At 39.8% G+C, this 1,053,043-nt stretch overlaps 3 protein-coding genes, 2 long non-coding RNA genes and 5 pseudogenes across 10 annotated transcripts; 5 read left to right on the plus strand and 5 right to left on the minus strand.

The window, feature by feature from the left end:
* Positions 1-163,692: 163,692 nt before the first annotated feature.
* On the plus strand, positions 163,693-840,833 carry FAT3 (FAT atypical cadherin 3). 6 transcript variants are annotated; one of them, XM_016921780.4, is made up of 30 exons: positions 163,693-164,205; positions 248,799-249,020; positions 295,350-298,658; positions 467,242-467,556; positions 640,179-640,240; positions 706,273-706,587; positions 709,282-709,492; positions 709,910-709,978; positions 718,452-718,591; positions 734,345-734,620; positions 737,170-737,380; positions 742,234-746,307; positions 749,537-749,733; positions 750,744-750,897; positions 754,255-754,488; positions 776,013-776,402; positions 779,261-779,475; positions 780,957-781,094; positions 782,054-782,197; positions 784,946-785,143; positions 788,316-789,114; positions 801,579-801,713; positions 803,532-803,689; positions 811,109-811,577; positions 825,091-825,244; positions 827,096-827,751; positions 831,353-831,466; positions 833,546-833,605; positions 834,211-834,246; positions 834,846-840,833. In XM_016921780.4, exons 3-30 carry the CDS (start codon positions 295,367-295,369, stop codon positions 835,466-835,468), a joined length of 13,839 nt encoding a protein of 4,612 aa, XP_016777269.4. In that variant the 5' UTR covers positions 163,693-164,205; positions 248,799-249,020; positions 295,350-295,366; the 3' UTR covers positions 835,469-840,833. The 6 variants fall into 6 exon arrangements, with proteins under 6 accessions (XP_016777269.4, XP_009422241.5, XP_054518577.2 ...); XM_009423966.5 differs by lacking the exon at positions 248,799-249,020; XM_054662602.2 differs by lacking the exons at positions 248,799-249,020; positions 833,546-833,605.
* LOC107967191 (uncharacterized) lies at positions 167,729-181,638 on the minus strand. Its single transcript, XR_008538115.1, has 4 exons — positions 181,481-181,638; positions 181,297-181,380; positions 170,418-170,530; positions 167,729-167,830 (listed from the first exon to the last, which is right to left on the minus strand). It is a non-coding gene; the product is annotated as an uncharacterized LOC107967191 (long non-coding RNA).
* Positions 279,150-279,795, minus strand: LOC107967190 (NADH dehydrogenase [ubiquinone] 1 beta subcomplex subunit 11, mitochondrial-like; annotated as a pseudogene).
* Positions 308,956-309,710, minus strand: LOC107967189 (phosphoglycerate mutase 1-like; annotated as a pseudogene).
* On the plus strand, positions 316,015-353,380 carry LOC107967192 (uncharacterized). Its single transcript, XR_001707490.3, has 2 exons — positions 316,015-322,771; positions 328,782-353,380. It is a non-coding gene; the product is annotated as an uncharacterized LOC107967192 (long non-coding RNA).
* LOC112204936 (small nucleolar RNA U13) lies at positions 673,651-673,736 on the minus strand (annotated as a pseudogene).
* A 16,759-nt stretch (positions 840,834-857,592) lies between the features above and the next one.
* On the minus strand, positions 857,593-861,120 carry LOC466746 (elongation factor 1-alpha, oocyte form-like; annotated as a pseudogene).
* Positions 859,921-862,094, plus strand: LOC100613764 (elongation factor 1-alpha 2-like; annotated as a pseudogene).
* A 21,554-nt stretch (positions 862,095-883,648) lies between these two features.
* LOC107967350 (small nuclear ribonucleoprotein G-like) lies at positions 883,649-883,876 on the plus strand. The gene has a single exon (XM_054661768.1). The coding sequence runs from the start codon at positions 883,649-883,651 to the stop codon at positions 883,874-883,876; it is 228 nt and encodes a 75-aa protein (XP_054517743.1).
* Positions 883,877-915,772: 31,896 nt separating this feature from the next.
* Positions 915,773-928,612, plus strand: MTNR1B (melatonin receptor 1B). The gene is made up of 2 exons (XM_016921786.3): positions 915,773-916,042; positions 927,232-928,612. The coding sequence occupies exons 1-2, from the start codon at positions 915,820-915,822 to the stop codon at positions 928,095-928,097; spliced, it is 1,089 nt and encodes a 362-aa protein (XP_016777275.1). The 5' UTR covers positions 915,773-915,819; the 3' UTR covers positions 928,098-928,612.
* Positions 928,613-1,053,043: the final 124,431 nt, after the last annotated feature.

A 1,053,043-nucleotide genomic window follows, 5' to 3' on the forward strand; every position in this document is an offset into this window, starting at 1 on the left:
GTAGCAGCTTCCATGTATGGAGCACCCACTAAGGAGGCAGAATTTCATGATAATTCGGAGTATGGGTTTTGAAGTCAGAACATTAATAAAATCTCACTCCATCACCTAGTATATGACTGTGGGCAATTCATTTTGTCTCCATTATCACAGGGAGCTAATGATAGTAACTACTCCACAATGTGAATTATTCTGAAGATTGAGATATTTATATAAGACAGCAGTTAGAGTAACATTTGGCTCATGATAAGTGCTCAATATTTGTTAATTTTTATTGTTATATACCTGATGTTATGAAGACATTATCTAATTTACTCATTTCAACTCAGTGCAGTTAAAGCCATTAAACTTCGGAGAAGTTAAAGAACTTTCCTGGCCCCCAAACTGTTTAATTTCTTTATTGAATGTGCCTTTCTCTGTAGGGTAATTTCTTCAAATTTGGCTAGAGCAGAGAGATCCCTACAGAGTGGAAAAAGCACTAGACTAGGAGCTATAAGAGAACGTTTAAGCAGTGGTTACTCCACTTATCTGCTGCATAAGCACCAATTCACTTCACCATTCTGCAAATGAGAAGGTCTGACAAGGTGTTTGCTAAGGTCACTCCTGGCTCTGACACACAGGTTCCATGTGACAGACTTGGAGACTAGAAGTGCGTGCATCTCAGGGGATCTTGGTGGGCCTAATTGATAGTGACGACATTACTGGAATCATCACACCACTTCCTTTGCTTTTCCATTCACAAAGATGGCCCTGTCATCCTTGTTCCCATAGGGAACTAAAAATGAGGTTCATTATATTTCAGCTTCCTCATCTGGTAAAGTATATTCCCAAACAACAATCCTGTTTTCATATGTAGCAAAAAAAAAAAAAAAAAAAAAAAAAAAACTATTCATGTCCTCTTTTTGCTTCCTTTGATTTGTCATCTTTAGTTTGGGTTGTCACAAGGTGGGCTTCCTTGGATATTTTCAGAGAATTTATACTAAAAGTGATCACAAGAGTCAGGGGACATAAATATTGAAATCCCAAATACTATTTTGAATTTTAATTCTAAAGGCAGACTTGGATTACACTGATTCTGTAGAAGGGTTCCCATTTTAATACTAAGATAACAATGTAAAAATAGTCTTAGACAAATTTTACTGAAGTTAAAATGCTGACCATCTCATCAGACTGAAATAAATATATTACTGCCTTGCAATATTTAACATTTATTGATCTCTTGCTACATGTCAGACACTGTTCTAAGAACTTTATAGGACAAATCTCATTTAATCCTTAGAGCACCCTGATGATATATGAAATACAATTAACTTTATTTTACATATGGGAAAACTGAGCCTTAGGACAGTTAAGAAAAAAATTCCAGAATCACACAGAGAAGTTTTTGGACCAAAATTTGAACTCAGGTCTGTCAGAGTCCAAAGGCCAAGGTGTAAAGCTAAGCTATTCTGCCTCCATTTGTAATCATTTTTATTTTTATATAGTTGCAACACTGTGGGAATCACTTTCTACTACTTTTGCTTAATACTGTCATAAACATTTTCTAGAATCATTTGAATCACTGTGTAAAAATAAACATAACAATCAACATCAACATTGCCCAGCCCTGTACTAAGTGATTTACCATAACTATTTTATTTAAGTTTCAAAACAACCCTATAAGGTAAGGAATTATGAATGTCTCTGTTTTACAGATAGCAAAACCAGTTCAGGTAAGGTTGTTCAAGTTGTTGTTATGGTCAGAGAGCTTAGAAGTGGCAGAGCCACAATTTAAACTTAGATCTGCCTGACTGAAGAGACCAGCTCTTACCTAATACAATATATTGAATAATATCTTGATAAAACTAAAATATTCCCAGTTTTCTAAATAGTACAGAGACAAAAAGAAGTATCAGAACTCCCTCTTAGAAATGATATGTCTTTCCATTTTCACCTGGTATTATTGAAGAACTCTGAGCTTTCAAAAAAGGCCCAGAACCTCTGCAAAACCACAGATAAAATTATAAGCAGCTTGGTTTGAAAGAGGCTTATAATAAGGCATGCATTTCTCCATCAATGATAATCCCACCCATAGTCATCCACATGGAAGCTCCATGAAAACCAAAAGAAGGCAGAAAAACGTGTGATTTCTTGAATTTGGATTTTTAATAACATCACCAATACTAGGTAAGCCAGCAGCTGTCCCCATGGACTCCATGTGGTCCTTCCATATACACCAATTGTCTTCATCAGCAGAAACGGCTTTCCAATAATTTTCTCCAGCAATTTAACAGAAGGAAAAAGTCAACAAATGCCCAATGGTGGAATCTTGAAAATGTTCATGGAAGAAATGATAAAAAAACTCATGAAGTTACATAGATGGATTTTAATCTCTGTTACATCACTTCTAGCCATGTCAAGTCACCCTTTGTATACCAGATTTCTCAACTATACAATAATGCCCCTCTGAAGACTTTTTAGAGATTAGTACAAGAAAGCTGGAACATTCATTGCCAATAATATACAAAGAACATAAATTCAGTGCACTATTTTATACCCACCCTTCCTCATGGACACGCATCCCTAAAATCAGAAGACAGCTTCGTCCAAAAGAGCAGAGGAGCCGATTCACAGCACTGAGAGCTGCTTAACCATACAGTGGTGCTGCACAGCAAATACAATTTTATGGCAGGAAGCATGGCCATATTCTTTGTAAAGTCATCAGCTTAGAGCCTCTTGTCCACCTCCTGTTAATTTTCTTGTGCAGACAGTAAAACTTAACCAAAGAGAGCTCAGTAGTGCCAAGGCTTCAGAGTTTGCCTCTCAGCTGAATTTACTTATACAGAGATTATGCTTAAACACTGGCCATTATGCAAGCCTAGATAAGATTTCCAGATGTGCACATTTGGGAGACAAATCCTGTGTGTTAGAAGGCTGAAGGGAATTTTGTTTTTACTGATGATGGATGATCTCTTCACCCATGGAATATCTCTCCAGGAAGATAGGGACAATCATGTCTGGTCACCACAGGGCTAATCCCCAGTTTTTAGGCACATGTGAGGCTCCTATCATGGCTAAGGTAAGATCTTCATCCATCATTGAAAGGAAATATATGCTCTCTAATACTTTAAGTTACTTATGAGACTTGGAATGCAGGCTGATAGGGTGGTTAGAATTCTGGACCAGAACCTAGTGCTCTCGCTTTTTGTGCAGACTCTGAGTCATTCAAGGAATAAAACACGACCTCTTTATCTCCCCCGCTCCTTTTTTCCCCACTAATAAAAATGGTGTTGTAATACTGATACCTGTGTCTAATTATAGCAAGGACAAGAGTTATATAGCACAGTTCAGCCAGGACGGTAAAAGCACTTTTCAAAATACAGTTCAGCCATCCTCTCAAGCTTCTTCCGCTCTCCTAGGCCAATTCCTGAATGCTAAAATTATTTTAATAATCACAGAGCATGGTGCATTAATAAATGATCAAAGAGTGTGCATTTTCTAATGTCCCTTTGGACTCGATAAAGAAACTGGCAAATATTCCATTAACCACAAGCCAAGAAGTCATTTTTTAAGCTTGAAATATATTTCCCCATCTCATGTTGGAGGTGGGTCACCAGGATTGCTTAGTTTATGCACTTAAAAACTGACTTCTTAAAGAAAAAGGTTGAGATGGATTATTTATGAACATGCATAAATTATGTAGTAATTTCATTGAGATTTCTCGGACTTCTATGAAGTAGAATATCCCCTGTGGTGGCCACATCTCATTTAATCCATTTGTTTCATCTTTTCCTCCACTTCAGAGGCTTCCCGTATTTTAAGGTTCACTTTGATACAATAGCTCACTTTGAAATGTAATTTTACGATATATTTATTATGTGTTCCTGTGTCTCACTAAACATTGCCTTACAAGAAAAGAAACCCATGTAACACACACAAACAAAAAGGAAATTATACCTAAGAGAGTCATCGTCATTTATGATAAGATGGATGAGTAGAAGAACTAATGCCAAACAAAATTACAATAAGGAAGAACAATGAGAAAAACTAGAAAATAATAATCTACACGTGATTTTACTTCTCTCGGTGCTTAGATATACTCTCCTGTCTTCACCATGGAGGATTGAGGCAGTATTATAAGCTCCATTTTACTGGCAAAGCATTGAAAAGCATAAAGTTACATGACTTACCAACCCCACATAAATGAATCACTTGCAAAATCACCACCAAAAATCTACAAATAAGTATTATTTTCATCTTAGCTACAGAACTGGAAGACATGAATCATTGTGGCCCTTTATTTGTCAGTGTTTTCAAGGGTTATATCCACAGAAACAAAATTCTAAAATGTAATTGCACACTTAAACCCTACACTAATATATGTAAATAAATACCCCATCACACAAACTACCTAAATAGATAATATAGCAAGAATATGTACATAACAATTTCATAATAATTTTTGGAAACTTCGATGATTAATAATAAAGGGTTATAGTCATACAATAAAACACCAAGCTGAAATTAAAAATAGCATTAGAGGGAAATCTTTATTTCCTGGAAAAATGATGTTCTTATATTGCTAAGAAAAAAAATGAAACAGACCTCAAAACAGCAAATTGTAGTATTGTTGTAAAGAAATATCATGGAAAATTCTGGCAGATCATGCACCAAATTTTAACAGTTGTTATCTTTGGTGGCAGAATTATGGCTGATTTTTGCTTTCTTTCTCTGTATATTTCCATGCTCTCTGATAGTACCCTATTGATTTCTACCACAGTTATAATTAGTGGAAAATTGTAATCTACTTTTTTTTAGTAAAAATAAAAATACTTTATGAAGAGGCTGCGCCTAGTAATACTGATTAAATGAACATATGGATTCTGGGGATTCTACTCTTGAATGTGTCAAGTTTTACATATGATTAAATATCTGCTTAAGACTTTGATACCTTGATCAGCAAGTTAAAAGTGGGAAGATGAGGATCTGAAATCTTCCTCCTTAATTTCCAAAATACAGCTGGAATCTAACATAAAGAAAATTTAATGGGGATTTATTTATAGAGTTGAGTTCTGAAACATATAAGGAGATAGAACATAAGGCTTTGAGGTTGTTATCATTCAGTGTCTAAGCTCGGCAACTGTTTAGCTTAATTTGACCAATTTTTATTAAACACATAATATATGCTGGGCACTCTGCTGGTTGAAAGAAAAATGAAGGTGAATAACAAATGTTTCTTGAAATTCACTGTCCATTGTGGTAAGCTTGTGTGATGCAGCAAAGCACTATGTTAAATTCAAGAATAGGCGTATAATCTTACCAAGAGTTGAAAGGCAAGAAAGATTCCCTAAAGGAGGTGATGATGAACTCAGTGTAGAAGAATGATTAGAAAATATAGCAGCTAGGGACTTCTGGTTCCAAAATGGCAGCATAGAAGCAAGCTTGCTTTACTCCCCTCCACAGAAAACCAAAAACAAATATGCAGCACCAAGATTATCACCAGCAATATCCCAAAACTCAAATAAGAAGGTGAAACACTTTTCAGGACCACAGAGAAGCAGAAAAGACTCCAAACAGACAGTAAGAGAAGCAGAGTTCCATAACTGCAGCGCCCCTCTTCACGACCTGCCCCACACCAAGCATGTGGAAAATTTTCCCAAGTAACTGAGACTACACCAGCATGCCATCATGTCTGGCTAATTAAAAAAAGTTTTAGCAATGGGGGTCTCACTATGTTGCCCAGGCAGGTCTCAAGCTTTTAGCCTCAAACCATCCTCCCACTTCAGCCTCCTGAGTAGCTGCAGGTACAAGTTTTGGGTTCTATTGGATATTTTTGCTTAGAAATTATTTTTAATTTAAGTATTTCTTTTTTTTCCCCCACTAGGTTGCTGCCTCCTTTTTGGCACTAGATGGTGGGGTAAGCCCATGTTTACCTTAGTTTTAGTAAACAATTTGGGATAGGGAAAATTCACACAGTTTCTACACTGAAAAAAAGTAGGACTGAGGTGGAAAGCCAGCTTCCCCACCTTGACTTTGCTGGCAGGAAACTCAAGTGAATTCCTTTGGGTTGTCCCTGTTTCAACCCATAGGAAGCATGAGAAGTGCCTGAAGGGAGAAATATCACTGAGCACAGCCAGATAAAAAGTGGGGAGGTGGAACTTCCATCCCCAGCCCTGGACTCTGCTCTGTAACTCAGCCAAAGGAGACACTAAATCAGAGTAGCTGTTCAATTTCACCATTCTATGGGAAGTTCATTGTACAAGACCACTAGGCATAAACCTGCAGCCACCTTTGCTCCACTACCTGGATATTCCCTTTGGAACCTTCCCCATTTGGGACAGGTGGCACTCCCTGTCCTAAATTGTTAACTAAAACTAAGGTAAACATGAGCTTACTACACCATATAGTGCCAAATAGGAGGCAGCAACCTAGCGGGGGGGGAAAAGAAAGAAACACTTACATTAAAAAGAATTTCTAAGCAAAAATATCCAATAGAAACCAAAACTTGTACCTGCAGCTACTCAGGAGGCTGAAGTAGGAGGGTTGTTTGAAGCTAAAAGCTTGAGACCTGCCTGGGCAACATAGTGAGACCCCCATTGCTAAAACTTTTTTTAATTAGCCAGACATGGTGGCATGCAGCTGTAGTCTCAGTCACTTGGGAGGCTGAGGCAAGGGGATCCCTGGAGCACAGGTGTTTGAGGCTTCAGTGAGCTATTATGATCATGCCACTACACACAGGCCTGGGTGATAGACTAAGACCCCATCTCTTACAAACAAACAAAAGCCCATACCAAAAAACAGTCCAGACATACATGACTAGAATAAATTAGTAATCCATCAATGCAAAGACACAGACATATATCTACAAGAAACAACAGCAAACAGGGAATCATGACCTCCTCAAATATACAAAGCAACAAACCTGTGACGGACTCTAATGAGACAGTGATATATGAATTCTCTGATAAAAAAATTCAAAATTGCAATTTTAAAGAAACTCAATGATTTTGAAGATAACAAAGAAAACCAATTCAGAAATTTATTAGATAAATTTAATGAGATTGGAATATTTTTTAAATGAACAGAAACCTTGGAACTGAGAACTATATTTGCTGAACTAAAAGATTAATTAGAGGTTCTCAACAGCAGAATGAATTAAGCAGAGGAAAGAAGCAGTGATCTTGAAAACAGGCTGTTTGAAAATATACAGTCAGAGGAGAAAAAAGAAACAAGAGTAAAAGGAATAGGATTGCCCACAAGATAAAGAAAATTATCTAAAAAGACTATATCTAAGACATGTTGGTATTCAAGAGGAAGTTGAGCAAAAGCAAGGGCTAGGAAGTTTATTCAAAGAGATAATAACAGAAAACTTTCCAAAATTTGAGGATATAAATATCCAGGTACAGAAAGGTTAGAGAACACCAAGGTGATTCAACCCAAATAAGACTACCCCAAGACATATAACAAACAAACTCTCAAAAGCCAAGAACAAAGAGAGGATCTTAAAGGCAGCAAAAGAAAAGAAGCAAATAGAATGTAAAAGTGTTCCAATTCATCTGGCAACAGACTTCTCAACAGAAACAATACAAGCTAGGAGATAATGGAATAATTCCAAAGTATTGAAAGAAAAAAATGCCATTCAAAAATAGCATATCCAACAAAGCCACACTTAAATTTAAATAAGAGATAAGCCTTTCTCAGACAAACAAATGCTGGGAGAATTCACTACTATCAACCTATCTGAAAAGAAATGCTGAAGGAAGTTGTTCAATCTGAGAGAGAGAAAAAAACATTAACATGAAAAAAGAAAACATTTAAAGCTATAAAACTGCGAGTAAAATTAAGTACACAGAAAAACCCAGAACACTCTAATACTGTAATTGTGATGTGCCATTCTCTAATAACACTAGTGTGAGGCTCAAAAGACAAATCTATCAAAGGCAATAATTGCTACAGCAACCTGATAAGAGATAGGCAATATAAGGTATATAAATTGAGTCAACAAAGTCAAAATGTGAAGATGAAGGAAAAAGTTAAAATGTGGAGCCTTTAAAAAGTTTTTTCTTTGCTTGTTTGTTTTCAATGTAAGATAAGTTGTCATCTATTTAAAATAACTTCTTATATCTGTAAGATAGTTTTTGTAAGCCTCATGGTAACCACAATGCAAAAACCTATAATAGATTCACCAAAAATAAAAATATATATATATCAAAACACACTACTATCTAGGAGGGGGTGGAGCCAAGATGGCCGAATAGGAACAGCCCCAGTCTACAGCTCCCAGTGTGAGCAACGCAGAAGACGGGTGATTTCTGCATTTCCAAATGAGGTACCGGGTTCATCTCACTGGGGAGTGCCAGACAGTGGGTGCAGGACAGTGGATGCAGTGCACCATGTGTGAGCCGAAGCAGGGTGAGGCATCGCCTCACCCGGGAAGCACAAGGGGTCAGGGAATTCCCTTTCCTAGTCAAAGAAAGGGGTGACAGACAGCACCTGGAAAATCAGGTCACTCCCACCCTAATACTGTGCTTTTCCAATGGGCTTATCAAAGGGCACACCAGGAGATTATATCCCACACCTGGCTCAGAGGGTCCTACACCCACAGAGCCTCGCTTATTGCTAGCAAAGCAGTCTGAGATCAAACTGCAAGGTGGCAGCAAGGCTGGGGGAGGGGTGCCCACCATTGCTCAGGCTTGAGTAGGTAAACAAAGCAGCCGGGAAGCTCGAACTGGGTGGAGTCCACCACAGCTCAAGGAGGCCTGTCTGCCTCTGTAGACTCCACCTCTGGGGGCAGGGCACAGACAAACAAAAGACAGCAGTAACCTCTGCAGACTTAAATGTCCCTGTCTGACAGCTTTGAAGAGATTAGTGGTTCTCCCAGCACACAGCTTGAGATCTGAGAACGGGCAGACTGCCTCCTCAAGTGAGTCCCTAACCCCTGAGTAGCCTAACTGGGAGGCACCCCCCAGTAGGGGCGGACTGACACCTCACATGGCCAGGTACTCCTCTGAGACAAAACTTCCAGACGAATGATCAGGCAGCAGCATTTGCGGTTCACCAACATCTGCTGTTCTGCAGCCACTGCTGCTGATACCCAGGCAAACAAGGTCTGGAGTGGACCTCCAGTAAACTCCAACAGACCAGCAGCTGAGGGTCCTGACTGTTAGAAGGAAAACCAACAAACAGAAAGGACATTCACACGAAAAACCCATCTGTACGTCACCAGCATCAAAGACCAAAGGTAGATAAAATCACAAAGATGGGGAAAAAACAGAGCAGAAAAACCAGAAACTCTAAAAATCAGAGCACCTCTCCTCCTCCAAAGGAACGCAGCTCCTCACCAGCAACGGAACAAAGCTGGACAGAGAATGACTTTGACGAGCTGGGAGAGGAAGGCTTCAGAAGATCAAACTACACCGAACTAAAGGAGGAAGTTCAAACCAATAGCAAAGAAGTTAAAAACTTTGAAAAAAAATTAGACAAATGGATAACTAGAATAACCAATGCAGAGAAGTCCTTAAAGCACCTGATGGAGCTGAAAACCATGGCATGAGAACTACAAGACGAATGCACAAGCCTCAGTAACCAATGCGATCAACTGGAAGAAAGGGTATCAGAGATGGAAGATGAAATGAATGAAATGAAGTATGAAGAGAAGTTTAGAGCAAAAAGAATAAAAAGAAATGAACAAAGCCTCTAAGAAATATGGGACTAAGTGAAAAGACCAAATCTACATCTGACTGGTGTACCTGAAAGTGACGGGGAGAATGGAACCAAGTTGGAAAACACTCTGCAGAATATTATCCAGGAGAACTTCCCCAATCTAGCAAGGCAGGCCAGCATTCAAATTCAGGAAATATAGAGAATGCCACAAAGATACTCCTCGAGAAGAGCAACTCCAAGACACATAATTGTCACATTCACCAAAGTTGAAATGAAGGAAAAAATGTTAAGGACAGCCAGAGAGAAAGGTGGGGTTACCCACAAACGGAAGCCCATCAGGCTAACAGCTGATCTCTTGGCAGAAACTCTACAAGACAGAAGAGAGTGTAGGCCCATATTCAACATTCTTAACGAGAAGAATTTTCAACCCAGAATTTCATATCCAGCCAAACTAAGCTTCATAAGTGAAGGAGAAATAAAATACTTTACAGACAAGCAAATACTGAGAGATTTTGTCACCACCAGGCCTGCCCTAAAAGAGCTCCTGAAGGAAGCACTAAACATAGAAAGGAAAAACTGGTACTAGCCACTGCAAAAACATGCCAAATTGTAAAGACCATCAAGGCTAGGTAGAAACTGCATCAACTAATGAGCAAAATAACCAGCTAACATCATAATGACAGGATCAAATTCATATATAACAATACTAACCTTAAATGTAAATGGGCTAAATGCTCCAATTAAAAGGCACAGACTGGCAAATTGGATAAAGAGTCAAGACCCATCAGTGCACTGTATTTAGGAAACCTATTTCATTTGCAGAGACACACATAGGCTCAAAATAAAGGGATGGAGGAAGATCTACCAAGCAAATGGAAAACAAAAAAAGGCAGGGGTTGCAATCTAGTCTCGTATAAAACAGACTTTAAACCAACAAAGATCAAAAGAGACAAAGAAGGCCATTACATAAAGGTAAAGGGATCAATTCAACAGGAAGAACTAACTATCCTAAATATATATGCACCCAATACAGGAGCACCAAGATTCATAAAGCAAGTCCTTAGTGACCTACAAAGTGACTTAGACTCCCACACAATAATGATGGGAGATTTTAACACCCCTCTGTCAACATTAGACGATCAACGAGACAGAAAGTTAACAAGGATATCCAGGAATTGAACTCAGCTCTGCACCAAGCAGACCTAATAGACATCTACAGAACTCTCCACCCCAAATCAACAGAATATACATTTTTTTCAGCACCACACCACACCTATTCCAAAATTGACCACATAGTTGGAAGTAAAGCACTCCTCAGCAAATGTAAAAGAACAGAAATTATAACAAACCGTCTCTCAGACCACAGTGCCATCAAACTAGAACTCAGGATTAAGAAACTCACTCAAAACTGCTCAACTACACGGAAACTGAACAACCTGCTCCTGAATGACTACTGGCTACAGAACGAAATGAAGGCAAAATAAAGATGTTCTTTGAAACCAACGAGAACAAAGACACAACATACCAGAATCTCTGGGACACATTCAAAGCAGTGTGTACAGGGAAATTTATAGCACTAAATGCCCACAAGAGAAACAGGAAAGATCTAAAATTGACACCCTAACATCACAATTAAAAGAACTAGAGAAGCAAGAGCAAACACATTCAAAAGCTAGCAGAAGGCAAGAAATAACTAAGATCAGAGCAGAACTGAAGGACATAGAGACATAAAAAACCCTACAAAAAATCAATGAATTCAGGAGCTGGTTTTTTGAAAAGATCAACAAAATCGATAGACCACTAGCAAGACTAATAAAGAAGAAAAGAGAGAAGAATCAAATAGACGCAATAAAAAATGACAAAGGGGATATTACCACTGATCCCACAGAAATACAAACTACCATCAGAGAATACTGTAAACATCTCTATGAAAATGAACTAGAAAATCTAGAAGAAATGGATAAATTCCTTGACACATACACCCTCCCAAGACTAAACCAGGAAGAAGTTGAATCTCTGAATAGACCAATAACAGGAGCTGAAATTGAGGCAATAATTAATAGCTTACCAACAAAAAAAGTCCAGGACCACATGGATTCACAGCTGAATTCTACCAGAGGTACAAGGAGAAGCTGGTACCATTCCTTCTGAAACTATTCCAATCAACAGAAAAAGAGGGAATCCTCCCTAACTCATTTTATGAGACCAGCACCATCCTGTTACCAAAGCCTGGCAGAGACACAACCAGAAAAAAAGAATTTTAGACCAATATCCTTGATGAACATTGATGTAAAAATCCTCAATAAAATACTGGCAAACCGAATCCAGCAGCACATCAAAAAGCTTATCCACCATGATCAAGTGGGCTTCATCCCCGGGATGAAAGGCTGGTCCAACTTATGAAAATCAATAAACGTAATCCAGCATATAAACAGAACCACACACAAAAACCACAAGATTATCTCAATAGATGCAGAAAAGGCCTTTGGCAAAATTCAACAATGCTTCATGCTAAAAACTCTCAATAAATTAGGTATTTATTGAGATGGGACATATCTCAAAATAATAAGAGCTATCTATGACAAACCCACAGCCAATATCATACTGAATGGGCAAAAACTGGAAGCATTCCCTTTGAAAACTGGCACAAGACAGGGATGCCCTCTCTCACCACTCCTATTCAACATAGTGTTGGAAGTGCTGACCAGGGCAATCAGGCAGGAGGAGGAAATAAAGGGCATTCAATTAGGAAAAGAGGAAATTGAATTGTCCCTGTTTGCAGATGACATGATTGTATATCTAGAAAACCCCATCATCTCAGCCCCAAATCTCCTTAAGCTGATAAGCAACTTCAGCAAAGTCTCAGGATACAAAACCAATGTGCAAAAATCACAAGCATTCTTATACACCAATAACAGACAAAGAGCCAAATCATGAATGAACTCCCATTCACAATTGCTTCAAAGAGAATAAAATACCTAGGAATCCAACTTACAAGGGATGTGAAGGACCTCTTCAAGGAGAATTACAAACCACTGCTCAATGAAATAAAAGAGGATACAAACAAATGGAAGAACATTCCATGCTCATGGGTAGGAAGAATCAATATCGTGAAAATGGCCACACTGCCCAAGGTAACTTATAGATTCATTGCCATCCCCATCAAGCTACCAATGACTTTCTTCACAGAATTGGAAAAAACTACTTTAAAGTTCATATGGAACCAAAAAAGAGCCCGCATCGCCAAGTCAATCCTAAGGCAAAAGAACAAAGCCAGAGGCATCACGCTACCTGACTTCAAACTTTACTACAAGGCTACAGTAACCAAAACAGCATGGTACTGGTACCAAAACAGAGATATAGATCAATGGAACAGAACAGAGCCCTCAGAAATAACGCTGCATATCCACAACGATCTGATCTTTGACAAACCTGACAAAAACAAGCAATGGGGAAAGGATTCTGTATTTAATAAATGGTGCTGGGAAAACTGGCTAGCCATATGTAGAAAGCTGAAACTGGATCCCTTGCTTACACCTTATACAAAAGTTAATTCAAGATGGATTAAAGACTTACATGATAGACCTAAAACCATAAAACCCCTAAAAGAAAACCTAGGCAATACCATTCAGGACATAGACATGGGCAAGGACTTCATGTCTAAAACACCAAAAGCAATGGCAACAAAAGCCAAAATTGACCAATGGGATCTAATTAAACTAAGGAGCTTCTGCACAGCAAAAGAAACCACCATCATAGTGAACAGGCAACCTACAGAATGGGAGAAAATTTTTGCAACCTACTCATCTGACAAAGGGCTAATATCCAGAATCTACAATGAACTCAAACAAATTCACAAGAAAAAAAACAAACAATCCCATCAAAAAGTGGGCAAAGGACATGAACAGACACTTCTCCAAAGAAGACATTTATGCAGCCAAAAAACACATGAAAAAATGCTCACCATCACTGGCCATCAGAGAAATGCAAATCAAAACCACAATGAGATACCATCTCACACCAGTTAGAATGGCAATCATTAAAAAGTCAGGAAAAAACAGGTGTTGGAGACGATGTGGAGAAATAGGAACACTTTTACACTGTAGGTGGGACTGTAAACTAGTTCAACCATTGTGGAAGTCAGTGTGGCAATTCCTCAGGGATCTAGAACTAGAAATACCATTTGACCCAGCCATCCCATTACTGGGTATATACCCAAAGGATTATAAATCATGCTGCTATAAAGACACATGCACGTATGTTTATTGTGGCACTATTCACAATAGCAAAGACTTGGAACCAACCCAAATGTCTAGCAATGATAGACTGGATTAAGAAAATGTGGCACATATACACCATGGAATACTATGCAGCCATAAAAAGGATGAGTTCATGTCCTTTGTAGGAATATGGATGAAGCTGGAAACCATCATTCTCAGCAAACTATCACAAGGACAGAAAACCAAACACCTCATGTTCTCACTTATAGGTGGGAATTGAACAATGAGAACACATGGACACAGGAGGGGGAACATCACACACTGGGGACTATTGTGAGGTGGGGGGAGGTGGGAGGGATATCATTAGGAGATATACCTAATGTTAATGACAAGTTAATGGGTGCAGCACACCAACATGGCACATATATACATATGTAACAAAGCCTGCACGTTGGGCACATGTACCCTAAAACTTAAAGTATAATAATAATAATAATAAAGAAGGTAATAAAAAATGTATTTAAACAAACGAACATGAAACTCAAACATACCAAAATCTATGAGGTATGACAAAAGGAATACTAAGAGGAAAGTTCATAGCAATAAATGCTTATATCAAAAAAAGAGAAAGATTTCAAACAAGCAACCTAAGGATGCACCTCAAGGAACTCCAAAAGCAACAATAAGCCAAACCCAAAATCAGCAGGAAAAAAAAAAAAGAAATAATAAAGGTCAGAGAAGAAATAACTTCAATCAAAACTTAAAAACAATGCACAAGATCAACAAAACAAAAAGTTATTTTTTGAAAAAATAAACAAAATAAAAACTTTTAGTTAGATTAAAAAAATAGAAGACCCAAATAAAATCAGAAATGAAAAAATTGAACAATTGAGACCACAGTAACACAAACAATCATCAGAGACTTTTATGAAAAGCTATATGCAAACAAATTTGAAAACCAAAAAAATGGAGAAATTTGTGAACATATATAACCAAACCAGAATGAACCATGAAGAAATAGAAAACTTCAACAAGCTTATAATGATCAATGAGATGAAAGCCATAAAAAAGTCTCTCATCAAAGAAAAGCCCAGGACCTGAAAGATTCACTGCTGAATTATACCAAACATTCAAAGAAGAATTAATACCAATTCTACAGAATTGGTATTCAAAAACATTGAAGGGGAGAAAATACTGCCAAACTTATTCTACAAGGCCAGCATTACCCTGATATCAAAACCAGACAAGGACACAACCCAAAAGGAAAACTACAATCCAGCATCTCTGATGAACATAGAAGCAAAAATCCTCAACAAAATACTAGCAAACCAAATTGAACAACACAATAAAAAGATCATTCACTAAGTTCCAGTGGGATTCATCCCGGGGATGCAAAAACAGTTTAACATACACAAATCAATAAATATGATACATCACAATAACAAAAAAAAAGCCATACAATCATTTCAATACATACTGAAAAAGTATTCAATTTAATTCAGCATCCCTTTAAGATAAAAATCCTTAACAAACTGGGAATGGAAGGAACATAGCTCAAAATAATAAAGACCATATATGACAAACCCACAGCTAACATGGTACTGAACAGTGAAAAATTGAAAGCCTTTCCTCTAGGATCTTGAATAAGACAATGATGCCCACTTTAACCACTTTTATTCAGCATGATACTAGAAGTACTGGCCAGAGCAATCAGGCAAGAGGAAGAACTAAGGGGCATTCAAATTTGGAAAGGAAGATGTCAAATTAGACTTGTTTGCATATGACATGATTTTATTCTTAGAAAAACATTAAAACACTACAAAAAAACTATTAAAACTAATAAATTCAGTAAAGTTGCAGGATACAAAGTCAGCATGCAAAAACCAGTGACATTTATATGTGACTTAGGAGAACAATCTGAAAGAGAAATCAAGAAAGCAATCCTATTTACAATAACTACAAAGAATATAAAAGCCCTGGAATCAATTTAAACAAAGAAGTAAAAGACGTATACAAGGAAAACTATAAAACACTGATGAAAGAAAATGAAAAGAACACAAAAAATGGAAAGATATTCCATGCTTATGAATTGGAAGAACTAATATTGTGAAAATGACAATACTATACAAAAAAATTTACAGATTCAATACAATTCCTGTCAAAATACTAGACGGTCTTCACATAAATAGAAAAAGCAATCCTAAAATGCATATGACCCACAAAAGACCTCAAGTAGCCAAAGCAATCCTGAGCAAAAAGAACAAGACTGGAGGCATCATACTGCTTGATTTCAAAATATACTACAGAACTATAGTAACCAAATCAGCACGGTACTGGCATAAAAACAGACAGAGATCAATGGAACAGAACAGAGAACCCAGATATAAATCTATGCATTTACAGCCAATTCATTTTTGACAAAGTTACCAAGAACATACAATGGAAAAAGACAGTGTTTTCAATGAATGATGCTAAGAAAAATGAATAACCATATGTAGAAAAATGAAACTAGACCCTAATTTTTCACCATACACAAAAACCAGATCAAAATGGATTAAAAATTTAAATTTAACTCCTGAAACAATAAAACTACTAAAGGAAAACATTAAGGAAATTCAACAGGACACTGATATGGTCAAAGCTTTTTTTTTTTTTTTTTTTGCAGGAGACCTCAGAAGCACAGGCAACTAAAGCAAAAATAGATAAATGGGATTACATCAAGTTATAAACTCCCTGTACCAAAAAGAAAATAATCAACAAAGTGAAGAGACAACCCCAAAAATGGGAGAAAATATTTGCAAACTATCCATCTGACAAGGGATTAATAACCAGAATATATAAGGAGCTCAAACAACTCAATAGCAAAATTAAATAAATTAATAATCTGTTTAATAAGTGGGCAAAATATCTGAATAGACATTTTTCCAAGGAAAATGAACATGGCCAACATGTATATGAAAAAACGCTCAACATCACTAATCATCAAAGAAATGCAAATTAAAATCACAATGAGACATTTCATCCCAGTTAAAATGACTTCTATCAAAAATATAGGGAGTAACAGATGCTGATAAGGACGAAAAGGAAGCAGAACCTTTGTACAATATTGGTGGGTGTGTAAATTAGTGGAGCCACTATGGAAAAACTGTATGAAAGTTCCTCAAAAAACTAAAAATAGAGGCCGAGGCAGGCAGATCACGAGGTCAGGAGATGAAGACCATCCTGGCTAACATGGTGAAACTCCATCTCTACTAAAAAGACAAAAAATTAGCCGGGCGTGGTGGCGGACGCCTGTAGTCCCAGCTACTCGGGAGGCCGAGGCAGGAGAATGGCGTGAACCCGGGAGGCGGAGCTTGCAGTGAGCGAATATCGAACCACTGCACTCCAGCCTGGGCGACAGAGCGAGACTCCGTCTCAAAAAAAAAAAAAAAAAACCTAAAAATAGAACTATCATATGATCCAGTAATTGCACCACTGTGTATTTATCCAAAGGATAGGCAATTACCATATCTAAGAGATGTCTGCACTCCCATGTTTATTGCAGCACTATTCACAATAGCCAAAATATGGAATCAACCTAAGTGCAAATCAACAGATGAACAGATAAAGAAAATGTGGTATATAAACACAATGGAATATTATTCAACTATAAAAAAGAATGAAATTCTGTCAGTTTCAGCAACACAGAAAGAAGAGGAGGTCATTAAGTGAAATGAGCCAAGCATAGAAAGACAAATATTGCATTTTTTCACTCATATGTGGGAGCTAAAAAGGTGGATCTCATGATGATAGAGAATTAGACTGGTGGTTACCATAGTCTGGGAAGGTAAGGGAGTGGGAAGGGAGGAATAAAGAGAAATTGGTTAATGGGCACAAATATACAGTTTAGTAGAAGAAATAAGACCTGGTTTTTGAAAGATCAGTAGCATGACTATAGTTTACAATAATCTATTGTATATTTCAAAATAACTAGAACAATTTGAATGTTTCTAGAATGAAGAAAAGACACATATTTAAGGTGATGATATCCTAATTACACAGATTTGATCTGTACAATTTATATGAATGCATTAAATTATCACATGTACCCCACATTTACCCCCAAAATATATACATCTATTATGTATCATTTTTTTAACAAAGAAAATTATGAGGGTGAACAGAGAAAAGCATAGCATTCCAGGCATAAGGGAGTGTACATAAACGAAAAGAAGAGAGGAGAACGACAACAAAAACATAAAAATACTCAAGTTGTGAGTCCTGCTAGAACAAAACTTGGATGCAGGTAGTGGTAGAAGTGAAGGCTTGATGTGAAAGCAAAGCCCAGATCTCATAGTTGTTTGGTCATTGGGGGGAGAAACAGGGGCTTGGAGATAATGAGATTTGTGATTATCTTGGATAGTCTGGCTTGTAGAAGTGATTCAGTGATATCACTGGCTGAGATAAGTATAACAACAGCAATAGTAGCAAAAATTTATTGAGATTTAAATATTTGCCAGACTCTGTGCTAAACTCTTTCATACATTGACTCATTTATCCCTCATAACCTTCCTATGAGGAGGAGGATGACATTGCAATGTTAAAAGATAATGAATTCAGGAAGGTGAACAGGCTGGAGTGGGAGGAGAAGATATTGAAATCAGTTTTAAACATGTTGAACTGGAGGTAAATATGGAACCTCCAGATGGAGAGTTCAGCAGCAGCAGGAAACTGGAGTCTGGAGTGGAGAGGAGAAGTTAGGGATAAAAAATGTAGAACAGGGAATAATTTGCACATAGAAATTTCTTAAAAACCATGCTCAAGAAATTACTAATTCAGGAAAAGCATGTAGAATATGAAAAAAGGCAGGTTACAAACAGAGTTTTTAGAGGATGGGGGCAACAACACAGAGGAAGGTAGAGAGTATTTTTGAAGGACATTGCCAAAAAAGTGTCTGACTTAGGCGAAAAAAGGCTACCCCACAAACACCAAGGCAAATAAGTCCTAAGAAGGTGATTACTACAAGGAACCAATGCTGGCAGGAAGTTAGTCACATGAGAAACAAAATGTGCCTATCTCATTTGGCAACATGAAGTCATTACTGACTGCATTGTCAGTTCTGACATGGATGGGAGCCACATTGTTGATGATTGAGGAGTGAAAGTTAAAAAAAAAAGAAGTGAAAACAACAAGTAGAGAAGACTCACACTGCTGAGATGCTTGCATAAGAAACGGGGGAGAGAGATAAGGCATTAGAGGTAGGATAGTAGCATCAGGGAATAAAGACGCAAAAGAGCAGGGTTTCACTTGTTTGTTTTAGGACTGGAAGAAAACCGAATAGATTCTAGATGAAGGGAAAGAACTAGTCCAGAGACATAGGGTGAAGTTGAAAAGAGGAAGTATTTTTTTAGATAGACTATTTTTCAGACTAGTTTTGAGTTAACAGCAATACTGAGCAGATGGTACTGCTATAGTTTGGATACTTGACCCTCCAAATATCATATTTAAATTTGGTCCCCAATGTTGGAAAGTAGGGCCTAGTGGAGGTATTTTGGTCACAGGGAGCAAATTCCTCATGAATGGCTTGGTGCTGTCCTTGCAGGAATGAGTGAGTTCTAATTCTGTTAGTTTCCATGAAGGCTGGAGGGCTGGTTGTTAGAAAGAGCCTGGCATCTCTCTCTCTCTCTCTCTCTCTCTCTCTCTCTCTCTCTCTCTCTCTCTATCTTCCTCTCAACGTGTGATATCTGCACATGCTGTCTCCGCCTCTCATTCCGCTAGGAATGGAAGCAGCCTGAAGTCCTCACCAGAAACAGATGTCAGCACCTTGCATCTTATACAGTTCTGCAGAACAGATAGCCAGACAAACCAATTTTTAAAAATAAATTACCCAGCCTCAAGTATTCCTTTATAGCAACACAAATGGATTAAGACATGTACATGGGTTTTTCTTAAACCCCCTGACCCTTACAAATGCATGGCCTCCCACACTATCAAAATCTGACATCAGAGTAGTACATTTGATACATTTGATGGATCTATATAGGCACATCATCACCACCCAAACTTCATAGTTTACATTAGGGTTTATTCTTGGTGTTGTCCAGTTTATGGGTTTTGACAAAATGCATGATGACACATATGCACCACTGTAGTATCATAAAGAATACTTTTACTTTTCCATAAATATCCTCTGTGCTCTGCCTATTCATCCCTTTCTCTTGTCTTGCCTAGTAGTTTGGCAGCCACTGATCATTTTATTGTCTCCATAGTTTTTCAGAATGTCATTTCGTTGACATCAGACAGTATATGGATTTTTGATATTAGTTCTTTCATTTAGTAATATACATAAGCTTCCTCCTTGTCTCTTCATGGCTTGATAGCTCATTTTGTTTTAGTATTGAATAATATTCCATTGTCCAGATATTCCACAGTTTGTTTATCCATTCACCTGCTGTGGGACATTTTGGTTGCATCTAAGTTTTGGCATATATGAACAAAGCAGCCATGAACATTCATTTGCTAGTTTTTGTGTGGACATAAGTTTTCGCCTCATTTGGGTAAATGCAAAAGAGCACAGTTAATGATGCATATGGTAGGAATATGTTTAGTTTTGTAAGAAACTGTCACACTGTCTGTCAAAGTAGCTGTACCATTTTGCATTCCCACCAGCAATGAATTAGAGTTCCTAGGAAATAATTGTTAGTATAGTTCAGTGGCGTTCATTACATCCACAAAGTTGTGCAACCATCCACTATTTCCAAAATGTTTTTCATCAACCCACACAAAACCTCTGTACCCATTAAGCAATAACTTCCCATTTCCCTTTCCCAACCTCTCATAACATCGAATCTACTTTTCATCTCTATGAATTTTCCTGTTCTAGATATTTCATACAAGTGGAATCATACAATATTTATCCTTCTGGGACACTTATTTCATTTAGCATAATGTTTTCAAGGTTCATCCATGTTTTAACATATATCAGAACTTTATTCATTTTTATGGCTGAATACAGTATTTAGATTGTCTGTTTATCTGTTGATGGATGGTTGGATTGTTTCCATTTTTTTTTTTTGGCTATTGTGAATAATGCTGCTATGAACATTCAAGTACAAATGTCTCTTTGGGCCCCTGTTTTCAATTTTCTTTGGTTATATGCCTAGGAGGGGGAGAGCACTGAATCCTAACCACTAGACCACCAGGGAAATGCCTAGAAGTGGAATTGCTGAATCATATGGTAATTCTGTGTTTAACTTTTCGAGGAACCATCAGAATATTTTCCATAGAAGCTGCACCTTTTTACATTCTCACAGGGGACCAAGTTTTGAAATGCACACAGGATTTATCTGGGTGAAGAATGAGTAGAAGCACCTTCCTTGTAACAAGTAGATTTTAATGTAATCCACAAAATGAAATAAAATATGAGAAATTCTTGGGGGAAAAATGGAGTTTAGTATAAATGGTGACTGCCAGTCATCAGTTGTGAAGTGGCTATAGAAAAATGCAAGAAGCATTCATGAATGGTGTTGTGTTCTTACTAATTGTTTAATTTTTTTCATCAAAGTAAAAAGATACTTTAAAGAATATGTGGTTTAGAAATATTATTTTGTGAACTTTATAAAATAGACTGAAAACACCTAGATGGTGGGCCAGTAGACCTTTTTGAATACCTAATTTAATAATCCAGAGTTGGTTGATGAGGCTTGACCTAGAGTGGAAATGAAAATGGAGAGTGATGGACTCATTGATGATATTGATGAATACTGCAGAATTAACAAAAGATGAGAGAGAGAGATGAAATGGCCAATACAGGTCCTGAATATATGACAGTTTCTTTCATTAAAGAGGGGAAACAGGCTAAAGAGAAGGGCTGAGGTGGAGTTGGATCAGGAATAAGTTATTCGTTCTTACACAAGGAGCTTGCATATCCATGAACCATCATGCAAGAGACTTCCAATGAGAGCTATGTAGGACTAGACTTCAGAAGAACAATATGGACTAAAGATACTGGGAGTCATCAGAGTAAAGTAAGAATCATTGCTTTAAATCTGCTACTAGGCTAGTAAGTGGCAGAACCAGAATTCAAAGACAGATGGATTTGACTTCAAGTGTTACATTCTGTCTTCCAAATGCTCTAGCTCTCAGTCATGTCATCATGACCAAGAGTAACTCTTGACTGGGTGAAATCAACCCAAGGAACAAATATAGAGGGAGAAAAAAGAAAAGAAGGCAGAAATTGAAATCCTGGGAAACACCAATATTTCAGGCTGTTTTGAGGAAAGAAGATCCAAGAAAAGAAAGAAAACCAGGAAGACGTGGTTCCACAGAAAGTAAGAGTTCAGTATTTCAACAGGGATTTGCCACAGAGAGCAGCAACATAAGGATTGATGACTGGCCACAGGATGGAGTAAAACGGATACGATTAATAAGGTGGGATAAGCTTTTTTTCATGGAGAGATGGCATAAAAGGCAGATTGCAGCAGGCTGAAAATAAATACGCAAGAAAGAAGATGGCTTAGAAGTGAAGGGAAAGAGAAAAAGCAAGGAATAGAGAGTTGGTGATGCAAGGTCAAAGGAGGATTTTTTTTTAATTATATTGTTTTATCCTCTTGGAGGGATGTTAGTATTTTTTTAGTCTGAGAGAAAGGAGTGGCAGAGGTTGAAGTAACAGGATAGAGGAATAACTGATTAAATGAGATATCTTAGAGAAAAGAGGTGCCAGAGCACAGATGGTGGGATTAGCCTCCCCCTCTCGATCCCCCTCTCGGTCCCACCCTCTTCTATTGAGATGAGAACAAGGTAAATAAAGAGGCGGAGATAGATAAAACTCTTCTCAATCACACAAATTAATTGCCTCTAAATGCTACATGTGTTAGGCTATACTCATCAGACCCTTTAGGCTTAAAGAGGACTTAAAAAAACAAACTAACTAAGAGACTTTCCAATTTAAGTGTTAATAGAGCCTAGAAGATATTTAAGCAAATTTGTTATTTCCCCACCCCAGCATATTATTCTAATTGCTAATAGTCCAAGGAAAGAATCAAGAAGTCAATGTATCAACTCTCTCATTAACTCTGCTGATCTTTAAAAAACAGTCATTTTCTGAGGCCAAAACAATAATTAAAATCATAAATATGTATTGGTACATCAAGTCAAACAATTGAAAAATGCAAACTCATTAAGAATATTTTAATCATCTCATTACTTCTGTGGCATGGTTGTGTATAAATAACTTTAATTGTCCTTAGTTTAAGTAAAACATTTGAAAAGACAAGTTGGTTTGTTTTTTATTTTTTGATTTTTCTCAAGGTAAAGCTGAACTTGACTGAAATGGGGGTACTTCCTATGGGATAAACCTTTCCACAAGGAAATAGGATATGAAAAAGCATATGGATGTAGTGACATTTTGGTTTAATTATTGAAACCACTGTACAAACAAGTTGTTTTAATAACAAAACAAGTCTAATTCCAGGTTGCTGTAGACAGAGAAATGAAAAATCTCATCCACAGATGATACCTCTAGGATCTGATGCTAAAAGTGGCCTTTTCAGATTTCATAATTAAATTGGTTAATGGAGATTAACTCATAGTAACCATCACCTTGGCTGATTTACAGGCCACCACAAAAGGGGTGGAAAATATTGCCCTTTATCCAAGTTGCATCAGCCATCAGGAAATGAATGGAAGCATACATACCAATATTACCCCCTCTCCATCTTTCCTCTCCCTCCTCACTCTGCCCACTCGAGGCTGGTCATCAGTCTTTCTTTCCAGCCTCAGCCTCAGGAAAACAGAGTAGCTTTCCAAAATGACAAATAAATATTCATGCTAGAGTTTCAGATTTTAGCTTTGCGATGTGCTGCATCATGTTGCACCATTGGCCTCGTCTGGTGCAGCAAGATGTATTTTCAGAGTTGGTGGGCAGCAGCAACGATGTGAACAAGGCTTCACAGTCACCAGAGAAACAAGTAAGACATCTCTCTTTGGCAAACCAAAAAGTGTCACTGCCACAAATCAGCAGAACATCCAGTCCATGCAGAGCAAGGAAAGTATTCATAGGAGATGAGTGGTTAATATTTCACTGTGCACATTGCAAGCCCAGATAAAGGTTGTTTGCATTCATTTATTTAAAAAAAAAATGCCAGTCATCTCAGCTGAAAGACTGTTTAACAAATATGCATATTTTAAATTTGACTTTTATAGGCTTAGAGAATACATTTTATGTATGTTAAAACAAATCTGTCCATCACTTCCCCCACCACCTCCCTCATCATGCCTTTTACTAAGAAGCTAAACAAGCACAGAGGCTAGCCAACTCCTAATCAGACCAGGGAAAGTTGCTTTGAATAGAAAAATAAGTTCAAGAATTAAAGACCACTGTGTCCTAGGGCAAAAAGCCAAAAGTCAGTGAAGAAGAATGTTAGCTTCAAACGGTGAGAGGAAAAAAAAATAGTGCATATGTCAACTGGAGAGCACAGAAACAGTATTTATTCTGTAGCTGATACCATCAGACACTTTATGGCAAAGATGGCAGCTACTCTAAGATGATTTCAGGTCCCATTTTAGCAGAAGGCTGGGCCCTACTGTCCGTCCTCTCCCAATTTTTTCTCACTCTCCCTCCTGTACTGAGAGGAATACTCACTGGTCAGCCTTAGAGACAGCCCACCCAGCAAGTGCTTATCACTCCTGAAACAGGTCAGAATCACCGTCAGTCCAGCATTTTTTAGAACACCTAAGAAAAGCCAGATAAAACTTGAGCAGTGCCTAGCATTTGTTCATTCAAGCAGTCAATTAGTCAGCAATCAGTCTGAAAACATTAACAGGGACCTATTGTATGCTTGGCGCTGTGCTGAGAAGTGAGGAAACAGTGGCGAGAAAAATTGACACAACTGCTGTCTCTGTAGGATTTCAGGTTTAGCGGGATCAACAGGTACTAATCTGAAACAGTAGTTCCAGGGCTTTGAGTGCTCAAAGCTGTGGGTTCTGTTCTAATCTTGCATGGAGTGGAAGTGGGGATGCTAGCTAAGTTAAATTTGAATGAAGAGCTCAACAACAAATAAGAATTAATTAGAATTGTGGCCCAAGCAGAGAAAAGAGAATATGGAAAAGCCTGGAGACAGGAGGGAGCATGGGACAGCAACGCACTGACCCCAGTAATCAAAGAGCAGAGAGGCAGAAAAGGATCCACACTAGACAGTAGATGTTCAGTAAATGTTACAAATGAAAACATAATGGATGATTGAACAATTGAAGGAACAGGTGTCTGATTACATAACCATCCAGCATTCCAGTCATTAATTCGCATATGGACCCGTGATAATATCCCACTTGTTCATTTCTTTTGCCCTCTCTCTGTTTACCATTGTAACATTCAAGTTTAATGAAAGTGGAAGCATAAGAGGGGAATAAAACAAAACAATCATGGCCACCCTCTGCAATATGTTCAAACTGAGATCCAGCCTTGCTGAATTGCCATACCCCACTGTGGGAGAAAAGTGAATGCAGAGCCGGGGCCAACAATTCACCCAAGGCTCAAAGAGTGGAGTTTGCTGGAGTTCAAGCAACATTCATCAAGAAAACATGTAAGTATATCTGTACAACTGCCCAGTGTTCATTTTCTTTGTTATTTCATTCAACAAACAATTTTCATGTACCTACTATGAGCTTGACACTTGTTAGATCCTCTGTGACAAAAATATAAAGACAAAATTTGCTTGTTTCTGCCTTAAAGCAACTCAGAGTCTAGTGAAGAGCACAAAACATAAGCAGATCCTATTTGCAAGACAATATGACCACAGCAATCACAGTAGCTTTCATATATATATATATATATATATATATATATATATATATATATATATTTTATCACACTTTAAGTTCTAGGGTACATGTGCACAACGTGCAGGTTTGTTACATATGTATACATGTGCCATGTTGGTTTGCTGCACCCATTAACTCGTCATTTACATTAGGTATATCTCCCAATGCTATCCCTCCCCCCTCCTCCCACCCCACAACAGGCCCCGGTGTGTGATGCTCCCCTTCCTGTGTCCATGTGTTCTTATTGTTCAATTCCCACCTATGAGTGAGAACATGTGATGTTTGGTTTTTTGTCCTTGTGATAGTTTGCTGAGAATGATGGTTTCCAGCTTCATCCATGTCCCTACAAAGGACATGAACTCATCCTTTTTTATGGCTGCATAGTATTCCATGGTGTATACGTGCCACATTTTCTTAATCCAGTCTATCATTGATGGACATTTGGGTTGGTTCCAAGTTTTTGCTATTGTGAATAGTGCCAAATCATGCTGCTATAAAGACACATGCACACGTATGTTTATTGCAGCACAGTAGCTTTCAGATGCAGATGACAATCGGCTTCATAAGGGCCAGGATTATGTTGGCTTTACTCACCATTGTTTACCAACATCTCACAGAATGCCTAGGACCTGGGAGGTACTCAATATATAATATTGAATAAAGAGTAAACAAGCTCTTACATGTGCCAGGCACTTTGTTAGGTGGTTCTACATGTATTATCTTATGTAATCATTACAGCAATCCTATAAACTAGCTATTACTATTCTCATTTTTGAAGATGAGGAACAGAAAGATTAAGTTACCTCCCAAGAGTCCTAAAACCTGACTTCCACAATGACAATGTATGGAGATACTTTTGGTTGTCACAACCGGGTTGGTATTACTGGCAACTAGTGGGTAATGGCCAGAGATGCTGTTAAACATCCACAATGCATGGAGCAACCACTCACAACAAACAATTATCAGGCCCAAAATATTTATAGTGCCAAAATTCACATACCCTGCTTTACACCATTCTGCCTTTAAAAAATTATTTCTTTGCATCTCTACTGAAGCACTTACTAGTGCCTATAGCGAATTGTAATAGCTACTTGTTTTATTTCAAATTTATTCTTATTTTTCCCAGTAACAAGCATAGTGCATGGCACACGGTAGATGCTCAGTTATTATATGTTCTTACTGCTACTGAAATTAGATAGTCCAAATGTGATAAATGGAAGCCGTAACTTCTCAGTGGAGGAAGAATACAAGAAATAGTATCAAGGCAGAGTACATGCAGGAGCCCAAGGACCTGTTTCACTCTTTCATCTAGGTCTTTTCTCTTTATAAACTGCCTGTAAGTGTTCATGAAGGGGACTTTGCCAAAAAAGAAGATATAGAGCCAGGATGGTAGGAAACTATACCCTTTAAAATCCTCAAAATATGGTACATTTTAAAAAATGCAGCTATAAAGACAACATGGTCTCCAGGGCCAAATAAACTTCCTTATCTCTGGAAATTAAAAAGATGTCATTTATCTCCCCACCTCCCCCACCCTTCAACTACTGGTAACCACCTTCTACTCTTTATTTCTATGAATTCAACTTTTTTAGATCCCACATATGAAGATCATGAAATATTTGTCTTTCTGTGCCTGGCTTATTTCACTTAACATATTTTCATCCAAGTTTACCCATGTTATTGCTGATGGCACAATTTCCTTCTTTTTTTAAGGCTCAGTAATATTCCATTATATATGTTTGCCACATTTTCTTTGGTCATTCATCCACTGATAGACACTTAGGTTATTTCCATATTGTCACTATTGTGAATAATGCTGCCATGAATGTAGGAGTGGAGACACCCATGTTGTATGCCTTAAATATATATAATTTTTGTTTGTCCATTATACCTTAATAAAGCTAGAGGGAAGACATTATTTACATAAAATGCTACAGCTATTTTGAAAAATAGTTTGTCATTTCCTTAAAAGCTTAAATATAGAGCTACCGTATGGCCTAGTAATATCACTCCTAGGTATATACCGAAGAGAATTAAAAACATCCACACAAAAACTTGTACATAAATGTTCATAGCAGCACTGTGAATAATAGCCAAAAAGTAGAAGAAAACCCAAATGTCTGTCAACTGATGAAGGGATAAGAAAAATGTGGCATATCCACACAATGGAATCTTATTCAGCCACAAAATGGGAAAAGATACCAAACATGCTACAACACGGATGAACCTTGAAAACACCACAATAATTGAAAGAAACCAGATGCAAAAGGCCACATATTGGATGATTTTATTTATATAACATTGCCAGGATAGGCAAATCCATGAAGACAGAAATAGAATCCTGGTTGCTGGGAATTGTGGGGAAGGGGAATGAGGAGTGACTACTAATGGGTGTATTGTTTCTTTGGAGGGTGATAAAAATGTTCTGAAATTATATAATTGTGTTTTTGCATAACTTTGAAAACACACCAAAACCACTGAATTGTATACTTTAAGCAGATAAATTTTATGGTATATCTGTTAAAAATTTTTTAATTCAGAGGCCATTAGGCTGGGAAGGCTGCAGTGCTTTCAATTTCTACACATGCGAACCAAAGACCTAAGAAAACAGTAAGAACAAACTAGAGACCTTACCAATCAGTAATTACCAAGCATCCTCTAACTAGGGTCTTTCCACTCAAACCAATTAAATGTTTTCTTTGTCTTAGTGAGCTCACTGCCCACACTCTTACAATGGAGCTCTCTGAACCTCCCTTCCAGTTTTGAGTGCTGCCTGACTCATGAATCATTCTCTATTCAAATGAACTCTGTTAAATTTAATTTGTTTAGAGTTTTTATTTTAATATATCTTAGTAAAGCTGTTCCTTTTTTAAAAAAAGATATTATTTATTTGACTTTCTTCAGTGATAGTATTCACTAATTTCATTATTCACATCATTGTTGGTACTGTATCTTAAAAGTATTATTGTTTATCTTTAAATGAGAAGCAGAGTTATTCCAAATTCACTTGGAGATTTCACCTCTAAAATACACTGTTTCTAAAGATGATTTGCCTGCTGCTTTTAGATTACAAGCCCTCAGAGACCTCTCCCACTGCTATTCACAGAATTGGCTTCCTCTGCTTGCCCTGGGAATCCACACCTTCAGTGATATTATCCATTATGAACTGACCTGGGGATGTCACAGGATCAGATCAGATGGAGCTGAAAACTAATAAGAAGTTTTGCTCCCACCTAAACTGAAAATATGTTATCTAACCAAAAGTCTTTAGTGTTTTGCTAGCAATTTTTTTTTTAATCCCATGAGTACAAGTCAGAGTACATGTTTCATTTTTTTGTCAATGCTCAAATCCTTTTAGGGTTACCAGGAAAATTGTATTTTGAAAAGGTCCATCTAGTCTCAATTTCAAACTACCTCTAACCTTTCAATGTTTCCATCCTGGTGTTCATTAATTACATCAATGAGAATAACTTTAAAGATTCCATTTTAAAACACATTAAGATCATCGCAACATTCACCCTTTCTCACCAACCACAGCCCTCTCTTCATCCTTAACATCACACCCTTTTCAGCCAAAATCTACCAGAGAGGAGAGAAAACAGGAATAGACTTTTTCTTTTTCCCAACATACTTTCCTGGGCTCAGAATCCTCAGTCATTTTACCCACGTAGCAGGAAAAAAATACTAATGTAGAGAAGATGAGTAGATTCTGAGATCTGAATTGACTTCTATCACCAAAATAATGACCACAGGTAAGCATCACAGGCAACGGGTTTTGAAGATGCTTGGGCAGCTTCATTATACCATCAGGAGTTCTGGAGTCTTTACCACACCAGTGGGCTCAGTGATAACTGGAGATGTAAAGACTTTTTTTTTTATGAAAATGCAAAATCTAGAAGAAATGGATAAATTCCTTGACACATACACCCTCCCAAGACTAAACCAGGAAGAAGTTGAATCTCTGAATAGACCAATAACAGGCTTTGAAATTGTGGCAATAATCAATAGCTTACCAACCAAAAAGAGTCCAGGACCAGATGGATTCACAGCCGAATTCTACCAGAGGTACAAGGAGGAGCTGGTACCATTCTTTCTGAAACTATTCCCATCAATAGTAAAGGAGGGAATCCTCCCTAACTCATTTTATGAGGCCAGCATCATCCTGATACCAAAGCCTGGCAGAGACACAACAAAAAAAAGAGAATTTTAGACCAACATCCTTGATGAAAATTGATGCAAAAATCTTCAATAAAATACTGGCAAACCGAATCCAGCAGCACATCAAAAAGCTTATCCACCATGATCAAGTGGGCTTCATCCCTAGGATGCAAGGCTGGTTCAATATATGCAAATCAATAAAAGTAATCCAGCATATAAATAGAACCACACACAAAATCCACAAGATTATCTCAATAGATGCAGAAAAGGCTTTTGACAAAATTCAACAACCCTTCATGCTAAAAACTCTCAATAAATTAGGTATTGATGGGACGTATCTCAAAATAATAAGAGCTATATATGACAAACCCACAGCCAATATCATACTGAATGGGCAAAAACTGGAAGCATTCCCTTTGAAAACTGGCACAAGACAGGGATGCCCTCTCTCAACGGTCCTATTCAACATAGTGTTGGAAGTGCTGACCAGGGCAATTAGGCAGGAGAAAGAAGTAAAGGACATTCAAATAGGAAAACAGGAAGTCAAATTGTCCCTGTTTGCAGATGACATGATTGTATATCTAGAAAACCCCATTGTCTCAGCCCCAAATCTCCTTAAGCTGATAAGCAACTTCAGCAAAGTCTTGGCATACAAAATCAATGTACAAAAATCACAAGCATTCTTATACACCAATAACAGACAAACAGAGAGCCAAATCATGAGTGAACTCCCATTCACAATTGCTTCAAAGACAATAAAATAACTAGGAATCCAACTTACAAGGGACATGAAGGACCTCTTCAAGGAGAACTACAAACCACTGCTCAAGGAAATAGAAGAGGATACAAACAAATGGAAGAACATTCCATGCTCATGGGTAGGAAGAATAAATATCGTGAAAATGGCCATACTGCCCAAGGTAATTTATAGATTCAGTGCCATCCCCATGAAGCTACCAATGATTTTCTTCCCAGAATTGGAAAAAACTACTTTAAAGTCCATATGGAACCAAAAAAGAGCCCGCATCGCCAAGTCAATCCTAAGCCAAAAGAACAAAGTTGGGGGCATCACGCTACCTGACTTCAAACTATACTACAAGACTACAGTAACCAAAACAGCATGGTACTGGTACCAAAACAGAGATATAGATCAATGTAACAGAACAGAGCCCTCAGAAATAATGCCGCATATCTACAACGATCTGATCTTTGACAAACCTGACAAAAACAAGCAATGGGGAAAGGATTCTGTATTTAATAAATGATTCTGGGAAAACTGGCTAGCCATATGTAGAAAGCTGAAACTGGATCCCTTCCTTACGCCTTATACAAAAATTAATTCAAGATGGATTAAAGACTTGAATGTTAGACCTAAAACCATAAAAACCCTAAAATAAAACCTAGGCATTACCATTCAGGACATAGGCATGGGCAAGGACTTCATGTCTAAAACACCAAAAGCAATGGCAACAAAAGCCAAAATTGACAAATGGGATCTAATTAAACTGAAGAGCTTCTGCACAGCAAAAGAAACTACCATCAGAGTGAATAGGCAACCTACAAAATTGGAGAAAATTTTCACAACCTACTCATCTGACAAAGGGCTAATATCCAGAATCTACAATGAACTCAAACAAATTTACAAGAAAAAAAAAACAATTCCATCAAAAAGTGGGCGAAGGACATGAACAGACACTTCTCAAAAGAAGGCATTTATGCAGCCAAAAACCACATGAAAAAATGCTCACCATCACTGGCTATCAGAGAAATGCAAATCAAAACCACAATGAGATACCATCTCACACCAGTTAGAATGGCAATCATTAAAAAGTCAGGAAACAACAGGTGCTGGAGAGGATGTGGAGAAATAGGAACACTTTTACACTGTTGGTGGGACTGTAAACTAGTTCAACCATTGTGGAAGTCAGTGTGGCAATTCCTCAGGGATCTAGAACTAGAAATACCATTTGACCCAGCCATCCCGTTACTGGGTATATACCCAAAGGATTATAAATCATGCTGCTATAAAGACACATGCACATGTATGTTTATTGTGGCACTATTCACAATAACAAAGACTTGGAACCAACCCAAATGTCCAACAATGATAGACTGGATTAAGAAAATGTGACATATATACACCATGGAATACTACGCAGCCATAAAAAATGATGAGTTCATGTCCTTTGTAGGGACATGGATGAGATTGGAAATCATCATTCTCAGTAAACTATTGCAAGGACAAAAAACCAAACACCATATGTTCTCACTCATAGGTGGGAATTGAACAATGAGAGCACATGGACACAGAAAGGGGAACATCACACTCTGGGGACTGTTGTGGGGTGGGGAGAGGGGGGAGGGATAGCATTAGGAGATATACCTAATGCTAAATGACAAGTTAATGGGTGCAGCACACCAGCATGGCACATGTATACATATGTAACTAACCTGCACATTGTGCACATGTACCCTAAAAGTTAAAGTATAATAATAATAAAATAAAAGAAAATAAAAAAGAAAATATAAAATCTCATAGTTGAGAAAAAAACAAACATGAAGTTTGATTCTCTCCTCCAAAAGTAATTATCTAGCCCTTATTTTCATACATCACTAATGGAAAGCTCACTATGTGGACAAAAGGTCTTCAACTTCATTCCTTGTTTCAAGATTAGTTCAATCAAAATGCAGAGCATGATTTGTTCTAGAATTCAATTGCATTTTTATCACTTACCAACTGTGTCATCAGTATTTCTATTGTTATTTTTCCCCACTTGCCCTTCCCATCATTATTCCCATCCTCCGGCTCATAGGCCTAAAGCTCCTAAAGCCTCATGGGCATCTCCATCTCAGAACTTGGACTTTTGCTGGGACTCTACCATAAGTTGCTCTGCTTGCAATGGACATAAAATGGGAGACCTTGAGGGAACCAGGGGTGGCTGATACAAGTTGGCCTGACTGGTCCTGCAGCACTGGAGAATGCTTCAGTACCTGAACAGATTTTGGGGGATAGACTCAATCCCTGGCTTCATTCAGTTCCACTTTCCAGGTTCAGTTTTTGCTTTTGTACCATGTCACCTCATGAGTAGAAAAGACAGAAATGCTATGTTAGAGTCTCTTCCGACTTCAAGTCCTGAATTGAGGTGCCCAAACAATAAAGCAACATGGCTGTTTAGCAAACACTAAAGAGCACTACACGTTCTTCAGAAAACCAAGCACGGAGCTTGCTCCCACCTAAAACTTATCCAAAAAAGAGAAGCTCCATGTGGTGATTGCATGGCTTCAGTGTCATATTCAGAAGTCCTAATGTGCTCCAATCATTGCCCTTTATAAGAAGGCTGTAAGTGGAAATATGAAAGAGCATGCGTGAGCATACAGAGGCAACACTGAGCGACAGCATCAATACATAGTACTGTTCTTCAAGATTTCATTTGGATTAGTGGGGGAAGGAAGGTTGTTTATATATTTATATTTTATATTAAATCATGCTAAACTGAATGAAAAATGGGAAAGGAAAAGGAATTAGTCTGATTTTTAATGAGAAACTACACTATGCCAGGCCCGGTGCCAGACACAAAACTATTGAGTCCTTACAAAGGTAGCAACTAACCTGGGAGGTGGAACAGAAGCCAGGGATTGAGCCTATCTCCAAAAAGAAGCTCAGATATGAAAACACTCCCCAGTGCTCATTGTTCAGGTACTGAAGCATTCCCCAGTGTTCATTGTCCCCGCAGGACCAGTCAGACCAACTGGTGTCAGCCACCCCTGTTTCCCTTGAGGTCTCTCATTTTAAGCCCATTGCAAGCAGAGCAACTTATGTAAGAGTCTCAACAAAAGTCCAAATTCTGAGATGGAGAAAACCAAGAGGAATTCCTTCTACATGCTTATAGCACCAAAATGAAGCACAGAACCTCCTAAAATTCTCAATGAGCCACTCCTTGAATCCAGCAAATACAGCACCACTGCAAAAGTCACTGTTCTGTCCCTGGAGCAGCCTATGTTCAATAAACCATTCAGTAAACATATGATTGGGTTCTACTATGGGTCAGGCACTGTGATACAAATGAGACATTTAATTATAAATAAAAATTATTGTCTTAAGGAATTCATATTCTTTTAAGCCAGGTAAGAACATGGAGCTAGCTCTGTGAGTTGAGGTGTTGTGGAGTGCTTTAAGAGTATGTAAACAGGGTGATAAGGCAACTTGAAGGACAGAGAGATTAATTCCTACTGCAGCAATCCAGAAAGATTTCCCAGAGCTTGCCCTTAAAAGAGGCCTAAGATTTCAAAGTATCGTAGAAGGACATTCCATGTAGAGAACATAGCATAAGAAATTAATAAAATAGTTTGGGAAATTATGTACATAACGATTATAAAGGGTATGCCTTTTCATTGAAGAAAAGGTGCTATTAGATTACACCAGATGATATTAGTAAATTTAGTTACTGCCACATTTTGATGAATTTTAAAAAGTCATACTAAAATACTTAGACTTGATTTATCAAGGAATGAGAAACCAACAGTGTTCTTGAGAATGTGTTAACATAATCAACACTATAGTCAAAGAGAGATAATGAGATGGGAGAGCTTAACAGAGGAGGTGACATTTCAGCTGGGTCATGGATACAATTTCAAAAACTAAGGACACTAATTCTAGGAAAGGCAAAGACTTTCTCTCAAAGATAAGTAAAGATACAAAGCCAACAGAACCCAGGGCACATTTTAACAGCACCCTGAAATCCAGTTTATCCAGAAATTAAATAGTACATTTGATAGGAGGGTTTGAAGCAGATCATGAAATGCTTTGAATACCAAAGAAACATTTAGATTTCTCAGAAGATGCTGAAAAAGCTACCAAAGCTTTCGCTGATTTTGTTGATAAAAGTTTTGCTTAATGAGGTTGAAACTGTTAGCCAAATATAGAAGAATTTAGAAGAATGGAAAACAGAAGATCAATGGAATATTGTAATAATAATAGCTAACTTTTACTAAGTACCTAATTACCTTTACATGTATTATTTCATGTTGACTAGCAGGTCAAAGCTTATTTTATCTGCATGGAGGAAACTGAGTGTTTGAGAGATTCAATTTTATTACAGCTCACAGTTAGAAAAATAGTAGAGCTGGCACACAATCCCATTCCATCTGAAATTGTTATCTCTAGCACTAAGATAGTTTCTGACATATGGTTAGTATTCAGTGAAAAATGGTTGAACTAATTTTATTAAACCATCTCAATTCCAAGGCCTAGATACACCATCTATTCAAAGAATGTTTTCATGATCTTTGCAAATCAAAACTGATATTTTTTCTGTATTCCAAGTTCTGTAGATTACATTCATTTGAGAGTATGTCTTGCTCCAAGTTTATGGGGGTGGCCAGGAAAGGCATCTGATTCATCTTTGTATTTATCATAGGACATCTAGCATATTGGCTACCACAGAAAAATGGTTTGGCAAATATGAGACGAATTAATGGATGGATGAATAAATGAATAACATTGGCTACGTGGTCTCTTCTCCACTTCAGCACAGGTGAATTTCAATGAGTTTTCATGAAATACCCAAGGCATATAATTGACTCAGTGTTCTCAATCAGATAATTCCTTCCATTTTCATTCTGATGAGAATTTTTATTGGCTGTGAATTAATTTAATCATTGCATTCATATTCTCTGTATAGAAGCCCAGGGGCTCTAAGGCGATGGGTTCTGTTAATTAAATTAAGTCAAATAATAATGATCTTTAATTTCCTAAAATCAGGATCATTGAACATATGAGAAGCATCACTTAATGCAATTTTTATGATGTTCTTATTTCTGTGTTAACAGAGACATTGGTAGACTGTGTCCTCACTATTGGGAGATTTGGTGGCCTTAAAACATCTCCTTACTTGAAAATAACTCTCACACCAGCCTGCCTCACTCTCTAAGATTCTACCATCAATATTTTATTTTGTTGGGTCAATAAGAGATCCCTTTTAAAATGCAAATAATATACGTCAGGGAAAGCAAAACCTTATGTGATTCATCACATCCCTTTTATCTTTTTTGTGAAGGCTAAAAAGCAAGCCAACATCTATTGAGGAACATCTACACACCAGGCATTGTACAAAGAATTTTACATATATTATCTCATTGAATATTCACAACTCTATGAAGTATTTCTTCATTTTCACATTAGAAACCCAAAACTCAAGGAAGTTCAAAGACAAACAGGAAACAGCAGAACTGAGATGCTGGATTTGGTTTTAGTAACATCATTTTCTACTTTATTGGGCTGCTTCCTCTCTAAGAGAATGGAATTATGAAAGAGATGCATAACGTGAGAATGTAGAAATACAGGGAAAACAGGTAAGGCTATATCAAGGGCTATAATGAAAGACTGTAAACTTCTATTGGACAATTGGGGGTACTGAAAGGATTCCAGGAGAAAAGGAGGTGGTTTCAGAACTCACTGTCCATAAAATATCTAGGCAAACTTACTCTATAGGATAGCTGATTGATAGTTAATTTGGAAGGAGGTGCTTGCTGACAAATGTCATTTCTTACATACATAATAAGTTAAAAATAGAAACTGGAAAAATATATACAGTAAGGTACTACTTTATTTGCATGTAACTTTTTATTTAAAAATCATATATTGAGAGATTTTTCAAAATTTTTCACGTTTGTACACCATTGATTATAAAGCATTTACAGGGAAAGACTACAGAGATCTATAGTACAGACTGTGAAGACAGAAATTACAACAGTCCAACCATATACCTTTTTCACCAGTCTTTGACCTGACTTGGAATCATATACCTTTTAACCTGTTTCAGAATATGTGACATTTAGTCTGAGTCTTACAGATGAAATGTGCCTCACCAAAAGACTGGCCTACGTAAAATACACATGATGTTATAGCTACCTGTTCAACTTTAGTGCCTTTGTAGAAATGAGTTAAATCAGTCTGCATTTTTGCCAATTGCAATTTCTTGGCAGCTTTTCACCTTCAATTTTAAGAAAAGTCACTTTGGGAAAAGCTGTGATTTTATATTTTTCAGTGTAAATTAATTCTTCACTCTTAATTTTTATACTCATTAATAATTATCATAGGATTGGGATGGCAGGGGGAGTGTCAAGAAACTAGTGAAATCAGCAAGTTTAAAGAGAAAGGGTAACCTAGATTTTAAAAGGCATGATTTCACCCTTGACTTACATTTTACATCTGAATGAAATGCCTCAGCCGAAGTCCTCCTACAACCTACCACTCTGAGTGGGAAATGGCTCCCTTGAAACATGTACATCTTTTTGTGGCAAATGCACTGTGAGTCGCTGCTTATAGAGACACCACAGGATCAATATTGCAGGGCACCCCAGTGTACTGTATTATTGTTAAGATCCTGCTGGCTAGAATTCAGATTTCCATTTAATTGTGTTCTTATTTAAAATGTCTGCTGCACCTGCAGCCAACTCGATCACTATTAGCTATTTGCCTGGTGTTATGTACATCTATGAACAATAAAAACTTTAGAAAAAAATGTCAGCAGAGATGCATAGATCATAAATCACAAGACGATAACATTTCACATGAAAAGAAAGTCTTCAAGAAAACAGTCCCAGTGATATAAATATTGAATTTACCACCAATGCCATATCCCTATGGAGGGTGGACAATAGGCCATTGCTTAAATGGCAAAAGGGATGAGCTTTCTTCTTTATCTGTATTCACTTTTCCTTTTATTTCATTCCTAGGAAAGAGAAATACCAGAGGAGAAGCTTAAAACAGATTAGCCTGTGAGCACTGTATATAGGCTATTACATCATAACTGTCTTTGAAAACTCTCAAACAGCTGACCTGTTTATATTACAAGACAGGGTCAATTTCCATTCTAGTGACTCTTTTGATGTTTGTGAATACTAATGCTCTCCCCAGAATGCTGGCTTTAGAATAACGGCAATTGAACCATTAAGCCTTCTCTGATGCAATCTTTCTGCAGCTAGATAGGATTCTATACATGGATTTCCTTGAGCCACACAGCTTGGCATGATCAAAAGCTTTGCTGGAGCCGTCAGTAAATAATGTTTCAAATAACAGAGTCACATTGATGCTTACATTTTCTACTCTAGTCACTGAGGATGTGTGTGTTCGTGTGTGTGGATGTATGTAGGTAACACAATGCCGCAGTTTTGCTTCTGTTGGAACTCTGATGATAAAACATCAAAATGATACAACAGGGTCATTTTTATGGCAAATGTCTGAGAAACACCAAAGGGTTCCACAGCTGCATAAAGTACCAAAGAAACTGTTGTGGCTGTGATGTGAGCAAGACACTGGTTTAACTTTCATTTCTGCATCTTGCCAACTGTGGAAACTCAAACAATTTACTTGACCTAGGCTTCTGATGCCCTATTTCTAAAATGGAGAGGACATCATCAACCTCAGAAGGTTATAAGGCAGAATAAATTTACATTTGATAATGACAACAAAAATAACAACAATCATAATGGTTAACATTTATCAGGAAATTAATAAATGTCAGGCATTCAACAATTTATGCACATTATCTCCAACTGATCTTCACAATAGCCTCATAAAGTAGGCACTATATTTATTCTATTCTACATATAAAGAATGTAAGACAGAAATAAGATATACAGCGATGAGTAAAAGGTTTTTCATGCATACCAATTGACTTAAGACAAACTGAATGAGCAAATCGTAATTTTCTGCCTATCAGACCTAAGCCAGTACATGTTTTTAATGGAAAGACAGTTCAAATCAACATATTATAGTTTAATATTAGCAATGGATGAGTCTTTAGGTTTTGTGACATCCAACACAACACATTCTAAAGTAGAAATTCAGACATCAGCATCTCATCATCCTGACCACCACCTTTCAGCACCAATGATCCCTAGCTCAAAAACAATTCTGATCCATGTTTAGACAGGGCTCCATGTTAGAAAGGATTTTAATCTGCTTCCCTTTATATTCCAACCATGGGCCCCCTCTGGAGATATATCCTCCCATTACTGACAAATAGTTTTCTTATTTCCCCTAAGCCTTCACTGGGCTAAGCATCCCTGGCTTCTCAACTATTTCTCTTACAACAGTGTCTTCACAATCCTAAGGTTTGCCCCTGGTTTGTCAATATCACACTGAAAATATAGCAACCAAATTCTAGTCTCACCATAAACCCTGCATCCTCTGTGCATTTTAGTTTTTAATTAAAGTAGTTTTTAAGAGTAGTTTGTAGATTTAGTTTTTGAAAAGATAACAACTTTTCTTGTCTGCCATAATCTACATAGAGAAGCAGATTCTGGGTATTCTTTCCCTCCAGAACGTGGTCTTCTGTTGAAGGCTTCACTGCTACCTCTTCCACTTGCACAAGTGCAGACTTGCTATGCAGAGGGAGGCACATTATAAATTATTTAAATTTTATTTAAATACCTTTCTAGAGTTTAATCTTCTTCAGCCAGCTGGGCACCAAGTGTTTGATAGTTTCAGTTTTGTACTGGCAGGTGAATCAGACACAGAGTCTTCCAATGGAAATACTGACTCTAAAAGCTTAATCACTGAAATTATAATTTGCTCCCTTTAGGGCAGGAAGGGGACCTGAATTAAAGACAATTTTTCTGCAAAGTAAGGGATTCTTTTTTATGGCAATGGTCCCAAGGTTCAAATTGATTAAACATGTATAGTATTTTTTATTCCACTTTGAGATAGTGGAAGAATGTTTCAATTCTATTATTATCTGGCCATATTACTTTGGGCACCTCTGTGTGTCAAATCCTCATCTGTGTAACGGGTATAACATTTATCTAACTAGATGTGTTCCAAAGATTAAACAAAATATCATATATGAAAGCACAAACGTTGTAATATAATTATCACTGAAAAGAAGGGGTCATGAAGTAGGAGAAAGAGGTTGCAAGAGGAAGAAGAAATTAATACTCAGGAAGAGGAAAACCAGTCTTTTAGGCAAGGTAGAGAACCACGAAGTTAATTTCTTAATTAGCAATGAATTCTATTTGTATAATTATTGTGCTTTCACCTACAGTTCCCTTTGAATCTCAAAGCTGTCCTGTAATGTACGTAGGGCAAGTGTCATTGTTACCATACTTTATACATGTGAAAGGAGAGGTTGGGGGAGATAAAGTACCAAATCTTCAGGATCATTCAGTTTTATTTTCTATAAAACTCTGATAATAATAATTACAAGTTTTTCAGCCAAGCTTCCTCAGAGAAACAAGAGAAAGAGAGATTTCAATAAATTGGCTCCTAGGATTATGGCTCACAAGTCTGAAATCCACAGGATAGGCCAACAGGCTAGAAACTCAGGCAGGATTTACATACTGCATTCTTGAGGCAGAATTTCCTTCCTCTCCAGGAAGCCTCAATTTGGCTCTTAAGGCATTCAACTGATTGGATGAGGTCCACTCACACTATCCAGGATAATCTCCTTCACTTAAAGCCGAATGACTGTAGATGTTAGCCACATCTACAAAATACCTTCACAGAGACATACATACTAGTATTGAACCAAACAACTGGGTACCAGACTCTAACCAAGTTGACACATAAAATTGACCATCACACTGCCTTACAGAGTGTTAGTAAGATGTAGAAGAAAACGGGTGTGCTGATTCAAAGTGGTGAGTGCTATAGATGAGCACAGGTGGAAATTGAGGAGTTGCTTAACATAGGCATGGGGTATCAGGGCAGAATTCCAGAAGGAAGCCATGCTTTAACAGACCTCTTCACCTCTCCCCATTGTCCACAGTCAGGAGTGACTCAAGGTGTGTGAAGTCTGAAGCTTCTACAACTTGGCAGTCCTTTTTAAATTAAAACCACTAAAAACTAGGCATGGATGTATATTTTTATTTACAATAATAAAAAATCATCATCGTTACAAATTTAAAGCAAGTGAGAAATTCCATACTTAACAATTTGGACAACATGAATGCGTATATTCTTCTGTCTTATATTTCCTTGTTAAAGAATAGAGAAAAATCAAATTAAAAGTTAATGAAATATGAAAGGAAAGTTAACAAGATAAGTACCGGAATCAATGAAATTATTTTGACATGGAAAGGAAAATTGTAAAAAATAATTTTTTCAGATCATACCCAAGACCGTAATTTATTAAGAGAAAGAGATGGATTTTGAATAGCAGTAACAAATAGACTTCTGGTTTATTTGATAATCCAATTAATGAAAAAAAGTGACTCATATGACCACACTGTCAAAAGATTTTAATTCCTGTTGATTTGATACTTAAATAATGAAAAGTCATGTTAATTTTCTGGATTTTGTAATGCTTGAGCTAGTCATCAGCTTTTAAAATTACATACAATGCCCCACTGAGAATCTTCCTGACAGGGGAGAACTTCTCTTTTGACCAGGTAGCAAAGATACAATTTTACATGTCTGATATTCAGAAGAATTTTCCATACACCAGCTTCTGGCTCCTACATAGCAAGGCCTGCCTCTCTTCCCCTACCCATGCACTTCCAGCAAGTGCTGGGCATATAGAGTGTTCTCTTATTATAAGACAACTTCTGGTGCTAAACTTTAGTTCATGACACCAGTTGAGTCAGCCCAGAGTGTAGCAGGAGTACTCTTGAAAACTTGGTACATCAGGATTACTAGCAGTGACTTAATTTTACAGGGAATTAACTGTGAGTCACATAAATGTGATCCTCTAAATTTAAACCAAAAATATCCTCAACTTAACCTCCTCAATGCCAATGGTTACTCCAAAACCACCCAACAGGAGTGGAAGAGGGATGGAGGGGAAGAGGGATGGAGGGCAAGCTAGAGTGGAAAGAGACATCAGTTGCAAATTTTAATTAAAATATCTTACTTTACAAATTATACTATATACATATAGTATATAAAAATATATAATTTGTATATATACACTATATATAAATATATATAATTTGTGTATATATACACTATATATACAAATAAATATAATTTATATATATACACTATATATACAAAATATATGATCTGTATATATAGACAATATATGTACAAAATAATTAGTATATATAAAATATATATATTTCTGTGTGTATATATATATATATAAAATATATTATTGCTACATCAGCACTGTGCTCACTCAGCTGGTATCACAAAATAAATTTAGGACCAGAAGTTGTCTTGAGATAAGACAATACCTCATATGCCTAGCACCTGCTGGAAGTACATGGGTAGTGGAAGAAAGGCATGGTTTGCTATGCAGAAGCCAGAAACTGGTCTATGGAAGATTCTTCTGAATATCAGATATGTAAAATCGTCTCTCTCTGCTATAATATTATATATATGTATATATAAAAGTTATTTTATATATACACATTATACTATAAAGTATATATAATTTGTGTATATATACGCTATATATAATTTGTAGTATAAACATCATATATATCAATATGTAGTATATCTCACTATACGTCTATATATTTTATATAGTATAATTTACAAAGTAAGATATTTTATTATACAGTATAAAAATATTATAGTATAAGATTAAGGATGCTTTATAGTATTTATATGTGTGTGTGTGCCTGTGTGCGTGTGCAATACCAGGTGATCACAGCCAGGGCATTGAAAAAGACTTATTTTATAAGTGAAGGACTCTGAAGCTTCATTAGTTTTCAGGTAAATCAGCCTCTACCTAGTGCAAAAATACTTCTGTTTTTCTCCAAAGGGAGAAGACGAAAAGCCTTTCAAAACTGTATGGCACCTCTGTGTCATGTGTTAACTTGCATCTTAGGCTCCATTTGTTCTTCGTATACATTTAGGGCGCACCTCCCAACTGAGCAGTGAAGTTTCATGAAGTCAGAGACTGCTATTTCTCACTTTGTATCCCTTGCAACTAGATCAGTTTGGGCAATGAGTAAGCACTTAATAAATATTTTACTTATTAGCAAAATGATTAGGATTTTATATTAAAATTTGATAGAATTGTAAAGAGCATTTTTGATCATAAAACTTTAAAAAGCACTTTTGATAGTAAAACCACTTATTAACAAGATGATTTTCAACAAAATGAAGGGAGAACACTTTTTAAACAATTATAGTGGCAGCCTTCTCATCAAAGCACCTGTGGCTGCACAGATGTTCACAGTTTTTATGGCTACAAACAACTTACCTCCAAAATTTATCAGCTGAAACCCACAATGATCGTTTATTTTTGCTCATGGTTTCTATGGGCTGAAAATTTGGTGCAGCACAACTGGGTGGCTCCGGCTTTAAGTCTCTTGAAACTGCAGTCAGATGGCGGCTGGGATGAGGTGATCTCAAAGGTCTCTTCTCTTCACTCAGCTGTCTGATCCCTGGGCTGGAATACTCCAACGGCTGGGGCTGAAACAACTGCAGCTCCTCAGGAATCTTTCTCTGTCTCTTTGTAGTCTCTCCACATAATCTCTTTAGCAGGCAGCTTCTGGGGAGCTGGACTTCTTATATGTTAGCACAGGCTCTCAAGGTGCATTTACTAAGACAGAGAGCTAGTAAGAAGCAATTTTGCCCGTCATGACACAATCTTGGAAAATATGTAGCCTCTCTTCTACTGCATGCATGCTATTGGTTGGGAACATCTAACTCACTTCCTATACAGTGTCAATGTCATATTGTAACATCATCTGGGACAAGATACGCCCTGGTGTGGCCATCTTGAGAAAATACAATCTGCACAATAGGGGACAGAGGTTTCTAAATTTATAAGCCTTTTTTTGAAATAATAAAAGTTTGTATACACTCTTGCTAATAATTACCGTTCTTTATGTATCTGATCTTCAGGTGGCCCTGCTTATGAAATAGCGTGCTGCACATGCACACTTGTGGTAGCCTTACATTCAAGGTGCACACTAGTGGATGAGGCTACTTTGAAAATATCTGATCCATTCAGTCTGTTGTGGTTTTAGAAGTGTCTTCTATTGTCTGGGCAGGAAGGTATAAAAAAGAATAAAAAAGAAATGTCTTCTAGAGTTCCTCTCTAACAAGCCCATCTCCTTGTTTCCACCACTATCCAATATGGTGGACAAAATTTAATAACTAATATTAGTACAGCCCTATATCTGATTGTACACTATGGGGACATAACAGGAACCTCTTTTGGCCCTATTCAAATTCCTAAGCCTCTGGCCACTTGGCCCTCACTTGGCCACTGCCATAGCACAGACGCACTGTGCAGAGCTGGGAAGTTCTGCCTCCTTGAGCTGAATAGCTTCATTCCTGTAGTATCCAACTCCTTTCACCACTCCTACTTCCAGATTTCAATGAACTGCCATGCAATAGGATATGGGATCTGACTTTCTGAGCAGCTGTCAAAGTAAATTTCCCTGTGGCACAAATTGTGATCAATTGCAGACAGGATACAGAAGGAAGCCAGCAGATAAGTGCCCTCTGCTTGCTCCCAATGACAGTTAGTCTGGAGGAAATGTGTTATTTGTCTGGAGACATCCTGCAAGACCAAGCTGGTATACCTACCAAGTGACCCACTATTTCTCTGTGTGCCTCAGCATGCCACAGTGGCCAGCATGGTACTACATCCCATTACATAATTTTTCTTTCTTACCTGTTACACTTCCTTTGTCACTTTTAATGCTGTGAGATGGCCACTCCCCAAAAAAGCACCAGCAATTAATTCTTTACTCAGACTCTCTGTTTTAGAGAACCTAGGTCAAGCCTGAAACTATTGATATTAGTATCATTGTCTTCATTTTAAACATGAGGAACCTAAGATTCAGGGAAGTTAAATGACTTCTACAAAGTCTCATAGCTGAATGAAAAAACACTGAATTTGAAATAAGATATTGTTTCAGCTACAAAGCCCACTCTGTTTTTCCTTCTATACCTTATTGCTTTCTCAAGGACTATAGGACCTAAGGAAGCTAGAAAACAGCGTTGTTGCCCTGAGGGCAATAGTGGATTAAATAAACACTGAGAGGTAAATGTAATATAACATAATATAATATAGTTATTAATTAAATTAAACAATAATAGTGTTTAATATTAAATAATAATACCTAACATTTGTTGAGCCCTTACTCTGCGCTAGGCTCCATTCACAGTAACATATATGAGTTAATTTAATTTATTTACAAATCTTTATAATTGAACTAGTTTATCATCATTACTTTTAGATAGGAAAACTGTTGCACAAAACGGTTTTTTGCACAGGTGCCAGGTGGTAAAGTCTTTGTATTTCTCAGTATCCTTTCCTTTGAAATGTAGACATACTTCTTCTCATGCCTATCTCACCACATTCTTGTAAAAATTAACATAAAAATGCTTAGAAAAAATGCAAATATAAAGCATCTTTAAATTAGATCTGTCATTTTGATAAACAGAGTGGGAGACAAATCAATGCACAGGCAGCAATCAGAAAGCAAATCCTAAAGCGTGAGCCTCAGCCAACAACAGGCTGTACCAGTTAGAGCTACATTCCCAAATAAGCATTGGCCAGGCATGCAGATTCACACTGTGGAAAAGTTCACTGCTCTCCCTCCTGCCTCCAGATCTCACCCACAAACATGAACAGAACTCATGAGCCTTTTGCTCCTCCTCTGAATTCAGCGTATGTATTTCCTGCCAATTTCTTCTTATTCAAAGATTACATTGTATCAATAAAATTCATTTAGAAGGAATCACAAGTCATCCTCAATCCTACAGCCTAGAAGATTGGCTAATTTCATGGGTCTGATTTCCCTTTCAGTCCCCATCATTATGTGTGAACATTTTTTACATGGCTGTAACTACAGTGTTGGGGTGGAGGGGAAATTCCATTTTATTTTACTTAATATTATAGGATAAATTTTTAACATATTTCTAAAGAATCACTGCTGTCCAGATTGAGCAGCTACCTAGAAGAAGATTTCATCATTAAATGTAGTTAATTTTCACTATAAACTTGATAACAGACAAGATCAAGGCAACGGGTAATCCTTCACTGCTACCCTTTCTAAATCCCTTAATCTGGCCCCACTATTATTGTATTTTCCCAGCCCGAGTTTATCACTGGCTAATCAACCTCACCCTAATTTCTATCAGGTCAGAGACATCTCTTTCTTATTCGACTCTGCTTCAATAAATCACCTACGAGTATTTGGCATGCAAAATATTCCTCCCCTGTGTCTCAGAAACCACACAAAATTCCCATTATACTACGTTTTACATGGAATTTCCCAATCAGCTTCATCTCCCAAGAGCACATAGAACAATGATCAATACAAATTAAAAATAAACAATGCAGGCTGATTATACTTGAAAAGATATTAACTTTAAAATTACTGTTAATTGTATCCCCAAACTCATGATCTGGCTTTGGTGAGAGTTGCTATAGTTAACTTCTAAAAATTGAAAAATGTAACATTCAAATAACATAAATTGTTAAGCTTTCTTAGGGCAGAGACTATTTCTTTGCTCTAAAGTCTACCTTAACTGAAGCTCCTATAACCACTGTGCTTTATTTTTAAGTAATGTTTCCATAGTATAATTATTTTTTCATTCTCTCACTTGAATAACTTATTTTATTGTATCTGAAGTAAGTTTATTGTAGATAGCATATGATTGGATCATGTTTCTAAATCCACTCTGGGTTTTAGGGGCTTTTTTCCAAGACAGTGGATTGGAGGTATTGTTAGCATGCATCTCCCACTTTGAAACACAAATACTGTGTAGATATTCACACTGTGAATTTTTTCCAAGAAGCAATGCACCAACTTAACAGGAAAACTTAAAGAAACTACAGACCCTTTGAAAGCAGCAGCGGGCTGCAGCCTGCATTATGAGCCAGGTAGAAAACTGTAAGACCCCAGAGTGTGAGAAACGGATAAACTGCCTCTGGGATATACACTCCCACTGGGGAACCTGGCAATCCAGGCCACAGGGGAAAGCATTAACCCTACCCAGCACTGGAGCTGATTTAGGCAGCAATGGGAAGTACATGAGAAGGAGTAGTATCGAAACATGCTTTGCCTAGGCTTCTAGTCTCCAGTGGGATGGAGGGAGCCATTCCTGATCCTACCTCACAGGGGACCCCCGGAAGTCAGTCTGCTAAGTCAGGTGGCCGTGGCAGTTGGTGAGAAGCTCCCAACTGAGACTTGCAATACAATCTCAAGTGGAGATGAAATCCCTTGGCCAGAAGCAAAGGGCAAGTGGAAAGTGTGCTGCAACCACGAGTGCAAGAACTGGTCGCCCCTACTGCGTAGGCAGACCAGGAAGGGTGTGGCCTGAAAGCTGAGGTTGCTGTCTACCCAAGGAATGCTCATGGCCTCGGGCAGTTTTGAGTTTTAAACCCAGATTGCCTGGAACTTAGCTAGCTGCTGCCAGTGGAACACTACGAGTGTGAGACCTGCCTTGCCAAGTGCATGGGAGCTGAGTGGGGCTTACTGTCACCTGCTACTCCATACTCCCCATGTAGACTCCTCTGTACAGCAGAGGCAGGTGCACTCCTCCCTGAAACGTTACCCCAGCAACCAGAGAACTGCCTTCCATTCTCCACTGGGACCATTTCTTGCTCTACACATGGAGAGCCAGAGCAAGGACTTGCCTGACCCAGACCTCACGTGGCTTTGCCCCTCCACCCACCCTAGCAGATTAACACAAAGGACAGAAACTTTTGGAAGCTTTATGTCCCAGCCCAATGCCTGAGACAACAGAATACCTCTCCAGGTAACATAAGGTAGGCACAGATTCCATCACCATCACCACAGCTGGTGATCTTTTCTAAGCACCACTGACATAGTCCATTACAGCTTTGTCAAAACACAGCATTCAGGAAGGAAAAATCTTGTGTGTGACCTCAACTGTCACCATTGCCTACATTACTCTGGCTAACCAGGAGGTCCTGAGTCTGTCCATGTGACCACATCATTACTACTATAACTGGCATTTTAGAAAGCCAAAATATTAAGGCTATTTATAAACAAGGAATCTCACAGAGTCTACATCACTCCCCTGCCACCCCATCAGAGCTGGTGCTGGTACCCGCTGCTGGGAGACCTGAGCACAGGTCACATCACTATCACTAGATCCTATGCAGACATTCCCCAGTACCAGCCTGGAGTATGGCAGCCGCATTGGGCAGCTAGACCCAGAGGAGCAGAAGTATTCTCAGTAGTCTTTCTCTCAGGGACTCCTACTCCTAGGGAAAGGGGAGTATACCACATCAATGAAGCACTCCATGGTACAAAAGAATCCAGAAGGCAGGTCTTGAGTCCCAGAACTTTGTGCTTGTGGGCATTTCTTTCAGCAGAGGCACAGGTGAAATGCTGGGCTCAACAGGGAATTTCTGTGTCTCTACCCTAATAATCAGGAAGTCTTGGTGCTTGTGAAGGGTCTTGGAGAGGTGACTTTTTTTTCCCTTCATCCACCACTGTAGACACAGCTGGAGCTTTGCTCATGGGAGCTCATGATGGGTGCACCTGTAATTAGCCTTTCTAGAGTACTTCAAGATGACTGTATCCCCACAAGAAGAGCAACCCCTAGGTTCAGGCTTGCATGAGGGGCAGAGTGACAATGCCTCTTTACATGGAACATCGGTATTCTTGCAGATAAAAGAGAGGCCTGTCTAATCTGAATAGATGGAATAATGGATCAAGAGTGTGACTGGAAGGTGGATCACCTTTCTGCTGGCCAGGCAGGGGAGCTGAGGTGGCTCCCTCCCTCCCCACTGAAAAGACCTCAGTGTGTTTCACTGAGAGATTCTCTAGCCATCTCTGTCAAGACTGGGATCTCTGCCCACCATTAGGGTTGTATTTACCCACCTGCTATAGCCACAACTAGTTTTTACCCATGGATACCTTCCCTATTGGCCTGAAGCCTGAATAGTTCAACCCAGTAAATAAACTACTCAAAAAATATAAATTTTTTGTAATGTACAACACTGGGGAACAAGACAAGCTTCAAGATACTTCTGCCATTCCAACCCCAGAGGAGACAGTGAACCTGCTCAAAAACCAAGCACATTGCTACTACAACCATCAGCTGAGAAAGCCATCATACGAAGAGTCTGTATAACCAGGGAACTCATATACAGCCTTCACCCTGAAAGCACCAAAAGCCAAATGAGGGTATAATAAATTATAAACACTGTATTAGTCTGTTTTCATGCTGATGATAAAGACATACCCGAGACTGGGCAATTTACAAAAGAAAGAAGTTTAATGGATTTACAGTTCCACGTGGCTTGAGAGGCCTCACAATCATGGCTGAAGGCAAGGAGGAGCGAATCATATCTTACTTGAACGGCAGGCAAAGAGAGAGCTTGAGCAGGGAAACTCCCATTTTTAAAACTATTAGATCTCTTGAGATTTATTCACTATCATGGGAACAGCATGGTAGAGACCCGTCCCCATGATTCATTTACCTCTACCAGGATCCTCCCTTAACATGTGGGAATTGTGGGAGTTATAATTCAAGATGAGATTTGGGTGGGGAAACAGCCAAACCACATCAAACACTAAAGTCACATCCTCAAGGAGGAAAAGCGTTTTTTTAAGTCAAATCGAAAATAAAGTCAAAAATAATTAGAATAAATAGTCTACCCAAATGAGAAGAAACCAGAAAAATAATTCTGACAATATGACAAAATGGGGTTCTATAACACCCCCAAAAGATCAAACTAGTTTTCCAGCAATGGATCCAAACAAAGATGAAATCTCTGAAATACCAGAGAAAGAATTCAAAAGGTTGATTATTAAGCTACTCAAGAAGACACAAAAGAATGGTGAAAAACAACATAAATTTTAAATGTAATTCAGGAATGAATGAAAAATTCTCTGAAGAATTAGGTATTTTAAAGAAAAACTAATCAGAACTCATGGAAATGAAAGACACATTTAGAGAATTACAAAATGGAGTGGAAAGTTTTAACAGTAGACTAGACCAAGTAGAAGAAATAATTTAAGAGCTCAAAGCCAAGGCTTTCAAACTGACCCAATTAGACAAAAATAAAGAAAAAATAATTGAAGAAATAAAGTCTCCAAAAAATAGCCCCGTAAATGGAATAACTGTCAGCCAATAATGTTATATCCAGCAAAAACAAGTTTCATAAATGAAGGGGAAATAAAATCTTTTTAAGACAAGCAAATGCTGAGGGAATTTGTCACTACCAGACCAACACTACAAGAAATGTTAAAAGAAGTCATAAATCTTGAAACCCCAGGTCAATATGCAACAGAATAAAGCCTCTTGAAAGCATAAAACCTATAAGGTTTATAAAACAATAACAATGAAGAAAACAATAACAATGAAGAAAACAAAGCATCTAGCTAGCAATCAACATGATGACTGGAACAGTACCTTTTACCTTACTGTTCATATTGCATGTAAATCGTCTAAATTCTCCACTTTAGATATGCAGATTGACAGAATGGATTTAAAAAATCACAATCCAAATATTGCTATCTTCAAGTGAGTCACCTAACATGTAAGGATTCTTATAGACTCAAGATAAAGGAGTAGAAAACGATATTCCATGCAAATGAAAACCAAAAGTGAGCAGGAGTATTTAAGATGAAACAAACTTTAAAGTAACAACAGTAAAAAAAAAAAAAAAAAAAGAAGAAGGTTATTATTCAATGATGAAAGGATCAATCCAACAAGGAGATATTAAAATCCTAAATATATATATACATAACTCTGGAGCTCCCAGATTAATAAAACAATTACTACTAGACCTTAGAAAAGAGATAGACAGCAACAGAACAACAGTGGGGGATTTTAATACTCCACTGACATCAATAGAAAGATCACTGGGGCAGAAAGTCAACAAAGAAACACCAGACCTAAACTACACTCTAAAAACAAATGGACCTAACAGATATTTACAGAATATTCTACCCAAGAAATTCAGAATATACATTCTCCTAATCAGCACATGGAACCCTCTTCAAGATAGTCCACACGACAGGCCATAAAACCAGTCTCAATAATTGTTTAAATATCAAAATTATATCAAGCATCTTCTCAGGCTACAGTGGATTAAAACTAGAAATCAATTCCAAAAGGAAACCTCAAAACTACACAAATATGGGGAAATTAAACAATCTGCTCCTGAATGATTTCTAGATTAACAATAAAATTAGGATGCAAATTTAATTTTTTTCAAAATGAATGATAATAGTGACACAAGTTATCAAAATATCTGGGATATAGTAAAAGAAGTACTAAGATGAACATTTATAGTGTTCAATGCCTACATCAAAAATTCTGAAAGATAAAAAATCGACAATCTAACATCACACATCAAGGAAATAAAGAAACAAGGACAAACCAAACACAAACCTGGCAGAAGAAAATAAATAACAAAGATCAGAGTGAGCTAAATGAAATTGAAACCAAAAAAACATTACAAAGATCAACAAAACAAAAAGTGGTTATTTGAAAAGATAAAGAAAATCAATAAAACATCAGCTAGATTAACCAAGAAGAGAGAAGATGCAAATAAGTTCAATTAAAAATAAAAGTGGAGACATTTCTACCACCACCACAGAAATACAAAAGGTCATTTGAGACAAATATGAACACCTCTCTGCACACAAACTAGAGAATCTAGAGAAAATGGATGAATTGCTGGAAAGATACAACCCTTCTGGATTGAATTTAAAAAAATAGAAATCTTGAACAGGCCAATAAAAAGCAGTGAAATTGAATCAATAATAAAAAATTAGCAACAACACCACCAACAACAAAAACAAAAACAGAAACAGAGGGAGTTACAGCCAAATTATACCAGAAATTCAAAGAATTCAAACCAATCCTACTGAAACTGTTCCAAAAGATGGAGAAACAAGGAATCCTCCCAAACTTGTTCTATGAAGCCAGTATCATCCTGATACCAAAACCAGGAAAGGGCATAACAAAACAAACTACAGACCAATATCCTTGATGAACATACTCAACAAAATACTAGTAAACCAAATCAAACAGCAAATCAAAAATATAATGCCCCATGATCAAGTGGTTTCATCCAGGGATGCAGGGATGCTTTAACATACACAAGTCAATGAATGTGATACATCCCATAAACAGAATTAAGAACTAAAACCATATCATCTCAATAGGTGCAGAAAAAAGCATTTGATAAAAATCCAGCATTGCTTTATGATTAAAAGCCCTCAACAAACTAGGCCTAGAGGGAACATACCTCAAAATAACAGAAGCTGTATATGACAAATCTACAGCCAACATTATACTGAATGAAGAAATGTTGAAAGCATCCCCCCTAAGAACTGGAACAAGACAAGGATGCCCACTTTTACCACTTCTATTCAGTATAATACTGGAAGTCCTAACTAGAGCAGTCAGGCAAGAGAAAGAAAGGGCACCCAAAATGGAAAACAGGAAGTCAAACTATCTCTGTTTGATGACAATCATATACCTAGAAAACTCTAAAGACGCCTCCAAAAGATTCCAAGATTTGATGAATAAATTCAGTAAAGACGCAGGTTACAAAATCAATGTACACAAATCAGTAACAATTCTAAACACCAACAGTGAACAGGATGAGAATCAAATCAATAACTCAGTCCCTTTTATGATAGCCTTAAAAATAAAATGTGTAGGATTATACTTAATCAAAGAGATAAAAGATCTCTACAATGAGAACTACAAAACACTGCTGAAGGAAATCATAGATGACACAAACAATCAGAAATACATCCATGCTTATGAATTGGAAGAATCAATATCATGAAAATGACCATATCACCCAAAGCAATCAAAAGATTCAATGTGATTTCTATCAAAATGCCAACATCATTTTTCACAGAATTAGAAAAAACAATCCTAAAATTCATATGGAACTAAAAAAGCCCAAATAGCCAAAGCAATCCTAAGGAAAAAAAAATCTGGAGGCATAACTACTGGAGTTCAAATTATACTACAAGGCCATAGTTACCAAAACAGCATGATGCTGGTATAAAAGGAGATACATAGGCCAATGTAACAGAATAGAGAACCCAGAAGTAATGCCAAATACATATAACAAACTGATCTTCAGCAAAGCACACAAAAACATAAATTGTGGAAAGGACATCCTATTTAATAAATGGTACTGGGAAAAATGGATGGCCACATGCAGAATAATGAAACTGGATCCTTATCTTTCACTGTATACAAAAATCAACTCAATATGGATCAAAGACATAAGTCTTAGACCTAAAGCCATAAAAATCCTAGAAGAAAATGTAGGAAAAACTTTTCTGGACATTGGCCTAAGCAAATAATTTATGACTAAGACTCCAGAAGCAAATGCAACAACACCATAAATAAATAAATTGGACTTCATTAAACTAAAAAGCTTCTGCACAGAAAGAAATAATCATCCAAGTAAACAGACAACCCACAGAATAAAAATAAATTTTTACAAACTATGCATCTGAAAAGATTAATATCCAGAATCTACAAGGAAATCAAACAAATTAGCAAGAACAAAACAAATAATCCCATCAAAAATAGGCAAAGGACATCAACAGACAAGTAGACGTTCCACAAAAGAAGAAATACAGGTGTTCAACAAACATGAAGAAATGCTCAACATCACTAATCATCAGGGAAAATGCAAATTAAAACCACAATGACATACCATCTTACCCCAGCCAGATGACCATTATTAAAAAGTCAGAAATCAATACATGTTGGTATAGATGTGATGAAAAGGGAACACTTACATATTGCTGGTGAGAATATTTTCCATACAAGTACAACTTGTATATATTGTATATATGCAGATTTCTTAAAGAACTGAAAGTAATCTACCATTCGATCTAGTAATCCCACTACTGAGTATCTTCTCAAAGGAAAAGAAGTCATTATATCAAAAAGACATGTACATATATATGTTTTTCGCAGTGCAATTCACAATTGCAAATATATGGAACCAACCTAAATGCCCATCAATCAATAAATGGATAAAGAAAACTATATATATGCACATATATATACACTATATATATACACATGTATATACACATACACACACACACACACACAGCATGGAATACTACTTAGCCATAAAAAAGAACAAAATAATGTATTTGCAGCAACTTGGATGGAGCTGGAGGCCATTATTCTAAATGAAGTAACTCAGGAATTGAAAACTAAATACCTTATGTTCTCACTTATACTCATAGCTGAACTATGGTTCTGCAAACTAATATAGTAGTATAACAGACTTTGGAGACTCAGAATGGGGAAGAGTGGGAGGGGGTTGAGGGATTAAAAAAATACAAATTGGGTACAATGTGCACTATTCAAGTTACTGTGCACTAAAATCTCAGACTTTACAACTATATAATTCTTCCATGTAACCAAAAACCACTTGTATCCTAAAAGCTATTGAAATAAATGAATAAATATTACACACACACACACACACACACACACACACTGCAATTTTTTTGTCTTCTAATTGGTGTGTTTAGACCACCTAGTGTCATTATTGATAATGGTAAGGTTTAAGTCAGCCATTGTATTATTTGTTTTCTTTGTTTCCTACGTTCCTCATTCCTCTGTTTTCCTTTTCTATGACTTATTTAGGATTTCCTATTTAGGAAACTTATTTAGGATTTCTTCATGATTTGTTTGTAGTATTTTTTAGTATTTCACTTTACAATGGTCTTGGTGTTTTTTCTAAATAAAACAATATGTGTATATAACTTAAGGTCTACTGGTAACTATATTTTATTCCTTCAAATGAAGTCTAGAAATTTATTTTCATATACATCTCTTTACCCTTCCTACTTTTTATGTATATATATTTTAAGTATTTCCTGTACATACATTGAGTACCATAACAGAGATGTTTATAATTTTCATTTCAATCACCAAATATTAAGAAATTCCCATGAGAGGTTGGATACTCTATTATATTTTTGCATATTTTTACCCATTCCACTGTCTTTCTTTTCTGAAGTTTCAAGTCCTCTTCTGCTTATTTCCTTTCTGTTTAAAGAACTTCCTTTAACCATACTTCAAAGAGATATTTTCCAGCAACAAATTCTTTTTGCTTTCCTTCATCTTAAAATATCTTTTTCTTTTCTCTCCATTCTTGAAAGATTTTTTTCACTGAATATAGAATTCATGCTTAATAGCTCTTTTCTTTCAGTGACTGAAAACTGTTGCACCACTTTCTTCTGACCTCCATGATTCCAGATGAAAAATCTGCTATCATTCTAATTGGTGTTCACCTATAAGTGATACATTGTTTCTCTCTGGCTGCTTTCAAGTTTTGTTTTCTCTTTAGTTTCAGAAGTTTAAATATGATGCCCTTTTGCATTGATTTTTTGGAGTGTATCTTATTTGGGATTTGCTCACCTTCTTGAATCTGTAGGTTTCTTCTTTTGCCAAGCTTGAAAAATGTTCAGCCTTTCCTACTTAAACACTTCTTTAGTACCACTCTTTCCTCTCCTTCTGTAAGTTCAATGATATAAACACTAGTGGTTTCATTAATGTCCCACAGAGGTCTCTGATCCTCTGTTCATTTTTTTTTCAGTCTATTTTTTCTCTTGTATCCAGGTAGGGTATATTCTATTAATCTGTCTTCAAGTTCACTGATTTCATTTTTTGTCATCTCCATTCTACATTTGAGCACATTTAGTATGGTTTTTTATTTCATTTATTATATTTTTCAGTTCTCTAATTTGCATTTGGTTGTCTTTTTAAAAGATTTACTTCTTTGCTGATACTTTCTGTCTTTTAATTTGTTTCAAAGTAATTATTGAAATAAATTTATGGTGACTGCTTTAAAATTCTTGTCAGATAATTCTGATTCATCTTGATGTCATTACCTGTGTATGGTCTTTTTTCATTCATATTGTGAGATTCCTGGTTATTACTACGACAAGTGATTTTCTATTGTTATATATTATATATATATATAACTATATATATATTATATATATATTATATTATGGTTATATATTATAGTATGGTTATATATTATATTATGAGGCTCTGAATCCTATTTACTCTTTTTATTTTTAGCAGTCACTCTCTGTTTAGGTGTAGCATGAGACCCAGCATCCTGCTGGGATGCCGAACACCAACACCCACTAGCACCTTCTGGCAAAAGGACACTAACTTACACTGCCTCATTACAAATGTATAGAGTTGAAGTTCAGCCCCCTCTTAACTCTGCTTACTTCTTCCCTTGAAAAATGGAGCACCAGCCATCATACTGTCTTACTGTCTTTAAGTGGGAGTAAAAAATGGCTCCCACTCTGTGCCCTACTGCCACCCAAGTGGAGTGTAAGCACAGGGCTGATTCACAAAACATTGCTGCTGTGGGGGTGGAGGCTCAGCCCCTCAATGGGTTCCACGAACATGGAGTTGGTAGGAATGACGTACTTACTTACCCTAACTTTCTCCATCTTGCTCAACCTCATTGATACCAGGTAGTGGTGGAGGCTCAGCTTCTCACTGGACCACAATGCCACTAAGTTGGTAAGAGAATCAGAGTACTGCCTAGTTCTTCTGGGTGGAGAATAGAAGATAGCTGCCCACTCAGCCTTACAAAACTATTGGTGGTAATTGGGATGCTGCCATCTGCTTCTTCTGGGCAAAGAATGGCAGAGTAGCTCCCTGCTTGGCCCAGCTGACATTTACCAATGGAGAAGTGGAGAATAATATTTGCTTCTACATGGCAAGGGGTTGGGAATTGGGATGAATGATTAAGTTTTCACTGGTGACCTGCAACTGTGAGGTAGGGGTGGTATGGTTTTATTTTTCTCATAGTGTTTGGCTTAAGTAGGGTGCATATTGTCAAAAAGTTTTCCTGTTATTAGGCCACTTTTCCCATTGTCCTTTTTCTAAGGGGCAAAGTCTCTTTTCTTAGAGATTTTTGTCTGTGCCTATGTCTGTTAGCAGTTCTGAGCTGGACGCTTCTGTAGCTTCCGTCAGAAGGCAATACACTTATCACCTCATGACCTAATATCCTTAAGCAGCTCATGTTCTTTCCATCTTTCAGAGTCTTCCTACTCTTGTTATGTTAGGCTTGTGGTGTTATGGCCAGGGTTTCTTGGTTGTAAGAGGGAGGACCCAAGACAGAACCCCAGAGACTTTTGTTTTGAAAGATTTTCCTGTATATTAGCAAGTGTCTACCAAATATTAGTAATTTTAATAAATATGTAACTTATAAATGAAGAAGTTACTAATGCAAAGATGAATATAATACAGCATCTCCCTGCAGTAGCTCAGATCTGGATTCTTTCAATCCTAAATTCACGTTCTGGATCTGCCACTTACCATCTTGGGCAAGGTCTTAAACTCTAATATTTATTATCCATAAAATTTATATTATAATCATTCCAGTTGGGAATAAGCAGTCTTCTATAATCTTGACATTTCTTTCCATGTCAAAGTGACTCCATTAACATGTCGATCCTGGCATCTCTCCCAGCTTCTTTCAGTCCACCTCAGGTGAGTAAGGTGACCTACCTGACTGGTGAGTTTGAAAGAAGCTGGGCAGGTATGCTGGACTTCTGAGTTGTTGCAATTTACCCACACTGGCACCAGCACACTGGATGGGAGCACATCTCTTCCCAAAGCACCAGATTCACACCCTAACCTGGAGGATCAGAGAAGAATGTATGTATTATCTAGACATCTCACATTCAAGAAGGAGAGAGGAAGAGGGTGGGCTCTGGATGCCCAGTCCCATTAAATTATGAACTTCTGCCTTTCTCCATTCACTGTTTGCTCCTTGCATCTAGGAAAGAAGCATTCAATAAATACCTCTTGAGCAATGACCAAAGGCCAGATGTTGCGTTATACAGAGAGGAATATGTTAAGGTGTCTCCCTCACACAGCACATTGTCTATTTGGAGAATCAGAAATATATATAGTAACAGGAAACTAGCCTCTTAAATGGTGTAACAGAATATGAAAAATATGGTGAATTGAAGCAAAAGTGTGGAGCATATGTAAACTTTCACATGCATTACCTAATTCAACCTAATACCCTCCCCCTAAAAGAGCTCTGGGAAGTTAATTATAATAATAATCACAATCATATAAACTAACATTTATTGGGTCCTTACTATGGTAAAGTGCTGAGGGCTTTACATGCATTATCTTCTTCATTATCACAGTAACCCTTTAAGTCAGGCACTTTCCTACCTTTAGTTCATGGCAGAGAAAGCCAAAGCATAAAGGAGTGAATTCGCTTTCCCAGGATCACACAGGAAGTTGATGATTCCACTTGCCTCAAAGTCTATTATCTCATTCATTAGGCTACACTGCCTCCTCTGCAAATGAAGAAACTGAGGCTTAGTTGTATTCATTTTTGCATGTCCAGAACTTTACAGTGTACATGGAAAACACTGAACATTTAGTAGCTACTAAGGGATAAAATAAAAGCTGGAGGAAAGAAAAGAAGGAGGGGAGCTCTTTGACTTAGAAAAAAAAATCAGCCAGGAAAGCAGAATAATACATTCATATAGTAAGTGGTAGTGGTAGGACTATCACCACCAGGAAGCAGTTGTTGAAGGGCACCATATTTGCAAATATTTAGAGTTCTGATTTATCTTGAAGAAGGCAGACTGTATACACAGCTGTATTCACACCTGGGTATTTGTTTGTTCTATAAATAATTGCAATGTGTTGTGTTGACAGTCCAGAGCTATGCAGAGAAACCACTCCTGGGTTACTTATCTCACCCCCAAATATCCCAGGATTCTGAGGCCAAGTCTTCATCACAAAGCAAGGGCTTTCTATTCTCTCGTCCTGGCCAGAGAGTCAGGGCAACACAGACACTTATTAGAGGAATGATCAAAGAGTTAGAAAATAGTAACAATGGTCAATTCTTGATTATCAATAAATAAAAAGTACATTAACTTCATAGATTCATAATTTATAATTATTTACAAACGTGATTTGAACTTTTATGTCTTTCAAAAATGTTATAATGCTTTGATATTTTTCATTGCCTTTTTTAAAAAAACATGCACTATTTAAGGTTATTCTGATATGTGTCTGTCTGATTCTGAATATACACACTTTATGAGCAAAGGCTACATCTTTGTGGCTTTTTAAAAATTTCTTTATCCGCAGTTCCTAGCATAAACATATAAAATGACACATAAAATTTCTCAGTAAATTACTGAGAAATTCATAATTAATCTGTAAATCTTCAGTTTCTCTGTATACCATCAAGAGATTGAGTGTTTTAGTCAGAAGAGAAAATAGGATTTCACCTGTTGTCAGCTTTCTCTGTCTTTTCCATTCCAGTTCATCCTATCTTCTACATCTACTTTCTGCTCATCCTTAAAAGCAGATTGGACTGCCTTTTTTTTTTTAAGCTGTGCTTTCCATTATGGTAGCCTCTAGTCACAAATTTCTATTTACATTTAAATTAGTTAACATTAAATTATGTTAAAATTTTGATACCTCATTCACACTTGCCACATTTCAAGTGCTCAATAGCCTCATGTGACTAGTGGCTACTGTACTGGATCCAAAGGTAAAAACCTTTCCCTCTTCTCACAAATTTTTCTTGGATAGTGCTGCTGAAACCACTTCCTTTTCTACAGCTTTTAATGGAAAGATTTTATCAGGAGTCTGACTCAAGCTTCTCTCACCACACATCTATGCTTTTAAATGCACAAACATGACTGCTACAATTTTTCAGAATAATCTGGAGGCAAGCACAGAGCTTGTAGGAAATGTCTGGGGGGCTATTGGTGAAGGAGTAGACTGATGAAAGTGTCTGAGCTATGACCGTGTTCCACATGTGAATCAGCTTTCTCTAGGACCTGTGTTATTTGAGCAATTACATGTCTAAGGCTAGATTGTTTGCCTTCTGATAAAGTCGAGGGGTCAGGTCAAAAAATACCATATTGCTCCATTCTTTTCCTAGGATGTGAGGGAGTGAGTGTGAATCATTTATGTATTTCCTATAAATATTCATGGAAGATTATATATATGTATAGACATATGTATATATTTACTCTGTGTATGGTTAAAATTCATCTACATTATATTTGAAAGATCTGATGTTTACCATGCTAGAACAACTGTTGTACAACTAGAAATCACTTTGAAGGAAGAACAGTAAGGAGGATGCCCTTGCTAAGGAGGAGCATCCTGGAGTGGGCAGCTTGTGAGCAATATGCCTTTTCCCCAGGGATATTGTTTTCATCCTAATACTGCTGGTATAGAGCCCATTGCTGTGACATTACGGGCCTGGCTGTTTACTCTATCAGACGGTCTCTCCCATTGTCAAGCTGCTCTCTCCTACCCATTCCCACTATGGGAATGAGCCAAACCACTTCTTTTTATCCACTCATTTAAACACAACTGCAATGAGAAATTTTTTTGTTAAAAATGGTTGGTTTTCAACAAGCCTTTAATCTATTAATTTATTGAATGCTTACTGTATGTTGGGCCCATTATGGCCATTAGTTTATTTGATCATTGGTAATACCCTGTGAGCGCAATACCAGTAACATACCCATTTGACAGATGAGGAAAGATATATTGAAGCTGAGGGAAGTTAAGCATCTTTCCCAAGGTCACATAGCAGATAAATTTAGAGACTCTGATTCAACATGAAACACATCATTTCAAACAGTTGGAAAAGTGGGTGAATTAGGATAAAAGGAAGAGGATTTCATGTTGTATATTCTAGTGATTTATGTTTGCAACAGAGCTGCCACTGTCTAGGGATCCTTCCCTAATGTGGAAAGGCCATTCCTGCCCCGGACTTGACACTTACACTACAGTGTGCATTCTTGCTATGTTATTTCCCCATGGACATGTTCATTTTCCAACTACAGTCTTCCTTCTCAGCCCTGAAACTGCACAGTTGCAGGCCAGCACACTAGGTTTTTAGATTGGTGAATTCCCTGTACACTTCCCTTAATTTCCTCAGCTTTCATTTTCACACCCGTAGAATGAGGCACTGACAGATACCTAGGCAGAGCAACCAAGCACAGGAGCAGCTCTTGTTTCAGATAAGATTATTCACAAAGACAAAAGCCCACAACATTTAACAAATGCAGGTACAAGCAGCCAGTTCAGCCTACCAGGGGCAAGGAAAATAGATTGCAGTGTCAACTTAATCAATGGTTCATCACTGTACTTTTTCAGTGCTTGAATCTTATTAGGATTGACGCTGCATTGCCCAGCTGAAAATCAATCTTGAATTTTTCAAATGGCTCCCAACTGCAGAAATACAATTGTAAATAATTTTACAACTTTTCCAAATGCCTTGGAAAAATCCATGCAGAGCTAAATGAGGCTGGTACATGAATGTGCCTCTGACTGAGGTTTGGGGGCAGGAAAAGAGGATGAAGAAATCAGCAGGGTGCATGGTGGAGTTCCAAATCCAAGGCAAATTGACTAAATCCAGTAACTGAGGTCAATTTGGAAGATGCAGTGACTCAACACAGCAGTATGATGGTTAGGATCTCTCAATACAGAAACTGACTGCAGGCTAAGATTGGAATAAAGATCCTATACTAGAATTATTGAGTTTTTCTTTGGAACCTGACTCAGCATGTAGAAATGGCTTCAGGAATAATATGAGTTACCAGGACAAAGGGAAAGATGCAAAGATACAGTGACACATTAGCTAACCTAAAGAGGTAAAGAGGGCATAAGATGGAATCTTAGAGAACCTAAACAGGTCTATATGTACAGCCTCAAGTTGAGGCTAAATATATGACAGATTAATGTTCAGTGCAGACATTAATAAGGAGTTTCTAAGTTATAGGACATAAAAAAATCCTAAAATAGCTAATAGGCTCATGAATGTTAAAAAATTAAAAAAGAGAGTGAGCAAGAGAGAAATGTTTGCATTGTGATTAAGAATGTGGACTTTCAAAATTAGTGAGATCTAAATGAAATTCTGGCTCCACCATTTAGAATATGACCTGGTGTAAGGTACTCAACCTCCTTGAGTCTCCACTGCACAGCTGTTAACAAGCCTAGCACTTCCCACCTCTCACGGCTTGTTGAGAAGATTAAATGAAATAATTGAATGCTGAGCACTGTGATTGGCACATAATGCATGATTCCAAATGGTATAAGTTGATACTATCATAGTTAAAAAGAGAAAAAATAGGATTTTGGTCTTGGCCATTCTTATAGATTAATTGTATGACCCCTCAAAATGTTTGCTGAATTCCTAACTCTTGATATCTGCAAATGTGACCTTATTTGGAAGCAGGGTCTTTGCAGCTGTAATCAAGTTAACATGAGGTCTTTAGCATGGTCCTTAATCCAATTTTCTTATATGATTTGCATCCTTATAAGACAAGAAGAAACACAGAGATAGACATGCCAGAATGAAAGATGATATGAAGACACACAGAAGATAGCCATGAATCCCGAGGCAGGGATTGGAGTTATACAGCCACAAGCCAAGGAGCACCTGGGGATACTAGAAGCTCTCTGGTGTATCCTCCAATAATGGCATTAATGGCATTGGACAAGGGTCTCACCTTCATGACCTCATCTGACAATTCTTACTTCCTAAAGGCCCATCTCCAAATACCATCAAGTTGTGGGTTGGGGTTTCAACATGTGAATTTGGGGGGGACACGAACATCCAGTCCATAACATATGTTTTAAACTAGTAAGGTATATATTATCATTTTCTCTCCCAAATATATCATGAGATATGGTTAAAGCAGTTCAAATGACATTTTGGGAGAAAGGGCAGAATATGCCCAGTGATGAGTAAGACTTAGTTTCTGCCCCCAAAGCATCTTACAGACTAATGGAAGAGACAGATTGGTAACAAGACATTCCAACACACTACGGTAAGTGCAGTGCTGGAGGTGAGCCTGATGGGTAGCTCTGGTTGAGAAAAACCTTCCTGCAGATGACCCCTAAGCTAAGGAAAAATCATGTGTCTCATTCTTTTTCATCCATAAGAGCACCTAGCATACTGCAACAGATATAGTTGGCACTTAATACATACTTCAATGAATGAATGAATTAATTAATCAATCATATTGCCACTAACCAGATCATCCAAAACCTTACCAAGTTCAAGGATGCTCTATGTTAGAATCTCATTATAATATTCTAAAATGTAAGTTGATATACTCTAGATAGTGCATAGGAAAGAAACACAGAATTTGGAATCTGAGGAATAATTTTTAGTCCTGACTTTGCCTTCACTTAGCCCTGGGACTTTGGATAAGAAAGAGATGGAGAAGGACACATCTAAGAGCAAAGGAAGTGGTTCAGCCTGTCAGCTCTAAAACTGTGATTCTGGGATTCCCTCTTTAGATCTCATCTATGGAGCATTATTTATAACATCCAGAGTGCTAAAAGGAGCTCATTGTTCTATATAAGGTAGTAATTCCTGAAAAGGGCCTAAAAATTCTAATAATAACCACAAAATAAATGTTTGTTGAATTGAAGGAGTAGTATAATGTAGAGGTTCCAATGAATTTTATTCATTCATTCAAAAGTATTATTTAACTACTACTAAGTGTCAGGCTAGGGGCCAGGTAATGATATATTGATATCTATATTCAAAGGAACGTATACATGTATATATTTAATTTTTTAAAAGTTTAAATATATTCCTCCTAAGAACTTTCTAAAAGGCTTTTTAAACTTTTCAACCTAAGTGCTCTGTTGCCACAGTCTCGTGTTAGCAATGTTCTATGGAAAGGAATTCCATCTAATGCTTTTAGTGCTAGGCTCTTATATCTGAACCATGTGGTTATTGTAGTTGACAAAACCCAAAAATAGCTTTATAAAATGCAGCCTCTTTATTCCCCTTAGAATTTGAAATGTTTTAATATAGTTTATACTTCACTTCCAGCTTTGGGGAATGTAAGTATATTTTACAATTCTCTCTGAATTCAAGCCCATCTCTGTATCAATCCAGGTTTCCTTCTTAGCCTTTTCTACAGCCTAAAAGATAATAGAGTTCAAATATATAAAAGAATGTCAGTCCAAATCTCTCCTCTCTGCCTTGGCCTTAGTTTCCGAAGAATCATAGAATATAAACAGTAAAATGATCACAGCAGTGATTTAATCCAACTCGTTTATTTTACACATAAAGAATAAGGCCTAGAGGCATGAAGTGATTACCCAATGTCACTAGCTAATTACTAGTGGGGTTGAGACCATAACCCCAAGTCTCCCTCTGTGCCAACTACTCACCTCTGCTGTGGTAGTGCAAAAGCAGCCATAGACAATATATAAAAAAAGAAATGTGCCTGTGTTTCAATAATACTTTGTTTACAAACACAGACAGTGGGTCAGATGTGGCCAGTGGGCCATAGTTTGCCAATTCCTGGTCTAGACTTGTATTTGCTATTCCTGATCCTAGAAACCCTCTTCCTCTGATTGTCAGGGTTGAGAATGAAAGCTACCATCCTTCTTCCCTTGTTGTAAGAACAACATCATGTGAAAGCTGTACATTCATTCCACAGATACCTACTAAACACCTACTTGATGGGAAAAAAAAAACAATGTAACAAAATTAGCTGAAATAATAGTAACAGTGTATTTTATCTGTTGAGTACTTACTATGTCCAAATTACCAGGAAAAGTGCTTTTGTGTATATGCCTCTCATTATTCTTATAAAACCCATGTTACTTCCAAGGAAAGCAAGGCCCAGTAGGGCTAGGAAACTCATGTAAGAGCACTCAGGCCGAAAGTCCTAGAGCTAGAGCTAGGATTTGAATCCAGATCTTCATGGCTCTTACCACTGGCATCTACTGACTTCCTGAGATTGGGGGTGTAGGAAGGAAAGTTATATCCCTGGGTTGCCTTCAGTTGGTACCAGGGATCCCTCTCTCTATTCCTGAACTTCTCTCTTGTTTGGCAGTAATTTGTGTACACATAGACAACCAAGAATGATGCGGGTTATTGAATCAAAGTAATTACAGAAAATCACAGTGGTATATTAGCCTAGCTTTCAAAAGAGGGTTGAGAGCCAAACTATAGACATGTTTAAAAATAAGATAGCAATCAATCTCTCAATATGTACGATTCATGCAGTCTGACCAGCACAGTGCCAGGTACCGCTGCTCACACAAGCAAGATTTTGGAGCCCTGAGATTGAGGGTTGACTCTTCAGCTACTTAGCTGAAAGAATTTAGACCACTACCTCAGACTTCAATGGTTACATACTCTTTTAATAAAATAAGAACATTTTATTAAACTCTCACCAAGGCCCCTTCTGGCTGCAGCAGTCTAGTTAGTGAGTCTACCAGAAAGGTGAAGTGCAACACAAGCAGCCCATCTGGGGTTGGAAAGGTCTTTAAAGAACTACCCCTGCTACATAAGGTTTTTGTGAAGGATCTTTCTAGGGAACAAAATTTAACAAGGAGCACCTGACTTTGATGCAAGGGTATGCAACTGCATTTGCATGAATACACATATGTGCATATTTGCCCAACACTATAATGTTGCTCCCTGAAAATGGAGGGTAAAAGTGGACTGAACAACAGGTCTTCTCCAGCTAAGACATAAGGAGGGAAAGAAATAGAGGTGAGTACATCAGGGGCACCATTGAATAATAAACTAAAACACCGCTGATTATGGGAGAAATGTCAGATTCATATACATTTTTAAAAGAAGATGAAATAGAATGGCTGTAAGCTCACTGTCCGTGGAAAGATTCAAATAGCAGCTGGACAATAACATTTTTGAAAATTATGTAAAGGAAATTCAGGTACCAGATAACAGTATAGCCAGATAATAACCAAGATTCCTTCTGCCTCTGAAATTGTGTGACCCTAGGAAGTATGAAGAGATTTGTTGGCTCATTCCCTGCACTGACAAATCAAGTGTAGAAGCATTCCAGTGATCATCTGGGTTTAGCTCCCTCTCCCATGGAGTATCATGAGCACTTAACACAGCCTTTCTACAGTCCCAAAGGACATTTTCTCCTGCCTTAGGGCTTAGGCAGCTCTACAATTATTTATTTGTTCAACATGTGTGCAGTGACCTTGAACTCATTGTGTTTTTTCACGTAAGATAGATAGTGCCTGAGAGCTACAAAGGTGGCTCCATGGAGTTCCCAGCCCAGTGCTCTCCAACTTCCTGTTCACAATCCACAAATCCTTTGATTGCCATTTGGAGTTTTCCTCTGAGTAACCAGAACCCTCAGTAAAATGACTTACCTCCCTTGTCACTGAAGTGTAAGAGGCGGATTAAATATTCTTTCACTCATTTAACAAATTGTATTGTACCTTTCATGTGACAGGCATGGTGCAAACCACTGGGAATACAGGAGCTACTTGCAATTAGCCTTACCTATCCTTGCTTCGCAACATTAGTGTTGTGATTGATAATGCCTTGCATCTGGATCTCTGTGTACACAATGCCAGGACTCAGACATCATTCCAATATTCAACAGAGAGAAGTATCACTGCAGGAGCCAAGTGTGATGAGATGAAATGGAATGCAGTGTCAGCAGTAAGAGTCTGATCACAGGAATGATTTAATCCAACTCCTCTATTTTACAGATAAAGAATAAGGCCTAGAGGAATGAAGTGATTACCCAATGTCACTAGCTAACTACTAGTGGGGTTGAGTGAGACTATAACCCCGTGGGGGTTACGCTCTCCTCCACCAGGTACATCTTTGTTTCTAACTCTTTTATTTAACTGCTTTCAGAGGATTAGCAATAAGTTGCCCAACTTTATCTGTGACTAAGCTCTCAGATGTCTTTATTAAAGTCCATTGTTTGGACTCTATTTTGGAGCTTGTCCATTTCTCCATGCAGATTATCCAACTGAGCATCCTACTCGAAACTTTCTAGAAAGGCCATGATGCCCACCTCCAGTTATCATATGCTCTGACTTCTCTCTCAGTAGATTTCCCTTTACACAATTCCTAAAAGAATAAAGCTGGGGTGAAAACCACAATAATAGTAACAATAACAACAGCGGCACATATTGTCCATTGATACTCAACACATCATACCTGTACTTCTAAGCTGTCAACTCTACTGCAAGGGCCGAAAACCCAGAACCTGTATTTTCCACATTTGCTTCCTCCAATATTTGTGTTTGATCAAGTGGGCACTTGCACAAGATTTATAAAACATAAAAGAAAAAGGAAACCATTATTTTCAGCTATGTGCAGGCAAGTGTGCATTAACAGGTAGAGTGTTTTTCCAGAAGATTTCTGACATATACTTGATAATCACTCACTTCCATGATCCTGGCAGTCAAGACCACAGGCAGAGGCTCCTCTGTGATCCCTGGACATCTGTATATTCTGAAATCCAACAGTGATCTTCCTAAGTATCCTGTCCCAGGCTGTTCCAAGTTGTGTAAGTCTCTCTCTGTGTTAAATCCCTTCCTTCCTGAATGTCCTAAGTGGCTTCAGTTTCCCTAACAGAACTGCATGGAAGATTATAACAACTAACTCACATAAGTAGATCATATTATTGAGTCATACTATTTGTCAGGCAGTCTTCTAAATGCTTTATGAGTATTTTCTTGCTTATTCTTCATGACTAATTATTAGCCTCATTTGTTGATGAAGAAATTGGGAACAGAGATGTGAAGCAACTTCCTCCACAAGGTCTCCCAGGAGCTGAATGGAAAAGCCGAGAGGAAGCAAAGGGTGTCTGAAATCTAGACAGAGCCAGATTAGTCACCTAGACTGTCTGGGATGAACCATCCCCTGGAGAAGGTGCCGGGAGAAAGTCTAGGCAGGCAGACAGGACATAGGATCCAGAAAAGTGTAGTCCAGGAAGAGGTACAAGGGTCAGTTTCAGAGGAGGTAAAATGGAAGATACAGATAGGCAAAGAGGCAGTTAGCATCAGTGAGGCCTGGCAACATGAAGCAAGACACCAATTGCTAAAATAGGACATAGGGCTGGGACTATAGATGCCCGCAGGGCTCATCTAAACTATCAAAAGTCTAAGTCTCAAGGAAACTTTGGCACCAGGCCAGCTAGCCAAGCAGGGACTCAATACGGGTAATAAGACTATAATTTGAAGTGGAACATAGGGTCAGAGCAGAACAATGCCTACTGGAAGATAGGAAGCCTTCAAAATATAAAATGTGATGTCATGCCTTAGCATGTTCTTAGCTAGCTCTCCTTAAACCATTCTGAAATTAAACCAAATTGTTATCAGTGTCAAGTAAGAAAACGGGCTTAGAGGTGAATGTCAAGAGGTCTCTATTTTGGAGTTTATAAAAATGAAAGGATAGGAATTAGAGAACTTATTCCTGTATCATGCTACCTTACTCTTTTCCCTTATCTTCCCTTACCTTTTAGCCATTCTCTTGTCGTAGAAAGAACCATGGCTACACAAGACCTAAGGAGTGGAAGCTACAACAGGGTGTATTATGTGGGGTTCCTGCATATTCATTCAACTGCTTTACTCAGGAGGTGTATGCAGGAGAAGGAAGTGAGTGAAGTGGGATAAAGCAATGAGGGGGAAGCCAAATGGTCTCAACTAGAGACTACCTTCATTTTGGTGTCACAGAGAAGCTCCGAAGAACAAATTATACCACAGACTTAGTCCCACCTTGAAGTGAGTGGGCTGGACCTCTTCATCACTATACCAGTGAGTCTTTAGCTGAATGTTGTCCCTAAAGGAGTGAGGAGGGATAGCTTACAAGGTGAGGTGGGTTTTTTTTAGTCTAATACAATTCTACAAAGAAAGAGACAGCTGTAAATTATTTTCAGCCAATGTTCCCAGCAGGTGGGTTATGGATACACTGGTTAATTTAAAACATCTGAGCAACCTCAAGGTTGTGGAGAAAAAAAATGCTTTTAAACTGTTGGTGGGAGTGTGAATTAGTTCAACTGTTGTGGAAGGTAGTGTGGTGATTCCTCAAAGATCTCCAGGCAGAAATACCATTTGACCCAGCAATCCTATTATTGGACATATACCCAAAGGAATACAAATCATTATACTATAAAGACACATGCATGCATATGTTCACTGCAGCATTATTCACAGTAGCAAAGACATGGAATCAACCTAAATGCCCATCAATGATAGGCTGGATAAAGAAAATGTGGTACATATATACCATGGAATACTGTGCAGCCATAAAAAGGAATGAGACCATGTCCTTTGCAGAGACATGGATGGAGTTGGCAGCCATTATCCTCAGCAAACTAATGCAGGAACAGAAACCAAACACTGCATGTTCTCACTTATAAGTGGGAGCTGAATGATGAGAACGCATGCACACATGGTGGAGAACAACACACACCGGGGCCTGTTCAGTGGTGGAGGGAGGGAGAGCATCAAAAGAATAGCTAATGCATGCTAGGTTTAAAACCTACGTGATGGGATGATCTTTGCAGCAAACCACCATGGTACATGTTTACCTATTTAACAAACCTGCACATCCTGCACATGTAGCCCTGAACTTAAAAGTTAAAGAGAAAAAAATCTGAGCAAGGCAAGAGACCACTACATGATTGCAGCCACTACAATCGACCCCTTGCACCACTTAGATCCATTTGTTTCTTCCATTAAATTCACTCTATTGAGGTATAGCTTCTCCAGAATTCTGATGATCCCAATTTCTTTGGGATCGTTTACAAGAGGATAGTCAACTGGGATAAACTACAGCCTTTGCTGCTGCTGTTAAAGCATAACTGATATTAATTACCCCTAACTTCTAAAAACATTTTAAATTTCCCTCCCCTTGGGCCAGCACCTCTACCAGTCTATGTGACTTGTCTGATGGGTTCCCCCAAATGTTTAGCCCTAGGGTGTCTGAAACCCTGGTTACTATGCTCTCATTAGGCCATGATTATTCTATTTTCCAATTTGCACTTACAAATAGTCATGAGAGTATCAAGAGATGCCCAAGTGAATTATCTCTATGCTAAATATATTTCTCCTTGACTTCATTATGTAGGAGCAACTCTACAACCTCATGATAATCAGGGTTAAATATCCCCACCACTACAGCAACTCTTTTCTTTGGTTGATAGTCAACAGGGTTGAGGGTAGCTAGCACAAGGTGGAAGCCATAGCTTTACATTAGGAATACATTTACTGTGTCCCCTGGTGGAAGCATCCCCCTCTTGGACCTAAGACCTCTAAACCCGCAGCACAAACATTTTCAAAAATTAGATGTAAAAACATCATAATTTTTAAAATATTGGGAGTGAATATTAATGGTGCCACTTCTACTCTCACCCCTTGTTTCTGAGACTGATATATTCTACTTATTGGTTATTATCATGCTTAATGGTTTAAAATGTACACCGACAGCTCCTTATCTTTTCATGGTATCTTCTCAAAGCTAGTGCTTCAGCTGTGGCAGCAACAGGTTATTTCATTGCTCTACAATGTCATCAATTTCAGGATTAAGATGTGAGCTAGGACCAATGGATGCCACAGCAATTTGCTCACAGCCACATCTCCTTTTCTGTAAAGTGGGCAATGTTATATGGGATTCCATGTTGTTAGATCAGTTATCCCATTTTTCCCACTTCATCGTTTGATTCACATGGCTCTTTCTCTGTACTTTTCGTCCCCAGGTGTCCAACCTTGCTCCTTCCAAAGTTTCAACTCTGACCAACTAACTAAGCCATTTACCATTGCCCATAAGTCTATGTAGATCCTTAGTCCAAACCACTTTTCTGTACACAGAAAGTGGAAAATCAGGTTCAATTACCTGAGCTCTTCCCATTGTCCCTATGGAATTGTGGCACTGTTGTTGCATGTATAGGCAACAGAAATCAATGGGAGGTTTGCCTGACTTTTTCAGTGGCATTTTAGGGCCTGCTTCTATTTTCTCTCTCTCTCTCTCTCTCTCTCTCTCACTGTGTGTGTGTGTGTGTGTTTGTGTGTGTGTGTGTGTGTGTCTCCGCCATTTTCCTTCTCCCGCTTTATCTACTTTCATTCAAATACAGTAAATGGAAAGGGTTTCCACTCCCCACTGTATTTTAAGGGCTCTCCTGATTGAGGCTGTCATGCAGCAACAGCTCATGTGTGGTTCATATCCACATACTATGCCAGCCCATCCATTAACCAAATTCGACTTTTTCCCCCTTCATCAGCTGGTCATGGGGAGCCCCCAGCATGAGGGCCTACATGTGAGCCAAGGAAACAGCAGCAGTACAAGATGTGACATTGGGGTCTGGGTCTCCTGTTGTGTAGTTTACTTGTGCCCTTTGGGCCTTCTCAAGCCTGATGCTAGAGGCACCACTTCCATTTAATGACGAAGTATATCTGGGCTTTCTCATCTCAGCATCTCACAAAGGACAGAACACATCTCTTGATCTATAGCTCTGGCCACACGATCCCTTGATAAATCATAGTCAGATAATCAATTTCAATCAGGTCCTAAAATCTTGTCAGGAGAAGTTTTAGAATGATATAGCTCTCTGCATATCTTTCTCAACTCTGCCCCCAACCAAAGCTAGAAATATAAGAGTATTTCCATGTTTGGAATATGCTACCTCCAAAATTCAAAGGGGACTCTGAAGTGCTCTGCTTCTTTCTTAGTGGAGAAGGAACAAGGTGAAATAATTTGTCCTTTACTTTCATAGAGATGTACTCGCATGCCTAGACCACTGGGTTCCTATAATCTTCTTCAATATGGCAGATCCTGAATCTTTGTAAGATTCAGCACCCATCTTCTTGGGTGCATGTTTCATTCCAAGGCATCCAAATTACTTGCCACTTACTGTTTATCAGGTCAAATTAACAAGGCATTATTAATTTTGTAGACTAATATGATGTTTTCAATTGTCCAGACAGTTCAGGCCACATTGGAATAAATTATGACAGAAAACATGAGAATTTAAAGCTCTGGAACTACATTGTAAATGTATATTTTTGTTTTTAATGATCGTTCTTGATTAGTATGGAAAAGAACACAACTGCCAGATCAATAGCTTCACACCATGCATCAAAGTCTGTGTTAATCTTCTCTAATAAATCTACCACATCAAATATAATGATTGCAATTGGGACTGCTTTTTGTTTACATAAAGATGGTTCACTGTTACCCATCATGATCTATTGGTTTTCATAGGGTCCAGGATGATGAAATAAAAAGGGATATGATGGGGACTGCCAATAAGGATGGCACTAAATGCTGTTATTCCAGGATGTGTTCCTATTTTTATTTACTTGAGGAGGCAGTTTTGGGACCTTCAACTTGACCTTTCTTTTAACAGTTCTTAGTTGTACAGAACACAGAACCAGTGTAGGGATTCTGTCAACTGCTAAATGCCTCTTCCAATTATATATTTGGGAAACAGTGACCTGATCAGGTGAGCCTGTGGATCTCAGTGAATCTATTTGTTTTCTAACATCCACCACATGCCCATTCTATCAGAGGGACCATGACAGCAAATATCAATGTCAACTCAGAGTCTCTATCCGAAAGCTCTTGAAAGATCTAAACATTCCCCTTGTTCCACTATATTGTGTATACTCAAGTGAATAGCCGAAGACCTGCAGGAGTTATTACTGTGTACACTTGCCATGATGTTTCAGATTCTTTATCATGGGGACCCACCTATTCATCAACTGATTGTCTTGGAGCATGAGAACTATCCCAGGTGTCAAAAAAGAGACTATGACTTCTGTTGTGGCAGCTGACGTCAATCTTTTGCTCACCAATTTATGATCTCTTAATTTTATCTATTAAGCAATATATGTATGGCTGACCTCCTTTCATACCTTTGAAAACACCATATTCTAGAACTCTCTCCACAGATACATTTGGGATAGGTCTCCTATCGGCTTGTCCAATCTTGTTCTCCATGACAGCAATTACACCTACCTTGCTTCTGATTGCAGATGCTGTCACCTGCCTGTTATACTATGATCCTATCATCTCTGTTGCTACCACAGAGCTCAAATATATAACAGGATCATCTACTGTTTGTTCCTGTCTGCATAGAGCAGCCACTAGGAGGCTATCAGGGACGCTGGTGCCTCCCTCACCAGCACATTCCCTATCACCTGGTAAACAGCGTCCTCTGGGCTTTCATGAAGAACATGGTCAGCTATTGTAGTCTCCTGTAGTGGTTCTATTTTAGCATACTCACTTAGCTGGACATTTTTATATTCCTGTTTCCACAGAGAGCAATAGCAGTTCTGGCATTCCTATTTTGTCTGACATGAACCACTGCTTACTTCCAAGGTTTTTTAGCCATCCCCACACTCAGGGTTATTGCCAAGGTACTAAATACTGTGTCACAGTAAAGTGCCACACACACCCCCTGTCCTAACAAACTTTATATTGTATGCCCTTGATCTAGCTTCTTTAGGACCCACTCACAGATATGGTCTTTGATTCCCAGCCTATATATATTAGCATAGTCTTAAAGCTATTTTGGCATATAGTCTCTCTCCTACCTTAGTAAGAGAGTTGGGTTATACTGTAACTTAACTTCAGTTATGCACATAGCGACCAGAGGAGGTAGGGCAGATCATGAGGCATCTTGAAACGCAGGCAGGGGGCCTCATTTATGGCATCTCACAGTATTTAAGTCAGGAGGCAGGGTAGCAGTACTCTATCGCCAACAAAGTGAAGAAAGCTATTTCTGCAGGGCCAGGGAGTTCAGGGGAATTGGGGGATTCAAAGTTCTCAAGGGCATCTACCAACTATCCCCATCCCAATTCTCAGAGTCCCACTCCTTCCCCATGAAGACGATTTTGGCATAGAAGACTTAGCTAGGCAGGGATTTCAGGCTTCTCTGAAGATCTGCTCTCTTCTAATTAAGTCCTGTTTTGACTCTCAGATGTACTTTCCCTCTGCAGGAGATGAGGGCTCTTTTTAAAAGCTTCCAAGGAAGTTTTCTGCCACTCACTTTGATTTAAATTGTTGTTATCTAGATCTGAAACTGTCATTATCTGTCTTACACGAATCAGTGTTTCTTAGGACAGCCACTTAATGCCATAGTCCTTAGAGTTGTTATTTACTGATACATCTCAAACACCCATCACGTTGCACTAGATAGCACATCCCTTCCACTTGGATCTATCCCACTTGACCTCAGGAGAACATCTTGGCAATTACACTGCTACTGCATGCCAGAGACTCTCAAGACTCCACTTAGCACAATGATGGGGTCCCCATTGCCATCCAGCCAGTGGGGGATCTAATTTCAGAATACCATCTCAGCATTGTTTGTGATACCAACTGTCCTATGTCCACAAGCAGAGCCTGAGAGGGGAAATGGAGTGCTCTCAAGAGAGGGAGAGCAAGGGAATCAGTGACAAGGACAGGACAAATGCTAAGCAAGTATCTGACTTTGGACACCACAGAATTAGTCCTTCCTTGAGGCAACTGGACTGGCCTTTTTTTGCCAGTCTGTCACCATCTGAAGTCTACAGTAGGTGAGGAGGGTAGCACATAGCAATTTCTGCTCTCATTTACCAATGTATAATTCCTTAGAGAGAGAACAGCTGTAAGTTGTAATCACCAGCACTCACAGTAACTTGGGAATGATGTGCAGCAGAGAAAGGGAATCTAGGCTGGGCATCAACAGTAACCACTATATAAGAAAGTAGGATTCTGTGCAACAAAATTTAAAAGCTTCTAATATAATTAATCAATTGGTTATTAATAAGTAATCATTAATGATTGATAAATAAAATAATAAATGTTTTAAAGTCAAATAAACAGTTGCTGGTATGGGATAAGTTCCTTGTCACTAGAAAAGTGCAATCAGCCCTGGCTGGTCATATGGAGCGGGAAAGAAGCAGGTTCAGTGGGCTTCAGGTCTCTTCCATGTCCAAGATGCTATTACTAAACTTCAGTTGCCAGGAAGAAAAATTAGAAAAATGAGTGAGGAAATATGAAAAATTGAGAAGGGAAAAAAAAACAAAATCAAAGCCCTAAAGAAGAGGGTATTTAGCTAAAGTCATTGGCCATGGTCTAGGTTGGGGGTGCTTATAAACCCCGGAGATGTTATGCTAAACTGTGTATAAAGGGAACATGGGCCAGGCACAGTGGCTCATGCCTGTAATCTCAGCAATTTGGGAAGCCAAAGTGGGTAGATCATTTGAGCTCAGGAGTTCCAGACCATCTTGGGCAACATAGCAAGACCTTGCCTCTAAAAAAATAAAAACAAAAAATTGGTAAGGTGGCATGCACCCATGTTCCCAGCTACTCAGAAGGCTGAGTTGGGAGGATCCCTTGAGCTCAGGATGTTAAGGCTACAGTGAGCTGTGATTGCACCACTGCACTCCAGCCTGGGCAACAAAGCAAGACCCCGTCTCAATAAAAGTGAGGGAGGGAGGAGTGTGCATTTTGGTAGAAAACCAACCCATAGTTTTCTTCATATCCACAGAAGTGCAATGTCTGTGCAATAATCAGACATTAAGGGCACAGTGAGAGAGGAGATCTCTCTTAGAGAAACAAAATTCTTCATTGGGAACTCCCCTCACTTTCCATACATCAGGGCTGGGCTTCCTTGCATTATTTGGAACATGTGTTGATTGAATTTCTATAAGAGAAGATTGAAATAAAAATGTCAGAGAATAAAGACTCCACCTGAAATTCTGCATATGGCTTACAAGTTTTAGACTGACATTTTGCAGGCCTAGTTTTCTAATGGAGAAAAGACCGAAGTGATTAAGGGCACTTCATTTGTCCTAAATCTGAAATGAAGCCATTCTTGGTGACTGCCCCCAACCCCTGCTATAACCCATTCCCTTGCCACATACGTTTTGACTCTTACTGGAGTGAGAGAAAGTTCAAATTTGGGAATAAAATTATAAGGAAGAATTGCCACAGAGAAGAGAAAATTTGTATTGTATAGATAACACATTTCTCTGGAATCCAATAAGCCCCAGCTCTGCGTCAACACCACACAGAAAGAGGAAAAGATACTCAGTCCTTGTTACTCACTGAGCAGCTCCACTTCATGATTCATTGGTGAGCATGGGCCTGACCTGCAGGACATGCCCTTCTGTGATTTTTATTAGGACAACATTGATTTGGTCTATTGGATAGACTCATGGAAGGGATTTTATGGTTAATCTAAATGACTTCCTCATTTTACCAATTAATAAGCTGAGACTCAGAGCAGAGAAGTGTCATGCTTGAAAATGGCAGAGGTGAACCTAGCCCTAGATACATTGTATGGAACTAAGAGCAAAGAGTCCGCAACCAGATTGCCTGGAGGCAAATACCAACTGCCGTTTATTGGCTGCATGACCAGCAACAAGCCGGTAACCTCACAGTTTACTCCCATGTACAATGGAGATAATGTTATTGTAGACACAACTGAGTGCTTGGAATGGCTTAGCACAGGTACGGTACATGGTGAGGGCTAAGTTAATGTTAGCTTTATTGTTGTTATTTGGATAAAGGTCACCAAGCTCCAGATTCAGTATTTTGTTCAATAAAGAACACTGGATTCAAAATTCTGGATATTTCACCTACTAGATGGGACACTTTGGACATCTGACAATCTATACGAGCTCATTTTCTTATCTGGAGGGTGGAGGTAATAGATCCTACTTCATGGAACTGTGTAAGTACAAAAATAATGAGTGTCAAGCACCTCATATTGAGAAACACAAAATACTGCTTGTCCTGCCCAGCTATCCGTGACTTCTTTCCTAAGGGCCTTTATTTAGAACTTCATATTCGGAGAGAAGAAGGTAAACAGTAGAGATCTTACAGAAAATTAATGACTATATCATTTTTATGCAGTCTATGCAATTTTACCTATGTAATCTTCATTATCCTCAATCCAAAACTGTGTCTACTATTAGCCCCATTTTACAGAGGGGGGAAGAGGATCAGGAACATTAAAGACCTTCCTCAAGCCTACAGTGTTAATAAGCGCTAGAGTAAGGATTCCAACGAAGGTGCCGGGAAGCACCGCTCTTGCCATTCTCCTCCTCCGCTCTTGCAGGGTGGGCAACTAACATCACAGTCTTAAGCCACTCCCGTATGTAACTTTCTGTTCTAGTCTCTAAGGTGAATATAGATGTAGGAAAAGGAAGAGAAGAGTCATTTATTGGGTGCTCCTATATCCAGGCTCTCTGCTATTGCCTTTACTGATATTACCACAATTTAGCAAGACACGACATCCCATAAGCCTGGAAACCAACTTTAAAAAGAGAGTGCAGTGTTTTGTCTTGTCTTTCACCACTATGTGATTTTTTATTTCAATACTAAGATAAGCAACATCGGTGAAGAGGCCTGTGAGTCTGTCCACACAGGTATTTACTCAGACACCTTTCTTCAAACAATTGCATTAAGTGAACTGCAAGTTGAGGAGCAGCCAAAATCAATTGCAGTAGCAGAGTCCATAGGGGTTGTTATCTGCACAAATATTAAAACGCCTTCCATGAATTTAGAATTACTTCTAATCCAATAAAGAGTGGTGTCTGGAATTCATCAGCTGCTGGTCCAGAAGCTATCACTGTGGAAGCACCAGCACTGACACAGACCTGGCTGTGGATAATTTGAGTTTAGGAAGTCAGCTTATCTGAGCTGCGGGATTGTTGCTGCCACTGTAGCCATTTCTTTCTTTCTTTTTTGTTTTTGTTTTTGTTTTTGTTTTTGTTTTTGAGACAGAGTTTTGCTCTTGTTGTCCAGGCTGGGTGCAGTGGCATGATCCCGGCTCACCGCAACCTCCGCTTCCAGGGTTCAAGCAATTCTCCTGCCTCAACCTCCCAGTAGCTGGGATTACAGGTGCCCGCCACCACACCTGGCTAATTTTTTTTTTGTATTTTTAGTGGAGAGGGGGGTTTCACCATGTTGGCCAGGCTTGGTCTTAAACTCCTGACCTCAGGTGATCCACCTGCCTCAGCCTCCCAAAGAAACCACAGTTGTTAACAACTGTGATGATTAGGCTGACACATTCCTAGGAGCTCCTTTCTTATCTTTATTTACATATTGCCAACTCAGCATTTTAAAAACTTAAAAAGCATTATAACCAGACCATTGATGATAATTTTAGCTATACACATGGACATAACTGACTTATTACTATATTACTAGTAATTAATATGGTATTAGTTTTTCCAAAGTGTATGTAAATATTTTCTTTTATGCTTACAAATCTGGGAAATGGGCTTGAATTATTATTATTGTTCCCAATTTACAGATGAGAAAATAAGAAAGCAGAGAAATTCAATGATTTTACCCAAGATTACACAGCTGAAAATTCAAGCATTCTTAGATAGTCCTGAGTGTTTTCACCTAAAAGATAGCTACTATCCCAAAAGGCCAGATGCTGAGGTTACATTAAATTAAGTCAAATCCTAGCTCTCCCATGTAAGAACTGTGAGCCTTTGAATAAAGTACTAAACATGTTTAATCATGTTAAGATTTTTAATCTGTAAACTAGATTTTTAATCTGTAAAACCTAAATAATATTACTTACATAATATTGTGAGAATTAAAAAAAATCATTCATGTAAATCCCTTAGAACAGTGCCAGGTATATTGCATGCATTTACTGAATTTTAAATGTCTTAACCTTTCATAGACAATAGACTAACAATATTTTAGCAATAGACTAAAATAACAATTTTGGAAATAGTGTTAAAAAGCACCAATATTCAAACCCTGACCTAACGCTTCCAACAGCATAAGTTTGCATAAGTGTCTAAATATAATACGTCATGTGGGACAAGGTTATTTTTGCCTTACCAACCCCACAGGATGCATGACAAAATATAAGTGGAAATACTTTGAAATTTGCAAAGTGCTTTCTAAATATCAGAAGTTGTTATGTTGGTATAATACAAACTCTTCAGGCAACAAATAATACTAATGAACATAATATTGACTCACTGCACATATCCCATACGCAGTGTGCCCCATGGGTTTTTTCCCAAATGTATTCATGTATAATTGACAAATAAAAAATGTATAAACATAAGGTATACAACATAATATTTTGATAGATGTAAACATTGTAAAATGATTACCACAATCAAGCTAATTAGCATCTTCATCATCTCACATGGTTACCTTCGGAGGAGGTGAGAACACTCTAGTTCATAGCAAATTAAAGCTACACAGCATAATATTATTAAATAGTCACCATTCGGTACATTAAATCCCCAGAATTTATTCATCCTGCAAAACTGAAACTTTGTACCGTTGGATCATCATCTCCCCATTTCCCTTACCCTCTACCACCTGGCAACCACCATTCTACTCTCTTTGAGAAAGTATCATTCTATTATCTACTCTGCTTTTATGAGTTCAACTTCTTTAGATTGTGCATGTAAGTGATCATGAAGTACTGGTCTTGTCAATTTTGTTTATGTTTTGGAAAATACCAGCTCTTTGTTTTGTTGTTCTTTTCTATTGTTTTTCTTGCCCATTTCTCCACCTATCTTTATCGTTTCCTCCTTCTGCTAGCTTTTGACTTAGTTTGTTCTTTTTTATTTTAGTTCCTTGAGGTGTAAAGTTAGATTGTTTATTTGAAATCACTGTTCTTTTGTAATATATACAGTTATTGCCATAAATTTCCCCCTCTTATGTGCTTTTGCTGCATCCCATGGGTTTTGATATGTTGTGTTTCCATTTTCTAAAGATTTTATTTTATTTCTCTTTGATTTCTTCTTCGACCCATTGGTTGTTTAGGAGTGTATTGCTTACTTTCCACATATATGTGAGTTTTCCTATTCTCCTTAACATTGATTTCTAGTTTTATATTATTGTGATTGGAAAATATACTTGATATGATGTCAATCCTTGTAAATTTGTTTAAAATTGTTTTGTGGCCTAACATATGATCTCTCCTGTAAAATGCATGAGTATGCTTGAGAATGTGTATTCTTCTGCTGTCAGAGTGAACGTTCTGTAAATGACTGTCAGGTCTATTTGGTCCACAGATGATTCTTGGCTTTACACTGATTCAGCTTACAACTTTTAAATTTTATAATGGATTTATGGTGAAATAACCCGATCATAAGTCAAAGACCATCCATATGGTGTTGTCTAGTGTATGCTTTCCTTGCTGATTTCCTATCTGGATGATGTATACATTGTTGAAGTGGGGTCCCCTACTGTTATTGTATTGCTGTCTATTTCTCTATTTGGTTCTGTTAATATTTGCTTTATGTATTTAGTTGCCCCATCCTTGAGTGTATATATATTTATAATTGGTATATCCTCTTGATGAATTGACCCCTTTATCATTATAACTGCCTTCTTTTTCTCCTGTGACAGTTTTTGACTTAAAGTCTATATTGTCTGATGTAAATATAGCCACACATGCTCTCTTTTGGTTACCATTTATACGAAATATCCTTTACCATGCCTTCACTTTCAGCCTATGCATAATTTTAAAGCTAAAGTGAGTATTTTTGGACACAGCGTATAGTTGGATCTTGTTTTTATGTTTTATCCATTTGGCCACTCTTTATCTTTTGATTGGAGAATGTAATTCATTTATATATAAAGTGGTTATTGATAGCTAAGTGCTTGCTATTGCCATTTTGTTAATTGTTTTCTATTTTGTAGATTTTTATTCCTTTCTTTCTGTCTTCCTTTGTGATTTGATGATTTTCCTAATAGTACACTTTGATACCTTTTTCTTTATCATTTGTGTATCTGCTAAAGGGATTTTTTTTTGTATTACCACAATGTTTACATAAAACATCTTACAACAGTTGATTTTAAGCTGATAATTTATTTTTGATTGCATATCCTCCCCACACTTTGTTATTGATGACACAATTTACATATTTTATATTGTGTAGTCATTAACACATTATTATAGGAGAGTATTTTAATACCTTTGTCTTAAATTTTATGCTAGTGTTAAAATTGATTTATATGTCACCATTACAGTATTAAAGTGTTCTGAATTTGACTATTTTTTTTACCAGTGAATTTTATATCTTCCCATGTTCTCATGTCCTGATTATTGTCCTTTCATTTGAACTTGAAGAACTCCCTTTAGAGTCTTGTAAGGCAGATCAGGAGATGAAGAACTTCCTCAGCTTTTGTGTGTCTGGGAAAGTCTTTATTTTGCCTTCATTTCTGAAAGACAGCTTTGCCAGGTTTAGTATTCTCGACTGGCAGGGTTTTTTCCTTCAGAACTTTGAATATATTATACTACTTTCCTGGCCTGCAAGGTCTCTGATAAGAAATCCATAGCTTTATGGAGGTTCCTTTATATGTCATGAGCAGGTTTTTTCTTGCCGTTTTGAAAATTCACTCTTTGCTTTTTACTTTTGATACTTTGATTATCATTTTTCTCAGGGTAATCTTTTTGGAGTTGATCCAGTTTAGGGACTTTTGAGATAAATGAAGCTGGATGGCTACATCTCTCCCAAGATGTAGGAGGCATTCAGCAATTGTTTATGTAGATAGCCTTTCTGCCCTTTACTCTCTTTTCTTTTTTTTAAATAATCATGTAATGCATACAGTGATTTTTTATGGTATTCTATAAGTCTTAGAGACTTTCTCTACTCTTTTTTATTCTTTTTCTTTATTCTCCTCTGATTGGATAATTTCAAATGACCTGCTTCTGAATTCTCAAATGTTTCCTTCTGCTTGATCAACTCTGCTATTGAAGTTCTCCACTGAAGTTTTCATTTCAAACAGCTCCAGAACTTTTTGGTTCCTTTTATGATTTTTATCTCTTTGTTCAACTTCCTGTTTTGCTCAGGTGTTGTTTTCCTGATTTCAATGAGCAGTCTGTGTTCTTTTATAACTCACCGAACTCCATTAAAATAATTATTTCAAATCGTCAGGCAGTTTATAGATCTCTAATTTTGGGGGTTAAGTTACTGAACAATTACTGTGTTCTTTCAGTCATTGATTTTTCATGCTCCTTGAAGTCTCCTGCTGCAGTATTCACAGCTGAGGAAGCAGTCACCTCTTCCAGTTTTTTGTTTGTTTGTTTTGGTTTTTTGTTTGACTGGCTTTGGGAGAAAAAGACTTTCATCAGTCAGACTGCCTGGGTATTCCTGTGGTCTTTCAGGATCTTTCTATGGATGTACCCTCTCCACTCCTTTTGTTACTTTTGGGAGGGGAAGTCTTAGGATTGTATGCTTTTTCTCAATTCCACAAAACTAGGCTGAGTGTGGAGAGTTTACCATTTCATTTCCCTAAGGTAGTATCTTGAAGTGGTCAAGGTTAAGCATCTTTTTTCAAGCCAGCATAGTTGGCGCTAGTTGTCTGTGTGTACACCTGCATGGTCTGCAGGGGCATACTCACAATAGCTATGGTAAAAGGGGAGGGCACACAGAGCAGTGGGGCATGCATGGGTGTGTTGGTGGGAAAGATGCAGATGATACATCCTACTAGATAAATGGGTAGGCCTCTTGGTGAAGTCATAAGGCAGTTAGTTGAAACCATGGCCCTTTGTTGTATTCCATGCCTGGTTGCTGTGAGGCCCCACCCCATTTCCCTGCTCCTACCTGCCCCCAGACTATTCAGCCATGCTGATCCCCTCAGTATTCTGAGTGCAGAGAGAAAGAAGTGGGCCTTTGGGCAGGAAGCTGCCTGGCTAGAGAAGCAGGCACTCAACTACTCTCTCACTTTCCCTCATGGATAAATTCATAAACTGAGGGGATCTGTATTGGCAATGAACTGTGCTACCTTGGGGAGGAGTGATGTGGGCAGGGTAAAACTGTTCTTATGCTCTTCAGTGTGCCTACTCACAGATTTGTTTCTTCCAATAGAGTGCCAGGACCTCTCTGCTTAACTCCTGGGCTTTCTCCACGGATGGTTGTCAAAATCAGTGTTTCTGTCAGGATACAAAGGTTGAAAATTCTGATTCTGCCATCTTTCTGACATCCTCAATGCCTTATATGCTGAATCATATGTCATTTTCACAAAGACCTTACGGGGCAAATATTAATATCCACGTCCTATGGATGAATATAGTGAGGCTGAAAGCAGTAAGTAATTTGACCAAAGTCACTCACCTAGTAAGTGATGGATGAGATTTGACCCAAAATAAAATATAGGGAAATATAGGTGTTGAGCTTAAGCTCTTAAACACTAGAGTATAAAGATGAGCTAGTAAGCTGTGTAATGGCAAAGTAAGAACCAACAATAAAAGAATTTTTTTTTTTTTTGAGACGGAGTCTTGCTCTGTCACCCAGGCTGGAATGCAGTGGCCCCATCCTGGCTCACTGCAAGCTCTGCCTCCCGAGTTCATGCCATTCTCCTGCCTCAGCCTCCCGAGTAGCTGTGACTACAGGCGCCTGACACCACGCCCGGCTAATTTTTTGTATTTTTAGTACAGACGAGGTTTCACCATGTTAGCCAGGACGGTCTCGATCTCCTGACCTCATGATCCACCCACCCAGGCCTCCTAAAGTGCCGGGATTACAGGTGTGAGCCACCGCGCCCGGCAAGAACATACTTTTATAAATGCAAATGCTTATGAGAAAATAATAAATTACCTCTAGCTTGTAGATTTTTCATCTTCATATATGGATACTGTCCATATATGAAGTATCCCAAGTGATGATGAATCCCAAGTGATCTCTAATCAAATATACTTAACTGTTTGTGACTGTTTCAGCTAGAATCCACCACTCAAAGAAAAAAAAAAAAAGAAAACCAGAAAGCATTTAAAGATAGTGACCCCCCACCCAAGGTATTCCAGGGAAGGAAATTGAAATGCCATTTCAATGGAAAAAAATTTGAATTTATAATCTTGAGTATTTCAATCTGTTATTTTGGAGCTTGGCTGTATTACAAATTTATTTGCATCTTTTTAAAGGAAAATACTGTCAGAAATTTGATTGCATTTATTTTTACCTACTAACCCTATTTAGAAGAGGCCAATGTTGAAGGATATTTCTTTTCTTTAACTTAAAAACAGATCGAAATAATTTTTCATTCTTTTTCCCAAAAACAAAAAAAGTTTTCAATGCATTTTAATAAGACTCAAACTGTCTCTCTCTGTGCTTTCCCTCAAGTTATCCATTTTTAATTGTCTTCAGATCTTGGCATTTTGATGCCATGGATAGGAATTGTGGCTCTTTCCAGTCTCCCCCACCCACTTCCTCGTATGTTCACTGAAATAGGCTTAGAAGCCATCTGCATCTCTGTGTGGAGGCATGCTAAATGTCAGTCCTCCCATTGGCTCCACACAGAAGAGGGCTCCAAAAGACCTGCTGGTCTCATGCCCAAACTGCTGTGACCCCTGCCTTGCTGGGTTTTTTTTTTTTTCTATTAATATTTTAACACGTGGGTTGCATGAGCTTGGGAAGCACTTTTGTCTCAGTAGGGAGTAGAAGACAAGCTCTAGTGCACAGATTTTTTTTTTTTCTCAGAGACAGACAGAGAACTGGTACTTAGGATCTGACTAAAGAGCAGTCTCCACTACCTCTCTTTTTTGTAGGTTAGAGGGAGTAAGTGTTAATGTTAAACTTTAAGAAAGGCAAGGGAGAAAGAAGAGAAAAGTATAGGTTAGTTCAATATTGGATAGAAGAGAAGAATAGAAAAGAGGAAAAGGAGATGGTAAAGAAAAAGGCTAAAATAGAGAAAGCTGAGAAGGAAGGAAACATTAAGAGGAATGAAGAAAGAAAAAAATGTAAGTCCTATGCTTAGCACTGAGGTTGCAATGATAGGTAAATCTACAGTAGGAAGAAACTATTAAGAAGAGAAGATATGGAGGGAGAAAGGGAGAAATGAAGACTTCTCTAATGTCTACTGTGTACCAGCCATGTGGTAAAACTTTGATATCCACTATCTCATTCAGTCTTTACCACATTTGTATAAAGTGCATATAAAGAAAGTTAAGCTCAGAGTAATTTTGAAAGTTACATAAATTTCAAAGCTAATCACAGAATCCAATCTTCACTGGTCTTTACATTATAGAGTAAACCCTTTTTGAGCATCTTCTGAACAGGTGTCATATGCTGTGTCCGTTTTCCAAATGAGTGGTACAGTCTCTGCTTTTCAGAACCTCACAATAAATAAGAACAGACTTTTTTGACAACAAATGGAAGTCTAACCACAGGTCGATATGGCAGGGCTAAGAATCTGGAGAAGTCTATACAATACAAACCCATCTCTGAGTTTTAAGATCCAAATTAGAAGCTCAAGTTTATTCTAGCTTGGCTGGAATGATCCTAAACACTTTAGACTATTGGTGGAAACTCCTTGGATACAGAATTCAGTTTTACGACAGTTGGAGGAGTTTGCCTGAGGCAAATGCTTCCCACCTATAGTAGGATCAGTCTTGAAAAGATCTCAGTCTAGAATATGGTATGTGGAAGAACTGCAAGCACTAGGCTTTAAGGATTGTCACGTGCCAGCAGAGAAACAAGTTCAGAATGACTGAATCTAAGGGAATAGGGAAGAATCAGAAGGTAAGCAAGGGTTATAAATTGGGCAAGGGTTTTAGATTTTATTTTCAGGGTGAAAAGAAGCCACAGAGGGTTTTAAGCAAAGGAATTAGTGTAATCTTATTATGTATTACAAGGATGATTTAGGGAGGGGATGAGAAGAGTAAGTGGACAACAAAGGAAGTGAGAGACCAGTTTGTAGATGAATTCAGTCATCTGGGTAATTAAAGATGATGACAAGAACTGGGTAGTAGCAGTGGAGATGAAGAGAAGAGAGTCAGATTCGAAATACATTGCAGCGACATGGTCGATGGGATTATCTGATCTATTCTATGTGGTAGGGAGGGCAGAATAGAGAAATGAGAAATGCCTCCTTTTTCCAGTTTGGGCAGCATATTGGAAAGTGATATATTTACGAAGACCTGGAAAACTGAGTAAAAAAAATTTTTCATTGTGTTTGTTAAGTGGTATTGCCATACAGAAACAGCAGTTCTCTCTTGGGCTTTTTCGTTTTAGACACATATTAAATACACAAGTGAAGCAGTCTGTAGATATACAGTCAAGTTTTAATGGAACAATCAGGGGAAGAGGCACAAATTGGGGAGTCTCCAGCATATCCAAGAAACACAGCATAGAAGGAGAAAGGAAGAGACCAAGATCTAAGCCATTATGTATTCCAACATCTAATAGGCCAACCAAGAAGGAACCAGCTCAAAGGTGAAGAAGGAATGACCAATGAGGTAACAAGAAAACTGTGGGAGGGTGGTATCAAGAAAGACAAGAAAAGAGAGCATTTCCCTAAGAAGGGGATGGTCAGATTATCTAGATACTGCTTAGAAGTCCTGTACAATGAGAACAAGAAGTAGCCATTGAATTCAGCCAGATAGAGGTCGCTGGTGATCTTGAGAAGAGGAGTTTCAGTCGAGTGTTTAGTGTGGAAAACTGTATTGAGTGGTTTGAGCAAGGAAGGAAAAAAGAATTAGATGCAGGAAGACTGCAAAACTGTTGTGAAAGGGCGCAGAAAAATGGGGCAGTTCTTTGAGATGAACCAGGAATCAAGAGAGAATGCTTTTAGGTTAGGGTTTTCTGAGATGAGAATAAATACGCAATGGAATTGGGGAACAGAATGGGACAAGAAGCAGCTCAGCAAAGGTGAGATCCCTGGCAAAATCCTGCTAAGAGTAGCTAGCTCCAGACTGAAGCCTTAAGGAAAGTTACTACCAGATTTCCCTTACCTTAAACAGTGAGATCTGGACTCTCACAATCCTGCCTCCTCCCCACTTAGGAAATAAATTCCAGGCACTTCTGGACTTCTGAGAGGACATGAGAAATGAAGTATAGTAAAAGGAAACATGGGGGATCTGAGTCAAACACCATCTAAGAGATTGACCTACTTTCCTGAAAGAGAAATTTTAGTAGAGACTTGACATATTTCTTTCGGGACACTTGTTTTTATTTTGCAGCACAGATTTTCCTTCAGAAGATCTTTACTGAGCACCTACTATGTGCTTGTACTGAATCTGTGCTGCTGTGTTATGTGGTTTGCAGCAAGGGATGGAATTTGGGCCTTTCTACACTAAGTTGTATGGTTCCTTTAATGGGTGTGAGTGTATATACAATCCAAAGATGAAAATGTGCAAATAATGAAGGTCTTTAATCATGCCTTCAATATCCATTTAACAATTACCTATTTCAAACTCAAAGCCTGAGTATTTACCTGAAGTGCAGTTTATAAAAACAAGTGGTTTTCATCCTGCCTCTGACCAGAAATAAAAATTTTGCAATTCAAATTCTGATGACAATTTAGTGTTAACATGAGTGAGATAACAGATTCCTCCTCTCCCACTGTTCTGTTAATGGAAGAAGAATGTAGCTAATACCCACAAGTTGCATGAAAAAGACAAGAGTGTCATGTAATCTGATTTCATATACCCCCTGGCTCTAAGTTTTGTGGGTGACAACAAAAAAAAGCTTCTTCAATCTCCAGTGTAGTTCATCCTGTTAGTGTTGAGACGACAGAAATAAGTCATAGAGACACATCACCTGCTTTTGTAAAGCTATGCAAAATCCAAAGATGATACAGAAGATGCATGTAGTCCTAGCAAACATCGACCTGAAATGATTTGAATTTATCCCCATTTCTCTTCTATCCTGAAGGAATTGCTCATTAAAAATTTACTCTGGGCCGGGCACGGTGGCTCATGCCTGTAATCCCAGCACTTTGGGAGGCCGAGGCAGGTGGATCACTTTGAGGTCAGGAGTTTGAGACCAGCCTGGCCAACATGATAAAACCCTGTGCCTACTAAAAATACGAAAATTAGCTGGGCGTGGTGGCGCAGGCCTGTAGTCCCAGCTATTCGCGAAGCTGAGGCAGGAGAATCGCTTGAACCCAGGAGGCAGAGGTGGTTGCAGTGAGCCAAGGTTGTGCTGCTGCACTCCAGCCTGGGCGACAGAGTGTGACCCTGTTTCAAAAAAAAAAAAGAAAGAAAGAAAAACAAATTTACTCTGAACAAGATTGTGACACAATTGCTTTCTTTTTTCTTTTCTTTTATTTCTTTTTTCTTTTCTTTCTTTCTTTCTCTCTCTCTTTCTTTCTTCTTTAGAGACAGGGTCTTGCCATGTTGCCTAGGCTGGTCTCAAACTCCTGAGTTCAAGTAATCCTACTTTCTCAGCCTCCTGAGTAGCTGGAGCTATAGGAACATGCCATTGCACCCGACTTAAAGATTTTTTATTCTTTATTTTTGGTACCTCCTTCCTTCTTCATAGCCAGGACTACTGATTTGTTCAAAATCTCATTTCCTTGAACAAGCTGTTCAATAGAACAGTGGTAGTAAGCCCCAAAACAGTCCTAGCCTGACTTGAAACCCTTCTCTATAAATATTCCTCTTTTCTAGGGCACTTCAGAGTAAGTATGTTTCCTGAGCATGTGCAGATCTTCTCCCTTGGTCAGTTTCTAAAGACAGGCTCAAGACAACCATATATGGCTGAGTGTTTCGTTGCAAGGAGGTGTGTGGACATCAGTAGGTGAAAGAATGTGTCAATTTCCTAGGTAGTAGAAAAATACGACCCGGCATTGGTCCAAGCTGGGACCTGAAGACTTTATCGCTCAAGCACCATGGAGCTCCCTTAATAACTACTGTGGTGTGCCACCAGATGGCCTCACTTCAGGACTGCAGCACCGATGGCAGGCTGCTCAATGTGTTGGCAACTGCATTAGTTTCCCAGGACTATCCTAACGAAATACCACATATTGAGTGACTTAAATAACAAAAATGTGTTGTCTCACAGCTCTGGAGGATAGAAGTTCAAAATCAGGGTGTCAGCAGGGTTGGCTCCTTCTGAGGGATGGGAGGGCCGAAAATCTGTCACATGCTTTTCTCCTTGTCTTGTAGGTGGCATTCTCCCTTGTCTTCACATCATCCTCCCTCTACAGATGTATGTCTCTGTGTCCATTCTCCCCTTTTTTGTTGGATTAGGGGACATCCTAATGACAACATCTTTATTTGATCACCTGCAAAAGCCTTATTTCCAAGTAAAGTCACATTCACAAGTTTCAGGGGTTAGGATTTCAATATCTTTTTAGGGAACACAATGTAGCCCATAATGGCAACTAAGAGCTCACAGATAAATCTCCTCCCAAGCTTGCCCTCAGCTGAAGAGAGCCACCTCTCCCAAGTCATTCCTTTTCCCTGTGTTAACCCGCATCCTAAAACTGGTCACTGAGTGTGATATCAAGGCCTGAACACTCTACCCTGGTTCGGGACAATTCTGCAGGGATATCCCAGCTCCAAAATTTCATATAAGCTGGTACAGACATCTGTCTGGTCCTTCTTCTTTCACCTTCCCCATAGACATTACTGGAAAACATACCCCAATAAAGTTTCTGCAGGCAACTATCCAAATCAGAATCTGCTTCCTGAGTCACACCACTTGTAGTAGCACTTCTCTGAGCTTGCTCTGTGCCAGATACTGAAGACCAAAAACAACAAGACATATCCTAACCTCTGAAGCCTTCCACAATATCAGAAGACATTATTAAGTACAGAAAGAAAGGTTTTTGTCACACATAATCTGCCTTTGAAACCTTTATTTCCTATTGTATGACTTGTTTATCTTACTCCCTTCCTCTCCCAAATCTTAATCAATAATCATATCCTCCATCTTCTTTTTGCAAAATCTGCTTCTTGAATGAAAAAATAAAGAGGACAAACTATTGTCAATTAAGCATAACTATGAGCTAGACATTTTGTATATGTGATCTCATTTAATTCTCTCAACAGCTCTATTGCCTTCACATTACAAATGGAGAAACGGAGATTCTAAGAGGATCAATAAGGACTCAGCTCATCTGGCTTATAACAGACCCAGCAAGGATGAAAACCCCAGGGCTTTTGATTCCAGAGCGTGGGCTCTTTCTATCACACCAGTGGTTCCCAGACACATATGCCACAGGCCAATCAATTAAAAGCAAACAAAAAATTGGCAAACAGAAGTAGAGCTAACAACTTTGGATTTTGCCAGGAATATAAAAAAGTAAAAGCTTCAGTCTTCTACCACCACCATTTCATAATAAAATGAACACTTCAACCCAGAAAACTTTGCAAATATCAAATCTCAAAACAGAAGATTAACACTTACAATTGAATTAATTCAGCTTCGTGAAAAATATACCACATTGCACTTCATTTTACTCATTTTGCAACAGACTTGTGAAATTTTTTTCAAGAACTGGTAGAGCTCTTGGAAAGGAAAAAAAAAAAATTTGGACATCCCTAAAAGGTCTGGGTTTTATTCACACTAAAGTGTAAATGACCTCTTCAGGTTAGTTAGCAAAATATGTTGAATATCTAAGAAGATGTATCTAAGTCAGTGTTGATATGATCCAACATAACTAAAGACTACATGGGAATGCTATTATACTTTTCAAGAAACAAAGCAAAAGTTAAAAAAAAAACGTATTTTTAACTTCGCTATTTTTTCCCCAGACTTCAGATCTCTCTTAGAAGTCAAAAGCTGGCAAGGGTCCAATTTCCAATGAGAAGGTTTTTCTTTGGCCATATCCATTCTCATTCAAATTCCCTATAAAAGTTACATTCAACAATTTTTATTTTACCATCAGTTACCTTTGGTAGGGAAATAGTTAGAATTCACATGCTAATAACTGAAACCTTGTAAAATGCCAGCTCTGTGTTTGAAATGTACACATTTTAAAATGCTTGCTGCACATACTGTCTAATTATTTGGGAGAGGTATAATGAGTTAATATATTCAGTAGTTGCAATGAATATGTGTTGAGCAGAAACCCTGACTTATATATTCAAGCATCCTTTATCCAGAAGGCTCCCAACGCACCGCATAGATGATCTAAAGATCAGCCACCCACCAGTGAAAGGCAGATGCCTTAGGTGAGGAAACGCTTGTGCCAGAGGTTTCAGTAGCACAGAGAGCATACTGCAGCATTACACAGGGTGAGGCCCTAATTCCCCAAGTATTACAGATTTAGAACTGATGTGAGGTATTTCGTTTGAAGAACAGAAGTATTTTAAGAAGGCTGAGTGCAATTTTGAAGTGGCAATCATTCCTAACAAGCAGCTTGTCACTGTCAAAAGAATGAAGCCTCGCGAGTTCATCAGAGCTAAGCTTGAACTCCAATTCCATTATTTATCCCACTTCCTCCTTGTAAATGTGGAGGTGATAACGGTACCTCCTACAAGCTTGCTAAAAAATTGAATACGAGATTGCACTCAAGAAATGATAGTTTTTGTTATTATTTTATCTCTAAAATGGTAATATCTATGGATCTCAAACTGCTGTGAGAGTAATTAAAAAAAAAACTATAAAGAACATTTAGTGAGGAATTACGATGTGCCAGGGAATGTGCCTAGTGCTTTACATGTATTACCTCATTATGTCCTCACAATAATCATATTATTTTACAGATGTAGAAACTGAGTCACTTGAAGAGACTGTAATTTGTCCAAGTTTGTCACACAGTTAACAAGTGGCAATATCCAAATTTGTAGTGTCTGAGTATATGGTTGGTACCAAACAAATGGTATTTAGTTGATCTCTTTAGAGAATGACCTGGAATGCCCAAGCCATTTCCCTACCTCCATTTATTTTTCTGAATGTACTCAAAGAAAAAGCTCACACTGTACCCCTTTAATCTACCTTCTCCCAGAAAACTCCTTCAATTCTATTCAATGCACAAAGCCATTAGGAAGCTCCTGAAGAAGGCAAAGACTCTTCTAGGTACTGCAAGCATACAAATGTTTTCAGGATGCAGGTCCAGTCCTGTCTTACAACAAGGCCACAATCACAACTAATTATCAAACAGATTAGTCTGTGATCAGCCTTATAAAAAAAGGATTAGCAAATTTTATGAACTCAAAGGAAAAAGTCATTAATTGCACTTGGGAGGAGAGAGCAATCTGCAAAGACGAAGGGCATCTGAGTGAGCCTCACAGTACTCTTTCTAGGCAATCTTTGATGGGGTGTCATTCCTTGGGTTAAGTAGCCCTCTTCTAAAATATAAACACTTCTTCCCAGAAGAGGAAGGCATTGCAGTTTTTACACAGTAATTTTTTAAGATCATTGTCAGCTGTGGCTGGCTGACCTTATAATGTCAGCATGCTGGGCCTTCAGAGAAAAGGAGCAGTAGGACAGGAAGGAAGCAGAAAGCAGTACACGGGTGAGATGCTCCGAGGACATGCTTCAGCTACCTCCCCAGTGTGCAGGACTGTTGACCAGCCGTGTCATTGGCAGGAGCACACTGCCCTTCCCGAAAGGGATGGGCAGAAATATCAGAGAGAGGATTATAGTTACACACATGACAGGACATTTCCACACAGCACGTAAATGAACAGTTCTAGAGTCAGTTTCCAGTACTTTGACAGAGCCAGAGGCTAGGACAACGGATAGCTTGGGGGCTTCTCAGCCCTCTTCATCTTATTCCATAAAGGTGGCTCTCTAAGAAATTCACTTTAATTCCAGAGGGTGATCAACATATCCAGAGGAAGGAAGATATCTTTTTATTTGAAAATCTATCTGAAGTTGTAATGATGTTGTAGAAAATATGAATTTGGAAACCAAACAGATCTGAGAGTCTCTTACCTACAGCAAGACTACAAATTTCTAGCTGTCTAACCTCAAGCAAGTTAACCTTCCAATTTAATAAGGTTGATGTAAAATAACATGCCACACTAGAATATACATTGCATAACAGCAGGGATACTCTTTAATTTTAGCTGCTATGTCCCCAGTGCCTAGAACATTGCTTAGCATTTATTGAATGAATTTGTGAATAAGTGAGTAAATAATAAATCAACAATTATTTTCATTCAAAGCCTACTATGTGCTAGGTATTGTTCTAATAACTAGATTTCTATGAATACTAAATGAGATGTTTGCTACACTAACTGCCTGACAGATTCTTCCTGCCCACTGCACATATAAAAATTAACTTACCAAGATCATGTCATTGCAATAAAGAAAGAGTTGAATTAGGCTGAGCCCTGTGGCTCACACCTGTAATCCTAGCACTTTGGGAGGCCGAGATGGGAGGATCACTTGAGGCCAGGAGTTTGAGACCAGCCTGGCCATCATGACAAATCCCTATCTCTACTAAAAATACAAAATGTAGCCATGCATGGTGTCACACACCTGTAATCCCAGCTACTCAAGAGGTTGAAGCATGACAACCACTTGAACCCAGGAGGCGGAGGTTGTAGTGAGCTGAGATCATGCCACTGCACTCCAGCCTGGGCAATCGAGCAAGACTCTGTCTCAGGAAAAAGAAAAAAAAAAGAGTAGAATTGACACAAGGCCATGCCATGGGAGACATAGAGTTATTACTCTAATCAATCTCCCCAAAGGCTCAGAGGTTAGCAGTTTTTCAAAAATAGTTTGGTAGTCAGGGGCTAGGGTAAGGGCCATGCTGATTGGCTGGGTCAAAGATGAAATCACAGAGAATCCAAACTGTCCTCTTGTGCTGAGTTGGTTCCTGGGTGCAGGCCACAGGAAAGGTTGGCAGGTCTGGGTGGGGCTGTACAGTTGTCAGAAATGCAAAAACCTGAAAAGACATCTCCAAAGGCCAATCTTCCATTCTACAGTAGTAATGTTATCTGCAGGAGTAATTGGGGAAGTTGCAAATTTTATGACTTCCGGAATAATGGCTGGTAATTACTTAGAATTCAAACCCCTTTCATCCTCCTAACTTGGTGGTGTTTCATTAGTTTTAAGTTCAGTGTGGAGGAAATGCTGTTATTATTTAAACTGTAAATTAAATTCTCCCAAAGTTAGCTTGGCCCACACCTAGGAAACAGCAAAGATAGCCAACATATGAGGCCATAAGCAAGGTAGAGTTAGCCATGTCAGATCTCTTACTGTCATAATTTTGCAAAGACAGTTTCAGTGCAATGCCAGTGCATAGTGTATGGGTAAATAAATATTGTTTCCTTTATGACATTTTAAACAAGAGCAGTGGACAACAGGGGAGAGAGTCAATCCAAGCATTACTAACCACTCATCAGTGGCCCTACACCCTCATACTGACATTCTGAGTTGATCTGAAGGAGCCTCTGTTACTCTGCTCCTTGCCATTAGTTTTTTCACCAGAAGCTGTGCTTTAACCACCAGCTTCAAATCCCCAGATCTTTCTAATTCAGAGACTATCAAGGTTGCAAATCAAAGTGAGCTTCACTTAAAGCAAATGCTAAATATCTAGTCCATAAAAGTCTTCCCCTAAAACAGCACTGGTTTTCTGCCAATGCATATTTTGAACACACATATATTTAAATCTCCTCAGGTATGTCTTTAAGTCTCCAGTGTCCATAAAGAATTTAGCAGTATTTTTCACACAATGGGTCCCCAGTGAGTAGAGTGTTTATTAGGTGAGAGAGAGAAGGCAGAGGAAGAAGAGCAAAATATGGAGAATGAAAGGAGGAGAAGAGGAAGGGAAGTAGAGAAAAGGGATCTTACCCTTGCTTTGTACCTGTCTGGTCCATTTAAGCATCCTTTAAGGTGGTGGGTTTTGAACACCAGTGCATAAAAGAATCATTAGGGGACTTGTTGAAAATGCAGATTCCTGCTCCCCACTCCAAAAGATTCTGACTTGCTCTCTCCTCCCACCACCCAAGATGCTGAAAGGAAAGAGGGGCAAGGGAAAGAAGGTGGCCTAGACCCTGCTGTTGTGAAGAAGCATGAGGCAAAGAAAGGGGTGAATCCCTGTTTGAGAAAAGGTGAAGAATTTTGGCATTGGACAAGACGTCCAGCACAAAAGGGGCCTCACCTGCTTTGTCAAATGGCCCCACTATATCACATTGCAGCTGGCAAAGAGCTAGCCTCTATAAGCAGCTGAAAGTGCCTCCTGCGATTAACCTGTTCACCCAGGCCCTGAACTGCCAAACAGCTACTGACTGCTTAAGCTGGCCCATGAGTACAGACCAGAGACAAAGTAAAAGAAACAGAGCCTGTTGGCCTGGACCGAGAAGAAAGCTGCCAGCGAAGGGGCTGTCCCCACTAAGAAACCACCTGTCCTTTGAGCAGGGGTTAAAACTGTCACCACCTTATTGGACAACAAGAAGTCTCAGCTGGTGGTGACTGCACATGAAGTGGATTCCATCAAGCTGATTGTCTTCCTGACTGTCCTGTGTTGTGAGATGAGGGTCCCTTACTGCATTACCAAGGGGAAGGCAAGAGTGGGATGTCTACTATCCCACAGGAAGACCTGCACCACTGTTGCCTTCGGAAGAAGACAAAGGAGCTTTGGCTACGCTGGTAGAAGCCATCAGGACCAATTACAATGACAGATATGTTAAGAACCATCCTCACTGGGGAGGCAATGTCCTGGGTCCCAAATCTGTGGCTAGCATTGCCAGGTTGAAAAAGGCAAAGGCTAAAGAACTTGCTACTAAACTGGGTTAAATATACACTGTTGAGTTTTCTGTACATAAAAATAACTAAAATTATACAATTTTTTTTCCAAAAAAAAGGTGGGGGGATTCTGATTCAGTAGGGCCCTGGGAAGGTACATGTTAGCAAGTGTCCCCAGTCACTTCTGATACATAGGTAGCCTCTGCAAGCCCTTTTGAGAAACATTGCCCTAGGGAAATAATGATGAAGACTACTGCAAGGAAGGTTAAGTAGTTCAGGAAAAGGCCACCTACACACCGAATTCAAAATACTTTGAAATAAAGGAGTGGCCATTTTCTCTGAACTCTTATCATTGTAGGGAACAGGGTTATAATGTCACTTTTACCATGTTACACTCTTGCTAAACATCCCAACTAGTTCTCACTGCCAGCAAGACAGAGTCACAATGTCAGCAAGGCCTTTCATAAATGAATTCCACTTATTGTTTCCAACTTGGTCTCTTTACTCATGCATATAGCCTTCATTCCAAGCAAAATAATTTATGCATTGTCCCCAAGCACGCTATAAACATCGTCTCTACATCTATGGTGGAGTTTCTAAAAATCACCTAATTTCCACAACTTTGAGTGATCTAAAGCTTAATATTTCTTCAAATCCCAGGACTGATAGCACCTCCATCTTCCAGATGGTTCCTGCAAACCTGCTTCCTAGGTCCTCCAAGTTTGTTGTCCCCAGGTCTCCAAGCAAGACTCTTAAGAATTCCTGGCCGTTCCTAAAAGTCTTTGAATAAATTATCTTTTTCTCAAGTTTTCAAGAGCATTTTTCTGTTGATTTGAGTTAAAGAATCCTAAGTCATACACAATTTTTTTTCTTTAACCTTTACTCTTTCTACCTTACATTGGGCACTTTACCTACATTGCCTTTTTTCATTTATTTTTCATGCATCTCTGTATTCTTTCCCCAACTAAACTGCAAGATCTTTTGAAGCATAGACTCTCTTATAAATTGTTTATGCATTTCTCCAAAGGCTTAGGAGAGTGTCTTAAACAAAACATAAGTGGGTAGGGGTGGGGGTGGGTAATTGACTGCCCTCAGAAGTTCAAAGTCGCCTTTCTGGCCTCAGCATAAAGTGTTGTTAAAATTCTGATATCAAACTAGTTATGGAATTTTCCAAATCATTACTATCTAAACTGTGATGGACAGGAAGCATTCTTGTCTGTAACATTTCCCTGGTGCTGTTGTTTAATAAAGATTGCAGCCCTGTGAACAACTGCTTAAAAACAAAAACAAAATTCCTCCAGGGTAGCTTGATTTCTGATCTTCATCAGGAAATGTCTGACACTCTAGCACTCATAAGAGCATTTGTAAATCCCACACTGTAATTACAGAATGCAAACCTACCTTTTTCCCTGTGTTTAGGAGGTAAAGGTTGGGCTTCAGAGTCACAAGCCCTCCCTGTAGCTCACCAGGCTCCACTGTCTTGCCTCTTTCTTTCTAATTATCCAAAGTATATACTCTTCTGCACGAAGGCTGCTTTTCATGAATGAAGGAACATTGCTCAATCAAGTGAATTTACTATGAATCTTGCCCTTTTAATTTCCACATGAAAAACACACAGAAAACATACTATGTAACTAAAATATTTTTAATTTGCTCATTGCAGTAATTTCGTATATACTTTAAAAGTACCTATTCCTCAAAATAAGTTGAAATTTTGAAAAAACATGGTAAAAAGATTTAAGCAAGAGCATTTTTTTTTTTTGGTATTCTGTTCATATAGCTAAAAGCTTAAGAAATTTCTTTGCAGAAACTAAGGGATATACCAAGTAGGCACATAGACATTATCAGTGTACTCAGTCTTGAAAAATACTGTTGACCATTTTTAGTATGTTTTCAGTATAAAAATAATCTCTTCTCCTACTTCTAATCAGGCCACCTTTTAGTTTCTGGGGACTTGAAAGAAAAGTGATATATATGCAAATAGTAATAACCTTCAAGATTGACAAGAAAAATTATGCTCAAGTCTGAAGCAATCTCAAGAATATTTTCTACTTTCAGGTAACATTTCTTCTATGATAATCTAAGAGAATTCAGCCTGGGGTTACATTAAGAATAAACAAATTATCTTCTAAAGATCTTAATGCTAAAGCTCAGACAGTGAGTGACACAATTTAGATTTCACATGAAATCTGTCTCCATCAAGAATTCCTTAGACAACCAAGTACCACATTTAGAGCTCTTATTCTCTCCAACACAATTGAAAGTGTCACATGCAAAAGAAAGCCAAAGTTTTTTCAATCATAAGAAAACAATGTGACAATGTCTTGCCTTAGACTTCAACTGAATTCCTCACTGCTTATTACTATGATTATTGATAATAGGCATTTCTGTGCCATTAAAATATTCACAGGACTCCTTACCATCACTGTATCTAAAAGCTGCTCCTCAACCCCTGCATGAGATGAATTAGTTATATTCTGACTTTTACTAAAAGTGAAACAAAGACCTCAAGTAAATAAGTAATCTGAGCCTTATAAAATGTTTTCACTTAACAGTAATCAGAATTCATAAGTTTTTATTACACATCAACATTCTAAAACACTATGAGATGAAAACACACACACAAAATCCACCAACTATGGAGAGAATCATTTAAACAAAAATAGCTCAAAGGGAGCTCCATGAGTCTACAACTTCATTTTCTTTGCAGTTTCATCCAAGAAAGCATATATTAACCTTGTACCCAGTCTTAACTAATTTTTCCGAGCAATTGCCAGAAGCTTTCTTAGACGTGCTAGTTCTTGTTCTAATAGTTATGATATCTAAGTTAGTTCATGTGTGACAGAAACCTTGTTTTACTAAGAACAAGAGAGCATTTTAGTCATGAAACCAACTTTCTTGCCAATAAACTACCACAATACAGTCACCATACAGTTGCTTCCCTGGCCAGTCAGTAATGCATGAGGTACAATTTCAAACTAGGATATTTATCAGTTGTTTATTCCTAATGAAGCCCACAGTGCTACAAGCAGAACTACTGGGTTATTTTTCCTCTTTATAAATGTCAGCTCGTATTTTCTTTAAGCACAGAACTTTGAAAGAAAGAGATAAGAAAATAAAGGAAGCAAGCTTTGTTTTGAATATCTCTTGCATAGCCAGTAATGACAAACACTTTACTCCAGCAAGAAGTAATGCATGGAAGCATTTAACACAGCGTATGCCTTACAGACAGTTCTTAGTAACTGATAATTAAAACTAAGATGAAAAACTCAATGAGCCCTTTCTCTGATTGGCATTTACCTGATGGGAGATAGGCATTTCTTCTTTCCCTAGGAGTGATTATTCCTAGAAGAATCACAGAAAGCTCAATGTACCAGATTGAGTTGTTAACAGACAATCTGTTGTCTCTAATTTATCAGAATGTTTCAAACAACGTAAGCAACACATCAAACATATTTCTTTTAAAAAGAGGAGTCTCATTATTTGGAGTTGTTAACAAAGAGGGGAGTTGCACCACCTCCATGGCCCCACAACCCTAGTCCTATTGCCAGCATTGAAAATCAGGGCTATCCCATGGCTACATTGTTCATGGCCCAACTCCTGGAACTCTCCAATGATCAGCAACGGGAGTGGCCCTGCCTGCAAGCTTGCCATATGGTAGCCCTGAAAGACTCTTCCTTAGGCATGTGGGCCCTCAGAATGAATATGGCTTAAAGCAGATGTAGATTTGATGACTCTTTCTGAACTGTGGTTCAGCTTTGGTGTTTGGCTTTTCCTGTCCTAGGTAGAATAGAGATGTAATGTTAGGTCTCAAGAGATCATTTTAGTGAATGTAGTGACAACTGCAGATAACAGTCCCAGGCTATGACAAGGGCTCAGACTTCATAAAGGGCTCAATCATCACCTCCTAGCTTAGCTGGTCCCTGTACCCCAAGGCCATTGCCTCAGACATGAGTGCTTTCCCTTGAAAGTTGTCTCCTTTGAAACCTGGGACAGAGGGTTAGGATCTTACTAGTATTGGCTCAACAGCTATTTCTTACTTAGCTAAAAAAATATAGTAAGCTAAGGCAGTCTTCTGACTGGGTCATGCTGATCAATATGAAAAAATCTCTTTCTTTTCTATTTATTTCAAGCCAAGACTCTAAATATGATAATTATGACTTGTGTTTTTCTTTGTTTCCAAGGAAGATCATAATAATAAATGTATAGGAAAATTTCCAATATACAGACTGATACCTACATTGTTTTTTCTCATCCTCCAAGTTTAAATACCTACAACAGAACCTTAAAAAAAATCTAAGAAAAATGTGTATATAACACTACATAAGAAACATTTATTCATTCAATACATAATAAACACTTTTGAAGTATCCCAGTGGTGCACAAGATAGAGACAGCCACTGCCCTCAAGAAACAAATAATCTGTCCCCAGGTTCTTAAAAGGACTAAAAGATTTTGCCAACACGAATGCCTTCTATAAGGAAAAAGCATCTCATCTAGTGTTATTCCCAAAGTAGGGGCTCAGCAGTGGTTAATTAATAATGATGAAGAACAATCAGTCCCTCATGAAACTGACTCAGTATTCCAGAAGTGTCACTATTTAAATGTAGCCTACATTTTCCCATCTTTTCTTATCAAAGTGACACTTTGTCTTAGCACGTTGGCTGCAATGTGCATACAGGTACCTTACTGAAACTGTAAAAACTCATCTCTCAGCATGCTAGGGATGTAGATGCTGACATTTATTTTGCCTGTACTTTCAGGGTGGCATTACAGTTCCATAGAGAAGGAGAAACAAAGAAGTTTGGGCTTACTCTAGATGAATATAAGCTTACAAGTCATGAGCAATCGATAACCTACCAGTACTTAAGTATATGACTGTACCTAAGTAAAAAGTGAGGAGGTCTCCACTGGGGTCTATGTGGGGCTTCAGCAGTCTCAGCTCCCAGATCCTTCACAGTCAGAAGTCTATTATAGCTTCATGTATTGCTCAATAAGTTATAACTTTATAAGTTGACATTTTCCCTAGACCTTCCAACAGGGCTGTAGGAGTTAAAATTCTTTGAGGCCCAACTGTTCAGTTGAAATTGCCAAGGAGAGGTCTATTGCTATGGTCAAATGCTCTATGCTCCTATAACACTTATCTTCTCAATACCCCATTCTCTCTTACACTTCAGGACTTTTAAACATGTTGGGTTCTACCAAACCCCATCCCCTCCCCACCACCATCGACACACACACACACACACACACACACACACAATTTCTTCACTGTGGAAAATTCTTAGTTATCCTTCAATTCTCAGACCAAAAATCCATTGTCCTATGTCAGTGTCATAGGGACAGGACTCCTGTAGGATGGTGTTCATAGTTCTGTTCTGAAATTTAACATAAATTGTAATACATCTATTTATATACAAGTTCCCAAGTTAATCGATGAAATCCTCAAGTATAGGGATTAAAACTTATTTACCTTTATCTTCACAGGATCCTTGGAACACATTAAGTACTTATTAAATAGTTAAATTTGATTAAGTGCTTATTAGATGAATAAATACATGGATGAATGAAACAAACCCAACCCATCCAAGATTATTTCATAACCCCACCACCAAAAAGGTCTTTTGTCAGGACAACCATTCTCAAGTAGATCCAGGTTTACTTTAGATCTCAAGTTAATCCTTAGCGAGACATTCTGAGAACTTCTGACCCTCAGTGAGATTTACGCATGTTAGCAGAAGCCATAAGTTTTTTTTTTTAATTACAGCTGAAAATATATATGAATATTAATAGTTATTACAAGAAGCTCTGGAGCTTTGGGGGAAAATATGTGGATTTCAAGGAAAAGAAATATTCTATCTCTGGCACAATTTCAAGTACCAAGAGCAGAGTCTTCTTAATGAAGTGTTAACGAAGTGTCAGCATAGACCAGAATGCTGCTGATTTGCATACTCCTTGGTTAATAATGTTAAAATAGGATTGTGTGGATGTTAAATCCTATTTATTTTATAGAGCTAAAACGCCTGTTAAGATTATTGATTCCTTGTGACAATTCTTAGTACAGAATAGTCTAGTAAATTAAAAGAGGATTCATTTGGTTACTCTGGAATGGTTATAATTCTAATTTTCAAGTAATGTATTTCTTTATTATATTCACAAAGTAAAAGATTGTATGCCCTTGAATTTCACAGACAAACTCGTGGTCCTGAAAATCTAAGATTTTGTGTACTAGAGAAAGAGTTAATGATCACTAGGCTCATAGTTACTAAACCCAACCATTCACTCTCCTCCACAGAAGTATTGGAGGTAAGGCATAAGTGTCAATGACAAGATTGTATCACTGATTTTTGGAATATAGAGCAATTACTTTCTGAAATATATACCATCAGCAAAGTAGCTTAAATATATACACACACAAAAAATATATATATATTTATAAATAAGTATATGTTAGTATATTTTAATGTCTATATATTTAATACATAATGTATGAAATATAAATTAGTTTATATAAGCATAAGCAAAATTTATAATGTATATGTATATAAAAATAAATGATAAATACATTAATTTTGATAGTTATAATGCTTAATAGATAAAATATATAATATAGAAATATATTTTATATTAATGTATATTTATGTATTAATTATATATTTATTATATATATAAAGTCATTTCAACTTGACCTTATAAATGTTTTCCAGAAAATATTTTGTTCTATTGCTAGTATGTTCCTGGTTTTAAATCCTTATTATTTGCCTTCTGGGCCACTCGTGCAACTCCTTAAATTCAGTATTTTCTCTCTTAAATTCATCCTTCTATCAGCCACCATCATGATTTATCTAAAATCTAAATGTTTCCTTGGTTTAAAGCCCTTTAATAACCCACATTACTTACACTACAGGCTTGAGCTCCTTAACAAAGTAATAAAGAAGTAACTCCTGCTTATCTTTTAATCTCATCTCCAATAACTTCATGCCTTGCTTTTTAAACTGCAAAATACCTAAGTATAATAGTTTCACTCCTTTACATAGAGCATGATGATGTTGTTTGCTTGCTTGGGGTTTTGGGGATTTTTAAAACCTCTATGGCTTATAATCAGAATTTTCTTCTCACCTTAGGCTTCAAGATTTCAAGACTAAGCTTGGGTGTCACCTTTTCCTTAAAGCTTTCTCTCATCCCCCAAGACGGTGGGAGTGCAGTAGTGCAATCATGACTCACTGCAGCTTTGAACTCCTGGGCTCAAAGGATCCTCCCACTTCAGCCTCCTGAGTAGCTGTGATTACAGGTGTGAGGTACTGCACTCAGCCCCATGCATTCTTTAATGCCTTCTACTTAGATCTAGTCTTATTCTGAATATTTTGTTATACATTTTTGTCTGTCCACTAGACAGTGCACTCCATGAAGGCATGAACTATGTTGTAGTTATCTGCCAATCTTAACACATTGCTTGGTGGATAGCTGTTGAATGGATGAAGGAATGGAGACATTCTGGATCACTTCTAACTGCTCTTAAGAAAAAAATTTGTTGGGGGGAGGAGCCAAGATGGCCGAATAGGAACAGCTCCCAGCATGAGTGATGCAGAAGACGGGTGATTTCTGCATTTCCATCTGAGGTACCGGGTTCATCTCACTAGGGAGTGCCAGACAGTGGGCGCAGGTCAGTGGCTGCAGCACACCGTGCGCGAGCCAAAGCAGGGCAAGGCATTGCCTCATTCGGGAAGTGCAAGGGGTCAGGGAGTTCCCTTTCCTAGTCAAAGAAAGGGGTGACAGACAGCACCTGGAAAATCGGGTCACTCCCATCCGAATACTGCGCTTTTCCGAACGGGCTTAAAAAACGGCACACCAGGAGATTATATCCCGCACATGGCTCAGAGAGTCCTACTCTCACGGAGTCTCGCTGATTGCTACCACAGCAGTCTGAGATCAAACTGCAAGGTGGCAGCCAGGCTGGGGAGGGGTGCCCACCATTGCCCAGGCTTGCTTAGGTAAACAAAGCAGCCAGAAAGCTCCAACTGGGTGGAGCCTACCACAGCTCATGGAGGCCTGCCTGCCTCTGTAGGCTCCACCTCTGGGGGCAGGGCACAGACAAACAAAAAGACAGCAGTAACCTCTGCAGACTTAAATGTCCCTGTCTGACAGCTTTGAAGAGAGCAGTGGTTCTCCCAGCATGCAGCTGGAGTTCTGAGAACACGGGCAGACTGCCTCCTCAAGTGGGTCCCTGACCCCTGACCCCTGAGCAGCCTAACTGGGAGGCACCCCCCAGTAGGGGCAGACTGATACCTCACACGGCCGGGTACTCCTCTGAGACAAAACTTCCAGAGGAAGGATCAGACAGCAGCATTCGTCACGAAAAACCACTGTTCTGCAGACACCGCTGCTGATACCCAGGCAAATAGAGTCTGGAGTGGACCTCTAGCAAACTCCAACAGATGAGCAGCTAAGGGTCCTGTCTGTTAGAAGGAAAACTAACAAACAGAAAGGACACCCACACCAAAAACCCATCTGTATATCACCATCATCAAAGACCAAAAGTAGATAAAACCACAAAGATGGGGAAAAAACAGAGCAGAAAAACTGGAAACTCTAAAAAGCAGAGCACCTCTCCTCCTCCAAAGGATCGCAGTTCCTCACCAGCAATGGAACAAAGCTGGACGGAGAATGACTTTGACAAGTTGAGAGAAGAAGGCTTCAGATGATCAAACTACGAGCTACAGGAGGAAATTCAAACCAAAGGCAAAGAAGTTAAAAACTTTAAAAAAAATTTAGACGAATGTATAACTAGAATAAACAATACAGAGAAGTGCTTAAAGGAGCTGATGGAGCTGAAAACCAAGGCACAAGAACTACATGAAGAATGCAGAAGCCTCAGGAGCCGATGCGATCAACTGGAAGAAAGGGTATCAGCGATGGAAGATGAAATGAATGAAATGAAGTGAGAAGGGAAGTTTACAGAAAAAAGAATAAAAAGAAACGAAAAAAACCTCCAAGAAATACGGGACTATGTGAAAAGACCAAATCTACATCTGATTGGTGTACCTGAAAGTGACGGGGAGAATGGAACAGAGGGAACATTGTGTTCCATCTGTTGGAAAACACTCTGCAGGATATTATCCAGGAGAACTTCCCCAATCTAGCAAGGCAGGCCAACATTCAGATTCAGGAAATATGGAGAACGCCACAAAGATACTCCTCGAGAAGAGCAACTCCAAGACACATAATTGTCAGATTCACCAAAGTTGAAATGAAGGAAAAATTGTTGAGGGCAGCCAGAGAGAAAGGTCGGGTTACCCATCAGACTAACAGCGGATCTCTCAGCAGAAACTCTACAAGCCAGAAGAGAGTGGGGGCCAATATTCAACATTCTTAAAGAAAAGAATTTTCAACCCAGAATTTCATATCCAGCCAAACTAAGCTTCATAAGTGAAGGAGAAATAAAATCCTTTACAGACAAGCAAAGGCTGAGAGATTTTGTCACCACCAGGCCTGCCCTAAAAGAGCTCCTGAAAGAAGCACTAAACATGGAAAGGAACAACCAGTACCAGCCGCTGCAAAATCATGCCAAAATGTAAAGACCATCGAGACTAGGAAGAAACTGCATCAACTAACGAGCAAAATAACCAGCTAAAATCATAATGACAGGTTCAAATTCACACATAACAATATAAAATTTAAATGTAAATGGACTAAATGCTCCAATTAAAAGACACACACTGGCAAATTGGATAAAGAGTCAAGACCCATCAGTGTGTTGTATTCAGGAAACCCATCTCACATGCAGAGACACACATAGGCTCAAAATAAAGGATGGAGGAAGAGCTACCAAGCAAATGGAAAACCAAAAAAGGCAGGAGTTGCAATCCTAGTCTCTGATAAAACAGACTTTAAACCAAAAAAGATCAAGAGAGACAAAGAAGGCCATTACATAATGGTAAAGGGATGAATTCAACAAGAAGAGCTAACTATCTTAAATATATATGCACCCAATACAGGAGCACCCACATTCATAAAGCAAGTCCTGAGTGACCTACAAAGAGACTTAGACTCCCACACATTAATAATGGGGGACTTTAACACCCCACTGTCAACATTAGACAGATCAATGAGACAGAATGTCAACAAGGATACCCAGGAATTGAACTCAGCTCTGCACCAAGCAGACCTAATAGACATCTACAGAACTCTCCACCCCAAATCGACAGAATATACATTTTTTTCAGCACCACACCACACCTATTCCAAAATTGACCACATAGTTGGAAGTAAAGCTCTCCTCAGCAAATGTAAAAGAACAGAAATTATAACAAACTCTCTCCCAGACCACAGTGAAATCAAACTAGAACTCAGGATGAAGAAACTCACTCAAAACCACTCAACTACATGGAAACTGAACAACCTGCTCCTGAATGACTACTGGGTACAGAACAAAATGAAGGCAGAAATAAAGATGTTCTTTGAAACCAACGAGAACAAAGACACAACATACCAGAATCTCTGGGACACATTCAAAGCAGTGTGTACAGGGAAATTTATAGCACCAAATGCCCACAAGAGAAAGCAGGAAAGATCCAAAATTGACACCCTAACATCACAATTAAAAGAACTAGAAAAGCAAGAGCAAACACATTCAAAAGCTAGCAGAAGGAAAGAAATAACTAAAATCAGAGCAGAACTGAAGGAAATAGAGACACAAAAAACCCTTCAAAAAATTAATGAATCCAGGAGCTGGTTTTTTGAAAGGATCAACAAAATTGATAGACCGCTAGCAAGACTAATAAAGAAAAAAAGAGAGAAGAACCAAATAGATGCAATAAAAAATGATAAAGGGGATATCACCACCGATCCCACAGAAATACAAACTACCATCAGAGAATACTACAAACACCTCTTCGCAAATAAACTAGAAAATCTAGAAGAAATGGATAAATTCCTCGACATATACACTCTCCCAAGACTAAACCAGGAAGAAGTTGAATCTCTGAATAGACCAATAACAGGAGCTGAAATTGTGGGAATAATCAATAGCTTACCAACCAAAAAGAGTCCAGGACCAGATGGATTCACAGCCGAATTCTACCAGAGGTACAAGGAGGAACTGGTACCATTCCTTCTGAAAATATTCCAATCAACAGAAAAAGAGGGAATCCTCCCTAAGTCATTTTATGAGGCCAGCATCATCTTGATACCAAAGCCGGGCAGAGAAACAACCAAAAAAGAGAATTTTAGACCAATATCCTTGATGAACATTGATGCAAAAATCCTCAATAAAATACTGGCAAAACGAATCCAGCAGCACATCAAAAAGCTTATCCACCATGATCAAGTGGGCTTCATCCCTGGGATGCAAGGCTGGTTCAATATATGCAAATCAATAAATGTAATCCAGCATATAAACAGAACCAAAAACAAAAACCACATGATTATCTCAATAGATGCAGAAAAGGCTTTTGACAAAATTCAACAACACTTCCTGCTAAAAACTCTCAATAAATTAGATATTGATGAGATGTGTCTCAAAATAATAAGAGCTATCTATGACAAACCCACAGCCAATATCATACTGAATGGGCAAAAACTGGAAGCATTCCCTTTGAAAACTGGCACAAGACAGGGATGCCCTCTCTCACCACTCCTATTCAACATAGTGTTGGAAGTTCTGGCCAGGGCAATTAGGCAGGAGAAGGAAATAAAGGGTATTCAATTAGGAAAAGAGGAAGTCAAATTGTCCCTGTTTGCAGACGACATGATTGTATATCTAGAAAACCCCATTGTCTGAGCCCAAAATCTCCTTAAGCTGATAAGCAAATTCAGCAAAGTCTCAGGATACAAAATCAATGTACAAAAATCACAAGCATTCTTATACACCAATAACAGACAAACAGAGAGCCAAATCATGAGTGAACTCCCATTCACAATTGCTTCAAAGACAATAAAATACCTAGGAATCCACCTTACAAGGGACGTGAAGGACCTCTTCAAGGAGAACTACAAACCACTGCTCAAGGAAATAAAAGAGGATACAAACAAATGGAAGAACATTCCATGCTCATGGGTAGGAAGAATCAATATCGTGAAAATGGCCATACTGCCCAAGGTAATTTATAGATTCAATGCCATCCCCATCAAGCTACCAATGACTTTCTTCACAGAATTGGAAAAAACTACTTTAAAGTTCATATGGAACCAAAACAGAGCCTGCATTGCCGAGTCAATCCTAAGGCAAAAGAACAAAGCCGGAAGCATCATGCTACCTGACTTCAAACTATACTACAAGGCTACAGTAACCAAAACAGCATGGTACTGGTACCAAAACAGAGATATAGATCAATGGAACAGAACAGAGCCCTCAGAAATAACGCTGCTTATCTACAACTATCTGATCTTTGACAAACCTGAGAAAAACAAGCAATGGGGAAAGGATTCCCTATTTAATAAATGGTGCTGGGAAAACTGGCTAGCCATATGTAGAAAGCTGAAACTGGATCCCTTCCTTACATCTTATACAAAAATCAATTCGAGATGGATTAAAGACTTAAACATTAGACCTAAAACCATAAAAACCCTGGAAGAAAACCTAGGCATTACCATTCAGGACATAGGCATGGGCAAGTACTTCATGTCTAAAACACCAAAAGCAATGGCAACAAAAGCCAAAATTGACAAATGGGATCTAATTAAACTCAAGAGCTTCTGCACAGCAAAAGAAACTACCATCAGAGTGAATAGGCAACCTAAAAAATGGGAGAAAATTTTTGCAACCTACTCATCTGACAAAGGGCTAATATCCAGAATCTACAATGAACTCAAACAAATTTACAAGAAAAAAACAAACAATCCCATCAAAAAGTGGGCGAAGGACATAAACAGACACTTCTCAAAAGAAGACATTTATGCAGCCAAAAAACACATGAAAAAATGCTCACCATCACTGGCCATCAGAGAAATGCAAATCAAAACCACAATGAGATATCATCTCACACCAATTAGAATGGCAATCATTAAAAGTCAGGAAACAACAGGTGCTGGAGAGGATGTGGAGAAATAGGAACACTTTTACACTGTTGGTGGGACTGTAAACTAGTTCAACCATTGTGGAAGTCAGTGTGGCGATTCCTCAGGGATCTAGAACTGGAAATACCATTTGACCCAGCCATCCCATTACTGGGTATATACCCAAAGGATTATAAATCATGCTGCTATAAAGACACATGCGCACGTATGTTTATTGTGGCACTATTCACAATAGCAAAGACTTGGAACCAACCCAATGTCCAACAATGATAGATTGGATTAAGAAAATGTGGCACATATACACCATGGAATGGTATGCAGCCATAAAAAAATGATGAGTTCATGTCCTTTATAGGGACATGGATGAAATTGGAAACCATCATTCTCAGTAAACTATCGCAAGAACAAAAAACCAAACACCACATATTCTCACTCATAGGTGGGAACTGAATAATGAGAACACATGGACACAGGAAGGGGAACATCACACTCTGGGGACTGTTGTGGGGTGGGGGGAGGGGGGAGGGATAGCATTGGGAGATATACCTAATGCTAGATGACGAGTTAGTGGGTGCAGCGCACCAGCATGTCACATGTATACATATGTAAATAACCTGCACATTGTGCACATGTACCCTAAAACTTAAAGTATAATAATAAAAAAAAGAAAAAAAGAAAAAAATTTGTTAAGTTCTTAGGCAAGAGTGAATGAGCTAAAGTCCTCTGACCTGCTCTTGCTTCATTCTTTTCTTCATTGTTCATTTACTTTACCAATTCCACTTTTCCCCTTTTTTAGAGTTTTTTAAACTAATTCTTCTTCAGAGGTTTTTTTTAGAGTTTTTAAAATTAATACCAGAAATTAATGATTTCAGGATGATCTTCATCACCTTTATTTCTATAGCTCCAAACATGCTTGTATTTTATTTTCTACTGGAAATGTCTGTGCAGTGCAAGAACATAAGGGTTTCCTCTCCAATATAAATATGGTGAAATTGTTTGCTTTAATTTTCTGTCTTACTGTTATAAAATGGAGAGGGATAATAAATGCATCTTGGATTCTTGATCTTTTGATATAATTTCTAACTTTAATATTACCTTAAAAAATCCTCCCCCACTGGACAGAAGAAATTACTTTGGCATTTCTTCTTGCATTACAATAATGCACAAGGAACTGAAATACAGTGAATAGGATCTAATCCTGCCCTCAAGAGGTTTATAGACTTGTAAAGAAATAAGACAAGAAACCAGTCAACTACAATTCAGTTGTGAAAAATGTTCTCTCACTAGAGAGTTACTTTTTGAGATCAGATCCCAAGCACACGGAGCTGGAGTGCAGGAGATCTCCTGAGAATTGGCATCCCCACCACTCTAATGCAGTGCCACAGCTCTGTCAATATGGGGAATGTCCATCAGTGTCCTGGCAGGGATCAGCAGATACATTTTAGCTCTTCAACCGCAAAGCAAAATAAGCAAAATGTCAGCACTGTCTTAACAAGATTGCCTGTTAAAAGGGTGTTTAATTCTTGGGATAGAATTTCAGTTGACTCAAATGGCAGGCACACCCTCAAGTTCCCAAATGTCCATGTCTAGAAGAGTATCAGAATTATCATGCCCTGGTTCAATTTGGCACATAGCTCGGACAATAGCTCTCACAACCCCACTTATGAGTCAAATATGGGAATGGGTGGCTGACTTTAAACTTTCAAAGCCCATTCTGTTCTCCAAATCTTGGAATTATGGTCTCTTTCAAGAAAGACCATAAAAAGGCATGGAAATATTTGTAAGAGCAACATAAATAATGTGAAATCGATTTTTTAAATCAGGTCCACTCTACATGCATGACCAGGCCAAAGTATTTAAAAACGTACATTGACATCATGGCAACTAGCTTAGTGTGAAAAATCTCATCTATGGAAACACACAGGTTTCTGTGACATGAAATGAGATTATTGACCATTTATGCTACAATGGATTGAACAAAAGGAATGGAAGAAATAATATGCTAAATTAGAATCATGATTAGCTTGTTTTACCAGCTTAGGCAACGCATACAACTGTAAACCACTCTGGTCCAGGAAATCAGATATAAGAGTTCTAGTGATGCCTGTCCTACTAACTGCTGCCTTAGGAAAGACCCTTCACCTCTCTAACATAAAGATGATACTTGTCCTTTATGCATTATAAGGCTCAGAACTTGAGGAGTGCAACCAAGGTTTTCTCACAAATGCTTGAGAAAAGTCAGAGCTCTTTTTTAAGGGAAATCACAACCCTAACCACGTATGTTCCTGTTCCCCAAGCCTCTACGGAAATGGCTTGGCCCTCCAACTTGGCAAGAATGTGAGTAAAGCTCTTAACATTCATAACATAATGATAACTCTACCTCCCTCATGTCTGGTGTCTAAAGCACATGGCTTTCACATTAGCTAACATAAAAGAATAGCTGTTCCATGGGTTGTAAGAGAGGCATGAATTGTCTGTGAGCCTGCACCTGACAAAGACTAGCTTGAGACATCTGATATTTGAAAAAGACAGTCTAATGGATATGCCGAATATCCTTCCTTCTAGGTTCTAACATCTTGAGTTAGATCATCAGGAAGCAACATACCTGGGTGAAATTATCTCAGTTCTCCATAGAAATGCCTTCACTGACTAGTGATAAAGGATTTTTTCCTGAGCCTTTACTGAGGGTCGATATGAAAACTGGCTTATCAGTATTTCTATTGTTTTTGGAAAGCTGTTGCCAGGCAGTGTCCACTATGCCTGCAAATAACCAGTTTTGAAAGGGAGCACAGAAATTCACATTTAACTTAATTTCAAGAAGAGGTTAGTTTCTGTCTGTGAGTGTGTATGCTTTCTTTGGTGTGCAGTGAATATCAAGTAACTAATGAGCTTCCCTTTTTGCACAGGTATGAGAAAACTCACAGCTAAATTCATACATACCTTAGAAATTCACGTACCTCAGGTTATGGCACTTTATTTTTCATGGTTTCTAAAAATAGTCTTTCTTCTATTTCAATTATCAAATACCCATTTTACATGTTTGACTTGGGAGCTACTTTCTATATTTTTCAGATTTCAGAGGTATATAGCTGAGGGTAAGCAGGAAAGGAAATAAAACTCAAGGAACATGACTCTGTTACAGGGAGTTTAAATACATAACCTTAGGTATTTATCAGCAACACCCTTTCCTAATTTAAAGATGAGGTTCAGATATATCAAATAACATAATCAACATTACAGAACTAGTAAGAGTCACAGCTGATATTTGAACCCAGTTTTTTCTGATTTAGTCCAAAGCCTGTCTTCCTATTTATGACCTACTACATATATATTAAACATTCATTATTCATTTTTATCATAAGCTAATTTGGGGCTTGGTTATTAAGTTGATTAACTAATTAAATACCCATTCCCTTTTGTTGTATTGTTGTGAGGATAAAATAATACTAAATACATGAAAGCACTCTGAAAGAATTTTATTTTATTTTATTTTAATTTATTTATTTTAGATGGAGTCTTACTCTGTTGCCCTGGCTGCAGTGCAGCGGCACGATCTTGGCCCACTGCAACCTCTGCCTCCCGCATTTAAGTGATTCTCATGTTGCAGCCTCCTGAGTAGCTGGAATTACTGGCACCCACCACATGCCCAGCTAATTTTTGTATTTTTAGTACAGACAGGGTTTCAACATGTTGGTCAGGCTAGTCTCGATCTCCTGACCTCAGGTCATCCACCTGCCTCGGCCTCCCAAAGTGTTGGGATTACAGGCGTGAGCCACCAAGCCTGGCTTTGAAAGAATTTTAAAATGGTATACAACTGTATTGTATTATCTATTACTCTCATATTGATAATTATAAGTCTTGAATTATTATATCAAAATTTAAGGACTGTACGTGAGTATGTAATTCTAAATCTTGAGGGCTTCCTTGCTTACTCTATTAGTACTCAAGAATGATTTTTAACCAAGTGGTGTGCCAAGAAGAGTTTTGGTAAAAGTCCCTAGGATGTAAAATTCTTTACAGAAGTTCACCAACAAATGACATTCTAAAGTAAACTTCAGCTCATAAAATTGCTATTCTAGTAAAGAAATTATTCTGACACAATTCCATCTTCCTGCAAGCCATCTGAAGCCATCCATTTGAAAATCCTACAGTGGTTCTCTGACCTGCAAACAGGTATTTTCTATTTGTGAGTATGTCAAATAAAGAAGGATAAACTGTTTTTTTTCCTACAGACTGAGAAACAGCCTCAGACTTTAATGAAATGATCAACTGTCTCTAAAAACAGACAAGAACAGTCTCTGCACTCTTCATCTTAGCCCAAATCCTCAGCCAATATTAAAGTGCAACCTCATCATACTTGATCCTATTTCATTAATAAGTTTCACTCTCTCTTCTCATTCCAGCTCTTTATCCTTCCAAAAAAAAAAAAAAAACACTTTTACTGCTTCAGCTTTTGAAACTAGTTATATTTTTCATTTTGTGTGTTAGTCCTATTTCCTTTAGCTTGTCAGTAAAATATATATATATATGAACAAAACATTCTACATTAGAAAGCACAAATATTCTTCTAAGCCCCAACAGCAAGTATCACACAATGAAAACATCACTGTAATGGAAAGATTTCAGTGCCGCTTCATTATTAAAAAGATAAACAACTCAGGAAGTAGACTGCAGAACTTGGTGCTATTTAAATAAAGCTTAATTCCTTCGGTGAACATTTAGCAAACTGCTGACAAAATATTTTCTCTATCTTATTTTTAAATTAATGAATTGCAATAATACCCTCATGTAACCCTTGTCTAGACATTATCATTGCTGGTGGTTGGGGTGCATTTGTTTTAAGAGCCCAGAAATAAGCCCCTACATCTATGATCAATTGATTTTCTTTTTTCTTTTTCTTTTTCTTTTTTTTTTTTTTGAGTTATGCTCTCACTGTGTTGCCCAGGTTAGAGTACAGTGGCATGACCATAACTCACTGCAGCCTCGACCTCCCAGGCATAGGACACTTGCTCACCTCTGCCTCCCAAAGTACTGGGATTACAGGCATGAGCCACCATGCCTGGCCGGGGTGCATGTTTTTTTCTTACTTTTATTTGAATTACCAAAGATCCTTGGACATTGACAAAAGCGTATAATGAGAAATGTCATCTAGGCTTCTGGTGCCCTATAAATGATAAAGACAGATGAGATAATAATAACATGTGACCCTTGGAACCAACATAACAAAGACTGTTCCAGGCAGTCACAGAAACACTATTAGAGAAGTAGCCAAAAGAAAAACTGGGGGTTGCAGAAATAAGAAGTGTCATCCCTTCCTGAGAAGAGTAGCTCTGACCCAAAAGATCAACTAGGGGGGAACTGCCCATGGAGCATCAGTACAGGAAGCTTCAGGGCTCCCTTAAAGCCAAGGCTAACACAGAAACAACAACAAAAAATCAGCATGTGAGTATTATTTCAGGTTTCCTGGAAGCAGAGCCTGGTAGAGATTAGGCAAGCAATCTGTAAAGGAGGGAAGGAAGCAGAATAGAGAGGAGAGAGAATGAAGCAAGGATATAGTCAGTGATATCTAGCCTTGGCCTGATGCTTTCAGATAGGTGAGGCTCTAGACCAAGATTGGGCAGGCTTTTCATGTAAACAGCAGGATAGTGTGTCTTGCACCTACTCAATTCTGCCATTGTAGCATACAACCAACCACAGATAATAAAATAAATGAATCCAGCCTTGTTCTAGTAAAATATTACTTACAAAAGCAGGCAGTGGGCTGGATTTGGCCAAGGGGCTGCAGTTTGTTGACTCTTTCTCTAGGGTATAAATCACACCGTGGAGCTGCGACCTTCCCCCTACCCCAGAGGAAGGGAATTTGGCCTTTTGTACCCTGTAACAGTCATCAGCTGTGGCGGTGGGGTGAGGGTGGTGTCTGAACTCTCAGAACCGGTTCCCACCAGCCAGGACAGTGTTTTTCAATCCTCACTGTGAATCAGTATCACATGGAGGGCTCATTAAAACACAGATTTCTGGGCCCAACCCTAGAGTGTGTGATTCAGTAGTTCTGGGATGGAGCCCAAGAATTTATATTTCTAGCAAGTTTCTAGATAATGTTAATGCTGCTTGTTTGGGAGCCACTCTTTGATACCACATAGCTCAGATGGTTCCCCGGAGGAAGGGACAGCTGTGAGCCCTTTGCAATCAACACTCACAACAACTAGAGGCAAGACCAGTAAAGAGTGTCTCAGCAGGGCATCCACAGCACCCAGTACAATGCTATGTCCAACTGGCAGGGTAGAAAGATACAGATTTTTAAAATATACCTCTGAATAAGAAAATATTTTTATTCATACTACACTCTGTTTTTGATGAGGCTGCTTATTCCTGAACTGTCCTTCTTGCCTAACCTACTCTGATCCAGCTACTTCTTAACACTCAGTTACAACCTTCTGAATATCTATATGTATTTATATGTGTTTTCTACTATGTGTTTATTAATGCATTCACTGGTGTTCATTGGCATACTAATCTTTGTTAGGTTCTAATCTCTTTGAAAGCACAGACCATGGTTTTTTTCCTAATTTTATAACTAACACTATCAAGGGAAGAGGATTCTATGCACGTCAAGCTGCTTTAAAACAATATTTCCCTAGGGAATATGAAACTAGTAGCATGTAGAAACTAAGAGTTCCTTCATTTAGTTCCTCTCATCACTCCTATCTTGTTCTTTGCCTGTATTTCTGACATCATAAAATATACTCCCAGCCAACTGACAATAAGGGCATAAATATTGAATCTTTCACTAAATTTGTCTTCATATGTATTACAGTCCCACCAATAATGCCTTTCCATGGGCACTCTAATCTTGGTTCATAGATTCATTTCTTTTTTTTTTTTTTTTAATTATACTTTAAGTTTTAGGGTACATGTGCACATTGTGCAGGTTAGTTACATATGTATACATGTGCCATGCTGGTGCGCTGCACCCACTAACTCGTCATCTAGCATTAGGTATATCTCCCAATGCTATCCCTCCCCCCTCCCCCCTCCCCACCACAGTCCCCAGAGTGTGATATTCCCCTTCCTGTGTCCATGTGATCTCATTGTTCAATTCCCACCTATGAGTGAGAATATGCGGTGTTTGGTTTTTTGTTCTTGCGATAGTTTACTGAGAATAATGGTTTCCAATTTCATCCATGTCCCTACAAAGGATATGAACTCATCATTTTTTATGGCTGCATAGTATTCCATGGTGTATATGTGCCACATTTTCTTAATCCAGTCTATCATTGTTGGACATTTGGGTTGGTTCCAAGTCTTTGCTATTGTGAATAATGCCGCAATAAACATACGTGTGCATGTGTCTTTATAGCAGCATGATTTATAATCCTTTGGGTATATACCCAGTAATGGGATGGCTGGGTCAAATGGTATTTCTAGTTCTAGATCCCTGAGGAATCGCCACACTGACTTCCACAATGGTTGAACTAGTTTACAGTCCCACCAACAGTGTAAAAGTGTTCCTATTTCTCCACATCCTCTCCAGCACCTGTTGTTTCCTGACTTTTTAATGATTGCCATTCTAATTAGTGTGAGATGATATCTCATAGTGGTTTCGATTTGCATTTCTCTGATGGCCAGTGATGATGAGCATTTTTTCATGTGTTTTTTGGCTGCATAAATGTCTTCTTTTGAGAAGTGTCTGTTCATGTCCTTCGCCCACTTTTTGATGGGGTTGTTTGTTTTTTTCTTGTAAATTTGTTTGAGTTCACTGTAGATTCTGGATATTAGCCCTTTGTCAGATAAGTAGGTTGCGAAAATTTTCTCCCATGTTGTAGGTTGCCTATTCACTCTGATGGTAGTTTCTTTTGCTGTGCAGAAGCTCTTGAGTTTAATTAGATCCCATTTGTCAATTTTGGCTTTTGTTGCCATTGCTTTTGGTGTTTTGGACATGAAGTCCTTGCCCACGCCTATGTCCTGAATGGTAATGCCTAGGTTTTCTTCTAGGGTTTTTATGGTTTTAGGTCTAACGTTTAAATCTTTAATCCATCTTGAATTGATTTTTGTATAAGGTGTAAGGAAGGGATCCAGTTTCAGCTTTCTACATATGGCTAGCCAGTTTTCCCAGCACCATTTATTAAATAGGGAATCCTTTCCCCATTGCTTGTTTTTCTCAGGTTTGTCAAAGATCAGATAGTTGTAGGTAAGCGGTGTTATTTCTGAGGGCTCTGTTCTGTTCCATTGATCTATATTTCTGTTTTGGTACCAGTAGCATGCTGTTTTGGTTACTGTAGCCTTGTAGTATAGTTTGAAGTCAGGTAGTGTGATACCTCCAGCTTTGTTCTTTTGGCTTAGGATTGACTTGGCGATGCGGGCTCTCTTTTGGTTCCATATGAACTTTAAAGTAGTTTTTTCCAATTCTGTGAAGAAAGTCATTGGTAGCTTGATGGGGATGGCATTGAATCTGTAAATTACCTTGGGCAGTATGGCCATTTTCACGATATTGATTCTTCCTACCCATGAGCATGGAATGTTCTTCCATTTGTTTGTATCCTCTTTTATTTCCTTGAGCAGTGGTTTGTAGTTCTCCTTGAAGAGGTGCTTCACATCCCTTGTAAGTTGGATTCCTAGGTATTTTATTGTCTTTGAAGCAATTGTGAATGGGAGTTCACTCATGATTTGGCTCTCTGTTTGTCTGTTGTTGGTGTATAGGAATGCTTGTGATTTTTGTACATTGATTTTGTATCCTGAGACTTTGCTGAATTTGCTTATCAGCTTAAGGAGATTTTGGGCTGAGACAATGGGGTTTTCTAGATAAACAATCATGTCGTCTGCAAACAGGGACAATTTGACTTCTTCTTTTCCTAATTGAACACCCTTTATTTCCTTCTCCTGCCTGATTGCCCTGGCCAGAACTTCCAACACTATGTTGAATAGGAGTGGTGAGAGAGGGCATCCCTGTCTTGTGCCAGTTTTCAAAGGGAATGCTTCCAGTTTTTGCCCATTCAGTATGATATTGGCTGTGGGTTTGTCATAGATAGCTCTTATTATTTTGAAATACATCCCATCAATACCTAATTTATTGAGAGTTTTTAGCATGAAGGGTTGTTGAATTTTGTCAAAGGCTTTTTCTGCATCTATTGAGATAATCATGTGGTTTTTGTCTTTGGCTCTGTTTATATGCTGGATTACATTTATTGATTTGCGTATATTGAACCAGCCTTGCATCCCAGGGATGAAGCCCACTTGATCATGGTGGATAAGCTTTTTGATGTGCTGCTGGATTCAGTTTGCCAGTATTTTATTGAGGATTTTTGCATCAATGTTCATCAAGGGTATTGGTCTAAAATTCTCTTTTTTGGTTGTGTCTCTGCCCGGCTTTGGTATCAGAATGATGCTGGCCTCATAAAATGAGTTAGGGAGGATTCCCTCTTTTTCTATTGATTGGAATAGTTTCAGAAGGAATGGTACCAGTTCCTCCTTGTACCTCTGGTAGAATTCGGCTGTGAATCCATCTGGTCCTGGACTCTTTTTGGTTGGTAAACTATTGATTATTGCCACAATTTCAGCTCCTGTTATTGGTCTATTCAGAGATTCAACTTCTTCCTGGTTTAGTCTTGGGAGAGTGTATGTGTCGAGGAATTTATCCATTTCTTCTAGATTTTCTAGTTTATTTGCGTAGAGGTGTTTGTAGTATTCTCTGATGGTAGTTTGTATTTCTGTGGGATCGGTGGTGATATCCCCTTTATCATTTTTTATTGCGTCTATTTGATTCTTCTCTCTTTTTTTCTTTATTAGTCTTGCTAGCGGTCTATCAATTTTGTTGATCCTTTCAAAAAACCAGCTCCTGGATTCATTGATTTTTTGAAGGGTTTTTTGTGTCTCTATTTCCTTCAGTTCTGCTCTGATTTTAGTTATTTCTTGCCTTCTGCTAGCTTTTGAATGTGTTTGCTCTTGCTTTTCTAGTTCTTTTAATTGTGATGTTAGGGTGTCAATTTTGGATCTTTCCTGCTTTCTCTTGTGGGCATTTAGTGCTATAAATTTCCCTCTACACACTGCTTTGAATGCGTCCCAGAGATTCTGGTATGTTGTGTCTTTGTTCTCGTTGGTTTCAAAGAACATCTTTATTTCTGCCTTCATTTCATTATGTACCCAGTAGTCATTCAGGAGCAGGTTGTTCAGTTTCCATGTAGTTGAGCGGCTTTGAGTGAGATTCTTAATCCTGAGTTCTAGTTTGATTGCACTGTGGTCTGAGAGATAGTTTGTTATAATTTCTGTTCTTTTACATTTGCTGAGGAGAGCTTTACTTCCAACTATGTGGTCAATTTTGGAATAGGTGTGGTGTGGTGCTGAAAAAAATGTATATTCTGTTGATTTGGGGTGGAGAGTTCTGTGGATGTCTATTAGGTCCGCTTGGTGCAGAGCTGAGTTCAATTCCTGGGTATCCTTGTTGACTTTCTGTCTCGTTGATCTGTCTAATGTTGACAGTGGGGTGTTAAAGTCTCCCATTATTAATGTGTGGGAGTCTAAGTCTCTTTGTAGGTCACTCAGGACTTGCTTTATGAATCTGGGTGCTCCTGTATTGGGTGCATAAATATTTAAGATAGTTAGCTCCTCTTGTTGAATTGATCCCTTTACCATTATGTAATGGCCTTCTTTGTCTCTTTTGATCTTTGTTGGTTTAAAGTCTGTTTTATCAGAGGCTAGGATTGCAACCCCTGCCTTTTTTTGTTTTCCATTTGCTTGGTAGATCTTCCTCCCTCCTTTTATTTTGAGCCTATGTGTGTCTCTGCACATGAGATGGGTTTCCTGAATACAGCACACTGATGGGTCTTGACTCTTTATCCAACTTGCCAGTCTGTGTCTTTTAATTGGAGAATTTAGTCCATTTACATTTAAAGTTAATATTGTTATGTGTGAATTTGATCCTGTCATTATGATGTTAGCTGGTGATTTTGTTCGTTAGTTGATGCAGTTTCTTCCTAGTCTTGATGGTCTTTACATTTTGGCATGATTTTGCAGCGGCTGGTACCGGTTGTTCCTTTCCATGTTTAGCGCTTCCTTCAGGAGCTCTTTTAGGGCAGGCCTGGTGGTGACAAAATCGGTCAGCATTTGCTTGTCTGTAAAGTATTTTATTTCTCCTTCACTTATGAAGCTTAGTTTGGCTGGATATGAAATTCTGGGTTGAAAATTCTTTTCTTTAAGAATGTTGAATATTGGCCCCCACTCTCTTCTGGCTTGTAGGGTTTCTGCCGAGAGATCCGCTGTTAGTCTGATGGGCTTCCCTTTGAGGGTAACCCGACCTTTCTGTCTGGCTGCCCTTAACATTTTTTCCTTCATTTCAACTTTGGTGAATCTGACAATTATGTGTCTTGGAGTTGCTCTTCTCGAGGAGTATCTTTGTGGCGTTCTCTGTATTTCCTGAATCTGAACGTTGGCCTGCCTTGCTAGATTGGGGAAGTTCTCCTGGATAATATCCTGCAGAGTGTTTTCCAACCTGGTTTCATTCTCCGCATCACTTTCAGGTACACCAATCAGACGTAGATTTGGTCTTTTCACATAGTCCCATATTTCTTGGAGGCTTTGCTCATTTCTTTTTATTCTTTTTTCTCTAGACTTCCGTTCTCACTTCATTTCATTCATTTCATCTTCCATTGCTGATACCCTTTCTTCCAGTTGATCGCATCGGCTCCTGAGGCTTCTGCATTCTTCACATAGTTCTCGAGCCTTGGTTTTCAGCTCCATCAGCTCCTTTAAGCACTTCTCTGTATTGGTTATTCTAGTTATACATTCTTCTAAATTTTTTTCAAAGTTTTCAACTTCTTTGCCTTTGGTTTGAATGTCCTCCCGTAGCTCAGAGTAATTTGATCGTCTGAAGCCTTCTTCTCTCAGCTCGTCAAAATCATTCTCCATCCAGCTTTGTTCCGTTGCTGGTGAGGAACTGCATTCCTTTGGAGGAGGAGAGGCGCTCTGCATTTTAGAGTTTCCAGTTTTTCTATTCTGTTTTTTCCCCATCTTTGTGGTTTTATCTACTTTTGGTCTTTGATGATGGTGATGTACAGATGGGTTTTCGGTGTGGATGTCCTTTCTGTTTGTTAGTTTTCCTTCTAACAGACGGGACCCTCAGCTGCAGGTCTGTTGGAATACCCTGCTGTGTGAGGTGTCAGTGTGCCCCTGCTGGGGGGTGCCTCCCAGTTAGGCTGCTCGGGGGTCAGGGGTCAGGGACCCACTTGAGGAGGCAGTCTGCCTGTTCTCAGATCTCCAGCTGCGTGCTGGGAGAACCACTGCTCTCTTCAAAGCTGTCAGACAGGGACATTTAAGTCTGCAGAAGTTACTGCTGTCTTTTTGTTTGTCTGTGCCCTGCCCCCAGAGGTGGAGCCTACAGAGGCAGGCAGGCCTCCTTGAGCTGTGGTGGGCTCCACCCAGTTCGAGCTTCCAGGCTGCTTTGTTTACCTAAGCAAGCCTGGGCAATGGCGGGCGCCCCTCCCCCAGCCTCGCTGCCGCCTTGCAGTTTGATCTCAGACTGCTGTGCTAGCAATCAGGGAGACTCCGTGGGCGTAGGACCCTCCGAGCCAGGTGTGGGATATAGTCTCGTGGTGCGCCGTTTTTTAAGCCGGTCTGAAAAGCGCAATATTCGGGTGGGAGTGACCCGATTTTCCAGGTGTGTCCGTCACCCCTTTCTTTGACTCGGAAAGGGAACTCCCTGACCCCTTGCGCTTCCCAGGTGAGGCAATGCCTCGCCCTGCTTCGGCTCGCACACGGTGCGCGCACCCACTGGCCTGCGCCCACTGTCTGGCACTCCCTAGTGAGATGAACCCGGTACCTCAGATGGAAATGCAGAAATCACCGTCTTCTGCGTCGCTCACGCTGGGAGCTGTAGACCGGAGCTGTTTCTATTCGGCCATTTTGGCTCCTCCCCCCAGATTCATTTCAAAGAGACCAAAGCGGGAAGAAAAATTTTAATTTGTGCTTTATGAAGTCAGCTGTCTAAGACTCCTATAGTTTGAAGGCAAAAAAAAAAAAAAAAAAAAAAAGAAGTAGATCACTTTTCCTGAACTGTGTATTTAAATCTTGACTTGATCTTTCTTCATACCCTTGAAAGCAAAAAAATGTGGGTTGTAGTTGTAACTAGTTAAATAATCAGGTCAATTTCTACAGTGAAATTAAATCTATCTAAAGAATAATGACTGGCCAGGCATGGTAGCTCATGCCTGTAATCCCAAAACTCAGTGGGGACCAACACAGGAGGATCTCTGGAGCCCAGGTGTCCAAGTCTGCAGTGAGTTTTGACTGTACTCCAATCTGAGTAACAGAGCAAGACTCTGTCTCAAACACACACACACACACACACACACACACGGTTGATGGAGTGACTTTGACTTCAAGTGTTCAGATACTAATACACACACAAATGCACACATATACATATACATATACATACACATACAGTAGGCCAAGGAAAAATACCTAGTCATTACACTGGCTCAATTGGCCCAAGCTTGAGATTGGAAACTGAGGGGATGAATAAAATGAGTGGAATTATATTCTATAGAGATCAAAGCAACACACACTCTAGTAGCAAGGCCAAGCCAATATAGTTTAGAAAGCACCGAGAGTCAAAAATCAGGCAAATAAAGTAATAACATAAAGACCGGAGTGCAAGAGCTAGATCATAAGCCACATATGAATCCACAATCCAAACAAAAATCCAGGAGCAGTTCGGACATAAGAGATCATAAAAAATGGAAGGATAAACAGGTGATAACCGAAAGGAAAGAGGATAAACATACTTGATATGTTTGCTTTTTCTTTATTGCTCAGAAGGTGTGGAGGCATACATGAAAATTGAAAGCAAAGGCATTATTTTGTAATGTTGAACAATAGCATATTTATAATCCAGCAATACCTCCTAGGTATGGAAGTTAGAGAAACTTACAAAGGCACACCAACAGCTATAAATAATAGTTCAAAGCAATGCTGTTCATAAAAATAAATAACCAGAAACTGCCCAAATGCCTATTTATAGGAAATAAATAAATTGTGGTATATACACATAATAGAATATCATATATTGGGGTAATAAATAATCTTCAGCTACATGCAACAACATGAATGAATCTTAAAAATACAATGCTGTATCAAGAAAGTAAGTCATACAAACCCTGCTTCCACTTGAACTATGGAAATCTAGAAGAGATTGTTGTTCCCATCCTAATAACAACAGCACATGTCAGATAATATATAAAATCAAAACTTTTATTGAACCTATCAGAGATCCGAGGTCATAAGGCAACCATAAGAAATGAATTCCAGGAACAGACAAGTCCCTCCAAGGAGAGACAAGATACAGGAATTGTTTACCCTTGTCAAGGCACAAAAGAAATAGGAAGGTCACGCTAGATGAAGGTAAGAAGAAATCAGCTAAAATTTTAATAAATTTGTAAAGGTCAAATATGGGCTAGCATATGCATTTAGGATAACTAGTCACCCAGATACAAGAGTAGTTCATACACACAAGCTCTTCTCCATGGGCCTCCAACAGGTGCTCGCTCTCAAGAAAAACTAGAGTTAGAACAGAAAACCAGAGAGATTGCCTTTTACTGGTGCAAGTATGCAAAAGGTGAACAGCTGCTTGGATTCAGGCCCCAAACACCACCCACTTCCCTGGACTCATCTCTCATAAAAAAAAGCAAAGCCTTAAGCCACTTGGGGAGGGACAGCAAATCCTCTTGCCCCCAAGGTCCCTGGAGAAGGAACAGAAGCAAAATGTATCAGCCTCTGGGGAAAGGGTATGGTACTCTCCTTCCTGCCATCAGAATCTTCTTGAAAGATAGAAACAAAGCTATTTTCTCCAAGGGGAGAAGAAAAAAAGTCTTTATGTCCCACCATTCTGCACCAATACAAAATGGAGGTCTGCTACCCTAGGGGAAGGTCAGAAAACCCTTCTACCCAAGACCTGCCACAGATACAGGGCGGTTTGGCTGCCGTAAGTGGAAATGGCAGGAACACCGAAAAAGCCCTCCTTCCAAGACCAAGGTGCATAGGTCCTGGCTAAGAAGAAGGCTGGCTCAGGAGAACCAAGTTATCCCTTGTTTCTGACAAGGAACCTAGCAGTAAGTAACGAGCAATAGCAATCTACCTCTGGGGAAGGGGCAATCATACGGAGAGAGAACCTTGTGACACAGGCATACAGGGACTTCTGAAAGCTCCGGGTAGGGCATAAGCACAGACAAAAACTTCAGTACTCTAGGCCCCAAAACTGTTCACGGCTGGAGCAACTTACAGCCTGTGATACACTGAGAGTAACTTTAGCAACAAGAAAATCAAAACCTAGTTGAACTACTGACTAGATGGACTCAACTTTACATGCTAGCAGACTGAAAAAAGAGGCATGCCCATTTCCAGGTATAAATGCTATTTACTTCAGTCTCTACTCTCCTTCTACAAATGATATCCCATACTCAATCAAAAATTGTGAGACTAGCAAAAAAGGCAAGAAAAAAAAGAACCATTGTCAGGAGATAAAGCAATAAACAGAATCAGACTCGGAGATAATTCAGGTTTTAGGAGTATCAGGTAGAGACTTTAGAATAATTATGATGAATATGTTAAAGATTTTAGGAAAAAAATTGATAACATGCATAAACAGATGAGACATTTCAGCAAAAACATTGAAACTATAAAAACAAAAAATAACAAAACTAAAAATAAAAACTGGATATCAGAGATAAATAATTGTTTCAACAACTTAACAGTAAACTGCACATAGATGAAGGAAGAATCAGTGAATTTGGGGATAGGACAGTAAAAATTAACCAATCTTAAAGACAAAAAGAAAAAGATTGAGCAATGTTGAGAGAGGAGAAAACAAAACCAATCAGAGAGTCCCAGACCTATGGCAACATCATCAAATCTTCGAAAATACATGCAATTGGAGCTCCAAAATGAGAAAGACAGACTTCTCAACAGAAATTTTGTGAGCTGAAAGACAATGGAGCTTCACTGTTAAAGTGCTGAAAGAAAAATTCCCAATCCAGAGTTCTATACTCAGCAAGATTATTCACCAAAAACAAAGTTACAATAAAGACCTTACCAGAGAATCAAAAGCTGAAACAATTTACAGCCAGCTGACCTGGACTGCAAGCAGAAAGAGGATAATATCAGATTAAAATTTAGATTGAATGGAGAAATGGAGAGCAATAGAGATGATAGAAATGAGAGTAAATATTTAAATGTTTTAGAATTTTAAATAAATGTAAAAGGAAATTAGATATCCAAAATGAGAGTAAATATTTAAATGTTTTAGTATTTTAAATAAACGTAAAAGGAAATTAGATATCTAAAGCAGGATTTATAACATACAAGAAAAATTTGTGTGACAACAATAGTACAAAAGGTGAGAGGGAGGAAATGGAAATATCCTATTATAACATTCTAACATTACATATGAAGTGGTATAATATGATATAAAGTTAGACTATGATGAGTTGAAGACACATATTATAAATCTTAGAGCAAGCACCTAAGAAATTAAAAAGATTTAACAAAAAAGGCAAGTGGGGGTAATAGAGAATCATAAAAAATGTTTAGTTAATCCAAAAGAAATGAGGAAAAGCAGAAAAAAAGGAAAAAAGAACAGATCATAGAAATAAAGGATAAGATGGTATGTTTCAATTCAACCATAACTAAAATACATTAAAGATAAATTGTCTGAACACCCTAATTTTTAAAATGATAATTCATGAAACTTAACTACAGTATAATAGCATCTTTATAAGCCTCAAAAATGAGCAAAACTGAACAATATCTTGCTTAAGGATGTGTGTGTATATAACTATTTGAAATCTGAACGATAAGATTCGCAGCCAAGATTACTTCTGCAAGGGAGATGAGAATGGAGGGTTTAAAAGGAGCACAGCAATTTTAGTGATTTATTGTAATTCTGGTTTTTGAGTTGGATGTTGGGTATATGTTGCATTACTATGCTTTAATACTCATATATATATTACATAGATATTTTCTCATAGATATTTAATACAATACTTCCAAAAACAAGATTGAATAAACAAGGACCTCACAATAAACTAGATTGATTTTCAAAAAGTAAAGGGAGAAATGGTTTCTAGAACTGCAAGATATTCCAAAAATTCTAGTTCAATAATAATTTATTGATTATATATGTTATGTATAAGATGCCAAGCTAAGCAGTGGATATAAAATTATGAAAAAGTCACCATTTCTAACTTTGAATAGCATGGCAGACAAGTTTAATGTCAAATCGCTGTCTGAAAATAATGTTGCTTGGATTTGCTTTAAAATTACATAGTGATGGAGGGCACAAAGAGGGAGTAGGTGGAGATACAGGTGAAATAAAAGGGGCCACGTGTTGATAATTTTTGAAGCTGTGTGGTTGGTACAAAGTGTTTATTATACTATTTTTCCACATTTGTATGTATTTTCAATTTTTCATAACAAGAAATGGATGTGTTTCTTTTGTATAAACTATCTGGTATACTTTTTTCCAATTTTCTTATTTTTAATTTTTGTGGGTACATAGTAGGTGCATATTGGTTCAGTACTTCTAAATGAAAAATAGGAGGAGGAAATTGATGAAATTTGACAAACAATTAAAAAGCTAAGTGACAGTTTCATGACCCAAAGTTTTTGACAAGCTAGAAAAATGGGCTAAATAAAAAAAAGAAAAATACAATAGAGATGCAAGAAAAAGAAATGATAGACATAGGCATACTAATTGAAAAAGGAAGACAAAAACTGACTCTATTTGTAAATGACATTATTGTCTATGTAGAAAATCTCAAAGAGTCTACCAAAAGGCTATTACAACTATGCATAAAATGCATAAAAGTTTAAGAATACAAGGTCACTATATAAAATTTAATCATATTTCTATATACTAGCAGTTAATCAGAAATTTAATTTTTTAGTATCATTTTTGATAGCACCAACAAATGAAGCATTTATGTAAAATCATATAAGCAGAAAATCTGTATACTAAAAACTGCAAAACCCTAATGAAAGAAAGAAAAGACAACATAAATAAATGGAAATGTATACCAGTTCATGGATTGGGAGATATGATATTGTTAAGATATCAATGTTCTCAAACTGAACTATGGATTCCCCATAACCCCAGTCAAAATCCCAGGAATTTTTTTTTTTTTTTTTTTTTTAGAAATTAAGAAACTAATTCTAGAAAGGCAAAGAAACTAAAATAGTGAAATCAGTTTTGAAGAAGGACAACAAAGTTGGAAGTTTTATATTACCTGATTTTCAAACTTACTATAAAGCTATAGAAGACAAAATAGCCTGGTGTTAGAAAAAGCACAGACATATAAATAAGTGAATAAGAATAGAGCGTCTAGAAATAGACTACACATATGCTGTTAATTAAACTCTTATGAAAGTGTAAATGGAGAAGGAAAGTCTTTTCAACAAATGGTTCTGGGACAATTGTATAACAGTGGAAAAAAAGTTAATAACCTTCAGTTCACCTCTCTTACTCTACACCAGTATTAATTCAGACTGGATCATTGACCTAAATGTAAAACCTGAAACTATAAAATTTCTAGAAGAAAATATAAGAGAAAAACCTTTGCGTTCTTGAGTTAAATATTATTTCTTAGATATGATGCCACAACTGCAATCCATTAAAATTTTTGATGAATTGGTCTTCATCAAAACTAAAAATATCTCCTCTTCAAAAGACAATGTTGGTAGAATGAAAAGACAAGCCACAGAAAAGGAGAAAATATTTGCAAATCATATAGCTAAAAAAGAAATTATATCCAGATTATATAAGGAGCTCTCAAATGCAATAATAAAATAAACCAATTAAAAATGAAGAAGATGTCACTCCTGTAATCCCAGCACTTTGGGAGGCCGAGGAGGGTGGATCACCTGAGGTCATGAGTTCAAGACCAGCCTGGCCAACATGGTGAAACTCCATCTCTACTAAAAATACAAAAATTAGCTGGGCATGGTGGCACCTGCCTGTAATCCCAGCTACTCGGGAGGCTGAGGCAGGAGAATCACTTGAACCCGGGAAGCAGAAGAGGTTACAGTGAGCCGAGATGGGGCCACTGCACTCCAGCCTGGGTAGCAGAGTAACACTCCGTCTCAAAATGAAGAAGATATTTGAACAGAAACTGTGTCAAAGAGATAGAAAGGCTAAGAATAAACACCTGAAAAGATGCTCAACATCAATAGTGACTACTGAAATGCAATTTAAAATTACAATAAGATATAACTGTATACTTATTACATGATAGAATAAATTTGTGAAAATTCATAGGAGTATACATTATAAAGAACACATTTTACTGTATGCAAAATTTACCTAGATTTTTTACGTGAAAAAAATCCTTCCCAAATCTAATAGAAAATTATATAATACTTTATTTGGTTCACAAACTACACACATAGTTTAGTATGCACACATGTAGAAAAAGTATGAGAAATAATTATGAATTAAATACAGATAAACACTTTGGCATAGTTGACCAAAAAGCCAATTCAATCTTAATATATATACATAGAATTCAAAATAAAGGAGGGAAGAGTACCCTATTCTTCTTCTTTTTTTTTTTTTTTTTTTTTTTTTTTTTTTAATGGAGATGGATTCTCGCTCGGTCACCCAGGCTGGAGCGCAGTAACACGATCTCGGCTCACTGCAACCTCTGCCCTCTGCCTCCAGGATTCAAGCCCCTATTATTCATTATTACTGGTACCATACATGAGGCAATAATTCATTTGGATCTGGGCCAGATACTAAGAAGGATATCAACCATGTACGACCCTCTGCAAATGGAGTAAGCTTTTTCCAGCCAGTATGAATTCACCATCACTGAAGGCACTGAAGCAAAGAATATCGAAGTTAATTCTGAAGTGACGTAATGAAGTCAGAGTGTTAGGAATTGTTTTCTTCATCCAAAACAATATTAATAAAATACCTACTCTGGGCCAAAGATTATATAGACATGGGGATATGACAATGGAAAAGGTAGATGTGTATACAGCCTGGCAAAAACTTGGTTAAAGTTATAAAACTAAACATTCTTTTCTCCAATCTGTAGAATCTATACTTAGAGAGATAGAAATGCAGAGAGCAAGATGTCCTGAGTTATTTTAATTATGCTCTGGAAACCCTCAGGTCACCATGATCATGAGTAATCAGTCCGATTCTAACTGACTGTTTCTACCTAGAATTCAGTTCTGTTCTGTTTTTGTATTTTGGATAATAAATCTGGACTTCCTCAGCCTGGTTGCTTGTTACCTTACCTTAAACCTCTCTCCAATTAGTATTTGAAATGATGCGAGTACAAAAACCAGAGACAAGCAGTTCATCATACACCTCTGCTTTTACTGAGCTTCCATATCTGCTAGATGGTTTATAGAACACAAAGCTAATAATGGCCTTGCACTATAGTTTGGTACTCTGGACAGGAGTGTTTTCCACCTATGACCCATTCATTATATTGTATATTAACATGTTTTATACATGTGGCTATGACTTTACCTTTGGAAATGTGCACACTCTCTTTAAGCAACTTCTTAATCACTTACAATTCATTCACTCATTTACACTGATTAGCTCACCTGCATTTTCCAAGTGCCTACTATGTACCACTTAACCTGCTGGGCATTAGAGGTAAAAAAATGATTTTTTATAATTATCTCACTATAGTTTAATTTCATTTGGCTTTTATAGCTATCTGTGAACAAAGGAAAATAGCTTTCAAGCTGATAGCTTGTATTAGTATAATTCACACATCTCACCCAGTAACACATGTACACGCAAGCACTTGCATACACATGACTAAAATGACTTGTTCTTCACATTGTCTTGTCAGAATCTGCTTTATTTTATAAATCACTTCATTCCTGAAGTTTTCTCTAACTCTCTTATTTCGCAATGATCTTTCCTTTTATATTTTATTAGTATATTTTACCTTTTCTCATTTCTTGGAATACTTTAAAATATCGTGTCTCTGACTATGTTTGTGTGTGTGTACCTTCCTTTTTTCCTTCCTTTCTTTTTTTTTTTTTTTTTTTTTTTTGGTCAAGGTGGAGTCTTGCTCTGTCGCCCAGGCCAGAATGCAGTGGTGTGATCTCAGCTCACTGCAACCTCCGCCTCCTGGGTTCAAGCAATTCCCCTGCCTCTGCCTCCCGAGTAGCTGGGACTACTCCACCACGCCCAGCTGATTTCTTTCATATTTTAGTAGGGATTGGGTTTTACTGTGTTGCCCAGGCTGGTCTCGAACTCCTGAACTCAGGCAATCCTCCAACCTCAGCCTCCCAAAGCGCTAGGATTACAGGCGTGAGCCACCGTGTGTACCTTTTTTATTAAGTACCAAGATAATGTAACCGCATCACATAAGCACATAATAATGATAAAACATGCAGAACAAAAGAAATCATCTTGCAGAACAATGACTCCCTATCTTGTCTTGCGAGGCACCCCACCAACACCAAGGGGGCCCAAACTGATTACTCTCTTTGTAATCATCAGTAGATGTTAGTATTTGTAAGTATTCGCTATTTTTGAGTTGTAAATTGGGGGTATTATATCTTAGTTGCTACTCTTAAAGAATAAATTTCGGCTTATTTACCCTGGTTTCCATATTGCTGGTCACTCCCTCCTCACTTTTAGATTTCTGTTCACCTTGTTTCATCATCTTGGGAATGGACGCTCTTCTTTGCCAGAGACAGTCATTTTAAAACAGCTCTGGCAGATTCTGTCTCTTGATTTGTCTACACCTGCTTCTCTGGCAACCCATCCTTTGCTCAGACAAACTTTCAGGGGTTCAGGCTTCCTTCACTGCCACCTCTCATCCCTCTGCAGTGAACATGACTAATCAGCCATAGTCCCCAAACCTAACCTTTGTAGGTTTGGCCGAGGCCTTCAGAACAGAGCTCAATCTTTCCCAATGGTTTCACTGAAGCTCCTCTCACTCAGCTTGGGAGGAATGTGGACAGAGTGGGTGGTGATATGAATGAAAATGCCTCAACACTTCAACAACTTTTTCCGTGTTAATTCTCTAATTGCCTCCTCTCAATTCTTTTATATGTGAATGTTGATTCAAGAGTATATTCAAGATTGATTGAAACTGGAGTTTGAAGCCTCTTTTGCAAATCCTGCCTAAGTGGCCTGGTACCTCACTGCATTGTACCAGAGCACTTGCACCTGCTGAGTTGGGGCCTCAGCCAAAACCAAGGCAGGAATAGTCTTTTGTAAAGATCCTGTAACCCTTAGTGATGACTCAATAAATGATAGTTCAGCAGCAGTTTTTGTGGGCAAAAGCTTTAATACCATATAAGATAAGCAGACACCATGGAATAAAGTGACAAAAAGATAAAAATCTAGTAAGATACAGGAAATAAGGATTTCAACAAGTCTCTATCAGGGAAGGCTTGAGATAAGCAACAGAATGTCAAAACTTACCTTAGTGAATAAAATATTAATAGTTACCAGCTATTAAGTGTTTATTCTATTGCAAAGACAGTGTGAAACATTTTGTAAACAGGATCTCTTAATCCTCAAGCAACTATATTATTTAAGTATTATTGTCCCTACAATTCACATAAGGAAACCAAGGCTACAAGAGGCTAAACATCTTTTCCAAGTTTATACTGTATGACATTATGTGTAGTTTGCTGAATACCTATATAGTTGAACAGAAGTATTGGACGTCCTCCTATGTCTCCTGTGGAGAACAATTTAAGATATTGTTAAAGAAAAGTATTTTAATTTGTAGGACCCAAATCGCAATCGTAACCAACGTTCTGGAGCCCACATTGCCCGGGTCAGGGACAAATCACCCGTAACCAGAGTAACTAAATCAGATCTCTTCATACGTGTGGTGTCACAGTACAGACGATTCGTTTTGTAGAAATGAAACTAAAAATACCTTTGTAACTTATTCAGAGACCTCATAACTCAGATCTTCTAAGATATAACTTCAATATAAGCTAATTCACTTACAAACAGATTTCTCCCCACATATGAAACTATTTAACCCCTAGCATCTTTTCTGGTTTAAGGAAAAGCCATTTTTAATAAGTAGGATGAAAATCACATACATGAAACTTACAAGCTTCCCATCTTTTTTTGCTAATAACTAGGTTGTCCTTACAGAATTTCATAATGTGGTATGTTTCCAATGACTCTTTGTGATTTGACAAAAACTCCTTTGATTTTCCTTCTCTCTTCCCTATAGTAGTTTCTAAGGTTCTTTTGTTTTTTGTATATCTTGTTGCCTATCATGTATTCTTTAATTTGCTCTCTGAGACTTTAAATTTAATTTTTATGTTAGCCATCAGAAAAGAAAATAAGTAGAGAGATAAACTTCATCTTACCATACTTTGAAGTACTAAATATGTTTAAATTAAAAAAAAAACAAAACGAAAAAAACCCTGAACCCTTGACATTCTATTGAGAAGCACCCACCAATCCTTGAAGCCTGTTCCTCCTCCACTTTCTTATTTGAGCAAGAAATGTCTCTATCCACCTACATGCTCAACCCCCTCCATCAAGTCAGCTCCACATCCTGTAAGTTCTAACATCAACAGATATCTCCAAAGGCTCCACTTACCAATTCCATCACAGAAACTGCCCTGGTACAAACCACTAGCTTCTTCTCAGCCTCAGAAGTGATCCCCCTACTCTTGATCTTGCTCCCACCCCAACCACCCCAAGTTAACAGTCACAGAGAGCTTTTAAAAACGCAAACTGCATTTAATTACCTCTCTATTAAAAACCTTCAAAGGCTTCCTATTACTCTTGGAATAAAATCTAATCTTAAAATGGCCTAAAAAATCCTTTATGATCTGCCTCTGCTAATTCCTCCAATCATATGGTGACCTTCCCCGCTGAAGCTTTTATCCCAATTTGTAAGTATTTGTGTGTTTGGTGTAATGTTTTTCTCCCTTATTGGACTGTGAGTTCCATGAAGTGGGGCCATGATAGTTTTATGCGTTGTTCACCAATTGCGTGTAGCAAAACACCTGGCATGTAGGTTCTCCATAAATTTTGTTAAATGAATAAATGAACTTGAGTAAAAATTACTATAATAAGTAGAAAGTATTTTATGTTATAAGCAGCCAGTAAAATGGAAATCACAAACATAATAGGAAAATGCTTATCATATATTATATGAGTGAAGCAAAATAGGAAATGTAAAATAGAATGTACATAACATTTACAATATGATTACCATAACATTTACAATACGTACATGTTATAGATATATATAACATATACAGTGTGATTGAGCCTATTATAAAATAGTGTAGACATATATTTTTAAGACGCGATTCTGGTTTTTTAGGAGAGATCTATTTTAAGTTATAAGCAGGGTCTGTCTTGTAAGGTGAAAAACAGGGTTTGTCTTAGGAAGACAATCCCTGTGTCTGGAAGGGATGTTTTGGTGGCTCTTTGGTTATACTAGGTGAAGCAAAAACCCTCTCCACAATGCAAAGATATGTGGCATTTAACTATTCTGAATAACAGTAAGTTTGTCTTTAATGTAGGTAGAGTTGCACCTCTGTAGATACTGTTTCCTTTTTGAAAAATAGCCTGTGCCTCTTCTCCCTTTCCCCACTGTGGGTAGCAGTAGTAGACCGGGACTTTCAAGAAGCTTGGACTTGAACTCTGTGCAGGAAAAGCAAGGGGCAGGAAGTCCCATGCTGCAGACAGCTCATGACAACTCTGAAGACACAATTGCTAAATTTTCAGAAATTCTGTTGGATGATTGTTAAAGGCAAACATTATTTGAAAGTAAAATATTTAATATATACTTAAATAAATTTTATTAAAAATAAAGGCAACAAGTATGCACGATACATCACTTACTAATTATTTTATTATATTTTGCTATCATCTATGTTATGTCTCTTAAATCTGTAGGGCGGAATTTTTTTTTTTTTTTTCTCAGACGGACTCTGGCTCTGTCACCAGGCTGGAGTGCAATGGCGTGATCTCAGCTCACTGCAACCTCTGCCTCCCGGATTCAAGTGATTCTCCTGTCTCAGCCTCCCAAGTAGCTGGGATTACAGGTGGCTGCCACCACACCCAGCTAATTTTTGTGTTTATAGTAGAGATGGGGTTTTGCCATGTTGGCCAGGCTGGTCTCGAATGCCTGACATCAAGTGATTTGCCCACCTCAGCCTCCCAAAGTGCTGGGATTACAGGCGTGAGCCACGACGCCTGGCCAGAAATATTGTATAAGAGTATGTTACTGCACAGCTCTTCCCAACTCCATGTTTGATGTCATGGTGATAGCTCGAAGTCAGCCATGGCAGTTGTATTTACATCACTGAAACCAGCAACTACTACCAAACAGGGCTCTATTTATTGTTTTGTTGATTTTCTAGATTTAAGAAAGTGATGCGGAATATGTTAATAATGCAGATTAAATCTTAAAATGTGTCATGTCTGTCTATTACATTATAAATAACGCAAAACAGGAATAAACTTCTAGTCTTCAAAAACGATTATTCGATTCAGTGAAAAGTTGCTCTTACTCTTGATGAATGAGTGAGGTTCTGACATATGGTTTCATTGTTTCACTTTTACTGTATTCTATAATGTAAACCAAATATCAAACAGCATTTTTGTCAGGACCATACTTGTTGTCAATTGCAACCATGTGTTGTCCATGAACACTAAGTTTGGCAAAAATCAATGAAAGCAGTCTGTGAGTCTGTGAAAATCAGTTGCTATATGGAATTTATAATGAAAATACTGTATATTTTATTATTATTGTAAATTCTGTGTTACACATATTTTATATCAGTAAAATTAATTATACACACACCTACTCTGATTCAAACTACACATTTCTTTCTAGAGAGCCAGCTATTGAATGAGCACATCCCTAAGTCTAGGCTACTTCTGTAGCAGAGTGAAATTTGTGAAACACTTAGCTTTCTTTGGGATACACAGAAACTCTTGGGAAGGAGGGCCTAATAACAGGCTGTCATTCCTGCAGCAGAGCAGGATGAGGACTTGAACTATTCCTATTATGGAACAGAAAGCGAGAGTAATCCTGAAGCCTGTGACTGTTGGGTGCATCTATATTACATACATGTGAAATATACATGCATGTAAACAAGGGCTAGGGAGTGATAAGCACCATGAAAAATAGTTACAGTGGTGTGCTTATGAGCAATTCTCTTTACCTTTATTTTCAATATTTTTTATTATTTTGAAAAAGTTAAAACCTAATAAATACATGGTTGTAAAGAGCAGCTCAGTTCAATAAATTAAGAACTACACAAATTCAGAAGATCTGCAGTCTAGCTCTCAATTTATAACTAAACCTGGTTCAATAGTTTGGCTTTATTGATTGTGTTTTTCATCTCCAAGGGGTAAAATAGCAACCTGGTGCACGAGGTAGCAATGAGGAATAAGTAATACAGTGGCTTGACAACATAGTTTCTTAAAAGAGTGATAGATGGGGCAAAGAACACTCTACATTATAGAAATGCTAGAGGTAAAGCTAAACTGTACTTAAATATATTGTTTCCTTGGTGGTCAGCTGACATCCTTTACCAAATCTGATATTATGAAATATCTATAATCTGTATCTGAACAATTCTTCATTAATTCTCCTAAGCAGCATCTCCACCATTAACTTGGAAAAATAAGAAATATATTCTAATGAGAGTGTTAATTGTAAAAAGTGTTTTATTTCCTATCTTGGCAATCTTATAAATCAAATGCTTTGCACTGTATAGCAACAGAGTTGCAAAGTTGTTCATTTTGCAAAGCCAAAAGTGACAAGCAACATTTTCAGAAACATCAGTAGATGATATGGGGTCCTAAGGCTGCCCCTGATAATCTGGAAAATCTCTTCTACTGTGATTTGATTTCTCACATAAAACTTTACATAAAATAAATCGATGATAATATTTAAAGATAATTGCTGTGCTAGATGAAGATAGGGTCAAATTGACATTCCTATAGGTAAAAAAGGATTGCAATTCACCAAGGAATATGTTATTTATTTTAATAGGTGGCCTTTTACCCCCTCATTATTTTTGTTACCTCTAATTGGTGTCAAAATGAGATCAATACCACATCCGCATCTCATAGGATTATTGTGAGGATTAAATGATATATAAAGTACTGGCAGGGTGCAGTGGCTCACGCCTGTAATCCCAGCACTTTGGGAGGCCAAGGCGGGCAGATCACGAGGTCAGGATATCGAGACCATCCTGGCTAACACGGTGAAACCCCGTCTCTACTAAAAATACAAAAAATTAGCCAGGCGAGGTGGCGGGTGCCTGTAGTCCCAGCTACTCGGGAGGCTGAGGCAGGAGAATGGCGTGAACCTGGGAGGCGGAGCTTGCAGTGAGCTGAGATGGCGCCACTGCACTCCAGCCTGGGCAACAGAGTGAGACTCCGTCTCAAAAAAATAAAATAAAATAAAATATATAAAGTACTTAGAATAGGCAAACAAGGCACACTATAGATATACTGGTATTATTATATTATATTGTTATGCATGTTGGCTATGAAAATTTGATTTCAACTCTGTGCTTGCCTGGTGTAGTCCTATGGTACATTTTTGCTGTCTGTCTCATAACTGACAGGGCATCTTCCTCAGTAATATTCACTTCTCTGATTTCTTTCTTGTAGTTTCATCCAGATTGCTCCAAGATTCTCTGGCCACCTCATAGAAATCAGAGACAGATAATTAATCTCACTAGAGGTGTAGAGGTAGCAGGTCTCCTAGGACTTTGTGTAGTTAGATTCTTATAAAGCCCAATAGATGGACTGTGATTGCTTCTTAGGCTCTTGTCTCATGGTCACCTAGAGAATGTTATTCCTGGTAGTTTGTTTCTTGTTTTTTTTTTTTTTATTCATTCTTCCCAATACTGAGTATATAATATTGTTTCTACATGGTATATTTTTAGAACATATGACTAATCTTTTACAATTATGGAATTAAAGAATGGGAAGATTCTTTAAGTAGATGCTCTCATTAAAAGTTGTATATAGCATTCCAAAACTTCCATCTTGAATCTCTCTCATCTCTCCACCATTGATATTTGTGTAATGGACACCTTTTGGTGTTGTTGATGTTTTTCTTCTGTCTGCCCTTCCCACCATAGATAAGAGTGGTCAAGTGACACAGGCTGGTCATACGCCCTTAATATAAAATGACTGAATTTTCTTCCAATCATTACTTCAAAAAAATAAAAATAAAAAACATCCTCCCATCTAAATATACACACACAATAATAACCCTGTTTCTCCTGTCTTTATTCCCCTATCTTCTCTTCATGACACGAATTCTTCTCGACATTGCCTTGTCTATAACTCTGCTTACTGGGCTTTCCTGCCTTCTGCAGAGCACTGCTAAGCACATCCTAGTGGCATAAACCAGGGGAGACCTTTGCCCTGTCCCGCTCTGCAGCCCCAGACAAGCCCTGACCTTGGAGCCGGCGTACAGCAAGCCAGCAGCTTACACCAGATTTTCGCTTCCAAAGAGAAGGATCATTCTGTTTCCCCTGCTCAGAAAGCTCCTTTGAAAAGACATTTTCCAAAGGAGATTCTCAGAGCTCTATCTTACCTCCTTCAATATTTCATCCCATTTCAACATGATCATAAATGTCATTTCCCGGCCTCTCATTTTCTTAATCTGCTACTTTATAGTATTGAGGCCTTTCTTCTGTTCCCATAAGAGATTCAGAGTAGACTATGCAAGCAAAATATGTCCTAGCTCTCAGGGCCATACACATTTGCCCAAGGGCACTCTGGACCAGTGCTCCCTGTGCTAATCTTTCCTAAAAATCTTTCCCACCTACTAAAAATCCTTCCCACCTACTAAACTATAATTGGGTACTTTCCAGAAGTCAACCACTGGCTAAGTAATTGTGCTAAGTATACCATCTTGGGAGACTGTCAAAGTGATCTGATCACAGTTTTGGAATTTGCAGTTGAGGAATTGATGATTATAAAGAGAAGCAACTTTGGCAAGGTGCAGTGGTTCATGCTGTAATTCCATCACTCTGGGAGGCCAGGGCAGGCTAATCACTTGAAGCCAGGAGTTTGAAACCAGCCTGGCCAACATGGTGAAATCCCATTTCTACTAAAAATACAAAAATTAGCTGGGCTTGGTGGCACACACCTGTAGTCTCAGCTACTCGGGAAGCTGAAGCACGAAAATTTCTTGAACCTGGGAGGTGGAGGCTGCAGTTGCTCCACTGCACTCCAGCCTAGCCGGCAGAGAAAGACTGTTTCTCAAGAAAAAAAAAAAAACAGAAAGAAAAGCAATTTAATCTAGGTCACAGAGCAAGTGACATTGTTTAGACTCAAATCTCAGACTGTCTGATTCCAAAGCCTGTGAGTTTTTTGTTTGTTTGTTTGTTTGTTTGTTTAAACTGTGCAGCTTACTGCTTTCCCAGGGAAAGACTAGAAATATGACATCAGAAGGCCTGAATTAACACCTCTGCTCAGCTGTTCATATGTGGACTTGGATGTCATTCACCTCCTCAATAACCACTCCCTCCTTCTGCAGGACCTGCAGGTCTCCAAGTCAGCCATGCCTTTGTTGACTTTGCTCCTTCTGTCTGGAATACCCCCACCTACACAGTGCTTGGCTAAGGACTACCTGCCCTTCAGCCCTCAGCTCCAATGTCCTTCCTGTAGGTGGTTTATCCTCCTCACAGATAAGCTCGCATATGGCCCTGTGGTCACCTCATCAGAATGCACTGTAAGCATCTGCTGTCTTGCACGGGCTCCATATTTATATGATACCAGCTTATCAGTGAACCATGCTTGGGTGTATGGAACCAATAAATGTATAGTTATTTATAGACATTTACAGTACTATATTTATGATATATGATGTATATTATAAATCATATAGAAAGATACAAAAATTTTAATATAATATGGTGTTTAAAAATGATACTCTTAATGTCTTGATAATTATAATGACTTGAGACTTTCATTACTGCTAATAGTGTAGAATACAATTTATACTTAGGGGAAAGCTTACTAAGAGGGTGGTGATAATCAATATTTCAAGTCGTCATCTTGATATATATTTTTATCTGACTTCTCTGCAGATCTGATTAGAATAACACTGTTTTTACCTCATAACGTGGCTGACAAAAATTGTCTACCATTCTATACCATTTGTTTGTGATTGTGTTACAAGCGTTACCTTCCATCCATTATTTCTTGGAAGGGAACTTTTTAAGCCATTTCTCCATGTTGTCAGAGCTAGTTATTTACAAATCCATTTAACAGAAACCCATAGGACACAGCAAACACAGCAAAGGGCAGGGAATGTGAAAAGAAGGAAATCTTCCTGCTCCCTTGTGGGTAGTAGAACTGCTACTCTCCTCAAATCATGCTTCACTCTCCCTAAGGGACAGAGAGCCCACAGACGCCCACACAGCAACTATTGTGATATCCTGATAATTTCCTTTATAAAGATAAAAAACAAAAATAAATGAGATTTCTCATCTTGATGATCTTGCTCAACCCGAGGGCACCTGCACCCAACTCTAGAGGACCACTGCTCTGGACAAGTTCATGGAGGGCAAGGATTATGTTTTCTTCATTTTCTCTGTTTAATTCAATCAGAAAGGCTCTTCCTTTTAATAATAGTAACAATGAATACCCAAATACTGCTTAAGCATTTTACCTTCATTACTTAATCTTCATATGACACTATGAGGTGGATATTGTTATTACCCACAATTTGTAGATGACTAGAGCATCTGAGCCCATGTTCTTCTCAGCGATTTTATTCTTCCTCATCTGAGGTGTGTATGTGTGTGTGTGTATGTGTGTGAGTGTTTGTGTGTATGTGTGTGTGTGGTGTATCAGTAGGTAAATCTAATCATGTATCCATTCATTTACTCAATAAATATTTATTCAGCACCAAGCAGGGACAAGACACTGCTCTAGGCACCAAAAATACAGCAATGAATAAAATAGACCAGTCTTTATGAGATGCACTGGGGAGAGACAGAAAAAAAATTTAATACATAAGTGTGTTAAATTTTGTAATACGTTAGAAGGTGGTAAATGCTACAGGGAGAAAAAACAGGGAATTGAGGGTTGAGAGTATTGTGGGGTATAACTTTAAAGACAGTGGTCAGAGAAGGCCTTGCTGAATGGGGAACGTTTGAGCAAAGACTCAAAGGATTTGAGGCAGGAGCATGTCCAGGATGCTGGAGGAACAGCCAGGAGGCAGCATCAGTACAGTGTGGTGCGTGTGATAGGGAGAGCAATGGCTCCCCAAAGATGTCTGCATCCTAATCCGATGAATTTGTAAATGTGTGACCTTACATGGCAGAAGGGACTTTGCAGATATGATTAAATTAAGCACCTTGAGATGGGAAGATTATCCTGGATTAGCTGGCGGACCAGATGTAATCAAAAGAGTCCTTATAAGGGAAAGGACCAAGATCGTGAAGACAAAAGCAGAGGTCAGAGCCTCTGCTGGAAGAACAACATGAGACAAGAACTGTAGGAAGCTCCTAGAAGCTGGAAAAGACAAAGAATGGTTTCTTCCCTAGAGAATTCAGTAGGAAGGCAGCCCCACCAACACATTGCATTTAGCCCAGTGAGACTTCCCTCCTCTAAAACTGTAAGATGATAAGCTTCCTATTGTTTAAACCACTAAATTTGTGGTAATTTGTTACAGCAGCAAGAGAAAACTAATACAGTGAGGAAGAAGAAGAGCAGTAGGAAACACGGCCAAGGAAACAACTGGAGTCAGATCATGCAGGACTGTTTGGGCCATCCTAAAAACTTTGCCTTTTACTTCAAGTGAGATGGTAACCATTGGAGAGCTTTAAGCACAAAAGGAAATTGATGCAAATTACATTATGTTTTTGTTTTTTAAGAGGCAAGGTCTCACTCTGTCACCCAGGCTGGAGCAGTGTAATCATAGCCCATTGCAGCCTGGACCTCCTGGGCTCGAGCAATCCTCCTGCCTCAGACTTCTCAGTACCTAAGACCACAGATGTGTACCACCACACCTGGTTAATTTTTAATTTTTAATTTTTTTATTTTTATTTTTTTTGTGTGTGGAGCAGGGTCTCACTATGTTGCCCAGGCTGGTCTCAAACTCCTGGCCTCAAGTGATCCTCCTGCCCCAGCCTCCCAAAGCATTGAGATTACAGATGTGAGCCACTACAGCCAGCTGAATTTTTAAAAGGATTCTTGTGCCTGATGTCTGGAGAAGGCCTGTGGCGTGGGATGGGGGATAGAGTTTGAGTGGCAGCATGTGAGAAGCAATGGCCATGTGGAAGCAGGAGGCCACTTAGGAGACAATTGAAATCATCTGCAGAAGAAACCATGGTGGCTTGGCCCAGGACTATGTCAGTGAAGAAGGTGAGAAATAATCAAGTGCTGGAAATATTTTCAAAATAGAGTCCACAGGATTTGCTGATGGATTTGACGTGGAATGTGAGATACACGCCATCAAAGATTTCAAGGTTTGGCCTGAGCAACTGGAAGGACAGAGTTGCCATAAGTAAACTAAGGAATACCTTAGATTTTGGGTAGGATTGGGGGGTGAAGATCAGGAATTCAGTTTTAGATGTGTTAAATTTCTCATTTGAGAAGGCACTTAGAAATGTATCCATTTATATTTGTCATGATTTCTGATATAATTGAATTTATTCCTACCATCTTCTAGTTTTTGTAATTTTCATTTGCCATATATTTTTGTTGTTGCTGTTGCCGTTGTTGTTTTCCTAGCCTGCCTTATGTATGAAGTAATATATTTTGCTATATCCCTTTTTAAAATTTCTCTGATGGCCTGGAAGTTGTAGGTTAGACTTTTGTTCTTTACTGCTTAAATTTTTAGCATATATTTATAAATACTTGAAAGAATGTCTTATTTAAGGCCAGGCGCGGTGGCTCACACCTGTAATCACAGCACTTTAGGAGGCCAAGGCTGGTGGATCACCTGAGGTCACGAGTTCAAACCAGCCTGGCCAACATGGTGAAACCCCGTCTCTACTAAAAATACAAAAATTAGCCAGGCATGGTGGCAGGCACCTGTAATCCCAGCTACTTCGGAGGTTGAGGCAGGAGAATTGTTTGAACACAGGAGACGGAGGTTGCAGTGAGCCGAGATAGCACCACTGCACTCCAGCCTGGGTGACAGAGCAAGATTCTGTCTCAGAAAAATAATAATAATAATTAAAAAATATAATAATAATAATGTCCTATTTAGTATTTCTATTTCATTCCCAAACAACTTGAGACTCTTAGAATGTTTAACCTTTTAACTACACATTGAAGGTCTTCTCTCAACTTGTCCCCACTCATCTTCCTTATTAGAGTTAACTGGAGTTTTCATTTTAGTCTAAAAAAAAAAAAAAACAAACAAAGTGAGTTTACCAAAAACTTAGCAAATTTCCCAACATTTTATCAGCTTCTGTGCCCACCAGGATTTCAGTCCTTCCCTCTTGTTTCACTGTTCTATTTTTTGGAATGTCTTATTGATGAGTCTGAGGGTGATAAACTCAGTCTTTTTATATCTGAATATCTCATTTCTTTGCTGTTATTCTTAAATGATTGTTTATTTGGGTGTATAAATCAGGCTAGAGAGTGATTTTCCTTCAGAACTTTAAGTTACTGTTCCATTAGACTTCTGGCAAATAAGTTAGCTGCTGAATAGTCCTATTTTGGTTTGGTTATTGTTCCTCATATGGAATCTTCTTTCACTGATAATTTCAAAGATACTCTCTTCATCCTTAGACTTGTGCCTACGTATGTATTTTTATTCATCCTTGTCATCGTTCAAACTATACTTCAAATCTGAGGGCCCCTATAATCTTTCTGTTATAGAAAATTTCTCGTCCTCTCCTCAAGTATTGGTTGTAAGGCATACATAGCTCAGGGCTTTCATTCCCCCTCTGGCTCCATTCACATTACACAATGTGAGTTCCAGAACACAGACTTATTTTTCTCCACTCTCTACTTCCTTTTTCTGAAATTTTTATGAAACATATTTTGGAGCCTCCCAGTCTGTCTTCTTTGTCCTCTATCTGCTTTCTTTTATTAATTTATTATTATAATATCATACATACAAAATAATTTTACCATTTATTAAGTATAATTACTGATACTCATATGTCAAATAATCTGCTCAAGAAATTACACGTAAACCTTTAAAACTTCTGCTATAGCTTTCCCCAGTTTTTGCCTACTTACCCATAAGAAATAACTAGTATTCTGAATTCTATGTATATAAGGGCCTTGTTTTTCATAACAGTTTTACTAAAGATTTATATATCCCTAAAATAGTTTGATTTTCTACGTTTTTAAATGTATGTAAATGGTATGCCGGTATACCCTATGTATTCTTCTGTATTTTGTTTTTTCACTTAACATTTGTGACAATTATCCACATCAGTGAGGGCATCATTAGTTCATTTATTGCTACTGCTGTACAATATTTCATTATTTAAATAAATCACAATTTGGGGCCAGGCCCAGTGACTCGCACTGTAATGCCAACACTTTAGGAGGCCAAGGCAGGAGGATCGCTTGAGCCCTGGAGTTCAAGACCAGCCAGGGCAACACAGTGAGACCTCGACACTACAAAAAATAAATAAAACAAAATTAGCCAGGTGTGGTGGTGCTCACCTGTAGTCCCAGCTACTCCAGAGACTGAGGTGGGAGGATCACCTGAGCACAGGACTTGGCGCCACTGCACTCCAGCCTGAGTGACAGAGTGAGATCCTATCTCAAAAAATAAAAAAAATTTAAAAATCACAATTTATCCATTTTCCCATTAACGTACATTTGGGTTAATAATCTACTGCAAACAATGAACAATGCTGCTATAAATATTGTAAAAGTATGCTGGTGGACATGTGAAAGAATTTTTCTAAGATAAATATGTATACACATAGATGTAGATATAGATTTAGATTTAGATGTCTTTGAATTGCAATAGTCATAGCACTAGTATGTAAGAATTCCAGTTATTGATATCCTCACCCATACTTGGTATTCTAAGAACATTTTTAAACTTTTGTTAATATGGTGGGTGTGAAATCATATATTTAGCATTTCTCTGATTACTGGTGAGGTTGACATCTTTTCATATGCATGTTCTTCACTGATTGATTCTTTTGCAAAATGCCTGTTCAATGACTTCTGCCCATCTTTCTATTGGAGATTTTTAATTGATTTATAAGAGCTTTTATTGATTTGTAAGAGTTTGTTTTAAAATATTCTCAATTTTAGACCTTCATGGGTTTATTGCAAATATATTCTCTCAATACATAGTTTGTCTTTTCACTTTTAAATGCTATATTTTGATTCAAAAGATAAGTTTTTAATTCTAATACTTTTTCTCCAAATCTTATTTTGGTGGCTGCAATCTTTAATATTATGTTGAAAAGAATTTATTATAGTGAAATATCTTTTGTATTCCATATTTTTTAAATGTCCTTAATATTTTACTGTGAAGTATGATATTTGCTATAAATATTTTTCATATCTACTTATTTTTGTTTTATTTCTACTTTGTTTTAAAAATATTTCCTGATCTTTCCTATTTAATGGAAGTATTTGTTTCTCTAAAAACAATAAACATACTTATTTTATACTCTTTACTCAAATTCTTCTATTTTATTTATTCTGTGGTACCTCATCCTCTGTTTATGGACTTTTTGGACTTCCTTATTATTTGTTCCTTTTAAGTGTACTTTGGATTTGGGGGTGCAGATTTACCTTGTTAGAAAGGTTTCTCTGTTTCTCTCTTTCTCTTTCTTATTTCCTTCTTCTGCTCCCTAGCTTTTTTCCTTTCCCTCCTCTTTTTCCGCCCCCTCCCCTTCAAACTTTTGAATTTGCTTTCACTCATCCTTTTGCAGAACTAGAAGCCAGTATGGTTCACTTCTCTGTCCTGAGGCTGGGACTATGCCCTCCAGCTTTCATAGCTCTATAGCTACATATCAACTCTAATCTAGAAGCCACTTGGCAATACCCTTTTTACACATCATTTCACCAGTGGGAATTGCAACCCTGGCACTAGTTTCAAGAAGTGAGCCTGGCTCAAGTCCACATCCCACTTGGGAAACACTTTCAGTCCAGTTATCTTGCATAAACTCAACTCCTGGCTGACTTTGACTATTTCTGAACAGGGACGGAGCCAGGAGACCAGCAGGACACCCTCTCAGGCTTGCTTTCTCTTTTGCATTTCTACTTCATCTGTGATCCAAGGAGATAATTGTCTTTTTTTGTCTGTTTGTTTTTTGAGTTGGAGTCTCACTCTGTCACCCAGGCTGGAGTGCAATGGCGTGATCTTGGCTCACTGCACACTCCACCTCCTGGGTTCAAGTGATTCTCTTGCCTCACCCTCCCTAGTAGCTGGGATTACAGCTGTGTGCCTCCACACCTGACTAATTTTTGTATTTTTAGTAGAGACGGGGTTTCACCATGTTGGCCAGGCTGGTCTTGAACTACTGACCTCAGGTGATCCACCCGCCTTGGCCTCCCAAATTGCTGGAATTACAGGCATGAGCCACCATGCCCAGCCAGTTTTCTTGTTTTAAGGCACAGAAATCTCTTTTAAAATTTATCATTATATGTTTTTTCCTCTGGTGTGATGGGGTAGTACTTAAGCTCACAATTTACAACATTGTCTTAACATAAGGTCTCTTATCTTTGTATCCAGTAATGAGCACAGGTTATCCACAAATGCTTGATAAGTCAATGCAGACATAGACAACTTCATGCACAGAAATAATAATGCCTATCTTACAAGACTGTCTTGAGGCTTTGTTAAATAAAATGTATGGGGAGCCACTGTTTTGAACTGAACTCCTGCACTAGAACCCAATAGACCAAACCCCTTGATAGGGTTTGGCTATGTCCCCACCCAAATCTCATCTTAAATTGTAGCTCCCATGTGTTGTGGGATGGACCCAGTGGGAGATAACTGAATCATGGGGGCAATTTCCACTGTACTGTTACTGTGGTAGTGAATAAGTCTCATGAGATCTGATGGTTTTATAAGGGGTTTCCCTTTTCACTTGCTTCTCATTCTCTCTTGTCTGCTGCCATGTAAGATGTGCCTTTTGCTTTCTGCCATGATTGTGAGGCCTCCCCAGCCACATGGAACTGTGAGTCCATTAAACCTCTTTTTCTTTATAAATTACACAGTCTCGGGTATGTCTTTATCAGCAGCATGAGAACGTACTAATACAACCTTCATACTAAGTACTACATAATAAAACTGAAACTACAAGGAAGAAGAAAAATCTTCCAACGGACCAGTTTTTCCTAAAAACAGGAGATTCAACGACACCCACTGGGAAAGATCCAGTCAACCTGAGCCAGCATGATGTGAAAGTCCTCTGTGCTTTAATCATTACAAGGAAAGTAAACCGATATTAACCAATCTCCTTTTTTTTGTTGTTTTATTCTGTTTTCTTGTTATTGCTCAAGCTATGTTATAACAAAAAACTCGTTCTGCCATGCCGAATGGAGCTCTCTGTAATTTTAGATGAGATGCTGCCTGATTCATGAATTACTAATAAAGCCCAATTCTATTTTTAAACTAAAGTTGTTGAGACTTTGTTAACAACTTTAAGTAGTCAGGTCTGACTGTTACTTTTTTTTTTTTTTTCCAGATAGTTTTGTACTATCTCAGTTAATACCTTGAGGATCTCTGATTGTTATACAGGAGTTTGTGGTGGAAAGAACATTGCATAAAACTTCCAAAATCTGAAAGCCTTTCGCCTGAGGGCAGATTTGGGGAGGGGAGTGAAATAACTTCATAATTGGAAGGAAGGCATGAATGCTGGACTTAGGAAGGAAGCCACTTGGCTCTGGATGGGAGAAGGTGATGTAAGGAGACTAAAGCCAGATCTCTGGACTAGGTTAAAATGAGTTGTGGGATTTCACAGTCAGGAGAGACTTACTTAACCTCTTTTTAATCTGTTCTCCTCACACACAAATCAGGGAAAAAAAAGTTCTGTGCTTTCCATAACCCACAGCATGTGTTAAAAGTTGGCTAAGAATGTTAGTGAAGCACTTTTAGCTTCCTGGAGGGGAAAAAGGGCAGCACTGTGTGTATTAATTTTTAAGTGTTTTTGTATTGATATTATTAGCAAAAGATTCAAAATATTCTTTTTATGAGCCCTTCTGATTTAGAGGTGTTTATTAGACATGCTGTACAATTCAGTTATTTATATGGCTTTTCCTTAACTTTATTTTTCTCATATGTAATTTAAACAATTTAATAGGAGAACTTGGTTAGGAAAGGCACTAAAACTCCCATTCTCTTTGTTACACACAGTAAAACTTAAATCTCCAAGGGGAAATACATTTTAAACATATTTGTATTCACCATAAGGCAAAAGCTCTATCTATTCCCTCTTTGAACCTGAGAAGAACCTCCATACAAGAACCCCCAACCTCCTTGGAGTTGGCCCTTTTGAATAAAGGTTGACCCAAGACTGTAAGAAGAGGCATGTCAAATACCTGGCGTACCTGCCAACCTATTACTGAATGTATATTTAGCTGCCAAAAAGTCTCTTCTAATAAATAAAAATAAACGTATACATGAAGGAACCAGATGCTATGGCAATAATTTTGCTCAGTTTGAAGATGGTTTTCATGAACTGCAATTTTCAGAAACAACAATTTGCCTCTGAACAGACTTTAATAATGGAAATTGAAGCAGTTTTAAAGACGAAAGGAAGGTTGGTGTGTTTGAATAACCACAGAATGATGTATTTCCTAATATGAGGTGACAGGTATGAAATGAGACCACGAAATTGTTGGCATTTATAAACACATTATTTATATTCTTTCTTGAATCCAGGTATCATACTTTGATTTTTTTTATCCAAAAGTTAAAAAGCTGTGAACCCAGATAAAATTTAACCAAGAGTTATTGTTCTTGTGTCATTACCAAAAAGGGACCTCTTTGATTGCTTGAGTGTAGAGTAAGTCCACTTTCATTTTAACCCTGGTGTCTGTAAGTTTTTCATCTGTAAAACTGTATAAAGGGTTGAAGTTGACATACATTCTTCAGAGTTGTAGGATTTGCATCAATATTTTCTCTCCTTTAATGACTTTCACATATTTTACTGTGATTACTACAGGAAAAACAAGTTTGATCTGAAGATCAGAATCCTTTAATCACTTGCCTGTGTTGCAAAAGAGAGAACATTCCCATTCTGGGCTGAATTATCAATTGATTAGACCTAAAGCAGGGAAGTTGACATTTCAGAACACATATTATGCACCAATCTTTTTCAGATAGTGTGTATTATCTGATCCTTGTAACAGCCTTATAAAGCAGAAAGCATCATTTCCATTTTTATAAATGAGGAAACAAAGTCTTAGAGAGGTAAAAGAACTTTCCAAAGGTCACACAGTAAGCAGGTGGAACAAGAGAAATTCCAACCTAAGTCTTCCTGGCTTCAAAGGCCCTGCTCATTTACATATTCCTCAAAAAGATCTTAACGCTCCAAAATGAGGGCTCTAAGTGGAGTGGTTGGAGGAGGCTTCCGGCTCTATTCATTCTTTTTCTTTAAGTTTATGAGCTTTCAAAGATGATAAGCAGATGTTAAGTATGTAGGCTCAAATCAGAAGTATCCTTATCTTGCATCTTTGCTGTGGAGAGAATTGGGTTCTCCCTTCAGAATGAGCTTAAGTAGCTATGCATACTCTCCTTTCAGCCCGCCTCTTCCATCACCATGGAATACCTTCTTCTTATAGACACCAATGCCCTCTTGCCAGCAACAAGCTGTCTTCTGTCTACATCTCAGGTCTTTATTTCCAAAGCAACACCTCATCCTTCAAACCTCTTTGGTCAGTCAGCAAGCATTTCTCAAGGGCCTATATCAGCCCAATAGTAGAAATAAAGGATGTAAGTAGAAATAAATAATACACAGTTCTTGCCCTCCAAGAGTTTATAGTCTTGCAGGGAAAAAAGGCATCCAAAAAGCTAATTGTAGTACAATGTGATAAATACTATATATAATACATGGGACAAATACTCAGGTTTATTTACTGAAGCACAGAGGGAAAACACAGAAGGAGAAATTAACCCTGCCTGTGATATTTGGATCAGGCATCTCAGAGGAGATAAGCTTTCTGTGGTGTTTTGGAGATTGAATAGGAAGTTACATAGCTAAAGAAAAAAATAAAAAATAATTCCAGAAAAGGCAGATTGTATGTATAAGGGCCTGTAGGATTAAGTAAATGGCCGTGGGAGAGGCTTGGTATGACTCAGATAATAAGAAGAATTGTGAAGTGTATTAGTTTCTTGTGTCTGCCATAATAAAGTACCAAAAACTGGGTGGCTTCAAACAACAGAAATTTATTTTTTCACAGTTCTGGAGGCTAGACATCCAAAATCAAGGTTGACAAGGTCATGCTCTTCCTGACAGCTCTAGGAAAGAATCCTTCCTTGCCTCTTTCTGGCTTCTAGTGGTTACCAGAAGCAACCTTAGCATTTTGTGGCTTGTAGGTGCAACACTACAGCCACATGGCCACCTTCTCCAGTGTCTTCACTTTGTCTTCCATATATGTACATATGTCTCTGTGTCCAAATTTCACCTCTTTATAAGGACACCAGTCCTGTTCGAGTCCACCCTGATGACTTCATTTTAATTTGATGATGTCTGTAAAGATCCTACTTCCAAATACGTTTATATTCTGAGGTTCCAAAGGATAGGGCTTCCACATATCTTTTTTGAAAGACACACAGTGCAACTCATAATAAGGAATTAAACCGGGAAAGGTAGCTTGGGAACAATTGTGAGGAAACATTTATTCAAATGAATATTATAAATAAATCACATATCACATGACAAATATTTTGCTACTAAAAAAAGTTTTATAACATAAATAAATGGAAATGAATTTAGGATATAGAAAGAGAAACACTATTGTATCAATGCAGAGAAAGAGCTCTGCAATTAATCGTTCTAAATTTAGTGGCTTGAAACAACCACTTGAAACAACCAATCATTATTCTGATTGTGTACCTATGGGTCAGCTGAAGGCCATCTGATCTAGTCTGCACTCGTCTGAGGAGGCTCAGCTTTAAGAATTGCTCATCCTCCTTGGATAACTGGGCCAGTTGGGGGCATGTTCTTATGACAGTGTCAAAAGGGCAGGAGAGTAAATGGAAGTAACTCAGGGCTATCACTTCAGCTCATATGTAATTAGTAAAAGCAAGACTTACGGCCGAGTTCAAAGTTTAGAGGGAGCAACTATAAAGTTACATGGCAAAGGGAACAAATACAGAGAGGAGTGATGAATTGGGAGCCATCTCCCTATGAACTTTGCAGTCAAACAGATCTAAGGTAATGTGAGATACAAAGATAGATATTTAAAATTATTTTGTTACCTATTACATAACCCCTTTACTCCCTTTATAGCAGGCAATAGCTTGTTCCTGTAGAGTATCTGTAAAATTCTCTCTTTTCTTTACTCATTATCTTTTAACCTTCTCTTATTTTATGGTTAAAGAAGGAAACAGTCGATATTCAAGACAAAATAAGGACTAATAATGGTAGAATATAATATCTTCCCAGGAACACACTGAGGGACTCTGCCAAACCTAGGTAGGTTTTGCTTACTCCATCACAATGAGGTAAAAGTGGTGGAATTTCAGTTATATTCTGAGGTTTGGCACAATCTTCCCACTGTCCTTAGGTGATTAGGGGCATCCACCTAATTCAGCCATATGTAAAGTAATTGTGGTGCTAAAGGATACCAGAAAAGCCTCTCTGCCTGTTTCTCCTTATCAATCATCACCAATTGACAGTGATGCCAAGGGCTGTCAGGATGCCTCCTAGAAATGTGGATTAAATCTTGACCCTGAGACCGTGTCCAACTCTGTGGTCTGACAACACCTTTATGCTGTCAGTACTCAGTCAGTGCTCTTCCCCTTCATCATTGTCGGTAATATCATCCTCCCACCAGTAAATGTGCACTCTGCCTCACAGCCATGGCAGCTCCCACAGACCTGAAGTGTGAACCCATCTCTGGGCTTCAGTTGGCAATTGAATTGCAGCAGAAACCATACCAACTCCTGATGTGTGAAAAAGACGAGGATCTGAACGGCACTGTGCTTTATCGGCCAGAAACACACAGTTTATGAAGAAAAAAACTTAAAGGAAGGAATAAATGACTCTTTAGGTTCACTACTAATGGCTATTCTTTTTCTCTCTAATTTTAAAAGTAGAACGTGGTCATAGACAATTGGGAAAATTACAGAAAGGCATAAAGAGAAATACAAAAACGACCCATAACAGCACCACGCAGAGATAACCACAGTTAACATCTTAGTGTTTCTCTTTCCTGTCACTCTTGCATACAGATAAATACATATTTTACATAAAAGTAGATCACAGAAAATAGATGACCCACTTTTTATTCATCTTTAATATTACGGGCACTAACCCAGATCATTTTCATTAAATATTATTCAGAAACATGATTTTTATACATTAGGGTAGTCCACTTTCACATTTCTCTCTGTCCTGTTTGGCATCCATGAGTCCAAAATAAGGACCTCATATTAAGGATAGTTGTTGCTAAGACGTTGACTTTCCATCCTCAATGTTTGTCATACACTGGATCCTCTAGAAAGTGTCTGTGAGAGAGGTTATGTGGGCTATTAACTGATTGGAAACACAGTTGAAGGAAGCAGTAGCAGAGGATGAGGGGAGAGAGGCTGGGAAGGATGGAGAGTCAATACAATAAAGCATTTTCCAGCAGGTTGCCACAGGACTGCCTGGGAAGCTCTATAATCAGAATTGAAAGATCATCCATAGGAAGACGGAAGGAGACTATCCACATGCAACCATCTGCTGCTGGACGAAGATTCACTCCACAGAGTGCCAGTGTTCTTGCATTTCTGGGTTGCACATGCACGAACACCAGGTGGAGTCTCTTGCCATGGGCCTGAGGCAAAGCCCTGTCAGGCTGGAGCTGTGTGGAGTCATGGGAGCTGGTGCACAGCAGCAGCTGGAAAAGAAACAGGCGGGTCTGATGTACTGCAAAAAAGGTGTCTGATTCAATGCCTTGTATACAACTTTATGGCTATTTTTAAAAAAAGAGACAAAAACCATAAATGTTTAAAAGAAATATTTCATTGTTATTTTGACAATGTTAGGCCACAAAGAGAGATAAGAGAGACTAAAACTGTAAAAGTTTTCTTTTACAGGAGAGCAGAGTTGGTGCATCTTATCCAAGTAGGACAGTCACAGGAACCTGCAATTCCTTTCCTTCAAAATCCTCCTAGTAACAACTGCTCTGGGATGTCTTTCTTTATTATTCCCCCTGAATGAGCATTGTCTAGTGCACCCATGGCATTTTTGTACTCTCTTCCCTCTGCAGTCACCATGACAGTATTGTAGGGTGGGTTCTCCACTTAACAGAGTAGAAATTGCTAAATACAACTGTTTAGCCTTTTGTATCTATGTATGTACTCAAAATTGTGAAGTAACTTCAGTCAGAATTTTAGAGGTAAGAACACTTTATTTAAACACATAAATAATATCAAATTCCCATTCTGTAAATAGCAATACTTTAGGCAAGTTCAGTGGACATGGAGATTAAATGAGGTATGTCAGTGAGGCTGCAGATAAGGTAGCACAAGTATACGAATGTCTTGTCCAACAAACACTGCTCAGTCACCCACTTATTCATGCCAAGCACAAATAAGAAGTAAAGAGGAATCAGATACAACCTTTTATTTATTTTACAGGTAAAAAAGGAGCACTTTATATTTGTTACAAGCTGAAAGTGCATTTTTGTGTATATTAACTAGTTAGATGTTTATTCTAACCCTGGGAAATGGAAGTTAAGGCCCCAGGCTCTGGATTAAGAGAGATGTCATTTCAAGTCTCACTTATGTATAAAACAAAAAGAATAATGATAATATGAACTTTACTGGGTTGCTGTGAAAATAAAATAAGATAATGCATGTAAAGCACTTAGTACATTGCCAAGCATAAAGTAACTTAATAAATATTAGCTGTTTGTTATATTGTTCCAATTTCGCAGTGAGTTTAAATGCATTGTTCAGGATCCCATGTCAGGGTGGAGCTAGAAGAACACTTGTTTTCTGTCTTCTAGGCTAGCAATATTTCTTTTGAGGTACAACACTGAGAAGCACAGTTGCTAGTTTCAGACCTCCACCCCTAACACTCAGAGCAACTTTCTGCACTAATGGACAGTCAATAAACACGGTTGAATAACTAAGAGGTGGAAGACTGTAAGTCAAATTATATAGTTGCTAATGTATAAATAAAACAAAATGTGTTTCAGTGCTTTGCTTGGCATTGCTGGGGAGAATATTAAAGATATCAAACATTATCGGTTCCTTTGGTCAACTGCCTGGTGAGAAAAGATTTAGGTGCTCAGATCAAGAACAAATCCTTCAGAGATAGGTTATGTTTTAGCAGAGTTGGCCTGAGCACTCAGCATCAAGATATTCAGGAGATAATTCAAGTTCTCATCATCTTGTCAGGTGAAAAGCAGGGCGTGGTGGTACTGACTGAGGAAAGGAAAGGCTTTTTGCTTCTCACACAGGAAAGACCGGGGGCAGAGACTTCCATGGCCCAGGCATCTCAGAAAGGAAAACAGTTCTGGATCACCAAAGTCTAACTCAGTGTGTTTACATCAAGAATGTTAAGTGCATGCAGGCGTTGAAATGTTCAAGTTATTGAAGCCCAAGCAAACTGGAACAAAAGGACAGCAGTTGCATTGAGAAAGAGCCAGTGGGATGGAATCCACATCCTGAAATGTAAACTTGTGCTTGTTCTCCGGAAACTAAAGGCTTTGGAAAAGAATATTGCAATTTTTCTATTTCATTACCTGACTATTACTACAGTAGACTTTCTAGTTACCATTTATTGAGCATCTACTATGTATCAGGAACATACATACATTAGCTCATTTAATTAGCTTCCAATTCTCCTATATCCATAAGGGATTGGAGCTCAGGGAAGGGGCTTTATTCATTTTGCTCACCTCCATATCCCCAGTGCCTAAAATAGTGCCTAGCAGAGTAGGTTCTCAGTAGAAGAGGATAAATATTATTATTATCCAAACCTGAAACTCAGAAGGATTATATGGCTTACCTAAGCTAAGAAATGGAGGGGCTGAGTCTGGAATCCAGATCCATCTAACCCCAAGTCCTGCCTTCATCCCCTGCATTAGTTTCTCTTACCAGTTGCCCCACCTCTAGGTTTCTCCCTTTTCAAAGATCATGTCACCACATTTAGTCCCCTAAAACACTGTCCTTATGTTTTTCAACTGAAAATCCTCGAGGTCTCTCAGCTGCCTTAAGATGACATTCAAACTCCCTGGCCTAGCATTCCAGGCCCTATGAAATATGGTCTTTACATCACTAGTTTGCACTGAAGCTTGAGTGCAATATTCTTGCTCTTGCTTGAGTAGGTCTTGTGCACTTCTGCCCTCTATCTCTCTCCCTTTACATATGTCATTTGAAATGACCGATTGATTCCATCTGAATCCCTCCTACTCTTTAGAATTCAGCCCACATTGCACTTCTTCAATGATGCTTTTCTATTCCAGCATGTAATAATTTCTCATTTCCCAGAAATTTCAAATCTCTTATTATGTGCCCCATTCTCTAGGTCATTAGATAATATTTCTCACAATAACTGGTCTTCGTTAGGAGTATAAAACTTGTCTCCACAACTAGAGTGTAAGCACATTGAAAGCAGTAATCATGGCCAGAACTAATTTGTAAAAGACAAACACTACATTTAGCATATAAAAATTATTGGTTGAATGATTAATGCAGTTAAGCATTTTGGGTTAGACTAGCTAGATGGCATATGTTAAATACGTGTGTGTGTGTGTGTATGTGTGTGCGTGCGTGCAAGCGTGTAATTATTGGTTTAGATACAAAAAAGTGCAAACACTAATATCTTGATACTGTAAGATGTCCCCTGCTTTTCCTCTTTCTTTGCTCTTTGGCCTTTGCTGTTGGCAGGATCCTTGTGTGTCTCTGTTACATGACAGAGACTGCCAATTCTGGGAGACATCCTGCTGAGAGATAAATCCAGAGTCACATCAGCCTGGCTGGGCTGGAGTTCAAAGATCCTGGCCAAGATTTCAAGCTGGCTCTATTCAAGAGCCACGAAGTTTTGAGTGGCAGATTTTGCTGCAAGATTACTGCAAGATTGCTGATGGGGATTCTCAGTGACTTCAACAGGGACATGATCAAGTTCTACCCAAAATGCCAAGTCAATTAGAGACTGGCACTGTGAAAAGCAAGAATTAGGAAAGATTATTATTTATTAACCCTTGTTAATGCAAAAAAAAAAAACCACAATGATACACTTCTTAGCTTGGGAGTATCATTCAGACTAAACACTACTGTTCCTTCCAAATCAATCAGTTTTAAGGGAAATGCTCATTTATCTGACAAAATGTTTGCCATGTTAGAGTGGAGGTAGGAGAGAAGCTGTCTCCTTCCTGCACTGGCACATACCACCACAATAAAGAAATACAAAGCTGCCTAAGTCCATTCTCAAAAGGGCAGTTTCTCATCCTTTTAGGGTAAGAGAATGAATTATACTGAGCAGTCTCCCATCAGTAGCTGTTCCTATTCTCAAAAGAATTCAGTTGTTCCCCCCCAAAAAAACCAACTACTATTTGGAACAATCCCCTGGGAACTATTGAGGAACCAGACTGGGGTCTCTACATCATGTGGAGCAAAGACTAAGATTTGAGCTCCTAGAAGCTGCTCTGGAAATATTATTCAAATAGTTGTTCACTTTAAAAAAAATTGTTTCCTTTTTTTAGAGGTATTCTGAAAAGGACAGCCACTCTGGAAAGGAAGCAAGTATATGTATTACACTAAATTACAATTACTATTGACTTGTCTTCCAGGGTACAATGGAGATAAGTAGAAGCAACTAGAGAAGACGGAAAGCTCCTTGAGGCAGGAGCTGTCATGTTGACCTCTAGGCTCTCTGCTTCTGGAACATAATAAACACTCAGGAGTGTTTATGTGATTTACTTATGCTTGCACAAGTAAATAAATGGGCTAGGAAATGAATAAAAGTAGTAGGTTTCTTTTCTATCTTGGCTCTTATTGAGTGGATTATTCCCAGGTTATTAGAATATTACCATTTTTAAAACTCCTCTGCCATAAGTAACACCTAAATTTGCAGTAATTAAAACCTAATGTTTCCTTAATTTTCTATAGCTTCCAAATATTTAAACCATAGTGGGCTAAAATATGCATATCCACTCAGAATGTTCCACTGGACACATGTCCCAGCTAAAAAACACTAAACATCAACTATGGTGTGATCTCTAAATGTCAGTATTGGGACTTGACCACCTTCCTTGACTCTGACCACTAATGAAAACACTCTGTGCTATGTTCCAGAGCTGCAGGATGCTTGACAGATTTGCTGGAAATTTTCACACTGCTCTGACCTCTCTACTAGCTTCCAGGAACACCGCTTCAATACCTTGTAATGCCATTACTGTCACTCCCAAACAGGCTCAGAAATATGTGCTGAGAAATGAAATTTTCTTCAGACATTTCTTCACCTAAACCTTCCAACTCTGAAAGAGAGAAGACTCTATCAAGTGAGTCAATTTTGTCTTAAAGGCAAACAAAAAGTTATTGGTACCAGGTTTCAAATATTTAATAGAAAGTATTCTTGAAGCATGGCTAAAAAAAAAGTTACTGCTTTTAGGCGCAACTTGAAGAAAATGAAAATACTTTCTATGTCACTAGCTCCTGAAGCATTCTTTTATTTTTCAAGATGTGTAATCCTTGTAAGTAATCTGATTATTTCTTAATACCAACAAGGATTGCTTGTAATTACTTGCCTCAAAATTCTCATCCCAGGGTTTCAGAAATAAAGTGTGTCCCTGTGACTATGATGGCAATAACATTCAAAAGGTGCACAAACTTCAATTTCAGTTCACATTCATGCAAAATGCCACTTAACAGGAAAATCAAAGCAGCTGAGACAATAGACAGCTGAACTTCCTCCAGTTACTTCCCTTCTTCTATTATGATTCCAACTATGGGGAGATGCTCCCCAAGTGTGCTTGACTATATGGGAAAGCACTTCCTTCTATGACTCACAGGCCAGACCTTAGTAGCATAAGATCAAAAGAACCAGGATGTAGAAGAAAGAAAACTGTTAACGTGGCCAAATAGGTGCAGATACTGGCTCTATTCTCTCGCCAAGTGGTTAATTCCCCCTCCTCAGCAGGTCTGTAGTTGGCGTCAACCTGAGGGGAAGAGGCTGGAACACCTTTAGGATACAGTGGATGCTATTACCTCCAGCTGTGCCTACCTAAGCGAAATAAATTGGCTAATTGAAGCAATTATTTGGGAATTCAATCCCAAACACCTCACCATCGGGGAGCAATGAGGATAATTTGGAGTTTTTGCCAAAGTAGGTTAACTAATGACTTTCTTTGCATAGATTTAAAAGTTGGGTTAAAGAAGTATGGTACTTCCATTTTTGAAGACATGGGATCAGGGTGCACCTGGGTTTACACTGAACTGTGAGCAGTGTGTGCATGTTAGGAGTGGGAAGATCTAGGTCAGTGGTTCTCAAATTTTAGCATGTATCAGAATCACCAGGAGAGCTTGTTGAAATGCAAATTGCTGGGCTGCACCCCCAGAATGTCTGCATCACTAAGTCTGGGGCCTGGGAATTTGCATTTCTAACAAGTTACAAATTGATGCAGATGTTGCTGGTCCAGGCACTACATTTTGAGAATCACTGATTTAGGCTTCACTCTTGAGAAATTTAAGACAGTGTAGATGTATGATAACCTCATTCTCTCTGATCTCTTGAAAATCCAAATATATAAGGTTGGCTAATATATTTATTCATTCAACAAAAAAATATTTTGTTGAGCACTCAACATGTGAAGCTCACCTTGGTAATACAGAGATAAAAGATCAGCCTTTATCCCAAAGAGGCTTCTAGTCACTGGAGACACAAAAACAGATAAAAGATGAGGATGAAGCTGTGTGAGAAGTGATATCACAGAGGTAAAGACCAATTGCCAGGGAGAACACAGAAACTAGACCCAGACTGGCAGTCACCAGAAAATTTCCTAGGCCTGCAGGGTAGCAAAGAACGGAAAATAAAGGTAGTATGGTTGAAGAGTTTATTGACATCCCTTAGAGCCAGTGTTCCTAAGCCCAAGTGCAGTGCTCCACTCGTGGGTAAGCTTCTTGATGTCAAGAACCATTTATACCACAAAGCTGCCCAACACTGGCCACTAGGCACATAGTGGGTTTCAGTGTATGAATGATGTCAGCACTCCATTAATACTAATGACTCCCCCAGTGGAAAATGTACTAAGATAAGTACGTTGTTTCAAACTGACTCCTAAAACAGTACCAGAGGAAAAGAGCTATTAATCACCAAAAATCTGATTCAAATTTGGAAGAGCAAATGTTGAAGGGGAAAAAACTGAATCCTATTATCAACTCCTTGAACCCACTACTTCCTCCTAATCAGTAGTTGTTTCACTTTACTGAAAGTCAACCATATTTGGTAACTAATTATTTACAGGTGAACAAAGTTACCAGATTTGAAAGAAGATGATGAGGGCCAGGTGCGGTGACTCAAGCCTGTAATCTCACACTTTGGGAGGCCAAGGTGGGCAGATCACCTGAGGTCAGAATTTCCAGACCAGCTTAGCCAACATGGCAAAACCCCATCTCTACTAAAAATACAAAAATGAGCCAGGCATGATGGCACATCCCGGCAATCCCCGCTACTCAGGAGGCTGAGGAAGGGGATTTGCTTGAACCTGAGAGGCGGAGTTTGCAGTGAGCTGTGATCGCACCACTGCACTCCAGCCTGGTGAACAGGGTGAGACTCTGTCAAAAAAAAAAAAAAAGAAGAAGAAGAAGAAAGAAAGAGAGAGAAAGAGAGAAAGAAAAAAAGAAAAAGAAAGAAAGAAAAGAAAGGAAAATAGATGATGTTTTTGCAGTTTCTTTTTGACAACACAACTGCAGGCAGCAAGGTACTTGTTCACAGTGATTTTTTGTTATGCAAACAGTTTGATACAATTCACTTTTGAAAAATTACATTAACATTCATGGCTAACATTTGCCCTGGTGAAATGAAATGGGTATTAATTCGTTTAGCCAAAGTATTCAAAAATAAGAGTAAATAGCCCTTTTCATGAATTCAAAATGAAAAGGATGTCGATGTTCCTTAATTTGAGGCAACATGCCAACATTTATTCTTAATAGTACTTCCCTACTTTAATTAAGATCAGATAAAAAACAAACTGCTATAATTTACTCACCAACATTTTGGTAAGGCTTTTTTCCTTCTCTTTGGTTTTGGGGCTCCTTAGTTTAGATGTATTTCTTTCTAATTTTTCTTTTCTCCTTTAGTCAACGAATAAGGAAGAAGATTGTGTATTTTTTCCTTTTAGCAAGTAGACAAAAGTCTTCATTCTACGCCTAGATTATTTTTGGAAGTGGACTAGAGAAGTAACTAGGGAAAAGAAATAGCAGCTATAATGTAGGCAAATCAAAAGGCAGTGAAATAGATAGATAAGCTTTATCTTCTTTTCTAACTCTAAAACTTCATGGTACCTATTGATACGGTTAGGTTTTGTGTCCCCACCCAAGTCTCATCTGATTTATAATCCCTATAATCCCCACATGTCAAAGGAGAGATGAGGTGGAGGTAATTGGATCATGGGGGCAGTTTCCCCCTGCTGTTCTCGTGATAGTGAGTTCTCACGAGATCTGAGTTTTTCAAGTGTTTGGCATTTCCTTCTGCATTCATTCTCCCTCCTGCTGCCTTATGAAGAACATGCCTTGCTTCCGCTTGCCTTCTGCCATGATTATAAGTTTCCTGAGGTCTTCCCAGCCTTGCAGAAATGTGAGTCAATTAAGCCTCTTCCCTTTATAAATTATCCAGTCTCAGTCAGTTCCCTATAGCAGTGTGAAAATGGACTAATACACCTATAATAAATTATCACCTCACTTTTAGATTACATTACAACTTCCCCTTTGATTGGTAAAGAAACATCTTCATTTGCAAACAAGTCATGTTTCAAAAGTCTGTAAGCCAGTTATTTTAAACATGGAAGGCTTTTGTTCCAGAAATATGTTATAAATGGCAAAGTACACTAGTTATCTCATAACTAGTGTACTCACAAATGGCAATCAAAGTACATAAGCATATCTCATTCATAATATAACTTATCTATTGTACTAAAATATAGGGACACCAATAAGAAATCATAAATTACATGTAAGATTAAAACAGAGGTTTTGAATGAAAAACTCTAATATTCCATCCTCTAGACACTTGAAGAAAAGCAGGTTTAATCAGAGGCCAAGAGGGTGGATGAAAATTTTGCTAAAGATGATGAAGTGGGATCCTGGTACTATTCATAACTTGGTACTTGATAACATTTGCCCTTATTTATAACATTATGTCAAAACATATAACAGGTGTAACACTAAATATCCTTTATGCTCATTAGTCATTGTTCGTGTTGAACTTTAGCTTGTAAATAAATTAGAGAGATGAATAAAAATTCCCCCTCATTGGAACGGCAGTGGTGCTAACTAAACCACTTGAATCATGCAGTTGTAGCCCTTCTCACTTTTGCTTTTCTTTGTTTGATCATTTGATTAATGACTTCTCCACTGGCCCAAAGATCTATGAGGGTAGATATCTCATCAGTTTTTACTAATCATTACATCCCCGACACTTAGCAGAGAGCCAAGTACACAGCTGCTCAAAAATAATTTTTGAACAGATGAATGGGTGAGTGAATGAACAAATGAGTAAGAAAGAGAAAAAGGAGTGGCCTAAAGAACATAGAATTATGGATGTGTTAAAAATGAGTCTCTGACATTACGTTTATTCTCTGTCTAGCCAAAGAGAAGAAAGCAGTAGCCAAAACAGGGGCATAGAAGGAGTTTCCCAAAGGATAAAGACAGTTAGTAGGACAATTTGCTTGCCGAAAATAGAGTACTTCAGTGTGTCCAAGTTTGGTTTGGTTGCTGTTCCAAAATAAGAGGGATTGAAATTGATCAGCCTTAGGATAGTTGAGTGGCAAAGAAGGCCACCTGCAAGTACAATTAGTGGTATACCAAGGGTGGGCCAGTAGGAGAGGTCTGCACAGCAAGCAGGCAAACGGGTGGGTGGGAGCACTATCTGTAGAGAATTTAAAAAGAAAATCAGTCTTTTTTTTAGTATTACTTTGTAGTTGCAATTCTAAAAAATGTCAGTGATAAAATATTCCTCTGTAACAAGATCATTTTGGTCTAAGTTCTAAAAAATTCCTGTAGTTACTGTTTTGAGTTTTAATTACATATATGTAAATTCAAAATTAGCATATTTTAATTACTTACTTTTTAATAAACCTTTCAGTCTAAGTTGAAATTGATTCAGAAAACTTCTAGTTGTACAACAGGTCCCCAACACAGGTGTCCTTGGGTACACGTTTGTTTAAAAGTAAAATCCTCATAGGGCAGTTTGAAAAATCATTTGGCCGTCGCTTGACGTAAGTATTTAGCATTAGTCGTAGGTGTTTTAGCCTGAGATTGCCAGAAAATAGAGCATGATACAAGGACTTGCTGAAAATATTTTATTTGGGAAGTGTGATCCCAGGAAGCATGTGAGGAACAGATGGGGAGAACCAGGGAAGGATGGAGCGCCAGTACAAGGTTGTGTTATCAAGCTGGCCATTGCTTCAGGAGAACGGCTGCTTTGTTTAGCAAAGACCACCAGAGAAGCTCCATGGAACACATTTCTGAATCCTTTCCTTGCAGATGGAAAGAGGAGTATTTTTCCATGGGCTCCCACCATAGGCTCTTTAATCTCTCATGCTTCTAGGTTTTGGTTCACATTGTAACTTCAACTAAAAAGCCCTGGGTGGGGATAAGATGCAAGGGGAGCCCAGAGCAAAGCACTTTCAAATTATACCTGTGTGAAGCTGGTTAGAGCCCACTTAGAACTGGCTGTTCCTGTGGTGGCTAAAAGCAACAGGTGAGGCCCAGATGATCTGAAGTGGTATATGGAGGCTGTGATAAATGGCAAGTAATATGATTTTATTATAGATCTGCAATTTTTTATAGGTTCCTTTCCTATGAGGACTTCAATGTCCTACATACAATAATCATTGGGTCTGATAGAAAATTCCCAAGTTTTCACCATTTGTTAATTATTTGAATATTTATTGAATATGTACTAATATTTATTGAGTGTGCCAGGCTTTATGCAGGGATAGAAATGTAAATATGACAGATTCTTGACTTTCATAAAGCTCACTGTTTTATCAACTCTGTGCCTTCCACTGTAGTGACACAGTGGCACCCCTCCCCCGAGCCACATCACCTTTTTTTAAAGAAAGAGTCTTAATCCATCAGCCAGGCTGGAGTGTAATGCGGCAATCATAGCTCACTGTAACCTGAAACTCCTGGGCTCAAGTGATTCTCCTGCTTCAGCCTCCCAAGTAGCTGAGTCTAAAGACATGAGACACTATATGTAGACACTACACTGGCCTAATTTTAATTTTTGAGGAGGTGGAGTCTTGATATGTTGCCTAGGCTGGTCTTGAACTCCTGACCCCAAGTGGTCATCCAGACTTGGCCTCCCAAAGTGCTAGGATTCCAGGCATGAGCCACTGTGTCTGGCTGGCACTTTAAAAAAAAAAATACAGTCTTCTTATACAATCAGAATTATTAGCACAATGAATAGTAAATGCTATGCAAATCTAAAATGACCAGAGGAGTGTCCCTTTAGATAAACCACTCTACTATTTTTGCAGGAAGTCTCTTACCCACAGGCTATAATAGCTTATGTCAGCCCTGGGAGTAGAGACTGTTTACTTTATTATGTATGTACTGCCTAGGGATGGGGAGGCTGAAATTTAGACAGATTTCTGTACTTATCTCTAAGGCACCTCTGAGGCATTAAAGAACATTTGGGGAAGCTGAAATCCAGGAGCTACACCAGCAGCAGAAGTGGCCACTCCTCCAATCACCTGGCAGTCTTCCCAGGCAGAAGGTAGAAGATGCCTGGCCTCCTTGCCAGCACTCCTTCCTTGAGCATCCCAGTGGCCAAACCACCACCAGCCGACTCTACCCAAAGTGCCTGGTTGCAGGAGCCAGCTCGTTTCAGCACATCCCTAGAAACACTCAGGTGGGAAATACCTTGATTGTTTAAAACCTTTGATGCAAAGTTAGCTGCATTCTGTCACAAGGAAAATGCCATGCCAGGGACATATTTATATGACAATAAACTTTTAGTGCCTTAGAAAGCTGCTGAATAAAACTAAAATCAGAATAAAATTAATCAGATGCTAACATTTTGGAGAGCAGGTAAGTTTTCCTAGCTCTGTTAGTGGTTTCCTTCACTCCAGACCTATCTTCTGGCCTTCCGTGACAATGAAGCCCTTGGTAACATCATGCTTATTACCCCCGAATTAGCTGATGTATGAGGAGCTGTCACCGTTCTTTAGTATTCACATTAAAATCTCAGGGCGGAATGACCAGAGCATGCCGGGTGCTTTATGTGGCAGTCAAGGCAGCGAGGCTGCTGGAGGCTTTCAAGGGGAACTTTCCACCCGTGGGGCGTGGCGAGGCCTTTGTGTAACTGTGAACAGGGCAGAGGTCCCAGGCTGGGAGCGCGAAGGCCAGAAAGGTAAACTCAATCGGCATTTTAAAGCGCTTGCTCTAGTGATTGAGCACATAGCTCTCTAGAAGCAGCCCTACTTCGCCCTCCAAAGAGAATTTTGTGTTTCAAAAAAAAGTAACGATTTCCTCTGGGGAAGAGATCTGCAGTCCTGGGGTCCCTTTCTCCTGGTGCCAATGGTAGAGTTGGGGAGAAAGTTCCCGATAGAGCGCATAGGAGGAAATGCGCCAGCTGTGCTTGCCTTAGAGACAGATGTGAGTTGAGCTCTCTCTCTCTCTCTCTCTGTGTGTGTGTGTGTGTGTGTGTGTGTGTGTGTGTGTGTGTGTAGGTGGCGAGTGGAGAGGGCTAAGGCTGCTTCTTTGCTGGGGGGAAAAGAAAGGCAAAAGTGTGAGGATACACAGAGCAGGGAACGAGTGGAGTCCCCTCTCCACCGGGGCAGTGTGGGAACGGAGGGCGTGCAGTCAGGGGGTCCTAGGATTTGGGTGGGTGCTGCAGAAGTGACCAGGAGGGCTGACAGGGTGGAGATGCAATCATCAAGCTCCAAATCAATCATCCACCCCTTCAGAGTCCCTGTCCTCCATTAAGACAAAAAACGTTTAAAACATATTGGGGGCAGAGGAAGAGTGAAGAGATTGGACCACGTTAGCTGCTTAGTCTAGTTCCCTCCTCCACAAGGCAATCGGATGACCCCAGGATCTCAATGTTTAGGAAAGTCGTAGGAGCCCTCACTGGGAGGCACATTTTTAGTCCAGAGGCAAGGCATTTGATGGTTTAATCTTCACACTACAAACTAGCCTTGGGACGTTATATAAACCATGTTAACCTCGATGTGCCTCAGTTTCCTCTTTGTCCCAGGAGAGTAACGCGTTCTCTGTCTTCACAGGGATGTGGTGGAGGTGAGACTCAATGCAGTGTGCGAAAGCTCTCCCAAGCCAGCAAGCACCACGCTCTCCCCGCGGCAGGAAAGTACGTTGGTGTTATCCTAGAGCCCCAGAGGGCTGAGGGAAGACTCGAGCTCTAAAATTAGCCGCTTCCAGGCCCGGCGCCGGGAATGCCCTCCAGTTCGCCGCGCCTCCTCCGCCGCCCCCTCCCGCGCGCCCCCTCTCCCCTGCGCCACGCTCCTAGATCGCTAGTCATCCCCGCCGCCGAGGCTCCTCTCCCCCTCGCCCTTTTCGCTCGCGGTTTGGGAGGAGGAGACTGCGAGAGAGAAGCGCGAGGGGGAGACGGGAGAGGGGCTTGGCCGTGCGTCGGCGTCGGCTGTGATGGGGAGCCCGGAGCAGCCAGGCGGCGAGCAGTAGCGGCGGCGGCTGCAGCTCGGAGCAGACAGGAGAGCCGGCGCTCCTCCCCGCAGGCTGCGCTGTGAACTGGCCTGCGGATTGGGATCTCGCGCCCCCCGTCCCTCTCCTCCCGCTGCTGTTCTCTTCCCCTCCGCTCCCCTCCTCCGCTTGCGAACCCCCGGCGGCGGCGGCGGCGGCGGCGTCCCGAGCGCAGAGCGCTTCTGCTCGCGGCCTCAGTCCCGGCTAGCGCGCGGTGGGCGCTGCGGCGGCAGCAGCCGGGGAAGCGGCTCGCCCGGAGCAAGAGCGCCGAGCACCGGGTGAAGAAGACCACGGGGGAAGCGCCTCGTAGAGCCGTGGATCGCCAGCGGAGGCAAGGGTGCGTGGGGATTTGTAGCGTGATGATTTGGCTGCCTGGTGCACCGGCTGGAGCGCGCCTGCCGGAGCACAGCCTCAGCTGCTGGGTGCAAATGGGCTGCGAGGTGGGCTTGGGAGGCGAGAGCCGACGAAGCGCGTGGGGGAAACTTTTCACCTTGTAAAGTTCCAACCTCCGCGCAGCCCCGAGCCGCCGTTGCTACCGCTGCAAACAGAAGAGGGTGGCTTGGCCCCGCGGCGGGAGCCGGGAGGTTTACACGGAGAGTTGGCCAAGTTTGGGGCTGAGGATCTGGGGAGGGGTTGCGAGGGGGGTTGCGGATCAGTGCACCCATCCCCGGCTCCCAGCCGCCCCTGCAGGTGGATGAGAAGGTTCAGGTGGCGAGGCTGCTTGGCAGCCGGTGCCTCTCGGGCGCAGTGGGGGATGTTCAGATGCCGATGGATGATGCACTTAGGGGACCCGGAGGTGCAAGTTGGGTCATCGCTGGGCGAGGCGCGGCGCAGAGAGGGAGCCCAGCCTCCACTTTCGCTAGGAAAGGGAAAGGGTTACCAGTCTGCGGGTCCGTTCCCCACGCCTGACTCGGGCTTGCGGGGCTTGTGGTCAGGGTGAGATGTAGTGAACGGCGGCGGCGGCTCTTCGACTGGGGACGACATCGTTTACGGAGTGGTTGGGGACAGAGACTGTCCCTGCTATCTTGACAAGGAGAGGGAACCGGAATGCTTTGCGAGAGTGCATGATTTTTGGCGGGCGTGTGGGAAGGCTGCTTGTCTTTGAAAAGAAAGCAGCGCGGGTCTGACCATCCCAGGAGTGCGGAGGAGCTGTCTCCGGATTGGGGGCGAGAACGCCAGGGGCACCAGCTCCGAGCTCAGGCCCCACTCCCGGGCGGTGCGGGGCGAATCCCCTCTACAGGCCAGTGTGTGTGCAGGGCAAGTGTAGGGGGCTGAGGGGCGCTGGCGGGGAGGCAGTAGAGGTGGCCTGGACCATCTTGGCGCGGCGCGCGGTGAGCGCGAGGATTCCGCCAGTGGGAGTCGCTGAGCTAAAGTGCATCTGGCCCCCCGGCTTGCATGATGGCGAGCCCGGATATTTTTAGCTGTGCTGTGATCTGAATTCCCTCCTCTCCTCTCTCGTTGACTTTTGTCACATGTGCTTTCCGAGATGGTTTAACATTGAACATGATTAGGCTTTGCGGAAAGCAACTTTTATTCACTTTCCACCGTTCTCCTCTTGTGGGCGGGGGGTGGCGGGGGCGTGCTTGGGGCAAGGATGCAGGGGTGGCCGGAGTTTGGCTGCGAGCTAAGAGAGCCATTTGGGTTGCTCGGGATGAGAGGTACAGGGGCGCTCCCGGGGTGTGGGTGTGCTGGCGGTGACATCCTGAGGCTGCAGCTCGCTGGAATAATGGGCTCAAACCAGGCGGTGGAGAGGGGTCCCCGGAATGGACGTCGGGGGCGGGGAGGCTGCAGAGACCCTGCGAGGTCTCCGTGAAGGACTAGGAGGGGCTCCCGGGAGGGAGTGGCGCCTGCGGCCCGGAGCGTGGGCGGCCGGTGGCTCTGGCACGCGGAATCTGGTGGACTCCTAGCGCCTCGGCCGGGAGCTCCAGCTCCATCCCGCCGCCGCCGCGCGCCCAATGGGACTCAGCTTCGGGTTTGGGCGAACCTGCAGCAGCCGCGGCGGGAGGGAGGGACGCTGGGACCGCGGTAATGATTGAAGTCTTTCCCCTCACTCTCCCCTCCTCCCGCTCCTCTCCGCCCCCAGACTCTGGCGCGTTTGTTTTCCAAGTTGGATCCCACTTCCATTTACAAGTGTCAGACAAACCCGCGAGAACCTCCCCCAACCCGCCCCGGCCCCAGCCAGACTAGGGAGGGCGCCCAGGGGGAGGGGGCGAGCTGTCTGGGCAGTGCCTGGGGAGGTGCGACGCGCCCACCCGGGGCTTGAGCTCCTGGGGTTCCTGTGCGTGGGTCCTTGATGTTTAAAAGATACACATGAACAGCAACAAAACCCAAACCACTCGTGGCCACTTGTTTTCTGCCGCTTTTCTCCCACTTGCCTCGGACATATTAATTTTCTGGCCCCGACGCTAGTCTTTTCAAAGGCGAGTCCGGGGTAGTGGGAGGAAGGGGCGGGGGAGCAGGCCGACCAGTTCATCACGGTGGATTTGTGCTCCTGGCTTTGTTGCTAGGATTAGATTCTCTGATTGTGCCCAGGCTAAGTTAAAATAAAAGCAGAGAGACAGAGAAGCGGCCAGAAAGACTGCAGACGACTTTGCCTGGATCCAGGCGGCAAACTCAGGTGGTGGAAAGGGGAAGCCCGCCATCTAGGAATTGAGGACCGAGGTGCCCACATCTCAGTATCGATCAAACAGAGCCCAGATTTCTTCTCCACCAGCAGACGCTGAACTTCTCTTCACATTTACTGAATGCTTGAATGATGTTCTGGTGTGACTTGGAGATTTGAATCTGAGAAGGAAAGGAAGGGAGGAGGGGATGGAGGAGAGAAGAGAGAAGAGATTTGAGAGACTGAGATTCTTCAGAATCCTAGAAATTGCACAAAACCAACTGCTTCTGCTTTTTTTCTTTCTTCTTCTTTTTTTTTTTCTTTATTCCTAAATTGGAGCAATTGAACAGTGAGAGAATAAGGAACAGCCAAGGAAACCAGGGCTCTAAGAGACAAAGACAAAAAAAAGCATAATAACTTTAGCACTTTGATGTGCTTCTTATTTAATAGGGTTGGAGTGGGGGAAGTTTTTTTTTTTTTTTTTTTTAACATTTTACAAGAAGAAAAGTTGTCTCTTAGAATTAAACCGAATGTTGATATTCAATCATGAATCTCAGTTGTTGCCTTTTTGGAACTTGAACAATGAGTGATACTGGGGCCAGTTTCTGTGCACAGTGCACTGGGATGAGAAAGTTCCCAGAACTGTCCAGTTATAATGTCTTCATATCATCTGAATCACACAGAGAACTCCACATGAAAGGCAGCTGGCTCAGAGATCAGAAATCAGTCAGCTGCTGGGCTGGCTCCATCTCTTGTGGCTGCAGGATTTTCACAGCCAGGGTTTGTTGACCAGCGACTGGCTCTCAAGCCTTTTAGAAATCTTTCTTTCAAATTTTATTTATTCTGGTCTCTGGCGGAGTCATTTTGGGGATTTTTTTAATAGGACCCAGTCTGTCTGTTAACTAGCAATTACAGTTGTGCTGAGCTACTCAAAAATGAAATGAGTAGCAATAAACAGTGGATACCCACTGACCTGTATGCTATACGGTTATTTTGCTAACCCACAGCTTTTGTAAAGCTATGGCTCTTCAGGCTGCTCATAGAAGAACATTTTGATGTGTCAGGTTATGTTATCATCCCTGCTTTCTTCTTCATACGATCCTGAATGACCTTAGCTAATCTGGCTGATGAATTATGTCAAATAGAAAGAAGTAGGCAATTACCAGGCAGGAGAGGGTATTTAGTCATTACCAGCAGGTCTGAGGAGTGCTCCTGGTGGCTGTTGCGTTGTTATGCTATATTAATAGCTCACAAAGCATAAAGGACCATTGTGGCTTTATTTTACCAGTTGTGGCATTGGGGTATGGCATTCCTTCATAGCCCACATCTGTCCAGTTGCCTGGTGGGTTGGCTTTTTCCTCTAGGGCAAGAAGGAGAAAGATAGTAATGAGGATATTTGATTTTTTTTTTCCATTGTGGGGTCATCCCCAGGTTTTTCTTTTTTTTCCTTCTGCAGGAGCCTTGAGTAGGGAATCATCTGATGGGAGCAGGTGGGCCTGTCCATTTGAATTGATTTCCTTTGATTGCTGAAGAAGGACTATTGATGAACCACTTCTTTGCTGATTGTGGCAAACATTAGAATTGGAATGGAAATTTAAAAGAAAGGGATCTGACAGACTTAGAGTGAAGGATTTGTGTTCTGCCCAATTCCTTCCTAGAGTTAGCAGAGCCTCTGATTTCTACAGATATGCATGGTCTTAAAAATATTAAAGGAAGCACAACTCTTGTGTATGCAGTTTTACTTATTGGTGAAATTTTCTGCAATGCTTTTTTGATCTCTAACTGTTGAATATGTCATTTTAATCATCTTTCTACCCAAATTGTGAGGAGTGGGTCTTTGTTTTTTAATATATCCTGACCTCTTGAGGATCACCACAGTGTGACAACTTTCTCTGGGAAGACTCAGAGAGTAAATATCTTTTCTGTGTTTTGGTCAATTTAATTCTACAGGCTTCTCAAACTTACTGAGTTTTCTGTCAATTGCAGGGTATCTACTCCTTTAATAAGCTTTATTCCTTTCCTTGTTTTCTTTTTTTGTTTTTTTGTTTTTTTGTTTTGTTTTGTTTTGTTTTACATTGCCTCCCTTTCTCCAAATTTCTAAGAATAATTTTCAGGAAAGGCTGCCTTTCCTTGAAAAAGAAATTCAGCTTAATGACACAGACTGCATTTATTGAGAACATATTTGACACTTGTCTAGTGGCTTCAAGCCAGTTTCTGGTCTACCAAAATAGGCTATCAGTTACATGTAATAGTGACAAATGACCCATTCTAGCAGTTCTGAATTGGAATGGCATTTTCAGGTTAGTCTTAATTTTAGCATATTCCAGGACTTAGATTTTCTTTTTTTTTTTTTTTTTTTTTTTTTTCTGCTAAGTGGAAGGGATGAAAATTTGAGAATGGATTAACTGGCATGATGATAGAAAATAGAAAACAGATTTCAGAACTTAATCAATTAAACTCTTCACATAAACAAAATATTACTTCCTTCACCAGATAGATATATATGAATGTGGAGAGCCTAGAGGAGGTGTGAGGAGGGCCACAGCATTGTCCTTCCTTGAACAATGCATTATTGAAGGTGTTGCCTACCCTGGGCGGAAAAGTCATACAGAGGACCCTGAGAGGAGTCCTTGAGCAGTTGTTAGTATTTCAACGTTCTGCTCTTCCAGGGTTCCAAAACTGTGAATTATAGACTCTTTAATAAAGGAAAGTTGTTTCTTTAACTTTTGCCTTTGTACATCTGAAATATATCCCTTTTTAAAATTCTGTAAAGTCACATGGAATTTAAAATAAGTTATTTTTTGTCTTTAAAAAATGTCTTGCTTTCTCCTCTATTTTCCCTATTTTATTTTTGTTATTTATTTATTTAGAAACAGAGTCTCGCTCCATTGCCCAGGCTGGAGTGCAGTGGCGTGTTCTTGGCTCACTGCAACCTCCGCCTCCTGGGTTCAAGTGATTCTCATGCCTCAGTCTCCCGAGTAACTGGGATTACAGGCGCACACCACCATGCCCTCTTAATTTTTATATTTTTAGTAGACAGGGTGTTTCACCATGTTGGCCAGGCTGGTCTCGAACTCCTGGCCTCAAGTGATCCACCCACCTCGGCCTCCCAAAGTGCTCGGATTAGAGGCATGAGCCACCGTCCTCAGCCCTGTTATTTATTTTTTTAAAAAATTATTTTAAAGTTCTTTTCAGCGATATTTACTGAATCTACCTCTTTCACAAGACAGTGGGCAAGATTCAAAGAATAGTAAAATATATCCATTGCTTCTGCTTCGTGCTGTTTATTGAGAAAATGAGAGATGCCTGTGTGTGTACACTAGAAGTCACATCTAAAAATGTTTATTAATTGACAAAAGAATGTCTATGAACAGGAGCCTCAAGGAGGAGGGAGAGATTAATGTGAGGTGGAGTAAACTTTTAAGAGGAGTGTAAGTTATTAAAGTGAATATAATTCCATTTAATAATTCTTACTACAGCCCTAATGTATGCAAGGCACTATGAAATAAATTAATTCCTTCATTTGTCAGGGGGCAGTGCAGAGCTCCTTTTTGGAAGAACGTATTCATGGGGCAGGCCAAATGGGCTGTCGGAATGTTAGTTAATATTTTGAGAAGACTTCAGAATTTATTCATGTCCTTTCTCCACTATCCCCTTGTGGTCTCCCACCCCCCAATTTCAAAGGTAACTTTTAGGATTTTTGAATGTGTCTGGGAGCCTGCATGCAGGTGCACATGGTGTATTCTTAGTCCTCTGTTTTCCTATGTTTGAGACTTAGTTATGAATCTCAAGGTTAACTTTGTCACAGAACACTCTGAGGTGTTCTGTCCTTTAGGTATTCATCATTTAGATCTGTTGCTTGGTTTTTTACCTTAAAAATTTTTTTTAAAAAATGGCTTACAAAGTAACATAGCTTCCAGAATGTGAGTGAAAAGGCAGACTTTTACCTTGGACGTTCTCTATGACTTGATCCTACTTGTACTTTTCAGAGCAGTTGCAAATAATATTTCAGTTAATTCTTTCTTTCTTTTCTTTTCTGAGATGTTGGAGATAAGCCCAGCTGTTGAATGAGGCACAGTTACGAAAGGTTAAGTGGAAGTTTAATTGTAACTTCAGGACTTCAACTAAATTAAATTCCAAACAATCTGATAAAAATTGTAGCCTTTTCAGTACCATGGAAGGTCAAAAAGTGAGCACTCTGGAGCAGCTATTGATGTTTTATATTTTGAGATAAACCCCAAATTATTAATGCTACTAAATATCACTGAACATTATTTGATAATTGTAAACATCTAAGAGTATGCCAGATGACACAGATTAAATTTAGTGACAAATGTGCTTAATGACAGTATAAATATCAGGGTTTTTTTTTTTTTTGTCAGATAAATTCTATGTAAGTCTGTGTGTGTTTTCTTTCAAAGCAAAATGAGGCTATATCTTGGTAGCAGGATCAGCTTGGTCTTTTTTGAAACCTAGAGCATTTATCACACATGACATTTTGTTGATTTTTTAAGTCTATGTGATCAATATTTTGGACCTCTGAAATCTATTTTTGATTGTGGTTTGAAATTCTCTGTTGGTTCTAAGTGGTGGCTTAATGATGGCAGTTGCTGTTGTGATTGGGTGAGCAGTGTGTTATGTGATTCATGTGGTACCGTCCCATGCTAGGGTGGATTTTGCAGCTAGGGTTTTATCAGATCGGCCTGGCTATGGAGAACTTCACTGCAAAGAAATGTACACATGAAAGTGGGCCAAATGCAGATGACTTTAACATTGCCCATGTTATGGATAGAATGGGGTGTGAATCTTTCCCACACTTTCCACTTAAAAAAAAAACTTTGCTAATAACAGTTTCAATCAAATGAATAAGAATTCAGAAGTGTGTGGTAATCTCTCTTGAGAATTTGGTACCTATCTGATAGGACTGTAAAGGCATTTCAGAATGTCAATTAAATGGAAAAATATGCCTGGAATTGAATATAATTAAGAAATGTTGAAGTCTGGTGTCTACATATTCAGACACTGTATAAGATGGTTTAATTAGTGAACAAGGATTTGGATTTATTGACAGAAGGTCTCTTTCTCATGGCATGTTTCACTCATTAAAAGCTCCTAATGTCTTGGATCTTTTTAGCTGTTGGAACTTGACCATTTGTCATTTTGTGCTTCTTGACTTCAGTGATGTCGTTTTTTTTTTTTTTTAACTGTGCAACTGATTAGGATGATGTTGCTTCTCTCATTGATGATTATTTCCATGGAGTGGGCGCATGGTGTCTTGTAAACATTATGAAGCATCACCAAAGCATTAGGCAAAACTCAGTACCTCTGAAAAACAACAATTGGGAGGTAGAATTATTATTGTGGAATTTTTGGCCTAGCAACTTAGAAGTAATTAGAGTAACTTCCTCTTTATAACTACTAGCTTTATATTATGTTTACCTGATGGCAGAATTTACATTTAAATTCACATTTCTCTACATCTCTTTCAGTTTTTCAGTTAATGGTTTATTAGTTTAAATCCTTTTTATTCCTGACTGTTGGGCTGAAACAGTTTCTAATCATACAGAAGACTGAAATTCTTTTTTAATATTCTTGTTGTTGGATATATTTCTTTTTGAACTGCATTTGATGATTATAAGTGCCTGAAAGAACTGCAGTTAGTAAAGAGAGAACTTGGGAATGTTGACAAGTGAGGTAGGGAGAAACATGGTTCAGTTAGTCCTTGAGGATTTTTCATTACCTGTTTATAACTTAGATTTTGGCTGTCTCCTATACTGGTACTAATGTGAACAGCTACTTTATATGATTTTTTAATTCCTCATCTTCATAGGTATGTTCTCTAAGTCAGAGCTATTTAAAGTAATCTAGCGTTCCATCTTTCCTGTAGACATAGCAGATCATTCACAGTCTGGTTGAACTAAGTACACATTACATTGTTGGTCGTTTTGGTCGCATGTGCTGGGTTCTTCAGGCCCGTGTCATTGTTGGCAAAGTGTACTAAGAGTGCTACTATTATCTTGGACTAATTTTTTCATGGAGCATATTAAATAAATGTGGTGTCTGACCCTTCAAAAGTTAGCTTCCTCACCTGAGTGATGTTCAGCTAAATAAGTATAAGTCGTAATGTATGTGTGATCCTAAGTCAGTAAGATGGTGAACTGAAGTGACATCATCTGCTTGGAAGTCCCTGGATTAACAATGGGACTTATATTTATATTCAGAAGACAACTACTACAATGAGGAAATTGGGCAATCTAGGCAATTGAACAATTGAATGGGAAATTTAAGACAAAACATATTATATTGCCAGATCAGTTCCCTAGATCTTGTTGAATTATACGATAATTAGATAATCTTCTTTTATTTGGAAGTGTACATTTTGTAAGTGTAATAACTTGCATTAATCACTTTCTTCCTAAGTTGTATTCAGCAGTGCACATGTTGTGTTCAGTTTACATTCTGCATATTTTTGTTAAATAGGTAGTATTAATAACATATTTTACCTCATATCCAAAGAGAAAGAGGGAGATGCAGGTATTTTGAGATTTATCACTTTCATACAGCTCATCAGTGGTTACTATAATAATTCAAGTGAATAAACCTAGATTGTTCTTTATACAATAGATATGTTTTTAAACATTGAGTGTAAATGACATTTTTCAAAACAAATCACATCTTAAATGCTTTCAACTAGGGAAAATACACTCTTTATTTAAACAGATGTGGCAAATTATTTTTATAAAGTAAAGAACAATTTGTCTCTCTTACATTTATCTGTTTTTTAAGTTTAGATTTTGTATATTAAATTTCTCAAAGAGATGCAAGAGTGTATACATATTGGAAATATGTTTTTGTTCAAATATATAATAAAGTGAAAGAGTTTGACCTTCTCCCTCAGTACTGCTTTGACGAGAAGTGGCATCAGAGGGGAAAGTAAAGGGAGAAGATGGAACTAGAATGAGAAAAAACAGAAATGTCCACCTAGTTTATGGAGATGTTGAGGAAATGTTAAAGTTTAAGAATTTCTGGGCCAGGAATGGTGGCTCACGCCTGTAATCCCAGCACTTTGGGAGGCTGAGGCAGGCAGATCACCTGAGGTCAGCAGTTCGAGACCTGCCTGGCCAACATATAGTGAAACTCCGTCTCTACTAAAAAATACAAAAATTGCCGGGCACGGTGGCTCATGCCTGTAATCCCAGCATTTTGGGAGGCCGAGACCAGTGGATCATGAGGTCAGGAGTTCAAGATCAGCCTGACCAACATGGTGAAACCGTATCTCTACTAAAAATATAAAAATTAGCCAGGTGTGGTGGTGGGTGCCTGTAATCCCAGCTACTCAGGAGACTGAGACAGGAGAATCTCTTGAACCCAGGAGACGGAGGTTGCAATGAGCCGAGATTGTGCCATTGAACTCCAGCCTGGGTGACAACAGTGAGACTCCGTCTCAAAAAAAAAAAAAAAAAAAAAAATTAGCTGGGTGTGGTGGCACATGCCTGTAGTCCCAGCTACTTGGGAAGCTGAGGCAGGAGAATCGCTTCAACCTAGGAGGCAGAGGTTGCAGTGAGCTAAGATTGCGCCACTGCACTCCAGCCTGGGTGGCAGAGCAAGACTCCATCTCTCAAAAAAAAAAAAAAAAAATTCTGGACAGAAGGGCCAGGCCAGTCCAACCCAGAATCATACCTCTGACAATGTCAGTACTTTTGCTGACACTCCCATTTCTAGCCTTTGGAGCATCCAGAGAAGTGCCCCTCATCTCTCAGGGCCTCTTGTCTTCTGCAGCCCCTCTGCCTTTTTCTCTCTTTGGTACTTCTTGGCCCCTTTATCTCTCCCAACCCTCTCTAGTTCCTGTAGTCACTGGTTGCAGCTCCATGCTGTCCTGAAGGTATTGCTTACACCTGACCTCTTATATTGTCTCTTCATATCTCTGCACTCAGGTCCCCCTACACTTTGTGGTATTATTGCAGCACTGTTCACATGCCTTGTAATGAAATTACCTGCACGGGTGTCTCTTTCTCCCATAGGCCATCATTCCCTGGGCTCAGTGGGATAACATATTAACCTTTGGTCTCCCACTCTTATTGTTAGATCTTGCTGGTATTTAATATTTAAAATTGAATGACTCTATTTGTTTATGTTCAACTTGGTTAGTGATTATGGACTTCCACAATTGACCATCTATGACCAAATATTGAAAAATATCCCTTTGAGCTGTTAAGACTGCGTTATGATTCTGGTACTGCAAAGATATATTACTTCTGAGGTCCACATTTCACAGTTGGAGGAAAGATCCTCTAGGCATAAATACGCATGCTCTTTATTGGCTGATCTGCTCAAGCTCTGGATCTTTCCTGTATGTTCTAAGCAAGTGTTGGGAACACATCAAGAGGGCATGTTGGATGCATCCAGGTGTCCAGCCACCTTTCAGTAGCATCACTTTGTCTTCAAGGAATGTATGATAAGGGTGTTATGTACCTAATAGTACATTCGCATGGCGTTTGATGTTCACAGTCGAAGGTAAAATAGACTGGGAGGTAGAAGCATATCTCAGTGCTGAGTTCTTTGTGTCTCAAGAAAGCATAGAACACATAAGTAAGAATGTTATTATTATAAGAATCCTTGGAGCCTTTCTCAATTCTATTTAAAAATTAAATTATTCATAAACACCTGTGCTGTAACTATTATTACACTAAGTTACAGTCAACACACCTCATAAGGGATTGAGTCTTTCCAGTATATTCTGAGGCCCAGATGCCCACTGGGGTATAGGTCACTCCATAGTGACCATTGTGGGCAAGAAGATCTTTCTTTAAAAGTTGGAGGTACAGTTTCTGGTACATAATAAAGCTTGTCTATGTAAAGCGAATGTATGAAGTAATGTGACAGTTCATAATGGAATAGACAAAAATGCAAGTCTTGTAAAATTTAAATCCCCCTCTCCTTTTTTTTTGTTCAATTGCACTGCACTATATGCATTATTTGAGGGGCAGGCTGGTGAAATCAACACGTGAGCAGGTGCGTGTCTTGGGAATGTCCTGCTACAAAAAATATTCAATGACTATTTCCTGAATGAATAGAAATTGGAAAAGGCTGTGTCTGTCTTTTAGACACTTTGTTATTCTGTGAGTTTAACAAACAAAATCTCATTAACACCAAATCCACAGGAGCATGAGAAATGTGTAATGCTCTTAATTTCTTATTAAGTGATCTGTGTTTATTAAAAATTGGCTCGGAGGTACACTGCACATAATTCATAATATTGGAGTCTATATCCCTGAATCTTTCTTGTACTTAAAATTTGCTCACAGTTCAGTGTTGGAATCTTGGGTAGGAAAAGGGATATCTTATTTCTGGCGAGATTTACTGAAATGGGAAGATGACGAGTTAGACTTTGGAGATCCTTTTTTCATGCTCCCATGCCTTTTAGTTTTGTGTGATTGTTTTAGGCCTTTATTTCTCCAGGCATACTTTGTACGTGTCTATAAGCTGATGAGAGGGAGCAAGGGCACATAGGGGCTGATAGAGGCAAATGTAAATCCCGTTTTTTCCCTATTAACTCATGAGGCCTGCTGGGTAGCAGCAGGCAATACCAGACATTTAATTGTGTGCAAGGTAAGGCTGGCACAATTCCAGCATCATGGTGGAGCAAGAATTATACTAATCAGCTGGGATATACTGCATATATTGATTAGAGTTGGATTTTGTTATGCAAAAGAAAAAATCCTTATAAATAGTGGGAAAGTAATTGAGAGTAATTAAAAAGGCAGAGAGTTAATTCACAGTTCTTTAGATGAAAGGGTATTTTGATCCTTTGCTTCCATGCAGATTTCCGGGCAGGCTGGAGCAGTCTGTGAGTGCTGAGTGTAAATGGTATGATCGATGTTACCATTCAACTGGATAGTAAACAGGCAAGCTGTGTAGATGATACACTGGTGACCAATTTCGAACAGTTTCTACTTGGTGACTCTCCTTTGTTTGGGACTAGGGACTTTTCCTTTATTTTTCTTGGACTTTTATATAACTTTTAATCATTATTAATATCCCTGATGAGAACTAAATGTGGACCCCAGTATCCTAGTGAACACTGGTGAGAATATTATACCACTCTGGAGTTACCTGGAATTCCAGCATGTTTTAATGTTGCTGCCCTCCTTCTTCCAAACGAGAAGGCTTTATAGCCTTTGGTGTCATAGAAGACCTGTCATCTGTGAATGGTGACCTGAAATAGTGTATTCACACACACTTTCTTGCCTCTTGAGCCCTTTCACTCATAGACAGTCCTTCCAAAAAATACTCAGTGAATACTGGTCCAATGAATGAATGAGATATTTTAGATTTTGGATGGTAGAAGAATTTAGCATCTTGAAGAGAAATTATAGGTGGTATTTGGTGGAGTTCTGAGTATTACTATCTGAGATCCTGAATAACATGTAGGAAAAGGGGAATGTGGTGTGGGGAAAGAAGAAAATAGCTATGATTTATTGAGTATCTACTTTATCATACTCTTTGCATACGCACTTTTGTTCTGGCATCACCCATGTCCTATGAAGTAGATATTAATATCATCATTTCACAGGTGACAAAGATACGGTTAGGAGCAGAAACAAGGTCATAGGCCTTAATTGGCAGGGTTGGGATTTGAATCTAAAGCTCTTGTTGATAATAACATCAAGAGTAGCAGCCCCCATACTGGGAAAGGAGGAGGGTTTCATATTCTCAGAATCTGGGTGTGGGCCCAAAGATAGAACATGAGTATCAGGTGGATTTCTTTGAGGGCTGAGTATTTTTCTTCAAAAATTATGCTAATTTTACAGTCTGTTCCATAATGTGTTTGTTTAAATGTGAAACATATTAACTTACTTAGTCATCAAAGCACTTAAATTTTCTCCCCTAAATCTTTAAGTAAAATTGACCACCCAAAAGTTGCTCCCAGTATATACTCAGAGACACCTCTGGAATGTCCACATAGGGAATCGGAGGGGGCAATCTGGTTGGAAGAGGAACTGAGGGTATCTTGAAATTTCGTTTGTATAGCAAGCAGGTTTTGTTTGTTTGTTTTGTTTTTTGTTTTTGCTTAGATTGCATGCTTACTTAGGGTGGCCTGGGGCTGTTACAGATGGGGAAAGGGCTCATGCTCCAGATTTCATCTTTGTTTACCTAGGAACTTTAGGAATCATTATTGTAACTGCTGTCAATCCAAGTTTGAGAAGCCTGCACAGAACTATACTGCCCTAAATTATTTGAATAATAATAGTAATGAGAACAAATACTATGCATGTGTTTAATTATGAAGGGCTGTTTCTGTTATCTTATTTTTACCATAGAGATGATAAAGTTTATGTGGGAAACTTGAGAAAAAAAGAATGTGGATAAAGAATCCTGAAAAAAACAGAGTACTTCTAAACTTCCTGCTGGTCAGTTGGTATTGAATTGATAGTAGACTAACAAAAAAGAGTTCTTGACAATGTTAATAACAGTAACGTGCATTCGTTTGTAACTTTGCCATTTGCAACTTTTCATTCATTTTTGCGTTTGTTAATAACAACTAACATTGCTGAGAGCTTTACATGTATTATCTCATTTATCCCCCAACAACTCTATGAGGCAAATACTATTATTATCTCTACCAAAAGAAATTGGTATTTCTCTACTAAAGAAATTGAGGCATAGAGCTGCTAAGTGACTTGCCCAAGGTAACATTGTTCAGGAGGTGTCAGAATAGGATCCTAACTCTACAACCTGTGCTCTTTACCCCTCTGCCTAAAAGAGCCCCGTGGGCCAACTGCTATTTATTTTCTTACTGGATTCTGGGTTTCTGGCCTGTCTTCAGCCTTACTCATAGTGATCCTATAGTGATCCTGGAGAATCATCCAGCTTCTCCAGGTTGTAGTACCCCTTCAAACATCTGCACGTGCATGGCAAATATGGTTTGAGTTTCTAAAACTTGAGTGTGCACCTAGGAAGCAAAAAGCAAATGGAGCATCTCCTGAGTCAACAGTGCAGATGCTCCCTCTTGAAAATGACTTTTCCTTTCCAGGCTCTCTGACTCCACAAAAGGAAGTGGAAAAGTTAACCAGTGCCCACTAAATGTGGGTTATTGCCCCCTGCCTGAGTAATTTATCACTTGCTGGAACTAACTTCAGAATTGCTTTGAGTCCATGTCATGTTACTCCTGGGAATGGGCTATTATAAGATTCTGAATGACTGTCATGCGGTTCCCTATGGCTGTGCTTGCACAGGAGAGGTTGAATTAGGAAGTTGGAAATCTACTGTTTTCTGATTTTGGCTTCTCAGCTGAATGTAAATAAAAAGATGGAAGATAAAATGTAGAAAACGGCATTAACTTGATTAGGGGTCTTATTTGCATAAAAGAGTCTTTGAATCACAATTACCCTCTGGCTTTGGACCCAGCTTTTCTTGCCTTTCCTATTATCTGGTCCAAGGTCATTACTAAAAGGCTTCCTGTTTCATGGAAGAGGACTTACTGAAATATTAATTTCATTGCCTGAAGTAGATTCATAATGTCTGGTGAATAACCTGAGGTTCTATCAAAATCACTAAGGTAAGAGTTATTTTTTATGCCTTTCGAAAGATGGTTCAGGAATTTGAGTAATAGGCAGCTAAAAGTTCAGTTTCATTTTGTCTGTCTTTATGACAGAAATGAGCAGATATCTTTATGTCCTTTGGTAATTACTGCAGTGAAACAACTAACTGGATAAGCTGCATGTTCAAGGAGGTTTTTTAGTTTTACATTTTTTTTCATTTAATTGTACTGTGACTGAGTTTGAATTTGATGTATAAGACTCTAGGAAAGAAGTGAACTTGTGACATTTAAAGCTTGGAAACATTTTCCTTTTCTTCTCCTTTTTTAAAAATACAGATAGAACTTGAATATTCAAGATTTTCTTGAATGTCTTTTCAGTTTGTAACTGCTTGTAACACAAAAGCTTGACTTACAATGCTGTTTTTTCTTGTTCTTTTGCAGCCATGGCTGTATGTGTAATTTAATCCAGTGTATTTAAAAGAAGTTGCATTCTTCCATGGTAGAGGTAAAAGCCCCCACTCTCCCTTAGTAGTAACTAATAGTAATACTTGCAAGCACAATTACTTGAAACAAAATGAAACCAAAAAAAAAAAAAAAAAACCCAAAAAACCAAATCCCAAACTGTAATTGAAGGTTTTTGCGTCAATGTAGACAACAGCCTATACAGCCTAAGGTTGTAACAGATACATTTTGAGTGAGTTTGGCTCATTTTATTGACATATTGTTTTGTCTGTTGTGAGTAGACATGCATTATTCTTGGCTCAAATAATACGTATCCATTGACAAAAGCCAGCAACTTACTTACCTGGTCTCATTTTTGGAAATGTCCTGGGAAGTTATTATTTTATTGTTCTTTTCAGCTGGTTTTGCTCAGTTACTCAGTAGCTTTTTGCAGAACTGTTTTCCAGTCTATTTTATAATCCACATCCTTGTAGAATCCCCGCCATGCCCCCCTTCCTGCCACATTGCTGGAATCATTTCTGTTTTTACTTTGTAAAGCAGTTTGCTTAATGTCACAACAAAATAAAGCATGGATTAGAAACAGCATTGCAGTTTCAGACTTAATGCCTTTGTGACATCTCATTGCTATGCAAATGAGATTCAAGGAGGTCATCCCTTTAGCAGTTGCTCTAGCCCTGGTATCTACTTTATATTCGTTGGCCAAACTTACTAAGCATTCATTACTGAGCTATCCTGGGTGTTTAACTCTTTGTTAGCTTTGGACTTTCTATCTGAGGCTGCTGAGCTTAACAGCTCCTTCTTGGGAGCTCCTCCTTATGAGTAAGGCTTTTCATTTCAGGATCTCCTTGCAACTCTCTTTTGCTTCTTAGCATTGCAGGCACCTCAGGAAATGCAGTACTCATATTTAAAAGATACACTTAATTATATGCCAAGACAGTATTGCAAAAGCTCATTTGTGATGTGTTTCTTTGCTGTTTCAAGTATTTTTATGATTGCAAAATACTCTGTTTTTAGATAGATATTTTATTTACCTGCATCTGTGATGAGTTCTTAAAGATATTTCACAGAAAATGGGTCTGTGCTGGTAAATGTTCATGTAATACTTATTTTAAAATTAAATTTTCTGTAATTCAAATTTGATTTCATCTGACTGAGCAGATGTATTAATAGTTACTGAAGGTGGAGGGGTCCAATTTTAATTCAGTAAGAATCAACTACCTTTAATGAATACAGAATGTTGCTGGTGTTTCATTTGCTTAGTTAAAGGGTATTATTTATTTATCAGTCATTAGTCTGATAGATGTTTTTATTTTAAAATATGCTTGTAAAAGTAAAATTTAAAAAAATCCCATTTGAATGAGCCTTTTGCAGTTTGAGAAACTTGCCATGTTTTAAATGGTTAACTAATTGAGTAATTATTCTCTTTATATTATTTTGGCACAATGGAGTTATTTTTACACACCTGTAGATACAAAGCTGTCAAGACACTGAGTCTGCACTAAGAGTTTGGCTAAAATCACTGCTAACTCAAGGAAAGCACACTTTACACTCTTACACTTGATATAAGAAAGCTTAGGAACCAGAAAGAAGGACATTCATCTTACACCGTGATCTCCTACACATTAAGAAATAGAATGATGACATTGATGGCAAAGGTGATTTGAGCAACTATTGTGTTTAACATTGAGAACTCTAGGATGAGGATTTGACTGTTTTCAAGGATTAAGAACACAACCCTGGATTAAGGTATCGAATCAAACACAAAATTCTTTAAAGATGCTACTTTAGACTTTTATAAAACAGAACTTTTCAAAGTGTCTTACCTGTCTACTGATGGTAAGGGACTCAGACATCTGATAAAGACAGGTTTTCTTGAATTCTGCTGAGAGGCATTAATCCTTCACAATCTTAATAAAGGACAACAGAAAACTACTAGTGGTTAAAATAGGGGAAGAACATTTGTATGGCAACTTAAGTGCAATTTTTAAAGTAAAAGCTTAGAACCACCTTTTTTTTGGTAGGATCTTTCATCTCCTATGCTGTTCTTCACTGACTCATAAATGTTCTCAGGAGCCTATTATACTGAGGCAGCTTGCTGGGTGCTAGGAGGTCAAGGAGATAAATAAATCACTGTTCTTGACCTCAAGGAGTTTAAGATCTGTGGATGAAATGAGACCTATAGGCAATTATCAAGAAAGAAAAATTGATAGTGCTGTAGTTCATGTGTTCTGCTTGTTCGTACATGAAAGTGTGTTTCTGAACTACCAGGGAATTGGTTTCATATCTGAATCTTATGGTCACCCCTGGAAATAGGACTTATATTCAGTGCTGGCACATCCTGATATAGGAGCTGGGCATGGATTGTTATTCAGTAACTACTACTTAAGGAGTCAGAGTTCTGAGCTTGATGCTCTTGATCTATCCTGGCAATTCGTATTTATCCAAGGAACAATTAGAAGGAAATGTTATTTTATTTAGTGGATGTGTTCCAGGGAAAAAAATGTGTACTTTTCGGAGGACTGTTTTTTTTTTAATTGTGGTAAAATCTTTCACTTAAACTTTGCAAGTTATTTTTTGTAAAGAAACAAGTATAATTTATGAGTTGTACATTTGGGATTATGAAACAATGCTAGAAATGTAAAATTGGGTAATAGTTGTATTGAATTTGTAGATTATCCTAGTGCCTGGCAGCTGCCTGTTTCCTATTGTCTTCCTTTTTCCACCTAAACAAGTGTTGAGTACAAGAGCTGTTGAATTGAAATCAACCAATATTGAATAAAATGAAAAGGGGAGACAAAGTTAAAGAGTATGTATTAGCTAAACTGAGATAAAGTCTGAATTTCATTTGTCTCTGCTGTCATTGTTTCCATTACCACAGATGATTCAATTGAATGTGTGCAGGCGTCGGTGAATTATAATAGCAGTTAAGTTTTCTTTTGGGGCTTTTGGGAAAAGTTTTAAAAATGAATTTCCTCAGAGTTAGATGGAAATGTTTTTTGTTGAAAGCCTTGATTTAAAAAAAAAAAAAGACTTGCTTTATGTTTTAGAAACTTGTCTTTTTTCTAAATAGAAAACTTTCAGAAAACTTTAAAAAAATTAATAGGTTAAATATTTTGCACCCTACCAAATTTATTGTTTTAGCAATCTGCTTTCTTGTTACAAAGCATACTGGTTAATAGAATGCTTCACACTGACTCTTGTCATCAGTGTTTGCAAATGTAATGTTAGAGTTCTCCCTGGATCCTTGTCCTGATAATAGGATAAAATGCTACCAGATGAGCCACAGTACTTTGGTTTGTGGTCTGGAATTTGAACCATAAGCCAAGGACTTTAGTTTTAGATCCAGATTCCAAACCATGAAATTTTGATTTGGGTATCATTTTTAAACAATGGAACCAATCTTTATTAAAATATTTTAAAATAGCTTCAACTATGTTATTACCTTTTGCATATAACAATTGATAAAGATCAAAATTTAAGGAAAAGAGCATCCAAATAAATTTAATATCTTTCTTATTATTCATTATGATTCATATTCTAGTCCATTTCTTATATGCACGCCTGATTAGAATGTTACTCTCTGCCTTACCACTCTTTCCTCAGCTCCAGAGTCAGAATCTCTTTTTTGTGTGGGTATTTAGAAGAGAACTTTGAAGTAGCTTAACTCACAAAGACCGTGCAGCTGTTAAATAGCATCAGAACAGGGAGGTAAATTTTTGAAAGGTGAGATTTTGAGATTATCATATTTTCTTTTACTGTGTTTATGTCATTGGTTCCCTGGCTGAACTTTGTGCTTCTTTTGGGAAGAAACCCTTTCAGTGCTCCTTTTATAACCCCTTTATGGGATTGCTAGATTGAGTACATAAAAATCCGGACTCCCAGTTAAATTTGAAAAACAACAACTAATTCTTTAGCACAAGTGTGTCCCAAATGTTGCATGAGACATATTTTATCTGGCAACTTGGCTCTTGCACAGATCACAGCTTACCCTATAAAAGGTATTGAGAAAGGTTTTGCTGAATGACTAAAAGAGCTTGCAGGTAGAAATATCTGGTAGTTGGAAATACTAATTTACAGCAAGCACAGTAGAGCTTTAATCAGGAGTCACCAGTGCAGGCATCGGTGGTACCTAAAGTCCTGGGGATTGTCCAGGGTGATTGTATAGACCAGTAATTCTCAAACTTTAATGAGCATCAGAATCACTTGAAGCATTTGTTAAAACATAGATTCCTATACCTAGTCTCATAATTTCTGATTTAGTAGGCTTACGGTGGGGCTTAAAAATTGTATATCACATTGTGGTTTTGATTTGCATTTCTCTAATGACCAGTGATGATGAGCATCATCTCACACCAGTTAGAATAGCGATCATTAAAAAGTCAGGAAACAACAGATGCTGGAGAGGATGTGGAGAAATAGGAACGCTTTTACACTCTTGGTAGGAGTGTAAATTAGTTCAACCATTGTGGAAGACAGTGTGGTGATTCCTCAAGGATCTAGAACTAGAAATACCATCTGACCCAGTAATCCCATTACTGGGTGTATACCCAAAGGATTATAAATCATTCTACTATAAAGATACATGCACACATGTGTTATTGCAGCACTATTCACAATAGCAAAGACCTGGAACCAACCCAAATGCCCATCAACGATAGACTGTATAAAGAAAATGTGGCACATATACACCATGGAATACTATGCAGCCATAAAAAAAGGATGAGTTCATGTCCTTTTCAGGGAAATGGATGATGCTGGAAACCAGCATTCTCAGCAAACTAACACAAAAATAGAAAACCAAACATCGCATGTTCTCACTCATAAGTGGGAGTTGAATAATGAGAACACATGGACACAGGGAGGGGAATATCACATACCGGGGCCTGTCGGGGGGTGGCAGGCTAGGGGAGGAACAGCATTAGGAGAAATACCTAATGTAGATGGCGGGTTGATGGGTGCAGCAAACCACCATGGCACAGGTATACCTATGTAACAAACCTGCACATTCTGCATATGTACCCCAGAACTTAAAGTATAATAAAAAAGAATGTATATCACACAAATTCCTAGATAATGTCAATGCTGCTGCTCTAGGACCACCCTTTGGGAGCCATTATGCAAGCTCTCTGGAGAGGGATTGTCCAACATTTTCTATAAAGGATCAGACAGTAAATATTTTAGCCTTTGTGGGCCACACTGTGTCTATTACAACTATTCAACTCTGCCTTTGTAGCTTGAAAGCAGCCATAAACAATATATGAATGAAGGGGCATGGTTATGTTTGAATAAAACTTTATTTGCAAAAACTGGCTACTGGCTGGATTTGGCCAGTGAGCTGTAGTTTGCAACCCCTGCTTTAGAGTAAGAAAAGATGATAGTTGAGGATAGAACTTCAACATTTAGGTTTAAGAAATGGGCAGAGGAAAATGAATCAGAGAAAGAACAATCTGTGCAATGGGGGAAGACCCAGGGGAGGGGAGTGTCATGGAAGCCAAAGAATCAGATTTTCAAGAATGAAAGCATGCGTCACTCTCATCTCCTGTCAGCAGGGTGATTAAGGATGAGGAAGTGGATGAACGCTGAAAGAGGCCATTGGACTTGGCAGTTAGGATGCCATGACTGACTGTCGACTGAGCAATTTCAATGGATGTAGGGAGGGACCTCTGCCAGATGGCAGTGGATGGAGTGAAGAGGGAGGTGGAGGCAGCAAGTACTGAATACTCTTTTAAGAAGTTTGGCAGTAAAGGAAAGGGGAGGTGGTTGAAGTTGAAGCTTAAGGAGAAAGTTGGGCCCAGGAAGGTTTTTAAGAGGCTACGAGGAAAACAAATATGCATGTAGGCAGAGAGGAGAGGGCTGGTAGAAACAGGAGCCTGAGCTTCAGATGCATTGTCTCCTGAGTGGTACCCCATGAGTTGTGCACCATGCACTGAAAAGGGAGCCCATGAAAATGTAGGAGAGGAGGGATAATTAAATGAGAAAAATTCTTCAAAGAAACAGGACAGGAAAAGGATTAAGACAGTGTGCAGCTGGTATACCTTGGACTGGAAAAGGGGAACTATTTGCTCTAAGACAAAGAGGGGATATGGATCATTTCAGCAGGAGGAGGAGGAGAAGAAGGAAGAAGGTGAGAGACTTTCCAACTGATTAAGTAGGCAGCTAGGCTAGACTGACATGATTGTGGAAAAGGTAGAGATTCTAAGGAAATTGATGAAGGTTTGGAGTAGACAATGTGGCAGCAAGTATGCCAAATATAAGTACAAGGCTTACCAGGCAGCACCAGGGGCTGTGTTGGGGTTAGAGCTCATATATTAGAACACATACATCACACTGTTATATGGAACTTCCTGTAGTCCACAGCAACCTGGGTGCTATAGAAAACAAAACATAGGCGTTACTGAGAGTTGCAGGTTGTCAAGAGATGTGAGTCAGAAGAACATGAAATGATGTAATTTAAGATGCTCATGAATAGGAATATTAAGGAAAACTAGGTGGAGAAAGAAATGAAACTAAGACTGATACATTTGTCACAGGTCAAAGGACTAGAACTCTTGGTGAAAGTGAACCAGTTTAGAGGGAGCTCTAAGGGAATTGGAGAGACAGAAGGATTGGAAATTACTAGAGAGGTTGGGATGTCTCAGTGATTCCAGAGATGTGGCAGTTCCAAGGAATGACAAGGGTCTGGGGTGTGGCTGTGGAATTAGGCTCCTAATGTGGAGCTGAATGAGTGTAGTCAGGAATATAGGTGAGTGTGTTGGGTAGGTTAGCAGGGTGGACCTTGAGCTCACACACAATGGCAAAATATAGAAGGCTCTTGCCTTACCTGAACCTGTATCTGCCTTAACTTTGGGTACATGGCTGAGCCTTGAAACCATGTCTTTTTTTTTTTTTTTTTTTTTTTTTACTTTTGTAGGGCTCCCAAATCCCTGCTCCTTTTTGTCCTCTTTTGCTCTTGCTTGGTGTGACATGCCTCTTCTGCAACTGCTGAAGTAATTCACTGCACGTTTTCACTCTTTCCTCATTTTTTCCACCTGGCAGAAGCGTGAAGAAAGATTACAGACACATGGGATACCTCTGTGTTGGTAACTTAAACTTCTGTGACTATCCCTTCCAAATCAGAAGGGAGTCATTTTTCAATTTCCTCTATAAAAGAGAGAGCAAGTCTGTCTTCCTACCAAGCATTACCAGTTGTTAGGCATTGACGAACATTTGCTGGCAAACTCAACTCTGTATTATGGCTGACTTCTTTGAGGAAGTCTGCCTATTGTAAGATGTTTAGGTTCACCTGTTTTTTTTTTTCTTTTTTATATTCAAGCTTCTGATTTCAAGTTTCAGATTACCTCCTAAAAATGAACTAGATCCCTTTCCATTAAAAAATGCAAGTTCTTAGGGCATTGTGGCATGAGCCTGTTGTTGCAGCTACTCAGTAGGCTGATGCTAGAGAATCCCTTGAGTCCAGGAGTTTGAGGCTGTAGTGTGCTGTGCTCCTACCTGTGAATGGCTACTGTACTCTAGCCTGGGTAACATAGCAAGACCCTGTCTCAAAAAAAGCAAGTTCATGTAGATAATAACTTTAAAATTAAATAAGAATAACATTTAAATGAACATTTAAGAAGTATTTAAAAGAAATGATTAAAATGGTTTCCCCATAGAGGATTCATCTTTCAGAAGGAGTTATCTTCCTATTGCCCTAATCTTTTTTTTTTCCCTCATTCTTACTATGCAAACATTTTCTTTCACCCACAGAAAGAATGTTTTAAATTCATCTTTGAAGACTATTTTTTGCAGGAATGGCTGCATTTATATCTCATACTCTCATGTATCAGTTGGAAAAATCAGATAAAATGAATTGGAAGAGTATATCATTTTTAGTATTTGAATCAACACATCTCACACTAGATTTCATGTCTCATACAGATGGCATTCCCCTCTGCATATTTTTCCTCCAGTTTGGAATTGCCAAAGGAAAGATGTAAATATGAAAGGTAATGGATGTTGGAGAAAGATTATTAGAATAGCTGTCAGGTGTTATAAATACCATATCTGTATTGCTAGAATGCATGAAAGTTTACGCTTTGACTAAATCTGTGCAGAAAAATTTACCCTGTACTTGCCACCCATCAGCACTTTGAGAATGCAAACATTAAGAAAACAATTTTAAATTTATTTTAAAGTTACCCCCAATTTTCTTTGTTTATATTGTCATTGTAGAAAATAGTAGATATTGGAAAAAGAGAAAGAAGCAATTGATGGGAACAGTACTTGGAGTTCAAACATAAGATTTCAAAACTTAATATATCAAAATGACACACTCACATGTATTTTAGTAAGGCATATAGTTTCTGTTAAAATTACCTGGCCCATACAGACAATTCCCAAGGGGCAGAATAAATTCCAAACACATAGCTACATTAATGATCCAAAAAAGATATAAGAATCATGGAACTTTAGGGCTGGAAGAAACTTTAGAATGAATCTGGTTTAATCTTTTCTTACAGATAGATTGAGGTTCGGAGAAAGTGAATGGATTACCTACAATCACATAACTAAGTAGGACTAGAATCCAATATTCTAACATCTGAATTCTGTGGTCCATCACAAATTGGCCATCTAAATTTCAGCATTTTAATATTTATAACATTTAAGGGTAAATTTTAAGGTTGGGGTGGCCATTTTAAAACACTTATTTGTTATTTAAAAGTAAGTTAAAGTACCTGCATTTTGTTCATGAAATATGGTAACATTTTGACAGCTGCATCACTCTGGAAACAGACGTCATTACCTCAGATGAACTTGCAGGGAGTAATTGAGATGGAAACGATGATCAGAAGGGGAATGGAAGATTGTGATAAGGCAGCCTGTGTTTGTGTATACAGACTCACCACCTGTGACTTAGGAGAAGGAAAACGCAGAGGCACGTGCAATCTGAAATGTGTCTCTCACTCATCAATCAGTGTTTATCAGAATTGGAGGTCTTAGCAAGTGAACTGAATGCTTTCAATCCATGCATGTCAGTGATTGCCATCGACCAAGCGTTCTGTCACACCTGCCTGCTTTTCTTTCTTTTTCTCTTTACTTCATTGCATATTGATTGACTTGGGTTTTACAAGTTCATAAATCACCCTCTTTTAAGAGGCTTCTTGGCTTTTGTGTGCGTAGACTTGAGAGTACTGGGAAAGACTGATACTCATATCACAGTAACAAAGAACTTCATATTCCCTCCTTCAGCTTCATATGCGAAAGTGAAGCATCAAAAGACAGTGTCATTATGAAGAAATAGATTTCAATACAGTGCAAACACCTTATAAAAACCTGAGATGCCAGCAGCAAACCCTCTTCCATCTGATGGAAGCTCTTGTGTTGCACCCATGAAGTCATTGGAGAGAGCTTGAGAGACTTTACAACCAAGAAGAGGATTTAATATTAACTACATAATGAGATGCCACTCTTGTAAATAATTGCAGGTATTATTACCTGATTGCAAATCTATAATTCTGGTGCAAGATAGAACACACTTTCATCTGTCATAAAGTGCTTCCCTGTGGTAGAAAAATAGATGAGGTGATACGTACGATTTCTTTCACTCTTAAAATTTTCTGGTTGTAATAATTTTATGAGTTGAAGTCTTATTGTTATTATTTTTATTTAAAAAGATTAATTGCTCTCTGCCCCGGACATTTTAAATTCTTTTATAGATGAATCCTAAACCATTTGTTTCTTATTGTTTACAGATACGAAGTGGTACATAAATTCTGCAAGGATATTTTTCTATTTTTAGCATCTAAGTTTTTAATTGTAATATAAACCAGTTATATGACATTTTAAATTCTTGTTTGATAGGTGGATCTTAAAACATTCATTTCTTGCTGTTTACAGACACAAACTGGTATATGAACACTGAAGGGAGAGTATTCTATTTTTAACATCTAAGCATTTTTATTATAATATAAACCAGTAATAGAGTTTCTATTTTTTATGGAAAGGCCTAAGCAGTTGTACAATATTAATGCCCAGCGTCCTCTTAAATAACAAGTCAGTCAACTTTGTAGGTTGGTAGTCCAGTATTAGCAACAAAAAATTATATTCCAAGCAGTGTTTAACAGCTGATTTAATTGGGAGGTATTTGGTTATTCCTTTCTGAATTAATTTCTGACAGCAAGTTTAATACATCAGAAGGGAAAAAGAAAGCAAAACTGCATTCAAGAATGTCTGTAATTAATAGAACTGACTTCTGAAGAGCTGCTAAATTCTTACATGTGAGAAGTGGCTTATTCTGGAGGGACAGTGCTTTGAAAGAGAAAAACAATTGAGGCTTGGGAAGGAGGTCTCTCAACCAATTTCCACTTCATTGCTTGAGAACCATTTTTTGTATTTTCTCTATAAGGGTAAGGCAGGAAGAGGACAAGAAATGTTCTGGGAATAGCTGTCGTTTCTTAGTGGAGTTTGCAAACAGAATTTGCAGGCATAAGTGTGTCTTTTGCACCAGTTTAGTAAAATGGCATCCGCTCTTACAATGTTGCTACAGAAAGTCAAATCAATGGAGTGATGTGATAAAGATAGTCATATTTACTGTGGATCAGTCAAATTCTATGGTACATGTGGTGTTTTCTTAGGATACTTTTAGTAAATATACAGATTCAGAAAAGTTCCCTTTAAGCCAGAATAAAAACATTCAAGTCCTCCAGCAATAATAAGCATTACTATTAATTAAAAACTGACTATTCACCAGACACTGTGCTAGGTACTGTCTAGATAGTCTGATCAGTTTCATTGCTTCCGAGGTAGGTTCTGTCATCCATCTTTACAGATGAAGCCCTTCAACCTAAGGGAGGTTACCTCACTTGTTGGTGGGCTCACACAAGTGATAGAACCTAAATGTGTTTTAGATCCTTGTCTTCCTTAAAAACTATAGTGTAAGTAATGTTATATATAGTGCATCCAATTATTTGTCTTAATTTCTTTAGGAATATTTAGAATGTGACAGGCAAAAAAAGCGGGTACTTAATTCTTAAAACACTTGAAAATAATTGATGAAGTTACTGAAATAAAATTCCCTCATGACGATCTGATTGTAGATTTTTCTACAACCAGTTATTTTTCCTATTCTAGTTTTCTTACCTTTCACTTCTCCAATAATATGCTTATAAACTTCAAATTTATTTTAGTATTAATTAAAGTAGAAATATAGTTTAAAAATCATCAATTTACTGGGAAAAGACCCATGAGTTATATTTTTTAATTATGAATGACTTTTGTATTGATTGAATAAATAAGAAATTTGAGTGCCTACTTCTAGCCAGGCTTTCTCAAGCCCCAGGGGTATATGATGAACAAGACAGATAAGGTCTCACCCTCATGAAGCTTATTGTTTTTTGAGGAAAGAGATAATAAATGAGTAAGCAAGATCTTATTTACTTTTATCCATTATTTTAAGTTACTGATGATCCAGAAAGGCTCTATCAGCAAGCTGAGTGTATGTTGAAAATGCTATTAGTATGCTTGGGAAACCATATCTTTTCTTCTATTTTGCTTTAACAGGCCTGAAAGTTCTACACAAGCCAACTTTTGGTTACTTTTAGAGATGTTTAGGTTATCTGGGCCTCTGTGTTACTCCATTTTCAACAGTTACCACATCATGACTTAGCAAGGCTTGGAATGCCTTGAGCTGTTAAGAAATGTGTGAGGAATGGAAGCTGCTTGGCATGATGGAGCTTCTGCAGAGGCCCTCTGGAGTCAAAACCCACACATCAGAGAAGAATGAAGTGTCAGAAGGGAAAATGCGGAAAACTAATTTAGCAACTTTGCCTAACACTAGCTTTTTGCACAACCCTTGGAATTGAGAGCTCTTTCTATTAAGTTGTGTGTCTGCATGAAGCAAGGTCAATGGAATGGAATGAAAAGTGAAATCCTTTGGGTTTAACTACTTTTGTTTGTGAGCATCTCAACCACACTAACAAACCATACTGGTTAGTGTGACCAATATGACATGGTTATACTGGCATGGTTAAACAGCTGTAGAGCTAGGACCATTATGACCATTTCATAGGAGTCCTATGCTTACGGTTCTTCTTTGAGATGACATCAAAGAGAGAACAGTCTTTCTCTAAATCATGTTAACAGAGAACCTCAAACAATTTACTTGGCTGCAAGCACTGTATTGGAACCATGTATCCTTTCCTTACATTTTCTTTTGTTTCATTTCCTTTTCTTTCTACTGTTGTGCCTTGGCCCTGTCCACAGTCACTTGCTGGTATGAAAGCTGTTTCCTAACACATAGTTCTCTATGCTGGCTGTGCATCAGAATCAGGGGAGCTCTAAAAGACAGATTCACAAATTCCACTGACTTAGGCCACTTACTTGGCAAAGAATAAGCAGGTAACTGCAGCTAAACCTTCCTCCAGTAGCAATATGACTAATTATTTCTCTATGAAGCCCCACTAGCAAAACTGCTGAAAAGACATCTCTTCATCAGGCCCCCATCCTCCCCTCCTGCCCTCTAGAACTTTGGGTAGGGAGGAATACATTGCAGATATTCCATTTTGCTTTTCCTAGGCAGCTTGACTATCACACTGAGACCACTAGTAAAGCTTGGGTACCTCCTGCTCCTGTTACAATTATTGCCACCCCTTCCTTTTACTGCTGCCTTTTGCTTGAATCAGGCACTGTTTTGCAGGCTCACTTGCCTCTCTCCCATTGCCCAGGGTGCCTTGCAGTATGCCTTTTCTTTCCTTTGGGCAGTGCTGGGAGGCCCTAGGCAGGACCCTCACAAGTCTGGCCAAGTTTCTTGCTGTAATGCTGAAGCTGGTTCTCCCTTTTCCCTGTTTCTGAGTGGAGCTAAGAAATGCGTCTACTCAGAGGGAGCAAAACAAGTTCATCACACCATGTACCCAACCTTCCACTCTTCCATCTCTGGGATGCCTTCTGCTCTCCTTGCTCTTACCAATGTACTTTAGATTTGAGCCCTCTTCTTTTTGGAGGTTCTCTTCAGTTGATCTATCGTCAACTTGGTATATTTAGTCATGTAAAACACTAACTTCCTAGTGATCGGCATTGCCCTTTGTTCTTAATATGATTTGCATATTTCCTGGGTTTCTGCTCTGAGCTGTTCCTCTGTGGAATGGGCCTTGGTGCTCTCACTTGCCAAGAACACCTAGGACATATTTATTGGCTCTTTGGAAAGGAAACCAACTGGAAAGCTTAAGTATGTGGGATTTATAGAGAGCATTTCTTCACAGTAACTCAGGTTTCTTTTAATATGAAGCAATACTATTTTTAGTCAAAATTGTGACTATGGTTTAGTCATATTTTTTCTCCCCAGTACTTTTTTAAGAGGTGAGTTTTAAGAAAGTCAGATTTTGTGAGGAATTTGTTTACTGCAGAAACATCCAAGGTAAATGGTCCGGGATAAAAGCAGATTCAGAGTTATAGAATCTTCAGTTGGAAAAGATCACATTGCAAATTCCTAGATCACTTGGAGATTTGATTCACTTGGATGTGGATACTTACTAATTCAAATCAGTTATCAGTAGTTTTCTAAACCTGTAAAGAAATGGCATCGTTTATTTGCATTGAAATCCTCCACAGAAGCTCCAAATTCAAAGCAGATAAAAGCAGAACTTCTCTGGTTGCAAGGGAAGGAAGCACCACACTCTGATGGGCTCTGGGTTAAGAGTTCTTGCATCATCCTCTTGTTCTTTCTCCCCAGTATACTGTGCTCCCTAGAAGACAGAGGCCACATAGAAGCCCAGCAACGCTGCCTTCTGTCATCTATTGAAATTGTACACCCTCTTTCACACCAGGGGCTGTGTTCTCCACACCCAAATATGGACAATGAGACAAGATTTAAGAAATGTTGATATCCTGAGAAATCTCACAGAAGGAGCCAAGATTCTGAATTAATCAGAGATAAGTTTTATTTTACTCACCAGACTGTTACAAAGATAAAAAAGCTGTATTAATGCATTTTAGAAAGATTTTAAGGGGCAATGTGCATAAAGAAGTTTCAAACAGTTTAAGATCCTGCTGGCTGGAAATATTAACCCTCTCCACTGAACATTTGAGAAAATTAGGACATTTTTATATATTAAAACTTTCAAATCATTAGGTAGTGGGGAGACTTGGATAAATTCCAAACTAATTTTTGATGTTAGGCTAGAAAGTAGAAAACTACTTATGGCATGTTACCCTATGGAAATTTTACTCCTAGGAGTCACACAGAGCCGTGGTGAGGTCAGGGGAGGGTTGGTAGCCATCTTTCATTGTTATTATTATTATTATTATTATTTGAGGTGGAGTTTCACTCTTGTCACCCAGGTTGGAGTGCAATGGCATGATCTCGGCTCACTGCAACCTCCCCCTCCCAGGTTGAAGAGTTTCTCCTGCCTCAGCCTCCCGAGTAGCTGGGGCTACAGGCACCTGCCACCATGCCCAGCTAATTTTTGTATTTTTAGTAGAGGTCGGTTTTCACCGTGTTAGCCAGGCTGATCTTGAACTCCTGATCTCAGGTAATCTGCCTTACTCGGCCTCCCAAAGTGCTGGGATTACAGGTGTGAGCCACCTCACCCAGCCACTCATTGTTATTTTTTAACATCAGCAATTGGATCAACATTTCTACTGAGCAGGAAACATATCCAAAATTTATAGCAGCAAATATAATAGCTACTTTGCCTTTGCGGAAGCTACAGCTAAAGTTAACTCTGACTAATGTCCCTATGAAGAGCATGAGAGATCTGTACCCTGACCCTTCAGACCCAAGTGGCTACCTGTGCTGTGTCCCCTCACAGGCCCCTCCCTGGGTTTGTAGCAGTGATCCTAACTTTATTTAATAATTATTTGCATACTTTTAACTTTAGTTTAAAAATGTTTTAATTAATTAGATAATTTTTTATTTTAGGGTATTTTTAAAAAAAAAAAAAAAAGGAAAAACTCTCAGTAGCTTACAAATACCTCGTGGGCAGATACATTTGTCTACCTCATTGGATACTCATTCCCTAGCACAGTCCTTGCCATAGAGTATGGACTCACTACATAAAAGCATATTAAATATATGAATGACTGATTGAATCACTGAGGAAACAAGCAGATTTCTACATTTTCACCAGTGGAGAGGAGCCATTATGGGCACTCTGAATATTAAGGAGGCATTCTAATAGAGTACTTAAGAACATATTGCTCTGAACTGGGTCCTCCTGTGCCAGTCTTCAGCTGCTGTGATGTTGGAATTTTCCTAACCTTTCTCTGCCTTGGTGTCCTCTGCAAAGAGGGGATAAGAGTAACACCTGCCCTATAGAATTTTATGGCAATGAAACAGAGTCTGGCGCAAGTGCTCAACATTTGAGGGAAAGGGTCTATATGAATGAACCTGCTCTAAAACTAAGTAAAGGAAAAATTCCGTGTCATTCATAATTCACACTGTTGCGAATAGGTAACAGGGCCTTTGTTATGACAAAGATATCAGGAGTGGCTGAAACCAGAAACAGCATTCATTGCCCAAAGAGTCGAAATGTGGAGGTGACATCTACCCCATGACACAGAAAATTAAGTAAAACTAGAGTGTTGCACTCTGCTGTAAGTATCCTTAGCTTTTTGTGAAAAACTGTCCTAAAAAGCACAAAAATCTATCATTCTTTTCAAGATATTGAAGTCTGATAATAGAGAAAACTTTGTTGCTGAGTCTAAATAACACTGAATATCTTTGGCTGTTTTTTTCAGCTCTCCTTTTATTGTTTCTCTTTGATTTAGGATCTATCTTTTGGCACAGTAAATAGGTCCTTTATGGAATAGGACGTGGAGTTCCAGGAGGCAAATGGGTGTCCAGAGAAGATCGCCGTTAAACGAGTATACACTATTTAATCTACACACATTATTAAATGCTCCTGATTTCCCTCAGCAACAGAGGGAATGCTTTAAATATTTGGAATTTAAAGTTTAGGAATTTCCAGTGATCACAATTGTTTATATATATATATATATATATATATATATATATATATATATATATATATGAAAAAATGTGACTCATTTATAGAGTTGATAAAACACTTGGGTCATAAGATAAAATTAGAGTTATTAATATTATGAACAAATAAGGAGATAAATAAAAGAGAGATAGGGAATTAGAAAACCAAAGTGTGAAACCAAAAGAAAATCCATGTATCATTTGGCATGTGTAAACCAAGCCCTTTCTAAATGCAAGGTGCTGAGATTCTTTGAAGCTTAATCATAATTTAAAGGTTTGTATCACATTAATATTTATTATGGATTTACTCTGGGCCGTAGGATGTTTTGTGAAAAGCATCATGCATATGTTATGTTAAGCTCATCACAATTCTATGAGGTAGGTATTGTTAGGTTCATTTTTAAATTGAGAAAATAAGTTTAGAGACCTGACTGAATTTGTCTGAGATTATATAGCGAATAAGTTGTGCAGCCAGGATATGAATCCAGATCTTCCCTAATCCCAGTGCTGTGTACTCTTGACCACAATTAGGCTGTAAATCATATAATCTCAGATGTTGGGAAGCTTGGATTCCTTGTAACAGTAGCAACATGTCCTATGTTGATGAACAAACTTTGCTCCTCTTCCTTACTGAATTTTTGAGGGTTTTAGAACTCTGTAACCTGCTCTTGACCTTTCTGGTGTCAGCTTAAAAAAAAAAATCCAAATAAACTCTTGTCGCTACCTCAGAGGTTGTCACTTCTTTTAAGAATGACAGGACCAAAAAATAAATTCCCATGTGCTAAGACTTGTGGGAGAACAGGTATGCTGAGGCTCATAAATGCATAAAAGTCTGATGTGATCTTTTCCATTTGTACCTAGGATTGTCTTGTCTCCTTGCAAAAAACAGAGATCCTGGTTTTAATGGCTGTTTGTAATTTCAGCTCAGGTCTTGTTATAAAGTTTACATTTAAAGCTTTGCAGTGGTACCAGGTTTAGGGTAAATTTGAAAGTAGCTGTGGGGGAGATGACTTTAACATTTCCCCAGGGAAGTAGACTGCAAAACTGCTGGAGAGTGAACTATAGGGAACAATCTTGAATTGGTCTCTTGGGTTGGACATAATTACCTAATGGATTTTCCATCTTTCAAAATTTTAGGCAGGAAAAAATTGCCTCAAAAAATATCGACAAAATGTGAAGCGTACAACCTGTTCCAGTTCTCTTCAAGACTGTAAACTCCTGGCCTTCTCTGGAGCCTTTGAAGAATGGCAGTGTAGTGGAGTAAAGACAGGCAAGGGGAAGACGTGGAAGAGAAGAAATCAGACTGATGCATGATTGAAAACTCAGAATTACATAACTCGATTTGTCCCTTTTAAGTCATTACTGACTGCTGATTCATCTCCATTCATGAATGTTTTGGGTGCAGTTAGAACTACATTTTAATGAACAATATAACCTAATTATGATTGAGCATTTTACTTTTCCATGGACTGTAAAGGTATTTGTTGAGTGGCTTAGAGGTTTGCATACCAGAGTTTCCTGGTCAAAAATGTGCATTATGCAATCAGTTTTTACCCCAAACATTCACATATGGATTCCCCTATCTTGCTTGGTTACTTTATTGGTACCAAGAATATGAAACCTCTTTCTTTCTTGCACCCCCAGGTATATCCCAATACATGTTCTGTTTTAATGTAATTTACTATTATTCACATTGCTTAAGGGATGACAAAGTATCTACTTGTTCTCAAGTTTTATTACTGGCTGATGTATGTCAGACTAGACTTGGCTCTGTATATAAATATACTCCAGTAGAGAGACCCAGCCTCTGTGATCCCAAATACATTCATTGGAACAATAAATGTGAGTGCTTGCTATGTGCCTAGCATGTTACAGCTGAGATGTACCCACAAGTGAAACAGACACTGCTGTGTTTCTTTCTTGAGTGGGAGAAGTAAGTCATGGACTGGAGAAACTAAAGCACTAGGTATACAAAGGCAAGAGCTCCAAGGGATCAAAGTGCTGTCATATTCAAACAAGGGGTCTGCCTTGAGGGATCGTGGGAGAGGGCATTTGCACTAGCTGCAGTCTTGATTGTGCCAAGAAGGAGATGTTCCAACTGGGTATAGGAGCATGAAAGAAGCCCACAGCTGGGGAACACAGAGATGCACTGGGAGGGAGCTGTGTATGGTTTCATTTGATTGGAGTTTTGGTTGTGTGGAGGATGGTAGTTGGAGATAAAATGGGGGCCAAATTTTCAAGATTCCTGGATGTTAGGAAGAGCGCTAGAACTTTGTTAGGCAGTTGTGCATCCCTAAAAAATGTGAGCATCTTAACATTATGATGAGAACCATGATTAGTGGAGAGTTACCTGGAGGCAGGCCGTGTACACAAGGAATTGGAGGCACATGGGGGTTAGAGAAAGAGATGCAGTAGAGGCTGGTGAGTTAGGAAGAGTGGTAATAAGGGATGGAGCAGGTGGAATGAAGACACAGAACTAGTGACCAAGGCCTTGTGGAAGAGCCAACACTTTAACCACTGATTCAGAGTGGGATGGAGAGGAAGATGAAGGATTAGGGGTTAGATGGCAAGGAGAAAGATGGTGGCATTAACAGAATTGGATAGGAAAGGAGGAATGTGGTTGGGCTGTGTGTGGGGGGCGGGGGTGGAAGTTGTTGGGCAGGAAAGAGCTATAGCCAAGCTAGTTTTCTTTCTAATCCTGATCTGACACTTCCTTAGCACTGCAATATTAAGTGGTTGTGCCCCTCTGAGCATGCTCCTGCATCTGTAAAATACACCTTTAATTCTTAGGATTCTTTATTTCAATTATTTAAGAGAATTAGAGAATGAAATGGTTCAAGCAGTTCTCAGAAAGTAAGAAAAGGAAAGAGCAGGAAATACAATATGGAAATATGAACTTTCTCCTGCTGCATAAGATTTAAACTCTTGACATTTAAAGCGGAAAAACACAATTTAAAGAATGACTGAAGGGTATGTTAATTATTTGTGAAGAGGCAGAAGATTCTTCTTTGACACTTAAGATGGCAATAATTTTGGGCAGCACATACATTGGCCATGTTTATAATTATGGCTAATTGTACAATGAGTAGTAAATAGGAAATGGATTGAAATTTCCAAAAAAAAGACATGAATGGATTTAAATGAATATTACAAGCTAACAAAAAATAAATAAATAAAAATAAAAATAAATTTAAAAAAAGGAGAGCTGTACAAAGCCACAAGAAGAGTTCCACCTTGGATTGGTGGTATGGATGTGTTTGTGCTCAGAACTTAGAACTTCAAAAGAACAGAAGTCCTGCTCTACATCTAACAACTTGTAAATAATTACATGGCTTCTAAGTTGCTTGAAATGTTATTGAATTGAAATAAATTGGAAGGAAACCAGACCTGCCATTGAAAACCAAAGGACCGAACTTTCCCCAGTGCTGGAGGGAACCTAAACAAAATCCCCAGCTTTTAAAGGAAGAGATTTTCAACCTGCTTTCATCTCCTCTTCCTTTTGGTGTTTTTCCTATATGGGATGGAGAGCAAAAGATGTGGCTGGGGTGTTTTTAAGATGGAACTGAGTTTGCCCTCAAGTCTTTCAAAGATAAGACAGTTTTACTTACCAGGGAGAGGATCTATTACACCCTGAACAGCTGCTATTTTTGAGGCAGGAAAGTGAAGCTGAAGAGCTTTGTACAGCTGTCATGTAGAATTCTAAGCACCCATTTGATAAAACCTGTCAGCGTGACCCGGTTTCTTGGGCAGATGCAGCCCTTGGCTGTAGCCCCTTTCCTCTCTACCCCTTTCTGTTCGTCAGTTTTGTTTTTGTTTCCTGTTAGAAATATTCCAGATTTAGCAGCTTAAAGTGGTGTGTGTGTGTGAGTGTACAAGCATGTGTGTGTTTTAAGAGCGGTCATTTGTATGATTGAACCCAAACTCCTGTTTCTCTTTCAGGAGTTATATTAAAAAATATTTGACCCAAGGCTCTAGAAATTTTGCCCTACGGGGAAAAGGAAGAGAAGAAATCTTTATCAGCTTTCTTACTTGGTTATAGAAGTGGTAAGGCATGAAATTGGAACAGATGGCTTAATAATAGCTGGACTTACATCCCTTAGTTGAATTTTGCTGACAATTTCTTTAAAATCTTTATAAACTCCACTTTCAATAGTTCTTTAAGGCCATTAAGGCTCTGTGAGTAAATGCACCAGTGTAACAAGGCTTCATCCAGGTATGTTACAGGAAATGGGCCATGAACTAATTCAGGACTCATGATGTAGACCAGGAAGCCTATTTTATGTATCTGTAACAAATAGATTGTAAAGTTAATATTATCACCTGGTCCCTTGTCTATCTTGAAGTTTACACAGTGTTGTTACCATCTTAGGTTGTACCTGAGGGGGTATGTGTAGTAGCCGGCCTCTCTTTAATAAGTCAAAGTGGACTTTAGAACATCCTTTAATACAAGAGTCGAGACAATTTTGAGAATTGCAAGCTGACTGAGTATGCCAACATGTAGGACATCAGACAGACAGTAAAAAAACTTAAGTGTGGGTATCCTGTTTGCTTTTTGTCCGCAGATGTTAAGCAGTTTCAATAGCTGGGGGAAAATTGTTGTATCATTATCTGTGGGTAGTGTGCTGATAGTTTATTATAGGGCAGAGTTATTGAAAGAGAAAGAATTGTATCATCATTCATATTTAAAAATGCTGTGACAATGTACTACTTCAGATGAGTGTTGTCCCCATAAGTCATCCTAGATCCCTGTGCTCAGGAAATCTGTGAGAAGATAGTATTTTCAGAGGCAAAATTATTTCAGTTTCTTCACGGGAGGAATTTTAGAACATAAGGAGGAATTCATCCAAACAGGAAAGCCATCTACTGAGCTTACATCATTAAATAGGAAAGGTAAGGAGGGCTACACCCAGTTTAAAGATATCTTTAAGCTATTGTCTCCAACCTGGGGCCTTAGACCTCTGAGTAATTAGAGTATGTGACTGACATGCATTGTTTGTAGACTGAATGAATTAAAACTGGATTCCTCACTATACTTTGGGTATTAAAAGGGCCTCTTATGCAAAAGGATTGGAAACTGTGCTGTAGGGTAAGATATTTTAGGAACAATGCTTTAGTTTTCTCTTGCTCTTTTTGTCTTTTAACTTGGCTATTTTCTTATATATAGAATTTCTGTCCAAAAATCTAACTGTGTGATTTTTTAGCTCAGCTCAGAGTAGCACAACAAAATTACAGCCACCAGTTGGACCCAGTTCGGTACAGCATTCAATCTAAGGGCCTTGTAGCTTCCAAACATTTGTATTATTCCGATCCCTGGGTGGCATTGTAACATATATTTATTCTTGATTGCTCCAGAGGTTTATTTTAAAAATTAGAATAATAACACAACTAGGTTAAGTGCAATGTACTTTGAAATTCCAAACCAGTAGTTCTTTAACCTATTCATGCTGGTTGGATGACAAGGCATTTTACCATTCTTTTTATTTAAAATTACCCATATTTGTGGCTTTTAATTAATTATCTAATTAAATGTATTTTATTTTCTTTTGCCTGCATTCCAGGTTTTCTTATTTCTATGTTGTTTCTCCTTTATACATATTTACTCTCTCTTTTTTTTTAAATTCTGAGGTCTCTCGAAAAATAAATGGACTCTAGCATTGTTCCCATGTGACCTAAAGAAACTACCATATTAGAAGAGGCTACCATATTAGATTAGCTTTCACTTAACACAGAGGGATCTGAAAAGATGGAATAGTGGTAAGAACCTCCTAAGAAGTGACATTTAATTGGAAATTGGAAATTCTATTGACTAAATCAGGAAATAGAAGGAGACCTCCTCAACTGCCCTTGATTGGTAATTACAGCTCATGGGTAGTTTTAATAGCCTTCAGAATTCCTCATCTTTCCTTCTCATATGTTTTCCTGTAAGTAGTGTCTTTTTCCAGAAGTTGCTTCAATGGTTCTTTTGAGGACTGGATAGAAAGACTTTACTGAGTTCAAAGGAGTTATTTGACATATCAAGCTTTCCCATTGGCTGAAGAAACCTTAGCTCAGAGTTGGTAGACCCAATCCCTGAGCCATTATGAGATACCAGTGATCCTTGGCCTGGTCCCTCAGGTCAGAACTCAGAAAAGAGCAGCAGATACATCCAGAGTCTCAGGGAATTAGGCAAGTTTCTTTCCCCATCCAGTGGAGTTTTTGCTAGACCTCTGTGAAACAGGATACAGCATGATATATTTTTAGTAATTTACAGAAAGAAAATGGAAACAAGCTTTATTTTGATAATTATTTGATATTTTAGTACATATCTCTTGAGAAAACTAGAACGTCCCACATGGGACTGTGATAAGACCAGAGTTAGGAAACATTCTCAGAATACGGGATGGGTTGACAATGCCCATGTGTCTGAATTTACAACACTTGTCCAAAATGCAAGTGGTTGCAAATGCCTCTGAAGGATGCTTGCCAGTGCTATCATATAACTAAAAGAATACAGAATCATAGAGGCCATTACTGTGGTCAAGGTGGCTACCGAAATGTAGGTATTTCTCTTTAGCCCCGGTTCCCTCATAATAATCTTTCAGTTTTCTCTCTTTTTTTTTTATTCCTCATTACTTTGTAGCTGGATGCTATACCACATTGTTGATTCTAATAAATGACATGTTGATCTCATCTACCTGGGAATCCTTGGTTTCCAGTTTTCACAGCTTTGTTTTCAGTATTCACAGCTCAGTGCTGGAGAGTTGACCATTTGTGTAGTTCAGCATTTCTCTGTGTTAATCCAGTGAGGGTTGAGTGTTGTCGACAATTCTAGGCATTCTGTCCATCATTTTTTTTTTCTCGATTCACTTATTCTGGTTTTCATCAGGGTTTTTATGTCATAGCAGAGTCTGGAATTTGGTCTGGAATATATATACACACACACACACCACACACACACATATTATATAATGTTTGCCCTTGTGTTACATTAGACAGTTGTATATAGAAAATTGATTTCTTGAAAAAGATTTCATATCATCAATGCTATGGGAGCAATATCTGTATCATTGCTTTATAAAGATTTTTAAGGATTTGTGAAAAACTTTTCTTCCTTCCTCTGAAATTTTCTTTCTGATGTGAAGATTACAGGAGATGTGAATATTGGATCTTCTGAGTAAAATTTCATTTATTCTAAAATGTTGAGTGATAAATGTGGTATTTGAATATAAGTGTGTTTGTGTGTGTATATATATATATATATATAGAGATGCATATATATTTGCATGCTTATAATTTTAACTTTAATTCAAAATGATTAAAAATGAACAAATTATGAAGCATTTGCCCATTGTATCGTGTCAGCATTGATCATGTCCTACTTTGTGTTGCTTTTAATTTTTTCCCTCCCTTTTTTCATCTTGATGTCTTTTGTTAGCCATATTTCTAGAAGCCCCAAGAGCAGGGATCTGCATTTGATATTAGCCGTTAGTGGAAAGAAAGCTGACATATACTGAACAACTACTGGGTTCCAGGCATTACGCTAGTGAGGCAGTGCTCTGAGAAGTGCTATAAAGTAGATAATCATTACCCTCATTTTACAGATTGAGAAATTAAGCTGCAGAGTAGTTAATTTACCTATAGACATGTAGTTATACTTGAGCTATTGACCAATCACTGCCAACCCCATCGTCTCACGTCGACTCTATCTGTGTGCCTCTTCTGCTTTGTGCATTCAAGGTCTCATTTTGTTGACTTTGGCTAATTTAATGATATAAATGATAAATAATAGAAATCAGAGTAATATAACATTTTCCTTGTCTCATGACAAACTAAGAGACATGAACACTGATACTAACAATTACTTCAGATGTGTATCTGGAATACTTTGAGACTCCAATTCTAAGGCTTGTTTTCTTGTTGTATATGTTTCAGGAGAGTAGGGGCTAACTGCATCAGTTTCCACATTTGAAGAAGAGATACAAAATAGTTATCTATAATGTAAGTGAAATGTGTATTGAAATGGTTAAATTGAAGAAACCAATCTTGGGTTGGTTTAAGGACACTAAGAGTCATCTCTACCCTTTGCCTTGTAGAGCAAACTGTGCATTTAGAGGGAGCTTAACTAGTAATTCAGAATAACCGCTATTGCATACCATGCATTTAAACTGTGGGGGAATCTAGGTTGCTATGACAATGGAAATATTTTCATTTTCTCCATTTTTAGAGTATAAACACATGAATCCTGAATATTGCTTTGGTTTGCACTTTATATTTATGTTTTCTGACTTCGTGAGAGAAGTGACAGAGACACCAGCCATGCTTCTTCCCAGTGATGCCATAGATTCTGTCTTTCACTCCAGGCTCCTTGTGGAGGTCCCAGAACTCCGCTTGGCCATACCTGGGCTTCACTGACATCTTTTCTTTAGGGCGGTCACAGTGAGAGATAAGACACCTTTCCTACTGTTAATCATTCAAAGAATAACATGTATTTATTTCACCTCGGATTTGAAATCCACATCTCCTTGGGTAAAGAGGATTCCAAGTCAGAGACACCCCATGCCCACCTTTAAGATCATAAGGACTGAATTCTGTGAATATTCTGTTGGGGGCTTTTTTAGCACTCAGTAAAGGAAAAAAAAGGTTGAAAAAAAAACCCAAAATAATTGCTAAGCCGAGTCTAGAAATCACCACAGGTTCCCTGGAGCTTTTTATATTAGAGTATCTTCTTCAGGACTCAGTATGTGAATTAAGAGGACCACTGAAGAGTCAGCTGTAGCCAGTTCACTTATTTTTTAGCGACCTGGGCCCTGAAACTCTGTATTTGCATGATAGAAAACACATTGCCTTCTGCTTGACTAGACTAGGAACAAAAATTGTTAAGGAAATTAAAAACAAATACTTTTATATATCCTCTCCTTCTACTATGCTGCCTTATGGTTTTTCTTCTCCCTCCCTTACCCTTCAGTATTGACTGCGTTCCAAGCATGGTGTTGGGAGCTGCAGATAAATTGGTGAATGGGGAAGACGTCTTTTTCTGTCTCACAGCATCCCAGTCTCTGGGGAAGGCAAATGAGTAAACAGGAAATTATACTATGGTACTAAGCCTTCTCTTAGAGGGCAAGGGGAACACTTCTGGTGTGGGGTTGGGGGAATCTGGGGGATTACTAAGGTTGGGTGTCTTAGATCATTTGGGCTGCTATAACCAAAATACCATAAACTAAGTAGGCTATAAATAACAGAAATGTATTTCTCACAGTCCTGGAGGCTGGTAAGTCCAAGGTCAAGGCACTGGCAGATTCGTTATCTAGTGAGAGTCCATTTCCTAGCTCATGGACAATGTCATCTCCTTGTGTTTCAATATGGTAGAAGGGGCAAGGCAGCTCTCTGGTGCCTCTTTTGTAAGGCACTAACCCCACTCATGAGACTCTACCCTCATGATTTAATCACCTCCTAAAGGTCCCACCTGTTAGTACCACCTTGGGGTTAGATTCAACACATACATCTTTAGGGAAGACAAGTATTCAGATCATAGCATTGGGGAAAGGGCAGGATGCTCCAGACCTCTTTTTCCCTTCCTTCCTTTCTACCTTGGCCTTTTCAAGTCCATCATTTCTTGCTGTTTTTTGAACTTAACTTTAACATTTGTCCCAGCTAAAATTATGGCTTCAATAATTACTTTTTATTATTGAACATAGGATACAATTTGTAATATTTTCCTCCAAGACTTTGACTTGCAAGGAGATTTATCTTAGGTTCTAAATGCCTCTTTTAAAGGAATACCGACTAGTGTTTCATTAAGGGAAAAAGACATTTCTCTTCGAAATTCATTGAAGTAGCTCTCTGAGCCATTCATATGGTTTATTTCATTCTCTAGTTTGAGAACCTGGCCTCACTATGAAAAAGTATGTCTAAATACCCTCGGCAATGTATTTTCTTTTTAGTATGGGCAGGAGCTGAGGAAGTGTCTTCAGGACCAAAATGCTATTTATTCCGTGTTTGACACGTACAAATCCTCTTTGATAAAATGTCATTAGGGAGGCATATTGAGCTGTGTGGCCTCAGTTGATAGGTACTTTTCAGCTTTTATCACTGTCTGTGTCAGAAAATTAAGTGTAATCTAGGGTGTTTTCATTCCTTTTATTAACTCTAGCGGGTATATTTTATATTAGGGAATTTAGTAGAACATTTTGCCTTTGAGAAATACGCATCCCTTTCCACTCTAACAGCCTCAACCTTCTCAGTCTGGAGTGTCTGTGGCTGAAAAAGCCTTTTTGCCCATCCTCGAGTAGCAAGCTCTCTGCTCAGGGATGGCAGAAATTGTTTGCAGAGACTAATTCCTTGTTCCATTTTGCAGAGAGAGTGTTTCTTCTGTTTGTTGGGATGGTGAATATTTGCCAGAAGTTTTATGGAAATGCCATTAGAAAATCTAGGCTTGGTTCTTGGGTGCCTTTTCCTGATTTCACCTGATGATCTTCATTCTCTGTGATTCATGCTCCATAATTCTCAGTTAACTCTGGCATATCACCCATGGAGTTACATTCTGTGAGCAAATGGCCCATTAGCATGTGTCTGTGTGCTGCTCTGGGCTGATATAAATCTTCTGAAAGAACTTTGGACTTTGCCACTGCTCCAGTCTGGTGTGGAAGGGCATTGAGAGGCTGCCTGCCTGACACTGCCTTGCCTGTCACTGCCTTGCCTGTCACGCGGGTGTAGCTTTCTCAATTCCCATCCTGCCGACTTTTGCACCAACTCGCTTATTGAAAATGCTTACTCAAAAAGAAGCCTATTTGGCATTCATGACTTTATCATGTTCTTTATTATTCAAGACAGAAAAAAATGGGGGCAAAGACAAGTTCTTATTTATTTGTATGTGCCTACATTTCTTAAAGATGGAAATGGTGTTGAGATTGCTAATTTTGGGCACATTCCTTCTTGTTCTTAAAGAATTTCTAAGTAAATGCTGAAACCTTTTCCCAGAAATCTAATTAGGTAATTAGTTCTGATTAGTTAACTTTAAGCATAAGAAGAGAATGATGGATACATATTGACTCCGGACATGGGGAAGGAGACCACAGAAGCTGGAGGTCTCCTTAGGAACCTGGAAAGAGCACAGAGTTTGGCGGAGGGTCCTTGGGCCAAGAGTGGCAGCTTGGCAACAGTAGCTTTTAGAAAGGAGCAGCTCCAGGGTTTGGAAGTATGGAAAAAAAAAAAAAAAAAGTGGTGGTGGGAAATGATCCCAAAGAAAACGATCTACCAGTTAGACTTCTCACCTCCTATCCATTTTTTATATCCTCTGATTTAAGTTGCTGAAACATAGTTTTACCTAGAAGAATATTAAAGGAAAATAAAAAGAAATCTTTAATTCTGTTCTCATCGGAAGTTATTGCTTATCATTATTTATTTGCTGATACTCTTTTCCTAAGCTAACACCTTAAAATTAAGTAATTCAAATCTGTGAAAATCCTTTGTGGAACTGCGTAAGGCTGTGTCCTTTGCAGGATGACATGTATTAACACTTATTTATTAGGCTCTGGGGAGTTGGTTTTCAGATTGAATGAAGTAGCGCTTTGTCTTGTAGGTGCACAAATTACTGAAAATTGAGGTTTTTCTTCCTTCAGTGTACATTACCAGCATTATAGGCTTTTAGAGTATTAAAGGAATTTAAGTTATCTGCCCTAAGTCCTTCAAAAAAAAAAAAAAAACCTAATCAGTTCAGAGAAGGAAAAGGAGAAAGAAAACAAACACTGGTCCCAACTCTGTGCTAATAGCTTTCAGTACCTTATCTCATTTAATCTTAGCCCTGACGGATAGCTATTATCCCCATTTCACATGTGGGGTAACTGATACTCAGAGAGGTTGAGGGCCTTGCCCAAGGAAACACAGCAAGAGGCAGAGATAGGTTTTGAATTTAAGCCTTTGTACTGCCAATGCCCATACCTTTTCCACTACCCCACATTAAAGCCACTCAGCTCCTTAGTGATGAAGAGAATGGACCTAGCTGCCTTAACTTCCCTAAACAGAGATCTTTTCCATAGATTATACGACGTACTTTGGAAAAATCTGAACATGTTTGACAATTGTAACAGAAATTGGTATAGATTTCCTTTTTTTTTTAATTTTTAAAAGATAAAAATAATTTTCCTTGAGTCTGTAATTTCAAAATTAACCCCCAACCTTCCCCATTCTTTGTAAAAGTTTGGTTCCTTGCATAGATAGAAGCTAATTGAGCTTTGAGACACATCACTAACTTAATTTTAATCTCTGGTTGCTCTTCTATATTTACTTCTTTTCCATTCAGATGATAATTATGCAACTGTGGTTACCCTGATTAATGTTTTACATATTTCCCCAGGCATTCATGGAGATTGACTAAAATATAAGTTACCATTGGCTTCAGAAAACTTCTGATTGGCATTTAGAAACATGTACAAAACATACCCCTTGGTAAGCAGTGTTCCAACTAACAATTTTCCTCCTTTTAAGGAAAGGGGAAGAAAAAAGAAACATTTTCAAGGGAGATTTTGGTTGCAGTAAAGGGAGACTATGGTTTGAAGCTATTATTTTTTCCATTTCAGCCTTTTACTTTGTATGGGAAAAAATTTAAAATGGATGTATTCAGGTGTTTTTAACATGATGAGCTGGAATGGAATGCAGAATCAGCTCTTTTTCCCTCTTCATCTCAAAGGAAAAATATCACATATCTCAAATTGCCTTGGGTCACAACACTATTTTTTGAATTATTCAATAGTTTGAACTGGTAGAATTAGAAGATTCATTAGACTGAAGGTCAAAAGTTAAGTTAAAAACATTTCCTCATAGTTATGATATGACTCGCAATGTTGACAGATTCCAGAAATGCCATAGAAGCTGAGAGATGTGTAGTCTTAATGAGCTAGAAACATCCTTTCGCCTGGCCATTTAGATCCCTGACCACTCAGAAGTGCCCTGACTTCAAATCATTTAGGTCTGTGTTCACACCAGCAAGCAAGTATGTAGTGGGTCAGGTAGACACTGGTTCCTTTCACAAAGTATTTAGATGAAAGTGAAAATTATCCTATTGATTTAGTTTTATTCTTCTAGTTTTATCTACATCTCATGAAAAAGTGAAGCTGGGACATATGCTTTGAACAAGCAGAACTTTTTTGCTTTTCAACTGATCTTTATGCTATCTGTTGGAAGAGCCTGTAGTTTGAAGTTATAATATGGAAACTGTATTAAGAGGATTTCTCATTAGAAGTGATGGCAAAAGAAAGGGTAATAATAAAACTGTGCATGTCTAGAGTGCCAACCTTTCCTGGGCAATACAATATTTACCTACCTTCTTTCTAATTTATTTTTATGTCATGAGTACTTAGTGTTGAGTATCACCATATTCAAAATGGGAGGAAATAATTTTCAGAATAAAGTCCCAAGAACTCCATTATCTTGTCAGCAATGTAGCCACTGTACCCCACTTCCCCTTCCCATTCAGCAGCCCATCTGGAAAGTTGAGCTTTGAGAAGTTTTCTATTCTACATCCTCTAGGGCCACCCCAAAATTCATTTTCTTGCTGTCTGTTGAAGCTCACTTCTTTTTAAATGCATTAAGTTATTAGTGTGGACACTTCAGAAATAATTGATGGTGAGGCATCTGAGGAATCAGATGTCTGCTTACTGTTTTGGCTGTGGTTCCTGTCCTCTCCATTAAGGCTCTCTTTCCAGGTGATTGATGACATCTTGTTGATCTGAACTTTAAGATGCTAAGCTGCCAGAGAGGGTGATGTCTCTCAGCAGCGTTTGGTACATATGACTACTTCCATCTTCTTAAAATACTTTATATTCTGGACTTCAATTATATTACCTTGCCCTGGTTTTCCTCCCACTTCACTGGCCTTTCTTTCTCAGTCTCCTTTATTGATCCTCCTACCACCCTCTAAATATTGAGAGTGTTTCAGAGCTTGAACTTGGGTCTCCTTCTCTTTTTGTCAACATTGTTCTCTCCCACTAGTGATATCATCTAGTCTACTGGTTTTAAATATCATCTACTGGGGCCAAGTGCAGTGGCTCACACCTGTAATCCCAGCATTTTGGGAGGCAGAGGCGGGTGTATCACCTGAGGTCAGGAGTTCAAGATCAGTCTGGCCAACATGGTGAAACCTCGTCTCTAATAAAAATACAAAAAGAAAATTGCTGGGCATGGTGGCACATGCCTGTAATCCCAGCTACTCAGGAGGCTGAGACAGGAGAATCACTTGAACCCAGGAGGCGGAGGTTGCAGTGAGCCGAGATCGTGCCATTGCTCTACAGCCTGGGGGACAAGAGCAAAACTCCACCTCAATAAATAAATAAATAAATAAATAAATAAATAAATAAATATTATATATTGGCTACTCTTAAATCTATATATCCAATTGGACTCCCACTTAGATATTTGAGAAATATCATATACATACATGTCTAAACAGAACTAATGTTATTCCACTATACCCCTAAACCCACTTTTACCCCAATCTTTCCAATCTCCATAAATGGCACCACCATCCATCCAATTTCTTAGGACCCAAAGTGAGGGGTCATCATCAATTCCTCTCTTTCTCTCATTTTTTACATCCAATCCATTAGCAAAGCCTGTCTCTTTGACTTCCAAAATATATCCCAAAGCAGGCCACTTCTCGTCATCTTTGTTATTATAACCCCTGTTGAAGCCATCAGGATCTCTCCCTTGTGTTCCTGCAGCAGCCTCCAAGCCCTGCCTCTAGACTCACACTCTACAGTCCATTCTGCATACTGAGCCAGAGTATTCATCAGGCTGCCTCACTTCCTTGTGCCATAACACCTTCCAGGGGCTTCCCATGAAGACCAGTGTGACATGTAGACTCCTTACTTTAGCCTCAAGATTCCATGCCTGCATCTCTGGTTTCATCTCTTTCCACTGAATCCCTAGTCTCTGGGCCACACTGGCCTTCCCTCTGGACCTTAACCCTCCCCAATGTCCCTATGTGCTTCCTTGTCCTTCATGTCTTCCCTCTGCTGCTTTCTGTCTTCATTTACTCACTCCCTTCCAAGCAGCCATTCCTGACCACCTTAGCTAATGCTGTCCTTCCTCTGCCACTCCCCCTTAGGATGATCATATCTCATTTATTTCATTTTCTTCACAGCATATTTTAGTACTTGAAATGGACTGTTTATATGTTGTATTCTGTGTCTTCTACTGCACAAGCTTAAGGTCCTTAAGGGTAGGAAATCTGTCTGTTTCACTGTTCTCCCTCCAGTGCCCAGAACAGTGCTTGCAACATAGTTGTTGCAATAAATACTGATTGACTGAGTGACATTTAATATTCTTCATTTGTCTCTTCCCTTCTGTAGCTATTTTGATTTATCTTTTAAAGAGAGAGGTAACAATTTCCTTTGATATGCTGGGCTTAGTAAATTGGGTTTGCCCCATTCATCTGAAGAAGCTATGCTGCCAGATCCCATCAATCTTTTAAATGTGACTTTTGTTTTTCTGCCTTCTTCTACGTGCTGGAAGTGGATTTATTTTATGTTGCAAAACTGTTGTCCCGTTTTTTAACCCGTATGTGACAACTCTTGGAATAAGTCTATACTGATTCCCTTCACTTCTTTCTTAGTTTGGGGGTAGTTTGTGTGAGACTGTACTCTTTTCATTATATGGCCCTATAAGAACTGAGACCAACTCTGTCAAGCAGTCATTGTCCTCCATCTCCCTTCTCTGGGATTGCAGAAGGAAAAATCCCTAGCTTATGCATCAAGAAACTCTCTATTATTGATGTTGTAAAGTTCTGCACACATCAGATGGAGAGGTGATGGAAGGAACAGCAAAGCTGCTGTAAAACCTTGAAGGGGAAATTGAGGAGGGGGTTACCAGTGTTCATTTTGCCCTGCTCCTTGGGAGTCACACCTGCATGGAAAGCTCCAAGCGGAGTAGAAATCAAGCACATAAGGCCGAGTGGGCTATGCCAATTTCTGGTTAAGGATTCTCTGTTCCAGCATAAACTTTGCATTCTCATGACAGAATTAAACTACTGTCTGAGTTCCTAGTAAATGCATGACATATTGTGAATTACTAAGTAGTGGTGTTGATAGGTTAGAGGACAGGATGGTCAGGGAGATAAATGAGACATGGGTTCTATTGCTCAAGGAGCTTCTAATGAATAATATAATATAACCCACATAAAAGGGAGAATATGAGTTAGGCCAGTAGAAAGAAAGAAGCAAAATGTGATGGATATTTAAAGGGGGGAAATCACAAGTAGGTTGAAGGGAGGATGGGAGAGAATGAAGAGGGAAAGCTGCATGGGAGAGGGGCCGTTTAAGGAGAACATGGGGTGTGGGGTGTGACAACCTGGGGAAAATGTGCCCCAAATGACTGAAATGTTACGGACAGGGATCCTCAGGCCATCCTTACTTCTGTTATGCAAGACTTTGAATAGGCCTGTTAAGGGAAGTATTGCCAAGGAAGCTTGCTAGACCTTTTGCAAAATTAAGAACTGTTGAGCAAAATAAAGTATTCGTCTGCAAACCTGCTGTCCAGCTGACAGATGGAGCTCTGGCCAGGAGCCTTGCCCGGTGTTGTGTCTGTCAACAGGGAAACTGGGAAAAGCTTACTCCAAGGGCCCTGGAGGACTATGTTTTTTCATAAACAGATTTTTCCTAATAGCACTTTCAACCAGGTTGGCCTTGCTGGGCATCCCCCATACCACTACTTACCTCACATTTTTCTATAAATCAATCCTCTATTTTACTTAAATGAATCTCGGCCTATTCTAACAATAGTATCTGTGAAATTACGAGTCTGATCCACCAGTTTTTATGTTTTCCCAAATTTTACACCTCCTGCCATTATCTCATGTATTTTATAAAAGTGATGCCAAATCTGTTTCTGGGGAACTTGTATCTCTGCCTTTAAAATAGCTTCAACTTTTGGGGAAAAGTAAAATTACTTCTTTAACATCCTTGTAGCAGTCCTATTAAGTCCTTCTCCCTCATCTCCCTCCTCCCTCCTATCCCTGCCCCTTTCTAGATTCTGTAACATTCTGAGCCTGCAGGGATTGTAGAGGACATAATAAAAAAGATCTTGGGTATTTTAGGATTTGAAGTGCAATGAAAGGAAATTACTGACACACTGAATTGCCATTTAATGGGAGATGGTGATATCGATCTGGTAATGTTTCCTGTGGTCCTAGTTGTAATAACTGTATAATATCATACACTTTATCAAAATAATTTAAAAGCTGGCAAATGAAGTTGTTACAGAGCCTCTGAGTAAAATGGAATGAAAGTCAGAGGGTCCAGAAGATGGTGAGGGAAGAAGAATGGAAAGGGCTACAGGACTAAATTAGAGGAAGACTATAAATCTCTGTGGTCAGAATAGATTTCTGAGGATTAAGTTAATGTCTGCATGGGGCTCTAAGTCTCTTGGACCCTGTTATTCTACGAAGATACAAAATGATGTCCTTATCTCCTCATTTGCTTTAACCATTCTTCTTCTGAGCTGATGTAAGTTAGCATGTACACTTGCTTGATTTGTAGAATATGATTACGTTTATTAGAATATTTCTGATAAACCAACTTTATGAGGGGTTTGTTTATCAGCAGGTTGCAAGTTTAGTGCGGGGCTTAACACATTGGTTTTCATAGCCCATAATGAAATGTCTGCTGTTACCAAAAATTTAATGAAAATTATGATAGTATTCCTCAGCTTCCTTATTAAAAAATTAGGTCCTAATATTTCTGAAACTTTCATTATTACTTTAATCAGTTTGTATCCTCAATATCCTTTTTGAGCACTAAGGTTCTTGAATTTTCAAATTTTCTTCTGTGTTCTTTCTTCACTGTTTTCTTCACATGCGTAATTTAGAACATGACAATAGAGAATTGGTTGAGCATAATTAAGGGAGATTTCTCTTTTTTTGAACAAATAAACCCCTACTTACTACTGAAATAATACATATTGTAAGCCTTCTTGATTTGGTCTTCATTTAAAAATTTCTAGTAACTTGGAGAGTCACTGATATTTGATTTTGTATGAATGACAAAAGGGTGTTTTCTAAGAAATTAAATAGTATAAATATGTTTTAAATGGTAGCTTTAAATTTAAAGACCCAGGTTTTTTAGCACTTCAGAAGTATTAATTTTCTTGACCATTTCAGGTTTCTTTTCAACTCTTGTCTTCTGTGAATACAATAGGTCAATTTTAAAGGATTTTCAAGTAATTAACCTATATGGGACCTCTTCTAGAGAACATCTTGGCCGAGAGTGTACAGATATTTTTAAACCTTTGAAAATATTTTACATTTAGTTAAAAGCTTTATATTTTTCTATTTCTATGTTTTCTTTACTAGTTTAGGGACAGAGCTATATTATATTTATCTTAAATATCATCTTAATAGTCTCATTTTACCTTTTTTAAAATGGAAAAGAAAATAGAACACTGAACTCTTGACCTTCTCTATGAGTCTGTGGGCACTTTTTCTTATATGTTTATTTTGCTGTGCTGTTTACTTCTACAGATGTTTACATAAAGAGCTTTTCACAGATTTTGGAAACTTTTAGGTTCCTATGAAAGCACGGCAACTTTGTAAATGGGGATGGTTAAGAGACAGTTCTAAAAGGTGGCCCTATTTGCACACATACACAGTAGTTACTTCGATATTTTAGCTATGTTTGTCAGGTATTTAGCGCAACATGCAAACCATAGCAGCAGTAACAGGGAACTTCTGTTGTAGTGTGTGCCATGAACGCCAAACCTTGATTCTCTAGTCTTCCCAGGTACCACACTGAAAGTAGGAGCCTCTCCATCCATCTCTTTGTCACGGGTGCCATAATCCTAGGCCAGACCCTCATCTTCTTGTCTCATGCTGGATTAGGGATGCAGCCCTCTCCAAGACGTTTATCTCTCTTTTCTTTCTCCCTAGCAATCCTTCCATGTTGCCAGAGTAATTTCCCACTTTTAGCCACTTACATTTAACACCCTTACCATATGAAATCCAAACTCCTGTGTCTGGATTTCTAATGCTGCAATAAATGGCTTCAACCTTATTCAACCTTATTTTTTTTTTCTAAATGCGAACAGGCCTCTTGGCTCATCTTTGGTTCTACTGATTGGCAAACATAAGAATAAGCATGCTTATTCTTATTTCCATGACTTGATTTATGACACCCCTCCCCCAGCTTTTCTGGAATCTGTTTCCTTACTTTCTTTCATTTTATCCAACACCTATCTGCCCTTCAAAGTCCACCTTGATTGTTAGGTTCATCATGTTCACCATCTCACTACTCCTCTTCACTTCAGAAGACCACACTTAAGTCTCTACCAGCAATGTAACATGTAGCTACCAATTGATTGGTTTACTTTTCAGAAGCACATGAGTTGTGTAAAATAAGAAATACCTCTAAATGTTCATTTGGATGATAATGATTCTTAAATGCAAGACTTATGTACATTTATGCTTGCTTATAACCTTTTATTTTTCATAATTCCAGTTTTCTAGCCACTCTCCTAGGTTAAGAAATGAAGAAGTTGGATTAGGTATCTCATCTTTAGAATGTTTTCACCATTAAGATTTGAATAAATTTTAAGAGTGCATAGTTGATCACGTTTATGATGTCATATGTGTGTGATACATATAAAGTAACAATATTTTTAAAAAAGAATCTCATATCTTATTAAATCAAGTACTGAATATGAAAAAGAGGCCACTTTGTTGACACATGACAGAATACTTTTTCTGCCAAATTGTAGTTCTTTGTGCTTGAATTTGCATGGGCAAATAGTCCCGAACCAAAATATTTTCTTTAGCACAAACTATTTTACAAAACAATGGCTAATACATTAACCCTTTTTTATTTGTATTAATATTGCCAATCAGCCTAGCAGTATAATACATTTTTATCAAATGAGTCACAAAATTGTAAAATCACAGAAGTTAGAGCCAAAAGTGACACTGAAAATTAGTTTTAAGCAGAATTTTACATATTTAGGACTGCAAGTAAGCATTTTATCTTGGTACATGAGGTGGAAAGTTGAAAATATTCACTTGCTTCCCCCATCTTCATGGGAGGAGTATATTTACTCACGCCAGGATCTTGACCTTGGCCTGTGACTTTCTTTGGCATCTAAGATGGTGGTGTCTACTACCTGTCCCTTGACTTCTGGTATGGCTGTGTGACTCCCTTTGGCCAATGGAATGTTAGCATTCATGACACTAGGTTTAAAAGGTGTGTTGTGCTTTGCTATTGCCAGGGGAAGAACTTCCCCAGGTAGTTGCTGCATCTTTGGCCTGGGTGCCTGAACGAGTATGTATAGAGTAGACATAGCACAATCTGTAGTGGGGAGTCAAGCTCAGTTAGACCTACTGTTTGAAGCAGAGCCACTGGCCTACTTAGATCACAGCTGAGTTGGGAATCCAGGAGCATGAGAATAGAATGCTTATTGGCGTATGCCGTTGAGTTTGGGGTAGTTTGTTATGTGGCATTACTGTGGCAATAGCTAACTGGTATAACCTCATAGGACAATCTTATTTTTAATAACATAATTTCCATTTCTAGTACTAACTTTCTTAACTAACCCATTTACGTTCCTTTCTGGCTCCAAGACACACTGTTCCCACTCTAAAACAATCTGACTGATGCCTGTGACTCACTGATTGCTTGCAGCTGTAGCTTATTTTTTAGTGGGCCCACATACTTTTGCACCTAGCAGTTGCTAGGTGTTTAGAAGAATCAATTTTTGTTGTTTTCAAACTTGCTGATACCAGTTGTACTTATATGTTTTAATTAAATATTATGTAAATTAATGAAATGTGCCTGTGTAAAGATAGTTGCTTCTGGGAAACCAAGCTAAATGCCAGGAAAAAACTAGTTTCCAGAAAGTTTCTGCCAAGATATAACATCTAGAAGGTTGTTTTTTAAGTATTCCTAAGTTATTGCTTTATTTTTAGAGAATGCCTAAATGGAAATCACAGACAATTAACTCTATCTGCTGTTTCATGCAAGACAGAGCAGATCATTACTGGGTATATACCCAAGGAAAAATAAACTTATCTATCAAAAAGAAACAAGCACTCAGATGTTTATTGCAGCACGATTCACAACAGCAAGACATGGAATCAACCTAGATGCACATCAGCGGTGGATTGAATAAAGGAAATGTGCGTACACACCTTGGAATACTACACAGTTATAAAAAAGAATGAAATCATGTCCTTTGCAGAAACATAGATGCAGCTGGAGGCCGTTGTCCTAAGTGAGATAACACAGGAGTAAAAAACCAAATACGGCATGTTCCCACTTGTAAGTGGTAGCATTGGGCATACATGGGCGTAAAGATGGCAACAATAGACACTGGGAATACTAGAGTGGAGAGAGAGAGAGGAGGGCAAGGGTTGAAAAGCTACCTGTTGCTTACTATGCATAGCACCTGAGTGACAGAGTCACTTGTACTCCAAACTCAGAATCATACAATATACATTTGTAACAAACCTGTACATGTAACCCCTGATTCTAAAAAGTCAATCTTTTTTTTTTTAAAAAAAGGTAAACTTGGGCAACATGGCAAAACCCCACCTTTACTAAAAACAACAAAAAAATTAGCTGGGCCTGGTGGCACAAGCCCATGGTCCCAGCTCCTCAGGAGGCTGACTGATAGGAGAATCAGCTGAGCCTGGGAAGTCAAGGTGAGTTGTGATTGCACCACTGCACTCCAGCCTGGCTTATAGAGTCAGACCCTGTGTCAAAAAATAGAACACTAAAATTCTAACCCACAGAAATTCCTGAGGGGAGGAGGAGTGGCTGGGTAAGAGGGCTTGACCTTTCTCAAACGATTAGTGAATGAGCTTATAGTTATGTATTTTATGTTAAAGTTACATGTTTAAGGTATGCATTAATCCTTTAATAAACTTTTATGAGTAATTAATCAACTATTAGGGAGTGGCTTTGTTAGGGATATCTCATTAGGGTTTGCTCCCTATAGAATGGTGTTGAGACAATCATAAAGAATCTTGACTTTGGTGCAAACATTTTCTCATTTTTGTGCTTTGCCATGGTAGTTATTTTTATAGGTAGGCCTGTGTTTGGATGTTCTATACCTTTGAGTTTTGCTGGGCCTTTTTGGGTTTCCTAAGTGCAATTTTTGGATTGTATTTTTTGGTGGTTAAATCTAGAAATCTCCCTATGTAATATATAGTGATGGAAGTTGCGTTGTGTAGACAACTATTTAAATATGTATTCTTTATGAAGTATATATTTTATGAAGTTTATATGTATACATATATATACACACACACGTAATTTTCCTATATAAGCAAATTATAAGAACCTGTCAAAATAAATAGAAGAATAAAAACAAGTTGTGAGTCAATTCTTTAGTTCTTTAGTTTTGAATCCTATTTGCACATAGTTAATTTGGAACATGCAGCAATTCATCTTAGGTTTCCTGTCATTAGTAGCGATTAGTAAAGGTATGGAGCTAGAGGGAGGGATATTTCTCTGGAGACCAGCCCATCTCAGGAGACAGTGTACCTGGAGTAGGATATGTTCCATGCCTGTTGATCAAGTGTGTGCTGTTCACTCTGAGTTTACAGCATGAGTGGCTTCTCCTCCTCTGGTGGTGGGTGCTGTTGGATTCTAAGGACAGGAATGCCAAGAGGAGATGAGGAAATGAAAACAGTAACTCTTAAATAGGAAATGGCCGTACCAAGTGGGTGAAATCCCAGCATGAGTAATGTAAATGTGGGTCCAAGGAAAAGAAATATTATTTAAAATTACATTACTAAACCTTTTATCTAAGACTTTATAAGCCCTGTGTGCTGTGCATACTATAATGACCTTAGGATATGCAGTTTTATTTAAATATCCATCAGGGCTCAGCTGCTTCTGTCCATGGAGTGATCAACCCCAGTGTGTGGCTCAGCCTCTCTCTTCACTGACTGCTGCTGCAGCTGTTATGCCACCCCTGCCTCTTATGTGGGAAGTTATAGGGGTTCTTTACTGTCTTTGGAATCAATCACCAAATCTTGTAGATTCAAGCAGCTTAATATCCTTTGTATGTATCCCTTTTCTGAATAATTATTATAATTATTTAATTTATTGAACACATGCTATGTATCATTCATTTACTTTTCTAAGTGCTTTACTTGTATTAACTCAATTATCTTCACACATGTGTGAGTGCATGTGCACACACATGTGTGAGTGCATGTGTACACACACACACCCACCAAAAAAAGAGGTACTTTGTTCATCGATACATAATATTTTACATATTTATGGGGGCATGGGATATTTTGTTGCATGCATACAATGTGTAGTGATCAAATCAGGGTATTTGGGACATTCATCACCTTGAGTCTTTATCATTTCTATGTGTTGAGAACATCTCAAGTCCTTTCTTCCGGGTACTTTGAAATATGCAATATGTTGCTGCTAACGAGTCACCCTACTCTACTACAGAACATTAGAACTTACACCTTCTGACTGTATATTTGTACCCATTGACCAACCTCACAAAAAGGAGGTACTTTTTAAAATCCCCACTAAAAGGATAAGATAACTGAGGTTCAGAATATTGCTCCAAGTCTCATGCTAGGTTAGTAGTGGAACAAGGATTTGAAGCCAGTCAGCCTTAAGCCATGATCTCAGTCACCTTGCTCTATTGAATCATTATTAATTGACTTAAGTTTCTCAAGCAAATGTGTTTTCTAGTAAAAATAAAGTTTTTCAACTAATCTTTTCCTACAAATCTAGTATAAAATCATAGGTATCCATAGATTACAACAACAACAAAAAAGACTATATTGTTGAACTAGTGCTAAAGTGTCCTTCCAAGGAAGAGGGAACATTAGTGACTTGCTCAAGAATGATCGAAGACATGAGCTGAGGTACTTTGACTCTCTGACTAGCTTTTCCATTTTATCATACAGATTTAATATGACAAAAGCCTGTTCTTATAGCAGCTATGAACATTGGGTATAGGAAAGAAAGTGATTTGAGAGGCCTGGATGTAGGGGTTTAGAAAAAGTTTTTAAAAAATGCTCAGAAGATTTTGGAATTAATTGAAAAGGTGTACTTTGAAACTGGAAATTGACATTTAAGAAATACAGCAGTAACTAATTAATGGGAATGCAAATGTTGAAAACACATATGTATTCCTTTTTGTGCATTACTGCTATCCTGCTTAAGGTAATTTTTACTTTGCTCCTGGATCATTGCAGTAGCCGTCAAAAATGTCTTTTCTGCCAGCTGCAGCTATCTGTCATTGCTGCAAGCATTACCTTTCTAAATCACAAACAGGATCATGAACCTCTTAAAATATTTCAGAGGTCCTCATAACTAACTCTGTGATCAGTTAGATCTCTATAACTCAGCTCCCAAGGCTGTTCATGCTTTATTGTCTGCCCATTTCTCCAGCTTCATCTTTATTAGGCCACTCCCTCACCCAGCACACATATACCATTTGATCTAGCCTTACCAAATGACTTGAATTTCCTGAAATTTATCATGCTGTTTCATGAGAGACCTTCGTACATACAATTTCTTGTGTCAACCCTGTTCTTCCGTTTCCTAGTATTTTATTTTTATTTGTTCTTCAAAACTCAAGCCAACTTCTTAAAATCTAGGTTCTCTTTGACTTAATAATTCCACCTCTAAGAATCTGTTTTAGTGAAATATATATTTATGTGCAAATATGTTTATTGCTACTACTTATAATAGCAAAAAATACTGTATTTGAAGCAATTAAATATGCAGTAAGGGATTGATTTAATAACTACTGTGCAATATTACATAGCTATTAGCTTTGTATTGTCAAAGATGTTTTGATAAGATAAAACCTATAATATTAAATGACAAGAGTATGAAACACAAACACATGTATATGTTTTCCCATTTGTACATTACTCTCTGTATGTTAAGTGGGGAGTGGAAGAGAGATTGCAAAAGCTCACTGGAAGGAAATATCTACAAATTAATAGAAGCTCTTTAGATGATAGGATTATAGGTGATTTTTATATCTTTATATTTATAATTTATTTTATTTTGCAAGTTTCTACAAGTATAGATGTATTTTGTAATCAAGAAAAGAACAATTTAATTAAACACATGTAAATGAGTTCAAGGATCTGGCTGCCTGGAAAGCCTTCCACAAACTCCCTTGCTGATCAGGATGCCTCTCTTCTGCATTTCTGCAGGGCCTGTGCTTAACTCCAGTTGTGCATCTGTGGCACTGAATGCCAATCACTGACTCATTCATCTCTCCCTGGTCCTAAACTATGATATTCTTAAGGGCAGGCATGAGTCTTAAGTGACTTTTCCTCAGAGCCTAGCATAGTAACTGCCAGATGGTGAGTGCTCAATCAAAGGTATTGAATCAATAAATGAGAAACAAAGGCTTCTCTGGATTTAGTCAGCCACCCTAATCGCTCACTGGTCCACTGCATGAGAACATTAGACCTGGATTTCAGTGGGACCTGGGAGAAATGATTGTATGTTTGGATTACTCCTTTTCCTAGTAGCTTAAACTAGAGTTCTCATATTCAAGGATCCTACTCTTCAAATCTCCATCCCCACCATCTGACTTGTGTAAACATTATCCCTTCTTTTTTTTTGAGACACAGTCTCTCTCTCCCGCCCAGACTAGAGTGCAGTGGTGTGATCTTTGCTAACTGCAGCCTCCACCTCCTGGGTTCCAGCGATTCTCCTGCCTCAGTCTCCTGGGGAGCTAGGATTATAGGCACACACCACCATGCCCGACTAATTTTTGTATGTTTAGTAGAGATGGGGTTTCACCATGTTTGCCAGGCTGGCCTTAAACTCCTGACTTCAGGTGATCTGCCCGCCTCAGCCTCCCAAAGACATTGTCCCTTCTTTAAGATCTGTTTCAAATGCCTGAAGCTCCTTGAGGACCTTCCTGATGTCCCTAGTCTGATCTGAAGATTTTAAATCACTTTATCAGGACTTATTGTCACCTGCCTTGTATTAGCCATTTTTTTCTGCATCTTATTCCCTTATGAGACTTTAAGGATTTAATAATTTCACAGTGTATTCATACATGAAAGCATGATGTTGGCCAGGCGCAGTGTCTCATGCCTATAATCTCAGCACTTTGGGAGGCCGAGGCGGATGGATCACCTGAGATCAGGCGTTCGAGACCAGCCTGGCCAACATGGTGAAAACTCATCTCTACTAAAAAGTAAAAAATCAGCTGGGTGTGGTGGAGCACGCCTGTAATCCCAGCTACTCGGGAGGCTGAGGCAGGAGAATCACTTGAACCTGGAGGCAGAAGTTGCAGTGAGCCAAGATCACACCATTGCATAAAGAGTGAAACTCTATCTCAAAAAAAAAAAAAAAAAGGATGTTGTAAATCACACATATATGTAATTTATGTCAATTAAAATTGTTTTTAAATACTTTAAGGATCCTAAGTGTACGAAACATCTTGTTTTGATTTTAGTACTTGACAATGCCTAATAGTATTTTTGTACATAGCTTATGCTCTGTAAATGATAGTTTACTTATATCACCAATTCTGATTTATGCATTTTTTTCACTTGGGCCTTCCCTGACCAGGCAATTGAAAATTGAAAATTTTCTTTGCCCTTGAACAAAGAAAATCTGTGATCCTGTTTTTATTTTATTTTGCTCTATAGTAATCATCACCAACAGATATACTAAATTGTTCACTTATTTACTTATCTATAACCTTAAACAGATAGTAGAGATGATTATCTCTTTTGCCTGTGGCTGTATCCCCAAAGCCTATGACTGTGTCCAGCACTTAGTAGGTGTTCTGCGCTCTGTCTACAGCCCAGCCCGATTGTCTTAATCCTTGGAAAAATCTTCCTCCATAATCCTGGTGTTATCCTTCCAGAAAAGGTCATACTACTAACCATTTTATTTCCACTAAAACAAAATAAAATCTGAGACTTATTAGTCAGTGACAAGTTTTGCCCATGACGTGTAGGTTGGAACATTATAAAGTTCATCAGTCAAAGTTTTTGACACCAAACCACCACTTAAGAATTAAGCTTTAAATCATTTTCCGACACATCCTGGGTGCTGTGACAGTTAGGTAATCCTGGTTCTATCGGTACACTGGCTCTGTAACACCTCCTAGATTCTCTGCTCATTAGTTTTCATGGTTTGGGTTTCAGAGACTTTTGAGCTAGCAGCTCAGTGAATGCCCAAAGAGTTGAATCCAGTTTCTTTGGCAGCTTTTACAGTTAATGATGACCTGTTCACTTGAATGGCTTCTAGTTTCACCTTCAATTCAGGAACAACTAAAAGCTAAGTGATGTACTTGTCTTACCCCTTCTCAGTGGGACTGGAATAGCATATCTTCATGTTTTCTGGAAGCATTTGTTAAAGTGGCCCGTGCATAAAGTGAGATCCACAGGGTGAATTTGATATGTCATTCATTCAAGCATGCATTGATTATTTTATTTTACAGTTTATTGTGTTAGTGCACCTTGAGATGCCTGCACCAGACATTGACCTGCCCTTCAAACACCTTAAATTTTAGAAGGGGTGATAAGTCCCTCTTCCTGACCCACCCAAGGAGGTGATATTGTATCTTTTGTGTCTCGGGACACAAAAGAATTCTGGGAACTTTATTAAATCTCTTATCTTTTTGTATTGCATTTCTATATTTATGTGTTTCTGCAAGTTTCCTGAGGGCTTGGAGCAAATTATATTCATTTATTTCTACATCCTCAGAACCAAGCACAGCATAGGATAAGCCTCAATAAATGTAGGGTGAATAGAAAAGAAAGCTAGGTGCAGAATAAAGTGCACCTTTATTCAGATGAAGGTGGTATAGGAGGAGACATTTGAGCTGACTTGATGGTTGGACACATAGAAAAGGGAGGGAAAACATTATGGCAATGGATGCAGCATGTCAAAGATAGGAAAGTGTAAAAGGGTAACGCCTCTGAGAACTACGGGGAGTGTTTCCATTTGGGTAGAGGGTGGGGTTCACAGTGGGAGAAAAGTAAATTATGTCAGTAAAAGGCTTGGGATCTGATATGAGTATTGCAAAGGAGGCAGTGAATACCTAATGCCATTACTACTCACTGGTTTTTGTTCCAACTCTTAGGACTCCATCTATTAGATTTTAAGGTTAAAGAAAAGATAAAGGGGTCAGAAGGAGAATATTATGTTATAAGAGTCCTGGAGCACAGGACTCAGCAGGATTAGGGTGGGAAGATAGTCAGGGCTCTAGAAATGGGCCCCTCCCACCCTCAGGTTCTTGCATGTTGAATTCATTTGTCAACCTTAGGGCACACTGCGTTTGAAAACCCTGTGTTGGATTTTTTAGATGAACTTTGCAGAGGTTGAGTACTAAGAAGACTGTCGCTCTTGACCCTAGCTGTTTGCACATGCTTCCAACAGAGTACCTCACATAGTGCCCGGGGAATGCTGGCAGGTCAGCTTCTCTACAGGATGGCCAGACTGTCGCATGCTTCTTTGTTTCCCAGAGCCAAGTACAGTGCTGGCATGTGGAAGATCCTCTATAAATATCTTCTGGGTGAAATTGCATTGCTGAAATATAGCCAAAGATACTATTACCTCAGGGACATCAGAAACAGGAGTTTTCGTCTAGATTGAAGTTAGATGCTCATAGCTCATGGGTGATAGAATTTTCTATTAGGAAAATGACATTATAGGTATTATTTTTCTGGTTCCTTCCCTCAATGGGAATGAGAGGTGAGTGGAAACACAGGAGGGCAGTGAATGTCATTAAATCAGTGAATATATCTAGAATATGAATTAGGGAGTGTTCAGAGAAGTTGAGGCTGCATGCTGAAGACAGAAGACTGATGTCTTCCATTTTTAATAGGGAGGAATGAGAGTGCAGAGTGTAAGAGAGCTCTGCAGACTCTGCTTATGTGTTGCATGTGCACAGCTAAGATTACAACTTCTAAAAACAGTTTATTTTTCTAGTTAGACATACAATTGCATGTACATCTGATTTTTGGTAAGGACAAGCTATTACCTATTGATGTATTATTATTAATATTGTTATTATTTTGCTAAATGGTTAGTCGTTCTATTGTGGAAAAAAGCGAATATGCTGTGCAAGCTTTTATGTGTAGGAATGGGAAAGAGGATACTGGGAGAAGTAATGCACGTTTCAGATGGTTAAGTGCTGAACATGTTCTATTGAGGGGAGTATCCCATTCTTACAACACTACTGTAGCTCATTTGAGGGGCAACACAAGTGGCTATTGATCATCTGTGTGATATTTTGGGACAGACACTTAGGTCTCTGTTTCTATGAAATAACCTTAACCAACTTCTAATGTATTCCCTTTATGCTTAGGAAAAAACAGTTATCTTGGCAGAAGAATCATCTATCTGGTTCCCTTGCGCATGTCCTGTTTTGTCTCATAAGAAGAGGCATTTGTATATTTTAAATTTGGTGCCAAAATTAAGAAGAAGTATCTGTAGTCCTTATGTATCTGTCTATATATGTTGAATTAAGGTAGCAGAGGGTAGAAATGGCAATGTGGCTTATTTGGAGGATTGTATATTTTGTTTTCTAGAATGTTCCACCTTGTTTCCTACTTCTCCTCCAGGACGTGGGGTGTGGCCAGAAGGATGGCAGGCAGTGGGCACACAGCTTGGCAACAATCTTGAGTGCCACTGCTTGTGCTTTTCCCCGAGATGAGAGTGTCGGTAAATACTGCTGCTTAAAACAGCGTGACTCCCTCTCTCTCCCTGGAGGCTGACTGCCTTCCCTTTTCTGTTGACCTGAAGCTTTAGATCAGAGACAGTTCCTAATGCGAAACTCTCCCCAGTTTTGGCAGTGGGGATACACATTGCCGCTGATGCTTTGTCATTCTGGCAGTTGATTTATTGCAGAGGTTCAGTATGCAGTGTCTGTGGATTGGAAAAATTCAAGGTTCAAGTCTTTTCTATCGACCTCTAGGCAATCACTGCCAGTGATGGGATCAGTCCAGGGTTTTTGATTATTCCAAATTTCATGTTGCAGAAGCCTGGATAATCAAGCAGTGAGTAATGGGATGTGAATGCCGAAGTCCTGGAAATAGCTTTGAGAACCTTCTTATATGCACGGAGGGAATGACTCCAACTTATCCCGTTTGTTCATTCAGTTCTCCATGTAATCTGCACGTGGTAACTGAGTGGACTGGATGGTGTTATTCAAATATAGTATGTGCTTTTGGTGTAGTTGTTTTCCTGAAGGACCATGCTTGAGTTAACAGTAGTCTCTGATAACTAGTTCACTTAGAAAAGCTTCACATTTCTCTTGTTTTAATAATACATAACACATTTAAGCCACAGTTAAGAGCATTTTACCATAGGATAGCATAGAAGAAAACTATAGCTGTTGCCAGCCATCTTTTGGTTATACACTAAGAGCTCATTTGCCTTTTGCTATTAACGCTTGTGGCATCTGTTAGAGAAAAGCGACTCCTGGTAGTTTAGACTGCATTAGGTGTGTAGCCTGAAGTATTCAATGCATCAAACTGACTTCAAGTTGACTCATTACTCCCTCTTGAACAAAAGACAGTATGTGTGGAATTCTGATTGCAGCTTAGATCTTCAGCTTTAAGAAGTTGCCCTTTGAGCTTGCTCTGTAAATAGTGATTAGGTGCAAACCTTGGATTTTGGTCCTTCACCACCCAGAATGGTGCCTGGGTACTGAAGAAAAGAGCTTTTCCCATTGCAGAAGCACTTTAAACAGTAGATTCTTTAGCAGGGAAACTAAAATAGGTTTCCTATTCTTCAAATGGGTATTTTAAGTGCTTTGCAGGTGTATCTTAGAGAACGGAGGTATTTATTTTTAATGAGAAGAACTGAAGAATAAAAACAATCACAGCCTTGGAGAATTGCAGATCAAAGCTTTTTTTTTTTTATAAAACAAATGAAGGCCTCCATCCTAGGAGCTAGTAAATTCATTAATTTTTAATAGAGGAATAGGCTATAAATGGTAATTTAATTCTTTTGGGAGAAGATCGTTTAAGTGGTGTTTAAAAATCTACATACTTAGGTGGTTTGGAGTGAAAACCTGCTGTGATATCTAAGGCAGTAAATGTGCAGTGCAGCTGAAAAACTTGTTCAGAAGCACTATGGGTCCTTTATAACTACTCTGTTTCTACCTAATGTACAGTATAATATTTTGTACTACAGCCATATTTAGTTACTTTAGAGCTGGGTTTCCCATCTTGCTGTTTGGGTCAGAAATGCTACTGTCAAGAAGGAGAGTTGTAGGCAGCAATAATAAGAAAATCCCAAGCCTTTCAAATCTTCTATTTCATGTTTCTCCTAATTGGTCAGGATCTCCCCTCACCATTCCAAATACTTGTGCTCCCCTCTTAAGTTATCCCTGTGGTTTCTTTCTTTTGCTCTTCAAATAGCAGCTGTAACATTTACCGAAGAAGCCAAGTTCAGCTCTCCAAATATGGCTAGTTCCATGAGAAAGCCAGTCTGCTTGGAAGTGCCAGAGGTTCCCAGGTAGCAGCTCTTCTAGAACTGTGCTGCTGTGAAATGATCACATTGGAATGGTCATAGAACTCAGGGAAGCCACATTTGTTAAAGTGGCCTAAGTTTGGAGCCGTTTTGCAGGCACAGAAAAACTGCAGAGCAAATGAGTTGTCTATGATATAGGTGTGTGTATGGAGGCACGTCTTTGTAAAATGGAAGTTGTTGCTTGGCTGAGAAGTACCTTTGGGAAATAAGATAAATTGTGCAGTTGAAAAAGGTTAAGGCATGTTCATCAATAAATGATTGGATTAAAAAACATGATATGTACATACAGTAGAATACTATTCAGCCTATAAAACAAAGGAGATTCTGCAATATATGACAACATGGATGAACCTGGAGGACATTATGCAAAGTAAAATAAGGAAGTCACAAAAAAACAAATCTAAAGTAGCCAAATTTATACAATCAGTGACATGATGGTTGGCAGGGTCTCAAGGGCAGGGAGAGTTTGAGAGTTACTAATCAAAGGACATAAAGTTTTAGTTGAGCAAGATAAGTAAAGATCTGCAGATTCTAAAGATCTGCTCTACAGCATTGCACCAGTAGTCAACCATAGCAGGTCATCTGGGTCTCTCCTCTGTTTTAGAGATGAGGAAACTGGCTCAAGGGATATCTCTTGAGCCTTAAACCAGTCAGTACCTGAGTCCCCTTGTTGCATCTCCTGTCGTTTAACTCTATATGCTGGCTTATTTATGCCTTTCCTCATCTTAAATCCTCTCCTGGAATACAGCAGTGTGTAAATAAATGGATGAATGTATGCCTTCTGCATTTTAACTGCTAATTCTTATCAATCTGTTTATCTGTATTATAAACTGACATGTGTTTGCCTATCTTGCTTGCCTTCCCTCCCCTACTCCTAAATTTAGAGTTGTATGAAGACAAGGATTTTGTTTAAACTAAAATAAACCTATGGTATCTAAAATTCTGTCATGTGTCAGTGAGTATTCAAAAAACATTGCTAAAAAGGAGTATCATAAATGAAACATTTGCATTTTTTAATCTTCTAGGCTGGCTGGACCACACTTGGTTGGTTCTTTGGTGATGGACAGTTAAACCTGATCTGGAAAAAAGAAAGGTTTCCCATTGCATTGCCTCCCCTTCTATTCCTTGTGAATGTGCTGACAACACCACCTCAGAACTGCTGGAGCCTAAACAATAATCTCCCCTGAGCTTCAGGCCCTGCTTGCGGGACTCACCATTGGCTTGGGGTCAGAGGACTAGGTTAGGCCTTAATGCACAGACTTGCAGGGCTGTGAAAAGAATCATAAATATCCCTTTTTTGGCTCATCTATGAGCAGGTGTTCTGTAAGTTATCTGTTTGGTGGTTTTAGTCACACATGTTGGCTGGCAGTTTAGAAATTTAGTTTTTGAAGGGTTAATCTCTTGGGTCGGATGATTCCAATTCATGTCCACATTAAGGTGAACAGTTTTCCTTCTCTCTAACCTATATTTTAGTACACTTATGCTCCAGAGCCTAATATATTCAGTGATTTTTCTCAGCATCCTGAATAGGATCTTTAAAGGGCATCTAAAACGTCACATGTCCAAGATGGATGTCCAGTTCTTTACCCCACACATTTGCTGCTTCTGCCATCTTACTTGTCTCATTTCAATAAATGGTAGCTCCAACCTCCCAGCTTGGAGTCTCCATGATAGATACACACACACACACACACACACACACACACACACACGTATGCACATTTTACATATATATGTGTAATCTTTCATTCAATTTGTCAGCAAATCCTGTTGGCCGTATCTTCAGAATATTTCCAGAATCTGACCACTTTTCATTGTTACTACCTTGGTCCAAGTCAAGAAGACAGGGTAAAAATGTTATAGATCACATCTTTAATGTTTGGGATGGTATCTAATCCATAACCCTCAGCTTTGGGGCCCATTATCTGTCTGTAGGATTATTGCAGTAGCCTCTTTACTGGTTTCTTTGCTTCTGCCCTTCTTTGCTGTCATCTGTTTGCAACACATCCGCTCAGTAATGTTGAATATTGGTCAGATCCTATCCCTTCTCTGCTCAAAACACTAAGGGTTTCCTGTCTAACTGAGAGTAAACTTTGCAAAGACTCTACAGAATCTGACCCTTTGTTTTTCTGACTTTATTTTTTACCATTCTCTACTCACTGAGTTTTGACACACTGTCCCCTCTTGTTCCTTGAGTATACAAGGCCTGCTCCCACCTGATGGCCTTTGCTTTGGCCGTATCTTCAGCCTGCTGTGCTCTTCCCCATCATCTGTATGGCTCACTCCCTTACCTTCTTGTCTTTATTCAAATGTCCCTTTCTCAATGGGGCCTTATCTGAATACCCTATTGCCTGCCTATCCCTCTTTCCTGCCTTCTTTCTCTCTATAGTCCTTTGCATCATTTGACTTTATATATTATGGTTATTTTCTTTCTTTTCAGTCTCCCTCCTCTAGAATATAGCCCCTTGGGGGCAAAGATTATTGTCAGCTTTTTGTCTGAGCCTGTATCACTAGCTCCTTAATGGTGCCTGTCCCATAATAAGCCATTGAATAAATGAATGAATGCTTTCCAGCACAATCTGCTTTTTCATGGCCAAAAGGTTCTGTTTTCTGTGGCATTAATATTTAATAAGAGAGGCCAGACGTAGTGGCTCATGCCTGTAATCCCAAAACTTTGGGAGGCTGAGGCAGGTGGATCACCAGCGGTTAGGAGATCGAGACCACCCTTTCCAACATGGCGAAACCCCATTTCCACACACACAAAAAAATACAAAAATTAGCCGGTCTTGGTGGTGGGCACCTATAATCTAAGCTACTCAGGAGATTGAGGCAGGAGAATCGCTTGAACCTGGGAGGCAGAGGTTTCAGTGAGCCGAGATCATGCCATTACACTCCAGCCTGGGCGACAGAGTGAGACTCCATCTCAAAAAAAAAATAATAAATAAATAAAAATATATTTTAAAAGAGGTATTCTGAGAACACTAGCAGAAGGAGTAGATTGAGTTTATGTGGCTTTCTTTAGCTGCACACCAGCCACTTGTAGCACCAAGTTACTTCTCCAACTAATTGGAGAATTTCCACATAATTAGACTGGTGATATTTTAAATACTAATTTGAAAGGCTTGAGTTTGCAAATACATATGAGAAGCTAGAAGCTCCTTAGCTGTCCTCTTAAGGTATCAACCATAGCAAAAATATCTAATACTAATTAAGCTCTTACTCTGCTAAATGCTTTTTATTCTACACACAAACACACACACACACACACGCGCGCGCATGCAGAAGTAGGTGGGTATTTTCTCCATTTTTCAATTGAGGACTCTGAGGTTGAAAGAGCTTATGTAACTTGTCCAGTACAAAGATGTGTAGGTGGCAGAGTCAAGGTGCTGACCTGAGGTATCTCAAGCACTCTATCCTGTTGGAGGGGTTGATGCTTTAAACATGTTAACGAAAGGGATCTTTCTCTCCTTCTTCCTTCGGTGGGAGCTTGACACTTGTACTCATGAAATCAAGCCCAGCAAGGAGTGTAGAGAGAAGACAGGGTAAGAATGTTATAGATCACATTTTTAATGTTTGGGATGGTATCTAATTCATAACCCTCAGCTTTAGAGCCCAGCTCTGTGCTTCAGGATGTAGAGGGGAGGAACACTAGCTAGTTAGAAACTCAGTTGGAAAGAGGAGCCCAGAGTCTCTGTCTTTGCCTTACAGATATATAGTGTGTGCCTCCTTCCTCTGGACGAAGAGAGTTGGTCTAAATACACATTGTATTCTGGTGGCCAAAAGTTATTTCTGCTTTCCTAGGCCTGAGCCACAGATAAAATTCCAATCTACTCGGATCACCAAAATCAGAAGATTTCAGAGCTAGACTGGATTTTGGAGATTTGCAAAACTTTTCTCACCATTGGTGCTCCAGCCATTCAGAAAAGCATGCAAATTCTCCAACACATGATTTTCTTTATTGCCCTGGATCTTTGTGTGTTCTGCTTCCTGTCCTGTTAAAACTTGCCTTCCATGTTCCTCTGGCCAACTCCTTGTACTTTGGGATTCAGCCTAGAAGAGAGAACACAGTTAAAAATATTCAATTATTTTTTTCAAGGAAAAAATATCACTTTTAGCAATATCATGTTTTTTTAGTGCTTGCAGTTTAGTTCCCCAAACAAAATATTTATGTAAGTAACAGTATATGTGGATGCTAGCATATGAAAGTTTGGCCTGTCCTTCAACCTCTTTTATCTAAAAAAATGGCAAAATTGAACCACGGATGTGAAATCCAAACAAGTGTATTTATTAATGGATATTGGTTGCCTGTAATCAAGGCACAGCATTTTGGTTAAACCTAGTCTTAGATTAATGATAAACAGAATAATAATTTTTAAAATATGCTAAGTGTATATCTTTAGCATAAGTATGTGACTACATTAAGTATGGGCTTATCATTATTAGCCTTAGTGAAAGAAGGCATTAAGTTATTTTTTAATGAATCCAGATGTCCAGAACTGTATTTTTCCTCAAATTTTAATGTACCTCCAGAGTACTTTCAAAGCTAGAGTTGTTGAACATGACCATGGGGATGGGAAGTGAGGTGAGACAGCTGCTTTTGTTTGTGAGGAAACTTAATTTGTGTGACACTTGCCTTCTGTCTTCCAGAAAATTAGCATGTGTAGTTTTAAAACACGGAATGAGGATGCTACAGTGTTTATTAAGCAAATCCGGTTTATGTCCCTGCATATTTTTGTGATAGTGTATAAAAATTTGAGGTTATACTGCATATAGCAAATTCTCCCCACCTGGAATGACACTTCTATTTAAAAGAGGCGTTTAGGTGTAAGGTTCAGTAGGCAGAGAGAGGATTGACATTTATTGAGAATCATCTGTGTGTCTGGCAGTGGGCTAGAAGCATGCATTGTGCAAATGCTGCATTTCCCACTGGACTCTGATATCACAGATATTTTAAGAAGGGTAGAGTGATGAGGATGGGACATCCCAAACACTTCTGAATAAAATAAGCTCTCAGTTGGATTTGCTGTTTCTCGCTTGTAGTCACTGCTATTCAGGAGGTCAAGTCAGAAGGATTGCTTGAGCCTAGGAGTTGGAGGGTGTAGTGGACAATGATTGCACTTGTGAATAGCCACAGCCTGGACAACATGGCGAGACTCTGCAAAGGAAGGAAGGAAGGAAGGAAGGAAGGAAAGGAAGGAAGGCAGGCTGGCTCTCAATGACCTGAAGTGATAGAGGACAACAACAATGTGGGAACCTTAGCATGTAACCTCCCTGAGCCTTTTTGGTTTCCTGTAAGAGGGTGGGAGCTAGAAGGCAGAAATGAAGGGGAGGCCATGGAGGAGGGATGAGCTTTCTTTTTACTCCAAGCGCTACTCTCTTACCTTCTGCTGGGGGTAGGGGCTTTCACTTGTGAGATTGCCAGGCAGATCATCAGTCTTTTCTTCTTTTTCAACAGTTAAATTTTTCTTTTCCTTAGTATAAAAGTAATTCAATTATTTGCTGAACATTTAGAGAGTGTATGTCAATATAAAGAAGAAAATTATAATCATACTCATGATCACATGACCCTGATATATAACCACTATTTTCAATTTGAAGCAGAACCTCAGATTATATATATATAAATAAAATATATTCCTTCCAATTTCAATATACAATGCATATTCTTTTATTTAATATATTAGTGATCAGTTTTCCTAATTGAGCAATTAGACAATGATGGTCACATGGGTAGAGATGGGTCTCAAGAAAAGGATCAGGAGGTCTTCTAGCCCTCATAGCTACAGGAGACCCATGTTGAGAGCACATAGAAAAGGACTGCAGGTATGTTGATAGTAATAGTACATCACAGCTTTGCTTTCATAAGGATCTTTTATTACTCAAAGGTACTCAGACCCTTCCTTACACTGCCACTAGGAGTAGAGAAAGGAAGTTTTATGTTACCCAGATTTGAGAAGAGGAAAGGCAGTATTGGGCTAAAGCCACTTGCGTGCAAGTACACAATTGGATAGAGATTCAGATTTCCAATGAGGCAGATTTTCCACATTATTAAATATGTCAGTTTCCTGCCATCTTAGTCATCTTGGGCTGCCATAACAAAATATCACAGACTGGGTGAATTAAACAATGGATATATTTTCTCACAGTTCTGGAGGCTGGGAAAATCCCAAATCAAGGCTTGGGCCTATTTGGTTTCTGATGAGGGCTCTCTTCCTGGCCTGTAGACAATTGCCTTCTTGCTTTGCCCTCAAATGGCTTTTCCTTGGTGCATGCATGCAGAAAGAAAGAAATAATTCTCTGGTGTGTTTCTTAAAAGGACACTAATCCTATCCAATCAAGGCCCCACCCTTATAACCCCATTTAACCTTAATTACTTCCATAAAGACCTCATCTCCAAATATAGCCACGCTGAGGATTAGAGCTTTGGCATATGAATTTGGGGGTGGAAGGGACACACACATTCAGTCCATACCACTTGTCCAACAAACACTGCTAGGTGCCGACTTTTGTTGTACTGCTAAGGAGCCTAAGCTACAGAGATGAGCCATTGCCAAGTCGTACTATAGTGGAGATAAGTGTGGACCTATGTAGGGCAAGCTAGAGAAGGTATCCATTGGGAAGTGATTTGTGAGCCTTGAGAGACAAGTATAGGTGTCATGCAGAAAAGAGGACAGCCATCAAGAGTTCATTCTATGTTGCTGTCTATTGCTAACACAAAGAAAAAGACAGAACCTGATTTTGCCTTTTTTTTTTCTTATTTTGTTCTATTGAATATCATCATGCTGGATTATATGAGCCTTTTGTAAACCATGGAGATCCTTCACTCCATCCCTCTTTTTCTTTGGAAAGGTGGAAAATGAACAAATAAAATGAAATGTAGAACCTGGAGTCAGGTATTTGTCAGAATGTTAATTCCAGGCATGCATTCCTCTCTGTTTCTCTTTCAAGTCTTGTGTTTTTAAAGACATAATTGAAAGATTTAGTAGTGCTTGTGTAATCTCTGTCAATCCCTACTGATGTATCCTAGTGCAGTTTGCTTACTTTATTCACTGGCCATTGGCATGGTTTTTCCTTTCAAGGTCTTTCTGATCACCCTATCATGAGCAAACCTGAAATCTTAATTTGACTGCTAAGAAAAGGACATGAGAAAGCTGGAGGTTTTCTGTAAAATGCATTTCTTCTGTCATCATCTCATTTACTCATTCAGCTCACATCTACTGAGCATTTACTACTTGCCATAAACTCTTCTAGGTGGAACTATTGGGTACAAGACAGAATAAGATAATTCTTTACCCTGGAATGCATGTAGGTTCATGCAGGGATGAAAAATATTGTTCAATTCAGCCATAGACTTGGTTCACAGAGGCTGCCAGAGCACTTATGGAAGAGGTTTCTAAGACTGCATTTAAAGTGACTTGGCCAGGAGGCCATGATGGATTATTGGGAGGCACCATGGACTTTGGACAGGGAATTGAGGAAAAGGAAGTAGTGACTTGCAAATTGCATATTTGCTATCCCGAGCTGTGCCGTGTCCGAATACAATTCTTTCACTGAATTATGGATGCAGGGTCAAAAATGCATTATCTTCAGTGGGATAAAAAAAATCAGCCTCCCACAATGATCAGTTATCTTGTATTTAAATTTTGTTAGAAATACATTTTAGTCTTCTAGAAATTTTTTTCTCCGTGGCTTTTCCTCTCTTTTCTCCCAAGATTTTAAGTTACAGTTGGGAAATTGTTCTCTTCTTAAGGGAATGATTCATCGTCGGCAGGCATTTATTAATGTTTTTCAGCAAAAGCCTGGGATGAAGCCAGCTGCTTTGCTGACTATGGAAAGAAGGGGCCTCAAACCCTTGACTTTTTCTTTTACACAACAATGTTCATTCTTGGATGCACAATAGAATCACCTTAGATGCTTTTTAAAAGCCCAGGACTCACCCTAAACTATAGAACTTCCAGGATGGGACCCAGACATCAGATTTCAATGTATAACCTTGGAGAACCAGTGTCTGACCAGGGCACATGCAGCCGCCACCAGGTTTTGGTCACTTGGATGGCTGGTCTGGCAGCTGTTCTGGTAATTGTGGAGATAGAAGCTAAGACTAGAGGGAGGAGGCCACCTTACAGGTTTCCCCTGGCTCAGTGGTGTTTACTCTGGGCAAACTCAAGGTATACAGTTATGGTTGAGATATTCTGGTCCAACTCTGGACCCACAATCTTTATGCTTCCCCCGGGGGTTAAAAATCTCAGAATTCCACTTCTAATTCCTACACGGTCTTTGGGAAGCGGTACACAGTTGTAGCTAAGAGTGTGTGGTTAAGACCATAGGCTTTGGAGTTGGAAAATACTGAAGTCAAATCCTGATCAAATGTGTGGCCTTAAGCAAGTAACATAACAGTATCATGACTCAGCTTCCATCTCTGGGAAGTGGTGGAATAATACATGCATTTAAGGATTGTTTAAGGGCTAAATGAGACAATGTACACAAAGAGGAAACACTTCATTATACTAGGTATAAAGGGAGGGCTCCAGAAACGTTGGCTGCCATGGTAGCTGCCAGTGTGAGAATCAACCATAGGTATTGGGCCACTGCTTGTCATCCATCTGCTGACCTAGGAGTAGGAAGCAAGTTCAGGAAGCTGCTGGTGGCCACGTGCATGTCAAGTTCAGCTTGTTATGGCCTGTCTGTTTCATGGGTTTTTGACAATCAGTGGAATAAATGGATGAAATATTTAATAGATGTCTCAAAGCACTGTGAAAAGGCTCAGCGCGAAATGGAGCTGATCTCAGTGGTTAGCCTGCCTTTTCTATCTCATCCATGACCTCCCTGTTTGCGGATGGTGCCTGAAGTGATAGCCATTGCGCATGCTGCCTTAAATCATGGCAGTCCCTTTGCTCTAGCATTCCCCAGGCTCAGAACCTAGACAAGAGTACTGACTTTCTTCCTGGACTTGAATGTACCTTCTGTGCCATTTAAACAACATAGTGATCCAGAACAGTGAGTATTAAGTGATCTCTAGATTTCATTTTATTAATTAAAGCCTCTGTATGCATCCAATTACCTTTCAAATAAGCAGCAAAATTAGAGCTTGACTTTTAGTTATCTTGCTTCTACCTTACACTCTAGTAACAAGCAAAGCAATATGTAAGAGAAGAAGAAGGAACAACCGAAGAATTAGATGGTTCACAGCCCTGGAATATTGTAGTTGACTGCCAGGTTTAGTTCATCATTGGTAGTCCTTCTCTTTCATGAAGCCCTCCTTAAATTCCTGTTCTCCTCCAGTCAGCTTCAAGATCTTGTTTCCTCTGAATTTTCATAGTGTTTCATTGACTTTTTGGTGCCAATTTTTCTTTTATTAAAATTGTTTATGCAAATATTTTACAAGCTCCTTATGGGGAAGGCCTTGTATTAGTTAGTTTTGTATCACCCCTAGTATCTAACACTGAGCCTTGTACCTAGTAAGTAAACATTTGTCAACTAAATGGTTACATACTTTGTAACAGTCACAAGAAAGAAATCCATACAATAAAGACTCATTATTATTCTGACCATCAAATGACAACTGTCATTTATTTTTCAGGTATTTATTGGTAACACGGATATTATGATCTTTCAGACTCCTTTTAAGAATATTTTGATGCCTTAATCCATTCTCCAGACAAAACTCATGACCAAGAGCAGTAAAGAGCTTCCACCATTAATTTTCCCCTCCAAATCTATGACAATTTTGTAAGCCTGCATTTGCAAACATATTGTTTCTGTGTTGCACGGTTTCCAAGTGAGCGTAGTTATCATTTAGAATTCTCCCACCTGCTTCCAGATGTCAAAGGAGTGGGGGATTGCTCCTGAGAGCTCATCAATTCTGCTTCAGTGGACTCTGTGAGGATGCAGAATGGATAAGTTTGCCTGTAAATTCTCTTTTGAAATCTTAAATTGTCCACAATCTGTGGCAACTCTTGTTTTATTTGAATATTTTGGGAAAGTGGGATGGCAGTAATTTGAAAGAGAAATTCTGTCCAGCATTAGCTGGACATAATAAACCAGCATTGGCCTGTCTGGTGGTAAGCTCTTTTTGGAAGAATAAGCTTGTTTCTGTGAGCACAACAAGGAAATGGGGGTGGTGAGGACATCCAGGATAAGACAAGTGGTGATTGACAGCCCAGCTGGTGGAGATGGGTAATTGGAAATTCATGGCACATAAATCTCCCAGTACTTATCTTGAAGCACAGGAAGACAGGAGATCTGAGCAGGGGAACATTTAGCTCTTTCAAAGGGATCTAATAAGGTAGCAAATCTTTAAGTTCTTCATTTTAACTTTAATTAAATTATGGTTTTCTGTCTTGGAGAGATAAATGCATGCTGCTTAAGGAATGACTCTGTGCGTAGAAAATGGAAATGTGCAGGACTGTTGGAGGAGTTCTTTGTTTACACAGAATATGCAATCCTTTCCCATGGGTCCCATTCCTTTGGAGAGCAATTGTTTCTTTCTCTTGATGGGTTTCTGGTTTCCCTATGTACAGTGACATCTCCTTTATGTGTCTTAGCTTTCTAGTTTCCAAACTAGTATTTAAAAAAAGAAGTGTTATTAGATCATTATGAAGTAACAAGAATAGCAGCATAAAGGAAGAGATGTTCTTCCTATTTGTTGAAGTCTCATGCTTTCTGTGCTGGTTTGGGTCTTTGGTTCAGCATCTCTGAGTGGAAAGTCACCTTTCATTGTCTTCTTCATGATAACCCATCATATTAGTAAAGATGGTCGTTAATCAACTTCCAATTTTTTTTCCTCCAGGCCAGGCAACCTGTTCAGCCTAAATAACTAAGAGTTTTCAATCTCAACAAAGTTGAGTATTTTGAACTTGTCAGCATATGAGTGAGATTAGGACTCTCACTAAACCTGACAGATGGAGCTCCCTGGCTCCTTTCTGTAAGTTGGATGGATCTCCTGAAGGAATGGTTCTTTTTTTTCAGCCCAGCTTCCACTGCCTCTGCCTCATTGCTGTTGAAGTTCAGAACACTTATCTAATCTTAGTGCCCTGTGTGTGTGCAAAGATCTTTTTTTCTGGTTGGCAAAACATTTCATCTGTTGCAATGCCAGAGTTCCTGCTGGTGAGTGGAGCTACACAGAAGAGGGGTAGCTTTCTGTGGCTTTGGAGCTTCCATAAGCATCATGCCTAACATCTGGCTGAGGTCTGGAAAGGAAGAAGAGATTGGAGGGGTACACCAAAGTCCAGAGACAGAAGGAAAAGTACTTATAATGGTGGGGTACAAGATGGATTAATCAAACTGAGCAAATGCATTGAGCTTTGGAAGTGCTGAGCACTTGTATTAGGCATCCTGGAAGTACCCAAGAAAGACAAGATTTGCTTCCTGATGACCTGGAGTCAGGAAATTCACATTATCATCTGAGCTCTTCCAAGAGCCAATCTAGTTACCTGGGTTGGACTAGATCTTAAAGGTAAGATGAAAGAGTTAGTCTAGATAATAGGTGCAGTAAAGACGAAGATGCCATAGACTTTCTTGCCCTTTCCAAAGGCCATTAAGGCTGCTTTATGCTTCTAATGTGTGCAGTATGTGTTTTCTCACTCCATGCTCCTTGCTGTGCACAGAGGAGGAAGACAATAAATACATATGAATTAACTGATCCGATGTCAAGCAAGGTAACAACAGAGGGGTGGGTCACAGAGAATGGGTGAAGACTTATATTTGACAATCACAGCAGGAAACCTTTAGTAGAAGTGATTATCAAGCTTTTACAACTATGTCTCATATCTTAAAAAGCACTGTAATTAATATGTGTGTCTTCAGTGAAGGAAACAAAAAGCCATATCTTCATTTAAACAACATCAGTAGCAGCTGTCAGTACTACCAATATAGGTTTTGCAAAAGAAGCTTCCGGGTTCACTAGTAGGTTAAGTTCACTTTTGTCATCCTGAAGATTTGTTATGAATTGTAAAGCCTTCCATGGCCCCCATAGCTCCAGAAAGAAATCTATCTCTTCAGCAGGGCACATTCTGACTTTCACAAACTGACATTAACCTTTCTTTTTCCTCCTCATCTCATACATTCAACAGACATTATTAACTAAATCTCTGTGCCAGGTATTGATGCTAGATGCTCACGATTCAAAATGAGTTAAGTCTCCTGTTTTCAAAGAGTGTGCATCCTAACAATTGGGGGAATCATGAAACAAATTAACACAATTAAGTGCATATGTGTTACAAGAGGAATTTCAACAGGGTACAAATGTAGGCCATAGACATGTCATGCACTTACATGTCATTATTCCTTGGCTCATTATATTTCCTGTGCTCAAGATTTTGTTTTTACCAGGTCTTACAGCAAAGTACAGCCCTTCAATCAAATTCATGCTCTGAGGTCACTTTCATGGGCTGTTTCCATTTATGTTCCTGTGAGAGTTTGGGTGTGCATTTATCATGTTGCTGTGTCTGTGTTTTCTGCTAGACCATGAGAACTTCAAAGGCTGGGGCTTTGTCTTACACACTTTTGTAACAAGTAGGTGCTCACTGAAACTTTACAGGAAGGCAGATAGGCTGTTATGTCAGACTGCAATTACTGTTTCCTCTGTCTGGAATACTTTTTCAGCAGATCTTTTAATTAATGACTTGCTTTCAGAGAGGCCTTCCTTAACAATCTTATCTAAAATAGACCCTTCTCTTTGTCTAAGTCTCTCTTGATCACTTTGTCAAGGTGTGCTGTCTTCATGGCATATGTCACTATGTGAAATTTCATATTTGTTTTTGTCTGTTGCCACTAAATGCAAGCCCCCTGAGTAGAGATATTGCCTGTCTCATTCACTGCTATATTAGCTGCAGCTAGAATAGCACATGGCTCATAGTAAAAAACCTTCAGTATATATTTGTCAAATACATGCATGACATTTAGTTTCTGGTATTTCCGGTCTAACACACCTTTATATTATTTTAAAAAATGAGCTCTTCACAGTTTTTCATAGTGTTTTCGTCTCTCTCTGGGATTGTTTCGTTGTTCTGGTACCTTGAAGATAATGGCAGCAGGGTGGCATTTAACTTCTTCCACATTTGGCTTGGTGCCACTGACCTTTCATGGAGTTTTTCTCAGCAGATGCTGCACAGAAAATGAGCTCTTTCTCAATTATGGGGGCCTGAGGCCTCTCCTCATGTGCTTTTGGTGACGGGCAGCATGGGGTCAGACTTTGGCTTCTGATCTCCTCTTTCTCAGCTGTTTGTCTTCATCTAGATAGTCAGCTGGGCTACACTCACATAGGGGTTACATTTGAAAGGGAAGAGAGCCCAGTTGGTTTTTCTCTTCTTCATGATTGCTGACATTTCCAAATGTAGTAAGGACATGCAGTTGAAGGAAGAGGATAGATAGGTGGCGAAAAAGAGAGGGCACTACAGTGGATAAGCTTGTGATTGGGAAGCCCTAGAGCTTCCACCACTTGAGTGCAGAGGGCCCTGCTCACTGGGATGGAGGTGGCTGGGGCAGCGTTTCTCTCCCTTCCTCTGTAGGATCTGCTGCCCCTTCCGTTAGGAGGGAGGGGGATGGAACAGAATGCCTTATTTCTGGGCCCATAGCTCTCTGTCAACAAGTCACCTTTACACTTTGATTATCCTTTTCTATGTTGTCTGGGGAATGGTAAATGGGGGCAGAGCCAGCTTTGCTAGATGACAAGTGCAGCACCACTCTTTATTGGGGACACTTATACCCATTAGTCTCAACTTTGGGGATCACAACAGCCAGTTACATTATTATTATTGTTCCTTTATTCCGAGTGAGCTAGTGAGCTTGCAATTTGTTTCACAGTTATTCCAGGGGAATAGAGGGTCTCAATTATTGAAGGATCAAATGTCCAAACTAGATCATCTCGTGTGCCTCATAGTGGGTCTAGAGTTTTGTTGCTGTTGTTTGTTGTTTGTTTAGGTGCAACTGTAAGCACAAGAATCCATACAATTCCTCACCTCTTTCCAAAGGGCTTTGAGGGGCCCTGAATCATTCGGTATACAACCTAACTCTTCAGAATGTCCCAGAATTCTACTGACATCATACTAATGAAAGGGCAAGGGGTTAACTGCTGAAACTCTGCTTCAGGGATGAAAATGTGTATGCATACATGCATGCAGATACACACACACACACTCACACACACATATACACTCACATGGTAAATATGTATATACATACTCATGGTTATGGTATATGACCTACTCCACCATAAGGAGCACATGGTTGCCTTGTTTTGATTGGAGATTATTAGTGTAGGTGCTAGAAATGGCCTAAGAAAAGATGTAAAGTATTTCTTTGTAATGTTTTAAAATACTGCTAGGTAATAATATTCAAACCTCCCAGTGGTTTTACATTACAGAAACCGAAGTTCTAAGGAAAAAATAGGCTTTTTTTTCCTGTAACATGGCTACATAATGAGCTAGACTAGCATTTAGTCAGCTGAAAAACTGGCAGTTTATTGTGTCGATATAAATTGTAATTATCTACCTTTCCTTTTTTTCTCATGTTAAGCTTGCTATTCAAAAGGTTGTTTTATTTCCTAATTTTTTTTTTCTTTCAGCCTTGGCACCATTTATTTGTATATTAAGTTTAATTTAGGGAAAAGAAGAAAAAATTGCTAAAACCCATTGGTAGAAATCACCCATTTGTGGAATATTATCTAACCTCTATAGTGGCATAGAAGGCGATGCATTTACAAACAGTCTCTGCATTTATAAACATTTTTTTTTCATACTGGCAGAAAAATCCAAACAGAACTCATAGTCCTACTTTGAATGAGAAGTACTCTCAATTTGGAATTATTATAATCACTGTTTTTATTAATCATTTAACAATTGTATGGTGTTGATTAATTTTCTGGTAGTGTTATGTTAATAAGATTTCAAGGAAGGGAAATAAGTCATTTCATGTATGTGGGTTTAGTTTAATTTTATTCACCAAAATGGTATTTACTTAATAACGACTGTGGAAATAAGCACAGATTCAGGCTTTGTCATCTTCTATTTTAGTGCATAGCTAATGAACAGAGCGGGTGCCTGTGGAAAAATAGGTTGGTAGCACTATTCAGGGTATGAGTCACAGGGGCCTGCTCCGACCTCATTAGAGTTTTTTGCGGTGTGAATCAAAGATGTTTAGCATCTACCGAAGTAGGCACTAAATAGTGATGTATCGATGGATGTTTGGTTGATACAATTAATGAGGAGGGTTGAAAGCCTCTGTACAGTTTTACAGTTTTAAATCTGTGCTCATTCATAAACTCAAGGAAAACTTTTAATTTTTCCAAAATTTCCTTGGGAAACCATTTTCCCAAAGAATTTATTTTTAAATTTGGAGGTAGCATTTAGGATCGCTTTATTGGCACTAGTTTTTAAATTTTGTTGCGTTGCTTCTCTTCCATTTCCCCTCTATTGCACATGATAAGCGTTATTTTCTCATTTGTCAGGAAGGAAATTCCCATCACACTATCTAGCAGCTCTTGAGGCTGTGAATGTCTTATAATTTTAGAAGGTTCAGATCAGAAAACATACAGTTTCTGACTCTTAAAAGTACAACCTAGATATGTAACACATTGAAAGACTGACTAATCCAGTCTTGATCACTTAAGGATTTGAGGAGTCGAGTCCTGCACTTTCAACCAAGTGGCAGGCATTGCTTCAGTATTTAGCTCTTCTTGAGTCTAGAAGGTCTTTGAGATTCTGGCCATAAAAATGAACTTAAGAGCAATAAATGTATTGTTGTAGCTTAGAGTTCCAGGAGCACAGCTTAGGTGCTGAACTATCTTTTAAATTTTTTCCTTTGTGAAATGTTTGTAGCTTGGGATGGCTAGTCAGAGGAACAATGGTGTTATAAAAGAGGTGGGTTAGATTCGCCTCACCACCTGATCATTTCATTTTGGATGAAAATTTAGCAGCTGACATTGCAAACCTTGAGAAAGTGTTGACTGCCTATTCAAATGTAGTTTAGAGGGTTTTAGATTCTGATAGTAATAAGTGCAGAACCTTGTTTTCACAATTGTGTGGTTACAAAAAGATTTCAGTTGATGGCCCATGAGATTTGACAACATATTCTGTTTGATATTTTAGTGGTTTGAAAAAGGATTTTTAGAATATGTATCTGGAAACTAAGGAAACTGTGTAATGCAGTTTTCAATCTACTGTGTAACCTTTCCATTACAAGACTTTTTCCCTCTTAATCCTGTCCAGTGGATTTCTGGTCCTCTGAGGAGTGTGCCTCAGTACACCTCTCCATGAGTGCTTAGGAAGGGCTTTAGGTGGCTCCTTTGTGGCCTCCAGCTTTCATTCTGCATAATGCATCAGAGTTCCTCCTGGGTCTGCATCTTACTTCCTGGAGTGGTTTCTCTGGGAAGTAATTGACTCAATGTATTGCTTCTTAGTCTTCCCCTTGCTCTTTATGGCAGGGTCTGATTGATACAGGTATAAACATCAGGGCTAGCAGCTGCTTTACAGTTTCAGGGAGGGATAACTGATGAAGACTTGTCCATTAGTTGGGAGTTGGGAAAGCCCCTGTTTTGGTAGCAGTGTGGTCATCTCCTCTGGAATGAATACTCATCCTTCCTCTCACAGAATCTCCTCTTGCTTGAGTTTATTTGCATTCATGTGATTTGCATGACAAATTTCGGTCTAATAGCTTATACTCAAACCACCTCTGCAGTTGTCTGTCGGTTGTTTGTAGATGTGAAGAGGCAAAAATGACTGGTCTCTGGGTCCTGTTCTAACTGGAAGGGCATTCTTTGATGTGTGAAACTTAAGAGGACAACTTACACCTGGAATTCACGAAACTAGATCCTGCATTGACCTGGAGGAGGTGAGGTGAGACAGGGCACAAATGAAGCACAGGCATGGGGTCCAAGAATAAATGGGGAGCTGGTGGTAAGCTGGTGTGAGGTCTGGATTGTGGACCATCCTATGGGTCCTTTTGGGAGGGACAGTTGCATCATGCTGGGTGGGGATGATCCTTTAAATGGGTCAGACCAACCCAGGCATGAAAACTAAATGCTAAATTCTTTCTGAATTCAATTCTGGACCAAAACAAGGACATAAATGAGACCTGCTGGATATGTCTCCTTAATAGACATTTGTAAGAAAAGTCACCCATTTGCTTCAAAGTTCTCTCATTATAAGCCATAGTTGCTGTTGGGAAGCTGATGCCATTTCTCAGTCCCTCTTTGCTTCTGCCCTTCCCTTTGTTGCAGTAGATCTGCTGAAGAATCTTGAAATGCCAGCAGAAGGTTCAAAGGGAAGACCTTGGAGTTTTCACATTCTCAAAAAATAGGTGGCACTGAGAGGTCTTATTTTATAGATAAACCAGCTATGTTGGTTTCAGAGTAATTCAATTTTCATAGTTGTTTTTCTTTTAAAAGTCACTATTCTAGAAGGTACACACCCTCCTTACCGTAGAATTCTAGTTAATAAATGTAGAAGAAAGGATGGGAAATGGAAAAGCACCATTTGGTAAACACCACGGCAATAATTGTTGCAAGCAAGAATCATCAATGGATGCTGAAAATAGTAGGTGAAAAGTATGATGAAACAGGATATTTACTTAGTCCCAAAGTATCTCCCCACAAGAAATTTATAAGCTAAAAGGAGAAAATAGTGGTTTTAAGGTGGAAAACCTAGCAAACACCAGCTTAAACAAGTGATCAAAGTTAGTATCATCAGCACTAATACATATCAATATTGTATACCTCTTGATATGATACAGGTGAAAGAACATCACTTCTATGGTATTCGTCCCAAAATGCACACCACAAACTGATAGTGAGGTGATATCAGATAAACCCAAATAGAAAGTCAGTCTGCAAAATTGCCAGCTAATACTCTTCAAATGTCAAGGTCACGAAAGACAAAGAAAGACTAAGGAAATGTCCCGGATTGTAGGGGACTTAGTAGAAATGGCATCTAAATTCAGTGTGAGTTCCTGAATTGAATTCTAGACCAGCAGAAGGACATAAATGGAACAATTGGTAAAATTGAGTAGTCTGTTAACTAGTTAAGATTATAGTATCAATGTTAATTTCCTATCATTGTTATGTAGTTACGTAAAATGTTAATATCTGGAAAAGCTGAGTAAAGGGTATGTGGAAACTCTTTGAACAAATTTTTCAACTTTCAGTTTTTTTTGTAAATTTGAAATTATTTTTAAAAAGCAAATGTCTTTTTAGGAGATATTATGCTTTATTGAATTAATGGATTCATTAACTCATTCATGCCCTGTCTATGTATAGCTAGTTACGCTCCTAAGAAAATGAAAGCCTGTGATAGATTTCCCTTTGCTGGTATCATTTTACTTCAATATTTAGACTAAATGTTTTTAGCTTCTCTAGGTGACTGTCTCCTCCCATTACTACCAATGAGAAAATATATTCACAAATCTACTGTGGAATACTGGGGGTGCTCTTAGTAGAGTCCATAGTGGTGCTCTTAGTAGAGTCCTAGTGAAAGTAGAGGCCTATTTACTGTAAAGTTTTTGTAGCTTCAGTTTTAGTACCCTTCCCCTTCATGAGCTTTTTCCAAGGCTCTCCACTTTATATATATATAAACTTATATATATATGTTATATATATTTATATTATAGATTATATATATTTATATTATGTATATTTATATTATATATAATATATATTATATTTATTATATATTATATTATATTTATATTATAAATATAAAATATATTTATATTATAAATATAAAATATATTTATATTATAAATATAAAATATATTTATATTATAAATATAAAATATATTTATATTATAAATATAAAATATATTTATATTATAAATATAAAATATATTTATATTATAAATATAAAATATATTTATATTATAAATATAAAATATATTTATATTATAAATATAAAATATATTTATATTATAAATATAATATATTATATATATCTAAAGTGGAGAGCCTTGGAAGAGCCTTGGAAGAGGCTCATAAATATGTATTTATATATAATATATATTATATTATATTATATATTATATAATATATGATATATATTATATTATATATCATATATTATATATATTATGTTATATATTATATATATTATATTATATATTATATAAAATTTATATAAATAATATATATATATAAATTTGAGATGAGTCTTGCTCTATTGCCCTTGTACTGCTGGAAGGCAGTGGTGTGGTCATAGCTCACTGCATCTTCAGATTCCTGGGCTTAAGTGATTCTGCCTCCTTAGCCTCCTGAGTAGCTGGGACTACAGACATGTGCCACCATGTCTGGCTATTTTTTTTAAAATTTTATTTGTAGTAGAGACAGTTTCTCTATGTTGCCCAGGCTGATCTCCAACTCTTGGGATCAAGTTATCCTCCAACCTCAGCCTCCCAAAGTGCTGAGATTACAGACATGAACCACTGTGCCTGGCTTTCCACTTAAGTATGAATTCATAATGTCATATACTTAAAGAGAGTCCTCCACATGGAATCAGCTTCAGGCCCCCGCCACTCCATACCTGGATCTGTTCCTGCTTAATGGGAATACTTTGCCTGAGGCAGTTCCATACAAGATAACACAGCCCGTTTACATCCTGGCTCATTTTCAAAACAGCACAGAAGAAAACAACATCATGTTGAAGCTGGAATAGAATATTTCAAAAGTTTTCCTTTGTTTAATTTGGCTCACTACCTGGCTAGGCAGACATGCAATCAAATGAAACAAAAGTAAATGCAAATGGAAAGCATTCTTGTATGCAGACTGAAATTGAGCACATTTAGTCAGAAGATCAGATTTGCCTCATCCACAAGATCACTGTCCAGAGGAATACCCTTTGGTTACTTGGAAGTGTCATTGCTTAGACTTTGCCTTGAAGCTGCAGCTGTAAACAGCATCTAATACTTGGAACCAGTGCTCCCAGCCCCTGCCACCAGTTCATCCCGCTTCATTGTATCTCTCAGATAAGCTCACAGCCCAAGGTTCTTCAACCTTGTACAAGACCTCACAAGAAGAGGCAAATTTTGCATATGTAGAAATCTGTGTTAAATAAAATACAGGATCAAGCCAAGGAGCATGAAATTTGGAGTTGGTGCTGACAGCCCCTCATTCCTGTCACTTATTAATTTTATTTCCCTCCTCAGCTTGTGTCATTGCCTAAAAATTATTTAAACACAGGTTTTCATATGCTGTGATTTAACTCTTTATAACCTTTAGTACCACATGGGAATTAGTAATCTCTTTCTTTATGAACATTTTTATTGAGCTTATTCTTATGGAAATTTGATCTTTAGTAATTTTATCAGAGGGATTTTTTTTTTTTTCTTTTAACCAGATATAAACCTAGCTCTAGTAGTCCTGAACTTAACAGCAACATTTTTTCCTGGTCACACAATTCTGAAATCAGAGGATTAGTAGTACAATATAAGAAACATGGCACTCACTTTGAAGTTGCCTTCCAGGTTTTCACAGGAGTGTGTGTGTATGTGAGTGTGTGTGCATTGCCATATGAATGCATGTGCTTTTTGGAAAGTTTTATTGCCATCTCTTTCACAGGTTGTTTGATTATCTGTGTTTTCAGAGTAAGCAGAGAACAGAATGTAGAAGTAGTTTGAAATTACAAATTAAACTAGTTGCACTAGGAATAAAATATTAGTGAATGAAGAGTTTGTTGGGAAAGCCTCACATGAGAATGGTTTCTTTTTTTAATTAATGAAATGCTGAAATATACCAATACTGCTTTGGATGTTGTTTTATCTCTGGGCTATGAAGAAAACCAGTTGTTTGATTGTGAAATGAAATCAAAACCGGAGAAAATAATACTATTTTTAAGGAAGACTTACTATGAAAGTTATTGTGCAAACTAAGTCCTGTTTACCACAGGTTAGCTAACATGTATATGAGTCAATCATTTGCCAAAACACTAGAATTGTGTTATGAAGAACCTAGCAATCATTAGAGCCCCTTGTGAGTTAAGCCCAGAAAACCTCATGTGTGGAACAGCTCTCTGGTCATCAAATACCTGAGGATACAGAAGAGATTATTTAATTGACTTCAAAACTTTATTAGACCTAATGTTCTTAAATATGTTCAGCCAAGTCATGCCCTCTGTATCCTTTCTTAATGTCTTAAATGTGTGTGGCTCCTCCGCCCCACCCTCCCAATTTGGCTGTCGGTCTACAAAGGAAATAAAAAAAAATAGCAGACCCAGTTTCCGGGCTGTTTTGTTTTATGGAGATGCTAAAAGGCAGCTTATTTCATATTGATCATACCAAGGAACTAGCCAAGTATGGTGTTAATTGGGTCCTCTGGAATTCTACGCCCCCGGGACCAAAAGCTTTCTAGTAAGGAGGGGAATAAACCCACAGGCTGCATAAAAATGAAATCCAGGAGCCCAACATGTCCCGATTGCTGATTACTGGTGATTTGGCCAGCTCGTTTTGTATCCAGTTGCTTATTTCAATTAGCTTGTTTTGTGTTATGTTTCCCCACACCCCCCTTTCCTGCAAAGCTGTGAAGCCTTGTTTTGAAAACTGCTGCCCCAGAGTGCACCGGCTTGGCGGTCCTGTCCTCATTGTTCTAATGCTCATTCCATATGTGGGTCACATCCTAGAGCTCTCCCCCCAGCCCTCCCCCTCACTTCTCCAGCCATCTCTCCTTCCCTTCCCTGTCCATACATTGGTGCTTGCACTCTCGCGCTCTTTCACACACACGCATGCACACACACACACACACACACTTTTCTCCTAAGAGGCAGAGGTAGGGCAGATTCTTCAGGAGCTTGCAAGTAGGATCATTCAAACTTAAAACGCTGGTTGCTGTGCATTTAGTTTATGGCAAACACTTCACCTTCGGGAAAGTAATTATTCTGCTCCTCTCCCTGTTTCTTTCCCACCCCTTGCCCTTTTCTCCTCTCTTCTTCAGGACAAAGGTTTTTAAGAAACTGAGATTGCCACTTCGTGAGGCCCTTCTTGTTACCCTGGTAGCTGGTATCTCAGACTGTGAATGAAGGATGGATCAGACAGGCTGGAGTTTTGATGCACAGTTCTTTGGGTACTGCAGGAGGAGCCCACTGAGAAATGTGCATGGCGGGCATGCCTGCTGAGTTTATTATGCTGGTTATCTGTCACTTACTCTGACTAAAAGGTAAGGGCTTCTGTAATTTGTTGCTGCAAAGAATTGGTACATTGTTCTCTTTCTAAGGCTTCCAACTAATTGGCTCTTGAGGGAAGATTGGAATGAGAGTTAGTGCTCGACTTCTGTAGCTTATCCTGTTAGATCTCTGTTTTTTTTTTTTTTTTTAAATATGTGAAGGAAAAATAACCTTGGCAATTTTTTGACTATTGGTGGAATGTCTATTCACTTGTTTTCAAAGAAAAACAACAAAAAACACCCTTTGATTCATGATGTTTATTTTAATTTAAAACTTTTCCTGGACCAGTAAAGAAATGTAGTGTATGTGTAGTCAACCTTTTCAATGATTTCTGTAAACTGTGGGAATAGGAGTTGTGATCTTATCCCAAGATAAGAATATTTTACTTTAACAGATTGCATTTTTACCGATTGAAAATTACAGTGCATTTTATTTAGTAATCAGAGTGAGGAAAGTTAGAGACTATTTAAATGAAGTACAATAGTAACATTTACATTAATTGGTCAGTTACTGTAGTGTGGGTATACACATGTTGATAAATATACATTACTAATTATGCTTCTTGTTTTCTGTATACTTAGAGGAAAGTTTTGTGTCTGTGCAGAATTGAAATATGTACTGAACCACAGGCAAAAGAATCTTAGTAATAAGAATTTTAGCAAAAGAATCTTAGTAGTAAGTACTTAGAAAACTATATAAATTTTTTATTTGTATAAATTTAAGAGATACAAGTGTAGTTTTGTTACATGGATATAATGTGTATTGGTGAACTGTCGGCTTTTAGTGTATTCATTACCTGAAAAGTATGTGTGTATATACGTGTGTGTGTATATATATATGTGTATGTTTGTATATGTATATACATGTATATACACATATAAATTTCTGTAGTTGACAGGTAACACATGACCTGAAAATAACCTTAAGTTTCCACGACAATATTTATTTCACATGCTAAGCATTTTTTTCTGTATCATGACAAGTAGTTTCATGGATAAATTTAGGTAATAGCTATTGGAAATCATCTGATGCCACCAAGCAACTGTCTTGCAAGACCAGAGATGTTTTGAGTGTAGGGTACAACCAGATTTTTTTCCATTCTTTTTACTTTAATTTTTTAATTTTTATTTAAAAAACTTTTTTTGAGATGGAATCTCACTCAGTCTTATATGTGTATGTATATATATACACGTATATGTGTGTGTATGTATATATACATACACACACATATACGTGTATATATATACACTATATATGTGTACACGTATATATGTGTACACATATACACATATGTGTACATATACACACATATATGTGTACATATACACACATATATGTATATATCTTAAGGTTATGCTTTTAATCTGTCCTACTTAAAGTAATTAAAACTAGACTATCAGTTGATTGTTATCTCTCGGAAAAATGTACCTTTGGTTAAGAATCATTTCAAAAACAGATTGCCCATCACTATGGAATTTATGCAGTTGGAAACCAACTGAGCTTTATTGAAAAAAATGATTACGTCTTATTTTCTTAAGCACTAGTGATTTACAAGGACCCTTTGGTAGTAGCATAGGATGTATTTTATTGGGGACGGAGATCCCTTTAATGATATTTTCTTTATGGCTGCTGTACAACACTTGTGATGTGTGTTACAGTCTATCTCTATTTATCACTCTGTCTCATGAGCCATAAATGAAGGAAAGGTATATGTTGGGATACCCAATTTAAGTCACCTTATTTTATTTATTACGTTATAGAATTTGCTCCAAAGAGCATGTGAGAAATGTTTTCTTCAAAAAGAAATATTGATGCATCCACTTAAACAACCTAGGGATATCAGCAAAACAAACTGGGTTTCTTTCATGTTAGACTTTGAGAAGAGACAAGAAGCAATCTGGGTGAAAGGAGGACACTATCAGTAAAAGAGAAGACTGTTATTTTCTTGACCTTGGCTCAAAGGTTTCTGTCAAGACTGCTGGAGGTTGAATAGGTAGAGTAGGGCCCAGATTTAAAGCTGGTGTCTCTCCCATACCTAACCCTCATCCCAGTCCCTCACTGTCCAGTGTCTTTGTCATTCAGTCTCCCCTGTTTTAATGTGTCAGCAGGAGGGCTTTATCTTCTTTTCAAAATCAAAAGGAGATGGCCCAGTGTGGCTCATACATACCCATGAAAACCTTAAACATTTCCCCTTCCACATTTTATCCCAATCATCTACATTGAGTAAAAATAAACAAGGAAAAAAAAAAAACAGATACTTCGCCTTCATAATCAATTTTTCTTCTCTTCCAACTTTTCAAACTTTGTTACCTAAAGTGTCAACTGTATATATCCCTTACATAAAGCATAACAGTCTTAGGATACCTTTTCAGGTACAAAATCAGTGACTCTCAACCTGGGCGTATTCAAAGGACTCCCTTGTGGAGTGTTTGAATAATGCAGGCTCCAGCTACTGCCTACAGGAATTCGTGATTCTGTAGTCTTCATTAGTGCTTGGTATATGGGAGTTGTTTAGTAATATTCACAGAATGTTACACAGTGAAAGGTTTTCGCAGTAGTCTGACAGGACAGTGGATAAGTGCATTGCAAAATCTTTTCTGCTTCCTCTTTAGTTGAATTTGGAGAAGGGAAATTCCCTCCCTCTATGCTTCCTACATGTATATTAAGGAAAATGGGGCTTCTTTTGCAGAGGTTTCCAAGCCTCTGAAAGTAGATGAATCACCCTTAAAAGGCTAATAGGGCCCGCTAATCATTTTGCACCACACAAAACAAATAGTGACTTCTGTATCAGTAATACTAGTAAACAGTTGTCCTAGAAATGACTGTGAACATTAGTCCTAGGGCTCTCACGAACCTCAAAGTGATATATGGAGAGAACCCAGCAAATTGAAAACATTCTCTTTTTGTGAGTATATTTTAGGTGTATCTTGTCACTTGAGCCAGTAGGAGTGTGCTTCTTGGATAATAATATGGGTTTCCCAAACAACTCTTGAAGCACCTAGATCCATACATGTCGGATGCAAAACCATATCCATGGACCTGGAACTGGGCTGTGACCTAAGTGCTTGTTTTTCCCATCAAAGCGTCTTTCCTTTGGTACCTTCGCTAGTTTAGGCTGGGTCTTGAAAATTTGTTAGTTTCCCTGAAGCTATAGGGGCAAATTCTGGGGAAAACAAAACAAAACAAAACTCAAACAACATGCTGATATCTTAATATTATCTGTAATATGAGGACTTGAATTATGATAGCTGTTCTTTAAGTACTTCCCAGCTTTCTAATCTCTAAATTTTAATCTTTATGACTATAATCAATTCTTAGTAAAGTCAGTTCTGCTATCACACTTGTTTTGAAAAGGCAAATTTGTTCCAAAGCAATTGATATATTCAAGACAAGCATAAAACTAATGCTGTATTTGCTTATGTGTGATTTCCTCCCAGAGAAACACTAGGTAAATGCAGAAACTGTAGCCAGCTGAATGCCACATAGGAAAACCAAAAATGCACCCATGTTTTAGGAGCCCCACCCATCCACATCTGGGACTACCAACTTTCTGTCTGATTTCAGAACACCCTTCTTCCACCACTTCACAATAACCCACAAGCCTCATTCTTTAACCACATTCACTTCCACAGCAAATCCCAGTTTTTTAATGTGATAATATGCCATGTTTATTGTTGTATTTGTATATTTCTCAACAATTTAATACATGTAAAACTGTGCTACCATTTTTATTATGTTTCTGCTTCTTTTTAACGTGTTACTGACAATGTTTTTGATTGTTGTACCTCAAACCCATTTTTTGTTTTGTTTTGTTTTGTTTTGAGACAGACTCTCACCCTGTCGCCCAGGCTAGAGTGCAGTGGTGCAATCTTGGCTCACTGCAACCTCCGCCTCCTGGGTTCAAGCAGTTCTCCTGCCTCAGCCTCCTGAGTAGCTTGGATTACAGGCATGCGCCAACATGCCTGGCTAATTTTTGTATTTTTAGTAGAGATGGGGTTTCACCATGTTGGTCAGGCCGGTCTTGAACTCCTGACCTGGTGATCTGCTGACCTCGGCCTCCCAAAGTGCTGGGATGACAGGCATGGGCCACCGCACCCGGCCTCAAACCTAATTTTTCCAGTAAGCCACTTGGTTTTTACTGTGCGATTTTGCAGAGCACAAAGAATTTCAGCAACACATACATTCTACTGGAGCAGAGCTGACTGTATGGATTTTGGTATGATAAAATTCTCAGAGGCTAAGTGCCAAGGATATTTTGCATGCTGTAGCATTGTTTGTTATGAATGTGGTCAACTTAGCCTATTTTCTCCTACTGTATATTTTTTCAATGACTCTATAGAACTGCCTCAGAAAAACCATTTATCAAACCTTCAAACTTCAGGGAAAGTTGTGTGACATTCTCAAAAGTGAAGACTACAAAAGATGATTAGATACTTGGTCCAATCCTAGGAATGAAGTTTTGTGGTTTTGGCTAATTAATAATTAAGGTCATTGGATCATTTGATTTTTAACAGATTCTAAGGTTCAGATGAGAACATGGAGATGTATTTCTTCAGGTATGCAACTTAAACAAATACAAATTTGATAATTTTTACATTTGTAAAAAAAACATATGAAGCCCCTCATTGCATGAAACAAGGAAAATGCTGGACTGGTTTGGTAGAAGGGAAAGAGAATTTTAATCTCCCGAAGCAGTAGAGGGGTAAGTATATACTGTAGGCTTTTTTGTTTGCTTTTAGTGTCTGCTTATTGTGGGTCTGGAAATTGGAGTTTGGGTTTTTGTTTCTGATTCTCCTCAGGGTTCTGACTTTTGGCCACAAGCAGTTACAGGCTGCCAGTACTCTGAGTATCCTCTTGCCACTTCCTGCTGGGCTAATGTTTATTTCACCACTGAACTTGCCTTCCAGAACTTTGCAGAAATTCTCCAGGGAACTGAATGTCCCAAGACCTGAGTTTGAAGCCAGAATTGGGACCCTGGAGTTGTCCTAAGGCTCGTTTTTAGCTGTGTTATCTTGCAAACTACAGGGCCAAGCTTTTTTACCCTCAGTTGCCAAGTGGAGCTCTCCTCCCACTCCTTCACTAGAACTTTTCCTTTTAAAGTAGAACCATTTGAAACCTTTCTGGGCACAGCAGTGATAGTGAGGGAAGGTCACATGATCATGCTTTGAACTTGGCTGCTTGGGTGTGTAGTATGGTGCCTTGGGTATGTGGCATGGTACCTGGGTATGTCAGCTCAAGCCTTTTTTACTCCTAAATATACATACAGCAGTTTAATTACAACCTTCATGGGCTTCTGGTTGAAGAGAGGAAACATAAGAAACATTGATACTGAAATACACAAACAAGTTGGCAAGGAGAATAAAAATGATAATCCTGTGAATAACCTTGAGATTTTCCTAAGCAGATCTTCAAGCTGACATGATCAGGGTCCTTCTATAGCACATCAGGTGTTAAAAATGTAAAAAACAGTGCCTACTAGATCCAATTTGGCTCTTTATTTACTGAGATTAAAAATTATTCATACTCACTCTATGGTTATTTGTTGAGAGACACTTGCAAATCAAAGCCTGAAACCATGAAAATTACAAAACAAAAGTTAAGTTTTTTGAGGACATGATGCAAACATTGCACTATAAGGTCACAAAGTTTACTGTTAACACAATATTGGTTAGTCAAACCTCAGTGTGTGTGTGTATATATATGTGTGTGTGTGTGTGTGTGTATATATATATATATATATATATATATATATATATATATATATATATATAGGGGGAGAGAGAGAGAGAGAGAGAGACTGTGTTGCCCAGGCTGGAGTGCAGTGGCACGATATCAGCTCATTGCAACCACTGCCTTTTAGGCTCAAGTGATCCTCCCGCCTCAGCCTCCTGAGTAGCTGAGACTACAGGCATGCATCACCACACCTGGATAATTTTTGTTTTTCATAGAGACAGGGTTTCTCCATGTTGCCCAGGCTGGTGTCAAACTTCCGGTCTCAAGTGATCCACCCACCTCGGCCTCCCAAAGTGCCAGGATTATAGACGTGAGCCACCATGCCTGATCCAATCATAATTTTTAAATAAAATAAATTTAAAGTAAATTGAACAGCATATATTACTTATTCAAAGGGGAAAGGTTGAAATTTGTCTTCATACATAATGAATATTATTAAAATTGTATTAAATGAACTTTCTGATAAAATCTTTAATAATGCATTGATCTCAAGTGAAATGCTTTATTTTAAATCTCTTATATACCATGCAAAAATGATGAAATCATTAAAAGATTTCCTAAGGGATTTCCAGTGATTATATGTTTTGGTGAAAAAAAGGATTCAAAAGTAAAAAATGAATAGAAAATACTAGGCTCAAATATCACCCAGGTCCTCTGTGGAGTCTACAGCTCTGACATGCCTTGAGCCAAGCAGAACTAGGGATAAAAAGAGAAATAGGGGGACCAGCTTACTTTGGAAGTGTAAAAAAGACACTCCACTTGAAGCGCAGTAAATACAGAAGGTTTCCTTTCACTGAAAAGGAGTGAGATTTCAGTACTCAGACGCAATCTGTGCCCTAAGATAACATGCTTGTTGGCAGGAGTATAACTGTTGGTTGTTGAAGAAATATATACAAAATGCATATTTAACAGTTGCTTTGATTAAAAAAAACTAATCTACGAGTCTGTTTTTGTATTGACAATGGTTCTCCTAATGGCATGCCAAAAATATACCCCCAGCTATCCATGCTTAACAAGTTGAATTGGAGATGGATTACCTCTTGAGTACTCTACAATTGACTGCTTCCGTTAGTCTTGGCAAATTATACAGCCAAATTGTCTATCTGTTTTCTAATATGTCAGCAAAATTAAGCTGAAAAATGCATACAAGAATAAATTGCTGCTGGAATTGCATGATGCCCACCTTTTCTTTGTGTTGAGGAAAAAAAATGATTAAATCACACTTTGGAATCATTCTATTTCAATCAACTCTATTTAGATCCTAGGTCTGGTTTAGGGAAGGTCTGTGAGACCTTTAGCTGCTGGGTATTGAGCTCAGTAAACTATTTAATAGCCACATTGTAGCTTTCAGTCAATGATTTTCCACATTCCAATCTTTCTCCACTTTGGAGCCAGCCTTTTTGGGAAAACGGAGACCCATGGTTTCATTTCAACAAAGAAGGAATAACCAATCATGGAACATATTGGCTGTGCCACCAAGGAGGTGGCAGATGAGGATTTGGGGACTTCAGGACTGATGATTCTGAATCTTGACATGTTATTAGACTCATTGCAATATGGCCAAAATTTTGAGTATCCTGGTTACTCAAGGCTACAGGCAAGAATTATTTTGAGTGTAGCCGTCAGAATTAAAAATAAAGGAAAGACTGAATGAATGAATGAATGAAGAAAACCAGGACATGGATGATTAAAATATTTCTCTTCTCTCCCTGCAAACATGTGGACAGGGAGATTCCATGTAAACTCTTTCTCTCTTTTAATCATATTCTTTTGTTCTAAGGAATATTTAGATTATTTTTTCTCCAGTGGAAGTTCTTTCAGTTTTACCTACTACAGCTCAGTGATTGCAGATTGCTAATTTTGCTTGAAAACCAAAGGATTTGGTTGTTTTCACTTCATTAGCATCAGAAAGGGGGATTGGCTAAAGTGCTGGCCACGGTAGCCTTGCAGAAGGAGGCAGGGTTGGTTTGGTAGGGAGAAAAGATTGTTCTTTGGAAATGTATAGAACTGGCTGTGCAAAAAATAAATAAAGCCATTCTCTAAGGTATTGCTGAATATCAAGTTCTCTTTGCTGGGTTGGAGTGAAGTCTATTGCAGGTATCTATGGCTTTTTCATGGTTGTCAGTAAGTGTATGCCGGAGACTAAATAGTGATGCCTGGTGCTTTTTTAGCACTCATAACTTTTACAAAGGTGTTTTCTACCTCCAAACTCCTAGAATTACATAATGTGTAGGAGACATAGGGGAAGGAAGAGTTCTGGCCAGGATCAAAGTGGGGGCACTGGTATAATCATTATTCTGAACCTGCTGGTCTTGAGCAGTTTTCCCCAAAGCGGCCTCAGCCCTATCAAGCTTTGAAACATAGTGCCTTGATTCTAATAGTCGTTATTTTTTTGTTTGCATTTATTCAGTACAAAAGTCTCCAGCTGTGATGGAACTTTGCCCACAGTGACAGGAGGGAGTTATTCTCAATCTTCTGCCACTTCTAGGTTGCTTTTTCTTTAGCAGAAATCATATGTCTTCACTCTGAAATTATATGTCTTTACTCTGAAAATATTTTGTAAAGTACTTCGTAAAGTATTTTGTAAAGTACTTTGCAGACTCCAACTCCATGGTGTAGAGGAGACACCATATCATAGTGTGGATTTCTAGAAAGAAGTAGACTGAGATATAGACAGGTGATGTAGCAGCCTTGATATCCTATCCCATAGAGACCTAGTGGTGAAGCAGGAAGCAATCAGCTTCACACTATTTGGAGAAGAGGAAAAGTTGTGATTTTCCTCTTCTGTGGGAAAAGACCCCCACAAAAGAAGATAGGACCATTTGTGCCTCCAATTTCTTTTTTCACATAGTCATTTCAAAGCATTCTCTCATTTTTGTAGCTCATACAGTTCTGGGGGTTAGCAATGGCAGTATGTTTTGAAAATAAATGATACTCAGAAGGGAGAGGTAATAGGGAGAGTTCTAATTCAGTGAGATTTGTACTGTAAAGTAGGTATGGTTCTAGCACCAGAATCCTCCTCCTTTTCAGATTATTTAGCCCTAATTACTTATTTCCCCTTTGCTTCCTAAACTCCTAGGAGATAAACTCCTTGAAGAAAAACTCCAGCTTATGGAAATAAATATTTTTGCTCAGAGAACACAGGAATCATAATTTTTTGGAATTGAAATACCCATAAGAGTAAAAGCATTGTTTTTCTTAAATATATTCAATACTACTGGCCAATCCAGAGGTCTTTCCTGAATTAACACAAACATTAAAAAGTTGAAGTTTAATGCTTGGGGAAGATACCAGGAGAACTGGTAGGCACAAATCTTGCTTTGAGACACTGGCCAAGGAGGGTGTTTTGGTAGATGGTACAGGCAGACCCTATGACACGAATGCTGGATTCTGTAACTGCATGTGCTGAGTGCAGCAAAGAGTCCATGTGCTGAATGTGGAATTCACTCATTCATTTGTTCTCAACTATTTATGGAGCATATTCTATGTGCAATAAACACAACAAACATCCTCCTCTCATGGAACCTTCTCGTGGGAGAGCTTTGATCAGTTGCTTATATGCATGCACTCATACACAATCTAAACAACAACAACAACAATAACAAAAAGCCCAGGTGATTATTGGACATCTCTATGAAAGGCACTGGGCAATAAAATGGCAAGCAAGAATCTTTTCCCCTAGAGTAATCAGCGTGTTTCACAATTAAGAGGTAAAATATCATAAAAGTCTTCCCCTACGTTTGTGTGTGGTTTTCTTTCGTTGTTCAAGTTGATTGGGATATAATTGGTTGATACTCTTGAATAAGTCAAGGTTGCAAGCAGTGGACAATATGTGTTCAACACTGAATGATGGGAAAAATACAAAGTGGTAGAATTCATATAACACTGAATGATAGGAAAAATACAAAGTGGTAGAATTCAAACATTTTTTGGTAGCCCAAGATTTAAGGCAACAATAAACCATTGTTTCTTCAACTCATGTTTTAAAAAGTCGTTATAAACTACTTTAATCTCTCTGTGTGTTCAGTAAGTATAATAGTGTGAATATTCCTTCCATCAGCTCCAACAACATTGATGCATCTTATGTCCTGTGCAAAGTGTTGCTGATAGAAAAATGGGTGAGACATAGTTCCTACCCTTAAGGAGAATATAATATTGAGGATTTGAAATATTATGGGAATCTGCTTCTAAAAGTAATTTTTTCTTATACAGTTTTGTAGATGCATGTTTAGGAGATAAGGAAAACTGAGCTATGAATATAAAGTACCCAGTATAAACACAAGCAATCCTCTTGCCATTTCTAATCAAGTATATATAAAAATGACATTCTGAGAATGCTTGTACTAGTGTTTTTCAAACTGTATTCAGTGAAAACGTGTTAATAGTTATGGGAGAGGAGTAGGGATGAGGAAGACAGAGGGAGTTTTTATGGTCAAATCAGTTTGTCAAACACGGGTAAAGGAAGTAAGCAAGTTTTTCTTATGCATGCTTCTCCCAAAACTTTAATTTGCTAGTGTGCATTGTGACACTCCAGGATGGGTTATTGCAGTAGTTCCCAAATTTAGCATCATAATCACAAAGTCCTGGGCTCCAGAGATTCACTGAATCAAAACTCTGGCAGGTGAGAACTGGGGATTTTCATTTATTAGGTTGGTGCAAAAGTAATTGCGATTTTTGCAATGAGTAATGGCAAAAGCTGCAGTTACTTTTGCATCAACCTAATAAAACACATTTGGGAGATTACTTTTAGGTAGTCTGAGTTACTTTTAGGCAGAGTCAGTTTATTTCAGCACTGGTCCCATGTACCATTGACATGCAGGAAGGAGCCCTCCCTGATTTGCATAACAGCAGAACATCATTTATCCAAGAAATGCATATTGACATTTATGGAACTAACAGTTTGGAAATGCTGGCCCATGCATTCTTTTACCAAAGGCCTAAAGAAAAAAAAATTATAGGTAACAAGTTCACTAGTTTGGGACTTAGAGTTAATGTATATTTTGTGTGTGGGGGTTAAGATAGCACTAAGGATCAAATTCATTTTTTTGAACCCACATTGATGGTAATTTATTATTTTTAAAGTGGTGCTTATGGCTGGGTGCAGTGGCTCATGCCTGTAATCCCAGCATTTTGGGAGGCCAAGGCGGGTAGGTCACCTGAGGTCAGGAGTTTGAGACCAGCCTGACCAACATGGTGAAACCCCATCTCTACTAAATACAAAAAAAAATTAGCTGGGCATGGTGGCACATACCTGCAATCCCAGGTACTTGAGAGGCTGAGGCAGGAGAATCACTTGAACCCAGGAGGCAGAGGTTGCAGTGAGCTGAGATTGCACCATTGCACTCCAACCTGGGCAATGGAGCGAAACTCCATCTCAAAAAAAAAAACGGGGGGGTACTTATTTATAATGTCCTTAGACCATTTTCCCCCTTTTTTCAGCTAATATTCTCACACAGTTTGAATTTAATTTATAGTAAACTTTGCTTTGTTCTGTCACTTTCCTAGAGAACAATGCTTAAAGTTGTTGGATATATAAAACTCAAATTCCTAGAGATAGGAAATTGTATAATTAGGGTAAATTTGATAAGGTGTTGGCATGAAATAAGATAACTCTTTAAAGAGAGAAGAGAGTGAAGGATCTTATTTATATAACTAATTCTTGGCCGGGCACGGTGGCTCACTCCTGTAATCCCAGCACTTTGGGAGGCCAAGGCAGGCGGATCATGAGGTTAGGAGATCGAGACCATCCTGGCTAACACGGTGAAACCCCGTCTCTACTAAAAATACAAAAAAAATAGCCAGGCGTGGTGGCGGGTGCCTGTAGTCCCAGCTCCTTGGGAGGCTGAGGCAGGAGAATGGCGTGAACCCAAGAGGCGGAGCTTGCAGTGAGCCGAGATCGCGCCACTGCACTCCAGCCTGGGCAACAGGGCGAGACTCCGTCTCAAAAAAAAAAAAAAATTGTTCGTTGTTTTTAGGTCTGTACTCTAGATTATTAATTTATTATTCTGAGAGGGGTTACAGTGGCATAATTAAGATGATCTAATTAGACAAAAAAATTTACTGGTCCTGAAAACAGATCACTTTCCTGAGAAAAAAAGAAAAAAAAATTGGAAAAACCTTCAAAGAGGTTTGCCTTTCTCTTCATAAACACTATTATGCAGCATTTCAGAGCAAGCTACGGAGCTGGGCTTGGGCAGTTAAATCCTGACTTTGTGGTTTTGTGTAGACTTGGGGGTGCAGCTGTATCTTGAGTGGAGATAATAACCACTAATGGCAACCCCAGACACAGCTATTAGTGTCAGATTAAATCTAAATGCAACCTTCTTTTCCTTTTGAATATTCTCTTTGGTAAACTGTTTTTCGTAAACTCCTGTTTGAGTCTCTGCTCACTTACTTTGTTTCAAGAGAGTATAAACCAGATCAGGGTGATTGTTCAAGTGAAAGTGACTGAGGCTCAATGCCATGAACATTGAGATTATAGGTGTATGAAAGGGCTTTGAAAATTTGTGTATAGTCATCATTGAAAACCTTGATTGCTGAAAATCAGACTCTGGTTAGATGTAGGCCTTGTCTTAAGGTCCAAGAAGAAAACATGAATGTAAGATAATGAAATACCACACCAATACAGCCCTACCTTGGAGATAGTGTGGGTTCAGGTCAAGACTACCACAATAAAGTGAAAATAGAAATAAAGCAAATCATGCAAAATTTTTGGTTTCCCAGTGCATATGAAAGTAAGGTTTACACTGTAACCTATTAAGAATACAATAACATTATGCCTTAAAAAATATACATACCTTAATTTAAAAATACTTTATTGCTAAAAAAAATGCTAAGGGTCATCTGAGCCTTCAGTGAGTCACAATGTTTTTGCTGGTGGAAGGTCTTGCCTCGATGTTGATGGCTGCTGCTGACTAATCAGAGTGATGTTTTCTGAAGTTTGTGGTGGCAGAGGCAGTTTCCTAAAATAGGACAACAATGAAATTGTCCTCATTGACTCTTCCTTTCACGAAAGATTCCTCTGTAGCATGCAATGCTGTTTGATAGCATTTAACCTACAGCAGAACTTTCAAAATTGGAGTCAGTCCTCTCAAACTCTGCTGCTGCTTTATTAACCAAGTTTATGGAATACTCCTAAGTCATTTGTTCTCATTTCAACAAAGTTCACAGCATCTTCACCAGGAATAGATTATATCGGAAGAAATCACTTTCTTTGGTCATACTTGAGAAATAACTTCTCATCTGTTAAAGTTTTATCATAGATTGCAGCAACTCAGTTACATCTTCAGGTTCCACTTGTGATTCTAGTTCTCTTGCTGTTCCCACCACATCTGCCGTGACTTCCTCCTCTGAAGTCTTGATCTCCTTAAAATCATCCATGAGGGTTACAATTAACTTTTTCCAAACTCCTGTTAATGTTGATATTTTGACCTCCCCCCAAGAATCACAAATCATCTTATTGACCTCTAGAATGATGATTTTTTTCTCCAAAATGTTTCAATTTACTTTACCAGATTCATCAGAGGAATCATTATATATGGCAACTATAGCCATTTGAAATGAATTTCTTAAATAGTAAGACTTGAAGTTGATCCATGGGCTGCATAGTGGATGTTGTGTTAGCAGGCATAAAAACAGCATTAATCTCCTTGTATATCTCCGTCAGAGCTCTTGAGTGACCAGGTACATTGTTAATGAGCAGTAATATATATATACATATACATACATATATATGTGTGTGTGTGTATGTGTGTGTATATATATATTTGAAACAGGGTCTTGCTCTGTCACCCCGTTTGGAGTGCAATGGCGTGATCATGGCTCACTGCAGCCTCCGCCTCCTAGGTTCAAGCAGTCCTCCCACCACAGACTCCCAAGTAACTGGGACAGAAGTGCATGTCACCATGCCTGGATAATTTTTTAATTTTTATTTTTGTAGAAACAGGATCTTTCTATGTTGCCCAGGCTGGTCTCAAACTCCTAAGTTCAAGTGATCCCCCCATGTTGACCTCCAAAAGTACTGGGATTATAGGCATAAGCCACTGCACCTGGCACAGTTAATACTTTTAAGGGAATCTTTTTTTTCTTTCTTTCTTTTTTTTTTTTTTGAGCAGTAGGTCTCAACAATGAGCTTAAAATATTCAGTAAACTATGCTATAAACAGATGTGCTGTCACCCAGCCTTTGTTCTATCGACAGTGAACAAGCAGAGTAGATTTAGCATAATTCTTAAGGGCCCTAGATTTTCAGAATGGTAAATGATCAGTGGCTTCAGCTTAAAGTCACCAGCTGCATCAGCCCCTAACAAGAGAGTTAGCTTGTCTTTTGAAGCTTTGAAGTCTGGCGTTGACTTTTTTCTAGCTATGAAAGCTTCTTCTTTCAATAGAAGGCTGTTTTGCCTACAGATGAAACTGATTTTCAAATCAGTTGCTTCAGCGCTTGCTGCCTCATCTTGCACTGTTATGTTATAGAGATGGCTTCTTTTCCTAAACCTCATGAATCAACTTCTGCTAGCTTCAGACTTTTCTTATGCAGCTTCCTCAACTCTGTCAGCCTTCATAGAATTGAAGAAATTTAGGGCCTTGCTCTGGATTAGACTTTGGCTTAAGGGAGCGTTGTGGCTGGTTTGGTCTGCTGTTCTGACCACTAAAACCTTTTCCATATCAGCAATAAGGCTGTTTTGCTTTCTTATCATTCTTGTGTTCACCAAAGTAGCACTCATAATTTCCTGCAAGAATTTTTTCTTTTCAGTCACAACTTGGCTAATTGATGCAAGAGGCCTAGCTTTCAGCACATCTTGGCTTTCAACATGCCTTCCTTACTAAGCTTAATCATTTCTAGCTTTTGATTTAAAATGAGAGATGTGTGACTCTTCCTTTCACTTGAACACTTAGAGGACATTGTAGGGTTATTAATTGGCTGAATTTCAATATTGCCATGTGTCAGGGAATAGGGAGGCCCGAGGAGAGGGAGAGAGATGGGGAATGGCTTATTGGTAGAGCAGTTAGACCACAGTATTTATCAATTAAGTTCACCTTCTTATATGGGTGTGGTTCGTGGGACCCCAAGACAATTACAATAGTAACATCAGAGATCACTGATCACAGACCACCCTAACAGATATAATATGAAAAAGTTTGAAATATCATATTCTGAAATGTGACATAGAGACATGATGTGAGAACATGCTGTTGGAAAAATGGCGCCGATAGACTTGCTCAAAGCAGGGTTGCTGCAGATCTTCAATTTATAAAAACATAATCTGCAGTGTGCAATACAGTGAAGTGCAATAATATGAGGTATGCCTGTCCATGAATAGTGGCATCTAATCTATTTCATGACTATTATCATTAATCTAAAGATACACTGATGAAAAGACTAATTACTGCTGACATTTCTGCAAGTTGGAACTCTGTATATTCACCAGAGGACTTAACTGAAGACTGACACCAGGAATTTGAGGATGGATTCTAGCAGAGATATTCTAGGAACCAGGACCTTTAATCTGATCACATTTAAAACCCGTTTCAAACATGCTAGTTAAATTATGTCAAGTCTCTGGGGAGATATCTCTGGAATCTGAACATTCTCTGGGGATTGTTGTTTGACATGTGGAGCAGGTGAGACTCATACAGCATGTGAAGTCATTAAGGTACAATTATGACAAGCTTGACTTGATCCTTTCTGATTTGCCTGCCAGCCTTGACAGCTCCAAACAGTTGGTGGGGACCTGAAGACACCACTTCTCTGGTTCCTTACAGCACAAACAGGGAATATATTCTGCTTCCTTTGGCTAGAGCTACATGAAAGAAATTTTTGCTGAGAAAGTGTAGAAAGCCCTTAGGTTGATGGTTAAGTTAGAAACTTTGGCCTTATTATCAGTGACTCCCTAGGTGTACACGATGAGTATAACAGTTTTTTGTTGTTGTTGTTTGTTTTTTGTTTTTACCTTAGTCTTCTTCCTCTTCATTTTTTTAACTCCTTTTTAAACCTGTGCTTTAATTGCAGGCAGACATTTTCTCATTCTGACAGGCAACTCCTTACTTTAGCCCTCATTTGACGTGTGGCTAAAATTGTGTCTGTGCTTTGGAATGCAGGACTTTGGCATGTCTGCAGTAGCTTGAGTGACATAGATTAAGGGACATTCTTCTTTTTTTGAGATGGAGTCTCGCTCTGTCGCCAGGCTGGAGTGCAGTGGTATGATCTTGGCTCATTTCAACCTTCACCTCCTGAGTTCAATTGATTCTCCTGCCTCAGTCTGCTGAGTAGCTGGGACTACAGGCATGCATCACCACGCCCAGCTAATTTTTGTATTTTTAGTAGATACCGGGTTTCACCGTGTTGGCGAGCATGGTCTCGATCTCTTGACCTCGTGATCTGCCCGCCTGGGCCTCCCAAAGTGCTGGGATTACAGGCATGAGCCACCACACCTGGCCGGGCCATTCTTTATTTGTGGGGATGTGTATATTTCTTTTATGCATTACTAAGCCCTTTCAGCTTATGGTCTAGCTCTCAAGCCATATCCATGTTGGTGAGAAAGTTTAAAACACACAGTAATTCTTGGGTAGGCAACATAATATTGCAGACAACCAGTACTGAACACCAGAGTCATGGAGGCTCCATCATATACTAGCTATGTGATTCTGAGCAAGTAGTTTTTCTTTGAAGCTTCAGTTTACCTATCTGCTGAAATGTGAAAAGTGGCTAATTAAACCTACCTCATAGAGTTGTCGTAAGTGAAATGACATGGGGTTGGACATATTTGCTTTCTAAAGAAACGTGATGTTATTTCAGCAATACCAGGGTAATGAATATTGTGTAGGCAAAAACAATCCGTAGAATATTGCAGACTTCAGCCTAGTTTTTGTGCAAGCTGCTTTCTGAATTAAAGGCATTAAAAACCAGGGAAACAGTTGATCCTAATCCTTCTAACCCCCTTCCATGTGAATTGAACACACTTAATGTCTGTATTACTTATTGGATGCGGTAGACAAAGAAGGAAACATTTCAACCAGCCATCTACCTGTCCGAAAGCCCAGCCTTTCCTTTAGGACAACATCTCTTCCTGTCATTGCCTCCATCAGGATGGTTGTAGTTGATGGTGGATATAATAGATGTGACCTTATTTGACCATGGCTGGCTCTCCACCAAAGGGCATCCAAATAAATAAGCATGAAGCCTGTTGCTCCTAACCCACTCTGCTGGGACCAGGCGCAGCCCGCTAGTGTATTTTCCTTGTACAGTCTGGAGGAACCCAGCCTCTATCCCTGCTTCATCAGAAACTGGAGTCTTATTTTCTATTGGCTATTTACTCTCAAGACTTAGAAATAGGGACCTATATTGACTCACTTCTTATTTAGATTACTGAGTAAAAGTATAATAATTCTTTAATAATTCTGGGAACTGAAGCTTTCTGGAGTCAGCATTCACTGGCCCAGTGCAAAGTAACTGCTTTTTTATCCTACTATTGCACTTGAGAGGCAACTTGAAGTTTCCTTTCCTTTACTCAGTCACTTTTCAAGGGGAAATAGGAATAATCAGAATTTTAAGATATTCTGTATGCAGTATAGGTGCATTTTAAATAATATTTATTAAAAGACATGGAGTTACTTTTGCTTATCATGCAACTTATTACTGAATTTTTCTTTTTTGTCTGTGTTGAAAAGAAAAAGGTGGAAGAAAAAGACTTATGTAGGCTTCCTATTAAAAGGCACCTAGACTGAATAGAAGATTCCCTTTTATTTTTTTTTCTACTTGCAAAGCCAAGAGTCAGAGCCATGGAATCAGAGAATTCAAGTTCTTTATAGTTCAAGCAGAATGAAGCAGGGAATGGACAGAAATAGGTCATATTGTGATTGCAAAACTAGGACAATGAGGAGTTTCTTGGAGGATTCAAGCTCTGATGGATTCTTACTTTGGGGCAGAGCATTTCAGAAAATTCAGAAGCCAAGAGATATAGTATATGGCAGCCTCTAAAATATTTTAAAAACGCTTACTAGTCTGCATATTCTTTTCTTGTAAAAAGAAGTTAAAAGATGCGTTTTCTTTAATCACTTGTCAAGACAGTGGCTTTCTCCAGGATTATAAGACAGTGGATTAAATGTATCTTTCCCATTGCTTGTAGCCCTTGAATGATTTTCAGACATCATTGACTCCACACATGTTTAAAACGGAGTCAGCAGCAGCAACCCTTTCAGTAGCTGAAAGCTCCGGGTCCCATCCACTGGGTCTGCAAATAAGTAGCCATTTGGCAGTGACTCTGAGGAAGTCACTTAACCCAAGAGAGTTCTCACCAATAAAATAAGGGGGATAGTTTGCCTTTTTAACTTCTAAAATGAGTATGGTATTCTCACTTTGGAGTGCAGTTTCAAGGTAATCTTGGAATTCTTGAACTGTTGCTCTTGATCTAAACAGTTACAAAAAGATGGAGAGAGAAGAGGCAGAAATTTCCATGAGTCCCTGTGTCTACCTTTCTTTTTCTCTTTCCAACAAGAGGATAGGGTGGTGCCCATGAAGGCTATGATTTTCAGCCTTGCAGACAGCTCTGGGAGTTGTTTGGGCCCCAGTTCCTGTCTTGTTCCTGCTGCTCATCCATTTAGGATTTGAGTGTCTCTCTCATTCCTTTTTCTTCTCAGTTCTGCCTGGACATTAAGTGCTTTTGACTCCCATACCTTACCCACTCTTGCCCTCCTGCTTCCAAATGCAACTCCCTACCTCCTGTCAACTCCTGCACTCTGAACACGAAATCATACTTAGCTAGTTGCCAGATTATTTGATTAAAGCAGTAGAAGCTAGGGTGACAAACGATGCTATACTTCAGGGATATTTGCATTTTTAACATCTGGTCCTCCTGAAAGGGATCTCCAGTTGGTGAAATATACACAGGAGATAAGAATAACTGAAATGCTTTTGTTCTATATAAAAGGCTTCATATTGATCATTGAGTTTTCTGTAATCATCGTACAAGGTAAATGAACTAAGTAGTGATATCCTCTGGGTATTTTATTTTATTTTACGGCTGAACCTCAGGGATTAATCAGAAATTGTTCAGGGTTATCTGCCTAGAAAGTAACAGAGAAAGAACTTGCACTCAAGTCTTCCCATCCAATGCTCTGGCTTCTCTGTAAGAGCCACTACTTCGCAAGTGCCACCTTACGAGGCACATGACAGCAGTGTGTATAGGGGACATAATGACTTTAGAAGTTGACCACTAAGTTAGATGTAATTCAAATCCATGTGCCCTCAGGTTTGCAGCCATAAAACATCGATTACCACCTTTTTGGCTTTCCACATATTTTAAAAAGTGGATTCATTGAAGACAGAGGTGATGAATTGTGTGGCATAGAGAAGTGGGGATATTTTTTAACTGTGACTTCAGCTGTTGTCCACCTGGGGAGGGAGGTGGGGTGATGTGACAGTGGGGTAAAGCACTAGGCCGCCATCGACTTTGAGGCTTTAAAAGACTGTTTAAATTACCAGATTATAAATAATTACTTAAAAACCTTCAAACAATAAAGAAGAATATGAAATAAAACATACTATCTTTCTCTTTCACTATTCTAATCCCTCTTCTTTTATTTTTGAGTGTGTAATCATCCATACTTTTTTTTTTCAATACCATACAAAAATTGGTGCTATAGTTTCAGCATGCCTCTTTTGCTAGGTATTACATGTGGGGGTGCTATGGTCCGCTCCAAACCTCATGTTGAAATTTGATCCTAATGTTGGAGGTGAGGCTTAATAGGAAACCTTTGGGTCATGGGGGTGGGTCCTTCTTGAAAAGATTAATGCCCTCCCTCCGAGATGAGTGAGTGAGTGCTCTGTTTGTTTCTAGGAGAGCTGGCTGTTAAAAAGAGCCTGGCATCTCCCCTTTTGCTCTCTTGCTTCCTCTCCTGCCACGTGATCTCTGCACATGCTGACTTCCCTTCCCCTTCCATAGTAAGTAGAAGCAGCCTGAGGCCCTCACCTGATACAGATGCCAACACCATGCTTCTTGTACAGCCTGCAGAACACTGAGCCAAATAAACTTCTTTCCTTTATAAATTACCCAGCCTCAGGTAGGCTGTTAATTAAGTTTATATTCTGCTAGTCACTGGAATATGTACATCTTTTTATAGAATTTTTTTTTTCTCTTTGTGAAGACACACTACTGTGAAGGTGTAGTTCCTATCCTTGTCCCAAATTTTTTAAAGCTATTTGTGTTCCACTTAGTTTTTATTTAATAAGAGCTCTTTATTTATTAGGGACTTTAGCTCTTTGTTATAGATGTTGAAAAGGCTTTTTCCTAGTTTGTCTTTTAATTTTGTTTGCAGTATGTTTTTCTGCTCAGAGCTTTTTATTTTATATGTAGTCAAATCTGTTAGTTTTTTTCTTTAGGGCTTCTATAAGGAAGACTTCTCCTCTGCCAGGATTATAGAAATATTATCAAATGTTTTTCTTTCAGAAAGGTTTTTTGCTTTTGTTTTAGTGTATTCTTGATTTTTGTATGACTCCAGGTAGACTTCTAATTTTGCTGTGAAGTTCCAATAGTTAACAATTAGTTTAGGAGAAAAATAAGATATAAAATTTAGTGGGAAAACCAAGTGAACTCCTAGTGATGTTTTTTCTGATCTGGAGACCCATTCAGGGAGGAATTGGTGACCCAAACTATCTATCTGGCACAGGCATCCCCTGCAGCAATTTTCCCAAGCTCTTAGAAGCTGTAAACTAGAGCATGCTCCTGTTTTAAATTCATCAAGGTGTGTTTCAGGCCCAGTTCACCAGAGTGTGATGGTTCATGAGAGAGTGAGTCAGTCATTTGAACTGGTTCCTCAGTAGATGGTGCAAGAGAACAACCCTGATGAACAAGAAGATCCTTACAAGGAGAAACATCCTGAGATGAAGAGGGTTTGTCAGAGTGCAGCAATGCCCCACATGCCGGCTGGATTTTGGAATTTATATTTAATTTAACTCACCAGTAAGCAGATTCACATGTTTCCAATGCAGAATGGGAAGCCAGCAGAGAGAATGGTAAATGTATTCAAATAATATGAGTGTCAAACTGACTTAGGGAACACACATACATACTCAGCTTGGAGGATTGCTTGTAGAAGCAATGAGGTCAGGAAAAGATGCATGTAGAAGAAATTCATCCTAAGAAAGTCTTTCTTAGAAAACAAACAGATCTTAGATTCTTAGGTTAGGAGGATGGTTGTCTGCAAGGCAGCTGAAAAGAATCACTTGTGATCTTTTTCATCTATTTTGAGATGGCTGAAAATAACTTTATATCCATGAAAGGGAACAGAAAAGGATATCAGGATATGAAGGATGTGGTCCTCCTGTGTCTGGAATTGGTGGGTTCTTGATCTCACTGACTTCAAGAATGAAACTGCGGACCCTCGCGGTGAGTGTTACAGTTCTTAAAGGCAGTGTGTCCGGAGTTCCTTCTGATGTTTGTATGTGTTCTGAGTTTCTTCCTTCTGGTGGGTTCGTGGTCTTGCTGGCTTCAGGAGTGAAGCTGCAGACCTTCGCAGTGAGTGTTAAGCTCTTAAGGCGGTGCGTCTGGAGTTGTTCCTTCCTCCTAGTGGGTTCGTGGTCTCGCTGGCCTCAGGAGAGAAGCTGCAGACCTTCGCAGTGAGTGTTACAGCTCATACAGGCAGTGTGGACCCGAAGAGTGTGCAGCAGCAAGATTTATTGCAAAGCGCGAAAGAACAAAGCTTCCACAGTATGGAACAGGACCTGAACTAGTTGCCACTGCTTGCTGGGTCAGCCTGCTTTTATTCCCTTATCTGGCCCCACCCACATCCTGCTGATTGGTCCATTTTACAGAGAGCTGATTGGTCTGTTTTACAGAGAGCTGATTGGTCCATTTTGATAGAGTGCTGATTGTGCATTTACAAACCTTGAGCTAGACACAGGGTGCTGATTGGTGCATTCACAAACCTTGAGCTAGACACAGAGTGCTGACTGGTGCATTTACAATCCCTGAGCTAGACATAAAAGTTCTCCAAGTCCCCACCAGATTAGCTGGACACAGAACACTGATTGGTGTGTTCGCAAACCTAGAGCTAGACACAAGAGTGCTGACTGGTAAAGGTTCTCCAAGTCCCCATTAGACTCAGGAGCCCAGCTGGCTTCACCTAGTGGATCCTATACTGGGGCCACATGCAGAGCTGCCCGCCAGTCCCATGCGGTGCGCCCACGCTCCTCAGCCCTTGGGCGGTGGATGGGACGGGCGCTGGGGAGCAGGGGGTTTGCCTCGTCTGGGAGGCTCCGGCTGCGCAGGAGCCCAGGGGGCGGAGGGGGCGGGGGGAGGAGGAGGGGGAGGCTCGGGCATGGCGGGCTGCAGGTCCCGAGCCCTGCCCCGCGGGGAGGCAGCTGAGGCCGGGCGAGAATTCCAGTGCAGCGCGGGCGGGCTGGCATTGCTGGGGGACCCGGCGCACCCTCCTCAGCTGCTGGCCCGGGTGCTAAGCCCCTCACTGCCCCGGGCCGGCTGTGCTGGCCAGCCGCTCCTAGTGCGGGGCCCGCGGAGCCCACACCCATCCGGAACTCCGGCTGGCCCGCGAGCACAGCGCGCAGACCCGGTTCCCGCTCGCGCCTCTCCCTCCACACCTCCCCGCAAGCAGAGGGAGCTGGCTCCGGGCCTCTGCCAGCCCAGAGAGGGGCCACCACAGCGCAGTGGCGGGCTGAAGGGCTCCTCCAGCATGGCCAGAGCAGACGCGGAGGTCGAGGCTGAGGAGGCACTGAGATCAAGCGAGGGCTGCAAGGGCTGCCAGCATGCTGTCACCTCTCACTCCCAAAGGTCAGAGGGGAGATTATTGAGGGAACCTTGGGCTTAGCCTATTCCCTGAGCCAGGCTAGGCCTCTGTCAGGGGGGAACAGCCACACATAAATGCCTGACATGTCACAAAGGGTGTTCAAAAATTTTCTCAAAAGAAATTTCCCAAGATTAAATTTTCACTAAACCAATTATAACTTAAAATCTACTGAAGAGGAACAAACCTCTTCAGTATTAATGCTTGCCTTCTCTGTCTTGAAGTATAGCTGAAGTAATTTTGTTTGGTGTCTATAGTAGTGCAGGCCACTGTGAACCAGAAACCTGTGCTGTGAGTCCTTGCTCTGGGACCATAAGAGCTGATTGATTTGCCCAAGTCTTAACCTCGTTGAGCTTCAGCTTCCCCATCTGTAAAAATGAGGAATAATGCCTACTTTAAGGAGTTGCAGTGAAGAAAAAGCTAGGTAGTACATTTTAAAATTACCTGAATAATTTGGAAAACCTTGTACAGATGGCAAAGATTTTAAAACATATTAGTGCTGTAAGTGATTGGGAACCTTTTTTTTTGGATTTCTTTCTGATATAGGTCAAGTTTTTCTGAGAGGAGTAAAATTTTTAACTTGACTCATTGTGCCCTGAAGCATCTGGCATTGTAAATACATTTTAAAGAAATATGACATTGGAAGAGAAATTTGAATTGCATTTTTCATATGGTAAAGGGTGGTGTGGTGAGTTAAGTTTTCTAAGGCAACCATCACATTGTCACTGTTTATCCCGTGTCCAGCTAACAAGGTGCTGTGCACAGAGAAAACACTAAGCAGAGACTTGCTGATCACAGAGAACTGAACTGTTCTCCAAATTTAACTGCAATACGTAGAGTTGGGGTATAAATGTCTCTGTTAGAATCTCATAGTGCTTCTGTGTTTCTTCGGCACCTGCTCAAATTAAAATACTGGAATTCCAGATTGGATATCAAAAAGTCTCCCCACTCCTCAATTTGGGTAGAGGAAGGGCAGGATAGAGACAGGCATTTGTGCTTTTAGACTTGTGCCTTAAGTCCACATTGTCACCTACCTGCCACAAAGGCCTGTGACTTCTGAATTTTTTCCAGAACTCACATTTCCAAAAGCTGAGCCTTGGAGAACTCAATGGTAAGGAGATCTCGGCAGGCAGTTCCTGAGGAGGCGCTAGTCGTTCTCCTTTCTGCATTCATACATCCATAAAAGTTGTTAAAACCTCAAGCCTGCTGAGTCCTGAGGGTTCAAGGAGTTGCTGAAAGAAAACTGCCCCTGTTAGCTAACTTGTTTTAACCTCAGCTTCTGAAAGTTGGGGGCCAACCTAAATTCTTCCTGCTACACTTCTGTTGCTGGGCGCCTATCTTTCTTTGTTTCTTGTCTGAGACAGTAAACAGAGGGTAATGGTTGCACAAGCACCAGCTCTTTTGTGATAGCCTGGGAGCTTCATGCAAGGAGTTCTGAACAGGTTGCAAAAGAGAAGCTGTTGCTGAATGCCAAAAAAACCCCCAAACCGAAAACAAACAAAAAAACCCTCTCTCCAGTTCTAGCTTGTTAGCTTTTTCCAAGCCTTTGGGAGCTTGCCTTACCAATCAATGAGTCAGAAACCTTGACAGTTGCTGCAGTAAGAAACTGTCGGGGAGGAATGAAGTTTGCACACTGGGTGATACCAGAGGAAGATTTGACCTGTACTTAGTACACTTCAGCTTTATTTGAATGTTTTTCACAGTCATTAGAAATCAGGCAAGTTTTTAAAGGCAAACATTGAAATGACTTTACATTTTTAAAGTGAAGGTTGCAACACTTAGCATGAGAAGAAAGCTAACAGACAAACCCAAAAACAGTTGAAATGTAGTGGAAAGAGAACTGAAGCAAAAACATTCTCTTCCTAGAGACTGTTTAGGACCTTCAGATGCACTAAACATTGAAAGATGATAACGTGCCCATCTATGTAAGTCAAAACAAAATGAGACCTTTTTGAAATATTACAAAACTCCATGTATGTTGAAACTAAAATAGTGTGTTTCTAGATTTTATGATTGCAGAATTTGGCATTAATCCATGGAAGCTGCCCTATCCCCCTCTCTGCTTTATTCATGTCCTAACAGTTTGCCTGCCTGTTGGAGAATCTAGCAGAGCTATCTGTTGCCCTCTGCCTTTTAACTCTGAGCAAGACATTTTCATTGTCTTGTCCTTGGCTTCCTCAGCGGTACAATGAAAGATAGTTTATACGTTAAATTTCAGGATGCTTTCAGGAACATGATTTTATAAATAGCTCTGTGAGGTTGGGGAGAAGGAGCAAAGTCAGAGAGTTTAAGTGTTTTGCCCAGGGTCCCAAGACAAACAGAAGTACAACTCAGGTCTTCATGTTCTGAGTGTAGTTCCTTCAGCTGTATTGCGTGGGTTTTGAGTTTTTAATAAACTCTAAGGGCATTGTGTTGGGTGATGGACAAAAATATGCAAATAAATGGAGTACTTTATTGCTTCATTATTATTTATTTGGGTAAATATTCATTTGAATGTTGCTATTATGCCTACAAAATGTGTAATTGTTTTATTTTTTAGAATATTAGCACTTTGGAAGGAAAGGCTTTAAATACCTGATAAACACAACAAATATTGAATAATGTGAAGTATTTTAATGAGTTCATATTGACTTTAGTTTGCAAGTTATGGTAATGGAGTAAAGGAAGGGATTTCTTGTTAGGGAAATTGACAGGAATAAAGGGGGTGTGTGTGTGTGTGAGAGAGAGAGAGAAACATTTACAGCTTTTCAGATGTTATTTAATGCTATACACAGTTGTTTAAATGTTAAGAAAATAAAACCTGTAATGAAATACTTTATCATGTCAGATAAAATATATAATTAGGATGGCTGTTTGAGATAAATTTCAGCCTATCTTTAAGATGTGGTAGATCAAGAGTAATTTAACATGATTTAGCGCTGCTATTGCACAGTTAAGTATTGTCTGTGGTTGAATAGATAATGAAATGCAGTGCATATAAGGTATGTTTTATTTCTTCTTTTTTTTTTTTCTAAATGAGAGTTTCATGAAAACCTCTCTGAGGTATTAAAAGTCCTTTTCTGATCTGAATAAATATTTTCTCTTCAGGCAGGTCATATATTATAGTTTGTTTAACAAAATAAAGGCTTGTGGCAGAAGCACATGAAATGCAGATAATGGTAAAATGACACTAAACATAGCCCCTCAGGGCAGGTGTGGAGTGTTATTTTAGCAGTAAACCCCTTCTTATTACAGTGTCTGTCATGGGTGTTTTGGAAGCAGCTGACCTTCTTTCTTACAAAGTGGCTATAAAACCACATCCTGACTTCTTTTCCTTTATCATGGACTTAGATACTCCAGAACTGAGGTACTAACCTTCTTGTCTTTGGCTTTGTGAATGTCCTAACACAATGTAATCTAAAGTAAATGAAAAACTGAATTGGAACTCAGATTTTCTTGTTTTTTAAATGGAATTTTCTGGCCTATGTTCTTGATACCCACTCATTTAGAAAATTTGTTGACTAAAAATAGTTTTGGCATATAATCATGGGGATTTGTAAGTGGAAAAATAATACATTAAACAATAATACATATATAAAGTACTAAAGCTGGGATAAATTAACTTGACTAAAGGGCCATGATATTTTCTTAAGATAGCCTTTTTCAGTTTAGGGTTCCTTATCAAATCCTTCTGCTTCTTATCTATCTACTCCCCTCAATTATATCTCACACATGTTAGCTACAAGAGCCATCATTTTCCTGAAGCAGCTCTTCCATCATGGTGCTAACCTGATCATTAAAGGAAAAAGCAGGTAGGGAGGGGGCTCCTGAAGTGCCCAAGTTTAAAGTTCATGGTCTTCATTTTGACATTTAGGGCTTGTGCTTTGTTCACCCTGTGTATGAGCTTCCTCCAGTTGAACTATACTGGGTCACTGATTCTTTCTCAGACAGTTCTTGCACTTTCCCACATCTGTGTTTTTACTTCCTCTGCTCCATCTGGATTTCGGGCCAAAAAGATTCCAGTTAATCATTAGAATTGTTTCTGTCTTCTGTGATCCACCTCAGATGAGAGCATAATAACATGGTGGGTAAGAGCCTAGGCATTGGAATTAAATACACTTAAGTTGGAATTATAGCTCTACCACATATGAATGAGAACATAAGCCAAATACCTTAATTAACCAAGCTTGTCTAACCTGCCTTATTTTGTTGTTGTTGTTCTGTTTTGTTTTGTTTTAGGCTTTTAGCAGCTTGAAGACATGGTTTTTGGGTTCTGTCTCTAGTGATAAGCGGAAGAGAGGGTTGAGGAAGGGGCTTTACTGGCCCAACCAGAAACAGAAACTGAAAACCCATGACTGTATTCTCTCCCTTGGGCACCCTTAAAACTCAGTTTTACCATCCATAAAATGGAGATAATGATACCCACCGAGTTTATTGTGAGAATAAAATAAAATAATGTATTTAAGGCATACATGATTACAATATCTGGCAATTGGTAGGCACTTAGTAAGATACTATTTATTGCCTTCTATTCCATAGAGTACCTCCATTTTCTTGCTCCTACACAGCAATTAGTCCCTGCTCTGTGTCCTCATAGCCCTTTGTTTCCTTGCTTTATAGTATTTGCTATGTTATGTTAGTATTTTCCCTCCCTTAAGTTCCTTGAAGTTGATCTCTGCTAGGTATTTCATAAATGTTGGCTGAATTAAATTGAGTTACAGAACCAGTGTACTTAACAACAGTGGGGTTTAAGTGATCTCAGCGTTAAAAAAGTAGAAATTTTAGATAATTGATGGCTCCAAGGTCATGCCAAGAACCCAAGCACCATATTTTTATGTATAAAAACTGGACAGCAAGCTGAAAATCAGCAGAATAGAAGGCCAGATACTTATAAGTCCTACCCAAATGACTGGGGAGGAATGAAGAGGTCAAATAGCTGTCTTAGGTCATTCAACTGCTTTGCAATTCCACATGTGGAATCATGTTAATGGTATTTGGGCTTCAGCACCATTGGTCTGATCCTTTGTAAAGTTACAAATATTTATTATAATAGTGATTCCTGTGTGTTTCAGATTCTCCTTAAGTCATATTAGTAATTTAATTCTCTGACTTACCCTGGAATCATTGAAATTCTAGTATAAGAGAGTCAAGGATTCAAGTAAAGCAGCAGCTGGCCCTGGGACCTGGGACCAAGAGGGAGGTTTAGTAAGTCATCAGTGTCTGTCCAGCTGTCTCTCTGCACCTTGCCTTCTTCTCTTCTCTATACAAGTGTGTTTTCTCTCAGAATCCCCTTATTTGGTGGAGAATTTGAAGCTGCAAGTCCTGTAACATAATCAGAATTCTCCAGATTCTAGCCTTGATCAAAAACTAGAAAAACCATGGAAGTTTTTTTATAAGCTCTAATTATGTTCAAATTACCATTCTCTCTACTTCTGCCTCATAAATATACATCTTACCTTAAAAGTATTTTTTTTTTCTCCATGAAAACAGTACCAAGGCATTTTTGAAGGAAGGGCGGGATGTTTGGTACTCTCCTCAGTTATATCTCATACACAGGAGCTACAAAGCATTTATACTCTTCCTAAAACATCTCTTTAATCAAGGCCCTTCTTTGATTCCCCCTCCCCATCAACAAAAGCTAAAAGGGAGAAAAACTTTTGCATTTTCTCCTCAGTTTAAATAGATTACAGTTAGTGAGAAAATTGAGGGTGAAAATTGAATTGGTAAGCAATGTAGTTGACCAGTATTCAAATATTTACATTTTGCCATGTCTTCTCATTTAAAGTGAGATCATGAAGAACGGAGACTAATGACTTAAAGGGGAAGGCTGGGTGTGGTGGCTCACCCTGTAATCCCAGCACTTTGAGAGGCCAAGGCAGGTGGATTGCTTGAGCCCAGGAGTTTGAGATCAGCCTGGGCAACATGGCAAAACCCTGTGTCTACTAAAAATACAAAAATTAGCCAGGTGTGGTGGCATGCACCTGTGGTCCCAGCTACTCAGGAGGTGGAGGTGGGAGGACCCCTTGAGCCTGGGAGTCAAGGCTGCAGCCATCCATGATTGCACCACTGCACTCCAGCCTGGGTGAAAGACTGAGACCCTGTTTCAATAAAAAGGGAGAATAACATCATTCCATTTGGTAGATCTTTAAAAGTAAGAGTAATGCATTTTTAATTTTAACAAAATTAAAATTTAATGAATTATGCCTTATGACTTGACAGGTTCCGCTTTTATCAGGATCCATTTTATACCTTCTACAAAAGAGACTGATCTATTGCCTAGGGTTTTTCTTTCTTTCTTTCTTTTTAATTTTAATCATCTATAGTGGGATTCCAGAAAATACTGTCAACAAAGAAGTGATTCTGCCCATGAGTTAGGAGGGCACACCCCACTTGCAAATAATGCCATTCATTCATGTCTAGCTTATCATTCTTTCCCTGGTAGAATGTGGAAACCCTACCTGGAGGAGAAAAGATAGCTGCCTCAATTATGGAAGATGCCAGTTGAAACAGCCCCAGGCCAGCATATGTGAAACCTGTTCAGAGTTTCTCTCTTCTATGGGTGAAGAGCTGACTCAGATAAGAATTGGCCACAATTAAATTAGGCTTACGTGAGGGAATGTCAGGCTGGAGGCACTGCCCTGCGTGTTCACCATTGATTATACCTGTGGAAATTCTTATCCAGAAGGGACTGGTGTCACCAGGATCTTGATGAGCTCTGCATATATTACAAAGGAGAAATGCTTACTACATTAAAAGTCTGATGATGTCGCCACAATGTTTGATGATGCCGCAGCAGGAACATTAGACATGAAACCATCTTTGTCCTCTGCTGACTTTGAGTATCTTTGGGAGTTACCTGTAGTCCATTTGTCCCCATCTTATGTGTTAGATCTATCTTCTGTTGGTCTACATGAGAAACCTAAACACTTGTTTTTGTTAAAAAAAAAAAAAAAAAAAAGGGAAAAATAATCCCCACCTATCTTTCCCTCCTGACTTAGACACCGAATGTATTCAAAGTTCCTAAATGATTTCAAATTGAAGGTTTCACTCTTTGACTTGTTATTTAGGTTAAGTGGCTTTCTTGACAGGCAAGAGTTTTGCAATCGATTAGATGATGGACAGAAGGTGATGTATTGTAATTATTGTGCATGTCCTTGGGTTTAAGTGAGGTAATTGTATGAAATTATGTAGTCAATAGCTACTCCCTCCCACTTTCATTCCAAAAATATTGTGGCTCTGCTGTAAAGCTCAGGTGTTCTGCACCTTACATAAAAAACCTTAAAAGTACCATCCCTAAAGAAGGCTTATTTAGAAACATATATATATTTTTTATTTTGAATTGTGTAAAAAAAGAAACATGTAAAATTGACCATCTTAGCCATTTTTAAGTGTACAGTTCAGTAATGTTAAGTATATGCACATTTTTTTTTGCAGTTGTAGGTTAGTGGTTTTGAGGTGGCCCTAGTCTAGGATCAAGGGGACACTGTGTGTCACATCAATTATGAACATGTTATAAAAGGAAATTGAAAATGAAATTAAAATGGAATCAGTGGAGAAGGAAGAAGGAGATATAGTAGGACAATTATTCCAAAATCAATCCCAAAATCAAACAGACACAACAAAGTCCAAAGTTTCAAAAACATCAGATTGGTATGCATTGACTCCTATGGATTTTTTTTTCAGACTTTCAGCCCCTTTAATTAGGTCAGAATGGCAGGCAAGGGTTGGGGAAGGTGGTGCTTCTTGAGCTCCACTCAGCAACTGGTCAGTTCTCATCCTCTGGCAACTGGATCGTGCTGGGGTCGAAGCAGTTGGATTCCATGATGGGAAGGTCTTTGGCCTCTCGGTATTTCACAAGCATCTCAGCTCTGCAGTGGGCCCACTCTCGCATCCTGTAATCAGGCAGATAGGCCACAAAGGTGCTGCCAAGGACCAGGACAATGGAGACGCCAAAGAAGAAGACAACTCACATGTTCCAGATGTCCAAAATGGGGTCCTTGTCATAGCAATGGGAGTCTGGGTTCTTCTCATAGAAGTTTTTGTCCTCAGGATCTGGGTCCTCCTGCCAATGTACGGTCAGTTCCGGGGGCTGTTTTCCCACCACAGCAGACAGGGCGACCACAGTCCTGGAGAAGCTGGATTCCCAGCAGACGTGGGTGGCCAAGAGCCTTTGCGTCGCCACTGCCGCCAAAAGACCGGGAGCGCTCAAACTTAACAGCCCAACTGCCATGACAGATAGTCCTACAGGGTCTCCAACTCCTATAGACTCTGTGGATTTTATAATACAGATGATAAAGATTTGATGCCTTTACATGAACTGTAAAGGACAAAATTATACAAATAATTAATTTATCTGCTTCATGTTTACTTAGTGGAGAGATCAATATTATGATGGCCTAGAACAGAACTGAATTTTTTGGCCATTTTTAATAAAACCAAATAACCAGAAGGTATTTGATTAACAAAATCAAATAATCTGAAACTATCAGATAATTTTTCTTGATGGTCTGGTAGTGAAATGTTGAATCCAAGTAAACTCGAGTAGGAGAAGTAGAGTCCTAGGCTATATGACTTTCATCTAAGATTCTGTGAGAGGATGGCAAATAAGCATGTTCTTTGGTCTTCCATTAAAACCCTTTTAAAATATAATAGTATTATAACCACTTACTTTTGGTCTGGGGCTTGGACCCTCATTTTATTGTTGCCATCCGCCAGCCTGTGTGACATATACTCAGCCCTCAGAAGCATTGTTTTACTTCCCTGGTGAGGCTGCTGCTGTAAACATCCACTGAAGTTCCTGCCTCTTAACATCCCTGACTCTAGAAACACAAACCTTTAAGTTAGCTTAGATAACATAGCAATGATGTGTAAGATCTTGCAACCTGGTAAGAACTTATTCTGTGTTAGCTATTTGCTACACTGTTTCCCAATTCAACAAATATTTCTTTAATGCCTGGTACTTGATCTTGCAGAAATATGTGTGAGGCAAAGGGTAGTTGATACCCAATTTCTGGTTCAGGACATTTAGTCTAAGTAATTTTTTGCCAATTTTATCATTTGTTCTTTCTCCCAAAAACATAAAAGTAATGGAAGGATGGTATTGTTAAGCCACATAAGGCTGGGAGCTAACATTTTTCTTTTTGATCTGGAAAACAGTTTTTTTTTTTTTTTTTTGAGATGGAGTTTCCCTCTCATTGCCCAGGCTGGAGTGCAATGGTGAGATCTCAGCTCACTGCAACCTCTGCCTCCTGGGTTCAAGCCATCCTCCTGCCTCAGCCTCCCAAGTAGCTGAGATTACAGCTGACTGCCACCACACCCGGCTAATTTTTGTATTTTTAGTAGAGACAGGGTTTCACCATGTTGGCCAGGCTGGTCTCGAACTCCTGACCTCAGGTGATCCATCTGCCTCGGCCTCCCAAAGTGCTGGATTACAGGCGTAAGCCACCGCACTTGACGGAAAGTAGTTCTTGAAAACAGTAGTATAGTCTATTGGATTATTCAAGTTCAAACCTCGAAGTACTTGTTGTACAAGCTTTTCTGTTGCTAAATTCCTTATTAATATCATTTACTCTTATAACATTTGTTGCCAAATCATGGGCATTGAAAAGCACGTTTCTGGGCTTACATTTGTAGTGGCTGAATGACATTTGTTCATAATGGTCAAATCACTAGAGCCTCTTCTTTAGATTTTTTTTTAAAAAACGAGGAAATAGGAAAGGCATGTTAAACACAACAATAGAAATCTATTCTAAAAGAAAATTCAGATCTGAACTCCTTGGGTGGAATAGTTTGGTAAAGGTTAAACAAACTTTCCCTGACTCTTGTGGGACATTAAAATAAATTTCATCTAAATTCTTGTCAGCTTCCCTGTACAGCTGCCCTAAACATCTGCTGTGGATGCTCAAAATTGCTGCTTTCCCCATTTCACAGTTTACATATGCTGTGTAAACTATTTATTTGTATTACATAATTAGTGGCAACATGTACACTTGGTTTTTAACAACATATACTCAGGGGTGGCCTAGAAGAAAACTATCTACTTACCTACATGGAATGAGGCTTCTTAGTTTAAGGCTTGTCAAAGCAATGATCCTATTTCCTTTGCAGAAGCTGTTGATATTAAGGAGAGGCATTTAAAATCTGTTTAGGTTATTGTAGCTTGGGGTAGAATTATGGGGATTGTGCTTGATTTCACAATGCAGGGCAGGATTTGACAGCCGCTGCCTCGTAAACCATGCTGCAGAGTAAAATGATTTCCTCAAAGCCATGGAAAAGTGAGGCCACTTGAAGGCCTGGGAGGCTGTGGTCTTGGTAGTCATGCAGAGAAAATTATGCGAGCCTCTGGAGAGGTGGCCCTGTGTTGACTTGAGAAGATTAGTCTTCTGGGGTCTTGATTTTGTTGGCAGAATAAATGCGTCTGTAAAGAGTGAGATACGAGTCAGGTTGGCCAAAAACTAGAGAACATTAGTCTTTGGGAACAAACGGGGATTCTAGCTGTCAAGGTTGACTGATGGCCTTGCTACATGCGAACAGTTCCTGGAGAAATCTTGGTTCTACCACCAAGAGGTGATGGATCATTAATTCTCTGTTGTGGGTGGGGACCTCAGAACCCAGTCAGGTTTACATTGTAGGGATGGAAGTCATCCCAGCTCCAGTGGAAGGGAACCCAGTTTCTAACCTCAGCCATGCAGAGCTGACCTTGCATGGAGCATGATCCCCAGAACCTCTCAATGGCAGCAGAAGAGCTCTATGCAGTGCCTCAGCTATGTAAAAATTCCTTTTGGGAATTGTTTTTTTCTATTAATATATCATTGGCTCTATCCTTCCCAATGTAGTTGAATTAGTTCCGCTAATCTAGGGTTTCTCAATTTCAACAATATTGACATATTAGGCATGTAAGTTCTGTGTTTTGGGGGCTGTCCTAGGTAGGACATTTAGTAGCATCTCTGGCCTATACCCACTAGATGCCAGCAACATCATTCTCATTGTGATAACAAAAAATGTCTATAGAGATTGCCAAATGTCCCATGGGGGTCAAAATTGCCCCTTACTCTATGGGAAAACACTGATCTAATCCTATGTTTTCTTGGAGTTTCATAAGACATTTGTAGTTCATTACACAACAAATATTTATTGAGCACCTACTATGTGCCCAGTAGTATGTACGTTTTGTGTGGGGTAACTGATGTCCAAAGAGAAAGTGCCTTTCTTCATTCGGTTTATAGTCAAGTTGGAGTAACAGATATTAGTCAAATAGTCTTACTAAAACATATTTAGAATAATAGTAAGTATTGCAAATGAAATGTTCTGTGTGCTCTGAGGACACATGACAGGGGCCAGACCTAATTGTGGAGATGACATAAATCTGTCCTGAGGAATATGGAAGCTGCAGTGACTCTGTGCATGTTTTTATGATGGGAAATCAGGGAAGGGGAAGCCAGCTGAACTTGGGAAATGTGCAGACTCCTGAGGTGGGACATGCTCTACTAGGATCAAAAAAAGGCCAGTGTCACTGGAAAGCAGAGAGTGGTTTGAGATAAGCCAAACAGGAAGCCAGGGGCCAGGCGCGGTGGCTCAAGCCTGTAATTCCAGCACTTTGGGAGGCCAAGACGGGTGATCACGAGGTCAGGAGATCGAGACCATCCTGGCTAACACAGTGAAACCCCGTCTCTACTAAAAATACAAAAAATTAGCCGGGCGTGGTGGCGGGCCCCTGTAGTCCCAGCTACTCGGGAGGCTGAGGCAGGAGAATGGCGTGAACCTGGGAGGCAGAGCTTGCAGTGAGTGGAGATGGTGCCACTGCACTCCAGCCTGGGCAACAGAGCAAGACTTCATCTCAAAAAAAAAAAAAAAAGCCAGGCTCAAATTTGGCAGAACCTTTTCAGCCACAGCCTTGTCAGTTTTGGTCTTTATTATCCTGAAAGCATGGGAAAGGCATTGAAGTGTTTCTGCAGGGCTAGGATTTGTGTAGGTTTCAGCTAAGTGGCTGGTTGGTTGTAGCAGGAGTGCTGTGGAGGGGATGAGAGTGGAGATGTCAGACTGTTAAGTGGCTTAAGGCTGTAGGGTTGCTGTCATCTTTTGCACAGTCAACTGATGCCTGGCCCCTTAATTGTTCTCTCATTCACCTCATTGGCTGTGAAGTGTAATCTGCTGTGTCTCCACGGCCTTAACTGTATTTGAACTCACTGAGTTCATATACATTCATGTTCTGTTTGAACCGTCTGCATTGGATTGCTTTCTGACTCTGGCTTTCAGTTTCAAAAATGATACCAGGATCCCAAAGAGGGGATTGGAGGAGCAAAACAAGCTGATTGTCCTTGGTAACTTCATTTCAAGGATACAACATGTCCTAGGAAGTCACTTCATTGGCCATACCTTACCCACCCTGAGTTCTAATTCTTCCAAAGATCCATGTTGACCTGTTGTTAGGAATATTCTGTGGGTAGTCCCATGTGGTGATTGAAGGGGTGACCTTGGTCTCATTAGCACTGAGTACTAACTAATCCAGGCAATGTGGGCTTATATGCACCAGTCAATAATAAATAACTTTAATGGGGACTATGGGAGAGCTGAAGGAGCCAGATTTGCATTTCGCCTTCTTAGCTAAGACGCAGTTGTCAAAATTTGGGATGTGCAGCAGGATTTGCGGAGATCCGGAAGACTAGTTTTCTCTTAGGATGAGCTCCATCAACTGGCTTTGTCTTAGTCTCTGTGGCAGCACCTCTAGGGGGCAGCATTCTACTCAGGCCAACTCTGAAGGGCTGGGCGATGTCACACCTGGTCTATTTGTGGTTGCCTTGGGATAGTAACCCTGTCCTGGACCTAGAATGTTAGGCTGAGGTTGCTTATGCTGAAATAACTAGCTGGAGGTTCTTGGACACTTTCTTTAAGGCGTGTCTACAAAAATGTCTACAGATGTCCTGTCCCTGTAAGAAAATATGTTTTCTTAAGTGAGCATATAAGAAGAGGACCCCACTGACTCAGGATTCTGCAGCCTCGGGCTCTTTAGTGGAGATGGAGGGTAGTTGAGAGGTGTCCATGTTGACCTGTTCTTAGGAAGAAAGACTCTGTGAGTAGTCCCCTGTGGTCATTGAAGGGGTGACCTTGGTCTCATTAGCACTGAGTACTAATCCAGGCAATGTGGGCTTATATGCACCAGTCAATAATAAATAACCTTAATGGGGAATACGGGAGAGCTGAAGGAACAAGATTTGCATTTTGCCTTGTTTGCTAAGACACAGTTTTCAGTGATGGTAATATCAGGAGACAAGACTGACAAGATTTCTGGATTGTCAGCAAACTTTTGGATTGTATTCCTTGACCCACATGCAAGCTCTTTTAAATCCTTGGAATTCTTATTGCTGCCTATTTCCAAATAAGCTTCTTTTTCTCATCCCATGTTATAATTTCTACCTCTCTGCAGTATGTTCATCCTTCTATTAATATATGTTAAGCTGTTTGGTTTCTTCTTTTCCTTTTTGAGTTCATTCAGATTGCTGCCTGAAATACTCTTTTAGAGTCTCAGCCATTTCGTGATATATTGTTTCTTTATTTCTTGCATAATTATTTTCTCCCTTCTCCTCTCCTGATACTCATCTGCTCATATCCCAACCTTCATGAAGGCAGATATAGCTAATGTTATCCCATTTTAGAGAGCTGAGTGTGTATCACTCTTCTCATTCAATTCATTTTAGCAAGTTTTCATTGTCTACCTACCATGGATGAACTCAGTGTTGCTGCCTTACATTCTTGGGAGACGTTTAGCCAAATAGACAAGCACTTACAAAACCACCTGCTTGAGCCTGTGTCTGCTCTGTCTAGGGCAAGAACTGGTCCCATGTGTAAACGTGGTAAGATTTGGAACTGAATTATTATTCTCTCATAAGTCCTCCACAAACTTCATGATGTCTTATCATTTATTACATCTTTTCTTGGAGTTTCCATTCTTTGGAAAATGGTCACGTGATGCCCCTTCACCTCAGTGATGTATGGCAGCTCTGCGTATGCCCAAGCCTCCCCTCCCCACCATGCACTGGCTTTCCCCTTGCCCTACGTTACCATCTCTTTCTCAACAGGAAAGGGGTGCAACAAGGGAAGGTCCTCTATCTTCTGCTTTCGTATCTTCCGATTTTACTTTGTAGATTCTCTTTTCCTTGAAAGAGACTCACTTTTAAAGAGGAATGGCAATTGGGATGGCTAAAAAGATGTTAACTTTTGGAAATATAACAGATGGCAGGAACTTGGCAGAGCAGTAAAAATCCATTGTGTCAGACTGTAGCAATCAGAGGCTCTCCAAGCACTTTTTTTTCTGAACTACATTTTGCCCCCTGACTATTGGAATTAACACTATTTATTTGTTCCATTTGAAATGATTTGGCCCCTTTTCTCTTCCAAGCTGTTTTTCCAGAGTAAGTGCTATTACTAGAAAAGGTTTTCTTTTTTTTCTTTCTTTTTTAAAAATTGTAAGCATGAGAGAATACTAATATATTTACCCTTTGGTTTCTGTCAGCGAGGCCTACAAGAGAAAAAATGAAATCATGCATTTTTCTGGCACATTTTTTCAGACAGCCAAGCATAGGAGCAAATTATATCCTCTCCTTACTTTTTTTTTTTCTCTTATACCATGATGAATTTCTTTCTCCAGAGAGAGAAGTGATTTTTAAAAGGCTTGAACAACATGCTAATCTTTCCTTCTGATAGCCCCTGGTTGAATTACTCCTGAATTTGAAGCATTTAGTGATGAAATGATACTTGACATTAACCAGTGTTGTATGGAAATATTTCTAGTACCTGGGGAGAAAATAAAGGAGGGTATTCATAACACTGCCGCTGTGTGGCTGAATCTTCCATTTTTCTCAGAATCAACTTGAATTACTCTTGCTGCATGCTGACTGACTTCTTTCCTAAGAGACCACTCTTAGACAGGAAGATTTGCACCACTGGAAAAAGTTAGAATTTACAGTATTATTATAATGAAAAAGGTTGGGTTTTGGTCGTAGTCTACTTGGCTATTTGGCAGAACCAGCTGAAGGCTTTGGTTTGGGATTTTTTTTCCCTTGTGCAGAATGACAAAGGTGATATCATATCCCTGTAAATAAAATACTCTTCTTGTTATAAAGCCATACTTAGACTTAGAGCTCAGGGTAGACAAGCAGAGTTTTCCACATAGAGGTGAAATATGACCTTGGCTTTTGGTTTTATATCTCAGGATATTTTTGACTTGGCCGACTACTTTTGGCCATTGACTAAGTAAAACTAGATAAGAAAAATTATGAAAATATATGGATGATTATTCAACCTTGAGAAGATTCTTCTCTTCGTGTTAGACCTTTTAGCTCACAGAACTGTGCAAATTCTCTAGTTGCTTTTTTTCTAGTGGGAAAAAAGTTTAGCACAGCAAATTATGGAGCAGTTGTCTCATTCTTCAGTCGAAATGTGGGGATGTGTTTATATGACAAGTATTGGAACAGTTTCTTCAGGGATAACACTCAGCTTAGTTAACATGAGAATTTGTACCCTATGATATGGTGTAGGAGGAAGGAGAATAATGAAAGAGTCTTCAGAATCTTGGGATTGATTATACCTCACTTCCAAAGCTTTCCAGGCAGCTAGAGCCACAGTGTCTAGCTTAGACTCAACGTTGACCCAATTCTATTTCACAAAACACTCTTTCTTTAAGACTTTGCAGTATAGGTGTGGGGTATAGGGGGAAAGAAAGGAATTCATGATCAAATAGATTTTTGAAATTGTACATATTATATCCCTTGGGATCCCAAATTACATAGCATGATTGTGCATGTAACAAGTATTTACTGAATTCTGACTATGCACCATGGAACTTTATTTCTAATAGTAAAAGTAGACAATAGGTGCTGTAGTCCTCACTTATCCATGGTTTCACTTCCCAATGTCTCACTTATCTACTGCCAACCACGGTCCCAACATATCAAATGGAAAATTACAAAAATAAACCATTCATAAGTTTTCAATTTCATGCCATTTTGAGTTACCTGATGAACTCTCAGTTCATCCCTCACTATTCCTCCAACGTCTTGCTGGGTTGAGAATCCTCCCTTTGTCCAGCGTGTCCATGCTGTGCATGTTTTCCGCCCCTTAGTCACTTAGTAGCCATTTTGTTATCAGATCACCAATCCTGGTATTGCAGTATTTGTGTTCAAGTCACCCTTACTGTACTTAATAATGGCCCCAAAGCTCAAGAGTAGTGATTCTGGCAATTTTAATATGCTGGAAAGAAACTGTATACTGCTTCCTTTAAGTGAAAAGGTGTAATTTCCTGACTTCATAAGAAAAGAAAAAAATGCTGAGATTGCTAAGACCTAGAGTAAGAGTGAATCTTCTATCCATGAAGTTGTGAAGAAGGAAGAAGAAATCTGTGCTGGTTTTGCTGTCACACCTGAAACTGCAAGAGTTACAGCCACAGTGTGTGATAAGTGCTTAGTTTAGATGGAAAAGGCATTAAGTTTGTGGGTGGAAAACATAAACGGTAACACAGCCCGATTGATGGCAATTGGGTTTGGTTTCAGGCATTCACTGGGTGTCTTGAAAGGTACCCCCCTCAGATAAGGCTGGGGGAGGGCACTATATCTACTGTGCTTTCATATGGAGATTAAAAAACAGAGTAAATTTTTAGAGATGACTCAGGCTGGGAGATGAGGGAGGTTTATTTTGGAGCATATTAAAGGCTCCAGGAAGTTCTACTTTAAGAAACCTCTTTATCTTTGTTCAACTAGTGTTTCCTAAAGAGTATTTTAGTTGCCTGCCTATACAGAATTAGTGTGTCATGGAACACAGTTTGGGAAATAGTGGGCTAGCTATTTCCACAGCGTCTCTGTGTTTTATGATTATAATTCCTATTTGGACTGATGTTCATTTCATCTTCTCCCTGGAGCCTGCTGTAGAGTTAATGGTGTATGCTGACTAGCCCAGTCTCCCTCACCAAAAATTGATTCAACTTTTACCATTTCAAGGCTGTTTGTTAGATACTGTAAGAAGAAATAAGGCCCATAACTTTTCTTCAAGGAGCTTATGGTCCAATGTATACTTTAAAGATACACATAAGTAACTAATCTAAGGAAGACAGTACTATCAGAAAGGTAGGTAGAAATAAAATACAGACAATATTTAGAGCAGTGGTTCTCAAAGTGGGGTCCCAGGACCAGAATCTCTTCAGAACTTGTTAGAATTTTAAATTCTCAGGCCCCACCCCAGATCAACAGAGTCAGAAACTCTGCAGTGGTACCCCCAAATCTGAAATTTAACAAGCCTTATTATGGTTCTGATGGTCTCTAGAGTTTAAGAGTCATAGCTTTAGAAGAAGTGGTGCTCACATTTGAATGGGGAAGCTCCAAAATAGCTTCGTAGAATTGGTGGGTGGCATTTTATCTAAACCTTCTGAGTAAAACTTGTAGGTGCAGATGGGTAGAGACCTGCATTCCTAAAGGAGGCAAGAGCTGTCAGAGTCAAATTCACAGCGGAGATCTCAGGTCTAGTTTTGGCTTTTTTATAGGCAAGCTGTGTGACCTTGTTCAAATCACATAACCTGTCTCAATCTGTTTCCTCAATGGTTAAACTAGGGTGTTGGGGTAGATAAGCTTATGATCCCTTTGGCTGTAAAACTCAGTGACTTTACATGGCTTTAGCTCAGTATTTCATTATATAATGTGAATAATGGCATAACCTAAATTATTGTGATTCAAATACTTAGTATATTATCTTATACATTCTCTAGCTACAGTGGTTTGTATTTTAAAGAAATAACTTGCATCAAACCCTTTTTCTTCTTTTCAGGCAGCCATTAGCACCAACCAGGGAGTAAAACTTTATTCCCAAGTATGTCATACGAGCAGTCTATAACTGATTTCAGGAGCAAGGACCCAGAACATAAAGTAGCGCCATGAGAATGGTAATTTGGGTGGTATCAGAATAGGCTGCTCTAGAAGATAGGGCTAAGCAGTATCTGGCTGTTCTGGGACTCATCATTGCAAGGAGAAATCTTGCTTGAACTCCCCAGGAATTAAATGCTAGGTCTAAGGAGTAGTTCCCTAATGCAGCTGTAGTTTTTGGAGTTTGAAAGTGCACACACGGGAATTGGAATCAATTACAGAGCTCTGGCAATAGCTTTTGGCTATGTCACCATGCACAGGACCTCTCTGTGGCATTGACTCTGACCCCTGGCACAAGTTTGTGATCTGTGAAAGGGTAGCTTTCATATTAGGTGTGGTCCCTCTCTGGACCCTTTATCCTTACCTCAGTTTTACTTGTTTTTTGTTTTGTATCCCTGCTTCTGAAAACCTTAATAATTATGTCAGTTAATATTCACGGAATATTTACTATGTGCCGGACACTATGTTAAGCCTTTTACCTGAGAGTGTGAACTCTTATACTCCCCATTTTAAAGATAGAGAAACTGAGATTTAATGAAGCTTTCAATATTAGCCCCAAAGTCACCCAGCAACTAGATGGCAAGTCCTGGATTCAACTCAGGTTTCTCTGACCTTTGAGGCTAACATAGTGTTCTTCCTTTGCTTTTAGTAAAGAAAGGACATTCTTTCCTTTACCTTTGATGTGTGTTTTTTTCTACTGGAAAATAAAACGTAGGGTAGGTTGTAAATTTTACTCCGTGTCTTGTGATTCCCAGATTTTGTCTTCTCTAAAATCTGGCTTTATTAATGATAATAGCTAACAATTATATACAATGTGCCATGAAGTGTTTTAAGTATTTTCCATTTATTAACTCAAATCCTATTCAGTAGGCATTATTGTTCTCATTTTATAGAAGAATAAACTGAGGTGCAGAGAGGTTCAATAGCTTGCCTGGGGATGTAAAGCTAGTAAATGGCATAGATAGGATTCAAATGCAGGCAGTCAAGTGCCAACGTGCATGTTCTGTAACCATTGCATGCTCTGCCTTTGTGTTGGCATTGGCTCTGGCACTGCATACACTGGAGCAGAGACTGATCTTCCATTTGCAGTTTGAACACGGGTCACCTTCCTCAAGGACTCCTGTCAAGGGGACTCTATATTGACTTTGTTCTTTGCTTTACAGCCTAACATAGCAAATTTCTTGAGTATCCTCCCGATTTGGCTAACAAAATCCCCTCAAAATAGAAAAGATAGGAAGAGAGGGAATGAAAATGAAACATATTTTTAAAATACCTTTGGTAGTGTTCAGAAGTCTCACCAATTTAAGCAGACCAGATTAATGTTGGCAGAAAACAGCTTTATCAGGTTACCAAAGCAAGCATAGGTACCCTACAGAGCCAAGGCTGTCCCAGAGAGGTAGTCTCTGTGATTGCTGTTCCCTGCCCCCAAGGTCTCTGGTATTTATTCATCCATGGAAAGAAAAATCTGCATGCCCTTCTGAGTCCCACAGTAAGATCCATCCTAACAGAGCAGAAGGGCAGGATGGGGAGGCACACCAGGAATGCCTCTGAAAAATAAATGTCTCAAAGATTGATGGCTTGATGATCTCTTTGGAGATTATATCAAAAATTATTGATTATGTTAGTAAGTCGTAGAAAATAGGCTCTGAGGTTGGGAACTAAATGCTTTCTTTAAAATAATCTAGAAGCAGTAGAATAAATCAATGTGCAGAGCATCTAAAATACTGTATCATATTGGCTTCACAAATAGCTTGGCTTCAATGTGGAAAAGGCAATATTATTTTTAAAAAAACTTTAACAGTTGTCTTGGCATGCTAAAAAGAAAAGAAGACAAAATTCAATTCTATTATTTGCTTTGCAAAATTTTACAACATTCCTAGCTTCTAGCATTCATTTATTTCCTAATCAGTGGGAAAACTGCAAGGCTTTTTAAAATAATTTGTGCCAGATAGGGCTTTTTTTTTTTTCCTTTGCCACAATAAAGATACAAAAGCCTTAAAAGATATTTTGTTTTCAACAACTGAATTTGACAAACTTAGTCCTGCTCAGTTTTTTGGTGGTAGGTCTAAATTTCAGTATGTGATAATACTACTCCATTTATGCTTGTTTTGAAATATTTTCTATTTGCATTTAAGACCACCGATTCCGGTTTATAAGAAAACAATTCCAGCAATGTATCTTGCTGAAAGAAAAACTCACTATGCAAAAGCACCAATTTTTGAATAGTTAAATTGAATGATACATTTTCATATTATGACAGCATTCTTTGCCTTGAAAGATTCACAGAAAGATGTGTAAAAAGTAACTATCCCCTTAGGGCACTTTAATGTTTATTTATAAACAGTTAACTACTTAGAGGAAGAAATAACACCAGGGAGAGTAATATGGTGTCAGAAAAGGAAGATGACTCCAAAATAATGATAAACCACAGCTCTAAAATTGTAATGTAACTCAATGAAAACTAATTCAATTGAAGCGTGTTTCAGTTTGGTATTAGCTCTGAACCTGGGAAACTTGAGTCCTGGCATTAGGGGAATCTCTTCATTTTATGGACCCCAGTTTCTTCATCTGTAAACTCAGGAGATTGGAACAGATGATCTTTAAGGCTCCTTTGAACCTGTATAATTTCTTGATTCAGTTTCCTGAAGTAAGATGTGCTTTTTGTTGGGGAATAGGAAACGGAGTATATTAAAGGCATCTGGGCCTCTGGTTACATTAGTACTTGGGGTTCTGTTCAACAAACCAGTGTTGTTTGCTTCCTGTGTGGTGGGTGCTGTACTGGATGCTGGGAATAGAGTGATGTACTTCCCATCAGGTTTCCTTAAGTAGAAGTTCAAAGTGTGAATGAGGGGGCAGACTCAGAAAAGTTCAGTTGAACTGAATTTTTCATGGGGAAAGTTTTCCTCTCTGATGACCATGGAGTCTAGACTCCTTGGGCTAAGGATCGGCAAAATTACTGTTACAAGAAGTCTTCTCAGCACAGAATAGTGAGTGGGAAATAAGGCAGAAACTTTATTTGTATTTCTCTGGAGCATTCTGGGAGTGATCCCAGTATTTCACCTTGAGAGAGTGTAACCTAACCTTCACATTCCCTTACGAGAGACTCGCTTACTTTACCGTGTTCACATGTCCACAGTGAGCCTAAAAATGTCTCCACTGCTTTGGAGCCTTTTGAGATGATGAAATAGAGACTCCTGAGGCATACAAAATACTATTAAAGCTTCTGCTAGTGTACTTCCGTGATCACTACAGAGAGGTTCTTTTGCTCCCATATTTCAGCTGACTGTGCTCCACAAAGTAGACACCCCAATCACACTGTGGGCTTTGCCACTCTGCTAGGTAGGACATTTGAACCTACTGCATCCAGAAAACCCCAAATGTATCATTTTCTTAATAAAGTTTCCTTTGAAATGACCAGCAGCCCAGTGATGTCTTTCTAGGAACTTACTGAGCAGGGTCACCAGCGGCCATCTGACTTGGTCCCTGCCCTAGTTACCAGAGCTGCTGTCCACAGGCTGCCTGTTCCACTTACTTAGCATATGCATGTCTCTAAAGAACTGCATGTGAAATTAACTTCCTTTATAGACGCTTACTCCCTTTTTCAGCTTTTCATTTTTGCTGTCTATTAATGCCTGTAAAGTCCCTAAATTAAACTTGACTTTTTCTATCTGTAACTCCATGTTTTCTACGGGATACTTCAGCAAATGATAGCAGCAAGATATCTTACATTCCCAGGCAGAACCAGCATTTGCATGCTCAGGGTTTCACTTCAGGAGATTCTCCTGTAAGGTGGAGCTGAAAAAAAAAAAAAAAAAGAAAAGCCTTGTGGGGTATGGAGAGAGCCTGAGCTCTAATCTAGAGTCTGCTAGACTCTATCAATGACTATTAAATTTAGACAGTTTCCACAGTTTCATGACTATGTGGGTTAAAAGGTAAAAACTTTTTCCTATTTTAGCCAGTAAAATTAATCAAGGAGAGGGGAGAAAGGAGGTATTCAAAAAGAAAAAGTTAAGTCTATTTAGACTTAACTAATAAAGTCGAGATAGGAAAATGAGGTTTTATATTCTCATTAACAAAAAGGTTATAATAATATGTGCCTTGCTAACCTTGGATATGAAAGGGTTTTTATAAACCATACAATTTGTAATATTTTAATATGTTAAACTCCTGTAGGGTTTTTTTTTTTCAGTTTGCAGCCAATAATTAGAACTACATTAAAACCAGAGAGGAGATAACCAAAAAGATATGCTGGGGGCAGGGATGGGTTGTGCTTTTTAAAATCAATGACATATGTTGACTATTTCATTAGAATTAAATTATGTCATATATGCTTCTAGGATCCTTAATTATTTCATTCTTGCTTGCAGGTAATTTTGAGAGAGTGATTGTGTGATGGGGAAAAGCATGGATTTTAGAGAAAGATTAAGGTCTGAGATCCTGCTTTGCTACTTGCCGGCTAGGGAACATTGCTTGGGCAAATGTCTCAACTAAATAGATTAACTTCTCTGACCCTCAGTTTTCTAATATGTCATTGGGTAAAATAGTACCTATTATTTAGGATTATCATGAAGATTAAATACAACAAAGTGGAAAAATGACTGACACAGTGCCTACATCATTGCATGCCTGCAAAGAAATTCATTTTCCATCTCCTCTCATCTTCACGTTCCCTGTAAAGGAAGAAAAGGAGAATGTCAAGGGCTTGCAGAGTATAAGACTGGATGGAAGAACTCATATTTGGGGGTTCTAAAAATCTGATCCTTTGGGTATGAATAGACTTAACTTTTTCTTGTTGAATACCTCCTTTCTCCCTTCTCCTTGATTGATTTTACTGGCTAAAATAGGAAAAAGTTTGTATCTTTTAACCCACATAGTCATGAAACTGTAGAAACTGTCCAAATTTAATAGTCATTGATGAAAGTAATTGGAAGTATCTCTTGTAATTTCTAAAGTTTTTCTTGCAAGTAATCACTCTTACCTCCCTTGTTCTGAATAGTTCTGTATATCACTCCAGTCATATAACTCCTTAGGGATTATTGTCTCTGCTTTGTAACTTGACACTTTGTTCATTCTCATGGCATTGCATTATGCATAAACCTTCATCAGTTTAAAAGTAAGCACAATAAAAGATGGTAATACCTTGAAGCATTTTTAAAAGATTATAATTATAAAAGTAATTATGTAACTATTGATGAACAATGTTCATTGAAGAAAAGTTAGAAAATGCAAATATGCCACCAAATCCCAAAACACAGTTAATCCTTTTTAAATATAAAAATTCAGTTGCACATATAGATGTTTATATAATAATAGAACTCATGCTATATATACTGTTTGATGACCTTTTTTCCTTAGCATTACATCTTACTGCATCTGAAAATGCACATCTTTTATGTCTCTATTTTTAATGACTGCATAATATTTTATTTTATGAATACACCATGAATTATTCAGTCCTCTATTGATAGGCATTTAGCATCTCTTCATGTTTTTTTTTACTTTAAACTGTGCTATAACAGATAATTGTCTAAATGTTTCTATAGGATAATTACTGCAAAGGCAGTTCTAAGTCAAAGGTAAATGCACTTAAGGCCTCCAATATATCTCTAAATTGACCTTCAGAATGTAAGAAATCTTGTACCAATGAACAACCCTGTCAGTAGTATAAAAGTGTTATTTAAAACAAAGTGTCACTTGAAAACAATTCTTACAAGATTGGGCTAAATTCTAGTAATCTTGAGTTCCTTATTACCTAGTAGTGGCAAGGTTTCTAATTTTTTCTTATATTGCTGTTTTAGTAAAAAGATTTTATGATAAAGTTTTAAAAAGCATGGCTTCCTAATAGTTATTTCCCACTCTCCCCCTTCTTCTAGGATGGTTAATTTATCTTTTCTCTCTCTCTTTCTTCCCTCCAGGATGGAAGTATGATGTGATGGATATAATTATGGGACACTGTGTGGGCACACGGCCTCCTCCTTGTTGCCTCATCCTCCTGCTTTTCAAGCTTTTGGCCACTGTCTCCCAGGGGCTGCCAGGGACTGGACCCCTGGGCTTCCACTTCACACATTCCATTTATAATGCTACCGTGTATGAGAACTCAGCAGCAAGGACCTACGTCAACAGCCAGAGTAGAATGGGCATCACCTTAATAGATCTATCCTGGGATATCAAATACAGAATAGTGTCCGGAGACGAGGAAGGCTTTTTCAAAGCAGAGGAAGTCATCATTGCAGATTTCTGTTTTCTCAGAATAAGAACTAAAGGTGGCAATTCTGCCATATTAAATAGGGAAATCCAGGATAATTATTTATTGATAGTAAAAGGTTCTGTCAGAGGAGAGGATTTGGAAGCATGGACCAAAGTGAATATACAGGTTTTAGATATGAATGATCTGAGACCTTTGTTTTCACCCACAACATACTCTGTTACCATAGCAGAAAGCACACCTCTAAGGACTAGTGTCGCCCAGGTGACTGCAACAGATGCAGATATTGGTTCCAATGGAGAATTCTACTACTACTTTAAAAATAAAGTTGATCTCTTTTCAGTTCACCCCACGAGTGGTGTCATCTCCTTAAGTGGTCGATTAAATTATGATGAAAAGAATAGGTATGATCTGGAAATTTTGGCTGTGGACCGGGGAATGAAACTGTATGGGAACAATGGAGTGAGCAGTACTGCAAAGCTTTATGTTCACATTGAGCGCATAAATGAACATGCCCCAACAATCCATGTAGTCACTCATGTTCCTTTCTCATTGGAAAAAGAGCCAACATATGCAGTGGTGACAGTTGATGACTTAGATGATGGAGCGAATGGAGAGATTGAATCTGTTTCCATTGTGGCTGGGGATCCTTTAGATCAGTTCTTCCTGGCTAAGGAAGGAAAGTGGTTGAATGAGTACAAGATTAAGGAGAGGAAGCAGATTGACTGGGAGAGCTTTCCCTATGGCTACAATCTCACTCTTCAAGCAAAAGACAAGGGATCTCCTCAAAAATTTTCAGCATTAAAGGCAGTCTACATTGGCAACCCCACAAGAGACACTGTCCCCATTAGATTTGAAAAAGAAGTGTACGATGTGAGCATAAGTGAATTTTCCCCTCCTGGTGTCGTGGTTGCTATAGTAAAATTAAGTCCTGAACCGATAGATGTGGAATACAAATTATCTCCTGGTGAGGATGCAGTGTACTTTAAAATTAATCCTCGGTCGGGTCTGATTGTTACAGCACGGCCACTGAATACTGTTAAGAAGGAGGTTTATAAACTGGAGGTGACAAACAAGGAAGGAGATTTAAAAGCACAAGTCACCATCAGCATAGAAGATGCGAATGACCACACCCCAGAATTTCAGCAACCACTGTATGATGCTTATGTGAATGAAAGTGTCCCAGTGGGAACCAGCGTTCTAACAGTTTCAGCTTCTGATAAAGATAAAGGAGAAAATGGGTACATCACCTATAGTATCGCTAGCCTGAATTTGTTACCATTTGTCATTAATCAGTTTACAGGTGTTATTAGCACAACTGAAGAACTGGATTTTGAATCCTCCCCAGAAATTTACAGGTTCATTGTTAGAGCCTCTGACTGGGGTTCACCATACCGCCATGAAAATGAGGTCAATGTGACTATTCGAATAGGAAATGTCAACGACAACAGCCCTCTCTTTGAAAAAGTGGCTTGCCAGGGAGTTATTTCATATGACTTTCCAGTTGGTGGTCACATCACAGCAGTCTCAGCGATCGATATCGATGAACTTGAACTTGTAAAGTACAAAATCATTTCTGGAAATGAACTTGGCTTCTTTTATTTAAACCCAGATTCTGGTGTTTTACAGCTTAAAAAATCACTGACAAATTCTGGCATTAAAAATGGCAATTTTGCCCTCAGAATTACAGCAACTGATGGAGAGAATCTTGCAGACCCCATGTCTATTAACATTTCAGTCCTACATGGGAAAGTGTCTTCAAAGAGCTTCAGTTGCAGAGAAACTCGTGTGGCTCAAAAGCTGGCAGAGAAACTACTCATTAAGGCAAAAGCAAATGGGAAACTGAATCTGGAAGATGGATTTCTTGACTTTTATTCAATTAATAGACAGGGACCATATTTTGACAAGTCTTTTCCTTCTGATGTGGCTGTAAAGGAGGATCTGCCAGTTGGTGCTAACATTCTGAAGATTAAAGCCTATGATGCCGACTCCGGCTTCAATGGAAAAGTGCTATTTACAATATCAGATGGAAATACGGATAGTTGCTTTAATATTGATATGGAGACTGGGCAGCTTAAAGTCCTTATGCCCATGGATCGAGAACACACAGACCTCTATCTCCTTAATATCACCATCTATGACTTAGGTAATCCACAGAAATCGTCATGGAGACTGCTGACCATCAATGTGGAGGATGCTAATGACAATAGCCCAGTTTTTATTCAAGACAGTTACTCAGTTAACATTCTTGAAAGTTCAGGCATTGGTACTGAAATCATTCAAGTGGAAGCCAGAGACAAAGACTTAGGTTCTAATGGTGAAGTGACTTACTCAGTCTTGACAGATACACAGCAGTTTGCCATCAATAGCTCAACTGGAATCGTTTATGTAGCCGACCAGTTGGACCGGGAATCCACAGCCAATTATTCTTTGAAAATAGAAGCCAGGGACAAGGCAGAGAGTGGTCAGCAGCTGTTTTCAGTTGTCACTCTTAAAGTTTTTTTAGATGATGTCAATGACTGCTCCCCAGCTTTCATTCCCAGTAGCTATAGTGTGAAGGTTCTTGAAGATCTCCCTGTTGGCACTGTCATTGCTTGGCTTGAGACCCATGATCCAGATCTTGGATTGGGGGGTCAAGTGCGCTATTCTTTGGTCAATGACTATAATGGGAGATTTGAAATAGATAAAGCAAGTGGTGCTATCCGCTTGAGCAAAGAGCTTGATTATGAGAAACAGCAGTTCTATAACCTTACTGTGCGGGCCAAAGACAAAGGGCGGCCTGTCTCTCTGTCATCTGTTTCCTTTGTTGAGGTGGAAGTGGTGGATGTCAATGAAAACCTCCACACTCCCTATTTCCCAGACTTTGCTGTTGTTGGATCTGTAAAAGAAAACTCACGCATTGGAACAAGCGTGCTGCAGGTGACTGCTCGAGATGAAGACTCCGGAAGGGATGGAGAGATCCAGTACTCCATCAGGGATGGCAGTGGTCTTGGAAGGTTCAGTATAGACGACGAGAGTGGTAAGTGTAATATTTTGTGCCAAGAGTGTTGTTTCACCTCTTTTAAATGGTCAACAATGGAAAAGTAAAGGGATGTTAGGACACTAAAATAGAATGACAAATGAGGTTGCATTTGGTGCAGAGACGACGCACATAGATGCTTTGTCTTAGGATGTTCTGGTTTGTTAGAAGATCTGTTTATAAACTAACAGCTGTGGTTTCCAGTGGGAGTCCTGGTTTGTTTTGTTTTGTTATTTTCTTGCTCAGCGCTATTGCTACCAGGTCATCTTTTGATAAGCCTAAGTAATTGTCACTTCTGTTGATTGTACTCCTGACCCTCTCTAAATGAAGGACTCTGATAAAGTAAATTACATTTGAATTGGCTTTAAGTTAGAAGTGTGAAATGGATTTTCAAATGGATCTTATATAGGAATCTTTCCCTTTACAGTAAGGCTTTGCAGAAGTGATATTGCATTAGTTGCTTGGTCTTTTATCTTTCATGGGTTCATCTGGTCCTTGAATGATGGGCATTTGCACTCTGTAGCTCCATTAATATAAGGAGGTTTGCTTCTACAAATGTTTTCTTAATGGAATAAATGAGTCTTGCTATGAATTTTATTTATAAAAATTGATATTAAGAATTTATTTGTAAGGAGATATTTACAAAACATTAAAAAATATGGGGCAACATTGTTCCAGTATTTTCATCGCTTCTGACTTACTTTTTAAATTATTCATTCATAGATAGAGATACAGGTTTTTTAAAATACTTGTTATTGTCTCTATTTGTCTTTAAAATGTTCATGTGCCTGGACACATGCATCTGTGTATGTGTGTGTTTCTGTTCCTTTGTTAGCACTGTGCATTTTTCTAGATTTTAGATTGTAGACATCTCAAGTGAGGGCCTGTGTCTTCCCTGTCTTGTTTAAATGGTAATATTAGCACCTTAACATTTTCAGAGCACATTTACATACATTAGATCCTTGTCCATAATATTCGTAGAGTGCTTTTTTCCCCTTAGTCAGCTCAAGCTGCTATAGCAAAATACCACAGACTAGGTAGTTTAAACAACAGACATTTATTTCTCATAGTTCGGGAGGCTGGAAGTCCAAGATCAGGGCACCAGCACAGTCAAAATGAAGGCCTTCTTCTGGGCTTGCCAACTACCAACTTCTTGCCATGTCACATGGCAAAGAGAGCAGGCTTTGGTGCTTTTCTTCCCGTAAGGGCACTAATGCCATCATTAAGGCAGTACCCTCATGACCTCATCAAAACCTAACTTCCTCCCAAAGACTCTATCTCTATATAGCATCACATAGGGGGTTAGGGCTTCAGAGTATGAATTTGTAGGGGACACGTACATTCAGTTCGTAACAGTCCCAGTGATGATGATGATGATTAGAACAGGTGGTAGGAAGGTATCACTATAGACATACTAACTGTATATCCACAATACCAGAAAAAATGATTTAAGAAACTATATTAAGTATTAGGTAGCAAGAAAGCTACATGTACCATCTCAAGTTTAAACTATAACTTTTGTATACATAGGCTCTAATTATGGCCAGTGTAAATTATAAAATTGGTCTCCGTGGCTATAGTAGATTAAAAAGTCAATATTAGGAAATTTCACCCCTGACTTTGCCACATACTGTATGTTATTATGTATTCCTTATAATTTAGTTGGAATATATTTCTGCCTTTTAAGCACAAAATGATAAAAGAGGGGAACTAGCCTTTACCGAGTGCCTACTCTGTACTAATACTTTACTACTAATAACAATGAGTTCATCGAGTACTTACAATGTGCCAGACACTGTACAGAGGGTTTTATAGACAGATCTTATTTAATTCTTCCAACAGCACCATGAGCTGGGGCTGATAATTACCAACTCATGAACTGAGGTTCAGAGAAGACATAGAATGTGGAGCCTACTTTCAAACTTAGCTTTGTGTAACTGCAGTATACCTTGCTCTCACTCATCTAAAGATAAGTTGGAATTTCCCTGCATGTACCCAACTACACTGAAATTTGGTGTTGAGCTAAAATCTGTAAGTCAATAAAGTATTAAACAGGTTTCAAAATCCTTGCAACCCTGGACTTATTGACTAATGGTGCTGGTCATTGATTAACCTTCCTGTTTTCTTTATAGCCCCATTTTTTGTATGGCTTTCCAGTGATGAACTTAGCTTTGAGACTCAGGTAAATGTGGGTAGGTAGGTCATAGGAAAAGTATGAGCTGAACTGAATCATTCACCACTGCTATACAGATGACTACATCAAGCCATACTGAGGTTTTTTTTTTTTCTTTTTTCTTTTTTAAATCAGGAAGTTGCATTTTGGTTTACCTGATACAGTGAAAAGTTGGAACAATTTGTTATTAGTGGCCTAGATTTTCCCACAGGTAACTTGCTATAATGTTTCTACCTTGGGTGTTATTTAGAAAAGATACGTATTTGCATTTGCTCCATTGTATTCTGAATTATATATATATTAAAAAAACTTTTATTGGCCAGTCATGGTAGCCTATGCCTATAATTCTAGCACTTTGGGAGGCCAAGGCAAGTGTATCTCTTGAGCTCAGGAGTCCCAGACTAGCTTGGTCATTATGGTGGAATTCCATCTCTACAAAAAAAAAATACAGAAAATTATCTGGGTGTGGTGGTGCATGCCCGTAGTCACAATGACTCAGGAAGCTGAGGCAGGAAGGAGGATCACTTGAACCCAGGAGGTCAAGTCTGCAGTGAGTGGTGACCGCACCACTGCACTCTAGCCTGGGTGACAGAGTGACACCCTGTCTTAAAAAAAAATAATTAAAAATAAAAATAAAAACTTTTGTCATCAATGATACTAATGCCACTTACATTTTGACATTGCTTTGTGACTTAAAAACCTCTTTCCTATAAACATTAAGTCCTTTGAGTTGAAGAGTAGCTAAGTGAGTTTATAAGGTCACATAGGCTTTAAAGGATATAAGCTGTATCTTGAAACCACATCTCCTCAATCCTAATCCATTGCCCTTTCCTTTCAATTCTTTCATGTTTCTGATGTTTTTTCATAGTTTTAAAATTATAGTAGCAATGTCTTTCCTCCTTTATTATTTCATTCTGTTCCCTTCTCTTAGAAAACACAACTGGGTTTTTTCTCTGTATTACAGGAAAGAAGGTTTGGGCTTGTTGAGATTTTTTTTAAGAAGACTACAGTGTCCATACAATCTTAACCATCTTTCTTTCTCTCCTCTCAGCACTTGTAGATTTTAGAATCTAAGTCCAAGGAGCTGATGAGGAGTGACCATCTGGATTTGTTTCCAGGTGGTGCTAACACTGAAGAGAAGTTTGGCAATTGTATGTCCAATAAGAGAAGGTGTCACCTTGGTGCCATTGAATTTTTACTACTGTTGAATGATCCATCAATTTTTTGCTTCCAAGTGCTAAAAAAAATATGGTTTGAGTTGCCAGCAGAATGAAAAGCTGTTTAGTCCTGTAGCCATTACTGAGTCTCAGGTATAGACTCTGTTGTCTTTATTTAACCTGTGGGCATAGAATGGCCTAGACTTGCTTGGATTTAAGTCTTTTAAAACCTTTAAGTTGGCCGACAAAGATTACCCAAGTGTTTGCATTGGTTAGCAGCTCTCAAACTTAGAGTACACATGAGTCATCTGCAGGGTTTGTTAACAAATGCAGATTACCAGGCCAAATTCCCAATTATCGTCATTCAGTAAGTCTGGAGTGGGAGCCCAGGAATCTTCATTTAAGCTTTTCAAGCATTTCCTCCTCATGTGGTTTGCAAACACTACCCTAAATTTACTTGAGCTCCTCAGACAGTGGCTACCAGATTATATATATCTTTTCTGTAAAATATTTTTTCTTAGTTTTTTAAAAGGCAGATACTTGAGCTCATGTCTTAGATAAATTTCTTTTCTAGTCAAATTTTACAATTCAAATAATCTTTTATTATTTATTAGTGGTGATATTTTTCTGAATGCCTTCCGAATGGATAAAAATCTATTTCTATGCTTCAGTAATTGTAGTGCTTAATGTTTTGTGGAAGTGTGTATGCTGGGATTAGTTGATACATTTAGTAGTTTTATGTTCTTGACTTTCTTAGAGCTCTGCGAATCAAACCATACCTTTGAAATTCTTTGCTATGCACAAGCATTTAATATATGTTTAATAATGTTCACAGTAAATGGATTAAATGGGGGCCTCCCCAACTATAGTGGATTTGATCACAATTTAAATCACTAGTCTGGAAGATGCAATTTAATCATTTTTTTCCTTCACAAAGAATGCATTCTTATTCTTTGACACAACAGGGATTCATACTTTTGACTACTCAGAGGTTTTACACCATTTTAGAAAGAGCATAGTATATATCTCAAAATGTAATTTTCTATAAATATTTTGGAAGGTACAAACTTGATCAATGGTTTCACCCTTTCTATTTATCTGGTTAATTAAAGAAATATTTAATTGAGATGAAAAATTTCCAATTGGCACTTTAATCATGGATAATTGGGAAGATATTTTGCCATCCTTTATTACTAATTGGATTATTTCTTCCAGTTATCAAGTACCTATTATGTGCCAGGCACTGTGCAAGGTACATTTTAGGTACTATTTCTAATTGTCACAGTAATGCAACAAGGTAGGGATCACTGAGGCTTGCCCAGACAGGGTCACACATCTGGTAGCTGTTCAGAGCTGAGATTTGAACTCTAGTGTTATGGACTCAAAATTTCATGTTATTGTCCTTCTTTTCCAGTCCAGCATGCCATCATAACCTTGTTACACATATGTATTTGTCAGATTTTTCTGGGTTATTGCTATATAACAAACAATTGTGAAACTTCACTGGCTTATGGAAATATTTTTTTCTTGCCCCAGACTCTGGGGGAACAGCTGAAACGGCATTGTGGCAGACTGGATTGACTTAGGATCTGATCCACATGTCTTTTCATTCCAGAACCCAGGCTGAAGGAGTACTCACTATCTGGGATATGATGTTCTCAAAGTGAGAGGCAGGAGCTCAAGAGGGCTGGTGCAAACTTGCAGTGCCTCTTAAAGTATCTATTCAAAACTGGCTCACTTTCCATTGGCCAAAGCAGGTCATGGGGCCAAACTCAGCACTGTGGGGCAGAAAAGAATATTCCTTGTTATGTCCTAAATGTTTGTGCACCCCTCCCCCACCCCTATAGCTCATGTTAGAACCTAATAACAAATGTATAGTCTTAAGACGTGGGGCTTTTGGGAAGGGATTGAATCACGAAGATTCCACCCTCGTGAATGGGATTAATGCCCTGATAAAACAGGCTCCAGCTAGCTCTCCTGCTCTTCTGCCATATGAGGACACCTAGCAGGCAGCATCTGTGAGGAGCAAGCCCTCTCCAAACACTGCTGGCACCTTGATATTGGACTTCCCAGTTTCTAGAACTGTAAGCAATATATTTCTGTTGCTTACAAATTACCCAGTGTAAGGTTGTAAGGTTTTTTTTTTTTAATAGCAACTTAAACTGACTATGACACTCCTCCAACAGGGGAAAGGGAGAGAGGAGTGAATAATTACTGAACAATAGAATAGCATGACATAGCACGTGACAGCTCTCACAATTGTCTTCATAAGCTTACATTAATCGAGCACTGCCTATGTGTAAGGCACTGCACCAGGCACTAGTGACACAAACAGGCAGAAGTGTAAGAAATGGGTATCTGACAGGTCAGAATGCAGATGCAAGAGATGATGCTGGTAACAGTGGCAGCAGTGGTTAACATCTACTGAGCACCATCTGTTTGTGTGCCAAGTTCTGTGCACACTGCTTTAAACAGATGATCTCATTCAGTCATCCCAGGAGGTATGGACAGTTATTTTCTTTTTTTTCTATATCTGGTGTTATGAGGAAAGACTCACAGGCCCCGTGCCTATGCATTTACATTTACCTTTCTTTGCACTGAGGCTCTTGAAACATTTCTCCAGCATATCTGAGCACAGAATGCTCTTTATTCCAAATGTTTTGATAGACCTAGCAGAGGCTTAGGAGACCTAATGTACACTTTGAATTCAGATAGACAAACCGAAAAGGTATTTGAGACACATTAATTACTGTCAAGCTAATTTCTATATATTGTGAACAGATTATTCCAATAATAAATAAGTATAACTTTATAATTGTGTTCAGAGTTGGGCTAACTCTCTCCCATTTGCCTCTCTGATCCATTCTCACTCTTCTTTCTGCTCTGTGCCCAGAGGCTTTTTGGCCAGTGGGCTCTTTTGCTGTCTGACATCTCTTGGTTCCACCAATGGGAACCTAAGAAAGAAGGAGAGCCAGGTCAGGATATTCATCCCTTTGACTCTTTCTACAGTGGTTACTGTGGGCTGGGTGCATCCCTCCACAGATGGGTGGAACAGTTCCTTGCTGTTACTAGCCCTAGATTACGACACTATTTTTGTTTTGTTTTGTTTTACTTCTTTAAACTCTGCCCACTCCTTTGTAAGTAGTCTATTTATTAAATGTTCCTCATTACCCAGTTTGAGTGTGCCATCTGTTTTCTGCCAGGACCTTGACTGATAAAATATTTTTCTTATTTAAATATTTCTAAAACAGATTTTAAGTTTTAAAATATTTTGAATACTGATATTTTCTAGCAATCTCTACTACAGTTTCTGTAATACTGCTTTGATGTGTTGGTACATTTCAGTACCAACAGTAGAGAGATAATAATTATCCAATGCTTTTTTTACAAGGTAAGAAAGTGAAACCAGAGGACCGTATCTTCCCATCTAACTTATGCTCTCCACATCTTTTCTACCATAAAAGAACAACTTTTGTTTTGCTAAAGAACCTGTGTCCTCAGACAGAAAAAAGAGGGGTTTGGCTGGATGGTAGGGTACCAGGATCTTTCAAGCTCTCAAACATTGTGATGCTGTACTTTGATCTTCTAGAGGGAGAAGGATTTATTTCAGCTGGTGGCCAAGGAAAGAATAAAGGCAAACAATTGAGTAGCTTTTATTTATTTAGTTCAATTGAAGAACTGTTCACTAGCTGCCAGTGCTGAGTCTAATATTCTTTGTCCAAAGCCTCTAATCATCATAGTCAAGAGTGGGTGAGTGAAAACCAAGAAATGGAAGAGCTGTATTGTTTGAAAAAATGAGGAGCTCTTTGTCATTGAAGAAACCATTAGCTTCAGCCCAGATATTTAAAAGGGTGATTAATTCCTATAGTAGCATATCTCTTGCATAATGTAATATAATATAAACTTCCTTTGTCTCATATTCAGAAGCACCAGAAATCATATTTTATCTTATAGCTGGTTGTTAATCTTTCCAACTTCTTTTTCCCAAACTTGCCTGGCAACTTCTCTTTGACATGTTGAGGAATAAGACAGATGCTATTTGGTGGCTTTGGTTTAATTCATGACAAATCCAGACTAAATGGCGTCCCTGTCCTTATTCTTTTTTTGAGATGATATTTTTACTCTCGCCCATCTAAATCAAAAGAGGCTTGTTGCATTTTGGCCCAGGCTTGCCCTTAAATTTTCCCCATGAGACCTGAGCAAGCAAGGGAGAGAAATGAAGTTATGATCAAGTGACAGCAGAAACTTTTCTTGGCTCTAGACTTTTTGACCATAATTATTTGAGAGAAAAAAAATAATGTTTCCCTGAGGAGTCCTGAACACTCCACAACATTCTGATGAACTTTGTAGTTGTCATGTAAGCCAGGTGGGAGAAAGGATTAGAAGCTTCTGGAAAATAATAAACAGCATGTTTTTATTACTCTTTTCAGCAGGTGTCTTCTTCTTGACCTTTTTTTAACTGTGGGCTGAGGGCAATTTAGGTTTTAATAGAGGACTGTTGGTTCAAATCTGTAATTATGTCTTCATTGTGTGTCAGGCTTGAGCTGCTATTGTCTCTGTATAACTAGTAAATGATAAAAATAATGACAGTCATAAAGAGGTAATCCAAATAGGTTGGCAAACCTACAACCTGGAAACTTGTGTGGTCTTTTCTCTGTATGCAATCTTCCTTTTATATTTAATAATAGACATTTTCAATGGCTTACCGGCCCATCAGGTCAGGGTCCTCATTTCTCCAGTGCCAAGTGATGCTGTGTTATTTTTATTTCTTCAATTATCAAACAGTGAAATTTCAGAAGCCTAGTAAGCATAGATTACCAAAACTACCAGATGATTGCTTCATATATTTGTGACTCTCCAGAAGGCAGTGGGATAAATTTATTGCCCTTCATGACTTCAGATAGCTTGCATCTCATTTCAGTCTTCTAAGAATGGTTTTCTGCTAGTGTTTTGTACGCGCATTGAAAGATACTTTTATTTATCATTACAGTTGGAAGAATTATAGAGTTTGATAAATATTTATGTGATGCCACTACATTCACAATGTTTCGTTGAAAAGAAAATGAAATGAAAATTAAAATGGGCTGTAGTCTGCATTTTTCACTTGCCAGTTTTTATGAAAGCATGTCTTATCGACAGACAGAATCTACAAAGAGTTGTGTGTAGGATTCAGTTCAATTTATATTAAATTGTGGGCATTGGTATACAAGTTATTGAATATAATAGGAGTCTCAAAATTTTCCCATTGGATGTTGTAGGACTTAGTGGCTCCTCTGGGCCACTCTTTGTGATTAAATTCACAGATTTTCATTTGCATAACATAGTTAATATTCTAGTTGGTTTTAAAAAGCAGTATACTGGTGAGAATAATACTGAGTAAGATAACAGATTGAATATGAAATGTCTTGAACTGAAAGTGAATAAAAGTTGAAAGAATTAAAATAAAAGACCAAGCACAGCAGCTCATGCCTATAATCCTAGCTCTTTGGGAGGCCAAGGCAGGAGGATCGCTTGAGTCCAGGAGTTCATGACTAGCCTGGGCAACAAAGTAAGATCCCATCTCTACCAACAAAATATAAAAATAAAAAATTTAGCTGGGCATGGTGGCATGCACCTGTGGTCCCAGCTACATGGGAGGCTGAGGTGGGAGGATCACTTGTGCCTAGGAGGTTGAGGGTGCAGTGAGCCATGTTTGCACGATTGCACTCCAGCTCGGGTGACAGAGTGAGACCCTGTATGAAAAACAAACAAATAAAAAATGAATTAAGATTAAAGTTTGAGGTACACACACATACCCTAAAAGATATGGCAAATGGTAAAGAAACAGACTTTGTAGTTACCTTCAAGATGTGTAAAACAGAGTTTAAATCATTTTTATGATTTTTTCTTCCACTTGCTTCCTTAAAAGCCTGCCTCTCTTCCTTTCCTCCTTCCTTTTTCCTTTTTCTTGACCTCTACTTCTTCCTTCTCTCATTTCCACATCTATCATGCACCTGTTCTCTGTTGTTATGGAGCTTTGCACTGAAGAGGATGTATAGATGATTTTTTAAATTGCATATCATTCCTTTATTATACTGATCTGGAAAAAGGATTTAGTACAGTTATGCTCAAATGAACACTGGGCCTATGTGGCAGGGCCAAGCAACTAGAATATGATTCAGAAGTCAGTCAGTGAAAGACACACTTGGACAGGACCAAGAGGCATTTCACTGCCTTGAAACAAGGTGGGGGAGAGATTCTAAAATACACAGCAGGAGGCACTCCTACCCCTCATAGGTCAAGGAGCTTATCCCATATTGGTGTGAAGAATGGCTTATTTTCTGATGACCACATGTGGGGCTATTTCAACTGCCATGAGAAACCCCAGAAAGGTTATTGTTTTGGATTATTTATATACACTATACTTCTATAAAAGTAAATGTAACACATACACTAAAGTCAGGATTGATCTCAACCTGCTAGAGCCAGCTCTCTGGGGTGAGGGAGGAAGGAGTTCTTTGTCACATCACCATGCAGGTTGCATTCATCTTCCACTGGAGTGACTAGAGCCCCCAGGCAATGGCCTGACTCTGAAAAGCACAGGACTGGCTCTAGGAGCAGATCGGCTCTCTTGCGTCTCCTTATTGGTCATGGCTTAGCGTGGTTCCTCCCCACAAGTCCTTAGTAAACAAAGCACTGGCAAAAACCCAAGTCACTACCTTTCGACTCTCTTGGACAAGGAGAGCTTTTTCTCAGCTTGGACTGAGAACCTGTGCCCTAGAAGCATTATTCTGACTAGGTTGTAAAGAGAGTGGCTACAGGAGACAAAATGGCTAAAATGAAAATGGGAGCCACTGATCCCCATCTGCAGTTACAACTTAAGATGCTTACAGATGTGGTCAGTGTGACATGTCCAGGAGGGAGGTGCACAGGGGGATGTGACAGACAGGGAGGGTGCTCCTGGGGACAGTAGCTTGCCCGCCAGCCCTCACTTCTTGGCCTTACCCTCGGCAGCCGCAGCTTCCATGGCTTTACCCATCATCCCCCAAGAACTGCATGCGCCTGATGGGCTTCAAGTCCTTGTCCAATTCATAGACAATGGGAATAACCAGTTGACAGGTTCAGCTCCATGATAGCCTCTTCAGAGACCTTCCACATGCTTGACAATGGTTGGAAGGCTATTTCCATGGGCTGCAATCAGTACTCATTTCCCCTCCTTGATCTGGGGAGCTATTTCTTCATTCCAAAAGAGTAGAGCTCTGGTGGTAGTGTCCTTCAGATGCTCACAGGAAGGTAGCTGATCTTCAGTGAGGTCTGCATACCTGCCATCCTTACTGATGTTGCTGTAGAAAGGATGGTTGGGCTTCATTAGAGGTGGTGGGACATCACAGGTGCACCTCCAGATCTTTACCTGGGCCTCGCCATGCTTTGCAGCAGTTTCTGCTTTATTGACTCTGGTCAGACACCCATAGTGCCCTTATTGAGGTGTCAAGTCCTCATTACTGGCAGCCACATCTGATCAATAACATCTAGCACTGTCCGGACGGTCCAGATCACTCTCTTCTGCACTGAGGTGAAGCAGGTGTCAAATTCAGAGCCAGTGTCTCCCAGTGCCTGCCTGTAGCACTTTGCCTCCTCGTGGCCTGCTGGGCTCAGGTTGGCATTGTACCACTCACTGAAGCAGTTCTCCAGGTTCCACATGCTCTCTCTGTGGTGGATCAGCACCAGCTTGTAGGCAGCCATGGTGGCTGTCTGGGCATGTGATGCCAACTGGTACAGATGATTAAATGAAGAACTGGTAGTAGAGGCTGGGCATGGTGGTGCACACCTGTAATCCCAGCACTTTGGGAGGCCAAAACAGGAAGACTGCTTGAGCCCAGGCATTCAAGATCAACCTGGGCAATATAGTGAGACCCTCTCTCTAAAAATAAATTAATTAATTAAAAAGTAAATAAAATAAATAAATAAGGTGGGCATGGTGGCACACTCACCTGCAGTCCCAGCTAGTGGGGCAAGGGAGGGCTAACATGGGAAGTTCACTTAAGCCTGGGAAATTGAGGCAGCAGTGAGCTATGATCATGCCACTACAATCCAGCTTGGATGACAGAGTGAGACCTTGCCTCCAAAAAAACAACAACAAAAAAAACTGATAGTAGAGACAGAAAAGCATGTAATCTAATTGTACACCATGTGGTACAACATAAATGAGTGTCTTCTACTGATCATTCATCATGTTCCCTGTGGCCTTAGGCCCATCCTTCGGCATTGTGGGATGAGTTTTACAAATTCCAATTGGAGACACAACAGTATGAAGGATAACTAGAGCACTGAGGTGAGTTGATAATGCTATCTAAGCAAGGGTTAATTGTCAAGGAATGCCTAATCCCAGAAATGAATCCCAGTTTTGTGGGGCTTGAAGTTCATACTATTGCGAATGCCTGCTTTGAGAAAAAGAATAAGTTATAAGAACAAAATTGTGTTTGTTTAGAACAAGGAAAACAATCACAGCAACTTAAAAGTTTGAAAGTCAACAAATATGACAGATACCACAAAACTCAGAAGAATAACATAGTATTTTTTAAATGTCTGACACACCTCTCTAATGTTTTTTTTCTTACATTTTTGGGTTGAAATTTTGCTTGATTGCCTTTCCCTAGGATAACAATTTTGTAATCATTGCCATAGAAAATAAGAAAGATTATTTAATTTTTCTCCAGTGTGGTTGACTGAAATTTGTGTTTTTTATTATTGAGAGTTTAGAACCATTTCTCCAAAGTCACAACTTGTTATTTTTAATGACATGCCAATTTTTAACATTGTGTAAAATTTGGAAAAACTTCTATCAAGTTTCTTTTTCATATAAACTTTTACAGATACTCTTGCTATTAATAATACTGCTGCAAGTCTGTGTTCCATAAAGAACAACAACAAAAAAACTAGTAATTTCTTTGTCTGTGAGTTTTGTCAACAAAAGAAAAAACTTACAGTGCATTTTTAACTTGTATGCTGCATCATCCAGGAGAGAACTTTCATTTTGTCTCTGTATGCAAGAACCACATCTTCTAGTGACAAGTTTACATGTCTAATCATTTGGTAGTTTTCCACAGAGTAGCTTCTGGCTCTGTTCATTTTAGCCTAATTTCTCCTCCAAAACTGCTGTAATTCTAGTGCCACCCACCTCAGGTTATATTCATATGGTGGTACCAGTTTTTGTCTTACTTCCATGCTAAAATGCTGGGTGTCTCAGTGCAATGGATAGTGGGAGTGGTTTTGGAAGCCATTTCTACACTGGAATGGCTAACAACAGTATGTTTGTGTGTATATATATATATACATACACATATATATACACACATATACACATATATATACACACACATGTATATATATACACACATATATATATACACATATATATATATATATACACACATATATATACTGTTGTTAGCCATTCCAGTATGTGTGTATGTGTATATATATGTATGGAATTGAAGATGAGTCATATAAATAATCCCACTAAATGAAAACTAAATGTATCCTCAACTTAATTCTCTTTTAGACAGATCTCTATACTGGCTGCAACCACTTCACCTAATGTGATGTAAAATGTAATCAAGGGGAAAGAGAATAGAAATTTTGAACTGATGCGGTTAAAATATATTTTGCAAAATTTATAAAAATGTAGGACAATGTGAATCATTGTTAGGATCCTCCCTGGGGCTCGGGAGTGTTGGCTTTAATAGCTTCGTGTTAAATCTGCATCTGCCCAGCATTACTGGTAAATGAACATTTTTCTGAAAGAAGTCTTTAATGTTATTGCAGGAAGTGTTTGAGCTGGGCCAGGCCACAAAGTCTAGTCCTGATTTTAAGGTTGATGCCAAAGAAACCTGGTTAGACCAGGTTTTAGGTTGTCACTTCTCTTGTATATTACTGAACCAACAGACAAATGTTGCAAAGGACATAGACCAAGTTTGTATGTGAGTGGATCTGGCTCTTTGGTGTCTCTGTATTGCTTGAGGAGGTGCCCTGGAAATTCTGTAGCCAAAGCAGCCTTTGAAGAATAAGAAATCTGCAAGGTCTTGGTAGGTCAAGGCGGGCAGATCATGAGGTCAAGGCGGGCAGATCATGAGGTCAAGAGATCGAGACCATCCTGGTCAACATGGTGAAACCCATCTGTACTAAAAATACAAAAATTAGCTAGGTATGGTAGCACACGCCTGTAGTCCCAGCTACTCGGGAGGCTGAGGCAGGAGAATCGCTTGAACCTGGGAGACAAAGGTTTCAGTGAGCCGAGATTGCGCCACTGCACTCCAGCCTGGTGACAGAGCAAAACTCTGTCTCAAAACAAAAAACAAACAAAAAAAACTGCAAGTTCAATAAGTGTGGAGCTTTGGTCTCACTGCTTTTTCGGAGCAGTTGGCTGTTGAAAGAATTGCATTTTTTCTTGGGCCTACTCCTTCTCATAAAATATCTTTGGGAAATCACGAGTAACAATATACCAGTATCCAGGAAGCACACTAAAAGGGCTTTTGAGAGCTGCGCTAATAACTGTCTCAGAGTTCTTTCACTCAGACTCATTCTCCATATTCTAAAAGTGTAACTTGAGGGATTTCCCTAAATTATAAGAAGTTTCAATTAATCATAATATGCACATTATTGTTGTAATTTACTATAAATAATCTAACATAATCTCTATATTAGTAGCGTATCTTAGAATCCATAATTTCCATCCCTGTGGGCCATTGGTTTGGTAGGATGTTTCTGATTTCATTGACTAAACCCTAGATAAAGCACCATGATTCTTAAAAAGAAACATTATTTTGAGGTTGGCTTTGAAAGGAAATTCTTTACTCGGTCTATCCAAGTATGAGATCTGAGGTTGTGAATGGGGCTGTGAAGATGGAAAGTAAGGTTAGTCTTCTTCATGCGTGTTGGTCCTCTGTCCTCATACGTATCACACATCTCTCCCTGATACTGGGTAGAGTTAGGTATTTCTTTCTTACACCTTGAGGATACTTCTAATAGAATATTTGGTTAATAAAGGAATAATGATTAAACTGAATTAGCCTTGAAATAAAAACAGTTATTAAATATTGGATAACCATTTTATACAATACTGCTTTAGATGCTAAAATATCACATGTACTCTTTCTTTCATCTGACTGCTAATTTATCCTACACTGATATTTATCCTAGAAGGTAAACCATCAGAAATGGAGTGAGTTTGAGTTTGGTTTATGGTCACTAAATTCTTGTGTTTCACAACTGAGATACTGTAGGTGCTCAAGGGTGATTATGCTAACTCAAAATTCTGTATTCTGTAGGAATACAGCATGACTCAAACATAGATAATGATACTTTAGCTCATTTAGAACTTCATAATTTGGTAAAATATGTTCAAGAACCAGGATGTAAGCAATAATGGCTATTGGGAGCTTTCTACAGAGTTTGCACTAATATACATTAACTCTGTGGTTTTCATTCAGTCCCTACTTACTTTCACTTTGCACACAATTCTAATAAGATGGATTTCCTGATATGTAATCCTATAGCATTTTAGAAATTGCGAAGTGGAGATATTGCAATAGATGGTCATACTTACAGCAGTGGGAAATAACCCCGTAAATCAGGCAGCAGGAGAAAGAGTTCACTAACTCTCATTGTGTGTTTTTCTGTGCCAGGTGTTAAATAAGTATTGACATATTTTCTTTTCATAAGGATTCTATGGGGTATGTACTCTGATTATCCACATATTATGGATGAGAAACAAAAACTTGATTTTAAATTTCTTGTCCAAGGTTTCACAGCTTGTGGTGGAGCTGAGATTTGAATGAGGTAGGTCAGAACTAGAATCTGAAGGCTTAATCTTGGGACTTCAGACATTTTCAGGATAAACAGCCCTAAGTACCTCCTTAGGGGCTGTAAGCCCAGGCCAGGTGCAGTGGCTTATGCCTGTAATCCCAGCACTTTGGGAAGCGAGGCGGGTGGATCACTTGAGTCCAGGAGTTTGAGACCAGCCTTGCCAACATGGTGAAACACCATCTCTACTAAAAAATACAAAAATTAGCCGAGTGTGGTGGCGCACACCTGTAATCCCAACTACTCAGGAGACTGAGGCAGGAAAATTGCTTGAACCCTGGAGGTGGAGGTTGCAGTAAGCAGAGATCGTGCCACTGTGCTCCAGCTTGGACAACAGAGCAGGACTCTGTACACCCCTCCCTGCCCCGCAAATGGAGGCTTTAAGCCCAAAGAGCTCTCATCACTTCATTCATTCCCATGCAGCATAATAGCTAGGTGATGATTGTAATGAAGTTGGGATCATTGTCAAGGCCCAGGTTCCCTAGAAAACAGAACCTAAAGGAAAAGTTACAGTACATGCTAATGTTTTACTAATCACAGGGGAGCAAGAGTGAGGAAGAAGAAGTCATATGGGATGAAATGGAGACCACATATAAATTCGTGTGTTTTTAAGTTGGTCACAGCTTCACAACAATACTCAGCCTGTTTTCAGTTGCTCTGCCTGTCTCCAGAGAGGGCACTGAGAACCACTCTATTTTGGACCATTTACCTGGAGTTGGAAGGAAGGGTAAGCCGTTTCTCTGCTGCCTCCTGCCCATTTCTGGCCTTTTATTGGTCAAATCTGCCACATAGGCCATTAAGTCACAAAACTTCTGGGAAGTACTAGTGGGAAGCTAGTACTTCTGTGGGTACCATCTGGTCAGTGTTCACATTACTATCTGTCTTTTATCAATGAGTACTGGATTGGGGGGCTTCCTTTTTCTGTGGTAGGAACAGAGAGTTCTTATCAGGGAGTAGGGTGAACAGTCGATGTTTAGGTGTCTGTGGTACAGGTTGGCCTGAGCAGATCTCGGTGGTGCACAAACTGGACCTGGAAAGAGAATTGTAATGCACTTTGGAAAGATTTTTTAAATCAAAAATAGAAAATTAAAAAAACAAAACAAAGCCCATAAAATTATGATGACCATCTGACAGGCTGCTCAACTACTTGGAAAACTGAAGTGTGCAAAATGACACATTTCCCAAGGGTTCTGGTTTATCAAGGTTTTGTGATCCCTCTGTCTCTGGAACCTGGACTGCTTAGAACTACAAAGAGGAAAAGTAGCAGCACTTTGCGTTCTTTGATTGACATGGGCAAACAATTTTTTTTTTTTTTCTGAGACGGAATCTCACTCTGTCACCCAGGCTGGAGTGCAGTGGCGCGATCTCGGCTCACTGCAAGCTCTGCCTCCCGGGTTCACGCCATTCTCCTGCCTCAGCCTCCCGAGAAGCTGGGACTACAGGCGCCTGCCACCACGCCCGGCTAATTTTTTGTATTTTTAGTAGAGATGGGATTTCACCGTGTTAGCCAGGATGGTCTGGATCTCCTGACCTTGTGATCCGCCTGCCTCAGCCTCCCGAAGTGCTGGGATTACAGGCATGAGCCACCGTGCCCGGCCAGCAAACGATTTTTTAAAAATTACCCATCCTTTCTTGCAAGTATCCGAAGTCAGAGCGCTATTTTATGGAATGTACGTGTATGAATTCATGAGCTGGAAATCGGGAGGGAAGTAGAGGGGCTGAAGTGAAGGAGTTTGGGAATTTAATCTGCTGGACTTATTTTTCCATCGTCCTTCCTAGTCACAATCATCTTTACTTCCTCTACCTTCTCCTCCTCCTTAGCACCATCACCACCATCGTCTAGTACTTACTGAGAGCTTGCTATCTGCTAGATACTCTGTAAGTTGTTTAATGTACTTGAGCTCATTCATGCCTCACATTAAACTTATGAGGTAGGTACTCTTACTGCTCCAGATTTGTGGGCATGGGAACTGAAATTTAGAGAAATGAAATAATTTGCCCAAGTCCACAGAACTACTAACAGAGCCAAGGCTATAACTCAGCCTCGTCAAAATCCATGGTTCTATCTCTTGTCCCGACCACATACTCCTCTTGGAGTAGGTATGTTTGGATCTTTTTGTGCACATTTTTGTGTCTATCTTGTGCATTCTGTTTTCTCATGTGCCTTTGTTGTTAGGAGCTTAAAGGGAATATCTGTAATATTCATGTATTCATTACAATATGTATTATATATTATGCAATATATAGTATATAATGTTATAATGAACGCGTGATGAACTCCTACAATATTCTAGGCACTGAGTTAAAAGAGTGATCCAAATAGGCAAAAATCTTTATCCTCGTAACATTCTGTATTAGGCAGGGTTTCCAGAGAGACAGAACCAGTGGAGATATGTATGCACACACACACACACACACACACACACACACACACACACACACACACACAGAGACATAGATAGATATGGATATAGATGTATGAGAGGGGATTAATTAGGGGGATTGGCTCATGTGATAATGGAGGCTAAGTTCTATGAGAGTCCATCTGTAAGCTGGAGAAGGAGGGATGCCGGTAGCATGGGTCAATTCAAGTTCAAAAGCCTCAAAACCAGAGGAGACTATGGTATAACTCTCAGTCTGTGGCCAGAGGACTCTCAGACAGAGAGAGGGAGAGAGAGAGAGAGAGAGAGAGAGAGAGAGAGAGAATTTGCTTTCCTTCTGCCTTTTTGTTCTATCTGGGTCCCTCTCTAGGTGTATGGTGCCCACCCACATTGGATGAAGATGAATCTTCCTTACTTAGCCCACTGACTCAAATGTCAGTCTCTTCCGAAACACCCTCACTAACATACCCAGAAATAATGCTTTTTCACCTATCTGGGTATCTCTTAATCCAGTCAAGTTAGCACCTAAAATTAAGCATTGTATATTCTAGTGGGGATGTTGCACTTAAAACGGTCTAACATATCACACATTATGCATGTTTTCCTTGATTATTATCAAGCGCTAAGCAGAAAAATAATGCAATTGAAGGATCAATAAATTGTACAGGTGGTGGTGGGTTCCAAGAAGGCCTCACTAGGGAGAGACAACCTCTGGATAAAGTCCTGAAGGAATTTTAGATTTGTTACCTGGTATTTTAACTTGCAGGAAGGCAAGAAAGATGGAGAAGAAGTTTGACTGATTGCCACAAACTCTGATAACTACTCTTTGTGATTTAAAAACCCACTATGAACTGTAGGAAGAATGTAATTTGAAATACACAATTATAAATGCAGATTTGTTAAGCATAGAAGTAGCCTGTTTAAAACTATTTAAGAGTGAATCAAAAGTCGTGATGTAAATGGACCCCATCTCAAACTTCCCTTCACTCCATCACGCCTGTACCATAAGAGGAAAAACACTACCTCCACCCTTTACTGTTGTTAATTGTATGCATATATCCCATCTTCCTTCTGAAATTCCATTTTTCTGAATACTGTCTTACAGCAGTTTTTTTTTATTGTACAATGTAACATCCTTAAACATGACTTAAAATTGAACTGAAGAGCTGCTGTGTCAGGCATGTTGTCTGAATTGCTGGACATGGAGCTATCTCCCTGGTTTAGAGGAATTCCATTCTAGTTGGGAGCATAAAACATTCACGCAGAGAAAGTGGTAGTATGCTGACCTGTTTAATAAAACATGCGCACACACACACACACCATACCTAAATTAGTAATTGTCAAATAATTAGAGTAATTTAATATATATCCTGTTAAACTTATTATATAATTGGATTTTTCTGAGACAGGGTCACCCTGTCTCTGTCTCCCAAGATGCAGGCTGGAGTGCAGTTGTGGGGTCATAGCTTACAGCAGCCTCCAACTCCTGGGCTCAAGTGATCCTCCCACCTCAGTCTCCCAACGAGCTGGGACTACAGATGCATGCCACCACCCTCAACTAATTTATTTTTATTTTTATCTTTGTAGAGATAGGGTCTTGCCATGTTTCCCAGGCTGGTCGTGAACTCCTAGGCTCAAGCTATCCTCCTGCCTTGGACTCCCAAGTAGCTGAGATTACAAGTGTCAGCCACCACACCCAGTCTAGAATTGGATTTTGTAAAAAATATTTAAGGATTCTTTGGAGGCTTGAGCTCATGCCCATGGTTGACATTTGAGGAAGATGAGACTTACGGAGATGAAGTTATTTTCCCTTAGCCCCAGGGATAGTCAGTGGCACAACTGACCCTTGAACCCAGGACTTGTAAACATGGGTACTATTTTGTTCAAGGCTGTCTTGATAATTTAGCAGGTGCATTTGAGGTCTTAGGTTTTCATTTTTAGCTGTATTTATTACTGAGACATGGAGTTACTGACATGGCTGTAAGTAAGCATCACCTTTTATTAGATGCCGATGCCAGAGTTGACTTTGTTTGCACTTTATACTTATATTGTGAGATGTTTGGTGACCATCCTTTATGGTATTTTACAACTTAGTAGTTCACATTTTGTTGTTTACTGACCTAAAAAAATCATAGCTAACATCTGAAGCAAAGATGAAAGCACATTTTCTTTTATCACACATCTCTGCTTTTACTCACAGAACTCTTTAAATTAAGTCATTAACATATGCAAACACTTCTTTTCCCAAAGTGTTTTTCTACTCTGCAATTATTATGTTGTTTTTGGTAAGATAAATAAGCCCTACATTAAAACGCCAGATATTAAAATGAGAAACAGTAGCACTTTATAAAATATTAGAAAGCTTTGAAAAACACAAATAAATAGAAAGCATCCCCTTGTGGCTTCAGGCAGTGCATGTTAAAGAGTTTGTCCCCCTGTACTCTGTCTTCCCGTGGGCTGAGTACTGGGATGTGGCAAAGTCTCCCCTGGAATTGACTGGCAGACCACTTTGCTGGGGGTGGATGGGGAAAGAGAGGCTTCTGCATTCTTTTGTCCTGATCAAACCAAAGCAGTTTCTCCAGCTGTGAGGTCAAGTTTCTAGCCTTTTAGTAAAATTAAATTGTTTGCTTTGTCTGATATCAGTTCGGGTTTCAGACAGAGGGAAATAACAGTGGGAAAGCAGCCTGTGTGGGGAACGCAAGCAAATGTGCTGTGGGCTCTCAGACGAATAGTGAATCATTCTGGGGATCTCAAATGCTCACTTAACATGCAGAGCTTGGTAACCAGCTTAAGATAGATGACCTGTCACTTTCAAGAACATGTCAACTGTTTGTTGCAGGGGAATATTTCCTAGTCGGTTCATGGGATTCTTAATAAAGATGTTGGAACCAGCAGTCCTGCTGTGTTTCGGCTTCTAACCAGAAGCTGAATAAAGGTCAGAAGGGTTACTGCCCCTCTCAAATGGATCCCAGAATCTCTCACTTTGGATAGTGGTTGTGGTTTTATCTGCTTTGGTGTTTGTTGTTATTATTTTCTGTCTTCTTAGTGCTTCTGAGTTGCTCAGATTTGGCAAATTTTGAATAGACATATGTATGAACCCCAAATAATTGTACTGAGAAATGCAGAAAATATTGAGCAAGACGCTGCTGAATTTCCATGAGTAAGCAAATATATTCTAAGAGCTCACAGGTGAAAATTTCTTTTTATTTAATATGTCATTTTTATTGGAAGGTAATGATTATGTCCAGGCCATAAATACAGTGTAAATTCTCTTCAATAGACATTAAAAAGATGACTTTCAATTGGAAGCAGCTTTTTAAAGGGCTTAAAGGATACTGAGGTATAAATTTTCAGACCTGTACAGTCTGTACGTGTAAGACTAGGAAGAAATGAGTGAAACCCAATACAGGCTCATGCATGGGAACACATGTTTATGACCATAAGCTGTAGTTTCACAAAACATGTTGAAGAAGGACATATAATGGACATATAATGGCTAAGAGTTTTAAATGTATTGTTGTGTGTGTTATTTTATAGTTATATAAAAATATCCAATGGGTTATCAGCCCTATCATCATTTTTCAAATGAGGATACTGAGGTGTGGGATAATTTCTTAAAAATAGAGCTGTGCTTCACAAATACCCAGGAAATAAACACTTGTTCAGTCACTAAGTTCTGACTCCGTGTTGTGTATTTTGTCTGTATTAAGATTCTGTTCAGCTGCCCAGATAAAAAGTGATAAAAGTTTTCTAGCTGATATTCCTACTATAAGATATCTTACTGTCTGTTTCCAACTAGCTCTGAAGGGTCAGCTAGTTTTATTAGAATCATTGAGCATGCCCAGGATGTGGTTGTATAGGCTCAGCTTAAATTTACATCAATTGGCAATACTTTCTCTTGGTTCAGGATCAGCTGTATATTCCTCTCATTCCTTATTTCTGCCTGATTGTAGGCTCCTTGAAGGCAGGATTTATTTCTGATGCACTATTGGGTCCTGTGTCTGGCTTAGTCAGAACCTGGCATATGATCACTGCTCAGTAGGTATTTTTGGAAGGAAAGGAAAAGAAAGAAGGGCTAGCTATGTAGATGCAACAGCAGCTCAGCGTCTATCTCTGATTCCTTTCCAAAGGTTAAATTAGATGAGGAAGACATGTTTTCTGGGCATCAGCTTTACCTCCGAGTACATGGGGGATCTGTTCCAGTATCTTTGTTCTTTTGTGGTTCAAAGCTTTGAATAATGTATGTTTTGATGAACAAAATGGACACTGTGGCTCTATGAAGAACTTAACTACAAACACTGCAGTTTGTGTCATTTTTTTCAGCCATTTAAGGTGGTGTCAAAAATTACAGTAGCTTACATTTTTAAAAATATTTGACTTTTAAATAATGTTCACTGTGTCATTGACCCTAGGAAAGATTTTAGCTTACATTTATGGCTTCTTACTGCTACTGCAATAGAGCCAACAACCACAGATCTGCCCATCACTTTCTTATAAATGTGGTTATTTCAGATTTCCAGTGTGTTCTGGTCACCTGGCTTGCTCTTCTCTTAAAATGTGTTTAATGCTCTCTTGGCCAGTGGTTAGGCTCATACTTCTTATATTTCTATTATCCAGGAGACTTTATCATCAAGATAGTTATAATCTTTCTTCTATTTTTCATTAAGATCTTATAAGCCTATTATTGGTGACTGAAGCTCACCAAGACCTCCATACCCTTGCCTCTCTTCAGCAGGTGCTATCTCTTATACCCCAGTTGGAAATGTAGGTTCATTTCAGACAGCAGTTTTCACATAAGGCATTACATACTATTTTAACTCTATCAAGGGCCTTGATTTTCACCATCCTCTTAAAGATTTTTAAAAATATCTTCATTCTGAAGTCTCCGAATTTTTATTTTATATGCATTGACTTCTTCTGTTATTTCCTTGCAAAAATACTTTGGTGTTTGTCTTAGTCCATTGGGATTGCTATAACAGAATACCATAAGCTGAGCAGCTTATAAATAACAGAAATGTATTTCTCACATTACTAGAGGCTTGGAAGTCTAAGTGCAAGGAGCCGACAGATTCAGTGCCTGGTGAGGACCTGCTTTCTCATTCATGGATGGTGCTTTCTGGTTATGTTTTTACATGGTGGAAGGGATGAAGCGTTTTTCTCAGGTTGCTTTTATAAGGGCACTAATCCCATTACTGAGGACTGCTGCCCTGTGATCTAATCACTTTCCAAAGGCCCTGCTTCCTAATATTATCACCTTGGGGGTTACGAATTCGACATAGGAAATTTGGGTGCACAAAACGTTCAGACAATAGCAATGTTTTTCCAATTTAGATCTTTGGCCTTGTCATCATACCCCCTGCCACTCCTCTCTCCATATGCTTTCTGTAAGAAACACTTTTCCAACCTCTTTAAAAATATTCTGTTTTCCTCCTTCAGCTTGGAAAACCAAGTTTTAAGCTTGTTCCACAAGTGATTTTGTGCTTTATAATAAGTGAGTTATTTTACATATAGCACAAAGCACATTGCCTAGATTCTTATATATTTATTTCACTTTTCTCGATCCAAAATACGTTCATAAATTTGAACCACAAAAGCATTAAAGTGTCAAACATTTCTGTATTTGCCAAGCCATAGCTTTGTTTCTCTTCTGGAAGGTAGCAGAAGTTACTTTTGATGGAGTTATCTTTTTTGACTGGACCAGGAAAAAGGTCCCCATGATGATGAGCAGGAAAACATCTTTTCTATCTATACCAGGCAGTTCTAAGGTAAGCCAGACCAAAGCCGATGATTCTGTCCCTGCCTCCACCAAAATCACTGTTGGATTGTAGATGAGAAAAAAAATGACTTAAACCTTGGACTGGGACAATTCATTTTCTGACAGCTGGAGGCTCTTATGAACAAGTGAGACCAATATTTGTGGGTTATCTTGGATTTGGCATACTCATCTCTTCACAGTCAGGAGCAGAGTCTTCAGAGATGTGATCAAAAACATCATTAAGTACTAGGGGGAAAAATCCATCTTTTTACATTTGGGTTTGAACTTTATGTTTGTCACTGTTTCAGAATTGCTGAAATTACTAGAACAGGGTCTTTGGAGTGGAAGAATTTTGGTTTCTTCATTCTATCCAAATAAGTACAAAAGAAGGTCAACAAGGAATCAGGCCATAGTCTGGAAGACTGATATCCCAGAGTGGCTGTGAGGTAGATAAGGTAAAAAATCAACCTAAAGGGACTGGTTAGGTTCTGAGCTGGAAGAATGTTTGGAGGAAGTAACCGTGAGAGACAAGATGGATAGTTCTCTTGCTTGATGATGTCGTTGAGTCAGAATGCCATCATGCAGACTGATTCGTGTGTGTGTGTGTGTGTGTGTGTTCAATGAAGGATAATTGATGTTACGTTTTATAACAGGGATTTTGTGTGAGGAAGGTTAAATTTGAAAACAAATGCGAATGTACTCACCACATGACCGAGTGTCTCCCACCTTCAAGATTCCCATTTGCAGTTGACCTTTGACATTCCTTGTGCCTCTTGCTAATGCTTGGAGTGAACACTTTGGACCTGGTATGTGAAATTCCACTTGCTCTGTGGTTCTCAGTGCTTTGTGGTCTTTAATCAGTTCTGTATGCCTGCCCTGTCTTCCTCTTCCAAGACAACAAGACTTGGCTGTCAGCTTGATCTGTCCATTGTAGTTTATACAGATGTTTCTTTTGTTTTTGTTTGAACGCCCTCAAAGAAACCATGTTGACTGTGCTCCATCACGTGAGGCGGTGCCCATGTGTCCTTCATAGTAACACTGTGAGGCATAATTATCCACACTTCAGAGATAATACACAGCCAACACAATTTAGCTTGCTTTATAGAGCTGAGGCAAATCATTTCCCCTCACCCTCAGGCCAGCTCTCTAGTGAGAGATTACCTCTTGGTGACACTTCAGTCTTTGGTTTAGCAGCTAGAATTCTTTTATAGTTTGGGAAGGATATGGGATCACATTTCTATGAGTGGGTGCTGGAATATAGACTCCCATTTTTCACCCTTATACCCTCAGTTAACTTCTCTGTGTGAGTGAGCTTCTGATGGGATAAAGTCTTTGGAGAAACCTTAGAATTCTGGTTTTGTTTTTGTTCTATTAAGGTCAAACTCACATAGTATAAAATTCCCCATTTTAAAGTGTACCTTTCAGTGGCATTTAGTACATTCACAGTGTTGTACAACTACTACCTCTATTTAGTTCCAAAACATTTTCATCACCCTACCATCACCCATACCCATTAAACTATCACTCCTCATTCTGCCTCCCCTCATTCCCTGGCAATGACCAGTCTGTTTCCTGTCTTTTGTTTTTGTTTTTATAAGAATAGATTATAGCCATATTAAGAATGAGATGCAACTTGACTCATTTATCCAATGACTCATTTATCCAAATGTTAAAAGAGAAAGTAAGAACTTAGGCACTGGAACTTCTTTTATATTCTTATATATCTAGGAGTTGGGCCAGGTGCAGTGGCTCACGCCTGTAATCCCAGCATTTAGGGAGGCCGAGGCAGGTGGATCACTTGAGGTCAGGAGTTTGAGTCTAGCCTAGCCAACATGGTGAAACCCTGTCTCTCCTAAAATACAAAAATTAGCTGGGTATGGTGGCATATGCCTGTACTCCTAGCTACTTGGGAGGCTGAGGCATGAGAATTGCTCGAACCTGGGAGGCGGAGGTTGCAATGAGCCAAGATCACGCCATTGCACTCTAGCCTGGGTGACAAGAGTGAAATCCTTTTTCACCACTTTTTTTTCACCACTCCTTCCATGTGGTGGGTGCATTCACATTTGTTTTCAAATTTAACCTGTTATAAAACGTAACATTAATTATCCTTCCTTCCAAAACACCTTTGATCTGACTTTTAAGAAATAAATAGATATATTTTTGTTTAAGCAGGTATATAGGTAGTTAAAATATAATTATTCAATTAACTTTTTCATTTTAAAATTTGGGTTTTTTTGGCGAATTATATTAACAGTCCAGGAAAAATGAAAAATTTATTAATTACTATCCTATTTTAAGTACTTCCTTTTTTTCTTAAAGGGAAATATTTTTGAAATATTGATTGAATATTTATGAGACGATGAGTGTACCAGGTGTTAAAAAGAAAATGAAGGAAATATGAGATGTCTTTTTCTCAAACATTGGTGGGTAGTTTTTGTCCTTTCAGCAGGATTTTTGCTTCAGGAGTTTTTGTTGGTTCTTCATTGCTGCATTAAAGTTACTTTCAGAGGGCTAAATCTCATAAAATGCCAGGATATCAAGGAGAAAATTGAACTCTGGCTCAAATCAATTGCATATTATGTTAGGAGAGAGAGACCTCATGAAAATGCTTCATGTTAAGGGGCAGGAGCTGGATTTTCCTTTGATTCCAGATTTTAATATCAACTGTCAGTATTTAATAGTAAAAAGACATGGCTTCACATGTATTTTTAATTTCCTCAAATTTGAAAGTTGCGTGAGTCTTAAACTGGCCCTTAGAAGTGGATTTCAGAATTGGTGTTTAAAATATAAAATTCACAGAAACTCCTAGTGGGGGGTCAGCTGGAGTGTCATTTTCAGGAATAAGCAATATTTATATTGTTCTTTGTTCAATATTTTGTACAGTTTTCATTTGGTAAATCTGGTTGTTATTAAAGTGACAAAGCTAATGGAATCACCTGCTGAGGCGCTGTCTCCCAGGAAGGCACCTCTAACAAAACCTTTCCTTTCCTGACGGGAGATCATTATGAGATCCTGCCTCGTAAGAGGGACCCCTAAAGGTAGATCTGGAACATTCCTCCATCCTACCTGAGTGTCACTTGGCTTTAATCCTTCTGCCACCATCTAGATACCCATCAGCCTCCAGCTTGGATTCCTTTCAAAAGATACTTAGAAAAAAAAGAAACAACTTTCAGGTTTTGCTAATCTTGAGTTATCTACAGTTCTATGACTTTTTCCATGTGTGTATAGAGAAGGATGTGATTGTGTTCCAGTTCAATCTATCTTAAAGAGTGGTCCGCATGGAGTCAGCAGGTATGGGTAGGCCAGGCTTCTGCCTTTTTAAAATTTTTTTTTCTTCAAATTTTATTTTAAGTTCAGGGGTACATGTGTGGGATGTGCAGGTTTGTTACATAGGTAAATGTGTGCCATGGTGGTTTGCTGCACAGATCATTCCATGATCTAAGTATTAAGCTCAGCATCCATTCGCTATTCTTCCCGATGCTCTCCCTACCCCCAGCCCCTGCCTACAAGCCTCAGTGTGTGTCGTTCCCCACCATGTGTCCATGTGTTCTCATTGTTCACCTCCTGCTTATAAGTGAGAATATGCAGTGTTTGGTTTTTTGTTCCTGCGTTAGTTTGCTAAGGATAATGGCTTCTAACTCCATTGATGTCCCTGCACAGGACATGATCTCGTTCCATTTTATGGCTGCATGGGATTCCATGGTATATATGTACCACATTTTCTTTATCCAGTCTGTCACTGATGGACATTTAGGTTGAATCTATGTCCTTGCTATTGTGAATACTGCTGCAATGAACATACATGTGTGTGTATCTTTATAATAGAATGAATTATACTCCTTTGGGTATATACCCAGTAATGGGACTGCTGGGTCAGGCACCAGCATTCCAGATGATTCTAATGTAGGTGATGTGCAGACCACAGTTTAAGAACCACTGTTCTAGCCCCTGAAATCATTTTGGGCCTGATTTTGTCCCCCAGTGTATTTGTTTTCCCTCCCAGTTTTGAAGCATGTGAACATTTGGCTAGAAGGCCATGACCTAATCCCAGCCATTAGGAAAAATGTTGACGGATACAAGAGTGAATCAGAGCCCTGAGGCAAGCCACTGGAGATTTCTCTCCAAGTTGACATTCTGCCTTATGAATACTGAAATTCAATCCGTTTTAAACCCCTTTCTTTGGCTTGTCATTTGGCCCACATTTTTCCTGTCTTATCCTCTAGGATCTCATGAGAGATTTTGTCAAATGCCTTGCTGACATCCAGATATGCCAGATTTGCAGAATTACCCTGATGTACCAGTTCAGCAAACACATTTCATTTTTTTTAAAGGAAAGAATTAAAAAGAGTGAGAGAGAGAGAAAGGAAAATAACATTTAAAAAGGAAAAGAAAAATGAGATTTAATTTGGTGTGATATTCCTTTTCTTGCTAATCCAAAGATATAAATTTGAACCCACAATTTTTTTTTGGTTATTTCATCTGGAATCCTGAGATTATAAGATATATTTCACAGTAGTCTCTAAAGCTCAGCAAAGAAATCCATGTGGATTTTCCAGGGAGGTTTCCCCTCCCCAAAGGAACATGTGCAGACTTAAGTGTGCTAAGTCATTAATACTAGCCTCCTTCTTTGTGTGATGGGAAGGGGGTGGTCATTCACCCTCAAGCAGTGATTTTTTTTGGGGAGCAGTGCAGAGAGGGGCATTTCCCTGTATAAATCTGAAGGCTTCAAAGTGGTCACTTCATACCATCTCATTTTGAGTCAGACCACCCTCATTACTGCTAAGAAGCCTTAATAAGTGTGTCTGTTCTTCTTGTGTATTGGAGAGGAAACAGGTAGAGAGTTGTTACCCTAAAGAGAAGGGAAAATTCTTTGAGCACATTTGAATGACAAAATTATATTTCTCATCGAGTTTCTTTTTAGAAAAAGAGAAGAAAATAGATGTGTCTTGGAATTCTGTCCATGAGACCACAGAAAAGAACTTTGACTCATAACTTCTTTAAGCAAATTCCTCCCCCAGCCCTTTGCCCCATGATGTGTTGATTCATTGTGAAAATCTAAAGCAAACCAAATTTCAGCACATACAGAAGCCAGAGTAGTCAGCATCAGGGAGATCATGCACTGCTATCATCCCTGGAAGACTGATGTTTCAAAGGCTCAGCTACTGTGCTTCCTGATGTATGGGTTTAAAAAGTGGGAGAAGCAAATTAATTACATTCAAAAGGAATTTAAAGGAGACTAATCAGTGCAGTGGAAGAGACCAGGAGCTGTTTACAGATGTGCCAAGATGTAGAGAAATCAGTATTGGCTTTGTCTGGAAGAAGGAGTGGGGCTCCTCTTCTCTAGCTAATTAAAGCAAGCTTTTCTGTAAATTTAGTTATTCATAAAGCTTGCTTCCACAGAGCTGCTGTTTTTCTAATAGGATGGGAAGGCTGGGTTTCTGTAAATGTGGGTCAGTCATGTGATTAAGTGACCCAGATTTCCGCAGACAACCAAAAGAAAGAGCAGAGAGAGGATGTGCCAGCTCCTGACTGCACAGCACAGCATGGGCACACCTAATGCCTCCTCCATATGCTAAAGGCAGAGATTCAATGTGAATGTTTTCACTTGAAAATTGCATCATAGTATTACTCCTATAAGAAAGCAGCACCAAGCATCAGCTCTTTCTATTTCTTTTCAATTACTTCTCTTTCTAAAGTCAGGAAGAGACCTTTTAAGCATTTAAATTACGGTACATCTTTAAATGCTGTAGCTATGTTTGAGTTATCTGGCATCCCAGGAAATGGGCTGGTGTTTCCAAGTGTCCGTAGGTAGAGAGTCTAGAAGTGGACTCATGCTGATTTTATTTCATTTTTGAGACAGAGTCTTATTTTATTTTATTTATTTTTGAGACAGAATCTTGCTCTGTTGCCCAGGCTGGGGTGCAGTGGCACAATCTTGGCTCACTGCAGTCTCTGCCTCCTGGGTTCTAGCGATTCTCGTGCCTCAGCCTCCCAAGTAGCTGGGATTACAGGCGTGTACCACCACACCCAGCTAATTTTTATATTTTCAGAAGAGATGGAGTTTTGCCATGTTTGCCAGGCTGGTCTTGAACTCCTGGCCTCAGGTGATCCACCTGCCTCGGCCTACCAAAGTGCTGGGATTATAGACATCAGCCACTGCACTTGGCTACCTCTTGCTGATTTTAGACACCTCATCTCATCAGCATTTTCTTATCTGTTTTTACATTTTCATTATAATGTAGCAACTATTTTCATTGCATGGTCAGCCAGTTTTTTACCTCTTATAAATTATATTCAAGATTACATGGTTTACTGGAGGAAAAGTAGAAAACATGAATATGCAAAACACAAAAGAAAATAAAATTGGTCAGGTGCAGTGGCTCACGGCTGTAATCCCAGCACTTTGAGAGGCCAAGGTGGGCGGATCACTTGAGTCCAGGAGTTCAAGACCAGCCTGGGCAATGCGGTGACACCCTTTCTCTACTAAAAATACAAAACCATTAGCTAGGCATGGTGGTATGTGCCTGTAGTTCCAGCTACTCAGGAAGCTGAGGTGGAAGGATCGCTTGAGCCTGGGAATTTGAGGCTGCAGTGAGTGCCACTGCACTCCAGCCTATGCTGGAAAGAAAGAAAGAAAAGAAAGAAGTTAAAAGTGAGAAAATAAACTCATCCTTTCTACCACCACTCAGAAATAACCATTCTTATTATTTTGGGTCAACAACCAAGAGGCAGTTTTGTTATCTAGCTTGAAATCACAGCTCTGTCACTGTTCACCTATGGGATTTGGGCAAATTACTTGATCTCTTTGTATTTCAGTTGCCTTGCTGATAAAATATGGACATCTACCTCAAGAAAATGCCTAGGAACATATACAAGACTTCAAACATAGTGAACATTCAATAAACGATTGTTGAAAAAGACATTGAATGAATGCATACATGAAACGTTTCCCATGTAGTATAAAGTTGTTCATGTATCTGGTCCCTAGTTCATTGCCTACTGCAATCATAAAAGCATAAAGGAACTTCACCCAGTGTGTGAGCAATAAGTACGTTATAAATGTTAGTTATTATTATTGCCTGACGCATCATTAATATTCATTAGATAGTTGTTGAATGAATGGATGTCAGTCACTGCCCTTGGGTAGTTTAAACTTGAGAGAAGACAAGAGAAGATTCATGAAACAATAAATAAGTGGTGAGCCATTTGGTACTCAGTTTGAGGGGAGAGCTCCCCAGGGGCTGTTATATTTGGGGATTTCCTTGGAATGTTCAGCTGATTAAACTGCTCCCATTACAGCTTGAGTGACACTGGGTAACAGATCTGGGACCGGATCCTACATCATCCCACCACGTAAGTGGACTATATCATGCCTTCATTCATTCATCTTTTCCCATTCCTTTTCAACAATGCTTACTGAGTGGCAGGAGCTGTGTGGGATTCTAGACAGCCAAAGACGTTTGCTGTCGCCACCGTCTTGTTAGGAGATCTGTGGCTCAGAGGGGATTCATAATGTACTGTGATAAATGCTATGAGCCAGCAATGCCCAAGGATTATGGGAGCTAGTGTGTGTGTGTGTGTGTGTGTGTGTAAGTGTAACAGAGGGAAGGAACGTCAGAGCGTCCTTTCCACAAGGAGGTCCAGTTGGAACCAGGTCCAAATAGAGAAATAGGTATTATTCTAAACCAGGAACACAAGAGTAGCATTTGCAAAGATTAGGCAGAATGAGAAAACTGGGAGGTGCATACAGCATGGCTAGAGCTCTGAGCTGCAGAGAGGCACGAAGGTTCTTTCTTTTAGTGGTGAGTGGGAGTGGTTACATTAAATGGTTTTAGAGCTGGGAGTGACAAGATCAAATCTGCATTTTGGAAAACTAGCCAAAATCTGTGTGTGTTGCAGGGTGAAGGAAAAGGTGGTGGGATAGACTGGGGCCAGGAACACTAGTTGTTGGAAACCAGAAAGAAGGGACTGAAGTAAGGGTAGGGGAGAAGGGATGAATTGAAGCACCCAACTCAAGATATTAGGGAGGGACAGTTCACAGAATTTGTTAACCAGTGATTGTGTCTGTGTCTGTGTGGCTGGATGTAGGGGTAAGTGACTAAGAAGGAATTAATGATGCTTCTTACGTTTCTGGCTTGTCGTGGTGTGCATGGAATGGTGAGACCTTTTATCTAGATTAAAAATATAGGAGACAGAGAAAGGTTAAGGCGAGAAGATCCTATAAGTGGATTTTGATGAGCCATTGACACATCAGGCAGAGCTTCTGAATGGGAGTGGTGCTGAGGAGGAACAGCAGTGGAGGAGAAGCTGGGAAGCATGGATTTCTTCATGCAGATCATCTCCTACTTGGGTCAATAGATAGCTCTTGATTTTAAGTAGCTTCAAGAGCTAAGTTCTATCTTCTTACAGTAATTGTCCTGTCAATACTGAACCATGGTATACTGTCCTTGTTCTAAATACAGTACAAAGATCTTTTCTGGCGCAGGGACTTAATCTGAGCCACTAATTTCCATTTTGGGGCTTTTGGCCAGGCTATTTGAGGCAGCATTTAGAAGCAGAGAAAAGTAGATTAGCACTGACTATCATTTTTTTATGTTTAGACTCCAAGCTGATAAAGCCATGACATTTTTATTATTTCAGCATGGTTTTGTGGATGTGTCACAATTATTTATATAGTTTTTTTTTTAGGTAAAGGAAATTAAATTATTTGAGGAACTGTGCCCTCACCTTGTGGCTGAATCTATCTGGTGCTGCTCTTCCTTCTCCTTTCCCTCACTCCCTTACATGGTCAGGTCATTTTAAATATGTCCAGTCTTCAGAGGAGATGCCTCCTGATCTCCCAACCATCACTGAGGGGTGGAAGGTAGTGCTTATTCCTCATTTGTTTGATAGTGCTCAACACCTTGTGTTAAGATCTTTCCTGGAAGAGAAATGGTAGGGAAGCAATATGCAAAAGATGAAGACATGGCTATAATTTAATTCTTAATTGTTCTAAAGTGACGTATTTCAGACATAGCAGGATAAAGACTTGGGTACATGTTTCAACAGAATTTATTTAGGATTTAATATTTTATACCAGATGTTAGGATTTCCTTGTGGAGGGATAAGGGATTGCATGTATATAAGCAACAGGGCCTGGTAGTTCTGACCTGAAGAAGCTTATTCATTTCCTGGGGAAGATGGATTTTCAAGGAAATATATGCAAATCAATGAGAAAAGTACTATAATAAAAGAATATCCAAAATAGTATGGAGATTCAGAGCATAACTGCCTGGAAAATGCTAAGAAATTCTTTACAGAAGAATGCTTCGTGGGAAGTCTATAGGCTTGTCTGTCTTGTTTGGACCAGATGGCAGACTTGTTGAAGGTCATGTCCCTTTCCCTGAACTGGACTTTCTTTCCATTTTATCTGTGCTGCTTCAAATGCATTTGTTGCTTGGCTTTCTATGGCAGTTTCTTAGGCATAAGTCTTTTTCCTATACTCTCCTGGAACATCTTCAGGGCAAGACCCCTGTTTGTTCAGCTCTCCATCCCCTGCCATACCCAGTAGGTGCCATAGCACACATGAAATCTTACATTTTATTCTCAGAACAGCACTGTAACATTGATGTTATTATTAGCACCATTTTTAAAGGTAAGAAAACTAACACACAGAGCATTGAAAACTTTTCTCAAGGTGTCTCAGTCAGTTTGGGCTGCTTTAACAAAATGCCATAGACTGGGTGGCTTAAACAACAGAAAATGGATTTCTCACAGTTCTGGAAACTAGGAAGTCTAAGACCAGCTCGTAGATGAGTTTCTTGGGAACCTGGCTTTTGCCCATAACGGACCTAACAATGGTGACTACTGTTTTCTGTCCTGATGTCAGGCTAAGTATTCATAAACACCTTGACTTGATGTTTACAACTTCATAAGGTAGATTATTTGTATTCTTGTTTAAAGGTAAGAAAATAAGTTGGCAAATTTACAAGTTTGGAGGAAAAGGCTTACATGCAAGGAAAGTTAAACAAAAATAGATTTAAATGGTAAAGACTAATGATATTAGAATATCTTAAGGCAGAACGGACCTAGTTGCCAGATGCCTGGTACTTAACAATAACTACCATTTATTGTGTTGTATGGATGTGGCTTATTTTTGGTGAAGCACTTTACAATAATCTTCACAGTAGCAGTTAGAAGTGAGGAAAATGGACTTTTCCTTTTACTGATAATAAAATAGAGGCACAGAGAAGGTAATTGCTGATGATCACATGAGCGTCAGGGTACGTGTCAGGTCTGTTTCCACTATTTATTCCCTTAAATACTATGGAATTAGAGCAACGTAACACACTGAGATGTTAAACCTGGAGTTTTTCTTTTTTACCCTGTCTTATGTATGGTCTCTGTCTAATCAACCAGTGTCTTCACATTACCTTGTGGAAAATCAGGGGCATTTTAGGCAGGAGCACAGTAGGTGGGAGGCACGTCTGTAGAAAAGCAGTGGAAGCAAAAGAAAAAAGCCTGTTTTTTTTTTTTTTAAACTTTCAAAATAGACTCTTGAAGTCCACATCAAAAATGACAGTTTTAAAAGCAAAGTTTTTGATCTTAAGAGCTAAGTTTTGTTGAGAGAAGAAAGGGCTCCTGAAATAAAAAATAAAGTTCTTGTAAAGTCAGGAATAGAGTTTATGCCATAATAGATTAGGAAAAAGACTAAAGGAAGATCTAAAAGCTTTCCTCCCTATATAATCCTCCCAAGACTAGGATCCTTAGGCTGGTAGACAAGGAGAGTTAGGTAGGACTTGAGTAGGGAGCAGTCTCTTGGGCTGCTGTGATGGGACTGGGCCTGGGCTAACCCACAGGGAGAGAAGCAAAGCAAGTATGGAGAGTTTGTCCAGCACTAGCCATGACCATCTCAGGGCACCCAGCCTAAACCTATTCTCCTTCACTTTTGAAATGAACATCTGAAGTCACTGGGGTCAAGGAGCCATAGTGGTTGCTCACCATCACTTACCATGCCTTCCGAGGATGGATGTCTGCCTGCTGCTAATGGATTGACCACTAGAATCCATAGTCCTCCCAGTGCCCCAAGATTGTGCTGAGCTTTGACGTGAACCACTAAGTTTGGGCATTCTCCTTTTTCTATAAGGAGAATGAGGAACAGGATTGCCCTGCAAAGAAAACCAGTTCTTGTCTGAGTGAGAATGACTATTCAAAAGGAGAAGTGAAGAATACTCTAATATGGCCTCCTGGAGCAGGAATGACCAAAACAGGACCTCCAGGAATGGGTAGAAGCTGGGAGGACTGAGGGTGAGAGGAGCCTGAGAGGTCTGGGAGCAGGGTGAGCAAAAATGTAGTCCTGGAGAAGCACAGTTAGAGTTGAACAAGTGCTTCTTCAATCTTGTGGTTCTGGATTGGGGCCACATTCTGGCAAAAGAGCCTTTGAATGGCAGATTAGGGTTTAGACATCAGCTTGTGGGCAGTGGGAAGCCATCAAAGCTGTCTTTTGTTTGCCTGTTGATTTGTATGACTTGATAAAATCCTCTACTGAGCATTTCTCATAGTACCCACTTAATTTTTAAAAACAACTCCAGAGAAGTTAACAACTCCAAGTAGCCTAAGGCTGTGTAACTGAGAAGAGGTAGAAGTCAGCAGATTTGATTTTATATCCAAGTGAGACAAAATTGTGTGCTTGTTCAAACCTTTCACTCTGTCTTCTGTTCCCTCCCCGATGTTTGATAATGCCAGAGCCCAGAGTGGACAGACTCTAAGTGGTATCTAGGGGACAGACCATCGAAGACCCAGATGTGTTCCTGCAACCTTGCCAATAAGTATAAGTCCCTGACAGCCCCACCTCCCCAAGTGTTTCTAGCTTGTTTATTCCCAGGTTAGGTGTCCCCTTGTTCTCCTAATTTCTACCTCTCTGGGAAGCAAAATGAGTGTCAATCACCCCTAAGCCTTGGCCCCAATGCTGCAGGCAAATAGTTCTTTATCTCAAACTCTTAGTTCCTAGGTCTGTACTTTACACAGGATCAGTGTGTGTAATCTTTTGTTCTTTTGTCTTCACAGTAACTTAATTCCTGTGGTAAGGGAGGATCATGTGTATTCTTAAGTGTGGGTCCTTATTATTTGTATGTAGTTTGCATCTGTATTCTGTCAGCTCATTAGTTTGTCCACTTTTCACTCAGTTAATGACAAATGTGGAGTATGCAAATGTTTGACATTCAAAACAGACAGCTCTGCAGTTCTGTGCTTTTAGATCATTTACTCATTTCTTCTTAGAGATTTATCTAAATTAGCATGACAGTGGCCATGTTTCCTCATAGTTGTACGTGTCCTTTATGGAGTTATATTTGGCACCCCAGAATTAGGAATGAGATCGTTAACATCAACAATTCATTGAGATAAACAGGACCAGTGTCCTTGTGCTCTTTTCATAGATGAGGAATCCACAATACCCAAGAGTTGCACTACTGTCTGGTGAGGTGGTGGTGGTGGCTCAGAATGCTCACTTGTGTTCATTCCTTTGGCATTCAGCTTTACACTCAGGGTAGAAGCAGCTATGATTTCTCCCATAAGAACAGCCAGGTCTGTGCTGGTTTATCACATGCAGTTCTGTGCTTTTAGGTCATTTACTCATTGGCCAGTTCATGTCTCTGGGGAGACATGCACGCACGCACACATGTTATATTCCAGCCAAATCGAACCATGCTTATTTTCCAGAATGTTCCATACATTTTCCTACCTCTAAGTATCTGCAGACATTGTTGTTCTTGTTAATAGTATTACAAAATAATAATAATGATAAAAATAGCTATCAATTATTGAGTGCTAATATCTTAACTCACATTTTCTTATTTAGTGTTACTATTTTCATGTTTAAGAGATGAAGAAATAAGGTTTGGGGCATTTGGTGAGCCAGGACGTATTTCTGTCTCACTCTAAAGCTGCTCCCGCTGCCTCAGCGCTGCTTTCTTCCTGGTCACCTGGCTGACCGCAATTTATCCTTGGGACTCAGGGTATCTGTCTCTTGCTCTCTACCCCTCCCCCCAAATCCCCAATCTATACTAAATGCTGCTCCCTTGAAGTGTCTACACCACCCTATACTGTAATGTAGCACATTGCACACTGCACTGCATTGGATAGCTTATCTGGCTAACTCCTTTACTACAGAAAGGGACCACCACATCTGTCTGGTTTCCTGTTGTATCTCCAGGCTGAGTAGTGCTAGACTGTCATTGCTCAATAAAGGTGAAATAAGTGGCTGAAAATGACTTGGCAATTGTGGAAGGAGAAAGCTCCCCAGAACCCTTCAGCTATATAGAGATTGTTGCTCTTGAAGCCCCTCCTCTCCTAGCCCATAGCAGGTGATCAGCAAATATTTGTTGATTGACCGAATGAATCTGATGAAGAGGAGTCTGAGCAATTAGTGACAGGGAGCTTTGGGAATCTGGCAGTGCCTCAGTTGCGGGTTGGAGGAGTAGGAGGAACTAGGGGCAGTGGGACGGTTATGGGTGTGAGTGTCTGATCCCATCTCTGAGTTGCTAACAGGCCATCTTTTATTTGGTTTTTGTGAGTTTCTGTTTTCTAAGTGGAACCTAAATGTCAGTTATGTAGGCAAAGAACAAAATAATTCTCTAGCTGCTATTTCTTTTCCAGCTGGCTTTATACCTACCATTAGAGACAGATGAAAGAGACCTATGGAAGGCAGACCTTACCTGGTTTTACATGCACATGTGTACCTGTGTGTGTGTGCCTGAGTGTGTGCACACACACTCATGTGTGTCTCTCTGGGGACTGGGGAGAGGTTCTGTTTTGCCACCAGCCTCTCTTTGAAAGGCATTGCTGTCATCACAGTGAAACATGTGGCATCAAAGCAGCAGCAGCAATTATGCCACCATTTGGATGTCTGTGCTATGGCAGCATCTGCTGATGCTTTGAGACTCTTCTGCCAGGATTTCGCCGCCAAACCATCTGAACCATATGTTCTCATCAGCAGGAATACCAGCATCCCAAGTCTTTCAGGGGTGAGGCATCATAGATCAATGACCGACATCTCGATCTGGATAAGCACAGCTTGTGTTTGGCTTAGATAGCGGAGGGGAGGGGATGGGATGTTTTGCAATTTTGATTTTTGAAACAAAGGTATTAAAAATAATGTGGAATTTACTTATGATCCACAATAATTGGCAGTGTAATTAATGGATTAATTAATTACGAGTGCAGTATTTTTCCAAGACCTAATCTACTGGCTCGTTAGTGAGAAGCATCATTAAGCAGAATAGCATGAAGGGCTTCACTCAGAAGCAGTTGTTTTTGTAAGTGGCACTAGAGTTTCTTTAACTTCTGGTCAGGGAGGGTCTCACTTTCTGTTGACACTAACATGGGGATTTTATATGCTACTGACTTGTTATGTTGTAATATCTCAAGAATTGCTCTTGATTGCTTTCTAATTGTTACAGATGTACGTGTTCTATTATCTATCCCTCTTTCTCCTAAAGAAGAGAGATGCTTGTCAAGGGTGGGGACTGCATCTGCTATTCCTTTCCACTCCTAGAAACCCACCACAGCACTGGACATGTAGGAGGTGCTCAGTAATTCACTCAAGGAAAGAATAACATTGGCAAGTAAGACTTATTTAGGAGGCACTATAGTGTGGTTAAGTCACTGATAGATTATAAAAATTAAAACTTTTTAGGCCTGGCACAGCGGCTCACACCTGTAATCTCAGTACTTTGGGAGGCCAATGCAGGCAGATCGCTTGAGCCCAGCAGTTAGAGACCAGCCTGGGCAACATGGAAAAACCCTGTCTCTACAAAAAGTACAAAAACAATTAGCTGAGGGTGGTGGCATGCACCTGTAGGTGGAAGGATTGCTCAAGCCTGGGAATTGGAGGCTGCAGAGAGCCGAGGTTGTGCCACTGTGCTCCAGCCTATGCTGGAAAGAAAGAAAGAAAAGAAAAAAATTAAAAGTGGGAAAAATTAAAACTGCTGGTTATTTCCACCACCAGTTAGAAATAACCATTCTTGTTATTTTGGGGCAACAAGCAAGAGGCAGTTTTGCTATCTAGCATGAAATCACAGCTCTGTCACTGCTCAGCTGTGGGATTTGGGCAAATTCCTTGATCTCTTGGTATCTCAGTTTCCTGAGATACAAAAAAAGAAAAAAATAAAACTCTATCAAAAAACTCTGTATCTTATTTATATATATAACAAAAATTTAAAGGAAAAAACTCTCATTTTAAAATTGAATCTACAGTCTTTCCATTTTCTTGGACAATTTAAAATTAATAGGAAAAAATTTCTTATTATAGATGCCATAGAATATTCGTACTTACCAGTTATACAGATGAAGGCTATTGGAGTCTTTAAAACTGGTAAAAGTTTCTAGTTCTTTTCCTACACTGCCTAACTTTTAAAATTAAAGCACATTAAATGTATCCTCAGAATTCAGTTCCCATTAAGGCAGGGATGTCTGTTTTGTTTTCTGCCACACCCATTGGCTAGGAGAGTAACTGGTATATAGTAGGTGTTGAATATTTGCTGAATGAATGAATGAATCCAAGGTCCTTTCCAGCCCATTTGAGAGTGAGTAGTATAAAATAACCATTTTCCTGCTTAATAACATTAGCTAAAATATTTTCAGGAGTACTAAAGACATTTTCCTACAATTTTTCCAGACATATTCTCTTTTGGTCCTTTACCAATTTCTCACTTTGTCTTCCTGTAATGCTGAACGACTTGAGTTTAAATAGGTACTTGAATTGATTGACAGTATTGACATTGTTCAGCACTTAAGAGTCTCACCTATCATATATAGTGGGTGCTCATTAAGTATTTGTAGGAACAGTGCAGCTTGTCTGATTACCTATCAGGTCTCCTCTGTACATGGCCACCTTTTTGCTCATTTGTATTTATAAGCCAAGGCTGTATGCAATTATGCCCAGGTCTTTCATACCAGCCTCATCTCTTACCATGCCTGTCGAGAGTTCAGCACTACAGCCTCATCACAGTTCTCTCTGTTCTACAAAGATGCCCTTTTTTGCATGCCTTCTTTTTCTTCCTTGCTTTGCATCCCTGTGACCCAGATTCAGTGTCACTTTTTTTTTTTTTGAGATGGAGTCTCGCTCTGTCACCCAGGCCAGAGTGCAGTGGCACAATCTCAGATCACTGCAATCTCCGCCTCCCAGTTTCAAGCTATTCTCCTGCTTCACCCTCCCGAGTAGCTGGGATTACAGGAGGCTGCCATCACACCTGACAAATTTTTGTATTTTTAATAGAGACAGGGTTTCACCATGTTGGCCAGGCTGGTCTCGAACTCCTGACCTCAGGTGATCCTCCCACCTTGGCCTCCCAAAGTGCTGGGATTACAGGCATCAGCCACCACGCCCGGCCCAGTGTCACCATTTTTGATGTCTTCCTTGGGCATCCTTGGCTCCTTTTTTCTCCTTCTATGTTAATATTTAGCCACTTGTACTGCAGTATAAATTCATTTGGGTGTCTTTCCCCTTAGGAGAAACTAGTGTTTTACCCTGTCTCCTCTCCCCTACAGCCATTCCACTCTAACACCCAGTCAGTCATGGGCACATCCAGACCCTGTCAATGTTTACAGAAGAAGATAATAGCTTCCTTCACCTACAAGCGTAGGAGTAAATAGGTGTTACATCTAATAAATCTGAAGGGAATGGTGCACTTTCATGAGCCAGGCATTTTACAACTTTAATGCTCAAAACTTTCTGAGATGAATATGATCATGAATCTACTTTGTTCTGAGGAAACAGACACTTGGAGCAGCTGAGTATGGCGTTAAAGTGTAACTAGTCCCAAACCAGGATTTGTTTACTTATCTAAACCTTGGTAGCTCTGCTTTCCTGGCTGCCTCGTTGTCTCATATACAGGTGTTTTATCTAAGCCAGAGGGGCAGAATTTACAAGTGCATACACTTACTCTCATACAGCCTGGCAATGGAAGATCCCGTCTACATGTATGGATAAAATCATGGGGTGGTTTATTGCCAGTAGGAATTGGGTATTGAGGTATGTGGTATGGATCAGTGGCCTCTCCTGGCCCATTGGTGGAGAACATCCAGGGACCCCGTGGAAGTGCAAGGCTGAGATGAGAAATCACAGCTCAGAAGTCAGCCATGGTGGGTCTCCCCATCTCATCATACTGTTCTTAGTAACAGAATAAGTCACTAAGTTGTGTTTTGTTGGCCCTTTGTTATTTATTTATTTTTTTTTTGAGATGGACTTTCATTCTTGTTGCTCAAGCTGGAGTGTGGTGGCGCAGTCTTAGCTCACTGCAACCTCCACCCTCTGGGTTGAAGCGATTCTCCTGCCTTAGCCTCCCAAGTAGCTGGGATTACAGGCACCCACCACCACACCCAGCTAATTTTTGTATTTCTAGTAGAGACAGGGTTTCACCATGTTGCCCAGGCTGGTCTTGAGCTCCTGACCTCTGGTAATCCGTCTGCATCGGCCTCCCAAAATGCTGGGACTGCAGGCATGAGCCACCACGCCTGGCCCTCTTTGTTACTTTCATGGGCCACACACCTTTATAAATAAATGAGATTTGGTGATAGTGCAGTTTTTATCAATTAATGATAGTACAATCCTATCTTACAGGAATTTCATGACACCTCACTTGTGCCACCAATGTGTGCTACACTGTAGTGGGGCTAAAACTGTTAACAAAATCCTTTTTGGTTTGGTCTTTATATATATAAAAAAAATTAACTGGGATTTTTGGGGGGAATTGGGCACTAAGCAGTACATTTGCCCAGATGTTAAAAGTTAATTTCTAAGGGATGGGGAGATTTTGTTTATGGTATGGGAAGGAAGCTTAAAGGGAATTAGTTTAATTGTGTCAGAATATTAAGCAATCTTCTGCCGTCTGCTGTCAAGCAGCGCATGGGTCCCCTAAGGTTCGCTTTTCCATTACTCTGACTTTCTCCCCATCTAGATGGAGTTCCCAATATCATTAACATGCCTCACATAGTTTCTTTTGAAGCTTTGGCTGGGTTAAATCGCTTTTACTTATGCAAAGTGGATTGACTAAAACCTTTTCCCCAAACACCTGCCAGCCCAGCTATTTTTGTTTCCCCTTGCAATGGACTCATAGCAAGTCTCACGCATGCATCACCAGATCACCAGCTACTCCGTTTAATTGTGCTGCTCTTTCCACTCATCCTCAGAGAGAAGCTCGCTTTTTCCAGAAACTGCCTTCCATCCCCCGCTTGCGAACACGCCACCTCTTCTCCTTCCCAGAATTTTTTTTTTTTTTTTTTGCCTGCCTTCTGTCTTAAGGGGATTGCCCAGATAGATATCAGTGACACTCTATTTGCCTGTGTTATGGAATACTGTTTTACAAACTTTTTTTGACTGTAATCTACAGTAGGAATTAGAGTTTACATTATGACCCATAATACACACAAATACACACATACACACATACTTATGTACACAAGGACCACCATACCAAAAACTGGGGGGCTTCAACAACAGAAATGTATTGTCTGACAGTTCTGGAGGTAAGAAGTCTAAAATCAAGGTGTTGAGAGGGCCACACCCTCTCCGACTGTTCTAAGGGAGAATCCTTCCTTGTCTCTTGCTAGCTTCTGGTGGTTGCCAGCACTCCTTGGCTTTCCTTGGCTTATGGATGCGTTACTTCAGTCACATGGCCATCTTCTCCCCCTGTCTTCACATTGTCTTCCCTCTGTGTGTGTCTGTCTCTGTCTAAATGTCACCTTTTCACACCTGTAATCCAAGCACTTTGGGAGGCTGAGGCAGATGGATCACCTGAGGTCAGGAGTTCAAGACCAGCCTGGCCAACATGGCATAACTCCGTCTCTACTAAAAGTACAAAAATTAGCCAGGCATGGTGGTGCATGCCTGTAATTCCAGCTACTTGGGAGGCTGAGGCAGGAGAATTGCTTGAACCTGGTAGGCGGAGGTTGCAGTGAGCTGGGATCATGCCATTGTACTCCAGCCTGGGCAAAAGAGTGTAACTCCATCTCAAAAAAAAAAAAAAAAAAAAGTCATCTTTTTATAAGGACACAAGTCATATTGAATTGGAGCCCACCCTATTAATTTTATTTTTAACTTGATTGCCTCTACTACAGACCCTATTTCCACATAAGGTCACATTCTGACATATACTTGGGTGGGGGATACCTACCCAGCTAGGGCTCCAACCTATTGTGTTTAGGGAGACACAATTCAACTTATAATAAATAACTCACCTTAAATAATGCCTTCATGTTCTGTTCTGTTCTAGTTTATTCTATTCCATTCCATTATTTTGTTTAGACATGTTTGTTGCTTTTCACTAACTTGATTTCACATTGATTTGAAAATACTGTTTGGGACAATGTTCTGAGTATGAATCCTGGCTTCTCTGATTTTCAGTTTCTTCACATAATAAACACAATCTTACTTCAGAGGATTGTAGTGAGAATGAAGGAGAAATAAGAGAAAGTACTTGGTAAGGTAAATACAGTAAGGACAAGTAAAAATGAGCAGGAAATCAGGAGCATTAATCTGTTCAATGAAACTACATAGAATCCTTTATATCTGATATGATCAGGACCTTGAGTTGTTTGTTAACCAAATAATTCAGTGAAAGTGTGGGATTATTAGCAATTACATACACATATATACACATATTAAGATATAAATAGTTCATGAGTTCTCCAGCCTTTTAATGTAAGACTAAGAGTTTTGTGGTTTTGTTAAGAGTCCTGTGATTGATATCAGACATCATGTTTCTTGCATAAAGCCCATATCATCTACTGACCATTTCCTTTGGAGTTTCTTTATAATGGAGTGAAAATTTCAAAACACAAAATAACCTGAGGATAGAATTCGGACTAGAGATTCCTTTACCAGTAGAGGAAATAGTTAATGATATTCCTGTAAAATTTTAAGATTCTTTTGTCCACATCTAATTTGATGGGTGATTTTTTAAAAATTGATTCTCATTTAATTTTCTTTCTGTGCACACTCATATGAAATATTTAATTAAATTATAAACTGTTGTTAACAAGTAAAACTGGCATACCTAGTTTGGGGAACAAACTTAGTTGATTCTTGACACGCCCACAACTTGGTTGGTGGGAGCAGAAGAGGAAATATCCTACAGAAATGCCTATTTTCCATGACCCTTTATTCCAGCTATGGGCATGGGTTCATATTTTACAGAGGAAATGGAGAGCAATGGTTGATTTGGTGAGCCCCTTAAGTGGCAGTGGATTAAGGGAGCTTTTACCTTTTAACAACCACTTACGCAAATCAGTTGTCAGCCACAGACAGCCTAGATGTTTTAGGAGACCCTTGTGTAAACCTTCTGTAGCACTAATATCTGTGTATTCACCAGGGATCCAGGGTATGTGACCAAAAGGCAGATCTGGCCAACAGGAGGTGCAATACAGACAGAGTTGAGTTGTTCACTAAGTGTTTTTCTTCCTGCCTGCTATACTTCAAGAGTCTGTTGGTGTGGGCTTGGGATGTATATATTCTTATTGAGGCACAGACTATTGGCTTTCCTTGGCTCTTGCCCAGCACCTCTGAGATTGTCAGGAAGGGAAAATACACTTCGCAGTGGAGTAGCTTTCTCTATTAATGTGGGTGACTTTTTGCCTGTGTTAGTATTTTTATCTAGCAAAATGAGTTGAAGCTGAACTTTTAAAAAGACATATGCATAATTTCATCAGGTATTTATTATTAAATGTCAAGTGATGATATATTAACTTAGTGATGTAATGCCAAAGAAATCCACAGAAGGCCTGAAGTCTGGCTGTAAACAGCTGAGAGCCATTTTCTTTGTAACTGTCTTAGGTTTGGATCACTTATCCACAAAATGTATAGGCTTTGCTTTGATTGTGTCCTTCTAAGTGTTTTCTCTGCAGATCACAGTCCTCAAAAAATAGACCTAATCTTCAGAAGATAAGGTTAATGAGAAATGGCGAGTATTGTAAATGGACCAAATTATGAAAGAAACCAAAATAAAGACAAAGATTTCTGAAGTTAAAAGTACTGTAGTTTGGCAATAAAAGGTCATATCATTGCATATTTGTGCATTACTTACTTCCTGTCAGATGCACATTTTCTTATAAACAGCGCTATGAAGGAGGTACTTTCTATAAAGTTTTTTCTCCAAAGAAACAGACACTTGGACATTTAAATACTAGATAAGTAACAACAGGGTAAGCCACCTAAATAGAAGGGAGATAAATATCAAAATTAAATATAATACATAATAAAGTTATGAAGTAAGTTGATATGAACAGCAAATGAGAGGAAGCACAGATCAATAATATTCAAAAGAGTATATAATTTCATAATTAAAAGATTTATATAAGTATGTACAGATACTCACTAAGAGAATACCATAAAAACAATCTGCTGGTAATTTACAAAACGTAAATGAAATGGAAAAATCCTGGAACAAATATAGATTATTAAACTTGACCTAAGAACAAATAGAAAATCTGAAAAGATTAAAACCATAAAGAAGGAGACACCTTGTTTCAACCGTGACATATATGGAGTTTAGAAGTCCTTATTGCCATTCTTACAACAAGAGAAAAATGAACTAACTGGAAATTTACTTTTCTTGAGATTTGGTTACCTGGAGCAGAAACCACCAGATGCCATAAGCTGGCGGGGATACTTTACTAGTTATTTTGATGAATTGCTGGAAACTGAGTGCAGGCTAGTGGGAGATTAATAAGCTCCTGGGAGTTGCTGTCTAAGGGGGTCTTCACACTTTCACAGGCTTTTCCCCCTGGAACTCTACCAGGTGCTCAGTAAGAGGACCCTCATGGCTCTGGGACAGGGGCTTGAAGGGGAGTAGCCTTCGTGAAACCCTTCCTGACTCTTCTCCCTAACAAAGACCTCATCTGTAGGAGGAAAGACTTCCCCACAGGGCAATTCTGAAAACTTATCCCAGCTGGGAGACGAGAATTTGGTCCAAAGAAATAAAAACCGTAGTCAACAGGGGAGCTTCAAGGTAATAACCAGGAAAGGGACTAGAGCTGAAGGTTGGGCAGAAATAAAGCTCTACCTGTGAAGAGGGACAGAAACACATCTGAAATTCACACCCTTGAAACACAGCCTCACTGAAAGACTGAGGCTTAATTAAGAAGACTTGCTGTCATAGATAGCTCTTATTATTTTGAAATATGTCCCATCAATACCTAATTTATTGAGAGTTTTTGTACCCTAAAACTTAAAGTATAATAAAAAAAAATAATAAAGTATAATATAGCACATAAAAAAAAAAAAAAAAAGAAGACTTGCAACACCATCCTCCCCTACACTCCACCACAATGACAAGGCTCCAGTAATAATAATAGGGGAGCCCAGCTGAAAAGCTGCAAGGAACAGACTCTCTGTGAGAATCAGTACAAAGGTAAGCCCCAAAGCTAGGAGGAGAGGAACAAAGAAGCCTGTTATAGGAATTTGAAGACTTTGGCACCAGTAGCTACAATAAACATTAAACACAGCTCATCTCAGATTAATAGAAATTCTCACACCAATGGCCTATTTACTTCAGTGCCTATTATCCTATAGAACATGTCTGGCTTTCAACAAAAATTTACAAGGCATGCCAAAAGGCAAAGAAACAAAAAACATCCAAAGACATAAAGCAAGCTTCAGAACCATACTCAGATATGACACAGATTTTGCAATTATCAAGTAATTTAAAATAATTATGTTTAATTTGTTAAAGGTTCTAATGGAAAAAGTATACAACATGCAAGCCTATATAGGTAATGTAAGCTGAGATATTAAAACTAAAAAAGAATAAAAGTAAATGAAATTAAAAATTAAAACCCACAATAATGGAAATAAAGAATGTTTTCAACAAGTTCATAGGTAGATAACACAACCACGGGAAAAAATATTGATGAACTTGAAAATAAGTTAATAAACCTTCCAAAACTGAAATGTAAACCAAGAAAGGATGGGGAAAAAAGAGACAGAAAATTCAAGAGCTGTGGGAAAGCATAAATGATGGATAATGTTTTCAGGGTGAGTCTTTGTTTATTTTCTGTCCTAGGGGAGAAAATAATTAGAGTAATATTACTCAAGAATTCTCGGTCTGGGTGCAGTGGCTCACACCTGTGATCCCAACACTTTGGGAGGCTGAGGCAGGCAGATCTTTTGATCTCAGGAGTTCCAGACCAGCCTAGGAAACATGGTGAAACCCTGTCTCCACAAAAAAATACAAAAAAATTAGCTGGACATGATGATGCGTGCCTGTAGTCCCAGCTACTTGGGAGGCTGAGGTGGGAGGATCACTTGACCTGGGAGGTTGAGATGGCAGATAGCTGAGATCACACCACAGCGCTCCAGCATAGGTGACAGAGTGAGACCCCATCTCAAAAAAAAAAAAAAAAAAACAGAAAGAAAGAAAAGAAAAAGAACTTTCCAACATTAATAATAGACACAAAACCATAAGTCCAAGAAGCTCAGGGAACACCAAGCAGAATAAGTATCAAAAACCAAAAAAAAAAAAAGGCCAGCACCAAAAACCCCATAGCTAAACATGTCATATTTAAAACTGCAGAAAACTAAAGGCAAAGAGAAAAAACCTTAAAGGAAGGTGGGGGCAAGGGACATAAAGAAGTGGAATTAGAAATCAAAACTTGTCCACTCTCCCTTTCCACCTCCACCCAACCATGCCTCCTTCACTAACAAGATACCAGGCCCATCAGTCTTACAGACAAGTTTAATTGCAAACTTGGTAGTACCATGGCCTCAGCTTACATACCCAGAGCTTGAGCTCCTCTCCACCATTCTGTCTCCAAAGAAAGAAAAATGAAGATGGATATGGGGGGACAAGTAGATGTAATGTCAACAAGAAGAAAAAGTCTGTGGTACCTGAGCAAGATGTCTCTTTACATTGATTTTGTATTTGAGGTTTTCTTTCTTCTTTTTACTTTACCCACTCTTCTAAGTTCCCACACTCAATGTCTTCTTAAATTGTTTAATTCAAGGATTTTTCACTTACTTGCTGTGTTTCCCTGAGCCAGTCTTATTTGCTTATTTTTCCCTATAAAGGAATGTTCTTTGTAACATTGAGAAGGCTCCCAGAAACAGTGAGTTAAATAAAATTCATTGCAGTATGTGATTAAGTGCCAGGTGGATATTGCAAAATGTAAATGTGATAGGAGTTTAGAGATGAGAGCTGGAGGTACAATATAGGAAGATATAAAAGAGTTAGATTTGAGCTAGGCCTTAAAATTTGTGGTTGCTATTTACAGAGGTGGAGCTTATTTCCAGGGGTGTTCTAGGCCAGGACAACTGCACTACTAAAGGCCCAGGGTGGGGGAATGTGTAGGACAATGCACTGGCTCATTTGCTCCATCAGCAGAGAAAAGTTTATATTATGGAGTGTTACAAAACAAGTATGGGGGCCGGGTGCAGTGGTTCACACCTGTAATCCCAACACTTTGGGAGGACAAGGTGGGAGGATCACGAGGTCAGGAGATGGAGACCATCCTGGCTAACATGGTGAAACCCCGTCTCTATGAAAAATACAAAATATTAGCTGGACATGGTGGTGGGTGCCTGTGGGCCCAGCTACTTGGGATGCTGAGGAAGGATAATTGCTTGAACCTGGGAGGCGGAGGTTGCATGAGCCAAGATTGTGCCACTGCACTCCAGCCTGGGCCACAGAAGAAGAGTCCGTCAAAAAAACAAAAAAAACAAAAAAAAACAAAAAAAGAGAGAGAGAAAGAGAAAGAAAGGAGGGAGGGAGGGAAAAGTTGTATATCCTACCCTGAAGAGAAAAACAACTAAAGGTTTTGGAACTTTCATCCATAAACTCATTCATTAGTTCCTCCATTCAACAAATATCAAGGATCTGTATATGTCAGTCCCTACACTACCACAGAGAGTACAAATATTAAAAAGACATTATTCCTGCTTCCAAGGAGCTTTACTTCTAGAAAGACAGATGTGTTGATGGCTAAAACACACTGTGACAAGTGCTGTACTAGTGGAATGTATGCTGGGTACGGGATAGCCAGAAGAAGGATTGATTAATTCTGTCAGGTAGGAAGAAGAAAATAAAAAGAACTGGGAGAATGGAATCCCAAGTAAACTACCCTGGATAACCTAGTAGCTAATCCACCTTTGTCAAATTCTCAACATTATTTCTCAGTGAGTGTTCATTTGACCTTTGAGGTCTTCTGCTTGTCTTTGGTCACAGCCTAACTCCATTGTTTGAAGACCATGTCACCATGGTACAATATGGCAGGTGGATGAAACTGACCTACTGGCAATTTCCCAAGGTACCTCTTACTTCCCATGATGGTTAATTTTATGTGTCCACTTGCTTGGGCCAAAGGATGCCCAGATAGCTGGTAAAACATTTCTACATTTGTTTGTGAGGATGCTTCTGAATAGCATTTGATTCAGTAGACTCAGTAAAGAATGCCCTCACCATTGTGGGTGAGTATCACTCAACCCAATCTATTGAGAGCTCATGTAGAACAAAAAGGCAGAGGAAGGGCCATTCACTCTCTTTGCCTGAGCTGGGACATCTATCTTCTCCTACCCTTAAACACAGATGCTCCCGGTTCTTGGGCCTTCAGACTCAGATGGTAACTTATACCATTGGCTTCCCTCGTTTGCAGACCTTTGGGTTTGGTATGGAATTATACCACCGACTTTCCTGGGCCTCCAGCTTGCAGACAGAACATCATGAGACTTCTCAGCCCCCATAATCATGCAAGCCAACTCCTCATAATAAATCTCTTTCTGTATGAACCCAGTTGGTTCATTTTTTTCTGAATAACACTGATTAATATACCACCCTATCCTGTGTTCTTCCTCATGACCATTTTCTCCCAAGCAGATCTCTCCTGTTTGACAGATGTTTCACTTTGGGGCATGGAGGTTGCTTCACTCTGATCATGGAGGATACTTTTCCAGTGCCTTCTCATGGTGCTCTAGAGGATCATAGGCATCATGGAGGGTGCACCTGGGAGCATCCTTACAACAGCATCTGCTGCAATATGAAATTCATTGTGGCACAACCTTTCTCAAGCCCTTCTCCAAAGAGGTTTATTATTCAGCAAGAACTTGCTGTAATATGATCTCATTTAATAATCTTTCCAGTGGCTTCTAAGGATGGCATTCAAATAAGGCTCCAGTTTATACATTAAGATTCATGCCTGTAATCCCAGCACTTGGGGAGGCCAAGGCGGTAGGATCACTTGAGCCCAAGAGTTTGAGACCAGCCTGGGCAACATAACAAGACCCCATCTCTACAAAATAAATTAGCTGGACATGACGGCATGTGCTTGTGGTCCCAGCTACTCAGGAGGCTGAAGTGGGAGGGTCACTTGGGACTAGGAGCTTGAAGCTGCAGTGAGCTGTGATTACACCACTGCACTCTAGCCTGGGTGACAGAAGCAAGACCCCGTCTCACAAGAACAACAACAATAAAAGATTCATTCAACATTTGGAGGACTTTTAGAAAAATATGTATTTGGAAAGGAGGCAATAAGAAGTTAGGGAATGAGAATGGCTAGAAATTTTGTGTCCTTAGGCAATTTGTAGAAATTTAAAATTTTCAGTGAGCAGTGAAATTCTGCTTTCTTTAGCAAAATTGTTTTGAGCTTTCCCCCAACTTCCTAGTTAAAACTGTGAACATTTTGAAACTGTGAATATTTCAAGACATATTCTTGAAATTTGAAATGTGTCTTGTTATTGTAAAAGCTGAGAAGAATCTTCATTCCTTGGTTCATAAGTATGTGTGCTTGATTGATACAGTGTTCCTTATATATCCTTCCTAGTTTCCACTATGAGTTCAGTTTTTGTTTTTTAATCTGGAAGCAGCAGAATTTTTAAAAAGAGACTCTTTTACCATTTGAGCCATACTTTCTATCACATTGTCTTAACATTCCTATGGAGATTGTCTTGCTCTCTGGGAAATAAGCTATTTTAGGAGTTATTAGAGAACTAGATATACTTTATTTCTGATTCCTTGTGTTACCCCAGGCTCTGATAAAACTGTATTTTAGTAGCAGTTTATACACTTCCTCTCTGATTGTATTTTTAGCACATAAAGAGTCCTTAAAAATTCCTTTATAAGTAAGTGTTCCTTTCTTAAATAAATGCCTTAGTGCCTCCTAAACTGGAGTAACCAAGGGAACCAAGGTGTTCTCCTCTCCCTGAACTAATCTGATATCTTTGCTTCGTGACCTGGATTAATTTGCTGCCACGAAAGCTGTGCAGATGGTGGTAGACTTCCAGAATTGCTTCAGAAGGATGAGGTGACTCAGATTCTTCCAGTGAGGTGCTCTGTGTGCACTTGGCCTGGAGGAACATTTAGATTTCAACTCCTTTCCAGGAACCAGTAACAGCAAATCATACTAGTTACCCAGTGTCCAGATTGCAGGTATCTCTGAAACCCAGGTGACTGAAATCTCCCAAGGTGGATCAGATAAAGGCATCCTAGCAGGCAAACACTAGACAGATCCAGGTTTCTACCCTCTTCCTGGCCAGATGAGGAATCCACTCTACAGAGCATGAAGGGTACTCTGTTTTTATCATGATACTGTCAAGTCAGTGCCTTTTAAGGTTTTCTTCTTAATATCTTAGAAGGGTTGACCCATAAAGACCACAACAGAAAGGGGCTGTGAGAGGCTAAACTTGTTTTAAGGTGAAACTCAATTGTTCTAGCTGCCAGATACCAACCTTGTGCTATCTCTGCTTAGGCTTAAAGCCAGGTGATTTTATTAGATAGGAAAATTCTTTAAGGAGGTACTACAAGAGGGTAGTGGGGGCAAACTATGTTAACAAGAGAAAGCCAGGGAGATGGAGATTGACTTTGAACAGTTACGGGATATTTTTGAGAGAATGGGTTTATTTTATTCCCCATTGTGATGGAGGCTCTGGTATGCTAAAGGCTGGAGCTGCAGTAGTGAGGGGGAAGGCAAGCACAGTTCTTGAAGAGATTCTTAGAATTATGCCTTTTCACTTCATACATCTCTTAAACACCGACAACACTGACTACAACATAGTAAGTGTTCTATAAATATTTGTTGAGGGGTAACATGAATAAATATTAAGAATGAATTTTCTAAGCTTTTCAGCACTTGTACCTTTGCTTCAGTTCATGCATTTACTGTAGTTTGCCTGTGTAACTTTGGTTTGATTTGAGAGGAAATGCCCTTGATTACATAAATGTAACTAGTCAAGACTGATCAGACTGAAATCTAATGTAGGCGCCTAATTTAATGAGGAGAGAAAAAATTACCCAAACAAGAGCATGTGTAATTATGCTAAATTTCATGACTTTGGGGTCATAAATGGATTTTTCTTGATGTTCATCTGACACGAATTAATTCCAGTTGTTGCTGACTATTAAGCAGCGGCTTGTAGGGTCCTTTATAATAAGAGGACATTAATTCCTGTTAAATTATGATGAGCCTCCTGCAGCATCATACATTTCATTCATATGGATGTCACTAATAAGGAGACAATAAAAGACGAGGAGGATCAAAAGGAAGCTTTTGCTGCAGAAATTGATGGGGAATGAACCTTCCCAGCCCGTGAGGCAAAGTGGTGGCAAAGAGCTTTAAAATGGATGTGTCAGTCAGCTGGGCTGCTGTAACAGAATACCACAGAATGTGTGGCTTAAACAACAAACCTTTATTTTCTCATCATTCTAGAGGCTGGAGAGTTCAAGATAAAGATTCCAGCAGTGTTCAGTTTCTGGTGAGGGCTCTCCTTCTGGCTGCTAGATGGCTGCTTTGTCCCCATGTGGCCTTTCCACTGATCACATGCGAAGACCAGCATGAGAGATCTGAGGTGTCTCTTTTCCTAAGGACACTAATCCTATCAGACCAAGACCCCACTCTTATGACCTCATGTAACCTTAACTACCTCCTCATAATTCCAAATGTAGCCACAAAGTGGGGTTAGGGCTTCAACATATGAGTTTGGCAGGGGTGTAGGGAGGGTATCATTTGGCCCATAGCAGGGGGATAGCTTCGTGTTTAAACTCCAGTTCTTTCTCCACTCAGCTTCTTGACTCTGGCCTGTTGCTTAGGCTCTCCGAGCCTTAGTTCCCCCACCTGAAGCGTGGGAGCAGTAATCACAGCCTGGGTTGGAAGATGACACTGAATTAAATAAGTGTATGAAACACCTCACTTAAGGCAGGGCACAGAGTGAACACTCACCAAATGCCAGCCCTCACTGGGATTTTGTCCTTCTTTGCCTGTTCAGGCTGGGTTCCAGGTTTGCAAGGACATTTCTGATGTTGGGACTCCTCTTAGTGATGAGTGGATCATATTCTGGGAGAGCAGAAAAATCTTCAGAAGCATGGATCAAATATGGAACATGTGCCTATGTGAATAAGTGGTGATGTTGAGAAAATGAGAGGATTAGAAAGCATATGAACTCCTATGGAAATTACGGCATAGCGATGCAAAGGAAGGCATTTTTAATGATTTGAGTAAATTAGAGAGTGACCTTGATTCTGTTCTTTCAAATTATAGGATTAGGTAAAGGGTTTGCTTTGATGAGAAAATAAGATGGAATAATTTTCGGCAAAAGTTCGTTTTAAAATTATGCCCATATTTAAATATTTTTCTTTAATAATCCTGTAAACTATTAATGAATTAAACATTACGTATAGAAGTGTTGTTTTTATTTCTTCTGCTGCAAATAAGTCTCATGAGGAAAGACTATACATCTTCTCTGGGCTTTCTTCTCGTGATATTTAAAATTAAGTTCCTCTAGCCAAGTGTTATATATAATTCTTATTCATGATTTTAGCACAGATGTTAATAAATGTCACCACAGTATATTTGCTTTCTTTGTTAACCTGAATCAGTGAAGCTTTCGTGTGTGTGTGTGTTGTGTGTGTGTGTGTGTATGTGTGTATATAAACACATGAGTAGAGCCTGAACAGCAACACTTTTAAAGCGATAAGCATATTTTTCTCCTTTTGTACTTGAGAAAAAAGATGTCATCCTGTGTCGTTCCAGCTGCATTTCAATACATTTGTAAATTTTCGTTAAATATGCTGCTTGTGCCCTGTGTATTAAGCCCTCTAATGAGCTAATATCAGCCCTCCACTACAGTTTATCTGTGGAATTTCCTCAGCTCAGCAAATGCATAATCTTTCATTCATTCATCCTGTAGAGCACTTGTCAGTTGGTGCTATTTAATGTGACAGGAGGAGGAAAAAAAGCTGTGTTTTAAAGTGCTGTCAAATTATTATCATTTTTTTGGTCCCAGTCCTTGTATTTGGCATTCAAAAGAAACCCTTTATTTTAGGGCATTGAGCACGAAATTAGATCAGTTCCATAAGATAATGACCATATTTCACAGTTAGAAGCCAGCATGATTGCAGGGTAGTGCTTACAGCTTAGAGTTGTTTCTTGTGGTTCCTAGAAGTGAACTTGTAGATTTATTTTTCTTTTGTGTTTTGCCAGCCTCAGACAGCATTCTATACCAGTGGTTGGGAAAACAGAACTTTAATTTTTCTGAATTCAGTGTAGTGGAGTGGACATAATCTTTTTGACTACTAAAGTGTCCTGATGTGTTGGGTTTTTTTTTTGACTCATTTGTAAGAAGAAGTAAATAAGAAGTATACATTGTTCAATCCTGGGAAAAGAAAAAAATGCATGAAATGAACAAGGGTCAAAAATGTCAGGAATTTTAAAAAGAGTTTACTTTTTACATTTCTTTTACCTGAGGGTGTTTTTAGGATTATGACTATACCTGCTATGTGTGTGGTGGTTGGTGATTTTTTTTTAAATCATCAGATGTGCTGCAGCTGTGGAATTCTACAACTCCAGAAATACTTTGTGCTATTTTCTGCCCTGCCTTTCTCACCTGCATGCTATGTAGCCACTTAAAAGTTCACTTGAATTTTTTTATAGGTGTGTGTGTGTATGTGTCTGTGTGTATGTGTGTGCACGCGAGTGAGAGAGACGGAGAGAGAGAGAGAGACCATAAAAATAAAATTCAAGTACAGTGGGGAGCGGGGAGAGAGAGTAATTACTCTGGGACCATTTTAGTTTGTGGAAGGGTGGAGCTTTAACCTTGCTTCTGAGACATCTGAGAGATTATGATGCGATGCCCTAGTGCTGGACATACAATCTGACAATGTCTTTGTTGAGTCAACTTGAAGCCCAAGAGACATTCCCCAGTTTTTCCATTAGGGGGTCCTTATTTTTGCTGCTGTACATTCTTGTGTCCTTTTTTTTTGCTTTTTGTTTTTAGCTAACAAGTAAGCTTAGTAGCTAATGAGAAGAGGGAGTGAGTTTACGGAATAATTTTCCAGATCAGTTTCTGGCCCAGACTTCAACTGCAACCAGCATGATTTCAGATATGCCAGGTCCTTATTTGCTCATTGACCTCCCTGGCCTCCCTGCCAGAACCAGGCAAAATAAACAATAAATAAAAAATATGGCTCCTTTCCTGCCATTTTCTTGGAATATAATCTTGGGGACATAAGCCAAAGCTCTAATAAGGAAAAATAAACCTTATGGGGTGGAAATTTTTATATATCATACTCAATTTTATTTTTATTTTGAACATTAGGTACTGTTGGTTTATGGGACAACTTCAAATGCATACATCAAAGGTCTTAAAGGTGTGGAGTCTCTTAGGCAAGGAAACAGGGTAAAATGTATATAACATATATATAAATATATAATATATATATAATATATATAAATATATGAGAACTATATAAATTATATATATTATATATAATATATATAATTTATATATATAATTTATATATAATATATATAAATTATATATATTATATATATTATATATATAATATCTATATAAATATATGAGAGATGATAAAATCAGTGAAGGCCTCTAGGCAAGTTAGACTGACCTTACTTTTCTAGGAAAAAAGTTAAAGGTAATGTTTTTTGAGCCCTGCCATGTTAGTGTCACCTGCTAGGCATTGTAGGAATTTCAAAGTCTCATCAGACCAAAATCTAGTAGGGAATTATATAAAATACTATGGTGTAAGAGCAGTGTCGAGTGCCCAGAGAAGTACAGATGCATTTTCATGAGAGGTAAGTGTAGGGAGAGATTGTGTCTAGTTCATTGCTTCTGAAAGTGTGTCTACATACCCACCACTTGTAAGAAATACAATTTCACAGGGCCCACCTGAACCTTTTCTCAGGGCAAGACCCAGGAATCTGTATTTTGACAAGCCTTCTGGTGACACTGAAAAACACTGGCTGTGTTTAGCATGGAAGGAGAGAATCCAGGGATTCTCAGAGGAGGTGGTGATTAAGTTGGGTGGGAGGGACCGACAGAATAGGAGTAGGCCCTGCAGGAAAGCAAAGTTCGCAAAGTCATTAAGTTGCCACCTATTTTAGTGCCTCCAACTCTTACAATGAAAGATTTATTTTTTCTGAATCTAAATTCATCGTGTCTTCTCATAAGCCTGTTTCCTCTGTTTGCATTCTCGGTGGAATTATGAATCATGGTGATCATATTTTGTATAATAGCCTTTGCCATATTTCAAGGAGGATATTAAGTTCCCCACAGTCTTTTCTTCCCCAGGCTAATTAATCCTCATTCATCAGCCTTTTCTCTTATATTCCAACCCTTTCATCATTTTCATTGCTCTTGTCTGGGCTTTCCCTAAATTTTTCAGATTTCTCCAAAGATATAAAGAACCAAACTAAACCTGGTGCTGTGTTGATATCTTTACCTCTGCAGGAGTAGATGGGCATCTTATTCCCCACATGTTATTATTATTATTATTATTATTTATTTATTTATTTATTTTTTGAGATGGAGTCTCGCTCTGTCGCCAGGCTGGAGCGTAGTGGTGTGATCTAGGCTCACTGCAATCTTTGCCTTCTGGGTTCAAGCAGTTCTCCTGCCTCATCCTCCTGAGTAGCTGGGATTACAGGTGCGTGCCACCACACCCAGCTAATTTTTGTATTTTTAGTAGAGACAGTGTTTCACCATGTTGGCCAGGATGGTCTCAATCTCCTGACCTCGTGACCCACCCGCCTCAGCCTCCCAAAATGCTGGGATTACAGGCATGAGCCACCAGACCCGGCCTATTTTTTTTTTTTTTTTTGAGAGTTTACCTAGTGAAGTAGCAGAATGTATGGTAGGATTTGTAACCTGTTACCCTTCAACTCATGGAAGATTGGAGATTGTTCACATTCACATGGGATTCTTAGATCTATATAGGTACCAACCATTGTCTGGAGACTCCATAACTATTATGATTCCCACATAGATACATTTTTTTCTAACATATTTAGCTGTAATAAGAATTAGCAAAATTCAAAATCTGTAATTTTATCTTCTTATGTTTTCTCAACAAAGAGTAAAAGTCCAACTATGATGGTGGTGATATATATATATATATATATACACACACATATATATACACATATATATATACACATATATATATATTTAATGTAAGACTTTATATTTTTAGAGAAGTTCTGTGCTCACAGCAAAACAGAGAGGTAAGCAGAGATTTCCCATATACCCCCCTACACACACATGCACAGCCTTCCTCATAGTCAATATCCCCACCACCAGAGTGGTATGGTTATTACAACTGACAAACCTACATTGACACATCATAGTCACCCAACTCCTATAGTTTCCATTAGGGCTCACCCTTGGTATTGGACATTCTGTGGGTTTGGACAAATGTATAGTGACATTTATCCACCATTATAGTATTCAGACTATTTTCACTGAGCTAAAAATCCTGTATTTGGCCTGTTCTTCCTTCTACACCCCAACCCCTGCTAATCACTGATCTTCTTACAGTTTCCATAATTTTGCCTTTTTCATATGTCATATGGATGAAATCATATTCTATACAATTTTTAATGTCAACAAAGGAATCCTTCTGTGTTTGAAAACATGTTTGTTGAAGCATTAGGCCAGACAAGTGGGGCCCATGATCATCTATAAAATAGGGAGAATAGCATTCCTCTTTCCTGAAATTTACTGTGCTGATAAGGTGTTATATATAAAAGAACGTAGTAGGTGTTTAGCAAATGGTGGTTATTATTTACATGTTGAGTATTCTGTCTCATATGTACCTTTTAATCATCATGATCATTTGTTCAAAGAGCCCTAGTTTATTTAGATAACACCTGTCAAATGGGGTCACATTTTTCTCCAACTACACCTCTGTGTTCTTATCATTTTCTTGTTTTTCTGTTTCTGTGGGAAGGGGATAAAGGAAAGGTTCAGTTTTGAGAGCTTCCTCTGTCTGAATTGGCTTTCCCTATGCTGGATCTTGCCATAAGAGGCCCCTTCATACTCAACTGAATGTCTAGAATTTCAGCTTTCCCTGCTTGAACGAAAAGCCATAAAAAAGGAAATAGTATCAGGATGGGTTTGCTGAACAGCACAAAGTTGAAAATTTAAGACACTTTTCTATATAATCATTTGAGCTTTCACCAAGAATATTATTTCCATATATGTTGACAGGCGGGAGAGGAAAGTTTCTTAGCAGAACTGAGATGAAGGCATGACTGGTCTCAGTGAGTCCTCTCATGAAACAGACACAGTTTTATTGGTCCAATTCTGCCCCTAATTCTGGGATCTGTGCATGCGTGTTGGTGATGCTGGCACAGGTTGTCCTTCCAGGAGTTGCTATAGAAACAGGTAACAGCCACACCCACTTTCTCTGTCTGTTTTGCATTTTGCATGTGGAGGTCTGGCGGTGCTGCCTTATGCGCCCTTCTTTGGTGGGTTGCTGCTTGGTTAATGATGCTCAGTCCTTAGGATTTTCTCTTGTTTGGCATACTGAGATATAATTTCCTATCCTTGTCACTTTTGGCTTCACTCCTTAGGCTTTGCTTTGAGTTATCTTGCTAACAAAATTCACATGTCTAAAAACAAGCTGAGAGAGATCACGGACACCTGCCCCTTATCCCCACCCAATTCATGATTGAGGAACTAGAACCTTTCATGAAACCACAACTGCTCCAGAAACTAGAGAACAATTAACGGTTTGGTGCTTAAAAAGAGAACTAGAAAAATACCCCACGGATTTGGTGATCTGGTCAATACAGAGTACTTTAAGTCAATTAGAAAGTTATACTTCCTAGGTCATTCTTCTTTTGCCAAACTCAGTCATTGGTGGCTTTCCATTGCAAAATAAAATGTAGTTACTTTTGTAAAATTTTAAATGTCGTCTGTCATTTCTTATTTTACTTTTTTAAAGCATTGCATTAGTTTTGTATTTCTCCACTACCTCTGCCTAGGAGAAATACAACACATGGGCTTGGATGATTTTCTTTCTTGGAAACATGCTTGACAAAGCTGTATACAATAAAAGGATAATTTTCTCAGCAGGAGAACAAAACACACTACCCTCTTGTCACTGGGCTTTTAAAAATCTGAAGAATAGGCCGGGCGCGGTGGCTCATGCCTGTAATCCCAGCACTTTGGGAGGCTGAGGCGGGCGGATCACGAGGTCGGGAGATCGGGATCATCCTGGCTAACACGCTGAAACCCTGTCTCTACTAAAAATACGAAAAGTTAGCCGGGCTTGGTGGCAGGCGCCTGTAGTCCCAGCTACTCCGGAGGCTGAGGCAGGAGAATGGCATGAACCCGGGAGGCGGAGCTTGCAGTGAGCTGAGATCCGCCACTGCACTCCAGGCTGGGCAAGAGTGCAAGATTTCGTCAAAAAAAAAAAAAAAAAAAATCTGAAGAATACACTTACTTAGATACATTTGGCTTGTATTTTAATATTTCTGCAGTGACATCGCTGCTTCAGGACCTTCTGAATTGAAAAATACCAAACTTTCTTGCCCTGATGTGCTGGGAAAAGAAAGATAGATTTTCCTGCCAATTTCAGTGTGGATAGCCATGGTGCTTGTTTAACTTGTTCTCTTTATAAGTTACAAACCTAGAATAATCCTGCCATTTCAGAAATTAAAATGTGTTCTCGTTTGATCTAGTTTATTCAGCAGTGAGTGCTGAGGACATTCCACAGATTGATCAGCCTCTTCATTTGTTATATGCCTTGGGTTTTACGTTCCTAGATGTTTGTGTGTTCTTGGCATGTCTGAATAAGGATGGGCATGGAGTCAGGATCCTTGGAGTGGGAACAGATGCTTCAGGCCATTAGCTAATCTGTCCTCCTGCATCACTGGAGCAGCAGGATTGCATTTGATTCACCTCATGTTGGCCATCGTTTCGGAAATGTGGGGCCTTATTAGACTGTACTCTACCTCTATGCTTCAGATGCCAGTGGCTGTGGTTTAAGAAGACACTAGATTGCTGTGGTTGGACAAATAACATTTGTAGTGTTGGAAAGGACAGTAGGCATAAATACATTTGCCAGCAGATGGTTCAAAGCATCTGACACCTAGGACGAATTTTGCAGGGTTTCCCTGTTACTAGCTTTGCAACGTGCAAATGGGGACCTGAAATGTACTTTATTATAGCTCCTACCACCCCGAAGTTGATAAATGTGTGAATAATTGTATTAGAAAAAGTACCAGTCTTTTAGCATAAGCATTTTTGCTTTTTTTTTTTTTTTTTAAGAGATTAGGTGTCTGTGTAGCCTAGGCTGACCTCAAACTTCTGGACTTAATGGATATTGACTTCCTCCTTAGCCTCCCAGGTAGCTGGACCTACAAGCAAGTGCCACCATGCCTGGCTATCTTTTGTTTTGTTTTAAACCCTGTTCCACGTGATTCAGAGCCAATCATCTCCACACAGGCAGTCTCCTGGAAGCCTAAAAAAAAAAAAAAAAAAAAAAAAAAAGTCAGGCATGGTGGCTGGTGCCTGTAATCCCAGCACTTTGGAAGGCTGAGGTGGGCAGATCATGAGGTCAGGAGTTCAAGACCAGCCTGGCCAACATGGTGAAACCCCATCTCTACTAAAGATACAAAAAAAAAAAAAAATAGCCAGGCGTGGTGGCATGCGCCTGTAACCCCAGCTACTTGGGAGGCTGAGGCAGGAGAATCACCTGAACCCAGGAAGCAGAGATTGCAGTGAGGCAAGATCGCTCCATTGCACTCCAGCCTGGGTGACAGGGTGAGACTCCATCTCATAAAAAAAAAAAAACCTTCCACGTTAACATCAATCAATGATAATTAATTTATATGGCACTCAAGTTAGTGTATTTTATACATTATTCTCTAATTGGGAAAATGGATAGTGTATTTTACACATTTTTCTCTAATTGGGAAAATGGATATGATGTTTTCTTAAGCGCATCTAAGAAACCACTTGAAGAGCCACTTGGTTCAGATTATTTCCAAACTTTGTCAGTGCTTTATCGACTAAACAGCTCTGACTTACTTGGGATGTGAAAACAGTTCAAATAGAAAGTCAGTCCTTGGAAAGCAGTTAACATCTAAGTAATGAGATTTTAGTGGGGCGTGAGGTCACCTGTGAGATGCCCTTGTGTAGCAGGCTCCAGTTAAGAGGGTGAACGCAGACAGAAATTGGTGAGACTCTCTGGATGGCTCCTCTAGCATCCTTTACAGATGCAGATCTGTCCACATCCTGCTGGGAAAGATTGATGCATTTGACCTTTGGTTGGAGCAGATGATGATGAGCACCAGGACAGATGTGGGAAGTTAGGCAGTATCCTAGGGCATTTCGCCAGGGTAGCTTGGATGTGTGCTTTGGAAAATACCAGTCAGACAGGACAAAATCAGGGCCAGAGTAGAAGAATAAAGGATAATGAAGGTATTGAGGCAACTGTTTGATTCTATAAGCTCTCCTTTTGGGTTTAGAGGTGAATTTCTACACATCACTATTTTTGCATAACCTGCTGTTTTGATAGTTCTTAAGAATCCATGGTGATTTTGTTGTGGTTCATTTCCTATTTTAAAAATGCTAACCTATTATGCAAGTTTTTTCTAAATCACAGCTGTGGGGAAGAGTTCACTGTCAGCTGGTAACAGGGTTGTGTTTCTCATTAGATAACTAAACTCATTACAGGGACTCTATTTTAAATTGTACACACTCTCAGATTCAATATAATATGTATTGGATGCCTCTTAGGTGCATTGCTGAGTTATGGGGATAACAAAATGAGAAGATATGGTCTCTGTCCTCTTGGAACATATTATATAGTCAGAAGGCAGGTGTATAAACCAATAAATACAAAGTAGTGTAATCAGTGATTGTAGCCACAGAAATATGCTTAAGGTAAATAATAAGCCTGGGAGAGGTCATTGTTTTCATTCCTAGAGAAGGAGTGTATGAATCAGGGAAATCTTCAGAGGGGAAGTGATATCTGAAGCCATTTGACAGGTGGATCAGAACTCAATAGAAAGGGAAAAAATACACAATGGAAAATATACTGGGCAGAGCCATAGCATGGGCAAAGTTTCATAGGTGGGAATTTTTTTAGTCTTAAACCACTCTTGATGAGAGAAAATTGACTAACCAAACATTTAAAAGTAAAACAAAACAACAAAACACATAAAGTAATAGACCCTGACTTTCCTGATTATTAACAGAACCATTGCAGCTCACTGTGGATCTCCAAGTGATGGTTGTCCTTAAGCTCAGGTGAGAACTATTCTCCTTAAACTTAGGAGAGGACAATAGCAGTAGATATAGAAGGTGCTTTACCCTTAAACCTGCAGGTGCTTAATGAATTCCTGTTGAGTCAATGGGGGTGGAGGGGTAGCAGGGATGATTTTCAGGTGGGAATTCTAGTGTCCTCCTCACTGATTGGGAATGTGACCTTAAGCAAGTCACTTGTTGAAGTCCCACTTGCCTCTTGATCAAAATGAGTTTTCGTATGTAGATTATCTAAATTCTCTTCCAACTCTATTCCATCAACAATCAAAATATCTTTTAATTGATTTCCGCAAATGAAGGAGAATAATTCATGTGTCTGGAAAATTTCCTTATACTGGATAACCGAGGTATTTCATGTCACTTAGCAAATCTCTTAGTAAATCCATCATTTAGTGAATGCATTTTAGGTAATGGTCCCCTTTGACCTTAAAGAAGCCAACTTTTGGTAGGCTAGAAAAAAATACTTTAAAAAATTATTACGTAGGAATAATTACAACAACAGCAACAAACTTCAGTGCAAAAGTTAAACACCCCCCCACCCCACACACACACAAAGAGAAAACAAAGATTTCATCATAACAATTTTTGGCATCAATTAGACTCTATGCCTTGCTGTTGTCCTGGTTGTTATCCTCCAAATGTGACCCTGCTGCATGCCAAGTCATCAGAAGGCTATGAGCACCTTTGGTAAGGATGCTACTTACAGTGAGTCTGCCTCACTGTACTTGCCTCCCCAGGACCCATCTGAACTGCATATTGGCCCTACCACTCTGGGGATGATGCCAAGAGGGTGCATACCTGTGCGTGCTCATTTCTGTCTGCAGTAGTGACAGATGCATAAAGTAGTTTGCTTAGGGAATTTGCTTGGATTCTTTTCTGAATCAAAGCTGTTTCCAAAAGTTGGTTTTTATGGGCATATCTTGCTGGGAATTGCCTTGGTGCTGTTGGTAAATAACAAAGAGAGAGCCCTGTCCTTACAATGCTTGCAGTCTTTCCAAAACAAAATTTTGCCTATGATGGCTTTTAGGAAATCACTGGGCCTGGAGAGAAAACATTTTTTAGTATCTGGACCTCCAAGCCAAACAACAATCTGTCTTTTAAATATTACAGATGAAGCAAAAGAGTTTTCAAAAGGAACTTCAGTGTTTCCCTAGCCCCCTCTCCACCAGACCCCTGACTTACATTCCCTGAGTGAAAGCTCTTGGGCACAGGCTCCTTGTTCTCCTACCCCCAATTCATACGCCATTCTCATTTATTAGTGCTCCTTTGGAAACCAGAGGTACTATGTGACCTCTGGATTTTATTTTCCTTATGTAAGTGATCAAATTATAAAACAGCTTTCTTAAAAGCTGAATGTTTGTGTTGCTATTAACTTTTAATGTTTCATGATGTGCTATGCTCCTATTTTCATCTTTGTGTAGCATTCTTAAATGTGGTTTAAAGGACTTCCACATTTCTAAATAGAAATGGCTTCTGGGGAACCTTGTAATAGATTGCAGGTGAGAGGGATCTAATTAACTTGCATAGATCCAGACTATTCATGGGGCTCCAGTTTTTGTTAATTCTGGTATAGGATGCCTAGAACAGAGAGTTAGGGGCTTGAAAAAACTGAAGATTCCCATGAAGACTAATTGGAGGATACAGAGAAGAGATAGCGAAGTATCTTTATATTTCTTTTATACCTCAGCTTTCTTTAATCCTTAGGTGTGTTGTAATAGCGCTTATCTTCATGATTGGATTGGTATTTTGAATGTCCACTTTCTGCTTTTCCCATACTTTATATTGCTTACTGGTGTTACTGATTTATATTTCTTAACCTCCAGCTGTGTACCTGTCACTAAAGCCAGGGACCCTGACTAGTCTTAAAGGAGATAAATGAGAATCAGGATCTAGTGAGTCGATTTCAGATGGACTCCTTTTATCTGCAAGACTTCCTGCCATTTCTCAGGCTAAATGACAAAATCATAGCCTGTTGGCTCATAGGATACTTGCCATCTTGAGAGGATAACCTTTTAACCTCTTAGTGTCTTCGGGAAGATAGGAAATTTGGTTTATATAAGAGATCATTTCCTTAAGGATAACCAAGACAGGAGGAACACAGAGAGTCCATTTAGATTTTATGCCCGTTCTTATTTCTGTAGGTGATTGTCAGGGCAAGGGTCAACAAAGTAAAGCCTGCCGGCTGGCTGCCTGATTTTGTAAATAAAGTTTTAACGGAACACAGGTTTTGTCATTCAAGGGCAGAGTCTAGTAGTTGGCACAGAGACCATCTGACACACAAAGCCCAAAATATTCACAATTTGACTCTTTACAGAAAAACTTTGCTGACTTCTGCCTTAGAATTTTACTGGTGTTTAATATATATTCGGACCACTTATGGATGATAATTATAAATCATAAATGGAAAAGGTCTTTTTGATAAGTCCATACATCATGGTTTCTGCTTTCCCAAAAGTGGCCACACTTTTATAGATTGCTCCATGAGGATGCAGTGGTAGAAAAGGCTGAACCAAGTTTGCATGTGGATAGCTATGCTCAGTCTTAGTTCAGGGGGACATCCTAAAATCCCTCTTCTTGTCTCCCACTCAACTTAGTATCGAGTGGGATTTCACATCAAAGTTCTTGTCCTGAAGGATTCAGCAGTTCCAGAAGACATGGCAAGAATCAGCTCTCAGTCAGCTTTTCAACTCCTTGATGGGGGGTTAAGAGTAGAGAGAACTATCCATCATAACTAAATCTTTACTAATAATTTAAATTCCACAGATTCCAGGACTATGGCATCTTGACTCAGTAAATCTTTCTTGCCTTTCCTTTTTTTAAAACAAGGGAAAAATATACAAACAGATTAAAGTGCACTTACAAACCCAGCTGGCTTGTTTTAAGCTCCCAAAGGAACACTTGATTCCCAATTACACTATTTTTCCTTTTTATCAAATTGCTAAGAAACAGTAACTCAATTGATTTAAATGATTTCTATCACACATAGCCTTTAAGACTAGTAATAGGTTTATTATGCTTAGTCATAATGATGATATTTTACTTCTATGAATGGTATTTTCAGCAGGGCTCATAAAATACCCAGTTTGATTTTGTTTATTAACTTTCTCATTTTCCATTAGCGGATGTTTTCCTGTCTCAGATAATTCTCCTGCCTGTTGATATTACACTATTCAATAGAAATGTGTGTTTCAAAAGAACAGACCATATACTCTTTCAGGTTTGGATTGGATGCTTTTATTTAAATACATCTCAAAGAATAATTCTTCAGTTTTTTGTCAAATACCACTTTTAATGTTGTAACTTGACTATCACTTGACTATCACTTTGAATTTAACTCTTAATGTTGGTGGCTTGCTATTTAGTAGTTTCATATTGCTGAGAGCCTAAACATTAATAAGTAATTTTTTTCTATTTTTTGACAAGAAAATATTCAGTTTCCATTTATTCAGTTTTTATTGTCTGCAAAATTAGAGAAGATGTCTGGTTCTGTATTAGGAGGTTTTAATTTGTTGTTTAAATATCTGTTGAGCCTCTTTCAGTCTGTTTCTGCAGTGATCTAAGCCTGCATAAGGCATCTGAATTATTTTTTCAGCTTCCCCCTGTTTTATTGGCAAGTGACCGTGTGTATGGTAATTGAGCAATTGTGTGCTTACATGGATTTATGAAATTTGCATGAGCAACTTTTAGAGATCTTACATTTTTGTCTCTAAGCAGACTTGAAGAGGAAGCTTTCTGAAATATTGTCTTTTGCTTAAAATTATATTTTTGCTTTTCATTGAGAGACAATCGACCTCAAAACATTGAAGATTTGTTTCCCTTTCCTCTTGGCTATATCTTCTGTTTTTGTTCTCTTGAGGACTGAGTCAACTCTCCGTCTCTAAGTGGGGTAGGTGAAATGCTAAGGCAAGGGATAGGTCATGGGCTGAGCCCCAGGTAGAGGACCAGGCAGCAGGCTGAGCCCTCATAGCTCCTCCTGATGCTCAGCTGCTATTTTTTCCTCCCTGTTTGACAAATGAAGACACTGACATTTAGACAGTGAGAGATCCTTTGTCTGAATCAGCCAACAAGTGTGATGGAACAAAGTTGTGAACGCAGGTCTGACTGGCATTACAGGCTGTGAGCTGTACCTGGTGCCCCTTTGTCTATAAATGAGCAAACCTTTAAGTAATGTATTACTGGGCTCTCTGGTCAACTTTTTTTGACTGTGCCATCAGGGAGACGCACATGTCTCAGGGAGTTTCCTTTGCCTATACTCCATAAGTCTTTGGAGTACATCTAGTTCTCCTTCCAATGACCAGTGAGAAAGACAAGTTTGCTTTCTTTATTTCACGACCTCTTTCCACAACAATTTTTCTCCTTGTTCAAGTTCCAACTCACTTATTCCTGAAATGGGCTCTACTAGCCCCTGGACGTTTTGCCTGCCACTTCAAATTCTATTTCTGCCCCTGTTTCTTGCTCATACTTCCCTGAGCCTCCTTCAGTTTTTCAGTGCCTGGAGCAACTTTTGATGGAAAAGTGCTTGTGTTGAACTTGGGCCCCTCTAGGTTGAGCCAAACTCCATCTTGAAGCTATAGTTCCTTTTCAGTAACTGACAGCACCTGTGAAGGCCCTATGAAGGGGATGGGGTTAAAGGGCCTTTGAAGAGGAGAACTGTGGCAGGGCACATAGGATGGAGGAGACAGGAGAGAGTTCTTTCAAAGGAGGTGAGTGCTTGACCAGAGGCTGAGGGCAGGAAGCAAGGGTGTATAAGTGTCTATAAATGTTGTGTTGGGTGTAGAAGGGGGTGTAGTAAGAGGAACAAAAGGCTGAAAAGAAGGCTGAAGGTGGGATGTAGAGCCTGGAATGTGAACATGGCTTTGGACTTTCTTCTTTTTTTCAGCAAAGAGCTGCTGGGACTTGGTGGCAGGGAAAACTTTGCCTTGTATTGTGGCTGGCACAGTCTATCAGTAGATATTCGTTGCATGGCTAGTGGTCAAATCAGTTGTCTTGCAAGGGACATTGACCAGACTAGAGGTAAATGACTGGAGGCAGCATCACTGAATAGGATATTAGTGTTATTCATTCTTCCCCCTTCTCTATGTCTGTCACTCAAAGGAAACTTGAGATTCACTAAAGGACAATGGCTCTGGAATCATATTTCTATTTGATGTGTTTACACTAAAAGCATTTCATTTATATTTAGGAGAAATAATAGCAAAGACTGTATGGAGTATAGGCAGAGGAAAATCTCTGAGACATGCGTATCTGTCTTCCTCTCTTCCTGTCTTTAGTGTGTCCTGAGACAATAATTAGCAAAATACACTGGACAGCCATGGATTCCTCCAAGTCAGTACTTTGCAAGCTGAGTTATGACCCTATACACGGATCATGCCATGAAGTTAGTCGGTTGCAAAGAGCATTGGAAATGACACATAATAAAATATAAAACAGCTCATTGCATTGCCATCATAAGGGTCAGTTTTGTGACATAAAATATATTTATTATTGTGAGTCATGAAGAAGTTTGAAAAACAAGGGTGAAAGGAAAAGGATCTCATTACTTTGGAATACCATAAATCTATCTTTAGCTCTGCATGTAAGGAGATCCTGTAATTTATCATCCAGGATGTGTTTCTGAGGGAAAGGGCTACCTCTTAATAATTATATCACAACAACTGGTGTAACCACACTGCCTCACGCTAATTAGGAAATATGGTCACTTTGCCTGTTTTAGTCAGGGTTCTCCAGAGAATATGAATATATTCTCAGCATCCGTGTCTACCTATATCTGAATCTATGTCTATAGAGAGAGGGTGGGGAGGGGGATTTAATTTAAAGAACTGGCTCACATGATTGTGGAGGTGGAGAAGCAGGCCAGCAGGCTGGCCAATCAGGTAAGAGCTTATGTTACAGTCTTGAGGATTCCTTCTTCTTTGGGAAACCTCAGTTGTTACTCTTAAGATCTTCAACTGATTAGATAAGGCCCACCTGCATTTTGAAAAACAATCTGCTTTACCCTTAGTCTACTGGTTGTAAATGTTAATCATGTCTAAAATATACCTTCACAGTAATATCTAGACTAGTGTTTGATCCAACAAGTGGGTCTCATGGCCTAGCCAAATTGTCATATAAAATTAACCATTAAACCATTTAAAGAGGACAAATGGAGGGTGGACACCTACAAAGGTTTTGTTTTGTTTTGTTTTTTGCTTTGTTTTGTTTTTTATTGTCCAAAGGCCTTTGCTGAAGCTGACCCATTCTTCCTGATTGCTTTGGCACTGTTTGCTTTCATTCATAGTAATAGCTATGAACTTGTTAAATATTGCTATCGTGACCTTGTGGTTTCTTAAAATAATAATTAACAAAAAGGGGTTGACGTCTCACTTTGCTAATTTTGATAGTTTTTGAATTAGATGGGAATTATACCTGCTTACTTTTATTCAAAGCTGTTTTAATATTTTACATAATGTTTTTATGAAATGACTGGAGGAGAATGCTTCAGAATAGCTTGTCTGCCAAGGCTACAGTGGTTCTCCTATGGACCTTGCCACAACAATAATTTTATAATTACTCAACAACTTGCTATTTCTCTTGCTCCAGAATAAACCATGAAGGGTTGGTAAAATGGCCAGAGAATTTGTGAATGTTTTGATTCTTGGGAAGCTGCAAGGACTGACCACTGATCACTATTGCAGTCTAGTAGTAGACTGCAATAGAGTAGCTGCTATATCCCAGCAGAAATTTAATTTTGGCCTTGTGAAGATATTTGAAGAAGGAGGAAGAACTCTGCAAATTTCCATGCTGAAAAATGTCAAAGTGAAACATTTATCACTTCTTTTCTATTGACCTGATATTCAACCTGATGCATACCTCCTTACGTTTTGAATTTTTTTCTAATTTTGGAAGGATTACTTGCTGATTATAGAAACTATAACTTGGAAAACACTGAAGACATATGAAGGAGAATAAATTGAAAATGATGACTATGATCAGATTGTAATGTGATTATTAACTTTTTAGCATTTCCTTCCCCTCTCCTTTCTGTGATTTTTTTAAGTAATGGAGATTGCATTGATTACATACTTTTATGTCTTGCATTTTTGTTAGATGACTTAACAACACTTTCCAATGACAATAATCACCCTTTATAAATGTTATGTTTATTGTCTGTACAATATTTCATCATATGGATGTGTCACATTTAACTTGTTTTGAGTTATTTCTTTTTGGAATCTTTGGGTTGTTTTCCATTTCTTTTCCATTGTAGTAAATAATGCTGTAGTGAACAGCTCTGTGAATGAAGCTTTTCTGTTTCTTCAGAGTGATTTTTTAAAAAGGTATTTTTCTGGTCGCTTTTGAATTCTAGAATTATAGCATTTTCACTGGGCCCTACATGCTTTGGGTCCTGAGATTGGTCAGAGAGGGCCCAAAGATCAGCAAACCCTGAAGATCTTCACGGAAGGCTGAGCTACTTGCAAAGTAGCAACAAAGAGCCACTTCCTTTTTCTTATTTTTTTTAATTTTTATACTTAAGTTCTGGGATACACGTACAGAACGTGCAGGTTTGTTACATAGGTATACATGTGCCATGGTGGTTTGCTGCACCCATCAACCCGTCATCTACATTAGGTATTTTTCCTAATGCTATCCCTCCCCTTGCCCCCACCCCCAACAGGCTCCAGTGTATGATATTCCCCTCTCTGTGCCTAGATGTTCTCATTGTTCAACTCCCACTTATTAGTGAGAACATGTGGTGTTTGGTTTTCTGTTCCTGTGTTAGTTTGCTGAGAATGGTGGTTTCCAACTTTATCTGTGTCCCTGCAAACGACATGAACTCAATTTTGTATGGCTGCATTGTATTCCATGGTGTATATGTGCTACATTTTCTTTATTTGGTCTATCACTGATGGGCATTTGGGTTGGTTCCAAGACTTTGCTATTGTGAACAGTGCTCCAGTAAACATATGTGTGCATGTGTCTTTATAATAGAATGATTTATAATCCTTTGAGTATATACCTAGCAATGGGATTGTTGTATCAAATGGCATTTCTAGTTCTAGATCCTTGAGGAATCACCACACTGTCTTCTACAATGGTTGAACTAATTTACACTCCCACCAACAATGTAAAAGCATTCCTATTTCTCCACATCCTCTCCAGCATCTGTTGTTTCCTAACTTTTTAATGATCGCCATTCTAACTAGCATGAGATGGAATCTCATTGTGGTTTTGATTTGGATTTCTCTAATGACCAGTGATGATGACCTTTTTTTCATATGTTTGTTGGCTGCATAAATGTTGTCTTTTGAGAAGTGTCTGTTAATATCCTTTGCCCACTTTTTGTTGTGGTTGTTTTTTTCTTGTAAATTTGTTTAAGTTCCTTGTAGATTCTGGATATTAGCCCTTTGTCAGATGGATAGATTGCAAAAATGTTCTCCAATTATGTAGGTTGCCTGTTCACTCTGATGATAGTTTCTTTTGCTGTGCAGAAGCTCTTTAATTAGACCCCATTTGTCAATTTTGGCATTTGTTGCAGTTGTTTTTGGTGTTTTAGTCATGAAGTCTTTGCCCATGCCTATGTCCTGAAAGGTATTGCCTGTATTTTCTTCTAGTGTTTTTATGGCTTTAGGTCTTACTTTTAAATCTTCAATCCATCTTGAGTTAATTTTTGTATAAGGTGTAAGGAAGGGGTCAAGTTTCAGTTTTCTACATATGGCTAGCCAGTTTTCCCAACACCATTTATTAATTAGGGAATCCCTTCCCCATTGCTTATTTTTGTCAGGTTTGTCAAAGATCAGATGGTTGTAGATATGTGGTGTTATTTCTGAGGCCTCTGTTCTGTTCCGTTGGTCTATATATCTGTTTTGGTACCAGTACCATGCTGTTTTGGTTACTGTAGCCTTGTACTATAGTTTGAAGTCAGGTAGCATGATGCCTCCAGCTTCGTTCTTTTCACTTAGGGTTGTCTTGGCTATACAGGCTCTTGTTTGGTTCCATATGAAATTTAAAGTAGTTTTGTCTAATTCTGTGAAGAAAGTAAATGGTAGCTTAGTGGGTATAGCATTGAACCTATAAATCACTTTGGGTAATATGGCCATTTTCACGCTATTGATTCTTCCTATCCATGAGCATGCAATGTTTTTCCATTTGTTTGTGTCCTCTCTTATTTTCTTGAGTGGTGGTTTGTCGTTCTCCTTGAAGAGATCCTTCTCATCCCTTGTAAGTTGTATTCCTAGGTATTTTATTCACTTTGTAGCAATTGTGAATGGGAGTTCACTCATGATTTGGCTCTCTGTCTATTATTAGCATATAGGAATGCTTGTGATTTTTACACATTGATTTTGTATCCTGAGACTTTGCTGAAGTTGCTTATCAGCTTAAGGAGTTTTTGGGCTAAGACGATGGAGTTTTCTAAATATACAATCCTGTCATCTGCAGAGACAATTTGACTTCCTCTCTTCCTATTTAAATACCCTTTATTTCTTTCCCTTGCCTGATTGCCCTGGCCAGAACTTCCAATACTATGTTGAATAGGAGTGGTGAGAGAGGGCATCCTTGTCTTGTGCCAGTTTTCAAAGGGAATGCTTCCAGCTTTTGCCCATTCAGTATGATATTGGCTGTGGGTTTGTTTTAAATAGCTCTTATTATTTTGAGATATGTTCTATCAATACCTAGTCTATTGAGAGTTTTTAGAATGAAGGGGTGTTGAATTTTATCAGAGGCCTTTGTTGCATCTATTGAGATAATCATGTGGTTTTTGTCTTTGGTTCTGTTTATGTGATAGCTTATGTTTATTGATTTGCATATACCGAACTAGCCTTGCATCCCAAGGATGAAGCAGACTTGATCATGGTGGATAAGCTTTTTAATGTACTCCTGGATTTGTTTTGCCAGTATTTTATTGAGGATTTTCGCACTGATGTTAATCAGGAATATTGGCATGAAATGTTCTTTTTTTGTTGTGTCTCTGTCAGGTTTTGGTATCAGGATGCTCTTGGCCTCATAAATGAGTTAGGGAGGAGTTCCTTCTTTTCTATTTCTTGGAATAGTTTTAGAAGGAATGGTATGAACTCCTCTTTGTACCTCTGGTAGAATTTGGCTGTGAATCCATCTGGTTGGTCCTGGTCTTTTTTTTGGTTGGTAGGCTATTAGGTACTGCTTCAATTTCAGAACTTGTTATTTGTTTATTCAGGGATTTGACTTCTTCCTGGTTTAGTCTTGGGAGGGTGTATGTGTCCAGGAATTTATACATTTCTTCTAGATTTTCTAGTTTATTTGCCTAGAAGTGTTTATAGTATTCTCGGATGGTAGTTTGTATTTCTGTGGGATCAGTGGTGATATCCCCTTTATCATTTTTATTGTGTCTATTTGATTCTTCTCTGTTTTCTTCTTTGTTAGTCTGGCTAGCAGTCTATCTATTTTGTTAATCTTTTAAAAAAAAAAAAAACAGCCCTTGGATTCATTGATTTTTTTTCCAAGGGTTCTTCATGCCTCTAACTCCTTCAGTTCTGCTCTGATATTGGTTATTTCTTTTCTTCTGCTAGCTTTTGTAGTTGTTTGCCTTGCTTCTCTAGTTCTTTCAATTTTGTGATGTTAGGATGTCAATCTTAGATCTTCTGCACTTTCTCCTGTGGGCATTTAGTGCTGTAAATTTCCCTCTAAACACTGCTTTAGCTGTGTCCCAGAGATTCTAGTAGGTTCTGTCTTTGTTCTCATTGGTTTCAAAGAGCTTATTTATTTCTGCCTCAATTTCATTATTTACCCAGTAGTCATTCAGCAGCAGATTGTTCAGTTTCCATATAGTTGGGCAGTTTTGAGTGAGTTTCTTAATCCTGAGTTCTAATTTGATTGCACCGTGGTCTGAGAGACTGTTTGTTATGATTTCTGTTCTTTTGCATTGCCGAGGAGTGTTGTACTTCCAATTATGTGGTCAATTTTAGAATAAAGTGCTATGTGGTGCTGAGATGAATGTATTTTCTGTTGATTCGGGGTGGAGAGTTCTGCAGATGTCTATTAGGTCCACTTGGTCGAGAGCTGAGTTCAAGTCCTGAATATCCTTGTTAATTTTCTGTCTCGTTGATCTGTCTAATAATGACAGTGGGGTGTTAAAGTCCCCACTGTTATTGTGTGGGAGTCTAAGTCTCTTTGTAGGTCTCTAAGAACTTGCTTTATGAATCTGGGTGCTCCTTTATTGGATGCATATATATTTAGGATAGTTAGCTCTTCTTGCTGCATTGATCCCTTTACCATTATGTAGTGCCCTTCTTTGTCCTTTTTTATCTTTGCTGGTTTAAGGTCTGTTTTATCAGGGACTAGGATTGCAACCCTTGCTTTTTTTTTTTGCTTTCCATTTGTTTGGTAAATCTTCATCCATCCCTTTATTTTGAGCTTATGTGTGTCTTTGCAAGTGAGATGGGTCTCCTGAATACAGCAAAGGGATGGGACTTGACTCTTTATACAATTTGCCAGTCTGTGTCTTTTAATTGAGGAATTTAGCCCATTTAAATTTGAGGTTAAGATTGTTATGTGTGAATTTGATCCTGTCATTGCATTGCTAGCTGATTATTTTGCCCATTAGTTGATGCAGTTTCTTCATAGTGTTGATGGTCTTTACATGTTGGTATGATTTTGCAGTTGCTGGTACTGGTTTTTCGTCTCCATATTTAATGCTGCCTTCAGGAACTCTTGTAAGACAGGCCTGGTGGTAACAAGATCCCTCAGCATTAGCTTGTCTGTAAAGGATTTTATTTCTCCTTTACGTGTGAAGCTTTGTTTGGCTGGATATGAAATTCTGGGCGGAAAATTCTTTTAAGAATGTTGAATATTGGCCCTCACTCTCTTCTGGCTTATAAGGTTTCTGCAGAGAGATCTGCTTTTAGTATGATGGGCTTCCCTTTGTGGTAACCCAACCTTTCTCTCCGGCTGCCCTTAACATTTTTTCCTTCATTTCAGTCTTGGTTAATCTGATGATTATGTGTTTTAGGGTTGCTCTTCTCAAGGAGTATCTTTGAGGTGTTCTCTCTATTTCCTGAATTTGAATGTTGGCCTGTCTTGCTAGGTTGGGGAAGTTCTCTGAGATAATATCCTGAAGTGTGTTTTCCAACTTGGTTCCATTCTCCCCATCACTTTCAGGTATACTAATCAAAGGTAGGTTTGGTCTTTTCACATAGTCCCATATTTCATGGAGGTTTTGTTCATTCCTTTTCATTCTTTATTCTCTAATCTTGTCTTCACACTTTATTTCATTAAGTTCATCTTCAATCTCTGATATTCTTTCTTCACTTGATCAATTCAGCTATTGATACTTGTGTGTGCTTCACAAAGTCCTCATGCTGTGTTTTGCAGCTCCCTCAGGTCATTTATGTTCTTCTCTAGACTGGTTATTCCAGTTAGCAGTTCTTGCAACCTCTTATCAACGTTCTTAGCTTCCTTGCATTGGGTTCTGAAGCCTACCTCTCTCAGTTCGTCAAACTCATTCTCCATCTAGTTTTGTTCCCTTGCTGGCGAGGAGTTGTGATCCTTTGGAGGAGAAGAGGCATTCTGGTTTTTGGAATTTTCCGCCTTTTTGCACTGTTTTTTCCTTATCTTCATGGATTTGTCTACCTTTGGTCTTTGATTTTGGTGACCTTCGGATGGGTTTTTTTTTTATATATACTTTAAGTTTTAGGGTACATGTGTACAACGTGCAGGTAAGTTACATATGTATACATGTGCCATGTTGGCGTGCTGCACCCATTAACTCGTCATTTAACATCAGGTATATCTCCTAATGCTATGCCTCCCTGCTCCCCCCACCCTACAACAGGCCCCGGTGTGTGATGTTCCCCTTCCTGTGTCCATGTGTTCTCATTGTTCAATTCCCACCTATGAGCGAGAACATGCGATGTTTGGTTTTCTGTCCTTGCGATAGTTTGCTGAGAATGATGGTTTCCAGCCTCATCCATGTCCCTACAAGGGACATGAACTCATCATTTTTTATGGCTGCATAGTATTCCATGGTGTATATGTGCCACATTTTCTTAATCCAGTCTATCATTGTTGGACATTTGGGTTGGTTCCAAGTCTTTGCTATTGTGAATAGTGCCGCAATAAACATACGTGTGCATGTGTCTTTATAGCAGCATGTTTTATAATCCTTTGGGTATATACCCAGTAATGGGATGGCTGGGTCAAATGGTATTTCTAGTTCTAGATCCCTGAGAAATCGCCACAGTGACTTCCACAATGGTTGAACTAGTTTACAGTCCCACCAACAGTGTAAAAGTGTTCCTATTTCTCCACATCCTCTCCAGCACCTGTTGTTTCCTGACTTTTTAGTGATCGTCATTCTAACTGGTGTGAGATGATATCTCATTGTGGTTTTGATTTGCATTTCTCTGATAGCCAGTGATGATGAGCATTTTTTCATGTGTCTTTTGGCTGCATAAATGTCTTCTTTTGAGAAGTGTCTGTTCATATCCTTCATCCACTTTTTGATGGGGTTGTTTGTTTTTTTCTTGTAAATTTGTTGGAGTTCATTGTAGATTCTGGATATTAGCCCTTTGTCAGATCAGTAGATTGCAAAAATTTTCTCCTATTCTGTAGGTTGCCTGTTCACTCTGATGGTAGTTTCTTTTGCTGTGCAGAAGCTCTTTAATTTAATTAGATCCCATTTGTCAATTTTGGCTTTTGTTGCCATTGCTTTTGGTGTTTTAGACATGAAGTCCTTGCCCATGCCTATGTCCTGAATGGTATTGCCTAGGTTTTCTTCTAGGGTTTTTGTGGTTTTAGGTCTAACATGTAAGTCTTTAATCCATCTTGAATTAATTTTTGTATAAGGTGTAAGGAAGGGATCCGGTTTCAGCTTTCTACATATGGCTAGCACCATTTATTAAATAGGGAATCCTTTCCCCATTGTTTGTTTTTGTCAGGTTTGTCAAAGATCAGATGGTTGTAGATATGCAGAATTATTTCTGAGGGCTCTGTTCTGTTCCATTGGTCTACATCTCTGTTTTGGTACCAGTACCATGCTGTTTTGGTTACTGTGGCCTTGTAGTATAGTTTGAAGTCAGGTAGCATAATGCCTCCAGCTTTGTTCTTTTGACTTAAGATTGACTTGGCAATGCGGGCTCTTTTTTGGTTCCATATGAACTTTAAAGTAGTTTTTTCCAATTCTGTGAAGAAAGTCATTGGTAGCTTGATGGGGATGGCATTGAATCTATAAATTACCTTGGGCAGTATGGCCATTTTCACGATATTGATTCTTCCTACCCATGAGCATGGAATGTTCTTCCATTTGTTTGTATCCTCTTTTATTTTGTTGAGCAGTGGTTTGTAGTTCTCTTTGAAGAGGTCCTTCACGTCCCTTGTAAGTTGGATTCCTAGGTATTTTATTCTCTTTGAAGCAATTGTGAATGGGAGTTCACTCATGATTTGGCTCTCTGTTTGTCTGTTATTGGTGTACAAGAATGCTTGTGATTTTTGCACATTGATTTTGTATCCTGAGACTGCTGAAGTTTCCTATCAGCTTAAGGAGATTTTGTGCTGAGACGATGGGGTTTTCTAGGTATACAATCATGTCATCAGATGGAGTTTTTGAGTGGTCCTCCTTTTCGTTGATGTTCATGCTATAGCTTTCTGTTTGTTAGTTTTTCTTCTAACAGTCAGGCCCCTCTTCTGCAGGTCTGCTGGAGTTTGCTGGAGGTGTACTCCAGACCCTGTTTGCCTGAGTGTCACCAGTGGAGGCTGCAGAACAGCAAAGAATGCTGCCTGCTCCTTCCTTTGGAAGATTTGTTCCAGAGGGTCACCTACCAGATGCCAGCCAGAGCTCTTCTGTATGAGGTGTCTCCCTGTCAGGAGGCATGGGGTCAGGGACCCACTTGAGGAGGCAGCCTGTCCCTTAGCTCGAGCACTGTGCTGGGAGATCTGCTGCTGTCTTCAGAGCCGGTAGGGAGGAACATTTAGGTCTGCTGAAGCTGTGCCCATAGCTGCCCCTTTCCCCAGGTGCTCTGTCCCAAGGAGATAGGAGTTTTATCTATAAGCCCCTAACTGGGGCTGCTGCCTTTCTTTCAGAGATGCCCTGCCCAGAGAGGAGGAATCTAGAGAGGCTGTCTGGCTACAGAGGCTTTGCAGCACTACGTTGGGCTCTGTCCAGTCTGAACTTCGCAGCAGCTTTATTTACACTGTGAAGGGAAAACCGCCTACTGAAGCCTCAGTAATGATGGATGCCCCTCCCCACATCAAGCTCAAGTGTCCCAGGTGGACTTCAAACTGCTGTGCTGACAGCGAGAATTTCAAGGCAGTGGATCTTAGCTTGTTGGGCCCCATGGGGGTAGGATCCACTGAACAAGACCACTTGGCTCCCTGGCTTCAGCTGCCTTTCCAGGGGAGTGAACGGTTCTGTCTCACTGGCATTCCAGGCACCACTGGGGTATGAAAAAATACTCCTGCTGCTAACTTGGTGTCTGCCCAAATGGCCGCCCAGCTTTGTCTTGAAACCCAGGGCCCTAATGGTGTAGGCACCCAAGGGAACCTCCTGGTCTGCAGGTTGCAAAGACAGTGGGCAAAGTGTAGTATCTAGGCTGGATAGCTCTGTGCCTCATGGCACAGTCCCTCACGGCTTTCCTTGGCTAGGGGAGGGAGTTCCCTGACCCCTTCTACTTCCTGGGTGAGGCGATGCCCCACCCTACTTTTGCTCACACTCCGTGGGCTGCACCCACTATGTAACCAGTCCCAATGAGATGAGCCAGGTACCTCAGTTGGAAATGCAGAAATCACCCGCCTTATGCATTGGTCTCACTGGGAGCTGCAGACCAGAGCTGTTCTTATTCGGCCATCTTGCCCAGGAATCGAAAAGCCACTTCTTAAAAAGAGCCATCACTGGCTGGGTGTGGTGGCTCACGCCTGTAATCCCAGCAGTTTGGGAGGCCGAGGCAGGTGGATCATGAGGTCAGGAGATTGAGACCATCCTGGTTAACATGGTGAAACCCCATCTCTGCTTAAAAAAAAAAATACAAAAAATTAGCTGGATGTGGTAGCGGGCACCTGTAGTCCCAGCTACTCAGGAGGCTGAGGCAGGATAATGGCGTGAACCCGGGAGATGGAGTTTGCAGTAAGCCGAGATTGCGCCACTGCACTCCTGCCTGGGCGACAGAGCGAGACTCAGTCTCAAAAAAAAAAAGAAAGAGCCATCACTGTGGGGTTAACATGGTGAAACCCCATCTCTGCTTAAGAAAAATATGAAAAATTAGCCGGATGTGGTAGCGGGCGCCTGTAGTCCCAGCTACTCAGGAGGCTGAGGCAGGATAATGGCGTGAACCCGGGAGGTGGAGTTTGCAGTAAGCCGAGATTGCGCCACTGCACTTCTACCTGGGCGACAGAGCGAGACTCAGTCTCAAAAAAAAAAAAAAAAAAAGAGCCATCACTGTGGGTTGAGAGGGTTGAACTTCAGAGGATGCTGATCAGAGGAGAAGAGTGTCTCATCTCATAATGGATTAACTATGGCTTAGTTAATCCACCATGAGGCTAGTGGATCTAGCACTCAAAGAACTCCTAGTCCGGGAAAGTAAGGTAGTAGTGAAATGGAAATTGCCTTGCTTGGGGTGTTCATGTTCCTCATTGGCAGTGACCCCTAGCAAGGAGGATGAAAGCAGACTGTTGCTATCTTAGAATCTCCCATGTACAGCTGTTAATACATCATTTCTACTCATAGCCAAAGTATAAAAAGGGTGCATGTCTTACATAGTTCTATTTACTCTTTAAAATAAATCAGTGGTAAATATGCTCTTCATCCATTAGTCTGAAGAATCCTCAGATCGCCATATTTCTGCATAAAATGTGGTGAGGCAAGCTTGTCCTCACCCCTGAGAGGTGTCATTACTCTAGAAACCTCTGATCAGGATGAAAGTGGGATTTAGGGGACTGAAATATCTCCTGCACCTGACATTTTCCAGTCTAGCAACTTTGGTGCTGGTTCACAGTGTTGGTTCTAGAGCAGGCAGATCTCAACTGAAAGTCATCTGCCACTACTGATTAGCTGTGAGGACAGCTGCTTGACCTCACTAGGCCCATTTCCTCCTCTGTGGCATGGATATCTAATGCCTGCTTCACAGAGTTGTTTGAGGATTGGATAAAGATAATGTACTTATAGTAGTTTGCACATTACTTGATATGTAGCAAGTTTCATTAAATGCAGGTGTTTATTTTTGTTAATGTATTGGGCCCATATGATCTGAAAATCAGTGTCCTCATATATGAAATTTCAGTGCAACATTGGGTGGCTCTGTCATGCTGAATGTGTATCAACTCCAATGGGAATGGAACCACGTTCAGCTGACTGAAGAAGAGACCTAAAGACATGGGATTTTATTAGGGGCTTGCATACAGCGGGAAGAGTTCCGTGGTGGCAAGCTGGGCAGAAAAACCACAACTGCTTGCAAACAGCATGGAGTTTATGTAGCATTTTCACCTATATCCTCCCCCTTAACGACCTCCACCTGGCAAGAGTGATTTAATTCAAAACTCAGGACCTCAAGCCCCTGTGCAACCTGTGTTCCATGGGACTGGACAGGGGCTCAGATGTTGCTCATAGACAAGGAATGGATCTCCTGATTGGTCACTCCCAGATTCCCTAGCTCAGAACTCACATTCAGGGATGTCAGCCAGACAGAGTCATTCTCAGGGTATGCTTAAGCTATTGCTATCAGGTGCATTTACCATACAGGCTTTTCCCTGATGTCTTTACTGTGACCACTACTAACTGGTGTTAGAATAACAAGACACAGCTAGAGGTGATATGATAATACAGCTCTTAAAGACTTTATTCGTTAGGACCCTCCCTCTCTTCTTATTTCTTCACATTTTCTTTTATTTATCCTTCCTTCCTTCCTTCCTTCCTTCCTTCCTTCCTTCCTTCCTTTCTCTTTCTTTCTTTCCCTTCCTTCCTTCCTTTCTTTATTCTTTCTTTCTCTTTTTTTTTTTTTTTGAAACAGTGTCTTCTTCTGTTGCCCAGGCTGGAGTACAGTGGTGCCATCTTAGCTCATTGTGACCTCTGCCCCTGGGTTCAAGCAATTCTCATGCCTCAGCCACTTGAGTAGCTGGAATTAAAGGTGTGTGCCACCACACCCAGCTCTAATTGTTGTATTTTTAGTAGAGAGGGTGTTTCACTGTGTTGGCCAGGCTGGTCTTGAACTCCCAACCTCAGGTGATCCACCTGCCTCGGCCTCCCAAAGTGCTGGGATTTCAGGTGTGAGCCACTGTGCTCAGCCTCTTCGCATTTTCATTACCTATTCTGTGTCTAGTACCCTGGTAAGTGCTGGAGATATTAAGTTAAACACCATTCGTAATGTGAAATCATCCATGTGGCCAATTAGTTGTCACGTTACTAACATATATACACATGAATTAAAGCACATGTGATGATGCTCTCTCATTCATCTGTGCACATCCTAACAATTCACAGGCCAGAAGGGCTCTTTATTCTCTCTTTAGGTTGTTTTTTATTTTCTTGCTTTTTTAGATTTTTCTTTTATTTTTTTGAAACAGAGTCTTGCTCTCTCACCCAGGCTGGAGCGTAGTGGCTCTGCTGGATCTGCTGGAGTGCAGATCACGGCTCACTGCAGCCTTGACCTCATGGGCTCAATCAGTACTCCCACGTCAGCCTCCCTATTAGATGGGACTACAGACATGTGCCACCATGCCTGGCTAATTTTTAAAATTTTTTTCTAGGGACAGGGTTTTGCCATGTTTCCCAAGCTGGTCTCCAGCTCTTGGACTCAAGCGATCCACCTGCCTCAGTCTTTCAAAATGCTGGGATTACAGGCATGAGCCACTGTGCTTGGCCTCTCCCTTTAGTTTGATACCCAAAGTCCTGTTTGCCTTGCTACAGATCCCTTTGTTAAGGGACAGGTTTCTACCCTGTAGACTTCAGACACTCAGCTCAGTATCATTCCAAGGACCTAGCTCTTCCACTGGTCCATAGCGCCAGTACCTAGCACTCTTTCTTCAGTGGTTTGGTTGGCATCAGGGACCACTCTTCTTATGTGCAAATATGAAAATCTCCATCTCAGATCCTAAAGCAAGGTCTCATCAAGACAAGCCTCTGGCTTGATGCCCTGTGCCAGCTTTGGGGTCCATCTGTTCCATTTTGAACTCTGAGTTTCCAATTTCTGACAGGCCCACTTTGATATTCTGGTTCCTGCTCTGTGTTGTTTTGCTTCCTGAGCACAAGCCAGGGTGGTGTGACGTGTTGCACAGCAGCCCCAGAAAGAAATATCAAGATAAGACCTACTGATTTATTTTACACTTGCCATGGAAGCCTCTAGAAATTTTAGTCTTCCATGAAAAAGTTTTATGACATTTTCCTAGTGCTGTCTCAAGCCCTGTCTTTGGATGTTTAGTTAATATTTATGCCGGCATTCTCATCAATTGATTGATCCCTGAGTAGTAATAGCAATGACATTTATTCAATGTGTTGTGATTTTTTATTTCTGTCTCCAGTGAGACAGAAATAGGATGAAATCTTGAAATGTTATTTACCTAAATAATGTTCTAAGTAGGCAGCAAATAAACTCTCATCCTTCTTTTGAAGGATGCAAGGGCCTTGAAAAGCAACATGTGAAATATTTAAGCTACTCTTAACATCTTGTGGAATATCAGAGTTGAGTATGTTTTGGTAGTAATTTAACCCACCTTCATTCATTTTAAACGTGAGAAAAGGCCAAGTTAGTTTTTGCCCAGTATTAATTACACAGTATTAATTGTCAGCAGAAGGACCGAATTCAAATCCATCTCTCCTTATTCACTGCATGACCTTGGGCAAGCTATTTAACTTCTCTAAGCTTATGTGTCCTCATCTGTATTAAAGGGGGAAATTATCTCAATCTAGTTTATAGAGCTATTTTAAGTAAACAAAATGAGGTTGCCAGTGATTAGTACACTTGAAATATACACTCAATAAACATTGTTATGATGGATTATGGAAAGGACATGGAGAAATCCACTCTGAGCTAGGTTTCAAAAAAGGAATCAATTTTCAACAGGTGTCAGTGATGGGTTAGGATATTCCAGTAAAGAAGACACAGAGGCAGAGAATTGAGGGTCTTAATGGGAACACTGGGGGTAATCCAGCTTGGCTTTTCCGTGTAATGCATGAATGGAAGTAGTAAGAGATGAGATCTCAAACAGCAGTTGAAATTTGATCATGGTCAGCCTTGAATGCCAGAACATGGAAACTGGATTTCAATCATTAGTCTGGGGATCAGCATGGGGGTCACTGATGGCTTTAATTGGTGGGAGGGAGAGAGACACAGTGACAGAGACAGAGACAGTTAGACCTGAGCTAAGGAAGGGTAATTGGATGATGGCATACAAGAGAGAGAGGCCCTTGTTTTTAAAAGTGGATGTATGGAAGGTATTCTCACAGTTGATGCTGAAAACTTGAAAATGTACCTGCCTCTGCTGTCCTGGCAATTGTGATTTTAGAAAACTTTGCAGATATAATGATTAAAAAACAAGAATAATGTAAATATCTAAAAAGGGGGACTTGGTTAAGTAAATAAACACATGTTAAATAAGAATTTAAAAATAAAATAAAGACATGTTAAATAATTTCATGTCATCTAGCCATTATGGATGATGTTATTTATCAACATAGATCCTTTGTGATCTATGATTTTAAGTCTAAAATATTATAATAGTGTGATCTTATTTAAAAAAATGTGTACTTGAGAGGAGTTATTTCTTCATTCAAAGAAGTCCACAAAGGGTATAAATCAAAATGTTAAACAATAGTTATCCTTGGGTGGTTATGTCACAGAGGATTCTTTTTATTGTAGTAAAATATACATAGCATTACATTTACTATTTTAACCATTTTTAAATGTGCAATTCTGTAGTATTACGTACACTCACATTATTGTGCGACTATCACCAGTTTCCATCTCTAGAATATAGTTCTTTTTAAATTCATTTTTGATGTATTATTTGAATTTTATAATCAAATAGATTTCATAATCGAAACAATTTTGGTTAAATAATACAAAGTAGAGATTTGAGACTAGGATATTACTGCTGTGATGTGGGAAATTACATGCTAACTCAAGGTCAGGACAGTTGCAATAGAAATGGAGTGTAAGAACAGAGAGAAGACCAAGTTGTCTAATGTTTCTATTTACAATATTTTATCCCCATGTAGTAGATGGTGCTTTTCCACAAGGTAAAGTGTGGACTCCAAGTTGAAAGTAACTGGATTTAAAAGTTATTGGGGACCTGTAGGCTTCTACTGTGCACCAGTAGATTGTAGTACCATGAAAGGTTTGGCTACACCACCAGATCCATGATCAGGTTTGGTGTTTACACAATCATTCCATCTCAGGCATCCAAGTGGCACAGATCTGGTTAAGGTTACATGTGTGAGGAAAACATATAGGCAGAAATTCTTGTGTTGGCAGATCACTGACTATGGGAGAGGCTTACTTTGTTTTTGCAAAAGCGTCAAGAATTTGAAGATCAATTTCATTCTGTGTATTATTGGATTCTCTGATGTCTAAATTCCTTCACTTACAGGAACTGTTGTTGCACAAATATTAACAGAAGGCCACAAAGTAATAAAAAAACCCACAATTTTTAATGCTCTTTTAAAAAAACAGGCCAGTGCCTCTGATCTAAAACAGAGAATTGAGAATATTTTAGCATTTTCCTCTCATATGCCATGTCTTATTAGGTACACTTACTTTCATATTCCACAATATGAAAGCCAGAACTCTCCCTATAAGATAAGAAGAAAAATTCCTAAGGAAGCATCCTTCAATAAGAAACATGTGGTTTTATTTAGGGCTGTTTTTGAAGTTTACCTTTTTTCAGCAGACATTTAATGAATGTCTACCACAGAGAAGCACGGTTGCTCTGGTGAATGCAAGAATGGATATGACAGGGTGTCTGCCTTTCAGGAGCTCACAGTTTAGTCCCTGGATTGCAGTGGAAGTAAATATATTAATACATGTCACTATCCTCCTACTAGACCTGCTAAAGGCCAGGCATGGTGGCTTACACCTGTGATCTCAGCACTTTGGGAGGTGGAGGCAGGAGGATCCATTGAGCCCAGGAGTTTGAGACCAACCTCGGCAATATAGGGAGACCCTGTCTCTACAAAAACTTTAAAAAAGAAAATTAGCCAGGCGTTTGTGCCTGTGGTTCTAGCTATTCAGGAGGCTGAGGCGGGAGGGTCACTTGAGCTCAGGATGTCGAGGCTGAGGATGAGCGTTGAACGCACCACTGCACTCCATCCTGGATGAGAGAGTGAGACCCTGTCTCAAAAAGAAAGAAAAAGAAAAGAAAGAAAGACAAAAAAAACCTGCTGAAGCTGGCAGGTATCAAAGTGAAGCCTGCTATTAAAGAGATACACAACATTCTCCCTGGGGATTGGCTAAGGGTTACTGGTGGAGGGAAGGTTAGTATTGAGCACTGCAGGATGGGTAGTTTTGAGGAGGTGGATCTGAGTGAGAGGTGTGTTCTAGATGGAAAGTACCGAAGAGTAGGAGTATTGGAGATGTACAGGATGGTGTTGGGTCTTACCTTGGGTTCTGCCAGATGCAGAGGCAAGGATTGGGTGCAATTAGTTTATTAGGGGATGGTCCTGGAAGCATTAGTAGGGGAGTAAAGGAGCAAGGCAGGGAAAGGAAAGGAGTCAGTAAATGGTTTGTTATTAAGCCAATGACCACTGTGGGCAAGTGGAGCCAGTGCTGCTGGGAGCTCTGTAAACAGTTTGTAACATCCTGCAGATTTATCCCAACCAAGGGGCAAGAAAGCCACAGCCTGTAACTCTCAGATCATCGTTGGGTTGAGAACTACCTCTAGGAGCGTTACTGTGGCCCTTCCAGAGTGCCCTGAATAGTCAGAGTGTGCTTCTGTGGCTAGAATTGCAAGCTCTCATATGTGGCGTACATAGTTAGAGCCTTCAGCCTATAGAGAAGAAAGGGAATAGAATGTTGAGGGCTGCTTCCATTCAATGCATGGTCAGTGGTGGAAGTGTCAATCAAAGAAACCAAGAAGGAAGAGGACAGAGATAAAGTAGAATGTCATGAAGTGTTTTGGGAGGCGGTGAAAGGGAGAGTTTCAATAAGGAGGGAAAATTGAAAGGAAGATAATATTTTACCAAAGGTTTAGTAATAATTGTGCTTTCCAACCCCAAACTTTTTAAACATGCATTAACCTGAGAAGTATAATGGAATAGGCTTGCCTTTGTAAGTTGGTTGTAGGGTCGTAGTTCTGGCTATGCTATTCACTAGCCATGTGCCCTCAGGTACATTCCTTAACCTGACTGGGTCTCAGCCTCCTGTGGCATAAAACAAAACCATTGTTTCCAATCTCTTGCAGCAGTAAGATGCAATTCCTGTGAGTTCAAAGATGTGACATGACTCCTGTCTCACTACTTGTCATTTATTAAGTTCATAAGTGTATTGCATGTTAAACAGAGAAGTAATCTAATTTCACAGTTAAATATAATGCTGATTTAAATTACTTTTGAAATTAAAATGTTAATGGAATAAATAGGCTGTCCTCCCGGCTTCCCCCACATTCTTTGAATTCTCTACATTGTATCATCTCTATCTGCTCCTGTTTCTCCACCTCATCTTGGACTCTAGAACTATTTTTATTTAGTGTTGGTTTACTTTTATCTGTGGCTGTTTTGGCAGCAGGAATTATGTCCATTTGCCTGACACAGAGTTTTACGTGGATCATGTGTTTGAAAGATTAATATAAGCAGTTGCTTCTGAAACAATTTAATCTTGCTTTCCATAGTAATGAAAAATGAATAATCAAAAGCAGTAAATTGTGTCTGGAAGATAATAAATACTTCTTATAGCATTTTAGCACCGACTGTGAATTATAGCCGACCCCCAAATCGGGAGGGGTGAGTATGACCAACTGGAACTCCACAGTGTGTGCTGACCTTTAATATCAGGCTTTAGCTGCTTGATTCATTTCATTGCTCTCTATCAATACCTGGAGAATCTGCTGTCTGTCCCACTGATTTAAAACTAAAAACAAAACAAAACAAAACAAAAAAAACTAAACAATTAGAGGAGTCTCTGTTTAAAACACCATAAAACAGGTTTTCTGTCTTTCTCTCAACCAACACACAAGCCTAAGTGGACCTAGGTAAGAATTTCAAACGTAAATAGTAACAACCTGAATTAATTCTAGATTCAGGCACTACAGGGAAGCTCCTAGGGATGGATCTTACTCAGAACCTCATCAACTTCTTGCAAATGGTTGCTGCTTGAGTGAAATCTGGAAGGATACCCCCAAGACTTAGTCTTACCTTCAAATACCCACTTTCAGCAGACACGTTCACGACTCAGGAGCTACTCAAGAAGGGACAGCTTTTAAAAATTAGTGCATTTCTCTAATGAGGTCTCCTATTGAAGCCCTAAAATAAATGACTTCCTTTTTAAGTGCAAAACTTAAGAAATATATATTTTATGTGTGTGTATATATATATATATGTATGTGTATATATATATACACATACATATATATGTATATATATACATACATATATATGTGTGTATATATATATACACATACATATATATATATATATATATATTTTTTTTTTTTTTGAGATGGAGTCTCTCTCTGTTGCCAGGGCTGGAGTGCAGTGGCTTGATCTTGGCTCACTACAAGCTCTGCCTTCTGGGTTCACACCATTCCCCTGCCTCAGCCTCCCTAGTAGTTGGGACTACAGGCACCCGCCACGACGCCCGGCTAATTTTTTTGTATTTTTAGTAGAGACGGGGTTTCACTGTGTTAGCCAGGATGGTCTCGATCTCCTGACCTTGTGATCTGCCTGCCTCGGCCTCCCAAAGTGCTGGGATTGCAGGCATGAGCCACCACGCCTGGCCAGGAAATATATTTGAGCATGGTATTCAGATTTCTAAATAGTAATAAAAATAATAAGTATATAAATAAATAAATAAACTAATAAATAAAATGCATCTATAGCCTCCCTGCTTTGATGAAACTTAAAAATTACTTTGCAAATGTAGACTTAATGTACTCTGTAAAGTAGCAATCAGGCACAGACACCAAGAGTTTCCCACAGAGCTGATGGCAAAGGGAATTCAGGTGTGACTTGTGCAGGTCCGGCTTCATCACTATGTTTATCTGCCTGAATTGAATGTGCTTTAATGTGTTTATATTTGCCTGCTAGTCTGGTATCCAAAGGACCATATCGTCACAACCCCCAAACAGGACATTGTCTACGTCTTGTGTACTAAAAGGAACCCCAAATGACAGGTTCATTTTTTTTTTATGCTACCTATTAGTTGAGATACATGAGCTAAGGTGCTTAACCTCACTGAGCCTCAGCATCCTCTAAAATGGTGATAAAGCTTCCCTTCTTTTCTATTTCTAAAATATGTTTTTAATAACAACTGAAACCGTGCATGATATATGTAAACCCCTTTAACAATTCGACACGATAAGCAAACACAAGGGGTGGTTAATCTACCTGACAAATGCTGATTTCTCTTATGTCTGTTTTGATTCTATTTTAATTATGAACATAACTATTTCAAATGTCTAGTCAAGAGATATTTTCATGTCTTATACTTTTGCATGAGTTTGTGTTTTCAAACTTAGAGGTGCAATTAGGAAATCTAAGTCAATGAGAGAAAAATCAAGTGAGAAAACCAGTCTTTTGAGGGAGGAGAGATTCTTCCTAGTTTATTGTTTCTAAAAATAAGCTTTCCTAATTTAGCACAGCTGTTCAGGAGCAGCAATGGGATGTCAGTAGCTGAAAGTCCCCAAGCGCACACTGTACTGTATTGTCAAATCTTTGCAGAACTACTGAGAACATTCCTGGCATATGGGTTTTGTTCTAACAACTTAACACAGCTCAATTTTTAAAATCTGCTTTTATAGAAATGTTCAGGTTCTCCTGGATTCTTTTGAACTCTTGCCAGTAAGTGATTTAAGCCCTTGACTTGGCCATGAGAACAGAAGTTAAAAACCAAGGATGAATAACCATGTGGTCTCTTACACATGAGAATTGTCCAGTTAATTTTTTAAGTCGCCAAGGCTAGTCTGGCAGGAAGTATGTATTTTATTTTTGTCCTTAAACATTACATTTTGAGATATCTCCTGAAGAGCTTTTGCAAGAAACTGATCTATTCTGTGTGGAAAGATGGCTATTTCTCAGCGAGTACCTCACTTCAAATCATTTGTTCTGAAGTGTCATGGTGTAATGAAAATAATAAGAAGCATGAGGAGATGGTTACGAAGGAGGAGGTAGGAGGAGGAGTGAGGAGGAGGAGAAGAAGATAAGAAGAGGAGGAGGAAGAGGAGATCATAATGATGCCTTATAAATTGTTTATTTTTCATCATTTACAAAATGGCTTTATGTTTTAGAATCTAATTTAAAACTTAAAACACCCCAGTGGGAGAATTGATATCACAAGCGAGGAAACTCAGTTTCTTGGACAGTATTTCCTATGCATCATATAGCTTAAAAGAGAGCTGGTATTTGAACTTCCAATTCAAAGTCTGACATTTTTTTCTACCAAAATTTGATTCCAAATCTTAATTCATATCTCTAAATGTATGAATAAAATATTGTGAACCATATAAATGAGAGTATCTTCTCTATAAACCTGGGGAGGGGTGGTGGTTGTGTTCCTTTCTCATCTGTTGTTTTCAAAGGCGAGTCATTTCCAGTTTTCCCTTCCAGAAGTGACATGCTCACTGGGGATTTACTCAATCCAGTTACCCAGTTAATCAAGAAGACTGAACCCCCAGAGGTTAAGTCACATCATTATGAAGAAGAAGATCTGAACCCCGGTCTCCTGTCCTTTCATTTGTACTATTATATTGTCATGTAATTCACCTTTTCTCAACAAATGTGCAAGTGCTAAACAGTGTGAGTTTACATTATGAGCCTATTGATAAAACGTCTTGGACCAGTGTCCTGCGCAGAGTGAGTGCTATATAGAAATTTGATAAATGAAATAAAAAATTGTGTTATGAGAAGAAAGAATGAAACATGGTAAGTTTATTTAGAGTCCATCTCAGACATAGGAGGACATATCCACCAAGTTCCCAAGAAGGAAAATACTTTAATGATATTAATGGATATTACTGGGGGAAAAAAAAACATACAGTTTATATTATTTTCTTAAAAGCACACTAATTTTTAGGACTAGATGGATCAGTTTTATAGTAGTCAGGACATCTGATTGTGGCAGCTGTCAATGCATATGACCTTCTCCTTCTTCAAGACACATCGACAGGAAGTTAGCAGAAACTACACATTTGAAATGTAATGACTACACCCTTTCAATGGCTTCCATCTTAGAAGAAAAAAGTTCTGTCATTTTGATGGCACACAATAAATTCCAAAGCCACAGTTTGTTAAAGTCCTAACCTCCAGTGCCTCCAAATGTGACTATATTTGGAGACAGGGTCTTTAAAGAGCAAATTAAATTAAAATGAGGCCATTAGGGGAAAATTTGTGCTCAGGCACAGGATATGAAGACATGGGGAGAAGACAGCCAAGAAGAGAAGCCACAGAAGAAACTAAATCTGCTGACCTGACACTGTGATCTTGGACTTTTAACCTCCTAAACTGTGAGAAAATAAAATACGTTATTTAAGAAACTCAGTCTATGGTACTTTGTTATGGCAGCCTAAGCAAACTAATACACTAATACACTGTTGTACGTCAGTAGCTCTCAAGCCCAGCTGTGTTTTAGAATCACTTTAGAATTTTTTTCAACAATGCTGATACAGCTCCATCCCAGAGCAGTGGAATCATGATCTCTGGGGATGGGGTTTGGGTGGCTGTGTTCTTCAAAGCTCCCCAGGAGATTCCGATACTGTTTGGGTTGAGAATCACTGGTTTTCATTGTTCTCCCAGAAGAGTTCCCAACTGGTTCCTTTCAAGGAGGGGGAAAAAAATCTTCCATCCACTGTCTGGCTTGTTGAAGCACATTACTCAGAGAACAGAGGGAGCCAACCCATATGGATCAATAATGGTCCACTGTGACTCACCCTTAGAATCATCTGAGTATCTATGTTTAAGACAACCTATGAGTGATTCTAATGGTAATTCAGGTTAAGAAAGGCCTAATATTTGTTTTGCATATATGAGTGTATATATGTGTGTATGCATTGTCTTCAACAATGAAAAATTACCTATAAGTCCATCAAGGAGCCTGTTCATTTTTGGGGGGGTGCAGGGGAGCAGGTGGTGGTCTGTGGTTGTTTCCTTGGGTCTTTTTTTCTTTATTATTCTCTTCAATGATGAGAGTGTTCAGGACACTGGGATTGATTTTAACAAGTAGGTGTGGAATTTCACAGTTTGGTGTTTTGTAGTTATGACCTCAGGTTAACCAGTATTTTCCCTTTCTAAAACCTGCTGTTAGAGCAAAAAGTCAGATGCTAACAAATTATGTTCACAATTGAAGTGAAAATTGGACTCTTAATTCATTTGCTAATCACTCCTATTTATGAATATATTAATCAGCCTCCTTGGGGAATTTATCTGTCATGTGCAGTCAAATATACATGCAATATTTCATTGACCTAAAGTCACTGATCCTCAGCCTAAACAAGTTAAGATCATGTTGGAAAAAAGAAACGCCTGTGGCATGTCAAACTAGATGTCAAGCTAATAACTACCACCTGTTGTGAATGATACTATGTGCTTACATGCACAATCACAAAATAGCCCTAGGTGGTACTATTCCCTAGTATACATGGGAATGTGTTACTATTCCCATTTTACAGGTGAGGAAATTATGATCAGGTGAGAGATGCTGGGCAACTCAGTGATCCTGGACTGGCATGAAGGAAGAAGCCCTTTGACTCCTCAGCTCAAGCTCGTAACAATTATTACTCTCTGCTGAGCTATGGCATATCCACCAACTCCTCAATGAGATGCTTCACAGATTGTTTTATTCTCTTTTGGTCCTAATAGCAAGTTTGGTTTTTGGATTTTCTAACCAATATCAAGTTAGAATAAGCTTCTCAATAAAAAAAAAATCAAAACCACAACTTATGAAATAAACATTTTTCAAGGTGATTGATTCCTTTACAAAATTTTCTTATTTTCACTTAAAAGAAGACATACTACCATTTTCTTGAATATAAGGAGATTCTGTAATACATGTTTCCACGCATTAAATTGTGAAGATATCTATATGCCTATAGGCTATATTCATAATCCCACCCTAATGGAAAAACAGGATCTTCTAGTTTTTGACCTGTTGGTGTCTTTGTATCATTGAAAGTGGAAATGAGTATTTTTAATATTAAGTTTTACACCAAGCAAAACTATTTTCTGTAGTTCCAGGTAGTTCTAGGTAGTCATCAGAGGAAATATCTGCAAATAGTCATTTGAGTTGATAGATTTGAACTTGCAGTTTTATATCTTTGTATTTCCAACACTGTCTACCTCTTAAAATTACCTGGATTATAAGCATTCTGAGGTTGATTACCCCATCAAAAATTTACCTCTAAATCTGCAGGAGTTCACATACTACAGAACAAATTAGCCAAAAAGTGTTGATTGAATGTAGCCTAATAATTGTTATTAAATATCCTCTAAGTAACTGAAAATGATACACGTGTGTGCCATATGTGTGTATGTATGTGTACATATATGTGTGTGTATATGTGTGTGTTCATATATATGTGTATGTGTATGTATATGTGTATGTGCGTGTGCATGTGTGTGTGTGTGTACAGTGGTTTCAAGCACATTTTTCAGAGTTAGGCTGACTTAGACCAAAATTCTTGCTCCAGTTTTCACTCCCTGAGTCACCTTGGGGAAGTTACTTAATCTGCTGGAGTCATACCTTTTTTTTTCCTGTAAGATGAGAACAGTAATGCCTACTTGGAGGTGGAGATTAATGACAGAATAAAGGTGGAGCACTTCAAGGTGTGCCATCCTGGCCCGCTGAAAGTGTAGTAAGAGCTAAACAATATTATAGTATTAAACAATTAAACACCATTCTAATGAATGTTTCATTTTCCCCAAACTGAACTACAGTAATTGTACAAAGTAAGGTAACACCTGTATATTTGAGGACAATGATGGTAACAGCACAAATGAAATTTCCCTGGTCTTACTTAGAAGCGCTTTTCTTTTGCTGAATCTTTGTGAGGTTCCCCTGTGTCCTGATGTGAGCAAGACCACCTACTGCTGTGCGCCAAGACCAGTAGTCAGGGATGTGGAAATGTTTTTGGAAGAAGAAGTGGAACGAGAAGAACCAGAATGGCTTCTTTTATCCAAGGCTAATCTTGTGAGCAGTAGGAGGGAAAGTCAGGCCTGTCCAAAGCAGCCTGAACCTTTCTTTGCAGAAGGGTAGATGCTGAATAAAAACTTGCAAACACAGTGACAAGAAGGCAGGATCCAGAATTAGGTTCAAATTGACCCTAAGTTTTTAAAGGTCATTCTCTAGCTTGGGAGAGAACCTGGGAAAGGTGGCAGAGTGAAGTCACTCTGGGACCACATGGCTGGGACATTGATGGCTCAGCCCCTTACTAGCTGTGTGGCCTCGGACAAGTCTTTATGCTTTTCTGTGGCCAGTTCCCTTAATGTAAACTGTGATTAAAATCACACTTACCTTTTAGAGTTGTTGTGAAGATTGAGTACATTAATTTATGAAAGTGCTTGGAACAACATAAGGCAAAAAATATAAGGATTCATTAACTGTTAGCTGTCATAATCTACATATCTCAAAGGCTGAATGGTCAGTTTTTCTCTCTCCAACATTTTTCTCCCTCTTTTTTTCATGATTGCATCTGAACTTATGTGCATTTCTATTTAAGAGGTGACACTTGCCAGTGTGTGGTTTTCTGGGTGCAGACAAATGTATGGCATTATGATTGATAGGTCCTAAGACTGTTCTGTCATTAAATTACGGTCATGGAAACAGTAACTTTTCATATTAAGACTGACTTATCATTCTTACTAATCTTTAAGATGCAAAATCTATATTATAATAAGCATGGGTTAGCACAGAACACATTTGCAGGCAGAGAACGAAAACATTTCTGAGGTTAGAGCATGAATTAGTTTTTAGAAAAGGTGTTTGCTCAGGATTCAAATCGCATTTCTTGTTCTCTGTGATAAACTTTTTGGAGTTTTTGATAGGTCTGGACTCCCCCCCAGCCTTCATTAATTTATCTTCCTTGTTGCCTGCTGAAAGTGTGCTGGGAAAACAGAACTGGTGCTTTCACGTTTCCTTTCTCCCTGCTCTTTTGCATTCAGAATCTTAGGGATTTAACTTGTCACTAAGCCCCATTTAGAGCCACTGATCTCTGAATTCTGCTGTTTGGTTTTTCATGCTGCTATTCTAGAATATGCTACAAGGCTCACAGATGTTGTTATCCAGAAAATTCCAAAGGGCAGCATGGGGCTGCTCAGGTGCCAACCTCTGTCTCCAGTTGAGATGTGTGTGGCTGGCTGACATTTTATGCCAAGGCCTCTTGGGTTGCCGATTCAGCCAACATTTAGTGAAATCTCACACTGGCCCGGGCTCAATGCTAAGAAGTTGCAGATGCCTTCTCATTTACTCCTCACAATATCCTCATCCCTATTTTGCAGACTGCTGAGGAGCCCGAGCAATGCCAATAAAAAAGCACCACTCCTCTCAGCCTGAGTACTGAACAATTTGAGAAATAAAGTGAAAGAATACAGGCCAAAGAATTGTATTTATCAATTAGAAATGCTAAGTTGGTTGATGCAGGTTAGTGTCATGGCCAAATGAGCATGCGAAGGCTGAATCTCAGAACTAGGCAGATGTACGCACCAGTCACACAGAAGTGGAAACTTCCTCACTTGGCCCCCTGACCCAAGCAGCATCTGACCTCTGGGAGGGGCAGTGGAATTGGGTTCCCTATGAGTAGCTTAATCCCAAGACAAAGAATTGTAGAGCTGAGTGCAGTATACCTGGTTATTCTTCCCAAATGCACTAACTCAATGAGTCACCCCTCTCCCTCCTTAGAAATGAATAGAATGGGTCAAGTGTTGGGGAGAGGCCAGGAGTGCATTTAGGGAAAATACATCCTCATGAAAATCAGTGTAGGGTGTTCAGATGAGGAAACTGAAGCATGGAGAAGTTCAGTAACTTGCAAAGGTTACACACATCCTTAGCAGTGGAGCTCAAAGTTTAATACAGTCTTTGTACTTATGTACCTTATGCTGAATTGGGGCTTTTCTCAGAATTGAAAAAATTGGAATTATGACATAGGAAAGAACTGTGGAAAGTCATTCAGCCTCCGGAATTCAAAACAATATTTTATATAAATTATCCAAGAACAATAGGTAGGTATTTTCTCCCTTAGATTGGCTTCATCTTTACTTTCACTCTTAACTTTCTGTTGAAAGTTCTGGCTGCTTCCCCTTCCACAACATGGGCCACTTCCTTTTCTTGAAGTTACCATGGCCAACCATTGAACTTGCTTTTTCTGAAAGTGACTCTGACCTGGTACACTGAAGCTCATGTCTCCTTTCCCCATGACTTGTCTTGTCTAACTCTAACTACCTCCTTAGCCAGAGGCCAATGCTGCCCCTGCACCAATCGGCTTTGACAACTGTGTATACGGCCCCTGCCTGACCTGCCTGTACTCAGCGTTGGCAGCCTCGTTGAGGTTCCATTCATTGCCTTCAGGCCCTGCTTCTAAAAATTTCTCCTTCTTTTAAATGTGGTTAACATGATGTTTAATATTTAAAATTAACAATTTTGCATTTTTAACCTTGACATTGGATGGCTGAACTGCATCCTCTTCAAGGACAGCTTGCATAGCCTTCTTGAAGGGTAGGGCCCTACTTCAAATTGTGTTCAAGGTCAGGTGTCTGCTTTCCTGTGGCTGTGGGGGGTGGGGTAGGGTAGGGATTTATGGGTATGATTCCCATTAGGAGGCTTCTTGGAAGATCTTTATGAATGAGCTAGAGAGAGGGATTGAAGGAGACATAATGTCACAGCCTCTGGTTCCTACAAGGCCTTGGTTCCAACACAAGACTGGAAACAATTAGCAGCAGCAAGAATTTGCTGTTTATGGAGGAGTGGGAGGAATGAAGTAAATCTTGTATTTGGAATTAAACATGGGAATTTGGACCTGTATCTCAATCAGGTGAATCAGAAGATATGCTCCAGAAGCCATGAAATCCCTAAGTCTGTTTACATCTTGGGTGATAATTTTGGAAGCCTAAAATAGCCTTTGCCTTTGTGGCTATGCTAAACTGATACTATGGAACAGTTATAGATTATGTTCTCTTGATATTATTAACTAGATGAATTTGCATTGTTTAGAAACTAGGCTTTCAGTATGGCCCCTTTTAATTGCAATATTGAAAATCCTGGTAAACTTGGACTTCCAAACTTAGGTTTCTCTAGAAATCAAGAAGTTTTAAAACAGAATCCTGATCTTTACTGGTCAGGCTTGAAATTTAGTTTCAAGATAGTTTTCCCAGAGACTATAGAACAGCTTTAGTTTAGAATTAGACAAGGTGATTCTTTTTTTTCCCCCTCTTTTCCTCTTTGCTGAACCTCCAATAGATGAGCAGAAAGGTTTAGGTGATTTTGCAAAGTGATTTTTCAAGCACTTGACTGAAAGCTGTAGCCTTGAGGGACCTTGGAAAGAGAATTGCCTTACTGCCTTCTTCTCCAAGAGTTACCCACTCGCCTTGTGTGGTGAAGAAGGGTTTCTGATTTATGGCCAGGTTCATTGGTGGGTCACTCTGGTGGAGCTTGTCCTAAGCATTTTAATTTGGGTGGTGGAGCTAGGGAAGCCTCAGCACAGCTCCGCGGATAAGGTTGTAACCAGCCTTCCATGACCTGTCTTGTCTCTGATTCCCTTGAGCAAGTGTTATTCTTTGGACTGTCAAATTGGCACCTTTGGATATTTCTCTGACCTTGAAAATTAGAATAATTAAGTTTCCTCTTGCACAGTGGGGTTTGATATGCGTAATTAACAGCAGCCAGCATTCCCCAGAGATCACATTTTGTAAAACATTAAGGGAGGAAAGACACAAACCTTCTTGAATGAAGGGATATGGACGTTAGTTACATATGACTGTGGCAGTATTTGGATGTTCCTTTTCATGTGACTTAGATATTTCCATGAAATTTAGTAATGCACATTCCCTTTATTTATTTTTGGTAGCTCCTATCATGTGAAACAGAGGGAAGTGAATAATTGGCAACTGGATAATGAGTGGGGACAAGATCTGAAAAAGTCCTTTATAGTGAAGAAGAAAGTTAATTGTAGGCTACATTAACTTTGTTGCAGTAAAACCAATTTTTAGATCATAATAATTGTGTTTGTGCATTTCTGCATGTTATGATCCCAAGCTATGATGGTGCCCCACATCAACTGGTCACATAGGAGTAGATGCCTAAACAAGTGCAATGCATGTTTTTGAGTCCTTGTCTTTTTAAAGACTTCTTCAAATAACTCTGATCCTTTATGGCACTATTTTCTCTGAAATTTTCTTTGGGCCTTTATACATAGATAGGCAGATAGACAGAGAGAAAGAACACAATCCATTAGGAAACACTTCTGTCTGTTCATTGCTCTTAGAAATTAACTGTTTGCTTTCAGCCAATGGGAGTTAGAAGAACTAACTGTGGGTATACTGTCAACCAGTGAGCATTAGTGTTCCATACTGTGACTGCTCCCTGCTGCTGAGCTCTCCTAATTAACTCTGGATTCTGGACTCTGATTCTGGCCTTTATTTCATGGTGTGGGAACTGATGTCAAAAAGTATGCAAGTGATAGTATCTGACTGTTTATAAAGATTAAGAAAGAGCATCATTCTTGTTGCAAAAACGTGGATTTTACAGTAATTTTAGATAACTTCAAGGAAATGATCTGGTAATCCAGCAGCAGAGACCAATAGGCAATTAGAAATTAGTGGAGGTCCTTCGAAATTATGAAGGACATCATAATGTCTTGCCACTGGGGAGGGGTTGAGCAATAACTTAAGGGTGGTAGTTGGTAGAGAATATGGTAGAGAAGAAATTTCTGAAGCGCATAGAAAGGTTGTTAAAGTACTATAATGGGACCACATACCCTATAGGGATGGTGCTATTGTGACCTTATATACCGTGATTCAGTTAATGATAAATGGAACAAATGAATACTCACTCTTCGATAGAAAAGACTAAAAGGTGAGTGGGAGAGTGATTAAGTGTATCATAAGTATCTGTGACAGTGATCCTAATTTGGTATCCCTATTTTATTTATTTATATTTTTTGAGACAGTGTCTTGCTCTGTCACCCAGGCTAGAGTGCAGTGGTGAGATCACAGCTCACTGAAGCCTTGACCTTCTCCCCACAACCTGGTCTCAAGCAACCCTCCCACCTCTGCCTCCTGAGTAGCTGGGACTATAGGTGTGTGCTGCCATACCCAGCTAATTTTTGTATTTTTTGTAGAGATGGGGTTTCACCATGTTGCCCAGGCTGATCTTGAACTCCTGGGCTCAAGCAACTGGCCCACTACAGCCTCCCAAAGTGTTGGGATTACAGGTGTGACCCTCTACACCTAGCCTGATATCCCTGTTTTAATTACTGATTTTCACCCAACACCATTCATATCTTTGCTGATTAGCTGCACTTCTCTCAAAAAATAAGTCCGTATTGAAAGGATTTGAATGTTAAGAAAGTCTCCAAAAGCTGTTATCAGGGTCTGGAGTCAGTGAATGAGTCATAGCAAGACAGATTATTACTCAGATGCTGCTTTGCTTCCTATTCACCAGTAAAACCAAATGAGATCAGTTAAATGTTCATCATGTGCTGATACTGAGCTCGCTGCACTTTAAGCCAAGCAAAATGGTTGATTCCCCTTTCTTTGAGTCTTTTCCTTGTTTTAGTCAGCTTTCCAAGTTCTTTGGCCCCAAATAGAAGATTTTTTTTTGTACCTATCCAGATTTCAAATTAAGACTAGAACCATTTTCCAATTTTTTTTTTTTTGTAAAAAAGAAAGAAAAGAATAAAAGTCACGTGGGATCAAATGAGTCTAAGAATCAATGACCACTTTATTTTTTCTTTGAGAATCAAATTACATATAAGCATAGTCTAGCTCTGAGAAGTCCTTCACTAAAGAAATGTACTTTATTTAAACTTAAGCTTTTACTAACTATATTCAACAAGATAAAATAACTTTTATTAAGACTCTATTGTTTTTGGCATTATTTTATTGCCTACCCATCGTTTTTTCCCCCAAGTAACAACTGTTAATTGTCTAGGTGAAATGCAAAACTATCAAATAAATGTTCATATAAGAAAAACGCAGTGTTGTACAACCATATGTGACTTGTAGACCTCATGATCTAAATCAGTGCTATCTAATAAATATATAATGCCAGCCACATATATAAGTTTTTTCAAGGAAATTCTTTTATTTTTTTTTTAACTGAAACATATTTAGATATACATATTTTCAGGTTACAGCCACATATGTAGTTTTATATTTTCCAGTAAAAAAGACAAAAAAGGTAAAAATAATTGTAATAAAATGTTCTATTTAACTCCCTATATCCAAATATTATTTCAACATGTAATGAAAATTAAAAGTTATTAGTAAGATTCTTTACATTATTTGCCTACTAAGTCATGAAAACCCAGTGCAAATTTACACTTAAAGCACACCTCAATTTAGACTAGTTCCATTTCAAGAACTTGGTAGCCACACATGACTAGTGGCTAACATTTGGGATGATGCAGGTCCAGAGTAAGCTGCAATGCAAAAAGTATGCAAGTGATAGTATCTGACTGTTCATGAAGATTAATAAAGAGTATCATTCTAGTTGCAAAAACATGGATTTTATAGTAATTCTTCTTCCCACGAGTATAGTGCAACCAGCCTGATCTGGTCCCAACAACATCATCTGGAATTAGGCCAGCCTCTGGAAATCATTTGGTAAAAGACATATAGGAACTCAACATTTATATTTCTTTGATTTTTCTGTTTCATCCCACTCCATTGTCAAGTGTGCCCCCATGAGAAGTGAACACGATTGGTAGAAACCTTGATTACTTAATGGAAGTCAGCAGGAAGGGATTCAAAACCTCACTTAACTTTATCAGGATATATTTTAATTTTACTTATGGTAGGCCTTTGAGTTGATCTTCTATGTTTTAGAACCCTGATAGGCATTTGGATGTGGCTGAAAAATATTGAGACTTATTAGATGGAACCACTGGATTGGACTTTGAAGGGCCAGTGAAATTTTAAATGCAGTATCATTAGAGTAGACGTGTGTGCATGTGTTTATTAGGTAATAGATAATAAAATTAATACTTAACATTTACTTTTTTTTTTCCACGTGCTAAGCCCTATTTAATAGGCATCATCTATTTTAATCCTTACAATTCCATGAATAGCCTCATTATACAGATAAAGAAAATAAGGCTTAGGCAGCTTAGGGAAATTTGACTGAGGTCCCACAGTTGTTGGCTATATTCAATGCCAGAGCCCATATGCTTATAGAACAGGGAGTTCCCATGTACTGTATTCCAATAATCTGCAACCTTTGAGGATCAACCGAGATTGAGAAATCAGGATAGTAAGGCTGTAGACCAACCACTTTGCAAGAATGTGTCCTCTGGGGGAATATCCCTGAATATTTTTGACACTAGAATGGTGTTTACATAACTTTCCTCAATTCTATGATTGTGAAGATCATATAATTTCTATTTTAAAGATTGCAATCTGTCCTGGAGAGTCAAGATTATTCTCTGGGTACAGCTTTAGTTTATCCATGCCTTGCAATTTTAACATGATGACTCTCTCTGTTCCCAGAAATTGTGGCTCTGACAAGCTCCTGCTGCAGTCACTTCATTAATCTTACTCTACCAGGGCACCTGTTCACTACTGTGCAGTGTCAGCTGATATCATACGGTAATTATGTTGTTAATTCATGGGCTGATGTTTTCCAGGCTGAAGCATGGCTTCTTACAGGTAGTGATCTGGGCAATCAAACTGAGCAGACAAGAAAAACCCTGACAATTGTCTGCTTCTACTAGCTTGGTTGTATGACATGACTCTGGGTGGAACAATGGCCATTTGTTGAATATGGTCTTTTTCATGGGGCTGCTACTCAGCAGAAAGTCCCTTAGTTAAGTGGTGATATAAAACACAAACTCTTGAGCAAGATTCAACTTGACCTGAATCCTAGCTCCACTCCTTACTTTTAGATCTTAAAGTTACTTAACCTCTCACTGTCCTTATTTACATGATGGGAATAATAAAAAAGCCAGTATCTGATGCAAACTATTAGCCCAATAAACACACAATAAATGTTCATTTCTATTATTGTTATTTGGCAAATATGTATTGATGCCTAACTTTTACTTAGCAACATGAAAAAGCTTCTTAGAGAAAATGGTACTCTAGTTCAGCTTTCCATAAATAAGACCAAATAAATAGGTTGAGATAAGATAGAAGGATGTTACAGATGGCAGCTTGTGTGGTCTGTTGTGGCTTGGGTTGTTGAACGCTGAGAATCTGCAATGAGATTTTTGCCTTTCAGTCTCATGTGATATAATTTCTGAAGGACTTAGACTAGAATTTTGGCTTTACTACTTCTTAGCAGGGTGACTTGGGCAAGTTACTTGACTACTTCGTTTCTTCCAAAAGTGCAGGTAATAATGGTACCTACTTCATAAGGTCTCTCCTAGGATTAAATAAGTAAAGCCTATCAAACACCTAAACCAGTGTCTGGTCCATGGTAAATGTTCAGGAGCAATTAGCTATTGTTTATAATATTATTACTTATGGAGGTTATAGTTTCACTGGGGAGGCAGACTTAGCACATGAAATAATAAGTGACCTATGATTCATTGTCACATGTATAACATGTAGTCAAAGACAGTAGTTTTTAACCATTTCACCAATAAGAACCTCCTTATCATTCCCTCTTCCAGTGACTCTGTTAAAAAAATCACGCAAAACAGCACCACAGAAACTTTTGTTTTCTTATTATAAAAGCAGTGAATGGACATTGTAGACAAATTATAAAATATAGATGAACAAGGTGAAGTGGTGAAACCAGAACTATAATCACATTTCTCAGAGATAACAATTGCTAACACCTTGATATGTTAGCTTTTCATATCTTTGTGTGCACATATATATATTTTTAAAAAATAGAATTATACTATTCATACTATTTTTGTACTTAGTAAATTATGAGTATTTGTATCTATTAATAAATATTTCTCAGCCATTTATTAATGATTAAATACTATTCCATTGATGAATGCACTGTCATTCTTTCAAGCAGTCTGTACCGTGGCATGTGTAGGGTCTTCCATTTTTGGGCATGTGTGCCATGGTGAACAGCGCTAGGATGAGACTGCCTTATGCCTACATGACCATGGATGCCTGGGTAAAGAGGATGATCATGGGTCTGTATCTTGGAGGTAAGGGCCTAGGCAGGCCTGTTGTCCACTTCTGGGGCAGGAGAGGACACAGGCAAGGCAGTCCCAAGCGGTAAATCCAAGACTGGAGGGGAGACAGAGTATAAAATGTGATTTATGAGAGCATAGCCAAGGTAAGCAAAGAAGGGCCTGTAGGTCCTGTGGATGAAGACCAGAAAGAGCCTCCAGTTAGCAGGAGAGGCCTTTTCTGGAACACCAGTCCCCTAAGCCTCTCTTTAATCGTTATTCTATGAATTTCTGCCCTACGAGGTCAGAGAAGGGCCAACAGCTCCATGAGATGGGGTAGTTAGAAAACCTCCCTGAAGCAGATGTTTTGGGTAATAAGTAAAAATGAATAGGCAGAGATACAATGGAAGCATGCTTCAGAAGGAAGAATTGCAGGTCTAGTGTGGTGTGGCTTGGAACCTGTGAGTTCTGAGAAGGTGGCAGTGCAGTTGCAGGCTTGTGTTCACACTGGGGAGCCTCTGGCAGCTGCCCATGAGTTTCTGTGCGAAGAGAGCCATGACTTATCTTTGTTGGCAGAAAAGTGGGGAAGAAAAACAAACCAATGAACATTAGTCGATATCCTGGCTTAAAAAAAATCTACTAAAAATCACCATATCCAAATTAGCTTAATCTCCCAAAAACTGTATTTAATGTAACCATACATGAAAGTAAATAAACTGAAATAGGCTGGGCGCTGTGGCTCACGCCTGTAATCCTAGCACTTTGGGAGGCCGAGGCGGGCGGATCGCCTGAGGTCAGGAGTTCCACACCAGCCTGACCAATATGGTGAAACCCCATCTCTACTCAAGAGTACAAAAATTAGCCCGGTACGGTGGCGTGCACCTGTAGTCCCAGCCACTCAGGAGGCTGAGGCAGGAGAATTGCTTGAACCCAGGAGGGGGAGGTTGCAGTGAGCCAAAATCATGCCACTGCACTCCAGCCTGGGCTACGGAGCGAGACTCCATCTCAAAAAACAAAATAAATAAATAAATAAAAGTAAACTGAAATATCTTGGACCACTGTGTCAGAATTATGCCAGCAGCTCTCCTGTCTCTTGCCTGGCTGGTAGCTGAGCAGAAAGCATCATCTTCCTCTTTAAAGCTTACTGCTTATGCCCAGAAGAAAACTTCTAGTTTTCCCTAACATATTGCCTATTGTTAGGTTGTTTCCTTTCTTTCATGTTATGGTAAACAGTGCTACGATGAGACTATGGTATTCCAGCTCAGTTATTTTAAATATTTTATCTAATGGAATTTTACTGTATTTTTGCCCTGGAGACTTGCAGCAGTGGGCAGAACCATGCAGGGCTAAATGATAAATAATAAATGTGATAATGCCCATTAATCTGTATTTGGAAGCAGTGTTTCCTCTGCTCTTTTCAGGTTTTGACATTTACTTGTACTGTTTGCCCTGTATGTGGAGGTTTATATAGTTACACTTTCCATGGAAACATTTTCTTTAAATTTCCAGAACCTGTAACATATATTTTTCTCTACTATTAACCCAGTAGGGAAGAATGTTCATATTAGAATGAGGTCAAGCTTGTTTTCTGTAATTTGCCATGAAACTCTGAGATACCCAGTGTTCTTATCTGTACCCCCTTATTTCTGCTGTTCCCCTTCCCAGCCACCAGCAGAGTGACCTTTCTTTATTTATATCTCTGTCCTGCTCAGTTTCCATGGTGGTGTGGAGCATTGTGACTGTTTTAGAGATAAATGGCTTTTCATTGGCTTTTCCAATGACATTTTTACATGGTGAGCTTTTATAGCTTGTAATATACTATAGAGAAAAATGACAAGAGGCAGCACAATTTTGCGTGATCTTGGCCCTGAGCAGGCTGTGAGGCAGGGATGGGACCAGTCCTACAAACACCAGAGTCCTTGCTCTCTGATTTTGTGTCAGGGTTTTAATCCATTAACTTTATTCAGCAGAATTCACTAACCAGCATTGTACATGCCTTCCAGGGACCATGCACAGGTACTTGATAGCTGTTTGGTAAATTTGAACTTAGGCAAAATTTGCAACTACTTATTATAATGTGTTAAGAAAATTGATTATATTTCTCCATATCAAAAAAGGCATTCACTGACAACTTTGAGATGCAGTTATGATCCTTTACCCCTACTGCATCATGGCCTGCTGGGGTGCAATCCTCATCCATCCTTTGGCAGTAGAAAGACCCTGTGAGTAACACAGTCCATGAAGGGTGGATGCCTGAATGGTGCAGCCCTGGGCACATGTGAGCACGGTAGGATGGCCACCCTTCAGTGTGCTGTGAGAGAGCATGCTGCCAGAGAGCCTTGGAATCCATTTCAGACATTTAGAGGGCTTGATGCATCCTCTTACCTGCGGGGAGTTCCAGTTGGCCATTGGAGCTGCTCCTGTAGTGCCCAGGAGGTGAGAGAGCACGGAGTGGTGGAAAGAGTGAAGGAGCAGCTTTCAGTGCCTCATTACACTCCTTGGCAGCTTTGTAGCTTGGGTAAATCTCAACATATCTCTGAGCCTAACAGTCCACTTCCATATTATTTTAACAGGCCTACTTGTGTACCTACCTTCCAGGTTATTGTCAGGTTCCATTAAATAAACTCCTCTGGTTCTTCACAACTCTCTCCAACTTCACTGCCTATGCCTGGAAGAAGAGGTGTTTGGAAGTATTTGATGATAGAATGAAAAGTATTGCACAGATAATTTTGGTCAAACCTTTTCAATTTTGGAGCAGATGGGGTCTCATTCACTTCCTGCTCATTGGAGGGTAGTGCAAATGCCTCAATTGCTTAATTGAGGGAACAGCCAACTGTGGTTTGATGTCATGATACATTCTATTTTGCCAGTCATCAAACCCACATTTCCTTGGGGCCCAAAATAGGAATCCGGTTGTTGTAGGACATGTATTTTTGCATTGTTTCAAATGCTAGTTGATCTTTAACTTTGCATGCCTTATATACATGCCTGGAGCTCTTTCAAAGTATAATATTAAGCAAGAGAAGCTATGGTTTGTGTACGGCACAAAAAAAAAAAGGAAAAAAGAAAATGTTTTCCTTTGTTTTGTCTTTGGCCCAGGGTTTATTGCTGCCAGGGACCTATTTATTAGCCAGCTTTAAAAAGCAGCTGTTCTCTGTCTTCTTTTTTCCTCCAATGATGCCTGCCTTGGATATTTGGGCATGGCTTAGTGTTAGGCGATGCTCTGTAAAGCGAGTTCTGGGAAATGGATTTCATATCTCTTTCAGAGGGTAGAGAAATTGAAGCATAAATATTGAATCCACGTATTAAAGAGAAGGTAGATAATTAAGCTCTTGTCTGGTCCCTGGCAGCTTGTTGATGTGTTTTTATTTTCTAGTGAATGAGTGATATTCTTCAAAGGGAGGTGCCATCTGGGAAATCAGGTCTCTGCTGAAGCATAGCCATGATCCCTGCATTGCCATGTTCTGCACAGGTCCAGCTCTAACCCACAGGCGAACGGCAGGGCTGGACTAATTACGCAGCTGTCAGAATCACACAAATGAATGGACTGGGAGTTCTGCTTCCTTGTCTGTGACAGTGTATATTGGTTTGGATTTCACTTTTCTAACAGTGGTATTTTAACAGGCAAGAGAGCATTTGTATGAAATTGAAAACTTTCTAAAAACAGTATTAAGAAGTGTATCTGTGCATGCTTGCAGCCCAGTGATACAGAGCTTGCTACCAGCACAAAGCCACCATTGCTTGTAAGACAAATAGATGAAATTTAGCATCCCACTGCAAGAGTGACTTTCATACCCTGCAGAAACATACTCACATGCACAACACATGCACCTAGTACCTCTACTCATTAGATATATACAATGTTATGGACATTGTATAGCTGAAGTATAATTATGTTGTAGATATGTAACAGGAAGCTTTTTGATATAGAATGTTTCTCCTTGAATAGGGGAGGCAACTCCCTCTCCTGAATGAACCATCACCACTGCACTACAGACATGTTGTGAAATCATCCAGAAACCAAATAGAAGATCCCCTTTTTTTCTGTTCTGAGCTATGTGAACCAGGAAAATGTGTGAAGGGCCATGCCATGCCTAGCCATATTGGAGTCCATGGCTAAAGGAAAAATCACTAATACTGACTTTGTCTTTATACAAAATTTTGATATTTGGTTTATCATGGGTTGCATTAATTTTGATTTTTAAAAAAGTTTGCATTAAGATATTACTTAATAGGTTTGAACTCTTTGGGCAACCACTTAAACTTTATATCCCTAGTCCCAGCCCTGTTGAGGGTCCCTTTGTATTTCTCTGTGGATGAGAGGAGAGAGATATGGGCCTCCCATGCTTTTTCTGCTGCCTGTCACACTCTCCCCTCCTCCCTAGCATATCTGGTTATGGGATAGCAACTGAATCAGGCATAGCCTTCATTCATGAAGTTAATGGTCTGGAAGTAATGATAGACAAAATCAGATTAAACACATTTATAAAAATCAGAGTAAATACATTTATAAAAATTAGAGTTAACACATTTATAAATACATTTTTTACAAATGGAGATGGAAAAGAATGAACATCATAATGTTGAAAACAAGGGTGGGTATGGTGATGAAGAATCTTACTTGAGCAGTTAGAACAGACACACAGATGAGCTGACATTTAAGTTCACACCTGATGAAAAGAAACCACAAGACAAGGTGTGGGGAGAGACCTCCAAGTAGAGGACACTGTGTAAAGACCTAAAGTTAAAAACAGATTGGCTGGTGTCAGCAAGTGAGTGTTAAGTAAGGCAGGAGGTGAGGCACAGGGAAGAGGGCCAGAGTCAGAGGCAGGGACCAGATGACATACAGTCCTTGAAGGTTAATGTTAGATGTTCAAATAGGGGAATGACGGTGTTTAGAAGACATCTCTGAGAAACTTCCTCTCACCCTCGCCTCGACTTGCTGTACCCACAGCAGCCTCTATCATGGTACTTATTGCAGTGTAGCAAATGCTTTGTTATATGTTTGAAGGTACTCCCACCCTTGATACTGCAGATAGCAGTCTGCTGAAAAAGAGCTTTGGAGATCAGGAAAGCTCTTCGCAGTATCCATTGGGAGTCTTAGGATCAGAATCTCATACTCTGAATGCATGAATATTTTTATGTGGTATACATTTTCTTCAGTTACTTCTCTATCTCCTTAAAGAAAATACTGCCTCATCTCAGCTTTAAGGAATTATTATTTTGCTTTTTGAGGTTGTTTTTATTTTTATTTTTTCTTTCTAATTTTTATTTTAGGTTCAGGGAGTACATGTGCAAGTTTGTCTTATGAATAAATTGCATGTCATGGGGGTTTGATGTACAGATTATTTCATCATCCAGGGAGTAAGCATAGTATCTGATAGGCAGTTTTTCCATCCTCACTCTCCTCCCACCCTCCACCCTTGAGTATATCCTGGTATCTATCGTTCCCTTCTCTGTGTCCATGTGTACTCGCTGTTTTGCTCCCACTTCTAACTGAGAACATGTGGTATTTGGTTTTCTGTTCCTGTGTTAATTTGCTTAGGATAATGGCCTCCAGCAAGCTTTAAAGAAATTTTATCTAAAGTTTTAAGGAGAATCCAGTATCCTGCTGTTTCAAGAATCACAAAGGAAGGTAAAACCAAAGTGAGCAAATAGTAAAGGAAAGAGTGGAAGACCACCTAGAGAACTTCTTCCAAAGCAGAGTCTCCTTTGTTTCTTATTATCTGCTAAAAAAACATAGGATGTTTTAGGCCTTGTTTTACCAAGATTTATTTCTTTGCTCATGCTGAAGAATTTCAATATCTAATTTATTAATTAGCTTTCCATTTCAACAACCTTGTTCAGTGACAGATTTTCCTTTGTTGATGTGTTTTAGGAATTGAAATTCCTACAGTATATAAGAAGTTAATAAAAAAGTGTTTGTCTTATTCCCTGGCCAATAGAACTTCCAGTACTTCTTGTTCTCATCTGTCTCAGAGAGAAATCTCACTTTCCTGCAGTCAACTCTGTTGCCCATTGGCATTTTTTAAGTCCTTTATCCTCTCCTTCTGCAAACACACATTAGTGTCTGCTGCATGTGACTTGGAAATTGTGCAAAGAAACAAGATGCACAGCCCCATGCTCAGCGTGGAGCAGCCTGCTTCTTGATGGTGTATGGGGTGACAGCATCATTTGATGTGCTTTGGAAGCATGATGGAGTGAGAAGTTTATTTTGCTTTGCTATTACCTTCACAGAGGAGCAAATATTTATAACCAGACTCAAAAGATGTCTAATAATGTGTGGTATTGACCAATTTATATACTGTTCCTTGACTATAATTGCTGGCATGCTCTCATTTTATATCAGTCTTGTCTGAACAAGTGAGAGGCAGATATTCTTTAGCAAATTATTGAATCGTTAGTGTGTTTCTTGGAGATAATGTAACATAGTGTTTAGAATTGCTGGTTCTGGAACAAGACTACCTGTCTACAAATTCCAGGTCTGCCAGCTGACAGCGTCTGTAACCTTGGGAAACATCCTGAAACCCTCCAAAGTTCATATTTGTTACCTGTAAAATGGGGTTGAATACTACTGGAATCTACCTCATACAGTTTCTGTGAAAATAAATGAAATAATCCTTGTAAAGCACTATTTAGCATAGTGACTAGCAACTAACAAACATCCAATCAATGGTACCTATTTTTATTGGCATCAGAATTGACTTGGGGAGTTTATTAAAAACACTGGCCCTTGGGTCCCACTGAGACTCACTGGATCAGCTGTTCAAGGTAATTTTTGGAATCTGTATTTCTAACAAGCACTCCAGGTTATTTACACTGGTAGTCTGGCACTCATATCTTACTGGGGCTTGTCAACTACAGAACTGCAAAGGGTAAATGCCTGGACATTAGTTAGAAAAGCCTGAGCTTGAATTGCAGTTCTCCGACCCCTTTCTGTCGGTGTGACATTGGATGTTTTACTTATTTTTACTGACCTTCTGTTTCCTAACTTCTAAAATAGGGGTGATGTTTTTCTAGGTTTGTGATGAAACCACGTGAATGTGGTAAAATAATGAATGTTGGATACTAAGCACCTAGCACATGGTTAAGGGCTTTATAAAGCATGGCTTCTGGTCTCACGAGTGTGTGCCAGCCATGGTGTCAGATTCTGGGGATCCAAAGACAATAGACACGTTGAGGTTTGCAGCCGGAAGTGTAAAGGATGAGTGTTTTAATCAAGAATAACACCCAATGGTTGGGAGGGTCCTAAAAATCACCTAGTCCAAACTGGTGGAGGATTGTCCTTTAACATTCCCCACAAGTGGTGATCTTCTAAATGGCACACAACTCTGTCACAAGTTAGAGCAAACCACAGTGTGCCTCCTTGTGTATTCTAATTGTTGGTCCTGGCATGTAGGTCCCTCTGGGGGCCCACAGAGTAAGTTTCATCCTTGGATGCAGTTACCGTCTTCAAATATCTGAAGGCAGATGTCATATTTCCCCTGCCTTTAATTTTTCAAATCACTATCTCCGCTTACTTAAGGTGTTTCTCATATAGGGTGATTTGGGGCTTCCCCAGACCCACATTCTGCTCCCATTAGCAGGGTTTTCTTCAGCCTGAGGGAAGCTCAGGGAACAACTGTCATGGCATGGATGCCTCAGCAGAAGGGCATATAGGGCCCCTTAAATGGTCTGCATGGGAACAGCATAGGAAATAATGCTGTTGCATGTGATAATCGTACATTAACTAGTTATGCCAAAGTGGGTGGATTTGATAACTGTGGAAGAACATTGGAAGGATAAGTCGGAAAAATAAGGGCTTCTTAGAATGTACCTAGAATATCCTGAGCTTTCATTTAAGCCCAGTTTCTGTTTAAAAGTTATTCTTTTGGAATGTTAAAGTATTTCTAGCACATTAAGCTTATCTGGCTTTGCTGTGCTTATAACAAATAAAAACGCTCTGGGACCTGTTTGAGAGGACCATGCCATTTAAACTCTGCAAGCTAATGAGAAGGCCAAAGCATACATTTGATAAGCTTTGTCATCTTTTTGTCTGCAGATCATAGACCTTGCATTTTAATTTACTATACATAATGCTTCCTTAATGAGTTCCAGTGGATGGCCATTGAAACATGCTGGAGCAGCTGCTGACGTGATTATGGGGGAGAAAAAGCATTTATTTGATTTACGTGATATGCAGTTAGGGTAACTAATATTTGCAGCCGGGGTACAATAATGGCAAGGAAAAAAATTTGCAGTATTACTGTGGACAGGAGAAAGGTGCTGAATCAATTTATTTTTCCCGTACGTGTGAAAACTACTAATTGAAAGCTAATGGAATTGCATTTTAAATGTTGAGTATCTTGCTAGACATTGGTTAGCATTGTGCCAGAAAGTTCATATTAAGCCAATGCAATTATCAGAATTATTTTTAAGTGAAAATTGAATTGAGTTTCCAGGGACTGATTTTGGCTATGTTATAAAACATTGCCCTTCACAATGGTTGAACTAGTTTACAGTCCCACCAACAGTGTAAAAGTGTTCCTGTTTCTCCACATCCTCTCCAGCACCTGTTGTTTCCTGACTTTTAATGATTGCCATTCTAACTGGTGTGAGATGGTATCTCATTGTGGTTTTGATTTGCATTTCTCTGATGGCCAGTGATGATGAGCATTTTTTCATGTGTGAAACCATCATTCTGAGCAAACTGCCACAAGGACAGAAAACCAAACACCGCATGTTCTCACTCATAGGTGGGAATTGAACAATGAGAACACTTGGACACAGGGTGGGGAACATCACACACCAGGGCCTGTCATGGGGTGGGGGGCAGGCAGAGGGATAGCATTCGGAGAAATACCTGATGTAAATGATGAGTTAATGGGTGCAGCACACCAACATGGCACATGTATACATATGTAACAAACCTGCACATTGTAAAACTTAAAGTATAATTTTAAAAAATGCCTTTAAAAGTAAATTGTGGATTGGTGAAACAGGGAAAAAAAAGATTGGAGATAATTCCTAAGAGTAAAACATCAACAAAGTCACAGATGTAATTACCATAGTCATAAATAGTAGCATTTAGTATTAATAAGTGTTGAAAAGCATTTTCATGTACATCACCTGATTTCATTATCTTAATTCTATACAGCAGGTACTATTGTCCTACCTTCCAGATGGGGAAATGGAGGCTTTAAAAGCTTAATTATGTATCCAAGGTAGGAATGATAGGAACAATGGTAGGAATGATCAAATATGATGTGAGCTCTGACTCTTAGACTCTAAATTTTATTTCTAGGGATAATATCTGTTCTAATACCTTCAAACATTTTTGTCTCCAAATATATATTATGAAAGTATTAGTTAAATTGTAAATTACTATCTGTATGGATGTATGGGATGATTATTACTATTAACAATCTCAAATAGTTAAACCAGGAAGTGGAAATGGAAAATGGAAAACAAGCAATCAAAGACCCAAAATTGAAGGGTGTACTTAAAAAGACAAAAATGGCTTTTAGATATTGAGTTATTAGAGTTTTATGTCTTGTTTTCGAAGCCATGCTTCAAATCTATCACTTATGCACTCAGCATCCCCATTGTCTCTGTCCACTCGCCTGGCCAGGTAGCCAAAACTTTGCCTCCGTTCCGCATATCTTTTTATTTTTTAATTTTTTAATTTTTTTATTTTATTATTATTATACTTTAAGTTTTAGGGTACATGTACACAATGTGCAGGTTAATTACATATGTATACATGTCCCATGCTGGTGTGCTGCACCCATTAACTCGTCATTTAGCATTAGGTGTATCTCCTAATGCTATCTCTCCCCCCTCCCCCCACCCCACAACAGTCCCCAGAGTGTAATGTTCCCCTTCCTGTGTCCATGTGTTCTCATTGTTCAATTCCCACCTATGAGTGAGAACATGCGGTGTTTGGTTTTTTGTCCTTGCGATAGTTTACTGAGAATGATGATTTCCAATTTCATCCATGTCCCTACAAAGGACATGAACTCATCATTTTTTATGGCTGCATAGTATTCCATGGTGTATATGTGCCACATTTTCTTAATCCAGTCTGTCATTGTTGGACATTTGCATTGGTTCCAAGTCTTTGCTATTGTGAATAGTGCCGCAATAAACACGTGTGCATGTGTCTTTATAGCAGCATGATTTATAGTCTTTTGGGTATATACCCAGTAATGGGATGGCTGGGTCAAATGGTATTTCTAGTTCTAGATCCCTGAGGAATCTCCACACTGACTTCCACAATGGTTGAACTAGTTTACAGTCCCACCAACAGTGTAAAAGTGTTCCTATTTCTCCACATCCTCTCCAGCACCTGTTGTTTCCTGACTTTTTAATGATCGCCATTCTAACTGGTGTGAGATGGTATCTCATTGTTGTTTTGATTTTCATTTCTCTGATGGAAAGTGATGGTGAGCATTTTTTCATGTGTTTTTTGGCTGCATAAATATCTTTTGACATATTTAGTAATTCTCCTCTTTTGTGAACACACAAACACACACTGGGGACTCTACTTATTATCTTGCTTTTTTTTGTTAGCCCTTCTTCAGTCCCTACTTTGTGTAAAGACAGAAACCCGTGATTAGCCCACTTGTCAGTACTCAAATGCCCTTATCCTTGGGCCTATACGTAATTTAAATAGTTTTATCATGTCTGCATATGTCTAGGGCTCATTACTCACAATTTTGTTTCTTGGTGTTGGTCTGTCATGCATCCCCAGTCCCTTAAAGCTGTGCCTGTGCCACCTGCTCTGTATAGCACCCAGAACAAACCACTTACTTGATGATGGGTGTTGCTGAGGTCTGAGCTTATGCCATGTTCTTCTAATATGGAGGCAATAGCATTTCTGTTTTTGAACATTTTTTCTGAAGTGCCATTGTTTCTCCAATCCTAGGACTGCAGCATTAATTTCCTTCTTCTATCCTGTAAGAAGAAAGTAAAATACAAATGTTAACACAGGTCCATAGCCCTATATCAAAACCATTGGGGTCAGATGTATTTTGGAATTCAGAATTTTAGAAAGGCAATTGGGAGTGAGCATATGACATAGGAGAAGTCACATGTATAACATATGCATGACATTCTCTGTAGAGCCTAGGGCAGTGCCTTGTAATCAAATACTTTAAGATGTCAGCAGCAAAACATGGAGAGTCACACCAGTGGGCTGAGTACAATAGCCTCACATTGGGCCAGGTCGGGTTTAATCATTACATGGTTTCTGATTAGATCAGGTTTTGCAGTTAAATGAGTTTTCAGAGTTTTTGAGATTTTAGAATTGTGGATAGGGCATGGATTGTAGCCCTGTAATAACAGAAAAATCACTTTATGAAGTAACTCCCCATGCCATGCATCTTGTTATAAGAATTTGAGATTCCATTCTCTTAGACAAAAGGACACATTTTCATATAATAAAATGCATCAAATTGGAATATGGTTGGCCTAACATAGTGCTTAATAAACTTGATGGAAGAAGCCTTTGAAAGCTCCCTTGTCGTATATAACCTTTTGTATAGCATCTTTAATGCACTGGCTTTTAGTATATTTTAAAGCCAGGTGTAGTGTAATTCTTCTTTTTTCTTCAGAGAAACTGTGGTAGGATCAGTGCAAAGCCAAGCAATGTTTGGAGGGTGTATTAGTCCATTCTTATGCTATTAATAAAGACATACCCAAGACTGGGTGATTTATAAAGGAGAGAGGTTTAACTGACTCACAGTTCAACATGGCTGGGGAGGCCTCAGGAAACTTACAGTCATGGTGGAAGAAGAAGCAAACATGTCCTTCTTCATCTGGCAGCAGCAAGGAGAAGTGCAGAGTGAAGGGGTGGGGAAACTCCCGTATATAACCATGAGATCTCTTGAGAACTCACTCACTATCATGAGAACACCATGGAGGTAAGCACCCCCATGATTCAATTACCTCCCACTCAGTCCCTCCCATGACACATTGGGATTATGGGAACTACAGTTGAAGATGAGATTTGGGTGTGGACACAGCCATAGCATATCAGAGGGTGTGGATAATTTTAGAAGCCCTGTGCCAATCTCTATAAATTATTATGATTTTTTGCTAATGATTTCTTTTTCTTGGATGTGAAGCCATAGCCAAACTTTCAAGGTGTCTTGTCATCTCAAAGTCATTTTCAAATGTATTCTGAATTTTGAGCCAAATCATAATTTCTCAGCATGGGTTCATTGTCTGTGAGGGTCATAACTTAACGAACCATAGGGCTGATCAAGGTCATTGTATATGTTACTGATGATTAAAAAAGAAAAGGCAGGCATGTGGGATCTTGATTGTTTCATTCAAAAACCCAAAATTGTTCAGGAACTCATAAATTAGCCCTGTTTAATGTTTATGAAGACAATTAGGGAAAGATTGCTTCAAAGTAATAACTGTTATAAAAATGAGACCTTTTAAAACCCTGATTTATAAAGCACTTATTTGCCTTCAAGAATTTTGGGGGCTGATTTATAAGCTGATTCACCATCTGTCTCTTCTTGGCAAAACAAAGGAGAAATGGTTGGATACTATTTTCACAGCTACATTAAAATATTAATTGTGTATTTTACATGAGAAAGAAATAGAGCTAGTATTGGCCTCATCCTTCTTTTAAAGCTTATTTTAAAATGTTCTAATTTGTGATTTTTTTTTTTTTTTGAGATGGAATCTCACCCTGTCACCCAGGCTGGAGTGCAATGGTGTGATCTCGGCTCACTGCAACCTCAGTCTCCTGGATTCAAATGATTCTCGTGCCTCAGCCTCCCGAGTAGCTGGGATTACAGGCACCTGCCACCATGCCTAGCTAATTTTTTTTTATTTTTAGTAGAGATGGGGTTTCATCATGTTGGTCAGGCTGGTCTCGAACTCCTGACCTCATGGTCTGCCCACCTCAGCCTCCCAAAGTGCTGGGATTACAGGCATGAGCCACTGCACCTGGCCTAATTTGTGATTATTAAAGATAAAAAATATACACTAAACAGAAAAAGTAAAGCTTGAAGCCAAATAAATTGTGTTCCTATTAGACTTTTAATCAAGACTTTAGAGTTTTGTTTCATTTACATGTTGTAACAGTTAAATATCTGGAACATATTATCCAATCATGCTCCAATTCCAAGTGCAGAAGGAACACTATATTCCCATGATTAATATTTTCATGTCACATATAGTATTTATTTTCATTATCTCTAATGGTCCAGTGGTCATGCCACACTGATACTGTGTTATTATCTCCATTCTCATGAGAAAGAATTTGAGCCCTAAGAGATTTATTGCCCGAGGCAGAACCCAGACCTATCTTACTCTGAAGGAAATTCTCTCTTCCATACTTGACCTTGATTCTTTCAAAATTTTGGATAATTATAAGCAAACGTTTCATAAACTAAAGACAATTATTCTAGTGGACTAGGCCATCAGACTTTGGGGTCAAGGTGTTTTTGAATCCGTTTTCTCATTCTGAGTTGGATGTCTTCCACCATCAGTTATATAATGTATACTTTTTATTTTGTAACTCTTACATCCAGTTTCAGCTATATTTTCTATTTAGATCTGGCTTAAATCTTCTTAAACCTGTCTTGAAATGTAAATATGAACATAGAAACCATATCCCCATTCCATGACTGGGGTACAAATTGCCTTTCCCATCTCTTGTCTGTTGATCTTAATTGTCTCATCTGTCTTACTTAGATTGTAAGTCCTTTGGGAAACACCAAGCCCTGCTGTACATGGAACTCACAGAACTTCTTGGGTTATTATTTTTCATTAGGTGAGACAGCAGTGATCCAAGGGTGATCATTTTCTGTGGGTTTGGCTGAAATGCCTGGCTTTGGAAACCCAAGTCCTGCACACATGTACACACTGGTCCTATTTGTAGCTTTCAGTGCTACTTGTAATCTGGTACTTTTCAAAATTCTGTCTCTTAGATGCATTTTATCCTGATAGTCCAATTCTTAAAGAGTCATCCCATTATTTTTATATGATGACTTTAAAAAAATTATTTCATATACTTCATAGAAATTTTAGAAAAAATAAGAATAAAAGGAAGGAAACATACTTGTAATCCCATAAACTAGCAATAGCTACATTTAGTATCATATTTTTCCTTGAGAATTTTTTGCAACCTGCTTTTTTCATTTGATATATTTTTAACATTCTTCTATAACATTAGTTTTAATGTCTGCGTAGCAGTCTATTTGATAGATATGTCCATCCCTTTGTGTTGGAGAATTTCATATATTTACTTTTTATGACTATTATTTAAGATCAGTGCTTATAATATTTTCCTATTATAAGCAATGCTTTGATAAGTATCCGAAGCCTAAATCTTTTAGCACACTTTTATTACTTCCTTAGTTTAAGTTAAATGAAGTGTAATTATTGGGGCAAAGGGTGAGAGCATCTTTAAGGGTCTTAATACATAGCACTAATTTGTTTCCTATAAAAACTCTTAACAAAATATTAGTGTTAACATATAAAAAAGAAATCCTACAATAAAGCAAATAGCTTAATAGAAAAATGGCAAATGTCTTAACTAAGCATTTTATGGAAGAGTAAACCAAAATGATCAGTAAACATGAAAAGATGCTCACCTTCATGTAATCAGGGAGACAAATTAAAATGACAAGAGCCATTTGATACCCTTCAGGTTGGCAAAAATTAAATTTGGCTATAAATAAATGGTTTTGAGGCTGTGAAGCAATAGAAACTCATACATAGATGGGGATGGTGTAAATTGTTTCAACAACTTTGGAGGACAACTTAGCAATATGCAAAGGACAGTTGAAAATGCATTTATGCTAATCAGTATCCAAGAAAACTCATCTACAAATGCAGGAAAGTTTATTCTAGCATTCCTTCTAATGGCAGGAAACTGGGAACAACTTAAAAGTCCATCTCTGAAAATATAGTGTGGTATATTCATGCAGTTGAATATTATACATCTGTGAAATGAATAAACCAGAGCTACATTTAGTAGCATAAATAAATCTCAAAAAACATATTATTGAAAGGTTAAAGTCTTCAAAAGACCCTACTTTTAATATGCTATATATATATATATATATATACTGTAAGTTACATACATAATTTATGTATGTAATTTATAGACTATTTTTAAAATGCAAAAGATTATTAGGTATTATTTTGGGAGTTCACATGGAATAAACATATCAAAAAGTGTGCATAACAGTGAGAAATATAGTGACACTGTGTGGAGGAGCTTTACAAGAGTTTCTGTTATATCTTAGTTTTAACTCTTAAGCTAAATGAGCAGTGTGTGGGTGTATATTTTTCCTCTACTCTTTTGAATGTTCTGAAATGCTATATTTAATAACAATCATATGAACAACTTTTACTTTTAGCAGTACTGTAAGTGGGTATCAGTTCCCCATACCCTGACCAACACTGACTGCCCCACTTCTGATGGCTCTTTGGTAACCTGGTTTCTGCAGCTTTATTTTGAATGTTTTTTTCTACCAGTCATCATAGGTTTGACCTGGTGGACTGATCAACACTCTCTAGTTTATTCTGTCTTGTGACAACCAGCAAGCATTTTGAGAATACAGACAAGAGATAAGGGTATATACTGAGGCATTGGGACGTAGTATTTGCAGTCAAAAAGAAAAATAAAACTGCCTAGCTCTGTGGACACCAAAGATGTTTCCAGCTAAGATAATAATTCAAGTCGACACATGTTTTTGACTGTCTTGTGTATATAGCATACAGTACCATGAGCTCTAAGTACAATGGAATATTCTACATAAAAACTGAACTACTAACACCCTCTCCATGTCTGAATTAACTTGTCAGTGTAAACACGACATAGCTGTCATGGCCTCCAGAGTGCCCACCACCCTGCTTTGCTTCCCCTTTATCCAGCTTATTAGTATCCTGCGATTAAACCCTTCTGGAGACAGTAGGCAATGTTCAGCTCTTAGCTTGGCAGAAGAGGCCTTTTATGATCTAAGCCCCCTCTGCTCCCTTGCCCAGGAACCACTCTTATAGGCCAATTTGTGGTTCTAAGAAGGCTGCTTGCTCTTCGTTTATCTGTGACTTCCAGTTTGTTCTTCCACATTTTTGGAATTTTCTGCCCTGTATCTGCTTTGCAAACCTGCTTATCCTTTAAGCTTTAGCTTAAATGTAAACTTCTGGGAAAAGTCTCCACTGAGCTGCAGCCTCCCGTATGCTCCTGTGCCTCTGTACATATCACTATCTGCACATGGCGGCCTTCACTTGTGACTCTGGGTTCACGTATCTATCTCTAATTAGGCTTATAAGCTTCTTAGAGTCAGAAACTATGTTCTTCATGTTTGTATACTTAATTGGCGCAGTACTTACCATAGAGCAGGCACTCAGTAAATGTTTGTTAATTTAATTGGAATTAGCAGTGTTCTCACTTGTGTGTGTGTGTTGGGTGGGGTTGTGCAGAGAGAGATGAAGGGATAGAGAGAGAGATCAAATCCATCAGCCACCATCTTATTATATTTTCACACCTTCTATCTGTCTTTAGCATTTCATCTTTTTTCTTTGAGACCCTTTTTTAGTTGATTACAATTATTTTGAAATTTTATCATCATTGAGAGTATTTGGAACATCACCTCATTTAACTTCACCTGCAAATGTAGTAAGTACACCCTTGATTATCTCATCTTAAGGCGTCAATACAGACTGAAATAGATTGGATTTTAGGACATATTCCTGTGAGAATGTTTGATAAATCTCTCCCAATGTTTGTGAGACATTTGCTTTCTCTGCTTTTGGACTTAAGTTAAATACCAACTCTTAAAGCCAGGGTCCCAATCACCATGTAAGGAAGAGGACTTTGGTCAGCAAACCCTCTCACAGAGAAAAAGACCTTGTGAACACAGGGACTAGCAAGAAACTCAGAATGCTTTTATTTTTCACATAGTTAAACAAAGATACTATTCCTACACTGCTAGCCCAGAATGATTTTGGCACTTCATGGGCCTTATGTGTGGAAAGATGACTAAAGTGACCTCCTCCGGCATTTCTAAGATCTGCTGTCACTCAAGGCTCTTTGTCAGGACTCGTCTGCTGCCAGCCTTCCTATGGAGCTGAGAATTACAAACACCACATAGATGCCTTGTCATTAGGTAATGTCAAATCCAACTGGAGAACGTAACTTTTGATTGTCAGAAGATAAAGGAGCAGCCTGATCTTCCTTTGAGAGGAAAGAGATTCCCTTGCACTGCTCCAACAGCTTCTTATAAACCCTGTGCTGAGGCTCACTCCTCTGGTGGTTCCCATTTCAGATGCAGTGCCATTTTGCTTAATGGCGGCTCCTAGACCAGCTAATAAGAAAGAGTAATCCATCTGCTAATGAAGAGTGGTTGTGCCAAGGACATATTTCTTCATGAGAAATTTATTACCAGGAGTATATACATTAGAGGTGATATACAAATATGCCTGGCCTGAAAAGAGTACATATGAAATAGAAAGGATAATGATGAACTCCTATAAAAAGCCTCAAGCCACTGCACCTAAAATAATTCTGGGCTTGGGAGTGGTAGGAAGGGCACAGACTCTACCTTAACTGGTTGTAATTCATGTATCAAATGTGTTCAGTGTGCTGGGCATACAGGAAGGGGAAGGGGATGGATGTCATTCCAGCCCTCAAGATGCTCAGGGTGCAGTGTAGGTGTCAAAAGGCCTTAGACAAGGGACCACAGGGAGATGAGGATCTCAATGAGAACAGGAGACTCCAGGAGCTCAGAGCCTGGGGTGACTACTGGAACCAGGGTCCTGGGAAAGCTCCCTGGAGATGGAAATCAGAAACTAGAAGGTGGAGTGGGAGTTACCAAGTAAAGAGGTGAAGGGAAGAGTGTTTCTTTGGATTTAGGTAATGCCAGGGGTACAGGCTGATGTCAGGTTACTCCCAGGCCGGTGATAAAAGAGAATTAAGAAGGTGGACAGTGGGGAAAATACTAGAGATGGCTAAAAATGTGCTTGGCTATCTTTCTAATCTCTTTTCCTTCCTGATTGTATTCATGGCTTGTTCTATTTAGAAAAATGCAAGCAATAATGGCTTTCTGATGATCTGCACCTGGCAGGCCTCATGGGCACATTGCCCTTCCCACATGCCCACTGGTTTTAAATATTTCTCCTTTCTTCGTACCCGCCTTGACACAATGGCGGTTTTGGTCTTATCATCCTGGGTCTTGATTAAAGGCTATTTTTGCATATGTGTGCCTCTTTTTCCGTCTTTTTCATGGGAAGGTCTTTGAGGGTGGGGATTGTGTCTCCTCTAGTTTCTGGGGTACCTGTCTTCTTTAGTTCTCTTGTCTGGGAAATTCTGGGATTCTCTGCATCTTTTTAAAAAATCCTTATGCTGTTTTTAATGATCTCTTCCAAGACATGTTTCTTATCTCCTGGCAGAGAACTTCATCCACATACCAGTAATGATCTGCTGACCATTTTGTTTGGGCTGTCTATTTTTTTGTCCTTGGGTCACTGATGAACAATAGATGTGGATATACTCTAGGATGCTACCCTGGCTTTTTTTCATTGTGGGATCCTAGGGTCAGAGGGAAGGTGAAACAGTTCAAAAGAACCTACATATGCTGTGAAAAGCTGGCTGTGGTTTCATGGCCCCCACAGAGACAAAGCCTTGAAACTCTCACAGTTATGTGTGGAAGGCTTCAGTTTCTAACATTAGAAACTACTGACATTCTTTGTTAGTTCTTCAGCAATTACTTATTTACCAGAGGAAGACTGGAAAAAAAAGAAATGGAAAATAACAAAAAGCAAAGAACCAAACAAAAAATTTCAGCTGATTGAGGAATATTTGAGAATATTCCAAATTTTTTAAAAGTTTTGATTATCATTGGTTCACATATTTATGAGTATGCATTTGGAGTGTGATATTTTAAATCTAAAGTTATAGACTAGAATCATAATCAAATATAAATTTAAATTTATTTGTAGGGAGTCACTTCCATACAAATCCTCATAAAAAGGCTTTATGGAGAGAGCAGGTCATAAAATCAAGTGAAAAGGAAGAAATTAAAGACCGAAGGTTAATGTGGAGCAAAGGAAGAAGGTTTAGTGATTTATGAGACAGCTCAAGTGAGAGATCACCTCCCTTTCAAGGTTCACATGTCTAATGGAGACACTGGGCTGGCCAGCAGTGAGTGTGTGAGTGTGTGTGTGTGTGCGTGTGTGTGTGTATACAAGTGTGTGCAGGGGAAGGGAGAGAGTGTCAGGGCTGGGTGGGTGGACAGTAAAGAGGTCTACCAAATACTGAGAAAATGACTTGGGTTACGCATATCAAGAAAGCATCCTTTAACTTATTTTGGATTTGGCTAGATCACCATCTTTTTGTTGAAGCCACCTGAAAGCAATTGACCAGATGGAAATGTCAGACTGACAATAATATCTATTATTTGTATAACCTAGTTTCAAAACCATTTATATAAGCCATCTAAGTACATTTGGGTTGTAAGGAAAATTACAGCAAGTCAGGTTTGCTTCTGCCCATCCTAGGTTACTATCTCTTATCTTGGAGGCAGAAAGAGAGTTTAGAATTTCCTTGGTCTTATCAGCAGAGCAGTACACACACCACCACCCTGTACACATACACATGCAGAAAGCACAAAATGAGGCAATAACATGAGATGCTGCAGAAAGCAGAGAGCAAATGAATACAGCCGTACTTGGGGGTGAATGGAAGACACATAAATGCATTGACTCTATCAAAACCTAATAAATGGGCTGTATGAAAGGTCCTGATCTCTGCAAGAACAAAAAGCTTTATAAACTAAGACACTCAGAGTGCTTGGGGAAATAAATCAACATGGAGAGAAAAGGGAGCCTCACATTTACTTAAATGCAGTGGGTACTATGAATACTCTGTATTAGAGGATCAAGTTGAAGACAGTGGTACTGAGGAACTAAAAATTAACCACATTTTTTCTGGAAAATTACAAGAAGTTGCCCATATCAGGTATATTTCCTGTGACTTTCTCCTCTACTTGCATATTTGTTCTTCCACCATGACCACCACGTGAAGCTTTGATTTGTGTAGACAGTTATTTAATTCCATCCAGACTGCCAGAAGCCAATGGTGGTAATGGAAAACATAAATAGTGTCTTTTAATTGTGTTGGAAATTTCTCCATATGCTACCTTTTAGCTTCTGAATACCTGATGGTAAGTTCGTTAATGAACTTTAGTAGTGAATCCAACGGGACCATAAATGGTCTTTCGTTTATTATTTTTAATTGAGACTGTCTGACAGCTTTATTTAAAATACTTTCCCACAGAAAAGAATGGAGATCTCTATGGTAATGTGAGACTGCTTGTTTTATAGAACAGATGACAATGTAGATTTCACTATTTTGGAGTTTCTGGTGTGAAGTGTATTTTTGTCCACGGCCTCCTGCTTTGTGTAGGTGGCAAACAGGGCATTTTAAAAATACAAACTGTCAGACTTCTAATTTAGGGAATCAAGTAATAGGTACAAAATGATATATGCAATCTAAACACAAAAATTGAAAATGTCTTTCCTTTCTTTTCTGGATAATTATTGTTTCTGTCCTTTTATAAGTACTTGTTCTTATAGGCATGTCTTTAAATGTTCTCCAGTGTTCTTTCTCTGACCTTATCTATTATCTCACTGGAATCAACTGCTCACTCACATTTTATGTCTACATCTATTCTAGCACCTAATGTTTGCTAGTGTACTTATTTATTTTACTGTCTGTGTTCTGGCTTGAGTGTGAGCTTCTCAAAGACAGAAAATGTGTTATTTCTTTTTATAGCTCTTATACTTAACAACAGCTGGTACCTGACCCTAGAGCAGGTGCCGAGTAAATATCTAAGGTTGAATGTATTCAAGGTTCACTGATTTTTTCTATGTCTGTATTAGAACACAAGACCAGTTAGACAGCTCAGGCTATGCAAGTCATAATCAGACTTGACCTTGCTTAACTTACACAAGAGTGTGCTGCAGGAGGTCTGTCAACATGGCAGCATGGCACGGGGCTAGGAAACTGTGTGCGTGTTAGAAGTCAGTAATACTGTCCCAGGTGATAGCCTTCAGTGTAGAAGCCAGAAGGCCTTGTATACCTGTGAGCAAGCTAGAGAGGCATATTACTTTCCTGACGTGTCCTTGGGGAAAAGATTCCAGCATAGAGAAGTTATTTAAGACATCTAGCTATAGGTTAAACACTGGCTATGTGAGGCCAGGCAAATATTTTCCAAATAAAATGTTTTCCTAGGCCTTGAAAACACAGTTTCAAAGATCAAGATATTTATTTCAAAGAAACTATCTTCAGCTGGTAACCGAATTCATCATCTTGCCCCTCTTGCAAGCCAGTTTTGCTCTTGAATTTAATCTTACTACGGATGACAACATCATTTTCCCAGTCACCCAGACTTAACATATTAGAGTCATTTTGTTCCCTTTTTGTAAAACCTCCTCCTGGACTTTGAAATTCTGTAGGTTTAACTTCAACATGAAGCTTGGTGTCCATCTCTTTCTTCCAGTTTTACCATCACTGCCCTTCAGCTCATTTGGCCTTGGCGACTACCAATTATTGCTTCCAACGAGTTCCTCACTTGGGAGATGATATAGGGTCTTCTAAGACTCTCAAAGGACTTGGGCATTGTCCTCATATATTAACAATTTTATTTCCCCAAACAACCTGACAACCTCCTGAGATAAACAGAAACGATGCACTTTCTATCTGATACATTTTTTTTTTTTTTCTGAGACAGAGTCTCGCTCTGTCCCCGAGGCTAGAGTGCAGTGGCGTGATCTATGCTCACTGCCACCTCTGCCTCCTGGGTTCAAGTGATTCTCCTGCCTCAGCCTCCTGAGTAGCTGGGATTATAGGTTCCCACCACCACACTCGGCTACTAAAAATTTTTTGTATTTTTAGTAGAGATGGGGTTTCACCATGTTGGCCAGGCTGGTCTTGAACTCAAGTGATCCACCCACCTTGGCCTCCCAAAGTGCAGGGACTACAGGCATGAGCTACTGCACCTGGCTGGCTGGCTTTCTTTCTTTCTTTCTTTCTTTCTTTGTTGTTGTTTTTTGTTTTTTTTTAGAGACAGGGTCTTGCACTGTTGCCCAGGCTGGAGTGCAGTGGGGTTATCTTGGTTCATTGCAACCTCTGCCTCCCAGGCTCAAACAATCCACCCATCTCAGCCTCTCTAGTAGCTGAGAACACAGGTGTGTATCACCACGGCCAGCTATTTTTTTTTTTTTTTTGTATTTTTTTGTAGCTACAGGATTTTTCCATGTTGTTCAGGCTGGTCTCGAACTCCTGGGCCCAAGCATCCTGCCCTCCTCAGCCTCCCAAAGTGCTGGGATTACAGGTATGAGCCACTGCACCCAGCCTTAAACATTTTTTAATTGACTGAAATACAACTAAAATGTTCAGTGACTTGCCTAAGGTCATGGGCCAAATACAGCGACTCCAAAGTTTTAAAATGCTTCCATTTTCACAACATTTATTCAATGACTCATTTAGCAAGTATTTGTAAATATTTACTATGTGCCTAGGATGTAGGAACTAAAATTAAGGCTCAATATTACGTGCTGCCTTAAAATCTGATAAAATCATGCAGGCCTTGAATGGCCTAAATACAAGCTGTCCTTCCCATTCTGCCTCTGTAGATAAGGCCCCTTGGTCAAATACTCTTCTTTATCAAAGGGACTAAGTAAAATTTCTGCTTATTCCTCATTAGTATGCTTCAGTTCCCTGCCCTCCTGCAAAATTATTCAAACAAGCCAATCACATTGTCTCATGAGAACCAGGGGACACTCTACCCTCTTGGAACTACAAAGCTGGCCTTTCATAGTAGTTATTTGCTTTACTCCCAAGTGTAACTCCTATATGGCCCTGTGTGGTATCCTTCTCCCCTGGACTTTGTGTATACATGACTAATAAACTGCTGTCCATCTCGTCTATCCAGTGTGGGTGTCATGTGGTCAGCCAACCCTACAGTGCCATGGTGGGAATCCCTCCCTCACCAACAGGGTGAATAAGAAGCAATTAAAACAGTGCCAAGGCTGGGCGCGGTTGCTCTCACCTGTAATCCCAGCACTTTGGGAGGCTGAGGCGGGCGGATCACAAGGTCAGAAGATCGAGACCATCCTGGCTAACACGGTGAAACCCCATCTCTACTAAAAATACAAAAAATTAGCCGGGCGTGGTGGCAGGCGCCTGTAGTCCCAGCTACTCGGGAGGCTGAGGCAGGAGAATGGCATGAACCCGAGAGGCAGAGCTTACCGCGAGCCGAGATGGCACCACTGCACTCCAGCCTGGGCGACAGAGTAAGACTCTGTCTCAAAAAACAAAACAAAACAAAACAGTGCCAAGCATGCAAACTTTAAATTGGAGTAAGTTCAAAGACAGTGTATTTCGGAGTCAAAGACAGTATATTTTGGAGTCGGCCACCTCTGTGTACCTCAAATTATGGAAGAAACATATACCAGAGCTTTTACCCATGAATTAAGGAAAGCATTGGCATCAAGGTTCTCCCAATACCACAACTGCATTGGTGAGTTTTTTTCTGGAATGCAACTCATAGGGTGAAAGGCAAGAGGAACAGCTGACTTTGTGTTCCACTACCCTAGTGAGCTTACATGAAACAAATCTTCTAGTTCTCTCTGACATTAGTAGCAAAATGTAATATGTCCATTCTCAGCAGCATTCTATGATGCATGTGGCTTTTCCTGGGAGATCAGAGAGGCTCCAGGGTTATGAAAGTGGAAGCAATGCTCTTTTTTTTTTTGTGACTGTAAGTGAACATCAATGCTTAGTTATAAGCACCTGGGGAGTTGTCCAGTTGCTGATTTTGGCTTTAGTGGAATACTTCCATTGGATGCTGCATGACCAGAAATGTCTAAATGAATCAATCTTATGGAGTGAAGTTATGATTTCATGAATGGGACAGTAAGAGAAGATACCTAAGGGGGTGCCCAGCAAACGTTTGTTGTGTGAGTGAAGCTTTAGCTGAGGAAAACTACTAATGTTATGTCCAGCCCCTTTTACTCATTCATATAAATGAAAAGGTATAGTTGCAAACTTAGAAGTTTCTGCCTCCAAAAAGATGATTAAGAGTGTACTTCATTTAAGAGAAACTGAACTGATGGTCAGGAAGGCAGAATTGAATTGTCAATATAATCATTGTGTTAATTCAGTATTTGTCCAATCTATGTCTCATATGTGAGTATGCATTGCAAGGAAAATGCTAAATCATTTCAATCAGTTAAAGGGAATTGTGCTGTTTCCACCTCTTGCCTATTCAAATAGAAATATCTGGGCAATGATGATATTTAAATTATATATAATTTGAAAAATATGTTTCTAAAGAATATCTACCTCTTTATATTATTTATTGGGATGCTAGTGATATTTCTAGCTTTGCATTATTCCCAAAATCAAATTCCAAAGCTTTTGGAAAAAAAAAACTATTCAGGATAAGCTATATGGTTATAGGAAACATAAATTCAAGAAAATAGAGTGTTACCTATATCAGTGAATATATGCATTAATCTAGTTTATTTTGTGTAGGAATTGTTTTGAAGAGGATTTCTAATTGAAGGTGGATTTGGATTTATTCTCTTGGTATTATTCAACAAAAACTAATATTGCATTGGTTCAGATAATTTCTCAGGATATTAAAAAGGAAACTAATGAAATAAATTGAGTCAACATCTAAAACATAAATGCTTTGTACTTGGTGTTCTAGTTCTCTTAATTACTGTACTTTATTTATTCTCTCCTTTGTGAGATTTCAGAGCAGTGAGGCTTTAAGTTGCTGTCTAGAAATTAGAAAAACACCAGATATTTGAGTTGTGTGGCCAGTGGGACACTGCAGCAAAAAGACTATTCGGGATAAGTTTATTTTTAAAAAGCACTGCTATCTTAAAATCTGCATATTTAAAATGGTAATAAAAATTATTGTTATAAAATGGATCGATTTTTGTGAAAGCACACATAAAGTATAATTTAGAAAATTTAAGTTTCCTTTAATTTTACTCCATAGAGATAATCATTTTAATTACTTAATATGTATATTTTTTAGATTTTTAAAAAATAACATTTAACTTGCTTACCTAGAGAAATTGGGTAAGACTATATATATGTTCTTAAACGTGGTCTTTTTTTTACTTAACCATACATTTAGACATCTTCAATGTCAGTACACATAGATTTCATTCATTTTAATATAGTAAGAATGCTCTATACCATAAACCCTGCTTTTGTTAGTGAACACTATCAGATTGTTTTCCATTTATCATCATTTCCAACATTATTACAATGAATAGTCTTTTTCACTTATGAGAACACTTCTGTGAATTAAAATTCTTGGCATGGATATTATAGATTTAATAGTAATAGCAGTAGCCATCGGTAACTCTTGGGTACTTATCACAGTGCCAGGTTTGCTGCTGAGCACATGGAGTGCTCAGCACTTTTTAATCCTTACAACAGTCCTGTTAGGAGGTGTATTTTTTATGTTTCTCCATTTTACCACTGAAGAAAATAAGGCTTAAAAAGATTAAATTGCTCCCCAAAGTCATCTAGCAGGTCAGAAACTAAATCCAGACTCCAACACAGGTCGTTCTGACTTTCCAGCCTATCACTGTCCTGGCCCCATCACATGCCAGCACCACAATTAGAATTGCTCCATCCACATGCTTTCTCTTTTCTCAGCTCCGCATTCCTCTCAGCTCTGCAGTTCTGGCAGCCCAATACAGTAACCTCTCAAAACCTCTTCCTTTGCCCTCATGCCTAGAGTCAGGCCTGAGCAGCCAGTCTCTCTCTCTCTCTTTTGTGCCGACGCCCTTCCTCAACTACATATTCGCCTCCGTTCCTGACACTGCATTCCTGGCAAACAGTGCAGCATCCCTAAGTCTGAGAAAGCGAGAGGGAAAGTTCCTTCAAGGTTTCTGGGATTTATAACACCTTTGCTGTCAGCCAGCAGATTCCAGCTGACCAGCAGTCTCAGAAGCAGTCACAAAGAGCAGTTATCATCGTAAATCAAGAAGGGAAAGGCAAGAAAAATTACTGCACGTACAATATGTAAAGAGTCATAGGTGCTCTTTGGTGTTTTCAATTACACTGGCACAGCTAGTTATTGGGAGCAGCTAAATAAATAAACTGAGAGATGTTGGCATTGTCATTTGGTAAAATGCATCACAGAAAACCACCATAGTGCTGATGCTTGGACAAGCTAAGTGAACTAGAGTGTACAGGTAACACAGTATTTGCACAGGCCCTGGGCAATCTGGAAGGAGTGCATTTGTCTGGAATTTTGCACATGTCCATCATACCCGGACTGCTTTCATAATCTTTCTGTACTTCACCTATCAAACACATCTTTTTTAATCTGTTATTTCTTTTTTTTTTTTTCTTTTCTTTTTCTTTTATTTTTTGAGGCAGAGTCTCGCTCTATCTCCCAGGCTGGAGTGCAATGGTGCGATCTCGTCTCACTGCAACCTCCGCCTCCTGGGTTCAAGTGATTCTACTGCCTCAGCCTCCTGAGTAGCTGGGATTACAGGTTTTTCTGTTATTTCTAAGCAAAGCTGTTTTCTAACATATTTTTGTATAGCTCTCTGTCTACTAGACTGTGAGATCTCTGTCGGTATGTATCCTATCTCATTTATCTTTTATCCTCACCTATATTTTCCTCTATCCTTTTTTCCATCCTTTCTTTTATCCCTGTTTATTAAGCACCTCTTCTATGCCAAGCACTGCCAAGCACATCATATCCCTGGAGGTACAATGATATGCGTGTAAGGTACAAACTCTCTCTCACTAGGTTTACAGTCTAATGAAAGTGTCAGATAACCTAGATCATTGCATAGTATCTGGCACAGAGAAGACACTCAGTTAATGCCCATTTATTGCATTTATGTATTAAATTCTTCAAAATAAGCAAACTGATTCTTAGGATTATTAACTGACTTGCTCAGTCACTGGTAGAACTCAAGTTGCAATTACCAGGACTGCCATAATGCCATTTCCCACTAGATTGCCCACTAGTTATTATGATTGTGGTACACTCACATGAGGGTGCTATGTCACATGTCACAATCAGTGTTAATGATGATAAGAATTAGCCTGTGACACAAGTAAGTGGTCAAGGGCTGCAGTCCCTTCAGTTTTCCAATGTGAGCATCTGCATGAATTTTCTAATCCATTATCTTTTGTCCAAAGGTATGTCTTCTTCTTGGCATAGGATCCGCAAATTGGCCTTCTGTCTATGCTATCTATGTAAATTATAAAAATAATTATTTCTATTTCACAAATTCCATGGTGCTGTTTTCCTCCTTAGCAGTTTTATGTTTTCTCTTATTTTATATTTTATTTACTTTCTTATGCTAGAATTGTTACCATAAAGTAAATTTTTCAGTTTAGGCACATTTAAATTATATTTAGACTATTTCCTAGTGTTTGACTATATTATAAGTAAAAGAAAAACCTCTGGGAGATACTGCTTAAAGAATGTCATTGATAAGAGTGCCCATTTGCACGAGGTGGATAAATGCAGGTACAGCGTGCAACTCAAAATCGTTCTGGGAGAGGGCGATGATGAAAAACTACTTCAGAACAATGGAATATAGCCTTCATTAGGCCTCCTCAGGGAAGGCAAAACAGAGCTTTAAAACATTGGATGATGGAAGATGATAATGACGATGCATCAGTTTTATCTTATGTAAATTACTGAAAAAAATAAAATCATTTAATCTTAAACCCACAGCTTATTGTTTGTAAGTTAGATGAGAAGGACTGAGTCACTCTTGCTTTCTCTCCACAGAGTAATAACTGTAAATCTCACTCTATATGTTCACTTCTACGCTGCATCTTCAGCTAATAACCACCATTAGTAATATTCTGCAATCAGGCTGCAGCGTTGTTAGACTGTTACTGTAGTGGGTCTGTAGGTGAACTGAATTTATTTTTTCATAAAGAAGTTAATTGGACAAGTAATTTTTGGGCGATGTCTTTGGAAATGTGTGCATTCTCAGAGTGTGTGAATGTATGTGGCACACATATGTATTTGTATAGCCTAGCAGTTTACTCAGTACACACTTTTTAGAAAACAAGATTTTTGGGTTAAAGAATATTGAGTTAAGCTTATGTGTGGGAACCTCTAAGGAAAAACAGGTCATTTTAAATATTTTGTTGACTTCAAATCAAACAGTTCTACAAATTAAAAAGAAGCCTGGCATGTGCCGTGGTAGACAATAATGTAATGAAAACAGGCCATTATTTAATTTAAACCCCTGGGAATTCTAGTATTGGTTTATATATGTGTCCAATACTTTCTCTCTGAAAATGGTGGCACAGCATAGGTGTTAAATAAATGCTGAAGATTAAAGACATCTGCATATGTGCCCTCCACCTCATTTGCTTATTGACAGATTTCATTTTAAAAGACCTTAGTGAGACTGAAGTGCCCCAAGCGCCCTGAACAAAGTCTGGAAGACAATTGTCTGCAAAGTCATGCTTCTCTAGAGACAGGAAAGGACCAGACTATAGCTGTATTTAGACTATTGGAATAATTGGACTGCATATTGATAGAATGGCTTATTTTAATCATCTTAATGAGGGTACCAAATCCAATAGATAACACAGAAATGAAAGGGCCTAAATACCAAGTTAGTGTCTGAACAGCTAATTCTATGGGGATGTATACATTATGTGAATGAAAATATTTGTCTGCATCTTTCTCATCACACACACAAACAAATACAGTTACAAATTCATATACATTAAATACCATAAGTCCCATGGGAATTATATCAGCTGCTAGAACAAACCAGAAAGGCATGGAAACAGTGCTCAATTGCAAAGAATGAAACACCAGCTTTTATGCAGCCTAAGAATTGTAGTATGTTAAAACAACCCCTAATGATTTGATGACAGGACTTCTGATTGGGCAACTGGGTAATTTGCAACCTTATCAAAACTCTGTGAATCTTTTTCTAGATTAATGCTGCTCATGATTAGATAATTCTGAGCATATTCTGCATGCCGGAAATAGAAAAGGGTAAAGCCATGAACCTAGATTTCATACAGAGAGCTATACATGAACAAAGGAATTTTTAGGTTGGCACTGTACACTATAGGTAGCAGATATGGGAAAGATATGAATAATTTCCATGAATTCCTCTAAGGACTCATATGTGAAATAGAGGGGAGGCTGCTGGGTTGTTTTTTTTGTTTGTTTTTTTTTTTTTGGTAGACTCATCTTTGTTTTGCTTTAATTTGCTCTCAGAATAAAACAGAGCAGAATTGTCCTTTAGGGGGCTTTTACTATGGATTGGTTAGTTACTTTATTGACTGTGTATTAACACTCTCTGAACTATGTGTTCTGCCTATTTTTTTACTAAATTATACTTTCCAATCTAGGCAGATGGTGGTGTCTGCTTTGGAGGCACATTTTGTTGTGCTTTTTTTTTTACACGTGTCTGCTATTTCCTGGGGTCATGTCCATCTCATATTTTAGTAGTCAATAATGAAAGATTAAATTACAAAGTACAGGAAAAAGAATGTAGGATTTCATTTCATTCATTCATTAATTCCTTAGTTAATTCTATAAAGCATTTATTTGTGTCAGATACTGTAATTAAGTGCAATTTTTAAAAATCCCAGATTTTTTATGCTCTCTCTTAGACCTGCCCAAATTATTCCATCCATATCTCCAGAATTAGTTACTGCAAGAAATTTTGTTTCCTCCAGACATTTCCTCATGTTTTTCTCTATTGTATCTTCCACTCTATTCTCTAAGTCTTTGTCTGGCTTTGCATGGCTAAAAGCCCATTCAAATGATTTTTCTGAACACAACAGCTTTCTTTTCACAGAGATGAACTCTGATCCTTACCTTTCTGGGCGCCAAGAATTAGAGGAGGGTTTGAAATTATTTTTCCCCTATATCCTGCCAAGATCTTGCTCAGTGTCCCACTCTCATCTGGTTCCTACTAGCAATCATTTCATTAAATGGAAAGCTTTTCTCAAATATTGGGGAGCCTAACCCTGATTGGATAAGGGAGAAAGAGGCATGAAAGAACAAGGGAGAGGAAAAGGCAGAGTTTAAAAGGGTCATTGTCTTTTTGCAGAAGAAACATCTTCTGCCCCTTATTCAGGACAGCTAAGAGCACTGGTTCCTACAGAATGGGGTCCCCACTTTGTAATCGTTTAGAAACAATCCTGAGGGTGTTGCTATAGCTTGGTTTAATCTGTTTCATATTATTTTTTTCAAAGTAGGCAGATATAGGAACTGGGTCTCTGGAGGGTAATCCATGCCTTCCAAGAGGGCCATGCAGGTGATGTTTTTCTATCAAACCAAGGAGGTTGGTAGCTGCTCACTTCTAGCAGCACAGGAAATAAAACATTTGCAGGCTGGATGTTGCTATTACTATTCTAGATATCAGAGAAAAAGTTATAATCTTCTGAAAAGCATAATTTTTTATCTATTGCATTTGAATTCTATAACTGAGTGCCTTACATATTGTCTGATCTAATCTCATTTTACGGAAAGAACTGAATCCCACAGATATTAGCAGTAGCCTATATTTATTGAGCACATCCTTAGCGTCAGACATACAGATATAATTTACTCTAGTGATCTTTTAACTCTCGCAACAACCCTAAACTCTAAAAAGTAGGTTCCTTGGGATTGCCATAATATATTAATAGATAAAGAGGCAAAAGCATAAGGTTAAGTAACTTGCACAAAGTCATACAATCTAGAAAATGGCAGAGACTTGAACCTAGATCTTAATGGCTCCAAAGCCCATGCTCTTAACCTCAATGTTAAACTGTATAATCTAATAGGGTTATTATAGCTCCCAGTTCTTATGACCCTACCTTCTAATTCTCTCTCAAATCCATAGTCTGAACTAGTGATTCTCAAACATGAGCATGCATCACAGTCATCTGGAAGACTTGCCAAACACAGGGTACTGGATCTGTGGTGGACAGACTCTAAGGTGGCCCCCACGATACCTGTCCCTTGGTGTGCACACCTTGGTATAATCCCCTTCTCTTGTGCAAGGGATCTGTGTCTTGTTTCTAAGCAATAGAAAATAGCAAAGGTGATGGGGTGTCACCCTTACGATTACAATAGCTTATATAAGACTCTGACTTGCTAGCAGATTTATTTCAGAGAGTCTTTGCTTGAAGGATGGAGTAAGTAGCCATGCTGAGCAAGCTCATGCAGCAAGGACCTGCAGGGCAGCCTCCAGATGACAGCCAGCAAGAAGCCAGGGATCACAGTCCTATAACCACAAGTGAATTAATTCTGCCGGCAGTCTGAATAAGCTTGTAAGTGATTCTTCCCATGTTGAACTTCCAGAAGAGAACACAGCCTGTCTGACACTTTGATTGCAGCCCTATAGAACCCTGAGGAGAGGACTTAGCTAAGTGGTACCCAGACTCCTGGCCCACGGGAACTATGAAATGATAAATATTTTCTGTTTTAAGCTGCTAATTTTGTAGCAATTTGTTACACAGAAATAGATAACTAGCACCGCCCCCGCACCCCCCAACCAGCCCTGAGTTTCTTACTCAGTAGACCTGGCACAAGAATTTGTACTTAAAAGAAGATTCCAGAGGTCAGTGATGCTACTGGTCCAGGGACCGCACTTTAAGAATCAGGTCCTAGATGTAGAGAATCCCATTATATCCTACTTGTCCTCCCTATACTCTCAAGTTTCCCTCCTCTGCCTAGAACCATCCCCCAGGCTCCTTTTGGATTAACTTCTGATCTCTCTTTAGATAAACTCATACTTACCTTTCAGTTTAAGTGTTATTTGCTCAGCAAAGCCTTCTCCCACCTCAGCCTGGATGAGGAGTCTTTGTTACACACTGACTAAAAGCATGGGCACTGAAATCCACCTGCCTGGGTTTGAATTTCAGCTCTGCCACTTACTAGCTGTAAAATCATGGGCAAATTTATTAACCTTTCTATGTCTCCATTTCCTCAACACTAAAGTGATAAGCACAGGTTACTTCATAAAACTAGGAAAGTTAATATCTTCCATATTAAAATTGGGCAATAGTAGTAGCTTACTCCATCCACCTAGGAGAGTCAAATAAGGTAAGTGCATATTACTATGCCTGGTGAGTAAGTTCTCAGTAAATGGTGTTGGTGGTGGTTGCATTTTGTGTTGATGTTACTCTTGTGATCTCTCATAGACCCATTTACTTCACTGCTTAGAATTCTGCATTTGTTAATGTGAATGCTTGTCTCACTTTCTAGATGATAAATTCCGTGAGAATGAGAACCATGCCCACTCTTGCTTCTCCTGTTAGCCCCAGCACTTAGGGCAGTACCTGGCAGAACAGGAATAGTAAAAAATTACAATATATATTTGATGAATGAATGAATACTCTCAGGGCTAGAGCCACACTCTGGAGGCCTATTCCCAGATCATTATGCATTTTTTCCATCTGGTTGGAATGCACTTTCCTCTGTATTTAGTCCCCGAATGTACTCATCCTTTCGCCCTGCTCTTCACTCAATTGTGGTGAGATCTTATGGAGAGTCTGTTAGGTTGGTCCTTGGTCTGGGATTGCAGCGGCCTCTATACTATAGTTTGTTTTTGCCATGGAACATACAGGAGAGTTGGTCTTGGATAATTGTACTTGGGTACAAATATTTTTAAAAGTACAAAAAAAAGCAAAACATCTTTGCTTTTTGAGATTTTCCTTCTTACTTTAATATCTTTCCAAATTTATAACAGCTACCAGATGCTAATAGGACATCATTGCTCCATATCAAACTATATTAGTTTCTCTCTGAGATGAAGAAGGGTGTATCCAGAACTCAGCTACTGTTTGTTGGGCTGGACGGAGTATGGGGAAATACATTATGACACAGCTCTCTGCAGAAGGCTGAAAAGTAGCTCAGTTCCATTCTTGATTCCAAAAAGTTAAATAAGTTTTCGTAGTTTTTTTCTTTTTCTTTTTTTTTTTAACTTTCTCCCATGAGCAGTGAAAGAGGCAGCTCAGAAAACTAGTCTGCAGGGTTCTCTGGAGATGTTTTCCCTCCCTACCCCATTGCATTAACCTTTCTTCTGAAACTACTTTTGAATGTCTGGGTTTAATTAAGAGATTCTGCATGCAGTACGGAAAGAGCCCATCTCTCCTTTTGGCTTATTCCTTCATCTGATTTGGGTTGAACATATACTTTTTTAAGAATTAGTTATAATTGCTTTTGACAAAAGAAGTAGCTCTTTTTTATGTCTGCAAATCCTTAATGCTGGCTTATGTGCAGCTAATGATGATAGCCATCGGCATAATCAGTTCTAATGGTCTCTACTGTCTTTCTAGCTTTGCATATAGGAATGTAATTCAAATTTCAGAAAGGCTGGGGCTGAATGGCTCTTTGTTCTGCATTTAAAATATTACTACAGTGTTCACTGGAAAGAGGTCTGTTATTACAAACTGGATTTGAGTCTCAACTTTACTTTGTAGCTCTGGGAACATGGGTAGATTCTTGAGTTCTCTTAGGCTGTCTCCTCTCCTTTCAGATAACTTCTTGAGAAGTGGAGACTATCAAAAGACATTGTGTATGAAAGGATTTTGTATGCTGTAAAGTGGTGGGGTTTTTGTTTGTTTGTTTTGTTTTGTTTGCTTGTTTTTTTGCTGTTGCTGTTGCTTTTACCTAGAAGTGATTATTATTTCTAATTCAAATCATCCTCCCAAAGATTTTTTTTGAATTTGTTTGGATGTTGCATTGAAGGAAAAAAGCTCAATTTTTATCCTGAGTTTTAAAAAATTAGACAGTAAAACCTTAAATTGGTTAGCACTTGCAGTTTATAAAGCATTCACAGAATTCATAAAACATTTTCTCACACATTAGCCTGTTCCCAGTCTTCTGGAGGAAAGGGGATGCTGATCTTGCTAGGCAGCTTGATGTATATATTTCATTTAATCCAGAAACCTTACAAGATAGCTAAAATTAGCTTCACTTTTTAGATAGGAAAACTTAGGATCCAGGTCCAAGGTCATAAGGTTTGAACTCCCATCTTTATAATTCATCATTTCCTTGACCTCGGTGGCATAATTCTCTTCTGTGAAGAGGATTGTAAATAAAACAGTTAGGGGCCTTGAGTTTGCCTAGAGGACCATTATTGAAATTCTTCTTTCAAATCTTGATGTTTCCCTATGTTAGCAGAGAAAAATGGGATTAGGAAGGACCTTTAATGATTGATTCCTCTACTTAGATGTCAAGAAAGGCCATTGTAACCACAGCAAAGATTTAGCACTCAAATACTATAGCTTAGTGACTCTCAGCTGGTGCCAATTCTCCATTCCTCCTGTCCCTAAGGGACATTGGCCTATATCTGGAGCCATTTATTTGCCACAACTGGCCAGGTACTATGGGTATCTAATGGATAGAGACCAGAGATGCTGCAAAACCTACTGCAATACACAGGAGAGCCCTACCTTTCACACAAAGAATTCTAAGTCCCAACATATTAATAGTGCTGAGCTGAGAAACCTTGTTGGAAGAATCAGGAAGGCTTCCTGGAGAATGGGGATACTACAACTGGAATTTTGAAGATAATTTAAAATTCTCCAAGCAGACAATGGAAGGAAAAGGCATTCCAGACAAAGCGTATGGCATTTGCAAAAGTATAGAGGCCTGAAATAGTGCTGTATATGTAGGAATTTCTGGGCTCTTTGGCATTGCTGTAGCATTTCTGGGAGGAGCAGTAGGGGGATGACATTAGAGCGATGTGTTGAGTTTCTTTTCTCCAACAGTAATTCACATTAAGAGTAGAATTGTAAATTCGTTTTGTTCCTGAGGATAATTCTTTCTGCTAGACAACCTGTGACCATTGTCACCAGTTCTTAAGAGAGTCATGCAGAGACTACTCTTGATCGATGATACAGGTGGGTAGCCTGGCCATGGCTCTTGACAGACCTGTGCTTATTTTCTTTCAGTGGGCACCTATAAGGATTGAACCACAGGAAGGTGATGTACCACCCTGAGCTGAATACTTCCTCACTAGCTTTTTTGTATCCACAGCCCCTGTATCCATCTGCGTGGTCTATATTCCAAAGTAGTTTGATGGGGCAGCATGCAGAAGTGTGTTCTTATGCAGTAATATAGTGGTGCTCAGTGTGTTCTTATGCAGTAATTGCTCTCCAGCCAAAGCAATTTGCTAGACCTAGGTGATTCTGAACTAATTTATAATTATATACGTACTCCTATTACAGAAGATTGCCCTCCTTTGTGTTTTAACACAGCTTCAATTTGGTTAAAATAATCCTATTTAATGAATGCTATTCATCAACTATATATATATTTCCATCCATCCATCCATCCATCCATTCATCCATCCATCCATCCATGCTCACTAACCTTGGTTTGAGTTTGAGTCCTGGCTTTGGCATTTGCTTGCTGTGTGACTACTGGCAAATGCTTTAACCTCTCTAAGATGCAATTTCCACATCTTTAAAATGGAGATCATAATAATTAGCAAGGTTGTATTCTGTACCAGAGATAATACGTGAATAATCTAAAACAGTGATGTATTAGTAGTAGTAGATTTGCTAAATAAATGGTAGCTTTATTATTATTGCTACTATGACAATGATGATGACAGTGTCCAGAGCACTTTAATCTATGGTTTGGAAGATAGGAAGGTTGATAAATCCCTTCCTATCTTTTGGAGTTCATACTGGGAGCTTCCCCTCTCCAGCCCACCATAATTGATATCACATGGTCCCAACATCTAAATCTGGTACCAACCCTGTGGCAGCAACAGAAAGCCTGAGCTTTGTGACCTTGGGTAGGTTATTTAACTTCTCTGAGCATCACTTGGTAATTTGCAAGAATTAAATGAAATAAAACATTTAAAATTCTTGGCACTCAGTAGATGCTGAACAAATGCTGGTTCCCTTCTCCCCGAGGCAGTCATCATCAAGATGTTCTGTGGGTTTCACTGCTGGCAAAAACAAATGAGGTTAAATAAAAGTCAGAGGTGAAAATAAGGGGAGTTAACAGAGTTTCTGTTTTGTTTTTTTCTTTACATTTTCTGCAATTTACAGAGATTCTTCTCTCCCTCAAACTTAAGTAGATTTCAAACGACTTGTCATTCTCAAGGTGAAATTTATTTTTATGCTTTCTTCTCTAAGTCTAGTCAAGACGTTTCTCATAGATGGGTTTGACCTTTGATGGAGATGTCTCAAACCTGCCTGCACCATTCTCCAGAAATGAATATTTTTTCCCCAATCCTAGCTTGAGTTCTCAGAATTTCTCCTCCAGATAAGTCACTTCTGCCCTGGCCTCTTGGTTTGTTTGCATTAGACCCTCAGATAATGGGCAGAAGTTTCCTCCCTATGCCCAGAGCTCTTGCCCTTTGGCTGTTGGCCTTACTCTGAGCTGCAGACACTGGCTCCTTACTGGCAGTGTTCCTGCCTTAAGTACTTAGAGTTCCCCTGGCGGGGACTGAACTCTGCCTAGAACTCAGATCTCTTAAATAAGCTTCCTCTCAATCTTTTGTTATTTTCACAGACACCTGCACGGCTTGCTGTGCTTTGAATACACTAACACTTCACTCATGCTGACTGGATGGGTCTTCCACACTCAAGGATGGGCTTGAATGTTCCTTCTAGGCCTCAACTGGGAGGACTCCGCTTCTTCCCATGTGTCACATAGCACTTGTAATACTTACAGTGTGTGTCCCCAGCAAGATTTTTGAGTTCCTAGGTGACAGGAGCTATGAAGAGTCAATCTGCTCTGAATCCTTTAGGATGTGGCCTAGTGCTTATAATTAAGGAGACAGAGAAGGAAGAAAAAGGGACTAACAGACGTGCTGAAGGCTAGTGGTAACAATGCAGCATGAGTTGATGGCTCAAACTTCATTCTATTAGTACCCCTGGGAATGAACCACATGGGAAGTGAAGACACCAGGAGATACAGGAGTTCCTGAGGCTGAACAGGAATCAGCAGTGGGCTGCAAGAATGACCTAGTGGAATGAGCAGAAGCTACACAGACCTGAGAGAAGTCTTAATTCTGTCATTTAACAGCTGTATGATCTCATGCAAATTGTGTAAGTTATCTGATTCTACTTTTTTTTTTTTGGTAAAAATGTGATGTATTGGTTTGTTTTCACACTGCTATAAAGAAATACCTGAGAATGGCAGGAGAGAGAGAGTGAGTGCAGGGGAAAACTTATATTTTAAACCATTAGATCTCATTGAGAACTCCCTCACTGTCACGAGAACAACATGGAGGAAACTGCCTCCATGATCCAACCACCTCACACCAGGGTCCCTCCCTCAACATGTGGGGATTATAATTCCAGATGAGATTTGGGTGGGGACACAGAGCCAAACCGTACCATGTGGCTACTATCATCTACTTAGGGATAATGCATTTGGCCCATAATAGTCACTCAATAAAATATCATTATTGTTAATTTTGGAATGGAGGATGTACATACCCAAATATATGAGTGAATTTCATGTTGTCTCCTGCATATAAGTATTACATTGTCTGAGTACACTGTAGCTTCTACTTTTATAACTGTGATCACCATGTATAAACTACATGTAACAAACATGTAGTGTGTCAATCACTGTGTGGGTACTTTCTATATATCTTCTTATTTAATTTTTAATAACTGTAGCATAAGAGTTTCCGTTATCATACATATTATAGAGATGAGGAAATTATTACAATATTTAGGTGACTTGCCCAATATTTCTCATAATTAATAATTGGGATTTATAGCCAAGCCATCCTATTTCAGAACCTGCCCTCCTTGCCAGTATCCTGAATGCTGCTTCCAGTGTTGTCAGGAAACACTTAACAGAACATGTGGAAAATGTGATTCCTACCTTATAAAATCTTATATTTCAAGGCTCCCAATATTGACCATCAGGAATGGTTCATAGGACCAGGTAATCCCAACACATTAATAACCCTAATACATGAATTATTTGTTTGAATAATGAGACCACGGAACATTATATAGGGACAGCATGAAAACTGATTTAGGAAATGAAGTTTTGATATTCTTCTTTAAAATGCTCAGGTTAGCAGATATACATACTGATTTGCAATAGAAAGAAAATCAACAACCATGTAGTGTGTTTTTTTTCTTTCCTGCTAGTCTATAACCTTCTCAAGCATATGCAGCATCTTCTGTTTAATAATAAATTATTGTATTTGCCTAGCAAATTATACATTTCAAAGAGGTTTTGTAAACTTGTCTTATTTGATCCACATAGCAAAGCAGCGAGGTAGACAGAGCAAGGGACAGTATTCTTTATGAGTAGATGAAATGGCTGAGGTTCTTAGCAAGGGTTAGTTATCCAAGGTCACACAGTTAATTAGTGACAGAGCTGGGGCTGGAATCCAGGTCTCTCTGCCCAGCGCGCATCTCCCAAATGCCTAGTTCAGTGGGATTGGACAGCTGCAACAATTTGTGTACAATGAAGTGTTCAACAAATGTTGACTGGCTTGTTTGTCTCAAAACAATTGAAGATACTTTTCACTATGATTTTCATTGTTTCTCTAAAGTAGCTTAGGAGCACATTATCTCTAGTTTGCTGGTGTGGAGGAGAGAAGCAGAAAGCAACCATTGATCAGCTTTGAAAGTTGTTTACTGAGACACCTAGAAAGTTTTCAAAGGAGAGAAGTTTGCTGTTTCAATCATTGTCACACAGACTATCCTGTCTTCAGTCATAGCTGGGTATAATCTCCCTGTACCTAGTAAAATGGAGTTCAGCTTTACATTGGAGAGAACACCCATCCAACTCCAGTGATTTCTGAGACATAACATCCAAAACAAGATCCTCAGAGAGTAATAACACTATGTACACAGTGTACTGTTTTTTCAGACCCTTGATAGAGTAATTTAACAGAGCTGTGTAGTATGAGCTACATGGGCTGGAGATGATTTTGATTCTTAATTCTCAGCTATTTGAACCCAAATCAGTTGGTTTAAATCAGAGTTGAAGAGACACTTCCAAGTGTTAGCTATTTATTTTGGTAATCTGCAAAATCTTTACTAGACCTGCATTTTCTGTAGTGTTGATCCATCCAAAAGATGAGCACAACCAATTTTCAGTGTGTAAATTTGGAGACTGTTGATTGATTAAATCTGTTGTGCGCATTTGGGTGAGGGCTTCAGTTAGGGTCACTTGGCCAGCACATAACCACCCTTTCAACCGTCTTACCTACCGAATGGACAATTAATACAAGCTGCTGGGTTTCGTAACATATGTAGCCTTTTGCTTAAAGAGTGTTCAGGCTAAATCGAGATTTTGCTCAATTCTACCCTCAGTTCCTGATGCATAAGAGTCAGTAAATATTTGTTGCATGAATACAATATAGTGTCATAAACCTTCTCCATCTGTGCCCCCTGCCTCTCCACCGCACCCTCTGCTCTTCCCCCTCCCTACTTCTAACCTGGGACCACACTTTTTATTGCTTCTTAGAAAATATCTTCTTCCATAGCCCCATCTCTTGCCTGGTGATCTTATTCATCCTGGGAACCCAGATTACATTTTCTTCCTTCGTGGGACATTCACACATGCCCAAATCAGAGTTCACAGTGACCCCCATGTGCCTCTTCTCCCCCTGCACTTATTGTCACCTATCTGGGATGGGGTTGCTCTATGTGCTGCTAGGTTGTAACCGTGACTGTGGTGAGCCTCTGTTTTATTCTCACTTGTAATTCTGTCTCTAGGGCAGTGGTGGGGACACTGTGGACACTTACTAATTCCTTGTTGGGTTGAAGGAAGGAAGGAATGATGCCTGCAGCCCCACGGTGTTAGATTTGCAAATCACTTTAGGAAAGGAGGAAAGGGGTTATGTTTTATAATATGAGAGTTGAGTTTTAAGAGACTCTCTGGTTTGGTTGGAGAGTGCCAGAAGAGGCACTGAAGGCAACACCCCAGACCTGGGAAAGGTTAAAGATTCTGGTTTTCATTCACTGCAATGATCCTAAACATGACTCCCGTGCTATTTCCACTTTACAAGCTTCACAGTGATGACTTTAACACTGAGTGCACCCCAGGCTGGCCCTTGTTTGGCCTCCTCACTTGGATCAAGTGTATTTCGAATGGAATCTGACTTAGGTCATGTGATTCAGTAGCATTTGCCTGGAGTTTGTCTGGAATTCTATAGCCTAGATTAGGTTTTTCTAGTACTAGTTTCCATAGACGCCTGGGCTTCCCCTTCCATACCTAATTTAGTGCCCAGCTAGTGTCACATTTCTCCCATCTTCTGTCCCCTTAGCCTTTCATGGCACCAGAAAAGGGACCACAAGCCCCTTTCTGCTGCCTGGCACTCACATTCTGAGCCCTTTTGTTAGATAATGAGTTTGTATCAAGAGGGTTACTTCTACAGAGAAGATACAAATTCAAGTTAATGTCTGTGCATTTTAAATGCCACCAACAGATGCGTAATGAAGAGCTCTTGGTTGGAAAAAATAATATTTTTTATGGAAAACTCTACACAAATAGAAGCTGAAGTTGATGCAGCTCCTGCACATACATTTCTCTTTTAATTTTCTTGACTCCCTTGTGAGGTGTCATTCTCATCTCCATCTTATAAGGAGGGAAACTGAGGCTGTGAGAAATGTAATAGTTGGCTGGAGGTCACACAGCTACTTAATGACAGAGTCACAACTTGACCCAAGCCTGTCTCCAGATTTATGATATGACATCAACTGATAATTATTGAGGTGACACAGTTTAAATTAGTCAGAAGCTATCTATCAATAGGACAAGGATACTATATGAAGGAATCCAGCTTGTGGTCAGTTTTGTAAGGTCTCACTTAAAAGCAAATTTGGAGGAGAGAGGGCTTTTCTAAGTCTCTTCTCTCTACAGCCCAGCAATTAGATGGAGCCTCGGATGAGGTGGTTTGTAATCTTTAATATCGGTAGCATACTTCTGGGGGAGACTTTTCTGCAAGCGAAACAGGCATAAACACAAGAGAATCTGGTTTTCAGATCCCTTTTATGTTGACTCAACAGATATTTATGATAGTCTTTGTTGTTCCAAATTCACATGCTGAGGCCTGGGGGTAGAGTGGTGTGGCAGGGACAGATGGACCTGCTCCTACTCTCAAAGAACTGACCATCTAACATTTTACTCACTGTTACTCTCTTGCTCTTATTTCTTTTCCCACAAATGGGACTTTTTATCTACCACTATTAAAAGTCTGAACTTTAAAAAGATTTTTGGGCTGGTGATCCATATCCATCAGCTTATTCAACTTAGCACCACTTTCATTCCCAGTAGCTTTTCCAGAACTTCTGCCCTCTCCATGAAGCTCCATGAGTTTTCCCAATTCAAACTTGGGCTTCTTCAGCATTTTCACTTTTCTAACAAAAACATCATGAAGAGGATAAATAGATCGGCAAGCCTTTTCTTTGTCTTTTCCAATGCTGTCTGGAATCTATTTATTGACCATTTCTTTCAAATTATTTGTCTGTACCTCTCAGGTCATGACTTCCTTCAAATTTGGTGGACTTGTTGGTGCTGAGTGTAAGAGGTCCTCTGTCTCTGGTATCTGACCATTGCATATTTTTAGTAAAACTGACACAGAACAGACAAAGCAAATAACCATCTATAGTTTTAACAGCAACATGAGCTTCAATAATGATCTGCCACTTTTTGACCATGAAACACATTTTGTCATGGGCAAGATTCATGTCATGGAAGTTTTCAGGCAGTTTTTGCCCTGAACATCTTTAGTAATTGGCTTGAATTTTCTGAATGCAATTTCATCATTCTGCACATCACCAAGACTCACCTCAATCAGTCCACCCTTGAAGCCATCAGATACAAAATCGGTTCCATGAGTCCCTATGACCAGTGCCTTTCCAATATTTCTTATACTGAACATAGCAGGTGCTTTTACATTATACCAATATATCTTAGAAAATGAAGCAACCACTTTCTTCTCAGTTCCCTTTTTGCCACCTTTTGTATGGCACTTGTTCTTGCTAACTGTCATGGTGCTGCTCAGAGAGCCAAAAGGCTATCTTTCTCTTAAAAGTAACTTTAACCTTCATGTGTTTATAGAGATGTAAACTGTGCTATTCCTTTTATTTTTTCAATTTTATATTTTGTTATGTGTTATTTTGGTATCATTCATTTAGCAAGCATTTATTGAAGACCTACTCTGCACCCTACCTTGTGCTGGGTGCTGTTGATACAGAGGCAGTTACTACACAACCTCTGACCTTGAGTAGGTATGTCAAAAGGGAAGAGAATGGTAAGTGCTTTATTAATCGTACACAAAATTTGTTTTGGAAATACAGTGGATGAAGTTACTAATTCTGCTAAGGAGAGACAGAAAAGGAATTGGCAAAGTCTCTATATGGTGTGGGCTGGCCCAATTGTCTAAGTTCATTTCCTGAGTGCTGGCTTGGAATCATGTATTTTATTATATAAAGTGCAACTGCCATTTACTATTTAAAGATTAATTAAAAGTGATTACCTAATGAAATCTTAATAAATAGTACCCAGTAGAGTATGTCTTTAGTATTCATTGATTTAATATCAACGGTTTTGATTATTCAAGAACTACTTTGTAGGTGTTTGACATAGGCAGTCCTGATTTTGCTGAGAATCTAATTTTTATCACCTGGTTTTGGGATGCTGATAGCAAAAAAATTTGCAGAGACCCTGACCCTAGCTGACTGCCCAGCATCCACATCTGAGCTTGGCTATGTTGTTCACAGTGTCATCTTGAGTCATCTATGTGAACAAAGTCTTGATTTTGTGTGTGTGTATGTGTGTGTGTGTGCGCGCGTGTGTGTGTGTGTGTGTGTGTGTGTGTGTGTGTGAAAAGTCACCATGATTAGAAAGAATAAACCCTCAAAAACTTACAAAGTCAGTTAGCTGGTGTTGGAAGTGGATACACAAGAAGTGTGACTTCCCTCAGGAAAGTGATAGAATAGAGCTAGAAGAGACTGTAACAGCATCAGAGCTTGGAGTATTAATTCTCAGGGTATCCATTCCCTTTACAAATGTCAGGGGTCTGATAGCTATAGAAATTTCTGATGTTCAGATTGGGACTGAAGTCTAAGCAATATGCTAGTGATAGTAAGGGTAAATAATGTAAAATTTAAAATGTTTTCATTCCTCCTTGAGGTTTTACATTCTCCACTGGATCTGTAGACTGAGAAAATGCCTGTCATGTAGGAGATGCTTAATGAATATTTGTTGACTAAAATTTAGAAGGCTAGGCTCATTGACATTAAAATGCTAAGACCTGTCACACATATCATATATTTATTTTTCCCTTTAAGGATGAATTCCAAAAGATTGTATTGGACCATACAGTATTAAATTAGACTATGTTATTATGTAATTTAATTTAATTTAATTTCAGATATGGTCATAGATAATCTATCAAGTACTTTTATGATCTATAAGGTATTTTTTTCTTCTAGGAATGGTTTTGTGTTGGAGATTAAAAATACCTGTATTTATCAGGACAAGATTGATGCCCTAAAATGCTGGCTAACATAATTAGGCTGATTGTAAAAGAAATTTGAAGGAGGAAAAATACGATGAAATGTTTCAAAATAGTGACATCTGTTACATCAGTGCCTAATGTGCATTTTTCCTTTATATATTTCTATCTCTCTCCCTGGAAACATCCTTCTTGGAAGTTTTCCCATTATCAGAACAAAGTGCTAAGAGGTAATTTTTTCAAGTCAGATGTGACAGAACACACATCAGCATTCAGGAATGAGGCTTTTGCAGTAGGTAATAGTGTAATCGGTTTTGCCAGCAGCAGAATGTACTATCCTATTAGAGTTGTGGAAAAGGGAAAGTATCACCTTAATTTACCTCCAGGCAATAGAGCAATAACTTGAGGTGCCTAGGGCTGCTGTGTAAAGATGCTTTAATCACATAGTAAAAACAGTTTTAGTCTACTGCCTACTTTAGATGAGGGAAGACTCTCCTAAGTTAATAAATGAATTTTATCCAGCATACAGTCTGGCAATCATGATATGCTATTTTTAATCTTTTTCAACATTAAATCTGTTAAAGAAATTTAGCAGGTTACAATGAGATCGATTTCCCCCTTACATTCCCTATGTTCATTGCAGAAAAATTGGATGACAGCTTTTGGATGAGACTGATAGTGCACAAGAAGGAATTGCTCCAAAATTAAGAGAAGTCAGAGTTTCATTCCACAAGCTTCAGATAGAAGCCGCTTTCTATTGTCTTGTACCTTTGGGACTGAACTCATTATAGTAACCATCAAACTAGAAAGTCTTCAGCTGGGGGTATTTCTCATGTTTGCTTTCTGGCTGTATGGGGAATGTGATCTTTAATTAGTTCAGGTTGTAAAATATTGCAGAGAATTTCCCAGGCACACTTTGCTTTGTGGTCTAGGTCAGCAAATGCAATTCTGTTTTAATTGTGGCTGAGCTATTGTCTTAGACTGGTATTCCTAGAGTGCCTTTTACCAATTAATGGTAATATACTACTGGGAAATCATGTTGCCTTGTGGAAGCCTGTAAATAGCAAAGCCCTAATAGGCTGTCTATTAATAGCAATACAGAGTCAGAGACCTAATGCCATTAAATGGCGGTATTCATGTGTGAAAGCCGTCTAGTAACTACTTTAAGGAATTTCAACAGTCATTTGTGTGTGTGGGAAGTGCGTGTGTGTGGGAAGTGTATGCATGTGCGCATGCCTGTTTTCCTCCTGTCTTTCTCTCTTTGTCTTTTTGTTGGGCTTTTTTCTAATATGAATTTCCATTTTCTGTCAACTCTTTATGATGGATTGGTTTCAGGGAAGCAACATGTGCCAGTCGTTGCCTTTGAACCTGTACTTCAGATATGTGGCATTTTATTTTCTCTCCTGCCTCTTGGCTTATCATCAATTCTAGCAGTGAATTTTGACATGTGCAAATTAATAATCATTCAGTCCAAATGAATACAGTGACCTCTGTGCCCACATGATGTACTAAAAGGAGAAGGATGCCGTGCTCATGAACTCGAGGAGTTCACAACTTAATGAGAGAAGCAAAAATGCACGCGCGCGCGTGTGTGTGTATTTCCACCTGTCTCTAATAGGCTGTCAAGTTACAATAGTTTAATGTAATCACATGCTTTTTACATTTGTACGTGATAGACTCCTGAGAATAATAGTTAATTTTGTGAAAGAATTAAAAATTGAAGTGACCTGTCTAGTTTGGAAAGCTGGGCCGGCAGCAAGGCAAGAAAAAATTACAGGGATAAACATAAATCTTTCACCGTAGAAATCAGTGTGGAGAGATGGTCTAAGAGTTCATTTAAAAAATGCCTTGATATTTTAGGTGACCATAACCTGGAGATGAAGCAGAGGATAGGGTAGTTTGTTCCTATGAAGTCTAATGCAGTCTCTGAGGACAGTGATAGACAAGTGTGGGTTTTAGATGAACCAGTTCTCAGGATCTAGTTCTTTGTTCTGAGCAGGCCAATGCATCAGGAGTATTGCATTAGAAGATATTTTCACTCTGAATAACATCTAGGAGAAGATGAACAGCAATGGGGAAGGCATGAGTAACAGGCATCTTATAAGAGTGATGTCCAAAGACAACTAGCAATATTGAATCCAGAGGAGGAAAAGCAGAGAGAAGATAGATTCACTTAGTGTTTTAAGACATGTGAAGCAGAAGAGGCTGAATCTCTATTCTGCGCTGTTTCAATGGGTGGAAAGTGTAGGCAGGCAAATATATGGACAGGATATGAAAAAATGTCTTCCTAACAATTGCAACTACTGCTGGAATGGCAAGGCTTGGGAAGTAGTGAGCTCAAGACTATTGGCCTTTCACCCAGACCAAAAGGATGCTAACCGTTGAGGCTTTCCATAGATGGACATTTGTATTTGATCATCATCATGTACTTACTGTGCTGAGGTTCTCAAGATGTGCCAAATGATCATGAATGCAAATCCTGCTTCTATCATTTACGTGATGTGACCTTGAAAAGGTTACTAAAACTTTAAAATCTGTTTCCTTATTTCTAAAATGGGTTTAATATAATGCCTGTACGTACAGTGAAGTAAACACTCAAAGGTAGCTTATTGCTCTAATCTTATTAGAGCACCTATTTGGCCTTGTTGGCTTTAGTCTGAGAAGTGAACTTAATTAAGACTAGCTGGTGAAGTCCTGATGTAAGGTTCAGTTCACAGTCCCTTGGTGTTGTTAGGGTTCCATTTTTCAGCTGAGTGTGAAGAGGCTGCTAGCAGTTTCAGAGTGTGGCAACAAGAAAATTTCCATCGACTTTGCTTACTTGTGTCCATAGATTTTGGAAAATAATGTTTGATTCTTGCATTTTAATAAAATACCTGATTATAATATGCATATTGCCTTACCAAAAAAAGTAGTAGTCATTTTAAAATAGTAATATTAGCAGCTATGATTAGTAATATTTAAAGAGTCCTTATTATGTGCCAGGCACTGTGCTAAGCAGTTTACATAGCAAATAGTGTTTACTATCATTATTATTATAACAGGTGGATTAAATGCATTATATTCTTTAAGTCTGAAGCAACTTTATGAGATAGTATTCCTATTTTATAGGTAAGGAAACAGGTACCTAGAAGAAGTTGTTACTTCCACAAGGGCATATCACTAATAAATGAAATAAATAAAATTAGGATCTTTCAGCTGAACTCTCATTGTGCCACCTGACTCTAGAATCAATCTCTCAACCTCTCTCTTTTGTTCTCACACAAACATAAGTTTTAAAAATTGCTATTTATTCTCATTACAGACAACACACTCTGATTTTTTTCATTTTACTAAAAAATACACGTCAGGTCTATTACATTGATTCCCTATCTTAAGTTGATCATTAGTAAATATAATTTAAAAAATAATGCACACTTGTTTCATTTTGTTCTTGTGGTAATACAAAGTTCTCTATACCTTAGATGGATTACAGTTCTCACATATGTAAAGGGATTTGCTTTGTGCTCTTTTGAGATGGTCCCGTGAAGCAGTGTCATTTTATAGTGGCAGAGGTTATGGTGAAGGAGAGGCACATTTTATGAATCACATTGTCCAAATAAATTACTGCTGTCATCTGAATTCAAAGAGATACATTGTTCCAAATCAGAGCCCTAAGTGACTTGAACATTTCCATCACAGATTGTGAATTATTATGTAATGGAAGCTAAATAGTTGTAGTTTTTCATTTCAGAGCAGCCATAACTGTCAGGTCCACATCATATGCCAAAAACAAGTTGTGCCATGGAAAACACAATGTGAGAGCCAGAAGACCACACAGATTCCATGAATGAGCCAGACTTCTTGGGAGGTCAGTACTCAGACCTGGGCATTAAAGGAGCAGCTCTAATTTGTTTTAGTAATTTTTCCACCCATCTTTTTTTCAATGGTTCCTAGCTACTACTATGCCTGTTTGTTTAAGTAGCATTTGAAACCTCTCTGGTCTCTGCTTAGCACTCAACTTTGATAGCAGAAACAGAAGGAAGGGTTTCCAAAAGACTGTTGGTCCTGAACAACTATTACTTAGGAGTTTAATATTGGTTCTCTGCAGGAAACATGCCAATGACTGATTACCCACTAAAAATAAAGCCTTTTATAGCTGATTTTAAAATCCTATGTTGCCTATGTCTTTGAAACACTCTTTAATTGCTTATGAATATATTATACTTTTGCCTCCTTTTCCTTGTTATAATTTCTCTTTCTACAAGAATAGCTATCTTGGTGGAATTTATTGATTTCCCCAACAAGATTTACCTGTTAGCATTTTCTCTGGCAGGACGTTCTTGTGACTGGCTGCAGTTCAGGAATGTTTCCCTTTCATTTGGTACACATTTGCCTAGTGATATGTGTATCAGGTACTGGGAGGACAGAAGATGAATAAGACATCGCTCTCCTATAAAACACTCATTCAATAGACATAGAAAACTGCAGAATTGTGTATTAAATGCCAAAATAAAGGTAGGTTATAAGTATGGTGGTGAAATAAGTGCATGTCTGTTTTGGAATTAATGACATGACTTCATAAAGAAGGAAGTGTTCAGTTTGTGTCTTAAAGTTTGTGTATTGAGGGGTGGGGAGGTAGGTGGTTATTTCAGGCAGAACAATGCAAAGCACTTTAGAAACATTCAGATGGTTCTGAGGTATCTGGAGTAGACAGGTGGATGGAGCAGTGAGTGGAGGGAGATGAGGTAGGACAGAAGAGAGGAAAGTTCCTGGAGGTGGTTGTGTGTGCCTGCTAGATACTGTCCAGGCCTGCCTGCTACCTCCGTTGAACCAATTCCTGATGCTGATGCAACCATCAGATCATGTATGGGCCAGCTTTTTCTGATTAAGGGCTCTTGAACTTCTGCTGGGGAGAATGGTTCTGACTGATGCTGCTTCCACAACTGTTGTTGGGCTTCTTTGAACTTTCCTGGACGACTAGATATTACACTTGATTCCTGGCTGTGGGTGTCTGTTTCCCTGGTCTGAGAGTCTGGCTGTGCAGCAGATGCATTTTGGAGGAGCTGAAGCTGAAAGTGCCAGTGTGGTGCTGGTGTGCATCACTGCCCTCTCTGGGATATCTCTGCAGCAGAGCAAGGTTACAGAGCTACATCTGCCACAGCTTTCTGTGAGTTGTGTAAAAAGACTGTGCCAACCAGTGGGGAGCTTACATTTTCTTATATGGGATTCCTACTATTTTAATTAAATATTGCTTTTAGCAGCTCTTCCTATTTCTACCCTCCTGGGACTAACTAGGTGTTTGTTTGTTTGTTTGTTTGTTTTGCCTTACAACTCATCACCACATATAGGGCATTGTTAATAGATGTGATAAATGATAATAATTCTCTGCTGGACTCTTCCTGCACAGTCAGGAGTCAAAGCCCCACTGGAAGAAGAAACATTATTCACTCATTCAACAAATATTTATTGTTTGTGTACTATGTGCAATAACTGTCAGGCACTCTGTAGGCGCTGGAGTCCATGTTGAGTAAGACAGGAAGGATCCTCTCTGCCCTGGGGGATATTACAGTCTGTCTAGTTGCGGGGGGCGGGGGGGGGATAACTATAAACACCATAATTAAGGTCACGTGCAATGACGTCTACTCCTCAGAAAGGCAGGACAGCATATCTGTGGCTACAGAGCATGCCTAAGATTTTGGGCAGGTAGCTGGTCAGAACTGACCTCAAAACCAAAAATTCCCCATACAACACACAGTCCAGAATGGTCTCCTTGAACTCTAGGGCTGTTCCTAATTTCTCTTTAAACAGCACATTTTGCATTTTTGCAAACCTTTCTGTTGCAACCTCACATAGGTAACTGAAATTTCACTTCTGTTGAACTCAAACTCTAGATATGTGAAGGGAAGAAAGGTGGTTGTAGAATGGCCCCAAGATCCTCCTTTCTGGACGCCTTTCCTCTTTTCTCTTTGCTGCTAGCTTTTCCTTATTGTCTGACCTAAATTGAGCCAAAAGCTACAAATATTGAGGAATACCTCCACAATACCATTCTCATGCATTTTTGCTTCAGTGAGCCAGCTTTCCTTTGGATATTGGATATGTTATCAGTAATGTACATACAATATAACTAGCATCAGAATCCTTCATTTGAGCCATTCACACAATTTTTAAATAGTATGTTAATATAAGGTCAGAATATTTTTCATATTATGTTGAATTTTCACAGTAGTCCAGATTTCACACTATTATTGCCTTTTTCCAAGTTCCTAAAATAGTTGTTTCTGATTATATGCATGTTACCTGCTTCACATTATGAGCAGTGCTTAAATAAATGTTCTTACAAAGGGGAAAAATTATCATGATTTTTCTTCCCCAGCTTGAAGAAACTGCATATCAATTTGTTTGCAAATCTCAATAATTTGTTCTAAAACTAACATTGACCTGTATTGGTATTTACACAGCTTACGATCACTAAGCACATTTAAATATAGAAATTTTTAAAGAACTATTCTATCTGCAACATAAAGGCAGCATGGTAACAACAGGCTAATATTAAAAACAGCCTTCTCTTTTCTCCTCTTCTTTTCCCTTCTCACTGTGAGTCAACATCCATGCATTTAACAGATATTCAAGCTGTGTGCATATGCACACTGAATTCTGTTTTAAGGAATATAGAGGAGAATTCTTTTGTTTTCTTGTCAAAGCTGGTCTAACACAGTGAGTTAGTATTTATCGACGTCTTGTCAGTGCCTCTGGTGCTGTCGACAGAGCAAGTGGGCACATTTCATCTCAATTACCAAAAGATGAATACAAGGCGGGATGTGTGTGTCAGAGGTTAGAGCCATTTAATGGGATGAAATGCGAATGAAAATTGGAGAACAATCCAAGAAATCTATAGAAGATGAGAACTGGAGAAACTCAATTAGAGAAAACCATACACTTCCCTCCTTCTGGACCCTGGTTTCTTTGTGCTATTGTAGTTGCTTCTTTGGTTATAATTAGGAAAGCAAAGAGTTTATTGTTTCCATTGTGAAGAAAAGGCAAGGTAGTTTTGAGGATTTCACTCATGTACTCTGATGCTTTTATATGTATATATATGTGTGGGGGTGTGTGTATATACACACATATATGTACACATATATATACACATGTATATATACACACATACATATATAGGGTGTATATATATACACACACATATCCTATATCTGTACACCCTATATAACATATATGTGTGTATATACGTATGGGAAAATTGGAGGAAATGTGGAATATATACATATATACACATATATGTACACATATGCACACATGTGTACATATACATGTATATATACAACATATACATGTATATGTACATATATAGGATACATACACACCCTATATATATGCACACATATACACACATCCTATATAACATATGTGTATATGTGTGCATGTGTATATGCCCCTTATAACACACACGCACACCCTGTGTGTGTTTGCATGTGCGTGTATACCCCCTATAACCGAATCAACCAAACCTAATTACTGTACCAAAGTATGACATTGGCTATGTGCTTGTGTCAACACTGGTCAAAGGAAAAGGCAGTTTGGTGAGAATTAACCTAAAAGGATGAAAGAAAATAGACATTCTGTAGGGCACTTTTCCCATCGTAGGCTTTTATAAACTTGTCATAATAAATGTAGTTATAAGTTTTTAAGTCACACAACATACATAGTTGAAGGAAGAAACAATAATACAAAACTAAGACCCCAATCTGTCTTCCTTTGCTTGTTTTGTGTTTCACTTCCATTACCTAGAATGTGTTTTCCAGGGGATTGAATTTTGCTATTTTGGTCAAAGTTGTCTCTGTATCATATGTGCAGTTATCTTTGCAACCCCAGTAAAAATGTTTTCTTGGTAAACATAAAATCACCTCTGAAAGAGTGCATTCATTCACTTGAGAAAAGAATAAGTGAGCTATATGCTTTCATTATTTTATTGAGAAATTACTGAAGGCTGTTACTTTATAAGGGTTAGCAAGTATGAGATTTGTATCAGGGTTGATGTAGCTTTACTTACGTTTTTCAGATTCTGATACAGAAAAAATGAAAAAACGTGTTCTTTTTGCCTTGGAGAAAAAGTTATCTGAAAAGGAAAATTTCCACAGAGTTTCAGCGTAAAAGGAGAGAAGTTCAAGTCAATTCATTACATTTTTAAGAGTATATTTTGTCCTGTCTGGCATATCTCACAGAGGAAATAGTTGGGCTTTTGAGAATATGTGGGTATGGGCATATGCACCAAGGATTTGCCCAAGTCATTTCACTTTAGGGAACCTTTTTTCCAAGTGTAACTTCGTGAAAGAGAAAAGGCTTTTCTAAGCAAAATTCAAATTCTCAGCCCAAATGCTTAGAGACTCCAGATACTCTTTGTGCTAAGTTAGAGAGTCGGTATTAAATAAGTCTAAAAATTGGATTAAAGTATGGCTAATATCTGACAGCACATCCACCTGAAAATGTTCTTGCTTGAAGAGCTGAAGGTTATGTTCTGACATTTTATTTAAAAATCCCACAACACTTTTCAAGGCTGAAGAATTCAAAGTTTTGTGGACAAATTTTAATTTAAATTATGCCTCATGCAAAATCTTCTCAGCAGAATTTTCAGCACTATCTTTCTATCAACATCAACATCAATGATGTTTTATCTTACTAAACATCATGGAATTTTGTCCTTGAGTAAAATTATCAAAATACAAAAAGGAGCAGTTTAAGGATGTTAATTTATGAAATCAGTTATTATCTCTCTACATGGTAAATGATAGTATTTTTAATTTTTGTGTTTTTTCCCAACAAATAATGCAAGTCTTATAACGATTTAATCAAAATGTGATCTGAAACTGCTGGTTAAAATATAATTGACACAATCTTTCTGGAAGACAATTTAGTCAAATGCATTTAAAAATATGTATCTCCTTTGACCTGTCAATTCTACTTTTGTGAATTTATCCTAAAGAGTAATTGAAAAAAGATAGGGATACAAGTTTATTCATCTAAACATGAGTTATAATAGTGAAAAATTTTAAAATGACCTAATAAGTGACCTAGCAAGAGTGGACTTCATTAAGTAAATGGTAAACATCACATGAATATTTCAGCCAATATTTATTGCGCACCTCATGTGTGTGTGCTAGACACTCTTCTAGGGTATATGGCAGTGATGGAGGAGAGAACATTCTTACACATAGTTTACATTTTAATGTGTTATTGGACTAGTGGGCAAGTGGACATCACTACAGTCATTAAAAATGAGTCATAGAACTAAAGTTATTAATGCGGAAAGATGTTCCATGTACAATGGTGAGAATATATTAAGGAATGGTAAAAACTGCAGTTACTTTTGCACCTAAATAAAATTACAGATAAATATACTGCTTTGGGGTGAAAATAATATAGAACAAAGGCAATGCAACAAAGACACCAACAGTTATTATCTCTGGATCATGACATAATCAGCACTTTAAAAACATATTTATATTTCATATTTTCTTCTACAGTGAAGTGTTGATTTTTTAAATGCAGAGATTTGCCTAGTAATTAGTTTGAATGCTCCAAAAGTTTCTGCTGTTCAAAAGATTCATCTATCATCTACCTATCTGCTTGTCTGTTTATCTATGTATCTATCTCTGAAGCAAGAATAGAAATAAACTTCAGCTTCCTTCAGATAGCTATTTCTGTGTTCACTGACCATTATCGTCAGAAAATATTTCTAGATATCTAACTGAAATCTGTTGTGCTGAAGTTTATGTCCATTTCTTCTTCTCAAGAAATAGAATCCAGTGACCACACTTCATTTTACAACCTCCACGTTTTCAGTCACTTCACACAAGCCATGTCTCGACTTCATTTCATATATTCTCTGAGGGTGTTTTTTCCATTGCTCTAGGTTTCAACCTTCCTTTCTTTCTGTGTATATGAATCTATACCATTGTGTTGTGTATGGTGGTTATGCAAATTAGCACCCACCAGAGAAAGGATTTGAGGCTGGGAATCATCTAAGTTATAGGAGAGAAAAACAGAGTGCAAACTGTACATGTCATTCCCAGCTTGGTACTCTTTTGGCTTCCTGTCTTCAAGCTGTTGGTGCCTGGTGCCAACTACACAGACAAGAGTTTTTATAGAGAGAACAGGTGTGCATTTGGAATCCTCTAAAAATGGGTCCTGAAAAGTTTATCTTGAAAACTTCAAGAAGCAAGTATGTGTTTTCTGAACCTACAGAACATCATGGCCAAGGAGGCTTTTGAGCATGCAGCTAAGTATTCCTGAGTCCCAAACAGACAAGGAGAGCTGTCCATTTTCATTAACTCCAAATAAAAGCTTGAATTCAGCCTGAAGCCCTTTGCCTTAATCTTCCTTGCAGCTCTCCAACTTACAGCCTTGAGAAGTAACAGGCACTGAAGGCGGCTTGCATTTCAGTGCATAATTGCTCTCAACAACTGTGTTGTGGGTTTTTCTTCTCCTTCTGCAAAGATGAAAGATGCCTAATCAATGGGCATCCTCATGAGGAGGAGAGAACAGAGTAGAACAAAAGTGTCCAGGGTGGATGCAAATCTGTGGATGAGAGCCCACCTAGAGCGCCTTGCTGGCACTTTATCTGGGGCCTGAAGGCACTGATTCTGGCAGCCTGCAGTGTGTACCTGTGGGCAGGGCACCATTTAAGTGCATGATAAAATCAGCTAATGCCTTCATCAAACTATGTCTTTGCTTCTAGGCTTGAGGATATTATCATGACTCCATTTGCGTTCTAGGTAGCAAAGGGAAAACCCAAAACTGGGCATCATTTTAAGAAAATTGTCTTATTAGGATAATTCACAGATGGAGAGTTGAAATTCAGAGCTTGAATTATCACTTCTTCATATGCGTTAAAGAAGTCTGAAATTGACTATAAGCTTATTCTATCCACATTTTATTTTGTCCGGTGATCACAGGATAACAAAATATCTGGTTGACTCTTCTTCTTTTTTTTTTTTTTTTTGTTTCCAAATGCTCTTATTCATAGGGAGAGCTTGTCTTTAAAGAACCAGACATTCCAACTTGGCTAAATTTACCAAATGTTATGATGTTATCCTTCATTTACTTATTCCACATTTTTATAGTGTTCCAAATTTCTAGCCACCATCATAGGATAGAGAAAAGCAAATCAAAATGTTTCTTACTAGTGGGGAGCTCACAGTAGGATGGTAGAGGGACAGAAATAAAGTGCTAAGATAAAAGGCAGGAGGGGTCAGCGCCCACCCTGGATGGCTGCCTGGGTGACAGTGCTCTTTGAATCCTCCTTGAGGGTTGAGGAGCAAAGGAGGCCATTTGGGGAGATGGATTGAAGGAGCAGCCTAAGCAGATGTGCACAAAAGCAAAGGAGTGATGGATATTAAAGGAAGAGTTGGCCCTCCAGTTTGCCTGGTTCCAGACCAATCCAACATCTGAAAATCTTCAGAGAACATATAATATTGAATTCAAAATAATACATTTCAGCAAATTTAGAAATTGAGGAAAGTAATAAAATCATTGAATTTCCTATTACCAAAGAGCTGATACTAACCCACTGTGAGGAGCACAAGAACTTGGAATTGCCTTCTTTTTCATGATAATGGACACACGTGGATAGATCAGCAGCATACCTCATGTAATGAAAAGAGTGTGTGACTTCTATTCAGTGTGCCACATTCCAGGCCTGACTTTGCCACTTGATTAGCTGGGCAATTCACTTAAAATCCCCAATTTAAAAAAAGTGCATTAAAGTATACATTTAAGTATGTTATATCTTAATATGTGACATATAAAGAATATAAAAATATATGCACATATAATATAGAGAGAGTTGCCAAAAGACAAAATCACAACAAATTTAAAGATCTTAACTGCCTTTTATTTGTGATTCTAGAATCAGGCACCACCTCATTCTCTAAAATAGAATGGGTGCTTTGATGAGCTGAGCAGAGGAGGGTGGCTTTATAGACAGAAAAGGGCTAAGGAGAACAGAACTGGAACAAAAAGCAGATTGATTGTTTCAAAATGACTTTCCTAGTAAAGGTTAAAGCAAAGGGGACTTTCTTATCATGCTAGCTAAAACTGTCCTGTTTGGGGACATATATATATATCTCAAAAATATATATATATATTAAAATATATATAAATTATATTTTAAATTTTTATATATTAAATATGTTTTAATGTATAATATTTAAAAATATATATATTTTAAAAATAGATATATATATCTCAATATATATATCTTGATTTCTTGGAAGGTCAGATAAACAACTTAGTGTTGGCTTGGTGGCATGGAACTTAACATGAGTGACTCCATTTTGGTTTGATCTTTTGGGCCTGGTCCAGGAACTCAGTCCAAACCAGTGACTTTCTGCAAATTGTATTTAACACACTAAAATGTATTTGAAGCATTATAAACATCTAAGTTAAGATTATCTCCACCCACAATTTCTCTACTAATCTCTGTTCATGCCATTTCAATTTGTTTCAGCTGTGTCCATATATTTCAGACTGACAGCAATTACAGATATGACTATAGGAGTGAGTGGAGTGACCCTGGTTGTGCCTATGAGGATAAAATGCCCATTCTTCCTTAACTGTTACCACACACTGTGCTGAACAATGATTTCTGTGAAGGCATTAAGAATCTTATACAGGTCCAAGGATGAATAGAACAAGAAAGAAAAATAGTATCTGTATGATCTTGCTAGAGGCAGGCATGGGTTGGCTAAAAGTGGTTATGGAGCCCATGAAAGAATTTCATGTGCTCTCAGAAATAAATCTAGTTTAAAGAGTTTGACTCTTGAAGAAATAAGCAATTTAAAAATGCACTGAGATGTTAATATTAGGAAAGATTAGGTAAACAGTGCAGGGAGCTCTCTATATATTTCTTTGCACCTTCCTATGAATTTATAATTATTTCAGAATAAGAAGCTAAAAAATCTTTAATGCACTGAAAATTGAGAATTTACATTTTCAATAATTAGAAATAAGCATTAAATGAATCATGCACAAGTGAACAGACTCTGTTAGAAGCATATACAACAGATATGCCATCAAGGTATTTTTTAAGATTGTTTTTAGTGGCCTCAGAGTCTCTAATAATTATCCCAGAAGGGTGATTTTTACCATGTTATAAACACATGACCCCCAAAGCATTCCCTGATCCATACGCTGATAGGTTGTTTGGAGCTGTTGTGTTTGGGTGTCATTCTTTTGGGGCAAGATGTCATTTTAGACTTGGCATGTGGCATATGGGGATATGGCTAGAAAGTAGATAAGGTAAACAACCTAGCATGTAATATTTATCTAATTATGAACAGCTTTATATATTTCCCCTTTCATCTCACATATTTAGGACTGATTCAGTGAGCACAATGTACACATTTTTTTTCTAATACTTGTTTGTGAATAAAAATTAATTAAAACAAATATGTGTTTCATGCTGGAATTAAATAATTGAAGTTCAATCTGTGCACAGTTCTGCCGAAACAAACATACAAATAAATAAATACTTTCATGTATCTACTTACTCAATTAAATATTAAGATGCCCAGAGAATTTTGGGTCTGCTACTGCCTTTATTATACAGCAAATAAAGATAAAAACAGAAAAGAACAATTTTATAAACATAAGCATACCTCAAAAACAAAGAGCATAAAAAATCCAAACTGTATTTCTAATGAAGTTTGAAAATGACATTTTTATAAACATCAGGGTAAAATTTGAGCATCTCAACATAATCCACCTTGAGCATTTCAGTGATAGGTAAAAATGCGAGGGATAGGATACATTGCTGTCTGGGATATTCACTTGAGTCCTTTTCACTGAGCAGTACTACCTGAAACATGCTAGAAGCTCATTGTAGATGGTTTATTTTTTAAATGAGGTGTTCTTAATCACTCATTTCTACTCCCACTCAGCATGTACTTATGAATGGACAGAGGTCCTATCCTATTGAATCAGAGACAGAGATCAGAGTGAAGAAAGAACCTATATGGCACACGAGGAAGGAATTCTTAGACTGGAGAAGAAAAGCCCAGCAAAGAAATGGTTATCTTTTGATACTGAAAGAGCTGTCACAGAAGAAAGATTGTTTGCAAAGTTGTTCTGTTTTATTCTGAAATGTGAATGGGAATATAGGTATAAATCGCTTTTGAAATTACAGAGACCAAATTTTTGCCTCAGTGTGAAGAAGTTTGTGTTAGCTAAAACTGCCCAGTAAATGGTGAGGATCCTATCACCTGATTTGGAACAGAGTCTGGGTTCTGGGTCAGGGATGTTGTGGAAGGGATGCTTTCATTAGGAGAATTGTATCTAGTGTTCTTTGAGGTCTCTTCCAGGTCGGAGGGAGGCTAATGAATCGCTTCATTGATATAAACTAGCCTACTGCTGAATCAGTGTCATGGACATACACTTATTGAGTGCCTACTATATGTCAGGCAGCCAGAAACTCTGCCATTATAGAACCCACTATGAACAGATAGATGGAAAGAGACGCCTTTCTGGGGATGAATACTCCAGGACTGTGTTGGGTACTGGGTTATGAATATGTCACAGACATTTATATTCTGCCTATCTTTATAAATAAAAACAGATTCTCTTTGAAGAGAGTCAGTAATGCTTTTTAAAAATATTTATATTCTACAAAGATACACCAAGATGTACCAAAAAGTATGTTCTTATGATTTCTACATTTGGTATGGAAAACATGAGTAAGAAAGTAAAATATTAATTAAATAATGTTTGCTTAGTTAATGACACTTCTCTATCAGAGGGGAAAAATGTCTTTGGATATGATACTGTATCTGGGTTTTGTATAAATATTGATTAAATAGACAATATGGTTTTTGTTAACAACTGGTCTTGAGTCTGACAAACTAAAGTTTGAGAAGAGAATTTTATACTTACTGGATGAGTGATCACTGGCAAGTTGCTTAACCTATATCTGTTTCTTTATCTGTCAAATGGGGATAAATACAGTAACTGCCTCATGAGTGCTTACAGTAATAAATATTTGTTGAATGAATGAGGGATTTTAAAGAATTAATGAAGACTGAATTTATTGTACCTGTCAAAATACCAGGTGCACAATGATTAAATAGTGATGTGTGTGAAAGTCATGATAGTGATGATAGTGGTTGTAATACTATCTCTGTTTGGAGATGATATGATCATCTATGTACAAAACTATGGAATTTATAAAAAATTGGTTAGAAGACTAAACCAGGAAGAAGTTGAATCCCTGAATAGACAAATAACAAGTTCTGAAATTGAGGCAGTAATTAATAGCCTACCAACCCAAAAAAGCCCAGGATCAGACAGATTACAGTCGAATTCTACCAAAGGTACAAAGAGAAGCTGGCACCATTCCTTCTGAAATTATTCCAAACAATAGAAAAAGAGGGACTCTTCCCTAACTCATGTTATGAGGCCAGCATAATCCTGATACCAAAACCTGGCAGAGACACAACAAAAAAAAGAAAATTTCAGGCCAATATCCCTGATGAACATCAATGTGAAAATCCTCAATAAAATACTGGCAAACTGAATCCAGCAGCACATCAAAAAGTGTATCCACCATGATCAAGTCGGCTTCATCCCTGGGATGCAAGGCTGGTTCAACATATGCAAATCAATAAACATAAGCCATCACATAAACAGAACCTATGACAAAAACCACATGGTTATCTCAATAGATGCAGAAAAGGCCTTCAATAAAATTAAACACCCCTTCATGCTAAAAACACCCAATAAACTAGGTATTGAGGGAACATATCTCAAAATAATAAGAGCTATTTATGACAAGCCCATAGCCAATATCATACTGAATGGGCAAAAGCTAGAAGCATTCCCTTTGAAAACCCACACAAGACAAGGATGCCCTCTCTCACCACTCCTATTCAACATAGTATTGGAAGTTCTGGCCAGAGCAATCAGGCAAAAGAAAGAAGTAAAGGATATTCAAATAGGAAGAGAGGAAGTCAAATTGTCTCTGTTTGCAAATGATATGATTGTATATTTAGAAAACCCCGTCATCTCAGCCCCAAATCTCCTTAAGCTGATAAGCGACTTCAGCAAAGTCTCAGGATACAAAGCCAATGTGCAAAAATCACAAGCATTCCTATACACCAATAGTAGACAAACAGAGAGCCAAATCATGAGTGAACTTTCATTCACAATTGCTACAAAGAGAATAAAATACACAACTGACAAGGGATGTGAAGGCCCTCTTCAAGGAGAAGTACACACCACTGCCCAAGGAAATAAGAGAGGATACAAACAAATGGAAAAACATTCCATGCTCATGGATAGGAAGAATAAATATCGTGAAAACGGCCATACTGCCCAAAGAAATTTATAGATTCAATGCTATCCCCATCAAGCTACCATTGACTTTCTTCAAAGAATTGGAAAAAACTACTTTAAATTTCATATGGAACCAAAAGAGAGCCCATATAGCCAAGACAACCCTAAGCAAAAAGAACAAAGCTGGAGGCATCACGCTACCTGACTTCAAACTATACTACAAGGCTACAGTAACCAAAACAGCATGGTACTGGTACCAAAATAAATATATAGACCAAAGGGACAGAACAGAGGCCCCAGAAATAACCACACATTTACAACCATCTGATCTTTGATAAACCGGACAAAAACAAGTCATAGATTCCCTGTGTAATAAATGGTGTTGGGAAAACTGGCTAGTCATATGCAGAAAACTGAAACTGGACCCCTTCCTTACATCTTGTACAAAAATTAACTCAAGATGGATTAAAGATTTAAATATAAGACCTAAAACCATAAAAACCCTAGAAGAAAACCTAGGCAATACCATTCAGGACATAGGCATGGGCAAAGACTTCATGACTAAAACACCAAAAACAATGGCAACAAAAGCCAAAATTGACAAATGGGATCTAATTAAACTAAAGAGCTTCTGCACAGCAAAAGAAACTGTCGTCAGAGTGAACAGGCAACCTATAGAATGGGAGAAACTTTTTGCCATCTATCCCTCTGACAAAGAGCTAATATCCAGAATCTACAAGGAACTTAAATTTACAAGAAAAAAAACAAACAACCCCATCAAAAAGTGGGTGAAGGATATGAACAGACACTTCTCAAAAGAAGACATTTATATGGCAAACAAACATATGAAAATAAGCTCATCATCACTGGTCATTAGAGAAATGCAAATTAAAACCTCAATGAGATACAGTCTCACACCAGTTAGAATGACCATCATTAAAAAGTCAGGAAATAACAGATGCTGGAGAGGATATGGAGAAATAGGAATGCTTTTACACTGTTGGTGGGAGTGTAAATTAGTTCAACCATTGTGGAAGACAGTGTGGTGATTCCTCAAGGATCTAGATCCAGTGAGCCAAATAATGCTAGAAATATTACTAAGAAATTTACTAGACATATACATTTTACCCAGCAATCCCATTACTGTGTATATACCCAAAGAATTATAAATAATTCTGCTATAAATACTCATGCACACGTATGTTTACTGCAGCACTATTCACAATAGCAAAGATTTGCAACCAACCCAAATGCCCATCAATGATAGACTAGTTAAAGAAAGTGTGACACATATACACCATGGAATACTATGCAGCCATAAAAAAGGATGAGTTCCTGTCTTTTGCAGAGATAGGATGAAGCTGGAAACCATCATTCTCAGCAAACTAACACAGAACAGAAAACCAGACCCTGCACGTTCTCACTCATAAGTGGGAATTGAACAATGAGAACACATGGACACAGGGAGGGTAACATCACACACCAGGGCCTGTCAAGGAGTTGGGGGCTAGGGGAGGGATAGCATTAGGTGAAATACCTAATGTAGATGACAGGTTAATGGGTGCAGCAAATCACCATGGCACATGTATACCTATGTAACAAACCTGCACGTTTTGCACATGTATCCCAGAACTTAAAGTATAACAATAAAAAAAAAATTGGTTAGAACTAATAAGTAAGTTTAACAATGTTGTAGGATACAAGATTAACATACAAAAATCAACTGTAACTTATATACTAAAATTAAACAATTGACATTAAAATAAAAATAATGCATTTTATAATATGTCAAAAACATGAAATGTTTAGGGATAAATTTGACAAAAGATATGTAAGCTCTGTATACCGAAACTATAAAGCATTCCTTAGAGAAATGAAAGAAGACAAATACATAAAGATAAATACCATTTTTATGGATCAGTAGACTCAAAGCTGTCAAGATGCCAGTTCTTACCAAATTGATTTATAGGTTAAATCTAATCCCAATCAAAATCCTAGTGGGTTTCCTAAGTGTCTTATGGATTTTAAAGATGATTCTATAATTTATACAGAAATGCAAATCACCTGGGTTAGCCTAAACAATTGTGAAAAGAGCAAAGTTGGAAGACTTACACTTCCTGATTTCAAGATTTATAAAGCTACATTAATCAAGACAATGTGATATTGGCATAAAGGTAGTCAAACAGATTAATGGGACAGAATGGAGAGTCCAGAAATAGACCCATACATGTAGCAATTGATTTTTGACACAGGTGCAAAGGCAGTTCAGTGGAAAAAGAAGAGTCTTTTCAACACATGGGGCTGGAACAATGAACATCTACATACAAAAAATAAACTTAGATCTATATCTTTCACCATAAAGAAAACTCAAAATGGATCATAGATATAAATACAACACCTAAGACTATTAGACCAGAAGAAAACACAGGACAAAATTGTTATGACTTTGGATTAGGCAAGGATTTCTAAGATACAATACCAAAACATGACCTATAAAAGAAAAATTGATAAATTGGATATGAAAATATAAGATTTTTACCTTCAAACATTACTATTATAAGAGTGAAAAGCCACAGACTGGGGGGGGAAGTTAGCAAATCACTTATCTGATAAAGACTCTTATCCAGAATATATAAAGAACTCTTGAAATTCAAGAAAACAACCCAAATTTAAAAATAGGCAAAACATTTGAACACTTAACCTACGATAACTTCTTTATCTTAGAGAAGATATTCAGGTGAAAAATAAGCACTTTTAAAGATGCTTAACATCATAAAGATGCAAATGAAAACTTCAATGAGATACCATTATATACCCATTAGAATATTTACATTTGAGACACTGACCATGCCAAGTCAGCCACAAGTGGGGATGTGGAGCAACTGGAACCCTCCACATTCACTGCCAGTGGGAATGTGAAACGGTGCAAATATATGTCTATCCTGTGATATAGTCATTCTTACCCCTAAGTTATTACTCAAGAGTAATGGAAGTATTCTTCCATATAAAACTTTTAGATGCATGTTCTTAGCAGCTTTATTTGTAATGGTTAAAAACTGAAAGCAACTCAAATATTCACCAATAGGTCAATGGTTAAAAAAATAATGCTATACCCACACAATGGAATATTACTAAGAAATGAAAAGGAATTAACTATTGTTATACACAAAATAACATGGATCAATCTCAAAATAATTACTGTGAGTGAACGAAAACAGAAAAACAGTACAGACTATATTATTTAAGTTCTATAAAATTCTAGAAAATACAAAGTTATTTATAATGACAGAAAGGTAATCTGTGGTTACCTGGGGGTAGAAAGAGTTGGGAGCAAGGGATTGAAAATGAGAAAGAGGCTACTTTGGAGGATCATGGATATGTTTGTTGTTTTGACTGTGGTGATGGTTTCATGAAAATCAAAACTTACCAATTGTTTGTTTTAGACATGGACAGGTTATTGTATTCCAAATACCTCAATTTTTAAAAAAAGTAATAAAGAATGCATTGTGGTTGTCACAATGTTAAGGGCCCTCAAGATGTGATTTTGGCATTCCTTGGTCAATCTTAAAAGTGAGATTTGATTGATAAAAGAGGTAATGTGGATTTACATTCTTAGTTGTGACTATGTTGACTATCATTAGCTATAAGAGGATAGGTATGCAGAAATGCTATCACGGGACATCAGTGGTGTTAGCATGATTAATATTGAGTCTTGGATGAAACTCAGTAATTAACACATTTCAGACTCAGTCCTTTTAAAATTTGTCCTCAAATTTTTGGATCATAAAATTGACATCTGAACATTGTGTTCCAAGATACTCATTCACACTTCTAGTTACTTGGTAAATATAGCCATATACATCTTTTATTTTAACAGGAGAGAATTCTAATTTTTAAGGAAAATGTCTGATCCTTCATTAAGAGTAAAACAAGGTAAAATCCCACCCTTGTATTTTGATTTGTATTAGTGAAGGCATTTCATCTAAGGACTTCTCAAAATCCTTTAATGTCCAAAGGCTGTGATATACCATCTTCCTGTTTGACAAGTGGAAGAAAATAATTTAGTGACTTCCAGGAATCGCAAAGCAATTTTGTGACTGCAAATCTCTATATGTAAGTGCTTTGGTGTGTGTGTGTGTGTGCACACACACACATACGTGGAAATGTAGGCATGGCAGGTAGTCAGGCAAGGTGACAAATACAACTGAAAAACTTCCTTGATTTTATTGCTTATTGAATTATGTTCTCTTTTTAGTGACCTTACTTTGATGTTCCCCAAAAAGGCCAGATACTTTCACACACAAAAAAATTATGTAATGGGCAAATCACAAAGACTGTGAGAATGGCACATGACCAGAGAAGAAAAAACATCTGGCATGACAGTTCATCCCCAACTTCTCACCTTTCAAGATTATCCCCTGCTTTAGGGTGTGATTACCATTTAGAATGCCTATGGTATTGCTTTTGGTTCACATAGATTTAACACGTACTCAGCATGTGCTGTGCCACACGCATCTTGCCAAACTCTTGGTGTACATTTAATGATTACCACAACACTGAGAGATGGGTATGAAAACTAGATTCGCTTGGGTTGAACATCTTCTCTATGGTCAATTGGGTAGAAAGTGAAGGATTCCAGATTTGAAACTGGGTTATTCAAGGCAGACAGTCTAGGGTTCTTCTACATTTAGCTGTGGAGCCTTGGGCAAGTTACCAACATGGTGTCCTTATCTTTAAGAGATAATTATAAGGTTTATATTATAGGGAATTTGAATTACAAGTCTCACAGCACATTATGGATCCTCAGTAAATGCTATTTCCCCTGCCTCCCATCCCCTTCTTGTTCTAGAGTCTTTGGTCTTCCTAGTATATCGGTCTAAACCAGATTAGCCCTTCTGGCTGTTGGCTATGCATTTATCCCCTCAGTACAGATCTCCTTGATAAAGATCTGTGTTCTCCAAAGGACTGGGAGTCTTTTGAGGACAGAGACCCTCTCATTATCTCTGTTCCTCCAATGGCAGCACAGGGTCCAGTGGATGCCTGTAAACTGAATGGACAGGTCTCATGGCAGTGAAGAGGTGCCTTGCAGAGACTGCAGAACATTTATTTTGTGTTACATTACCTGTATCCCTCACCCCAGCTCACACCTTTCTACTCTTAGTTTCCATCCCAGAGACCACTTAGTTCCCTGTCACTTGTCTGTTCTATGACTTGCAGAGCTCCAGTCTACCTGGGTGGCACCTCATGGCACTGACTGCTATGAGAGTTCCACAAAACTGTCCATGGTGTCTGTGATGTGCTGGTGTCCTGTACTCACAGATGTGCTCACACCTGTTCAGGTATCCAACCCTCAGAGCCCTCCTTCTCTGGTCCTTAATGTCATGTTGACAATTGACTCTGTCTGAGAGACCAAAATAGATGGTCCTTTATCAACTAAGATGAATCCTAAGGTTAAAAAACAGAGTAGCCTCTGGGTTGACGGTTCAGGGCCCAGCTGGCATGGCAGATTTATAAATTCCTACAGGAAAAACCACACTCCTACTAGACTCTCTAACAATAAGTGCTACCAGGCAAATTGTCCTAACTTTGATTTACAACCCAGACCACTAAAACTCTGGTTGGACAGAGGATTTGTCTCACAAACATTCCTTTCTGATAAGCTACTGCAGACCTAAGCCAGTATCAGCTGGCTTATGAAGCCTGTGCACAAACTGTCTTTGTGTCCTATAGTTCATCTTTTGATGTAAAGAGCCAAATTCCACCTCATTTTAATGCTAAAATCCTGCCCCAAAGTGAACATAGAATGTATGTTGCATGTATGTTTGCCCACTGCGAATATGGTCAACTCTTCTCATAAATATGTATGATGTTTCTCCCAAATCTGCTGAATATGTATGACTGCATTGTGTGCTATGGGCCCTATGAGGCATAAAACCAACGTGGCCTTCCCCTCTTGGAAAAGAGAGCACCTTCGGCACACACTGGACAACATCTCTTCCCAGTTTGCAAACCGATATTGGCTGCCAGTAAAGTTCTCCTTTCCACTATTTAGTCATCCTGGTGGTCTTATAGATGGCAGTGTCAACCCAGTTTATAAAGCTGTCTTTATTCATTCAATCAATGAACACACATCACTGCGTTTATAATAGCTTTTGTTGTTGTTGTTGCTTTTACTTCTCCTCATTTTCTTCCTATTCTATTGTCTAGTACCTATTCCTCTAATGACAGATTGGCATTTCTCTTCTAACTACCAGATATCAGCCATATTCTATAGGAACCCATTGTTTTACACATTTCCATTTAAAATATTTGAGATTAACTTTTGTCCCATGGCCTACCACTATGCAGAGTTCTTTGGTGAATAACGTAGCAGCTGAAATTTCAACATCAATCAGGTTATCACCCTTTAAATATTTTATCTGTCTTGAGTTTGAGGAAATTTTGAGTATTCCAGCCTAACTGTTTCTGGACAGATGCCCTCCTCTCTCCCAGTTGCTGTACTTGGCAGTTTGCTTATGCAGGGTCTATAGGCTAAGTTATATGCCTAATTTAGACAAAAGTTTAACAGGAATACAGAGGATAGAGAATTCAGGGCAGAACTGGAGAACTGTTTCTTGACTCTTTTCACAATGTCTTTTATAGTATAAGGATTTACATGAATTTCACGCTTTCTATGAGCCTCCTGACTACTTTTACAGTTTTTATACACTGAGCCCAGAGTTTTCCCATCATGATGGGCTCATGATCCTGTCCCTGTGGTAAGTTTCTGTAGCCTGGTGATTGGGTAAGGGTTGTAAAGATAGACAAGAGCACTGTGTTTTCTCTGGCTTTTTAGGCAGACATCTGATTTCCTGGTTGGCACTTGTTTCAACCATGAAATGGGAAAGACTGGGCATTTTGTGCTCCTAATTTAAAATGATTGTCCATGAGCATCTCTCAAAGTGGCTCAGAGTTTATTAGGGCCCTCTGTAGAGTTCTTAAGGGGGATGGAACTCGTTCGAAACGTGTTTATATGACCTCTTCTCTTATTATGTTGGAATAGCTGTGACATTTGATTTTCGGGGAAAAAGTAAGAAGGAGGGTTATACCTTTGCAGGCAAAATATTTTCCACTCTAACAGGCAAAAAAAGAATATTTGAAAGGTTTTTCTTCTTTCTGTAAATGAACAGATAAAATAATTTACCCTAGGAGAGCTTTTCATTGCATAAGAAGTCAATTCAATATCAGGTCAAATGGAGATATTGACCTGATACTACACTGATTTCCCATGAAACATGGGAAGTGCTTTGACTCCTGGCCCAACCTCTTCTCATTCCTCTATATCATCTATTCTGTGTGTGTGTGCATCTGAGCTCAGGTTTGTTTGAGAGATATCTATCTCCAAAATTCAAATAAAGTATTTGTAAATGTAATTATACTCTATAAACAGTGGAAGAACTATTTAATCTGGTCCTGCTGAAAATCATTTTCTTATGTAAAGAGTGACATCTTAATTTAACCTTATGTTATGGATTTGGGTGTTTTTCATATGCCAAGATTATTTGGTGTAGTCCTTTGGAATTTGAGATTATTTATTTAATGTCTTCCCTTTCTCTGTGACAGTAACACTTCTCTTTTTTGTCTCAGGGGTCATCACTGCCGCAGACATTCTTGATCGGGAGACAATGGGGTCATACTGGCTAACAGTGTATGCCACAGACAGGGGCGTTGTTCCACTCTACTCCACCATTGAGGTTTACATTGAAGTTGAAGATGTGAATGACAATGCCCCGCTGACCTCAGAACCTATATATTATCCTGTTGTCATGGAAAACTCTCCAAAGGACGTATCTGTCATTCAGATCCAGGCTGAAGATCCTGACTCCAGTTCCAATGAAAAACTGACATACAGGATTACAAGTGGAAATCCTCAGAATTTTTTTGCCATCAATATCAAAACAGGTAAGGGAATGCTTATATGACTTCTTTTTAGTTTGTACTCCAGCCTTTAAATTCATCAGCCTGACACTTTCTGTACTCATTTACTTTATTTTCTAAAGAACAGCATCTTCCTTTCTGAGAATAGTTTCTGAAAAGGTGAGTGCCACTTCTGCCTATGTGGTATGTTTTAATTTCACTTGACACTGAGTGGGAGTGATCTAATCAAAATCAGAGGTTTTCACAAAAGGCCTTAGATTTGCTTTACTCATAATAATAAAATGTGTTTCCCAGGCCACTCAGAGAGCCAGCTGCTTCCTTCTCTTTCTTGAAAAAGAGTAATCTGGCCTCTGCTGAATTCTATGAGCAAGCTGGCTTTGTGATGCCTCTACCTCTAGACACTTCTCCCTTGCTGATCTCCTTAAAGCCTTCACCTCAAACTCCAGATGTTTTTGCGATTCCTGTACTACCCATCAAGGAAGCATCCATGTTTAAAAGAACTTCCAGTGTCTCAATTTTTACATAAAATATGTATAACTTCAATTTTCTGGTCTTTTGCTCAAAACGTTTTTAGAGATTGTAATAAAAACTTAATTGGTTGAGTAAGGTTAAGAAAGGTCTAAGGATCGGTAGGTAGCAGGTGTGCATTTGGCTGAATGCATTCTGAGACAGGTATGTACGTTGGAAAAGTTCTTTGCAGATCTGGGAGGTTCATTGCTTTCTTGTGATTTGCCTCTTTTAGGTCTGAACAAAGGAGTAAAATAGTGAGAGTTGTGATGGATGGGGTTTTAATTCATTGAAATTTAGAATAATTTAAATTAATTTCACCCTGGGCAAGTGAGTTGATATTGGTCAAAAAGTTAGGCTCAGTTGAGATTTGTTGGTGTGAACAAACTCAGCTCTCCTAATGAACTACTAATCTAGTTGACGGTTGTTTCTCCTGCCTATGTTTGTTAAACAGAAACATGTAGCTGACCTCAAGTATTTTATAAATGTCAGATTCCCATTAATATAATGAAAGAAAATGTCAGGGTTTAAGAAAGAAAATTATTGATTTTCTCTAATTATGAGTGGATCAATCATTTTGTTAAGCAGACTTTTGCATTCTAACAGTGTTGAATCGGGATTTGACTTGTATTTTATTGTAAGACAAAGAGAGTACTAACTATCAGTATCTGTTGAGGCCTGCTTGTACTTGCAGAAGAGGACTCAGATTTGGAGGCTTGGCCCAACCTTTCAGAGACCCATTAAGTAGATAAAATTCTCCATGCTTCTGCAGAACAGGTCTCCAACTTTCCTGGGAAGCCCTCCTGATTTACTTTTTGGTATGGCAAAGAGCTCCTTAGAACATAGCCACAGAGAAATGAATTCAATCACTTTGCAAATTTAAGAGTGAGGGTTGTGGTGGAGGGAGAGAGAGAACAAAAACAAAAACAAACAATGTCACAGTAAAGAAGTTGAGGCCACAGATATCTTCACATTTCACAACCCAGTGGAGTCTGAAATACCCCAGTCAGATTCTGCTTCTTCCATCTTGATCCCATTGCTACTTGAGTCATTAATGGTAGGCCCAGCACCCTTTTTTTAAAGAAGTTAATAAAAAGCTGCAAAAGGGAAGTTTTCACTGTTCTCATCCTTTACTTAGGAATGAATAGAAAAAATAACTGTCACAGGGAAGAGGGAAGAATTTGGGTTGGATGTGAAGTTCAGAGAAGAACATGCTCATTCATGTAACTAAAGCTTTCTTTTATATGGCTTTTAAAAGTTTGAACATAATTTTTCAGAAAGCCCTATTTTATCACTATTTGGCCTACGTTGCTAATAAGATCCTTAAGCATGTTCATAATTTCTCTCTTCTTGCCATAGATTTTTTAAAACCTTTTTTGCCAGGAATGACATTTTTGTCCAACTGATCTAATTGTCTAAAGAAATATATAGCATACCTTGTAGTTTCCAGACACATGATAAGAAAATACTGCTTTTTTATCCATTTATTCAATCACCAACCATTTATTGTACCTATTACTTTTCAAGTAAGATCTAATAAAGAGGGTTATAAACTTAAGATATGGTCCCAGCCTTAGGGACCCAAACTTATATGAACTTAACAAATACTTATGATATAGCGAAAGATATAAATGATTCCAGCAGGAGAGCTTCACTCAATATAGGGTTGGTGGGAGTGATGGTCAGGGAGGGCTTCATGGAGGAAGTCACATTTGGAGTTAGAAGTCCTGAGTTTCAAATGCTTGCTCTGTGCTTTCTAACTAGGAAACACCATAGAACACAGTGGGGGAAACAGACTGTATTGCACAGTTTTCACCAGCTTCATGAACTTACCAGCTTCGTGACCTTGGGGAAATTATTGAACCTCTCTTAAATGTAGTTTTTAGTGAGTAAAAATAGTTGCAAGGAATATAGGAGTCCTCACCAGAAATCCTTTGCACAGTGCCTGGTGCATTGAAATCCCACAAAAAAAGCTGATACCCCATTCTAACTACTTTACTGTAGTTACAGTCATTTAATCTCTTTGGACCTCACTTACTTATCTGGAAAATGAAAATGACCTTGCTTACTCTGCAAGGGTTGCTCATGAAGTCTGAATGTCATCATGATGTGTTTGAAGGCTGTTGGTAAACTACAGAGTTCTGTAAGAGTCATGTTATGCCTATTTCTAATGAGATTCACAGAACTCCAAGTCTGGTGAAATTCTTGTTAATGGTGTTGCTCTAAGTATCATGCTGCCTAGGGGGCAACCTTCAGCCAGCTCAAGGAACTCTCTAATAGAAGTCTTAATTTTTGGCATTTCTTCCTGACTCTAAAGTCATTTGTCTGAAATAGTTATATCAATATAACATTTTTCAGTAATGAAGCTGGATGTGTAGCTAACCAGTGTGTAGATAGATAGATAGATACATAGATACATAGACAGAGGCATACTAACCAGTATATTTAGGAAAGATTTATGCTTTAGATTTTTTTCTCAAATGGATGTTGACTCTAGTAAACTAAGCTTTCATTTCCTCCTCTGCTGTACAATTGGAATTTTTAGAATTTGGTTTTGTTTTGGCAATGTGCTACATAATAAAGATTAAAATGATTAACACCAACGCAAATAATGCCAAGATGTATGATATACAGCTTGTAGCAGATAACAGATGTTCCCAACCCCAAAATGGAGAGAGATTTCTTTATTGAACATCTGTTCTCTACACAAATAACTGGGTTTTTTTCTACCACATCTAGAATCACGTAGAATCAGTAGTCTGTGGACTTTCTTTAGTAATTCCTGTGGCTTAAGGAAAACAAAAGCTGTAATGCTGTGTGGTTTTTTCTGGCCGGTACAGAGAACTCTTGCTTAATTCCAGGCCAAGCAGTTAAATTCAATCAAATGCAGCCTACCCCCATGTCTGAGGTGGAGATACCAGCAGGCCGGTGTTCGCTTGCCTCTTTGAGTGAGCAGGAATGTTGCTTCCTTCCAGTTCGCTCAGTCGCCCAGGCTGGAGTGCATTGGCACGATCTCGGCTCACTGCAAGCTCCGCCTCCCGAGTTCACGCCATTCTCCTGCCTCAGCCTCCCGAGTAGCTGGGACTACAGGCGCCTGCCACCACACCCGGCTAATTTTTTGTATTTTTAGTAGAGACGGGGTTTCACCGTGTTAGCCAGGATGGTCTCGATTTCCTGACCTCGTGATCCGCCCGCCTCGGCCTCCCAAAGTGCTGTATTACAGGCGTGAGCCACCGCGCCCGGCCTCCAGTTCTTTTGAGGGAGTCCAGGGTGGCCCTCATTGGTCATCCAGGCTGAAGTGGGGAGCAGGGGTGGAAATTTCTTCTAGGGCTTTGGAAGGTTTATTTTAGTCATGTTTACACCATGGAAACCCCATAGTACAGGGCTGACATGCCAATGTTTAGTAGAGAACTCAATAAATGTTAACTATTACGATCATCATCATCATCCCGTATTTCCCACTAGAAAAAAAGTCTGTGTAAGCTACGAGCACACTGCTTCTGGACCCCACTATCTTGAGGAAGACATTTCTGAAAGGCAGCCATGTCTTGCCTTAGCAATTGCTAGGTAGCACGGAAATCTTCAACTCAGTTTTATGAAGTGCATGACGTACCGTTGATCTAGACCCCAGGTGTCAGTAGGGTGGGAGACATAACAGAAATACATTGGAAGATACTTTCTGCACTCAGGGAATTTAGTTTCATAGGAAAAACAGAACCATCATACTTACCATTTAAGGCAGCTTATTTAAAACAAAAAACCAAACAAAACAAAAAAAGAGTGGAGCTCTGTGGATTATAAGCTATGAACAGTGTAACATGTCAGAGCAGAGCTGAGTAACAGGGGATCTTTGCGGACCTGAAGGGGGCCTGAAGAATGGGCTGACCTGCAGAGACAGAGGCCAGATAACTATACAGGGAATATAAACAAGTGAAGCTTACCGGATAGCTTGAGAGGCATGATATTATTAGAAAGCGAATTTTAAGAGTCATAAATGTCAGGAAAGTGGTAAGATATTAGAAGTAGCAAATACATACATCTCTTTTCATTTGTTTCTGAGTTTGATAATAGTTAAATTTTAAAGGGCCTTGGTTTTTTTGTTTGTTTGTTTGTTTTTTCCAATCTTCCTTCTGAGAGACCTACTTCTTAAAGGAATTATTTTAAAGGGAAAAACACATACATAAAAGAGACGCCTTCATTCTTTCTTTTGTGTCTGTAAAACATAGATCCAGGATTAGCATATGCTGCATTGAGAGTCTGCCTGTGAAAGTGATTTTTGCTTAATCCAGATCTTTCAATGGTTCACTGTCCAGGGCATGGAATTTCTAAGTTTATTTCTGCAGTTGCTCTCCCTTTGACCCATGCTCCATTCACTGGCATCTCCACTTGTATTTGAGTAGAGGTGAAGTTCAGCTTTCTTTTGCTTTCTGTGAGCATCTTGAAATAAACCTGAGTAAAACATAGTTTATGTGTTGGTAGACTGGCTACCCCCACTTTAGGCGACTTAGGAGGAAGAAATCCTCTTCAAAAGTGTGTGTGCTGTAAGAATACCTCAAATTCTACCTTTAAGTATTGATTACTCCTAGGATAGACATTTCCTTTCTCTATTAAAATTGGAGGAGATAGCTTATTAAAATATTGGATGTCTTTAGTTTTTTAATCAGCTGCATATAACATCAGCATGCCTTTTGGTGTATGGTATACAACATAGTGGATAAGAGAGGGGGTAACAGGGAGAGAAATCCAGACCACACTTCAACCTGAAAATTATTACCTGGTGAGCTTGCTAGACTATAGAGTCTTAGGCCAGAGCTTGATTATTTGCATTTTTAACAAGTTTCTAGGTGATGATGATGTTGCTCTCTCCTGAGAGCCTGATTAGCAAGGTTCTATATGCAACAAATGAGGGAGGTAACAAGGTGCCCAGAGACACCTGAGGACAAGACAGCAAACTTTATGAGTTACCCCAACATCTTACGGGGCTGAGGTTTGAGAGTTAATTCAGCCACCCACTCCCAAAATCAACTCCCATATCCTTACTTATACTTTCTCTTTTATCAGGTGGAGAAAAATGAAAATCCTGTCTCTAACTATCCATGAGCAAAATATCACATGGATTCCTAAGACTTGTAGTTAATAAAAAACCTGGGTCATGTAATGTTTGGATACACTTGTATTATTTCCAAATAGGTAGAATCAAGCAGAATTTGTTATTAAGTGGAGTTCAGACCTACTTTAATGAATCAACAAACATTATTTTAATATATGATTATAAAAAAGTGTTAGTTCATAAGATATGGATGTTCAAAAATAATTTGGTATCTTAGGTAAGTTAAGCCTTGTGTTTATGCACAGTTCCGTGTGGTGGTAATCTGCTTAGAAAACCACCTTTTCTAGGAAAAGAGGAGGAAACCTTACTTTATTTACAAATATAGGGATTTAAAGGAAAAAAAAGGTGAGGTACAAGGGTCCAAATATTGGTGCTTGTTTTTCAGTGAACATTGCGGAAATCTATTGTTGTTTTTTGTTCTTTGTTTCTTTCCGGATGGCAGAGCCCCTCCTAATAAAAAGCTAAATTCTCCTGAATGGGTAGAAATGGCTGCCGGATGATGAGTTGATATTCATAACTACAGGCACAAGGCAGATAATGTAGTGAATGAGTATGTGTGAAACTGTAAATCACCCTTGCTCCTTCTTTCAGCCATGAAAGGAGCCCTTGTCCTATAGAACATTAAATTGTGTTCATTTAATCCAACAAGTCCAGTAGAACAAATCGGGCTCATGCAGATTTATCACGGGGGTTATTTAAATTCAGCGGTGACCTTTGCATCCACGTGAATGTGCTCCACATGAACAAGGACAAAGGGAACTTTTCTGCATTGTCATTATGTCCCCAGGGAAGCTGTGCAGTTCCCCACTTGATCAGCTCACAACTGTGGGTTGAGGGTGGGGGTCATGGGGTTCCAAGGATGTGGAGGGCTGGGTCAGGGTGGGCCATCAGGCATGGGAGAGTGTGGTGTATTATATAGCATAAGAAAAATGATGCTCTTGCCCTGGCTGGGACCTTATCCTGGGCAGAGGCAGCTCAGAGGTACTTCCTGGAACTACAGTTCATTCTGGGGGAATAATCGTGTTGCTCTGTGTTCCATGCTGCTTCATGTCTTGCTAACCCACTGAGAACAGGTAGCGACGGGTGTGGTATTCCCAGATAACCAGCCTTCCTCTGGGGCTCAGCTGCATTGTGTAGCTGCTGTTGGAAATTAAGTCCAGAGTGTGGACTCACTCTGCCTTCATATAGCTTCATTTTTTTTTCATATACTTATTGCGAATGTAAGTACCAACTTCAGAGTTTCTCAACCTCGATACTGTGGATGTTTTTGGTCACATAATTCTTCGTCGTGGGGAGCTGTTCTATATGTTATATAAGACATTCAGCAGTATCCCTGGCCTCTGCTAGATGCCAGGGTCACCCCTTGCTTCAGCTGTGACAACCAAAATATCACCAGACATTATCATACATTCTAGGGATGGGAGGAACTGCCCCCATTGAGAACCACTGCACTAACATGGAATACTTTACAGAACCCCATTCCATATGGCCCCTAGCAAAGCACCCTGTGCAAAATGAATGACTGACTATTGAGATGTGATGGCATATAACTATAACTATTATATGTAATACGTGTGTATGTATGTGTATATATATATGTACACATAAATATTATTAATAATAAAATGAAATACCTAGAGGGAAGGAATGTTACACAAAGAGGCCTTGCTAACTTTCTCCCAGTTTATTACCATTAGGACGTACCCTCTTTGTCCAATCATACTTCTACACAACTGACCATTCTTCATCAAACCTAAACACAAAAATACACAGTTTTCCCTTGGCTTTGGGTTTTCTTTTCTGAAGAATCTTCTGTCTTATGTAACTTCAGTTAAATACATTTGTATGTTTTTCTATTGTTAACCCGCCTTTTGTTACAAGTTTTTAAAAATTTAAAAGAGAAGAAATCCAAAGCTGCCTCTCACTTCCCTCTGACTCCAGGTTCTTTGTATTTTAAAGGCTCTGTGAATACTTGAAATAGAATCCATTAGAGAAAAAATAATAATAATAACAAAACTTCAAACAGAATACATGTGAATTAAGTTATCATTTTCTCAACTCTTAATATTTGGAGAGGATTTGGCTGGTAACGAAATTCTCCTCAGAGCCCATTTTGAACAGCCTTCTCCAGAAAACATCATGAAGGGATTAATTTCAGAGTTTCAGGGTTTCTTCCCTTGAAATGCCTAAGCAGCTCCAAATCCTGTTCCTGCTTAATGCCAGCCTTCTGACGGATCAATATGTGGATTGTTTCATCATTGGAATGAAACAATCCACATTAGATGAATCCTAGATGAAAAGGGGGGAAGAAAAATCCTTGTGACCTCAGATAGGGATTCTGCAGTCATGTATCTAGATTTAGGCTCTTTGAGGTGTTGGCATCCATATTAAGTATTCAGTGCCCATTTACAAGCCCCAGGGAACTGCAGATGCATAGGGACTTAGACCAGTGTCCCAGACCACTATCTGTTTGTTTTTTAAGAGACAGAGTCTCCTGCTGTTGCCCAGGCTGGAGTGCAGTAGCATGATCATAGCTTACTACAGCTTCAAACTCCTGGACTCAAGCAATTCTCTTAGCCTCCCAAGTAGCTGGGACTACAGGTGTGTACCACCGTACCCAGTTATTATTATTATTATTATTTTAGAAATGGGGTCTCACTCTGTTGCCCAGGCTATTATTGAACTCCTGGCTTCAAGCAATCCTCCCATCTTCCCATGTGCTGGGATTGCAGGCATAAGCCACTACACATAGCCCCTGAGCCACGTGCTGGATCCCCATCTTCCAGTACGTCATAGGATTGTGAAGCCTTGGGCTAAGTGCGAACTAGTGCCACCATCCGTGATAGGAAGTAATTTGACTCCCCAATTAAGTTAGATTCCAATGGACAGGGCAACAGCATGTGTTTTACCCCATTTATGAGGAGCAGATTTGGATCTTCGAGTTAACAGGATTGTTACTTGGAAAATGATTGCTCGATGCTGTTTCTTTATAAAACTGAATTACAGGCAGGGATAGGGAGCTTTAATAAAAGGAAGAGAGGAATCAGCAGTCATGAACTAAATGATAAGAGCATAAGATAAATGATGCTCTTGACCTGGCTGGGACCTTCCCCAATGCAGGCGCAGCTCACAGGCACTTCCAAGAGCTACAGTTCATTCTAGGAGGAGAATTGTGTTGTTCCTTGTTCCATGCTGCTTCATGTCCTGCTAACCCACTGAGAAAAGGTAGTGATGGAGGTGGTAGTTCCTATAGCCAGCCTTACCCTGGGGCTCAGCTGCATGGTGTAGCTGCTGTTGGAAATTACTGAGAATTATTTGGGAGGGTGATAGAGTCATGTAAATAGAGCAGATGATGGAGCTGTATTTATGTGTTTAAAAAAAGAGATTGATTAAGGTCATAAATTTCTCTTTTATTTCTTCTATCTGGGCATTATTTCCACAGCAGTAATTTACTACATTGCTTTATTACTTTCTTCTGTTCTGTGGGAAACAGTGAATTTTAATTGAAACCACTGCCCGCCTCTCTCCATTCTTGGATGCCATTGTTAGGGAGACTCCTAGATACTGCTGGGCTGTGTGTCCCTTGTCTATCAAGTACGAAGGGATGGTAGAAAGAGGAGCCTTAACCCAGAGCACAGGTCTACTCACTGTCTCGAGCCATGCCAACATGTTCATGTATTAGCTCATTCAGCAATAACCACAGTCCTGCCGGGGGGGGGCGGGGGGCGGGCGGAGACAAAACTCTGGGCTCTGGGCACAAAAGTGGTTTGACCAGGGTCACCCAGCTGGTCAGTGCCGAGCTAGGATTGGTCTGATTGATGGACTTAATGCTAAAAATAAATGCTATTGAATTTGAAAAACATGAGCAAACTAAATAAATAATTAATGATCCTAGAACTTTGTGGGGAAAGTCTTTCAGATGATTAAGCACACATTCTTTGTTTTATAGGTGTGTTAGGGGTTGAATTGTTCCCCAAAAAGATACACAACTCCCAGCCCACACTTGTGAATGTGACCTTATTTGGTAAGGAAGGTCTTTGTAGATGTTACCAAGTTAAAATAAGTTCATATTGGATGTGTGTGGGCCCTAATTCAGTGACTGGTGTCCTCATAAACAGAGAGAAATTTGGACACAGAGACACAGACCCAGAAGGAAGACAACGTGCAGAGAAAAAGTAACATTTTCATCACCTAAGACAAGATTCATGCCTGAAGTACCTGTAACAAAAGGCAGGCTAACAAGAGAAAAACATACAAATGTATTTAACTGAAGCCACATAAGACAGAGGAGTCTTCAGAAATGAAAACCCAAAGCCAAGAGAAAACCATGTTATTTTTACGTTTAGGTTTGATGAAAAATGGACAGTTGTGTAGAAGTATGCTTGGACCAAGAGCATATATCCTAATGGTAATAAGGGGAAATGTAGCAAGGCCTCTTTGTGTAGATTCCTCTTGGCATCTTTGTGTAACATTCCTTCCCTTTAGGTATAAGGCAGGACACCTGTCACATGAGGGTCTTTAAAAGAAATAAGAGGGTAAGATCAGAGATATCTTTATGCTTCTGTAGTTTTCCTAGTTTCCTTTAGCTTAAAATACTCCGTATGCCAAGGTGCTGTATTTGAGGTTATTGTGTTGGAGGCCCCAACAACAGCCCTGAGAAGATGGAAGCAGAGACTGGAGTTAGAAGCAGAGATTGGAGTGATGGTGCCACAAGCCAAGGAATTCCAAGGATTGCCAGAAGCTAGGAAAAAACAGGGAAGGATGCTCCCCTAGGGTCCTGATAGGGACCATGAATCTGCCAACAACCTGATTGTGAACTTTCAGCCTTCAGAACTCTATGAGAATAAATATCTGTTCTTTTAAGCTACCCAGTTTGTGGTGCTTGGTTACAGCAGCCCTAGGAAGCTAATATGAGTGCAATTCAGAGAATAGCTGTGAAGGGTGAGGTTCTCCTAAAGGAGGGAGGAAGACCCCATGGCAGAATGAAGGACCACTGACTCCTAGTGCAGTACTCTTTTCACTAGACAAAATGGTAAGAACTTTAGCAGTTTTTGAACCACTCAAGCTTGGTTTTAGCTAGATAGTTTTTTTGTTTGTTGTTGTAGTACTTATGAGCTAGTTGAATTTAACTATCTGGGTTGTTCTAAAAGGGTAGAAGTTGGATGAGAGACTTCTAAGTCTCTCATTGTTTCTAAGTCATTGCATTACTGTAGTCATTTCAAGACTTCTGAAAGATAACCCATGGATAACACCATCATTTCTTACAGGAGTGTTTTTACAGAAGGCCATGAGGTCACATAGAAGTTAATATTGACTGGCATTCAGTGTGCTTCATAAATCAGGATCTCATCAGTTTAATTCATTTTGTCATTTCTCAGTCTTTTAAAGCAATTTTCTGGAAGCACTTTTTTTAAAAAAGCATTGAAGTTGCTATCTGAATAGTTTCTATAGTTTGAAGAGTAGTTTATCCATTGATTGTGAGAACTTAAAGTCCAGTTTTAGTATTGTTACCACTTTATATTCTGATCTTGTCCTTTTTTGTCATCTTTGAGTGATTTTGTTCTTAGCTTCTTGACATTCTTATAAAAGTGTGTAAGTGTTTTAAAAATCCATAAACTTTATTAATATTGAGGTAGATAATTCTGGGAAAGCATATGGAACTTCAACAATAAAATTATAAAACCAACACATGTTGAGTTATTGATAGCAGTCCTGTTGCTCTGTAGTAGAAAGACACATTTGCTTTCTACTTTGCTGTACATAGTCATAGTTAGGCTTCATAATAACCTTCAGAGGGAAAGAAGCTAGATGGAGTAGTAATCATGAGCTTGGACATGAGAATCAAATGTCTTTGCATTTTGATCTCAGCTTCTTGGCCATGTGATGTTGGGCAAGTAACTTCTCTGAGCTTCAGTTTACTCTGTGAAGTGAATAATTATAGCAACTAATGAACTGGCTTGCTATTAACATTAAATGAGTTAAGATATGTGAAGTATTTTAAAGGGTATTTTACATGTAGTATACTCTCAGTAAACGTTCAATATTATCTGCATATGGACGGAATTTGTTTTAGCTAATTCAGTGTCCACATTGTATGATTAAGGCCTTAGACAGTTCGTGTTTTCAAATTATGAAGAACATTTTACCTGGGTTAATTACATTTCATCTTGTAAGATTGTGATCATCTGTTGATTTCTATATATGTGGTTCTCTAAATTAAGTTGTGCCCGATAAGTGGACTGTGATGGGGCTAAACAAAGGACCCTCTCTCAAACTCCTAGAAACCTCTCTCCTTGTCTTCAATATTTCAGCTTCCCAAGAGTAAAATTATATGGCACCTTGGAAAGTTCACTGGTAGTCATAGCTTATCCAGATTTTAGTCCAGACCCTATCACTATTATTAACAGTGGACAAGTTTACTTCATTTCTATAGGCCACAGAATCCTCACCTATAAATCAAGGAGTTTGAGCAACAATAAAACCATCAATACCTGCTGTGTGTACTGCTACAGCATTTCCTACTCCCACGTAGACATCATTAATCGATTATAATGGCCTTTCATACATGCTCACGCTTTGCATCCATTTCAACCTAACCCTGAGCGGGAGCTGGTTTTGCGAAATGACATTTATTTGCCATTGAGGGTCCTGAGACCGTCTCTATCTCTGACAGTCTTTGAGTCTATATATGAGAGTGGTATTGAAGTGAAGGGAAAAAGGAGACTGGTAGGAGAGATGATAGAAATGCAGTTAATCAGGTCTTGGTGACTTGGAGAAGAGCTGAACATGAGAGGAGAAGACAGTCTGAAGGGTGTAGTGAAAAGGAGCAGCAGGTTTGAAACCTCACAGAGAAGATACCTTGCTGTAAATAACTCTGGTGATATCTGTATACCCCTTAGCAGCCTCCTTTCCTGTGTGTACTGACCCCCAGTCTTTCCCTCCTTGTCTCAGCCAGTTAGATTGGGGTAGACACTAGTTCTAGGATTCTCTCTTCCAGGAATTTGTTATTGGGATTCAGAGATAATTTCTAGGTGTGGTGGAATTGTGGAGTTAGAAACCTGGGAACTGTAGGGTGCCTATGTGCATGAAGCAACTGACAGACAGACAGACAACAGACAAACTCTGATAGGCATTACTGAAACTCAGCTATGCTCCTTGCATTTAAATTCCCTAATATACCCTTGTAATAATAATACGTAATTTTGCTGTCAATGTTTGAAATAGATTTCCCTTTATTTAAGAAAAATATCTTAACAGACTCTAACTGGATCCCCAGTCAGGAGAGAGGCTCAAGAAAGAAGAGCTATTCCCTAATGTCAGTTGCTGCACAATTTTGTTAAAGAGTGGAAGAAGGAAGCCTTTAGATTTGGTAAGTAGGGGAGATATCAGGGAAAGATATTTGTCTTTATAAGTCATGTTATTGCTGGGAGTTTTCATCGATGCTATTTGGATGTTGGCCATCACTTTTTATCTTTCATTTGTGAAATTTTGTGGATCAAAATCTAAAATGTCATGATCTCCAGCATGTATGTGAATTAAGCCCTGTCTCTCTTTATTAATAGTTCTTAGATGGATATTTGCTGGTTTAAATGTTATCTATAGTGTTCTATAAAAATTGCCAACAATTCTATTAAGTGTATTATTCTATTTTAGACAATTCTGCTTATCTTTAACCTGTTGAACAAGATCTGCATGATAAACACCTGTTTTCTCAGAATTTTACCCTGTGAAATTCACCAGTACACCCACAAGAAGGATGGAATCCTCTCAGTTGGAAGCCCATTTCATTCACATACTACCGATAAGGCAATAGCCAAGTTTCTTAACTTGGTATAGCTCAGGTTCCCCATCAAGAAAATGGGTATACTAACTGAGATGCTGAGGAAATTAGGCGGGCTACTGTATTTTATAAAGCACTTAGCTTAGCCTTGCACATACAAAGTGCTCAACAAATGTTAACTGTTATAGCTATTATTAAATGCATTGCTTGTAAAGAATCTTTTCTTGAAAATCGATGAATAATCAATCTGATTAAATGCCTTGAAAGTCTCTGATATATACTACATATTCATGTTTTGTGAGTGCCTGCTATAAACCAGGTACAATGCTAGGCACAGGGTGTACAAGGATGAATAAAACAAGGACTTTACTCCTTTAAGACCTCACAGTTCAGAATAATTTCACCATGCACTGACATTTATTGCTACTGCCACACAGCTTTAAAATGAAGAGATTAAGTAAATAATATTAAGGTTCTTATGGGACCTTTTTTTCTGGCAATAATGAATGGTTATAATATTTATTGGTTGTTTTAGGAAGGAAAGCCTCTGAGAACATGAGTGAGGAGATGTAAAATAAATCCATCACATTAGAAACAGACTATTAAAGGCAGAAAACGCTCAGCCTTTGCCAATGACCATTTTTAAATGTGTGGCCTTTGCAGATACATCAGTTAACCAAGACAAATCCAATTTTACCTCCCACCACTTAAGTAAATTTCTCTTCTTTGTAAAATTTCCTATTTGATAAAGACATGCTTCATCTTGACTATGTACATACTGAATTGTTCATTTTTTACTGAGTTAAATTGTTTTCTGTCATAGTGAGAAATGCATTCTTCTGAAGAAATGATATTCATGCCCGGGAAATGGGGATTTTTATTAAAATGTTTTATTAGGAAACTAGATTTAGACATATTTCTATAATTTTCATATTTAAGTATTTTTATTGCCCAATGAAATGACTTTCAGTTTAAAATGGACTCAGATAATCAGTCTCCAAATTCTCACTTTTATACTTAATCAAATATAGTTGGTGGATTTATATTTGCCTGCATATGTTTAGAAATATTAGAGATGTTTTCAGTAGAACTCTATCAATCTTTTGCTGGGTTGTAATAGCTAGTAAATGACTTAAATTATTTTGTGCTTTCATCCCACTCTGATTTAATAAGGCTTTACGGATTTGGGATTGTGTACATAGGTGTGGGAGGAACACAAAAACAGGAAACTTCTCAGGCCTAAAGAACAAACAGGCTGTTTACAAGACAAAAGCACCTCACAGTAAAAGAAAAACCTGTGTGTAAATGTGAATTTTTGGACTTGTTATTTAAGTTGCCTCTTGGAATTTTAGTCATATCTATTATTTCCAAAGTCAGAAGAATTATCTGTGCCCAGGGTTATTCCAGATAACTGATGTTTAACATTTTGAGTGGCATATAAAACACACAAAAAAGATTATATTTCTGGATCACTTTTTAAAGTTTATTAATGTGTCTTTCAGTTTTCAAACATAATCTTTTGAACAAAGTGATAAAAGCAGGGCTGGCTTCATGGGCCTGCCATCTATGTCATCGCATAGGGCCCTGTGCTTAGAAGGGCCACATGCTTGGTGTCCTTCTGTCACTGTCTGGAAATTCTTCACAATTTTTGAACAAAGGGCTTGACATTTTTATTTTGTGCTGAGCCCTGCAAATCATGTAGCCCTGCAAATCATGTAGCCCATCATACATACAAGGTTTTCACTTGGACTGTTCATTATTGTCTAGGATATCTAGTGCAGTAATATTTGGGTCTCCTCTCTTGAGCTCAGCTTGCCAGCATACACTTCTGTTCTCAGGACGCCTCTTTCTTCCAGGGCTCTGCCTTCTAATTTGCTGCTTCTCATCTGCGGAGCCATCCCATAAATAAGGTATTAGAATAGTAAGTAGGCTGAGAATCACTAGGCTCTGAAGGGTGACCTTGAAGACTCCTCCCATAGAGTGAAAGTACCTCCACGTCAGTAGCCAAGCTTTACTGCATTTATTTCCGGGATCAGAGGCTCCTCTCCTGGATTGATTGCACTGGTGAAGTGGCCATCTCTGTATAAACACCAGGTGGGACCACACCATTCTGGCCCACTTTTATTAAAGGAAGATTGTTGTAAAAAAGCTATTTTAAAAGCCTACTTTTTTGGAAATTAATCATAGAGGGTAAGAAAGTAAGTGAGGCTTCTTTTCATGAGACTCCTGTTGGAGAAATCTTACAAATTACGAATGTTTCACTATTGACCATGACAGATCTTTTGGATTTCAGTAATTTCTGTGTCTTCAAGTTGTTCATATACCTTCAAAGTAGTGTTCATGCAAGTTGTTCATATACCTTCAAAGTAGTGTTCATGCTTGGTGCCCTTGTGCCTTGAGTCCTAAAGTGAACTATGGCATGTTTTTGTTTTTTGTTTTTGTTTTTTGTTTTTTTTTGACACAGATCCCAGTTGCTAAGTTTTCCATATAATTACAGAACTATGTTTTTCACAATCTCCAGAGACCACTACCAGCTAAAGGAAAGTGGGTGGATTCTCTGTGCAATGATTTCTAGTTTTCTTCTGGTGCATTTTTCTAGTTTCTAATATTCAAGCTACAGGAAAAGGAAATAAAAAGGGGAAGCAAAGCCAACTGTTCTGTTGTTATTTTAGGCCATCCATAGCATAAGAAATATATTGGCAATTATATTACAAGAAAATAAGATTTACCCAAATAGAGAAAAGAGTACTTCTTACTCATTTACTTACTCACTCATTCATTTATTCGCTCAACATTCAGTGTTATTTATTGAACACCTACTGTGTGCTAGGCACTGTGGTGTGTACCAGGGTGCAATGAAGGATAAGAAAATTATTATCCATTCCAAGGATGGAAGCATGTGTGTACTTTATACTCAACAGATGCTCTAAGGTAATACAGAATGAATGAATGAATAAATAAATGAATACATGCTTTGAATAATATGCATCACTGATACTGAGCAGGGATTTCTCAACACATTTTTGTAGCAAAAGATTCTTATACCTTTCTGAAATTGAATGATGGCAGAAATTTTCCTAATTGCTTTTGTTTAAACTCCTGTTTGACATTTGAACTGTTTTCAAAATGTCATCTCTGGATTCACTTGCCTCTGAGGAATTGAAGGAAATTTTATGTTGACATAGTCTGCAAGTTGTCAGAATTCACATAGTACTAGAAATTTCATAAGTATTCATAAAAGAAAATTAAGAGATCATTAGTCTCTTTTTAAACTGGTTTACCCCACATTCTCAAAGTGCTTTGGGAATTGCAGTATCAAGTTTGTGCCAGGTCTTAAACATTAACTGAAATGGTTAAAGACTTGGGCATGGTTAACACAGTGCCATGGTGCCCTCCTACCTCTGTGAAACTGTCATTTTATTATGTTTGATTTTAATGCGATTTGATATGTGGGGGGAGAAAGCAGGTAATTATTTGGAAAATGCCCTTTACTTTTATAAATAGGAGAAATACGGGAGTTGGTCTTTGCTAATAGAAATCATAATAGTAATTGCAGTCATGATTATTATATGGTGCTTCACACTATTAAAACACTTTATCTATGATAGGTTTAGAATCACCTGTTTTACATGATGAAAGTCTACCTAGGGAAACTACAGAAAAGTTCTCTAAAATTAGAATTTTGTACCTCAGAATGAAAAGCAACAGACATTATAACCAACTAAAATTTCAACAAAAATGCCAAGAACACACAATGGAGAAAGGACACCCTCTTAAGTACATGGCACTTGGAAAACTGAATATCCACATGCAAAAGAATGAAGCTAGACCCCTGTCTCTCACCATATACAAAAATAAACTCAGGATGAATTAAAGACTTAAATGTAAGACCCAAAATGATAAAAATACTAAAAGAAAACATAGGGAAAATGTTCATGGCATTGGTTTGGGCAAAGAATTTTTGGATAAGACCCTAAAACACAGGCAACAAAAACAAAACTAGACACATTGGATTATGTCAAACTAAAAGCTTCTGCACAGAAAAGGAGACAACAGAGTAAAAAGAAAACTTAAAGAATGTGAGAAAATATTTGTAAGCTATGCATGTAATAAGGGGCTAATAAATAGAGTATATTAGGGACTCAAATAATTCAACAGCAAAAAAAAAAAAGACATACATATTCTGATTAGAAAATGGACAAAAGACCTGAAAAGACATTTCTCCAAAGAAGACATACGAATGGCCAACAGGTATATGAAAAAAATACTCAACATTACTCATCATCAGAGAAATGCAAATTGAGATATCACCCCACCCCAATTAAAATGGCTATTATCAAAAAGACAAAAATAACAAATGCTGGCATGGATGTGGAGAAAGGGGAACTATTATGCACTGTTGATGAGAATATAAATTATTATAGCCATTATGGAAAACAGCATGAAGATTCCTGAAAAAAAAAATAAAATTACCATATGATCCAGCTATCCTACTACTGGATATATATCCAAGAGAAATGAAATCAGTATATTGAAGAGATATTTACACTCTCATGTTTAATGCAGCACTTTTCACAGTAGCCAAGATATGGAACCAACCTAAGTGTCCATCTGTGGGTAAATAGGTAAAGAAAATGTGGTGTGTATACAAAAAGGAATACCATTCAGCTGTAAAAAAGAATGAAATCCTGTCATTTGCAGCAACGTGGACGGACCTGGAGGATATTATGTTAAGTGAAATAAGCCAGGAACAGAAAGACAAATACCGCATGATCTCACTCACATGGTGAATCTAAAAAAGTTGATCCCATAGAAATAGAGAGTAGAATAGTGGTTGCCAGAGGCTTAGGATGATAGAGGAAAGGAGAGGATAGGAAGAGATTAATCAATGTCTATAAAGTTACACTTAGATAGAAGCAATAAGTTCTAGTGTTTTATTGCACATTGGGGTGACTTTGGTTGCCAGTATTGCATTATATATTTCAAAATAGCTAGAAGACAGGATTTTGAGTGTTCTCACCACACAAAAAAGGTAAGTATATTATGTGATAGATATGCCAATTGCTCAATTTTATTTTTACACAATGTATTCATGTATCAACACATCATACTGTTCCTGATAAATAGGTACAATTAATGTATGTATGTTTCTTTTTAAGCAGCAGAGAAATCTAGGTGACTAAACCACCTGATGTAGATTCTTTATTTTTGATGGCAGCCAATCATTGTTTTAATAGTTAAAGGGAGAGGAGTGGTGGTAAAACTAGGGCTAGATGTCTGTAAACCTTATTATAAGCAAAATATTTGTAAACCTATGCAAATAGTGCACATAGTGCACTGTATGCCTTATGGGTTTGATCTGTAACATGAACTCATCAGAAGTAAGCTAAATTCAACACTCTCCGACCTTTAATGAGTTGATGATATTGTTCTGCCTTGATTTGTATATTAATTATGGATGAATTAATTTAACAAATGGATATGAAAAACGTACTCTATGTCAGGCACCGTGTTAGGCCCTGGAATCACAAAATGAGTAACACATCTTCCCTCAAGATAGGTAAGGTCTGTCTGTCAGAGCACACTTCTGCTGACTTATGTTCTGTTTTTGCAGTCCTTCATTTCACTTTTATTGATCACTACTGAACAATAGTTTCTTACCCTTTATAGCTTTAATTTTCCCTGCATTCTAGGTTATTTGTCAAGACAGCAATGATTGTAAAACAATACTTCTATGTACTAGGGAAGCTATTTCGTGTGAGATACCTGTAGTCAGCCCTTGTGTAGAGAAGAATCTCAAATTATTGGTTCTGTTTTGGGGCATATAGTACCCAGTTAAATATTAAAATGTTTAAATTTCTAAAGTGATGTTAACTGGGAGAAGCTGATATCTTTTCAGAGATATATATTGAAGAGAGATTGATTAATGGTTACAAATATGCACTTAGATAGAAGAAATAAGACCTGGTGTTTGATAGATTGTAGGGTGACTATAGTTAACAGTAATCAATTGTATATTTCAAAATAGCTAGAAGGGAATAAGTCAAATGTTTCTAGTATAAAGAAAAGAAATATTTCAGGTGATGGATATCCTAATTACCTTTACTTGATTATATGAATGCTTCAAATTATCTCATGTACTCTGAAAATATGTACATCTAATAAGTATCAATAAATGTAAATAAACAAACAAAAGCAAGTGTTGAACTACCAGTTTGTTATAACTGCCAATCAAATGTGCCCTGGGACAAACTGTGTCTGCCATCACCTGCCACCCCCATTCCAAGTACTAAATTGCACTATAAAAGCAGGACATTTAACAGGGTCAGCTGTAGCATGGGTGCCCCAGAGCCCTGCCCCCAGTCAGGAAAGCTCTCAGGATTCACAAAGACTCCAGATGCTTCCAGGGTTCAGCATTCTCCTCTGGGAACAGGGAAGGTATCGCCAACTGCTTCAGCCCTCAGGGAGCTCCTGGTTGAGAGGGAACAGCCTTTCCTATGGTTAGGTGCAATCACAAAGAAGATACTAGTGCTCTAACAGGTTTTGAGACTTATGTGTGCCAGACCCTGGGCTAAAGTCTTACTGACTCTTCATAGCTGTTGGAGGCATGTGTTGATAATGCTCACTGTTTTACAGATGCTTAAAGAAATTTGGTGTCTGTCAAAGCCTCTAAGGACAGGTCTTATCTGCTGCCTTCCTTCCCCCTCCGTGCAACCATTCATTACCTCTCTGTCCTCTTGCTCACTCGTCTTTGCCCTCCTCATGTCCCCAAGCACTCAGGCACACTCTTGCCCCAAGGCTGTTGCTGTTCCTGCTGCCCGAACCTCTCTTCTTCTTGATGTCCATGTAACTGGCCCCCTAGTTCTCTTCAAGGCCTTCCTCAGTGTCACCTCTAACAAGATCTTCCTTGGTTACCCAATCCAATATTGCAATTCTCATTTCTTCATGTGCCCCTTCCCTGCTTTATTTCTTTTTATCGCTCATCACTATCTAACAAGGTATATATGTGACCTATTTATTTTGTTGATCTTTTATTTTTTCACAGACTGGAAGAGCCAGGGATACAGAGTTTTTGTCCTTTTGTTCACCATTGGATATAGTTTCTTGAACTGTGACTAGCCAATAGTAGGTATTTACTAAATATTTGTTGAATGAATAAATGAATGAATAGCTAAATTAGTGACAGAATAAATTTGCTAGAATTTTCTCTCTCAACGATAACAAGTAATGTGGTTCAAATGTATAGTCAGTCTACAGGCTATGCATTAATCTTCCAAGCCAAAGGGCCAGGGAGTAGGTAAGATTTGCACTTGCTCTTTAAACATGAGAGGTGTTGGTAAATTGCTCAAGGGTAGAAAAGGCAAGGCACTCATGAGGGCATGGAAGCAGAGAGACAGCCAGGCACATCCTTTTCTCTACTGTCCTGGTTTGCTTGGGAATTTGCCTTTCCAAGCATCTATTTAAGACAGCGTTATCCCATATCCAGTCATGGGTGTTTTATGCTATACAACAAAGCCCTTTCAGAGCCACCTCTGGACGTGTAGTTGCCTAGCAAATAACCTTTCCATCTTGAGTTCATAACTGATATTTGAATGTGACTGGGCATTTCTAAAATTAAGCTTTTGATCCTGGAAACATTCACAGCTCTACTAGAGAAATTGTCATTCTTTCTCTACTCCTGTCTCCACGTGCTTGTTAGATTTTTCCATACGTTGTTTATAATAACTTTTCCTTGTGGTTGAAGATAACAGATTTTTGCTTTTAATTCAAGAAATGTCGTCTGCTGTAATGTTTTGCAACATGATACTTTCCAAGTTTCAAAGCGAGCTTGTGTTGTGGGATTGTGTTTTTGCATCTGAAACTGTAGGGATGGTGATAATATCCCGATCTACAGAGTGCAGATCCTCTGCCCTTCCATTCCTGTCAGTGTGTTTAAGGGAACGTAAAGGATTTTTCTGTCATTGTAATTTAAATTCAGAAGGAGTCTATTTGTATGGTAATCATGAGCTAAGGAAAACAGTGTTTCATTTCTCTCTGGGATTTGTTTTCTGACATCTTCACATTCTCTACTACTTTAACGTGGCAACAGCATATTAACAGCAATTCATACTCTGTATTTTAACATGTAGAACAGTACCCAGAAGATTAATACATGATGAGGAGAAAGAAGTAAGAAGGGAGGTTGAGGCCATAATTAATTTTGCTTTCATGCACCATATGCTGGTGTTTTCTGATCTTAACTGAAATTAGGGTCACCACTGAGTTTTCAATATTTAAAAAAATGACCGTACATAGTGAAGCACAAATAAAATTGCCCTTCTTTTGAATATTAAGCTTCCAACTTGGGGATGCAAATTATATTCTTGTTGTTTGGATTCATTATTTTTCAACGAGGCTCTTTTAGTGGGTGGGGAACGGGGGCTACCAGTAAGAACAATCAGAAAGAACTCTGCTAACTAACTGCTTGTCGGCCTGCCCTGAACAGTGGAAAGATGGATAGTTAAGAGGCTTCTCTCCCAATCTAAGTAATTACTGCATGTTCTTGTTTTAAATGAGAGAGTTGTGAGGCTAGGGGTTATATCTTCAATCACCCCAAATGACACCTCCTTGTTCACAAAACGAATTCAATTAGATTAATTTCCCCAGATGATCCTATTAGGTGAGACGATTCACATAATACGTAAGGTCTCTTTAGATCAAGGGTCTTATGCTCAGACCTTATGCTGCCTACATGAGCAGATAGGTAACATTAGGGAGTGAAATGTGGCTGGTCATCGAGCTGCTTCTCCCAAGAAAGCAGGGCATTGGCTTTGAAGTTCTGGCTGGAAGCTTTACTATAAACCAATAAAGGTGGCCAAATAGCCAGTCTCACCCTGCCTAAAAGGGGGCAGCCGCTATTTAATCCCAACAGACAATTGACTCTGGAAGGTTGCCCTGAAGTTGCCAGATTGCATTCTTCAAGAGACTCTACAAAGTACTGTTTTCTTGTAAAATCCCCTGATTATTATACATGTTAGTTCAAATTGAAAAGAAGCAATATTTTGTGCCAGCCAAGCAAAACATGCCTATAGCCTTAAAATTGGCAGGTCTGGGATCAAAAAGAGAACAAAGGGAGGCTACATACGGCAAGTGTAAAACTGTAAAATGTAATAAATAAAACTAATAAAATATGTTCTATCTTCCAACTTTGACAGATGTTCAAACCTGAAAGACCAGGTTTGAAATTTGAGTTGTTTCAGCCCTCTGAGTACCAGCACGAGGTAGAGGGAGGAGAGCAGGCCCTACCTCCCCTGCTTCTGCCCTCTCCCCTTCTCACCCCCAGCTGTGTACCACATGCATGTTTGTAGAGACCCCAGGCCCACACTCTGCTCTGTCCCTCGTCAACAGCCATCCTTCTGCCAACCTTCTGCCCTGGGTAGTATGAGGCACGGGCTGCCCTAGAGATAATGGATCAGGTGAAGAGACCCACTTGGCCCTGAAACAGAGTAGGTGGGCATTTGAGCAGATAATTTCAGAATTCCTGGAACTAGAGTTTGGTCTAGAATCTAGATTTAGCTGATGTGTGGAGGGCTGTGCAGAGGCTCTGGGGGGCACATCTCCTTGGCTTCTTGGGCTCCTGGCCCTGTGTGGAGAGGCATGGTAAAGGAGACAGGTAGACATCTTCGGCCTTGGCTGGAATCTACAAGCAGTACTAGCTTGAGCACTTGATTTATAGAATATTTGTTCCAGATGAGACCTTAGAGTGTTTTATTAGTCCCAAGGCCTCAGTATACGCAGAAGGATCCTGTCTGATGAGAAATAGAAGAATTACAGGCTTTTTAGTCAGATATATCTGAACTTAATCTATAGTCCAGTTATTTACCATGTTGGTGACTTGTTACTTAGCTTCCCTAAGCCTTGTTGTGCCCCTCAGGAAAATGGAGATGAAGTGGATTTTATACTGTCATATCAAGGGCTTTTATCACCCGTTATGCTCTTGAGACCTTTGAACAGTGGGTCATCCTGACAGAATACCCTCCCTAGGGAAAGTCTATTCCATGTAACTCTCTCTCAGGCACAGTTGTTTGCTTAAGCTCTTCTGATTAAAGACAAGGACATTCTTAGGCTGCCCTTTCAGTCCTTGAATTATCTTTTTATTTTTCATAAGAAAAGGGAGCAGCAAAGAAAGGAAATTCGCAAAATGATGTTGCTTAAACCTCAAAAAGTTCATGCCTTTTCCCTGAACTGATGATGATAACTTTTCAAATTTTAGGGCACTTATAACCATTTTCAAAGCATTTTGTAATTTTAAAAATTAATTTGTACAAAGGACTTGGCACATAGATTATTGGCTAAGTTTCCCTAGAAACCTATAGCAGTGTAACTTTTATGAATCACCTCAGTAAAAGATCTTTCTGAAAAAGTCTTTTGTTTTGCTTTGTTTTTGACTTGGGAAGGTAGGGAAGAAGTGAGAGGGGGGTATTTTCTTACTAAGTGAAAAACATATTTTAAATGTAATTTAAACCAAAGCTTATCTGAAGTGATAAGACTGGTTATTTGTGTGGAATTTAAAATTTAATAAAGAAGTGAGAGAAGTTGGCATTTGCAGTTTTTATTGACCAACAGTGTCAACCATGTATTGTTGGCATCAAGCTTATATTCTCTTATTTAGTATATTAAGTCAATTGATTAAAAACAGAAAGCCTGGCTAATCAGACTGCCAAGATCTTAATGTTAACTGTCAGATTCTAAAGCTGTATAAGCCTGAAAACACCTTTATAGATTACTTCTTCTGGGTGCCAAATGGTTCTAAATGCTGAAAAATGTCATAATTGTCCCCCCTTCTTCTGAGAAAGGTAATAGATACTATTGGATATCCACTTCCTTACAGACTCATTCACATTTTTTCTTGTCCTGGATAGTATCCCCACTATCAGGGCATTTTCATTTAGGGCCAGCAGTAATCCGTATTTTGGTTCAAGCAGAACTAGTTGTAGATTACAATATTTCAAGCCAAGGTTCCCATTCAAACTGTTTTCTGCTGCTTTAATCATAAAGGAACCATTTACTCTTACAATGCTGGAAATTAAGGATTTATTTTTCACTTACCATCATTTTCACTGGTATTTCAGCAGTCATTGAAGTACCTTTCTCTCCTCTTCGGTTACATGGCCCCATTGAGCTGGAAGATGGATTATGCAGTGAGAGTCAGTTTATGGTAGAGGAAGACATATGACAATGTTATGACTTTGGCATTTACTTAAGGTACAGGTTGATGATGATGATGATAACTTATATCTTGGTTTATCTTTGTCAAACATACTTAGCATTCATTATTTAATGCTCACAATAACACACTGAAGTGATATTATATAATGTGGCATTATATAATCACTCCAAGTTTATCACTGAAGAAATTAATGTTTAGAAATCTAACTTGCCAGAGTCAGTTAGTAAATAGAAGAATCAGGACCCAAGGCCAGATTCATTGACTCAAGATCCTGTTTTTTTGTACAGTACACCATGGATAGAGAGATTAATGGTAGCCAACATTTTTTAGTAATAGGAACTGCTTTACACATATACTCTCATTTCATTTCATTCCAATAAGCCAGAGGAGGGCATTATGATTAGCTGCATTTTATAAACAAGGATACTGAAGCTCAGAGAGTTTTAGAAATGGGCCATAATCACACAGCCTGTAAATGGAAGAGTTAGGATTAATCCCACCTCTGATATACTCTAGAGCTTGTAGAGTCTGCATTGTCTCTTGACCTGAAAAGGGAAAAACTTTCAAGAATTAAAAGCCAATTTTTGTTTTAAATCACTTTAAATGGTATTTCACAGATAATGCTAAGAAATTAGGCTGTAAAAGAAATGTCAAGGTGTATGTATTTGAGTTCCCCAAGCAAAATTTCCAAAAGGGGTCTTTTTTTCACATATATGAGCATTGTGTACTGTATTACCACTCAGTTTAAAGAAATAGAACACCAGCCAAGAGAGAAGAGCCAGCAAGCTGCTCACTGTGATGTTGTATATGTTCAGTGATTAGAGTGGATAATTATTGATATTATTTTGTAATTTATTTTGCAGAGGATATATCTATCTGCAGATTTAAATATATATACTGGCTCAAGATGCAGAATCTTTTCCAGGGAAATTTTCATAGTTGTCCTCATTCTAAAGCTGCTGTCTTGTGACTTCATTGCATTAGACTATGATGACCACTGGGAGTATTGGCCAAATCCTCCTCCCTGCTGACCTGAGTAGCCTCTCTGCAGAGTCCCCTGCTAAGACAGTCATTCACAAACAATAGGTGGCCATTGCCAGCAATTTGAGCACAGCAGTCCTCATACTTGGCAGCAGTTACCAGCAATTGGCAAGCTATTACCCAAATCTCCTGCCAAGTGAAAGCTAGGACTTTTAGAATTACCTTGTTCCTTTCACCTGGTTGCCACATTTATCTTTTTTTTTTTTTTTTTTAAAGAGAGTGTTGTGTGTGCAAGTGTACTTCTTTATAGGCTTCATGCTAAAATGTCCCTGGCATGGGTATATTTGGGTCTTTAAAGTGCTTAGCAAAAGGAGTGCCCTTCCATATTGAAATGCAGATCTTTCCTTGGGTATTAAATTTGATTTGGAAGCCCTCTTCTTCTTGATTTATTGATATCACCTTGAAATCACACCATCCTCAGTCTTTAAGCATCGCCCAGTCCCCATATTCTGAACTATCTGGCCAAGATGAGGCTGAGTCTCAGACAGAGTGTTGATAACTGTCCACCCATTCTTCACAGCCCTGATCTGATCCCTGTGAGGCAGGACTGAGGTTAGTTAGAGACCAATTGGAGGTGAGCAAATACCTCAATTACAGCAGGTATCTGGATCCTGTCTGAATTTCACCTTCTGAAAGAACCTGTAGTAGAAATACAAGGTTCAAACTTGCATTCTCTAGGGCTTTCTAAATCTCTCTACTCTGGGAAAACTATTCTGTAAATGTCTATCCATCTTGGTTGCATTTAAAATATGGGGCCTCATTCTCCTCTGCCTTCCATCTGATTGCAACTTGGGCCTAGGTGATCGTTGTCCCATGTTTTTTTTTTGTTGTGTGTGTGTGTGTGTGTGTGTGTGTGTGTTTTCTCATCAACAAACTTTTCTTCAAGCCTTCTGCTGAAATTTGGATTAACTCAATTTTCATAGACCCTGCAGTTCAACCTTCTGTATTTTACAATGACTCCTGCTATTGTAGAAATAGAAGACAAGTGAGGAATTTTTCCTTTTACACTTCTGTATTATCTTAAAACATTCAAAGAAACCATTTCTTACTGAAACGGCTGTACTTGGTTATGTTATTAGAGGAGACACACTATGGACTTATTTTGACAGTGAAATATATTTAGACTAAAATTTTAAATTACTCATCTAGCTAAGGTGTGTTGCTATTCCATAATACTTCTCAAGTGCTTTGTTTTTCAACTTTCAGGTTTCTTTAAGAAAACAAAAACAAAAACAAAGAAAACTCCATCAAGTTAGAATAGAATGTGAGAAATTTGGTGTATAAGATAAATCTGTCTTTATGTTTCTCCAGGCAAATAATGTTTTATCCTAGAGCAGGCTTCCTGCCTTTGGTATGCTCAGATAAATTAATTTGACTGTTTATGATGTTATTTAATTTTCAATAATTATTCAAGCATATATAACCACAGACATCTATGTAGTAGGCAGATGGATCAGCAATTGTGCATGTAATTACAAATAATCCTTGAAATATAAAAGTAGATTTTAATATTCAGCATCTAAAAAATTGCTAACATTACAAATTGCCCATACCCCGTGGTTGCAGCCAGTGATGTAAAAATTTAAATACAAGAATTCAAATGAAAATTTCTGCCTTCTCAGCATCAAGCAGTTATTGAATAACAGTAGAAAATTATGGACAAATCACTTAAAGAGACACATTCTTTCTCTCTTAAAATAAAGATTTGATGTGTTTTTAATGAATTACAATGTGAATAAATAAATTGTAAATAATTTAGATTGGAGTGCTCTTTGTAAAAGTCACATACTCACATGGAAAATATTAAATGGGAATTATATTAGTAAATACAAACTCACTTTTCAAAATCTTATAGGGAAAGAAACACAAAATATTCTATTTTTGGTTCTTAAAATGTATGCTAGAACTTATATTTACTATTGCCAATAAAATAGGGAATGTACTTTATTCATTTTCTGTTGAGAGAGAGGGAAAGATGAAAATGAGTTCATATAGTAAAATGAGTTATGATTTTTAGATTACTGAGTTCTGAATTCAAGTTCATGGTCTGCTATTTACAAGATAAATAATAAAGCCTTTAATCTTAAAGTCTCAGGATTTGTTGACATTTTTGCTGTAATGCCTACTGTTTATGTTTAGCACTATCTAACATGGTCCCTGACACTTTCATAATATCTTAAAAACTTAAAAGAAAAAAAAAGGAATTGTTAGCCAGGCATGATGGCACGTGCCTGTAATCCCAGCTACAGGGGAGTCTGAGGCAGGAGAATCACTTGAACCCCAGAGGTGGAAGTTGCAGTGAGCTGAGATCATGCCACTGCACTCCAGCCTGGGTGACAGAGTGAGACACGTTCAAAAAAAAAAAAAAAAAAAAAGAAAAGAAAAAAGAATTGGAAATATGGGAGGAAATAGAGGAAGATAGAGACAGAAAGAAAAAAAAGAAATTGAGAGACAGAAAAACAAGAGCACTTTTCAGCTTCTTCTCATTCCTAAGCCAAAAAAACAAAACAGGTTTTTCAAGGAGTAATATCACCACCTTATGGCCTTTTACAATAATGCTGCGAAAAATTAATATTCCAGTTGTATTTTTGCAACTATAAACATCAATTCTTTACTCTTAGATCAAAGGTCACATCTTGTTCATATGTAAGATATTTTCTATCTTTTCTTTTTGAAGTAATAATAAGCCCAATATCAGGTATCACAAATGTTTGCGGAGTTCCTGCTTAGTGCCAAAAGGTGTATCTCACGTCTCTACTTCATTAGATACAAAGATGAATAAGGCACAAGTATTAGCTTCAAAGAGCTTAGAGTTTGGAGGGCTGTTTCTTCCAGAAAGAAGGAATTCATGGTTAGTGTGTTCCGACATTGGGTTCTGTAGGTTACCGGGCATCTGTTCAACTTTAGAATGTGAGAAGGCTGGTAGTACACATTAAAACCAGATGTTTCTGTGCAAAACAATGAAGGAACCTGGGCCTTGGGCCCTTGGCCACACTGGGAGCAGACCTAAACTCCAGGGAGCATTGATGGGAAAATTGTAGACATAAATTCTAGAATCTCCCGCCTTTCCTTCCTTCCTTCCTTCTCCTTCCTTCCTGCCTTTTTCGTTGTTTCTTTCTTCCTCCCTTTCTCTCTCTCTTTCTTTCTTTCTCCTTCCTTCCTTCTTTCTTTTTTCTTTCTTTCTCTTTTTTTTGAGACAGAGTATCACTCTTGTTGCCCAGGCTGGAGTGCAGTGGTGCAATTTCGGCTCACTGCAAGCTCTGCCTACCAGGTTCAAGTGGTTCTCCTGCCTCAGCCTCCCAAGTAGCTGGAATTACAGGAGCCCACTTTTATGCCTGGATAATGTTTGTATCTTTAGTAGAGACGGGATTTCACCATGTTGGCCAGGCTGGTCTGGAACTCCTGACCTCGGGTGATCTGCCCACCTCGGACTCCCAAAGTGCTGGGATTACAGGTGTGAGCCACCGTGTCCAGCTCCCTATTTCTTTGTTATTGTGAGATGCAGGGCAGGATAGGATTTGGTTCAGGGAAGAAAGAAAATGAATGGAGGAGGCCGCAGTGGCTCATGCCTGTAATCCCAGCACTATGGGAGGCCGAGGCAGGCAGATCACAAAGTCAGGAGATCCACACCATCCTGGCTAACACGGTGAAACCCTGTCTCTACTAAAAATAGAAAAAATTAGCCGGGCGTGGTGGCGGGTGCCTGTAGTCACAGCTACTCGGGAGGCTAAGGCAGGAGAATGGCGTGAACCTGGGAGGCGGAGCTTGCAGTGAGCCGAGATTGCGCCACTGCACTCCAACCTGGGCGAAAGAGTGAGACTCCATCTCAAAAAAAAAAAAAAAAAAAAGAATGGAGGAGTTGGCAGCATTAACTGTCTATTTCAAAGCCATTACTAGAGGGGATACTGTAGAAGTAGGGAGCAACCCCTGGCTTAGTGCATGAGATCAATGCTGGTAGCAGTTATAGCCTAACTCTAATACCAATTTTGATCTCACTTCTTCTGAACATAATGTAAAAGTCAGGAGTATGTTCTCTGCCCCGCTTTTGTGCCAGGCCTTATATTGACTATTGCCCATACATGCTGGTTACAGGCAAAGTCTCCTTTCCTTATGAAGAACCGTGTGCTATCTGTGTCATTGTGCGTTGTTGCCAGTCTCTTTGATGGCCATGTGCACTGCTGTGCTTGTCACTACAGAAGTGTGAAGCATCTTCTCTGCAGCTTCTGATCCTGCCGTGTCTGCTGCACTGAAGCTCATAATCTGCGGGAGAAGATGCCACTGGGGATTAAAGCGCCAGCAGCATCATTTTATTCATTTGTCTGACTGTGCTAATTTGCCAGTATCTTAGGAAGAAAATACTACTACAGAGCAATGGTTTTCAATCCTATGGTCATGACAAAAGCTTTGAGACCACACACACCCACTATACACACCAATCAACTCTCGTTTCAATTTTTTCCCATTATATGTAGGACTAGTTGGTGCTTTCAATTGAAAATTTGCAGGTACTGCAAACCCAGAGAAAAATGTTCTCTTCCTGGAACATGAGATAACTTGATGAGATGATGCTGCGATTCTGTGATTGTCACTACAATAATGTAATAGGGATTGTATTGCAGCATTAATTATTTCAATAGCTGAGTGGGAAATGAGAAAATATGTTTCCTTTGGTTACGGTTAGGAGTAATATTATGTAACTTTGCATTGGAAATAACTTAAACTGTGTGCCTTAAAATTAGTTTTAAATTGAAATGGGAAGCTGTGGTTATTTGAAGATGTTTTTCTTTTTTATTAAGCCAAGTGCCCTCTGGGATAACAGTTTGCGTACCTCTAACTCCTGGGCCAAATCTAGTATTTCTTTAAGGCTTGTATTGGTTTGTTCATTCAGGTGTGTCTAGGCCACCTTCTGGTCATTTCCTTTTCAGCTAACACCCAGAGCCAAGCTCAGCAGAGAACTTGCTCTCTTATCACTGCCCCTTTGTGCCTTGTGTCTGAGCAGACAAGGAAAGCAGTGGCCTGTGTTGACTAATCCTGGCAGCTACTCTTCTTCCTCAAGACTGGGTCAGAGCCCTGCTCAGTCATTGGCAGAATCAGCAGGATTCACAGACTCATTCCAAGGCTTTTATGCAGTTCTGTGTTTTTAATGAAAAACACACAAACACACATAAAATCACCACACTCACCACAGACCTTACATTATGTCGTTCCTTTCTATAGCCTATTGGTTAAGAGTGTGATTTTGCATTTATATCCCAGCTCTGCCACTAGTGGCTTGTGACCAGGCAAGGTAAGCATAAACCTTAACAGCCTTGGTCTGCTCGGTTTAAAAATAGGACCGATAATAGTACTGTTTATTGTGGATTACGGTGAGTGTTATATGAGGTCATGAAGGCACAGTGCTTAATTCAGCACCTGGGACATAATAAGTGCTCAACAAATGTTGGCTATGATGATTGTTTTATGAGTTTGCTCATAGCCAACTCAGTTTACTGTAGAGGGCTGCACTTTTCTGGAAACCATATCAAGTAAAGGCTATTCTCCTGTTGTGCATAACCTGGAGGAAGAGGATTCAAGGTGACTTATGTCCAGGCTCTTCTTTTAAATTTTTGCTATTCTTTTAGCTGTTATCTACCAGACTCCTGGATGTTTTCCCACCAGTCACGTGCCCTGTGCCCTGCTTGCCGTCATCCTCTCTGTCCTTGCCCTCACCATTTGTCTCAGTGCCTACAATGCCTCCATGGGTCATTTCCATCTAAGTCGTTTCTATTCTTCAGCCCATTTCCTTGGCAAAGATGGTATGTTTTTATCAAGTCCTATTCCTGACACTGAATTCTCATAATCCTTTGGTTCTCTTTTTCTGTTTACATGCCTCCCTACCCATTGAAAAGCTGTGGTGATTTGTTAATTAATTCATGTATTCATCTTCTGATATCAGAAATATCTGTGAGGCCCTACACTGAGCGCGGTACTCTCCAAGGTGCTGGAATACTACAAGGAACCTTTGTTTCATGAACATGCTTAAGTTTCCACACCCAGTTTATCATGCTGTAACTCTGGGTCCCTGCAGTCCTTGGTTGTAACTGCTCTTTTTAGGCTGCCAAGCCCACCACAGGAGAGAAAAAGGTCACAGAATTGCTAATCAGCTCCATTACATATTATTCCTCGAAAATGCTCCATGATTGCCCAATTATAACACTCATAACACCCTAAAATGAAACGTACCATTTACATATCTGTCTCCCAGCTCTGCCCTGAGCTCCTGACACTGCCTCATTTGTTTATGCCCCTGATCTAAACCTGGCTTAGAGTAGGGATTCAATGAATATTTGTTGAATTCATATCAACTCATTCATATCTTGTTTTCAGCTTTGTAACTGGTCTCTAACTTCTGCTTGGCAAACCCATTTTTCATAGTTTTCATCTTTCTTTCGCTATCTATTGCATTCTTCCCTGTTTCTACTTGAAACTTTTCTACTTTCCTGTACAGCCCCTCCTCCATCTTCACCTTCTGCAGAATAACTTGGTTCAGATTTTATGGAGGATGTTGACTCCATCTGACGTAAGTTTCCTGGCCTTACCATTATGCTGCTTATTACCTTCATGGTACCTCACTACCACCCTGTTATAGGAGCCAGAGAAGTGACCTCAGGTCTTTCCGTCTCCCAGGATTCCCCTCCACCTGTGACTCCCACTGTGCCGGGGCTGATGACCTGTAATAAAGCAAAGACTTAAAGAGAGTTTGTTGAATCCCTTTCCAAGGAGCTGTTCAGATTACTTACCTTAGACTGACAAGATTTCGTGGTGCGGTGGCTCCATACATTGTATCGCCATGTCCCCACTGCTGTGACCAACTCTCAAGCCAGAAGTCAGCCAGATTTCTCTCCAGTTGAACCCCAGGCCACTGATCTCCTTAGCTCTGACCTTCCCAAGATGAGGTTGGTCCATTCTTGATAAATTCTGTGTCAGATTCTGTGCCCCACCTGAATCCAGCCATGCTGCAGGTATAGACTGCAGCTCTCTGCCCCAGTCAGACTGTAGGATGCCTTTAAATTCCTGAGCATTAGTGGAGGTGATAAAACTTGCACTTTTGTCCTGATGTGGAAGGGAGGAAAATGAAATCCTGTGATGTCTTAAAATGTCCTGAAATCTTGGCCTATGATATACTAGGAACCTAGAAATGTTCTGAATTTAATAAGGAAAATAAAAGAGCCAATCCTCTATTCCTGAGGGCTAACTTATTTGGAGTGAAGATTCACCAGGATTGCCTTTGACAAAATGTGAGCCTGAAGGCTCTTGCCACATATTTTATGAGCCTTATTTTGGAGTGGCTTCTTTTATTTGGCCAGGCTAGATATCTCCTGTTATCACATTCAGGCATTTGCTGCTGCCCCCTGGTTTGTGAGACATGCTTAGAGATATGAATCAGCCTATAAAGCGCATCTTTCTTTAGGAAAGTCCTGGGCTTGCCAGGCATGCAAAAGACTGTGATCCCCAGGAGAGCAGAGGGTACTTTCTGTCCTCACAGAGGCACTTAGTTGTCAGGATGCTTATTCCAGGAAGCTTAATTACAAACCACTGATAGGAATTTATTTTAGTAACTATAGAAAATGTTTATTTAGGTAAGAGGGAATTTTCCATTCCTGAAGATAAGCTCTTGCTTAACTAGCATTCAATTACTTTTCAAATGGTCTCAGAAGCCAAAGTGTGAGTGTGGTATGTGATAGATTCATATGTGCACGTGTTGTGTTTATGTGTGTGTGTGTGTGTGTGTGTATGCACGTGTGTGTTTAAGCTGCTGAGTACTTAAAACCTGCTTTTGTATTGTGATGGTTATTTCTAGTAGGAAATAAGGCTGTCCAATTTATCTCTGGCACTGAGCAAGCCCTATTTGTCTCTGGCATGAAGCAGGCTTAGCTCATCTGGTGCTGTCTCTGGTTATCATACCACTCACCAGGGGTAATTTGTTTTGTTTTATTTCTGTCCCGAAAGGTAATTAATAATACAAGGACAAAATTGTTTGTGTAGTGTTTTTATATTTTTGATTACCCAAAGAAGTATTTTTCAGGAGCCTTTCCAAATAGCTGCTTTGCACCTGGCTGGAAAACTGTACTCCTCGGTGACAAAGAGCTAACTTTTGGAACCCTTCCAGGGATCCAATTCTTTACCTTCATGCACCTCTGAGCCCCATTCAATGTGGGTCAAGGAGGATTTTTAGAGGGTATTAATATCAGTGAAAAGTCTTTGGTGCATAGTAACACTGAGCCAGAATGATTTTCTGGCTTCTGGCAGTGATTTAAAGAAATCCTTTGGAACGCTGTTACACGCTAGGTGTCCTGCTAAGTTCCTTCTATACATCTTACTTAATTGTCACAACAACCAATAAGGTTGCTATTACTATTCTCCATTTAAGAGGTGAGGAAATTGAGATTTATGATAATATAGTACTTAAAACATGCTTTTTGTTATTTGTGTGTGTGTGTATTTTTTTGGTAACAGTTTAATTAGATGTCATTCACATACCATACAATTCACCTATTCAGATTGTTCAGTTCAATGGTTTTTAGATATATTCAGTTGTGCAACCTTCACCACAATGTATTTTAGAACACTTATATCACCTCAAAAAGAACCTTATACCCTTTAGCTCTCTTATGCCCTGAGCCCCAAGCAACAACTAACCTACTTTCTCTTTATATATATTTCTTATGCTGGGTGCTTGTTTACTTATTTTCCTTTTTTTTTTTTTTTTTGAAACAGGGTCTTGCTCTGTTGCCCAGGCTGGAATGCAGTGGCGTGATCATAGCTCACTGCAATCTCGAACTCCTGGATTCAAGGGATACCCCTGCCTCAGCCTCTTGAGTAGCTGGGACTATAGGCATGCACCGCCATGCCCAGCTAATTTTTTAAATAGTTGAGAGTCTCACTATGTTGCCCAAGCTGGTCTTGATCTCCTGGTCCCAAATGATCCTCTTCCTCTGCCTCCCAAGCACTGGAATTACAGGCATGAGCCACTGTGCCCAGCCCTTATGCTGGACATTTCATATGAATTTCATGTAAGTGGAATCATGTAACATATAGTCTTTTGTGACTGGTTTCTTTCACTTAGCATAATGTTTTTAAGGATCATTTGTGTTGTGTGTATCAGTATTTCATTTCTTTTTATGGCTGAATGTTGTATGCATACATCACCTTTTGTTTATCCATTCATCAGCTGATGGACGTTTGGATTGTTTCTGTCTTTTGACTATTAGAAACAAGGATATGAATATATATAAGTTTTGTATATATATATATATTTTCACTTTTCTTACAAATATATCAAGGAACAGAATTGTTGGAGCATATGGTTACTACTCCGTGTTTAATTTTTTGAAGAACCTCCCTACTGGTTTCCAAAGCGGCTGCACCATTTTACACCCCACTATCAGTCTATGAGCATTTCAGTTTTTCCACACACTCCTTAAAACTCATCTGACTTTTTGTTTTTAGCCATCATACTGGATGTTAAGTGGTATCTTATTGTGATTTCGATTTACATTTGCCTAATGGCCAATGATGTTGAACATTTCATGTTCTTCTTAGGTCATTGGTATGTCTTCTTTGGAGAAATGTCTGTTTAAGTACTTTAAAATTGAGCTATTTTTCTTCTTATTAGTGAGTTGTAATAGTTATTTATATGTACTAGATAGAAGACCCGTGTCAGATATATGATTTACAAATATTTGGCTTGTCTTTTACTTTCTTGATAGGGGCATTTGAAGAACAATGGGTTTTCATTTTAATTTTAATAAAGTCTAGTTTTTTTTTATTTGTATTGCTTGTGATTTTGCTTTTGCGTCTAACAGCCCATTGCCAAATCCAAGGTCACAAAAATTTAACCCTGTGTTTTCCTTCTTACTTTTGTTGTTCTAAGATATATTTTTCTTTATATGGGCATATTCTCTGGTTGTAGAATCTTGGAATTTGATCACATGGCTATTTAAAACAATAAAAAGAAAAAGACTCTGTTTATGCTGTGTATGATCACAAAAACTTGTGTCATTCAGTTTTAGTGTTGGGCTTTCTAAATACCTCATTCTGCTCATCAGACATCATTTTTGTTCACTGTAGGTGCTGGCAGATCTCTGGTTGGAACTTTGTTGTTATTCATTGGTCAGTTTATGAATGAGTCAGATATTTCAGCTTCTGTGTTTTATCTGATCCTTATACTTCTTTTCTGTCATTCCATTGTTCCCTCTAATTGGCCTTATAAAAGTATTTCTGCAGAAATACCAGAGTATTTACTGCAAAAACTTTTCATACTTTAAAAATGCCAAAAGAAGCTTTTAGAAAAGGAAGAATACCTGTCAATGTGGTACTCTCTTATATTAACAACTTTTTTGACAGAATGTTTAAAAAGTGATTTAAGGCTGGGTAGGCAGCACTTATCTGTGGGAAAGAAAATTTTCAGTTACTTAATAGCCTGTCTGAGGCACTTGCAAGGAAAATTCTCCAAATTTCAGACATTTTTGTCACCACAGTACCCTAGTGAATATAGCATGGCTGATAGTTTTACAGCTATTCCTTCAGTATTGACAGTCTTTCAGATCCTTCTACTTCGCGCGTGTGTGTGTGTGTGTGTTTACCCAAAATGCTTCCATTATGATGCTTACCTACCTTATGTATTAATAATGTTCTGAGAGCTGTTTGAAGGAAAGTGTGACATTTATACAAAGAAAAGTCAATTATTTGTTTAATATTCATAAAATTTCCATAAAAGTCTAAGCATTTGAAAATACTTGAGAGTACTGAAATATATTTCTTTACATATAGGACTTTAATCCTATAAAAAATCTTGTCTCTCATACTTCTTGTGACTTCCTTCTTTCGTTTTCTCAGAGGGAGTATTGGTTTGTTTCAAACTGGCATCAACATTTTGATTCTTTTATTATCTATTTATTTATTTATCATTTATTTATTTATTTATTTATTTATTTTTGAGACGGAGTCTCGCTCTGTCCCCCAGGCTGGAGTGCAGTGGCACAATCTTGGCTCACTGCAGCCTCCACCTCCAGGGTTCAAGCAATTCTCTTGCCTCAGCCTCCCAAGTATCTGGGATTGCAGGCGTGCACCACCACACCCAGCTAATTTTTGTATTTTTAGTAGAGACAGGGTTTCATCATGTTGGCCACGCTGATCTTGAACACCTGGCCTCAAGTGATCCACCCATCTCAGCCCCCCAAAGTGCTGGGATTACAGGCGTGAACCACCATGCCTGGCCTACCATTTGGATAATTTTAAACAATAAATAAGAACGTCTCCTGCTCATGAAGTAGGAGTATTTGTGTCTACATTTATTCATTAAAGTGGGTAATTAAATTCCCTGCCTAGGGTCATTGTTACTTTCTACCTCTTTGCTGTTTTCTGGATGGTTTCACCTCCCCACAGGCAGTATTCACTAATCCCTTTCCTGACTTTCCTTAACTCTGATTATCACTTTTAAGCCCTTCAGTAACAAATATTCAGTTTTTACATATATGAATCAGTACTTGGGTGTTTATATTCATATGCAATTTATATTTATTTTCATATACAATACCTCCTATTTGTATCATATACAATACTTCCTACCATATAGAATGGGAAATTCCTTATGGAAGCTATCCTATCTTCTCTCTCTCTTTCTCTACATTCTGTTTCTCACGTATTTTCCCTTGCATATAGAAGGCCAAGATAAATACGTACGGATTTTATTTCATGTTCTCCCAGTTACTCTGATGTAAATTTCTTAACTTTGCTGAGCCTCAGTCTTCTTACCTGTAAAGTGGATATACTATCTCACAATGTGTATAGGTCAGGGTTCTCCAGAGAAACAGAATGAATAGTATATATATGAGGAGATTTATTATGGGAATTGGCTCACACAATGATGGAGGATAAGAAGTCCCATGATATGCTATCTGCAAGCTGGAAAACCAGGAAAGCTGATGGTGCAATTCAGTTAGAGTCAGAAGGCCTAAGAACTAGAGGGTGAAGGGCAGGGGCATAAGGGACTCTGTTATAATTCCTGGAGTTTGAAGGCCCAAGAACCATAAACTCTGATGTCTAAGGATAGGAGAAGATGTTGATGTTTCAGTTAAAGAAAATAGAGTGAGAGAAAATTTGCCTGGATTTTCTTATATCTGGCCCTCAACAGATTGGATGCTGTCCACTCACACAGGTGAGGGTGGATTATTATTCAGTCTACTAATTAAAACGCTAATCTCTTCTAGAAACACCCTCACAGACACACCTAGAAATAATGTTTTTACCAGCTATCTGGGCACCCTTTGGCCCACTCAAGTTGATGCATAAAATTAACCATCATACAGTGCTATAGTACATATGAATTGAAAAAAATTTTTTGAACAGCTTTGAATTTGGGGCCAAATTTAGAAAGAGCTGGAGAATGTGGCTTCTGCCTGTTATTTCTTTGTTACGTTGTACCCATGGATTCTCCTCTTACAAGTCCAGTATCATCTGTGGAGTAATTGCTCAGAAAATATTTTCTAATTGGCTTCTGGGTAGCTACTTCATTATCTGAATATAAAAATAATTCTCTGTGCATAATATGGACTATATATAAGCAACAGCAAATATGTGAGTAAGAGGGAGGGACTGTAAGCAATGCTAGTGATTGACTAACACAGTGGCCTTCCAACTTTTTGATCATGTACTTTTATAAGTAAAACATTTTGAGCAGGCATTCCCCCAATATTTTGTGATTGACTGAAACATAGATTTATATTAGTCAACTTCAGACACTACCAGGTTATTCAAATATATTATTGTAATTACTACTAACAGTAATAAAAATTATCGGTGTTCTTTAAGTTTCAGTCAAGAGATATGAATGAGGATAGGCATCATGATAACTTACTCATTTTCACTGAGAAATTCAAGAAATTCTTGAGACTGAATTTCTCTCGACTTATCCTACTTCGAAACCCAGCTTAAAATTCATACCCACAAAGGGAAGCCCATCAGACTAACAGCAGATCTCTCGGCAGAAACTCTACAAGCCAGAAGAGAGTGGGGGCCAATATTCAACATTCTTAAAGAAAAGAATTTTCAACCCAGAATTTCATATCCAGCCAAACTAAGCTTCATAAATGAAGGAGAAATAAAATACTTTACAGACAAGCAATGCTGAGAGATTTTGTCACCACCAGGCCTGCCCTAAAAGAGCTCCTAAAGGAAGCACTAAACATGGAAAGGAACAACCGGTACCAGCCGCTGCAAAATCATGCCAAAATGTAAAGACCATCGAGACTAGGAAGAAACTGCATCAACTAACGAACAAAATAACCAGCTAACATCATAATGACAAGATCAAATTCACACATAACAGTATTAAATTTAAATGTAAATGGACTAAATGCTCCAATTAAAAGACACAGACTGGCAAGTTGGATAAAGAGTCAAGACCCATCAGTGTGCTGTATTCAGTAAACCCATCTCACATGCAGAGACACACATAGGCTCAAAATAAAAGGATGAAAGAAGATCTATCAAGCAAATGGAAAACAAAAAAAGGCAGGGGTTGCAATCCTAGTCTCTGATAAAACAGACTTTAAACCAACAAAGATCAAAAGAGACAAAGAAGGCCATTACATAATGGTAAAGGGATGAATTCAACAAGAAGAGCTAACTATCCTAAATATATATGCACCCAATACAGGAGCACCCAGATTCATAAAGCAAGTCCTGAGTGACCTACAAAGAGACTTAGACTCCCACACATTAATAATGGGAGACTTTAACACCCCACTGTCAACATTAGACAGATCAACGAGACAGAAAGTCAACAAGGATACCCAGGAATTGAACTCAGCTCTGCACCAAGTTGACCTAATAGACATCTGTAGAACTCTCCACCCCAAATCAACAGAATATACATTTTTTTTCAGCACCACACCACACCTATTCCAAAATTGACCACATAGTTGAAGTAAAGCTCTCCTCAGTAAATGTAAAAGAACAGAAATTATAACAAACTATCTCTCAGACCACAGTGCAATCAAACTAGAACTCAGGATTAAGGAACTCACTCAGAACTGCTCAACTACATGGAAACTGAACAACCTGCTCCTGAATGACTACTGGGTACATAACGAAATGAAGGCAGAAATAAAGATGTTCTATGAAACCAACGAGAACAAAGACACAACATACCAGAATCTCTGGGACACATTCAAAGCAGTGTGTACAGGGAAATTTATAGCACTAAATGCCCACAAGAGAAAGCAGGAAAGATCCAAAATTGACACCCTAACATCACAATTAAAAGAACTAGAAAAGCAAGAGCGAACACATTCAAAAGCTAGCAGAAGGCAAGAAATAACTAAAATCAGAGCAGAACTGAAGGAAATAAAGACACAATAAACCCTTCAAAAAATTAATGAATCCAGGAGCTGGTTTTTTGAAAGGATCAACAAAATTGATAGACCGCTAGCAAGACTAATAAAGAAAAAAAGAGAGAAGAATCAAATAGATGCAATAAAAAATGATAAAGGGGATATCACCACCGATCCCACGGAAATACAAACTACCATCAGAGATTACTACAAACACCTCTACACAAATAAACTAGAAAATCTAGAAGAAATGGATAAATTCCTCGACACATACACTCTCCCAAGACTAAACCAGGAAGAAGTTGAATCTTTGAATAGACCAATAACAGGAGCTGAAATTGTGGCAATAATCAATAGCTTACCAACCAAAAAGAGTCCAGGACCAGATGGATTCACAGCCGAATTCTACCAGAGGTACAAGGAGGAACTGGTACCATTCCTTCTGAAACTATTCCAATCAATAGAAAAAGAGGGAATCCTCCCTAACTCATTTTATGAGGCCAGCATCATCCTGATACCAAAGCTGGTCAGAGAAACAACCAAAAAAGAGAATTTTAGACCAATATCCTTGATGAACATTGATGCAAAAATCCTCCATAAAATACTGGCAAACCGAATCCAGCAGCACATCAAAAAGCTTATCCACCATGATCAAGTGGGCTTCATCCCTGGGATGCAAGGCTGGTTCAATATACACAAATCAATAAATGTAATCCAGCATATAAACAGAGCCAAAGACAAAAACCACATGATATCTCAATAGATGCAGAAAAGGCCTTTGACAAAATTCAACAACCCTTCATTCTAAAAACTCTCAGTAAATTAGGTATTGATGGGACATATCTCAAAATAATAAGAGCTATCTATGACAAACCCACAGCCAATATCGTACTGAATGGGCAAAAACTGGAAGCATTCCCTTTGAAAACTGGCACAAGACAGGGATGCCCTCTCTCACAACTCCTATTCAACATAGTCTTGGAAGTTCTGGCTAGGGCAATAGGCAGGAGAAGGAAATAAAGGGTATTCAATTAGGAAAAGAGGAAGTCGAATTGTCCCTGTTTGCAGATGACATGATTGTATATCTAGAAAACCCTATTGTCTCAGCCCAAAATCTCCTTAAGCTGATAAGCAACTTCAGCAAAGTCTCAGGATACAAAATCAATGTACAAAAATCACAAGCATTCTTATACACCAATAACAGACAAACAGAGAGCCAAATCATGAGTGAACTCCCATTCACAATTGCTTCAAAGACAATAAAATACCTAGGAATCCACCTTACAAGGGACGTGAAGGAACTCTTCAAGGAGAACTACAAACCACTGCTCAAGGAAATAAAAGAGGATACAAACAAATGGAAGAACATTCCATGCTCATGGGTAGGAAGAATCAATATCGTGAAAATGGCCATACTGCCCAAGGTAATTTATAGATTCAATGCCATCCCCATCAAGCTACCAATGACTTTCTTCACAGAATTGGAAAAAAACTACTTTAAAGTTCATATGGAACCAAAAAAGAGCCCGCATTGCCAAGTCAATCCTAAGCCAAAAGAACAAAGCTGGAGGCATCACACTACCTGACTTCAAACTATACTACAAGACTACAGTAACCAAAACAGCATGGTACTGGTACCAAAACAGAGATATAGACCAATGGAACAGAACAGAGCCCTCAGAAATAACACCGTATATGTACAACTATCTGATCTTTGACAAACCTGAGAAAAACAAGCAATGGGAAAGGATTCCCTATTTAATAAATGGTGCTGGGAAAACTGGCTGGCCATATGTAGAAAGCTGAAACTGGATCCCTTCCACACACCTTATACAAAAATCAATTCAAGATGGATTAAAGACTTAAACGTTAGACGTAAAACCATAAAAACCCTAGAAGAAAACCTAGACATTTCCATTCAGGACATAGGCATGGGCAGGGACTTCATGTCTAAAACACCAAAAGCAATGGCAACAAAAGCCAAAATTGACAAATGGGATCTAATTAAACTAAAGAGCTCCTGCACAGCAAAAGAAACCGCCATCAGAGTGAACAGGCAACCTACAAAATGGGAGAAAATTTTCACAACCTACTCATCTGACAAAGGGCTAATATCCAGGATCTACAATGAACTCAAACAAATTTACAAGAAAAAAACAAACAACCCCATCAAAAAGTGGGCGAAGGACATGAACAGACACTTCTCAAAAGAAGACATTTATGCAGCCAAAAAACACATGAAAAAATGCTCACCATCACTGGCCATCAGAGAAATGCAAATCAAAACCACAATGAGATACCATCTCACACCAGTTAGAATGGCAATCATTAAAAAGTCAGGAAACAACAGGTGCTGGAGAGGATGTGGAGCAATAGGAACACTTTTACACTGTTGGTGGGACTGTAAACTAGTTCAACCATTGTGGAAGTCAGTGTGGCTATTCCTCAGGGATCTAGAACTAGAAATACCATTTGACCCAGCCATCCCATTACTGGGTATATACCCAAAGGACTATAGATCATGCTGCTATAAAGACACATGCACACGTATGTTTATTGTGGCACTATTCACAATAGCAAAGACTTGGAACCAACCTAAATGTCCAACAATGATAGACTGGATTAAGAAAATGTGGCACATATACACCATGGAATACTATGCAGCCATAAAAAATGATGAGTTCATGTTCTTTGTAAGGACATGGATGAAATTGGAAATCATCATTCTCAGTAAACTATCACAAGAACAAAAAACCAAGCACCGCATATTCTCACTCATAGGTGGGAATTGAACAATGAGAACACATGGACACAGGAAGGGGAAGGGAACATCACACTCTGGGGACTGTTGTGGGGTGGGGGGAGGGGGAGGGATAGCATTGGGAGATACACCTAATGCTAGATGACGAGTTAGTGGGTGCAGCGCAACCGCATGGCACATGTATACATATGTAACTAACCTGCACATTGTGCACATGTACCCTAAAACTTAAAGTATAATAATAATAATAATAAATTCATGCCATTCAGTCAATCCGCAAATATTTATTGAATGTCTCCTAGGCCACCTGACACTATTCTAGGCACTGAGAATATACCAAGGAACAAATCAGTAAGATGTCTGTCATTATGCAAATCAACCTGTTAGTAGAGAATCAGCAGAGTGGAGGCAATCACAATGCATTTTGCAATTTCTAAATACGTTTACGTTCCCCCAAGATAAGAAGAATTTAAATGTTACTGATATTAATATGCATATTAACATGGACATTGTCCCTTTATCCATGAATTAGATAGTGACCTACCAGGTGCAATATTTGTAGTATCCCGATGGCATGATGAGATAGTGGGAAGTAGACTAGTGAGTACATTTTTATATTTTGTGTATAACTTATAGTGAGGAAAAATCATTTATGTATGACATTGCCTCACGGGGATTGATGCTAGCAATGGAAAGAACATGAAATTTGTTCCTCTTAGACCCTAGTACACAAAACTGTAAGAAAATCTCAGGCAACATTTAGAACATTTTGATTAGACTGATTATAATGTAGTCCTTCAAACCCTTGAATGTCATTCCATTGCTAACAGAATAAAGTCCATACTCCTTCACCTGGCATGCAAGATATTCACTCTCTGCCTCCTGCCTGCTTTGCTAGTCTTGTTAACTCCTTTTTCACATTTGTACATGTCTTGAATGTCATCTTCACCCTATTTATCCAACAGTTTCCAACTCGTCCTTCAAAACTCTGCTGAAAGATCTTCCCCTCTGCAGTCTTCCCAGATGTTTCCAGACAGGTACTCACAGTGTGCTCTGACCTCAGGTGGTATCTTCATGTGGATACCTGTCAACCCTCAGGTCACTGTATTTTGATTATCTTTACCTCTCTCTTCCCCTCACTAGACTGTAAACTGGTAACACAAACCTGTCCTCATGAAAACGAAGGCAATTTTACTTTGGGAGGAATTTTAGATATAGCTTAATTGTGGGGGGTTGAAAGGTCTCTCCCAGTCAGCTGTCACATAACTGAACTTCACTGTGCTTATTTCCAAGCCCTCTGTTTGCAAGTAGAAGCTTCTCATGACTTCAGTATAGCCCAGTGGCTGAGACCAGGTGTCAGTCAGCCTGGAGCAATCCCTGCTGTATTGCATACTAGCTCCGTGATCTTATGTTACTTAACCTCTTTGTGCCTTCATTTCCTTCTCAGTAAAATGAAGATAACAAGCGTACCTATTTTATAGCATTGCTGTGAGGTGGGAATGATGTGAAAGTGCATGCAAAGCCGTCAGAACATTCAGTAAATGCTAGCTACTGTTGTTAAAATGCATAGTCTATGCAATCACACATAAGTATGCCTAGCCTTCGGCCAAAGTATAAATGACGTATCAGGCTTTTGTTTGTTTTGAGGAAGCCTGATGAGGGGGACAGAGGGAAGGAATGTTAACTCAGAAAGAAAAGTAACGAAAGTTGAGGACAAGGCCTCAAAAACACTATTGCCTCAGTTTTCCCAAGAGAAATCGGTGAGTTTGGTAGATTTCCAGTTGTACTGGTGGGAAATTGAGCAGAAACACTGGCACTCATGTAATTTTTGTTCTTGTTCTTTCTATTGTTGTTTTCTCCAAGAGAAATTGTTAACTTTGCTGTATATCCCACCGTATTCATGAGAAATGTAGTGGGAACCCCACTGCATTAAAGTCCCCCCTTTACTTGTATCATTTTGCATATTTAATAGAGCTAAGATGCTTGCTGCCTTCATTAGGAGCTTGCTGTATGCAGTGGGAATTGCAAGCCTCCACCATCTCAGTGGCTCATCTCAGTAATTGGTTGGAAAAGTGATTTCCAACAGCTCATGCTCTCTGGAGCTATGACTTTGAGCACTTCATCTCACCACAGGCCTCCTTGTCAGCCTGTGATATGTTATGGCTCTCTTTTGTCTGACCGTATGTATTCTTTCATTGTCTCTGACAGCAGGGTCTCTGAAATCCACAATTTTGGTTGGTGATGAGAACTGAGGTCAGTGTTTATTTGACAGTCATTTTGGTGCCATGTAGTAAAATTGAGCAATGGCTGTTGAGTAAAGAACACGGTGAATATGCAGCAATTGGCAAGTATGGAAAACTATAATTGATTTAAGTTGAATTCACTCCTGAGCCTCATTCCCTCACAGTGCTTTCCAGTGTCTGCCAAGTGGTAATAAGAGATTCAAACTTTGTATCTCTCCTCTAGACTGTGAGATTCTTGAAGACAAGCCAGTCCTTGGTCATCTTGTACTTGCACATAAAGCAGATTGAGCATATATGAAGTTCTCATCAAATGTCCAATGAAGGATTGTGTGTGAGGCAGGATCTAAGCATGGTGTTGGATAATCATTAATGATGTCACCTTGAGAAATTTTCATGAAGTTTTGATTATGAAAATTTGAGAACATATGCACAAGGGAAGAGAACAGTGGAATGGGCCCTTGTATACCCATCCTCCAGTTTCAACAGCCATCCATCCTTAGCCACTCTTGTTTCATTTATACTGATTTTACCCATCAGAATATTCTAAAGAAAACCTATAGGTAAGATTTGGGTACTTATGTGCAGATAATTCCATATATTAAATAAATGCACTGCTTAATTTACATTGCCAGCCTTCAAGGGATATTTGCTAAGAGCAAGCTCTATATAGCATTTTTCATGCCTCAGATTGAAAAAGGCACCATCCCTATCTGTTTGCACACTGTTTTGACCACAAAGAACCAGTCGTTTTCAGGGTTTCTCAAGATTCTCATTGCTTAATAGCTTGTGGAACTAAACTATGAGCAAGATATGATTTCAGTGTCAAAGTGTGGAAGCTTGCTCATTTGTTCCTTCGTTCCTTCATTCAGTAAACACGTGTAAGAACATGTCTCCCCATGGAATTGCTGTGGGGATGAAATGCCTGTCATCTAATGAGTGGTCAGTAAAAGTTATTACCATTTTATGATTATTCTGTACCAGAGACCGTGCTGGGTCCTAAGATTAAAAATCAAAAACAAACAAACAAAAATTTAAAATCCAAACTTTTTCTTAGTCTTTTTCTAAAACTCTTTGTCTAAAATGATTTAGGATCATTTTAGAGATCCTAAAGAGAGCCTAAATATGAAGAATGAATTAGGGGGAAAGAGGTAAGGAATAGGAGCCTAGAAAAGGGAACTGGATGGACAAGATACATATGGTTAGAGTGAGGCTCTGGTAGGATTCCTTTCCCTGCTTCTTAAGGATGGCATGTACTCTCCCAAGCCCATACTATTCCATGCTGGGGCACAGGCAGCTAGGGGTGAGGGAAGGGTGGGCAAAGGATGCCTGCTGGCCTCAGAATTAGTGACAAGCAGCAGCTATGACCGCAGGACCTGCACCTCACACCCAACAGTCATCAGGATCCTAACTGCCCTAGTGGAGCACAGTTCAGCCTGTTAGCCCCAACTGCAAAGGTCACTTTTTCATAGTGTGACTTTCACCACCATCCATTAGCACCTCACTTCTCTTTGCAGTTTTTACTATGACTTAGTATACATTTTGTGAAACATCATCTTTGGCCTAAAATTTGGGTATGTGATTCCGTTGAATACTCACTTACGTGTCTTTTGCATAGGTCTGGTAAGACTCGCATAGCCACTCACATTTCTTCTTTCTCTCTATATGTGTTTCTCTCTCTGCATCTCCTTTAGCACTTAGCTCTTCTTTCCTGGTTCTTAGTTTTCTTTATCTATATCTCCCTTCTCCTTTGTGGCTCCTTCCCAATTTTGACTTCCTTCTGCATTTGATTTCTTTCTTTACTCACTATCCTGTTTTTTCTCAGCTTTCTTCTTGGGTGCCTATGCAAGGGCATTCAGGGATGTAGCGTTTTTGCACTTCTGAAAACATCAGAGAACTTTAACATTTCACTGTCCCATATTTGGGGATAGAAAGAGAGCTTGAAGCCTCACCCTTAAATTGAGGTGTGGCTCTTACAGCCCTGACAGATGCCTTACCATGTACTCTTTTGTTCATTTGGATGCTGGCAGCCGAGTGTTCCATGTGCCTGGCACTGGAGATTCCTGTGAGTGTGAAAAAGACATGGCCCCTGCCCTTATGGGGCTCACCATCCAGTGTACCTTATGGTGAAATGCTGTGCCCCTAAAAGACATTGAATGACAGCTCCAATTGAGTGATCTTACTGGGGGACCTATTATTTTCAAGATATGTACTATTTACTTAGGTTACAGTATCATTCTATCATCAAATTTCATGGGTAATTTTTATGTACAAAAGCTGATAGATTCTGAGATGAGATCCAGCCTGAAGCCAGTCAGGATGAAATGATAACCCTGAACATGTGATGATGAAAATCAAGTGAAATGAACACTATGGATAGTTCGATATTTTCTCACCCACACACTAAATGTCAAGGGATGTTTTAAAGAATGCTGTTCTCTGTGCAACTAGAGTAGGTTTTTAATATCTGCCCACGCTTAACAAAAACTGTCAATATTGCAACCTTAATGATAGAGTGAAATGGAAGATCGCATGTAGCAATGCATTATTATAATCACTAACACATCAGGTGAGGTATACAAATTAACAATCTCACAGGAATGAAAGGATTAAAATGACTGTGTACATTGAGGTGCTTTTAACTAGTTAACTACTAATTGAAATAGCTAGCTGCTGAATGGGTAAGTTGTCCTTGTTCAGCCTATTGGGTTACCATGACAACAGAATCCTTCATCTTCCATAATATACACTGAATTTTTAGTACTTATAATTTAAGCATTTGATTTCCTCATGAGGTGACTGAAAACATGCAGTAGCTTGCTAACCAAATTTTAAAAACTGAGTCCATAAGAAGATGGTGCCTAGAATTCAAGTGAAAAAGAAAAGGCAGATTATTAGAAATATATCCATGTCAAAATTGAGAAATGCCGTGGCTTGATTTAGGCAACAATGATTAATTGTACAAAATTGAAGGGAGCCATTTTATCTTCTATCTCCTATTCTATTTTCTTTAATTTTTCTCCACTTTCCCTGCAACTTCAACTGTGTTAATTTAGCAAATTACTGTGGTTTAGGACTTATGCAGGTGCTATCAGGACAGCAATGAAAAAGGATGCCCATTTCTCATAAGCCAACATACTAGTGGGGAAGCATCATTTAAATTACCATCTTGGGTAATAAATACTTAAATAGGTGTGCCGTGGGATGACCCTGAAGGAGTGACTAACTCTGCCTCTCTTTCCTGACTCCCTGAGGATGGCTATGCTGGTTGCGAATTATGGAGGCCTCTTGAAGAGATCACCCCACATCCCAGCAGGAAGACTCTCAGTGGCCCCTAGTAACATCCCTCTGCTTTCTGTTTTATTGGATGTGAACACAAACAACACAATCATTACCGGTTGTAGTGCGCTGAATAGTGGCTTCAAAAAGATATGTCCAAGCTTCAACTCCTGGTGCCTGAGAATGTAACCTTATTTGGAATTAGGGTCTTTGCAGATGTAATTAAGCTAATGATCTTAAGATGATATCATCTTTGATTTAAGATGGGTTGTAAATCTAATGATGAGTGTCCTTATAAGGGACAGAAAAAGAGAAGACATAGAGCTACACAGAGAGAAGAAGGCCATGTGAAGATAGAGGCAGAGGTTAGAGCTATGCAGCCCCAAGCCACAGAATTCCAAGGGTAGCCAGCAGCTGCCAGAAGGTAGGAGAGAGTCATGGGACAGATTCTCCCTCAGAGCCTTCAGAGTGAACCAAACCTGCCAACACCTTGGTTTTGGGCTTCTGGCCTCCAGAACTGTGAGGAAAAAAATGTATGTTGTTTTAAGCCACTGGGTTTGTGGTAATTTGTAATGGCAGCCCCAGGAAACTAATACATTGGTCAATTTAAAAAAATGAATAAAGAAAATTGAAATCACCTAAATGAAGGTTCGCCATTCAGCCACAACTTGTAACTGGCATGTTCCTCTGAAGGCAAATTGAATAAAAGAGCAAACACATATTTTGTCAAGGCTGACATGCATCGAAATATCACAAGGGCCTCAAGAGGGAAGAGAGATTTGATTTATGTCTTCATGCTAGTTGAAAATAGTGTAGCCATGGATGAAGCTGGTTGTCACAGTCTGCCCCACACATCTGTTTAGAAGCGTTATGGTCTTTGGTGGACAAAGTTAAATACAAATGTCTGTGAAAATACTGTAGCAACAGCTTCAGGAAATAAAAATCCCACCTTAAACTCCCCAACCCCACACCAAACATACAAGAGACTGAAATGTGTCCATGGTGCCTGCCAGAGATGACAGAAGTATCTTCTCCCATGAATCCAGCCCCTCCAAATCTGTCTGTGGCTCCAAATGCCTTAACCTGGCAGCAGACTCTAGTGGAGGGAGCCCTGTGTCTTGCGTGGCCTCTGCTGTGTGCCTCTGAACCTGGGGCTTAACCTTGCAGGACTTCCATTTCTTCATTGATACAATGGGGAATAATATGAATCACTATGGGAAATGTACTCACCAGTCCCCATAACAGGGGGAGGAAGCAGCTTTATTTCTCTTCCGTGGTTGCTTTGTTTTCTTCTGATACAACCTGTCAATTAGGAAACATCATTTTGGCTCTTACCTTAATGGGTTTGAGGTCAAGCCAAATCATGGTGAGCTTCTAGTAAACATTCTGGACCTTTGACACTCATCTTCATGGACTATGTATTGATTGCTATTTTTAGTATTGATGGCTAATATTTGTGGAGCATTCCTGCACTGCAGGCACCGTGCCAAGTATTTAATATATATTTTTGGCTGCATACCTTATAGCAACCCTGTGATGGGGGTAGTGATGCTCTCATTATCTGCACTTTGCACATAAGCAAACTGAGGCTTCCAGTGTTTCCCTCATTAACTCAAGGTTCCAGCATTATTAAGGAATAGGAATTAAAAGCTGCTAGCCTGCACTTAGATTCGGGTCTGATGGCTTCAGAGCTCAAGCTCTCAGCCACACAAAACATTATGCCTTATGTCTGACTTTTTAAATATGACTGTCCTTGTTATTTCCCCTTTACCTTGATTTTTTTCCCATTTGTTAGTTAGTTGTCCTGTTGTTTCACTAATATCTTTTAGGTATTTCATGAATTTGGGGGAACAATGCATAAGACTAAGTATAGGTGATGTAAGGATTATTGAGCTAATGTAGGTAGACGCCAACCCATTATCTGGCTCACTAAAGATACACAATCAATACGGTTCTCTTGGCTTCCTATGCAATGCTCACCATCCCCTGTCCCCAGTTGTTTTCTTCTGCTTCTCAGGCAATGACATGAATTGATTGTAAATGATTTCCCGGAAACCACAACAATAATAATACGTTGTATATGAGTGTTAGTTAAATGTGTAAGATGAATCAAATTTGTATTAAAATTATTTCTGTATTAGGTCTTTTATAACTTCAACTTCATTATCTAAGTACAAAGTATATCAATCCTCTCTAACAACCTTGTAAAAGAATTGTTTTGTGTGTGTAGAGTTCACCCTTTGACAATGTTAACATTTCCTTTAAGCCTCAGTTTCCTTATCTTTAAAATGGGGCTGATAATAGTTACTTCATGGATTTGTCATTATAATTTAGTGATAAGCATATATATGAACTCCACACTTGACACTTCTAAATGGAGTGATAATGTGAATAAATATATACCTCTTTCCTTCTTCCCCTCCCTCTTCCCTGAGAGGGGGTCTTTTTTTTTTGTTTGTTTTTTTACAATTGTTTTTAATCTAAATAAGTTAATAGGCAGAAGGAGGAAGGCTTTTCTTCAGGACTGTTTTCTATTTTTTGAGACTAGGAATGGAAAGGTGGAGCTTGGAATAAAAGAAGGTTATTTAAAAGTATCAGAGATCTTGCCTTTTAAGTTGTATTCAAATGTGCCATACTTAGTTTGAGGTTTACATACTAATTACTTTGATCTAATAATTAGCTGTCATATAGTGAATTATAAATTGGGAGTTTAAAAATGTGTGCTGTGCTGATCTGAAGTATAATCTCTGCCAGTGTAGGCAATTGCTGAGGCCTGGGACTGGATTCTGAAACAGATGCACATTTTTAAGAATAGCATCTTAAGGGAGGACTTCAGGTCCATAAAGGCTAAACCCGAAGCAGGAGCAGTCTCTGTGTAGGTGCCAGCTTTGTCACCGAGCTGCATTCATTTTCTCTGGTGATTAGGGGCCTTCCCAAAGTTAATTTCTAGAGAATATTTAGTTACTTCGTTGGGTTTTAATTACTTATTGGTCTCAACCTTAACATGACCTTGACTGTGTCATTAAATAGCATCTTGCAGTGAGGTCTTTGGGACATTTTTACAAACAGGTGGATTACATCACAAGTAAATTGATAAACCTTCAGTCCAAGAGGAGAGTTAATGTTTCTGTGTTACGGATCGTGTTCATTCCCAAGCAGGATGTGTATGCTGTTCTTACTTTAGTAAGTACAGTCCTTGGAACACTTTCCTACCATTTGGATAATCGATTCAAATTCTAGCCTCTGTGATAAAATGCTAACAATTACTGATTTGGGCAAAACACACTGTTTACATACTCTGTGGAATACCTCCTCTGAAAGCCAGCAGTAACTTAAAGGCAAAGGTTCCAATCAGTGGAGCTTTGTCACACAGAGAAGGGAGAAAGATAGAAAGGAGGATTCCACCTTGCTGCACATGGTAGAAAAAGAGATTTCTTTACAAAAGGAAAAAACAGAAAAACTTTCTTCTTTACCTTAGATTTGCTTTTTATAACTACAAAGAAGAGATTAAAGCAGTATACTTGTACACTGAAGCTATTTTTTAAAATATCAATGTATAATCACATAAGAGAGCTAGATGCCAAGAATGTTACAGCATACAGGCCAAGGAGTAAGACGTTATATTTAAGGTTCACTATGCTGTACACAGTTTATTTTTCTGTATATATTTGAATCATAGACTATTATACCACAAAATAGAATTCAAATCATTCATTCATTCTTTTAGTATATATTGAAAATGTATTATGTGTCAGGCATTACCTTGTTTTTATTTTTTATTTTTGTTTATTTATTTATTTATTTTTGAGATGGAGTCTTGCTCTGTTGCCCAGGCTGGAGTGCAGTGACATGATCTTGGCTCTGCAACCTCCGCCTCCTGGGTTCAAGCGATTCTCCCATCTCAGCCTCCTGAGTAGCTGGGATTACAGGCGGTCGCCAACATGCCCCATTAATTTTTGCATTTTTAGTAGAGATGGGGTTTCACCATTTTGACCAGGCTGATCTCAAACTCCTGACCTCAGGTAATCCACCCGCCTCACCTCCCAAAGTGCTGAGATCACAGGTATGAGCCACCACACCCAGCCTATTTTTTCTTTTTAAGTATTATTTTTAATTGACAAATAATAATTGGATATATTTATGGAGTACAATATGATGTTTTAATCCATGTATACATTGTGGAATGATCAAATCAGGGTAATTAGCATACACTTCACCTGAAATGTTTATCATTTATTTGTGGGAAAACATTCAAAATAATCTCTTCTAGCTATTTTCAAATATACAATATATTATTAACAGCAGTCACCTTACTGTGCAGTAAGACTTTTAATTTCCTCAAGAAAGGAAAGCTACTTTAGAAAAAATTAATATTGCATCAGTGAGATTCCTGCAGGCCAGCAGCCTAGGGATCAGCAAAGAAATTTACGGGGCAGCAGTGTGTTGGGAGATACTTGGCCTATTCCAAAGGAAAAAAAATATCTATTTGTGATATGCATTTTTTTTCTTTTTGTGATATGTAATTATTGATTGTTTTATTTCTTTCTATTATGCCTTGTGGGAAAAAAGGGAGAGAGAGATTGAGATAGAGAAAATAAAGATAGAGAGAGACAGATGGAGAGAGAGAAGAGGAGAAAAAGCTGAACTAGAAAATACATATACTGAAAAGTGAATCACTTACAATTGATATATATTAGAAATAAGTCAACAAATATTTATAGTGTTCCTATAGTATGCACAGTATGATGGGACTCATAGCTAGTATGTAAACTCTACGTGTTGTGTTTAGAAAATATGTGCAGGCTAATAAATTATTAAAGAAATACTGAAATAGTTCCAGAAAGTAACAATTTGAGTTTTAAATGTTAAAGACCTTTTAAAATTGTATTTTGACCAACACTGATTAATAATATTCACAGGATTACTTGGTTCTCTATATTAACAGATTGTGAGTGTGCTAAATCATTTTAAATAATTATACAATGCATTAAAAATTCAGGGGCTTGAGGGTGGTTTGCTTATTTTCAGTGACAGCTTCTATACACAGTTTGGAAACACTAGTGTACTCCCTACTTGACCCTGTGGGTCATGGATTGTTATCCTGATCATTTTACCAAACAAAAACATAGAGAACATAAGTAATCTACTGGAAGTCACACATCTAAGAAGTGGTAACCTGTGTCTTCAGACTGTGTACCACGTGGGCATTCCACTGTGCCTTGTTGCCCACAACACAGATCTGCCAAAAAGATTTCCCTTTTGATAATGGACTGCAAATTTGAAAGAATTATTAAACAGTGCTATCTTCCAGCTGCATTAGGCAGCGAAGAGCGTGGAAAAAGCATCCCATTGCTAGTCCCTGAATCACCTGAATCATATAATCTTCCTAGGCCTCACTCTCCCTGTTTATAAAATAAGGGGTAATAAAACCTTCCATCTCTCAGAGATGAGTGTTTTAGGGACACATTAGATCACTTATGAGAGAAGCTTTATGGTCTTTGCAAGAAAAGTACATGGCAAAGTAACATTTTCCCCCATGATCGTCTAATATATCATTTAAAAAATGCTGGAAAGGTAATTAAGTACGTGGCTTTGACAGACGAGTTGAAAGGAATGAAAAACTGATGAAAATAAAGACAGTTGTTATCTTGGTGACTGGAATGGTATTACTTATAAGGACATTTCTAAGTTTCACTAAGACAGTTCATTATGAAAAACAAGATGGGTATCTATAGTTCCATTAATTGTGTTGTAAGCTAAAATCCAGATTAATCTAAAAGTAAAATTTGTACCATAAAAGATCAGTGGTCGGTTCTTATTAAACTGCTACATCAGGATCCTACAACAAATGAAATATTTGGGAAAGTCCAGGAATGGACCAGTGAAAATGATTCAAGAATTAGGAAGCAGAATCTGTTAAGGAAAGGTTGAAGGGACAAAATAAAGTAGAAGATAAAGCTGAAGGATGAGAGAAATATGGGAGGCAGATGGCAACTAGAGGATAGAATGAAAAGAAATTGGTTTAAATTATGACCAGAGGATTATAGGTAGTGCCCAAGGGAGACCGTGATGCTTCTGAGAGTTGTAAGCTACTGGAATGTACTATTGATTAAATTTATGAAATCTCTTTTTTTCTGGAGATATATTCAATAATAGGCCACCTTTCCATCTCAGCAAATTGCTGGAGGCTGTGGATAAAAGGGTACATTCTATCATATATTGTAGTTATGCCCTAAGATAATTAAATTTGGGGACAGAGTACTTCAATATGTGAAGTCTATCCCTAGAAGGGCTCCTTTATTTCAGGACCCCAATCAAATGCTACTGGGCATATTAATAGGCTCATGTTCCACTTTAAAGAAAAAAAATACCATTACTATTTTTCATAGCTCCAGAATTCTGGATGCCTTAGCATTGACATCAGAGAAATCTCCCTATAATCAGCACCTGTTATGACAAAATATTAGAGGTTGTAGGATTAGCCACACTGTAGCACCTTATGAAACACCTATGCACCCCAAATGGTAAAGATAATTGAATGCCTCCTTTAAAATTATCAAAAGCTTATAAAATGCAGTAATTATATAATCTCTGAATATTTAAAAATGATTAATATGCTTTAAACACACCAATAGTTAGGGTAACCTAATAATTTGTCATAGGCTAGAATATTACATAAACACAGTTATTCAGGGTACATTATAAGCTCGATGACTGCTTGAATTGTTTAAGGCATGTAAAGCATCCCAGCTTATAATCTTGCCTTTGTTATTTTTGTTAAATTAGCATGGAAAATATTTGAAAACATTAGTTTTTGTTGGTGTTAAGGAAAAGAATAGGTGAGGATGAATAATGCCCCATATCTCTTACTGAAGTTCTTACTCTTCATTTTAACCCCAGTTTTGCTTTTCTAGTCAACTCCAGAGCATCCTTACTTAGATGCCTCAATATATCCTGGACCCAATGTGATACCCAATGTCCCACTTTGTCTAGTGATGCTACCATGATTTTTTGACATTACATATGTTTGAAATGTTCTTCCCCTGACACTAGCTGTGCCTGTCAAAAGTCCTACCCATATTTAAGCTCCAATTCAGAAAATCTTTCTCCAATCCCATCCTCACCCACAATTTGGTAAGATAGTTTCCCACCTGAGCCACACCCATGTCAGCTTGCTAGTGCCCTCTTGTTGTCACTTATCAGAATCTGGCTGATGTTTTGGTTCTCTGTCTTATCTTTAATCCTTCTCCTTTTGATCAGAAGCACTTTGAAGATGTTGATGTCTTATTCTTGTCTTCTCTGCAAAGCCTAGTTATCTTGCTTATGTGGGTACTTACTAAATATCTATTAAGTTGGCGTCGCCTCCTGCCTCAGTTTTATCCATGTCGTTGGAGTCCTGTTTCATGTCTTCAAACTGAATGTTTCTGGCTATCCCCACTTTTGCCATTGTGGTCTGGCCTTCTCTTGGGGATATGTGGCTGAATTCCTGCGCCAGCCACCTCATCTGAGCCTACATGGCCTCCTTGGCAGTTTCGCCTTTTCCTGCCAAGCTTTGGAAGCCCTCTTTAAACACCAGAGTTACAATTTAGCAGCCCAGGAAATTTTTCCAACCATTGGTTTCATTCCATTCCCCCAAGTTTGATTTGGGGTTCCTAGATTCTTATTTGTTTCCACATAGTTGGGTTTAGCCTCTCTGGCTAATTCCATCATTCATTGCCTGAGCTGGACAGCTGTTGGCTTCGTTTTCCACTTCCCTTCTGCCCAGGAACTGGTTCTTGGCTGTATTTCCCTTGCTTTTGTTACAGTCCAAATACAAGTCTGGCCCTCCCCATCCAGCATACTCCAGATCCTACTAGGGTTACAGAGCTTTGCTATCCTCCTTAAAGGGGGAGGAATTATGGCCCCTGTGTAAGTAGCAAGTCACCTTCTTACACCAGTATCCAGAGCCTTCCATAACTTGCTCTCACCCTGTCTAGACAGCTTCTCTGCCATGTCCTGTCCAACGGCTCCCTCCTTGCAGTGAGGCTGTTCTTACTCTTCAGGACGACAGACTCAGACTGATCCCCCACTGGGGTTTTGCTTACACTGGGGTGGTCCCTCATTCAGAATATCCACCTCCTTACTCTCATTTTTTTTGTAACAGTTCCTTTAGATCCTACTTCAAGATGTACTCTCTCTGTGATGCTTTCATGTGACAGTTCAGATCATCTGATTTTTACCCCTTCTTATGCACACATAGCACCTATGAATTTGGCCTTGACTCATTGTTATCCTCTGATTGTTCTAGGAATGGGTGTATCATCTTACCAGTTAGCTTATAAAGGTCTGCCAAGGCGGGGGGGATTATGCCATAAACTTCTTATTTGCCATTGCACCTTGCTCAGAAAATACATACATATACACGTGTGTGTATGTATACATACACATACACGTGTGTGTATGTATACATACACATACACGTGTGTGTATGTATACATACACATACACGTGTGTGTATGTATACATACACATACACGTGTGTGTATGTATACATACACATACACGTGTGTGTATGTATACATACATATACACGTGTGTGTATGTATACATACATATACACGTGTGTGTATGTATACATACATATACACGTGTGTGTATGTATACATATACACGTGTGTGTATGTATACATACATATATTGATATATGCCAGGCATGATGTGAAATGCTGTACATAAATTATTTAACCTACATAACTAGTGTTGCTGTTACAGGAAAGGGGTCCAAATCCAGACTCACAGAGAGGGTTCTTAGATCTTGCACAAGAAAGAATTTAGAGTGAGTCCATAGAGTAAAGTGAAAGCAAGTTTATTAAGAAAGCAAAGGGATAAGAGAGTGGCTGCTTCATAGACAGAGCAGCCCTAAGGGCTCTTGGTTACCCATTTTTATGGTTATTTCCTGATGATATGCTAAACAAAGGGTGGATTATTCATGCCGCCCTTTTTTAGACCATATAGGCTAACTTCCTGACGTTGTCATGGCATCTGTTAACTGTCATGGCACTGGTGGGAGTATAACAGTGAGGACAACTAGAGGTCACTCTTGTCACCATCTTCGTCTTGGTGGGCTTTGGCTGGCTTCTTTATTGCAACCTGTTTTATCAGCAAGGTCTTTATGACCTGTATCTTGTGCCAACCTCCTATCTCATCCTGGGACTTAGAATGCTTTAACTGTCAGGGAATGCAGTCCGGTAGGTTTCAGCTTCATTTTACCCAGCTCCTATTCAAGATGGAGTTGCTCTGGTTCACATGCCTCTGACACTGCTAGATAAAATATAGGATGCAAATAATACATCCTGTAATATCCTAAAATATTATCCTAAAAATTAATTTTTGTGTATCTGATATTCAAATTTAACTGAACCTCCTATATTTTAATTTGATAATTCTAGCAATCCTTCATATAACATTTCTGAGAGGTAGGTATTTCTTATATACAGAGTTTTATAGATAAGGAAACTGAGGCTCAGAGGCATTGGATAATTTTTCCAAAATTGGACTTCAGATGAAATCTGCTGGTCTGCAGAGGCATATGCTCTCTAAGCATTATTCCTGGCTTGGTGAATGTGAAGTATGATGCTGCATACTGTGACATGGCATTCTTTGGGACAGCCTAGATTCTATCTGTTTAAAGGAGTGAATTACATGGCCTCTGGGTCATCTTCAGATCTGCTGCTCCTAAGATAAAAGTCCTATCCAATAGTTGGAAAATGCAATACTCTGAATATTATCTTAATGTAGGGATGGAACTCTTTTGAGCACAAAAGCAAAATCTGGGCCAAAAGCCTAGTCACTGTAAGTACTACTGGAAGCAGTGAAGATAAAATACATTGTACACGATAAGGTACCTTTTAAATAATCTTTTAACAGTTTTTTGTTTTGCTTAATATACTCCCCTGTAAATATTGGTTTCCTTTATTAGACTATTATAGTAAAATTAAATTAGCACTTTGCAGAATATTTTTTTCAAAAAAAAAACTACTCATTTCTTACGATAACATTAAATTTAATTCAGGCTCCCTTGTCTAAAAGAAAATATCTTTGCATTTAGTGGATCTAATTAGCATTACACAGACCTTTCCCATTAAGGGAGGGGACTTGGAATATTGTCTTTGAATAGAGAAATTCATTTACCTATTAATGAAGAAGAACAGGACAAAAGTCTAGGGAGCTTTACAAGATAGCTTTCTCCTTCTTTTGTCTTTCCCTCCTTTCTGTTGGGTTAAGGCAGGGATTTGGTGGAAAGCTTTGCATCATGTTGGTCTGTGGAAACCAGATCTAATGGGAGAAAATGGATCTGTAGCCTCTTAAAGTGAGATACCTATATATTGTCTCAGATATAAGCAACCTAAGATAACATTCCTGACATAATCTGTCTCCAGGAACCTTAGCAAAACCGCAAAGTATAAATGATGTGGTTTTTTGGCCTCCTTGCCCCCCATTCTGAGCCTTGCCCCCTACTCTGCTGTTCTCTTTGCCAATAGTTCTCTTGATGAATTTTCATCACGAAAGTTTCCTGCTTTACCCAGCCCTGCCTCTGAAGCTCCAAAAGGAGCTCTTATACCCTTCAACTGCAGGACACACCCCCATTGTCACTATAGTTGATGTTGGTGGAGCTGATGTTCTGTTTATTTAAAATTTGACTCCCTCCCAGACAACAGATGCATTGTTCTTTCATTTTAATTGGAAAAGATTTTAGGGATGAGGGTAGCTGACTCTACTCGCCTGCAGAATATGGTTTCACATAGCGTATTAAAATGAGAGAGGGAGCAGATGAAGTATTTGGATTGGGGCATCTAGGTTAGACATCTTAAATTTCTTTTGGTACTAAACGAAGAGAAGTGCATGTTCTGTGGCAATGCAAAGATTGTCCTTAGATAGAACAGCGCTTGAATTCTTTCCGGGTGACCTCAGGCAAGTTTCATAAACTCAACTCTTCTTTTCCTTGTCTAAAAGATTATGTTGAATACTGCTACCTTTCTGTGTTTTTGAGAAGATTAAGGGAAGTAACATGTCTTGGATCTTTTTGAATCTCCATAAATGACAGCTATTACTGTTGTACCTGTTATATGTGTTTGAGATCAGGTGCGCCGTTCATCCCATCAGCTGTTCGTACATAGCTTCAACTCCCCCAGGGCACAGCAACTTTGCTTTGGCAATAACATTGGTGACTGTAATGGTGCTCTTGAATTCTGCAAAGATCTGTTCTTCATATTTTTAATCATTTTTTAAAAAATGATTTATCCGTAATTCATAGAATTAATTGAAGTGGTTTTCATCGTACAGAAAGCTTTTGAGTTGGCATTTTAGCTAATTCTGCTCCTGAAAGGTTAAAGAAAAATATTTGACAGCTTTTTTTCCCCCCCTTTTCATCTTATTGTCCAAATGCCCCTTAACAATTCATACAACCAAAGATGAGAGCATATGTTGAGTTAGTGTTTCACTTTGTGGCCATATTAGTACCATCTATTTTTGAAACAGGTATGTCCAGGAATATAAAATGGAGGTTGAAACACAGGTCTTCAACAGGCTACTGACAAGATGATGGAGATGGTAGAAAAGGAGTGGGGAATGCATATATTTTAGTCCTTTGATAGTCTGTGATCTTCACTGAGGTCTGTGTGGTAACTATTTATAAATTAGAATATTTCTTCAGGGGCCACTTCATTTTCTAAACATGCTGAAGAACGTCTTCAAGGATTGAAAAAAAGAAAGAAAAATTTAAAAAGAATGATTGGTAGAAAATTAAGTCATTATCTCAGCTGGAGGGCAGTATTTTGCCTTGAGCTGTGTTTTGAATAGCCTGTGGAATTTACTTAGATTATTTGAGCTAGAGATTTGTAATATAAAATGATATCCCTTTTGTATTTATGTAGAAGCTTTCATTTTAGAAATGCTAACTGCTAAAAAAAAAATGTAACATCCTGTGGCAAGAGAAAAGATAGAAATGATTAAAGCAGTCAAAGACAAGTTATTGAAAAATTAATTAATATTTGCAAATTCTTGATAACCAAGATGTCCCAGATTCTGTTGTATGATATGGACGTTGTATAGACGTGAAGGGTTGGGGGACAAGAAGGAGTTAGGGCTGGATATGATAATAAGTTTCATCTTCAATGTTTCAAATATTGGTGACTATCAATTTAATTTTACACTTTCTGTAGTTTGTATTATCAACATTCTTGCCAGGACATCTTAAGGTAAAAAGATGAAATGTACAAAGCCACACAACAGATTTCCCACTAGTGTGTTGGCCTGGATTGGTAGATATGAAAATCTTCCTAAAAAGCCCAAAAGTTTGTCTAGGCTCACTAGTGTCTTAAAATGGTTGTCTCATCAGAGACATCTCTTGTAGTACTAGCTTAAAAAAAGAAATTATAAAGTTCCATAGATAAGTTAGAAAAGTAAACATTCAATTATTCCTACAAAGCACCGGTGCAGCTCCAAATGCTTTACATGTATGAACATGTTAATCCCTATAGCAGTCTCCTAAGATGGATACATGATTGTTGTTTTAAGATGGAGAAACAGGAGCACAGAGAGGTTAAGTCAATTGGCTGTTTTTATAGCTAATAACAGTTTCAGGATTCAAACTCAGCAAGTCTGATTCCAGGTTCCATGCTCTTAGCCATTATTCTCTGCTATTTCTTTTCTCCTTTTCCCAGTTATTTTCCTCTTTCTCCTCCTCCTCCTTTGTTTGCTTTCCTGTTTTTTTCCCCCATTAAAGGCATGGTACTTATTCCTACCAAAAAAATCTAACAATCTGTCCTCCCTTGCTCCCTCCTTCCTTCCCTCCCTTCCTTCCTTCCAGTCAAAAATAAGCAGTCTCATGTGAAGGGAGAAGGTGGCTGGGTAGGGTTAGGTCTGAGCTGGAGGAAGGAAGCTACAGAGAGGAGCAAGGACTGGTCATGTCAGGAGATGACTGATGATATACTGAATAGTGGAAATGTTTTTCCCCATGAGAGGGGAAGGATGTTTCAGATAGAAAAGGTAAAGGCTTGATTGACTCTTGTGATACTGGGTTAGAATTAGAGGTATTGGTATATTCTCAAAGTATATATTCAGCCATAGAAATAAATATATAATAGATACAATGGTGTGTGCATATCTGTGTGTATTTATATAAAAGACGTTTTATAGCTCTGCCCAGTGAGAAGTCCTGGGAGGAGTGGCAACTCAGTAGCGATGAGTATACCTATAGCACAGCCTGCAGTCTTAAAAAATACTAAGTCCATGAAAGTCAAAGAGGACTGAAGACTGTTTTCCTGATTGAAGAAAACTAAAGCCTTGTGACCACTCAGTGCCACAGATGATCTCAGGTTGGGTTCTTTTACTATAAAGGACCACTAGTCAAATTTTAAAAGGTGTCTCTGAGTGAAGGATATATGAGAGTTCTTTGGTATACCTCTTGCCATTTTTCTGTGAGTTTGAAAATATGTTCAAATAAAAACTAGAAGAAACAAATAATAATCATGGCCAGGGTAATAGAGTTGTTACCCTCTAGTTCTTTTTGTCAATAAATTTAAATTTTTGGAATTCAGCCAAATACCCAGAACCAAGGATTGCTAAACTCTACTAATCATGATTAAAATGTGTCTCTGTTAATTGCAAATAATGAGTCTAAATAATAGTAATATTTTTCTACTCTTTTTGGGGGGAACATACTTTCATGCATTGAAATATCATGCTTTTAAGAAATGGGCTGTATTTCAGCAACCTGTTTCTCTGAACTGCTTTTGTTAAATAATGTTTCTGAATGATACTAACTGGAGAGGTTTTTAGAACATAGAGTCCAGGTAATTAAGGGAAAGGTGCTTTTCTTGCCTTGTAGTAATTTCAAATGTGAGAAGCATGGCAGAAATGAGATATGCAAAGCCATGTAACAGATTTCTTATTAGTGTATGTTTACATATATAGTAGCTAATAGGAATCTTCTTATAGCTGAATTTTCTTCTCCTCACTGACTTTCTTTCAGAGAAGGCCAAATACCATTACATTTCTTAAGGATTTTTAATTTTATGTTAAATTGTGTGTACTTTTACAGCCCTCCTAAATTCAGATGAATTCAGTAAATTCTATTTAGTATTCTCACACAGAAACCTTGATCTATAGAAAGAGAGGTATTTAATCATATTAACCTGGTTATTGGTGAAATTTCATTACAGTAGATCCCATGCACTACTTATTCTGTTGCCTAAAATATCCACTGTTGGACTGTTTTACACTTTTTACCATTATTTAAAAGGTGCTATGATCAATATTCTTGTAAAGGAATCTGCTTTTACTTTCCCCTTAGAACAAATTTCTAGAAGTAGACTTGCAGGTCAAAGGAATGCACATATTTTAGGCTTTTGATAAATGTCACCAAATTATTTATAGTCGCACAGACTAAAATGTCCCCATCCATTTTAACTTTTTTTTTAACATGAAAAAGGCTATAATGTGGCATATTTAGCATAACAAAATAAAACCTTGAGTTTGAGTATTTCATTGTGTTTTTAGAATGATGAGTTTATTGAATTCAGGCTGTACCATGGGGTCTTGAGAACATAGAATTTCTCATCCTCAGGGAGGTTTCAGAGTGTATGGAATTGTAAGTGCTGGCCCCTGAATCATGTGCTAAAAGGCTAATATGGAATGTGTTCCTCCTTCCTTCAAGAAACGTTTGGTCCTTCCTGCCAATTATTTGCGTTTTTGAGGGACAGGACAAAAATTGGAGGCAAAATTTCACTTTTTCCCCATGTTAAGCCTTTTCCTGCCCTATCTAAAGCCAAATCTAAACAAAGGACAAATTTGTTCATTGTTCCTTAATAGTGGAATAAAAACAAGGTTGGCCAGCAGTGATAATAACTCTCCATTTTACTCAAAGTCTGCTGTAAATCCCTCACCACTTCTCTGAGTCTTCTAAAGACTTTCAGGTCTTTAGGTAGTCTGCCTCCCACCTTGCTTCATCCTCAAGAGGTTGACTGTATAGGTCTAAGGATCTCCAAGTTCTGACCTTTACCAATAAGTTTATGCTGTAGACTTGGAGAGCATGTGTACTTTCAACAGTGGTGTCTCTTTTCTACCATTTACCTTGGATTTTTTTTTTAGAACAACAGTGTTCTAAGCTAATGCTAGCTTCTATTGCTGCTCCTTTTTGATGTCATTTTGTCATGACAATTTTTTGTTTGCTTTTTACAATAAGTTGCTGTTCCAGGGCAGAGATGAATTTTTTTTTCAGTAACTCATGAGTGTGGTACATCCACTAAATCCAGTTACACATGTAACAGAATGTACCATTATTATTGGCAGTGACCTCATTGATTAATTACACCCTGACCCTCTTGGCAACTTCCTACTGATTTTACTTCTTGAGTGATTAGTTCCAACATTGCTTATGCAGTTGAAGTAAAGGAGGCTTACAATAATAGTCCTACTTTGGAACACTCTCTGCCCTACTGACATTAATTAACAAAACACTCCACAGAGGAAAATGGGTATTTATTCTGTCTTAGATGAAAAGAGTAAGAGACTTGATGCAGACCATTCATCAGATTGGATGAGAACAAAATCAACCATTCTTCTGTTAGACATCAGCCAGATGGGTTTGGGTGGAGAGAAGGTAGCCAAAGATCTACAAAAAAGCAAATAGTATGTGACACATTTCCTACAAAATATGCTTATCTATAGCCAGTCCACATTCTGAATTTAGATGGGAAGGTGAATTGCAGCCAAGCCTCCCTCCAACAGTTTAGGGGAAGATTTCTCTTAGGGAATTAATGAGGAATTATATTAATTAGGGTAAAAATTAAGCTGTCGTAACAAAGACACTCCCAAAATGCAGTGGCATAATGAAGACAGACAGTTTATTTCTCATTAATGTGATAGGTCTGAGGTGAGAGTACATGTTGATTGGGTGGCACTATTCTGAATAATTAATCAGAGACAATGATTTCTTTATGGTGAGCCCCACTATCTCATTGGGTATTATCTTTATCTCTGTAGTTGATGCTGGGTCATAGGCATGTCCATGTTCCAGCTAATAAAAAAGGAAAGAAAGGAACTCCAGGGCACATGGCTTGACTTTTACATTGGAAGTGACCTGGAAGTCACATTCCTTTGGCCTGAAGTAGCCATACCCATTTGTAAAAAAAGGCTGTAAAATGTGTGTGGTTTCCAGTGGGATGACCATGATTTCCCATTATCATGAAAGAAGAAAACAGATATGGGTGAGCAAGTGGCAGTCTTCACCACAGATTCATGTGTTATGGCCCTTCTTTACTACTGAAAATTTTCTCAAAGGACACATGACTAGCACTTAAAGCCACTCCATATATATGTGTTGAATGAGTTGCTTCAAGTGTGAAGAAATAGAGCAAATTTCAGTTTACAAACACCAAGTCCTGACTGAATGTAAATACACACTAAACACAAGTTTTTCCTCCTAATTTAATCATGCTGCTTACTTAAGCCTGAATTTGTTCCCTTGCTCAGCAAAGTGGATATATCATATATTTGCTTTACTCAACTAAGCTTTTTTCTTGATTGAGTTTTGATGGTGTTTCTCTCTCGCTCTCCCCCACACCCGCCCCCCACACACACAACATAAATAGCATTCTTTCCCTTCAGATCTCAATAACAGAGATATGACACATATAACTGAAGCCTAATTGAGGCTATTCATATTGTGAGGCTGCTGTCTACTTCTATATCAAGCACTGTTTGTCATAAAGGGATGCTTAAATACAGGAAATCAATCTTGTACCCACAGCAAGTACACAGAACACTAGGCTGCTACTCATGTAATGAGTAAACCAGTGTAAATGGATGTCCAGATGCTCATCTTTAGCCAAAACAGCCTAAATTAAATTTCAGTAGATTTTTAAGTTGGAACAAATTTCTCTCCTTATAGAACTTCACCTTTTTCCTCACTGTATTCTTTTGGTGTCACTGAATGTCATTCCAATAAGTTTTCTCCACGAAACTGCTAGAATTCAAGTTCAATGCATGATTCAAGTACTCAGTAGGTAAAGGCTGACACAGAGAATTTTCCTAGTCCAGGGAAGTTACTCATAAGTGGTATAATCATGGTATAAGCAGTATACTGTAGAAATATAGGGGAGGCACAGATTAATTCAAAATGAGTAAGTCTGGCAAAGGCTACTTGAGAGAAGGAAGATTTGAACTTGGCCTTTCAAACTTTAGTTGGACTCAACAATTGCAGGAAGGCTGTGTCTGACAGAAAGAAGGGCTGAGCTACAGAGATGGAGAAGTTTAGGAAGACAGCACCTGGCTGTGTTTGGAAAGGGTGGGAGGGTAAGTAAGAATAAACAACATGAGTAGGTAGAGGCCAAATTGTGGGTGGACCAAAAAGCATCTGAGAAATTATGTGAAAGGAAGAGGTCAGGCTCTCAAAAATACAGTTTCTCATAATAAAAGCAAACTCAGATTTTAGTTAATTATCACTACTTCTGTCAAACCCTAAAAATAGCTGACCAAATGTAAAGAGGCTAGAGAAACAAGTACTTAAAAACTAATGTTTATTGATTCGTAGAAAAATCCTCTACTTTGTAATCTAGTTGAGTCAAGTACAAGTGTTTCAGTAAGCAGGGGTTTATTGCCTATTCATTATATGCTGGGCATAGTTTGCTGATGCTGAGGAACAGAAAAGAAGGAGATATGTGTAGCAGGCATTTGTTATTTTTGCCTACATTTTTTACTTTTCCTCATTTTTTGTAAACAACTCTCTGTCTCAGTATTTGTGGTCAGATGAGCTGAGATTTTAACACAAAGCCTAAACTGTACTAAGTCGATTACAAGAAAAAATGGATTAGAAATGGATGAGCCAACACAGACCCATTTTCACCACTGGACAGACAATTCAAACACAAGCCTGATCAGTCTGACCTCTGTGTGTGTTCTCAGTCAAATAAAAAATAGGGCAAACTAATGGCCTGGAGGGTTTATGATGGGGTCTCAAAAATGCTAGCTCAAATAAGGGACTCTTTGAAATAATTCTATTTCCAAGCCAAATATAAATTTACCTGCCTTAGGAACAAAGCAATAAAACCCATTTAAAGTACTTAAGATGGCCCTCTGGCTTTGAAAATGTGGCTTTGGTGACCTCATCTCCTCTTAGGCTGAAGTTTAATATCCCTCTTCTCTGAAGTAAGACCAGGATAGCTGATGGTTCTTAATGGGTCCCTGCATCTGCCACAAATGAGCTTTCTGCATTGGATTGGTTTCCTCGGTATAGTCCTTACTTATATGTAGCACTGTGAGAAAAGAACACTGAGGGAGAGATGATTTTGGAAGTATTTAGGAACACTGGGATGTATTTATATATTTCTGTTAATCCAAAGAGTATATTAGTTTAACATAAACAACCACATCACTCACAGCAGAACCATGGCAAATAGGACACTTAGTGTGTTAATTACTAAACTCTTAATCTCCTTATTTTACCTGTAATGTTATCTTTCAGAAAATGTTTTCATGTCTAATGCAGTTTCACTATTGCAGAGACTAGGAGGAATACCAAGTCAATTTTTGCTAAACTATAAGCATACCAGCTATTTTACAAAGCTCATGACAGAAGCTTAAAATATTTTTACTCCCAAAAAGGCATAGAATTTTATCATTTTAGCTGCAGGCAGAATAGCAAGAATCTAGCTTTTGACATACGAATTGTTGCAAAGGAAAATGAACATTTTCTATCTTTATTTCTTTGGCTCTGTCTTGTTTCAACAGTAGTTAAACTGAAAGGGCCGACTACCTAGGCATTTATTCAGTATTCATTCTTGAGTTTGACGGATATAGAATAAATAAGACACATAGTGGATACATGACTTTGTGCATTTGTCAAAACCCAAAACACTGTATAACACGAAGAATGAACTCTAATGTAAACCATGGACTTTAGTTAAAAATAATATATCAATATTGGTTCATAGTTGTGACACATGTTAATAAAACGAGAAACGATGAGGTGGGAGTGGTGGATGGAGTATATAGGAACTCTGTAACTTATGCTCAGTTTTTCTGTAAACCTAGAACTGTTCTCAAAAATGAGGGATAGTATTAGGGGAATGAAAAAAAGGCACAGTCTCATTAGGTTTGCAAACATGTAACAGTTTTAAACTTGTCTAATCACTAACTCTTTTGTAAACAAAGATGTTGCCCAACAATGTATAGGAAATCTCCTAATTGTCTTTTTTTTTTTTTTTTTTTTTTTTTTGAGATAGAGTCTCACTCTGTCACCCAGGCTGGAATGCCATGGCACAATCTTGGCTTATTGCAACCTCCACCTCCCAGGTTCAAGCAATTCTCCTGCCTCAGCCTCCTGAGTAGCTAGGATTACAAGCGCGTGCCACCACAGCTGGCTAATATTTGTATTTTTAGTAGAGATGGGATTTCACCGTGTTGGTCAGGCTGGTCTCAAATTCCTGACCTCATGATCTGCCTGGCTCGCCCTCCCAAAGTGCTGGGATTACAGGTGTGAGCCACCACACCTGGCCCTAATTGTCTTTTTAGGAGTATAAATCACTTTTTGATACTGACTAAAACAAACTATATTTAAAAACATTTATTACATTTATAAGATAACTGAAAATTTGAGCACTAATGGATAGTTGATGATATTAAGGAATTCTATTTCTTTAGGTATTTAAAGATATGGTGCATATTTTATTTCTATTGACTTTATTTTTTCAATTGTGGTAAAATCCATAACATAAAATTTACCATTTTAACCATTTTAAGTATAAAATTCAGTAGTATTACGTATATTCACATTGTTGTACAATCTTCAGAACTGTTTTCATTTTGCAAAACTGAAACCCTATACTCGTTAAACAGCTCCCCATTCTTCCCTCCCCCAGGCCCCTGACAACTTTCTTTTTCTATGAATTTGAATTTGACTGTCCTAAGTACCCCATGTTAGTGGACTCATACAGCATTTGTCTTTTTGTAACTAGCTTATTTCTGTTAGCATAATGTCCTCAAGGTTTATCCGTGTTGTATGTGTCGGAATTTCCTTCCTTTTAAAGATTGACTAGTATTCCATTGTGTGTGTGCATACCACATTTTTTTTTATCCATTCATCTGTCCATAGACACTTGGGTTGCTTCTACATTTTGATTATTGTGAATAATGCTGCTGTGAACATGGGTGAAATCTCTTTGAGTCTCTGCTTCTAATTCTTTTGGGCATATACCCAGAGTGGAGTTTCTGGATCATATGGTAATTTTATTGAGGAATTACCATATTTTTTTCTATAGCAGCTGTGCCATTTTACATTCCTATCTGCAGTGCACATAACAGTTGTCATATGCCATTTTCTTTTTTTTTTTTTAATATTAGCCATCCTAATGAATGTGAGGTGGTCTAATCCCATTTTTGGAGGACCTACTGATTGAAAGATCCTGAGCTAAGCTGTACTGGACTCTGAGAGTATTTTCCTTATAGTCAGTTGGCTGGTCAATAATTATCCATGGCATCAACTAATAATCAAGTGCCCCCTATATCTTCTACCTTCTAGAAGGGTAACTAACATAAATCTAAGAGTCTGCAGCACTGACCTTGTTGCAAAATGTAGTACTCTGTTTCACAAGACTTCACATGAAAGGAGTCCCAAGATTATGAGCAGATACTATTTAAAATGTATTTGCTAATCTCTTATCGGAATGCATGCCAATATAACATATGATTCCATTGCCTGGCTAGGCCAGGAAAGTCTATTGAAACAAAAAATTATAATGAGGTATGGCAAATTTTTGTTATAAAGCATTATTTCAGTCACATATGTTCCCACTTCTTGTTTGGGGTGCCAGAAACACAGGATCTCTACTCTACACTGCACACATGCTTGCAACAAAACATGAGAAGCAAGGACCCCTTCTCCCTGACCCTCCTTTTTCCCATCTGTAAACAGGGACATGTGTCATGGTGGGAGGTGTGGCACCAGAACCAGAGTCAGGATTTAAGGGGCTGCAGGTGAGAGTGCAAGACCTTGTGATATCCATCCTGTAACGTACACTGCTGCATAAGAGAATAATTTGATGGCTGGGCAGTGGCGCATGCCTGTAATCCCAGTACTTTGGGAGGCCGAGGCCGGCAGGTCACCCAAGGTCAGGAGTTCGAGAGCAGCCTGGGCAACATGGAGAAACCCTGTCTCTACTAAAATTACAAAAATTATCTGGACATGCTGGTGGGCTCCTGTAATCCCAGCTACTCAGGAGGGTAAGGCAGGAGAATCACTGAACCCAGGAGGTGGATGTTGCAGTGAGCCAAGATTGCACCACTGCATACCACCCTGAGTGACAGAGTGAGACTGCATCTCAGAACAAAAACAAAGAGAAGAACTTGATGTAGGCTCCTTTGTTCCACAGTCTTCTGAACCATGAAACAAAGGCCATTTTTCATTCCAGTGTATGACCTTAGTCATTCATTTATTTATTCAATCAGCCTGCTAGACTTTTATTGAACACATCTTTTCAGTACCTAGTATGTGTCAAGCACTGTGCTGGATACAGGGGATACAATGGTGAAAAGCACAATTTAGTCTCTGAACTCATGACACTTAGGGTCTGTTGGTATTTATTAATTATTCGTAACTCGGAGGCCTTTAGTCAAAAGACTGCCTATATGTTTTGTAGTAGTACTGTTGTAAAATCCAGCACCCACCCCCATTTCCTACCCTTGATATTTGCTGCCAAAATCCACAATATGTTTCAGAATGCTTTCTATTTTAGTAGTACATCTAAATGGGCATGAGGTAGATTGCCTACGGGAGAAAAAAATGTATAGTATGGTTAGCTTAAAATAAAATAAAGTATTAGAAAAATTGTACCTATTAAGGTGCTCATTCATATATATGAATACATATAGACTCATGAATAAATGTGTGTGTGTGTGTGTGTGTGTGTGTGTGTATCCTTTGGAGCTAGGAATAAGAATAATCATGATGCCCATGTGTACTCCACACAAACCATGTGCATGCCTTATTTTTCACTACCTCCTTTTCCTTTGTAAGATGAAAGCTTCTGTTTGGCAGGGATAATGGGATTTCAGATTGATGAGAGCCTCTCAGCTGAATCTGACTTCAACACCATGTGAGTTCAGGAGAGGATGATGGAGGCAGAGTCTCTTGTGAAGCAAGTATGGAGGAGGAGTCCACATCCCCATCAAGGCTTCTCAGAGAGTCCTCCCCTCCCCAGCCTGTGTGTCCTCTTGGCTTCACCTTAGATTGCATTTCTGAGAAGGCTGGAATCTGTTGAATTGAGCACAGGGATGTGGGCAACGGAACAAAAAGTGTTTTATTTATTTCCTGACAGGCTTTTAACAGGCTGTGGTTATAATGGGAGAGAAATGTATTCTGTCCACAACACAAATTGCTTTTCTTCCCGAACATTATGGTAGTACTTCCTGGCCCAGGATTTCCCCACTTGTTGAATTTGGTCTTTCTTTGATTGGTCTATGAACTAAGAAAGAAAAGAACAAGACCTTTGTAACTCACATAATGAAGTAATAATTAAGTCCTTTATAAAGGCAAGCTTATTCCCACATCTTATTCCAAGGTACAGGACATGCTTTCTCATTAGGAAATATTTTAAGTATTCATTGGTAGTGTATCAGGCATTAGACAGAATAAATAAATATGACCTCATTTATATGGAGTTTCACCTTCACAACTGACACCTGATAGGCATGTTCTCCAGTGCCATTCATGTTTTGCAGTAACAGTGTTGGTCAGGTGCCTGAGACTAACTCTCCCAACCTTCTGTCATGCTGTCATGCTTGGGATCCGGGTTCCTGGGACAGAAAGGGTAGTTGACACCTTTTCTTGACTAACCTGGAACAAGAGAGTACATTGGGCAATGTTTGTGAGTATGGCTCCTACAAGTTTGGAGGGGATGGGAGTGACAGAGAGCTAGTTGGAGCAAGAAAGTTTATGAAAGTGATGTTTCCAAGGTCATCCTTATCAATAAATAACTCACACAGGACAACCACTTTTTTGGTTAAGAAATACACTACATTTTTGCATGTATTTTCCTTTTAAGAATTCTTGGGGCGAGCCTACTCGTGTTGGGTAGGCACCCCATTTTTGAGGGCTTCACCATTGCATTATCTGTAGACTCTGACTACCCAGTCCCACTTTCTGAAGAACCCTGACGTCAGCTCCAGAATTTCTATATAGGATGAGTTCAGAGAAGCAGTCTGATTAGAAGGGACTCCAGGGATCTGTCTTGAAGCCACATTTGTAGAGTCGACACAATTTTATGTTCTGATTGTTGGTACATTCAAGGACACTCCTGGGGCTGATGGAGGTTATGGGTGCTGTACTCTGGTGAAGGTCTCTTCCAGATCAAGTGGCCTGCAGATACAGTGCTCCAGGCCACCACCATTCTCCCTTTGATGACAGAGAGAACTATCTCTCTGTTGACCATCTCATGCACAGACAGTGCAAGAGAGTAAACCATGGGTACAGTGAGAATGAGCATTTTTCTCCATTCTGTTGAAGCAGATAGCAGGCTCGTTGTTATCCAATTATAAGAACAACAAACCTCCTTCATACTGGCTGTGTTTATTAAAAAAGTTTTGACTAAATAATCTCTGTCAGGCTTCAATTTTGGCAGACACCGTCTATCATAGTACCACCAAGTGCTGGTTTCCTGCTTCTCTCGGTAAGGCCAATGGAATTCTGGTGAGCTTAAATGCAGTTACTGTGTAGCTCTCATAGTGGGTCCACCCAGTGTTACTAAGAGTTTGTGAATTTCTTTTCTACTTGAATGACCAGCATTCCTGTGGATTTTGTTCTCTTTCCTTTCTAGTTTAACTCTTCTTTTCTTCTCTGTACCTATCTCTTATTTCATCCCTTTCATCATCTCCACAGACCCCACCCTCAATATCCTTTCTCCATATCCCTGTCTCATTGTATTCTCCTTCATGTACTAATGGCTTGCACACTGTATTAATGAATTAGCCCAATTGTTGAAAATGTGTCTGATGTCACAAATAACCGAGTCATTTACAGGTCATATTCTGGTTGGAAACAACTCCAGGGGAATTTTCTTATGACTGTATTAGCTGTAGCTTAACTGATATCCTTGACATAATTATCTGTCACATCTTTTCAAAGTAAATGAGTACTCCTACCTTTTTTTTTGGCCAACATTTTTTGTGTACCTTACAAGTGACAGGCATTTTCTAATTCTCATAGCAACCCATAGGACATCATTATTCTTGATTCATAGCTGAGGAAATGGAAAATCAGAGTTTAGATCTTTTGCCCAGATTCAGAGAACCAATGAACGGACAAAGTCACGATGTAAACTTCGGGCTCTGTGGCTCCAGCCAAGCTCTACCATGTGCATTATTCAGGCCCCTTCATGGCTGGGGAGCTCTTGGCTCTTGGAGCCTTGGGCCATTTCTCAGGCAGCTCTTCTTTGGCTGCTTGTGTGGAGAGCAGCAGTAAGAGGTTTGCCATATTCCTTGCCTCCCTGGGAGGGTGCAGAAAATGTTGACCACAAGTACATTCTGAAAAATGTAGGCTTTTCTCTGGAACTGGCTTCTATTACATATTATTGATAACAGTATACAAAATGAAATGACCCAGGGATGCATGACTAGCCTCGAGTTTATAACTAAGTTCAACATCCAGACTGATATGAATCAAAATTAGAAAAGCCTTTGGGAAAATTTTGAAATAGCAGAGTAGAAAAATGCATCAGTAATCCATGGGAATACAAAAGTTCTCTTTCATTTAAAAGATCTGTATTTCATTTTAAGTTTCTTAAGAGAACAGTCTCTGCAGGATATCTTTTTCTTTGAAGCTCATGGTTGGAGAATAATTTTGAAATCCATATTGAAGATTCTGATGGGGATTGGGGAATGATCAAACATGAACTTGTGGTATACAATGTTGCTGGCCTTTTCTTTTTTAAAATGGTTTTCTTAGGTACGAGAAGAACATGATTTTGTCTGTACCAGGTGGGTGTTCACCCAGAAGTCATGTGCATAATCAGACACATAGTACTTAACTTTGTATATCACATAAAAGCATAAAAGTTTCCACAGGATTTTAAAAATTTATTTTCATGTATATAAATATATATATATATATACATATATATATATATATTTTTTTTTTGAGACAAAGTCTCACTTTGTCACCCAGGCTGGAGTACAGTGTCACAATCTCAGCTCACTTCAGCCTTGTATCCTGGGCTCAAGCAATCTTCCTGCCTCAGTCTCCCAATTAGCTGGGACTATAGGTGCATGCCACCATGCCCAGCTAATTAACAAATTTTTTTAGAGATGAAGTCTCACTATGTTGCCCGGGCTGGTCCCGAATTCCCGGTCCCACCTTGGCCTCTCAAAGTGTTTGGATTACAGGTATGAGCCTTCATGCCCAGCTTCCACAGAGTTTTGAAGGTATCATTTGAGCCTCACAGAATTTTATGAGTGAGAGAGTATGGATGCATTTATCCTCATTTTATAAATGTGAATACCAAGGCTCAGAAAGGTTATGTGACTTGTAAGATATTCAGCTAGAAAGTGGCAGGAACAATGGAAGCCTGATCTTTAGAGGCTTTAGAGGATTATACGCAGTGTAATTGGCAAGTTGGACTTTGGAGTTAGTCTGTAGTTGAGGCCTGGCTCTTTTATTTACTAACTGGATATCATTGGTCAGGTAGAAGCTTTCTGTCCCTCAGTTTCTCCTATGTGATGATGACAATGATAATGATTAAGACCTACTATAACTGTTCTTAAGATTAAGTGAGGTAGTGGCCAAAAGTACTCAGCACAGATCCTAGTGCAAAAATAAATACTCAATAAATGTCAGCTCCTCTCATAATTGTTTTGACTCCCAGCTTGTGCCCTTTGCTTCATGCTACCCTGCTCTGCTGGTCATAGAAGAAGCTTCTGAGAATACAGCCTGTCTGGACTGCATCAGATCTGGGGATAAGAACAGCTCTCTGCTATTTCTCAGCCTCTCTAATGAGTGTTACTATTCAGGGGAGTACAGTTCTTGCTCAAGGGAATTGTATTAGTCCATTTCATGCTGCTGATAAAGACATACCCAAGACTGAGTAATTTATGAAGAAAGAGGTTTAATTGACTCACAGTTCTGCATGGCTGGGGAGGCCTCAAGAAACTTACAATCATTGTGGAAGGAAGCAAACACGTCCTTCTTCACATGGTGGCAGCAAGGAGAAGTGCAGAATGAAGTGGGGGGTGGGGGAACCCCTTATAAAACCACCAGATCTTGGGAGAACTATCATGAGAACAACATGGAGGTAACTGCCCTCATGATTCAATGACCTCCCACTAGGTTCCTCCCACGACATGTGAGGATTATGGGAACTACAGTTCAAGATGACATTTAGGCAGAGACACAGCCAAACCATATCAGACACAGCCAAGCCATATCAGAAATTGTCTCACATCCTAGGAAGAAAGACGAGTGGGAAGATCAGACATTCCAAGTACCAACCCCCATCATTATCCCAGCCAAATATCCAATCAAACTGTTGTTTGTAACATGAATTAATGATTGCAGAGATTAAAGTTCACATTCTAGACTGGTTTCCTAAGAAAATAGTTTCATCAGTAAAAATTATATCTTAATTATACAGCCAGAATACCTTATTTACTTGACCTCACCAGAGAGGAGGTACCCCATACATAGGGGAGTTGTCTAGACAACCAAAATGTACACCTTTTAGGAGCTTAGACTTCAAAGTACTTCTTTTGATTATAAGCTTATAATACTCCCTGTGCCTTTTAAAACTGATCACAACTAAATTGAAAGGTTTAGTGATGACTACAGGTTATCATATAAAAGATCTTTGATCACACAGTGCTGTAATGAAGTGTCTTTTGTGACACTTTAGGCACAGTTGAGGGAGATAGGTTGTTGGCTGTCACCATTAAATGCTCTCTATATGTCTATACATGCTCTCTTTGCATCCCCTCTATGATCTGTGCCTTTTGATTTCTTGTATCTGTTTTTTCTTTGTATAGCTGTCCTCTTTATCTCTTATTCTTAGTTATCACTTATTGTAGTCAGAACCTGCTTCTGGCACTCCCATGCAATCCACTGTTGTGAATGGAGAAGCTGTAAAATCATAGTTGCTAAAATTATGCCTTAAAAAAGTGTATAGAGACCCCTAGTGAGGCCCAGTCAGCCTTTCCTCTGAGTTAAGTGCATAAACTTCTAATTACTCCTGATTTACAGCTACATTTGAGATGGTTGCTGCCTCAAGGAAGTTAAAAATCAGTTGGGGAGAGAAGACTTATGTTTCTACAAATGAAAAAGGACAAGTATGTTTATAATAAAGTGCTTAGTCCTGATAGTAAGTGCAATAGGAATTTAGATTAAGTGAAGTCATTAGAGAAGCTTCATAGAATAAGAGCAACTTACACTAGAACTCAAAGAAATGCTTAGAATTGTACATTAACTCATTTATTCATTCATTTGTTAATTGAGTGTCTACTATTTGCCAGGATGTGTTGTAAGTGCAGAAGATACAATAAATAAGCCAATCAAGGTTTGTGCTTTGATGGAACATGTATTGTAGTAAGGGTAGTAAGATCATAGACAAGAAAATTTTAAAAAGAAATAATAACATTTCAAAGAGTGAAAACTCCTGGAAAAAAAATAAGACAGAAAAGTAGGAAAAAGAATGATAGAGACTAGTTGATTGAGGGCATCAGTGGCTACTTTAGAGAAGATGGTTGGGGAAGGCACCTTCTCTAAAGATTAAAGGTAAGATTTCAGTTGAAATTGAATGGTGAGAAGGATCTAGCTCTGGGAAGAATGGAGGAACAGAGATCCAGTAAAAGGAACAGAAATGCAAAGGTCTTGAGGCTGGAGCAAACTTACGGACCAGAGCAAAGGCCTCTGAGACAGGAGTCGGGGGAGAGATGTCATCAGAGAAGGAGGAAGGGATGGAGCATATGGGAGTTTAGATTTTATTATAAGAGCAACAAGAAGCCAGAAGAAGGTTTTTTTTTTTTTTAAGTGGGGAGTGATATGAGTCAACTGTTTTTTAAAAGATTATCTAGCTACTATGGGAGGAGGAAGTGAAGGTGCAGGCAGGAGTGGAGATGAGAGTAAAAACAGGCAAAAAACATTCCATACAGGCATCATCAAATAAAAAAGCATAGGCTGCCAGGTGCAGTGACTCACCCCTGTAATCCCGGCACTTTGCGAAGCTGAGGCAGGCAGATCACCTGAGGTCAGGAGTTTGAGACCAGCCTGGTCAACATGGTGAAACACTGTCTCTACTAAAAAATACAAAAATACGAATATACTGTCTCTACTAAAAGTACAAAAATTAGCTGAGTGTGGTGGCAGGTGCCTGTAATCCCAGCTACTTGGGAGGCTGAGGCAGGAGAATCACTTCAACCCAGGAGATGGAGGTTGCAGTGAGCCGAGGTCGCACACCACTGCACTCCAGCCTGGATGACCGAGTAAGACTGTGTCTCAAAAACCAAAGCATACACTGCAAGGCCTGCGTGTGGTAGGGAGATAGTCTGACTAGGAGGAGGGGGTTGATGAAGGACATAAAGTTGGAGGTAGAGGCATAAATGTGTGGAATTTTAGAATGGAACCTATTATATACAGAATAAGCTTTGTAGCTCAGAGGTCTACTTCTCCGTTTGTCCTTCTGCACCAGAGTTTAGGGTTGAAATAAACATCATTCGTTCCAAGGCTTGATTCCCTCTGAAAGTTCACATTAAAAAAAATAGCAGTGCAGCCAGGTCCTGATTTCAAAATGGCTAGTACTTAACATCTACTGCCGTGTGCCTTTTGTGTATTTGGGGCTTTGGAAGACTGATGTTCCAGCCAGGTGTTTAGAACATACTTGAATCTGCCTCTCCCTCAGTAAGAGGAAGGTGACATTTATTGATTTTACATTGTGGGCACGGCATAGTCCTAACTACTTACGTGTATTACCTTAATTAATTTTTTTTTTTTTTGAGATGGAGTTTAGCTCTTGTCATCCAGGCCAGAGTGCAATGGCGCAATCTCGGCTCACTGCAACCTCCGCCTCCAGGGTTCAAGCAGTTCTCCTGCCTCAGCCTCCTGAGTAGCTGGGATTACAGGTGCCTGCCACCACGCCCGGCTAATTTTTGTATTTTTAGTAGAAGGTTTAGGGTTTTCAGTAGAGGGTTTACTTCAGAGTTTCACCATGTTGGCCAGGCTGGTCTTGAACTCCTGACCTCAGGTGATCCGCCCGCCTGGGCCTACCAGAGTGCTGGGATTACAGGTGTGAGCCACATCACCTGGCCTACCTTATTTAATTTTTACATCTATTTTTATCCCAATTTTGCTGATGGGGAGACAGGAACAGATTGGCCGGTTAGCCTGTTCAAGATGACAGATGATGAGAAGTGGTGCCAGAATTTGAACCCAGGCAGTTTGACTTTTGAGTCTATACTACTAAGAGTTCTATCTCCCTGCAGCTTCATTGGCTGATGCCATGTTCCTGAAAGAATCTTTAGGGATACAAATGTGGCTGAAGCATGCAGCAGGTCACAGAGGCACTGATGATCCACCTACTCAGTGCTTCCTGAAAGGACTTACCCTTCTGCCTGTTTGCTTTGTTGTTAAACAGCTACTGTAATCCACTCCAGCCTGAAAGTGGCTGCTTCTTTGATATCTAGATAGTAGATGTGTATTATGTATTAGGTTTATTCCAAGAAGAATAAAGTAGGGCAAGCTTTTTGTGTCCTGTGAACAAAGAATTTGGTGGAATCAGGATTGGTAAATTTTTATTTCATGTATTTGTTAGGCCTACCAGATATCAGCCAAAAACTAAAGTAGTCATCCTCGCAGCTTCTACATGCTTCTCAACAAAGATTTAATAGCCTCATGCATATGGAAGGTTCATATTGCAAAGACTTCATTACTTTCAGTATGCATACTGTGAGATAGGGTGATAAATCATTTAACCCAAACTTTACTAATCAGAATAAATGTACAGAAGTCATGTGGTGATGGCTTATGTTTTCTCAGTAATTCCTGAAGTTTGGTAAGCTTCACTGGGCTTCCAAGTCATTAGTGAGAATTACAGAATTTCTTCAACTCTCTGCCACTGCCCCCTCTACACTGTGGCTGCTATTCCTGTCATGTGTTGCCCTAAGAAAAGCATTTCTAGGGGCGTGCAATTTCATAGTAACTTCTGCTTCTTTCGGAGAAACTAGATTGTATATGAATAAGGCCAAAAGCCATAACTCACCAAAGCATAGATGAGGGAAGAATAATGAATTGTGTTCATCTGTAATTCTCAAGATTAATTGCTCGATTATTTCAATAAAAGATTTTTGCTTTTAATTAAAGCCCTATGAAATAAAATTATGCCTTGATTTCAGCAAGGTACTGGAATTTCACAAGTTCCACATGTCTCACAATTTCGATTTTGAAATTTAGATTTCATTTCAATCATTAGATATTTGGTTTTATGTCTTTGTCTTCTGTCAGAGCCCTCACTTGGGTGTGCTTCTGTCCCATTTAATTCTTTATGCTTCCATGTCTTGCTTCATCTTTGGATGGTCACAACACTTAATATCAGGCTTTGTATAGAGTAGGTGTCTATTACATGTTCGTGAAATTGAAAAGCTGTAAACAGTCCACCAGATTGCTCTTAAGTAACTAGCATTGGAAATATAGTACCAAAAACCAAAAAGAACAACAATTTGTGCTTTTAAAATACATTCTTCTTCTCAGACTTTTAGCCATTCCAGGATCTCTGTTTTCACTGGGACTGGATTCTTATGTTCTGGATCCTGAAAACAAACTGGGATACATATTTTATCTTTCCCTTCATGCTCAGTCTAAAATACCCTCCCAACTACTTGTATTCAAAATGCTGTAATGTGCACCATAATTTTCCTGTGAAGCGGGCACCAGCACAGCTTTCATTTGCACTGAAATGGATGTCACATGCATATTCTTGAGGTCCTCCTCAACATTTGGATGTGTTCAAGGGTTCTGTTTTCTTTTGTGAGTGCCCATCAGCTATGCTAATTAGTTTTCTGTATTACCAAACAGGAGGGAACTTCTTGAAAGTTTACCCATAGTAATACTGCTGAGCAGATAGCAAAATATGCAAAAGGTGCTTTGTAAAAGGTAGATACTAATATATATGGACCAGTTTGCTGAGTAGAGATTATTTTCTTCTTTTTAATTATGACTTTGTACTCAGGGAATATGGAATAACCTTATAAACTTAATTATATTTAATTAGTCCTTACTACCTTCTACATCTACAGTAGTAGGCTGTGAATTGTGAAGAAATAAATGACACAAGGATTATCTTTTCTGCAGGTGATTAGTTGATCATCCTCCCTGGGTAGTCTCCAGTCTCACAGATTATCCCCTAGGCCAACTCATGCTATCCTGCATGACCACATTACTCTTCCAAATACAGAATTTCCTTCTCCTTAAACTAGATATGGGTATTTTGGCACTCACTGCTTTTAGTAATTGACCCTAATGTCTATACACATCCTGCGTCACCTTACTCTGTCTATACTCATCCTGTATCACTTTGCCCTGTATATACCCATCCTGTATCACTTTGCCCTGCTCCCAACAGCAGCTTTGGCTTCCAAGAGGGCTGATCTTTGCTCCTCTGAGCCCCTTCCTGGCATGGCACAGCTACATCTCAGCCAAACCAAGGAAGGAGTGATATTTAGTAATGATTGGAGAGAAGAATTCAAGATCAGGCAGGTCTGGGTTCATCTGTGGGCTCTGCTAGGCATTAGCTAAGTGCCCATGAACAAATTATTTAACCATTTTGAGTTATGTTTCCTCATCTGTAAATGTAATGCCTTCTGCATGATGCTTATGAAGATAAAAACAAGATATGTACGGGAAGCATTAGGCAGTGCCTGGCCTAGGACAGGTGCTGTTCTCAGTGTATAAATCTAAAACAGATTTGTGTCCTGATGAAGCCTTCCCCAGTACCTGCAGCATCATTACTGTGTCCCTCCTCCTGCACTTAGAATCTCAGTCACAGACTTCCTACCAGGCAGGAGCATGGATTTCATCTTCTTTTGAATTCCTACACACTACCTACTCTGACAGACAAGAAGGACTTGACAAATCCTTAGTGTCTCTTGTGCAAGTGTCAAATGCAACCTTCCCTCTTATCATTGAGGCTATAAATGGGCAGCACATGTGTCAGAGGAGGCCATGATGGAGCCTCACCCTGGATGACGATCCTTCTGTCACTTCCAGGTGGGCTGCAGTGTGATGGGGCCAATGGGCATTTATCCCACAGGCACCCACTCTAACTCAGCCATGAACATAGAGGAACAGTGATTTGCAAGACAGACATGACCTCTGACCTAGGATAAGTAATTATTTGGTGGGGAAAAGGTCCTTATATAAGCATACACATTAGTATATAATGGGGAAAACAAGGGGCTTCCATAAGAAAGAGTTAAGGAGAGAGGGGACTAATATGGTTTAGAAATTCAGGGAAATTTCCTCTGAGAGGGACAAATGGAATAATAATAGTTAAAATCACTTACAGATTACTTTGTGTACTCTTACAGATATCACAAAATTAAACCTCAAGATAATGCAATAAAATAGCTTTTTTTTTTTTTTTTTTTTTACAAATGAGATTTGGGGAGAGTAATTCTTCCCCAAGTCAATCCCTATTTATTGGCAGAGACTGGTCTGCTGCCAAAAATGTTCCCAGTCTTTTGCCCCTGGTTCAGTGACGGATGTGTAATACTCCTGGCGAGGGCCCCTTTGCCAGATTGCTTGCAAGCATCTGATTTCAGAATGGGTGACCAGTCAGAAAATGTGCTTGAATGTGGCAGACAGCAAATTCAGTGAGCACAGAATGTCATCCTTTAACCAAAAACTCATGTTCTCTCCTCATTTGCAAGCTGAGCAAGTTAGGGTATTATAAAGCTTCTGTGTTTTTCCATCATTAGACTGTCAACAATTGGTGAGTGAGCCCTAGTCTTTGACTCCCTCCTGATTTATATTATACTATTTCTGTTAAGTCAGGAAACTGTGCCAGTGTTTTCTCCATCAAACTAGATATGCATTTTCTGTTACGGCAGTGTTTGTGCCTAATGCTTCTGTCACAGGAGTTTCCTTACGGGGTTTTACTTTTAAAGAATTACTAGGGAGAAAATTCTGTTGTCATTTGGAATGAAGCCACACCATCCCTTCCAGGTTGTTGGTTTGCAAGCATCCCTCCCTCTGCCTGAAGGAGAGTGCAGCATGCATGACCTTCTAGGAGAATGGAGACTTCCCCAGGTTAGGGAGCTGGCACCCTTTAGACAGTACCTGGGCTTTGCCTGCAGCTCAGGCATGCTGGAGAGGTGGACTGCTTTGGGGCTGCTTCTGCTCTCCCACCTCGTCTTTCCAGCTCACCGATTAGCAAATGTCTTCACTTGCTGAAGATGATAATAGCAATGATAAAAGCACTCTCATTTGTTGAGTGCTGTCTCAGTGTCAGTCATTCTGCTAACTTTTTTATGTGTGTGGTTTCATTTAGTCCTCACCACTATTTTCTGAGGTCGCTATAATTAAATCACATCTTAGAATTCAGGAAGCTGAGACAAAATGGCCAACTGACTTGTTCAAGGCACAAAATCAGTAAACTGTGGAACTAGCACTTAAAGCTGGTTCTGTCAAAATCACAAGCCTGTTTCTTAACTACTTTGTATAGGCTTTGGAGCAGATGAGGGTAGGAAGTGCCCACACCTTACTTCCATTTTTTATCATTTGACACACTATGGGTCCCCTGCCCAAGACAGTGAAGGTGGCTGAGGGGCAATGGTCATTACCATGACTCTGACATTTGGGTAGATTTCAGAGGAGCTTTAGTGCCTCCCTGCATCTTCAGCTTCTCTGTTCCACACCACCTCGCCATTAGCCATGAATAGATATCACTAACCATCACAACTCGTGGATGTCCTTAGTGTTCACCTAAATAGCCTATCCTAATGTTTGTACCCTTGATTGAAAGATTTCAGTTGGAAAACCAGCTCATATTTTGGTAGATTTAAGTCTTCTATGATGGTTTGAAATTTTTATTGGTGATCAGTGAAAATACTCACTGGAATCTACCTTATGATATGATTTCCCTTGTAGCCTCTCATCTCTTCATGCATCACCCTGATAGGTAAAGTAGCCTGGCTGCTGAAAGAGGAGACTAAGGAAGGGGGGTGGGGGGAAATGACTTGCCCAAAGTCATGCAGTTAGTGGACTTCATCTGTAATCCATCTGATTAAAGAAACATGACAACAATTACATTGATTTTTTTAAATGAACTTTTAGACAACTTTTAATATAGCATTTGGTTAATAACAGAAAATTTTGCCTTCTGAGGGGACTTTATCTGCCTTCCCCCACTGTTTTAAACTAGCTTTAAAGCAAATGTTTGGTAGTTTCTTAAATATATGAAGGGATAATTATTGTTTTGCTGTTCAGTTGTAAAACAAATTAACCAAGTAGAACTATACTTTAAACATGTATTTCGTAGTAGGATAAACAATTCAAATGCTGAGCATCCTTGTGAATACCATGTAATTAAAATTGTCCCCATATTTTATGTGCTATATGATATTATAATCTGTTCTTTCCACATGAGTCACATTATTTAGTCATAAAATTACTACCAATTTCTCATTTACCTTTAAAATGGAAAAGGCAACACTTTACTTTTCTTGCTGATTTATTTTGAGGCCAGTTTTCTATATACCTTTAATATTACCACTTTCCCCCTTCTATAACCCTTTCCAATTTCCTTTGTCCCGATAAGACTTTGAGCTGGCATCTATCATATCTACCTAAATTTCCTTAGATTTGTGGTCAAGTAAATAGAGTACCTTCCATTTCTTGAACTTTTTTTTTTAATCTTAAAATGAAATACTACAAATACCATGACATCTAACACTGTGGTTGAGGGTTTAAGTATGTTCAGGAAATTAAAAGCTAGGATCCCTGCAGGAACCATAAGATTATGATACACGGATAAGTGTAACAAGTTTCACATGTATCTGAAAGAGCTAAGTCATCACTGCCTTTTTGTTGTGAACAAGTATCAATTCTCTAACCTTAGAATCTTCAAACATTAATTTAATGCATTTTATTTCCATTTCTAGTGAGTTGTTTGAGGCAATATTACACACATGAGTTCTGATGGGTTTTATGTTACGAGGATATTGATACTTGTCAATGCTCAGTTAATTTACTTTTCATTTTCAACTCCTTATGGAATGATATGCTGTTAGTTGTTACTTTTCAACCTTGTGTTCATGCTTTCATATTGCAATTACTCAGTTTTTAATAGAAAACTAAATGGAAAAACCTGCTTGGGTGTGAAATATGTGAGTTTGCAGGTTATATATTTTCTGCTTGTTTCTTCTTCTTGCATCATGCTCCAGAATTTCTTCAGGCACTCTTTCTCAACCGCACAATGAAACAAGATATAGCTTTTAGAATGGGCTAGTTGATTGTATATTAGTATTCCCGGGTAATTATGCCTATGAGAATCAGAGAACTGATAAAAACCTAATAAATAGTGAGATAATATTCTCCATGAAAATATAGTCCTGAATTCAGCAATAATAATAATGATAATAATAATAATAATACTCCTCACATGCAACACAGCAATATTCCACTGCAGCCATCAATGCCTAGGGAACAGCATCTCTGTCTGGAAGGTTGGAAGGAACTTCAAGGAGTCACCAGGAAACATTGAGAACCTCCCTTTGCAGGGGCCTGCTGGGAAGACTTAGGAAGCATACTGGTGCCATGCCCAGGCTTCTGGAGGCTACAGTATCATGGCACAGAGCAAGAAAGAGAAAACCTTTGGATAAACAGGAGTCTTTCTCAGAGATACTCCCGAATTTTGCATTTCTGTGGCCATGGTTTATGAATGCTGCTGTTTATGAATGCAGCTGTTTCGCTCTTTACATAAATTTTGATTATTATACTCTTGAGCATTTACAAAGCAAAGAGGTGATTTCTTTTTTACTGATATTTATTCATGATTGCTGAATAATTAACTGTGGGTGGTTCAGTTGTCAGAACTCTAGTGAACTTGGACACTTTTGCTCCATTGTGTCTCTGTGCCACTTCTGTAGCAGAAGCAAAGTTTTAAGTCATTCCTTGATAACAGCAAAGTGCTTACAGAGGCTCAAAATGGAGGAGGGGAGTCTCTGACTAGTATTTAGTATGAATGTGGGTTAAAACCTGTTTAGAATTTGCAAGTGGCTATATCTAATTTTCTGGTGTCTTTGACAGTCTGTGTATATTTGATGTAATGCACATTAGTTTGCATGTTAACCTATGTTTTAAATGTGTACTATACAAATCCCTGGTGGAATCTGAACTTGGATTCAGTTTTTGAATTTATGAAAAACAAGTATACCAAAAGCTCATTGTAGCTCAGGTATTGTCTAAGCTGAATTAAGTGCTCAGCAAAATAATGTATTTTGGTATCAAAGCAAGTTTTGCTATTAAAAGTAACCTAAAGATCAAATATGAAAGTGAAAACCAACAAGTATCAACCTGCAAATAAAATACTTTTCATCTTGTGAATAAGAGAGTAAACTAGAAGGATATAATATGAAAGTGTGTGTGTGTGTCTATGATTTAAGCATATCATTTCTTATTGATGTAGTTTCAGTTATAGTCTACAAATAGGCTTGGAAGCTGTATCATATATTAGCATTTTGTGGAGTTCAGACATTGGATAATTTACATAAAACTACTTGAAATAGGCAGACTAAAACTATTTTTTGTTAGTAAGTAAAATTAAGATTTATTTATTAAGTTTGAAACTTCGTCAATAATTCTAGAAATAAATTCCCATTCAGGCTTCTCATTTTTGTACATTGATACTGCACAAAGCATTTTTAAGCAGATTCCTTTTGAGTTTTTTTTCTTCATAATACAAACTTAAGTAAGTCGATATTATGTGAAAATTTAAGGTAATTTAATTTTGATTAAGGTGACATTTACTAGTGCACTTGTAAAAGGGATTTGCTAACTGAATTAAATGATTAAACTAAATTAGCAATAAAATTCACATGAGAAGGGGTGTTTCAGTTACCCTTGCAGAACATTTTTATTGAGCATCTAGCCGATGTATAGCTTTCAGTCATATGCAAATTTTTCTTAAGGACATTTATTTCTTTTTAAATTTTTTAGACACAACCAGGACTTTGTCAAGTAATTCTAATAAATTCTACACAGGCCTTCAAACAGGTTTGTGTTTTATCTGAAAATTCTTTGATAATGTTTATTTATGTTGTAATACTCATTTTTAAAGTATTAAGCTGCACTCCTTAAAAACTGTCTTTAAGTTGAATCAGTTGTATAGTGTAGACCAATATTTAGGCCCAACTTCCTTTTTTAGACTTTCAAGTGTCTTTTTTCATTTTCTCCTTCTAAGTTACAGCCTTCAGATATCCCTCCTTTTACCTTCAAAATCTCAGTTTAAGCCTCTTGTCCTCAGGGGAGCTTTCTCTGGCATCTCAGATCAGCTTGGGTTCCTTTTTATATGATCCCAAAGCATCCACCATTTCTTTTTTGCACTTATCATAATTGAAATGATATAGTTTAAATATTTCTTTAGTGTTTTCTTCCCCTCACGCCTACAAGCTTCACAGAATAAAGACCATGTTCATCCTGCTCACTTACAGTGCCTGGCACACAGTAGGCACTTAGACATTTATGGAAGGGATGATTGAGTGCATAAAGACTGCAGCAGGCTGAAGCCTCTGCCTCCTCCCTGTGAGATGCTTTTGTCTGAACCCATTTAGTGTTTATAGGAGAATATCCCTAAGCCCAAGATTAAGGATGAATTAAACCCAGTTTCTTTCTTTGACCTTGAATCTTTCATTTGTCCTATTCTGCTGGCCGTTTTATTGTCTCTGATCTTCAAAAACATTTTTCCCTAGTTCAGGGAAAAATGAGTAAACAGCCGTACAAGAAGATTATTAAGTGACTATCTTCTCTCTATTTATTTATTTATTTATTTAAGAGACAGAGTCTCACTCTGTCACCCAGGCTGGAGTGCAGTGACAATCATAGCTCACTGCAGCCTTGACCTCCTGGGCTCAAGTGATCCTCCATCCTCAGCCTCCTGAGTACCTGGGACTGCACCATCATGCCTGGCTAATTTCTTTTTTTCTTACAGAGACAGGGTCTCGTGATGTCACCCAAGCTGATCTCAAACTACTGAGCTCAAGCTCCTCCTTCCTCTGACTCCTCCTTCCAAATTGTTGGGATTGCAGGCATGAGCCACTATGCCCAGCATTTTTTGAAACAGGGTTTTGCTTTGTCTCCCAGGCTAGAATATAGTGGTGTGACCTTGGCCCACTGCAACCTCCACCTCCCGGGTTCAAGCGATTCTTGTGCCTCAGCATCCCAAGTTGGTGGAACTACGGGCCCAGCTAACTTTTGTATTTTTAGTAGAGACAGGGTTTTGCCATGTTAGCCAGGCTGGTCTTGAACTCCTGGCCTCAAGAGATCTGTCTGCTTTAAACTCCCAAAGTGCTGGGATTGCAGGCATGAACCGCTGTACCCTGGCCCACCCTTCTATTTCTTGATATACTCCAGTGGTATAGGAATAATAGGGGGAGAGAGGAAATCAAATTGCAATGATCTCAATGGAGGTTATTCAGAAAATATTCTAAAAAGGCCAAAAAGGCCAAACATCTTTACAACTTATAAGAAAGAAGAATGGAGAAGTTAGTTGATACTGTGGAAGAAAACTTGACAAGCACATTTGTTTTCACCGCATACCCCTTTAGTAAGTTTCTTAACCTTTTTGTGCTTCAGTTTCTTGACCTTCCAAATGAGGGGAGAACAGTAGGACCTACCTAATAGCAACCCCATTAGGATTAAAAGAGACAATAAGATAATACATAAACAGTGCTTAATTAATGTAGTACTAGGCACATTGGGAACATTTAATAACTATTTTATTGTCTCCCTGTATTTAGAGTTAACCCAGAGTGATAGCATCTCTGTGTTTTTCTTTCCTTTTTTTACTTGTAATAGTGTTTTTCCATACAAAGCCATTTCAGTTTTATACTACACATTTTGTCTCTTTGTCCCAGAATAACTACAGAAATGACAATTGGTTACTTACCTCTCCACCTCACCCCTGCGAAAATCTCCCACTTTGCAAACTGACTCAGGGCCCATGCCCAATAATGAGAATGAGAAGAAATCATTTTATCAGTTTTGCTGGTAGATTTTTTTCTCAATTAGAAGAATAAGAGAATGTTGGAGAATACAGCAGGACTTAGAATGCTGGTTCATTGGGGAACATAGATACAGCAGAGTAAGAAAAATGGGAAGAAATAAGAACTGGGACTTCTTTATCTGAATAAAGCCAGGATTTCTATGCAATTAAATCAGAAGACCATTTTTTAAAATGTGGGGAATTGAATTGATAAAGATTGATTGAATAGAAGTAACACAAATTGAGCTGGAGAAAAATGATGGTGTTCTCTCTGCTGGAGCCAAACCCCTTGCTCACTTAAATTCTAGTGTGGGGACAGTTTATACTGTACTGCAACATATAATTAAATAAAATACGTTTCAAGGAAGTGCTGTGTGAAGTTTGCAGGTGGGAACGATGGCAGTGGATGGAGGAATCAGGAGAAGCTTCCTGAAAGATAGTGGCATTCAGGACAGGTCTGGAAGGATGGATGCAGTTTTGACATGTGGAGGTAGAACCCTGAAAGGATACTTCAGGCACAGGGAATGGGGTGAGCAAAGGCACAAAGGTGGGAAGATGTGTGGGAAATGGTGATAGCTAATTCAGTATGTATGTGTGCTATGCCAGTGTTGGGAGGAAAAGACTGAGTAATGCAGCATAATAGGTAGGACGGGATCATAGAGTAACCCTTCTTTTTCTACCTCACTGAAAATGTATCCTAAATTTGGAATCATTTAAGTTCTTTAAAACCTTCTTGGATTCTAAGATCAGAGTTTCCTATAGATCATGTTCAAGTATTCAATGGGCTCCATATATGCAGCTTTTTCATTCTGTCCATCCTAATATTGTTTAGAATAATGCCTCTTTCCCTCCTTTGGTCGAGAAGACTTTGGAACTCACCAGATGAGACCATTCACAGGTGTGACTTCCAGCCTCTTGCTTCTCCTCATTTGTAGAAATACAAATCACTCTACCTTCTATTTAGGACTTAAGAAAAATAGAGTTCATTTTAAAATGTCATTTTTGAGAATGAGACTATTGAGTTCAAAAGTAATTAAATATTTTTTTTAAAAACTAAGTTTAAAAATAACACAATTAGCCTCTAAACCAAATTCAGATTAATTTAAAAGTGATTAGAACGAAAACTGGTTCTGACACTTGTTTTAATCGCTGTTTTTAAGTATTTATTTTTAAAATCACATGAGCATATATGTATGCATATTTAATTACCCACCAACTCTCTTCTCTCTTTATTCCTCTGGGATTACCCTCCAAACCCCATCTTCTAGCCTCTGTTTTGGAGCTGGCCTAGGAAAATGAGGAAGCTGAATCCCTAAGAGCTCTCCTCATCACGGTATCAGGCAACTGTACTGGGAAGCTGATCATTGGTGTTTTGGGAGTAAAATAAGTGATAGAGGATGTGTGTTGTTCATTTGCTTGCCTTTTAAAGTGTACAGTTCAGTGATTTTTAGTTTATTCACAGAATTGTGCATCTGTCACCACAATTTTAGGACATGTTATAGCCCCAAAAGCAAACATTGTACCCATTATCAGTCACTTCCCATTTTCCTTTAATCCCCCCAGACTTCAGCAACCATATGTCTATTTTCTGTCTCTGTACATTTGCCTACTGTGGACATTTCATATAAATGGAATCATGTAATATATAATCTTATATGACCAGCTTCTTTTACTTAGCATGTTTTCAAGGGTCATTAATATTGCAGAGTGTATCGGTATTTCATTCTTTCATATCGTAGAATAATATTCCATGGTATAGATATACCATGTTTTATTTATTAATTCATCAGTTAATGGATATTGGGACTGTTTCCATGTTTTTTTGGCTATGATAAATAATACTGCTATGAACATTCATGTACAAGTTTTTGTGTGAATACATATTTTCATTTGTCTTAGGAATATACATAGGTATGGAATTGCTAGGTCATATAGTTACACTATATTAACATTCTAAGTAACTGCCAGACTATTTTGCAAAGGTGCTGGACCTTCTTGCATTTCCTGAGCAATGTACGAGGGTTCCATTTCCCAACATTTTTATCAACACTTGTCATTATCTGTTTATTTTGATTCTAGCCATCCTACTATGTTCAATGTGTTCTTATTTTGGTTTTGATTTTGATTTCTCACATGGCTAATGGTGTTGTGTATCTTTTCATGTGCTATTCACATCCTTTGCCCACTTTTTGATTAGGTTGTTTGTCATTTTATTATTAAGATATAGCCGCTCATTTGGTATTCTGGATAGAAATTCTTCATATGATTTATGATTTCCAAATTATTTCTCCTGATCAATGCATTGTCTTTTCACTTTCTTGATGATCTTATTTGAAGAAAAATAGTTTTACAATTGTGATGAAATCCAATTTATCTTCTTTCTTTTCTCACGTGTGTTTTTTGTGTCATACCTAAGAAGTCTTTGCTTCTAACTCAAGGTCACAAAGATTTAATCTTATATTTTCTTCTAAAAGTTACATCGTTCTTACATTTAGATCTAATTCATTTCGAATCAATTATTTTGTATAATATGAGTAGAGATCCAACTTCATTCATTTTTTTATGGCTATCCAGTTGTCCTAGCACTATATGTTATGTCTGTACAATATATTCCATTCCCGCTGAATTGTCTTGGCACCTTTGTTGAAATCATGTGACTATAAATGTAAGCATTTATTTCTAAAGTCTGTCTCATTGGACTATGTGTCTATTCTAGTGCTAGTACAAAATTGTTCAGAATATTGTAGCTTTACTGTAAGTTTTGAAATCAAAACGAATGACTCAATCAACTTTATTCTTTTTTAAGATTGTTTGGGCTATTTTGTTCCTTGCATTTTCATGTGAATTTTAGAATCAACTTGTTAATTTCTTTTCTTCTTATTATTTTTATTTACTTAATTTTTTTGAGACAGAGTTTCGGTCTTGTTGCCCAGGCTGGAGTGCAGTGGCACGATCTTCGCTCACTGCAACCTCTGCCTCCTGGGTTCAAGCAATTCTCCCGCCTCAGCCTCCCAAGTAGCTGGGGTTACAGGCACCCACCACCACGCCTGGCTAATTTTTGTATTTTTAGTGGAGACAGGGTTTCACCATGTTGGCCAGGCTGGTCTGGAACACCTGACCTCAGGTGATGCACCCACCTCAGCCTCCCAAAGTGCTGGGATTACAGGCGTAAGCCACCGCGCCTGACCTAGTTCTTTTAGTTATGATGTTAGGGTGTCAATTTTAGATCTTTCCTGCTTTCTCTTGTGGGCATTTAGTGCTATAAATTTCCCTCTATGCACTGCTTTAAATGTGTGCCAGAGATTCTGGTATGTTGTGTCTTTGTTCTCATTGGTTTCAAAGAACATCTTTATTTCTGCCTTCATTTCATTATGTACCCAGTAGTCATTCAGGAGCAGGTTGTTCAGTTTCCATGTAGTTGAGTGGTTTTGAGTGAGTTTCTTAATCATGAGTTCTAGTTTGATTGCACTGTGGTCTGAGAGACAGTTTGTTATAATTTCTGTTCTTTTACATTTGCTGAGGAGTGCTTTACTTCCAACTACGTGGTCAATTTTGGAATAAGTGTGATGTGGTGCTGAGAAGAATGTATATTCTGTTGATTTGGGGTGGAGAGTTCTGTAGATGTCTATTAGGTCCACTTGGTGCAGAGCTGAGTTCAATTCCTGGGTATCCTTGTTAACTTTCTGTCTCATTGATCTGTCTAATGTTGACAGTGGGGTGTTAAAATATCCCATTGTTATTGTGTGAGAGTCTAAGTCTCTTTGTAGGTCTCTAAAGACTTGCTTTATGAATCTGGGTGCTCCTGTATTGGGTGCATATATATTTAGGATAGTTAGCTCTTCTTGTTGAATTGATCCCTTTACCATTATGTAATGGCCTTCTTTGTCTCTTTTGATCTTTGTTGGTTTAAAGTTTGTTTTATCAGAGACTGGGATTGGAACCCCTGCTTTTTTTTTGTTTTCCATTTGCTTGGTACATCTTCCTCCATCCCTTTATTTTGAGCCTGTGTGTGTCTCTGCACGTGAGATGGGTCTCCTGAATACGGGACACTGATGGGTCTTGACTCTTTATCCAATTTGCCAGTCTGTGTCCTTTCATTGGAGCATTTAGCCCATTTACATTTAAGGTTAATATTGTTATGTGTGAATTTGATCCATCATTATGATGTTAGCTGGTTATTTTGCTCGTTAGTTGATGCAGTTTCTTCCTAGCATCGATGGTCTTTACAATTTGGCATGTTTTTGCAGTAGCTGGTACCGGTTGTTCCTTTCCACGTTTAGTGCTTCCTTCAGGAGCTCTTGTAAGGCAGGCCTGGTGGTGACAAAATCTCTCAGCATTTGTTTTTCTGTAAAGGATTTTATTTCTCCTTCACTTGTGAGCTTATTTTGGCTGGATATGAAATTCTGGGTTGAAAATTCTTTTCTTTAAGAATGTTGAATATTGGCCCTCACTCTCTACTGGCTTGTAGAGTTTCTGCCGAGAGATCCACTGTTAGTCTGATGGGCTTCCGTTTGTGGGTAACCCCCACCTTTCTCTCTGGCTGCCCTTAACATTTTTTCCTTCATTTCAACTTTGGTGAATCTGACAATTATGTATCTTGGGGTTGCTCTTCTCAAGGAGTATCTTTGTGGCATTCTCTGTATTTCCTGAATTTGAATGTTGGCCTGCCTTGCTAGGTTGGGGAAGTTCTCCTGGATAATATCCTGTAGAGTGTTTTCCAACTTGGTTCCATTTTCCTCGTCACTTTCAGGTACACCAATCAGACGTATATTTGGTCTTTTCACATAGTCTTATATTTCTTGGAGGCTTTGTTCATTTCTTTTCACTCTTTTTTCTCTAAACTTCTCTTCTCGTTTCATTTCATTCATTTGATCTTCCATCACTGATACCCTTTCTTCCACTTGATCAAATTAGCTACTGAAGCTCATGCATTCATCACGTAGTTCTCATGCCATGGTTTTCAGCTCCATCTGGTCATTTAAGGTCTTCTGTACACTGTTTATTCTAGTTAGCCATTCGTCTAATCTTTCTTCAAGGTTTTTAGCTTCTTTGAGATGGGTTCGAACTTCCCCCTTTAGCTCGGAGAAGTTTGTTATTACCAATTGTCTGAAAGCCTTCTTCTCTCAACTTGTCAAAGTCATTCTCTGTCCCACTTTGTTCCGTTGCTGGAGGAGCTGTGCTTCTTTGGAGGAGAAGAGGCGCTCTGATTTTTAGAATTATCAGGTTTTCTTCTCTGGTTTCTCCCCATCTTTATGGTTTTATCTACCTTTGGTCTTTGATGATGGTGACGTACAGATGGGGTTTTGGTGAGGATGTCCTTTCTGTTTGTTAGTTTTCCTTCTAACTGTCAGGACCTTCAGCTGCAGGTCTGTTGGAGTTTGCTGGAGGACCACTCCAGACCTTGTTTGCCTGGGTATCCCCAGCGGAGCCTGCAGAACAGCAAATATTGCAGAAAGGCAAATGTTGCTGCCCGATCCTTCCTCTGGATGCTTCATCTCAGAGGGGCATCCGGCTCTATGAGGTGTCAGTCGGCCCCTACTGGGGGGTGTCTCCCAGTTAGGCTACTCGGGCATCAGGGCCCACTTGAGGAGGCAGTCTGTCCGTTCTCAGATCTCAAACTCCATGCTGGGAGAACCACTACTCTCTTCAAAGCTATCAGACAAGGACGTTTAAGTCTGCAGAAGTTTCTGCTGCCTTTTGTTCAGCTATGCCCTGCCCCCAGAGGTGGAGTCTGCAGAAGCAGGCAGGCCTCCATGAGCTGCGGTGGGCTCCACCCAGTTCAAGCTTCCCAGCCACTTTGTTTACCTACTCAAGCCTCAGCAATGGTGGATGCCCCTCCCCCAGCCTTGCTGCCTTGCAGTTCGATCTCAGACTGCTGTGCTAGCAGTGAGCGAGGCGCCATGGGTGTGGAACCCTCTGAGCCAGGCGCGGGATACAATCTCCTGGTGTGCCATTTGCTAAGACCATTGGAAAAGTGCCGTATTAGGGGTGGGAGTGTCCCGATTTTCCAGATACCATCCGTCTTGGCTTTCCTTGGCTAGGAAAGGGAATTCCCTGACCCCTCGCACTTCCAGGGTGAGGCGATGCCCCGCCCTGCTTCGGCTCACACTCTGTGGGCTGCACCCACTGTCCAACAAGCCCCAGTGAGATGAACCCAGTACCTCAGCTGGAAATGCAGAAATCACCCGTCTTTTGCGTGACTCACGCTTGGAGCTGTAGACTGGAGCTGTTCCTATTCGGCCATCGTGGAACCCCCTCTGGAATGGCTCTTTAAATTTTATTTTTGGATGTTTCATTGCTACTGCATATAAATACATTTATTTTTTATACTTTGAGCTCATACCCTGCAACCTTGCTGAACCCATTTATTAGCTCCAACATTTCTTTGTGTATTCCTAAGGGTTTTCTATATACAAAATCATGTTATCTACACATGGAAATAGTGCTAGTTTTTCCTTTCCAACTTGATTTTTTTTTCTTTTTCTTATTTAATTGCCCTAGATAGAACTTCCAATAGAAATTTGAGTCAAAGCAGCAAGAGCATACACCCTTTTCTTATTCTTGATCTCAGGAACAATGGATTAAGTATTTTACCACTAAGTATAATTTAGCTGTGGGTTTTTTATGGATGCCCTTTTTCAAGTTGAGAAAGTTCTCTTCTATTCTGATTTGTTCCATGTTTTAATCATGAAAGGGTTGTTAGATTTCATCAAACTTTTTCTGAGTCTATCAGGATGGTCATGCGGTTTTGTCTTTTATTCTATTGAAATCATGCATCATATTAATTGATTTGTAGATGTTAAGCCAACTTTGTATTTGTGGGAGAAAGCCCAATTAACCATGTTGTATAACCTTTTTTATTCTTTGCTGGATTCAGTTTGCTAGTATTTGTTGATAACTTTTGCATATATATTCATAAGAGATATAACTTTTGCATATATATTCATAAGAGATATTGATCTTTAGTTTTCCTTTCTTGTGATGATTTTGGTATCAGGATAAAACTGTCCTTATAGAATGAATTGAGAAATGTTCTCTTCTCCCCTATATTTTGGAAGAGTTTGTGAAGAATTGGTATTAATTCATTTGTAAATTTGTTCCAATTCACCAGCGAAGCCACCTGGAATTGGTCTTTTATCTGTGGGAAGATTTTTTGTTTTGCTTTTAATTAATAATTCATTCTCTGTACTTCCAATATGTCTATTCAGATTTACTGTTTCTCCCTGAGTCAAGTTTGGTATTTTCCTTCTAGGATTTTTTTCATTTTTTCTAAGTTATCCAATTTGTTGTAATATAGTTATTCATAATATGTCCCTATGATCTCTTTTATTTTTGTAAAGTTAATAGTCGTTTCTCATTAATGATTTTAGCAATTTGAGTCCCCTCTCTTCTTTTTTTTGATCACTCTAGCTCAATTTTGTCAAATTTGTTGAGCTTTTTAAAAAAACACTTTTAGTTTTGTTGACTTCTTTTTTTCTATTTCATTGATTTCCACCACCACCTTTCTTCTACTTGCTTTAGGTTTAATTTGCTCTTCCTTTTTCACTGGAAGTTTAGGTTATTGATTTGGTTTTTATAATACATTTTATAAATTTATAGCTATTAAAAAAGTCATTTATAGCTATCAGTTTTCCTCTAAGCATTGCTTTACTGCATCTCATAAGTTGTGGGGTACATCTATGTTATGCTTTTATTTTCATTTATTTCAAAGTATTTCTAATTTCTCTTAGTATTTCTACCTACATTGACCCATTGATTATTTAGGAGTGTGTTGTTTAATTTTCACATATATGAGATTTTTTAAAATGTCCTTTTGCTATTAATTTCTAATTTTATTCCACTGTTACAAGGGAACACACTCTGTATAATTCCAATCTTTTTGAATTTATTAAGGATTGTTCTATGGCCTAATAGATGGTCTATCCTGAAGAATGTTCCATGTGCACTTGAGAAAAATATGTGCTCTGTTGCCACTGAATATAGTGTTATGTATTTTTGTCTTTGGTCTAGTTGGCTTAGAGCATTGTTCAAGTCTTCTATTTTATGGTTGATCTTTTGCATAGTTGTTCCATGGCACATGTACTTTCATGTAGAAATATCAATAGTATAAATCTTGTACTGATTTAAGCCCTGTGCTTGAAAACATTTTACCTTTCTCCCCAGTAGCTAACTGTAGCAATAATCTTGATTTTTTTTAACCAAATTTCAGTCAAACCATCTTCTAAGCTAATTAGGGAAACTTGTTTTAATTTATTAAGTACATTCTCATTCACACTTATTCTTCCATTATTAAAAAAATTATATTTTTAATTGATGATTAAGACTACTGGGCTTATTCCTATCAAAGACTCTTTTATTTGATTTTTTTAAAGTTATTTCTTTTATGATTATCTTAATTCAGACTGCTGTAACAGAATACTCTGACGTGGGTGACTTAAGCAACATTTATTTCTCACCATTTAAGGCTGGAAGAGTCTGGGAATTCTAAAGTCAAGGAGCCAGCAGATCTGGTGTCTGGAAGGGGCACTTTTCCTGGATTGCAGAGAGCTGTCTTTTTGTCATGTCCTCACATGACAGAGCAGAGAGAGAAGAAGCAAGCTCTCTCATGTCTCTTCTTATATCAGCACTAATCCCATCATGCAGGCTCCACTCTAATTACCTCCCAGAGGCCTCATTTTAAACTATCATGGTATTAAAGATTAGAGTTTCAACATACAAATTTTGGGGTTGGGAGGGACACAAACATGCAATCCATACAATCACCATCCCAAATCAAGGCTGATCTTGAAAACTGCCTCCTTAAATTTTGATTCCAAAATGTAACTCTGCCTTTATCGTGATCACGTGTCTCCTTCCCAGTCAGCCAAGGGGAAATAGTTACATATGCTCCGGGTTGATCAATGAATCAAGAGTATCCAAACAGATAAATTGAAGGAGTAGGAGAATTATTTATATTATGCAGAAGGTGGGGAGAAGGAAAAAAGAGTTTTAAGAAGGTCTTTGCAAAACAACTATTTCCAGTTGGATAAAATCACTAGCACTTTTTGCTTATCCTTAAGGCTTGTATTTCATCCCCAGCTCCTCCTCCTTGAGATGTTAAAGCTTATTCAACTAGATCAATTTTTTGGAGGAGTTGGAGAAAATCAAGTGCCCCACAAAGTTGCTTGGCATAAACTTCACTGTGTGATCTGGCTCACTTCTTCCAATGCCAAATGCTGCTGCAACATCACTAGGTTCCACAGCACATGCAGCTCATGGCCATCTTGTTTCTTTTAGCATTAATGATCAGGATTGTTCTTCTACTTGTTATTTTATTGTAAAGTCTTGTTCTTGTAATCCGTTCTGTTCTTTGAATGTTTGTGATTCCTAAGGCCTGTTATTTGAATTGCTTGAATTCATATATTAAGAATGGCATTAAAATTGTATATGCTTGTAATAAAAGCCAACCTCAATCAATGAATATTCACAGTGTTGTTTTTCACGCCACGATCAGCGGAGCCCTTTATCAGAACCCCCTAGGATGCGTGTTTAAAAATCAGATTTTGGCACGGTGGCTGTAGATAGTGGCTCAGGAATCTACATTTTAACAACCCACGTAATTTGAATGCATTGACATGTTTAGATCCACTGATTTAGGGGCTTGTTAAGTAGGTACTCCATTGTAGATGCAAATTCTTATCCATTAGCCCCTAGGTAATTTTCCCCCAGCACCTTAAAAAATGTGGTGGACTGGCCTAGCCAACATGGTGAAACCCCGTCTCTACTAAAAATACAAAAATTATCCAGGCATGGTGGTGCACCTGTAATCCCAGCTAGTCGGGAGACTGAGGCAGAAGAATCGCTTGAATCTAGGAAATGGAGGTTGCAATGAGCCCATATCATGCCACTGGACTCCAGCATAGGCAAGAGCAAGACTCCATCTCAAAAAAAAAAAAATGGTGGAACATAATTATGAAAGACTTCCCAAGATTAATGCAGTTAATTCTCTTAGTAATAAAATTATTTTTGTACTAAATAGTATTTATTGATTATAAACAATAATCCCAATAATCCCTTGCTAAGTAATTCTTTGGAGGCAGTAAAGTGCATACAATACTGTGTTTGTACAAGCAAATAGAGAGACAGAGGGTGAGATCATTGTTGAGTAAGATTTGATTGTGAATCCATCATTGCTGCTTCCTCAGCCTTGACTTCTGGGGAGCATCTGAGGTTTTCCCTTATGATAAGAAACAAGATTGCTATGTATATTTATATATCAACTGTCTAGCTGAAGCGTCACACATCAGAAGTCATGCGTGACCTGTTTTCATGACATTTTAGGAAGAAGTAGTGGAAAACCAGCTAAAAGATTAGGAAAGAGGGCTTTTCAATTGCACGGTCATAGAGAGTTCTCATTTGTGCTCTAGTACTTTCTTCGTAAAGCCCCAAAAGTTAATTAAAAAGAATTTAAATCTTCTGCCTGAAATGATGCTCTTCTTCCCTGAGACTCCCTATAAGACACTTGGCTGCCAAAGGAGCCTCATGTCTACCTATGCTGTGTGAACAAGCTTCCTCTTAAAGAATTATGACCCTACTCCTGGGTGGTTCCATGACAATATGTCAGCCCCTGACCACGAGATCCCCCAGAGAAGCATCTCAGCAAGCTTGGATTCAAGGCACTTCCCATAACAAGGCTGACCCCAGTGATGTCTCTGATTGTCTTTTACCCTCTGCTCTTGAAATCCTTGGCGTTCATCTCTGATGTTGTCTTAAAAGCTTAGAAAATAAACCAAATGCAAACACTTTCTATCATGCTGACCTGCCATAGTCCCATGTAGCAGCTCAAATCTGACTAAATGTTGTAGATGAAGAAGGTATGCTTCCCCCAGTGACCTGTGAGCTTACTGAAGACAAGGGCCATGTCTTACTCATTTTAGCATTTTCAGTCTTCCTCACACCACTTGCTTTTCTCACTCTCCTCTCTTGCCCCCTCTAATATCTTAATGTTCAACACATAGCAGTACTCATACTATCTATATGCTATTAAGTTAGAATTGCATTGAATTGACTTGAGGAACTGGTCTTAAATCAGTTAGATTAGCGGAGGATATGTCAACTCGAGTTTTTGTTATATATACTGAAAAGAGAATGGAAATATGCATGTTGATGTTATATGAAAGCAAGATAGTTCATATTTTTATTTACTGCCTTAGAAAGAATACTAAATGGTGTGGGCTTTTTAATTATAACATTTAGGGTGTAACAGAATTTGTATTGCCTTCTTTAAAATATTTAAACAGTGGCTGGGCATGGTGTCTCATACCTGTAATCCCAGCACTTTGGGAGGCCAAGGCGGGTGGATCACGAGGTCAGGAGATCGAGACCATCCTGGCTAACATGGTGAAACCCCGTCTCTACTAAAAATACAAAAAATTAGCTGGGCATTGAGGCGGGTGCCTGTAGTCCCAGCTACTCGGGAGGCTGAGGCAGGAGAATGGCGTGAACCCGGGAGGCAGAGCTTGTGGTGAGCTGAGATCGCACCACTGCACTCCAACCTGGATGACAAAGCGAGACTCTGCCTCAAAGAAAAAAAAAATTAAAATCGCTTACCCCGTATAACAGATATTTATGAAACTATTTTTTTGTGGCCAGCATTATGCTAGATACAAAAACAAATGGATACATAGACAAACAAAATATGACCTCTGCTCCCAGGGAACTCAGAGGCAAAAAGCTATTACAATGCAAAGACAGTTTTGGAATCATGCACACTACTATGGGAGCAGTTCAAGAAAGTAACTAAGCCCTACTGGAGTCAGGGAAAGCTTCTCAGAGAAGCCCTTGAAAGTGATGACACCTGCCTGTGGTTGTGTAGTATTTTGCCGGATGAAGAGCAAGAAGAAAAACATTCCTTTGCAGAGGTAGGTACATGAACACAGAGATGGGTGATGTCTGACGGACTTAGGAAGCCGGTTAAAGTTGGAACCATGGATTTGACAGTGGAGAAATTAGCAGGAAAAAAACTTAGGACTTGGCTGGGTCAGATCCTAAAGGGCCTGGCATGTTTAGACTAAGGACACTTTTCTCTACTCTGATGCTAGGAGGGGTGCACTGAATGTTTGAAAATGGACTTGCAATACAGAAAGACAACCTTGGCAAATGTGAGAATTGGCAGGTGGCGAAATTCAAGGGCCTTTGCTAGTGATCCAGGTGGAAGGCAATGGTGGCCTGAATTAAAGTCTAATAAGGTGGTAGAGAGAAATAACTCCAAAAATAGTAATTAGATACAATCAGTGGGACCATAGACTGCTGGGCTGTGGATTTAGAGAGAGAGGAAATGTCAGAGTCTGGCTTGGGGGTGTTTTAGTTTGCTGGGGCTGCTACAAAAAGCACCACAAACTGAGTGACTTAAACAGCAGAAATTTGTTGTCTTACAGTTCTGGAGGCCAGAAGTCTGAAATCAATGTTTTGGCAGGGTGGCCTTCTTCTGAGGACTGTGAGAGACGATCTGTTCAAAGCTGCTCTTCTTGGCTTGAAGATTTCTATTGTTATCGTATGTCTCTTCACATCACCTTCCTCTATGCATTTCTGTCTCTGTATCCAGATTTTCCCCTTTTATTAGAACACCAGTAATATTGGATTAGAGCCTACCCTAATGACCTCATTTTAATTTGATAACCTCTGTAGAGACCATATCTCCAAATAAGATACAATTTAACCCATCATGGTGGGTGTAGGGCCATTCCCTGAGACAGAGAACACGAGAAAAGGAGATTTGATGGATGCTGGGGCAAGAGGATGAAATTGGTTTCATGCTATGCTGCCCATGCCACATTTTTGTTAAATTTATTATAGTATTATGGCCCAATAACTGCTTGCTTTTGTGACTTTTATGTTATGCCTATGCAACAACTCTCTCTCTGGGTTCCTCTTGCTTTATTGGTTTAGTCTTCTGACAGTGCCTGGAGGAGTGGGGCTCTGAAGAAACCATGGGCTGTGCATCTTATACACTGGCTGTCAGATCCTATAGCCTGGAAGGCATTCTGTTTGGATGACATTAATCCATGTTTCAACTCCCCCTGCCCAAGACAGTGGTTGTTATCATCAAGAATGACACCTGAGGCCTGCAACACCAGCCTCTAGAAGCTCTCCACAATCATACTGTCAGCTGGAGCACCCAACAAAGCTCACACCGATGGCCCAGAGAGCAAAGATGTTACTGTCAAATTTAGCAGCTACATACACACAGATGCCACACTGATGACTCTTTATTTCCCCAAAGTTGTCATTGGCTATGGCTATTTGATGTTTTATGGGGTGAGGTAGGGTGGGCAGATTGTCAGCCCCCAAATCAGTAAACCAAGTATCTGTCCTTCAACTTTTTTTTTTTTTTGAACAGGATAGTCAATATTGGCCAAGTGCTAAGACACACTTAGCTAACCCCAGGCCTGAGATTTCTCTCATTTGTCACTTTGAAACACTGGGTCCTATTGAAGGCAAAGATGAATTGTGACCCAGAGAGGAGAATCACATTGGACAGGGTGACTTCCTGGGTTTAATTAAAGTACTGAAATTAATGAGTATTGTAAGTGACTTGCCAAATTGCCTGACAAAATTATTTGCACAGATAACTCCTTGTTTTCAGAAAAATGCAAGAGAGTAGCCAGAACTTTGAAGTGAACCAAACAAATGACATCCTAATGGAGGATTAGCTGGAAGATGCCTCAGGTTTGGAATGTGACCAAGTATTACTCTGGAAAACTCCCTTTATTGCAGCCCCAAAGCCTGAGTGAATTTATCTAAGGTTGTTTTTCTCCTCAGTTTAAGAAAGGCACTGGAATTATATTTGTCTAAATTATTATTGTTGAAAGTTAATTTTAAAGAAAGACAATTGAGATAATAGTTTCAAAAGTTGAGATTTACTTTGCTAGCCTGATTTAATTCCCTGATTTAATCAGGGGATTTAGAGATAACCACCTGGGACTTTTTAGGTTAGAGAGATCCAAAAAATAATTTAATGTACCGATTTTTTAGCTAAGCAGAAAGACTATTTTTTTAGATCAAGAAAAAGGGAATTTGAAATTGGCATAGCGTATCTCTTTTTTTTTTTTCCCTTCAAAAAATAACCTTGATGCTTTTCTTAGTGAGTTCATTTATAAAAGAGCCCGGTGGCATCTGTTCCTGATAGTTGCATGGGTCTTTTCGGGGGGCACTTATTGTGTTCCAGAAGACACTCAAGTGTATCCAGAATGAACTGGGGGAGTAATCTTAGAATTTTGTCTTGATGGAGAAATGGAGAGGGTTTTCATGAGAAACTTGAATAATTGTGGAGAGGTTTATATTTTCTCCCTAAACCAACAAAGAGTTAAGGAAAGCCTAGAGTAAGTGAGATGGCTGTCACAGGGCTGTCAGGGCAGATATCCTCCGCTCCATTGGATCTGCCAGCTATTAAGCTTGCTTATTCCACTTCTCATGAACTATGCATGGTGCTTGTTCTGCTATGGAGGGAGCCCCCATCATTAATACTCTCCAACCCAGTAAGAGCCATTTGATATGATGACACTGAATTTACCCAGTGATATCCTTAAGAAAAAATGAGTGAATTCTATTAATGGAGCTGTAACATTGTTGAAATAGGCATAGACTTCCTCATTCTGTGAATTTTAATCAGCCTACAAATCCCCATTTATTAGTTATGGGTAATCTATGAATGTCTTACTTTTTAAAGGCCTTCAGAGAAAATTAAATGTTGTCTAATCATTGGGGTCTTCTTTGATATGTGTGTAACTCATGTTAATATTAATGAATGTTCGTCGCTGATTAATAAGAGGGAGACCTCTTTATATAAAGGTTAGTAAGAAAGACACAGAGCAGTGATTTCAGTGTCTCTCTATGAGCAAATAAGGTCAATAGCTTGATTCATAGGTGAAGGTTCTATCGCATCAGGGAAGATAAATACAATCTAAGGATGTATGACTTTATGACGGGCTGGGGAAGGATGGATAAAGGCAGCTGCCTCCTCTGAAGTTCTCCTTATTTAACAGTTCATAGAGTGGAAGGCAGTCTTTTGTGAAAGTGTTTCCTGGGATTTAAACTTTTATCATATAATATGGCTCCTAAATCTTTTGGAATTTATAGTTGGATGGGGTAGAGAGAGGGGAAGGGAGAGGGATAGAGATGTCCCCTTAGGAAAATAATTTATTAATAATAAATAAAATGATGAAGTCATAAAAGATGTGAGCTGAGGAGAAGCTGTGGTTTGAGAGCCAGGGAAAGACAGTGATTCTAGTCTCACCTTTGTAAAAGGAATTTACTCTCTTTAGACGTTCCTTAGCAATAAAATGAGACACTTGGACAGGTTCTCTTGAAAGGCCCGCTTCCTCTAACAGTCAGTGATTACCATGTAGAAAGCAGAGGGCATGCCATTGATAAATAGGGTGATGGCATTAAAAGGATGAGTTGACATTAATCATGAAGGGATTACAGGAAAAGGTACAATATGAACATCTTTGTGAGTGAGCAAGGCTGTGCAGAGGTGACAGAGCCCATGACTGGAGCGTGGGGCTTTGAAGTCAGGAGACAGGTCCGAGTCAGAGCTTGACACCTACTGTGTGACCTCAGAAATGTTGACTCGCCCAGCCACCATTTCCTCATTTGACACACAGGTCAGTATAGTCTGCCTCACTGGGTTGTTTTATGGGATAGTTCAGATACCGGATGCCTAAGACATAGCATGATGTCTGACCATAATGGGCCATGAGCGACAGGGCCTTTACTACTGAGTAATGCACATGTGCACTGACCCTTTGGTATATTTAGCAAATAGTCCCTGAAATCATTGTTTAAGTAACTTTTAGAATGTAAATTTTGTCTTATGTTCACTAGGGGAGCTTGCTATTTCAAAGGAATCTTACTTGACTCTCTTCATAAGGGCCTTTTTATAATGTTAATTACCTCCTTATAATTTATCTGGTTTATTAAGTTTAGCTTCTGTTCTTTGTGTTTTCCTAAAGTGGAGCAAACCTGAAAGCTTACTAATATCTTACTCCATTCACATTTGCCCTTTTTTGTGAGCAGCTATGATAATATGTGATGACTGACTTCAAGAAAAATGCCTCTGCCCTCCTCTCTTGAAACATTAAACTAGGGGAAGCTTTTCTTCCAGCTATTATTCTCATAGGTTGAATGGTCTTTAAATTGCAATTGACAGAGTGCTTAGTGAAATGCTATATTTAGGAACTATTGTGTACCTATGTCTATTATCTGTGTTTCCTTTTCTTTTCCAAAAGGCGGTGTTTCCATGGAAAAAGCGCATTTGTTGCTTAGGAGATTGTCCACTCTTGTCTTTTTGCTTATCCTTCCCATTTAGCCCCAGACAGGTTTGTAATATCATTCACAGTTGCTGTGGAGACTATTATGATGTCATGTGTGGGGAGCTATTATTTAAGGTGATGACTTGGCAGCTGGATCTTCTGAAAGAAGAAGGGTGCATGCATGTGTGTGCACAGGCACACGTGCACTCATGCACACACACACACACTCACACACACACACTGCAGGACTTCTTCCTTGAAATGACCCTATCACAGAGTTTTTGAAGGGAGTAGTGCATTAAGCTTTCTTTTCATAATGTGGTAGAACTTATCTTCTGCTCTTAAGCAGCCCAGCTTTTCAGTCATTCATGATTAAAACAGTGACAAGAGAAAGAAGGATGTACAACCTTTCTTATATAAGATACCAACTAAAACTGCAGCACTCTCTAGCAGGGCCAACTAACTCATAGTATACACTGAGATCTTTCCCTGCAAGTTGATCATTCTTTATTAATCAGTGCAACTGGAAATAAATCAAGATATAGTAGCAGTGGGAAAATTCAATTACTCATAACTAAGCTAGAAATATCATTTTACTAAAGGGAAACTGAAAGAAGAGGAGGTGACTGACATTTTATCAAGCTCTTTCTATGTGCTAAGCAGTGAATATCTCTGCCTGGGATCATCTGCCTCTTCTCTGTTGGCACTATTACCTCTCCTTCCCCTACCTTTTTTTTTTTTTTTTCTTTTTAAGAGACTAGGTCTCACACTGTTCACCCAGGCTGCTAGGCTGGAGTATGGCCTCAAACTCCTGGGCTCAAGCAATCCTCCTGCCTCGCCTCAGCCTTCCAAGTAGCTAGGACTATAGGCACGTGCCACCACATCCAGATAATTTTTAAATTCTTTGTAGAGATTGATTCTCACTATGTTGCCCAGGCTGGTCTCAAACTCTTGGTCTCAAGCAATCCTCCTGCCTCAGCCTCCCAAAGTTCTGGGATTATAGGTGTGAGCCAATGTGTCCAACCTCCTTCCCCTTCTTCAGCACCAACCTATAAATATGCCTGTCTCTCCTACTATCCTTGCTTCCCACCATCATCTAAATCAGACTCCTGCCCCATGTCTCTCATTCCATTTTGTGCCAAGTGTCTTGAAATAATAGTCTACTGTTCCCAACCAACATGTACATCAGAATTCACCAGAGGAGCCTATTAAAATACATATTTGTAGGTCTCCATTCAGAGGGGTTGATTCAGAAGATTCAGGGTGTGACCCAAATCTTTGGTTTTTTTAGCAAGCTCTCTGGGTGATTCTGGTGTGCGCTCAGATATTGGACAGTAATTGGTACTCATTTCTTAATTCCTCTCATCTTAGTCACTCATCAGTCCTTCTCCATCTGGCTTCTACCTCTCTTGTGTGGGTGAAAATGCTTTTGCCAGGATCGCATGGCCCTCCCTACCTGCTGAATGAAATGGCATGTGTGTTCACTGTAGAACACTAGATGTGGCTGGCCACTCCCACTTTGGAATTCCTTGCCCCTTGATGCCTGTGACACTGTGCTCTCTTAATCAGCCCTTTGGTCTCTTTGATGATTCCAATTCCTCATCCTACTCTGTAACTGTTGGTTTTCCCCAGGATACCATGCTCGGCCCTCTAATTTTATTTCCCTACAGACCAAGCAATTTCATCCATTCCTGTAGCTTAACTACCACAGATCTGTTGATGGCACCCACAGGTACTTACAACTTTGACTGTCTCTTACCTAAGCTTCAGATTCCTAGATATCTCTGTGTGCTGAGTATATGTGTGTCTGGATGCCCTGTCAGCTCCTTAGGCTCAGCTTGTCCAAAACCAAACTTGTTGTCTTCTCACTAAACCTTCCACAGTATGTTTTCCCCCAACGGAGATCCCACTGTCAACCAAGCTAAAAACCTGAAGCCATCCTCCTCTAATTTTTCTCACTTCCAACATCAAAGAATTATCAAACCCTTCCAATTTTCCTCCTAAATATTTCTTGGATGTGTTTTCTCCTCTGTGTCTCAGCTTCAGATCCTCATCACCCCTTGTGACAGCCTTCTGGCAGGTTCTCCCAGGTATATAGCAGTAATTTATGTTCTCACCCACCCCTATTGAATGCTTAACTCCATGAATTTAGAAAGTATGGCTTCTTCATGCCATATTCTCAGCATGTAGCAGCATTCATGGTAGGTGATCAATAGAGTTAGATAAATGAAAGCATGAACCATCTAGCTCACAGCTTTTTTGGAAATTCTTATTTACAAATACAACATATAAAGCAGTGAGCTTAAGGGCTAACATGTTTAAAATGTGAATTGCCAGCAACCATATTGGTATTGGTATTAAGTCAAGAATTTTGATATTTATTTCCCTCCTTCAGGTCTTCAGCACCAAACTAGGTCAGCTGGAATCTTCTCTCACACTGAGAGGGGTGGCTATTTTGTTTAAAAGTGATCTAGCTCTAGTTTTATTGCTATAAATTTGAACTTTACAGTGAGTTCCTCAGACTTGTGTATTCTCCCCTGACCCATTCAGGTTATTGGTGAATTATAGGCATTGTCAGCATGGTTTGATTCTTCTCTGTCAAAAAGGGTCACCATGACAGTCTTCTCACTGAGTCTCTGATTTGTCTTTTGGATCTTTCAGAATGGAGGGTGATATGGTTTGGCTGTGTGTTCCCACCCAGATCTCATCTAGAACTGTAATCCCCAGGTGTTGAGGGAGGGAGCTGGTGGGAGGTGTTTGGATCATGGGGGTGGTTTTTCCCATGCCTTTCTCATGATAGTGAGTGAGTTCTCATGACATCTGATGGTTTTATAAAGGGCTCTTCCCCCTTTGCTTTCTGTCTCTCCTGCTACCATGTAAGACGTGCCTTTCTTCCCCTTCGCCTTCTGCCATGATCACAAGTTTCCTGAGGTCTCCCCAGCCATGCAGAACTGTGAGTCAATTAAACCCGTTTTCTTTATAAAATACCCAGTGTCAGGTATTTCTTTATAGCAATGCCAAAATGAACTAATACAGAGGATTAATTGCTACAATAAAATATGAGGAAATTAAAACCTATAATTCTTTTTTTCCTCAGTAAACCAGAGACAAGCAGAAAGTGGAGCTCAGAGCACTGAGCGCCTTGTCCAGTGAGCCAGTGACTTGGGAAAATGGAGAGCTTCTGTGTTCTTCGATATTATGGAAGCCACTGAGCTTCCCTTTGCCTCTATGTCTCCCTCTGTAAAGCTGCCAGCTTTTCTGGCCCTTCACTGGATAGCTGTACAATGTATAAAGAGCATTTGTAGTTTCTTGGAGGAAATATGTCAGCTTAAATAAGTGGTTCTTGATGTAGCCAGGGTGATAGGTAACATTTGGAAGTCTGTGTTTACAGTTACTGTTTTTAGGATTATATTTGTAGTATTTTTCTTTGCTTCAGCCACTCCTTCTAAAAGATCATCAACACAGAACATCTGTGAAGACTTGTGGGATAGTTTGCTGCACAACCTGCCACATACTAAATACAGCCATTCTAGCAAGACCTTGCCTATCCATGCTAATGAGGACTAGGCACAGTATGGATAATTTAAATCTGCAGGAAAATATAAAAATCTAGAGTCACTCAGTATTTTTTATCTTTCCTGCTGTCAAACCAGCAGTCATTTAAATTTCACATCCCCTTGTTTCCCAGGATGCTTTCATGAAAGGCACTAATGAGAGGCAAAATGGCCGAGAGGCAGACGGGTTACTGGAAAAGGAGCTGTATGCAGTGAGGGGATGAGCAAGGCAACAACTGGATAATCACCACCTGAAAATCGACTTCAGAAAGCATTTGTTGAACTCGACCTGACTGCTCCTGAAGATTAGGCAGTCACTTCTCTTCTGCAGGCAGAAGGTGAGGCCTCCTTGGGGCCAGGTCCTGTTCAGAGGCATATGAAAGGAGAGGAGTTAAGAAGGTAAACAAGGCAAGGCAGTACACACATTCCCACAGTGGAGCTCAGCCCCTGACCAGTTCCTAAGGGAAGTTCCGTGTGCTGCAGGTTCAATGGCAGGAGGCAGAGAGGCATTGATGGAATTCCACCTTCTGGCTAGTAAATTTGCTTGTCCAGATGTCACCTGAGATGTATCATCAGAGGTTAATTCCTGTTGCAGCCTTAGGTCAGAAGGGAAGTGCCTCTCTTCACTCCTCAGTCTTTGGAGAAACACATCTTAGAGCGTGAGTTACAGTCACTGCCCCTAACAAAGTGGCTCATGTGCTATGGAACGTTGCCCCTGATCCTTGTTCTCATCACAGTTCTCCTCATTTTGTACCTGCTAGCTTTGTGGATAATAATTAACTACAATCATGGTGTTATAATTTACTGTGTTTATTTGATAAGTGGTATGTTCCTGGTTCTTGATTTTTCTTTTATTCTCTAATGCTCTATGACATAGGTGTGGGTTGACTGTCACCAACTCTATTTATGCATAAATGGCTTTGCAAACAAAAGGAACTTTTCACTTACAAGAGGACTTCAACTGAGGAACTTTGAATCTCTTGTGAGTCAGTAATTTTTTAAATAGAAAAGACAGCTTTCACAGCCTTGATATAAGGGAGTCCTAGTTTCACTTGGGCTCAGTCTTTTTTTTTTTATCTGATGGATGTCCCCAGATAACAGAAAATGTGATGGTTATGCCTTCCAGGCCAGCATCAGCCAAATGTGTTGTCAGAGAGTGACTTTAAGAACATTATTTTGTTTGCCAACATCCTAAAAATTAGGATGATGATGCTGTGAACTTTACAAATGTCAATAAGTGGGGGTCAGCATAATCTTGTAGACTGTTGACTAGTTCCACAGTGTGTCCTTCATTCTCTGTGTCCTCAAATTCAGAGGACTGACATGGGGATTGGGATAAAAAAGCAAATTTTTTAGCATATGGATGACAAATAGTCAACACCTCTTTTTAAACAGTGCATTGATCAACAAACCGTGTCTACCAGGGTCTTGCTCATCCTGCCACTTATGGGTAAATTGGAGGCAAAGGATAGAAGGAGAAATGTATCACTTCATAAATATGAATCTGATCATTGTCAACCCCCTTTACAATGATGCAATGATGTTGTTTTAAAAGTGATTTTCAATAAGTGAAGTTAACAGAAAAAGTAAAATTGAGCATGTCAGGGTTCAGTTAGGTTCATCTTCTGCCTGCCTGTCATTATTTTTACTTGAGGATAGAAAGATTAATGTATCTGTTGTCTCTATGTACTGAGAACTGTGCTAAGTGCTGTGGATACAGATATTAAATGAACAGTTCCAAGCACAGACTGATACATGAGTATGTGCTGATCATGGTATGCACATAACTTTTCAGTCCTTATGACAAGGAAGTGAGACACCTCTGTCCACTGCTGACTAGAAGATTATGTTATAAGTAGCGATCTTCTAGACTACAGCAGCCCTACACAGAGATTCAGAAATGCAGAGATTTTTGCAGTGAGTTATTAAATGGGTAGCATCCCAAACACAACAGACAGGAACTAACATGATAGACTCTGTGTTGAGGTTCTGACCTACCAGGATTTCTTCTGGCCATTTTGGATCCCAGCCTATTCTTTATAGCTTTTGGGAACCCAAATCCCCCTTTTGTTTTCTATTTCCCTATCTCTGAATCCTCATGGTCAGTAGAAAAATTTGTATTGTCAAGGAGTCTCCCAGTGTTGTAGCTTCATCCTATTTTCTCCTGACTAGAATAAGGAACAGCCAGACAGGATTTTGTTCATAGTATCTCCTCCTATACTGAAGATTGTTAAGTCCTCTCCATCTTCACTCAGCTGGACAATTCTTGTTCTTGACTGCTTCTAATAAATCTTATTTTCTTATCTTTGAATCATGATTACTGCTCATCTATTCCAAAGAGTAGAGCGCAGGGCTTCTTGCAGACTTCAGCAAGCAGAGGTACTGAGATCCTCTGCAGGAGTTCCTCAGCTGGGGCCAGTTATGCACACTTTGAGGACCTGGCTCTCCACACAGCACAGGAACATATGAGCATTGCTCAGGAATCAATGAGCACTGTACAAGAATGAGATAAGTAGTGTTATGGACTGAACATTTGTGTTCCCCAAAAATTCATATGCTGAAGCCGAGCCCCCAGTGTGGCTGTATTTGGAGAAGGAGCCTCTAAGGAAGTAATTAAGGTTTAGTGAGGTCATAAAAATGGACCCCTGATCCAGTAGGATTAGTGTGTCCTTATAGGAGGAGACCACACAGCGTTCTCTCTTTCCACCATCCCTCTTTCCCTCTGAGCACCCACAGCGGAAAGGCCTTGTGAAGACATACCAACCAGAAAGAGAGCCCTTATTAGAAACTGGCCATGCTGATACCTTGATATCGGACTTCTAGCTCGAAGATGGTGAGAAACGATATGCCTGTTGTTTAGACTATCCAGTCTGTGGTCTTTGGTGATGGCAGCCTGGACACACTTACATAAGCAGCTCTGGGGCAGTCCTTGTGCTGCTCCCCTGTGCCTCTATCATCATGAGGTCTGTGCATTCTTGAGCATACTATGATGCTTAGATTCAGATTTTTTTTTTCTTTTTATCACTCTGACCTACTCTCCTACAGAATATTTACGACAAAATTTTCAGCAGGACATTTTTGTGTTACTGATATGGAGAAACCCATTTCATAGAAGAGTTTGTTGAACCAGGCTTCTTCTACATGCTATAGTTAGTTTTCCACTGGAATTGATTTAATCTCTAGTACAATGAAATATATTTAATAATAAGCCATATCATGAAGGCCTTCTACTTTGTTATTAAAATATCAGGAATCACTGTCTGATGAGTTCTTATGCATTATGTTTTAATTATATGGAGAAGAAGAGTTCTTAGGCTTCAACTCAGGGTGTGATTTTTTAAAAATTATTTAAATTGACTTTGAAGCACCTTCCAGCCATTTGTTCAACAGTTAAATTCCCCAGAATGCCTGCTGTTTTCTGTCTAATTTTTGACATTATTATCTTTCTGGAAACAGAGCTGCTATTTAACTCAGCTAGCACTGAACAGAAACTGATTATTCTCTTTCGATGTAACTGGAGTGACTTAAATACTTACAGTCTTTTTGTTAAGGGAAGATTAAAGCATAGGAGAAAAGTGTTCTGTCTTGCAACTCAAAATAAATATTTCAATAAGAAGTAGCCATAATTTCCTTATGAAAACTATATTGGGTCATTGGGTGTTCAGTAACAAAGTATTAGAAATTGATGTAAGCAGTTCCTACAAGGTCTTCTTTTTTGTTTTGTTTTGTTTTGTTTTTGTTTTTTTGAGACAGGGTCTCACTCTGTCGCCCAGACTTGAATGCAGTGGTGCCATCTTGGCTCACTGCAACCTCTGCCACCCAGGCTCAAGCAGTCCTCCCACCTCAGCCTCCCGAGTAACTGGGACTACAGGTGGGTGCAACCACGCCTGGCTATTTTTGTATTTTTAGTAGAGATGGAGTTTTACCATGTTGGCCAGGCTGGTCTCAAACTCCTGGCCTCAAGTGATCCACCCACTCTGCCTCCCAAAATGCTGGGATTACAGATGTGAGCCACTGCACCCTGCAGGTCTTCTATTCTTAAAAGATTCAGAGATTTCCTTTGACTTTGGCCGTGATATGTGATTGGGCAGGAAAAAAGAAAAGCTAAGGCTAAGTTATACTAGGGACTCTTCTTTCTATAAATCAGAGACTTGTCATTACCTTATCCTTAATCCATATTCCAGTCAGAGTTCTTCAGAAATTACATTCCTTTCAGTTACATCTTCTTAAAGGACTTACTGGGTCAGGGACACATGTGGTAGAATTTAGACAAATTAGATCATCTTAATTGTTGGGCAGTGAGTTTTAGTAGCTCTTAAAAAAACATTTTTAGGCAGTGAGAAACAAAGATCCAACAATAAAGAAGAAATCAATCTGTGATAAAAAAGTAAAGTCAGCAAGATTCATGACAGCTATTGGGCTTTCTATTGAGTAGCACAGTTTGGAATTTACTGAAGACTCTGCTTTCACTGGGCTTCAGGCTTCAGAACTCTCTCTTTTGTTTAGGCGAGTAGTGTAGACTATATTGCTCAGGAAGCCTGTTTCTGTCAAAGGAAACATGACAGTCCAGCTGTGTTCTTTTCATCGTTAGCCTCAGCTGTGTCATTTTTCAAATAACTTAATGACACATCCAAAGCAAAATTAAGTTATCTTGGCTACAAATGTCAATATCACCCAAGACATCAGTGCTGGTCTTACATAGCCTCTCTACTTGGACCTCTGGCCATCACTGCAGATGCAGCTGTGAGTGGTTCCTTCATCCTCCTCCAACTTGCCCGTTTCTGTCAGCATTCAAAGGATCGGTCATTCAACAACAGCAGACCTTTAATGAACAAATGTTCAGTGCCAGGCATTAGGCTGGGAGAGTCAGTCAGGATCAAAATGACAAGGGAAATACAAAGATACACAAAAGGGAAAAGACATTTCCTCTCTCACAAAGCTGATAGCCTGTTGAGAATTAGTGTAAGTGAGAGAAGGAATGACTGGAAACCCACTGCCCCATTGAGTATTGGTTAGAGAAGAAGCATGAGACTTCTTGCATACTCTTTCTTCTCAGAGCCCCAGATGTGATTTGCAGGTGTCTAGCCCTATTGTCCTGTTATCTTAGAAGAGAGGATGGCTCAAAAGAGAGAATGGCTAAGAGGGGGTCAGGAAGGATGAATTTTCATTTTTGCACCATTTGTTTCAGTAACAAAATAAAGACAATGTAAACTGCCTCCAGCTTGTTGAAAAGATTAAATTCTCTCACTTTTGCAATGAATCATTCCAAAGAATGGCAATAACTGCAGAATCTCTCTGGCATTAATGGCACTGAAGTCACAAATGCCTTTCTCAGAGAAGGGCTTGGCAAATAGCAATGCACCTTTCATTTCCACTAAGTAGTCAGCTAACCTACAGGCTGACAGGAACATACGTTAAGAACTATAGTAACTTCATGACTGTATGCCTCTGTGTGGTTATGAAGATCTCCCAAGGAAATAAGAATAAGGTAACTATGAATAATGGGGTTTGTCTTTCCTTGCTGAGCTTTTGAATATGTATCCTATATACTATGTAAATGATTCTGACTCTATCATATTCTAAATAATGGCATCCCTTATTATACATGAGGCTTTGGTTTTCAAAATAAATGAACCAGCATGTCAGGCATATGGAGTTCCTGGAAATAAATTAGAATCTCAGCAAAAGCCGCATGCTGTTTGGATATTGCGTTTTTTACCTTAATATACTGCATATCCCTCCTTCAGGTGACAGATACTCTTGAGGTTTGGGAAGTCCATGTACTTCAAGTTATGTTTGGTGCATACTCTGGGATGGATCACAGTCATGTAGAAGTCTGAATGTCACTATATGCATTTTATTGACTTTACCTTCAATAAATAGAACTCTGTCAGATGCCTTTCAGAAAGGTTGAGAGGTACTCATTGGACTGGGTGATAGGGTGACCATTTGCATATTAAATTTAAGCCACATTAAGTAATGTGGAGAGCAGACAGGCATGTATATGCAAGTATGTATCTAACCCTGAACTCATACGTCTTTTCATAATCTATTGAACGTGATCTTGAACCAAATGCAGTAAAGCAGTCAGAGGCCTTTTAGGACCTTTGTGTCTTGGGCATTCTTTACTCTTGTTTCCACATGAATTTGCCTTAGCTAAGATCTCCAGTGTATTCCACTGTGATTGTCGATTTTTATAGCATCTCTCTTATTCTTCATTTACCTGTAAGTGAATTAAAATAAGCTGTATTGTGAATTTGGACTTTTGGAGCCCAGATTTCATAAATGGGGAAAGCATTGCTTGGAGTTGTATTTAAATCTAAATGAATACGAGTTCTGAAATGTGGTTCCCCTACTTTTTGCTACACATCTGGACCCACTGAATTTTACAATTGAATTGGACACTTGAAGCACGTCTCATAGGAAATGTCAGCACCAATAATTTTCAGAAGTCATGAAGACATTCCGATGTAAATTTTGCTATCCTGGGTTGTGCACGTGAAGGAGTATGTGAAACTTAGCCAATTGTGCTGAGCATACTTGATTTCCAATACCTGTTAATCCCTTCTTGTGAACTGTCAGTGTTTTTAAAGGAACCCAATGACGATTGGTCTGGTAGTGATATTAGTCATGTTTCAGACTATAAGAGTGCTTATTCACTGATTGATTATTAACCTCTTGGAGCCCCTACTAATCTCATGTAAGCCATGTCTGACTAAGAAAATTCAGATTCCATGCCTACAAGCATAATCAGCCCATTTTATTCTCCCATTTACCCACATTTCTCTAGGTTAATGCATTAATTAGTTATTATAATATTATGAGTATATTAATGCTAACAGCTAGAGGCACAGACAAAAATGAATTAAGCCAGGCTGACTTCGAGACCAAATCTTCTCTTGGTCAGGAATCAACCATCTAGCCCTTCCCATCTGAATCAGTACCTGCATGATGGATGGGAGATTAATGAGTGTAACACCTTCTAGGATCTCCAGGGCTTCATCATTAGTATCTGCCACTCTAGAGCAAATGTCCCCAGAAACTACCTTTAATGCTGTCTGCCATCTTTTTTATGTTGGGGAGCAACTAATTTTTCTAAGTCTAATAAATTATACTATGAGAACCATGCATACTCAAGAGCTGGGTGCCTCTCTCCATAGTTCAGGGAGCATCACAGAGTCCTGTAGTTCTTTACAAACAGCACTGCAATGTGGTTGTGAAAAAAACCAAGATCACTTCTCTCTTTCTCTCTCTCTCAATCTCTCTTTCTCTCCTCCCCCATGCCCCATCTCTCTCTGAGGTCCCTAACTTACCTGGCCTGCCCACTTTGCTGGGAAACATTTAATGTCTGAGCATGGTGCTTGAAAAGATACCTGAGCATAGAAATGATTCTGCAACAGAAATGCCTGAGTTGTGTGAGTCTACTCAGCCAGTGAGGAGGATGTATTTGAGGGGCCTGCTGGTTCTATTCATTGTATTGTGATTTTCATCCTTTACTAGTCAGTGGCAGTGTTTATTTATAGGTAGACTCTGTTGTTGAGAATCACCACTTAGCATTATGGGCTATCTGGGTTGTAGTCACACCTAGCCACTTTACAAGTGTGTTTTCTGCAGTGGAAATATAATTTATATAATCACCTTACAGGAAAGGGCTGGAGCTACATTGGTTCATGAGTTTGATGTCGGCGACGTCCATGGACAATGCCAGGCCAGTTTCCCTAATGGCTTATACATGCCACCTCCATATCGTTCCTCCTCAGAACATCGATTTCCCCTACTGTCCCTGGCCAGACCCTACTTATCATTTTAATACCTTTCAGTTCCTGGCAGTCTTCATTTTAGTATTCTGATTTTTTTTTGCCCTTTTTTTCTTTAAATATATTGGAACAGGGAGTTTAGAGAGGCTACATCAGGGTCCTCTAACTGATTCTGAAGACACAAGAGAATCTCAGGACAGATTTTAGGTTCTCCCTGCCCTCAAGCCTGCTGTATACTGCTTGGAGTCAGGAGCTTTTGGGCCCAGCAGCTGTGGGACAGGAGCCTCTCACTCCTGCCAACTGTGAGAACCACCAGCCAGGGTGAGGTGCTTCATCCTGCTGAACATGATGTTTGCTTTTAAATCTAAAAACAGATATGATAATACATTCCTCAGAGGAACTCTATATGGATTTGTTAAATGAAATAATGCACATAAACAGTTTAGCCTGGTGCCTGAGTCCTAAGTGCTCAGTAATTATTAATTACTGCCATTATGACTATTATTTTATTGTTATTAATAGAACAGGTTAGAAACGTGAGAAAGTTTTAGTGTAAATGCATACACATAAAAGTAAGGACACAGAGTCATAAAATAGTTTATATGAATCATTGCTGTAAGTTTCATGCCAGATAGTCCTTTAAATATTGAGCACACTGCACTTTCACCTTTTAATACTTATTTTATGAATGCAGTTAGTATGAACTCTTTCAGGTAGGCCAACTGTATAGAGTATTTAATGAATCATTTTGAGTAAAAGGTAGCCCTGTATTGTTTTCTTTCTCAATTCCCATTTTATGGGCCCCAATGTTGTGTCACTGTTTCTTTCCCCAACATAAGGCACAGTTGGTGAATGTGAATGTGGCTTCCTGTCCATCATTCAACCCAGGATGATGAAGGAATTTAGATACTACGTGATAGAAAAACAGTGTTCTGGTCTGGGCATGGTGGCTCACACCTGCAATCCCAGCACTTTGGAAGGTGGATTGTTTGAGTTCAGGAGTTTGAGACCAGCCAGGGCAACATGGTGAAACCCTGTCTCAACAAAACATACAGAATTAGCCAGGCATGATAGCATGCACCTGTAGTCCCAGCTCCTCGGGAGGCTGAGGTGGGAGGATCCCTTAAGCCCAGGGATCAAGGCTGCAGTGAGCCAAGATTGTACCACTGCACTCCAGCATGGATGACAGAGAGAGACCCTGTCCCCTACCACACACAAAAAATGTTCACCATATACTATGCATTCTCTCTCAATTTCTCTCTCTCCCCAGATACATAATATGTATTTATATATTTATTTAACATATATGCTAAATATCTGCATAATTATAAATGTACTCTAATAGCTTTTTAGTTTCCTAGGGCCAATATGACAAGTTACCAGAAACTTCATGGCTTAAAACATCAGGCATTTATTCTCTCACAGTCCTGGATGCCAGAAGTCTGAAATCAAGGTTTCCGCAAGGCCATGCCCTCTCTGAAGGCTCTAGGGAAGCATCCTTCCCTGCTTCCTCCAGCTTCCAGTGGCTCCAGGTATTCCTTGGCTTGAGGCTGCGTCACTCCAATCTCGGCCTCTGTCTTCACATTGCCTTCCACTCCATGTTCCAAATCCCCCTCTGCCTTTCTCTTATAAGGATATCTGTCATTGGATTTAGGGTCTACCCACGTAATCTAGGATGATCTCATCTTGAAGTCTTTAACCTAATTATATCTACAAAGATCCTTTTTCCAAATAGCATCACATTCACATATTCCAAGGGCTAGAATAGATGTGTCTTTTGGGGGTACCCCCTGCAAACATGCTACAATCATTTTGTCACTTTATCATTTATGTTAAGTTTAGAAACAAAGTTTATTGCTATAACTGTAAAACTCAAGCAAACAAAAACAATGGTTCTTAATAGCTGAAAAAGTATATACCAATACCAAATGCTACTGGAATGTTGAGATCTCTGCAACATGAGGTTGAAGGGAGGGACAATGCACACTTGTAGAAGCCGTTTGAGGAAGTCTGAATTTTCATGAAAGCCATTGATCCAACCTGGACCACATGTCCATTCTTCCAAATGGGAACAGCTGTGGCAGGTCATGAAATGCATGTATCTGAAAAGGGGGGCTGTGGATCTTCCTTTGTGTTCTGCCTTTCAGAACCTGAGGAACTGATCCAAGCCAGCCATGGATGCTGTTTCTGCCAGATCTTCCTGGGCTTTAAGCCTCATCCTCTTTTCCCATCTTCACCCTGTGCTGTGATTGCCTTTGGGTTCTCCAGTGCCATGACTCAGAGATGCCCTCATGTGGGAACATGGCCAGTTCACTGCTTTAGTTGTCATCCTCAGAACCCAGTAAGCTGGCAGGATGAATCAGCATCAGGACATAGAACTGATACAATTTGATATTTTAACCTCCAGTGCAAAACTGGACTGTCATCTCAATTATTTTCTGGGCCCCACACAACCATTTGACTGGCAGGAAGCCCATTCTGCTAAGTGGATATGGAAGGTATTTTGGATTTCATCCTGACCAGCGAATTCACAGACTATATTTAAATCAGCAAGAAATGCTTATGAAAATGCAGACATGGTTGCTATTGTTTTTGCCTTTAATTTCCATCATTAAACAAGGCAGATAGTGATGCATTACTGCCCATTTGAGGATTGGCTGAGCATTTCTAGAGAGCATTGAGACAGGGCTTCTTACCCTTTACTTACTGGGAGACAGCAGACTATGTCATGACTGACACTTCCCTCCAGCTGCCTTGCTGACATTTAGCCAGCAAAAAGCCTTTCTCTAGATGCCTAGAGTGCTGGGGCATTCCCATGATGGGAACTCTTAAGCATATCCTTCTCTCCTTTGCAGAGTAAAACAAAACCCACAGAAAAGTCTGACAGAAAATGGAACAGAGCTAACCCTTACTCTGCCATGCCCTGTACCTGGGCTTTGTCCATGCCATCTCATTCAATTATCCTAGTGACCCTGTGAGGTAATATGAATGAATAAATGAAGCAGAATACATTATTTCAGCCTCAGGATGCTTATCTTTTGCTTTAAATTGCTACACAACACAGACATGATTTCCTATAACGAAGCCAAATCCCAAAGAGATTAAATTATTTCATGGAGCTCATGTGGACCAAGCTGAGCCTTGAACCTGAACCTACTAACTGAAGATCTTTGTTCTTTCTATTACATCAGGTTGCAAATTAATGCAGATACTGTGGTCTTGCCCTAATTCAAATTTCCCCTGGGCTTTGGACCTGCACCGTCAGAAGCAAAGGGGCATTTAAGATGCCAAGCAGCCTAAGTCACCTAAACAAGCTGCCCGGACAGCCCTGCAGTGAGCTGCCCTGACACCCAACTTCTGCTCAGAGGCTTCAGGAAAAACCCTCATCAGCCAGTGCAGTGTCCAGAAAGTTTGTAGGTTTTTCATGTAGTGAGAAAACCTGCATGTGAGTCCTGCTTAGGATTCTTACTGCTGCATAGCTTTGGGCAAGTCCCTTAATGTCTCCCATCCATCTTGTCCGTCTGTAAAATTGGGATAAGATCACTTGTTACGCTTCCAACAAGGAGGATGATGAGGGTAAAGATACACTGTAAACTATAAAAATGACTGTACAAATATTAAGGTGCTGTTACAAGGAGATATATACACTCAGAGATAGATGAAGACAGTCCCTGGCATTATGAATTCCCCAACTGTGATCACTGCCCGTAAACACCCCAGGCTCTCACAGAAGCCTAAGATGCAAAAACTTTACCACTGCTTGTGTGCAAACACACCAAGCCACCTAAGCACTTTTGTTCTCATACGGTATTGGGTAGGGGAGTTTTATGATTGGAACCTGACAATATTTCCAAGGCCAATGTTTTGTTGACATCTGAACTTGCACAAATTGCCTCATGTGATTTATCACACTAAGTAGATGCCTAGTAAATATTTGTTGAATGGATAAAAGAATGGCTACATGCCTTCTAGATTCTTTTCAGTGCATTGCAAAGGTTACTGTCATCATATCAGGGAGAATAAAGTGCTGACCTTGCAGCCATCCTTGTCAATGCCTGGGTGCCTCTGCTGCTGCCTGCGAGGGCAGCCCAGGGCAGTCTCCAGGGCCGGGGGCCAAGGTGGCAGCCCCAGAGCCATCCTTTTGTCAGGCAGGCCAGGGGTGGGGGTGCCTCTGAAGCCTGCATTGACATATAGCATCTCTTTTTAGTAAAAGTGCCTCCCTAGTGCCAAGTACCCTGCTCAGTTGCAGGTCATGAGTTTTCTCTCTATCAATTATGTTCAGGAGTTGCAGGTCTGAGGGTTCCCTCTATCAATTATTTTTGGATTTTGACCCCTGGATCAGTAATCATAATGCTAAATTTTGAGATGTCAAGCCAACATCCTGAATATTCCTGACTTCCTCACTGGGCGATGCTGAGGAAGAAGTAGTTTCTGATACCTGTCACTGTGTTTTGTTCTATCGAGGAAGACACACATACCACCCCACCCCCCCGATAACTCTGATCCTTGGCCTTGTGCCTAAAATAAAATGTTCACTTCCTAACACCCCTTTTCACATACTTCTCACTGGAGATAGACTTTTATGAATTTTCTATTATGAGTTCACGGACACACGTGATTACGTCCCCTTTGCTTTGCAATACAGAGATGTTACCATGTGACTTGACTGTCCTGAGGCCAAAAAACCCATAAAGATGACATACCAGGCTTGTTATGCGCACTGCTGCCTTTTCATAGCTCATTGCTGGCCCAGGTATTGCACTTTGGGGGCAGAGTCAGAAGTTAATTGAAGCGGCTGCCACATCGCATCTCACAGAGAATCCTTTCTCTAACATGCGTGACTGGTTATGTCTCCATGTAGTGATTCCTCTCTTTTGCTGTGCAAAGCATAACTGGAAATATAAAGTCTTGGGGAAGAGGGACTTTCTTCTTGATTGGAGTGAAAATATGACAGAGGCGGGACTTGTTGAGGAAGTGCTTGCTTCCATGGCTGTCAGCACTTTCCTCTAACAGAGTGAGCCATTTTTTCCAAAAAGTGTTTTTTTGATAATCTTCCTGCACTTTATTTACTTCAGTCCATGTTAAGAAGTTTTCTGAGTAGATGGCAAAGAACAATTCTTAAAATGTGCGAATACCCAATGTAAGATAAAAAACATAATTGCAGTTTAGACTTCAGATTTATTTGAAAAGGGGATAATGATAGTAATTACCCAGTTTGAGTTTTGTAGAAGGCTAATTAGATCCCCAAAGCATTTGTATGCACAAGGAAAACCATAAATACAAAAGACCATCTGGTCCTTATCAGCTTACAACACTAACACTGTCTGTAATTATTTTTTCTATACTGTTTTGATGTTGACATTTTATGGAGCAATACATTCTACGCTGGTTAGGGAATAACCTACATTTCTGAAAAGCTGGGGGTTTGCCCCCTTTTTTCCTAATAAAAGTTTTAGGACTCCAAAGGCAAAGAAGACACTGCTTTTTAGAAAAAAAAAAAACAGGTAAACATCTTTTCATTATACCCATTGTACTAGAAATGTGTTGTTTATAAACCTCTCTGGCTTATCTGACTTGTCTTGTTAGTAACTTAGTCTACTAAATGCTTGGATTCAGTTAAGTTTCTTTCTTTGCTTTTTTTTAGGTAAAATTGGGAATGACACATTTAGCTGTGTTGTGTGTGCATAGAAATGCAGCCTTCATTAGTCACTACTTTCTATAGTTAGCGCTGTCCCTGGCAATTTGGATATTACAAAAGTATTTAATAACATTATTTGTTTTCATGTTCATTCTTTGTCTCCCCTACTAGTGTGACAGAGATATTTGTCTCATTCATTTCATTTTATCTCCAGCTCCTACAACATTGCCTTGTACATGGTGGGTATTCCACAGCTCTGTGTTGAAGTGAATGGGTAAATGAAGTAAAATACATGATTTAGATTTACATCATGTATTCTACTTCATTTATCCAATCGCTTCAACAAATAGCCTCTGGATGCTTATGACTGATTTGCTATCAATTGTTACATAACAAATAATCCCAAGATTTAATGTCTTACAACAATCAACATTTCATTCGATTTCAAGATTCTATAGGAATTCAGGCAGGAATTGGATGAGAATTCTTTAGTTCCGGATGGCATTGATGGAGGTCACTTGGTGGTGGTCAGCTGGTTGATGGACTGTCTAGAGAGCCCAGGACAGCTTCAGCATAGGCCTAGTTCATAAAATAGATGGATGGAAGGCTAGGCTCAGTTGCGACTGTTAACAAAAGTACCTGCATGTGGCCTTTTCTCATGGCTTAGAATTTCTACAACATGGCACATCAGGGTTCTAAGAAGTCCAGAGAGAATGTGCTAGTTGTCTGAGAAGATAAGCCTGAATTGCCATGACATTACTTCTACCATATTCTATTGGTCAAGCAAGTCACCAAGGCCAGCCCAGATTCAATGGGAGGATAATTAGACTCTTCTTCTCCATGAGAGAAGTACAAAAGAAATTGTAGCCATCTTTAATGTTTCATACCAGCTAGTTGAAGGGAAAGGCATACTTACTGAGCAACTCTAAAACAATGTTTAAACAAAAACACTAAGTTCCGTATGCAGAACTCTCACGTTAATGCAGAGTAAGAAAATCAACATGAGGAAGGAAGTCTTCATGGAGGTCAGGTTTGAGTTTTGGGCTGAGCCTGGAAGAATAGATAAGATTCAAATCATGAAGGTACTGGAGAAGAGTATTCCCAAAAAAGGAACATTTTGCTTAAACACAGATGTGCACCCAGAGTTGTCAACACTGATAACATTTATCTAGCAGCTGTTAGTTTGCAGTACATTAGTGATAAAAGGACATGGCCATCACCATTTTTGGAAGGACTCTGTAGGAAACAGCATACACAATTTCTAAATGTATTTTCTGTGAAATGCTAATTGCATCCCTCATTACAGAATCCCTTGTGAGAATCATACTAGGCATAGCTTTGTTAGACCTGTTCTGCTTGCTTCTTTCTGATAAGAACTAGGACAATTCCTATTTTCTTTTACCCATTGGCTTTTAGGATGCTCAGACCCAAGATTGAAACTGAATCAATAATGTTGAGCCTTCCATTTGGCATTTTTTGCAATATCCCCTTTTCTTTGATCTTAATACTTTAATTATCTTTCTGTTTTGCTCTTTTGTAGCATGAATGGTTTGCTTTAATCTCTCTCAAAAACTTTCCACAAACTCAGTTGAGCAACTTAGAAAAAGATATATAAAGATGAATAAATAAAAGTTTGATCCTTATTTTAAAAGAACATATAGTTTAGGTAGGATTCATATACAGGAGGATGTTATGGACAACAGAACATTTGAGGAATGGACTCCAAATGACATAATTGCTCAAAATAAGATGAACAAGGTGAATTGTGGACACTGGATTGAGTCTTTGAAAGCTAGGATGAAGAGTCTAGTCATAACTGGAAAAACTCTACATCAATATTACATAGTATTTTAAACTGATACAGCATGCACTTTTCTGAAGAAGTTAAATGTTTCAAGGATATTCTGAACTCTTCTTCATCTAGGAAACAGATGAGAATTCTTATAACATTTTTCAGCCCAATAGCATTGAGGGCTCAACTTGAACAGCAGCTTCTACCAGGGGCTCTGGGAGATGTCAAGTCCAGTAAGATCCATTTCCTACTTCCAATGAGCTTATAGTTTTGCAACCAATAAACTATCAATTAAATGGAATTTCCTCAATCATGTTTCTGGATCTTAATACCTCTGGCCCTCTAAACAAGGAACGCAGGAAACAGTAGACATTTGCTTCATGTTTGGTTGGAGAAATAGATTGCTCCAGGATAAGCAGGGTTTTAAAATAAATATTAAAAGTACAGAACAGGAAATTATCAAGCAGAATATGTGCCTGTCTTCATGGTGTATGTTCATCCAGTGAAAAAATATGCCTAGTTTTATTTCACTAGTAGACCTGGATTTCAGTAGGTTGATTTCATCTGTTAGGGATAGAAGAGCCGGAAAGAGGATTTCAGTAGGAATTCACCTGACCATGAGGAAAGTGGTCAAGGAATGAAGACATTGGAGGCATAAGGTCTTTTTCTCTTCCTTCTGGAGATTTGGTCTCTCATGCTCTATTCCTATGACAGTAGTGGTAGGTAGGGTAAGGAAGATGGCAGAGTTCTTTCTGGGATGAAGAGAGCAGATGAATTGCATTGCCATGTTTTAGTTTGGAGGAATGAGGCTTTCTGCGAAGAATGTATATGAAGATGATTACTTGAAGAAAAACTATAGTCATTGACCCCACTGAAAATCAGAGGAAGTGCTTTAATAGTTTTGCATATAAGTGGCACCTTTGACCACTCTTACCTTTGGGGATGTGCTGTGCAGGCCCCTCCAGGACTAAGTCACCAATTCCTCCTGCTTCTGGAAGTGTTGGCAGTTGATGACTCTCAGCTGATTCTAGGAATAGCGTTCAGGTGAAGAGAGCCCCTTTGCCCTCTCCAGGGATAGGTCCAAATGCCTGGCCTGCCTCCCTCATAGCAGAACAACACTGCAGTACCTTCCCAGCTCCAGAGCTCCTCCTGGATCCACTAATGCCTTCTGTCATTCATTTTCTCCCTCTGCCCAATCCTACTCCCTTTACAGCCCCACAGCTGTTGACACTTTAAGCTACATGCTCATCTCCACCTCAGTTTGCTTCCTGGAGGATCTGAGCCCAAGACATGGACCATCTATAAAATTGTGTCCCAGAACCAGGATTCAACAAACCATTGTGACGGCCATGCTCATTGCCTTGGACTGGTGCCAGGCATGAAGATCCACATTTAAATAAGGCCTGTGAAGACACTGCAGTCGGAAGCTGTCCAGAAACGAGTATGGATCACACCGGAATGCTGCAAAGTATCTCTGGATTACTTCCTCCAGAACTGAACACTGACTCCCCTCTCCTTCTGCTCTCCCTTCTGTTTTCATCTCTTGATTCTACAGCCCTGTTCTGAGTCCCCCCTGCTCCATTTATCTTTATAATTTAGCTTCAAAATGCACCTGCCCAGTGAGGCATAAATGGTGATATTTGTCTCTCATATTCAGTGTGTGGAAAAGTGTCGGGGCACGTGATGAAACAGATCTCACCCTGGATTGTGATGAAGACTGGCATTTCTCCTAATTATAAAGAATATAGGATTCCTGGATCTATTGATTTCCATTAAACTTGTGTAGAGTTATGAATCTTAAAATGGAAGTTTACAACTATAGATACCTTAGGATAGCGTTTTATAGCAAGCAGGACTCTAGAGAGCACCATACAAATCAGCATTTGATGCTTGTCTTAGGGTTTTATGATTTAAAGAATTGCTTGTACTTTACCTGCAACTATATCCCAGCCATCCCTTGTAATTCTGGCCTGAGTGAGGGAAAAAGCTATTGCCAAGGTGAAGGCAGAGCTCTAGACCTCTCCTGAAATTGGTTATTTTCTTCCTTCACTCCCTTTTCCTTTTAGCTGCTGTTGAGGACTTGTCTCCTTATCATGTTGCCAGTGGGTCCCTGCTCTGGATGTCCATCACTCATGATTTGGAAAGATTCTCCCCAAAGTTGCATAGCAGGAGTTTTGATTGTGCCTCAGCGCTTTGTTAGCCAGACCCTCATCACTGTGGGCTACACACATCGCCATGGAATGCAGGGATGTCAGAAAAATGAAACTGGGCCTTCCATCCTAATTTAAAGCCAGATGGGTCTGCCTTAGGTACGTTCTTATGTCAGCGATCTAGATATTAGATGGTGAGAGATCAAAGTGAAATCATAAGTGAATCCTCCTTTCTTCATTATCTTTTCTTATTCTTTAAGCGAGCATTTGTTAAACACCCACTTTGTATGTACATCTATCTATCTATCTATCTATCTATCTATCTATCTATCTATCTATATGCACCTTCTTTCTCTTTCTCTCCATTTTCTTTCTCCTTTTCACTTTATTTCTGTAGGAAATAATTGAAGTCATACCCAAAGAGACTGCTGGGTGCTTACCTTTGTATACGGTGAAGAAAAGTTTCACCTGTCCACCTAAGAGTTATAAAACATTAGAGAACTGATGAATAGGTCTATAGGAGCTGATTGAAATGCCATTTTTTTTTTTTTTGCCATTATGATTGGATGTATACCTTGCACCCTACCAGAATGCTGGTGTCTGTTCTTCCTTCCAGGAACCAGAGAGGGGACACTGGCTGCTCTTGAGGGTTATTTGTTCTAGCCTGTGGTGGAGATTGATGAACTATTCTTCCTTCTGCTTTACAAGATCTTAACTTCCTGATGACATGAGTCTTCCAGATATTGTATTTGTCCCCTGTATGCTGGGGATTCTTGACAAATCTTAATATTCACAGCCTCGCTACATACCTATCCTTCTGTTTGCACTCATTAATACGCACTGTCCTTCTTATTTCAACATTCAGCTATTGCTGAGTTCATGTGCTATTATTTTTCAAGTACACAGGGAGTAGTGGTTCCTTAGCACAGAGTCTTTGGAATCAGACAGCCCTAGGCAGTGGACATGCTGATAAGAATTGGCTCTTTAACAACAAAAAAGCCCTGATTGGTAATGCTTGCTGATTTTTGTGGTGTAAATACTCCCATTGCAGCCAATTTCAAGCTACCAAAGTGAAGTCATTGAACATGGAATTGAGGAAGATGAAAGCACAGTTGGTTGTCATGAGCTGGTGCCAGACACCGTCATCCCTAAGACTGAGCCCAAGATCACCCCTTGCTAGTTCTGGAGATCATTACTTAGCTCCTCTCAGTCTCACCTTCCTCATTTGTGAAAGGAGGTTAATATGAAAATACTTACCTTAAAGGGATATTGTGAGGATTAAATGATATTTCATGAATAGTACTTAGTTTAGCAGGAGGAACATATTAATAACAATCATTCAGTAATGGATAGCTAGTTAGCTAGGTATGCTAGGTACCTTAACCTCATCAGTAATGCAGCTTGCTCTCTGGAGTAAGCATTCCTTCGGATGAAGTTTTCAGTATAAACCAACTCAGTTCGTGATGTTGGTTTCAGTTGTGGAAAGGGGTTGGCCTCCTTTGGTTTGTGGATATACTTAACAAAGTAAGGCTGGTAGCCCTGCTCATCTCCTATAGTTCCAGCATCTTCTTTACTTTACAGCCAATTGTCAAATGGCTACTGTTCACAAAAGAGTCTGCTGTGCTAGATGTTGGGAGGAGAAATGCCTGAGTGTACCTAGACCTTGCTCAGGCAGTTTGTGGTTTAGTGGAAGAAGACAGGAATGTGTGCAGGTAACGTGGAATTGTGAAGACGGCTGGGCTGAAGGGAGTCAGGGAAACAAGCACCTTTGATGCTGCAGGCTACTTCCCATGAGGGCCCGTTTGGGCTTGGTCAAAGCACTCAGCTTCAGGAATAGGCACAGTATGGAACATGCTTTCCTGGTGTGTGAATCATTCCCAAGTGTGGAGTAGAAAAGGCTTGTTGCTCCTCTAATCCCTTCTGGAACTATGTGTTCCTTCAGATTAGAGTCTCCATGGGGACATCTGTGTCTTCTAATAGGAGTTGAGACACTTTTTTTTTTGTCTTAAAATAAATCCACATGTCCCTACTGCATTCTTTCTCAGTCAGTCTGAGTCAAGGGTGCACAATAAATTCTTTGAAATTGTATTCATGATGAGAGCAGACACCTCTGCCAAAATGGTCAGTCCCCTGCACACTTCCAGATTTCCAGTTTTTCCTCCAGTCTATTTTCTTCCCCCAGATTGTGTAGGGAATGCGAATCCACCAGGTCACCATTTGTCTCTGTTAGACCATGCCAAAGCTATAGTTGTCAAAATTTTATTCCCCAGCTCTTGAACTTCTAAGTGTTTGACGTTGTGTCTAACAACATCAAACATCAAGCATCTAGGGGATGCTTTTCCTTAAAGAAATGAAAATCAATTTGATCACTTGCATAAACTATTCATTTCCATTGTCCATCTTTTCCTCTGGGTGTAAACACTTTGAAGGTAAAGGATTCACTTTTATATACCTAGCCCCACAGAGAGCTGACAGTGTGGAACACATAGATTCACTTGTAATCATCTCAGCAACCCCAGGAAGGAGGTATTGTTTTATGTCTTTTATATACATATTGAAACACAGGGTTTAGTAACAACCCCCCTCTGCAGTCGTGGGATGTAACCAGGGCTGACTCCAAAGCCTCTGCTCCCAGGCCTTGGCAGCCAACACCCCCACTTTTATCCACTGGGCACAAGGCGCTACCCCTGGCCACACAAATCCATCTGGAAAAGACCTCCATTCTCATTGAAACCACAGGCCATACACGTACATTGGTCTGGCTAGTTAAGAAGGTTAGATATTCAAATAACATAATTTTAAAATATTTAATTTCACTGTTCTTTTAAGGCCATAAAACTGACTTGCTTTTAAGAATTTACAAAGACACTTTGAAGAGATAAATTTACGGAAAAATCTGGCCCACATTTTCCAATAAAACTGGTCCTGTGTTCCTCAGAGCTACAAACAAGGCTTTGATGAAAACACAGAAATCAGTAGCTTGCCTAGGATGAAGAACATGAGGCTTCTCCTACTCATTCCCAGTTCCCCAGAGACCATCTTCTTCCCATGGATATTTCCCTTTGCTTTAACTGCTCCTCAGAAACCGGCGAATGGGAGGAAAGGAGTCTAAAGGCACCGGGGCTGGGAAACGATAGCTGTTCTTTGGTATATGTATGTGTGTATCCCTGTAATAATTTCCCCTTTAAATATAGAAGCTGGGAAGATGCTTCCTGAAGGTGCTACCACCTCTTCCAGCCCTGGCTTCTTCCTCATTTCCCTTTGCTTTTGTCCTGCATTTGGGCTCACACTCTGTTTAAAATCCCCTTCTCAGACAGGCACAGTGGCTCACGCCTGTTATCCCAGCAGTTTGGGAAGCCGAGGCGGGTAGATCACCTGAGGTCAGGAGTTCGAGACCAGACTGGCCAACATGGTGAAACCCCGTCTCTACTAAAAATACACAAATTAGCTGGGCGTGGTGGCACATGCCTGTAACCTCAGCTACTTGATAGCCTGAGGCAGGAGACTCTCTTGAACCCAGGAGGCAGAGGTTGCAGTGAGCTGAGATTGTGCCATTGCACTCCAGCTTAGGCAACAGAGCAAAACTCTGTCTAAAAAATGAATAAATAAAATTAAATCCCCTTCTCTGCTTGACAAAAGTGTATGTGTGTGTGCTCGCATGCGTGTGCACACATGTGTGCATGTCCTTCGGTATCCAATTAAAATGTTCCTCCTCCATGAGACCTATTTGAATGCTCGAGCCAGAATTCGTGGAACCTACTTCTGTGTCCTGGTGGCACTTTCTGTCATGCCAGTGGCCCACATCTGCTGCCTTGTGGTATTAGCAATTATGGCTGTGCCTGGTTTCAGAATATTACTCAAAGCTGATAGATAAGCTCCTTGAGATGAGGCCTGAATCATCCATGCAGGTTGCCTTCCTACCAAGATGCTCTGTATACTGTAGTGTTCAGTAAAGGCTACCAAATCATATCTGCTTTCCAAAAATTTACTAAAATATGAATATTCTGGGGACACCCAGAACTCCCTTTACTAAAGCAATTGGTTGCTCTAGCAGTATTAAGAGACAATGGGGTTTGTTTCACAATAGAGCTTAAATCATTACATTAATTGTTTCCATATGTTGCAGTTGGAAAGTCCAGTTCCTTGTTATTCTTCCTACTGTGATCCTAATAAATTACATTGTCTCTTCTTGGCTGCTGGACTATGAGCCTAATTAGCATTCATTCTTGAGTGAATTTTAAATATATCCACTATCCTTTCCTATTTTTCACTAGAATAGATTATTTGTGCTGTCACTAAAGCAGGGTCTCTCGTGGTTCTAGAAAAGCCATTTCTACACACATTACCTGCCACTTCTCACAGCTCTCCATAAATCCCATAGCAATACCAAAATATTTGTAAGCTTTTCCATCTTTAGTTTTAAATTTTGCTTTCAAATTTTTAAATTACCCCATTATAAGGTATTGTTTATTTCTTTTTCTGTAGCATATTTTCAAATTAGCTTAACTATCTTTCTTTGCAAATAGTGGCAAAAATCCACTCAGTCAAAGGACTTTAGCTATATTGTACCCCGCTGCAGCATTCAGGAGATAAACTGATGAGAAACTAGTTCATTACACATTTCCCTCAGAATCCCAACCCACCTTTCAATCTGGTTTCCCATTAATTCTTTTCAGTTCTGTAAGTTCCAGCCAGAATGGGTACAGTTTGGAAATCAGAGAGACTAGCATCTGGAGCATCTATACATGGATGATTCACCAAAATGGACCTCTTGCCTATATGTCCCATTTTCTTCTGAACACACACATTCAGATGGCTAACAGATACGTCCAGCTTAAGATGCATATAACAGAATTCTTGATTTCTCTCTACCGGGTCCTCTTACCTGTATTACCAAAACCTGCTGCTTCTTGCTGCTTTTCCATCTCCATAAATGGTGCTACCGTCTGCCTAGCTATGCAGGCCAAAAACCAAAGCACAACAATGAAAGATAAAACAAAATAGAAATAAAAAATGTAACTCACCCATTATTTATCTCTCTCTTTTTCTTACTCTTCACTTCCAAGGTGTCAGTAAGTCCTATTGGCCTGTCCCTAACCCAACCACCACTACTATATTTACTGCTGAAACCCTGGCACAACTATCATCTTCTCACCCAGATTACTGCAAAGCACAGCAGGTCCGTCTGCTTTTATTCCTGTTTCCTTTGCTCCAGTTCCACACAGCAGCTAAAGTAATCTTTTTGAAAGAACAAGTCAGATCATATCAGTTCCTTATTTATCACCCAACAATAACTTCCTCCTGAAAAAAATAAGATTCAAGTTCCATAATATCCTACATGACCTCACCAAGTCATCTCCTTTTCCTCTCTTCTTGTAGCAGCTTCCATGGCCTGCTTTCATTCCCTCCTGTAAGTTCCTGCCTCAAGGCATTTGTAGCCCCATGGGTCTATAATGACCTCTTCCAGGTTTCTGAAAGGTTATTGCTTTCTGATAATTCAGGTCTCAGTTCATATAACACCTCCTCAGTCAGGCCTTCCATATCCCTCTTACTAAAGTAGTCACTCTCCCACTCAACACTATTCACCCAACATGTATTAGTTATCATGTGGCATTCTCCTTCTGGCCTGTATCACTATCTAGGATAGGTAAATGAATGAATGAATGAATGAATGAGATGGGTTACTTGTCTCTTCTCAGGAGAACACAATATCTTGGAGGACAGCAACAGGGTCAGTTTTGATACACTCTGTATTTCCAGCACCTAGAACAATTTTTGGCATTGTGAGGACGATAAATATTGAATGAATTAATGACTGATTGAATGAATTCAGGAATACTGGCCCTATCACTTTGGGACCATGGACAAATCACTTAATTCCTCTACATTTGTTTCTTCATCTATAAATTGGTTTTGTTGGCAGGACAGAAGGTAATCATTACATAAAACTCTCAGTAAAATAAGCAATAATCATTGTTCATTATGACTGTTGTTGTTTCTCTGTATATTTCTTTTCTCATCATCCCATCTACTTACTCCTGACTCTTTGTGCTTGGTTCCCCTTGAGGTACGCCACAAACCTTCCCTGGCCCTCCCAGCTAGAAGTGCCCTCTTCTGACTCCAACTTCCCAGTGTGTTTGCCTTGAATATGGCTCTTACCCAACCCTCTCTGCCTGTATTCAGCTATTCAACGTTCCTTTATTGCCGTCAATGGACCAAACATTTATGCTGGGTGCAAGCATTTATTTTTTGGTCTATTTCTGAAGCTTGCTTAGAAGCTTCTTGAGAGCAGATCTATGTCTGATTAGCTTTGTAACCTTGCATTGTCCAGAATTACGTCTTTCATTTAGTCCTCATTTCACAAATATGCAATGAATTACTGTAACTGAAACTTAAGCTACTGGATGCATTAAATCCATCCCATTTTGTCCATCGCCACATTTCACAGGGAAACAAGAGGGATGGGGCTGTGAGATACTTGAAATATTTGCCCATCTCGCTGCCAGAGGCCCACAGAGTTTTGGGGTTATGAGCCCCTAGAACTAGGTTGCCTGGCTCCACATTTGATTCAAACTATTGGCTCTGCTCTTTTTGACATACGTTCCTACTAGGAACTTTGATTACGAAGTCATCTTGGCTATAGAAACAAAATTATACAGTGTTCAGTGGTATAAAGATGGGGGTTGGTTGTTGACTTTCCCTTTGTCACAGCTAGAATACAGCCAGTCAGCACTTGATTAATTTCCTTTGTTCCATTAAAATCTACCATAGTGCTGATCTAGTGACCTAGGGGCTCACAAGTGAATCCTTGCCCTGGGCAAGGTCCATCAGCCTCCAATGTATAGAGGCTTTTACTACTTTACTTTCCACTTCATTCTCAAAAACAAATATGTAGGAAGTTTTTATAATTCAAGCCACCTGCTCATTGCATGTAGACATCTTCTTGATGTAATGGCACAACCAAACCACCAGACACCAACATAAACTTTCCACTACAATGGCTTAGACCACCATTAGTTCTGCTTTTTTTTGCCATCCCAGTAATGGGTTGTTAAGTTTAAATTTACTTTCTAATTCACAGCAACTGTAGTTTTGTTAATTACTTTAAATGGTTTCTGTGTAAAAAATACTTAGCATTAATGGCATTCTTTGGATTTTTAAGAGTGAGTTACTTTCATTAATTGGCCAGTTAATATAGCATATCTGGGTAGAGGACTTTATCAGCTTGGATTTCATTTTATTGATGGAAGAACTAAAGCAGATTGATGCAGACTCGACCCTTGGAACTCTTCATAAAATGTCTTTTACCATTTATTTCTTTACCACTTTCTCCTCTGCTTATTTTACCACATCTTCCCATCCCCTAAACACCTGGCTTACAGATTGTAGTATGTGTGTTAGGGGAGGGGGTGCAGGGGTAAGGTGGGGTGGGGAGAAACAGCTGTGGCACAAAAGAAAATGTACCAGTACCAGGGATTAAGCTAGAGAAGACCCTGTACTACAGGAAGAGTGTTGGTTGAAGCAGGGGTTTATATTTCCACAGGAAAGTCACATTGGTAAGCATTTTTCAGATCTCTTTGTATAAAGCATGCCCATTTTCCAGTGGTATTACCAAAGACCCCAACCCCAACCCCAGAATGGGATTGGGCTGATCCCCTATTACTCCAAGTGGTTGGTCATCCCCAAAATATATCTCCAGTAGTACATCCAGCCATCTGCCCAGTAACCTAAAGTGAGTAAATTTTGCTGAACAAAGATAATCATGAAAGGGTAAATGTAGTCATTTCATGCTTCCTGGGCAATAATTTTGCTGGCAGAAGTTCAGTCAACAGCATTTGATTATTCTCTGCATTGTGGGCATGTAGACAGGAAGTAGTGGGCACAGCCCCGGACTCTGAGGTAGCCAAGTTTATGTGAGGACTGTGAAATTAACATGTAAAGTACAGATGAGTGCCTTCAATGGGCACTGTGAAAGGAGACATCTTTACTTTTACAAATGATGGGATGTTGGAGTGTGCTGTGGAATTCACAAATCTTTGAAGCCCTCCCGGATGAGTTACACAGCATTTTGTCATTTGAACAACTAGGAATATTTATCAGATTTTCAGAGGACATAAAGATAAAAGGGACAGTGAATACTTTCAAATATTTCATCCAGATTCAGGAAGACCTCAGATGCTAAGAACGGGTTTATGAAATCTAAATTAGTAGAAACTGGATTGAAATTCAGTTCATGGCTCTAAAGCCTGGGACATGTTAGACCCAACAAATCCATTACAAAGGATAGGATACTCCTAGCACATTTTTAGTGGTCTGACAATATCTGAAATTTCACGTCCAATTCTGCATTATATAGACCAGTGCTGTTCAATGGAAAAGCAATAGGAGCCATATATGTAATTTTAAATTTTCTACTTGCCACATTAAAAAAGTGAAAAAAAGGCTAAAATAATTTAACAACATATTTTATTTAGCTCAGTATACAGGAAACATTATAATTTTGATATTTAATGAATATTAAGCATGAATAAGATATTTTACATTTTTATACTAAGTCGTCAAAATCCAGTGTGCATTTTACGCTAACAGCTCAATATGAATGTTATGTTTTCCTCAGAAATACTTCATCTGTATTTAGATTTCATGAAATTTACAGTTGGAAAAATAAGCTCACTGAAACAAGTTGTTCCAAATATATTTGAGAAGTGTCCAAAAGTGGAATTAAATATAAGTTTTTAAATTTAAGTTTGAACTATTTAAAATTAAGTGAAATTTACAAGTCGTCTTCTCAGTTACACTGGCCGCATTTCATGTGTTCGTGTGAAGATGTTAGCTACCATATTGCACAGCACAGGTTCAGACTCAGCATCATTCACAGCATGGTGAGTGGGGTGAGGCAGGGTCTCAATCAGAAACAGTAGGCAAGACAGGGCTTGCTTGGTATCTATCAGAGACACAGGGGAGGAGGCTGGACTGAATGACCTCTACCTTGCTCTGAGTTCATCCAGTTTTTCAGAATCCAGCCCCAGCGATCTTGCCCTTTTGCCTTGCTGCCTCCCTAGAGGCTGCTGACTCCGTGCTGACTTAAGTAAACAAGCCCTGAGCAGTTTTAGTCTTTCAGATATTTGCTATGCCACGTGTTTTCTCAAGTTCTTCTCTAAAAGTAGAGATGCTTGTAGCTCCTTGAGGGCCCATCACATTTTCTGAATGGATAAACTCTCCTTTAGAAAGACAGCTGGTTCAGCATGCCCCATCAGCTCAGCATAAGCCCTGTTCAATGAGCTGTCAGTGCCTTATGGATAAAGGGTGTAAAAAGTGGTTGTCCTCAATGACTCGCCTATTGTCATCATCGTCATTATCATCATCATCATCATCAATATCAACATCAACATTGCCATCATTCTCCTGGCCCCTTTTCAGTTCATCAAATCCTCACTATCTAACTGCAGGCTCCTGTTTGGGGATAGGGGACACTAAATTCTTGTACTACATGTCAAGCTGCGTAGGTTATGGAAAAGAGAAAAGAAAAGAAAATGTGGTAGGCATTTTTATGTAACCTTGCCAGAGGGAAGGTGGGCTAGCTCTTCCTACCTCTTTCTAACTGTTGAAAATACTAAAATTCACAGAGGCTAACCAGCTTGCTGCAGCTCACATGAGTGGGGCTTAGATGTAAATCCAAGTAGGGATTGATTCCCAAGTTCTTGTTATTTCTGTTATTCATTCCTACTGAAGAATAGAACTCAGGGAATGAAATAATACAGGTCCCCATTGTAATATGATTTTGTTGTACATTGAGTTTCTACAACCAAATGAAGGTGCAGTCATTAGCCTAGAAAGCTGATGGGAAAATTACTTTTTTACTGCTTTGTTATCAGTTCATGGACCTAAACTTCAAATAAGGATTCTACTTCCACTTTTTCTTTCTATGCATGCTCACAAATATTATCTTACACCTTTTCTCACACTTCTTCATAATTATCCCTATTTTGCAGATGAAAAATTCAGGAAGTCTCTGAGAGGAAAAGTAGGTGTTTCAGGTAAAAACATTTGTTTCTTGTGAAATAATATCTCAGGAGGGATGCTACCTAGGTTCAGACCCTCTAGAGCATAAAAGAAAAAAGGTGAGAAGCTGATGGTAGAAGATGGCCTTGTTTCTGTATCGTGAGTTATGAGTGCTGATTGTCAGTGATGAAGACACATTGCAGGAAGTAGCCAAGTGGGAGAGGTGGAGGTGGGTTGCCAAGAGCATCTCAGGAAACTCAGACTGGAACTCCTGCAATTGTGGACACCAACCCTGTGAATGTGTTGTTTTTACACAGTAACTCTCTGAGGGAAGTTGAAAAGGTACTAGGAAAAAATGGCTGAAGCATCAGCCAAGATTTAGAGCCCTTTCTTGTGGTTTTCGCTTAGCCAAATGTTGAGAATATGGCTGTACATTCCAGGCAGCATAGAGGAGAAACTCGAGAGTAAAACCACAGCAGACTTAGTGCAGCAGTGATACACACCACTTAGTATTCTTTTTTTTTCTTAAGCTAGTGAACTAGCAAGAGTTCTACATAATAACAATCCAAATAACTCATTGAATTTCTAGCAACATTTGTTTATTATTTATTATTATTATTGGCAAACTGAACATCTAACCTGAGAGTAAAATGCTGATATGAAACACATGACCATTTGTGCTGCTGGGACAAGGTGGGGGTGGGGAGTTTATAAAGGTGCCTTTAAATGCATGAAAGAGATGCTTTTCCTACATTGACCCTAGCGTCCCAACAGAAGGATGACACCAAGAGAGTCTCAGTGTCTTTTATAATGTCCTAGAAAGTGATGAAGGCTGGGGTAGGGGTGCCAGGGATCAGCAGGGGCTGGGCAATGAGATAAAAAGGTCTTTTAAGGCTTAGAGCCGAGGTGTGTCTGCTGAGATGTCCAAGAGCAATAACCGAACAGTCATGCTAGGTCCAGAATGCATCCTGCTCTTGCCAGTGGAATCTTGTCTTAAGCATGATGGAGTGGTGTTCCATGGTCAAGACTTTTGAGAATGGTTGAAATTAGTATAAGAGCTGGTATGATGTCAAAAAGAAAACAGGAAACAAGAACTCTGGGTCTCTCATGCTGTGATTTCAATCGTGGTCTTAAACTGTGGACATGGCCTTTTCTTGTTCTGGATTTTATGGCTTTGAGACAAAGGTAAACCACAGAGTCAGCCATTACTGACTTCATGGGCTGAAGGGCTTTCATCATATAGCTGTCACTTAGAATCTTCTCTACAATCATAAGCACATAAAATATGTCTTATTCTAGATTATGTCTTAAACATAATCTAGGTGGTGATTTATCAGCATTTAGGTCCAATGGCAATAAGAGTTGTATCAGCAGACCTAGTGAAAGTTAATCATTGAAAAAATATTATTCTACCTCTACATCTACACATAAGTATTTTAATCTGGGCAGTTCACTAGGTGAGTATTTGATTATGAAGTAACGATAGTCACAGGAGTAAGCAAAATAAATGTATTTGGTAGTGTTGGAAATGGCTCAAAAACCCAACAGTAGCCAGTAGAGCTGGGAGGCAAGGCAGGGGTGAGCCAGCAGAAGAAGGGTGGCTTTCCAGGGAAGGCCCATGTGGTCAGCTGTTCAGACACTGACTGTCCAAGTGCACATCAAACACACAATTACATCTGAGGCAAGGAAACACAGAAATATTCAGGAGATAACCTTGATTAAAGATGGTCACATGAAGCCGACAGAAAAGTGTGTGGTCTTTTGAACCCTGGCAGTGATCCATGATATATCTAGAACTGCCCCACAGCTCTGAGAGGAGATTCCATTACCATATGTGGTGAACCCTTGAAATAAATTCAATTCCAAGATCCACATCCTGCCTCTGAGGACGCCCTAGCATCCATAAAGACAGTTTCACATGTGGATTCTGAGGTGTAATGGATGGGCATTAATGTGTGTGGTGTGGAGTGCCTTTTTTTTGCACTCTGCTATAATGCACTGGTGTCTTCTTTTTTTAAGAATATGTTGACACATGCCCATTCAAATAAATAAATGGTCCCATTTCTACTGATCTGTTTGGAAGCATCAAGAAATTCATGTGGGGGAAAAAACTCATTTCTCTTTAGAAATTGCAAAGAGGAATGTTTCAGAAAGAACTGAAGAGGAGGGGCATTTAACAAATTATCAATAAATCAGCATCTAATTTTTTCCTAATATAAGCCCTGGTTATTTATATAGTTCAGGTGGAGATTGTGAGAAAGGAATTATAAGATGGAGAAATACAAAGAATCTTTGTGTTTTGTTGGAGAGCCAGAAGAGCTTCAAGCAGATGTAAGATGCATGCCTTACACATCTGTGAATGTGGGTGATTATTATGCGGAAAAGTGACTCTCTTGGTAGCCAAGCAGAAGAACTCTATTTTTTTTCTACCTCTATATTAATATTATTACGACTGTTATTATAATTATCAGAATGAGATTAACATACCAGACCAGACCAGTATAGATACAGAAGGAGTTGTGTTTTATTACCAGAGTCTAAGGACATATCCATTCCTATTGGCACTCAAAATCCAAGTTACTAGTACTGTGTCAACCAATGTGAAATAAGAACAGGGCATATTATGCCAGGAGCCATTATCAGGAGCAGGCACAAGTAAGATGTCAGCCATGAAAGCATAGAAGAAACTAGAGGTGGCATTTGGGCGTGGGGAGCGTTTTCCTACTTGTTTCTGCATTTCTAATTCTTGAGTGATGAGAGAATTAACAAAGAAGAGGATGCCTCTTCTTTGAGGTCCACTTCTCATTACTCTGCTTCCTTTCATGGAGTAACTGTGTTAAAATGGCTCAGAGGTTGAGCCATGTTGTTTTCCTGGAAGATATTAAACTGCTGACAACTGAGGTTACAGCCTGGATTTAGCCATAGTCAGTCACAGATGCCTGTGTTTTCATGCAAGTAGCAAAAATCACTAAAAACATCTAATGAGTACATAAACATCAAAACCTCACAATTAAATTGCCAAAGAAAACACATTTTCCCTCTTCTTGTGTTCTGTTCATGGAAGTCTTCACACTGTGGGCTATGCAGGAAGGGTCATGATACGTAGAGAAGCCGGATGAACACCAGAGAAAAAGGAAGGTCTAATCTTTGCAATTTTGTCAGCTCACTAAGTCATTTGTCATGTTTCATCACATCATCTTGAATTCTTTATTCCCCACTGGGAACTGACTGATCAGCCCTGAAGCTTTTAGCTGGCAATGTGATAAGAAGTCTCTGTGCTCCCATGAGCACAGCAAAGAATGTTGTATGCCGTAAGCCCAAGGAGCCATTCCACTCAGCACTCCTTTAGTTAGGATGTCCTGTGGGAATGGCCCGGTTCCTCACAGACTCCAGTTCATTGCTGGAGACTGGCTTAGGAAGACTGTGATGGGGTAGGCTGGAAGACATAAGACCATGCACCAGGGGTGTGAAGCACGTGTTCCAGAAGCCCAGAGGAAGCGGAAATTGTTTAAAACTAAGAGAGTTTGGGGGAACACTTTAAGGCCAAGCTAGTTGAAACCTGAGACAGTTCAGATTTCAGCACCTGGAGTGAGTCTGGGTAGAAAGGGAATTCCAAGCTTTGGAAATAAGAGCAAGTATGATGAGGTGTATTGCAGGAAGGTTGAGTGGTTTTTCTGTCTTGAGCATTCAGGTTGAAGGAGTTAAGGGTGGGAGAAGAGATTGAGACTAGGTCACAGTGTGCATTGAAGACCAAGATGAGTTTGCACCTGATACCACAGGCAATGGAGAAGCTAACAGAGATTACTAAGCAGAGTCAGACCTGCAGTTTAGGGAGAGTATAGTTGCTGATGGACTGAAAAATATAACCATCCCTCTCCTGAGCTTGAGACTTAAATAGCAACTGCCTCTTGAGCAGCGACTCTGTCTGGATTTTATGTGTAAAATCTTACATCCGGCATGTCCCAAAGTTCTACCAATGTAAACTTACTCCTCCTTGTCAAGAAGTAGCACATACACCTGCTCAGTTGGTCAAACTGAAAAGCACATTGAAAAAAGTTATCGCCCTTAAATGCTGTCTCCATCTTCCCACATCACACTCGTCGTCATATCTGATAGATCCAAATTCCCTCTTCATGAATCTGCTCATTTCCTCTTACTCATTGCCACCACTTTGGCTTAAAGAAGACCCACACCAGCCAATTCTATTCATTTTTTATCTTCCCAGTCCAGCTTTCATGTGACTGCCAGTTATTGTTTGAAAATAGAGATGAGCTTATGTAACTTTTAGCATCTTTTGAGATTCTAAAAATCACCACTGGTTCTCTTCTACCAAAGGCTAAAACCCTGCTCCTTAGAATATCATAAAAGAACCTTCATAATTTGCCCTTCTCTACCTTTTCTGTCTTCAATCTTGACACGACCCACCCTCCCCCAAACACACACACACAAAACCATGAATGGTCTTGTGTTTTCCAGGTGTATATGCTCATTCTCATCATCACTCTTTTACACAAAATACATCTTCAGCATGGCATGTCCTTTTCTTACTTGGCAAACTCCTACTCACCCTCAGAAATCCAACTGGATTCTTTCCTTTGTTGCCCCTTCAAAGTGATTGGCTTACTACTCTGTGCTCCAGTAATTGAAAGTACGTAAAGTGACTAGTTTAGCATTACTAATCTATTGTATTGTAATGAGCTATTTTACCATTTAGGCTTCTTCCACTAGGGTATGAGCTGCTTGAAGGCAGTGATGGTCTCATTGATCTTAGTTCTTCTTATGTCATCTGATACTCAGGAGATGGTCCTCAATATCTGTGGATTAAATGAAGGACAGAGATGACTACAATCTCACATTTTGGTGTGAGATTGATTATTGATGTACTGTTTCTTAACTAGGCTCTCAAATCTCCTTTAAGTTTGCCTTGTGTTAGATAAAACATCTAACACAATATCTGTGGTTGGCAAATGTGTCACTCCTACCAACACACACACGCACACTTTTTAAAGAGATCATTTATGACTCTTTAAAGAAAAATAATTACCAGTGTAGCTTATGAAAGAGATCATGAACTAGGTAATAAATTTGATATATGCTTTCATCCCAGAATTTTAAACATTAAATTAACTCCTGATCCTTTAGAAAAACATCTTTCTTATGCAATATAGTCAAATTTTACATTGATTGTTTACTTCTTTGCAATTTGAAGTGGATGCTTTTATGAATTCCTCACTTTCTATTTAGTGCTTCTTCCCATCCCCACTCCCAACAAGGGTGGATGGGTTATTTGTTTTGGATTTTGTTTGTGGATTACATTTAATAAAGAAGGAACACTTGTAATTTGGTCATATGTTTGGCCTGAAATATCCACCCTAAAAATCCTCAGCAAGGGGCCACATTTGTCTCATTTGTCATCCATGACAGTTGCAGTGCTGATCTGCACTCACGTTCCTCCAAGAGCTTGTTAGGTCATTTTTATCCAATTCTGTTCTACAGTCAAAATCATTTTAATATTGTAAGATGGAAGAGGTTAGAAGAATCTCTGTTTGCCTCAAAAATAAAGATTCCTTCAGAACCTCCCACAAATGCACGTTGGCATTTGGTTTGAATGCTACTGCCCCGAGTTATCTGACCTCAGTTCATCTCTGCTGTGCACTTGCCAGAGACGAACGGTTGACCAGATGCCTCTCACAACATGATGTTGTCAAGTACAGAAAAATGACTCCAGTAAAAATAACAGATTTTTGAAAATTTAACAAGCACCAACTGTAGTCATGTTCATCTGGTTCTGTTGACAGCAAGGTTTCTCTTTCTAATTAATAAAAGAGAGAAGAAACAAAATATTCAAAATAGGAAAGACTAGTAATAGCAAGAATTATATTTTTCAGAAGTCTTCTAGAGGTAGTTCTTCCAGAGTTTTTGTAACTTCCCTGAATTGAATTGTAAAGAAATTGGTGTCATCTCAGTGGCTGATCACTGAAACCCTAAAAATTATGGGAATGACCACAGATCAGTCACATGTGAACTCTTCTTTTTCATTTTAGTGATCTCAGCTCCAAACTCTGGGAGGAAAATGGTCTATTTGCCCATGTTCTCCTGTCTAAATTGTTAGGGTCCTCCCCTCCTCTCTTCTTCATGATACTTCAAGAACTTTTCTGTTCATATTATCATGTAGCCATGGTGTTACAATGACAGTGACATTTCCTGTGGTGGAAAGATAGCGGTTCCTCTAATTTGGTCTTCCTTCTCTTCTACTTAGAACTTGCTTGCAATAGGCCAGACACAGTGGCTCATGCCTGTAATCTCAGTGCTTTGGGAGACTGAAGCAGGAGGATCACTTGAGGCCAGAAGTTTAAGACCAGCCTGGACAACATAGCAAGACCACATCTCTAAAAAAATTTTTTAAATAAAGGCAAAAATAAAAAACTGCACTCTAAGCTTATATTTTTCTCTGTTTAGCACTCTGTTCATAAACACCTTAACCATCTCACTTGATACAAATTTTGTGACATTACCTGTTGGCAGCTTGCTGCTAAAAAGTGGCTCAAAAAAAGGGTTCAGTTATAAAAGTAGTAAAAGTAGTAAACTAGGAACATCAAGCTTGAGAGGAGTCAAGATAAAACATATCCATTTGATGATTTAATTGATAAAGGTGTTAATTTGGCTGAGGAGCAGCTAATACTTGATAGGTTAATATTATTTTAATTTCTAATCCATAATTATGAATCAATTTGAAGGATTTTTTTTTTTTTTTTTTGAGACGGAATCTCGCTCTGTTGCCTAGGCTGGAGTGCAGTGGCCTGATCTCTGCTCACTGCAAGCTCTGCCTCCTGGGTTCACGCCATTCTCCTGCCTCAGCCTCCCGAGTAGCTGGGACTACAGACACCCGCCACCACGCCCAGCTATTTTTTTTTTTTTTTTTGTATCTTTAGTAGAGACGGGGTTTCACCATGTTAGCCAGGATGGTCTCGATCTCCTGACCTCGTGATCCGCCTGCCTCGGCCTCCCAAAGTGCTGAGATTACAGGCGTGAGCCACTGTGCCCGGCATTGAAGGACATTTAAGACACATTCTTAAGTGGTAGGTTTCTGGTGTGAATTGTTCTGCTAAAGTGAGAGATAGCAACATGGCATAGCACTGTGGTGGGTGAAAGGGAAGGTAGGAGAGCTGAGCTATAGTCCAGCCATATTGCCGCAAGACAGTAGAAGGGGAAAGAGCATGAAGCAAGGGCATGGGAGCTTATCCTGGACCAGCCTGAGCACACATCCCATCTCCTCACACTCCATTGGTTGGAGTCAGTCACATGGTTGTGCCTATGCTGCAAGGCTTAATCATGTGAGTAACCCCAGCCAATGGGGTCTAGTCGTGAGGAGATGGGAAGTCTAGTCCAGCTTTGTTTCCAGGAAGAAGCGGAAACCAGCTACACCGAGAGCTAGGTATCTCTTGCCAGCACAGACCAGACAAAGACAGATAATTTCTGGGCCTCAGTTTACTCACCTGTAAGATGAAGGAGTGATGCCTAAGGTTCTACTTGTAACTTTCATATCTGTGACGCCAACTTGGTATTAGAGCTGATTTAGCTACACATGTGCATTTAATTCTTAAAGGAACTGTCCACCATTTAAAACATTTTTATAAGCTAGTGAGACGTGGCAGCATCCGTTTTGTTCAAAAGATGTGTCGTGTGGAGTTCTTTCCTGTGCCTGGCAAGTGGGATGAGGTAGGCGCTTCTTGCCCTTCTCCACACCTTCTTGTACCCTTTCCCCTCTTACTTAACCCCAGCAGGCTCATAAACAAAACACAACGGAAACAAAAAACCAAGAGAACATCACCACACCATCATCACCCCTCCCGTCCAAGGTAATTTTGAACATGGGCCAATTTCCTTTAGGATAAAGGCCATGCATTCTGGCAGATCCCTTTGGAAGTTTGAAGCCAGAGTGCTGACAGTCAAGATCTTATTGAATGGGCCTGCCTGCAGAGATGCCAGTGCTGATTAACGACACACACACACAAGCCGCCCAAAGAATGTTGGCTCTTGCTGGGGCACTGATGTCATCCCTAGCAACAGGTGGCAGCCCCCTTTCTCTGAGCCCTCCTCGAGGAGGTCCTAGTGTTCCCAGTCATGAATGAGGAACAATGAGGCATCCACGGGGTTAACTGCCACTTTCACTCACTCCTTTGTGGAGCTGGGGCTTTTCCCATAGAAATGTCATTGGCTTGAACTGATTTCTTTTTTTCTACTGCCCAAATGTCAGACTCTCATATAAAAGTGGATCATGTGCATCTTTTGCCACCAAGGCCTTTTCAATAGCAGCATAATGATGTGTGTGCTTTCCTTGTGCAAATAGAGGTGAGCCTGTCTCAGGGAAGGGTAACAGGATGTGAGCCTGCCTTGGGCTCTCCATTAGGAAAGATCATCAGAGCAGCATGAAAGCTGCATTGCTTGTTGAGCTCATATTTTACCTTTATTTTTGTCTCCTCTGGTTTGGGAGCAGAGCGTGTCTTTATGACTGGAAGGCAAGATACCAAAGTTGCAAGAACTTATCCAGAGTTCTTATCAGAAGTTGCCGAATGAATACAAATGAAATACAGTAGAGAATTATCAGGATAGTGGTTGGCCAAATATGACATCAATTAATAGGGCTCAATTCTGTTACAGCAGTAAGGTAGCCTTTTTGCAAATACACATCTTCAATACCTTCTGTGTATTCTGCACATAAAATAGAAGACACAAAGAAGAATAAGACATGGTCTTTACCCATAGGAGACTCAGGATAGGATATCAGAGTGGGCATGGAAATCTCTATTTCTCCAATAATCCAGATGGTTCCAATTCACATGGGCCTAACACTGTGTCACATCTTAGTAGAAAGAGAGATTGCCATGGGGATGGAGGAATAACACTGGGTGTTGGACTCACAAATATGGGCTTGTATCTAGACTCCATCACCTGCAAGCTGCGTGACCTTGATCAAGTTATTTAACTTTCCTGAACCTCACTTTTCATTATTTGTAAAATGAAAAAATAATACCTTCCTGCAGGAGCTTCATGAGATTTAGAATAAATGTATGTCAAACTCCTAGCACCATGGATGACATAATTTAAATTACTTAGCAAATGGATCTGTTTTTACACTAGGCCTCAGCTACTTCGATCTCTTATATGTAAAATGTGAGGATTGGATCAGATAACTTCTGAGCACCTTCTAAGCTTTAATATTCTGTGGTGCCACTTCAGCATTGGTGTAAACTTTCAGGATCGGTTGTATCGAGCAGCATTTAAGTTCCCCAACAAGGGAAGGAATCTCTTTCTTAGGGATTGGGTAAAATGTGGAAGTCATGAGCTACTCAGGGCACTTAGACAATAGCACCAAAGGATACCTGTGGGTAGACATAGCTGTTTTCAGTTATTTTAATTTACAAGATTACAGGGGGTCCTGTGAAGCATCCCTGGTTTTCCAAGACACCTTTGAAAGTACCATCAACTTTGACTTATCTAGATCTTTTTTCATCTTACTTGTGGTTTCACCCTGTTCCATGCTCTAGGATAAAGCATCTAAGTTAACTCTTGCAACCTCAAGTAATATGTTCTTTTTACCTGGAGAATTAATTCTTTCACCCTTGAAGGCTTGGGCTTGGCTTCAGACAGATCCCGGCTCCAAAGTTTTCTAGCTTTGTGATCTCACAAAGTCCCTTAATGCCTGTAGAGTGATGACTGCAAAATGTACACTACACAGCTATAGTGCAAATTGAATGAAATAACTGGTGCCTCTGCAAGCACATAGGGGAGTCCTCAACACTCAACAGCTCCCTTTTATTATTTCATAGGCAAGCCTGTGTGCATTGCATTTATGCCTTCATGAATATGCAGATATTGACAACATCCCTCTTATGCCTCTTGATCCCAGATCTGGTCTGTCCTACCCAGAATTTATGCTTTAAAGACAATACCAGTTCCTCAGCACTTTGCCTGTCTTTGTTATGACCCCATATGAACAAAAAGCCAGTTTTTGCATTCTGGGTTAGGGTAAGAGGGGTTGGCCAGTATATCCAGAGGTGGGGTGGTAATTAACAGTGGTTAAGAACATGTGCTTTCAGGACAGGCAATCCTAGTTTCCAATTCCAGCCCAATCACTTCTAGCCACAGGCCCTGGGACCAATCATGTACTGTCTGAACTGCTGCTCCTAATCCATAAAATGGGAATAATCATACCAACCTTGCAGTGTGATTGTGAAGATTATATGAGAGCATGGAAATTAATCGCTAGACAGCTGTTACTACTATTATTCAAAATAGGCAGCATGGACTGCAGAAGGAAAATTAATCGGAAGTCCAAGACCCAATTTTGCCACCAGTTGGCCACATGACTTCAGAGAAGCCATTTAACCCCTTTGTGTCAGTTTTCTAAGCTGTCAAATGGCACAAAAATTATTCTTGTATGGGTACCACAGTGGTGTTTTCTGGCTAGAAGAAGATAACATAAAAGTGCTGTTAATATTTTTATTAATGCTCTAATTTTTTCTTTTTGCTGCTGCCCGGAGATGGCTGCTGTTCCTGGTGACTTGGCATTTGCTTTATAAACATACTTTTGAAGCACAGGCAGCCTCTTGTTTCTCTTAAGCCAGTATGTTTGTGATAGGGAGGTTTTATTGCTTTTTGTTGAAATAACTGTTTTCCATTCTGGAGCATTCCTTAAAAGCAGACTTCACACTCACAAATTTCAGATCCTCCATGCCCATCAGCACAAAACTAGAGCCTATCCCTGTCCAATTATACAAAATCACTGTGCAGCCTTTTCCAGATAGGGATCTGCAACTGCATTACATGTTTCTTTATTAATGAAATGCTGCAAATAGCATCCTTTTAGAGGATACTCAAATTACCTCTGGGAGGAAGCACTTTGTTAATGTGTCGAACTGCCTTGTTTGGGGGGATGAGTTGTGTTGACATATCAGGTATCCTTTTGAGCCAGCTCGCAAGTGCCTGGGAATTGGGGCCAGACTTTTTCATGACACAAGTTTCCTGAATTCCATTGCCTGAAATTTTCTGTAGCAGAGTGGAAGCTAGATTATTTACCTTGTGATAACATCTGCAAAAGAAATGGCTTGAGTTTCAAAAGAGAAAAAGCATTTTATAAATGGGTCACACCTGTGGCAGGGAAGTGAGACAGGTTAGGGTGAACATATTGTCTGGACATAAAAACACTCTGTGTCTAGCTGGAGCTTATTCACAGGCTAGGGGAAGGCTCAGGAAGCCTCTGAATCCCAGGCTGACAATCAGTCATGTCACTCCTTTCCTCAAAAACCCTTAAGTAGCTTTCCATTGCTATAAAACTAAATTTTTAAAAAATCCCAAGCCTGACATTCAAAGCCCCTGCATGCCCTCCAGCCTCATCCGACACCATCACTCCTTGGCTCACGGTTTTTGCTTTTTGTTTTTTTGTTTTTTTTTTAAGACAGAGTCTCGCTCTGTCATCCAGGCTGGAGTGCGGTGGTGCAATCTCTGCTCACTACAACCTCCGCTTCCTGGGTTCAAGTGATTCTTGTGCCTCAGCCTCCTGAGCAGCTGGGATTACATGCATGCACCACCATGCCCAGCTAATTTTTGTATTTTTAGTAGGAACGGGGTTTCGTCATGTTGGTCAGGCTGGTCTGGAACTCCTGGCCTCAAGTGAACCACCCACTCAGTCTCTCAAAGTGCTGGAATTACAGGTGTGTTGACTCACACTTTGAAGCCACACTAGCCTTCTTTCCGTTTCACTAGTTCATCAAGTTTTTTCCTTACTCACCAATTTGTCACCATAATTCATTCATTAATTCATTCCAGAAATTATTTAATAATGGAAACATGCTGGTTACTGCCTAGAGCATTTGCCCCCGTCCTCAGCTTGACTAAATTGTGTCCTTCTCCCAGGACTCACCTTTAAGGTCTCTTGATCAAATGGGCCTTCCCTGTACACTGCAATCTAAGTTTGGTCCTCTTTCATCCTTTTTATTGCATTCACTAGTTTTCCTTCAAAGCATTTATTGTTTCCAATCCCATATTTGTGCACTTATTTGTTTAACATGTGTCTTTCCTGCTAGACTGTACATTCCATGAAGGCATGCATTGGATCTGTTTTGCTCTTCATTATATCCCTTTACATTTGAGTAAGGTGCTTAGATAATAGTAGTGGCTTATTAAATAACTTCTGGAATGAATGAATGAATGAATGTGGCTGGGTGCAGTGGCTTATGCCTGTAATCCCAGCACTTCGGGAGGCCAAGGCAGGTGGATCATCTGAAGTCAGGAGTTCGAGACCAGCCTGGACAATATGGTGAAACCCAGTCTCTACTAAAAATACAAAAAATAATAATAATAATTACCTGGGCGTGGTGGTGAGTGCCTGTAATCCCAGCTATTCAGGAGGCTGAGGCAGGAGAATCGCTTGAACCTGGGAGGCGGAGGTTGCATTGAGCCAAGATCATGCCACTGCACTACAGCCTGGGCAACAAAAGCAAAACTCTGTCTCAAATAAATAAATAAATAAATATTTTTTAAAAAACGAATGAATGTGATTTCTACCATGTTTAACTGCTAACCAAACAGAAAAAAATATTCAGTAGGTACCTTCTCATCCCCAGACCTACTCATCAAATCACATTTCACAGGACTTGGTATTCTCACGTCATGATCACATTTGAAAGACCCTTTTAGAGTCAGGCATCCATCCACATGCTCTGCAGCCTGCCCATTGTCAGATGGGCAGGAAAATCTAGAAGAAATATCTTTATAGCAGAAATGGACTTTGCAGTGTTTCCAGACATTGAAAATGTTGAAGTAAATATTGCTGAAGACCCTTCCCTTTGTTTTAAATGGTTGTCTCTTAGAATGGAAAGTCTCTGGAAACCATATTGTTGTTTAGGCCCTGGTGACAAACAAAGTAGCAGAATGAGGGCAGGTCTTCGTGCCAATTAGAATTGCCAAAAAAATATATCAGTCAGCATAGTGGTCCCCACCCCTTTGCATCTTTGGGTGATACACAGATACACAGATTAAGGAGCATATTTAGAGGAAGGTGACCATGATGGAACATGAACTGAAATATTTGAATCTGAGAGAGGAACTGGGACATAATAATTATCTTTGGAAGACAAAGGAGAGGTCAGTGTTTGTCATCACATATTCCAAGAGGTGCCAAGCAGAACAGGAGTAGATTTTCTTTTGTTTTGCTGGAAGGCGGAACTCAGTTAATATTATAGGAATCCATCTTTCAGTCACTGTGAGGAGGGATTTATGATTCCTCTTTTGGATTCCGAAGTAAAGGGTAACCTGTCATAAAGCTGTAAGGAGAATTCAGGTAGAGGTTGGTTGACCATCTGGTAGTGATATTGCAGAAAGGATTCATGTATTGATTCTGAGATCAACTCTAAAATTTTCCAACTCTAACGGTTAATAATTCTTATTCTGTTTTGGATTATTACTAAAAACCACTCATCAGTTTGATTTAGCTTTTAATTTAGGCTACTTTACTATAGACCTTGGGTTCAGAAGGTCAAGCTAATTTTTCATATTGATTTAAAAAAGGGAATTAAATTGAAATTAGGTTATTTCCTCAATTTTATAAGACCAGCTCATATTTGGGGCTCTGCAAAGAAGTCATAAACTACAAACATTTTTCTAAGTGTCATTTTTATTTATACTTTAACTTAAGTATCCAATTATGTTCAATTCAATAAACACTAGTGAACATCCACTATATGTATTCATCCAACGAAACTCTATTGCATATTTATCATGGGCTACATTGTATTAGATAGTGAGAATATAGCTGTTTTAGATAACTCATGGTAGAGTTCAGGCAAGTACATCAGCAATAACAGGTGTTTTGATATGGCAGTATACGAGTGCAAAGAAGACTATATAAGCCATCCTGGGTGACAATAAGGGGTTGGGGAGACTTCCTAGTGGGGGTTAACTGGTAGGCACTCAGATGCAAAGATGGTTGCCTCCAAAAGTTTACAATTAAGTTGGTATTTTGGTGTTTAGAAGATGCCTCAATGGTGCTATGCTACGTTAGTTTTTTATGGTGCACTGTTTTCTTAGCTATGACATGATCTCTATGCATTACTTTTCAAACTAGTCTGGACTCCAATCCTGCAATTTAGAAAAATTTCCAGGAGTCTGGAATGGAGATGGTCCCAAATCTGAACATTGGTAGGAAACCAGGTGAGTGAGGAATCCTCCTAGACTTCCAGGAGGATAAGATTGATAAGTTTCTATGTACTTATCAATAGAAACACTTGTTTTGGGCCAGGTATGGTGGTTCATGCCTATAATCCTAGCATTTTGGAAGGCCAAAGTGGTTGGATCACTTGAGGTCAGGAGTTCGAGACCAGCCTGGCCAACATGGTGAAACCATGTTTCTACTAAAAATACAAAAATTAGCCGGGTGTGGTGGCATGTGCCTGTAATCCCAGCTACTCTGGAAGCTGAGGCAGGAGAATTGCTTCAACCCTGGAGGTGGGGGTTGCAGTGAACTGAGATCATGCCATTGCACTTCAGCCTGGTTGACAGAGTGAGACTCCATCTCAAAATAATAATAATAATAATAATAATAATAATAATAATAATAAAGAGACACTTGTTAAGACAAATACTGGGTGTGATGGAGAAAGAAGGAGTTTGGAGATGTGGAGGATGGACCACTGTGATATTGGTTCCTCTAAGGAGCTCCTGAGCTTTAGGACAAGGAGAAAGAAAGAGATTTATGGGTGTATACTATGATGCACAGGAAAGCATGGATTTTAGTGCTTTGAGAAACATTGAGACCCTGGAGTCAGTAAGTTAACTACTCCCTCTTTTCCCCCTACTCACTCTAACCCTGCTTATTGGTTCTGAATTATGTTACTTTACCTTACTCCTTATTTTAATATTAATTTAATTAATTTTTTTTTAATGCAGAGTCTCACTCTGTTGCCCAAGCTGGAGTGCAGTGGCGTGACCAGAGCTCCCTGCAGCCTTGAACTCCAGGGCTCAAGTGATTCTCCCACCTCAGCCTCCCAAGTAACTAGGACTACAGGCATGCTCCACCGTGCCCAGCTAATTTTTGTATTTTGTGTGTGTGTGGAGACGGGGTCTCGCTATGTTGCTCAGGCTGGCCTCAAGCTCCCAGGCTCAAGCGATCTTCCCACTTCGGCCTCCCAAAGTGCTAGGATTACAGGCATAAGCCACTAGCTCAGCCTCTTTATCTTACTTCTTCAAGGCATAAAATGATCTAGAAAAAAATGCACATAATGAGGATTTTGGAAGGAGCACGATAAATGAGTTCTGTTCATTAGGATGTCTTCATAATTAGGCCCTCCTCTGAGAATTAGAACTGCTAGGTTTTATTCCTTGTTCCTCCTCTGAAATTGATCTTCCTCTGTCTCAGTTTTCTTATCATTTTAGTAGGATGAGAATGCTTGTTACCCTCATGATTTAAAAAGGTGCCCTGAGGATTCATTTCCTACAGCTTCAGTAGTTGAGAAATCTAATTCTCAAGCAGGAAGCATGAGTATTATTCTCTTTGTGGTCCTTGAGAAACATTTATCGTCTGTTTGCTCTACCAAGAAGCCGAACTAACAGTGAGAAAAACTTGTCTTCTTAGTTTTAGAGAGCATCTCATCTGTGCAATTGGAAAAAGAAAACAGTTCCTAAATGTATAGCTTGGTCATTTGAGAATCTGTTCTTTGCAACTATGTAGTGGTGAACTTCACAGTATAGGAGAAGGACCTAAAGTTCATCTTAACAACACTTAAACTTAAAACTCAATGGGTAGCAATTAGGAGAAATTTAAAGCATACCCAAGAGGCTCCAAAAGTAAATATTTCTCTGGGCAGATGTGTTATAGCTGAATTAACTGGGTGTTTGTGCAACTGCAATGAATTGGAGAGATAACAGTCTTTATTGCCCGTAGATGTAGCCTGTGATTTCAAAATACAAGCGGTGTTAAATGTTCCCAGTAGAGGTTCAGGCAGTTTGCTAAGCAAACCGTTTCTGCTGCCAGGTTATAATCATACTGCCTTAGGTTATTTGTCCAATTCTAAGTAATGAGGTTCCCATCACCCTCCATTTGAGGTGCGTTTATCTTACAAGAACTTGGGTCAAATTGAACTTAAATTTAACTTGATCATATTCTCCGCTAAGAACCATTCGGAGAAAAGTGAAACACAAGATTCATTTCTCTTGTATTATTTCTTGTTTAAAGGTTTTGCAGGAGAAAAAAATCATCTCCCCTTTTAGGTTGATTGGGTAACTTTGGGTGATCACTCCAGTCTCTCACTTTAGCAAGTGAGAAAACTATAAAGAGGATGCTGCTGCCTGGATGTTCTGGTCTTTTGTTTTCATCCTGAGACTGTTGACAGGAGCAACCTTCTGTGAGATCCCTGCCAACATCTAATAATAGGAGAGGGTGGCAATGAGCATAGAGATGGAGGCCACAGAGATAAGAAAAAAGAAAGTATGGATGCTTTTAAAGCAGCGAGCAGCAAATATCTGTTCTGGCTTACAATAATTGTTGTTACGTCTACTGTAATATAATACATTTAACCAAAATGAAAACTATTCCAAATGGAAACTGGTTTAGTTTGGGCCCAGCAGAGGACAGGATAAGACAGTTATTCGCATGTGCTTGTCACCTATAATGCTTCAGGCTTCATGCTAGATGCTTTATATGTATGATCATAATTTATATTTCTAATAAGCACATACAGTTGGTCTTATTCCTCACCTAACAAATAAGGAAATAGAGTCTGCTCAGTGTCACACAGAAATCAAAATAGTAAAGTTTGGACTGAAATCCAGTCTGTCTGGTTCTGGTTATCTTAAAATACAGCTAAGCCCCTCATGATTCTCACTCAGAGGTAAGAAATGGCAGGTCTTATATCCAAAGGGCCACACCTGGAAACCTCCTGAAAGAGGTAAAATTACCTGGTGCTCGGCATGAAACCGTTCCATTTCAATACATTTTTGTTGAGTGAATCAAAGAATGAGATGAAATTTAAACTGGACTCTGAAATAAGTAAGATTGAGAAGAAGTGGATCTTAGTCAAAGTGAGATTGTTCAATTACGGGATGGCTGGAGAACTTATTATTGTGTATTATTTCTTATTCATAGCTATATATTTAGGCCTGAAAGAGGAGAGACTTTAATTGCTATTTCATTTTAGCTGAAAATACTTTCTATTTGAAATAGATTATTTAAAGTTATCTTATTTGTACTCTCTCATTTATATCCATTCTCTCAACTGGCACTTATTAAAGTACTAAGTACAGGCACAGTGCAAAGGAGAGTTAGAACTGGAAAGAAAGGCTGGGATTTGGTCATAATGTGCTCTGAATATCAGGTTGAGTTGGGACTTTAGGCTACTAAAGACACAGTTGTTGAAATGTCATGGATGATGGTAAATGGATGAGCTACGTGGTTAAACTAGGTTATTATTATCCCTGTTACAGGCGAGATACTGGGTCACAGAGTGCTTGTGTGACTTGCATAAGATCATAAAGTATCTAAGGCAGAAACTTAGATGTTTAGCCTTGTTCTCTGCGCTCTAGAGCTTTTTCCATTTTCTTTTGGTGCAGCCTCTCTTACCAAAAGCCACAAAGTCCTTTACCAAAAACAGTGACATGATAGAAGAAAAGAGATACAGAACTGCCCCATTTATACAGGAAGAATACACCTGGGTAAAAGGGATATGTAAGTAAGAGATCCTTGCCCGGAGGAGCAGAGAGTTGCTCTGATAGTCTCATTTGCAAGAGGCTAAAATGAACTCTGAGATTTGAATCCAGTCCATTGATACAAATGAGATTAGATATTTTAACCTTCACACTGACCTCTTTTGTCTGATGGCAGCAGTTACATCCATCTCCCTGGAATTTTCTGCCAGCAGGATTATCTTTTGTGCTCCTATAACAGAATACCTGAGAATAGGTAATTTATAAAGAAAAGAGCTTTATTTCTTGCAGCTTTGGAGGATGGAAAGTCCAAGGTCAAGAGGTTTGCATCTGATGAGGGCCTTCTTTGCTGTCTCATCCCATGGAAGAAAGCAGAAGGGTAAGAGAGCAAGAACTCACAGCCTCAAGACCTTTTGTAATGTTACTGATGGAAGGTCTTGACTGCTAATCGTCCAGGTTCTTGGTGTTTTGAACAAATAATTGGACAAAACACACAAACAATGCAATGACAGAATGAAGCAACAAAAGCACAGATTTATTGAAATGAAAGTACACTCCACAGAGTGGGAGTGGGCTCCAGCAAGTGGCTCAAGAGTGCTGGTTACAGAATTTTGTGGGGTTTAAATGCTTTCTAGAGGCTTCTCATTGGTTACTTGGTTACACCCTATGTAAATGAAGGAGTGGTCCCAACCAGACTGATTGACTGTGGGAGGTGACCAATCAGAGGCTGAAGTGAAGTTACAAAGTTCACTTTGTGACTTCAAAGTTAATTACAATTTGTAACTACAAATGTGTAACTACAAATCACCCTGTGCAAATGTCTGCTTGCAAGAGGGAAACAATCAGAAGCTGAAGTGAAATTAGAGTTACACCCTATGTACATGTTTGATTGGTTTTGGGAGGGGATCAATCAGAGGCTGAGGTGGAATTACAAAGTTACACCCTTTGCACATGAAGACTGGTTGCAAGAGGGGACCAATCAGAGGTACTTTTCATTTTTCATCTGGGAGGCAGTGCAAAGGGAATAGCCTCTTAGCCTTTGTTATTTGGGTGTGGAGAGGTGGAGTTTTCCTTTTGATTCAGTTCTAGGAACTCAGTGTGAATTGGCCTTAGGCTCTTGACCTCCAGACCCTATTCTCCTGCCTCATTAATTAGCATCAATCCATTCATGGAGGTGGAGCCCTCATGATCTAAACACTTCCCATTAGGCCTCCCAGTGCTGTTGCACTGGGGATTAAGTTTCCCACACATGCCTTTTGGGAGAAACTTTCAACTCATAGCAAGAATGCTGATCTTGAGGCATTGCTATGAGACCAAACTTCTAATAATGACTTTTTTTTAATAGTTGGCCCCTTAAGACTCCGAGTTTTTAAAGAAAACAGAGCTCTAAGGCTTTCTTAAATATATTCCAAGCTCTCCATGTTCAATTAATAATTTAATTGCTTAGTAATTTACATCTGGGTAATTATGTGAAATTATAGAAGTTAAATATACTTTTTTAACTTTTTAAAATTTGCACAAATTTATGTGGTACATGTGCAATTTTATTACATGCATAGATTGCATAGTGGTCAAATCATGGCTTTTAGGGTCTATCCATCACCTAAATAACATACATTGTATCCATTAACTAATTTTTCATTATCCTAGCTTTCTCATCACCCTTCTGAGTCTTCATTTTTTATCATTTCACTCTCTACATCCATGTGTACACATTTTTTAGCACTCATTTAATCGTGCAAACATGTGATATTTGACATTCTTTGGCTGGCTTGTTTCACTTAAGGTAATAACCTCCAGTTCCATCCATGTTGCTGCAAGAGACATGATTTCATTCCTTTTATGGCTGAATAGTATTCCATTGTGTATATATACATTTTCTTCATACATTCATCTGTTGATTCCTTAGGTTGATCCTATAGCTTTGTTATTGTGAGTAGTGCTACAATAAACATATGAGTGCAAGTATTTTTTTTGGTTTATTTATTTATTTATTTATTTATTTATTGGAAGATAACCAGTAGTGGGATTGCTAGATCAAATAGTAGTTCTATTTTTAGGTATTTGAGAATTCCCCATACTGTTTTCTATAATGGCTAAACTAATATACATTCCCTCCAGTAGCATTTATGAGTTCCCTTTTCTCCACGTCCTCATCAACACCTAGTATTTTTTGTTTTTTTAATAATAGCCATTCTAACTGAGGTAAGATAATATCTTACTGTGGTTTAAAATTGCACTTCTTTGGTGATTAATAATGTTGAGGCCAGGCACGGTGGCTCACGCCTGTAATCCCAGCACTTTGGGACTCCGAGGTGGGTGGATCATGAGGTCAGGAGATCAAGACCATCCTGGCTAACACGGTGAAACCCTGTCTCTACTAAAAATACAAAAAATTAGCCAGGCGTGGTGGCAAGCACCTGTAGTCCCAGCTACTTGGGAGGCTGAGGCAGGAGAATGGCATGAACCCGGGAGGCGGAGTTTGCAGTGAGCCGAGATTGTGCCACTACACTCCAGCCTGGGCGACAGAGCGAGACTCCGTCTCAAAAAAAAAAAAAAAAAAAAAAAAAAAAAGTTGAACGTTTTTTCAAATACCTGTTAGCCATTTGTATATTTTCTTTTGAAAAATGTCTATTCATGTCCTTTACTCAAGTTTTAATGGGATTTTTTGTTGCCATTGTTGAGTTTCTTGTATATTCTGAATATTTGTCCCTTGTTTGATAAATAGTTTGCAAGCAATTTTTCCCATTCAACAAGTTGTCCATTCACTCCATTTATTACTTATTTTGCTGTGCAGAAATTTTTTAGTGTGATTAAGTCTCATTTTTCTATTTTTGGTTTTTTTTTTCATCTATGCTTTTGAGATCTTGGCCATAAAATCTTTGCCTCAACCAATACCCAGAAGAGTTTTCTTTAGGTTTTCTTCTAGTATTTTTATAATTTCAGATCTTCCATTTAAGTCTTTACTCCATCTTGAGTTGATTTTAATATAGAGTGAGAAACAGTGGTCCAGTTTCATTCTGCATATGGCAATCCAATTTTCCCAACACCATTTATTTTCTGAAGAACCTATCCTTTCTCAATGTATGTTCTTGTCAACTTTGTCAAAGATAAGTTGGCAATAAACGTGTGACTTTATTTCTGGGTTCTCTATTCTGCTCCATTGATCTATGTGCCTATTTTTATACCAGTACCATGTGGTTTGGTTTACTATAACCTTGTAATATAATTTGAAGTTAGACAATATGATGCTTCCAGCTTTGTTCTTTTTGCTTAGGATTGCTTTAGCTTTTGGGGATCTTTGTTGGTTCCATATGAATTTTACGGCTTTTTTTCCTAAAAAATTAAAGGGACTTAATAACTATATAAGGGAAGGGCAAGGACCACATTGAGTACTTGTTGCATTGCAAGTGCTTGCAACACATCTCATCTCAATTCATATTCACTCTTCTTCCCATGAGGTAGATACAAACTTTTTTATTGTTTGGGTAAAAAAGCTTAAGCTCACAGAGTTTAAAATCACTTGCCCAAGGTCATTTAACTGGGCAGCAGGGAGGCTTGGTACTGAGCCTGGATCCTTCTGACTCCCATTCACTGTCCTTCTTGCTAGTTCCCTGATGGGAAACATCTAGAAACTTTTAGTGGTAGAGTCAAAAATGGTACTAAAAACATTCAATATGAAAATTCAAATAGGACAAAAAGCATGCAGAATATTTAAATGCAAGGACAGGAGGGCTTCAGCAATGTTTGGAAGTATTTTTTATATAGGCATTCATTCTTTCATTCAAGAGTCATTTAGTGAGGGCCTAGTATGTGCCACAGCACTCCTAGGTGCCATGTATATGACAATGCATACAAAAGATTGAGATGAAATGCCTTTTTGTGCCTTACATTCTAGAGAAGGAGCTAGACAATAGATAAGTGAACAAATATGCCCATAGGATGACTTCAGACAGATAGGGATGGATGAAAGTAACACAAAGCAGGGGAGACTTTAGGTGATGCAACCAGAGAAGGGAAGGATTCTCTTGGGAGGTGACGTTTGAACTGGGATCTGTTTGAAAAAGAAAGAATTAGCCATGCAGACATCTGGGTAAGAGAGGAGGAGAGGAGAAGGGTATTGCCAAAGGAAGGTCAAGGGCAAAGGCTTACGGCAGAAATGAGCTTTATGTGGTCAAGGAACACGAAGAATTTCAGGGCAGCTGGAACCTGGTAATAAATTTGCAATGCTTTGGTGAATTTAGTAGAATGTATTTGAGGTGTAAAGACTTTGCTTTCAGAAGAAAGAGGTTAGCAAGTGGGAGAGCTGGAAAAGCCCATAACCTAAGAGCAGAAGCCCTCAGAAGGAAGTAGCAGAAATCTAAATGGTGAAGGTGCTGCAGAGCTCTTAAGAGAAGCATGGCATTTGAATCCCTTTAGGGTCTCCTTCAGCTAATGGGACACCACATGACATTTAATTGGATTGCTCCTATAAGAGCTCAACAGCTTAAGACAGAAAACACTGCCAGCACATCAAATTTGCACTTCTCTGAAGCAGTATCAGTGTGGGAGGGAGGAGGAGGGGGGCCCAACCTCACTGGACAATGCAAAGCAAGCTTAGCTTCTTATCTGAAGATGCCTTTCCAGTGAATGAAAGAATGAGACAGAATAGAAATAAAGTGTGAAAATGGGGAAACCATCCCTGTGCACTTTCACATATTGTGGTTACATGGTGGAGTAATTATACAGAAATAGTGAAAGATAAAATTTAAAAAGGAGTCCTGTGTCTTTGTGGTTAAGAATAAGGATTCTGGAGTCAGACAACTTGAGTTTCAAATCTCTTCTCACCTACTCATTGCAAAACCTTAGGCAAGTTACACGGTCTTGCTAAGATTCAATCTCCTCAACTACAAAATGGGGGTAAGAATAGTATTTAGCAACTTATAGTAATTTAGAATTGTTATGAGGATTCAGTGAAATTTTGCATGTAAAGTACTCAGCATACTGCGTGCCACATAGGGAATACTCAGACAATTTAATTAGTTGTTAACTATGTCAGGGAAAAGCTGTGAGTGTTTAGAAGCATGTGATTATATGAGAAAGAGAAAAAATCATAAAGCAGTTCTGAGTGTTTTTGAGCAGGCGCATTACCTAATTGGAGCTAAGCATTGTATGAATGAATCTAAGTCACTGCTCCTAGCTGGGCCTTACTTTCCTCACCTGCAAAACATTGGATGCAGAGCCAACGTAATAATCGCTGTCACTCATGTTGGTTCAGCCTTGACAATCTACCATTTGGGAAGTTAATCACAAATACTTGGCATTCAGTTGCGAACTGAAACTAGGGTGATCAACCGTCTTAGTTTCCTCGATATTGAGGGATTTCTTGGGAAGTAGTACTGAAACTTTTCATGCTAAAACCAGAACAGTCTTGGGCAAACGGGGTTGGTTGGTCACCCAACAAATGTGTTCTGAGAGGAGGACAAGGGAATGGGGAGGAAGTGCTATTTAAATGGTATCTGGGCCAGATGCGGTGGCTCAGGCCTGTAATCCTAGCACTTTGGGAAGCCAAGGTGGGCAGATCACCTGAGGTCAGGAGTTTGAGACCAGCCTGGCCAACATGGCAAAACCCAGTCTCTACTAAAAATGCAAAAATTAGCCAGGCATGGTGGTGCATGCCTCTAATCCCAGCTACTTGGGAGGCCAAGGCAGGAGAATTGCTTGAACCCAGGAGGCGGAGGTTGCAGTGAGCTGAGATCACGCCATTGTACTCCAGCCTGGGTGACACAGCAAGACTCTAAAAAAAAAAAAAAAAAAAAAGTGGTATCTGACTGGCACTCTCCAGCATTTCCTGCCTGTTTTATTGTGAGGGTTATTTACTTGCTTTCTAATGTGGTCTTGGTCCCTTTATTCTGAGGATGACAGGAATGGAGTGGGGACTTTTCCCATTGTTGCCCACAATGCTGTTTCATAATGTATGAAGACACTTCCACACTGAAAGTTAAGAGAGCTGACTGATTGCATGCCCCTAAAGGAAAGGATATTTCCTTTCTTCCATTTCCAACAATATGTAAAACAAAATTCTAGGGTTTCCCCTAAGGTCTCCTGAGGTAACTTGGGGTTGGGACCAGGGTTCTTCTTCCCTGTATGATTTTCCTTTCCCATCAGAGTATGGTAAAAGGTACTCCTTGTCTAACTGGAAAACTTCTACTCATCCCAACCCAAGAGATCCCTTCCTGGGAAGCCTTTTCTTGCACCCCCAGCTGTTGTTAAGGCTTCACCCCTCTGTCCCCCATGTTAACTTTTTGCATAATTTCACCCGATCCTCTAACCACATGTCTCTATTTATTCAATTCCCATTTCCCCTTATTCTCAGCATCCGTTGAAAGCCAACCGCCCCAGTGCCTAGCCAGTGGTAGGGCTGGCATTGTAGTACACATGATATTTTAAAACCTAAGCCCAAAATGGCCCATGAGACTGTGGAATGCAGCTTCAGTTCGTTAATACAGAAACCTTCCAACAACTTTCTTTTTCCTGGAAAACATGAAATACATTAATATAATTTCAAACCTTAGTTGAACTAGCTAGTCCAAGATTTTCTAGTGCCAAGGCATTAATGTGATTCAAAAGAATTAAAATCACAACAAAATTAAATAATCTTGTTGAGTGGATGCTAAACCCGGCACGAGTTCCATGACATGTAGCATCGACATGTACAAGTACTAATTATCCACTAATTACAACCACAGTAGCATTGAGCTGGTTTTCCCTAAGAATGAAGGACTGACACAGAGCTGTGAATGGTTTAAAAATCCACTCTCAGGCTCAATGCACAGCCATTTGTTCAGAAGATACTGAATTTTTCAGAGTGTGAACAAAGAAGATGAAAATGTCTTTTAATCTGGGTGGCATGTTCATTTGACTAGTTGGTTTTTAAATGGGTACCTCTTGTGTACCCACCCATTACAAACCCTTAGTCCCAAAGAAATACGGCTAAATGGCTGAAAATGTAGAAGAAACATTTTGCACCTATTCTCCTGGGACCATTGCTGAACTGCATGGGTGGAATGGAGATCAATCTTGGGATGAAAAGTAAAGGTGAAAGGAAAGAAAGTCCCGGGACCCTGGACATGAGTGCCCAGCAGACCCACTGCCAGTTGCAGCTCTTAATTTTAAATTTGCCATGGGGTGTGCACATTTCAGGTCTGCCACCACTGTTCTTGTTTCTGAAACAGGAGGAAAATCTGAACAACCTTCTTCCACTTCTACCAAGGGAACCAGTAAAGCCAAGCAAATACTGTAATTACAGTATACCAGTTCAGGGCACAAATTTAGGAGTCGAACAGATCTAGCTACTTAGTGATGTAACACTCAACAAATGATATGTAGTTATATTTATCCTGTGGATAACTATGGAATAAACAAGCTAGATATAGATGCTTATGGCAGTCTTTGGTGCTTCCTGCCTCTCCCCACACCCCCATACTAGCCCCTATCCCATAGAGCCGGTATTTGCAGCTATCTGATTCTTCCTGACTCTTTCAATGATTCTCTCATTTGATTTGCATTTCTTTTTCTTTTCTGAACAAGAAACTAAAATGCCACCTAGCTCATCTTTTCTATAAGAGATGGATGATATATGCCTTTAGCACATTTCTTGCTAGATTCTTAGTAGAGTTTTGGAAGGATTAATTCATCAAACTCCAGCCAGGGAGTGTGATCCTACAGGGCGCTTTGTCTTATCCTCCATCTTGATATGTATCGTGGGGTGCTTGGTGGACCTACAGAAATCAGAGACTGACTATTTTTTGTAACCTCTCCTTTCCTTTTTTAAAATGTTTTTTGAGAAATGAAACATGGGCTGAGCCCTCTCTGATAGGTTATCAATCCCTACTTATACATGACAGATTCTTGTTTAAATAACATAATTTAGTTAAACAAAAAGTAAAAACAAAAGAGGAATAAAATACATATGAAAAAGAATCAAGATAAACTCATTAGCACTGGCAATCTGCCATTTCCCTCCATTAACCTCAATTAACCAAACAGACTGCAGACTCTGACATGACACCAAAAAACATGGCTTTTTATGAACCTGTAACATTTTATGTTAAAAACCCATAGCAATAATCATCGCAGCACATAATTCGTTCTGAATTTGGAAACTTTTCCCAAAAAGTCTTTACAAGCCATAATGTAAATGCTAAATGAATATTCCCATATGTATAGACCATTACCTGCTTTGGATGGAAGCATGTGTGTGTGTGCACACGCGTACATACACATTTCATTATTATATATTTATTTGATTGTGTTTACTATATATTATATATTTAATTATATATTATTATTATTATAGTTTATTTAGTCAATAGACCAATATTTATTGATGCCCTTCATATGCCAGGCCCTGTGCTAAGCACAAAAGATACAATGAGTAGCCTGGGCTCTTAAAAGGCATTCCTTTAATGAACATTAAGTGAATAAAAATATGGTTGCCCTGGAGAAGCCACAGTCTATTGACAGAAAAAAACATGTAAACAGAATACAAAATGGTATAAAGGAATTGTTTATGAAGTCCCCTGCTAAAGAGCAGAGGGAAAATACAAGGCTTCTTCCCTGACTTATTCAGCATTTCTTCCAAGGAGTTATAAAGCAGTTATAAATAATACTAATCTCTCCTTTGTTTCCACTTAAGTTTATATGGGAAAAATATCGTATGTTACCCCTAGTGATGAAGAGATTATTTGCTCCTCCATAAAATGATTGCTGTGTTACAGAGGAAGAAACTGAGGTGCACATTTTTAAAGACTTGCCCAAAGTTGTATTGGTAAATGATTAAGCACAAATTGTATCATTCTTATGAGAGATGGTACTTCCTCCCTGAGAACAGAAAGACAGTGAAATGCCACTGATTCAGACTCTGAGGAGCACGTTGTAGCAGCTGAAAATGTGGATTTCTAGAATATTTCAGGAAACACATATTTACTGCTCTCAAATAAACACATAAGGTTAATGCTAATATTAGCATAGTGTTGCCAAACAAAAGACCTGCTTGGACAGATTCTAATGAATAGTTACATAGGCTGTTTGCAATTACAACATCAAAATGGTGGTTGTTAAAATTGAAGTGCTCTGCAAATGGTTTATCTTGAGTACAATAAATATTCCCCTGAGACCTCTTCATCCTGTTAATTTACCTAGGTAGTGCAAAGGTAAACTCCAACCAGCTTTGGAACTGTTATATATTCTCAGACAGGTGAAATGAAAACTAATGGGGTTTTACAATGTAAATATAAATTTAAGACAAAAGGGCAAGTTTGAATTAAGTGAAAATTAACTGGAAAATATGTGGGTTTTTTAAAAAAAAAAAAGCATTATCAGTCTTCTGACAGCATTCAAAGCTTTCCATACGAGTGATATTTTTTCCAGATTTTTAAAATTGAGTTTCAAAACATCACTCCTACCTAAGGGGTCTTGTATAAATTATAGAGCAAAGATGATCTTAAAGGATTGCATGCCTACAAAGCACACATGCATTTTCAAGACTTTGCACATTCTCTGAGTAATTTGCACTTTATCCATCCTCCTGATTTTATCTGTCAGATGAAAACAGATGTAGAAACAAATCATTTACAGTGACATGATTTCTAAGGGGAGTGCAGTGGCTGTTTTCACACCTCAAGTGTGTCAGGAATTACAGAACTTTAGAGTGTTCATCTGAACAAAAAGAAACTTCAACTTTTAGTTTCCTGGTTATTAAATTTTCAGACATTTTGGGGGTTGAACAATCCAGATACAATAAGGTTTTCCTTTTTAATATAGGCTAGAAATAGCACCCCAGGGCTATTAGGGTTTTTAATAAAAATAAAATATAATACACTGCTTTTTGTAGATACTGTGTCTGCTTTTTAAACAGCATCTGAGTACAAGCCACTGTGCCAAGCACCTCAGCTTTATTGTTTCTAACCGAGCCTCTGAGGAACCTAGTATTGTCCCCATTTCAGAGATGACAAGACTGCGATCAGAGAAGTTATGTAAGTTTCCTTGTCCATACAGCTAAAAAATAGCAGAGCCAGGACTTAGACCCAAGTTTACCGTTTTTGTTAAGTTTCTGTCTCGTTAATCTTAAATGGAGATTGGACATTTTGACTTTTCACAACTTCTCTGTCAGATTCTTATTAAACATTAAAGGCCCAGTACAAACACAGCTCATTCCTTTATCTTTTCTGATTGTACAATTCAGCATTAATCTTTCCTTCTTAGGGACACTCAAAGTTGTCTAGGGTGTGTGTTAGATCTTGCCTTGTACTGTAGTGATTCTTATATGTGTCTACCTCTCTCACTGGATTGTTAGTTTGATGAAGGAAAATATAGAGACTTATTGTTGTATCTTTTTATCTTTTGCCTTGTGTCCAAATGTGTTTTTGTGGGGAAGAGAAAGCATCTGTATGGAGGTGGTGTTCCACCTCTGCTAGGGAGATCTTGGTGGCCAGATGGGGCTAGGCAGTGTGTAACGCTATAGGCGGTAAAAGAAAGTATGCCTGAATGCAGAAGTGAAATTGTAGCTGATGGAAGCCAGTATAGTATGGGAAGGCAGGGCTTCCTGTCTTCCTTGCTAGGCATGCCTAGCATGCCTCAGATCTAAAGTCAAAACAGGCTGGGCAAGGTGACTCACACGTAGAATCCCAGCACTTTGGGAGGCTGAGGCCAGAGGCTCACCTTGAGGCCAGGAATTTGAGACCAGGAATTAGAGACCACATCTCTACCAAAAAAAAAAAAAATTTTTTTTTAACTAGCTGGGGATGATGGTGCACCAGTAGTCTCAGCTACTTGGGAGGCTGAGTGAGGAGTATTGCCTGAGCCCAGGAATTTCAGCCTGTAGAGCTATGATCATGCCACTGCACTCAGCCTGGATGACACAGCGAGACCCTGTCTTTAAATATTAATTAATTAATTAATTAATAAGTAAAGTCAAAACAAACATGGTAACCACATAGTTTAGTCCTTTGCTGGAAGGATTCGGATCAGAACGTTGTGGAATTCAGATGATGACATACGGGAGGCTGTTCCTGGTGCCTCTATTTTATTGTCCTGTAAATTATTTTATTTCATAAAGTTGAGTGTTGTTCATGTTAGAAAAACTAGATATTTAGATAAGCCAATAAAAGTAATTACTATAACCCCATCATCCAGAAGATAACAACTAGATATACAGTCATTCTCACCCCTAGCTGAACATTAGAATCACCTAGGAGAATTTTTTAAAAATACCTATGCCTAGGCTTCACCACATACCAAATAATTCATAATCTCTGGGTGTGGGACCCTGACGTGAGTATTTTTTAAAACTCCCCAGGTGATTCCAGGGCACAGCCAAGTTTGAAAACCAACCATGGTCTAGAGCCAGTCATCTTAAAATTCTTGTGCATACATTATCTAGGTCTGGGGGGAGCCTACAAGTCTGCATTTCTAACCAGCTCCCAAGTAGCACTCATGATGCTAATGCATGCTATGCTTCAAGTAGCAAGAGTATTATATATTATCCTCTCAAAAAAATGTAACCATGCATGGATAAAGGGATTTTTTAAATCAGTAAGTCTTTGAACAGGTTACTTATACTGTAAGCCTCAATTTCCTTATCTGTCAGATGACAGAGTGAGTATTAAATGTTTTAGAACTTTTGCTGCCCAAATATTTAGGTGGGAAGGAAGCAAAGTTAAACCATTGAACACATATGATACTCCACACACTGTTCTTAGAGCTGATAATAAGAATAGTATTATTTGGGCATGTAGTATGTGCCAGGAACCATGCTAAGCATTTTTAATTATTTAATTTAGTAAGCTTCATTTTATAGATGAGGAAGCTAAGTAAACTGCCCAAGGACATGCAGCTGCCTAGAGGTAGAACTGGGATGGGAAACCAGGCAGTCTGATGCCAGAGCCTGAGTACTGCTAGCCAGTATACTACAATGCTTCCTGGACTAGATAATCTCTAGGATTCATCTATATAGTGGAATTTAGATTGCCAGTCACTTATGCTTCTTTATTTTGATTATCCAATATTCAGAATTATGAAAAAAATCTTGGCAGAAAGGGAAAGGGGGAGAAGTGTGCCATATTGCACGTCTAAGCATGCACATCAGTGGTATGTAAATAGCACCTAAAGATGGCATCATTTCATACGACATCCTTAGTATTGGTTCGCCATCTGTGGCTTAATTTCTCTGAAGAAATCCAATATGGCATTCAAGGTTTAACTTAATAGCCTAGAGACTTCTTCAGGTGCATAAGTGCATCCTCATCTAGGCAGAATCGGAAGGCAGAACCGGAGGGCTCTGTGCAGTTGGGAGGAAGAACCATGAAGACTAGTGATGAGGAGAGGAATTGATGGAAGAACAGATGGGAGTGGGAAGTATCCAGGTATTCTGGTAAAATTAGGCATGTACACAGCATCTCTGGTTCTAACTGTATGAGTGTGTGCACATGCATGCATGCATTTGTGCATGAGGATGGCAAGACCACTGGGTACAGGAGAGGATTATACAGAGGAGGAGGACTTTGAAAGTATTGTCTACCATACAAGATCATCTTCACTACTCCCTTCCTTGTTGGCCCCACCTTACCCTTCACTCTGATGACAAGTGGACTTGACCCAAATGCTTCTAATCAATCTAGTATAGCAATAGAGTTAGGAAGCAGGGCTTGCCTGAACCTTACAACTCTCCCTCCAGGCTGTGGGCAACTCCATCTGTCAACTAGGCCTGAAGGGAAGTTGCCAGGTCTGTGCCAGCCTCTACAGTTTTCCTCTGCAGGATGGCTTGTTCCCTTTGCTACCTGTAGCGGCTACAGAATCCTGAATCCAAAGGGAAAATATTTCTGGCAGAAAAATACTGCCTGGGGTTTCCCTGCTGCTAAGGCAGAATTCAGAAATGCCATCCATTGGCTTGCAAAGAAAGAAATGAAATGTATCTGTTACAGAAAACCAACAGCCATAAACCATGTTTGACCCACAGCATCTTCATACTTTGGTTTAAAATGTACCCTCACTTTTACAGTTTTAAAGCTTCTATTAGCATCTCAGAAATCTCTATTTATGAAGAGAAGTCCAACTTGCAGGCTTAAGCTCCATGGGTGATTTCCCCTTCAACTTTTCTTAAGAAAATTTAATAGCAGCACCATGTGCTCAATTGAGCAATTCCAAGTCTTTACAAACCTGATGAAACAACCCTTACTTAAGAAGCATATCTCGTGGGGGTAGTTTCCAGAATCCTTTTTTTAACCCCCTTATAACTGATGTTGTAGCTCTTGTATATATATTTTTTTCTTTCTGGTATTTTTTCTTTTCAAATAAATATCATCCAGTCTGAGAATACATATTACTTGGTTGTTTATTTTTTAAGGAAATGTGATACAACTCTTCTCTCCAACTTTAATTTTTCCTCTACTCCTGAAAGTTGAATTTACTATGCATGCATTTCATTTCTCTCCAAATTAAGTGCACAGCCTGATGTCCATATGTAAATACTGCAGGGAATATTTTAATGCTTCTTAATGGGCTGAAGGGAAAGAGGTGGAAATAGGGGTTCTAGAAGTCAGAATCTTATAGAAGACATCATAAATGTGGGAATAACCAGTGTGTGTATTTTCCCTATTTAAAAGCACGTACTTAACTGATATTTTGACTTTCCTCCTTTTGAGAAATATGCATAGGATGTTTAATTTCATGTCAATTCTGTGGATAAATAAAAACTATAACACAGCATGTATTGTTCCCGATTGGGTGACCCACCCAGGTCCTGCACTGCCGGGCACAGAACCATGGAGAAGAAAGTGTGCTCAGGGAATAAAGCAGGGAAGGAAGAAGACTAATGATCTTCTTGTAATATTCCTTATATTACTGTACATTCTTCACACTGAAAAGATGCATTAGGACTTTCCTAGATGAAGAAACTGAGGCCTAGAGAAGGAATATGATTTCCTGTGATCTTATGACCAGTTACTGACAGAGCCGATTCTGGTACCCAGGTCTCCTGGCCCCTAGACAGATGACTTTGCCAATGCTCCACATCTTCTGCTAGGGAGATAAAAAGGAAACACTGAAGAAGCTCCAGAGTTAGTTTTATTTTTGGTTTACGAGTTTTCTTTTTTTTTTTAAAGAAAGAGTCCTCTCTCTCTCACCCAGGCTGTAGTGCAGTGACGTAATCATAGCTCAATGTAACCTCAAACTCCTGGGCTCAAGCCATCCTCCCACTTCAGCCTCCCAAGTAGCTGGAACTATAGGTGCCTGTCTAATTATTATTATTAAAGAGATAGGGTCTTACCATGTTACCCAGGCTGGTCTCATACTCCTGGCCTCAAGCAATCCTCCTGCCTTGGCCTCTCAAAGCATTGGGATTATAGGCATAAGACACCACACCTGGCCAAGAGTTGCTGGGTTTGAATTGTGGTATAGTCATAAATCACAAATTAACCTCGGGCAAGTTTATTTAACTGTTTCCTCCTGCAAATGGAGTCAAAATAATTCCTATTTCTCTGAAATTTCAGAGTTAGAGGAAAAATTAAAGTTGTGGTAAAGACATGCATTAGGTCTGTTTTTTAAAAAAGCAACCATGTAATGTATATTCTTAGACTATATGATATCTGAACTATTGTGAGATAAAATGAGATTATGTATATCAACTGTTTAATATGGTGCCTGGCACATATTCAGTACTCAATAAATATTGGATACAGCTATATTATTATTATCCTATTTTTCTCCCTAAATTAGGTAGAAATCAGGATGGGAGAGAACAATGGAATGGCCACAAATCCTTTGTGCATAAGATTAAAGATTAAAAATATTTAATCAGCTGCTGAAAAAAATTTTTAAAAGGCTATCAGGAATTGCTCTGATGACCTCCAAAAAACAGGAAAACATTAAAGTTATTCAAAGGATGGAGGAGAGCATTCAGACAGCTTTAACACCCATGCATTGGAACCATTATGGCCACTCTGTATAATAAAATAACATTGAGAGTTCTGGAAGACTACATCCACATCACCTTCATTCAGATAAATTTTGCTTGGTACCTACAATGTGCCAGTTTCTGTGTTAAACACCAGGAATACAACATGAATAAGATTTATTCACCACTCTTTTGCTTGTGCCCTATTAGGGAAGACTGACTGTTTGGAAAATAATTAGAGCAAAATGTTGTGTGCTGCAACAGTAGTATTTTATTCAAAAAATTGAGGAGGCATTGATCTAAGTTGTGGGCTTAGTTGTGTTTAAAGACCCAAAGCCTTTGCCTTTTGCAGCTGTAGTCTAGATGGAGATTCAGATGATAAATGAATTAATTACATGCAACATGCCAGGTAAGGAAAGGTCCGAGAGGGCTTCACGTAGAAAGTAACAACTCAACTGTCTGAAAGGATGGTGAAGAGTTTGCCAGATAGCTGGGTACAGACATGAAGAAGTGAGAAGCATAGGGGATGGGATGTGAAGAACACAGAGGAAAGAATTAATTGTCGCTCACAAAGCTGATAATTCTAGTTGTATTTTTAAAATACCAAACCCAGCTTCCAACAGTCTTGGAGAATTATGCTGAAACAGCTAAGACCTGCATTGCTTCAAGTAGCACTTAAAGAAAATGTGAATGTCATGGCAGCAGATTACACAGCTGCGACCCAGGACACCCACAGGCAGAAAAATCAGGGAAAAGAAGTCATCCTTACAAGTATCACTTCTCTGACCATAACTACTTAGAACATTTTGAATTCTGTTTCGAACAGGCAGCCACATTTTCATGCTCAGGCTGTTTCTCAGAGAGAGGTCATTAGATTCTTCCATCTCCATAACAAAAAATCAAAAGCAGCCATTTTTAAAGTAATTGCACAGTTCCAGCCATATGTCTCCCCCGCCTCCTTATTGAGTATCATTCACTTAGGACTGGCATACTTCCCCTCCTAAATTGGAGGTTTGCATATGTAATTATATCAAATGATGTGTTTGTTTATATCTCCAAACCACATTCAAAAGCTTGCCTATGATTTATCTTTGAAATTCAATTTCATCATGTCAGTCCCCAATTTACTGTGCCCAGTGGGTCTACAGTTACATGTGTAATGCACACACCTCTCTCGTACAGATTACAGAATGGGGTTGCCTTCCCCAGTGATGAGTCAGAGTGGTTGAGGAGGGAGGTTGCTCTGTTTTGTCTTGTTCTCTATTCTCTGTATTTTGTCTTGTTCTCTATTGTCTTGTTGTCTTATTCTCTATTTGTTCCAAATGCATTCAGCTACAACAAAGTTATTATAAATGAAGAGGTAGCACTGGTCATTTTAACTAATTCCTCTGGGCCAGGAAGGATGGCTCACTGCATTCTTTTCTGACTGTAAAAAATGGCAGTGCTGCTGAGGTACCATAGCTCATCGTAAGTAGGTACTTTGAGCAGGAGGAAAGCTTTTACACCTTAGTGGTTTAGCTGACCCTGGCTTGATAAAAAGATTTATTTTATCAAGATTTTGATAACAAGGTGTATTTATTTATTTTCAACTGCAAATAACTACCAGTTGTTGCTGTAACCGTAAAATTTCAATGTTTCCATGTTCCAGATTCCCATGGACAAGCCCAATCAGCTCTATTCATTTCAACCCTTCTTCATGCCTGAGGCCTAAACTAACTAACCTATTCATTCATTCATTCATTCATGTAAATATTTTTAAGAGCCTACCTTTTCCAAACATAAAAGACTTATTAAAACCTTAAAGTCAGGGTTTATGATTTTCTAGTGATTTTTCTAACAGCTTTATTAGCATATAATTTACATGCAATAAACTTCACCTATTCAAAGGATACAATTTAATTGTTTTCAGAATATTTACAGAATTATGCAACCATCACCATAGTCTGTAATTTTAGAACATTTTCATCCCTTCAAAAAGAAACCTTGTACCCATTAGCAGACACTCCCTATCCCCATACCACCTCATCTGATTTCCTACCGATTTCCACTTTTAAGTTACATTTTATTTCTTGCCTTTTATTTCATATCTGTGAAAATAAAGGTGGTAGAAGCCAAGAGAACTGTAACCTGCAGAGGCTTTCCTGTGTCTTTTTACTCCAGGAACAGAAACTGCTTGTCTTCCTCACAGCTCCAAGTTCACTGTTGTGTATGTTGTTTCAGACTTTTCAGGAAGCCTGTCTCTCTCTGTTGGCTGATCAATATGTGAGAAACACATCCAGGTGAAGGTATGAAGGTGAAGGGGACCCTGCAGCTCTCCCAGTTACATGTAGGCATTGTGAAAACAAGTGAATGTCCTAAAGAATCGCCCTGAGAATCATCAGGAGAGGAAGCTGACCTCTTCCCTGTGCACAGCCACACCACAATGGGCTGTGGCCATGTGACCCTGGGCAAGGAGCACCTGTGATGATAGAGAGTCCCCAGGGGAACAGAGGGCAAAGGGGTCCTGGTCTTTTGTGGCCGGAAGAGCAGCAGGGTGAAGGCCAACAGCCCTTTGACTCATTTATAGCCTCAATATAACAAGCATGTCTCATTCCTATTGTGGACTCTAATAGAGGAGCCCCCACACAGGAGAGGGGAGGCTCCATGAAAGCTTCCCCTGCCTTGTGAGAAGAGAGTTACTCCCCACTTTGAAAGAGCCTCTGTGACATATGACCTTGTCCAATAGAATGGCCCAAAAATGAAGGTGTCAGATATGTGTGTTAGACATCCACTGGGGTGACCACACAGACCCTCTGTCAATGTGACTCAGAGCGATGTGCTGCCCTTTATTCCTCTCCTCACCTCCCCACAGCAGGCACTCACAGGCTATCTCCATCACCCCACCCCACACCCACACCCACTGAGCCCAATGCTCTGATCTAGACGCTAGAGCAGCTCAGTGTATTTCATTCTTGGGCATGTCTGGTCAGAAGAAGTAAGGTCAATAAAAAGTCACAGTGAGATTCAGTGAAAGATAGTGGAATTGGATAGTACTTTACTCTTAGAATCAGAGGACCGTCACAGGCCTCACCCCAAGAGATTCTGATACAGTAAATGAGGGATGGAGCAGGGAGACAAAAATCCATGTTTTTTATGTTTCCCTGGTGATTCCAATGGTCAGCTAAGGAAGGAAAGTTACTCATCCTCCTTGACCTTCTTGGTGGCAGTCTTTCCTCCTTAATCTCAGACAGTAGCTCTTTACATCCAAGAGTGCCTAGTATTGCTCATTCACACAGAGGAACTCTGCAAACTTTATGAGTACACATGTCACACAAGCCTTTCCCACCCACAAATACACCCTCCACACACAAAACAATACCCTCCTAAACAAACACATTCCAAGTCTGTAGCAAAACTGAAGAATAGAATACAGCAGATCTCTTCCAGAGCAACTTTTCATTAACTAAACATTAATGAGTTCCTATTCTTTGTTCTAGGTGAGGAACTAGGTAGGCATCAGAGTTTCCGAATCAAAAGACAGGCCCGTCCCATGAAGTAACTCTGTCAATTTGTCTAGCGAGGAAATACTGACATGTGAACAAAGGATTCTAGTATAAGGCAGAGATCAATAATGGAGAGCACTGGTTATATGAGGGCAGAGCAGATGGCCACCTAACCCTGTTAAACAGGGTCAGCAAAGGCTAACATCTGAGCTAAACTTAAAAAATCTAGCTCAGTGTAGTAACGTACAGCTTGGGTGAATATAGTTAATAATAGTGTATTGTACATTTCAAAATTGCTAATAAATTTCAAATGTCCTCACCACAAAAAAATGATAAGTATTGTAGGTGATGGATATGTTAATTCACTTGATTTAATTATTTCACATGGCATGCTTGAATCATAAGCTCATTTTTTACTATATATATATATATACCATGTATATATATATATATATATACCATGTATATATATATATATACCATGTATATATATATATATATATATACCATGTATATATATATATATATATATATATATACCTACAACTTGTCAGTTTACAATAAAAAAGATAAAGAAAAAAATCTGTGGGGCACATTCCAGAATGAATTCATGGAAAGTTAGGTCATTTATACACTGGAAACACAGGTTTTCCTCCTGTGGGCAGTGTGGAGGTGGAGAGGAGGGGCTAGCTTATAAACAGCCATGTTACTCTGAGTGGGATATTATTCTGAAGGCCGTGGGAAGCCATTTAATTTCCTGTGGTATCTTCTTGGCTTTCTCTAAAATCTCTGTGCTCCCACCCACCACTTCTGTATAAGACAGAAGCTTGAGGTCAAGAGCTCTTTCACAGCCCCTGGAAATACTTTTCCACATTGCACCTACCTCACCAGCACTGGGAGCACGCTTTTCATATGATTTTTCTCTGTTCCTCCATTGTCCATCAGCATATACCAGGAAAACAGCCCACACCATATTCTCTTTAGGGACATTGTGGAATCAAGAAATGGAACATAAATTTGACCTCCTAATTGCCATTTGACAAAAGGAATAATAAAACCTGCAAAAGACAAATTGGTGCAATAAGCTGAGAGGCCTTGAAGGTTTTGTCTTCTCATTTTCTTTTCTTTGTCTTTATACTCAAAGGGGTGATTCACTTATGAGAAACACCATTGGAAGAAAAGGTAGATATTTTTCATGTGGAACTTGTTTTGTATAAAGATTCAAACACATAAAACAAAATGATAAAATTACAGTATGAAATCTTTGGTGTGTAAGTTATTAAATATGAAATAATTATGTGTACAAGTAGCGATTACAACATTCTTTGTCAAGTATAACAAAAATTATATGTGCATATAAAAGTTAAGTAAGAAAGTACTGTTTCATAGTCTGAATCTAATCAGCTTAAACAACCCATTAATTGTTCAGGAACTCTAAAATCTTTAATGAGGTTTCTACTGTAGAATTTCAGTCATATGCAAATGAATCATTGGAATTCTTCATTATCATAAAAACAGAAGTTTTTTTAGTGATTTTTTACATCCCCAAAGTGGGATGTACCCCAACTGTGGTAGACAGGCTGAAACAATTTTTCAGGTTTTCTTTGTAAATTTTACTTTCTTTTAAGAATAATTCTTGAGACCATTCTGATTGTCATGGGGGATTGGAAAGTTACAGTTCCATACCACTTTTGCTTTTCCTTTAACTGGACTTGTTTCCCCACACTCAGTAAGCTGTTTGCCCCAGATATTTAAAAGTCAAATATTCTCATTTCTACACAGGTCTGATTACAACAACTTCAAGGAAATTGGATCGAGAACAGCAGGCAGAACATTTTCTGGAGGTAAGCACATAGAGGGAACTGAAATTCATTAAAACTGACTTTCACTAAACTTCTTTAACCTTCAACATAAACTACACCTTCAATATATTTGAACAGTGGGTATCAAAGTGAAGATATTTCTCTTGGGCCGCTATGTTCTGAATTTAGGGATTTCTAGTGTCTTCTTCTCAACATGCTCCTGTGTGCTGAGCCAGGGTGGCAGGGCAGCCTTTGCCTTTTGCTGAAGGCAATGGTGTATCACCGTCTCTGCCTTGACTTCAGGCCCTCGTGTCAATAATCAGAAAAGAAAGTTCAGGAGCAGAGCCCTGTGAGCCACTGGGGCCACAGATGTAAAAAGAGAAAGAGCGTCAGTGTACCATTTATGAGGAAGCTTTGCTTTCCTCTTTTCTTTTCGTGGGGAGAGAGTTGAGAAAAAGAAAGCTGCTGGTTGAGTCACTGCCAGAGATGACTATTGCTGAAACCATAAAATGGACTCCTTTAATTCATTAAGACAGAAACTGCAGCAAAATCAACTCTAAAAGTGTTATTTCTGGAGAGAGAATAAAAAGCTATGAGATGAGAAAATAAATATGAAAGAGCTTTGCAGAACATTCTTTCTTTAAGCATCGAGTGTCTTTATTGGGAAGCTTGAAGCCTGGGTAGTTTGTATGACACCGTGATTTAATTGTGACTGTGTGATATGAAACAGATGACGATGCTTAGAACTCAAGGCTCTGTTAAGGTTTTATAATGTGTCTATGCTTCTAAAATAATCTTTTAGTTCCTAAGAATCACTTTCTGGAATCCACTACCCCTCCTAACACATACACAAACACACATACACACACACACACACGTGCACATGCACACAAACACACCTTTCAAATCTGATGATAGAATCTCTTCTGGTCTACTCCTTTAAATTAGCTCACCAGTCATGATTTATTTAAAGAACACCGGACTAGGAATCAGGCTACCTGGGTCTTGAAGCTGCCCTGCTGTGAATAGCTTGAAGCTATTTAATTGCCTTGAACCTTAGTTTCCCCTACTATGAAATTTGGCAAACAATTACAATCCTTTATACCTCAAAAGATCACTCTTAGGATCAAACCTTCTGTTTTGTATCAACGTATTTTTAAAACTCTTAAAGCATTGGATATAATAAAGGATTATTATTATTATTATCATCATCATACAATACTATGATAATCCTTTTAAAACATTCCTATCATCTCATAAAGATAAAAGGCTCCAGGCTGCCAAAAAAAATAATTATAGTAATTCTTTTTTCAAAATCCTTTTAACAGGATGCAGTACCTACCTGGTCCAGAACTTAAATACATTTGCCAGAAAAATAAGACCTTATATTATATTCATGGGCTTCTTTCCTTTCCAGAAGACAGTGCAGGACACCTGGAAAGGCTGTGTTCTTAGATAGTTGAACCCATTACTTCCCAGAAGGAAGCAGGAAGGGTGTCTCATTATCTGAGGAGTCTGGCTGAGATCACTTATGGCCCGGTCCCTTGCAAGGTCGTCTCTGTCATCAGGAGGTTTGTGGTGCAGTGTGACTGTCACAGGACAGATCTATAGCAGAGCAAAGAGGAAGAGTATTTTCCAAGCATTTGAATTCACTCCCCAAAGAACCCTGAATGGATTCACATCTTCTACAGACTTACATAAATACTGAGTAATGTTTTAGTACCTTGGACTAACACAGATTGGGGTCTAGAATATCATTGATTAGTACAAGTTGAGTCTCCCCTTATCCAAAATGCTTGGGATGGGGTGGGAAGTATGAAGAGAAGTTAATAAATTAGTACAAACATATGGTGTGATACAAGACATAAGACTCAGTATTAAATAGATCATTAGGGTGACTAGAGTTTATAATAATATATTGCATATTTCAAAATAGCTAGAAGAATTAGAATGGTTCTAGCATAAAGAAGTAACAAATGTTTAAGATGATAGATAACCCAAGTACACTGATTTGACCTTTACAAGTACATGAATGTATTAAATTATCACATGTACCTTGAAACTATGTACATCTATTATGCATTGTTATAAAAAAAAATTTTTAAATGCTTGGGATTCGAAATGTTTAGTATTTTGGAATATTTTCGGTATTCTTAGTTGAGCATCCCTAATTCAAAAATCCAAAATTCAAAATGTTCCATTCAACATTTCCTTCGAGCATCATGTTGGCACTCAAGAAGTTTCAGATTTTTGAGCATTTTGGAATTTGGGTTTTCACATTAGGGATATTCAACTTGTATCTGGTATCATCTGCAGAGGGAAGTAGGACAGCATAGCAATTAACAACTTTATAGGGTTGTTGGGAGATTAAACTATAAAATACATGTAAAACATCCAGTCCAGTGGTGCTAAGTAGGTGCTTAGTAAAGTGTGGTTATCATTGTTGATTGTTGTGGTTTTAAGTATTATCACATGATGACATAATATCAGAAGCTTTCTAAAGATTTAACAGCACCTCCCCACTCCAGGAAAGGTAGAAGCTCCAGACCACTGAAATGCAGAAGGAGCCCCAGGTAGCAAGCCCTGGACTCACCTGGTGTACCAGGGACTGCCCTAAGTCCTGGGGACACAAAGTGAGCAGGAAGGATGGGGAAGCACATGGAAATGAATAAATGCTGTAACTTCAGAAAGAAGCTCTCTGAAGCCACTAAAAGAAAGTTCCATGATAGTGCCTGAAAGCGGGGGGTGACAGGCAACATTCAGTAGACTAGTAGACTTGTTTGCCATGGCATTTGATGACATGATGCTAAGATTCTGTTCAAGAAATAGAATCAAGACCACTGTGATGAAGAGTGTAAAGGCAGAGTGGGGATGGGAGCGGAGGTTATAGGAAAGCAGATTGGAAAGGCAAACAGAGGGGACTATGGTAAGGATTTTGAATTTTTCCTGAGTGCAGTGGAAAGCCTTTAAGCAGGGGTGACATGATGTGACTGCCATCATAAGTGATGGCCAGCTGCCCTGCTGGTCAGAGACAGGCTTGGGGTGGGGGCTGAGGGTGACCAGTGGCAGCAGGGAAATGTGGAAAGCTTCTATAGAGATCCAGGTGAGAGATGAGGGTGGTTTGAATGAGGGTAAGGGCAGTGGATCAAGTAGGTCTAACACAAATCCTATCATGATTTCAGCTAGCAACAGCACACTGGCTTTTCTGTGATCTTTAGAGTGAAGATTTTTAAACCACAGGTAATCAGAATCATACCAACTTGCCCTCCAGCAACCTCGTTGCCCTATCCAGCTCCCAAGCTCGCCACACACACCATTTCATTTAATAAATCTGCTAAGGCTTTCAGAAACCAGTTCAATCTCAATCTCTCTCTCTCTTTGTCCTCTCTCTCTTTTTCTCTCTCTTATGCACACTGTCTTACTCTCACTCCCTAAAATTGTACAATTTTGGCCACATTTTTTCTTCTATATGACATTGCTGCAGGAGTTTGAACATTTCTTTTTTTTCCCTAAATAGACCATAGAAGGAACGTTACTTTAACTTAGTCCTGCAAAAAATAAGTGAAATGGTATCACTGAGAATGTAGAATAGAGTTGTCTGTTATACACAAAATTTTGAAACTGCTGATATATTTTGTGACTTGTAAGGCCTAGGTGTGGGTAATTAACCTCCTGGAGAGTGTTTAATTGCCGAGATAACCTTATGCTCCTCTTAAACTCATATTAACCTTCTGGCTCTATTTCATATCTGTCCTTCCCAATAAAATAAAATTGACTCTTCTTGAAAGGACCCATTTCGAAGCTGACCTGGCAGGTACACTGCGAATAGATAACCAGGAGGACATTAATGATTTCTTGGTAGTTTGCTATTCCCATGGTAGAAAGCACTTTAGTTGTATACTGCTGACACTCCATCTATACATTGGTTTAAGATATTTAGCTTGATGGTGTATGGGCTGCAAGGGTTTTTCAGTCTGTAGAGCATTTGCCTAAAATCTGTTACTATAAAAGGAGGGTTGTCATTATCAGAATCCAAAGACTTGCTAAAGCAACAAGAGCAGCAAAGAACTGTAGGCAAATTCACAAGTACAGCTTATACTTCTTCAGTGAATTCTAAGTGTTAACTCTTGCCTGGTTTGGAAGTCTGTTATGTGAAAATATTGGCCTGATCATCTCTTCCTACCATAAAATGCAAAAATGTAGAATTTTTAGCTCATTTGTTCAAAGTCGTATACCTTCCTTGATACCCAGTTATGATTATAGTGGAGATAGAAGACTAATTCCAGCATACAGATGCCAAGAGTTGATAATGGACACGTAAATGAAACAGTGAATTAACGTTTTAGTTTTTTGGTTGTGACTTTAGCTCTGATTACTTCATTATCAGAGAAGGCAGCTGTGAAACAGGAAATAAATGCACTAACTCTGTCTTATTATATAATCACTTGTATGGATTGTGTTTTTTTGTTGTTTTGGGTGGGTGTTTTTGGTTTTCTTTCCTTGTTTTTTACCTATGAGATGTTTAAGCTCCCTGTGGGCATGCAACTTGATTTATCAAGACAGTGAATTAAGGTAGTGTGGGAAAGCTCAGATGTTAAATTCAGGTATGCCTGTGATTGTATTTTGGTACTGTTCACAGAGCTTAGATGGGCTATTGAACCTCTCTGGATCCCCTTTCTCTCATCTGTAAAGTGGGGATAACAATTCCTACCATAGGGTTGGTATAAAGAGTAGATTAAATGACAGGTGAAGCATGCTCAGGACGCTGTCTGTTAGACAGTACATGTTCCGTGAATGGTAGCCGTGGTCAGCATGGAATGTCTTAGTCATCTCTGTATACAAGCATCTGTTTGGCACTCAGGAAACAAGGGACGCTTAATAAGTGTGTGAATGAATGCTTACATTAAGAGACGTTATTTCACTCCTCAATGAGACCTTGAAGGGGAGAGAATTAACATGCAAGACAGAGCATGGACGTAGAGACAGGAAGAAGGCATGCTCGGCTTCTTTTCATCTGCATGAGCGTTGCCAAGTTAAATTAACTTTGATCCTCCTTTTCTTCATCTGGAAAATGGGGTTAATAAACTTGCCTCACAGATAAACTGCATGGAAGGCCTGGCACACAGAGATGCTGGTCACCTATTGCTTGCCCTTTCCCTCTTTTCCATCTCCTTCCTCCTCCCCTTGTCCTCCACAAACACACTGCCAGTTCCCTTTCTTTTCCTGGACTGGCTCCAGCAGTTTGAAAAGCTTATAGCACTTCGATTATTCTTGAAAGATACATCTACTTAAATAATCCTATAGTCCTGGCTTAATTATGTGTGAATCTTTATCTCGCTTGCTGAAGAGTATTATTTGCCTCCCTTTTGATCTTGAAATGCTTCTGTGTTCAGGGCTGGATGGGGATGGTTCTGATAAAAGTCTCCCAAAGAGAACACAGAGAGTGTTTTTATTTGCAAATCAAAAAAAAAATTAAAAAGAAGATGACAAGGCCCAGTAACCAGTGTAAAGACAGTGGATGAGCAATTATGTCGTATGTATGCATAGAATTTGGAACAGCCCAGAGAATGTGGTTAAATGTAATAGTGAAGTCAGTATGAATAACAGATTACAGAGGAATAGACTAGATCCATAGGAATGTATATTATTTAGTATCTGTCTTTTTTAACAAACTCATCCATTGTCCTCTGTAACATACAACTCATGTGAATATTTTTTCTTCCTGTCTGAAGTTCTCATCCCTTTTTATAGTTTTATTTTCTGAGGGAAAAAATATTGTTCTTTATTAAGTTTTTATAACATTTTCTCTTGCCTTAGGATGCAAATTGATTTCTTTGCTGAGAGCACACCCTTAACAGCTTCTTTCTTTGGTAAAGCATCTGCTTTTAAAATGATGATAATTTCTGGTAGAGAAGAACTGCAGGCTCATTTCAACCCATTAAACAGTCCACAGTTTCATAATTTAACTTCAAGAAAAATGGAAGTTTCTCTTCTTAGGCATCTCTTTCTGCCACCCTCAGAGAACTCTACAGGAAGTATCCATGGGCCCTCAAAAAATGGTATGTCTGTGCATAAAAATAGCAGCATGGAGCAGGCATCAGCGTCAGAAGGAGAGTTGATGACACCTTCTGTGCTCCAGAGCTCCCAGGAGGCACCACACACAATTAATGCCCTGTGACACAGCTGCCGACCTCTTTCCACTCATTCCTTCCATTCTCTCATTTGTTCACATTCTTATTCTTATTGTATCAACCTCGATAGTTAATAGATATGCACTCTTTCTGTTTTTACTTCCTTTCATAAAAGCTTTATCGAATGACTGTTCAAGGCCTGGCATTGGGCCAAGTACTAAGGTTTTCTTCTTAGAATTAGTGTGTTTTTCCCACTGGACATTTTTTCCTTTGACTTTCACAGTAAGGTCTCCTAGAGTACTAAACTGCAGATCAAGTAGGGAGCTACTTTCATTAGCTGCTGTCTTGGCATCAAGAAACTGTTATTAATTCGTATATTCCTAACTGTGCTCTCACGTTATATAGATACAGAAACTGAGACCTAGAAAAGAGGAGAGTGATCCAAGGTCATACAACTACTTCATGGCAGTACCCAGGATAGGTCTTTCTCTCTTTATGGAACAAATATGGCTACCAATATCCATCAGCTTATTGAAATGTGGCAAATTGAATCATCTTTTCTCGCTCTCATTTTGTAATAATGGATTGACCCAGGTGTCAAGTTAACCCAGCCTCAAGGATCAGTCTCTATGCATCTGAAGAGCAGGTTTTCTCTTATACTCTGGTTGTCCATCCACCACCCCCTCAGCTAATCCTCAGAGCCCAATACTCTGGCCTGCCCCATCCACCCAGCTCTGGACAAGGCTCACTCTGCTGCTGGGCCGTGCCCTGAGCTCCAAGACCAAGCCCATCTGAGAGGATGCTGTGTCCACATGGTGGGTACCAGCTTGGACTCAGCAGAGGAGTAACTGCAAAGCACGTATTATGGGCTGAATTGTGCACCACCTCCCACCACCAAAATCCATGTGTTAAAATCCTAACCTCCAGTAACTCAGAATGTGACTGGATTTGGAAAGAAGAGTCTTTAAAGAGGTCATTAAATTAAAATGAGGTCACTGGGAAGAGCCCTAATCCAATATGGCTGACTAATGTCCTTATAAGAAGAGGAAATTTGGACACAGATATGTACAGAGGGAAGGCCATTTGAAGAGAGAGGGAGAAGATAGCTGTCTGTACAAGCCAAGGAGAGAGGTGTTGTAAGAAACCAAGCCCTGTCATTACCTTCTCAGATTCCTAGCCTCCAGAACTGTGAAAAAACAAATTTCTGTCATTTCAGGCACTTTAGTCTATGTTCCTCGGTTATGCAGCCCTAGGAGACCAGTAAGCAGCCAGATTTCATCAACTGGCCTGTCCCTGCCCCTCCTCACACCACCACCTCACAAGGCTATGCACATGCATCAGACTTTATTAGGGACTGCAGCAACTACAATACAGTAGAAAAACCTCTGTCTAAATTTGAGGGTTCCCGTGCTTCATGCTCCATATTCCAAGGGACAATTATCCTCCAAGTTAAAACTCTCCACAGAAGGCCCTCTTGTGGCATACATGGGTTCCTAACTCCTTCCCTGCCTTCAAGTTTCTAGCTTCCTGAGTGCCTCCTTCCTCCATTCTTCTCAGTGAGTGTTGCCAGCGTACCTTTCTCAGAAATCCCAGTGTTTTACCTACAAGAATGCTTCTTGCCCAGGAACAAACCCCTCCTAAGCAGATTTTTTTAAATTCATGTCATTCTTAAATAATCCCCCCAAAAGGTTTTAGTAGGCTAGTTAGGGATGGCCATTGACATTCCAAGTCTAGCTAAACAAGGAGTGGTGATGGTGGTCGTGTGATGGTGGTGGTGATGGTGATGGTGTGATGGTGGTGGTGATGATGGTAGTGTGATGGTGTTGGTGTTGGTGGTGGTGGTGATGGTGGTGGTGGTGATGGTGGTAGTGGTGGTGGTGGTGATGGTGGTGGTGTGATGGTGGTGTGATGGTGGTGGTGGTATGATAGTGGTGTGATGGTGGTGGTGGTGATGGTGGTGGTGTGATAGTGGTGTTGGTGGTGGTGTGATGGTGTGATGGTGGTGGTGGTGGTGATGGTGGTGGTGCGATGGTGGTGTGATGGTGATGGTGGTGGTGTGATGTGGTGGTGTGATGGTGGTGGTGGTGGTGTGATGGTGGTGGTGTGATGGTGGTGGTGATGGTGGGTGATGGTGGTGGTGTGATGGTGGTGGTGGTGATGGTGGTGGTGGTGGTGTGATGGTGGTGCGATGGTGGTGTGATGGTGATGGTGATGGTGATGGTGGTGGTGTGATGTGGTGTGATGGTGGTGGTGGTGGTGTGATGGTGGTGGTGTGATGGTGGTGGTGAAGGTGGTGGTGATGGTGGGTGATGTCGGTGGTGTGATGGTGGTGGTGGTGATGGTGGGTGGTGCTGTGATGGTGGTGGTGATGGTGGTGGTGGTTATGGTGGTGGTGATGGTGATGTGATGGTGGTGAAGGTGGTGGTGTGTTGGTGGTGGTGTGATGGTGGTGGTGGTGGTGTGTTGGTGGTGGTGTGATGGTGACGTGATGGTGGTGGTGGTGATGGTGGTGGTGTGATGGTGGTGATGGTGGTGGTGGTGATGGTGGTGGTGTGATGGTGATGGTGGTGTGATGGTGGTGGTGATGGTGGTGGTGTGATGGCGGTGTGATGGTGGTGGTGATGGTGGTGGTGTGATGGTGGTGATGGTGTGTTGGTGGTGTGATGGTGGTGGTGTGATGGTGGTGTGATGGTGGTGTGATGGTGGTCGTGATGGTGGTGGTGTGATGGTGGTGGTGTGATGGTGTGGTGATCATGGTCGTGTGATGGTGGTGTGATGGTGGTGGTGTGATGGTGGTGGTGTGATGGTGTTTGTGGTGGTGGTGTTGTGATGGTGGTGGTGATGGTGGTGGTGTGATGGTGGTGGTGGTGGTGGTGGTGTGATGGTGGTGGTGGTGATGGTGGTGTGATGGTGGTTATGTTGGTGGTGGTGTGATGGTGGTGGTGTGATGGTGGTGTTGGTGGTGTGATGGTGGTGTGATGGTGTGATGGTGGTGCTGTGATGGCGTTGGTGGTGGTGTGATGGTGGTGGTGTGATGGTGTGATGGTGATGGTGTGATGGTGTGGTGATCATGGTGTGATGGTGGTGGTGGTGGTGGTGTGATGGTGGTAGTGTGATGGTGTGATGGTGTGATGCTGGTGATGTGATGGTGTGGTGATCATGGTGGTGTGATGGTGTGATGATGGTGGTGTGATGGTGGTGATGGTGGTGGTGTGATGGTGGTGGTGATGGTGGTGGTGTGATGGTGGTGGTGTGATAGTGGTGGTGGTGGTGTGATGGTGGTGATGGTGGTGGTGTGATGATGGTGTGTTGGTGGTGGTGATGGTGGTGTGATGGTGGTGGTGTGATGGTGCTGTGATGGTGGTTGTGTTGGTGGTGGTGTGATGGTGGTGTAATGGTGGTGGTGTGATGGTGGTGTTGGTGTGATGATGGTGGTGTGATGGTGGTGGTGTGATGGTGGTGTGATGGTGGTGGTGTGATGGTGTGGTGATCGTGGTGGTGTGATGGTGTGATGGTGGTGGTGTGATGGTGGTGTGATGGTGGTGTGATGGTGTGATGGTGGTGGTGTGATGGTGTGGTGATCGTGGTGGTGTGATGGTGGTGTTGGTGGTGGTGTTGGTGGTGGTGTGATGGTGGTGTGATGGTGTGGTGATCGTGGTGGTGTGATGGTGGTGTGATCGTGGTGGTGTTGGTGGTGGTGTGATGGTGGTGTGATGGTGGTGGTGTGATGGTGGTGGGTGATGGTGCTGTGATGGTGTGATGGTGGTGGTGATGGTGGTGGTGTGATGGTGGTGGTGTTGGTGGTGGTGTGATGGTGGTGGTGATGGTGGTGGTGTGATGGTGGTAGTGATGGTGGTGGTGTGATGGTGGTGGTGGTGTGATGGTGGTGGTGATGGTGGTGGTTTGATGGTGGTGGTGTGATGGTGGTGATTGTGGTGTGGTAGTTGTGATGGTGATGGTGGTGGCAGTGATGGTGATGGTGGTGGTGGTGGAGGAGATGACAGTTGTGACTATAGTGGTGGCAGTGGTGATGATGGAGATGAGGGTGGTAGTGACGACTGTGATGGTGGAGATGGTGTTAATGGTGGTGGTGGTAGTAATGGTGGCATGCTTATAAGATGGGAGTGAGGTTTACTATTCCTAATTTTACAGAACTGTCCAGGTTAGTATGGGCCCTTAAGAATAATCCTTTCTGAGATCTTCCCACCAGTATAAATTGCAGATGTACCACTTAAATTTCCCTATTATCTGAAGAGTAAATATTGAATCTGATGCAGAAAAACAAACCTTTCAGAGCAAATATTAATTCTCAGAGCTAGTACATTCAAAACAGAGATTACAAGATGCCATGGGTCTGGGTAGGTCAGTAATTCAGAGGAGCAGCATGTGTGGGAGTGGTGGGGATGTGGACGGGGAGGAACAGTGGATTCTACCTGCCCCTTCTTCTAAAGAGGCACAGCCAGCAGCAGGTGTGGAAGCAGGTAGGCCCAGTATCAGCAGGAAGTCTTAATTTGTTTCCCCCAAAAAAAATCACATTTACATTCCACATCTCTCTATATTACATGTTGACAACTCCATCATTTTTTTTTAAACACTGTCAGCCAACGAACCCCTTTTTGCAACATTTGATAGAAAGGAAGACTTCTAACTTGCCTCATAATTTGTAATCCTCTCAGAATGAAGTAAGTAATTCACATATTTTGTGGGATGTAATTAGTTTCTTATCTTCCCTTCACCTCATGTCTTTAAAAATGTACCCATCTTTTAAAATGTGCCTATAAAAATAAATGAGAAATGAGCCTATGGCTGAGTCTTAAGAGACTCTGTTGACATTGGAAATTACCACATATGAAGACTTGGTTGGGATCTCAGCTGAACATTGTCTGCACAGGCATTTCTATCTGAGCCAAGGAACGGAAGGGTGCTGTGGATCTTTGGGGTACCTCAAGTTGTGTGAGCATCTCATCTGGCAGTAGCTCTTCACTTTTTAACTTTGCTTTTCTGTGCTCCTGGTTGACCTACTCATTAATAAGCTGCAGGCAAACACTTATATATATTGGGAGACTGGTCTGGAATAAGTCTTTGATTCCATAAATAGCCACCTCTAATTTACCTGTTTGTGAAAGGTTGTGTTTGTTTTGTTTCTCCTTAAACCTGAACACTAATTAGTAGAGCAGCGGTAGATGAAACCAGTTCACTTGGATCTAGGGAGGTCCTTCCACCCAGTGGCTCCGCCTGGCAATGGAAATGAGCCAGTTTTGACTGCTCCGCTCACCCATGGTGCACAGGCAGATAATTGCTTTGGGCAGGTCACAGCTTGTTGAGCTGTGCACACAGGCCTTAGGGAGCTGAGACTCTGCTTTGTTTTCACTTGTGAATGGGAACGTGGTGCTATGTTGCTGCTTCCTTTTAGTCTTCTGAGCCAAGCAGCTGTAATAGCCTCAACCTCTGGCTGAGTTCTGGGGGTTGGTGGGAGGGAGCCTATTACCCTGAAGGGTTGGTATTGCACAACTGGCTTCTACCTTCTTAGAGAAGAGGTTGGGAGTTTCCTGCATGGCTCTGAACAATCATGAGAACTCCTGACTGTGAATCCCCCATCCTAGGAGCCCAGACTGGCTTCTTCCCCGTAGTGCAATGATGGTAAATTGACTCTCTGCCCTTTACTTCCATAGCTCCTTTTCCTTCTTTCCTTTGTGTTGCTTTCCTAGTTTATTTTATGGCACACACTCTCTGAGCTACAGAATGATCTGTCCAGTCTAATTTTATCGAGGCCTTCAGAAACCACTGAAGCTCATGCCTAATGTCAGATGTGTTTGACCCAGTTGAGGACTTCAAATCTGTCTGTGGGAAAATTTAAAATGTAATGACAGCAAGTTTAAAATATGGAATTCAACTCAAGTGCTTCTATTAATAATCAGGAAAAACTACTTTGGCATGCTTCCTGCCTGCAGCAGACAGCTTTGTTCAAATGAGCTGTTGTTTCAAGACCTTTCAAGTGCCTTGCTTTTGTGGCAAACTGGGGGCTACCAACCTCATCTATTTTGTGGCAATACTGGTTTACTGAAATACCAAGAGAGTTGTCAGCGTAAGGATGCAGAACATTGTCATGAAAATAAGTCAGGAGAGCCCTGCACGTCAGAGCCAAGGAAAATAGTGTAGAATCTTGGAACAATGCCAGCCTTCAAAATTGGGAAAACCTATAATAAGTTTGGTTGTTTAATTTTGGGGAGTGTAGAACTGTAAGGATGTTACACAATTATTCAATCAAACAGTGAAAAAAAATCTCTTATAAGACACTGTCCTAATTGTGATCATCCCTTTACATTTATATCAAACTAATATATTATAAATGTAGATAGAGATGGTTAATGCACAAGATATGGAGACAGACATAGTAACTCACTAGCTGTGTGACCTAGAGCCAAATTACTTAATCTAAACCTCCGTCTCTTTACCTATAAAATTGGGACAATAATAATACCTTTATAAGATTTGGTGAGGATATTTACATTGCACATGCATTGCACATGTTAAGTGTTTAATATGTTAGCTATTATAATTAGAAGCTTTAAAATTTTCCATGTGATTCCTGAAGCAGTCATCTTGTGACAAAATTCAGAACACTTAAGGCCTTGTATTATGCATTGTATTTATAGTTTGGTTCATAGTTGTTGAATATACTTATGATACTTTAATAAGATAGCATCTATGAATGAGCCTACAGAAGTTCCTGGCACATGGTATGCACTCAAAAATATGTTAATTTTTTTGGCCCTTTTCTGAAGAAAATCCCAAAAGCTTAGAGATTTATCAGCTTCCGCTGGCCACCATCCACTTAAATAAGCTGTAAACATGTAAGTTGCAATAGCTTATTCTCCTAAGACAGGCTAATGAGTCAACCGTGGGTCTGGCATTGCTATGATGAAGGTCATTAGATCTCTACTATTGGATCCACAGTCTTTCTCTCTGGCTTTCTAAACCAGTATCCAATAGGTAGACCGAGGCACCCAAGCTCCAATAATAGAGCAGTAGCATTTCCAAGCATCCAGGAGCTCCATAAATTAGTCTTACGACTAGGATGGGACAAATAACTAATTTCCCCAGGCCAGCCATGTTCAGGCCTATGCAGCCTTATCACTAACCCCTAAGCTTTCTCCCGGAATCATAACCCCTTTAAGGTCTTAAATTGTGTTTATTTGTTAATGCAGTCAATGTGTTTAACATTTAGACATCTAATGGGAATTTTTTTATGTTTCATTCAGATGTCAAAACCTCAATCGTGTAGAAATACGAAACTGGATGTGACTGTGTAGGAGATGTTCGATGGAGGTAGCCCACAGCATGGTTAATATTCAGCAGCAGATATCATCATTTGAAAATCATTGCCCTGGGTAGTTTCAAACTCCGCCTCTCCTTTAGGCTATTCTTAGCTTCATTAGCAAGCTGCAAGATGAGCTCCACTGAGATTTCTAATCCTCTGTCTTCCTGGCCCTACCTTTAGTGAAGGTCACCCATAGGAGGAAGGGTCAGATTACTCCGCTTTGTACCCCAGCACCTAAAACAATGCCAGGGATGTAATAGGCACTTGATGAATGTTGGCTGAGTGGAAGTTTAGGGCTCCAGGTAATCCACAACCCAGGTAATCCATGCTTTGCAGGATATAGTGATATGTACTGTCCAGAGATCCACAAAATATACACTAAGCACACAGAGGAGGCACCTAGGTGGGAAGTTTGAGGAGCCCTTGGGGTGCCAGCTGATATGCAGAACAGGGAAGGGCTTTCTCCTACGGCATCCCAGTCTGTACTGAGGTGGCTTGCCAACCCCAGCTCCTGTTTGGAGCCTAAAAGCAGTTCCTAAATCACATTACCTCCGATCATCCTCGGGAGATCATAAATACATAATTCAGAAGAAAGATCTTAGATTTTTCATGAGGTACCCATTATAATTCCTGGCATGCCACTCTAGAGTTTTAAAGATGCTGATAAGTCTTAAAATTAGATGTAGGGCTAAGCTCCAGGCTAACGTATACCTTGCTATTATGTAATTGAAATAAAATCTACTTATAGGTGTCTACTTTCAAAAAAAATAGAAAAATGTTAATATTTTAAAAAATGTATAAGTACTCATTAGTAGCCCTCTTAAGAAGCTTCACAAAGACAAAGCACTTTAAACTAAGCAACCAGTACCACAAAGTAGACTGACCGATCCAGTGTTCTGACTTTCCCCATATTGAGAGAGGCTTAATTTGTTCTTGCTTTGTTTTTGAATTGAAGGCTATGAAAGCAAATTTTGATCCCATAGGATACCAAATGACTGAGATTTTCTCTTCATGGTATATGGCATTCTTCTTGTCACTGCAAATAACTTTGGCAAAGTCTCAACTTTGCATGTCCCATCTTTGCCCTCCAAGGCCTAAGAACCCCTTCTCATTAGGTGAAAAAGTCAGAAAGGCTGCAGTCAAATTTAAAGCAATATTACAGCCTTGTTGGCAGGGAGACATAACCGCAGCAGACAGACTCTTGAGGTATGCAGGAATTAGAGATGCGCTTGTTTGGTATCAGCCAGAACAGAATGGGATTTTTTATTTAGCATTTTTTACAACAGAAGGTGTTGTTCTGTCTCTATCAGCAGTAGCCAGGGCATGCTTGCTTCACCTCTGAATGAAGAATTACAAATATCTCTGTGCAAGGCCGTGACAGACCCATAATGTGTGCTTTGATACATGCACAAAACCATTTACCCGTCTTCAAAAATGATGCTTCCAGAAGCAATTCATTTAAAAGTTCCTGTCATGCCACAAGGACATCAACATGTATGGAAGAGTGAACTCAGTTTCTCATGGTGTAAAGCAAGTACACACCTAGGTGAAAGGGAGAAAAAGCCTATTCCAAAACTCCTCTTTTAGAAATTACATAGTGCCCATGGTAGGATTTTTTAAAATACAATTATTTCCAATTATAGAAATATGAGAATCATGTAACTATGATCATATATGATACATGTTCATTGTAAGAAAATTTAACAAAAACAGAGAAGACAAAGATAAATGAATAAAAACATTTAATAATATTCATAGTTTTTCCATGAATTGATGATTGTGTTTTAAATTTTGGTAAATAATCTTTCAGAACTTTCTTTTACATTTATGTATATATGTATACACATATATTTCATATAATCCTGCATAAAATTTGTGAAAAAATCTATTAAATACTTTATATAGTTTCATATCCTTGCTTATTTGTTATGGACATTTTTCTATATTAATATATTTACATTCAATATGTTACTTTTTTCCATTGCATGGGATCTCATTAAATAGTAATCTAGGGTAGAGTTGCCAATGACCTTAAGTAGGAACCATCTATCACTTTTTCTAGAATATTGCATGAATATAGCCCAGCCCCCCAGGAGGCCCTAGTGATACTTCTGTAGTGTTGGTTTGGTGCCCAGTTTCAAGCCATTTACTAGCCTTCACTTCTGCCTGTGGATCAGCTAAAGGAAAGACTCTGGACATCATCTAATGTAATTTGGCAGATTATTTCCAATACTTGATCAGATTGCACGCAAATATGAACAAAAATCTATCCCTTGGCTGATCTGTAATACTCTACCTTATAGCATTTACCTACTGAAGGAAAAATTATACAGTGTAAGAAATGTTTATGTAAATATCTTTGAAACATTTGGAAAAGAGTACTGCATATTAATTCATGTCCTTTGAAAAATTATATCAAGAACCTAAACATGTAACCTAAATATGTAACTTTAGACATCTAAACAGGTTACCCACAAATATCAACTACTCTCCTTTCTTCCAGTGTAGTTTGATATTCTACCTTACAACATTTTGTCATTGAAGACAAAATGATATATTGTAAGCACCTTTTCACAAAAGTACAAATAAATCCCACAGAATCATAAAATTTCAGAGCTAAATAGTACCTTAGAAATCATCTGCTTGATGATGGATTATTTAAATCCCAAACTAAAGATCTGGATAAACATTTGCCAAATGTGGGCATGCAAGCGACATTCGCATTTGGCATAGCTGTCTGCATTCTCTACTGGTGACAAATTGTAGTGTAAAAAGAGGGAAAGGATCCAAACCAAACTGTAGCTGAGGCTTGACATGTCTCTCAGAGGGCACATATGCCTTCTCATGTTTAAAAGCAAAATCCCTTCAGATGATGCAGGTAGAATAAGGAGAAAGAAGAGCAGCCCCTGTCTCCCGCCACACATCCCCCATCAGTTCCAACTTGGAGCTATTAAGAAAAAGGGACTCTGGAAAGACTCTTATGTGCATGCCAAGAATAAGTCATCTCTGCACTCAGAGAAACCCCACTTTCAGACAACCTTGAAATGTGCTTTTCACGGAGGGAGGGCCTGAAAAATAGTATGCTTCTATAAAACATCCCTTTTTGAGAGTAAAATTTTAAAGAAATATATAATTCATGAAAATGAGTCTGTTGTGAAACCATAGATTACAAGGTCCTTAATGACTGTTTTTGTTTTCTTCCTGGTACTGACTTTGTACTTATTAGACTCTAAGTAAATATTAGCTGAATTAAAATGAAAAAATATATATTCTTACCTTCTCTTTTCATTGTGTTTAGACAGAGGAAAGAGAAAACTAATCTCAACTCAACTTTACAATTAGTTCTTACCTGAGAGGAGCTTTAGCTATCTAGGCTTTTGCCCAGATATTTCCAAAGGCATAAATGTGTAACTATAAATGCCTAACAAATGACAAGGGCAGTTCCGAAACTGTAGCAGAAAGCACCATCTATAAGGTTGCCAGTTGGTAACACAAATATTTCTGAACCACCTACAGTTTAACTTAATTATGTTTTCCACAGTAGGGTTACTTGCTCCCGGAAGGACAGAATGCATGAGGCTGAAGTTGCTTAACAAATGGTGTTATCTGGAGATGTGTACATTTCCAAAGCCCAGCCCCAGCTTACAAGCTTGAAATCAGCACTCTGACCAATACATAAAAGACACTGCACACTGCTTACCACCTCACACAGGTGTTCAGGCTTAAAGTCTGACATAAGAGATTAAGAAGGCAAGTTGGTGAAAAATACAGCTTCTGGAAGCTATAAGTAGACCCAGAGATGGACCCAGGGATCTTACAAATCATACGTGAATCTTTGAGAAGGAAGTTGCCCTTGACTACCACAACTGAGGTTTGGAGTAAGAGTTCAAAACTGCAAAGAATGATAAGCAAAGGGAAAAGCATTGTTCTCACTGCTTTTCTGTTCTCTCCTTGATTGTCATGCATTTCAATGGCATCCAGATGTTCTATTATTTTAGCTACCAACTTGGGAAATTACATTGTAGTTACTTTCAAAGTTGTCAGAACACTAAACTCAACAATGACAGTTTATAACCCATTTTCTCTAAAGTGCTCAATTTTTTTTCTTAACCCTGATGGGCTGGCATTTAAATAAAGTAAGCCAGGATTCTGAAACTCAATTAGTTTCTGGATATGCAAAGTTATTCTTTGTGCTCATCCACATGCATATTGGTTCTTACATCTTGGGTACCCTGTACTTTAATTTTTTCTCTATTTGTATCTAGATTTGTTTAAAAATAGGAAATTCACTTCATGCTTTAACTTTCAATAGTTTTCACTCTTTAAAACTAAACTATTTAAATTCTTTTGGCTTTTAAATTTGCATTTTTCAGAAAATTGAAGGCTAGTTAAAAAGGCCAATATTATTAAATTTGAAAATGCATATTTTCCCAGTTGAATCAAAAACATAATAGTATGTATATCATATTTTACAACTGATTTCTTTAAGATTTCCCAGAAAACTCAGTTCATAATTTTCTGTTGCAAAGGGATGAAGTTCTTCTTCAGTTTAATGCCTGCAGCATTCTTATGGTAATTTTGAAATTGGGAGACTTGGTCACATTCATAAATGGTAACTGTAGAAAATTGACTACCTTCAAATCAAATAAAAGCATAAAGAACCTTGAGGATACTTTTGAAAAGAGGAGACTCTCTCTAACAAGTCTAGTTACAGTGTCTATTCCTAGGGCAGATGAATGAGAGAGTTCTTATAAGACTACTGCTGTAGTTTCTTTTTCTTTTTTTTTTTTTTTTTTATAGACTGCTTGTATTATCTGTATGTACAGTACTTAGCACCCTGTTGAACTCAATAAATATGCAGTGGTGATAATATTGCTCCGAATTCACTTAGCACTTTCACATCTTTTGAGTGTCACAATGTTCTGCCTACTAGGTGCAGGGAATTTTAATTTAATGCTCATTCTGAGGCTTAAAGCTTGGAAGTGCAATGACCCATGTAAGATAATCCTCCACTCCAGTAGCACATTTTTGGAGCAAAGCCATTAGGTTGTACAAGAATTCATTAAAAAGCAGAAAAACTGTACTTCCCACACTAAAACACTGATGAGGCTCAGTACACTGTTGTTTCTAATCTCTACCCTGGAAGCCATCCACATCATATTCCCCCAAAGCACAAAAAAGGAAAAAAAAAATTTGAAAAATATGATGATTAAACAGTTCTGACCAACCTCAATCAAACTTTGATCCATGGCAGAAATTAGGAAAGAAATCAAAAGGTCCTAGAACAAGCTCTTCATCAGAACAATACAGTTTGTCCCTCAACCTAATTCAGCTATTACTAGATTGTGGAATACCTAGCAGTTTCCACGTATTTTCTCCTATGAAGTTGCATTTTTCTCTTGGCTTTTTAGAAACTATCTACAGGTAGTTTTAATACCAATAAAATCAATGGTATCTTTAGCACTAACACAGTTTCTAGCATCTAATAAGCACCCTGGAACTATTTAGTTGAATGAATGAATGAATGAATGAATGAGTGAATGATCCATGAAGGGAAATACCAGATTGTTCTGAAAACCCTGGTCTCGGTTATTTTATTGCTTCATTAAAAAGAAAAGACTGTTGGGGTTACCTGACAGAATCTTTAACTTTTTAAAACATTCCAGTAGTTTATGGGGTATGGGTTGTTTTTTGTTACATGGATTTGGGACTTATGAGGATAACTAGCCTACTTCTAAAAAAAAAAAACTAAAAGTTATCATAAATGTAATAAATGTTCTGGGAATATTAAAATTAAATTGGCCGGGTGTGTTGGCTCACACCTGTAATCCCAGCACTTTGGGAGGCCGAGGTAGGCGGATCATGAGGTCAGGAGATCGAGACCATCCTGGCTAACACGGTGAAAGCCCGTCTCCACTAAAAAAAAAAAAAAAAAAAATAGCTGGGTGTGGTGGCAGGAGCCTGTAGTCCCAGCTACTCAGGAGGCTGAGGCAGGAGAATGGTGTGAACCCGGGAGGCAGAGCTTGCAGTGAGCCAAGATCGCGCCACTGCACTGCAGCCTGGGTGACAGTGCAAGACTCTGTCTCAAAAAAATAAATAAATAAATAAAAATAAAAAATTAATTAATTAATTAATGTTAAATTGATATAAATTATCACTCATGAGAATACACAGATATTTGGTGTGAGATTTAATTGACAGTCCACAATTGATAATTAACCATAAACACACTCATGTATGTGCATGCACACACACATACACACACACGTACTTCCAGCATATAAAACATAATTATACCCAAAGTTACCCTAACACAGTTGAGGATACCAGAATAACACAGGTGAAGTACTTATGAACTGTAGGACAGCACATGATAAAATTTTATACCCAACTTTGAGAAACAACTTGTATGTGCTATAAAGTTAATGGCCTCACTTATCAGGGAGGACTTCACAGAAGAGGGGAGACTTGACCTGGGCCTTGGATAAGAAGAAGATCAACGTAAAAGATGAGAACACTGATGATTCAAGCAGAAGATATAAAGAGGGATGCATATGGCACCCTTGGGAGACTATGACAGGAGTAACCTACCTGCCAGTGGAAGTAGGAATTGGAGAGCAGTAGAGGAGGGAAACTGAAGTAGTTTCGACTAGATACTTGATGAAATACAGAACCATAAAAGGTTTTTGAGCAGGATGGTGGCATGATCAACGTCATATACAAAGACAGTTTTTCTGGGAAAAGAGGACTTTGGAGTTAGAAGGAGTCTGGGATCAGACCAGCTGGTTAAGAGGAGGCAGATCGAGGTGTGAGGGGATTGCTATCCAACTGCAGGTAGTGGTAGCAGTAAGATAAAAGATACCTGGATAAATGGGCAAAACTCGGTGATTGAATAGGAAGGAGTGAAGGAAGGAACGAGGATAGTTCTTCCTCATGGATGTCAGAAGCTGGTGTTCAGTAGCAGGCATGTATAGACATCATAAGTTTGGTTGGCTTCATTTGTGTTTCTTCCCTTTAAATGAAGTGAGGTGGTCATCCTGCTAGCAACTGACTGCCTAATTAGCTCTTTCTCATTCGCCATCAGTATATGAGCTGAGGACTGATCTACTCTTGACTTGTGCTTTGAGTTTCCAGTTCAGAAAAAAAAAAGGCTTCCATAAGAGTTTTCTGGAAAAAAATATACAAAAATTATCTTTTTACTTTTACAGAAAATTTGCATATATCTTAGTTTTACTCATTTCCATAAGGTTCTTAACTCTGCCTGTTGAAGTAATCACTATGGCAACTGCAGTGTTTCTGGCACAGGTGAGTTGGACTTAGGGTCCATATATTTTAATTTTCTTTTTACTTGCATGTGTACTTGGGGTTGACATGAAGGATTAGGCAATTCACTCACCAGGGTCACTTTGATGAACACATCATCCCAGCCTAATTGCTATGATGTAGAAATGGAATCTAAAGAGAGATTCATTTGGGAAAAGGAGGGAGGTTTCCCTTTATGATTGTAGTAGAGATTTAATGTTGTTACAGTGAATAACAACTGATAGAACATTTGCATAGCTGGAAGAAACCCATTGTTGCAGGATGATGTTAAGCCATATTGGTGGAAAGAGGCTGGGTGTAGGTTCAGGCAGACCAAGTTTTGAATCAAGATTCTGCCATATATTTGCTGAATGATCTAGAGCAAATTCTTACTCTGTGATAGTCTCAGTATCCTCAGTTGTAAAATGAAGATAATAGCAACCACCTTATCGGGTTGTTTTATGTGTTGTGTAGAAAGCATGTGTGGAGAGACTAACAGAATGTCTTGCATACAGTAATATATCAACTGTATCAACTGTTAGTTTCCTTCTTCACGTCAAAAAATCCTCCATGTTTCTTTGTCCCCAGTACCTAGCACAGTTTCAACATATTCAATAACTATTTTGCTCAATAGATGCAAATGCAGAAGGGCATTTTGAGGACTAGGAAAAGTAGCAATATCCATTGTTAAATAGACATGTTTCCTTTCCAATGGGGGTCCTAATTCAGCGCTTCAGCTAAAGGGCATATATACAATTGTGGGTGTGTGCATTGTACTTCCAAAGATGAGCAGTTGTATCCTCTCACAGCTCTGTCAGGAAGCTCATCATGACTCACCCTCCTACAGATCAGGTGGTTAATTATGTTATTAAACTGTCAGAATTATCCAGAATGGCTTTGTCATCCACCTGACAAGAGACCTCAGTTTGATACCACTGTGTTCAAATGGCTGAAAAATGTGAATGTGTTGTGAGATAATGTATGAACATATATGGAAGATTTTTTTCAAAATGTTTTATGCAAGATTTTTTTCCTTTAATTCCTGTGCTTTAGCTATTACATTGTTCTTAACTTAAAATTGATTTTAGTTCACGTCTACAGCTATCTTTCAGAGCCTAAGATATGCAGGTTCTGTGGTCAATGTGATGGGGACAAAGATGAGTAAGATTTGGCTCATTGGGACCACAACCCTCACTTCTTAAAAAAGAAGAGAAGACCTTCATCAGAATAAAAATCACCAGCCATGATCTTTATTATGATATTTTTACTCATCGTGAAATGAGTAAACTGGATGGTAGCAAGCTAGATTCAGCTAGATAGTCATGGTGGATTGCAAAAAATGGCCACAAATTCTTGCAACTCTTTCTTTCAAGAGCTGGAGGCTATTTCCATGCCCCCTTGGGTCTGGGCTGGCTTGGTGACTTGCTGTGACCAGTAGCTTATAGTAGAAGTGATGCCGAACTTTCAGAAGCTCAGCCCCAAGAGACCTGGCTTCTCTTCTTATTGTGCCTATAATCCTGAGACATTGACCAGTTTTCATGATGTGGTCACTCCCTAGTGGCAAGATAGACCCTTCAACTAAACTTTGGTTGGAAAGTCAAGACCATGATGCCACACACACACCAAAAGTATATGTAAAGGTTTATTACTTGCATATGAGCTTTCTGGGGAGAACAGGGTGGGCTTCCAAACTGGTCCACAAATGGCTTCTGAAAGTAGGAAATGGAGATGAGCTTGGGGTTATATGGTGGGTGGGGGTAGGACTAGATGAGGGTTCCTGCGCTCAAGCTGGGGTCCACGTGGTTTGACCTTCCAGCTAGCACCAAAGGAGGAAGTACCTGGGGTTTCTTAATGTGCCCACATGTGGAGCAGACAGGGACAGGATTGTGATGGGGCAGAAGGCTGTCAGCAGTCAAAATGAAAAATGGCATCAATCTTGTTATTACTCTTTCTTACTAGTGTCTTCCTAGTATATAGCATCTGAAATTATTATTTAAAAATATTTATTCTTTATTTCTCTACCCTCTCCATCCTCTACAGTTAGCTCAGTAATGACTGAAACCAAGCATACATTGTTCTCTACCAAATCTCTGGCTTCTAGATTAGTGTTTGGTACATAGAAAGTGATCAGTAAATATATATAAATGAATTTCTACAAGTGAACATTAGTTTTGCTGTATCCAGTCCTGATGCTTACAGTCTCATTACAGAATGAATGCACTCTAAGTCTAATGATCTTGAGTTTTTAATCCTAATAATCTTAAATTTTAATGACCTGCTCTGCATCTCCTAACAGTTGATACCTCTAAAGAAACGGGTAAGAAATGTTAGCCTTTGGTTCTTCTCGATGCTTTGAGCTATGTCCTTGTATCAAGTCCCATCACCAGAACACCATGTACCTGGATTAGGTTTCTCCAGCTTTCCATGGAAATATTTTTACAGTATTAGGTTCCTGATATCTATTGAAGCTATACTACACAGCTATATACACCTATCTCTGAATATTTTATAAAAGTACTGCTCAGCACATGGCTATCTATTTTAGTCACTGTTTCCTAGGACAGACCCATGCAGCAGGCGTCTCAGAGTTTAGAGCTGGGCCAGTTAGCATTTCCTCCTCTATTAGATGAGGAGTTCAGCCAACTTATAGAAGGAAACTGTTGTGTTAAACTGTAGGAGGTTCCCTTACCCTAGATTTTCTCACATTATTATCTACCAGTTCTTGTCTTTTTATCTTTCTTTTAATTTTATATGTATAGTCTCTCAGTATCTGTGGAGGATTGGTTCCAAGAACCCCCTCAGATACCAAAATCAATGTATACTCAAGTTCCTTACATAAAATGATGTAGTATTTGCATATAAGCTATGAACATCCACCTGTATTCTTTAAGTCATCTGTAGATTACTGATAATACCTAATACAGTGTAAATACCATGTAAATAGTTTTTATACTGTATTACTTAGGAAACAAAGACAAGAAAAAACAGTCTGTACATACGTGTTCAGTACAGATGTTTTTTTCTTCTCCAAATATTTTTTATCCAAGTTTGGTTGAATCCAGGACACAGAACCCATGGATACAGGAGAACCAACTCTGTGTGTGTGTGTGTGTGTGTGTGTGTGTGTGTGTGTGTGTGTGTGTATAATTTTCTGTAAATCTCCACAAACTTTCTTTGTAAGTAGATATGGTATTAATAATTAATAAATGGATGCTTGCACACTGGAAAATATTCAAGTAAGACTGTTCCATTGCCCTTCCCCTGTTTGGGGAAACCTGGTGTTTGGGAAAAAGCAAGGAGTAATGCTGTCTGGTTGCTCCAGCAGAAGTGGCATGTTCTTTACCTTTATGTCTCCTATAGCACGTTTAAAGGGATCAAGAAATGTTTGTCACATTAAACTTCCTGGATTTTTTTCTATACCACAGGGGCAGGGGCTTGATTAACGTCATTTATGACCAGAACTCATAGGATATAGGGATCTAGAATTTGAAATACATCTACTTTCCAGAGATATCCTGAAGGATCTTTTTAAAGTAGAGTAAGAGGTTGATTTTCATCTATATTTTCTCCTTAACATAGTGCCTAACCCTGAGGCTTTAAGCACTGCTGTGGAATAATTACCAATTGATCTTCACGAGCACTTTAATATCTTTGAATCTCTGGGATTGATTCTCTTCTTTTACCTAAAGCTTGGTACACTAAAAATGAAACAATAAGTCATTGCTAATACCATTGCTTTAGTCTATAATTTAAAATGCTTTAAAAATATAATTAGGTTAACCTTTTCTCAGGGAATAGATGGATACACATAAAGAGAGCTACATAGTTCGTTTCTATAAAATGAATCTGTTTTCCTGCCATTTTTGCCATACAGTTGGAGATGTGCTTTCACTGAAAAACATGTCTTAACATAGTGAACTGTGAAGCATTTGGTGAAGGACTTTTAATTTGACAGTATTCCACATTGGATGAAAGTGTGGTGAAAAGTGTTTTCTAACACTTTTAGAAGTGTGCCATGTACCCTCAACTGTTTTCATTTATCTTTCTCCTCATCCTTATTTCCAGATTTCATGCTGCAGTTTCTGTAATTTAACTCTTTTTCATCTTTTCTAATAGCAATTTGAAGTGTAGCCATCTAAATTTGCTTAATTGTTTTCATTTTTTAAAATGACTTATTATTAAACTATACCTGTGCTTCAAATTCAAAATATGGTAAATAAGGTCCCTTAATGTAAATGATATTTGAACTCAGTGTTTTTTATCCCTTTAGGATTTTTGTGTGATAGTCCAGGATTCCAAATGTTATAGCATTCATTTCTTTTGTTTGTCAACTTTTATTTAAGTTCAGTGGTACATGTGCAGGATGTTACATAGGTAAACATGTGCCATGGTGGTTTATTGCACACATCATCCCATCACCCAGGTATTAAGCCCAGCAGCCATCAGATATTCTTCTTGATGTTCTCCCTCCCCCAATCCCTACAACAGGTGCCCAGTGTGTATTGTCCCCCAATACCATGTGTCCAATAGCATGTTTGTTTAGTAACAATGTACACTGCCTGTGTTGCAATATGGCAAATCAGGATAATGCAAGAAATAGGTTATTATAAAATTAAATGAAAGGTTAAAGGGCCTTATTAGCTATTAGTAATAGAAAAAATGAAGTGAAAATCTGTGTCCTCTGAGGATATTGAAAATATTCTAAAATTTGATTATCATGGTGTGAGTGCCCAACTCTGTAAATATATAAAAACAATTTAATTGTACACATTAAACAGGTGAACTTTATGGTATATAAATTGTATCTCAGTAAAGCTAATTTTTTTAAACAGCTCTGTCCTGGTGAAGGAATGAAATAATGGATTAATTTACATACACTTACATAAACAATAATGATCCTAATAAATCCTCAGTTGAAACAAATTGCAATTGCAATATTAAAGGCGCAAACCTCAACTGCCTAAGGAATTTTTCTAAAAGTCAAATCTTGTCTGTGGCTGTGGGTGCATCTTATGAGATACAAATGTTGTATCCTTGATGCTCATGCCAATTGTGTTAAGTCCATTTTCATGCTGCTGATAAAGACATAACTGAGACTGGACAATTTACAAAAGAAAGAGATTTACTGGACTCACAGTTCCATGTGGCAGGAGAGACCTCACAATCATGGCAGAAGGTGAAAGGCGTATCTTATGTGGCAGCAGACAAGAGAAGTGAGCTTGTGCAGGGAAACTCCTCTTTTTAAAACAATCAGATCCCGTGAAACTTATTCACTATTATGAGAACAGCATAGGAAAAACCCACCTCCATGATTTAAGTACCTCCCACTGGATCCCTCACACAACACGTGGGAATTCAATATGAGATTTGGGTGGGGACAGGGCCAAACCATATCATTCTTCCCTGGCCCCTCCCAAATCTCACATTTCAAAACCAATTATGACTTCTCAACAGTCCCCCAAAGTCAACTCATTTCAGCATTAACTCAAAAGTCCACAGTCCAAGGTCTCATCTGAAACAAAGCAAGTCCCTTCCACCTATGAGCCTGTAAAATAAAAAACAAATTAGTTACTTTCTAGACATAATGGCAGTATATGCATTGGGTAAATACAGCCATTCCAAATGGGAGAAATTGGCCAAAACAAAGGGGCTACAGGCCCCCTGCAAGTCCAGAATCCAGTGGGACAGTCAAATCTTAAAGCTCCAAAATGATCTCCTTTGACTCCATGTCTCATATCCAGGTCATGCTGATACAAGGGGTGGGCTCCCATGGCCCTGGGCAGCTCTGCCTCTGTGGCTTTGCAGGGTACAGCCTCCCTCCAAGCTGCTTTTATGGGCTGGCATTGAGTATCTGCAGCTTTTCCAGACACACAGTGCAAGCTGTCAGTGGATCTACCATTCTGGGGCCTGGAGAACAGTGGCCCTCTTCTCACAGCTCCACTAGGTGGTACCCCAGTAGGGCCTGTGTGGTGGCTCTGACCTCACATTTCCCTTTCACACTGCCCTAGCAGAGGTTCTCCATGAGAGCCACACCCCTGCAGCAAACTTCTGCCTGGACACCCAGGCATTTCTCTATATCTTCTGAAATCTAGGTGGATGTTCCCAAACCTCAATAATTTACTTCTGTGCACTCACAGGCTCAATACCACATGGAAGCTGCTAAGGATTGGGGCTTGCACCCTCTGAAGCCATGGCCTGAGCTCTATGTTGGCCCCTTTCAGCCATGGCTCGGGTGGCTGGGATGCAAGACACCAAGTCCCTAGGCTGCACACAGCATGGGGACCCTGGGCCTGGCCTATGAAAACATCTTTTCCTCCTAGTTCTCTGGGCCTGTGATGGGGGAGGGACTGCCTTGAAGACCTCTGACATGCCCTGGCGATATTTTCCCCATTATCTTGGGGATTAACATTCAGCTCCTTGTTGCTTGTGCAAATTTCTGCAGAAGACTTGAATTTCTCCTCAGAAAATAGGATTTTCTTTTCTATTGCATTGTCAAGCTGCAAATTTTCCAAACTTTTATGCTGTTTCCCTTATAAAACTGAATGCCTTTAACAGCACCCAAGTCACCGCTTGAACGTTTTGCTGCTTAGTAATTTCTTCCGCCAGATACCCTAAATCATCTCTCTCAAGTTCAAAGTTCCACATATCTTTAGGGCAGGGGCAAAATTCCACCAGCCTCTTTGCTAAAACATAACAAGAGTCACCTTTGCTCCAGTTGCCAACAAGTTCCTCATCTCCATCTCAGACCACTTCAGCCTGGATTTCATTGTCCATATTATTATTAGCATTTTTGTCAAAGCCATTAAACAAGTCTCTAGGAAGTTCCAAACTTTCCCATATTTTCCTGTCTTCTTCTGAGACCTCCAAATTGTTCCAACCTCTGCCTGTTAGCCAGTTCCAAATTCACTTCCACATTTTCAGGTATCTTTTCAGCAGGGCTTCACTCTCGGTACCAATTTACTGTATTAGTCCGTTTTCACACTGTTAATAAAAACTTACTCAAGACTGGGCAATTTACAAAAGAAAGAGGTTTATTGGACTTACAGTTTCACGTGGCTGGGGAGGCCTATCTATCATGGCAGAAGGTGAAAGGCACGTCTTATGTGGTGGCAGACAAGAGAAGGGAGCTTGTGCAGGGAAACTCCCCTTTTTAAAACCATCAGATCCCATGAGACTTACTCACTATCACGAGAACAGCACGGGAAAGACCAGCCCACATGATTCAAGTACCTCCCACCAGGTCCCTCCCACAACACGTGGGAATTCAAGATGAGATTTGGGTGGGGATGCAGCCAAACCATATCACCAATCATCAGGTATTTATTGAGTTCCATTGTGATAGAGGCCGCTCTTGGAGATTCAAAGGTATAAAATACAAAACCAGCTGTATTACTTGCTATTGCTGTTTAACAAAACATAGTGGCTTAAAACAACACCATTTTATTTAGCTCACAGTGTTGTGGGTGGGTTGTTGGTGGGTTGTGTTGTTCTTGTCTGAGCTGGCTCAGCTGATCTCTGCTGGGATTTTTCAAGAAACTGTGGTGAACTGGTGAGAGGGCTAACTGGTGATCTAGGATAGACCCACTCACATGTCTGGCAGTTGGCAGGCTATCTTCTGAGGCACTTGGTTGTCCTCCATGTGGCCCCTCATCCTTTAGGTTGGCCACATGGTACTTTCAGGTTTCCAAGTACAGCAAGAGCAGCAACTATAAAACCTCTTGAGGTTCAGGATCTGGACTTGCACCATGTCACTTAGACTGTATTTTACTGGTCAAAGCAAGTTACTAAGCCATCCCAGATTCAGAGGATAGGGAAATAAAATTCACCTATTGATAGGAGGAGCTGCAAGATTTGATGGATATTTTTAGAGTCAATTTCATAGTCAATCAATTACTAAAATAAGGCTGCTTTCTAGACCTCCATCCAAGTCACTTCAACACTACAGCAATGTAGCTAAATCTGGTTTTGTGCTATCCAGTTTGTCCCTTCCGTTTAAGTAAACTAAGTCTCATGATGAAGATGATTTGGGTATGTTAAGTACACACTGACAGTATTCATGTGTATTAAATGTTGAATTAATTACCCCCACTAGAAGTGGGCAGGGATAACAGCAGCTCTTGCTAAAACTGTTTAAATTTTGCTTCAAACTTTTGCCATAGATTTACCTAACATAAAGATTGTTTTGATTTCCTAAAGTACACACCATTAAATGGGTCCAAAGCCAGAGGAGCAGGAGACCACAAGATGGGAATAAAATTACAGTGGTGTGGTTACTTCACATTGAGTAATTAAGAAGCAACTATATTATAATATCTATTTTAATTCTGGCCATTTGCCAGCTATAACTTCTCTCACAGCAATAAGAAAAGTTGAGGAGCAAACCAAAATATTCACCTGAATACAATGAGAAACACACAAGACAAGAATGGGAAAAAAAAACCCTAAATCCAATTGACTAATGTTAGAGAAGAAATTTATAAAATTCAACATATCTGGTAAGCTACCTACCAAAAGGAAAATCAGGAGCAGGTAGTGAGAAATCTCACAACCTTGTTAAAACTGTGAGATCATTATCCCATTGCCAGTTGTTCCCAAGAAATGGGCCTCTTCTTAAATATGGGGGACTGAATGCTGAGGGCCAGCCAGGGAAAACACTCCCAGCTCCACTGACATCTGACATGAATCACGTCAGAACCTAAGGCCTTTGCCCACAGCCATTAGAAATTGTGACCGTTCAACTGTGAAAATCTTCAGGTTCAAGCTTGGGTCTCAGACAGAAAAATCCATCTCCCAACTACTTCATCAAAGTGTAGTGTTCAGCTTGACTTTTCCTATCCCTAGGCATCCGCTTTCTATAAACACAGCTCCCAGCATGATGGTGTCAATTAAATACCCACTTTCAATTACCTAATAGAAGAAAAAAAAGAAAAAAAGATCTTGTTACTTAGGAAGTTTTTTTTTAACCAATTCTATGGATGTAGAAGTCTAGCATCTTAAAAGACACCTTAAATGACCATTTGCTTTCTATAAGCTGTTGCCTCAGATACAGTTGAGATTTATAAAAGTCCTAGGCAAGCTTCTTAGAAGCATACTAACATCAGCTGATAAAGAGTGATTCTATTTTCCTTTGAATTAGACATCCCTTTCTCTGCTATAATCCTCTTTATATAGAGACTCCTTTTCTATTGAGCCAAGAGTGGAATAATTGCAAAAGCCTTGTCAGGGTGCCATACTGGAGAGACTTTCCATGTCTCCATTATCCCTCTACAAGTAGACAGTTTATTTTTTTTTAGTTTTTAAAAATTTATCATTTAAAAGCATGTTTAATTAGTTACTCAAATAATGCTGCTTTCTAAGTCACTTCATCAAATTTACTAAGGAAAAAATAATTATTTAAGGTGATGGACATCTCAATGACACTGATTTGGTCTTCACAAATAATATAAGTATATTAAATTAGGACATGTCCCCTGAAAACATGTACATCAATTATATACCAATAAAACATACAAAATTTGAAAACTTTAATAAAAGATCAACTATAAGATGGAATTGTTTAATAGCTATGACAATTTCTAGAAAGTTCTACTGCAGAGTTTTCCTTTTCTATATTTATAGAAGCATTTCAAGGAATAATCAACTTCTTAAAAACTATGGATATAAGTGGTTTAATTGTTTTATTATATGTTTAATATTCAGAAAAGCATATTTATAGTCAACAGTTGCAATTTCAAGTATCCTATATATTCATCAAAAATATGAATTTGCTGAGAAAAGACACAGAACAACCATAACAATGGGAACTGGTGAAATTGTGGTTACGATGTTTTAGAAATACAAATTTTAAGCTGATATACTCTTCGAATGGTTAGTAAAAGAATGATAAAATGCCTAAAATTCAAAATATTTTAAATGACATTCAGAAGATGGAAAGATACTCAGATGCTTGAAATGACCCCTTCACACGTGACATGATAAAATTTAACATGTTGCCAGAAGCACCAAATTGTGGCTAAGTCACTCTGGTTGTTAAAGAATGGTTAAACTAAAAAATAATAGAAAGTGACCTTAAAAACAGCTAAAGAAATCTGAAATGGCCAAAATCATCCTATGTCAGCTAATTTGTTATTATCTAGTATCTGGGACATGTATTAAGTGAGATTTGTCAACTCAGTAGCAGTGGGCTGACAGATTCAACATGAAAAGCAAAAACTGTCCAAAACAATGGAAAGGAAATAAGCAATGGAAAGGAAATAAGAGAACAGGACACTATCACATTTACCTTACAGTTAAATCTATTCAATAGAAGTCCACATCTCCCTAGGATTCTTAAATCTCAATAAAATGAACATTTACTAAAATACTGCTCTTATGACAAAATGAAAAAATTGTCATCTAAAGCTTCCCTAAAATATTCAAAAGCTTTTAAAACCACTCAATCTACTATGAATTTCGATTAACTTCATAAACAGCTACAAGAAAACAATGTTTTGGTAAATTTAGCACATTGATTTTTGGCAAATTGGCTTCTGGCAAACTGGTCGTTTTATATATTGTTTATTTCAGCATATTGATTTTTAGCAGTTTGGCTTCTTTCTGATACCTGGTGCCCTCAGAGAACAAGCTGGATAATCAAAGACTTATTTTTAGAAATATATCAAGTGCCAAGAGTCACTGGTTAGGAGACTGAGTATACATGGTGATTGAGACAGACATTGCCACCGACTTCATGGGAGATACAGCCTGTCAGGGAAGACAGACATTAAGTAAAAGTGACATAAATAATTATTTAGCTAGAATTGTAATAATGCTTTAAAAAAAACATGGTATGAAATGAGAGTGTCTGAGAGGAAGACCTGGTAGATAACCTTTTATTTTTAATTGATTTGTAATTTAAAATTATATAATAGAAAATGCAGTCTGGCCTGGTGAAACAGACAGGAGGACCAGTGCTGAGCATCATCATCAGTCAGGTGTGGGTGGCATGGTAGGTTTGCAGAACCGACATAGACCATGGGCAGCACGCACTGCCTAAGGAGCAGTGACTGGCATCCATTAATGTCTCCAGTGTTCATCTTGTGCAGGGTCCTTTATGTTTTCCTCACATGCCTTAGAGTGATCTTTGTCTTTAAAGTGACAGGCTCCACTTTCCATGTGCTTCTCTCTCACGGCTTACCTGCAGGCTCCAGTCTTCTCTCAGCCTGCAGCTTGCAACCCCCGTTGCCATTTGCCATGCCGCCACTGAGGCTGGCCTCCCCAGATCCTTTTCCTTGGCTGCTTTTTATTTTTATTCTTACACTTCTTTGTTGCTGGCTGTTCTTCTCAGGGTTCTCCAGCCTTTGAGAGAGCATGCTGGCCAGTGGTGGCACTCCTGTGCCTCTGCACAAGTGTACTGAACAACTGGGTCTCTGACACCTCCCAGGGAGTGGTTTTACATAGCTGTGGTGGTCTAGAGCTTCTCATCCCAAATACCATCTTCATTAGAAATCTAAGGATTCTCGGAGGCTATTTCTGAAATCATCAATGTTTTACCTTAACTAATACCAGAAAACAAGTTGTCCATATTATTAAGAGGAGTTCTAAATAGTTAGAATTTGTTTTCTGTTTTTTGTTTGTTTGTTTGTTTGTTTAACTAGTCCTTGTGGAGCAGGGCTACCCCACAGGCAGTGTGCCTTTGTTTAAAAAAGATAAATGAAAGACGGGAGGAAACTATGTATGCCCTGTGATTAAGATGTATCTAAACAATATGTAAATAGCTGTGTTAAAAAAGCAGTCAATAGCACTAAGAGACAAAAATGTTTTTGCTTGCAGTGTTTACAAAGAAGTTTATACTTCAGCAGAACTGGACTGCTGGAATAAAAGACACAGTCCAGGTTTTGGTGGGGTTTTTTGTTTGTTTTTTTAAAAATCGGCATATTTGTTTTCTGGGGCTGCTATAAAACAAATTACCACAAGCTTGTTGGCTTAAAACAAAAAGAATTTATTCTCTCAGAGTTTTAGAGGCTGGAAGTTCAACGTCAATTTCAGGAAGATCAATGTCAATTTCACTCACCTGAAATGAAGGTGTCAGCAGGGCCAGGCACCCTCTGGAGGTTCTGGGGAAGAATCCTTGCTTCTTGGAGCTTCAGGTAGCTGGCAGCATCCCTGACTTGTGGCCACATCCCTCTAAATCTCTGTTTCTTCCTCTTCCGAGTGTAACCTCATCTGCCTGTGTCTCCTTTACAAGGACATTAGTGATTTCATCTATGGCCCACCAGGTTAATCCAGGATGATCTCCTCATCTCAAGATCCTTAACTTAATCGCATTTGCAAAGACCCCTTTTTCACATTAGCTGACATTTACAGGTTCTAGAGATTAGGATTTGATATATTTGGTTTCATCATTCAACTCACTACACAGGGGTTACATTGTTTCTGTTGAGAATCACAATTCACAGAAAGGGGCCCAAAGCTTTGCTTATCCTGAAGGTAGGGTGATTTGTTCTATGTGTTTCTTTCCAGATATAAAGTTGTTTTTTCCCGACTCTGCTACTGGTGCACTTGATCATCCTGGTAGAGGACAAGGTGCCAGCGCTGCTTTCTCAGTTGTATGCTTGCAAACAAACTGACTGACAAACGCAGAGCACTCGATAAATGTCATTGTTATTATTGGTGTGGCTACATGCAGGAAAACAGCCTGAAATTTTATTATTTTTTCACATCAGATGGGTAATAAGATTTGAGGGAGACACATCTCTCACGTGTGGGAAAACCCAGTCATCACACTTATGAACTGCAAATGGACCCCAGACTGAATTTTTTTTTTTTTTTTTTTTTTGAGATGGAGTCTCGCTCTGTCACCCAGGCTAGAGTGCAGTGGCATGATCTCGGCTCACTGCACCCTCTGCCTCCAGGGTTCAAGCAATTCTCCTGCCTCAGCCTCCCAAGTAGCTGGGATTACAGGCGCGCGCCCCCGTGCCTGGCTAATTTTTTGTATTTTAGTAGAGACTGGGTTTCACCATGTTGGCCAGGATGGTCTCGATCTCCTGACCTCGTGATCCACCCTCCTCGGCCTCCCAAAGTGCTGGGATTATAGGCGTGAGCCACTGCACCTGGCCCCCAGACTGAAATTTTAAAAAAGAAAACACTAACATGATAATGGTAGTTAGTGAATGGAAGGATCAGGTGGTCATACTGCTTTAAAAAATTACGTTGAAATTTAATTTAAAAAAACATTTTTAAACATTCATTTAATCTGAATACTCTTGAGACTACAAGACTACTCTAAAATTTACTCTTAGTAAATTCTATGCTCAGAATCTATGAGAGTCTAGTGGTTATCTCTGGGTAATGGGATCATGAGTGATTTTTTAAAAATATTTTACTTTCCTGTTTTCATAATTTTGCTACATAAAACATACATAACATATATAAAAATTGATTAAAATTAATGTATTTGGGCCAGGTAGATCATGTGTGTAATCCCAGCATTTTGGGAGGCCGAGGTGGGAGAATCACTTGAGGCCTAGAGACCAGCCTTGGCAACATACTGAGACCCCCATCTCTACAAAAACCTTTAATAATTGGCCAGTCATGGTGGCTCATGCCTGTAGTCCTAGCTACTCAGAAGGCTGATGAGGGAGGATCGCTTGAGCCCAGGAGTTCAAGGCTGCAGTGAGCCGTGATCACACCACTGTACTTCAGTCTGAGAGACAGAGTGAGATCGTGTCTCAAAAAGAAAAATTAATATATCAAAATGTTGATATATAAACTCTGAGCTTTAGAGTTTGCAATTAGTTTTATGTACATTATCACATTTACAGCTCCATGAGGTTTGACATTATTTGGCTATTTGGAAGGTGAGGACGTGAGCTGTACAGGGATCCAATCCAAGGCTGATGTAGCAAGGAAAGGAACAGGACCATAGTCCTTTTTATCTTGACTCCAAGTCTAGTGGTTTATACAGAATTTAAGTTACTGTGAAGTTGATGATACTCCTTATAAAATGTATGTTTGCCTGCTTTTGAATTTGCACTAGAAGAAAATTTTGCTCATCCAACCCCAGTCTCCATGTGGGATTCCTAGAAGTTTTCAAACCTGTTTATTAATGTATTTTTAACATGTGTCAAAATTCTGCTTAGTTCCACAATCAATCATTATTTCTTGTAATTTCTGAAAAATGCCCATTTATGTCTTGAGACTATTCCATTCAAATCTCAAAAAAGACTACTTTTAATCATGTAGTTTAAAAAAATTTTTTTTCATCCCCCTGCCTTTATCATAGGTCTTCTTATGCCTAAGAACTAAAGCAATTTCTTTAAAATGAGCACAGCAGGTTCTTTCCATGATAGCTGACCCTTCATTATGAAATCGGGTGCTAAGTCAAATTCGGTTTTGTGTTGTCTTCCCTATCACCCACCCCTTCACCCACCAACTTGCATTTATTGAAGCAAAATGTTTCACAATATTTGTGGTGCTATTAGAATGTCCTTCAGTCCAACACCCTTTATCCTCCTTCTAAAACTCGGCATTTTGCTATTGAATATGTAAATGTATGTAAGGAAGTTCATTGATGTTTTGCTTTCCAGTTACTCTCAAACCTGTAAATATTTTTGAAGCCTTGAATAGATCATTTGTTCATTATTGGTGCCAGTTTTACCTCCAGGGGACATTTAGAAATGCCTGGAGACAGTTTTTGGTTGTCACAATAGCAGAGAGCAGGTACCTAGTCAGTAGGGAAAAGGATGGTGCCAGCCATCCTACAGGACAGCCCCCACAACAAAATTATATGACCCCAAATGTTCAACACTGCCCTTGTTGAGAAATATGGACCTAGATCAACACCACCCATCTTTCAATTCCATCTTATAGATGTTCAGCTCCCCCTGAAGACCACAGAGATACAGACTTTACAAAACATGCACTTAAACAAGGAGTGGCAGCATCATTCAGCTGATCCGGGTTCCACCCTTACTTTTTCTTGGTGACCTATGCATAGCAAATGGCTTTCATATCATCTAAAGTCTAGGATAATGATAGTATCTTACTCTCTGGTGGCTGAAGGATTTCTGTGAGGCCTTAGGTTCATTCTCTTGGGAAAAAAAAAAGGCCCTTAAGGCAGTAAGAAGACCCCCCAAGGGCACAGTTAGTTATGCCTTCATCTGTATCCTCTCTTTATATCTCTAATACAAAAGTTTGTTTGTTTGCTTGGTTTTTCTTTTTTAATAATTTAAGGGAGGTGCTTTAGTCTCCTCAGTAAATTATATTGTGTCATAATGCTAGTACCTAACATAATGGCAACACATAAAAATTGCTTAATTAATGTTTGTTGAATGAATGACTTTAATTGTTCAGAGTTTCATGTTCAGTTATAGATCATGAATTCCAATTGCCTATAGTCTCCTGTCACCTTCTTCAGATTTACTCTGTATTCTAACTTCTGTTTTACTTTTTCCACTGGTTTTATTTTTGCCCTCGGGGGATATTTTTTTATTCATTAAATTTACTAATTTACTCACATCAATTTACTAATTGTTTCTTACGCTAGGTACTGTTAGCATTGTCAGAAATGTTTAAGGGGTGAGGAAGCAAAGATGAGTAAAGACAATGTACAATTTAATTATAATACAGAGAGTGACTGAATGCTATTAGAATCTATTTATAGAAAGATCAAAATAAAATTTGAGACATAGAGGAGAAGCTTATAGAAGCGATATAACAATCAATGCTCCTGGAAGTGGGATGAGGTTTGAACAGGCATTTTTTTCATCCACTACTCACTCACTCACCTACTCATTAATCCTGTAAGCATATTTTCAGTGCCTGCTCTGTGGCTAAGGACACAAAAATGAATAAGATATTGCTTATACCCTCAATGCATTTATGGTTTAATATTTGAAAAAATTAATGATAAACCTCTTCACAGCAAGCCATCATCCGACAGTAGAGAATCAGAGAAAAACATTGCTTCTAGATCAGATGGGTTTGCCATGAGAATCCTGGTTTCTCCATTGTTTCTGAGCTATACGACCTTGGGCAAATTTAGATTATGTCTCAATGTCCATATTTGTTAAATGGGAATAGCAATATCTACCTCACAGAGATTTTACTAGAATTAAAAGAAATAACATGTTAATTATTCAATAAACATTTATAGAGAACCCATTACTTTCCAGATACTAGGTTAAGCACTAGAGGTTAAGCACTGGGGATACAAAAACAAATGACCCTCCACCTGTCTTCCAAGGGACAGTTTGATAAGTGCTTTGGGAGAGATCACAGAGCAGGTGTGCTTCACTTGGATGGTGGAAAGGTGATGAAGGACCGCTTCCCTGTGGGATAACCACTGAGTTTGATGTTAAAAAACACTGGAAGTTAGACCCAGGAAGAAACTTCACCGCACAGGATGTTCCAGAAGTAAGAACAGCAGGCTTGCTGAGGGGCAGGTAGCTGACTGGAGCCTAGAGAGGAGGGAAGATGTGGAGTAGGGGAGACAGGGACAGTGGTTACACAAGGGTAGCAAAGACTGAGGCACAAGGCTGGATGTCAGCAGGCTACGTGTGCCTTGTTAGACAGTGTGGATCCAACTGGGAGCCACTCTGGAAGAAACAGACTCAGTAACCACTTAATACATGAGTAAAACAAGTCTACATTCTGGAAGGTTTGGGGGAAGACTCAAGTGAACTGGGCACATTCTGATGTTACTAGCTGAAGCCTTGTACATGAAAGTTTAGGAAATCAATTTGAATAGGTAATATGAGGCAAGACTGTGATAGAATTTGGTGTCTTGGTGGTCTCTTGTCTACAAAATGATTGATTGTTTTAGCACCACGTGTACAATGTCCTAGATGAGGAAAAGACTTGAGGCTTGAATACCAGATATGAGATTGTGACTTAGTTATCAAATTATAGGGTCCAGGTCTAGGGTAGAGCAATTGAAGCGTACATGCAGAGTTGGACAGCAGTCTTCTGAGAAGCATCATCAGTATGAGACAGAGAGGGTAGAGCCCACAGCTCTATAAGCTTAAGTAAATGAAAGCATGGTGGTCCCTAGGTTGAAAGGCCGATGTGACTTGAGATAGAAGATATGAGTTGAGTTTGGCACGTTATGTTTTAGATGCAAGGGGGGCAAAAAAGTGAAACTTCCTATTGAAACCTTAGATATATGGGATGAAATCTTGTGCAGGAAACTGAAGATGTAGGTACAGGTTTGGGAATCCTCACAATAGAGATGATTGTTTAGGGGTATATAAATACTTCTTGATATTCTTTATTTCCATTTTTGAAAGGTTTTCTAATATTAATTAGGAGCTTTAGTCTGATATTCCATTAACAGAGCAGTGCTTTTAAGTACACTTTCCTTTGCTGCAAAGCATCTGTTTAATATGTGCTACTACCTAATATGCCAGGAAGCTCTGGGTCCCCAATAACTCTGTTATGATAAATTGGCACCTTTGGAAGTTATAGGAAGTTTTCCAGCCTCCAAAGTCCTCTCTGAGTATCTGATGTTTTAATTCAGAGGAGTACATTACTGGTTTAATTGTGGTAAGAATTCTTAATAACCAAACCCTGAGTATGGAGGTCTACCTGCTTCTTCTGGAAAAAGGATTGTCTCTGGAAGGGAGAGAGAAGCAAGCTGTGGTTCAGTTTATGTCACCTGTGTCAGTGCGATACCACATGTTTGAGAACCTAATATGTATCCAGCACTGGCTCAGACACTAAGGATACAGCAAGTTCTTTTTGTTCCAAGTCCAGCAAACAAGCACAAGATGTGTAGAGAAGGGGTTACATAGATGTCTGTTCCAAAGGCTGTTAAGCACTAGAAGAAGCAGAGGCTGACCTTGTCCAGGGCAGTAGGATTTTTTAAAATCGCAGTATAATGGCATTTTAACTGAACCCTAAAGTCTAAGTAACATTTACTCTGGAAGTTAAATGAGATAATGTCGGTTGGTTATCGTAATAATAATGCACTAGAAAATAAAGTCAATTAATTTGTTTTAAAAAAGCAATGCTCTTATTTGCTTGGAACACTGTAAGTACTCAAAAATGAAGAAAAAGAAAAGTAGACATTTGCCAGGTAGTCAGGGAGAAAAAGGAACAATGTATATATTCCAGAGAGAAGGAACAAGGTGTGTGTAACAAAACCAGACAGACAGGAAGAGTAGGCACAGCGTGTATGTTTGTTGGGAGAGCATACTGAAAATATTGGTAAACAAATTATCATATTTGCTTTACAAAATGATCCCTGAGCCTGCATAAAGGAGCATGGCTTGTGGATAGAGGAAGATCGGATAAAAGGAGACCAGTCAGGAGGCTATAGCCCAGGTCTAGATAAGAATGAATGGGGATCTGAACTAAGGTAGGGGATGGAGAAGAGAGGATAGATTTTAGATAGTTCTAGGTGGTAGAATTAATAGAACTTGGTGGCTAATTAAATGTGATAATAAACAGGCAAAGAGGATTCTAGAACACCTCCCTGCAGGAACTCCCAGTGAAGTTTGAGCATGTCGTGTCTGACTTAGGGCATGCATATCTGAAACCACCTTGTGCTGAATGACAAGCCTGATTTTTCCAGCACCAATGCTCTTCTTGATTGTTTGCTTGACACTTTGGGAAGTAGCATTAACACTCTCAGGTCACTAGGGGGCTAATCATAGCCATTTTCATGATTGCAATGCTGAATTGGAGTTTTCAGAGAATAATCATGGCAGTTCACATAAGGGTCTTTCCTGGAAGAGGCTCTCACTGTCTTCGGACAATGTCATTTGCATTAAGACCATTCCATGAGGCTAGTGTCATAAAAATCATTACTTATATAGCTTTTGCTCTCAAATCTTTACTCATTCCAGAGGTCTACTGAATACTAAATTATTTTTTCATTCCAGCTGTAAATGTGTTAAGCTGATGGACACAAACTATTCACAAGTGAATGACTAGAAGGATGGATGGATGAGCATAGATAGATAGATAGATAGATAGATAGATAGATAGATAGATAGAAATTAATGACAGCAGTTAGTGCTCTATTTGCATGAACATGTTAACAATTTTAAAGAAAAATTAATTTACAATGATTTAGTAAAACCATAAACCTGTGTTTAAAACCTGGCTAAACGTAAAACACTGTGTTGGACTATTACATACTAGATTCAGCCCTTAGAAGACATAGGTGGAGGGTTATTTATGTTTGTATATCCAGTGCTTAACCTCTAGTGCTTAACCTAGTATCTGAAAGTAATGGGTTCTCTATATATGTTTGTTGAATAATTAACATGTTATTTCATTTAATTCTAGTAACATCTCTGTGAGGTAGATATTGCTATTCCCATGTAACAAATATGGATATTGAGACATAATTTATATTTGCTCAAGGTTGTACAGCTCAGAAGCAGTGGAAAAACCAGCATTCTTATGGCAAACCTGTCTGATCCAGAAGCAATGTTTTTCTCTTACTCTCTACTGTTGTGAAGATGGCTCTTTGAAGGCACTGTCTGATCCTTCTTGAGCTTCTGCACAGTTCCTAGTTGGGAGCTGAGTTACTCTTTCAGATCATAGAGAAGTCTCATTATTGGCAACCAAACTGTTGTGCTGACCCAGACATTTTATATCTGGAGCTGCCATTTGAGAGTCACCAGCAGAGGGTTCAAGTTCAGGTAAGCCACAGCCTACCAGTTTTGGGAAATGATAAGGATAATGACATTCCTGACCCCAGCCTTCCAAGATGCTCACCAAGCCCAAATGTGCACCTGTTCAGAGCAAGCCATAATTCCTCACCTCAGACCACGAACCATGTTCAGGTAATCATGAAGATGATTCCCACTGATTCAGTAGGACCCAATTACACTGCAAAAGAGTGAAATTGAGTAGAAGAATGGCATTTGGGGACAGAATTGTTAAGTAACGAAAAATAAGTAATGGCAATTGACCCTTGAGGTGTCTGATCAGACCCACACAAGACTGCTAGGAAAATAAATTAGTTGTAAGGGATCTATACCTTCTCTGTGAACCCCAGGCCATTAGCATTGTCCTTTCAATTTCTCCAGAAAGTTCTCAGGCTTCATTTAGCTACTGATACTGTAGAAATTTCATTTTTAGGAAGAAAGTCATAAATATAGCAACACCTATACTCTTTTGAAAAGGAAAGATTCCTAGTATCTGGGCAATAAAGTGAGAATTTGATTCATTTATTTAAAAGATCTCTCAGGTGCAAATTCAGTCACTTCTAAGGTGGTCTTTTATTTTTTTCCTTTTATGTCTGTAAAAAGAGATATGATCCTCCCACTCCAGCCCATCTCACTGATGTCTTTAGAAAGCTGGAACCAGAGTCTGATTACAGACATTTGTTGCCATGAAGACACAACGGAACATGGTTAAGGGAGAAGAAAGAGCCTTAACTATGAATTATTTTCCTGTGATGGCTAATATTTTTTCTCTTATACCTTTCCAAAAAGGTGGCAAGGTGACATCTATTTAGAATGTATTTAATTGCAACTTTCAGAAGACTGAAACAGTAATATCTCACAGAATCCTCAGTCACAATTCAAAATGTTTGGAAAAGCAGAAAATGAAGTGTACTCTCAGCAGAGGGGAAAGAAATTGAAATTTCAAGTAATCTGCCTAGTCTGCTGATTACACTGTGTAACAGAGGATATACCAGCCCTTGATTTTTGTCTCTGATTTCCATTCATCGGAGGTCCTTTCCTTATGATCAGGGACTCTGTGGGTAGCCATGGTACTTAAAATCTAAGGAATAGCAAAGAGAATTTTCTTCTATTATAAAGTGGTGGTGTCAGATGAAGTAATTGGATCCTAATCCCTATTTACAGCAATTCAAAGACAGATTAAAAACCTCACCCAAAGCATCTTCCTAAACCATAGTCAAATGGTGTGTGTATATATACATCACTGTGTACGTATGTGTGTGTGTCTGTGTGTGTGAGAGAGAGAGAGGAATGTTTATTCATAAAGAAACACACAATAAAGTCATGAGGATTACAAAAATTGATGACATAGTCATTAGATAAGAATCAACCTTGTTTAATTTTTACATAGAATTACTAAAAATAAGCAGTCAGAATTTTCCATGTATTTCAGTTAGATTTTTTTTTAATTCAGTGGAATTAATTACTGTAATTTGGGAAGAACGAACTTTGTTTTAGTTCAGAAAATGTATTACTCACATAATGGATCCCAGGAGCCATACAGTGTCAAGAATTGTTCAGTTGTGTAACAGTGTTATCAAGAAACCTCATTCCTCCTCCCTGCCATCCTTGGAATCAGGCCTCACAGAATCTGCCCCCTGATTGCTTCAAAAAAGATACCAGAAACAAATACAGCTACCGATTTTTCATTGTTCTCATTGAGACAGGGCATCAGAGTGGTAGGGAGAACTGGGGCAAATAAACTTTCCTATAAACCTTTACTTCTTACATTTCAAAAGGTTGTGTAAAACCTGTGATCTTTTCTTCTATAGCATTTCATGAGAATTAAAGGTCTTAAGGTTAAGCAGGACATTGAGGAATCCTCTAGGAAGCCCTCTGAAATAATACAAATACATCATCACTCCAGATAGATTTTAAACATCCCATTTTATGAGGAAGAATTCCGTAATCACCTTATAAGAGAACTCAATAATATAGATTTTTACTGCAGGGACATTTAATTCCCCAAGAGTAAAGGGCATTTATTTAAAACACCAGGTTCCCCAAGATACTAGAGTAACATTTAAAATGGTACCAAAACATTGATGATCCCACTGGGAATTTTTAGCCTGACTACTTTTGCTCACAGCCTACATACAGAGCTTTGTCTCGCTTCCGCATCCCTTTGTGATTTGTAATCGTGGCTGTCATCTCCTCCAGATGGGAAGCTCCTGTGGGGCAAGGACCATGTTTTTGTTCATCATCATCTCTCTCCCACAGTGCTTTTACATTGCAGGTCCTCAAGGAGTAATTACTGAACTCATAATACATAGTACAGATCAGGAATAGTGAATTCAAAGTACTCTGATATAAACAATACAATTCTTTGATGAAGACATGCTACTTCCCCACTTATGCAACAAATATGTTTAGTTAATTTTTCCTGGAAGAGTATGTACATTTTGTTGTGTTATCCACCTGGATTTCACAACATGCTGAGTCTTGTATGGCTATGCTGTCACCTATAAGCTGAGTGACTCTGGGCAAAGCTTTGGATCTTGCTGGATTCTTCATCCATTATCAAGTGGGGTTAATATTTCTTCACCAACTTTCCTAGTCAAGTCGTGGGGAAAATCAAATGTGATCACAGATATTAAAGTGCTTGGAAGTAGTATGAATGAAGGGGCCTCAATACTATTGTTGCTACTGAAGACTCAGAACATGATGAGTCCCTGTCACACTATAGCTTTCAATAATAAATTACCCTGGCAGCTGACCCACAAACTCAAAAGCACCAAGATAGAGCACTGAGACTTGGGCCAACCTAGGGATCCTAAGTCTGTCTAAGGCAAAGCTACTTAAAAGGACAGATGGATCTTACCCTAAACCTTTCCTGGATTGCAGTGATATGTCTTAGGACTCTGATTATCTGATTTCAAAACCAAAGGGACCAGAACTTGGACAACAGCCATACATCTTTGCCAAGTAGCCTTCAGCTGCTGGTGATGTAATGACCTGATACCTCATGCAATCTTTTTGTTTTTTGTAATTTCTGGAGATTTCCAGGAAAGACTGTGAGCCTGCATGTTATGGTAATGGTCCTATCCACTGAAGCATGCAAACAGATAACTCTTTATGATCAATAGACATTCCTATTGCCTTAAAGCCTATTCAAGTATCATTTTTATTGTAAGCTTTCTGATGGAATTTTTAATGTAGCAAAATTCTAATCAGTTTGGAAGTTTCCTAAACTGATTCCTCTTACTGTTATATGACAAGACTTCGCAGAACATTCTCTACATATTTTGGTGAATTATATCTTCCTAGTTTGGCTGGATATTAGAATCCCTGACATACTCTTTTCACAAAGCCAGAAGGAAAAGAAAGATGCTTATTCACAAAGTTACATGTTTAAGCATAGAATGAGGGACAGTTGGAGCAAATAACCTTCCGTGAGTGTGCACTGTGGTGTTAAACTCTCTACATGCTTGGCAATCTCTGCTGCCTGTCACATAATCTGAAACGTGGTTTGGGAATATTTCTCCCAAAATGCTTTTGCCATGAAATAGAAACAGCTTTGGCTCCCCACTAAATAAAGCTCTTATGAAGAGACATTCATTATTCATTGCTCACTTTTCTCCAGTTCTGTCCACCAGAAATCCCAGGACCTTTCACACATAGGTACTTGTGGGCCTGATCTTCTGAGAACGTTCTGGGAGAAAGTACAACTATCTGGGCAATGTCATGCCCTGCTTCACTAAATGAACAGTGAGAATATATCCATTAAGCACGAGTATGACTCCGGCCTGAATTAATTTAGCTTCTAGTAGGGAGTTAACTTTGATCATGATAATAACACTCTGAGAGTAATGTCCAAGATTGTAAATCATCATCTGTAAAAACTACTTGTATTCTACTTTCACTCAGCAAAACAACTGAGTACTTATTGGAAGTCTTTCTTTTGAAATGCTTTTTCAATGTTTTTGGCTGGGCAAAAAGACTATTTCTAGAATTTACAGATACACAACTGAGTTACACATTTTTAATTGACTCCAGAGGCAGTGTGACTCTCCTTTATCTTTCATTATTTAACACATTTAATCTATTTGGCTTTTGACATCTGCAGAAAGTTCACCAGCCACTGTTTTCACATTACTTAGACTTCATGATAGGGGCTGCCTGAGGCGGAATGACGAGAACATTCTTCCTTAGCTGTCTGCCTCCCCTGTTGAAAAGCAAAAGTGAAGAATCATTGGAGTCTTTAAATGGAACTTAAGCAGATGAATGTTAACTGGGAGTGGAGTGGAAGTTTTAGGCTTTAAAAAAAATTCTTTTAGGAGAGTATTATTCATTCTCTTAAATTATTGGATTTCTGAATCCATGTGATTTCATGGTCAAAAGATAATTGTTTTTTCCCCTTATCTCAGGGAAAGAGGATTTTTAAAATCATGTAAGTACTTAAAAAGCATTTCAAATTCTCAAGAATTTATAATGAAAGAGATATTAGAACACTCATGTGATTATATTTAAACACTCTTTACTACAGTAGTAACATTTCCAGACTTTTCATTTGATTGGTCAGTTTTATATTTTATATTTGTGATTGGTTTCATTTTCTGGATACATTGAGTTATTTCTCTGCTAATATTTTTCATGTCTGAGTTTTTCTGTCTTTGGCAATTTACCTCTTCCATACATTTCCTTTACTTATCCTGCCCTAGGCACCAGGAATAGAAAAATGAAAGACACAACGTCTGCCCTCAGAGAACTCTGAGAGAGATATATATATTTTTTTGAGACAGAGTCTCACTCTGTCACCCAGGCTGGAGTGCAGTGGCACATATCATAGCTCACTGCAGCCTGCACTTTTTGTGCTCAAGCAATCCTTCCACCTTAGCCTCCCCAGTAACTGGGACCAAAGGTGCACACCACCACATCCGGTTAATTTTTTAATTTTCGTGGAGACAAAGTCTCACCATGTTCCCCAAGCTGATCTTGAACTCCTGGGTTCAGGCAATCCTCCCACCACCACCTCACAAATTGCTGGTGTTGAACTACCACATAGGCATGAACTACCACACCTGGCCATATACATACTTTTGGGAGAGACAGACAAAGTGGTTATAATACAGGTGCATAAGTGATTTGATGGAAATGAGCATAAATTCTGAAGGAACACAGAAGAGGAACTTCATTTAGACCTGGGACTAAACATGTGTGTCTCACATTCTCCTGGAAAGCAAGAACTGGTGACTATAAATATATGTATAATAAATGTGCTGAATATACATACATGAAAAATACTTCCTAAATATTAGTTATTAATAACAGTATTCACCTTGAATTTATCTGTTTGAATCTATTTAAGTCTACTGAGTTGATCTTTATTTAAAATTTACATGTAATCCCTTTCGTCTTGTGGAAGTAATTAAAATACTTTATCCAAGATGAACCATCTTTCTGTTTTAGTAGCTGTATCCTGAGACCCATTTCCCCAGGGACTTGAATTTTATTATGTGTAAAGAAAAAATACTACCTGCTGTGTGTTGAGTACAAGAGTACACAGGGTTTTTAGTAGCTCTGTTAATAGGATAATGAATAATGTTTGTTTCCAACCAACAGGATATCTACCTAATTTATTAACAATCAAAGATCCAACTCAAAATTAAAATAACATGCTATTAGAAGTAGGAAAACAAAACAGGATAATTTCTTCACCAATGCAAGGCCTTGTTCCTGATGCCTCTTATGAAAACCAAAAGGAACTGATATTAGCTCGGCATCCGTTATGTGTCAGGACATGTGCTGGATGCTGCCAGTACAATTGGATGATATGGCATTGTCTTATCCCCCAGAGAGCTTACAAGCTAACTGAATGCAGGGGTATGAAAGAAGACAGATATGCAACAATTAGATATGGAATTGGGGACGTGTTAGCATCTGAACAAAGTCAAGTGAAACATACAAAGGAGTCATTCTATCTGAATGTGGTCTCTGAGAAGGCATCATAAAGGGACAAACAGTACAGCAGGCCTTAGAGGATTTTATAAGAACTACAAGAGTAGGGAGTAAGGGGGATACCATGCAGTGGGAACCCCAATCAAAGCAGCAAGGGCCTTGGAAGTATATGCTCCATGTTGGAAGAACAAATGGACTGTGAATTCCCTGAGGGAAAGAAGCCCATATTGCTTTACCACTGTTTACCTAGTGCTGTGGTTTGGATGTGTCCCCCAAAGTTTATGTGTTGGAAACAATCCCCAATGCAACCATGTCAGAGGTAGAACCTACAAGAGGTGATTAGGTTAGAGGGCTGTGCCTTCGTGGATGGATTGAAGCTCTTATCTCAGGAGTGGGTTCTGGATAAAAAGGATAAGCTATGCCTTCTTCCTCTCTTGCTTTTGCCCTTCCACCTTCCACCATGGAATGATGCAGCAAGAAGATCCTGGCCACATGATGGCACCTTGATGTTGGACTTCCCAGGCTCCAGAACTGTGAGCCAAATAAAGTTCTATTGTTTATCCATTTCCCGGTCTCAGATATTCTGTTATAGCAACACAAATCAGACTAAGACACCCAGTGTCTAAAACACTGCACATTGGAGGCACTGTAAATTTATGTTGAATTAAGTGATCTGATTGTGTGATTAAAACTGTAGGTGTAGCGGTGATAGACACTGGAGGCTAAGAATAGCACAGTGGATAGATGGTGTCAATACTACAGGATCTTGTATGTTAATACTGAAGAGTATGTACTTAATCCAGTAATTAAGCACTTCTTAAAGTATGTTCCATGAAATATCAGACCTACAGCACTCAGAATTCTGCCATCAAATATGTTTCGGAAACACTGGTTTAAATGGTTAAGCAGTTTCTTTTGCTTAGACTCCCTTGGTCTTTACTCCAATCATGTACATTGTAAAGCTCCAAGAGGGGTTTATAATATTCTTCAAACTTCTAGGATCCTGGCCCCTCTTTAAAGGGGAGCACCTTGTGGGCTTGGTGTTCTCCATGACACCATTTATGAAATCTGCTGTAAGCAATAAGGAGCCAGTAAAGACCTTTCAGCGGGAGATTGACGTGCTTGGAATTTCGGTCTTCTAGAGAATGGCATTGGGTGAGGCAATATTGGAGTCAGGGAGACAAAGTTGAAGAGAGATGCAATGGTTTAGGCAGGAGATAATGAGAGCTTGACACCAAGGGTAGAGAAGGGGCCAATAAATCTAACTGACATTTAAGAAGTAGCACTTTAGGGGCATTGTTATATTGTATAGGTTGTGCCCTATGCAGGGACACCTGGCCAAACGGGCCCCAGGGCACTGAATCCAGCCCACATTCATTGTTGCCAAGCTGTGCATCCAGGCAGAGGGCCGCATGTGTCCTAAGGAGGGCAGCTTGCTATGGTTTGAATATTTGCTTCCTTCAAAACTCATGTTGAAGTTTAATCCCCAATGTGGCAGTATTGGGTGACGAGGCCTTGAAGAAATGATTGGATCATGAGGGCTCTGCTATGGATGGATTTATTGGGTTAATAGATTAATGGGTTATCATAACAGGGGAACTGGGGGCTTTGTAAGAGGAAGAGAGACCTGAGCTAGCAAGTTAGTACATACAGCCCCCTTCCTATGTGATGCCCTGCACCACCTCACAACTCTCCAGAGTCCCCACCAGGAAGAAGGCTCCTACCAGATGCATCCCTCAACCTTGGACTTCTCAGCCTCTATAACTGTAAGAAACGAGTTTCCTTTCTTTATAAAATGCCCAGTTTCAGGTATTATGTTGTAAGCAATAGAAAGCGACTGAGAGACTGCCAGTATATAATTCACAGCCAGCTATGTCCCTAGTCAATGACTGATGAGATGTTGGGAGGAACAAGGAATTGTCCAAGATGACTCATATTTCTGTTCTAAACTATGATATGGATAAAGATGATTTAATTTTTTATTCTAATTTCTTTTGATTCTTCTAAAACTATACTATCTGAAATCATAATACCTAGAGAAGGAATGATGAATGTGCACCTCTGCTGCTCTGAATGTTCTCTTCCAAGAGTTACAGTTTTATCTTTACCACGCATTAAAGTGTACATACTGTCATTGCAGAGAGATTGTTATCAAGACCTCAAATCAAGGGTTACAAACTCAAATGCCCACAGAACCCATCAAACATAATAAATGGGTGATATATGTAGCAGACCATTTACATATTAAATGTTTTTCATTTACAATAAGAAATATACTCTCTTCATTTGTCTAAACATGCAGTGTTCCCCATTTATATTTTATAACCATTTTTTATAGGAACATGAGTAGTGAGAAGTACTTTTCTATTCTAAGAAAATCTTCTGCACAACCGTGATGATGAATGATAACTGACATTGCTGTAGTATTAGGGACACAGTAGAGACTGGTGGGCCAGTATTTTTTTTATTTTTAGGAGAATCTGGGAATTTGAATTTTTATATGAAATCTCTCTCATTTTAAATGTTGGCAGAAATTTTTACAATACACTGTATGGGCCAAAAAAAAGAAAGCATATTTCTGGGCCACCAGTTCATGATCTCTACCTTAGTCTATATTATACATACACATAAGCCTAATTTCTGTAAGTTGATCTATTTAAAATTCATATATTTAGGTAGGCAAGGTGTTAAATTACCTGCTAAATCGCCCAGAAATCCCTGTTGAATTGCTGAGAGGAGAAAGCAGTGTTTGCTCAGCTAGTAATTAGAGCCGTGTCCTTATTTTTGCATTAAGCCTTTACTGTGGAAAGAAAAGCCAAAAATCTGGTGCTTGGTGGAAGAGTTAGTGCTTAAATCCAAATAGCATCATCAGTGGAGCTAAAGCATGAGAATCTGCCAAGACAAAAGTAACTTAAAGCATGAAGTCCAGCACTATGAAATAGAAGGGAAGCTACCAATATATACTTTCTGTTGTAATTTATATCTGGTGGATTCTGTTTCATGGAGAGGGGAATGTGGAATAGTATATCGACTAAGGCCTTGATGTCAGGGGAGTTGTGAACTAGTGCAGAGGGATTTAGATCTGCGGCTAATATGATGTCACATCTTGGTTCATGGCAGAAGTTTCTTAACGGCCCACATGTGAGCACATAGATTGGACTCATCTGTTTGAAAGGGGGAGTGAGCACATGGGTGGTAATCACCATTGTACTAAAGAAACTTTGAGGAGGTGTTTAGTTCCTGCTGATAGGGAAGATTAGAATCAAGCAAGTTTTATGAATAGAAAATGATGAGCAGATGAGCCTGGAAGGAAATGGAAATGTGATGAGATTAGTAGCTGATGCATACCTCTCTGCGGGGAAAAAAAAAAAAAAAAAAAAAAAGCTTTAAGAGATGTCAGGCTGGGAAATACTTTATTTCCTAAAGTGCAAAGAAAAGATTTGGACAAAGCTGTAATATCAGCAGCTGCTGCCAAAGTGAATTGGTCAAGGATCTTTCTGAAAAAGCTGCCATTTAGCAGTTGTTGGGTCTAAACACAGGGAAGAAAAGATACCTTCATTGTCCTGAAATGCAAGGTTCATGCATGCATGCATTCAACCAACAAATATTTGTTGAGAACCAACTATGTGTAGTCCTGTGGTAGGCCCTGGAGTGGCTCACACACTTGTAGGAATCAGTGCCCTGCAGAAGACAGACCATGGGTACCTGGAAAGGATGGATTATGAGCCGACTTTCTCCTGGTGCTTCCCAATAATGCAATGTCTTTGGACAAAGAGAAAGCTCACCAAAATGAGTAACGTGATTCACTGGCCCCAAGGCCTAGGTTCCCTTGGTTCCATGGATCAGAGCATTTTCAGTTTGAGCATTTTCAAATTGTATTCTTTCCTAAAAGCACAACTTTTTAGGCAAAATGTAAGTTATTAAAGGCAGTTCAGAGAAAACTCTGTATTAGTCTGTTCTCATGCTGCTAATAAAGGCGTAACTGAAGCTCAGTAATTTATAAAGGAAAGAGGTTTAATTAACTCAAGTTCCACATGGCTGGGGAGAGGTCTCACAATCATGGTGGAAGGCAAATGAGGAGCAAAGCCATGTCTTACATGGCAGCAGGCTAGAGGCTTGTGCAGGGGAACTCTCATTTATAAAACCATCAGATCCCATGAAACTTATTCACTACTGGGAGAACAATATATGGGAAACCGCGCCCATGATTCATTTATCGCCACCTGGTCCCACCCTTGATACGTGGGGATTATTACAATTCAAGGTGAGATTTGGGTGGGGATACGGCCAAATCATATCATTCCACTTCTGGCCCCTCCCAAATCTCATGTCCTTACATTTCAAAACCAGTCATGCATTCCCGACAGTCACCCAAAGTCTTAATTCATTTCAGAATTAACTCAAAAGTCCACAGTCCAAAGTCTCATCTGAGACAAGGCAAATCCCTTCACCTATGAGCCTGTAAAATCAAAAGCAAGTTAGTTACTTCCCAGATACAATGGGGGTACAGGTATTAGGTAAATATACCCATTCCAAATGGGAGAAATTGGCCAAAACATAGGGGCTACAGGCCCCATGCAAGTCCAAAATCCAATAGGGTAGTCATTAAATCTTAAAGTTCCAAAATGATCTTCTTTGACTCCATGCCCCACATCCAGGTCATGCTGATACAAGAGGTGGGCTCCCATGGCCTTGGGTAGCTCCACTCCTGTGGCTTTGCAGGGTACAGCCTCCCTCCTGACTGCTTTCATGGGCTGACATTGTGTCTGCAGCTTTTCCAGGTGCACAGTGCAAGCTGTTGGTGGATCTACCATTCTGGGGTTTGGAGGACAGTGGCCCTCTTCTCACAGTTCCACTAGGCAGTGCCCCAGTGGGTAGTCTGTGTGGGGGCTCCAACCCCACATTTTCCTTCTGAACTGCCCTAGCAGAGGTTCTCCATGAGAGCCCTGCCCTTGCAGCAAACTTCTGCCTGGACATCCAGGCATTTCCATACATCCTCTGAAATCTAGGCAGAAGATTCCAAACCTCAGTTCTTGACTTCTGTGCACCCACAGGCCCAACACCACATATAAGCTACCAAGGCTTAAGGCTTGCACCCTCTGAAGCAATGGCCTGAGCTGTATGTTGGCCCCTTTTAGCCATGGCTGGCACTGAAGCAGCTGGGATGCAGGGCACCATGTCCTGAGGCTGCACAGAGCAGGGGGACCCTGGGCCCAGCCCACAAAACCATTTTTTCCTCCTAGGCCTCCAGGAAGCCTGTGATGGAAGGGGCTGCCTTGAAGGCCTCTGACATGCCCTTAGAGGCGTTTTCCCATTGTCTTGGTGATTAACATTTGGGTCCTCATTACTTGTGCAAATTTCTGCAGCTGGCTTGAATTTCTTCCCAAAAACTGGGTTTTTCTTTTCTATCGCATTGTTAGGCTGCAAAGTTTCCAAACATTTATGCTCTGCTTCCTCTGGAATGTTTTGCTGCTTAGAAATTTCTTCTTCCAGATGCCCTAAATCACCTCTCTCAAGTTCAAAGTTCCACAGACATCTAGGGCAGGGACAAAATGCCACCAGTCTCTTTGCATAGCAAGAGTGACTTCTACTCCAGTTTCCAAAAAGTCCCTCATCTCCATCTGAGACAACCTCAGCCTGGACTTTATTGTCCATATCGCCATCAGCATTTTGGTCAAACCCATTCAGCAAGTCTTTAGGAAGTTCCAAACTTTCCCACACTTTTCTCTCTTCTTCTGAGCCCTCCAAACTGTTCCAACCTTTGCCTGTTACCGAGTTCCAAAGTCACTTCCACATGTTTTGGTATCCTTACAGCAGCATCCCACTACCTGGCATCAATTTATTGTATTAGTCTGTTTTCATGCTGCTAATAAAGACATACTCAAGGCTGGGTAATTTATAAAGGAAAGAGGTTTAATTGACTCACAGTTCCATATGGCTGGGGCAGTCTCACGATCATGGTGGAAGGTGAATGAGGAGCAAATCCGTGTCTTTCATGGCAGCAGGCTAGAGGCTTGTGCAGGGGAACTTCCATTTATAAAACCGTCAGATCCCATAAGACTTACTCACTACCAGGAGAACAGTATGGGGAAAACCACCCCCATGATTCAGTTACCTCCACCTGGCCCCACCCTTGACATGTGGGGATTATTACAATTCAAGGTGAGATTTGGGTGGGGATAAAGCCAAACCATATGACTCTTTAATTCTGTTTTTCTCTTTTTCTTTCTTCCTTAATTCTCTTCCTTTCTCCTTTCTTCTCCTTCCTTCCTTTCTTTCCTTTGAACCCTCATTCTTTCTTTTCCTTATTTCTGATATTATTTCTGATGAAGACTTTCCCTTATAAACCATTCCACAAGTTTATTCAACATAGTAAGTATACATCTCCTGAAATAACTGATTTACTGAGATTGGAAATAGCAGAGACATGTGTTGAAGCATCACAGAATAAGGAAAGCAGACTGGGGAGTGACTGGAACACCTATCCATCTCTGGTTTATTTCTTAATACCAAATCATAGGTCAAATAAGAGAAACCACATGTAATGACATTAAGGGCAGACAGTTTAATACTGCCTTCTTTTGCTTTTTCTCCGTGGGTGATAGCGCAAGTTAATTTTAGTTCAATGACTTCACCTTTCAGAAAGTTTATCTTCAAGAGTTGCTGTTCCTTTGAGACCTACCCTTTAATTTACTGTTTGTGTATACTTTTCTTTCCAGAAATGGCAGGAAGCACTTGTCTTCCCAGGAATGCAGTAGTCTGAGACCATAGACAAAAAGGTCTGAATTCCAGCCTCAACCTTTATAACAGCTCCTGAGTATTCTTTGAGAAGGTCATTTCTCTATTTCTCCACCTGTAAAGAGGAGATAAAGTTTCTTTCAACCTTTTCACTATCTTGAAAGGATTAAGTATTTAAGGTTTGTGAAACATTTTGAAGATAAAAAGTGAAGAGTAAACATTACATCTACTTTAAATGCAGTTCTTCTCTTTTTTATTATTTTTAAGAGCTCAGCATTCTGGAAAACACCTAAATTAAAACTTCTGCAATATCGAGTTAACACACATACACAAATAGGCACACACACACACAGATACACACACACATACACACACACATAGATGACAATTTATGAATGCAAGCCTTGTTTGAGGCTCAAAAGCCAGCTTGGAACTAATCTCTTAGAAAGATTGAGGTTATTTCTGATAAGATGATATTAGGCTAAGAAGTACATCTGTCTGGACCTCAGTTTCCTCATCTGTAAAACAAATGGATTGAACGAGAATGATACCTAAGCTCTCATTTACTCTTGAGTTCTCTTAACATCTAGTGACTCTATGCTTTCCTGAGTATAACAGAAGTAAGGAAAGGCAGTTTCCCTTTATCCTGGGGTTCTTTGGGACATATGAGACTATGACAGAGGTAGGAAAATACTCAACAGTGGGTACCTTCATACATTTCTCTACCTATGTGGTGACCAGTAAGTAGAGACAGCCAAGCACACATAACTGGTGATTTACAGGGTCTTGTCAATAAATAGTGAAAATAGATAAGCATCTTTACTACAATTAATTTTCAACAGCCACAACATTAAATTCCTACCCATAGAGACTGTGCTCCTAGGGTCCAGTGACCTCTCTAGGCATACTGTTTTAAATCAATCAGATCCAAGAGAAGGGTAACATATTATTAGTAATTTATCGCAGGGCATCCTAACATTTTACCCATTAGGATACATACAGAAAATGATAATATTTGTATAATATCTTTAGGTAAAGGGAAAAGCTAATCCCAGCCAGAGATGACCAGCCTATGTAGATGAGTTCACATTCGTTCACCTGAGAGCTGAGAGGGTCGATGTGGCAGCACATTGGAAGCCTTCTTGCTGCGTGTGGTTGGATATTCTGCCTTAGTTTAGAAGACTTCATCTTTAGATTTCTTCCCTGCCCAGAACCTGTCAGCTTGACCCTGAGACTTTTGATAATGAGAGGGGGAGGGAGAAATAAATCTCTTTTGAGCTCTGTCTTCTACCTTAGAAGAGTATCAAGTGCTAAAATAGCTCGCAGCAATCAGGAGAATCGGAGTGAAGGAAGGTGCAGAGTACTATGGAAGAAGTCGGGGGATGGTCAGGATAGGGGGAAGGTGTGCAGTGTTGACTGACAAAATTACAACAAATTTAGTTTAAAGATTTTAGTTGGCTTTGTGATTCTAGAATCTGGCAACATATTATTCCATAAAATAGAATGAATGTTCTGATGAGCTGAGCAGAGGAGCTTGGCTTTATAGACAGAAAATGGCTGAGGAAAGCAGAAACAACAGAAAGCAGATCAGTCATTTCGAAGTTACAAAGGTTAAAGCAAAGGGACTTTCTTATTGTTACAGTTAAACCTGACCTGTCTGGGGATTTGGCTGTTCTCTCTCTCTCTCTCTCTCTCTCTCTCCTGATTTCTCTGAAGGTCAGATAAACAACTTAATGCTGGCTTGGTAGCATGGAACGTTAGCATGCGTGACTCCATTTTGGTTTGGTTTGGTTTGTTGATCCTGGTGCAGGCATTCAGTTCAAGCCAATGGCCTCCTATACATTTTATTTACTAAAGGCAACCCCAGTATAAATGTAAAAATACGTGCTATTTGGGTTGTTTCACCTAGAACAAGAAGTACGCCTAGACAGTGGCAGATTGATTGGTAGTGACAGCTGTCTGGAAAGCTCCATCTCGGAAGAGTCTGAGACCACGTTCCAGCTTTGGAATGAACAGTGAATTGTTCACGTTTCCTGTGGCCTCCAGGTGCAGCTGGCAGGATAGAGCAGCCAAAGCCCACATGCTGTATAATTGCCATCCCTGCACAGGACATGCTGAAACTGTGGTGCTGAGGCCAGGGGAAGGACATGTTTGAACTGTGTTCAGAGGAAAGAAAAGGTGGCCATGCCCATGGGGTGGGGCAAGCATTTAGATGAAAGGCAGCATAATGTGATGGTTAGGAGCACAGACCCCAAACCAGGTTGGATCCTACTATGCTTCACCCTTCTGTGCCCTGTTTCTAATCTGTCGTGTGGGGATAATAATCACATCTTACTCCAAGACTGATGAAAGGATCCATGAGTTAATATTTGTTAAGCATTTGGAAGAGTGCCTACACGTGGTTAACATGGAGTGCCTGATAAATAAGACGTAGAGAGAAACCAAGACCACCCAGGCCCTCCCTCTCGTCTCCATGATCAGGGAGAATAATTTTTGTGCAAAGAAAGGTAGAACAAATTTTGTGAGAGGGAGCTGACGATGTAACCATGTAACAAGATAGTAGGAGAGGATCTAATTGCACAAAATAAGGTTCTCAAGTCTTGAGTACTGAAAGAAGTTGCAGCCATACCCCACAACCCAGTGGCAGTTTTTAAGCATTGAGGACAGAAAGGTGCCAAAAGACTGGAGCCAGTCAAAGATGGTCCCTATAATCAAAGGAGGAAAAGGAGGCCTGATTCTAGAAGCACATCGAAGTGCTCAATGTTGATCCAAAGGCACACGTGGGAAGGGAATTTTGAACAGATGGTTAACAGATGCTTCTACATGGGCTGCGCAGGGTAGGGAAAAGAGCACGTGCTGCCACGCCAAACAGACTTGGGCGCAAACCCGTGTTCTGTCACTTTCCGGCTGAATGGCCTTGAGAATATTCTTAACGTCTAAGCCTCACCGTCTCCAGCTGCAGAATAGAAATGGCAATGCCTACAGGATTCCTGTGAAAAAGTGACAATCGTAGGTAAATGATCAAGCAGAGGATTGAGCAAAGCAGGCGTGCAATAAGTGCTATCAGTATAACCAAAGAGGCAGCAGCACATAATGTTTTAGACCAGGGGTCAGCAAACTTATTCTGTTAAGGGCACTTAACAGACTTTGTGGGCCATACAGTCTCAGCCTCAACTACTCAACCATGCCTTTGTAGCAGGAAAGCAGCCATAGATAATATGTTATTGCAGCATGGCTGCATTCCAATAAAACTTTATTTACCAAAACAAGCAAACAGATTTTGCCCTTGGGCTATAGTTTGCTGATCCCTGGCTTAGAACCAAAACTGCCAGGTTTAAAACAAGGCTCTGCCACTTGAGAATAGTGTGACCTTTGACTATACAAGGCTCTGCCACTTAAGAATAGTGTGACCTTTAACCAGTTCATAATTCAGTTTCCTTGTTGGTTAAATTGGTGTAAAAACAGTATCTATCTTGTGAGATTGTTGTAACAAAGGAGACCGTGCAGGGCTCTGCATCTCACAGTGAATACTTGATGCATAGCAAGCTTTTAATGCATGTTACCTGTTATCATTATGATTATCCCAACAGCCTAGAGTAGGGAGCCAAAGTTTCCAGTAACATGAAATTTAGTAGAGACAAATATAAAATCCTGCACTTATACCCGCAAAAGGAAACCACACACTTACAGGTGTGATTATATTATATATTGCTTTTTCTAGGAAAAGACCTAAATGCTTTAATTCATTCATATCACAGTGCTGTGTGACATGGCTGCTACCCAAAATAAGCATAGTCATCGACTGAAGAAATAGGTGTGAGATTGTCTGTAGGATAACAGAGGGGCTTTGCACAGTTCTGAGTAAGTTTAATATGCGATCGCTCTATCCTGGCCATCGTATTTTAAGAAGGAAGCTGGTATATGGGAAAACATCTTGAAAGATGTAAACAATATAATAAATAAGGACTCATTATATATAATAAATCATCTGAGAGATAATTATACAAATTAGTTTTTCAACCTGGGTTGAGATTTCTCAAATATATTTAAGGATTTTTATAAGGATGGCAGTTTTAAAACATAGCCTCCCAAATTATATGACCCTCCTCCCATCTAGAGGTGCGGTTTATGTCCCCACCTCCTAAATCTGGACTCTGAGACTCTTGGTCAGTAGAATGTGGTACAAGTGATGCTGTGCCAGTTTTTGAGCCAAGGCCTTAAGAAACTGATGGCTGCCACTTTCCTTTAGGCCGGTTGCTCTTAGAACCCAGCTGAGGTCCCAGCTAATAGCCATCATCAACCAGCAGATATGTCAGATGACTACAACCCCAGCTACCTATGACGTCAATTGCATGAGAGGCTCCAAATAAGAACTGCCCCCATTCAACCCCCAGAACCATGAAAGACAATAAAAAGATTCCAGTTATTTTAAGTCACAGAATTTTCTGTTACACAACAATAGGTTGCTGGGGCAACGTGGAAGAGGAATTTGACTTTTTCTGTATAGCTACAACACGTAAAACTAGTCTATAGGAAGCTCCAAGCACTCTAGGATAGTAAGTACAGGCAGTTAGATTTCGGTTTAATGTTAAGAAAAGCTTTGTGTAAAGTGTTGGGAGGATATGGAAAAAAGGAATCCCTTGTACACTGTTTTCCCAGTGTAAATTAGGACAGCCATAATGGAAAATAGTATGGAGGTTCCTCAAAAACTAAAAATGGAACTACCATATGAACCAGCAATCCAACCTCTGGGTCTATATGCAAAGGAAATAAAATCAGTATATTGAAAAGAAGTCTTGGATAAAGAAACTGTGGTGTGTGTGTGTGTGTGTGTGTGTGTGTGTGTGTGTGTATATATATATACATATATATATACATATATATATATATATACATATATATATATATATATATATATATATATATATATATATATATATGGTGGAATACTACTCAGCCATGAAAATGAATGCATTTGCAGCAACCTGGATGAGATTGAAGACTATTATTCTAAGTAAAGTAACTCAGGAATGGAAAACCAAACATTGTATATTCTCACTGATATGTGGGAGCTAAGCTATGAAGATGCAAAGGCATACAATGTATTTGGAGGACCTGGGGGAAGGTGGAGGAGGGATAAAATACTACAAATATGGTGCAGTGTATACTGCTCAGGTGAGGGGTGCACCAACATCCCACAAGTCACCACTAAAGAACTTAATCATGTAGCCAAATACCACCTGTACCCCAATAACATATGGAAATATAATACTAAAAAATATATTTAAAAAATAAAGACAATATTTTCCTATATAAAAACAAGAAAAGAAGTATGCATTTCCATGCTCATTGCAGCACTATTCACAACACTTGAGATATGGAAACAACGTAACTGTCCATCAACGGATGCATGAAGACTATGTTTGTATATATACACAATGGAATACTATTCAGCCTTTGAAAAGAAGGAAATCGGCCGGGCGCGATGGCTCACGCCTGTAATACCAGCACTTTGGTAGGCCGAGGCGGGCGGATCACGAGGTCAGGAGATCGAGACCATCCTGGCTAACACGGTGAAACCCCGTCTGTACTAAAAATACAAAAAAAATTAGCCAGGCGTGGTGGCGGGTGCCTGTAGTCCCAGCTACTCGGGAGGCTGAGGCAGGAGAATGGCGTGAACCTGGGAGGTGGAGTTTGCAGTGAGCCAAGATAGCACCATTGCACTCCAGCCTGGGCGACAGAGGAAGACTCTGCCTCAAAAAAAAAAAAAAAAAAAAAAAAAAAAAGGAGATAGAGACCATCCTGGCCAACATGGTGAAAACCCGTCTCTACTAAAAATACAAAAAAAAAAAAAAAAAATGAGCTGGGCGTGGTGGTGTGCACTTGTAATCCCAGCTACTCCGGAAGCTGAGGCAGGAGAATCATTTGAATCTGAGAGGGGGAGGTTGCAGTGAGTGGAGATCGCGCCACCGCATTCCAGCCTGGCAACAGAGCGAGACTTGATCTAAAAAAAAATAATAATAATAATAAAGAAGGAAATCCTGTCATTTGTGACAACATGGAAACGTGGATATACTTGAAGAACATCATGTTAACTCAAATAAAAAGATAAATGCCACATGATCTCACAAATATGTGAAATGCAAAAAAGTCAAATTTATAAGAGCAGAGAATAGAATAGTGGTTACTAGAGGTGATAGAGGAGACAGGAGGGATTGGTAATGGGGAGATGTTGATCAAAGGATACGAAATTTCATTTAGGCAGGAGGCAAGTTGAAGAGGTCTGTTTTACATCATGGTGATTATATTAATGGTAATAACAATATATTGTATACTTTAAAATTGCTAAGAGAGTAGTTTTTGTTTGTTTGTTTGTTTGTTTTTGAGGTAGAATCTCACTCTGTTGCCCAGGCTGGAGTGCAGTGGTGTGATCTTGGCTCACTGCAACCACTGCCTCCTGGGTTCAAGTGATTCTTCTGCCTCAGCCTCCCGAGTATCTGGGATTACAGGCATGCACCACCATGCCCAGCTAATTTTTTGTATTTTTAGTAGAGACAGGGTCTCACCATGTTGGCCAGCCTGGTACCAAACTCCTGACCTCAGGTGATCCACCTGCCTTCGCCTCCCAAAGTGCTGGGATTACAGGCATGAACCACTACACCCTGCCAGAGAGTAGATTTTAAGTGTTCTCACCACAAAAAAAGTTACATGAGGTAATATATACGTTAATTAACCTGTTTTAGCCATTCCAAAGTGTATACATATATCAAAACGTCATGTTGTATATCATAAGTATTTGCAATTTTTATTTGTCAACTAAAAAAATTAGGTAGAGCTTTCTGAAAATTGAATCTATCAAACCACAAATGGGCTGCTAAACAGGGCACTGAGTTCCTCTTACCAAATATACCAAAATTGAGGCCATGTGATTGCAGGTCCCAAATATTACAGAGGATTTAGGTCATGGGGGATTGTGAATTTGGTCAGAATCTGTGTTCGTTGGTTGGTTATTTGGTTGATCTCCCAGTTTGCCTAAAAAAGAGTTTGTTACCTAAAAGGTACTGGATAAATATTTCATTTATTCATTCAACAAATATTTATGGAATTCTTACTACATTCCAGGCACTGTTGTAGATGCTAGGAATATGTCTGAACAAAATAGATGAAAATTCATTCTCTGTGGAGCTCAGGTTCTAGTAAAAGCAGATATGTGATAACCACATAAGTGAAATACATAACATATTAGGTAACGATAAAGTGTCAAGGACCAATAAAGTAGTTGCCCCTTTTCCATAGGGGATATGTTCCAAGATCCCCAGTGGATGCCTGAAACTCTGCAGATAATACCAAACCCTATATATGCTATCGTTTTTCTTGTACATACATACCTATGACAAAGCTTAATTTATAAATTAGGCACAGTAAGAGTTCAACGACAATGATGATGTAGAAGAGTTATAACAATATACTGTCATGAAAGTTATGTGATTGATCTCTTTCTGTGTCTCACAAAATAGCTTATTGTGCTGAACCACAGGTAACTGAAGTTGTGGAAAGTAAATCCAAAGATAGGAGCAGACCACTGTATAAAACAGGGGAGGGGGATACGTAATATCTGAAGAATGATTTTCCATTATAAATACAATAGCCTGGAAATAATCATTTGTGGTGAATTAATGGATAAGGAAAATGCCAGAGTTTAACTCTTTGGCTTAAAAATATTGAATATATTCTTAGACACTCTTGTAATCACTGGGAACAAGGCAGTAGACAAGATCCAAGATCTCCGCTTTTAGGCAGTTCATATACTTATCTTCTACTTGGGGAAAGGAGACAACAAAAATAAATTCATCAGGCAATTTCAGTGAGTGAGAAGTGTGCCCTCCCACCAGCTTCCATAACTTCAAAATTCTCAGTGTCTGACCATTTTTGGTCCTACGAAGCTCTTGTTTCTTTCAGGAATAGACTTAAAGACATGGTTCTTGTTGTAATTGTCCTGTTTTGTAATTGTCCTGCCTCCTGGCTCTGCCTGGCATTCACAGACCAATGAACTATTTGTGGCTCCTTTTTTTTTTTTTTTTTTTTTTTTTGAGACAGAGGTTTGCTCTTGTTGCCCAGGCTGGAGTGCAGTGGCGCGATCTCAGCTCACTGCAACCTCCGCCTCCCGGGTTCAAGCAATTCTCCTGCCTCAGCCTCCTGAGTAGCTGGAATTACAGGCATGTGCCACCATGCCCAGCTAATTTTGCACTTTTAGTAGAGACAGGGTTTCTCCATGTTGGTCAGGCTGGTCTCGAACTCCCGACCTCAGCTGATCCGCCCACCTCGGCCTCCCAAAGTGCCAGGATTACAGGCACGAGCCACTGCACCCGGCCTATTTGTGGCTCCTTTTATTAGGTGATAGCTGTTATCATCTAAAGAAATTAATCTTTCAGGCTTTGGATTAATTGCCAGCACCACTGATTATTGATTGGCAATAAGAGCAGAAAATCTAGGTGAGGATGGTTCTCTGTTCTTTTGTGAGGCTGTAGTAGAGTGAGAGTACACACGGGTCACTTCTAAACAATGGTGCGTTTCTTGCATCCTTAATGAGAAATGATGCAGAAGAGGAGATGATGGGGATTTATCTCAGCTAGTTTTGCTTTGATCTTCACTGCTGCTACTCCTTTCATATGGGCTAATTCGAAGGGAGGTTTCAGGCCTAATGTATTATGAAGTCTGAAATCTGAGAATCTGATGGAATGATTGATGATGCCATTGATGATTCCATTAATCATTGATGATTAATATTCCAGGCACAAATGTGGCAGGGCAGATGAATGGGTCCAGAGAAATAATAATGAAAATTCAGACTTTGAGGTTAGCAGTGTAGTTCAGTTCAGCAAACATTTATCCAGAGGACACTAGGTTTCAGAAAGGGATGAAAAAGACAAGGTTCCTGCTTTTGAGTAGCTCACAGTGCACTGAAGGAGCCAGACATGGGAATAAATCATTTCAGGAGACTGGATGAATGTCCACAAAAGTGAGCACAGTTTGAGGAGTGGCTAAAAATCATTCTGCATTATCTTCATAATCTTTAGATTGGTAGTGTTCTCAGTTATGTAAACTGGGTATGAACCTCAGAGTGCATGGTTAAAACTGTCCACCTCTAGCTGACCCCCCATGAGTAGAATCATAACACTAGAAGCACTTGGGAGATTATATGTTAATTTTCATACAGAGACCCTCAGTGTCTGAATGTTCTTTTCACTTATTATCATAGGGAAGAGTTGTAGGTAAGTGAATTCTTGATTTCATAGAATATTTGTCACTTAGAGCTGTACCAGGTGCCAGAACATAACAATGAATAAGAGACAGTTCTCTTGACCTCAAATTGCTCACAGTCTAGAAGGATTGAATGGAGATCAACAAGCAAATGGACACTTAAAATGCAGGATGATAATTAGTGTCCTAGAACTATACACATAGTGGTATAGAAACATACTAAGGGCACCTACATAGGTCTGCAGGAGGCAGGGAATGGCTTCACAGGAATGTTTGGATTGAGGCTTCTAGAATGAGTCAAGTATATTCCCAGGAGAGGGCATTCCATGAAGACAAATGGCTGTGCAAAGGAATGGAGCTATAAGAGCATGGCATGCTCAGGACCTCCCAAGCTCACCATGTAACTGAGCATAGAGATGAGAAAGAGGCAGACAGTACAGGCTGATCAACAAAGCCAGATGCAGAGAGAATCCAGCCAGATCTTTGTCCTCAAGGAGCCCCTGAAGAGTATTACGCAAATCAGCGACATGATCAGATTTTTGAAGAAGAAATATCACTCTACAACAAAGGCAAAGGCTGAAGGCAGGGAGGCCTGGAGGCTACTGTGGCCATCCAAGCAAGATGCAAGGGGGGTCTGTAATAGGGCAGTGTGGCAGAAGAGTTGGCATGGGGCGAGGGTTGTGTGTGAGATACCTGTTGGTCCCCAAGTTCAATTGGATATAGATAGTTAGACAGAAGGATGCCTAGGATTCTAGTGTGCACCAGTGTGTGAGTAGATAGGGGTGCCATTTATTAAGACAATGGACATAGGAAAAGGAGGAGGTTTGAGGGTATTGATTTCAGTTTGTGACTTTTGGGGTGCTAGGATCCAGAAAGTAGATTACTAGTAAATAGTTGATCATGTTGGTTTGGTGATCAGGAAATAGGCTTAGGCACAAGAGATACACATTGGAGAATTAGCAGCATGTAGGTAGTAGATGAAACCATGGGTAAGGAGATGGAGGAGTAATTGGCAAAAAGGCAGGAAAAGCAGCTTGGAGCTATGTTGTTAAGGCCCTTGAACCATCTCAGAAGGTTTTGCAAGGTGAGACTGATTTGGCTAAAGAGACTGTTCAAGTAGGACCTGCATTAGAGCCTCATTTATTAAATAAGCATGAATGGAGCATGTTCTGTGACTTGACACAGGGGTGAGAGCAGTGAGAAAACAAGCACAGTCTGTCTTTGCCCTCATGCAGTTTATCCACTTAAGTGGAGAATCATGTATTTAATTAATTTCCACAATGGTAAGTGCTACAAAAGAAAAGCATAGGGTGATTTAACAGTACAGAATGAGGGGGCGGGAAAGCTGGCACTTGGTCTGTGGGGTCAGAGAAGGTAGCCTTAAGGAAGTGACATTTCAGCTGGACTTAAAGGGTGAGTAGGCAAGCTCCACAGAAAGGATAGGGACAGCTCTCCAAAGAAAAGAGGACCTGAAGGATGCCCTTATGGCCTGAGGGAGCTGGGTGCTTGCAGTAACATGATGACGAGTGACCCGCTATGCGTAGCACTCCTGAGAGATTCTTCAAGGGCTGTGCAGCTACCACACTTCCCGCCTGTAGGTAGACACCTCAAGGATTTGGGTTTGTAAATCCAGGTCCGTTTCAAAGAAAAACATTTTATAGCAGCAGCATCCTCTAGTGAGCAGCGAACTGTTGCCAAGAGGGGCTCCTTTCCCTGGCAGCCACCTGTCCCTGAAGCAGCTCCAGAACACTGTCTCAGAGCCCATTGCAGGGCATTAATTGACAAGGAGGTGATTTTGTGCACGATGAAGACATTGAGAGTTGTCTGAATTTGGACAGGCTGCTCAAGCAGAAAAGAGAGGCAGAGTAGTTGAGCAGCCAAGAAATCAATATGTTTGGTCAACACAGGTCACCTGGGAGTGTAACATTTGCGTTCACCAGCAGCAGCAGAATGTGCCTCTTCAGAACTGGCATGTCAAGGAATTAGCTCAAGAGTCAAAATCCAACCTTGGCACATTTTGGTCCCAATGTGGTTCTTTTGTGAAACACAACAAAGCAATTGGGAAAATAACTTTGGAAGGAAACTTGATTGATTTTTCAAAGAAAGCGAGAACTTGTATGAAAATTTATCTTAAGTCTATTAAAGCTATCCTCCTAGGCAGCTTGTAAGAGAAACTAAACTAGATTGCAATTCCATTTTGCAAAAAGGCTTTAATGTGTTTTCCCACATTTTTGGCCTTTGTTTCAGTTATACCTGTCAGGTTGTTTTATTAGGTGAAAAAATAGCTGACCAGCTGCTTTGATTCACTGTTGTTTTTCTCCTATTGATGTTGAGCGCATCTTTATGTTCCTTCCAGCCTCCAAGTACATATATGGAAGTAATAATCTGTTTCATTCAAGCTAATGATTTAAAGATTAAATATGGGTTCTTCATTTTTTTTGTTAAACAGAACATTAACAATTTCCAAAAGTTTAATACCTAGCTTTACCACTTATTAACAATGGTCTGTTTTGAGCCTCTGTTTTCTCAACTGTGAAATGGGAATAAATAAACCTGCTTCACTTACTGAAGAGGATATTTTGGAAAGTGAATGAGATAATGCATGAAAGAGTGCGTTATAAACTGTGCCACACTATCGACATGTTAGGTGTTAATATCATACTGATTATCACTATGACTAATAAGAAAATTATTTACACTAGGATGCAAAGTCTATATATTCTGTGAAAATTATGTATGTGCTCTTCATTACTCTTTTCTATCTCAATTTTCACAGGCACACATGAGAACAGCATCATAGTGACATGGAGAGAGGTGTACATCCCCCTCCCATTTTCCAGAGAGAAATAGAAAAATATTTTGCAATTGTTAAAGACATTGTAATGTACTTAAAATCAGACATCAAACAGTGGAACATATATCATAGTTTTCCTTTTGTTCAATGACAATGTAAAAATCAAATCTTAACATGGAGATGTGTCTTAGTCTGCTCTGGTTGCTGTAATAAAATACCATAGGCTGGATGGCTTAAAGAACAGAAATTTATTGTTCACAATTCTGGAAGCTGGGAAGTCTAAAATCAAGGCACTAGCAGATTCAGTGTCTAGTGATAGCTTGTTCCTCCTAGATGGTGCCTTCTGGTCATGTCCTCATATGGTGGAAGGGACAAGCAAGCCTTCACAGCCTCTTTCGAAGGGCACTAATCTCATTCATGAGGGTTTGATCCTCATGATCTAATCACCACCTAAAGGCCCCACCTCCTAATACTATTGCATTGGAAATTAGGTTTTAACATATGAATTTTGAAGGGTTACATTCAGACTATAGCATGAAGACTGGAAAGTCCAAGGTCAACATTCCAGCAGGGCTCATTTTGTGGTGTGGGCTCTCTTCCTGGCTTGCAGACAGCTACCTTCTTTTGTGTGTTCACATGGCAGAGAGAGATTGGGATCTCTAGTGTTTCTTTGTCTTTTATAGGGACATGAGTTCTGTCAGATCAGGACTCAATCCTTATGATCTCATTTAACCTTAATAACCACATATGGGCAGTTAGAGCATCAATATATGAATTTTAAGGGGGACACAATTCAATCTATAGAAAGATGAAAAAAGAGAAGAAAATGAATACTAAAAGAATTTGGATAGGATAGCATTGTCCGTGCATTAGAAGAAACACCCATAGGTTAACATGTAATAGCAAGAATAATTTTCTCCTTTCTGATCACATCATACTCTCTTTTTCAGGTGACTGTGACAGATGGTGGTCCCTCTCCAAAACAGTCAACCATTTGGGTGGTGGTTCAGGTTCTAGATGAAAATGACAACAAGCCCCAGTTCCCAGAGAAGGTCTACCAGATCAAGCTGCCAGAACGTGACCGAAAGAAGAGAGGAGAACCGATTTACAGGGCTTTTGCATTTGATAGAGATGAGGGCCCCAACGCAGAAATCTCCTACAGTATTGTGGATGGGAATGATGACGGAAAGTTCTTTATTGACCCTAAAACTGGGATGGTTTCTTCTAGAAAGCAGTTTACAGCAGGCAGTTATGACATCCTAACGGTAAGATCTTCCAAACTCCAGCAGCACAGCAGATGGGGGGAAGTGGTTATGTTCTTATTCAAGTATACTCCTTTGAGCAATAAATCTTTAGAGTAAAAAGTGAAGCCACACAGCTGTGGAAGGGTTCTTTCTGGGAGGCAAGTGCAGGTGAGAACTCTTGCCTGTTTCATTGATATTCTTAAATGACGAGACAATTTCCTTTGGTTGTGTCCTGTCAGCATTTTCCCCCATTCCCAGGCCACAGCCTGTTTCACCACATACTCAACCACTCTTTCTGCAGCCCTAAATCATCCTCAAAGTGCTGAACATAGATGCAAACTAGCAGTAGGGGAACAGCAGGGCAACACATCCTACCCACCACTGAACATATCTCTCAACATGTCCCCGAGACTTCCCATAGAAAACAACTTTTGAAATTATCAACAATGTGATAGAGCATGGATATAGCTGTGGAAATTGTGAGACACAAATCACAATGATGTTTATTCCATAAAAACTGAGAAAACTCAAGTATAAAGTGACTGAATTTTTTATTAAATTAGAAAAGTAAAAACAAGCACGGGCACCATGTCATGTAGAAACTTAAAGCTCCTGTATCTACAGTGCCAGTGTGCTCCCCTGACCCCAACCACTTTAGCCAGGTAGTACCTATTCCAGAAAGGCAGCTGGTATCCTTACAAGCAATGAGCATGGTCCAGGGTCCCAACAAAGGCGCGGTGGTTCATGCCTGTAATCCCAGCACTTTGGGAGGCCGAGGCAGGCGGATCACTTGAGGTCAGGAGTTTGAGACCAGCCTGGCCAACATGGTAAAACCCCATCTCTACCAAAAATATAAAAAATTAGCTGGGCATGGTGGTGTGTGCCTGTAATCCCAGCTGCTCAGGAGGCTGAAGCAGGAGAATCACTTGAACCCGGGAGGCAGAGGTTGCAGTGAGCCGAGACCACGCCACTGCACTCCAGCCTGGGTGACAGAGCAAGACTCTGTCTCAAAAAAAAAAAAAGGCACCATCCACCACTCTTCTCTTTGTCTTTATCCTTCTCTGCTAGGTCTGTCCTTTATTATTTTAAACGATGGCCTGAGTCCCTTGATTTATCCTTTCTCTCCTGTGGTCTAGACGTGGGCTCCTTGCTGTGCTCAGTTATGTGTCCAGAACAGTGGGCAGAGGAAAAAAATATAGTAAAACACCAGCTCTGCATCTACTGTTAGAAGCTCTGATGTGCTGTGTGCCATTGCAGCTATGTGAGACTTGCAGTTTGGGAATCTGAGGACTGGATAGATTCAAGTGGATACTGTTGGTGTCCTGCCCCAATCCCATTCTCAGACTGCAAGTATTGGCTGTCAATGGCTCACAGCTGCCCTGTTCTCCAGAGAATCATCCTTGGATGATTCTTGGTGAAAGAGAGTCTACATTCCAAGCCTCCAGTCTAGCAGCCCACAGCCACTGGCTGACTGACACCCAGATGCAAAAGTCCAATCCCCTTGCCTCAAAGTGGATTCAATTCTGGTGCAATTAATGGTTCAGAGCTCCCCATGGGATCCCTCTGGTCAGCCAGGACCACATCCTGGTTTAACTCCTACCCTGCCCACCCTGACCTCTATTCTCTTTCTCCTGAGAGCACTTCCCCACCAAAAAAAACCATTTGTACTCAAATGCCTGTCTTAGCTCCTGGGGGAACCTGGCTTAAGACATGTATCCTCAAGTTTTCTCACCCCACAGGGAGTTTCTAGGGCAAAGCAATCATCCATGAACACATAGCATGAGGGTGCTATGCATTGTCACTGTTTCGAAGGGCTATAGCTATCAGTTATGTTCCTATGTTATTTTTTAAACGTAATACTTGAAAGTCCTTTTAAAAATTTATTTTTATTTTTGTTTTGTTTTGGCTTTTGCTTCTTGGAGCTTTTGACCCTCCCATTTGAGTCCAGGGTTCACCTGGACTCTTCACCCTGCCCAGCTGGGCAGGGAGACTTGCTTCCTCAGCCCTTATATCAGCTAATTATGACCACAGAGGAGAGTCATTAGCCCTGTCTTCCCTTCCACGCTGCCTCCAGGGACTGTGCTATCGAGAGAGTTCTCTGTTACCTTTTTGCAGGTGGCAGAACTGAAGGGCCTCAAGGCAGCTAGCTCCAGGCTACTCCCTTTCCCAGCCCACTCTATCTTGCTCCTGGGATCCTGTGCTGCTATCAATCACATATAGCAGAAGGGAGGAGCTGCGAAACACAACCACACACTGCAAAACACAACCACACACATACACATGCACACACACACTTCTGCACGTATCATTCACACATATATAAGGTTTCACAATGCACTTTCTTCCCTTTCACATATCACCACCAGAGGTGAGGCTTAGGATCATGCTCTCAGGAATCAAATTAGCTATTTCTATTCATATAACTATTATTCAGGCCCACAAATCACCACAAACTGTAAGTGCAGCATTTGTCTTTCAAGGTCTCAATATCTGTAAAGTTGACTGTGGTCCAGAGAGCCAGAGTCAAGGTCTGCACATGACTGGGTTGTTCCCCTCCATTCCCAAGTCTTTACTCCCCAGACCTCTGCTCCTTTCTTCCCCTTGCTGACACTGTGTTGAAGATGGACTCTTGGCCCAGCAACATGAGTGACAGATCCAAACTCTACAACAATCAGAGGTCTGAGACATCTTTCTCTTCTCTCCCTGTGTGAGTAGATAAAGGCAGTGGACAATGGGCGCCCACAGAAATCCTCCACGGCCCGCCTCCACATTGAATGGATTAAGAAACCACCCCCTTCACCTATACCATTGACCTTCGATGAGCCGTTTTATAACTTCACAGTCATGGAAAGTGATAGAGTGACTGAAATTGTAGGGGTGGTGTCTGTGCAGCCAGCTAACACCCCTCTGTGGTTTGACATAGTTGGTAAGTTCGAGTCTTACAGAGCAGTATCATGCAATGTAATAATTGACTGAAGCAACTAGGAAAAAAAAAAAAAGAAAGAAAGCAAAAAGCTAACAATTAGTGCCAAGATTAAAAGATGTATAGTGCTGGAATGCAAAAGAGCCAGTAAAGTGAATAATCGACCTGTGCTTTCGTTCCAACTCTGTAGCTAAGCTGAACCGAAAGTGCTCTCTGGCTGGATTTTCCATAGTACGTTATTTACTGCAATCTTAATGTCTTTCTGTGTGTCATTTAAATTCTATTGTCACACTTGGCTAATCTCATTTCTAAATGTATTGATGGTACTAGACTTGCTGTCCTTCATTTCTCTCTTTTTCTTCACCTTTTTTCTGCATTCTGTTCTTTTTTTTTTTCTGCTCCCGACTGCCCTGCTTCAAGGTGGCAAGCATGCTCGAGAGATGTTCTATATTCTACAGACAGCTTGTGGGCAGAACTGTTCAACAGAAGGTACCCTTAGTGCAAACACATTTGCTAAAATACAGCTATCCAATCTGCCTTTTACGGTTTTTTTTTTTAAAGCAAATTGAATTACATCTTTCATAACTGCCTGTGACAGGCTGAAGTGCAGCCCACAGATTTCATATATGCCTCTAACAACTATTGCATTACTTGTATCCAATGACTTCTTTGTTTGAGGTTTGATAGGGTTTGGATTTTTTTTGGAGGGGGGGGTTGTTTTGACTTTTATTTCTTTGCTTTTGAGGTATGTGGGCTTTTTGTTGTTTTGTTTTTATCTTTTTGTAGGTTGGTTTATTTAACTGGGCCTTTTCCAATGGAAAAAGAAATTAAAATGTATTTCAGCCCCTCTGTTTTGCAGCGGTAGTACCATTCATGCACCAAAAGCCCCATCAGGAGAGTCCCCTGGCTGTCGTCCATAAGAGGAAGGGCAGGAAATGGAACCTAGATATATAGCCAGTCAGCCTCCCCCGCAAGCCGAATAGAGGAAGCAGATGGAAGCATGCAGGATAGACCCTGGGAGCCAACCTTTAAATTCCTTGAAAGAAAGCAAGCAAGCACGCCAGGCTGCAAAAGGAAAGGGCAAAACAGCCCTATGGCCCTTGACAAACCAGCAGGGAGAGGCGCTGGAGAGGAAATGAGTGCCCAGGACCAGGAAACAAAACAGGCTGTTGCTAAAACAGGGGAGAGTGTGTGTCGCCCAATCCGACACTGGGTTGAGCTAAAGCTGACTTCCCACGCTTCTCTGTGGGAGGCAGGGGATCCAGGAGAGAGTCGGTCTGGGGGAATCATTTCCTTCCCCATGGCACTGCCTGGATAGGATGGGCAGGAACCTGCCTCTCCCCTCCAGGAATGGCTGTACTTGGGAAAAGCATTTAGAAAGTTCCACAGCGGTTTTAACAAGGCACAGAAAAAGAACGCCCCATGGCCCGCAGTCAAACCTCTATAGAGAGTCCTCTGAACTTCCAAAAAGCAAAGAGCTGTTTTCTACGTGTTTCATTTGATGAAATGATGGTGGAACATTTTTGTTTTACTTACTTGGTATTAATCATGCCATCCTGTACATAGGCATCCTCACAGCAAGCTTTCACTTCTTTCTTCATTGCTACTCAACATATTTGAAATGAAACTTCTTCTGATCCATGAAAGGGGTCTCCATTTCTTTATCTTCTTAGTAATTTTCAGCTCATTAAGATATTATCTGATGCAGTTTCTTCTTTCTTGGCACCACAAAGGGTTGCACGTAGTCATGGTCTGGTTTTCTGTACAGTCACCTTTAATGATTTCTTCACTTCCACCCCCAGAGTCACAGGAAGTGCAATTCAGTTCTAACACGTGCCCTTAGTGCCGGGTGTCCAGAGACATGTGCAATAGTGATTTTTAGCCGGGCACAGTGGCTCACGCCTGTAATCTCAACACTTGGGGAGGCTGAGGTGGGTGGATCACTTGAGGTCAGAAGTTCGAGACCAACGTGTCCAACATGGCGAAACCCCGTCTCTACTAAAAATACAAAAATTAGCTGGGCATGATGGCGGGTGCCTGTAATCCCAGCTACTGGGGAGGCTGAGGCAGGAGAATTGCTTGAACCCGGGAGGTGGAGGTTGCAGTGAGCCAAGATTGCATCACTGTACTCCAGCAGCCTGGGCAACAGAGCAAGACTCTGTCTCAAAAAAAAAAAAAAAAGCCTAAAGGAGAGTGTAGCAGAAACCAAATAGGCAACAGAATGTCTAGTGTGCTGTCCTGAGATTAGATGAGTTGCTCTTTCTCATCAGCCACTGATTTTTCTCCCTCCTCCTTGAACACTCCAGTGTCCAAGCACCTCTACAGCCTGACAGTGTCACATCTCTCCCTGGCATGATCCATGCACTCAACCTGCTGACCCGTAGTACATCCCACCTACCACCCATGTGCCCTGGGATGCCCTCACTTGTACTCTGCTTTTGAAATCCTACTGGCATGCCTTTCTGTAATGGTCAGTCTCACCAGCTGCCTGACCCTAGTTATCCAGGTCAGGCTTGCAACTCTTCATCATTCCTGCATGTGTGTGTGTCACTGTCTGTAGGTAAGCATACCTAGCAGTACTGCATGTAACCTGATTTGCAAGTTTCTCATGTCAGCATGATGAGTGCTGCTGTATGTTTTCATTTGTGCTTATCCTGTCTCCACTCTTAACCCCTATGGTTAAGGCCCATGTGTCCTCATTCCTTCCTCCTGCCAAAACCTCTGTTGCTACCAACCCAGGATGAGTGGAATAAACTATGGTGAATGATGGAGATACCCCAGGCAGCCACTACGCTAACCCTACTGATGCCTCCTGGAACCTACTCAGAGTCAGTGTGACCTTCCACTGTGCTACTGGCCACGGCAACCTACACACTATGCACCTTTGACAAAATAGAAACATCATTGGTCCAAGAAGAGAGAGGCAGTTTACAGATGAGAGCTCTCCCTGGAAGGAGTCCCTTTAAGCTACCTTAAATATAGACCCAGGATCCATCATCAAGAACATGGCATCAGTTTTCATGTTTCTTCATTGGTGTATTTCTAAATGCTATACTTTTCCTAGAGACTGCCTTCAGTTTCAGTGCACTTGTAGGTCTCTGAATGAGGACCTACAGGGTTGTCCCTCTGGTCTGGATGCTTCCATCACAGAGATTTCACTGTAAATCAGGTAACATCTAGCCAAGCTTCTTTTCCAAATTGAACTTACTGGGCCAGATGCCCAAACAGAACATGATTTTATTTCCATCCCCACATCCAGCCAACAACATCTTGAAACACCAAATCTTTATTTCAGCGCAGAAGTAAAATCCTTTTCCCAGGTGCTGGTTACTTCAGTATTGATATGGTCCACGTTCCACCAAATCCTCCTTTTGAAAATCTTTCTAATCCATCAGAGTCATTTTTTCTCAATCTGCTGACAACATCTTTCCCCTTCTTTAAATACCTATTGTTTCCTTTATCATATTCAGATGTTTTATTCTCGCTCTCAAGATTTCCTGCGTATTTATCTTCAGCCATGGAAACTCTCATCTCTCTGTTCCCTTCCTCCTTACGTAAGCATCTTTTTTGGCCAAGCTAACATACAGAGGAAAGAGGCAACAATGCGCCTCAATGCTTAAGAAACATAGCAGTGAATGCCTGGAATAGGCACTAGGTATGTAATATCAGCATGGATCTGAAATGAGGTCTCAGATATAAGTATGGGCCTTGCCTAGGTAAATACTCTATGACTCTTCCAAGGGAGTGAGAATTTGGCTCCATTATAGACCCAGTGCTTGCAGACACCTAAAGAGACACTGAGTTACAGAGAAGACATCATCTTGGCATGACACTTACAGCTTACTAATGCTATAACTAATAAATTCTCATTAAGTGAGCAGAAATAGTGTTTCAGCATGCTTTTCCCCTGAGAGTAAAGTCGCCCCATTTCTGCATTTCCAAATCTAGCCAATTCTTGCTTAACTGCATTTCTTTGTCTCCCACCATGATATGAATTCACAAAAGCTGGGTAGCAAGCAAGATTTTGTTCCAAGCCTGGACCCTTGCATCGAGGATCTGTCACACACTTTCTTGTGCCTCCAAGGAGACCACTGCTTACAATGTTATGCAGTGAGACTTTTCAGCTTCCAGAAACAGAAGCCCTACTTGTAACTGAGTTAAGAAAGCTGTAATTAAAAGGAAACATAATAAAGTTCAGCTGTTCTGTGTTTAAACAGCCCAACGCACAGCATGTTCCTTCTCTGTGTTAAAAGGGAAAGAAAGTGAAGGGAACACAAATAACCCATAATCCTTTGTGGCTTTATCACATATCTTCACACTTCTCAGGGGACTATGATTTCAACTCCACAGCTCCTTGATTTACAGACTCTCTAATGTGCAGGCAATCTGGTTCACAGTTCAGTCCCTGTATCTTTATTCTGTTGGCAAATATTTCAATAGAGAAGGCCACCTTTATTACACACCTGAGACAGTTCGTCTTTACCTGCAGATGGATGGGGGGGTGCTGTCACCCATTTTTTAGCTTTTCACCTGACTTAGGGGAGAAAAATAGTTTTCTTTGTAAATAGTAAGCACCTAAAATATCTTTCTTTATCTCGCCTACTGTAAGGCTGCTCTTTGAAAATGTTTCTCTGTTGGTGAGTGATAGAACGTAGTTCCAACTCCAGTTGCAATGTCTTTCTGTGTTGCAGGAAGGCTGCTTTGACCCTTCATTTGTCATAGGTTCCTTCAAACTTTGGGCTCCAGGCTGCTGCTGTGTCATAAGCTTTTGCCTGTCTTTCTTGAACCTTGTCCCCAGTGGAGCCATCGCTTATTTAGAGATGAATGAAGTAGGCCCGTTGAAGTCTCTGGTAGGACTAGCAGCAGCCTTGTTCTTCAACTAGAGCTTGGACACCTCTGGGTCTTCCCTAATCAGGTGGCTGTATTTCTCTAGCGAAAGACTCTTACCCAGTGATATGGAGAGAAACCATATTCATATGTCATTTCTATTACAGCTGCTCCTTCATCAGGGTGACCCTTGCTCCAAGTCATTCAACTGACATCAAACACTTCATTTCCCCTATTCTGCCCCTTTTCCCTAATTTGATCCCAAGTAAGCCTCTCATTTTTCCATAGCAACAGTCTGGTCCATAGGAGCACATCTGTAGAAACTTCAGGAAAATAAGAAGAAGCCTAGAAACACTTCATATACTATTAATAGTTTTAAGAAAATGAATCCTAAACTCGATTCTAGAAGAGATTTTCTTTCCAGCCACTTTTTCCTGACCTCCACCTGGTGTCCCCTGTCTTCCAAGTAAATATCCTTTTCAGCCAGGTACTGTGCTTGCTTTCATTTCAAGGCAGAAAATTAGGGGAAAACGATAATTGGTGTTTAGCATTTTCAAGATCAAATTGTAACTGGTGTTTAGCATTTTTTCTTAAGTTCAGTGTACATGCGGAACCTGAATCAACAGCTTGTGCACAACTCCCTGAATTCATTGAGATTCGGCAGCTCCGTGTTCTGGAAGCTGCTCACATAACACCTTCCCCTTGGTGACAACTAGATGTGGGTTGGTATTTTTACAATTATATGTGGAGTGGAAAAGAATCATATGCTAGGGGAGGGACCTGGAAGCTCTCTAAAGGGGAAGCTGTGTGATTCTCACCATTGGGTGTCTTTATGGAGGGACAGAGGTGCTTCGTACCCTTCTTTAAAGAAAAACTAGACTGAATTACGGCCCAGTGCTCCAATGCCCAGCATATTTAAGCAGTAGCTGCTGGCTCAAAATATTTCCATTTATGTCCCATCTTTAAAGCCTTTTGGGACATTCCTACTTGGGATGTTTAACTTTAGAATCCAATAGAAATCCATTGTGCCTCATCTGCTCTTTGTTTACTCTATTACACCTGTCTTGACCGAAAATGGTCAAAGAGACACGTCCCTGATGTGAATTATCTGTTATGTGGGCTGTTCACAACCTCGCTTTTAACCATCTCTGCCGCACACCCCTGCAGCAACACTCAGGCTGTGGCTTTTCTAATTTCCCATTTTGTTGAAACTCAGACCAGCTCTGCGGTGTCCTCCCTCCTCCCCACCTTTTGTTGAGCCTAACGCTGCTGCACTGAACACACTCTGGCTTTGCATGTTCTGTTACTGGCTCTGAGGAAGCACACCTTGTTTAAGCGGAATGCTGCTAGTGAAAATGGACTCCTTGCATTTGATATTCTCACCCTGGACGATTTGGACGTGGTTTCCTATGAAAATGAAATCACTTTCAGGCTAAAAGGGAGCCTGAAAAATGAGACCTGGGGGAGAGATATGGAGTCGTTTATGAAATGGGATGCTTAAGTGGTAGGTTATTAAATTGTGTGAGGGTTGATGGTAAACTGCTGGTCTAGATTCTGTGTCCCTTGTCAGAAATTCATTTTAAAACTCATGGAAGATTTTGTTTTACATTAAATCTTAGTTTAACTAGGAGCAAATGTCCTGGAAATGAGCGTCCGAGGCTGCTAGCTATATTGGTAAGCTGAGAGACATAGTTTGTAGGCTCTCCTTCAAGTGCTCTTGGCTCTGCTCTTGGTCTGTCTCCCCTGTCCCTTTAGAGGTTTCTGTTCTAAAGAATTTGAGGGAGATATACACATACACATACACATACACACACAAATACATATATGAACACACACAGGAAGAGAGAGAACTGTAAAAAAAAAAAAAAAAAACATAAAATTAGCCAAAAATGGTATTTGATATGAAAAACGACTAAGAAAAAGCACACACTCTATATGCCATATGTAAATGTTATACCGCTAAGCACATGCGATGATTATGTATTTTTATACAGGGCCCTGGGGAAAATGTGAGTCAAATTCAGTGAGAGAGAGCAAATTGGACTGCCCCATTTAAACAGTAACTCAAACTGGAATCTATGCTTGCTGGTTCTCTAAATTTTATTTTTAATCATCTTTAAACTGGAGCAAACTAAAGTTTTATAATTTGCATAATCTTTATTTTGACTTGACTCACACATTTTCACATTTTAAAATAATCAACATTAGAGGATGACTCCTTCCCCCACCTCCAAATAATATCATGACCCAAAGATTTAAGAAAGTTAACATTTTGGTAAAGAAAACATTCTAAATGTGATTTAAAATGGGATTTAATACCCACTAGAAACAACCTGAGAAGTTACATTCTCATCTTTCCTTCCATACAGGACTTATGAGGCAATTTTATGTCCTTTCTTTGAAAGTTTCCATGGCAAATTTTCTCTCAGAATGTACCGCTTAATAGCAAATGATCATGTTTTTTTTCTCTTTTGCTCATGAAGATGGTTTTTCAAGACACTCAAATCAGCCTTCCATTTTATTTCATGTTGTTATCAACATGAAACATTCCCTTTGAATAAGAAATGGTGACCTAAGGCTTGCTTCCCTTTTCAGCCTAGACTCCCCGCTCTCTCCTTATCCTATCTTCAAACAATTTTTTCGGAGTTAATATTTAGTGCTCCTCATCAAATCAATTAAAGATATTAATTGGAAGATGAGTCTCTTTTTAGATGAAATTTTTAAAAAAGTATATAATCTCCAAGCAATTCTCTGATACTCTCGTATCTCCGTAACTTTAATTAAATGTCAAGGGCAATTATATTCTCTCTTGCAATTAAATAATCTTAAGTGTATATGACAGCTGCAAGCAATAAGTATTTGAAATATATATATGGCCAGGTTTTTTTTAAGTAAACCATATTATTTATTCCATGTCATTGTACATCAGATTCTAGTAATTCAGGTAAAATTCTCCTTCCCTTAACTGACTATTCATAACTGTTATATAAAAGTAATATATTGTTCATTGATCAGCAAAATGAAATGCAAAGGATGTGGAATGTAAAAATAAACCAAAGTTAGTTTTCTAAAATATGAAATTCAATAAATACATTGCCCTATATGCTGTAGTTAAATAAAATTACTGTCTGAGAACAAAATCAACACCATGAAATTTCAGGCCAAAAGAAATAGAGCTTGTGAACATACACACATGCTTAATTAAAATTGTTCCCACATACATACCGTTATTTTTCTCCCCCTCAAAAAAATCTTTCATTTTGGGAAGATCATAAACCACACTTTGGTTCCCAGAGGTAGAAACATCAGCAGTGATTTCAACAATGGCAGTGTTGTCTTAAGCAAATCACTCACAGACTGTGAGTTATATGTGGCCAGGGGGTTGAGAGGAAAGTAAAGTTTTCTAAACTTTCATGTAAATTGTTTTGTAATCTGGTGTTATATAAGCTGATGTTTTCTTCTACTTCTTTCCCAATTTTATTTTGTGACTCTCCCTAGGCTTTCTGCCTTTTTAGGAGAAAAATAATTTACACTACCAAGATGGCAAAATAAGTATTTCTATAAATATCCCAGCTTGCAGATATAGAATTTTTAATATGAAATTTTTTTGCTTTTTTTACTGTTTAGAATTCATAATTTTATTTCTGACGTTTAATTAAGGGAATCTGAATTCTAGCAGCCAAATGTTTACCATCAATCCTGGAATAGATTTTAAATGTCTACTCATTCTATTAATAATAATTGGACTATTTATTTACTTGGAATTTAATCTACTTTGGAAAAAACAAAAAGATCTACAAATTTCTAATGCAGAAGCCACAAGAAGTTGAAGGACCTTTAGGTTTCTAAATATTTAATGGAGTCAGTTTATGCTTCACTACTCTAACATTACTGCTGAGGTTTTTCTTTGCACTACATTCCTTTTTCGTGACATTTGTTATGCATTGTAGAGGCTGTGTTTTGAACTATGAATCAAGTTAGAAATAAAGAGGTCCCATTTAAGATGTACAAAATTGAGCCATAGGGATGCCTGTCAAAAAAATTTCTGTATAAGAGCTCCCTTTAAAGATATATGATATAATGCATGTAATAAGTTATCAGATTTGCTAATTTCATGTTTCTGTGAAATCATCAGGGGGGAATTTTGACAGCGCTTTTGATGCAGAGAAGGGTGTTGGGACAATTGTCATCGCAAAACCTTTGGATGCAGAGCAGAGGTCCATCTATAATATGAGTGTGGAAGTCACCGATGGGACAAATGTTGCTGTCACTCAGGTGAGATGTTAAATTACTGAATAGCAGGAATGCTGAAAGAGCTGCCAAAGTCAGGGGTGCAAGCAATGAAAAAAAATGTAATGGAAGTAGTAAATTATGTCGATGGTTTTCTAGTGTTTAAAAAAAAATCATTTTCAAGAACAAGTGAGAAAAGGGATTCTATAGATGATATCATAGGACTTAGCTGCCACTTTCAAGAAGTTGTGATTGATCATGCATGGAAAAGTCATGCGTGTTTCTTTCCTGATCATCTACTGTAGATTTATCTGTTTGACAATAAAGTCAACTTTCCTTGAATTTACAAAGAGAAGGACATCTATAATGCTTGAGTTAACACACCATGTTATTCTTTACCTCCTCATTTTTTTTAGTCACAGAAAGTTATAGCTAAAGAATACCTAAGAGTCCAAATTCATTTATAGACTTAGATAAGCTAAGTGATGTATCCAAGGTCACACAGCCTTAGTAAAGAAAAAGGACTGGGATCTAGGTGTCCTGACTCTCTTCTGCCATTCTAGCCTCTTTGTCCTTGCTGTCTGTATAGTAGAACCCCCTGGTTGTGGGGAGAGGTTTAAAGCACCCGTGGCTGGACCCCAGCCACAGAAATCCTGTGTGATTCTGACATGCAGCCAGGGTCGAGGACCGCTCCTTGTACTTTGCAACCTGAGTGCATGTGAAAGGGCATTGAGAGCAGAAGGAAAAGAAAATCTTTGGGCTTCTCATGTGGCTTAGTACATCTTTCTGAGACTAGCACAATGTTAGATAACAATATGGGGCAGACCTGTACTAAATATGAGAAGATTTTTTTTTCTTATTTTTTAGCACCAGAGACCTAAGCCAGTTATGGCAGAGAGCTGGCACACATGCGTATGCTGTAACCCCTCTCTTAGTCCCTGCTGCGCTCTGAGATTCCCCTAACCCCAGAAGGCATCACTAATTCATCAAGGCCCATTTTTCTGCTGAGCCCAGATGTGTCCTTAGAATCTTTCTGAACACAATGCTTCAGGTGGTGAAGATGAAATTTTTGCCAACCCTGAAGCAAGCAAGTCTTGATTCATCTTAAATATGATGTAAGCATTTGCAACTATGTTGTTTTATAAAGGAGAGAGGATGAATATTTCATGTGTTTGCCTAGCCAGCTGCCTCTTAGTTTGAGACTATTTGAAAAATATAATGCAACTCTTTTCTTTGAATCTGTTTATAATCATAGAATGGTAGAATTTGAAGAAAACAATAGGGTTCACTTTAGTACAACTCCTTTACTTTTCATTTGAATAAACTGAAACCTTAGAAAGGGGAAGTGACTTGCATATAATACGGGAGCCAGTGTGAGACAATTTCTGATCCTCCAACCTGTGTCCTTTCCCAGTAACTAGGATGATCATATGACTCTGTTTGCCTTAAAGAGTCCCATTTATGTCTGTGGCATTGGCATAATTATTCTCCTTCCTTTAACTGACTATTAATAATTGTTATATAAAAGTAATATATTGTTCATTGATCAGCAAAATGAAATGCAAAGAATGTGGAATGTAAAAATAAACCAAAGTTAGTTTTCTAAAATATGAAATTCAGTAAATACAGCCACAGAAATCCTATGTGATTCTGACATGCAGCCAGGGTCGAGGACCCCATTAACTCTCAAAATTGCCCCATTTGGGATGATAAATTATATGGTCACCCTATCGAAAATCATACTGTTTCAGGGTATTTTCAAGGCTGAAATATAGACACATGGAAAGAACCCATGGCTGAGGTGTTACGAGAACCACACAGTCCAAAAGCGCACCCCCAAAGACTAATACAAAACAACCCACCTGCTGTATTGCTGTCTTAAGTGTTAATTCATTTTAAATGTGAATTTAAGTTTTAAAAATTAGCCTTGTCTTAGCATATTCAACCTTAACTTTTTAGTGCCACTTAAAAACATAAGACATATTTGAGTAAAATACAAATAAAGCATGAAACCATATTCATTTCCAGACTTTTCTCCAGAGTTTCATACCAGTTGAATTAAATGGTATTCAGTGTGCCCAGAATACAATTATGGATATTTTTAAAATTGAATATTTTTAGAACAAGTGAATGAATAGTAGATACATATTCAGCAGAGTCTATGCAGCAGATATGCTGGATCTCCAAAGCACAAAACTGATTCATGTTAAAAACAACAACAAAAATTATCAATGATACTTTTACTTTAGAATTTTATTAGAACCAGATGAGAAATCATTTAACAGCATTTGTTCCACAAATATCTTTAGAGTTCATACCATAGGCTAGGAGCAGTTCTAGATGCTAAGTACTAAGATCACAGTGATTCAGAGTTTTAAATCCAGGCGACTGACATGCATTCATTTTTTTCAAGTTAATATGGAAACATGTATTACAAGACTTTGAATGTACACACTGTTTGAGTCCTGTTTTTGTTTATTTTATTTGTGACTAGTATACAGTTAGGCTTATCTCCAGGGCTGTTTAGAATTAGTTAGAGAATTAGGTGAACTTTGAGGCACCTTTTGGTAGGGCCAAGATAAGGAAGTTAATGAAGGGTGCCAAGAGATTTTCTTGTCTAAAGTATTCAAGTCACTCTGTGTCTCCAGAGTCATGACCTTTTTATGAAGTGGGAACTAAGAGTTTCCAAAGTACATACTTGTATGTCATTGGTATTGCCATCAGGAAGTCATTACTCTGTCTGCTGAGCTATCTTAGGGCCTGACCACCTCACCAGCCCCTGCCAATCCAGGCCTCTCTCACATTTACCACGGCTTTCCCAGCAGTGGTGGCAGGAATGCTTCTCTGAATTAGTCAGCACCCTCCGTGTCAAGAACACTTTTACAAAAGGACATTTTGGGAAATAAAAGGCATTCTGGATTTCTTTTGGAAACCATGAAAGCATGTTCCCATGCATGACCCTGGGCAACTTAATGATTCTACCATCAAACAGATAACCTTCACCATATAACTAAATAAATGTCCTGTAGCCCCAAAACACCTGTTCAGTTTTCCTTTGGGAACTTTGCTCTGCTTTGTTCATTTGGAATCGTAAAACATGATATGACATGGGGTTCAAGTCATCCATAAACAACATGTTGAACTTGGCTTCACAAATGTCAAATAAATCAGATCCTCAGTGATTCTGTGTCTACATGAAAACCCTTCCCTCACCTTCAGTTTTGTCCTATTCTCCCAACTCTCACAGAATTCATGTGCCTCAGAGCTACAATATCTAATGACACACATCCTTTTCTTTCCTGAGATTCCTTAGGGTGAGCACAAAACATAAGAAGGTCCTGTGGGTTTTAAGTTGTAAAGATTCCAATGAACTAAACGCAAGAATAAAGCATCCCAACACTGACAAAAACCTCCTAGCAAGATGGACAAGGGCCTCTGCATAAACTAGTTCTTTATTTTGTAAGGGATATTATTATACTTTTTATAATACAATGTTAGTATTTGGCAACATGGGCTTTGTAGCAGGTAATTTTGCATCCCAATCTCAACTCTGTCACGAAACTGATGAGTCACCTCAAGCAAGCCACCTAACTTCTCCGCACCCTAATCTTCTTGTTTGGAGGTGCCAATACCTACAACATGGGAGTTGCTATGAGGATTACATGAGTTTATGAATGCAGAGTATCAGCATGAGGTCTAACTGTAGTAAGAATTCAGTTAATACTAGCTACTGCTGCTATTATTATTATTCCTATCACCTGTTAGCTTCTCTGAGGCAAACATGGGGTTTGCCTCACATGTTGCTGTGAGAAATGAGTCTATGTTGGATCTTTTACTTCATCAGAGCCCTGTCTCTGATGAAGTGGAAGATCCAGTGGCTGCATCCCCGTCCTTTAGTGAGGACTATTCTGGATACTTTCTGACTTATCCTGGGGTGGAAAGTGCAAGACAGTGCCTTAAGGCACCCTCAGTGCACATGAGGTAGAATTTGTCAAGGGCTCTGTGGCCACACCAGGCCAAAGGTTATCTTAGTGGGTTTTTCCCAGTTCCTCACGTGCCATCCCAGGATGGCCGCCTTTAGTGGCTCTTTGATAGTCTTCTCTTTGCCTAAAACCAACTGGCATTTTTTAGTGCTTGCCATGTCCCAAGAATTATCCCAAGTTTTAAAAGCTTACCCATTCTCTACACTACTAATATTGTGGAATGATAGCAGATAGTCCATGAACTGGCACCAGAATTAGCATCTCCCTGGACTAAAGAATGACTAATGTTCACTGGAGTGATTTTAAACCAGCACCCTGATGCCTTCTTATCCAGACCCCTGCCCCACTTCAAATCCTGCTGTCTCTAACAAACCCGTGCAAATCAGGACCTAATTGTACAAACAACTTAAACCTTCCAAAACAGTTTGAGTTCCTAAGAGGTCCTTGAAGCCCATGAACTTGTTAATAAATTTTGGCATGTGTATATGTTTTTCTAGAGAGAAAGTCCATAATTTTCATCAGATGTTCAAATGGGTATGTGATCTAAAAATGGTTAAGATAAACTAACTCCTTAACACTTTTTTTTCAGCCAGTAACTCTCGTTAAAAATTTCAGCATGCAGCCCCCGACACTCCCTGGGAAACATATGCACACACCTGGGGGGATCGTTGTCCTCTGAAGGCTCCCCAGCTCTGTCACCGGGCTGCCATGGTGTTTCAAAGCACTATTGTTCTGGGTTAAGAAAGACTGTCCACCAAAGCCTTGGACAGCAAACAGGAGATTCACTCTCTTTGAGAATTTTTTTTAAAAAATAGGAAGATTCTGTGGGAGAAAGGGGTACTACCAGTCTTAAACATTACAGAAGTGTTCCTCATGTTAATGTCTTAGAAGCTCAGAGATGAGTGAGGATGTCTGAAGGGTTTCTGGCACAGGGGGAAGAAAAGGTTGAAGGAATCGGTACTGTATCTGCTTGGAAAAGAGTTGAGGAATCACAAGGAGCATTGGCTGTTATGAGCAAGGGAGGAATAGAGAGTAGCCAGGTAGAAACAGAGGCCCATAAGGAGCAGGAATAATGAAATGCCTAGGAGGATTGGGTTACCATCCCTCCAAACATAAAGTAGCACTACGAAGCCATTTTAAGAGGAATTCTACCCATAGTGCCCAGACTGTGGTATTTACATACCATTTACCTTGGAAAGGAGTCAGGATTCCTCATAGAAATGGATAATTGCAGGTTTGGGGCAGGAGCCTAGGGCATCTTTTTCTGCCAGAAAAGCCTACTGGAATCATGGTAAAGCATGACAAGAGGAGACTTAAATGGATTTCCACTGATCAAAGATGGGATAATATGAACATCAAAAAGAATAATGGGATGAGTATAACAGACTGAAACACATGAAATAGATTTAAAAAACCCAAGTGTTTACATATATTTATCCTCAAAAATAAAATCATTTAACTCTTACAGTTACTCAGTGAAGCAGGTGCTATTTGTGGTAGGCAACAGAGCTCTCCTTCACTTCCCCAAGAAGATGTTCATGTTCTAATCTTTGGATTTGTGAATATGTTATGTTACATGGCAAATGGGACTTCGCAGATGTGATTAGGGTATAAATCTTAAGACACAGAGAGGATCCTGGAGTATCCAGTTAGGCCCAGTCGAATCACATGAGCCCTTAAGCAGAAGAAGAGAGGCAGCAAAAGGGTAAGTAGGAGATTCAAAATGTGAGAAGGACTTGAGACATCATTTCTAATTTGAATATAAAAGCAGCAACATGACAAGGAATTAACACAGCCTTAAGGAGCTGAGAGAGACTCCCAGCTGACAGCCAGCAGGGAAACCAGGGGCCTCCGTTCTACAACCACAAAGAACTATATTCGGTCAAACAACCTGAATGATCTTGGGGCAGTCATCCCCAGAGCTTCCAGAAAGAAACACATCCATGCCAACCCTTGATTTCGGCCTTGAGTCCTCACCTACACAACTATGAGATAATCAGTGTTTTAAGCTTCTAAGTTTATGGTAACTTTTTTTTTTCTTTCTTTTTTTTTTTTTTTCCAGGACAGGGTCTCACTCTGTCACCCTGGCTGGAGTGCAGTGGCACAATCACGACTCACGGTAGCCTGGACTTCCTGGGCTCAAACAATCCTCCCACCTCAAGCCTCCCAAGTAGCTGACACTATAGGCATGTACCACCACACCCAGATAATTTTTGTATTTTTTGTAGAGGTGGGTTTTTACCACGTTGCCCAAGCTGGTCTTGAACTCTTGGGCTTTAGTGACCTGCCTGCCTCGGCCTCCCAAAGTGCTAGGATTATAGATAGGTGTGAGGCACTGCACCCAGCCTATAGTAACTCTTTATGATACAAATAGAAAAATAACCTACTACTGTCATGCCCGTTTTACAGATAAGGAAAGAGAGGCAAAGCAAGGTTAAATAACTAGAGTAGATCAGGGTTTATATCCAGGTTCCAGATCCTGCTCTCTTAACCACTACACAATGCTGTCTCTTAAAGGCAAGATGAAAATTTTGATATCTGTTCTAATGCAGGAAAAGAAACTCACCTGGCCCTACTAGTTATGAAGGAGACACTCTTAAGATGGCGGCTTAGGGAACATGATGCCGCCTGTGGCTGTCAGATTGTCTTATAGTCAGCCATTCAAAGAAGAGAGCAAAATACTTCAGCCTTCTCATAGCTCTCACTTCAACTCACTGAGCTTTTGGGCCCCAGAGACACACATTACCAAGGATGAGAAATTATGAATTTTAGCAACTTTCCCCATACATCTGCCAAACCAATCTGAGTTACTGCATCATAAGAGCAAGTTTAAATGAAACTAGAACATGGCTCTTTCAAAGAGTTAATGGATGAAAATACGTAGTAATATATGATACCTGGTATTTATATAATAATTATTTAAGTAATAAGGTTCTTTTTTTCTTTTCTTTTTTTCTTTTTGTTTTTTTTTTTTTTTGAGACAGATTCTCACTCTGTCGCCCAGGCTGGAGTACAGTGGCACAATCTCGTCTCACTGCAACCTCCACCTCCCAGGTTCAAGCAATTCTCCTGCCCTCCTGCCTCAGGCTCCAGAGTAGCTGAGACTACAGGTGCATGCCACCACACCCGGCTAAGTTTTGTATTTTTAGTAGAGATGGGATTATCCCCATGTTGGCCAGGCTGGTCTCGAACTCCTGACCTCAAGTGATCCACCCGCCTTGGCCTCCCACCGAGCCACGGCGCCCGGCCATAAGGCTCATTCTTAAGCTTATTTTCCCTATAACTCTGGGATACTTAAATCAGGTGTTATCATTACACTCATTTCCAGTGAGAAATTGAGGCACAGACTGCTTAGGTGGCCTGCTTAGGTATACATAGGTAAAGAGATATAAACCTGCTTCTTCTCAAAATCATATACGAGTCCAGGAACATTTCCTACACATTTATATATATGAAATACACAATTTAACTCATTATTGAAATCATCTGGTATAATGAAAGGAGCACCAACTCAGAATTAGGCAACCCAAGTTCAAGTCAGCACTTAACCAATTGCTGTCTGTGTTATTACAGAAGGCAGTTCAGTCACTTTGAGACTCAGTTTCTTCAGCATAAGGAGAATAAAACTTTACATGCCTCATAAATTTTAAGATGAAATACGCTATTACAAGAAGATTCTTGGAATCTGTGATATGCTAGACACATACAGACTTTATTAATGTTTATTTCTCAACTTAAAATTAGCTATAAAATATGTGTATGGCTATTATTGTTATTTATGAAAGACAGCAGAGACAGCCATGTCCAAATTATAATCTAAAAGTTACATTGATTTGATTCAGGGACTCATGGGATTTTGTGGTTTTAATGTTTTTCTTATTCAAGTAATCCTTTAGACTTATAAGGATAGGAAGGCCAGGCATGGTGGCTCACATATGAATCCCAACATTTTGGGAGGCTGAGACGGGAGGATCACTTGAGGCCAGGAATTCAACACTAGCCTGAATAACACAGTGAGAACTTATTTCTGCAATAATAATAATAATAATTTTTTAATTAGCCAGATGTGGTGGTCACGTGCATCTATAGTTTCAGCTACTCAAGTGGCTGAGGCAGAAGGATTACTTGAGCCCAAAGGTTCAAGGTTATAGTAAGCTATGATCATGCCCTGAGACCCTGTCTCTAAAAAAATTAAAAGGCTGGGTACAGGGGTCATGCTTATAATCCCAACACTTTGGGAGGTCAAGGCAAGAGGATTGCTTGAGCCCAGGTGTTCAAGACCAGCCCAGTATTTACAAAAAATAAAAAAAACCAGACAGGTATGGTGGCACACGCCTATAGTCCCAGCTACTTGGATGGCAGGATGATCCCCTGAGCCTGGGAGGTCGAGGCTGCAGTGAGCCATGATCACACCACTATACTCCAAAGACCCTGTCTCAAAAAGTAATTAATTAAAATAAAATTTAAAAGATAGGAAAATCAGCTTGTATCTGTATGCTCCACAGCCAAACTTGAGATTAAAAAGCTCTTTCAGATAATCTCCAAAATTCTAAAGCCTCACAAAGGCAATTAATGAAATTGGCCAGTCTTTCTGCAAAACGACCTTCATGTATTGGGGCTGGGAGGGCTGTGACCTGAATTCCTAAGGTTAGTCTTGACCTTCAATGCTTTGAGGATTTCATTCTTCCTCTCTCATCTCTAACTGCTGTGTTTGGAGTTTCTAATTGGCCTGCTTCCTTAAAAAGTAGGTTTTTACCTTGAAGATGTGGACTTTGTTTTATGGCCTCCCTTCATCCTGAACCTACTTAAAAGTGGAGAAGAAACAAATCACTTTTGCCAAAGCTGCTCTATGATTCACTAGAACAACAGACTCCCACAGGGCATCTCCCCCATCAGGGTTTTTCTTTCATCTCCTTTTGTGTCATCTGCCTCTTGGCAGTGAAAAAGGCAGTGGCTTGCCGGGTGCAATGGCTCACGCCTGTAATCCCAACACTTAGGGAGGCCAAGGTGGGGAGATCACGAGGTCAGGAGTTCGAGACCAGCCTGGCCAACATAGTGAAACCCCTTCTCTACTAAAAATACAAAAATTAGCTGGGTGTGGTGGAATGCGCCTGTAGTGCCAGCTACTTGGGAGGCTGAGGTGAGAGAATCACTTGAATCTGGGAGGCAGAGGTTGCAGTAAGCCAAGACCACGCCATTGCACTCCAGCCTGGGTGACAGAGCAAGACTCCATCTCAAAAAAAAAAAAGAAGGCAGTGGCCTATACTTCCCTTGTGTATTTAGATTAGGAAAATGCTGGAACAACTACAAATGTATATAGATAAAATAAGGCAGCAAGCCAAATCTTAAAATGTAAGACTTTCTTTTTTAATTAAAAAAAAAAAAAAAAGACACAGCAAGGTGTGTCAGCTCATGCCTGTAATCCCAACACTTTGGGAGGCCAAGGTGGAAGGATCACTTGAGGCCAGGAGTTTGAGACCAGCCTGGGTAACATAGCGAGGACTCATCTCTACAAAACAAAAAATTAGCAGGGCCTGGTGGTGCAGTCCAATTGTCCCAGCTACTTGGGAGGCTGAGGTGTGAGTCTGAAACTGCAGTGAGCCATGATTGTGCCACTGCACTCCAGCCTAGGAGACAAAGGAAAACCCTGTCTCATAAAATAATAAAAATGAAATTTTACTGTATGTATAGATCTGGGCTTAACAACTTATGAGGAGATCAATTTTTGAAAATAGATTCTAATTTTAAAGGGACCAGGGATCTTTATATTTAAAATAACCTCATAATGAATGTTCATGAAAAGAGAATGGAATCAGTTATCTATTTTGAAAATTAGGATTTCTCTATAGCAAAGTACATAATATCTGTACACATTGTATGTATAAATGTTAACGTGCATTTACTTTTAATGTGTGTGTAACTTAATGCACACGGAAATGATAGGATGGGGTGAATACAGAATTAGCTCTGTAATACCTGGGGTTGAGTCTGGCCTTGACATAGGACTTTAGGCATATCTTTTAACTTCTCTAATTCTCATTTTTCCCACTGGTAAACCAGAAATAATAAAGTCTAGGAAATGAATGTGATACAGATTTATAAACTGTAAAACAAGTACAAGCTGATGTGATTTTTCTACTTATACATTCAAAAAGAAAACTTACAAGCTTGAGGAGAATACAAGGGGCTTCACCCTTGAAATCACAACTATAGAATGTTTTAAATACGGTTTTGAAATGCCAGCAGAGGCAGAAGAGAATTTCAATAATTCAGGACTTAATTGGTTCTAATAAAAGACAGTGCCTTCACCCTACAGCTCGCCCCATGGACACTTTATACCATGAGCCTTTGTGAAGCAGAGCTTGGCATCTACCCAGACTTAGCTTAGAAGAGCCTGCAAAACCCAAAGTGTTTGTGGTGGGCAGCATTGAAACCAGCTCTGAAGAGACTTCCTATATTCGGGTTTCCTCCTGCTTTGATTTCATTGTACTTCTTTAGGCATTTCAATTACCATTTTGAACACAACATCTTTGAGAGTTACTTTGCTTTGTTTGTTAGTTCGGGAGCTCACAAATGGCCCCGACTGTGGGAAATAAAAAGTAAATGAGGAGAAGGAAGTCTTTTACAGAGAAACACTTGTTCTGACTGTAGATTAGGCGTAAGACAAAGCAAGCAAAAAGAGGCAAGCTTTTCAAGAGCACATCAACTTTGAAACTTCATGAAGGTCAGGGCAGGCTTGCTGGCCGGAAAGGCTTTTTCCTCCCATTAATATAACTGAACACAAATATTTTAGCATCTTGACTAAGTTAACTTGAACTTTCTGAATGAAAGAATTGGCATTCAAAGAATCTAGTATGGTTCTGCAAATACAGTGGAGATAAGAACAATACCCAAAACTTTACTGGCACACTTTTTAACCCTTTTTCTACCACAAACTACTACAGGGCAAAGCTTGTCCCATGTCCAACTGACTCTGAATGGCAAGTTATCCCGGCATAGAGGTGGTAGCACCACCATTTGTCTCTCCCTCAAAAAAGGCATATTTGTACCAAAGTGAGTGATAGTGCAGCCATTTATGCAGATAGCCATAATCTGGTTGCATTTATTTTTAAAAGTAAATAATGTTCTGGAATACAGCCAAACACTAGGATAATATTTAATGGAGAATAACTAGAGGATTTTTTTTCTATTAGTCAGGAATCAGACAGGGGCATCACTATATTCAGTACTATTTACTGTCATGCTGTAATAGCCAATGCAATTAGACAAGATAAACCAGTTTGTGTCATAAAGAAAAAGGTAAAACTATCTCTGTTTGCATGTAGTATAATTATATATCTGAAAAACTCAAAAGACTGAAAGGAAAAACTTCTGTAAGTGATAGGAAAATAACAGGTTAAAAATTTAATATACAAAAATCAATAGCCTACATATATATAACCAAAAAAAACAGTGAAATATATATTGGAAAAGAAGACTCTATTTAGGGTAGTACATATATAAACTTTAAAAAGTGTTCAAAACCTATTTAAGGAAAACTAAATGTTCCCAGAAAAGTAAAACAGTAGATTGAACAAATGAAAAAAGACAAACCATATTCTTGGATAGGAAGACTACATTAGAAAGAAGTCAGTTTTCTTTTATTAACCTGTCATTATAGCATAATTGCAATTAAAAATACTATCCAGTTTCTATCAGGTGCTATACAGGTTTATTTAGAAGAACAAGTGAGAATAGCAAGGAAAACCATGAGAAAGAAGAAAAAGAGAGCCTAGCCTTTCCAAACATTAAAATGTACTATAAAGCCTCTATAATTAAAACATTTTGGTACTGATACATGAGAAGTCAGATAAACCAATGGAACAGAATAGAAAATCCAGAAATATGCTAACTGCATGTGTAAATATAGAGTACAATAAAGGTGGCTTCTCAAATCAGTGGGAAGTGATGGTCTTTTAAAGAGTGGCATTGAGATAAATGGAGAGCCATATGGAAAATAATCGCAGTATGCCAGGAAAAATTCCAAGTCGATTAGCGATGTAAATGAAAGAAAAGAAAACATACAAATGCATGTTTTAAAATGAATGTGTTCATTTATAACCTGAAAGCTCGAAAAATATTCTAAACTGTGAATTAACATCCAGAAACAATAAGGAAAAAGATTGATGTATTCACTTTTGCATGGCAAAAAAAAAACACCATAAGCAAAATAAAAATACATGACAAAATTGAAAGCGTATTTGCAATTTATATCACCAAACTTCCAAAAATAAAGAATGAGAGGCCATCTAACCTATAGAAGAATGAGATGAGATACAAATAATTTAACAAAAAAAGAAATGCAAATGGATCTTAAATATATGAAAAGTTTCTCCAACCTCACTCAAAAATAAGAGAAAGGTAAATGAAAACTATACCGAAATGCCGTTTCTCATCTATCAGATTGGCAAAAAATCTAGAAGTCTTACTACATATTATGTTGGCAAGGTTGTGAGAAACAAACATTCTTATATATTATTATGGGAATGCAAAATGATAAAACCTTTGAGTAGGGGAAATATGGAAACATATATAACAATAAAACTATATAAGCACCTGTACTTTGATCCAACCATCCCGATTCTAGAACCAAATATATGCTAGCAAAAAATATTTTAAAAATGGGCACAAGGCTCTTTCTTGCACACTCTTTCTAAGAACAAAAATTGGAGACATCTTAAATGAACACCAATAGAAAACTAGTTGAATTAACTGATTCATCTGCTCACTGGAAGAGTATCTCTGTACTTCTGTGGCATTATCTTCAGGATATAATGCAGGGTTTCTCCACAGCAACACTACTGACATTTTGGGTCAGATAATTCTTTGTTGCGGGGGCTGTCCTGTGCATTGTAGGATGTTTAGCAGCATCCCTGGCCTGTACTACTGGATGTCAGTAACAGCCCTCCTCCAAGTGTTACAACCAAAAATGCCTCCAGACACTACTAAATGTCCCCTGGAAGACAAAACCGTCCCCAGTTGAGAACTGATGTTAATGTTATGTTAACTGTAACTGTAATGTTAAATGAAACAGCATGGCAGGGAAGAGTGTATATAGTATGTTTATATTAACAGAATGTTTGATGAGTAAACCATACATATTTTTAAAGTTATCTGTAGGAGAAGGGAATAGAGTGTAGAGGGAAGGTATAGAAGCTGAACTGCTTTGAATATATCTCTTTTGTAAATTTGACTTTGGTACCTTTATATATAATATTAAATTAAATATTTAAAAAGCAAGTCTAAAATTCGAACACAAGTGGAAACAAATGATGTTAGATGCATATCTAGTTGGTGGCACACCTACACAGAGAAGAACTATTCTAAGTGACTTTAAACACGCTGGTTTGACTTTATATTCCTAGTTGAATAAATTCCTGGTTATTCTTGCTTGTTCTTCTTAAACCTGTATAGCACCTGATAGAAAGTAGATAGTATTTTTAATTGCAATTATGCTATAATAATTGCAATTATTTATCCAACTAGGAATAAATTATAATTTATTTTATTATTATAATGATATAAATACATAATTATAAAATAAACAAAAAACTACAAAATAATATTAAAATTATTTTTAATAATCATAATTATAATATAATAAGAATGTTGGAATTATTCTGAGATTTTTGTGCATGTGGTTCAAATAAAGCAATGAATAATTTTGATGATGTCATTAAGCATGAGAAATTTCAGCATGAGAAAAAGGAGATACAAATGTAAAAATAATGAGATTAAGTAAAAACCTTGATGCTCTAATTTTGAATAGGAAGTAGCAATATGAACTCGTGCAATATTTACTTTTATAAAACCACAAACCTTTCCTGACTCTGTCCATTGAATGAAACCGAAACATAATAGCCACTCCAGTAGCAATAAGTATTCCTAGCAGTGGATCATGGTCTCTAAATTCTAACTAAAAAGAAAACAAGCCATTTTGGAGAAATGGATAATGGGAAAATGCACAAGATAACACTGGAAAAAATTACTGGTAGCAATTATCAGAAAGCAAGGAAGCTATCAAAGAATACTAGAGTTATGTCAAAAGATGTCAAGAACTAACTGGAAGAGGCTCCTACAGGCCAAGGTAGGGCTATTTATCATCATTAATATAATAACTGCAATAGAGAGAAACAAATCAGATGTGATTAAATTCATGAGTTCATAATAATGGTTAAAAAAGAGTACCTCATTGGTCACTTTGGGAGGAGCTAAGGAACCAACTCACTATTTCAAAAGAATAAAGGGAAAGAATTATTTATCCTAACTTTCCTATATGAAATGTACTTCACAGTAACCAAATAGTTGAGAAGTTTCTTTTTAGAGAACTATTCCAGCTAATAAATGAGGAAGAAAATAATAGAATTAGAACATTATCAATCTGAAATTTTTAATGAATTATCTGTATAATGATTGCCAGTGTCTGCTAATATCACAGAACAAGAGAGAGAACCAGATATTATGTATCTCCAGATGGAAGTACACTAAATCACTCATGAAGGATTTTTGTCAAAGAAAAAGAAACAGAAAAAAGGAAATTGAACCTTAGCAAGCCTTTTAAATCAAACAATTTATAAGAAATACAGGGTACAGAGGGACATGTAAAACAAAACCACAGCGATGCTATGAGCAAAATTCAGACTGTGGAAACTAAAGAGAAAATGGCTCAGTTTCTTCAATAAGAACAATAACCCCATAAAAATTGCAGGGAAATAGTAAGAGAAGAGTTTGAAGGAGAACCTATAAATTAAAATATAATTAACCCATTTATGGATGTATTAACTAAATGCAATGTTTGGACCTTATTTGCATATCTTGATTAAAAGATTATGAATATATATATGTGTGTATATGTGATTAACAAACAAAACATACTTAAAAAACAATTAGAGAAGTATGAACACCAAATGGGCTGTTTGATGATGTTAAGGAACTACTCTTTTCTCTGTTTAGGTGCAGCAATGGTATTGTGTGTGTTTGTGTTTATTCTAAGAGTCCTGTCTTTTAAAGATGCATACCGAAATTACATGATGGGTGGGATTTGCTTTAAAATAACGTGGGAATAGGCAGGGATGAGTGGGAGTATGATGAAACCAGATTAGCAATTGATTATTATTAAAGCTGAGTGATACATACTTGAGTGTTCATTACACTATTTTATATTTGTCTTAAAATTTACGTAACAAAATGCTTTATGAAAGAAAACAATTAGAAAACTTATTGGGAAACTTCGTACTGTAGCTATCATTAGCGCCACGTTCTTTGCTGGACCCCTCCTATCAGGACAACCACAGTGCATGGACACTGCCATTGAGAAGCTGTGACTGCTCTGAGTCCACCTCATTGGCTCCTTTGCCTCTTCTGTGCTCCTTTTCCCATTCTGTCACTGCCTCCACAGAGGTCCACCAAGAGAAACACATAATAAGAACTTAAGATAATGGCAACTTAACAAACTAAGGTCATCTTGTGATCATATACATTGTGCATCAAAGAATTCCACAGAATTATCACCTTCAAGTGGTTGTCTCAGCTGTTCAATTAATAGTGAGAATATTGGTCAGCTCATAGTTTATGTTCCTGCTAATATAAACTACTGGTTTATTGTCAACCTCTAATTACAGAATGTTTTTATTAGTGAGTTTCCTCTGTGTTGCAAGAGCTACTAGAAGCTAGGATCCAAGGACAGGGAAGCGGGGAGAAAAAGAGGGAGGGCATACTTTTATTAGCAGTGAGCAAATTGGCATTAGTCATCGTTCTTTTCTTCTTTTAACTATAGGTATTTATCAAAGTGCTGGATAATAATGATAATGGCCCAGAATTCTCTCAGCCGAATTACGATGTGACAATTTCCGAGGATGTGCTTCCAGACACGGAGATCCTGCAGATCGAAGCCACAGATAGAGATGAGAAGCACAAGCTGAGCTACACTGTTCATAGCAGCATCGACTCCATCAGCATGAGAAAATTCCGGATTGACCCTAGCACTGGCGTGCTCTATACTGCCGAGAGGCTGGACCATGAGGCCCAGGACAAGCACATTCTCAACATAATGGTAGGACCAAAATCCTAATTAGCACTCCTACAGAACCACTGACTGTTCAGGCCACACACATTAGCCTTCAGAAGTATAGGGCCCCTAAATTTTATAAGTAGTTGTAAATTTAGTCTTTTCACAGAGAGATTGCATTCATTTTTGCCTTTTTATTTCAATGAAGAATTACTGTTGTTAGATAGCAACTCTGTATTTTTGCCAAACGAAAATATTAGATAAGTTCTGCAGCAGTGGCTGCTCAGTAAATGCTCCAAACAGACTGACTTGAGAGGGAAGGAACAGGTCATGTTCCCAGGCTCTGGGGTTGGTTTGCACCCAGAAGATTTCATAGAAAAATTGAAAAGACATTCCTTAAGAAGTTAATCACAAGGGTAATCATTTACTCAGCCTATGCAATGCTCAGTCCTTGGAAGGATTTACAAAACCAGTTTATTACTTATTGTACTGGCACTGGACCTAGTAGTAAATACTGGCACACAAAAGAGATCTCAATACATGCTCAAGCCTACAGAGAGTATAAATCTGAGTTTGTGTTCATGGGGCCTCCAAATTATGTAGGAGATATTGCTTTACTTTTAAAGTAGTGTTTAGTTAGTTCACATAATTGGGAAGTAGAGATGAATAAGAAACATCGTTGATTAATTTATGGCCTGAAGTCTATCTCTTCAACCACCCAAGAATCTCTGCGGCATTGCACAGCCACTTCCTGTCAGAGTCCCCACTGTGTTCCTTTAAGACCAGGTAGAAGGACAGACTTAATCTTCTGCACTGATTGGCTTTAAAATACTACACTAAGACAGTACAAATTCCTAAGCAGCTGAAAGTAATGTTCCACTAAGTGCTACTTTTCTTTCATAAGACTAGAAACCTTCCCCAACAAGAGGAAGCTTGAGTGTCATGCACTTAGCTATGGTTTCCAGCTAAGACTCCAGGAAACAGATGGGGTTACTTATAGAGGTCTTCCAGTCATCACTATGGCCCTTCATTCATTCATTTAACATATATTTCTCAACCACTTACTGTGCACCAAACTTTCTTCTAGGCACTGAAGATACAAAAAAGACAAAGTTCCTGCACCCTAGGAGCTTACACTAAATTGGAACTGACCTAGATTTCAACAATCCCCAAATAAAGAGTTCAGCTTGGTCCTTGGGTATGGCAGACCAGTCTGTAGACAGGGAAATTCAGCATATTCACTGAGCTAATTCTGCATGTGTTTCTCCAAGGGCAGAAACCTTGTGCTAGTGACTAACTCCATTCTCATGATTCTTTAAGTCATTTCTGTTCATTCTTTCTTTAACAAACTCAGAAATCAGTTTGGTCACCCTCTACCATTTATCACTTACATAATTGAATATTTACAGCAAACAAGTGCTTTACACTGCCTTTTTCCTAGCTAAGCCTTTTAGTCATTTTGCTTATTCCTCCTAGGTACTATTTCTGAAAACCCCTTTCTCTTTGATGGCTCTTCTCGGTATATTTTCTAATTTCTTCACATCTCTCTGCAGGTATGGAGTTTAAAATTGAAAAAGCCAAGCGCACATATTTGATTAGTGCTACATCAAATGATAGCAAAACCTTGTGGTTAAAGAAATGATCATTTTCAAACTTCTGCCATATGCAAACTAAAGGAAACTTTAAAACTGCCAAGCAAGGTTTTTTGGTGAAATCAGAAAGGAGGTGCTTCAGCACTTTGAAGAAAATGACAAATGGTTGTGTAAAGTGTGACATTTTATTTAACATTTCTCTAAGTAAGAAATTAAGATTTGATTCATATTCCCGATGGTCAGGGTTCTCTCAGCTCTAGGCTTTTGTATATATTGGCTTTTTTGCCTGAAAATGCCACACACTACTACCACCACCATTTTACCACTCCTATTTGTTCTTCTTACCTTTTTCAGGAAGCTAAATGCTAGGTTAGTTTCTTCTCACTATTCTGCGAGCATCTTTAGTGCATCCCGTGAGAATACTTAGCCCTGAGCATTATACCTATCTATTGTTTGTATTCCCACTTGACTCTAAGCTTCTTGAGGGCAGGAACTGTATCCAATTCACTGCTGAACCACCAGTGCAAAGCCAAGGACTTGAACAGATAGGTGACAATAAATGTTAGTTGAATGGATGAGTGGAAATGCCTACATTGTGTTCATTAATTCCAGTCTTTAATTGCCCCTGCAGAGGAGCCTCTACCCACTATTCCGTTATCAGCTGTGTACACAAATAAGGGGGAGGCCACTATATGGGGAGAGCCAGAGCACAGTGCTGTGTTTGTGATATCAAGGCATCAGTTCTACACACACAGACTGAGCACAGACCACAGGCCAGACATTAGGCTGAGCAGTAAAGGTGTTGTAACCCCTGCTCACGATTTGCTCACAATGTTTCCTCACTTCATGATACTACCATTTATTGAGCACCTACTAGAAGCCTGGAACTGGGTCAAGCACTTTGCGTGCATTATTTCATTTTGTTTTCACCCCAAACGTAGTCATGTGAGTTCTTTGCAATTTAAAATTTGAGTCCCACCACTTCTTGTATTTTGCCTAAAGGTCAGAGATCAGGAGTTTCCTTATCGAAGAAACTTGGCCCGAGTCATTGTGAATGTGGAGGATGCTAATGATCACAGTCCTTATTTTACCAACCCACTGTATGAAGCGTCTGTGTTTGAATCTGCTGCTCTGGGATCAGCTGTTCTGCAAGTGACGGCTCTGGACAAAGACAAAGGAGAAAATGCAGAACTCATATATACCATAGAATCAGGTGAGAGCTGTTGCACTGCACAGATTTCAGCATAATGCAAGGCATTCGACCCTCAGTAGTATTTATCACCATGTAAAATTCAGATCATTAACAGTGGAACATCTCTAAATGAACTTTTTTGGCCAAGCCGCTGTCCTATTTGGGAGATGATGGTGGATAACGTTCTTGATGTTTCAGTAATAGGTTTTCCATCATTAATAGCAAGGAAAATTTCCTTTGTTGTGTTTGATCTTGGATTTTTCTGGGATAGAGAAGAGAAAATAAATATGTAATAAATTTAGTGGCTTTTACCTGTGGACCAACAAGCCAGGGCCTCAGACTAAAATAACAAAAGCCGCTGATCATCTGAGGCCTGCCAGGGTGTTCTGTGAATTGAATCTTAACAAGTCTTTGTTTACTTGTGAATAGGTGGTCTGTGGGCTTCAGAAATTCCTTCACCCTCACAGTTAGCACAAATTCACATCATTGGAGGCAACCTGAGTAGCAGAGTAGATGGTAGATATGGAGTCTGAACTGCTTGCTGAACCTGACAAATAAATACAGGCTCTTGTTTTGTTAAATTTGAGATGTTTTAAAATTAATTTTAACATCTATAAGGTAAGATCATAGTTTACTGATGGTTTGAAGGCTGATTGCTAGAAAGCTTTTATGACTGAGAGATGAATGGCTAAGCAAGAAATAACCTAAAAATGACAAATATCCTTTATCTGCTCTATGTTCTCCTCCCCATTCCATCTTTTTTGAATATTCAAGCCACTTATTTTCAAAATGTTCTGCAACTTATGTCTGTCGTGAATAATGCCAAATGCAATATCCTTTCATGCCAGGGATGGAAAGACTTCTCTCCTTTCATTTAAATGTAGAGCATTTTTGAGAGGAGTTGAATTAAAATATGAATGCTAGAATGACAGTTTTGGACTAGAAATTTTAGAAAAAGAAAAGCCAACAACCTTCTAAAAAAAAAAGAGTTCTTGCATTGAATGATAACTTAAAACTATTTCTTGTATTAGGCACCCACATTTTACATGGGTCTGTGCTAAGCTCTACTTAAAAAAAGAAAAAGAAAAGACATGAGTTCATAATAGCAAAGTTTCCGGAGAGAATTTACCTATTTTTTTTCTAGGTTTCCATGGAATTTCCTTTCAATCTAAAGCCTGACCAGTATTTTTTAGAAATGCTATTTTACATCTTTTATTTATCACAGGACATTTTTATTACTTAATTATATAATCTTTGTTCTTTGGGTTCCACAAATAATATAAGGAAACTTTTCCAAAAAATGAATATTTAAATCACATCCCAGAAAATGTCACCTAACCCAACAACTCTTTTTATTCTTTCTATGGTTTTTTCCAGTGTTGTGTTTTTTTCTTTTCCCCGTATTCATTCATGCATATACATTGTTTCATGTCACTGTAATTATTTAGATATAGGGTTTTATTTCTACTTTTCTTACCATGTTCTAAACATTTGCTGTGTGTCTCTACCTGCTTTTTATATTTGTCATTAAGCCTGCTACTTATACTCCTTTTAGATAGCCAGATAATGTTTCAACCAGTTTGGAGTTTCTTAAGGAGTAATTTAACTTACCATCCAACCGAAAAGACTGCTCTGCTTATCTTTTGACCTCTATAGACTACAGCATGGTGCCCAGTCGTTTCTTTAACTGACTAAAACAAGACAGAACAGTTATTTCCTTAAAACATCTTTCATAAAGAAAACCCAAACTTCCAGAAAACCATGGGAACAATTGATATCGCAAAAAAATGACCTTTGATTGTATGTAAGAAACTATTGAGGAATACAATGTTCACAATAAATCTCAAATGGCCAGCGGGGCTCTTCACAGACAGACAGACAAACCCACACTGGTCCGCACTGGTCCTAGCGGAGCAAGTTTCTTCCCAGTTGAGGGTGGGAGACAGGCAGATCCCAGATGCTTCAGCACTTTGAAGCAAATGACAAATGGCTGTGTAAAGTATTATGTTTTATTTAACTTTTCTCACACACATCAGATAAGCAAGATTTCACTCTGTTTATTGGTGGGCTATAAATTTCCTGTCTCCTGCCTGTCCTCTAAAGTAACTACGGAAGCTTTTTATTTTGGCCTGAAGGACTGAGGCAGAATTTGAGTGCAGAGCTTCAGGTCTTATATCTAGTTTGAGTTTTGTGTTTGGTGTCAATGGTGAGTCTGAGGCAGGATTGTACAAGAGAGACTGGGACTGAGTTGAGTTCGGGTGAGGGCATATGGATCCCAAGATGCATATGAATAGAGAGTTTAAAATATTTTTTTTAGATTTACCTCTCCTCTCAATCATTCAACAAATATTAAGCAACTTCTTTGTAGCAGATGCTGTGTTGTGTACTAGATAAGGAATGATAAGAAAAGCACAGCTTTTATTCAATTGCCAAAAATCTACTAGAGGCCATAGATTCCAAAAAACAAACAGAGGCCAATTTTTCAGGATTCAAGTGTAGCAGGAAAGAATAAGCAGGAAGTGGATTCCAAGAGAATGGGTTAGTGTGTCAAAGAGGGAAAGAGGAGAAGGGCCCACTTTGGACCTGATGTATCAGCACACCATTCTGGAAGGGTGTCACAAGCAGATCAGCAGCCATGGGATAGCAGGATTATGAATTTCTACTTGAGGCCAGGCACAGTGGCTCGTGCCTGTAATCCCAGCATTTTTGGAGGCCAAGGCAGGTGGATCACTTGAGGTCAGAAGTCTGAGACCAGCCTGACCAACATGGCAAAACCCCGTCTCTACAAACATGAAAATTAGCCAGGTGTAGTGGTGCCTGCCTGCAGTCCCAGCTACTCTGGAGGCTGAGGCAGGAGAATCACTTGAACCCAGGAGACAGAGGTTGCAGTGAGCCAAGATTGCACCACTGCACTCCAGCCTGGATGACAGAGCGAGACTCCATCTCAAAAAAAAAACAAAAAATTATATTTGAGGTCAAAAGCTGGCTCCCTGCCATCCCCACCGTAATATATCTTTCTGGGCATGAAGAAATCTGCCGGGTGTGGAGTGAGGGAGGACTTACCTAGAAACTCTGCAGTCGGGCACCATAATCAGTGAACACCGAGATCCCTGGCTCCAGTAGCATTCATCAGTCAGGGTTGCATGTTGGTGCCATCACTGGAAGGTGACCATTGCTTAGGTGAAGTGATTTCCCCTTACAAAGGTCTGTGAATCACCTGTTGGATTCACATTCAATTCTATGACACTATTCATTGCAAGCTTGAAAGTTTACTCATAAGATCATTGAACTTTTTATTGTTGTCATCACAAAATGGCCATGTTTAGGTGGCAAACTAATAAATCATGCCGACATCAAAGACAACGTTGTTTAATATCCACATTTGGGGGGCTGGAATCAAAATGACCTCTTTATTAGATATACTTTGTCTTTTAAAATAAGCAAGTATCTTCTTGAAATAGATGTTACATGAACATGACCATTTTGTGTTCAGACGTGGAAAACTTTATATAATTAGCATGTAGGAAGAAGTATGTAGACACGTCTCATAACTGCCCTGAAAATCCTGGTCCCTATTTTAATGATTTTAACATTTAAATTATATACCTATCATACTACAATACTCAGAAAGAAAAGTCCAGATAGAGTTGAATAACCAAGATCTTTAACTTTTGATTGGAAAGGATCTCAACACAGAAGTATATGTGTTCTTTGAGAAGTATGAGAAAGCCTGATAAGAGAAGCAAAAAGCAACTTGGTGAAGGATGCAACTTCACACTACCCACTGCCTTTCAGCTCTGTCACCACCTACCTTCTTTACATACTCCACATTGTGTCTTCCCCATTTTTTATTCCTCTGTTATTTCTCTCATTCTCAACAATCCCAGATTTCGAACCATAACATGTTTCTGAAGCAGAGCTGTAAACTGCTACAGTGTCATGGCCAGAGCCCTTCCCCTGCCAGCTCTATCAAAGTGGAGTGCCCAGGTTTCAGTTTCACAAGGATTATGTCTCAGGTTCTTGGTTGCAGTGCTGGTTCAGATTCCCAACAGTTTCTTGGTACACTAGAAACACCTCAAATGCTTGGTGAATAGAATGGTTACAGATTGAGCAACTGCCCTGTAACTTTTTATGTTTACTTTTATGTCTAGGTGTGTGCATGTGTGTGTTCAGAAGCATGAGAGAGGGGTAGAGCATGAGTGGAGAATAGAAGAGAAGTCAGGAAAATTCATCACACTTACAAGGCAAATAATGACTTGCCAGGAATTCTCCATGCCTGACTGAACAAACCCCTTCACCAAAGTAGTGTTTTGGATAAAGTCATTTTTGATAGGGTGAAATAATACCAATTCCATGTAGCGAAGTTTGCTTTTGGGATAATCTGAAAACAACTGACTACCTTATAATGCTCTGAAACTATTCCCACAACCCTCTTTCTTTAAACCTAGAACAGAAAATATGACACTGCTACCTAAACCAGTGGCATTCATATGTGGGCTTCCCAATCTATCTGTCTTCTCACAAGGCTGGAAATAAGGAAGTCCTATACATTCTTAGCAGAAAGATCTCTCCTTCAGGCTCTCTTATTTCCCAACTTGAATGCACACAAGACTATGTCATTGTCATTGTGTTTTTAACCTGGATCTAGAAGTTACTGATCTGAAATTTACTATAATACTGGGAAACTCATTTTGGTTGCTTTTCAGTACCCCTGAAAGAGAGGCCTCTCATTTTATTTCAGAATGACACAGATGAGTACTATAATTGCTTTCTACTTGCCACATTGCAGTAAGGTACCTATAGATAAAGAGTTAATCAAAAAGATTTCAGTGACCCACATGTAACTCATTTCACCATTGATTTCTGTGTTTTAGGGAACACTGGGAACACGTTTAAGATCGAACCGGTCCTAGGCATCATCACCATTTGCAAAGAACCAGACATGACGACGATGGGTCAGTTTGTCCTATCCATCAAAGTCACAGATCAGGGATCCCCGCCAATGTCTGCCACTGCAATTGTGCGCATTTCCGTCACCATGTCTGACAATTCTCACCCCAAGTTCATTCACAAAGACTACCAAGCAGAAGTAAATGAAAATGTTGACATTGGAACATCAGTCATTCTAATCTCTGCCATCAGTCAATCTACCCTCATTTATGAAGTCAAAGATGGAGACATTAATGGGATCTTTACCATAAATCCATATTCTGGAGTCATCACCACTCGGAAGGCCCTGGATTATGAGCACACATCCTCTTATCAGCTCATCATTCAGGCCACCAATATGGCAGGAATGGCTTCCAATGCTACAGTCAATATTCAGATTGTTGATGAAAATGATAATGCCCCAGTTTTTCTCTTTTCTCAATACTCAGGCAGCCTAAGTGAGGCCGCCCCAATTAATAGCATTGTCAGGAGCTTGGATAACAGCCCACTGGTGATTCGAGCCACAGATGCTGACAGCAACCGGAATGCTCTGCTTGTGTATCAGATTGTGGAGTCGACAGCAAAAAAGTTTTTCACGGTGGACTCCAGTACAGGTGCAATCAGAACAATTGCCAACCTGGACCATGAAACCATCGCCCATTTCCATTTTCATGTGCATGTGAGAGACAGTGGTAGCCCCCAACTGACTGCAGAGAGTCCCGTTGAAGTCAACATTGAGGTGACAGATGTGAATGATAACCCACCTGTTTTTACTCAGGCTGTGTTTGAGACTATCTTACTTCTACCTACCTATGTTGGAGTGGAGGTTCTGAAAGTTAGTGCCACAGATCCTGACTCTGAGGTACCCCCTGAACTGACATACAGCCTAATGGAAGGCAGCTTGGATCATTTTTTAATTGACTCAAACAGTGGAGTACTTACCATAAAAAACAACAACCTCTCCAAGGATCACTACATGCTGATAGTTAAGGTGTCTGATGGAAAGTTCTACAGTACCTCCATGGTCACAGTCATGGTTAAAGAAGCCATGGACAGCGGCCTCCACTTTACACAAAGCTTCTATTCCACCTCAATCTCAGAGAACAACACTAACATAACCAAAGTTGCTATTGTCAATGCAGTTGGAAACCGCCTTAATGAGCCCTTAAAATACAGCATCTTAAACCCAGGAAATAAGTTCAAGATAAAATCTACCTCAGGGGTCATTCAGACGACTGGAGTCCCCTTTGACCGTGAAGAACAAGAGTTATATGAGCTGGTGGTAGAAGCAAGCCGTGAGCTGGACCATCTGCGTGTGGCCAGAGTGGTGGTCAGGGTTAACATTGAAGACATAAATGACAATTCTCCAGTCTTTGTGGGCCTCCCATACTATGCTGCTGTTCAAGTGGATGCAGAACCCGGGACTCTGATTTATCAGGTGACAGCCATTGACAAAGATAAAGGTCCAAATGGAGAAGTGACCTATGACCTGCAGGATGACTATGGCCACTTTGAAATTAACCCTAATTCAGGGAATGTTATTTTAAAGGAAGCATTCAACTCTGACTTGTCCAACATTGAGTATGGAGTCACCATCCTAGCCAAGGATGGTGGAAAACCCTCTTTGTCTACATCTGTGGAGCTTCCCATCACTATTGTCAACAAAGCAATGCCTGTGTTTGATAAGCCCTTTTATACAGCATCTGTCAATGAAGACATCAGAATGAACACACCCATCCTAAGCATCAATGCCACCAGTCCAGAAGGCCAAGGCATCATATATATCATTATCGATGGGGACCCTTTTAAACAGTTTAACATTGACTTTGACACTGGGGTCCTGAAAGTTGTTAGCCCTTTGGATTATGAAGTTACATCTGCTTACAAGCTGACAATAAGAGCCAGCGACGCCCTTACTGGTGCTAGGGCTGAAGTCACTGTTGACTTGCTAGTTAATGATGTAAATGACAACCCCCCTATTTTCGATCAGCCCACATACAATACAACACTATCAGAAGCATCTCTTATTGGGACACCTGTTTTACAAGTTGTCTCTATTGATGCAGACTCAGAAAACAATAAAATGGTACATTATCAGATTGTCCAGGATACCTACAATAGCACAGATTATTTTCACATAGATAGCTCAAGTGGCTTAATCCTGACAGCACGAATGCTGGACCATGAGTTAGTACAACACTGCACTTTGAAAGTCAGATCAATAGATAGTGGCTTCCCATCACTGAGCAGTGAGGTTCTCGTTCATATCTACATCTCTGATGTAAATGACAACCCTCCAGTTTTTAATCAGCTCATTTATGAGTCATATGTGAGTGAATTAGCCCCCCGGGGCCATTTTGTAACCTGTGTACAAGCCTCTGATGCAGACAGCTCTGATTTTGACCGGTTGGAATATAGCATTTTATCTGGGAATGACCGGACAAGCTTTCTGATGGACAGCAAGAGTGGAGTTATCACATTGTCCAACCATCGGAAGCAGCGGATGGAGCCACTGTACAGTCTCAATGTGTCTGTCTCTGATGGGTTATTCACCAGCACTGCACAGGTGCATATTAGGGTACTTGGGGCTAACTTGTACAGCCCTGCCTTTTCACAAAGCACATACGTAGCTGAGGTGAGAGAGAACGTGGCTGCAGGAACAAAGGTAATTCATGTTCGAGCCACAGATGGTGATCCAGGGACTTATGGGCAGATCAGCTATGCCATCATCAATGACTTTGCCAAGGATCGATTCCTCATAGACAGCAATGGGCAGGTCATCACCACAGAAAGGCTAGACCGGGAAAATCCTCTAGAAGGGGATGTTAGTATTTTTGTGAGGGCCCTTGATGGTGGAGGGAGAACAACTTTCTGCACTGTAAGAGTGATTGTTGTGGATGAAAATGACAATGCTCCCCAGTTCATGACAGTGGAATATAGAGCCAGTGTCAGGGCAGATGTTGGAAGGGGCCACTTGGTCACTCAAGTTCAAGCCATAGATCCCGATGATGGAGCAAATTCAAGGATTACTTATTCCCTCTATAGCGAGGCCTCTGTTTCAGTGGCCGACCTCCTGGAAATCGATCCTGACAATGGCTGGATGGTCACAAAGGGTAATTTTAACCAGCTGAAAAATACAGTGCTTTCGTTCTTTGTCAAAGCAGTAGATGGGGGCATCCCAGTAAAGCACTCCCTCATTCCTGTCTATATCCACGTCTTGCCCCCTGAAACGTTCTTGCCATCATTCACCCAGTCTCAGTATTCCTTTACCATTGCAGAAGATACAGCCATTGGGAGTACAGTGGACACCCTGAGGATTTTGCCCAGTCAGAATGTCCGGTTCAGCACAGTTAATGGGGAACGGCCAGAAAATAACAAAGGGGGCGTATTCGTCATAGAACAGGAAACAGGCACTATTAAGCTTGACAAACGCCTTGACCATGAAACCAGCCCAGCTTTCCACTTTAAAGTAGCAGCCACTATACCCCTGGACAAAGTAGACATTGTGTTTACTGTGGATGTAGATATCAAGGTATTGGATTTGAATGACAACAAGCCAGTCTTTGAAACTTCAAGCTATGACACCGTTATAATGGAAGGGATGCCTGTTGGCACCAAACTCACACAAGTGAGAGCTATTGATATGGACTGGGGAGCCAATGGACAAGTCACTTACTCCCTCCACTCGGATTCCCAGCCTGAAAAGGTAATGGAAGCATTCAATATTGACAGCAACACGGGCTGGATCAGTACCTTGAAGGACCTAGATCACGAGACAGACCCCACATTCACCTTCTCTGTGGTGGCCTCTGACCTTGGAGAGGCATTCTCTCTTTCCTCCACGGCCTTGGTCTCTGTCAGAGTGACAGATATAAATGACAATGCACCAGTTTTCGCGCAGGAAGTGTACCGAGGGAATGTGAAGGAGAGCGACCCACCGGGCGAGGTGGTAGCCATCCTCAGCACCTGGGACAGAGACACATCCGACGTTAATCGCCAAGTGAGCTACCATATTACAGGTGAGTAAATACCCCCAGTTTTCATTATATGCACTGCTTTATAAAGAAAGATGGAAGATGGCGGAGGGAAGAGTAAGAGAGAAGGAAGATGGGATAAGGAGTCCAGTGTAATGAAGCCTCTCTGGAGCTGAGTAAAGGATCTCTGAGTAGACTGCGTTTTTTGCTTGTTGGCTGTTGCTAACTCAGCCTTAGTTTGGAGTTCACAGGTTTGCTGTAAATGTGTTACCCATATTGGTAACTTGTCTTTGTGTCACCTCTTCCTATTTAAAAAGGAGTCCAGCCAAATATCTCAGTTGAAGGAATGAAAATAACAACTTTTTGGTGGAGAGGTTCTGTTTTTAAGCATGTTCCTTTTTTCTACCTTTTGCAATGCTGAGCAAAACAAATAGCTTGATCACAGTAAGCTTCACATGCACACTTCCCCTGGCCATAGCAACACATGTGCACACATGTACACACATTAGATGGAATGGTTTGATCCTTCCCTGAGAAATCCTAAATTATCACTACAAATCAAGGGGTATTTCTTCTGACAACCAAAATTTTTTGGATTTCTTTTCTGTCTTTCAGAATAGCAAGTAGCAATTCAAGAGGAAAGCCAAGATAGACAAAGTCAGTCATTAGGAAGGCACAGAAAATGTCGCTGTTGCCCTGGGAGGCTAAGGATTTCATGTCAGAGTGGTTTCCTGGGGGGCAGGTGACCTTTAACTGAAAGAGGAGAGGGTTGGCATTGTGGGAAGGTTCTCCCTAAAAACTATTTGGGGGGTGGGTTAAAGCTAATATTTTGATGTTGTCACATTCAAAGGCAGAACATAAACAAAGTGCCAAAAGATTGTAAAGAATCATCAATACTTGTAGTCAGGTGGCTTCCGTTTAGAAAAACTACATCATTCAGAGTGAAAAATGAATTAATTAGAATGCCCTTAGGACGTAGAATCTGCTTGAGTATGTTAGTAGGAAAGTTAATTAATCACTGCAGAATAAGATCCACAGTAGAGCAAATGTGTCAATGCTTGGGGTTGCCACACTTTTCAGCATGATTCCCTTCCTTTTTCTTCATGGGACTGTTCTCTTGGTGATGTTTTCCCCTTGAAACACTTTATGATCTATCTGAGACCTCCTTTTTTGATTAAAATATGTATTTCTGCAGTTAAAACATGAAAGAAGAAAGAGGTGAGTGAAGCATGACTTTAATTCATTTGCATTTATTTTCAGGAAAAAAAAAGCTTCTTAGGCATTCTGAAGAGTCCTTTTCTATTTGGAGAAACTGTAAAATACTCAGCCTTAATTATTTATAGATAGCCTCTGAATTGTCAATGGATGATTTAAAGGGACTATCCCATCAACTTTACCAAAGTAATGAGTACAGAGTAGCTTAAAGCTACTGTTACTATTAGCAGTGCCAACCACCAACTGATTTTAATTAGATTTAACTTTTGCTCTTGATGTAACACAACTTGGCTGTGCTGCCTCCAATTAACAAAGGACCATTAATCATTTTATGTAACAAAAGAACACTGTGGGCCTGCACTGAAAGCATTTAATAGAGAGGTTAAGTTTGTGTGCACTGAAATAATATTCAACTAAAGCATAATTGAATCCTGGCCAGTGGTGGAGGAAAGTGATATCCCAGGGAGGACCCTGAAGCTCCCTAGAGCAGGGTTGCTCAGCCACACCGCTATTGACATATGAGGCCAGATCATTCTTTGCTGAGGAAGGCTGTCCTGTGCACTGTAGGATGTGTGGCAGCATCCCTGGCCTCTACCCACTAAATGCCAGTAGCACATACCACCACCATCACTTCCCTCCCACCAATGTGACAAGCAAAAATGTCTCCAGACATTGACACATATCCCCACAGAGGGGAAGGGCACAGTTGTCCCCAATTGAGAACCACTGCCCCAGAGGAATAGGCAGCTCTCACCTTTTCTGCACTGTCTGGCTGATTTGGTTTCATTGTATTCCACTGTGGCTTGCCCCCACTCCCAGTGCTGAGGCCCTCAGACTGAGCAGCCCCTTGCCTTATAAGCAAGAATGCAGTCTGGCACTCAGAATCCCACCCCTTCCCACTCAGTCTCTTCAGTAGGACCCCGATATTTGCCCTCTGCTTTTTAAAGATTCATTGTAAGTGTGAGATATGGCTCCAAGTTTTCAATGAAGTAGCAGTTGGCATGCAGTATACTTCCCTTACTTGTTTATTTTCAGTCTTTCCCTCCAGAATGTGATCTCTGCTGAGACACCAGATATTTTTGCTGGTTTTGTCCACTGATGTAGCCCTGCTGCCTAGAACAATGCCTGGCCCAGGGTATATGATAAATACTTGAATGCCCAAATAAATGAAATAGTGATCATCAAACCTGACTCCTGACTTACTGCCAGTGGTCTTCTCAGTCTTTCTCGGTGTCTGAAATGACATTTTTCCCTTCTTACGGATTACGTCAAGGTCATCATCTTCTTCCTTCCTCCTCCTATCTTGTTCCCCAAGCTGCTTTTGCCCCCATGTAGCTTAATGATGTGGAAAAGTCATATTGCTGGGACCACTGTCCATGCTTCAGCATCTTAGAAAGCTGTTCCACTTCATCTGTTTTCTTTTCTTCCATGTTCCCCAGCTTCACTCTGATACATTTGGTCTAATTGCAATGCTTATCTTTGAACTGGTTTTTAAATGACCCCTCGTTAGGGCTATTTAACACTAATGGGCCCTCCTCTGTCGTGAAAACTTTTCTCCGCCAAACTCCAGTTCTTATGAGAAGAGCGCAGCTGCATGATAAAGGCTTCATTAAAAGATTCCTTAATAGAACTAACTGCCTTTCCTTGACTGCATAATCAACGGCTAATGAAATTGTCTTGGTAACAAGAGCTAGAGTGTATTACATCCTCTCTTGAGACTAAATGGAAAGACAATTGTGTCAGCCTGAGAAGACGATTGATTGTTCACAGTTTGAATTTGATTGTTCTTAAGGGGAACTAAACAAGAGATCATCTCCAGCTTCTCTAAGTGGATTTTATTATCTTGGAAAGTTACTGTTTTGCTTTCCACAGAAGCCAAGCATATAAATATCATGCTTTGTTGCCCAAGAATCAAAGGGAGTCTCAGTATCTTTGTAGTATCCTAAATGATACAGTTTAAGGAGTACCTGGATGACTCCACATGCACCTCTCAAGGTAGATGTAGATTAAGACATTTCATTGCACATCTTCAAAAGCTCTTTTGTTTTTTTAACTGCAGGAGGAAACCCTCGAGGAAGGTTTGCTCTGGGCCTGGTGCAAAGTGAGTGGAAGGTCTATGTGAAGAGGCCTCTAGACAGAGAAGAACAGGACATTTACTTTCTCAATATCACTGCCACTGATGGGCTTTTTGTCACACAGGCCATGGTGGAAGTGAGCGTCAGTGATGTGAATGACAATAGCCCAGTGTGTGATCAGGTGAGAATTGGGGATAGGGTTCTGCTTTTACTCTGCTTCTCCAAAATTAAATAAAAACCCATTTCACTTTTCTTCTTAAGGCCAGGCAAACTTCTGCTCTTATCTGCAATTGGGTGTGGGTATAAGAGGGTAGGAGGTGAAGTTTAGGAAGAAATATTGAAAACATGAAAAGAGTATAGGTAGCAAGATCAGATACCTAATTTTGTACCCTGCCCCCAACAAAAAAAAAAAAGAAAGAAACCAATGTCTTAAATAATTTTTTGAGTAATTCATAAAGGACTTTAGGACTTATTCTGTTTAAATCACTGATATCATAAAAGAGAAATGGACCACTCTACAGGATGTTAACTTGTTTATATAAGTTTACACATTTGGTTAATGGCAATGTTGGTGCTGAACACTGGTCTCCAGGCTCCTTATGAAGTGGCCTTTCTACTACTATATAAAATATAATGCCATTGCAAGGTACAAGTACTAGATTTTATTTTCTCTCATACTGAAATTAAATCACTATTTATTCTTTTCTATCATGTGGACCAGGAGACAATATTGGTGTCCTATAGATTAGAAAAGTACTGCAAATAGATTTAATCTCTCATACTAATGCCAAATGCTGGTAGTGGCTCTTTAAAGAGTTGAAGAGAATTCCTAGGACTTATTGGGGCTCAAGAGAAAAACAGACAGCCATGGTCAATGTGTGGTGTGTGTTATGGTTCCGCAAGAGTGGGGATGTTCCTCTGTTTTCTTTGCCATGGTACTCTTAGTGCCTAGAATGGTACATATAGTGGATGCTCAATAAATATTTGTTAAATGAATAAGCATGGGAGTGGAAGAGCAGCAGATATACTGTGTTTCATAATATATTGGAATATGTTTCTGTAGTGAAGGAAAAAAATAACAAAAGCTAAATTATATAAATGAATTTTTAAAGAAATCCTATATAATGCTAAATATGGCAATTGCCCCCACAAATACTAATGATTTTATTACCTTTCTTCACCTTTGTCCAGGTTGCATATACAGCATTACTTCCTGAAGACATTCCATCAAATAAAATCATCCTGAAAGTCAGTGCAAAGGATGCTGATATTGGATCCAATGGAGATATACGATACTCACTCTATGGATCTGGAAACAGTGAATTTTATCTAGATCCAGAAAGTGGTAAGCTAAAATTTATTCTTGAGATAAATGTCATTGTTAATTCATGAGAGAAGTTAAACTTATGTGGTCTCATCACTAGTAAATAGTTAGTAGTATACTTACTCTTATAGGGATGGAGAGAAATTTTCCCTTCCATCCTTTCTGAATGTTTGCTGAAATGAACTGACCACAGACAGATTAACAGGAGAAAAGGCATATGGATTTACTTATGTGAACGTGGGTACCACAGCCCCAAAAATAAGAGACCCAAAGAAAAGCCAGATGGTTAAGGCTGTTGCTAGGGGAGAGGGAAGTTGGGGGACTGTAGGCAATTTTAGAGGAGTAGTCAATGATTTTTAGGGGAAATGAATAATCTGGAGGGCATCCATTATTTTGTAAATAATTCTCCTAGGAAACTCAATGGAACTGGAAAATGTGGGGAGGTGACGGATTGAACTGACTGTGAACAAAGGTTATCTAGTTATGCAGATAAAGTCTCCCAGTTAATCTCTAGGAGCTTCCCTCAGAAGAAGAGATGAAAAATCTGTCTGGACATGGTGATGACTTTTAGTCTCTTTTCTCTTCTCTGGTGGTGAATCTTTCCCAGTTATTTGATGAGATTTCTATGGAGGGGGATCTTAAGACAAATGCATTTCTTTTGGAAAGAAGTTTTCTTAGTCAGATGAGGAAATTTCAAAGAGAGTCTTCACCTGCACTTGAGAGAAATGAGGGAAATAAGAGAAAGTTTGAAAGTTCTTGGTTCTAAGGCAGCTTTAAGGCCTTCCAAATTTTTTTTTAATTCAAGGTGCTCAGCATGTCAAAGCACCATACTTTGGGGTATCATTCTCTGTACCCCAAGAATATGATGCTCAGTATCTTGGGCTCTAAGAAATTGTAGGGGCATATCCAAATATGGGTACTCTGGACCACAGAAACTTTTTATTTCCTTTGTAAAACTTGCCCAGACTTTACCTACATTTATTAGCATCAAGTAGGCGGACATCTCTGTTTGCTTCTCTTGTTTCTCGTATCTGTAAGTTTTAAGGTATATGCTCGTAACAGGTATAAATGAAGTTATATCACAAATGCAGGTTGCCACGAAAACCAGACAGCAATTTATAGGAAGGAGAATTTTTCTCACTTTGAAATGGCTTTAGGGTCCTTTTCTGATTCTTATTAACACAGTTGTCTAGTTTTTATTAAACTTTCTTGCCTAGTTTCTCCAAACCTATAAGCCCTCAGATTTGCTTGGTTGTATATTCAGGTAAAATTGACAAGGTGCAAGGTTATGTAAGCTAAAGGCAGATGCCTGCATTGAAGGCCAGAGCTAATGGAAAAACCTTTTATATGGTAGCAAATTATTTTAGTTTTGTAGATTAGATGACCCATCCAATGACATTTTAAATTTAAGCGTAAAGATTGGCTGGCTTGCATATTTTCAGTGTTGTGTTGGTTCTAGTGAACAATAACTGACTATTGAGTCTCCAGAAAGGTAGTGGCTCCTCCCTGCCCCACTCTCGTAAGAGGTTGCATCCTACAAGGAAGCACTGACTTAGCTACATGGGAATATACTACTCAGCTATATGGGCCTGGTGATTATTTATTCAAAAGGTAACATTTATTGAGTAGCCAGTAGACATAAAAGTACTTTATGGGATATTTGTGGTAGACTCCAAGATAAACAAAATAAATCATGCCCAGGGGATATTGTAATCCAGTAGGGAAGACAGGCAAGTTAACCAATAATAAGAATCATGAAAGGCACAATGAAATGAGTGTTCAGGAGAAACATAAGGGGAGCTATATCTGGGCACAGATGAAGATGTAACTAATATTCTGATAAGAGGAAAAAGGAAACTGCTTAAAGGAAGAACTAGCATTTGAACTCAGCCAGGATTCTCAGTGGCTTAAACAGGACACTGCAAGTTATAGGAACAGCGTGAGCAGAGAGCATAGCGCATCCAGGTAATGTCATATACTAAAGTGGAGGGAAAACTACTTTAGGCCAGATTGTGGAGTGTCTTGAATGTCCCAGTGAAAATCCCTGGATGCTTTTTGAGTAGGAGAGGGAAATGATCCAACCTGTATCTGAGAACTGGCTGGCCATAGCCAGGAAGCTAAAAGATGAACTGCCTTAATAAGTATAGGTAGCTTTGGCCAGCACGGTGACTCACATCTGTAATCCCTGCACTTTGGGAGGCCGAGGTGGGTGGATCACAAAGTCAGGAGATCAAGACCATCCTGGTTAACACAGTGAAACCCCGTCTCCACTAAAAATACAAAAAAATTAGCCAGGCATGGTGGCGGGCACCTGTAGTCCCAGCTACTTGGGAGGCTGAGGCAGGAGAATGGTGTGAACCCAGGAGGCAGAGCTTGCAGTGAGCCGAGATCATGCCACTGCACTCCAGCCTGGGCGACAGAGCAAGACTCAGTCTCAAAAAAATAAATAAATAAAATAAATAAATAAATGAATATAGGTAGCTTCATCCAAATAATATCTACTAATTTTATTTAAGAGTGATAATATTTCGTGAGTCATACTTTCCACCAAATAACATTTATTCAGGTTTGTCACTGTGCTTGTTGTCATTATCTTATGAAACTTAAACAACAAAAATATCTCCACAAAAGCTGGTTTCCAGCACCAATGCAGCTATTCCAGTGGTTAAAATATAGACATAACATTACTCCATGCGGGATGCTAAGGAACTGCTTTTCCATGCTCCTCAAGTTTTCTCCGACTTGACTCCTCCCCAAGCAATGTCAGGCCCTTCCACAATCCAGCAAGTTAAGGGTTAACCCTTACACAATAGGGGTCCTTCAAGACCCTGCCGCCCTAAAGCCAGCTTCTGTTTTCATTACCTGTTTTCCTGTAAATGATAGAGCAAAAAGTTGAGTATCTGGAGGCAAAGAGACTGCCTTTCTGGGTCTATGGGTTGTTGACAATATTGACCATCAGAGAACCAGATATACTCTGTGTGTCCATTCTCTGGAGAACCAGTCCATTCTCTGTGTGTTTTCTGGACATATAGCAGAAATCCAGAGACTGATCTGCAGAGTAGATCTTGAGAGGTTTAAAGAGGTTTGAAGCTTCTCCGTGTAGCCAAAAGAAAGAGCCCCTTATACCAGCGGTTTCAAAAAGGGATTAATTAATTTGAAGGTCACACAGCTGTTTTGTTTTTGCATCTAGAATCCCATACATTTTTCCCTGACACATAAACTGTTGAATTTGCTACATTTTTAAAGTATGGGACACTTGGGCCAAATGATGTTAGTCCTTCCTATGTTGAGAATTGTTTGTATAATTGGTCCTCTGCTCTCCAAAGAAAAACAGTTTTTAAAAACTCAGACCAATCATGCTGCCATTTATTTTCACAGGCGAGTTAAAAACCTTGGCTCTGTTGGACCGGGAGAGGATCCCCGTGTACAGCCTGATGGCCAAGGCCACTGACGGGGGTGGCAGGTTCTGCCAGTCCAACATCCACCTAATCCTGGAGGATGTGAATGATAACCCCCCTGTGTTTTCTTCTGACCACTACAACACCTGTGTCTATGAGAACACAGCCACCAAGGCTCTGTTGACCAGAGTTCAAGCCGTGGACCCCGATATTGGTAAGTCAGTTGCAGGCATCTCCCTGTCACACAGTGGACACTTTGTCTTCAGGTGCTGCCATTCCTTTAGTTTTATAAGAACCTTAATCAACCCCCTTGGTTCTTTACCACGAGAACATGTACATTAAACCCCATTTCAGCTATTCAGCTAATACACTTCATATGCATGAGAAAAGTCTGCAAGTTGGCCCTCCTCTTTCTCGAGTTTGAAGAAGAGATACTAAGAAGTCTTTTACCTTTTAGCAAAGGAGTTTGGGTTGGTTTCTTTGGGTTTTGTTTTGTTGTTTTTAGATTTTGACCTTTTGAATAAAAATGATAGATTTCCTCATTGTTTTTTCCTCCTAAACATAGTCAAAAGGCTATGTTGTGAAGCAAGGAGAATTTGATTTGTTTCCATTTCTATGAAGAACTGGGTCACATGCTTTAGCTGAAATATGACAATCTCGATTTAATATAGTGCCCCATAGTGCAAAGACTAATTACTAAATGTGCTGCCAGTCCAACGTGAATTTTTTAAACTGCCATTTTCCAAAGCATTTTTGTCACATATAAACTGACATTGTATGACAGAGTGGGGGTGGGGGAGATAAGGAATTAGAATTGAAAGTTGCTAATAAAGTTTATGCTCAGATCCACTTTACATAATGAGATGGTGAGTTAGAAAAGACTGGAGTTAATTGCTAGGTAGACCTTCTGAGAATGCATAAGTTATTGAGGTGACTGCATGATGGAATATAAATACAAAAGGGCATATAGACAGCCTCTCGGTTGTGCATTTTAAGAGCTGTAAATCAGAGTACTAGGAAATGATGAGGTGTGTCTGCTATGCTAAACAGGCCTTTATATAATTCAGTGTCATATTGCTTAATTCTGAATTGAAAGAAAAATTATTGGACTAACAGAAAAGTAAATACATGATAATTAGTTGAAAACAAACGTAGAGCCTGGGGTCTCTGCATATTTTCCCTTAGAGAAATTAGTGGCTACAATTTGAATTATTGCTGTTACCTCATTAGCATAATTTTCAAGGCTGAGAACCAACCTTTTAAAAGTCTACATATTAAAGAGCTTTGTGAAAAATGATAAACAAGAAAGACCTCTTATTGATATATATTTATGTAATACCTACAAATAGTCTCTTTTTTAAAGGAGGATTAGAAAACATTCTCTGGACTCTTATTAGCAGATGACTTTGGGGAAAGAAAACAGAATTAATGGAAATGAATCACTTAATCATTTTAAATTTGATTTTGAGAATGTATAATTAGGCCATAGATGATATTTTAAAAGCTGAAAGATTGGAATTTTTCTCCACACTCCATGAAGGAATTGAGTGTACCCAGGCTTCTAGACTGGACATGGACGTCTGATTAGTGCACATGGTGTTTTTTTGAAACATGAGGGGGTGGAGTGGGGTGTTACTGACTCACAGACGGTGTGCTTGGAGCTGTTTTGCAAGTTGTGAAGAACATGCTATGTCCTCCTTTCACTTCTTTTGAGTCAGATGGCCAGGTTGGGAGTTGGGGAGGAAGGAATGTCTAGATTCTGGGCATTTAACAGGGCAGAGATGATAAAGACTTTAAGGAACCAAAACTAGAATGAGGATCTTACCAGTACCTTGATCTACTCATTTTTTGATAATGAGTAAGAGCTTATATTCAAAGCTTCGAATAGAGACAGAGATTATAGGGGTGCTGCTGGCATCTATGTATAAAGTATAGTCACCAGGCCATTGCATCAGCCACAGGAAAACTGTGGCATAAGATACCAGATTTTAGTTCATTTTCTCAGTTTTTGTAGATTTCTTTTAGCTTTAAAATGTAAAAGAACTAAGACAGCTGAGGAAGAACCAATGCATATTTCTAACAACACAGACTGAGCACCTACTGTGCCTTAGCCAGCATACTGACGAAGTGGTTATGAAGGTCTTGGTCAGAGTAGACAGGAGATTCCAGTTGCAGCAGCGTCAGTCTGAGCTGCAATCAAATGAATGCTGACATTCTTCAGAATCCCTGGGTATCAATGATTGGTACACTAATTTTCATTAGTGGCCTGATCAGAACACTTACTGCCTCAGAAGTGACCATTTCTCCATTTCCTAAGAGATTACAAACCAGTGTGAGCTGTGCACTAAGATTACCAGGTTGTTGAAGGTAGAATTTGTCTTGGAGCCAAACTGAACCTCTGTCTGGAAGCTGAGTTTGCACATCAATAGTCATTGCACACAAATCTGGCTTTCTAGTTTGGCCTCTATAGTGTTCAAAAGAGAGGCTGAAGTGGGCAGATCTCAAGGTCAGGAGTTCGTGACCAGCCTGGCCAATATGGTGAAACCCCATCTCTACTAAAAATACAAAAATTAGCCAGGCATGGTGGTACTACGCCTGTAGTCCCAGCTACTCGGGAAGCTGAGGCAGAAGAATTGCTTGAACCCAGGAGGCGGAGGTTGCAGTGAGCCAATATTGTGCCAGTGCACTCCAGCCTGGGCAACAGAGCGAGACTCCATCTCAAAAAAAAAAAAGAAAGAAGGAAACAAGGAAAGAAAAAAAAAACTTATAATAGCTGTTAATATTTAAAAGTCAGAATTTTATTAGAAATTTAGATTTCCAGCATTTTATTAAAAAAACAGCCCTCAGAAGGCCCTGCAATTCCAGGTACACAGGTCCCACATGGCAGGAGCTAAAGAGCAACTGCATCCTTGACACTGGCCACAGCACTAACCTTGCCTCCTGCTAGCCACTTTACTTGCTTATTGATATGGTTTGGCTGTGACCCCACCCAAACCATATCTTGAATTGTAGTTTCCATAATCCCCATGTGTCCTGGGAGACACCTGGTGGGAGGTAATTTAATCATGGGGGCGGTTATCCTCATGCTGTTCTCATGATAGTGAGTGAGTTCTCATGAGACCTGATGGTTTTATGAGGGGCTTTTCCCCCTTTTGTTTGGCACTTCCCCTTTCTGCCATCATGTGAAAAAGGATGTGTTTGCTTCCCTTTGACCTTCTGCTGTGATTGCAAGTTTCCTGAGGCCTCTCTAGCCATGCAGAACTGTGAGTCAATTAAACCTTTTCCCTTTATAAATTACCCAGTCTCCGGTATATCTTTATTAGCAGCATGAGAACGGACTAATATACTTGTGTTACCTCCTGACCTCGTTTGCAGATCCTTCTCTAGAATGACAAGGAAAGGTCTTATTTTTAAGCTTTTTATTTTGAAATAATTACAGGTTCACAGGAAGTTGCAAAATAATATATAGGGAATTCAAGTGCCCCTTCACCCAGCCCTTCTCCCACTGGTAACATCTTGCTTAACTATAGTATACCATCAGAGCTAGGAAATTGATCTTGGTACAATCCACAGAGTTTATTCAAATTTCAGGGTGTTTGCGTGTATATATTTCTATGCAATGTTATCACCTGTGCAGCTTCATTTAAGCACCACATTCATACATCACACGCCTCCCACTTGCTGCCCCTTTGGAGCCACACCCACCCACTCCCTGCACCTGCTTCCCAATCCCTAACCCCTGACAACCACTGACTTCCATATCTATAATTCTCTTATTTCAAAAATGCTATTTAAGTTAAATTATATAGTTTGTAACCTTTTGAGATTGGTCTTATTTTTTCACTCAGCATAATTCTCTTAAGATTCATCCAAGTTGTCTAATTGGTTTTTGATCCTGCTGAAGATTGTGTAAATGACAGGCATATTTGATTCATGAAACTTCTTTGGTTAAGCACATTGCTTTACCAGAAGTTGTAAATTATTCCACCAGTGCTATGATCTGAAATTTGTGTCCCTCTAAAATTCATACGTTGGAACCTAATTCCTCATGTGTCCATATTAAGAGATGCATCCTTTGGGAGGTGATTAGGTCCTGAGGGCTCTTCAGTGCCCTTATAAAAGAGGCTTGAGGGAGCCTGTTCTTCTCTTCTGTCATGCAAGAACATCTAGTGTCTGGTGGAGGCCCATTTCAAATAGAACGTGCCCCCACCAACACCAAATCTGCTGGTGCCTTGATCTTGGACTTCCCAGCCTCCAAAACTATGAGCAATAAATTTCTGTTGTTTATAAATTACGAAGTCTCAGGTATTTTTTATAGCCCAAACAGATTAAGACAGCCAGCAATTGACTACAAAATATACCGTTCATTGTGAATTGCAGAGAAAAGACAAGGATATAATCTGAAATCTGACTCTGTGACTTGCTAAACCTTCATATCCTGATTTAAGAAATTTAAAATATATTATTGCTTTTAGCCAAACAACTATTTTTCTATGAATCACTTATAATGAACTAACATTATTGTTAGAGTCATTGCCTGGGTCAGGAATAAAATAAAAACAGAAGAGGACAACATAATTTTACACCTATTTTATGAGTTCTAAGAAATACCGTGGCAACTCTCTAGATTTTAGCATGAAGTTCTTAGTTTTCCTGTCAATTGGAAATATCTTTGCTCCCATAAACTGGTGACATGACTTCATGACCCAACATTTATAAAAAAAGGGAAGTTAAAGGGTGAATAGTAGTAAAATGAATAGTTGTTAAAGGGAACACACATACCGTTAATAACACATGCACACAGGGAGGGGAACATTACACACTGGGGCCTGTTGGAGTGTAGGGGACAAGGGGAGGAAGAACATCAGGACAAATACCTAATGCATGTGGGAATTGAAAGCTAGATGATGGGTTGATAGGTGCAGCAAACCACCATGGCACATATATACCTGTGTAACAAACCTACACGTTCTGCGCATGTATCCCAGAACTTAAAGTAAAATTTTAAAAGAGCAAATTTCCCAGAATGAATAGGATTTCCACAGTCAGGGGTAGGAACGCATTCAGGAAGATAGGAGCCAGGAAGTTGGGAAAGTGTGGACCCAACTAAATAGTTGAGAGAACATCATGTAGTCCAAGAGGGAGGAGAGATTAATGAGATAGGAAAAGTAGACCGGGCCTGACTGTGGTTGTTTGTGAAGGCCACTTAATTAAACAGATGGAAATGAACCATTGAGCACATTTGAGAAAAGAAATAATGAATTTGGAGTTTGGGGGATGCTAATCTGATAGGAGCCTCTGAAATGAATTGGAACAAGGAAAACCAGGGACTAGGAAAGCTCCTAAGAGTGTATTAAGAAAAACAATAAGGGCCAAAATGAGAGTGGTGGCTTTGAGGTTTAAAAATAAGGAGCTGGTGGGCTGGGCACGGTGGCTCACACCTGTAATCCCAGCACTTTGGGAGGCTGAGGAGGGCAGATCACAAGGTCAGGAGATCGAGACCATCCTGGCTAACACAGTGAAACCCTGTCTCTACTAAAAATACAAAAAATTCGCTGGGCGTGGCAGTGGGCACCTGTAGTCCCAGCTACTTGGGAGGCTGAGGCAGGAGAATGGCATGAACCCAGAAGGCAGAGCTTGCCATGAGCAGAGATCACGCCACCGCACTCCAGCCTGGGAGACAGAGCGAGACTCCATCTCAAAAAAAAACCAAGTAAATAAATAAATAAGGAGCTGGTGAAAGCCAGATTGAGATTTCAGATGTGAAATCTGTAGATTTTGGCAACTGACTAGACTGAAAGCAAGGTAGGCTATTTAGTCAAAATTTCAAACATGGACACCAGGTGAAGGTGCCGCATGAGCAGAAGTAGCATAGACGGTCAACAGTACCACCTGGCATGGAGAGGAAGATGAAACATGGGGACACATTGGGAATTCAAGTGTGAACCTCCAGAAGGAAGTCAGGAATAAAGACATGTTTGCTCATCGTGACAGTCTTGCCTTCAAGGGGTTTACAGTCATAGGGAGAAACAGGCTTGCACAATAAGATTCCAAGAAAATGATGAAGAATGTGGTAATAAAATCACATCTGTAAAACTAATGATTTTGTAAGGATTGGTCAGATAGCACATGTAAAATGCTACATAGGTCCATGTGGGAACATTACAATGTAAGCAATGAATTTGCAACTGGGACAACTCAGGAAGGATTCACCAAATGGTATTAGCACTTACCAAAATGCTAAGAGTTGGGACTTGAACTTGGATGGAGAGAGATAGACAGAGGAGTGAGACAGAGAGACAGATAGATGGAGAGATGAGTGTTAGCCAGGACAGGCTTGGCAAGACTGAGATCATTTGTAGGAAGTCTCAGTGGCTTAGCAAAGCAAAAGCTTATTTCTTGCCCAGGTGAAGTACAGGTCAGTGCGAGTCTATCTAGTGACTCAGAAATCTGGTCCCTCCATCCTGTCATCTCCACCTTCTGACCTTTGGCTTCCAAGGTCACAGCAGAGGGGAAGAGAGAGATGAAGGCAGCATGCCAGCTGTCACCTGCCTCAGCCTGGGAGAGACCACATCACTCCACCACTATCCACTGCCCAGAAGGAGTCCCTCAGGCTGGCCCACCTGCACAGGAGCAGGGACACATAGGGGAGGACTGGGGAGACTTGGTGAGCACTCATTACCTCTGCTGCAATGATGAAAGCAGGAAAGAACAACTGCCACAGTGGGTCCCAAAGAGGTCGGAGAAGGTGACATCACTCATGAGCAGGGAAAGTTAGCCTCAGGGGTGTGGAGGGACCACTTGGCTTTAGAAGTAAAAGGAAAGAGCTGGGTGTGGTGGCTCATGCCTGTAATCCCAGCACTTTGGGAGGCGGAGGCGGGCAGATCACTTCAGGTCAGTAGTTCAAGACCAGCCTGACCAACATGGTAAAACCCCATCTCTACTAAAAATACAAAAATTAGCCAGGTGTGGTGACGTGCGCCTGTAATCCCAGCTACTCAGGAGGCTGAGGCAGGAGAATCATTTGAGCCGAGGAGGTGGAGGTTGCAGTGAGCCGAGATCACCCCACTGCATTCCAGCCCAGGTGATAGAGTGAGACTCCATCTCAAAAAAAATCAAAACAAAAATAAAAAAGAAGTAAAAGGAAAGAGGCAGAAAGGGAAAATTGAAACACAAAGGAAGATGCTCAAAGGGAGATGCTAAGGAAACCCACTGAGAGGCACACACCTGCCCTCAGATGTCTCTATACAGGAAGGGACTGCCATCTGAGATAAGCAGGGCAGCAGCTGGGCTGAGTGCCCTGAGGACATGCAGGAGTTTGTTTCAGGGTGAGGGGAAAGGTGAGTGGGAGTCAGTAAGAAATGAAGAAGAGAACATCTCACCCAGTGAGGGCTCTGTAGGTGCCAGATTATTTAATACATGAATGGGCAGTGGTCCCAATCAGTAATTGCATTAATAGAAAATATGAAAAATTCTGAGTCTTCCAGAATACTGCCTTTCCCCTAAAGTTAATAGTTTGATCCTCATATTAACAGAAAATTGGAAAGACACTAAGAGAACTTATCTTTTGATAGAGCTTCCCTGTTTTGCCCCGAGTGTGTGTCTCAGCTGTCCTCAGCTTCCTCCATTTTGTGCTGGCATTCACTAATAATGGTGTAAGCTTGCTGTCTATGTTGGGAATTTGTTTAGTGAGTATTTCATGAGAGAGATAGCGTCTTGAGCCCTGCACTTTGCTCTCAGAGGGAAGATACTGGAATGAACTGGGTTTTCCAAAGCATAGCTCTTTTCAGAGGAAGTGCAGGGCTGGGGCACCATTTGCCCTGACAGCATAGCTGCCTATGAAGGAGGAATGTATTTATTTGAGAGGAATGTGTGTGAAAGTGACCACTAACAATTGTTAGATGGAGATTTTTCTGACCGAACCACCTTCAGTGAATCTCTCCAGTGGTTTTCTTGCCTCTTCTGACCCATCTCGCCTTTTTTGTCTGCCACTTTTTGAGAGCCATTAACCGAGACTTAGGAAGAAAAGCTTGGAGGTGACAAAAGTCCACTGGAAATGTGGACGAGATGCTGCAACTGTAGTGGAAAAGCATCTCACATGCCCTGGGTTCTCAGTTTCCTGTATCTTCTTGGGACAGAGTCTGAGGAAGTGTTGCTCAAACCAATCTGTAAGAATCCAAAATGCTTGTCTATACCTGCAGCCCTAGACACTCCACTTTAAATTTGATAGCCAAAGCAAAGTTCCAACTCTCTGTGACGGTGTTTGATATCAAATCTTCTATCGTCAGCCTTCTGATTTCCCGAAGGAAAACAAACAAGGAAAACAATATACATTCAGCATTTACTCTCTAAAACTCCAGTCTATAAGGGACTTGACTAAATATACTACCTTTGCACTGTGCCTCAAAAGCAAAAAAAAAAAAGAGGCACATCTGACAGAAGAGGTGAATCCTGAAGCATCCTTTTTCACTGGCATCAGTATGTGAGTGTGTGGGACAGAGAGAAGGGACAGTCTGTGGCATCTGGAAGAAACTGGCTCTGTCCGTGTCTTCCATAGTGGAGGCATGCAAACATCCTGCCATTTTTCCCTTTTAGGATTTTCTAAGTAGACAGCTTCCTCGCAGCCTCATCCCTCAGCTGAGACAGCACCCCTGGGTTTCTCCAGACCCTGGAGATCAGGTCACAGGGATATCCCCAAATGTACCCAAGAAACACATCTAGTAACTGGATTGATCAAGAGCTCACAAGAGCATGGGGAAAGCTCTGATGATTAGTGACCTGGGGCAAGTCTTCAGCTTCTCCGAGCCTTTAGTTTCCTCTTCTGTAATGTGAGAATGACAGTAATGTTCCCTTTGCCGACCTCAAAGCATCAGTGTGAGATTGGCCCAAGACTGAATGAAAAGCACTTTGAACTTGTAAGGCCACATTTTCCTTCTCTGGAGTTAGATCTCCCTGTTCTGAGCTCCTACGCATGTCCTGATTATCCCGACAGAGAGCTGCATGCACGTTTCTTCTCTACTAGTCTTGGACACTCCTAGGCAAGCTCAGTTACTAAATAAGAACTTTAAATGATAATCATAATATGGCTAATAACATCTGCTTTCAGAGCTTCTGCTCCACTTCAGGCACTGTGCCAAGTGCCTTAGATACATTATTCCCATTTCTCATAATAGCCCTGCAAGTTAGCGTACTTTTTCATTCTATTTAATATATGAATAAACTCTGAGGGGTTAAGTAACTTGCCCTGAGCCACAGCTAGTTAGTTGCAGGGCTGCAGACATCATGATAGGGGCCACAGGAGGGTTGGTTAACAGACATTCAATTAATAGTGATGCTATAGTCAAGGGTAGGACAGTGGTACTCAAAAAGTCTGGACCAACAGTCTCAGTATCACCTGGGAGCTTGTGGAAAATGCAATTTCTGAATAAGACTCTAGATCAGTGGTTCTCAAACTTCAGTGAGCATAAGAGCCACCTCAAGGGTGTATTTGAACAGATTGCTGGGTCCCTCCGCCAGAGTTTCTGACTCAGTAGGTCAGGGAAGGAACCTCCTGATAGTTTGCGTTTCAGACTAGTTCCCAGGTGATGTTGATGCTGCTGTTCCCAGAACCACACTTTGAATATCACTTGCTTAGGGATTCTTAATATTTTTGTGTCACAAACGCCTTAACAGTTTGGTAATACCTGTGGATCACCTCTCAGAATAATATTTTACATCTCATAAAATAAAATACAAAAAGTTACAAATAAAATAGTTTTGTCCAAGCATTTTTTAAGTTGTTGTATAGTAATGTGAATTTCTTTTTATATATTAAATAACAAAATCTAGTGCAGTAGGTCTAATAACTCCCATATTTCAAAGTAGTGGTAAGTAGAGGCAGGTACAACAACCATAAAATAATAAGAAAATATCTGATTTATACTGGTTACAAAACCACAGGTGCTGTTCATACCACAGTGACTTGTTGCCTACATTTATTGTGGAATGTGACACTAAAGCCAGTTAGAGGTTAATGAAAATAAAGATACCAATATTCCTCCGTTATGGTAGCAGCCTCTAAGATAACCCCAGTGATTCCCCACTTCCTGATATTCACACCCCTTCCCTTGAGAGTGAGCTGGACTTACTGACTCACATCTAATGAACAGGATATAGCAGAAGTGATGATATCACTTCAGAGATTAGGTTATAAGAAGACTGTGGCATCCATCTTGACAATGCTTTCTGTATTAGTCTGCTCAGACTGCCATAACGAAGTACCTGAGACTGGATGACTTAAACAACAAACATTTACTTTCTCACAGTTCTGGAGTCTGGGAATTTAAGTTCAGGGTGTCAGCATTGGTCAGGTTTTCTCCAGGGCTCTCTCCTTGGTTTGTAGACAGCTCCTTCTCACAGTGTGTTCACATGGCCTTACCTAGGTGCACCTGGATGTAGAGAGATCTGTCTTTCTTCTCTTCTTATGGGTCACTAATCCTATCACATTAGGACCCCACCCTTAAGACCTCATTTAACATTAATTACCTCCTAAAAGCCTTATCTCCAAAGCACTCTCAGTGGAGATTAGGGCCTCAACATATGAATTTTGGGAGATCACAATTCAGTCTATAACACTCTTTCCTACTGTCTGTGGGATCACTTGCCCCAGGGGAAGACAGCTGTGGTATTGTGAGGCAGCCCTGAGAGAGGCTCACGTGGTGAGGGGTCAAGGTCTATCAACAACTGCTCTTGAAAATGGACCCACCCTCCAACCTCCATTTGAGCTTCCAGATGAGACTGCAGCCCTGCCTGACAGCTTGACTGCAACCTCAAGAGAAATGCTGAGCCATAGATAACCAGCTAAAAAATGCCTGGATTCCTGATCCATAGAAACCATGAAATAATAAATATTTGTTTTGTTATGCTGTTAAGTTCTGGGGCAATTTAGCATGGAGCAAGAGAGAACTAGTATACTAATGCAAGTTCATGGGCATCTTCAAGTCTATCCACACATCCTTAAGGTTCCCTGATCATAGCCATTATCTTTTCACAGGTTCTACTCTCCAAGGAACAAGGGCTCTTGTGCAGATCAATGGCAATTAAAACAGGGCCCACCTTGGGAAGGAGCAGTGCATCTGTGTTGGGAGCACGGCTATTTGACATAGGCAGGGATGAGTGATGGTGGAAAGCTATTGGCTGCTCCTTGTTGCTATTCTCATGGATTCATGGGCCCTCCATGGGGCACTAGGTCCACTTCTTATGGAAATGCCATCCTATTAGATCTTAGGATGTTACCACTGAAAAGACCCTGAGACAAAATCCAGTCAAATCCTGAGGTCCGGAGACAAAGAGACTTTCCCAAGATGACTTAATTAGTGGCAAAGCTGGATTGAAAAGGAGATTATCATCACTTCAGCCTAATGCTTTTTTCTATACTCCAGTAATTTCTACAAGAAAATGTTTTGAAAGAGATTGATTCCATTCTGATTTCAGCCTGTTTTCTCTTAAGTAGCATCTATTCTTTGTTTTTCCTACTGCCTTAGATATTGTTATGTCTAACCTGCATAGGTCACTGATTTAATGTATTTTACCCCCTTCCCCAAAGCTGTTATTCTCCGAAGTGTTGAATCTTTGAAGGTGGCTAAGGGACTATTAAAATGTCAGTAAAAATTAAATAATCCTCCCTAAAGACTGAAAAACATGAGCCATTTTCTGGAGTACACTGTGGTCAAAGCCTTTTGTCTGTTGTAGATATCAAAAATATCATCTTCTGTTTTAAGTCTTTCTCTAGAAAGCTCAAAAAACACGCATGTGATCTTACCAGGGAATGAACAGATCTGGATGCTCCCACCTATAGATGGAGAAATTAAGGTTCAAAAACGTTAAGTGGCCCCTCCCAAGGCATCTGTTAAATGGAGTGATCTGAGCAAAGGGCTCTGGGCTCCATAAACCCCTCCCTGAATTATTTACCTCCTACCAGTGTTAGGACACCTTCTACAGTGTCTGCAACCAGATGCAGGGCCATGACACTCTACGATTTCTGTGTCAGAATCCTCTGGAGAGTTTTTAAAAATAAACAGGCTAAACAAACAAACAAGCAAGGGCTCCATCTCCAGAACCTGATTTAGAAAGTCTGGGAGAGAGCCGGACATTTTTTTTTCTCTGCAGTTGATTATAATGCCTTTCCCTATTTAGAAGTTTTTGCCTTTGACACACGTAAGTTCTTGTTATCATTACCCTTTTAAACATCCAGTTTCTTCCAAACAGGGATCAAAACACTAGCTGTCAAAGGAAACAGCTAATTCCTTCCAAAAAGGAGGTATCTTAAGCAAGTGTTTTAGCACAGTCCCCCATTAGCAGGGAATTCTGACCCATAACAGTTGATCATAGTGGTTCTTTCGCAGAAGCTCCCTCACTCATGTGCTACCTCATTTGTAGACGCCACAGGTTGGTTAAAAAAAAAAAAAAAGCCTCTGAACTGCTAATTTGGATCAGTCTGGATCGAACACTCGGCAATGCAGAGGACGGATTTAAGGCAGTACTAATATAGCTAGGAAAATCTCCATCCACCCCTGGGCATTTTCTGCAGAAAATCCAAGGACCCCAAGCTTTGACTCCCTGCCTCTCCAGGGCATGTTGAGGCTTTGTGAAATGTGCTTATCAGCTTTGCTGCAGGATACATCCTACCACTTCACCTTGTGAGGCCTCCTTGACAGGCACGATTATGTTGTCCATCATCTGCTCGTAAGCTCTTTTAATAACTTCTCACATATTACAAAACACTTTCCACCCACGCATCCTCTCCACCTTGCTCCTTCCAATCTTTCTTTTTCTCTTTCTGCTAATTTATCCATTAACTTAGGCCCAGTTTCTAGTTTATGCTAACTATAATTGGTTATAACACCTCTGGTAACTTGCAGTTGCCTCTGAAAATGGACAGTTTCAGCTTCTACTGTTCTAAACTTAGGATTTAACAATGCTGAACCATTTATCCTTCTCTGAGTATACCTTGCAATTTCAGCATTGTTAACTTCACACATGTTCTCACCATTTGTAATGCCCTTTCTTCTTGTCACTCTTCCACCTTATTTTGCTACTGACAACTCCTATCTTTCCTTCAGGACTCAATCCATTTGTTTTCTTCTCTGAGAAACTTCCCTTGACCACTCCTCTCCAACAATCAACTCTATACATGCTTGTCTCCTGAGAAATGAGAGCCGTTTGAGAGGACATAAGTGGTGGGAGCCATCCTTCTTTGTATCCCCAGTGCCTGCCATGCAGCAGGAGTTAAGTATTTCTTGGATGAATGAATGAATGGATCCAGTGGTCACACTTAGTGGCCCATATAGAAAACCCGTTGCATGATTGTTGGGTAGCTATCCAGCACAGACATTCCATGTACCAATAAACATGGAGTTTTGAGTATTTAGTTGATGAATTAGTTTACTTACACTTAATCATCCCAGGTGTAGCTTCATGCCAAGCCATAGATAGTTGAAAAAGTTTAACCCAGATAAGCTGCAGCTTTTTAGGTATCACAGAAGGTATAACTATAATCTTATCCAGCAATGGGGCCAGTTTTATAGGTGTGCAGTCAAACAGAACTCCTTGCTTAGAAGGGCCCTGTGTTTCACTTAGTGCTCTCTTCTGGCTTGTGTTGAGTGTCTTAATACTGTTTAAACAAGAGTCCCTGTATTTTTATTTTGCATGGGAGCCCACAATCATGTTGTTGCTCCTACCCAGCAGAGCTACAGCCAGCCCAATTGGAAAGTCCTCAACAGATTTTTGGTGCAGTCATCAGGGTCTCCTGGACTCTGTGACTGATGTTACCTTCTGTGTTTTTTGACTTCAAAAAACCGAGGGGCTACTGACCCCAGGAGCTGGTATTCTGCCCATGGGAATGTGCCAGTTTTAGTCATCACCCAATGAAGAACTTTTAAAAGGCACTTAAAACAGAAGTAATTAGGGAGTCTATTTAAAATTAATTGCCAACTGAAAAAGTAATTGCTAATTCCATGGGCCTCTTCATGGCAACTTCCTGTTTTATTTCATATTATCCACAGGCATATTTCAAACAGAGGAAAAAGGAGCCATTAATTTAAGCTGTTTCATTGTAGTGGGATTTTATTTGCCTTCCACAGAGAATGAGAGAAGAATTTTAGGCTAGCCATTTTGTTTGCTTAATTTAAGTATGAAAATCATTTTTAAGGCTGGGTGTGGTGGCTCACCCCTGTAATCCCAACACTTTGGGAGGCCGAGGTGGGTGGATCACCTGAGGTCAGGAGTTTGAGACCAGCCTGGCCAACATAGTGAAACCCCATCTCTACTAAAAATACAAAAATTAGCTGGGCATGGTGGTGTGTGCCTGTAATCCCAGCTACTCCGGAGGCTGAGGCAGGAGAAACGCTTGAACCCAGGAGGCAGAGGTTGCAGTGAGCTGAGATCACACCACTGCACTCCAGCCTGGGTGACAGAGTGAGACTCTGTCTCAAAAGAAAGAAAGAAAGAAAGAAAATCATTTTTAAATCACATTTCTTTAAATAACTTTATAATGAGACCTTGACAAAAGTGATTTTCTAAGTAAAGCCAGTGTCTTTCTGAAGACAAACTATAATGGAGAATAGAAATATCCAGAAAAAGTAGCCTATACAATATGTATCTTTTCTGCAATTTCGAGTGGTATGGATGTTGACAATTAAACTGTCCTGCAAAATAAATTGAGTATTTGATTGCACTCCAAAATTGATATTAAAGAATTATTTCTCATGTACATAATTTTTATAATAGTTCTTTTATTTATTACAAACATGGTGTGTGTTTACAAACATGCTCTTAACCTAGAAGGGTAAACAAAAAAGAAAACAAGTCATTTTTAACCATGGCTACCACTTTGATAGAAATCCCTTCTGCCTTTTTTTTTTTCCACAAAACCAGGCTCATAAACTAGATATTATTTTGTAACTTGCTTTTTTGATGACCTGCAACTATATTTCTATGCCGTTATATATTCTTTTACATCTTTATTGTGACATTGTAAATAGTATTCTATATACATCATATGACCGTGGGATGATGGATTCAACCAGTCCTCATTGTTAGAAAATTGGGTAAGTACCAGTTTTTTTCACAAATGCAAACATCTATTTAGCAAAAGCTTTGTGTATGTATATGAATGTTTTATATACATTGTTAAATATTAAAAAACTAAACATTCCTTAATAAAAGAAAGCAGTTTTTTCCACATTGTCCTTTTTCAAGGTTATTTAATTCTTTCAGCACATGCATTTGCAATGGACATATATGTGTACTGTGTGCATCACCTGCATATGTTATGTTAGCAGGAACGTATACTTGCTTTGGTCCCCTAGTTGTTTCTTCTGCGGTTCAACATTCGTTGCTCTCTATGTGCCAGGGTCTGTGCTCAGTATTGGGGTTCAAAGATAATAAGACACAGTTCCTTTACCTAAAAGGTACATTAATCTACTAGGAGAGGGGATATGCATGTAACTAATGATAATGCAAAAAATAGAGGCAAAAATAACATTAAGGGAACACAGAGGAGGAAATAACTGAGGAAATTAAGGAAGCTGTTCCAGAGGAGACCCTGCAAAGCATATGTAGGATTTTGACAAGAGAAAGAGGTAAGAGAACATTCGGAGAAGAGGGCAAAGCACAAATGCAGACCAGGGAAGGAGATGTGTGGGGAGCCTTCAGGCAGCACTGGGGTAGACAGTACAGGATGGAAGTGGAGCTGGAGATGACGCTGGAAAGGGGGGTTGGGACCAGATTGCAAAGGACTAGAATGCCATTCTCAAAAGTTTTTGCTTCTGTTTATAGGAAGTTGGAAGTCAGTTACTGTCTGAGAAGCTGGGGCAAGCCTGGATCCAGAATTTTAGAAACTTAACACTGGTTAAGTTTAGAGGACAGGGTGTCAACTCTGCTGCAGTTTGCAATTAGGAGTCCCTTAAGGCAGTCTAGGCAAGAGAGAATGAGAGCCTCACCTGGCCACAAGACATTCAAGAGATATCTCAGAGGCAGAGTCAAAACAACCCAGCATTCCAATTTATGTGAGAGAGGAAGTTAGAAGGTGACATGCAGAAAAGTAAACCTCTAAACTACTATGTCCAGTTCAAATAATTCTTCACCAAGTTGCTAAGCTTCCAGAGTTAGGGGTCATGTCTTTGGGACTCCACTTACTCTCAAGTCAATGCCTAGAGTAGTCAAGCAGACAGGTGGCACTTGGCAAGTCCTTATTAAATGGAAGTGTCATAGCCTGTGTCTCCTGCAAGAAAGACAGAAACCTTTCACTTCTCAAAAGAAACAAAACACTGTCTTTTAAGAATAAGGCCATGGCAAAGGAATGCAGTGACATAGTCAAGAACCCAAGCTTTGTTGATCATTTTTCTTCAAAGGATAATTCTTACAGTTTAAATAAGAGCGTGAGTTAATCACCAAGCCTGGGTCATAAAGACTGAAATCTAAACATACTTGTGGTATTTCAAGCACTGATGAATACGTATTAATAAAGCCAGGAGAAAGTGTTGGCTCAAAACCAACTTATTAGATAGCCTGCAGCATGGGATTGAGAAACTAACTGCAACAGGACAAGAAGGAACCTAAACAGGGATTGAAATGTTCTAGATCTTGATGAGGGCAGTGGATCCATGAAGGTAGACATTTGTCAGAATGTATGAGGTAGAGATTTAAAATGTACTAATGTTATGATATGTAATTATGACACCTCAATAAAGTTAATATAAAAATTAGAGATTAGAACCCACATTAAAAGTGTTGCTAAAATATGATTGTTGAAATTGCTTCACATTATTTCTTCCCAAGATACTTGCTCCTTTGAAGTTTAAATCCCTTTGTAAAAACCAGTTTACCGCAACTTAGTGCAACCCACATTTTTTGTGTGCCACCTGCAGGCTAGATCCCGTGCAGGCAATGAGAGACATAGGAGTGAATGTCAGAGACAAGACCCTGCAGAGAAGTCAGGGCAGCTGCCAGCACAAGACACCAAACCAGGCAGCACATAGCTCTTTCTGGTTCCTTAAGTTTAGGGATCCTGATCTTAGGAGGAGGAGAGAAAATACTTTTTAAAGACCAGATCAAAAACAGCTCAGTGTATATGCTGTGTTGGTGACTCTTGCCATTTGGTTTCAGTGCTGATTTTAACACCTTTAGCAATCTCAGATTTAAAACTAAGTTATTCTGGCACCTGGTAGGTTAGATCCCCAGGGATGATCCTCTCACTGGGGGTTATTTCTCACTGAAGTGTAAGGACCTGTATAACTGTAAGCTGTATGTGTGAATTCTGAGCATTTAACCGAATGGTATGAATCTGCTGTGTTAAGTTTTCCTTCCATCCTGAAGATTCTAATAGCTTGTCATGACCCAGCTGAATGTGGATTTTTCCTTTGTTGATTCTGGCCCACTTAGGCCCAGGTCCAGCAACTTAATGAGCAGTTGCAGGGAGCATCCACTGGAAATAGAAATGAAACCAACTCCCTTTATTTAACTTGGAAAGGAGTCATAGTGCTGGAAAATAATCTTAGACCTCAACTGACCAGGCTTCTGCCACTCTAGAAATGCAGACCCAGGGAAATGAAGTGACTTGCCCAAGGACACTTGTGTAGTTTGGGCAGGCTGTGGCCTAGAGGTAAAGTCCCCTGTCTTCCAGTACTAGACCACATTGCCTTCATCTTAATGCATTTTAAACTGACTGTTATGTACAGTCCCATGTCCAAAAAGTCCAACCTTCCATTTGGCCCATTGAGAGGAACATGGACTCCATTTATAAACCTTCCGAGAGGCAGAATATAGATGTCTTTCACAACCCATTCCTGAATTTCACAGCCTTCCCTACTAGGAATTTGTATGTGCTATTTTCTTCCTCCTATCCCACTCCACAAATTGCCACTACCTATTACTTTCTTTGAGCAAAAGGGATTTTAATCATTCTCCTTTTCCTTGATTTCAATTCTCTGAAGGCCTGTCTGCTCCATTTGCCACAAATAACATGCAGAAACCTCACTTGCAATGAAAGTCACACTTCTCTTGGTAGCCTGGCATTTCAGCGTTTAAAGAAGCTAAGTATCTCCATCCTCATTAAATTAGGCTCAAATTGGAGAAGAGAATTACATAGTTAAAAACACAGAGGCAAAATGATGGATTAATGTTATACCTTAATGTAACACATCATGACATGCAGTAGGAGCATTAGACCAATTAGCAAGCAAGTCTTCTGCTTGGGTTCATCATTTCTGCTGTGTATGTAGAAAGGGATAGCAATTTGAAGGATGGCATTTATCAAATCCCTTTGGATAAAAAGTGTCCACTTTAGCAACATGACCTGCATTCCTTATAAAGATGGCACCCCATTGCCCAGGAACATGGCAAAGACCCAAATGCTATCCCAAAAATACTATTTCCAAATTGGCGACTATGCTTCTGACTTTATTTCTAAAACTTATTGAAATCCATTGCAATTGTGTCTAAATTGGAGGTTTAATATGCTACAAAAATATATCCTGCTCTTTTCTTGAGAGGTAGCAAATCCTAAGTGATGCCATTTAGCAGGTTTTTTGTCCTGGGTCTCCCCACCCCTTTCTGGTTATGCTTCCTTATCAGTCTGATTGGTAACAGAAAGAAGAGAGGAAGAATATATCTTCCAGTTCCTCCTGGTGTGAATGCCCAAGATATTGTCAGAAGGAAAACGTATGAGGAGGTGGGGGGAGTGTGGGTCAGCAACTTGCAGGGGGAAGGGATGGTTTTCTGCTATGGTAAAGTAGAAAAACCCTGTCATGGAGTTAAAATTAACAGAATCTGCCCAGAGGGGAGCCATGGTCTTTGTGTGGCTGATTAATGTCAGTCCTGTAAACGCAGCACTCCAACAACAGGGCTAGTCAGCTGAGCAGGAAGCTTGGAGAATGCAGAATCTCCTGCCTAGGGGATCACAGCCCAGATGAGTGCCTCTAAACAGGGCTGAAGAGAAAGCTGCAGGCCTGGAACAGAGGTGATAGAATTAGATTTCAGCTTTGTGTCTCAGTGAAGGAAACACAGGCAGCCATTAAAAGCACCTTCCCTTCTGGCCTTGCTGCTGCGGAGAGCGGCAGCGTGCAAATCCAGCCCCTACCTCTCCTCACTCATCTGTTCACAGCACTATGGCCTTCAGAACAGTGTGTCAGAAATTACCTTCTTCCATAACTGATCTTCAGGCCTGAAGAGGAAAAATTTCCAAGCATAGATCTCCTGAAATCCCTAAAGAGATTGGGCAAAGAGCCTAAGGAAAACAGGACTTTGCATGTTGTTCCTCATGCCTACCTAAAAATGCTGGTTGCACCAGGCAAGTCCTTGGTTAATGCATCAGTGAAATGGATTTTGTAGTTCCCAGCACATGCACTAATGGAAGTCCCTGCATGAATTTCATGCCTGCACTTCTTATTGGCAAGAGCAGCGTACCATATGCTGGAGGTGGAAGTTAATTCTGTAGGGAATGTGTGTGATTTGAAAACCTGTGTGCTGTATTTATGTCAATCGCTGATGTGTTTCCATAAATGCATTTTTGTGACTTTGAGAGGCATCCTGAGACCACTGAATCAGTGAAGGCAGCTTCCGGGGCACACAACCTATTCTGACACCCAGACAGGGCCATTGTTTTCCAGGTGCAAGCTTGATCACCTATGCAACCCCTGTGTGTATTCACCTCAGGAATTCATGTTGAAGAATTTAGTCTTGCAGCCACTCCAACAATAGCCAGAAAGCACCCCTAAATGTCTGCTCTGAAGCCTTATTTCAAGGAGACAGCAAGAAAAGAGGAAAGCTTTCTTATTTTTAATCCCAGCATCAATAAAATCACAGGTTGATGTGTATACATCACAGGGCAGTTGTTTTGAAAAAGAAATAAAAGTAAATGATGAAACTTTGGAAAAAATGGACTCTCTGGAATGGAACCAAGAACAGGCTCTCAGTGTTGACCTTTTGGTTAAAGCCACATAATGCAATTTATGTCATCCCTCAAGATATATGATTTTATTGGTTTGCTGGGAACTTGGGCTTAAGGGAAATTGTACATTGGGAAAGTAAAATGTTTAGCTCTTATTATTGCCAAATGAGGTGTTATAATAAGAAAAAAAAAAGTCTAAGCCCTCCCCTCTAAGAGCTTATATTCTAAGGTTCCACAATTCTCAAAAGACATTTTCAGATGGTTGTCATAACTAAAGACCTCTGACTAATGACCGTCTTCATTAAGGGTATTTAGGATCAGAATGGTGCTTTTTCAGCCCACAAAGCTATTACAATTTACTTCTTATAAATCCTAACAAACAACTAAAGTGAACATGAGGTTTCTAAACTGTTTTGAAGTGCTGAAATCCTCTAATGAAACCAGTTAAATCAATATTCAGAAGTAGAAGTCAATCCAACCGTTATTCAATAATTAATTGGTTGTTAATAGACATTTCCTAGTTTATATGTTTTAGCTTTAGTACATAGTAACATAAAATGGTATTTTGGTAACTAGGTACATTTCTTGAAATCATAGAGCAGGAGAGCACCCTTGGACTAGATCCTCTCCCTTCCTTGATGGAGTACTCCAGGCTCACTGACCCTTAGATTTCTTTTTTTCCCTCTATAATCCCTTATGACCTCATTCATTTGCATGGCTTTGCATGACATCTGTACACCAATTACACTCAAATTTATGGCTCCAGCTTGGCCCTCTCCTCTGAACTGCAGCCTCTTCTATCTAACTTCCTGCTTGACATCTGCACTTGAATATCAAATGCACATCTCACACTTAATCTGTCCAGAATAGGGCTTCTGGTCTTTCATTCAAAACCTAGTCTTTCTGCAGCCCTCCCCATCTCAGCTAATGACAACCCCCTCTTTCCAATTGCTCAGGCCAAAACCTAAGGGTCATTCTAGAAGCCTCTGTTTCTCTCACATCCTGTATCCTGCCAGCTCCACAAACAGAAAACACTCTCGCCACCTCCAAGTTCAGAATACATCCAGGAACCCTTCATTTCTCACCACCTGGGTGCTTAGAATAGATGTGGAACCTGACCCCTTCTCACCACTTCCGACACCATCTGCCTTGTTCAGGCCACCAAGATCATGTGCTTATGTTGCTATAGGAGGCTGCTGACTGGTCTCCCTCCTTCCTCTCCGGCCGCCCTTCCATCTGTTCAGGAGCAGAAGCCAGAGGGATCCTGTTAAAATCTACATCACATCTCATGACTCCCATCTCACAGCTCACCAGTGGCTTCCACCTCACCACCACTACAGCCCCACTATAATGTAAAATCTCTTCAAGAAATGTTGGACTTGCCCATTGCTAGACCCTCAAGCCCCTAGAAAGTGCCTGGTAGATTCTAAATACATCTGTGTTGAAGTAATTAATTAATTAATTGGTTTTGGTTGGTTTCTATTTCTCTTTCTGTGCCACGTCTTTACCCCTGCATCTATTAGCCTCAGAGTTTTTCTTAAAGATTTGTGGGGGGCGAGTTGTATATTAAGAATATCCAACTATTTCTGATATTTGTTGCCAGTATTTTCCCAGTTTCTTTGCCTTTTAATTTCATTGTCTATTTTTTCCCATAAACTGAAATTTACATTTTTGTAGAGCCACAGCTGTCTGTTTCTGTAATAACTATTTTTCTTGTTGTGGCCCTTCAAAAGTCTGCAAAGCTGTAACATTCTAGCGCAGATCATCTGGCCATGTTCTTGCCCACTCATGTTCCTGTGTCTCTCCCACAGGCATCAACAGGAAGGTCGTGTACTCCCTGGCAGACTCAGCTGGTGGGGTCTTCTCCATTGACAGCTCATCTGGCATCATCATCCTGGAGCAGCCACTGGACCGTGAGCAGCAGTCTTCGTACAACATCAGCGTGCGGGCCACTGACCAGAGTCCTGGACAGTCCCTGTCCTCTCTCACTACTGTCACCATCACTGTTCTGGACATTAATGACAACCCCCCTGTGTTTGAGAGGAGGGACTACCTGGTGACGGTGCCTGAGGACACCTCCCCTGGCACCCAAGTCCTTGCTGTTTTTGCCACCAGCAAAGATATTGGCACAAATGCTGAGATCACTTATCTCATCCGGTCTGGGAACGAACAAGGGAAATTTAAGATCAACCCCAAGACAGGTGGGTAAATAGCACTGTACTTAGAATGCAGAGCTTCAGCTTGGCACGGTGGCTCACACCTGTAAACCTAGCACTTTGGGAGGCCGAGGCAGGAAGATCGAGTGAGTCCAGGAGTTCAGGACTAGCCTGGACAACAGAGTGAGACCCTGTCTCTACAAAAATTTTAAAAAATATATTAGCCAAGCATGGTGGTATGCACCTGTGGTCCCTACTGCTTGGGACGCTGAGATGGGAGAATTACTTGAGCCCAGGAGCTAGAGGCTCTAGTGAGCCACATTCCTGCCATTGCACTGCAGCCTGGGCAGCAGGGGAAGACTGTGTCCAAAAAAAATAATAATAGTAAGAATGCAGGACTTCACTATATCCTGCTTCTCCCGCAAACACTCTGCCAGCCCTTCTTGGTGGACTCTTTTTCCTCCTCCTACCTCCTTCACAGAGGAAACAAATCTGTTAGCAGGGCCCACATTCAGACCACAGAGTGCCCTCCAGCTTCTAAAGATGGCTCCTGCTAAATTTTAAGCTCCTTGTTGTGGGCTTACTTAACAAATATCTGACCCCCAGGTTGGCTCCAGGATCTCTAGGTGGGAGGGCTCAGGGGCAGCAATGTGGTTTCTCAATGGAGAGAGGAAATAGTATTTGTATTCCAAGAACAAGAGTTTGTTTGATTTTCTCTCTTTTCTGTTTGATGTTGTTGGGTTTTTTAAACTTAAGTCATATGTGCACATGTTGGAAAATGTTCATGGGGATGAGCCTCCGTGTGCAACTGTCCACACTTGGACTACCACTCTTTCATCACCTGCATAGGCAGACACTGATAAGTGATCTGCATGGTGATATGCAGCCTTCTCAACCCAGCACCCCAAGTAGACTCCATCGGTGAGCTGGAACTGGTGCTCTGTTTGAACCCAGTTCACAATTCCTGGTCAGAACACTCATTTCTCACCACATCCTTTTCCAACTCTGGGGAACATGTAGCATCACCTAGGAAATAAAAAGGTGCTTCGAAATAAAGCAACAGAATAAGAGAGAACCCTGCGGCTTTCTCTTCACCAGCGAGTTAATAAGTATTAGACGTGCTTCAGGCAAATAAAGGTCGTAATTCTAGAAAACAAGCTTGGATATTCTTTGAAGACTAAACATACTCATCCTTGTATTTGCATAGACTGTATGGATTTCTATCCCAAAGCCCTATGGTGAATATTCTCACTTATTTCCCAATTCCCCTATAAATAGTCAAGGAAGTTCCCATTTTGCAGAGAACAAAGGTGAGCCTCTCACCTTCCAGCCTTTGCACATAGTTCCCTCATCACTCAAGGAGTATGCACCTGTTGAACAAGGTGGCAAAGGAGGTCCATTTTCCTTTGGGTAGTCCAGTAAATATAAACAAGAAATCATTATAATTAGCAATGTTTATTTAACATGGCAAATATACCAGGCTCTTATTAAGTACAAAACAGAATTTCAGAGAAGTTAAATAATTACCGCAGTGTCCACTGTTAATAAGTGGTTTATCCAACATTCGAACTCAGATCTTTCTGACTCTAGAATGCGTATTCTAATATAATATAATATAACACTGCTATACTGTAGGGATACCAAAAATGTAAGAAATACAGTCCTGGCCCATGGTAAGTATTGGAAGGTGAAAATATTGATGGAGGAATTGCATCACAGTCTCTCCTGGCAGTAACTGTTTATTAAGGTCATTATCTCAAATGAAATGTATGGGGGTTTCCCTCATTTAAATATGTGTTGTCCCTAGCCTGTCTAGTTATGGCCATTGTATATAAACACCATGGGGAAATGGCTAAGTACTATTTAAATTTAGCACTAGTTAGCAAGACTGGGATGCAAAATAAGCACTAGGGGTGGTAAGTTCCAGAAAACTTAATTATGGGGAGAAAGAGGCTCTTGTTACAGGTATGATTTCTGTGTTTTGCCTTAGGTAGAAGGAGCCTATTGGCAGTCTTAGCAACTAGAGAAGTTGCCTGTCTGGAAATGTGAATGGTCATGACCTTCTCACCAGTCCTCATGATTGTTTACTAGGTGGGAGGAAAATAAATGCCCTTGAGAAGTGTTCTGCAGGCAATACAATGACTGCAGAATGCAGGATTGGGTTACCTCCCAAGAAAGGGCTAGGATGGGAAGGATATAGCACCAACACCCAGCTAGCTGCTTTCACGTGTTCTACTTATTTAAGCAATTCTGTGACATGGACATTATCATCTCTATTCTGTAGTTGCGGGCACTAAACTCAATATGTGGCTGCTGGGCTGTTTGATTTCCAGGTAGTTCCTTTCCCATTCTGTCACTATACCTTGAGATTTCTGAGATCTTTGCCCTCTTTGTGCCACAATTGTTTTAGATAAGTGCGTTTGAACTTGGCAAGGCACCTTTGTGGTTAATTCAATTCAGTGAAGTCTGCAAGTATTTACTTGCTGACAAGAATGAGGTCATACCATCACATCCCCACATCTCAGCTCATTCTTGGTCTTCCTCTGTCCACCTGAGGAATCAGAAGACACCTATCAGGGATGCTTGTTTCTGTTCCTACTCGTTAGTTGTGTGAGAGTGAAGATGCCAGAGATTTTCAAGCTGCCTGAGAGATGTTCATAAACTGTTACAGAAACATGTAAAGACTTTTCATTTCTTCAGTGTTATGTTTGATGGATAGCTATGCTCTCACTGACAGCATTAATCAGACGTCTGTAATACTTTCAGTAAGGCATTAAATAAACAAATTCCTGAATGTTTAAATTCTTGGCTGGAGAGGATGTTAGAAATATTACCATGATTATAGAATTGCTGACCAGTGTTTTTTCCTAATGAAATATAAAGCTCCCCATTTTTCTTCAAAGGGGGTATTTCTGTCTCTGAAGTCCTGGACTATGAATTATGCAAAAGGTTTTACCTGGTAGTGGAAGCCAAAGATGGGGGCACCCCAGCTCTCAGCGCTGTGGCCACTGTCAGCATCAACCTCACAGATGTTAATGACAACCCTCCCAAGTTCAGCCAAGACGTCTACAGTGCGGTTATCAGTGAAGACGCCTTGGTGGGAGACTCTGTCATTTTGGTAGGTACCTGGGGTTGGGGATGGTTCTAGATGTTTGGGACTAGTCATCCACAATAAAGTGAAGAAGAAAGCAAAGTCCGTCTTGGGTTTTCTTCACACTTCCCCCTTTCAGTGTCCATTTGTCCCCAAGAATGGGAGCCATCTTTCTATGGCTCCTTCTGTAATTTGTATATTAGGAAGAGTCTGATAGATTAATTTATATCAAGGTGATAGTGATTGATAATCACTTATTTCCCAGGAGCATATCTTTTTTGAGAAAATAAAACAGACCATGGGATGAATTTTTAATGATGGCCCCCTACGTAGATGTGAACTTATATGACAGGTTATTAGGTGGCTAGGAGGGATATATTCTTTTTTTCTTTTTTTTGAGATCTGTTGCACAGCATGATGAATATAGTTAATAGTGGTATATTGTACATTTCAAAACGGCTAAGAGTAAGTTTCAAATGTTCTTACCACAAAAAATGCTAGGTTTTTGAGATGGTTCATGTGTTAATTAGCTTGACTTAATTATTCCACATTGTATTCATAAATCATAACATCACTTTATACCCCATAAATATATGCAACTATGATTTGTCAATTTACAATTTAAAATTATTAGATTGCTGAGGATCAAATAAAATCCCTGTCCCCCTTTCCCCCTACACACACAGACACACAGAGTTGGGCAGCTACAATTTGGAGCAAACCTAAGATTGACTAGCCACTCTTAAAGGAGACTTTTCCAGGGGGAACTCTTTCTAACAGTAAGAACAAGCCATGTATCCTGAGAACACAGATTCTGTTAGACCGCAAATTACATTTTGGAACAAAGAGTCCCCTCCTCACCATCCTTCCCCATCCCTTGGCTGGCAGGTCCCTTCCATCCAAGTCATCTCATTGCAGGATGAGGGTGGAGCCGCTCTCTGCTGGAGGACAGTACATTTCTTATACATCAGAAGTGCACCCCTCAGGCCCACTCTGCTTCCTGGAAAGTACATGACTGTTTCCATACATATAAATTTCAACATCATCAACCTGGAGCAATAGACAGAGGGGCGGTATATTTGCTGTGTGGGAAGGGGAACTTTCTTGGCTTCCTTAACATGGAAATGCATAGGCCTAGAGAATCCCTCACTCAATGGCAGAGACCATTACTTGCAGGACTGGGAAGAAATCAAAGCATTCCTGTCCATTAGCTTTGGGCTGTAACCATACTGTCTCAAACCCTGAGGAAAATCAGGCCTAACAGGCATCAGGCTGTGGGCAGGTAAAAAATTAACATAAAAATAAAATGGCAGCTGCGGGCCTGGTGCCACCCTCCTTCAGCTGATTAATCATCTCTTCTGCTGGGGGCGTGGTCACTAACATTAGAGAGCAGAGCTCCCAAGAAAACTGTCACAGCTGCACCCATTTAAACAGACCTGGGACCCTAAGAATCAACCTTTGCTGTCTTATGTCATGTCTTTTCTTTGTTTTGCTTGTTTTCCATGAAGCTAATAGCAGAAGATGTAGACAGCCAGCCCAACGGACAGATTCATTTTTCCATTGTGAATGGAGATCGGGACAATGAATTTACTGTAGATCCTGTCTTGGGACTTGTGAAAGTTAAGAAGAAATTGGACCGGGAACGGGTAAGCTAGTTTAGGACAGTTTCCTTCCCATCCACATCCACCCCTTTCCTAGAATCAGGGGCACAAGCTCCATGGGTGTAAATAGGAAAGTTCTCCATTCTAAGTAATGAGAGTAAATAAGGATGGGCTAAAATGCAGCATGAAATATTAGGGTTAGACCTTTGATAGAATTTTCTACCTATAATAGATGCTGGTTATGGAGGTTTTAAAGAAAAGATAAATATGTATCTTTCTAGGTGGTTTGAATTTTAGCCCTTCCTAGAGCAAAGGGACAGAAAAATACTTTCAGGGTTTTGGGACCCTGTGATCCTGACTTTATGAGCAACTTTAGCCCTCGGTGAGCAGGTACAAAAAGATCACCTGAAGGCATCTAGGTCAGAAAAAATAGTCCAAAAAATTTCTCTGTCCAAGGTTAAGTGAAGTTTCTAAACATTGTCTTTCTTGACCAAAAAATATGCATCTTCGAAGGGAAATTAAATATGGAAAAGGATGACATGGCAATGATGCTGAAAAGCAGATAGACTCTACTGGGTGATACATGCTCATAACCCCAGAAATATTAACATTGATAAATAAGACAGATCAGCGGTGACAACTATTGCATTGAGCAAAGGCCCAGAGCCTGGGTACTAACCAGGGTGGTTTTGTCCCCGAGGGATGTTTGGCAATGTTTGGAGACATTTTTGGCTGTCATAACTGGGCAGGGGGTGATACTGCCTCCCACTTGACAGAAGTCAGGGTTGCTGTTAAACATCCTAAAATGCACAGGTCAGCCCCCAACAACAAAGAATTATCCAGACCCAAATGTCAGTGGTGCCAAGAATCACCCGGTCTGGAAAATCAAACTAAAGATGGTTGATCTTTAACAAAGCACAGCCTGTAGCTCCAGTTCCTCTGTGTGTGCACAGAAGGAAGGAAGCGCTACACCTCTTTACTGTCACCTCTTTGTACCTTGGCAGGTGTCTGGATACTCTCTGCTTGTCCAGGCCGTAGACAGTGGCATTCCTGCAATGTCATCAACTGCAACTGTCAACATTGATATTTCTGATGTGAATGACAACAGCCCGGTGTTTACACCTGCCAACTATACTGCTGTGATTCAGGTGAGAAAATCTTGCCTGCCAAGCACTTGTCCCTTTGCATTCAGCTTTCTTCCTCTGCTGTGGTTTACTCATTGTGGTTTATTGCTACTATTACTTAACGTCATCTCATCCCTTCATAGGGCAGGTATGAAAAAGAACCTAGTTCTTCTACCACAGATGATTAATAAATGTAAGAGCTATTGAGGGGTGGATTTTTTTCAACTGTCAGGTGCTTTATGCACTCTGTCTCTCCCCACAACAACACTGTGAAGAGGGATGGTGGATTGGTCCCCACTTTATAATGGAAAGAGCTAAGGATCTGTGAGGTTAAGTAATTCACCAAAGATCATGCAGCTGGTAAGTGACAGAGTCAGGATTTGAACTTGGGGCTGTCTTCTGCAAAAGAATTCTCTTTCCCCAGTGGCAGGCTACCTTTAAGCAACTTTATGCTATTCTGGCAGATGACAGAGATTGATACACATTGTTTCATCAGTCAAAGACAGCTTGGGCATCAGGATAGAGCTGGTACTCATTAAAATTAATCTTCCATAAGCAATTTGTTTAACACTTTAAATCCACCTGCTCTTTAAAATCAGACTGCAGGATAGAGTAACTTACTGCTGGTATTCTGCTATAAGAGAGAGTGACTCTTCTTCCCATCTATTTCTTATTCCACGGGCACAGTGCTAGGTACTGAGCGTCCTCTACTTCTCAGTATTTCTAGGAGCTGAAAGCCCAACTTTAGGAGGATCAGGAAATCTAGCCCAGGAAAACTGTCACTGTAGAGGACTTAGAGAAGACAGAGTGATATGCATGACTTGGAGGGCCACAGGTATTCTAGAGAATTCGTTCTTGCCTGATCCAGTTTGGCCTCAGAATCACCCCAAAGGAGTCCCAGGGCTTTGTGGGTGGAAGGTGAAATGTGAGTGGGCCAGCTCTTGAGGGTCCCCTTTGGAATAACATTCAAGAATTTGAGCCTGACCATCCATAGCTGGCCTTCTCAGACCCCAGGGCCACTGAGCTGTCCAGCAATCAGACTGGGAGGCAGCTTTGAAGGAAGCAGCTGTCTGCTGGTTCCCACCCCTTTGTCAGCGAAATCTGATTCCTTCCCTGGTGGTGTTTTGGTTTTCTCCTCCTCTCTGATGCTTTTTCCAGCAGCTCTGCATTCTCACCACACTCCTGCTTCCCCAGAGCTTCGCCCAGAGTCAACACCTTCCTCCATTTCTCTTTCTCTCAGCTCACTCTTCTCCATGACTGTTGCTCACAAGGGTGCTCTCTGCCCTCATGGCCTCTGTTTGCTAACCCCAAAACAAAGTGGGTTTCTCCTACTCAACATTCAGTTTTATGACACACATCGATCAGCTTGACAGACTGTTTTCAAATGCGCAACAGGTCAACAGTGAAAGCACGGAGAGGCTCAGCCCATGAGTGATGATGGGGCCCCTATCCGCAGGGCGGGCATGTCTATGTTACCTTATACCCTTCTTCTCAGATGCTGACCCTGAGGGCCACATTGTCTCTCTCCCTCTCTTCTATGCAGGAAGCGGCCTTTAGAGAGTAAGCAAACAAATCAGTCAGTGTGAAATAGTAAATATATGTGGGGCTATGGTGGTCCCACGACTGATTCCAGAGGGAGACACTGTCTAGTTTTTGATGACCAAAAGGACACTTGTGAAAAGGAGCAAAATAAGAGGTCTATGCAGTCCTTTTCTCTTTGTTCTTCAAAAAATATGCCTCCTTTTTCCCAACCCTGAATGACTTTCTTATTTCCACACATGGTTTTCATAAGACTAATTCAACACATAAAACTTGACTGGGCCTGCCCTCCAAACTGTAGTGTATCATCGTCTCCATCTCTGCAACCCAAACTCGTTTAATCCTTAGGTCGATGGCATCAGGAGGCCTGAGCTGATACAACTGATTTCAGGCCCAAGCTGTGGTATTGCTGAAGTCTAAACAGAGTAGGGGAAAGGACAGCAATGCCTGAGCTACAGAGGATTTAATTTGCCGTTTTCAACGTGAGGATAACCTTTGACCCAAGAAGGAGCTTTGCATTCCCATTTGGGGAAAAAAGCAGAGAAGTTCTGCAAAATAATGCTTATGTAATAGAATCAGGACTTCCAAGAATTCTGACAAAATTAAGGATTCCTGTTCTGTTCATTGTCAAATGGAGGAATGTTTTACCCCGATTCGCTTCCCTAAAGGAACATGGCAAAACTGTGTTCTAGAGAATGAGGTAAGGTATAAAGCCCCATTTTCCACCAGGAATATGCCTTTGTATATTGACTAGGAAGTTGCCAGGATGTCCCCCCAAAAAATCCAATGCTGTGACATTGTATCTAGTGTTGGGCCTCAGCATAATTGTGTTGTGACATGTGTGTGTGAGGAAGTGCCTCCCCATCCCAGTGGAGCTCTTCAGGTCAGCTCGGGCATTGCCAGCTAACCCAGGACAAGGTGCACCCAGCACCATGCTCGGAACCTGTAAACCCAGGCAGCTCCAAGTCCTTGTGTTCACACCAGTAGAGGATTGTCCCATAGGTGGTTGTGGGAAGCAGCCAAAGATAAGGAACATGACACTTACAGACACCAACATGTTTTCAGAAGACAAGGTAATGTCACAGGGAATCCCTTCTGCTGAAAGCCCTGTTTTCTAGCTCAGCACTCTCAGCCTGAAATGATGGTATTTTTGATTTGTTTTGTTTTGTTTTAATGAATGTGAAGAGAAGTGTAATTTTTATCTTCCTTTTTACTATATACTCTTTTATGCAGGAAAATAAGCCAGTGGGCACCAGCATCTTGCAGCTGGTGGTGACAGACAGAGACTCCTTTCACAATGGGCCTCCCTTTTCATTCTCTATTTTGTCGGGAAATGAAGAGGAGGAGTTTGTGTTGGACCCTCATGGGATCTTGCGGTCGGCTGTGGTCTTCCAGCACACAGAGTCTCTGGAATACGTGTTGTGTGTCCAGGTATGGCATCGCACTCTGTCTCCGTCGTGCTGTCTTTCTTTCTCATGCTTGTTTCTGTCCCCTTTGGTGGATTTTTTTTCTTTGCTGAGTAAGTCAACATAATTCATTACCATGCGGGAATGTTCCCCCTTTTAATCTCAAATTCAATTTCACACCAGTAAAAGCTGCCTCTGTGTGTGAAACTGAACAGGAAGGAAGGGAAGCATCATTGTTCAGGAAGGACATTCCTGTAGAGTATGCCCAACAGATGGTCACTGGGCTTAAATCTGCATTCTAAAAACTCCTGCTGCTTTATGCTATTGCCCATCACATTACCCCACTTGGGGAAGCTACCAATCCCTGTCATGAAGGGATTTAGCCATTTCTTGCCTCTGCTTGATAGGCCTTCCCCAGTGAGGCAGGAGGGGACCAAGGACTCAGCTGGCAGTGGCCCCCAGCATGTCGGTTCCTCATGTTCATTGGCCTGTGTGACGTAAAATGGGCCAAAGAGGCAAACGTGGCAGGTATGCAGAGTATAGAAGGAGCAGGAAATGAGAGGGCCTCCAAAAGTTCCCATGTATGATTTCTGCAAATACCAAGATTTGGATCCCATCAGGGAAACTGAGTGACTTTTTCTATCCACTGTTGCCTACAGAGGGCAACCTAGACTCATTATTAATGGTGACAATAATAGCAATAGTAATTATTGGTATTGGTGTAGCATTGGCTTAAATATACATTGTCTCTTTGGATAAATTACACCTTACTTTACTCCATGAAACCTTCTAAATTAATGACTGCCAGCTCCAAGCACATCAATGAATTCTTCAATTGCCATCTGCTCCTCCAACAATATTGTGTAAATAATTTTATATCACAGGGTAGTACTCAAGGCAAGAAGAGCTTTTCAGTGCCTTCTCACAGAAACTAGGACAGTTTGCCTATCCTCTCCGGATATGGAGCAGATTTCACATCTCAGGTTTTAGAATCTTTGTAAAAGGCTCCCTCCCCCAGTTCCTTGTATTAAACTACCACTGAGTCCTGTGTTTTCTTCCTTTCTTCAGTCACATTCCCATTGCCACTGCCTCACTGTATTCTGCACAGCCCCTTCATCATGCTACTGTGGCAGGAGCCTCCTGGGTGCTTCCTCTGGCTTCAGCTTCATTCTCTTCTGACCCAACTCTTCACCCCTCCCATATTAATCATTCCACTTAGAGTACATCATTTCCCTTAGTCAGGGACCAGCAAACTACAGCCCTTAGGCCAAATCCTGCCCTCAGCCTGTTTTTAGCATTGAAGTTTTACTGGCATACAGCCTCCTTCATTCAGGTATGCTCCGTGACTGCTTCCTTGCATAGGACAGCCTGGCATGGTTGTGATAAAGGCTGTAAAACCCACAAAGCTGAAAATATTTATTATCCAGTGCTTTACAGAAAATGATTGCTGATCCCTGCCCTAAAGTAAAACTATCTGTTGGTTTTCTAGTGTTTGAAAACTTAGGCCCTGCAGGCTGACTTCTGCCCCAGACTTTCAGATTTTGAATTTCAGGACCTTTTGACAGGCAGCACTCTCCAGTCCTTCTCTGGCCACAGGTCCATTCCTCTCTCACCTTATACCCAGCAGCTTCATGCCTTTCTTTCATCTTTCTGGCCTCTGACATGTGAACGGGCGACCTCTGGCCTATAACGTCTAAACTTGTCACTCTCCTTTGAAGCACTCCACAGTTTGACTTCAAGTTCAGTCTCATCTGCTAAAGTTATATCCTTCTCCATGAATTTTACATTCCAGCATCTCTTGTTCACATCATCCATCAAATAAAGCATGTGATGATGGCAATAATAAAAATAACAACAGATGGACACAGTGGCTCACACCTGTAATCCCAGTACTTTGGTAGGCCAAGGCAGGAGGATTGCTTGTGCTCAAGAGTTCAAGACCAGCCTTGGCAACATAGTGAGGCCTCATCTCTACAAAAACAAAAACAAAAAAAGTAGCCTGGTGTGGTGGTGCACACCTATATTCCCAGCTACTCAGGAGGCTGAGGTGGGAGGATCACTTGAGCTCAGGAGGTTGAGGCTGCAGTGAGCTGTGATTGTATCACCACTGCACTCCAGCCTAGGTGGCAGGACGAGACCATGCCTCTAAATAAACAAAACAAATAAACAAATAAAAATAACAATCACATGAAACATCAAGTACTAAGTGTGTCTATGGATTAGCCTTGGGTTTAGTGCTTTGCACTGACTCTCTTTTAATCCCCACAATAGAAGGACCCTGTGAAGTTGATGCTGCTATTTTACTCATATTAAAAATACAAAAACTGAGGCTTAGAGAAGTTAACTAACATACTCAAAGCCAGATATGTAGTGGGTGACAGAGACAAGATTCAAACTCAGGTCTGTGTGATGCCCAGGCACCGGCTCTTTCACTGGCTTCCACATACAAGGACACATCTCTCCCCAGATCCCACCTGGTCTGCAGGGTTCACTGCAGCTCCACATCTTCAGATACCTGCTCCATAAACCCAGCCCATGGGAATCTGCCCTTCTCCTGAAGCTCTGCACTACTGAATACCTCCACCTTGCATGCAATGGGTGTTCAGTAAAGACCTGTTGCCAGAGTGGATGTTCTGTTAATCCTTACACATGGAGGGAAGAGAAAAAGGGTTTTATCAAGCTACTTAGCTTTTCTTTTCAGTGCATTATATTTTATTTGAAACCTAACCATGATATAATTCCCACTTAAATTATGTCATTTCTTAAATATGCAGAAAGGTGCTATCTGGGTCCAGTCAAAAGGAAATAATCCAACAGAAAACAGAAATTTCTCCTCCAAGTGGAAAGACCACTTTATGAGGTTTCCCCTGTGGTTGCTGCATACAATTAAAACAAGCTCAGCCTGTTGTGGGCATGTTGAGTCTTGTAGCCCTCTGTCCTCCTTCTCTCTTCACCCCAGCCGGCTTTATTGTGTTGATACATTTTATTGTCCATAACAGAGTGTACATATGGGGATAGAAGGTGATAAATCACTCCTCTTACTTAAACGCACATCCTCAGCATTTTTCAGAATAGTGGCAAGGAATGAAGGAAGAAGCAAACATAAAGGTACAGACGTCTTCTATCTGCGGGTCTTTAAAAACTTACTATGATTAGTTTTCTTCCTTTGTTGCCTTTTCACCTCTTGGTTGTTTTAGGCAAAGGATTCAGGCAAACCCCAGCAAGTTTCTCACACTTACATCCGCGTGCGAGTCATTGAGGAAAGCACCCACAAGCCCACAGCCATTCCCCTGGAAATTTTCATTGTCACCATGGAGGATGACTTTCCTGGTGGGGTCATTGGGAAGATTCATGCCACAGATCAAGACATGTATGATGTGCTCACATTTGCCCTGAAATCGGAGCAGAAAAGCTTATTTAAAGTGAATAGTCACGATGGGAAAATCATCGCCCTGGGAGGCCTGGACAGCGGCAAGTATGTCCTGAATGTGTCTGTGAGTGATGGTCGCTTCCAGGTACCCATTGATGTGGTCGTGCATGTGGAGCAGTTGGTGCATGAGATGCTGCAGAACACTGTCACCATCCGCTTTGAAAATGTGTCCCCTGAGGACTTCGTGGGGCTGCACATGCATGGGTTCCGGCGCACCCTGCGGAATGCAGTCCTCACCCAGAAGCAGGACAGCCTGCGCATCATCAGCATCCAGCCCGTGACAGGCACCAACCAACTGGACATGCTGTTTGCGGTGGAGATGCACAGCAGCGAGTTCTACAAGCCAGCCTACCTGATCCAGAAGCTGTCCAATGCTAGAAGACACCTGGAGAATATCATGCGCATCTCAGCCATCTTGGAGAAGAACTGCTCAGGGCTGGACTGTCAGGAACAGCATTGTGAGCAAGGCTTGTCACTCGATTCCCACGCGCTCATGACCTACAGCACGGCTCGCATCAGCTTTGTGTGTCCGCGTTTCTACAGGAACGTGCGTTGCACCTGCAATGGTGAGTGCAGTTTTGAGTGTTCCCTCTCAACTCCTGAGATTGTAGGAGTAGAATGAGTTACCATTCCAGCATGCCTGCATTCAATCATTCATTCAACTAAATATTAAATGATCAATTACTGTGTGCCCAAAAGCCATGACAGATGCTGGGGCTGCAGGAGGTACAGTCCCATGTAGCTGTGCCTAAGTGAGCAGCACAGACAGACAAACAGGCAAGCCTATTTTATACATATTGTCAAGAAACATACAAAGTCCTGTGGAGGACCCAGCCGATAGGGATTTCCCCAAAGGGAGTATCCTCTAGGTAGAGATAAGGGTCAAGTAGGAATCAGGGTAGGGGAGGGAGAGCCTTCTAGGCAAGGGGCAGCTTGCATGAGGAAGGCTTAGGGGCATAAGAGGAACCTACACTGGGGATGGAAAGAGCTTTCCTCTGGCTGCAATAAGCAGGGCTGGGATGTGAAATAAGGCTTGAGAGCAGGCCCAGTCATCACACAAGGGCCGTTAGCCAAGATGAAGAGTTTAGAAATTATCCCAAGGCAGTGAGAGCCATTGGCTGATGAGAAGCGAAGAAATGGCAGGATCAGATCTGTCTTTCACAGAGGGTGTGCTGATTGCAGAGGGGAATGGATTAGAGGAGGCCAGGCCAGAGGCAGGGAAACAAGTTAGGAAGCTGTTGCCAAGGGTAAGGGCAGTTCGATTTGCTTCAGTAAGAAACAGAGGCCAGATGTCCAGGAGCACAGTCAAGGGATGGATTCAGCCCTCAGAGTGGCAGGGAAGGAATGGTTCGTGTTTGTTGATGTAACTGGAGTCACTGAACTTTGACCTTTACTAGTCAAAGCCATAGCTGCACAGAGTCACATGCCCGTAGTGATCGATGAGAAGCATTGCCCTCTCTCTCTTTTCCTCCATCTGACATGTGGAGCCATAAATTCACTGCCCCCTTCTAAGAAAATTGCAGCCAGAGTTTTTCTAGCCAGTGTGAATTTGGTCCAAAGGGACCATGGCCAGAGGGAGGCCATTTGTAAAACATCCTTTAGGTAATTGGGGACAGGCAGGGCCCCGGCCTCTTCCCTTGCAGAAAGTTCTTGGTTGCAGTTTGGAGAATGAGCTCATCACAGGGAGGCCGTAGGGGTCATAACTCCCTCTGAGAGACACTTTGACAGGCTCCAAGCAGCCCATCAGTGTGCCAGCTGCTCTCTGTGGTATCCAGTGAATTCTGTTTGTGATTGCATCAGGTAGAAGCAGGGATGTCCAGACTTGTTTAATATGCAAATTAGCTGCAAAGTAACTCAAAGCATGCATGCTAGGTGAAATGCATTTCTGGCAGATGTCACCAACATGCAGAATTTATGAATGCCAGCTGTCTGGGCCTTATCTAGATTTCCTTTGTTGGCAAACTGATACACCAAAGCTCTGCTAGGGTCTGTATGCGGTGATTCACACCAGGGTTCAAAACGGGTTCAGGACAGGACAGGGTAGACCCTGAAGAAGAAACTATACCAGCTAATTAATCCTTGTACTCTGAGAACTCATTTATTTCTGAAAAAAATCTGTGAAGGCAGCAATGTCCTAGGCACTAAAGATTCAAAGCAAAAAAGATACAGTTACTGCCCTTAGGAGCTGACAATTGTAAAGTCAGCTTGCAAGCACCTACTTGCTGTAACAGTGCTACAGTAAATGCTAGGGCATGGAAGGGACAGAATCCCTTCTATGGTCAAAGGAAAGCTGTCTGCAGTATCTGTACACAGAGACCACCGATGTGCTAGGTCTTCAGGGATGACTTCATCAAGAAGAGACTGGGGTGGGAGCAGGGAGCAGACTGAATAATTCTTTAAAAGAAGGATTTAGAGGAGTGGTTTTGATGGAGATAGAGGGGTTGCTCTTGATTTTACATAAGACACTAATGTCTTAAATGCAATATGTTTCAAAGTGATGTTTCAGTCCTGTTCTCTAGTCTCCATAAACCTTTCTACTCCCAGTAAATTTAGAATGCCAGAAGGTTTTGTGAGTCAGGCCCCAGCCATCCCAAGAGGAGGCCTTCTGGGTTTGAAAAGCCAGCATTTGCTCAAGAAGAGCTTTGTGCAGAGTCAGGCCAAGCTCTCAGCCTTTCCTCACCTTCAAGTCACTCTTATAATTAAGCTATAAAATGAAATTCTAGATTTTAGTGGTAAAGGAGCTCCAAAGGTCATCTAGCCCAGCCCTATCTTCAGCAGGTGATATATGATCATCTTTGTTTTATAGATGTGGTAGCTTTGTGCCTTGCCCAGGGCCATACAGCTGATGAGAGTAGCATACTGATTCAAGAAAGGGCCCTCTTGGGCCCCTACTTTATTATCTGCATCTTAAGAACAGGGACTCTTCCTTTTTAAATGTGAGTCATAACCTCAGTGCTATGTACTGTATAAGAATCCTCAAATACAGTCATGCATGGCATAACAATGTTTCATCAACAAGGGACCATATATACAGTGGTAGTCCCATATGATTATAATACCATATTTTTATTATGCCTTTTCTATGTTTAGATTTGTTTAGATATAAAAATACTTACCATTGTGTTACAATTGCTTACAGTGTTCAGTACAGTAGCATGCTGTACAAGCCTGTAGCCTAGGAGCCATAGGCTGTACCATATAGCCTGGGTGCATAGTAGGCTGTGCTATCTAGGTTTGTGTAAGCGCACTCTATGATGTTTGCACAATGACGAAATAGCCCAACGATGCATTTCACAGAATATATCCCCATTATTAAGCAATTCATGACCGTAATGTGATTTTCCTAGCAGAATGATCGCCAGCCTCACAATACAATCCCAGTAAGGCAGAAGTTCTCTCAGACTCCTGTGTGCATGGGGCTTACTAAATGCCCATTGCTGAGCCCCACACTTAGATATGGACAGTTGGGGTGGAGCCTAGGATTCTACACATGTAGCCTGGATGACTCTAATGTTACTGGTCAGGAAACCAAACTTTGAGAAATCACACAGCAAGATAAAGAGGAAAGCGTTTCCTCCAGGGGCAGGAGCAGGCTCTTTGTTTTAATAGCAATAGCTTTCTCACTTCTAGAATTATCTTTCAAATAAAAATACAACCATGAATTGTTAAGGTAAGCGTTAGGCATTTTTAGGCATTTTCTTGTTTATTGGAAAGGAAAAATAATTGAATTCAATAAATGCCCCTCCCCCCAAACACACACACACACACAGACGTGCACCCACAGGTGCACACACTCACATGCAATTAGTATTGGCTGCTCTTCTGTTTACTCTCGGAGGTCGGCAGATTCATTAGATGGACTTTCCCACCACTTGGTGGAATAATTAGCATGATAAATAGAGGTAACTGTCCACTCTGGGCTGTGTAGTAATGTATAGACAAATTTGGCCTCAATATTCTATCCTCCTCCCAACTTCCAGCTCATCTTTTTCTCATACAGAGAGTTTTTGGTCCAATTATCATCATTAGCATCTTGAACCAAAATGCTGAGTTGTTTTAACAAAATGAAAGCAGACTTGAATTTTGGTGCCAAATAAGCTTATTAGACTCCAGCTACAAACAAGCATCGTGTCTGAACAAACTTCAAGAGATACAAAGGTCTGATGTTGTGAGGTGGTTCCTGGTGAACTTCAGAGGTGCAATGAACATTATCACTTCAGTAAGAAAGACTGACACCAACTTAAATTAATTGAGGATGATAGATGTCCTCGAGCCCGTATAGGAGATGTGCAAGAGAAAGGGGTGTCACGGCAGCCTATGGGGCCTTGTTGATTGTCCATTTTTGAAAAATTGCATTCAAAAATCTAATACATAAATATATCAAAAAGGACACACTTGTCCAGTTGGATGGACTGCCAGTGAGACCATCAGAGTTTACAACCAGTGTGTTTATGGGTGTGGTGGAAGAAGTGGATGCCTGATTTGTCAAGTCTTTATTAAGAAATGGAATATAGAATGGAACCTAGTGCTCCAAATGAAATGGATGGAGTGTTTGCCATGGGCGAAGCCCTGCGATGTACAGAAATGAGTCAGACACCAGCCATGCCCTCAACCAGTGGGGGATGGCACTGTCATAGGGTTTGCTCAGTGTATAAAGAGGAATCACTGGAGGTGGTGCTGCCTGAGCAAGGTCTGAAAGGATGCCTGGAATTATCTAGGTGACCAGGATAGGGGATTCCAAACCAAAGGTCATGAGAGCCAAGGCATGGAGTTAAGAACTGGTGTGCAATTCAGTGCACGGATCAAGGTAGGGACAGAGAGAACAGATAATGTTTATCAAGCCATGACCAGTTCGCATGCTGTTTTTCACATACATGTAATTGCATTTAACTCTTACTATAATCCTAAAGAGTAGGTCTCATTAACTTTTTTCAAAAATTAAGGAAACCAAAACTTGGAAAGGTCAATTGACTCACTCAGAATCACAGAGCTACAGAGCTAGTCAATGACAGAGCCAGGATTCATCCTTGACTCTCTTATTCAAAGCATTTTTTAACCACAGCAGCTTACCACTTGTGCACAGATTTGAAAGAAACTCAGAAGTTTCCTAATCCAAACTCCCACCCACAGCAGACATCCTATTTTCTATATTCCTGGCATAGTAACTCAGCCAAAGTTTGAGCACCAGTACTGGGAGCTCACAAGGCAGCGCTGAGATGATCTTCTGCCTTATAGCACACCAGGACCTCTCTCCTTGTCACATCATCTAGCTGTATCCCTCAGAGCCACGCAGACCCAACCTGGCTAACCCTGCTTCTACAAGCTGCCCTCTGGATAACTAAGGATAATTGTTATGACCCTTTGAATCCTCTTCCTAGCCAAACACAAGAAGTTCCTTTGCTCCTTGACTGTAAACAAATATGTGCTGTAAAAAGTTATAGATGGTGTTATTGGGGCACGGAGGAAGCATAAAGGAGGGAGTTATCAGCTCTACTTGGAGGAGTACAAGAAAGACATTGGAAGCAATGAAGCATGTCATAATAGGTCTTTACAAGGTAGAGGATGCATTTTAAACATCCTTTTGTTTACTTATTCTCTCGGCAGTTAATTGAATACTGTTTTGCACCAGGCCCTGGATGGGGTGCTGGAGATACAGTGGTGAAAGAGGCTGATGTGATCCCCATTCCCATGGCGAATGAAACAGCATCATGCATTGGGCAAATGACAGAGAGCTCAGTGGGGTGGACGGTAAGAAGTCAGGACAGTCCTTCGGAGGGATGAGGTAGGATAGGTAAAGCAGGCCTGCTGACAGGTGGCCACTGCACTTCTAATAAGCACCATAAAATAAAATGATGGCGGCTTCTGTGAGGTAGTCAGACACTTAAAACATGTTCGTGATGTGTTTTTATATAGCACAGAAGAATCTGAAATTGGGTTTGCACTTTGGCTGGGGTTTGTTAATGCTAATTTTCTGAGGAGAGAGCCAATCCCGGTGGCTTTGAGTAACCCTCGGTGTTCTCTATTAATCTTAACAGGTTAACTCCCTACAAACTGGGAAGTTTCTATTTTTCATTCATAAGAAATACACCTCGGCGGATCCCTCATCTCCAGTACGCATGAGTCCCACATTGCCAGGAAAGGTGTAGAGGTCCCCATCCTGGTGGTGATACCAGCTTCTCAGTGTATGTGTATTCCTTTCTACAGTCCACCCATACACAGCTGCCCCAGAGAGGAGGTCTTGAATGAAATTGCACTTGGCCTTTAGTGAAATCATACAGAAAATATGGCTGAGTCAAGCAAACACCATCTGGAGGATTCTCTGCTTCCGAGAGAACCATAAGAAATGACTTCAAAGTTGAGACTTCCGTTTTTTAAAACTTCTCACAGGCCATGAATTAAGAAGGGAGCTTATTGACTTATGTGGCATTTGCCAGGACATGGCATGTGGGTAAAGCACGTGAATTCAGGGCATGGGATGTTTACCATTAGTTATTGGATTATTCAATGTATGAGGCAGCAACATAAATCAAGAGGTTGAATCAGCTTAAAGTGGCAGCATAATAATCACAGCTAGATACTGATATATTGGCTAAAAGCAGAGACTTAATACAGGGGGCTGCGGGAATGCTGGGGAGATAGGAGAGGAGAGTCATAAATATGGTAGTGAAACCTTATAAAACCTCCAGAGGATCACCCTTCTCCTCCCTGCATGTTCCAAAGCTTTGATGCTTCTGCTCAAGTGAATTGCCTGTTGTCACCTCTACAGAAAGTGACCTAAATTTCCACATGAGCAAAAAATCAGAAGGTGGAAAACCTTTCAGGGAATGGTCACATGGTGTGCGTGTTTCTCCTGGTGGACAAGGTGCGTGAAAAAACACCTGCACCTGAGATGGAGAAGGTGGTGATGGGGTCAACACAGGTGCATGTTCCTGTGACGCGGATGAGTAACAAGCCCCAGGCTTTATTCTGTGCCTACAGTGCACACAGAATTTCATATTTCCTATCACCTACTGCGGACTTACAAATCATGAATCTGACCAAAAAAGGACAACAAGGGAAAAGTTACACCTGAGTTCAGGTCTCTGCCATGTTGCTGGCTCAAATTAATGTTTCCGGTTTTGAGACCCTGTAGTAATTTGTTTTTATAATAAATGTTTTTCTTTACAAGCTGCTTTCACATACACTAGCCCATTTCATTCTCACAGCACTATAAAGAATCATTATCTTAATTTTTCAGAAAAGGAAATCGAGACCTAGAAAAGACAAGTGCGTAGTTCAACGCCACACAGTGACTAAATTAAAAAAATTAGCCAGGGCCAAAATCCAGGTCTGCATCTTGTCAATGCAGTATCCTTTACTTATCTTACTACCCCACCTTCCCGAGAGAAACTGGGAATGGGGAACAGAGCTTACTCTGCCGTCTTTGTGACAGGAGCTAAACACATCTGATCCTGCTCTGACATACCATAAATGGCGTCAGTTGGTTTGATGAAGTGGGACCCTTCCCCCTTCATGCTTACTGTGGTGCCAAATTGTTGGATGTCGGAGATGCAGAGCATGTCAGCCTATGAGCCCACATCCCCCAAGCTATCACCAAACACAGCACAAGTTAATTAAAGCTGCATTACTTCATGATAGCTAATAAGATAAACTTTCTCCCAGAAGCCAGTAGGAGTTGATACTGCCTTCTCTTAACTGGTACTCTGAAGCCAATGGAGCAGTGTTTGCCACCAGAGAGGGGGTCTTTAAGGCTTTTAACAATAACAGGTGTATACACTTCCTGAAAAGGAGATGACAGAAACATGTGATTTCTAAAAGCGAGTTAACCCTTCAGCATCCATTTAAAGCTTACTAGCTTCTATTTAGATAAAGAATTTAGGGCTTGGGCTGGAAAGAGGGTTGCTATCCCCAGAAAAGTGTTTCCTGGACCCAGACATGGGTATATCTGAGACCAAGGGGACACATAACATTGTTCAGGGTTGGCATACAAAGGTTAAGTCTCTCTGACAATACATATTTCATAAAGGGCTTAATTTTTTACAATAGTTCATAGAGAGGAAAGAACTGCAATGTGGCATATGGGTGTTATTTCCTTTTGAGGAATCTGTTTTTCAAAAACTAAAAGTTTTTGCTGGGCATACACTGCAGTTTGCACACATGATCACATCTGTCCCCTGCTAAGGAGGATGTTACATTTACACTGGCCTGCAGATTCTAATCTGCCTTCATACTTCCTTGAGCCACAAGAGAGTGGGCCCATGAGCGGAGCAAACAGACAACAGCAGCCAGAGCCCAAATGTTTATGGCTGAGCATTTCCAGGCTGGAACTCAGGGAGGAGTCCCCAGAGGATTTTTAAAACATCAAGAGGTACAAAAACTATCCTTGCCAAAAACTATCCCCTTAATCCTAAAGAACCTATTAAAAACAGAAAGAAAGAAAAGGAACCTAGAAAAGTCATTGCTGCTGGAATGAATATAAATACTCATGATTATATATCTAATATTTATATTGATATTATTCATCTTAGAATGTACTTATAATATTTATATTTGAGTATTTTTTTACACATCCTCAAACTACAGTTTTCACAGTGGGGACTGGATCTAACATAATCCATTAATTAATGACCATGATTTAATTACATGTCATGCTATGGGTTATGACAGAAGGAAATAAGAAAAAGAGCTATGAGGCTGAGCTCCAGTTGCTGGTCTAATTACCTCTGTGCTTTAATCTAAAACAGGAGATATGGGTAAGAAAGTGAGGAACCCTGTTGTCACAGGATCCTTGGGGTGTTGCTTCTCCAGCTGAAAACCTCTATGGCTGGTGACACCTTTTGCCTGAGTATTTCTCACACCCACTGGGCTTCTTCTGCCCACTCAGCCCAGCAGACTGCACTTGACTCACACTACTGGCCCAGATCCCACACCTGCCAAGGGCAAGCCAGGCGTGGAGTAGTGAGGGGTGTGTGGGCCACTGCGCACAGCCAGGCATGCTGGCACATGAGCAAGCATGGGGTTCGGCCACTGTGCACAGCAAGGCACGCCCACTGCTATGGCAGGGCAGGCAGCTCCAGGCGCCAGCCCAGGTACCAGCTCTGTGTGAGGCTGCAGCTGGACCAGATGTACCACACATGGCTTCTGCTGCAGGCACTTGCATCCGGACATGCAGAATGCAGTGGTGCCCAGAAGCTTGGAGATACCAGGAACCACAGAACCTCAAAGAGAGTGTCACAGCCCTGACTTGGGGATCCCCTAGGTCTGGGCTTTTCTCTCCTTCTTGTTGCCCGCAATATGGAGAGCAGGGGAGGTGTTTTTCAGCCCTGTTTATGTTACAGCTCTTTCAGTCCCACCATTCCTCAGATCCTGAGTTTTTGTCCTGTGTCCAGGAAGAATGAATTACAGACAAGTGGAAGGTGAGCAAGGTGGAGAGGAGCTTCACTGAGTGACAGAACAGCTCTCAGGAGCCCCGCTGTGGGTAGCCCCTTACTGCAGGCAGGTTGTCCCAAGGAGTATCCAGCTCTCAGCAGAAAGGAGACCCACAGTGGGTAGCTCCTCTCTGCAGCTGCTAGTCTGGATATCTGTTTGAGTCTGGCAGGATCCAGGGTTTTTATGGGCTCAGAAGAGAGGACATGCATGCTGATTGGTCCATGGCTGGCCATGGCAGACCCAGAAAAAGCACCATAAGTTCTCACTCCAGTCTGTGGAATACCTGGAACTGACAGCCCAGCCCCCAGGCTTCAGATAGTCCCTGGCTTGAAGGTGGGGCATCACTGGGGACCTGCCCTTTTCTGTCCAGGAGCCCATCTGCCTCCTGCCACCATCAACATGTCATCCACCATATCCAGGCTGTTCATTTTCTGAAGGGCACCTGCAGGCTTGTGCTGAGCCACCCTCAGCACCCCCGCAGCTTCCCTCCCGTGCTCATCTATGCACAAAGTTGAGATGGGCCCAAGGTGGCAGCGGGACTGATGTGTTAGCACCACCCTGAATACATGCATATCCATCCAGGTTGCAACAGAACCCAGGTTTGGCCACAACTTCGCTTCAAAATTGGAGTGGGTGCTGGGAGCAGGGAGAGGTCAAGGAGCAGGAGCAGGCACTTCTGAGCTTGCAGGGGAAAGGGGTGGGGCTTCCTGGGCATCCAAGAGTGCAGGGATGCCCAGGTCCAGAGCTGTGGCTGGGCAGCTGTGGCTGTGCCCAGGAGTGCAGGGTTCACACTTGCCAACTCAATAGGGGGGTGGGGCTCCCACCAGCCCCATGGAGCATGCAACCCCAGCCATGCCTTCCCTGCTGCAGCTGGCATCTTCACAGTGGCCATTCCAGACAGGCTATCGCTACCATCACTGTGCTAATTACCAGGGTGGGACTGATGGTAAAAGAAAGGGCCAAAACATGTGAATAAAAGGTAGAAGTACCCAAACGCTAGATTTGTTCTGAAATACAGAGTTTAATTTTTATTGTATTCACTTATAGCTGTTTTTTAAAAATGTTACCATTATTCCTATAGGGATAAATATCTTTGCTATCATGCATCTGAAATTATCTGGCCCTTTTTTCCCCCTTTGGAACAGTGGCTTTTAAGCTGGATTTCTGATGATTCAAGGTTTCTTTGCAATGCAGCCATTACATTAGAACAGAACAGCCTATTAATGTAATATCTATAGCTGTATCTCAGAAACACAGAAGCTAATAAAGAGGTTTAGACTTAGACTGGCTGAAATAGAAGGGAAAGGGCATGTCCACAGAATAGAAAGTAACAGATTTCTTAAATACATAAGCTGCTGTTTCCATACGTACTTGAAAGGTAATGCCCAAGTAACTCAGAAGTTACATCTATTTGATGGGATGCATGTTGTGATTCATATGTGTACATTGCCACCTCCATGTGGCTGAGGTTAGCATTGGGCTCAATTTGCATTTTAAGCATAGACTACTGGTCAATATTTAGGAGCTAGCTTAGACGTGTGCAGGCTATCAGAGACTGAGATGAAGTCACATGTGAAAACAGCAGAGTCAGCTGGTAGGGTTGTGAACTTATTATGAATAAACATTAAGGCAGGCCTGAGGTTAAGCTACTAGCTGTGGTTAGCTCATTCCTTTGTTACTTAAAGGATCTCACCCTTCATGCCTGAGTTAAAATATTCCCTTCCTTTGGAAAGACTTCTGACATTCTCCCAGGAGACAGAATTGTTCCTCCTCTGGTCCCTCCATTGTGCTCACCTACCTGCCAAAGCAGTTATCTTATTATATTATCGTCATGTGTTTTCATGTTGTTTCTTGAGGCGAGAGAAAGGAGGCATCCCTTTCATCTTTACATTCCCAGGCCTTATACCTCTTTGGCCCCAAACAATTATTTGTTGAATAAATGCACCAAAAGTTATTTAAAAACTAGTTTTCAAAAGTTTCTTGAAATAGATCATGAGATGGTCACACAGCTGTTTTAAGTTCCATGAATATTGATTAATACATGGCAGGACTATAGATATGGTTGGGGAGGAAAATAGGAAGATGTATTTCAGGGCACTTAAGTATTATAGAACCATTTGTACAGCCCTTTCCAAATTTTCAGTTAAAAACGCCTTCATCTTCTAAGACTTTGTAAGCTGGATCAGTGCCAAGAGTGTCTTTTATGACTGAGCTGTAAACCAGTGGAAAATGGGATTTATGAATTCTGAGTTTGCTGGTGCTACTTATATTGCTCCTGTCAAGGATTACAGTTTTTTTAATGTTTATAAGTAGTTAGCATTAAATTCCTGCTTTCTTCTGCCCAAAGAAATGACTGTACCTTGGGACAATATGCTTTTTTTTTTTTTGAGACAGGGTCTTGTTCTGTTGCCCAGGCTAGTGTGCAGTGGCATAATCATAGCTCACTGTAACCTCAAATTTCTGACCTTAAGTGATCCTCCAACCTTGGCCTCCCGAAGTGCTGGGATTACAGGCATGAACCACTGCACTTGGCTGGGACAATATGCTTAATGATAAGGAAAGACTTAGGATGAAAAGGAGCATGATCATGGGCCAGATCTGGCTGAGGAATGAGCTGCTGGTATGCTACACATTCTCAGTTCACGGGGAAAGGGCACTCCTTTAGGCTATGCCTAACTGATTTAGGAAACCACTGTTTCAGTTGTGGGTTTTTTTAAATTTGTGTCTCCTTTTTTATAATTCTTTTACCACTGAAAGTCTTACCAGATTAAAAGAAGCCTAATTACATGTGAAATATTCAGGACCTTTGGAAAATGTGCTTCCTTCAGTGGGTTCATATTTGCACAGTTCTTAAATAACTCACTTGGGTCCTGAATTCTGCCTTAATCAGTTAATCTGCTTTCCAGGATTTCCCTTCTGAGGGATTAACCTTTCATCTTACTGTGCTGTGAACATCGAACAGGTAGAAGGGAAGCCTTCCCTTGCCAAGGATAATTCTGCTGTTTTTTTGATAGCTGGTAGGGCACATTTACAGCTAATCAATAACATAGCATGTAGTAGAAGGGATTAGGAAACAGTGTGAGTTGTGTTTCAACAACTTAAAATTAGTCATACTTTTCTTTAGAAATGTCTTTTTTTTCCCCCTCTGAAATCAACCTCCAAGTTCTTGAGGGCAGGAGGGAGGTGCAGAAGAAATCTAAACTCAAGTGATACATTCAAATAGCTTCCAATCTGCAGAAACTCCACTCCAATAAATACTACAAGCCCTTGCATTGTGATCTTTCTTCAGCTGAAGTTGGTCCAGATGTAACTTAACACATTTTAGCCTAAAACAAGGAGCTCTGTTTACTCTTTGTACCTAATCTGCACCAGTCTGGCAGTGAAATTTGGCAGATGTAGGGAAATTGGATGGACACCCACACCAGGTGAAGCCCATTCAGGTGTGCCTACTTCTGAGTGGCATCTTTGTGACTCAGCTCAGAGCCCACATATCCCAGCTCTTGAGCCATTTGTGTGTTCCCTTTGAACCTTTTCTATCTTCCCTGGAGTGCAAGGTGAATCCCTTTGTGTACTGATCATGCATATTCCACCTTTGTCACAGGAGGACTGTGTCCGGGGTCCAACGATCCTTGTATGGAGAAGCCGTGTCCAGGGGACATGCAGTGTGTCGGTTATGAAGCCAGCAGGAGACCGTTCCTCTGCCAGTGTCCACCAGGGAAGCTCGGAGAGTGCTCAGGTGCAGAGTGGAGTGGAATGATGCAGATCTAATTTCATATTCCTGAAACACTTGCCCTTGAGTAAATTACACCATCCAAGTCCTCCCAGAAAACGTTTCTTTATGCATGCAACCTTTTCCTTTAGAATGGACCACAGCTAACATCCACACTCACATTTACTTAGGATTTATCACAGCTGCAGCTTGTGCTAAGGGAGCATGTAAAGACTATGGGCTTCTTACATAATGGAGAGACTGCAACATGTGTTTTTTATCATGTCTCATGGCTGTTAAGGGTGTGAAATTGTGGAAAATAAAAGGCTGTTGGTTGGGCAGAGGAATCTGAGGATCTGTGGCATGGCCTTTGATGCTCAGGGTGCTGCACAAATCCACAGCCGCAAAACCAAGATCCACAGAAGGCATAGCTAAGCCAATCCTGTTGACCTTCCTTAGAGTCATCCCCATCTGGTGAACCAAGTAAGCAGACTCCCTACTGGAAATGTTTAACTAACTTCATGTTCCAGCTGGAGAGGTGCTCACCTCTGCATCTTAAGGGAAAAAAAAATCAGTATTTAAGTTATTTTAATCTAAATGATCCTGTTTCTGATCTTCATTCAATTTCTATACTTCATTTGATTCATATATTCTCTGCCACTTCTTTACTCAGAAAATAATATTTTTCATTTTGGGTACCAATAGAATCCTCTTTAGGTATATTTAAAATATAGGCACATTGATAACAATTTTGGGATCCAATAAATAGTTGGAATAAAAAAAATAACCATGCCTAGTATGTGCAAGGAACTTTGCAAGCATTGAGTTCTAGAAATTCAGCCTTTGCAAAGAGAAGCACTGTTCCTAAAAGTAGAAACCAAAGCTCCTTCATAGCTGATTTCAAGAATGGAGCTGCAATTAAGTAAAGGGACCACCTGGATGCTTACCTAAGTCATGTAAGGCTTAGAATTACAGGAAAATTATGCTGTCTCCTGTTTCTACATATGCACTGTGCATATAGCAGGTGGATGGGTAGGGGGATCATAAAGCCAAATCTTCTAAGTTCTGGAGTCACTTCCTGCTGACTTTTCTCCTTTCTATCTAGAAAACTTCTGATTGTCTATAATTATTGTCCATTTGGTATATTTCCACATATTCCACCTTTCCCCCCAGCAAGGCAGCTTTTCAGCCATTACTTTTCTTGTTAAAACATAAAGTTGAAGGCAATTTAAAAAAAAGAGTGAACTCAGAATTGAGCAATCGAGTTGGACAAAATTTAAGGGGAGCCTTGAAATTAATGGCCAGAAAGTGAAAGTGTGACTACACGAATTTTCTTTATATCAGTTATCTTTTTGCAACATTAGTACAAATGACATACATTAGCTATTAGGCATTAGGATACTTGGGGAACATGGATATCATTTGGAAATGGTTTTGTTTTCTTTGTTTCATGGAGCTGAAAGTTCTCGAATGCCTAAGTGATTGGGGGTTGGGGGAGGAATGAAGGGGTATCTTTTAATAATGCTCATTTTAGAAAGTGGGAGTTGGAAATTTAGTAACATTAAGAAAATCCAAGTTGTGGAATTTACCAAGTGGCTCTTGGCATGAGGCAAATAAGATGATTTGGTGGCTGACTGGTTAATATTTTTTTCACTCTGAAATTAGAGTGTGATGTGAAATGGAAAACTGGTTTTTAATCAAAAATGATTTCTCCTCAATGCCTTCATTAACTTCTCATGCATGGTCTTTAATCAACTTGGTTGGTGGTTGTTGGGTGATTTCATGTGTCTCTGTTCCTTTCTGGATGTTAAAAATATATATGTCTTCTCATAACGGTCTTTTCAGGGCACACTTCTCTCAGCTTTGCTGGAAACAGTTACATCAAATATCGGCTTTCTGAAAATAGCAAAGAAGAGGATTTCAAACTAGCTCTGCGTCTTCGAACACTGCAAAGCAATGGGATTATAATGTACACCAGAGCAAATCCCTGCATAATTCTGAAGGTAATTAAAATGGGTTATCTTTTTCTGCAGTCAGTTCTCATGTTAGTGTTTTGGCTCTTGGATTGGGGAACGGCTGAAATCATTTTGTCTTTTAAGTTCAGAAGACCAGAAGCAGACTTCTGGGCAAAGGGGAGCAGCGGCAGAACTGGGAAGGGAGCCAACATCCCATTTCCTTTTGAACATTCAGCTTCAAAATTGGCTCTTGGTACATGGGGCATCTCTCTTGAGAGCGGGTTCAAGGGCTGGCTTCCTTTGAGCTGTAATCGCTCAACAGTTCATTAGAATGTGTCTCCTAATCAATTCCACAACAGGGGTGGTCCTTTAAAAGGATTGGCTGTTTCCTTTTCTACCACATGGGTCTATCCCCACTGACTTTTGAAGGCAATTTCTGTTCTTGCTCAGGGAGGAAATTGGAGACAGGGGGTAAAGGAGATTTCATATGTCCTATCATGACCCAAGTAGCCCAATTTTTCAGTCATTTCCTAGCCTCAGAAATGCTCCTAAAGCAGCCAGATTTATTTTAGAGCAAGTCTGACATCTATATTCACCTCAAGGATTCTGGTGCCTTTGTGAAAACAACAATAATAATGGTAATGGGCCAGGTGTGGTGGCTCACACCTGTAATCCCAACACTTTGGGAAGCTGAGGCAGGTGCATCACATGAGGTCAGGAGTTCGAGACCAGCCTGGCCAACATGGTGAAACCCTGTCTCTACTAAAAATACAAAAATTAGCTAGGCATGGTAGTCGGCACCTATAATCCCAGCTACTTGGGAGGCTGAGGCCACTGCACAGTAATCTGGGTGACAGAGACTCTTTCTCAAAACAAACAAACAAAAACAAGCAAACAAGATAACAGCTTTTTGTGCATCATTTATTTTTATTATACAGCTAATATGATAAGTTTGTTTCATGTTATCCCCATTTGATCAAGAGGAGGACAGTGGTTCAGAGAGGTTAAGTTATTTACCCAAAGTTGCACATCTAATAAGTGATGAGGCCTGGATCCCACACTCTAGTCTCTCTCACTCCATGCCGTTAATCTCCATACTATCCCTCACTCTCCATCTTGCTACTACAACTCATTTATTAAAAATCACATTCTGGGCATCTGTAGACCAGATTCAGCCTTCTAGTATGGAGGAGAGAAGGCAGGAGAAGGAGGGAGACGTGTTTCATCTCATGCTATTCTCACCAGGTTGCTATGTCAGCCTGTTGTAAATGCTCTTCAGAAACATTCAGAGTCCGTCCAGTGGAAAATGCCCTTTCACATGGAAATGGCAAGAAATCTTTTTCTTCCCAAGGTTTCCGCTTGAAGAGTACATGGTGGACCTTTCCAGCTTCTGCCCTTTGATTGTTTGATATGTCAGATCCAAGTTGATTAGGTGGCCCAGGCTTTAGTTCTAAAGGCAGGTGAGGAAGGAGAGAAATAGAGAACATTAAATGCCAGTGGGCTTCTCTTAATGATCACATAGGGCTTTACTTACCCACGCCTGGTATTGCCAGGTATTATTTGATGGCCATAGTTGAGTGAGCAGGGAGTCGAAGTTTAAAAGTTGGTTACTTTTGTAAGCAGTCTCACACTCTCCTTATTCATTCAACTCAGAATTCTAATTTAAGGTCCAGAAAGGAAAGCAATATTTTTAAAAGAAAATAAGAAAAGTACTTTGATTGCACAGTTTTAGAGAATGATGCATTCAAATCAGATATTCATGGTGAAAGAAGAAAAACTCAAAAACCTAAGTCCTGCCTTTATTTTCTTCTGGCCCCGGAAGCAGCCTGCCTTGGGTCAGTAGATCATTTTCTAAATAGCCCTGAGAGTTGAGGTTTTGTATAATTGCTGGGAAAGTGTTTGGAGCATTCAGAGCTACCAGCTCTTAGGGCTCTACGTGGGCCTCACTGACCTTTCTGTCTCCTCCTTCATGCTCTAACAGGGCTGGTGGTTGAAAATAGTTTCTATTAGTAAATCTCTTATAGAGCATTAAATTTGAGAGAGAACAAAAATATTGAACCTGAATGGCTTGATCCTAAAATGGAGCTTGTGATTTGACACTTCACTGGCAAAAGTCTAAAATGTGCAGATCCCAGAGGATACGAAAGAAGAATAATTAAGCCTTTTAGGCAGCTCCAGCTCCTAAGGTATATTGTATTTCATGAAACAAGCATGTTTCTGAAAGTTGTGTAAATTGAATCTTGGTAAATGGAATTCTAATAAACTAGAGATGGATGCTATTTGAAGGAACCCTTCCATTAATCCCTTTGTGATGTGAATAATCACTCCCAATCTGTCTGTTCTGTAAGTTTGCTTTTCATATGTTGGGTTTGCCCAAAGCAGGACACAGCTGTACTAAACTATTGCAGTTATTCTCCTACAGTCGCCAGGAATATCCACTAAGGGGATTTGAATCTGTTTGCTTAACATTTTCAGCCTCATGCAAGATTTAATTTCCTTGGCTTTAGGTACAGTATGTGCCTTGCACTTTGGTTCAACAACTAAGCTGAAATGCTTTGTTTAAATTGCACCTCTTGGTTGTTTATATTTTCCCAGTCAGAGCACATTCTCTAAAAAGTACTTAAAGTACTCAGTGGGGTGAAGGGCGCCCCTTACAGACAATTAAAGAATTGCACAGAGACCTCGAGAAGTGAAAATGCTCATGGACAAAGAATATCACTGTCTCTCAGCAATAATAAAAGGCACTCATTCTTCTGTTTACCATTGATACCCTATCTTCTTCCAAAAGAAATTCAAGGCTTACCATAAGCATCCAAATGCAATAAAATTAAAGTACCATTAAGATGAAAATACAAGGTTAAGAGCCAACCAGTGAAGTTGGGTAGAGTAGAATATCATTATGAGAAAGTCTAGACCGAGGTGAACTACTTCAGTAGAGCCCAAACCATAACTGAGGTTCCTGGCAGCCAAAGCAACAATGAAAATGGTCAGATAGGCTCTGTGACTTTCCTCACACCTATAAAAGAAACATGGCATTCTTTTTCAAAGGGAGATCTGGAAAAGATTTTTTAAAAAGAAGAAAGAAACATGACAAATCACCAGAAGAGATGTAAGGAGAAATGAGTAGGAGAACACTTTATCTCTGTGTCAGTCTTCCATCTCCAGTATCATGGCAAAAGCACAAGGAGAATATGGTTGTTAATCTATAACTATCACACGTTTTATTTTCGGGGGAAGTTATAAATGATTCATTGCTACATTCTGATGATTCTCAGACATGGCTAGCTTCAGACCCCTAAACTGAAAGGAAGATAGGGAAAGCTCATTTGGTTTGTAAAACAGCCCACTTGGCATGGCCAGATCTTTCCAATATAGATCAAAAGAGTAACAAGGAAGCTCCCTACAAGATTTGAGAGTTTCAATGATCTATTTAAGAATGTCACCAAAAAATAAGTTAACCTTAATTACATTTTGTAGTAATAATAAGATACCTAAGAGTTTACAAAGTACTTTCACATACATGTAATTTCGACTCTCATTCCCCTTGCATGTAGGTATGAGTGTCTACTTTTTTTGCCTGTGAGGAAACTAAGGCTCAGAGAAAATTGAATGACTTGCTCAAAGTAACAGCCAGTCAATATCACTTTGGTTCTAGGCCTATGAAAGAGGAGAGCAAGTTGGGAGTTAGATATCTCTTGATAAACTACAGGAGTTTATCAAAAGAAGAAATTCAGAGGGCTGGGATGATTATGCATTCATTTACTCATTTAAAATACTTAATGTATACCAAATGGCTATTAATGGCAGCCTTAAAAATAGGTTTTTGTATTTTTGTTTGTGGGTTTTTTTGTTTTTTGAGATGAGATCTCACCATGTTCCCTAGGCTGGTCTCAAACTGATCACTTGATCCTCCTGCCTCAGCCTCCCAAGTAGCTAGGACTACAGGCACATGCTACTGTGCCCAACTCAGGGAAAACATAAAAAGTTTTTTAAACATCCCCTTTTCAAAGAATATTGAATAATCCTCTTACAAGTTCCATGATTATTATGCATTTGCTATAACCACACACCAAGAATCTGAAGCAGTAAGACTTCATGCCATAATTTACATTTTTTACTCAAAATCCTACTTTCCTGCAAAAGTAGGACTTCTTAGAACTCTGATTTCTTGTCTTCCAAGCCCCAAGCTACTAAAAATCCAGGGGAAAGCACATCACTGATTTCAAATGATCCTGAGAATCTAAATATTTTATAACATTAGGACAACACTCTCTCAATTATGTATTTCATTGAACAAATTACCTAGCTACACCCCTAACCCTAGCAAATCATTTCAGTATCGTTGCTATAGACATTTCTTACAGTTTCATGCACACCTCAATTTCTATTAAAATAGCTTCTCCTCTGATTTGAGAAAGCTTCATTCTCTTAAAGAAGATACTTAAAACTAGGTGAACCCAACTCTGAAGACAGAGAAGAATTAAATATGATCAGAATATATTTTCCAGTATAAGAGAACATAGACATGAAAAGACAAAGTGTTCTTTTCTCTCTCTGGAATAATATAACTGTGCAATAGCAAAAGATTATTAACTTTTCACAAGGTAACTTTTGGCATCAGTGTTCTAGTTTGTCATATAAACAAAGCTGGTAATTTCAAAGTCCTAGGATTTTGACAATCCAAATGATTTTTGTTTGTAAAAGGCTAAGAATCGTGTAGGCATCTGGCTTCCTTCATTCAGCAATGTTGCTGCTGTTATTTTTGCAACAAAAATAAAAATAAAAAGCAAGCTTAACCATGCCGTGTTAGTATGAGATAATTTTGTGTTCTTCAGTTATAGAACTCTGATATATTTGAGTACATCGGAGTCCTGTCATTTCTCCCTGGTGAATATGTAACTTGGTGATTATTCAAAGAGGTAGGAGGTGGGGGTGAGAGAGGAGAATGAACCAAGTAATATGTTAATTGAACATCTTTTTACAAAAACTTAGATAAATTGCACTCTCACCACCAATTTTTCATAATAGACTGAGGACACCAGTTTGTAGCCGCAGAGTTAAAAACAGCAGGTGGACTGTGCCAGAAGAAGATACTCCCCAAAGTCACATTTGATGATTTATTACTTACATTAAAATACAAATATGGAAATTATCCAGGAGTTGCCATAGAGCAAGTATTCTGGTATGATTTACAATATCTACTCATTCAATTTTGTGGAACCGAATAAAATAACAAAGATGATAGCATAAGATTACACGTGAGGCTGAGTGCGGTGGCCCACACCTGTAATCCCAGCACTTTGAGAGGCCGAGGCAGGCAGATCACACGGTCAGGAGATCAAGACCATCCTGGCCAACCTGGTGAAACCCTGTCTCTACTGAAAATACAAAAAATCAGCTGGGCATGGTGGCGCTTGCCTGTAATCCCAGCTACTCGGGAGGCTGAGGCAGGAGAATCCCTTGAACCAGGGAGTTGGATGTTGCAGTGAGCCGAGATCATGCCACTGCACTCCAGCCTGGTGACACAGTGAGACTCCATCTAAAAAAAAAGAAGAAGAAAGAAAGATTACACTTGAAAGCTCTCAGAGAACATAAACATTTGTCTTCAGTCTTTTTACATTTGCACATTTGCATGACAGAGCAAAGTATGTATGTTCTAACTGTGTATGATGTGGCTAACCATTCTGCAGTGGACAGAGTAGCCTTGTAAAATAAGCCATAGCAGTTCTCTCTGCTCTCCAGACCCAAACCCAGAGGGGCCAGACCATTCTCTCCAGGGTACCTGAGTGGTACATGACAAAGCCTGAATTTGATTCAGCATTCCAAAATTCCCACACCTCTGTGTGCTTCTTAAAGCCCCCTGCCTTCTAGATACACATGTTTATGTGGCATGACCTACGAAATTTTATGCAGGATGAAGAACATGGAGCTACAAAGGCAGAAATGAGAGTCCCTAAGAATTCAGTTGTCTATACTGAAGCATAGAGAAATACGTGACGTGTGAGAATGAGAGATGCTCTGATAATCCCGAATAGGTCTATTATGAGTTAAACATGTTTCACAAGGACTGCTTCAGTCTATTTCTGTGAATTCATTTTCTCTGTACTTCCTTGGCTGTTTGTGACCTGGAAGCTCTGTGTTGTCCTGTCATTTCCTTTCCTTTCCTTTTTCTTTTCTTTCCTGACAAGTATCTGTTCTCTGCACAGAACTATGAATGCCAACAGACTAGTGTTAGTTGCATGACTCAGACGCTGGCCTCCACAAGGTCTTCTTGCTGGGTCATAGACATAGGCCAGAAAAGAAGCTTTTATTTCACAATTTTTGGCTGTGAATCCCTTCATGACCAAATGTACACTTGTCTAGACAGGGGTGCAGCCCTCATTCCCTGGATCCCAAAGCCACCATGCATTTCTGAGAAATGTAGAACAAGGTGGACTACACAGGGGATTCAAAGACAGGTTTTCTTTGCAGCAGTTGAGCCTGGGGCTCCATGGAGGGCCAATCCCTGCTCTGCAGCTCTCTGCCAGCGAGGATCCTCCATAGCACATGCTTTCTTCCTGTGTGTGATGTCTCCTGGGATTGGCCTCCCGGGCGCAGTGATGCCCTTGCTACACCAATGCACTCACAGCAGCAGGCTGGTCTCTGTTTTCGCACCCCAAACCATGGCTGGGAGCATTCATGAGGGCCAGGTGTCACAAGCGATCCAGATATTCTAAGCAAATGGCCAAGCCCTGAGCACCTTGGAAGATAACCTTTACCTAAACCATGAGCATCATCCTAAAGGCCTATTTTAAGAATATGCTAGTGTTTAATATAGAGCAGCTTTTAAATCTTAAATGTAGACAAAGCTGAGAACTAGGAAATTTTTCATTTCTACCAGGCCTCTTTCTTTCCCCTGTGGAGCACTCATATAAATGTATTCAAGGAACATATATGTATTTGTGTGATTATTTGATTAATGGCCATCTACCCTACAGACTGTCAGCCACATGAGGGCAGAGATGATAACTCTGTTCACTCAGATGATCTCCTTGGCACTTAGTACACTGCTTACCATATAGTAGATGTTCAATAAATGCTAATGAGTTCCCGGAAATAATTCCTGTGGTGGTAATGACTAAGAAGGGTGCAGAGAATAAACAGACCCCTAAACCAGATATTGCTGGGAATTTTAAAAGGTAAAGACCCAAGGAGTAGAAACATTCTTAAATATAATTGTGGATATATGAAGGTGCGCCCATATTACTAATCACAAGATTTGTGAAATATAAGGCATGCATTTTCATGGCAGTTAAGGGGGAGGCACAGTGGTTAAAAATCAAACCACAACAGATTTATGAGTAGAGCAAAAGTCATGTCCACATTCCAGCTTTCTTGTGAAGCCCCCGGGCCGGCCAGGAGCAGGGTGTAGGGAACATATTCCCAGTTGCATGTTGAAAAGTGCTGCACTGTTCCTTCCCCACGCAGATTGTGGATGGCAAGCTGTGGTTCCAGCTGGACTGCGGCAGCGGCCCTGGAATCTTGGGCATCTCGGGCCGTGCTGTCAACGACGGGAGCTGGCACTCGGTCTTCCTGGAGCTCAACCGCAATTTCACGAGCCTGTCCCTGGATGACAGCTACGTGGAGCGGCGCCGGGCGCCCCTCTACTTCCAGACGCTGAGCACTGAGAGTAGCATCTACTTCGGCGCCCTGGTGCAAGCGGATAACATCCGCAGCCTGACTGACACGCGGGTCACGCAGGTGCTCAGCGGCTTCCAGGGCTGCCTGGACTCAGTGATACTGAATAACAATGAGCTGCCGCTGCAGAACAAGCGCAGCAGCTTCGCGGAGGTGGTGGGCCTGACGGAGCTGAAGCTGGGCTGCGTGCTCTATCCCGACGCCTGCGAGCGCAGCCCGTGCCAGCACGGGGGCAGCTGCACTGGCCTGCCATCCGGGGGTGAGTGTGGCTACGCAGTGGGCACTGGCCTGGGGGTTTGAGGGGAGAGTGAATGAACTGCAGGGGGATCCCTGCCCTCCCAACGCAAGGACTCTACTAGAAAGGAATATTCACACCCAAGATGCTCGCCAACCTTCTTAATCTGCTTTAGGGAAGTCTTAGCTCTTGACAATTACAGGAGTGTCCAGTTTTGCCAATCGTTTGCAGCTTCCCATAGGTGCAGTGCAGTGGCATAGGGGCCCAGAGAGGCCATCAACTCTGCCCACTCCCCTGTCCAACCCCTGGCCTTTCAAGCCAGAGGAGGTTGGGTGAATGGAACCCCCTTTTAAATATGCCCTCATGAGCCACCTGCATGTCACTGAAGAATGATAGTAGCACTCTGAGTTATGATGCCCACGCACATGAAACTGCTGACCAGACGTAAACATAAAACCTTACTAGAAGCTAAGACTTACAACCTTACTAGAAGCTAAAGCTTACTAGAAGCTGTCCCCCAGGAATAGGAGATCTTGGAACATACTTTTGCAATGTGTATATTAAAAATAAGTCTAGTTACAGCTTTACAAAGGAGTAGAAAGTCAAGAATAAGGAGAAGGGAATTTACATAAAATCTCAGGACAAATAAGCAGGCAATGAAGGTATGATCTTTACTCTAATATTTTTTTCCCACAAAGTACATCATGAAAGAGGAGAGTAGGCATAAAAAAAAAAAGCAAAAGATTTATAGAGAGTTTCTTTTGTTTGAGGGGAAAGCCAAGATTATTTAAGTCCTAGGAGTCTAGAGATAAAAGAATCCCTGACTTTACCAAGATGCAGTGTCTGTGTTAACGTAAACTAGGTCAGACATGCTCCCCGTTGAAGGCTTGCCACCTCGCAACAGCCCAACCACTGATTCCACTTCAGTCCCTTTGCAGAGTCGCTCAGCAGTCGTGTCATTAGCAAATTTAAACCTTCCTCACAAATCACTTAGAGATTCTGCTGTGCACATTACCATCTAATGTTCGTGAAATCCAACTCCAAATTTAGAGTCCATTTTATTATTAGAATGTTATAAACTGTCCATGAAATGATGCACTGTCGAAATACAGACACCAAAGTTGTTTAGACTTGCATATGTTACTACCACAATGAGGGCCAAGTACCCTGGGGGGGAAATTTCTGTCGTCTCGATTTAAGAAATCTATTTGCTGTTTTTACTGTCTCAGCAGTATATGTAAATAAAGGGTTGTTATGGTGCCATAATTCCCAAATGATGGGCAGTAACTATACTTCAGTGGTTCTATAAACCAGCCCATTATGACAAGTCATGGCTAGTTTTTCACCAGGCAAAACAATTCTGCTAGTGTGAGCCATCTACGATATATAAAAGGAGCATATAATTAAATTGGGTTGAAATAGAACACCACTCCATGTCAAATGCTGGGTACATAGCCACAAATTGTAACATACTTTTAATGATGGCAGGACGTTGTTTTTGCTGGCAGGGCTATGGGCTTCCACAATGGATTATCTTTAAAATAATAATAATAATCACTGTATGAGGGAAAGAGACTAGGGAATCTTGCTTTGCAGTGTGCATTTTAATTTTTAAAAAAATTTCATGAAATCCTTAAGCTAAGTATTCAGTGGAACTATGTTAATTAAATGGCTACGACCCACATGGGGAATAGCAATTTTCTCTATTCTTAAATCTCTTCATTTAACCATATTTCAGCACTGATGACCCACTTGCCATATACTTTTCATATAACCTAGAGAACTTGTCTTGCCCTCCCTAGGGCCCCAGCCTTGCCTATAGAGCACACTCTCCCATCTACCTCTTTGTCTTCCTGTTCCCTTCTTCCTTCTGTGATTGGGCATTGGATCAGGATTCTACAACAGGTATTCTTTCTTCCAAGGAGAAATAGCCTCTTATCAGTTCAAGTTTCTCTTTTGTCTGGGGGGACTTACGTTTTCCTAAAATGAAGATGGTATCTTTCCTCACCTTCATCTACACAGTTCCCTTCTCACAGGCCTACTACCTCTGTTCTCTGTTCTGTTGAGGGAGCCCTGCAGGAGCATCCCGCACCAAGGCTACTCCCAAGCGTAGCCAATGGGTTCTTATCTCAGTAGACACCCGGACATGTCCCAGATGGGGGAATTTGGGACTCTCATGCACAGCAGTGCTGGGCCCAAGGCTAGCAAACTCCTTGGCACTCACCAGGAGATCCAAGAAATCCAGGACTTCTGTTGCTTTCCTGGGGAGCCAAGGGCATGAGATTCCTCTTCTGTTGTGTGAGGGGGTATCTACCTCTTCCTGGCTATAGGGATGAAGCCTTGGCTTCTAAGAAAAGCAGAAAGAGAACCCATTTTCTTGTCCCTATTGTCTATACCAATAGTATATCAATACAGGAAGTTTTGCTAGAGCCTGTATCCTATCTGCAAATTCCTTAAATTCATGCCAAACGGGAGAGAAAAAAGGGAAGAAAAGAAAGAATCAAAATTTGGCCTTTACTTCATATCTGTGAAACTATGTAGCTAATTAAAAGGTTACTTAAAAGAAAAATCCTCTGAGCTGTGAGTGATAGTTTAAAAAGAACAATAAGACTGAGTCTTTAATGAAAGAATATTTATGCCTTCAAGAATTCCCTCTGGCTGCCAGGGAAGTCTAATCACAGGAAGAGACAGTGTTGTGCCCCCAGATCAAAGACTAGGCTGCGTGAAGTGTTCAAAGGGGAAATTTGGGCTAGAGGTAGTAGAAGGAGGAGCTTGAAATGAGACTGCTTGCACATGAGACTGATAACAAAACTTAATTGTTTGAACATTTTCTGTTGTTTGGACCCTCTGCTATGTGTTGCTCTAAAATTTCAGGACACATATTTTAGCATAAGCATCCCCTTGACCACTGAAGAATTCTGGAGTATTGGTCATTGGTTCTCCTGGCAGCAGACTCCACTCTCAAACCGAGGCTATCTTAGTACATTCAGAATTGTTAAAGCAGGCAACACACAACAAGAAGCATTTTTCTTTAAGGGATACAGGATTCTGCCCCAACCACCTCTAAGCCCAATCAAACCCTTGGTGTGAAAGTCAGGGAAGCCACAACTACTAGCTTGGAATGACACAGTCAGCAGGTTTGATCAGCATTATAACTCTTGCTGTCCCAGGAGCAGGCCATAGGAACCTCAGGGGAGTCAGATTCCAGAACACTGACTTGTAATGAGAGTATAAATATGACTCTATAAACCAACCACAGAGAGAAGGCTCTCTCTCGGTAAAGCCTTAAAATTATATGTATTTCATAAACATGAACTGGAAATAGCAACCACTGTGGAGAAGCCATGACTAGGTCCCACTGTGATCCCTGCATTTCCAGATGCAGTGGGCAGGGATCAGCCCAATGTCTGAATGTAATATGTCAACACCCACAGTCTGAATAAGGAGTCCTCAGTCCTCCACGCCTTATCATGCTTAGCTCAAGCCCATTAATGGAAAACACATTTGAAGCCAGGCAGTCACCATGCCATAAATAGTCATTCAGGCAGCATGGCATGAAACCAGAAGCCTAACTCCTGAGCTCCTGAGATGGAAACTTGGGGAGATTCTTAATGGTAAGAGCTACCGCTTGTTAGACTCTTACTATGTGCTTGGTACTGTGATAAGTGCTTACCTTGAAAGTGCTTATGCCCTGGGACATTTAATTCTCACCACAGTACTCTGAGGTCAATACTATTCTTCTCTCCCACCTACCCACCCTCATTTTACAGATAAAGAAATAGGCCAGAGAGGCTAAGTCGGTAGCCTAGTATCACATAGCTAGTAAAGTGGTGAAAGCACACTGGCTGGGTGCAGTGGCTCACACCTGTAATCCCAGAGATTTGGGAGGCCAGGAGTTCAAGGTTATAGTGAGCTATGACCATACCACTGCACTTCAGCCTGAATGACAGAGCAAGACCTTTTCTCTAAACAAAAAACAAAAATTAGTTTCCCAAAACAGTATGTAGTGGTATTGGTTTATATTTTTTCCTTGAAAATGCAATGGTTAAAAAGAAAACCAAAAAATATTTAAAAAGTGGGAAAGGTGGGATTTGACCCAGGTTTGTGGACCCCTTCCCCACCAGCCTGTACCCTTAACCCTTGCTACTCAAAGTGTTCCAGGGACCAACAGCATTGGCATCACTGGGAATGTTGGAAAGGCAGTATCTCAGATCCCACCCCAAATCCACTGAATCGGAATCTGTATTTTAACAAGATCCCTAGGTGATATAGTGATTTATCTCCCTGTCTCTGAACTGCCCTGAATCCTGGGGAAACTTTGACTCTTTTTTTCTTACATTGTATGTAGTGTTCTCAAACTCTGAGATGCATCAGCGTCACCTAAGGACCTTGTTAAAATGACACCTTGTTATAGAAGACCCATTTGATTGCTATTTACTTGCCTCCAGTATTTGCTGTCCACATCAGGAACTTTCTGCTATGTCACTGAATCATATTTGCACATTTCTGAACTTTCCTACCAAGAAAATTTATCAGTTGGAAGTTAAGGGGAAACAAACAAACAAACATACAGAATCTGAATTGGCAAGAGTGGAATTCAAGCATCTCTATTTTTAACAAGCCTCCAAGGAGTTTCTATGCACACCCATTGTTTAAGAACCACTGACATTTGGGAATCCTGAAAACTCTATATTTGAAGAAATGCAAGTCAGTGGATTCCAGGAAAGGTAAACAGACATAGGACATTCAGGAATTGAGAGTCGGATGCGCAGCCTGCACTTAAAAAAAAAAATTAGTATAAAGGTGGAGCTTTGTACCCCAGTCAGGAGATTTTGGTAACTCTGAGCTCCCCTTCAAAGATAAGGGTAATAATGTCTGCCACTCCCTCTAGGCAATTGTGAGTATTCCGCCTGTCAAGTTGGATGAAACAAGTTCTTGGATGTTGCAAATAGTTTGCATAAAACTGTTTTCAGTAGCACTTTGGGGCCACTTTGGATATGTTTTGCTGAATACTTTGTGTTCCTAACTTGTAAGAATCGAGATAAATTTAGTCCATCAAACTTTAATTAAGTACCTGCTTGGTGCTGAGCTCTGTGTTGAATTCTGGGTCCCATTGCTTTCTCTGTGACCAATGGATGCCACTGGTGTGGCCTCCCTCTCCTCACAGCTGGTTTAAGGGAACTGAACAGGGTTCCCCTACATGCTCCACCCACTGGCTTACTGAGCTTCGAGAAGGGAGATGTCAAACTCCCAATAAATATGCTGTGGACATAATTTGGCTGAGCTTTTCAGCTTATGGAAAAAAATTTTTCTGGATGACTGTCTTCTAAATACTGACTTACTCTTATATTTTTGGTACCTTGGAAAAAAACTTCATGGTAACAGCATTAATAATTATAGACACTAATAGAAAAGCTCAAACCCTAAAGTAGGTTATGTGCAGATACATACTAGAAGGTGAGAATTTACTGTGTGGATAATGTTAACACATTAAAGGTTTCCAGATCCTCAAAGAAAATATTAGAGGCTTGGCCCAATATACAATATATAAAATGTGAGCCAGCTTTCCTAGGGAAAAAGTCTCACCTTCAAATTTTTATTTTACAAGGTATAAAGGTTTTGAATGTACCCTGTTTGGTGAAAGAGAAAAATCGGAATGACTAAAAGTTGAAATGGCAAAGTAACTTCAACTGTAACAGAGCTCATCCTCACTCATAATTAGAATCTCACATGATAACCTATCCACCAGTTTTCTCATACTAATTGAGGCTCACATGGACTAGAGGTTTGGATGTTTCCCAGTCTTCAGCCTAAACATCAGAATAAAAAAACTCCCATGATTTCCAGTTGTTTGGTTTATGAGCAATATAGAGAGGAAGCTGATTTCAGGATCTATAGTAATTACAATAATTACAACAATAAAGCACCTAATGTTGTGTGCTGCATTGTGGTTTATGAATCCAGAAACCTTATTGTTCCCGATGAAGTGAGTATTAGTGAGTCTCATTTATCAGATAAAATAAGGACGTTCCTAGAGGTCAGGCCATGGTCACACCCAGGTAGTGGGTAACAGCCAGAATCTAAACTTGTACCCAGTGCCTCACCACCACATCACAGCCACTTCCCTGAGCCATGTAAGTTCTTGGAGTTTCTAAATGAAATCCATAACTCAGCAAGCAGAGTGGCTGATGCTGACTTCAGATCCCAGGTGCTACTTACACGTTTGTCATTATTTCCACCTTTGTGCAGCAGGCAGATCTTTCCTTATCAAGGCAGCCAAACCTGATCAGAATGATGTTTACCTACACTGGCAAGCAGGGTAGAGAGTTTAAGCCATAACCTGGATGAATCAGGTTGGAAAATGACTACTAAGTCAAAGGAGTAAGACAGGAATTATCTTGATTATTTGCCTACACAGCCCAAATTAATGCTATAATTGCTTATACCATTTCCATATTTGCATTTAATATGTTTTGCAATGCTCTTCTTTGAGCAAGGAAAGGAGGATTCATTTTAAGTTGGTCTGGGTGCAGATTTCAAAACCATCTGTATCTGCTATAACTAGAAGGATTGTAAACAGAAACACAGCTTTGAGGCAAGGCTTAAAAATACACTTCTCATTTTGCCAGGATTTGAGGGGAAAGAAGCTATGACTTTTCGGTACATGTATCTCCACACTAGTAAGACCATTTCCTTTCTAAAATCTGAGAACTGGCATGAAGTGCATCTGCCACTCATTGACTGTGTAACCTCGTGAAACCCATCTTATTGACGCTTCAGTTTTCTCATTTGTAAAATAACTATAATAACAATACTTATGGCATAGGGTTGTTGTAAGAATTAAATGAGACAGAATACACAGAAAGTTCTTAGAATTTTTCACATCACATAAGCTATTGTTCTTGCTAATTATTTCCTTATTTGATATTCTCCCCTCTGAACAAGAAAAAAAAAATCAACTTTTTAAGAATACGTTGAGATTAACCATTGATATTTTTCTTTCACATTTACAAAAGTGGTAAATATTATTTGTGATCAAAAAATGCCTAGATATCTCTTAGAATTTTGTTCACTTTGTGTTTTATAGCAACATATGATAATGCTTGGGAAGAGTAGAAACTTTTTATTCTATTATCTTTATTATTTAATGATGATTGGATTCCCAGAAGGAGTTTCTAAAATTGTCCATCTCACTGTATCTTATCTGCTTCCCAGAGACTGATGGGAAGTAACAACAAGCTCTTCTTTCTTATCCCTAGAAACTAATGAGCTTGGGCTCAGTGACAAGTTCTAATACAGTCTTGTAGAAAGATATGAGAATCAGAAAGCCTAGAGTCAAGTTTAAACTCAATCTCTTACTAATGTATGTTGAGACGGAGTTTCGCTCTTGTTGCCTAGGCTGAAGTGCAATGGCGTGATCTCGGCTCACCACAACCTCCGCCTCCTGGATTCAAGCGATTCTCCTGCCTCAGCCTCCCAAGTAGCTGGAATTATAGGCATGCGCCACCATGCCCAGCTAATTTTGTATTTTTAGTAGAGACGGGGTTTCACCATATTGGTCAGGCTGGTCTCAAACCCCCGAACTCAGGTGATCCGCCCACCTTGGCCTCCTGAAATGCTGGCATTACAGGCATGAGCCACCACACCCGGCCTAGTATATGCTCTTGAACAAACAGCTTAACCTCTCCAGCAGCCCCAGGAGTTGAGATGTTAATGAGACCTCTTCTTTTTCCTTCATAGGATCACTGTGATCCTTCATAGAATGAAAGTGATTTAAAAACACTAAAGCATTAGATTACTTAGTATCATTATGGCTACTAATGAATGATAATAATCATTATTGATATTTTTGAAAGTATTAATAATAGGGCTCATACCAGGATAATGAGATTATAAATAATATTTTGTGAGAACAGGTTAATTTTCATAAACAAGCCTTTTCACAGAGGCTGAACAATAGATATCACTCTTCTTTCACTAAAAAAAAAATCTGACCACTTTTAAAAAATTCCAATTGCTTTTCCCTCTCATTATGTTAACATAAAACTCCTCCGAATTTAAAGTTCTAAAAGCAAGACTTCTTCCAAAAGGCTCTGCCTCCTATGCCCCAAGGGTTTGCAATCATAAGATCCTAGACAGTTTGCTGCTCTTTCTGATAAACAGAATGGGTAATGAAGTGTGGTTGTTAGAAATACAGTTCAGGACTGCAGGAGCCAGACTGCCTGGGTTCAAATCCACACCAACTTCGTGACCATGACAAAGCAATCAGCTTCTCTGTACCTCAGTTGCCTCTTCTATAGCGTGCTTCTAAATGGAGTTTTTCTGTCTTTGTATCCCCAGTGCTTGCCATAGTCCCTATTCCAGGGGTGTGCTGGTAAACCAGTTCTCTAAAAATAAAAGCCCTGATTTGTAGCATTTGCTGATGACTGCGGTGTAAGTACTTCCACCATGGCTGATGTCAGGCTACCCGTGGTTTAACAACTGACCTGCCAAATTCCTGAATATTTAACAGTTACCTCTTGGGACCCTGTATGAGTTGGCACCAGCCACACCACCATCTATGACTTAGGCACTCAGTCGATGTGGATATGTTAATCAGCCAAGCTAGCTGCTGCATCAAGTAGTGCTAGATACTCCACAAAAGATGATGAAAACGACAAAATTCAGAAGGAACTGTGTATAAGTAAAATTGTGCTCTAGAGGTAGTGTCTTATTTTAAATTCTGATTTTCCAAGGCACAGAGACATCAAATTGCTTCTCTGCCATCAGATCAAAAATCAGTCCCATGACCTGAGTTAGAATCCAGTTTCCATGGTAGTGATTTAAATGTCCCTCAGATCTGGACCGCCCCTCCTTGACCCTCCCCTGCCCCCAGGTGCTTCTGATATAGTTTTATTTAAGAAACTATCAGAGGCTTGCCAAAGAGGAGCTGGAGAGGGAGTTTTCGCCAAGTTTACCTACCTTGCCTTGGACTCCCCCCATTCCTGACTTCCCTCCCCATCATTGATGTGCTTTTCAGAGTCCTGTACTGTGGTTGTCTAAGATTATATTCTAAAAAAGAAACTAATTCCTCCTCCCAAGTTACTGTTTGTCTAAAGACATGCCATCATAGCCAACAACTAGCCAGGTGACACAAAGAAGCATTTTTCCCAATCCCAGCTGCCTTCAACAATTTTCAATTCTATTAAAGTGAGCAATTTCCCAAAATGAAAAAAATAACCCCAAGTCAACATAACTTCAAGCAAGCATACCTCAGACTTCTGCCTCTACCCAGAGACCTCAGGCTGGCCTTCTGTAGACATAGCTGGCATCAACAATGGCCTTTCCTTAGGAGCTCCTTGGTCTTTCCTTGGCTTTGCGTTTAAGGGCATTCTTTTTCTAATATGTATGTGTCACTCTCTGAGCCTCAGTCTCTTTCCCTCTGTGTTTCTTGCTGCCAGGAAGGCTGGGGCTGCATAGTCTCCTCCACTTGGAAATATATAGATTTCTCTCTTGGCTCCTGCATCTGTCTCTTGAAGATAAGATTTTCTCTCTGTGAACTTATGAACACACAATCATTCTTCCTTCTGTACATGGGAGTTATCTGTAATGGGGATTCAGCAAAACATCCATGAGAGCATATGTTCATTTCAAACTATTCATTTTTAACTATCTTGTATCTGTAGAGATCAAGCTTTATAATCCCAACATCAGTCACTGACAAATTTGGAAGAGGAGAAACCCAAGAGTCCTTCAAGTAAGAGTGAGAATGGTTCCTTGCAGTAGTTACAAAAGGTCTTAGATATGGGGAAAGCCTTTTTTGGCCACTTCAGGGTAAGGGTGGCAGCTTGCTGTTACAACCCCACTGCTATGGAAGTAAAGTTATTTTTAAATGAGTCATAAGCCCATAGAAGTGAGGAGAATGGGGAAGTAGACAACACCAACACAGGTTTGGAGGTGGAAGGCAGAGAGACAGGTGATAAGGAAGAGAGAGAGAAAAGAAGCTCTTAGAGACCTAAATTCCAGCTGGTAGAAGAGACCGAACTCCCAAAAACTCGGGGGACTGAATCCCCAAAAACTCAGGAACTGGAGGCACCAGTCACTTCTGAAAGGGGAGAGATGGGGAAAAGAGCTTAAAATAAGAATTGCTCAAAACGGTTTAGAGGCAGTCAGGATTCAATCTGGATTCCCACCTTCCCTCTGCACAACCAGGCAATTGTTCCCCCAATGCTGTGGCAAGGCCTGCAGGTGATGTTGAAATGCAGGGTCTCAGGACTGGAGCATGCCAGACACTGTGCTGTACAGGGGTTAAAGTAAATATGATGTGCTTATTGGATGCTGAAACTCACAACCACCCCTCCTCTGCCACCACCCAACCTCCCAGTATTAGAAACCAGGCCTTTACCTTCCCTCTGAACAGACGATAAGATGAGCTGTTGCTAGGGAAACTGACCATGCCAAAGCTACTGACTCAGTTTTACAGTTGCTGAGCCCCATTAATGTGCTCAGAGCTTCTCATCAGATTTCTAGTTTTCTATTGCTATACTCTTCAATGTGAACTAATAAGTAATGGTTACAAGTAAAGAAATCATCTCATTTGGAAGATAGAAAATGTATTAGAGTTCTTCAGAGAAGCAGAACCAATAGGAGATATATGCAGCTGCTCCTCAACTTATGATGGGGTTACATCTCAATAAACTCATCATAAGTTGGAAATACCTTAAGTAAAAAATGCATCTAATACACCTAACCTACCAAACATTATAGCTTAGCCTAGCCTACCTGAAACACATTTCTACTGAATATATATTGCTTTCACACCTTCATAAAGTCAAAAAATCATAAGTTGAACAATCATAAGGCAGAGACCATTTGTGTATATACATGAGCATGTGCACATACATATATGTGGAGAGAGACTGATTTCAAAGAATTGGCTTATGACTGAGCAGGCTGGCTGGTTGAAAATTCATGTAAGAGTTGATTTTGCAGTCTTGAATTCAAAATCTGCAGAGTAAGCCAGCAGGCTGGAAATTCGGGTAAAATTTATTCTATGTTACAGTCTTGAGGCAGGATTCTTTCTTCATAAGGCCTTGAACTGAATAATGAGGCCCACCCATATTATGGAGAGTAATATGTTTCATTTAAAGGTAACTGATTATACATTTTATCGTACCCAAGTGAGACTCACAGCTAAAAATAGAAATAAATAAATAAATTTATAACATCCACAAATACCCAAATACCTTCACTGCAACATCTAGACTAGTGTTTGACCCAACATCTGGCTACCAATAGGCTACCCAAGTTGACACATAAAGTTAAATATCACAGAGACCAAAACAAAGAAACAGAGAAAAGCAACTTGGAAAAAACTGCAGGGAGAAAACTTCATAAAAGTATTATTAATATCCTCAGACAGATAAGAGAAGATACTATAACCACAACACAGGAGCAGGATGTTATGTGTTAAAAAAACAAAAAACAAAAAACTCCACACAAAAAAAGTTCTTGGAAAATGACAAATTAATGAAATCTCAATAAAAGTGAAGGAGATAAGAAACTGTCATAAAAAGTAAAGCAAAACCTCACAGAGATGTAACATAAGAGAGAAAAAATAAAGTTAGAGGAAGGTCCAGGAGATCTGAGATCCAAAAAATAGAAGTTCCATAAAAATAGAATAGAGAAAACAAAGGAAAATAAATTACCAAAGAAATAATAAAAGAAATTTTCCTAAAGTGAAAACACAAAAATTTCCAGATTGCAAGAGCCCACTGAGTATCCAGTATTGGCTGAAAATAAACCCATATAAAGTACATCACTGCAAAATCTCAGAAAATTGGAGGCAAAAAGATCCTCCAAGATGTTAAAGAGAGGGAGAAAAAAAAACAAGTTACATACAAACTCCAAGAGCCAAAATGACTTTGGATTTCTCAAAAGCGACATGGAGGGATTGCTTATAATTTTTTACACAACCTAACTGTCAAAGAGGTATCAGGGTGAAGTAAAGACATGTTCAGCTATGCAAAGTCTCACAAGATTTCCTTCCTATAAACCCTTTTGGAGGAAGTAACTGTGGAATGCGTTCTAGTGAAATGAGAGAGTAAACCAAGAAATAGGCAGACAGGTGATACAGGAATCACCAGATCCAACACAGGACAGCAGGAAAGCAGGGCCAGAGGACAACATTCAGGGTGAAGCCAGTCAGAGGGCCTCAGGAGAGACTAATTCAGGGGATGAAAATACAGGGAAGCAGAGGCAACTAAACTCGGAGAGACCGGGTTGGTGAAGAGTTTCTAGTTAAATTAACAATCAATATTCAGAAATAAGCAAGCAAAAACACTGGACATTTTTTAACTCCAGGGAAAACCAGTTATGCATGAATATAAAAATACAATCGAGCTTACTACATGGCTTAGCTGCAAATAACGTTTCATTGTCATCATAATGCAAACACTGCATTGACTTAACCAAAATTATAATACTATAATATATTGTGAGATAGGGGCATCACAAGAGGTGTTCCTATGTGGTGAGGCTGAAGGTTTGAAATAAAAAAAAGCATAGTGGAAAGCTAATAGAAAATGCCTAACACTAAAATAATCACACAAATAGTCAAATACTATGGAAGGAAATATTGAAATACCAAAAGGGATAACCAGGTTACTTTGGAGGAAGTGTAAATGGGAGAGAAGACTGCTAGTGGACAAAATAAAACTTGTAGAACTGCCTTCCTCTTTACTATGTGCATGTATATCTGTAATTTAAAAAAACAAATCTTACAGTTTTTTTTAAAGGAGGGAAGAAAAAACACCCTTACTAGTTATTCATCCCTTCCATCTCAAGAGATAATGCATCTCGAGAGGTCGATAATGCCTCTTTCCACATCTGATATTTCATATTCTCTGTAGTGAGGATATTATATTACTACCAATTTCTGCATGATGGGCTTATGAGGGGAGAAAGTGAAAAAAATGCAAAAATCAGGATCGGACCAGGGGAGCTGGGCAAAGGCTGGAATTCCTTCCATTTCCCTGTGCCTTTGCCAATCTGGGGTTCATTTGAGTTGACAAATATCCTTTTACCTGCTCTCCCCTCATTCCCTCTCTGGGTGGGATTTCAGTACTTGGCTAAGGAGAAGGGGCACACGAGATAGGACAGTGACTCAGGAAAAGAGGTAGCATGGTATCAATAGTAAACCACTCCTGTCTGGAGGCATCTGCCTTGTGCAGTAATAGTGCCGGGGAGAAAACATCTTCCTCCCCATCTTGGGTTCTGCTCTTGAAATCTGTCCCTTGGGTGGGTCTTACAGTTCTCACTAGCATTCATGTATGTGGTTAATTAGGTGAATTTTTGTGGGCTAGCAGGAAATCCCAACTGTAACTTGGCATTTTTGTGGCAAGATGTTTCAAGCAATCAATTTGCTAACCACCTTTGGAATTTGGGCCCTTCCTATGATACGGTTCAACAAAGAATTAGGAGGACATGTTATAGCTGAGTCCAAGCACTCAGCCCTAGCAGTGGCATCCATGGCTCATGAGGTCCTCTGTTTCCCCAGGCTATCAGTGTACCTGTCTCTCACAGTTTACGGGGAGAAACTGTGAATCTGAGATTACAGCCTGCTTCCCAAACCCCTGCCGGAATGGAGGATCCTGCGATCCAATAGGAAACACTTTCATCTGCAATTGTAAAGCTGGGCTCACTGGAGTCACGTAAGTGAGATTACATAAGTGTCTTTCTCTACACTGTTCTTTATTGCTACAACAAACCAGTAAACAACTAATGAGGGTAAAATATTTACCACTAATAGTACAGGCAAAGGGTTAACATCTGCACGATACATATAAGGAGTGCTTTACAGGTGACTAAAATGTTAATAGGAATTATCTCTGGGTAGTAGGGTCATGAGTAATTCCTATTTTCTACTTTATGTTTCCCTATATCTTCAAAATTGTGTATGATTACTATGTAGTCTGTAACTAGGGAGAAAAGAAAGTCATCTAGGCCACCTAATATTTCTATTATAATTCGGAGGCAGACATACTACCCATTTCCGCAGAATCCATTAACTGGACTCTACGGCCTATTGTTTTTTGATCATTCTGAGATACTGAAACTTACCTTCCCTTTGCAAACCTTTCTTTCATAAGAAAGAAACAAAATTAAATATTTGCCAAAAGGAAAGAGACCGTTTTAAATTCCTAGTAAAATGCCACTTTCAGCCATCCTTGATCGTTTTAGAAGTACATGTATGTAATCTCAAGCAAGTGATATTCTAATTACAGATCAGTCTTACGTATTCATTAGAGCAAATCTCCCGAGGACTTTACCAGGAAATACTTAACTGATTTTGAATCGTTGGATGTAATTTAAAGTAATAAAGCGGCATTTATTTTTAAATACTCTGTGATTCTGACTAATTTCCGGCTGACCTCACCTCTATCTGTTCAAATTAAGTTTCGTTTGGCTACATTTTAAAAGGTAGATTACCAAAAATATAGGTGATTGGACCTTTTAAATATCAGAAAAATTGCTGAAATAGAGAAAAGTGAAAAAGGTCTATGTTCTCAAATGATACTAAGCTAAGAAAGAATAAGACTGAAACACTTGCCTTATAATTATACTCAAAGTGAGTCATGGATTGCTTTAAAGAGAATAAAATTGATTTAATTATTTTTCATTAGAATACTTTAGTCATTCTTCCTGAAACTCTACATGAGTATTAGCCTTTAACATAAGCACAGAATGTTGAAGACATGTAGCCCTTCACCCACCCACCTGCAGCCCCCAGCTTCCCAGAGGGACCAAAAATTACTGTAGCCATTAGAGGAAAATGTCAGAACCAAAGACTTTCCTCTGGGGAAAACCTATAACCGATATATAGATTCACAGCTCTTTGTCTGCAATTCTACAATCCCAAAAGCTCTGAGAACTTAAAGGGTTTGGAGTATGTTAGTGGCAAACTAATTTGGTGGCAAAACCTGTTCAAAACTGTTTTGAGGCTCTTTCTACTCTTTATTTCTCTCATTTAGTGTGAATATCCATATGTTTCACTGCAGAAACACTGGTATTTTTGATTATGGGATACTACGGCCAGCACCAATTTCTGTGAGGGGGAGGAGTATTTTACATAATGTGAAAGATATGTGCTGCATGTCCTTGCTAAAACTGCACAATTTTAAATTCTGAGATGCATCTGCTTCCGCGGATTTGGAGTCCAGTACCTTTTCAATAGCATCTGTTATTCTTTCTCTTTCTCCTCCTCTCCTCTCCCACCTCAGTCTCTTCCTTTCCCCCAACCCAGGTAGGAAAGGAAGACCTGGGAGAGATTGGGTTGGGAGGAACACCTTAAGGCAAGGTGATGACTTGGGGACCACAGTGGCCACAGAAATGCCTAAATTAGCTCCCCCTCCCCCCCCCCACCAACCATCTTTGTCCTGCTTCATCTGTACCCTTTAGGTGCATCGTTTTCTTTTAAAGATGTCTGTGTTTTCTCGAGCTCCCGTATACCAACGTGTGTGCACTGGTCCTGACGGTGGGGAGGGGCTTCTGTGTCGCCGCAGGTGTGAGGAGGACATCAATGAGTGCGAACGAGAGGAGTGTGAGAACGGAGGCTCCTGCGTGAACGTGTTCGGCTCCTTCCTCTGCAACTGCACGCCGGGCTACGTGGGCCAGTACTGCGGGCTGCGCCCCGTGGTGGTACCCAATATCCAGGCTGGCCACTCCTACGTGGGGAAGGAGGAGCTCATCGGCATCGCCGTGGTCCTCTTCGTCATCTTCATCCTGGTGGTTCTCTTCATAGTCTTCCGCAAGAAGGTCTTCCGCAAGAACTACTCCCGCAACAACATCACGCTAGTGCAGGACCCGGCCACCGCCGCCCTGCTCAACAAGAGCAATGGCATCCCGTTCCGGAACCTGCGCGGCAGTGGGGACGGCCGCAACGTCTACCAGGAGGTGGGGCCCCCGCAGGTCCCCGTGCGCCCCATGGCCTACACACCCTGCTTCCAGAGTGACTCCAGGAGCAACCTGGATAAGATCGTGGACGGGCTGGGAGGCGAGCACCAGGAAATGACCACGTTTCACCCTGAGTCGCCCCGCATCCTGACAGCCCGGCGGGGCGTGGTCGTGTGCAGTGTGGCCCCCAACCTCCCCGCCGTGTCACCCTGCCGCTCCGACTGCGACTCCATCCGGAAGAATGGCTGGGACGCGGGAACTGAGAGTGAGTAGGAAGTGGTAATGCTCACCCCTCGGTGCTTACAGGGAACCTGCAGGGGCGCTGTGCGAGGACGCTACGGGAAGGGAGAGAGACCCCGCGTGCAGAGCATTCGCTATGACATGTGCTGATGTCGAATGTGCACACCAGCTCTGGAAAATTGTCCTGGTTCTGGTTCCCATTTACAAATGGGAGAAATGAAGCTCAGAGAGGGTAACATCATGAGCCCAAGGTCAGGCAGCTAGTAAGAGGCAGTCAGTACCCCAACTCAAGTCTTCCAGGCTCCAAAACCCATCCTCTTCTCACAATAGCGGGCCACTGGTCAAAGTGCAAAAGAAAAGAAGAAAGTATACTAGTTATTGTGTATAAATTATAATAGTGTGTGTGTGTCTGGGCCTATGTACAAAGTGCAAAAAGCCACTTGAGTGATGTCCAGAAGTGTGCTCTGGAAGGCTGGAAGAAGAGAGTATTTCCAGTCTTAGAATGAAGACTTGAGAGAAGCAGAGGGACACTTCAATTGGACCATGATGAGTTAAAAAGTCTGGGGAAAGGAGAATATTCCACCGTAGGGGGACCCATGTGATCAGAAGAAAAGCAAGTCATTTCTTCCTGGCTGGAATGTAGAGACCATGAAACAAGAGGGGGATCCACAAGGCAGAAAGGTGGTCTGGGCCAGATGGAGGTGTTTGCCTCTTCACTTGGCCTCACACAGCAACACAGGGAAGAGCCACAGGTGCAAAAGTCCTGGGGTGGGAAGGAGCTTGGTGTGTAGAAGAACACAGAGGAGGTCGGTGCAGTTGGAGCTTGCGAGCACCAGAGAACGGATACATATTAACAGCAGCACTATTGCAGGTTTTTAAGTAAGTGACTGGCATGATCTAATTTACATTTTTTAAAGCTGGCTCTGGCTGATCCTAGGAGAAGAAATTGAACAGGCTTTCTTCCCAAAAAGGGAAGAAAGCAGAGAGCCAGTAAGGTACTCTCTGTGAACATCTCTGTGAGAGATTGTTTTCCCTGCTGTAGTGTCCATCACAAGGAGACTAAAGGAAGCTTTGCTGTAACCTATGACTTAATCAGGACAAATGGCTTTGTATCGCAGTAGCAGCTGTGTCCTAGGTAGCCTAGAAAGCTATGGTTATAGTACTGTGGCATATGCTGAGGGAGAAGGAGGAAACAGGAAGGTTTCAGATGGAGCTAGAGACCATGGGCAGCCAGGGAGATAAAGGTTTTCTTCATGGAGGAAGGGGATATTCCTACTGATATCTTTAAGCATGAGTAAGATTTCAGTAGGAAACTTTGGAGATGCCCTCCCAGGAACAGGAAGCAGCTCAGTGTAGAGGACAAGTAAAGGGTTACCCGAGAGATGTCTGGCTCTGTTGTTCAGGTGAGAGGTCAAGGTTAGAAGTGAAAGTTTGAACAACATCTGCGTGTAGGATGGTGGACTCTGTAGGAGGGTGAACTCACCAAGGGAACAAGAACAGAAAGGATGGTCAAACCAGGCCTCCAAAAGAACCCTGGAGATGACTACATGTGGGCTTTGGGCAGAAGGGGGGAAGCCAGGCAAGGAGACAAACACTTGCCAACAAAGAGGAGGGAAAAGGAGAGGACCCCTGTGCAGAAGCCAAGAGAATGTCAGTAAGGTCATCAGTGTTGAATGCTGTGAAACCGCCAAGGAGGACACAGGCTAAAATAGATGTATAGTGAGCTTGATGACGAGAGGAGTCAGCATCTCAAGAGCTTCTCAGTAGAGCCATCAAGGCAGAAGCCAGAATGCAAGGGTTGAGAACCAAGAGGTTTGATGAGAAAGTCAGGGCAGCAGGTGAATGTGAAGCACACTGCTGTGTGTTGCATCATCTCCTTAAACCATCATAGTGCCCCCATGTTGGTACCATTACCAGGCCATCATTCCACGGAGGAAAAAACTCCCTTCAATGGGTGAAATACACACCTGAAGGCACCTAACTAGCAAAAGGAGAAGTTAGGATTAAAACCTGTGCTCTTACCAGCACTGTTCTTGGGAGCTTTGGCAGGAAGGAGGGTGAGCGGTATTAGAGGAAGAGGATTTCTTGGTGATAACAGAGGGCCAAGAATGAATTCTTTCTATTCTAGTGCTGCCCCAACATGCTATCTGCTGATTGTCTTTCTGTAGACACATGTATTTTAAGCAGTTGCCCTTGAATTTCAGCCGTAAATATACTCCCTCTCAAATTATCTGTTGAGTTAGACTCCACTGTAATCTTGCCAATCCACTAGCTAATAGGCTCTTTTTTATTTAGCAATAAAAAAGGGGGGAGTTAATAAATGAAGGAGTGGAGAAAGGAGTTTTATGCTCAGCACTTCATTCACCAGAGTGGATTATTTGTCATTTCCTTCCTTGTGTTCAGGGCTAAGCTTGTGCACACCTTGTGGTTTTCTGAAGCTCATCGTCATATTTTCTGCAACATGGCTGTTAGGAGGTGAATGTCTCCCTGGCATATCTCTCCACTTACATCGGTCGTTTAGCCAACTCCTGTGGCCTCAGCCTCTGACAGCAGATGCAGAGCCACCATGCCTGTTCCTGACACCACCCTTTTTGGAAGAAACGTGATTTCTGTGGCCACGGAGAGGAACAAATGTTCCCTTAATCACAAGTCTGTATCTCTTTGTACCATTGCGTTACATGATGATTTGCACCTCTTCCTGGTGATCACTGCCCTCACTCCTTGCTGATGTGACAGCTTTATTTCCAGAATTCACCTCAGGCCAAAACTCACATTTCCCCCCAAAGTATTGTTGGGTTGTATTGAATACATTTCCTTCTTTGTTAAGCAAGGCAGAGTTAGCTGGTGAGACAATTTCTGGGCTACTAATTCATTTTGCACTTGACAACCTCAAGATATAGGCTGTTTTTATTGCTTCCTTTAGTCCATCAAATAAGAAAGTAGCCCTGGTGTGTGTGTGTGTGTGTGTGTGTGTGTGCACGCATGTGCATCTGTGTGTTTCTGACTGTCTTTGTACGGTAAAGAAGGAGGACATATGTGGTTAAGGGCATATCCACACCACTGCCAGCCCTCCTACCTGACACAGGGTGCAGAACATGGTCACTCCCAAAAATGATACAATGCTGCCCTCTAGAAGGCAAAGCTGAAAATTCCGCTTACTGTCCAGAGATGGAAGTTAGGATAAATGTAAAGGCATTCTTGCCTATAAAATATTTATATCCCATTTTAAAAGTTATCTCATTTAACCTGGTGTTGACACCTCATCAGTTCATGTAAATGATGTAAATTAACTCTGAATGGCAAAGAGCAATGCAGCCACTTCATCCCCATTTCACTCTTCACTCAGTTGCTTCACTTTGAGGAAGGAACAGCTACTTTTGGCTGTCAGCTGTTTGGAAGCTCATTTACTATGGGCTAAGGGTTTCGAATCCATAATGTAAATCACTTGATTGACAGACCTTTGCCCCCAGTGGCACAGTCAATTTTCTACTGTGGAGCTAAATTATTTTCTCTAAGCAAATGAAAGTGCCTCGAGAAGTGAACTAGCTGGGAGGGGGTGGGTGGGACTGGAAATAGGCACAAGGTAACCAGTGTAATTTCTGCTTTCTCTTTCACTGTCCATGAAGACAAAGGGGTTGATGACCCGGGAGAAGTGACCTGCTTTGCAGGTAGTAATAAAGGCAGCAACTCTGAAGTTCAGTCCCTCAGCTCCTTCCAGTCAGATTCTGGTGACGACAATGGTAAGAAGTCATCAGATTTGTTCGGAGCGGGTGGGTTCTGCTTCCTGTTCTGGAAGACCATGGTTGGGAGGAGGGTGGTGAAACTGGCTTTGTTTCTCAACCTGTTCATGGGCTTTTGAGCGTGTTCACCAGGTCCCTGGTTTACTCCATTGTTGGGTGTCATTGCCAAAGGAGCCCCCATTGAGCTGTAGCTGTGAGCAGGCCCAGAGATCTGTATCAGGGGTTGATGAAGTTACCCTGGGCCTCCAGTAGTGAGTCCTCTTTTATTTGGTTTGTGGTGGAACTACTTCATCCCAAATGATATTCTCTAGCAGACAGAGTAATTTCTTTCTTTTTTTATTTTACCAGTGATCTCTTCCCTCTTCACTGTACATCCAACATCCCCATCATTAGAAATTAGTTCAGAGACAAAAACCTTCTTATAGAACCAGTGGAATCTTCATTCAATTGAATCCCCCTTATAATCATTTGGGTTATGGGCTGTTGGAGAATTTATTAAAAACTGTGAAGCAGCTCCTTAGAAAAATGCACATACACCCAAAATGTTGCATGCAATTTCTCATGGTTCACAGACTTTGTTGACACTCCAAAGCTGCTACCTCTACCTCTTGTGAACTTATGCTTATGGAGAGGGTGCTAATGTTGGACTGGGTTTTCTGAGCTGAGGAACCAGCTTCGGAGGATGGGTTGTTCTCCCCAGGGCAGGGGAGGGAAGCAGGAACAGTCATAAAACAGTGAGTGTTTTCAACCTGCTGGGTAAACTAAGAATAATTTCAAACAGTCATCTACAGAGACAAGCAGCCTTACCTTAGGTCATTTTCCCATTTGTCAGCAACTAGCAACAAATGGATACTTATTAATTTATGTAATCATTCAATCTATAAATCCTTGCTGAATTTTTTTGCATGTGCTGAGTCCTTTTCCCAGAGTACAAAATGAGAAAGGCATAGCCCTTGCCTTCAAGGCAAATACAGAAACAGGTGAGCTCCAAGACCATAGAAGCAGTCATGGAAGTAAAAGAGCCTATTTTCATCACCACTTTCAAATGATGGCACTTCTGAGAAGTGCAGATGCCTTCAGTGTATCTGTCTACTGGGACAACAAATCACCTAACAGTGGATTTTTTCTGACCATTATCGGAAGGTCAAAGACACACTCCCAGATCTGTCTGCCTTGATGTATCCTCTTTTCCTCCTCCCTAGCCAGAAGAAAAGCTGTGGCTAGTTTGCACTTTATATAGAAATACCTAAGAATATAGAGTCCAGACTCCAGGCAGCAGCTCCAACAATGATGCCTAGTTAACTGTTCTCATGGGCTCTTCTGCTGTGTGCACCCTGAGGATCACACTCTTGCCCTTTTAGGGTTAACCTTCCAAGTTGGTCCCAAATGAGGCAGGTGGTGTTAGGAACTTTCATCAAATTGGTTTTAAGCCTGATCACCTCTCCACAAGCCGTTGTACTGAGCATTAAGGCAACCCATATAGACCACAGATATCTCCTTCTCTATTCTAATTATTCGAGAGGCCAAATGCTGACTTCTGTCCACACTTTACTGGTGGGAGCTAGGCCTTGGGTCGTTCTGGGCTGTCAGTGGCATTATGTGACCGTGAAGCCATCAACCCTGCAAAGGTTATCCTCTATCACTGGCATTTGGTTCAGAGCAGCATGACTGACCAACAAATAATTATCCCCGGAAATAGTGAGGTCTTCCTCTGAGAGCCTTTGGGAGTTGTTAATGATAAATTAGCAAGAGCTTGATGAGCCACTGCCTTCCTAAATTGATTTTGCTGAGTCATGAGGGGTGACTTTATGACTCAGCAATCATGACCTATCCTGCCTTTCAGGAGGACTGGCGTTGGATTTGCTGCCATTTATCTTCCATTCCACAAATCCCAGGACCCTCTAGATAAAGGCGTCCACTGATACACTCCCTGACAGATTGTGGGGAGGCTTTGGGTGTTTGCATGCCGCACCTTCATTGTTGCTGTTGTTGTTGTTGTTAAAATAAGGTGTGTTTAAAATATACAACTAACCTGAAGCTGTCCTTCCCCTCCCTCCAACTTCTTTTCCTGACCACAAGCCTCCATAGTGACTGTCATTCAGCTTGTCAACAATGTAGTTGACACTATAGAGAATGAAGGTATTTACTTTTTTTCTTCCATAGCATTTCTTGAAATTTTGCTTCCTTGTTACTTTTGACTAGGAGTGATTTTAATGGATTGGCCACAGAGGGGGCAATAAACAGCTGGTTTCTGATGAGATGTGGGATATTTATGGATCTGTTTTAAAATTAAAAAAAAAAAAACCCAGTTCATAATTTGTAAAAAATATATAAGGTACACTCTTTATAAAATCCCTTTCAAGAAAAGAGCACCCAATTAGTTGCAATCCAGATTAATACTAAATTTATCTTTATATTCAACATGTGTTCATTGAGCACCTATTATGAGCTGGGAATCCTTAAGAAATCATTCACAGCTGCAATATTATGGATACTTATTTCAACCACGTAACTTTTATTAGTAACTTAATAAAATCAGGGCCTGGCATAAATGTGATTTATCTGTTTTGTTTTGCTTTGTTTTTTTCCTAAATAACAATGGGAAGAAATAAAAAAGGCTAAACTTAGTCGTAGCCCACAGGCCTTTAGGAGCATGTTTTTAAAAGTCATCTCAAATGTTCTGTTTTATCCCTCTTCACATGGTTTGGACTGTCAGTTTTACTTTTCACTTTGTATTTAAACAGTGTCTGTCATGGACCAAGGACAGAACTACAACCGAGGTGACTGTGCCGCAACCCTAGCATAACTTTGTGTGTGTGTGTTTTGAATTGCTGAGTTCATTCTTACCCTGTTCCTGTGCCTCTGCCCTGATCTGAATTTTGCATGTCTCAGGTGTCTCGTGCGCTCAGTATTGGAGGTGAAAGCTCCACCAGCATTCCCCTCCTAGCCTCATCCTCTGTGCGTGTGTTTCACCCATTTGCCTGCACGCCTTCCTGCCTCCTGTGGTCCACAGCACAGCTGATGGACCTCTCTGCAAGCATGTTGCCAGTCTGGCTCTGCAATAGCATGTGGCTAGGAAGAGGGAGTGGGGACAGTACTCAGGGGTCCTGGAGCTGTCTCCTCGGCGTGCCCTCGCTCTTCGTCTCATGGCATGGCTGAGTGTGAGGCTCTGCAGCAACCAGGCATCAACCTGTCAGAGTTGCCATCGCCTTGTTCTCCGCAGGCCAAAGCATGGCTGGCCCCATAGACCCTTGTAAGAAGCTTCTTAGGGTTTCTTGGATGCTAAAAATTGCATGTCAGGTCCCTTCCCTGCTCCTTTCCCAGCGAAGCGCCAACTCCAGTCTGGAGGAAATTAACTGTCATGGTTTTTCCCTTGCAGCCTATCACTGGGACACCTCTGATTGGATGCCAGGGGCCCGCCTGTCGGACATAGAGGAAGTGCCCAACTATGAGAACCAGGATGGAGGGTCTGCACACCAGGGGAGCACACAGGAGCTGGAGAGCGATTACTACCTGGGTGGTTATGACATTGACAGTGAATACCCACCCCCTCATGAAGAGGAGTTCTTGAGTCAGGACCAGCTGCCTCCTCCTCTCCCGGAGGACTTCCCAGACCAATATGAGGCCCTGCCACCCTCCCAGCCTGTCTCCCTGGCCAGCACACTGAGCCCAGACTGCAGGAGAAGGCCCCAGTTTCATCCTAGCCAGTATCTCCCTCCTCACCCATTCCCCAACGAAACGGATTTGGTGGGCCCGCCTGCCAGCTGTGAATTTAGTACTTTTGCTGTGAGCATGAACCAGGGCACAGAGCCCACAGGCCCAGCAGACAGCGTGTCTCTGTCCTTGCACAATTCCAGAGGCACCTCATCCTCGGATGTGTCTGCCAACTGCGGCTTTGACGATTCCGAAGTAGCCATGAGTGACTACGAGAGCGTGGGAGAGCTCAGCCTTGCCAGCCTTCACATTCCCTTTGTGGAGACTCAGCACCAGACTCAAGTGTAGACATCACATCTTGGGTACTTCACCCTGTTTGTTACAGAAAAGTGGAAGCAGATTGGCTGGGCTTCTGTCCCAGTGGAGCGTTGTCTGTGGAATGAGAAGGGAATACTGTATTTTTCCACTAGAAACTTCTTCACAAGTCATACTGTCCCAACAAGCAAGCTTGATTCCAGTTGGGTGAAAATGAAAGGCTCAGAAATTGTTTTTGAGAGGTGACTGGTAATCCTTGATGTAGGTACCTATGTTCACAGCTAAAAATGCAAAGAGGGAAAAATTATTTCACCCACTAAGTTATACAGCCAGTCTCGTGTGGCTTTGTGCAGTATTGTGCCCTGGAAAGTGTTACAGCATCAGTCCTTGCAGTATTAAAAACTGGCAACAATCAAAGAGGCATTGTTGCATGTAATTTTGAGCCAATGAAATGAAAATAGTAGTAATGATTGTTGGAAAAGTTAGTCTCTTAGGCGAAAGAGAAGAGAAACAAATATTATTAAACAAACCAGAAAATGGGCTGAAGCCTTTTAAATCAACTCTATTTTTTTGATAAGCTGCCCAATTTTCAGCTATAAAATTAGGCTTGAATAACATGTTTAGTATGCTCAGTTATTTCTGTTTGTTTGTGTTAAGCATCCAATCTAATATAGTTGGGTTTTATGATCTTCGAGAAAGGTATCAATGAAGAGCAACATGAGGCTTTTTGGGTTCCATTTGGTGGGTGGGGGAGGAAGTTAAAGTTGTTTGAACATTAGAAAGGATGTGATTATCTGGTTGGTTTTGTGTTTTCTGGTAAATATTCCAGTTGGTAAATCTAACATTGCTACAGAAGTTGGCTTTGTTCATATAGCTTCTCTACAATTAGATATTTTTAGAAGTTTAAGCAAAACTCACAAATTCAGGGGGAAAAAAAGAAAAAACGATACCTTCAAAGTTTGCGGCCTAGATAATCACAATTCTTCATAATGCAGAGGAAAGGTGTCTGTTATTCTAAATCGGTAGCGTCACCATTATAAATACAATTATGTTAAGAAAAGAGGAAAGTAGACTAGTTATTGTGTATAAATTATAATTGTGTGTGTGTGTCTGGGCCTATGTACAAATATGTGCTTGCACTCAGTAAGGCTGCTCTTGAGGAAAGCTAATGTGAAGGTTTTGGGAAATGGACCATGTTGAAAATTCTGCCGGCGAGCGTGGCATACCTTTCAATTTCTCTGATCTCTATGGTGTTAGAGAAACATCAAATGCCATATTTTACTCTGGTTCAGTTAACTTTATTTTGGTACTGCCAATAAAGCAAAATTGTGCTTTTTTTTTTTTTTCCTCAAGACAGAGTCTTGCTCTGTCACCCAGGCTAGAGTGCAATGGCATGATCTCAGCTCACTGCAATCTCCACCTCCTGGATTCAAGCAATTCTCCTGCCTCAGCCTCCCAGGTTGCTGGGGTTACAGGTGTGTGCCACCACGCCTGGCTAATTTTTTGTATTTTTAGTAGAGATGGGGTTTCACCATGTTGGCCAGGCTGGTCTCAAACTCCTGACCTCGTAATCCACCTGCCGTGGCCTCCCAAAGTGCTGGGATTACAGGCATGAGCCACCGTGCCCAGCCCAAAACTGTGCTTTTTAAAAACAGTATTTTGTTATAATTTTCCAGAACTTACCTCTGTTTTAAAAGTGTGTAATGTTTGATTACACCCTGGGATTCCCTTCTCATCTGTGGGCTTTGGCCATGATTTCCAAAATTAACAGGAGAATCATTCCACTGGAAATATAACAATCCAGTCCTCAAAACTGAAAGTTGACAGGTTGAGGGACTTTCCTTTTTTGCTTCAATCAGATTACGGCCGCCTGTGCAGTGGCCATGGTAAATATATGCATATTTGCACTATCTGCTTAATGAGCAAATCTGTGTCCACAGTTTCTGATGACATATGGCATTGGTGTGTAAATTGTACTGTCCCTAGTCTGTGCATTATTCACTCAGACATATTTTTAGTTATTTCAATTGCGTTTAATCCCCTTACTTCTTTTTTATGAGTCAGTGTTTCTGAATGTTTATGCAAAAAAAAAAAAAATCCTTTTTCATTCCCAAACTTTCTAAGTAAGTGGATACACTTCACAAGTTTTTCAGCCTTTCTCTTCCTGTCTCTTGGTCAGACCTACTCATGGAGGTATTATCCACACTGTGGTCTTGAAATAAATGAATTTCACTAAGGCTGCTTTCGAGAACAAAGTCTTTGGTATTTTTCTTATGTAAGAAGCACGTTTGCAAGAATCATGGAAAAAAATGACAAACTAATGGCCTAGAATAGAGTGACTGCTACACTTTAAGTAATGCAATGACATAAAAACCATCAAAGTAAAACCAACATTTCATTTCTTGCCCCCAGGAAATACTAGAATGAGATTAATGCTGATGAGTCCCTACTGCTTACACAGCATCTCTTTGAGGGAGAATGCCTGACTGACACAGTAATGAAAGAATAAATAGATCCTAATGCAGTCATGAAGCCACTGAAGAAAATTGTGCCCACCCTTTGCTGTGACCTATATAAAATATCTCTTTCTTTGGGATATCATCCCCTGATTTTCTGCAGAATAGCTCTGCAGCTAAATATATACCAGGCAAGCATGTATTGTGTTTTGATTTATTATCTTTAAACACATGATATCTCTTCACTTTTTGGAAAGTTAGATTTCTCTGTAGATTATGAAATGCTTTGCAGTCAGGCCGAGATGCTACTAGGTGGGGATGCTCACTAATTCAAAAAAGCTGGAAGAATCCTATTTGCTAGTCCAAACTCCTTATTTTATCAAAGAGGAAACATACCCAGAGAGGGAAAGAGACTTGCCCAAGCCCACAGAGGAAGTTAATTCGCTTAACAAGGAGTAGAACCCATCCATCCGGCCAATATTCTTTTTGCATCATATTGTTCACCCCTACACTGCCTTGAGCATGGGAGTCACCTGGTTCTGATGGACCCTCTGACTTCCACCATTCCTTCTTTGGAATATGCTATAAAAGAAAATTCATGGAGAATATTTTTCTGAAGGCCTCATGATCTTATGTTTCCTTGCAGTCCCCCTAGGGAGAGGGGTTATAGAATTCATACATTTCTGTAGACATTCATCGAAATGCTGCTTTTGCCAAATGAATGTTTGTATAATAGGGATGAAATGATAATTACAGAGTTCAGCTCAGACCAGTCATCAGTTGTAGTGAAACTTTGATTATACTGTTACCTACTGGTTGCATTTTTGGTTTTGGTTTTGCATTTTTTTCTTCCCACAAACACTGGCTACTCTTTGTCCTACCCCCTCCACCATGATGAACCATGTGGAAACTATTTAAATCAATTAATGTCTTTCTCATTTTTCGAACATGTATGTGCCACCTCCTGGAAGCCATTTCCCATAATCTGTTGTAGGCACTTTACTAGTATTGCACACATTCTGGTTAGGTTGAGAATAGCTAGACTCTTGGTGCTCGTCATATAGTAAGCAAGAACTTGGGAGTAATAAAAGGTGAATAAAGTGCATGCTTCATTTATTCCCTTTCCTCTATGAATATTTTGCTGCTGCGTTCTAGTCTATGCCAGCTTTCCATGTACCCTTGGCCTGCCTATTCATGAAATGCCATATAAAAGACTTAGGAACATGAGTAGGTGGTCCATGCTTTGAGGTTCATCCAATTAGGGAATCAATGTGAAAGCCTGGAAAGGGAACTAGTTTCTGGGATTTGCCTGGAACTTCCCTTGGACATTACTAGCACATTCTGGAAAAAAAGCAAGTTGAACATATCTACCATCAGTCCTCTCCTACTTACTTCCCACCCCACCCTATCCACTACCCCCACTGATGCTATGTTTGCATCATCAAAGTCAGGGGAATTGAGAAAAGAGATTATCAAAATAAATTATTAAAATCCAGAAAACAGTTTTATGTGAAGTAATTCAGGAAGATCTAGTGTTCATTTTGCATGGATTGTCCAGATAATTGGCTCTTCACTCCGCTGCCTTCCCAGTGCACAGGTATTGCTAAAGTGGTTAGGCTTTAATGTTTTATGTTTTTAGTTTCAAACTATGGGAAATGGAGATTTGAAGAGGCATTTATTCCTTGTCATCATTTTGTGTGCTCTGTGAGAAGGTGGTTATATGTTTTTGCTGGTTTGTGTCCCACAGTGTTCAACTGCACATTATTCTGATGAAAATCCACAATGTCTTTGAGCTTCTGGTTGTGTAATGCTGGGGTTTAAAGTCACCATTTGTGGGTTTGGCATCAATTAATATTTAGCCAACTGGCTAAGAGATAGGAAAAGAATATGATATTTCTTTCCTTATGTAATAATGAAAAGCAATAATTACAAGTAGGTAATAATACACAAAGGCCATAATTAGTCTCTTCTAGTGTTTAGAATGCACTTGAGAATCGTAGAGTCATTTGGAGCGTGTTTGGACCAATTAGTATGTACTGTAGTACCCTTCTGGCAAACAAATACCTGAATTGCTACTATTTAACAATCTTATGAGCCCACACTACTGCATTTTGGGAGTGGCAAATGTGTTTGGAAATGGAAGCAGTTCTTTTTAAGCACTGTATCAGAGAGATTGTCTTGTACATTTGCCTGTTGCAAACAGGCTGGTTTGTAAAAGATGTATGTTTTGGTGTTTGAAATGTTTATAAAATTGTATATAAATGGTTTCAATTTTCCAGGCTTTTGTAGATACTATATTTGATGCCTATCAGGATGCTTTAATTTGGGGGGTCGAATATAATTGTAAGTCATCCACGCTGTTGGTCTGCAAACTTTTGAGGTAACTACACACACACACACACACACAGAAGGATTTTAGATTTGAAAATGATGTTTTTTACTCATTTCAAAATGTACTGTAACCTTTCTTTGGTTCTTACTGTTTTCATTTAACTTTCTCTGTTTTCAAGAAAAATTGTCTTTATTGACATTTGTAAAAAAGAATGTGTTTTGCCCAGTTATTAAGTATTTTATTTTTATGCAATTTCAGAATCACAATGAGGTATGTCATTTCTTCATATACATGCACATTCACCTCAACTTGCACACACATCACACACCAAACCTTATGCAAAGGGGAAAGCTAACACTTAGAGTGGATTTTGTCCCTTAAGGAAATGGATTGTTCCTGCATATATTGCTGGTGGCAGTATTCAGTCTTGTGTTCTTTTTCTAAAAAAAAAAGAAAAGAAAAGAAAAAAAAAACAAAAGCAAACAAAAAAAAAGACAGCCAAAAAAAAGAAACAACAACAACAAAAAAAACACAACAGTGTACAGGTTTGTAACTGCCAAAATTTGATGGTTAAAACAAGTTTTCAAGTAAAAAGAAAAAAATGAAACTAGCAATTGTGTTGACTCTTTTTAAGTGTTTCCTTTTCTTTGTCTTTAGTTCATTGCTCGCATGGTATTTAGAGGGTGTATTCCACAGGGCATGGTAGAAAGACGTGGTACAGAGCAAAAAAGCTCTTTAGCCCTAGTCTACCTCTCAAAGAGAGGGGTCTCTGGTCTGAAAGGGACATTTTAGTTTTGTTGTGTTAGTGTGGCTTCCCCAACCCCCTGAGACTTTTTACCTCCAGAAAAACTTCTATCTGTCCTGGTACACATGTTGAAATCTTACGTAACTTCTTACTGAGCACACGCCTTGTGAGATTTTTCCCTGGTGGGAAAATTGAAAAGAGTGCTGGAGGCTTGAACAAATAAAGATCATCGAGTCCTACATCTGTGGAAATCTAAGCACATCCCCACCTCTTCTAGACAGCAGCTCCAGCACTCCTCTCCCTCAAAAATAAATAAATAAATAAATAAGGTTTTTTCCAAAAGTTTTCCAAAGGTTTGGGGCACAATTGAGCTTTCCTCCAAAAAGCTCCAGAAAATGTTCCATATGGAGTGAAGGTCTGTTAAAATATACACAGAAGAGGTTAGAGACAGGGAGTAGGGCTCAAATTGATACAGCTGACCTTGAGCAAGGCAGGTTTGAACTGCACAGGTACGCTTAAGCGCAGATTTTCTTCTGCCTCTGCCCCCCCGAGACAGCAAGATCATCCACTCCTTTTCCTCCTCCTCTTCTGTCCACTCAATGTGAAGACAATGATGATGAAGAACTTTATAGTGATCAACTTCCACTGAATGAATAGTAAATATGTTTTCTCTTCCTTGTGATTTTCTTAATAACATTTTCTTTTCTCTGGCTTACTTCATTGTAAGAATATGGAAAATAATACATGTAACATACAAAATATGTGTTAATCAACTGTTTATGGTACTGGTCAGGCTTCTAATCAACAGTGGGCTATCAGTAGTTAAGTTTTGGAGTCAAAAGTTATGCATGGGTTTTTACTATGAGTGGGTTGGCGCCCCTAACACCCATGCTGTGCAAGAGTTAATTGTAATTTGCAGAAGTGACATCACAAGGAGTTAGCGTGGGACCAGGAAGAACTCCAGAAAGGGAGGAATGCCCTCTGCCTTGCCTCTGCAGTCTGCGCACAAGCAAGGAAAGGCCCCTCTATGGACCTCGCTGGCCGCCGCCACAGTGTGTCCCTACCTGCGCCAGCAGCAGAGCTCCACCTGCCCCACCCAACCAGGATCCTGGAACTGTGTGGCCACTCCCTGGGGAATGGCCCCTAGCTACATATTCACCTACTCTTTGCTTGAAATCTATGTTGATTTCCAGAGCTCATCTTTGGCAGTACTCACCGCACTGCAGTTCTCTGGATGCTTGTCTGTTCCCCCAGGTAAATGTTTCACAAACTTCTGAAAGAGGAAGAGCACCAATCTGTTGCCTCTGCCAATTTCCATTGTATAAATACTCCGATCATGGCTGATTTCAGGCTACCAAAGTAATAGGAACTAGTTCACAAAATTCCTGACAGTCTAACAGTCAGCTCTCACAAGCCAGTGTGAGCTGACTCCAGCACACCCAGGCTCCCCCATACACTAGTAGCCGTTTGAGATGGAGTCATGTCTTTTCTTTTTATGCCAGATTCCCAGTACCTATGTGGTCTTCGTTTTTAATTGGAAAACTAATCAATGATGTTTCCAGATAAATTTCCTTGTCCTCTTAAAACCTACCTAATTTTAGTAAATTTGGCAACTTCAGTGAGAAGGATTTAGAGGGGCAAGTGGAAGTCTCCTGCCTTTCAACCTCACACCACAGTGATGTGTTCATAAATTAAGCATCAGGAAAATATTGATGACTATGTCTATCATGTGGCCATCCTTAGCAGAAAGAGAATTATCGTAAATCTCCATCCATGCCTCAGAACTGATAGAGCAATTCAGAGGTGTCAATTAAGAAATAGCATTGATTGGCTGGGTGCAGTGGCTCACGCCTGTAATCCCAACACTTTGGGAGGCCAAGGCAGGAGGATCACTTGAGGCCAGGAGTTAAATCAGCCAGAGCAACACAGCAAGACCCCATGTCTGCAAAAACTTTAAAAAAAAATTAGCCAGGTACGGTGGCATATGCTTGTAGTCCTAGCTACTCAGAAGGCTGAGGTGGGAGGATTGCTTGAGCACAGGAATTCAAGGCTGCAGTTAGCCATGTTCATGCCACTGCATTCTAGCCTGGTTGACAGAGCAAGACCCTGTCTAAAAAAAAAAAAAAAAAAAAAAAAAAAAATTAAATAGTATTGATCTCTTGTGGGGAGAGGAAAAGAAAAAACATTTTATGTCTATCTTCATTCTCTGTTGGTTCATTAGGTTAAAAGGTCTGGCTCCTAGCTTGGAAATAATTATCTAAAAAAGGTCACTTTTTTCTTCTGTCCCTGGGTCGGGGTCCCCAAGACTATTCCTGGTTTTAATGATTCACTAGGATGATTTACAAGACTCAGAACATAGTCGTACTCACAGATATGATTTAGTAAAATGAAAGGAAACCAAGAAAATCAGCAAAAAGAAAGGCACATACTATGCGAAGTCCAAGGGGAACAAGTTTCCAAGGGTCCTCTCTCAGTGGAGTCACACAGGACATGCTTAATCCACCCCCAGCAACAAGTTGTGACAACACGTGAAATGTTGCCAACCAGGGAAGCTCATTAGAAACTCAGCACCCAGGGCTGGGCACAGTGGCTCATGCCTGTAATCCCAGCACTTTAGGAGGCTGAGGCTGACAAATCACCTGAGGTCAGGAGTTCGAGACCAGCCTGGCCAACATGGTGAAACCCCATCTCTACCAAAAATACAAAAATCAGCCAAGCATGGTGGCGGGTGCCTGTAATTTCAGCTACTTGGGAGGCTGAGGCACGAGAATCACTTGAACTCAGGAGGTGGAGGTTGCAGTGAGCCAAGATGGCACCACTGCACTGCAGCCTAGGTGACAGAGTGAGACTCTGTCTCAAAAAAGAAAGAAAAAGAAAAAGAAAACCCTCAGCACTCAGGGTTTTTATTGGGGGCTGGTCACATGGCAGCCTCTGCCTGGGATGTACTAAATTTCTAGACTCCTAGAAGGAAATTAGGTGTTCAGCATGAACAATATTGTTTGCACAGTTTAGGAATAGTGAACCCCTCTTGTTATTCTAGAAACAATAGGAACCCTCCTGAAGTCCAAGTTCCCAGATGCCAGCCAAAGGCCCACCTTTTAAGCAGGCCTTCCAAAGGATAGCAGTCAGGCATGCTATGTGAACTCCTTCATGTACAGTCCTTCTGACTTGTCTACCAAATTGACACTCCTCTGTTGTCCAAACTCTTGGCAATTAACAAGCTCCATTTTCCACAGTATCTATTTTGAGAAGTTGAGGCCATGTAGCCCACATGGGGCTGCTCTTCCAATCTTCACCCGTCCTTTTCTGCTGGAGCAAAGGATCTGGCCAACACAATTCTATCAAAACTATCATGGGTGAATGCAAGCTGGTCGATAGAATGACTCTGTCAAATCAGTGAGTCAAGTGAAAATTATCATTTTTGATGACGAGTTTTGAATAACTGGTAGTTCGGGTGTACAACAGATCAGTTTTCCAACCTACATATGCAGCTTGAAGCAGTTTGGTCTATTTCTCAAAATCCTTCCATTTTGGTCTACATTCTTTTGCTTTTAAAATTCTAATTAATTTTCAGTCAGTTATGCCTACTGTATAATGTTGGTGATAAAGAGAATTTGGAACAACGTGACTATCTAATAATAAGTGATAACTTGGAACTGTCACTAAATTAAGACAGCCTAACAAGCCAAACAGGAACAAGTGGCTTAAAAATGAAAAATTCTTAAACTTTAAAAAAAAAAAAAAGGTTCCTTTAATTTTTTTGTACTGTTACTCGAGAAGTTGGCAGTCTTCAACCTGCTAGGGGGCCCTCACCGGAGCCCCACCATGCTGGAGCCAAACTTCCAACTTCTAGAACTGTGAAAAATAAATTTCTGCTATTTATAAACAACTTAGTCTATGGTACATTGTTATAGCAGCCCAAACTTATTAAAACAATGTACAAATACACAAAGGTAGATGAGAGTTATATAATATATATTTTATATTAAAATATGCTATGTTTTATATATATAAATGTGCTATATTTTATATGTTGCTCTGAAACTTGCTGTGTTTACTTAGTAGTATGTCTGGGACATCTTCATGGATCAATGCCATATCCTTTTTAATGGCTATATTTCTTACCATGTAATGGTCATTCCGTAATTTATTGAATCACACTCTTATTGATGGACTGTTTTATGTTTTGCTATTACAGTTCTTCCTATGAACATCTTTGTGCAGATGTGCACAAGTGTTAGGATTTTTGAAGGATAGAGTTCTGGAAGCAGAATTTTTAGGTCAAAGGGAATGTCCGTTTTTAAGTCTGAGAGTTTCTCCCCATTTTTTCCTCTTATTTTGTTGAGTTTTTAATTTTTGTAAATGGAGGAAAGCCTTAATGGTTTTCCCAGATAATAATCCCACCAAGTTACACACACTAGGCAGCAATCTATATAGCTCACTGTCTTCCCAAGGGTGTGGAGCTGGCCCAGTGGACTGGAAGCCACACTGCTGCTGTAGATTCCCAGGTGACCCTGGGCTTGGGACTACCATGGCACCTTGATGCCACCATGAGGACTGGCTCTCTGTCTCAACTTCTATGAACATTATCACCTGTGCTACTCCTCTCTGCCTGTCCAGGGACAGGTGCTCAGAGGAGAGCCAGATAGCAGAACCCCTTCTCTGAAGCACCAAATGCCAGGCTCTCAGGCCGTGCATTTGGATAGGAAGGTCCAGGAAAGATAGATGCTATCCAGAAAAACTTAAGCAATTCTCCAGAGCCTAAATGCTGAGCTCTACTCATAACATCAGGCCATGTATGGATGGTCATAATTCTATAACCTTGAGATTGTTTATCTCTATCATGTAGAAAAACATAAAGGAATTCTTAAAGCATGACTTTCCGTATGAGGTTCATCAGGAGCAATTGTACTACTTAGGCTGTAGAGTTAAGGTCTCCACCTATTTCCTCAAATTGTGGTCCACAGACCAGCAGCATTAGCCTTACTAGGGGGTTTGCTGGAAATACAGAATGCCAGACCCACTGAATCAGAATCTGCATGTCAACAGGTTCTCCAGGAGATCCGTATGCACTTTAACATCTGGGAAGCACTGCTTTAGATTTTTCACATGGAACAGACACTGAATAGTTGTGTGAACTTGGATGAGTTAATCACTCTGTTGCTCATTTGCTGCATCTACAAGACAGGATGATTACAAGAAGACAATGATGCAACACATACAAAGAGCTTAGTACAGTGTCCGACAGTAATAAGCATGTAAATAGTTACTATATGTTATTTTTCTTAATTTTCATTCAGCTTCCACTGTGTAGAATGGGCTTTAATCATTTCCAGGCGTCCCATCTAGCCTGGCTGCTGGAGAAACAGTTCAGTTCAAAATGATTTAAAAATTTTATAAAAAAGAAAAATCCTTTGACTTAAAGCTCAGGTAATCTCTGGAGCCATAATTTCTGAGAAAATTATTTGGAGCATTATCCAACATCTTTAAATAAAAGTGTTTTATGCAGATAGGAGTTCCAGGGCTTTGATGCAGTTGTGTATCTGTATTGAGGCTCATCACCCCTCTCACCCAGTGATTTTCTGATGAAGCCAAGGCTGTGATCAATTTCAGGAGCTGCTTCTTAAAGTGGAGACTTAAGACTGTATCATTTCTGTGACCCAGAAAGAACAGCATTTAACTAGGTCACAAGAGAATTCAGTGACAGGTGAAGGGATCTTGGTGTATGAGAAAGCTAGCAGTTTGGATGCTTGTTGTAAATTGTAGGAAGTTGACTTTGAGAGGAATGGGATTTAAATGTCCAAAAAGGACAGCAACTTGAAGGACAAAACTGAAATTCAGTGATAAGATTTACTGTGTACGTAATTCACCTAGCACAGAAAAGTCTTTGGGCTCTAAACACAAAGGGACTTTTACATGTCTCAGAATATAATTAATTAAGAATTCAGGATACAAGGTAATTAGAGAAACCATAACCTGGAGGCATACTGCTGAATTATTCTGATCATTTTTAACAATGAGAAAATCTAATTTTCTGGTCATGTGCCATAGATTTTAAATTTAGATAATGTGAAGAGCAATGTTCATACAGTGCAGTCAGCAAATTAAATTATTTATTTTGATTTTGACTTTCCAGCAAAAGTCAGGATCAAATGATTAAATCTAAGTCATGAAAATTATTGTGGAACTGAAAAAATACTTGAGAGAAAAATGTAGAAATTGCAATTGAATCTCATGTCTTCCTTAACATAAAGCTGCCAGTGTTGCTCCCTTTGTAATAATTGTGCACATGTGTGCGTGTGTGTGTGTAAATCTATTTCACTGTCTGATGTTATACACTGGGGCAACGGAAAATGAATGAACTATTACTGTAAATAATGGAGGTGATGTTGAGTTACTGATGAATTACGCCAGCTTCTCCAGACAGGAAGAGGTTGTACATTTTTTTATCTCCAATTAGTGCTCATTGAGTTAAAAATTAAAAACTAAATTCAGTTTTTGATGAACCCAATATTCACAGATGTGCTCCAATCTACTGTAATTACTGAATTACCCATTTTTACATTATTTCAGGCATTGCTTATAGAAATATTTCCAAGTATCTTTGTGATGCTTTGTATTAATTAGTTGTCTAGCATGCATTTTCAAGACTGCTAGAATGATTTTACAATCATCTAACCTCATTTTGTATCTGTAAATTTCTATTTTAATTGCACTATCAAGATTTCCCAGTGCCCCACTGAGAGCTTTGGTTTCAGAGAGACCTAGATTTGACTCTCCCTGCTGTGGGTTACATTGTATTCTCCAAAAAAGACATGTTGAAGTCCCAGCCCCCAGTGTCAGTGCATGTGATCTTATTTGGAAAGAGGGTATTTGCAAATGTATTATAGTTAAAAATGAGATCATATTATATTAGGGAGTTCCCAATCCAAAATGACCATTATCATTATAAGAAGAGGGAAGGAGACATAAACACACAGATGGAGATGGGGGCAATGCTATGTGAAGATGGAGACAGAGATCGAACAGATGTGTCTACAGGACAAGGAATACCAAAGACTCCAGACTCTAGGAGAGAAGCACAGAACAGTTTCTCCCTCAGACCCTCCAGAAGGAACCAACCGTGCTGACATCTTGATTTTGGAATTCTAGCCTCCAGAACTGTGAAAGAATCAATTTACATTGTTTTAAAACCACCCAGTTTGTGGTATTTTGTAATGGCAGCTCTAGAAAATGGATACACCTTCTGGCCAGGTCTGAGACTTTGCAAGAGTTTTTTTTTTTTTTTTTTTTTTTGAGACAGAGTCTCGCTCTGTCACCCAGGCTGGAGTGCAGTGGCGCTATCTCAGCTCACTGCAAGCTCTGCCTCCCGGGTTCATGCCATTCTCCTGCCTCAGCCTCCTGAGTACCTGGGACTACAGGTGCCCGCCACCATGCCCGGCTAATGTTTTTTTGTATTTTTAGTAGAGACAGGGTTTCACCATGTTAGCCAGGGTGGTCTCGATCTCCTGACCTCGTGATCCACCCGCCTTGGCCTCCCAAAGTGCTGGGATTGCAGGCATGAACCACCACGCCCGGCCGCAAGAGTATTTTTAACTTCTCTGGATTTCTGATTTCTTTTTTTTTCTTTCTCTTTTTTTCATTGTTATTGTTGAATTTCTCTTCAGAATACTGAGTTTGACAACCAAAACTATATCTACCTTACAGAATCAGAATGGTGGTTAAATTAGATGAGGTTTATATGAGTGCTTAGCACTGTGCCTGGCACATGCTGTGCTGTGATTCTAGTTTCTCCTCAGTTCAAGAAGCCTGGAGATAAGAAATACAGCCCAATAGTGAGCCAGCTCGGTCAGTCCATTCTGCATTGCTATAAAGGAATACCTGACACTGGGTAATTCGTAAAGAAAAGAGGTTTATTAAGACTCATGGTTCTGCAGGCTATACAGGAAGCAGGGCACCAGCATCTGCTCCTGGTGAGGGCCTCAGGAATCCTACAATCATGGCAAAAGGTAGAGGAGAGTCAATGAGTCACATGGTGAGAGAAGAAGCAAGAGAGAGACGCAGAGGAGCCAGGCTCCTTTAAACAACCAGCTCTCTTGTAAACTAACAGAGTGAGAACTCATTATTATTCCTCACGAGGAATATATTCTATTTTTTATTGTGTATATTTTAAATAATTTTCTTGAGCTTACAAAGTCATCATAACCAAGTTTTAATGATTTGGCTTCTTTATATTTGAAAGCCATGGATAAGTTTATGGAAGTTGAAGCTTTCAAGATGGAGAGCTGAGGGGAAGTGGTGGTAAGGAGAATCCTTAACCTTCTAAAACTGGCATCAAGGAGGACTTCTGTCCCTTTACCTGGGACATCCCTGGATCATTGGCCTGTCCACTGGGGTAGGGGCTTGTGCTCAAGAATGAGAGCCTTTGGAGATGTGGATGCTGCCAAGGGGCCATGGGAGACCTTCAGGCCAGGGCCTAGCACCTTACTGGTCACAAGGAATGGGAACTTCCCAAAACTTCATACTTTGTTCAGAGGCAACTTCCTCGAATTTCTATGAGGGCTTTCTTGAAGCCGCTTTGGTAGGGCCAACAACTTCTCAGGATTCATGTTTGTTTGGGGTGGCTGAAGGAGATCATGGAGCTCTAGCCCCTCCCCCAACCAAGTCACCCGTTGGCGTGCCCACTAATAACATGCTTAGTCTCAGGGGACACTCAGAAGAACCACTCCTCTCCTCTCCCTGATGTGTCACTACACAACTAAACCCCAAGCTTCTTATATTAGTCAGGGTTCTCCAAAGAAACAGAACCAATGTATATATACATATATATATGTAGAGAGAGAGAGAGAGAGAGAGACAGAGAGAGACAGAGAGAGACAGAGACAGAGACAGAGACAGAGAGAGATTTAGTCTAAGGAATTTGCACAAGTGATTGTGGGGAAGTTTGGTGAGTCCAAAATCCAGTGGGGTAGGCCCACAGGCTGGAGACTCCAGCAAGAGTTGTGATGCAGTCTGTCGGCAGAATTCCTTCTTGCTCAGGGGAGCTCCTCAGTCTTTGTCTTACTAAGGCCTTCATTTGACTGGATGAGACCCACCCATATTATGAAGGATAATTTGCTTTACTCAAAGCCCACCAATTTAAATGTGGGCGTCATCTAAAAACATTTTCACAGAATAATGTTTCACCAAATATCTGCCAAGCTGGTACAAAAAGTTAATCATCACACTCCTCAAAGGCAGGAAACCCCACTCTCCTAGTAGCCTGAGGCTGGGGGGATGATCCATATTCTTTCTATACAGTTGACCCTCAAACAAGGTCGAGTTTAGGGACACACATTTCCTCAAAGTCAAAAATTCACACATGACTTCTGACTCTCCCCAAAATTAATTACTAATAGCCTATTTTTGACCACAAGCCTTACCAATAGCATAAACAGTCTATTAACACATATTTTGTGTACATATATAAAATATATATATATACACACATATATATAAATTATAGTGTATTCTTACAATAAACTAGTGAAAAATGTTATCAAGAAAATTATAAGGAAGAGAAAATATACTTACTATTTATTAAGTAGAAGTGGGTCATTATAAAGGTCTTCATCCTCGTTGCCTTCACATTGAGTAGGCTGAGGAGGAAAAGGAAGAGGAGGAGGGGTTGGTCTTGCTGTCTCATGGGTGGAGAGGTGAAAGAAGTAGAGGAGGTGGAAGGGGAGGCAGGTACATTTGGTGTAACTTTTATTGATTAAAATCCACTAAAGATGAACCCAAGCACTTCAGACCCATGTTGTTCAAGAGTCAAATGTATTTTTATTTAACTATAAAAGTAATCTATACAAATTTTAAATCAGAAGACAAATAAAGAAGAAAACAAAAGTCTTTGCTATCCCCAACTTACTCCCAAGAGGCACCCTAGATACTGCTTTGATGCATATCCTTCCTGTCATTTTTCTTCTGTATGTGTGAAATTTGTTTTACACATATGTGATCCAACTGTACACATTATTCTGAAACTTGCCTTTTTAACCTGGTGGGAGTCTCTGGACATCATTCCATTCTTATCACATTCTTTTAGCAGCTGCATAATATCCCACCAGATGAATGCACCCTAATTTATTTAATAGCCCCCACTTATTTATATACATTTTTCATTATTTTCAGTTTGGGACAATCACAAACAATACTGCAATGAATATCATTCAACATATTTTAGCAATCCTATTCCAGTATATTGTACAATGAAGATCTAATAATAAACTTGTTATATCAATGAGTATAACTATTTTAAATGTTGCTAGATATTGTCAAGTTAATAGGTGCTTAAGAAATGCGTGTTGAATTGATTTGAAAAGACACATAGTTCTAAAGCCACGATAGAAGAGGGGGAAAGGATAGTGACATGGAAAGGGAAGGAAAGAATCCAGAAAGTTGAGAATATTTTGATCCCAATTTGCATCTTGCTCTACTGATGCTATAGACAGTACATTGTACCTTTCAGGCCTCTGATGGTTGTGCAAAATTACTCCAATTAGGGAAGCTTCATAAAGGCAGGGCTCCATTTTGTCATTAATGTAACTCAATCTCCTAGAACAGAACCTAATACAAAGATGTTAGATAAATATTTGTTAAATAAATAAATGCATGAAAACCAGGAACCTTGGAGGTTAACTTAAAGAGGATATGCAAACTATCTTGCATGTCATATGCACTGAGTGCATCTTCTAATTATAAGGGTATCATGGTACTTACCCTTATACTAGCAGATGCTGAATTGCACCATCAGTATTAGAACAGTGAGTAAATCCCAGCTTGCTGCCTGCAAAGCACATACCTTCTTCCCACTGCCACATTTGGAGTGCCCTTGGCTAAGAGACTGCATCTGGAAGTAGGATTCAGGCTCCAGGCATAGGCTGAAATTCACACAAGGACAGGGTCAAATAACTGACAGCAGAACAGTTTGGCATAAGCAAGACAAGGGTTCCTGCAAGATTTAAGCCTGGCCTAGGGCTACATTTTTCACTGAGCCTCTGGTTGCTTGCTGTGTGGGGCATGAGGGGAGGGAATATACACGTTTTCTTCTGCAGAATTTCTTCTTGCAATGTACATACCGGTTTTCATCATGGCACTGAAAAAGGTGGCAAGAACATGGTGTAGGTTCTGCCACACACCCTGTAACTGTGGCAATTATACCATTTTGGATAATTGCCTTGTAATTGCTGCTGTGAGTTAAAATCTAATGTTATGCTCCAATTGTTCTGATGTCTTTTCATGAATAATGCAATCACCCCGTGAGCCCTCTGCCAGTTTCTCGTTTAGATTGGCCCTGTGTTTGAGTTATGCACCATTGTCCTGCTCACCATTGTCTCACAAAACTAATGCGGCAGAGACAATACAGGAAATAATTGGGAATTGGCTGATTATGGAAAATGGGAATGTGAGTGAGGAAGATGTGAAGTTTTTCTGTGGAAATATTTCCAAACCCCAGTTGACCCTAGGTATACAGGATGGAGAGGGGCAGGTTTTTCTTCATGGGTCTTAGTCTGCTGCTGTCTATGTATGCTGGACACACTTGTTCTGGCTGATGCGGTGGGACTTTTCTTAGAACAGAAGGAAAACACATTTTTCCATAGGGCGATTTTCTCAGTTATACTGTTGTCATCATCAAATGTAAACAGCTCTGTAAACATAAGCTGGTGTGTCTTCCTGCAAGGCCAAAATACCAATTGTTCAATGAATGGGCAATGGCAGCTGGGATTTCTGTTTCCAGTGTCTGGAACTTGGTTTAATATGACAAAAAGAAGTCAACTGCGTTCAGAAGAATGGCAATAGAGTCATTTTAAAATTTCAATTTAGCTTCTACCCAGAAAAGGGACAACCTCAGGTGGTAGAGTATTGCTTAGTTATTTCTATGCCAGTGAAACTGATGCCATCATTACTGGGCCTTCTGAGGCCTAATGAAAGTGGACAGAGGTACCCCGGCAGCCAATGGAGCTTTCAGGTCAGGTCTAGTCTTGCTGTTCTTTTTGCATAAGGGCCCAAGTTAAGTTTCTGAGAAAGCTCAAAGTCTGCACTTCTCATTTAAAGGAAAGGCACCCACCTGAGCACCCTATGACTCCTCTCTGCCCTCAGCACTAAGCCTAGACTACCTAGCTTGGCATCAAAGGCCTTCAAGAACTTGGCTGGGCACAGTAGCTCACACCTGTAATCCCGTTTGGGAGGCTGAGGTGGGAGAATCACGAGGTCAAGAATTTGAGACCAGCCTGGCCCGAGAGACAGAGAAACCCTGTCTCTACCAAAAAAAATACAAGAATTAGCTGGGTGCAGTTGCGGGCACCTGTAATCCCAGCTACTCAGGAGGCTAAGGCAGGAGAATCGCTTGAACCTGGGAGGTGGAGGTTGCAGTGAGCCGAGATCATGCCACTGCACCCCAGCCCTGGAGACAAAGTGAGACTTTGTCTCAAAAAACAAACAAGGAACTTGGCCTTCTGTTCATGTTACCAACCTGCAGTCAGAGCCAGCCATACTGGCCTCCCTGCTGAGTCCTGTATGGGCCATTCTACATGTTTTTTTAGAGGTTGACTTTTTTACCTCTAGAATCAGTTTTCTCTGATTCCTTGAGCTTCATTGTGGCCCCTGTTATGTTCTTCCATAGCCTCCTGAAGTTAGCCCTATCACGGCATTTCTAACATCACATTATAATTTTCAGAATACTTATTTGTCTTCTTTGCCAGACAGTGAGATCTAGGTGGGCAAGACAGTGTTCAACACAGCTCAACCACAGTTTTCATCAATGAAATCTGGTAAAAGAGGAAGTGAATGAATGAATGGATAGGTGACACCCCATCCTCCTTGCTTTAGTTGGGTGGAGTAAGCTGGGTGTCCGCTGTGAGTCTGAAGGATCAGGAGCCATAAGTGCTAGCCTGGGGTGCCAAGTGGCTGGCGCTGGTGAGGTCTGTGTGTCTTCCGAGGGCAAGGTCCCTTCCCACAGGCATAGACCATCCCAGGGAGTCAGGTGTGAGCTGCACAGCCTCCCAAACTGGCTTGAGGAGATGGGTTTAGAGTCAACCAGAAAGGAACTTTGTTTGAGCTCTGGAGTCTGACAGGCACAAACAAAAATCTGATTTCCAGAGCGTTTTCTCTTGGGTCTGAGATAATTCAGGTAAGCTCTGCAGCCAGGGGCTGCCGGGAAGAGAGGAAACTATAGGGCGCAGCAGGTTTTCACCAGAGAGAGTGATGGGAGGAGAGCCAGGGAGCTCCCCCACTGCTGACCCACGACTGGCAGGAAAGCTCATGCCAGGAAAGTAAATCTGGGCTTCTGGGAAGTGGGCTGGCTATGTTGGGGGCAGCATGACCTCTCAGAGAAGAGTGCATCCAAGGACTTCGAATGCAGTGTCCCCATGAGATATGTGGTCTGCAAGATAGTTTTATTCTAGACGGTAGGGATGGTTGTTTAACATTTGAAGCACCATAATTGGGAACACACACTCTAGAGGTGGTTATGTAGCATGTGACAGAGTAATCAGAAGCCCCCACTCCAGGAGCTTTATTACCACAAGCCTCAGACAAGCTCAACCTTACTTATCTCCAGTCAGCACCAGATGGTTTGTTGTTTGTCATATTGGATATTAGAAAAGATTTTGTATTGGTGAAATGAGCGGAGTTCAAGACCTGTAGATTAACTAGAACTATTGTACAGGCGTCTCTGTGGATAAACAGGTGAGCCCAGCAGCCCTGACCCTTTGAACTGGCATCCAATACCTAAGGACTCCATCCTGCTGAGAGCCATTTCCAGAGGATTGTCCCCACCCGAAGGCCAGCTGAAGCCTGCTGCCAGGATCCTGTCACACCTGCATGCAAAATGCTCATCAGAGACTGAAAGGGTAGGATGCCGAGACTTCAAACCACACAACAGACATGTGATTGTTTTGTATCTGCTAATTCAGTCTGAGACTTGTTTCATTGTGCTACCTGGTGGCAGGGGTGGCGTGAGGAGGATCTAGCAAGCGATGGCCTCCAATATCTGTCAGAAAAGAACCTAATAATTGTAACCGGCCAATATGGCTTATATCCATTTCCAACATTACAAAGAGGCCCTGGACCAGCAGGCACTGGCGTTGTGGCCTAAGATGACTACAAAGTTTTTTCTCAGATAAAAAGTCAGAACTCTTACGTCCTAGTGTACGTTGCCGTAGCTACAGTTTGGTACAAAACTTTGGCCAGTTCTGCGGCGCTATGCTTGCAGTGCTGCACAGAAGTGTTCTTGGAGTTTCTAATGAGATGACATTCCCACTTACCAGTATTTTCTGTTATGTTCATTCTACTAGGTGTTTTGAGGCTCCCCCTTCTTCCTGAGCAGTGAGAAATGACAGAGTAGAGAATATGACACTTGGGCTAGGTATAGTGTCTCATGCTTGTAATCCCAGCACTTTGGGAGGCTGAGGTGGGAGAATCCCTTGAATCCAGGAGTTCAAGACCAGCCCCTGGGCAACGAAATGAGACCCCCTATCAATAAATAAAAAAGTAATTAAATTAAAATAATGTTAAAAATAATATGGCACTTGGAGGATTAACCCTGATAGTTTTAGTTTTCTTTTTAAATTAAATTGTTATGATATCCTTAAGAAACAAGCACTAAAACCATGATTATTCTTGAGAACTAAGAGTAAATTGACATTCAGTCATTCACTTGCTTTAGCACATATATAGCGACATTCATTCCCTACTGAGCAAATGTTCATTGAGTACATATTAGAGACCCAGACACTGATAGGTTATATGTTTAGCTCCCCAGTCATTTTTAGCAAAGCTGTAGTTGTGATTTGTAGAAGACAAAATAAAGTGTTCTGGACAAAAAAGACTGTATTGAACAGGCCCGGGAAGGAAGTGAGGAATACAACAGGTGAGCATTCTGCATTCTGTCCCTGCACAGCTCCTCCACCTGCCTGGCTCTCCCATGCAGGCTGAATGGTCTTTGATGACATTGACAGGCTTGAGGTGTTCCAAAGCTTGGTCCAGCTCCCATTAGGCACTGATTCATGCTGACAACAGCTGGAATTTTGACAGGCTTCCCAGCACTGAAGACAGGTGAGCTTCTTAATGCCTGGCCTAGTGACAGCTCTGATATGTCATCCTGCTATTATTTCCAGGTTTGTGCTGGGTCTCAGGTTTCCCAAGAGATTTGCACTTGAGAGGGAAGCAACATGACAGACAGGAACAGGTAAGGTTATTGTTATTGATCAGTGAGAGAAATAGCCCATTGCACTCCTAGTCTAACCCTGGGACACCAGAATCTCAGGAATGGGCAGGAAATGATGGCATTCCCAATCTGACCCAGAAAGGACTCCAATAGTCCTCCTGGGAATAAAACCATTTTCATAGGCAGCATTCTCAATGTTTGAAGCTTAATTGTTTTCCCAATTGTAAAACAGATCACAATCATGCAGTTGATTAATTTCCCTTTCCAGGTGGAAGAGAATCTATGTGCACATCCTAGCACCTCCTAGCAGATGCTTAGGAACAAAAGATACTGTTTCCATGTAGAATTGCTCCCCTGATTATGTCATCCCTTTACTCCAGACCATTTCTAACCACCCCAGCATCTCTAATAACAGGAAATGCATCCCCACATCTCATCGGGCAAGCTCCATTCTTATAATTCCTCAGGCCAAAGACCTGGATGTCACTCTGGACTTCCCTTCCTCATACCCCACATCTAATCTTTAGAGATTTCTGTCAGCTCCACCTAAAAAATATATTCAGAACCACCTCTCACCATTTAACTGCATGACTACTCCTCTGGTCCAAGTCATCATCTTGCTTGGATTATTGTTGTAGACTCCGTTTGTCTCCATACTTTCCATTCTTCATGGTCTGCTCCCCATCTCTACTATTTTCTTTGCTTATTTTCTTCATGCACTATCACCTGATATTTGCCTTCTGTCTCCACCCACTCAATAAGTACATGGGATCAGAACAGCATCTGGTGCATGGTAAGTGCCAATATTTGATGGACGAATGGGTTAAGAACACATCGCAGGCAGACCCTGGGTCCTGTCTCCCAGGATATGCTGAATGAGCACATAATTTAGCTTAGTAAGCTCCATGAAAAGTTATCCTGTTGCACGCATTAATTGACAACAACAAGATCAAAGGTTGTAAGAACTGCAACCGTTCATTCCTTACCCTCTAGGCATATTAACCTAACTTAAATTTAACATGTTGGGCACCAGCTTCTGAGCCCAAGTTCTAAATGAGCTAGTTAGAGTCTCCACCTCACTGCATTAGCTGAATAACCTTCAGCACTGAATGATGGTTATACCAAAAATCATACAATAGAGTTGGACCAATCTATTGGCACTAAGATCCTACCCCAGTGCTGTTATGAGTATGCTTTTCACACCTCAAAACCATCCACCTACTTTATAGGGAGGAGACACCACAGAGGGAAGGAAATGGGAGAGAGGTTGGAATGATACCCTGGGTATGAGAATGAGGTAGACAACCCTGAATTGTTTTATGACCCTGGGAAGCCTATGGGCTTTAAATAATAATTATCCTGCCTAGAAGTTCTCCATCTACCCATGCTTTCTTCTTTGAAAGAAACCAGGGCAGCTAGTCAAGTTTTATCCACTTTATTTAGGAAATACATACATTCATTGAATGTTTAGTTATTGGGGGGGAAGGGGGAGCTGAGGACACTGCAGAGAGGAGGGTGGGCTTCATTTCTTGCTGGCTTTTGCTGCAGACTTGGTGACCTTGCCAGCAGTGGAGGACTTCTTGTCCACAGCCTTGATGACCCTAACAGCTTCTGCTTGTCTCATGTCCCACACTGCAAAACAGCCTGGAAGAGAAATGGAAGAATGACATGCCTGGAAAGTGGCCCAGAAGGAAATGCTCCTTAGCTGCTGCCCTGACCTCAGTTACAGAATGGAGACTGTGCTTTCCTGTCATGACTTAGTAGCACTATTCCTAGCTCACCTAGAGGTGGGTATTCAGAGAAGGTCTCCACACACATGGCCTTGCCAGGGACCATCTGCACAATGGCTGCATCCCCCACCTTCAGAGCCTTGGGGTTCTCCTCCAGTTTCTTGACAGAGTGCCAGTCAATCTTTTCCCTCAGTTGGGCAAACTTTGCAGGAGACTTGGGCTGTATGACAGTCCAGCATGGGGGAGTAGCCGGCATGGATCTGCCCAGAGTGGTTCAGGGCAATCACCTGGTGGGGCGGCAGGGTGGAATTAGACAGATGGCAGCAAAACCTGTGGCCTCAGTGTAAATCAGGACTAATCCTGAAGCACTCCCACCTGCACCAGGCCCAAGACCCTTTGCTCCCTGGGGCTTACCTGTGCCACAAAACTGTCAGCCTCTATGGGAGGGATCATTCCTTCTGTCTCCAGCCACATTCCCCTGCCAAATGTCCTTCACAGACACATTCTTCACATGGAATCCTACGTTGTTACCTGACAGGGCTTCCGCCAGGGCCTCATGGTGCATCTCCACAGATTTAACCTCAGTGGTGACATTGCTAGGGGCAAATGTGACCACTATCCCAAATTTCAAAAAGCCACTCTCCACACGGCCCACTGGCACACTGCCAATGCCTGTTCAACCCCGGAAGGGAAGTCAGTCCCAGACACACCCAGCGAGAACTGGCTTCCTGGGAGGCCCCTTGGCTTTTGAGTTCAAGGACAAAGGACCACCTGTGGAATTGGTAGAAAGCACTAGATGGATCTCTGACTGTTTAAAACTGTGTAGTGGATAGCTTGGAAATGCTAGGTGCTTTTCCACTTAATCCTTGCTCAGGGAAGAGGTGGAGTCAGGATTTGAATCCTGGCAATCATACTCCTGTGGAATCCCTAGGGGATTCAATTAAGGATCAATTCCAGAATCCCTAACAGAGTAGTCTACCCTCAGCCCCACTCAGGCCTGGGTCACCTCCCATCTTGCACACATCTTGCAGGGGCAGCCTCCTACCACCGCTCCTGCATTGCCTCTTCCCACTTTGGTGCCTAGCTCAGAGCCAGGGACATGAAAGGTTAAACTGAAAAGTAAAACTGATTTGCCCAGGCTCACATCTCCTGGACTAATTCCTTGGCTATATCGGGTACTTCCAAGTAGTCCTGACCCTGACCTTTCTCCTGCATTGGCCATCCCCTGACCACTGGGAGCTTAGACAGCCCCTGTTCATCCAATCAACTTCTATCCCCCCACCTCTGACCCATTTCTAGTACAAGAGATCCTGACCCTCTGTAGTCTGCAGCTTGCCCCTTTAAGTCCTCACTTCTAAAAAAGAAGCAGCAGAACTGATCCAGAGATCAACAGCAACTGTCAACAGAGTGAACTCTTTGCTTCCTGCTTTTATGAGCCCAGCCCTACCTGCACTGCCCCTTCTTCTGGTTCTCACCAAATCTGAAATGAGAACCTGTTCAGCTTAAAAAATGCCACTCCTTACCCTTAGGCCCAATATCAGAGACTTCTTCCTTGACTGATTTGGTGATTGGATAAAGGGAGGGTGGGTGAGGCTGAATATACTTTTTTTCCCCCAAATCTTGCAGAATTAAGCAGAAACCCTTTTTTTTTTTTTTTTTTTTTTTTACTTTTTTTACTTTTTTGATACAGTGTTTCACTCTGTCACCCAGAATGGAGTGCAGTCATGTGATCTCGGCACACTGCAACCTCTGCTTCCCAGGCTCAAGTGATTCTCCCACTTCAGCCCCCTCAGGTGCACACTACTGTGCCTGGCTAATTTTTCTTTTCTCTATTTTTAATTTTTTGTAGAGATGGGTTAAATCATATTGCCCAGGCTGGCCTTCTTTTCCTAAGTTCAAGTGATCCTCCTGCTTCAGGCTCCCAAAGTGCTGAGATTACAGGCGTGAGCAACTGTGCCCAGCCCACTGTAATTTTATGGGGACCAAACTTCTGGACATGTGGAGACGGGAAGGAAAAGGATCTGAAAATAAGATAAAAAACATAAATTAATTATTCAGTAAGAGGGAATAGAAGAAGACAGACCTGGAATAATCTAGTCTCACCACCTGGCTGTCTTGACCGGCAGTTATTCTAGTAAACCTACTGCCATGAGCAAAGAGAAGGCCTTTATCAATATCATCATCATTGGCCATGTGGACTCTGGCAAGTCCACCACCACTGGGCCTCTCACAAATATGAGGGCATTGACAAGAGAATCATTGAGAAGTTTGAAAAGGAGCCGGCAGAGGTAAGGCTCCCTCTGTGTCTGGAAGTGTGTGGAGGGGAAGCCTCTTTCTTGTGGGTAGTTCTAGCTGCAGAGTACAGAAAACCATGCACTCTGCAAGCCTAAAATGCTGCTGTCTGAGGTAGATCTATCTGCTGTCCATCAGTGCATTTATTCTCCCACCCCTTCCCAGGTGGGTGAGGGCTCCTTCAAGTATGCCTGGGTGTTGGACAAGCTGAGGGCAGAGAGAGAACGCAGGATCACCATTGATATCTCCCTGTGGAAGTTCAAGACTAGCACATACTACAGCATTATCATCGATGCTCCAGGCCACAGAGACTTCATCATGACCATGATCAGGGGCACTTCCCAGGTAAAGCAGTCCATGCCTTCAGAAACATTCCTATAGAGGGGGAAACTCAAGATTTATTTCTGAAGCTTGGAGAAGGAAGGTATCATAAGGCTTGTAAGCCTTTTCCTCACCCATGGCCATCATCCATCAATCCTGAAAGAATTAGGGAGGACAGGACTGAAAGTCCCATCACTCTCATGAAGCTCAGATCCTGTTGTCCTGGGGGGGCCTGCAGGGACCAGGTTTTCTTACACTCAGACTAGTAGATCAGTTGGTCCAGAAAGAAGGGACTAAAAGCTGATTTAGATGAGATTAAATGAGAGGAACTGGGAAGCAGGACCCCCACGCACCGCAGCTAGGGTGGTCCATGAATCCCATTTGGCCATCTGAGTTCTGGAGGGCGTTCCCCAGCTTTACAATGGGATTCGGAACCTCCCAAAGTCAGTCCGATGCCCCCTCCCGCAACCCCGTGTGTTTGTGTATCCCCACGGTGCAGGCCGACTGCGCGGTGCTCTTCGTGGCAGGCGGCTGGGCGGAGGCCGGCATCTTCAAGAACCCGCAGACCCACGAGCTCGCGCTGCTGGCCAACGTGCGGGGCGTCACGCAGCTCATCGTGATCTTCAACGAAATTGACTCCACCGAGCCCGCCTACAGCGGCTCGCGCCTCCAGGTGATCACCAAGGAAGTAAGCGCCTGCATCAAGAAGATCGGCTACAACGGGCTGCCTGGCCTTCAGCCCATCTCGAGCTGGCACGGCGACAGCATGCTGGAGCCTAGCACTGACGCGAGTGTGGCGCGGGTCGGCAGGGACAGCCGGGGTGGAGGCGAGCGGACCACACCCCGGACTCACCTCCCCTCGACATCCCGAAGATGCCCTGGTTCAAGTGCTGGAAGGTAGAGTGGAAGGAGGGGAACGCCATGGGGGTGACTCTGCTGAAAGCTTTGAACTCCATCCTCCCAACAACGCGCAGGGTCGACAATCCCCTGAGGCTGCCCCTGCAAGATGTGTACAAGATGGGAGGTGACCCAGGCCTGAGTGGAGCTGAGGGTAGACTACTCTGTTAGGGATTCTGGAGTTGATCCTTAATTGAATCCCCGAGGGAGTCCACAGGCGTATGATTGCTAGGGTTCAAATCCTGACTCCACCTCTTCCCTGAGCAAGGATAAAGTGGAAAAGCACCTAGCATTTCCAAGCTATCCACTACACAGTTTTAAACAGTCAGAGATCCATCTAGTGCTTTCTACCAATTCCACAGGTGGTCCTTTGTCCTTGAACTCAAAAGCCAAGGGGCCTCCCAGGAAGCCAGTTCTCACTGGGTGTGTCTGGGACTGACTTCCCTTCCTGGGTTGAACAGGCATTGGCACTGTGCCAGTGGGCCGTGTGGAGGGTGGCTTTTTCAAATTTGGGATAGTGGTCACATTTGCCCCCAGCAATGTCACCACTAAGGTTAAATCTGTGGAGATGCACCATGAGGTCCTGGCGGAAGCCCTGTGGTTAACAATGTAGGATTCCATGTGAAGAATGCAACCACTGCTTGGCTCTGCCCTGGGAACTGTGGATGCAAATATGAGTGACACAGCGCCTGTCTTTGAGGGGGCTCCCACTCTGGTAGGGGAAACAGATGACTACAAAGGAGCTATTTCCGTGCAATGAACGAGGGCTGCAAAGGGGGCACACTGGGGAGATTCCCATGTGTATGGGGAGGTGAGGACACCTTCAGAGAGGAGAAGCTGTATCTGGTCTTCAAGATGAGACAGCACCTCAGGGCCCACATGGGAGGAGGTGCTTGCCAGGCAGAAGAATCGGAGGTGGAGTCCTGCGCTCTTTTTGCCTGGAGGGCAGGAAATGGTGGGAGAAAGTATTGGCTAAAGAGGTGAGGGGAAAAGGGAGGATCATAATGCATGAACTCCTCAGGTTTAATTTTCCTACACTCTAAATCTAATTATATAATCCCTTTGCTTAAATTTTCTGATTACTCTTTTTATTTATTTATTCATTTATTTGGAGATAGGGTCTCGCTTTGTTGCCAAAATGCAGTGGCATGATCATAGCTCACTGTAGCCTTGGCCTCCCAAATCACTAGGATTATAGGCATGAGCCACCTCTCCAGGCCTCTTGATTACTAGTACTGCCCACAGGGGTAAATTGTAATCTCTTGGCTGTATGGTAAGGAGCTCAGTGGCAACTGAGACTGGAGGCAGGGATCCCTTTAGGGGCCCATGCAGGAGTCCTGGAGGGAGGTGATGGAGCCTGAGCCAGGCAGAACAGTTGAGTGCATTGGACATATTTAGAAAGGGCGATGGGAAGAGAGGGAGGCAAGGCCACGGTGCTAACTAGAGCACATAGCCATGAGGATGGGGAACACTCCTCTGTCAAGATATTCTCCCTTCTCCCAAAGCCAGGCTTGAGCCCCTCCCTGCAGCTCCCAGAAGACTTTGTTGTTCAAATCTAGGTTCCTTCCTTATTCTGCAGCCTATCTGCATGGTAGAAATTAGCTGGTCACTGTCCTCTCTGGGACTAAAATTCCCCAGTTTTACCATGACATTATACAGTAATCCCCATTTATCTGAGATTTTGTTTTCTCTGATTTCAGTTACCTGCAGCATAATACAATAGGATATTTTGAAAGAGACAGAGAGAACATATTTATATAACTTTTATTATAGCATATTGTTTAAATTGTTCTATTTTGTTAATTGTTGTTATTAATATTACTGTACCTAATTTATAAATTAAACTCTATCATAGGTACATATGTAGAGAAAAATAAGGTACATATAATGCATAGGGTTGGTAACTGTGCCATCCAAGGTTTCAGACATCCACTGGAGGTCTTGGACATATCCCCCACGTATAAGGGGGAACTACTGGAATACCATGCAGAGTTTCAGCCCCTGAAACAGCACAAAGGCAAATTAAATACAGTATATAAGACAAGTTCACTTTCAAGTCAGATAGACCTAGGTCTAAATCTTGCTTTCTCTACTTACTAACTGTGTGAACTTAGTATCTCTGAACTTCCTCTGCAAACTAGGAATGAAACTGACTTCCTGCTTAGCATAAGAATTAGATGAGGTCATGCAGGCACGGGGCTTAGCACATGGTAATGATCAATAACTGGTATCTACTATTGTAGATACTACTATTTTCTCTACTGTCTTGTATTGCTGGATTGCACTCACTGGGACGTAAAGTACTCACACATAGACAAAATGATTTGCTCAAGGTTATAGAATAAGTTAATGAAGAAATAATATGATACCTCTCAGTACATAGGTTTCCAGCCTTCTGAGCCAGGCTGTCTCCTCATTAAGAATTATTATTATACTTTTTCTATTTAAGTTATAGTATGTAGTATCTCTATGGTGTTGGCTGACTCAGAACTGAAGGAATAATCAGAATTAGAGGTTTCCTGACATTGAAATAAGCTAAAGGGTAACTGTTCCCGATAGAATGACATTCTCTGTCTAGTGCAATTGGCTGTTGCTAGGGAAATATCCCCATTATTTGCAAATTTGAAGGGTCAATTCTTTATCGTTTTATTAGAAATAATATTCACAATTCGTAAATGTAAAGTCATCAGAGTTTCTGGAATGGGATGGTTAAGAGTTAGAAATGAATCTATAGTGACTGTAATGCAGGCTTCAGATGGTTACGATGAAATAAAATCATTTGGAATGAAAAGCACAATGCACTGAGGAGTCACCAAGATAAAACAAGTTACATGATTAAGATGTGCTCATTGGGAAACTGCATAAATACAAGAAAAGGTCATTTTCCAGTGAAAACCAAGGAGGGAGGGTTAATTCCTAAATGACTAGATGATGTAGCCACTATTGGCATAGGAACTAAACACACCTATTTATTAATTTATTGATCTGGAGAACTACTAACCAAAGCCCTTTGTCAGTTATAGTTAGTGAGCAGCAGTGTAGCTACTGGATTCCTCGCATTATCCAAGTTTCTAGACACAGAGAACCCATTGCAGACATAGATTGAGTCTGCACAATAGCACCAGTATATTTTAGAAATAGCAAAACATAACAAAGTGAAGATGGTGATGGGGAATTTTAAAGGTGAAGTTTTAACACTTAATATTAAGAAGAGCCACAGCCCTTTGTTAGGACAAGCATAAAAATTTGTTTTTGTTAAGCTACGCAAATAGAACTAATTTACACAAAGTGATGAAATTACTGCATGGTACACATGACTTTTGTGTCCTTGGTAGGGATAAAACCTTTCCATTTGGGGAAAGTTTGGATTCTGGTTGTCTCCTGGGAAGGAAGTGATGGAGGTGGATATGTGGAGGGCCTTTTCTCTGATTCCTCTACTAACCAGGTGTCACCTATCCAATTTGGAAAATAGAATGTTTACAGTTAAAGAATTATTTGACTTAGTTTGCCCCAGTTTCAAGTGTGGGAACATGCAGGGACAGGCAGTTTTCCCAGAATCTGCTGCCTGAATAAGGAGATACTCAGTTTGTAGACCTGCAGAAATAAGAAATCAAGTCCTAAGTAGGAAGGAGATGTTTCTTCGCAACAAATACTTATGAAGCCTCTTTCATGTGGCAGTCTTGGAGCACAAAAACAGACCATAATATCTGCCCTCCCTGATTAAATAGCCTATGGGGGAAAATAAGGGCAGATTCACCCGCACCGCACCTCAGAAGCTAGTCATAGCATTGGAGGAGACAAAGGACTTAATAATTTGGTGATTTTATAGTAATGATTTTCTGCTCAAGTAACCCTTGCTTGGGGAATGGAGGCAGAGAGAGCCTTTTCGTTTATGTTCCACAGCTTGACAACCTTCAGGAGCCATGGCAGTGTGGGGAGTTCTGGTAAAGCCCTTTTAGAATGGAAAGCTTTTCTTCTGAGACATCCAAGGATCATTCATCAGCAAATATTTCCTGAGCACTTTCTCTGTGTTACTGAATCTCCACCCCAATGCTATAGACGGGCATTTTCCCCTGAACTCCATTTTGCAGATGGGTTGGAGAAGTAAAATGTAGGCAATGGAGGTGGAATTTTAATTTTAAATTTTAAAGCAAGAAATTTAACAAGATGTGTTTTTTTCTAAACCCCTTCTAAAGACAACATTCTTACTCCAGCCAAGACATGCTGCCTCTTTAGAAGTCCCCTAGGCATCATTCTAGTAAAGCATCTTCATCTTAGATGTGGAAACTGAGACCCAGGCAAGTCAGATTATGTCTGATTTGAGTCCAAAAATATTTATATGCCAAGAACAATGCCAAAAGAATCCCTGCCAAGCCAGCTGGGTGGCACACTCACACCCACATACAGTAGGCTATTATAACCCAGAGGTCTGCACACACGTGGTGAGAGCACAGGCCCACAACAGATCCTAAAGATTGATTTGACCAAGTGCCCTCTACTAAGCAGTCATCCAATGAAGGAAGCCCCCAGTAATATTTACATAATCATTTTTCTCCTCTAATGCTTTGGAGGCAACATCTTTTCTGCCAGGACTGCAGAGTTAATTTTAAGGGTCCTAATCTCCACTCACTTTGGATCACGAGCCAGATAGGGATATAAATCTAAAAATAATTGGATTCTGAACCTCAGCCCAGAGCCAGGACAAGGCAGCAGATGGAGACTAAGAGTGTAAAGGCTGCCCCTCTCTCAGTGCCAGGGTTTGTTCAAGGAAGTGTCTGAAGGAAGAACCAGGACTCCTTTCCTCTGTGGTTTGAAAAGAAGGAGAATAAAGAAGCAGGATGAGGAGGTGGTGAGGATGATAAAGGCACAGTTAAAGTTGAATGTCCCAGGGCTTTTTTTGGGTGAGGGAGGAGTCTGATAAGTCAGTGGAGAATGTCATCAAAGAACTTTCTATTCATTAACTCATTCATGGAGCAATGGGAAAAATATACGCAGACGTTCCTTGACTAACCATGGTGTTACATCCCAATAAACCTATTGTAAGTTGAAATATCATAAGTGGAAAGTGCATTTAATATAATTAACTTATCTAACTTCATAGCTTAGCTAGTCTGCCTCAAACATGCCCAGGACACTTACATTAGCCTATAATTGGGCAAAATCATGTAACACTGATATGGTTTGGCTGTGTCCCAACTCAAGTTTTATCTTGAATTGTAGTTCCCATAATCCCCATGTGTAATGGGAGGGACCAGGTGGAGACAATTGAATCATGGGGGTGGTTTCCCCATCCTGTTCTCATGATAGTGTGTTAGTTCTCATGAGATCTGATGGTTTTATAGGGGCTTCCCCCTTTCCTGGGCACTCATTCTTCTCTTTTCTGCCACCTTGTGAATAAAGACATGTTTGCTCCCCTTCTGCCATGATTGTAAGTTTTCTGAGGACTCCAAAGCCCTGAGGAACTGTGAGTCAATTAAACCTCTTTCTTTTATAAATTATGCAGTCTTGGGTATGTCCTTATAGCAGCATGAGAATGGACTAATACAAACACAAAGCCTATTTTATAATAAAGTGTTGAATATTTCATGTGATTTATTGAATATTGTACTAGAAGTGAAAAACAGAATTGTTGTATGGGTACTTGAATTAGGTTTCTACTGAATGCATGTGACTTTTGAAACATCATAAAGTTGAGTCATCTTAAGTTGAGGACCATCTGTATTTCCAGTTTTAATTTTTTTAGTTGCAAAGTCTGTGATGTAGAGGAAATCATATTATAGATATATCCCATATTTGTAAGCACCCTTTCCTCCCTCATTTCTAGAAATCTGAGTTCAGGTTCTATCTCCTGTTTATTTTGTGTGACTTTGAATAAGCCATTGATACCGTAACTTTTAAGATCTTCACCTGTAGGACTGATAACCACTCCTGCCTTGCTCCTGGACCAGTCTTTAGAACAATCAATAATGGGTTGGAAACAAAACCACAGACTCCATGAGGAAACCACAGAGCAACTACACTCAAAGTGAGTAGAGGTTGGGAGCCCTAAATTTCACTCTGCAGTGATGGTGAATATAGATGTTACCTCCAGAGCACTGGAGGAGAAAAGAGATTATGTAAATATTACCAGGGACTAACTTTGTTGCATTGATGCTGAAAGATCATGACTGACTCATTGATTGCTGTTTCCAAGGCGCCATTCACAGTGCTTTGCAAAGAGTAGACCAATTCTATTGGTGAAAGATAGAATGAAATGCTCAGATATCTATGGAGTGTTCATTTATTAGTTAATATTTAAAACACCTTGTAAATTTGAACTCACATTGTTAGCCTGTGAACACATACATGCTTTGTGACTATCTTGTCAGACACAGAAAAAAATCAAAGGGTAAAACAGGAGATGCTTCTAAGGTAAGTGAACACTCCCTCTTCCCTCCCCAGACACACATCTGTCCTAATCCAGATGTTAATGATTCAGAGTTGACTACATCAATCAGGTGAGCAACTAAAATATTATCCTGAGAAATGTCAGATTCTATTGCATTGTCTTTGCAATTTAACTGTTATTTACCATTTATGAATAACATATACACTTGCAAATTATTTCACAATCATTTTTATAGCTGCTCTGTGAGAGATAATTAAAGCAAAACCACTTTAAATGAAGCTGCTCAAAGGGACAAAGTTGTTGTGCCAATAATGTGCTATATAAATGCAAATTATCAGGATTCATATTATAGTGAAAACTGCTTGTATCATTTTTCATGAGACCAACATGTAAATATTATAATAGTCCTCTGATTTATAGAGCACTTTTCTTCCTAAAAGATAAACATGCCTAGCCATGTATTATTTAACAGATATTTCCAACTCTGAGGGATGAGTAAAACCATTCATTCACTAATCCTTTCACTAAGATACTACAACAATGCACAACTTAAAATAGGTACTCAATGTTTGACAGCTGAATGAATGAGGTGGCATTTAACACAGCACATACACATCAGTAGCCTTCGTGCAGAGAATGAGGGGTGTGGTGGAGCAGGGTATGGTCAATAGAAAAGGTCGAAACATTTAGGGAAGTACTGAGGAATTCAAAAGACTCAATCAAAGTAGAAGGAAAAGAATGGAAGCAACAAGGGATAAGGTTGGATAGGTGAACTGAGGCTATCATCAGTATGTGGAAGACATCTAGTTTTCTACCTCTCAGAAAATAAAACTGTGAAAAAGAAGAAATGATGGGAAAATTTACTTGTAATTGGTGAGGTTAATGTTCTGGAGAAATAACCCCAACGGAGCCATAATCTGTACATTTTAAGTGCCTGAGAAGCCAATAAAAATGTAATCTCAAGAGAGCTGTGTCTTCATTAGCATGGATAAAGCAGCAGCCTCATCAGTGGTATCAGCAGAGCAATCCACACTTTGTATTTCACAGGAACCCTGGTTCATAGAAAGAAAAGTCAGAGTTCACCGCATGGATATGACGGGGGAATGCTTTTTTAGAGTCACATTATTAAGCACTCATGGAAATAATGTACTGAGGAATAGTTTGGAAAATACTGGTTTATAGCACAGAAAAATAGGACAGAAGATAGCTGGGCATGGTGGTGTGTGCCTGTAGTCCCAGCTACTCGGGAGTCTGAGGCAGGAGAATTGCTTGAACCCAGGAGGCGGAGGTTGCAGTGAGCCGAGATTGCACCACTACACTCCAGCCTGGCGACAGAGCAAGACTCCATGTCAAAAAAAAAAAAGAAGGAAAGAAAAATAGGACAGAAGAGCAGCCCTCTTGCCCTTCTACCAACCCTTAGAAGAATTAGATAATGGTCATATTTCTTGTAAAAAAAAAAATCACATCCTGTTTATCTTTGGCACTAATCACAAGTGATGCCCCCAAACCTTCTCAAATCCCCAGATTTCTGAATACCACCTACAGCATATCAACTTCTGTGTAAACTGTACTGGGAATGTAACTGAGATGTTTAAATGATTGCATTAGCCATTGTTGATTCTATAAACATGGGAATAATCTTTTCATTAAATTTACTGATGTCATTTTTTCATATCATTAAAACACAAAATTGTCCTCTGCCTGCGACCACTGGAAACAAGTAGGCTATGTCTGGGCAGATCTGTGAGGCCCACACTCCATGTAGTCATCTTGGGCCTGGACTGGGAAAATAAATGGCTCATGCTTCTGATTAATTGATATGGTTTAAACTTGTGCTCCTGCCCAAATCTCTTGTCTAATTGTAATCCCCAATGTTGGAGGAGGAGCCTGGTGAGAGGTGATTGGATCATGGGGGCAGACTTCCCCTTTGCTGCAGTCATGATAGTGAGTGTGTTCCCGTGATAGTGCATGAGTTCTCATGAGATCTTGTTCTTTAAAAGTGTATGACACACACACCCCCAACTCTCTTTCCTTCTGCTCTGGCCACGTAAGATGTGTCTACTTCCTCTTTGCTTTCCACCATGACTGTAAGTTTCCTGAGACCTCCTCAGCCATGGTTCCTGTATAGCCTGTGGAACTGTAAGTCAATTACCTGCTTTCTTTATAAATTACCCAGTCTCCGGTAGTTCTTTATAGCAATGTGAGAATGGACTAATACAGAAAATTAGTACCTAGGAGTGGGGCACTGCTGTAAAGATACCTGAAAATGTGGAAGCAACTTTGGAACTGAGTAACAGGTAGAAGTTGGAACAGTTTGGAAAGCTCAGAAGACAGGAAGATGAGGGAAAGTTTGGAACTTTCTAGAGACTTGTTAAATTGTTGTGACCAAAATGCTGATAGTGACATGGACAATGAAGTCCAGGCTGAGGTGGTCTCAGATGGAGATGAGGAACTTATTGGGAAATGAAATAAAGGTCACTCTTACTATGCTTTAGCAAAGTGACTGGCAGCATTATGTCCCTGCCCTAGAGATCTGTGGAATGCTAAACTTGACAGAGATTAGGCTATCTAGCAGAAAAGGTTTCTAAGCAGCAAAGCATTGAAGACATGGCTTGGCTGCTTCTAACAGCATATGCTCATATGGATGAGCAAAGATATTATCTACAACTGGAACTTACATTTAAAAGGGAAACAGAGCAAAAAAGTTTGGAAAATTTGCAGCCTGATAATGCGGTAAAAAAGTAAAACCCATTTTCTTGGAAAGAATTAAAGTCAGCTGCAGAAATTTACTGCATAAGTAAAGAGGAGCCAAATGTTAATAGCCAAGACAATGGGGAAAATGCCTCAAAGGCATTTCAGAGACCTTCACGGCATCCCCTCCCATACAGGCCCAGAGGCCTAGGAGGGAAAAATGCTTTCATATGTCAGGCCCAGGGTCCTGCTGCCCTTTGCAACCTTGGGACACTGATCCCTGCATCCCAGCCACCCTAGCTCCAGTTATGGCTAAAAGGGCCCCAGATATGTCACAGGCTGCTGCTCCAGAGGGTACAAGCCTTAAGCCTTGGCAGCTTCCACATGGCACTAAGCATGCATGTGCACAGAAGGCAAGAGTTGAGGTTTGGGAGCCTCTGCATAGATTTCAGAGGCAGTACAGAAATGCCTGGATGTCCAGGAAGAAGTCTGCTGCAAGGATGGAGCCCTCATGAAGAACCTCTACCAGGGCAATGCAGAGGGGAAACACAGAGTCCCCACTGGGGCACTGCCTAGTGGAGCTGTGAGAAGATTGCCACCATCCTCCAGACCCCAGAATGGTAGATCCACCAACAGCTTGCACCATGTACCTGGAAAAGCCACGGCACTCAACATTTGCCCATGAAAGCAGCTGAGGGGGCATTGTACCCTGCATAGCCACAAGGGCGGAGATGCCTAGGGCCTTGGGAGCCCACCTTTTGCATCAGTGTGGCCTGGATGTGAGACATGGAGTCAAAGGAGATTATTTTGGGGCTTTAAGATTTAATGGCTGCCCTACTGGGTTTTGAACTTGCATGGGGCCTGTAGCCCCTTTGTTTTGGCTGATTTCTCCTTTTGGGAATTGGGCATTTACCCAATGCCTGTACCCCCATTATATCTTGCAAGTAACTAAATTATTTTTTATTTCACAGGCTCATAGGCAGCAGGGACTTGACTTGTCTCAGATGAGACTTTGGACTGTGGACTTTTGAGTTAATGCTGAAATGAGTTAAGACTTGGGGAACTGTGGAAAAGTGATGATTGTATTTTGCAATGAGAGAAGGACATAAAATTTTGGAGGTGCCAGGGGCAGAATGATATGGTTTGCATTTGTGCGCTTGCCCAAATCTCATGTTGGATTGTATACCCATTGTTGGAGGAGGGTCCTGATGGCAGGTGACTGGATCATGGGGATGGACTTCCCCCTTACTGTTCTCATGATAGTGAGTGAGTTTTCATGAGACTTGGTTGTTTAAAAGTGTGTGGCACATCCCTCCTCTCTCTCTCTTTTCTTCTGCTCTTACCATGTAAGGGTTGCCTACTTCCCCTTAGCCCTCTGCCATGATTGAAAGTTTCCTGAGGCCTCCCCAGCCATGCTTCCTGTGCAGCCTGCAGAGCTGTGAGTCAATTAAACCTCTTTTCTTTATAAATTACCCAGTCTCAGGTAGTTCTTTATAGCAGTGCAAAAATGGACTAATACACCAATTTTGATGATGGACTTTGTAAAATTGCAAAGATCATTACTGCAGTTGCCACTTCTAAGATTTGGTTACTTGTAAAACAGCAACAATTATTAAGAGCATGTTGACTTTCCCCATGCCTGACACATTTGGGGGCACTTTTCATGTACTGCTTTATTTCGCCCTCACTATAGCCCTATGAGCTGGGCACTGTTGCAATCCCTCTTTCACAACTGTGGCTGCTGAGATACAGAAACCTCATTTGAATATTGCTTTCCTGATACAATGCAAATGCATTTCATTATCCCCAGGTCTTCATGGCATAAGTGGCATTTAACCTAGCCTCAGGAGAGAACATTGGATATTTTTAAATGTAAGAAATAGGCTGAGATCCTAAGCAAAGAGCTTTAAAAGATCCTCTGAACTTGAAATGAAGGTCACCAGGTCAACTGTTGAAACCTTAATAGTCCTTTCCCCTCCAATAATTTTATCAACTGGTGCCACAGGATAGATAAAATTACTGCAGCTTTCAAGTTCAAGGTAATAAAGGAGATGGGGAAGATGCCATGGTGATGGTGGGAGAAATACAGACTTTTCAATGAATAGGGAAGACTACAGAAATAGAAAAAAACATAAAGGGCTGGATGCCTGGAATCCCAGCACTTTGGGAGGCTGAGCCTGACGTGGGAGCATTGTTTGAAGCCAAGAGTTTGAGAGCAGCCTGAGAAACACAGTGAGACTCCACCTCTACCAAAAAAATTAAACAATTAGCTGGGCATGATGGCACGTGCCTGTAGTACTGGCTACTCAGGAGGATGCAGTGAGATGATTGTCTGAGCCCAGGAGTTTGAGGCTGCAATGAGCTATGATCATGACACTACACTCCAGCCTGGGTGACAGAGCAAGGCCCCGTCTCTAAAAATAAATAACATAAAGGAAGGTGGTGAGAAGACCCAGCAAGTACTTCAGAATGGTGATAGTAAAATGTCAAAATGCACTCATGGCTTTAAAATTTTGGGGCAGAATTATTAGAAGTTAGGAGGAGGCTCAGAATCAGACTGCCTAGGTCAAAACTCCACTCTACTATTTTCTAGCTAAATTACTGAAACAGTTAGTTAGCTTTCTTTCTTTCTTTCTTCTTTTATTTATTTATTTATATTTTTTGAGACGGAGTCTCACTCTGTCACTAAGGCTGGAGCTGGAGTGCAGAGGCACTATCTCTGCTCACTGCAACCTCCGCTTCCTGGGTTCAAGCATTCTCCTGCCTCAGCTTCCAGCATAGCTAGCATTATAGTCACATACCACCACACCCAGCTAATTTTTGTATTTTTAGTAGAGACGAGGTTTCACCATGTTGACCAGGCTGGTCTTGAACTCCTGACCTCAAATGATATGCCTGCCTCCCAAAGTGCTGGGATTATAGCGCTTTGATTATAGGTGTGAGCCACCATGCCCAGCCAAGTTAGTTGGCTTTCATAAGCCTTGGTTTGCACCAAAAAATGAAGTAATAATATTATCTACTCCAATGGAAGAATTCATAAAATGGTGCCTTATATATGTTAAACTCTCAATAAATGATAGTTTATTATAGTCTCCATCTCAAAAAAAATCTATTCATACAGATTTGGATGAAAAATGGTCTTTACAAACCTTCCTATGTTAAATAGGTCTTGAAAAAGGAAGAAGCCAATCTTAGTGATGGATACCTCAATTCTACTTCAAAATCATTTCATAAATGAGATAAGATATGAAAAATTTCTTAGAATAATGTTGAACACATAGTAAATGCTCCATAAATGGCAGATATTATAATATGAATTATTATTTATGATTGAACAATGGATATTTATGTATGTGGATGGCTGATTTGGGGCTACACCAGCTCTTACCCCAATTCTAAACCAAATTGCATGTCCAAAGAATGTCAGAACCTTTGTAACCCTTATTCTGTGAAAGCATGGACAGCTCACATGTGACCCCCTGTTGGGAAGATGACCAGTGTGGTGAGGGCCAGCCCAGGCACCCCAGGGGTAGGAAGGCCACAGAGCCTTTGTTGGGACAGAGTGAGGGGAAGGCAGTGGATCACATTCTCAGAAGGACAGAGCGGCAGGTGAAAAGTGGAGATTCTCTGTGACTGTGAGAGACATAGGCATGAGGTCACACACTTGACACATATCATTATCTAAAATGTGAAAGTAAAGAGATCATGGGCAATCTCAATAATATCTGTAATAAAACCAATATCTAGGCTGGGCGTGGTGGCTCATGCCTATAATCCTAGCACTTTGGGAGGCTGAGGCAGGAGGATCGCTTGAGGCTAGGAATTTGAGGCCAGCCTGGGCAACATAGTGAGACCCTGTCTCTACAAAATAAATAAGTAAATAATGTGTAATGTCTACCATATATATATATATATATATATATATATATATATATATATATATATTTGTTTTTAAAAAAATCAATATTTACTATTACTTTGGTGCAGGAATTGGCAAACTATGGCCTGAAGGCCAAAATCTGGCTCCCTCTAGCTTTTGTGCAGCCCATGTGCAAAGAATGGTTTTTACACTTTGATGTGGTTGAAAAAAATCAAAGGAGGAATGATATTTTATGATGTGTGAAAATCAAATGATATTCAAATTTAAGTGTCCATAAATAAAATTTCATTGGAATACAGCCACACTCATTCATTTATGTATGTGGATGGCTGATTTGAGGCTACACCAGCAGAGTTGAGTAGTTACAACAGCCCCGCAAATCCTGAAACACTAACTCTATTAATCATCTGTACCTTTACAGAAGAAGTTTACCCTGATCTAGGGCATTGTGCAATTCAGTGTCTTCTCATTCATTCACTCATTTAACAAATATTTTGTCCAGGCACCAAGGAGATTGAGATCCAAAGAGGCAGGGAAGAGAAATGAAACTGAGTTATAGCATCCATAGTGCTTCAACAGAGATAAATACATGCCAAAGACAGCAGTGCCATGAAGGAGTGGCTAGCTGATGGGGAGGGTTGCAAGGGTTTAGTCAAGGTTTCAGAAATGAAATAACAGTTCACCAGGTTCTCAAACATACAACACACAATGGGCAGTAGCCAGACAGTCTGCTGTCCCAGTTTTGCAGATGAGAATACAGGAGCGCGGAAAGGCCAATGGCATCCTTAAGGTTAACTGGTAAAGCAGGATCAGGGCAAGGTCAGAACCTCCAGGCTTCCCACTCCAGGCCCTTGTGCACTCCAGAAGCAGGCTGTGTGACAACCAGGGAAGAACCCTCTATGCAAGGGTGGGAAGCCAGCAGAGGGGAAAGACAAGATGACTATTTCAAGGCATAGATCAGATTTGGTCACGGAGACTGTTACCAGCAGCAAATTCATATGGATATGAGTCTGCAGACACCTCAATTCTTGCCCCCTTAGAAAAAAGAATTCAACTGGAAGGTCGTAAGGCAGAAGGAGAAACCAAGGCAAGTTTTAGAAAGTTTATTAAAAATCTTTAGAGCAGAAATGAAAAGAAGTAAAGTACACTTGGAAGAAGGCCAAGCAGGCAACTTGAAAGATCAAGTGTGCATTCTGGCCATTTTACTTGGGGTTTTATATGTTGGCATAGTTCTGGGGTCTCCTGTTACCTCTCCCCTGATTCTTCCCTTGGGGTGGGCTCTCCACATGTGCAGTGGCCTGCTAGCACTTGGGAGGGGAGCACATGCAGGGTGTATATTGGAGTTGTATGCATGCTCACCTGAGGCTTCTTCCCCCACCAGTCTAGTTTTCCTAGAGGAAGGTCATATACCAGTTAAACTCTGCCATTTTGCCTCCTGATGCATGCGCTTAAGCCCACTTGCTCAACTCCTGAGATCTTATCAGGAAGCTGTTGATCACCAGTTTCAGGTTTTTCTATTTATTGGGAAACTGCCTTTCCCTAGCCCCAACTGTAACCAATTATTATTTGAAAGAGACAGTTAACAACCACCTGACCATCACCTGATGGTCAGCTGACATTCCTGGTTTGTGTTGGGGGGTGTTGAAGGTATTCCTCTTCTCCCCTACTCATCCCTAACTAGCTACGTACTATAACAGATACAACCACTGGCAGTGGAAGCTCAAAGTGCATGCTGGTGCAGGACAAATGGACCTTCCAAATGACCACCTGAGAACATGAGCAATTGCTTTATGGACTGTAAGTTACTATTCTGAGTACTTTATGCTGTCTGTGTTTTAGGAGAACTGATGCCAAAGCCTGCATTTTGTTACCTTCTTTGGAATCATTGGGAATATCCCAAGTTTGAAGTCTGATTTGTTTCTATTGCTCTGGTTTGGGACACATCCATGGAAGCCTAGAAGAGGAGAGGATTATCCTTTTAAATTTAGCCATTTTCCAACCTTTTTTTTTAATTTGCTTTGTTTTGTTTTCTTTCAGCAAATGTGTTAAATGCCTACCATGTGTTAGGAATTTTTACATTATGTCATTTCAATAAATTATGGTTACTAGTAAATGGCAATTGTGCTGAACATATAAATGTTTTATTTTATTGTATTGTATTATCAAAACAGCCCTATGAAATACAGGTTTGTAAATTTGGAAGTGGAAGATCAGAATGAGTGAAAAAGGAAAAACGAACTGACGTTATTTCAGTGCCAGTGACAAAATTCAAAAGGCATGTCATTTTTTTTTGCTATTATAAATAAGGCAGCAGAGAATAACACTGAAATAAAGAAAAAACTTTTTATTATGCAAAAAATTATATCCAAATTTTTAATTAACATTGATGCTGCCTGATACTCCAGTGGCTACTGATTACCCCTGGAGATGGACATTTGTTAATGTGATATTGAACTTTCCCCTCACACAGAGGAGACCCTGAGTATCTGCTGAAAATGCGCAGTTGGGGATGTAAGGATTCTCGGGGCTCCATAATCTTGAATCTATGCTCAGTCCTTCCTCCCTTCTTTCTCCCTCATCCTTGTTCTCTCCATCTCTGGTCCTCATCTGGCTTAGACTATCTCTGAGGGTCCTTCTTAGAGCTGCTGCTGGTGATCCTACAGCTGGAGAGCAGGAAGGGGATACTTAGCTTTCCTATTTTAACAACAGTAATCCACTCAGGTGGAACGAGAGCATTTGCAGGCTGTTAATGTTCTTACTAATTAAAGTTTACAGCATGTGGGAAATTCACCTTTAAGGAGTTACAATTTATTTTCCCATTCACGACCCTTGGTATCATGACCAGTAAATGAAAATCTAATAACTTTCTTCATCATGAGATGCTGTTTGTCTTTTCTTTGTTTTCTTCTAAAGCTGTAGGAGGAAATTGAATGTAAAAATTGGATGAACTGCTTCCCTGTGGGGGTATTAGTCATCCTGCTGACTGAACTCCAAATTTAATCCCTTATAATTTCTCACCCATTACAAAGGCAACTCAGCCATTAGAGAGTATGGCCCTGACACCCATAGATCCTGGCTCAGACTCCAAGAGGCCCTGGGTATTGATAACAAGGGGGAGACACAGGAGGACTTTAACTTCTGCAAATACCGTAGCATAATGTATGCAGCACAGGCTGCCTGGGAACTTAGCTCTAGCTTTGTAATTTACTAGGTGTGTGACCTAGAGTAAGTTACTCTCGGGTCTCCATAACCTTGAATCTATGCTCAGTCCTTCCTCCCTTCTTTCTCCCTCATCCTTGTTCCCTCCATCTCTGGTCCTCATCTGGCTTTATGAGCCTCAGTTTCCTCATCTGTCAAATGGGAATGATAATAGCACCTACCTCATAGAATTGTGAGTATTTAGTTAATCTATACGGTGGGCTTAAAACAGTCCTGAACATAGAGCCCACTAAATGTTCACTATTATTACTTATACTTGTCACTGGCTTATAAAATGGAAGCATCCAAGTCAGAGCTGCCCTGAGAAAAAATATTTCAACCTAGGTAGACAGATTAATTCCCTTGGCAGCTGGATCTTCACTTTAAATAAAATGCATTTGCCTTTGTGGGGATTTATTTGCATGAAGCATTCATTCATTTTTTTCATCCAGTCACTACAAATGGCAAATGGTGAGATCCAGGAATAAACCTATTCATTTATTTATTCATTCAATAAATACTCATTATCAGGTTTTGATGTCCACATAGCAAGTGTATAGATATTTCACAATTACAAATCTAGGTAACAAATCATTATATAAAATGTTTTATACTACTTTGACCCATTCACTTTCAAGATGACCTGAAAAACTAGGTTTGAATATAGAATTCTTGGAACGCTCACAGTTCTGTGCTCAAATGTGACAGTGCGAGGATTGCTGGCCCTAGCCCTCCAACCATGGCCTGACAACTTTTTTCCCACCCAAGCTGAGTTCTGTACCATGTATCCTTGCACACAGGTGTGTGGATGCTCTACCTTGCATGTCCAAGCTGCACACACAGCTTCACCCACCACTCCATGGACATGCCTCAGGCCTAAAGGCACTCATTCTAATGGCATCATCCACCTTCCTGAGAATAGGCCCAGGTAAGAGGCACATAGAGACCATGGATGTGGGTCCTGGGCCTTTGGGGTAGAAATTTTAGAGTCCTGGGCACTTAGAAGGAGGATGTAGCCTTGGGTGGACAATTCCCCTTGGACCTATAGACTTTTTACCTCACACAGCTGGAGGAGGGCAGGAGCAGGATTCAGGCAAAGGCCTCCTTGTTTGGATCTAAGGGCATCATCATTTAGTAAGCCCCTCTGTGTGCACGCACTGTCCTCAAAACTGGAGATACCATGGTGAGAAGATAGATGTGGTATAGAGCTTATAAGATGGAAAAACATTCACCAACCCTTGATATAAACAATACATTCTAATTGTGATGACACCATGAAAGAGAAATCCAAGGTGGTGTGAGCTTGTGGAGAGAGACAGCTCTAATCTCATCTGGGGTTGCACATGCTTTCCTGGGAAAGCTACATAAGCTGAGACCTGGAGGAGACAGAAGGTAAAGAGGGTGTGAGAGAGACTTCTAAGCACAGGGAGCATCACGTGCAAAGGTACTGCAGTGGAAAGGACCCAAAGAAAGTTAATACTTCTGGAGTGAATAGAAAGACTGGGCTGGGCGCGGTGGCTCACGCCTGTAATCCCAGCACTTTGGGAGGCCAAGGCGGGCGGATCACAAGGTCAGGAGATTGAGACCATCCTGGCTAACACGGTGAAATCCCGTCTCCACTAAAAAATACAAAAAAAATAGCCAGGCGTGGTGGCAGGCACCTGTAGTCCCAGCTACTGGGGAGGCTGAGGCAGGAGAACGGCGTGAACCTGGGAGGCGTAGCTTGCAGTGAGCCGAGATCACGCTACTGCACCCCAGCCTGGGCGACGGAGAGAGACTCGTCTCAAAAAAAAGAAAGAAAGACTGACAGGGTATAGAATATGACTAGGGATGAAGGAAAGGGTAAGATACTTCAGGGTGGGATGGGGATTTTGTTTTGTAAGGACTTTGGTATTTATCTAGGAGCAATGGGAAGGCATTTAAAGATTTTAATCAGGGGTGTAATCTGATGAGATCTGAATTTTTAAAGGTTCTCTTTGCCTGCAGCTTAGAGAAGGGACTGGGGAGAAAGGGCACAGGAGTGGACATCATGAGTCCAGTTGGGAGACTAATACAAACACAGTGGTGGCTTAGAAAGGATGTGGAGAGAAATGGATGAATAAATCCATTCGTTTAGTGCAGAGCTAAATGAATGTGGAGATGAAGTGTGGGGAAGTATCGCAGATAAACTTCCAAGTGCCTGGCTTAGCACTGGGTGGCTTGTGGGGCATGTTTGGTGGGGACAAGATAGGCTGTGTTTGAGGTGATGGTGAGAAAGCCAAATGGAAACAATGACAGGGAGCTCGGAGAAGATGCCCGGGTTGGACTTGCCAACGAGTAGAAGGCGACTGGCATCACGGGAGGAGATGGGGTCACATAAGCAACGTCTCACTGCAGGACTCTCACCTCAGGGAGAAGAGACCAGGGGCGGCTGAGCCCTCAGGAGTTCCACAATTTCCTGTTGGACTCAATGACTTCCATCATCCTGGTCCAAGTTGCAGTCCTCCCTGTTCCCACGTGGCAGTCAGACTGATCCTTATAGAAAACATGTCAGATGAGCTTAAAACCTTCTCCTCAGCCTAAAACCCTCCAGCAGCCCCCAGTCACTCAGGAGAAAAGCCAGAAACCTCACAGAGGAGCATAAGGCCTTGCAGAATTCAGCACATACACTACTTCCCCCGTTAACTCTCTGACATGATTGTCAAGTGCTCACCCTCTCATCCCTGCACCAGGGCATTTGCACTGATGTTCCCTCTGCCTGAAATGCTTTTCCCTCTCGTGTTACATGGCTCACTTCCTTAGCTCCATGTGACGTTTTCAGGTTCCTGCTAAACAGTGAGCTTCGTGAGGACAAGGGTTTTTCTCTCTCCCTTCTTCATTGCTATTTTCTAGCACCTAGAAAAGTGACTAACACATACTCTGTCTTCAACAAAAATTTGTTGGATGAAAAAAATGAATGAAAAAAATTTTAAAAGTCTGTGTGAGACAAAGTAGCAAACTTAAGAAGTCAAATTTGCTCATTTCTGCTTAAACTTCTGACTCTGTGACAACATGCAGCTCTCTGAAAGATAGTTTGAGGACAAAACAGGAGATAGCACATGGCCCCCATGTCTCTTGCCTGAGTCAACATAATTCCTTAAAAGGATAAATGATCCTGGCCCTTGGCTTTTCTTACACATAAGATGTCTGACCGGGTTAGTGATCATACTTTTACAATCTATAACCAAAGGTACTTTAGTAATCTATGACCAGATGTACTCTTACACTGAAGCCTTGATTTGATTCTGCTATAATATAACTTCTGAGCCAGTTTGATGTGATTTTGCATGTACTGAACCTCCACCACCTGTATCTAAACAGTGGGCTGAAACCCTGTGTCATAGCGGTCTGACAGAACCTCTGACAGAGCAGAAGGGCTGTTCCTGGGCTGTCGGCCTCTGTCTATAATCCTCAGGAAGCCTTCTGAATAAAACTAACTTTAATTATTTAAAAGTTTTGCCAGGCGTGGTGGCTCATGCCTGTAATCCCAGCACTTTGGGAGTCCAAGGCAGGCGGATCACCTTAAGTCAGGAGTTCGAGACCAGCCTGGCCAACATAGTGAAACCCTGTCTCTACTAAAAATACAAAAATTAGCTGGGAGTGGTGGTGTGTGTTTGTAATCCCAGTTACTCAGGAGGCTGAGGCAGGAGAATCGCTTGAACCCGGGAGGAGGAGGTTGCAATGAGCCGAGATGGTGCCACTGCATTCCAGCCTGGGCCAGAGAGTGAGACTCTGTTAAGAAAAAAAAAAAAAAAAAAAAAAGGCTGGGTGCGGTGGCTCACGCCTGTAATCCCAGCACTTTGGGAGCCTGAGGAGGGTGGATCACGGGGTCAGGAGATCGAGATCATCCTGGCTAACACGGTGAAACCCCGTCTCTACTAAAAATACAAAAAAATTAGCCGGGCTTGGTGGCGGGCGCCTGCAGTCCCAGCGACTCAGGAGGCTGAGGCAGGAGAATGGCGTGAACTCAGGAGGCGGAGCTTGCAGTGAGCTGAGATCGCACCACTGCACTCCAGCCTGGGCAACAGAGCGAGACTCCGTCTCAAAAAAAAAAAAAAAAAAAAAAAAAAAAAGCTTGGCTTTTTTTCTTTAGTCAATATAAGGTAAGATGATAATAAGTTGACAAAGAAGCTGAAATGTATCTGCCACTTAAGAAAAACAATGTCCAGTAAAAGATATTTCAAAAATTAGCAAGCTATCAGCTCCATTGAAAACAAAGTAAAATGAAAACGGAAAGGTTTCATGTGAGCCCTTCACACTCCAATATTGACCAGATTGGTAAGCTACATGAAGACAGGAATTTTAGTCTGTCTGGTTTACAATGTATTTCCAATGCTTGGCACAGTGTCTGCAGCACAGTAGATGCTAAAATGTATATCCTGAACTTATAAATTGTCAAAAGACAAAATGACAACAAATTTAGTTATAGAACTAGCTGGCTTTTATTTGCAATTCATGAATTGGGGCAACCTCCATTCTACAAAATAGAATGAGAGCTTCCACCAGGCAAGGGCAGAATAGTGGGTTTTATAAGGTGGAAACAAGAAAACAGAACAATAGAAAAACAATCGATCCGTTAACATCAGGTTACTTTTTTGTAAGGGTTACAGCAGAGGAAACTTTCTGATTATGATGACTCAGGTAGAGTAGAATATCCTGTTTTCTGGAAAAACTGATCTGTTTGTTGATCTATCTGCTTCTTAAAGTTTCTGTTTGATTATGTGGAATTTAGCATGGGTGAATCCATTTTGGTTTGGTTTGGTCTGTTGGGGCCTAATACAGGAGCTCAGCCCAAAACAATGGTCTCCCATAATTTTTGTTTAATAATAAATTGCCATGGATGTCATTCATTGGTGACCTTGGCAATGGTCACAAATGGTTAGCAGTGTTGAGTATGTAATAAAGGTAGAGGCCAACCGCAGGGTCTGGGGGTGTTCGAGGGCTAAGCTGATTAAGCCTGCCAAATGTAATCAAACTGCTTTGCTTGCTTTTAATTGCTTACTTTTAGTTGATCTTAAAACTCCCACTAGCTAACATCAGATAAGGTCTCTGACTGTGGGTCACTATAGTAACAGTTGCTTAAAGCTGCAACTGTTACTATAGGGGGGAAGCCCTTCTCCAGTTCAAGCTGGTTGAGACCACTGATCCTTCAACTGGGCCTGTGCAGGTGACCAAAGAATGACCTTTCAATGTCAGAGAGCCAAAAACTCCACCCTCAGATCATGCTAACACTGCCATTTTCTGCACACATGTCATGTGATGAACTGTGTAGCTCAATTATGCTTGCAGAAATCCCAACAACCTCACCTTTCCTACCTGCCAATCATCTTTTCCAACTCTTTAGACCATCCTGCTTTCTATCTCATAAGCATCTCCAAGCTCTATTTTTGGGGAGGCCTGCTGGAGATTTGTTCTTCTGCTTCCTTGCATTACAGTGTTGTGAATACAATTTTTCCTCTTAGGCAGAAATCCATCATCACAGTGATTGGATTGCTGTGTGATGGCAGAATGAACCTGGTCACTAACAAAAGAGGTAAAGAAGTAGCTAAAGGGGGATATGAGATCAAGGAGGGTTTTCATTAGGTTTTTAAGAGGGAGAGGCGGAAACTTGCCCAAATGCTTATTGGAAGGAGCCAGGAGAGACTGAGATACAGATTTACGAGAGAACAGATAAAATTAATATAGTGTAAGCTCCTCAAGAAGGCAGGCTGAGACCCAGACATTGCCTAGGAAGACAGCCTCTCTTCTCCAGGAACAGGACAGATTGAGGGGTTAACACAGTAGGAGGTGAGTCTGTGAAAGCAATGAGCATTTCCTATGATAGCTTCTGTTTTCTCTGTGTAGTAGGAAGGGGGTCATGGGCTTGGAGAAAGCAAGGGAGGAGGGAAGCTTGGAGGTTTGCAGACAAAGGAGAAGACTTGAAATTTTGGACACAGGCCCACGATCAATTGGCTAATAGAATGAGTGATATCAGACACGAAACACTGGGCCTATCTGTGAAGTGTGATGGAGGCCATAAATTCCATTTCAGTGCATCTCTGAGCCTGCTCAGTAGACACCATGAACAAAGCTCACTCTCTCAAGTTGAAAAAACGTATGGACAAGTTGTCACTGAAATTAAATGGTGGTAGATGTGTCCAAGGAATACTGTGGGGATTCAGTCATTTTATGAATCTTATGATAGATGAATGTGTGAAGATGGCAATTAGTGGGCAACAGAACAATATTAGAACAGTGGAAATAGGAGGAAACAGTATCACCACGTTAAAAGCCTTGGAACAAGTCTAAATAATGGCTGTCCAGCAGAGGAATTCATGTCCCCTCTCCAAAGGGTCTTTCTATGATGTAAAAATTAGATCGTGTACATTTTCATATTAAACTTTTTATTAAATAAAATTTTGTAATAGTCAAAAAAGTTGGACACAGAATGACAGAGGGTAGGTGGTAGTGTTAAATAGGTGGGTGTGATATTGCTATGTACTAAGAAATATACATTTTTATTTTCATCCTCCCCTAAAACCCTTGGAATCATTCCTAAAATCCTTGGACTCTCCAAAGGGATAAATGTCTCTTTGCATGCAAATAAAATTATTTTTGGCTACGGTGTCCTATAGTGTCTGCGAGTGGGGGTTGGTTGGCAGGGAAACCAACCATGTGATTAGAAGGTTGGAACTTTCAGCCCCCTGTCTCCAGGGAGGGTAAAAAAACTGAAGGTTGAGTTGATCACCAGTGGCCAATTATTTAATCAATCGGCACTACATAAATGAAGCCTCCATAAAAACTCAGAAGGACAGATTCTGAGAGCTTCCAGGTTGCTGAACACATGGAGATACCTGGAGCATGGTGCATCCTGGGAGGGTATGGAAGATCTGTAGCCTTCCCACATACCTCTTATGTACCTCTTCATCTGGCAGTTCATCTACATGCTCCATAACTTTATTTATTTATTTATTTGTTTGTTTGTTTATTTATTTTTATTTATTTATTTTTGAGACGGAGTCTGACCCTGTCGCCCTGGCTGGAGTGCAGTGGCGCGATCTTGACTCACTGCAAGCTCTGCCTCCCAGGTTCACGCCATTCTCCTGCCTCAGCCTCCAGAGTAGCTGGACTACAGGTGCCCGCCACCACGCCCGGCTAATTTTTTTGTATTTTTAGTAGAGACGGGGTTTCACCGTATTAGCCAGGATGGTCTTGATCTCCTGACCTCGTGATCCGCCCGCCTTGGCCTCCCAAGGTGCTGGGATTACAGGTGTGAGCCACCATGTCTGGCCCATGCTCCATAACTTTGTAACAAACTGGTAAACATAAGTATTTCTCTGAGTTCTGTGAGCTATTCTAGCAAATGGTTAAACCCAAGGAGGAGGTCATGGGAACCGTTGATTTATGGCTAGTTGCTCAGAAGTACAGGTAACAACCTTGTGCTTGCAATTGGTATCTGAAGTTGGGGGCCATCTCGTGGGGCTGAGCCCTTTAGTGGTGAGGTCTGTGCTAACTCTCAGAATTAAATTGTAAGACACCCAGTTAATGCCTACAGAGGATTGGAGAATTGTTGATGTGAAAAACCCACACATCTGGTGTCAAAAGTGAAGTAATTGAGTAAAGAAAAACAGTTTGTTTTTCCCTTTTGAGTGGGGGAGGATGCATGGTGGGGCCCAAATGAGGAAGCCTCTGGTTATTAAATAGAATAGATCAAACAAATATAGCTTGTAGGTCAAGGGGTCTAAGAGCCATAGACCTCAATTTCCTTATTATTTGGAGAAAATAATTATGAGATGAAGTAGCAAATATCTGCCTCTGGCCAGCCTCACAGCCAGCCCTTGCAGTGAAGAAGCCATGCCTCAGGTTTTCATGTCTCTTACCTGAATCACTGTGTTTTTTAGAAAAGATAAGCTCAATGATCTCAGCCCTTGCCTTTTCTTGTACGTAACGTCTGACAGTATTAATGATTTTCCCTCTGCAATCTATAATCAGATGTGCTCTCACACCCAGACTTTGATGAGATTTTGCTTTAATGTAACTTCTGAGCACATGTAGAACCTCCACCATCTAATACGTAAGTTATGGGTTCATACACTGCTTTGGAGCAGTCTAACCAAAACTGAAAGATTCACCTGGGTTGCCATCTTCAGGAAGACTCAGTGAAACTAACTTTAATTCTGTAAAAGCCTAGGTTTCTCTTTCATTGACACAATCTGTGATCCCTCACAGTTTTTACATTTTACAACTCTGCTGGGCCCATATAGATATCAGAATAATGTTGGCTTCTTCTAACATCTTAAGGTAACTGAGAAGGTTGCTTCACCTCAGACAGAAATTCCATTAGAGTCACGGGGCACAGAGGTTTTTTACTATTCTCTGACCTCTCCAGGAAGCAATAATGCATTATTTCATGAACTAGAAGCAAGTAACCTGAGAATCTCTGCTATTCATATTTGGCATCACTGTGTGGGCATTGACCTCTATGTGTGTGCCCGAGTGATTCAAGGCTTGCAGTGGAAGATAATCTACTATAGGACGTGCAACCCCCACTCCTGTGTGGGGCATGGTGAAAAAGACCACTGGTTCTGGAGTCAGGGAATCTGGGTTCAAATACTAGATCTTCCACTTGGGGAAGAGAAGTCATGTTGATGGAGGGGAACCTCTCTAAGCCTCTGGTTTCCTAACCAAAGAGGCCAATGATAAGGCCAGCCAACTGTGCACAGGTACTTACTGGAATACTCAACATTCTGAGCCAGCCGCTATTGTGAGTGTGTCTTATAGTAACTCATTTTATCTTCGCAACTTTCTAAGAAGGTACTATTTTCATCTTTATTTAACAGGTAAAAGAAACTGAGACACAAAGATCTTAAGTGATTTGCCCAAGGACACCCAGTTAGTGAGAGTCAAGCCTGTCTGACTTGGGTTGGTGTTCTCACCCACTCACAGCAGCTGCTCCAGGCACTAGTGAGATGTGCCACTTACTGAAGCCTGCACACCTTATGTTGTGTTTAGTTATCACAATAACCCACAGCGTCATTATGATGCCTCTTTCATGAATAAGACTGTGGAAGCTCACAAAAGTTACTCTATTTGCCCAAGACCAACAGAGCCACTCTGGCAAAGCCAAGATTAACTGGCTTCCAGATCTGCTCTCTTCCTATGACAATAAGGTAACACATGGAAAATGCTTGGTAACTTGTAAAACTCTGTATTGACAATGGTATTACCATTCTCAGTGGTCCTTACTCTCTCTAGAGCTCACAACTTTGTGTTGCTTTTACAGATAAGAAAATTGAGTTCCAGGGCAGTAAGTTAATTTGCTAGCATTCCACAGCAGAGTTGGGTTTGGAACCAGGTCTGTGCTTCTCAAACTGGAGGCCTTTAGGCCCAGGGGTAATGGATAAGGTGTTCTGCATAAAGATGGTGTATCCTTCTACAGAATTTATTTTATTCAGATATTTGGGTAAAAATATCATTTTTATGTTAAGCATAGTGATATATTAGTGCCTCAGAATGCAACACTCATATTGGTTTTTATAGTAAAATATGAGACTTCAATTCTCCTTTTCCTCCTGCAGCATAGGACTATCTCCTCAGGTCCCTGAGATATGGATTAGCCCCTTTGGTCAGGAGGGGTACTTGGGTGGATGTTGGAGAAGCTCCTGCTACACTGGGCAGCCTCTCGCTGTGCCATGTGCCTCTGCTCCCCTCACCCACAGAGGATGCTTCTAGATGAATCCTGCCCGAACTCAGGGAGGCAGAAAAGACAGTCTCATAAGAAGCCTGTGAGTCCCTGAGAGTACTTTGCTTTTTAACCAAAAGATATAATTACTTCTCTTTACCTGATTCATTCGCCAGTTGATGAAATTGATGTATTAAAATATGTTCGCTCACTAGGTCTCTAACTTTCCCAAAATGCTTCCAGACAGACAGCTTTGTGCCCACAGCTGTGAGTGTCTTGACATTTATCTCCAGCTGGGACGCTGGGATCTAGTCTAGAGTCTGTTGTGTCTTCTTCTGTGACCTCAGGCCGGGCACATTAACTCAGTGGGCTTCAGTAACCTCACTTACAGGGGACAGGAGTTGGAGAATCACTAAGATTTCTTTCCATTTGGGCAGGTTTTGGGACCCAGGGGTTAAGTAAAGACAAGAACATGAGGTTCAGTAGCTGGGAATGTAAGTTCCCTGAGAGCAAGGTCTTTTTTGTTCATTGCCTAAAACAATGCAGGACATACAGTAGACAGTGAGTTACTATTTGTTAAATGAAATGACTAAATCTCCTCAACTTCTTGCCTGGCAGAATCAGTAAATACAAGGGAGGGGACATCCAGACAGATGACCTGAACAGAGTGGGCAGCTGGCTCACCTTTGCTCCACTCCACTCAATGCTAGCCCAGAGCCTGGCATAGGTGGCTGCCCATGGATTGAGCTTTTAAACAGCACTGAGGGTGTTCGGCAGGCAGGAGTAGGGGTGGTCTCAGTGGACTGTGGTCATTAACAGTCCTTAAGCTCCAAGAGGCCAAGGGCAAGATGAGGGAACAACATGACACTTATAGCTTCTGGCTGTGTTTGTACTGGTGGAGGTGACTATTGCTACCTGACTTAGATGTGAATAAAACTGCGGAGGATAAGGGATGAGAGGTGGAAGTGTTTTCTTATTTGTGTGTGTTGCTTTCCTCCCCTAGAGACATTGTTTTGCATTTGTAGTGTGAGCAAAGGCTCCGGAGAGCTGGTGAAAGATGCTTCCTTCCCTTCTCTCCTACCCCGACATCACTGGATGTATTTTCCCTTCTCTACCACTGGGAGTCGCAAGTGCCCACAATAATGCTCCGTTTCTTTTTAATAAAACAAACGGGAAGTATGTTTTTTGTGAAGATTTGTCCTTCACTGATGCACTGCCCTTTGGTTGATGAATACTCAGAAAAGGGGTAAGGGCAGGGGATATTGTGAAGGGTAGAACAGAGGAATAATACGGGGCAAAGCTTGGAGTCTGTTTGCAAAGAGCAAAAGAACGGATCTCCTCCCCAGGTAAGCTGTCACCTCCCAACTGTGGTGGGCATAAGTACATGGTAAAGCAAGTGTGGGGTGGGAGAACGGGATGCCCGGTGTCAACCACATCCCCTACATCTCCAAGTTAAATAGTCTCCCAAGGTGACGCCATCAGGCAGCCAAAGCAAAAACCATGAGTTTAGGATGAGGCCATATTTTAAAGGTGCATCGCTTTAAAGAAAAACATTGAGTTAGAAAAGATTTAAGAAGCCCATGTACATGGCCAAAACAGCGAGTGGCTGAAGCTTGGAAAACGTTATTTTACTGGACCTTTCTTCTCCACTGGGCTGCAAACCTCAGTGTTCATAAGCTTTGCATTCCCAATGCCTGGTGTAGCTCCCGGGCCACTGTAGACTTACAGTAAGCCCTGGAAGGAAGAAGAGAGAATGAGGAAGGAAGGGAAGAGGTAAGGAAGGAAAGAATGGAAGGTGTGCATAGTAAGAAGGTAAATGTGGCAGATGTCCCCAGTGACTCCTGCCCTCTGGTGTTCATGCCTTTGGGTGATCCCTCCGCCGGGAGGTATGGGCTGGACCTAGTGACTGCCGCCCAATAGAGACTACTTCAGTAGTGATGGTATCTTACTTCCCAGGTTGCAAAAAGGCTGTCACTTCTGTCTTCAGCACCTTTCTCACTCTCTCACTCTTTTGTTTTTAAGAAAGCCAGCTGTCAAGTTGTGAGCTGCCAACAACCAGGTGAGTGAGCTTGGAAGAGGGTTTTCCCCCATGTGTCTTGGGATGGCCACAGCCCCATCCAACATCTTGATTACAGCCTTGTGAGAAACCCTGAGCCAGAGACATCAGCTAACCACACTCAGATTCTGGCCCCACAGAAACTGTGAGATAGTAAGTGTTTGTTCTTTTCAGATGCTAATTTTATGATAACAGTGTTAGGCAGCAATAGGTACCTAATACAGATTTTGGTACCTAGAAGTGATATCTAGAAATGTAGGAGTGTATGTAGTGGATGGAACCTGGAAGGGTTTTGAAGAGAGGGTTAGAGAAAGCCTAAATTGCCACAGACTTTTTATAGAAATCTGGGTTTTGAAATCACTGCTCTTAATTATTATAACTTCCATGCACCTCAAAAAATGCAGATACTCTGCACATAGACAAAAAACTTTATGCAAATACTTGTGTTCCTCTTTAGCTATTGCGGGATCTGGCCAGCAGCCCGCAATGCAACGGGGCCCTCTCTTTGTTCCCAGGCGGATCGGCAGGTTGAGAAATAATAGACACACACAAGATAGTGAAAGCTGGGTCCAGGGGGGTCACCGCCTTCTGGTCCCATGGTGCCAACGATGCACTGGATATGCCAGCATTTATTATTAAGTTTAGTGAGGGGGGGTAGGTTAGTGAGGGATTTGGGGTCATTTGATTATGAGGTGAGATGGTCACATGGGGATGAAGTAATTATTTAACATAACATTTGTATGTAGAAGTACAGTACATTTGTATGTAGAAGTACACTATACAGAGATAAGAATTTACAATATACTGTGTGCATCAGTAATTTCTAACAGAGGCTTAAAACAAACACAATCTTTCCATAACCTGTGATTAGCAAGATATTAATCAGCAGTAACAGTTGCAACAAAAGCTGGTTACAAACAATCCATGGAAACAGGACGTGAAGCTAGACAACCGGTTAGACCAGAAATTCTCAGAAGGGAGTATGCCTTAACCCTCAAGAGGCCTAGAAGAGCCATGGCAAGATGAGGGCATTTATAGCCCTATCTTATCCATATGGACAGGCGCCCCCCATGCGTCCATTTATAGGCTCTCCACAAAGGTCGCATTCCATTCCTAGAGCTATGAACATCTGCTTTTCTGGGATAGGAATCTTGGTGATGTGAAACCTCCCTGACTGCACGTCCATTCATAGGCTCTCTGCAGGGGGAAGCACATCACGTGCTGTTGGCTCGTTCTGGCAGTCCAACCTGGCATTGTCTTTACACAATCCTGCATGCAATTTTTTATTTACAATAATCAGGAGCATTTCATCTTTTATTCCATAGCAATAGTTTCAGGGGGTCTCCCTACATCTCCCCCTTTTCTCTGATTTAAATGAACCATAGCAATCATAGCTTGGTGCTGATCACAATTGGATTGAAGAATATTTTTTCCAATTTTACACATGAACAATAAACCAATAGCACAAATTATATACAAAACAAAATTAACGATAGTGGATCCTCCCAAAGATTTTACCCATTGAATGGGGTTGAGATTATATAATCCCTCAGAGATACCACCTAAAACTTCAGCACCAGGTAAAGCAGTTAAGTGTGCTTGTGAGGCCTCAAAAATCTGTTCTTTTAGCTTGCTTATGTCTAAACTTAAATTATCTTCACTTCCTTGTAAATGACAGTTTACTGATTCCCAATTGTAAACAGACTCATTATATTGAAACGGAGTTGTACAAAAATCAGAAGTATTCCAATCACATTGCATTTGTAATCTATGTTCTAAACTCATAATTTTATCTCCCATCCATATAACAGTTTGTCTTAGATCATTAATTTGGTTAGCCAATTTTTGATCAATACCTGAGTGAGAATTCCATATCTGAGTAGAATTTTTTTGCCATTTATCCACAAAATGAACAGTTTGAATAGATTGATGTAATGCAACTCCAGCAGTAGCAGCAGTTGCAGTTACAGCAATCAAGCCCGTTATTATTGCAATTAATGTAAAAATAAATCATTTACTCCTTTTAAGAATTTTCTGTAGAATATTGTTAATAACATGGATAGAGGGGGAAGATTCCCAAGGCCCATGTAAGGCTACAGGGAGCCAAATACCTTCTCTGGCTCTGACTATTAAAATACTATGATATTGATTAAACGATGAGTCAATACAAATATACAAGTAACAATTAACACAGGTAATTATGTTGGTTTCTGAACTGTCATGCATCTTTCTTACTAATAACGTATATGGTAGTTTAACACAACTTTTAAGTGATATAGTTTTGTTGGACTCCATATAGATAGTATATATATTTTGAGGTGACAAGGTGGATTTACTTATAACACTTTCTCCAGCCCAAACCCTCATACCAGTCATAGCTATTGTTAATCTCCATAATTCTGAATGTTCAGGTTCTAAGTGCGGAACAATCAGCCTTGGCTTTGGAGGGGTAACCCCTGCCCCTTTCCACTTAAGAGGAAAAAAGGAGTTAAATCTACGATATAATAGGGGAGGGTTGTCACTACTTTTTTGATAAGTAATATCATAGAGAAAATGTTGACAATCTTTGTGACCTTGAGAGCAATCATTAGTAATATGACCTTTGGGAGCCCAATCAACAATGGTGTACTGAGAAGAATTAAATAACACAGTTCCTTCTGAGCTAACACAATCTTTCCATATTAATTTGTCAGCATTTGAAGACAAGTTGAGAGATCATGCAGGTCCTAAAGGCTTATATTGGGTTGTGTGAATATATTCAGTGATTTCTGTTTTGATCTGCCTTAGAGGTTTTAATGAGAGCCCTGATACCAAGTGTCCCAAAGGAGGGACAGAGTGACCAGATGGTAGTGTGACCACCCAAGTTTGAATATCTAATGAGAGACATCCATTAGCAGGTCCCAGGCACAAAGGTGGATACCTAAAACCTAAAGTGATATTGAAAGGGATTCCTTCTTCTGAAGGTTGGGCAGGACAACGATCATCTACAGAACCAGGCATCCAAATACTATCATTAACATAGACCTCGACAGGAGCGTCCATCTATGTCATGGCTCGAATAAGAGGAGGAAAGGAATATAGGCCCAATATGTATAGTTTTTAACAGTCTGTGGGGCAACAGAGGGTAGAAGGATCAGTGTCATCAGGAGGAGGCAGAGGTTGAGCCAGACCTGGATCTCTGGAGACAAGTTGTTCAGGATGGCTGACTGGATTGTCTGTTGTAAAGGAGTTAGTGTGGTCATTTTCTTCTTTTTGACGATTGGATGTGTTAGTTGTTTCTTGCTGTGGTGCTTTTTCAGCAAATTTCTCTGTCTCGTTGTTGTATGCATTTTCAGGACATAATTTCAGGTGGCTAGCAGGAATCCAAACAGGAGATTGATGTTCACCTGGGGAAACACAAGCATAACCTCTTCCCCACGTTAAAATAGAATCTTTTGACCATATATTAGATTGAACATCTTTCCACTATACTTCTCTTCCTTGGTTTACTGTAGGACGGTTACCAGAGAAATGTTTTTCTGGCATTAGTATGAGTGAGTTGATGAAATTGTTCTGCATCTGTAATGGCTAGAGAAACTAGAGTATCAACTTTATGATTACCACTGGATAAAGGTCCAGGCAAATTAGTATGAGAACGAATGTGAGTGAAGAAAAAAGGGTGGTTTCGGTTTTTTGTAACAAAGACAGTTTTTTGTAACAAAGAGAAAAAGGAAAACAGATTAGTGTCAGTAATATTTTTGATGGTAGCTGTTTCTGTTGCCTTAGTGGCATGGACTACATATGCTGAGTCAGAGAAAATATTAAGAGACTGATCAAAATCCTGTAATGCAGAGATAACAGCAAACAACTCGGCTTTTTGAGCAGAATTGTATGGAGTAGAAATGACTTTATCTTTTGGTCCTACATACCCTGCTTTTCCATTACTGGATCCATCATTAAAAATGGTAATGGCTGTCTCTAGTGGTGATGAACGAGTAAGTTTTGGTAGAATCCAGGAAGTATTTCTTAGAAATTGAAAGAATTTTGACTTAGGCAAATGATTATCAATAGTGCCAATGAAGTCAGCCAGATTAGTCTGCCAGCACAAGGATGTAGAAAAGGCATTTTTAACTTCATTTTTTGACAAAGGGACCACAGTAATGTTTGGATCAAAGCTGGAAATTTTAGTGATATGTTGACATCCTAACCCAATCAAAGTGGCTATTTGATCAAGATATATTGAAAGAGTTTTAAAGGATGAATTAGGAGGAAATACCCATTCAACTAGAGAATCATTTTGTACTATAAGTCCCATAGGAGAGTGGATGGAAGGAAAACCTAAAAATTGTAAAGACAAATTTGGGTCAATATGAGAGACTTGTGCCTCTCTCACTCTTCGTTCTACAAAAGACAACTCTTGTTTTGCTGGCTCAGATAGAGAGCAAGGACTGTTTAAATCTGTATCTCCTGATAAAGTGGCAAATAGATGAAATAATGCATAAGTAGGGATGCCTAGGGTTGGTCTGAGATAATTGATATCACCTAGTAATGTTTGAAAATCATTTAAGGTGTTTAAATTGTCAGTATGAAGTTGGACTTTTTGGAGCTTAATGGAGTGAGCTTCTAGCTGCATTCCTAAGTACAGAAAAGGAGTGGCTTGTTGAATTTTATCAGGAGCAATGTGGAGTCCTGCATTGGCATCAGCTAATTTTAAAGAGGTAAAACATTGAATTAATTCATCTTTAGTGGAGGCAGCAATTAGTATATCATCCATATAATGAAGAATGTAATTATTTTTAAAAGTCTGTTGGATAGGTTGTAACACAGTACTGACAAACAACTGACAAATAGTAGGACTGTTAATCATTCCTTGAGGTAAAACTTTCCATTGATATCTAGCTGCGGGAGCTGAATTGTTAATGGAAGGTATAGTGAAAGCAAATTTTTCACGGTCTGACTTGTCTAAAGGAATATGGAAAAAGCAGTCTTTAAGGTCAATGATAATTAAAGGCCATTCCTTAGGAATCATGGAGGGGGAGGGCATACCGGGTTGTAACACCCCCATAGGTTTAATAACTGCATTATCAGCTCTTAAGTCTGTTACCATCCTCCATTTTCCTGACTTTTTTTGTACAACAAACACAGGAGAGTTCCACGAAGACAATGAGGGCTCAGTAGTGTTTGCTTGTAGTAAATCATTAACAATTTCAATTAAAGTCTCCAACTTGTGTTTGGACAGTGGCCCCTGCTCTACCTAAACAGGTGACTCACGCATCCATTGTGCAGGGACAGAGGAAGAGAAGGAGAGTGAGGGCGCTGGGATGCGGACTGAGGGGAAGCAGGGTTCCAAGCCTCTGAAAGAAGGGGTCCCGGACCATCAAAAGAAACAGTGGGCTTAGAAGAGGGGAGAGGTACAAAAGGACAAGAGGAATGAGAAACAGACCATTCAGAAGAATGCCGCATGTACTCCTCTGGCAGAGGGGGCAATGGCTTAGTAGAAGAAGAGTTAACATATACAGTTTCCATGATAGGAGGTGGAGGGAGGGGATCATCACCAGGTTCCTCCTCTTGGGGAGAAAACAAGGAGCAATCAAATTCTTCTTCATCATCAGAAAGAGGACTAGTAGGGGGGTCAGCTACCCGAGGTTAAGGGAGCAGTTCACCATCCGCATTAACTTCTGGCAGTTGAAGAGGATCACCAGACTGAAAAGGAAGTAAAGCAACACGAATAAGAGCCCAGTCAATACAAACAGAAATAGGAAGTAAAACACCATTCTCTCTTGAGTTGGCGGAGTGTGGCACCAACTCGATCCCAGTCTAACAGGTCCATAGAACCTTTGTCAGGAAACCAAGGACAATGTTTTTCAATAGTCTGAAATAAGAGAATAAAGTTATTGGAATCCCTTGATTCCACCCTGTTTAAGAAGAAGTTTAATAAAAGACAGATAAGCCTGGTGTTTAAACTGTGATTGTCCGATAATAACCCTGGAATATTACTGGTCAACAAACCTGAGAAGAGGGGAGAGTCGGAAAAACCATACCTGGAGACCTTACCGTTGAGACTGAAGACTAGTCATCATGAACTGCACTCGGAGTGCACTGCGCCGAGGAACAAAGAAGGCCATGTTGGGTGCCAGATATTGCGGGATCTGGCCAGCAGCCTGCAATGCAACGGGGCTCTCTCTTTGTTCCCAGGCAGATCAGCAGGTTGAGAAATAATAGACACACACAAGATAGTGAAAGCTAGGTCCAGGGGGTCACTGCCTTCTGGTCCCGCAGTGCCAACAATGCACTGGTTATGTCAGCATTCATTATTAAGTTTAGTGAAGGCAGGGGTAGGTTAGTGAGGGATTTAGGGTCATTTGATTATGAGGTGAGATGGTCACATGGGGATGAAGTAATTATTTAACATAACATTTGTATGTAGAAGTACAGTACATTTGTATGTAGAAGTACACTATACAGAGATAAGAATTTACAATATACTGTGTGCATCAGTAATTTCTAACAGAGGCTTAAAACAGAAACACAATCTTTCCATAACCTGTGATTAGCAAGATATTAATCAGCAGTAACAGTTGCAACAAAAGCTGGTTATAAACAATCCATGGAAACAGGACGTGAAGCTAGACAACCGGTTAGACCAGAAATTCTCAGAAGGGAGTATGCCTTAACCCTCAAGAGGCCTAGAAGAGCCATGGCAAGATGAGGGCATTTATAGCCCTATCTTATCCATATGGACAGGCGCCCCCCATGCGTCCGTTTATAGGCTCTCCACAAAGGTCGCATTCCATTCCTAGAGCTATGAACATCTGCTTTTCTGGGATAGGAATCTTGGTGATGTGAAACCTCCCTGACTGCACGTCCATTCATAGGCTCTCTGCAGGGGGAAGCACATCACGTGCTGTTGGCTCGTTCTGGCAGTCCAACCTGGCATTGTCTTTACACAATCCTGCATGCAATTTTTTGTTTACAATAATCAGGAGCATTTCATCTTTTATTCCATAGCAATAGTTTCAGGGGGTCTCCCTACATTTAGCAACATGAGAGAATTTACTACTTTTTATATTTTTAAACATGAGTGTGCTATTATTGTTATTATCTAGCAGATAGTGCTAGATACATGCCAGGCACCATGCCAGGCGCTGGCAAGACAAAGGTGTATAAATATTTGCCCTTGAGAATATAGGTAAATGTTTTTTGTTTGTTTTTATTTTTGTTTTAAAACTGGACCCTGGGTTGAGAAGTTCTTGCATCTTAGAGTTGTAGGTATTCATTTTATTGACAGCAACGATCATTTCAGCTGCTCTAAATTCAGGATGTTATCTGATTCGAGCCAAGTTTGTACACACAAAAGCTCTTTTTTTCTTTCTCCCTCCCTCCCTTCCTTCCTTCTTTCCTCCCTCCCTCCCTTCCTTCCTCCCTCCCTCTCTCTCACTTTCTCTCTCTTCTTTCTTTCTTTTCTTTCTTTCTTTCTTTCTTTCTTTCTTTCTTTCTTTCTTTCTTTCTTTCTTTCAGAACAGGGTCTTGCTCTGTCACCCAAGCTGGAGTGCAGTGGCATGATCATAGCTCACTGTAACCTCAAACTCTTGGGCTCAAGTGTTCCCCCTATCTCAGCTTCCCAAGTAGCTGAGACTATTGGGGCACACCACTATGCCCAGCTAATTGTATTATTATTGTTGTTGTTGTTGTAGAGATGGAGGTCTTGCTGTGTTGCCCAGGCTGAGGAGCTCTTTTTGTAGTAATCATTGCCTCCCTCTTGGTGCCATAATGTAATGTCAGCATGGTGAGTTCTAAAGAATATGTTGAAGGCATCACAATGGAACAGATTCACTGAAAAATCTCAGATGTGTTTCATGAACTTCATTTGACTCAAGGGCAATTTATTAAAATGTGCAGAATCTGGAGGAAAGAGAACTGGGATGAGGGTCAGGAGACAGAGGTTTAAGACTTGTCTATGCCTTTGACTGAATGATTTGGGCTAATCACTTGGATTTTCTGTCCTTCAGGAGGATCAATAAAAATGGAGAGACAGGCTGGGCATGGTGGCTCATGCCTGTAATCCCAGCACTTTGCATGGCCAATGTGGAAGGATTGCTTGAGGCCAGGAGGTCAAGACCAGCCTGGGAAACATAGGGAGATCCTGTCTCAGGAATAGATAAAATAAAATATATAAATGGAGAAACATGCCAACATGGTTTTTGTGAATATTACATATGATAATACAGGTGAAAATGCTTTGAAAAAAAAATTTCTTCCTCATATACATGGTGGTAATCTTGCAATATTTATGGAGAACAAATTATAATTTATCTTCTTTCATGCTGGCAACAGTTTCCTGTGTTCTGAAAACCTTCCCATGGGTATTTTACAGAAAAGCACCAGCAGCCAATAAAATGTTCCAGATTGAGCAATAAGCTTATAACATTGATAAAAGTAAATGAAATGCCTCTTGTCCATCTCTTCACTATAGAGTCATGCAGGGCACAGCATGCTCACTTGCTTTACAGGTGTCAAATTAAAAGGAAGAAGCTGAAGCAAATTTAATATAAGTAGAGAGTGTATTTGAGCCAAGCTTGAGGATTGCAGCTCAGGAACATAGATTCAAGTTGCCCTGAAATACACTTCAATCAGCAGCAGTTACATGTGGATAAGCTGTTAATTGTCTATTCATTGTTCTTTGTATCACAAATTCCAAGAATATGAAGATAATGGGTGAGACAGCTAGTCAGGAACAAAATGAGTTGAAACAATTGTCCCCAGGCATATGTGCTGGGGGCATGACTGAAGTCCCATACTCATGCCTGTCTGCACCTGAAAAATTTTGCAAACCTCACATAGCTCAGATTTCTCTGAGCCATTTCTCTCTTCTCACAGGTCCTTCCTCCTCTCCCCGTTTCCAACTTTTCCTCTGTCCTCCTCCCCTTCTTCGCCTGAAGAAGAGGGGAAGTATAATTCATTATAAAACAGATAATGCTTAAAGATAGAAAGGAAATAGCAAAAAAAGACACTACCATACTCTGTTGTTTAAACTAAAAATTGATATAGTCCTTTAAGAGCACCAAATGGGTGTATGTATCAAAATTTTAAAAGTTTATATTCTTTGACCACCCCACCCCCCGAACAAAGTCCACTTCCAGGAATTATTTCTACAAAAATTACTAACATATATGTGTATTATACATAAAGATAGATGATCAACACAATGCTGTTTGAAATATTGCAAAATAGCAAAGAATATAAATACCATGGGGTGTTTATTATGGTACACTAATACTATGCAGCTTTCAAAAGAATTCAGTAGAGATATATGTATATATACTGTCATGGAAAGAAGTCTAAGACGTTATAAGCCAGAAAACAAGTTTACTCACTCATTTTACTCACTGAACATAGAAGTCAATATTTATTGGTTTATGATATATCAAGCACTGGCACAGGTTCAGGGAATATAGCAGTGAACAATTCAGGCAAAATTCCTGCCCTCATTCTAGAATGCCCTGCATTCTCATTGAAGATTAATGTTTAAAGTGTAAATCATTGAGGTTAAAAAGAACAATATACATATATGTTTATAAATGTATAGGAAATGATTTGAATGATATAAGGACGAATCCAACTAGGAGTCCCTGTTTTTTCTGGGCTTTCAGTGAGAAGGAAGGATGCTCTTTGTGAGAGCAAAAGCATGAGCTCAGAGACAGGGACATGGGGTAGACGGGCACAGCCTGTGTGACCAGATCACAGGGAAATATGGTAAAAGTGTGGATCAGGCAGCTATGGACTGGTAGAAAGAGTATTGGATGATTAGCTTTCTCTTTATATACGGGTGACCCGCGAATAATATGGGAGTCGGGTACTGACCCCTATGCAGTTGAAAATGTGTGTGTAACTTTTGACTTTTCAAAAATTTAATGACTAGTAGCCTACTATTGACTGGAAGCCTCGCTGATACCAAAAACAGCCGATGAACACATATGCTGTATGCTATATGTATTACATGCTATATTCTTACAATAAAGTGAGCTAGAGAAAATAAAATGTTATTAAGAAAATCATAAAGAAGATAAGCTGGGGGCACTGGCTCACATCTCTAATTCCAGCACTTTGGGAAACCAAGGTGGGAGGATCACTTAAAGCCAGGAGTTAGAGACCAGCCAGGGCAACACAGGGAAGACCCCATATCTACCAAAGAGAGAAAATATATTTACTATTCATTAAGTGGATATGGATCATCATAAAGGTCTTCATCCTCATTGCCTTCAGCTTGAGTAGCTGAGGAGGAGGAGGAAGAGGAGCAGTTGGTCTTGCCGTCTCAGGAGTGGCAGAGGCAGAAGGAGTGGAGATGGAGGGAGAGACAGGAGAGGCAGACACACTCACCATAACTTTTATTGAAAAAATCCACATATAAGTGGACCTGTGCAGTTCAAACCTGTGTTGCTCAAAGATCCATTGTACAAATACCATGTTATCATTGAAAAGATCCAAGAATCCACAAAGAACTCTACAACCTCACAGCCCCATCTTATGTTAGGGTGGCATGTGCTCCAAATGTCTTGAAGAATAATGAATCTTTGGGGCCGCGAACTTAGATGCTTCCTGGAGCCAGGCAGGAATGATGCACAAGTGAATCAGCTTAGGCAGGGCTGCAGGCATAGGCCTTCCTCAGAGGGCAGCTGCCATGCCGCCCGGCCAATGGTGGCCGTGCTGGGAGACAGGCCATGGCTATCAGAGCTTCTGATGTTTAAAGAGGAGCCACATAGACTGTGGACATTTGTAAATGTTGCCTCAAAACTTTGTTTCATGCTATGTGGATCAAAAGATCACAGGTGCCAGCAGCACCTGGTCCACAGGCCTCCAGTTTGTGACCCATTAGTCTTTACTGCAGATAAAAAGAGCCCTGAGGGAATGAACACAGCAAGCTTTCCTACAGGCCTCCAGAAGTGGCTCCCGGCTGAGCGGTGCATACCCGACCACTGCTAAAATCTCTCCCTCCCAGTCTCCTGGCCCTGCTAGACCACCCGCAGGGAAGTATACTTTACCACCTACCCTGGCAGCTTTGCTGAAAGAAACAGCCCTCCTGGGAGTCAAGTGAATTCTCAAGTGAAATTCTCTACCTCATAGTTTTTAAATAATACAGAAGAATCCAGAAAAGATGCGAATAATCTAATTCACTCTGTTTGCTCCCACCCCACCCACCTCCAACCAAGTCCCTTTCCCTTTCATTAACTCCTCATTCTTAAAAGTATATTTTTTAATTGATATATAATAGTTGTACATATTTTGGGGGATACACATGATATTTTAATACCGGTATACAATGTGTAATGATTAAATCAGAGTAATTGGGATATCCGTCACCTCAAACAATTATCTTCTCCTTTTCGTTTCCTTTTACTTTTTCTTCCTTTCTTTTTTATTTATTTATTTATTTTTTAGACAAGGTCTCACTATGTTGCCCAGGCTGAAGTGCAGTTGACTATTCACAGGCGTGATCATGGTGCATTATAGCCTCAAACTCCTAATTTCAAGTGATCCTTCTGCCTAAGCCTCCAAAGTAAGAACTACAGGCACAGTCACTATGCCTGAAACATTTATCTTTTCTTTGTGTTGGGAACATTATAATTCTTCTCTTCTAGTTATTTTGAAATATACAATAAATTATTGTTAACCATCATTTCCTTATCAAATGCTAGAACTTATTCCTTCTATCTAACTGTACTTTTATACCCCTTAACCAGTTTCTTTTCATTCTTCCTTCTTTCTTTCCGGCCTCTGGTAATCACCATTCTACTCTCTACCTCCAGGAGTCCACACTTTTAGTTCCAACATATTAGTGAGAAAATGCAATATTTGTCTTTCCATGCCTGAATTACTTCACTTAACATGATGTCCTCCAGTTCCATTCATGTTGCTGCAAATGAAAGGATTTCATTATTTTTTATGGCTGAAGAGGATTGTATCAAGCTGAAAAACTTATGTACAGCAAAGGAAACAATAAGTGAAGAGACAGCCTACAGAATGGAAGAAAATATTTGCAAACTCTTCATCTGGCAAGGGATTAATTACCAGAATTTACAAGGAACTCAAACACCTCAATAGCAAAAACTCAAAAACAAGAACAAAACAAAATGAAAAAAAGCTGAAACAAGCCCAATTTTAAAATGGGCAAAAGATTTGAATAGACATTTCTCAAAAGAAGACCTAGAAATGGCCAAGAAGTATATGAAACAATGCTCGACATTAGTAATCAGTGGTGTTGGGCATTGTTGAGCATCAGGGAAATGCAAATCAAAACCACAATGAGATATCATCTCACCCCAGTTAGAATGGCTATTATAAAAAAAGACCAAAAATAACAAATGTTGACATGGATATGGAGAAAGGGGAATGCTTATATACTGTTGGTGAGAATGTGAAGTAGTATAGCCACTATGGAAAACAGTATGGAAGTTCCTCAAAAAACTGCAAATAGAGCTACCATATGATGCAGCAATTTGATTGCTGGGTATCTATCTAAAAAAAAGGAAATCAGTATATGGAAGAGAGATCTGCCCTCCTATATTGATTGCAGCACTATTCACAATAGCCAAGATATGGAATCAACCTAAGTGTCCATCAACAGATGAATGAATAAAGAAAATTTGTATATAACTTCTTATCTTAAGAGCACTGAATTCTGACCTAAGCTCTATCACTTACCAGCTTTTTAATTTGGAGTTTTTGAGTTTCAGTTTCTTTGGCATAAAATGGGGAAATTAACCTCTGCCTCAAAGGGCCATAGAGATTATATCAAATGACATATGTGAGAGAGCTTTGCCATCTATAAGACATTATGAAATTATAAAATATGCCTATTACTCACATGGGGTCAGACTGAGGAACCAGTAAAAGTTTTCAAGCAGGTTTCAGCATGCTTTGGAAAGTCTCTGGTAGCATTTACAGTATGCTGTTGGGAGGAGAAGGCTGGCAGCAGAGAAAGCAGTCAGGGACTGTTGCAACGGTAGAGGTGAGAGGTGATAAAGGGCATTGATATTAGGGAGGGCTAGAGGGACCATTGTGAGAGAGGATGTGGAGAAGGGGGCAGCAGTTATGGCTCCGAAGGTGTAGTTCAAATGACCGGGATGATAACAAGGCCATTAACCAAAATGGGCAATTTAGCTATTTTATAATGTTTATGGAGGGCCAATTATTCCTAGTAGCTGGTTTGGGGACTGGGAATAATCAGGCACTCAATGACCACTACACATTAAGTTCCCTGTTCTCATGGGGTTACATTCTGGAGGGGCACTGTGGATCTTTGCCTGCTGCTAAAATGAGATGTTTACAGTCCAATACAAGAATGAGTTGAGTCTGCATGATCTAAAATGTGTGTCAGAGCCTTGATATGTCTAGGATAGGCATCTGGAAATGTTGTAAGGATATTTTTCTTTCTTACTTTTTATTATGAAAAATTTCAAACACATGCAAAAGTAGAAGGATTAGTAAAATGAATGCCCACGCATGAATCACCAACCTTTAGTAATTACTAACTTATAGCCAATTCACCAACACGCCTACCCATTTTCATTCCCCATTGCCCTGCCCTGATTTATTCTGAAGCAGATCTCAGACATCATATCATTTTATCTATAAGTATTAAATATCTTAGCATGTATCTCTGAAAGATCAAGACTTTTTAGATACATAACCGCCATACCATTTGTCACACCTAAAAAATTAACAATACTTTTTCTTTTCTTTTCTTTTCTTTTTTTTTTTTTTTTTGGTAGAGACCAGGTCTTGCTCTGTCACCCAGACTGGAATATAGTGGCTCAATCATAGCTCACTGCATTATCAAACTCCTGGGTTCAAGTGGTCCTCCTACCTCAGCCTCCCAAGTAGCTAAAATTACAGGTGTGCACCACCACCTGGCTATTTTTTTTTATGTTTTTTTGTAGAGATGGGGTCTTGCTATATTGCCCAGGCTGGTCTTGAACTCCTGTCCTCAAGTGATCCTCCCCTCAGCCTCCCAAAGTGCTGAGATTACAGGCGTGAGCCACCATGCCTGGCCAATAATAATTCTTTCATCTTTTTGTTGACCAAACCTAACTACTCTGAGGTTTCTGGTATTAATCTTTAAAGAGTTTATGTATACAACTATAGCTTATAGGAATCCTCTCAACAAAGGAGAGGATCCACCCAGAACAATGTATCTGCAAGTATGTGTGCTGTTTGTACCTTGTTATAAGGGGGAACAAACAAAAAACAAGTAAAGAAATAAGTGAAGTAGATAAATGCAGTTAATACTAACTGGCAGGAGGAAAATGAAGCAGGGTGGCATGACAATGCTTAGGGTGGTGGGGGTATTATAATTCCTCTGGCTGTAACTTCATTTCTTAGGAAGGAGACAGTCAGGGCTGAGCAGGGAAGTGGATCATTTCAGAGAGGAGAGGCAACAGAAACACAGATCCTGTTTCAGGAGGCCGGGGAGCTGGAATAAAGGGAGAAGACGGAACACTGGCAGAAGAGAAGGGCAGATCATGCAGCCATGGGAAGGAGCCTGGAGTTTTTCTTCTAAGTGTGAAGGAAACCACTGGTGGATTCTGAGCAAAGGAGTTGTCTGGCTTATACTTTTAAAAAATATCCCTGTTGGCCTGGTGCAGTGGCTCACACCTGTAATCCCAGCACTTTGGGAGGCCGAGGGGCAGATCACCTGAGGTCAGGAGTTTGAGACCAGCCTGGCCAGCATAGTGGAACCCTGTCTCTACTAAAACTACAAAAATTAGCCTGGTATGGTGGTGTTTACCTGTAATCCCAGCTACTCAGGAGGCTGAGGCAGGAAAATCGCTTGAACTTGGAAGGCGGAGGCTGCAGTGAGCAGAGGTTGCACCACTACACTCCAGCCTGGGCAACAGAGCAAGACTCCATCAAAAAAAAAAAAAAAAAAAAAAAAGCCCTGTCTTCTGCATGAAAAAGAGGTTGGAGGCAGGCAAGACAGGAGGAAGGAGACTAATCAGAGGCTCCTGCAGTTGTCGTCTTACACCCTATAGGAGAGTTGCAGCAAAATGGGAAGAAGTTGATGAATATGGGAATATTTAGAAGGAAATGAAAGAGATCCTGCAGGTTTGGGGATGGCTATGGTAAATTCATTTTTATAGCATAAGAATGAGGTACTGGTGGACTGGTTTGAGGTGCGGTGTGAGGCCATTTGACAGCGTCCACAAAAAAAGCTAGGTTGGTCCTGCTCTGTGAGCAGCATGCTGTACATTCAGGGGCCTGATCTGCAGCAGGCCGCCATTTCTGTGAGCCCACACCAATAGCACATGCCAGGCAGTAATGCTGCAATGATGCCTATCCATGCCCCACTGTTTTCATAGAGGGGAGAGCCCTGCCTGCCAAGAAAAATATGCCATAGATACTGCCGGGGGGAAACAAATCCTCCTTGTGAGTGTTCAAATGGGGGAAATAAATCTTTTTAAAATTTTCTGTAGAGACAGGGTCTCCCTATGTTGTCCAGGCTGGTCTCAAACTCCTAGCTTCAAGTGATACTTCTGTCTCGGCCTCCCAAAGACTTGGGATTTACAAGCGCGAGCCACTGTGGCCAGCTGGGAAATAAGTAAGTCCTCTTTATGAGTCTTCCAGACTTAGGATTAAATGGGCAGGACTTGAAGTGGGAAACCTGGAGGCAGATTTGGCCCCAGCTTCTTCCTTCCAAAGTCCCGCTTCACTCAGAGTCTCCCTCGGTGCTGAGGAGGCAAGCAAGGAGAAAGAGCTGTGAGAGGGGACAGAGTGATGGAAGGTGATTCAGAGAGTTTTCACTCAGTGGGAAAACATTTTCATTCATTCAAAAAGCATTTTTAAGCACTTGGTGCATGTGTGGTACTACGGCAGGTGCTAATGAGGTTAGAAAAGTCAAAAGAAGGTACAGCCCATCCTCAAACTGTTTTGGTCTAATTGAGGAAGAGAATATACATTAATTAGAGGCCGGGAGGGAGCCAACAGCGGTAGAGAATAAAGGTGAAGTAGCCTATAGAAAGAGACGGGTATAAATAAGAAATGAAGTTTCATCGACCCTAACTTTACCCCTTCATCTTAGCCTCAGAATTATCTTTCTCCAGGAAGCATCAGTTTCACTGGGAAAGAAGCTATATAGTTGTTTTTGTTTTTTTGTTTTTATTTTTATTTTTTGGACTAGTGACAATTTCCTTTTTATTTTAATGTAAGTTCTGGGATACATGTGCAGCTATATAGTTTTAACTCCCACATTTTCTACAGCAAAACGTCTAGACAGATGGTGTGACAATGAATTCCCTTCTCCCTCATTCTTAAAATTATTTATATGAAAAGACTGACAAAGACATAAGAGTTAGATCACATTTGATTATCCTATTAGCCTATTCTGTGTTATTTTTTAACATTTTTTGTAGAGACAGGATTTCACCATGTTGCCCAGGCTGGTCTCAAATTCCTAGCCTCAAGTGATCTTCCTGCCTCGGTCTCTCAAAATGCTGGGATTACAGGTGTGAGTCACCGTGCCTGGTCATCCAATTGTCTCCATTGAAAAAGGTGCTGTTAGGCATACTGGAAAATCTGCCGCAGATGTTCTCTATTCACTGTTCTCACAGAGCAGTGAATTCACTGCTCTGTCAATGCTGTTCCTTTCCCTGGGCCTGACTGCCAAAACCTGACCTCTTCTCTTTGAGAAAGGAGACCCAAAGTCAGTGATTTAATAGATTATAAATCAATTTGGGGGCTACAGAACTGTGAATTATTCATTTCTAACACAGACTTGGCATATAACAAACTAGCTACTGAGAGTCTTCTGCCATGATTTATTGATAGAGCCCTGCTAAGATAGATAATTTTGAAATATTTCCCTTGTTTTCATGGTCACTGATGTTTCAAAAGATTTGGGACTAAGTAGGGCAAAAGGACACTGAGGTTTTCCAGGCATTGAGAAAGGGCTACTTTTCCCCAGGCCACAGCAGGGAAGAGGAAAGGAGAGGAGAGGCAAGCAGTAGAGCAAACAAACAGTGAAGCTTTCTGGTTTTCTTTTTTTTTTTTTTTTTCCCATTCATTCCAGTTCATCAGGAATTGTGGGATACCTGCCAAATATCCAGCAGCACCAGCACCATGGGAAGTACAAAAGAAGCACTCAGTAAAATGGGCTCTCGCATGCCAATGCGTACAGGGACCTAGCGGGTAAGACCAACGAACCAGTGGGTAGGAACAAGAAGCATGGAACACTCTAGGTCTCTTATTTACCTATGTTTAAAATATCTAAACTTTTCTATTTACTGTAGGGAAATAATGTAAGCATGATGATAGATAGCAATTGATTCTACTTCGTTATCAAGAACACAGTGGGGAGTGGTGGGTACTATGATGTCCTGCAGAGCCAGGACCCCATCTAAGGTGGGTGGGACTGGCATCCTTTATTAGGTTCTGGCTATAGTCAGGATAGGCATACCAGATCTTCAATTTTTCAAGAGAAGCCAGACATCAATATTTTTATTTTTATGAGATCTTTATATTTCCAATTGTTGGCATCTAATGAAAATATTTAGACATTACCGTAGCAGCCATAATTCTGTGGTCAAACAGAATTGGCATAATTCCCTGAAGAAATGGACACTGACCTTATGTAAGTTGCCATCTGCCTGAATGTATAAGACATACATACTAACTTGAGTACGAAATGAAAATATATCTGGCATGTACTTAATATATGTTCAACCTCTTCCTCTTTTTCCCATTATAAAACAGTATTTGTGTGATAGAAAACAAAAGTCAGCAATAGGCATTTCATATCTTTCCTACTTCTTTCTAAGAAGGGTCAATTTCCTTCCTCCAGCTGGAGAAGAAGAGAGACCAAGAAAAGCAGCATCAAGCATTCGTTTTGCCAACAAGGTTGATGGGTAAGGAGGTCAGTAGAGGGCTACATTTCTCTACTCAAAGATGGACTCACAGACAAACAGTCTGGAGAGGAAGAGAAAGCCTGGGGCAAAGGGGAGAAAAAGCAGAAGATAGAGATTCAGGGCAGGTGCTGATGGGCTAGGAACTTTAGGAAAAGAGAGAGGAAAGTTTAAAGGGGGGGGTCCTTAAAATATTTTGCCATGTGATATATACATGACACTCTGCCCTGTGTACCCAAGACACTTAAAATAAAATCCACAGTGCTCTTTAATGCATCCATAGTCATATTTGCATTTGCTTTAAGGTGAGAATGAGACAGCCAGGTGGGCTACCTGAGACTGTGCCCCAGTGAGCGGTCATGGCTAAGGAGGATAAAGGAGTGCTGACTGCACTTAACCAACTGAAAACCAAGGAACCCAAGGTCTGACAACAGAATAAGACATCTGACCATAAAGAGATGCCATGCAAAATCCTGGTCCTAGAGCTGGATATTGTAGCAAGAAGAGAAAGCTCATTGAGAGGTGAGGGCGGAGCGTGGGCAGAGGTGAGGGTGTGCTTGGTGTATCCTAGCCTGGCAGGTATATGGAGCCACTGTGGTGAGCAGAGGTTTCATGTTCAGAATATGGCTCCTTTTCATGTTAGAAGGGGGATCCTCTGATATCCTCAACTGTAGCTTAGCTTCAGTTCTGGTCAAATGTATAAGCTTGCTTCTCCACCCTCAGTGTGTCAAAGCCCTGCAGGGAAGACCCACAACATCATGTTCTTAGAGACCAGACTGTCAGACATAGCAGCACCAGGTTTTGAATTTTAGAAATAATGTGTATGTGTGTGATGGGCATTTGTAGTTACACTGGCTATGCATGGGCTTTTTCAGGCCTGTTCAACGTGGGTCCAAGACACTGAATTCAGGAGCTAGCTAGTACTGCCGAGGCAGTTACATGTGTGAGCTGGACACACAGCAAACTGTCAGTTGAGGTTGATCTGAAGGAGATTTGTTCTTTTATTTTCTTGCTCTGTTGCCTAGACTACAGTGCAATGGCACAATCTAGGCTCACTGCAACCTCCGCCTCCCAGGTTCAAGTGATTCTCCTGACTCAGCCTCCCAAGTAACTAGGATTACAGGCGTGCACCACCACATCCAAAAAATACAATTTTTTTGTAGAGAAAGGGTTTTGCCACATTGTCCAGGCTCGTCTCGAACTCCTGGCCTCAAATGATCCACCTGCCTCAGCCTCCCAAAGTGCTGGGATTACAAGTGTGAGTCACTGTGCCTGGCCGATGGAGATATGTTCTAATGAAGGGTGGGCCACCTAGCTCAGTGTGTTCGCAAGAGTAAGAGAACAGAGGTGGATTGGAGGGGTTGGCAAGCCTGGTTCCAGCTCTGGCTTCCACAGAGGCTATAGAGCCCTCGGCAGGGCAATTAACCTCCGGGGACCTCAGTGTAAAATGAGAACATTTCTATATTAGCTCTTTGAGAAATCTCTATACCATTTTCCATAGTGACTGTGAGAAATCTCTATGCTATTTTCCATAGTGACTGTACTAATGAATATACCTATCAACAATGTGTGAATTCTGTTTTTTCTGAGTCCTCACCAACATTTTTTTTTTTTAGTCTTTTAAATAATGGTTATCGTAACTGGGGTAAGATGGTATCTCACTGTGGTTTTGATTTGCATTTCCCTGATGATAAGTGATGTTGAACACTTTTTCTTTTTTTTATTTTTGTGGTACTTTGTTATGTCAGAACATTTTTTCATATACTTTACTTGTTGGCCATTTGTATGTTTTTTTTTTTTTTTTCTTTTTAAGAAATATCTACGTATGATCCAGAAATCTCACTACTGGTATTTATCCAAAAGGAAGGAAATCAATATATCAAAGGGATACCTGCATGCTCATGTTTATTGCAGCTCTATTCACAATTGCAAAGATGTGGACTCAACCTAAGTGTTCATCACTGGATGAATGGATAAAGAAAATGTGGTATATACACACAATGGAATATTATTCTTCCATATAAAAGAATAAAATCCTGTCATTTGCAGCAACATGGATGGCACTGGAGGTTATTATGCTAAGTGAAATAAACCAGGGACAGAAAGACAAATATTGCATGTTCTTACTCATATGTGGGGGCTAAAAGAGTTGATTTCATGCAGGTAGAAAATAGGATGATAGATACCAGAGGCTAGACTCTGGGAAGGGTGTGTGTGTTTGTGTGTGTGTGTGGCGGGGGGTGGTATAGAGGTTGGTTAATGGGTACAAATATACAGTTGGATAGAAGGTGTAACTTCTAATGTTTAATAGCAAAGTAGAGTGACTATAGTTTATCAACAACGTGTAGTGTATTTCAAAATCAGCTACAATAGAAGATTTGAAATGTTCTCAGCATACAGAAATGTTAAATACTAGAGGTGATGCATATCTTGAATATCCTGACTTGATCATTACACATTCTATGCATGTAACAAACTATCACATGTACCATGTACTGTGTAAATATGTTCAAATATTTGTGAACCAAAAAATTTTTAATGAAAACATTCTGGTTCTGCACTTGAGGATTAAATAAGACACAAATCTGAAAGTTCTGGAAAATGTAACAGTAATAGCTAATGTTTACCAGTGCTAATTATGAGCCAGGCATCTCATTTATTCCTCGTAACATCCTTGTGATGTAGGTATACTTATCCCAATTTTTACAGATGTCCAAACTGAGGTACAGAGAGGTTATACAGCTCATCCAGGGTCACAGCTAGATCTGGACTTAACTTCCTTTGGTATAATACAAAAATATATTTGGCCTTTGTCCCAGGTTCCTGACCCAGAGCTCCTAAAACCCTTGGAATTTCCTGAGTAATAGGTATGTCTTTTGTTATTCATAAGGAGGAGATTCTTTTGATCACCCCTGAGTTTATCCTAATGAAGTGACTTAGGGTATGGCCCCTAGACAGCTTAGGATGGGGCTATTCACTAGAAATAACAAGTCATTAGAGGATTGGAACTTTCAGCTCTGTCCACAGACCTCCAGGATGTGTTTGCATTGGGTGGTATGGGGATGTTGGGGAGCACTGGAGATTGAGCTCTATAAAAACTCTTGAACCAGGATACCTGGAGAGCTTCCATGTTGGTGAACAGATCAAGGTGCCAGGTAATGGTGTGCCTGGAAAGAAGTTCTGCACACCACACACACACACACACACACACACACACACACACCCCTTGCCCTGTGTAGCTATTCCTTTTGGCTGTTCCTGAGTTGTAGACTCTAGAATAAACTGGCAAATATTGAATTATACATAATTCATATGTAGATATATTTATATATTTAAATATGTATGTATTTATTTGCTAAAAATCGATTCTGGGCAGTGGGTGATAATAGAGAAACACTGACCGAGCTTACTTAGGGTCTCTGTATCCCGAGGGAAGGGTCAGACCCTTCCGCTTGAACATTGAGCTGTTAGATTAGATTCAAATCTGAAATAACCGGCACAGCAACTCCCATTCTGATTCCCCTGAAGGGAACGAGAAAGTCAGGAAAGGTAAAGATCATGCAACCAGCAGCAGAGAGAACATGCCTGCTCTGACCCTGCCCAGCCTGGCTCAACTACAGGATCGTCCGACTGGTTTCTGCCACAGGCATGTGCTGGGAAATATGAGGGAGGCTGCCCAGAAGGTGGTGGCTTTGTAGTTGTGTCTTGTTTAAACTCTTTTATTGTACAGCATCCTTCTTTCCAGGCCATTCTTCACTTGAGGGAAAGATTAGGGCAGCTTCACGATGCTAGGCAGTGGTGTATTTTTTTAGTGATCTGTATAAACCATTTTTTTTCAAAGCTGACAGCAAGAACATCTGGAGTCTTACTCTATTCTCTCTCAGGGTTCAATCTACTCAACATTGTTGAGTTTCCCTATCTTTCTTGTGAGGTAAGAAGGGTCTGTATATTTTAATATATTCCACTGCAAGAGTAAAATGGCCCCAGGTTCTGGGATTGGGCAGCCTAGGTTGCAATCCTAGCTCTGAAACCACTAGCTCAGCAACCTTGGGTAGGTTTCTTAACCTGTGTAAATCTCATTTTCTTCACAGTACACAGTAATATGTTACATAGAGATGAGAGGATTAAACAAAAGAATGCAGATGTCCCCTATGTGTAATGCAGAGCAATTACTAGATATTAGCTGTGTGCTAGTTACTGTTTAGAGCATTATTAAAAGTGCTTGTCAGCCATGCTACAAGCTGATTACCAAAAGAAAATTTTGCTTATTTTCTTTGTATATTTCATACTGAAGGAGTAAAAGCTGTCACACTTTATTTATTTATTTATTTAGTGACAGGGTATCACTGAGTTGCCCAGACTGGAGTGCCCTGGCATGATCACAGCTCGTTCAGCCTAGACCTCCCAGGCTCAAGCAACCCTCCTGCCTCAGCCTTCTGGGTAGCTAGGACCACAGGTGCATGCCATTGTACCTGCTAATTATTTTATTTTTTGTACAGACAAGGTTTCACTTTGTTGCCTAGAATGGTCTCAAACTCCTGGCCTCAAGTGATCCTCTGGCCTCAGCCTCCCAAAGTGTTGGGATTACAGGCGTGAGCCACTGTACCTGGACCTCATTACACACTTAATAAAATAAATAGATTGCATAATGCCACTGGTCACTCATCAGCCACCAACCTTGGCAATTCACTTCTCTGACAGTCTGTTTCCTTCTTTTCTAGCTGGGCCAATCACTGCTATCTCCCAAGATACCCTGGTTGAAAGATGTTTGGGAAAGGTTTCAAGTACTATCTGGAGTAAAAGGTGTTACTGTTGGGATGCATGACAATGAACTTCTACGGGAAGATATTAATTTGAGTTTGAACTTGGGATAGGTGTTGAGAAAACCAGTTCTGCTCAATTTTTAAATCCTAGGACACTCGGTAAGCATTCAAAATGTTGATTTATTTCTTTGAGAAACCATCTAGTAATCTTGAAACTCTCTTATGTGTCTTTTTCCCTCTTCCTCTCCAGAGTTTGATTTCCTTCCCATAAAATTTCATTACACTGTTGGCAGCAACTATTATTTTTGCCTTTCGTACAAATAATCTTTTTAGTTTATATTCAGGCACAGCAGTGTCTGCGATGCTATAGTTTACATTACAGTTCACTCTTGGTGTTGTACATTCTTTGGGTTTTGACAAATGTATAATGACATGTATTACCCATTATAGTATCATATGAAACAGTTCCTCTGTCTTAAAAATCCTCCGTGCTCAACCTATTCATCTTTCCCTCACCCCAAACTCTTGGTAACCACTAATCTTTTTACTGTATCCATAATTTTGCCTTTTCCAGAATGTCATAAATTGGAATCAAGAAACAGTATGTAGCCCTTTCAGACTGGCTTATTTCACTTAGTAATATGCATTTACGGTTCCTCCATGTGTGTTCATGGCGTCATGGCTCATTTCTTTTTAACACAGAATAATATTCCATTGTCTGGATGTGCCACACAGTTTGTTTATTTATTAACCTATTGAAGGACATCTTGGTTGCTTCCAAGTTTGGGAATTATAAGTAAAATTGCTATGAACATCGGTGTGCAGGTCTTTCTGTGGACATATATTTTCAACTCACTTGGGTAAGTACTAAGGAATACAATTGCTCGATGCGATGGTAAGGGTATGTGTTGTTTTGTAATGCATCACCAAACTGTCTTCCAAAGTGGCTGTATCATTCCCCCACCATTTTAAGGCACAGCCTGGCCAGCCATGCCAGGATGTAGCATTGACTTCTTAGATAGGTGAACATCCCAATTCTTTGTGCCTGTCTTGAGATATGCTATTATGGACAATCACATTCCAAGGCAGCATAGGGCAAATTCCTATGTTTCATGCTCAGTTTAACAAATGTGTGTTATTAGAGGGTGTGTCTGGATGGAGGTAACTTATACTGTGTCCAACTCACCTATTGCTATGTTGGCGTGTGAAAGCTGAGAGGTGCCACGATGTGTTTGCACCTGTAAGACAGGGAAGGCGTGGCTGTCTCTTCTTCCTGAAAAAGCCCCTTGGCTTTCACACTGCCCATCGGTGTCTCTTTCCCCTTTGCTGTTGCTCTCCTGAGGACCTGTTGGTCATTCCTCCTCATTCACTGGGGATTCGCCTCCTGACTCATAGTTTTCCTTTTCTTACCCCACCATAATATCCACCCCCGACTTCTCAGTTCCTTTACCTTTTCATCTCTAACAACATTTTTCTCACCTTCCACCAGCAACCCACTACCCATAATCACCCTCAGAGCCTTCACAGCAACAGAATCTACATGCCTCAGACATCTCAGTTTCAAACAACTCACCCTTTCAGCACCACAACTTACATTTTCTGATTCACTCACCACAATTCCTTGAAGTCACAGGGCCTGCAATCTCTTGACTTTTCCTTTGTCTCACAGCCCATCAGCCCCTCTGTTTTCTCATCACCCCTCATTAATGTAAACCCCAGGATCCATCTTCTCACCAGGCCCCTGAACTTTCTTCTGTTATTTGCTCCTACCCAGCAGACCCCAATCCTGACTGAAATTCACTCTGCCTTCTCCATGCCTGTCCTGAGCAGCTCCAAGTTGCTGATTAACAACCACTGGCCAGGCTGAGTGGCATCATTTGAAGCCATCATCTCAAGCTGCAGGGGGACATTCATGCTCCTGACACGCCTGTTATACTTTACTAGTTAATGTTCCCACTTTCTGAAATGCTCCTTCATACCTTTTTTTGTCTTCAAACCTCCTACACTGTTCCCCTGAATCCTGGCTAATGGGTAGCCTCTATCTCCCTGAGAATACAGAAGCCAGACAAGAGTTCTCTTCTTTCCTCACACCAGTTTAGAAGTGCATCTGAATTTGCATCTGGCTTCTGATTCCTTTCTACTACAAGAAAGAAAGCCTCCCTCTCCTAACAAATAATATTTCTTCCTTGGGTTTTGGATGAGCTCACTTTAAGGAGTTCTGGATTAGCTCACTTCAAGGATGAGCTCACTTCACCTCTCCCTTCCCTCTCCCTTCCCTTCAACATCCACTCATGCCTCTGCATCATCAGCCCCTCCGTCTCCACTGCATCCTTCCTTCTTTTTTTCCCCCCTTTAAAGGAGAGGGGCAATATAACTTACGTAAAATAACATACGTAAAAATAACAATCCAGAAATTTTTTGGTGTTTGTTTCTCAATACCCACCCTCAAATGTAACCACTTTTCTGATTTCTATTAGAAAATAGATTAATTTTCCCTGATTTTGGACTTCCTATAACTGGAATAATATGGTATCTATTTTTTGGTATCTGGCTTCTTTTGTTCAATACAACATATTTGTGATTAATCCATGCTGTTGTGTAGGTCAATCATCTTTATTGCTGAGTGGTATTCCATTGCAAGGTCATACCACAATTTGCTTATCCATTCTTCTGTTGATGGAAATTGCAGGTGTTACCAGATTTGAGCTCCTATAGACAAGGCTGCTCTGGACATTCTTGTACAGGTCTTTTGGTGGAAACATACTTTCCTTTTCATTTGGAACTTCTGATCATAGAATAGGTGTATATTTAAATTTATTAGGAGCTAACAGACAGCTCTTCAAAGTGGCTATACCATTTTGCATTCTCATAAAAGCACTGTATGAGGGTTCTGGTTGCTTAACTTCCTCCACAAATTTAGGATAATCAGTCATTTTGATTTTAGTGATTCTAATGGGTGTGAAAAGTGCTTTGGGGTCATAAGATTAGCCCCCATTAGAAGTTATCTATTATTATTATCACCAGATCACGACTCAAACATTTTTAATAAAGGGCACCTGAGTTCCTTCTTTATTGTAATCATGCCTCACTCTTCTTCTTGTCCTAACCCCTCCAAAAACCACATCATAACCCCCAATATTGGCCATACATCTATTTAAGTATTATGTGTAAATATATGTTGGTAAATATGTTAAAGTATTGGCTTTATAAAGAGGACCCAGTAGAGACATCATCAATGCCCCCCACAATACCCAGCGAGTGCTTGGAAAATGGCTAGGTTCGTATTTTTCTGCAGCTCCCTAGAATATAACAGTCTACCCTACTTTGTTCTGGGCTCTGTCCCCACATCTTAGGAGTGGCATTCTCTTTCGGGCTGCACAGCCCTATGGGACGTCAAACCTTGCCTTTCTTGACAACTGATGGGAGGTCCCTACCATCAGCACCTTCTCCAGTCTATCAACCTGGGTTGGACGTCCCTACCTAGACACAGCTTCTCTTGGGGACGCTGTGGAGGAAATCGGGGTCTCGGGTGTGGCTATGTACTCAGGGACAGAAGCTAGACGCGCTCCGCAGCCTGAGGTGGGCCAGGCACCTGCTGGGCTCGGGGTGGCAGAGACAGCTGTGCGGTCCCAGCTGTTCCTAAGCGCACCGCTGAGGGACGCACTCCCTTCTACAACGGCTGCACCCCAAGTCCTCCTCCCATTCCTATATTTTTCTCCATCCCCTGCCCACGCTTAATTAGTTATCTCCTCCAGACCCCTCCCCACTGGCCTCCTCCCTTGCACAGGCGAGCTGGGCAGGGAAGAGAGCGCCCGGCTCAGTACTGCGCGCGCCCTGCGGCTGTCCGGTGGCCAAAGCACAGCGCGGGAGAGTCTGCGATGTCAGAGAACGGCTCCTTCGCCAACTGCTGCGAGGCAGGCGGGTGGGCAGTGCGCCCGGGCTGGTCGGGGGCTGGCAGCGCGCGGCCCTCCAGGACCCCTCGACCTCCCTGGGTAGCTCCAGCGCTATCCGCGGTGCTCATCGTCACCACCGCCGTGGACGTCGTGGGCAACCTCCTGGTGATCCTCTCCGTGCTCAGGAACCGCAAGCTCCGGAACGCAGGTGAGCACCATTCCTGATGCTGGGTGCTGGCATCGGGCCCTTCCTTTTCTGATCTTGTCCCTGACCCCGGGATATGCGCTGCCTTTTCCCTCCTCAGCCCGGGCTCCCCTTTCCCTTCACTCTAACCTATTCCTTAAGTTTGACTCTGCACTCAAAAGTTAGGGTGAGTTTTGCCCCTCCGAAGTGCGGCTGCCCAGGACGCGCTTGGCACAGAGGGAATTGCGGAAAGTTTTACTGGCGCGCTTTTTGGCCGGGCGCCGGCGCTGTGGGAACCCACGCTGCTGGATGCCATCGCTACCCCGTCGCGCTCCAATGCGTACCTTTCCAGAGGTGCCCACATCAGGCCACAGAAATCTCACCACCTGTACTTGACATCCCACTTCCTTCCTTGCCAAGCACTGTAGCTTTATGTAGTAGTCGCTTAGAAAATCCTTGCTGAAAAAATGAGTTACTCAATGGAAGCATTTCAGTAGGTTTTGTGTCAAAAACTTATCTCCAGGTCATCTGAAGACTCAATTCCAGTTGACGGAGAGTAAATGCAGAAATTGCAGATTCTGCTTGGACTGAACTAAATTGCTTTGAAATATTGTGGTCTTTTCCGAAGACTGGGAATTCCTGGGATTAACTGTGAAAATTAAAGCAATGATTTGGCTAAATCGTGTTGTAATCCTGAAAATATTTTTCCTATTTCAATCCACTCTCATTTCAATATTCCCCTAGTCAGGTCTTCAAAGAAACAAAACCAGAGTGGGGGGCAGTATCTGAACTCTAGCCCTCACAGGTCATGGGGCATGATGACCACTTCAGCTTAGGAAGCTCAGTCACCTGTTTGTTAATTTTGCAGTTTCTTCAAGTTGGGCCTTGGGAGCAAATTCAAATATTAGAGTGAATTAAAATGGAAAGATAGCAGCAGTAAAACAACCATATAGCTTAAAAATGCTTTTCTAAGGAGTCAGACCATTTTTAGCAAATGGTAATATGTATTTGGTGTGGCCTGTGACTCTAGAAATTTTTTTTTTTTTTTTTGAGATGGAGTCTCTCACTCTGTCACCCAGGCTGGAGTGCAGTGGCATGGTCTAGGCTCACTACAACCTCTGCCTCCCAGGTTCAAGGGATTCTCTTGCCTCAGCCTCCCGAGTAGCTGGGATTACAGGCGCTCACCACTACACCCGGGTAATTTTTTATATTTTTGGTAGACACAGTGTTTCACCATGTTGGCCAGGCTGGTCTCGAACTCCTGACCTCAAGTGATCCACCCGCCTCGGCCTCCCAAAGTGCTGGGATTACAGGCATGAGCAACCGCGCCCGGCCAACTCTAGGATTTTTATCTAAAAAAACAAACAAGAAACTCCTCCAACTGTGAGTATCCAGCCATCATATGGGAAACATAACATTATTAAGAAGAAGTAAACTTTCTAACTCACTTCAGTAGTGGTGGCTGTTTTCTGGAATACATTGTTCAAAATATTGTGTCCTTTGAAGAAAAGCTTATATATTAGGGAAAAACAGGTTATGATTAGAAAACTGCATTTAATATTTTTGACACATTGTCCCTTGCAGCCATCATAAACATTCATTTCCAGCTCAGGGAGGCAAAAGGGAGACAACTCCTGGCTCTATGGGGGAGAAATGGGTCCTCCTGGTTCTGACATTGGCCCCTTCTGTCCCTGACTTATTGAGTATTTAGAGCAGGTCTGTCAGGCCATGGCTCCCTGCTCAGTAATTTGGATTGCCCACCATGAGAAAGGTGGTTGAGGGAAGTAGGAGTTGCTTCCTTTTGCTGGAAGGAGAAAAGCACCCCTCCCCTCCTGCATCCTACAGAGGGCTGGTCTTTTCTGTGATCCTGGCAGGGTCTGCAGAAACCTAACCAATTTAAGAGCATCACTGGGGAGGGTCATGAGCATGTTAAATTGCTGGCATATCCTCTGTTCTATCTTTCCTACCTCCTGATGTGTCCGCTACAGCCCAGCACCCGAACAAAAAATAATAATAATAACACTATATCTAAATGACATCAATTCCTGCCACTGCTGCAGTCTTGCAATTTAACCAGTTCTTATGTGACCTCTGGCTTTATTGGTGACAGTCACAAACAATTGTAGTACTGACTTGAACTAAATGATCTCAGCAGAGTGAGATTTCAAAAGGCGCTTAAAATCTACAGCTCTTTGAATAGTTAGCACCCATTCTACTCTTAATCAGGCCTTGTCTTACTGAAGAGTTTGGATTTAATTTAAGAAACGCTTCTTCAGACCTCTCTGTACTTAAGTCTGGCTCCTTAAATCATTGGTATTAAAAAATTAAGTCTGTAACAATGAGAATACATATATTTCCAATAACCAAGATACATAGCCCATATTGAGGTCACAGCATGTTTCCCAGGAGACACCAGTATCCTTTACTTGCCTATTACAAACCCAGTTCCTCTATGGAGCAGATCTGTATCATTCCTAACAGTGCCGCTCCTGATGGCAGGGTGAGTGGTTAGATTAATTGTCCTTTTTTTTTCAGGGATATCCTATCTGTAGTGTCTGTTGCTGCATGTGGTGGGTTGACTTCAGAGATAGCACCAGAGAAAGGCAGACAGGGAGGAGTGGAGGCAAGGTGGGAGGTAGGGTCAGGGCACCGACCCAACTTAAAAGGTAAGGCCAAGTGTGTTCACTCTTTGCTACATTCTCAGAGTCTTGCACAGCCCATGGCACTGGGTTGGTACCTCACACCTGTCAGAGTGTGCTTCCCAGGGACTTGCCACACTTTTGACTCTACTGAGAGCAGTTGAGAACTTTCCCTCCTGGGCTCACCACTGCTGCCCTGACCCTTGAGCTACACCTCGCTAATATTTATCTCTTGCATTTTTGAGCTCTTCCTTTCTCTCTTCTGGAAACTTCCTCCATTTTACACACACACACGATACACAAAGTCTCCTGTTTTAAAAGAACAAAAGACTCTTTTCTTGACTTCATGTCCTCCTAACTTCATCACTACCTCTCTCCCTCCCTTTTCAGCCAGACATTTTAATGTAGTTGTGGACATCTACTGGTTCTACCCCATTGCTTCCCATCCTTCCTCAGTCCTCTGGGCGCCATTCTCTGGAAATGTTCCTCTGTGCTGTGTGTGACACTGAAGGCCACTCCCTCTGTGGGACCTTTCATTCGCTCGGCTAACCTGGTGCTAGTTTTTGGATCTCCTTTTTCTCTTCATCTCCCGGATACCTGTGCCCTGAAAGTCATCTTTGGTTCCTCCTACTCTTTCATTCCACATGTCCTAATGATTTTACCTTCCACTATTTCTCAATTTCTCCCTTTCCTGCCTCCTTATTCTTATGGCCCCACTTCATGCCTTCATCATCTCTTGAGCAAACACTATCCATAGTGCTTGAGAGCTTTTCCTGCTCCCTCCTCCAGCCGCTGTTACCACTGCCAAGAGTTGCCCTGTCTTCAGTGACTGCCCTCCATCTCCAGAACAGTGTCCAACTCCAGAGCACAGCTCCCACAGCCATTTGCGGCTGGCCTAGCCCACCTAACTTACAGCCTCATTGCCCTCCTCTCACCAGTGCCACAGTGAGCTGCTGCTACTTCCCAAAGGGTCTGCACTCCCTGATGTACTTTCTCTACCTCTTCTGCCCAGTCAACAGCTGCTCCTCCTTCAACTCCTTCCCCAACTCCCCTGAAGGATTATCAATGTTGATTATTAATACCATGAAGGGGATAGTAAGTGTCTCCCTTGTTGGGCTTCTAAGATACCTGTGCCCTCCCCAGTACAGCATCCCCCTCACTGTACTTCTCTCCCTGCTGGACTGTGTACCTGCTGAGAGCAGACACTTTCATTCAGTTTCTGTCCACAGAGCCAGACACATAGTAAGAACAGAACACATCTCTGATTAAACAAATTGGAAATGGATAAGACACCAGGTAGTGGGGGAAAATTAATTGATTTTGCTCCATGAGCTGGGATAGACCTCAGTTACAGTACTCAGCACTACATAAGTAATCAATACAGGTTTTCATGAAACTGAACTGCTTTGAGAACAGCCCAAAGTATATCTCATGTTAAGCTGACTATTGGCACCTTCTGCATGAAGGCATGCTTGTTCTGTGATTCTCCTGTGTGAGTAAAGTTGCTCAGCAGTTTCCAGCCATGCCATGGTTGTACCCTACTGATTCCTCTTGGGGAGTTTGCCCCTGATATGCTTTGGCTGTGTCCCTACCCATGTCTCATCTTGAATTCCCATGTGTTGTGGGAGGGACCTGGTGGGAGGTAATTGAATCATGAGAGCAAGTCTTTCCCATGCTGTTCTCACAATAGTGAATAAGTCTCATGAGATCTGATGGAAAAAGAGAAGCTCCCCTGCACAAGCTCTCTCTCTTTGCCTGCTGCCAGCCACATAAGACATGACTTGCTCTTCCTTGCCTTCCACCATGATTGGGAGGCTTCCCCAGCCATGTAGAACTGTAAGCCCAATGAAACCTTTCTTTTGTAAGTTGCACAGCCTTGGGTATGTCTTTTTTTGTTGTTGTTGTTTTTGAGACAGAGTTTCACTCTTGTTGCCCAGGCTGGAGTGCAATGGCATGATCTCGGCTCACTGCAACCTCTCCTGCCTCAGCCTCCTGAGTAGCTGGGATTACAGGCATGAGCCACCACACCTGGCTAATTTTGTATTTTTTAGTAGAGATGGTGTTTCTCCATGTTGGTCAGGCTGGTCTCAAACTCCTGACCTCAGGTGATCCACCCACCTCAGCCTCCCAAAGTGCTGGGATGACAGGTGTGAGCCACTGTGCCCGGCCTTGGGTATGTCTTTATCAGCAGCGTGAAAACAGACTAATACAGCCCCTTTCTTGGTCTGGCCCGAGGTGGCCACTTTTAAGCTGCCTGTAATATGCTGGCCATATAAGAGAGCTGAGAGAACCATGTCCTCACTGTAACATCCAAGTACTCTCCACTATCAGAAAGGAAGTCATAACAACACCAGTTATTCCTGGCTCCATAGGCACAGCCACCTTAATTTTCCAAGTAGCAGTCAGAAGCTGTGGTCTGACAATGGATTTTTGTGCTGCAAATGGGTTAAAGAGGCTGTCTGGGAGGTTTAGTGAGTGCACGAATTGGCATTTCTGGGGTACGTTGATGATTGGTAAAGCAGAAATATATGAACTATTTGATGTTAAGATTGCCTAGGAAAACATGGAGGATTTGCTTGCTGAACACACAGATCTTTGTCCAAGGTCACTCTGTCTATGCTGGCAAAGCTGCCCCTCCTCCAGGCCCCCAGTGATGCTAAGAATTCACACCATCTCCTATCCAGAACCAGTAACTGCCTGGGAGGTTCCTGATGGGAATATTCTGCTTATGCAGGTGCTTTGCTTCCCCGGTTAGATTAGAAAAGAGTCTGCACTGTGGCCCCTGTTCCTTGCCTCCTCTCTTCCAACTTGTTGACTGAGGCAGCAAATGATGCTTAATAAGCAGCATGGTTCTGAACAAAGGCTCTGGAAGGCCTAGAGTGAAATGCTTAATAGGCCCACAGCCCCTACCCTCCAAGAGTTACAGAATGAAGTGGAGCCCACTCCATCAAGGCTTCTATCCTACCACCGACCACTCATTGAGATGTCACTTGGCGTCAGGTGTCTTTTGACTTGCTCAGCCTGCAATGTTTAGAGTGCCATTATCAGCCCAAGACCAAACTGGGTAACCTTGGACTCCTTCCTGAATGTTTCTTAAGCTGTCCAACTTTGCATTTCAGCTGTGAATACCTTATTGCCTCTTCACTGAGCAAAAATGAACAGTTTTTAAATCCCATAATTATGTCTTTAGCTGAATAATCAGGAAAGCTAATAATCCTCTTTAATTCCTTCCATGTAACTCTCAGTAGCTCAAGGGTATAAAGACTTTAGTGTTTGCCTGTCTTTATCTCCAGAAAGCTGGATTCTGCATTCGGATATGATATACCACAAAATTCAGAGAATACTGAAAGCTCCTATTGGCTCTTTCAATTTAAAATACTTACTGCTGGAGGAGTAGAGATAGAGAATTGGGAAGTAAAGCCCCAGTTCTTAGGGAGTTTATCATCTAGAAGGAACGTCCTACTTTCTTCATCTTCATGTCCTTACTACTTCTCACATCTTATCTCATAGGGATCCCAGTCCAACCTTATGAGCCTCTTTCTTGATCTGTCAGTACAGCTAATAATATAAAACAGTAATAACAAATAATAGCTAACATTACTAGTGCTTGTTATATGCCAGATTCAAGTCTCTTTCCTTTAAGAGAGAAAGAAAAGGCAAAAAAAGCCCTCCACAGTCCCCTATCAAAGGGATATTCCTTCCTAAGCGCCACTCTCTATCTCCTTCTCTTGAAGGCAACACTGATAGAGCAATCTCCAGGGCAAAACTGGATCCCCAAGCTCTCAACAGAATTTGCTCTTGTTAATGTCACTACTGACTTCCTAACTACCAAGTCCAATGAGCACTTTTCTGTCCTTTCTCACTTTTGTAGATGACCAAGAAACTCTGTACACCCTTTCTCTTAATTCCCTTGCTATTTCTTTTCTTTGGTTTTCTCCTCTTCTTGTTCTTTCTCAATCCTTCTGTGTTATGGCTATGAGCAATTCACACAAACTGGGTGTCTGTTTCTTTATCTATAAAACAGAAATCATGCTGTCAACCTTAAGGAATTCTTGTGAAAAACAATGGAGTCCATTTATGTAAAACTATACTATCAACTTCACCATGTTATATCAATGGTTGTTTTGTTGCTATTAAGTGTAAAGTAATAAAATGTTACCTATCAGAATTTCAAAATGATCTCTTTTGATGGTTATTGAAGAATGTTTTGTAAAGCATCTTAGTTATGTTTTTAAATGGATGCTTATGTTCTTAAATATATTTTCTTCTTTTAAGTGGTTGAAATACCCCCATATATATCTGTGTACACTATTGATTAGCCAGTTTTTGTTTTCTAATTAAATCAAAGTTAGATTTCAACTCAGCTCTTGTATGATTCATCCACACATCCTAAGATTTTCATAAATATGTGACTTTGGAAGAAAAAAATATCTGCTCTCAAGAGATTTGGGAATCTAATTACAAGCTTACAATAAATGCATTGTTTTAGTGTTTGTTTGAAAATCAAGTTGTGAATAAATTATATGGTCAATTATTTCAAATGCCCATCCCCAGAACATAATAAGAATATCTCACATTAATTTGGTGATTATTGTTATTTCTCATGACCTTTCCCATACAACATCTCATTTGAGGTAAACAGCCATTCTGGGAGTTAGGAGTTCTGTTGCACAAGTCTTGGTAATTTTGTCTAGCTCCTTGGTGAATTGTCATGCCTGACCAACCCCATATCCTGCCATTGTCCCCAGTCCCAAGTTGACTCACAAATTCCCCACTGTTCCCACCACCTTGTTCTGGCCTTTCTTCCAGCTCTCACCTAATTGAATGGCTACTGTTTTCTCTTGTTTCCCTAACAGTTCCATGGGCATCTCAATGGCAGGGGCCATGTCTTTCATCCATCACTGTGTCTTATTTGAATGTGGTAGGCACTCAATAAATCTATTACACATTTAAACAGATGGAAGAGTGGAAGAAGACCTCAAGGCACAGAAAGTTTAACACTGTTAGAAAACATAGATCATTTGTTGACTTCCCCAACATATCCCTCTTAGCACCTTGTTTTTATTTGTTTAATGGTCTTCCCTAAGAGACCATAAACTTTATAAGGGGAGGTAGCCTGTCCATCTGGCATAGTCAAAGGCAGAACCTAGTATATACTCAGCAATATTTGTCACATAAATGACTTGATGATTCTTTCTATCTTGTCTTTTAGCTCAATGACCAAGGAGAATTTATGTCTAACCAAATTTTTCTTCTGAGCATGGAGGGTGAGCACAGAGGAGGGGGGCAAGGGTTACAGGGAGCTTTACCTTCCAGAATTCTCCTATCTGACGAATATTAGATAGCTCAGCACTGGCTGGCTCTTTCCTAGATTACCAGATCTCCATTAAGAAATACATTTTCCAGAAAGAAAGAGAGAGGAAGAGAAGAGGGAGGAGACTGTGATGGTTGTGTGTGAAAGGATGCGCTCTGCGTATGAATCCTGAAGGGGATTCCATGTTAGTAAACAAAGCCCTCTTGTCAAAGCCTCTCTCCACTAATACACCCTATCTGCTGGAGGCAGATGGAAACGAGTCACGCCAGGACCCATGACATAAATATTCATTATGCACAGGGTGACTGCAGTGCTGTGTGCATACTGAGTGATTTCTCACCTGTCTGGGGAAGAAATGGATGGAGAACTGGATCTCCCCTTGACTATCATCCACATAAGACCTGGCTTCTTACAGATGGAAGACAAAACACGAATTTTATTCATCTAATTTGGAATTGTGCCAAGAAAGCCTGGAGACAGTGGGATGTCTGGGCAGATGAATCTATAGCAGGAAGTGGTTGATTTCAGCCTTTTAGGAACAGCCAGAGTAATAGGGGATAGTAATTGAATCACTTTCCACATGGAGTTGAATGTGTTCTTCTTACTATTTACAAGCTGTTTGCCAGCCTCTGGGGCATTATTAGGGGATAAGCCACATTAACACCGCAGAACTTGACTCTGCCTTCACAGGGAAACAGCTGGCAGAGCTGGCACCGGCTCCCAGAAGCTCTTGACTTTCTCTGCTCAGCTTGCAAGTGCCAAGAGCTTGTGTGTTGCTGGGCCAGGTGCCCAGCGGGTCCTGTGGAGACTCATCTTCCTGTGCTGGAGAGAAGTGATTCTCTTCACAGAACCAACCCTATGAGTGTGCAGGGGGAAGTGATGGCAGAGCTCTGAAAGAAAAGAAAGGAGCTCATGTAGGAATAGTCACCAAGAAAGGAACTCGGGAACTCACCCAAATTCATTCAACCATAAAGTGGCAGGACTCAGATTATCCCAGATTTCTCTGACTTCAGCACAACCCTCCAGATTTCAAAAGGACACATAAAATTCTCAGGAGACAAGGGTTCCTGATTCAGCTGAAGACAAGCAATGTGAGAGAGGGAATCCCTCGTGTTCTTGGAACCAAGTGAGGTCTGTGTAGGTGAGTCAGAGATGGAGATCCAGCAGTGGAGACAGCCAGCGGGCTGAGAATTAAATTAAAAGGCACAAAACCCCTCCACATCCCAAGCAGGTCCTTGTTGCACATTTTTTGCCTTGCTGTACCAACCAGAAAGGAAATGAGGTCATTTTTAACCCATGAAGTAAATAAATCTGTGAATAGTAGAGTAGGTAGGAATCCAGCAGTTCAGTTGAGTCGTGATTCTGCTTTGCCATCCAACTTGCTGGACAATCTTGAGACAGGGAAACTCACTACCTCACAGGCGCTCTAATTGTCCAGACAATCGCCTTTCTATTCAGTTACATCCTGTCTCCCTGGTTTCCTAACCTAGCTGTGGACCCAGTAGTATTATAGTTAGGTCTTGAGAACTCCCAGGACTCCAGTAGACTTGTGTGGGTTCTGAGTGGGGTTGACCCCATTCCTCTGAGGTCAAAATAGGCCCTTCATGAAGGCTTCTTGAGGGTCTTTCAGGTTCCCATCCCCATTCGGACCATGCTATGGGGAATCTTCTTTGAGATGGGGTGAATGTGGGAAGGCTGGAGGCAGTCCTTTTCCTACCCTTGTGGGTGAATAAGTCCAGGTGTGGCGTCTACTTCACTTGAAGGGCTGACTCAGGTGAAATCCCAGCTGGGCGGCTCTCAGCCTCCCTTTTTCTGTACCCCGTGGAATCCACACAGAGCCTGGCTTCTCCAATTGCTGTGCTTTGGGGGCTCTTTCCACCTGCCTGACCCTCTAGACCCCCGAAGACACCACAGCCTCTGTGGCAATGGGACAGACACATGGTGGCTGTGGAGTTTCCATGTCTGTGTCTTTGCTGACCTGGGAGTTCCTCCTGCACACCATCCCAGCCACCCTCTGCATTCCGCCACCCTAAGGCTGGAGGCTTCACCATGTGGCAAGAGACCAGAAAATTTGAAAGACCATGCCCAGTGCACACTGCATCACTCAGGGCCCCTGCTGGAGGGAGAGTCTGTTATCTTTTGAGCATACAGTAGGTATTCAAAAAGTACAACACTTGGTGAATGAGAAGATTGGCATTAGTGATGGAACTGCTCACACTATGAGCTTTGTATTGCCCAAACGTTTAGGTTCTTGGTGCTCTATTCGTGAGTCAGTGTTGGTTTTAGAACGCAAACACTTGAGGAGCAGAGATTGTGTTCTTTTGGAGTAAGCCCTGCCTCCGCCCTGGGACTCCAGCTTAGAACATGCCTGAAGCATATTAATTGATGGGTGTATCGTTTCCTGAGGCTCTCTCTGGTTGACCAAGCTTGGTGATGTTGGATAAGGCTCCATTCAAAGGATAAATGCCTATATAGTCCAGGAAGGCCACCATGGTGCAGGCAAAGCAGGGAGGCCCCCCAGAGGCTGTGAGCTTAGGAGTGCTGACCGCCCTTTCTCACCCCACAGGGCTGGGGCTCTGTGCCACTACTGCAAGTGTCTGTCAAAGTGGCCACAAGGCTGGGAGTACTGGACCCAGACAGGGCACAAAGGGGAATACCAGAAACACATGGTTCCCACTCTCAACACCTTTCTTCTAGTCCAGCTGCAAAATGCAATTCACATTTACAAAACCCATGTAAAGACACTTAGAAAGTAGCCTGTTAACCAGTGGGGAGAAAATGCAAAAGGAGACAACCAGAGAGATGTGCGAGGAGGTGAGGGAATGAGAGGGAGCGATGATAGTGTTGAGAAATCCACACTCCTGACTTTCAGACTCTCCTCCTCCAAAATCTTTGCTGGAGCTTAAATGGTGCAAAGCCCGTGAGCATCTGTGCCTATCATGGAAACAGTTAGCATGTGTCAGCACCTGTTAAATCCCTGAGCACTTTGTATCATTAATTCTTACAGCTATACTATGAGGTAGGTATCACTGCCCCTAGTTCACAAATGAGGAAAATGGGGCTCTGAGAGCCTAAACAGCTTGCCTCAGTCATATAGCTAGTGAGTGGCAGAAATGCAATCTGAGTCTTCAGTTCTGTGCCTCTAAGAGCCACTTGGTTTCCACTCACATTGCCAAAAGTAACTTCGTGGAGGGTAGGATGTTCTACAGAATCTAAGTCGTGGGGTCTCGTGCTGACTGTTGCTCTGTTTGCTGCTTCAGGTAATTTGTTCTTGGTGAGTCTGGCATTGGCTGACCTGGTGGTGGCCTTGTACCCCTACCCGCTAATCCTCGTGGCCATCTTCTATGACGGCTGGGCCCTGGGGGAGGAGCACTGCAAGGCCAGCGCCTTTGTGATGGGCCTGAGCGTCATCGGCTCTGTCTTCAATATCACTGCCATCGCCATTAACCGCTACTGCTACATCTGCCACAGCATGGCCTACCACCGAATCTACCGGCGCTGGCACACCCCTCTGCACATCTGCCTCATCTGGCTCCTCACCGTGGTGGCCTTGCTGCCCAACTTCTTTGTGGGGTCCCTGGAGTATGACCCACGCATCTATTCCTGTACCTTCATCCAGACCGCCAGCACCCAGTACACGGTGGCAGTGGTGGTCATCCACTTCCTCCTCCCCATTGCTGTCGTGTCCTTCTGCTACCTGCGCATCTGGGTGCTGGTGCTTCAGGCCCGCAGGAAAGCCAAGCCAGAGAGCAGGCTGTGCCTGAGGCCCAGCGACTTGCGGAGCTTTCTAACCATGTTTGTGGTGTTTGTGATCTTTGCCATCTGCTGGGCTCCACTTAACTGCATCGGCCTCGCTGTGGCCATCAACCCCCAAGAAATGGCTCCCCAGATCCCTGAGGGGCTATTTGTCACTAGCTACTTACTGGCTTATTTCAACAGCTGCCTGAATGCCATTGTCTATGGGCTCTTGAACCAAAACTTCCGCAGGGAATACAAGAGGATCCTCTTGGCCCTTTGGAACCCACGGCACTGCATTCAAGATGCTTCCAAGGGCAGCCACGCAGAGGGGCTGCAGAGCCCAGCTCCACCCATTGTTGGTGTGCAGCACCAGGCAGATGCTCTCTAGCCTGGATCTGAGGCACACCAGCAGCATGACAAACTTATGAAATGGTGGGAGAGAGTCTGCTGCAAGGGTGAGACCAGGCAGCCTGCTGAGCCACACTGTCCTGTTGGCATCACAGCCCCAAGGCTGGGGGAACTTCATGCTGGGACAAGCAGCCCATCAACGCCATGGGTTCAGGCTGATCCAGGAGATGCTCACAGGCCACAGGACCTGGAAAACACTCTTGGTGGTGTCTTGGGGATTTGGTGCACACAAGACCAAGGAAAGGACAGAATGAGGGAAGGCCTGGGGCAGAAGAGCCCAACTCCTTCTCATAGCTGACACTCATCCTCCTGCCTTGGCCTCCTGGCTGCTTTCTCCCCTTCCCCCCAGCATGGCAGGATCTCTTCCTGTTAGCAAGGATGAAAGAGAGAGGTCAGTAGGGCTGGAACTTGGTAACTGCAAGGGCCTCAGGTGGGGCAGGTGCAGAGGGCAAGCATTCCACACTCCGCCATTGACCTTCCCTACACACACACATCACAACCACACATGCATCACACCACAGACACACCACACTATGCACACATACACTGTGTACACATACATATGTTACACACACATAGCCACCACATCACAAACACACTGCACACACACACCCCCCCCGCCCACCACACACACACAGTCACACTGCTCCAGCATCTGGAGCACAAAGTCCGCTTGGCCTCCTTTTCTGGTTCCATCCTGTTCAGGTTGTGTGACTTGGGGAAAGTCTCCTAACCTCCCTGTTCCTCAGTTTACTCATCTTAAAGTGAAGACCATGCCATAGTCAGCCTCCCAGGTTGTTGTGAGGCTTCTCTGGGATAACACATCCGCAGAGCTGAGGACAGTGCCTGACATGTGGCTAGCAGGCAGTAATCATTAGCTTTTGTTATTATTATAACTACATAAAATGAAGGAGAAAAGTCATATACAAAGAAAGGAAGGGCTATCACCGGGCGCGGTGCCTCACCCCTGCCTCGGCTTGAACCCAGGAGTTCAAGACCAGCCTAAGCAACATGGCAAAACGCTGTCTCTACAAAAATTAGCTGGGCATGGTGGCCCATTCCTGTGGTCCTAACTACTCAGGAGGCTGAGGTGGGAGGATCACTTCAGCTCAGCAGGTTGAGGCTACAGTGAGCTGAGAGTGTGCCACTGCACCCCAGACTGGGTGACAAAGTGAGAGCAAGACCCTGTCTCAGAAAAAAAAAAAAAAAAAAAAGAAGAAGTAGTAGAAGGACAGGAAGGGAAGGGGAGAAAATGGGGTAGGGGACATGGAAGTGGGGAAAGGGCGGCTGCACCCCAATTCATTTCTATGGTTATGTATTTGTGGACTTTATATTCGTAGAAATCTCAGATCTTTGTTTAGCGCCAACAGAATTAATAGCTTTCTTCAGTTCCACAAACACTGAGTGCCCTCTGTGGGCCAGGACTGGTTTGTTGCCTGCCCTCTGCAAGGTCACAGTCTGTTGATAAATTAGTATCAAGTAATATCTATTGGTGCTTTCTATGTACCAGGCATTGTGGTAAGGGCTTGATATGCATTATGTCATTTAATCCCCACAAAACTCTTGGAAAAAGATACTATGATCAATTTTCATAGTAAGAAACTGAAACTCAAAAATGTGGAATGATTGCCAGAATTCAGATAGCTATGTTCAGAGCTAGATGTGGAGCTCAAGTCTGTCTGATGACAGCACCCTACTTCTATCCCCCATCATCCCACCTCGGAATGTGTGGCAGGGACAAAGTGCAGTGGGCTAAGTACTGCATGTCCACAATGTGCCTGGGGGCCTCAGCCACCCAGCGGCTTTCCTGAATGAAGAACCCAGGATTTTCTTTGTGTGCTGACCTCTTAGCATTATGCTGGATCCTCTTTCTGGCCTTGTAATGTGAGGAATCTAGGCTGGGTGCTGTGCTTAGTCACCTAGCCACCTGGGAGCTTGCTTAAAAATGCAAATCTTCTGGGCTCTGACAACAAGGTTTTGTGGGGCAGGTCTAGGAATCTGATTCCAATACTTGAGGTCCTTGACCTAACTGTTGGGAATGAAGGTGTCTTAGTCCTGATGATGGCAATGGTAGTGTGCTCCACCCAGGGAGACCTCTCAGTCCACACCTCAGTCCCAGAGAGGTGCAGAAGAGTCCTAAGGATTCTCTTTGAGCTTCAGGCACTTTTCCTGGCTCTGGGCAAAGTTTGCAGTGACCTGGTCAGGCATGTATTGTTTTCTGTTCTTGCTGCTTCCCCTCCCCCTAGACATAAACTACAGAGATTTGCCCTTTATTCCTAATTTGGAGGAGAAGGAGGCATCAATTTCTTGGCAACAGCATGTCCACACTTCCTCTCCTTATCCCTATCTTTCAGTGCTGAGTTGAATGCATGGCACGTGCTCAGTAAATATGGATTGAAGGCTGTCTTCAGTTTCCTGGGCCCATAGCTGTTACCTGGTTTGCCAGGGTTCGGCACTGACAATCCACTAATTGGAATTTTTTCTTGGATCCATAGGTTTTTGGTGATAAACCAGGAGCTGAGAGAATCAAAAAGAATGGTAAAGCCCAGGCCCAGGACATCAAGCAATGTACATATTTGGAATGACCTCATGCTGTGGGCCCTGATTGTAAATAAAAATGCTTTTGTGGAAACAGCAAAATTTGGGGAACCCTGTCTTCCACCTCCTTGACTGAAAAGTCTGGTCAGAGGTGCCACCTGGCTACCTTCCTCCTCATCCTTCTAGGACCTTCCTCTGGACCCCTCAGTTCTGAGCCCTCCATGAAACCCTCAGCCATCAAGGGGACTCGAATCGGGTCCAGAATTCTGCCTGGGTTGACATCTGGGGTGAACCAACACCTGGACTCACACATCAGCCACACTGGATCAAGCCCAAAGACAACGCAGACACACACACTATTTGTGCCGTCCTCTATCATCTTTTTACCATCCACTCATTCCACTCATTTCTTCCCAGTCCCCTTTGTCCACTTCTGAAATGCTGTACTTGTTTGTGAAACTTCTTCTAGGGTCACTTTTTCCTCCATATGAGTGGCTTTCCCCTAGGGATATATATCAAAATAAGATTTTAGAGAATAAACACTACAGAATCACAGCCTATGAGGGCTGGGGTTGTGAACCCCCATGTACTTTGAAAATGCTCCTCAGGTGCTTCTCATCTGTAGACCTGGTTGAGGACCCCGCTCTGTGAGTGCTTCTCGGATGCTCACCTTCATCCCCATGGTGACAACGGCTGTCTCTACCTGTGGATCTCCAACTGCCTGCCACACATCTCCACCTAGCATGGACTAAGTGCTCACTATATGCCAGGCACTGTTCTAAGGACTTTATGTGGATTAATTATCATATTTAAGCCCCAAAACAATCCTGAGAGGGAGGTACTATTATTTTCTTCAATTTATAGATGAAGAAATTGAGGCACAGGGAAGTTATGTACTTTGCTGAAGGTCACATAGCTAGTAAGTTGTTAAACCAGGTTCTGAAACCAGATAATTTGACTATAGAGCCTGTATCCTTAGCCACTGGCTATATTACCTCCTTCAAACTCACATATTCACAAACGGGATTTCTGGGTCCTATGGTAGTTCCATTTTTAGTATTTTGAGGACCTTCCATACTGTTTTCCATAATGGCTGCAGTGTTTACATGCCCACCAATAGAGCGCAAGTGTTCCAATTTCTCCACATCCTAGCCAACGCTTGTTATAGGATTTGTTTTTGTAATGGCCATTGTAACAGGTATGCGGTGATATCTCATTGTGGTTTTGATTTGCATTTCCCTGGTGATTATTGACGTTGAACGTCTTTTCATATACCTGTTGTCTATATGTATGTCTTCTTTGGAGAAATGTTTATTTACATCTCCTATAGATTGAATGTTTTTGTCTCCCTAAAATTCATATGTTGAAACCTGTATTAGTCAGGGTTCTCTAGAGCGACAGAACTAAGGAAAATATATATAGTTATAGGTCTAGAAGCAAACAGAGGTGCTGGGGGTGGCTCCAGAGGAGAATCAACATTATCTTGCCTGGCAACTGCCTCAGGAGAGGCCATCACTGTTGCCTTAGGCAGCACAGGGTTTATTTCCTCAGACAAAGGTGGAAGGGCTGATAGCAGCATGGGTTGGGGAGGGGATGTTGCCACTACTGGGGATGTGGAAGGGGAAGCTGTTTCTTCTGGCAAAAAAGGTTCATCAGAGTTTACAAACTCCGTGTCCCGAGCTTCATCAGGGTCATCCCACACATCCCCATTCCAAGTTGCAGGGTCCTACTCTTTTCTAAGCAATACCCTCACTTTAACTGTAGACACCTGGCAAGGCTGTGCATGCACCTTTGATTGCATGTCAGCCACTTGCATGATAAGAGCTTGTGTCTATTTTTCCACAATTTCAACTCTTCCTCTACAGGAGATAAGACTGTCACTCTGGGCAATCTTAGCAGATTTGAGATTCAGTATCTGCTTCTGAAGTCGGGAGATAGAATTGCTAAGTTCATCATTTTCTTTCATCACTTTGTCCATGGAACTTAGCAGCAACCAACCAGCTTCATTATGTTCCTTGGTTCTCCACATATGGTCAAAGGTATTATGTATAGAGTCACTAAACTCCTTGCCTCTCATGAGTAATGAATCAGGCATGTCAAATGCATTTATTTTGCATAACTCTCTAAACAATTCACACCAAGGACTATCAGTGTTCTCCATACTATTAGAAGTAGAGTCCTTAGCATTCTGAAGTCCTAATCATAGTAAACAGCCAACTGCAAAAACCCTAAAACCAATGAAAGAACTCCATCCTTAATATTCTGTTCCTCTAGAACGACTCTTGGTACCAAAATCTGTATTAGTCAGGGTTCTCTAGAGGGACAGAACTAATGGAATATGTATATATATATGTGTGTGTGTGTTTATTAAGTATTAACTCACATGAATTGACAAGGTCCCACATGATGTCACATGATGACAAGGTCCCACAATAGGCCATCTGCAGGCTAAGGAGCAAGGAGAGCCAGTCCAAGTTCCAAAACTGAAGAACTTGGAGTCTGATGTTCAAGAGCAGGAAGCATTCAGCACAGGAGAAAGATGTAGCCTGGGAGGCTAGGCCAGTCTCTCTTTTTACATTTTTCTGCCTGCTTATATTCTGGCCAGGTGGGCAGTTTATTAGATTATGCCCACCCAGATTAAGGGAGGGTCTGCCTTTCCTGGCCCACTGACTCAAATGTTAATCTCCTTTGGCAACACACCCGCACAGACACACTCAGGATCAATACTTGGTATCCTTCAATTCAATCAAGTTGACATTCAATATTAACCGTCATAAACCTTAATCCCCAATGTGATGGTGTTTAGAAATGGGAACTTTGGGAGGAGATTGGATCATAAGGATACAGTCCTCATGAATGGGATTAGTGCTTTAATAAAAGGGGCCCTGCAGAGATCACTGTCCCTTTCACCATGTGAGATTACAATGAGAAGATTGCCATTTATGAACCAGGAAGTGTGCCCTTACCAGACATCTAATCTGCTGGCGCCTTGATCTTGAACTTCCCAGGCTCCAGGCTATGAAAAATAAAATTTTGTTGTTTAAAAGCCACTCAGTCTAAGGTATTTTGTTATATCAGCCAAAATGAACTAAGACAAAGTCCTCTGTCTATTTTTTTAAATTGAGTTATTTGTGTTTTTTTTGCTGTTAAGTTGTAAAAGTTCTTTATACATTATAGCAATTAACCTGTTATCAGATATGTGGTTTAAAAATATTAATATTTTCTCGCATCCCGTAGGTTGCCTTTTCCCTCTGATGAGTTTTTTCCTTTGCTGTGCATTTCCTTCGCTGGGTGTATTTAAATTTGATGTAATCCTTCTTCTCTATTTTTGCTTTTGTTTTCTGTGCTTTCTGATGTCATATCCAAGAAATGATTGCTAAGATCAATGTCATGAAGCTTTCTCCCCAAGTTTTCTTCTAAGAGTTTTACAGTGTCAAGTCTTATGTTTAAGTCCTTAACCCATTTTGAGTTGGTTTTCTATATGGTGTAAAATGGGCTCCAATTTTATCTTTTTTGCATATGCATACTTGGTTTTCCCAAAACCATTGAAGACATTGTCCTTTCCCCATTGTGTATTCTTGGCACTCTTATCAAATTAGAAATAAACTAATAGAAGGAAATTGCTTCAACTTAATAAAGCCCATATATGAAAAGCTCACATCTAACAGCATCACACTCAATGGTGAAAAACTGAAAGCTTTTTCTCTAAGATTAGGACCAAGACAATGGTGACCACTCTGGCCACTTCTACCCAAGATAATACTGGAAGTCCTAGACAGAGCAATCTGTAAGATAAAGAAATAAAAGGCATCCAAATTAGAAAGGAAGGAGTAAAATTGTCTGTTCACAGATGACATGATCTTACTTATGTCTTAGAAAATTCTAAAGATTCTTTAACAAAACTTGTTAGAATTAATAAGTAAATCCAGTAAGTTTCAGGATACAAAAAAAAATCAATATACAAAAGTCAATTGCATTTTCATACACTAACAACAAATAATATGAAAATGAAATTAAGAAAATAATTATATTTACAATAGCATCAAAAAGGAGTAAACATAACTAAGGAGTTGAAAGACTTGTACACTGAAAACTACAAAACATTGCTGAAATAAACATAAAAAGTCACAATTAAATAGATAGACATTCCGTGTTCATGTATTGGAAGACTTAATATTGTTAAAATGTCCATACTACCCAAAGGAATATACAGATTCAATCTAATCCCTGTGTAAATCCCAATGGCATTTTTTATAGAAATAGAAAAAACAATCCTAAAGTTTGTATAGAACCCACAGGACCCTGAATACTCAAAGCAATCTTGAGAAAGAACAAAGCTGGAGGCCTCACACTTCCTTTCAAAACATATTACAAAATGACAGTAATCAAACAGTGTGATACTGACATAAAGGGACATATAGACCAATAGAAAAGATTAGAACACCCAGAACCTACGCATATACAGTCAATGGATCTTTGACAAGGGTATCAAGAATACACAATGGAAATGGAACTTTTAGTGACCGCGTATTACATGAGAAATTAGAATCTAAACAAACCTCGGCCATAGGGTGAGTTAGTGCTTACCTGCCAGTCCCTTCCTGTGGGCACTTACTAATGCATGAGTGTAGTACACCAAAGGCTGAGACTAAGATAAGACAGCTGAGAGAGGACCCCTGAGGCATGGCCTTCCCATAACCAGATGATGACTGAGGGAAGAGTAATAGAACACTAGGATAAGTCCTACCATGGCACTCCTTCATGGAAAGTTCTGCAGCTACACTCCAAGGAATGGGACACGGCAGCAGGAAAGAGAGAGATTACTGAAGCATGGAAAGCAACAGTGGCACTGCGAAAAAAAGAGAACTTGACAGCTACCCAGAACCTGGCAGCTGAGCTATGAAGCAGATACAGATTTCTCATGGTTAAGAAAGCTGGTGGCTAGGATATAAAGTATAAAGCAATCTCCAGTCTCATCAATGTTCTCTCATCAAGAGAAAGTTATGTTCCCACCTTCAATATGTTTGAAGCTAACATTTTTAATTTTAATTTTATTTTTTATATTTTTTTATAGAGATAGGGTCTCGCTATGCTGCCCAAGCTGTTCTCCAATTCCTGGTCTCAAGCTATCCTCTTGCCTCCACCTGCCATAGTGCTGGGATTATGGGGGTGAGCCACTGCATCAGTGGCTAGCATTAAATAGACCCTAACTAAAGCTGCAACAAATCCTAGACCCTGGTAACTACAGATTATATTAACTCATATCCCCACGCTTGAGGCCTAACAGGAGACTGAGTGTGCCCTAGGTCCAGTCTGCTTTATATTACTTTACTTTCCTCCTCCTTATTCATAAATAAATGTAAAAGAGAAAATACAAACGTTTTCCTAGACAAAGCAAAACATGTCCTCATCTCTTAAAAAAAGACAGTAGGGCTGGTGCAGTGGGCACGGTGGCTCACATCTGTAATCCTAGCACTTTGGGAGGCCAAAGCAGGTGGATCATTTGAGGTAAGGAGTTCAAGATCAGCCTGGCCAACATGGTGAAACCCCATCTCTACTAAAAATACAAAAATTAGCCAGGCGTGGTGGCAGGCACCTATAATCCCAGCTGCTCAGGAGGCTGAGGCAGGAGAATCCCTTGAACCCCAGAGGCAGAGGTTGCAGTGAGCTGAGATTGCAACACTGCACTCCAGCCTGGGCACAGAGCAAGACTCTATCTCAAAAAAAACAAAAACAAAAACAAAAGACAGTGGGAAAGGTGAACAATGAGTGTGATAGAGAATTTTAGCATATAAACGAAAACTATATTTAAAAATGGAATGTTAAAGTGAAAAAAATATTATATGAGAGGTGAAAAATTTATTTGAAAGACAACAGAAAATTGGGCACAGCAAAGGAAATGGCACAAAACAAAATCAGCAAGGGGAAAAGGAGCATGGAGCAAAACCTGGAGAAAACAGTCATAAGTTTCCAAGAGTCCTTTCCTAGTGGAGTCATAGAGTCATACAGGAAATAATTACTTCAGCAATGAATTGTGACAACACTTCTGTGAAATGTTGTCTACCAGGGAAGCTGGCCTGGGCCTAGATGTCCAGGGTTTTTATTGGGAGATCACTCACATAGGCATCCTCTACCTACCATGGACCCAAATTCCAGAACCCAGAAAGAAAGCAGATACTTATCACAAAGCACTTATCTGTATAAAGTATAGATATAGTGAGCCACTCTTATCAGTTACAGAATGGTGGAACCCTCCTGAAAACTAAGTTCCCAGATAACAGCCAAGGGCCAATCTTGTAAGCAGACCTTTCTAGAGATAGCAGTCTCAAGCCTGCCATGTTAACTATTTCTGCACAACCCCTAATTGCAAATTAAGTATACACTTCTTCATATGTCAAAGAAAAATGATAAGGAAAATAAAATATTTTGAACTGGATCATAATGTAAAAATAGTGTATTAAAATTTGTGGGAGGCAGCTAAAGCAACACTTAGAGGGAAATTCATGACTTTCAATGCCTATATTATAAAATAAAAAAGATGTAAAATTAATAATCTAAGTTTCCACTCCAAGAAAGACTAAGAACGAGTGAAAGAGAGACAGAACCCAGAAAGAAAGCAGGTACTTATCACAAAGCACTTATCTGTATAGAGATATAGTGAGCCACTCTTATCAGTTACAGAATGGTGGAACCCTCCTGAAAACTAAGCTCCCAGATAACAGCCAAGGGCCAATCTTGTAAGCAGACCTTTCTAGAGATAGCAGTCTCAAGCCTGCCATGTTACAAAATACAAATATCAGGAAAAAAGAGAGTATCACTGTAAACCCTAAAGTCATTACAACATAAGAGAATATCATGAACAACTTTATGCCAATGAATTTAATAACTTAGACAAAAAGGAAAAAATTCTTGAAAGCCATGGATTAACAAAACTGACAAAAAGTAAAATAGAAAAAAATATGAATTTTCCCATATTTATTTTAAAAGTTGAATTTTATTTTAACCTTTATTTTAAGTTCAGGGGTACATATGCAGTGTTGTTACATAGGTAAAGTTGTGTCATGGGGGTTTGTTGTACAGATTATTTCCTCACCCAGGTATTAAGCCTAGTACCCATTAGTTATTTTTCCTGCTTCTCTCCCTCCTCCCACCCTTCACCCTCCCGGGGCTCCATTGTGTGTTGTTCCCCTCTATGTGTCCACATGTTCTCATCGTTTAGCTCTCCCTTATAAGTGAGAACATGGAGTATTTGATTTTCTGTTCCTGTGTTAGTTTGCTAAGGATAATGGCCTCCAGCTCCACCCATGTCCCTGCAAAGGACATGATCTCATTAAAAAGTTGAATTTCTAATAAAAAAATCTTTCCACAAAAAAATTATCAGTCCACATTGTTTCACTTGTGAATTCTATCAAGCATTTAAGAAAGAATAATACTAACCCTATGCATACAGTCAGAAAATAGAGAAAGCACTTCCCAATACATTTTGTGTAATTAGCGTAACACGGTATTATAATGTCATAACAGGACAATAAAAATTACAAGCCAATATTTCTCATGAACAAAGATGCAAAAACCCATAATAATATATTAATAAATTGGTCCCAGCAATATATAAAAAGGACAATATATCACAACCAAAAAAGAGATTTTTCCAGGAATGTGAGGTTTGTTTTGTATTTGAAAATTAATTAATGTAATTTATCATATTAGCAGAAAAAAAGAGAAATCTTATCTCATTAGATTCAAAATAAGTTATTTTACACAACTCAACATTGATTCATGACAAAACTTTTGGAAAACTATAATAGAAGGAATTTCCTCAATTTGATAAAGATATCTTCAAAAGATCTATAATTAATACCATACTTAATGGTGAAACCACAAATGTTTTCTCCTTAAAACAGGGAACAAGCATGTCCACTCTCACTTTAATTCAATATGAAAGTATTTCAATAAGGCAAGAAAAAGAAATAAAAGGCATGCATATTATAAAGGAAATGCAGAACAGTTTTTTATTCTCAGATTACCTGATTGTGTGTGTAGAAAACTCCATGGAATCTTTTTTTTTCCTTCAACTTTTATTTTAAGTTCAGGGGTACATGTGCAGGTTTGTTACATAGGTAAATGTGTGCCATGGTGATTTGCTGCACAGATCATCCCATCACCTAGGTATTAAGCCCAGCATCCATTAGCTATCCTTCATGATGCCCTCCCTCTCCCCACAGCCCCCTAATAGGCCCCAGTGTGTGTTGTTTCCCTCCATGTGTCCATGTGTTCTCATCTTTCAGCTCCCACTTACAAGCGAGAACATGTGGTGTTTGGTTTTCTGTTCCTGCATTAGTTTGCTGAAGATAATGGCCTCCAACTCCATCCATGTCCCTGCAAAGAACATGACCACGTTCGTTTTTATAGCTGCATAGTATTCTGTGTTGTATATCTATCACATTTTCTCTTATCCAGTCTATCACTGATGGGCATTTAGGTTGATTCCATGTCTTTGCTATTGTGAATGGAATCTCAAAAAACAACTGCTAGACCTAGTAAGTGAATTTAGTGAGGTCACAGAGTACAGGGTAAATTTACAAAAATCTATAGTGTTTCTATATACTCACAATGATTAATTGAAAATAAAATTTAGCAACAATACCATCTGCAGTACAATAAAACAAGCAAATACAGAATTAATCGAATGAGAGATGTATAAAATCTCTACCCTTAACACTATAAAACACTGCTGAGAGAAATTAAGGAAGACCTGAATAAAAGAAAAAATACACCATATTCATGGATTAGAACAATATTGTTAAAGTATCTATTTTCCTAAATTTGCTGACAGATTCAATGAAATCCCAATCAATATCCTAACAAGATTTTAAGAAGAAATTGACAATTTGATTCTATAATTTATATAGAAATGCAGAGGATGTGGAATAACTGAAACAATTTTGAAAAAGAAGAATAAAGTTGGAGGACTAACATAATAAACTGATTTCAAGAGGTATTGTAAACTTACAGGAATAAAGGTAGTGTAGTTTTGGCATACGGATAAGCACATAGGTCAACCGAACAGAATAGAGTCATGAAATAAACCCATATATACATGGTCAACTAATTTTGAACCAAATCACTAAGTCAACTCAATAGGAAAGTAAATCCTTTTTAATAAATGGTGCTGGAAAAACTGGAATCTGTGTGGAAAAAAACAAATCCAAAATAAAAACCAAAACTTCAATTCCCTCCTTACCTCATACATAAAAATAATGTAAGATAGGGCATGGCCCTAAATGTAATAGACAGAATCATAAAAATTCAAGACTACTTAGGAGAATATCTTCATGCCTTTTGGATAGAAAAAGGTTCCTTAGCTGGGACACAAAAGAACTAATTGTAAGCTTCATCATGATATATTAGACTTCATCAAAATTAAAAATGTATGTTCATTGAGTAGATGGATGGTTACCAGAGGCTGGGAAGGGTAGTGGTGGGTGGGAGGGGAGGTAAGGATAATTAATGGGTACAAAAAAATAGAAAGAATGAATAAGACCTATTATTTAATAGTACAATAGTCAGACTACAGTCAATAATAACTTAATTGTGCATTTTAAAATAATTTAAAGAGTGTAATTGGATTATTTGTAACTCAAAGGATAAATGCTGAGGGGATGAATACCCCATTCCCCATGATGTGCTTATTTCATATTGCATGCCTGTGCAAAAAAAATCTCATGTACCCCGTAAATATATACACCTACTATGTATCCATAAAATTTTTTTAAATTAAAAAAAATCTGCTCATTAAAAGAGACTATTAAGAAGATAAAGGCAACTAAAGGCATTGGAAATTTTTTAAAAAAAGAAAGTACACAAACCACTTGTATCCAGAACATATAAAGAACACCTACAGTTTAACAATAAAAAGACAAACAACCCAATAAAAAAAAAGGGCAAAAAATAATGATTTTTGACCTAAATATCACTCCTTATATAAAAGTTAAGTCAAAATGGGTCACAAACCTAAATGTAAAATGTAAAAGTACAAAACTTTTAGAAAAATATAGAAGAAAATATTTAAGATACAAGGCTGTGCAAAGAGTTCTTAGGCTTCACACCAAAAGTGCAATCCCCAAAAAGAAAAACTGATAAATTAGATCTCATCAAAATTAAAAAGTTTTGCTCTATGAAAGACCTTTTTAAGAGGAAGAAAAGACATGCTATGAACTGAAAGAAAATATCTGAAGACCCACATACCCAACAAAAGACAAATAACTAGAACATACTAAAGAGTTTTCATACAACGTGGATGACCCTTGAGGACCCTTGAGGACATTATGTTAAGTGAAATAAGTCAGTCACAAAAAAGGAAATACTGTATGAGTCCACTTATGTGAAATATCTAGAATAGTTAGATTCATAGAAACAGCAAGTAGAATGTTGGTTGTCAGGGACTGGGGGAAGGAGCAAATGAAGAATTGTTTAATGTATATAGAATTTCAGTTTTGCAAGAAGAAAAAATTCTGGAGATTGGTTACATAACAATGTGAATATACTTAACACTACCGAACTTTACACTTAGAAATGGTTAACATGTTAAATTTTACATTATGTGTTTTTACCACAATAAAAATTATTTATTTATTATTTATTTTTGTTTTTGAGACAGACTCTCACTCTGTCGCCCAGGCTGGAGTGCAGTGGCACCATCTTGGCTCATTGCAACCTCCGCCTCCTGGGTTCAAGCAATTCTCATGCCTTGGTCTCCCAAGTGAGCCAGTTAACTTTGTATTTTTAGTAGGGATGAGATTTCACCATGTTAGCCAGGCTGGTCTCAAACGCCTGGTCTCTCAAGTGATCCATCCCTGCTTGGCCTCCCAAAGTGCTAGGATTACAGGCATGAGCCATGGCTCCTGGCCATTTTTTATTTTTTATTTTAATTTTTTACTGGTTTATTTTCATGATGTTTTCTGACAGAGGGTTGATATGATCTTGTTTTAAAAATGTATTATTTATTTTAAGTTCCAGGGTACATGTGCAGGATTTGCAGGTTTGTTACATAGGTAAACGTGTGTCTTGGTGGTTTGTTGCACCTATCAACCCATCAGGTAGGTATTAAGCCTAGCATGCATTAGCTCTTTTCCCTAATGCTCTCCTACCTCCCCATACTCCACCAACAGGCCCCAGTGAGTGTTGTTCCCCTCCCTGTGTTTATGCATTCTCATTGTTCAGCTCCCACTTATAAGTGATAATATGTGGTATTTGGTTTTCTGTTCCTGCATTAGTTTGCTGAGGATAATGGCTTCCAACTTCATCCATGTTCCTGCAAAGGACATGATTTCATTACTTTTTATGGTTGCATAGCATTCCATGGTGTATATGTATCACATTTTCTTTATCCAGTCTATCATTGATGGGCATTTGAGTTGATTCCACTTCTTTGCTATGGTGAATAGTGCTGCAATGAACATATGAGTGCATGTATCTTTATAATAGTATGATTTATATTCCTTTGGGTATATACTCAGTAATGGAATTGCTGGGTCAAATGGTATTTCCAGTTCTAAATCTTTGAGGAATCTCCATACTGTCTTCCCCATGGTTGAACTAGTTTGCTTTCCCACCAAGAGTGTAAAAGCATTCCTATTTCTCTGCAACCTCGCCAGAATAGAGAACTCAGAAATAAAACCGTGCATCCACAACCATCTGTTCTTTGACAAACCTGAAAAAACCAAGCAATGGGGAAAGGATTCCCTATTTAATAAATGGTGCTGGGAAAACTGGCTAGCCATATGCAGAAAATTGAAACTGGACCCCTTCCTTACACCATATACAAAAATTAACTCAAGATGGATTAAAGACTAAAATGTAAAACTCAAAATTGTAAAAACCTTAGACGAAAATCTAGGCAATACCAATTAGGAAATAAGCACAGGCAAAGATTTTATGATGAAGATGCCAAAATCAATTGCAACAAAAGCAAAAATTGACAAATGGGATCTAATTAAACTAAAGAGCTTCTGCACAGCAAAAGAAACTATCATCAGAGTAAACACACAACCTATAGAAAGGGAGAAAATTTTGGCAATCTATCCTTCTGACAAAGGTCTAATATCCAGAATCTACAAGGAACTTAAGCAAATTTACAAGGAAAAAAACCCATTAAGAAGTGGACAAAGAATATGAACAGACACTTCTCAAAAAAAGACATACATGTGGCCAAGAAACATGAAACAAAGCTCAACATCACTGATCATTAGAGAAATGCAAATCAAAACCACAATGAGATACCATATCTCACCAGTCAGAATGGCGATTATTAAAAAGTCACTTTTTATTTTTTTTGAAGACAGGGTCTCACTCTGTCACCCAGGCTGGAGTGAGGTGGTGCAATCATAGTTCACTGTGCTCTCATTCTCCTGGCCTCAAGTAATCCTCCCAGCTCAGCCTCCCAAAGCACGGGGATTATAGGACTGATCCATTGCCTTCAGCTGAAAACAATTTTAAAAATAAAATAATAAAGAACTTCCAAATCTTACAGCAAAAAGCCAATTAATACCTCCAATTAGAACAGGAGCAAATTCGACCCCTAATTAGAATATGGGCAAAAGAAACAGAGATTTTACCAAAGAGATGTACAGAAGGCAAATGAACACATTAAAAGACAGTCAACATTATTACCCATTTGGGAAATGGAAATTAAAACTCCAATGAGATATCAATGCATATCTATCAGAATAACTAAAACGGTAACACCAAATGTTGGTGAGTATGCAGAGAAACTGGATCACTCATATATTGCTGGTAGAAATGTAAAATGGTACACCTACTCTGGAAAACAGTTTGGCAGTTTCTTATGACTCAGCAATTGCACTCTTGGGCATTTTATCTCAAAGAAATGAGAAACCAATGTTCACACAAAACCCAAATGATCATAGTACTTTTATTCATAATAGTGAAAAACTGGAAAGAATCCAGATGTTCTTCAATGGATGAATGGTTAAACAAACTATGGTACATCCACACCATGGAATGCTGCTCAGCAATAAGAAGGAACAAACTACTGATATACACAACAATTTGAATGAATCTCCAGGGAATTATGCTGAGGAAAAATAGCCAATCCCAAAAGGTGACATAGTTTATGATTCCATTTATGTAACTATTTAAAAATTGTGGTTTAAAAATGTGTAACATAAAGTTTAACGTCTTAATCATTTCTAAATGTACAATTCCATACTGTTACATATACTAATTTTTTTATTTTTTAGTTTTATTTTATTTATTTATTTATTTATTTAGACAAATTCTTGCTCTGTCACCCAGGCTGGAGTGCAGTGGTGCAATCTCAGCTCACTGCAACCTCCACCTCCTGAGTTCAAGTGATTCTCCTACTTCAGCCTCCCAAGTTGCTGGGACCACAGGCACATGCCACTATGCCTGACTAATTTTTGGGTTTTTTTTGTTTGTTTGTTTGTTTTGAGATGGAGTTTCGCTCTTGTTGCCTGGGCTGGAGCGCAATGGCACTATCTGGGCTCACCACAACCTCTGCCTCCCAGGTTCAAGCGATTCTCCGGCCTCAGCCTCCCGAGTAGCTGGGATTACAGGCATGTGCCACCACACCCAGCTAATGTTGTATTTTTAGTAGAGACAGGGTTTCTCCATGTTGGTCAGGCTGGTCTTGAACTCCCAACCTCAGGTGATCCACCCTCCTCGGCCTCCCAAAGTGCTGGGATTACAGGCATGAGCCACTGAGCCTGGCCTAATTTTTGTATTTTTTGTAGAGACAGGGTTTCACCATGTTGCCCAGACTGGTCTCAAACTCCTGGCCTCAACTGATCCACCCACCTCAGCTTCCCACAGTGCTGGGATTACAGGCATAAGCCACCATGCCCTGCCCCTATATTCACATTTTTATACGACCAATCTCCAGAACTTTTTCTTGCAAAATCGACATTCCACATCCATTAAACAACTCATCATTTTTCCCCAGCCTCTGGCAACCACCATCCTAGTTTCCGTTCTATGAATTTTCTATTCTAGATACTTCACATAAATGAAATCATACAGTGTTTATATTTTTGTGACTGGCTTATTTCGCTCAGCATAATAGCCTCAAGTCGCATCCATGTTGTCACAAAAGACAGCATGTTCTTCCCTTTTAAGGCTGAAAAATATGTCATTGTATGTATATGCCACATTTTTGTATCCATTCATCTACTTTAATAGCCTTTTTTAAATGACAAAATTTTATAAATGGAGAATAGATTTGTGGTTGAAGAGTTTATGAGAAGGGTCAGAAGGCAGTAGATATGGTAATAAAAGAGCAACATGAGGGGTCCTCGTGGTGATGGAACTGTCCTGTATTTTGACTGTGGTGATGGATACGGAAACCTGCATGTGTTATAAAATTGTATAAAACTAAACACGAGTTTACATAAACGAAGAAAATCTAAATGAGCTGTGGACTGTATCATGGTCAACATCCTGGTTGTGATATTGTACTACATAGTTTTGCAAGATGTTATTGTCAAGGTAAACTAAGTGTTCATAGATGTCTTTTTAAAAAATTTTCTTACAATTACATTAGAATCTACAATTATCTGAATTTTTTTTTTTTTTTTTTTTTTTTTTTTTTTTTTTTTTTTTGAGAAGGAGTCTTGCTCTGTCGCCCAGGCTGGAGTGCAGTGGCGCGATCTTGGCTCACTGCAAGCTCTGCCTCCTGGATTCACGCCATTCTCCTGCCTCAGCCTCCCGATTAGCTGGGACTACAGGCGCCCACCACCATGCCTGGCTAATTTTTTGGTTTTTTTTAGTAGAGACAGGGTTTCACCATGTTAGCCAGGATGGTCTCGATCTCCTGACCTTGTGATCCGCCCGCCTCGGCCTCCAAAAGTGCTGGGATTACAGGCATGAGCCACCGCGCCCAGCCTATCTGAAACATTTTTTAAAGTTTACAGGAAATAGGCTTGGACAGGCACTTCACCAAAGAAGATATCTAAATTGGCTATAAAAATGAGAAAAGATGCCCAATATTTAATTTTATAAATGGGCTATAAAACAAGAAAACATGCCCAATATTTCATTTTAGCTACTCTTTTAGACTGGCTAAAATTAAATGTCCTGATATCACTGATAAAGAGGACACTGTTAGTTAGAGCATAAAATTACAGATAATAGTCCCTTCTTTTTTCTCTTTATTTTCTTTTTTATTTTTTTCTAAACCATTTCACATTTCTGAAGTAGTCTCCTCTTATTCACAGTTTCAGTTACCCATGGTCAACCTTGGTCTGAAAATATTAAATGGAAAATTTCAGATATAAACAATTTGTAAGTTTTAAATTGTACACCATTCTGAGTAATGTGGTGAAATCTCCTGCCACCCTTCCCAGGATGTGACTCATTCCTTTGTCCAGCATGTCCATGCTGTAGATGCTTCTTGCCTGTTAATCACTTAGTAGCCCTTGGGGTTATCAGACTGTTGCAGTATCTCAGTGCTTGTGTTCAAGTCATCCTTACATTAGTAAATAATGGCCCCAGAGTGCAAGAGTAGAGATGCTGGCAATTTGGGTATGACATAGAGAAGCCATAAAATTCTTCCTTTAAGTGAAAAGATGAAAGTTCTTAAGTTAATAAGGAAAGAAATAAGGTTGCTAAGATCTATGATAAAAACGAATGTTCTGCCTGTAAATTGTGAAGAAGGAAAAAGAAATTCATGCGTAGTATATATAGGGCCTGGTACTATCCTTGGTTTCAGCTATCTCCTGGGGCTCTTTAAACATGTGTCTCCCCTTGGATACTGTACTGTAATCATTTTAGAGAACTATTTGACAGTCTGTTATAAATACACATTCTTAAAAAAAATTCTTTTTAAGAGATAGTGTCTCACTCTGTCACCCAGGCTGGAGTGCAATGATTCAATCACATCTCTCTGCAGTGTCCAACTCCTGTCCTCAAGCAATCCTCCCATCTTGGCCTCCCAAAGTGCTGGCATTACAGGCATAAAACACCACACTCAGCCTGAAACATACATTCTTATAAACAGCTGAGTCACGGCTCAGCTCTTTCCCTCCTAGATATTCATGCAAGAGAAATAAAAAAAAATTTTCATGAAAGACTTGCACACAAATGTACATAGCAGCTTTTTTCATAGTTACCAAAAACGTAACAACCCAGATGTTCATTAATAAGAGAATAAATGAACAACTTTGTATTTTTAAAAAGGCTTTGTACTTTTCTAAATGGTTTCCCTGGGAAGGTACATACTTATTCTAACAATAAGATCCCCTGGTTCAGAAAAATTTTGGAGCTGATTTTGGAACCTGTAGCATATTTTCTTGATGTACATTTTCAAAGGTATTAAATTTCCGTCTTTTGATAATAGGTTTAAATTTTGGAAACAGGCCAAAATTATTCAAAGAGGACCAGGCTCAGTGGCTCACACTTGTAATCCGAGTAATTTAGGAGGCCAAGGCAGGAGGATCACCTGAGATCAGGAGTTTGAGACTAGCTTGAGCAACATAGCAAGACCTTGTCTCTACAAAAAAATTTCAAAATTTAGTCAGATGTGGTGGAGTGCACCTGTAGTCCCAGCTACTCAAGATGCTGAAATGGGAGGATAACTCGAGCCCAGGAGTTGGAGGCTGCAATGAGCTATGATTACACAACTATACTCCAGCCTCGGTGAAGAGCAAGACTTTGTCTCAAAAAAATATATATATTCAATGAGAAATTGGTGTATCTATTGGTTAAAGAAAGAGGTGTGGTTCTCAATCTTTGCCACACATTAGTATGACCTGAAAAACCTGAAAAATTAGAATGCCCAGGTATTGTGACTTAACTGGTTTAGCGTGGGCCAGTTGTTGGTATTTTGTTAAAGCTCCCCAAATGATTCCAATAAAACCAAGTCCTAATCTTTTTAGTTGCTCACTTCTTGTTAATTTTTTTAACCCACACAGCTGAAAGCGATACTACACTACCATGTACTGTAACTTAGCCTTCACTAGCTTCCTTATAGCTAACACCTCTGATGTATATATTACCGTGGTAATAAATGCCTAAGTTGTTTTTCAGGATCTTGGGGTCAGCCCTTGTCCAGTTTGAGTGCAGTTGAGATCACTGACCCTTCAACTGGGCCTGTGCAGACGCCGAAGACGTGACCTTTTGGCATCAGAGGACCATAAACTCCTCTCTCAGATCATGCTAATGCCATTATTTCCTGAATACATATCCTATGAAAAGCCATGAACCCTGACTATGCTTGTGCAAATCATCAATTACGTCATTTTTCCCCACTGCCAATCACCTTTCCCCACGCCTTAGATCACCCCACTTCTTTACCCCATAAATATCCCTGAGCCCTCACTTTCCGGCAGTAGATTGGAGAACTGTTCTCCCATCTCCTCACTGGGCTGCCCTGTGAAAAAATCTTTCTCTACTGCAAAACTCATCACCTCAGTGATTGGCTTCTTCACCACAGGCAGAACAAGCCTGGTTCAGTATTACTAATATGCAGCCAAGGTTGAAAACCACGGCTGGGAGCAGATGTTAATTTTCTTCTATGGTTTATAAACTGACTTCTAAAGGCAGGTCCTAAAAAGGGGTCTCCTCACATTCTCTGAGACTACGGCATTGTAGGAACAAATGTACAGTCTCCCAAGACAGCTGTTTTGAAGAACAATTCCCATTTGGATGTATAAATTCTAGTGTGTTTTCAAACAAACGTTTGCCTCTTTATCTTACAGATGTGCTAGAGGGACAATAAATGTAAAAGATCTAGTTGACTCTCCTACTTCCCTTCAAATACATTCAGATGATTAAATATATAATTTTCAAAAATACATTTATATCTTTCTAAGGCAAACTTACTAAAATTATTCTTTATTATTTCAGTTTGTGGTGATGAAAAAGATACAAATATATATATTAAATAGTTATAAAGGATATACATATTAAAGGTATAGTTTGGTAATGAAAAAATATAAAAGACCGATATAGATATACAGATTAAAAGGTATAGTTATGAAGAACATATATACAAGATGTAGTTATAAAGAAAAAATATGTGTATATGTGTAAAAGATAAAGTTGTAAAGAATAACTATTAATAATAACACAATTTAGTCATGAAGTCTTTGCCCATGCCTATGTCCTGAATGGTATTGCCTAGGTTTTCTTCTAGGGTTTTTATGGTTTTAGGTCTTACATTTAAGTCTTTAATCCATCTTGAGTTAATTTTTGTATATGGTGTAAGGAAGTGGTGCAGTTTTAGTTTTCTGCATATGGCTAGCCAGTTTTCCCAACACCATTTATTAAATAGGGAATTCTTTCCCCATTGCTTGTTTTTGTCAGGTTTGTCAAAGATCAAATGGTTGTAGATGTGTGGTGTTATTTCTGATGCATCTGTTCTGTTCTCTTGGTCTATATGTCTGTTTTGGTACCAGTACCATGTTGTTTTGGTTACTGTAGCCTTGTAGTATAGTTTGAAGTCAGGTAGCATGATGCCTCCAGCTTTGTTCTTTTTGCTTAGGATTGTCTTGATAATGTGGGCTCTTTTTTTGTTCCATATGAAATTTAAAGTCGTTTTTTCTAATTCTGTGAAGAAAGTCAATAGTAGCTTGATGGGGATAGCACTGAATCTATAAATTACTACGGACAGAATGGCCATTTTCACGATATTGATTCTTCCTATCCATGAGCATGGAATGTTTTTCCATTTGTTTGTGTCCTCTCTTATTTCCCTGAACAGTGGTAAAAGCCAAAATTGACAAATGGGTTCTAATTAAACTGCAGCGCTTCTGCACAGCAAAAGAAACTATCATTAGAGTGAACAGGCAACCTACAGAATGGGAGAAAATTTTTGCAATCTATCCATCTGACAAAGGGCTAATAGCCACAATCTACAAAGAAAAAAACAAACAAACCCATCAAAAAGTGGGCAAAGGATATAAACAGACACTTTTCAAAAGAAGACATTTATGCAGCCAACAAAGATATGAAAGAAAGCTCATCATCACTGGTCATTAGAGAAATGCAAATCAAAACCACAATGAGATACCATCTCATGCCAGTTAGAATGGCGATCATTAAAAAGTCAGGAAACAACAGATGCTGGAGAGGATGTGGAGAAATGTGAACACTTTCACACTGTTGGTGGGGGTATAAACTAGTTCAACCATTGTGGAAGACAGTGTGGCAATTCCTCAAGAATCTAGAACCACAAATACCATTTGAGCCAGCAATCCCAATACTGGGTATATACCCAAAGGATTATAAATCATTCTACTATAAAGACACATGCACAAATATGTTTATTGCGGCACTGTTCACAATAGCAAAGACTTGGAACCAACCCAAATGCCCATCGATGATAGACTGGTTAAAGAAAATGTGGTACATATACACCATGGAATACTATGCAGCCATAAAAAAGGATCAGTTCATGTCCTTTGCATGGACATGGATGAAGCTGGAAACCATCATTCTGAGCAAACTATTGCAAGAACAGAAAACCAAACACCACATTTGCTCACTCATAAGTGGGAGTTGACCAATGAGAACACATGGACACAGGGAGGGGAACATCACACACCAGGGCCTGTTGGGGATTGGGGGGCAAGGGGACGGATAGCATTAGGAGAAATACCTAATGTAGATGACAGGTTGATGGGTGCAGCAAACCACCATGGCACGTGTATACCTATGTAACAAACCTGCATGTTCTGCACATGTATCCCTGAACTTAAAGTATAATAGAAAAATTTTTTTAATAAAAATAAAAATCACATTATTAATCATAAAATAATAATAATACAATTATCTGTTTTGTCTCTTTAGAAAATTCCATACTGACAAATTGCAGTCAGATCTGAAGCACTTTCATAGTGCATCAGTACAATTTCTTTCATGATAATAAGTTGCAAGCTTGGAAATTGATGAGCTACTTGAAATGACCTTGGGTCAGGCCAAAATGTGCATGCTGGCTGACCCCCCTGAAGCTAGGTCAAAAAAGGGCCTGGGGAAATGAAGCAGTCTTTGATGACCTACTTCAGGCAGCCAGTGTGCAGAGCCAAACAACAGGCCAGATTTGAGAGATCGATTTTCAACAGCTGCTGCAGGAATGGAGTGCTGATCTGCCCACGCCAAGTCAGCTGCCACATCTGCCTCACCTGTGCTCAGTACCATGCACGGTATTTGGCATGGAGAAGGATGAGTCACCATGTTTCTGCCCTCCAAGCTGCTCCCAGTCCTCTGGGAAAGGACTTGAAAAGCAGGGAGAAAACCTTCCTTTTTGAGGCTTTCTTACTAGACGCCTGACTATTTTGGTCTCCAGCCACGTCCATGGGAGACAGAGGCAGTAATGATGGCAGTGATCATGAGGAAGAAGAGGAGGAGGACCACATGATAGTCACAAGGTTATTTATCACTGATTGAGCGCCTGGTGTGGGTCGGGCCCTGTAAAGTGCTTTAAAGCTGAGGACTAAGCTCTGATTTTTTTTTTTTATCTTGCCCAAATTTCTATCTAAGTGGTCTGGGGAGTCATGCCCCACAAACCATAAGTTCTCATCGGATGGTTTTTATTTAACCATATGTATTGTGACTTACTTTCCAATCTGACTCGGGCATAACAGTACATGACAAAAAAGAAAATCAAAATACTTTACCCTAAATACATGTTTCTTTGCCATATTTTGAAATGGTCCTGCAAAGCTGTCCTTTGTGGGGGAAAATGTGCATCTGTAAAGAATCTCTATTAACATAGCTAGATCTTTTGCTTCCAGGCTCTCCCAATCACGAAGAGATTAAGTAAGAATCTAGCACCTTTTAAAGGTCTAAAGAGGAAATATTTGTCATCTATTGTCTCTAAGGGCAGCCACTACAAGACTTCAAAAGAGCCTTGGTCTCCACAATCTTTTATCTTAACCTAATCATTTCTTTTCTATTGATCCCAGGTCTTTAGACGAACTCAACCAATTGTCAATCAGAAAATGTTTAAATTTACCTATAGCCTGGAAGTCCCCACTTTGAGTTGTCCTGCCTTTCTGGACCAAACCAATGTATTTCCTAAATGTAGTTGATATCTCATGGCTCCCTAAAATGTATAAAACCAAGCTGCACCCTGACCACCTTGGGCACATGCTCTCAGGACCTCCTGAGTGCTGTGTCGCAGGCTATGGTCACCCATATTTGGCTCAGAATAAATCTCTTTAATTATTTTACAGAGTTTGACTCTTTTCTTGACAAAGCCATTACTACCTTTATTGTTTCCATGGGTTAGTTATTAGTACCACAATTTTACACATGAAGAAACAGAAGCTCAAGTTAAGTAACCTGGCTACATTTATACATGGATCCAACCTGAGTTCACATGGGAGAATCTAGGGCTAACTCCAAGTCTCAGTTTTCACATCTCTATTAGTCCGTTGTCAAGCTGCTGATAAAGACATACCTGAGACTGGGTAATTTATAAAGAAAAAGAGGTTTAATGGACTCACAGTTCCACATGGCTGGGGAGGTCTCACAATCATGGTGGAAGGTGAAGGGCACGTCTTACATGGTGGACGAGAGAATGAGAACCAAGCGAAAGGGGTTTCCTCTTAAAAAAGCATCAGATCTCATAAGACTTATTTACTACCATGAGAACAGCATGGAGGAAACCATCCCCATGATTCAATTATCTCCCACTGGGTCCCTCCCACAACATGTGGGAACTCTGGGAGCTAAAATTCAAGGTGAGATTTGGGTGGGGACACAGCCAAGTCATATCAACATCTATAAAACAAAAATCACATCTGCCCACCACTGCAAAATTGGTATAAGGCTTCAAGATACCCTTAACTTTGCTATATTATTGAATAAGAGTATCTCAGGGGGGCTCTATTCTCCCAGGAACCCCCTAATCAGGGGTTAATTGCTCTTTAACAGCTGAAGTTGCTCAGCGTTTTTCTAATTGCACATCGAAGTTAAAAAAAAAAAAAAACCCAGAACCTTCTTAATGTTTGACCAAGTTGCAATCACCAAATCAAGTTCTGAGCAGCCATCACCCCATCAACTGAGCCTCCACACTTGTTGATGATGAATACATTCTAAGGCTTTACTACAGAAGGAAAATTAATCTTTTTTTGTACTATACCCTTATCAGGCCAGGAAAATTGATCTTAATATGGACATAAAAATTCCCCAACCCTTGTGTTTCTTTGGCTATTTATTTTCCTTAGTATAAATTGCAAATTGCATCATTTTCTTCTTCATCCTGTGAAGAGAAATTATAGCCCAATTCTGGGCTAGTGCAACCCAGTAAGTATAGAAGTAGCCACAGTATGTATGCACCAAGCATGCTCATGTGAACAAAGCTCCCCACCTGGGCCAGGAGAAGGAAACAGATGAGATCCATGACCACTACAAAGATGCCTGGCAGGCAGGGCTTTCTGACAGCAGTTTGGGATTAAAGGCTGCAGTGAGCCATGCATCCTTGCAAAACACTTGCTCTTTTCCCTCAGCTAAAATGGCAGATTTACTAAGGTAACCAGATACTTTTGGGAATGAAAGATGGCTCTGTTAGTCATGTAAGAACAATAGGTGCAAACTAGACTGTCCCAGTGCCATAATTTTTCTGTGTCCCCACCCAAATCTCAACTTGAATTGTATCTCCCAGAATTCCCACATGCTGTGGGAGGAATTGGACTATAAGTCCAATTAAACCTCTTTTTCTTCCCAGTCTCAGGTATGTCTTTATCAGCAGCGTGAAAACAGACTAATACACCCAGATAAACTGGACATGTGGTCTCCTTAGGTTTAGGAAAATACCACTGATACAAGGTGCAATGGACTGAAATTTTGCATCAACTCAAACTTCATATGTTGAAACCCTAATCCCAATGTGATCATAGGCAAAGGTAGAGTTTTTGGGAAGTAATTAGTTCATGAAGTTAGGGCCCTCATTAATGGAATTAGTGCCCTTTTAAAAAGAGACCAGAGAGTGAACTAGCTCTCCATTGGCCATATGAGGGTATAGGGAGAAGACAGCCATATGGAAACCAGGAATTGGGCCCTCACCAGACACTGTATCTGCCAGCACCTTGATCTTGAACATCCTATCTTGCAGAACCCTGCGAGATTTACGTTGTTTAAGCCACCTACTTCATGGTCTTTTGTTTTAGCTGACTAAGACACAAGAGAAGGCTGCAAGAAAATGTTGAGATGGCAGATCTGGCAGAACCAGGAACAAATATGCTAGCTTCTGTTTATATGAAGACAAATGCTTGCAAAAAAAAAAAAAAAAAGGAAGAATTCAACTAACAGTTTAAACTAAAATACTTTTCTAAATGCCTCCACCCTCCACCCTCACAAGGCATGCTGAGAAGACCCGTAATAATGTTTATAGAGCACTGAGATGTGCCCGACCAGAGAGTGTACTCATTAACATTAGCCAAAAATATTATCAGAGGGAGGAGTGAGAACAGTATCAGTAGTAGCATAAGTCACGGCAAGAATAATAGCAGTAGTCATAGTGGCATCACGCTGTGGGAGAGGGGTGTAAGCGGAAGGCCTTTCCGAGAGACCACAGCTGGTCAACATGAGCAACCCACTCACCTGGGGAAGGAGCAGGAATGCGAGGGCGGGAGCAGGCTGCAACAGAGTGGAGGTGGGATGCAGTGGGATCCTTTGCAGTTTGGGTTTGCAAATTTAGCCTTCAAGAGGCAACATGAAATGGGCATCCAACAGATCTAGAATTAAAGACTGACCTGTCACCAACTAGCAGTGAGAACTTGGCCTTGTTATCTGAATTCCCTGACCCCTGGGCTCCTCATCCATGAAATGTGAAGGATAATGGGCACTTCCTATGGTTGCAGACAGGATTAAATGACTGCATGTAGTCAAGTGCCTGGCACAAAGGAATTGTTCAGCAAAGTACTGTCCCATCCCTGGAACTTTATATATAATGAGGGAAAAACTGTGGGAGGCACAATTGAGAGAAAACTCATGTACTGTGCACTCTTTTTTGAAACCATGGTATTTTTTTTTTAACTACACTGAGCACACAGCTTAGAAAGCCACTTTCAAAGAAAACAAAATCTAAAGCACATTAAACCATAGATGTCATACATTAATTTCTACTTTAGTCTTAATCAAAGGCTTTGGTAGGGTTTGCCTTTGTAAATCCAACACTTCCTCCTCACTTGGAGGCCAAACCCTGCCCATAGCATCCTCCCAGCTCTGCACGCTCCCCATGTGTTAAGGCCTGATCAGACCTCAGGCTACAAGGCACAGCTGGTGCTCATGGACACACAGGATAGTATGGGGGCTGGAAATGGGTGGGGAGAGCTAGAATCTAGTAGAAGACTTACTGATCAACAATGTTTGGGGACCCAAGTTAGATGCTGGCAAGATTAATCTGACAGCAGCAGGTAGGATGGGTGGAAGGGAGAGAGACCAGAGGGTAGGGAGCCACATAGGAGATTCCAATTCCAGTAAAAGTACAGAGAAAAATCTACCTGGAGTGGTAGCTCTGTGAATAGAAAGCAGGTGGCAAAGCTAGTAACACTGCAGTGATAAAATCTACAGATTTCAAATAGGTTATAGCAAGCTATTGATTCATTCTGTTACCTGCCACTTCAGTCACTGTGGCTTAGAACAACCCACCCACAGGCTTCATCTCTCCTCACCTCCCAACCTATCCTAAGTGCCAACCTGAGAACTGAGAACTCCAGCACCCTCACTGCTTAACTATCAAAACAGAAATGAGACCACTTGTGTCAATATGACTTAGCTATTTGTTCCATGAAAATTTTTGCTGAAGAAGTTAAGGTTTTATACCAATAACTAATTTCACTTTTTGTTTCAGGAAATCTTTATAAACCAATAGGTTCTGACAAAGAGTTTGTTCATCTAGGCAAACAGCTCTGCTATTAGAATAATAGATATTGTTCACCTGGGAAAACAGCTTCTTAGTAGACAAGTTTATTTATCAAGACTCACTAATGCTAGATTATTATGTCACAAACCTTGCCCAATACCAATTAGTTACCCATAGTGGAAGACCTGCCTTAAACCATTTGAGCCCAGACCCCAAATATCCACACCCCTTCCAAGATATGTGGTGTCATCCCTTACTGCAGAGGTTTAATCAACTTAACTTTGATCAGAAGGCTTTCTGGTGAATTTCTGCAGAGTTGACAAGCATCAGTGCAAACCTGACAACTGAATGTACAAACATGAACTATTCCAACAGTTTTGCCCATGCACAGGAAGCCCATTCTTGCTTGAACCCTGCTGTTCTGGGAGACCATGATGACTGACACAACACCTTCCTCTGGGAACATTTTTTGTTTCCCTCACTCTGTGGGGCCTCTTCCTTCTCTGAACTCACTATACACACTCTTGGTGTTGTTTCCTTTTTTTTTGCTTCATATTAGAGCTCTCTATGCATTTGTATTATTGTTGTTTCTGGACTATGAGCTCCCAGGGGTAGAGATTGCGATGGTCAATTGTATTTCATGTGATGATCCCAACACTGTGCCTTGCCCATCACTGGGTCATAACAAGCTCATTCTAAAGGTGCTCTTAAAGATTCCCAAAGCATTTAAGGAGAACAAATCAAAGGAAATGTTTTATTATTATTATTATTACACTTTAAGTTTTAGGGTACATGTGCACAATGTGCAGGTTTGTTACATATGTATACATGTGCCATGTTGGTGTGCTGCACCCATTAACTCGTCATTTAACATTAGGTATATCTCCTAATGCTACCCCTCCCCTTGTCCCCCACCCCACAACAGGCCCTGGTGTGTGATGTTCCCCTTCCTGTGTCCATGTGTTCTCATTGTTCAATTCCCACCTATGAGTGAGAACATGAAGTATTTGGTTTTTTGTCCTTGTGATAGTTTTGTCCTTTGTAGGGACATGGATGAAGCTGGAAACCATCATTCTCAGCAAACTATTGCAAGGAAATGTTAAATTCTTATTTTTTTCTCTTTAAGGCAAAATTTTAAAAATAAGATCTCTCTGTTATAATCAAGAATTGTATTTGGCTTTTCAAAATAGGCTCTTTCCAAAAAGGATCTTCCTTTAAAGTGCTTGATGATCATTTTTGTCTCTTTACAAACATGCACACGTGAGTTCCACACGTCCATGCACACCAGTTTAGGAATCCGGGGATAGTCCTTCCCTAGTGTTACACCTGACTTCTTTCTCAGTTCTGTCTTTTGTACCTTTGGTTTGGTGTTCTGAAATATTTACCTACTCCTCTCCCTCTCTGTGGATTCTGTAAAATATAGGAACTTGCTTAGCACTGTGGCAGAAATTTAAAATTTGGTAAAGACCATCAGAAGAGGCTGGCAGAAATGCTACAGAAGTTTATGTTCCCAATAACTAAAGTGAAGACTAACCTAGGAAAACATTTTTCTTGATGAGAAAAAAATTGACATGGTGTGTACTTCTCTCTTCCTTTGCTTTTAGGTTTCAAATCTCATTTCATTCTGGTATTAGTATGTAAGATTCAAAAAGCCCCTTCTCTTCCACATTGCTGTTTCCAATCTGCTACAACTTAGGAAACAATTTCCCAATATCAGGATAGGTTCTATATTAAGTAAGAGCTAACCTGCCAGGCTCCCTTGTCACTGGGGGTGGACATGAACTCAATTCTGCCCAAAAATAAGTAAGCAAAAGTGGCTGGGTAGGATTTCCAGAAAAATTTTTGAAGGTAGCCCAGTTGGCTGGTATGTGCTGCTTTGCTTTTACTAGTTGCTCTTCCTTGTCTATTTCCTCTTTGTCTGGAACATGTTTGTGAGGCCGGAAGTAGAGAAACCATCTTGCATCCCTGAGGTGAAAAGTGCTAAGAACGGCAGAGAGAAAAATAGAAGGACATTCTTGAGGACATCTTTGAGAGCTGGCCTGCCGAAACTGCCTTCATGTGGACTTCACATTAGCTGAGGAAAATAAACCCTTACTTAAACCAATGTTAACTGAATTTTGTGGCTGTAATTAGAGTGATCAACCCTCCCAGTTTGCCTAGGACTCAAGTGTTTCTGGGGACTCAGGACTTTCAGTGTTAAAACTGGGAAAGTCCAGAAAACAAACGGGAACTCTTGGTCTCCCTAGATGTTGATATTAATGATGACATTGGGCTTTTTAAAAACTTTTAAGTTCCGAGGTACAAATGCAGATTTGTTACATAGCTAAACTTGAGTCGCTGGGGTTTTCTTTCCTCACTCAGGTATTAAGTCTAGTACCCATTAGTTATTTTTCCTGATCTTCTCCCTCCTCCCACCTGTTACAGCTGGATCACAATACCAACTGATACACTTCCAATTAGCTGGGTAAACTTCAGAAGGCTAAATATTCCTGAGACACATTGCTTGTTTGAAATTCCAATTTTTGACTTCCTTTCAAACATCAGTTACCACTTTTTTAAATTTTTGGTTGATACGGAATAATTGAACCTATTTATGGAGTACAATGTGATGTTTCCATACATGTATGCATTTTGTAACAATCATATCAGGGTAATTAGCATATTTGTCACCTCAAACATTTGTCTTTCGTGATAAAAACTTCAAAATCTCTAGCTATTTTGAAATACACATTATTACTAACTGTACTCCCTCTACTGTGCACACCAAAGTTATTCTTCCCAACTGTAACTTTGTACCATCAGTTACCATTCTTGAAGAGTTGAATGTTTAGCTTTGAATGTTTCAGCCACAAAGATCCATGTTATAAGCATTTATATCAAATCTGACAGAAGCAACAAATATATCACAATTATTATAAACACAGATTCAACTTTTAAAACACTGGAAACTTGCTAATTGCTGTGTCTTTCAGGATTTTAGGGCCAAAAGGTCTCTACTTAGATGACCTATAGATATCTAAAAATCAAATGCCCCAAACTAAATCGTTTATCCTCCATCTTATTTAGCCTCTCCTCCATTATTGTCTCTATTCCTTCTCTTGGTGTTTGACATCATTCATCACGTCACTCAAGAAACTTCATCCTCTACTCCTTATGCTTGTTCTCCCTCCCCTCCACTCCTTTCCCCAGACTTCCCTGTCTATGTGGCCACATGATCCTATATGTTCTACCTCCTAGAGGTCTCTGTTCTCCTTCTCTCCGTCCCCCTTGCCCTTCCACCCTCTCAATAGGGCTTCTATGTTTCACCCAGTCTCTTCAATAATCACCAGGCCAGTCTGCCTGCCTCCAGACTGGTCCCACTAAATTCATCTTCCAAGTATTACCAAAGTACTTACTATCTGAAATGAACAAACTGATTGTGTCATGCTTAAGAATGTTTCTTTTTTAAAAAAACTCATTGAGGTGAAATTCACATAACAAAATAAAATTTAAAGTGAAAAATTCAGTGACATTGAGTACATTCCCAATGTTGTACAACCACCACCTCTATCTATTTCCAAAACATTGCCCTCACTTCAAAATAAAACCCAGCTATCCATTAAGCAGTTTTTTCCATTCTCCCCTTTTCCAGCTTCTGGCAACCAAAAATCTGTGTTCTATCTCTGCAAATTTACCTATTCTATTTTATATATATGTAATAATATAATATATCACCTTTTGTGTCCAGCTTTTTTCACTCAGCATAATATTTTTCAGGGCCATCCATGTGGTTTTTTTGGTTTGTTTTTGTTGTTTTTGTTTTTTTTGGGACGGAGTCTCGCTGTGTTACCCAGGCTGGAGTGTAGTGGTGCGATCTCGGCTCACTGCAAGCTCCGCCTCCCGGGTTCACGCCATTCTCCTGCCTCAGCCTCCCGAGTATCTGGGACTACAGGTGCCCGCCACCATGCCTGGCTAATTTTTTGTATTTTTTAGTAGAGACGGGGTTTCACCATGTTAGCCAGGATGGTCTCGATCTCCTGACCTCGTGATCCACCCGCCTCAGCCTCCCAAAGTGCTGGGATTACAGGCGTGAGCCACCGCACCAGGCCAGCATGTATTATTTTTATGGTTGCATAATATTCCATTGCACATATGTACCAAAATTTGTTTTTCCATTCAGCCATTGATAAACATTTTCATTGTTTTCACATTTTGGCTATTGTGACGAGTGCTGCTATGAACATACATGTACATGTATTTGAGTACAAGTTTTTCAGTTCTTTTGGGTATATACTTCGGAGTGGAAATGCTCCTATAGTAATTCTATGTTTAACTTTTTTAAGAACTACCAAACCATCAAAGAATATTCTTTTGACTTCTTTAATGTAGTCCATGCTCAAATATTTTTATTTCATATCATTTTCTGAACATGTGTCATCTTCTCTTTTTTTATTTTTTGTAGTGACAGGGTCTCACCATGTGCCCAGGCTGGTCTCAAACTCCTGGGCTCAGGCAATCCTCCCACTTCAGCCTCCCAAAGTGCTGAGATTACAGGTGTTAGCCACTGTGCCTGGACTTCTGCCATCTTCTCTCATGCCTCCATGATATTTATTTTGCCCCCTTGCATAGCCTGTCTTTCCCTGCCTTTATGAGTGAGTATGGATGTCTGCATTTCTGTGACACATTTGCTCTTTCTTTCTTCCTGGATAGAATGCCTCTATTGATCCTCCTTTTACAGTTTCATATTGTGTGTCTGCTTGTCCATCTCTATTAAAAAATTGTCAATTCCAGGGCAGAGGCCACATTTTATTAATCTTTGTATTCCCATTGCCCACTGTGTCTGGTGCACTGTAAGTACTCAAGATGTATTTCTGAGTAAGCAAATAAAATAATAATAATGTCACTGGTATGTAGCAGGAGTTATGGGGTACAAACATAAAGTCAATTTTATTGTTGTCTTTCACTGTCCTCTTAACCCCCCCTCCAAAGGTTGCCATCTTAAGCAGGATCTCTTAAAAAATAACGCAGAGTGGCCTACAGTGGTGGCTCCCACCTGTAATCCCAGCACTTCAGGAGGCTGAGGCAGGCAGATTACTTGAAGCCAGAAGTTTGAGAGCAGCCTGGCTGACATGGTGAAACCCTGTCACTACTAAAAATACAACAATTATCCAGGTGTGGTTGCACACAGCTGTAATCCCAGCTATTCAGGAGGCTGAGTCAGAAGAATCGCTTGTGCCAACTAGGCAGAGGTTGCAGTGAGCCAAGATCGTGCCACTGAACTCCAGCCTGGGCAACAGAGGAAGACTCTTTCTCAAAAAAAAAATTAAAAAAAAATAACTCAGAGACAATATCCTTATCATAGGTTCTTCATCTTTTCCTTGGGATCATGTACCATTGCCCATCATCAAAGGGGAGGACGATTGTTTCCCAGATGCAGTAGCAACTCTCCTTTGCTCTGCCAAAATCTCCGTTTCTTTTCTTTTGCCTTCTGGAATTCCCAGATTGGAAGTAGTCCACTGTGACCCTCTAACTGTGAGGTCATATGTTAACCTCTCCAGAGATTGTACTAGGAGTCACTTTCCCAATCTTGTCTCTTTCTTGGAGGTGGGAGAAGAGTTTTTCTGGTTCTCAAAGCAGGGTTCACTCCAAAATTCTTCCTCACCAAATTCTCTTCACTCCTTCCTCTAGACCCTTTGTATCCTTCTTGTAGTTAAGAGGTCTTCAAGGTCATGCTACAGATTTTCAAACTATTTCTTGTGAAAATATGCATCTTGATAGTCTACTGAAAGTTTATAATGTATTTGATAAACATTTGTTGTGGCACTTCAATCAAAATTTCCAAATTAGTATATTGTTGCAGAGGAAATTCTACATTGAGAGATAACTTGTACTTTCAAATATCCTCAGAAAGGGAATCCATTAAGTCCAGGAAGAGGAAAGAAAATGAGAAAAAAAAACTGAAGATTCATTACCATCCACTGCGTCCTGGGCACTGTGCTCGGTGTTCTAAGCATGCAGTGGGAATCATGCCTGCATGGAGCTCAGGTTTGGGTATGCTGCTGAGGGAAAACAGGTGACAGATACTCTACTACACAGGGGCTCTATTTGTAATTAAAGCATAGGCATGGTCTTAGTCTGTTTTTGGTTGCTATACCAAAATACCTGAGGCTGAGTCATTTATAAAGAAAAGAGGTTTTTACATAAGCATAAAATGCAAAAGAGAAAAGTAAAAAAGAAAAAAAAAAGGTTTATTTGGCTCATGATTCTAGAGGCTGGGCAGTCCGAGAAGCATGGCACCAGCATCTGCTCTGCTTCTGGTGAGGGCCTCCTGCTGCTTCACAATGTGGCAGAAAAGCAGAAGGGGAAGTGGGTATGTGAGAAAAAGGGATGAAACACAAGGAGCAGCCTCACTTTATACCAACTCACTCTCACAGTAATTAATCCAATACTGCAAGAGTGAGAACTTTATTAATCCATTTACAACAGCAGAGCCTCCATGACCCAAACACTTCTTAGAGGCTCCACCACCCATCAATACCATTCTTTTAAAAAAATTTTTTTTGAGACAGGGTCTCACTCTGTCACCTGGGCTGGCGTACAGTGGCATAATTATGGTTCACTGAAGCTTTGACCTCCTGGACTCAAGTGATCCTCCCACCTCAGCCTCTTGAGAAGCTAGGAACACAGGCATATGCTACCACACCCAGGCTTTTTGTTTTGTGGAGATGGGGTCTCACTATGTTGCCCAGGCTGGTCTCAAACTCCTAGGCTCAAGTGATCCTCCTGCATCTGCCTCCCAAAGTGTTGGGATTATAGGTGTGAGCCACCATGCCCAGTCTGTGTTATTTTTCTATATTTTGTAGAGATAGGGTCTTGCTCTGTTGCCTGGCTGGAGTGCAATGGCACAATCATAGCTCACTGTCCTTCCAACTCCTGGCCTCAAGCAATTCTCCCACCTTGGCCTCACAAAATGCTGAGATTACAGGTACAAGCCAGTGTGCCTGGCCTGTCAGTATTATTACATTGGCAATTAAATTTCAACATGAGTTTTAGCAGAGCCAAATTGAGCCATGGTATTGCCCCTGACCCTCCAAACCTCATGTTCTCCCAATGCAAAATATATTCATCTCATCCCAATAGTCTCAAAGTCTTAACTTGTTTCAGAACCAACTCAAAAGTCCAAAGTTCACAGTCTCATTTGTGACTCAAGGTAAACTCCTTCTAGCTGTGAGCCTGTAAATTTTAAAAAGTTATCTACTTCCAAGATACAAACAATGGTGGGACAGACATAGGGTACACATTTTCATTACAAAAGGAAGAGATACAAAAAATAAAAATAAAAAGTTGTAATCTGCCCAAAGTCTAAAACCCAGCAAGGCAGATAATAAATCTTAAAGCTCCAGGATAATCTACTTCATGAGCCATCTCGTAGATAAACTGGGGCAGGGACTGGGCTCTCAAGGCTTCAGGCAGCACTGCCCCCATGGTTTTGCTGGGTGCAGCTCACTTGGCTGTTCTCCCAGTTGGGAGTCCAGTGCCTGTAGCTCTCTCAGATGAGTGTTTCATGCTTCCGGTGGCTCTGTCCTTCTGGAGTTCTGGCAGTAGCCCCACTCTTTTGGCTCCATTAGGCATTGCTCTGGTAGGGACTGTCTGTGGCGGCTTCACCCCTGTGGCAGGTTTTTCCATGGGCCTGCAAGCTGTTTGATACATCTTTTGAAATCTAAATGAAAGTTGCCATGACCCCAAAGCCCACGCACTCTCTATACCTTCAGAGTCAGCACCACGTGGACCACTGCCAAGGCATATGTCTGGTGCCTTCTGGAGCAGTGTCATGAGCAACCTCTGGACCTGCTTGAGCCATGGTTTGTCGCTGCCAAGGTTTACAGTTTATACCTTTTTGATGAACAGGCTGAGTTGCACCTGGGGCCATTTGAGCAACAGATGAGGTGACTGAGTGCTGTACTGGAATTTGGGGAGCAGACATACAAGGAGCAGACACTTGAGGCAGTATAGGACAGCAAGCAGGGAGCTCTTTCTGCCCTCCAGGCCCTCACATTCTCAGCCTATGATGAGAGGGCCAACCTCAAAGATCTGAAATGCCTTTGGGGCCATTCCATCATTGTCCTAGGATTAGCACCTGGCTTCCTTTTAGCCATGCTAGTTTCTTAACAAATTGTCTGTGGGTTATACCTTCTCCAGAAAACGCTCTTACATTCTCCACCACATGGCCAGGAAATTTTCTAAATCTTTTTGCTCTGTTTCCCTTTTCTCTAGCAGCTCACTGTAAGCAGTTAAAAGTAAGCATGCAGAAGCCTGAGTGCTTTGCTGCTTAGAAATTTCTTCCACAAGATATGTTATTCTGTCACTCATAAGTTTAGCCTTTCACAAAGTCCTAGGACATGAACATGATGCAGCCATGTTCTTTGCTACTGTATAACAAAGATGACTTTACTCCAGTTCCCAGTAAGATAGCCTTCATTTCTGAGACATCATCAAAGTGGTCTTTACTGTCTGCATTTTTATCAGCATCCTGGTTATGACCACTTAACCAACATTTAAGAAGTTCCAGACTTTGTCAGTCTTCTCATCTTCTGAGCTCTCACTAGAAGTGCCCTTAATGACCTGTTTATGGCAATATAGGCTTTTTCCTTTTTTTTTTTTTTTTGAGACGGAGTCTCCCTCTGTCACCCAGCCTGGAGGGCAATGGTGCAATCTCGGCTCACTACAACCTCCGCCACCCCTGGGCTCAAGCGATTCTCCAGCCTCAGCCTCCTGAGTAGCTGGGATTACAGGCATGCACCACCATACCCAGCTAATTTTTGTATTTTTAGTAGAGACGGGGATTTACCATGTTGGCCAGGCTGGTCTTGAACTCCTGACCTCAAGTGTCAGGAGTTCAGCCTGCCTCAGCCTCCCAAAGTGTTGGGATTACAGGCGTGAGCCACCATGCCTGGCCAATATAGGCTTTTTCTAGCCTGCCTTTCCAAATTATTCCAGGCTCTACCTATCACCTCCGAAACTGCTTATACATTTTCACATTTTCAGGTATCTTTATAGCAATGTCATAGCAATGATCTCATTTCTTGGTACCAATTTTCTTAGTCCATTTTGCATTGCTATAACACAATACCACAAACTGGGTAATTCATAAAGAAGTTAAATTTATTTCCTACAGTTCTGAAGGCTAGAGAGTCCATGGTCAAAGGACTGCATCTGATGAGGGCCTTATTGCTGCATCAAAACGTGGCAGAAGGCATCACATGGTAAAAGGGTAACAGCATGCCAGCTCAGGTCTCTCTTCCTCTTATAAAGACAACAGTCCCATCATGGAGGGGGGCATCCTAATAACTTTAATTCTAATTACCTCCCAAAGGCCCCACCTCCTATCAACATATCAATTTGGGGGTTAAATTGCCAGCACATGAAATTCAGGGGACACATTCAAACCACAGCAGACATAAATAGACAAAGATTGATGGATTACCAGAGTGGTATGAGAGAAGCAAAATTGCATCAGAGGATAACAGAAATTTTGAGAGAAAAATTATTAAACACGAACAAAATTGGTCAGACACAATGAGATGGACTTAGCAACAATGCCTGAGGACACTGGAGGGACACTGAGGCACAGGAGGACAGGAAACAATCCTAGATCTTCTTGGCCTCATTACGGCAGCAGGCTATGGATGCCTTAAGACTCAAGCAGAGCTAAATAAGTACAAACATACCCAGAACTCTTTTACCTTGCTGCATTTCACTCTTTCATCATTTCACCCTCTCTACTCCCTACTCTTCCTCTCCCTGTCACCATAACAACCACGTCCTACAACAAGTGGCAGAGCCATTATCAGGAAAAATAGAAAAAGCAAGCCTGCCCAATGACTCGCCCATTCAATTTAGCCTCAGATTTCCTGTTCTCATTCTCCCCATGAGCTTTCAGTATCTTGAGATGGATGACACCTGCCTATGAATCACTGGAAGGTTTCCAGCTGGATTTGGGTTTTGTTCTACATGTTAGGACAAGATCAGGAGTGTTTCTTGGACTCCTTTCAAGTATAAACTTGGCTAAAAATGGTGAAAATTTTTAAGACAAAAGGAAAGGCACATGTTCTTTTTTAGTCCATAAGGAAATGCAGAAGGGCAGTGGGTTGTATCCTGGGAGGCACAGTGAGAAGAAAATAGTTTTCTAAGTGCATTGGCCTCCAGACCCTTGCTGCTTAGGTGGGGACCCTCTCCCCACTCCCCTTCTGATTGGAGACACTTTTCAAGAGTACTGCCATCTCTAGAAGGATCACGAGCCCTGGAGTTCAAGAACAGCCTGGGCAACATAATGAAACCCTGTCTGTTCCACAAAAAACAAAAAGAAAGAAAAAAAGGAAACAGTACTGCCGTCCCTGGTCTGCTTCGCATGCCAATTATCCCCATACCCAGTGTGAGTCATTGTGAACTGGCTGGACCTAAAGCCTTTTTTTAGACCCTGAAAAGGCAAGATTTAGAGATGCCCCGTCTCTAAATTTCAGTCAGGGAAAAGATTAAGTTGGAAGGAATTTAAAATGCAGCCTGAAATTAAGTCTCTTTTATTTTAATAACTTAGAAAATCTTTCTAGGGGGTTTATTTGTAAGCAAATTTTATTACCCAATGTTCTGTTTGTACTTATTCTGTTACCTGGTTTCCCTATTGCCAGTAAAAATCTGGCAATAGGCTATCAGTGTATGTGTGAATCAATTATCTTGCTCATTAAATGATGAATCATTAATGCAGCTTGAAGGGAAAACGATACAGCTATTTAATCTATTAAATGTAAAAATGGTAATTTCACCCTCCTGTGAAAATCATTCTGTTGTCTCTTCACATTTATGAAGTTCAAAAGCCCTTCATAATTTCATCTTTGCTTGTCTCTCCACCTGCATCATCAGCCACTACCCCTGCCGCCTGGAGCCTCTGAACTTCAGGCTGACTCCCAGCCTGTGCCTCTGTCAGCACTGGCTCTGCTGGATCCCCTAGCCTGCCTTCCTTCATGGGGTGAGCCCAGTATTTGTCCTTTAGGACACTGCTATGTATCTGTTCCCTTTCCCTGACTATCTATCCCCACTTTGGGTCACCACTCTATCTTGTTCTTTCTTTCACTATACCTTTTTAAACTGATGCTTGTTTATATTTCTGTGTCCCATAATGAGGATACAAGTTGTTTGGGGCAACATCTGAGTCTTAATTATTTTTTCCTTTCCCGTGCTTAATACAGTACAGTTGACTCTTGAACAATACAGGTTTGAACTGCATGGGTCCACTTATACATACATTTTTTTCAACTAAATGTGGATCAAAAATACAGCATTCTTGGGATGCGAAACTCAAGCATACAAAGGGCCCACTTTTCCTATACTCGGTTCTGCAGGGCCGACGGCAGGACTTGAGTATGCATGGATTTTGATATACACAGGGTCCTGATACCGGTCCTCTCTGTATATTGAGGGACAACTGTCTATACAACAGATAGTAAGGAAGTATGAAATAAATGTAAACTGAAGGAATGATGAACAGACAACCCTTGTGGGTCTTTTGATGGGCTGTAGAGAATGGAATCAGGAGAATGGATCTTTTAAATTGTTCTCAATTTTCAGATTCACATAATCTCTTTTCCTTATGCTTCTACTAAAGCTAGTGTATATCCAAATGGACTAATGTCCAAAATTCTCTTTTAAAAATGTTCACAGAGTACTAAACTTGTATTCATCAGTATGATACTGTTAAAAAACAAGGTTACAACACATTTAGCTCAAAGATCTTAATTAGCTTTTATTTGCAATTCTAGAATCAGGCAACATCTCGTTCCATAAAATAGAATGGGTCTTCTGATGAACTGAGCAGAGGAGCTTGGCTTTATAGACAGAAGAAGGCTCAGGAAAGCAGAAACAGAGAACAAAACGCGGATTGATCATTTCAAAGTTGTTTTCCTTGTAAAGGTTAAAGCAGAAGGGACTTCCTTATCATGCCAGCTAAATCTGGCTTGTTTGGGGATTTGGGTATTATCGTGCACTATCTCATTTTCTCAGAAGTTCAGATAAACCAGCTGAGTGTTGGTGGCATGGAACTTCAGCATACGTGACTCCATTTTGGTTTGGTCTGTTGGACCTAGTGCAGGAGTTTGGTCCAAATCGACAGCCTTTAAATTTTATTTTACAATACAAATAAAAATAAAGGTTAACCATGCTTTCTTAACATAGAATGAGCTATTTAATCCCAGGCTCACATAAAGCACACTGCAGTAATACACAAGCAGATCAGTGGAACAGAAACAAGCCCAAAGACAGTATATTCCATACATATTGGGACAATTCCATATACAATGGAAATTTAGTATTTAAAAACTGTTATTACAAATCAGTGAGGAAAGAAAAGAGTGTTCAATAAATAGTCCTTGGATATCTGTCTCTTTATTTTGGAAAAAGTGAAAGATCCTTTACTAATAACATACATAAATATGAATTACACAACTAAACATATAAAATGAAACTATGAGAGTATTTGAAAAAAATACAGAACATTTGTGTACTCCTAGAGTGGGGAAGGCCTTTCTAAGTGGGGCATGACATCGAGAGGCCTTAAAGGAAAAGATTGACAGATTTGACTATGTAAAAATTTAAAACCATTACGTAGCAAAATGTGTTGCGAATAAATTTTTAAAAAATGAATAACAGATTAGGAGAAAATGTTTGCAACACATATAACAAAAAAGTAATAATATCTAAATTACAGTTTATGAAAAGTTTTTATAATATAAAAACATTTTAAAAAGTTAAACAGAAAATGTACAGAGAAAAAAATAAGTGACTATTAAACATTGAAAAGCTACTCAACTAAAAATCAAAGAAATGCTACTTAATGTGATATTATTTTTCATTCACCAGAATTGGCAAGCTAATACAAGATTAATCACATTCAATGTTGGCAAGGATATGAGCATTGTCATTTGCTATTGTAGAAATGCAAATTTCATAAAGTATTTGGACAATAATTTGCTTAGCGTTTATCAAAATTTTAAATGTATATACCTAGAAATTTAACTTGTGGAAATATTTGTACAATTTAGTACAAGAATTTATATCCCCTCATTATGTGAAGTGCTGAAAAACTGGATTCAATTTAAGAACATATTAACAGAGTGAAGGTAAATAGAAAACAGTACATAAATGCAATGGAATACTACTCAGGTGTTCAAAAGCATAACACAAGTTGATATACTAACATGGAATTTTGTCCACTATATAGAGTTAAATGAAAACAAAAACAGTTTGAAGATCATATACAGTAAATGGTACTATTTTCCCCCTAAAAATTGTATCTCCTATATATGTTCATTTATTTATAATATGTGTATACATAATAAAAAGTCTGAAGATATATTACTAAATTTTTACCTTTGGAAAAAGGGATGGACTGTGCTTGGAGGGAGAAATCTTCATTTTTTACTTGATATACTTTTTCTTTTTTTTTTAAGTTGAGCATATCTTCTTGTTTTTGTAAATAAGATACTTTTTTAAAAATGTATACATTTAGCTAGGCCTATTGTCTATTATGATATCACCAGAGAAGAATGGCTTAACCACAGGAAAAGGGGACAGAGCAGGGTCCAGATGAACTCTCTGGGTCTACAAGTGCTAAAAGAGGGGCAGAGGGAGGCAGAAGATGTTACATTAATGAGACAGGGAAGAAGGACGTCCAGCACCTAGAACCAGGTGTTCAGGGACAATGGTGAGAAGTGACAGGTCATGGAAGCTGCCAGTGTCCATGGTCCCAGAGATTTACAGGACATCTTCACTCCCAAGTGGCTGATGAGGAAAGTTGGCTGAAATATGGTTGATGGCAGCAAGAATCAGAAGCCCAGCCAAAAGCTTCAAGTGCAGGGGATGAGCCTCAGTGCATAAGGTGGAGCAGAGGGAGATGGCACTGACAAAGAGAACCTTCTGAGGACACATAACCTCGAGTCAGGGAGAATGACAGGTCCACAGTTATAGGCCCATAAAGAACAAGGCAGACTCCAGTTTTAGAACAGTGGTGAGATATCCGTTCATGCATAACATGACTACTAGCCAGTGTGTGGAGCAGGGCCAAGTCTACATTTGAGGGTCAGGAATTCTTGACTCTGGGTCAAGAAGGAGGAAAAGCAGGCAGGCTGGCAGGCATTGGTGTCATTCAGGCCAATTGAGGAAACTACAGGCCTTGGCCTCTTGGTTGGCTCTCCAAAGCTGTATAGCTCAGAATATGTTGGGTCTAGACTGTGGATTTTTAAAAAAATCCACAACACATTCTAAAGAAGTACTAGAAATAGTAGTGCCTCAAAGTGAGGGCTTCTAGAATTTCTGATATATATTCCTTGGAATAGACTTCTTATTTTGAGGGTCATAAAGAATTGAGAGACTAGTCATAGTTGCACACACTCCACATTAGGTCTGAGCTCATCAATCTTGATGGTTCTCTCTCCTGAACTCTCGTGAAGCCAATATCTACTTGTAGTTGATGGAGTATCAGGCAAAACAAAGTGCTGTCTTAGATTTATGAACTCCTTTATCACTCAAGGTAAGGAGACTCCAGAATTCAGAATACTATATTTTTATCTCATGCCTGGGACTAGATTAAATGTTGAAGTACATGATAGATGAAGCTGGAATTAATTAGTGTCAGTCTCATATAAATTGCTTATGCTAAGTAACAGTGAAATCAAGGTAAGTAGATGTGATACATTACCATTCCTCTTCATTTAACCCAGCTGCGAGGTGGGACAGGAGGAAAACGCACTGCATATGCAAGAAAAATGGCAGCGTTGGTGATAGATTTACATTCATTTCCTTTTCAGAATGTTCAGGAGATGCTCTCAGGAATCCAAAATTCATATTCACTGTATAAATCAGCTCTATGCTTTCATTGAAAAGCATTATCTGGTTTGTTCTATTTAGCAATAATATAACCCTTTATTTTAGCAATGCAAACTTGCAAGGAAAATTGGGAAATTTTCAATGATTGAAATATTAAAGTGATAACACCTTTCTAGCTAAGTTTTGAGTGAGATGAGCTTCCTCAGAGCCTGGCACACATGACAGGAGGGAGGAGTCAGTGTTCTTTTTGACTTTGCTCATATGCATTCAGAAGTCAGCCAGGCTATCCCCAGGATGTACAGAGTCAGATCTGATGATCAACTCCAAAATCTTTTCTGAGTCACCACGTCCCTGTTCTCTGCAAGGAATGAGGACTCAGTGACAAAGCAGAGAATGGTCCTGACCTACAGAGGTTCCAATTTGGCAGAGCACCACTCAAGTGTGTCAAAGAGGACAAAGTGCTGGAGAGGGATTGGGAAAGGAGAAACTGCAAAAATCTAGTTTGCTAATTTTACCACCCACCTAAATGTAACGAAAGCACTTTTTAAATTTATTAAACGAACACATATATGCTAGGCTTGGGGTTAAATGCTAAGGACACCAGGTGAATGTCAAGAACCCTTCCCTGGAGAAATTAGTTGGAGAGATAGACACATAAACAAATAATGTGGAAGGTACAACAATAGAGAAAGGACAAAATATTATGGGAGTCCTTGCAGGAATTGCGATGTCCTCATCATGACATGACCCTGGGCTAGGCCTCAGAGTAGAGAAAAGGTCACCCTTCAGAGGGGGAAGGGTGTATGAGACAGAGGGAACTGCAAAAGCAAAGGCATAGTAGCCTGAAATATATGGTCAGAATTTTTACCTATCTGATTGTCAATAATTTAAAAATGTAAATAATATTGTATGGACACTCATGTTGAAAACAAACCCTTTCCTGTGCTGCTGGTTGGAGTGTAAATTGGTATGAACCCTTACTCAGAATAATTTGGCAAATCTCTCATGATTACAAAGGCACCTACATTTACTCTAGCAATTCCTCTTTTAGGAAGTTGTCCTAGAGGTACACTCACCCTGGCGCAAATTGTGCTAAGTTAATGATGACAGCACTGTTTTTGAGAGCAAAATACTGGAAATAAGTGTATGTCACAGGGAACTGGAAAAATAGACTTTGATGCAGTCCTGCACCAGAATAAATGGCACCACGAAAGAATGAGAAGGCACCTTATGATTGGATATGAAATTATCTCTAAGATATATGATTCAGGAAAAGCAGAAGGTACAGAACAACAGTATGGAAGATACTATTTGTGTAAATAAAGTGAACAAAATAGAACAAACATAAATATTTTGTAACTGTGATGGTTAAATTTAGATGTCAACTTGTCTGGGTTAAGGGGTACCCAGATAGCCGGCAAAGCATTATTTTGAGTGTGTCTGTGATGGTGTTCCTGGAGAATTAAGCATGTAAATCAACAGATTAAGGAAGATCTGCCCTCACCAGTGCAGGGTATCATCCAATCTGTTGAGGGCTTGAATAGAACAAAAAGGCAGAGGAAGGGAAAATTTGCTCTCTCTTCTGCTGCTGAGGCATCCATCTTCTCCTGTCCTCAGACATCGGAACTCCAGGTTCTTGGGCCTTTAGACTCTGCAGCTTACACCAGTGTCTCTCTGATTTCTCAGGCTTTTGACCTCAGACTGAGTTGCCCCATCAGCTCCCCTGGTTCTTAGGCCTTTGCACTCAGGATGTATGACACCAGTTTCCCTGGTTTTCCAACTTTTCTTTCTTTTGTCTTTTTTGTTGAATCAATTGTAGTATATTTTAAATAAGTCAACTTAAGCCTACATGTATCAACATGGACAAGTCCCCCAAAACTCATGTTAATGGAGGAACTTGTACAATTATATTAAAGTATAATACTGCTTATATCATGTTTTAAAACATCATAGTAACCTGTATATTCCATCAGTTATATACATGCAACAATATTATTAAAATAGCAAATAAGAAACTATTATTTAGCCAAATAATGCTCACCAAATTGAACATAGTGATTTCTGTAATAGTCAGGATAGAATAGGCCATGGTGTGGCAATAAGCTTATCCCCAAATTACAGTGGCTTATAAAGAAAAGATGGCCAGGTGCAGTGGTGGGCACCTGTAGTCCCAGCTACTCAGGAGACTGAAGTGGGAGGATCGCTTGAGACCAGAAGTTTGAAGCTGTAATGCACATGATTGCGCCTATGAAAATAACTGCTGCACTCCAGCCTGGAAAACATACCAAGACCTCATCTCAAATAAAATAAAGGTAAGTCAAGAGAAAAATAAAGACAAGACATATTCGTCACTCATCTGATGTGAGTCAGGCAGCCCTCATCTCTTGACACTTGGGACACATGGTCTCCAAGATACATCCTGGTTTTCCATCTTGCAGATGTCATATGGCAGGACTTCTTGGCTCCATAATTGCATGAGCCAATTCCCATAATGAAGGTCCTCTTTATCTCTGTATCTATCTGTCCATCCACCCATCCATCCTATTGGTTCTGTTTCTCTGAAGAACCCTGACTAATAAGTAATGTATGCACAAAATGTCGCTGAAAAGACACAAGAAACTTATAAATGTGTTTCCTCAGAAGAAGAAGACATCTGGGAGGTGGCGTACAAGAGTGGACAGGAGAATGTGCACTATATGCCTCTTGAATGTAGCCATATAATGTGGTTTGGATTGTGCCCCTGCCCAAATCTCACGTTGAATTGGAGAAGGGGCCTGATGGGAGGTGATTGGATCATGTGGGTGGATTTCCCCCTTTCTGTTCTCATGATAGTGAGTGAGTTCTCACAAGATCTGATGGTTTAAAAGTGTGTGGCACTTCCCCCATCTCTCTCCTGCTACCATGTGAAGAAGGTGCTTACTGTCCATCACAATTGTAAGTTTCCTGAGGTCTCCCAGTCATGCTTCCTGTTAAGCCTGTGGAACTGTGAGTCAATGAAATCTCTTTTCTTCATAAATTTCCCAGTCTCAGGTAGCTGTTTATAGCAATGGGAGAACAGACTAATATACCATATTACCTGTCAAACATAATTAGATGCCTTTTTAAAATGTGTGGTTTGTTTGGAGAATAGTCTACTGTGACTGCAATTAAGGATGTGTATGAATGTATTGGCAAGTGGAGCTGTGGAAGATAAGCCTCAAACGGTTGGAGGTGAAGGGCTTTTTATCCCAGCTTAAGAAGAGAGGCCCACTGTTGTGGTAGTGTGGTGTTCCGAGCACTGTCTTCGGTGGTGAAAAGATGTTGCTCTAGACTTCCACCTCCGCCATGTCCTGATTGCCTGTGGCCTTGGGAAAGCCACTGATGTTCTTCAGTCCAAATCTGCCTCTCAGGTGAGGTAGCTTGTGGGACAATGCCTGGCCTTGTTTCAAGGCATAGTAGGCTCTCAGTTTAATCTCTCTACCACCCTCCTTTCTTTTCCTTTCTTTATTCTCCTATGCTCTGGGCTGCTCAGTTCTTGTATTTATATATATGAATCAGAGAAAGAAAATGTCTGAGCAGGTCATTCTCCACTGACCCAGTTCAGCTGGGTAACAGGGAGTTCACTAAGGCTAGAAGAGGGGGGCATCTAATTGTTTGGTACCCATGCTTTTGCATGTCCTCTTTTTTATAATAAAAAGGCAGTTATAAAATAAGTCTCCTTGTCTTAATTATTTTATTCACCAAGGGACACATTACCACAGTTCCATGCAACTCAGAGGGAGGTCTGATGAATCAGGATAGCACGAAGAAAACAAATTGAAAATGAAATTGAATGTGAAAGCATAATTCTGAACACAGAAGTGTACTCAAATTAGCTCAGGCAATTCCATTTAACGTGCTCTTGCCATTAGGAAAATATCATTACTCTGTAGTTTATTTTCTTCCTGGAGTGACTGAGTGGTTGAATAAGGCTCAAGACGTCACATGAGCTATTTATAAGCATGATAGAGAAGGTAAAAGGTGCGTTTAGAATGCAATGTGCTGCCTAAGGAACCCTGGAGACTGGACATTTGTATTCTCAGGACCCACACCCTTTGTGGTGACAGGACCTGAAGAGAATAGGGATGAGAGCCGCTAAAACCATCCTAATACAGGAATGGAAGTGGATGAGGTTTCCAGGGACTATTTATTTTGGTGAAAGGTAATATTCTGGTTTCTAGATTTCTATAAATGGGAAAGTGTCTTTCTACTTCTCCCAGATTCTTCCCTGTTTTGTTTGTTCTTGTATTTATTCAACACACATTTGCTAAGTGCCTATTATTTGTCTAACATTATATAACACAGTCGGAAGGCAAAGAAAAATAAGACAGTTTCTGTTATCAGAGAGTTCATTCCATGGTGTACCCCTTTACCTCTTCTCTATTAAATTTGCATTCTTCAATTCATAATGCCTGTGAATATCAACATCAAACACACAGACACATGCACACACAGAGCAGGTTGTTGCCAAAAGGTTGGTAATGTGAAAAATGCATTAGGACACTTTTTATATTTCTGTGGACAAATCAGGCCTGGCATTGGCATGTGAATTTGATGCTTCAGCAAAAGAGACAGTCAAGAAAGTTATGGTGAACCAAAGACCTAGTGTGCTTACAATGCCCCCTCAACTAAGTATCCAATCTTAGCATGACCAGAAACAGAATGAACTGAAATTATGCACATCTTGATGTAATACAATGGGAAATACACAACATTCACTGAATCTAGTTAGGAGAAAATAATCACAGAAATCCAGAACATGTGGTACTCTACAAGACAACTGACCCCGACTTAAAAAATGTCCCTGTCATATGTGGTAGCCACCTACCAAGATGGCCCCTGGTGATACTAGCCTCCTAGTATTCATGCTCTCAGGCAGTCCCTTCACACACTGAATAGGGCTGACCCATGTAAATAACAGGGTATTTCAGAATTGACTGTGGATGGCTAGGATAAATTCTTAGAAGAATTAGAAGAATTTATCTTAGTGATATAATTATTTAAATACAAGACTTATCATATTTTAATAGTAGTCAAAATGCAACTTTCACATGGATATTTTTGAACTATTCTTTATATTTTAGGTCTATTTTAAATATGCCCCAAACTTTAAAAAATTCAATTGTCAGCTATATAAATATTCAACCAATAGAAGAATCATTAAGTTACATCAATATTGTATAATAGTAATGATTCTAGCATTGAAAATTATATTGAAGATGAGTTGTTATTGAGATTTTTAAAAACCTATTTCAAGTGAATAAAAGACATAACAGATCATCAGGAATAGTATGATCTTATTTGTAGAAAATATATGGGTATAAAAACATCTGGAAGGGTAATTCCACCAAAGTTTCCACCAAGGGATTCACTATCTCTGGGTCAAAGGAAAATGGGTACTTTCCCCTTCTTTTTACTTGTCTGCATCTTTAAATTATCTTCAATGAATATACAGTAAACTTGCTATAAGTAAATTTTTTAAAAAGGTTATTCTTGTTTTTAAAATATGGGGATGCTGTTTTGTTTTAATGACATATGCTTGTATCCAAATTGACTGTTACCCTACCTTTCCCCAGAATTAGGTTAACTTCTTTCATGTGGAAGACATGAATTATAGAGATAAAGTGAATCTTGGTGAAGTTAAAACGATCCCGTTTCCCCAAGTTAACGTACAAGTGACTCCTAACCAACCCTGATGAACAGAGTGTCTTCTCTGCGGTTAATTTGGATGGTCCAATCTGAACCATCAGTCATTCGTCTCCCCTTGCCCTGAACTACTGCCCCGATGCTGCTGTGTCTCAGAGGCCTCCTTCTGTGAGTCCCCATTGGCTCATCGGTCCACCCCACTCTCACACTCTCTGTAGCTGCTCCAGGAAGGCAGTACTGGCTGCCCTAATTCTGGCGTCCCCCCACTGGGACCACTGTAATTGCTAGGGGCTCCTCCTGGTTTTGCCCACTGCTTTTGTCAGTACCACTGGCTCTCACTGCTGCTACTGCTACTCTCTTTCCCAGAGATGACAGGGCCCTCTCTTCCCCCTTTCTGTCTTTCGCAAAAAGGAGAAAAAGCCCACACTGCCCGCAAGGCTCCTACTCATACCTGGATCTCACCAGCAATTTCCCAACTTCTTAGCCCAGGAGCTGAGAAAAGAAGGACTCTGAGTCACAACTTCCTGTTCCCATACAGAGCTATACCAGGGTGGGCGGGAGTGGGGAACATCTAAACCCTCAGGTTCTCAGAAACCAAAGCATTCCTCACTTCGACTAATTCACAGTCGACTCCATGGGGGAGCTTGCTTTTCTATTCCAAATTGTGACGTGAGGTTCCAGTTACTCAGGGCACTTGCAAATTCCCTGAAGTCAACCACTCTCACCACATGTGTGCAGTTGCAGCCTGAGGGATTAGGAGTTTTCAAAATGCCTTCCCATACACCTTCACATGTGATTATCACAAGTTCCGTGAGGTCAGGTATTCCCATTTGAGAGTGATGTTCCTGGGGTCAGCATGGAAGGGGTGGGAATGGGACAGCTCTAAAGAGACTGCTGGAGTAGAAGGCAGATGGTAGCCTTCTCAAGGACTAGGGAGTGAGAAAGGGCAAACCTCAGTGGATCTGTCAACATGCAAGGCCATCTCTCACACTGGCTTATTCCACAGCCAGTACAGCTCAAAGGCCTTCTCACACACCCCAAGAGACCCTCAAGAGTAGAGCTGGTAGGCTCTCTGAATTTTCCTTGTGAAATAATCTATACAAATGCACAGTGATTTAATGCTGGTGTGGATGGTATCCCAGGACATGAATGGGATAGAAAGCCTGTGGCACCCTGCTTGCCTTCAGCCAGGTCGTCTGATGGATGACAAGCCTATGTCTGCTTCAAAGCCAACTTGGCCTGGAGAAGGTAGACCTGGGTGCAAATCCTGACCTTGCTGCTTATTAACCATACGGCAGTGGCCAAGTTACTTAATTTCTCTGAGTCTCAGTTTCTTTATTGGTAAAATGGAGATAAAAGTCACTTTTGGGGTTATGATGAAGAGCAAAGTACTGGAAAATAGTTGGTGCTCAATATATTTTAGTTTTCATCTTGCAGTCCAGAGGTCTTCTGGCTACATTATATATTTTCTCTTAATAGAAACACCCAGGTCTCTTCAAGTGTGGGGAATAACACTCTCATTTTTTTTTTCTAAAAGGACGATAGGGCAAGGAATACACTCTGATTTTTGATGAGGTGGGCAAATGACAGAAAAGAAAAGTTCATTGCTGTGCTACACAGTCACAATTTGAGCTCCTGTGAGGGGCTCCTGCATTCTGACATGAACATATGCTGCTTCAACTTGCTCACAGCAGAAGTCACCCGGAAGCCAGGGGCCCAGCTGTTTGAAGCATTAGTTAGTTAAGCTGCCAAGCTGTGGGATGTGGAGAGCACAGGCCAGGTTGGCTTTGAAGCAGGCATAGGCTTGTCATCCATCAGATGACCTGGCTGAAGGCAAGCAGGATGCCACAGGCTTTCTATCCCATTCAGGTCCTGGAATACCATTCATGCCAGCATTAAATCACTGTGCATTTGTGTAGATTATTTCACAAGGAAAATTCAGAGAGCCCACCAGCTCTACTCTTGAGGGTCTCTTGGGGTGTGTGAGAAGACCTTTGAGCTGTGCTGGCTGTGGAATGGGCTAGTGTGAAAGATGGCCTTGCAAGTTGACAGATCCACTGAGGTTTGCCCTTTCTCACTCCCCAGGTGGTGAAGGCCTGGAGGAGGCTGCTAACTAAACCTGCCATGACCCAGGTTTGAGTCCAACTTGCCTGTGGCAATGGGGCATGGAGTTGGGGGATGGTCACCAGATGCGGCCTTCTGTGGGGTTCTGGGACAGAGCCAAGATAACAGTCTAAGATATAAATCAAACCAGAAAAGATGACTTACAAAGCAAGCAGATCGGGGATTCTGGAGAAGTGATGTGTGATGACAGCTCAGCAGATGGAGGGAAGATGAGCTTGGAGGGATTGAGCCACCATTCAGGGAAGAGCAGTAACTTTTTAAGGGATGTCTGTAGCCACTGGTGTGTTTGAGCCATGACCAGTGAAGAGGGCCAAGAAGAGAGCATTATTCATTTTAATGTTCCTAATGCAGTGCTTGACACAGGATAGCCACTCATCAAATATTTCTATTGGATGAATGGATAAGTTTAGTGGAGCCAAAGCATAAAAGTCAGCTTTACCCTTTTCCTCAGACCTGGTGAACAGGACTACTACAGAAAAACCCTTGTCCGCCCTAGCCCATTCAAGCATAAAGAAAGAAATTTAAGGGATTAATGTTATTTTTTCTCTGTGAATTGGGAGCTTTTATTAACCTTTCCAGAGATTATTTTTAATTTTTTTAATTGACAAATATAAATTGTATGTATTTATGGTGTACGTGATGTCTTGATAATATGTATACATGGTGAAATAGCTAATCAAGTTAATTAACATATGCATTACCCCACACACTTATGTTTTGTTGTGAGAACACTTAAAATTCTACCCTCTTAGCAATTTTTCAGTAAACAATATATTGTTATTAACTATAGGCCAGATAAAATATTAATCCAGAATATCTCTGGTCCTTGCCAACAGTAATTCTACCTCTGAATTCTAAAGACCAGAGCTTTCCTAGGATGTGCTCTAGGGAGTGAAGTGGTGGGTTCAGGGAAACACAGGGTTAAAGATGCAACTTAGCAAATGCTTTCCAGTTTCTGCACTGGGGGCTGAAAACTACTGGGGTAGGATCTACAGGCTTCACTGCTGGAGAATTGCCACGCAGAGACTGCTAGGAGAGAAAAACCACAAGCTCACATTGTTGGTCAGTGCAAAGTCTCATGATTGACGAAGGAGAGTTTGCTTTTGACTAAAATCAATTCTCACAGGGTTTATTTTGGCTAAAAGGTTTACAGAGTCCAATACAGAGAGTGAACCTGTCAGAGTCCAGGGCAGACAGGTTTGTAGAAAGAGCTTATTCCTTTAGCTTCTCTTCCCTGGACTTTCGCAATTTATTTTGTTTTATTATTTTTTGTTTTGAACCAAATTCAAAATTATAAAATAAAACTACTACATGTTATTTTATTAGATTTGATTCCTCTCTTGAGGCTGCCTAATCTTTTCAGATCCTAATTATGCAGTCAAATATATTCAACATTTATGGAGTATCTACTCCATGCCAGGTGCTTTGTATATTGCCTCTAATTTGCATAATAAGCCTGAGGGTAAGTGTCTTAGTCTGTTTTCTACAGCTATAACAGAATACCACAGACTGGATAATTTATAAAGAACAGAAGTCCATTTGGCTCACAGTTCCAGAGGCTGGAATGTCCTAGAGCATGGCACTGGCATCTGAAGAGGGTCACCTCATGGAAAAAGGCATCCTGTGGCAAGTAAACACATGAGATAGAGAGGGAATGGGGGCTGAACTTACCCTTTTATCAGGATGCCACTCCTATGATAACTACCCCATTCCCTGAATAATGCCATTAATGCATTCATGAGGGTGGAGCCCTCATGACCTTAGCCCCACCTCCCAATACCATTACATCATCTGTCAAATTTCAACATGAGTTTTGGAGGGGACATTGAAACCATAGAAGTAAGTATTATTATTATTTCCAATTTATAGGTTGCAGGGTTAAGGCTCATCAATAACTTGCCCGAGGTAACATGCTAATATATGGGAAGAAGTAGGATTTGAACCCAGCATTGTTTTTTCATTCCCAAGCCCAAGACTTGGTCAGATTATGATATACTGCATTAGCAGCTTTGATGAGGATGGTCTCTAGGTCTTCACCCAGTCACTGATAAAAATACTAAGCCTGATACCAGGGCCTGGACCCAGGCACTAGTCCTGCCACTCAGAAGCTGCCTCTGGTCACCTTCTTGGCTTAAGGGCACATAGTCTGAATCTCCTGGTGCTTTGCTATTAGTATAGATTTCTCCATGCTCACCAGAAGGGTATCCTGGGACTTCATTGTAGGACCTTGCCCAAACAGGGGGACCTATGCCTCCATCTTCCTTATCTATGGTCCAATCTTACTTTTATTAAAGAAAAAGTTAGATTTGTCCACCATGAGTTTTTACTTAAAGAAACCATGCTAAAAACTGTGGTCAGATTTGTATCTCTTGCCTTCTTTTCTCACCTTCCCCTTCCCTTCCTGCTGTCCTTATGTTGTTTTACTAAGGATTTGAGACGTCTTATAGGAAAAAAATCATACAAAATAATGGTAAGCCACAAATAAACACTACTAAGCAGGACCAATGAGTTTAAATCAGAACAGGACGACTAACCAGGGGCAGAAAATAGGATCCAATTATCCAGACTGTAAAGGTTTTCATAGTTGATATAGTCAAGCCCAAAGCTGTTTCTAGCAGCTTATCGCAAAATTTGAAACAGTACGCTACATAATTCTTATCAAAATTGAAGAAAAGAAAGTTCATGCTGGTTACGCAGCAGGAAAAAAAAAAAAAGCTTTGCCTTCTATTTAGTTCTAAAAAAAAAAATGTTCCCATCCTGTTTTATTATGAGTACTAAAATCAAATCTATATGCTCATAATCAACCCTTCCCAGAATCCTGCTTAGAATTCATCTAATCCTAACCTGTCTATTGCTTGCAAAATCCACTCTTTCTCTGTGTGAGAAGTGAAATTAATTCATCTCTGGTTTCTAGTACTTTCAACAACTTTTACAAGTCCCCAGGGAGGCTCCAGGTGATACTGAAAACCAACGGGGAAATTTCCGGGAAGAATAAAAGAGAGTCTTACTCAAAATAATTGCATGTGTGGGCTATGCATTAATTTAACAGATTTGAGCACCTACTATACATGGAATTAAATGATAAGCTCAAACTTTGAATCCTTCTTTTTACAAAAATAAGATAAACTGTGTTACCATGATATTTCATAGACAAAAATAATTTTGTTGAAATAAGTATTTAGAGAATTCAAGCATTAGGCTACTTATTTTCCTTGTCAGCAAATAAAAAAGAGAAAGTCAGGGAATATTTACATTTTGGTGGCCACAAGACTACTATGAAAATGGAGCAGCATTAGGAGCCTAGGCAAGTGTGGCAAGAGTCTTCCTTAAATTTAAAACATTGCATACTCTACTGCTTTTTCATCTATGAAATATGACATACAACATGGTTCATAAAGTCTACATAGATGATTTAGAGAATAATTATAAAGCAAATACCCATGTAACTCCTACTCTAGTCAAGAAAGAATATTGCCAGCACCTCAGAAGCCCCCTTTGCCCCTTCCCCATCACAAACCTCTTTACCCCAAATAGTTAACTGCTATCCTGAATTTTGTGATCATCATTTTCTTGCTTTTCATTTCTATTTCTGACCACTGTATACAACCTAAATCATATCATTTTGTTTTGCCTGGTTTTCAATTTGATATAAAGAAATCACACAGTGTGTATTCTTGTATACTCTGCACATGCATATATCCTGGTATACATGTGTACCTGTTTTGCTACAGAATATTCCTAGGAATGGAATGTTGAGTCTTAGGATATATGTATTTTCAAATTTGCTGAATAATGCCCAGTTGTTTTTCAAAGTGGTGGTACCAACTTACAATCCCTATCTTGGCCACCATATGGTAGTGTAAGATGTTTTAGTTTCACCAGTCAGGAGGATATTTAATGTTACCTCCTTAATTTTCATTTTCCTTGTGCTTAATAATGTTGAACACTTTTTTTTCTTATGCTTTTTGTGCATTTGGATATCCTCTTGCAAAGTGCTTGTTCAACATTTTTTGTCTATTGGGTTATTGTCTATTGTTTCTTATTGATTTGTGGGAGTTCATCATAAATTCTGGATTCTAGTAATTTGTGGGAATTCATCATAAATTCTGGATTCTAGTACTTTTTTGGTTGTGTGTGATACCAACATCTTTTCCCTCTCTACAGCTTGTCTTTTTATTTTCTTGACAGTGTTTTTTGAAGGATAGAATTTCTTAATTTAATGTGGTCCAATTTATCAAACTTTTTATTATTAATATTTTTAACCTTTTTAAAAGAATTATCCTCTAGCCTTAATAATCTTATCATCCACATGGAATTGGCTTTGTGTATGATGTAAAGGACAACAGTTTTATTTTTATTTATATCAATAATCCAGTATTCTCAGCACCTTTTATTGCAAATACTGATCTTACTACATTAATCTACAGTGCCACTTCCATCGTGTTTCAGTGCCCATGTGTTAATAGATTTATTTCAGAGCTCTCTACTCTGCTTCTGATGGATTTATCCCTTCACTAAACCACATTGTCTGTCTTAATTACCATAGCTTTAAAATTAGCCTTGATTTCTGGTAGACAAAACTCTCCCCACCCCATTTCTTGGGGGGAAATTTGCATTTTAACAACATTGAGTCTTTGAACCTATGATCATAGCATACTTCTCAATTTATTTAGGTCTGCTTTAATTTCTTTTAGTAGTATTTTATTCATTTCTCTGTAAGGTCTTAAACATATTTTATTAGATTTATTCAAGATATTTTATATTTTTGTGGTAGGTAATCCAAAAAATTCTGTTCTCCAGTGTCCTTCACTGCTGCAACAGACACATGTGGCCTGGGTCTCACCAGTCAGATCCACCCACATAAGATTTTAATTACAAAGTGAGCAACTTGAGGAAAGTGGCCCCACACAGAAAAGAGTTTGCTGGAGGGTGCTGTGGAAGAACTCTGGCTGAGTTCCAGAGCAGAATGGGCATCACTAGGGCAGTCATGGTTGAATTCATCCCTTTTTTAGTTACACCATGGCTTTAACCACTGTTCCTGATAGCTTAGCATCCGTACGAGCTACCCAATATCCAGAGTCAGTGCTGTTGTTTGCAACTGATAACACTGATCCTGTTGGACATAGAACATTTTTTAAATGTAATTTCTTTAGCACTTTCTTGCTAATATGTAGAAATACAACTCAATTTTATATATTGCTTTTTTATTCAGCAATTTTCTCAATTTTTTATCAACTTCATTTAGATTTTTAAAATACATGTATTAGCTTCAAATTGTGACAATTCTATTTCTTCTTTTCCAGTCCTTATACCCAACTGCCCCCTTTCCTTCCTCCTCCTTCTCCTCATCTTCCACTTATTTCTTTCTCTTCCCTTCTCCTTCCTTCTCTTTCTTTAAATATCAGATTGAATTTGCATTTAGAATCAGACGGAGCTTGAGTTTTCTGTGCAGAAATTTTTTTGCTACCTGATTCAATGTGTTAAATGATTTTTCACTCTATTTTTTTAAGTGATCTTCTTGCCTCCCCTGCGCCCAGCCCACTCTATTCATTTTCAAAGTTTCTTAGTCATCAGTTCTGACATATTGCTTGTTTCATATAAACTTTCAAATTTACTGCCCTAAAATTAGTCATAATATCTTCTTACTCTATTTTAATATCTGTGGCATCTATAACAATGTTCCTTTCTATTATTGGCCACCTCCTCTCTTTTTATGAATCTTGCTAAGAATTTGTCAGTTTTATTAGTTTACAAAGAACCTTTCTGTTGTATGTTTGTTTTTTACTTTATTAAAATTTTATTATTTTCTTCTTTAATATTTCTTTGCTGTATGAATGCTTACCTCTTTAATTTTTTATTTTGCTGTTTGAATGCTTAATTCTTTAATTTTTTTCAGTATTTTTCCTTTGCTAATATAGACATTGAATGGATAAATTTTTTTTGAGTCCTGCTTGAGCTGCATCTCAAGTTTGGTATGTCATATTTTGTTAATTATCAGCATAAAATATTTTCTAATTTCTTTTATGATTCTTTTTTGATCTCATGTTATATAAAGTATTTATAATTTCCAAAAATATAGAGATTTTCTTGTTATATTTTTGATATATATTTTTAGCTTTATTGCATTATGGTCAGGGAGAATGCACTCTGAATGAGTGCAATTTATTGAAATGTATTGGTCATACATGGTGGCCCTACTGGTCAATTTACAAAAACATTCTATGTATGTTAGAAAATAATATGTATTCTGCATTTGTCAGTTAGAGCACTGTATTCATATCCAGCAGGTTACAATTGTTACTTGTGTTGCTAAAGTTTTGTATATATATGGACATAAAGATGGGAACAATAGACACTAGGGATTCCAAAAGAGGGGAGGGATGGGGGCAAGGATTAAAAAACTACCTATTGAGTACTATGTTCATGTGATGGTTAGCACTGAGTGTCAACTTGGTTGCATTGACGGATGCAAAGTATTGTTCCTGGGTGTGTCTATGGGGGTGTTGCCAAAGGAGATTAAGATCTGAGTCAGTGGACTGGGAGAGACAGACTCACCCTCAGTCTGGGTGGACACCATCTAATCAGCTGCCTTCAGGGCCAGAATAAAGCAGGCAGAAGAAAGAGTAGAATGAACTAGCTTGCTGAGTCTTCCAGCCTTCATCTTTCTCCTGTGCTGGATGCTTTCTGCCCTAGAACATCAGATTCCAAGTTCTTCAGCTTTTGGACTCTTGGATTTATACCAATGATTTCCCAGGGGCTTTCAGGCCTTTGGCCACAGAGTGAAGGCTGCACTGTTGGCTTTCCTACTTTTGAGGTTTTGGGACTTGGACTGGCTTCCTTGCGCCTCAGCTTAGAGAGAGCTTGTTGTGGGATTTCACCTTGTGATCATGAGTCAATTTTCCCTAAGAAACTTCCCTTCATATATACTTCTATCTTATTAGTTCTGTCCCTTTACACAACCCTGACTAATACAGTTTACTATTTGGGTGACGGGTTCAGTTGAAGCCTGAACCTCAGCATCATGTAATATACCCATGCAACAAACCTGCACATGTTCCCCCGAATCTAAAATTTATCAACAAAAAAAACGTGTATACTTAAGACTCATTTGTCTGCTTCTTGTACCAATGACTAAAAGAATTATGTTAAATTTGTTGCCATGATTTTAGATTTATTTGTCCTTGTATTAACAACTTTCAATTTATATGTTTTTGAGGTCATATTATTGCATGAATAAAATAGTAGAGTTGTTACATGTTTTCTGGTAAACTGAATGTCTTGTCATTAAAAAGTGATCTTATCATTAGCAAAGGTTTTGATCTAAAGCTATTTTAATTAATACTAACATAGCCATATTGACTTTCTTTTGGTTAACATTCACATTGTGTATCTTTTCTTTTTAATTTCGACCTTTCCATATACTCCAATAAGCAGGATTATTCCCCTAGTTTCTCAGATTTTAAGTTTTTTTAGCTGAGATATCTAATATGTTTACATTTAATGCAATTACTGATATACTGTTAGTACTAGTGGATTTAAATCTACCAATATGATATGTGCCTCCTATTTGTCCCACTAAGCCTATATTTGTTTTCTCTTCTTTCTTGCCTTCTTTTTGATGGATTTTTAAAAATTCCATTAGCTCAGAAGTGTCTATGCTTTTAGTGGCTACCCTAGAAATTAAAACATGCATATTTAACAAACCTCTAGAATTAATCAGTTCCTTCCAGACAACACAAGGACATTGGAGCACTTTATTTTATTTATACCTCTGATAATTTATATATTACTATGTTTCTTCATTCTATTTTTTAATCACACAAATTATTAATATTGTTGTATAGTCCATGTTCATTTCACATTACTCACATATCTACCTTTTCTTTCTTCCCCAATTTTGTACCTCAGGCTGTCATCTGTTATTATCGCCTATCTATTTGAAGTTCATCCTTTAGAATTTCTTTCTAATCAGGACTCATTTTGGTAAGCTCTTTTCATGTTGGTTTGCCTGAAAAAAAATTATTAATTTTATGCTCATTTTAAAGTTATGTTTTATAGGTTTTGGAGTATGGGTTAGCACTGCATTGCAGATAACATTCTCCTGTTTTCTGCCTTCCATAATGTTCTTTTTTTTTTAATAGTTGGATTATTGCTATGTTGCCCAGGCTGGTGCACCATGGCTCTTCACAGGTGCGATCACTGAATGCTGCAGCCTCAAATTCCTGGGCTCAAGGGAGCCTCCAGCCTCAGCAGGTGTGCACCACTGCACCTGGCCAGCACTGATGTTCTTGAGCAGTCAGTTGTCAGTGTAACTATTGCTCTTTTGAAGGTAAGCTTTTTTACTCTAGCTGCTTTTAAAATTTATTATTTGTATGCCAAAACTGTATATAGTTTGGTGGGACTTGTTTTTGTTTATCCTACTTGGGAATCACAATTCTAAATCTATGAATTGCTGTTTTTCATCAGTCCTGGAAAATTTTTAACCATTATCTAACCCAGTATTGCCTCTGCCCCATCTACTTTTCTTTCTAGCACTCTAAATATATATATAATATATATATGCATATATATTAAAGTATATTAAATATATATTATATATATTAAATATACGTTAGAACTTGTCATTCTGTCCTTCATGTTTCTTAGCTTCACTTTCATGTTTTCTATATTTTTATCTCTCTATGCTGCATTGTATCTAACTTTTTCTGGCCTATTTTCCATTTCCATAAATCTCTCTTCAGCTATATATAATTGGCTCTTAAATCTGTCTGATGGGTCTTATATTTTGGAAACTGCATTTTTCATGTTTAGAAGCTCTAGTTGATTCTTTGTGTAATCTCCTAGATCATGTTCAATAATTTCCTCCTTCCCTACAGTTACTTTCAAATTTGTATTTATTTATGTAAACAAAATAAGCCTTTAAAAAAAATACACAGCTGACAATTCTAATATCCGAAGTCCTCATGGCTCTCTGTCTGCCAATGTTTGTTGTTGTTGTTTTTGTTGTTGTTGTTGTTGCTTTGTTTGGCTGATTCCCAATTAAAGTGCTTTGCTTCCTTGTGTACTTAGTAAAAGTTATGTAGGCTGATCACCATCCTTGAAATATTATTTGTGTTGTTCTTTAGGATAAAAGATCTTTTCTCTAGGAAGAATTTGTGTTTTCTCCTGTAAGGCATCTAAGAGGCATTTCCAGGCTAGTACCATCAGGTGTTGTGATGTGAATTTGAACTATAAGTCCATAAGAGGGCTGATTTTTTGTTTCGATTTCACAAGAATGAGGTTTTTTTATTTCTTGTTTGTTTGTTTGCTTGCTTGCTTGCTTGTTTTTATTCCTTCTTGGCTCTATTTAATGTTAAAGTAACTTTCCTTCAAATCCTTTGGGCAGAGAATGAATTTCCTTTTAATTCACCCTTATTCTGATGTATAGGCTTTTTGGGATCCAGCTTAGCTTGTCAGGGGTCTCATATGGTAATTGCCAGACTTTGATGTCTATCTGCAGCACTACAAGACCATCAAAACCAAGTTCAGGTTTTCCCAGATCAGCAACTGCCTTCAGGGTAAAAGCAGATTCTGTTTACTCTATTCCTGCTTAAGCCCTCTGAATTCACACTCTCCTTTATAATTTAGTCTGATAACTTCTCACAATCTTAATATATATGTCAGAAGAAACTAGGGTATGCTAAGGTAACAAAACTGCCAAATACCAGTGACTTAGAACAATAGAAAAGCATTCCTTTAAAAAAAATGAGAGAGTGGAGCCAAGATGGCCGAATAGGAACAGCTACAGTCTACAGCTCCCAGCATGAGCGATGCAGAAGACGGGTGATTTCTGCATTTCCAACAGAGGTACCAGATTCATCTCACTGGGGAGTGCCAGACAGTGGGTGCAGGACAGTGGGTGCAGCGCACCATGCATGAGCCAAAGCAGGGCGAGGCATCGCCTCACCCAGGAAGTGCAAGGGGTCAGGGAATTCCCTTTCCTAGTCAAAGAAAGGGGTGACAGACAGCACCTGGAAAATCGGGTCACTCCCACCCTAATACTGCACTCTTCCAAGGGGCTTAACAAATGGAACACCAGGAGATTATATCCTGCACCTGGTTCGGAGGATCACACGCCCACAGAGCCTCACTCATTGCTAGCACAGCAGTCTGAGATCAAACTGCAAGGCAGCAGTGAGGCTGGGGGAGGGGTGCCCGCCACTGCCGAGGCTTGAGTAGGTAAACAAAGCAGCCTGCAAGCTCGAACTGGGTGGAGCCCACCACAGCTCAGGAAGGCCTGCCTGTCTCTGTAGGCTCCACCTCTGGGGGCAGGGCACAGACAAACAAAAGGCAGCAGTAACCTCTGCAGACTTAAATGTCCCTGTCTGACAGCTTTGAAGAGAGTAGTGGTTCTCCTAGCATGCAGCTTGAGATCTGAAAATGGGTAGACTGCCTCCTCAAGTGGGTCCCTGACCCCCAAGTAGCCTAACTGGGAGGCACCCCTTAGTAGGGGTGGACTGACACCTCACATGGCCGGGTACTCCTGAGACAAAACTTCCAGAGGAACGATCAGGCAGCAACATTTGCGGTTCACCAATATCCACTGTTCTGCAGCCACCGCTGCTGATACCCAGGCAAACAGGGTCTCAAGTGGAACTCCAGCAAACTCCAACAGACCTGCAGCTGAGGGTCCTGACTGTTAGAAGGAAAACTAACAAACAGAAAGGACATCCACACCAAAAACCCATCTGTACGTCACCATCATCAAAGACCAAAGGTAGATAAAACCACAAAGACGGGGAAAAAACAGAGCAGAAAAACCGGAAACTCTAAAAATCAGAGCGCCTCTCCTCCTCCAAAGGAACGCAGCTCCTCACCAGCAACGGAACAAAGCTGGATGGAGAATGACTTTGACAAGTTGAGAGAAGAAGGCTTCAGAAGATCAAACTACTCCGAGCTAAAGGAGGAAGTTCAAACCAATGGCAAAGAAGTTAAAAACCTTGAAAAAAAATTAAATGAATGGATAACTAGAATAACCAATGCAGAGAAGTCCTTAAAGGACCTGATGGAGCTGAAAACCACGGCACAAGAACTACGTGACAAATGCACAAGCCTCAGGAGCCGACACAATCAACTGGAAGAAAGGGTATCAGTGATGGAAGACGAAATGCATGAAATGAAGCGTGAAGAGAAGTTTAGAGAAAAAAGAATAAAAAGAAACGAACAAAGCCTCCAAGAAATATGGGACTATGTGAAAAGACCAAATCTCCGTCTGATTGGCGTACCTGAAAGTGACAGGGAGAATGCAACCAAGTTGGAAAACACTCTGCAGGATATTATCCAGGAGAACTTCCCCAATCTAACAAGGGAGGCCAACATTCAGATTCAGGAAATACAGAGAAGGCCACAAAGATACTCCTCGAGAAGAGCAACTCCAAGACACATAATTGTCAGATTCACCAAAGTTGAAATGAAGGAAAAAATGTTAAGGGCAGCCCGAGAGAAAGGTCGGGTTACCCACAAACGGAAGCCCATCAGACTAACAGCTGATCTCTCGGCAGAAATTCTACAAGACAGAAGAGAGTGAGGGCCAATATTCAACATTCTTAAAGAAAAGAATTTTCAGCCCAGAATTTCATATCCAGCCAAACTAAGCTTCATAAGTGAAGGAGAAATAAAATACTTTACAGACAAGCAAATGCTGAGAGATTTTGTCACCACCAGGCCTGCCCTAAAAGAGCTCCTGAAGGAAGCACTAAACATGGAAAGGAATAACCAGTACCAGCCACTGCAAAAACATGCTAAATTGTAAAGATCATCGAGGCTAGGAAGAAACTGCATCAACTAACGAGCAAAATAAGCAGCTAGCATCATAATGACAGGATCAAATTCACACATAACAATACTAACCTTAAATGTAAATGGGCTAAATGCTCCAATTAAAAGACACAGACTGGCAAATTGGATAAAGAGTCAAGACCCATCAGTGTGATGTATTCAGGAAACCCATCTCATGTGCAGAGACACACATAGGCTCAAAATAAAGGGATGGAGGAAGATCTACCAAGCAAATGGAAAACAAAAAAAGACACAGGTTGCAATCCTAGTCTCTGATAAAACAGACTTTAAACCAACAAAGATCAAAAGAGACAAAGAAGGCCATTACATAATGGTAAAGGGATCAATTCAACAAGAAGAATTAACTATCCTAAATATATATGCATGCAATACAGGAGCGCCCAGATTCATAAAGCAAGTCCTTAGTGACCTACAAAGAGACTTAGACTCCCACACAATAATGATGGGAGACTTTAACACCCCACTGTCAACATTAGACAGATCAACGAGACAGAAAGTTAACAAGGATACCCAGGAATTGAACTCAGCTCTACACCAAGCGGACCTAATAGACATCTACAGAACTCTCCACCCCAAATCAACAGAATATACATTCTTTTCAGCACCACACCACACCTATTCCAAAATTGACCACATAGTTGGAAGTAAAGCACTCCTCAGCAAATGTAAAAGAACAGAAATTGTAACAAACTGTCTCTCAGACCACAGTGCAATGAAACTAGAACTCGGGATTAAGAAACTCACCCAAACCGCTCAACTACATGGAAACTGAACAACCTGCTCCTGAATGACTACTGGGTACATAACGAAATGAAGGCAGAAATAAAGATGTTCTTTGAAACCAACGATAACAAATACACAACATACCAGAACCTCTGGGACACATTCAAAAAAGTGTGTAGAGGGAAATTTATACCACTAAATGCCCACAAGAGAAAGCAGGAAAGATCTAAAATTGACACGCTAACAGCACAATTAAAAGAACTAGAGAAGCAAGAGCAAACACATTCAAAAGCTAGCAGAAGGCAAGAAATAACTAAGATCAGAGCACAACTGAAGGACATAGAGACACAAAAGCCCTTCAAAAAATCAATGAATCCAGGAGCTGGTTTTTTGAACAGATCAACAAAATTGATAGACTGCTAGCAAGACTAATAAAGAAGAAAAGAGAGAAGAATCAAATAGATGCAATAAAAAATGACAAAGAGGATATCACCACTGATCCCACAGAAATATAAACTACCATCAGAGAATACTATAAACACCTCTACGCAAGTAAACTACAAAATCTAGAAGAAATGGATAAATTCCTCAACACATACACCCTCCCAAGAGTAACCAGGAAGAAGTTGAATCTCTGAATAGACCAATAACAGGAGCTGAAATTGAGGCAATAATTAATAGCTTACCAACCAAAAAAAGTCCAGGACCAGACGGATTCACAGCCAAATTCTACCAGAGGTACAAGGAGAAGCTGTTACCATTCCTTCTGAAACTATTCCAATCAATAGAAAAAGAGGGAATCCTCCCTAACTCATTTTATGAAGCCAGCATCATCCTGATACCAAAGCCTGGCAGAGACACAACCAAAAAAGAGAATTTTAGACCAATATCCTTGATGAACATTGATGCAAAAATCCTCAATAAAATACTGGCAAACCGAATCCAGCAGCACATCAAAAAGCTTATCCACCATGATCAAGTGGGCTTCATCCCTGGGATGCAAGGCTGGTTCAACATACACAAATCAATAAATGTAATCCAGCATATAAACAGAACCAAAGACAAAAACCACCTGATTATTTCAATAGCTGCAGAAAAGGCCTTTGACAAAATTCAACAACTCTTCATGCTAAAAACCCTCAATAAATTAAGTATTGGTGGGACGTATCTCAAAATAATAAGATATCTATGACAAACCCACAGCCAATATCATACTCAATGGACAAAAACTGGAAGCATTCCCTTTGAAAACTGGCACAAGACAGGGATGCCCTCTCTCACCACTCCTATTCAACATAGTGTTGGAAGTTCTGGCCAGGGCAATCAGGCAGGAGAAGGAAATAAAGGGCATTCAATTAGGAAAAGAGGAAGTCAAATTGTCCCTGTTTGCAGATGACATGATTGTATATCTAGAAAACCCCATCGTCTCAGCCCAAAATCTCCTTAAGCTGATAAGCAATTTCAGCAAAGTCTCAGGATACAAAATCAATGTGCAAAAATCACAAGCATTCTTATACACCAATAACAGACAGAGAACCAAATCATGAGTGAACTTCCATTCACAGTTGCTTCAAAGAGAATAAAATACCTAGAAATCCAACTTACAAGGGATGTGAAGGACCTCTTCAAGGAGAACTACAAACCACTTCTCAATGAAATAAAAGAGGATACAAACAAATGGAAGAACATTTCATGCTCATGGGTAGGAAGAATCAATATCATGAAAATGGCCATACTGCCCAAGGTAATTTATAGATTCAGTGTCATCCCCATCAAGCTACCAACGACTTTCTTCACAGAATTGGAAAAAACTACTTTAAAGTTCATATGGAACCAAAAAAAAGCCTGCATTGCCAAGTCAATCCTAAGCCAAAAGAACAAAGCTGGAGGCATCACGCTACCTGACTTCAAACTATACTACAAGGCTACAGTAACCAAAACAGCATGGTACTGGTACCAAAACAGAGATATAGACCAATGGAACAGAACAGAGCCTTCAGAATTAATGCCGCACATCTACAACTATCTGATCTTTGACAAACCTGACAAAAACAAGCAATGGGGAAAGGATTCCCTATTTAATAAATGGTGCTGGGAAAACTGGCTAGCCATATGTAGAAAGCTGAAACTGGATCCCTTCCTTACACCTTATATAAAAATTAATTCAAGGTGGATTAAAGACTTACATGTTAGACCTAAAACCATAAAAACCCTAGAAGAAAACCTAGGCAATACCATTCAGGACATAGGCATGGGCAAGGACTTCATGTCTAAAACACCAAAAGCCAATGGCAACAAAAGCCAATTCACATAGGTGGGAATGGAACAATGAGAACACACGGACCCAGGAAAGGGAACATCACACACCGGGGACTGTTGTGGGGTCGGAGGAGGGGAGAGGGATAGCATTAGGAGATATACCTAATGCTAAGTGACGAGTTAATGGGTGAAGCACACCAACATGGCACATGTATACATATGTAACAAACCTGCACATTGTGCACATGTACCCTAAAACTTAAAGTATAATAATAATAAAATTTTTTTAAAAAATGAGAGAGAGAGAGACAGTCTCCCTATGTGGCACAGCCTGGCCTCAAACTCCTGGGCTCAAGACATCCTCCTGCCTCAACCTCACTAGTAGCTGAGACTAGAGGCACACACCACCGCGCCTGGCTAGAAATGTATTCTTAATAACAAAACTCTTATGTCAAGTTGGCAGATGGTGTGCTCCCCATTTTCCTCACTCAGGGAGCCATGATTACCATGGCACAGGGAATGGTGAAACACACATTGACCTTAAAGGACTGCAAAGAAATAACACAAATCAGTTACCTCTGCTCATATTTTACTGTCCAAAGCAAGTCACATGGCCACACCAACTTCAAGAGGGTGGGGAGGAACAATACTGAGCACATGAGTGCTCAGAGAACTTGAAATGACGGTAAACATCCCTAATGACTAACACACTTGTCAATTATTCAATACTTTCAAGGATATATTTTTTAAAATATATTTGCCATATTTGTGATTGTTTTTAGAAGGAAAATTGGCTCAAATCATTGTTTTTCTATATTATATCCTCCCTTTTAATGCCCACTGACATACAATGAGTCTCGGTCAAATACATCTTGGGTATATATCTCTCTCTTCCCCACCAGTAGTCCCAAGGTATTGAAAAGCAAGTTGGTGGTTCTCGAAGATATTCAGCTATTCAACTAGAAAAATTTTATTTACTTTCACAGGACTGTAAACTGCACCATATATTTGTTATACAACAAAGATTTTTAAAGTTATTTTAGGAAACTTTATTTGTTCACTTAGGCTGTTAAATATATTTGTTAAAGAAATTGATTTTGCTTACAAGCCTTAAATGCATTCACCAAGCCTTGAGTTAATTAATCCATAAGTCTCTTTTACTCACAAGCCTAATAGTAATTAACTCCCTACTTTATACATACTGAGTGCTTTCTTTCATTAGCAAGAAAGCACCAGATTCTAGCGAAGATTTTTCTCTCTGCAGTCTGCTTGAAATAAAAAGCTCCTCTCGCAGATTCAGATTTAAACACAATATGAAGATACTTTCTTTTCCTTGAAGGTCAAGTACTATTGAACACATAGGAGATATAGAATGAAGAAGACAGAAAGGGCCCCTGATATCATGGACTTGACATTCTAAAGAAGAGGCTGGTAAACTATAGGCTGCAGGCCAAATTTACTCTCTCTGCCTTTGTCAGCTGCCTGGGTATCCATGCCCAGAATGACCGTGGCACCCACACGCAAAAAATGGCATCTCTCAGCCCAGTTGGTTGAATGACAAAAAGGACACAGAGACATCCCTGCCATGAATAAGAGGCAAAATTCTACTTAATTAAGCATTCATATTTCAGCAATATGGATACATATAGGGTTATGGATGATGGATGAACTGAAGATACACTGAGATAGACACAGAGGAGAAGCAGCAGCAAGGACAGGTTTTGCAGAAAGCATAACGAATATGTATGAAATACTGGGTCTAGTAGATAGCTGGATTGACCTACCTAGGCTCAGGTGAGAGTTCCTGGCTGGAGAGAATAGACCTGAAGTTGCCATTATTCTAAAGGTAATTAAAACTATTTATAGATAGGATGGCTCACAAAGCAGTGGAACATGTCTTTTCTATCTAGGCACAAAGCTAATGTCAAAGTCTCATTCTGGTGTCCTAGGTCTGTAATTGTGAAAGAGTTATCTATTCTGAAGACCGCTTTTTATTGCCCTATGAACTGTATGAGATGGCACATACCTCTTTTGGAAACGTGGAGTGATTTCTTCCTTTCATTACCAGTCCCTGAAGCAAACTGGTGAAAGGGTGGCCTCTGACTCTGTTTCCTAGTGAGTGAATACTAATGAGAACAACTGCCCTTCAAACAACAGAAGATGCAACCAGCAAGCAACTAGCTATGCTGCAGGACCGATAGAGGGAATCTGGTTAAGGATTTGGCCAAATTTCTGAAAACGTTCTTCTCCCTGGAGGAATTCTCTCATTAGGATGAATGACACTGTCAGTTAAACAAAATGTTCTGATTAATGTAATTTGGGCTTTTTGTTTGTTTTGACATGTGAATTTGCGAGAAGGATGAGTGGTGTTAGGAATTACTACTGTGCATATTCCTCCATCTTAAATTCATTTACATCCCTCCATTTAAGTTGCCATAGAGGTTGCTATGGAGAGCTTTATGTCCAGTGACATAAATGAACCCCAAAATACATGTGTTACAAATGCACCTACCCCAATTTTGTATTCAGTGATTGTTAAATTATTTTGAAAATATGAGTAGCCTCTGGTAATTAGAGAATACAGAGGCTACAGAATTCTTTACCTCCAATATTGCTCTCAGGTGTTAAATTTCAATAAAAGCAAATCCCTTACAAATTTTGCCGTAGGTATAATATTTATTCTCATGCTGGCACAGAACAGTCTTATAGCTTGCTTCTGTAAGCATGATAAAGTCCTGCTCTCTGTTTGTATGCATTTCAACAAGTATCTGCCTGGAAATTTCAATTTGAGACTGGTGCCATGATATCCTAAAGGCTTCTAGTTAGATGGGGAAAACATGGTCCTTTATTAATTCAGGAAAAACAGGAACAAAGGGAATTCTAGATTTCAGCCACCCCTCTGAAGGTGTTGGACTGCAAGGCTTACTGAATTCTTGTATCTCCCTTATGTGAAATCTTTCTCAACCACATATCTAGAACACCACTCATTCATTAATAACAAATTATTTCTAGCATGCCTTACTTCTGGTGTAAATTTACGTAACAATATTTGAAGTGTCCACCGTTTATATCTGCTGTGTGAATTCTGCTGATTAGTTTTCTCTAAATGCCAACTAACCTCTCTTAATGTGCAGATCAAGTTTACCCTGCACATGGATTTATACCATACTATTTATACTAAAGTACTTTTAAATAAATTACCAAACAGAAAATTCTAAACACTTTATTTTTAAAAGTACAAAAACCTCACAGAGTCATATTCAAAGTTTCCACCAAAATGGATAATATTGACCATTTTTGGCAGTACAAAAATGCACCTCCCCCATCCCATACACTAAAAGATATAATATCTAAGAGATGATGCCTAAAACAGAACACTTCGCAAGCATGCATGTCATTCATTTTACACACAGTCTCCCAGGGAAAGGACTTGAAACTATAGATCCTGGCCAGGATTCCACCGACTTTTTCCTCATCTCCCAGAGACTATTGCTGGGAAGGGCTAGAATAACTCCACAGAGACTCATTTCTGCTATAGCATAGCACTATTTTTTTTATCCACTAATTTGGGAGTGGACAGTAATTTATATTAGCATGTCTTGTCAACAATATGTAGGGGTTCCTTGTCAGTATGTGAGAATAGCACCCTTTAATTAAATAAAGGTTTGACAGCACAGCCATGGGTAGGATAGATCCAAAAGTATGTCCTATTCACCACTTAATAAGGAAATAAACTTATTATCAGGAAAGTATGTTGTGTATAACAGTCAGATAGTATAATGTTCATCTCCTCTATAGTATTTAATAAAAAAGCTTTTGGCCAGGTTGGGTGGCTCATGCCTGTCATCTCAGCATGTTGGGAGACTGAGTTGGGAGGATCATTTGAGGCCCAGAGTTGGAGACCAGCCTGTACAACATAGTGGAACCTTGTCTCTACAAAAAAAAAAAAAGAAAGAAAGAAAGAAAGAATTAGAAGGGTGTGGTGGTGACATGCACCTATAGACCTAGATACTCAGGAAGCTGAAGCAGGAGGATGAGGATAGCTTGAGCCTAGAGTTTGAGGTTATAGTGAGGACCATGATGGCACCACTGCACTCCAGCCGGGGTGACAGAGAAAGACCTTGCCTCAAAAGAAAAAAAAAAAAAAAAGAGGAAAGATTGAAAGGAAGAAACTTTTCGGGTTTTGGGGTGGGATGTCTCTGGACCTGCAGTACAACTGAAATAGGATTCAAGGCTCCAGAAAGAAAACAGATCCCTGAGGGAAGGGGGTGATGATCTTCTTTTGAGATATTAGAATGAGGTGGGTTTTGATGGCTTGAATGGCACAGATACTTTCTTATTCCTCAGGCCATGGTTGAGGAGCCTTTTCCTAATAATCTAGAACAGACTCGGAGATACAGACTATTTGTAAATAAGATTACTTTATTCCTGCATCTTGATTGTTTCTTCCTTATATTTTCCCTTTCCCTTTCCCACTTGGCAAGAATTGGCTTTCTGTTCAAGGATCTTTTTGCATCTTTGTCCAGCTTTAGCCTGGTGATAACCGCCCTGCTGCGGTGAATGCCCACATGGGTGGTTGTGCAATTAGCTTTTTTTCCACTGCACCTGTTCAATGTAGATGACATATTTCATCCTGTAAACCTGGATTACTTTGCCAATTTGCTGACCTTTATAGTGTCCTCACACAACTGAACTTCATCATCCTTTCAGATGGGCATGGATTGAACATCGTACTCCTGTCTCAGCTCTTTGGAAAGAAGGGAAAATGTAATTCTCCTGAGAATGTGGGAAGGCTTATTGAAATGTCCTTTATGGTTCTTGATTCAGTCTATAGTGATAAATGGATTGAATTTCATTTTGGTCACTGCCACTTCGGCGATGGCCACAAAAAAGAGATGACGATTTTTATAGTAATTAGTCTGGTTATCCGAAGGTGAGAGATGCCTCTCAATTCATGTTTCATTTTTTGCCTATGGATGTGGGGCGGTAACCTTAGCCCACTCCTTTCTTCTCCACATTAGGGGCTGAATGGATGGCCCACCCAATAACCCCATCAGTTCACCCAGATAGGTCCCTGAGCCTCACTTTTGCAAACCTCAGATTTGCTTACAGCAATCTGAAGCAAATAGTTTGGGGGTGACTATGAGGCAGTTCTTACATGTTTCAATAATGCATGGTGGAATTTTGTTGTACCCCTTCCACCCATGTGTCCAATTATACCATACAGGACAAGGTGAATGAAGATGTTTTATTTTCAAGGTTCAGTAGGGAAGTATGTTTAAAATTGGTTGAGGACTCTAAGCTCTTTCCCCCCCCCCAACAAAAAAAAATATTTCTGGGAAATATATTTCTGTCTTCTATATAATGATCATGGCTGTTTGTTGTATGAATGTGACAGAAGCTGCAATAAAAATGAGTAATCAGATGCCAATACCACCTCTGACACCCCTAGATCAGCAAAAAAGTGCAAGTGGTTTGTCTGCTAATAGCTGGAAATTGTGCTACAAGTATGTGTTGTCGGAAACTTTAAAATCACAAATATGTATGTTTAAATATTAGTATGTAGATAGACGATAATACTGCTGTAGTTGGCTGAAAGGGAATGAAAAGTCACCGTGATGTTAACACAGCAAGGCTATCATCCATCATGAAGGAAATGCTTAGATGCTCACAGTAAAAGAATTGAAGTTAGATACACGGATTATTATGAATACAGCAGATGATGTTAAGGTACAGTGTTTAGGGAGAATGCATCCGACAGCCCCAAGGATTTGGTTGAGACAGAGCTGCTGGCTATTTCTTTATATTTTTTGTTGTTGTTTTGCTGCCATAGAAGCCTCAGTCCCTAGGATAGAGAGGGCATCTCTGTTGTCAGCCTGTGATACAAGCTTTAGCAGCACCAAACTGCCATGGGGCTGCCCCCAGCTTTCCTGAGATACAGTGGGGAGATGCTTTGTGCAGTTCCCCCAGACAATGCATCAGAAACATGGGCTCTGGGGCTCTGGGGACCACACAGGAGCTATGGGGAAGGAGGCTGAAGCAGCCAAGAGTAATGATGGGGAGGTTTTATTTATTTATTTATTTATTTATTTATTTATTTATTTATTTTCAGAAACCGAGAATTCCTATGTGAAATTGTTATTGTGCTGAATATGACCCCACATTTTCTTTTGGAAATCCAAACCAGACACTATCTTATACAGACCCCTGGCATGTGAGGTGATCATCAGGAGTTTGCAGAGACTTATGGTCAGTGCAAGACCCAGAGGTTTTCATTCCAGCTCCCATTATCAAGAGAAGGTGTAAATAGCCCATTGTCCTCACCCATTTCTGTGCTGTGGAATCCCTGGTTGCAGAGTATTGCAAAGTATACTGATCATAGGTTGATAGCGGTAAAGGATAAAATTGGGAGTGTACATGAAAAGGTAAAATCTGTTCTTCCTACTCAGATGATTCATTATAGTAATCAGCATCGGGTGGATTCTCATCACTTGGAGACTCACTCTTGTCTTGCCGGAGCTCTTACAAAGTGTTGCTAAGGTGGGACACTGCTGGTGCAGGTAGGGATAGTTCACAAGGCTCAGGGTCTTTCTTTCAGAAAAAAAGATAGAGAGGAGTGATGTTTCTTTTTTTTTTTTTTTTCCCAGCACATGGTTGTTACCCAAAGTTATTTTACTGAATTAGTTTAGTTTTTTTTTTTTTGATGGAAACTAATGAGGTGGTGGCATTCATATAAGAAATTCACTTTTTTTAGTATACCTATGACTGTATATGTAATTCCATCTCTTTGTTACTAGAGAAAATATAAAAACGCAAATACATGACAATGCTATAAATACTGTAATTACCTGGAATCACATCTAATCTACAAAATAATTTTTAATTAAAAAGTAAATCATCTGAAAATAAAAAGAGATGTTTCTATTAATGTGGCCATGGTGGATGGGAAAGCTCCGTTTCTGAGAGGTCATCAACGCCCCCAAATGGTTTTTGTACTTTCATACTCTGATTATTATTACAAGATGACAAATATGAGGATGCTCCTGGGTTGACTCATATCTGTGGCAAACGCCATGTAACTTGTAGTAATAAACACCCATGCAATTGCACCCATTCAGGATGATTCAGCTGTCTGTCATCACAGCATGAAAAGTGGCCTACACTGTTTCTCCCTCCCCTGGGCCCCTTCAGATTGGCACAGTGGAAAAACACCACCACAGAGATTAGCTTTCAAGAGAGACACGGAGTGGTGAGTGCTTTTGGTGCACTTCCTCAAAGACACAGGAATGAAAGTTTTGTCAAAAAAATCAGATCAGATTTAAAAATTGTAAGAGTTTATTGTGCACTCAAAAGAATAGCTGGGGAACTGGGAGGCTTCAAACCAGAAGAGGTAAGAAGCTCTGCTTATGGCCAGGCGTGGTGGCTCACGCCTGTAATCCCAGCACTTTGGGAAGCCAAGGCGGGTGGATCATGAGGTCAGGAGATCAAGACCATCCTGGCTAACATGGTGAAATCCTGTCTCTACTAAAAATACAAAACATTAGCCGGGCATGGTGGCGGGCGCCTGTAGTCCCAGCTACTCGGGAGGCTGAGGCAGGAGAATGGCGTGAACCTGGGAGGCGAAGTTTGCAGTGAGCCGAGATGGCGCCACTGCACTCCAGCCTGGGCGACAGAGTGAGACTCTGTCTCAAAAAAAAAAAGAAGCTCTGCTTACAACAGTTACTGTGCAGTTTATAAAGCATTAAGGAGGAAGTATTGTGACCTTTTTTGTAATTGGTTGTTACACATTAACATTCTTTTAGGGCAAGTAGAGCTGTTTAAGCTGATCTGACTTTTGCTGATTAGTTTACTTTTACCGAATCCTGCTGGCAAAAACGTAAAGCTTTTATTTTGTGTTTCATTTATGATTAGGGCTACCATTTCTGAAAAATTAGGATGACTTCAGCTTTGGCTACCTGGCTATGGGTAATTGGCCTTGGATTATATCTAAACTATGACCTCCATTTTTTTTTTTTAACCATTGCTTTCTTCCAGTGTTTCTCTCAGCTGAACTCAGAGTGTGACCAACTACCTATCATTACTCTTGGTCATCACATTTTCTTTTCTGTAGACATTTGTAGGAGCAAACTAGAATCTCATTAGATTCTGTGATTCTTGTCCAGGTAGTTTCTGTTGTTTAATCCTCGTGGAGATAATCTGAAGAGTTCATGGCTGCTGAGAAGCATTTAAGACTAGAAAGATTATAATACACAAGGGATATTATCAATATGACTAACGGGGAGCTAATACCAAGAATTTGAAAAAGACCCTGAGTATTAATTGGAATATGTGGAGGGCTTTTTTGAAGGATAAGTATCTTTGGTTTTGGACCCCCAAAATACTCTGAACGTATACAAGAAACAAGGCTACACACCTCATATTAAATTATGCAGCACTCATGTTCAAGTGAAGTTAGAGGGAGAGCTTGGGGACCAATTTTAATAATATTTAAATGCACTTATTGCTACTGATTTTCAAGACTGTTTACAACCACAATTCAAAGTCTTAGGGTGAGTACATTACAGTAGACAGTTACTTAGTGAGAGATTGCTCTGAACCTGATGCCTCGGGAAGGATGTCAATATCCACAGAGCCCCACTCTCCTGACTGCATTTTTTTTTCTTTTATTTTAGGTTCAGGGGTACATGTGCAAGATGTGAACGTTTGTTACATAGGTAAACATGTATCTTTGGGGGTTTGTTATCCAGATTATTTCCTCACCCTGGTATTAAGCCTAATATCCATTGGTTATTTTTCCTGATCCTCTCCCTCCTCCCACCCTTCACTCTCCGATAGGCTCCAGTGTGTGTCATTCCCCTCTAGGCTTCCATGTGTTCTCATCATTTAGCTCCCACTTATAACTGAGAATATGTAGTATTTGGTTTTCTGTTTCTGTTTCTGCATTAGTTTGTGGAAGATAATGGCCTCCAGCTCCATCCATGTCCCTGCAAAGGATACGATCTTGTTTGTTTGTTTTTGTTGTTGTTGTTGTTGTTTTTTGAGACAGAGTTTCACTCTTCTTGCCCAGGCTGGAGTACAATGGTGCAATCTTGGCTCACTGCAACCTCCGCCTCCCGGGTACAAGTGATTCTCCTGCTTCAGCCACCCAAGTAGCTGGGATTACAGGTGCCTGCCACCAGGCCCGGCTAATTTTTTTGTATTTTTAGCAGAGATGAGTTTCACCACATTGGCCAGGCTGGTCTCGAACTCCTGATCTCAGGTGATCCACCCACCTCACATCCCAAAGTGCTGGGATTACAGGCATGAGCCACCATGCCCGGCTGATATTCTTTTTTATGGCTGCATAGTATTCCATGGTGTATACGTACCACATTTTCTTTGTCCTTTCTATCACTGATTGACATTCAGGTTGATTCCATGTCTTTGCTATTGTGAATAGCAATATAATGAACATATGCATGCATGTGTCTTTAGAATAGAATCATTTATATGGGAGGGGGGTATATATAATCCCAGTAATGGGATTGCTGGGTCAAATGGTATTTCTATATTTGGGTCTTTGAGAAATCTTCACAAAGTTTTCACAATGTTTGAACTAATTTATGCTCCTGCCAACAGTGTATAAGTGTTCCTTTTTCTCCACATCTTTGCCAGCATCTGTAGCCCTGACTGCATTTTTATTCCCTCAAGCTAAACACATTTCCACAGGCCTTGGGTTTTCTGGGGAATATGGGACACGTTCCCCACTTAAAAAAAAAAAGTTTCAAAATCAGAAATATGTAGGTATCATGACAGTTCTGAAATATTATAGCTGTCAGATGATACTAGCTGACAGAGGAAAGATTTCCCAGTGATATGAAAAGAATAAGTTGTTTCATCAGTAGACAAAGTTATGGCATTACAATAAGAATATATAGATTCTGAATACAGCTGGTATTCTATAATGTAAAGTCATTACTTAGACGACTTGTAATGAAAGATACAAAATATATCTTTCAAATATATGTGCGGTGAAGGTGAGTCTCTAGTGAAGCATGCTGTCCTCTCTCTCTCTATTCTACCTGGCTTCTATGTTTGTGTGTCTGAGTCTATCCTCTTACTCCATGCATGCTGGCTTTTTTACTCCCGCATGGCCTCCTCTGCTTGGAAGGATCATTTCATCCTAGTTATCCAAGGGCTGAGGTTTCTAGCAAGAAATGCCATGATGACATTTCCATATGACGTGCCTACATGATCAATGGAGTGTCAACCTAAATAACAAACAGAGAGAGGCTCTCTAAAAGAAAAATGATATTTATTCAAGAATAGGGCATTGCAATGGGAATACCTGTGACATGGTAAACTATGTGCATATTCAAGGAGGTAAAGGCAGATGAAGGGTTTTAAAGAAAAAGTTGGGGGGAATTACATAATTGTTTTGAGATAATTATTCTTGGCTACAAGGATCAATAACAAAAGTGGCACCAGATCAGGCTGGCTGGCAGTTTCTAAGGAGATGTCCTTGCAGGAGTACTTTTTGTGTGTGAGGTTGCAATGGCGTTTGTGCAACGTTGTGGTTTTTTGTTATCAGCCATTTGTGCATGAGAGCTCTCTCTTCATGGCCTTCCCTGGTTCTGTTTGTCAGGGTTCTTAACACAAGTGACCCTGTTTTGATTCTGACAACTTTCACAAGAGGCACAATGGCCTGGGAATGTAATGGTTATTATCTTCTAGGGCTTCTATTATCTTCACCTGTTTCAAAGAGGTGAGCCAGAGTGCTGGGATTGGATTTAAACAACCTGGGAGGTGATTTATACCAGGACTATGGTCAATTCCATTCTCTTCGGGATTGGTTTTCTAAGGCAGCATGAATTAGTCTTGCCTCTGGAACCCAAGGATTCCTGTTTGTGGGGGCATTGAATAAATGCTATCTGCTTACACTAATGGTTCAAAGACTGGAGAGATGATGCCTGATGTTCACAGCACAAGTTTCTATTACTTTCAGGAATAAGAGGAAGAACACTCACATATTAATAATGGTAATTCTGCAGACACTGAAAAACATCATTTTGATCTTGGAAAGGCCAAATTGTATTCACTCTAATGGACATGTTTGTCTGCCCTGCTCTCAAGTGTTGGTGGAAAGCTAATATGTATGCTCTACTGCACACAGGCCAAGATCTGTCAGCAGACTCCTCTATGTTTATAAAGCCATAGTGGGGACTTGCTGTGCTTTAAGAGTAAATGTAGTGCTGCAAGTGGCTGATAACATTCCTGAGATTTGTGAAGTTTGGCGTTTTAAAGACATTCCCACAGAGCTTTTGGTGATTATGTTCACCAACTCAACTGTAAGCAGGAAGCTATTTTCCTAGCTGCACTGAGATTATCAGACTGTAAACAGAATATTTTGAGGGTTATTGCTTTAAAGAGTGGTTGCTTTGAACCCGCGAAGTATTAGTAAAATTGCTGCTGGAGGGGGAAGGTTGAGCTATGGTCAGATCTTTCCGATATGACTTTAGTGAGAAGTCTAGAAGTTTGCAACTATCAGTTTTCACCTTCTTAGCATATGTCCTCTTGAAAAATTCAATTCAGAGATGATGATGTGGCTTTAGTTTGTGGAAGGGTGCCAAAAACTCCACATGAACTCTAGCAAGTATCTTCAGAGCCTGCTTAACTGCAGCATACATTACAGAACAGGAGTCTTTAGCATGCCTGGCCCCGAGACTGTCAGCATCACAGAGGAGGATTGGCACCCATCTCTAGGTAATTACCCAGGTGAACACTCTAGTGAATTGCCACCTAGGCATCACACTGAGAGTTATTTCTGCACACCCCAAGTATTATAGCTCTATGACATAATGGTGCTCAAGATAATGGTGTCACACTGAACACTGGGAAAGGGCAGCAAAGCCAGTTTTGACAAGTTAAAGACCCCTGGGTCTGATTATTTCAAAAAGAGGGAGAATGAAGCCTCCAGCTTTGTTGTGCAGCAGCAGGCCATGGTTTGTGATAAAGACAGCAAGGGATAAAGAAAAAGGTGAAAAAGAAACTCTGCAAGGTGGCCCTATCTGTGTGATTATTATGACTGTAAAGCATGCTCTTCTGGCTGCTGAATCCTTTGGAAGGCAGTGATATACTAGCCAAGCTCTTTAATTCTGGAATCAGCTTTGTGGGTGGGTATGTGTGTAAGGCAAACCTAATGGGAAATAGAGATAAGGTGTTATCAGAGATTTGTTTCTAAAGAAAATTATCTGGTGCTACCAGTCTTTATAGGCAAACTATATCTAATCTATGGAGGCCTTCCTGCAATATTTAATCATGCAGGGCAGTGAATTTATGAACATGTTGGTGTAGACAATTGTTAAAATCAAAACAGGACTTCATCAATTATGTCATGCCAACAACGTCATGATCCTTAGCCATAGTCTTTTTTTATTATTATTATATGTGAAGTTCTGGGATACATGTGCAGAACATGCAGGTTTGTTACATAGGCATGCATGTGCCATGGTAGTTTGCTGCACCCATCAACCCGTCATCTACATTAGGTATTTCTCCTAATGCTACCCCTCCCCTTATCCCCCAACCCCCAACAGGCCCTGGTGTGTGATGTTCCCCTCCCTGTGCCCATATGTTTTCACTGGGTGGACTCCCACTTATGAATAAGAACATGCGGTGTTTGGTTTTCTGTTCCTGTATTAGTTTGCTGAGAATTATGGTTTCCAGCTTTATCTATGTCCCTGCAAAGGACATGAACTCATCCTTTTCTATGGCTGCACAGTATTCCATGGTGTATATGTGTCACATTTTCTTTATCCAGTCTAACATTGACGGACATTTGGGTTGGTTCCAAGTCTTTGCTATTGTGAATAGTGCTGCAATAAACATACGTGTGCATGTGTCTTTATAGTAGAATGATTTATAATCCTTTGGGTATATACCCAGTAATGGGATGGCTGGGTCAAATGGTATTTCTAGTTCTAGATCCTTGAGGAATTGCCACACTGTCTTCCACAATGGTTGAACTAATTTACACTCCCAGCAACAGTGTAAAAGCGTTCCTACATCCTCTCCTGCATCTATTGTTTCCTGACTTTTTAATGATCACCATTCTAACTGGCATGAGATGGTATCTCATTGTGGTTTTGATTTGCATTGCTCTAATGACCAGTGATGATGAGCTTTTTTTCATATGTTTGTTGGCCGCACAAATATCTTCTTTTGAAAAGTGTCTGTTCAGATCCTTTGCCCACTTTTTGATGGGGTTGATTTTTCTTATAAATTTGTTTAAGTTCCTTGTAGATTCTGGATATTAGCCCTTTGTCAGATGAGTAGATTGCAAAAATTTTCTCCCATTCTGTAGGTTGCCTACTCACTCTAATGGTAGTTTCTTTTGCTGTGCAGAAGCTCTTTAGTTAAATTAGATCCCATTTGTCAATTTTGGCTTTTGTTGCCATTGCTTTTGGTGTTTTAGTCATGAAGTCTCTGTCCATGCCTATGTCCTGAATGGTATTGCCTAGGTTTTCTTCTAGGGTTTTTATGGTTTTAGGTCTTACATTTAAATCTTTAACCCATCTTGAGTTAATTTTTGTATAAGGTGTAAGGAAGGGGTCCAGTTTCAGTTTTCTGCATATGTCCTTAGTCATATTCTAAATGTATTCTGGCCATGGCAAGGAAAACCTCACTATCAAGTAATCACAAAATACACAATTCTTTTTACTGTCTGCCTAAGACAAATTCCAGATACCTGCATAGGTCAGATAAATATACTCCATTCACGCATGCTTCCTGTGGAAGCTTTCCATGGTGCCTCCTAGTTGCCCCTGCACAGACCTCCAGGTAAATTAAATATACTGGAGATTCCTTGACATATTGATTCCTTGGCAAACTCCCATGGAAAGCAGGTGTCTTTGAGCCCAACTGGCTGGCTCTGAGTGTCTCAAGGAAGTGTTCATTCTGGGAAGCTGAAAGGAAGGAAATGTTCCAGCAGTCTGTGGCCACATACCTTTGCATGGTGCAGACTCAGCAATGTCTGATGATGTGCTAAGGAATCTGGATTTATTGAAGTTACTTATGCTAGCATCCTCAAAACAAAGTAAAGCTATAATTAATCTAAATTCTGTAATCTCAGGGATTGCTCCTGACACACCGTAGGGTAAAAGCTATCAACCAAAGCCAGGTCTGCATTTTAAAAACTGATACATAATAGATGTACATATTTGGGCATGCATGTGATATTTCATACATTTATATAATGTGTAAAGATCAAATCAGGGAAATTGGGATATCTATCACCTTAACTATTTATCTTCTCTTTGTACTAGGAGCATTTGATTTATTCCCTTCTTGCTATTTTGAAATGTAAAAGGTATTAATGTTAACTATAGTCACCCTACTGTCAATCAGCACTTTAAACAAAGGTTGGCACTGACTAAAAGTTTGGTGAGACAGTAGGATTTCTCAAATATTAGCAAGTTCTAGTGTCCCTGTGTTTCTCAGACTTCTGACCACTTGTTAGTGGAATATAACAAGTTGTATCTGGTGAATAAACTGTCATCAGGTAGAACAAATAAGAACACACAACTACTTCCTCTACAAAGGAAAATATGATTACTTTGACCCACAATCTACATCTGTGCTGTTCAATGCAGCAGCCACTAGACATACAGAGCCACCAAGCACTTGAAATGTGACTTGTCCAAAGTGAGATGTGCTCTGAGTATAAAATACACACCGGAATTCAATAGCATTAAAAAAGAATGTAAAATATTCCATTCATGATTTTTTATTTTGATTACATATGGAAATAATCTTTTTGTATATTTGATTGATAAAAATATATCATTACATTTAATTTCTCCTGTTTCTTTTCACTTTTTAAGTATGGCTACTAGAAAAATTTCAATTACCTTTGTGGCTTGCATTTGTGACTCACATTATATTTTTAGTGGATAGCACTTGATTGAGAAATTTCATCCTGCTCTGTTTTAAATAGAGTGGGAAAGATAAAGTCTACAGTTGTGCTTAACATCAACTCTTGGTTAGTAGTGTGGTCAAACAGAGGAGATGCTTAGATTTGTCTTTCCTGAAAGTCAGTGTATACCACCTGCCCATCCTACATTCTGGGAGCACCAAACTTGATCTGCATCTGCAGAAATCTTGGACAGTGTAAATTGATGCTACAGAGAAAACCCAAGACTCCTACTGAACAAGATGCAGCCATACAACCAAATAGCTGTCAGGTCAGTGGAGGGATGTGTCCAGTGTGTCATTGTTGACCTGGATTGTTTTGTCATGCAAGCTGGCACAGGCAAGTACCAGCCCAGGGAGGGACACATCCATCATGGCTTAACCATGCTCACAGGCTTCACTGAGCAGAGAAAACATACGCAGTAGAGGCATGAATGAATGTGCAGCTTCCCAAACATGCTCATCTGGTATCTCTGGGAAAGTAAAAGATGATCCCAGCTGCTAAGAGGGAAAAGCTTGGCTTTTTATTTTTTAAGGAAAGATAATTTTTATGCATTCTGCTTTTCTTCTTTTAAAACAAAATGAAATAAATTTCTTAATTTATTAGTGTGGGAGAAGGTATGAGTTTGAGGAAAAGGTGAAAAATTGCTCATAAGGAAACAAAATAAAATGCTATGAGTGCATTTATGACTGACAGATTATAATCTTTGTTATTACAACAATTGATGGAACTCCTGTTGGGGGATACATTTCTTTGAGAGTGGAAGATTGGCAGGAGCAGTCTATTATTGCTGCAGCACTGGTTGTTTCATTTATAAAATAAATAACCATCCTGTTATTTAGACAGAGGAAGTTAAAATACATTTTGCCTTCTGGCTAAGACAAAAATCTTGCAAATATTGTCATAAGAAATGAACGTTTAAAAACCACTGTAATATAACTATGTGTTATGGAATGTGGAATATTCTTATTCTGAAATCTTTTATTTATTTTTATTATTTTATTTTCCAGAGAATAAATGTAATACCTGCTGTTCTGAAATGTTACTGTTATTTTACTTTAAAACAGATTATGAAGTATTATTTTTTAGGAAAGTGTCCAAAGAAGAAAAAAAAAACAGTTGTTTTATAGGAATGAGCTTGAAGAAGCCAAAATTTGTAATAATTTAAATATCAAGCTGAAATAATAACAAACCAAGTAAACTGAAGTCCACAAGCCATAGTGATCCTCAAAAAGGGGAGGGGAGGGATAAGACAAAGCTCTTTTCTCCTCCCTTCAGGTTGCCAGTTCACACAATATAAAGCTCTTTTTTACAGAAGAATACTAGTTGATGAATGTAGAAGGACTAATGGAATTAGAGTCACTATTTTCCAATGTTTAATATAATAATGGATCCAGGCATGCATTATCAATGGTTGTTAAAATCAGTAACTGAAAGTTGGTTGCAAAAGACGATATTTTCATGGTGCCAAAGTCTCAGCTTATAGATTTTTGACAAATGTAAAAGCAAAACTATACCTTTGTAATGAAGGAAACTGATGCTTACTCCCTTAATCCAGTGATAAAACTCAGATCACTAACTGGGGTCACATGACATCCTGGGCCTCCTGATGAAGCATACAACTTTGTCTATGAAATGTTCTTGCCAAAAATGTTTATTCTGAATCTAATCAAGCCTAGAAACTACACTATTCAATACAGGAATGTAAGGGAGAAAGGTTTTCCACAACCCTCTTTGGGTCCCTGGCTGGGTCTGGAAATAGAGCTGGCAGACACATTAACAGGAGAAGAGCAGACACATGTTGTATTAGTCCGTTTTTATGCTGCCGATAAAGACATATCTGAGACTGGGAAGAAAAGGTTTAATCTGACTTCCAGTTCCACATGGCTGAGGAGGTCTCATAATCATGGCAGCAGGCAAAAGGCACTTCTTACATGGCAGCGGCTTCTTCCTCATTTTTGCAGCAAATGGCAGCAGCAAGAGAGAAAACATGAGGAAGAAGCCCTAATAAACCCATCAGATCGCTGGACACTTATTCACTATCACGAGAATAGCACAGGAAGGACCATCCCCACGATTCAATTACCTCCCCCTGGGTCCCTCCCACAACACGTGAGAATTCTGGAGATAAAATTCAAGTTGAGATTTCAAAGGAGACATGGCCAAGCCATATTATTCCACGGACCCTGGCCCCTCCAAATCTCATGTCCTCACATTTCAAAACCAATCATGCCTTTTCAACAGTCCCCCAAAGTCTTAACTCATTTCAGCACTAACCCAAAAGTCTACAGTCCAAAGTCTCATCTGAGACAAGACAAGTCCCTTCCGCCTATGAGCCTGTAAACTGAAAAGCAAGCTAGCTACTTCCTAGATAAAATGGGGTTATAGGTATTGGGTACATGCAGCCATTCCAAATGCGAAAAAGTTTGCCAAAACCAAAGGGTTACAGGGCCCATGCAAGTCCAAAATTCAGCAGAGCAGTCAAATCTTAAAGCTCCACAATGATTTCCTTTGACTCCAGGTCTCACATCCAGGTCATTCTGATGCAAGAGCTGGGTTCACATGGTCTTCGGCAGCTCCACCCTGTGGCTTTGCAGGGTACAGCCTCCCTTCTGGCTGCTTTCACGGGCTGGCACTGAGTGTCTGCAGCTTTTCCAGACACACAGTGGAAGCTGTCAGTGGATCTATCATTCTGGGGTCTGAAGGATGGTGGCCCTTTTCTCACAGTTCCACTAGGCAGTGCCCCAGTAGGGATTCTGTGTGGGGGCTCCCATTCCACATTTCCCTTCCACACTGCCCTAGCAGAGGTTCTCCATGAGAGCCCCGCCCCTGCAGCAAACTTTTGCCTGGGCATCCAGGCATTTCCATATATCTTCTGAAATCTAAGTGTATGTTCCCAAACCTCAGTTCTTGACTTCTGTGCACCCGCAGGCTCAAGACCAAATGGAAGCTGACAAGTTTGGGACTTCCGCCCGCTGCAGCCATGGCCGGAGCTCTATGTTGGCCCCTTTCAACCACAGCTGGAGTGGCTGGGACACAGCGCACCAAGTCACTAGGCTGCACATAGTATGGGGACCCTGGGCCCAGCCCACAAAACCACGTTTTCTTCCTGGGCCTCCAGGCCTGTGATGGGAGGGGCTGCTGGGAAGTTCTTTGACATGGCCTGGAGACATTTTCCCCATGGTCTTGGGGATTAACGTTAGGCTCCTTGCTACTTATGCAAATGTCTGCAGCTGGCTTGAATTTCTCCCAGAAAATGGGTTTTTGTTTTCTATCACATAGTCAGGCTGCAAATTTTCCAAACTTTTATGCTCTGCTTCCCTTATAAAACCAAATGCCTTTAACAGCACCCAAGTTACCTCTTGAATACTTTGCTGCTTAGAAATTTCATTCTCCAGATATTCTAAATCATCTGTCTCAAGTTCAAAGTTCCATAAATCTCTAGGGCAGGGGCAAAATGCTGCCAGTCTCTTTGCTAAAACATAATAAGAGTGACCTTTGCTCCAGTTCCCAACAAGTTCCTCATCACCATCGGAGACCACCTCAGCCTGAATTTCATTGTCCATATCACTATCAGCATTTTGGTCAAAGCCATTCAACAAATCTCTAGGAGGTTCCCAACTACCCCATGTTTTCCTGTCTTCTTCTGAGCCCTCCAAACTGTTCCAGCCTCTGCCTGTTACCCCATTCCAAAGTTGCTTCCACATTTTCAGGTATCTTTTCAGCAACACCCCACTCTACTGGTACCAATTTACCGTATTAGTTAATTTTCATGCTGCCGATAAAGACATACCCGAGACTGGGAAGAAAGGAGGTTTAATATGACTTACACTTCCACATGGCTGGGGAGGTCTCATAATCATGGCAGAAGGTGAAAGGCACTTCTTACGTGGTAGCAGCAAGACAGCAAAAATGAGGAAGAAGCAAAAGCAGAAACCCCTAATAAACCCATCAGATCTCCTGAGATTTATTCACTATCATGAGAATAGCACAGGAAAAGACCAGCCCCCGTGATTCAATTACCTTCCCCTGGGTCCCTCCCACAACACATGGGAATTCTGGGAGATACAATTCAAGGTGAGATTTCAGTGGGGACACAGCCAAACCATATTACATGTACTTGTGAAATTTTACGTGATATGGGAGGCTTCATAAGGAAATGTAGATGCAATGAAACAGGGAAATCTGCATACGTTGTAAGCTAAGTGTGATGAAGAAAAGGATAGTTGTAGAGAAATGTGATTGGACAAAAAGAGATATGATATAATGACAATAAACTGGGGAAAATTCAGCAAGGCCTGCTTGTCTCCGATTGTTTTCTGTGTCTCTGTGTCTTCAGAGATGAGGGCATTCCTTTCCTCCTGGTATGAGGAGGACCCCTCTAGAGTGAGAATTTATGACCTATTTTCAGGGAAAAGTCACATATGCCTTGCTTCGTGGGAAAAGGGGCAAGGGAAATCCAGTTTCTAAGGCCTGCCTCAGGAGAGGATGGGGGGAAGGTCAAAGAGACCTACTCTTCTGTGGTTTTCTGTTTCCTTCAGCTTAAAATCCTCAGCATGCCAAGGTGCCATATTTTGGGGTAGTAGGTTCTGTGTCCTGGCAGTAGCTACTGGTTATATGTGGCTATTGAGCAATTAGAATGAGGCTTGCTTGAATTGAGATGTGGTAAAGTGTAAAATACTGGACTTTGATATCTTACTATGAGAAAAAAAGAATGTAAAAATACCTCAAGTTAATTACATGTTAAAATGATAATGTTTTGGATAGGTTGGGTAAAATGAAACATATTATTAAAGTTAATTTTACCTGTTTCATTTTACTTTCTAAAGCCTTAAAGTTTTAACAGTTGTATCACATTTCAGGACTTCAAGAGTCTTAATTGATTGAACATAGAAGAAATTGGCATTTGCATCACTCTCCCCAGCTGTACCTTCACAGACCTGGACATATATGGTCACTGTAATTAAGTGACAACTCATAAATGTCCCTTAAGGGTGGGAAGTGTTGATCTGGCTGACAGGACAGGCTCACATTTAGTTAGGAGATGGGTTATTGAAATTTAACATAGTTAGGAGATGGGTTATTGAAATTTAACACAGTTAGGAGATGGGTTATTGAAATTTAACATAGTTAGGAGATGGGTTATTGAAATTTAACATAGTTAGGAGATAGGTTATTGAGATTTAACATAGCTAGGAGACAGGTTATTGAAATTTAACATAGTTAGGAGATAGGTTATTGAGATTTAGCACAGTTAGGAGATGGGTTATTGAAATTTAACAGGGCTACAGCAGTCCCTCCATTAGGACCTTCCTTCCTCATCTTACAAGATGGGAAGAATAGATACTTATTACAGATATCATCATTACTAGTTACACACAGTGCAGGAAAGGAGGATCAGATACTCCTGGAGGCTGTTCTTCATCACACATGCTTTTCTCAATGCATGTATATGTGTGTTATATGAGTTATCTCAAACAGTTCCACCTCTGACTTGGTTTGTTCTTTGAGCTGTAATGTATTTAAAAGTCACTGTCACTATTTGTGGGGGGGATGTGTGTGTGTTTGAAACATTCTGAGAAAAATCTGTATAGTGATGATATGTGCCTTTATGGGCATCTTGTAATGTTGACTGGTGACTTTTTGTTTTTCTGATGCTTTTTATCTCGGAGGTTTTTACTTTTTTTAATAAAATTATCTCCTGGGTTTCCTCTTACATTTACATTCTGCAGAAGTCTTCGTCCCTTTTTGATCAATTTCTTTATTGAACAGTCTTTTACCATTCCTCAATGCATCCAGAGTCACACTTGATAACTCACGTGAGGCCTAAAAACATCAAACTTTCTTTCAGAAGAGACATAGGCTTTCAAAATAAGCTCCAGAGCTGCTTCTCATTCTTGACCCAGTCATCACTGAAGTTCCATGAAGTATTAATCCCAAACCAACATGAGCCTTTTTCAACCTTGCAACAGCTTCCAATTTCTGTCTTAGAAAACCGTGTGTTCCTCTTAAATATTCCTCTCTCTCAGAATGCAAAAGTGCACCTTCACAATGAGAACTAGGGAAAAAAATTATCTATTCAGCATTGACCTGAGGGTTCTGGCCACTGCTATCAGGTAAGGGAAATAAACACAAGGTATAAAGATCCAAAAGAAATATTCACAGATAAAGTCACTGTTTATAGAAAAAAAAATCCAAAATAAACTTCTACAGACAAATTATTACAACTAAAGAGTGATTTTAACATGGTTATTGAATCACTGAATACAAGGACATTATATAAAAACTGTTTTTCTGTGTACTAGCAATCAACAATTTGTAAATGAAGTAAAAAAATCAGTTAAGATAGTATTAAAAAAACTGAAGAATAAATCTGACAAAAGATGTGTAATACCTCTATGCTGAAAATTATTGAACAATATTGAGAGAAATCTCAACTCCTAAATCAGTGGAAAGATATAGTATGTTCACAGTCTGGAAGATTCAATATTTTTGTGATGTCAATTATGTACAAATTAATCTACATATTCAGTACAATCTCAATCAAAATTCAAGCAGGTTTTTCATTGGAGATTAAAAAGTTGATTTTAAAATATTTATATTCAGGGATCTAGAACTGCCAAGAATACTTTGGATTAAAAAAAAAAGTTCAAGGACTTAACTAAAACCTCACTATAAAGCTATAATAATTAAAAGTTCGTATTGGTGCAAGAAAAGACAAACAGACCAATGGAATGGAACCAAGAGCCCAGAAACAGATCTATACTTATACAGTCACTTTATTTATATAAAACTACTGCAATTATAGGGAGAAAGGATGGTCTTTTAAATACATGATGCTGGAACAAATGCATATTTCTATATTTTAAAAAAATAACCTGGGCTGTTCTTCACAGTGTCCACAAAATTAATTTCATATGAATCATAGTCGTAAATGCTAAAGGGAAAACAATACAAATTTTAGAAGAAAATATCATCATGCCCTTGGGGTAGGCGAAGCTTTCTTAAATAATACACAGAGAATCCTAATCATAAAAGGGAAGTTTTATCGATAAAACTTCATTAAAATTAAGAACTCTGTTCCTTAAACAACGCCATTTAAAAAGTGAAAAGGCAGCCATTTACTTGGATAAATTATTTATAATAATTATATTTAAGAAAAGAATCATATCCAGAATACATAAAGAACTACAAATCAATAAGGAAAAGACAAACAATTCAGTATAACCAATGGGCAAGCTCTTCACAAAAGAAGATATCCAAATAGACAATAAACATATTAAAAGAGGTTCAGCCTCATGACTTTTCAGCAAAATGCAAACTAAAACCACAACAAGTTGCCATAGTTTTCCAACTACAAGTCCACCTCAATAACTAAAGCCAAAAAGACTGACAATTTCAAGTGTTAGTGAAGATAAGAGCAACTGGAACTCTCATCCTCATACATTCCTGGAGCAAGTGTAAATGGATAAACCATTTGAAAAACATTTCTATCATATTTTTAATACCTAATAACCAAGAGAAATGAGTACACATGTTCATCAAAATGCTAAAGCAACCTTTGTTTGCCAAGCCTCTAGTTTAATAAAACATGACTAGAGGGACTCCATCTTGAAGTAAATAGCTAGGCACTCTCAAGACACCTATAAAGTTAATGCTTATGATCTTAAAACAGCCACATTCTAAGCTGACCACCAATTATAATTACAAAATATTTATGGCGATAAAGAACACTTCCCACCAAGCCTACAGATGTCCAGATGTCCTAAGTGTGCAGCCCACTTTACTTAAAAATAAAATTAATGAACAGGCTTAGGTTAAAGATTAATGGTCATTATAGCACCAATGGCCCCTACCTTTAGTGAGCACATCTGCACATTCCATGTTTAATTAACTCCTAAAAGTGTTTTAAAAGTAGAGATACTAACAAAAGATGGAGCATTTTTCTTCCTGCTTTCTGAAAACGCCCTACTCTGTAATGGAGTAGTTTTTAATAAACTTGCTGCTTTCACTGTGCTCTGTGACTCCTCTCAAATTATTTTCTGTGCAAGATCCAAGAACCGTTTTTGGGGTCTGGATCGGGATGCTCTTTTTCCAGCAACAAAAAGACATACACAAGGATGTTAACAGCAGCTTTATTCATAATTTTCCCAAACTTAAAACAATATAAATGTTTATTTTCAAGAAAGAGAAATTGTGTGTGTGTGTATACACACATGTATATGCACACTTTTTCATGTATATATAAGTATTCACATATATACTTACATATATTCATCTAATGGAATACCATACAGTGATGAAAAAGAAAGGACTACTATACACAACAACTTGGATGAATTTCACACACATTTTATTGAGTGACACAAACCTAACACAAAACAGTATATACAAATACAATTCCGTTTATATAAAGCTCAAGAAGAGGCAAAATTAATGAATGATTATAAAAGCCAGAATAATAGTTACCATTTTAGGGTGGGCGTTAACAGGGGAATGTGCTAGAAATGTTTTTCTTTAGTTTTTTTAACATGCACAAGGAGGCTGCATAGAAATGCTTTATATCTTTTTTTTCTATAACCTCAGAAGGGAAGAAATGTTTTATATCTTGATCTGGGTAGTGGTTACATGAGCATTCACATGTGGAAAAATTCAATAAGCTCTACACTTAAGATTGATACATTTTATGGTATATATTTAAACCTCAAATTTATAAACTTTTTAAAAAAATTAATAAGTTATTATGTAGTAGGATTGGCACCTACTAAAAGAAATTTTGGGAAACACAGAATTAAGGTTTTTCCTCATTTTGCTAGAATTGTCCAGAAACATAATTCCTCCAAGTCAGAACAGACTCATTTGTTTTTAAAACAGAATTAAACCTCATGGCCAACTAATTGGACTCTTTCCCAAAGAGAGATATACCTCACACAAACAGCTGTGTCTTAAAGATCAAGTTTTTGTTATAGCCTATAAGCTATGGAAAATTCTGCCAGATGATTTGGAGACATTCATTTCTCCTTTATTTCTTGCTAGCAAAGCCACACTTTTGTTCGGGGTCCACCAGTTCTCTACCCGACTTCTAGGAAGGTGACTCTACCCATAGGTCCGAGGTAAGGCCTGATTCAGATATAGGGGGAAGAAAAAATAGTTTTTCCTCTACCCTTCTAAGTTCTAAACTGGAGCCTCTTTAACAGAAGACACATTAACAAGAGAAAAACAAAGAGAAGTGTATTAACATGTATATCCCATATATACATGGGAGATGCCCAGGGAAATGAGTAACTCTCAGAGAGTTGGCTTAGAATTCAGGTTTAAATACTATCTGCAGCTAAAAACAAAGTCATGAGGGTGATCAGGAAAAGTACAGTAAATGAGAGAAAGGGTTTGTTATGCAGATTTTACTCAGTGCCTCCTCTCTCGATAAGAGTCTTTTGTTTAGAGTCTTCATTCTCTCCTGGCATAGAGAGAAAGTTACCCTTACAAATGCAGAGTCCCCTCATAAAGTACATTTCCCTTACAAAAGGGCAGTGTATTCTGTTCAAGGAGCTTCTCCTGTATCTGCTGTGTCTCAAAATAGTCAGCTCAAAATAATCCTGACACCAAAGGGGCATATTTTGGGATTTGGGGGTGGCATATTCTTCTGGTCCCACAGAGTAAATTAGAGTGATTTCTGTTCCCTTGGCTGGGAATGGTCTAGGGGTGAGCATGTGACACAGTTCTGTTAAGTCACATGGAAAGAGATCCGCTGTTGACAATCTCTTTGCAAAAATTATAACAGTGAGAAAATTGTGTCAGTGGGGGAGATCTTATCTAGCCAACCCCGCCTCTTGCCTTTAGCCTTCAAGCTGCCTTTAATTATTTCTGGGCTTAGGCCAAACTAACTTTGGCAGACATTTAGTTTACAGTTTAAATGATAATAGCCTTTCCCCAAAATTCAGCCACCTTTGTAAAGCTAATAAGAGAGCACCAGGCTAGGAGGATAGAGGATCCTGAATTCTGCTAGGTAGAAGTAAACTTATGACTGCCAGCCATTCTTCCAGGGGGTCACAAGATATGCAGCTCCCCAGTTACTCCTGCAGAGAACATCACAATTGTAGAACCTAAGATTGGCCTTTTGAGATATCTTTTCAGGTGTTTTACCTGTCTGAGAACCAGTGGCTCCACCTGGACCTGCCAATTACTCTTGTAGCCCCACCCAGAAATGACTCAACTCAGATCCAACCAATCAGCACTCCCCATACCCCAGTCCCTGCCCACCAAACTATCTTCGAAAAACTCCTAATCTCTGAGCCTTCAAGGAGATTGATTTGAGTGATAACTCCGTCTCCCACTTAGCATGGCTGGCCTCGCATCAACTGAAATGCCATGGTCTCTGTTAATTGATTTTGTTTGTGCAGCAGTCAGGAGGAACCTGTCAGGAGGTTACACTGTGCACGCACGTGTGTGTGTGTGTGTGTGTGTGTGTGTGTGTGTGCATGCACGCACACACACGTTGCAGAGGTGTTTCTGGCAAATGCTTGTCATTCCTAAACAGGAGATACCAGAAGAGAAGTTCATTCCTGCCTCTGCCTGCTGCTACCTCTGAACTTCTGCTAAGGTGACTGAGGCTCTTTTCTTACTTGCAGCCAAAGATGCCCTAGTTGATACTGAGATCATTACCTGCTTTTTTAGATTAGTCACTCTAAATCTTCCTCATTTGATTCCAGGCAAATCAGACATTTTAAATTTCTCCAACTTATTTTTTTCTCTCCCTCTCACCTCAGGACCTTTGCATGTGCTTTGCCCTTTGCCCATAATATTCTCCACCCTCCTTCATCCACTTTACTACTCAGCAGCTATTCATTTCCTCAGAGAAAGAGCCCATATACTCCTCAGACTGAGTCAGGCTTCCTCTTCCTTTCTCTCTGAGACACAGCAGGGATCCCCTCTTAGGGGCCTGCTGGGCTCCCCCATCCCTTCAGTGTAGAAATAAAAGATTTTGAGTTCTTCAAAAGAAATTCCAGGCACTCAGCCCCACAACCAGCAAGTAGGGGACTGAATGAATAACCTGCTAAAGATAACAATGACTTAAACAATAGCCACCCAAGTATGCCAGGGTCACAAGACGTTTGGTTCCCTGTAGAAACTAAAGATAACATTTTGACAAATGTCCTTGAGTTGTTTTTCAGAAACCAGGACCCCCAACTGATGGAAAATGCCAATGGCTGTCACACAGACCTAAGACAGACTGGAACCAGAAAATAGATAAAGAAGTTTCAGAAATTCCTTAGCCCCTAACTCACTTTGGAAGACCCCTCACTTCTGCCTTTGAAAATCCTTGCTTGTAAGCCATCAGGGAGTTCAGGTCTGAAGCATTAGCTGCCTGTCCTCCTTGCTTGGTGCCCTGCAATAAATGGCTTTCTCTCTCACTGCAAATCCCAGTGTCAGGGTTTGCCTTTTTCTGCATGCTGGAAGAGTAGATCCAAGTCTGGTTCAGTAACATCTAGTACCCTGTACAGTTCTTCATACCCTAATTTCATATCTACGTTTTGAGACAGGAGATTGCATTTCAGAGCATATGAGCCTTATTCAGCCTGCGATTGTGCATATAAAGGGTTGTGTCCTGGCTGGGCGTGGTGGCTCATGCCTAATCCCAGAACTTTGGGAGGCTGAGGTGGGTGGATCATTTGAGGTCAGGAGTTTGAGAACAGCCTGACCAACATGCTCAAACCCCGCCTCTACTAAAAATACAAAAAAAAAAAAAAAAAAAAAAAAGAGCCAGGCATGGTGCCGCATGCCTGTAGTCCCAGCTACTCGGGAGGCTGAGGCAGGAGAATCGCTTGAACCCGGGAGATGGAGGTTGCAGTGAGCCAAGATCATGCCATTGCACTCCAGCCTGGGTGACAGAGTGAGACTCTGTCTCAAAAAAAAAACAAAAGAGTTGTGTTCTTTGGGTGAACCATAATGTGTCCAGCAAGATTATATTCTCTTCATATTTGACCTTTCTTCTCACCCTCAGATTGTTCCATTCATACTCAAAGGTTGAAATAAGTTTTGTCGGCGACCTCACAGATACTAAGACATTCATTTCTAGCGCCCTTGATATTGTTACAGGAATCACTATGTGGTGGAGGTGTTTTGATGGCACACGAACATGAATTCTTTGTAGCTTTGGGCCATTTTACCAAGAATCTACCTGACCTTGACATCTACCTAGAGGCTCACCCCAGACTGTTGCCAAAAGGACCACTACTGCTGAGGCACTTTGATGGGTGCTGTGGTCTGAATGAGACACCCCAAAATCCATATGTGGAAATCCTATCCCCCAAGATGACAGTATTAGGAGGTGGGGCCTTTGGGAGGGAAAAGCCCTCATGATTAGGACTAGTGCCCTCATAAAAGAGACCCCAGAAAGCTAAGCTAGTTAGTCCCTTCCACTGTGTAAGGGCACAGCAAGAAGGTGCCATCTCTGAGGAAGTGGGCCCTTACCAGACACTGAACCTGCTAGTGCCCTGAACTTAGACTTCCCAGCCTCCAGACTGTGGGAAATAAATTTCTGCTGTGTATAAGCCAACCAGTTGATGAGATTTTGTTATAGCAATCAGAATGGATTAAGACTGTGGGATTAGCATTGTGAGTTTTGTTTACTGATCTAAGGCTACACACCAATAAATGGAGCTGTCATGTTGACAGAGCTTTGCATCTGTGGAGGGGCTCCCATCCACAGGTGGAAGGATAGTTCCATGAGTTCCTCCAAGATAGACAGGACAGCATTCTCCGTCTTTTCAACTTGCTACATGATTTCCTCAATTCATAACTTTCAACTCCATTCTATCTTAGCTACCTCCTCTCAGGTCACACCTCCATTTTCTCCTGAAATTTTCTTTCTCTAACATTTCAGGCTGTATCATCTTCCCAACTGAGCACAACTTCTTATCTCCCCACACTCTTGTTCTCTTCCTCCCTCAAAGCTCTCCTAGGCTCACACGAACTCTCATTCCTCAACCAGTCCGCTTTCTGCCCATCTAGCAGCTCCCCGCTGCCTGCCAAGATTTCCTTCCTCTTCCCACTCTCTTGGTGTCTGTGAAATGTGTGGATTGAGAGGTTTATCTCCAGATGTGACTTGTGGATTGAGACTGACTTGCTGATTTAAAAACAAAACGACCCTAGTCAGTTCTTTCTTAAAATGGTCAAACCAGTTTCTACGTGGAGAACATTTCTAATTGTGGTTTCTAGGTAGATAAGTGCTCTTTCTGGTGCAGGAATAAATAGCTGAAAATGGAATGCTGAGATTTGAAGGACTTGATTCCAAGGGCCAACAGGCACTTGCAAGTTCATCAGCTGTGTAAGGATTATATTCTATGCAAAGGCGAAGATAGAAAAGCAGCTAATGCCAGGTAAGTACATCAAAGATCAATCTGCTTTTAGCTTTTGAAGTATCTGGAGAGACTATGGGTTAGAAGGAATAACAAAATATGCATTCTACATTTGTCCTTGTAGGAAAAGGCTGTATAAGCAAATTACATTAATTTCCTTATTGGTACTCAGAGCCTGCATTTCAGTCATTTTAAAAAGAAAGGAAGTTTGGTTGTGTTTACAGATGAAGGAAATGTTCTTGTCTCCGGAACCCCAGAGTCTATTATTTAAAAGATAAATTCCCAACCTAGTAAAGAGAAACGACACCTTGGGTCAAGATAAGGAATATCTTTTCTGAATAATGCACAACATAAACTTCTTTACTTCTGACTTTGGTCCCAAGACTGCTTTATTTCTTCCTAGACTTAAGTGCTATTTGTTCTCTAGGGGAGTTTTTGCTCTACGCTCCTAAAGATACTTTCAACATGATGCTTTCTTGGGTCCTGGGGTTCCCTTGAGGAATCAACCATTGAACTAAGATCTCCCCAGAACCCTGAACTTCAGGGAGACAGAAAATCTGAGTTCTATCCCTGGTTTTGCACCAGATATGGCCTTCATCTGGTCTCTGCCCTCCAGCTTGTCTCTGCACTCTCTGAACTTGCTTTCTTTGCCATAGAATGATAGTGATAATACTTACTCTGCCTACCATGTGGGCGGTTGAATAGGAAAAAGGGCTTTATTAAATATGAAATCCAGTGCAAACACAGATGTTCCTGTAGTCTTATTGCACAGGAATATTGCTGGGGGTAATCTGAATACCTGGAAATGATGTGATTTGTATGCCACAAAACTGCTGATGTTCTCAGTTCCTTTTCTGCTTTTTATAAAGACTTCTAGTCACTATTCTGTGGCTGTTTTCCCCTTTTAAAATCCCGCAAGGCTGCCGGGTGTGGTGGCTCATGCCTGTAATCCCAGCACTTTGGGAGGCCGAGGTGGGCGGATCACGAGGTCAGGAGATTGAGACCATCCTGGCTAACGTGGTGAAACCCTGTCTCTACTAAAAATACAAAAAATTAGCCAGGCGTGGTGGCAGCCACCTGTAGTCCCAGCTACTCGGGAGGCTGAGGCAGGAGAATGGCGTGAACCCGGGAGGCGGAGCTTGCAGTGAGCCGAGATTGCACCACTGCACTCCAGCCTGGGCAACAGAGTGAGACTCCGTTTCAAAAAAAAAAAAAAAAAATCCCGCAAGGGTAAGTGTGGTAACTACTGTATTACAGATGCTGGGGGATACATTACATGACTCCTGTCTTCAAGGAGCCAACGGTTGAGCTGAAGGAAGAAGACACACACACAAAAGTTTTACAGAAAGCAGGTTAATCTCTTTGCCTGGTTTTTAACTGTTGGAATATCTCAGGGCTCTGCCTTCTTTGCTTCTCCATGTTGACCCCTTCATTGTATGATCTTAGTCCCTCTGTGACTTTCAATACCAGCTTTATGCTGATGACATCCATAGCTGGATCCTTAGCCCTGACTCCACCCTGAGCTCTAGAATCTGTATAGAAATTGTCCAAATGCACCTTGCTCCTCAGATGTCTACTAGGCATCTGAAACTGAACCTCTCTAAAACTAAGCCCTTACTCATCGACCTCCTCTCCCTGTTTTCGCTCATCTGTTAGTCTCCCTCATCCCTGGAAGTGGTACTCCTCACCAGTCAGTCACTCTTGTCTTGCTTCTTCCCTGTATTCATGGATCTTATTCCATCTGAAGTTGTTTTTGTTTCCTTATGTGCTTTTTGCCTGACTCTCTGAGCTAGAATGCCTGACACCTCATAGGCACTTAGTATTTGTTCGAGTAAATTGTCAAAAACAGTAACACACAGGGAAAGCAGATAGAGAGGGAGATTTTTGTGAGCTGGGGAAATAAAGGTAGGCTCCATGCAGTGGGTTGCTAGAGCTGGCTTGTACCAGCTTGCAAGAGCCGACTGTCATATTTTCAGGATAAGTGTTAAATACAGCCATCATTAAGAATTAAATTAAATAAACAAGTAAACTATGTTACAGATAAAGGTAATAAATACTCAACTCACTATTTCTTATTTACTATTTTATTATTACTTGTGCTCTTGAGATAAATTTTATTTTATCTGAGGATAGAAATACTTTCCAACGGTGGCTACTGCTCTTTTTTTTTTTTTTTTTTTTTTTTGAGACGGAGTCTCACTCTGTCATCCAGACTAGAGTGCAGTGGCACGATCTCGGCTCACTGCAAGCTCCACCTCCCAGGTTCATGCCATTCTCCTGTCTCAGCCTTCCAAGTAGCTGGGACTACAGGCGGCCGCCACCACACCCAGCTAATTTTTTGTATTTTTAGTAGAGACAGGGTTTCACCATGTTAGCCAGGATGGTCTCGATCTCCTGACCTCGTGATTCACTCACCTTGGCCTCCCAAAGTGCTGGGATTAGAGGCATGAGCCACCGCACCTGGCCAATGTCTTCCTAACTCTATGTTCAGTTACATCACCTTGATTGAAAATGACTGTAGTGGGAGTATTTACTTTATGAACATCAACAAATGCTATAATACAAATCAGCTTGCTTGTTTTCTGGAGACCTAGTTGGGAAATATTTACCAGCACACTACACAGTCCATGTAAAATGTGTCTTTGAAGGATGGTGGGAGTTCATATACGTAAGAATGGGAGGAGGATTCTGGGCAGTTGCCACAGAATAAGCAAAGTCCAAAGGAAGGAATAGCATTCATATATGGAGTGTGTGTGTGTGTCTGTCTGCTTGTGTGTGTGTTGGTGGAAATTGGGGAGAAGGGGTAACAGACTAAGTGTAGCAGGGCCTGGAACATTAGGTTGAGAAGTTTGAATTTTATTCTACAGGCAATAGAACACCACTGAAAAATGTTCTGCAGCCATGTGATATGATGGAAGCATATATTAATAGTAAATGCTCAGTGAACACCTGAGGAATGAAATGAAAGGAAATACTTTTGGTACAGCAAAGACTGTTCATAGTTCTTTGTAAGCTTTAGCAAGTCTGTAAAGAACCTATATAATCACTCTGAATGTGTGAACTGAAGATGCTCATCAGGGAAAAAAACTGTTCTTTCAGTTAAAACTTACTCCGCCAGATTTTTGTGAACTGCATGAAATTAGATTGAGACTGCATCTAAGATGTAGATTTGAAATCCCTCCCTGAATAGAGAAAACTCCTGGAAAAGCTAGAGCCAAAGCATGGAGTAAGGATGATCAGTCTGATGGAAGATCAACATGATTGACTGAATCCCTAGGAAAAGTGACCATGACTTTTACTACCAAAAAACCTGTTAACATACCCTTTCCACTGACCTGAAAATGTGAGTGAATGTAGTTTTCAGTAAATTTACCAAAGGGTGTGTTTCTGGCCACGAAGCTCATTAGTAGCAGCTGAAAGTAATTAGAGGGTTAATTAAAACACAGTAATGAGGTAGCTCTGCACTAATGATACCATACTCCTTGTTATCCATTCAGTGGTGCTCTCTGTGTCTTATGTGTGTCAGGGGAAGAGTGTGTGCTCTGCTAAATACACATGGGTCTTGCTGTTTGTAAAAGCATCACAGTTATGAATGTAGAAATAGAGTCTTAGAGACTCTTAGAGATACTTGCCACCTCTCCCAAAAAGTGAACAGTAAGTCCAACAATGTGAGTGGTATCTGGACCCTAATGATCTTCTGTCCTTTTTGATATGAAGACAGGTATATATGGTGTCAGGTCCACAACTACGCCAAATGTCACGCTTGGGGTCAGGTTCTAGCCCCTGCTGAGGTCCGAGGAGAGTGGGTAGATGAGCAGATAGCTGAAAGAACACTCGGGGGGCCGTAAGCAGGTGAAATGTAGTTTTATTCAGCAGCTCTCTCAGCAGCAGCTTACTCAAAACAGCTCTTTTATTAGCAATTCTCTTACAAGCAGCTTTCTCTCACTGTCTGCTCTGTTTCGGCTACTTGAGCCTGCTGCTACCACACACAGCTGTGAGGCTGGCTCTCCCTTCGGGGTCAGCAACTTAATTCTCTCTCTCTCTTTGTGCACAAGCCAGGTCCTGGCTCCCCACTGCCTGCCTGCAAGATAGACAGCTTTGGTTCTCTCTCTCTCTCTTTCTCTGGGCACCAGTGCCTGCACAAGAGCCATGTCAAGCCATGCCCAAGAGCCTGTACAGTATTGGCAGGGCAGTTATACCTTCTACAGACAATAGTGGCATAGAGCCAAGTATGAGCTTCCACAAACAGGTATATAACAAGTGAAGTATGCACCTGTACCCTAAACTCGCTGAGTCACTCTGGCCTGGATGTCCACCTTGTCCTATTCCTTGACCAAAGCACATCCATGTGCCTTACATATGGAGAGATAGCAACTTAAATGGTAAAGGGACAGTGAAGAGACCTTGACAATAATGTCAAAATATTTCCTAAAGGAAAAGGAAAACACAAGGCTTTAATAAGCAAAATGTGAGTCCCTTTGTCCAGAAGAACATGTTCAGTCTCAAAATAATAAGATATTGAGAAACTTTTTTTTCATCGTTTTTTTCTTGAACCCATTGGCATTGCTTGGTAGAAAATGACTATATTGAAAATGTTATATTTCCTGAAGTGAGAAGTGTGAAAATTGTCAGAATCAAAATGAAGTCACTAATGTTAACAAAATCCTGACAAATAATGCTGAGGAAGGCCATGAAGAGAAGGTGCTCATACTTGTAAGTATACAACGAAAAAGACTCTACAAAAACTACAGTCTTGCACAAAGGCCATTTCAGCCTCACAAACACAAAAATACTTCTGGGAGGACATGTGCCCAGCAACTGCCTGTTTGACCTTGGACTGGTGCCACCCTTGTCATTGATCCTTGCATTTAAGGATAATCATTTTAAAGCACATATGTAATCCTCCTCGTTTTTTCCTTTAAAAATATTTGTCTTCCTTTACCTCTCTGAATATGCACATAGTTTACCATGGCACATGCATTTCAATGGTAATACTCTATTCCCAAATAAATATCTTTTCTTTTAGAGAGCCTCTTCATTATTTTGGTTGACAGAAGTCTAGTAGAGAAAATTATGTCATTAGTCAATGTTCAAAACAAGTATTCGCCTGTACACTCATATAAAAGCCTGCAGAATAATTTGATACGAATGCCTTATTGAAATTTCCAAGAAAATTTATGAAATGTGATCTAAATACAGAAACCTGCCTGTTTTAAGACGGATTCAAAACCAGTCAACTAATTACAAATAAGAAACTCTTAGTGGAAATTCTAGTATTTTATTTGAGTTTGGCATAATATATAATCTATAGCAGAATAATTAATCTATTACAAGGTATTTTGAGTCTTGAAGATCTTAAGAACTTTATTTACTGTCTTTGAAAATAGATAAACCCCTGGTGGTTAGTTTAGAAGCTCTAATGGATTAAAGAGATTTTGATCTGATCCCTCTGCCCCATCCTTCTTGCCACAGGCAGACCTTGTGCCTAATCAACTGCTGCCTTGCATTCAGCTCCAGTCATGCGCCCCACTGCTACCAAGAAAAGCTTTGTGATGCTGCAGTCTGTCATGTCACTATCCTTTGGTGGCTCCCACGCCAGCAGGCACACAAAGCTCTCCCCACTTTGGTGTCAGTCCTTGTGGATTATCTCTTGATGTCTGCCCCTTGCATCTTCTACCCAGCTGTAGCCAAACTACCTGTGATTCTGAAAAGAACCTGCCTCTTCCATGCTCTCCAACCCTGTTGCATGTCTGATACTCTGTTCAGAAAAGCCTTCTCCCTTGCTTCCCCCACTCACAAACTCCTACTTATACTACAAGATTTAGCTCAAGTAACATCTATTTAAGCTTTTATTTATCCTCTCTCTAAATTCTCAGTTATCGTTCTGCTTCTTTCTCTTTGTTTTTTGTCTCCACCCCTAGACCCCGAGATATTTAAGATCATTCAACATTCAACAAAGATTTATTGAGGGGCCACTATGTGACAGGAACTACTCTAGGTGCTCAGAATATAGCCATGAACAAAGGAAATCCCCTGCCTCTGTGGAGTCTCCACTCTATCAGGGACAGGGAGGTTTCAAAAAACAAACGACGACAACAACAACAACAAAAGAACAAAAACAACCCAAATTACATGGGGTTTCCTAACAGTAGTAGAGAAGACCTGGGAATCTTAGATTCTGGAAAGAAAGAACCAAGATAAAATCTTAGAAATTTGATCCTGAATTAACTGAGCAAGTATTTGGCATTATTTTCAGTTTGAGGAAACCTAAGGCAAACACATGTGCACGGATTTATTCAAGGAAAGTTGCAGGGTTTATTGGTAGCTGAGCTGAATCCCCAGCCTCATCTCCTGACACCTCATTGAATGTTCTCTCCATTCTTCTAAAGCATGGCAGCTCTCAGGCAAATTCGTGTATGTTCCAGCCTTGACTGTGATCAAGGTCTTTTTTTTATAGTAACTGCATAAGGTTATCTGAATGAGGTCAACTATGGGATACAAAGCCCAGATGATTTGCCAAGCTATCTACGGTTTAGCCAAAATGACTGGCTTGCTATGAAAGCCATTACTCTGTCAGGTCATTAAGTTCCTGGAGGAAGACTCTGCAAAGGTAGTAGCATTTGCTGTGTGCCCCATCACGATCTGAGGTTATTTTGACTGTGTAAAGGGTTGATTGGCAGGATGGAGAAGACAAGGATATGTCCGGCAGAGGCAGCTTCTTCTCTTCATGATGACAGATGGTTGTGAGATTTCAATTACAAGCCACCTGAAAGGAGACTCATATTTGGCATTCCCTTTCTGAGTCAGTGATTCACAGCGTCCCTGTATGGTTTGGGATGTGCAACTGAATCATAAAAGTTTAGAAGAAGACAAGGTCCCACCTTCAAGCCTTTGCTCATGTCATCCTCTGCCCGGTATGTTCTCTTTACTCCACTGTCCAAATCCACTCATCCTTCCACACACTCCTCCTCCATGGCATGCTCAGACTACTCTAGTCTTCACTGAACTCTCCTCCCTCTGACTTAATGTTTCTTTGTAGTTCTTAGAACACAGTTTTTGTTTTTATTTAAGCCAGGGTTTCTTAACTTCTGCACTGTTGACATTTTGGTCCAGATAATTATTTGTCGTCGTGTGCATTGTAGAATGTTTTGCAGCATCCCTGGCCTCTACCTGCTAGATGCCAGTAGTACTGCCCTCAAGTCATGACAATCAAAAATATCTGCAGGCATTGCCAAATTATCCCCTGGGGGATAAAATCACCCTGGGTCAAAAGCCATTGATTTAAATTCTCATGCATTTATTAACAGCAAAAGCAAGCATAGTGCACTGGGCTTATATACTAGGTAATTTTCTAGGCACTTTACACAGACTGTCACAGATAAGGGACACTAGCCCTATTTTATGTATGGGAAAACATGAGGCTAGCAATGATTAAGTAATGTGCCCAAGGTCACAGAGCTAGAAAATGGCAGAGCTGGGATATGAAGCAGTTCTCCTAACTTGAGCTGGTTCTTCTAACCACTCTTCTGCATAGTCTCACCTCCCTTCACAGATTTCTGCCAGTGTCACCCAGCAACTTGTCTTCCTTTCCCTACCAGTGGCAGTTCTCCCCAGAAGCAGCAGCTTTTCCAACATTCACCGAGGCAGGCTTATTGTACTACACTTAGATCTCTAAGGGGTATGGGGTGTGCTACTCAGCTGATTGGGGCATTTCTGTACTTGGCAGAGAGACTCTAAGGACCTGAGACCCAGTCCTCTGACGAGGGGCCACCAACTATCTGGTGAAGTCTCTAAGTTATATCTTGTCAGAGTTCTTCTTCAAGCTTTTAGGTTTTAGTGATTTCAACCTCCTCCCTTCCCCCCCAGCCTCCCTGGCTCCCCGCCCAGGTAGGGGCTGCTTTCTGCATTTGCTACTTCTTGAAAACTTATTGTTCCCTTTTGATTTTTTAGTTACCTAGTTAGCATTTATTAATACCTAGATAACAATCCTTTATATTAAATTCTGTCTCTTATAAAATAACTGGCATGGTTTTTGTCTTTTGGCTGGCCCCTGACGAATATAGATGCCTTTAGCACTTATGTAGGCTCATTGGTAACACCCTCAAAGGCAAAGGAGAGAAGGGAACATATTTATTACATATAACTCAGGCAATTATTATATCTATTCAGAACTTTGAAAGTGCCTCCTAGGAACTGTGATGTTTATCAAGAATGTTAACATATCTGATCTTTTGCTTTTGATGAAATTGTGGAGGAAAATAAAATACAGATTATGGTACAAGTGATGATGGAGATGATTTATCCTCTGATTGCAATTCTACTTTTCATGGCAGGGGTGCCTCTGAACATGCAGGCAACAAGCAAACACAATGCATTGGAAAGACCAATAGAATCTGTATGAAATGAACCTTTTAAAAATGTACATTTAATATGGCACTAAAATGTTGGAAGGAAATTAAATTGAAATAGAAGAATGGGAGTTCCTTGGAGGAACTTTGGATCTGTACTCTACGGGATTTCTTCCAGAAAAGAAATCAATAGGGAACAGAGTCTAGGATGATAAATCCCACTGGTCCATTTTGATTAACAGTCTTTTTTCCTCCAATTCATAGGATGTGAACAGTAATGAGTTTTAATCACAGGGCAAACACACTTCATGCTTGTAACCCCAGCATGGCAGTTTTAATATCTTTTCCAGGTACTGTTCTGATGAGTACATTCTGCCTTCAAAATGTCTGAGAGCTATCAGTCACATACTTCTTTTTGTAATAATCCCCCCTTTGATTCAAAAGGCTAATCTTATGTCCAAAACATCCTAAATTTTTGAGACATTTCTAGAATTCTCCCAAGAGTTTCTATAAGCTCCTTGCAGGGCTAGAAATCACATGCAAAATAACTTGATTCTTACAAAGAGAGCCAGCTTCCTGATGCGTAACCCAGTCCCTCTGACTTGAGTCACAGGATGTCTATGGCCCTGGCAGAGACTGTACTTCCATCAGGGGCTCCTTACTTCAGTAACCACTCAGACTCTCACAGAGATTCTGATTCTCTGAAAAATGACAGCTTCTAGGTGAATTAACCAAGGTTTCCCCATAAGATCTCTATACGCCTATAATATTTCTTCTTTTCCTGTAGATTGTGACATTCACTAGGTTTCAACATTTACAACTTCACAATTCTCAGGGCTATGTATAGGGTTCTATATTAATAACTTTCAGAAGTCCATGCCAACTTGACATTTCTGCATAAATCCTAATAAGATATATGAAATAAGTACACACAAGTTGTGATCTAGTGGAAAGTACCTGGAATTATTACACTGATTCTACTACCAGTAAGCTCTGGAAATGTAAATGTGTGACAACCCTGTTAATTGCACACCCAATATCCATTCTTTCTTTCCTTCTTCCTTACCAACACCCAATTCTGTTTGGGATGTCAAGTTACCCAGTTAAAAGTACTTTCTTCTCCAGGCTCCTTTGTCATTAGGAGTGGCCATGTGACTAAGTTACAGCTCATAAGAGACACAGGAATGTCGAGCTCTTGGAAAGCTTGTTAAAAAGCCCTACATTCTTTTTTTTTTTTTTTTTTTTTTTTTTGAGACAGAGTCTTGCCGTATCACCAGGCTGGAGTGCAGTGGCGCAATCTTGGCTCACTGCAACCTCCGCCTCCCGGGTTCGATTCCCCTGCCTCAGCCTCCTGAGTAGCTGGGACTACAGGCGTGCACCACCATGCCTGGCTAATTTTTTTTTATTTTAGTAGAGACGGGCTTTCACCATGTTGGCCACGATGGTCTCGATCTCCTGACCTCACGATCTGCCCGCCTCGGCCTCCCAAGATGCTGAGATTACAGGCGTGAGCCCCTGGCCCGGCCAAAAATCCCTACATTCTTTTATCATTCATGCTTTGCCTGGAACACAGACACATGCCTGCAGAAGAAGTATCCAGCTTTCAAAGGGGACAAGAAGCCACACACTAAGGATGGTGGAACAAAAGCAAAAAAGCCGAGATTCCTATTGTCATTATGAAGCTGCCTGACCCATTCTCTGCCCAGCTCCAGATCCCCTTTCATGTGAAAAAATGATAATAATTCTAAACCTTTTGGGGGGTGTGGGAATTAAGGGAGATGGGATAAGTTGTATTCCTGTTACATGCAACCAGACGTGTTGGCCAAAATGATACAGGCTGGTTCTAATCACATCAAAGCAACTGGTCAACTCACTTTAGCCAAAACAAAACCAAGAAATCTTCAACTAAAGGGACAAAACAAATCTGTTGTGAGGCCATTGCATTAAGAAGTTACACGATGCCTTTTTATGTCCATCTTTGGCTGGCTGTGCTGTGGCCCAATGGCATGGGGATGGCCGGGAGTCAGGATCACAAGGGCTTAATTTTTCTTTCCTAGCTTTATCAGTGGATAAAAAGATGTAGCAGAGAGTACCATGCAATCATCAGCGGCTCGAAAAAGCCCCACTCCTCAAGACTTACACAGGCTTGCAAAACGACTTTCTTTCTGATGAGACTCCCTTTTTGCCTGGGCTTCCAGGAAGTTTACAACAAAACTGTATGCTAAATACATTAACCCTGCTATTTCTGAGAATGGTAGTGGTCTTTTTCCTACATCATCTTCTTTCTATTCTGATTTTATTTTTATTTTTGAAAGCCCTTTATTATGAACTACTTTAAAATCCTTTTAAGATGTAGATGGAATATAAATACATATTTTCATACATATATAGTTTGGTTAAGATTACATAATAAGTTGAGATGGCTGCGGTCCTTTTTGAAGGACTAATTCAAAATAAAAGGAATTATTATTCTGTGGAACTTCTTTGTATGCCATCTATTCTTTCATGTTTGTAACTCAGGAGAAAACCTTGCAAACTCCTCCAGAAGTGATGAAAGAGAGATGCTTGGATGGCTCCCCGCAGAGCTACAGAGTTGTGTGCTCCAAGGTTTTTGTGTGATTTTTCTAGAGAACAAATGTGCACCAGCATTAATAAATGGCATTTATTTTCCCAAGTCAGGAATGAATCAAATGCATTGCTGTTTTTGATGACCAAACTGTCAAATACCATTTCAAATACCTCTTGGTCCTCGTCTGTGTTTTCTCTTTTTAAATTCACTGTTTTATTCTTTGAAAATAAGACTATGAAAATTAGGCTTTGAAAATGTCCAAGGGCCTTGACATAGCCAACTGACTTTAAAAAAAACAAGATAGAGAAGTGAAAGGAAACATTTCTCCAGGAAACAAAAAAGAACTGAAAGCGAAAATTAAATCATTTCTATTTTCCTTCTGATAGAAAGTTAATGTTTTGGTTTTTCAGGAAGTATAATAATTGTAGGATCTATCTTTTTTTATTGCCAGCCACTGTGCTAGGAACTTTACATACACTGTCTTATTTAATCCCTATAACAACCCCATGAAGTATAAAAGAGAATAAAATAAGGCCTCTCTTTGAAGAAGAAAAATATGTGATCTAAAATAGCAATGTCCCATGAAGAAGGGAATCAACTAAGTACTCCTGAAAGCACTTAGTTTATACAGATGCTATACTGTAAAGGCCAGGGCTGACAAAGTAGCTGAATCTAAAGCTAGAGATTTAGAATCCATTTGCTGACCCCAAGTAGGATTAAATTGGTTACGCTATCTTCTCTATCAATTTTTCCTGGCTGTGATGTTTTCCTCCTGGTCAAGGCAAACCAATGAAAACTCTCGTAATGTTCAATTGTTTTATTTTAAAAATCTGCCCTTATCTATGTTTGACTAGGCATCAAGGCTTGTAAAACATATTTTAATAATTGTAGGAAGTCACTAATAAGTTATATGTATTATCAATAGATATAACTGAACTTAAGATGAATTTATTGGGCTTTCTTTTCTCTCTCTCTCTGTACGTCTTTGTCTGTCTGTCTCTATCTTTCTCTCTCATTCCCTACCTAAAGCTAAACTCATTCTTTAACACTATAACAAACTCAAAGTAATTCTGGTATTTTAGATAATAGTCATTTTGTCATCTTCCATCTGTACTAGTTCAAAATAAATATGCTAGGGCAATCTTCAAAACTCCGAAAGGACACAAAACTTTGTTTATTCTTAAACAGAATTAAAATCCCCCAGTGGAGGAAAGCAAGACCTAGAGAAGTCTGCAAATGTTACACAGCTAGTAGGTGTGTACTAGTGACAGAACAGAACCGCAATTCAAACCCGGGCCTACCTGATTTGAAAGCCTCTGTTTCTGGCTAAAAAAGGCAAAAATGTATATTTTGCAGGCTTTGTCACCTGCAAAATGAGATCATAGCAATAAATAATAATACTGAGAGCTAATCTTTATTATAAGACAGGACTGTTTAAATGATTTAAATGTGTTAACTCATTTAATTTTCATAACAACCACATGAGATAGACACTATTATTATAATCTCCATTATGCAGATAAAGTAAACGGGCACAAGACTGAGATTAAACTCCTTGTCCAAGGTCACAGAGTAAAGGGTGAGATTGCAGACAGTGTGGTGCTAAAGCCCATGCTTTAACCACAATGTTATACAACTTACAACAATTAATAACATTCCTCTTTACAAGCAACTGGAAAATGTTACAACAGAGATAAAACTATAGTCTCAAGGAATTAATCTAAGAAAGAATTGACAAGATATCTATGGCAAAAATTCCTTGACAATAATTCTATTTAAAAATAAACTTAAAAATGACTAAAATAAGAAATGTTTATGAATGCTATTTCTCAACGCTGTTGTAAAGATTGAATTAGTCAGTACATGTAAATGCATGTATGAATGAGTTACAAGAAATGCTCCATAATATTAGCTATTATTATTTTTAAAATTAGACTCACCACTTACTGGTAGTATGACTTTGAACAAGGTCAAATTTTTCTCTCTGAGCTTTGATGTCCTCATCCATAAGAATCAGATTAATAACAAATGTTTGGAGGCTGCTATGGAAATTAGATGAGATGACAAGTAAAACCAAATCTTGCCGAGTGCCTGGTATGTGGCAGGGACTGCATTGAGGTTGACCGATTTCCTTCTTGAAAAATAGGACTATCTTATTTTTCTTTAGAAACTGCTTATCTGGTGGTCCCCAGACTTGAAGATTTCAGGCACCAACAGTGTTTCTTCTTTGTCTATTAGTTTCTTAGGGCTGCCGTAGCAAAGTGCCACAAACTGGGTGGCTTAAGCAACAGACATCTATTGTCTCCCAGTTCTGTAGCCTGGAAGTGTGAAACTGATGTGTCAGCAGGGTTGGTTCCTTCTGAAGGCAGTGAGAGAGAATCTGTTCCATGCCTCTCTCCTAGTTTCCAATAGTCTCAGGCACTTTCTGGCCTGTAGATGGCAACCTCTCTGTGTCTTCACATAGCTTTCCTTCCCCATGTGTCTCTCTATATCCAAATTGCCCCATTTTGTTAGAACACAGTCATGTTGGATAGGACCCACCCAAATAACCTCATTTTAGTTTGATTACCTCTGTGAAGGCCCTATTTCCATATAAGGTCATATTCTGAATTACTGAGAATCAGGACTTCAGCATCTTTTTGAGAGTGACACAACTCGACCTATAACAGTTTGACTGCTTTTTTTTTTTTTTTTTGAGAAATGATATATAGTTGCCAATTTTCTGTTTTGTTTTATGCCAATCCAAACCTTAAAAACAAAATAACTGCCATCTATTTATTCCATCATTTCATTTAAAACATTTTAGGCTAGGTGCAGTGGCTCACACTGTAATCCCAGAACTTTGGAAGGCCAAGGCAGAAGGATTGCTTAAGCCCAGGAGTTTGAAACCAGCCTGGACAACATAGAAAGACCCAGTATTTCTTTACTTTTCTTTCTTTTTTCTTTTCTTTTTTTTTTTTTTTTTTTTTTTTTTTTGAGACAAGGTCTCGCTCCTGTTGCCCAGGCTAGAGTGCAGTGGTGCAATCACAGCTCACTGCAGCCTTGACCTCCCAGGCTCAGGTGATCCTCCTGCCTCAACCTTCTGTGTAGCTGGGACTACAGGCACACACCATTATACCCAGCTAATTTGGGGGGGGATTTTTTAGTAGAGATGGGGTTTCACTATATTGCCCAGGCTGATCTCAAATTCCTGGGCTCAAGCGATCCACCCACTTTGGCCTCCCAAAGTGCTAGGATTACAGGCATGACCCACCACACACAGCCAAGACCCTATCTCTTTAAAAAAAAATTAGCTAGGTGCAGTAGCATGTGCCTATAGTCTCTGCTACTCAAGAGGTTGAGGCAGAGGATCACTTAAGGCCAGGAGCTTGAAGCTGCAGTGAGCTATGACTGTATCATCACATGCCTCCAGCCTAGACGACAAAGTGAGACCCTGTTTCTAAAAAAATAAAATACAAGTTTTAAAAAATAAGCATTTTTAATGCTTATTTTAAAACAACAACAACAGCAAAGCATTTCTTGACTGCCACTGCTCTAGGGTAGTTGCAAAAAACTCACTAAATTACTTTTGAATAATTTGTCTTACATGCTTATATCATGCTGTTCATGTATTAGAAACCCAAAAGCAAAATTCTCTTCTTACTTCCTTGCCAATGCATTTGTAATGTCAGTACACCCTGCTTGGTCCATTCCTTCCATGATTGTCAATTTTTTCTTCCAGTGAAGTAATTTCAGGTACTTCAAATTTATCACTTGGGAATTGTATTGGAAGGCTGAATTTGAGTTTATTCTCTGTGTTGTCTAAACTGCTGTGCAATTTCTAGGTCATCTCCACATCAGGAATTGAGGGCTTAATAGTTAGATTTTCTATACCAAAGAAAGCATTCATCACCTGTGCATCTCTTCCTACCCCCTTGCCTTTTCTCCTTCTCTCTCTGTACTTTATACTAGACTGTTATAGATGGATGTTTGTGTGTCCTGAAAACTAGTATGTTGAAATTCTAACCCCCCAATGTGATAATGTGATGGTATTAGGAGGTGAGGTCTTTAGGTGGTAATTAAGTAATAAGTGTGGAACCCTCATGAATGGAATTAGCGCCTTTATAAGAAGAGACACTAGAGCTTGCTCCCTCTCTCTCTCTCTCTTCCCTCTGCCACACAAGGGTACAATGACAAGACAGCTGTCTGTAAAGCAAAAAGTGGGCCCTCACCAGATCCGCCGGCACCTTGATCTTAGACTTCCCAGTCTCCAGAACTGTGAGAAATTAATGTTTGCTGCTTAAGCCACCAAGTCTAGGGTAATTTGTTGTAGTAGTATGAACTAGTGGGCTTTGACACTCTCCAACAAACTCTCCAGCAAACAGCTATGTCATTTGACTATCATTTCAGGCTGACAGTTTTATAGACAAACATTGTTCACATCTTTCACCCTCAAAAATAAGTGACAGTCCCCTTCTCTCCCACTTTTTGTTCTTCTTTCTGCCAGTATCTATTTTTTGTTTATGCTCTATTTGAGTTTTCTTCACCCAGAGAAAACATCAGTTACTTGATACCATGAAGCAGCTGGTTTAAGAAATCTATTTACTGTCCTTTGATATTAGTGATATTGCTAGCTTTATGGTAGAAAATGTGTATTTTAATAGTTTCTGTAGCATTTAATTAAGAAATAAAGTGTAATGAGATGTGGTTTATGGGATTCATTAACTATGCTCTAGAGAGTCTAGTTGGTCCTCTGATATGTATTTTCACCTCACAGTATGCGTCCTTTTAATGAACTCCAGCCTTAGAAGATATTTGCCAAAAACCTATTTTTTTAAATTTAAGCATCTAATGAAATAGGATTTCATTAAATTGTTATATTCTTGAAACAATGCCAACATTTTCTCCATCTGATCTCGTCACAGAATACAGGCATGCTTTGTATTCCAGAATAACTGAGATATTATAATGCTAGAAATGTTAAGCAGGCTTTGTGCTTTAGTGAACTTTGTGTCTCAGCTTGGTTTGAAAATTTAGGTCTGAATCTTAGCTTCAACATATAAGGGTTTGATCACGGGAATTCATTTAGACTCTGAGTTTCAGTTATCTTACATATAAAAGGAATATAAAAATACCCATCTTACAGAGCTGTAGTAAATATTATATTATGTACAAAAGTGAACTAAAAATGGATCACAGACCTAAATATAACAGCTAAAATTATAAAACTCTTAGGACTATATCAAAATTTTAAAATTTCATGTTTGTAGAAAACAATACCATCAAGAAAGTGAAAAGACAACCCAGAGAATGGGAAAAAATAATTGCTAGCTAGTAAGCCTAATAAAGGACTCATATCTAGAATAAATAAAGAACTCTTGCAATTTGAGAAATAAAAACATATATCTACAAAAAGTTAGACACGAATGTTCATAGCAGCATTATTTATAATGGCTGAAAAGTAGAAACAAGGTAATTTCTATTAACTGATGAATAGAAAAACAAAATGTGGTATATCCATATTTTGGAATATTATTCAGCCACATAAAGGAATAAAGTACTGATATGTACCACAACATGGATGAATCTCAAAAACATTACGCTAAGTGAAAGAAGGCAGTCACAAAAGACCACCTACGGTAAGATTCATTTTATATGAAATTTTTAAAAAAGGCAAATTTATAGAGAAAAAGTAGATTAGTGGTTGCCATGGGCTGGGCAGAGAAGGGGAGAGTAAATGAGAATGGGGAGTGACTACCTAGGAGTATAGGGTTCCTTTGTGAGGATGAAAATGTTCTAAAGTTAGATTGTGATTATGGTTGCACAACCCTGTGTGTGTATTTTTGGTTTATTTTGTTTGTTTGTTTGTTTTTTGAGACAGAGTCTCACTCTGTCACCCTGGCTGGAGTGCAGTGGCGCAATCTCAGCTCACTACAACCTCTGCCTCCCAGGTTCAAGCAATTCTCCTGCCTCAGCCTCCCAAGTAGCTGGGATTACAGGCATCCATCACTATACCCAGCTAATTTTTTATATTTTTAGTAGAGGTGGGGTTTCACCATGTTGGCCAGGCTGGTCTGGAACTCCTGACCTCATGATTCACCCGCCTCAGCCTCTCAAAGTGCTGGGATTACAGGCGTGAGCCACCGTGCCTGGCCTGAATTGTACACTTTAAATCAGTGAACTTTATGGTATGTGAATTGTATCTCAATAAAGAAATTAAAAATAATTAAATTAGAGAGCATTTTTTAAAGTCCTAGCAGACCAAACTTTTAGCAAGTTTTAAGTCCTTTCCCTCTGGGCTGTCAGAAAACATGTTGGCTTTGTTGACTTGTTGTACTTTTTTTCTATTTCATTAATTTCTGTTCTTGTCATTATTTCCTTTCTTCTACTTTTTAAATATTTCATTTGCAGTTCCTTTATAACTTTTTTAGATGAATGCTGAGCTCATTAATTTGTAGCTTTTCATCTTCTCAAATACATGCATTTAAAAGCAAACACTATTCTTTGAGCATGCTTTTACTATATTCCAATGTTTTGATACGTACAATTTTTATTATGCATTTCAAAATTTGACACCTTAAAAATTTAGAAATATATTAAAAATATAAAAGATCTAGTTATATTTTATTAATGATTTCTAGCTTAATTAAATTGTTATAAAAAGTATGCTGTGTGATTCCCACTCTTTGAGGTTTGTGGCAGCTTGCTTTACAACTCATTAGAAAGTCTATCTACAGCTGTCATGGTGCAATGTTCTAGATATGTTCATTATGTTAAGTTTATCATGTTCTTTAAATCTTCCATAGCCTTAATGATTGGTGTCTGTTCTATCTGTTAATGAGAGAGGTATGCTAAGTTTCCCACTGTAATTATTAATTTGTCAGCTCCTCTTTGTAGTTCAGTCAATGTTTGCTTTATACATTTAGAAGCCATGTTATTTCATCCACATAAATTTAGAATTGCTATATTATCCTGGCGAGTTGAAACTTCTGTCATTATGAAGTGCCTCTTTCATCTCTAATAATGCTTTCAGCCATAAAATCTATTTTGTCTGATACTGGTATAGCCACGTCTTTTTCTATTCTTTTACATTCAACCTTCTGTGTCTATATATTTGATGTGTGTCATTTGTAAGCGGCATGCGCTTGGATTCTGTTTTTTTTTTAATGTCTAAAATTTTTTGGCCCTCTAATTGATCAATTAAGGTAGTTGCATTAAATATAATTACTGATACACATGGATTTATATGTATTCAGTATTTATTTGTACATACATGTGTATGTACTTCCTGTTTGCCCTCCCTATTCTATGTTCCTTCCTTTTTCTTTTTTGCCTTTTTTGGGGGGATTGATTAGTTCTTATAATTTCTGTTGTTTTTCTGTGTTCATTTGAAAGTGATAGGCTCTTTTACTAGTCTCTACAATATGAATTCTTGAATTACTAAAATCAAATATGAATTGATATTTTTACCCTTCTCCTTAATAAAGCAAGGAGCTTAACATAACTTTACTCTCTCAACTTTTATGCTTCTGCTGAAGTATAAAATTATACTTCATATTAAAATTCTATATTAAAATTCTCTCTCTTCCTCCTCCTTCTCTGCCTCCTCCTTTTTCTTCCTCCCTTCTTCCTTTTTTCCCTCTCTTTCTGCCTTCCTCTCTGCTAACATATGGATCTATGTCACAATATATTATTATTATTGTTGTCTCGTAAAAGCACTATTCATGTAGATTTACTGATATATTTGCCTTTTTTCACTGTTCATTTTTTATTCCAGTATCCATAAGCTTCTTTCAGGGATAATATTCCTTTTGCCTCAGGAACAGCCTTTAAAGTCTATTGCTGATTAATTCTCTCAATTGTGTATATCTTAAATGTCTTTTGTTTCACTTCCATTCTTGGAGGAAATTTTTGTTAGGTATGAAAATCCAGGCTGACAGTTATTTTCTTTCTGCAAAATCTCCCTATTTTGACTTTGAATTGTTTTTCTTGAAAAGGCAACTTTCAGTCTAATAGTTGATCCTTTAAAGGTGACCTTTTTTACTTCTAATTTTGGATTTTCTACTTGTCTTGGAATTTTGCCAGTTTCATTTTGAGGTGTCTTTTTATTTATGATACTTGAGTTTGTGGAACTTATTTTTATCTGTGAATTGAAGTCACTCATCTGTTTGGGAGATTCACAGCCATTATCATTTCAAATATTGCATCTGTCCTGTGGGGTTTTTTTCTCATTTATCCTTCTGGAAATTTATTTAAGCATATAGTAGTATACCTTCTCACTGTCTCTGCTGTGTCTCTTATCCTTTGTTTTGTATTGTTCATCCTTTTCTATTTTCATATTTTACTCTGTATAATTTCTTCTGAACTGTCTTCTAGTTCTTTAATTTTCTATTCAGCTGTGTCTAATCTATTGTCAAACATAACCACTGAATTTTCCATCTTTCTTACCATAAAGTACAGAGATTTAATTTAGTGTTTTTATAATATTTTTAGTTCTAGAATTTTGATTTAATTTTTCTTATATTTCAATTATTTAATAACATTTTCAGCCTTTCTTTTTCTCCCTTTCTTCACACACACACACACACACACACACACACACACACACACGCATAAATAAATCAGGTTCCTTTTTAAATCCTTGTTGGCTAACTCAGATATTTTGACCATTTGTGGACCTGTTTCTCTTGGTTTTTAGACATAGGACCCTATCTTTGACCTGCCTAATAATTTTTTTTTTTTATTGCCAGACATGGTATATATAACTGTGTTGAAGCTTCAGAACCTTCTCTAGAAAGGATTTATCCCTCCACTGGGCACATGGAGAGGTTGTTTATCACTTTAATCCAATTAGGAACACCTGCCTTTGGCTTTCTAGGCTTTTCAGCTAACAGCTTTGGGTATTTTTAGCAATTTTATAAGACAAGGTTAGAGTTGGAGTGGTCTCCTTATCTTACAAAATTGCTGAAAAACTATCCTCTATATTTCAAAAGTTTTCCCACTTAAGTTTGTAGGCTTCTACTACATGTATCCCTAGTATTCAGCAAATGTCTTGAAGGAAAAACTAGTATGTGCTTGAGGACATCTCTCTGCTGGTTTCTTTCTTTCCTTGCAACAACCCTCACGAATTGCACGTCAAATGCTCAGAATTAACACATGCCTCTAGGATAAAAGTGGCTGCAGAAGCCGCCTCAGCTAAGGTTTTTCCTTCAGCTAAGGTTTTTCCTTCCTGCAGTCTGAGTCCCACTAATTCTCATAGTCTCAGCAGCTTTCCACTGCCTTGAGGAGATGTGTTTTAAATTATACCCAAGTTTTCTAGGTAGGAATTGTTCTAGGTGGGAGTGCTGGTCTGCTGCCAGTTATTTCATCCTACCCAAAAGCAGAAGTCCTTTCAGAATGTTTATGTCACTTTTTGTAGTTTCCAAGCTTTTGGCTGAAACTTTCAAACTTGCTTTTTATCTTCATAAATGTAATAAGCATAATTTATTTTAAAATTTGTGTCAAATAATTCTAGCGTTTGGAGCCTCTGCCAGTCTATCAGTATTATCTATTGTTTCTATTGATGATCTCAAACATGTTATCTCATGTTTGAGAATAGCTGCTTATCATTGCTTATGTATCAGACATAGAATTTGAAAAAAATATATTTTGAATAATATTTTAATGCCTACAATGACTTTATCTTCCTCCAGAGATAATTTTTGTTTGTGTTTTCCAAAAACACGCCAAGTGACACTAGTAATCAAGATCACCTTAACAGCTTCATGGATTAGGAGATCCTTGATCAACCAGTTGATTTTGATCTGATTGTCAGTCTCTACAAGGGTCGTTTTTCTTCTAATTTACCCTTAGACTTGTGGAATTTTTCTAACTGGATTTAGAAATCAAGACAAACGTTTTTCAGCAAAGCAAATGATAGCATATAAAACCCCAAAGCTATCAGTAGCTGTATTTCCTGCTATGTGGGAAAAAAACAGAAAATGAGATTGACATGAAGTCAGAAACAGAAATAATAATAATAATAATGATAGCTAATACTTATATAAGGCTTGCTCTGTAATTGTCTGTTTTAAGCAGTATTTACATCAACTCATTTATTCTCACCACAACCTTGAGACAAATAGAGTTAAGTCCTGTTGTCGTTTGAGTCCCTGGCTTCAGTTTTTCCTAATACTCAGCCAAAACACTGCCGTTCTTGCAACAGACAGAGTGACTGAAATGTGAGGTTTCTCACCTTGCAGCCTGTGTTTGCTCCGATTTTATAAGCTGCCTCAGGAATGACCTGCCTTTTCCAGCTCCAGGTCTTAGGGCTGCCAGGTCTGTCTTTTTCATAAATAATGGCATCGCATGGCTTGACAACTTTTTCATTTCTATTCATCAAACTAGCTGTTACTGACTGACAGAAACTGCTGCAAACCTTTTCCCATGTAGACTGCACAAAATATATTTTTTGAACAAACAGTACAGATCCCTACAATGCCCCCCAAAATGTATTTTATAATTTATAGTTATTACACATAAAATATTATATTAACCATAAATGAAATTACAGAGAAAAAATCCCTCACAATTCCATTACCTTAAGAGTTCTTACATTTTCTTTGTAATTCTTAGCCATATTTTTAAAGAACATGGTTGCCATCACTCCTAGATACATTATTAAGTGCATTTAATAATTCATTAGTATTTATCAGGTTATTGATTAGAAGCCCCCAGAAAAAATAATGGGTTAGACATAGGTATTGTTCATTATATAAGGGTAGATTAGAGCAAGGGGTAGGTGCATCTTGCAATAGAACTAAAAATTACTGAGTACTATGGTTTGAACATCCCCTCTAAAACTCATGTTGAAATTTAATTGCCAATGTAAGGATATTGGGACGTGGGACCTATAAGAGTTCATAAGGTCAAGAAGTCATAATGCCATTACTTCTGGAGTGGGTTAATTATCTCAAGGGTGGGTTTCTGATAAAAGGATGTAGTTCAGCCCCTGTTTCTCTGTCTCACACACTCGCTTGCCCTTGTACCAAGCCATGATGGAGCACAGAGGCCCTCATCAGATGCCGGCACCATGCTCTTGGACTTCCCAATCTCCAGAACCATGAGCCAACTAAATCTCTTTCTTTAGAAATTATCCACTATGTGGTATTCTGTTATAGCAGCAGAAAACAGACTAAACTGAATCTTAACTGTTTTTAAGGAGCCTTCTTTATTTTACCTGATAGGATCTTTAATCTGGAGCCCTGTAGGGTCAGATTTGTAACATACTCATATGACCTTTGTTATTCACTACTACATTTCCTATTGTTTTTCTGGAGCAAAGCAGGATGTAAATGATTGTCTTATTTAATTATTTCTATTTAATAAAATAATTATTCCCATTTAGAAACTAACACTCAGAAGATTACATGATTCACACTCATTATAAATGGTAAAGCTGATATTTGAGTCCTGGACTAAAAGACAAAAATAACACTGTTTAATCACTATCACTTCCTTGGCCCCTGTAGCAGACTCCTTTGGAGTACCCCATGTAAGGTTGCCAGGAATAAGAAATAAAAACATAGACCATGTAGCAAAATTTGAGTTTCAGGTAAATAAGAAATTAGTTTTGGGTATATGTATGCCTCAAATATTGGATACCTTCCCCACATATCCATACTAAAGAAATGGGCCTAAGTGGCCACTCCTAACACTTCCCTTCTCCCCCTTCTCTCTTGCACTCGCTCTCTCTCTCTCTCTCCTAACTTAAAGGCACAGAAAGTATACTCAGAGGGCTTTAGCATTGGAGCTGTAAAGTCTTGTCAAGCTGAAATCAAAACCAGTACCATGGTATGCCAAGCCACATGCATGCAGAATGTATGGGACAGTAGAGAAAACTGCTTGCAGGGAGGAGACTGGAGCAAAGTGCAGGAATGACCCAAAGCAGAAAAAGAAGCTGCATGACAGCTTCCCCTGCCCCAGAAAGCACAGCCATACATGCTACAATGAGGTCCAGAAGATTATTCTGTATCTCTACTGACTTGACGGAGTTCTTCCTTATAGTACCTCCTCCAGGCATTAGTGGGAGGTCATGGCTGGTGGCATAGTTGAACTTTCTGGCTGCGTTTGGAGAGGCAGGCCCATTCACTGGCTTTGTGGTGACATGCAGTGGGCACTGTGCCTATGTGGGCAGCATGTAATCAATGCATCAGTTCCCTTCCTGCTCACCCTGCTAGGAACTTCATGTCCAAGTGACTCAGACCTTAAGACTAGATTCTTCAGACAGACAGAGAGGAGGACTAAGGGGTCAGGAAGATTTCTGGAACATCCCTAGAGGTAATCTCTTAAGAAGCCATTTTTTGATCCATCTCTACTGGTCCAATCATCACACACACACACACACACACACACACACATGCCTGTATGTGCTCCAGTCATTCTTTCCTCTCCTTTCCATCACATTTATTATCATACCTGCTCCCCAGCTCCTCTTTGAAACTCAGGTATAATGTGTTAAATCATTCTCCAGGTATGGAGTGGCTCAAAGCAGAGAAGTGAACTCTGCAGGGTAGAGGCCTAAGCTTCTCTAAAGGATGCCTTCCCCAAGGTCGAGACTTTCTTTTCCAAAGTCAGGATATTGCCAGACACAGCATCATCACTTTCTGACTGCTGAGAACTTCTTATGAGCTTCTTTGCTCCAAAGCAGCAGAATCTCAAGTTCTTTGATGTCTGCCTTGGGAATGCAAATTAGTCAACACAGACAGCATCAAAGACAGTACTGACCCTGAGTGAGCAAAGCATTCTTTTCCTCCTTAATCAGCCAAGTTGCCTAAAGCTCAGGAGAAAACTACCCAGTGAAAGGAAGAGTTCATACTCAGCCAGGGCACAATTTCAGCTCTGACTCCTAAAAATAAAGATTGTTCTCTCTAACTGAAAACCTCATCATGTAGGGGCTGCACTTAGCTCTAGAGAGAAATGCTCACAAAATTCATAGTCAATATTATTCTACTTCTATTGTTTCATTAAATCACTCCCAGCTCAATGATCTCACTTGACTTCACAGTTCCCATACAGAACCCAAAGGATGACTCAGTGGCATTTATAGTGTCTACCCAGCACCCATGGCTTACAGTACCAAGGTTTCCACCCTCCCCATGCAGGCCCTGTGCTTGGGGAGACTGGCCTCACCCTCAGGCCCACGGGAGCCTGGATAAGCAGAGCCAAGCAGCCTGTGTGACTGTCTTCACCACAATCATGTTCTTGAGACTTTGCCCATGATCTAATCTAGCTCAATCAGGATTCCTGCTGAATGCTGGGACGGAAGCTGTGCCTTTTCTTCTGCAAGCCTTGAACTAGGAGTCAGGCACCATCCAATCTGCTGGAACCCACTTGTAAATTGAGCCAACACTCTGGGAGGCAGAACAGAAAAAAACATGTAAGAAAGTGCAACCTTGATAATAGCACAGTTGAGCTGCTGATTCAGGCACACTGATGTCTGTTCTTCTTCTGGACTTTCCAGGCACACAGATGAACAAATCTTTCTTGTTTATTCCAATTTTGAATTGCATTTTCTATTATGTGCAACTAAAGACAAGTACAACAAATAGTGAATATTTTAGTGAGTAATGAGACAGTGGCTGTTCCAAAATTGCTTGTGTGTGTGTGTATGGTGCCTTCTAACACTCTGCAGTGTGCAACCTGCACAACTACACTGTGTGGGCTCTGGCATAGGAGCAAGTATTTATCTTAGAGCTGCATTTACAAAGCAAACATAAAGTTTACATCTAGACTGATTGCATATTTGGGTGATCTGAAGAAGTGAACTAACAGAGATTATGCCCCCTCATTCATTCGTTCAATTATTTATTAATACAAAAATATTACTGAATGCCTAATACATGCCAGGCCCTGATAGAGAAGTGAACAAGACAAGGTACTTGTCCTCATATGTTATAATCGGGGAGAATGATAATAAACAAATTAGTATGTAATGTAAGAACAAACAATGATGTGTTATGAATAAAAATAAATCAAGGCAAAGAGATAGTGCAGGGAGTGACAGGAATTATTTAAATAGAGTAAATTAAACAAGGTCCCTCTGTGAGGCAACATGTGAGAGGAATGCTGAATGAAGTAAGGAGGCAAGTTGTGTGAAGATAGAAGGAGAATTCCAGGCAAAGAGAACAGCCAATGCAAAGAAACTGAGGCAGAAACAATGTTGGCATGTTTGAGAAACAAGAAAGGCAGTGTAGCCAGAGCAGAACAAACGAAGACGAGAATATAGGCAATGAGATAAGAAAAGCAAGCAAGGGCCAGTTGCGTAGGTAGGGCCTTCTGAGACCAGAAAGGAGACTGGATTTACAGTCATCTCTCAGTATACAAGGGTTGGTTCCAGGATTCTGTGTATACTCAAATCTGTGACACAAGTCCCACAGTGGCCTCTGCGGAACCCACATAAAAGAAAAGTCAGCTCTTGACCAGGCGTGGTGGCTCATGCCTGTAATCCCAGCACTTTGGGAGGTCGAGGCGGGTGGATCACTTGAGGCCAGGAGTTTGAGACCTGCCTGGCCAATATGGCACAACCCATCTCTACTAAAAATACAAAAATTAGCCAGGTGTGGTGGTGTGCGCCTGTAATCTCAGCTACTCAGGAGGTTGAGGCATGATAATCACTTGAACCTTGGAGGCGGAGGTTGCAGTGAACTGAGATCATGCCACTGCACTCCACCCTGGGCAACAGAGCGAGGCACTGTCTCAGAAAAGAAAAGTAAAGAAAAGAAAAGTCAGTTCTTTGCATACTTGGGTTTACCCTGAATATTGTATTTTTGATCTGCATTTGGTTGAAAAAAAAATCCATATCTAAATCCACCGCACTTCAAACTCTTGTTGTTCGCGGGCTAATTGTAATTCTATTTTATTTTATTTTACTTTAAGTTCTGGGATACATGTGCAGAGTGTACAGGTTTGTTACATAGGTATACATGTGCCATGGTGGTTTGCTGCACCTATCAACCCGTCATCTGGGTTTTAAGCCCCACATGCATAAGGTATTTGTCCTAATGCTCTCCTTCCCCTTGCCCCCAACCCCTAAAAACCCCAGTGTGTGTTGTTCCCCTCCCTGTGTCCATGTGTTCTCATTGTTCAACTCCTGCTTATGAGTGAGAACATGCGGTGTTTGGTTTTCAGTTCCTGTGTTAGTCTGCTGAGGATGATGGCTTCCAGCTTCATCTATTTCCCTGCAAAAGATATTATCTCATTCCTTTTTACAGCTGCATAGTATTCCATGGTGTTTATGTGCCACATTTTCTTTATCCAGTCTATCATTGATGGGCATTTGGGTTGGTTCCATGTCTTTGTTATTATAAATAGTGCTACAATAAAACATGTGTACATGTGTCTTTATAGTAGAATGATTTATATTCCTTTTGGAATGATCTAGAACTAGAAATACCATTTGACCCAGCAATCCTATTACTGGGTATATACCCAAAAGGAATATAAATCATTATACTACATTCAATGTAAAAGTGTTCCTATTTCTCCACAGCTTCGCCAGCATCTGTTGTTTCCTGACTTTCTAATAATCGGCACTCTTACTGGTGTGAGATGGTATTTCATTGTGGTTTTGATGTGCATTTCTCTAATGACCAGTGATGACGAGTTTTTTTTTTCCATGTGTTTGTTGGCCACATAAATGTCTTCTTTTGAGAAGTGTCTGTTCATATCCTTTGCCCACTTTTTGATGGCGTTGTTTGGTTTTTTTTCTTGTAAATTTGTTTAAGTTCCTTGTAGATTCTGGATATTAGACCTTTGTCAGATGGGTAGATTGCAAAAAATTTTCTCCTCTTCTGTAAGTTGCCTGTTCACTCTGATGCTAGTTTCTTTTGCTGTGCAGAAGCTCTTTCGTTTAACTTGATCCCATTTGTCAGTTTTGGCTTTTTTTGCAATTGCTTTAGGTGTTTTAGTCATGAAGTATTTGCCCATGCCTATGTCCTGAATGGTATTGCCTAGGTTTTATTCTATGGTTTTTATGGTTTTGGGTTTTATATTTTAGTCTTTCATCCATCTTGCATTAATTTTTATATAAGGTGTAAGGGAGGGGTCCAGTTTCAGTTTTCTCCATATGGCTAGCCTGTTTTCCCAGCACCATTTATTAAATAGGTACTCCTTTCCCCATTGCTGGTTTTTGTCAGGTTTGTTGAAGATCATATGATAGTAGATGTGTGGTGTTATATCTGAGCTCTCTGCTCTGTTCCATTGGTCTATATGTCTGTTTTGGTACCAGTACTGCAGCAGGGAAAGCTGCAGACAAAACCTCTCTGACACCGAGTTAAAGAAGGAAGAGCTTTACTTGGCTTAAAGAAGGAAGAGCTTTACTTGGCCGGGCGCTTTGGCAAGACTCATGTCTCCAACAACCAAGCTCCCCGAGTGAGCAATTCCTGTCCCTCTTAAGGGCTTACAATTCTAAGGGGGTCCGCATGAGAGGGTCGTGATTGATTGAGCAAGCAGGGGGTACATGACTGGGGGCTGCATGCACCGATAATTAGAACGGAACAGAACAGGACAGGGATTTTCACAGTGCTTTTCTATACAATGTCTGGAATCTATAGATAACATAACTGATCAGGTCAGGGGTCGATCTTTAACTACCAGGCCCAGGGTGTGGTGCCGGGCTGTCTGCCTGTGGATTTCATTTCTGCCTTTTAGTTTTTACTTCTTCTTTCTTTGAAGGCAGAAATTGGGCATAAGACAATATGAGGGGTAGTCTCCTCCCTTATTCCCCCACTTTGAGAACTTCACTTGTTAGTGGGAGTTCTCACTTTCATTCTCACTACCAATGTCTTCTTGCAAGACAGATCGACAGTGATTCATATAGTACACTTGTGCTGAAGCATTTTGGTGAACTAAGGTAGTGATGAAGCTTTTTATCATTTGAAGAAGTACAGGTAGCAAACAAGGGAGCAGTAAGCAGGTTTCTATTACTATTATAACTCCTATTATAAGGGTTTTAAATCTTTTTAGTGCTGGGAACCATTTTCTAAACATGGCCCTAGGATCAAACCCATGCCTCACTTGCATGGGCACATGTGCCAGTTTTATCTTATCTCTAACTATGTCTTCAACTACTTACCCTTGATCAACTATGTGTAGACAGCAATTAGTAAGGTTAAATTTCCTACAGACACCTCCTTCAGCTGCTAGCAAGTAGTCGAGAGCCAATCTATTTTGACAGACAGCATTTCTCATCTGAGTTTCTTGCTGGGCCAGAATAGTCAAGGCTCTGCCAGTCTTATTAGTGATTGTTTCTAAGACAGCTTGTAACCGTATGATTCAATTGAGCATGTAAATGGGGGTCTGGTATCCTCACAAGCCATCTTGTGCCCAAGTACCAGGCCCATAATATTGTATGATTCTCTCAGGGGGCCATTCATCATCTTTCCAATTTCCTATAGCTATGATTCTCTTTTCACAGGAAGCATAGACAGGAAAGCCTAGAGTTCACCTGTCTTTATGGGCAGTAGGACGAAAGATGGTTTAATAGTGCCAATAACATAACTTACCTGCCCACTGGTCGGGTAATTTGGTGTAAGCTCTATGCCCACATATCCAGTATAATCCAGTGGGGGCTGTCCAGTCCTGGTGGGACTCCGGGTGGGTCCACACGGTTTGGAACTTTGGGAATTTACTAAATGGATTTTTCTTAGCGTGGTTTGGACTTCACTAGATGGCTGTTTTTGTAGTACTATTATACAGTTTTTGCCCAAGGCAGCAGAGTCTTCCTACAAGAAGGGTGAAGTTCTTCCCCACTCTTGCTATACAGTATTATCTAATGATTGAGGCTTTTAAGACCCAGAAGTTATCAGGGTGATTCTTTTGAGCTGGGAATTCATCAGGAACTGGGTCTGTAGGTACTAATTCTTGGGCTTCCCATGGCCATTGATATCCCACTACAGTTTCTCTACATACATAACATGAAGTGACATTGAGAGACTGGGCTACATGCTCGGCTAATTGCAAAAACAAATTTCTTGTTTTTCCTGGAATTTCTGGTACTGTCACATTCAGTTCATCATAGAAGGTTTGAAATACTGGCTCAGGAGAGCGTTTATAAACTTCTCCTCAAACCACAATATTTACTCGAGGATCTAGTCCAGCCCCATTGATTTCTACGGTTACATGCTCCCCTTTTTTCCAGTGAGGATCAAGGGGGTTGGTTATTTCTAGTTCTAAGGGGTTACACTGACCACTGGTACAGGAAAAGCCACTTTTCCTTTTCTGAAGGTGGACAGGATTCTTTCCATTTTTTATCTAAGTAGCCTAAATGACACAAGACCAGTATCCACATTCATTTCCACACAGTCCTAATTCATGACAAATGTACTTATTTTCTGCCATATAGCCTCTTTCCTAATTAAGAGAACCACATCCTATTCTTAACTTATTACTATTAATGACAGCACAGGCATCAAACTTCAAGGTGACTTGTTTGGGCACCCCTTTTTCTTTTGTTTTGGCTAACACTTTACTCATATCGTTTATGAGCCCCCACCAGTCCTCAGTCCTTAATCTTATTTCAAAAACTGTGGTCATGGGAGGCTCAGATGGGTCATAACACACATCAGGTTGGTCATTTCCTGGGCTACATACCTTGTATAGAATAGCATTATACAAACAAGTTCTTTTTAGAGTCTCAGTACACTTATAATAACCATAAAATAATAGGACTGTAGCAACTTTTTGTCCTACTATACACTGGGAACAGTCCTTAGTCTGAGGAAGGTCAGTTGAGGTCCTTACTGTACAAGTCCAAATTTTAAGGAAAATGAGTCCCGCGATGAGTTTTCTCATGCTTCGGTCGTATGTGGACCAGTCAGCTTCCAGGTGTGACTGGAGCAGGGCTTGTCATCTTCTTCAGAGTCACTTTGCAGGGGTTGGCGAAGCTGCTCCCGCCCACGTACAGTTCACAGTCTACTGATGTTCAAAGATGGTCTCAGAGGTTGGGCCCACTAGAGTAAACTCAGTCCAAAACCTCTACACAGTTATGTTCAACTGGGCTCTCTGATACCAGGAGCAAGGTGGCGGGGTTTAGGGTGTTACAAACTTCAATGGTTATGCGGGAAGTTTCACATAGCAAGCTTTGGTACTTGGTTAATCTAGCATTTGTTAGCCAGTGATGTCCTTTGGTATTCATCAAAGTTACCACAGCATGGGGGGCCTTTATATTCAGGTTTTGCCTAAGGGTTAGTTTATCTGCTTCTTGTGCTAACAGGGCTGTTGCTGCCAGGGCCCTTAGACATGGGGGCCAGCCTTTGGAAACCCCGTCTAGTTGTTTTGAGAGATAGGCCACTGGCCTTAGGGCCCCACAGTCTGGGTTAAAACTCCAACTGCCATTTTTTCTCTTTCTGACTCATAGAATGTAAAGGGTTTTGTCAGGTCAGGTAGCCCCAGGGCTAGGGCTGACATGAGTTTTTCTTTTAACTCATGAAAAGCTCGTTGCTCTTGGTTGTAATAGATGTAGTTCATCCAATTTACATTTTTATTAACTGTCACCTACCAAAATACTGACTCAAATCCTGCAGCTATTTGATTTCAAGCTGTAAATTGACCTGGTATTCCCCGTGGGACTCCAATTGCGTCTAAATAGACGTGAGAGTCGAAAGACCCATAAGGGGCTTCTCTCGCTTTACGATGTCTTATTTTTTCTCCCTCTGGTTGATGAAATGCCAGGGTGAAAGGGATAGCCAATTGGACTAAAGTATAAGTGCCACTCCACTTATTCGGCAGAGTGCCCAGTAAAGGTCCACCACAATACCACCACACATCCACTCGGGGATGAACAAGGGCTGACTGATTGATAAGCTCTTGAAAATTCTTAAGCTCACTGAATCCCTTCAGGTCTCCAAGGAACGCTGTTTCCTCTCTGTCATGAGAGACATGAAGCGAACTTAGTGCTGAGAGACGGAAGCTGGATGGCCCTCGGGGGCTGACCCGCAGGGTGCCGGACTTTGGGATATAGCAGAGAGAGCTTGGCACGACTTATTATTCCAGACTGTAGAATCCTGGAAAAGAGCTACCATGCAGCCCATGCCTGGTCAACTGAAGGACCACCTTAGTGGAAAGGGGACAATCTGGGCCTCTGGCCTGCCATGTGCACAAGCATAACAATCGCTTTTGTTTAACGTGTGGATGGAATATTTGATCTATTCCAACCAGGCATTTGCATCTTGGTATCCTGTCTTAATTGCCAAAGTTTGTTTTAAGTCTTTAACTTCTATGATGCTCTAGTAAAATGAATGTATGATTTTAGGAAATTGTAAAAACCCGTTGGGGCAGTCCATCCTTGCTCTTTAGTGGTCCACAGAACATTGGACCAACTACGGCATAAAAGCTCTACATCGGGGGGCAAGAATCCTCGTTGACACTGGAGTCTTTATTGAAATTTCCCCAGATTAAATGGTCCTCATTTACTAATGCCCAGTCTGAGGAGAGTCAGGAGAGACAGAGGTACTTCTCTGAAGTAGAGAGCTGTCTTTGACTTGGCAAGTCCCCACGGGGTATAACAAGGCAAGCATTAAATGCAATAGTTTGAGGCAAAATTGACTTGGTTATGTTAATAACTAGATGGTCAGCAATAGAGTGAGGAAAGAAGAAAGAGTAATAGAATAGACGAAACAGTTAAATTTTTCTTAGCTTTAGTTTGGTAGGGTTTTCCCCCTGGGACTATGGCCCACGACTCTGGAAGGGGAGGCACTTTCTTGACTCAGTTGTGATGAGTCCATCCTTTTTTAGCTGTGTGAACAGTAGTCTTGGTGGTTAGCAGCACAAGGTACGGTCCTTCCTAGGCTGGCTCGAGTTTCCTTTCTTTTCATCCTTTGATGAGAACGTGATCCTCA

Source organism: Pan troglodytes, chromosome 9 (genome assembly GCF_028858775.2).
Source record: "Pan troglodytes isolate AG18354 chromosome 9, NHGRI_mPanTro3-v2.0_pri, whole genome shotgun sequence".
Lineage (NCBI taxonomy): Eukaryota > Metazoa > Chordata > Mammalia > Primates > Hominidae > Pan > Pan troglodytes.

Excerpts from the sequence above, each read along its gene's own strand:
- FAT3 (XM_016921780.4), top strand. The coding sequence starts at position 295,367 with ATGGATATAATTATGGGACACTGTGTGGGCACACGGCCTCCTCCTTGT. Across the intron at positions 709,979-718,451 it reads GCAGAACTGTTCAACAGAAG|GGGGGAATTTTGACAGCGCT; the intron begins GTACCCTTAGTG and ends TGAAATCATCAG. Across the intron at positions 803,690-811,108 it reads ATCCCTGCATAATTCTGAAG|ATTGTGGATGGCAAGCTGTG; the intron begins GTAATTAAAATG and ends TTCCCCACGCAG.
- LOC107967350 (XM_054661768.1), top strand. The coding sequence starts at position 883,649 with ATGAACAAAGCTCACTCTCTCAAGTTGAAAAAACGTATGGACAAGTTG.
- MTNR1B (XM_016921786.3), top strand. The coding sequence starts at position 915,820 with ATGTCAGAGAACGGCTCCTTCGCCAACTGCTGCGAGGCAGGCGGGTGG. Across the intron at positions 916,043-927,231 it reads CCGCAAGCTCCGGAACGCAG|GTAATTTGTTCTTGGTGAGT; the intron begins GTGAGCACCATT and ends TTGCTGCTTCAG.